We start from the raw sequence: 1,025,362 nt of genomic DNA, 5'->3' as shown, positions 1-1,025,362 counted from the left end.
TGTCTGCTTTTACTAAGTAAATTTAGGAATAAATGTTTAATCTTTTCAAGTTTGAAGTTAACAATTGAATCATTTTATTTCTGTTAATTTTATTCCTTTAGTATGGAACTTATTCCACTTTAAAGTTTTAATAATCAAAGACGTCATGTCACCACTACAATGAAATTTACTTTGAGCACTCGGTTGTGTGCGCGCTGTAAGAAGCTTCTGAATTTCCAAAATTTAACTGCCGAAGAATTCACACCCCACGTTCTGCTGATAAAGCAAAAAAGTTTAATTACTCGTTTTCTACAAAATATGCAAAGACCATAATGCATGCAACTGACAGTTAAACTGGCCTTATAGCCTTCGGTGTTGGTCATTGTGTGGGTACGGCGAATTTGTGTTTCAATAGGATTAAATATGGTACTTGGTTAAATTCAAAGTTTCTTCATCTTCGAGTTTATATGCAAATCCCATCACGAAAGATTAATAGCAGTCAGTACTGCGGGAGGTAATTTCGGATTATTTAACCGATAACCTATCACCTAGACGCTTCAGGGTATCTGATAATAATGCTTTGTGTGGAAATTGTTTTCTGAAGAACTGACAGTGCCTCACATAATGCGTTATAAAAATTAAATGCTTGCATGAGAACGTAGGCGTTAAAAATATATACTGTTCCAATTTCAAGACATTTGAAATTCTATGAGGGAGATTACTTCCTGAAAACAACCTGTATATTCTTGACATTTTAATTAAAATTTTAATGTCTGGCTATAAACAGTACTTGAATATGCTTTATAGCAGTGATTTAGATTGTGTGTGTGTGTGCTTCGCTATTAAACACTCATTTTTGAAATGTCAACAAAAGCATACTATGTCAACTATCAAGTGTATGGTACTATTTCCTACGTCTTATGTTATTACTGCTAGCCCTGGAAATACCTGCTTCTTTGAGCTTCCAGCGACCTACTTTCTCTGCAGACGACTACAGAAGTCTGAGTGTACCGTCCAAGGAAGATACAAACGATTCTTACAGTACCGTACCTTATAGACTTCAGCTGGACCCTCTCCAACTTGGTCGAGGTCAATCCATAGAAAGTCGAAACAGGGAAATTCAGACACTTTGTGCATGCACCTTATTTTAAACTTTTGTCTTTCCTGTTTTGAAACAGGATGTTTAATATTTCCGTACTGAATATACACATCAACGAAAACTGATTTCGCTTTTCCTTTAAGTTGCTATCAAAAGTTACAGCGTTAGATTACGGAAGTTACCTGTTATTGATACGGTACTTTTTATTTCAGATATTCTTAACGCCATTTTCCAGTTGAAGTTGAGAAGCTTGTTGTCTTAACGTTCAACAATTCGTTGGGTACTTTTTTTTTTTTCTGTGGCATGCTGACCAATAGACCATAGTGTGCGCTCAGTGTCTGTGGCTAATAAAACAAATATTACTAGTCGCTCCATTTCTTTCTGGCTTGTTAACATATCTATGAAAGTTTGCATTTGCCAGTGAATGGAGAACTTTCATGGATTTATCATATGATGGCTTTTTCAGCTGCCAAGAATTATTATTCACTATTGCTCAAAACCAATAGTTAGGTACATATTTGATGTAGATTTTTGGCTTACTCCAATTGAAATAAATTCATATGCTGTTATGAAATTTAAGGATAAATATTCATTATTTTATAGGATAGCAAAACCGTTTGCATTTGAGAACATTTCGAAAGTGACTGAGCCGCTTAAATTTGTACTTGTTTGCTCGCAGCCTGTATATTTTTCTTAGGGCTTTTGATTAAAATTTCACTAGTCTCACAGCTGCTTAATCTCGTTAATCTAGGCGGAAACATTCAATACCATGAAACATACATTTCTCGAAAGAATTCGAATAATCTTATACGTAGGCGATTTATGGCATACGATTGTGTTCGCTTAAACCAGTGGTCTCCAAAATTTTCGCCGTGAGGGCCACATCGGGTACTTCAGCACTGTTCAGCGGGCCGTATAAAAAACTCTAGAACTAGATATGAGTTTTATTGAATTATTACATTCAAATTATATTAATATATAATTCTATTATTTAATTATATATAATTAAATATATAATTAAACCACTAGTGGTGCAATATAATAATTCAATAAAACTCATATCTAGCTCTAGTTTTTTTTATTACTACGGCCCGCTGAACAGTGCTGAAGTACCCGATGTGGCCCTCACGGCGAAAAGTTTGGAGACCACTGGTTTAAGCGAACACAATCGTATGCCATAAATCGGCTACGTATAAGATTATTCGAATTCTTTCGAGAAATGTATATGCTTAATTTGGTTATTTCGGTTAATAACTTACCCGAAATATCCAAAAACGAAGAACACTGGCAACCTATTCCACTCATTCACTACTCTCCAAGCAAAAAACCTACTTCTAACACCCTTACTCAGTTTCCATGGATGCCCCTAGTTCTCTCAGACCTGTTCTGAAGAATTTCTTCTGAATTAATCTTGTAAAAAACCCCTCAGTAATTTGTCTGTTTCAATCATATCACCCATTTTCCGCCTATCAACTGCAAGTAACCCACAAATCTTCAACCTGTTCTTTAAGGTTCATTCCATAGACGTGCCACCATTTTGATCACTCGCTTCTGGATCCTCTCCACCTCATCACCAGGAAACCCTAGCGCCCAGTAATCAAGGCTCGATAACGGGGAACAATAACCTGCTTGTTTCTGCTCGTCAAAGTATTCTTCAGTAACCAAGTAATCCGCTTTATATACCATGTCATTTTTAAACGCCGAGTTATGTATCGTAATTTTAGTATCGGATTTAATTAGAATATGCGCTGTTAGAAGTAATGCTATATTAAACGCTCCTTCAAATAGAGTTAAATGGAATTAATCATTTAACACTGATCGCCTCAGCATAATTAAAGTTATTCATGTCTTCTGGTTCCCATCTGCCATACGGCCGCGGGAGGGTAGCTAAATGCTACCATTCTAGGGAGAGATGATTATGAGCAAGGTGGTTTCCCGTTGCCTTCCTTGCCGTAAGTATTTATGACTGTAACCTGTGTGTTCCCGGGGCCGGTTTGCCTGCTTGCGGGATGAAAAACCCCATATAAACTGGCGGAAAAAACCCTGCTGCCCACGCCCAAGACCGGCTAACTTGGCTATGGCTGAGGAAGATCCTTAAGCTCCTCACGTCGTGGATGGGAATCGAACCTAGGACACTCCTTCCCCAGGCATATGGTTGCGAAGCGCACAGCCACTAGTTACTAGTTATTTATCCACTAGTTATTCATGTAGAAATCTATTTAATGTAACGAATTTTCAGGACATAACTAATGGGGGGGGTAGCGTATCCGTTCTCCAACCAACCGGCTGCGGTTAGAATCCCACCGTGGGCATAGATGCGCGTCTTCATGTGCGAGATGAATTTCATCGTCAAGTGCGAAACAACCGTCCCCGTTTAATCGAGGTTTGAAAACTTCAGTGTCTGATCTCTAGAGCCGGGTTATGTAAAAAATAAGTGATAAAATCCTTAGTCTGCCCATGGCAGTAGCGCATTCAGGATTTAATCTTGGAGGGGGCCGAGCACTCAAGATATTTAATCTTGGGGGGGGGGGGGGTTTGAGACGATTTGAGAATGCACACTACATTGCATACAACCTATGACTGAGCATCTGTAGTGATCGCCAATACATGAAACCCGTGATCTCCTCTGGCCCGGCTCGGGCAAACGAAGAGTAGTGCTCGGTCCTCAAGAGCACTACTTCGTTCGCCTTGCGTTCACAGAGGCCGAGGGCTATACGGTATTCCCACTTTATGTGGCCGCTAATTCATAAGTAGTATAGAAATAGAAGACACGACAAAAAAAAAAAAAAAAAAAATTTTAATTAGGAAAATTTTCTAGTGTTTTTTCCTTTTCTTTTTTTTTGGGGGGGGGGGGGGGCTGTCCCCCTCCCTGGGTGCACCACTGGCCCATGGAACTAACGTTTAAATTAGGTTTAAAGTTTGTGGCGACAACTCGTGTTAATACTAACTTGTGCAATTCGCTAAGTTCAGTTTAGTTATTGGCATGTACATAGGCTAGAAGATAATGAAAACCTATAAATTCTACTCTAATTGTTATGTTCCTGATTACTAAATGATTTTAAACCAAAAAGGTATAACTTAATTCTGTAAGACCACCCACCCACGAACGCCAACCCTTTTAAGACCACGTACACCTCCGTCGACAGAGGTGTACGTCAAGCATGAAAGCAATATTAATATACGACAATCTGAGCTCATGAAATTGTCCTAATTTATGCCAAGTAGTTCTAGTCAAATCTTTACAAAGCTAAGCAAAAAAAAACAAAATTGTTATGGAAACACCTGTACGAGACTAGGCAGAAAGTGGGTTCCTGGTTGGTCTTAGAGGAATGAAAAAACAGCATAAAAAACTGATGAGTAAACGATCACGCAACTCAAGCCTCACTTGTACTACTTAACCCGCCGACGTCATTTGTTATAAAGAGACGCGAAGCTCCAGGCTAGGTAAAAGCCGAATGCCCCGTTCTCTCTAGTGTGAAATAATCAGGATAGGAGAGGCCCTCAACGAATAGGCTACTCGAGAAAAAAAAAAAAAAATAATAATAATAATAATAAATACATATGAAATATGTAGTTCGATTGCTGTATCTTGACAATTAAAAACATCGTCAGTTGGAAAATTAATAGGCACCAGTAATATGAACATTTCACTACCAGTTAAAAAAATTCAATATCTGTAAGAATTGATATACAATTTACAATACTAGAAAATATTGTTTCGCGGGTCGTAAAGCAAGTGTGTTTTATTTAGGCATCCATTCCCTGAATGCCTTTCATAGGTGGGATCAACAGGGGGGGGCAAAATTACAGATCTTGGTGATAGAGACCTAGGTTCAAATCCCCTTAGGACACATTAAGTGATGGCGAGTTAGTTGATACTGATGATAAGGGTTTGCACCAAAATGAAATCTGGTTACTTCATAATCGCCATAAAAATCACACAAGCCAATACATAATATGAAATGTAGACTCAGGTTAAGTTGCGTATCCTCAACAGTTTTATGAAATAGTGGGCATGTGTTAGCAGCTTACTTCTCTATACAATTAAGCGTACAGATTATTAACAACTAAAACCTTCAGATGTACCCAGAAAGCTATCACGCAAGGCAAGTTAGGAACAATCCTTACGGTTGGAGCACTGGGCTCCCTTAATATACACGTTTATTAGTACGTAATGAACATTAGTTCATCAGATAAAATCCCTGGGATGGAAAAATTGTGAGATCGATTCTTTAATTGAAAAGGATCGATCTGACAATCCGTTAAGGACAGTTAAATATTATCCCACAAAATGCTATGACAAGCAACAAACTATTAACTTATGAATCAGCTAAGTATTACGGCAGCATTAGCAAGTACTGGATCATATTCGAACCAGAGTACACTGCAATACGCGCAGAACTTCTAATTAACATAAATTAACCTTGGACCTGAAAAACTCACTACTTTCTACAATAACTTACAACGGGATATATATATATATATATATATATATATATATATATAATTTTTTTTTTAAACGTATCATAACACCAGATGAAAACCCGGTATAGTACATCGAGTTCAACTGTTATAGCACTTAATCTCGTTAAAAAGGTCCTCCAATTGAAGAAGTTCAGCAATAAATTCATGAATTAAAAACAGCACAACCGGAGGGAGATATGTTTCTACAAATGGAGAGCAATTAAGTTTGATACAATACGGAGTTATCAAAACATCGATACAATATGGAATAACCGAGCTTTCCGTATACATCGATGTAGAGTAGACCCATAGAGAAAGCCAACATTATCAGCTGCTAAACTAAGCAATAGAAAGATGGTAGATTTTCTGATGCAGGCATAAGCGCTTATAACTTTAGGTTAATACAAGTAAGGGCAGTTTCCTTAAATTAGTTAAATAAGTTTTATTGTACCTCAGTTATCTCCGTGTAAGTAAAATATTACTGATCCACTTACATAACACCATAACAGATGTCTTACAAATATTAAATCAAACGTTGGCAAGAATTATTAGAGCATGTTTAATTTGTGTTTTGATAGTTCACTAACCCGACAACAAATTTGAGACATGGTTTAGAAAACAAGTATGGCGATTGTCGCCAATCGTATCACTAGTGTCAATAACTAGAGGCTTTGATCTTTCAGTTGAAATAATACATCGCATGCCAACGTAAGCGCAAAAAGTGATAAGGCTAACTACGTACACTTACCTTGTACAGACGTTAAACGTAGCACGATGTCTATATCACAACCAAGAAGTTATTTAATAGCCAAGAACTACACACGGACAGCGCTTTGTTACAGCTGCTACTCTCGACTTTATAGCAGACTCGCAGCGGCGGCAATGACGACAACAATTTTCGAGTCACGTGGCGAGCAAAGGGAAAAGGGAGGAGATGACATAGTAGCGTGGATCACGTGGCAACGGCAAAGAAACTGCATCCTTTCCCTGACGTTGTCAGTCATGGATTTTCCATGCGAACTTGCGCTGTTATGCAACGTTAGATGAAGCTACGAAGAGGAGATACTACAAACTGAATAATAACTAGACATCACAGTCAAGCTATGAAATATGCGAAATTTAAATAGAATGAAGTGTATTTTGGAGCAGAATAAAGCAATGTATTCAGGGTCAATATTTATCTTTTAAAGTATTCGTTGAACGAAACTATAATTCAGCGACTGTTAAATTAAATTACTGTAAGTTTACTCACTTTTTTTTTCTAAATTAGCATATTTTTAAAATTATTGTTCTCGAAATAGACACCTTTAAGCAAATTTTTATAAATAGTCGTTTCTCTCTCTCTCTCTCTCTCTCTCCAAATTAATTATCATTTTTAATCTCTCGCCGGGGGGGGGGGGAAATGCTGTCCATGTCTATCATTTGCGTTTGTTCTCCTTAGACAATAAATATTCTACAGTGATTGGTTAGTTGGTTCGGATTACGACCGAAACAACTAAGGCTAGGAGTTTAGTTATATTGTGCTGTGACTGTGTTCGCCACTCGGCAAGCCTAATTTGCGGAATGAAAAACACTTGTTTCCGGAAGGTAAAAAAAAAAAAATCTTTCACCTTCATATGAGACCAGCTAACTTCTAAGGCCCTTCGCGTTCTAGACAGTATTCTAATCCAAGTCTTTCCACATTAATGGCAAATATCACGGCTACATACTGAGAAAGAGTAGCTTACGATGAAGTCAGTACGTGAAGAAATTAGAAATTTGGAGACGTCCCCGATTAACTGTTACTAATAACCTAAACTCGCGTTTTATTCATTTAAGTAAGAAAACAAAATGTCTCGTTTTATTAACATATTCTATAAAAAACGTAAAATGTAAATAAATAAACAAATGAAACGGTTAGCATATCAAAACTAGTGTCACGTGAAGAAACTGTCTGTGGAAAGGCTAGAATAATTACATAATTTACAGATTTAATACGAAGGTGTTTTAATCTGCGCTGTCTTTTGTTGCAATGGACCTAAATGACGGCAAAATAATGGTTTTAAATAGAAGCATTTTATTTTTCAATATTGTGCTATCCGAATTGGAAATTATTCAGTTCAATGTAGCCGTAACCAAAAACCTGAATAAACAGAAAGTATGACTGAGGACAATGCATAGTGCTATAGTGATTATTCTTCTGGTTTGAACTTTTCAGAAGAGCGACAACTAGACAATGAATGTTTTTGTTTTTTTCTGTTCAACATATACAAACAAATCCCAAATATCAACGACCTCCGAAGAAGGAATTCGCAAAGCATTTAACGATATGTTAAAATAATAATAATAAATCTTCAATTCGAAAAACTTTCCAACAGGAAATTTGTAATGCTCAATTATCATTTACTCCGGTGGTTATCCTTTGATATTTTTTATGTAGTTCTGTAAAGATTCTGTATATTGTTACATGATGTCAAGAAATATCAAGTAATCTGAATGAAAAAAAGAAAAAAGATCAGTATCGTTCAAGATGTATAGAGACTACAAATCGAATATCAAGCATGAATTAACTGAATAAAAATGAGAATGCATACTGAAGTATTTATATCTGGTGAAGGAATTTTCAGAATATTTCAGATAATAATAATAATAATAATAATAATAATAATAAACCATCCATTACTTAACAAATAATCGTTCAGAAAATAATTTTTTTTTTTTTAAATTGTGGAATATAGATACGTAAGTAGAACATTATATAAGTATATAAAATACAGAATTTTGGTCTCATGTCAAACCCATTTTCAGTGCGTACAGTTTAAAGTGAAAAAAATAAAATACTATAATGCTTGAAAATTATAGCGCGTGTTATAATAAATAACTTCAAATGCAAGGAGGAGAGTTTGATATTTAATTATCAGAATTCGAGCAGACATTGAAATTATTACCAAGTAGTACATTTGGCTCCATGACAGGTCTTTGATTATTCTGCCTTTTGGAAAAGTGAAAGAAGTGGAAAATTCTGCTGGCATTAAATTCCAACGTAAGCGAATTCTGTATGTTATTTATTTATAGGTCTGTGCACTGATTTTTCAAAAGTATTAGCTCAAGTTACATACAAATGCCTAGATTTTATTATTCAAAAACAATTATTAATTAACTTCATCGGCTGCTTTAGAATAATTAAATTAAGTAAAAAAAAAAAAAAAAAAATCAGGAGATTCTATGCAAGGCTGTGTGTAAAATTCCTGGAAGGGTCGTTCATTGCATGGTATTTTCTAGATTTAAACCTCTTCCCCTTTATTCCTGGATAAACTGCAGAGTTCCGTTTTTGCTATTGAAAAACGTTACAACTATGCCCAAAAATTTGGTATATCTAAAGAGCTTAAGAGTGTTTTATGATTACTTTTTTGCCCAAGGGCCGCTGACTTAAGAATAAAATAAATATTGAGAGATGTCATGAAAACCTGTGTCAACTATAAGCTGGTAATGAAAAATTGCAACTGTAGCATGAATCAAAGGACGAAGGGATTGCTAATCTCTATGGATCTCGCATTTTCAACGTTTCCGAGAAAATCTTGCCTCCTGAATAGCATGATCAGATGCACAAAAACACCGTTTCGCCAAACATATGTGGCTACCTGCTGATTAGAAGTTTCATTGAATCATGCGCTCCTGTATAACAGGAGCGCATGATTCAATCTTTCTATATTAGGACTTGACTGATCAACGACGTTTGCCGGCAAAGATGGCCTTCAGCAGAAAATATTATCTTAAACTGATTATAATTGATGAATGTCACTTCGCCGGGGTTAGTCAACCGATTAAGAATGTAGAACAGGTTTAAAAAAAAAAAAAAAAAAAAAGAATAATCTCGCAATCAAATATTCATTACAATATCGACTTGAAATAATACTTTCGGACTCGAGATTATGAATTCTAACCCCGAAATAAAAATAGAAATAAAAGTTTCTAAACTATATAAAAAAAAAAACAGTAATTCGCTATTAAATAGTGAATCATTGTCTTTACAGAATTAACAGTTTTTTTTTTTTTTAAAGCAGCCATACAGGTGGGTCGAAATTATGACAGAGATTTCTTTCGTCCTTTCATTCCTTTAGTTTAATTTCATTTATTTTTCATGAAAGTTCACTGCATTGGCCCTTTCATCCTATTTTACGAGCAACAATACTGTAATGGAAAGTCCGTGAATAATTATAAATATCATTCAATACCAGATTAAGATTATCCTGGACTTTTGTGTACATATCGTTACCGGACCTTCTAATCTGTGAATAATTCTAAATATCAGCATTCAATACCAGATTAAGATTATCCTTTATATATCCATATTAAGATTAATGACAGTTTAAAGAAACGGGGTACATTTCTAAAGAAAAAAAAAGGAAAAAAGGTGAAATCTATTATTTACATTTTGATTCGAGTTCTGGAACAACTACGACATGGTAAATTCAGTATTATATTACCGAAAATTAACAATTCCTATCCCCCCCTCTCCCCAAAAAACGAAGATGTACATTATAATAATTAAGAGCTCTATTAACGAAGTTCACCCATATTTGAAAACTTAACCAGGTTTCAGGAACTTAATTAGTTTTACTGTAATAGTAAATAATGACAGAGGAAGTAGCGTGTTCTTGGTACAGTAGAATGTAATTTGACATGATCCTCTAGAAATTGACGAAGAAGAGAATTGCATAAGATCAGCCTTATCTTTTGATGTGTCAGATCCTCTTTCTTACTGTCAACCACTGATGACGAATTGTTTCAGATAAAAGGGAGAAAAAAAAAGTGTTTGATTATTCAAACATGAGAATCTCTACTGCCGTTATTGAGATTCCTATCTTCTTGATGATTCAAAAAGAGAAAAAAACTAAACAATTAAAATAAATAAGCGAAATAAAAAAATAAGGAAATAATCTACGGGCCGTTGTATTTTATTTTATGACTGGTTGAAAGAAGATCCCACATTTTGCAATCAGACTGCTTAAAGTGGAGAATTAAAAGTACTCACAGTACAAAACATATAATAACATAAAGCGATTCGAAAGATAATAACTATTCAATTAATAAAATAAATAAATCGCAGAGTTAAGCACATCGTCAATCCCTCAACCCTCCGTCTCAATGCCATGTGTGTGGAGTAGCAAGTCTCGTGATCAGCGTGAAGCTCGTATATTTATTTTTCTAATGAGACAGATATGCTTTTTCATTATCATTTTAAATTAAACGGAAATAACTATAGCCTTTGTAAGGCAACTTCAGTTACCTTTATGTAAAGAAGATAGTTTAACTCGTAAAGCAGACAAACAGAAAAATGTCAGAGGATAAGTACACCCAGTGTATCTTAAACATAACAGAAGATGGCGAAATGCTGTTTATACTTAGTGGTAAGCAACTTCCGGTCAAATTTGCTACGTAAATGGTCACTGATATTTGAGTTGAAGTGAATATTCAGATGCAACTCTAAGTTGGGGTGACATTGAAATGCTTATAGTTGTGCATGCTATAATTCTGCACATACGTAATTGTGAGCTTTCCTTCATTAAATTAAATTAATAGTATATAATTAAATACTATATAGTATAATAATACTATACTTTAATCAAATGTAAATGTAATTTTTTTTTATAAAATATCCACAAATGGTTTCATAAGTTTCAAATGCATCAGAATACTCAGTTACACTAAGTAAAATATTTTACTGTGTTCTAACCGTAATGTTTGGGACACAAATTGTTATAACCTCTATTTTAGCCGTTGGGCAGAGCCTTGACATTGGAACATTCCGTAGGTTACAGGCAGTAGGAAGTGCTGTACAGTATCTTAAAATTACACTTATGGTCTGAAATATTTTCTTCAGTGATGAGTGAACTTTGCAAATCCAAAACAACTACAAAAATTAGACGAGCGTTATGATTTCATTATTGAAAACAGAAGAAACAACTGAGATTGTTAGCTTCATACTTGTTCATTACAAAAAAAAAAAAAAAACGCGACTGGAACAAAAAAAAAAAAAAAAGTGATCCAGGTATGAACTTAATGTACTAGTTTCCAGCTGTACATATCACAATTTTGATGATTATCAATAGACAAGTATCATACGATATTCTGCTTTCTTTCTCTCGCAAAGACGTCAGGACATTCTTTATGAATGTTGTACAGTATATATTTCTTCAATTTAAATGGCCAGATTTATGGAGGGGGGGGGGCTGAATTGGAATTCTGCGACAAAATTGTACTCGTAGTATGCATTTCGAAGAAAACAATAACATGCACAGCCAGTTGGTGATCACTAATTTTATTATTTACGTTCACGGTGTGTACTCTTCAGAACAATGCCATATTATTTGTACACAAGTATGGTTCATTTCAATTTCCCTTTTCCCGATGTCATGCAATATTAGATCTAGTGCATTGTTCAAATTCAACACATTCATGGTATCCTATTTTATGATTGACTTACCGGGTAGTATTCCTCAAACAGGAACTATAATAAAAATTAAAATATATTCCAAAATTTGATTTTGGAAGAAAGAATGATGTGTGCTAATCGGCTTAAACTGAAGTTGTATAGGTGTACTAAGCATAAACATCTTGAATACAAGTAATCCGCTTGAAACTTTTAGCCTTCCTGGAAATGCAGAAGATTAACAAAATCCGCTAAGAAAACTTCTTCGTACGCAAGTGGTGCTACTACTACTATTTCGCTAAGCCACAAATCTTATCTTTATAATCTGAGCATCTCCAAACTGTATTTCGTCGCTTATTCTTCTCTGGCCATCATAAAAATAAATTTTTTATTTTATTTTATAAAATAAAAGTAGCTTTTGCTGTCTATTTATAACATAAAAAATTATGACGCAATAGTATACAGAAACCCGTGGGAAGGATAGATGATGTGATATATATAACGAAATAGCTAATGATAAACCAACGAAAATGACTATTTTACTACGAAAAACTAACTATCAACATGAGTGTATCATTAAGCGATATATTGTGTAATAATAACTTTCCTAATAATTATAATACAAACCAACTCTAACCTACTGGGGATGATTTTTAATTAACTATGACGCTGTAAATATAAATAAATGTATCATTATTATTAAATACCTCCGTGGAGTTTTAGGACTCATCTGTGATTCATTATTACATAATGCATATTTTCAAATAGTAATAAATAAATAAAACATTAATTTGCCCAAGGAACGCATTAATAGATCATGTTTTTTTTCTTCTTGCCCATTCACATGGTGATAATGTTCTAGAGAATCAATTTAAAAAAAATAATAATAATAACAGTACCATCCAGAGTTACTAGAAGTGTGCGAAAGGAGAAGGAAAAGATTAATTTCATTACGGATTGGTTGAATCGTGAAGTGCAAAATCAGAATAGTTCAATTGGAGAAAAGAACACAAACGAAAAATTAACAGTTTTGGAATGTTTTCAGATGTCATTTCTGGGCTAGAAATTTGGGTACTATGAGGACGAGATACGAGCCGGGAAGAATTGCCGTAATAATCTACACCTTGGGTTCATGTGCTGGAAAGTAATTGCATTCTGAGTGTTCTAAAGGAAAAATCTACAGGTAATTTTGGAACGGAGAAGTTGGGCACAGGTGTGGAAAGATGTTAAGAGTTTTAGTGCGTAGAGAAAGGAGGGTATCTTTGGTTTGGGACAAGCACAAAATAGGCTTTTTTTTTTAATTAAGGCAGAAGCAGCTAAGGCTATAAGGTTAGTATATATTTTCTATAAACTGCGCATGTTCTTCCATCGGTTTGCCTGTTTAGCGGAATAATCAATCCGATTTTCAAAAAAAAAAAAAAAAAAAAAACCTGCACCCTATAGAAGATTGACCAATTCACCGTGGATTGAAGAAATACCTTAGGAACACTCGCATGCAGTTACTTTCCAGCACATGAACCCAAGGTGTAGATTATTACGGTAATCCTTTCCCGGATTGCCGGAAAATTAAAAAAAAAAAAGAAAAGAAAAGTGTGCAAAATCAATGAATGAAGGTACTCATCATGCTCTGCTGATTTTGTAACAATTAGTGATGTCGCTTAAAATTTTCGCAGCAGAAGCATATTATTTCTTCAAAAGATAAACTTGTTAAAACTATATTATTATTATTATTAGCAACATCCTAGAATTTTTAATTAGAAAATAGACTTTACACGCATGCATGCACACACTTCCCTAAGATCTTTGTCGAGAGGAGGTATACAATCCACAGCTCTTCAAGTCAAATATAAACAAGTTCCTCCTTGCTTATCCACGGTATAAGCGTACTATAGGTTGACCAACCACTCGTAGATGGGTTCTCTATAATAATAATAAATAACGATAAAAGATCTCTGATAAGCAGGTGATAAACTCACACCAAGCGATTACACTCACAAACCTCCAGGCTTACAGTAGGATTCAAACCAACAACAGTATGGTTGGACAGCTGAGATGGCATCCACTCAGCAAAGCAGGCCGACAGGCGAAGTTGTAAGAATTAATTTTCCATAGCGGAAACAATTACAAAAATTATCCTAAATGAAAAGGGGAAAAAAAATCCTTGTTTAACGAAATTCAAGGTTCTTATTTGCAACTACACCAATTATCGCAAATCCTTTAGCCTGTTTGACCAAGCGATAGAGAAAACTGGGGTAATTAATTGCATCGGAAGCACGTACAGAGAGAGAGATAAGCCATCTGACGCCATTGGCATACGCAGTAAATTCCAAATATTTTGAAGTCGTTAAACATCGTAGTAAAAGTACTTGTAACATTTGCTCCTTTGTAAAAAAGAAAAAAGAAGAAAAAAACTATACAGTATTCGCTTAACTTTATGTGTACACAAAACGATCATCACGAAACTGGCACGGACGTTTCACATGTGTCGGTCTTATATAACTAGTTCTGCTTTATCTCTTGTCAGTTCTGCTGACGAATATTTTCATTTATGTTTCGTTACGTTAGGTAGAAGAAATCACCCGAGCAATCTAATTCCATACAAAAACAATATCCACCTCAAGAGAAAGAGAAAAGGGGACAATGAACTAGAAACACAAAGAAAGAATAAAAGAGTGTACCTAGGACCGGTTTCATATAGCATGCTGCGCCAACGTTGCATTCATCATACTATTGTAAAGCATTCGCAAGCATAGAGGAGAGTGACCGGATTTCTCTTTCGTTGTCAGATGTGAAATAATGAACAGCAATATCAATGTCCATAACGCCACAGGGACGTAACCAGTATTAATTCTAGGAAACATTGAAACAAGTCAGGGATTTTTTTTTTTTTTTAATAGCAGGGAGGAGGTGCTGAATATCGTTTTTTTTTTTTCTATATTCGTTTGCTTGTCTGAATTTTCTGCTATGAAAAAAAAATTATATATATATATATATATAATTTTTTTTCCCACTATCCTATGCTACACCACATTAACATAAGGATACAAATTCATATCTGAAGGTTAGGGTATTAATCGATCTCCGCATCATTCTACCCTAATTTCCAAATCTCCTCTTGCATGTTATGCTCAATGGTCTTTCATGGCCTCTTTGAAACCTCATTAATACTCTCCCAAATCAGTTAACCCTATCTGCCTAGTGTGTTATCGGAGGCTAGTACGATGAAACCTGAAGTTTCCTGGAGGGGGAAAAACCCTAAGTTTTCAAAGGTTCTTCACATTCTATAAGGGATTCGAATCCAGGGCTTTCAGGGTAAAGGGCATCGTCGAAACCGACTGAAACTATGAAGGCTCTCGTATGTCTTCCTAATCGAACAGAAATATTCAGAAAGCACTGCTTCTCACTCACATCAGTTAGCAAAGTTCAAGTTCCATAACATTTAAAATGTTTTATGGTATGTTTCGGTATGGATTCATATTAATGCACGGATTGAAAATGCGAATTTGAATGACTTAAGCAAAATACTGTAAACAGTTTACGGATCGGTTAAATTCGTGCACGTGGAGTGACGTCACTGAAAATTTTCTCTTACGAGTTATATTTTTTTTTTATTTTATTTATTTATTTATTTTTTTAGTGGTTACATATTTTACAGTTACTTACTTTAGGAATGCTCGCTTTTTCGTCTGGAACGCAGTAATCCTCACAAGCAAACGTAATTCAATATTACGGATGCGTGTGAAGTTCGGTAAACACGAAATGGATATTGGACGATAAACGGAGCAACATAAAGAAGTAAAAATTACAGTGATGCAGTAGCTTACTCAACAGTGATTACGCAAAAGATTTTTCTTTTCCTCTTTCTCCTTTTGAGAAATAGCGAACTCTGTGCGTATGTAACCTATTGTTTAACTTAATATATAAGTTTGCTACTAATAGCAGACAGAATAAAAAAAAAATGATGCTATTGAAAATAACGGTAACGGTATTACAATAAAAATATGATTTTATTGTAATAAAAAATGCGTTTATTAAGGTTTGAACTACGATTCATCACTATTTAACAGTGCGTTATTATTATAGTGATTTACCAAATGGTAAGTTAAATGGTAATTTACAAGAGTTGCGTTTTGTGATGTGGCTGAAAATCAGAAGGCATTGAAGGTTAGAATAATTGAACAGTGTATCTAAACATATCCATTGATTGAGAGGTGAGGAGTAAGAAAGGCTGTCAATAGCACAATTTTTCTCCCTTTGGTAACTATACGAGGTATAGTTACCAAAGTACTCGTAGGTAAACTGATGAGCACAACAGCAAATGTAAAGGCGCACAAGCAATCTCCACTTGTCAACAAGGTCTGATTTCAGGTTAAAAACTTTCTTCAGTTGCATGAAACTAGAACCCTTTTAATCCCCACTAACTTTCAAATCACTTCTAATTTTGAATTGTCAGCTCTATGTTACTAGACTGTTTAATACTATTTCTAAAATGTCTCTGAAACAGCTCAACTTAAAAAAAATCGAATGCTATACCAAATTGCAAATTTAATAATAATAATTTGCCGGCAAAGGTTGGTCGATTGGTAGAGCCTCTGCTACTAATGGCTCAGTTAAGTAAGTTTGAGCGCGGTTAGTAGTTGGAAAGGGTCCAATCGTTCGATGCTGTTGGCACACTCTCCCTCGATGAGTCTTTGGACTCCCTGGAGGTGTCAGATAATAATAATATAAATCCCAAGCTGTCTTCTTACCAAAAACAAAATGTTCGTTTTACAAAAGGCTATGTGAAGGAGTGACACTTGAGCAGGTTCCGATTATGGATTTCCTTTATAGCATCCACAGAGAATTAGGTAATATGTCATATAATATCTCTAGCAAAATATGTTTTGAAGTGCCTCATATTTTATATAAAGCGAAACCGCCGCCTCTCGACTTAGTTCCATCCGACCTTAAAGCATTTCCCCCCCCCCCTCCCTCCAACACACACACACACACACACACACACACCACCTCTTTCAAAAAGCAACAATAATCTGGTAATAAGGTAATAACTGATCAGATAAAGGGGAAAGAGTATTTATACAGGATAAAAAAAAATTATATTATAGGAACATTTCAATAGTATCTTTGCCTACCTCTGTATCTCAAGAGACGCAGTCACAGATCAAAAAATGAAATCAGCGATTAGACAGTGTGACATAATAGAAGAAAGAACAGAGGATAGGATCAGGATATACTTTTTTAAGAACTCTAGGATGTATGGATTATCTAAAATCCATAAAGCTAATATTCCGCTGAAACTAGTAATGTCCAACATCGAATGCCCAACACCTGAAGTTGTGAAAGCACTGTCTTCAGCACATTCTGGCTTCACTTGTCATATAAAAAAGCTAAAGATTTCAAAAGCAAGGTAGCAAATCTTCACTTCACTCCTTCCGATATTGTTATCAGTTTTGACACTGTTAAATGGCCACACTTGAATTATTAAAAAAAAAAAAAAAGCATACTTCTAGGACATTTTAAACGATTTGTGTTTGCTATCAACGCTGGATACCTCAGTTTAAGATAAATTATAAAAAGAAATTGAGGGACCACTTTGGTTCTCTTTATGTGGGATAAAGAGAACCAAAGTGGTCCCTCAATTTCTTTTGAAATTATAGGTGGGCTATAATTGCCAACATGCCAATTTTGTGTATAGATGCAGACCTTTTTGAGCAATATATCCTTACTTCCATCATCCAAGACCTACTTTATTGTCGGTATCCAGATAATATTTTTCCCTTGTATAAAGTTGTTCCAAATCGGAACTTCAAGCATTTCTACATAAAACCAACTGCATTCACCACAGGCGTTTATTTGAATGAATCTTCCCTTTCTTGATTTTTCTCATATATTGGCAACTGGATGGTAGTTTTCAGGAAACCGACAAAAGCGGAAGCATCAAGTCGCCTCGTAATCATCGTATCCAAAGTTTTAATCCACAATGCTTACATCTTTCGTCCATAGATAAGCTTTATCAGGAATTGAAGTTAATCGAATCGACATTTCGTTCTATGAAATGTGGATTTGATTAGGATTTCCATCTCATTCCTATGAGATGGATGCGGTATAGTCACGGCGTCCATCTCAAAGGGAAAATAATGAGAAATTATAACCACTGTTCTCTGTCTCAATATGCTAGCAGTGGTATTCCTCATATCCAACATGCTTCAGAGAAGAGTCCTCTGAGCTCTGAATACTTACAGGTCTCCTTTTACGCAAGTTATCCGCCTTCCTGTGTTCTCCTAAATACAAGTTGGATACACTGTTCTTTGAGGAAGTTTATCAGGTATCTTGCTCATGTAGCACCTTAGTTTCGTCGACTTCGCTTAGAAAAATACTAAGCATTAGATACCATTCGTCTGACAAGTCAATGGCTCAAAATTTTCGCTTTTTGGGAGGTGGTATTCTACTAAACATTCAAAAACCTTTAATTTTTTTAATATACATATATTTCTATTTAATTATCTGTTTATCATCTATGGAACTATAATGGTATGTCAGACCCAGCTCATTACCGGAATCCCTCGCTCTACACGGTTAATGTATCCCACGAAAACGCCGTATACTAAGCGATAACGTGTTAATCAAATATAAAGCAATGAAAAAAAAATGTAACTCATTCATGGGCTTTCAAAATCTTTACTAAATTTTTAAAATACATTTGTTTTTATCGTTTTTTCTGCCAATATAACTATAAAGGATAACAAAATGTTTGAAACATTTGAAGGTTTATTAAACGCTGCATAGGTATTCATAATTATAAATGCAAGTATATTTAAAAGAAAATTATGAGAAATATTTGAACAAAGTTTGTTGGACAATTAGTTCGCGAACGGGCGATGCCTTCGAGTGTTTCGCTCGACGGTATATTATACCTTTCCAAGTAGGAGGAGGAGCGGGCGCATTTTACATTTTCAATATAGCAATGTTCAGCGTGATAGTGTGAATGTTTCCGGTTAAATTTTATTTGTAAAATTAGGATTTTTGAATTATCTTAATAATAAAGAAAATCCCAAATACAATTCTTATTTCAAGTATATAATATTTTTGCTTTTGAAAATTTGATTTGCATAAATAATTTGGTTTGACTGCTTTGTTATAAACAGGGTTACTACGTATTTTTTGCAACTGCAAATTTGAAACAGAACGTTAGGCTTGCATGTATGCAATATAATGTCTGTGGGAGGGGAAAATGTTTTTTTGTTTAAGGCTGTTTTCATACTAGTTGTCTCCAATTACATTAAATGTGGCTAAATATGGTACCTAGATTCCAATTATCTAATGTATTTAATGGTATGATATCGCTACACCTTACTTCAAAGTCAGGGACAGTCCAGTAAGTTTCACACGGACCATCCTGAACGGAACGTGTTACGTTAATTTTTAACCCATGTTAAATAGTGATATCAAATTATTAATGGTGTTAATTCGAAAAGTGTGATATTCAAAACCGTATAAAGTGACGGATTTCTGTACCTGTAATATCATGGAGATCACATCGCGTTTTATTGTTATACTTAAATTAAAATATTCTAATTATTTATAGCCTATTTTAAAAAGACCAGAATGGCTAAGACTTAATTATTTCATTTTTAAGTTTTTTTAAAGTTCATTCGCATGTGCATTTCATCGGTTATACTTCAGACGAATTCTCTGAACGTTACAGTGGCGTGCTGACAAATAAATAGATTTTTCTGTTGGAGAAGCCGAAAAATATTTCGGGAAAACATCTGCACATACCTGAAATGGAGGCAGTAGAAAGTCAAGGTAATTCGTGCTTGTTCCTATTTTTAAAATGTGACACTCACCTGCTTTCTTCAGGTGTTGTTAAGAAAAATGCTATACGTCACTGATGACCGAATTGTGGGTGTAGTTTGGCAACAATTTAAAAACATGCATTGACCTTAACAAAAATGGAAAAAAAAAGGGGAGTGGGGAGAGGGTTGGATACGCCGTCATAAAGGCTACATTTTATCTTGAGTTGTGAGTCCATGGCTTTTTACCTTGCTCTGTTTGGAGAAAAGGAGAGAATCAAAAATATCTCAAAGACCACCATATATTTAGAACTTGTTAAACAAATTAGCAACTTGGAACTGTTATTTTGCTGATGCTGCTGAATTTTCAAAGTGGACAAATAATCAACGTTGCGCAGTTCCATCTCCGCTTTGCTTCTTTTGGCTAGCAGTGACTATTTAATTCAATTTCCGGAATCTCCTCAATTGAGATCCGTGTGGTGAGTGAAGTTCCGGCAAGACAGACTTTCCCGAAGTCAGTCTTCTGTGAAAAAAAAAAAAAATTTTTTTTTTTTTGAAAAGCTTTCTCGCATTAAATGATGTTGCAGGAGAATCACGTGTTATTTAAAACGACAAACAGTCTTTCATGATGAATTGTAATTTTAATAATAATTCCAAAAAATAATGCTGTCTGACTCCACATTCTTGTTAAGTTGCCAAGTTTTGTAAAGTTAGCAAGTTTTGTAGTTGATGTAGTAAGTTTATTTATTACTATTTTTCAGTGGGTGGTTCAGAACGAGTTCTCACTTTCTACAGAAAAGAAAATAACCTAACCAGAACCTCCTGCAATTCGAAGAGGGAAAACCCACTATGCTAACTAATAATACATGAGGCGTTTTGTTTTCTATTTCACTCAGGTGTGTCAAGAATAGACAAAACTTCGGTTCAACAATCCATACACAATGCATCACATTAGGCGCAAGTTACACGTGCACTTTGATGTTTCTCGGACACCTTTCTTAAGAATGAATTAAAGAGTGCTGTTTTTCACTATGCTTTTATCCACTAACGTACTAATGGTTATTTTTAAAACCTTAGCGGAAGTAGCATGAATTAGAATATCCGACCAATGGATGCACATTTTCAAATGTGCGTGATAAAATCTTTAGCAGATACTTATTTCCATTCATCATCTCGTCAGCTGATTACATGGAACTACAACTGTGTGTGTGTGTGTGTGAGACATACCTGAGTAAAACAAAATCAGAAAACATGTCATGGATATATCAGTGTGGAAATGATATTTATTCCAAATTTATTCAATCAACAATATAATGTTACAACAACGGAAAAAGAATTACAATATTATTAATAAAATACAAGTAAAATTTAAAAAAAAAATTATGGAGTTTATATTGTAGGATGAGTGAGTTGGTTGGGGAAAAAAAACAAGGCAACTGAAGCTATATGATTATGTTCGTTAACTTGGTGCATTCTTAAACCAACATGGCGTACTTTGAGGGAGCTACAGGAAACATGAGATATTCGTCCCGCAAAACAGGCTTAATGATATTCGTTTGAAGAGCCTTTGTAAATGTTACTCATGTCCTATATACAATTCGAATCTAGATATCATCATTACCATCTCAGCTACGATATATTTTGTAAATATATCGTTAATGTGCGATATGTATTCAAAGTATAAAAATCATATATTTTCTTAGATACAGCGATATGTCACCAATTTTAGTGGAAAACGATTTTGGCTGGATTTGTTTATTTATCGAACCGCTGTCAAGTATTTATGAAAGAATATCAAATACAGTGTATTACACCTATTTCTTAATGCTACGCCATTTTCCAGTTGTGGAGAAATTTTACCAGTCAGCTGGGATCTTCATTTCCAATTCGCTTGATTAACGAGATCCCAAACTTTATGGTTGATTTTAAACATACACTACTTCGAAAAAAGTCAATGAACGCCCCATGGGAAAGGTGTATAGTGCCATGTAACGAGTCACGTGTTTGTAGCCAGTATAAATTGGAGGAATATGATGCTCCCAAATCAGTGTAACTGTGTGCGGGTGAAATGAGAAGGAAACTGACGAAGCTTGAAAGAGGCGTTATGATAGGTGCCATGTTGCAGGCTTACCTGTTCGGCAAATTGTTGACAAATTGGGCCATCCGAGACCAACAATCAGTGATACCATACTGAGATGGAAGCGAGGGAAATCAACTGCAAATGCTTCAAGCAGTGAACGACCTACAACACTCACCGAACGTTACCATAAGGTGACGTTATAACGTCCAGTGAAATACGAAGGATATATGAAACCGCGATTCGTCGGCTGACACGTTGAAAGCGGAGTTCCGCGTATCAACTGGAACATGCGTGATTTGTGGACATGAACGTCATCCCACTTGACTGGTCTCCACGGAACCCTGATCTCTCTATTGAACATCTGCGGGATGAACAGGAGCGTCGGGTGAGGTCAAGCGACGTCCAAGTCACTACAGTCCAGGACTTCATTCCATGCCTGCAGGACTAATGGTCCAAAATTATTGTTGTTGTTGTACGGACACCTCCATGAAGCCCAACGACTAATCACAGGGACCCAAACTATCCACACAATTTATTATACCTCTCATTGACCCCGTTAACTGAAAAAATACTCACAACCGACTCTGGCAACCCATTCAACTCATTCACAACTCTCCAAGCAAAAATATCTAATTCTCACGCCCCTGCTAACCACATCTTTATTCAATTTCCAGGAATGACCTCTTCTAGCCGAGGAGCCAGAGCAAGATGCTGAAAACATTTCCTCTGCATCAATTCTATAAAACCTTCAAGCAACTGAAATGTTTCTATCATATCTCCTCTTTTCTTCCTATCAACCAACTTCTGCATCCTCATAGGGAACATTCCACAGACCACTCACCATCTTGGTCGCTCGCCTCTGAATCTTCTCCACCGCTTTCTCATCCCCAAGAACCTAGTAGACCAGACTTGAGCACAGTAATCCAGAAAATGTTTGTATCATATCCCCTCTTTTCCTCCTATCAACAAATTTCTGCGATCCACACACCCTCAATCTATCCTCGTAGAGAACATTCCGCAGACAATGCAATGCTTCCTACTTTGTGCGTTTCTACGAAACTGACCACTGTCTCTTTCACTGCGTGGTTTGTGATTCCATTGATCTATCGTACGCTTGTGGAAAGTATGCCCCGTGGGATCTTATTGAGGTGGGCGCCATGTCCGTTGGCTTCTTTCCAAGCAGCGTATAATATGAGTACTAGAATTATATTGCCGTTCATAATGATCCTGTAATTACATTACTGTAATTCATTGTACATATACTATCACTGAATTACAAAACTTGATGCAGAAGTATGTAAACGTCACTTACACAGTGTATATATAAAATACTTGATGAAGTGCGCCACATGGTATTTCAGACAACTATTTAAGTTGTTTAGAACTTATATAATGAAGGAGTATAGAATCATCAATGAGCAACTATTTAAATTTCACATTGATGATTACTGACTGCTAGTCAGTAATTATCAAGAGTGATGACAAAGGATCTTTCGGATCTGTCTGAAGCCACGATTTTGAAAACAGCAGAGCTGAATGTCTTCTGAAAAAAAAAAAAAAAAAAAAGAAGTGAAATATTCCGGTTTTTAATCGATGGGAAAAAACCCACATTGCTGAGAAGTGATGTACGGACAAACATAACTTCCTGTGTGCAGCAGTTGACCGAAGCATTTAATGAAGGCTGTTCCGGATCCATATCTCACCGAACTATGCGTTTGGAATTGAAGAGGATCGGTATTAGCAGTCGTTAAACGAGGCCCAACATGGTATTAAATAAAAGTTTCTAATTCAGTGGCTGGTATGTGTAGTAAATATACCAAATATTTATACTTGAATTGTATAATAATAAACGCTTAATCTAATGCTATTTCTAATTTAAGGTTCGTTAATATTTATACTTGAATTGTATAATAATAAACGCTTAATCTAATGCTATTTCTAATTTAAGGTTCGTTAATATTTTTAACTTGGAACTCAAGAAGGGATGCATTGGATTGGATTTTAGAATTTAAATATGTGAAATTAAAGAAAATTTAAATCTATTTAAATTTAAAACATAATAGCACAGCTTTAATGAACAAAGAAGATTATACCCTACCTGGTTTTTATTTTATTTTTTATTTTATTTTATTTTTAAATTTGTGTCCTGAATTTATTTTGCTTCGTGGAATGCACAGATAAAAAACAGGCACATACAGTAATAAAAAGAATTTAATATAACATTTATGCATTTTTGGGAGATATCTTTAAAAAAAAAATTGCCTCCCCCCTCTCTTTCTCATGGCACCTTATGATTGCGCGCTCTACTGCTACCATTATTTCTTAGTCTATTCAATATTGAAATTCATTCGGGTGGGGATAATTTATTTTAAGATGCAGCTGTTGCAAGGACAATGTGGAATTTTCCCTTCAGTTGGGAAAGATCTAGGTTTGAATCATGATTAGGACGCCGGGAATTTTTATAAGGGCTTTATAACTGAATATGAATTAGCCAGTACGAAGGCAGCTGAGAATTTTCTCCCTTAAACTAGGGGGTGTGGGGGGGTCAGTCCAAAAAATAGATAGCTCGGTGGGGAACACACGCAGTTAACAGATATAATAACTTGGGCTTATAAGCGTTTGTTTTACAACGACCAGAGGCTCTAAATTTATTATTTTTAATGTTTCTTAACTTTGTAACAATACATCGCTGATTAATTATGTGTCATTTAAAGTGACTGGGGAAGGGGGGATGAGTCACCAAATTCTGAATTGTTATAATCTAATTTACTGTAATTTCATCATTCTAATTTTAATTTCGATATTTTAGATCGTTCGGTTTGCAAAATGACTCAGAAGTTCGTCTTCGCTGAGCTCAATTGGCGCTATCTCAGGAGTAGAGCGTGTAATCCATGAAGGCCACACTTCTCTTTGATAGTAAACTGATATTCAATATTTAATTAATTAAAATGTGATTATTATTTAAACATATTATTCACAATTCAAATGATATATATATATATATATAATTTTTAAAAAAATTAAATTATGCTATATAAATTTATCGCAATATGAACCTACTCTTTGGGTAGCAAGCGAATACGATTTCAAATTTGGGTTCCGAATACAAAAGGTTCGACGCACACACTGGTTCAGCAGAACTCAAGTAGAACACAAGACATGAGGGTTGGGAAAATACTCCACCTACATCAAATAACTCAATTTTCTTTCTCGAGTACCTATATTTTCATATCTACAGATTTCGTACGTCATTCCGTTCCCCACCCTTACACTCTTTTAAGAGAATGAGGAAAGGAAAGGAAGGACATTTGATGTGAGCGTTCCCTTCCTTCCAAAATTCAGTTGCTGAAATGCAATGTGATACGATTACTGAGTATTTCATCGAACTTGGTCCATCATTTAAATTTCTTATCTCGTAAAACAGGCAAACCTGCCAGAAGATCCAACGCAGTTTATAGACACTGGCTTCGTTAGCATTAACTGCTTCGCCAGTAGTTTAAAAACATTTTAATTTAATTTATACTTACAAGACTTTTTTTTGTCAATTTCTCTCTCTCTCTAATTTTCAATTTCAAATTCCAACTATGTATGTAGTACTATGGCAGCACGAGTGGTCAAGTCGGAGAAGCAATGCTCAGCAATTCAGCGTTTGCAAAAAATGCAGTAACAGCACAAACGTATTATTATTTTATATATTAATATTTATTCATGTATCATATTTTGAATAAATAAATTAAGAACTAAGAAGCATTCTTCGTTTGGAGAGTGAGCACAATTGGAAATAATTGGAAAGGGAAAAATAACCGGCATTTCCCCCCTATGCTCGAAAATACAAGTTGCAGCGCTGTATAAATATATATTACTTCTAGTACTGTTATTAAGTTAATAATTCTGTAACCGTTTTCATTAAATTAGACATGGTGTTATCCTATTATATAAGAGTAGATCCTTCCTTCATCCCCAAAGGGGAAGAGGGATCAACTATTGATATTGGAATTTTTCTTCAGGAGAAGAAATACGGATCGTATACTGGAAATTAATTTCCTGTATAATAAACAGAAAGGCTACCTTACCATCGTACTTTTTTTCTTTTTTTTTTTAACCAAAAGGACAATTTTTCATATGCATCTCACCTAGGATAGATAGGTAATAAACCTGTCGTACAGTAGTACCGTTTGTAGGCTAAAAGTTAATAATGTGAAAACTAAAAACCAAGCATGGAATCGTTTCAGATCTCTGATAAGAAGAATGATGGTCTCACACCGTGTGAAGAAAATTCATTTACTGCCTAAAGACATTCATAAATATACATGCTGCAGCAGGATTCCTATCCCCAGCCGGTTGGCTGGAGAGCAAAGACATACTCCGGTCGGTTAACGAGGCTGGTCTATATTCGTCTCATCCATGGATACATTAATTACTTAACACTCAAATTAACTAAAATGCTTAAAGTTTGCTTGTAGCTATACTTTTACAGACAAAGTTTCTTTTTCTGGGGGGGGTGTCAGTTTTGTCAACCGCACTCTTGGCTGAACATGTACAAATTCACTCGATCATTTTCAATGTTTTGGTGGTTCAACTCGCCCTCCCGCCCCTCAGAGTATTGTTTACAAACATTAGCAGAGATCAGTAACATGGATACTGGCCTTTGTCCATTAACTTTCTAAGAACTGGCAAACCTTCGCTAGTGGCATGTTGTGAAAGAAAGCGCAATCTGTTTGTCAGAATATTTGGCAAAAGAAAAGAAACTGATCTAAATAATAAGTTAATTCTTGATTCCAATGACGAAATCAAAAATAAGTTCGCAGTTCATACTGCGACGAACTTGACAGCTACGACATTGGAGAGATGATTTCGAAATGAACTGCGAATGAAGTGCTAGTGCTAAAAATATCTTGGATCAGCTGGTAACTGGTATAACCAACCAACGAAGATCGAAAATAATAATAATAATAATAATAATAAAAGATTAAAGTGGAAGAATGTTATCTGTGGATACAACAAATAAATTTTTCATTTCAGAATTTCCCCTATCGATAAGAAATTATTACATTTTTTTTTTAAATGAGATTTCTTAAATTTATTTTTAAATGACTATTCTTTATGCGATGCTAATTTATTTTTAAAGAATCTTAATTCAATTGCCACTGAAATATCATAACAGTTATAATATATCGCGGGATGTAATGCAATCCATAAAGTCAGTCTCGCAATACATCTGAGTATAAAACATTTGTCTCGCCTTCTCGGCTATTGCACAAATGCATTACACACAGTATTACGACTAAGTCGTGTTTTATTTTCCAAGTGAACTTTCGTGTTGTTGCCCGGTTTGTTTACTTTCACAGAAAATACGTAGTATACCGCGTGCTCTTGTTTTGAAATGCAAGGGTCGTAAACCTTGACAGTGTGCCAAAAAGCATCTCTGCCGGGTATCGGGCCGCTGACTTTCGAGAAACAGATTCTGTAAATGAATGACGAAATTATCGACCGAAATGATATAGTTTATGAAGAGTGATAGATAGAAACAGATTAAATTATTATAAATTTTTATTCATCATCATCGCTCTTTTATCCATCTGACGACAGGTTGAGTCTCCTTTAAACAAACATTCTCCATTTTTCTGTCTTGTAAGAAATTTTATCATTCGTCTGCAATCTGGAAAATTCCGGTGTTTTCTTCAGGGATTGCATCCAACTTAATTTCGGTCAACTTCGTTTTCATGGAATACTCAAAGGAAAAATCCTTTTCCATTGAGGATTCCATTAAAATTACTGAAGCCTGTCTTTGATAAGACACGTTTGAACATGTCCAAAAACTCTTAGCTGTTGCTTGCGGGTTCTCTTTATAATATCTTATTTCAATTTAAATTGCTTTTGCTTAGCAACTGGTTTGGGTTCGGGCTAATGTATTTTTTATTCTTCTTCGACATTTCATTTTGAAAATTAATTGTTCGAAATTTTTTGATCGGGTTTACATGTTTCAGCATTGTTGACTGCTGCTGACATAATAATTGTTTTATATAAATTTATCTTAAGATCAGTGGAGACATATTATGTTTCCATATTTTTCACGTCTTTCCAACCTATAATAAGCGCGTAGTTGATTTTTTCTGTATTCAAGAAAGGGTTTGCATGATAATACTTGAATGGCTTATTTCTCTACTTTTTCAAGTGGCTGTCCATGTACTGACAACTGTTCTATCTCTTACCTATTTTTAGTACTTTGGTCTTACTACTGTTGATTTTCATTCCCAAGTTTCACAAGTTTCGTTTAATATGGGTATTGTCTTTTCCAACTTCAATATCTTGACGGAAACGAAATTACACTTGTCCGATCCTCTCTCTCTTGTACTGCTTGAAATAGATGATTTGGTAACTTTACTAAACCTTGTCAGGACATTTCGATATAATAGATATACCCAAGTGGATAGATTAAAATAGATAGCTCAATCTGCCTGCTATTAAAATGCCTATTTATTAAAATAGATACCTTAATCCTTGATATATTTTGATGAAATTTAGCACACATAAGCTCTTGGTTTAAATTTAATCCCATGTAATGTTGGTCTATATCGGCCTGATATATTAGAGTGGGGGAGGAAGTAATAAGAATGGGCAGAAACAGCCAACAACACATGTTTTTCAACTGCGTAAGAGTACTGTTACTCTGAAAGAACGTATGTTTCGATGGAAAACTTTGGTTTCGAACCTTGTCAAGGAAGAGGAGAGTCATTATAAGAGAAGTTTTCGAAATGAAGATAAGTTAATTTTCATACATATTTAGAGTTGTTCCCTTCTTGGAAAATAGCCATAGCTCATAATCATCTCCCGTACTAGGGAGATGATTATGAGCAAGATGGTTTTCCATTGCCTTCCTTGACGTAACATATTTTAAGACTGTAGCAGTGTGTGTGTTCACGGGACCGGTTTGCCTGTTTTTGAGGGATGAAAAACCCGAGACCAGATAAGGGTTCCTCACATCACTAACGAAAATCGAACTCAGTTTTTTCCGACCAAAGGGCGTCTTCCATACTGACTGAGCTACGGAGGCGCCATGTAATAATACACAAAATCAGTACATGGCGCACCGTACTTGCTCCCGTTTGTTAACTACGTCCTGTCCTATGGCTTAGGTATTAGGCTCGATCGATCCCTAAACCATTGGACATAGTTATCAAAACATACTAAGTGCAGAGGAGTATCACATACTTTTCTAACTACGTTTTCTGCTACTCATTTTGCTCTAAGAACAGACAGAAACAGCTACAGAAATGTTAAACAAATATTATATAAATTAAATGGATATTAAATCCAACGTAATTTCAAAGCCGAATACAGAAACTATAAAGCTTCGTGCGAAAATTGACCAGAGAGCTTTCGGGAATACACTCGCCGCCATACTACGAGTTGCCTTAGCCGAACCTTATAGGAGACACGCACTCAAAGCGGCCCGTATATTCGCCTCCTATTGGTCCATTTTGATAAGGTTTCACTGGTCTGACAGCTGTTTTTCGTCAGAGACCAGGCAGAAACCCTAAGAGAGCAAAAACTCTCTGTACTAAGGAACTCGAAGCGTACTGAGCGTTTGCTCTCTTAGGTTTCTACCTGGTCTTTGACGAAAAACAGCTGTCAGACTTGTGAAACCTTATCAAAATGGACCAATAGGAGGCAAATATGCGGGCGCTTTGAGTGCGTGTCTCCTATAAGGTTCGGCTAAGGCAACTTGTAGTATGGCGGCGAGTGTATTCCCGAAAGCTCTCTGGTCAATTTTCGCACGAAACTTTTATAGTTTCTGTATTCGGCTTTGAAATGATGTTGGATTTAATATCCACTTAATTTATATAATTTTGCATCGCCGAAGTGAAACTGTTTGGCTCTTTATTTTAGTTAAACAAACAATTAAATTTTCATTTTGAGAGTAAAGCAGTACTGCTTTATTCTTACTAGTTATGGTGTGCACAGAATTCTTGCACGTAATAGCAGGATGATCAGTGAATTACAAGTCGATATCGCTTGGCCACCGTAGCCGCAATTTTAGTACTTAGAAAAATACGTAGAACGAGCTGGATTGTGACAATTCTGTCACTAGTGGTACACAGTGTAAGCTCAATACGATCTCTTCGTTTACGGAGATGATCACTGCTATGAAGCAAAAATACTAGCTGCCAATTATCATAAATTGATGGAGGATGTTCCAAAAGAATAACGGTTCACATTAAGATGGTCAACGTATTAATTCCATCCATATTAAATCAATCCGTAACAATCTCCATGGTTTTGATTAAATTAAATGATTCAAGGAGATACTTAAATGTGAATTCAAATCTAAAATAAAAGTAATACGAAGCCTGGTAATAGCTAAGAGATAATACTGAAACTGTCGGAAAGATTCATTAAAAAAAAAAAAAAAAAGAGGTGAATATCTATGATCCTATTTCTGGTCTCATTTAATGGTTAATTTATACCATTGCTTCAGAGTAAGCAATAATAACACACAATAATTTTTTTTTACGAAGTGCATCTAAAAAAATAACAATGCAGTTTATATTTTATACACACAGTCTTAAAAATACACAATATTTAATTATTTGCCGTTTCGAGAAACTAACTGCATACATCGCAAATAGTATTTCTTTGTTATCGTGCTGTGCAACTGTAGAAATCTATAGTATAAAAATATGGTTATGACGTTAAATTTTATATAAAATTTACCAACAAGCTCATCTAGTGATTGGACGACCTTAAAAGATAGCACTGTTTGAAGTTAGGCAAGGATGATAATAAATGTCGCTGGAAACCATCTTACAAAAGATAAGATTTGTTGCCACTTCACTTTTTGTCAGATCATGAGCTCATGAATGTTAAGTGGCTGACGGCCAATGATTTCCTCCTCTTCCCCAATTCAGACGTTGCCTATGGGAAAGGTAATTTCAACGGTTACTCAACGGCTGACAACAGTGATTCTATCCCCCCCCTCCCCTTTAACACACGACTTGCCTATTGGAGAGGTAACTTAAACGGTATTACTGGAAGGCTGCTACTGAGAAAAAAAAAAAAAAAAAAAACTGTGGATAGTAAGAACTATTAAGATAAAATCGTTGCTGATAGCAAATAGCTCAGCATCTACTCCAGCAGAATCGGTAGTAGAGACAGAGAGAGAGTCAGTCAACTGGAGCTGTACACGCTGAGGAAAATGGTTTTGCTATCAGGAGATTTGATTATGATGATTTAAGAAGAAAAAATAAGCGATTTTGTGTTGGGAAACCAATGGACAACATCAAGTGAATCAAGGAAATTTTGACCCAGAGAAAATATAAAAAAAAAAGGGGGGGGGATATATCTTAGGTAATTTCTGGCATGTAGTATCAGAACAAGATATACATGCCAGTCTAAATATCACTAAATTGGGACTGAGACTATTTGACGGTAAAAATAGAAAAATGCACATGCTACGCCTCCCAATCTACGTACGGGGGGGGGGGCTTATTAGGAAGATATTTAAATACTAGAAAGTTTCTAATATTCCAAGCGTTTTGTTAATATTAAGAAATGTCTGTGTTATTACTCCATATAATTAAAGCAATCAGCTCAGCTCAGATTCACATAAGCATGATAATGCTATATCGTAACGTAAAGGAGATGATTGTAGTTATCTTCCGTCAGTTTGAGAGCAGGGTTAAAATTTCAATCATAGCTGCTTTGTTTGTCCGTTTCATGGGATATAAAATCTGAATCTTTGAGAAGAAAATACTCTTTCACTTCCTTATGATGCTATTGCCGTGGAGGCAATAAGGGCACGTATGTTCCCATCTTATTAAACTAATATATTGTTATTGATTGTAATGCAGTTTTCTCTGTAAATTGTGTATTTTATTTATTTATTTATTTATTATTTTTTTTTTTGCCGGTTTATCTGTTCTGCGGGATGAAATACCTGAATTTCTAGCAGCAAAACCCTTCCACCCTGTATGAGACCGGCTAACTGGCCTTTACTGAAAAGTCCTTATGAAGATTCTTCGCTTTCTAAATAGGATTATCTGGATAATTCTATATAGGATTCTATATAGAATTATCCAGATCTTTCTAAACAAAAAGCATTCGATGCCTACGGTGGCTCCAAAAAGAGATAAGGAAAGTAATTTTTTTTTTGGGGGGGGGGATTTTAATATGGAAGATATTGATTGGGAGAATGAAAGAGTCGATAATACAACAGGCCCTAGTTTTTTGAGCGATTTCGTGATACGTAATCACTATATTAATTACTTAGAATACCTCTGTGATAGGGATCTTGGAAGAGGAATAAAATCTAAGGAGGGGAAATGATAATTAGAAAGTATCTGGGATGGAATTTCTAAAAAGCTAACTGTATGGCATTATAAAAAAATAAAACAAGTATGAATGTGAAGCATTATTTAAAGAAAAAGACACATTAATACAAAATAGATAACACTCAGTAACATGTAATTTAATTTTTTTTTTATCTTTAGGAGTAATTTCATAATAAACCCGGAGTCTGCTGGACCATAACCAAGTCCTTAAAAAAATAGGATGTAAAAGAAAGCTGTAGGAAGAGTATCGATTTGATACTCTTGAAAGAAATGCTGATATCTTAAATCACTTGGCAATCGATAAGGTTGGAGGTAGGGATGATACATCATCTTGAATGATAAACATTCAAGTCAACGTTAATCAATCCGCTGTTGATTATGGCGCAGCATTTCGCTAAGAAGAGATCTGCTTACTTTTTATGATGAAGCAAGATGGAGAATATTCCAAGGTAATGGCTATAATGTGGTTTACTTTCAAAACCTCTCACAGCGTTCTTTATAAAAACCTACTGAATAAAATATGCAAAAAACTGATGGATAGACGACAGGATGTAACGTTTAGAGTGGAGTTTTTAGAGAACTAGGTTGTTAGGAGCAGAGTACTACAAGATTTGTTGTTCGAATTCTTGTTGCTTAATATATTCATAAATGATTTAAATTCGTATATATTAAGGCTAAAATTTCTAAATTTTCTCTATTTGTTGATGTAGGGTTGGGAAGAGCTGTTGGGTGACATAGGTTCTTTAGAGGCTGATCTTAAAAAGATTGAAAGAATGGACAGGAACGTGGAATTTAAAATTGAATGCGAATAAATGTAAGTAGTATATCCGATTAGATGGAGTTGAATGCGCAAACTTTAGAAAAAAGTTAATCGATACAATGATCTGGATATTCAGGGAATTAAAGTTTAGGAAGAAACTATAAGATAACTAGAAAAGCTCAGTAGATTGTAGGATTAATTAAATGAAACTTCACATGTAGGAGAAAAAAAGTAATAATACCATTATAGAAGTCTTTAGTTAGGCTAATACTGGATCATGGCTCCCAGTTTTACTCACCATTATTTATAGTGGATGTCAAGAAAAACGAGGATATTCAGAAAGATTAGGTATAGAGAGCTTGGATCGTGATAATTACGAAAATCTGTTGGTTAGTTGCAATCCAATGAATTTTTCCAATAGAAGACAGAGGCGATTTAACAGAAGTTTATAAGTTAATTCTTGCATGTATTAAATAAGTAGCAGGCACTGTAGCTGAGGGATTGGTTTTTCCTCCGAATGCTCCGATTTTCTTCTCGCAAACATAAAACTGACGTTGACCACAGTTCGTAGTAGTTACTACGAACATTAGGCGTTAATTCGTGGAGCTTATTCCGTTGACACTCTATATGGATTTATATAAATGATGTTTTTGGCTAACTTTGCGACGGCAAATGGTCCGAGAGGAATATAGAAGCTTCAAAAATAGAAGCTTCGAATCTGAAATTCCAAATTTTCAATATCAAATTCCATCAAGCCAGTGTGGATTATATAACCTTCGTCAAATTATTTTACGAACTTTTTCCAATAACAATGCCAAAACAAATTTTCACCACACGGACATCTTGATTCTAGACTATTCTTACAATTAATTAAATTCCATCCAGCCAAACGGAGTTATTGGAAAATATAATTTCGATACGTTTTGTCCATTTGTATCCTCCCTGTAAATGGCCTGATTGAAACAAAAGTTGTGGTAGATCAAAAAATATTTGTGTGGATTTCAGATACAAATCTGAATAAAATCCATCCAGCCAAAGATCTGCAATAATGCGTGTACATATGAACAAAAAATAAAATAAATGAATAACATAAAAAAAATCTAATTCGAGAAACGCACATAAAAACTGATGGGTTTCGGAGATCTCAGTTTGCGCTTCCAGCACATATCGAATAGATGTAAAGATAAAATATATAAACAGGTAGACTTGCAAACAGTAAAATATTAAGGGTTATTTTAGTCATATTCTTTTGATTTAGGTGATGGTTCATAGGGTGATACCTGATAGGAGATTATGATATTTTTTTTTCTTCTTCTTTTGCCCGTGATGAGACTTCTGACTCCATGGAGACATCGTTATAATAATGATGACGATGTCAACAAATACAGTGTTATGTAGAATTGTGGTTACTCAAATTCTGGGTGCATGTACCTATTGCTGGAGTGCTTCTGATTGCTTAGTAGATGGATCATAGCTTGGAAACATTTAGTAGACATATTATTGTTGGGGGGGGGGGCATATTCCAAGGTACTCTAATCTGATCTCAGTGGACTTTCAGATTGTTCTCTGCATTTTCATAACAGTAAAGTAAGAGTTCCAAAGAACTTAATGTATTTTGTTAAGGCATCATGCTAATTAACAGAAGGTAATTTATGCCAAACAATTATATTTGAAAAATGAAAAATGCTTAATCCTGAACCAGTATTATTATTAAATTAATTTTTATAGATATTTAAACTCGGGAAGAGATGCTGCCTCAGTTAGTTGTTTCGAGCTGGGAACATTTAAATATAAAGAAAAATATAAATATAACAAAATTTTAAATTTAATGAAACATAACATCTCTTTAATGTAGAGAATACAAAAGTTTACACAATTACACTTCCTGTTTTTCTTTTATTTGCAATTTAAATGTGTTTTCGTTCATGGAATGAGATGTGAAATATATGATAATGAAAACATGTTTATTATAGCGACATATGTACAACGCTTTCTGTTACATACTCTTCAAATTTTGGACCCCTGCTCTTCCTCTCTCTCTCTCTCTGTCTCTCTCTCTGTCTGTCTGTCTGTCTGTGGGTCCTCCCCTTTTCCCTTATGCTGTCTTGGTAAAGCTAAATTTTAAAGTTAACAATTGGATATATTTTCAAAAATTAACAACCGGGGCCTCTATTTCTTATTTATTTTTATTTTTTTGAAATTAACAACTCATTTTTACATTTTGAGTGATGGCTCATAGGGTGATACCTGATAGGAGATTACGATATTCAGGAGTTATATATATCTTTTCTTTTCCCCGTGATGAGACTTCTGAACTCCATGGAGACACCGTTATAATAATGATGACGATGTCAACAAATATAGTGTTATGTATAATCGTAATTACTCAAACAGCGCTAAACAACCCCCCCCCCCCAAAAAAAAAAGAAGAAAAGAAAAGTCGTTAAAAGTTTAGTAAGATAAGCAGTTAAAACAAAAAAAAATTTACAAGGATCAGTAGTTTTTATGTTTGTATTTTAAGGATTTTTTTTCAACTAAATACTCAACTCAAATGGCCGTTTTTTTTTGTTTTTTTTTCTTATGAATCTGCAACGAAAAGTGAAAACACATTTTCCACGACATTGTGTAATTCATAAAGTGTAATATAAATTTATTTACTGTTATGTTTCCTTACTGTAATGTTTTAAAGATAAGTTCAAAACAAGGAACGCCGTACATAATGAACAGTATATTAAGAAAAAATGTAAAGCTGTTAACACAACAAATCTTTGATTTTGAAAGATGCGGGGCTAAACAAAAAAGAAATAATATTAACGGTGCAGTCTTAATTTTAAAAGTGGCTTGCTTATAGATTCAGAAATAACAGTCCTTATTTTTTCTTTTCTACATATCAATTTTTTCATACTATTTTACTCCTCAAATCCAAGAAAGTGTATACAGAGAATTTTCAATATCAAAATACGATAGTGACGTTAATGTAGCTATAAAAAGCTAGCAATTCTTCATACTCCTTAAGATAAATCAGAGATACTCAGAATGAATCGTATTAACTTAAAATAAAATATCATATACCATGCCTATTATATATATATATATATATATATATAGGAGGAGAGGGAAAACGTGTCTGGACCTCTTCCTGCCTGGTCTATATCGACTACCCTACTGGCCGGAAGTAACCTTACTTTCATTTGAAGTTCGTTTTTCAGTTCATTTCCGTTAAACATTATGAGAGTGCGAAGCATGGCATATTAGAGGACATTGACCTGGTCAGCAGCCTATAATTAGACTGCCCACCTTCAAGTGAGCTGGGATTAGGAAGTTCACAGGAAGAAGGATTGGTTTCCTTGTCTACCAAACTGACAATTCCTTTTCCTTTATTCTGAAGAGAGGGCTGCTTTGGCATCAGGCGTACATTAGGTGATGTCTAAAATTTGAAGTATAAAGCAGGAGGTGTAAGCGTTCAAGTTATGTTTATGTCTACTAGTTTGAATTTCTGTAATTTCATTGCTAATCCTTCCTTGTTATTGTGACATATTATTGCTTGCACTATTATGAAATATATAAAAATTAGAGGCATTTGTTTGTTTCCCCTGTTCTTGTAGACCAATCATTTCATTTACAGACTAGAGTTTAGTTTTGTTTCTATGAATGATATGTAATTATCTATATAAGCACAGGATAGTATCTACTTTGTCCACAGTGTGGAGACTATCTTGAATTGTAGTTACAGTTGAACATCAGCAATTTTTTCATTGTTCATTGATATTTAAATACGATTGTGCTTCACTCCACATCTTTCCCTAGTAAATTGAACAGAATATATCTGAATTTCTCTAGAATAGGTGGTGAATCCTTTTCCAAAGTCTGTCAAGATAAACACGTGTTTCCTGAATTAAAAACTATAACAACAAAAATCCTTTCATCTAAGAATGGACCGATTTATTCCTGTCTCGAAAATGGTCAAATCTAATAATGCTCTTCCCCCCACATATGGGATCTGAAGCTACAACATTAAACTAAACTTCTTAAAGGTGACCAGAATACAGTTGTCTGTACTCAATCGAAGAATTTGATATATCAGTTATAATAAAAATGATAGAATTCATTTTTATATATAAAAAAAAACATTGACAGATCTTCTGTGTAAATGTTCATACTCAAGTAAAGAGAACATGCTACTGGCGTTTGGGTCATCAAGGGATCTAGATTCTGAGGCAATGATCCTTATTACTCAACTCCCCCTCGTTTTTTCTTCATTTGACAAGGTTTGCCAAAAGAACAAGAGGAATGGAGTAATCTCCTTGGGATTCTTCATTGGAGGAGAGGACAACTTTACAAACCGTAATGCTACCAAAATAGTCCTGTCTTATTTCTCTCAAGAAAGATTTCACTTTACTTATTAACTGTGGTAATATCCAGGACTTCAAATAAGATCAAATCCTCTTCTTCGGCTGAATTACATTCCCACCTTTCCTGCCACAGCCGCATCACATTCATAGCCAATTCAGGCACAAAAAAGTATTCCTTTTCCCCCTAAAAAATATAAAACTGTTAGCATTATATAAATCCCCAAATAAGTTCAGGGAAAAAGGAGCGAAATCAATTCAGGAGTGTTAGGATATCATATATTAGTGATGTATATCATATATATGGATCGTATATAACCCAAACAGCTAATACTACTTTCTCTCTGAAAATCACAGTATCTCTTCATAATAATCAGTTTAATATTTTCATATACCTATTGAATTTCTCTCGTAAATATATCATGTTAATTGTCTGGTGCTTCTTATCAATTCTCTCCACGTTACTTCTGCTTCGAAGATTTGCAATAATAATAAGTTTTTTTACCATGGTAGGTTAAGGGAAAGAGTAAGTTTCTGGTAAAGATATAATTCAAATGTTATTCTTCACGTTTATTTATAGTAGTTTAAGTAAATGGATGTACTTCTTCCTGATGTGACTGAGTTCCGATGTTCTATATCTCTTCATTTTAACAGTGAGGTTTATTTAAGTGCGACCTGATCTTGTGACCACAATTAAAGCGCCAATTATAGCACACCACCAGCTACTTCGTACTAAAATAAAACTTCTCATTGCCTTCCCTCAGAGGGCTCTTATATGCTCTTCCGTATTTTTCTCTAATGGATTCTTTAAAAAAAGAAATGGTTTTGTGGATTAAAAAAAAAAAAAAACTGTACAAAGCACTTATGAAAAGTGGCCTAAATTTCATGAACCTAATATTCAAAGATTACCTGAATACCATAAATAATTTATCCCACAAATAAATATACAAACAACCAGAGCAATTAATATATTAAATGGATCCATACGACACCATATATTTCTCTGGTCGCCAACCGCTGACAAAATTGAGAAAATAATAATACTGCTCATCAAAAGAATATTTCCAAAATATGATATTACCTTTTATCAAGGACAGCATAAATAAGAAGTTACTAAATGCGGGTTTTCACTAGTACATCTGCGACCTTGTGAAGCCAACTTCTGGACTGGCGCAGGTGGATCGGACATCCGCTTAGTGTCAGGGTCAATGTTCTTCAATTTTTGAAAGGTCATTAGTTACTCCCGTAACTGTAGAGGCCAGAGTACTTTTCGCGCCAAATGCCATGCAACCCGCATAACATTATCTATGCAGGTGAAGCGTGGAAGAAAAGGAACCTTTTTTAGGGTGAGAAGGGGAAGGCACGTAACTTCCTGTCCTAACACCACAGAGCATAGGAGCAATCACGTTCAGACAGTAGTAGAGGTATGCCAAATATTTTTAAGGGAATATTAGACAGTATAATGGCTATAACACCTCTATAATATAGCTGTTTCGGGAATGATTGCTTGAACTTAATAATGAACTCAAGTATGAATAGCTGGCCTGGTTTGTTGGGTAGTTAGCGTATCCAATTTCAATCCAATTGGCTACGAATTTGAATTCCACCATGAACATGGATATTTGTGACTGTCTTTAGGTGGAGGATGAATTTCATAGCCCAGTGTGGGACCACCGCCTGCTTAGAGAGCCGAAATGGCTTGATAAAGTTCTATGTTTGGCCTCCTTTAGAGCAGAGTTCCCGGATTATGTAAAATTTAAAAATATATAAAACATTTCTTATGCCACTCGTGGTAGCGATGTACTGGAAATGTAAAAAATTCTATGCGTGAAAGAAAAATACATAAATAAAAGAAATTTTCTGAATTACTTCAGCAACAGAAGGTGTTTGAATGATTTGCTCTTCCAATTCGGAGAAATTCAGGAAAATACTCAAGAAGCCGTTGTTGAGGGTTTGGATCCCAGAAAAACCAAATGGAAACATAGTTTGCAGCATCAAAACATAATGCTATCAGGAAGATATTTTCGTTGGATTCAGAGTAGCAATTATAAATAGGGACTGGGGGGGGGGACATATAAAATTTATATCGTTATAAAATTTAAATCGAAAGATTTACTGCTGAATAGTACACCAAAAGCTTATGTATGATTCAAGAACATAAAAGGGGAAGTGTTTTCCAGAGTAAAAATATTTTTAATGTGATCCTTCTCACGAAAGGTTGTAAGCTTATAGCAGTGCTTGTAGGTCATGGATTAGAGGGGAAACCATGTTAGAGACTGAAAATGGGACTTTATCGTGTGATTAGGAAACCATCTAGTCTTTCAGATGTGTATATAAAAGGAGGGAGGTGTGTGTGTGGGGGGGAATGATAGTTTCGGGAATTAAAAAAACAGGAGTCTCTCTAAAGAAAAAAAAACTTTACTACTACCATCTAAGAACAGCTAATTGGTCTCACTTGAAAAGGCTTCCAAAGATTCCTGATGTCCTTGACAGGATTCGAAACTAGTTCATTGCCAATGAAATGATCGTATCACATTATCGATACAAACGTACATACACGTGGCATGGAATACCACGACAGCTTTGTGCTGTACCTCAGAACAGTGGAATATTTAAGAGCTTTGGCACACTGCTAACATTGGCTAAATGGATAGCATTTCACTTTACTGGAAGCCTGAAAAGGTTCGAAAAAAGTTTCATTTCGGCTCCAGAGGAAGGCTTTCGGCAGGATCACCTATCCCTTAGCTGACTTACGGTTTTAGTATTAATGTACTATAAGTTTACAACGTTTTTGTTCACATAAAAAAAAGCAAAAAAAAAAAAAAAAACGAAGACACTACCGACTTCAAATAATATATTTGTATGTAATCTTTTTTTTTTTTCTAATGTAGAATGTTTTGTTAACATTGTACACAATTATTCGTCGTACACAAAATAAGAACATAATATTATATTACTTGCATCAGCAATATTGTAATTACAATTATTATTTCAACACATGTCACATATAATAATTCACATCTCTCTAAGAACTTCACCTGCAATGTGTATGAAGTGACAGGGAACTTTCAAAATGAAACTAGATGAGTTAACCGTTCTCAGAAGAAGGTAGTAGAGTTTTTCTTTAGGAACTCTTATTCTTCGTTCCTGAGAATAACCAGTGTTGAGAATAAATTCAACTGAAGAGCATAAATACAAGGTCTTAGTTGATTTAACCTATAAGCGCATCCATCCATCCATCATAATAAAATGAACACCGCTGATTGCTAATGTGCTACAGCTCTACAGCATTTCATATACGGGATTACATAAAAAAAGTGATTTTTACAATGCATGTAGTTGTACATGCATTCGCAGATTCAGTTAAGTTCATTATTATTCACGTCCACAAAACTCTTTCCTTTACTGGTGGTAAGGCAGGAATTCCCCTTTGGTAGTCTGCAATGTTCAAAGAACTAGCAAGATGTGATGGCCTTGCGTAAGCAACCGGAATTTCCACATGAGTTTGTGTAATTAGATCTGTTTATTATGTTTATGAAAACATGTATAGGTATATCCAGATGCTTAACAAATAATAATAATAAGGAAAAATAACAACAGGCACCAAGCAGACTACGATATTCTTAAATCCTTGAACACTATATTCATAAGTAGTTTCTATTCATTTTCATTAGCAAATTTTAAGTAAAATCTTCACAGTCGGCTTTGTTAGGCAAGATAGCATATCTCTTCTTCAACCAACAGGCTGTGGGTTCGGATCACACACACACACACACACACACACACACACACACACACACACACACACACACACACACACACACACACACACACACACACACAAGCATAAATGCTTGTGGGTGGGTGATGATTTTCATCTTCCAGTGTGAGACCCACTCGTCCTTATTCAAGTTCTGAAGTGATTTGAAAAAGTATCATGTTTGGTTTCAACGGTAAGGTTGCCGAATTATTCAACTTTTAGCCTGCCAACTATACATAAAAAATGTGCTATACACTTGCAATCTATCATGAGTGGGATTATCACTATTATTATAAAAGAATATATATTTGCTCCATGTAAATTGCACCAAACAGTTATGAATATTCATCAGGATTATATTACAAGTATTGCTAACAGGTCTAATAATTTACAATTTCTTTTATGAAGATAACATTTTTCTTCATCGAGAGCCACACATTTGCATATCCCTCGTCACAATGGAAAATAAGCTGAAAATTTAATATGCTGCAAGCCAGTTACGATACCTGCTATCCTTAACTAGGGCACTCTATCCCTTTCCGAAAATCAAGCTAAAGATAAAGAAGGAAATTATGGTGCATTGTATTATAAGGTATTTCATTTTCCAGAAAAGGAATTTGTAAGTGATCCGATGTGTGTTTACACTCAGATCGGATCATTTAAAAATTCCTTTGGATTAAAAAAAAAAGTGAAAAATTATAGTCAAAAGAAAGAAAGTATGCAGAAATTATCATCATCCCATTTAGCATTAACAGACTACTAAATAACGCAATTCCCAAAAAATATTATTGAAAATTCGTAGGAAAAGAAACCAACAGCGTATTGTGATCTAAATTATCTTAAAAAAAAGTCGTATCAACGAATTAATCAGTATCAACTAATTTCATATTAATTACTAATGATGAAAAGATTGAAAGTGTTGGAATAGGGAATTCCAACACTTTCAATCTTTAAAGCATTATTTGGCAGTGGTGAACAAAATATTATATTCTTAGTAATAGCATATGCTTCGACATTTCTATCTGCTGTTAATACAACTAGAAAAGGCAAGCTAGCAAACACTCTGTTAGGAATTAATTCCACTGTGTGGCATACTTATCATTGTGGAATAAATTCCACAATGATAAGTATGCCTTGAGTATATGTAAGCTAATATCTTTTGTTGTTCAAAAGTCAATATGGTCGTTTAGAAGTCTCATCTAATGGGGGGGGGGGGTTACCCTAAATCGTACTATTACACGCCGGGTTTCTTATAGGAACTTCATTAATAATGTACACAAACACGTCTGCTTTATTATGATAATGTTGCCACGCTTTTTAAATTAGCGAATAATGAATTAAATTTATGTATTTATTTTCATCAAAGATAACTTCACGAGGTTAACAGTAACCTGGTGTGCTACTTAGCTGTGATGATACGAATTTCAAGGGGCCGTAGTTAAAGTGAAATATTTATCGCCTACATACAACAGACAAACACGTCTTCACCAATTACTTCTCTTTTCATTCGTAAACTGCAAGCTGCAATATATGAATTTCAAGCTTTCGGAGAAGTGGGGTAGAAGGTAGGTGCGGCGTCCCCAAAACCCAAAAACTGAAAATTTGTGACTTACAAAAATATCGTTAGCGGCCTGTTAGAATCGTGAAGGGAAATCCTTCGGAATCAGTAATCGCAAACGAGGACAAACACATGCAGTAGCCGTCCTTGTAATTAGTTTATAGAATGGCAATGGACAAACATTTCGTTGTTAACTTCTTGTTTATTCACTCTTGTTGCATAGGGCCTTGAAAATTGATAGACTACCTGAATACTATCTTGATATCTTATTAGTAGAAATAGGCATACAGCCAACAAGGTTTTTTTTTTTACTTCTTTAATTAAAATTCGTGCAGATGTTTTCCTATTAATGAAATTGTTATTATCAACAGGATGAATACAACGATAAAACTGAGGAGGAACACAACGAATTCAAACCCATCTATGATCTGTATCTTCCTCTTAACTCAAATGGAACCAATTATAATACCTGGCTGAACCATATCTTCCTCTTAACTCAAATGGAACTAATTATAATACCTGGCTGAACCATTTCCAGATAAATCTATTAAAGAGATACTATTTCAGCCAACTGAAACTACAAAAGCAGAAAAGGTTGATATCTACCTCATAAAATTACGACTTATGCTTTTTTTCTGACTAACTTTTTACACTAAAAACATACAGTATTTAGTCATCAGAAGGATGACTAAATACTGTAAATATTGTATGACTAAATAGGAGGAGCTAAATTCAGAAAGTAATAATTAAATGAAATATCTTATCTCTAAAACGCTCCCAGATTAATGATAAAAAAGAGTTTGCAATTTTCTTTATATGGACTTTTTCAATTGAAGGTGAGTTAGTCGATCTCATACTTAAGTAGCAGGAGGTTTTTCTCTAGGAAACTCAAGTTTTTCATCTCGCAAACAGGCAAATCGGCCCTAGTACACACACACACACACACACACCTTACAGACAAAAATATTGTTAGTGGCGGTAGATGTCACTGTGAATGGATTATGGCGTAGTGTTTAGATCGGGGATTCTTAACCTAAGGTTCACGGACCCCAGGGGATTCATGGATAGATTTGAAGAAGTTTATGAACTTAGATGGGGAAATTACATCCTCATTTTTACTAACTTCTAAAATTTAGCATCTCCTTCAATTATGAACGTAGGCTACAAATCACAGTAGTACCTGTGACTGTGTTCACCAATAGAAATCACAAGTCCTTGGCTTGCAGATCGAGCTATTGAAGCTTTCATTCCATTCACAATAAATTATCTTTGAGAATTAGGATTTTCGAAGCTTGTAACCATCAAAACAAAAAATCGAAATTGACTGGATATTCAATAAGATGTGCGTGTTGCTTTATCAAGGAACACTACAGTTTAATGTTCTTATTCAAGCTACACAACAACAGCACTCACACTGACAGATCTTTAAAACAAAATTTTACTTTAACTTGCCTATATTTTAAATGAATTATCTTGTTATTTAATGAATTCATAAAGAAGCGCATTTTAACAATTTTTTAAAAAAATATTTTGAGAAATGCATTTCAATATAATGGGTTTCCTTTGTAATTCTATATATTTTATATTTTTTTTTTATGATGACCCCACATATGAATGAAAGGTCACAAAACCTATAACACTATAGGCTTACATCCTCATGCCATGTGTGGACAAGTGATTAAGGATGAAAAAAGTAGCTGTAAAGAGTTGGAAGTTGTATTCTGTGGTAAAAACAATATGGGGGAGATTGTTCCAAAGAATAGAGGTGGGTGGAATGGAAGAAACTAATGAGAAGATAGTTCGGTGTGTTCGGAGCTGGACAGTGTATGGGTGTTGGCGAGTTGCTGTTCTAGTTTCGCTATGGTTAGAAGAAAGTAGAAGAATGGTGGCAGCCAATTCAGAGGAGCAATGCCATGAAAGTACCTATAGAAAATACACAGTGATGAAACAGAGCGCCTATGATAAAGTGACTGAAGGGAGTCTGTGAAAGAAGGGTCGTCTATTAAGCGAGTTGCCCTTTTCTGAATATCATCAAGAATTCTTATATCGGTCTTGGGTGCTCCAACTAAATGTGGGAACACTACTCCGAAGTTGGATGGATCTGAGATTCAAAGTATTAGGAGTTGAGAGGAGGAGAAGTAATGTTCAGAACGGAATAGAACACCAAGCTTTTTAGAGGCTATGTAAGTAATGTTTTTGCCAGGATAAACTGGACGTGACAGTCAAAAATCTATCCCCAAGAACAGAAAGCTGATCTTAAAAGGAAACGGGAACATTATCAAAAGTAAGAGGGGATGAGGTGGGATTTTTCTTGCGGATAATAAGGCAGGTTGGAGTTTATTTTATTTTTTTAGTTTTGCATTGAATTTTGCTAAATTGTTCTTCATCCCATTTGAGGATGTTGAGTAGATCAGTAAAAAGATCTTAAAATATTTAAAAACATTATTCTGAGAAGGGGTCCAACAAACTGCCAAAACGGTCCACGCCACAAAAAAGGTCAAGAGTCCGTGGTATAACAACAATAATAAAATCTTTCTTTAGGTGTCAGACTGTCTAACTCACTATTAACAAGAAATTTATTTAATGTTCCTTTTACGATTTCGAATATCGCTTTTTCGTTCAATTTCTTTGCCATAATCAACATAACAAAACGGATAGCTTTCAATTTTTTTTATTGTTGAATTACAGACATAAAAGTAGAACTTATGAAATATTTTGTCGCTTAACGGCCATGATAGCTTTCGTAATTCTAAATTCACATTATCATCAATTTCTACACACAGATCATCTTTAATATTCTTGTTTTTCATTTTAAGAAATTCTAATGGTTAACAGCTGTTTACATGATCGGATCAGCTAAGAAAGTCCTGAATGATCCTTGCTACACATTACCTTGGAACTTGACCCGAACAGTTGAGAATGCAGTAAATTTAGAATCCCGTTGATATTAGAATACTTATAGTTTCTCCTATGTCAAGGTCATGCTATACATAGAAACGACCACTGAACTCTTTCCTTCCCGTTCTCCTTGCTTACCTCCTGCCTTACCTGCTTGTTGCTCTTATCTAAGGATTTCCTTCCTTGGACGTTTTCTATTTTGAGCACCTGAATGGCCTACAGCGCGATTAATTAGTAGCATGTATTTCGGTACAGTAAGTCTGGTGTAGAAACAACTGGAAAGAGTATTTGTTCATCACACTGGCATTTATCGAATACCGTTTGTGTTTTTCGGTGCTAGTAGTAGAAATAAATGTACATGCTATTTCACATTAATTTTGGAAAGGCTATTTTGTATGTGGGGGGGGGGGAGTGTACATGTAAGAGAGAGAGAGAGAGAGAGAGAGAGAGAGAGAAACTTACAGTTTTCTATGTATAATTTAAATAACATTAATGAAGGATAGATAAAAAACACTTATCAATTATTAAGCCGAAAAGTATAAAAAAATCAGCATTATACTTATTTAAAAATCTTGATAATTCTTTAATTAAAATCATAGCATACTTAGTATAACGTGCTATCTTTCTACGTACAAAAGAACTGAACTACACAAAATAAATATATCAAGTTTTAATTAAAGAACTGGTGGCACTAATAATGTTATTTCGAAACCTGTTAGGAGAAATGAGTTGTCGAAATAAAGTCAATTTTGATTATCGAGATTGACCCATCTTGATCATCATCACCAACCTCACATCCTTCTCTTCAGAGAAAGCATTAAAAAAAAAACAAAAAAAAACCGAAAGCTTGTTAAGAACTGAAAAGTAGTAAATATGACACTTCTCTCTCTCTCTCTCTCTCTATTATCATCATCATCATCATCATCATCAAATTCCTGCCATGTACCCTCAAGGGGTGTACAGGATATGACAGTACTACATGAAAAAATTATATCATTACTAACTTCCTATCTACAATTTTCCTCCAAATCAGTCTGTTACTTGTCAAGACTCCAACATTATCAGATCTTATATTTCTATCGTCTAAGGCACTTTGTACAGTATCAATCCACCTATATCTTGGTCTTCCTCTGGGTCGTTTTCCTGCCAACCTGGCAGAGAACACTTGTTTTGCTAATCTTTCCTCTCCCATTCTATTTAAGTGACCATACCATCTGAGATTAGCTCTGCTAACGCATTCCTGGATGCTGACAATGTCAAGTTCTTTCCTAATATCCTCATTTTTAATATGATATTGCCATTGATGCCATCTGTTCACGCCTCTAATCTTTCTCAGGACTCTCATATCTGCGGTCTCTAGTCTTTGGTCAAGTGTTTTACTTCTGACCCAGCTCTCAGATCCATAAGTTAAAATTGGTTTGAACACTGTCTTGTATACAGCTAATTTAGTGTTCCGACTAATTTCTTTCTTATTCCATATGAATTTATTCAATTGACTTCCCACGATACCAGCTTTGCTGATTCTGTTGTCTATTTCTATATTTAGTTTACCATCTTCAGTAAAAATTGTGCCTAAGTAGCTGAAATGTTTTACTTGTTCCACAGGTTCTCCATTCACAACACAGTTGACATTTTCAATGATTCTGCCTATTTTCATTGTCTTTGTCTTTTTATTGCTGACCTTCATACCATATCTTCTATTACAACAGTTATTCAATTTAGTCAGAGAATCTTGCAGACTTGTAGCGGATTTTTTTAGAAGTATAACATCATCTGCATAAAGCAAAGAGCTGACATTAACATCTCCAATTTTGATATCAGGTTTAATACCACATTCCTTCATAATGTGATCCATATAGATAATGAATAACAGAGGGGATAATGTACATCCTTGTCTCACACCAGATTTAACATTAAACCATCTTCCTGTACTTCCTTCAATTCTAACTGCTGACTCACAACTCAAATAAAGACTAAGTATTGCTTGATATAATGCCCCATTGACACCATATAACTGCAGCGTATTGAATAGCTTCTCTCTTTGCACCTTGTCATATGCCTTTTCCAAATCGACAAAACTTAAATACAGATCTCTGTTATATTCCCATGCTTTCTCGACTATTTGTCGTAAAGTGAAGATCTGATCCTGACAGCCTCTATTTGGCCTGAATCCAGCTTGTTCTTCTTCACCAAGCTTTTCTTCCACAATTCTTCTCAACCGTTTCTCAAGTATACTTGCATAGATCTTGCCAGGAACACTCAGTAGGGAAATACCTCTGTAATTCTCACATTCAGTTTTATTTCCCTTTTTATATATGGGTACTATGAGAGCTCTACTCCAATCATCGGGAATTCGTCCCTCTGCCCAGGCTTTCTGAACTATGCAGTGCAGCCACTGTAAGACTCTTATACCACCATACTTCAGCATTTCTGGTCGAATATCATCTACTCCTGCTGCCTTTCCACATTTCAAGCTTTTGATGGCTTTTTCTACTTCAAGTATGGATATGTATTCCTGACTGCATGCCTGGTCAGTGTTTTTTATCACTGTGCTGTCATCACTGCTTGTTTCATTTAGCAGTTTTTCAAAGTAATTACTCCATACTTCAAGGATATCTTTTTCTCCTGTTTTCATTTCACCTTTATCATCTCTAATTCCTTTTACAGCACTCTTTCCTCCATTCCTAAGCTTCTTCAACAACCTCCAGAATATTTTGCCACCTTCTTGATATTTATTTTCTATATTCTTGCCAAAGTCCTCCCATGACTTTTGTTTAGCTAGTTTTACACACTGTTTAGCTTTCTTACATTTGTCTCTGTATTCTGTAAGAGTAAAAGCTGACTTATTTGCCAGGAACTTTTGATATGCTTTCTTCTTTTCCTTCACTGCCTCTTTAACTTCCTGTGTCCACCAGGGAGTTCTGATTTATTTATCCTTGCACACAACCTCACCACATGCCTCTCTGGCAGAATCAATCAATGTTTCTTTCAGAGTTTGCCACTGAATCTCCAAGGTTTGATTCCTGTTCTCAAACTCTTTCATTTTCTTTTCAATAATATTTCTGTATTTTAGTCTACAGTTCACATCTGAGAGCTGCTCAACTTTTATTCGCTTTAAAACTTTCTTACATGTTATTCTTTTCAATATGAAATTCAATTTTATCCTGCTCAAGACTAAATAGTGATCACTTCCAATTTCAAATCCTCTGTACACTCTGGTGTCCTGCACCAGGGAGAAAACATCACTATCAACAATAACATAGTCAATGAGACTTTTCTTATTTCTAGCCTCTTCTCTCCATGTGAATTTGTGCACATTTTTATGTTGGAACATGGTGTTAGTAATAACCAGTCCATGTCCTGAGCAGAAATCCAACAGATATTTGCCATTATTATTAGCTTTGCTCTTTTCTCCAAATTTTCCCAAAATATTTTTGTATGTCTCACAATCATTTCCTACTCTGCTATTTAGATCCCCAACAAGGACCAACTTTTCCTTTTTCATTGTGTCAGTTGCTTTTTCTAAAGCCTCAAAAAATTCCTCCACTTCTACCTTAGTAGAACCTTCTGTGGGACCATAGGCACAAATAAGTCTCATTGTCCAGTTCCCCATTCTCATATTTGCCCACATTACTCTACTTGAGACTGACTGCCATTCAAGAAGATTAGCCTCGTATTTTGTGTTGAATACTATGGCTACTCCTTCTTTTCCTTGATTGTCATTGCCTGAATATAACATTTTGTATTTATTGCTCAGAAAGATCTCACCAGTTTTGGTCTTTTTTGTTTCAGTCACCCCTATTATATCGATCTGGTACTTATCTAATTCCTCAGCTAGCTCCATTTCTTTGCCATTCAGGCTTCTTACGTTGATAGTACCGATCTTTAACTCTGGTGATGTTGAGTTGGGGTTTGTTTTCAGATTTGTTCCAGTAGCTGACTTTTCGCTGTTCGCCCTGGTTCCCTGGCGAAAACAACGGGGGCCTTGTTTAACCGGGCGACGCCCCAGCCGGCATGAAATTTTGTCATGTTGTACCATCATTTTTTATTTTGGTTTAACCAATAAGAATACAATTTGGTCGGCTAAATCCCAAATTGCCAGCCCATCCTCGTTCGTTCAGTATCAAAGTAGATACCCAACAGGGTGCACCACGAGAAGGTGAGGATTGGACATTAGGTCAGAAGCCCTGGTCGGTTCTCCGCATTCCTTTAAAGGCTATGTGGAGGTCTCCTCTCAGTTATACAGCTTTGACCCTTAAGCACCCCCTCTCTCTATTATATAATATATATATATATATATATATATATTCAAGAAATATTTATGCATATCTTAGGTATAAATAAATATTTATACCTAAGATATGCAGATGATATCGTAATTTTTGCAAACACTCCAGAAGACCTTAATATAATGATAGAAGACCTACAGTATATCATGAAAGCAGAAAAGTCGGTCTAAAGATAAACAGAGAAAAAACTAAAATCATGTTTAATCATTTTGTAATACCAAAAAACATAATAATAGAAAACAATTTCTTGGAAGGAGTCTCTTCATATACATACTTTGGTCATCTCATTGATCTAAACTGTGGACTCCAAAATGAAATAAATAGGAGAGTTCAACTTGCCTGGAGTGCATTCAGAAAATTGAAAAGCATTTTTCAAAACAATGATGTCCCACTCTGTTTAAAAAGGAAGACATTTAACAAGTGCATACTTCCAGTCATCTCATATTGTTGTGAAACTTGGTCGCTAACAAAAACACAGGCAAATAAACAAATAAACTTGGTCGCTAACAAAAACACTGGCTTCTTATCTTTTAATGTGATGCTAGGCATCACATTAAAAGATAAGAAGCGAAACACCTGGATAAGAAGCCAGACTCGCATCACTGATATCATTCTTCACCACAAGCGACTAAAATGGAAATGGGTCGGACACCTATCCAGAAGAGAAGATGAACGATGGACCAAGATACTAACGAACTGGATTCCTAAAGAAGAGAAACGAGGCCGAGGACGTCCTAAAAGAAAGTGAAATGATAAACTGTCAAATTTTGTTGGGGAAAATTGGTCAACCATTGCCGAGAACAGAGAAAGGTGGAAAGAACTGGAGGAGGCCTTCGTCCAGCAGTGGACAGAAAATGGCTGAGGACGTCCTAAAAGAAAGTGAAATGATAAACTGTCAAATTTTGTTGGGGAAAATTGGTCAACCATTGCCGAGAACAGAGAAAGGTGGAAAGAACTGGAGGAGGCCTTCGTCCAGCAGTGGACAGAAAATGGCTGAAAAGAAGAAGATATATATATATACATTTTAGTACTGACTTTTCAGAGGAAAGGATAAGCCTCCTGTAAAAAAATGGTAAATAAAAAAAATATACATATACATATATACTGTATTACTACTGTATATATATATATATTTACCATTTTTTATAGGAGGCTTAAACTCTCCTCTGAAAAGTCAGCACTAAAATGGCAATAAACTAACTTACCTTTGATAAACCTTACTCCACACAACTCACCTCAACCTACAGAACTGCAACCACCACTGCCCTCAATTCAGACCTCCAAGCCATCCTCCAATGGGGTTCAGATAACCTAGTTAATTTCAATGTAATTAAAACCCAGTACTGTCTCATTTCTCATAAATAAAGAACCATTTTCTCCTAGTATTACTTTTGACAACACCCAAATTTCCAGACAATCTGTGATTTCTCTTCTTGCAATTACCCTGACATCAAGCCTCTCCTGGCATAAACACATAACAACCATTGCATCCTCAGCTTCTAAAAAACTAGGATTTCTCTTTCTCTCAAGACGTTACTTCACTCCTGAAGCTGTTAACCTTATACAAATCACAAATCCGCCCAGCCATCGAATACTGCTCCAACATATAGAGCGGGGGGCCCCAAAAGCTCCCTCAAAATGCTCGACTCAATACAGAGAGAGCAATCAGACTTGTTAATGACCCATCTTTTACCAAAACTCCCCCCACTTTCGCACAGATGATCGGTCTCTGCACTATGTGTTTTCTACAAATATTTCCATGGAAAATATATATTAGCGTTACCAAGTAATTTTATAAACTTGGTTATTTTACTCCTAATCCCAAGTAAGCAAACGGTTAAGTTTGCGCCTGAACGTCTCAAGTCTAAAGGTGGTGCAACACCAGGGCAACTCATTGTAAAGGTGGGTATTCTTAGTATTTTCCATAATGTAAAGAACATCTCACTAAGAGATGTATACTGCAATACATTATGGGTGGGGTCACTACCTAGACCGGTTTCAACCTTTTTTGAGGTCTCCTCAGTGAGTAGCTAGACCCTAAATACCAAAGTTGATAAGGCTCTGTATTACTAAAACCTTGGTATTTAGGGTCTAGCTACTCACTGAGGAGACCTCAAAAAAAAAAAAAAAGGTTGAAATCGGTCTGGGTAGTGACCCCACCCATAATGTATTGCAGTATACATCTCTTAGTGAGATGTGCGTTACATTATGGAAAATACTAAGAATAGTGATCAGATCTTTACCCACCTTTACAATAAGCTGCCCTGGTGTGCACCACCTTTAGACTTGAACTACGTTCAGGCACAAACTTAACTGTTTGCTTACTTGGGATTAGGAGTAAAATAACCAAGTTTATAAAATTACTTGGTAACCCTAATATACTACATTATTCCCAAGGTAAAAAAACTTATATATATATATATATATATATATATATATATGATAATCGGCTTTTACTCGGTTGTTGTGATACATTTTAAAAACATAGATTTAATGACTAAAAACCGAGATAACTTATAAAGATTTTAATAAGAAAAATACGACTAGTTTCGGCTTATAACAGCCTTCCTCATGTATTCTTAAAGGAAAAGAATAGTAATAAACATTGAAGTATCTAAACAAATTGGAAATTACAGGTAAAAATTGCCACACATAATTGATACATAAAAAACGTTGTATTTTCCAGTTTGTTTAGATACTTCAATGTTTATTACTATTCTTTTCCTTTAAGAATACCTGAGGAAGGCTGTTATAAGCCGAAACTAGTCGTATTTTTCTTATTAAAATCTTCATAAGTTATCTCGGTTTTTAGTCATTAAATCTTAGTCATTAAATTTTAGTCATTAAATTTTGTGTGTGTGTGTGTATGCTGTATTTTCTCTTTGATTCTGAGAATCTCTTTTTACCTTCCAGATGTTTAATTTTATGACGAGTATTCACGCAATTCACACTCAAATATATAGATTTAAGCATAAGACTGCATTTTCCTAAAATTACAGTTATAAAAACCAATCTGGGCAAGTAGTCATGGGTCTTAAGGACCTATAAGTATCATGGATTATTTTAATTTTATTACGCTTTTTTTACCTCTCAGCTAAGCTGAAGGTAGCCTGTCCTGTAACAGAAAATGCTGCAATCAGAACAGCTTTTAAACAAATGTTGTTTACAACAGAATCATAAAACTCTGCTGAACATAACAGGAAACAGGAAATACAAAAGGTGCAAGTTTAGTGCATAAGCAACCATGCTGACTCTTTCATATACAAATTCTCTACTCTGAACAATTTGAATTAGAGACTATGATTTCTCACAAAAATGCACTTCCATTATGATATATTTTGTTGAAATGCATTTATTAAGCTTTAACATCCGCTGTTTGTAATTGAAACGATCTTGGAGCCAATTTTTAATTGTGAACAAATGCCCTTAAAATATTGCAATTATGATATTTAAATATAAAGAGCCAACAGGCTTCATTTCGGCGATATAAACATTAATTAAATTAAGGGGATATTAGATCCCACATCGTTTTAAAACCGAATAAGAAACTCAAAGATTGGAATCAGAGAGTTTCATGCCGAATATAGTATAAAAAACTATAAAAGTATCGGCGAATACTAGCGTGAGCTAAATGCAAGTAGTCCTAGAACATAGTACAAACGCGGGCAACTCGTTGCAAAGGTGGGAAAAGTTCTGATCGCTATTCTTGGTATTTTCCATAATGTAAAAACACACTTCCTAGGAAATGTATGCTGTTATTACATTATGGTGGGAGGCTTTTACACAGCCTTTATTGAGGCTTCATCGGTGAGTAGCTAGACCAATTAATACCAAAGGGTATAGCGAAAAGAACTTGTATACTCTGCTATACGAGTTGTCCAAAAAGGTGCAATTATGAAATAAAACTCAGATTTAAATGTGACTTGCAAATATGAAATTTGCAGCCTCAATGTTGGAATTGATGTTATTGCGTCATTACTGCAACATGACTTTCGATTAGTTTACTAATCCAAACTAATGTTGCACAAACGTCCAATTAGTTTACTAAACTAATGCGCACTTCATGTGTACATCTCTTCCTCCCGTAAACTTTTCACTAGGATCTCTAGCAGTTGGGATTGCATCGTGTGGAATTGCTGCTGAAGCAACCAAGGTTGAAAGGCCACGTATAGTATGTTAAGTGGATTTGCTTTTTTTGGCAGCTTTGCCTGTTTTGAGGAATGAAAATCCCAATTTTCCAGAAGGAAAAAATCTTGCCCTCCATACGAGAACTGTTAACTCACCTTCAGTTGAAAAGTACTTATAAAAGGATTTCTCATCCTAGACGGGATTTAAACTCAGTTCTTTCCAAGCAAAGAGCATTGTACTGACTGAGCTATAAAAGATTCACCCCACCCCTACTAGCGGTAGCAATTACTATTAATTCAAAATATGGATTACAATTTATGAACTTTTAGTCACTTATAATATATAATAGTATTTACAGAATAATATGCAAGCACATGAACCCACATTCGTCTATGTAACAACTCACAATTTATTATTTAATTTAGAAACCTATTTAATTTTTGTAATTTAAGCAGAAGAAGCAGTTTTAATTTTTTTTAACTTACAAATTATTGTTATTTAAGCATTTGAAAGAAGAAAAAAAAACGCGTTTCATCTGCTTAAGTATGCGCATTTGGTGATCAGAATAAGTGGCAATACAGTAATTTTAGTCATCCAACTAGTCCTAGGTTCAAAACTAGCTGATGAAAGTTTTATTTTCATTATCATTGCTTAAAAAAATTATTTGCAGTCATTGCAGTCACAATAATACTGTTCTTTTTTTCTTGAAAACGACTTAAATATAGATACCAAAAAGTCCCCTGGCCCTGACGGCATTCTTCCAACTGTCCTGAAGAGTTGTGCTCCAGAGTTGAATCCTATTCTAGGCTCTCTTACTCCACCGGCATCTACCCTCTGCCCTGAAAATTATCCCATATCCAGCCTATTCCCAAGAAGGGTGACAGATTCTTATAATCAAACTATCGCCCAATCTCTCTCACCTCAGTCCTCTCTAAGGTAATGGAGAGAACCATCAACAGCCAATTCCTATGCTATCTTGAAGATACTCAACTTAATAAACGATCTCTAGTATGAATTCCGCAGCTTCCGTTCAACAGGGGATGTACTCACCTACGTCACACACCTCTGGAAAAGCACCATGGAAAAGTTTGGTGAATCTTAACTGATTGCACCACACTAAGGCTTCTGTCATAAGCTTCCATCATTTGATCTATCGGGTGACTTCTAAAATTGGGTGCACATTATATGTGATGGTGGATAGTTCCCTATCTTCTAACTATGCAACTAATGCTGGGGTCCCACAAGGTTCTGTCCTCTCACTCATCCTGTTTCTTCTATACATCAATGACCGGCTTCATCTGACCACCAATCTAATACACAGTTTTGTCGATGACAGTACACAACATTCCTCCTTCTCACTTGACAAACCTTCCACCAAACAAACTACCACAACCTGTTTCTCTGCTTCGTAAATTCTGACCTCCAAATCATTCTTCGATGGGACTGGATGACCTTGTTAATTTCAACGCCTGCAACACACAATTCTGCCTTATTTCCCACAAACCTTAGACAACACCCAAATCTCTAAGCAAGATGAGATCTCTCTCTTTCTCTCTCTCTCTCTCTCTCCTTGGGATTAATTTGACATTAACACTCTTTTGGCATAAACACATACCAACCATTGCCTCCTTGGCATCCAAACAATTTAGGATTCCTCTTTCGTTCAAGGCATTACTTTACTCCCGAACAGTTATTAACCGTGCACAAATCATAAATCCGCCCATCCAATCGAGTACTGCTCGCACATCTTAGGATGTGTCCCCTAAGAGCTCCCTAAAAATACAACCATTCCAACCATTCTTGCACAGGCGTCTAGTATCTATTGCATGCATCTTCTATAGATATTTCCATGGTAAATATTCATTAGAGCTATCATTAATAATTCTTCCTCTCTACCAAATCCATTGAAACACATGAAGTTACCACCGAATTCACAGTCAAACTCCATACTCGTAGAATAAGTTTCTCTTCTTCTCCCTCCATTCTTACTGCTGCTGAATTTTTGAACAACCTTCCCTCCTATGTGTTTCCCAAGGAATACAATGCACAATCCTTCAAATCCAATGTGAAAAGTTCCTTGTTTCCCAATTCTCTTCCCATACACGGTACTAATATATTATAGGATGACCAACCAATCTCTCGTGTATGGGCCCAACGTAAAAAATGTCAAATCGTCTCATCTAGATCATTTTAATGGTAAAATTGAGTAAAACAGGTTCGAATCCCATCTTGGCCATGGATGTTTGTAATTGTCTTTAGATGGAAGATAGACTTCATCGTCCCGTGTGAGACCTGGGCCCAGCTTATTGGAGGCCTTACGTGGCTTGAAAAATTTCCATGTGTGGTCTCTAGAGTAGGGTTTCTGTACTATGTAAAAATAAATAAAATAGAAAAACATATATACATATTAAATTAAAGCAAATAAAAATAGAAAAAATCCTTAGCCCACCACGGTACGAATGTTCTATTGGTTTACAAAATCTTTCGTGAGTGAGCGCCACATAAAGAAAAAAAAAAAAACTCTACAGTATATGTTATAGATACCAAGCAATTTTATAAGCTAGGTTTTAATCCTTTTTTCCAAGTAAGCAAACAGACAAGTCTGTCAAGTTTGCGCCTGAACATAGTTCAAGTCTGAGGCAACTTGTGGTAAAGGTGGAGTAAGATCCGATCACTTTCCTTAGTATTTTCCCCTAATGCAAAGCACATCCCCTTGCGGAGATGTATGATTCTATGCATTAAAGGCAAGGGCCACTACCCAGACCGGTTTCGACCTTTATTGAGGCCTCGTCAGTGGGAGCCAGACCCAAAAAAATGCCAAGGTTGAAGTGATGCAGAGCTTATAAATTTTACCTAAACAAGTTGCCACAAGGTGCTTTGACCTTATTAAATAAAAATCTCAAGATGAGAGTAAGATGTAGAAAGTTTTTTACCTTGGGTATATACTATATACTGTACTATGTTATAGATACCAAGCAACTTTATAAGCTAGGTTTTAATTCTTTTTCCCAAGTAAGCAAACAGACAAGTAAGTCAAGTTTGCGCCTGAACATAGTTCAAGTCTGAAGCAACTCGGGGTAAAGGTGGAGTAAGATCCATGCATAGGGGATAATATTAAGGAAAGTGATCGGAACTTACTCCGCCTTATATAGAATATATATATATATATATATATATATATATATACCTTCGACCGAGTGATTTTTTAATATTATAATCTGCAAATAACTTTATTAAGGAACTATTTCCATTTAGAAATACAGCAGTTCCTTTCTAAAACCGATTTTTTTCCTTTTGGTGTATAACAGAGTTTCAGTGTTGTTTATTGAAGAATTCAATATTTTAATTGCTACTTTATTACGAAATTCTATTTTCTTATGGAAGGAGTGTTCTACTTCACGTGTCATTTCACGGATCTTGATAAGTTAATCTCAATTCAATACTAGCAGATTATGAGAATTTCGAAACTACAGCTAAGCGTGTTACCGCATTTTGATTTACCTTTTGTAGATACAGCTTAGCATTGTAGAATAAGCTTCCATACCCTCACAAAAGTTTCACTCAGTCTCTTCTTGAATGAATTTAATGGAAAATTATGTCACCAAAACAGTATAGGATGAATCTTTATGAAAAAAGTTATTTATAAATGTTAGAGAATTCTTTCATGGCTCGAAAGCATATGGAAAGTTGACAACAGAGAATTGCAACAGCGATTACGCACGAAATGTGAGGGGGGGGGGGAGTAACTAAACTAAGCTCGATGTCAGGTGGTAGTAATGGATATTGAAATCTTCAGTTCATGTACACAGCTGCGTCAGAACAGTTTCATTGATAACTACAATTCGCTTGTTCCGCCAGGTGCAATACGGCAAAACTAACAAGTCCAACTGTTTACGTGATTTCACCCATACAGTTTCCTAACTCCACGTACTCATAAATCGGATATTTATTTTTATCATGTGGTTGTAAACATGCCATTAATTCATCTCACAAGAAGAAAATAATTTCGTAATTGTTCCCTCACAAAGAGTAATTGAAGTACTCGATAGAAAAGAAATATTTATCTTACGTAATTAAATATCCTATTTCATATAGTAAAACGATACCCTATCTCATGAATACCTTTTTATGAATGACAATATTCGTCATCAAGATTTGTTTATTATTATTTTTGTTGTTGAAAATGAATCCGAAAAATTGAACTATTGTAGTAAATGCTTGTCATAAAATTAATGCGATTTATGCAATTGAGAGAGAGAGAGAGTTAAATATCTTATTGACGAATAAGAAATAGATTTATTCTAATTTAATAATAATAATCATATGGAATAAATACAAACGATCAATGCAGTTTCAAAAATTAATTAGAAGAAAGAATTAAAGTTGATATACTAGTGGAGTGCAAAGAATTTATTTTTTTACTTTATTTTACTTACTTTTTCTTAGAGAATGACTGAAATTTCCTATTGGTCCTCACTGGCAGTTGAGAGAGAGAGAGAGGGGGGTAAACTGTTCATTTCTTGTTTGATAGTTTTCTTTCACAGTCTGCTATTCTTACTATCTTCTCGTCACGAGGACTGATTTTGAACAGATCAGTATCATCTGCTCCAGATAGATTCATCATTTTACAGCAATAGTTATAACTTAGAACCCTGTTATTTAAAGTAATGTAATGATCAGTAACAGTTTATGGAGACAAGACCAGGACAAATGGTAGCAGCGAAGTTAAACGCATACTGATCCCTTTTATACCCTAGGACAGTGAAAAACCATTTCACATTAGGAACGGTTTTTAAACTGCTAACCGAATGTCTCGAAATTATTTTTCATTTATTCATCATTTATTTTTATTTTTTTCAAAACAATCTCTTTCTCGAATTTGTCCATGTTACTATCGAATTAAATTCGCACATGAAGTGCACCTATCTGTCAGAGAAGATGTATCGACACTTAGTTTTTGATGGGGAAGATTGAGATTTTAAGAGGAAAATTGACAAATATTTTTTTTCTCAGTTTATTAATATGAATTCATTTATCAATTTTCTAAGAACATTTCATATTTTTAATTTGTATTATAATTCAAATATATATATATATATATATATATATATATATATATTATTTTATTTATTTATTTTTTTATTATTTTTTTTTCACAGCACGTTGCTATCATTGCTCCAATTGATATTTGCACTCGCCGACATGCGAAAGGACTGTATATACAGCATAGGTCAAAGACAGAATAATAAAAAAAAAAGTAGTGTAAAGATATGAAAATAATGAAAATCTCTCTTTTAGATGCTTAAAACTCGAAAAAAAAATTAATGCCAAGTAGAGCTTTCTACTTTGGGAAAAGTTTTGTTCCAATAAATCCTTAGGATGATTAGACACTGGTAGTGCACAAAACGCGAGCTATTGAGATCATGGAATCACGAATCACGAATTTAGCTGCTATTTGATAAATGTATTTAAGAAAAGCTACACGTGGTTAATCTTGCGTTGAACTAACCGTTTCTGTTCTTTAGAACCAAGAAGTCACTTTTAATAAGGCTAATTTGGACCATAAAAACAATAAGAAGATGTCTGACAGTGGTTGACGCATTGTCACGAGTTGATAAGAAAGATGATCAGATCCTGGTATGGCCATCTTGTGAAAGGAAAACTTAAAAGGAAAACTGCTTGTTTTCCTTTTAAGTCCAGTCGATTCGCCGTTTTCGTGGCTTTTTTTTATTATCAGAAAGTAGTATATATAAACACACACACACATATATATATGGTGTGGAGGGGCAGGGAGTGGAGTCTGCAAATTTAAGACGGTTAGTGGTGTTCTCCGGAGATAAGTTCTTGGATCATTGCTGTTCAATCTGTAGTTTAATGATATTGGACAAGGATCTGACAGGAGATGTTCAGTCGTTTGTAGACGATACAAAAAGGTACGGAAAACAGGGATTTTACAAATATTCAGCACTTACAGAATAACTTGAATAAGCTGGGAGCATTGGCAAATAATAATGGCTGTCAGTTGTTCAGTGTTAGTATCGTGTAAATTTATGCATGAGATTTTCAACAGCATATTATATTAGTAGGATTATGCTGGAAGAAACTGATGAGCCTAGAGATGTCGGAGTTATGATGGATAGGAAGATGAAGTTCAAAGGTAACATAGCAAAACTGCAAATACAGCTCAGAGGATAATTGTCATGCTGAAACAGACATTGATGTGTAAGAATAGGGAGATTATTTTGCCTCTTTACAAGGCCTACATACAACACCACTACTGAAGAAGTTGTGGACAGGGTGCAAAAGAAGAGTAATAAAGATGATAGACACCTATAAATTTCTGAAGGTGTGTCATGGGATACCAGTTGATGAAATCTTCGTTATATTGAAGGTGGGGAGAGGATAGGGGAAGGCTTTCGTGGAAATTGAGTTTGTATATGGTTAAGAAAGTAATGAAAACTAGATTTTTCTCTCACCAAACAGTGAGTGAGTGGAACAGTTTGCTTGTTGAAGAAGGAATTACATCTAGCGTGAATAAGTTTAAGAGAAAGTGTGACAGCTTTTCATTATAGCAAGCCTTTCTTCTTAAGTAATAACTTTGCTTTTCGTTCAAAATTTATTAGAACTCATATTGCAGATTTCAGTGAATTAAAATGTCAACTACAAATAGGTAAATTAAAATGTACTATGAAATAAAAACACATAACCAAACTGCCAAGCGCAAGCAGATATTTGGCTAAGGCGTTAATAATGGGATTCTTCTAATGCCTACACTACTTGTAACAAAGGAAAAAGAACGACTGTTTCCATTTATATTTGCAATTCTATCTAAATTCATTATAAATCCAACATATTTGAAAATCACCTATGAATAATTAATGTCACCACAGGTTAAAAATGAAAATTCTTAAAAAGACGTTAAAAATTGCGTAATTCGAACACGCGTAAAGAGTTATTACTGTATATTAAAATAATTTAATAAAAAATATAAAAAAATAAAATATTCTGTTCTACTTATATCTCCAGAAAATTAATTGTCTGCCTTCTTTTTTCCTAATGTTTACCCGATTACCCGAAGCAGCTTCGCTCGGCAGTTTTTTTTTCCCGCCGTGGGAGAACAACATTTTGCCGGAGCTGTATGAGTACCACAGGTCGCTGTTTACAGCCTGCTATTTTTCCGATGAGATACTACTGAAGCCAAATTTCCTGAAGGAAGCTCGAGATCTGAGATGAAAGAATTGTCACAGAACTTTAAGTGAAACACTTTTGACTGAATGTGCGATACAGAGCCTTTGTAAGTTACACACCTTTGTATATTTATTCTTATAGTTGTTATAAAAGGATGTTTAAGATTTTTGTTTAATAGTGATAAGAAGTGTCCTTAAAAGAGTCAATTGGCATGTTGGAAATTGATATCAAATTTGTAAAAATAACTCTACCCTCTTTGCAAGTAAACTAGGAGTTTAATAAGTTAAATTTGTAAGCAAAGAGTTAATAGGTTTTTGAGTTAAAGAGATTACTTAATGTTGAAGTAAAATGGTTCTAATTTGTGCTAAAGAATTTTTATAGATGGATAGAGCAAGCAATCTCCCTATTGTCTAATTCATGTATATTTCATAGTAATGTAAATAAAATGTGTTTTGAATTTTTTGTTAAAGGAGTGCTGCCTGGTTGTTTATTTTTACAACTGTACTGTTCCTGTGAGAATAGACCACGACTGTTTGTGTAAAGTTTTATTGAAGGAATTTGTATTGGAGAGAGAGAAATCTGCCGGTTGTATTATTGAGTTTTATGCTAATTAAATTATATTTGTGGCTCAGTCTAAATTAAATAAATTTTCTAGTATCTTAGGCATAAGACTCGTAGTGCGAAGGGTAAATAAACATAGTACGCAGTAGAGAAAAAATGAGAAAGGTTACGAGAGAGAGAAAGCGCGTACAGCTAAGTAGAATAGCTATATAAGGAATAGACAAAAAAATAAAGACACATACAAATATAAAGAGAAATTAACAGCATATGATTATACCACCGTACATTTGTTGGCTCCCGGCTTTCCCACCCTCTCGGATGTCGCAGACAGATGACATAACAATGGTTTTTTTTTTTTTTAGTTTATTGAGAATTTTTCTAATAGTATTTCAAAAACGATATGTCGAAACATTGATTTTCATGCACATTTCTAATTTTTATAACGTTTACATTCATGTTCAACTTTTTAAAGCTGTTTCATGCTTAAAGCTTCAAAGTTTTAATTTACCAAAATCACATCACTCATATATCAAAGGCTTAATGTTTGTATAAACAATCATAAACAACAACAAAAAAACTTATTCATGATGATCCCTTATCTTCTGGAAATCCCTTTTTTTTTTTTAATCCCTTCCTCTCGCTTCGAATTTAATGCATATTTATTCCAACTGGGAATATCCATTCACAATAACAATTCTAGAAAGAATTGTTATTGTGGAAATAAATAGTCCAAATGACATTCAAGGAAGTTAGCTTATTGTGAAGAAATGGGAATTTCTTCGTGTGATTAAAATCTCTTTGACCAAACGGAATTTGATATGGTGTACAATCTGCAATCAACCTACGAAAGTTATCATAGGAAAATCAAAACACTTATTGTGGACTTTGGGAAAACAAAACAGAAGTTGTTTACGTGGAATTAGTCATTACGAATCAAGATATCTTAATAGCTAGAAGGTCATCTCCTATTCATTTACCTAGGCTATTTTTTCCTGGTCTTTAAACAAAGAATTCTGGCAGCGGAATACTGCAGAATTTAGTGGATCCAATGTTATGAAGAGGGAATCATCTAACGCATGGAAAATTATTTCATCACAGATTGAATTTAAACTCGGGGTTCCTTTTCAAGTAAATGATATTTGAAACTCTCATGAAGTGGGATCATAAACAAGGGGGGGGGGGAGAGCGGCTTGCCATAAAACGGCAACAAAACTTGGAAATGTTATTTAGAATATTAACCACAGCTTTGCCTTCAGAATTAATAAGAAAATGTTAAAGCATTATATTTAATCATTGGTTAAAACACTGTACTATAAGATTAATATGAACATTTGAGTTTTGATTTTCTACGCCCAGCTTATTAAATGAAAGCTAAACTTAAAAAGAATCAGAACCGAATAGCTTATCAATATATTTTCTTTACACTTTCCATGAAGTTTTTTTAATGTGTAAAATATCTAAAATTTAAATACATATGTAAACAATCTTAATGAACTGCCATCTGTTCCACAATATGTCTATCCTTCATATATCATACTCTGAAACGCTTAAAAGTATTTTATAATTATTTTAATGAATAATTAAATAAATATTTAAAAATATTTGGAAGTTCCATATAAATTATTTTATTTTTATAAAAGCTTCTAGTTTCGCAAACTCATTTACGTCATTATCTACATCATTCAAAAAGCAGCGCTCGTTACAAATAGCTTCCGGTATAACAGCATTCAGACGTCATATTGTTGATCTAGTTGAAGTATTGCATTTCATATGTAAATCTGCTAAGTCAAGCTGATTTAGCAGAGACAACAATATGTGAACGAATATAAAACCTTCGTTTTTATTGCACTGAGTGGGTGAACGAATTATTTTAGATATCTCTTTGAACTTCTGTACGTAGCTATTATATGAGATGTGAGGTCAGTTTGGTTTACTTCCAAATAATGTCGCTTCTTTCCCATTGTGCGGAAAGCTAAACGGATTTATTCATTTAAAAAATAAAAAAATCAATATATTCATTCATACTGATTTCTCCGGGTTAACACATTTTATAGGTGAGCGCCAGAATAGTCACATTAGATGACTGTTTGAGTTCTTGTTGCAATATGTTAACTAGTTTTGCACTATATCCATTTTTAATTGAAGACATCCTTTTGTGTTCAAATTTCGTGTACGTAACGTCCTTTGTTTTTATGGATGACAGAAGGGAATTAATATTAACATTTTTAGAAATAGAAAGGTTCTGTTGTTGTTGTTGTTGTGTAGGGTTCCCCCCAATTTTCCTCATCCGTCCCTTAAGACCGGTTGAGGTTGTTCCCTCCAATGAGGGACTTCTATGTACGTACGTTTTGACTATAGATCCGTGTGTGTTCACTGGTAGGTTTGCCTGTTCTAGGGGACGAAAAACCCGAGTTTCCGGATAAAAAAAACTTCTGCCTCCGTATGAGACCGGCTAACTCACCTTTAGTCGAAAGAGACCAGATAAAGGCTCCTCACGTCTTTGATTCCCGTCTATGACGTGTGGAACCTTTGGTCGGAAAGACCTCGGTCTTTCCGACCAAAGGGCTTCGTCTATACCGACTGAGCTACGGAGGCTCTGTTGTTTTCTGTTCAAAGTGGGAAAGGAAATGAATTTTAGGATGCATCTTACGAATAAAATAAGGGCTGAAAATAAGAATATATACTATGGATCCTATGATGTGCGCAATTTAATAAAAGTAAATTCAACAAGTTCTTCACTAGATCTTGTATGGGCAACATTCCACAATGTATCTGACTCTTTGTGTGTGTGTGGGGGGGGGGGGGTTTAAACTGTCTTTTATTTGCTTTCAATAAAATCTCTAAACATTTTGATGTAAGAGATCGGCTTGACAATGCGTGAAGTTAATGGATGGATGGATAAATAAATATATTGATAAGTTATATGTCAAGAGAACGCCAAACAAATATGTGATGACTGGAAATAACCTCACTTTCATTTGTTAACTTTACATTAACGATTTATATATCCTTGAAATGATCGCATGTTTTGAAGTTAATGATCCTGAATAGCTTCGAGTCAATTGCAGAAATTTCTTGATAAAACTGCTGGTTTTGCTATGTCAGCTCAACGTTCAAAATCTTGTAGATATTGGTATTCTGTTGTAGAACTTCATTTTGGTCATACACGCATTCGTTTCCGAAATACTGGGACGTTGTCTTTATAGGATTTTAGCTCTATATCCTTGTTGTTACACTGCTGCCTCTACTTTATCAATGTTATTAAAAAGTTTTTGAATGAAGCAGAATAACTATAGTCTGCATGCATTTGTATGGAACGTATTGTATCTCTGAGTAATCTAACTACATCTTCCTCCGCAGTGATTATCATGCCCACTTCGAAGATATTTCTAATGTGAAGTAAAGTCTGTGGACAGAATACTCTGATCATCATGCAACCAGGGGCGAATTCTCCATGCTTGCTATGCTTGCTGCGCAAGCTCATTACTTGAGAAAGAAGTAATATTCATTTGTTAATAAATGCATGCATTTATAAGCATTCCATTTAGGCTTTTATTTTTGCAGACAGAAGACGTCTTAAGCTTGCGCGGCAATAATTGAGCTTTGCGTTGTATATCGAAGGCCGATGCTTGCTCAACGTCAAAGCTACCTTGGCTTGCTCGGTTGTCGGAGCTACCAGGTCCTCGCTGCATCGCTGTGATTTCATGCGCGCGCATAGCCATTACCGCTCCCTTCAAGTCGTCTCACTCTTGCTTAAACACAGGCCATACGCAGTCAACGCAGCTCTAGCCAGTGAGCTTCAGCCAGCCTTTACAAGTGTGCGTGTTTCTTGGGAAAATTAAGTTACAACCAACTTTTTATGACGATGTTATTGACCAATTCATAAAGAAGAACCGTAAGGTAGAATTTGTATTCAAGTAGGTAAATTGAAAAAGATAGAATATCATTTGTAAAATAAATGTTGTATTTGTATGATTAAATGTACATAAGTTTCTAAATATATAGTTTTAAATGGTCAGTAATTCATTAATCCGCTAATTAGACTTCAATCATACCTCTCACTCCCTGAATGATAACAAGAGCAAGCGTGAATTTCAAAACCTGCATTCGCCCCTGCATGCAACACCCCTTCGGCATTCAAAGTCGCATTAATTTTATTTCTAGTGTCATTTATTTTCTACATAATGAAAATATTTCACTGATATCATTTATATAACTGTTTTGTCTATAACTATTATTGCCCAGCCTGGATGATGTACCCGCACTCCAAACAACAGGCTGTGGATTTGAATCCTGCTGGAGGCATGGGTGTTTGTAACTATCTTTAGCTGTGAGACCATCGCCCCGCTTACTGCAGGTTTGAAGTGACTTGCAAAAAAGTTCCATATCTGATCTGCAAAGCAGGTTTTCGGACCATATGAAAATTCAATAAAATAATTAGAAAACTTCTTAGCCTACTCATACTAATGAACTATGAAACAATCTTTCGTGAATGGAGTTACATTAAAAAAATTCTTCTTGCAGATCTATCTGCAGATTTGTATTTGCGCACTTAATGCCTTGTTGCGACTGCTCTATTTAGAGTGGGGTGAGAGAGAGAGAGTTGAATGACTCCTGACTGATTCTTGTTTTTAAACTATATCTAAATAAAATGAAATCTAGCGGCACTCTACATTTAAAGGAGGTGCATAATTAATCTTTACTTCAGTACGCAAGAATTTGGAGGGACGCATAACTCTCATTTTGGGACGGGTGCAAAAATACTTTTATAGGACACCGCTCGTTATCAAAACCGCTAAAGCAACACTGACTTTTGATTACTCATTTACCTGAAACTATTGTTCTTAAAATCTCTTCTTTCTTTCATTGTCAACTGATTATTGCTTCTGACTGTATATTCTAATATATATGATTATGTGCTTTAGATTAAATATGTACAATTGTCGCAACTATCGTAATAATTAACGATAGTTATAACAGAATTTTTGGCGATTTACGAGGTGGAGGAAGAAAAGTAGGGAAAAATGGATCCAAGCATGACCTACAGTATTCCTCTAGTCAAATAGGGAGACTGAAATAGCAATTAAAAAAAAAATTTCACGCGGCTGAGTTGCACCATCCTTTCGCGTACTTGAGAACTTAATCAAACGTAAGGCGAAGACATAAGATATCACATACGTATTTATCTGTATATTACAAAATTTTAGCTTCAGTATCAAGGTCATCATTGGTACAGTGTTAGGTTACAAGTAATCAAAATACAGAGGCGGAATAAAATATTTCAATCTAAGTAATAAAAAAGCGTGATTTTTACGATCTTAAGGTAGTGAGATACGTACTCAACAGATAATTAAAGTCATGTGTATAAAAAAATACACAAAAAAAAAACACGATGATGCTTAACATCATGTTTATCAGAATCAGCTTCAAAAATAATGAAAGCCAACAGGTATCCATTCTATTTAAATCTGATTTGTGGAGAGGAGCTTCACAGCTCTCTTTGCCTAGTTTTTCCATTAAGAATTGGTATTTAGGATACTGTAAGACGGGTTGTGTTTGGAATTACGGCCAACAACTAAGGCTATGAGGTTAACATGCTATCTGTTAATTGTGTATAGTATTTTGACTGGTTTGCTGTTTTGCGGGATTTAAAAGTAGTTTTTATGAGGAGAAAACTCCGGCCTCTTTTTAACTAAAGGTGAGTCAGACAGGTGAGACTGTCTGATTCAGTTAGTTAAAAAGCTCTTATAAAGGTTATCTGTGTCAAAATAAATTCTTTCCAAGTATAGAGAGAGAGAGAGAGAGAGAGAGAGAGAGAGAGAGAGAGATGGAACTAATCTATAAACTTAGTTTGGAAAAATAGTGTAACTTACAAACATACAGCACCTTGGACATAAGGAAGAGAAGTGATTAAGTGATTAGTTTCTCATTGTTTTTCGTATGGAATGATGTTATAACCATTAGAAAGAAATGTGAAATTGATGAACTTTAGCTCTGTTTGGAAAAATGCATCTACAGAATAAGGGTGTGAGAAATGGATTAAAGTTTTAAGGATATCCAGCTTTTCGCTAGAATGATTATGAGATATTCAGCATCAATTACCTTCCTGTGTTGAGTTTCTTTCTGTAAACAGCAAAGCAAACTGAAGATTACCATCCAGTTGTCTAAGTATGAGAAGGAAAAAGTTATCAATTCAGTTTCCAAAGTAAATGGATCTCGCAGTGGATGAAGTTGATCCTTCACAGTAATGCTTGATTTTTTCATTGGGAGAAATTCCAGATGGAAAAAATATCAACATACATACAACATCCGAAAAGAGGACTGGAGGGTCTCTGAATTAAAAGTAGAATTGAATTAATGAAGTGACTGCATTAAAGAAGTGATTAAAGAATACTAGTGGAAGAGAGATAGAGGGTATGCAAGAGAAAGGAAACCCATAACCGTTTCCTCAACTTCTTTTGGTAATTTATCTGAATATTTGAACTATCCTGCGTTAATTGTAAATGCGGAAGGAGACGTGAATTATTTGCTATTTTGTTTTTAAATACTGAAGCTTTATTTATTTATTATTATTAACGATTTGTTTCTCCAACTTATATATATGGGTGTTAATCAGCAATACCCCCCCACACACACACACACACAAAGTCCTTAGGGCGTGACGCAATAACATATCGTTTTCTTTCTTTTTTTTTTTGTCAATTTTTTTTTCTATTTTAAAATAATATTCATGGCATAAGCTAGACTAACACAAGACGTTTCGAGATAGTAGCATGGATCCTACTATTTATTTGCTAATATGGAACCTGTGGTTGTTATTCATCTTTCCTTTCACATGTTAACGTCAATGGCCTGGAATGGCAATGTAACTAGCTTCACATAAACCTAATATATGTCATCATAGGACAAAAAATAAGTCCTGCTACAAACAAGGCTCTGACCCTAACAAAGCCCTTTCACCACGGTATGCGATCAGCTAACTACCTTCGATTGCAATGTCCCTATAAAGGTTTCTAGGTAAGTTACCACCGGCTATGGCAATCCCGAGATCTACAGTAAGAACCAAAAATATGTCACAAACATTGAAATCAACTAGAATCTATTCACACTTTGAACGGATTCCGGCTCATTTTATTGCAAAGTTCGACCGTTCTGCTTTGTAATTTATTATTACTTCTAATTTTCTGAACAAAGACCTACCTGATCGTCCTTACTGATAATATTACATTTTATGTTACGTAATTTGCATCCAAGCAAATACCGCAATGTTGGGACACATTTTTTTCTCATTTTGGAAAGACTGTCTCAACTTCCTGACATATCCTGCATATGTACCATCATTAATAACTTGTCACGAAGGCAACGCAATGGAAATTTACAGGAGGCCTTGGTCCTGCTTGAAGCGATAGGTCTATCAGCATTTGTTCAGATAAACAGATCGTCCTTGACCATACATGTATGTAGATTTGATCACCGTAACAAGCACAAGCGGTCAAAAAGGTTTTGCTTTTATCTTTTTTTTTTCTTCTTCTTCTGCTCATTTACCGTCATGCTAACAAATCTCCTTAACCTATGTTTAAATGTTTAGAAGTCATTTTATATAAGTTCCACACATCAGTATATCTGGAACCAATAATAACAAGTACCCTGTGCAGGAGTTGTTCAATACACCTATGAAAATAATTTTCTTTCTTAAGAAAAATTTTATGGGATCCTTATACGTCAGATTATTTCAACTTGAATCTTCAGAAAAGCATTCCTTCAATGTCACTCAAAATTAAGATTCATGTCATTACATCTAATGAATGAATTTAAAATAGATACAAAAGGTTCGACTGGTTTTAGAACTTTATTTCAAAGAAAGATGAATATCCATTATTATTTTATATCAGATAGGCAACCGTATTATTTTCAAATATTCTGAGATTTTCTCAGAAAGAAAGAAAGAACGTTATTCTAGCAAAAACTGGATGCTGCATGTCATTTAAAAGGGTTCATTTTGGATTTTACTTTTTTGCATCTATATAGAATTATTATAATTATTATTATTACAAAAAAACAATTATTATTAGTCAATAATTAATAAAATGTATAGGACTATTATTATTATTATTATTATTATTATTATTATTATTATTAATGATATATTAATTATACTAATATGAATTACATATAAATATACCAGTTATAATGATATTAATTATAATCTGTGCTAAACAATTTGTAATAAAATATAGTACTTTGGTGATTCATTTGAGAGATAGTAAACTGGCAAACAAAGTAAAAAAACAAAACAAAACAGACGGACTTCAATGACTTCATGATTAGTAAATCAGTGGGATCGGTATTATCAACAATGTATCAATACTCGTACATTGTCGACAATACCACATCCAACGTTAAAATATTTTGCGATGATTTTTTTTTTTTTTAATATTACATTTTAAGGATACCGGATATTATAATACATTGAATAAGAACAGCATTTTGCATCTGAGTGCCGCGTACCATTTTTTAAATCAGGAGGGATTAAAAGAAAATCAAAACAGTTTTACTCAGTTTATGCAAGATATATATGGAGAATGTACTAGCGTAGGCCATAAGTCATATCCCAGTTCCAGGTACATTTACCAGGCGAGCACATTTCTCTTAATGAATGTGATAATTCATGGCCGCTAAATCCAGGTTCTCAACATTTTATCACTTAGATTAGGTTCCTTATATATTCTCGGCCTCCAAATTCCGGTGGCCAATCCCTTAGAATTTTCTGCTCTCGGGTGTCTTACATGTCAATTAAACACTCCGATTAATGGTATATTAATTATACTAATTAATATACCATACGATGTTCTTGAGCGAATTTCGTTGTATGTGTGCTTAGGCTGTTTTGGATGTTTGCGTGATGTAAAACTGGTTATTCGAGAGTCACTGTGAGGATTTTTTCAGAAAAATATTCAAGCTAGCGAAGAGAATTGAACCCAGGTTGTTTCTAACTAACAGACACAACTCGTGTTATCCTTTCACCTCTGTTAGGGAGGCAAGTTTATTACTGTGTTATCAGATCGAATTCACTTGTGGGTTTAATTAGAAAAGTATGTAAAAAGGTTGCACTAGGCCATAAAATGTAGCGAGTTCCCTACGATATTTCATTAGTTCTTTTTCCAGGTTATTGTTTAATCGTGTGAAATATAACGCTGACAGAAAAATATTCCACAGAAATTCCTTTTTATTGTTTATCAGTAGGTCCTTGGATAATACGCGTATTAAATCAAGTTGGGTTAGTTAGTTAAGCATTATAACATGATTAGCGTTCAACAAAGCGGGACTCTTTCGACAAATGAAAGTTAGTCAATATGAGTAATGTTCGAGCCTCGACCTCCTAAACTCAAAATCCTAAACACATTGTGAAACTAAAAATTACGATGTGTTATGGAAGCGGGGGGTACTGTGAGATAACACGCGAGTGAGCATTTAGGTTACATGCCAATTGAATATCATTTTCCCTGAAGTAAGTAATTTTTCTTGTCTTTATTTACGAAGAGGAAACATACATTTCCAAAGTGTTTTCTGAAGAAATGAAATAGAGCTATTTTCAGAAAGCGAATTGTCATCACTTGATTTTGGCAAAACATCAAGACAAGATTGATTAAACTACTTTTTTTAACAACTAGAACACCTCGTGCGAAAGGAAGCAATGTGCATGAAGGAGATGTTTATTAAATAAACACAAGAAAACGTCATTTAAAATTATGTGCAGGTATGCTTGTTCTACATATTTACATATGAAGTATACTTTATAGACACAGGGCTAAAACCATCAATTACATTTACGAAATCCAAGAATATTTGGAAGGTCGTGGACGCTTCAAGTGCATGTTAGAACCACTGATGTTGATAATAATGCTTGTTCTATATGAACATTGAATAAAAGAATTTTCAAATATCCTTTAAATGAGAGAATGGCTTCAAAACATTAATTTTCTTCAATTCAGCAACAGCATCAAAAACTTTTCTTAATTTTCTCAATGAAAGTCTAAAAAACAAACGCTATTAATTCAGGTTTCCACAGACCCTTCTACCTTCCACCGGATGGTTTACGAATGGTCTACAATTAATAGTGGGACGCTTAACACTAAATATGAGCTTTTCCTCTGTTAATTATCGACCTTTGTGACCAAGTGGATAGCATTAACATTTTGTAACCAATAGGCTATTAGTTGGAAACTCACTATAACATAGATGTGAGCTTTAGATGATATGCGATTTTCGTAGCGAGTGCGAGACCACAACACAGCTTACTGGAAGTCTGAGATGGCTTGGAAAAAAGTACCATGTTTATGCAATCGAACAGAATTACCGGCTTATCAAATCCTTAACTCACAGACAAATATGTACAATTTCCAATCTTTCGTGGACGGGATTATCAAAATCTTTCTTTTTTAAAAAAAAATTAATCCACTCTATCACATTATAACTGTCCTTATAGTTGTACTCTTCATATTATCAAACAGTATCATTTAACCCAATATAAATTTAACTCAAAACTGAGCAATTTAGAGAAAAACCAGAACTTGAGATGCTCGCACATCTTACATGTAGGTACGTTTCGGAGTATCGCTAGTCATAAATGTGTGAATACGTCCGTGTTTCGACTGTTTGGCTAGTACACTACTCATTCTTCACCTTAATACGTAGGATATGATGAAGAATGACTGGTTAATCCAACTGGACAAAAAAGTCAGAAAAACCAGCACTTTTAGAACGGAAAGTATTAGGATTGAGCTAAGCATTAGGATTGAGGATAACCCAAGTTTATTCTAATATTGTAGTTACAATAAATGAAATAGTTTTCAATTTTATAATATTAGTTCCGGATGAGGTATAATATAATAGCATATTCCTCGAAGCCTGCTTCCATTTGATTGACTCGAAGCCTGGTTCTGTTGATTTGTTGGCAGTAGTTTTAGTTTCAGATATACTGACACACACACACACACACTGTAATGACTGATGTGCTACTAAAGTGGAAAGCTTGAGAATGTATAATGAATTTCATTAGGACTGTAGAGTATGTAAAACACGTATTTTACTTTCACAGTATTTCATTAAAGCCCTTTTTAGGATAATGTAATTTCAGAAGGTTTTCAAATTCTGTTTTCAAATGATTGTTTAACAACTCTGAATGTAGAAGCTCCGAGTGGTTTTTCCATAGTGATATTGTGTTAATATATAATAATAATAATAATTTTTTTAACATATTGAGTGACTTTATTTACAATAAAGATTATACAGAATTTTTGAATATAGAATATACATATAATTTATTTATTTATTTATCATTATTATTTTTATTATATTTTTATTTTTATTTTTTTTTATGACTCAGATAAATTGCATACATAGATGCTGTAATAATTATATATATATAATATTTATAACATGTTACAATTGTGATTAACAGATACTTGCAAGTTAATAATTTTCTTCCTCGAAGCTTAGCAGATCTTATCTGAGGAAGATAATAGATGATAGATGGTGGTGGTTTCGTGGTTATGTTCCTGTAATGGTCACAAGCCAGGTATTTATTTTACTGTCTGATGGTACGTGCTTGGAAGACTTCAACTGCTATTACAGTTTAACTTTTTTTTTCTTCTTTTTTGTGCAAATAGGGTTGGATTTAGACATGGTGTGTTTGTTTCTTTGTGTTCTTGTAGTGATGGTTTTTGAGAGGGGGTTTGCCATAGGTTTGTGTGTGTGTGTGTGTGTGTGTGTGTGTGTGTGTGTGTGTGTGTGTGTGTGTGTGTGTGTGTGTGTGTGTGTGTGTGTGTGTGTGTGTGTGTGTGTGTGTGTGTGTGCGCGTGCGCGCGTGCGTGTGGGGGGGGGAGAGAGAAACAGGAATTGCTCTAATTTTTATTCTCGCTATAATATTTATACAGCGCCTGTTTCAGCTCTCTGTATGTTCCTAGGTTTCTGTTGTCGAATGGCAGTTTGTTTATCATGTCAGGTACGTAGAAGTTTCGGGTGGCTTTGCCGTGGTGATTGTTGTACTTATATGTTATGTAGTTTGTTGACTGTGGTCTTGTTATTTGATATGTTGTTCTGGTTACTCTATATGTTGGGCTATAGTAGTGTTTTAACATGACTGTGTAGTGGCATAAGTGTTTCACCTTAAATATTTTGTATTTTGTCCGTGCTTCCTGCATAAGAGTGGGTTGTTCCCAGAATATCAGTTTTACCATTTTATCCTGCAACCATTGTAGCCTGTTAAGTCTATAGTCTGCGCAGAATGCGTATGATGTGACTGCATATCTTAAAATGTTTCCACATAATGCTTTATGGATTAGTATTTTTATGTGGGTTGGGGCAATGTCTTTTAATCTGGATAGTTTGCTTGCTATTATCCTAAGCTTGGTATGTAGGTAGTTTGTATGGCTATTCCAACTTTGATCAGCATCGAAGTGAAGTCCAAGATAGCGTGTTGTTTTCACCTGTGTGATGGTTGTGATTTTAGGTTCTACGCTTTGTGTATAGGAGGATGAATGTTGGACAGTGAGATATTTAGTTTCTATGGGCAGGGTTTGGGGTTTTTTGAATGCCATTAGCTTTGTTTTCCCTGGGTTTATATATATGCAGTTTTCAGTTAACCAGTTAGTGATTTGATTGATGTCATGTTGCATATTTGTGTAAGCGATATTTGCATTATTGTGAATGGATACTATGGCAGTGTCGTCTGCGTACTGGAAGATTTTACTTTTTAGGGGGAGTTGGCTTATGTTGTATGTGTATATGTTAAATAGAATGGGAGATAGGACAGCTCCTTGTGGTACTCCACAGGTTACATGTATCTCTTTGCTGTATGCTGATCCTATACGTGTGCTTTCTGTTTTTCATGTATGCTTTAAACCACTGGAGTAGACGACCTCCAATTCCTATATGGGTTAGTTTCGTTAACAAGGTTTTGTGTGTTAGTGTGTCAAATGCTTTTGCTAGGTCAATGAATACCACTAATGTTATTCTGTTTTTATCCAATGCAGCGTTTATTAGATCTGTGAAATCTTCCAGGAGTGTTGCCGTTCCTTTATTTTTTTGAAAGCCATATTGTGTTTTGGGATTTGAAATTTTTCAACGTATGTGGAGAGTTTCTGATGCACGATGCGCTCCATGATTTGGTTGATTACAGACAGCGTGGTGATGGGTCTGTAATTACTTATGTTTCTTTTTCCCTGTTTGTGTATGGGTGTGATTAATGCAGTCTTCAGTGTTTCAGGTATGTGTCCTGTTTCGAAAATTTTATTTAACAGTTTTTGAATAACTGGAAGTAGGTTGGTTGAGTGTTTCTTGATGTCTTTTGATCTGATTCCGTCTATCCCCGGTCCTTTGTTAGGGTTAATTTGTTGAATTGACAGTGATAATTCTTCTTTTGTTACTGTGGGGAACCACATCGACTGGGTTGCTCGTAGCTTTTGGACAGAGTTCACGAAGTGCTGATTAAATTTGTTTGCCAATTGTTTGAGGGATTTGGGGTCGCAGGCAAAGCTGTGTTTTATTGTTTCTGAGGCAGTGGTTCTGTGTATATTGTCCAGCATTTCATTAATCAGGTGCCAGGTTTCCTTTATGTCATTCTGAGCTGTTGTTAATTTGTTGCTGTAATAGTTTCTTTTTGCCATTCTTATCTGTGTTGTTAGGAGATTCCGTTTTCGTTTGTATTCAGCTTTTAAAGCGATATTGTTCGGCGACTTCTTAAGTTGTTTCCATAGGGCATCTTTTCTTTGTATGTCTGTTAGTATGTTGTCTGTTATCAATGGATTTTGTTTCGTTTGGGGACGTATTCTTATTTTTGTTAATGCTTTGTTATATATTTTGTTAAATGCAAGTTTAAGATTATTATATATAGCTTCAGCAGAGTCTAAAGATGCTATCTGCATCCAGTCTGTTTTTCTGATTTCATCGTTTACTGTTGTTTCGTTTAGAATGCTATAATACTGTTTTGTAGTCTCAGTGATTTTTATGGGTTCTGGTTCAGTGTATAACTGTAATGCTGTGAAATAATGGTCTGCCAGTTTGCATGTTATGACGGCTGCTGTGTGGCTGTTTGGAGGGGGCCCTTATATTTATATGATCGATGCAGGATGAGGTTGTTGTGTTTCCGACTATCTCTTGTCGTGTATACGACTGTATGGATGGGTTATGTTATATGCCGATAATAGGTCTAGGTATTGTTCTGTGTTGTTATTTATGTTCCTAATGTTTATATTAATGTCTCCTATTATCATCAAGTATTCTGAGGTGCCTATTTCCGTGGTTGAAAGCCATTTGTTTAGTTCTTCTAGGAATTTTGTGGTGCTTAAGTTGGGTGGTCTGTATATTGCGTTTAATATCAGGGAGTTTTCTTGTTTGGTGTTTTTAATTTCGATCCATATGTTTTCTGCGTATTCTAATTTACAGTTTGTTTCTGTTACTTCTAGTTTATGTTTGGTAAATATTATTATACCACTACCTCGTTTTGTTTGTCTGCAGTGTTTGTGTTGTTGGAAGTGTGGCATTTGGTAGGTGGATGCCTCTTCGTTTGTCGTGGATACTTCAGTCAGTATTAAAATGTCTATGTCGTCTATATCTTCCTTCAGATAAGCTTGCAGAGTCAGCCAGTATTTTTGAATGCTTCTGATGTTAATGTGGAGAATAGATAGTCCTTTTTTGGGGATTGTCAGTTGTTTCCATTCTGTTATTGATTTCAGAATGTGGCAGTTATCATATTCCGGGGTGATTACGTCTGCTTGATGGTCTGCATTCATGTTGGTTGGTGTGCTGTTCCTTCTTTACGAGTTGTCCATATTCCTTTCAATGTGGCAGCCTGTTGAGGTCGTCTACGGATTTTATTTCGATTGGTTTTGCGTCTTGCGTCTTTCTTAGGAATATTTTGCTGTCTCTTATCCATATAAACTGGTAATTGTTTTCTGTTTTTACCTTCTTTGCTTGGTAGAATATTTTCTGGTAATATGGCGTTAGGTATTCGGACAAGTATATTGGGGTGTTGTCGTGGTCTCCTTTCAGATCCTTGACTACTGGTTTCTTAATCCTGCTAGCTTTTATGAGTGTAGTTTTTGTTGGGCTGTTGGTGAGTCGCACTACGACGGGAGAAGTACGGGTATTATTTTCTCTTTTCCTTTTTTGTAATAACCGATACACTGTCTGGATGTCTCTTAATTCAATGGAAGAGCCAATTTTTTGACTTAGTTGTATTACGGTGTCTCTTAGATGTTCCGTAGTTGTTTCTGGGAGACCATTTATGAGGAGATCGTTTTTGTGCTGCTGTTGGTTTGAGAGTTCGTACTGTTGCTTTAAAGAGTTTAGTTCTTGCCGTAGTTCCGTTGTCTCTTTAATTAAATTATGCTGTCTTTCCGTTAGCTCTTTAACGCAGTTTTTAATTTCTCTTACGGTCTGTAATACACCTTCTACCGAGTTATTATTAAATTTAATATATTCCTCGTATTGGTTGAATTTTTCTGTAATTTGTGCGGTATGTTTTTTAAACAGTTCTCCAACAAAATCGATTAAACAGTCTTTTAGGTTTTGTAATCTATTTTCAAGTAATGCATTTAAAGATGGCTCACCTGGGTTTCCGTTGTTGTTTTCTTTGTTTTTAATTCCCTCTGTTGTTGATAGCTGTTTACTGCCTGCAGTTGTTTTCTGCATGTGCTGTTTTCCGCCTGCGGTCGAAGATGACATTCCTTTGTTGTCTCTGCAATGGGGACACTTCCACTCGTCACGATTCTTGTTTGATTTTCTCTTCCAAGTAGACTCAGACAATCCTGAACATAGAAAATGCATGTTTCCCTGGCAGTTCCTACATGTGATGTGGTTTTCTTCTCCCGTTAGGTCTTCTTGGCATTTGTAGCACTTCATATTTCTTGTTTGACGATCTTGCTGTAATTTCTAATATGGCGACTTCCTTTGTTCTCTCCTCGCGTAGTTGACCAGCATATACTTCGAACTTTGAATACTTATATTTTACTTATTACTTAACAGATACTTACATTTTTTACATCAATATGTTCGTCTTGACGTTCGACAATACGTTCGACATTTTTTACATCAATATGTTCGGAATTCACTGGTGTACTTTAAATTTCAATTCACAAGAAAATATCTACTTTGCAACTTAAAATATCACAACAACAACTTTGCAATAATAATAATAATAATAATAATAATAATAATAATACCAGTGTGCTACTAAGGGTTGCAAAATAGTGGGATCAACAATTTCTCGTGTGAGAAAAATACTGCAACAATGAGTATAAAGCAGTATGTCATCATGACCTATAGTTATGATTGTCTGTAGTTGAAATCGTGATCCCTCTTTTTTGATCTCAGCAAGAACAAAGACTCGAATAAATACTTATAATATAAATACTGATACAAGATGTATCAGGTAAAGAAGTGTAAAAGTTTGTGGTAATGGTATGTACAAATTGGGAAAAAGTATTGACATTTGCGAGACATGGTTGACAGATGAGGTCTTGCAGAAACAAATGTGACGTATACAGTATATTTAGAAAAGAATATGAGAAGCAACGAATAAGGCAGATCGTCTGGTCTGTGCAAAGAGCGTGTGAACTGGCCAACTGACCAGTGGAAAACGGTACTCTGGAGCGATGAATCAAGGTTCACCTGTTTCCAGTCTGATGGCAGGGTGTGGAGGCAGCCTAGTGAATGCTTAGAACGTGGAGGAGTAATGGTGTGGGGTGCATTCTGCTGGTTTGGAGTGGGACCACTGGTCGTTGCCCGTGGTTCCAGTATCTTGATATTCTGGATAATCAGGTGCTGCCTACACTGTGGAGTTTTGATGGAACGGACGTGTTACTATCAAGAAAACAATGCTCCATGCCACAAAGTTGCAGCCGTTATGAAATGATATGAAGAGATGGGTATTATACGACTGCCCTGGCCTGCACTAAGTCCTGACTTCAACGCCATAGAATACCCGTGGAACGAATTGGTGTTCTATGGGGTTGCAGCCAGAGCAGTACGTCCTTGACCTGTCGCTGAACTCAGTGCTGCTTTGATGGAGGAATGGAGACAAATTCCACCTGATGTCTGCTGCACATTGGTGGAAAGCCTCCCTCAAAGGTTGCAGAAGTTGATCAAGCCAAAGGTGGACATACCCGATATTTGGGTTCGTCTGCTGGTGTCAATCGTAAATTGCTAAAGTGTTCGGGCAATTATTGGTAGCTAGTGTAGAACAAATACCTAACTCCTACGACTTCTGCATAAAACTTTTAAGAAGAACTTCTGCAAATCTACACCACTTTAGCATTCATTTAAAGCAAACACGTATAGGTTGTGTAGAGATCAGAGAATAGATGTACGAAGTTTCAAAATCACATATGAAATATATGGATAATTAACTTCCGAAGTCCACCGCTCATTCGCAATACACTAACAGCTGATGCATGAGTAAATGAGCAGCTAAATTATATACCATTCATCCTAATATTTCTCGTCTGTCCGAGACGGGTTGAATTCCTAATTAGATGTTTCAACACAATTAACAAACCCGGCTTGCTGAATCCCCTAAGGGCATTTTATGTCTGCAAATATGTATTCACTGGGACGGTTTACCTGTTTAGAGGGACACAAAACCCGAATTTCCGGCAGAACCTCCCCACCTCATAATGAGACCGTTTAACTTACCTTTAATCGAAAAACCCTGATAAAGGTTGTTCGCATCATAGCAGATTCGGACCTATGTCTTTCCAACCAAAGACCAAAGAAGTCCATCGTAGCCAACTAAGACATGCAAAGTCAATAGTGCAATATAGTTATGGTATTCATTAGAATACAGTTTTAAGGGGGGAAATAATAATAAATTCAAGGGTGTCCCAGATAGCAAATTTATCAGTTCGCGATTTACTCAGTCACCAGAACAGTACATCAGGGTTCCGTTATTCACAGTGTGGATTTGCTCCTGTTCATAACATGTGGCTAGAAATACTGTAGTAACATTTACAGTTATGTTATATCCTTAAAGTTATCCCATCTCCCTCCCCGCAAAAAAAGAAATATATGTGATAAATGGTTTTCTTATAAAGGAATTCGCAAAAATCCATTTCTTAAAAATATTTGGGCTGAGGTTTTCTGCATGGAAAAACAACCTTCCCTCCTTTCCCCTCTCCTGGGCTAAAAATCACACATTGTAGTAATAAACAACTCCATAAGAAATCTGCCTCATTCATTCTAAAAAAATCTGATAGACTATATTCACTACTGAAAAATTATCACAAAAACTGTACGTCATTGATAAAGAGTTTCAAAATATCATATAATATCAAAAACAAATATCGTTTTCACCAAACACTATTTGTTTAAACAAGATTGCACGCGCGCACGCACACACACGACTAATATCACTATCATATCAACAGGCTTCCTAAGATAAGCTGACAGCACATTACAGTTTTAGTTATCATACTATACAAAATCTTAACATGTCGAGCAAGTCTTAGATTCATTCTTATCTTATAGATTACTCGGGATTCATTTTTAAAATTCAATATATGCATAATACATGGAATAAAATTATTACGCCAATTAAACATTTCTCTCATAATTATCAACTATATTATACGTTATCTTCAATATCATATTCTTCACTTCTTAAATTAAGGCGCTGCAGAAGAAAATAAAAAACTGTCTTCACAATTACTTTAGTTATTCTTTGAACAATAGTTTTCAACCAGTAACTTAAAATGCTGAGACAGTGTGAGAATTATTAAGATGACGTTTTATTATGATTACTATAGTTTCCACCAGAAGACTAAGTCCATTTAAGTTGGTAAAAGTATAAACTTTACGAATTATCCAGATTCCGTCTTAAAGCCAAACTTAAGGTACGTTTGAATATAAAACCAGCCGCTTAAGAGCAGAATTTGCTCTTAACTAATGAAGGTCTATTTAATCTTCTCAATTAGATTAAGTCAATTTATCTTGCACACTCCTTATTTTTTTAATTACGAAATAAACTCGAAGTAAGCATATCATGAATGAACAATATCATTTCTTAATTATTCATTATCCTGATGAAATTCCAAACTGTTGCTGTCGCTTAAGTTAATCACTAAATCGTTCTCAATTAAAAAAAAAAATCGCTCATTATAGAAAGTGTAACAAGAAAAAATGAAATAATAAAAATGAAACCTGAAAAAAAAAAGTAAAAAGAAATATGCAACCAAAATTATCACCTTTCGAATTACTAATTATATGCCCCATTCCTATATATCTGTCGGATATTATAAGGTTTTAAGAAATGTAATGAAATAAAGTGAAACGATTATTAATACAAACTTAACTATTTAACTATGTGCTTGCAGTAGTTGCAGCTTCTCTTCTTATGCCCATGTACAGTTTTAAGTTCATCTCCTCATTTCTTTTTTCTCTTTTTAGCAATAAGAAGAAATGCAGTGAATGGTCAAGATCAGTAAATCATCCCCCCCCTCTTCGGCTGCATGAAAGAAAAGGCATTTTTAATAGTGAAAATTCGCAGAACTACTGAGAAACGGATTAAATAATAATTAATGGGAACTCAGATAATCAAGCAATGAAATCGATTCTCTTAAGCGATTTATTATAAGAATCCTGAGTTTGTCGAATTCATTCCACCTGCTGATACCAGAAATGGGAGAAAAGAAATTTATCTCCCTCACTGCTTACACGAGACAACATAATTGTCGTAAAATCTGAAACTTCCACAACAGTGAAATTTGAAACTGCATTTTTAAGTAGGTAATTTGTGAAAATTCCTAGATCTTATTCCTGCAGCGCTTCTAGTGGAACATCTTAAAACTTCTAATTCTGGTTGTTTCTACACGCTGATTTCGAGTTCGTCTAAATATAAATTTTATTGAATTGTAGTTATTCGTAACTGGACATCTTTCTTTGTCCAAAACTGGATTTTTATGAGCATTAAAATTTCGTCATCATATGATACTAATATTTCAGCCTTGAATCTCAGATTCCTATAAACCACTTACATGTTCTTGCGAAATTACTGAAAGAAGAAATCTACCTAGAATTGTCTACGTCCAGGAAATTTTTGGAACTGGCTTCCTCCAGTACCTGTAATGGATCATAAAAAGAGAATATAAGGCATTAGTTTTTACCATTTGATGTTTTCCATCCCAAAGACAAAATCACTGCCATTGACTAAAAATATACATGGTACTTAATTTAAAATAAATAAAATAAAATACATCTAGAACGCCATTCAAAAATTCAGTAAGTCAAAAATACCAATCAGTTTATACAGCGATTTACGAAGAAATTTAGTATTTACAGTTATGCACTGCGACTATTCATTTTAAGAGTTCAGTATAGGTCACAATATTCAACGCGAGTTTCCGCTGTGTGGGAAGAGAGAGTGATTGATAAGAGGTATTGCCAAACATTAAGAATAATGTGAAGAGTGTAACTTCCTCGTTCAATTTCTTAAAGTGATTGCGCGTTCGAATACACACACACACACACACACACACACACACGGCCGAGACGTAACCGCAAGATGATGTCACTTAATAAACATGGCTCTTATCCTCCTCAAGCGATGTACAGAATTTGGCAAGCAACGGCACAACACTCCTTAACGCGTAGCATATGAAGAAATACTGTATATCTACAGTGTATTTGAGAGGAGGAAGAATATTGTCACTACTTAATGAGTTTATAACAAGACGGGTATAACAAGATCCAGATCCCAGGACGGGTGTGCTTCGTTCTAACATGACTGTGAGTGCTGTGTGAAAGAGAGAGTAAAAAATAAGAAACAGTGTTGTATAAAATTTAGATTATGTTTATTAATATGTGATTTTTATTGCTAATATCAAGGTATATGAACATATCAAATCGCATGAACGCTCAGACTTACCCTTTTTCATAATGTGCTTTATAATTTCCCCACTCTGTAACTTTGATGGCTAAAACTAATGGGTTCATGAGTATCTTTCACCATATCATGTCAGACATATCTTGAATAGACTAATATAGATTCATGAGTAACATGCAGTGAGTAGTCTGGAAACACATCTGGCTTTCAGCTGGTGAGCATATTATTGGAAGGACTGTTCACTCGTCTGATTATTTCCTCTGATCAGGTTGGCGGGGGGGGTGAGAAAAATACGACATTTGTCACAGTCGCGATTAAAAATTAAATGAAAAAAAATCTCAATCTAAAAGTAAAATTAATCAGAGACTCCGGTTAACAATAAATTTAATTAAATGGCTTTCATTTACAACACACATCCACACACACACGTAATAAATGTGTCAATTCATTAATAAAAACAAATTACTTTAAAAGGGGCAGAATTATTTTGTGATCTTGGAATATTAGCACCAGTTCTGCTTCTAGTTTGCAAAATAAAAATAAAAATAAAGGAAAAGTCTAAGCTAATTAGCCAAAGAACAACATGTAAAGAAAGAAAAAGAAAAAAAATAGTGGATTGGGAAAACTGGAAAGAAACAGAATTAGTTTCAAAAGACAGGGTAATTGGCAGTAGTTAGTTGACGAGTTTTATGCTACTCTGAAGATTATCGTAACAGGTATTGACACCAAACTTGCAGTTTGGTGTCAATACCTGTTACGAAATTAAAGAGAAAAAATAGCAAACACTAATTACAAATATAGGACAAGCCCACTTAAACTTTGTTTGAGACGTTCAAGTCTTGGGAATTTTTAATTAATGTGAAACGATATCATGATTGTGCAGCTTTAATGTGCTAGTGACGATACTAATTGAAAGGTGGCCAAAACCATAACCATCAGCATTGCTAAATCTTCAGAGTAGCATAAAACTCGTCAATTAACTACTGCCAATTACCCTGTCTTTTGCAACTAATTCTGCTTCTTTCCAGTTTTCCCAATCACCTATTTTGTTTTCTTTTTCTTTCTTTATATGTTGTTCTTTGGCTAATTAGCTTAGACTTTTCCTTTTACCTTCCGGGATCTATGTGAAAGCTACCCTTGGAATTTTTCCCCTGTCTATTCTCAGTACATGTCTAATCCACTTCCATATGCGTCCTTTTTATTTTGCTAATAATTTTTTAATGCTATTATAACTCAGCATTCGTTGTGACCAAATCATTTTCAATATTTTACACAAACACTTTGTTTGGAAACTATTTAATTTAGCTTCCTGTTTCTTTGTCAATTTCTTATGTCTCTAATTCATATGATATTAAAACTATGCTATCTGCGTAATCTAGATCTTTCAGCTGTGATGTGAGATTCCATTTTATTCCTCTCCTCATACTTGTAACCTGTTATATAATGTAATAAATGTTAAAAAGTATTCCAGACATTACACAATTTCGTCTCACACCAGTCCTTATCTTAAATCATTCGGATGCTCTCTGCTGCAATAACACAACTTGGACTTTTATTATTCTCACATATTTATCAGGAATGCAGTCCTTCTAATAATTATCCATAACGCTTTTCTATCAATACTGTCAAAAGCTTTGGCAAAATCTAAAAAATTTAAGTACACTTAAATTTCCTAGATTTTGACTGGATTATGATATAAATTCTCAGTTATATCCCTCCCTTAAAGTAAAAGTGATGTACAATACTTCCATCTCTGTTCTAAAATATCATGACTTAATATGTTTTCTATTTCGTTGTAATCCTATTTATTAACGTTTTATTATCTATTTTATTTTAACTATAATTAGAATTTTTGAAATGACAATAAACAGGGTAGTTTAGTCAAAATCCAGCGGCTGCAATGTCAAGGAAAACAACAATCCGAATCGAGCTGAACCAGCGTGCATAACAAAAGACCCCCCCCCCCCCATTATTCACTTGTTATAACAACCTGTTAGCATTTAAAGAATCTCTTTTTTTTTTTTTTTTTTTTTTTTGCAGAATTTGAGATTTGTGTATGTATAAGCTTGTGTAGTAACTTTCTATAATTTTAGATATTAAAACAAAAGCTATAGCTCAATTCTAGGAATTTTTTCCCCGCTGGGTGTAAACTCAGTTTTTCGCCATATAACTCTAAAAAACCGACCGTTGAACTATTCCAAACACGAGATGACAACAGTTTTTCTACTGTACTGTCGTTTCGAAGTCTACAGAATCATTAATTAAAAATAAAAGCATTCTGTAATTACTGTGCACTGTTGATAAATATGTCATCGCACCCATTAGCATCACTATCAAATTACGGCTACTGAGTCCTAAGACTTTTGTGCCCCATCCCACACTATGTTTTTTTTTTATCAGTACGTCACTAAAACATAGTGATACCAATGCATCGCACAGCACTAAGTAAAAGAGAGTTTGTATTTTATTATTATTTTTTATATCAGCCTCCCCCCCCCCCACACACACACAACACACAAACGGTTTCATAATCTATAACAAATTAGTACTTCAGTGTGTATGGATGGTCAGTTTTACGTAATATTTTGCTTTTTTTTAAAAAAAAAAGTTTGACTTAATAGAAGTTTCACTTGTAATTTTTTTAATCAATTTTATATATGAGAAGCCATACCATACCATACAAGTGGATTTTAAATGTGCGATTTTTAAATCCAATCATTAAGGGAAGGATAATCCACTTATTCTCAAATTGATAATCAGTTCATATCTGAAATATCTAATTTCCACTAACATGTTACGCTCAGTTAACCCCTCTCACGGTTAAGTACCTTGGCCGCTCGGTTTTGTGTGTCTTAGGGAACGAACAATCCGAGTTTCCCGAAGGAAAATCTTGCACCTTGTACGACTCCCATCTATCTCATCTTTAGCTGAAAAGACCTAATAATAATAATAATAATAATAATAATAATAATAATAATAATATTCGTATGGGGTTCTCCCCTTTGGGGGAGGGGTTGAGTCCTCCTAACGAGGGATTAAACACACACACACACACACACACACACACACACACACACACACACACACACACACACACACACACACACACACAATGTATGTATGTATATATATGTGTGTGTGTGTGTGTGTGTGTGTGTGTGTGTGTGTGTGTGTGTGTGTGACTGTAGATCCGTGTGTTTGTGTGTGTTCACTAGGCCGGTTTGCCTGTTCCGAGGAACGAAAAACCTTTAGTCGAAAAATTTTTAGTCACCTTTAGTCGAAAGAGACCAAATAAAGGTTCCGCACGTCATAGAGGAATCGAACCCAGGTCTTTCCGACCAAAGCGCTTGCGTCCTAGCGGAATTTGGAACCTCTTTGCAATCAAAGGCATCATCGTTATTGACAATCCCATCAATCCTTTCGTATGCCAATCCCACCCACGAAAGATAAGAAACTTATAACACATATTACCATCATGAGTTGGCGAAGAGTTAAAAAATCGGGGAATTCTGCTCAGGTTCTCAAGTACCACACATGGTACATTTTAAGCCACATCGGGCTTCCAGGAAGCAGGGTCTCATCCGGACGATGAAAATTATCTATCATCTTTCATGAACATCGATACCATATCGGAAAAAATTACCATAATCGGCTAAGGAATCATAAAAGGCAGAAAGACACACACACACACACACACACACAGAGAGAGAGAGAGAGAGAGAGAGAGAGAGAGTTGCTAGTATCAGCTTTTGCATACGCTTTTCAGAAGCGCCTCAACTCGATGGATACGGAATACAACCTGCAAAGAATAAAACTTTTACTCTTTCTTTTTTTTTTTTTTTTTTCTCCCGTTTAGAATAGCCAAAACCGGCTACGCATGGTACGCCAGTTTTAAACCCTGAAACACTAAGGGTTTAAAAACATGTAACATTATACTAGCTATAATACGAATGAATGTTTACCTGACATCTAATCATTATTTATACTGTAGCGAACAAATTAATCTGAACAAGCCGAATTTTCGTCAAGTTTTTAGTTTTAGTTTGGTTTTTGTTTCAGTTCACAATAATTTTGGTTTTCATTTCGGTTTACTATTTTCGGTTTTCATTTTAGTTCACTATTTTGGTTGAATGCTGCGTGTTTTAACTGTCTCTACGATGTTTATTAATAGTGTTGTGCATTTTTAACAGTGTAAATAAGTTAATATTCGTAGTGGTTTATTTATTTTGTGTCGCTATAAAATGGATACATCTCCAAGAAAGCGTTCAAAAATACGTAATCTTTCTCAGTACACATCCATGACTCAAAGACAAATTGCCAACGAGTGTGGTTTTGGTTTGGGTACAGTTAATGCGATTTTAAAGAGGTTAAGGGAGGCAAGTATCTTTCCTCCTGACAGAAAAGGAAAATGGGGGTGAAAAAGGAAAACTACACTTACTCAAGATCGTTTACTAGTTAAGAAAAGCAAAACGAATCCAAGATTGTCTGCTATAGACTTAAATAGAGACTTGGCATCTAGTGGGATTAATGTTTCTGACATCACAGTCCGTCTAAGATTATTGGAAGCAGGAAGGACTGCTCAGAGACCAAAAAAGAAACAACTGTTGAAGAAGGCTATGCAGAAAAAGAGGCTCTAGTGGGCAAAAGTGTACAAAGATTGCACTGTTGAGAAGTGGAAGAAGGTCATATTCTCAGATGAGAGGATGTTTTTATCCAAGGAGAGCGAGTACCCTCTGTTCGCAAATCAGCAACTGATAAGACTTATCCCGCCTACTTCAACAAGCTCCTAAACACCCAGTTAAAAAGATGTTCTGGGGTTGTTTTACACATGGCAGTCCAGGATTATTTGTGCTTGTTGACGGTATGAGGAAAAGTGATTAATACATAAAAATATTGGGGAAAAGAGTGGCCCCACAGATCCAAAAAGACAAAGAACTCTTCTTCCAACAAGATCTCGCTCCTGCCACACTTCAAAAAAAAAAAAAAATAAATAAGTGAGAGTTCTTAAAAAAATCAGATTATCTAATTGCTTCAGTGGCCAGGCAACTCTCCTAACATTAACAAAATTAAAAAAATGAGGCTATAGGAGAATTGAAAAGAAGAGAACTGGAAAATTAAATTGTGATCCAGAGGATAACTTAATATACAATTCATTATAAAAGTATGGTTTCGAGATGCAGAAAGAAGAAAATTGTGTTCTACGTTGGTAGAGTCCATGCCTAAGCTTATTAGGAACAAATGAGCACATAAATTATTAGGTAAAGTTAGAGTTTAATTGTTTTTACTTATTTTCTTGCAAAATTAATTTTTTTTTTTTTTTAAATGTGAATGTTCGGATTAATTTGTTCGCTACTGTATATGAAGGAAACATGGAATATTTGATAATCTTCAAGTTCAAAGGAAGAAATAATTTCGTGCTTAGGCGCTTGGGATATAATTACAGATATAAATATTAGGGATAACATATATTATCGCTAATTCATTTCTCCTGTAAATGCCATGCTCTCATGGATATTTGGGTGAGTGGAACTTTTCATGGTACGCATGTTTTCTGTGTAAAGCTTACACAATTATCCTTATTACTAACCCACCAAATGTTTTCTAGCTAATCAGACACTTTTAATTTATGTGTTTTGAACAGCGCTGCTATACTTTAATCTTTGTAGACTTTGGCATTTACGAAATGGAACGTACACAGTAACTAAATATAGACAGGACAACGATCAAATGATCATATGTCCTCAATACGCTCTTGTAAGAGGAAGAACCTTGTTAAATTATGGGTCAGTTGTTAATATTATATGCGAAACGTACTCGAAAAACATTTCTGAAGATAAATAAAATTCCAACAAACAGATCCTTCTCCCTTACACAACTGAAAACACCGACGTCGAAATATTTAGATGACGGACCTTATCTCTGTCTCTACCTAGACTGTGTGACCATACCCGAAATGATCAAACCTTTTCCATAAGTGCTCCTTACAAAAACTGCCTTTCAGCCCCTTATTTAAATTAATTAAAATTAAAATTAGAATAACTAAAATTGAAAAAATTTGAAAAATAACTACAGTGATTCAAATTAGTAACTGGAGACATTAAGACAGAATTTTTGTAACTTAGGTTAGTGAGGTTTTTAATGAAGCAGTACACAACGAAAATTATATTGTTATTGCAAGAGATAAACTAAAAAATAATAATAAAATAAAATAAAAATAATACTGAAGGGCATGAACTATGAAACTGACGACTCATTATATTCATATATAGTTGGCAACTAAAATACTAAAACTGTGTTGAAATTTGAATATTTTAATTGATATAAAATTTTATTTAATTAAAACATCTTTATATTAGACAGTCCTGTACTCAGATAAGAAACATAATTAATGAAAGAGATTCTAAGGAAGAGAATATTCATGCGGCATTACAGTTGGTGATGAAGAGTTGCGAATATAAAAAAACAGAACTGACAGCAAGAATGGTACTTGAGAAAGTAGACGATCTGAGTTGTTTGATAAGGTTGAGCTTTATCAAACAACTAAAAAAAAAATATACCAAATAAATCAAATGATTTAAATTTTGAATTTCTTAGCATTCATATACACTGCTTGGCGAGAAATTAACGGACACCCTCCACAGGCAAGGTTCATCGTGCCATGTAGCAAGTCACGTGTTTTTAACCAGTATAAATTGGAGGAATATGATGCTCCCCCAATCATTGAAACTGTGTCCGGGTGAAATGGCTACGAGAAGGGAACTGAGTCTGAAAATGGCGTTGTGATAGGATGCCATGTCATGTTGTTGCTTATCTGTTCGACAAATTGTTGACAAATTGGGCCATTTCAGGTCAACAGCCAATGATACCATACTATGATAGAAGAGCAGGGAGTGAACTGCAAATGTTTCTCGCAGGACGACCCACACACTCACCGAATGTGACCGTAAGATACTACGAAGGATGACGGTAAAAACCGTCATTCGAATGCTTTTATGCAGACACGAATCTGCACAAAAGCATTCAGAACGAGGCTCACAACATGGGCTTCCATGGTAGGATCACGATATGCAAATCCCTATTTTACCCAAACCAAGATGCAGCGTCGTCTTCAGTGGTGCAAAGGGCGTGTATAGTAGGAGACGTGGAAGCTTGGAAAGCGGTGTTATGGAGCGACAAATCACGCTACACCCGCTATCGAGGAGATGGACGGGTGTGTTTGTATGGATGCCCGGCGACTGTCTCTTACCTGAGTGCATAACGTCAACTATGAAATTCGGAGATGGCAGCGATGTGACAATATGATCCTGTTTTTTTCTGGTTTGGCCTGGGACCTCTGTTTGTGGTGCCACGAACATTGAACTCCGAGAGATATCTACAATGCAATTCATCCTAATTTGTGGCTTTTGCATGGAAGTGACCATTGTCTCTTTCAGCAAGACAATGCACCATGCTATAAGGCTGCTGGTGTAACTGTGTGGTTTGTGCACATGAACGTCACCATACTTGACTAGCCTCCACGGAGCTCTGATCTCAACCCTATTGAACACCTATGGGATGAACAGGAACGTCGGGTTAGGCCAAGGGACGTCCGCCCCACAACAGGCCATGACCTCGTTACTTGCCTACAGGAAGAATGGTCCAAAATTCCCATTGATGGGTATCGTATGCTTGTAGAAAGTATATGCTTTCTGAAAGTATATGTTTTCTACAAGCATACGACGAAGAACAAACAGCCATGGCTGTTTGTTCCTCACAGTATGGTCCGTTGACTTCTTTCCAAGCGGCGTATATCAAGCCTTCAATGCCTGTGAGTGGGCAAAATGATTTTTGTTCCATATGTAAAAATGAAAAATCATAGCAATCTTGCCGGTATGTTCCCCTTCCTCCTCAAGCTAAAACTGCCTGGAGAATTTAAATTTGCTATGATACGCCACGAGCCCTGAGAGATTTCCTACTGTCATTTTTGTAATTTTTCATAAGATAAAAATAATAAAAGTAGACATTTTTATTACTTTTATTATTTCATTTTATTATTTTCAACTAGACATTGAAAGTAAGAAAATCATTCTGTCTGTCATTGTGTAGCTTAGTTGGCAACTGACGATGTTCTGTTGTAATGGGAATTCCGTCTAGAAGGACCCCAGGAACATTCATAATTTCTCTCTCTCTCTCTCTCTCTCTTTCACTCACTCACTGTCTGTCTGTCTGTCTTTTCTTCCAACTGTAGGTGAGTTAGACGATCTCATATGATGGTAGCAAGGTTTTTCGTCCCTGAACGTGGGTTTTTCATCCCAAAGGTAGGCAAATTGGACACAAAATACACTCTGCAATGTAGCTGATTAACACTTTCATTGCCAAGCTGAAAATTGGAATTTCGTGAGGTGGCCAATTTTTTTTTTAATTTTTTATTTATTTATTTAGCGACGTCCACGTGATAACGCGTGATCGGCCGTTTGGTGAGAACTCGCATCGCGTGATATCGTTCATTGCCAAGATGAAAATTGGAATTTCGTGTGGTGGCCAAATTTTTTTATTTTTTATTTATTTAGTTAGCGACGTCCATGCGATAACGCGTGATCGGCCGTTTGGTGAGAACTCGCATCGCGCGATATCGCGTGATTGGCAATGAACGTGTTAATAGATAGGATTAACCGCACTCTCTTATGACAATAATTAGTTTTATACTAAACGGAGTTACTTGACTTGTCACAAGTCACTGAGCCTAAACACATTAAGGTTATTTATTTATTTATTTCACTATAGCAGTAAGGTACGCAGTATACATTTTACTGTATGAAATAACTATTTTCAGGAAGGACAGCTTGATTCAGTCACTTCTATAATGCGAAAAATTAAGCATTTCGGCTCCCTTCGTGTCAGATTTATCAGTCCAATTGTAATCATAAAGATAATATCGTTTTTATTTAGAACTTAGGGAAAACTTCTTTGATCATTTAAAAATAAATATATTCAAATTAGTTTGCCTATTATATAATTAATATTCAAACTTACATGTTCAAACGTTTCCTTAAGCTTTTGTATAATAATGGATAAATATAATAATGCAATTTCGTAAAGCGTATAATAATACAGGTAAATGAATACTGTCTTAAAAATTAAAATCTGAGAAAGCCATTTTTTTTTCAGTTTCGCTGCAGGCTAAAGTTGCCAATATTGCTAATTTGATTATATAGAGAAACCTGTGGAGAATTCATGACTAAATTTAACACTACAGTAGTAGTGTGGTGTAGTGTAGTGTAGTGTAGTACTACTACAGTAGTAGGTTTTTTATTACGTAAATATTTCGTCCTAGGTATCTTCGGACATCATCACTACTGTATGGCAATACTAGGAATGACAGAAGAAAGGACGCGTACGTACAAGGAATCCAAATTGCGTGCAGTGGCGCGTTGGGGCCTGAACTTAAATTAAATTGAATTAAATTAAAATTTAATTACAGTTAAGTTATTATTTTACACAATTTTGTATGGCAATTTCCCATACTTTAGGGATGGCAAGTGCATCATTGTGGTTTAGATTTGGTCTGTGGAGTAGGGCTTCAGCACTTTCTTTATATAAACGTTCATATTTATATGAAGATTTCGTATATGAAAGTATATGAGAAATATATGATACTGTGGTTCACGTGTGTTAAATTTAGTCAATATTGCTAATGTTCAGTTCAATGACTTTTTTAGAAATAAACCCATGTCACACGCTATATATTTGCCTCCGTTTATTTGTCTGTTATAAATTACGAGTATATCTCTGTATTTATAAAAATGACTGTTAGTAATGATAGCTTTTATCGCAAGGTGCGCAATGACGTAGATAAACAGCATGCTAAACGCTGATGACTGCGTTCTACATAATCCAATAGCGTTATTGTCAATATTTGGACCGTGAACAAAAAAGAAAGAGAAGAAAAAAAAAATTGATTTTTTAAATAGTACCTTGGTTTTATTTATTATTCTTCTATTCATATTGCATTTTTTATTGCTGGAAATATATTATTCCTCTATTTACACTGTATGTGATCACTGGGCTCGTTACTCGACTAATTATTGATCTTGCCATTAAAGGAGTTTAAATTTCTATCTGCGATCGATCTTCGGAAGGAAGCGTCACATCAACCAAAAACTAAGTGTAGAGCGAAAAAAAAGCATGAGGAAGACTTGCCTTCTCCAGTTTATATATATATATATATATATAAACTGGAGAAGGCCGAAACCGAAACCGAAGGGGGGTGCTTTGCATTATGGGATACATACTAATGTAGCTCAGTATATACATAAGAAGTATATATACTTCACGCGCAAAATATTGTTTTTGCTTACTTGGATAAAGGATTGAATCCAAGAATATAATTTCTTGGCATCTTTAATTTATAGTAGAATCAATTTAAAAAACATTCACCATCTATCTCTCATCCAAAATATTGTATTAATAAGGTCTGGCACCTGTTGACTACTTGTATATGAGAAATATATGATTTCTGCATTACTTCAACCTTGGTAACTCTTCCGGGTCTGGCTCCCACTGAGATGGAGAGCTATTTCTCTATCTAATACCGACCACAAGATATTTTCCTGCATTATCAATAACAGGCTCAAAGTAGAAATGGGATACATAATTAAAAGCACACAGGTGTATGGAGATCCAAGCCGAGCAGTAGAATTTAATCTGTTTCTGCTACGTGATCTACTCTGCTTAGTTAATAAGAAAAAGCAGTACTATCAATAGACCTTACTTTCAAGCATTTGATAATGTCCGTTTTCTTTTCTTTCTGTTCTACATCCTCTAGTAAATTGGTGTGGGTAAAAAGCTGTCATCCATCATTAAAGGAGCCTATGTCAATTCAACTACCCGCATCCTACTTAATGTGTTCCTATCACACCCGATCAAAATTCAAAAAGGAGTCAAACAATGTTGCCCTCTTAGTCCATTGCTCTTTGCATTGGTTCTTGAACCTTTCTTACAGGAAGTCGACAATACACGTGCTGTGCGAAGAATAACAGTTCCTTCAATTATGAAGGAAAATAAGGCATTAGCATTTGCCGATGATGTCGGGGGCACTTTGAAGGATAATGATTCCATATATATCTTTCTTAGTATTTTGGAAAAATTCAGCAACATCAATGGATTAACCTAATGCAGACAAGACAAAATTAAACTTTTTTTTTTTTGAAAGTGGGATCTTGGAGGCATTCCTTTTGGATTAACCCCTAAGAGAGAGAGAGAGAGAGAGAGAACCCCTCATTATACTTGAAATTCCTTTCTCCACTTACCTAATATTACTAGTTCGTGATGTTATATACAAGACCATTGAAACCTCAGAAGAAAGACTGGAAAATTCAGCAACTTTCCTTTTCTTCTAAAGCTATAGTACTCAAAAACCATAATCTTCCATGGTCAATTGTATAATAAATATTAAAGACATCACAGAAGCTGATGAAAAGCAATTATATAGTAGGCCAATTATACATAGAATTATATACAATTATATATAGAAGTTAAAAAGGAATTTCTTCAACTATCAAAGAAGCATGGAGGATTTGGGTTTCCCGTCTTAAAATTTTGCTATTTTTAGCAATACAGCTTCAAAAATTCATAAAATATTGCAAACCAATCACACATGTGCATACCTTCTCCGGTACTACCTGGGTTTTCATCCTCCCCTGTTTGGAGTAAATGATTATAAAGGTCCAAAAGCTGAGATTGTTCCTGAATACTACAACAACATTCTGTGCTTAACTCTAAGACTGCTAAACACTCTGGCATTGACATTCTTTCCATTAATAAAAGTAAAATTTGGTATAAAGAAATCTTTAATCTCTTTCGCCGCGAACTTCTGGTTGGGTACTGACAACAACAACACTTTGCTTCATTACTTATTGAAGTTCTAAAGATATCCCTTACAGGAGGAATCTTGCTTGGGAATTGCATATGGTCACCTCTCAGACAATACCATCAAATGGAGGTACTTTAACATCAGAGATCTAATCTGTCTTACCGATTGGAAACAGTAGAACATACATTCTACAGCTGCTCTCTTGCCCTGAGTATTTGGAACAGATTATGTAATGTGTTGGGCATTCCATTACTTACAACAGAACAGGTTCCTTTTTTTTTTTTTTTTGGAGTACCCACCACCTGTCATTAATGGGAAGAGCATTTTGATTTTTATAATCAATGAATTGAAATACCATTTATGGAAGGTTAGAAAGAAACATGGATTTGAAAACCAGAAATATGATCCAAATGCTTTATAATATTGTATTGTGGAAATTTTATTGTTCAGTCAGACCATTTTTCTATTTAGAGAGAAGCATTTTAGGAGATATCAAATTTTTGGCTAGTGGTGTAGACCACCCACATTATGTAATATTCATCAGGGGGAGATAACATTCTGTCTATTTTTACTATGAGAGGCTTTTTAAATGGCTCCATCCTCTTAGTTCAATGTAGTCTTATGATCAATTGCAGGAATGGCTGGAGAAGAGAACAATCCCAGGCAGAGGAAGGTGAACTCAAGGCGGTTAACTCAGATAAGACTAACCACCTGGATTTAGTTTCAATTAGTCTTTTGGTTGTTCATCTGCATGGGATTGATGAAAAAGGAAAACTGATAACCTTTGGCTTTTTGATGATATAAAAGAGCTGAGGCCTTATCTCTGTTTCTCATACTATTTATTTATAATATTTCATATTACTATCAGGCTCTCTTGCACCTATATACTAACTACTCTAGGCCCTACTCTACCCCTTTACTTTTTCACCTCAATAAAGGTCGAATCTGACTCCCACTGATGGCACTTGATAATGTTCGTCTTTGGATTTGCTTGCTTCCTGGAGAGTAGAGAAGCTCTACTCGGTGACAGGTTTTTGCCTGTCGTTGAGTTGAGCTACAGCTGAGTTTCCTGTCCTGGAGTCATTCAGATCAGGAGTGATGAGTTAGAATTGATCTTTAGGATCGCACAGTGAGATTTAGAGTGATCTCGTAGATCATTCAGAGTTTTGGGAGAGGTATCCCCGCACTTTAACATACCTCAATAAAGGTCGAAACTGGTCTAGCTAGTGGCCCTTCCCATTATGCACAGTATTATACACATTCGAAAGGGTGAATGCTTTGCATTATGGGATACATACTAAGACAACTGATGTGAAATCATTAGCCTCTATATATAAGTAGCTCAGTCGTGAACATACTTGGATAAAGGATTAAAACTAAGAATATAATTTCTTGGCATCTATCAGGCTCTCTTGCACCTATATACTAACACCTATATAATTGCACCTAAATTGCAATATATATATATATATTGCAACTCAGCGTTGTAAAGCGAACGAATTCATTAAGTGTTAAGACTGCAATTCCAATAACAGCTCGCCACTAAGGTGCTGTTAACTTTTTTTTTCGTACTTTTTCTAATGCGATTCAGTTAACAGTTTGAAAAGAATGCATATAATCGTAGCTACTTTGTCCTACTTATAGCAACAGTGTTTACTAGTAATAATTCGTGAAAATGGTACGCATGGTCCTATAATTTCGCGAACATTTAATGTATGCGTTCCAGTTACTAACACAAAAGAATTTTTGACTGTATGTTAAACAAAACAAAACACGCCTCTACATTACTGTCATCCACGTCTTGGTACAATATGAATTTCAGCGAGTGGGTCATGGGGTAACATGAATTTTTATGGGTGTAGAAGGGAGAGAGAGAGAGAGACCTGAAATTCTATAGGAATAAATTTATTTTTACTAAAATGAATAACTAGAAAATTTCTGGGTTTGTATATTTTTGTTACTAGGTTAAGCTGTTACATATATATAAAACAAGTCCCCCCCCCCACACACACACACGACTTCTCCATACGAACTTACAGAAGTTTATTGTTCCTTTAAAAACGGATTTTACATTTTTCTTCGCAACTATTCAGTACTTATGCACTCAACCAGCCACATGATGTGGACAACTGGTGTTAATTTATCGGTAAAACTTATTATTTCGCAGTGTCATGCAGGAACAAATTTTATATACTCGAGAAGCATATGAAAGGAATATTTAACTAACATTCACATTACTCTACAAGTCTGCATGCATCTCTTCAGATATTTTGAAGGGAACATAACTGCACGACACAACTTATTAGTCATCAAAATATTTCTGATGCGCACTTCCGCATTGTTTCAAACAGTTTGTTCTCTTTAAAACGACAGTGTGATCCCATTAGCAAAACCAAAATAGCACCCACACTGTTCATGTTAAAAATACATTCCTCAAATATTAATGTCACCACAGCGAGTTCTAATTTTTCCAATGTTTTTAGCTTTTGTAAATGAAATGATCTCTGTAGCTCTTAAATTTTCACGTTTTTAGGGGGATAGAGAGAAGAGAAGAGGTACCCCCCCCAAAACACATTATACCATATGGAAGACGCACAGAATGTTTAGATCAGTGCTTACATTTTTTTCTCACTAGATACTCCTTAAACTCTTAAAATTTCACCCCAACATTAACTTTTATAACGGTTTAAACATAATAAATGTCGACACATGTGAGATATATTGGTAAGGAAGAAGTGGTAGAACTATCGGATAGATACTGCAGAGATTTTTTGAGAATAGCGGAAGGGAAGAATGTTCCATGCGATACTTGGAAGCTGTACAATACGTCTGGTATAGAGAAGTAAGGAGTATTGAACTTTCAGTATATGGAAAATAATGGAGAAGAATGCGTTAGTAGTGAGGATCAGATGCACAAATGTTGGACGAGTGTAAGGCTAGGATATCGGCTAGGGGACCGGTAAAGGCTAGGACCTATTGCGATAACCTATGTGACTTTAATCAAGGCAATAATATACAAAGAGCGGGTATTTTTATAACGTATAAATTTTTTAATATACGTTATATTAATTTTAATATACGTGAATTTATACATTTCTGTTAGCAAGATACGATCAAAATGTTACATATGCATCTCACCCTTAGTGTGTTTTAATTTAGTAGCTATCGGAAAGTTTTCGCGTTATTTAATTGTGTAGAGTTAATTGGCTTTGAAATTTATGAAATATTATTCAAACATTAGAGAAGATCGCTGTCCACAAAATCAGTGATAAAGGCAAAAGGTTCGTTTTTTTTTTTTCCTATGGTACTTTATGAAACCGTCTTTTTATCTAGTTAGGATGTGCATGAAAGTTCAGCAGTTTGATAACTGATATCAGTAAACCACTTAACAAAAAAAAAATGTTTTTCTTATATAGAGTACAATGTTATTAGTTATAAATAAGAAATCTGCACTACTGATGGGATTAAACTGGGTCACATAATTTTTTCTAATTGAAACTATTAAAAGTTTGCTCCAAGAATTCCTTCCAACGAAATAGTTCAGATATTACAAGACGATAATTATGAAACCATTCGAATAATAAATTGTATATTTACATTATTAAATATATACTACTAAATATCATTAATTTAATAGTAGATATTAAATATATACTATTAAATGACATTAATTTATATTTTTATAAATTTATGCTATTAAATTTATACCATTCAAGTATCCATCTTTACAACAATCCATTTATCGGTTTAGAAATACATTATGACACTAATGATAAATGCCCTGATTTTGTAAAAAAAAAAAAAAAAAAACGCACGTAGCTCTAATCTTTTAGTAGCTATCCCAAAGGTAACCCAAATTCCAAATATCTTTCTACTCCAGTCCTAATTCTCTATTATTAGGATCAGGAATGGCCACCATTAATCGAGATTAGGAATTGCTATCATTATGATGACCTTTTTAATTGTCTAGTTTTGTCTAGAACAAATTATTTTATTTCGTGAACAAGTTGGAGAAAAGTCTATAACTCTAGGATTTCGAAGCACTATCAATGTCTCGTCTTTCCCCCCCCCCTTTTCCTGCAAAGCAAGAACTAGCTAATTTTGATATATTATTTAGCACTCTGCTCCTGTGTTTACATTCAGGCCATTCCCCTTTATTGCATCACCTTCCAGTTGCTATTTAATTGCATGGATAAACGTTTCCAAAAGATGTTGAAGAAGCAGAAAATAGAAATAAACTTTAGCATGTTATAAACATTATCCTGTAACTGGAGAAAAAGTGAAAAAGAAAGAAAGATGAAGACGAAATAATGAGGTGGAGTATGAGGATGCTCCACCAGACAGAGGATTACTTAGTTCTACAGAATGTCTTCAGACATTTCCGGAAACTATCGGTGAGTAGGAGCGCGCACACAACTGTCACTGTTGTGAAAGAGGAGACACTCCAAGGTCAAAGACCTGAGAGAGAGAGAGAATAGTTGAACCGCCGATCTTGGGCTTCTAACGATAGTAGCTACATCTGGCGATATATAGCTGCTATCATGAAAAGCCTGCTTTTAACCTCCTCCTCTTTCCATCTTGGTACTCCTATCTATTTATGGAAACCCCTCATGGCTCCTGGAAAAATCTATTGTTTATCTTTCTGCGCTCTGATGTACTGTGTTTTGGGTATATAATTTGCACTGTGAAAGAAATAAACATTCTATACCCTAATTTTTCTTTATCCTAACTTTAATAAAATAATTTGAATGCATTCAGTCAATAACAGGTGATATAGGAATTCAATATTTACAAACTGAATATTAGTGTGTACTAATGATTCAGAAATTATATTAGGCGACTTGATATAAAAGACAAATAGTCCTTTTCATGATTTACCAAAAGTTATTTTCAGGAATATGGAGATTCCTGATTTTCCCTCTATGATCGTGGTTAAGACTTCTTTTAATTATCTTAATTAATTTTTATTCTTAAGTCGTAATTAGGTGAACTGCTGACTTCATTAAGATCTTGAGAACCCCCCCCCTTTTTTAAGAGGAAAAAAACAGTCTTTCCAAATGAAAAATCCGATCGTTTTCCTGTGAGACTAATTCATTCATTTTTAACCATGCTTAAAAATAACTACCGCATTACTTCTCTTTAAGTAAAAAAATAAACAAATAATTAAGCAGAAATGTCATATGTTTTGAGGAGACACAATGAGAGATAATAACTAATTTCATGTTGCTGAAGATTTTTTTTGAAAACTATGGTGCATATTATGGCTTGAAATAATCATCTGGAAAAAAAAAATCAATTTTGAGAAAAAAAATGTTTAAACATACATTAACATTTAATTAATGTTAATTAATAATTCATTATTATTACTTAATATTACTCAACCCAGCAGGAAAAAAATGTTTAAGTTAAACGTCTTTCATAGGCAGACAACTTGCTCATTGCATCAATGTCTTCTGCTTTTTTTTCTATTTTGCTTTTTCGATTTCTTTACTAATATTCGAATTTACGTGAAGTTGCTTTCCGTGACCTAGCATAATACGTTGGATTTAGTCTGGAATTACGGCAGAAGCACCTAAGGCTATGAGGCCAGTTTCATCTGTTGCGTGTGTTCTTCTGGTCGGTTTGTCTATTTGGTGGGATGAAAAACCCGAGTTTACGACAGGAAGAAACCTGTTATCTTTATACTGAGATGAGTCAGTAAACGTTGTGCGTAGTATATGTGAAAATTTAAACTCTTCTTTTTCTTCGTGTTAAGCTGACCACAGTCTTAAAATTATCCATTGCACAAAAAGAGGCAGAATTGTTTATAAAATTGTATAACAATCTGTTGTTTTCTGTGCATACCTTCGGTTAATATATTTATTGTGTTCCTCCCACGAAATACCAAAAAGGTATAGTACAACAATACGTCGTTGGGAAATGGTGGGGCGAGAGAAGAAATTTTCCCACATTCAACTTAACTAATTGAAGGTTACAAATGTTGGGATATAATGCCCAAGGAAGAGTGTTCTATAGGATAAGAGTATCTTGATGAATGAAAAAGAACAGTAGTCACGAGTGATACAGACAAAAAAATCAAAATATTGCATCTTTATTAAGGTGAAGGCCCACTTTTAGACCAAATAATATTAAACGGTCTACATGATATACGTTCCACTTATTGCTCCATGGGAAATTGATTGACCTCCATTCTTCATGTAGGACTGTCTTGATTTCTGCAGTAACATTGGTCTCCAGGGGCCCTTTTTCTCACAAGACGATGAAGTGCGATGAAGTGAGAATGTAATCGGAATCGAAGGTAACCAGTCCATTAGAGGTATGTGTTCCCCTCAACGGATAACAGCATTCTAGATCTGTCTACCAGTATGTTTTACAGTTGAGAGAAAGGCAGTCTTGTTAATAGTGTTTGAGTGGCTGCAATTAAATCCAGATTTTCCCATCCAATGAAGACCGACTATTTTGCACTCATAATTTCAAAGTACCTATTTTCAGCAGAACAGCATCTCGTTTCTGCAATTTAAATACCACAGTAAGCGTCACCGAACATCTTTCCGTGTCATGTTAATTCAAAGTGAACATAGTAATTATTGATATCTTCTTTATATACATAAATATTTCATGGAACTTCATGTGCGCTTCTGCTAGTTTGTTTCAAGATGTTAGTGTAATTATGTCATTTTGGCTGCTGCAGAATGCAGTTTTTCATGATTTGCATTAAGCTATAGTTTGGTCAAGATTCCATGATTAATATATTTTTTAAATTTATTTTAATTTTTTTTTAAATAGCATTATCAAGTTTGAACATAAAAGACCCATCTATGTGAAATCGGCATGATGAACATATGGTGTTGTGTTGTCTATCAATATATATAACACACTGAGAGTTTTCAACAGTGATTAGCGGACAAGTCCAATGACTTAGAGCCAGTATTAATAAACATATATTTGAATTCTCATGCAAAAAAAAAAAAAAAAAAACATTTCTCCAATAATCGAAACTTAGACCTTTACAGATACAGAATGCTGCATTCCTAATGAACCAAAATAACCTAATATCCTTCAACAGTATCATCTCGTTAATCTATTCTGACTTATTGCCAGGATAAATACCAAATTTAATTAAATTCAATTCAGCCAAATTGAATTTTAGCATTTCGAAATGTTTTGCTACAAAAAATGGTCCGATTAAACGAAATATAAGATAGTGCGATATATTTTGGTCATGATTAAACGATAAATGTAAAAACTGAGGAATAGCATGCGTAATGAATTCAGCTTTCCAATTTTTTTTGTTTATCTTTTTGGATTGAATTTAATAGCTCCGAAAACATTAATTTTAGTATCTCTGTGAGCATGCATTAAACCGAAATTAGCTAAGTGTTCGTCATTCATAATAAAACGAGAAGAGAATTTGATTTCAGATGCATTATTTTAGAGAAACTTGATTCAACAGATATGTTCCAACTAGCAGTGTATAAAGTATCATCAAAATATTAAATGCCTTATACTGATCAAAAGGGAAAATGATGTGAACGAAAATAACACCATGCAATAAATTAAAGGTGTAATTTTGCCTTGAGGCGAAAGCAGGTGAATCTGATTCATTTCAAACCTGAATATGTATTCGAAAATTGCCCTAAGAACTTCTAGTTTTTCAGGAATCAAAATGACATGCATGCGTACAGTACACGAAAATTTACCTAGGGTTTTAAAACATTTTCTGCTCATGTAAGCGCTAGCATCAGTGATTTCTTTGATTCAATAGCAAAACTCGCCTGTGAATTTTAATTCCATACAAGAACATTCAGATGGAATTGTTCGCTATGTTCATCCAAGTTTGCACGATCAAATCCTCTAATTCCTCCAAGTTTAGAGGAAATAAATGAATGCAGAAAGCGAATCTTTTATGACATGCCTCATTGCTTTGTAAGCCTTATAGCAAGCCTTCTATAAAATCTCTCTAGCTATCACTTTTAATAAATCCCAATAAACTCTCATTAAGCTCTGAAAGCCTTGCATGCTACTATTTTCAGTGTCATCTAAGATATCATGAAAAAAAAAAAAAAACTGTCCACTACGAATTTATACAAAATTAAAAATCCCTTCATTAAGTTTTGCATCATTTATTCTTTGGACCTTATTCGCTCCAAAGACAAGTTCCAGTACATGAATTCATCACATCCTCATTTAAATCCTGAACGAAATTTTTCATTAAGCCAAGTTTATATGGAGCAATGGAAGCAGAACCTTCTTTTTCGGTTTTCAGAAGAGAAGGATGTGAAATGCTTTTCTCTCCGCCCCCCAACACCAAACTCTCATCGCGTGGCTATTTTTTAATGTCATAACGACGATATTCAGCCTATTTGCAAAATAAAAAACACTTTTGTGAAGCCTAGCTTAATGTCCATTTCAAACTAAGAATTGATGCACCTATAAACAAACAATTCTTTGGGATCATGTTTTCTCCACGGCGTTTCTTATTAATCGTTAACATCGTTTGAAATTACAGGGTCACCACTAATAAAAAAAATACACATAATTCTAAATTTTGATAACACTTTCAAAACAAGGTGATCTTCGTGCGCTTTTCAAGAAGATTCCAACTTTCAAAAAGTCAGTTAGGATGAAGAAGTTCTACTCCCGTTAGATTTCTTTAGTTTCGTACATTTTCCTAATTGTTGGTCAAATTTAAATCTTACGACTGCGATAATTGTACCAATTATTAAAATAAATCCCTCAAATAATAATAAATGACCTGAAAGGTTACTACTGTTTAAAATTATGCTGAGGAGAAAAGGCTGTGAATCGACTGCTGTGCGTAGCCAGTATGTCCTTCTCCCATCCATCCCCTTCATTTTTTTTTTTTTTTTTTTTTTGTGACTGGCTTTCTTTGAAATTATGAAATGTTCCTTGCAACCTCTACGGAATTTAAAAACTCTGGGTTTTTAAACGAACACGTGTGTTATTCTTCAAACGCCATTACGGAGACAAACCTAAAAGATTGTGACACCTCTCTACGCACGCACGCACACGCACACACACACGCACGCACGCACACACACAATGAAAACAATACAGCATTTGAAAATCAAAAGGAAGGTAATCGTGTGGTGCACTTGTACAGATGGACATGTAAGAATTATATCTCTGGATTAAGTTTATAACCATAGAATAATACATATTATTTGAACAAAATAATCGAACGCCGAAGGTGATGGCGTAAGGTGTTAGCACTAATTTAATAAGGTCATTGGCATGACCTGCTAGTTAGTGGGTTAAGCCAGAGGAAAGTACACGCAGGAAGCATAGACTAAAAACGAACATGCCGAGACATGAGATTCTTTTGTTTGCTCTGCAGAACATTAGGAATTACATCTATTTTGGTCAGAGAGAAAGAAAGAAGTGGGATTTTGTTACTGTGCTTTTATTGTCGAAAATTCCAGCAGAAGACAGTGGGGAGAAGTTTCAATGTCATTTAAATTTAGCCTAAGCATAGGATGTTCAAGTGTAGGTCACAAGCGCTAAAGTCTACTTCCTACAACAATAGTACACATGTAAACAGAGAACTATCGTCACATTACCAGGATTACCTCTCTCTCTCTCTCTCTCTCTCTCTCTCTCTCTCTCTCTCTCTCTCTCTCTCTCTCTCTCTCTCTTTGTGTGTGTGTGTGTGTGTGTGTGTGTGTGAGAGAGAGAGAGAGAGAGAGAGAGAGAGAGAGTGAAATATTTATGTCTAAAGCGTTCTTATGCTAAGATTGTATATCCCAGTTCAATATTCGGACATTTGGGAAATTGGGTGTGTCTGAGAATCATTTAACTCACATTTAACTGGCTAATAAAACTATTATAGGTGAATAAAGCTTTTAATATTTCTCTCTTATTTCCAAGGCAAAAGCATTATTCGATATCAAATGTTTGTTTTCCAGAGAGAGAAAGCCAAAATACTACCTTAAATAGACGTATGAACCGGTTAGAGGATCTTCGATTCTCTCTAAATCATTGGTGCTTCCAAAATCGTAAACCCAGATTTTGCCTGCACCATCCATCGAGTTAAATTAACATTACTAGACATGCCACCGATAATGCAAAATCCACGTTTTATCTTGATTCCCTATTACACACACACACACAATGAAATTACGTTGTACTCTTCGCGTCAGTATATTACTGCTGACATTTATAAATGAACCATCAGCGAAGGTGAGAATTCTTACAAACTGGGTTTATGTTGAAGAATTACTTTCTGTAAGACAGACAAAGACATACGTATCCAAATATGTTTAATTCATGCCTTCATTCGTTTTCAAACTATTGCTACAGACTTTCAGAATTAAAACAGTTATGAAAAGAGAAGTGATGAATTTAAATTTTAGTTTAAATTACTGGCATTCTTAATAAAATATTCCAAAAACTGGAAAGTGGATTTATCTGTTAAAAAAACGAAATGTTTGGATTTCGGATCGCCTAAATTAATTTCAAATCCAAAAACGTTTTAATTTATTCACCAATTAATTTTTTTGTGTATTTATCTCGAAACGGTTGCATCTATTAATATAAACACTAAATATAATTGTAAAGCAGTAATTATTTCAACTTTCAAGTTTTAAGGAACTTAACAATTGTATTTAAATATCTTCAAATATCTGGAAGTATACTTTCTAGTGATGGAAGTTCAGATCAGGAGATAATGAGGAGGACTTCGCTAAACTAAACCTTTTTTTTTTTTTTTAGCAGTGTAATTAGTCTACTTTGGAAAACTAAAGTTCCACTGAAGTGCAAGCTTTTGGTTAACAAATATTATTTTTTTTTATCCATTTTGTCTTATGCAGCAGAGACATGAGACTAATAAAAAGAGACATAAATAGAATATAAGCAATGGAAATAAACAGTTTAAAGATAATGTTGGAAAAAATAAGGAAAAATAGAATAAGAAATGTGAACGTTATGACTGGTTTTAGAGATTAAAATTTGAAGAATTTCTTGTGAACTCTGCCGAAGCGGTGTGGATATCTAATGAGAATCACTTTAGAAATAATGCCAGGTACGAGTAGAATGTATGAAATGAAATTTGAAGGGGAGGGACCAACAAGAAACCACGGAAAAGGTGAAGAGACTAGATAAGAGAAAAATCTAGAAAAAAGAAACCTGAACTGCGACAGTGTTCACGAAAAAGAACTTGGGAGGATAGAAACTGAGAGTTTAGATCCGCCTGAAATGATAGTTTCTGTCATGTAAAGAAGAAAGGGAAAAAATTTATTTAAATCGCAACCATATCCCATGCGGGTAGGTAACGCCATCGTATTAAACTAATGCATTTATCTATTTTTGTGTTTAAACTGCGTATGCTTTATGACCAATTTGCATATATTGCAGAACGAAAAATCCGCGATTTCAGGAAGAAAAGTCTTCCATTTGTATGAGGCTAGTTAATTCACCAGTAGTTGAAACTGAAACGCCTTTATGAAGTAACTACTTCATATTGAGATCTTTTTAACACTTCGGTTCGATAGCAACTGAACTAAGGTTCGCTTAAATAGTAATACCTAGTAATACTTATGTATAATAAAATTAAAAATATGCCTATAGTCTCTCTCTCTCTCTCTCTCTCTCTCTCTGTGTGTGTGTGTGTGTGTGTGTGTGTGTGTGTGTGTGTGTGTGTGTTATGATAATTGTATATTTGAATTTTTTTCTGCATCCAAATAATAGCCATTGAAAATTTTAAAACTTGGAGATAGACAATGCTCTTCAATTCTTCACGTCGGTTAAAAGAATGTCAGTTAACTGAGTCATCTTCTTAAATAATCCCAGCCAGATTATTTAAGAGGAGTGCCTAAAGTGGAGTGCCATTAACTTTTTTTTCTTATTTTAATTAAGTTATATTTGCAGGAATTAACGTGCAAAATATGATTTTGTTTTCTGGTTTCTCTTTTGGCTATTGCTCGTCTTTTTCATATTCAATTTTATCTTGTTTTTTGCTACTTAACCATCTTTTAAAAGCCAGCTTTTTGTTTTCAATTATTGTTTTTATTTCACTGTCCCATATATGTAATTTTTTATTTTTATGATATTTTTTGTGTGTTCCTAGACTTTCATATGCTGCTGATGCAATAATTTATTTTATATTATTCCATTCTTTCTCAATGTCTTCATTTTCTTGTATTTTTTCTAAGTAGTCCTCTTTTGGTATAAATTTCTTATACTTGAATCATTTAGTAGTCTTACTTTATAATTAGATTTCGTTTCTCTAGTTTGTTTATTTTAATTTTTGTATTTTTTTTGTAGCCAGTTTGGTGGAAATCTTAGTTTTGCCTGTACGAAATAGTGATCAGTGTCAATTCTAGCCCTCTTTTAACGTCTAGGAAGAGGTTTGCTGCTTTTTCATTTGCTATAAAGTAGTCTATTATTGATTTTTGTCCTCTTGCACACCACATATATTTGTGTATATTTTTATATACACAAATGTTTGTAAAATGTATTCATTATTTTTAAATTATTATATATTGTATAATCAATGAGTCGCTTTCCATTTTTTTTTGTACTGTTGGTTCTCCAAATTTTTGTATATTATTGTTAATTTTTTTTATTCCAATTCTGGCATTAAGATTCCCGTCTATAATTATATGGTCTGTTTTATTTAATTTTTCATATATTCTTTGCAACTCTTTGTAAAAGTAATTATTTTCTTCTTCTTTTCCTTCTTCAGGGGCATACACTCCAAAAACTGTTACATTTTCTTTATTTAATTTTAATCGCACTTCTAATATTCTTTCATTCCAGTATGTATAATGAATTATTTTTGCTTTAATTGATTTATGGATCCAAATCATTACACTAGTTTTTGCATGTATTTGTTTGTCCACTCCACTATATGTAATATTGTAATTAGCTGTTTCTTTTGTTCCTTTAAATTTCTTTTTTGTTTCTGTAAGAATTGCAATTTCTATATTTTCGTCATTAGGTAAATTTAAAATTTTATCTAATTCTTCTTCTTTATGTACTATACTGCTAATGTTCCATGTAGCATATTTCACCACGTTTTTCTTTTTCCAAAGTTTCTTAACCTTTTCCAGTTTGCGATCGTTTCCCATGTTTTCTGTCCAGTTTGGATTTCGTTGAGACTTGAAAGTAATGTTTCCCTATGTCAAGTGACTAGGATGACGACTAGGACCCCCACCACTAGGTATCCTAGTGGTGGGGGCTGCCACCTTAAAACAACTAGGCTTGCCCTTTTTTTTTTTTTAGTAGATAGTGGAAACTACAGTTTGAGAGGAAAGAGTCACCCTCTCGCTCTCGAATTGCTCTAATAGTACTGGGGGGAAGGAGCACGAAGTAAGAGAGAGAGAGTAGAGGAAAGAAGAGTAGAAGACCAGTCTCCAGATATGATATACCAAGTGCATATTGTACGAAGTAAGATCAGATCTAGCTTGGGTATCTCGGGTTTGCCATGAATATTATCATAACATATGAATATGTGTTATGATAATAGCATACAGTATCTGATTTTTATCTACGTCCAGATAAAACCTTGTTAAAACGTATTTTGAAAACTGTTAGAAAGGATGTCTTTGACATATTCCTTGTTATTTCTTCTAGTTAAAGCTGTTGTGCTATACTGGTCACTGTTGAATAGTTTCTATAATTTTCTAAAACTTCTGGAAATGTGGGCGTTTTAAATGTCTGTTTCTAAATATATCTCATTACAAGGAAAAGATAGCGGACAACAGCAGCGCATCTTCAGCACTATTCAATTCTTTATAGGATCCTTACGCCATTAAGAAAAATCTCACTTAATCCGTCATATCAGGATGTTTACCTCACTTGGATGTTTAAAAATAACTTTTCCCGGTGTGTGAAACGAGAATGCCTGCTGTGTTATGAAGGCTTAAACGCAACAGCTGGAAATCACGGTATGCATTATTCATCGTTATTTCTAATAAAAGTTTATGGATATATAAACGTGTACAGAGGTTGGTATTATTATTATTATTATTGGTCACCTCCAGGGAGTTCAAATACTCATCGAGGGAGTGCATCTACTCTACAGCTCTATCTCCACCACTCACAATCCACCAACTGACCGCAAGTACATCAACGCCATCTATCGCCGACCATCACCACTAGTATTCCCACTGACGATCACAAACATCCATGCCCACGGCGGGATTCGAACCCGCAGTTGGCGTTGTAATAATTAATTATTACAACGTTTTGTGTGTGGGGGGTGTCATATTAATAGGTTGGGGAATGGATATGCTAACTACTCAGCCAGCTTGGCTGAGTGGTTAGCAATTAGAAATGCGTTTTACAGGTATACAAAAAAAAGGGCTAAAATTCATGAATACTATCCAGAGAGAGCAAATATTTTAGGTATAATCATTTCGTTACTAATGAACAACAGACAAGGGATTTAATGTAACCTTATACATTTAATTTCAATCTTGCGTATTTTAAATCTCATAAATCATTTTTCAGCTGTAATAGGAAATCGAGAGATCGCATGAAACCGAAGAAAACTTATGCAGTCTTGCGTTCGGAAACTACATAGCTTTAAGATTACGCATACCGGCCACTGAATTAGAAACCTTTATGCAGATATACGTAAACGTTACTTACGTAGTATATATACAAAATACTTGATCACGGGCGTCACCATGTGTTTTTGCAACTATTTAAGAATACTAATGATCAGTAATCGTCAATAGTGTTGATCACAATGAGAAAAACAAAGAATCTTTCGAACTTCGATAAAAGGCTCATTGTGGGTGCCCATCTGGCTGAAGCCACGATTTTGAAAGCAGCAGAACTAACTGGTTTCTCAAAAAGTGTTTGTTTAATCAATCTCTCTCTCTCTCTCTCCCCCTCTCTCCGAGAATCCACAGTATAGTAAGGCACTGTCCATCTGTCAGGTTTAATATCTAGGAAATTCTTGGTCCTTAGATATGAAACCTTGTTTAATATCTTTATTGACAGGAAAATATCTGCGCAAACGGCCATGACTTTTGCTGATAGCTTGGATTAATTTGTATATTTAACATTTATATCTTGTTCTACTAGAGCAATATGGACCATGGAATCAAGTATTTTATTATAGTTGATAAAAAGTGATGTTTGTTATATCCATAATATTTTTCGATAATTTGTATGCAAGTTATCTGTTGTAAAAAGTTTTTTTCTAAATCTTCTTTGTTCATATGGCCGGTTTGCTTCTCTAGTTGGACAGAAATTCTGTTTTGAATAACTATGATGAACAATTTGTATTTACGGGAAATAAGACTAACTAATCTATAGTTTTTCATATTCTTGTGTGTAAAATAGAATTAATTCATGCATTAAAAATTTCAGGCTCTAAATTTTAATGTAACATTTATCTATTCGCTTGGAGTTTTTCATAGCTCTTATGGCATTCTCAATTCTGTATGCTTATAGGTATGGCATTCTCAATTCTGTATCCTAATTGCATCTTCCTTGTGCGTGTAGCACAAGGAAGATGCAATTAGGATACTTTTACTTTACTTAACCTCCTCTTCTACCTTGACGGTGTCGAGGTTATTCTTAGACTTTGCAAATGTAACCGTACTAGAGGATAAGGTGGTTAGCCTATGCCTCCCGGTGTGTCCTATGGCTGTAAATGCGTGTGTTCACGGGGCCGGTTCGCCTATTCTGGGGGGCGAAAAACCCAAATTTCCAGGTGAAAAACCTCTACCTCCATATGAGGTTTATCTAGTCGAAAGAGACTAGATAAAGTTTCCTGACGTCACGGAAGGGAAAAGAACCCAGATCTTTCCGAACAAAGGGCTTCGTCTATAACTACTGAGCTACGGAAGTTCAATTAGGAAACACTATCTTATAGAAATGACTTGCTGTTTTTAAGATTTCTTCTCAGTTTTTTGTGGGTTCTCTTTTTTTCGTCTTTTAACTGATTTATCCATCTATTACTAGTAGACATCTCATCTTTTACTGATTTCAAGCTAGTATTATTTTCCTAGGCGTCCCTTACTAATGCAGTATTAGCATTCTGCATTGTCTTTTCGATGACGAGCTCTTTTGACGACCTTGTTGAATTTAACATATTAGATTTTATTTCTTAGCGAGTCATTTCCATTCTTGAACAACATTTCTCGTTTTTTTAAATAGTTCTTCGGTGTTTTTTTTTAAATGAGAACCTTGTCTTTTTACATTATGTACGTGTTGGTTTGCTCAGATATCCTCTGTATTTCCTTTGTTAATATATTAATATTATCTTGAATTACTTTCGTATCACATTTTTTCCTCTGAACTATTTAGCTTCCTTTTTGTTAAGCCAGGTTTTTGAATGGTATTTCTAAATAATCTGTGATTTGTATTAAAGTCAAATTTACTCATTATCTCTGTCTTCATTCATGGTCTATTCATTCAAGTCTGGTCAAGATTTTTAAATTATAAGCTGTTATCGTACTGTTCAAGTATTTTTGTCTACAGAAGCAATTTCATTTCTATTTTGTTGATTCCTTTCACTTATATTAGTAACAAAAGAAAATAAAAAATGACAGAACTTTTATGTAGAGAACCATAGCGCTCGTCGCGAAATGATTCAATGCTTGTTGTAAAATGGGCTTCAAGTTGACGGTTAGCCTAGTGGCTATGCGCTTCGCAACCATATGCCTGAGGAAGGGGTGTCCTGGGTTCGATTCCCGTCGCCGACGTGAGGAGCTTAAGGATCAGCCTCAGCCATAGCCAAGTTAGCCGGTCTTGGGAGTGGACAGCAGGGCTTTTTCCCCCAGTTTATCTGGGGTTTTTCATCCCGCAAGCAGGGAAACCGGCCCCGTGAACACACAGATCTACAGCCATAAATACTTAATCCCCATGAGGGGGCTCAACTCACCCCAATAGGAACGGGGAGAAAAGGAAGGAAACTCCATATGAATAAATAAATAAGTTGAGTAGACGAGCTGAGTTTTTCACAGGATATAAAGATCTTTAGTCTTGTCTGCGAGGTAAGGTATGTCTTTAAAAGATTTTCAAAATAATCTAGTCTGGCACTCATTTATATCAAACGCGTAAGAGTAGAGGAAATAAAAGAGTGACTAGGAAGAATGAAACCTTTTCATTCATTTATTGCATGTGTATTCGATACTGATCTGGATATTAGATAAAACAGACGAGCTATTCGAAATGCGAAAGCAATGCATGTGTGTGTGTGTGTGTGTGTGTGTGATGGGGGGGGGGAGCGGAGCAATGACAAAGTCGTGTTGTCTACGCACGCACTTATTGCTGTCTGGTGGCGGCCATGCCGAGAATGAATCGACTCAAGGCCAATGACCCTGCCAATTGCTTCCTGTGAACCGAGGTCTACGATGTACGCCATGCTGTCTCGACTATACTGAGAAAGACACACTCAAAATGGGAGAACAGAGAAAGAGGGATATAACTGATGAAGAGAGTAGGAGGAAGCTGAGGCTATTCGTCTGTAATTCTAAGAAACATAAATTTCTGCAAGCAGGCAGTTTAATGTGCAGCAGTTTAGACAACAAACATAATGGCGTAGACATCACCAAAACAAAGTTCTGCAAGCTGGATCACGAGACTGACTAGACTAAGCGAAGTTATGACATTGCGTTATTAAAAAACAACACCTGGGTCAATTGAGGATAAAATGCTCATAGGACGTGTATCCAAAAATACCTTTTCAAAATAACAAGCAGACACAACACATAATAACAGCACGTGTCAATACGCATAAATATGTGGAATGTTATTTATTCTGCTGAACCGTGTCCTGCGTAGAATGTCAAGGTTACTGTCATCTCTGTTTTACTACACTTTACTTTTTTTTCCGGTAATTATCTCGCACTTTCAGTGCATTTACACATTCCTACAGTGTAGACTTCATGAGATAATCTTTAAAAAGAGTGCACTGTTTTTGCAAAATATCTATTCAAGAAAACGGCATATCTATATAATGCTAAAAAGCAATGGTACCCAAAAGTTTTGGAGGGCCAGGATGAATTTTATTGATGTGCAGTAGACAGCATGACTTCTTACTGGCTGTAAGAAGTTTGTTTTTGTCATTACGGTTTTTATTTAAGTTTACTGTGAATGGAAATATAATTAATACTTTTTAGGGGTGGGGGATAAACTAAGAAACAGTTTTAATTTTTGGCTGACCCGTGGGCATATATGGGCATAAAAAAATATGAATGGAAATGAGAGAATAAATAATATATATGCTGCGTTTTTTTTTTTTTTTTTTTTTTACTATAAGTGTTGAAAACAAGTGAAACGACCATCGTTAATGATTATAGTTATTTTGTTAGCTGATTAAAATTGGTGCATAATAGTTATCTAATTTAGAACAGCTGAGTTTTACGGGATTATAATATTATGTGCTTGTCCATAATTATACACTTAAAAATACAACAAAATAGAAGAAAATGTTGTTTAATAATGGAAGTGAGATACCCGCCCCTCTCTCCAATTCTGAGTTAGTAGTCCTTGTTGTGGAGAGTGAGTTTTCCTCCGAGCATTCAAGTTTTCCCCACAAAACATAAAATAGATCTCGAAAACTATCAATTACTTCCAAACTGCATTTGGTAGTAATTTGGAAGGCCGTAATATTTTTATAATACCACCACCACCACCAATAATAATAATAATGTGTAGTACTCATACCCACGGTACTCAATAACCTACTACACAATTTAGAACAGAAACAATGACAGAACATTAAAAACAAGAATTGTGGAAGCCATATCAACGCAGTAAAGCAGATAACTCCTGCATACAATTGCCAAATTACAGAACCATAACAGCAAACACTACGCCATCAAAAAGTAGAAAAATACTAAACAACATAAATAGCATATGCTAATCCCACTTTCTTCATCAAAGCTAATCCGAGCTTCTAATTTGGTAGGATTAGACTGCCTTAACACGTCTAATAAATAAATAGTAATAATAATAAAAGAATTCATTCAGCATTTCTGTAATGAACAAAAATATAATATTTATATCTTAATTGTATAAATCAATACTATGCATGATGATGATGATGATAGTTTTATCCAGGGTGTTTCAGAATACCTATTACAAATTTTTGCGGGTATGTAGGAGGTGGGGTTAGTGTAGATCATGTTTTGACTAGCAACCCATGCCCCCAAACGCACCGTTGCAACAGTACAGGTTGAAAACTTTTCGTGTATACATCACAAACAACGTAAACATCAGACGCAGGGTAAATTACATTTCGATTTCATAAACATTTACAAAAGGTGCTCGAAGCCGTGACTACCAATCTCACAGCATGCATTACACCTGCGTAGCAAGTTCTGGTGAACTCTTTCAAAAATGCCTGGTATGATTTGAATCTCACCTGCTGCAGTCAGTATCCTTGCCAACAAGGATACTGTATGAAACCCCTCTCGTGTATGAAACCCCTGTGGAGTCTACCGACTCCACAGGGGTTTCATACACGAGACTCTTCATATGGCCCAAGACAAAAAAGTCCAATCGAGTAATGAAATGTGAAGGTGCAGGAAATGCCACTGAGCCAACTCTGTCAATTCATTGCCTAACATTTGGTCGAGTCAGTGTCGGATGTTAAGTGAAAAGCGTAGTGGTGCACCGTCGTTTTGAAATCACATGTGTTGCCTAATGTGCAATGGCACATCTTCTAACAACTGTGACAGTGTCTCTTGCAGGAATGTCAAGTACATGGGGGCCGTTCAGGTTGGGTGGATCAGCTTATTACCAACGATGTCTGCCCACATGTTGACGGGGAAGTTGTTTTGGGATCCATGGACGTGAGTAACGTGAGAGTTGCCCCTGGAAACCAAATTTTGCTGTTTTGTTCTAAAACAGGTTGGGTCTAGTGCGTGGACTTTGATACTGGAAAGGGTGGAGCCGATAGGCATGCAGAACCGGCCAGGTAGTGGAGTGAGGGAAGCTGATTCATGTTGGTAAACAGAGTGTACAACCGAAGGGCAGCTCTCCAATTACATTGAGCTTCACCGTACATTAACATCATGTTGGCATAGTCAGCATTCGTGTAATTTGCTATTGTGCATTAATATGATGTGCTAGTGATCTGCGTCAATGTGACACTGCATTATCATCGCTAGGGAGAGGAGTTTTATGGTTTCAGCATGAACTCAACCTGAAGAGTGATTCCAACTGTTGATTGTGAAGGACTCAATCTGTTTATCATGGTTGAGTTCATGATAAAATTAAGTAAACATCCTTTCCCTAGTTACCACAAATCACCTCCTGATGTTAATGACCTGATCCATACCAGTAGATGAACTCATATCAGCATAGACCCGGACGCGTTTTTGACCTGTGCCATTGCAACGGCGCGTTCGGGGACATGAGTTGCTAATCAAAACTGATCTACGGTGACTCCCCCCTACATACCCTAGAAGTTTGTAATGTATACTATTATGCATATAACATATGTATTTCTATGCACTTATATCTACACGTATATATTGTTACAATATATGAAAGAATGATCATTAACTCGGGTAACATGCATATTTCTATAAAGAACTGAATGACTAGAACCGAGATTTAAGTAAAAAGGTTTTAATATAAAAACGCGACTAGTTTCGGCTTGAAACAGCCTTCATCAGGTGACATTATAAAAGAAAGAGAAAAGAAAAAACACTGAAGCTTAAATAAATTATGAACATCATAGAGAGTCTCTATACATAATTGACACTAAATCGTTGTGGTTTTGTATTTGTATTTAAAGCTGTTCTTTCGTTAGTTGTATTGTTGGGAAAGTGCATGCTAGTAGCATCTTGTGAACGCTTGTACATGATTACAGCCGAATGACAATCTGGGAGGTTGTAGCTCAAGTTATTTAGATGAACAGGACTGAAGATGATTTCCCTAGATTCCACGATTTTTCTCTCTAGTTCATCATTGCAAGAAGATGTTAGTAGATTTTTCCCAGCAGACTTTGTGACTTTGGTTTTCATCATTAGGATTAGCCGAGAAAAGGATATGACTTGATAATACACTGGCTCGCTGTCTCTTGTAAGTAATGTCCCTCATGTGTTCTTCCATACGCAATTCGACAGATTTGTCTGTCTACCCAAAATAAGGAATATCACAATCACACAATATTTTATATACACCAGGGTATTTGAGTTGATGATGACAAGGTTTTGGGTGGCTTATTAAGAAACGGATCTTTGGAAGTGGAGTGAACAAGGTTCTGATATTGTATTTTCTTAGAACTTTTGCTAATTTATGTGAGACTGTATTTATGTAAGGAATAGATATATTGCTCTGAATCTATTTGTTTCTTCTGAGTGATGTCTAGGAGGATTAAGAAGGAATTTTTCGATGATTCTCTTGGAATATCCATTAACTTCGAAAGAAGTTTTCAGATGGTTTATTTCTGTAAGAAGTTCATTTGGGTCATCCAGAAGAGAACGGGCTCTATGTCCCAAGGTGGAAATTATTCCAAGCTTATGAGGAGGGAAGTGATGGGACTGACTATGCAGATATCTGTTGGTATGTGTGGGCTTTCTATATATCGATATTTTGAGTTTACCAGAAGAGCGAGTCAGTTTGACATCAAGAAAAGGCAAGGAATTATCCGGTTCAAGCTCGGCAGTAAACTTAATACTTTGATGTCGGCTATTGAGATGTTCGAGGAAAAGCATAAGGGAATCATGTCCATGACTCCAAATAATGAAGACATCATCTACATAGCGTTTCCAAACTTTAGGTGTTAAAATAAAGGAAGAGATAGCCTTGGTTTCAAAATCCTCTAAGTAAATATTTGATAGTACAGGGGATAAAGGATTACCCATAGCCAGTCCATGATTTTGTTTGTATATATTATCTTGAAATTTGAAGTACCCGGACCTGATGCAATGTGTAAGCACGGCTAACATTTTTTTGGATAACTTGTCCTTGAGTAATGTTAGGACTTCATCTGTTGGGACATTAGTGAACAAAGAAGTTATGTCCAAGCTAGCCATGATGACATCTTCATTAACTGTAATATCCTTGATGTATGTAACAAATTCTATAGTGTTCTTGATAAAGGATGGTGACTTGCCTGAAAAACGTTTTAGGTTTTTGGGAAGATATTTTGAAAGGTTGTACGTCGGAGAATTGATACCTTCTACAATTGGGCGTAATGGGGTGTTCTCTTTATGGATTTTAGGAACATCATATATGTGAGGAATTAACAGATGGAGAGAGCGTAGAGATCCAACTCATGAACGTTAAAATCGTATAAAAAACAACAACTGAAGTAAGAGCCTGTTCTCTTTTGGATGACCCAAATGAACTTCTTACAGAAATAAACCATCTGAAAACTTCTTTCGAAGTTAATGGATATTCCAAGAGAATCATTGAAAAATTCCTTCTTAATCCTCCTAGACATCACTCAGAAGAAACAAATAGATTCAAAGGCAATATATCTATTCCTTACATAAGTACAGTTTCACATAAATTAGCAAAAGTTCTAAAAAAATACAATATCAGAACCATGTTCACTCCACTTCCAAAGATCCGTTTCTTAATAAGCCACCCAAAACCTTGTCATCGTCAACTCAAATACCCTGGTGTATATAAAATATTGTGTGACTGTGATATTCCTTATTTTGGGCAGACAGACAAATCTGTCGAATTGCATATGGAAGAACACACGAAGGACATTACTTACAAGAGACAGCTAGCCAGTGCATTATCAAGTCATATCCTTTTCTCGGCTAATCCTAATGATGAAAACCAAAGTCACAAAGTCTGCTGGGAAAAATCTACTAACATCTTCCGTTACAATGATGAACTAGAGAGAAAAATCGTGGAATCTAGGGAAATCATCTTCAATCCTGTTCTTCTAAATAATAACTTGAGCTACAACCTCCCATTGTCATTCAGCTGTAAGCATGTACAGGCGTTCAGGAGATGCTACTAGCATGCACTTTCCCAACAATACAACTAACGAAAGAACAGCTTTAAATACAAATACAAAACCACAACGATTTAGTGTCAATTATGTATAGAGACTCTCTATGATGTTCATAATTTATTTAAGCTTCAGTGTTTTTTCTTTTCTCTTTCTTTTATAATGTCACCTGATGAAAGCTGTTACAAGCTGAAACTAGTCGTGTTTTTATATTAAAACCTTTTTACTTAAATCTTGGTTCTAGTCATTCAATTCTTTATAAAAATATTTTACAATATATATATATATATATATATATATGATTTACATGTAATTGTAAACATTTACAATTACATGTTGCAGATTACGTAATTATTATTATCTAAATTGCAACATGCAATACTATTATTTATCTTTTTAATTGCGAACGATGAACTATAAATTGTTACAATGATTATTGCTACTACTAATAATGATACATGAATTATATTCTTTTATTAAGGAAAAAATCTGCAAATTATAATGATATTAATTGTATGGCATATTCCGGTAATTGGACCACATTTTTTTAATAAGCTATATAAAACACAATGAATTAATAAAAGACCCGATAAGTTTCGTAAGTCGTTTGACTTATATCTTCATGGGTAAAAGGTAACTTAACGTTTAAAACACAAAGAAAAGAGAAATTATTAGTATTAGTTCATACTATAAGTTGTAGCCATCAGACTATTCATAAAATTAAAAATCAGAATGCAGATTCAAAGCAGTGTTGAGTTTAAATAATGCTGGATGATGCCAGGTTCTGTTGTTCACGTTCATAATGTCCGAGGTCTGATTGAGGTATATTTTTTATTAAAGCTGGCCAAACTTGGTGGAGAATTAATCCTTGATTTTTATTGCATTGCGTTGGTATTTTAAGCATGTTTTTTTAGCTTCTTTAAATGTCCTTATGTAACAGTTTTTTTTCTATGTACGACATGTTTGTTTTCAGCCAGAGTACATTGTGGCCGGTGGAAGTGGTATGGAAAGCTAGACCTGATTTGTGTTCTCTTCTGTTTTGCACATCCTTCTGGTGTTCGTTCATGCGAATTTCCCCAGATCTTCCTGTCTGTCCTACGTAGCAGATGCCGCAAGAACAATGAATTTTGTAAACGCCTGGTTTTTTTAAAGGATGATGAGGAGGTTTCGGGGGATGTAGAAATCTCGAAATTTTTTCCAGCGGCAGAAAGGCTACTTTTATGTTATATTTATTAAGTAATTTAGCCATCTTGTCTGTAACATTTTTGATATATGGAAGCGTGAGAGATGCTTGTAGGAGGTGTGGGGAGGATTTTTTTGGATAGTCTTAGTTTCATAACCATTCTTTTGAAAGATCTGTGTTAGATATCCTAATTCTTCATTTCTCTGTTTTTCTGTGCTGGAAATGTTATACGCTCTGTCCCTTAGGGTTTCTATTAAACCTATTTTTTGCGAAGGGTGGTGGTGTAAGGCCGCATTAAGAAATCTTCCTGTGTTGGTGGATTTTCTATATATTGAGAAAGAAAGTTTATTATCCTTTTCATTGACTTCTAATAGAATGTCTAGAAAAAGGCAGTTTCCTAAGTTCTTCTTGTTCTAAAGTAAATTTTATATTATTATGCAAATTATTTAGGTAATCTTTGAAAGCAATGAGTTCATCTGTTTATCCTGGCCATATGATGAATATATCGCCTAACATAGCGGAGTCATATTTTTGGTTTTTTATGATAATTGTTTAAAGCATTATTTTCAAAGTTTTCCATAAATAGGTTAGCTAAAGCCGGACAGAGGGAAGAGCCTATAGCAAATTTTGGGAACAAATTTTTTGTTTCCAAAATTTTTCTTGATACATGAAAAACTATTATTTATACAATGTTTATAAAGATCTACGATGTTCGGAGGAAAAAGGTCTTCCAGGAGATTCAAAGTTTCGGTTTCTTGGAACATTAGTAAATAGGCTGATAACATCCAAACTTGCTAAGATGTCTGAAGGTCCAATATAAATATCTTTTACTTTTTCAATAAAATGTGTACTGTTCTTGATGAAAGAAGATGTTTTTCCTGTATGAGGTAAAATCATGTTGGTGAGATGTTTTGCTAAATTAGAGGTCGGAGAGACTCTACCATCTACTATTGGTCTTAAGGAAATACCTAGCTTATGAATTTTTGGTACACCATAAATTCTTGGAAGTAATGGGTGTTTTGAATGTAGAGTTCTTTTGAGTTCGTCAGTCCAATTAGGTATTTTTTTGATTAGATCATTGGTTTTATTGCGAGCGCGCCAAGTGGGATCTCTGTCTAAAGGTTTATAGGTATTAGAATCTTCAAGAAGAGTTTTCATTTTATTATTATAATCTTCAGAGTTCAAAACTACTGTTGCATTCCCTTTATCTGGTGTGATTATAACGATATTTTTGTCTGATTTTAATTCTTTGAGGGAAGTGTGTTCCGTGTAAGGAAGATTCGTTTGAGGTAATTTACTTTGCAATAGTAATGCTGTGGTTTGTATGCGGATGAGATCTGATGTATTACCAGGTAATTTCTTATTTCTTTTTCTATTTGAGCCATTATGTCAATTTTTGGGATGAAACGTGGCGTTAAGGCAAAGTTAAATGAATCTGCTTTGAATCTGCATTCTTATTTTTAATTTTATGAATAGTCAGACGGCTACAACTGTATAGTATGAACTAATACTAATAATTTCTCTTTTCTTTGTGTTTTAAATTTTAAGTTACCTTTTACCCCTGAAGATGTAAGTCAAACGACTTACATCTTCAGGTCTTTTATTAATTCATTGTGTTTTATATAGCTTACTAAAAAAATGTGGTCCAATTACCGGAATATGCCATGTGAACTTTTAAACCACAGAAACCTCCACTTACAACTATGATATTAATTGTAATCCGTCCTGAACCATTTGTAAGAAAATATTGTATTGTTGCCAAAATTTTTAGAAGATGCAAAATAAACAAAATAAAAAAAAAATATTTCAGAGATAATAAAAGTGCAAAAATTATTATCATCGTTATTATTTTAAATAGTTTTGACAATGAAATAGTCTAATTATAGCGAAATAAAAAATAAACGCACACATATATTATTTTCAAATCGGTTTGCCAATAAAAACGAAATTATAACGAGAAAAATGGAAAACGCATTAAGTAGGCTTAAAGTAGGACTTGCTTGTTGAACAAAAAGAAAAAAAAAACAATCATTTACCGCCAGCCTATCTATTGAGTTAAATATAGACTGCACGATATGTCTTTTAAAATAATTTACATACAGCAGATAATTTTGAAACTATTCAGGATAGGGTTGAATTTTTTATAGCCGATATATATATATATATATATATATAGATATATATATATATATATATATATATATATATATATGCCTGTGACTATTGAAAGAGATTTGGGTGGGTAGGGGTATTCTACTTTTGTAAACAATTGACGTATCTTCAAAATATAGCACATTTGGTCGGTCAGTTTGTGGCTTATGCTATCTAGATATAGATATATAATTTTATTTTGACTAATTTTCCCACGACAAACAGTCCGAAAAAACAAACAATGAAACACTGGAATTAGATTTTAATGGCGATCTTAAATACCAAATTTTATTAAATTCCATCCAGCGCAGAATTAATATCTGTTCGAATCGATTTTGCTATTTTTTTCGAAAAGAATCCAATATTGAAATGTATAGACATCTTCTTGTGTGCATCCTGTATCCCAATTTTAAGTTCCATCCGTTTAGGGCTGAGTTATTATAATATAATATATAAAATCGACATAATGCATTTTCCCTACAAATGGTCTGCTTGAAACAGAAATTAGAATGGTTTGATATATTTTTCCAATCGGTAATTTTGAATAAAATCCATCTAGCCAGAGTCCTGAAATAACTTTTTTTTACTGCATAATTTCCAGAGTGTGGACAAAACAAATTTAATAAGTATTGATATTTACGAAACGATTTAAAAATGAAAGATGCGCAGATACTTCTTCCAGATTTTCTAGGTACACAACGTAATATTCTAAACAATGTCTCGTTATAACTCAGTTGCCAAGTCAAGGGGTGGGCGGCAGCGACGTAGCTGAAAAATCGGGGTTTGCCAGCAAACAGTATCTTCGGAGGGGGGGGGGGGTTCTATTCGCAAGTATTATAGCATGTCGAGTCCATTCAGACTAGAATATTATTATTACGTGACATCTCTTCCGTGGGAGAGCACTAACATATTTGAGGATGATACATATAAATTTTATTTATTAACTAATCCAAATGGAGAACTTTTTTTATTTATATTTGAAAATTCCAATACTTTATAAAGCAATTTCCACATTATATTCAATTCATATTCACTGTAGCTGTATAATTAAGTACTTTAGATTAAGCAGAACATTTAAAATCATAAATGAATTTTATTTCAGTATGGGTTCTTTTACTAATACTCTTTTTCTTTCTTTTTTTTATATATATTTTTTAATTTAGGAAGAGACATTGCGTTTTTATTAATTTTTCGAGTTTGCAAATGTCGAAATTAAAGAAAAATAAACTTCAAGGAAGATAATAGCTTTTCGATGAACTAATTACAACGAGGCGTGGACGCGCGTGCACACACACATACTCTTGTTATGCTTTTATTTGGAGCTACAACCTGATTTCTTTTGTGCAGTGTCAGTCAAATATACGAATATAGTAATGGAAACAAGTTTATTACTGTAATATCTGAGCAACACTTGTCTTGTTACCTACACTTTAAAGTTCGGGTTCCCGAACTGTGGGTATTCTACTACAATACTGATAGGCGATATCTATTCTTTATTATATTGGCGATGGTAAGGAATTCAACTTAAAATGTTCTAGGATTATTCAACAAAGGCGGACTTTTACATATCAGTAGCTATGTAATTGCTATTAGTATTGCGAACGATAACCAAAGAAGACAGTAGCAATTTCAATGACTGGGCTATGAAAATTCGTAATGAACATAAAAATATTGTCTGACAAGAATCGCCTTGTCGACAACTACCCCACCCTTTTCTGAAACAAGACACACACTTATGAGGATGTTGATATTCTTATATTTTAACCATATTTTCTTAATCGTTCGTAAAATTAAAATTTCATAAAGAAAGTACGAAGTGCTTCTTTACGTATTTCAGGGTTCGAAAATTAGTGAAAAATATTTTCAACTAATTTGCAGGGCAGTGAGTTGACTAACTTCGTGAACCACTAGAATAAGTATTTCTATGATCCTTTGTGATTCACGCGACTGACTCGACAGATGAATGTTGGGGGGGGGGGGGGGGCACTGCACTCTAGTTGGGTTGAATTAGTAGGAATTATAGCTAAAATAACTGGGGCCAGTGTGATGTCTGAGAATTTCGTATGGTCTTTATCCGATATGCCGGTTTTGCGGGATGACAAACACGAATTTCCAGAAGGAAAACCCTACAATTCAGAAATTATGGCTAACTCACTTTAATTGGAAATCCGTTTAGTTTCTTGTGATCCAAATGGAATACGAACCCCCGTCTTTCCAACAGAAAGATGTCGCAAAGTCTTATACCCTGGTTTAATACAATTCACTCAAGATTTGACTAAATAGATTTGATTAGATTAAACTCACAGAGCGAACAGATTAGACTATATTAAACTCGCGGAGAGAACAGATTAAACAATTTGGATTGTTCATAAATCGTATTCATTATTTTCAATGTTTCTGTTAGTTGATTATTTCTGTTGGTGCCTACCAACACCAAAAACTTAAATCCGATCCACCCTGATCATATGTCAAGCCAAATTAACCCTCTGAACATTACGTAGTACTGCACTACTTAGCTCTTAAATATAAATTATCTTCTCATGAGTCTCTCTCTTTCGTTCATCTAAGTGATGTTTAAATTTTCTATATTCTGTTGGCACACCAACACTTGTTGGCTCACAACATGTGTGAAGTTGTGAGATACATTACAAACTTATAGGAACGAATAAAGTTCCTTAGGTATTATCAACCATTTCACAAGTTAAAAAACGAAGTACATCAACCTTTACTGTTAGGGAAAAAACGTATTCTAACTTCAAAAGAAGTGCAGCTTAAAAAAAAAAAATCGGATAAAATATCCACGTCATTCCGTGCGTATGTGTGTGTGTGTGCAAACTGTTAGTGCTCCAACAATTTGCTAGACACTACAAAATGACAGGAAACAGGAAAGTTCTTTATGCACTGTTAACCGTTTCATGAGTTTTAAAAAAGTACATCAGCCCTTACTGTTAGGAAAAAACAAATATTCTACAAGCACTTCTACCTCTTGCCATGCGAAGGTCAGCGAATTGTAGAAGATGTAGTCCCGCGTTTAGACCCAACGATGCACGACCAGTTACTTCCTTTGACTGAGGAGACGAGCACACATACACACGCTGACTTTGAAATCAGAATCCGCTTTTTTCTTTTACTGCATTTCTTTTTAATAATATATTTATCGTTCATTTACGAAGGGCTCACCAAATAGTAGCCCGCTAACACTTTGGTCTGCGGGAACTTTGAAAATGGTCCGTAAAGTACTTTCTTACTCTTCGAGCATAACATTAGCCCACACATGATTGATTTTTTTTTTTTATAAATGTATTTTTTTTAAAGAATATGGAAACTAGAATTTCTACGAACTAAATGTATTTTTCTAAATCTGAATTCCTAGTTATCATAGAATCTACCAGATTCTATGACATATAGGAAAGATAATCTACAATAATATCTTCGTATGGATATCGCCTTTCCTTTACAATATCCATTGGCTATTCTAAATTAATCAAATCACCTCACACTTCTATATATTTCATTTAATAATCATAATTTCAATAATAATAATAATAATAATAATAATAATAATAATAATAATAATAATAATAATAATAATAATAATAATAATTATTATTATTATTATTATTATTATTATTATTATTATTATTATTATTATTATTATAACGGTGTCTCCATGAAGTCAAAAGACTCATCGCGGGAGACCCTACATTGACACACTAACCATTATTTACACAATACTTATCATACTTCTCCTTAAATTCATTCACAGATGAAGCATTCACAACCACCTCTGGCAAAGCATTCCACTCCTTCACAACCCTCCAAGTAAAAAATCTAGTCCCTAACACTCTTGTTAACCACACTTGTTAACTACCTTTCACCATGTAATTTGATGTGATGTTTTGGCAATCTTTGCAATATGCCCTTTAAACTTAAGTCTCTGTCCACAATAACTCCAAAGTCCCTTGCCTCGTCAACTTCTTGCAGTTCAGTTCCGTTAATACAGTAAAAAGCATGTGATCTCATCCTCCCGAAGTGCATCACCTTACACTTAGCCACATTAAACTGACAGCCATTTACCTTAGTTCATACCGTCAGCCTATTTAAGTCATCCTGCAAGATGTTTACATCATCAGCAAACAAGTGGATATTTCCTTCCAAAGTATTCCCAATATCATTGATGTACAAATTAAACAATAGAGGACCAAGCACTGAGCCCTGAGGTACACCACTAGTCACTTGCCTTCTCCTGGACTCAGCTCCTCCGTAAACCACTCTTTGGTATCTATCCACCAGCCATCCTCTAATTCAAATCACCAGCTTCAGATCCATACCCATTTGCTCTAATTTATGCAACAGAGTTCCGTGTGGAATCTTGTCAAATGCCTTTGCAAAGTCCAGCAATATCAATGAGTAAGGATTTCCTTTATCCAACTCTACTGTTACTTTATTATAGAAAGTAAGCAAGTTACTGAGGCAAGACCTACCTTTCACAAAACCATGTTGTCCCTTATAAAGTATCATATTGCTGTCCACCCAGTCCTGAATTCTAATTTTTGCCAATTTTTCTAAAACCTTAACCACCACTCCAAATATATTGATTGGTCTATGATTTGCAATCTCAGTCGTGAAGCCTCCCTAGTGCAGTGGAATTATTTTCCCCTCTTTCCCTTCTATTGGTACTTTACCAGAACTGAGGCTTAAATTAAACCGCCTGGTTAGAGGAGGTGCTAATTCTCTTGCACATTCTCGTAACACAGGCCGATATGCCATCTAACCCGATGGCAGTGTTAGCATTAAGGTTCTGTAATATATTTTGCACCTCTGTTTCGTCTATCTCGAGACTCTCATCAGTCAATGACACATCTGACACTGCACTATCACAACCAAGATGGTACACTTTTGTAAAATGATCACTAAGCAACTCAACTATTTGATTTGCTTCTGTTATTTCTCTACCATCAACACTTTTTAAAGTAATCTTTCCATGGCTATTCTTCCTCTTACTTGCCACATAGCAAAATAACTCCTTAGGGTTTCTTTTAGATTCATCAGCTAGCTTCCTCTCATAATTAGCTTTGGCTTTCCTTAGCATACAGGTTGCTCACTTTGCTTGTACCCTGTACTGCCCATGGGAATGCTTATCACCTCTTTCTTTATACTTCCTCCACAACCTTTTCTTTATCTGCAACACTTGTATAATAATATTATTCATCCATCTTATTCCTACTTGATTTCTCCTTCTGACTCTGGGAATACACTCTGATACAACTTTTTTTAAATACTCCTTGACAATCTCCCACGCACCATCAACATCTCTCCCCTTCAAATTCTCATGCCATAGCACTGCTGAAAGCTGACTTTTCAGCTTGTCATAATCACCAGCCTTGTAATTCCACATATACTCCTTCTTAACAGAATATTCAGCACATCTTACAATCTCCCAAGTCAAGACCACGTGATCGCTTTCCCCAAGTGGAGACAGTGGAACTAAATTACTTATTAATATGTTTTCCGATGTTATGACCAGATCTAATACTCTAGAATCTCTTGTCCCTTCCATTACATGCTGTCTCAGGTAGTTATCTCTTAACAACTGTATAAACTCCATTTCCTTTGTTAATTGTGACCATTCCTTCTCCCAATCTATGTCCCCATAATAATTACTCGACCTTCAATCATCGTGCTAATTTGCCAATACATACTATCTACATTCTCCCTTATACCCCTTGGGTTATAGCAACAACCGATTACATAATCTGCCTTGTTGATCTCTATCTCACACCAAACAGCCTCGAATGAACTGCCCTCCACATACCTGCCACTTTGAAGCACTTCTACCTTTTTTGGCTTTGACGCTTCATCTATCATTAGTAAAACACCTCACCACATTCTGTCATCTCTGTCCTGCTTGAAAATACTGTACCTCTTACATTCAATCCCTATAACTATATCATTCTTAGTTAACCAAGTCTCATTAATTCCTATAATTTTTTGCCAAGTTGTACTAAGTAATGACAAAAATTCTTCTCACTTATTACGAATACTTCGAGCATTAGTATACATACTGCAATACTCCCTTCCTCCCATAATCTTCCTGTGTGTAAATGAGCCCACTCTCTATACTGTTAATTTTCTGCGAACAATTAATCCCAAATTCACAGCGATTAATGACCTTAGTACTATTTACAGCTGACTCTATCACCTGCCTCCCTAGCAAATCCCGTTTCCCTGTTTTTGACCATTTACTCTATCCTTTATCAATAAATGATCTAAATGCCAAGCGCCCAATCCATTTAAGTGCAAACCATCTCTCTTAAAATACTCCTTCCTTTTATCAAACTCATCCCAGACATTCATAAAATGAATACTCATTTTCATTTCTTTGCAGAAGCTTTTGCATAATCTTGACATCATTCCATTTACTATAATTCCTCTTCTGTTTATTTCATCACTATCAAATTTTGATAGCACACTCATGATCTTTCCACTCTTGCTCTTTGCATTCATTGCTATCATTAAATCCTTCAAAGCCTGTCTCACATAAAATCCTTCTCTACCTAGATTATTCGTCCCTATAACTGCAATAATCTCACTCGCTCTATCTTTCTGCAATTTCACATCCTTAGTTATATTCTAATTTGACCCTAGCTTTAATTACTCTACCATCCTTCACACCCTTAATTATAGAATCCCCATACAGCACAATATCTTTTCTACTCCTTTTTAACTTGACATCCTTTACCCCCACTGATGCTTGTTTTTGTCCCAGATCTTCTCCCACATTCTTTTTGTATATCGCTCAGCAATATCTGTGTATGTATTTCTGCACTATTTATTCCATCCACACACTCACTTAATCCGTTAGTAAATAATCTGTCATTTCATTCCTTGTCATTCTTAATCCTCCCATACTTTCTATTCCATAAAAAAACATTAGAACATATTGGAATGCTGAAAGATAGACTATACAATTTGGTGAGATCAAAATTATAAAATATATTACAGTCGTTTAAAAATGTAAGTTCCTTTGTCTCAGGAGACCTCGCACAACACAGTTTACTCCACATGCTTCTATCATTTACATTGGGATATGATTATAAAAAAGGAATGTTTCCTATGAGACTGATGGCACCTCACTGTGAAGTCTTGATGATCACTTAAACTTGAGACATTAGACAAACCAGATGTATCATTATCATTAGGGGGAAAAACACTCGAAATCATTTTCATAGTATTCCGCTAATTATCACACCTTTATGCCAATAAAACCAATCACTAATAATAATAATTTTAATAATATAAAATTATTATATTTTATATTATTAAAATTATTATAAATACTCCAGCCGGTGGTTGGAGTATTTAACCCAAGAGATTTGCAATTAAACATAATTTATTATAAGTGCATATTCTATAAGCAGCATAAATGCTATTTTTAAACAGACAGAGCACAATGGCTGCATAATTGTCATTGTCGTCTGCTTTTCACTAAAAAAGTAACAAAAATACAAATGCTGTTATTTAATCATTCAAAGAAAAGCCTCCCCAATTTACGAAAATATTTTGTATTGAATTTTCCCTAGCAAGCTTAATCGAGTTGCAAAATTTTAAATACGCTTTTACGTAGGAAAAATTTTACTCTATTTTTATTTTAGTCATACAACATTTGTCTCTAAGAATACAATAATATAGCGATGTAGACTTACCTTACTTATCACCTGACAGAGCATCTACAGCAGCAAGAACTTAGGGAAGGTTTATTAATCAGAAAATTTTAGGTTTGAAGAATTTAAGAACTGTTTATTTTATAACTCGCTTATATTTACTTGGAAATCATAAATAATAAATTAATCGTCATTGAACGAGCTGTTATCATCAACTACTACATACAGTATTTTCGTAAAGAGTGCGCAGTTAAAATGCCATTATTTTCAATTGCGTATTTTCGGACTTTATCTCTACTTTCAAACTATAATTCAAATTCATTTTCGTATAAAATAAATTATGTTATTGCATTTCTTTCATAGAGTGAACATGGTTTAATGAAATATTTCGATAACAATAATAAAAAGGAAGAATAAATGAATAAATAATGAATTATATGAAATAAATAATAAGAAGAAATAATAATAAAAGTAAAAAAGTAACAAAGACTAGAGGCGCCATTCTTTGAAGTTGCGGGAGAGTGGCGAATGAAAGATTTTTTATTTTTTCCCCCAGCATGCTGTGCTAATTGCTACCGGAACCTCACAATGCGTATACCCTGAATGAGAACTGCGCAATGCCAGTTCTCATTCAGCTATGCTGTGAATGTGAAACTCTGAATGAACTCATTGTGATATTTATTTGCATTATTACAAGCGAATTAAACCTTGGTATATAATAAAGTGCTACGTATTTATAAATATTTTTTTCAAAAAAAGTTAAAAGATCCTCCTATATCCTTAGCATATTTTTTAACATAAGAACGTATTTTATTAACTTATATCTTATCAAAATAGAAATATACAGTATGGCAATTTTTGAATGTCACTCTTCATTAATAAAAAGCTTTGAATTGCAAATTAAAAGTTATCCATTTAATTAATTACTGGAGTCGTCAGACAACTGAATGGGATTACGAGTACTTAGTTAAAGGTAAATGTCCTTTTTATAGCTTTTTTATCAGCTTTTCCCACATTTTAATGCGGGAAAATCTGATCAATTTTCCTGAAATTTCATAGTTCTGCTACAAGAAATGAAACTTCCTGACGTTTTCTGACTATAGCAAACGTTCCACGGATCCTAAATTGTATGGAATATTGTCGCAAAGGTTTGTCAGTGCCAAGGTTCAAAATATACTCCCCTTGCTGGTAAAGTCATATTCAGTGGTTTTTTTTTAATTATTTATTTATTTTATATACTGAGAATACCGTAAGGCATTCAAAATTCATACCTATTGGGATCACTCTTCACTATAAATCGCTACGGCGAAATTCCCTGTCATCAAGATATATCCGCCATCAACGTTACGTTGACTTTCGTGCGGTCAACGTAATGAGCGCACTCAGGGATTAATCTTGGGGGGGGGGGGGATTTAATGTAGACGATTTAAGAATGCACACTACACATCGCATACGACCTAAGCATCTGCAATGATCGCTAATTCATAAAAGTAGTATAGAAATAGAAGACACGACACAACATAAATAAAAAAAATGAATTTTATTTTATTAGATTTTTCGAAAATTTACTAGTGTTTTTTCCTTTTTTCTTTTTCTTCTTTTTTTGGGGGGGAGAGAAATACCCCCCTCTGGGTGCGCCACTGTGCATGAATATACACAAAATATCTTTCAGAAACTTTCTCTATATGCTGTTGTTAAGTGGTATAACAGATACTCTGTTATATCGCTTCATTCTTGTGTTAAGTCATTGTCATAACTTAGCGTTCGTTGATGCCGACATTTTTTTGGATGAGAGGTTGGATGTTTTCATATAAAGATTATCATATTTTCAGGTCTTGCTCAAAATCTCGTATCCATGTTCCATCTGCAACAATTCTGTTCAAATTCTGCAGAAATGCTGTAATCCTCTTGCGAGCTGCTTGCTAGTTTTCTGTCAGCTGGTGGGAGAACTCGCTTGACAATAACTTTTCTTTAAAATATCAGTCTCAATTCTGTAAACAGATGTGGTCGGGATATTTTCTACATATGCAATTTCATTATATGTTGTGTCTCGACCTTCCAGCAGCTGTTGGAAATAGCTCCCAACATAACTGATAACCACCGTTAAGATGTCGATGGTCTGCACCTCTTGGATTGTCTTTATGCTTCTGCGACCTTCAAGAAAAACAGAAGTCCCCACTGGTCCAGGATGCTGTGATCCGCTTTTCCATCTCCACAAACTTCACGTAAAGCTTATGAATCTCAGTTTGTTTTTTTTTCACATAAGATTACAATTTGAGACACTATGAATGAAACATCAGGTTTCTCAGAAAATTAATATTTCAGTATGGATGTGTAAGTGCTGGTCATCGCGCTATATCCAACCTGTTTCAGATTCTTTATCCATTTTGAAGTATTATTTGGCAGAATCCAAACACCATAAACAACAACAACAACAACAAAAAATTAATACACGATTTTTACTTATACTTAGATCGTCTTATAACTGACGGCAAAGTAAAAACTATTATATCACTTCACTAGCCACGCATGTGTGATGGTGCAGAATTCTTTGAAATGATCCTCGTCGAGGAGTTTCTATTGTGGAGTTGGCATCAGCTTAGAAGATTTTTTTTTTTTTTTTTTTTTGCAGAAATTATATGCATCATCTATTTAAGGTGGCAATCATGTGAAGGTCAACGTATTTAGCTTGTTGCCTAGTGCGGTTTCCTGCAATGACAATTTTGTTGTTAATGCAATTTGTGATTGTGTAGCATCAAGTAGAACACGATTCGTTTATTCCTAAATTAGCGTTTGCATTTTTTTAATACTTGAATTATGATAGAAATAATGTTGATTTCCGTGTGGACCGTCACTAATGCGATATTATTTGCGTAGTGATTTGGGTTGGTGTGGTCATTTCGTGAATGCCATTTATGTATATGCTGAACAGAATATATGATAATATTGCGCCTTAAAAGACTCCGTCTTATATCTGTATATCTTAGCTATGTGTTGTGCCTATTTTTGTTACGTGGGTTCTGTCTGACAGATAATTTCATAAACACGCACGTAGTGTTTTCTTCTTATTCAAACAGAATATGATTTGGTCAACAATATTGTATGCTGAAGTCAATAGGTATAAAGACAGCGAATTTGTTTTTGTCAAGTTTATTGCGTCGATAAGCTTTTGATAGCATGGTCATGCTTTTTGTTTTCTAGAAACAGTATGGATAGATAGTGTTGTATTTCAGTAAGTAGTTTTCCATTATCTTTTTTGAGTTGTGTGATATTGTTTATTGCAGGCATAGCTTTTTCTGATGGAAGATTTTGCCGTTGAAGCCTTACTAAGTTTTCGAGTTAGCAAGTTCAATGTGTGTAGATGTTTGCTTCATAATGTAACTCTTAGTATGTTCATATAATAATAATAATAATAATAATAATAATAATAATAATAAATTGCTAATTTGGTTATCTTCAGTCCAACAAGATAAAAAACACACTGTTAAAGCAATAAAGAAGGAGAACGAGGCTAAAAGGTGAATCACCTTTAAAAAAACTCCATGATAAATAACGCAGGTGGTTCTAGGTTTTCTCAGTCAGAAGAAACTGTTTGAGATCGTTGTAAATAATGAAACGTTTGAAAGTATTGCTTCAATAAATTGAAAAGGAATCGTGATATCAACTTCTGAAAAAAAATTATGTGGTAATAATTATGTATATTTTTCTAAGCTGAGATTTAAATTAACTTTCGGTGTATATTAAGGACCTTCTGGCAAAGTTATTACCCTGTAACCCCGTGAACTTTCAATGATAGCAGATGTTTGCGGAGAGGATGTTTTAAAATATACATTTCTTTGTTCGTCTATTTTTTTTTTTTTTCTTTCGGAGAATTTTGTACCTTCCATTTCAGACAGGTGGGTCGCGTTTCACTTCGGCCAATCTCTGCAGAGATTTAAGAAAAACATTTGGTTACTGTCAAGGTCGTTCTCAAACGATTCCAAGAAATACTGCGCATATGTTCGATGACCTTTAAGACAAAGAAATTCCCCGAAAATAAAAGAAAATAAGCAGGGGAAAAAACGGAATTAGACGAAAGGGCTAAGTTACAGAATAAGAAAGGTGGGGTGGGATCATTTCTCTAGGCCACGAAGGAAATGATGCATGTTTGTGATATGGAAGCATGTGGGTTCACGGCAGGATGAGGTCGGGAGGGGGGAAGGAATTCGTCGAATGGCTGGAAAGAGTTGATAGAAGACACTGGTTCAGTGCCCTTGACCCTCCTGTAGGCTCAGTTCATTGGAACAAGCAGCCATTGTTGGTGTGGATGCCGCCTGCCTTCACGTCTGCAAATTTTATTGTGTTGTCAGTATGCCGGCATGATAATTGCAAGTGAGATTGTAAAGAATGTTCCCTTAACGACTAATAATTAATGTCTTTAACCACGGAGCTGAATCTAATGTGCTTTTGATAGAAGAGGGTGCCAATGACCTACAGTCATAGCCAGCTGAGAGGGCAAATAACCATTCTGACATCAGACTACGATCGCCCTTCAGGCTATGTCTGTAGAGGGAACTGGACTGTTTATATGCTATTAGTACTCAGAACTAAATGAACAAAAATGAATACAATATCCCAGTAAAGAAAGCAGTTAAAGTTGAGCTAACCTAGTCAGTATTGGCATAGTATTATGCATTAAGATCTCGCATATTTTATTCCCAGTACCTCACATCAAAAATGATCGCTTTCCTTAGAAGTCATATCACTGACAGATTCTCATTATGCATAAGCTAGCAAACTACAGCTTAGGGCCTCACATTACAAGAGACCTCAATATAGATAACCTAAAATTTACCTAGTAGAGGAGCCTAATAAATATTATAGTTTTGTAGCTTAGGGTCTGAACAACCACAAATCCGGCCTTTCTCATTACCATATCCTGGAAGCAAGGAGTTAGCGATAATGATAGCACATATTAGGATTTAGATTCACTTCTGTTAATTCAGCTATATCAGAAATTTTCATAACGACTCTGTTAGGCTGTTTAGATTCGCACAAGGTCACGGTCTTGTGGCTGTATTTATTCGAGAAGTTTATTTGTTGTTTGCGAGAAGCAAAACGGAAAATCTCCAGTTTTAAAACTTTTTTTTTAACAAAAAAAGAGAACATAATATACCATATCTAAATATTATGGTATATTATACCTGTTTTTGAGCAATTAATTAACGCAGCACCCACATCAAAATTTTGTCTTTAGAAGTTCGCATTGATATAATGGAACTTCAGTTTGCAACTTTATAGACCAGTATTTCCCAACGTTTTTTGGATCATGCTCCACCTCAACGCCTCAAAGATTTTGATGTCTCCCCTCGTCGACAATGGTGAGTGTTTTGAGTATATCCGTGTTGAGGTGACGAATGCAACATCATTTTCTAATTGTCCCCCTGTGGGGCGTACGCTCCACGTTGAGAAACATTGCTATAGATGAAATTGTTACCGTCTAAATGAGGGACTCTCTCTCTCACACACACACGCGGTGTGTGTGTGTGTGTGTGTAATTTAAATATCTGTAACATCACATGTCTCACTTCATATCTGCTTCGGCTCTCTCTCTCTCTCTCTCTCTCTCTCTCTGCTCTAAATTAGCTAGGTTTGCTAACTTTAATTTACTTCATGAACGAAGGCAGAGCCATGAGAGAACTGAATGCCATACACCCCTAATGTTTTATGTAGCTCTCTGTTTACAGAGCACTTTTGCATTGAATGTAAAATACTAAACAGTTACTATTTAGCTGATATTTTAGAGAATGACAAATATACAAACAGATCGTAATGTCTAAACATTATCATATTTATAAATATTTAGAGACCTGAAGCGGCTTGATAAAGTTCTATGTTTGGTCTTTCTCCAGTATCTACTTCTAACTCATGCTGTACGATGCTGCACAATCTTTCTTGGAGAATTCACATTAAAAAAATAAAATAAAAAATACAGATTCATAGAGAAGAATAATGAAAAAATTCGAACATTTACAAATAATATAAATTCACGATTTCTTATTTCATTATTGAAAAAAAGTTAATATATACAGATCTAAATAAGCTATTCTGAAGCTTTTTTTTCTTAATTTTTTGAAATGAAGTTGAAAAAGAGGGAAAGAGAGAGAGAGAGAGAGAGACTATTTTTTTCTTCGTGTTTATTAGTTAATAAGTAAGTACAGTACTTCAGAAACTTCTGAACATCTGTTATAATTCTTTTTACATTTCCGAACTTATCAACAGCGAAACCCTGAGTCAAAGGTTTTCTTCCATGCAGCTTCTTTATTAAGACGGCACTGAGTAGTGATGTTTTCATAATAATTCAAGTTGAGGGAATTTTAAGTCGACCTCTGCTTTTATTTGAATTAAATAATGTCCCACAAAACAAGACCTTCGTTGGGCAATTAGAAGAATGACAAGACATTGCCCTTACACGAGGAAAGACCTGAGCTGAATAATCGTCTCGTGAAGAGAAGAATCTTTATATTGGCTTTTTTAACTGAAGGTGAGTTAGCCAATCTCATTTGGAGATGGCAAGTTTTTTTTGCCTTTTTCTTCTTCTTCTCTCATGAAAAGTCAGGTTTGTCATCACGCATACAATCAAATCGGCCAATACACACACACACACACACACACATAGATGCACACGCGTGCGCACGCACACGCAATTACAGATAAAAATACTATTAGTTGGGGAGAGGGAATGCGTCTGGTGATGAATAGGGGCGTTATGTGTGGGTGGAGGATTAGGTAGTGCAGACAGTGGGCTGTGTCCTCACACGATAAGTTTTTGGACTCGAGGTATAATAATTATGATGCAATATGCAGTTATTTCATTATCATCATCATCAAATTCCTGATATGTACTCTCAAGCGGTAATTATGATAGTACTACTAACTTCCGATCAACAATTTTCCTCCAAATTAATCCGTTATCTGTCAAGACTCTAACATTATCTGATTTTATATTTCTGTCTTCTAAGGCACTTTTTATTATATTAATCCACCTATATTTTGGTCTTCGGTTTGGTCTTTTTTTTCCTGCCAGCCTGGCAAAAAAATAAAAAAATAAAAAATAAAAAAAATAATAAATAAATAAAAAACAACAGCATTTGTTTTGGTAATCTTTCCTCTCCCATTCTGTTTAAGTGACCATACCACCTGAAATTAGCTCTACTAACACCTTCCTGAATGTTAACAATGGCAAGTTCTTTCCTAATATCCTCATTTTTAATGTGATATTGCCGTTGATTCCATCTGTTCACTCCAACCATCTTACTCAGAACTCTCCTATCTGTGGTCTCCGGTCTTTGATCATGTGTTTTATTTCTAACCTAATTCTAAGATCAATAAGTTAAAATATGTTTGTACAGTGTTTTGTATACGGCTAAAGTAAATGGAAAAAGAAGAACTGAAGACTAAGAAAACGATGGCATGAGAATGAATATGCCATGATAGAAAGAAGAAGATAAAAATAATGGACAGTAGAACTTGTACTCTTTTACATAGTATAGTAATATCAGTTAGAGTAAGGAACACATGATGGTAGTTGTCTGCTGTACTCTCGTCACTGGTAAGTCTATAAATCATCTATAAAAAAAATGAACACAAGTACAGATGATGACGATGGTTGATCAATTGTCTACCCACATGTCAAAAGTTAGAATAAAAAGAGTTCTGCCTAAAATGATATTAAAAGACTCTTTATACTTTCAACACATATTTTTTTTAAACACTGAACAGTTTTCCTTTTTCTTTTCTTCTTTCTGTTTTTCAGAATACAACTTAAATTGATGCCTGGAAACGGTTTTAAATCCTATTCTGATTTGAAATGCTGTTCATGTTATTAAGGAGATAATTGTTTTGATGGAGTTTAGAATAACTGTAATATTGTTAATTATTTGAATATTACATATATACTATTCTGTTTATAATTTTATTATAATTAATAACAATACATATTCGGCCGAAGGTACTGATCAACGAATCTTTAAGAAATAATAGACATTGCCAATAACTTTGGCTCACTAATCAATTACTTGCACTTCGTTTTTTTATTTTATGTTTATTTTATTTAATTTTTTTTTATATAAAGTGAATTCATCCACTAACGGTTTTTCACCTGTTGCGCGTTAGTATCACAGATGATCTAACTGACAGATAATCCGAACACTTCGCTTTAGACCCTAAACATGGACGTTTTTCAAGCCATTTTGAACTTCCAATAAGCAGAGTGGTAGTCTCACATCGAATGATGAAATTCTTCCACTCTCTAAGGGATTCGAAAACACACACACACACACACACACACACACACACACACACACACACACACACACACACACACACACACACACACACACACACACACACACACACACACACACGCGTGAAGAACAATCCTCAGCAACGATGCATTTCTGAACTTTTGCTATTGTCCTCTAATCATCGAAAGTTGTACTTTCAAAAGCAGCCAATTAAATATTAGCTGACGACTCATCATAATCTATATTCACAAAAAGAAAAGTATATAATCCTGCCGCACGCCCTTTTCCACTCGAACACTGTCTATTTCTCCAGACTTTTTACCGAAGTGGATAAATTTAAAATCACAGTTTAAAATCATTAGCTAATTAATTAACTTAATTCCATTTCTCACATAGAGTAAAGAAATGGCTAACTGTCTAAAATAGTTGGCCCAATATACTTGTCACAAAAATTTTGTATAAGATTGTTAAAAATGTAATGGCCATTTGAAATCTCGATTATAAATGCAATTAGAAACGACCTTTCATTCAAAATATAACCGACAGTTATAGTGAACTACAAAGTACGTTTTATTGTATTTTTTCTTTACTGAATCGAATTTCTGAATTCTACGCACGAATCCAAAAGTTCACCAATAGCTGCAAGGTGGCGCTTCACAGGTCAGTATGATGTAAAAGCACTCTTAACACGTTTGTTTCACTAGCCAAATATCTATTAAACTGATACATTACATTTTTTATTGAATTTATCTTCAACACCTGGGATAATCAAAGTAGGCGATACTGCCGTTTCTCGTAGTTTGTTGGAAAGTATTTTCAACCATTCTCCGCCTCCCCGTCCACCAATATATTCATGTGAGCACTGTGTGACGTAGGATAGTTCGTCAACTGTTTAGATTACGCCGGGTGTATGTCTGTAAACAGAGTGTATTTTCTGGTGACGCAAGTAAGAAGCATATTTTTATGTGACGCCTTTCCTATTGAAGGATTGTCTTATAAATGAACTAAACTTAGAACAGTTCTTTTTTTAGTGAACAACTACCATTGAAATGAAATAATCCCAAAAGCGAAACTTTCTTTCTATTATCCATCATCCATCTGCCGCTTACATTCTAATATTTCCAAGGACAACATCTCAATCTTTTCGTTACCACATATCACTTGCCAAATCGCGCAGTGCTTCGCTTCTCACTGGTCGCCTACTTTTGCTGAAACAAATTAGTTCCGCTACCTCTTGAACAACTACTGCATATTATTCTTCAGTAAGCATAACAATATGTTGCTCAATTATGACATGGGCTATATTCAGCAGCAGAGTTAAGAAATACTAACCAAGAATGATATTGATTTATAATATCGTTGATTGGAATGCTGTAAAAGGACAGGTCTAAAAATTTTGGCAAGATTTTAAGACCAATTTAACAGGTTGGGGCAGTTTGAAATCATGTCCAAAACAACTAAGTCTACTGTGTTTGTTAATTGCTTGTATACTCTGGCCAGGTTACCTGTTTTCTGGGAGAAGAAACCTATTCATCGAACGAGACCAGTTAACTCAATCCCTTCAGTTGAAAAGTTCAGCTGAAAAGAATGCCGCGACATTCTTAAAATATTTAAATCATATAGATATATTGCTATGGTAGTCTAGTGCAAAGACTGTAAAGAAAACAAAACCAAACAACAACAACACAACAAAAACCTTGTTTACTTTTATAATGAAGAGCTGATTGATTGATTGATTGATTTGTGGTATTATAGCGCAAGGACAGCAAAGGTCATGCTGACCCGGACACATGAAGAGCTGTGTTCTTTAAGACATGTATAAGAACGAAGGTGATTATTTCAAATGAAAAACAGCACGGGAAATTATTTAAGAGGAAGAAAGATTTGTTTATGAGTTTAATTGTGAAAGGATATTGAACAACTTTTGCATGTGCTTCAACAGATTTAGAAGAAACTAGACAAAAATGATAGACACCATCTGTAATCATTAAAATATTTCTAGAAAATGCAAGCGGCTGAAACCGAATTGGTATGAATAAAATGCAATGATCTCGTCAATGATGGATCATCCATCATCTCAATTACTCTGACATGCTAAATATAATAACTAGGAAAAAAAAATAGGCGAATTTACTGGTCACTGTTCGAATTTTTTGTTTTATGTGATTCCCACCCACAAAATGTTTTAAACCTAATTAATGCCGTGGGGACTACTTTCATTTCAACCTTTCAACAAGTTGGGGTATTGGTCTCGCATCTGGTAATGAAATTCATCTACCACCTAAACATATTCACAAACATTCACGTCACACCGGGATTCGAACCTACTATCTTTGTTGGATGGCAGAGATGCTATCCACTCATCCAGTCAGGCAGCATGGGTGTATAACAGAAATTACAGTCAATACAATTAAGGATAGAATGCTAGTACAGTCTGCCTATTTTTCTGCGTATGGTCTGTGTTCTGTTTTGTTTGTCTGTCTTGGGGAAGAAAAAACCAAAGGACGTAAAAAAGAAGCTCACTTGAAGATCCTTTTAGAGTTTCTCACGTCCTCAACCGGAATATAACCGAGGTCCTTCGAAAAGGAAACATCGCGTAGTTCAGACTGCATGTTGGTATACTGACACAATTATCAAACTCTCACTATAAAGTAAACAGTTCCCAAATATATTATAGAAATATTCAGAATTAGTTTAGAAAGGGGTGAGTCCTACACTTAATGGATACTGACCACCTATATACTTTGTCCATTCTTTCTTTCTCTCTCTCTCTCTCTCTCTCCTTTTTTTTTATTTTCAATATCTATCTTTCGGCGTATATATACATATATACAAAGTATATATGTATATATAAAGAAGCATAATCACTCTGATTCACAAACTACAAATAAAGCCATACAGAAAATTCTTGTTATTTCTTTATTTGGAAACTAGATTTGTTTTCTTTCTCGAAATATAAATGAAGACACGAAACAATCTGAAACCTAGAAATCTACTAATGGAAACAAATTTATTAGAATAACATCTGTGCAATGTATTTTGTTATATATACCCTTCAAATTTTGGCGACTAACGAATTGAAATACAGCCTTTACGACATGTTGCAGATCATAATTAGAATAATTTTTCAAATCATACAAATAATATTAGAAGAAAATATTTACAAAGAAAACAGCCATTAAATTATGTTCACTTTTAAACCCCCCAATAAAACATTATTTCAATTTTGAATATTTTTGGACGATTTTTTTTTTTTAAAAAAAATCGCCTAATTCACCAAAGTAAACTAGGTGATTTTTAAAAATGAATGTGTAGCCATTAGGTGATTTTCTGAGGCACCTGCAAGATTCTCTATTTCTTGACTGTTTTACAGACTAACGGCAATAGAGTAGGGGTACTCGCATTTAGCCACTTCTATACTAGTGACAGTTTCTCTTGCAATCGCAAGAAATTAGCTTCACCAATGGGTGAGTAAACAACTTGAAGGACTGTCCATCCTTTAGCAAGTAATGTTGTTTGTTCTCATTGAGAAAGTTGATATTTTTATCTTTTAGAGGTTTCCCAACTTCCTTATGACGAAACATGAATGAAAATTTTCCGTTATTTTTTCCCTTTCCCCAAACTTCAAACAACTCCGAATTTCTAAAAAAATAAAATGTGTATGTTCAATAAAAAAACAAAGAGAAATGCGTTTTTGTTATTTTATTTATTTAAATCTTACACGTGAGAGATTGCGGAAACGTAACTTATTAATACGTGTGTGACCAAAAAATACTTGCAGCGAAAAATCAATACTTGCATTTCAGTAAAGATAAGGAACACGTTAAACTAATAAGTAACAATGCAGTGACAGAACTGGAGGATGGAGAGCAATATAGGCGATCTCTCTTTCTCCCTCAAGCTAACAGAACGAAAATAATAGTGTGAATTTTCAGTTAAATAACATAAAAAGTAATCTATGAATATGATTTTTTGGAATTAGAATAAAAATTAAAATTTTGGAAATTATGTGAATTATATCATTAAAGTGTTTAAAATACTTAGAAAATGAAATAAATTCTCTACGCTCCATTTTATTCTTAAAAGGGTGTAGATGACATTCTTCTAACTTTTTAGAAATCGGTTGTAGACAGACTTAATTGAGCAACCAGTCCTCTCCGGATTCAACATTAGATATATAATTGAATTATTTAATTCTTAAATATTTAAAAGTGGCATTTATAAACGCAAATCACACAAATTTCGTTCCTCTATATTCTTAAACAAATACAGTTGTTTAGAAATCACTATTAATTTTTAACTGTCTTGAGCCAAAAGTACTTTTAACACGATTTTCAAGTAAGTTTTGCGCTTGCACATCTTGCTGGCAATTGTCAGTAGTGCGTGACCAGGTCGTTGAAGAATTGCACAAAACGTTTCGCAGGAAGCACTTCAACTACGGTACTTTCATCAGGCTGGAAAAGGTTGACAGTCAGTGAACCGTCGTTATTCACAGAACGAAAATACCCAACATTAGCGTTTAGCTTGATGAAATCTCTCTTGTGGCCTTGACCGCTACCACTGCAACAATAAAAATGAATTTCGCAAGGGAATGTCTAGCCATTAGCTGTTACCTTTCAAAAGTAACAGCTATTTCTAAAAGCAACCACATTTTCAGTTGCCTCCCAAAGACAAACTGACAGTTCAATGCAGTGGCGGCCGGTGAAAACTTTAAGGGGGTGCTGCATATACAAAAAAAAATTATTTCATCCTCCCCACGAACAAACACCAATAATAAAAGTTTCGTATCAATAGCAATGACAAGTGCAAACGAATATCGGCGTTAGATGGCAGTGCATTTATTTCGTGTAACGATAATTGAAAAAATATAATTCTTTTCATATTTTCAACAGTGACACTCGTCATCATTCAGCCCTGTATCTATAATAAATAAATAATTATATTTTATTTTAACAAAATAAAATAAGATTTACAAAAAAATAGTTCATCACGAACACGCGCCAGTAATAAACGTTTCATATCTCACAGAAATAACGAGCACAGGCATAAGATACGCTTCCCAAGCGGCAGTGTATCTAATGACGTAACGTGCAACAACAGCAAACGAATATTGGCGTTAGATCGCAATGCATTTGTTTCGTAATCTAAAGTGTTAATCGAACAATTCCAATTATTAATTGTTCAGTCAATGTCAAAACATAAGCTGTAACCTTTAACATGTTGCACTACATTTATATAATGTTGTAAGCATTGTTATTATTTATAAACACGAACAAAATTTAATTTTTTCATTTTTTTCCTTCGGGGTGCTGCAGTGTCGCAGTGCTTATGTATGGGCTGCCACTGGTTCAATTCTCCTTTTAGGAATTTTAATCCTAAAATCCAGACCACTTTTTCTTTGTTTATTTATTTATTGCTGCCAATCGCAGGCATCTCGCCTAACAAACGTTTTAATTTTCAGCCTTAGATGATTAATGAGGTTTGATGTTTTTATTTGCTTTATATGTGATGAACACAATTGTATAAATATTGCCATTATATAATAATAAATCGAAGGCTGCTTTCACTTGTGGTTTCGACAAAATGGCTACTACATCACAGATGCTTCCTTAGCAAACATATTTTTAAATACTTAAATTTATATAAACTACAATAATTTCAAACACTGTGGATGTGATAAAGCCTTTTCCATAATTTCCCAGCAGAATAGCAAATACTGTCTACTGAAAACAGCAGAAAACCTCGACAATCACAGACAGTTCATATCTCAGACGATAAAAACTTTGCTGATTTTTGACGTTAATATAACGTGTGTTGAGACAGTACAAGTGATCAAAAACAATTTAATCTAACATAATTTCACGATACCGGAAGGATAGTTCATAAACTAGTCACTAATCAGCTACAGCAAAAGAAAAATCACATGCATCTCACAATACTACCATAGTTCCTCCAAAACAAACACTTGATCTTTCTTTTTATCTAAAAATGTATGTACTTTTGGCATTTTTTAAAAAAGGAAATACGAAAAAACAAAAACGCTCTCCTTTAAAGTTCAATATGTAAGTATACGTTACCTTGTCACCTCATAAGTGCCGGTCTGGTTGGCCGAGTGGTTAGCTTATTCGGTGTCCAGTCAAAAGGCTGCGAGTTCGAATCCCGGTGTGGATGTTTGTGATTATCTGTAAAAATAGTGGTGGTCGGCTGTAGATGGCGCTGGTGTACATGATGAAAGTAGTTGCGGTTAGTGGAGTCTTAGAGACGGAAAGCTGTAGAGCAGGTACCCTCCCGCGATGAGCCTTTAGACTCCCTGCAAGTTGTTATGTAATAATAATTCTTAATCAACTCCAGCTTACAGGTTTTCTGACACTAGCTTACGTTCAGATGCTGGAGAGCAGCGTACAATATTAGATCTTCTTCTTCAAACTTTTGGTTCTGTCTACTGCAACTCTCAAGTAGAATGCAGATGGTATAGTTTTTGTGGTGCTGGTTCGCAATGGTCACCATTGAAGAAGAAAGTTCACGTGGAGTTTAAGGATAATGTCAATAAGATAACTGTCTTTCTTAGTGGTAGTTTTATATGATATCACTTCATGCTAGTTTAGTGGCTACTTAATCGGGACTTTGATTTATGCGTTGTGTTAATATTATTTATTTATTTTATTTATTTATTTATTTTTGTTGTTGTATATCCAACTTTTAGAGAGTGATGAAGAAACGATACGACACATGTAAACAACAACGACAAAGCATATTAAATTCATTGTGTACATGAACCATACATGAACAATTTGTCAGTGTGAGAATGTCAACACAGGTTCTCATGACAACATACTGTTATATATATATATATATATATATATGTTAAAGATGCCAAGTTATTTTAAACCTGGACTTACTCAATTTCCCAAGTACCAAACAGATAAACAAGTCAAGTTTGCGCTTGCAAGTGTTGCAAGCCTAACTGACCCCGCACGTAGTGCAAGACCAAGGCAACTCATGGTAAAAGTAGAATAAGCTCTGATCACTAATCTTAATATTTACTCTTAATGCCAAACACATCTCCTGGAGGAGATGTATGATGCTTTGCATTAAAGGCAAGGGGCCACTACCCAGACCGGTTTCGACCTTTATTGAGTCTCATCAGTGGAAGCCAGGCTAGAAATACCAAGATTTTAGTAATACAGAGCTTATAAGTATTTTACCAGAACAAGTTACCATAAGGTGTTTTAACCTTATTAAATAAAAATCTCAGGAGGATATATAAATGTAAAAATTATTTTACCTTGGGTATAATAAATGTTAAAGATACCAAGCTATTTTTTTTATTTAATAAGGTTAAAACACCTTATGGTAACTTGTTCTGGTAAAATACTTATAAGCTCTGTATTACTAAAATCTTGGTATTTCTAGCCTGGCTCCCACTGATGAGACCTCAATAAAGGTCGAAACCGGTCTGGGTAGTGGCCCCTTTCCTTTAATACAAAGCATCATACATCTCCTCCAGGAGATGTGTTTTGCATTAAGGGTAAATATTAAGATTAGTGATTTGAGCTTATTCTACTTTTACCATGAGTTGCCTTGGTCTTGCACTACGTGCGGGGTCACCTAGACTTCCAATACGTGCAGGCGCAAACTTGACTTGTTTGTCTGTTTGCTACTTGGGAAATGGAGTAAAACCAGGTTTAAAATAACTTGGTATCGTCAACATTTATTATACCCAAGGTAAAATACCTTCTACACACACACACACACACACACACACACACACACACACACACACACACACACACACACACACACACACACACACACACACACACACACACACACACACACACACACACACACACACACACACACACACACACATATTATATATCCACCAATCATTAATACAAGGGATTCACTTGAAAGGGAGGGGATCCATTATACTCGTACTTTATATCTTTAGTGGTACAGATTTAACTAAAGGAATCATTATGGCATAATAATGTAGGTCAGGTTTGTTCTTCAAGTAGGCAATCTTAATATAAAGTTACTTCTATCTCATCCTATATTCTGGCTCTTGAAGTTCCGCATAATTCAAAGTCTTCATTTATAGACTTTCTAATCTCAATACCCATCCAACTATCTTTCTCTGCCTGTCCTGTTCTCTCTCTCTCTCTCTCTCTCTCTCCCTTCCTCCCTTCTCCATTGTTTTTTAGTCTGTCCATTTCTGTCTTATACTACTACTACTGCACGGCCTCTCTTGATTCTCGTCATGTAGCTACTGCCCACTTCTTCATCCTTGGATTATCAGATTGTATATTTTGCTTAACAGATTACGCATTTCGCTCGTTTGTAGAAACAAACATTTGTTTCTCTCGATGCTTTATGTAAAGGCTTTTTTTTTTTAATTTGTCCACTCCCCTCCTTTTCCTTATTCACTCATAACAATGCACCAACCACTGCTAAATATGTGCAGTTGTTTTTATGGTCCAAAGTAGCCTTAATACAAGTGACTTTCGTTCAAAAGAAAATAAACAGTTGACGTAAAGAAAAGGCTTAACCAAGTATTGATTTTCTAAAATGATTTATCAAATAGTAGCATTAGTCGAGAGCTTTTATAGTTCAGTCAATTTCAAAGATGTCCTTTGGTTGCAAAGCCCCTTGGGTTATAATCCTGTCTAGGACACGAAGAGTCTTTATCAGGGCAAAGCCCTGATAAAGACTCTCCGTGATGTGAGTTAGCCAGTAAGTTAGTGAGTAAGTGAGTGAGTGAGTGAGTGAGTTAGCCAATCTCATACGGAGGTTCACTATTCACCGATCAGAGGAATAAATGCGATATACGGACACAGGAGACTACGTGAATAAAGATTAAACCACCCAATTTCGTCGGATCAGTTTCAAATCCTACATGGTTCAATACAGTAGCGCATTCAGAATTTAATCTTTGGAGAGAGGACCTAGTTGAATAGACGATTTGAGAATACACACTGTGCATCGCACACGACCTATGACTGAGCATCTGCAATGATCGCTAATTCATAAGTAGTATAGAAATAGAAGACACTACACAACATAAATTAAAAAAAAATAAATTTTATTAATCAGGAATAGATTTTTGGAAATTTTTCTAGTGTTTTTTTCCTTTTTTGGGGGGGAGGGGGGAAGGGACCCTTGTCCCCCCCGCTGTGTGCGCCACCGCATTCATCATATTAACCTTCCGCACTAAACCTCCGTAGCTAAGTGGTACTGACCATGTCTCTTGGATGGAAAGATTTGGGTAGAGAGGAATTAGGTTCAATCCTTTCTATACCGTGAAGAATCTTTAAGGTGAATATGTCGGTTTCTTATAAAAGGAGACAGCAGGATATTTTTATCTCTCCAGGATGTTGAGATTTTCACTATGCAAGACGGACGAACCGATCAGAAGAGCACACCCAAATAATAGACACAACATTGGCCTCATCTCACAGCACTAGCTACTTCTGTCTAATTCAAATTAACCCATCACTGAAGATGAGAAACCCGATCTCCAGCCAAGGTCAGATTTCTATCCTTAGGTTGACTTTTATATTTAGCTTATTCTGGCATAAACATATCACATTCAGCCTCCTCAGTCTCCAAAAAACTTAGTATTCTTTTTCGTTCAAAACATTACTCCTTTCCTGCGACTCCTAATACTTTATAAATTTTAAATATGACCAACATTAGAATATTGTACCCACACGTTTGGGGTAGTGCACTGCTGCATCCTCTAGTGGAGGAGGCGCTGGCTCCTTACGTGAATAATTACAGTGTGAAGAGTGCCCAGCAAACCACTACCTACACAGCACGTAGAAGAAAGGGAGGGATAGAGGTCCTACTCTGCAGACAAAACATGGAAATAGACACTTCACGCTTTTTTTTTTTTTAAACTGATATAGTCTCTTCCAATCAAATAGGCCATCCTACAGAAAGGTGGGACTGAATTGGCTAAGAGAGGCTATATATCCCACATCACCAGTACATTAATAGCCCAAAGCCAAAGTTTGGCAATATAATACATAGTATAATACATGACATAAAAAATGACGCCATCAGCAGGAGCAGTATAACGTTCATTGATGTTATACTGCAGTATAACGTTTATGGTGGCCTGCAGTGCCACCATGAACTATTAGTTTTAGTTTTACCAGATACAAATTTCCGTGCCAATTGAATCAATGAATAATTAGGATGTTCTGTTGGTACAATTTGTTGAATTAAATGATTGGGGAATTGAATTGATGAATCACATGACTTATGATCTGGGCTTACGAAATGTTTAACGATCTAGTAATCCCAGATTTGACTCTCTACTGTTAAGAATTGCCTTATCAGTAAATGGTCAGATCGGGATGCAGTTATTAATTTGTAGGGCAGTATACTATCGCAGGAATCTTGTATCTTTACTGATTTCTTGCTCCTAACGTTGTAAGTTTTACGACGATTTCATCCACACTACCTATTATTCTAGTATACAGTGTATATTAACTTCTTATTGCAATAAGGATTAGACAAGCGTGCAACCTTGGTCTAGAAATCAAACAACATTTTTAATCATAATTTATTATTATTATAATAGGAGGTTTGAACTAATTGGAAAAAAGTTAGACGTGTCAGAAGAAAGCTGTGAACCTCTTTTCTTGATCTTTAAATAATGTACACCAACTCAATTGCAAGAAAAGTTCAAAAATCTACCTTTTAAACGTTAAGAATATTCTCAGATTTGCCTGAACTAGGAGAAAAGTTTTAATAATTCGACAATACTTTTATGTCATCGATGCAAAGCGTCTTTCTTTCTTTCATCGTTTTTTTTCCATCATTATCATCAAATTCCTGATAAGTACCCTTAAGGGTACTTATCAGGAATTTGATATGATATGATAGTACTGCATGAAAAACTTACACCATTACTAACTTCCTATCTACAATTTTCCTCCAAATCAATCTGTTACCCGTCAAAACTTCAACATTATCAGATCTTATATTTCTGTCTTCTAAGTCACTTTTTACTGTATCAATCCACCTACAGATTGGTCTTCTTTGTCTTTTCTCTGCCAACCTGGCAGAGAACACTTGTTTTGCTAATCTTTCCTCTCCCATTCTGTTTAAGTGATCATACCATCTGAGATTAGCTCTACAAACGCATTCCTGGAAAGAACTTGACAATGTCAAGTTCTTTCCTAATATCCTAGTTTTTTAATATGATACGATATTGCCATTGATGCCTTCTGTTCACGCCCCTAATCTTTCTCAGGACTCTCATATCTGCGGTCTCTAGTCTTTGGTGAAGTGTTTTACTTCTGACCCAGTTTTTAGATCTATAAATTAAAATTGGTTTGAAACACACGGTCTTGTATAAGCTAATTTAATGTTCTGACTAATTTCTCTCTTATTCCATATAAATTTATTCAGTTGACTTCCTACCACAGCAGCTTTGTTGATTCTCTTGTCTATTTCCATATTTAATTTGCTGTGTTCACTAAAAAAATCGTGCCTAAGTAGTTGAAATGTTTTACTTGTTCTATAGGTTCTCCATTCACAATGCAGTTGATATTTTCAGTGCTTCTGCCTATTTTCATTGTCTTTGTCTTGTTATTGCTGACCTTCATACTAATTTTTTTTTCTCTTTCTGAAATTTTTAGGATGACACTTGTGCCATCCTAAAAATTTTTGACTAAAAATTTTTGACATTATGACTGACTACTTGTGCCATCTATCGGATACGTTTAACAACCTAACCTGGAGAGATTTTTCTTTCCACCAGTGTTCTTTAAAAAACAAATATATTCCTGAATGCCATTTTATTTCCAAAGGGAGAATGTCGAACTTTTTTAGGCCTGAATATAAATATTCCCTGTGCTGATGAAACTATTAAATATACGCTATTTGGAAAGAAATCAATAGGTACCATAGTGTGAGGAACAAACAGCCATGGTGCCCACCTTAATAAGATGAAGGACCTCCTTTTGTTGAGATGACTGCAGCAATCCTTCGGGGCATATTTTCTACAAGAATATGATAACAATGAATGGGAATTTTGGACCATTCTTCCTGTAGTCATGTAACAAAGGTCCTGGACTGTTGTGGGGCAGATGTCCCTTGAGCTCACACGACTCTCCAGTTCATCCCACAGATGAACTGGAGAGTCGTGTATTCTATAAATGTATTCTATAAATGAGATCAGGGCTCTGTAAAGACTAGTTAAGTGTGGTGATGTAATTGATGACTGCACTCACAGACTTCCTCTAGTTTTCCCATAGGTATTTTTCTCTTTTTTAATTTCATGGGTTTTGCTTCACTGAACTTCACTATGACTGTTCCTCCAGTTCCCCTAATCATGTAAGAAAACAAGCAGCCACTAGTCAACATCCATTCACAGTTAGAATCCAAATTTATTAAATGCAATCTTATCTTCACCCATTCCGTACTTCCGTTCCCATTTCCATATCCAATGAATACAATATTCCCAATGAATACAATTCCTAGATTTCCAAGAAACATGTTAATTGACTCCTGCTCTTTAACCAGTTCCACACACGACACTGTTGCGTTATAGGTTTTGTGATCACTGGTGTATGATATAATATATATAAACTGTTAACAGGAGCTTAATCGATAAATATCCTGAATAGGAAGGAAGGAAAATGGATAGGGACGAGATCATTCAGTTGTACACGAGAAAGTGAGAACTTTTTAGTTATTATTGTTGCAGTGATTGGTGAGTGGAATGCATTGCTGAATGAGGTGCTGAGGTATTATGTGATAGGTTATTTCTATCAGCCTGCTCCCTACTTTTACCTCCTTCAATGAATCTTACTCCAGAGGTGTTTGAAAAATAAAAATTTGTTAAACTATCTGGTAATAACTATTGGGAAACAGAGAAAGAATCTGACTATGATTTTAAGCTTCATTCACTGTTCTGGAGAATTAAATTAATATGATATAAATATAAAATATAAACCATAATGCCATTTATTCCCCGAAGGGATTAGGCGAGGCCGTTTATCCCTGACTAACGGTTTGAAGATTAGTGGGCAGCCAAACTCCACCCTTAATCACAAAATATAGCTGACCCAAGATTAACAGTGATATTCATAAGTATCCGGAGAGATGAGAGTGCACTAGACAACTGTTACCATTTCGTGGTCCCTAACACTATACTGTATGCAGTCTACTTTTTGTTGAGTTCTGCAGTCGACTTTTTGATTTGTGGGATTAAAAACTTGAGTTTCTAGGAGAAAACCCAACTTGTCTGTATCAAGATTCTAGTAGTAAGACTTATACGTTGGTTAGACATAACTGGTAATTAGTTTACGGAATTAACAACGCATATAAAGTATATTAATTAAAGGTAACTTTAATGAATAACTTCTATATTTTGGCAATGTCACATTGCCATCTTCGGGAACATAAAGATATGGTTTATGATTTTATGATTTTATGATATTGGTTCGGGAACATAAAGATATGGATTAGGAACAATAAAAGGGCTAATTTGGTAGTCTTGGCAGTTGGGCTGAAGTTCTCATAATGAAAGTCTCCCAAATGCGGGAGACCATGCCTTAGATACCCACCATAAAATTCGTTGGAAGAAAACAAAAATAATCCATCGCAGCAAGTTTAAATACGAAAGATTATTCAAAGAATCTTCAGCAGCTCTAAAAAACGTTCCTAACCTCAACAAATTTGGGTGCATGAAACTGCCCCAAATTTGGTAGACTTTCATTATGAGAACTTCAGCCCAACTGCCAAGACTACCAAATTAGCCCGCAAGAGGGCACCATTAGGACTTTAGGAATAATATTAGTTTCTTGCTTTCTTCCTCATTTGCTTTGTGTTAGTTCCTGAGTGCACATACCATATCTTTATGTTCCCGAAGATGGCAATGTGACATTGCCGAAATATAGAAGTTATTCATTAAAGTTATCTTTAATTAATATACTTTATATGCGTTGTTAATTCCGTAAACTAATTACCAGTTTTGTCTGTATCAAGATCGACTAATTCAGGAACCAGCTGAAGACAATTCTAAAAAAGAAAAAAAAAGAAGACTTCTACACATACCTGCTACTGAATAAGAAACCTTTATGTTAGATGTACGTAAACGTCACTTACACAGCGTATATGCAAAATACTTGGTCTCTGCATCACCACGTGTTCTAGGTAATTATTTAAGAATGCTGCTCGTCAATAATCCTCAATAGTGTTGATCACAAGGGAAAAACAAAGGATCTTTCGGAGTTCGATAAAGGCCTTATTGTGGGTGTCAGTCTGCCTGAAGCCACAATTTTGAGAAACCAGCAGAACTGACTGGTTTCTCAAAAGGTTAGATATCACGGGTGTTTCTTCAGTGGTAAAATAACCCGCATTGCTTGTCTAAGAGGCGTAATTGTGGTCCTAAGACAGTCTGTCAGGAACGAGATTGGCGTCGTCTGAGTAGGCTTGTACGAACAAACAAAACTTTGTGTGCAGAAATTGACCGAAGCATTTAATGAAGGCTGTTTCCGATCCATATCTCACTGAACTGTGCACAGGGAATTGAAAAGGATCGGTATTGGCGGTGGCATGCCTATACGAAAACCACAGTATTCAATAAAAATTTCTAATTCAGTGGTCGGTATGTATAGTAAGCAACCTGAACTGATAACGGTCTTTCTTCTGCGCCAGGGAACCAAACGCTATTTCCATAAGGCTATTCTGAAGCCCTTATTATCACATATCACATTTTGAATTATATACTGACATATTTTTAACAGCAACCATAACTTGTATCAAAAATTTAGTTGTTAATTTGTTCAAATTCATCATCATCATCATAACTCTAAATATGGATATTCACCATGTTGATCTGTTTGGGTATCATTTTCAATCTAATATCTTTTGAGTTCTACCTGGCCATATGGTTTATACAGTATTAATAGTTTAAGCTATTGGGTACTGGACATTTGGTTTATATGTTCTATCCAAGTTTGTTTGTATTTGTTTAGTTTTTCTTCTATTGATTTTTAATTATTTTCGCCCCCCTTTATGTCTAATACATGCATTTCTTTTCATTAATCTCATTTCCCTTATTTTTTTTATTTTTTGTTTTATCTTGTTTATTTATTGCCCAAATTTTGATGCCGTCATAATGTACTGTGCGACCACAGATGCGAAACCCCTCGACCCTTCTGCACATGGCAGAAGGCGAATTCATTTTGATAATAGGGTAATCAATGCGTTTCGTGGAATGAGTGTTTATTATGAACACTTTTATGAAAATTCCAGTTTTTATAAAGTGGTAACTATTTTGCTTGTACAACAGTTGGAAAATTTTACGTATGTAAAGCATGTGATTTCGCGTGTCGGTGATGAATTCGTACATAGCCTTTTCCTTTCGCCCCTTCAACATGAATTGACTCTTCTTGGCACATTGCCAGCCGAGGGTCTCGCATCTGTGGTCGGAGAGTAAGTACTGCTCCGACCATATAAAGAAAGATATTTTAAGCATCTTTCTTTTGTGTACAATATTCAGGCCTATAATCTAAACATTTTGAAGTTTTTAATTTAATGTCTTTTTCTCCTTTATATGATATTTTACATCCAAGATAATTAAAAGTATTTATCTGTAAATTTATTTTGTTATTAATAACTATTTTACTTCTAACTGCAGTTTATCCACAACATGCCAGTATTTTAATTTTATCTATGGATATTTTCATTCCAAACTATTCTGTTATAATGTTTAAATCATATACTGCTTTTGTGAATTGTATTTCTTATCTGATATCATTACCTGATCATCTGCAAATAATAGCGTCTTTATTTTATCATTCCTGGAAATTTCTATACCTGGGTTATTTAAAGTATTCTACTGTATTAATATTTCATTAATAAAAATATTAAAAGTGTTGGAGACAGAGGATATACCTGTCTTACTCCTTGGTTTATAGATTGCTTTTCAGATATTTTTGTCATTTATTTTTATTTTATTTCGTTATCTTTGTATATATTTAATATCGTCTTTAATAATATTAATAATTTTAGATATATTAACATTTAATATATCTAAAATATTAGATATATTAAATATACCTAATAGAATAAATTTTATTCTTTGTGATACATCAAATATGTCTTTTTACTTTATCAAATACTTATTTCATAATCTATAAACAAAAGGTGTGTTTTTAAATTAAATTCTCCCCTTTTCTCTATAAGTAGTTTTAAGCAAAAAACTGCAACCATCCATTGTAGAGTTTTGTAAATCCATTTTGATATTCTAATAATGTTTTCATTATATATTATCAATTTTTCATTAAGTATTTTATATATTTTGTATCATGTATTATCATGTATCAATACCTCTGTAATTAGCAGGTTTTCTTTTATCCTATTTTTCAAAAAGAGATATTACTATACTTGTTTCCATTTGTATATATATATATTTTATTTACAAATTTTAATAATCTCTGGTGAAATTTTTTTCCAGCATATTTATACAGATCAGAGTATATCCAATCTTCTCTTGCTGATTTACTATTTTTTTTTTTAAATTTTACTTAGGTTGCCCTTTAATTCTTTCACTGTTATTATATTATTTAAAGCATTTTGTATGTTTTTGGTAATAATTTTTTATATCACCAAAATTAGTATTATCTGTTCAAAGATATGTAATGTAATCTAAGAATTCTTTTATATTTTCTTTTATATCTGCATTCATGTGCTTTAGTATTTTATGCGCATTGGGTCTTATTTTGTATATATCATTTTCTAGGAATGATACAAATTTTTCTCAGCTTTCACTGTCTCTTTCTGGTTTCATTTTTTTGGCTATAGCTCGTCTTTATATATATATATATATATATATATATATTCAATTCATCTTCTTGTTTTTTTTTACTACTTAATCATCTTTTGAAGGCCAGTTTTTTTTTAATTTATTTCCAGTTATTGTTTATATTTCAATGTCCCATATATGTAGACTGACCATGCGTAACGTTTTGAACGGGACAATACCATTTTTTTCACATTTCCCGGCCGTTCCGTCGTTTCAATTTTGTCCCGTTTTTAATAAAAACTAAATATACTTTAGTATTGGTCAGTCATAAATTATTATTCATAACCTATAATCGTATATCAATATCATAGATATCAGTCATTTATATAACCATGGAGTCGCATTGTTCGATACTAAATATCGAATCTGCAGTGATTTATTCAGAGAAAATAAATACAGGCTGGCAACACTTGCGCATCTCAGATGAGGAATCTGTTCTGCTGCTGTCGACTGTTTCGCAGTGAAAGTATACAAATACTTCAATACATACATACACAAATCAGAGTTGAAGAACTGAAAAAATTTTGTGACTTTGCAGGAAACAATTACGCTAAATTGTTAGAGCATTCAAATACAATTTTTGTCCTTAGGTCCATAAATTGACAAAATTTTAAGCATATTTAATGGGCTGCGTACTTATTTTCTTTCTCAAGAAAAATGCCCTGTTATGTTGCGAAAATTGTTTAAAGATCCGCTCGAAATTGTGGTTGTCATTTGCCAGAGATCAAGTCTCTCTCTCGATCTCATCTAAGTAACACACGGACCCTGCATAGGAAGCGTGAATAATGCGTAGTGAAAGAAAGAATTTGCCAGAGATCAAGTGTCTACGTTCCAAACATACATTAGCTTAATTGAAAAAGATAATATTTCAGCTACAGAAGTAGCCATGAACATTGAAAATATTGTAAACAATTTTGAGTCCCGAAAAAGTGAAGTGATTATAACTACTAACTAAAACTGTTAGTAGATTCAAGAGAAATTAATGTGGCTAAGTTTTTTGAGGTAGTTGAGAATTTCTATGAAACCAGCTTTGAATATGTCAACAAGTGGAAGTGCAGTTTAGGAAACACTGAGAAGTTCAAGTGGGTGCTATTAAGGAAGACACATGAATGGAAAGAAATGCAGGACAGCCTGAACGAGGAATTCATTAGACGCACAAAAACAGAAGAAATTCGTGTATCGATCAGTGGACCCACCTAAAATCTATAATTGTGAGGCAGTTGGATACATGAATAAAGAAAGCATTCCTGTGTCTGATAGATGGGTACAGATTTTTTCTGAAATGATCAAAAAACGCCTAGACTTTCAAGACTTTTGTAATATTGTAGAGTTTATTGTCTTCCAGGAAGTACAGCACCTGTTGAGAGAATATTTTCTGTTATGAACAGGATGTGGTCAAAGGAGAAATCTAGATTAAGTGTTGAGACAATGAGGGCTATGTTAGTTGTAAGACAAAACTGTGTCATAGAGTGCGAGAAGTTTTATGATAAGGTGTTGAAAGACCGAAATTTGCTGGGTAAGATCACTTCGGAGAAATATTCATGGTACGATCGTGGTGAAATAGTCCCTCTCTACGTCTACCTAAATTTTTGTATTGGTTCTGTCATTCAAGAATAATGGTAAGCTCAATATGTTTATGTAATAACTTTTTTTTATCTTAAATATTTTTTATATTTTTGGTATAAATTCTTATAGTTAAATTGTTTGGTGATCTTACTTTGTAATTAGATTTCGTTTCTCTAGTTTGCTTATTCATTTATTTTGTAACCAGTTGGGTGTAAACCTTAATTTTGCCTGCACTAAATAATTATTATCTGTATCTATAGTATTTCTAGCACCGTCTCCTGACTTTAATGTTTAGGAAGCGGTTTACTGTTGATTTTTATCCTCTAGCATACCGTATATATTTATGCATAGTTTTATGTTTATAGAATATATTCATTATTTTTAAATTATATAACCAATGACTTGTTTTCCATTTTTGTTTACTGTTAGTTCTCCAAATTTTTCTATATTATTGTTACTTTTTTTTTCATTCCTATTCTTACGTTAAGATCTCTACCTATAATAATATTATCTGTTTTATTTAATTTTTCATTTATTCCTTTGTAACTGTTTGTAAAAGTCATAATTTTCTTCTTCTTTTCTTTCTTCGGGGCCATACACACAGCGACTGTTAAATTTGCTTTATTTAATTTTAATCGCACTTCTAATAGTCTTTCATTTCAGTATGTACACAATGTGGCCGTTAGGCAATAATTATTATATCAAAACAAAGAACTATATTGGGAATTGTCAATTACACAGGTTCAAAATAATCTCTCTCCAACTTCATACAACGTTTACGCCTTCCGTACAAGTGTTCGAAGGCACGGTGGAAGTCCAGCGCTCCTTTTTCAAGGCACACTTCATCTTGGGAAAGAGCAGAAGTCTGCGGAAGCCAAATCTCGTGAATAGGGGGATGTTCGATGACAAAGATCGACTTCGAAGCCAGAAAGTGCTTCACGGGTAGCAACACTGCGTGGGCGCGTTCTCGTCCAACAGAAATTAATTGGTGGTTGTTGTGGAAAAGTTCTCTCCTGACACATCGCATGCAGGTGTACAGACGTTGCATTACTTTTAAATAATACTGACTTCAAAGTTGTGCTCTGGGGAACAAATTTGCCGTGGATAATTCTAGTAGCGTCGTCTAACGACCATTGGCTTGACATGTGATTTTTGCAACCCGACTTTCTTCTGCCGAAGAGAAGACGTTCGCCATTCCATGCTATGGCATTTCGGTTCCGGATCAAACCGAAAACACCAACTTTCATCACAATCTTGATCAACTGCACGTATGAAATTTTGACAACGTACTATCTGATGCTCTCTCTCTGTTCGTGTGTCAACATATGATACAGGTCTAGTTGTTTCCTTACCGACACTAACCTGTACAGCGAGCAGCCTAATGTTCTTCGCCTGTCAGGGGCAAAAAAAGTTTACAGCGATGTCTGAGCCGTGCACAGGTTTTCACTAGCTTTCAACACATTTTCATTTGTCGGTGCAGAAACTGGCCATCCATCCATCCAATGGTTCATCCTCCAAGGCCTCTCTCACCTCTTTAAACGTTGACAATCAGCGGAAAACCTGTGCACGGCTCAGACATCGCTGTATGCTTTTTTTTTTTTTTTTTAGGTCTCAGAACACATCCGTAGCAGTTTATCGTAATTTACAGTAAAATTTTATATCACAGCTCTTTGTTTCATGACCAGGGGTGGCTCGTGCATAGGCACTGCAGAACTACAGCACCTCAATTTTTCTCGATATATAAATATATTAATTAATTTATTTATATTTGCTTGTAATATTTAATTTATCATCAACAATCCTCTTATTTTGTATAAAATATAATAAAAATCCATCTTGTAGCACTTAGGAGGGCAAAGGACGCTAGCAGCACTGTGTTTACCACAGTGTCATATTGCTACGCGCGCAAGCATATGCACGTCATAGTGAGATACGAGCTATTAGCATAATGCGGCACTATCCCTTCGCGCAGTTAAACTGTTGTTTATATGCAGTTTGCGCCAGTAGTAGAGTGTTGGTAGTGCTTATCGTGTTTACTGTCTCTTTAAATATTTGGACATTACAATTAAAGACATAACATTTGTTATAGTAATTTTTAAGTAATTTTGAATTATACTAAACTGTATAATTTTATCAACAATAAACAATATTTTTTCATGTTTACTTTTTAAAAAATTTTTTTACCATAATTTGGATATCTTATCCAAACACGTATATACTGTACTTACAGTATGTATATTTCGAAAGTTGCAGCACTCCCCACGATTTCAAGCCACGAGCCGTTACTGTTCATGACGCAACTTCTGACACGCTCCACTCACACTCTTATTTCAACGGTTGCCACACGAAAACTGCTGCGTCACCCGACTCAAAAGTTGCACCTGCGATTACAACACATTCTAGTGGTCAAAACTATAAACACGTTTGTTAATTTTATTCAAAAGGCTGTCCTGTAAAAAAATCAATCTTATTACTTAACGGTCACAGTGTATAATTATTTTTGCTTTAATTTACTTGAATCTTATTCCACTATATATGATATAATAGTTAATTGTTTCTAAGAACAGCAACTTCTTTATTTCTTTCATTTAAAATTTTATTATAAATTTATCTAATTCTTCGTGCTATGTTTTTAAATGTTCCATATTACATACTCGAATTTCACGTTTTTCTTTTTTCAAAGTTTGTTAACCTTTTCCAATTTGCGATCTTTTCCCGTTTTCCGTCCGGTTTACATTTCTTTCAGACTTGAAAGGAATATGTGTTTCCATATTTCACGTTACTAGCATAGCATGACGATAGGTATCCTAATGGTGGATCTGTCACCTTAAGGCAACTGGCTGGCCTCTTTTATTTGGGAGTGAATTTTAATTACATTTAATAAGTGTATAAATAACAAGTATATAAATGAAATATTTTTCCCCGTTGTTCTGAATGTGCATTTAATTATTTAAATAGGATAATTTATGTAGTAGGATTTGGGGTAAAACTATATTCATGGAATTCGCAAAATCTCAACAGTCAAGAAGAAAAATGATAAATCTGTCACTGTTCATGATTAGGCAATACCGCATGCATTTCACACTGAAAAATAGTGTGGTTATTACTTACAGAACAATTAAGACGTGATAAAAACTTAATATCGTGTCTTGCAATAATAATAATAAAAATTAAAAAAAAAAACTTCCGACCTTGAACATTCGTCGTTAAAAGGTTGTCTCAAGCGTTAGCGACAAGAGAAAACGTCGCGTAACGACGCACTTTTATGACTGAACAGCATCAGTCATAATTATGCAATATTAAATGGATGAGGGTGCTACTCTAACATTGTTGATATTAGCATAAAACGCTGCCACGCGAGTAATTCACATAGCATGTGGCAGTTCAAATAGTTGACGTTCGACCTTAACGTCACGTGCTGACGTCAAATAGTCGTTCACAGCATTATGACATCAAAAGTAATAGTATCTAGGTAGGGACGACCAACGTGCGAAAAAATTCTAGCGCTGGAGCTTGAGAAATGTAAAGCATTTGAATGATGACAACTATTCTTAGGCATTGAAACTTTGTATACTGGTTATCTCACATTATACAATTAAAAATGACCCTAATACACAAATTTTGTCGTTTGAAAGTATCGATAAATTATGCAAGAAGCTGGAAGCGTACAAATTGTATTTTAAAGAGTGAAAACAAATTGCAGAAATATTTTGAAAAGCTTATAGAAAATCTGAACAAGACAAATCTATTTTGTTTGAACCACCTTTTAGTAAATGGTAATGATTTGAATGATTCAAATTACTTTTATTTTTTTAACAAACGGAAATTATCCTTGTTTCAATACGACCTTCATAGGGGTATAATATCATTTCGACATGTATCGCAATCAAAGTTACCATTAGTACTTCTTAATTCTTTTAATCAAGGAAACTACCACCTGTGACTTTCACCAAAACTGTTAAAAAAGTTTATTTAAACACACACACACACACGCGCGCGCCTGCAACAATCAAGAAGCAGAAACAAAACAAGAAATATTAAAATAAGAAACAAAATACTAATATGCTGTATGTACAGTAAATAATTTACATTTTCCCATCTTAAAAAAAAAAAAAAGAAGAAAACCTGAGTAAGTAGAAATAACATATGCACCACTGAAGTGAATATAAAATTTTAATCCTAACATTACAATTCTTGTCATGTAGCAATGTTCCTGGCTGCATAATGTTTTATCCAGGTTCCCGTGTTCGTTGACTTCTGGTGAAAGCAAGTGAGATTTTTTTTCTCTCTCCTAGAAACTAGAAATTTTAACCCCATAACTCAGGGAAAAAAAAAAAAACTGATTATACAAATCACGCTATTTCAGACAATAATAAGAGGTAGGGTTTAGGTCCATGATATGGCGACACTTGTCAGTCGTACCCTCATTCGAATGTCTTGAAAATCATCAGGAGCCATAAATTCAACTATTGTTCATGGCTAAAGATGAAGCCCACCACAGTTTTTCAGTGTTAGGATTAAAAAAGATAAAGCTGTATATATATAACACTATACATTGACAGCAGGAGGTTAAATTTAAATACTACTATTCAGTGCTTTTTTGGGGAGACAATACGCAATGGTATGGCGTACCGGCACCGTTATATTAACAGCGACATACAGATGTGGTACATTTAGAACTTTCTAATATTCGTAATTTTTTCATGTTTATCTAGCATGCAAATATGCTTAATCATTTAATGAATTTTACATTTTTCACTGTCTATTATTAACATATTTGCTATATTTTATTAAAATTATCACATACAATATATTTTAATATTTTTATATACTTGTACAATAAATTTATGCATAATAAACTGTGTTATTACTCAGCAGAACAATTTAATATTTAGCATGATGATATGTGCGGCAATTTTATTTTGTGGAAAAACCAACGTTAGTTCTAAAGTTGCCACTAGGGAATGGTGCTGCAATACATGTAAAATATGTATGATACTCCTGGTATTCAGTGAAAAGCTGAGACCATACCATTGATGCAAATGTCCCCTATGACATACTCGGAAAGCTTCTTAAGCAGGTAGCTGATGAATGCATCAGTTCATTACCTGCTAGCAGACATGTTAACCACGCTACCGGCCAAGACGTCTATAGACGTTCAAGTTATCATGGATGCGAAGTGCATATTAAAATTGTAATACCATTGATATTACATTGAAATATATGATAGATACGAAGCGTATGCGTATTTGATCCATAATGGCCGGTAAGGTAGTTAAAGCACAATATCACCATTTCTGAAGAATCGCGCACTTCTCATAAATGTTTTACCAAAGCCAGCAAAGGTTGGTTGATTGGTAGAGCCTCTGCTACTAATGGCTCGCAAAAAAGTTAACGTTTGAGCGCGGTTGGTAGTTAGAAGGGTCCCAATCGTTCGATGGTGTTGGCACATTCTCCCTTGATGAGTCTTTGGACTCCCTGGAGGTGTCACATAATAATAATAATAACAGCTGCCTTGACAGCATTACGAAAGTTTACAACATTAAAAGGATTAACGATCCCATCGACTGCAAATTTTACGCAAAATGATCCAGAAATTTGAATAGACAGGTTCCTTAGAAGCCAAACCTGGTAGAGGACGGACGGAAGCCCATCGAACGGCAGACAGTGGAGAAAGTAGCCACAGCGTTTAGAGGAAGAAAGGAGGACAAATCTTGTAAGCAGCACAGCGTATCGCACGGTCTTTAGACAAACCCATAAGCACAGTTCACAAAGTCGTAAGGCAAATTCTGCGCAGTTATCCTTACAAGATTTCCCACGTTCAGCAATTGCTGAATGCTGACCAGGGTGCACGAGAAACACGTGTCCTGAAGTTTCTTGCTTGGACTGAACTGGATGACTGGGAATGGAACATTTCCTGGACTGAAAGCTCACTTCCATCTGGATGGTGTATAAATACGCACACCGCAACCAAACATCGTGCGACATATTCCACTTCATACAGCGAATTCATTATGGAATCTTTCTTTTTTGAGTTCGTCCTGCCGGTCTCGTTACCTGTACTGTTAATAGTCAGTGATGTGTCTCTCTCTTAGCCAATCAGGTGATTCTGACACTTCATTGGCGTCAGTGCCTAGATTCAACAATTTTTATGCAGGATGATGCTCCTCCTCCTATTACCATCCTGTCAAACGGTTGCTTCAGACCCATTTTACCGAGGACAAAATCATCAGCCGCCATTTTCGTACAACGTGGCCAGCGTGCTCGCCGGATCTGAACCCCTGTGACTTTTGGCTGTGGAAGACATCTCAAAGACATCTATTGTGGGCACAAAGCCCCACAGTGGGCCTCAAAAACCAGCATTACATGCTATATCCACATTTCGAGTGAAACTTTAGATTCCGTGGTTGAGCATTGCGATTTTAGCACGTTGCCGACAACGGAGGACAGCATATCGAACATGTTGTGTAACCACACAACGCGCTGTGTGTACCGTGCGTTTTGAATTACTCACTACAAGGGGCATTTTACGATATTACTACCTTATTTTGCTAAATTTATTAACTCTTCAGAAATAGTAAAATCTGTAGTTGATTTCTTATACAATATTAAATTTTCACTACTGAAAATATTTTTTCAGTTGCTTTTTTCCAGAGATTTAGAATCAAATTTAAAAAGTTTTTCTCACCACTTGTCCATGTTTAAAAGGAAAATCTAAATATTTTTAATGAAAAACTGAACAAGTTTTTGTTAATAAAAACACTGAGACACCTACTTCAAATCCAACTGCGACTGCGAGCAATGAATTGAAATTCGTACATCGATTATATCTTATTGTTTAAGTTCGAATTTTTTAAACATCTAACTGTTTAAATATCCCGAAAATTCCACTGTTGTGTGCCAAGTTTTAAATGTGGAGCAAAATTTTGGCATAACGGGTTCCAAATTACGCTGTCCATCAATAAAAAGTGGTTACTCATATTAAAATATTTAATTTTTGCATTTGCTAATGCCAGTCGGACTGCGTGAGTATGTGATGGAGGAGGAGGAGAAGGTTAGCGAACAGTGAGAAGAGAAAAATATTCCAACTCATGCCTAACTCTCATGTTGTTGTTATTATTATTATTATTATTCGGAAAGAAGAAAGTACTAGAACACTAAAAAATTATAAAAAGTACTACATCTAGTACGAAAGTACTAGTGGTGATCACACTACCCACTATGGTATTGCAGCGCCAAGTATCGCCCTAGTCGGAACTTTTAGTACTAACGTTGGTTTTTACGCAAAATAAAATTCAATTGCCAAACACATCATGCTACGTTAAATATTAGATTGTTCCACTGAGTAGTTATCCAATTACAGCCTTTCAAAATGTGAACTTTAATTATAATCACCCTGTACTTATTTTTGTACTTCTTACAAAAACATAATCACAAAAAATATCAGTAAATTATTTTTTGCTTTCTTGTCATTTATTTTAAATTTCCATTTTCCCTTCTAGCAGCAAAGAAGAGAAAATTAATTTTTGTTCTAGGTTTATCAGAATTTCCCAGACTCCCCCCCCCCATTGTATTTATCCATGGCCACATAAAAGATTGCATTAAGGAAAAAAGAGAGGAATTTTCAGTCATTAGATTAACAAAGAAAAACAGGAAAAGTTGGTTCTCTTGGAGGTTTAAACAGCAGAGTAGGAAATACATACCAGACAGAAATCTTTTTGGAAAATAGTGTGGAGAAAAGGGCAAAATTAACAATCACAGAAAATATCTGCTGGTTTTCTATTCAGAACAAAAACTAGTCATCTAACTCCAGGTTCTAACAAAAAGATGTGTACAAATTCACATGGAAAGGAGTCTTATTGATAACTTAATCTTTGTTCATGATAAAAGTGTATACAGGTGATATGAAAGAAGAAATCATCACCATTTTGTTAATAGTAGAATAAAAATGAATATCACACAAAAGTAAAAATATGTACAGAAGTTATAAAAAGTATCAAAGCTGAATACCTTTCAGAGGTGAAATGCAGACTCAAAGAAATGAAGATCGCAAACTGAATGAGTTTGAAAACAAGAAACAAACCTTACAGAACCAATTACAAAATTTGAAAAACATAATTTAATTCAGCTGAAGAAGCACGTGGTGAAGTTGTCTGTAAGGATAGAAAAAACACTAATACTTCATGGCAAATCAAGAAGTCAGGGAAGATTGTGGAAAAGAATACAGTCTTCTTCTTCTGCAGCTTTTCCAACTTAAGTAGGGTCGCTGTTTGTAGTGAGTCTCCTCCACAACCTCCTGTCTTGGGCTGTAGCCACATCCAAGTTCTTCATCCTCAAGTCCTCCTCCACCATCTCTTCTATGGCTGCCCATGCTTCCTTCTCCCCTGCACATCCATCTGAATGACCTTTCTTCCCACATACTCTTCCTCCCTCCTCATCACATGACCTAACCATCTCAACCTTGCCTCCTGTTCGTAACTTTCACCGTTCCCCTTACATAGTCATTTCTCAGACGATCCTTTCTGGTCACAACGCACATCCACCAAAGCATTCTCATCTCCACTACCTCCATCCTGCTGATGTTATTTTTCCTCAGGGTCACAGTTTCCAAAGCATACATCATAGCTGGTCTCACTACCATCCTGTAGATTTTGCCTTTTAGATTGATTGGCAGCACCCTCTTATTGCATAGCACTCCAGCCATCTCTCTCCAGTTCCTCCATCCTGCATCCCACTTCCTTCTCAGACTCATCATCCTTTTTCATTGTTGAACTTAGTATCTAAAGTCACTGACTTTCCTGATGACATTTTCTTCCAGCTCCAGATCTGTCTCCTGGCTGCCATCCATTTTGCAACACATATATTCTGTCTTATTTCTACTCAGTCTCATACCTCTCTCTTCCATTGAAATGATGTGTTTGGCAATTGAATTTTATTTTGCGCAAGAGCCAACGTTAGTACTAAAAGTTGCGACTAGGGCGATACTTGGTGCTGCAATACCGTAGTGGAAAAGAATACAGTATTATATCAAAAGTTGAATCAGCTGGTAAAAGAGTAGATTAACAAAAGTCAAAAACTTTAGCAAGCATATAGAACATTACTATAAATAAATATCACAAAGGTGACAAACTGCTCCAGCAGGTACTTAGTAAACTTAGAAATGGTGGAAAGAGTACCGCAAAAGGAACGAGAGAGATGATCAAGATGATAAAATCTTTAGATAAAATGATATTCTGGATGCATGAAGTATTAACAGCATTATTTAACTGCACCTTCATTTAACCATACCCTCAATCAACCAGACAGGAAATCAATTTCCTAATGTGCCCTAAAGGAGATTTTAATGTTAGAAATATCTACAGAATGTTTCCAATATAAATGTTCCTGTTGATTAACAAATGTGCATAAAAAACCAGAGCCCAGTTCAGATTTTCGGATAATTACTAAACTGTGCATTTGTGATGAGTTTATAAATTAATTTCCAATATCTGTGAACATTTTCTACTATAACAGTTTATTTTTGCCCCATACAATTTCTATTTGCATAAACTTTATTCTGTGCATGATGAAATATGTAAATTCATAAGTAATTTATTTAAAACGTCATTTTTATTTGGGTGCTAAAGTCAAAATCTTTTATTATTCAGATCTAGCAATTAAATGATAAATTAAAAAGATGATTATACTAATCTTGGATAAAAGTAATAATTGAGAAAAATAAAACAAGTTTTCTAGAGAATGTTCTGTTAAATGAGGAGGATGAAGTCAACTGAAAACAAGTAAAGACTTGCAGAAAAATTAAATTTTTTTCAAATTAAAGGATGACAATGTGTGAATTACAATGATAAATATGTTTAATAAGGGAAGCTGGATCCCAGAAATGTTGCTCATTTATTTCTAAAAGAGTGTTAGATTCATTAAATACATCACTATGGAACCAGAAATATGAATTCCATGGATTCTGGTTGCAGCTTTCTCCCTTATACAAAATACTACTCAGTTTTTCTACGTAAAATTCTTTATGTTAGCACATAAATTTTATTTCATTTTTCTATCTGTAAGATGAACTCAAAATAAATACTATTAACAGAATCCTGACCTTAAGTGCAGTACTCAGGATTTTTAATGTTTTTTTTTTTTTATTTTCACTTTTCCTGATATGACATAAAATAACAATGCATGCCTTAATTCTTTGTGTTTAATATAAAAACATTACATATTTGAAAACTACAAAAATATCTAGACTAAATAATAGCATATATAAATTTGTTGCTTTTTTAATTTCATTCAATCTGATGCCCAGAAATGACAAAATCAACAGTTTGAAACATATTTAGACATGAATTTGAAATATTGCAAACCTGTACTCAACAAGTTAACCAGATGTTGGTGTTTCTGCATGAAGATAAAGCACGAAAATTTGTAGAGGAAAAAGAAAAAAATTATAAAACATGTAAGTTATGTCATAAAAATATACACCAGTAGGTTGCAATTACAAAAATGCTGTATACCTGAGCAATAAATGATAATTCAAATAATAATTAAATAATATCAATTCAAATAATAACATTCAAGATTTGCAAATTCCTACATTATAGTTATTTCACTATTTCTGAGCACTGCAAGTTAATACAATGATACCAGTTATTACTGAATTTAAATTGCCTTATCTTTAATAACAAAAAAAATTAAAAGGGCTAATATATATATAAAACTGTCCACAACTATTATCTTGGTAATGGATATCACTAAAAGTATGTTTTATACTTAACAGCTCATCCAGAACTATTTTATATTCCTCAAATATATATCTAACATGGAATTATGTACATCTGATTTTTTTTTTTCAACATGATCTGACTAAAATATTCCTGATTATGTGCTACTTTCTGTTTCTCTTATAAACTTTTAAAAATAATCAATTCTGTAATTATAAGACAGCAAATATCATGGGAATATATGAACAACAAACATCACTGGTATGCAGTGATTAAAGAGAAAAAGCAATACTTATATTACATAAGTAAATATATTTATTACACAGCTCTGAATGCTTATAATCAACTTATAGTCAAACATATAATCAGCTCAATGAATGCAACACTGGAATTAAAATCTGATATAGTACAAAGACAACTCATGATTTTTTTTTCTGTAATAATTATTCACTCTTCATAGCTGAAATACAACAAAGATCATTTGACTTTCTGACATGAAACTAAAGTGTATTATTACTAGAAGACAGTAATAAAAAAAAAAAAAAAAAAGAGAGCAAAATACAAAAGAAAATCCAAATCTTTTACTATTAAAATTTTATTTATACTGTTGAAACATACATTAGCCAAAAATAATTTGGGGAGAGAGAAATGTAGAAATGACAAATGATTTCTACATGATTATAATTAATCATTTGTCATTTCTACATAACAACAACCGGAAAAAAATTAATATGGTCTAATAGAGATAAATTCAGATACATGTGAGCATTTTTTTTTTTTTTTAATCAGCATTACTTTCAACAGCAAGAATCTGTACATTATATCAGCAAATATAGCACTGTGTGATGTTTGTAAATTACTAAATCTGATAAAAGGCACACCAAGCTACTGCTTCCTACTATCCAAAGGTTTAATTCCAATGATGACTACTCAAATTTTGTTTTTATTTTAGTATTTATGAATGTTACAGCATTCAAAAATAACTTAAGTGTTACCATTAAAAAAAATACCATTTACCAGAAAGCTTAATGTTTCATTTACATTTTATACTACGTAAATGTACAGGATGAATCCAGAAGAAATTCTATCCATGTAACTCGAGAGTATAAGATTTTAAGAAACTTCTCTCTTAATAGGAGGAATAACACATACTTCTGATACTTCAGTCCTAAAGTAGTTCTCCCCACCCTTCTGTTCTTTATCTACATCTTCTGCTACTCTTTTTTCCCCATTTCTTTTCCCTTTGAAGATTGTTCTTCCATTTCCTAAGTAATCCCCCCCTCATATTTTTTACCTACCTCTTCTACTACTCTTTTTTCCCTTTTCTTTTCCTTTTGAAGATGGTTCTTCCCTTTCCTTTGAATGTTTAGGTGCATTTTTCTGTACCTTTGAAAGTAAAAAAGAATTTAGCAGATAGAAAAATGCATACACAAAATGAAATTTAAATTATCTATTTTCTTTCAGAATCCTTAACTGTTTTGTATTATAATTTATAAAGAAACCATAATATAAAATGAAGTATTATTAAGTATTTTCTATTAACAGAAATAATTTTTTTCGACATTTACTTTTTTCTTTTCTTTCTTTTTTTTAAATGAAAGTTAGAATTTATAAATAGTAAGATTTACTACAGAAGGTTTCCTGTATGCTTGTGAAAGCTCCTTGTGAAATTCTAATGAGCTAACCATTTTATAGAAATGATAAATAAACATTATTATTTATCAGACTTCTAACAGAGTTATGTCTATCTAGGGTAGCAAAGCACGAACTCCACAAAACATCCAAATTTATATTTATATTAGGATATACATGGAATCAAAACATGTTCAATTTTATGTTTGGTAAAGAAAAACTGGAGTCTGTAGCCAGTCAAGTGTGGTAACATTCATGTCCACAATTCTATAACTCAATCTAAATAAATGAACAGTAGGCCAACCATATACTGACAAATCATCACTGTAGCAAAACCAATACACATGCCACTAATTTCACCACCAGCATTTAGGATGGCTTGTAAAATTTCACTTATTTCATCTTCATCTCATTCATTCTTTGATCTTCTATTTATTTATTTATTCATACACATTTCTACACTGTGTGGAAAGAAGCCAATGGACATCATAGTGTGAAGAACAAACAGATATGGCGCCCACCTTAAAGAGACTTAGTAACTCCTTTCGCTGCAATCACTGCAGCAATACTATGGGGCATACTTTCCACAAGCATATGATAGCAATCAATGGAAAATTTGAACCATCCTTCCTGTAGGCATGTAATGAGGTCCTGGAATGTTGTGGGGCAGATGTTCCTTAACCTCATCTGATGCCTCAGTTTCATCCCACAAATGTTTGATATGGTTGAGATCAGGATTCTGTGGAGGCCAGTCAAGTGTGGTAACGTTCATGTCCACAAAACATGCAGTTACAGCAGAAGCCTTATGACACGATACATTGTCTTGCCTAGAATGTGCAGATATCTGAGATCAATGTTTGTAGCACCATAAGCAGAAGTCCAAGGCTAAAATAGGACCATACTATCACACTACCAACTCCAAATTTCATAGCTGGGGGTTATGCATTCTGGTAAGAGATGTTCACTGGGCATCCACCATACTATCCATCTGCTCAGCAGAGAGTGTTGCATGATTTGTGGCTCCATTAAACAGCTTTCCAAGCTTCCATGTCTTTTACATACTTTTTGCACAACTGAAGATGACGCTGCATGCTTTTGTTCGGGTAATGTGTGGCTTGCATATTGCAGTCCTACCATGGAAACCCATGTACTCTCGGTTCTGAACATTTTTGAGCAGATTCATGTTTCAGTCAATGCCTGGAACTCTGCATTCAACATGTTTTTACATATTATCCTTCATAGCACTCTATGGTCATGTTCTGTGGTAGCACTTGCAGTCGGCTTGTGCTTCCCCACCTATCTACTAAATGATCTTTAGTACTTAGATAGTGATGTTTTCTCCCTGTTGCAGGACACCAGAGTGTACAGAGGATTTGAAATTGGAAGTGATCACTATTTAGTCTTGAGCAGGATAAAATTGAATTTCATATTGAAAAGAATGACATGTAAGAAAGTTTTAAAGCGAATAAAAGTTGAGCAGCTCTCAGATGTGAACTGTAGACTAAAATACATAAAGATTATTGAAGGAAAAATGAAAGAGTTTGAGAACAGGAACCAAACCTTGGAGATTCAGTGGCAAGCCTTGAAGAAAACCCTGATTGATTCAGCTAGAGAGGCATGTGGTGAAGTTGTCTGCAAGGATAGAAAAATTAGAACTCCATGGTGGACACAGATAGTTAAAGAGGCAGTGAAGGAAAAGAAGAAAGCATATCAAAAGTTCCTGGCAAATAAGTCAGCTTTTACTCTTACAGAATACAGAGACAAATGTAAGAAAGCTAAACAGTGTGTAAAACTAGCTAAACAAAAGTCATGGGAGGACTTTGGCAAGAATATAGAAAATAAATATCAAGAAGGTGGCAAAATATTCTGGAGGTTGTTGAAGAAGCTTAGGAATGGAGGAAAGAGTGCTGCGAAAGGAGTTAGAGATGATAAAGGTGAAATGAAAATGGGAGAAAAAGATATCCTCGAATAATGGAGTAATTACTTTGAAAGGCTGTTAAATGAAACAAGCAGTGACGACAGCACAGTGGTAAAAAACACTGACCAGGCATGCAGTCAGGAATACATATCCATAAGTAGAAAAAGCCATCAAAGGCTTGAAATGTGGAAAGGCAGCAGGAGTAGATGATATTCGACCAGAAATGCTAAAGTATGGTGGTATAAAAGTCTTACAGTGGCTGCACTGCATAGTTCAGAATGCATGGACAGAGGGACGGATTCCAGATGATTGGAGTAGAGCTCTCATAGTACCCATATATAAAAAGGGAAATAAAACTGAATGTGAGAATTACAGAGGTATATCCCTATTGAGTGTTCCTGGTAAGATATATGCAAGTATACTTGAGAAATGGTTGAGAAGAATTGTGGAAGAAAGGCTTGGTGAAGAACAAGCTGGATTCAGGTCAAATAGAGGCTGTCAGGATCAGATCTTCACTTTACGACAAATAGTGGAGAAATCATGGGAATATAACAAAGATCTGTATTTAAGTTTTGTCGGCATATGACATATAAAAGGCATATGACAAGGTGCCAAGAGAGAAGCTATTCAATACGCTACAGTTATATGGTGTCAATTGAGCATTATATCAAGCAATACTTAGTCTTTATTTGAGCTGTAAGTCAGCAGTTAGAATTGAAGGAAGTACAGGAAGATGGTTTAATGTTAAATCTGGTGTGAGACAAGGATGTACATTATCCCCCCTCTGTTATTCATTATCTATATGGATCACATGATGAAGGAAAGTGGTATTAAACAGGATATCAAAATTGGAGACGTTAATGTCAGCTCTTTGTTTTATGCGGACGATGTTATATTTCTAAATAAATCCGCTACAAGTCTGCAATAAAAAGACGTTTAAATACTGTTTAAATTCCAGTTATTGACCATATATTGAACTCAACTTCAGGAACGTTTCACTCAACACTGCAACATTTTGAAAAAAAAAATGCCAGATTCAAGTTGTGGTATAAGAAATTTGAAAAACTGTTTGCAATAGCTACATGCAAAAATGCCGTTGATGCAGTTTCAAAGTGTGACAAAATGATATATCCTAACATCTATAACTTATTGAAAATATTTGCAATGCTTCCGGTAACGACAAGCATCAGCGAAAGGTCATTTTCTAACTTACGCCTTTTAAAAACCTATTTAAGATCTACCATGACACAATCACGATTGAACGGACTGGCTTTCCTGTATATACACAGAGAGATTAATGTAACCACGAATGAAATAATTCAAGAGCTTTATAAAAAGAAAAGAAAACTAGATTTCATTATTTAAATAAATTTTTATAATCACCAAATGAATTTTATTGAATGAATGAAATTTAATGAATTTTAATTGAATGGATTAAACTGATAAAATATTTTTATCAGTTCAACTCCCCCCTCCCCACAAGATTAAATCCTGGGTGTGCCACTGATTAGTAGGCTTTGCTAAAATCCAAATAAATCACATCATAGCCATTACTCTGGGTGATCTCTTCATAAAGAGTAAGCAAGATCTGTCATGAATGATCTTCCCATAATGAAACTGTACGCAGTACCATGTTCAAGATATGATTCCTGTGAAGAATATCCGGGAATCTATTATCCACATAAGAGGACAGAGCCATGTATCAAATTAAAAAAAAAAGATACTATACTGGATGTCCAAAATAATGAAACAAAATTATGAATATCAGAAAATGTGGCAATTTAAACTAACATTAGCACCATAAATAACCATAATCCTATGTCATTTAAATCATATTTATTATTATTATTTTGGGCTACTCCAGGGAGTCCTTAGACTCATCAAGGGAGGCCCTAAACTCCATGTCCACACAACTATTTGACATTCTCGCAGTATCTATCATACCTTGCCTTGAACTCGCTCACTGTCATAGCACCCACAACAGACTCTGGCAGCTTATTCCACTCATTTACCACTCTAATAGTAAAGAACCCAGCTCTAACACCCCTGCTAACCACACTCTTGCCCAGCTTCCATAGATGTCCCCTAGTTCTCCCACCACCAGTCCTGATCTCAAAAATATCCTCTGAATTAATCTTATAGAATCCTTTTAGCAATTTGAATGTCTCAATCATATCTCCCCTTTTCAGCCTATCAACTAGTTTCTGCAACCCACAAATCTTCAACCTGTTCTTGTATGGTTCATTCCATAGACCTGTTATCATCTTAGTCACTCGCCTCTGGATCCTTTCCACCTCCTCCCCATCAAGAAGGAACCGAGGTGACCAAATCTGGGCACAGTAGTCGAGATGAGGTCTTATCAGGGCTCGGTACAGAGGTACAATAACTTGCTTGTTTCTGCTCGTCAAGGTATTTTTCAACAACCAAGTGAGTTGATGAGCTGTTTCAGCTACTTTTGCAATGTGCTCCCTAAACTTCATCTCCCTATCCACCAACACTCCCAAGTCCCTGGCCTCATCAATCTCTTGGAGTACAGTTCCACCAATGTGGTATACTGCTGCTAATCTTTTCACCCCAAAATGCATAACCTTACATTTTGTCATATTAAATTGACATCCTCTGCAACCTAGTCTTCTATCTAAGTCATCCTGCAAGACTTTGACATCTTCTGCATTCACTATCGCCCTACCCAACTTTGCATCATCAGCGAACAAATGAACTGTTCCACTTAGATCCTTCCCTATATCACTAATGAACAGATTAAACAGCAGTGGTCCAAGAATAGAACCCTGCAGCACACCACTGGTCACAGGCCGTCTTTTGGACTCCACTCCTCAATAAACTACGCTTTGATATCTCTCCATCAACCACCCACCTATCCATCTCACCAACCCTATATCCATTCCCATATGTTGTAGCTTACGGATTAGAATTCCATGTGGTATCCTTTCAAACGCTTTTGCCAGGTCCAGCAGTATCACCGTAAACCCATTTCCCTTATCCAGTTCTGCTGTCACCTTGTTATAAAACTTGAGCAAGTTACTGAGGCATGATCTTCCCTTCACAAAGCCATGCTGTCCTCTGTACAGTATCTCATTTTCATCAATCCATTCCTGTATTTTTCACTTGACTACTTTCTCCAAGACCTTGACAATGACTCCTGATATGCTGATCGGTCGGTAATTTGCCACCATAGTCTTGGATCCTCCTTTATGCAGTGAAACTATTTTCCCCTCTTTCCACGCCTTCAGGACTAAACCAGACCCGAGACTCAGATTAAACAACATGGTCAAGGGCACTGATAATTCCTTAGCTGATTCACGCAAGACCCGTGCCGGTATACCATCCAATCCCAGAGATGTATTCACAAGGTTCTGTAATAGACTATTCACCTCCACTTCATTTATCACAATTCCCATATAAACTAATGGGTCCTTCATTTTTTTTAATGTCACCACCTGGATGATATACTTTTGCAAAGTGTGCACTCAGTAAATATTAAAATTAATCCGAAGCTCACACCTTCAGAATGCATCCTGTTCTTTGATGTCATCTGCAGTGAGTTGAGTTAGCTTTGCATTAGAACCCCCCCCACCACCCATAACGAATTTCTATGTGATATCAACATTATGTGTGGCTACTATAAATGGGCACACCTATCCTCTGTACATAAATCAGTAAATGTTTGCCAGTAATGGGGAAATGTGGTGATGTAAGCCAATTTGACCACAGGTATATAGTTGGGGCCTGGATGACAGGTGCCAGTATTTTGGAAACAGCCAAACTTGTTGTTAGCTCCCATATTACTGTACAGCTATCCAGCAGAAGGCCTCACATTGGTCAGCCATTTGTGGTTGATCCTAGAGGTGAGCATCAGGTGTCATGACTGGTATCTCAGCAACTATGTGCAACAGTTCAACCAATTTCCACATACACCATGTGCTGTACCTTGCTTTGCCTGGGATTTTACAACCAGAGACCAACAAGGGTACCCATGATGACGGCCTGGCATTGCAAACAAGACCTCAAATGGGCCAAGGAACAATGGCAATAACTCTTGACAGATGGAAGGTCATCTGGACTGATGAGTCTTGTTTCCTGCTGCACCATGCTGATGACTGGGAAACAGCATGAAGCTCTATCCCGTGGTTGCACAGTTGGGGTTCAAAAGGTTGGTGGAGATGGTGTTATGGTTTGAGGAGCTTTTTCCTGGCATGTTCTAGGTCTATTGGTTATCATCCCACAAACACTGAATGGTGATTGCTACAGGAACCTGTTAGCTGAGCATCTCCATCCATATCTGCAGGTCTACCCTGACCACAGTGCCATCTTTCAGTAGGACAATGCACATTATCACACTGGGCTTGTACAACCACTGAATGGTTGGAGGAAATGACAACAAATTTGCCATTGCCTTGGCCCCAAACTTCCCTGACTGTAATCTAATTGAACATGTGTGGGAGATGATAGAACAGGGTGTGAGAACTGCTGATCCTCCTCCCCCATGAAATGAGCATGAACTGATGGAGTTGCTGCAGCAGACATGGGTTGAGTTTCTAGACATCTGCAAGCTATGATTGCACAGAGAGGCAAACCAACACATTATTAGGTGGGCGTGTTCCTAATGCAAAGCTAACTCAAGTGTATATAAGGCACACTGAAACATCTAGTTTCATATTTACTAAAATAAAGAGCCAAAAGGCTTCAGTTCAGCGATGTAAAATTATATAAGTAAAGTGGATATTAGATCCAGCATTATTTCAAAGCCGAATGTAGAAGGTATGAAAGTTTTGTAAAAATAAGTTGACCAGAGAACTTACAGGAATATATTCACTAGCATTCACGAGTTGCCTTATCATGGACTAATAGTTTCACTGGCCTGACAGCTGTTTCGAACTAGATGGTTTTCCTCAGAGATCAGGCAGAAACCTTAAGAGAGCAGAAACTCACTCAGTACTAAGGAACTTGAAATGTCGGAGAGGTGTACTTTTCGTAAGCGAACTCTCGGTCGGTGCATAAAAGTATTTACTAAAATAAAGAACCAAAAGGCTTTAGTTCGGCGATGCAAAATTATATAAGTAAAGTGGATATTAGATCCTGCATTATTTCAAAGCTGAATGTAGAAACTATGAAGGTTTCGTAAAAATAAGTTGACCAGAGAGCTTACAGAAATATATTCACCAGCATTCACGAGTTGCCTTAGCATGGACTACTTAGAAAATATAAACACTGTCAAAGCGTCCATACACTGTATTTACTCAAATATAACTTGTCCTCACGTATAACTCACACCCCTGATTTTACTTTATGAAAAAAGAAATTAAAAAGTTTCACATATACCTGGCATGTGAAAAAAAGTTTAAACATGTTCACACGAGGGCAATATTAACTTGCTCCCCACAGTAAACAACATGCCTTCCCCAACAGCCACCATAATGCAGATGCAAGAAAAGCAAGTAGTTTTGTTCAGAGACATTTGCAGTCTGTGTAGTATATTTCTCAACAAACAGTGCAATTAGAGACAATTGGGATAAAAATGAGACTAAGTAATGAATCACATGTCCCCTCCCCCACAGAAACTATGCTGTATAGACTCGAGTAAATCCATATGTTGCACTAGCAAACACAGTATCTAACTAAAAACTAAAATCCAATTTTTGAAATTTTCGATGCCATTAAAACATCACAAAAGCAGAAGTGACATGCAAACAACCAGCAATAAAATTCAACAAGGGGTTAAAACTTTGTGCGAGTTAGCCTGGTAATGAGAAGTTCCGTCAGAACAATAAACAGGCAAAACACCACCCTGTCGTAAACGTGTTAAAACTAAGAAATATATAGTGAATCTTGTTATGGCAGTTTCAGATATTATGGAATTCAGTTGAAGAGAATTAGCATTTTAACTCAGCAGTTGTTGGCTTGCATGATCTTTTGTTAATACTGCACCAATTCTATGCATGTCTTCATAGCTGCTCTATCTCTACTGGCCTACCATTGCTGTCTGTTTTGTGCTATACTTTCACTTCTCATTAGTCGTTTGTAAAGGATTGCTCATTATGTATCTCAAGTGTTTTAAATTACTGGTAATTTTTGCTTGAAATAATGGGAAAGAAGATGACGCTATATAGGTAGATGACTTTGACGATACACACAAGGAAACCGCTCTCAAGGCTGGAAGTAGCAATAATGAATAGGAGATTCTTGGTAAGTCATACCCATTTTCAGTTTTTTCCTGAAAACTTTAGTTTCCAAAAATCCTCAATGTTTTAGCTTTAATTTTTGGGAAAAAAATGCGAGTTATATTCGAGTAAATACAGTATTCACTTTCTATTAGTCCATTTTGATAGGGTTTCATGGCCTGACAGCTGTCAGGTCAGTGACAGATTACAAAAAATACACCAACAGAATACACCCTTGAGACTCATAATGGCCAAATTTAGCACAAGAGTTCTTTTTCTATTACAGGCCACATTTCTTCTCATTAAGAATTCTGTACACTTCAAACCTTATCAGAGATAATGACACTATGGTCAGTTTGACATAGCCTCCCTTTTTACTAATGCATCCTTAAAAAAAAAACTTCAGAACTCTTAGACTCTCTTTCTCCCTGATCTCCTTATTCAGTTTTATAATGAACTCTGGCCCAATATGTTTTTAGCTCATCTCAACTACTAACACCTGAAAATTCATTTCACTATTGAAAAGAAAAACAACAAGTGTCTACCCTTCCATAATATTCTTGTTACCTGACTATCTGATGAACTTTTATCTTTTCTATCTACAGAAAACCTACCCTGGAAGGTACATCTATCATTTATCACATCAACCCTCTCACAGCAATATGATGTCATCAAATAGATAATTCTAGCAAATCATGCTAGAACCATTTGCTCTGACCACACTAGTCTTTCCACAGAAATCAATCACATCCACAAATGCATACAATTCACAAGTAAAATTGAAAACCGAACTCACTTCCATTTCTGAATACAATTTCACGTCTTCTTTCCAGCAGTCTTTCCTTCACTGTTTACCACAAGCCTATACACACATTGGTCAAAAGATACACAAAAACTCTTACATTACCGAAAACAAAATTCAGGTGTCGTTAATACATTAAAAAACAGGGCTTTAAAGATTTGCTACAGTGGGCAAGCTTTTAAGCATGAGTTTAAAATTTCAGCAATACTTTCTTAAAAAATGGCTACAGCAAAAATACAATCAACAAAATTCTTCACAAGAATGCACCAAATAACAAACACCATAATCATTCCATATATTAAAGGATATCGAATAAAACAAACAGAATACTACACAAATACAACCTCAATGCCACCTTTAAACCTCTTGCAAAATTAAAGAACTTATTCAATACCTCTAAAAACTCCTTCCTCTGGACCACCCTGGAGTATATCATATTCAATGCACTTGTAACTTATAGAAGAAACCAGACAAACAATTCCTATCTGGAAAAAGGAACATAAACGACACATTAAATTTAATAACTATGGCAAATTTGGACTTTCTGGTAATGTACTGGATAGTCTATGTACCTAATCGTTACATCACACTAAAACTGGTTTCAGAGCAAATTTAAGGAAGAGTATGAAATTTTAATCAACAACCCTAATCTCAACAATAACGACGTTCTAAAAATCTGAAGAATATGGATGGCACTTATTCTATCCATACCTTTTGTTCTACAAGTTCATTATAAATTATAATTGGGACTGTAGTACTCCATGATCTTAGCCTTAATATAACTCATGAACTGTACAAGGATCAGGCAGGAAAAGTAATCAGCATTGTAAGGAAAGCAAAATCAAATTATGATAAGAAATTAACTGAATAGGCAAAAGGAAATCACAGAGTTTTTTTTGTTATGTGGCAAGTAGGATTATGGAAGGATAACTTTAATGAGTAGAGATGCAACAGAAGTAGATGAAATTGTTGAGCTATTCAGTGTCCACTATGCAAGGGTATATCATCCAAGTGAAGATACTCTTATTATGACAGAAGTGACAGGGACTGATGTGAGAACAGAAGTTGAAGAATTGGAGGTACTTAGCATACTGAAGAATCTAAATGCAAATACAGCTGTGGGATTGAATGGGATATCTGCTTGAGTTTTGTGAGAATGTGCAGGGGAACTAGCAATACCTTTGACTAGACTATTTAATTTAAAGTCTCAGTTCTGGCAAAGTTCCAAGAGAGTGGAAGGATGGCAAAATAATTCTTTTGTATAAAGGAGGATCTAAGTCTGTGGTAGCAAATTACAGACCAATTAGTATCTCAGGAGTGGTGGTAAAAGTATTGGAGAGGTTGGTCAAAACGGGAACTCAGGAATGGGTGAATAAGAATATGAAACTCTACGAGGTTTTATGAAGGGTCAGTCATGCCTTAATAATCTACTCACCTTTGATAACAGAGTGACAGCTGACTTAGATAAAGGAAATGGATATATGATGATACTGCTGGATTTTGCAAAGGAGTTTGAGAGGATACTACATGAAACTCTGTTATACAAACTGCATCAAATGGGAATGGATATGGAACTGGTAATATAGATAAAAGGGTGGCTGATGAACAGATACTGAAAAGCAGCATATGGAGGAGGAATCCAGGGAAGGTACTTAGGTGGTGTGGCAGATCTTTGTGCTTGGACCACAGCTGTTTAATTTGTATATAAATGGAAATAATTCAAAGGAAGATATTCAGTTCTTTGAAGTTGGGCAGGATAATTGTTAATCAAGGTGATGTAGAGAGTTTGTAGGATGATTTAAATAGGCTGACAGTATGGGAAAAACATAATGGATGCCAATTTAATATGGAAAAGTGTAAAGACATGCTTTTTGGGATACAAAGATTACAAGCCATGTACCACAAGGAAAATGTACTCCAGGAAAATGACAAAACTGGGAATTTTGGGGGTAGTAGAAGATAGAGAGTTGAAGTTTAGAGGGCATATTGCTAAGTAGCTAGGGAAGCTCACAGGATTACTTGGTTATTGACACACTAACAAGCAGAGATAAAGGAGTTATTATTCTTATAATAAAGTCTTGATATGACCACATCTGGATTACTCTCCTTTTTTTCTTGGGGGAAGAGGAAGTGGTGGAGAGGATACAAGGTGAGTGACCAAGATGGCTAGAGGTTTGTGGAATGTTACCTATGAGAATAGACTGAGGGTTTTGTGGGAAAAAAAGTTGGCTGATATGCAAAAGAAGGGAAGATACGATAGAAACATTTAAGTTGCAGTAATAATAATAACAATAAATGCTTATGTTAAATTATTGATTAGGCTACTACTTTTGCTGTATTAAAAGTATAAAAGATAATTTAAATTTGTTTTCTCTCCATGTAAAAATAAGATATGGTTGTGATGCAATTTTTTTTTCCCCTCTAGAGGTAATGCCAGTTAAATAATGGTTGATCCAACTAGTGTCACTTTGACTTACTATTTGAATTGTAATGTAACTTGTCTCTCCCTGTGTGTGTGTGTGTGTGTGTGTGTGTGTGTGTGTGTGTGTGTGTGTGTGTGTACTCCAGATGACAACCTTAATATGAAGGTTAAAATGGGAGATTAAAGCAGTTATTCTTAACATGGTAATAGTATCCATAACTTCATCAAAATGAAAAATAAATCACAAAATGAAAGATTTTGCTTTCTTGGTCATAAGTTGCAGTGAGTAAATGAAAGAATTGTTGTACTTCACATGAAAATAACAGTGACTACTGACAAATTGTTTTCCTTGTGAAACTATTTATTTATTTTATGATATATTTCTATTCTTTATTAATAATTTCAATATGGGTATAAGATAAATTTTTTGTAAGAAAAGAACAGAAAATGAAATTTCATAACTGTTACATATTATTTTTAAAAGCACCCCCCCCCTTTTTTTTTAAACCAATGTTGAGTTCCATAAATGACAATAATGTGAAAAATTTTGATTTAATGTTTATAAATGATAAATTTAAAAATATCTCAAATGATCATAAATACATCAAGCTGAGAGTGATCATTTTTCCTTTTTTAAATACGAAAGCTAACAGAACAGTTTGAAAAAATTTAAAAATAAAATTACTAATTGTTTTAAGTCTATTTCTTTCATAACATCTCCTTTTCAAGAAATGGATATGGAAAATTTTGAATCATTATACAATAAGCTATTGACCAGAGATTTTTGTAAAATATATACAAGAATTGTCTACAAGTTTCCCCAGTTGTTCTGTATGGCTTCTTCAGGACGTGTAACGATACAAGGAACTAACGTTTGCAAGTAAAAAGGAAGAATGGAGTAACACAGTCAAATAAATTAAACCGGCATGTAACATCATAAGCATTGAAATGGTTTATCAGTCATTGTTTATTGAGTGCGTTATATAGTTTTTAGCGAAATGAAATTCTGATAAGCTGAGTGAACTTATTAGGCTTTTTCAGATGTCTTTCAGAATCATTCCTTGATTTTTGTTTAGATTTTCTCCAGAGTGGAGTACAACCGCGGCTTCTTTGAAGTTTCTACATCGAAAATCCTCTTCTATATAGGGCATGGAGCTTTTATCCCAATCAATATTGTGGTTAGAGATCGAGACGTGATGGGCTAATCCTGAAGTATCTGTTCTGTTGTTCACATCCCCTACATGTTTTTTTTTTTTTTTTTTTCGAATTTCCAGGATTCTTGATGTTTGCCCTATGTAATTTAATCCACAGGAACATGGAATGTTGTATACACCGCCGTATTTGAAAAAGGCATTAATGTCCTTTGGTGATCTCAAAATATTGCGTATTGTCTTGCCGGGTTTGAGAGCAACTCTGACGTTGAAAGACTTAAGGAGTTTGGCAATTTTTGTTGACACTGAGCCCACATAAGGGATGACGATGGATGATGTATATTGCGTGACAGGAGGTTGCTGCTGTGGAGGGTTTCTATGAAGAATCTTTTTGATTATATTTCTTGAGTAACTGTTGTTTACCAGGGTCTGAGATATGAGAGCGAGTTCATTAAGGAGATCTTTTTCTTTTGAGATAATGTTGGTTGCTCTATTCTTAAGCACATGTATCACGCTTAGTTTCTGTGCAATAAGGTGAGTTGATTTGAAGTGCAGGTAACGTGCAGTGTGTGTGTGTTGGTTTTCGATAGAATGTGAGCTGGATTTGTCCATTCTCTTGTTTCTTGATTAGTGTGCCTAGAAAAGGCAATTGGCTATTCTTTTCAAACTCTAACGTGAACTGTATTTTTTGGTGGAAGGAATTTATTTTTGTAAGGAATTCAAATAAGGTTGTTTCTGTGCTTCTCCAAATTATGAAAACATCATCTACATATCTCCACCAAACCAACGGCTTTGGATTTAATTTGGAAAGGATGTCAGCTTCTAGTTTTTCCATGAACAGATCAGCACAGGGAGGTGATAAGGGACTGCCCAGGGCTAAGCCATCCAGTTGTTATTAAAATGTGTCATTCACTTTGAAATAATTCGATTTGAGGCAATGAAATTTTGAAATAGGGAAACATGAGAAAAAAAGCCTAGAAAATCCTGAAATCTTGAGATCATTAGCTCTTTCAAAAATAATGAAGTATGAACCTATAATAAAGATATACACAGATGACTCCAAAAATCCAAATGGCAATTCTGGGGGTGGCACACTCATCTATGGTTCTCAAAATATAGAACTAAAAACAACCAACAGTATATGTTGTAATAGATTTCACGGTACGATATGAACATAGATGGATAAGAAAATAACTATTTATTAACTTAAAAGCTAATATTTTGCTGGTATTATATCCAGCATCTTCAGAGCACACAACACAAAGTTTGTTACAAATGCAAGACAACCACAATCCGGTGTAACAGTGGGGCTAGTATAAGTAATTGCAGCGTGCAACACAAGACTAAAGTCCTAATATGGCGCCATCTAGGTTAAAAAAAAAAAAATTCAAAGTTTTGAAATAGTAGTCCAAATGATAGTCTTAGAAAGTTTTAAATAAATATAAAATAAAATAAAAAAAAATAAAAGTAATAAGTAATATTAATTTGGTCTTAGGATGACTGTCTCCCAAATCTTTGGTAGATTTATACAGCCATACTTGTTAAGGTTTGGAATATGTTTTAAGGCTTCTGTTGATTACAATGATCTCAATCTAATGATGATCTCAACCTAATGAAGCTGATGATCTCAAGATTTCAGGGTTTTCTAGGCTTTTTTCCTCATGTTTCCCTATTTCAAAATTTCATTGCCTCAAATCGAATTATTTCAAAGTGAATGACACATTTACTTTGAAATAATTCGATATTAACAACTTGATGGCTTAGCCCTGTCCATGCGTAACCAACAGTATAGGATGCAACTCATACCATACAAAATTAATAGCTATTAACACAGCACTGCAACATTTGGATAAACAAAACCCAAAGGAATTATATTTTTCACTGATTCCTTAGCATCCCCTTCAAGCTATTAAGAACTGCTATACTACCATCAAGAAATACTTAGAGGCATAGTAAAAAACAAACATACTATATAAGGATTCCGAAATAATTTTCCAATGGATTCCATCCCATACGGGATTAAAGGGAAATGAAATTGCAGATGAAGTAACAAAAATGGCTGCAACATCAAGTGATACCACAGATTTTGATCTTTTTAAAACTACTCAAAAAAGAAAATGTAAAAAGAATGATTCTCCAGGACATGACTCACCACTGGTATTCAGCAGAAAAACCAGGAGCTACCATCAACTCCAAGTTTAATCCCTGTGCCACTACCATGATCTCTTGCCTCAAGACTAATCAAGTTTAGCAATGGCATAAAAGTCTATCCCATCTGTAACATCGAGGAAGCATCACTCCTGCATTTACTAACTTGTATGAATATTTCTAAATGTGAACTTTATAACAACCCAGAAAAGGTGCTATATAAAATACATGAACTTGACCTCTATGATCTGGTGTAATAATACCATGGGATAATAAAAAAAAACAGCATAGTAAGATAGAACCAAAACTAAATTTCCTTTTGAAAAATTGTTAAACTAAATATAGCCTATTGTGTTAAACTAAAAACAGGTTTGCTTTTTGTAGATTCCATGTTTTGGAATATGTTGAAATCAACCACCCTAATCTCAACAATAATGGTAGCAAAATAATTCTAAGAATTTGGATGGCACATATTCAGCCTACTTAGTATCTAGCATACTTTAGGACTTTAAGCAATTTTCAGCTTTTATTGGAAACTATTCCATACCAATTAATTGAAATTTATATGTATAATCACAGTTTTTTTTTAAAATTTATTATATATATATATATATTTTAAAGAATAAATATTTAATGACTTAAACCGAGATAAAATATGAAGTTTTAATGAAAATGATACAACTAGTTTCAGCCTTTTACAGCCTTCTTCAGGTATCCACTAAAGGTAGAACACAGTAATAAAAATTGAAGTTACAAAAAACTGAGAATTACAAGCAAAAAATGCAATACATAATCGACACAAAAACGTTGTATTATTCAAGTTGTTCTATCTAACGTGCTATTGTTTGTTGCATGCAAGCTTCCAAGTTCTTGTAAACGGCAGTATTGAACAACTGTAGCATGGCTATCAGGGATGTTATAACTCAAATTGTTGTTCAAATGTTCAGGATTAAGGAGGATTTCCCTGGATTCCACGATTTTCCTTTCAAACTCATCACTGCAGCGAAAAATGTTTTCGGATTTATCCCAACAAACTGAGTGACTCTGTAGATCATTATGAGGATTGTTTGAGAAAAGAACATGACTGGATAGGGCAGATGCATGTGATCTTTTATTATTATTATTATTACGGGTATCTCCATGGAGTCAGTAGACTCATCGCAGGAGACCCAAACTAGCAAAACAATATCTGTCATATCTCTTCTTGAATTCATTTACAGACGAAGAGCTTACAACTAAATCAGGCAATGAATTCCACTCATTCACCACCCTCCAGGCAAAAAACCTTGTTCTGACACCTTTGTTAACCACACTCTTCTTTAATTTCCAGAGATGACCTCTTGTTCTTCCATCACTATCACACAGCTGAAACATTTCCCCTGCATCAATCCTATAAAAACCTTTTAGTAATTTGAATGTTTCTATCATATCCCCTCTTCTTCGCCTATCAACCAATCTCTGCAATCCACAAGCTCTCAATCTATCAATGTAGGGAGCATTTTTTATATCACTCACCAACTTGGTCACTCTTCTCTGAACCCTCTCCACAGCCTCCTCATCTCCAAGGAATCCAGGTGACCAGACCTGAGCACAGTAATCCAAATGTGGAAGTATCAATGCTTTATAAAGGGGAATAATAACCTCTTTATCTCTGGATGTCAGTGTGTTCCTCAACAACCAAGTAATCCTATGTGCAATCTTGGACACGTTAGCAATGTGTCCTCTGAACTTCATCTCCCTATCTACCAATACCCCTAAGTCCCTAGCCTCATCAATCTCTTGGAATACCTTTCCATCGATGTAGTACACAGCTGGTAATCTTTTAATCCCAAAATGCATTACTTTACACTTTTCCACATTGAACTGACATCCATTTTCTTTTGCCCATTTTACCAGCTTATTTAAATCCTCCTGCAAACTTTCAACATCAGCTTGATTTTTTATTGCACTACACAACTTTGCATCATCAGCAAACAACTGAATATCTCCCTTCAAGCCGTTTCCTATATCATTTATATACAAATTAAACAACATTGGCCCAAGCACAGAGCCCTGAGGCACACCACTGGTCACCTGCCTCATTCTGGACTCGGCTCCTCCATACACCACCTTATGGTATCTCTCCCTGAGCCATTCTCCTATCCATATCACCAATTTAATATCCATTCCCATCTGCTCCAATTTGCGTAACAGTGTTCTATGGGGTATCCTGTCAAAAGCCTTAGCAAAATCCAGAAGTACCACTGTGTAGCCAGTTCCTTTGTCCAACTCAGATGTTATTCTATTATGAATAGTTAATAGATTGCTAAGGCAGGATCTACCTTTAACAAAACCATGTTGGCCTCTATAGAGTATCATATCCTGATCCACCCATTCTTGAATTTTGTCTTTAACCAACTTTTCCAATACTTTTACCACTACTCCTGAGATGGTGATTGGTCTGTAATTCAATACCGCAGTTTTAGAGCCACCTTTATGCAAAGGAACCACTTTGCCTAACTTCCACTCCCTAGGGACCATACCAGAGTTCAAACTTAAATTAAATATCCAGGTAAGAGGGGTTGACAATTCATTTGCACATTCACGCAACACCCGAGCTGATATTCCATCTAAGCCTACCGCAGTGTTTGCATTTAAGTTTTGCAATATATTTAATACCTCTGATTCTTTAGCTTCAATTCTCACATTAGGTATTGCTATAGGTATAGAGATATCCTCACTTGGGTGATAGACTTTTGAAAAGTGATCACTCAGTAACTTGACTATTACATCTGATTTTGTCACCTCAATACCATCAGCACCCACTAAGGTTATCCTTCCGAAGTCATTCTTCCTCTTACTTGCCACATAGCGGAAGAACTCTTTGGGATTACCCTTGATCTCTTTGGCTAAGGTCTTCTCATAATCTGATTTAGCTTTTCTTACTATGCTGGTAACCTTCCTAGCTTGAGCCTTGTACTGCTCATGGGTGTCCTGATCGCCTTTCTCCTTGTAAATTCTCCATAACATTTTCTTTTTTTGCAGTTCAAGCTTGATACTACTGCTCATCCATCTAATGCCTGCCTTGTTTGACCTCCCGACCATGGGGACACAATCTGATATTGCTTTCCTCAGATACCCGCTGATTTTATCCCAAGCACTGCTAACATCTTTCCCTTGCAAGCTTCCAAGTTCTTGTAAACGGCAGTATTGAACAACAGTAGCATGGCTATCAGGGATGTTATAACTCAAATTGTTGTTCAAATGTTCAGGATTAAGGAGGATTTACCTGGATTCCACGATTTTCCTTTCAAACTCATCACTGCAGCGAAAAATGTTTTCGGATTTATCCCAACAAACTGAGTGACTGTAGATCATTATAGGAGATGTCTCTCTTATGCTCCTCTATACGAAGTTCAACAGATTTGTTAGTCTGTCCAAAATAAGGAATATTATAATCGCACCACAACTTGTAAACACCTGGATATTTCAGGTTGTGATGAATAGGCTTCGGATGGCTTATAAGAAAAAGGACTTATGGAATGTAGTGAAAAACGCCTGATGTTGTATTTTTTAAGGACTTTAGCCAATTTATTGGAGACTGAACTAATGTAAGGTATTGAGATGCTACCTATGTATTGCATTTTTTGCCTGTAATTCTCAGTTTTTTGTAACTTCAATTTTTATTACTGTGTTCTACCTTTAGTGGATACCTGAAGAAGGCTGTAAAAGGCTGAAACTAGTTGTATCATTTTCATTAAAACTTCATATTTTATCTCGGTTTAAGTCATTAAATATTTATTCTTTAAAATGTACCATTACAACCGAGTAGAAGCTCAGGAATACACACACACACACACACACATACATATAAACATGTTGCTCTCCAGCCCCATTTAATTTTGTAACCTAATAGATAATAATAGGACTCTAGCTTTGATGTAGTAAAGGTTTTTTTTGTTTTTTTTTCACCAGAGGTCAGGCCAATAATTGTTGTAATGGTTGGTTCAGTAACTTTAGCAAACCATGTAGATTGTAGAGCAGTTGGTTTCTCTGTATATATGTGTATATACTCCAGATGATGGTCTTGATATGAAGGTTGAAACATCGAGTGTTCATTTTGTTTTATATTAAACTAAAGTTTTGCTCTAACACGGTAGTTGTCTCCATAATTTTCCATAATGAACAACAATAATAATTGTCTACATTTTCAATGGCATTATCAATCTTGATGTTGCAATGTTTTGTTCAGCAAGGCAAAGGTTCTTGTCACCTATATCAGCATTAGCTTTTGTTTTTATACCACTCTACTGTTCTGACAGGTTTTTGGGATTATCTTCTTTACATGCTACCTTAAATTACCTATACACCTACAAATGTATTAGTAAATACACCAAAAACCACAATAATATATTACTACAGATGCACTAAATAATCAAAGAAAACATTGAAGAAAAATAAAAATACCCTATCTTCAGAAAATGCTGTGGAGGATATATAAAGAGAAAGATGATCAGCAAACTCATGAACAGAACAAGACTCAGGCAAGAAAGGTGACCAGCATAGCAAGGAAAGCAAAATCAGATTATGAGAAGAATCTAGCCAAGCAGGCAAAAGGAAATCCCAAAGAATTCTTTTATTATGTGGAAAGTAAGAGGAAGAATGACTATGGAAGATTAACCTTAATGAGTGATGGTCATGAGGAGACAGAAGTAGATAAAATAGTTGAGGTTACTGCTTTAACCTATGTGACAGATACTAATGTGGGAACAGAGGTGGATGAATTGGAGGTTCTTAGGATATTGCAGAGTCTCAATGTAAATAGAGCTGTGGGATTAGATGGGATATTAGGTAGGGTTTTATGAGAATGTGCAAGGGGAACTGCAATGCCTTTGACTAGGCTTTTTAATTTAAGTCTCAGCTCTGGTAGAGTTCCAAGGGAGTGGAAAGAGGACAAAATAATTCCTTTGCATAAGGGAGGTCCTAAGACTGCAGTAGCAAATTACAGATTAATCAGTATCTCAGGTGTGCTGGTAAAAGTACTAGAAATATTGGTAAAAAACAGAATTCAAGAATGCCCAGATAAAAACACGATACTGTATGAGGATCAACATGGCTTTGTGAACAGTCAGTCATGTCTTAGTAATTTACTAACTTTCTATAATAAAGTAACAGCTGAGTTAAATAGAGGAAATGGCTACATGATGAATTTGCAAAGGCATTTGACAGAATACCACATGGAACTCTGTTATGAAAATTAGAACAACTGGAGATGTATATGACACTCTTTAAGTGAACATAAGGGTAGCTGCTGGACAGATATTAAAAAGTGGAATATGGAGGTGGAATCAAGGCGAAAACAGGTGGTGTGCCGCAAGGTTCAGTGCTGGGACCATTGATGTTTAATTTGTACATAAATGATATAGGAAATAACCTTAAAAGAAATATTTAGTTGTTTGCTGATGATGCAAAATTAGGTAGAGTAATAGCTAATCAATGCAATGCAGAGAGCTTGTAGTATGATTTATATAGGCTGTCAGTATGGGTAAAAGTTAATGGGTGTCAGTTTAATGTGGAGAAATGTAAAGAATCAGAGAGCTTGCAGTACGATTTATATAGGCTGTCAGTATGGGTAAAAGTTAATGGGTGTCATTTTAATGTGGAGAAATGTAAATATTGAATGCACTGTACTCCATGAAATATGTGAAGCTAGAGATTTAGGGGTGGTGGTAGACAGAGAGTTAAAGTTTAGAGGACATATTGCTAATAAGCTGCCTATAAGATTACCTGGCTATTAAAGAACACATTAACAATAAACAACAAATTACATAATAACCACAGTAATTAACTTTAATGAAATGAAAGATATTTCATACTGAAAATAACAGTACATCATCAGTGAGAAGGAACAAGCAAATCAAAGAAATTGGAATACAAGGTACATACAACATTTGGTGGTTTACTAATTAAAAACTATTTTTCATGGTTACATAAAATAAGAATCTCCCTAACTTTGGGAGGGAGGGAGAGAGAGAGAAAGACAATCGTTCCGATTCAGATTTGGCTGATGTAAAAAGGCTTCGCAACTTTCTTTGAATAGGCGTTCATATTTAAGCCTGCTTCTCTGGAGAAGACGAGCTTCATCCCACCGGACACTGTGTTTAGTGTCAATACTATGTTGTGCCAGACCAGACTTTTGAAGTTTCATGTATTCAATATAATATTGACGTCCTTTAATACTTTTTTTCCACAGAACGGCTAGTCTTCCCAAAGTATGTCAGATTACATTCACAAGGTATCTGGTAAATGCCAGCTAATGACAGCGGTGACAGTTTGTCTTTTGTAGATGGCAAAAGATGAGAAATTTCGTTGATAGGAAAATATGTGAGAATAAGGTGATACTTCTTCAAAATTCTACCAATTGGTTGAGATACCAGAAGTATAAGGGATTGGAGCCCTGTGGTCTGTTGAAGAATTCTGAGATGTTGGAACGTAGGAGTCACTTATCTGCTGGATTTGATTAGGGTTGCAGCCATTAAATTCCATTCAAGTTTTGATAGTGAGAAGTTCTTGTTGTAAGCTTGAGGGAGAGGAGCACACATTATGTGCTCTATTAGTTAAAGACTTGATGATACCAATTTTTTGAGAGGTGTGATGAGAAGACTTTTGATGAATGTATCTGCCAGTAAAGGTAGGTTTTCGATAAACACTGGTTGATAAATTACTGGAGGCTGTGTGCGTAAGAAGGATGTCCAAGAATGGTAAACACTACCAACCTTTTCTTTTTCCATGATGAATTGAATCCGTGGATGAAGGATATTGATCCATTGTAGGAAAGTGATAAGTTCATTTTCAGAATGAGGCCAAACAGCTAAGACATCAACATAATGAAACCAATGAGGGTTGGGGACGAATGGATGAGAATAAGGTATCTTCCAGATGGTTCAAAAAATGCACCAGGAGAAGGAGAGGATTGGACATTAGGTCAGAAGTCCTGGTCAGTTCTCTGCATTTCATTAAAGGCTATATGGAGGACTCCTCTCAGTTCTACAGCTTTGACCCTTAAGCACCCCTAATAATAATAATCTTATGTTTAATCAATATCTTATCAATAAAGACTCAAACTCAAAACCTTTAAAAAAAAAGCTTGAGTTAAAGTAACTGGAAAAGCATCTGGCAAGTACTACAGCAGGGAAGAGGATTAGTAGAGTAGAGAATTAGAAAATGATACAAGGAATTCGAATTGGTAGTAACTGAGCACCCAATGTTAACCGCCAAACAGCTAGCATCTGGTTCTCAGCCACTCAAAAGCTCTGTGCATGCAATTCTTCAGGTGATCTGTGTTCTGTGACAGTTACACAGTTCTTTATGGAACCCTAGTGGAAACAGTAAGGGGAATTAGATCTAGTGATTGTGCAGCATAGGACTGGCTGGGGTTCATTCATCTCACCCATCAGCCAAACAATTGCATGTATATAATTTTCACATCTCAATAAATTCTCACTCCATAAAGTGTTACATCACTGCTATATTCATCATGAAATATGAGTTTGTTAGTTTCAAAATTAGACAAAGTGCCTTGCATCTCCTTTTAACAACAAATAAGTCGTGAATTCAAATATTACAGTAGAATCTGAAAGAGCACCACATCCAATCTCTAAAAGCAGAATTTCTGGATTAGCTATCCCATAGATCAGCGCTTCCCAAACGGTGGGCCGTGGAGGCCGTTAGTTTTGTTGAGGGGGCCATGAAATAATGAAAACAAATTTAAAATATTTTAAGACTAAGTAGATAATTTTTTTATCTTAAAAGAAACATATTTAATTTTTATTATTTATTTTTTTGTTATTTTTTATATTTTAATGGAAAAAATCACACATTGGTGTTGATTCACAAATTTTGTTTCTTGTGTATTTTGGCGCTTAATGAATATTAGTAAATATATGCTTATTCATATAAGTTTAATTTCAAAGGTATTAATAAGAAGCGCAAAAAAGCTCACAAAATCTTGTGCTCATTTAATACGGCCAAGTTTTTTGCTCTTCAAATTAATGTTTTATTGCTAGTGTACACAGGTGCTATGATGCACGGGAAAGAAATATGCTTGGTGTGTATGTTTCATATCGAATATAAATACAATAAATATTATAATAATATATGTCTGTATTTGGATTTTTTTTTTTCCAATGGGGGCTGTGAAATATTTTAATTTTTCCAAAGGGGGCCTTGACATCCATAAGTTTGGGAAACACTGCCATAGATTACCTACAGTACTAATCTAACATAGGCTGAATACCTTTTGTGGGTAGAATTATAATTAAAAAAATAAAATATTACCAGTACCACTGGTGTTATCAATGCTAAACAGCAAGCAATCAAATGCATAATGTTTCTAGAGTAATCATAAAATGTTTCATTCTCACATTATTGAGCAGCATAATACATTCAATGAAAACCAACAAAAATCTGAGAGAAACAACACTTAAGCAAGACATTTCTCAAACATGTGGTATGTGGATATCTTAAATTTGTCTTATCAACAAGTAGTCATATAAAATCCATTCGACCGAAAATTAGTTAGCTCACGTGGAAGTGGCAGGGTTTTTCCTCTTAGAGTCTTTTCATCCAGAAAACCAGGCAAACCATCCAAAAGTGTGTGCATGCCTAATTAGCAGGCACAATACACTGATCTAATAGTAGCTTAGTTGCCTCAATTGTATTTTCAAATGAAAAGAAAAAAGAAAGAATTCCATTGCATTTTTTTTAATGAAAGTAATTTAATTAATTCATCATCATCATGCTTGTCAAAGTTTTAGGAGATCTAGAGTGGCCTGTTCCGGCCGTAGAAGTCATTGTTGAATCTCTTACGAGGACGTCCTGGTTTTCTTTTTCCTAATGGTTTGTAATTTAAGGCTTGTTTTGGTAATCTTTCTGTTTTCATTCTTTCAACGTGTTCCATCCATTTATGTTTATATTTTTTCTATTATTGATTCTTGGTTTAATTCTTTCACAATTTCTTCATTTCTTTTGTGATCGAATAAAGTATACTTTGTAGTTTTTCTCATAAACTTCATTTCAGCTGTTATTAATCTCTGTTTGTCTTTTTGTTTTTATTGTCCTGATTTCACTTCCATACAATAGGACTGGTAGAGCTAATGTACTGTATACCTTTAGTCTAGTTTGTTTTTGAACTAGGTTAGGTTTAAATATAGAGTTAATTACACCTGTTATTTTTAAATATTTTGCAATTTTTTGGTTTATATCTTTTTTTCATTTTCATATGTAATCATACAACCTAGGTAGTTAAATGAATTCACCTGTTCTAAAATCTTGTTATTTATTACTATTTTAGTTCACTGGATCTTGTCCTTTAAAGGCCAGCATTTTTGATTTTTCTGTTGATATTATCATTCCATAATTTTTGGCTATATAAATCATGTTCTAAATTAGAAATTTGTTCCATGATTCTCTATGTCTGTTTCTGACTTCTCTTTTAGCTATTGCTCTTATTCTTTTATATTCTATTTAATTTAATTTAATTAATTATGATTACCAAACTGTGTGTGCATATTTTACAACAAAAAGTATCAATATTTATTATTGTTGTACTCAAGCATTTTTATCTAATATGAATGTATCAGAAAAAAAAAGTTTTATTCAGAATAATTTCTTTCAAATTTTTCAATAACTACTTATATAATCTGATTTATATTTTTATGCAATATTTTTAAAAAGGAATTATTATATTTTTTAATATGACAGTATTTGTGGTTCAGCAGAAAAAAAGATTGGTTTAGGAGATCTTAGCAGGAATAGATATTCTGTGGGTAGTTTGTACTCTTTAATATCTGAAAATGAAATATTTTAAAAACAAATGGCTAAAATCAAATTAAGTTAAATAATATTTGATTATAGCAATAAAGCTTTTTAAGAGAAAATGTACTTTGGTTGCTGGAAGGTGAAACTTGCCTACTCTAATTTGATGTACAATTTAAGTTTTCTTTTTCAAATAAAACTGAATATAAGAATAACCTTTCCAAAATATAAATTAAAAATAGATAAATATGAGTCATCTTTAAAAGAAAATATATGTACAATTCAGTTTTCAAACAGCTACCAAAAAATACAGTAAAAATTATCATGATATTTCAGCTATGAGTGCTCTGCATTGGATGACTGTTTAGAGCAGTGGTTCTCAAACCTTGTGAGACCGCGGCCTGGTAAATTCTTTTTTTAAAAGATGAGTGGCTCGGTCCCAACAAATTTACTCGTAAATACCTTTCCATTTTTTTTTTTTAAAGTTCATACATTAAGCTAACATAAGTATTAATAATTAATTATGCCATAATCATAAAGAGTATTAGTACACTTATGTATATAGTGTGGCATGTTGACAAATATAAAATTACATTTAAATTAGTTATCAATCACTGGACTAATAAAATCTTGTAGCATACTGTAGTCTCTTCAGGACATCATCATTAAATTAATTTGTGCTAATTTTCATTGACATATCCCATTCTGATCACCAAAAATTTACAATATTATTCAGTGGAAAATTGATTATTGTAATATTATTAAATTGATTTTAATGATGCTGGTTTGAAAAAAAAAATGGTAGTGAGAAAAATGTTTATGCATTGTAACTCACCATAGAAGTCAGCTGCACAGGGGAAGCAATAGAAGGATGTCAACTAGTCGGCAAAACACTTATTATCACATACACACACCAAATATTTATATGTGCAAAGTATGTAATTTAATAAATAGAAATGTATGAATCTCTCAGTTCTAAACACTAGTTCCAACACTACTATTTTGAATTTAAAAATGTAGCACTTTAACACAGCAATTATAAGTTATTGAAAATTTAAATTTGTTTCTTTTATTACAACTGAGTTTTTGAAGGTTTCAGTTAGGCTAGTGAGACTTTTGTTTTCTGTCCATTAGCTTATTAATTCTGGGAGGAATTGAAGTGATAGCCGAAAGGAGACAGTCAGAAAGTTGCAGACAGTTCCTCTGTTTCGTTTTAAGTACAGTCATGGCAGAAAATGCAGTAGAATTAAAAGCACTTTCCAGTCCTTTGTCCAATGATAATTCAATAAGTTGAAGGGCTTCTTCATGGGAAAGGGCTATCTCTTTGTGTTCAACAAAGGGGTTCACAATCCACATATTTTGCCCTCGAGGATCCTTATGTTTGGGATAATACTTTTCAAATGACAACAACAGCTTCAATTGGGCTGCAATCAGGGGCGAATTCTCCATGCTTGCTGTGCAAGCTCATTACTTGAGAAAGAGGTAATATTTATTTGTTAATAAATGCATGCATTTATAAGCATTCCATTTAGGCTTTTATTTTTGTAGACAGAAGACATCTTAAGCTTGCACGGCAATAATTGAACTTTGCGTTGTGTATCGAAGGTCGATGCTTGCTCGTCTAGTCAAAGCTACTTTGGCTTGCTCGGTTGTAGGAGCTTCCAGGTCCTCGCAGCAGCATTGTGATTTCATGCGCGCACATAGCCATTTCATGTCGTCTCACTCTGTTGCTTAAACACAGGCCATACGCAGTCAACGTAGCTCTAGCCAGTGAGCTTCAGCCAGCCTTTACAAGTGTGCGTGTTGCTTGGGAAAATTAAGTTACAACCAACTTTTTATGACTATTGTTATTGACCAGTTCATAATGAAGAACTGTAGGGTAGAATTTGTATTCAAGTAGCTAAATTGAAAAAGATACAAATACAACATTTATTTTACAAATGATATTCTATGATTAAATGTACATAAATTTCTAAATATATAGTTTTAAATGGTCAGTAATTCATTATTCTGCTAATCAGACTTCAATCACACCTCTCACTCCCTGAATGATAACAAGAGCAAGCGTGAATCTCAAGACCAGCATTCGCCCCTGGCTGCAATAATATCTGAAACTGAATTCTGTGAATAGAAATCATCTGCTTCCATAATATAATCTGAGTACGATTGAAACATTTCATTATTTCTTTCTGCAATCATATTAAGCCAGAGTTTCAGTTTATTTCTGAATGATTTGATCTTGTTCCAAGCATTAAATATTGTTGTATCTGGACCTTGAAATTTTAAATTCAATTCATTTATGTCAGAAAATATGTCACTGAGATATGCCAGCCTGGCTACTCATTTCGTATCCTGAAAATAATGGGACAGGTCACTTTTCTTATCAATTAGAAACAGCTCAACTTCCTTTCGGAGTTCATATAACCTCTTGAGAAATTTACCACAGGACAGTTAACGAACTACTGAATGGAAAAGATTTTGATGATCAGAGCCCATTTCAATGCTTTTAACAGTCTTGTATTTAAAGCACTGTTTTTTATATAATTAATAATTTTAAGAGATTGAGATAGGACTTGATTAAGCTCAGATGTCATTTTTTGGATGCCAGGTTTTGCCTATGAATATAGCAATGTGTAACAATAAGTTATTGTCCACCATATCCTTAATTTTAGTGACTAAACCTGAATTTCTACCTGTAAGACAGGCAGTACTGTCAGTACAAACTCTGCAATTTTTCCATTCAAGACCCCTTTCTTCAATGAAACCATTTAAAACTGAAAATTTCACTGCTGGTAGTGTGCGTAGGTAATTGAGTAATACTTAATGTCTTCCTTCACGTCACTTTCATCATGGTCAATATATCGTACATACACAAGTAAAATGCTGTTGTTCTGAATATCTGTAGATTCGCCCAGTTGTAATGCAAACAATTTCGATTTTTAATTTTTTCAATGAGTTGCATTTTTGTATCTTCTGACATATCAGATATCCACCTTGCAACTGTATCATTCGACAATAGGATGTCTTTCATTTTACTTGCTGCAGACTGGCCTAATACTTCATTACAAGCAGTAATCAAAGAAGCCCTTATGAGTTCTTTGCCAATGGAATATGGTTTTTTACATTTAGCTATCTGTAATGATATTAAATAAAATGCCATCATCATTTCCCAGAACAGTAGCAAAAATGACACACTGAGGTCGTGGCAATTGGCCAGTGTGAGGGCATTGTATGAAACCAAATTTTAAATGGCTGTCCATGTACTTATGAGTGAATGCAGACTTTTTCTTCTGTGTGCTGATAGTTTCCCCATCCTTTTGTACATCCTGGAGATCACTCTGTAGGCTTGAGGTGGATGAATCACTATTTGGTGCATCACAAACACCTTCAATAAGAGATTTCTTAACACCAAAATTAAACAAAGTTCCTTGTCTCTTATTCATATTAAAATTTAAATCTGTAAGCCTATTACTTTTAAAAAATCACAGCACTTACACAAAGCAATGCGAACTTGTGAAGAAACAGTATTCAGTACTACCAGATTTGAGAACCGAATACAGACTGCCTTGATCTTCAATTTCAGTGGAAAAAAATTTTCTTTATACTTCTTTGCTGATTGGTTACTGACATTTGCAACACAGATGCTATTTCATTCAGTTTTGAGAACAGAGGATATGCAATTCATTATTGTAATCGACTTGCAGGCGATTTTTATGACCGGTCATAAGCAGTGATATTCACTTTCCCAAATGTTGACACATTTTGATGTGTGAAAATTCCTGATCATTCATGAATACTTCCATGTTTAAAAATACGCAGCTCGACATTTGCAACACAGATGTTATTTAGGCATTCTCGGTCTGAGCTTTTCGACACATTCATGAATATTATTCTCCTCAGAATATTTCCACTATAAAATATTTACTAATGAAAAATGCTTAGAAAACTAAAATGACAAATTCCAGGAGAACCTCTCGTGGCTCAGCGGTTGAGAAACACTGATTTGGAGTACGTTAGAATTGGATAAGTACCAGATCGACATGATAGGAGTGACTAAAACAAAAAAGCCAAAAACTGGTGAGATCTTTCTGAGCAATAAATACAAGGTTAATCTTCTTGAATGACAGGCAATTTCAAGTAGAGTGATGTGGACAAATATCAGAATGAGGAACTGGACAATGAGACTCATTTGTGCCTATGGTCCAAACAGAGGTTCTACTAAGGTAGAAGTGGAGGAATTTATTGAGGCTTTAGAGAAAGCAACTGACACAATGAAAGATTAGTCCTTGTTGGAGATCTAAATAACAGAGTAGGAAATAATTTTCAGACATACAAAAATATTTTGAGAAAATTTGGAGAAAAGAGTAAAGCTGATAATAATGGCAAATACCTATTGGATTTCTGCTCAGGACATGGACTGATTATTATTAACACAATATTCCAACATAAAATTGTGGACAAATTTACATGGAGAGAGGAGGCAAGGAATAAGAAAAGTCTCACTGACTATGTTATTGTTGATAGTGATGTTTTCTCATTGGTGCAAGACACTAGAGTGTACAGAGGATTTGAAATTAAAAGTGATCACAATTTTTTCTTGAGCAGGATAAAACTGAATATCATATTAAAAGAAGAACACGAAAGAAAGTTTTAAAGTGAATAAAAGTTGAGCAGCTCTCAGATGTGAACTGTAAACTAAAATACACAAACGTTATTCAAAAATGAAAGAGTATGAGAACAGAAACCAAACCATGGAGCTTCAGTGTCAAACCCTGAAGAAAACATTGATTGATTCAGCCAGAGAGTCATGTGGTGAGGTTGTCTGCAAGAATAATAAAACCAGAACTCCATGGTAGACACAGGAAGTTAAAGAGGCAGTGAAGGAAAAGAAGAAAGCATATCAAAAGTTCCTGCCTATTAAGTCAGCTTGTGCTCTTAGAGTATACAGACACAAATGTAAGAAAGCTAAATACTGTGTAAAACTAGCTAAACAAAAGTCATGGGAGGATTTTGGTAAGAACACAGAAAATAAATAGAGGGAGGCAAGAGATTCTGGAGGTTGTTGAAGAAGCTCAGAAATGGAGGAAAGAGTGTTGTAAAAGGAATTAGTGAGTATAAATGTGACATGAAAACTGGAAAAAAAGATATCCTTGATGTATGGAGTAATTACTTCGAAAAATTGCTAAATGAAACAAGAAGAGACAGCATAGTGGTAAAAAAACACTGACCAGGCATGCAATTAGGAATATATATCAATACTTGAAGTGGAAAAAGCCATCAAAAGCCTGAAATGTGGAAAGGCAGCTAGAGTAGATGATATTCAACCAGAAATGCTAAATTATGCAGGTATAAAAGTCTTATAGGGCTGCACTGCATAGTTCAGAAGGCCTGGACAGAGGGACAAATGATGAACCTATAGAACAAGTAAATTCCAGATGATTTTAGTAGAACTCTCATAGTACCCATATATAAAAAGGGAAATAAAACTGAATGTGAGAATTACAGACGTATTTCTCTACTGAGTGTTTCGGTAAGATATATGCAAGTATACTTGAGAAACAGTTGAGAAGGATTATGGAAGAGAGGCTTGTTGAAGAACAAGCTGGATTCAGGCCAAATAGAGGCTGTCAGGATCAGATTTTCACTTTACGACAAATAGTTGAGTAATCATGGGAATATAAAAAAGACCTGTATTTAAGTGTAGATCTAGAAAAGGCATATGACAAGGTGCCAAGAGAAAAGCTATTCAAAACGCTACAGTTGTATAGTGTCAATGGAGCATTATATCAAGCAATACTTAGTTTTATTTGAGTTGTAAGTCAGCAGTTAGAAATGAAGGAAGTACAGGAAGATGTTTTATGTTAGATCTAATGTCAGACAAGGATGTAGATCTGTGTGCGAAGGTTTCTTCCAGAAACCTTTGCACACAAATACTTCAAAATATTTCAAATTGGTTCAGTAGTTTGAGAGATAGATTATGATATTGAGACCACATGTTTATTAAATACGAACCGGATACGTGAAAACCCGACAAGTTTCGTAAGTCTTATGACTTACATCATCAGGGGCATTGGTGGTTAAACACAACTAACAAAAATTAAATTCACAGTCCATTTGATGTTTCTAACTGTAACATTGAAATTGAAAAACATTGAAAAAATTGAAATTTCAATTTCAATTTTATCAATGTTACAGTTAGAAACATCTAACTATGACTTTGTTAGTTCTGTTTAACCTTTTTTTATACACCAATGCCCCCAATGATGTAAGTCATATGACTTATGACACTTGTCAGGTTTTCACGTATCCTGTTTTTATTTAATAAACATGTAGTCTCAATACCAGAATCTATATCTCGAAGGATGTATATTATTCCCTCTGTTATTTATTATCTATATGGATCATATTATGAAGGAAAGTGGTATTAAACCTGATATCAAAATTGATGATGTTAATCTCAGCTCTTTACCTTATGCGGATGATGTTATACTTCTAAACAAATCTGCAAGATTCCCCGACTAAATTGAATAACTGTTGTGATAGATATGGTATGAAGGTCAGCAATAACAAGACAAAGACAATGAAAATATTCAGAAGCATTGAAAACATCAACTGTATTGTTAATGTTGAACCTATAGAACAAGTAAAACATTACTGCTACTTAAGCATGATTTTTAGTGAAGATGGTAAATTAAATATGGAAATAGACAACAGAATCAAAAAAGCTGGTATGGGAGGAAGTCAACTGAATAAATTTATACAGAATTAGAGAGAAATTAGTCAAAACACTAAATTAGCTATATATAAGACAGTGCACAAACCAATTTTAAGTTATGCTATCTGAGAGCTGGGTTAGAAGTAAAACACTTGACAAAAGACTAGAGACCGCAGATATGAGAGTCCTGAGAAAGATTAGAGGTGTGAACAGATGGCATCAGTGGCAATATCATATTAAAAACAACGATATTAGGAAAGAACTTGACACAACACGGATGTGTCCGCAGAGCTAATCTCAGGTGGTATGGTCACTTAAACAGAATGGGAGAGGAAGGATTAGCAAAACAAATGTTATCTGCCAGGTTGGCAGGAAAACGAACCAGAGGAAGACCAAGATATAGGTGGATTGATACCGTACAAAGTGTCTTAGAAGATAGAAACAAATCTGCAAGAAGCATTTGAATTATCATATCTGATAATGTTGGAGTCTTGATAGGTAACGGATTGATTTGGAGGAAAAATTGTATATAGGAAGTTAGTAATGATGTAAATTTTTCATGTATTACTATCATATCCTGTACACCCCTTGAGGGTACATGTTGGGAATTTGATGATGATGATGAAGAATTTAAGAGTTGAAAATAAAGAACAAAAGGAACAAAAAAAAACCCTGTTATATACATGGCAGGCCAGCAACAAGACAGTGTTCTGGCCATTTCATTTAAAATATAGTCCGACGTAAAACAGAGATAACTAACTCTGAGCTTGTTTTGTAGTTTAATGAGACAATGTAGTTCGCGAGGTTAGCCGAGTGGCTATATTTGAATGGTTTTTATGGGAGTGATGTGAGAAGCCATTTGTAGAAAGGAGAGTAATGATTGTGGTGAATAGTAGATCTGAGGAAGTAAGCAATATGTGGAAGAGCATGTGAGAGTAGAGTAAGAAAAATTGAAGGAGTGAATGGTGAGTCAAGTGGTGTGAATGAGCAGAATAAGAGAACTGGAATGCAAGACGGAAATGAGGGAGAGTGGATAGTTTCACTGGAAGTAGTAGTGAACATAACATAGCAGACAGTAAAGTCATGGGATTGCTCTGAATGTAAGGGGAGCATTTGAATCTAGAAAGGAATGGCAAAATATCACATCTGGGATGTATCATCATTAGGACTGTTATAGACCAAGGAATAAACTACTGTGTTTGTTTACAAACTGTTGCCGGAAGTATCAGAAATAAAGGAAATGAAATTGTTCCATTGTTCAAGCTTGTTTGCCTCAGAATAGTTTGAATAAGTGAAACATGGCTGGATGAGGACAACATCGTGACAGATAATAGAGATGGAGGAGAGTTTTTTGTGAAGATAGAAAGAGCAGGAAGGGTGGGGGAGGTGCTGTTGAGAGCAAAGGAGTTATTCCCAGGATAAATATTTAGTTGACTGTTGCCATAGACCTGGCAATGTGGAGAGTAGTGACAAGAAAATGAATATACAAATTAGCATACCTGATAAGAAAAGAGTAATCATTGAGTGATTTTAATTATGGTCATATAGGTTGGAATGAAGATATGGCATCTGCAGGCAAACAGAATAAATTTCTCAAGTTTTTGATGGAAAGTAATGAGTGGTGAATAGTAGATCTAAGAAAGTAAGTGATATGTGGAAGAGCATGAGAGTAGAGTAATAAAGATTGAAGGAGTGGTTGTGAATGTCAAGTGGTGTGAATTAGACAGTATATAATCCCAGACCCTTGTGAGGATCAAGGGTTTGGATTTAATCATCATATCCAAAGATTTTATTATAAATGAGATGTCCAATCTCCCTCTAGTTGGTGAGAGTGACTATGAAGTGATTACCTCAGTGGTGGCCAGTCATATGAGAATTTTTGTGAGAAAAGTTTATATGTTGAACTACAAGGCTGTAGATTGTGAAAAGCTCAGGAGACTGTATAAGGAATGAGGAATTGGGTCAAATAGAAATATCAGTGCTGCTTGGGTGCTACTCAAGAACTATCTAGCAAAAGCAATGTCTGGATGTATTTCAAGGATTAGGAGGTTATATAAGGTAAGTGTGAAATGAATGAATATGTTAAGCATACAATCTGGAAGAAGGTAACATAAGATGGGGGGTAGTAATCATTTGCATGAGGAGTACAAAGGGTAGATGAAAAAGCAGACTCTCTTGGTAATGAATGCAAAAGGTCAGTGTTGCAAAGTGTAAGATTTGAAAATGCAGAAAGCAAAGATGGAATGTAGAGTGTACAATTGGTAGGGATGTCTTAAAGGAGGTGATGCTGGATAAGAACCTAAAATTTAGTGGATACCTTGCTAAAACTGTGAAGGCAACCCAACAGATTATGAAAGTGATGCAGTGGAACTAATGTGCAGAAGGGAGAGAGAGAGTATAGTTTCATTGAACCTTGATTAGGCCACATGTATATTATTGTGCACAGATTTAGTTGTCTGGTTTTCAAAAGGATATATAGATATTGGAAAGGGTCCAGAGATTATTGACTAAGGTGTTTACTGGTCTCTTGAATGTTGAATACGAAGAAATTGAGACAATGCAATTTGCAAAACCTAGTAGATAGAAGGGGAGGGGGCGGCATATGATTGAGACATAAGCTGGTAAGGGTTTTTTTCCAGATTAATTGTGATGACTATAAATTAAAGATACCAAGAAATTATATTCTTGGTTTAATCCTTTATCCAAGTGTGAGCAGGCGGGTTTGCGCCTGAACTGTTTTCAGGACTGGGGCAACTCGTATAAAAAAGCTAATGGGTTCAAGGAGTGGTATGATAAACTTTGAATTTCCTAAAAATGACCTCCCACGATGAGTCTTTTGACTCCATGGAGGCCTGGATAATAATAATAATAATAATAATATATGCTTCGCAACCATATGCCTGGGAAAGAAGTGCTCTGGGTTCGATTCCCCATTGCTGATGTGAGCAGCTTAGGATCTTTCTCAGACATAGTCAGGTTAGCCGGTCTTGGGCATGAACTGCAGGGTCTTTCTCCCCAGTTTATCTGGGGTGTTTCATCCTGCATGCAGGAAAACCGGCTTTGAGAATTTAACACCTCTACAAACATAGAATACACCAGGAGGCATAGGGCTAGCCACTTTATTCTTGTGTACGGCCACGGTTAAATGAATAGAAAAACCCTCGACCTCAAGATAAAAGAGGGAAAAAGGAAGAAGAAGAATAAAATGATGATGATTTGGGATGTTTCATGAGTAGATAGGACCTTTTTGTATTTATGGTATATTGGGTGGTTCTTATTGCTAGAGATTTAGAGCAACATAATTTGGTTTCGTTTTCTTGGAAATCAATAAGATTTCCAAGAAATCTTATTGTTTTATGGCTTTATAAAAGTTTTGGTTATATGGGAATTTTAACATGACATGGGATTCTGACATGCTTCTTTGTGAACAAAGTACATAAGGCTGGGTGAATAGAAAAATCTATTTGTTGATGGGGATACTGTCAAGAACAAAAGATGAGTATTTGTAGGCATTAATGAATCGTTAATATAACATTTTTTTGATATGGGGTAGGTTCCAAAGGTTTCTGGACTGACATACAAAATTCTTGCCAATTTTAAAATGCTATGCATGACAGATAGCACCATCCATGAGGAGCTTAGTGTACCAGTTTCAACTCTCTACCTGCGTCATTCAATTGGAGGCACTTGTTTGACCAACACGTGGCATGCTAAGTGGCTGTAATGTTAAAAATTGAGTACTGTGCTGTGATAAAGTATTTCATTAAAGAAGAGCTTTCTCCAACTGCTATAAAACAGCAATTGGATGGTGTTTATGGGGAAGCTTCTTCATATTCCACCATGAAGAAATGTGCTAAGCAGTTTTGCCTAGAAAGAGAGAGCATTGAAGATGATCCTCATAATGTTGAAAGTTAATTTTTCACTTGGTTAGACTATAATAAATTTAGTTCAATCCTTTATCCAAGTGTGAGCAAACAAAGTTTGCACCTGAAAATATCTTCAGGACTGAATATGGTGTTGTACTACCTTACCCGGGTAAGGTAGTACAACACCGGGAAACTCGCAGCAAAGGTGGACCAAGCTACCATCACTCCTATTCCAGTATCCCCATAATGCAAAATGTTATGCATTAAGGGATTGGCCACTACCCAGACTAGTTTCGACTTTTATTGAGGTCTCTTCAGTGGAAGCCAGGCCCAGTGGTGGAGATACCAGACAGAAGCAATAGCGAGGTCATCTTTACCTATAGGAGTTGCCAAAAGGTGTGCCACCTTTTTTTGCTCACACTTGGATAAGGATTAAACTAAATTTATTATTAAGATCCTCATAATGGTTGGCCTGTGGAAGTGATTACTGAGGAAAATGTCTATCTTGTTGAGGAGGAACTTCTCAATGACAGATAACTGAATCTCAAAGCAATCTTAGCAAGACTGGGGCTTTCTATAAACAACCATCTTTTACATCATTTGCAAGAAGTTTCACATGACGAAGGTCAGTGTCCCGACTTCTGTCTTCAATTCAGAAGAAGCATCGTGTGACCTGTTCCTGCAAATTTTTAGAGCTTTGCCAAGGGGAATTAGAGAGAAATGCTGGAATCCATTGTCATCCGTGGATGAAACCATGGCCCTTTATTATGATCCTCTTTCCAAAAGGTGAATTCATGGAGTGGTGCAAACTAAGTGAAGTGCTGCCGAAAAAACCCAAGGACACTCAGTCCACCTAGAACAGTGGCTCCAAACCTTTTTCCACTTGTGGACCCCTGTTAAACCCATTTCTATAAATTGTACCCCTTGTTTTTAAATACTGATATTTATTGTTCCATAACTAATGTTTTGCATTTTGTTTACTTTACTTGTTTTTCCACCATTACTGATTATTTTCGTGTACTCCTGAACGGCACAGCACAGACCCCGGGGGTACGTGTACCACATGTTGGGAACTGATGACCTAGAAGATCATGGTAATAATCTTTTGGGGTTGCTAGGGAATTCTCTTGATTGACTTCAAGGAAAGAAATACCACCATGAATGCAGAATATTATGCTTCACTTCTGCACAAACTGCATGACACCATTATGGAGAAGAGACAAGGAATACTGAGTCGTGGTGTTTGTCTGCTTCAAGACAATGCTCCAGTCGATACAGCTACTGTTGTGAAGGCTGCAGTGAAGGACTGTGGATTCCAGGAGATTGAACAGCCCAGATCTAGCACCCAGTGACTGCTACATCTTCTAGAAACTGAAGAAACACCTTTGAGGAAGAAAATTTGCAGGTGACAATGAGGTGAAAGATGAAGTTTTAGGCCATTTTGCAGACAAAAGTACAGACTATTTTTTCAAGGGCATAGAACTGTTAATTTAAAGATGTAAAAGGTTTGTTGAAGTAAAGGGAGATTATGTTGAAAAGTGACAGAGTTTTTTTCTTTCTATCACCTCTTAGAGTTAGTCAGGCTGGAAACTTATGGAACTACCCTTGTATAAGGGTGACAAGGTGAAATTCAAATAATTTTCATTGTTAGTGGGTTTGTGGTATATTTTGGTACTGATGACTGGATCTCATGAGAGTCAGGTTTAAGTTCATGGATTTATTTTCTTTGTATTCAATGGAGAATGGCATTCACATTATTAATACATAATAATGTGAATGCCATTAGAGATACTAGCAGGTAGAGAAGGAGATAGGATGTTTTCATGTGTAAGGAAAAGTTCAACGAGTAGACTGCTAACACTCTGGCCCATGGGAAGACCAAAAATTTGTTTGTAAAGATGGTCATTGTATTTAAAGGAATTTGCAAAGATTATTTTTGTTAGTGAGAAGATACCTGAAGGAGATAATTTTGTAAGTTCCAATAAGTTCTAGTCATTTACAAGAAGTGTATGAATGATATATAAGGTTTAGGCACATTAATATTAGCATATATAGAAAGAATATATCTAAAAATGAGAGAATATTACTAGGAAATATAGAGATTTATTTAATATGTTAAAATTTTAATATGATAAAAATAGAATCACTGTTGAGGTCACATTGTTGATTTCCAAGAAAATGAAATCAAATTATCTATCTACCTTATCTACTCCTGCCCTTGTGGCAATTAGATAGACATGCTAACATGCCATAACGTTGTTTATAAATCATCAGTCAACAGTGCAATGCCTATTACATTGGATACATTCGTTCCATAAAGTCACAACCAGAATACTTACTTTTCATCACTAAGAAAAAAATAACAAAAACACATCATCAACAACAAAGATTCCACTATTGAGAAATCCTTACACACAATATACTTCATCCAAACAAACACTCCTGAAATTGAGGTCACCACTGTTAATTTCCAAGAAAACGAAATCAGCTTATCTATCTACCCTACCTATTTTTGCTCTTGTGGCAATTAAATAAAATAAATTACTTCCCACAACTCTCAAACCAATCAGACTCCCTGACACTCTCAAACCAGTCAATGTCATGTCCCCAATACTCTTGAACTGTCTAATTCATCTCAATACATTGTCTCATTAAACCATGCAGTAGGCACATAGTTATTTTTGTTTTATGTCCAATGATGTTTTAAATGAAATAACTAGCACATTGTCATATTGTTGGCTTGCCATGCATAACAATTTTTTTTTGTTCCTTTTGTGCTTTATTTTCAACTCTTTTAAATTCATAATTTAATTAATTTTTCAGCAGCTCCTTTATTCATGGTTTTTTTGGCTACTTAACTGACCAATTACGGGTTCTTCGTCATCAACACCTCTTAACTGCATACCATCTCAGCTCTGATCAAGTCCAGTTCCAAGTATTATGTCATTCTTACTTTCAAAAAATGCAAGCAGGGAGGTATGTAAAATTAATAATCTTTCTTTAATATAATCCCATTTAATTATTATAAAAAAGGAGTTGCTTCATTACCAAAATAGCTTTGTATTTTTCATCAGTTTAACCTGGCGTTAGTAAGGTGGGAAAATGTAACAAATGTGATAACGTGGGGTCCCACACTAAACTTGCTTGTGTGCAACAGCCTGTCGTCTATGGCGTCAAGTAGCGGGTTACAGGAGGGGAAGCTATACTGAGGCATGACTCACTGCCATGCGTTGTTAAAAAGTTATAGTCAATTTAAAATCTTTAGGGTCTGTGACACCCCACCTTACTAACACCAGGTTAATATCAAATTTTAGGAGCTTCATGATAGTATCAAATTATTTTAAGTATTGAATCGAGGTTTTTCTAATGAAAGAGGTGCTGTTAGTGAGTTCCCTATAAACACAGTGCAACAGTACTAAGCTCAAGAAGCAGTCCTATCTTGCAACCACTGAACCACTAAGCTGTGGTTGGGTGGGTGGAAGATTGAACTAGTAGGAAGTCAGATGTCATGTACTTCACTTTATTTCAGTAGTTTTATGCATTCCTAATATTGCAAATCTCACCTTTATCATAGCATCACTATTTATATCATCTCTTTCTTCTTCTTCTTCTTCATCTATTTTCACATCTTCTTCATTTATAAGACCTGATTCATCCATACCAACAGCTTCCTTTTTAAGCTTTTTAACATTTATTATTGCATATGGATTAAGGATGCCTTTTTTATTGTATGCACGAGTAAATGCTGCTTTAACCTACACAATAATGGAATATTTTGTAATCAAATAATAAATTCTTTGATGTTTAGAAAATTACATTAACATTTTGATCATACTGACTACTACTACCAATAAAATAAGTGTTTTTTTATTAATACTTTAAAATGCATGGACAGGGTAGTGCATGAAAATATTGGTATTTCTAGATTGTTGATTAACCATGCTACTGGCCAAGACGTCTATAGGCGTCAAGATTATCATAGATGCAAAGTGCATATTAAAATTGCAATAACGTTGATATTACATTGAAATATATGATGGATACAAAGCGCATGAGGATGCGTATTTGACCCATAATGGCCGGTAAGGTGGTTAAAACTAAACAACCTTTAATGATGATTAAAGGTTGTAAATCTTTAATCATCAATGCCATGGCATGGCAGAGCAATAATTAAACTGGTTTTTAAATGAAGCTTAATTTCATTTTAATGGAGAGTGAAACAGTTCTGAGCAACATAACTTGCTTATTTTTATGGACAGAAAAGTAGTCATAGAGGGGAAAATGATCATGTGGACAGTCATGTCAAGTAATGACTTAATTGGGCTTACCTTCTTCAAGACTGCATATATACATATGTAAAATCAGCATGTACAGGTATTTTTTTTATATATGTACTGGTCTCTTGCCCACACAAGTTTGAAAACCTATAGCACTTTAGTTCCATATGTAAACAAATGATCAAGGAGAAAGCAGGAATTTGTTGATGCGCTTCTTGAATAGGCAGATGCAGTCCTTGGCAAAAATAGGATAAGATGTGTACAGAGGGATAGATGAAATGAAAGAGGAGAAGAGATGGATTGAGGCCAGAGAGTAAATGGATGTTGACTTGTAACTGCTTGTAGTGTTGGACTCATGGAAGGTTGTTCAACATAACATTAAAAATGTCAAGAAGTTATATTCTTGGTTTCATCCTTTATCCAAGTGTATACTATATACAAGTAGTCCAGTCGGGAAGGGACTTCACGCGCAAACTTTGTTTGCTTACACTTGGATAAAGGATGAAACCAAGAATATAACTTCTTGGCATCTTTAATTTATTGTATAACCAAGTGGAAAAAAACTTTCAACATTATATATCACATTTCACTGAATATCATTTAACACCAGCTGCTTTTCTACACTGTAGATTTTTGATGGTTTTCTTTGTTTCAAGTTAATAATATGTATTCCTGATTTCATTCTTTTTAGATATTTATTATTAATAATATTTTGTCACTGTTACATGATATTTATTTTTCTATGTGCTTTTCAAAATCTTCCCATACCTTTTGTTTAGCTACTTTTATACAAAATCTCACATTTTTCTCTATATTCTGTAAAAGCCCATGTTGACACGATTTCTTCTTTTCATGAACTGTTTTTAACTTCCACTATGGAGTTCTTATTTTTCTACCTTTACATGCAATTCACCACATGCTTCCCTGACAGAGTCAATTAATTCCTTTAGATTTTACCACTTAGTTATTCCTTTAGATTTTACCTAAGTATTTATTCTTTTTTTTTTTTTTTTTTTTTAAATTTCTTTGTTCCCTGATAATATTTGTATATTTAAATCTAGAGTTTACCAAACGACATTTAAGTGTTGTTTGGTACACAATTTCCTTTTCTATGGGATACTCATTTTTATTCTGCTCAACATCAGGTGGTGCTCAATTTCTATTTCAAATCTCTTGTACAAGCATACAGGGATTAGAAATCCTTTATATCTTGCTCTAATCTGAAGGTGTCTAGCATCATTAGCACTGTTTATTTTCAAAAACATTTCTGTTCACTGCAATTTATGTCCTCCTCTGCTGTTTAAGTATCCAAATCAGTGTTCATTTTTCTTTATATTAGATGCCTCTCTAATGTTGTACCATCATTTTTTTATTTTGGTTTAACCAATAAGAATACAATTTGGTCGGCTAAATCCCAAATTGCCAGCCCTTCCTCGTTCGTTCAGTATCCAAATAGATACCCAACAGGGTGCACCACGAGAAGGTGAGGATTGGACATTAGGTCAGAAGCCCTGGTCGGTTCTCCGCATTCCTTTAAAGGCTATGTGGAGGTCTCCTCTCAGTTATACAGCTTTGGTATGAAGGTCAGCAATAAAAAGACAAAGACAATGAAAATAGGCAGAATCATTGAAAATGTCAACTGTGTTGTGAATGGAGAACCTGTGGAACAAGTAAAACATTTCAGCTACTTAGGCATGATTTTTACTGAAGATGGTAAATTAAATATAGAAATAGACAACAGAATTAGTAAAGCTGGTATGGTAGGAAGTCAATTGAATAAATTCATATGGAATAAGAGAGAAATTAGTCGGAATACTAAATTAGCTGTATACAGGACAGTGTTCAAACCAGTTTTAACTTATGGATCTGAGAGCTGGGTCAGAAGTAAAACACTTGACCAAAGACTAGAGACCGCAGATATGAGAGTCCTGAAAATGATTATAGGCGTGATCAGATGGCATCAATAGCAATATCATATTAAAAACGAGGATATTAGGAAAGAACTTGACATTGTCAGCATCCAGGAATGCGTTAGCAGAGCTAATCTCAGGTGGTATGGTCACCTAAACAGAATGGGCGAGGAAAGATTAGCAAAACAAGTGTTCTCTGCCAGGTTGGCAGCAAAATGACCCAGAGGAAGACCAAGATATAGGTGGATTGATACGGTACAAAGTGCCTTAGACAATAGAAATATAAGATCTGATAATGTTGGAGTCTTGACAAGTAACAGACTGATTTGGAGGAAAATTGTAGATAGGAAGTTAGTAATGATATAATTTTTTCATGTAGTACTATCATATCCCGTACACCCCTTGTGGGTACATGGCAGGAATTTGATGATGATGATGCCTCTCTAATGACTCAAGGTTCTTCTACTTCTTCATTCTAGCATCGTCTGTGGGACAAGAGGCAGAATCAAGTCTCACCGTCCAATTTCCCAATTTGAAATTTGCTCACATTACTTTACTGGAACTTGCATTCAAGAAGTAAATCACCTCATACTTATTTAAAACAATCTCATCCGTTTTGATCTTATTTTCAGTGATGCTAATTATGCAATATAGACTATCAGTATATGAATACAGATGTCCTACAGTATTTTGCTTTAATTAATGTAAACTTAAATATTCAGTTTCAAATTACAGTTTCTGTTGTTAGTGTGAGAAAAGCACAAAATTAATTATAATTTTGTTTATATAATTGGGCATTGTTTAATATATTGTGTTTAAATACAGTGGTCAGTTTTAACGAACTGGATGTAGTAGAACAGGGATTCCCAACCTTTCTGGTCCCCTTATCCCCTTGGCTTTTAGTAAATTATCTGATACCTCCTATTCATTATAATAAGAAATAAATTCTTAAGTTTACCATACAGATTCAAAGAATATAAGAAATAAACAATAATTAAGTTTTCATAAAAGCTTTATTCGGTAAATAAATCAATTAAATTATCATAAAATTGTAAAATCTTTATTAAACTGCAGTAAAATCAACTAGTGAGACACTTGATTCTGTTTCTTATCCACCAACAGTTTTATTCTTGGTACAGTTTTTGAAATAGATACCTGCATATCATGTTCAGGCTCCAGTTTGTTTCTTGTTTTGGACTTGATTGAAAACAGAACTGAGAATCCTGATTCACATAGATAAGTTGTTATAAATGGAATTATAGCCATGTAAGCATGTTTGATGATAACGGGATATGTTTATCCAAGTGTACACCAAAAATTTTGTAACTTCATTGATTGGAATTCAATTCGGAGTTTCTTGCTATTACAGAGATCAATTAGCTTGTCTTTCACTGGGTTGTTGTCAGTGATTTTTTCTAAATCAATATGAAAAGGGTTACGTATCCAGACTTCATTCAATTGGTCAGGAGGAATTATTCTTGCAAGTGTCTCTTTTAAAGTTTTTAAATGCAATATAATGCTATCACGAACTTCCTGTTTTAGTTCATATGCCAGATTTGAAGTGATTTCATCAAGAGATTTGAAATTGGCAAAGTTACCTAACTCCACCCTTCTTCCCCAGAGAGTCAATTTTTCTTGAAACGATTGTATCTTTTCTTCAGCCTCCGCAAGAATGACATCTGTACCTTGCAGTGAATTGTTCACAGAATTAAGAATTCCAAATACATGAAAGATAAGTCAGAGAAATCTCAAAGTTTGGATCTTTGAAATATGAAGCAAAAGCAGATTCTTTTTTTGACTAAAAAAATTTCAATTAAATTTCTAAGTTCAAAAACCCTTTCTAAAACATTTCTTCTGGATAACCATCATACTTCTGTATGAAGCAGCAGTATGATATGATCTGCTCCAACCTCTTCACACAAAGATTTAAACACACGGTGATTCAATGCTTTTGCTTTGATAAAATTCACAACTTGAACAACAACATCCAAAACGGCTTTCAAATTATGTGGAAGTGTTTTAGATGCTGAGCATACTGGTGAAGGATGCAATGGCTTGTAAAAATATTTCGGTTGATTTCTTCAACTAATGCGGTGAAACCAAACCTAATTTTCTCCCCAACATAGCGAGAACCGTCAGTACAAATAGATTCCACTAATTCCGATGAAAGGCCATTTGAATAAAAAAATTATTCACCAAATTCATAATGTTCACTGCCTTTGTTGTTTCTTTTAAGGATTTACAAAAAAGAAATTCCTCTTTTATTTCATTCTGATGTATATATCTAGTAAAAACAAGAAGCTGTGTGCAGTTAGACACATCAGTTGATTCATCCAACTGTAAACTAATTCTTGCCGGACTTTTCTTGATTTCCTCCACTACCTGTAGACGTATGTCTTCTGACATTTCTAGAATCTGATCACAAATTGTATTATTTGATAATGGTATTTGTACAATTTTCTCTTTTGCTTCTTTACCACACATCAATTCAACCATGTCCATAGCACACGGCTTCACTAATGTCTCAGCAATTGTATGTGGTTTCTTTTCTTTGGCGACCCTCAATGTGACGTGATAACTGGCCTCCAGTGCTGGCTTCTTCGGGGTAATAAATCCATGGTCATGAAGTGTGATATTCTTACCAAATCGTGCTCGTTTTATTCTAAATGAGGACTCTGACTCGTTAGAATGTTCGGGATGAACATTCTGAAGATGCTCTCTCAATTTTGATGGCTTCATACTGCCACTGCTGAATATCCTGGAGCAAATGAAGCACCGTGGCTTTTGCACACTTTCTTTGTCAAGCACAAAAGTAAAACCATATTGCACATATGAATCTTGGTAACAATGTTTCTTTGGAATGGTCATTCCTTGGTTCTGCAAAAATAATATTTTTTTGTATATAAATCCTGATCTAACCTTTCATTTTAAAAATAAGCTAAAAAATAAATAATATTTTAATGTATTTAAATCTTGATCTATCCTTTCATTTTTAGAATAGGCTAACAATAAACTATAAGCTACTTACAATTAGATTAAAATTTAGTCGGCAAAAGTAATTTAGCTCACCTATGTTTATCACTAAAACGTGTATACTGTGAGCATGTCGAAATGAAGCAGTTGGAGTGTGTACCATACAGTAAGTCACGCACATGTGCAGATGCCATGGAGGCGAGCCTCGAGGGAGTGCCAATCTAGCAATTTCACTAGCTATCTTGAATCTTAACCAGGCATTTTGAGTTAACGGACCCTGCAGTGAGAAAAAAGTCTATGCAACCTCACTGTGTCCAAAAAAAGACCTGAAATGTTGCTAGTGTGGCTGACAGACAGTACCAACATGGAAGAGCCCAAAAATGATGATAACATAACTATTTTTGGAATATATTAATAGCTAATATACTTATTTACCTGCTATTCACCATACCCCCTGGGGGTACGGGTACCCTAGGTTGGGAACTCCTGTAGTAGAAGATTTGCTGGTAAGTTAGTGTATCCAACATAAGGATTATAATTTAACCACGCTACCGGCCAAGACGTCTATAGACGTTCACGTTATCATGGATGCGAAGTGCTTATTAAAATTGTAATACCATTGTTGTAACAATGAAATATATGATGGATACGAAGCGTATGCGGATGCGTATTTGATCCATAACGGCCGGTAAGGTGGTTAATGTTTGTGCGTAAAATACATAAATTAAAATGACTTACTTATTTTACTGAAAGTGTTGAGTTTTTACCACTTTAAAATACAGCCTGTGAAGTTAACACATAATGTCAGTGGTTTCTCTTGCTTAATGAATGGAACAGAACTGGAATTATAATGTGTGTGTGGGAGCATGTCTGAGTGAAAAGAACATGGTAACTAGTAAATGGATGGAAGAGAGAGAGATGCAACAGAGATATACATATGTAGAGATATTGAAGAATTTTTTGGAATAAGTTAGTAAAAGTTCTATTAGTAGTAGTCTTTCATAAAGAAAAAGACGCTTTGAAGATTTAACTATTATGCTACAAAGTAACTGGGAAAACGGTTGTGAAAGAAATTAAAGGAAATTTGGAAGGTGATAAATGAACTTCTCATATGGGAGGAGAAATGTTTATTGGATATTAAAAGTTCCATTATAACAGTAATGATTTAATGGCTGTTTCAGAATAAATACAGCAAGTTGAAGTGTTCAATCCTTTTTTCCTTGGAAATTCTTCATACAGGAAGAGGAAAAGATTATGAATCTTGAAGTCAAAAGTAGAAAGAAGGATCATTTTTGTGCAACTTTTTTAGAAAGAAAGTATAAGAAGAATGCTAGACAGTGTCTAAAATTGATAATTTTACTGTCCAAGTCTGAACTTTTTGTATCTCTTATAAACAGGGAAATCTAGAGTTATTTTCCAAGCCTTTCATAAGAGAAAAAAATTTTCAGGATAAGGAACTGTTTCTGCTGAAGAGTTAAAGAACCTTTCTTTCAAGAAAAGTCCAGATAAGAGAAACAGATGTTATTTCAAGCTAAAATAATTTTGGGCTCATAAAGATGTGATTTAGTTAATTAGTTTTTTAGATTTTAAGATCAGATACTGTGTGGGGAAAGTTCAGAATAATGAATATTTCTTTTAATGTACAATAAAATCTCTCTTAATCAGCAACAATGGGACTTCACCGATTCTGGATATGAGATTTTGCTGGATAATTGAATATATATTTCGAGAACTTATCTGTTCATGTTTTGTGATGCCATCTGTAGAAATTGTAGCATGCAAAGTTCGTTGATCGTGTTTTTCGATCTGCTGTCCATAATTAAATAAATAACATAAAAAAACATGCACATTTTTTAAAATTTAAAACACATATACATAATTTTATATTTCACAAAATCAAATTTAAATAGCATTTAAAAATTACAGTATGTAATATCACATGACATGTGACAGTGTTGCCAGAATGCAAGCCCATTGCATATTTTTCTTATCTCACAGGATTAAATTTCGGGTTTAAATTTAGACCTTCGAAAGTGCCATTATTTTGGTATTGTTGGTTACAAGAGATTTTACTGTATTTTAGTTTAATGTATTAAACTGTTTTCATTTTTGTATTTGGAAGTGTGAAGACTCAATCAGCTTAATTATTGAGGAAGTAAAGATTGATTATTAAGAATTAAAAGAATTATCATGGTAAAATATATGTCGCAGGGAAATGATGAAAATAGGGATTTGATCAAATCCCTAAGGGATATGATCAATTCATGGAAGATGTTAAAATAACAACTCTGTGGGGTGATTTCCCTGAAGAAAGTAAGTGATTTGATCAAATCCCTTAACTGTTTTAGTGAAAAGATGAAATAATATTGTTTAGATATTAAAAGTATTTATTTAGTAAACCATGCATTATTAAATGTAGAATAGTTAATACAATAGTCATTGAAACACAAATTATTTATTCGAAACTAATTAACAAAAGAAAGAGGTACTTAAGCTGATATTTTTAAAAACAAAAAGGATATTTTTAGTGAAATTTTAAACATTTTTCGTGAATGTAATTAATAAATAATAATGTTTATTCATTTTTATTAAAACACGTTGTTGATTTGTGGCATCTCAAGTTACAAAGTACGTTACTTTTTTTACAGGCACATCTTTTTGTTTTACATTGTAATTTGGATTGCTCACAGGAACACTTCTTAAATCCTTGACCTCCAAATACGGATAATTTTCCTGCAATCTCACGCAGACTTAGGTTAATCTGTGGAACTGTTTCGGTAAATGTTGTAGTAGCTATTTGAAGAGCGTTTCTAGGTAGCCAATCTTTTATAATTCCAACTGAGGTACCAATTTGGTATAAATTATTTTTTACATTTCATGCGATCCCCACGATGTTATTTCCATCTAATGGGCCTCTATCTACCTTAGGTACATACACCAAAACCATGGAATTCACTAACACATCTTTAAATTTCTTCAAAGAAACTTCTTTCATTTTTTCAGCTGATCTTTTCAGGTGTTTTGCAGCATTTTCCCTTTGATCTTTAATGCTGTCTTCTTTTTGGCATAAATAGCATAGAATTTTCGATCCATATCCTTCTTCTCCTACTGTATTTCCACATATTGAGTGCACCGGATTTTTACAAATGTCACATGAATGGGCTCCAGTAGATTCCATTCTACAAACAACACAACATGCTTTACTGTTGCTGACAGCTGCTTCCCCTTCTGATGCAAGTAACACTACAGATGTTTTAACTGTTGAAGCAGGAGTTGAAGTAGAGTTGTTAACTGGTTCGAGTTGTCTTATTGTCGATAAAGAAATTGATTCAATTTCTGGTAGATCCTCTAAATTTATAGCCTTTTTGGTGAGTAAATCAGCTGCCGGTAGATCGTGTGACATTGAAGTGTTATTGTTGGTTGATTTAACTATTAATAGATCATTTGAAGTTGAAGCATTGTAATCAATTAATTCAGATGCTGGTGGATCTTTTGAAGTTGAAGTGTTGTTGTTGTTCTCTAAGGAAGCTGCTGGTAAGTCTTCTGGTGTTAAAATAATGTCATGGTCCTGCTGATTAAGAAGTAGATCCAAGTCCTCTTCAGTAACAAGTTTTTCAAGCAACTCTTTTGAAATATGACTAGATTGGAGTCCTGTTTTAGGTTCTGTTCCAAATAAAGCTTTGTAAGGTGATGGCAATGAAAGTGTTAATGGTTCGATGAAAAGAGGAATTCTTTTGGAATTGAACAAAGTAACAACCTATAGCCCAATTTTTTGTGTCATTGTCAATTAGCCAAATACGTAACATAGCTTCAACATCTTGATTTGATCGCTCAACAGATCCTTGACTAGCTGGATGTCTAAGTCTACCATTTACAATTTTGCACTTTGGCCACAGGCTTGTTAATTCTTGTATGACAGCAGCCGTAAACTCACGGCCGTTGTCGCTTTGAAGTAAATGAGGACAACCTACTTCCAAAAATATTTTTAATAGCTCCATTGCTACTTCAGCAGCTCTTTTTGTAGTCAACGAAGAAAGCTGAATTTTGTCGTGTGGTCCTGGTAGTTTAATAGCCATTTGTAATTTCTATCTGGTGTCGACTGTAAGTCAACTAAATTGACTTGGCCATGATGATTGAAGTTGCTAGATACAATTGGGCAAACAACGATTCCTTTGTTTGGAAATTTTTTTTTAGACTGACAGCCGTGCACAGCTTTAAAACTCCAGTACAACTGAAGTAGGTATTAGGTATTTCGATTTCAAACTATACAGCATTCCTCCGTGGCCAGTTGACTGATGGGTTTCCCGAAGTATGTGGTAAAAATTTTCCGTTGGTACTATTTTCACAATTGGATTGAATTCAGACTTTCTCTTCAAAATCAAAGATTTTTTAGTACCTACTTCCATAACATCGTATTTTTTTCTATAATAGTACTGTTTATGTGTCCGTTGCAGTTTAAGTAGTGGTGCTAATTTAAATTGTTCAATGATTGTGACAGCTTCTTCTATCCTTTCGCGAGTCCACAAAGGTTTTTCTTTTTCATGCCGCTTGTTCAAAAACGTCCTGACAGTTTCATTGAATTGTTCTTCAGATACAAATTCGGTCAGAGTTTGATTTTTTTCTATATCTGAACTCATTTTTCTATGGTAGGTACTTGATAAAACTCGAAATATAGAAAACAATAATAAAAATGCGTGCAACCTTCCTCGCGTAATGTTTGGCTGGCACGGACGCCAGAGGAGAGCTTGTATCCATGAAAAATGTTTAAAATTTCACTAAAAATATCCTTTTTGTTTTTAAAAATATCAGCTTAAATGACTACTGTTGTATTAACTATTCGACATTTAATAATGCATGGTTTATTAAATAAATACTTTTAATATCTAAACAATATCATTTCATCTTTCCACTGAAACAGTTAAGGGATTTGATCAAATCACTTACTTTCTTCAGGGAAATCACCCCACAGAGTTGTTATTTTAACATCTTCCGTGAATTGATCATATCCCTATTTTCATCATTTCCCTGCAACATATACACATCTAGAATCATACTCGTGTGCTTAGATTTCAGTATAGAAAGATGACATTATTTGCAGCTTCTTCTTCTTATTGTGCTATCTTCTATCGAAGGTCAGCGACCATCTTGGTGAACAAACTGCGCTCTTGTGCTAATCTGAGCAGTTGTGCACTGCTCTTTCCTGTCCATGTCTTGATGTTGTCAAACCATGATATTCTTTTTCTTCCTCTAGTTCCTTTGCCATCAATTCTTCCTACCAAAATAGTTTGTAGAAGTTGGTATTTGCTGTTTCTCATGATGTGGCCAAGATATGATGTTTTTCGTTTCTTGATTATTTGTACAAGATGTTTAGCTTTGCCAATGGATTTTAAGACATCTTCATTGGTAATTTTTTCTGTCCATGATATCTTTAGCATTCTTCTGTATAGCCACATCTTAAAGGCTTCGATTTTCTTGATGGTTGTCACCTTCAATGTCCATGTTTCAACTCCATAGAGCAGAATAGACCACATGTAGCATTTCAGCATTTGGCATCTGACTTCCATGTTTAGGTCTTTATTGCAGAATAGTGTTCTCATTTTCATGAAGGACTGCTGTGCAACTTCAATCCTTGTCTTTATATCTATTTCTGGATCCCACCATTCATTAAGCCAGCAACCAAGATATTTATATCTTGACACTTGATCGATATTTTTCCCATTGAGTGTCAGTTTCATTGATGAGGCTGGATGATCATGTATTTTGTCTTGTTGATGTTTATATTTATTCCCATTCGTTGGCTTTCTATGTATACTCTGTCAATGAGTTTTTGGAGATCCATAATGTTATCTGCAATTAGCATGGTGTCATCTGCATATCGTAGGTTGTTAACAATCTTTCCATTTATCGTGATTCCCTCTGGACGTTCTTCCAATGCTTTTTTAAAGATTACCTCTGCGTATATGTTGAACAGGAGTGGTGAGAGCACACATCCTTGTCTCACTCCTCTTTTGATGTTAATATCATTTGCAGCTAATTTTTACAAATGGCAAAATTGATAACAGGATTTAATAAATAATATTTAAAAACCAAACTTTCTACATCAACATGTTACTTCTCTGATAGCCTGTGTATAACATGTTATTTTTTTAGCCAGTAGATGTAATCTGCAAATCTTGATATAACATAGGTATATGTAAAAATTAAAACACACCTTGAAATGAAGTAGTACGAATTTGAGGAAAAGATGGAGTTCTTGAGTTCAACTCTATTGGCCTATTACAGAGAGATTTATTTACCATCACCTTTGTCAGTATGGTCAGCATGAACACCAACTATGTTGTTCTGCAGTTAATATGCAAATCTGCCTCATGGGAAAAGTCAGCATTCTCCATGAAAAAACCATGCAAAACAGCTTATGGTTGTCTCCGCAAGCAATTCAATGTGAAGTCTATGTATAAATATCAACTTTGGTGGCCAGTGGATTAGGTATCGACATTTCACTGAGAGGCAATGGGCTCAGTGACTGCGAAATGGGTGTTTGTAAAAGATCTTAGATACTAAATGCTTTTTAATGCATAATGTAACATTGCCTACTTGTCTGTTGGAGGGCAGAACAGTATTTCATCTTTTATAGTCAGAACTAATTTTTGGTGATCCCATCTAGAAAATAAAGACCATTTCCTGAAATGTTATGTCCAGTGATAATGACATGATATAATATAATATATTATTATACAATAGAAATGTAATACTCTAATGAATAAAAACATCTTATGGGTCACTCTAGTCCAGTGGTCGCCAAAGTGGTCGATATCGACCCCCAGGGGTTGATATAACATTGTTAGGGTGTCCATTCAGGCTCAGGGGTCAATAGAAAAATATAAGACATCATTGTATGGGTAATATTTAATTCAGTTAACTTGGATTACCTCCATCCTGAATGACATGCGATTAAGAGTGAATCGCAGGAACAGTGACATGAATAGGACCTGTAAGATGGAACAAGGTCATGAAAATAGTTACGGAGGCCAATCATGTAGGCCAAAATGACATATTTACCAATAAACGGATGTCCATGGTTCCTGCCCGTGGTACATCCTATACAGGGTGTTCGGGATAAATTTGACATATTTATAATTAATTATATTTTTCCGTAAGTTACATGTATTAACACACACTTCTCTTCATTTAAAAGTTTGGACCCTTCTTCATTCATATACAAGATGTCAGAAAGGATGGATAGCTGGAACCCACCTGAATCATGGAAGAGAATAACTTGTATCATGATGATTCGTGCCCGCCATCAAAATAAGGATATTACGACTGCTGCCCAATGCTCCCTGAATACAGTAAAAACAATCAGGCATGAACTAGAGACGTGCAATGGTGACTACGAGGATGTAGCAAGAAGAAAGATCCCTAGCAGACGATCTGATTGCGTTCGTACAGCAGAATTCCTCGCAAATCTGCAGGAACAGGTGTTGAAGAACCCTGGCATTGGAATTCGGGCTTTGTTCGTGGAGTTGCTAACTGTAGTCAAGCCCTGGATAACAAGGGTAGCCAATGGTAGGCCGTATGTATGGCAGCAGGATTCGGCCCCTTGCCACACCTCTGGGAAAAGTCAAAAATGGTTGTCTGAAAATTTCTACGACTTCACCAGTCCAAATGTTTGTCCTCCAAACTCCCCAGACCTTAACCCCATGGATTATTTTGTATGGGGCGCAGTTGAAAAAGACACCAATCGCACTTCCAGTAATACAAAAGCCCAGTTAATGGATAAAATTAAAACAGTTTTTGCGGCCCTTCCCAGGGAGACTGTAGCATCAGCTTGTTCGAGGTTCCGAAGCAGAATTGAAGCTGTGATCGATGCTAATGGTGGTTATTTTGAGTAAATCTTGTTGATAGTATTGTAATTAACTCTGCCTGTAATGTTTTTTTGTCAATTCATTAAATTTAATAGATACAAAGAAGATTTTCTTTTTCCTTACGAAACTGTCAAATTTATCCCGAACACCCTGTATATACCTATAGGAAGATTGTATTATTATTATTTTGTTATCTAAATTAAATTTTATATTTTATATATTATTTATCCCTCCTATCAAATATGTAATGTTAAGAAGGACGTCAAAAACAAAAACGTATTCCTTTGACGTTAAGCCAATATAATAATATATACAATATTATACATACAAGAAACACTATAACTATAAAATAAAAATCTAAAAAGTCACCTAAGCATCTTTTTTGCTTGTCCTGTCATAATTACGTAATAGTAAAATAGAGGGGGTCGATAAAAAGTTAAGAAACTGTTGAAGGGGTCGACGGTCAAAGAAGTTTGGGGACTCCTGCTCTAGTCTGTTATTGCAAGTAAAAGCTTTCATTTTTTTCTCTATCTTTGATAGTAGTCTAGCCAAAAGCTTCTGATTATCTTTAGTTATTCAGTGTCAATGCTGATACAATATTTTAAGAAGTGAATATTTTGGCTATCAATCCAGAGTGATGAGGTTCTATGCATTAAACTTGTCTTATTCACTAAAATTTAATATGAATTTAATAACCAGAAGGGAGAAAAAAAAAAAGATGGGGTGTAGGTGCTGGCTGTTATAATTTCCTTCATTTTTATTTATATTTTTTAGAGTATTAATTCATAACACCCCATCAGGACAAAATGAACTATGAATTAATTAAGTTTTTTTGCTTTTGCTAGATTCAAACTAGAACCTTCAGATCACGCAATAAGCAGTACGACCAAGTATTCCCCCCACCCCCGCAAGTTTCTTTTCACCACTAAAGTGGTTGGTTGTGTGTGCATGTGCATAAACAGGGGGTGATGGTTGTCCCCAGTGCAGACCTTTAGTCAAATTGGAGATAACCATTGTTCCTCAGGCAACTTTCTATTTCAGGTTCCTATATTACAATTCCTTTAATCCAGGATCTTTCCCTACTACTAAAGACCAGGTCACATTTCTTAGCATTTAATTACAGGTTAAAGCCAGATAATCCTTGTGAAGATCAAAAAAATCTCCCAATCTTAGAATACCAACACCATGAATCAGGGCCGGTCTGAGAGTATCTGATGCCCCTAGGCAAAGAAAATTTAGGCACCCCTATACATTGTCTCTCTCTATATTTTGCCATACTTGCACATGTACACCGAAGTCTTAGCACCCCTAGGTTCACCCCAATGTTTTCCTGTCTCACTTGCATGTTCTCAAGTTTGTATGTGGGATGAAAAATCTAAGTTATTCAGAAGGAAAACCATATCACTTCTCCATGAGACTGTCTAACTCATTATCTGAATTAGTAATGATTAATTTAGATCAACTGCAATGAACCCACTAACTGTGAAATTAGAAGTGAGAATGTCCCTCCATCTTGGCAAACAGGACACCGACTACTTGAAAATTTTCCAAAAAATGTCAGAGAAAAAGCATGACCCATATACAGACATTGTAAAAACACCTTGTTACTTAAGATAAGAAATACTTCAAATAAATTAAGTAGATTAAATCATAAGCAACTTAATTTCTCATAATGAACAAATCTGAACAGGAATATATGCAATCGAAATTTCAGAACCATAATCAGTTTTTCCATAATAATCATATCATGTAATGAAGAATATTTATGATATATCTATGAATATTTTCATCAGTGAAGCTTGTATTGAAATGAAACTGAATGAAATTTCATTTCAATACAAGCTACTGTGATGATCTTTTATAATATTATCACCATATTCACATATAGTGCAGTGTTCAACTGGAAAAAAAAAAAAAAAATGGATATAAGTTCAATTCCAGGGATTGTTATTTAAAAATAAACCTTGAAATTGAATTAGATCATGGTGGCATGATCTAATTCAATTAGATCATGCCACCATGATCTAATTGAATTAGAATACAACAGTTTGAATTAGATCATGGTGGCATGATCTAATTCAAACTGTTGTATGCTATATGAAATAACAAATTTCATCTTGTTACTTACTTTAGAATTAATTTTAGAGAATGGATCTTTTTGTTCTGACCATAATGACAATTCCATGATATTATCTACATCTTCCCTTAATAGGTAATAATGCTCCATGATAGAAAGGACTTCTCCTACTCCTTCATTTTCTTTTTCTATAAGTGGTTTGGTAATAAGGTCCCTCAGTAAAGGCATATACTCCATACTCAATTCTGTTTTGTTACCTGATATTCTGTAAACAAAGAAACTAATTTTTTAAAAAAAATTTCCAATAAACTTTTAAATGTGAGTGATGAAAATAATCAGTCACATTTAAATAAATAATCATCTCAATGTTCTAAATTTAAATAAACTAAAGTTAAAAAAATCAGTCACATTTCTGTATGTTGTTGATTGGTGCTCAAAGACTATGGAATTCTTCACTATGATTATGGATTATGATATTGTGGAACCAAGCAAATTTATCCCATGTCCATCAATTGTTCCTATAGTAAGATTGGAAATTCATATTTATAAAAGTAAAGTTTTTTATTTATTTATTTTATTTTATTTTTTGGAAAATTTCTATTTGTGAACTGTTACATCTTTAATGGAGCATGTACAATTTCCCATATTTTTCATAACTGGAAATGCTAAAAAGTATTATTTTTATTTATTTATTTTTTATGGTTCTTCCTCAAAATTATTCCTAACAGGTCTGAACAACACTCAGGACACAATGCTGCACATTTATAACTCATGCAGCACTTATATGTAAAGCAAGGGAGGAAATATGGCAGTAAAATGTAAATAAAAGTATGAAATTATTTAAGATTTGTGAATGGACTTTGCTTGCTGGTTAGAGTCCTTTTTTGTTAAGATTCTAGAATAGCAACTGTCTTGCAATTTTTCACCCCCCCCCAACACAGAGGATCAATAAGTTTGTCATTTTCTAGTTTAACTTTGGTCCTCATTGTTCATCAGGCTGTACTAATGATTGCATTCATTGTCATAAAAATTTTTGCTCTGTCTATCCTGCAAATAGGAAGACAAGGAAGTGTTATTCTGATTACAAGAACAACAAAAAAATGCAAGCTATATATATATACACTAACAGCAACAACAAATATAAGCCTGAAATGGATATGGTATGAGTGCATATGATGCAAGAGAAAGGAATAGTCAGCAATAGAGAAAACCCATTCATAACAAGTCATTACTGCATATGCATTCAATCAAATGGGCAATCTAAAAAAGCATTTACTTAAAAATTTATTTAAAATATTGCTATTGCTATATACTGCTTATGGACAACATATTTTACAACACTTTTTTCTTCATGATTAACTTATTTCTTGGTCAAGAAACATTAAGCATGCTAAATGTTATATGTGCTAAGCCAAACTTAGTACACTATTTTCCTTTAATTAATTTGCTTATTTTGCAATAATAAATTACTAGTATATTAAAAGTCATGTTTAGTTATGCAATGGCAAAGCATTAACTTGAAATTTTCATAATTGGAAAGGAAAACTCCACTAATTGGGAATAACTGTTGTTCATTAAGGTAATTCAGCTTTCTCTCTCATCAAAATATATTACATAGCTTTATTTTAGTTAGCTACTTAAGAGGAGAAAGATCTGATACCACAAAATATTCAAAACAAATTTAGGCAAATTTTGAAAGCAACTACAAAAGATATCTGATTATACATTCTTAACAGAATCAGCATCACTTACTTAAACCACTTTTCTCCTTGAATATCAAGGAGAAAAATCAATAATTTAATCAATAATTATGTCATTTTATTTTAATTGTTTAAAAGAGAAAGATTTGATGCCACAAAATATTTAAAATAAAGTTGTGTAGATTTTGAAGACAATTACAAAAAATACTAAATGTTTTGAATAATACTGGTAATTGGTTTAATTGAATAGCCAATTGTCAGTATTATTTCTCTTTCCAAGCTATTGGAAACTATGTAAGGAAAATTGACAATTAGACTGTCAATAAAAGTAGTAGAATTATTATTTCATTACTTTATGGCCACTTCTCATACATCCAGTTAAGAATTAAACATGATGATGTCCACATTCCTTAGAGTAGTAAGCAAGCCCTTTGCAATTTCAAATATATCAAATCCATATGGGCAAGAAACAGTTCAGATTTGACAATTATAATTATTTTTGATGATATCAATTGTTTCTATGGTTCAGCAAATCTTCATTCAACTTCTGGTATGGGGACCACATTTCTTAACAAGAATTAGATTTTATTAAGCTAAAAGAATACAATCCAGCAAGATTTGTACATCATTGGACTTATATCAGGGGAAAAGACCTACATAAATAAACTAGAAAAAAATTACACTTAACAGTTTTTCACTAATTTCAACACTCTATTATATACAAATGGAGTGACAATAAAACTGCTGATGTGCAAGCATCTGAACAAAGCTGGCTGCCATGTTCTGTGGCATGAAGTGTGTCATATCCCAGTTTGTGGGATATAGACATGCTTCTGATAGTTCCTTCTAATAAAATATTTCAAAAATGCAATTACATTATCTTACATCACAAATGTAAGGAACAAAATTGCTGTGTTACTTCTTTCCTAATGTATAAGATTTCTAGGTTCTTAGATCAACCAAACACTCCACATCCTTCCATAGAGGAACCGTTAGAATATAAAATTCATTGCTCTTGTGTAATTTGCTATGTGACAGAATGGTCTGGAGAGATCTGTGTATCTGAACACGAAGAGAATATCGAGAAGAAAAGAAAGAAGTACAGATCAGGATTAGCCTTTCACACAACAAATACAGGCCACCAAGTATTTTGGCAAAAAACAGAAATAGAAAATACTCCTACACAGTGTAACAAACTTTATGTAGGTTTTGATCCTACATCAAGTTTGGTCTACATTTATCAAAAATCTAACAACTGTGAAACTGGGATATGACACTGAAGTTTTTTTGTTATTATTATTTTTTAATACAAGTCTTGTTCCTTCTGAAGATGAATGCCTGATGACTTACAAAACTTGTCAGTTTGTAGTTTAATATAATAAAATTAAATTTTTGTTATGAAACATGTGGTCTCCATGCTAGAAGTTAAACGAAAATATTCCTTTCATCTGGAAGGCCCTAAAGTTATAAATCAGGAATTTAATAATTTTTATATAATAATTAATATGGTGAATGTTGTCCATTCGTAATGCTATGAAAGGATGAGTAATTTTTTTTATATTTTTGCTAATAATACCGAATGAATTTATTGTTATATAAGTGTGCAAGATAGAGTGAGTTATTTGGATGTAAGTAACATTTCCTTGATATTAGATATATCGTTGGTATGGCACCTATGCCTAGCAGAACAATGGTGAGCAAGACATATTTCTTTGGTGAACTAAATAGATTTAGTTTAATCCTTTATCCCAGTGAGAGCAAACAAAGTTTGCGCCTGAAAATATCTTCAGGACTAAATATAGTGTTGTACTATCTTATCCAGTAAGTAGTGCAACACCAAGGCAACTCGTGGCAAAGGTGGAGCAAGCTACCAGGCACTTCTAACCCAGTATCTCCCATAATGCAAAACACATTTCCTATGTGGATATGTATACTTACTGTTATGCATTAAAGGGATTGGCCATTTAATGCATAACAGTAAGTATACATATCCACATAGGAAATGTGTTTTGCATTATGGGAGATACTGGGTTAGAAGTGCCTGGTAGCTTGCTCCACCTTTGCCACGAGTTGCCTTGGTGTTGCACTACTTACTGGATAAGATAGTACAACACTATATTTAGTCCTGAAGATATTTTCAGGCGCAAACTTTGTTTGCTCTCACTGGGATAAAGGATTAAACTAAATCTATTATAGTCTAACCTAGTGATAAATAAATTTTCAACACTTGTCACAAAAGTTGAAAGATTTGTGGAAAGAGAGCGAAACTGGTGAGCGTGTGTGAGTTTGTGTAATAAATGCTTTTGTGATATGGAGAGAACAGTTCATGTGATAGTAAAGTAGAGCATTGACACGGCAGATGATGGAAAAGTTTCGAGAGAAACAACGGGAGCTACACCTGGCATTTATTGATCTGGAGAAAGCATACGATAGAGTGCCAAGGCAAGAAGTCTGGAGATGTCTGAGGGAGAAGAAGGTTCTGGAGAAATATGTCAGGTTGGTGCGGGAGATGTACAGAAATGTGAAGACAAGTGTTTGGATATGTCTGGGACAGACAGAAAGTTTTCAAGTAACAGTTGGCTTGCATCAAGGGTCAGTATTAAGTCCATTTCTGTTTAACATTGTGATGGAGGTGGCGACAGAGGAGGTGAGAGAAGATGCACCTTGGACAATGTTGTATGCAGATGATATCTTGCTGTGTGCAGATTCAAGAAAAGAAGCAGGAACTAAACTGGAAAGATGGAGAAAAGTACTGGAAGAGAGAGGTATGAGACTGAGCAGAAGTAAGACAGAGTATATGTGTTGCACAGTGGGTGGCGGCCAGGAGACAGATCTGGAGCTGGAAGGAAATGTCATCAGGAAGGTGAGGGACTTTAGATATTTAGGTTCAGCAGTGGAAGAAGATGGAGGAGCTGAGAAGGAAGTGGGATGCAGGATACAAGCAGGTTGGAGGAACTGGAGGAAGATGGTTGGAGTGTTATGCGATAAGAGGGTGCCGATCAATCTGAAAGGCAAAATCTATAGGACAGTAGTGAGGCCAGCTATGATGCATGCTATAGAAACTGTGGCCCTGAGGAAAAATAACATCAGTAGGATGGAAGTAGCAGAGATGAGAATTCTTAGGTGGATGTGCGGTGTGACCAGAAAGGATCGTCTGAGAAATGACTATGTAAGGGGAAGAGTGAAAGTTACGAACTTAGGAGCGAAGATACAGGAGGCAAGGTTGAGATGGTTTGGTCATGTGATGAGGAGGGAGGATGAATATGTGGGAAGAAGGGTTATGCAGATGGATGTGCAAGGAAGGAGGAAGCGTGGGTGGCCAAAGAAGAGATGGAGGGAGCTGGTAGAAGAGGACTTGAGGATGAAGAACTTGGATGTGGTGACAGCCCAAGACAGGAGGATGTGGAGGAGACTCATCATCAACAGTGACCCCACTTAAGTGGGAGAAGCTGCAAAAGAAGAAGAAGAAGAAGAAGAGAACAATTCATGTGACAGTAAAGTAGAGCATTGACACAAGGCCAGAATACGTAAATATCAGTGATAATACTGAAAGTGGGGTGGCAGAAGTTCAGGAGAGTTGTAGAAGACCCGAATAAAGAAATTATGTGTTTGCATGTAGTCCTTCACAGGACAAAGTGCGAGACTGAAATGCTGCAGAAATGACAAGAGATCGGTGGAACTGAAAACAAAAAAACCAGAGGTCCAAAGCCAAATTGAAAATTTTAAGAATAATCAAGAGAATGAGCATAAGCAAATAATTACTGTATATTCCGGCGTATAAGTCGACTATTCAGCATTGAAAAACAGTACTAAATTTTTTAGGTCGACTTATATGCCGGGTCAAAAATTGATTGCTTTCCAAGAAAAAACTAGTACGTATCATACTCTTCTAAATTTATTAGCAACATACAAAAAGGGTAAATAAGTAAAAATATTTCAACTTATATCAAATTTATTTAGAGAAAAAATTATTTACATGTTATATAATTATTTATTTACAAAAGAAAATAGGTAGGTAACTACATAATTAAAATTTAATTTTCACTGTCTGAATGTATGAAAAGTTCATTGTACTCTGGTTCTGTAATTTCTTCTGGTATATCGTCATATAAATTATATTCGTTTTCTCCATCAGATTTAGCATCAATTTTGTCATCATTGTAAACAAAATCATCTTCCGAGCCATCTAATTGGTTAGACATAGCACATTTTTTAAAAGATTTTATTACTGTATCTGGTTTTATTTCATCCCATGCTTTCGCTACCCATTCACACATAGTCACCAAAGACGCATGTCGCATTTGTCCTCCTTTTCTCTCTTTTCTCTCCTTGCATCCATGCATTCCACTGTTTTTATAAACTGTCTTTAAATGGCTTGTTTATACAAACATCCAACGGTTGCACTAGTGAAGTTAACCCACTTGGAATCACTGCCATATTGGTATTATTCTCTCTTAATAAAGATTTTGTGTTCTCCGTTAAATGGGATTTGAACATGTCCCACACTAAAAGACTGTTTGGATTTTTTAATGCACCTTGTCGTGTGTTCCAAATATTTTTTATCCACAGCTTAACTCCTGCTTCGTGCATCCAACCATTCTCATGAACACGGACAAAAACGTTTCTTGGAATTTAATTTTGATCTTTGGCATTGTTTTTCTTTTAAAAATTATCATAGTTTTTAATTTAGTACAATCAGCCATACAAGCAAGTACAACTGTGAAATGGCTTTTTTCATGTCCAGTTGTTTTTAAAGAAATAGTTTTATTTCGTTTCAATTCTACTGTTCTATTCCTGATCATGTCAAACATAACTGGAGTTTTAATCTATATTTCCGATTTGAGACAATAAATAATTTTTTTGCTTTCTTTCAGCAATTATAAATCTTTGAAAACTTAATAACTTATCATCCAAATCCTTTGGCAGCTTCTGTGCGATTTTCGTTTTTAGTCAAAGCACTAAATTTTTCCTTTCCATAAACCGGCTACACCAACTCACTATAGCTTTGAAGTTTTCACTGTCCTTTTTATTTGCTTTGCCCCACTTCAAAGCAAATAAAGGAATATTATTTCTCGTTATAATGAGTCCATTTTGGCGATTTTCTCGAACCCAATCCACAACATTATTTTCCAGAATAGGCCACTTATAAATTCCTTTCCGTAATGCGCACTTATTTTTTGGCATTTTCATTATTAAAGTTTCATTTTTTTCTCTAATCGCGAACTAGTTTTTCATTTACTCCGAACTGACATGCAGCAACACAGTTAGTATTTTCTTTTGCAAATTTAATCACTTTGCACTTAAAACTCGCTTCATATTTCATTCTTTTAAAAGGAGCCATTGCACTTTAGTTCACTATTGGTCAACTGGTCAATACGAAAAAGAAATTTTTCGAGTCAACTTATACAATGAGTATACTATATAAACTCAAATAAACTCAAACAATTCCAATATTCGACTTATATGCCGGAATATATGGTATTTACTGTGATTCTATGATAAGGGGAGTTTTTCATGAAAGCACTACAAAATATTCCCTGGTGTGAGAATTCATTACATTAGTAATGCTGCGAGAATGCAGAAAGGTAAGGTGAAAGAATTAATTGTTTGGTTGGAACCAATGACCTGAGCAGAAATTTCACGTGTTGGTGACAAATGTATACAGCTTTATTCCTTTCTCCGCTTCAACACGAACTGACTCGTCTTGGCACCCTGCCAGCTATGGTTATCTCAACTGTGGGCAGACTACACTAATGCTAGAAATATCAGGAATAAGAGGGAAGAGTTTTTGACATTGGTTAGTGCAACCTCACCAAAAGTTATTAGCATTAGTGAAACTTGACTAATAGCAGATAGCATAGTTACAGGGATAGAATGTACTGCTGATGACAGCAGATGAACTGCAGCCAACAAGATCAGGAGTCAGCTGGACAGATGACAGTTCTTTTGAGTCAATCTGGTGTGAGATTGAGGCCAACAGGACAAAATATAAAATTGGTTGCTGCTATAGGCCAGGAATTGATGTGGAAGATATGCACCAGCAGATTAGTACAATGAGTGCAAGCTGAGTAATTATTATGGGGCCTTCAACTTTGGAGGCATAGATTAGAAGGAGGAAAGATCATGTGGCAGGAAGGAAATTGAATTTATACACTTACTGACAGACAATTACTTGAAACAGAATGGGATGAAGGGCACGCTGGGTATGAGAGTGTTGGATCTTGTTATTCATATATAACAAGTTCAGAAGAGACCTGTCCTTAACTAAGGTGGCTACACTGCCTCCAGTTGGGGAAAGTAATCATGTGGAAATGCCAGTTAAGAAGGGTTATATATGAAACTATAAGGCAGGTGATTATAATATACTTAGGAGGCAGTTGAGGCAGGACCATGGCATAAAGATTTGCAAGAGAAGGATGTTCAAAGTGCATGGGGATAGTTAAGGGATATCTGGAAGAAGCAATATCACACTGTATATGCAAGGTCAGGAAAGTAAATCGGATATAATTTAGATGGATGAGTAGTATCATTAAGCACAAGCTCCAAAAAAGAATGTTGTGGAGGGTGTATAAAGAGAAAGATCACCAACTAACTCATGAACAGTACAAGGATCGGGCAACAAAGGTGATCAGTGTGGTAAGGAAGGTAAAATTAGATTATGAGAAGAAATTATCCAAAGAGATGAAAGGAAATCAAATCCCAGTGTTTTTTTTTGTCATGTGGCAAGTAGGAGGAAGAATAACTTTAATGAGTGCAGATGGTAGAGAGGTAACAAAGGTAGATAAAATCGAGCTACTGAGTGTCCATTTTGCAAGGAATATCATCCAAGTGAAGATATTGTTATTATGACAGAGGTGACAAGGATTGATGCAAAAACAGAGGTTTAAGAATTGGAGGTACTTTGTATACTGAAGAATCTGAAGGCAAATACAGCTGTGGGATTGGATGGGATATTGAGTTTTATGAGAATGTGCAGGTGATCTAGCAATGCCTTTGATTAGGCTGTTTAATTTAAAGTCTCAGCTCTGGCAAAGTCCCAAGAGAGTGGAAGGATGGTAAAATAATTCTCTAGCATAAAGGAGGATCTAGGTCTGTGGTAGCAAATTATAGACCAATTAGTATCTCAGGAGTGGTGGTAAAAGTAACGGAAAAGTTGATCAAAAAGAAAATTCAGGAATAGGTGAATAAGAATAACGATACTCTATGCAGGACAGCATGGTTTTGTGAAGGGTTGGTCATGCCTTAATAATCTACTAACTTTTTATAATAGAGTGACAACTGAGTTGGATAAAGAGAATGGCCACATGATGATACTGCTGGATTTTGCAAAGATGTTTGGCAGGATACTACATGGAACTCTGTTACACAAACTGCAACAAATGGGGATGGATACGAAACTGGTGATATGGATAAAAGAGTGGCTGATGGACAGATACCAAAAAGTAGTATATGGAGGAGCAGAATCCGGGAAAAGACAGGTTACTAGTGGTGCAATACAGGGACCACTGCTATTTAATCTGCACACAAATGATATAGGAAATAATTTGAAGGGAGATATTCAGTTGTTTGCTGATGATGCAAAGTTGGGTAGGATAATGGTTAATCAAGGTGATGTAGAGGGCTTGCAGGATGATTTGTATAGGTTGACATGGGCAAAACATAATGGATGTCAATTTCATGTTGAAAAGTGTAAAGACATGCATTTTGGGATACAAAGATTACAAGCTGTGTACCACAGTGAGGGAACTGTCCTCCAGGAAATTGATGAAACCAGGAATTTTGTGGGTATAGAGAGTTCACATTTAGAGGAAACATATTAAAGTATCCAGGGTGGCTCACAGGATTACTTGGTTATTGAAGAACACGCTAACAAGCAGAGATAAGGTAGTTATTATTCTTGTTATAAGTTTTGATATGACCACATCTGGATTATTGTCTGCAGGTCTTATTACCTGTTTCTTGGGAATGATAAAGTATTGGAGAAGATCAAGGGTGAGTGACCAAGATGATGAGTGGTCTGTGGGATGCTCCCTAAGAGGATAGACTGAGGGTTTGTTGATTACAAAAGTTGGTTGATAGGTGAAAAAGGATGGATATGATAGAAGTATTTAAGTTACTTAAAGAATATTATAGTACTGATGCAGGGGAAATGTTTCAACACTTGGATAGAGTGAGCAGAACAAGAGGTCTTTCCTGGAAGTTGGGTAAGAGTGTGATTAACAAGGGCATGAGGATTAGATTTTTCACTTGGAGAGTGGTGAATGAATGGAATGGGTTGGCTGAGTCAGTTGTAAGTGTCTTGTCTGTTAGTAGTTTCAAGGAGAGGTATGATAGATACTATTGCTAGTTTGGGTCTCCCATGATGAGTCTTAGGAATCTATGAAGATGCCCATGTAATAATAATAATTTAATTTTTATTTAATAATCTTCTATGTAATAAGTAATTAACTTTAACTTTATAAAACAAGTTTCATGGATGTCAGAAGAGAGAGAGAGATAGATGCTACTTTTTTATTTTTATTTATTTTTTTTATAAGCATAGCCATGAAATTGCATGTTAAATAAATTGAGCAAAATATGGCACTGAAGTATGATTTCGACATTTTAAATTGCTGTAATTACTATGATAGAGCAGTTACTCGGATCCATTTTTTTTTTTTTTGCTATGGGCGTCAACTGTGTTTTTCAAAAAAGTGTTTTCTTCAAGAGATAAGAAACTGTGCCCACACCAGCTTCCACTAAAAACACCCTTATGAAGTTTCATCACATACTAGATGGGCAGTAAATCGAGGCATTTCTAGTGAAGGAGAATGTCACTAATGATTACACCACATAGGTCAAAAAAGATTTTCAGAAAAAATTGACAAATGATTATAAAAGTAGATTAGAGACTTTTCTGTCTGCACCTTGTTTTGTTTCAGCCAAATGCTCTATAGTTCATCAATATTGATAATCTTGGAAGATGTATTTAATAGAAAGAAGAGTGATAATCCGTTATTTGATCATGAATTATGGTGAACTTTAAAATTAACTTTCAACCTTTATAGATACGTTGTTTCTTAAGTTTGCATTCAGTGCCAAATGCAAAGGAAGAATTCAAGACTAAGGAAGGTGAAGTGAAATATTTTTACAAATGTTTCAAAACTCTGAGAAATCAGTGCAGACATAAACAAATAAAAAAAAAAAAACTACTTTGAAGGTGCATAAATATTTAGCACTAACTTTCCCATTCAGATATTAAGAAATAATAAACACATTCCTCTTAACATTAGAAAATCACAATACCATGCAAAAGATAGTTTCACAAATATTAACTCTGTATAGGCATTAAAGCATGCAAAATTCCCATGAAGCTCTAAGAAATCAATAAGGATGTTGAATGACCTTAGATGTCAAATTTTTGAGTTACTGTTCTTAGGAATTATGATTTCTGTGTTGTGGCAGGTGTTAAAAATGTCTTTACCATAAGTTCCTCTTGCTATGTACACATGCAACATTCTTGAATTTGATGCTCCAGTAACATAATATTAACTCTATATAAGCATTAATAGCATGCAAAATTCCCATGAAGCTCTAATCAATCGATCAATCAATCAATAATAAATACATTTTTCTAATGCTTTTTCATTATAAAAATGTCAAGATAATGTTGATAAAGACATTTTTAATGTCAATACAAAGGTGGACAGGTAAGAGGATGGATGCCTCATGGTCTTAAAAGTTTTAAGGAGAAACAGATAACACTTCATGAAGAGGAGAAAGAAGCCACTGTTCTGCTATTTCTTTTTTCTCATATTATTTATACTTGATTATATTACTGCCTTGCATTAATAACTACATACTGAAATTTAATTTTGATGTGCATCTTGTGAATGAAACTAGCAGAAATAACCTTTAAAACATAAACAATAGCGAGTGATTAACAGGTGAGGGTTTTTAAATCAGACTTGCATAAAATTTGAGTTAAGTTCGAAGAACGTAACTCAAATTTTTTGCAAGTTTCTATTCTCCCTCTCCTCAAATGTTATTTCATTTCTATCAATTACAAATAATTTTATACATATGCTTAAAAATTTTATTCAAATATATGCCTATAATAATTTGTGAAGAAATCTGTGCATAATAGGCAAAAGTAATTACCGTATTTTTCAATAGATAATGTACACGTTATCTATACAAAAAAAGTCTAAATTCGTTAAAAATGAACATGCACGGAATACATTCAAAAGGTATGAGAGGTAAATCAAATGTGATAACAAAGCTAAGGTAGAAGTATTACTTAATATTTATTAAACATTACACTATTCAAATCCAAAAAATTCTTCATCAGACTCAATATTGAAAGAATCAATTGCGTTAAAAATTTCGCTTGGTATTTCTTCAGCTTCATAATCATTGTCACCGGACACTACTGCTGTACGTTTTCACCTACAGCAGCCCAACTTTCTACAATCCACGTAACTATATCTTTATATGACGTTCTTTTCATCTGCCCTGTTTTATTATATTCATGGATGCCATTCATCATCCAGTCTTTCCACTTAACCTGCAAAATGTCTTTGAATGGTTTATTTACTGCAAGATTGAAAGCTACTAGCAACGCATGTGCTTTTAAAGAATTCCTCTGTCTGTACTCCCTAACTCTACCGCTAGTTGGCACATGTGCGTTATCTATACAGCAAAAGGAGTGATGAAAATGTTGGGGTATGCATTATACATTAGGTGCACGTTATCTATCGAAAAAATACAGTAGTTTTTATGTAAATACACCTGAATCACTAATCAACAGTAATGAACTACGTAGGCTATGTTATCAAAAAAAAACAGTACACATTCACAATATAGTGCATTTCAGAATATCATAACTGACTGAGAAACATCTCCAGTTTGTATCAAGTAATTGCTGATCAATTACTTTTATGGAAGCAAGTTATATCCATTTTCTCCCCAACACACTAAATTAAATCTTTTGAATATTCTGAACTTCATGTGCAATCAAGCAATAGCACAATTCACAAGCAAATCTTAGGAGCATTTCCGTACTTTGCATTGTTCTTTCCTTCTCAACAGCTATCTTTTACAATTTTAATGGCTATTTTGAGTTCATTTCAAACTCTTGCTACTCTTAATGAAGAATTTTTTTAATATCTTTATTCTGTTCTGTTCATTAAATTTTACATTGTTTTGGTTATAAGAATATCACACAATTCATTTTCTTAGTTTCTCCCACCTTCCCCAATTACATTAATTCAAATGCCATCTAAATGTTTTACAAAGAACTTATAAAATAAAACTGTTCAAACCAGTGAAGACACTTACAAATATATATAAGTTAACAGTCTATTTCTTTCATCAATATTATGTCATCTTTCTGTCCAAGTAATATCATTAAAATAAAGATTTCATTCAAGCAGCTATGCTCATTTGGTGATAAAGTATGCTGTTTAAATATATCAATGCTCTGATTATTACTATATGAACAAACAACCTTATATACATTTTATTCAATTTTTCACCTAAATAGAAACTTAATAACTAATTTCAATAAATGGCTGAAATCTAAACAGATGATGAATATTTTAAACGTAATACTGTACCACAGAGTCGGATTGCAGAAGATCCATTATTCACACAGTACCTATCATACTTCTCTTTAAACTGATTCACTGACAACCACTTCTGGCAACCCATTCATCACCTTCCAAGCAAAAATCTATTCCTAACACCCTTGCTAACCACCTCTTGCACAATTTCCATGGGTGACCCCTCATTCTCTCCTATCATGCACTGATAAAAGTCTTCAGTGTCAATCCTATAAAACTTTTTCAATAACTTATATGCCTCTATCATGTCTCCTCTTCTTCACTTATCAGCAAGTTTTTTAAAGCCCACGGACCCTCAACCTATTCTCATGAGAAGCAATCCACAGACCTGCCACAATCTTTGTCATTCACCTTTGAATCCTCTCCACCAATTCTTCATCTCCCCAAAGAACCCAGGTGACCAGATCTGCACCCAACAGTCCAGATGTGACTTTATTAAAGCCTTACGAAGAAGAACAATAAGTTCTCTATCCCTGCTTGTTAGTGTGTTCTTCAACAATTGCATAATCTGATCTACTGTTTTGTATAGCAATATGCTCTCTAAACTTCAATTCTTATTCATAATTGCCCCCAACTCCTTGGCCTCATCAGTTTCCTGCAGATCAGTTCTATCAATACAGTATAGAGTTTGTGATCTCATCTTCATCCCCCAAAGTGCATCACTTATTTAAAATTTATTTAAACTTACCATATTTACTCGAATATAACTTACACTTTTTTCCTCTAAAATGAAAGATAAAAAATCACGCGAGATATATGTGGGGATTTTCAGAAACTAAAGTTTTCAGGAAAAAATTGAAAATGGGTATGACCTACCAAGAATCTCCTATTCACTATTGCTACTTCCAGCCTTGAGAACGGTTTCCTTGTGTTCATCGTCAAAGTCATCTATCCAAATAGCGTCATCTTATTTCCCGTTATTTCAAGCAAAATTACCACCAATTTATAACACTTGAGATACATAGTGAACAATTCTTTATGAATGACTAATGAGAAGTGAAAGCAGAGTGCAAAACAGACAGCAATGGTAGGCCAGTAGAGATAGAGCAACTATGAAGACTGGTCCTGAATTCTGTCTTTCACCAATTTCTCTAATACCTTAACCACAACTCTTGAGATGCCAATTGGGCTATAATTTTCTACTTTTGACTTAGAACCTGCTTTATGCAGTGGGACTATTTTGTCCTCTTTCCACTCCATTTTTACCTTCCCAGTACCGAGGCTTAAATTGGTGCAGTATTAACAAAAGATCACGCAAGTCACAACTGCTGAGTTAAAATGCTAATTCTCTTCAACTGAATTCCATATATCTGAAACTACCATAACAATATTCACTATATATTTCTTAGTTTTAACAACAGGGTGGTGTTTTGCCCATTTATTGTTCCGACAGAACTTCTCATCACCGTTTGTACTGCTTCCACGTCACAGGGGTGGGCTAACTCACACAAAGTTTCAACCCTTCGGTTGAATTTTATTGCTGCTTGTTTGCATGCTGCTTCTGCGCTGAGCTGGAGGGCAGACTTGCACACATTATTTGGCATGTTCCCAGTAGAATTTTATTTGAAGTTAACCTTGGGGATCTGTCTTAATGACACTGAGAATTTAAAATGCAATCAAACAAATACTTATTTCATATAACTGAAAAATTGGACAATATTTTTTTTTTTTTTTTTTTTTTTTAAAGTTACATTCTGTTTGGAAGTGCAACATATGGTTCTGCTTGAGTTTCTGTTGGATGGGACATCTGATTCATTAGTTAGTGCCGTTTTTATCCCAGTTGTCTCCAATTGCACTATTTGTTGAGATATATATTACATAGAATGCAAATATCTATGTACCTTATTCAGTGATACAATAAAACTACTTGTTTTTCTTGTGTATGCAGTATAGTAGCTGTTGGGGAGGGCATGTTGTTTATTGTGGAGATTGAGCTAGTATCGCCCCAACATGAACGTGTTTAAACTTTTTTTTCTTGTATGCTAAAAAACTTTTTTCGTATATAAGGTATATGTGAAACTTTTTAATTTCTTTTGTCGTAAAGTAAAATCAGCGGTGATAGTTATATTCGAGTAAATACGGTATTTAAAATTTATGCATCACCTATTTAAGCCATCCTGCAAGATCTCTACATCACTTTCATTTACTATCCTTCTCAGTTTTGTTGCATCATCATCACACAACTGAATACTTCCTGTCCAATCATTTCCTATATCACTGATGTACAAATAAACAACACAGGGCCAAATACATCGGCCACCTTCTAATCCAAATTACCAGATTCACATCCATCCTTATTTGCTTCAATTTATGCAAAGAGTTCTGTGTAGAATTCTATCAAACACCTTTGCAAAACCCAGCAGTACCATTTTCCTTATCCAATTCCACTGTCACTTTATTATAAAAAGTAAGCAAATTACTAAGACAAGACTTAACCCCTTCATAAAAACCATGTTGCCCCTTATTTATCATATTCCTATTTACCCAGTCCTGAATTCTGTCTTTCACCAATTTCTCTAATACCTTAACCACAACTCATGAGATGCCAATCGGGCTATAATTTTCTACTTTTGACTTAGAACCTGCTTTATGCAGTGGGACTATTTTGTCCTCTTTCCACTCCATTTTTACTTTCCCAGTACCGAGGCTTAAATTAAACAGCTTGGTTAGAGGAACTGATAATTCCCTTGCACAATCTTGTAATATTTTTTTAATACATGGGCAGATATGCCACCTAAACCCCATTGCTGTGTTTGCATTAAGGTTCTGCTATATTCAACCACTATTCACCCACCAGTCAATATCACATTGAGCATTGCAACAGTACACCCTTGCAAAATGATTACTCAGTAATTCAACCGTTTGGTTTATTTCTGTTACCTCACCACCATCAGCAGTTTTTAAAATCATCCTTCCATAGTCATTCCTCCTTTTACTTGCCACATAGTAAAAGAACTCTAGGATTTTTTGGCCTCATCAGCTAGCTTTCTCTTATAATATGCTTTGATTTTACTTACCATAAAGGTCACCCTTCTTGCCTGTACCTTCTACTGCTCATGGGCATGCTGATTACCTTTTACTTTATATTCAATCCACAACTTTTTCTTTGTAACTCCTGCTTAATTACTATTCATCCACCTAACTCCTACCTGATTTATCATTCTGACTCTGTACCACACACACACACACACACACACACACACACACACACACACATGACTTATTTATCATATTATATATTATACATATAATATTTGTATATTATATAAATCCTTCCTTTCATCAAACTCACTCCACGCTATTCCTCATGCACAATCTGGGCATTGACTCATTTGTAATCATAGTTCTCCATCTCAGCTCACCTCTATCATACCATGGCAAAACACTCGCAACTTTTACACTGTGTTCTCTTTGCATGCACTAGCAACTCTTTCATATCTTCTTGCATACCACACTTTTCACTTGCTAAATCATTTATACCTGCCAAAATAAACATCTCCTTCAGCTTCACTCTCTGCATCTTCACAGCATCACTAACATCCTTAATTTTGGCAACAGGAAAACATGATTTTGTTTACACAAACATATTAAAACAAATAACTTAAAACAGTTTTATAAACACAGTTTCATATAAAATAAAAAGTTTTATATACTGAGTAGAAGAGTAAGTTTATCAAATTAGGCAATTGAGCAGACTACTCTAATATAAAGAAACCAACCTTAATCTCATATGCATATGAAGTTCTTGAAGAAGTCGAGCCATGCGATTTCGATTAGAATTTTTTCCTAACCAAGATGGGAAGTTAATCATCTGTGTTAAGTATCCTTTCATTAGTTCACCAGGAATCACACTAGCAAATATAGCCTAGGAAGAAAATTGCAAATAAATAAAAAAGGCTGCAGTTAAAAAACTTTATTCATGTAATAATGATCTGTGTGTGATTCTAAATGCTTCATATAGGAGCAAGTTGAAACACTTGATAACAGATGATGAATAAAGGAGGAAAGTGCAGAGTTCCACACAAAAATAAAAGACATTCAACTGTTGGAAACTGACATGCTAATTAGCTTGGACATTGTCTCCCTCTTCACTAATATTCGGAACATAACACTAACATAAGGAAATAGTAGACTTGTTAACTCAAAAATTTCCATCTGATATTGTTGATTTATTTAAATTTGTTATTATCCAGTTACTTCACTTGGAAAGAAAAAATTTACAAGCAAGAGGAAGGAACAGCAATGGGGTCTCCCTTATCGCCAAACTTAGCAAACCTGTTTCTAGAATACCTTGAAGAAAAAATTTTCATGTTTAAACCAAACCAAAAATTTGGCTACGATAGGTCTTTGCTGACTGGGGTCATTCTGAACAAGAATTACACCTGTTTCTAGATAAAATAAACCTTCTTCACCCTCGCATCAAATTTATGCTAGAAAAATAATCTCCACAGGGTATTCCTTTTTGGATTTACACATCCAAAGAAAAGAAGATGGTTCCATCTCCACTTCTGTCTATCGCAAGCCAACATTTTCAGGTTGCTACATTCACAATTCTTCTGCTCATCATCATCTCAAAAATTTGACATTAGTAACCAGAGCACACAGATTCTGCTCCTCTGAAGAATCTCTAAACTAAGAATTGGAAATAATCAAAAATACAGCCAATACTAAATGGACATAATCTTAAAACAACTCAAAAAATCATCAGTCACTTCCCCACACATCAACCTAGACAAGAACAAGCCCATAGGATTCCCATACCTTATGTCAAAGGCATCTCCGAATGTCTTTCAAAAATTATGAAGAAATACAAACTTGATACTACCTACAAACCCATCAACCAGATCTATAACTTGTTACCTTCCCCTAAAGACAAACTCTCACCTCTGATGCTACCTGGCGTGTATGAGGTTCCATGCTCCTGTAAATCGTCTTACTATGGACAGACAGGTAGATCTGTTCATAAACGCATTTTGGAACATCAAGACCATATTCGTCTTATGAAACCGCAGAAATCTGGCCTCACTCAACACAGAGTTGAAAACCCAAACCATAGGACCCATTGGGAAAAGACCAAACTTTTATATAGATCGTTATATAAACATGAACGTTTGTATAAAGAAAGTGCTGAAGCCCTACTTCACAGACCAAATCTAAACTGTAATGATGTTTTTGCTATTCCTAAAGTATGGCAAACTGTCATACAAAATTGTGTAAAATAATTTTTTTATATATGTTTTCTTATTTTAATTTAAACAATATGGGATGTAATATCTCTTAACTTAAATAAATTATTTTAATGTAATCCCCCCCCCCCCCCAAGTTATATTTTAATTTAATTCTATAACACACTACTGCACGCATATTGGGATTCCATTGTAACCATGCACTCTACCTATATGTTATTCCTAGTATTGTTTGAATTAACCGTACTGACGATGTCCTAAGATACTTAGGATGAAATATTTACTTATTAAAACTTATTACTATGGTTATCATGTGTGTTTGTTTAGTCATGAATTCTCCACAGGTTTCATTGTATAATAAAGTTAAATGGAAAAATTCTATTATGAATTAAAAAACTTAGGTGTGTGTGTGTGTGTATGCATACAGAAAAGAATGCTTTGAATCTAAGGCATTAAGAATTAGTAGCATTCTAGCATTAGAAAGGTCTATTATAAACAAAGGAAGAAGGTAGCACCTCAGAAATTAAATATTTCATCAAATATCAAGAATAAAAGAATTCAAAAATGTCTTGCAATTTTAAATGGAACTACTAATTTAATTGGCTGAATAGATGTCATTCCCAACTAACAGTCTATAGGTTCAAATACACTTTGGCACAGATATCTGTAAATGCTTTTAATTGATAAATAAATTTCATCACCCAGAATAAGTTGAGGCTAGAAGTCTCCTTTTTGGTCTCAAAGAAGTTTATAATTGGTTCTTTTCTATGGTACTAATGTATGACTTGCTCATAATCTTTTTTGGATTAGATTATCATTAAAATAATTAAATTTATTTATATGAATAAAATGACTAATTTTGTTATTATTTTATTGAAATTTATAATAATCCCTTGTATAAAATGTTGGAAACACATGGCTTACCACATTAGTCGCATAAACTTTCTCATGTCATTTAAGGCTTCCAAAATAAACAAAGTCTCATATGATAAATGGAACAGACTATGCTCAATTATAAAGGAAGGCCTATCTGAATAGTTATAAAAACAGTCCGTTAACATCTGCTTTGTCTTTTCTCTGTCTTATCTGCACGTTTTAGTTATATTTAACTTTTACTTTATGCTCTGGCTTTCTTACTCTCACTCACACTCTGTAATTTAACAAATTTATTTGTTTTATGACTGTACTAGTTAAACTACTCATTGAGTGCGAATTTCTAAGAATCATAAACAAAGTCAAAGCAGATATTATTCCGCTAATTCTGACCATTACCTTATATCAACCAAATCCCATCTACTCTTCTTAACAGAAACTCAAATTTCACCTTCCCCCAGCACTAATCATCCACACACTATTTAACTCCTTTCAACCGAGGGTGGTGTGTGCATATATCCACTCTGACATACCCTGCCAGAGAACAGCTAACCTAGAATTGCCCAACTTTGACCTTCTTTGGTTAAAAATATCCCTCCCTCACTCACTCAAATTCATCTGCTGTCTCTATCGCTTTCCTAATACTACCAACCAGTCTGAGCTCTTTAATTTCCTCTCCTCAAAAGTTGATTTTCTCCAGTCCCACTCTCCTAATAGTAAAATCATCCTCCTAGGTGATTTTAATGTCCATAACACCAACTGGCTTTCCTCTTCCAGTTGTACAGATCCTGCAGGCAGAGACGCTGAAATATTTGCCATCACCAATGACCTTACACAAATTGTTCACAAGCCGACCAGAATACCAGATAACCCAAATCACTCCCCAAATACCCTAGATCTCTTCCTTACCAATGACCCTTCTAAATATACAGTGAATGTAGTGAGCCCCCCTGAGTAATTCTGACACAACATAGTGCTCACCTCTTGCAGCATGCAACAATGCTTACACAGTCACACCTGTACAAGAGTAGTTTGGCATTACAACAGTGCCAAATGGGACGGCCTCCGAGACTACTATGCTTCATTCCCATGGTTGGACTATTGTTTGCAGCTTCCAATCCAAAGATATGCACCAAACATATCACCAAAGTAATCCTCACTGGCATAAAAACATACATTCCACACTTCTCTGAACTGTCGTCCCCTATCCAAACCCTGGTTCTCCAAAAGATGTGCCAAGGTCGTACAAATGAAAAATCAGGCATATCACAACTGATTTTTCATTGATTTTGACCACAACTGATTTTGACACAACATAGTTGTGTCAAAAAAATTATCAATGATTCCAAAACAGAATTTGAATGGGCAAAAAGCAGGAAACTTGCAGCCTGTCCTAGTGGCAGCCATGCCTTTTGGTCTCTTGCCAAAGCAATTGGTTACAACTTTTGCCCTATACTACTCCCACCCCTATCATACCCAGATGGCTCAACTGCAACATCACCCACAGAAAAAGCTAATCTCCTGGCTTCACACTTTGCCTCCAATGCATGCATAACAGACAACGGCAAATGCCCCCCCCCCCCCCCCCGTCATTCCAACTGCCCAACATACAATGCTCCCTGTATCCTTTTGCCAGAAACAGATCATAAACCTGTTGTCAAAATTAAACACAAAAAAAGCTCCTGGCCCTGATGGCATTCCTCCAATTGTCCTGAAGGTCTGTGCAGCAGAACTGACTCCTATCCTATGCCATCTGTACACACTCTCTTACTCCACTGGTATATATATCCCAAAGACTGGAAACTGGCCCACATTCAACCCATTCCAAAAAAGGTGACAAATAACTGCCATCTAACTACTACCCTATCTCGCTCACTTCAGTCCTATTTAATGTGATGGAGAAAACCATCAACTCCTACTTTACCTTGAAGGTACCCAGCTATTAAGCAACCACCAGTACGGATTCCGTTGATGCCGATCAAGAGGTGATCTGCTCTCATATATCACCCATCTCTGGACACATGACATGGAAAAATTTGGCAAATCCCAAGTAGTTGCATTTGATATCTCTAAAGCCTTTTATCGGGTCTGGCACAAAGGCTTACAAAGCAAACTTCCATCATTTGGACTGTCTCAGGACTTCTGCAGATGGATTGCCAGCTTTCTGTTCAGACACACACTATGTGTGATGGTAGATGGCTCCTTATCCTCCCACCATCCAACTAATGCTGGGGTCCCACAAGGTTCCGTTCTCTCACCGACTCTCTTCCTTCTGTACATCAATGACCTACTCCAGTTGACTGCCAACCCGACACATAGTTTTGCAGATGACAGCAAATTGCACTCCTCACTTTCATTTGATAAACCTTACCCTACACAACTCACTTCAATCCACAGAACATTAGCCACAACTTCCCTTAGCTCGGACCTCCAAGATATCATCATCCGATGGGGCTCAGGCAACCTCGTCAACTTCAACGCTAGTAAAACCCAGTTCTGTCTTATTTCCCACAAAAAGAACCATTTTCCCCCAGGTTTATTATTTTTGATAACACTCAAATCGCAGACAACATGAAATTTCTCTTCTCGGAATTACCGTGACATCAGGCCTCTCCTGGCATAAACACATCACAACCATTGCATCCTCAGCTTCCAAAAAAACTAGGCTTTCTCTTTCGCTCAAGACGTTACTTCACTTCAAAACAGCTGTTAACCTTACACAAATCACAAATCTGCCCAGCTATCAAATACTGTTCTCACATTTGAAGTGGAACTCCTAAAAGTTCCCTCAAAATGCTTGACTCAATACAGAGGAGAGCAATTAGACTGATAAATGCTCCATCTCTCACCAACTCACTCCCCCCCCCCTCCCACTTTCACATAGACGTTTAGTCTCTGCAATTTGTATATTCTATAAATATTTTCATGGAAAATGCTCATCTGAAACAGCATCAATAATTCCCCCACTCTGAACTAAACCAATTGGAACACATACAGCCACTGCCCAACATCCCTTCACAATACACCTTGAAATCCACAGAACAAGTTTCTTTTCCTACTCCTTCATCCCTGCTACTGCTGTACTGTGGAACAGTCTTCTTGCCCTTGTTGTCAGATATATGCAGGTTTGTAGTTTTCGGATTAGTGAAATAACAGACCAATCTCAATGTGTTGTTTAAAAACTAATTTAATCAAATCAACCAAACTATTTACACATTGCAATTCACAAAACAACAAAATTTCAGGTCTTAGATAATTACTAGCGACTATTATAGGCTTAGTTTAAATTATATATTTAGTTTAATCCTTTATCCAAGTGTAAGCAAATGAAGTTTGTGACTAAAGTATCTTCAGGACTGGGGGCAACTCATCGCAAAGGTGGACAAACTTCACATTGCTTGCCTTAGTATCCCATAAGCAAAACACATCTCCTTGCAGACATGTATAATGCTATGCATTATGGGAAGGATCACTACCCAGATTTTGACCTTTATTGAGGTCTCTTCAGTGGGCGCCAGACCCAGAGGTGATACCAAGGTTGAAGCAATGCAGAAGTCATATTTACCTATATGAGTTGTCAAAAGGTGTCACACCTTATTAATAAATTACTCTGGATTAGAGAATGATGTTGGAAGTTATTTTCACTTGGTTAGACAGTGACAAAAACTTCCAACATAGGCTTAGTTCTCCTACACTAACTTCTTGTACTCTTATTGGTCATTCTTACCTATTAAACATTGAACTTGCTAAGCATATGCTTGATTAACAGTAACTTACATTTACTACTTACAGCAGTACGTTTGCTCCCAAATTAGATACTTAACTTGCATCAAAATTATTTACACTACCACAATTGACTGTGGAACAAAGACACATAACATGAATTGTCCAGAACTTACATATCTCTATATGTACTTACAATTGGTTAAACTTTATATACTTCTTTCATTCGCACAGTCCTTAATTGACTCCTTTGTCCACATGATCTTTCTTTTCTGCCTTTTGTCTTCTATTGTCAATTTCCTTTAAGTTTCGAATTCTATCACTCAGCAACAACATGGCAGCCTTGGCTGTTTGACAAATGCTTTCTGCAATGAACTCTTTAACAACAGACAGTTTTACATGGCAGTGGACCCAGGGAAAAGAAGGCTGAAAACCATAAGATGCCTTTCTTTCTGATGATTGACAGTAGATTTTCACATGGCAGTGGACCGAGAGAGAAGAGAAGGCTGAAGAGCCTAAGACACTCTCCTTTGAGATGCAAGAGCTTATATAGGCCCAGGACTATGCACAGCATGCATGCACGATGCTTAAGATTTCCATATATGGAAATGCGCTAACATCAGGACATGATGATGCCACATCTCATGCGATACGCATTATGTTTAACATAGTTTCGTAATAAATGTATTACATACAAAGGAACTTTAGAAGTTTTAGTAATTTTAAAAAACTGACAATTCCTTATACATATTTTTCTTTTAGACAAAATTTTGTAAAACGAACATGATACATCATTATTCACATGAGATTTTACAAGTCCTCTTACTCTCTTTACATACATATACAGGGTGATCAAATTAAGATATCCCTGTTTAAGGCCTTGTGGCATACCACCAGAGATCCAAATGCTACAGAATTTTGCAGGAATACATTGTGTGTTATGCAGAAGTGTATCTGAGAAAAAAAAAAGTTTCAAATTCACCACCAGGAGAGCTACATGATGTATCGAATGTAGATGTAGTAATTTTTCTCTATGTATAAAGAGAAAGTGGCAAGTATAAATAACACATTTTTATTCACTGCCATTATGCATTCACAGGCTGTACTGTTCAATGTGCTGGCCTTCCTGGTATACCACAAACTGCATCCTTTGCATAGTGTGTTCAACGGCAGAATGTAGCTGGTCGGGACTGATGTTGAGCACATACTGTGCTATGCTGTCTTTCAGTGCTGGCAAGTTATCAGGATGATCCTGATAAACCATCTTTGAGAAATCCTCAGAACCAGAAGTCACAGGGGTTCAAGATCAGGTGAACAAGGCAGCCATGCTGTGGGAAATGCATGGCTGATCACTCTGGCTTCTGTGAAATATTCTCAAAGAATCTCCTGAACTAATCAACCAATGCGTGGAGAGGTCCCATCATGCATGAAAATGACTGAATTCATGTACAGGCACAGTTATACCTTTTCTATTTATTTATCATGTTGCAATACCTCTTGGCAAGTAACTGAGCACGTCACAGGACCCGACTGGTGAATGTCCTCAAAGAAGAATGGTCCAGTGATAAATGAAGCTTTAAACCTGTACCAGACAGTAACTCTGGGTGAATGCAAAGGAATTTGTTGGACTGCATAAGGGTTTTGCATAGACTATACCTGGCAATTGGGGGTATTCACAGCTCCGTTCAGGGTGAAAGTGAGTCTCATCTCCCCACAAAAATCATCCACGGCCACTTAGTGTCCAACTCTGCTCAAGCAAAGAATGTTAAAGTCAACTTTCAAAGTCCTGCAGGCACAACTCCAGGGTAATCTTGAATAGGTAGAAATGTAGAATTTTCCACATTTGTATAAAGCACATCCATGTGTCTTGATACAACACATGCACTGCAGGAGCCAATGGCATTACTGGCCTGCTCCACAAATGGCAGTAGCAACTTCATTCACTTGTTGTGAACTGATTGGTTTGCAAACTCTGCCAGGTCTAACTTAGCACATGGAGTAAGTGGACCTCGTCAACATTTATTCCAGCAAAAAAATTCTCGGTGTACAGCAACAGCACCGCAATTGTTTAGGTAGTACAGCTTCACAAGCAAAGCATGTTGGGGGCAAGGTTGGCTCTATCACTGTGTATGCTATTAATAAACAAAATGAAGGGAAAAATCCCATGTCCATCATTTAAATTCTCCTGGTATCGGCAGATACCAGGAGAATTTAAATAGTGAGTTGTGATATGCAAATTCCATGCATTTGGTGTTTACAACACCCCTTGTGGCAAATTTTGGAACTATGATTTTTTTCCCTCTCAGATATCACTTCTGCATGATACACAATGTATTCTGCAAAGCTTCACAGCATCTGGATCAGTGGATGGTGCTCCACAAGGCCTTAAATAGAGATATTTAATTTTCATCACTCTGTACATACATACATACACACACACACACACACACACATATATATATATATATATATATATATATATATATATATATATATATATATATATATATATATATATATAAATATTCTGCATTACCATCCTTGTATAAAAAAAAAATAAGGAAACAATCCTTCCATTCATAAATTCATTAATAAGAACAGATTTTCCACTTATTTCAATCATGTTTTTGACATACTTGAGATTTCATATCTCATCCAACTTTGATCAATTATGTTTGTTGCACTAAAATGCAAATGTAATACTAGAGGAATTTGATTCATTTAAATTCTTGTAATAAGTCAAAGTGATCTGAAATATATGCTATTATTAGCTATGTAATAGGCAGTGGTATAAAGTTTAGTAGTTGATTCTATTTCTGATTCATTTAAAGAATCCACAACTTTTTCTGAATGAATTTGACTGAATGCTGGCATTTCAAAGAATTTTTTTTCCTGCATTAATGTACAAATAGGTTTTCATCTGTTCAATAATTTTTTCTTTAAAATTGCAGATCTAGTTCTCTCAACTGATAAAACCCAGATAGGATTCTATTCTTCAAAAATACTACCACTGATTTTAATAGTGAAATCTTTTGCAGTTGAACACGATATTTCTGTTTGATGACAGAAAAATCCTCAATTGACAAGTCCAATGCCTGTTGGTGTCTTTTGCAAACTTAAAAAATTCTTTTCACACCATTCCTTAACATGACTGCATACTTACATCATAGCCACCTTCTTCAGTCCATTTTATTGAAAATCTAGGATTGATTGTTCTGCTGTCATCTATCCTGTTTGATGGTGCTACTTATTCGTTTAGCTCCCAGATGGTTTACCTCTTGACCTGCTTATTCCACAGCATTGTTCTGTCATTATTTCCCACTTTTTTTTTTTTTTTTTTTTTTTGCTCTCTCATATTTCCCATCTGCTTCCCTTGCACCTCCCTTCTTTTTTTCCTGCTGTATCACTTGCCAAAATATGTCTCCATTTGATTCAACTCATGTTTTTATGCTTTTTTCTCATTATTGCCACCTTGCAATTCTCCTCACTTTTATCAATCTTAATGTTAGAATTTTTTTATATTTAGTTTCATCATTCCTGCATTCACCTTTTTATTCTGCATGGCACTCACAATTTTGCACCTTCTGTCACAAACCTTTATGGCACTAACCTTCATTTCAACACATTCACAAACCTCTTCATATTAAATACACTGAACAATGACATCTTACTTCCCATTGATCTATTATGTTTCGGCACAATTAGCTACACTATGCACACCAACTCAAATAACACTGTACACTGATTTAAAACTACCTTATATAATCTAACATAAATTATAAAACCAAATATATCTTATCTTTTTCAGATCTATGTTACAACAATCTTGTTAAAACTCTTTTCCATACACTCCCAGACGACTCCAAAAATAAAAGAAAAATTGTGTTTAGGGGTCACCTCTTTTAAGTAATGCTATAATAAGCTAGTAGTCAGGACACATACAAAACAAATTCTATACACTATCATAATCCTACGACTTCCAGAAACTTAAATAACCTACTCGCTTTCTTGGGGTAGGTTGATGTATAAATGTATTTATATACACACACCTCACTAAGTATGCAAGTAGTTCAGTAACTGAAGAAAGGAAAACTAATGGTTTCAGTAACCTGAGCCATTTTTGCCAGAAGTTGCTTCAGTATGCACTAATGGTTTGTTATAACAGGAGGTTTACTATACTAACCTTATTTTAATAAAGAATTGCTACCATGGAGAGTTTTAGCTGAGACTTCCTGTATATTTTTTATAGTAAACTGTTCTGTTATAAATGGTAAGGAGACAAGCTTAAGATATTAGCAATTATTCCTCTTAAGTATGATGGTATTAAACAATACAAAGAATGAAATACATAAGATATTTATTATGTATATGATATTTTGATAGATTTCAAACTATTATTTAGTGCAGACACAACTTTCACGATACACAAAAAAATAACAGCATCTGAAACACTTCAAATCGTAACAACCAGACAAAACAACTGAAATCCTAACTGGCAGACTGTGCTTTGCATCCCTTCATAACATTAGATGAAGAAAACGACAGTACTCTAAAAAAATTAATTACAAATTGGAGCAACTATTTTTGGAGTCAGCAGCAGCAATGAAATACTCCCTTGACCTCAAGTATGGCTTCATTATGCTTAAACATTAGAAGACAGTCAATTCAAGACTTATATTCAACAACAGAAACTTCATTTTATCCAACAATGGAGGGCACTAAGTTAGGATGTCATGAAAGAATTTAAACAAGTACATGAAACATTTTATTATTATTATTTTACTGCATCTTCATGGAGTTCAGAGACTCAAATCAACTATCATACACACAAATCCTATCAATCCAATTACTGTCAGGGAAAGCACAACCAATTCTGGAAACCCATTCCACTCACTCACCGCTCTCCATGCAAAAAATTTGGTCCACACAGCCCTACTAACTCACTCTTAAACAACTTTCATGGATGGCCGCTAGTTCTCTGACTATTTGTCATATATTGAAAAATTTCACTTGCATCAATTTTATAAAATCCCTTTAATATCTTAAACGTTTCTATCATGTCCTCTCTTTTCCAGCTATCAACTAAACTTTGTAACCCACAAACCTGTTACCATCTTGATCACTTGTCTCTGAATCCATTCTAGTTTTTTGTCTAGTTATAACCTATAAAAATGCAAGCCCTAAATTAATTCACTTAAATCCAAGTAGCTACAAAAATCCATCACCGTTTGCACAAGTTCAAGTGATTGTACCATCTAGACTGTAAAAACTCTATATGCAAATATGCCTCGCAACTTTCTGACATCAGAATAAGTCTGCCCACAAGGCACATGCTCAAAGTAACTAATTACAATGTATTAACTTAGAATGGAAAGTTAGAGTAATATTGGAGTGGAGACATTGGAGAAATTACTAAATAAATTAAGTGATAACCTAATTTGTTTTTATCATCATCAAATTCCTGACATGTACCCTCAAGAGGTGTAGAGGATATGATAGTACTACATGAAAAAATTAACATCATAACTAACTTCCTATCAACAATTTTCCTTCAAATCAGTCTATTACCTGTTAAGACTCTAAGATTATCAGATCTTATATTTCTATCTTCTAAGGCACTTTTTACCATATCAATCCACCTACATCTAGGTCTTCCTCTGGATCTTTTTCCTGCCAACCCGGCAGAGAATACTTGTTTTGCTAATCTTTCCTCTTCCATTTTATTTAGGTTTGAACACTGTCTTATATACAGCTAATTTAGTGTTCTGACTAATTTCTCTCTTATTCCATATAAATTTATTCAACTGACTTCCTACCATACCAGCTTTGTTGATTCTGTTGTCTATATCCATATTTAATTTGCCATCTTCACTAAAAATCTTGCCTAAGTAGTTGAAATGTTGTTACTTGTTCTATAGGTTCTCCATTCGCAATGCAGTTGATATTTTCAATGCTTCTGCCTATTTTCATTGTCTTTGTCTTGTTATTGCTGACCTTCACACCATATCTATTACAACAGTTATTCAATTTAGTCAGGGAATCTTGCAGGCTTGTAGCGGATTTATTTAGAAGTATCATATAATCCGCATAAAGCAAAGAGCTGAGGTTAATATCTCCAATTTTGATATCAGGTTTAATACAACTTTCCTTCATAATGTGATCCATAGTGGATAATGTACATCCTTGTCTGACACTAAATTTAAAATTAAACCATCTTCCTGTACTTCCTTGATATAATGCCCCATTGACACCATATAACTGTAGTGTTTTGAATAGCTTCTCTCTTAGTACGCTGTCATATGCCTTTTCCAGATCTACAAAACTTAAATACAGATCTCTGTTATATTCCCATGATTTCACAAATATTTGTCATAAAGTGAAAATCTGATCCTGACAGCCTCTATTTGGCCTGAATCCTGTTCTTCAGCAAGTTTCTCTTCCACAATCCCTCAACCGTTTCTCAAGTATACATGCATAAATCTTACCAGGAACACCCAGTACAGAAATATCTCTAATTCTCACAGTACCTTGACTTAGGTACCATGAGAGTTCTACTCCAATAATCCGGAATTCATCCCTCTGTCCAGGCCTTCTGAAGTATGCAGTGCAGTGCAGCTACTGCAGTGATGCACTCAGAATTTAATCTTGGGGGGTGGGGAGTTGAGTAGATGATTTGAGAATACACTTTACGCATCACATATGACCCATGACTGAACATCTACAATGATCGCTAATTCATAAATAGTATAAAAATAGAAGATACAACACAACATAAATTTAAAAAAATGAATTTTAATTAGGAAAAGATTTTTGGAAAATTTTCTAGTGTTTTCTTCCTTTTTTTGGGGGGGGGGGGGGTGGGGCACCACTGTTAAGACTTTTATACCTCCATACTTGAGCATTTCTGGTTGAATGTCATCTACTCCAGCTGCCTTTCCACATTTCAGGCTTTTGATAGCTTTTTCTACTTCAAGTATGAATATGTATTCCCGACTGCATGCCTGTTGAGTGTTTTTTACCACTGTGCTATCACTGCTTGTTTCATTTAGCAATTTTTCAAAGTAATTATTCCATACTTCAAAGATATCTTTTTTTCTAGTTTTCATGTCACATTTATCATCTCTAATTCCTTTATAGCACTCTTTCCTCCATTTTTGAACTTTTTCAACAACCACCAGAATACCATGCCATCTTGATATTTATTTTCTATGCTCTTACTCAAGTCTTCCCTTGACTTTTGTTTAGCTAGTTTTACATAGTGTTTAGCTTTCTTACATTTGTCTCTGTATTCTCTAAAGCACAAGTTGATTTACTTGCCAGGAACTTTTGATATGCTTTCTTCTTTTCCTTCACAACCCTGTTTAACTTCCCTGTTTAACCACCATGGAGTTCTGATTTTTCTATCCTTGCACACAACCTCACCACATGCCTCTCTGACTGAATCAATCAATGTTTTCTTCTGGGATTGCCACTGAAGCTCCAAGGTTTGGACCCTGTTCTCAAACGCTTTCATTTTTTTTCGTGAATAATGTTTGTGTATTTTAGTCTACATCCACATGGTTAGCCTAATGACTGTGCACTTTGCAACCATGTGCCCACAGATGGAATGTCCTAGGTTCGATTCCTGTCGGAGACGTGAGGAACTCAAGGATCTTCCTCAGCCATAGCCAAGTTAGCTGGTCTTGGGCGGGGGCAGTAGGGTTTTTCCCCAGTTTAGCTGGGGCTTTTTCATTGCGCAAGCAGGCAATCTGGCCCTGTGAACACACACACGGACTACAGTCATGAATACCTCCATTAGGGAAGCAGCAGAGGAGCGGTGTGCTGGCTGCATTATTTCACCATGATTCCTCATTAGGAGGAGACCCAACCCCGTCTGTAACAGACGGAAGGGAGAGATAGATGGATTTTAGTCTACAGTTCACATCAGAGAGCTGCTCAACTTTTATTCACTTTAAAACTTTCTTATATGTTCTTCTTTTCAATATGAAATTCAATTTTATCCTGCTCAAGACTAAATGGGGATCACTTCCAATTTCAAATTCTCTGTACACTCTGGTATCCTCCACCAGGGAGATAACATCAACAATAACATAGTCAATGAGACTTTTCTTATTACTTGCCTCTTCTCTCCATATGAATTTGTGCACATTTTCATGTTGGAACATTGTGTTAGTAATAACCAGTCCATGTCCTGAGCAGAAATCCAACAGGTATTTTCTATTATTATTAGCTTTGCTCTTTTCTCCAAATTTTTCCAATATATTTTTGTATGTCTGCCAATCATTTTCTATTCTGCTATTTAGATCCCCAACAGGGTCCAAGCCTCAAAAAATTCCTGCACTTCCCTTAGAACCTTCTGTGGGACCATAGGCAGAAATAAGTCTCATTGTCCAGTTCCCTATTCTGATATTTGCCCGAAACAATTTCCTTGATATTGCTTGCCATTCAAGAAGTTTAACCTATTATGTTGTTCAATTCTATTATGTTGTACCATCGTTTTATAATTGTGGTTTAAGCCAACAGATGGATTCAATTCTGCAAGATTCCCTGACTAAATTGAATAACTGTTGTAAGAATTTGGTATGAAAATCAGCAATAAAAATACAAAGACAATGAAAGGCAGACCCATTGAAAACCTCAAACTGTATTCTGAATTGGTAACCTATAGAAGGAAGTAAAATATTTCAGCTACTAAGGCACAATTTTTTGTGAAGATGGCAAATTAAATATGGAAATAGACCACAGAATTAGTAAAGCTGGTATGGTAGAAAGTCAGCTGCATAAATTTATATGGAATAAGAAAGAAATTAGCTGTATAGAAGATAGTGTTCAAACCAATTTTAACTTATGTATCTGAGAGTTGAGTTAGAAATAAAACACTTAATCAAATACCAGAGAATGCTGAGAAAGATTAGTGGAGTGAAGAGATGGCACCAATGGCAGTATCACATTAAAATGAAGAAACCGAGAAAGATTTTCCATTGTTAGCATTCAGGAATATGTTAGTAGAGCTAATCTGAAGTGGGATGGCCACTTAAATAGAATGTGAGACGAAAGATTAGCAAAACAAGTGTTCTTTGCCAGGTTTGCAGGAAAAAGATCAAGAGGAAGATCAAGATGTATATGGATTAAAAAGATTATTACCAAAACAAATGTTTTTTTTTTATTTTATTTTATTTATTTATTAATTATTATTATTTTTAGCCAGGTTGGCAGGAAAAAGACCAAACAGAAGACCAAGATATAGGTGGATTAATATAATAAAAAGTGCCTTAGAAGACCGAAATATAAGATCTGATAATGTTGGAGTCTTGACAGATAACACATTAATTTGGAAGATAATTGTTGATCGGAAGTTAGTAATGGCATAACTTTTTCATGTGGTACTATCATAATTATCCTGTACACCCCTGAGTTTACACATCAGGAATTTGATGATGATGATAATAATAATAACAAGTTCAAAAAACTGAATGGGGAACTGGACAATGAGACTTATTTGTGCCTATGGTCCCACAGAAGGTTCTACTAAGGTAGAAGTGGAGGAACATTTTTTATGCATTAGAAAAAGCAACTGACACAATGAAAAAGGAAAAGTTGGTCCTTGTTGGGGATCTAAATAGCAGAGTAGGAAATGATTGTGAGACATACAAAAATATTTTGGGAAAATTTGGAGAAAAGAGCAAAGCTAATAATAATGGCAAATATCTGTTGGATTTCTGCTCAGGACATGGACTGGTTATTACTAACACCATGTTCCAACATAAAAATGTGCACAAATTCACATGGAGAGAGGAGGCTAGGAATAAGAAAAGTCTCATTGACTATATTATTGTTGATAGTGATGTTTTCTCCCTGGTGCAGGACACCAGAGTGTACAGAGGATTTGAAATTGGAAGTGATCACTATTTAGTCTTGAGCAGGATAAAATTGAATTACATATTGAAAAGAATAACATGTAAGAAAGTTTTAAAGCGAATAAAAGTTGAGCAGCTCTCAGATGTGAACTGTAGACTAAAATACGGAAAGATTATTGAAAAGAAAATGAAAGAGTTTGAGAACAGGAATCAAACCTTGGAGATTCAGTGGCAAACTCTGAAGCAAACATTGATTGATTCTGCCAGAGAGGCATTTGGTGAGGTTGTGTGCAAGGATAAAAAAATCAGAACTCCCTGGTGGACACAGGAAGTAAAACAGGCAGTGAAGGAAAAGAAGAAAGCATATCAAAAGTTCCTGGAAAATAAGTCAGCTTTTAGTCTTACAGAATACAGAAACAAATGTAAGAAAGCTAAACAGTGTGTAAAACTAGCTAAACAAAAGTCATGGGAGGACTTTGGCAAGAATATAGAAAATAAATATCAAGAAGGTGGCAAAATATTCTGGAGGTTGTTGAAGAAGCTTAGGAATGGAGGAAAGAGTGCTGTAAAAGGAGTTAGAGATGATAAAGGTGACATGAAAACAGGAGAAAAAGATATCCTTGAAGTATGGAGTAATTACTTTGAAAAACTGCTAAATGAAACAAGCAGTGATGACAGCACAGTGATAAAAAAAACACTGACCAGGCATGCAGTCAGGAATACATATCCATACTTGAAGTAGAAAAAGCCATCAAAGACTTGAAATGTGAAAAGGCAGCAGGAGTAGATGATATTCAACCAGAAATGCTAAATTATGGAGGTATAAAAGTCTTACAGTGGCTGCACTGCATAGTTCAGAAAGCCTGGACAGAGGGACGAATTCCCGATGATTAGAGTAGAGCTCTCATAGTACCCATATATAAAAAGGGAAATAAAACTGAATGTGAGAATTACAGAGGTATTTCCCTACTGAGTGTTCCTGGCAAGATCTATGCAAGTATACTTGAGAAATGGTTGAGAAGAATTGAGGAAGAAAAGCTTGGTGAAGAACAAGCTGGATTCAGGCCAAATAGAGGCTGTCAGGATCAGATCTTCACTTTACAACAAATAATCGAGAAAGCATGGGAATACAACAAAGATCAGTATTTAAGTTTTGTCGATTTAGAAAAGGCATATGACAAGATGCCAAGAGAGAAGCTATTCAATACGCTGCAGTTATATGGTGTCAATGGGGCATTATATCAAGCAATACTTAGTCTTTATTATTATTATTATTTAGTTATTATTATTTGACACCTCCAGGGAGTCCAAAGACTCATCGAGGGAGAGTGTGCCAACAGCATCGAACGATTGACCCCCTTCCAACTACTAACCGCGCTCAAACTTTCTTAACTGAGCCATTAGTAGCAGAGGCTCTACCAATCGACCAACCTTTGCCGGCTTTGCCTTTATTTGAGCTGTAAGTCTGCAGTTAGAATTGAAGGAAGTACAGGAAGATGGTTTAATGTTAAATCTGGTGTGAGACAAGGATGTACATTATCCCCTCTGTTATTCATTATCTATATGGATCATATTATGAAGGAATGTGGTATTAAACCTGATATCAAAATTGGAGATGTTAATGTCAGCTCTTTGCTTTATGCGGATGATGTTATACTTCTAAATAAATCCGCTACAAGTCTGCAAGATTCTCTGACTAAATTGAATAGCTGTTGTAATAGATATGGTATGAAGGTCTGCAATAAAAAGACAAAGACAATGAAAATAGGCAGAATCATTGAAAATGTCAACTGTGTTGTGAATGGAGAACCTGTGGAACAAGTAAAACATTTCAGCTACTTAGGCACGATTTTTACTGAAGATGGTAAATTAAATATGGAAATAACCAACAGAATCAACAAAGTTGGTATGGTAGGAAGTCAACTGAATAAATTCATATGGAATAAGAGAGAAATTAGTCGGAACACTAAATTAGCTGTATACAAGACAGTGTTCAAATCAGTTTTAACTTATGAATCTGAGAGCTGGGTCAGAAGTAAAACACTTCACCAAAGACTAGAGACCGCAGATACGAGAGTCCTGAGAAAGATTAGAGGTGTGAACAGATGGCATCAATGGCAATATCATATTAAAAACGAGGATATTAGGAAAGAACTTGACATTGTCAGCATCCAGGAATGCGTTAGCAGAGCTAATCTCAGGTGGTATGGTCACTGAAACAGAATGGGAGAGGAAAGATTAGCAAAACAAGTGTTCTCTGCCAGGTTGGCAGGAAAACGACCCAGAGGAAGACCAAGATATAGGTGGATTGATACGGTACAAAGTGCCTTAGACAATAGAAATATAAGATCTGATAATGTTGGAATCTTGACAAGTAACAGACTGATTTGGAGGAGAATTGTAGATAGGAAGTTAGTAATGATGTAATTTTTTCATGTAGTACTGTCATATCCTGTACACCCCTTGAGGGTACATGGCAGGAATTTGATGATGATGATGATAAGTTCAAAAATTAATGATGGTAAATTAGAAATTGTGAAATCAAAAATTTTGGATATGCAGTTGTCGTGACGTTCTATTTTCATGTTGTGTTCTAATTTACCATCTAGTTTCAAGTCACTCTTATAAATAAAATAACTAATTGCGAATTGATCACCGATCCAAAAGTAGGGAAATTTATAATTATACTGCGCCACCCTATTTTTAGATTAGTCTATATAAAACAGTAGGATTAATTCTTAATTAAGTTAGCAGTCTTCTCATTTAGGCCGAATTATTTACTATTCTACTTGGGGCACCCGCAAGATTCGAATTTTTTTATGAACGGTGCAATAAAAGAGAATTCAGGCAAACACATTATTTAGATTAATAAAATAAAACATTTAATATATGATATATAACAAATACAAGAATTCTACTTTTAAATGAAATAATACAAATAACTTAATACATCTTGCTAAGTCACTCATTCTAGTTCAATGTTCTAAACTTTAACATACAATTCACAGCTTCAAAATTACAAGCTTTCTTAACTCAAGTTAATAAAACTAAAACTTCTTATTTGATCAGTCTGCACATATCTATTAGTTGTACTTAATGTTTAAATTCACAGCAGGCACCAATCAAGGTAGACAATATTCCAAGCAATCTTATTTCGGACCTTGAACTTCGAAGATACGTTATAGTTAATGTTAGAATAAACAAACATGTATGACTACTCTTACCAGATACAATCTTCAATACATCAATTTATTGTGAGCACACTTATGAATTAACTTATTTAAGCTAGCGGAACACATTAAATAAAATTCTCCAACGCTTTAACTGAACTACTGTTAATCGCGCTTCACTACTCTAAACAACAGCAATAAGGTACTGATATCTTTCCTTGTTTACTTTTCTCCAACTAGTTGAATTCATTATAATTCTTCTCAGGGCAACATAGAATTAAGACGTAATCCTAGACTAACTGGAACTAATCAGAATTTCCCATTGAATGTCCAGTTCTTTATTTATCCGATTACGACATCAATTTTCCTCTACAACAACAGCTGATTTCACTTGCAGCTGAGTATACGATTCACTACGCTTTTTGCTCACTTTTAAACACTATTCTCATGAATTTCTGCCCTAAAGAATTTATAATTTTCCTTCACTTCTATGCTTGTATCCTACCTTCCTTCAGGCTCCGCAAAACTCTTTCTCTCTTCTCTCTAATTAAAAATCTTCTTATTGCCTCCCCTTTCTCCTTTCTGGTTCCAAGGTCACGCACTCTTCGACTCGTGCTTGTTTATTTCATGCGTCTCCATGACAACGCATGAACGTAAACATTTCGCTAATGTAATACAACGCTCTACTCTTACATAACTGATTACATAACATTAAAATTTCACAAATAAGAATAAACAGAATATTTGAGCTACATAATCAGCTCTTTCATTACGTATACAATTATTTATAATAATACTTTTCGTTACATCATATATATATTTCAGTTATTATAAATTCTACACATATTATTGCCTAATAAATTAATAGTAGGTTAAGTTTAGAATAAATAATTAAATAGTAATCCTTAATTAAGGAATAATAAGTAATTTTTATACAAATCATGATTAATATATAATAAGCAATGTTAAATGTGAATGAAAAAAAATAAATTACACAACATAGTTTCATTCAGAATTTAACACAGTTACTAGGGGTGTGGGCTCCTTTTTTCACATGTGTGCATGCACTCAGCTTAGAGGGAACACTGATTATAATAATATAAAATAGCAGAACTAACTTATAAGTATTAGTAGCTGGACTTCAAAGAATTAATTTCTGAACTGAGATGATGTAATTAATTTTTTAAAATTGCTATTTAGTTCCCCCCCCCACATGTTAATTGCTAGTCACACTAAGCAGGTTAACTGTTAATAGATATAATAGTTGTGTAAATATGTATATACCATTGAAGATTATCTTGATATTAAGATTGAAATGTAGAATTTAGTTATAATTTTATTAATTTAAAATCCATATTGAGCTTACTTTGAACAAATGAAGTTGTTAGAATGAAATTTGTAATATTTGATAAAAAAAAACCTGTTTGATTTTAGTATCTGGTGAATTTTATTTCTAACAAAATAATAAAAATCAATAATTCTAAACATAGTATAAACTTTTTTTTTTTTCAATTTTAGATGCATTTAAATCTTTTATGACAATTTTTATATTTAATTTTAAATGGAAGATAAAAATACTTCAACAGGAAGAAGGCTCCAATTATTTTGTGATCGAATCTGTTTTTCCACTAAATCGCTATCACATAAGCTGTTTGCAGTCTCACTTAACAGATGAAGGTGCTTTGCCATATCACCACTAAACAAAAATTAGAAATAACAAAATATATAGAACTATGTTCAGTAAGACAAACATGGTAATGAATCTTAGTTAAAAAATTTAAACTAAATTCTACAAAGGATGAATATCTCTTTTGCACAATTAAACTGATATCAATGAAAATGAATCTACCTCTATATATTAAAACATTAAACAGTTGAAGCATTTTAAATGATGAATATTTAATCTGCATATTTATCCAGTGTCCACGCAGTTAGTCTAGTAGCTTTGCGCTTCGCAACCATATGCCTGGGGAAGGAGTGTCCTAGGTTTGATTCCCATCGACAACATAAGAAGCTTAAGGATCTTCCTCAGCCATAGCCAAGTTAGCCGGTCTTGGTCATGGACAGCAGGGTTTTTTCCACCAGTTTATCTGGGGTTTTTCATCCTGCAAACAGGCAAACCGGCTCAGTGAACACACACGGATACAGTCAAGAATATCGCACTTAGGGAAGCAGCAGAGGAGCAGTGAACCAGCTGCATTAATATGCCAGTAACCCCACATTAGGAGAGGACTCAACCCGTCCCAGGATGGATGAGAAGGATAGGAGATTTATTCAGTAAACTCGTAATAACAAGAATTAACAGTATTTCCTTTTTTAATCATGGCGGTGAATGAAAAACATAAAACAAATACATAAAAATAAATCTTCTGCAATGCCATTTATTTCACAAAGAGAGTAGAATGACTCATCATCCTAGCTAATTATTGGAAATCAGTAGGCAGTTGGTCCCCCCACCCCAAGTCTTTGCAATACTTGAATTTGTAGCATTGTTTAAAAAATGTGTGCAATGTAGGTATGTATGTGATTCATATTATTTTCTTTTGGTTTATTTCTGCACCTAAAAAAAATAAGTTAGGCTTCTACCACAAGTATTATTTTAGTATTTCTAACAGAGTTGTGGACTCTGTTAGAAGCAATTCTTGGTTTACTGGAGTCAGAGTCTGTAAAAATGCACCGACTTGGCCTCCTATTGTAATATAAATAATATGTTAAAATTCTTATTTCACAGAAAACAATTTGATTAACCTATTTTTTCATGTTATATTTTTAGGATATATTTTAATTTCAAGTTCTTTGCAAATTTCAAAATAAAACATATTTTATGATAATTTATATATCATAACAGTGAAAGCTGCCACTTTCACTAATATAATAGTAAAAAGTATTTTTTTTTTTGGTTCTGATAAAAATGCACCTAAAAGAGCATCAAATTTAAAATGACTCAGCATTTTCATTCTAAAGTCTTAGAAGCTGTGAATGAGAAAGACAGCAATAAAAACATTTCCTCTACTTTAGGGCTAAAGAAAGATCAGAAATCTACTGGAGGCCAAATACAACTACCAAGATTCTTTACATCTGACAAAGTTACCATAACAATGATGCCAGAAAAGTTTAAAGACCACATCATTGAAATGGCAGTGAAGAATAGTGTACCTCTATCCTTTTTTTTCAAAACCAGCCCTTTTAGGCTTAAATGGAGAAATGGCTAGAAAACTTGGAGTTTATCTTGAAAGAGAAAGTATAAGGAGACTGATAATTGAAGAGGCCAAATGTAAGAAAGAGGAACTTTGAAAAAGTCTGAAGGGACGTTTTGTCTTTATTAAAATGGATGCAGCACACATCACAGAGTCAATTATTCATTGTTGTGATGTGCCTGGGTGTCCTTGACTCCTAATGTTAGATTTGTTGATGAAAACTATAAAATCATAGCTTGGACATTAGGAGTCAGATACCCAGGCACATCACAACAGCAAATCCCTTCAAAAGTTAGTGAAAGATGTTTCAGAAGATTTTGAAATTAAAAAAGGAGAAGGTTCTATGTATTGTAACAGATAATGCTTCAAATATGTTAAGCACAATTGAGAAATGAATAAATTGACGAAGAAAGCACACAGATATTAGAAGATAAAAATGTTTATTTAGATAGTATATTTATTATTAATATGCTATATTGATATATAAATAAAGAACTTTGAATAGGAGATACCATAAATAGAGGAGTCGGAATCGGAGTCAAAGGTTTTATGTACTATCCACAGCTCTGATTTCTAATTCCTTTCTAATATACAGTATTTTTATTTTTAGAGGTACCTGTGGCATAGTATAATTATTAAAGAACACATAAGTCCACAGTAATAACTTTTAATTAATAAATAAGGCACAGATATTTCATACTAAAACTAATAGTACATCTTCAGTGTTACAAACAGATAGGAATGGAATACAAGTAATGAATATTCAGTGAATTGCCTATTAAAATACATTGTTGTCACGAGCTAGGAAATGAAAGAAACATATGCATTTAGAGAGACTGTGTTTTCATCCATTCACCTTCAGCCATCTCTTTGATATTGTTATGTTGATGATGTTTTTGCCATTTGGTCACATACTGAAGATGAGCTTTCCACCTTTCTACAACAGATAAATAGCCTTCACCCTCGTAACCAATTCACCATGTAAAAGGAAAATTGTGGTACTTTACCATTTTTGGACATCCTGCTTACTCGAACTTCTTCTGGTACCTTATCTACAAGTGTCTTTCAAAAACCCACATTTACTGGCAGATATATTCATAAAAAGTCTGCTCACCACACATCTCAAAAATTTGGCATTCTTAAATCTCTAATTAATAGAGCACATAAAGTTTGCTCTTCTCCAGAAATCTTACAACAAGAACTTTCCATCATTAAAAAGTTAATGGAATCTAATATTACAATCCTAATCAAATCCAACAGATAATTGAATCTTATGTTCCAATAACTAAGGTTTATTCAACAGTTCGCAGAGTTCCAATCTCCTACATTCCAGGAATCTCAGAACCTATAGGTAGAATTTTAACAAAGTACCAATTGATTCCCACTTATATTCCTATCAACAAAATTTCTTCCTTATTGCGTTCTACAAAAGATAAACTGTCATCTCTGTCTTTTGCTGGCGTTTACCAAATTCCTTGTGAATGCGATGTTTCTTATTTTGGACAAACTGTCTGTTCTGTGGAAAAAAGAATTAAAGAACATCAATAATATCCATTGGGATAAAGCTATTCTCCTTCATAGATGCAGGTTCAAATATGAATGCCTCTTTAAAGAAAGTTGTGAAGATTTTTTACACCGACTGAATTTAAATCGAAATGATTGCCTCTCTCTCTCTCTCTCTCGCTCTAAGATCTGGGAGACTTTTATTTTATGTAATCATTAAAAAAACTGATTATCTTAAATATTAATTATTTATTAATTTCTTTCATTTCCTAGCTCGTGACAACATCGTATTTTAATAGGTGATCCACCGAATGTTCATTACTTGTATTCTATTCCTATCTGTTTGTAATACTGAAGATGTACTATTAGTTTTATTAGAATAAAATATTAAATAAGGTAGATATGAAATATCTACCTTATTTATAATTAAAGTTATTACTGTGGACTTACGTGTTGTTTTTAATAATTATACTATGCCACAGGTTCCTCTAAAAATAAGAATTGTAATACAAAAGAAACATTGTTTATTAAAATAACCAGATAAATATAATTAATTACAGAAAATTCATTTTAAAAGAAGTTCATAAGAGATATGCTATCTCTTGCACTCACATTTAATTTCAGGAATATATATATATATAGATATATATACGAGGGTGGTCTGAAAAGTTCTCGGCCTAACAAGGAAAAAACTAATTTATAATTTCAAAATTATTTTTATTTTTAAACACAATCTCCCTTAAGACTAATACATTTATTCCAGCGATGCACTAGTGCTATTATCCCATCCCTGTAGTGGTTCTCAGTAAGATCTACAGCTATAATCACCTTTTGATTCAAAGAAAAATGCTGACCAGCGAGGAAAAGCTTTAGTTTCGGGAAGAGATAGAAGTCAGAGGGAGCCAAATCTGGGGAATAGGGTGGATGTTCCAACAATTCATAGTGCAGATCTCTTAGTTTTCCCATTGCCAAAACACCTTTGTGGGCAGATGCATTGTCCTGATGAAAGATGATTTTTTTCTTCTACAAACTGGGTCTTTTCTCATGAATTTTTTCGTCTAGTCTGGTTAAAAGATCGGAATAATGTTCCTCGGTTATTGTTTTACCCTTTTCAAGATAATTAATAAACAAAATGCCTTTAGCATCCCAAAACACTGATGCCATGATCTTTCCTACTGATGGAACCGACTTTGTCTTCTTTGGCGTTGAACAACCGGCTTCTGTCCACTGTTTTGACTGCTGTTTAATGGTGAATCCAATTCTCATCCATAGTAATAAATCAATGCACAAAACCAGTTTTATTCTTGTTAAAACACTCCAAGCACTGTTCAGGAATTTTCATGCAAGTGTATTTTTGATCTACTGTGAGCAAGTATGGCACCCATCTTGTGAAAAGCTTTTTCATTTGCAATTCTTCATGCAAAATATATCCTACATGTTCTTTTGAAATGCCTATAGTCTCAGCAATTTCATTCACTTTGACTTGCTGGTCATCGAATACCATATCGTGCACTCGATCAATGATTTCTGGTATTGTTACACTTTTTGGACGTCCTTCACGTGGACAATCTTCAAGGCTGGTCCACGTTTAAACTTGGCAGCCCATTTCTTAATTGTTGAAAAATTCGACAATTAAGTAAAAGTTTACATTTCTTAATTGTAAACTTTTATGAACTTCGAATTAATTTCTTTTGGCATTAAATCTTCTTTTACAAAGAATTTTATAACTGCATGATACTAATTTTATCCATTTCAAGGAATACAGACAACACTTTTGCATCAGACAGTTGTATAAAACAAACTACTTGATAGAATGACTTGCAATTTCACATGGATGCTTATGACAGATGTACCAACTTAGGGGAAAAAACCCTTGTTGATAGTGTTGCCATCTATGGTCGAGGCCGAGAACTTTTCAGACCACCCTCATACTTTAATTATTTAACTCTTTAAATTTTCAACTTGTATTACACTGATATTGATCCACGATGTGTGAATTGAAATATTTGTAATTTATCTTAATCAAATAATTTTTTAACTGTGTTTATATGTAATTTATTCAGAATGAAGAATGATGCACAGTTATCTCTGAGTAAATACAATTAAGTCTCATAATTTAGGGCTAGCAAATTAAAAGTTTGTTAATTAATATTTTAGTATATGTTGTCTTTCCCTAAAATCTGACAGTTATGGATTACCAACTTATAAGTTTATCTACAAGAAATAGGGAATATTATAAATGATCCTTATTTCATAGCAAAATGTATAGAATCTTACACATTTTCTACAATAGATCATGTAGTTTATGAGAATGCATCCTCATCACTGGAGTCATCTTGACTTGCACTACATAAAAGATGCAAACTCTACCCAGAAACCTATGTACTTGTATTTTGTTAGTGTATTTAAGTTTCACTGGCTTAACATCTGTTTAGAATTGTTGGTTCTCATCAGAGACCAAGCAAAACCTTAAGAGCAAAAATCCTCTTCAATATCACAGCAATCCTATGTCAGAGAGTTGTATTTTTCATAAGTGAACTCTTGGTTGGTACATAATTGTAATTATTGAAGGAGAGCCTAAAAAGCTTTATTTTGGCAATGTGAATTAACACAAATATGATAATATTATCAATTCATACTTATTTCATAGCTGATATAGAAACTTATAAAATTTTAAAATTAGACCGTAGCCAAGGCTACTCTGAAGCTAATATTATTCTCATAAGCTCACTGGTTCTTCCCCATAGCATTTTGCTAAATATCTTTCTATCGTAACTTTACTGGCACTAGCACTTATATTAAAAACAGCACTGATAACAAAGATAAATCTGAAGTTCTATGTTTGTTTGCTAATCAATAATGATTTCTTTTCATGTAGTTTCTCTATTCACCAACATGCACTTTAAAAAATAATTTAATTCTTAAAAGTTGATTTCAATGAGGATACAGTAAATTAATTCAAGTTCACCATCTATGCAACCCATTTTACCTGGCCGAATAAGTTATGCAAACAAATTGAGGATGCTATGGGTGGTTCTTTTTCACTAACCTTGGTGGCCTATTTCATGGAACATTTGTTTTAATATTAGAATACCATGAGGTGGCATAATAATAACAAACTATAAAAACAGAAGAAAACCGATGTCAAACTTTATTTAATTGTAGAATTTTCATCTAAGTTTTATAGGCATCTTCAGTACAGAATTATGGAATGGCAATCACATAATAAACAGACAATTCAAAAAGTGCCACCATAGTAGCTAATGTAAGATATCTAAAACGTTCCATAATTTCTAAATACTCACACACACACACACACACACACACACACACACACACACACACACACACACACACACACACACACTGCTTGGAAAGAAGTCAACATGCATACCTATGGCAAGATGCATCATACCATGTAATGACTTACATGTTTGTAGCTGGTATAAATTAGAGGAATATCATGTTCCCAAGTCAGTGCAACTATGTCTGGGTGAAATGGCTGCGAGAAGGGAATTGACAGAGTTTTTATTTATTATTATTTTTTTTTATGTTGAGCCCATACACAAGAGTTTGGTTGATTAACCTATAGTACATTAGTACCGTATATGGGTAGCGGGTTGGGAAAGGAGGAACATGTTTACATTTGATTTGAAAGTATGTATATTGCATTCCTTGGGAAACACAACACGGGGAAGACTGTTCCACAATATAGCAGTTGAAGGGAAAAAGGAAGAGGAAAAGAAACTTGTTCTGTTTGTTTCAAAGTGCACTGTGAAGGGATGCTGAGTGGCAGCTGCATGTGTTCCAAAGAGCTTAATACCAAGTGGGGGAATTATTAATATTATTTCAGATGAACATTTCCTATGGAAATATTTGTAGAATATACATACTGCAGAAACCAAATGCCTGGGCAAAAGTGTGTGTGTGGGGGGGGGGGGGGGGAAGAGAGTTGGTAAGAGATAGGGTCATTAGTAAGTCTAATTGCTCTCCTCTGTATTGAGTCAAGCATTTTGAGGGAGCTTTTAGGGGGCCCCCCCTTCCCATACATGTGAGAGCAGTATTCTATAGCTGGGCAGATTTGTGATTTGTATAATGTTAACAGCAAAAATGAAATCCTATTTTTTTTTGAAGCTGAGGATGAAATGGTTGATGTGTTTATGCCAGGAGAGGTTTGCTGCTAGAGTAATTCAAAGAAGAGAAATCTCAAATTGTCTGGAAATTTGAGTGTTATCAAAAATAATACAGGGGGAAAATGTTTTTTTTTTTTTTTTTTTTTTTTTGTGAGAAATAAGACAGAACTGGGTTTTACTGGCATGAAAACTGGCGAAGTTATCTGAGCCCCATTGGAGATCAGAATTGAGAGCAGCGGTAGTTGATGTTCTGTAGGTTGAGGTGAGTTGTATAAAGTATGGTTTATCAAATGAAAGGGAGGAGTGCAATGCGCCATTATCTGCAAAACTGTGCATTGGGTTGGAGGTCAACTGAAGTAGGTCACTGATATACAGAAGGAGGGTTGGTGAGTGGATAGGAACCTTGTGGATCCCCAGAATTAGTTAGAACGGTGAGAGGATAAGGAACCATCCACCATCTCTCTCTCTCTCTCTCTCACACACACACACACAGTGTGCATCCAGACAGACAGCTGGCAATCCAACTACAGAAGTCCTGAGATAGACCAAATGATAGCAGTTTGCTTAGTAAGCCTTTGTGCCAGACTCGGTCAAAAGCTTCGGAGATATCAAGTGCAACCACTTGAGATTCACCAAACTTCTCCATGGCATTTGTCCAGAGATGGGGGACATATGCGAGCAGATCTCCTGGTGATACGCAGCAACGGAATCCATAAGGGCGGGTTATTTATTTGGTGGGTGCCTGCCATATATATATATATACATATATACATACACACACACTACATGTGTACACATATGAGGGAGATACCCAAAAATAACTGGAATTATTTTTTTAGAAAAATTTTATTCACGTTTATAATAACACATTCTGGTCTCCTTCAAAAGTACTCTCCATATGAGTCAATGTACTTGTCCCATGTTTTTTTCACTGCTGGAAACAGTTCTGGAACTGCTCAACTGGAATACTGTTTATGGTTTCCAGTGACTTTTTTTTTGCTTCATCTGTATCAGCAAATCACTGCCCTTTCATAGTTTTCTTTATCTGTGGGAATAAAAAAAAAAAAAAGTCACATGGAGAGAGAGAGAGAGATCAGATTTTTTTTTTTTTAAAAAAAAATCTTCTGTGAGCAAATGAGGCACAAAGTTAGTGGACACACGTTTCAATTGCAAATCTTCTGTTAAAATTTTCTGGCATGAACTCCATGACAAATTCATCATTCAGAAGCTTGCTCAATGGTCTTTCAATGAAGATCATTGATTACCTGACAAAGCTTTTTAATGTTTATATCATTTCTGCTTGTTGAAGGTCGGCCAGATAGTGGTATGGTCTTCAACTGACATGTCCCCATTTTTGAAACGGGAAAACTATTGTAGAGCTGCGTTTTACCTAAAGCGTTGTCCTTAAAGGCTGGCATAACAATAGATTCAGCTGCAGTTTAACCCAGAAGAAAATTTCATTACAAATTTTTTTTTGGTCTCATGTTGGTTGAGCAGTCTGGAGATGATGTGATCATTATAGCCATTTTGAAGGAAAGTGTTTCTTAAATGTTTAAGTTCATTGGATAGTTCATCCCTGTCAGTGATGAGATGGCAGGCTCTTGCACCTAGTGTAGAAATAATACCCAATTTTTGAGTATAATGATGGGACAAGGTATCTAGATATCTCTCAGTATGTGTATGCTTTTGAAATATAGAGACTTAATTTACCTGATTCCTTGATTAGCAGAAGGTCAAGAAATGGGAGTGAACCATTAGATTCTAATTCATAGGTGAATTTTTTTATGTTGGGTGTTGATGATTCAGGTACTCATGAAAAAAGCAGAAGTGAAAGTAGTCCATTGTTCCAGACTACGAATATATCAACATACCTTTTACATAATTTTGGTTTATGATAGTCTGGGACTTTGTTTTCGAATGTTTCCATAGAAAGATTTGCTAAAACTGGCAAAAAAGGATTGTCCATGGCTAGACTAGAGTTCTGTTTGTATATTGTGTTTTTATATTTGAAGTGTCAAGATGCAATACAGTGTTTGAGGAGTGGCACAATCTTCTTAGAGAATTTATCTTGTAGCAGTGTTAAACTCTGACTGCAAAAATTTATATAAAATTTAAACCTCATTCAGAGTTTACCAAGTAAACCATTCCCTAAAGTCAGAGTTGTTAATCAGAAGTGATGTTAAAAGATTATTTACTAATGTATATGTAAACTGTAAATATTCATTTAAACTTGTATTTGAAAATTGTAAGTTATTTGATAAGAATTTTGTAGCTTAAGTATTTGCCATTGGAACTAGACACTATTCTTGGAGCATAATCCGATTAGCGGTAATTCTGCCTAAGGCGAGGCATGTGCGATGAATATAGCAAGTCATGTTCGTGATGAGTGAAGTGTCCACCAGTCGCATCGGTAGTACTGAACATCGAGCGAAGCTACTATTCCGACCGCCAGAGTACTTTTTGGTGCTGGTGACCTACTGTACGAGAGCTGATTTGAAGAATGAGTAGGTCCAATGAGAGAAATTAGCAGGAGTTATAAAAGATAATGACTTGTTCTGGAGAAACACTCAGATTTTTCACCCCCGATGTCTTGCGATAGATGACCAGCAGATGTTCGTAGTCCAGGGCTCTCGGCTCTCGCCACTTAGTTAGAAGTTCATAGGACCTGACCATCATGAGCTGTGTTCGAATGAAGACTAAGTCCGAGCAAAGAGGTGTCCGTGGGACGTTCCATGAAGTCCTGAGATATGCAGTCAGGTACCTTTGAATTCCTCGAAGGTATGCATCTCTGTCATTATCTAAATAGGCACTATGCAACGGAACCTGATTATGCTGTGTAGACCAGAATGCTGTAGCAGACGAGGAACCCAGAAAGCAGTTCAAGGTCACTTGATCTACTTCCGAGGAAACACCCTGCATAATCGATGTTTTCTAATCTCAAGAAGTATAAGACTTCGTGTCTGGTAAGAGAGTTTTACTTCCATTTTGTATCAGTCTTAGTTGAGGAATGATTTGTATAGATTAGGTAGATATTCGTGAAGGTATGTCAGGTTATTACTTTGTTCCTAGGGAAAGTGTCTAGAGACAAGAAGTATTCATTAGATAAAGTGATTGTCTACTGGTAAAAGAATTTCCCAAAGCGGAACATGTGTTTTTTTTCTTTAATCTAATGTACAGTCGATGTGAACATACCTTAAAAGGGGAATGAAAGGACTTGTTCTTTATGAAGGTGCTATTCACTGTAGAATAATTGTTCTAAGTTATGTCCGTTCGATTTTGATTTTGCAACTTGTGAAAGCGCATTGAAGCAATAAGGACTCCTTAAGAGTACCTAAATATTGAGCATTGTTGTTGCAAGGGGGATGTGTACTTGTAAGGTTGAATGACTGATGAATGGATTGTAATATGCAAAGTAATGGACTTATCTACAATTGATGACTCTTTAAATTAAGTTCTTTATAGAGGATAAAGGACATTCTTGTCCGATCATATGCATTGAAATATTGTATTTGTGTATTGTATTGCCTTTAATTATGTTAACTCACAATTGAAAAGGATAAGATGAAATACCTTGAATTGTTCTAGACAAGTTGATAGAATCCTGAGGTTTAAATGAGCAAAATTCCTTTTTGTAAATTGTTTATAACTTGTAGTGTGCTTAGTTAATGTAATAAATGTTATTTGTTTTATGTACAATCAAGTGCTTGCCTGAATTCTCTTTACTGCACCGCTCATAAAGCAAACGAATCTCAGTGGGAAATCCTCAAATAGAGATAAGAACTAAGAATTTACGTCCACCACTGTTTGAGAAAGGAATTAGAAGTTATTCAGGGACTCTACAGTGTAAGAATTAGAGTGTTGTTGTGCTTACTGACTAAATATTCTTTGATGTTATGTTAGATATGGTCTAGGCACGGAGTGGTGCAGGAGACAAACAAATTTTCTCTGTGCTGACAAGGGAATAATTAGTTGGTGAGAATCAGAAGTATGTTTCTTATTAGATTTATTCCTTGCTAAGGTCTGTTAAGTATAACAACACTAGTAAATACACTGACTGCCCAAGAACCGCATCAACCATAAATTAAGAGTGAGTAGCGAATGAATCTAAGGAACGCCGAAAAGGGTTATATCAAATAAATTTAATAGAAAAACGTTGTTTAAACATTTAAGAGATAGAAGGGAGTCACAACAGCAGTGTAGGTAGATCATCAGTAGGAATATTGGCAAACAAATTAACTACATCAAAGCCTGCTAAAATGGTGTGTCCATTCAAGGATAATAATTCTGATGCTGGAAACAAAATGCTCGGAGTTTTAACAAAAGATGGTGATTGTCCTGTCAGGCCCTTTAGTAGTTTATCAAGACCTTTGACAAGAAGGTATGCCAGAGAATCTATCACTTCTACTATTGGACGTAGAGGTGTGTCTACTTTATGGATTTGATGAGTCCAATATAGATGTGGAAGAAGAGGATGAAGATAATGGAGAGCTAGTCTCATTCCTTTGTACATTCATAGGTTGTTTTCAAATGGTTATTGGTGTGATTTTGAAACTTTTTAGTAGGGTCATGATCCATAATGGAGAGAGAGAGAGAGACAATGGTCAGTTCGTAGAAACACCACTAAATAGGAAGCATTGCATTGTCCAGAATGTTCAGATACTTCTCATAGTTTAATGTCCATGACACCACAAATGTAGGTTCAGACCCAACCACACAGGAAAAACAGGACCACATCATCACACTGTCACCTCTGAATTTCATAGGTGAGGTTACCACTCTGGTAGACGTTCACTTGGCATCCACCATATCCATCTATCTGCTTGGTAAAGAGTTTAGTGTGATTAGTCACTCCAAGCAGAGTACATATATATACATATACACTTGTGGCATTGTGTGCCCATTTAGGTTGGGTGTGTTGTCATGGCTTATGCAACCCGTGCTACAAAATTCAAGTCAGTTTGACCATATGATTGCATTTTTATCAATGTATGAAAATTTTATGAGTGCATAGCAGATCAGGGCTCATCTTAATTGGTCCAATGTAATTAATTGTAGGATAACTTTATTAATTTATCAATTAATTGTAACCAAATCTGTGCAGAGTGTTTGTTTTAAGATACTGTAAATTAGAAAACAATAATGAAGGAGATTGCTATAATTGGTTGGTATATTTGAATTACTCAAAGGTGTAAAATTTGGAAGAGGAGGACGGACTTACCTCCTTAGACTACAATACTGTTTCCCATTGTAAATATGGGCAAAAAAAGTTATAAAATTATTGTTAATTATATTAAAAACTTGACTATATTATATATAAAAACTTGCCTACCACTTGAGTTCACACTTCACACATGCAAAACAGATGAAACTCAGAAAAGAAAGGCAACAACTCATGACAAATGAAAACATTCAATTGGATTGGTTGACACAATAAACATTCACAGCTTGTAGGTGCTTTTGTTTCTGAGATCACCCTGCCTCGTCTTCTGAGTGGTTTAAAACTAGTAGAATGGTGCTATTGTTTCTGAGCTCACCTTGCCTCGTCTTCTGAGCGGTTTAAAACTAGTAGAATGCTAAGAATTTGACCCACTGCACCATCTGTACATCTTTTAAAAGGGCACAAAGCTGTATGTATTTTGAACGCACACCAGTGCTATTAACGCGAATGTGATGTAATGTTTACACTTCAAAAAATGTCCTCTTCATGAATCAATAATATATTGTGTTTACTTTTAGGAAACGCAAAGTCTGGAAACAATTAGTGGAGTCTTTAACGGGAATAAATGCAAAAATATAATATCAGTGATATTGATATTCTGTGGATGAGCACAGCACACAACGGAATATTTGCTCCTGATATACACACTGCTTGAAAAGAAGTCAACAGACATCATAGTGTGAGGAACAAACAGCCATGGTGCCTACCTTAATAAGTTATAGGACCTCTTTTTGCTGCGATGACTGCACCAATCCTACAGGGCATACTTTCTGGGAATTTTGGACCATTCTTCCTGTAGGCGTGTAATGAGGTCTTGAACTGTTGTGAGGGAGATGTCCCTTAACCTCGCTTGACACTCTTACTCATCCTATGGATGTTCAATAAGGTTGAGATCAGGGCCCTATGAAGACCAGTCAGGTGTGGTGACATTCACGTTCACAAACCATGCAGTAGCAGCAGCCTTACGACACAGTGCATTGTCTTGATGAAAGAGAAAGGTCTGTTCTGTAGAAACACCACTAAGTAGCAAGCACTGCACTGTAAAGATACCTCTTGGAGTTCAATGTTCATGGCATCACAAACAGAGGTCTGAGATCAAACCAGGAAAAACAGGACCGTACCATCACACCACCACCTCCAAATTTCATAGTTTGGGATTAACCACTTTGGTAAGAGACTTTCACTGGGCATTCACCACACCCATCCATCTGCTTGGTAGAGGGTTAAATGTGATTAGTCACTCCATAACACAGATTTTCTAGCTTCCACATCCCACTGTACACACTTTATGCACCACAGTAATGTAATCAGTAATGTGGGGCTTGTATATTGCACCTCAGTTCAAAATGTTTTTGTATTCAATGTATTGGATGTTATTATCCTTTATAGCACCCCTCTGGTCATGTTTGGTGAGTGTGGTGGGTCATTCATTGTGGGCAGTTGACTTCCTGCACTTACATCTCATTATGGTATCACTGATTGTAGTCCTGGGATGGCCCAATTTGTCAACAATTTGCAAAACAGACAGGCCTGCAACATGGTGGCATCCTATCAGGGCTCTTTCAAACTCTGTCAGTTTCCCTCTTGCAGCCATTTAAAAATATTTGATGGAAATTCTTCTTGAAGTCATTCAATGGTGTCTGATAAAGGAACATCTGGAAAGTCAACTCTTCCGTATCATTCTTCCTCAACTTTGCACCTGGCTTCACTTTGTTGATGGCATCTTTGTGATTTGGTTACATTTGGAGACCAAATTATCACAATTTCTGGATGAAAATTAAACTCTATACATTCAGTTTTTTGTTTATCAAAAGCACCTCTTCATTGGCAAATATATCTATCACTCCTCACGCCATTAGCCATCACATAATACAGGTACTGCATCAAATTCTTGAAATCTGATATCTGGTCCCAATTGCTTGTTATGCCATCGACACTTAGTTGCAGAGGTCAATGGAATCAAATCAAGACCGCACTAGTGCTATATTTACTTATAGGCTGACTAGTCTGCAGTCTAAGGCCTCAAAATCTTTAAATCTTATAATTTTTGCACTTAATTTATATTTATATAATAAATTTTAATCATCAGTTAAAACTGAGAGGCCCAAAATATAATTTTACACAATAATATCAATGTTACAATCATTTCTCTGCAATGCATGTTTTTTCTTTATTTTTATTACAAATTTGTATATATTTTTTTCTTTCTGCCATGTCACTAGAAAACACGAAGCTTGCTGTCAAGAACTAGTTAATGCACCCAATTCATTATGCTGACACCTGCTGGTGCTTAGTGGTAGCCATATAAATGAAGATTTATGCATTCCCAGTCACTCTCACATACTGCCACATCACTGTTCTACCCTCTTTTGTGGTTTCATTTATGTTTCTACTTCTAGCAACAACAACTCTTGTAATGGCGAGAACCTTTGCAAAATAAGTTTTTTGTGTGCACTTTTATAAAGTAAACTGCACAATTCTTTAATAGCATATACAATAGATTTGTTTCTTTTGAAAATAATGGTCTCATATTTATTTCTAGGCCTACCTGGCAAATCAATCTAACACTGCTCTGCACTCAAAAACTGATTTGATCATCTGTAACATGAAGCTTTATGACAATGTCAGAATCTCAATGATACCGTTATATGCCTATTTCAAAGTTTTCAGATGCAATCAATTAATTGTTAATATATATTTTTTCTTTTTTCTATTGATTTTGTAATCCAATACTGAATTGCAAAAACTAAGTAGTTTCCTCTTTGAACTCTTTGTGTTCTCCTGTTTACTGAGCTGTAACTGAGATGTGTATGAAACACATCACATAACTTATCAGTTTTTAATGTTATGTTTTATTCTTCTTCTTCCTGATGATGCCCTCAAGATTTATTCATATATACTTGACAAGAGGCTAAGAAAATTTGTGGAAGAGAAGCATGGGGAAAACAACAACATGGATTCGAGCTAAATAGACAAATAATGAAAAATATCACTACACAATTTTGTATATCTAGAAAAGGCATATGACAATGTGCCAAAAATAAGATGTTCACAACACTACAATTATATGGGGGCTAGTGGAACACAATGTTCCACAGAGCAGAACATTATCTACAGTTAAATTAGCCAGCTGTTAGAATTGAATGAAGTATACAGAATGATGGTTTAATTTAAAATCAGGTGTAAGATAGGGTACACCACACTATCTCTCTACTTTTATTCATCTTCTTTTGGATCACAATTATGAAAGAAAGTGACATCAAACCCGATATCAAAAATTAGACATATTCTACTCAGTCACACATGATACACCTAAATAAATCCAATACAAGTCTTAATGATTCTTTAACTCATTTGAATAACTGCTATAACAAATTCTGTATGAAAATCAGCAATTAAAGGCAAACTATGAAAATGGGAGAACATGGAAAATATCAACTGTATTATTCTTGAAGTAGAATCTACAAAACAAGTAAAATATTTTAGTTATCTGCATACAAACAACAGAATGGCAATTATGGAAACAGGCAACAGAATTAGCAAAGACAGTATGATGGGAAGGCAAATGAATCCATCAATATGCAATGAGAGAGAGAGAGAGAGAGAACAGAGCCAAAACATTGAATTAACATTAAACAAAAAATTGTTCCAGCCAATTTCAATGTATAGATATGCTAAGTTAGGTTTAAAAACAAAACGGTCGTTCCAAGACTATAGACCACAGATACAAGTTTTGAAACAAAAAGTAGGAGAGTGAACAGGTACATCAATGGCAGAATAATGTTAAAAAAGAAGACATTAGAAAGGAACCTAAAATTATTAGCATTCAAGAATGTGCAAACAGAGTCAAACTAAAGTGGTATGGTCGCTAAACAGAATAAGTGTTTGATGCTAGGATGGTAGGAAAAAGATTCAGAGGAGGAACTAAACTAGGGGAATCGATAAAGTTAGAAGTGCCTAAAATGTAAGATCTGACTATATTGGAATCCTGATAATTAACAGGGAATTAGAATTAGCAAAACAACTAAAAACATTAATATGGCTGTGATAACAGAAACAAGAAAGAAATTAAGGGGAACAAAAGATACAGATGGTTATACTAAGCTATATATAGTGGAATGGCCATTTTAATTGATAATAAATGGAAAAATAGAATACGAAAGCATAATTTAGTAAATGATCAAATTATCAACAGTTAAATTAAAAACAAATAGAGGCTATTCATATCATAGGAGTATATGCCCCTGAAGAATGCAGGAGAGGATTCTGAACAATTTTATGAGGAACTACAAAAACAGTTAAATAAATGTAATAAAAAATTATTATATATTAATAGCAGGAGATCTTAATGCCAGAGTTGGAAATAATCCAATCCCAAATGTCTTAGGAAAATATGGGGAAAGTTGCATGAATAATAATGCCCAAGAATTATGAGACTTCTAAACTTTCAATAATTTTATAATAATCAATACTTTTTTTCAAAAAAAGAATATAAATAAATATACTTGGAATGGCAGAGGAACAAGATCTATAATTGATTATATCATTATTAATCAGAAACTAGCTCCACGTGTGAGAAATGTGCATGTTTACAGAGGAAGTAAAATTTTTTCAGATCATTATTTAGTAGTCTCGAAAACAGAAAAACTAGTCAATGGAGAAAATGAAATAAATATGAAAAAAAAAAAACAAGAAATAGAACAAGTAAACAAAGTATATCTATTAAAAGAAGAAAGCATTAGAATGCTGTATCAATCACGATTAACAGATTACCTAAAAGAAGCCGAAATCAGTGAAGATATAGAAGAAGAATAGAAAGCTTTAATAAACATAACCATAAAGCAGCATCTGAAGTACTTGGAAAGAAAAATAAAATAATAAAAAGAAGAACATTAAAAATCTGGAACACAGATATAGAAAATGCAATAAAAGAAAAACAAATGGCATACAAATCACTCCTTCAAAAATATAGAAAGGAAAAGAAGAAATATAGCTAAAACCATAGTATAGAAAGATCACCAAGATGACTGGGACATATTTATTAATAAAATGGAAAATGACATACATGGAAGGCAAGTATAGCCTACAAAATAATAAGGAAATTAAACAACAAAGAAAGAGATACAGCACCAATCAACATAACACAAGAGAAACAATGGATTGAACATTATAAGAATTTATGATATGAAGCAAATTTAAAAACAGAAAATAATAATGAAGAAATCAGTACTGATATAGAACTAATAAAATTGGAAAAACTCAAAGAAGAAATAAAGGGATAAAAAAATAGAAAATCGACTGGATTATATGGCATAAATACAGAGCTTTGAAAATATGGTGGAAAATATTTCCATCGTAGATTCTTAAAATTAATAAATAACTGTTGGAAGAAATGCGAGGTTCCATCAGATTGGTTAAAAGCTAAGGTTATATCTATATTTAAGAAAGGAGACAGTGATGATTGTGAAAATTACAAAGGAATAAGTTTATTAAATACAGGTTACAAAATTAACAGTAAAATCCTGAATAAAAGACTTAGAAATATTGCAAACAGTCTACTCTCCAAAGAACAAAATGATGTCAGACATGGAAGATCATGTATAGACAATATTTGTGTTAAAACAAATTATTGAAAAAAAACACTAGAATTTAATTTAGAGACTCATATTGCCTTTATAGATTATAAGAAAGATTTTGATAAAATATGCAGAGAAAAACTGGAATATAATCAAAAAACAAGGATGTCCATTACATTTGGTACAAGTTATACAAAGCTTATATAAAGATGCCAAAATACAGTTACAGTTAGGTAATAAATTAACAGAAGAGAGTGAAACAAATCAGGGAGTCGGACAGGGATGTAGCTTATCTCCAACTCCATTCAGTATATATATATATATATATATATTGATCAGATTATTAAAATATGGAAAACAACAATAAAACAAGGTATCTATCGAGTTAACCAGAACTGTTATCAATACAATGCTATATGCAGATGATCAGATTATATTACAAGACAATGAAGATGATCTTCAAAAATCAATTTATGAACTAAACAAAATAAACCAACAATACAATTTAAAAAGGTGCACCCATTTAGTTACTTAAATATAAAGAGCCAATAGGCTTCATTTCGGCGCTATAAACATTATTTAAATTAAATCCCACATTGTTTTAAAACCGAATAAGAAACTCAAAGATTGGAATCAGAGCGTTTCATGCCAAATATAGTATAATAAACTATAAAAGTATTGGTGATTACCAGCGTGAGCTAATGCAAGTAGTCCTAGTACGTAGTACAAACTCGGGCAATTCGCAGCAAAGGTGGTAAAGTTCTGATCGCTATTCTTGGTATTTTCCATAATGTAAAAACACATTTCCTAGGAAATGTATGCTGTTATTACATTATGGTGGGAGGTCACTACCCAGACTGGTTTCAGCCTTTATTGAGGCTTCATCAATGAGTAGCTAGACCAAATTAATACTAAAGGGTATAGCGAAAAGAACTTATATACTCTGCTATACGAGTTGTCAAAAAGGTGTACCCATTAAGTTACTTAAATATAAAGAGCCAGTAGGCTTCATTTCGGTGGTCTAGCTACTCACTGAGGAAGCCTCAATAAAGGCTGATACCGGTCTGGGTAGTGACCTCCCATCATAATGTAATAACAGCATACATTTCCTAGGAAATGTGTTTTTACATTATGGAAAATACCAAGAATAGCGATCAAAACTTCACCACCTTTGCTGCGAGTTGCCCGAGTTTGTACTACGACTATTTGCATTAGCTCACGCTAGTAATCGCCGATACTTTATAGTTTATTATACTATATTTGGCATGAAACTCTCTGATTCCAATCTTTGAGTTTCTTATTCGGTTTTAAAACAATGTGGGATTTAAAATCTCCTTAATTTAAACAATTTAAAAAGTTCACGAAAGAAAACAAGTCATGGCATTTAAAGGTCGAGATCAAGTTAGATCAAAAATAGTTATAGAAAATAAAATAATAGAACAGATAACAGAGTTTAATTATTTAAATTGCATAATAACATATCTAAAAGATAAAGATATGATGAAAAATAAAGAAATTTCAGAAAATCTGTGGAACAATTAAAAGGACACTGAATAAAAAAAACAAGATGAGAAACTCAACTATAATTTTATAAAGTAATGGGCACCCTGACCCTACTACATGGTTCAGAAACATGGACTGTTAAAAAGAAAGATGAAAGTAGCTGCAGAGATGAGATTTTTAAGAGCAATTAAAGGATACACAAAATTGGACCATATAAGAAATAAAGACATCAGAAAAAAAATACCGTATATTATCGCATATAATGCGATCCACGTATAATGCGAACTAGAAATTTTGTTTGAAAACTAGCCCTAAAATGACATGTCCAATATAATGCGATCTGTTAATCTTTCCATAACATTATAAATAATACAATACGAATTACCGAAAGAAATATTTATTTTAAAACAAAATGTCAAAATCCTTTAAATTCTTCATCTTTTGAGTTGTCAAACATTTCATTTATAAATTCATCTGTAGGGATTGCGTCATCAGTGTAGCAGTTGTCATCGTCTTCATGCTTTCCAATTTGTTGTGCATCATCCTCGCTTTCGTATATGATGTGATCTTCGGATCCATCCATTGAATTACTTATTCCACATTTAAGAAATGAGCGTTGAATCATTTCAGATAGTATCGAATCCCATGCCTCTTTAACCCAGCTGGTGAATAGGATGATCTCAGGCTTCTGAAAATTCCCACTCTTTGTCATCTTCACCAAACCAGATGACATCCATTCTCTCCATTTTTCACGTAAGTGATCTTTAAATGGCTTATTCAAGCTGACATCAAGCGGCTGCAAAACGGACGTTAGACCACCCGGTACGACTGCTAGGTCTGTACGTAGCTCATGTGCTTTCTCTTAGCTTGCCTCTGTTAAATGCGCCCGGAACATATCCCAGACTAGCATGCTTTGTTGATGTAACAAGCTACCTGGATGTTTGTTCCACACCTGATCCAGCCACAATTGTACACCTTCTTCATCCATCCAACCTTTCTGATTGGCGCGAACAATTACACCTGGTGGAAATTTCATATGCTTCGGAATTTTCTTCCTTTTAAATATCACCGTTGGCTTTAATTTGGTTCCATCTGCCATGCATGCAAGAACAACGATAAAATGCGTTTTTTCATGTCCCGTTGTTTTTATGAAGACACCCTTTTCACCAACTGAGTTTACTGTTCGATTCCCAGGCATAATCAAAGTACACGGGCGTCTCATCCATATTGCCAATTTGGGAAAGTTCATATCCGTGACACTTCTGTAATTTTATGATAAATTTATGGAAGGACTGCACTTTTTCTTCAAGCTGCTTTGGTAACTTCTGCGCAATTATTGTTCGGTGTCGTAATGTTAATGCTTTGCATTCCATAAATCTGTTGCACCACCCAGACGAAGCAAGAAAAGATGAAATACGTGGCGTGTCCTTGAATTTACCATTCTTGAGTTGTAGTGCTCGAAAACAAATTTCATTTCTTGTTACTATAATGCCATCTTGTCATTGCGTCAAAATCCATTCATTTAGCTCTTCTTCGAGTTCTGGAAAGGATGCTACATCTCCACGATGGGCACGTTTCATTTTGGGGATTTTTTCAAGGCTGTCTTTTTGCTTACGCCAAAGTCTAATATTACTCTCTGCTACACCAAATTCTCTCATAGTAACACTGTTATTATGTTCTTCTGCAAACTGCACGACACGCAATTTAAATCCTGCTTCAAAAGATGAACGTTTCCGTTTCTGTTAGCTCATTTTCAGGCTAGGTTTGTTTAATGAATAATATTTAAAATGAACTGTGGTTAAACCGATATACCTAACTGTGCTCTATCTATCTCACTGTGCTCTATCATTCGGCGATGGACGCTCGGTCGCCGAATGCGAGTGGGTCAAGTAGATTTGGTTGCATAGGCATTAGGTAGTATATATTGTGTGTGCAAATCTAATAAGATGTTATATTTTTTAGGATCTGCATATAATGCGAACCCCTAACTTTAAGTAGTATTTTTTACCATAAATTTTTCACATTATACGCGATAATATACGGTAGATATTTATATCATAAATGAAAAGATCAAGGGATATATAGAGAGAAATGGAAAGAGCATCTATTTAGGATGAAAAGATATCGGTCACCAAAAGAGGTGGATAGATATTGACGAAAGAGGAGAGAGAGAGAAGGAAGAACAGCTGCAAGAAGGAAAGAGCAGTGAAGATGGAACAGGCAAATGCCTAATCCCTGAAGAGAAGAAGAAAATTAACAGACTAATATGGAGTAAAAAGCCAGCAATCAAGTAATCCTAATCATTTAGAATTACCATAGTATCCTGTAAACCCCATTGAGGATACATATCAGGAATTTGATGGTGACATATTATACAGTACAGCTAATGTAAAACTTTTATTCTTTCAAATTTGAGCATTTTTAGAAAATATTATTTACTTCAGCTGTTTCAAAAATTTTATATCATTAATGGCTTTTTCTGTCTGGCTTGCTTACCTCTTGGATATTTGATATTAATGTTCTGTTACTGCTTATTTCATTTAATAATAATAATAATAATTATTATTATTACATAAGACCTCCAGGGAGTCCAAAGACTCATCGAGGGAGAATACCTGCTCTACAACTGTCTGTCTCCACCAGCCGCAACTACCTTCATCATCTACACCAATGCCACCTACCGCCGACCACCACTAGTATTTTCACAAACAAACATCAATTCCCACAGCGGGATTCGAACCCGCAACCTTTTGGCTGGAGAGAGGATACGCTAACCACTTGGCCAACCAGGCTGGCTTTCAAAATTTAATCTTTCAAAAATATCCTTACCATTAGTTTTTATGCCACCTTTTCATCTTTTATTCCTTTTACAGTACTTTTCTACAATTCATAACTTTTTCTATAGCATCAAGAATATTTCAAAATCTTCATGAAATTTATTTTCTATATTCTTCATACTCTTCCTGTGACACTTGTTTAGTACTTTTTAACTTATATTGATATTTTTGGATAACAGAGAGTTTGTTTAGCAGTAGCTGTTTTTTGCATACCAGATTTAAAATTCCACTTGATATGTCAGATGAACAGCCATACTATTAGAATTTTATTTTTTTAATGTGAATCCCAACTATTATATTATTACATAACACCTTCAGGGAGTCCGAAGACTCATCGAGGAAGGGCATCTACTCTACAACTGTCTCCACCACTCAGTCTACCAACTGCAAACCACACCTACACTAATGCCATCTATCACCCACCACCACTAGTATTTTTCACAGACCATCACAAAAATTCAAGCCCAAAAGGCTGCAGGATTCGAACCTGCAGCCTTTTGGCTGGAGAGTCAAACTACACTGCATATGGACTGATAATCTGGGGACCCCTACTCTAGAGACCAAACATGATACTTTTCAAGCTACTGAAGGCATCCAAATAAGTAGGGTGCGGTCTTGAACAAAGCTTCCTAATTGGATTTCAGATATTAGTCACTCGGCCAACCAGGCTAGCTAAATGTATGCAATTTTCACCTAACTTCACTAAGCTGGAGTGTAATTAACATTATTCTAGATCTCCAATTCAATTCTTTCCAAACTCCTTTTATAGTTGATTTTTTTTTGCAAGATACTTTGGATGGCTTTCACAAGTCTAACTGAGGTAAATTAAATATGCTATAAATAATGAAATGATCCGGTGACTCACAGGCACTAGTAATGAGATGTTAGGGGATAAGAAAACAATACTGATTTCAGAACTGAGTGTAACATGAGAAAGCAAACTTATTACTTAAATACTGATGATAACCCAGGCTTGGGAATAATTGACCAATTGCACAATCTTTTTTTAAACTAATGGGCTATCATCAGTGTATTAGCATAATTGTAAAATGAAGTGAGAACCAAAGCCTTTGTTCAGATCAATTTTAACATTCATCATATCAGCAAGAACAATCATTATTTAGAATGTTGAATTTTAAATCAAAGGCATCATCCATCCTAGAGCAATTTTTGCTAGTATACTGCAAAAATTAATTCTCTGTTTTCATCTGTCAACAAAGAACTACTAGTGCTAAAGCAGTTTAAAAATTACTATTCCATCATAATGGAATTCCCCAAAAAACCTGACTGGTTGCTAGAATACTAGAATAATGTCTAACTAGAATAGTGGTACCAGTGATAAAAACAATGGATGTGAGTAATGTGATATATATATATATATATATATATATATATATATATATAGGTGATAATTAGTACAAGACACAGAAAAGCAAGGACTGACTACATATTGTTATATGATTATATAATTTAAACTATTATTTAATACCTGAAGTGTTCAATATAAATCTTATGGGTTATATATTAATTCAATGCAAATAACTGTTATAAAATCATCAAATTTTTAACTTTAAATGTATAATGAATCATAATTACATTAAATATATCCAATGGATATAAGATTTTAAAATTTTGTCTTACTTGGCCTCACGAGGATTCACATGTATATAATTCTCCTGTACAAACAGAGGTGCAATGGAATAATCATGGAAGAAGAGATCTGATTTATCATGTATAGTCATTTTTCTTGCTTCTTCACCAACAGAAAATACTTTGCTTAACACTTCAAATGGACCCTATTTATAAACACAAATTATTGCAAATCTTAAAATTCAAGAATACCATTTACAGAAGAGTACTGGGCAATAAAGCATGTTAATAAAAATATTATAATATAACCATACTATCTGTGTGCAAAATAATTAACCCCTGACAAACTATTTCACAACTGAACATAACTCACCAGAAACAAATGCAAATTTCAATTTCATTTTAAATATTTTTGTGCTGTATCTCATCATTATTGCTGTACTTGCATAATTAAAATCTCATAACATAGTGAACTGTTAACTTACCCATAAATATTAGTTATTAAATTAATTTTCATGTCACAAACTTAAGCTGGCATTATCTTGATCTTGTAGAAAGTTTTACCATGGTGTTACAAAGCATATTATACTTGACAAGAAATTAATACATAGCTTTAATACACAAACAGGTTGTGTTTGAAGTATCTTCAAAAGTTGTATATAGAGGTGGCTAACTTCACATCAACTGCCTCAATATCTCATAATGAAAAACATTATGTGAAGGGTCACTAGGCAAAGGTCGAGAAAGATATCAAAGTGAAATCAATGCAGAAACCATATAATCTTTATATACAAGCAGTAAAATGATGATAATACCACCATATTCTGGATAAAAGACAGTTGTAGAGAGTCTTACTCTGAGTTTCAAAATATATTATATTAACAATTCTCGTTTTAATCCTTTACTTAAGCATAAGTAAACAAAGTTTACATGTTAAGTATCTTCACGACTAGTCTACTTGTACAGAGGGGCTATTGAATTCACATCAACAGCCTGAATATCCTGCAATGCAAAAACATTATAGGAAGGGCTACTGGCTGACTGGTTTTGACTTTTGAGTTGAAAAAGTGAAGGGATCATCATAGGTCAAGAGTAGTACAAGGATGTAAGAGAGCCTAACAATATTAGGAGAAAGAAAAGACAAATCGATAGCAGAGAGAGATATAAAAAGGCCCCAGATCCTTTATATCATCATGTAGCCATTTTCACTAGTCACATGCAACCGGCCGACCAAATGGAACTAAAATCCAGAGATGACTAGCACCTTCTAGTTAGCCTTTTCTAAATTAACCACCTTTAGGTGGCCTTTACTGCTTGAGATTGCTTGCCATTCATCCCTGCAGTTGACCAAAAGACCATAGTGCATTAAGAGGATGAAAGAGTGTGAAAAACCTGTCATAATAAGAAAAGATAGAATTTTATCTCCCTTGATGAATACTGCATAACATGGGTGGTCTGCACTATCTCCCCATAGATTTCATATATCTTCTAAAATGCTTCTTTCTAAACATAAAAATTGTTGGGCTGAACAATACAATTTCTATGTTATAAGGTTGCAAAACACTTGTATGTTATATTGCTTGTATTTCAAAGCCCCCATTTCCCCCCCCCCTCACTTTCTATAAATGATATTTTACCTCATTTACCATAAATATCAAAATTCTTTTCCTATTACTGACAAGTGGAAGTGGGGTATTGTAAAAGAATTTGTAATGCTGTACGTGATAGAATACTAAACACACTGCATTCTGTTACAAATAAGCAATGCAAGAAGGCAGTTGTAGAATTCATGTTCTGCTGTTTCCAATCTGCAACAGATATATCATAGAGTGAATCACCAATGTTAAAAAAAAAAAAGGTACTTCCACTTGATAGCATTTGTGCTACATTTGAATAATACTATAACACTAATGCTTTATCCCTGATTTCCAAGTCTGACTGCAACTAAATATTTCCCCTTGTCATACAGCATGAATGAGTAAATCTTAATAGCTGCTACTATCTCTTAAAATCTTAGCCATTTGTGTTTTCTCTTCACATCTTGAAATTGCAGTTCCTAAAGTTCTGACCCTTGGAAGAATTGGTACCATTATCTCAACAAAAACCCTCTGCATTTTGTTATAAGAAAAATCTTTTAGTAATAACATTCAAATTCAGTAATAACATTTAAAAAAAAAAATTGATATAAAAACAAATACACATCACACAGCAAATGCTATAGCAGAGCTACTGTAAAATTAGCCTGTGATGCAGCCAAAAGTAATCCTGTAATGTAGATATCATCTGCCCTGCCAGCAAACCCATAAATATCAAAATGAATGCTTGTTTGAATTACCACTAGCACCAGAAAAATAAAATTAAAATATCAACATTAAAAATAAAAGGGAAAGTATTTATCATGCTGAAATTTTGAGGTGAAAAAGTAAAGGGGTATTCATCATCATGGGCCTAGCGTAGTTAGCATAGGGGTGCAGGAGAGCCTGATAGCATTAGGAGAAAAAAAAAGAAGAAAAAAAAGACAGATGTATAGTATGAGAGAGAGAAAAAAAGGTCTCAGCTTTTTGATATCATCGTGTAGCCAAAGCTATCATTTTTTTCTTTTTCACAGTCTCATGCAGCTGAACAACAAAAGATCAATTGAAACTAAAGTGCAAAGATGACCCAGGTGGTTAGACTTATCTGAGTTAACTCAGATAAGTCTAACCACCAAGTCTAACTCGAGTTGCCGTTCTCTGCCTGGGATTGCTCTCCAGTCATCCCTGCAAATGACCAAGACCAAAGTGAACAACAAGGATGGAACCATTTAAAAACCTCTCATAGTAAAAATAGACAGAATTTTATCTCCTCCTGGTGAATATTGCCTAATGTGGATGGTCTACACCATCTAGTCAGCATGGTATATTATGTGCTCAAATTGGGCACCTTGTCTTTCAAGACAGGTTTCATAGTGCATTCAAAGGTCATCTTGCAGAACAAGGGTTAGGACATCTGCTGGACACACCATGTAATTTTACCCCTTAATTCATCAAGGTTTGATGGCAGGTCATATGGTGGAATACCTATTCCTTCAACATATCTCAAATGAAGGCATCAACTGATGTGAGATCAGGAGAACATGAATGGCATGGGAATTCTGTGAACCTAGATATGAGCCTCCCAGGGAAGTATTCTGATAAATAGGCTCTAGAACTACGTGATGTCCGACAGGTTGCTCCATCCTGTTGGAATACCTGTGCACAAAATGGAATGTTTTTTGCATAACACATCCTGCAAATTCTGGGTGAATGGAACCAACACATTCTTGATGTAGCATTTGCTATTCAAGGTGGTCACAGTTACACCACCCTCTTCAATACAGTAGGGCCCGATTATGCCATGGCCGGAAACTGCAACCATGTGGTGACTTTCCCGTTGTGAAGAAGTTTCTCTTCGACAAATTCAGGTCTTGAGTAATCAAGAGACCTGTAGGTTCATCTGTTTACATGACTGCTTAGATGGAAATGTGCTTTGTCAAAGAACCAGCATGGATCTTCATATATATTGGTCAGCACATGTGCACAGTATTCCGGCTGTGCAGTGCAATCTGCTGCTGTTAAACACTGATCTACCTGAATGATGTATGAAAAGGCACCCAGCTCCTTAAGGATTCTCTGTAAGTGACTGCCTCAGTATCTCAAGTTTTACTGCTGTTTGGTGTGGACTGCATTTTGGAGACTAACACTTGCTCTTGATTAAGGCAATGATGACATTATTGCTTGAGAGCATGCTTATAGAAATGATGAACAAACTGCTCACAAACAAGTTGTAGGCTTGGACCATTTGTTCTACCAACTCCGTATGAACAAAAATAATTCTCAACAATAAATCTTTTCTTCCAACGTCAATACCATTGATACAGCTAAATGTAATGGCGCAGACTCTACTCTTCTATTAATGTGCATGCAGTCAAACGACATATCTCATAGCACATGTATTGGAGTAGGTGTCAAAGTTCTGTACTGTTTTTTTTTTTTTTGCACCATACTATACAAGCACACTAGTCATAAAGATACTTCATGCAAAAGCTTTATGCTGTTTGTGCTTGGAAAAGGGTTGAAACAGTAATATAATTTCTTGTCAAGTATAATATAGGCATTACCTTGTCAAAGAAATGTTGCACTAATAAAGTTATATAATACAGGATTCACAGAACAGAAAATGTACCTGTGCATTATGCGCTGTTGTCACTCACAGTAATGATCCCTTATGGAGAATTTTTTTTTTTGAGCTGGTAATTTGTACAGAGCCGTACACTAAATCATATTTAAAACTAAAGCTTTCAAGCAAAGTGTCCTTGTTTTAAAATTTCAATATGAGAAGCAATTGTTTTTGCCACTGTATCAAATGGTTCTTTTATTATAAAACATATTGTGAGAGTTCAGATTCAGGTGGACAATTCCTGACAAACCTTTTGTGTTCTTGTTTATCGGATAACAGTTATTTTGTCTTTTTGTTTAAAATACTGAATTGTGCTAGAAGGGGATGCTGTACATTTGAGAATGAAGCAAGTCAAAATTCTCTTACACTTTTCTGATAATGGAAAAGTTTATGAGTTACAACAATTTGTTTTTAGTACCTTTGACTTAACTGAAGAATATACTTATAATTAATAAAGAGGAGACCATGAAATGATTCAATTCAGCTATTGGACATGATAATTATTAAAGAAAAGAATAATAAATACTCATCATTATGTCTACTTGGTGGACACTGTTTATCTTTAAATATATAGTTTTCAGAGACAGAATTTATGGAAATATTCCCTACTAACTATAAACCTTCAGAATAAGCTAGCTGTTTTTGAACCTTGAATTGACTACTATAGTTTCTACACCAAATGCATTAGATATAATGACTAAGCCAGTGATACCTGGAATGGAGGAAAAGGGAAAATGTATTTTCTTGCCTAATGCTGAAATAGCAACTTAAAGAAATCATCTGTTCTCATGAGATGAGTGAAGAACAGTCTCATAAAAAAAATTCAGTTTACAATATGCCATTGCACACTGACACAATACTCCTGAAACTGCTCTGTTACATGAACTCTACAGAAGCTGGATGAAGGGATCAGAACCAAATGACTGAGCCTCAACAGCTAGCATATAACTGCTAACACTAGAACCACACTCCTATTTTCTGATAAAGATTTTAGATACTCACTAAGCAGGAACTGCACTGCTGACTTGAAACTCATGGGCCACAAAACCCAAGCTTAAGTGCACTCTTTACCAAAATAAGTGCCACTGAAGTCAAGACCTAAAACTGTGACTGCTGCTATTCATTTATCTTACTTCCGTGCTACAGTGTTGCACTTAGACATAACCAACTTCTCCAAAATGTCAGATATATCCTCATCCCATTCTCTCTACTCTGCATCTAACTCTTTCATTTTACGGTTTATACATGCATCATATCTTCTGTTTGCTAACACTGAATCTAATTAGGTGATTGTGATAAGTATTCTATTCTTAAGCTATTGATTTCACATTACAGAAGATGATTCCTCTATTTTCATACCACTTATTTTCCATGACTCATGGGAGGAAGAGGGGAAACAATACAGAGTTGTTTGAAGAAACAGCATGCAGCATTGGTAGGTGCTCACAGCATTATATTAGGGTTTTTCAATTGTGCATATTTGATTCCTTGATGCCAGCCTGGTTGGCTGAGTGGATAGCACACTCAGCCAAACAGTCCTCCAACCAACAGGTTATGGGTTCAAGTCCCACCGTGAGCATGGGTGTTTGTGAAAGTCTGTTCTGATGAGCTTCTATAGTTCCTTGAGCTTATAAAGATTTATTTAAAAAAAAAAAAAATTCAAGGTGACATGATAAGATGACTACTTAACTTTTTGCAGATTCTCTCAAAATAAAAATCTGCATTCTGAAATGTATGTAGACATTTTCCCATTCCACAAGCTTGCCCTCTGTAAATGCATATGTTGTGAGATCTATTCTGCAATGCAGCAATGGGTGACACTGCTTACCTGTTTTTTGGTAGAGATTCTAATTTCTACAGCAAAAACTTGCATGGGATGAACAGCATGGGTTAACTATGGCAATGTCATGTTTGAGCAATTGCTCACATTTTATGATAATGTCTGTTCAGTTAGACATGGAGAATGGATACACAATGGTACTTTTGGACTTAGCAAAGGCTTTTGACAGGAAGATTGTTGCATAAGTTGTAGGATACAACATGGGATTATAAACTATTAGCTTGGATAAGAGGATGGATGACTAACTGACATATCAAAAAGTGGGGTATAGGGGATAAGAGTCTACAAGATTTATAGTGACTAGTGGTGTAGTTGAGAGATTAGTCCGTGGTTAATTATTATTCAATTTTTACATTAATGACTTTGGGAAGAATTTGCCAGGCCACATACAGCTATCAGCTTATCCCCAAAGTAATGTATTTTTAGCATTAAGTTTTGAAAGGATATAAAAGATAATTCATATGGAGAATAAATATATTCGCCATATGAATCAATAATGCTTTTCCAATGTTATGAAAGCTTCATAATTCCATTTCTATATAATTCAGAAGGTTTGGAGGCAAGAAGTCACATAGGCTCAATTTCAATGCCTCAAATGTATTATATTGCTTTTCATTAATGAAATGTTGCCAACTTCAAAATAAGTGGTAATCTGAAGGTGCAAGATTTGGAGAATATGGAAGATGTGGAAGCTTATCCTAATCTTGGTACAGGTGATTTTGTGGCAAGAATATAATATTTAATAATTCAAAGTGTATAATAACCACCATATCACACCAAATGCTTGAAAAAAAAAAACCTTCTGAGGGTGAAGGTCTTGTTTTGGATGAGGTTTAGCCTGTTCCCATGAATGAAATCACCACCTTCGCCACTTAACATTATTGTAAAGTATCCATTTTTCATCACTGGTGACTACACGACTCAAAAATGGAGATTGAACCTCTCGAGAATGATGAGCAGTAGAGATTTTGATGTGCTCTTTGATTGTTGTTTCGTTGGTTTGTGAGGAATCCACTTGCTGAGCTTGCTGAATTTTAGACACCATTCCAAGTTATTGCAAATGGCGATGGATGGTCGATGAGAATGAATTAAGATCTTTTGCTAAATCTTCAACAGCTGCATTGGCATTTCTTCCAATAGCGGCTCTCAGCATATCATTATTGAGAGAGAGAGAGAGAGAGACAGGACGAGGGGAGTCTTTCAAGCTAGTCACCTTGTCGAAATTTCTGGAACCATTGCTGGCACTTATGCCCATTTTTTTTTACAGTGTTAGCAGCATTGTTGCCTTTTTTTAAACTCATAAAGCATGATGTGCCTAATATGCTCTTCAGTGACCTCCATAGTAATAAACGGTTATTTAAGCAATAACTTATGATGCTCTTGCAAGATGGCATTCCTTAGAATTAGGCTGCCTCAGCTTAGCAGTACTTATAAGGCTTTAAAAATTCATGTTCAGACAAGCTAAGCTTTGAACAAGTACAGTATAAAAAATGACATTACTTTTGTGAAAACCTGATATTTGCTGCTGATGTTAAGATATGCAGGTTAATCAGAAATGCAACTGACATGCAGTACTTGCAAAATAATCTGAATAAGCTGGAATTCTAGGCATGTGAAAATGGCTGTCAGTTCAACGTTAGTGAAGTTATGCATTTCGGTGTGATGAAATATCCAAAAGGTATATTATATTGGCAGGATCTTGGAATTTGTGGAACAAGAAGTTGGAATTCAGAGACCATATTAGCAAACAATGATATGTGAGAACAAAGAAGTTATTTTGCCTCTTTACAAGGCCTTGAATATGACTAACTTGGACTATTGTGCATAAATGTGGTCTCCTGGTTTCCAAAATGATGCCGGTGCAGTGGAGAAGGTATGAAGGATAGTGATGATCTCAGGACTGTGGAATGATCATTCTGAGAAAAGACTAGAATTTTTTGACTGCAGACACCAGCAAATAGGAGAAAGAGTGATATGACAGATCTACAAACTTCTGAAAGAATCATACAGGATTTAGATGAGAATTTATTTCATGGAGGGAGGAGAGAGAGTGAGAGGAAAAAGTGAATCCATGGAAGCTGAGAATGAATACAGTCAAAAAAAGGGATAAGCTAAATTTTTCTGTCATAGAGCAGTGAGTGAAGGTGGCGTGAATGAATTAAAGGGAAGGTGTAAGTGATATGGGGTTTCCTTCAATGAGATCTCTGACTCCCTGGAGTTCTTTGGTGGCAGTAGTATTAGTAGTAATAATAATAATAATATTTTTTTAAATTTACACATTTTATTTTGATGAAAAAAATATGGTGGCAGTGGTTTTTTCCTTTCAGTCATTTCTAGACTCTAGATGACTTTGTAGGCATTGTCTACAAGGTGTTCCTGGTGAGATTTTTTACAGGGTAGTTCACCATTGCTCACCCCCCACCCCAAAAAAAAAATTTATCCGGGCTCGGGACCGGCATGTGGCTGGGACGTATTCATGTCTGTAATCTATGTGTGTTCATAGGGCCGGTTTGATTGCCTGCTCTGGGGGCCGAAAAACCTGAGTTTTAGCAAAAAAAAAAAAACCTAACCTCTGTATGAGACCTGCTAACTCTTTTGTCGAAAGAGACCAAAAAAAAAAGTATTATTCAATAAATTAAAAGTAAATCTCTCTTTCTATATATATATTCATAATTCTGCATACTTGAAATATATATATATATAAAAAAAAAAAAAAAAATCAGCTAACGCCTTTTTATTCCTGTATACGGGAAGTAGGCAAGGCCATTTAGCCCTATCTAACTTTTGGAGACTGAGTGGGCAGTTCAATCTCCACTGGTACCAATCAGAGATAGATGGCCCAAGGCTATCACTAATTAAGCAGAACACAGTGAAGAGAGAGACGGCTCAAATGTGCCGCCATCTCGTGGTCCCTAACACAATATATTTAATGTCTGAAAATAATGTGGGTTCTACGGTCGATTTTCTTGAGTTTACGGGACAAAAAACTCGCTTGCCCGTGCCAGAGATCGACTAACTCGGGAACCGGTCGAAAAAAGGCTTAGAAAAATTTCCTCTAATCGCCAACTAGACTCAAAACCAAGTCTTCCTTCGTGCGGCCAAGCGCTGTGGTGTGCAAACGCCACATCCACTGAGCTACACAAGCTCTACTTGAAATATATATATATATATATACACACACACACACACACACACACACACACACACATATATATATGTAAATAAGTTTTTTCTAATACTAATATATATTTATATATATATATATTATTCTGTCTGAAAAATGTGCAGGTACAGATTTAATAACTGTTGTGGATGGATATATTTTCATGAAATTTGTTTATTTTACAGCAAATCTTAATTCAATTTCAAAATTTTATTTAAATTTAGTTGTTTTTGAGTTACAAAATGATTTCTGACAATCAATAAACTATCTCACAAAAAAAACAGATTTAACTCCTGTGGTCATAAATGGATCACTTAACAAGCATATGCTGCCACTAGAATTATAGCTGAAGCAATGAAGACTATGAGGACAGTGCATTATGCCTGTTAATTGCACATATTCTTCTGGTCAGTTTGCCTGTTTGGTGAGATGAAAAACTCAAGCATCTAGAATGGAACTCCCTTCCACCTCTGCATGAGACAGTTCACTGACCTTCAGATGAAAAGCCATAATAAAGGTTCTTTGCATCCTAAATGAGATTTGAACCAAGGAGGCCTTTTCAACTAAACATCATTGTCAATATTCACTGAGCTATAGAGGCCATAAGAATGCTATTGCAAAACATACCTTGTTTTAAGGATTACTTTCATACTTGTTCAATTGGTATGAATGAGCATTACAATTACAGTATAAAAATAATTTCAGTATAATTTCATCCCAAGGTTAATCTTCATCATCATCATCAAATTCCTGACATGTACCTCAAGGGATGTACAGGATATGAGGTACTACATGAAAAACTTACATCACCAACAACTTCCTATCTACAATTTTCCTCCAAATCAATATGTTACCTCTCAAGGCTCCAACATTATCAGATCTTAAAGTTAATCTTTGGGATGAAAAACTGCCACCTCCATATGAGATCAGCTAACTCGCCTTTGGATGAAAAGCCCTGATAAAGGTTCTCTGTGGCCTAGATGGGATTGGAATAGGCCTTTCCAACCAAAAGGAAATGTTGAAACTGACTGAGATAAATTTTTACAAAGATAATTTTTTTTAAGTTTTTAAAAAAAAAAACTTAAAAAACTTAAAAGAGTAAAGAAAAAAAAAAGTAGCCTTTTACAAGTACTGACAAATAGTATGCTACTGCCTGCTGACTACAATCACCACACTGGTCTGGCATGTGATTAAGTAACGAGTATTGAAAAATGAATAAATCTAATTTAATTTACCATAAAGTTCTGACCAAAACTGCTACAAAGCAGTGCTAATTTAGCTAATGGAAAACAGTGTAAGAAAAATTCCTCTGACAAACCATTAATCCTCATGAAGTTTCTATAACACGAATCAATATCATAACAATTGCATTGAGCCTGTGATTATATCAGTACAAGTACACTAAATATTCTTATTGTATAACATAATCCAGTATCAGTATATTAGAAATACACAATAAAAAGTGAACAGGAGTAACCTACCAACTTTATGTGTTTAATACCCTTGCCAATGTCAGCCTTTGCTTGTTCTTCTGTCAATCCTTTCTGATTAGCACACCATAAAGAAAGATTATGCAGTACCTGAGAAAAGGCACCAGAATAAGCAAAGGTAAAAGTGGATAGGGGAGAGAAAACAACTATTTGCACATACATTGTAACAGTCAATGTAAAATACCGGTTCGTTTTAATAAGCAAATTTTTCTTTAGAAGTTATAGAAATATCATAATTTCACTAAAAATAACTTTCTTGTATCACGTTTTTTTCTTGCAGTTAATAGTCCATATAACTGAGAATGGTAAGAATAAGCTACCTACTTTATTGTAAAAGTTGTAAGTGTTTTTGCATCATCTTCATTATCAGGTACTCAAGAGCACAGCATAATCTGTTTAAAACTAATATTATTTTAAAATATTGGTTTTACACATGTAAAAGAAGCAAGAATTTATTAAATATTCCTATATATTTGTTGTTTATTATTTTAACGGTATAATAGAACACAGAAACTAAGTAAATAATTAATTTATTAACTTGATGCTGATATTTCGCTGGTATTATAACCAGCATCTTCAGAGCACAAAAACCACTGTTTGTCACAATACGCTAGACTAAAACAACATGGTGTACTTAAAATTGTAGCAGCAACACAAAGACTAGAGTCCTGATTTTGGCGCCCTCTATTTAAAAAAAAAAAAAAAAAAAAACGCTATCATATATTACTAGAGTCCTAGAAAAGTGCTAGTTTTTTCTTAATATGACTGTCTCCCAGATCTTCGGCAAGTTAATACAGCCATATTTGTTGAGATTTGGAGTGTGTTTTAGGGCTTCTGTCGCCTCTAAGAACAATCTCTCTGATTTATATGGGTTTCTGTGTAGTACTTTTGTGTTTTTCCAGTTGATCCTGTGTGCAGGGGTATCCAGAGCATGGTCTGCTAGGCCCAACTTCCCATAATGATATTTCCGGACGTATCGTTTATGTTCGCTGATGCGGATATTCACAGTTCTTCCTGTAAAATACCGGTTCGTTTTAATAAGCAAATTTTTCTTTAGAAGTTATAGAAATATCATACAGTGGCAATATGCAATAATAAGCAAATTTTTCTTTAGAAGTTATAGAAATATCATACAGTGTGACAAACAGTGGTTTTTGTGCTCTGAAGATGCTGGTTATAATACCAGCGAAATATCAGCATCAAGTTAATAAATTAATTATTTACTTAGTTTCTGTGTTCTATTATACCGTTAAAATAATAAACAACATGTTCGACGAGCACATAAGTCTGTCCACACGTTTAAGGATTATTCCTATATATTTTGCTCAATGTAACATAAGCATCATTCAGGGAGAAAGTAGAACTGACTACAACATCTAAACTATGAAAAAAGAATGAGTGATATAGTATGCGTGTGTGCTTCCACATATCTTGGTTGCAGCCGAGTGAGGAGGAGGAAACACTATTAAAGTTCTAAGGAAACATACAGTGTTATGTAATTAAAAAAATAACTTAAAATATAAAGAGCCAATAGGCTTCACTTCAGCGATGTAACATTATTTAAATGAACATTCATTTAAATAATATTACATTGCCGAAGTGAAGCCTATTGGCTCTTTATATTTTAAGTAATTTATGGGTGCACCTTTTTGACAACTTGTATAGCAAAGGATATAAAAGTTCTCTTCGCTATAATCTCAGTATTACCTAGGTCTACCTACTCACTGATGAGACCTCAATAAAGGTTGAAACCGGTCTGGGTAGTGACCTTCCACCATAATGTATAACATCATACATTTCCTAGGGGATGTGTTTTACATTATGGGGAAATACTAAGAATAGTGATCAGAACTTTCCCCACCTTTGCAACGAGTTGCCCTAGTGTTGAACTATGTGCTTTTGCTTACGCTACAATCTGCCAAAACTTTTACAGTTCGCTATATTCAGCATGAAACTCTTTAATTCCTATCTTTGAGTTTCTTATTTGGCTTTGAAATAATGTAGGATTTAATATCCCTTTCATTTAAATAAAAAAAATAAATTAAAATAAAATATAAACAATTAATGGCAATTACTTTCCAAAATTCAGAGCATACAGGCAGACTGATTAAGATTAGGGTGGCGGAGGTGTAAGGTTTCACACAATTCAACAAACGGATGATCAAATTTAAACCCACTGTAGTGCAACATTTTTGTTGGATTCCAGTGAACTCTATGTCTAGTGTTGATGGCATGAGAGGCCAACAACCTGAACCTTCTGATTACAGAAATCTTATACAAGGACAGAGATAAAAATTTATCCTTAATAAGTGGTAAGAAAGAAAATAACTTCTGGGCTGGTTTAAAGGTAGTATACAGATTATATCTGCGGAGAATCCTTGTTATTTGTTCAGAGGTCTCTTTAAGGTAGAGTATGGTATGTGGATCCTTTAAACATTAGATTGCAGCCTAGCTGAAGGATGATAATTATTATTTTCAATATTACGGTTTCATTACATTTATTAAGTAATAGAGTGAGTCAGAAGAACAAATTATGCATGCTCTGCACACAAGGCTTTTGGTAATACCTGTCTTTTGTGAAGGATGCCATCCTGTAAATGAAAAATTCAACATCATTAGTAGAGTTCTTATTTTTAGAGGGAACTGTGGCATAGTATAATTATTAAAAACAACACGTAAGTCCACAGTAATAACTTTAATTAATAAATAAGGTAGATATTTCGTACTAAAACTAATAGTACATCGTCAGTGTTACAAACAGATAGGAATAGAAATCTATTCTATTATATTATATCGTACTAAAACTAATAGTACATCTTCAGTGTTACAAACAGATAGGAATAGAAATCTATTCTATTCCTATCTGTTTGTAATACCGAAGATGTACTATTAGTTTTAGTACGGAATATCTACCTTATTTATTAATTAAAGTTATTACTGTGGACTTACGTGTTGTTTTTAATAATCATCAGTAGAGTTACTTTATTTCGCCATGTAAAGTATCTAGCATTATTAAATTATTTAAGTATTAAATAATTATTTAATTATTAAATTATTAAACATTAAATTACTATCAATGCTGGATACTTCAAGTGATTTAACATTAAGCCATCTTCTTGTACCTTCTTCAATTCTAACTGCTGACTTACAACTCAAATATAGACTTAATATTGCTTGGCATAATGTTCCACTTACATCATATAACTGTAGCATTTTGAACAGATTTTCTCTGAATCTACAAAACATAAATACAGATTCTCATTATACTCCTATCTATGATTTCTCCACTATTTGTTTTAAAGTGAAAATCTGATCTCGACAACCTCTATTTGGCCTGAATCCAGCTTGTTCTTCTCAAAATTAGTTAAGGCCAAATACAATTTTCACAATTTTTCTTTAGGATATGTATCGAAAATAAAAGTGGCAAGTGAAAAAAGATAAAGATAGATCATAGGTGGCCAACAGCAGGCCCGCAGGCCACATATGGCCCGCAACGTGATTTTGTGCGGCCCACGGCAGGATAAAAACTATATTAAATTATATGTTTCATCAATTTAGCTGTTAGCTTCGACCGCAGATTTTCTGACTGATATACTAGTTATATTCATTATTTCCGATGATGGAAACAATTTATATTCTCAACACGGAGAATCAAAATTGCTTTAAAAAGATTAAGCAATTTATAAAATCTACTGCTTCTCTGTGAGAGCCATGACATTGACTTCAAATTTTCTGTGCCAATTGCTCCAACTTTTGGAGCAATTCAGTAAGCGATTTTCTGACTTCAGTGACATGCAGCCACAACTGGCATTATTTAACAACCAAATGAAATGCGACATTTCAGAGCAGCACGACACTATTCAATTGGAGTTGTGTGACCTTCAAATGACCCCTTTTTCCAGTCAGGGGTGGAGATAGGCACTTACTTTTGGAAACTGGTACCAAGAGAAATATATCCTGCATTGAGTGATTTCAGCTTGAGATTTGCATCTATGTTTGGAAGCACATACATATGTGAATGCACTTTCTCAACTATGAGGGTGGTTAAATCGTCACAAAGAAGCCGACTGACTGATGACCACCTTCAGGATTTGTTACGAATATCATCATCATTGTTGAAAATCGACTTTGATGAACTTATTGTCGCACATGAATGCCCACAGTGTTCTCATTAAGTTGTGTTACATGTAAAAAAAACAGAAATATGTCATTAAATTTAATTTAACAACTTATATTTAAATCAATCAAGTATTTTATATTGTTCTCCCAGTAGTAAAATGATTTAACAAATATAGTAATTCAATACATATAACTATTGCCTTGAAAAAATGCAGTTTATTTTTATTTAAGTTCTGTCTAAAAGTGTGCTGCCTGTGATGCTACCCACTCATCATATATTGGTCCTCATATAGAATGAATTTGGCCATGCCTGAGAAAGACGAAGCTGTTGAATGATAAAACTTAATGTTAAAACAGGCTGAGATAAAACAATGTAAATCATGGATCAAATGAAGGCCCATGTGTTAATTAGAGATAATGCATGGGATATTGTATCGAGCAGAAAGTGACATTAAACCTATGAAAATTGGAGATGTTAATCTCAGCTCTTTACTTTATGTAGATGATGATATTCTTTTAAATAAATCCAGTACAAGTCTGCAATATTCCATAACTAAACTGAATAACTGCTGTCATAAATCCACTATGAAAAGGAGCAATAAAAGACAAAAACAATGAAAATATCAACTACATTCTCAATGGAGAACCTACGTTGTTGTTGTTATATGCCATCCAGTCATTTCTGACTCTTGCTGAGCTTGTGAACAAATGCGCTCCATCCCACTTAGCTTTGTCCTTTCTTTCAGCAATTATAAGTTCAAGTTGGTAAGTTCTTTATGTCGTCCATCCAACTCTTTTGCAGTCTACCTCTAACTCTCATTCCCTTAATCTTTCCCAACATAACTGCGTTTTCCAATGATTCATCTGCTCACATAATATGCCCAAAGTATACCACCTTCTGTTTAGTGATCATCGCTTCCAAGGAGCATTCTGTCTTTATACTTTCTAAAACATTCTTATTGGTCATTCTTGAAGTCCATGAGATTCTTAACACTCCTCTATGCCCATATATTTTCTGGATGCAAAATTGGGAAGGGCGATAATCAATTCAAATGATGTAAATATTTTACAGGATGACTTAAATATGCTGACGGTATGGACTGAGGTAAATGGCTGTCAGTTCAACATGGCTAAGTGTAACGTGATGCACTTCGGGAGGATGACATCACCTGCTGTTTACTATATTAACGGAACTGAACTGAGGGAAGTTGATGAGACAAGAGACTTGGGAGTTATTGTGGACAGAGAACTTAAGTTTAAAGGGCATATTGCAAAGATTGCCAAAACATCACATCAAATTACATGGTTGCTGAGGAACATGCTAACAAGCAGGGATAGGGAAGTTATTGTTCCACTCTATAAGGCATTAATAAGCCGCATTTGGACTATTGTGCACAGATCTGGTCGCCAGGATTTCTTGGTGATGCAGAAGTTGTGGAGAGGATTCAGAGGCGGGTTACAAAGATTGTTGCAGGTCTGTGGGATGTTCCTTATGAGGATAGATTGATGATCTGTGGGCTCCAAAAACTAGCTGATAGATGTAGGAGAGGAGATATGATAGAGGTATTTAAATTGTTAAAGGGATTTTACAGGATTGATACTGATGATATTTTTAAGACCAGTGCAGGATGTGAGAGAACGAGGGGCCATCCCTGGAGATTGTGTAAGAATGTGGTTAACAAGGGTGTTAGGACTAGATTTTTTACTTGGAGGGTTGTGAAAGGGTGGAATGCTTTGCCAAAGGTGGTTGTGAATGCTTCAACTGTAAATGAATTTAAGGAGAGGTATGACATGTATTGTGTAAATAATGGTTAGTGTGTCAATGTCGGATCTCCCTCGATGAGTCTTTTGACTCCATGGGGACACCGTTAAAATAATAATAATAATAATAATAATCCATCTTTCACATCCATATATCTCTACTGGCAATGCCACTGCTTTGACAATTCTAACTTTCATAGCCTAATGCACACCTCTATCTTTCATAATATTTTCATAATCACAGTAAACCTGTTATGGCCGAGTTGGATAAAGGGAATAGATACACTATAATAATGTTGGATTTTGCTAAGGCATATGATAGGATACTACACAAAAGGCTGTTGCGTAAACTGGAGAATACGGGAATGGAATATGAACGCTTGACTTGGATAAGTGGATGGTTGACATCAAAAAGTGGTATATGGTGGGTGTGAATCTGCCAGATTTAAGGTGACCCATGGTTCACAGGAAGATGTAGATGGCATGCATCAACAGATTAGCATAATGAGCGCAGGCCGAGCAATTATTATTATAGGGGAATTCAACTATGGAGATAAATTGGAGGGAAAAAAGGGGGAACATGGCAAGATGGAAGTGGAATTTATACAGTTGCTAAGGGATAATTACCTGAAAACATGTTACGGAGAGAACCAGGGGTTTGAGAGTGCTGGTTTTTTTTGTTACAGCATAACCAACATATATACTCTGCTTCCAACTTGGTAGGAGTGACCATGCTGACTTGTTCTGGGAAGCTGCTAAACAATTAATTTTATACTAATGCTAGACAACTGGTATAAAATTAACCTGCAATACCTTATTTATTCTGCAACCTTCTTTACACTCGGTGTTGAATTATCCCATATTTAGAACCACATGATAACTCTCTCACTTACTGACTTCTTAGAAGTATTTGAAATAAGGGAGAGGAGGTTTTGGAATTGGTTAGCTCAACTTTACCAAAACTTATAGGCATAGTGAGATTTAGTTGACTGTGGATGATACAATCAGAGGGATAGAATGCAAGAGGTATAGTATTTTCAAAGAGGAGGACAGGTGGAATAGAACAGGAGGAGGATTTTGCTAATGATAGTAAAAGATTGTTTAAGGTTTTATGGCACAAGAACATCTATGGTCATGCTGCACCAGTAAAGTTCATAGCAGTATACAAGATAAAAATAACTTGTTAAGCAAACAAAAGCATAAATTGATAAAGATATGAATAAGTTTTTTACACTGTAGGTGTAAATAAGTGCAAAAAGATGTATAAAAGGCAGAAGTACAAAAAGGTCAGTGAAAAACAAGTGTCAAGTTTGTACAGATAAAAACAATTAGGTATAAACATCTATATACAAAAACAATACAGTAGCAATAAAAATAGCATAAACTGTTGATTTTCTATAAAAATTTAAAAACAAAAGAGACCACCTGGTGAGTCGGATAAAATCTGCCTCAGTGTATAGGGCTCAAGAGAGAGAGAGAGAGAGAGAGAGAGAGAGAGCGAGAGAGAGATTATAAATATGGCTAAATAGTGACTGCACTCATTGACAAAATGAGGGCAGTCAATTATAACACGACTGATGGTTAGTTCGATGCAAAAGAACTTGCACACAGGCATGTCATTTATCCCTTAGAAGGAGTGTGTTAGACACTATGTCGAGCTAAGTAAGAACAACTTCCTCTTTAAGGATCCTACAAAGAGTAGACTGTTACATACAAAGTTGATTCGATATAGCTTATTGTTGGTTTTGCTATTACATGATAACTGCATGTAACTGGTGTAGGGTACAAGCAGATGCTAGAAGTTTGAGAAGAAACAAAGTGACTTTGCTGCAGTATTTGCAGCCTTGTTTCCCTTAATCCCAACATGATTTGAGATACAACAGAAGTGCACATCAAAATGTAACTTCCATAACAGAGAAAATATGTTGGATATGAGAGAGCCCTAGATGTTTCTGTAACTCTAAATTTATTGTCTGTAGGGAACTTTGTGAATCTTCATAAATATATTATGCGCCTTTGGTAGCAATGTTATCTTTTGTAATTTGATGCAAGCTCTATTGTGTACAGCTCATCAGTAAAGTTGTTACTTTCTAGTGGGATCTGGGCAGATATTGTGCTATCTGAGAAGACCCAGACAGGAAATCTTGCTAGATTTGAACCATCTGTGTAGACACACATAAAATCAGAGTATTGGATTTTATGAACTTGAAAGAGCTATTGGCACACAAGGAGTGGTGAAATATTTCATGGCATATGTGCTATGTTGTCTACCCCAATATCTAGAGCTTGTAAGAGAACTTTTGTTCACAAACTAAAGATCATATGGCAGTCTGATGTACAGTGATGAACTGTACAAATTTTCCCACCATAGACAAAAAAATAGTTAAGATTTACAGAAACATCCGGGACGCTATCATATCTTATAATCAAGTTTGATCTAATCATCTTATCAATGCCCTGTATAATCGAAGCAAAATACATCTGTCAACACTCCAATAGGTAGAAGATAGGGTGAAAGCACTTATCTCACAAACTGGCATATGTGTGTGGGAAAACAGTTTATTGTCAAATATGAGTCCTAAGAACTTGGCTTTTGTGCAACTGGGATTAAAGCTTGTTCTAGGTTGAGTTCTGGGTCTGGATGACGACCAAGCTTGCAACCAAAACGCACACAAAATGTTTTCTGCTGTGAAAATATGAATCCATTTACAAGTGCCTATTCTAAAAGATGGTCAAAGGCTTGCTGCAGCTGTCTCACAGTTGGACAAAGTTGTTTGGTTATCAAATTAACCTCGATTGCAAGGTTAATTTGATAACCAAATTAACCTTGCAATTTTTTGGCCACTGTTCATTTTTAAGTGTCACACTTAAAAATGAACAGTGAAATTTCCTCCTCTTAGGTATGCAGCTGGGAGGGAGTGGTTACCATCTGGACTTGTTAAGGATACCACAAGATGTACTTTTTTTGTTACATATCCATCTCAATTCTGAGCACTTTCCAATGAAGAACTTTGGAAAATTGAGGTCATTATTTTGAGACAAATTTTGATGTTTTTAATTCTGCATCAGTGTTAAAGTGATGTCCATTATATATGTCACTTAGCAGCAAGTCTAGACTATACAATGGAAGTGGAACAATAGTTCAATCAAACTTGTCTCAAAAAGAAAAAAACTTTCACTCAAAATTTTGACATCACCCAGACAAAACACACAGAACATACTGTTCTTTTTCTTTCATTTTTTTCTACTGCTGTCCTTTGGATTGGTATAATTTCTTCTACATTTCTTAGAGTAAAAATCTGCAAATCTTTAAATCCATTGTTGACCAGTTTCTTCTTAACTTTCTGCTCATTATGGCTAAAGCACTATAGAAATGAATAACCTTTCTTATCCTTCTTGTGTAGGATTATTATAAAAACGTATTGATTCCATGAACATTGTTGTAATTTCTCTTAGTTCTTTTTGTTTGCAGGATATATTGTTTTATTATTATAAGAGACTTCCATGGAATCAGAAACTCATCCAGGGAGTCCAACATATCTCTCTCTCTCTCTCTCTCTCTCACACACACACACACACACACACACACACACACACACACACACACACACACACACACACACACACATTTAGCAGATGTAAAATTTTGACTTAGTATCTATGGCATCTTCAGTTCATTAACAATTGAAACCCAATTAAAATACAAATAAACAGAAGTATTTTAAAAAGTGCCATATAGTGCAAGTAAGAGAGCAAACAGTTAAATTCATAATTAAAAAAAAGTAAAATAAAATAAAATATAAAAATTATATATGCACATATAAATTAAGAACTTACAGAAGACTGATACAATAACATTTTGAAACAATTATCTCAGCTTTGTGGAAAGCCTATATCTAAGCGATGTAGTATGTACAGCAAGCTTTTAGTCAAAAAAAGCTGAATGCATTAAGAGGATATTTTTGAAAAAATGTAGGACAGCACAAGTGAATCATACCTGTTGCAGAATAAAGTTTTTGGCCACCAAAAGTGCACTGTATTTATGTTAGGGCCAGTAAATCTCTACTGATATTACAACTTAATGACACAAAAAATCCTTGGCCATGTTAAATATATAAATTAATTCCCTTAAGGACTCCATATCAAATGTGTTATCCACTGAGTTTTTAAATATAGTTTTACATATTTCTTCAGATGTGAGTTTTGAGTTCTCAAAACTCACATCTGAAGAAATGAGTGAGTTTTCAATTCTACTTATGATGCTCTTAAACAAAAATTCAATTTATTAGCCAACTGCTTATGACTCCATCTAGTAATGCTCCAAACAACTGGGATAAATTGGCAGCAAATTTATCAGGAAGTCCTCTTTCTCAGGATGAGATCTCAGTATTAGCGAGAGGTCACAAATATGCAGTTTCTCCAAGGAAGTTACTTTTATGGATCTCCCCCTCCTCCCATCTTACAGACAGATGTCTATGTTCAGTTCCTTCTGAGAAGGCCAACAAAGTCTGTCTTAAACTTCTATTATTTCCTTCAAAGTGAAGCTACGACCTTTGACGTGTAAACACCTTCACACCTAACACCTTCAGAATTTAAAGCTCTTAAATCTTTAAAGAAAAACAACCATCTTATTATTACCAGAGCTGACAAGGGCAAAGCAGTAGTCATACAAGATAGGAGAGAAAATTTTTTGAAAGATTCAGTTAATACACCGAGATTTCTCTACTTATAATCCCCTCTTATCTGATCCTACAGCCAAATTAATAAGGTTAATAAATTGATTGAGAGCATCTATAGTTGTGAGGAAGAATTCAAGAAAAAAACTGAAAATCTTCAATGCTCATCCACCCAAATTATACTGGAAAATCTGCTACACATATTAAGAATTGTTTGGATTTTAAAACTTTGATTGTGTTTAGGTACTTCAGATAGTATTAGTCTTGATACAAAATCATTTCATAAACATTCCTTCGACAGATACTCTAAATTTACTTAAACAAAATTTTCCTTGACAATATCAAACTTTCGATCGTTATTCACTCCAGTTATTTTAGTGTCCAGGAAAATTATATTAGGATTGAAGGTACAGACATGGGTAGGCCTCAAAATTTCAATTTACTAGTCAAATGCGCTATGATTCCATCTAATAACACTTTACAAACAATTGGGATAAATTGTTTGTGATCTTATTAGATTGAGGAAACAAGTATTTTGAATATCATCTCGTTAATGATATTTCTCCTAAACCTACAGTATGGTAGAGATATGCTGATGATATATTTACAGTATGTAATGGATGGTTCTCCATCAGATTTTAAACTCCATCTCGAAAATATGATTCATCCTAGAATTCAGTTTAACTTAAGAAGAAGAAAAACATCTGCTTACCTTTCTAGATTTATTGATTCATCGTCAACCTGATGACAGTTTCATAAGCAAATAAAGTTTGCATGTGTAGTATCTTCATGATTGAGTTACTTGCATGTGACTACTTGATGTGAAGTCATTACCCTATACATACAAGAAGCCCAGTCGTGAAGGTACTTCATGTGCAAAGTTTGTTTGTTTACACTTGATTAAAGGATTAAACTAGATTATAATTTTTGGCATCGTTAATTTATAGAACCAAGTGAAAAAACTTTCAACATCTATATTGATTCAGAGTGACTTAATAATATGCTACACCTTTCACTACTCATATATGGGAAATATATGACTTCTGAATTACTTCAAACTTGGTATCTCTTTTTGGTCTGGATCCTACAGACAGGAGCTTGTTTCCTGTGTAGTAGAGAACTTCTGCTCGGTGGCTGGTTTTTGCCTGTCACTGGGTGGAGCCACTGCTACGTTTCCTGTCCTCAAGTGATGAGTTTAGCAGTGATCCTTTAGGGGTCATTCAGTGAGATTTAGGGTGATCTTGTAGATAAACTCGGTGTTTTTGCAGGGATCCCCCACACTTTAACATACCTCAATAAGGGTTGAAACCAGTCTAGGTAGTGGTGCTTTCCATAATGCATGGCTCATACATGTCTGACATGGGGAATGGGGGTACTTTGCATTATGGAATACTAAGGCAATTGACGTGAATTCATTAGCCTCTATATAAAAGTAGCCCAATCATGAAGATACTTCACATGCAAACTTGGTTTACTTACACTAGATAAAGGATTAAAACAAGAATATAATTTCTTGGCATGTTTAATTTATAAGATTGTTTCATCCAGATCAGGGTGAAATCATGTTAAACTTAAGTGTAGAGGACACAGGAGAGGATGCCTTAATTTTGAGTGATCAGGAGGTATACAAAGTGATAAATAAGCTTGATGAGAATAAGGCAACAGGATTTGATGACATATCATTAGGTGTGCAATGTTCCAGGGAATTGGCATGTCTGTTTAATAAGTCTTACAGCAGCACAGGTTCCAAGAGAGTGGAAAGAAGGTAAAATTGTTCCACTGCATAAAGGTGGTGATAAGACTGTGGCTACATATTATAGGCCAATCTGTATATAGGGAGTTGTGGTGAAGGTACTGGAGAGATTGGTGAAAAGTAGGATACAGAAATGGGTTGATAACAGCAGTATTCTCTGTGGTTGTCAGCATGGGTTTGTTAAAGGGAGATCACGTTTTATATAACTTATGTACTATCACAAGGTGACAAATGTCTTGGACAAGGGAGATGCATATACGGGATAAACTCAAGTTTTGCAAAGGCTTTGAGAGACTGCCACAGGACAAGCTGTTAAATAAACTGAAATAGCTGGAATTGGATAACCTACTAGTGATTTGGATCTGTTACCAGCTGTCAGACAGGTATTAGAAAGTTGTATATTGGAGTGCAGTATCCTGAAATAGGAAGGTCACTAGTGGTGTGTTGCACGGGTCTATACTGGGGCCATTTTATTTTTCAATTTGTATATTAATGATATTGAGATTGGTTTAACTGGTGATATGCAACTGTTTGTAGATGATGCAAAATTGAAGAGAGCAATGCAGAGTGAAGTAGATGTTGTGGCCTTACAGGAAGACATGAATAGATTGTAATGAGTGGGGAATAGTATGGAACTGTCAGGTCAATGTTGCAAAGTGTGAGGTTCTGAAATTTGGTAAGCAACAATGGAATGCAAAGTATACACTTTGAGGAGAAACTTTAAAGGAAGTAGAAGAGATGAGAGATCTGGGAATGGTGGTGGACAAGGATTTGAAAATCAAGGGCTACACTGCACAAGTTGTGAAGTCATCACATCGGATAATGGCAATGATGTGAAGGACCTTGAAGTGCAGAAAGAAAGAAGTTAATTCCATTGCATAAGGTCTTGATCAGGCCTCATATGGATTATTATGCACGGATTTGGTCACCTAGTTGTCACGGTGATGAGGATATGTTAGAAAGGGTTTGGAGAAGATTCACAAAGGCAGTCAGTGGTCCTTGGAAGGTGGAATATGAAGACAGCGTGAAAGAATGTAAATTGCAAAGCCTTGTGAATAGGAGGAGGAGGGATGATATTTGATTGAGACAAATAAGTTAGTCAGGGGTTGTTATCAGGTTAACATTGAAGAAATTTTTCATAGAATGGGAGAGGGGAAGCCATTACTGGAAACTGTATAAGGAAGGTGTTGGCAGATGAGCGAGGCAAGGGTTCTGCATGGAGAGTGGTTGGGAGTAGAATGAATTGCCTGAGTGTGTTATGAATGTAGACACACTGAATCATTTTAAAGCACAGTTGGATGAGATTTGTGTGTAATAGTGTAAAGAAAGAAATCATAAATGGAGTCTCTGATAAAATCATATGAGCACTGTTTCAATCCTTGTGGTATTCAAAACTGAGTTGTTGGTACTCAGTTGTAACTGAGTAGTTACACATCATCAGAATTTAAGAAGACTGGCATATTATAACATCATAAATACAGTAGTCCCCCCCCCACTTATCTGTGGGGGATACATTCCAAGACACTCTGTGGATGCCTGAAACTGTAGATAATACTGAACTGTATATATGCTATGTTTTTTCCTATACATACATACATATGATAAAGTTTAATTTATAAATTAGGCAAAGTAAGAAGGCTTTTGACTGGGTAAAACATAATAAAATTTCAATATATTAGATAAATTAGACATAGAAGATCATGTACTTAAGATTATAAAAATGATTTACACCAAACAGAAAATGCAGCTGTTTAACAATGAGACTTCTGTAGTGAAAATAAAAAGGAGTTAGACAAGGTTGTATCCTTTCACCAAATCTAGTTAATATCTATAGTGAGACAGTGATGAAAAAGATTAAAAAACAAAAAAATAGGAATTAGTATCAATGGTATAAAATATAACAATCTTAGATATGCTGATGATTCTGCCATTCTAATAGCAGAAGACAGAAACAAATTAATCAAATTACTGCAGCTACTAATTGAAGAAGGTAAAGAATTTGGATTAGACATAAATGCAAAAAAGATCAAATTTATGAAAATCTCAAAAGAAAACAGATCTGAGCCAGAAATATTCATAAACAATATGAAAATTGAACATACAACAAAATACAAATATTTTTGGGCACTTACTTTACTGCAGATGGAAAGCAAGACAAAGAAATAAAAATAAGAACAGCCATAGCTAAAGATGCATTCTGGAAAAATAAAGATCTACTCAGAAGTTCTGTGAGTATCGAGACAAAGAAAAGAATGATAAGAACATTAGTGTGGCCAATTTTCACATATGGAAGTGAGACCTGGATATTCAAGAAGAGAGTGAAGCAACAGATAATAGCCTTTGAAATGTGGTGCTATAGGAGAGCTCTGAAAATCCCATGGACAGAACATGTGACAAATGCAGATGGCATACAGAGATCTTTATTACAGGAAATGATCCAGAGAAAGATGAGATTGGCAGGACTGAGAGATTCAGCAGGACAGAGGATACTAACAGTTTTAGAAGGAAAAATTATGAGAAAAGGATCAAGAGGAAAAAAAACGAAGGACATGGCTTGAAGATATAAGATCATGGACAGGATCACATGGCTATGCAGAAACAAAAAGGAAAGTCACAAACAGAGAGAACTGGAAGGACATGGTGCTGTACCCTCTCACTGAGGAAGCTACATGAAGAAGAAGAAGAAGAAGAAGAAAGAGCTTTAACAACAATAACTAATAATAAAATAGAACAATTAAACATACTGTAATAAAAGTTATCTGAATGTGAATGGAATCTTAGCAACCTCAGCATACGTTTTTATTATTATTATTATTTTTTATTTTATGAAGTCGAGAACTTTCGCCTTTTACACTTAAAAGGAAGCACTTTACTTCTTCTCTTTGGCATATTCGAATTGCCAGCACCCCCTACTCTTGCACTTAAGGGGCCATATTAAGTAAATTAAGGGTTACTCGAATACAAGCACTATGATACTGCAACAGTTGATCTGATAACCGAGAACTAATCATAATGGCGCACAATTTAAACTTATGAATTGGCTATTACTAAAAGAAAGTCATACGGCTTCATTTTGGCAATGTAAAATTGCATGGGCAATGTGGATATTAGATCCAACATTATTTCAAAGCCAAATGTCTGTAGAATCTATGAAAGTTTTGTAAGTTGACCTGAGAGCTTACGAGAATACAATCCTCGACATCCCCGAGTTGCCTTAGCTACTTAAGTCAAGTAGTGCAAGCTAAGGCAACTCGGGAATGCCGAGGATTATAATCTTGTAAGTTCTCTGGTCAACTTATGAAACTTTCATAGTTTCTACAAATATTCAGCTTTGAAATAATGTTGGATCTAATATCCACTTTGCCAATGTAATTATAAATCATTTATTTATGGAATTTTCCATTTAATATTTTCGTACTAGGGTTGATCGTGGATAACTGGAACCACGGATGGCGAACCCGTGGGTATGGGGGGACTACAGTATTTAACATGTTCAGGATTACATAAAAAACAAGTGGCCTTGCCTGAAATTACCAAATATGCTTTAATATTGCAATTCCTGCTTAGCACCTCTGTCAAAGGAACCTCATCAGTAATGAAACAGATCAAAACCAACTCAAGAAGCTCAAAAATGTAAGAGATATTAAGTAAATTATCATTAATTTCTATAGAAGATTGTCTTGAAAAAGCATCAAGTAGAGTCCAGTGTTCCATGATGCAGTTATAGACGTTTTTCCACCAAAAAACACAGTACGGAACTAATCAGATGTTGCAAACAGAGGCGTATGTGTGTGTGTGGAGATGATTACGTTATGTAAGTTTTAAAAATACATGTTTGTATTTTTAATTAGCTACAAATACATTTAAGTAGCATTGTGTGCAGGCTCCAGCAAAACAGAACTGAAGCTGATGCTTCGGTAAAGGCTGTGTTCTGTCACTGTAAGTGACCATTCAAATACTAGTGGACAGAGTATACAATTATAGTGAGAATTAGCACTAGACAAAAGTACTTTTGAAAATCAGTACTGTCAATTTTAGATTACTTTGTACAACTGTTAATAAGAATTCACTACTGTTACATGTTATATATATATATATATATATAATACCTGTCGTATATCTTGATTTGATGCTACTATAACATCCTGTATGGCAGCAGGTGATATTTTAATGCCTTCCTTAAAAGCTATGGACATAATGGAAGCCTAATTAAAAAAGCAAGAAGACAAGCATGTAGTTATATATATATATTTTTATGAAGAATTCAATGACTAGAACCGAGATTTAAGTAAAAAGGTTTTAATATAAAAACACAACTAGTTTCGGCCTGTAACAGCCTTCTTCAGGTGAATCTTGTTGTGAACCTTCTTCTTCGGATGTCATTCAATTCTTCATAAAACTATGTATGTCAACTGAGTTAATGATCATTCTGTCATATACATATATATATATAAAATATAAATATATACAGGGTGTTTCAAATTAAAGTACTCCTGTTCAGAGCAATCTGTAGAGAGAATCAGTAAATGAAATACCCTCAAACCTAATGGGTGCCCTAAACAGAAAATGAGGAAGAGATTTTGACAATACAAAAAAAAGTTCAAAAAGTGACCGATACGGGAAAATTTGGCATTAATGAGCAAGAAAAGAGTAAATTTGGCATACCACATGAGAAGTAAAGTGGTATAAAAGCAGCAGCAAGACTGACTCTATGGTCATTCAATTTGCATGATGGATCTCACTTTGCCTGAATGTGCCTTGCTTGTAAGGTGTTTCTATAGGAATGGGAGAAATGCTGCAACAGCACTTCCTGAGTACAGACACATAAAGATGTTGCAAAAAAGGCTCCAAGATACCAAATGCAGTGTGATGTATGATTCATTGATTTGAAGAGACAACCAGTTTGACAGTCCAACCAGGAAGAGAGCATAAAAAGTTCTACAGTTCTTGAGCAGTCAAATGAGAATGCTGTAGGCTCATGCAGTACACATGCCATAGCAAGACAATTCAATTTGCCATACACAACAGTATAGAGAATTTTGTATAAAATGTTGCAATGCTACCTGTATAAACACAGGCACAGCCAAGAGTTGCAAATGGAAGTGCCAACACCCAAGAAATGCTTGTATCGACATATCTAGCACGCATGAAGGTGGATGAGGAATGGCCTTGGAACATCCTATGGAGCACATTTTCATGTTTATGGTACAGTAAACTCTGAATACTTCCGCATCTGGCATAGACAAAATCCTCATGCATTTCAACAAGTTCCCTTACATTCGCTAAAAGCCACAGTATAGATAGAATTTATGACCAACTTCATTATTGGGCTGTTTTTCTTCAAAGAAATCCATTGAACTGGACTAAAGTGCTCAACATATCCTGATAAAGCATACGCATGACCATTTCGTGACCTGCATGGTCATGCATATGCTTTATCAGGATATGTTGAGCACTTTTGTCATCCTGCAACTGCAACAAAGAGGATGCCTAAACAAACTGCTCATTGATGATTCTATGTTATTTTCGATCATCTAAATGTAAGAAAATTGACATAAACTGGGTTTTATATTGGCCGAAGGATTTCAATTGATACTAAGTAAGAAACACCAACAAATTTTGCCAACTTAGCTGTTTGGCTTTTCAGGGTGAATAAAAGAGATCCAAAAAAACTTAAACACTTAAACTGTTCATGAAGGAATGAACCAAATACAATTGTATATTTTACAAATACAGAAGAACACGTACATCAAAAACGCATGGGGTGTGTATGATGTCAACTGTTGTTATGCAGGAACGTTCTGTAATTAGCTGTGAAATTTAACTCTGGCGTGCTTAATGATCTTATGAGGGTCTTCCAAATATCAGCTAGAATTAATCTTTGGTTTCTATTGAGGTTGTGTTTAGAACAGATGACTGTTATGGCATCTTTTATGTATCGGGAGCGGAAATTTTTCTCTAAATAGGGCATGGAGCTTTTGTCCCAATCGATGGTATGGTTTGTCCTCAAGAAATGAAGGGCTAACCCAGAATTGTCTTCTCTGTTATTGTTTACATCTCCTACATGTTCTTTTTTTCTAATTTCCAAACTTCTTGAGGTCTGACCAATGTAATTTAATCCACATGAACAGGGGATGTTATAGACACCGGCATGACTGTCTTTCGGAAATCTTAAAAAATGGCGGATAGTCTTTAAAGGTTTACAAGTCACTTGTATTTCATGTAGTTTGAGGAGTGTAGCAATCTTTTTAGAAATTGCTAATATTAATATTTCTAAAATTTAGAAATTTTAGAATCCCCCCATAAGGAATGGCGATGGTGGATTTGTAACGTATTTCCTCTGACTACTGTTGTGGAGGGTTGTAGAAAAGTATCTTATGGATCAAATTTTTTGGATAACCATTGTCTATCGAGGTTTTTGATATGTGGGATAGTTCATCTTTGAGATCTTTATCATCTGTAGTGATGCGAGAGGTCCTATTTTTTAGCATGTGTATGATGCTTAGTTTTTGAGAAGTGTGGTGCGAAGACGTGAAGTGCAAGTATCGACCTGTGTCGGTTGGTTTGCAATAGACCGCAAGGCTGATATGTCCAACCCATTTGTTTCTTAATTAAAGTATCCAGGAATGGTAATTGTTTGTCCTTCTCAAGTTCCAAGGTGAAATTTATCCGAATTACGGATGTGTGACTTAAGGAGACTTGCGAGGTGTTTCGATAATAAGTATGTAGAAGAATTAATTCCATCCACTATAGGGTGCAGCGGTATTCCATTTTTATGCACTTTGGGAGAGCCATATAGTTGCGGCGTTAGTGGATGTAATGACTTTAATCTTCATTTTAAGTCTGTTGGCCAACTGTCCATATTATGTAATAAGTGGTTTGTTTTATTGTGATTTTTTCTTGTGGAGTCTGAATCTAAAACACGATAGGTAGATGTGTCAGAGCATAAGTCTGTGATCTTTTTCTTAAATCTCTGGTGTTTAAGACAACTGTGGAGTTTATCAACTTTATCTGCTTTTAAGATGATAATTTCTCTATTTTTCTTCAAACTAAACATAGTTCTTTTTTTCTAAAGGTGTGATGTTGAAAAAGCCTAAAATATGGAGGAAAGAGTGCTGTAAAAGGAATTAGAGATGCTAAAGGTGACATGAAAACTGGAAAAAAGATATCCTTGATGGAATAATTTCTTTGAAAAATTGCTAAATAAAAGCAGTGACAGCACAGTGGTAAAAAACACTGACCAGGCATGTAATCAGTAATACATATCCATACTTGAAGTAGAAAAAGCCATCAAAAGTCTGAAATGTGGAAAGGCAGCTGCAGTAGATAATATTCAACCAGAAAGAGGTATAAAAGTCTTGCAGTTGCTGCACTGCATGGTTCAGAAAGCCTGGACAGAGGATGAATTCCAGATGACTGGAGAAGAACTCTCATAGTACCTATATATAAAAAAGAGAAATGAAACTTAATGTGACAATTACAGAGCTGTTTCCCTACTGAGTGTTCCTTTTAAGATTTATTCAAGTGTACATGAGAAAAGGTAGAGGAGGCTTGTGGAAGGGAAGCTTGGTGAAGAACAAGCTGGCTTCAGGTCAAATAAAGGCCAAGATGAGATTTTCACTTTATGACAAATAGTTGAGAAATTGTGGGAATATAAGGTGAGTTTCAGACCATTGTATAAGCAGTTTAAAGGTGAGTTTAAAGATCTGTATTTAAGTTCTGTAATCCTGCAAAAGGCACATGACAAGGTGCCAAGAGAAAAACTATTAGAAATGCTACAGTTGTATAGTGTCAATGGTTCATTAGATCAAACAATAATTAGGCTTTATTTGAGTTGTAAATCAGCAGTTAGAATTGAAGGAAGTACTGGAAGATGATTTGATGTTAAATCTGGTGTCAGACAAGGATGTACATTATCCCCTCTCTTATTCATTATCTATATAATCACATTTTAAAGGCAAGCTATCGTATTAAACCTGATATCAAAATTGGAGATGTTAATCTCAGCTCTTTACTTTATGCAGATGATGTTATACTTTTAAATAAACCCTGTACAAGTCTGCAAGATTTGTTGATGAAATTTAATAACCTGTTGTAATAAATTTGGTATGAAAACCAGCAGTAGCAAGACAATGAAAATAGGCTGAAATATTGAAAATATCAACTGCATAATGAATGGAGAACCTATAGAACAAGTAAAACATTTTAGCTACTTAGGCATGATTTTTAGTGAAGATGGAAAATTAAATATGGAAATAGACAACAGAATCAACAAAGTCAGTATGGTAAGAAATCAAGTGAATAAATTTATATGGAATAAGAGAGAAATTAGTCAAAACACTGAATTAACTGTATACAAGACAGTGTTCAAACAATTTTAACTTATGGATCTGAGAGCTGGGTTAGAAATAAAACACTTGACCAAAGACTAGAGACGACAGATATGACGGTCCAGAGAAAGATTACGAGCTTGAACAGATGGCATCAATGGCAATATCATATTAGAAACAAGGATAGTAAGAAAGAACTTGACATTGTTAGCATCCAGGAATGTGTTAGCAGAGCTAATTTCAGGTGGTAAACAGAATGAAAGAGGAAAAATTAGCAAAACAAATGTTCTCTGCCAGGTTGGCATGAAAAAGACCTAGATATAGGTGGATTGATACAGTAGAAAGTGCCTTAGAAGATTGAAATATCAGATCTGATAATGTTGAAGTCTTGAAAGATAAAAGATTAGTTTGAAGGAAAATTGTTGATAGGAAATTAGTAATGATGTAAATTCTTCATGTAGTACAATCATAATATCCTGTACCCCTTGAAGGTACATGTCAGGAATTTGAGGATGATAGTGATGAAAAATACTTTGCATTGTTAAAAACCTGGAAAGAATTCATTCATGATTATTTCTTCTGTTGGTGACATAATAAAAGAACTTGGGATTTTTTCTTGGACTTCAATGGTAATATCTTCTATTAAATTTCTGTCTTCTTTGCTATACAATCCAATTCACTTTCCTGTTGCTTAAATCTTATATTCTTCATGGATATATATTATATTTCTGAGGAATATGAGGAATATATTCCACCTCACTCTTTATACTTTTTTTCATAATCTCTTTCATATCCACTTTATCCCTCAAATCATGTTATATTTTTCACATGAGGAATGCAGTTTGCCATTGCTATTGATAAATATTGCTTCAACCACACCATGCACTGTTGATAACTTTCCCTTGCAATTCTTCCATCCATGGAACTGCCCCAAGCTGATTATTATAGTTACTACATTAGAATTCCACATAAATTCTTTTCTTCTGGATACTTCTGCATGTCTATTCAGCCTCTGATCAAGACTGCATGGTTATTCTCACCAGTGAGTTAAAGGGGGAAAAATTGATATCTCTGTTACAGTCAAAACCTCTGACGTAAGGACCAGATCCAAAACTCTTAATCCTCATGCTTCCTCTACTTGATACTCTGAAGGGTTCATTTCTAGTGAGCATGGAAGTGGAAACCAAATCTTCGCATAATATACATCTCTTATATTATCTATAGACTGGTCCAATTACTCTTCTTTCTCTCCCCTTTTCTTTTCTTGCTGCTCTCCCCAGTGCTATTAGAGTGTTTGAGGACTAGGCTGTATCTTTCTTGTCTTACTGAAGTTTCTTTTTTGCTGCAATGGGAGTCTGCCTTCTCTCCCAGGTATTTGCCTTTACCTAAATAGGCTACCTTTCCATGAAGCCTGGTCAGCAAGGAAGGATTGCACTAAAAACTTCCTCAAATGATGGATTAAGTAAAAAGGAGGCTGTTGAGCCCATTGCCATAATGGGCATGTAAAAAGCAAGTATGTGACTCTTTCTCAACCATATGACTGACGTAGAAAAAGTCATCAAAAGCCTGAAATGTGGAAAGGCAGCTGCAGTAGATGATATTCAACCAGACTTAAACCCTTTGGTTTAAGGTCTGCTCTTGATGAGAAACGCTATAAGCAACTAAGAACAAAATCTAAATAGTACTAATAACAGAAAATTATATGTACGTGTACCTATAACTATAAGTCATGATTAGGACAAACAAGATTAGAAGAAAATGATATAATAGGACATCATTGGATTGAGTGAAGCTCAGAGACTTGGCAAAAATAGTATCAATCTAAAGAATGGATACATACTGTATGGGTATGCAGACTCTTAGCCAAGATCCCAGGGAGAAATTGGCTTCCTAATTAACTGCCCCATAAATGATCAAATACAATAGACAAAGTACATCAACAAACAGAATTGCAGAACTCTACAAGTTTATGCACCAACCTCAGACCACACAGAGGAAGAAATGGATACATTTCATGAAACATTAGACCAACTACTAAATAGCAGTTATACATTCTTCACAGTTTTGATGGGAGACTTCAATACCAAAGTAGGTGAAAGTGATGCACATCTAGCAGCAATTGGAAAATATGGACTGGGCAAGCGGAATGAAAATGGAGAAAGATTGGTGGACTTTGCTAAAAGCAAAGATCTCTATGTATTGAATGCTTTCTTAAAAGAAGAAGAATCAGTAATGGACATGGTGAAGTGTAAATAGAGGGAGGGGATTTAATGAAATTATATTTTAATCAACAGAAAATGTATTGTCTAAGATACAGGTATAATAAAATAGTTTCAATATAGGTAATAACCACAGCTTATTAATCAAAAATTGTTAACAACAAAAGATGAGAAAAGGCAGAAACTGGTTAAAAATAAAAAATTCTCTATTAATTTATCAGTTCTGGGGTGGGGGGGGGGGGAAGTTCTTCCAAAAAGAGATAGAAGAAAATTTTATAATATTGATATGGAAGACTTGGATGAAAACTTACAAATAATAGCTGAGAGCCTACTAAATAATGCCAGAGAGACTGGTGGCATTCATAAAAAGAGGCATGAAAGAAAATTGTCCAAAAAAAACCCCTAAACCTTCTCAAGAAAGAGAAGAGAAATGAAAAGAAATCTAGACAAGATAAGTGGAATAGAATGCTTGGAGCTATGTAAAACAATAAGGAAAAGGATAACACAAGAAATTAGAAATTTCAGAACAAGGAAAATCAGTATTACAACAGAAAACAATATGACTATAAAAGGTCTGAGAAGAGAGTTGTCCATGGGACAAAAAGAGAGAGAGAAGATATTAAAAATAGATATAAAATATATAGCTAGATAGATATTAAATATTAAATCAGTCTCCTGTCAATAGTATACAAAATTATTAGCAACAGAATATAAAACAAGCTAGACTTTTGCTAACTTCTAGAGCAAGCAGGATTCAGAAAAAACTACAGCACTATTGATCATATATATATATATATATATATATATATATATATATATGATCAATAGATCAATGAAACAAAAATAATGTATATTAAATGCATAAACAAAAACATCCAAATTTCTCTGGCTGAAACAATGAATATTTTTTTCAGGGCTTGCCACCGAATCTCCAGGGTTGGGTTCCTGTTCTCACACACTTTCATTTTTTTTGTGAATAATGTTTATGTATTTTAGTCTACAGTTCACATCTGAGAGTTGCTCAACTTTAATTCACTTTAATACTTTCCTACATGTTCTTCTTTTCAATATGAAATTCAATTTTATCCTGCTTGAGACTAAATGGTGATCACTTCTAATTTCAAATCCTCTGTACACTCTGGTGTCCTGCACCAGGGAGGAAAGATAACTATCAACAATAACATAGTCAATGAGACTTTTCTTATTCCTTGACTCTTCTTTCCATTTGAATTTTTGCAAAAATATTTCTGTATGTCTCATAATCATTTCCTACTCTGCTATTTAGATCTCCATAAAGAATCTTCCTTTTTCATTGTGTCAGTCGCTTTCTCTAAAGCCTCAAAAAATTTCTCCACTTATACCTTCTGTGGGACCATAGGCACAAATAAGTCTTATTGTCCAGTTCCCCATTCTGATATTTGCCCATATCAAAATTAGCCTCATTTAGTGTTGAATACTGTAGCTACCCCTTCATTTTGCAATTCTTTTTGCTACTCCTTCTAAATGTTTCATACAAAGTTTATATAACAAAAAACACAACACAAATGTTTACATGCATTTCCCATTAAAAAAAAAAAAGAGGCATATGATAAACACTGTCATTCTCAAATAAATGTATTTAGGCATGTAATAATTGCTAAAACATCAGCATGATAAAATGAACACTATACATGTTGAAATTTAGATCACCGAATTAGATTAACAAAAATCAACTGCTTATAATCACAATGGTCTGAAACTCACCTTAATTTGTTCTACTCTTGGTCTTTGGAAACGGAGATCAAAACAATAGTTAACTAATGACCTTATTTTTGGATGATTACGATCATTGCAAATGCAAATGACTGGAATCTTTGAAGATTTGATAAGCAATATTAATTCCTAAAAAAAAGAACACAAAATATCTAATAGGAAAGAATTAAATTTTAATTTTATAATAATATAATCACAGTCATTTTTAATATCTGCAAAATTTAGAAAGAATTTAATTTACAGCTAATTATTTTATATTGAGTATTCAATATTAATACAAAAATTAAAAAATCAATTACTAAAATAAAGAGCCAAAAGTACATCAATTATACGATAGGGAGGTTACTTTTGATGAACAGCATAAATATTCATTCACTTCTCTGCTCGCTGAATAAAAATTCTAGTCTATTCATAAAGAAATTAATTTGCTATACCAAGTTATTACACAAGTGCATTCCAATTTTTTTTTTTTTTATGTTGGATCCATATACGAGAGGTTGGCTGGTCAACCTATAGTACATTAGTACCGTATATGGGTAGTGGGTTGGGAAAGGAGAAACTTGTTTACATTTGATTGATTTAAAAGCATGTATGTTGTATTCCTTGGGAAATACGTCAGGGGAAGACTATTCCACAGTGCTGCAGTAGCAGGGATGAAGGATGAGGAAAAGAAACTTGTTCTGTGGGTTTCAAGGTGTACTGCGAAATGATGTTGGGTGGCAGCTGTATGTTTTTCAATGGGCTTAGTGCAGAGTGGGGGAATTATTGATGCTGTTTTGGATGAACATTTTCAATGGAAATATTTATAGAATATACAAATCGCAGAGACCAAGCATCTATGTGAAAGTGAGGGGAGTGAGTTGGTGAGAGACGGGTCATTTCTCAATCTAATTGCTTGACTCTGCATTGAGTCAAGCATTTTGAGGATGCTTTTAGGAGCCCCACTCCAAATGTGAGAGCAGTATTCGAAAGCTGGGCAGATTTGTGATTTGTATAACGTTAACAGCTGTTTAGAGGTGAAGTAACGTCTTGAGCGAAAGAGAAAACCTAGTTTTTCTCAATCAGGTCAAGCACGTATGCGCGATTGGGGAAAAATGTCCTTTAGCTTTTTGTTTATTGCCTTTATAAATTTGGATGTATTTGTTGGTGTGTCGCAGGTCACTTTCATGAGATGTGGAAAGTTCGTTCCTTCCTTTCGTTTGTTTATGGGTCAGAAACGATGGCATTTAACAATATTTTTGGGATCAAAATTGCATTCTCCTGCTGGTTTGCCGATGTCTTCTTTTAAGGATTCATTTTTCGTTTTCTATCGGAAAGTTCAGGATAACGCCGCTGAGAGTCATTTTTTGGCCTTGAGCGACTCGTGTACCATAGATGCGATTAGTTGACAAAGTTCGTTAGTTGGTACAGGTGCATTTGCGATTGGGTGCTGGTCATCGAGTATCTCGAGCTTAGTTTCCAACTTTCTGATTTTGGAGGAGAAAGTATCTATCATAGTATTAAGCTGTTGTTCGAGGTTTCCAAATCTGTTGCCTAGGTTTAGTAGCTGTTTTACTGAAGGGAGACACATCATACAGAAGTAGAGCTGGTTGAGATCAGTGAAAAGCTTTTTCACTGATTCATCTATTTTCGCACAGGATAGTATGCAGCCAGTTGCAACAGAAATTGCACAATACAGGGGGTCCTCGACCTACGTCGTCCTCGACATGCATCGTTTCGACTTTACGGCGGTAATCCCATAAATAATTTAAAAAATAAATTTCGACTTGAAGCAGAGTGCAGTAAAATTCAAACGTCGTGGACAAACTTGTTTGTGAGAGTGGCGGAAGCCGTTATACGGCATTTGTTTGGGAGAGGTGGTGTCACTTGGGTCCCAGCATACACTCTTTGGGTACCACGTACTTTGTTTACCTCTGCTCTCTCACTTTTGTGTTTTTTTGTGACTTTTTACCCTTCAATATGGCTCCCGAATGTAAGGCATGGCAGTGTGTCAAAGAAAAGGAAAGCCATTACATTAGAAGTGAAATTAGACATTATTAAAAGGGAGAAACGCCAACGAACATCGGCCGCGTGTTGAACTTAAGTCGTACCACAGTCGGGACTATTATCAAGGATAAAGTTCGCACTCTTGAACACGTGAAAGGATTAGCACCCATGAAATCGACTGTGATTACAAAAAAACGTAGTAGGCTCATCACTGAGATGGAAAGGCTTCTTGTTCTTTGGCTGGAAGACCAGCATCAAAGCCATATGCCAATTAGCCTCATGTTAATTCAAGAAAAGGTGAAAAGATTGTTTGAGGCATTGAAAAGTGAAAGGGGGAAATGAGTGCAGGTGAAGAGTTTAATGTGAAGGTTTATGAGGTTTAAGGCTTGGGGCAATTTACATAACCTTAAGGTGCAAGATGAAGCTGGTGAGTTTCCTGAGGGGTTGGCTGAGATAATAAGGGAGGAAGGGGGAGGGGGGGGCTACAGTGCTCAACAAGTGTTTAATGTGGACGAGACAGGCCTATTTTGGAAACGTATACCTAATCGTACCTATATCACCAACAAGGAGAAGGCAGCACCAGGCCATAAAGCTGGTAAAGAGAGATTGACTTTGCTTCTTGGGGCTAATGCTGCTGGCGACTTAAAACTGAAGCCCTTGTCTATCAGGTTGAAAATCCAAGGGCTAAAAGGCATTTGGAAGGATCAACTGCCTGTCATCTGGAAATCCAATAAGAAGGCATGGGTGGCACTTCAAATCTTCGAGGACTGGTTTATCAACCATTTTGTGCCATAAGTTCAGAGGTACTGTACAGCCAAGGGTCTGCCCTTTAAGGCATTGTTAGTGCTAGACAATACCCCTGGTCACCCTGCCCACTTGGATGACTTTCACCCTAATGCTAAGGTGGTTTACATTCCACCAAACACCACAGCCCTTTTGCAGCCTATGGACCAGGGTGTTATTGCTTCCTTTAAGGCCTACTACCTCCGCAGGACATTTGCTATGGCTTTCAGGGCAACTGAAAAAGACAGGAACTTAACATTCAAAGACTTTTGGAAATCGTATAGCATTTATAATGGCATACAAAACATTGAGCATGCTTGGGATGAAGTGAAGCAGACAAATTTGAATGATGTATGGAAAAAACTGTGTCCCCATTTTGTAAATGATTTCCATGGCTATGAGGAGACAGTTGAGGCTGTCACAGAGAAGGTTGTTGCCCTGAGGAAGCAGATGAATTTGGAAGTGGAGGCCAAATATGTCACAGAGTTTCTGGCATCTCATGGGGAGGAGTTATCAGCAGAAGACCTCATTCAGTTAGAGAAGCGGCTGATTGAGGAGGAGGAAACGGTTCCAACCCCCTGAACCCAGGAGATTCACCACCAAGGGCTTGGCAGAAGGTTTTGCCCTCATTGAGGATGGGCTGGCCAAGTTTGAGGTTGAGGATCCCAACACTGCTAGGTACACAAAGGTCTTCCAAGGGGTTATGGATTGCCTGCAGTGTTATAGGGAGATATACGAGAAGAAGAGGATGGTATCATTACAGACTAGCCTGGAACGTTTTTTCATGAAGGTAGAAAGGCCTGCAGCAGGTGCTGGTACCTCAACTGTTCTTCAACTACAGGATAAAAGGTAAAGAATTGTTTTCATTTTGTTTTTTTTTTTAATCACCTATACAGAATGTACAGTTTCATTTGTAATTTTGGGGATAGTTCTCATTTTTATGTTTGTTTGTTTTTTTATTACAGTTTCATTTTTGTCATTTTTCTGTACTATACAGTAATTATGTTCTCCCTTTCATTTTCCTATGGCCTAGTTCTGTTTCTTGATATATATATGTATGACATTAGGGTGTTTTAGGTTAGGTAAGTAACTTAGGCTATGGTAATTCCAACTTGCATAGAAAATTGCTTTACGTGGGTCCATAGGAACAGATCTCCGACGTAACTCAAGGACCCCTGTATACTTTTTTCTTTCTTTAACTTCGGTTTCACAGCTGCAATACTTTGTGATGTCTTTTGGTTTGTTGATGATTGGCGACGCTATGCTGATGGGACTAGAGGTAATCTTCCATTGTCGGCCTCTGTTGCTGCCATATTTACCATATTTTGTATAGGTGATCGCACAGTAGGCATAGCACTTTCACGTGGCTGTTTTTTCATTGAAAAAATACCGATTTAATGGACTAAGGGTACTTACGACTTGTATTGAAATAATCGGCTCCTTAGTATCTTCTGTTAGATTTCCGTTTGCTGCTTATTTTGCACAAAAGACACTTGTAATTACGATGAAATGCAGGAGCACAAGTTTAACATAATTTATCCAAAGGTGCCACCTATCACATTAAATTGACATCCATTCTCCTTAGCCCAGAACTCCAATCTATCCAAGTTGTGCAGTAAGATTTTGACATCTTCTGCACTCACTATTGCCCTACCCAACTTTGCATCATCATCAGCGAACAAATGAACTGTTCCTCTTAGATCCTTCCCTATATCGTTAATGAACAAATTAAACAGCAGTGGTCCAAGAAGAGAATCCTGCGGCACACCACTAGTTAAAGGCCGTCTTTTGGACTCTACTCCTGAATAAACTACTTTTTGATATCTCTCCATCAACCACCCACCTATCCATCTCACGAACCCTATATCCATTCCCATATATTGCAGTTTACGGATTAGAAGTCCATGTGGTATCCTGTCAAATGCCTTAGCCAGGTCCAGCAGTATCACTGTAAACCCATTACCCTTATCCAGTTCAGCCGTCACTGCGTTATAAAACTTGAGCAAGTTACTGAGGCATGATCTACCCTTCACAAAACCATGTTGTCCCCTATACATTATCTCATTTTCATCAATCCATTCCTGTATTCTTCCCTTGACTACTTTCTCCAAAATCTTGACAACAACTCTTGATATGCTGATCGGTCGGTAATTTGCAACAGTAGTCTTAGATCCTCCTTTATGCAGTGGAACTATTTTCCCCTCTTTCACACCTTTGGGACTAAACCAGACCCGAGACTGAGATTAAACAACATGGTCAAGGGCACTGATAATTCTTTAGCTGCTTCACGTAAGACCCGTGCTGGTATACCATCCAATCCCACAGATGTATTCACCTCCACTTCATTCATCACAATTCCCATATAAACTAATGGTTCCTTCATTTTTTCAATGTCATCACCTGGATGATATACTCTTGCAAAGTGTTCGCTCAGTAATTCCACTATATCGACTGATTCAGTGACCTCCTTAGCATTGTCATTCCTTAAAATCATTTTGCTGTATACAGTTTTTTTTTCGCTTGCAGCATATTGAAAGAACTGTTTGGGATTCTCTTTAGCTTGCATAGCTGCTTTCCTTTCATAATTCGCTTTTGCTTTTTTTACTACACTCATTACCCTTCTGGCCTGCACTTTATACCGTTCGTGTGCCTGCAGGTCACCTCTTTCTTTAAATTCCCTCCACAGTTGTTTCTTTTTTTGCAGCTCAAGCTTAACGGTGTTATTCATCCATTTAACCCCTACTTGCTTTACTATTCAGACCCTAAATATACAATCAGCCATAACCTCCTGTAAATGCTCCTTGACCACTTCCCATGCTCTATCGACATCCAGCCGTACATGCCATGGCACTGATCCTTGAATTACTTGAATACCTATTAGAGCCTGATGGCTATCATGTTCACTAATGACTGGAGAATAAGGCATAGTGAGTACAAGTAGACAAACGTTATCAGCATTAGAGAGACATGACTGATAGAAGAGGATATCTATGCAGGAAGAATATGTGAATATGGGTACAGAAAGAGTGATATGACAGATCTACAAACTTCTGAAAGAATCATACAGGATTTAGATGAGAATTTGTTATTTCATGGAGGGAAGAGAGAGAGAGAGAGAGAGAGAGGAAAAAGTGAATCCATGGAAGCTGAGAATGAATACAGTCAAAAAAAGGGATAAGCTAGATTTTTCTTTCATAGAGCAGTGAGTGAAGGTTGTGTGAATGAATTAAAGGGAAGGTGCAAGTGATATGGGGTTTCCTTCAACGAGATCTCTGACTCCCTGGAGTTCTCTGGTGGCAGTAGTATTAGTAGTAATAATAATAATAATATTTTTTTAAATTTACACGTTTTATTTTGATGAAAAAAATACGGTGGCAGTGGTTTTTTCCTTTCAGTCATTTCTAGACCCTAGATGACTTTGTAGGCATTGTCTACAAAGTGTTCCTGGCGAGATTTTTTACAGGGTAGTTCACCATTGCTCACCCCCCCCCCCCCCCAAATTTACCTGGACTCGGGACTGGCATGTGGCTGGGACGTATTTATGTCTGTAATCTATGTGTGTTCATGGGGCCGGTTTGCCTGCTCTGGGGGACAAAAAAACCTGAGTTTTAGCAAAAAAAAAAAAAAAAACCCCTATCTTTATATATATATATATATATGACTACTAATATTAACTCGGCGTTTGGATATGTTCATTTTTTTATAAACTGACTAAAAAACCGAGAATTATAACAAATTGAGATTTATTTGGAATGCAACATGTTTCGTCAGGATCGACTTCATCAGGCGTTAAGAACATAGAAAGTTATTAAAAGACACTGAAAACATTGAAACGCTCTAAAACTATATAATTATAAAACTATAATATTCGACTGTAAATTACAGTTATTATGAACTTGAGCTATAGTCCGTGTTAAAGTTCTATTGTTGTCTACTTGTGCGTGTGTGGAACTACGCGATCTCCAGTATCTGATAGTAGAGCTGAAAGAGTCAGGCAAATTATAGCTGTGATTATTGTTCATATGAAGTGGGTCCAAGGTGATTTCTTTTGACTCGACAATACGGCGTTCTACCTCATCATGGCAAATGTGTAGGTTTGAAGTTGTCCAATTTACTTCATGTTGGTGGCTTTCGTTGTTCGTGTTTATTGAAAACAGGACATGGCCTGATAGGGCAGTAGCTCTGGTTCTCTTGTAAGCAATGTCTCTCTGGTGTTCCTCGAGACGTAGGAGGATAGATTTCTCCGTTTGGCCATAGTAAGGTTTTCTGCACTCACGTGACTTTTTAAACACCTGGGAACTGCAGAAGGTTGTGAGATTGTTTGTAGTTGCTGAAACGTGATCTTATTTTTGGAAGAGTTGAGAAGCACATTTGTATGTTAAATTTTTTTAAGATTCTACTCAGATTTTTGGATAGTGTGCTGATATATGGCAAGGAGATATGACCTTTGGAGTTGTCCTGTGTTTCTACGTTGCTACGTTGACGGTGGGATAGTTGTTTGTTAATACTTTTTAAAGAGTAGCCATTGTTTTTAAAGGTCCATTTAAGATGTTGTAGTTCTATTTTTAGTTCTTCATCTAGTTCCTATTAGTTCTTCTCCTTTCCCATTTATCCTGTTTAGGGCTGTTTTATCTTGTGGTGCACGCATGTTACGGAATTTTTTCCTAGCTCTGTTTTTGTCTCTGATCAAGTTCATGATGTCTTCAGGCAAACGATCTAGCTTGCGGGCAGATTTGTAGGAGATAGCTACCTTTATAGCAGAATCAATTTGTTGTGTGAGATTTGTAGTTTCTACTTCTTTTGTGCATATGCGAGGAACAGGTCCAATATAATCCTTGAGTGCTGCTGACAGTCTTTCCCATGCAATGTAGGAATGAGAAGAAGGACACAGGTAATCTTGATTTCCCAGCTGTAGAAGAATTGGAATGTGATCGGATGATAGTTTATCCATAGATATGATGCTGTATTGAAGTTTGATATCCTGCAGGATAGCTATATCTAGGATGTCACCAGTGCCAAATGTACTGAGATGAGTTGGTTCGGTGGGGCCTGCCACAACAGCATTGCTTGATCCTAAGTAATTGGAAAGGATGCAACCATTCTTGTTGGTGGTTGTGCAATTCCACGCAGGGTGCTTGGAATTCAGATCCCCGGCTATAATGGTGGGCTCTCTGACGCATAAGATGGCATTTAGGTCAGTGTGAAGTAGAGATTTTTGGGGAGGGTTGTAAGCTGAGTAGATTTTCAGTTTGCCAGTGCAGCTGGTGACTACTTCCACGCCTGTGATCTCAAGGTTAGTGGTTGAAGGAATGCTCACAGAGTAGTGCTTAATGTAGTTTTTAATGAAGATGGCAGTGCCACTGCCTCTGTAGAGTAGTCTGTCATTTCTGTATAGGTGATAGCCCCCTTATTGTAGGATTGTCTGAGGGTCTTAAATGAGTTTCACTGATTAATATAACATCTGGTTGATATCTATATGTGAAATTTCGGAGTTCCAGAATTTTGTTTTTGAGGCCATTTGCATTCCAAGCAACTATCTGAAGTGATGCTGGAATGAGTTTGTTCCTATTCATTTATGAGAGCTGTGAGGATGACTTGGTTCAGGTTGCAGTAGGGTTTGACAGGCTGAAATCTTGTAGCATGTTTGCTAGTGAGGCCGTAACAACAACTGTTAGGTTTTTAGGTGCTATTGGTTGATTTTGTTCTGGTATTGGTCTATTTGTATGGGTCACATTGGCATAACTTCTGGTTTGCTTTTGGGTGTCTCTATTTTTGGAGGTTTCTGACTGTGGCCGCTGAGTCTCTGGTTTTGATGTAGGGGGAGGGCTGATTGACTGCCTCCATCTGTCTGTTCTTCGGGTGCTGAGTACATCCTTTGTAGTTTGCAGGATGAGGGTCACTGCAGTTGGCACATTTGGCCGAGGTGGTCATCGGCTTTGTGCAGGTATTGGTTCGGTGGCTGTCCCCACATTTCAAACATCTATATTCTGCTCTACATAGATTCTGGGCATGGCCAAACTTCTGGCACCTGTGGCACTGCCCAGAAGATGATCTTTTCTGGAGTGGCTCTGGTGTGACGATGAGTCCACAGACTGAAAAGCCAAAAGCTCTCAAAAAAAGGTTGAAACCGGTCTGGGTAGTGACCTCCTCATAATGTAAAACAGTACTACATCTCTTAAGAGCTGTGTTTTACATTATGAGAAAATATCAAGAACAGTGAGGAAGCTTGCTTCACCTTTGCAACGAGTTGCCGTGGTGTGGCACTACCAAGTGGTCACTTACGCTTGGATACGCTGACAGTTCGTATCCAAGCGTAAGTGACCACTTGGTCACTTATATATACGCTGACAGTTCGTACCAAGGGTGCTGAGTACATCCTTTGTAGTTTGCAGGATGAGGGTCACTGCAGTTGGCACATTTGGCCGAGGTGGTCAAATGTGCAATTTGGCCGAGGACAGTTCGTATCCAAGCGTAAGTGACCACTTGGTCACTTATATATACGCTGACAGTTCGTACCAAGGGTGCTGAGTACATCCTTTGTAGTTTGCAGGATGAGGGTCACTGCAGTTGGCACATTTGGCCGAGGTGGTCATCGCCTTGGTAGTGCCACACCTTTGCAACGAGTTGCCGTGGTGTGGCACTACCAAGTGGTCACTTACGCTTGGATACGCTGACAGTTCGTATCCAAGCGTAAGTGACCACTTGGTCACTTATATATACGCTGACAGTTCGTACCAAGGGTGCTGAGTACATCCTTTGTAGTTTGCAGGATGAGGGTCACTGCAGTTGGATACGCTGACAGTTCGTCGGCATGAAACGTTACAGATCGTAGTGTTCGATCTTAGTTTCGCTTACTGGCTGAAAAACAAGAAGGGATTTTTATCCCCTTAACTTATATAACTTGAGTCCACAGACTGTTTTTAGTTTGTAGATATTCTTGTAAATTTTATGAATCTCTACTAGGACTAATGGCATGGAAGTCTTGTCTGCTTTATACATTCTGCTGACCATGACTGGAGGCAGATCCTGAGAATTAAGGTCAGCAGCTATTTCTACTGTGTCAATGACTTCAGAGATACTGCGAAGGACCACTTTTAAGTTTTTTTCCGAGCTGAGCGCAAAGGTACAATACTGGATGCCTCTATCTTCCAGTTCTTTGGTCAACCATCTATAGTCTGTCACTGTTGCTGGCTGTTTCTTTATGCCTTCATCCATGTTTTTTGCCTTAATGAAGCCGATGTGCAGATTGGAGATTGTGGATCTTAAAGCTGCCCATTTCTGCTTTTCTCTAAGGATGATCGCAGGCATCTTTTCTTTAGGAGAAATGGGGGTGTCCGAACTCTGAGAATCCTGTTCCATTTCGTTGTCATTGTATGGTTCTTCTGTTGTTCTTCGCTTTTTGCGTGCACGTACTTCTACAAAGTCTGAAGGAGTAGAAGGCATGATTCTGACTGAACTTCTGTGACGTCTGTGACACTTTCCGGTGGAACTGTGTCGTAAAGTTTCACTTTTCCTGGACAATTGTTGTTAAGTAGTTCACCTAGTCTTATAAATTCTCTATATACCTCCTTAAATATTGATTCATTTAGCTGTTTTTCCATTAATATCAATGTGAAGTATCTAAAGTCATTATCATCATCATCAAATTCCTGACATGTACCCTCAAGGGGGTGTACAGGATATGATAGTACTACATGAAAAATTTACATCATTACTAACTTCCTATCTACAATTTTCCTCCAGATCAGTCTGTTACTTGTCAAGACTCCAACATTATCAGATCCTATATTTCTATTGTTTAAGGCGCCGTATCAATCCACCTATATTTTGGTCTTCCTCTGGGTCATTTTATTGCCAACCTGGCAGAGAACACTTGTTTTGCTAATCTTTCCTTGCCCATTCTGTTTAAGTGACCATACCACCTGAGATTAGCTCTGCTAACGCATTCCTGGATGCTGACAAGTTCTTATCTAATATCCTCGTTTTTAATATGATATTGCCATTGATGCCATCTGTTCACGCCTATAATCTTTCACAGGACTCTCATATCTGCAGTCTCTCGTCTTTGGTCAAGTGTTTTACTTCTAACCCAGCTCTCATATACAAGACAGCGTTCAAACCAGTTTTAACTAATTTAGTGTTCTGAGTAATTTCTCTCTTACTCCATATGAATTTATTCAATTGACTGCCTACTATACCAGCTTTGTTGATTCTGTTGGCTATTTCTATATTTAATTTACCATCTTCACTAAAAATCGTGCCTAAGTAGCTGAAATGTTTTACTTGTTCCACAGGTTACCCGTTCACAACACAGTTGACATTTTCAACAATTCTACCTATTTTCATTTAATGCTCTTTTAATGCTGACCTTCATACCATATCTATTACAACAGTTATTCAATTAAGTCAGGAAATCTTGCAAATGTGTAGCGGATTTATTTAGAAGTATAACATCTTCCACATAAAGCAAAGAGCTGACATTAACATCTGTAATTCTGATATCATGTTTAATACCACTTTTCTTCATAATGTGATCCATATAGATAATGAATAACAGAGGGGATAATGTACATCCTTGTCCCACACCAAATTTAATATTAAACCATCTTCCTGAACTTCCTTCAATTCTAACTGCTGACTAGCAACTCAAATAAAGGCTAAGTATTGCTTGATATAATGCTCCATTGAAACCATATAACTGTAGCGATTGAATAGCTTCTCTCTTGGCACCTTGTCATATGCCTTTTCCAGATCGACAAAGCTTAAAGACAGATCTTTGTTATATTCCATTGCTTTCTCAACTAATTGTCGTAAAGTGAAGATCTGATCCTGACAGCCTCTATTTGGCCTGAATTCAGCTTGTTCTTCACCAAGCTTTTCTTCCACAATTCTTAACCGTTTCTCAAGTATACTTGCATATATCTTACCAGGAATACTCAGTTGGGAAATACCTCTGTAATTCTCATATTCAGTTTTATTTCCCTTTTTATATATATGGGTACTATGAGAGCTCTACTCCAATCATCTGGAATTCATCCCTCTGTCCAGGCTTTCTGAACTATGCAGTGCAGCCACTGTAAAACTTTTATACCACCATACTTCACCATTTCTGGTCGAATATCATCTATTACTGCTGCTTTCCACATTTCAAGCCTTTGATGGCTTTTTCTACTTCAAGTATGGATGTGTATTCCTGACTGCATGCCTGGTCAGAGTTTTTTACCACTGTGCTGTCATCACTGCTTGTTTCATTCAGCAGTTTTTCAAAGTAATTACTCCATACTTCAAGGATATCTTTTTCTCCTGTTTTCATGTCATCTTTATCATCTCTAACTCCTTTTACAGTGCTCTTTCTTCCATTTCCAACCTGTAGAATATCTTACCACTTTCTTGATATTTATTTTCTATGTTCTTGACAAAATCCTCCCATGACTTTTGTTTAGCTAGTTTTACACAGTGTTTCGCTTTCTTACATTTGTCTCTGTATTCTCTGAGAGAAAAAGCTCACTTATTTGCCAGGAACTTTTCATATGCTTTCTTCTTTTCCTTCACTGCCTCTTTAACTTCCTGTGTCCACCAGAGAGTTCTGAATTTTCTATCCTTGCAGACAACCTCACCACATGCCTCTCTGGCTGAATCAATCAGGGTTTTTTCAAGCTTACCACTGAATCTCCCAGGTTTGGTTCTTGTTCTCAAACTCTTTCATTTTTTCTTCAATAATCTTTGTGTATTTTAGTCTACAGTTCACATCTGAGAGATGCTCAACTTTTATTCGCTTTAAAACTTTCTTACATGTTATTCTTTTCAATATGAAATTCAATTTTATCCTGCTCAAGACTAAATAGTGATCACTTCCAATTTCAAATCATCTGTACACTCTGGTGTCCTGCACCAGGGAGAAAAAATCACTATCAACAATAACATAGTCAATGAGACTTTTCTTATTCATTGCATCTTCTCTCCATGTGAATTTGTGCACAATTTTATGTTGGAACCTGGTGTTAGTAATAACCAGTCCATGTCCTGAGCAGAAATCCAACAGGTAATTGCCACTATTATTAGCTTTGATCTTTTCTCCAAATTTTCCCAAAATATTTTTGTATGTGTGACAAACCTTTCCTACTCTGCTATTTAGATCCCCAACAAGGACCAACTTTTTCTTTTTCATTATGTCAGTTGCTTTTTCTAAAGCATCAAAAAATTCTTCCACTTCTACCTTAGTAAAACCTTCTGTGGGACCATAGGCACAAATAAGTCTCATTGTCCAATTCCCCATTCTGATATTTGCCCACATAACTCTACTTGAGACTGCTTGCCATTCAAGAAGATTAGCCTCGCATTTTGTGTTGAATACTATGGCTACTCCTTCTTTTCCTTGATTGTCATTTCCTGAATATAACATTGTGTATTTATTGCTTAGAAGGATCTCACCAGTTTTTGTCTTTTTTGTTTCAGTCATCCCTATTATGTCGATCTGGTACTTATCTAATTCTTCAGCTAGCTCCATTTCTTTGCCATTCAGACTTCTTATGTTGACAGTACCGATCTTTAACTCTGGTGATGTTAAGTTGGGGTGTGCTTTCAGATTTGTTCCAGTAGCCGACTTTTCACTGTTCACCCTGGTTTCCTGGCGAAAACAACCGGGGCCTTGTTTAACTGGGCGACGCCCCAACCGGCATGAAATTTTGTCATGTTGTACCATCATTTTGTATATTGGTTTAAGCCAATACAATTTGGTCGGCTAAATCCCAAATTACCAGCCCATCCTCGTTCGTTTAGTATCCAGGTAGATACCCAACAGGGTTCACCATGAGGTGGTGAGGATTGGAAATTAGGTCAGAAGCCCTGTTCAGTTCTCCGCGTTCCTTTAAAGGCTATGTGGAGGTCTCCTCTCAGTTATACAGCTTTGACCTTTAAGCATCCCAGTATCTAAAGTTGATATTAAAAAACAAAACATAAAAAAAAAAAAAATGCTTACTGTGCAGTTGTAGTCTTACCGATACTGCTGCAAGACTCTGAACTGATTTAGTAAGAGCACTGATTCAAAAATTGCATGATCTTCATGACACATAGTGTAATAAATGCACCACAATTCCAAAAATGACAAGTCTGTCCTCCATCATAAAATCTGTCAAGTCACTCATGATCCCCAATCCATGAAAAAATCACTACCTACTTTTTTTCATGATACTAAGGTTAACGTAATGCAGAAGTCATATTTTCATATACAAGTTGCCAAAAGGTGTCACACCTTCTTATTAAATTACACTGGATTAGAGAAAGCTATTGGAAGTTTTTCACTTGGTTTAATCCTCTATCCAAGTTGCACCTGACTTTGTTTCAAGATTGGGGCATATAAAATATGATATATTTTTCTGGGTAGTGATCTTCCCATAATGCACAGCATTATACATGTGCGCAAGGAGATGTGCTTTGCATTATGGGATACTAAGGCAAGTGATGCGAAGTCTTAGATTCTTTATACAAGTTGCCCCAGTTCTTAAAATGCTTGGTGCAAACTTTGTTTGTTTACACTTGGATAAAGGATTAAACCAAGTATATAATTTTTGGTATCTTTAATTTACGCTATTTAGAGTGTGGCTAGATAGGGTGATCGCATGAACATTGCCTGCATGTGGTTGGTCGCTCTTCATCTCACTTTTTTGTTGTTCACTGTTAGAGTTATTTGCCATGGGGGAGTTATCCTGATTGGCATAATATCTGGATACATATAATTAGAGAGTAAATTTAAAACTTGATTTTGGGTCATTGCTAGGTTTCTGCAGGCTGTTTGAATTTGTTCCCAAGTGTAAACTGGCCAAAGTAAATTTATTTTTCAGCTTGATGCAGTTAGGAATAAGATTGCTGTCTCTGCACCTCTTCAAAAAAGCCAGCTGATTGATCAAAAGTGAAACATGTATCTTTAGCTTACTGTAATAATTGCAATGCTTGTGAGTAACATCTACATGGATTATGAGAATCCTTTCCTTCATGGTTACACAGTGATCAGAATTCATCATATGGTATGGAAATAACTACCATGTTAGAGTAAAACTTCAGTTTAATATAAACCAAAATAATCACTCAATGTTTTGACCTTCACATTAAGGTCATCTATCTTGAGTATACAGATATATACAAAGAAACAAGCTGCACTACAATCTACATGATCTAAAGTTACCTTGATTTGGTCAACTGTTAAAAATCATTGGCCTGACCTCTGGTGAAAAAAAAAACACCACTTACTACATCAATGCTAGTCCTGTTGTTATTATTATTTATAAAAATTACAAATTATTAACAATACATTTATAAATTATGGCTATAGCAAAACTAATATCCATTTAACCGCGTGGATAGGCTTATGTGTTCGTCACACATGTTGAAATGGATTTAAATGATATTGATGCGAACACAGATTGATAAGAAAATAACTATTTATTAACTTAAATAGATGCTGTAATAATTTAAACTAAATATAACTTAAATAAATACATGCTGGATATAATACCAGCGAAATATTAGCGTTTAAGTTAATAAATAGTTATTTTCTTATCAATCTGTGTTTGCATCAATACCATTTAAATCCAATTCAACATGTGTGACGAACACATAAGCCTATCCAAGCGGTTAAATATTCTTCACAGAGATAATATCGTACGTAAGGCATGACAATACTGTAAGTGGAAAGTAAAATTGGTGCGGAAACTGAATAGGTTAGCTTTCTTAAAAAGGTGCCGAGATACCAATTTGATACCAAACTGTATAAAAATTAACAACAAGATTCAAAGCCCAACATATTTACAAACGAGCGAGTTTAGCACTATCACAGGAACAGGTATACGCTACTCGACGAGAGCTTTCAAATATAAATTCTTCCATCACTGCACTACATGATATACTATCTGACATTTTGAACCTGGAGCTATGGGATATCCTGGATAGAATCTCCAACTCGACAGCCAACAAACAATTCGCTAAAGTTAAAAACCGGCACCAGAAGAATTTTGAAATTCTCCAGCAACACAGTGCTATGCAGCGGCTGCGATTACAGGTGTTGTTGTGAACTTATTATTGGTAACCTTAACCAAAGATTAAGCGAGTGCATTAAGTCGTAAACACAATTTTGCCGTTACTTCTAAAGAAGTTACAAAAAACCAAAATAATGGCTTCCGTTGAACGTGGAATATACGGCCTGCCTCCAGCAATAGCCAATAATATTAGGTTAGAACGTGGCCAATATCCTAATCCATTCTAAGCCTCCCAAAAATAATATCCCTCATAAAGAAATATGAGGGATAATATTTTGGCTCTAAAAGAGCTATGCAATAATAACCACATTACAATAACCAAACCAGACAAAGGAAATGCAACTGTAGTAATGGATACAACAGAATATGAAAGCAAAATGAACGCACTTCTCCAAGACTCCATATATTACAATATATGGAGCTCCAAAAATTCACAAACAAGATATACCTTTACACCCTATTGTAGATAGTATAAACAGTCCTATACATAAACTAGCTAAACATTTAGCAAAACTACTAGCCACTTGCACAAACAATTCTTCCTCTTTTGTTGAAAATTCTACCCACCTAAAAAGTACTTTAGAAAACCACACCTTAAACAGTTCAGACCTAATGGTGAGTTTTGATATCACCTCATTATTCACTAATGCACCATTGACTGAAACACTTAACTTACTAAATTCACAATTTCCCCCTGATATATTTCAGCTATTTAAATTCACAGTACAGGCAAGTTATTTTACATGGAAAGGGAAAATATACAAACAATTAGATGGGACAGCTATGGGTTCCACCCTCTCTCCCCCCCTTAGCCAACTTCTACATAGAACATCTGGAAAAGCTAGCTATCAACACAGCCACTCTCAAACCTAGTCTCTGGCGATGCTATGTTGATGATGTGTTTGCTATTTGGCCACATAGCCCATTCACATTGAATACATTTTTAGTGCATCTAAATAGCCAGCACCCTAAAATCCACTTTACAATGGAACTAGAAGCCAATAACTGCTTTCCCTTCCTGGACACACTGATCACAAGTCTTCCAGAAGGCTCCTTATCATTTTCGGTTTATAGAAAACCCACACATACAGGGAAATATTTACACAAACAATCACACCACCACCCCTTCTCAACAATATGGAACTGTATCTTAAAAAAATTAACCCATAGAGCTAGAGTAATCTGTTCCAATGACATTGCTCTCACTGCTGAACTTTCTTACCTGCGTCACACCTTCCTAACCAATGGCTATAATCCTCATAAGATAGATAAAATACTAAATGCTACCCAGAAATCTCCCCCACTATCTACCACAGAAGACTACAACAAAACTATCACTATCCCATACATTAAGGTATACATCTGAAAAGATATCTATGGTGCTTAACAAACACCAACTGTGCACCGTATTTAAACCTTATGTGAAATTGTCAACTCTCATCCATTCACCTATGGACAGTTTCACTCCTTTATCACATCCAGGAGTCTATGAAGTGCCCTGTTCCTGTCATCGAGCCTACTAAGGACAGACAGGAAGAACTGTGGACATCTGCATCAGCGAACACAAAAAATATATCCGGCATTTTCGCTATGGTAAGTCGGGTCTGGCAGACTATGCTTTGGATACCCCGACACACAGGATCAAGTGGAAAAAAATAAAAGTACTGCACAGAAGCTTATACAAGTTAGAGAGGTTGTTCCTGGAATCAACAGAAGCCTTAAAACATACTAAACCTTAACAAGTATGGCTGTATAAATCTACCAAAGATTTGGGAGACAGTCATCCCAAGACTAAATTAATATTTATTTATTTTTATTTTTTTCAAAACTTTGGACTACTATTTGTCAAAACTTTCAAAGACTACTATTTGGACTACTATTTTTTCAAAACTTTAGATCACTGTTTTTTTTATTTTTTATTTAAACTTAGATGGCGCCTTATTAGGACTTTAGTCCTGTTGCACGCTGCAATTACTTATACTGGCCCCACTGTTACACCGGATTGTGGTTGCCTCGCATTTGTAACAAACTTTGTTTGTGTGCTCTGAAGATGCTGGATATAATACCAGCGAAATATTAGCTTTTAAGTTAATAAATAGTTATTTTCTTATCAATCTGTGTTCGCATCAATACCGTTTAAATCCAATTCAACAAATATCCATTTAGTCAGGTGAATGACCTGCCAACTCCTTGAGTGTAGCCACTTGTTTATTGGCTAAGTGATAATTGGGGCTGTCAATTCCTTCAACTTTTAGTCATAATTGTGTGTTTGTTTTGTGTATTTTGAGACAGGCCATAAATTCTGGAAGCGAATGCATAATGTAGTAATAGCTTTTTAATTGTTTCCTCTGGCCAGGTGATCATGACTTGATTAATTCTGGTTTTGTTTTGATGCAGTTTTATTGGATTGTAGTTAACCAACTGGTGTGGCTGGATATCAGTTGGTTCATTTTTTCAAGGTATGCTGTCTGATCAAGAACGACAATAGCATTGCCTTTATTTCCTTTGATAATAATGAAGTCTTGGTTATTTCTTACAGATTTAAGGGCTCATTTTTCTGCTTTGGTTAAAATGCAACTTAACTGTTTATTAAAATTTAGTATGTCACATGTTTCCATCCATATTTTATCAGCTACATTGGATGGAAGAGGTCTTAGACTTCATATATGAAGTCTAGTTTATTGACCTCAGTACAATAGTGTAGTTCAAGCCTTTTTGCAGTAGTCAGGGTTCTCCATCATTAAGGTTGCAGCTGGAATGTGTTGATAATATGGCCATGGTCTGTTGGTAGTTGGTTGGTTCCTCTTTACTTCACTTGTTTGTGATTGGCTGCTTCTCTGGGCATGGTGTCCAGACTGTCTGTGGCTTTCTTGTTCTTGTGTAGAGGCTTAAGTGCTGTGAAGACATTATGTTGGAGGTTTAATGGATTTTTTACAACACTCTAAAAGAATTAAAATAGAATTTAATACTTCCTATATTTCGTCCTAGTCACTAGAACATCTACGGGGATTACAAAGACAATTAATGTAACATGCACACAAAAACTTACAATACTAAGCCCAACCACGTGGGTGACACTAAAGTCCTATCTAGGTGGAGCGCCCTCTAAGGGCAGTAGTAGGCAGCCTGGAATGTAAGGTGGAACCTCTGGTGATGACTGTTTCCCAAATCTTCGGAAGCTTAATGCAACCGTATTTGTTAAGATTTGGTTGGTTTCTGAGAGCTGCTGCTGCTTCTAAGAAAAGTCTCTCTTTCTTGAATTTGCTGTGGTGGAGCATGGTGGTTTTCTTCCATGATACTCTGTGGGTGGTGTCCAAAACATGGTCAGCCAAGATTGATTACCCATAGTTGTGTTTAACAATGTACGACTTGTGTTTCTCCAGGCAGATGGATGCTGATCTGCCTGTCTGTCCAAAGTACGCAAGCTTACAGGAACAGGGTACTTTGTAAACTCCAGGCAGAGAGAGAGGAGGGAGCTGATCTTTCGTAGAACGGATAAGGGTAGCCAGTTTGCGGTAGGGCTTATATGCTGTGTGTAGGTTATACTTTTTTAGTATCTTGGCTATATTTTCCGAAGTGCCACGGATGTAGGGTATGGTGATGGCATTTTTAAAATCTTGCTGATGAGAGGGACGGGGAATGGGGGAGGAATTGATTATTTTTTTGATGCTGTGTTCGCTGCAGCCATTGGAGAGGAAAGTTCTGTGTATGTGGTTAAGCTCGGTAGTGAGGACGGTTCCACTGGAACAAAGATTGTGGGCTCTCTTGGTAAGGGTTTTAATGATGCCATATTGTTGTGAGGGGTGGTGGTGGGAGAGTTTGTGAATGTATCTGCCTGTGTGTGTGGGTTTTCTGTATACAGTGAAGGCAAGTGTATCATTAGGCAGGCACGTGACTAAGGTGTCTAGGAAGGGTAAACAATTGTTCTTTTCCTTTTCCATAGTAAACTGGATTCTTGGATGTAGGCTATTGAGATGACCGAGGAAGGAGTCTAACGTGTCTGGGCCATGAGGCCAAATAGAGAACACATCATCTACATATCTTAGCCAGATAGAAGGTTTGAGTGGGGCTGAGTCTATGGCTCGTTTTTCGAAATCTTCCATATAGAAATTGGCAATGGGGGGTGAGAGGGGGGGAACCCATGGCGGTTCCCTCTATCTGCTTGTAGATTTTGTTATTCCAAGAGAAATACCCAAAGTTGATGGCGAAGGAAAAGAGATCTAAGATGTCAGGGGGAAAAACGTTTTCTAAGAGAGATAAAGTGTCAGTTAAGGGAATATTGGTAAACAAGGAGGAGATATCAAAGCTTACTAATATGTCTGTATTATTCAAGGTTAAATTTTCTGTGAGGGCTTTAAAGTGGGTCGAGTTTTTTATATAGGAAGCTGAATTTCCGGTGAGGGGGGGGGGGGACAGAGAGTTGGCCAGCTGTTTAGACAGTCTGTAACAAGGTGCATTGGTGGCATCTACTATAGGCCTGAGTGGGGAATTAGGTTTGTGGATTTTTGGTAAACCGTATATTCGGGGGGGACGGGAGCGGAAAGGTTTAAGTTTTTTCGTGACATCAGGGGGCCAGGAGGTTACTTTTATAAGTAAGATTTTTAATTTCTTAACTTGCGTTTTTGAGGGGTCGTGTTCTAGCAGAATGTAAGTAGCGCGATCGCGGAGGATAATGTTCATTTTACGATTGTATTCGCTGGTATTAAGGACAAATGTGGCATTACCTTTATCCGCTCTGGTGATGACGATACTTTTTTCTTTGCGTAGTTTCTGAAGAGCCATGCGTTGGGAATAAGATAAGTTACTTTTTGGAGGCGAGGAGTGAACGAGGATGTTGGCTACGTCGAGTCTGATGTTGTTGGCTACCTCCGACGGTAAGCGACCGATCCCCCATTCGACGTTAACCATTACATTGAGCAGCGGCACTTCTTTCGGGGCGACGGCAAAATTATGGCCGAGGCAAAGGGCGCTAACGGCATCATCGTTGAGCCTTTTGGACGAGAGGTTTATTACTGTCTGGAGCGGTTGAATTTGTGGTTGTGGTTTGTCTTTAATCAGGTTGTTGTATTTCTTGACATGTTTGTTTTTTATTTTCTGAAATTCTCTCTGTGCGTGGTTGGGCTTAGTATTGTAAGTTTTTGTGTGCATGTTACATTAATTGTCTTTGTAATCCCCTTAGATGTCCTAGTGACTAGGACGAAATATAGGAAGTATTAAATTCTATTTTAATTCTTTTTGAGTGTTGTAAAAAATCCATTAAACCTCCAACATAATGTCTTCACAGCACTTAAGCCTCTACACAAGAATTCTAATCATCCATGGAGAAGAGTTAGCACGCAAATCCAAGCAATATGGTAAGTCAAAACTACGACTATCTAGACAACTAAATAGGCTGGCCTTTTTAAAAAGATGTCGGGATACAAGAGTGATACCGAAATGTGTTAAAATGAAGTTCAATTTCCGTTCCAAAAATGCACTCCGGATATACAAACGTGCCAGCCTAGCATTACTACGTGAGCAAATCGCCTCTACTCGTGCCGCCCTCGCAGTGACGAACGCCGCCATTGGCTCCTTACATGCGGAGCTCTCCACCGTTCTTAACCCTGAACTTTGGTCGATTCTCTCTGACATTTCGGAAACTTCCGCACAGAGAGAATTTCAGAAAATAAAAAACAAACACGTCAAGAAATACAACAACCTGGTTAAAGACAAACCACAACCACAAATTCAACCGCTCCAGACAGTAATAAACCTCTCGTCCAAAAGGCTCAACGATGATGCCATCAGCACCTTTTGCCTCGGCCGTAATTTTGCCGTCGCCCCGAAAGAAGTGCTGGTGCTCGATGTAATGGTTAACGTTGAACGGGGGATCGGTCGCTTACCGTCGGAGGTAGCCAACAACATCAGACTCGACGTAGCCAACATCCTCGTTCACTCCTCGCCTCCAAAAAGTAACTTATCTTATTCCCAACGCATGGCTCTCCAGAAACTACGCAAAGAAAAAAGTATCGTCATCACCAGAGCGGATAAAGGTAATGCCACAGTTGTCCTTAATACCAGCGAATACAATCGTAAAATGAACATTATCCTCCGCGATCGCGCTACCTACATCCCGCTAGAACACGACCCCTCAAAAACGCAAGTTAAGAAATTAAAAATCTTACTTAAAAAAGTAACCTCCTGGCCCCCTGACATCACGAAAAAACTTAAACCTTTCCGCTCCCGTCCCCCCCGAATATACGGTTTACCAAAAATCCACAATCCTAATTCCCCACTCAGGCCTATAGTAGATGCCACCAATGCACCTTGTTACAGACTGTCTAAACAGCTGGCCAACTCTCTGTCCCCCCCCCCCCCCCCCCCCCCCACCGGAAATTCAGCTTCCTATATAAAAAACTCGACCCACTTTAAAGCCCTCACAGAAAATTTAACCTTGAATAATACAGACATATTAGTAAGCTTTGATATCTCCTCCTTGTTTACCAATATTCCCTTAACTGACACTTTATCTCTCTTAGAAAACGTTTTTCCCTCTGACATCTTAGATCTCTTTTCCTTCGCCATCAACTCTGGGTATTTCTCTTGGAATAACAAAATCTACAAGCAGATAGAGGGAACCGCCATGGGTTCCCCACCTCTCACCCCCCTGCCAATTTCTATATGGAAGATTTCGAAAAACGAGCCATAGACTCAGCCCCACTCAAACCTTCTATCTGGCTAAGATATGTAGATGATGTGTTCTCTATTTGGCCTCATGGCCCAGACACGTTAGACTCCTTCCTCGGGCATCTCAATAGCCTACATCCAAGAATCCAGTTTACTATGGAAAAGGAAAAGAACAATTGTTTACCCTTCCTAGACACCTTAGTCACGCGCCTGCCTAATGATACACTTGCCTTCACTGTATACAGAAAACCCACACACACAGGCAGATACATTCACAAACTCTCCCACCACCACCCCTCACAACAATATGGCATCATTAAAACCCTTACCAAGAGAGCCCACAATCTTTGTTCCAGTGGAACCGCCCTCACTACCAAGCTTAACCACATACACAGAACTTTCCTCTCCAATGGCTACAGCGAACACAGCATCAAAAAAAATAATCAATTCCTCCCCCATTCCCCGTCCCTCTCGTCAACAAGATTTTAAAAATGCCATCACCATACCCTACATCCGTGGCACTTCGGAAAAAATAGCCAAGATACTAAAAAATATAACCTACACACAGCATATAAGCCCTACCGCAAACTGGTTACCCTTATCCGTTCTACGAAAGATCAGCTCCCTCCTCTCTCTCTGCCTGGAGTTTACAAAGTACCCTGTTCCTGTAAGCTTGCGTACTTTGGATAGACAGGCAGATCAGCATCCATCCGCCTGGAGGAACACAAGTCGTACATTGTTAAACACAACTATGGGCAATCAATCTTGGCTGACCATGTTTTGGACACCACCCACAGAGTATCAATGGAAGAAAACCACCATGCTCCACCACAGCAAATTCAAGAAAGAGAGACTTTTTTTAATAGCAGCAGCAGCTCTCAGAAACCAACCAAATCTTAACAAATACGGTTGCATTAAGCTTCCGAAGATTTGGGAAACAGTTATCACCAGAGGTCCCACCTTACATTCCAGGCCGCCTACTACTGCCCTTAGAGGGCGCTCCACCTAGATAGGACTTTATTGTCACCCACGTGGTTGGGCTTAGTATTGTAAGTTTTTGTGTGCATGTTACATTAATTGTCTTTGTAATCCCCATAGATGTCCTAGTGACTAGGACAAAATATAGGAAGTATTAAATTCTATTTTAATTCTTTTTGAGTGTTGTAAAAAATCCATTAAACCTCCAACATAAAGTGGCTTTCTTGCTGTTTCAGTCTTTGGAACTTCACTATTAGTTTTTCTTTGTTTTTACATAACACATATTTGCAGAGTCATCTGTGATCCTCTCTAGAATATCCATAATACTGAGATTTATGTAGCTCAATAGCTTTAATTTAAATTATAGAACACTACTTTGTGTAATGCTAGATTTTTGCAGGCCTCATGGATTTTTTCTTTCAACATAGCTTTTATCATACGGGCATAAATACAGAACACTTTGGCTGAAGTAAACTTCCTTTTAAGCTTAATGCAGTTAGGTATCAAGTTGAAGTTTCTACATCAACTTAGAAAGGCTAGCTGATTAATTAACATGGAGACACATTTTTTTATCTTACAGTAGTGGCTGCATGGTCTGTGGATCAACTCACATGGATTATGACAGCTCTTTCTTAGGTTACATGGCAAGCCTAAATCCCAAAGTCTGGTTTAGATATGTTAATGATATTTTCATCTTCTGGTCCCACAGCTGCAAAACATTAAATATATTCCTAAGCTACCTGAACAAACAACACACACACATATCTAATTTACCATCGAGAGTGAAAATTATAACTCTCGTCCTATTCTTGACACACCTGTCACATGTCTTCCCTTAGGCTGCCTTTCATTCACAGTCTACAGTAAACCCACCCACAGACCAATACATGCATAATTTATACCACCATTCAAACAAAAAAAACTAGGGGGGTCATCAGTAACCTCAAACATAAAGTACTAACAATTTGTTCCAATGAGCAGGTGCTGAACAAAAAATATGAAATTATTATTATTATCTGAGACCTCCATGGAGTCAAGGACTCATTGAGGGAGGGTATGAATCACCCAAAACCAGCTGTCATACCTTTCCTTAAATTCATTCACACTAGATGCATTCACTACCCCTAAAGGCAAATTATTCCACTCACTCAATGCTCTCCAGGAGAAAAAACTAGCTCTTACCCCTTTCTTGACTGTAAATAAATTTAACTTCCATGGATGTCCTTGTGTTCTCCCCACACTTCCATATAACACAAAATTTCATCTGATTATATTCTACTGGGGGGGGGGGGGATAGCGCTGGCACCCAATCCCCCGTGTTCCAGACTGGCTAGCCGGTTCTCCTTGAATTCTGATGACTCAACACTCAGGGTAGCTCCTGAGTGTCAAGTCTTCAAAAGGAGGGGGCCTCCATCCCCTGGCATCTACGGATCCCCCCCGTATTCCGGACTGGTATGCCGGTTCACCTTGAATTGTGATGACTCAAATTTTGAACACTCGACATTCAGGGTAGCTCCTGAGTTTCAAAACGTTTCAAAAAACGTGACATAAAAAGGCTTATCATTTTGTATATATAGGGTAGATAACACCCATTCAAAAGATTATACACCCCCTCTGTTTAAAAAGAAACCGAATTTTTCGAAAATAGGAGAAACTATTGGCAGCACCTGTTATATCTTTTTGTTGTAGAAAGCGGCAACCTTCATTAGTGTTGTGTCAACTGTTTATGACATCTGTTTCATTAGAAGCTGAGTTATAGTGCTAAGAGTGACAGTGTGTTTTGACGAACGGTCAGAAAATTAGTTTCAAACAGAGAGCTGTGATTGACTTTTGTGTTAAACTTGGTAAAAGTTTTACCAAAAAGCATACAGTGATGAATGCTTATCCCGTACTCAAGTTTACGAGTGGTTTAAGCGATTTTCAAAGTGGTCGTGAGACGATTAAGGACAACAGAAAGCCGGGCCATCCAAAAAATGGACTGAGCGAAGTTAACATCCAAAAAGTGCATGATTTCATCAAAGAAAACCCGAAATCGTCTGTGAGATTGATTGAAGATGAATTGGAGATTCCCAAATCAACTGTGTACAACATTTTGACCGAGAGTTTGGGCCTTCGTAAATTGAATTCGCAATTTGTTCCCCACAAGTTGACAGACAACCAAAAAAAAATGTATTAAACTGAACACTGTAAGGGCCTCATTAAAACTGCTTTTAAGGACTCAAACTTCCTTGAAATGATTGTTACTGGTGACGAAACATGGTGTTTTGAGTATGAGCCCATAACAAAGCACCAGAGTGCTGAGTGGAGACCACCAGAAGAGGGGCATCCGAAAAAAAGTCGCTTGGAGAAGTCAAAAGTAAAGCCGATGCTGATTTGTTTCTACGATTCCAAGGGCATTATCCACAAATAATTTGTTCTGCCTGGCCAAACGGTCAATGGTGAGTTTTATCTCGAAGTTTTGAAGTGATTGATAGCGAGAATTCGTCACGTACGGCATGAATATCTTGATGCAGGCAGCCGGTCACTTTTGCAAGATAATGCACCATCTCATCGTTAGAACATTGTGTGACAGTTTTTGATCAAAAAACGAAGTTTGTGTGTTGGATCACTTGCCGTATTCACCTGATTTAGCACCCTGCAACTTCTTTCTTTTCCCCCTAACTTCATTTGCCAATGAAAGGAAAGTGATATGACACCATTGAAAATGTTCAAGCAGCAGTAACCATGACTCCCAACAGTATCGCAAAAACCAATATAAAAAACTCATTTAATGAATTAATTGACTGTGCCAAATGCTGTATCGAAGCTGAGGGAGAGTATATTGATTGAAATAAATGATTTGAATAATAATCATTGACCTGCGTTTTATTTTCCATCAAAAGTTCGGTTTCTTTTTGGACAGAGATCATATCACCCCTTTTTCTCCTGTTAACCAGAGTCTGCAATCCACATACTCGCAATGTCCTCATAATCTAAATCCCATAATCAGGATATAATCTTTGTAACTCTTCTTTACACTTTTCCACAGCTTCTTTATACCCTTGGAACCTGGGAGACCAAATCTGCGCACAATAATCCAGGTGTGATCTTATCAAAGCCTTATAAAGAGGCAAAATAACATCCTTATCCTTATATGTCAAGGTTTGTTTCAACATCACAAGTATCCTCTGACTTGTATTTGAAACTTTTGCTATGTGACCTTTGAACTTCAAATTCCTATCCACCAATACGCCAAGATCCCTAGCCTACTCAGTTTCTTGTAGCATAACCCCGCAAAATAATATGCTGCTGGAATTTTAATCATGCCAAAGTGCATAACTTTACACTTACTAACATTAAACTGACAGCAATTTTCATTTGCCCAAATTTTCAGCCTCTTCAAATCTTTTTGTAAGTGCGCAGTACAATCCCTGATTGCCTTGCCTATCTTTGCATCATCGGCAAACAATTGCACATCGGATGGTAGATCCTTTTTCTCGTGGGAAGGCTTAGACATTGGTTATGCATTTTTTACTAACTAATTTAAGGAAATTAACAACGTCGACTAGGATATACATTAAAATAAATTTTAATATACTTCAATATTTCGGCAACTTCACATTGCCATTTTCAAGAAACTTAAGAACAAGGCACGTGCACGCAGGCACAACAAACAGTAAATGAATAAGAAGCAGGAAGCTATTATTTCTCCTAAAGTCTTGATGGTGCCCCCTAGGGGGGGCACCTTCAGCCCAATTGCCCAAGAATACCAACATTGCCTCCCCCCCTGGGGGGAAATGTTGGTATTCTTGGGCGATTGGGCTGAAGGTCTTCTGATGTAGGTTTCCTAAATTTGAGGCAGTCTCATGCAGCCAAATTTGTTGAGGTTTGGATTGTTTCTTAGGGTTGAAGCTGATTCCACGAAAAGCCTTTCATATTTGTATTTGCTATGGTGTATTATCGTGGCTTTCTTCCACTGTATTCTATGGCAGGTATCCAGCGCATGATCAGCAAGACCAGAGTGGCTGTATTGGTGAAACCGAATGTAGTCCTTGTGTTCTGAAATTCTGATATTTGCTGTCCTGCCTGTTTGGCCAAAGTAGGACAGCTTACAGCTGCAAGGGACCTGGTATACACCAGGTAGGTCTAGGGCAGGAGGTTGGTCTTTTGTTCGCTATTTGGCCACATGACTCCGATGCACTCCTCTCCTTCCTAACACACTTAAACTACCAACACCCCAGAATCAAATTCACCCTGGAAGAGGAAAAAAACAACTGCCTTACTTTCTTAGACACACTAGTCACCCACCAGCCTGATGGAACCTTGGTTTTCTCAGTCTATAGAAAACCCACCCATAAAGGCAGATACATTCACCAACAATCCCACCACCCCTCCTCGCAACAATATGGAGTCATTAAGACACTATACAACAGGGCTAAATGTATCTGTTCAAATGACAATGTCCTAACCACAGAACTAAACCACATTCTCAACACTTTCTTTGCCAATGGCTTCCCCCCCCAAAAAATATTGAAACCAGTAAACCACAACCCCCCTCACAACAAGGATTACTCTAAATCCATCGCCATACCCTATATCCGAGACACCTCGAAAAAAATTACAAAAATCCTAAAAAAACATGACTTAACTTCTTGTTACAGACCATATAAAAAATTGGCATCCCTTATCCGTGCTACTAAAGACCAACCTCCTCCCCGCTAGACCAACCTGGTGTATACCAGGTCCCTTGCAGCTGTAAGCTGTCCTACTTTAGCCAAACAGGCAGGACAGCAAATATCAGAATTTCAGAACACAAGGACTACATCCGGGTTCACCAATACAGCCACTCTGGTCTTGCTGACCATGTGCTGGATACCTGCCATAGAATACGGTGGAAGAAAGCCACGATAATACACCATAGTAAATACAAATATGAAAGGCTTTTCGTGGAATCAGCTTTAGCTCTAAGAAACAATCCAAACCTCAACAAATTTGGCTGCATGAGACTGCCTCAAATTAGGGAAACCTACATCAGAAGACCTTCAGCCCAATTGCCCAAGAATACCAACATTGCCCGCTAGGGGGCACCATCAGGACTTTAGGAGAAATAATAGCTTCCTGCGTGCACGTGTCTTGTTCTTAAGTTTCTTGAAAATGGCAACGTGACATTGCCGAAATATTGAAGTATATTAAAATTTATTTTAATGTGTATCCTAGTTGATGTTGTTAATTTTCTTAAATTACTTAGAAAAAGATGTTAGATCCTGCCTGATGTCATTAATGTATAGATTGAACTATAATGGCCCAAAGACTGAATCCTGAAGTACACCACTGGTCATCTTAAATCTGGTGGATTCACACCCACTGTACATCACTTTTTGATATCTGTCTGTCAATCATCCCCTGATTCAAGTCAAGAGTTTATATTTCAATCCCATATTCTCCAGTTTATGCAACAGCCTTTCATGTGGTATCCTATTAAATGCCTTAGAAAAATCCAACATTATCATAGTATCCATTCCCTTTATCCAACTTGGCTGTAACATTGTCATAAAATATAAGCAAACTGCTAAAACATGACTTAATTTAGTAAACCCATTCTGCTCCTTACAGGGTATAGCTCATTTGTCTATCTACCCATTTCTGTATGCGAGTTCTTACCAACTTCTCTAAAACCTTTACTACTAAACCAGAGATACTGATGGGTCAGCAGTTAGACACATCAGTTTTTGCACCACCCTTGTGCAATGGAACTCACATACATTCCTTCCATTCCTGAGCTGAGACTCAAGTTATACAGTGAAGAGACTAGCCAATTAAGCTGAACATTCCTTTAGCAAATGGACTGATATTCCATCTATCCCTATAGACAAATTCTTATCCAGGTTATGCAACAGCTCTTCAACCTTATTTCATCAACCTCTAACTCCATCTAAAGTAGCAGTAGCACCTGTGCACCATGTTACATACACCTGGTTGATATATCTTAGCAAATTGAGCACTCATTAACTGAACAATCTCATAAGCTTCTGACACTTGAGTACTATCTGCATTCAATAAGGTTATTCTTTCACATGTTCATTCTTTTTTTGCTTGTGGCATAACGATAAAATTCTTTTGGATTGCCTTTAGCTTGCATGGCCAATTTCTTTTTATACTTCGATTTAGCTTTCTGCACAATACTTGTTACTTTCTGGCCTGAACCTTTATATATTTCATAACTGCTCTCACTCTTATTCTCAAATATTCTTTTCACATCATCTTTTTGTGGATCTCTTGCTTAATAAGGCTGCACATAAATGAGGTGGTATTCAGATACCACTTCATTTAAGCACTTTTTCAAAGATCCCTATGCGTTGCTGACATTTTTCCCATTCAGTAACTGATCATGGAATCAAAGATAGTATTCTCCTAAGTTGATTATAATTTCCAGCTTTGTAGTTCAGCATGTAACCTGTTTTAATCGGTCAAACAGGATGTCCATTTGAGATGAGAAAGAAGGAATGTCAGATTATTATTTCTGCAAATCAAATGTATGTACATTTATTACTATGAGTGAGCTGAGGATTAGTTTGTATCACCAAATGAAAATCAGCTAAAGTAGAAACACAATGTGATAAGGAGACAAAGTAACCAATTAGTTACACAATTCAATAAATGCAATAGTTTGGAATACAGCGATATTATATTCTTTCTTTTAAATTATATTTAAGATCATCTATTTATGAACATTGTTCCTGTAAATACATTAGTGTTCCAAACTAAAGTGATTTAGGACACTGGATACTAAAGTAAAATTATAGATTTGCTTCATGCAGTATGTATACATTCACATTAGGACAGTGTGTGTGTATGTGTATGAATTCACACTACAGTATATCACTAGGCTGCAGTAGCCTACTAGCAAAACTACAAACAGTAGAAACATAATGGTATATATATTAGCAATTAGTTATTAACCACTTTGACATCTGCGCTAGTCAATATTTTGCAAAATTTGTTTTGTATCTTCTAATATAATACATCAGATGCAGTAAATGAAATGTAGAAATATCTAAGCTCACAAACTGTGTTTCATATTTCTGGCTTCAGTATACGTAGGTTGATTATTATCTGTAACATGTTTTTGCATCATTCTGAATTGTTCTGCCTAATTTTGGAAGTTTGTTAATAATAATAATTTAAAATCATAACTCAACACAACAAAATCTTTAAGAAGGCATTACTGATCATCCTATCCCCTGCTAAAAATGAGAGAATACATTAGTTTAATGGCATAACAGTCTAACCTGTTTTTTTTTTTTAAAAAAAAAAATGTTTTAATTGTTCTTAGCTGATGAAACAAGCAGTATAAGAACAGAATAACAGAATGCAAACTATGTTTCTTGAACAAATAAGCTACAAGTTTAAATTCTACTGCAGGCACAGATGTATATGAATATCTTAAGTGGAAGATAACAGACACCTGAAGTTATTTGAAAGGTTTCGTGTTCAGTCTCTCACACTTGATTTAAAAACACCTTTATACCACATTATAAAATATGAAACCAGAAGGGCAATAAGAAGATATACTCTATATATATTCTAATTATGTGCAGTTGCTTTCAATGAACTGTAATCACAGTTGATTTGCTAATATGCATATTCCATGTATCCAATTAGCAAATTTCCTATTGTACAAAAAAAAAGAAAAAAAAAAAAAAAGAAAAGAAAAGTGAACTTTTTCAAGCATATATATCCTAGATGAATAAAACTTAATGTAAAGAAATATATATATATATATATATATATATATATATATATATATATATGTGTGTGTGTTAAAGATACCAAGCTATTTTAAACCTGGTTTTACTCCATTTCCCAAGTAAGTCAAGTTTGCGCCTGCAAGAATTGCAAGTCTAGCTGACCCCACACGTAGTGCAAGTCAAGGCAACTCGTGGTAAAGGTGGATAAGCTCTGATCACTATTCTTAAAATTTACCCTTAATGCAAAACACATCTCCTGGAGCAGATGTATGATGCTATGTATTAAAGGCAAGGGTCTACTACCCAGACTGGTTTCGACCTTTATTGAGGTCTCATCAGTGGGAGCCAGGCTAGAAATACCAAGATTTTAGTAATACAGAGCTTATAAGTATTTTACCAGAACAAGTTACCATAAGGTGTTTTAACCTTATTAAATAAAAATCTCAGGATGAGAGATAGACCTAGACTTGAAATACTTGAAGGCGCAAACTTGACTTACTTGGGAAATGGAGTAAAACCAGATTTAAAATAGCTTGGTATCTTTAGCATTTATTATACCCAAGGTAAAATACTTTCTACATATATATATATATATATATATATATATATATATATATATAAATAATTAAATGTGCATAGAGATTTAACATTATATAATAAAAATACCTGAATACCACCCCTGTCTTCATTTCCTGCCATACCATCGACTTCATCCATGATGATAGCACGTCGTCGTGATATTCCATTCTTAAAATCACCTATACAGATAAATTGGGTGCCATATATATATGTGTGAAATATGAAAATGTATAAACAATGGAATCTCAAGTGATAACAGAGGGTAGCAATAAATATGAAATAAGAAATCAAATACTAATATTACTGCCCCCTAATACTATTAATGGGTGGTAGATGGCATATTTTGTAAATGGTGGAGACAGTGTTTTTCTTGAACTGTGTTCCGCAGAACCCCAGCATTCTCTAAAACTTGTAGAGACTCTCCAGAGCCTGCAGGCATTTATAATTTGAATTAGATGCAATTTCTGGAAATTGACCTACAGTGAATTGAGAAAATACTATCTGGCAAAACTGTGTGTGGGGGCAGTTTATAGTTCATTAGGAGCATGACTTATCAGTTATTACAGTACAATGAAGGTATAAATTTAATTACAAATATGAGTAAATAGTGTAAGTTAGATTTCTAACTAGAAATTAGTGGAACTACTACTGGCACTGCCAGAGTGTTCAACTGCAGTACTTGCATTGGTACTTAGATTACTCACTGATAATGCATACACCACCTAGGATTGATTTACACATGGAAGTATCCACTTCTCAAAAGGTATGTTAATGTCACATCTTCGCTAACAGTAGGAAAGAAATGCAAATTTAATCCATTCTACATAGTGGGATTTATGTATAAAGATTGTCCACCATGTATTATTTGTTAGGGGTTTTGTTTAATAGTGCTACGGTTCTATCAAAACATAAAGGGCATTTGGAAACAAAGTAACAACAACATCAGAATATATCAACTGATTTTTTTAAAAGAAAAGAGCACAACTTAAAATCTCAGAAAATAATGAAAATGAGTTAGCTCTTAAAGCATCATTTTCAATATCACTTTGCACTGCAAAATCAGAAAAGCTTTCATTGTAGGAAGTTACTTGATTATGTCATGCATATTGGATACATGCTGTACCATGTTAGGAGATAAATTTGCTAGGAAAATAAAAATACATCTTTCTAGTGATGCTGCATCAAATCATATAAATATTATGAGCAAATATATTCATCAACAACTAAAAAATGTAATATGTCAAAGATTTATGTTCTTCAGTTAAGTGAGCTGACATTGACAGACATTGGATAAGGTCTTACTTATCTATTCAAAAGAAAGATTCCGGTATTGTGACCACATGTTTATTAAGATAAATAAAAATAAACAAACCCGACAAGTTTCGTCTGTCATTTGACTTACATCTTCAGCAGTTAAAGGTAACTAAAAGTTTAAAACACAAGAAATGAGAAATTACTCAAAATACAGCAATCGCTCGATTAGTGTGCCTAATGCGTTCTTTAAAACAGGCGCATTAATCGAAAATGCACTAATCGAATATAATAACCTATGGGAAAATGTATCATTCGTTCCTCAGATTTCTTTTTTGACCCTTTATTTTTTTTTTTATGAAAGAATTAGGGTATGTCTCAGGGAGAGCCTAGTTAAAGGAAAACCATGAAGCAACATGGACCAGTTTTATGTTGCTTTATGCTCTTATTATAATGATACAGTATACGGATGGTATTCTAATAAAGAATATGTAAAAATGCTTTTGAGACTTTTCCTTTTTAAAGAAAATACACGCTAAATTTAAATATAAAATCTCTCTCTCTCTCCCTCCCTCCATCTTTATTTTTTAAGAAACTTCCTACTCAATAAACAAAATATAATTAACAAGTAAACACAATTATCCATTACATCTTAGACTATTTTAATTCATTCCAAAAGAAAAATCACAGTAATATAGATGTCATGATAAGCAGTATCACATTAAGCAGACAACCACTATGCCAACTTTCCTCCAGAAAGGAGTTTCATTGCAAATGTTACTTGTTCTAGAGATTCTGGTTTGGCTTCCAAGGAGATTAGTAAAAATTGAACTGGAATCTTTGAAGATCAGTGTGCTATCCAGAATATAAATAGGAGTGCAACAAAATTTAGCAAGAAAAAAAACACTAGTTCATTTTGGAAATGGAATCTACAAAATAATACAGAGTGCACATGGTGATTTCAAGCTAAGAGGTGTTTTAGACAAGCACGATGAAATTGTGCTATCTGTGTATAAATAGCAAATACTGCTGATATTGTTATGATGCAAATATGAAATAGTTTTGGCAGGTATGTTATTTGAAGAATAACAAGCATGGAATGGGAAAAGATAAGAAAAAGTTAATAGAAGATCTGAAAAGAAAGAGTGAGAGAGAAGAGAATGTAACTTTCTTGCAGTGGTATGAGAAGATGGGCTATGAATTGCAAATACCAATTATATATTTGGTTTAATCCTTTATCCAAGTGTAAGCAAATGAAGTTTGCACCTGAAGTATTTTCAGGACTGGGGCAACTCGTGGTAGAGGTCGTGGTATAAGTTCTGATCACTTGCCTTAGTACTGCATAATGCAAAGCACATCTCCTTGCGGACATGTGTAATGCTATGCATTAAGGGAAGTGTCACTACCCAGACCGGTTTCGACCTTTATTGAGGTCTTGTCAGTGAGAGCCAGACTCAGAGGTGATGATACTAAGGTGGAAGTAATACAGAAGTCATATCACCATATACCAGTTGCCAAAAGATGTCAACACCTTATTATTAAAATTCTCTGGATTAGAGATAGTTAATGGAATTTTTTTTCACTTAGCTATGCTACCAATTATATATTTGGTTTAATCCTTTATCCAAGTGTAAGCAAATGAAGTTTGTGCCTGAAGTATTTTCAGGACTGGGGCAACTCGTGGTAAAGTCTTCTTGAAAGTTACAACATCTGATTTACTCCTCATAGTTCATCCCAACGATATGCTGTTCATAGACAAATGAAGTGAATTTGATGAATGAAAGGACTTGTATATAATGGATAGATTGGACTTTAGCTTCAGGAGTTAAGTGTCTTGAGAAAATTTCTGTGGGCTGGAAGTGAAAATCAAATTTTTTAATCTGAATGCGATGGTCAATATAAAATGAAAGAGTAGTAAGGCATCCAAGGGAATAATGTAATGCATGTATTTAAATGCCAGAAACATCCAGAATAAGAACAAGGTGTTTTTTTGGCATTCATTAGTTTGACTTGGCCAAAAATTCTTAGTATCAGAAAGACATAGTCAATGGAATATGATAAAGGGATAGAACATAACATGTATTGTATTGTCAGGGAGGATAGCGAGAGAGAGAGAGAAGGAGGGTATAGCTGATAACAGCAGAAAATCTTCAACTAACAATGAAAGTTCAACATGAATACACACAATTGAGGAAGTGCATTTCAGGCTATTTGGAGTAAGATCGAGATCAATAGAACAAAATATATATTGAATTGCTGATAGAGGCCAGAATGTGCAAAGGAAGATGTTTATTATGAGGATCTTCAACTATGGGACAAAGATTGGAAGGAAATGGGATTTATACAGCTACAAAGAGATAATTAATTAAAACAGCATGTGAAGGGAAGAACTTGGGGGGGGGAGTGTATGAGAGTGATGGATCTAGTGCAAGCATCAGAACATATGTCAATAATGAAGGTAGCCGCTATGCCTTAAACTACAGTGAGTGATAACGTAATCTTGACCTGGGGTACCACTCTGACGAATGTAGTATTTTCAGTTAAGTGGTGTGCGTGCACGTACACATATTAATGGAGAGAATATAAAGAGAAAGATAATCAAGAGATTCATACATAGAACAAATCACAGGCAAGAAGAATGAATAGTATGGTAAAGAAAGCAAAATCAGATTATGAGAGGTAATTAGTTGAGCAGGTGAAAAGAAATCCCGACAAGTTCTTTTGCTATATGGGAAACTAAAAGGAAGAATGATAAAGTTATAGAGAATAACTAATGAATGCTGATGGCAGAAAGGTGACAGAAGCAGAATAAATAACCTGATATACTGATGTGACAGAACCAATGCCAGGATAGAGGCAGATGAACTAGATGTGTTTAGGATATTAAGAAATCTTAACATAAACAGCCATTGGGGAGCATGACGTTGTGAAGGGATATCTTGGTTAGGCAATTTATTCACTTTTCAAAATAAAGCGACAATTCAGGTGGATAAAGAAAATGGCTTCACTTTGCAAAAAAGCAAAGAGAATACATCATCATCATCGTCTAATTTCTGACATGTACCCTCCAGGGGGTGTACAGGACATCACAGTACGACATGAAAAATTTACATCATTACAAACTTCCTATCTACAATTTTCCCTCAAATCAGTCTGTTATGTGTCAAGACTCCAACATTATCAGATCTTATATTTCTATTGTCTAAGGCACTTTGTACCGTATCAATCCACCTATATCTTGGTTTTCCTCTGGGTCATTTTCCGGCCAACCTGGCAGAGAACACCTGTTCTGCTAATCTTATTTCGCCCATTCTATTCAAGTGACCATACCACCTGAGATTAGCTCTGCTAACACATTCCTGTATGCTGACAATGTCAAGATCTTTCCTAATATCCTCGTTTTTAATACGATATTGCCATTGATGCCATCTGTTCATGCATCTAATCTTTCTCAGGACTCTCATATCCGTGGTCTCTAGTCTTTGATCAAGTGTTTTACTTCTGACACAGTTCTCAGATCCATAAGTTAAAACTGGTTTGAACACTGTCTTGTATACAGCTAATTTAGTGTTCTGACTAATTTCTCTTATTCCATATGAATTTATTCAATTGACTTCCTACCCTACCAGCTTTGTTGATTCTGTTGTCTATTTCCATATTTAATTTACAATCTTCACTAAAAATCATGCCTAAGTAGCTGAAATGTTTTACTTGTTCCACAGGTTCCCCATTCAAAACACAGTTGACATTTTCAACGATTCTATCTATTTTCATTGTCTTTGTCTTTTTAATGCTGACCTTCATACCATATCTATTACAACAGTTATTCAATTTAGTCAGAGAATCTTGCAGACTTGTAGCAGATTTATTTAGAAGTATAACATCATCCGCATAAAGCAAAGAGCTGACATTAACATCTCCAATTCTGATATCATGTTTAATACAACTTTCCTTCCTAATGTGATCCATATAGATAATGAATAACAGAGGGGATAATGTACATTCTTGTCTCACACCAGATTTAACATTAAACCATCTTCCTGTACTTCCTTCAATTCTAACTGTTGACTTGCAACTCAAATAAAGACAAAGTATTGTTTGATATAATGTCCCATTGACACCATATAATTGTAGCTTATTGAATAGCTTCTCTCTTGGCACCTTGTCACATGCCTTTTCCAGATCGACAAAGCTTAAATACAGATCTTTGTTATATTCCCATGCTTTCTCAACTAATTGTCGTAAAGTGAAGATCTGATCCTGACAGCCTCTATTTGGCCTGAATCCAGCTTGTTCTTCACCAAGCTTTTCTTCCACAGTTCTTCTCAACCGTTTCTCAAGTATACTGGCATCTTGCCTGGAACACTCAGTAGGGATATACCTCTGTAATTCTCACATTCGGTTTTATTTCCCTTTTTATATATGAGTACTATTAGAGCTCTACACCAATCATCAGAAATTCGTCCCTCTGTCCAGGCCTTCTGAACTATGCAGTGCAGCCACTGTAAGACTTTTATACCACCATACTTCAGCATTTCTGATCGAATATCATCTACTCCTGCGCCTTTCCACATTTCATGTCTTTGATGGCTTTTTCTACTTCAAGTATGGATATGTATTCCTGACTGCAAGCCTGGTCAGTGTTTTTTACCACTGAGCTGTCATCACTGCTTGTTTCATTTAGCAGTTTTTCAAAGTAATTATTCCATACTTCAAGGATATCCTTTTCTCCCGTTTTCGTCACCTTTATCATCTCTAACTCCTTTTACAGCACTCTTTCCTCCATTCCTAAGCTTCTTCAACAACCTCCAGAATATCTTACCACCTTCTTGATATTTATTTTCTATGTTCTTGCCAAAGTCCTCCCATGACTTTTCATGGGAGGACTTTGGCAAGTGTGTAAAACTAGTTTAGCTAGTTTTACACACTGTTTAGCTTTCTTACATTTGTCTCTGTATTCTCTAAGAGCACAAGCTGACTTATTTGCCAGGAACATTTGATATGCTTTCTTCTTTTCCTTCATTGCCTCTTTAACTATCTGTGTCCACCATGGAGTTCTAATTTTTCTATCCTTGCAGACAACTTCACCACACGCCTCTCTGGCTGAATCAATCAGGGTTTTCTTCAAGGTTTGCCACTGAATCTCCACGGTTTGGTTCTTGTTCTCAAACTCTTTCATTTTTTTCTCAATAATCTTTGTGTATGTTAGTCAACAGTTCACATCTGAGAGCTGCTGAACTTTTATTCGCTTTAAAACTTTCTTACATATCATTCTTTTCAATATGAAATTCAATTTTATCCTGCTCAAGACTAGATAGTAATCGCTTCCAATTTCAAATCCTCTGTACACTCTGGTGTCCTGCACCAGGGAGAAAACATCACTATCAACAATAACATAGTCAATGAGACTTTTATGGTATTATTCCTTGCCTCTTCTCTCCATGTGAATTTGTGCACAATTTTATGTTGGAACATGGCGTTAGTAATAACCAGTCCATGTCCTGAGCAGAAATCCAACAGGTATTTGCCATTATGATTAGCTTTGCTCTTTTCTCCAAATTTTCCCAAAACTTTTTTGCATGTGTGACAAACATTTCCTAGTCTGCTATTTAGATCCCCAACAAGGACCAACTTTTCCTTTTTCATTGTGTCAGTAGCTTTCTCCAGAGCCTCAAAAAATTCCTCTACTTCTACCTTAGTAGAGTCTTCTGTGGGACCATAGGCACAAATAAGTCTCATTGTCCAGTTCCCCATTCTCATATTTGCCAACATCACTCTACTTGAGACTGCCTGCCATTCAAGAAGATTAGCCTCGTATTTAGTGTTGAATACTATGGCTACTCCTTCTTTTCCTTGATTGTCATTGCCTGAATATAACATTTTGTATTTATTGCTCAGAAAGATCTCACCAGTTTTTGTCTTTTTTGTTTCAGTCACCCCCTATTATGGCGATCTGGTACTTATCTAATTCCTCAGCTAACTCCATTTCTTTGCCATTCAGGCTTCTTATGTTGATAGTACCGATCTTCAACTCTGATGATATTGAGTTGGGATGTGGTTTAGGGTTTGTTCCAGTAGCTGACTTTTCGCTGTTTGCCCTGGTTCCCTGGCAAAAACAACAGGGGCCTTGTTTAACCAGGCGACGCTCCAGCCGGCATGAAATTTTGTCATGTTGTACCATCATTTTGTATTTTGGTTTAAGCCAATAAGTATACAATTTGGTCGGCTAAATCCCAAATTGCCAGCCCATCCTCGTTCGTTCAGTATCCAGGTAGATACCCAACAGGGTGCACCACAAGAAGGTGAGGTGTGAGATTGAGATTGAGAATAAATGGAAATCTATTACATAAATTGAGCAAAATGGGAATGGATGATACATAGCTGGGGACATGCATAAGAGGATAGCTGACAGATATGTGAGAGTAGTATTAGATAGGGAGGAATCTAGAAGAATGCAAGTGGCAGAGATCTGTACTGGAACCAGTACCATTTAAATTGTATATTAATGAGTCAGAATGATTTGAGTGAGAATATCCAGTTGTCTGTTGATGTTGCTTGAAATGGGGAAGGCAACAGTTAACAAAGATGACAGAGATACTATAAGATGACTTAAATAGAATGACAATGTGGACAAATGACAATGTTTATCATTTTAATGTGAAGTATCAAGTTATGGGTTGAAAAGGGATTACAAGAAGTGTATTATACATTGATGGTACTGGACTGCAAGAAATTGCTGATGCTACAGAATTTTGGTGTTGAAGTTCAGGTGGCTTACTGCACAAAAAAGTAGTGTGCAAAATAGCTCAAAGGATGACTTGGAAAGATGCCAATAAGTAGGCATAAGGAAGGTATTATTATCCCTCTTCAAAAGGTTTTGATACAACCATCTGAAATACTGTGCACAGGGAGATGGTTTGCTGGATTTCTTGGGAATGAAGGAATGGTTAAAAGGATTCAGAGATAGAGTGATCAAAATAGTGACAGATTAGTGGGGGAGTGCTCCCTGAGGAAGGCTTCTGGGATACACATACAGTTTAGTTGATAAGCAGAAAGGGGAGAGGTATATGATAGAAGCATATAAATTACTAAAAGGAGTTTTATAGGTTTGATGCAGAAATTTTTCAATATGCAGCAAGAAAGGAAAGAATATAAGTGGGGGGGGGGGGGGAGATGGTCATGAGGAGTAGGTTTCTTTTTTTTTTGCTTGGAGAGTGGTAAAATGAGTGGAATGAGTTCTCAGAAGCAATCATGAGATGTGATGAGGCTTTGGACATGGAGATATCAGTTTAAATAATAATAATCGAACTAATGGCCTTTCAATGAGATTTCTGACTGTGTTGTAAGATAACACTTATGTTGCTCTCATTTCTTCCAACATTTTGTTTCAAATAAAGTTGCCTTTGAGGATTTTTTCCCCCACACTAGCCCTGCTGCCAATGTTTTCCATGTAGGTTCCTGTTAAACACATTTTAAAAACAACAATTTCACTAAAATTTGTGTGCTAATATTGGAGAAAACACTAGGTGCAGTACGTATGTGATGTAAAAAATATGTTAACAGGACAGAAATTTAGAAATCAGCTCATATTCCTCACTGTATGTGAAAAATACTGTCTTTTGAAATCTGACCAGTTTATCATCTAATAAAACATTTTTGTTACAACCTAATTCTGTGAACACTTACTATTTATGGATGACAAACAAAACCAATTACATGGCTGCCCGAATATTGTGTTATTTGTATATTTTGTTCAATGAAGATTTTACATAGTTATAGCGACAATACTATGGATAAAATGTTGACAAAATGGGAGCCTGATGATAGTATATCAAGAGATGTAATGAAAGTTTTATATATATTTTTTGATGATGATGAAGAGCAAGTTACGAAATTTCTCATTCCCTTTTCCACTGAGCATTAGAATCAATGCACCAATAAAGTAATTAATCCTATCAGCATAGTGTGTATCAACTACATGTGTGTTCTTCTGGCTGTTAGCCTTTTTGCAGGATGAAAAAGCTGGGTTTCTGAGAGGGGAAACCCTGCCACTTTGTATGAGACTTGCTAACCCCACCTTCAGTTGAAAATTCCTAATAAAGGATCTTTGTGTCATTGATAAGATTTGAACCCAGGTCTTTCCAACCAAAGGGCATAATTACAACCCTACTGAGCTATGGAGACGGTCAGGGTATATGCATATTTTAATAGACAAAATTGTTAAAAATACAAAAATTACCATTTATAAATTATATTAAATACAGTTCACAAACCTGCAGAGAAGTTAGCTAAAGTCTGGCTGGTAAGCACCTGAGTTACCATATCATGTAAACTTCTTTTGGACCTTGTATCTGAGGCATTCAGTTCAAAATAATCAAATCCATTTTCCTATAAATGGGGGGAAAGGAATGCATCATGAATAAGCAACAAAAGACTTCTTTATTTTTCTAGATTATAATTTAAAAAAAAAAGATATAAAAATAAAACTGTGCATATAAAATGTTCTTGGATCATATTGTTTTTCAAATATCACACACTCATGATTATAAAGCACTTTCAAACTTCTGATACTAAATTACAATAAATTTTTAAATAAATGTAACAGAGGCTTAAATGTTGACTGATATTTTGTTGGTTTAATGGAGAAACACACATGCATTCTCTCTCTCTCTCTCTCTCTCTCTTAATACTCAAGAGCACAAGAGGAGACCACAAAGAGATAGAACAAAAACAAAAATTACAGAGCTTAACCACCTTTTAGAATATGCTCTGAGTGCTGTCCTTGACGATTAGATTGGAATTATGCTGCTCTTCTGCAGGATAAGGACATCTTACATCTTTGGAAGTTTGATGTTAGGGAAATTAGCTATTGCTGCTGATGTATTCAAGAAAAAAAGTGTTCATAGTAACACTTTTTTTCCTGCAGTGGATGCTAGCAATTTTTTTTTTTAGCACTATTTTATGAGTGGTGTCTAAAGTGAGTTCTACAAAGGCTGACTGGCTATGCTGGAAGTATGATTAATGAAGTTAAGCAGGTTAGTAAACACAAGATCAAGAAGAAGGAAACCATGACTATGTATCAAAACCTGAGGTTGAAAAGCTATCAAAAACCTTAAATGTGGAAAGTTGGAGCAAGTGATATCAATCAAGAAATGCTCAAATATGTAGTCACTGTGTAATCAGATGGCATGATCTTTAGGTTAAATTCTAGATGGTTGGAGTAGATCTCCCATACTAACCATCTCTATAAAAGGAAATAAATTGAATGCGAGAATTACAGAAGAATTTCCCTATTAGTGCTGTAGTTAAGATTTATGCAAGCATATTTGAGAAGTGGCTAAGAAAAAACTGTGACCAAATAGTTCCTATTCAGCCTGAACTGTATGTGGTTCAGGCTACATAGCGGTGTCAGGATCAGATTTTTTCTTTAAGACAAATTTCTTTAAAAAAAATATACATATGAATATAACAATGATGTATTTAAATTTTGTATGGTGCAATAAGACATAACATAGAGTAATATGAAAAAAGTAATTGGAAAAGGAAGTGGGATGCAGGATACAAGCTGGATGGAGGAACTGGAGAGAGAGAGAGATGGCTGAGTGCTATGTGATAAGAGGGTGCCAATCAATCTAAATGGCAAAATCTACAGGACAGTAGTGAGATCAGCCACGACGTATGCTATGGAAACTGTGGCCCTGAGGAAAAATAACATCAGCAGGATGGAGGTAGCAGAGATGAGAATGCTTAGGTGGATGTGCAATGTGACCAGAAAGGATCGTCTGAGAAATGACTATGTAAGTGGAACGGTGAAAGTTATGAACTTAGGAGTGAAGATACAGGAGGCAAGGTTGAGATGGTTTGGTCATGTGATGAGGAGGGAGGACGAATATGTGGGAAGAAGGGTCATGCAGATGGATGTGCAAGGAAGGAGGAAGCATGGGTGGCCAAAGAAGAGATGGAGGGAGCTGGTAGAAGAGGACTTGAGGATGAAGAACTTGGATGTGGTGACAGCCCAAGACAGGAGGATGTGGAGGAGACTCATCATCAACAGTGACCCCACTTAAGTGGGAGAAGCTGCAGAAGAAGAAGAGAACAATTCATGTGACAGTAGAGCATTGACACAAGGCCAGAATACGTAAATATCAGTGATAATACTGAAAGTGGGGTGGCAGAAGTTCAGGAGAGTTGTAGAAGATGAGGAGGGAGGATGAGCATGTGGGAAAAAAGGTCATGCAGATGGATGTGCAGGGGAGGAGGCCAAAGAAGAGATCGAGGGAGCTGGTAAAGGAGGACCTGAGGATGAAGAACTTAGAGGTGGTTACAGCCCAAGACAGGAGGATGTGGAGGAGACTCATTAAAAACAACGACCCTACCTAAGTGGGATAAGCTGCAGAAGAAGGAGAATATGAAAAAAAGTAGCTGAATAAAGATCATAGGAAGATATTTGGAAAGAATATAGAAGATGAACAACATGTGATAATGTTTTGGAGTCTACTAAGAAAGCTTAAATATTATTTTTATTATCATCATCACAATTCTTAGGCTTCCCGCCCAGCAGCACCCCTCATAGGACTATAGGCTTAAAATAGTCTAATTTCTTCTATTTATTGTGTGTTATTACAATTTTAATATTGTATTCCTGAAAATGTTTGTCTGATATGAGAGAGAGAGAGAGAAACAAAATATTGGAATGATTAATCCTGTTGTTTAATTATTTCTTTATGCTGTATTTATTCCATTAAATTTAATTATAACTGGTGTACCACCTTATTATTGAATTACTCTGGATTTAAGGGATTTAATTATAACTATTTAAACTTTTGTTGATCTTGAAGAAGTGTATGATAAATTACTAAGGGGAAAAGATGGGAAAAAAACTAATCTGAATGGTGTGATTGCAACTCACAGAAATACATATTTACACACACACGTTGAATGTCAGGTTAGAATTGTCAGACATACAAGATGCTTTAATGTTAAATGTGGTATATGGCAGGGTTTTACATTATTTCCATTGTTTATATTCTATGTGGATCACATTACTACTTGATATTCAAATAGGATATTAGGTTTGATTCTTTATCCTCTTAAATAACTCTGCCATGAGTTTTAGCCAAAATTGCTATGAACATCAGTAGTCAAAAAGGAAAATATGAAAATTGACAGGAAAACAGAAAGCATCAGCTGCATTCTCAGTTATTAGTGAAATATAACAAGTGTACAAATCTTCTACGTTTGCTTGTCTGCTGCGTCTGTAAACTGCGTGTTCTTCTGGTGAAAAAGCCATGCCACCTCTGTATGAGACCAGGTAACTTAGCTTCTGTTGAGAACCTAGCGCTTTTCAACCGAAGAGCATTGTTGGTACCACTTGAACTATAGAGTTCTACAGTTTGGATCAAAGAGCTGAGTTAAGGGAAAATGGCATTTCCCCCCTAACTTACTTTTAGTAGCGACTATTTTTACAGACCTGATCTCTGTTTTTTTGGATAATTTCAACCTCTATCGTGTCTTGGCATAAACATATTAAGAGTGTCACCTATTCAGCATCCATGAAATTCAGTTTTCTCTTTCATAACATTATTTTATTTCATAACATAACATTATTTTATCTCTGAACACTTCTTAATCCTATACAAATCAAAATCATTGTGAAAAACATACTTTCCTCACATTTTGAGTAATGTCCCTAAGAGCACCCCCAAATTTCTTGACACATTGCAACTAAGTGGATATTTTTGTGTCATCAGTAATTTTTCCATCCTGCTTTAAATTGTTAATCATCATTCATTTTCTCTATTGTTGTGACTTTACAATCTAAAAATTGGCTTTACTGTGTCGTTAACATATGGCCTAGCTTGGCAGAACACCTACTGGGCTTTGCCAGTCATCTTAACAACATTGATTCATGTAAATGTAATCAGAAAATGAGTCTAAGTGATATCTCACATATGAAGATATTCCATGCAACATCCCAACTACCATTCTTCACAGAAAATATTTACTATAAAAATACTGTGAAACAGGACATAAATCTTCAGCAGTGCAAAAAAGAGAAACCAAGAAACCAAGCACCTCAGTGTTATCTTCTTTCCACAAAACAGTAAAAAAAAGTACAGAATATCTTAAAACAACCTTTAAAAAAAAAAAAAAAAAAAAAAAAAAAAAAAAACAATAATCCTGATAAACAAGAACATTGAGGAATTTGAGTTCGAGGATATTTGGTGAATAACAATGTCGATTTGTAATACTGCAGAAAGATGAGTATTTTTTTCAAATTTTTGCTAATAATTCTGAGTTAATTTATTGTTTTATAAGTGTGCAAGATAAACTGAGTTATTTAGATGTCAGTACAATGTGTATATTTCCTTAAACTACACACAGTATATTGTTGTTATTATACTCATGCATAGCAGAACAATGGTAGCCAAGACATCTTTGTTGGGCAAACTAATTTGCATAATTTTGTCCAATTTAAAATTTGCGAGCTGTATTTGTTGTGAAAGCAGAAAGATTTGTGGAAGGAGAGCAAAATATGTAATAATAGAATAGAGAGTATTGATAGAAGACAGGAAAATATAAATATCGGCGATAATACTGAAATTGCAGTGGCAGAAGTTCAGGAGAACATAGAAGACCTGAATAAAGAAAGAGTGCACTTGTAGTTTGTGGATTGCAAAAGTGGTTGATAGGCAAAAAAAGGGAGGATATGATAGAAACATTTAAGTAACTTAATGGATTTTTAAGTTATTGAATCAGGGGAAATGTTTCAGCACTTGGCTAGAGGGATCAGAACAAGAGGTCATCTCAGGAAATTGGTTAAGAGTGTGGTTAACAAGGACATGAGGACGTTTTTTGCTTGGAGAGTGGTGAAAGAATGGAATCGGTTGCCTGAGTCAGTTGTGAGTGTTTTAATGAGAGTCTGTTAATGGTTTCAAGAAGAGGCACGATAGATATTATGTTGATAGTTTGGGTCTTCCATAATTAGTCTTAGGACTCCGTGGAGGTGCCAATGCAATAATAATAATAATAAAGAAACAGTATTACTACAGTAAGTAATAAATGTGGGAGGCTTTCCTTAAATCAAATGTCAAGTCTCCTTCATTGTCCAATTCACATCTCAAAATTCCATCAGTAACTAGAATCATTTCTTCATGTGAAATGTTCAGGAGTGATATATGTAAAAACATATATTGCTCAGAACATAAAGAAGGATTAGCCCCACATACATCAGAGATAAATCAAGTACTGTGACAGTTTACAAAAATGTTAAGAAACATCTAACACAACAAAGAATTATACTTCATCAGGTCACTGTTTTTGTTTCTTCAGAAACCTAGCACATGTGGATCATGTGCTAAACCTATACACACAATGACATCAGTATGCATCATAATACATCATGAACCATGTATGTGCAACACTGTTAGTTTATTTCAAATGTGCCTTACTACTGATAACATTAGATTGTACATCCAGTTACTGTAATATCAAGTAATTTTCATGACTTAGGTGATGGTGATTTTATATATATTTGTTTTCTAAGGCATTTCTAACTTGAACTGCATGTCCAATAGATCTCCCTCTGGGTTTTTTCCTGGCATCAAACATCAGGTGTTTGATGCCTGAATTTTTTAATATGATTCTGCCATTGATGGCATCTATGTACTGTCCTAATTTCTCTCAGAATAAATAGAATCCTTGACATATTTCCATGATTTCTTAACTATTAAAGTGAAAAATCAGATCATAACAAACCTCTATTTGACCCAAATCCAACTTGTTGTTCTCAGTTTTTCTTCTAATGATTTTACTCAACCTCTTCTTGAGTTTCGTTGTGTGAATCTTATCTGGAACACTCAGTAAGTTCTCTATAATTCTCATATTCAGTTTCATTTCCCTTTATATAAATTAGTGCTATGAGAGCTCTACTGAAGTTACCTTGTGTATTATGCATTGCAACCACTAAACCTTTTATACCTCCATATTTCAGTATTTCTAGTCAAACATCTTCTATTCCAGCTACATTTCCATATTTCAGGTTTTGATAACTTTTTCTTACCTCAATTATTATATACTCCTGACTGCACTCCTCTTGAATGCTTTCTACTATTGTGCTATCATTGTTTATTCCATTTAGCAATATATCGAAGTACTCCAGACATTTAAAATATCTTCAATTTTCATGTCGCCTTAATCATCTGTGATTCCTTTTAGAGTCCTGTTTCCTCCATTTAAGCTTTTTTTGAATAACCTTCCAAACATTTTGCCACTTTCTGTATTTTTTTAATTTTTATTATTTTTTTTAATATAATTCCCATACACACAAGAGGCTGTTGTGAAGTAGTTCCTCAGGAATTACCTCTTGACTACAGATCTCCTTCAAAAGATCCCATATTAATTCAATGCCTTCATCTCTTAATGCTTTCCAGACTTCCACTGGTATTTCATCTGGTCCAACAGCCTTTCCACCCCTCCTTTTGGCCATTGCTCTCACCACTTTCCCTAGTCATTCTTCATTTAGTAGTTCCTCTTTCTCAGACAGCCTTCCTTTTCCTCATTCATCAACTTCTCACAATATTCCTTCCACCAGAAATGAATACATTCTGATTTTCTTATTATAATTCCATCTGCTCCTTTAATCTGCTTTGCTTTGGAGATGTCTTTCATTGCTTTACTCTGATATTTAACCAACCTGTAAACGTTCTTCTGTTCTTCAGTCGTTTCATCATACAAATTTTTATGTGCCTTTGCTTCTTTGCACCACTACTTTTCTTGCTTCTTTTCTCAATAGAGTTCATGATCTTCATCCCTCTGGGAGGCATCACAAATTTTCTTTGCTGCTTTTGAATCTCTGTTTGTACATTTTCTTCCCACCACCAGCTTTCCGTGTTTTCTCTTATCTTACCTGACGTTTCTCCCAGTATCGCCTTGCCACATTTCCTGATTGTGTCTACACTGTGTTGCCACCATTGATGGACATCACTGAAATCTCTTTTTATTTCCTTAAGTACCATCTTTTTAAATCTGTTCTTCACTGTTTCTTCCTTTATTTTAAATCACTTTATCCTGTGCACTCCTTGTGCTCTTGTTGATTTCACTCTTTTGAGATGCAAGTCCATGCAAAGTAGTCGATATTGCAAAGTGACGTGGCCTCCAGGAATTACCCCACAGTTCCTCATTTCCTTGAGACATGTACTTCTGTACATCAAATAGTCAATTTGAGATGTTATGCCTTCACTCATGTACATGATCAGATGCTCTGCCTGATATAACACCCATTTAGTTTATTTTTGTTTAACTAATACTGATGATGATGATCATGATGTAAAAATACTGAAAGCAACCATAGGAAGCACCCAGTTGTTATTTATTAAAAATATCCATATCCACTGTATCCATGTTAATAAGTATAAGAAATCACTAACTGGTGCTTTTACATGCCATTTTAGAGCTTACATCTAGAGGAAAATTTATGCTCACCTTGCATACTAACTGTGCTGTAGTAGTCTTACCAATACCGGGAGGACCTGAGAGTAAAGCAGCTTTATGGGTTGAGCCATCATCTCGAAAACCAAATCTAGCTGCAAATTTATAAACAGAAAAATTACTGTAAGAAAGATTAAGTCACTAATATTTTTGAAATATATTTTTTTCTTCAAAAATTTGCTAACCAAAATACAAATGTAAACTTACAAGGAGGCGGTTTCTTTCCGGTAGAATGTCTTTCATGCCATTTTAGTAACCAGTGCATTAATTTTTTTGCATTACTTTTATCTCCTTGTTGTCCTATTAACTGCTTCATAGTTGTCGGTTTGTATTTATCAACCCACATTTGGAAGCCCAGTGTGTCACAAATTTTAGATGCCTTTACAGATTCACTTTTAACTATCTAAACAGATCAAGTTTAATTATGATAAGTTAAAAAAAAATAAAAGAATAAGTAAGAAATTAAAAAAAAAATTTAATAAATTCAAAATACAGGATGTTCATTTAAGTCCTTTTGTATATTCAAACATGAAAAATTTAGGTTGTATTTAGGATAAAAAGATTTCAGAATGCATTTCAAAGATTATTATTTTATTCTGTATAAATAAAAGTAATTTATATGTTTATTTGTTCTCAGTTTATTTATTTTTTTTAGTTCATTCATGTTACACTAAACTGCTTCAATGGAGGAAGTATTCTTCATGTGTTTTTAAACATAACCCCGGGAATGTTTAGGAAAAAAGCATTCTGTAAAATGATGCATCTGAATAACTCTTTATTCTAGTTATGGCATATGAAACATTGTGTTTGTTAAGATGCAACATAGCCTTTATCTTGGATATGAAGTCAATTTAGGCATTTGATGAAGATATTCAAGTTTTCTTGAGTCACTTAAAAGTCAAAGCTAGATAACTGATAAAGAACTTCACAAAATCTCTAAGAAATGTAGAAAACCAACGTCTTCAAACATAAAAAATACATAAATAGACATGGATAGCAAAAGAGAGGAAGACAAAGAACAAAATACACCATATACTTATAACAAGGAATTGGAGGAAATCACTCTTGGATGTCAGAGTTAAAAGAGGAGCTGAGGCATATTCAGATCACTTTCTCCTAACAGTTAGCATAAAAGTAAAAATATTTAAAAATAAACAAACAATGAAAAATAGGAAAAGATTTAGCACTGAAAAACTCAAAAACAAAGAGATTAGAAATAAATTTACAACAACTCTACTGCATAAACTCAAAAAAAGGGGGGAAGGAAATAACGCAGAGGAAAAATGGATATAGAGGTCCTTAAGGGTAAGCTGTATAACTGACAGGAGACCTCCAAATAGCCTTTAAAGGAATGCAGACAACCAACCAGGGCTTCTGACCAAATGTCCCCTCACCTTCTTGTGGTGAACCCTGTTAGGAATCTACCTAGATACTAAATGAATGAGGATGGGCTGGCAATTTGGGATTTAGTGGACCAAAATATCAAATGATGGTACAATATGACAGAATCTAATGCCGGCTGGGACGGTGCTCAGTTAGACAAGGCCCCTGTTATTTTTGCCAGGGGAACCAGAGCAAAGAACGAAATGTCAGCTCATCATCATCATCATCAACAACCACGGGTCCAATGTCATCTTGATATGATTCTTCCATTGCATTCTATTTTGTGCAAGATGACTCAGTTTGTGTATAGAGTTTCCACACCATTTGACAATGTCATCACCACATTCTCTGTTTGGTCTTCCTTTTTTGTTCTTTCTTTCAATCATCCCAAACAGAAGCATTTTTATTTTCCTCTCATTGTTCATTCTACATATATGGCCAAAGAGAAGTCGCTTCCTTTTGATTATTTTCTGGATCAGGTTTTCTTTTCGTTGTATTCATCTGTAGATTTCCTCATTGTTCACTTGCTGGATCCAGCTTATTCTCAAGATCTTTCTATAGCACTTCCTCTCAAATGCTAATATCCTCCTTTCAGATTCTCTTAGGAGTACCCAGGCCTCACATCCATAGAGCATGCTGTTGAAGATACAGGTTTCTACAATGCGTAGTTTAGTTTGCTTCTTTATAGCTCGGCTCTTCCATATTTTGTTCATGGCTTTTAAAATAGTTGTTGCTCTGGTTATTCTAATTTTTATCTCTTTTTTTTTTGGGGGGGGGGGTCCAAGTCATGCATCATGTGGCATCCAAGATATGTGAAGTGTTCCACATTTTCCAGTTGAAATCTGTCTATCGTAACTCTGTTCAGTAACTCCTGTTGTCCAAATATCATTGTATAGTGTTTGTAATGTCTGTTCCAGCCTTGCTACATCTTTTTCAATCAGGACGATGTCATCTTCAAAGCAGAGGTAGTTTATTCTATGCCATTTATTGAAATGCCTCCACCTTCTTTAATGTTATCTAGTGTTTTTCCCAGGTGTGAGGAAGATGATTGGTGATATTAGGTCCCCTTGTCTTGTGCCTTGACTAGTGGCAAACCAATCTCCAGTTGCACCTGCTATCCTGATTTTTGCTTTTGCATGGCTGCAGATATCTTTCAGTAGGTGGATCAATTTATTGTCCACACCATAGGATTCCAAGACAGCCCATGTTATATTTTAGTCAATATTATCAAATGCTTTTTGGAAGCCCACGAAACAGCAGTATATCTTTTTGTTCTTTCTTCGAGCTTTCTTTGCTATTAGTCTTAGTGCGAGTATTTATTGCACTGTACTTTGATCTTTTTGAAATCAGGCTTGTTCATCAGTAAGATGTGCCTCCATATGAACCTTCAGGCATTCTTTTAGTATTTTCTTCAGCATTTTGCCAAGATAACTCATTAATGCAATAGTTCTGTAGTTCGTACATTCTAAAGCACTGCCTTTCTTATGAAGAACAGAACAACACAACCAAGGCTGATTTTTTCCACTCTTCAGAGGCATACCTGATCTCCATATTTCATTACACAGCTTATGAATTTCTTTTACAACTGATTCTCCACCATATTTCAGCATCTAGCCTATTTATGTTGTCATCTCCAGGACTCTTGTTGTTCGTAAGATGTTCATCATCATCAAATTCCTGCCATGCACCCTCAAGGGGTGTAGAGGATATGATAGTACTACATGAAAAATTTACATCATTATTAACTTCCTATCTACAATTTTCCTCCAAATCATTCTGTTATTTGTCAAGACTTCAACATTATCAGATCTTATATTTCTATCATCTAAGGCACTTTGAACCGTATCAATCCACCTATATCTTTGTCTTCGTCTGGGTGGTTTTCTTGCCAACCTGGCAGAGAACACTTGTTTTGTTAATCTTTCCTCACCATTCTGTTCAAGTCACCATACCACCTGAGATTAGCTCTGCTAATGCATTTCTGGATGCTGACAATGTCAAGTTCTTTTCAAATATCCTCATTTTTAATATGATGTTGTCATTGATGCTATCTGTTCACGCCTCTAATCCTTCTCAGGACTCTCATATCTGCGGTCACTAGTCTTTGGTCAAGTGTTTTACTTCTGACCCACCTCTCATATCTATAAGTTAAAACTGGTTTGAACACTGTCTTGTATACAGCTAATTTAGTGTTCCGAGTAATTTCTCTCTTATTCCATATGAATTTATTCAATTGACTTCCTACCATACCAGTTTTGTTGATTCTGTTGTCTATTTCCATATTTAATTTACCATCTTCGCTGAAAGGTTTTACTTGTTCCACAGGTTCTCCATTCACAACACAGCTGATATTTTCAATGATTCCACCTATTTTCATTATCTTTTTATTGCTGACCTTCATACCATATATATTACAACAGTTATTCAATTTAGTCAGGGAATCTTGCAAACTTGTAGCAGATTTATTTAGAAGTATACCATCGTCTGCATAAATCAAAGACATTAACATCTCCAATTTTGATATCATGTTTAATACCACTTACCTTCATAATGTGATCCATATAGATAATGAATAACAGATGGGATAATATACATCCTTGTCTCAAACCAGATTTAACATTAACCCATCTTCCTGTACTTCCTTCAATTCTAACTGCTGACTTACAACTCAAATAAAGACTAAGTATTACTTGATATAATGCCCCATTGACACCACATAATTGTAGCGTATCGAATAGCTTCTCTCTTGGCACCTTGTCATATGCCTTTTTCAAATCGACAAAGATTAAATACAGATCTTTGTTATATTCCCATGACTTCGTAACTATTTGTTGTAAAGTGAAGATCTGATCCTGACAGCCTCTATTTGGCATTAATCCAGCTTGTTCTTCACCAAGCTTTTCTTCCACAATTCTTCTCAACCGTTTCTCAAGTTTACTTGCATATATCTTACAAGGAATACTCAGTAGGAATATACCTCTGTAATTCTCACATTCAGTTTTATTTCCCTTTTTATATATGGGTACTATGAGAGCTCTACTCCTATCATCGGGAATTCGTCCCTCTGTCCAGGCATTCTGAACTATGCAGTGCAGCCACTGTAAGACTTTTATACCACCATTCTTCAGCATTTCTGGTCGAATATCATCTACTCCTGCTGCCTTTCCACATTTCAAGCCTTTGATTGCTTTTTCTACTTCAAGTATGGATATGTATTCCTGACTGCATGCCTCATTTAGCTGTTTTTCAAAGTAATTACTCCATACTTCAAGGATATCCTTGTCTCCCGTTTTCATGTCACCTTTATCATCTCTAACTCCTTTCACAGCACTCTTTCCTCCATTCCTAAGCTTCTTCAACAACCTCCAGAATATTTTGCCACCTTTTTGATATCAATTTTCTATGTTCTTGCCAAAGTTCTCCCATGACTTTTGTTTAGCTGGTTTTACACAGTGTTTAGATTTCTTACATTTGTCTCTGTATTCTCTAAGAGCACAAGCTGACTTATTTGCCAGGAACTTTTGATATGCTTTCTTCTTTTCCTTCACTGCCTCTTTAACTATCTGTGTCCACCATGGAGTTCTCCTTGCAGACAACTTCACCACATGCCTCTCTAGCTGAATCAATCAGGATTTTCTTCAAGGCTTGCCACTGAATCTCCAAGGTTTGGTTCCTATTCTCAAACTCTTTCATTTTTTCTTCAATAATTTTTGTGTATTTTAGTCTACAGTTCACATCTGAGAGATGCTCAACTTTTATTCGCTTTAATACTTTCTTACATGTTATTCATTTCGATATGAAATTCAATTTTATCCTGCTCAAGACTAAACAGTGATCACTTCCAATTTCAAATCCTCTGTACACTCTGGTGTCCTGCAGTAGGGAGAAAATATCACTATCAACAATAACATAGTCAATGAGACTTTTCTTATTCTTTGCCTCTTCTCTCCATGTGAATCTGTGCACATTTTTATGTTGGAACATGGTGTTAGTAATAACCAGTCCATGTCCTGAGCAGAAATCCAACAGGTATTTGCCATTATTATCAGCTTTGCTCTTTTCTCCAAATTTTCTCAAAATATTTTTGTATGCCTGACAATCATTTCCTACTCTGCTATTTAAATCCCCAACAAGGACCAACTTTTCCTTTTTCGTTGTGTTAGTTGCTTTTTCTAAAGCCTCAAAAAATTCCTCTACTTCTACCTTAGTAGAACCTTCTGTCGGACCATAGACACAAATAAGTCTCGTTGTCCAGTTCCCCATTCTCATATTTGCCCACATTACTCTACTTGAGACTGCTTGCCATTCAAGAATATTAGCCCTGTATTTTGTGTTGAATACTATGGCTACACCTTCTTTTCCTTGATTGTCATTGCCTGAATATAACATTTTGTATTTATTGCTCAGAAAGATCTCACCAGTTTTTGTCTTTTTTGTTTCAGTTACCCCTATTATGTCGATCTGGTACTTATCAATTCCTCAGCTAGCTCATTTTTTTGCCATTCAGGCTTCATATGTTGATAGTACCGATATTTAACTCTGGTGATGTTGAGTTGGGGGTGTGTTTTCAGATCTGTTCCAGTAGCTGACTTTTCGCTGTTCGCCCTGGTTCCCTGGTGAAAACAATGGGGGCCTTGTATAACCGGGCAATGTCCGAGCCAGCATGAAATTTTGTGATGTTGTACCATCATTTTTTATTTTGGTTTAACCAATAACAATACCATTTGGTCGGCTAAATCCCAAATTGCCAGCCCATCTTCATTCATTCAGTATCCAGGAGATACCCAGAGGGTGCACCACGAGAAGGTGAGGATTGGACATTAGGTCAGAAGCCGTAGTGGGTTCTCCACATTCCTTTAAAGGCTATGTAGTGGTCTTCTCTAAGTTATGCAGCTTTGACCCTTAAGCAACCCTCTTGAGATGTTTTATAGTTATATTCACCTCCTCTTCCAAGATGACATTTTGAAAGATGTCTGCTGGTGGAGAGATTGCTTTTAGTGCTTTGATTATTTCTGTTATAGTATTATTTAGTTGATTTTTATATAGTTCGCTGCAGTATCTTGTCCATCTGTGTATGATTTTTGTCTTGTCAATCAACAGTTTACCATCTTCATCTTTGATTGCTACTGATCATGTTTGCCACTTCCTATTGACATTTTTTATAAGTTTGTAGACCTCTCTAGTTTTGTGTTCTCCATAGTACTGTTCAATGTCTTTGCACTGGTCTTCCAACCATTTGGCATTATCAGATCTTGCTGCTTTCCATATTTCACTGCATTTTTGACGTCAGCTACTGGAACAAATCTTAAAACACATGCCAACTCAACATCACCAGAGTTCAAGATCGGCACTAGCAACATAAGAAGTCTGAATGGCAAAGAAATTGAGCTAGCTAAGGAATTAGATAAGTACAAGTTTGACATAATAGGGGTGACTGAAACAAAAACGACAAAATCTGGTGATATCTTTCTGAGCAATAAATGCAAAATGTAATATTCAGGCAACGATAATCTAGGAAAATGAAGTGGTAGCCATAGTATTCAACACTAAATACGAACCTAATCTTCCTGAATGGCAGGCAGTCTCAAGTAAAGTGATGTGGGCAAATAGCAGAATGGGGAATTAGACAATGAGACTTATTTGTGCCTATGGTCCCACAGAAGGTTCTACTTGGTAGACGTGGAGGAATTTTTTGAGGCTTTAGAGAAAGCAACTGACATAATGAAAAAGGAAAAGTTAGTCCTTGTTGGGAATCTAAATAGTAGAGTAGAAAATGATTGTTGGGCATACAAAAATATTTTGGGAAAATTTGGAGAAAAGAGCAAAGCTAATAACAATAGCAAATACCTGTGGTATTTCTGCGGAGGAAATGGGCTGGTTATTACTAACACAATTTTTAAGCATAAAAATGTGCAGAATACACATGGAGAGAAGAGGCAAGGAATAAAAAAAAAGTCTCATTGACTATGTTATTGTTGATAGTGATGTTTTCTCCCTAGTGCAGGACACCAGAGTGTACAGAGGATTTGAAATTGGCAGTGATCACTATTAAGTCTTGAGCAGGATAAAATTGAATTTCATATTGAAAAGAAGAACATAAAAGAAAGTTTTAAGTGAATAGAGGTTGAGCAGCACTCAGATATGAATTGTAGATTAAAATACACAAACATTATTCAAGAAAAAATGAAAGCGTTTCAGAACATTAGATTCAGTTGAAGATGAATTTGAAGTTGAACTGAATTTGGAGATTCAGTTACAAGCACTGAAGAAAATACTGTCTGATTCAACCAGAGAGGCATGTGGTAAGGTTGCCTGCAAGGATAGAAATCAGAACTCTATGGTAGACACAGGAAGTTAAAGAGGCAGTGAAAGAAAAGCAGAAGGCATATCAAACGATCCCAGCAAATAAATCAGCTTGTGCTCTTAGAGAATACAGAGATAAATGAAAGAGAGCTAAACACTGTATAAAACTAGATAAACAAAAGTCATGGGAAGACTTTGCTAACAATATAGAAAATAAATATCAAGAAGGTAGCAAGATATTCTGGAGGTTGTTGAAGAAGCTCAGAAATGCACGAAGGAGTGCTGAAAAGGAATTAGAGATGATAAATGTGACATGAAAACTGGAGAAAAAGATATCCTTGAAGTATAGAGAAATTACTTTGAAAAATTGTTAAATGAAACAAGCACTGGTAAAAAACACTCAACATGCATGCAGTGTCAGAAACAAATATCCATATTTGAAGTAGAAAAAGCCATCAAAGGCTTGAAATGTGGAAAGGCAGCAGGAGTGCTCAAGTATGGAGGTATAAAAGAATTACAGTTGGTGCACTGCATAGTTCAGAAGGCCTGGACAGAGGGATGAATTCCCAATAATTGGAGTAGAGCTCTCATAGTACCCATATATAAAAAGGAAAATAAAACTGAATGTGAGAATTACAGAGGTATTTCCCACTGAGTGTTCCTGGTAAGATTTATGCAAGTATACTTGAGAAACGGTTGAGAAGAATTGTGGAAGAAAAGCTTGGTGAAGAACAAGCTGGATTAACGCCAAATAGGGGCTGTCAGGATCAGATCTTCACTTTACGACAAATAGTCGAGAAAGCATGGGAATACAACGAAGATCTGTATTTAAGTTTTGTCGATTTGGAAAAGGCATATAACAAGGTGCCAAGAGAGAAGCTATTCAATACGCTGCAGTTATATGGTGTCAATGGGGCATTATATCAAGTAATACTTAGTCTTTATTTGAGTTGTAAGTCAGCAGTTAGAATTGAAGGAAATACAGGAAGATGGTTTAATGTTAATTTTGGTATCAGAAAAGGATCTACATTATCCCCTCTGTTATTCATTATCTATATGGATCATATTAAGAAGGTAAATGGTATTAAACCTGATATCAAAATTGGAGATGTTAATGTCAGCTCTTTGCTTTATGCAGATGTCATTCTAAATAAATCCGCTACAAGTCTGCAAGATTCCCTGACTAAAGTGAATAACTGTTGTAATAGATATGGTATGAAGGTCAGCAATAACAAGACAAAGTCATTGAAAAATAGGCTGAAACATTGAAATATCAACTGCATTGTGAATGGAGAACCTTTAGAACAAGTAAAACATTTCAGCTACTTAGGCACGATTTTTAGTGAAGATGGTAAATTAAATATGGAAATAACCAACAGAATCAATAAAGTTGGTATGGTAGGAAGTCAACTGAATAAATTTATATGGAATAATAGAGAAATAAGCCAAAACACTAAATTAAATGTATACAAGACAGTATTTAATCCAATTTTAACTTATGGATCTGAGAGCTGGGTCAGAATTAAAACACTTGACCAAAGACTAGAGACTGCAGATATGAGGGCCCTGAGAAAGATCAGGGGGCATGAACAGATGACATCAATGGCAATATCATATTAAAAACGAGGATATTGGGAAAGAACGTGACATTGTCAGCATCCAGGATTGCGTTAGCAGATATAATCTCTGACAGGAATTTGATAATAATGATGACGATTATGATGATGGTATGTTATCTGCTCGCGATGCTTTACCTGTTATGATTTGAGTTATTGCTTTAGTAATTTTTATTTTTGTTATTTCTTTCAAATTCTTATCCAATGATGCATTTTGTCCATATAACTGTATGCTCAGGTTGCCAACTGTCGTTTCTTGAAATTTCTCTGAGAAGAATTCCACTCATCTATTTATCTGTTGTTTTTCATTTAATAATAGTTCATCATAATAATCATCATCATCAAATTCCCGTCATGTACTCTCAAGTGGTGTACAGAATATGATAGTACTGCATGAATAATTTACATCATTACTAACTTCCTATCTACAATTTACCTCCAAATCAGTCTGTTACTTGTCAAGACTCCAACATTAATAGATCTTATTTTTCTATCTTCTAAGGTACTTTTTATTTTTTATCAATCCACCTATATCTTGGTCTTCCTCTGGGTCGTTTTCCTACCAACCTGGCAGAGAACACTTGTTTTGCTAATCTGTTCTCGCCCATTCTTTTTAGGTGACCATATCACCTGAGATTAGCTCTGCTAACGCATTCCTGTATGCTGACAATGTCAAGTTCTTTCCTAATATCCTCGTTTTTAATATGATGTTGCCATTGATGCCATCTGTTAATGCCTCTAATCTTTCTCAGGACTCTCGTATCCGTGGTAGCAGAGCTAATCTCATATCTGAGATTAGCTCTGCTAACGCATTCCTGTATGCTGACAATGTCAAGTTCTTTCCTAATATCCTCATTTTTAATATGATGTTGCCATTGATGCTATCTGTTAATGCCTCTAATCTTTTTCAGGACTCTCATATCCGTGGTCTCTAGTCTTTGGTCAAGTGTTTTACTTCTGAACGAGCTCCCAGATCCATACGTTAAAACTGGTTTGAACACTGTCTTGTATACAGCTAATTAATGTTCCAACTAATTTCTCTCTTATTCCATATGAATTTATTCAATTGACTTCTTAACATACCAGCTTTGTTGATTCTGTTGTCTATTTCCATATTTAATTTACCATCTTCACTAAAAATCGTGCCTAAGTTGCTTTACTTATTCCATAGGTTCTCCGTTCACAACACAGTTGACATTTTCAACGATTCTGCCTATTTTCATTGTCTTTGTCTTTTTATTGCTGACCTTTATACCATATCTATTACAACAGTTATTCAATTTAATCAAGGAATCTTGCAGACTTGTAATCGATTTATTTAGAAATATAACATCATCCACATAAAGCAAAGAGCTGAGATTAATATCTCCAATTCTGATATCATGTTTAATACCACTTTCCTTCATAATGTGATCCATATAGATAATGAATAACAGAGGGGATAATGTACATTCTTGTCTCACACCAGATTTATCATTAAACCATCTTCCTGTACTTCCTTCAATTCTAACTGCTGACTTACAACTCAAATAAAGACTAAGTATTGCTTGATATAATGCTCCATTGACACCATATAACTGTAGTGTATTGAATAGTTTCTCTCTTGGCACCTTGTCGTATGCCTTTTCCAGATCGACAAAACTTAAATATAGATTTTTGTTATATTCCCATGATTTCTCAATTATTTTTCATAAAGTGAAGATCTGATCCTGACAGCCTCTATTTGGCATGAATCCAGCTTGTTCTTCACCAAGCGTTTCTTCCACAAATCTTCTCAAACGTTTTTTAACTATACTTGCATAAATCTTACCAGGAACACTCAGTAGGTATATACCTCTGTAATTCTCACATTGTTTTATTTCCCCTTTACATATGGGTACTATTGAGAGCTTGACTCCAATCATCCGGAATTCGTTCCTCTGTCCAGGCCTTCTAAACTATGCAGTGCAGCTACTGGAAAACTCTTATACCTCATTTTGATTATTCTATACTTCAGCATTTCTGGTCGAATATCATCTACTCCTGCTGCCTTTCCACATTTCAGGCTTTTGATGGCTTTTTCTAATTCAAGTATGGATATGATTTTTGACTGCATACCTAGCCAGTGTTTTTTACTTCTGTGCTATCATTACTGCTTGTTCCATTTAGCAATTTTTCAAAATAATTACTCCATACTTCAAGGATATCTTTTTCTCCTGTCTTATTGTCACCTTTATCATCTCTAATTCCTTTTACAGCACTCTTTCCTCCATTTCTGAGCTTCTTCAACAACCTCCAAAATATTTTGAAACCTTCTTGATATTTATTTTCTATGTGATAACATACCAGGCAATATTATATTCCTTACAAAATGAGATATTGCAGAAAGAAGAGTGGCCTAAGGAATGAAATACTGAATTACTGGTGAAATTCCCCAAAAAAGGGAACCTATCTTAATGCAAAAATTAGAGAGGCATAACATTGCTGAGTGTTATAAGCAAAATACCAGCAAGGATAATATTAGAAAGAATCAAAAGAGAAATAGAAAAACAACTAAGACCAGAACAGGCAGGATTTAGAGCCAACAGATCATGCACTGGCAAATTTTTTTTTTACGAATTATCATAGAACAATCATTGGAATGGCAGGCAAGCTTATATTTAAATTTTATCAATTTTGAACAAGCTTTCGACAGTATAAACAGATCTTCTCTATGGAAACTATTTAGACATTATGGACTCTCAGAAATAATCATAAGAATAATTAAGAAAATGTATGAAGAATTTGAAATTAAAGTAATGCATGGAAATACCCTCTCAGAACCATTGAAAACAAAGACAGGAGGAAGGCAAGGTTATATACTCTCTCCTACTATGTTTGTAATTATCATAGAATGGAGGGGGGGGGTTGAGGAAAGTATCACATGGAAATACAGGATTACAATGGTTACTTCAAAACCAACTGCATGATCTAGATATTGCAGATGACATCTGCTTACTTTCCCAGAAACACCAACATATAGGTGTTTCTGAGACCAAAAAACAACAAGACTTGTAGAAACAGCCAAAAAAGTGGTCTTAGGATAAATAAAACAATGTTGATGAAAATAAATGCAAAGCAAAATAAACAAATAATAATAGAAGAAACACTGCTTAAAGAAGTAGAACAGTTTATATACCTTGGTTCAACAGTATTAATAAAAGGAGGAACTACTGAAGATATAAATAGAAGGAAACAGCTGGCTTATTCAACTTTCAACCAACTTAGAAATATTTGGAAAAACAAGAATTTGTCTATAAAAAACTAAAATGAGAATATTTTACTCAAATGTAAAAGCAATACTATGTATGGACAGAAATGTGGATTTTAAACAAAAAGGCAGTTGACAATGTCCAGGTCTTCCTGAACAAGTGTTTAAGAATGATATCAGGAATATATTTGGCAAAACAAATATCAAATGAAGAACTATGGCAGAGAACAAACCAGAAAACCCATGATTCAACAGATACATGAAAGAAAATGGATGTCGTTGGGGCATGTGCTGAGGAAAGAATATAAAACAATAGTAAAACAGGCTCTAGATTGGAACCCACAGATTAAAAGGAGACAGGGAAAGCCAAGAGAAACATGGAAAAGAACAATACTGAAAGAAATAGCAAATATTAATAAAAACTGGAACCAAATAAAAACAGTGTCTAGTGTAAAATGGTGGTGGAAGAACTATGCTTCCAGGTGGAGTGAAGAAGATTAAGTAAAGTAAGTAAAATCTTAGTGCTAAGATGAGGGACCATGAGATGGCAGTACTTGTCAACCGCCTCTCTTTACCAGATGCCATGTATAATTAGTGATGGTCTTGAGCCAGCTATCTCTGATTGGCTCTACTGGTGCAGACTGAACTGTCCCCCTCAGTCACCAAAAGTTAGATAGGACTAAAAACGGCCTTGCCTATTCCCTATAGAGGAATAAAAGGCATTAGCTGATAGTTGAGGTAAGTTTAATTTAATTTGTAACCACGTGAAAAAAACTTTCTACATGGTATGTCGGTTATGGAGTTGCAGATAAAGGAAGGATAATCAACAGGTGAATAAATATTTTTACCTAACATCAAGGAATTTTTCTTTGTGAGATCTTTGTTAAAAGTTTGGGTTTATTCAACACCACAGCATCCAGTAATGCAAAAACAATGGAAACAGTGTGCTGGAAGTTTAAACCTCATTCAAATATCAGAAAGATTGCACACAGAGTTCATATTAATTAACTTTTTTTTTGTTTGTTTGGAATGTTTTTAAAATCAAAGAGCATTAATGATAATATGAATTATGAGTGAACTAACCTCAGAATCAATTGCTGCTTTTATTCTGTTTTTTGATTCCAATTCATCAGTTTTCTTAACACTGCTGTTTTGCTTTCTTTCAGTACTGAGAATCTTCTTATCAATCGTTCTTAATGAATTTCCAGCAGCATTTCTTCTTGCATTACTTGTACTAATGGTGCTACTTTTTCTTCGGATTAAATCTAAAAACCCATCTTCATCAATTTGCTTGATGGCTAATTTATTAGCCTAGGGAGGGAGGGAGATAGAAAGAAATAATTTGTTAAATTATTATATTTTCCCTCTGAAATTTAAGATGCATGAGTGTAAACAAAATTTTGACATCTAAGTTACTTTGGAACATATTTCCTTTGTATAGGACACCACCTCAAAAAAAGTTTTAATTTTTTTTTAAGTAGAATTAAAAGTAAGCAACAGAAGAAAAAACAACTTTAACATATGTCAGACAACCATTTGTAACAAATAATGGTGTGTTATAAATTCAGTAAAAACTGACAAAAGTTATATTTACTTATGTCTGCAATCTAATTATATCCTTACCTGATGTTTCAATCTTCATATCGAGGTCACACACACAAAGACAAGCTATATGTAGTATGCTAAAATAACACTAATTTGGCCAACTGTTAACACTGCTGACCTCACCTTTGGTGGGAGGAACCCTACTAGAAAAGCTGTTATCTACGTGGCAAGAGATTATTAACAGATAATTAAAACAGAAAAACAGTATTAGTGGCCAATATATACAATAAGAGCTGAAATTATTGCCCACCGTCCTGAAGTAAGGGATTTTTAGGCCACCATTATTGTTTAGATTAGGAGAGTTGATCAAGGGCTGCCTTAAATTTGCATTACACCACATTTTGGTATGATGTAAAGACATTCAAGTGCAGTGTTAAGAGTGCAGTCAAAGCGATCCTGAATTACCAAAATTGTTAATTCAGATGTGTCATTTGATTTCTTTTTTTTTTTTCCAGATTGGAATCAAGCATCTTGTTTTACCAATATAAGATAACTTATAAGTGCACTGGATTCAGTACACCCCACATATTCATATTGAAAAACATATTCAACTTGAGTTGAATGTTTTTCAATTTTGTAGAATGTTTAAAGGGGCACTGTTGTTATTGTGTAGCATTCTATTTACTTTTCCTGATATCCCTTTGCATGAAATTTCTAAGCTAACATTTCAGAAAAGGCAACTAGCAATAGTTTAAGTAGTAATATTCGAAATTTTTTTTAAGAAAAAAAAAAAAAAAAAAAAACTACTGAACTTTTTTTTGCATAAATATAAATAATTTTATATGGTGAAAATACAACATGAAATGTATTTGTAGAACTTCAAATAATTTCAGCAAACAGATAAACAACTGAGTGCAGATTGCAAAGAATTGGTCTGGCATTTCAAACCAATATTGTTGCTTTATTTCTTTTGTCAAAATGGTAAAATGAAGTAATGAGATTTTGAATACTGTCTCTAAAAACTTTAAGGGGTGCTTAAGGGTCAAAGCTGTATAACTGAGAGGAGACTTCCACATAGCCTTTAAAGGAATGCAGGGAACCGACTAGGGCTTCTGACCTAATGTCCAATCCTCACCTTCTCTTGGTGCACCCTGTTGGGTATCTACTTGGATACTGAACGAATGAGAATGGGCTGGCAATTTGGGATTTAGCTACTAAATTGTATTCTTATTGGTTAAACCAAAATAAAAAAAAATGATGGTATAACATGACAAAATTTCATGCCGGCTGGGACTTCACCTGGATTAACACTTTCATTGCCAAGCTGAAAATTGGAATTTCGCGTGGTGGCCAAATTTTTTTTTATTTAGTCAGCGACGTCCACGAGATAACGAATGATCAGCTGTTTGGTGAGAACTCGAGATCGCGTGATATCGTTCATTGCCAAGCTGAAAATTGGAATTTCGTGTGGTGGCCAACTTTTTTTTATTATTTTATTTAGTTATCGATGTCCACGAGATAACGCGTGATAGGTCGGACGGTGAGAACTCGCATCACGCGATATCGCGTGTTTGGCAATGAACATGTTAAACAAGGCCCGCGTTGTTTTTGCCAGCCAGGGAACCAGGGCGAACAGTGAAAAGTCAGCTACTGGAACAAATCTGAAAACACACCCCAACTCAACATCACCAGAGTTAAAGATCGATACTACCAATATAACAAGCCTGAATGGCAAAGAAATAGAGCTAGCTGAGGAATTAGATAAGTACCAGATCGACATAATAGGGGTGACTGAAACAAAAAAGACAAAAACTGGTGAGATCTTTCTGAGCAATAAATACAAAATGTTATATTCAGGCAATGATAATCAAGGAAAAGAAGGAGTAGCCATAGTATTCAACACAAAATACATGGCTAATCTTCTTGAATGGCAGTCAGTCTCAAGTAGAGTACTGTGGGCAAATATGAGAATGGGGAACTGGACAACGAGACTTATTTGTGTCTATGGTCCCACAGAAGGTTCTACTAAGGTAGAAGTGGAGGAATTTTTTAAGGCTTTAGAAAAAGCAAGTGACACAATGAAAAAGGAAAAGTTAGTCCTTGTTGGTGATTTAAATAGCAGAGTAGGAAATGATTGTCAGGCATACAGAAATATTTTGGGAAAATTTGGAGAAAAGAGCAAAGCTAATAATAATGGCAAATATCTGTTGGATTTCTGCTCAGGATATGGATGTGCACAAATTCACATGGAGAGAAGAAGCAAGGAATAAGAAAAGTCTCATTGACTATGTTATTGTTGATAGTGATGTTTTCTCCCTGGTGCAGGACAGCAGAGTGTACAGAGGATTTGAAATTGGAAGTGATCACTATTTAGTCTTGAGCTGGATAAAATTAAATTTTACATTGAAAAGAATAACATGTAAGAAAGTTTTAAAGCGAATAAAAGTTCAGCAGCTCTCAGATGTGAACTGTAGACTAAAATGCACAAAGATTATCGAAGAAAAATGAAAGCATTTGAGAACAGAAATCAAACCTTGGAGATTCAGTGGCAAGCCTTCAAGAAAGCAAGCACTGATTGATTCAGCTTGAGAGACATGTTGTGAAGTTGTCTGCAAGGATAGAAAAATTAGAACTCCATGGTGGACTCATGAAGTTAAAGAGGCAGTGAAGGAAAAGAAGAAAGCATATCAAAAGTTCCTGGCAAATAAGTCAGCTTGTGCTCTTAGAGAATACAGAGACAATTGTAAGAAAGCTAAACACTGTGTAAAACTAGCTAAACAAAAGTCATGGGAGGATTTAGCAAGAATATAGAAAATAAATATCAAGAAGGTGGCAAAATATTCTGGAGGTTGTTGAAGAAGCTTAAGAATGGAGGAAAGAGTGCTGTAAAAGGAGTTAGAGATGATAAAGGAGACATGAAAACAGGAGAAAAAGATATCCTTGAAGTATGGAGTAATTATTACTTTGAAAAACTGCTAAATGAAACAAGCAGTGATGACAGCACAGTGGTAAAAAACAATGACCAGGCTTGCAGTCAGGCATATCCATACTTGAAGTAGAAAAAGCCATCAAAGGCTTGAAATGTGGAAAAGCAGCAGGAGTAGATGATATTCGAACAGAAATGCTGAAGTATGGTGGTATAAGAGTCTTACAGTGGCTGCACTGCATAGTTCAGAAAGCCTGGTCAGAGGGACAAATTCCCGATGATTGGAGTAGGCATAGTACCCATATATAAAAAGGAAAATAAAACTGAATGTGAGAATTACAGAGGTATTTCCCTACTGAGTGTTCCTGGCAAGATCTAAGCAAGTATACTTGAGAAACGGTTGAGAAGAATTGTGGAAGAAAAGCTTGGTGAAGAACAACCTAGATTCAGGCGAAATAGAGGCTGTCAGGATCAGCTCTTCACTTTACGACAAATAGTTGAGAAAGCATGGGAATATAACAAAGATCTGTATTTAAGCTTTGTCGATCTGGAAAAGGCATGTGACAAGGTGCCAAGAGAGAAGCTATTCAATACACTACAGCTATATGGTGTCATTGGGGCATTATATCAAGCAATACTTAGTCTTTATTTGAGCTGTAAGTCAGCAGTTAGAACTGAAGGAAGTACAGGAAGGTGGTTTAATGTTAAATCTGGTGTGAGACAATGATGTACATTATCCCCTCTGTTATTCATTATCTATATGGATCACATTATGAAGGAAAGTGGTATTAAACATAATATCAAAATTGGAGATGTTAATGATAGCTCTTTGCTTTATGCGGATGATATTATACTTCTAAATAAATCTGCTACAAGTCTGCAAGATTCTCTGAATAAATTGAATAACTGTTGTAATAGATATGGTATGAAGGTCAGCAATAAAAAGACAAAGACAATGAAAATAATCAGAATCGTTGAAAATGTCAACTGTGTTGTGGAGAACTTGTGGAATAAGTAAAACATTTCAGCTACTTAGGCACGATTTTTAGTGAAGATGGTAAATTAAATATAGAAATAGACAATAGAATCAGCAAAACCGGTATGGTGGGAAGTCAATTGAATAAATTCATATGGAATAAGAAGAAATTAGTCAGAACACTAAATTAGCTGTATGCAAGACAGTGTTCAAACCAGTTTTAAGTTATGGATCTGAGAGTTGGGTCAGAAGTAAAACATAACCAAAGACTAGAGACTGCAGATATGAGAGTCCTGAGAAAGATTATAGGCGTGAGCAGATGGCATCAATGGTAATATCATATTAAAAATGAGGTTATTAGGAAAGAACTTGACATTGTCAGCATCCAGGAATGCGTTAGCAGAGCTAATCTCAGGTGGTATGGTCACTTAAACAGAATGGGCAAGGAAAGATTAGCAAAACAAGTGTTCTCTGCCAGGTCGGCAGCAAAACGACTGAGAGGAAGATCAAGATATAGGTGGATTGATACAGTACAAAGTGCCCTAGACGATAGAAATATAAGATCTGATAATGTTGGAATCTTGACAAGTAACAGACTGATTTGGAGGAAAATTGTAGATAGGAAGTTAGTAATGATGTAATTTTTTTCATGTAGTACTATCATATCCTGTACACCTTGAGGGTACATGGCAGGAATTTGATAATGATGATGATGATGAAAACTTTAAAACTAGCAGAAAATTAGACAGAATATTTAGTTAGTTATAATTCAGTTCCAGGAGTGGAGAGAGAGAGAGAGAGATGTAATTGGAAATCTTCAAAATGAGCATAAATTTTGAATCAATCTGTATAGCATATTTCATATATTTTCCCTATATCATATCTACAGTGGTTATGCACTGGATATTATTGGAATGTGCATTCTACAAAAAAAGTAAAAATAAAATCAGCTGTTGTAATTTTAAGCAAAACTAAAACTTCTCTACAGTGCTGTACTTTCACCTACTCTCTCTCTCTCTCTCCCTCCTGTACATAAATGACTTTCTCTCACTGACCTTCAAATGCTATCTATAGCTTTCCTAAATGCAGTACATGCCGTCCTGCTCTCCATTTGACAAACTTTGCAGTACACAATTATTTGTATCTTCAAGATTATCCATAACAAAGCCACAAATTCTGATCTTGCTATTTTTTGGTGGGATGAGGATAACCTCGTGAACTTCAATGCTACTGAAGAGCAGTCCTGTATTATTTGCTGAAAGAAAGATCTCAATTCACTTTCTCTTATGTTTGATAATATCCAGATCTTCAAACATGATCAGATTTCTCTTCTTGAGCTGAGTTATGTGCCTCTAGCTATTCCTTGGTGCAAACACATCTCAGGCATAACCTCTTCAGTCTCAAGAAGAATTAGCAAAAATTATGAGAAGTAATGTCTTGAGTGTCTTTTTCCACTTGAGACACTATCTCATACCTATACAACGGCTTCCAAATCCAACCAACTAAGGAATACTGATCAAATGTTGAAAGTGGTGCACAAAGTATGTTAAGTACAAAGAAAGCCTGACCCTACCAAAAGAGGAAAATCTAATTTATATCTCCTCTCTGACACACAGATTAGCTTTAATCACTTTCTCTTAAAGATTCTTCTGTTTTTATCTATTCAACAGGTATTTTCGTGGACAATGTTCTGCTAAAATGGCCACCATCCTTCCACTACTTTCTTACTAAGAACATGAGCAGCTGCTGGTCAATGTCCATTTTCTGTACAGCTTTGAACTTCTCAAAGCCACTTCTTTTCTATTACTGCCTGATTGGCTACTGGTGGAGACTGAACTGTCCCCCTCAGTCTCCAAAAGTTAGATAGGACTAAAAACGGCCTTGCCTATTCCCTATAGAGGAAGAAAGTTTATTGGAGCAGACCAATACATTCCTTCTTCCCACTCTTCAACTGTTGTGCCTTCCCATCTTGATTTTTTTTTTTTTTCCGTTGCTGATTTTCATGTCAAATTACTGTGGAGGCTGTTATTCAATTTAGTTAAAGACTTCTGGAGACGTTCAATGGATTTGTTAAGAAGTAGAAAATCTGCATAAAACAAAGTGCTAAAATTCGTTATCTCCAATTCTATATCAGGTTTAATGCCACCTTTTTTTAATGATGATGAATAAAAGTGGAGATAGTGTACCCTTTTATTACACCTAGTCTCATACAAACCACATTCTATACTTTGTATAATTTTAACTATTGACTTACAATTTAAATGTATATTATCTATTCCTCAGAATAATGTTCCATTTAGTCCATATAATTGTAGCATTCTGAACAGATTTTCTCTTGGCACTCTGTAATTTGCTTTTTCCAGATCTGAAAACTGAAATACAGATCCTTGTTACATTCCTATGATTTTTCAACTAGTTGTCATAAAGTGAAGATAAGATCTTGAAATCTTCTATTTGGCCTGAACCAACCTTGTTCTCCTACATGTTTCACTTCCATAAATTTTTCTTAATCTCCTTTCAAATATATTGCTTGGAAGAAGTCAATGGACACCAGTGTGAGGAACAAACATTTATGGTGTCCCTCTTAATAAGATGTAGGACCTTCTCGCTGCAATGACTGCAGCAATCCTATAGGGCATACTTTCCACAAGCATACAATAGCGATCAATGGTAATTAGGAAACATTCTGCCTGTAGGCATGTAATGGGGTCTTGGACTGTTGTGGGGTGGGCATCCCTTGACCTCAGTTCAACCCACAGATGTTCAATAGGATTGAGATCAGGTCTCTGTGGAGGTCAGTCAAGTGTGGTGATGTTCATGTCCCCAAACCTTGCAGTTACAGCAGCAGCCTTATGACACAGTTCATTGTCTTTCTGAAAGAGAATGATCAGTTCTGTAGAAACACCACAAAGTAGGAAGCATTGCACTGTCAAGAATGTTCGGATACCTCTTGGAGTTCAATGTTTGTGGCACCACAAACAGAGGGCTGCAGGAAAAACAGCACCATACCATCACATTGCTATCTACAAATTTCATAGTTGGGTTATGCAATCTGGTAACAGATGTTTACTGGACATCTGCCACACCCGTCCACCTGAGTAGAGGGTGTAGCGTGATTCAACGCTCCATAACACACACAGCTTTCCAAGCTTCACATCTCACTGTAAATGCTCTTTGCACTACTGAAGATGATGCAGCATGTTAGTTCAGGTAATATGAAGCTTGCATGTTGCGATCCTACTATGGAAACCCATGTTGTGAGCCTCAGATCTGAATGTTGTGCAGATCCATGTTCCAGTCACTACTTTTAACTCTGTATTCAACATGTCAGCCAACTAATGGCGATTTTTACATATTATCCTTTGTAGCATCCTATGGTCACATTCCATGAGCGTGGTGGGTTGTCCAGTGAGGGTAGCATTTGCAGTTGACTTCCTGCACTCCATCTCAGTATATCACTAATTGTTGATTGGATGGCCCAATTTGTCAAGAATTTGCCAAACAGACAGGCCTGCAACATAGCATCCTATGACAATATCTCTTTCACACTCTGTCAGTTCCCTTTTTTTGCAGGCATTTCACCTAGACACAGTTGCATTGATTTGGGAGCATCATATTCCTACAATTTATATCAGCTAGAAGCATGACTTGTTACACGGTATAATGCACCTTGCCCATGTTGTCTTCTGTTGATGGTGTGTCATGGTGTGTCTGTTGACTTCTTTCCAAGTAATGTATGCCTGCATAAATTTTACCTGAAACTCAGCTGGGAAATTTCTCTGTAATTTTAAGATATAGCTTTATTTCCCTTTTTTTTCCAGATGGATACTATGAGAGCTATATTCTAGTTCTCTGGAATTTGATTCTATGACCAGGCCTGAATTATGCAGTGTACTCACTGTAAAACTTATTACTCCATATTTGAACATTTCTGGTTGCATATTTACTCCAGCTAACTTCTTACATTTCAGGTTTTTAATGCTTTTTTCCTATCTCAAGTATTATGCACTTCTGACTGCATTCCTCTTTAATGTTTTCTACCACTGTGCTTCACTGCTTGCTTCATTTAGCAATCTTTCAAAGAACTTACTACAGACATATAGAATATCTTTATCTTCAGTTCTCATGTCACCATATATTGCTTTCATAGCACTCTTTCTTCTATTTCTAAGCTTTTCAATAATCTCTAGAACATTCTGCCACTTTTATGATATTTATTTTATATATTCTTACTGAAATATTTCCAAGACTTTTTTTCAGCTACTTTTACACACTGGTTTGCTTGCTTACATTTTTTTTCTGTATTCTCTCAGAGCATATGCCGATTTCCTTGCTAGGAACTTTCGATATACTTTCTTCATTTCCAGCACTGCCTCTCCACTTCTTGAGTCAGTTTCTATGGCTGAATGAATACTTTCTTCAGAATCTGTTACTGAGCATTCAAGGTTCAAGTGTTGTTTTCAAATCTCTTAATTTTTCTTCCAATAATATTTATTATTAAGAGAGCTTCAGGGAGTCAGATACTCATCGAGGGAGGCCACATACTACACACACCAGCTATCATACTTATTCTTGAATTCATTCACACTGTTTGCACTCACAACATCCAAAGGCAATCCATTCCAATCACACCACCCTATGAGAGAAAAATCTGGCCCTCACCCCCTTCTTAGCAGCATTCATTCTTAGCTTCCAAGGATGCCCACTTATCCTTTCCCCATCCTCCATAAATTTAATTTATGGAGGATGGGGAAATACAGGATTTTAATTATTTTTAATTTTTATATTGATTTTAATTTTAATCTTTATATTGAAGGACTATGTAAGTGATGACTAGTCTGTATCCTGGTTTAGAAATCCATCAAATGCTAATTACTATTATTAACTTTGTCCAAATTTTCCAAAAACATTTATGTATGCCTGGGTTTCATTTCCTACTCTACAATTAGACCTCCAACAAGGACTAGCTTACCCATTTTCTCTAAATCAGGTGCTTTCTCTAATTACTAGAAAATCCCTCCCATCCATTGTAAGACCATGTACAGTTTCATTTGTATTATTCATTTTCCAATTTTCCTGCTAATGAAGTTTATCTTCGTATTTGGTGATAAATGATATCACTACATCTTCCTTTTCTTGAATGTATGATCTTATATTATTTAGCAGGATCTCCAGACACTTAGTCATCATCTCAGTAACTCCAATTGCATTCATGTGGTACTTCTCTAGTTCTTTTGTCTGACTTTTACATTGATACTTCTAATAGTGATTGTGTCTATCTTCAATTCTGCTGAAGTTGAGTTTGTGAAATAAAGGAAATGATATTTAAATTATTCCATCTGTGCTATCATCTCTTTTCTAAACATACCAATCTGAGTGACAGACATATTAGTTTTAACACAAGACTTATCAGAATAAGGTATGCTTTGTGTAGTTATACGATTATTACATCATAAAAAATAAACGTTTTTTTATAAAATGAATTAATTCTAAAGCACACCAACCATCTAAGATATCAAAATCCACCATAAAAAAGAAACTGTACAATTACAGCTTTAAAGTAAAGACGACACAATGAAAAAGGAAAAGTAAGTTGGTCCTTGTTGGGGATCTAAATAGCAGAGTAGGAAATGATTGTGAGACATACAAAAATATTTTGGGAAAATTTGGAGAAAAGAGCAAAGCTAATAATAATGGCAAATATCTGTTGGATTTTTGCTCAGAACATGGACTGGTTATTACTAACACCATGTTCCAACATAAAAATGTGCACAAATTCACATGGAGAGAAGAGGCAAGAAATAAGAAAAATCTCATTGACTATGTTATTGTTGATAGTGATGTTTTCTTCCTGGTGCAGGCCACCAGAGTGTACAGAGGATTTGAAATTGGAAGCGATCACTATTTAGTCATGAGCTGGATAAAATTGAATTCATATTGAAAAGAATAACATGTAAGAAAGTTTTAAAGCGAATAAAAGTTGAGCAGCTCTCAGATGTGAACTGTAGACTAAAATACGCAAAGATTATTGAAGAAAAAATGAAAGAGTTTGAGAACAGGAATCAAACCTTGGAGATTCAGTGGCAAACTCTGAAGAAAACATTGATTTATTCTGCCAGAGAGATATGTGGTGAGGTTGTCTGCAAGGATAAAAAAATCAGAACTCCCTGGTGGACACAGGAAGTTAAAGAGGCAGTGAAGGAAAAGAAGAAAGCATATCAAAAGTTCATGGCAAATAAGTCAGCTTGTGCATTTAGAGAATACAGAGACAAATGCAAGAATGCTAAACACTGTGCTAACATGGGAGGACTTTGGCAAGAACATAGAAAAATAAATATCAAGAAGGTGGTAAGATATTCTGGAGGTTGTTGAAGAAGCTTAGGAATGGAGGAAAGAGTGCTGTAAAAGGAGTTAGAGATGATAAAAGTGAAATGAAAATGGGAGAAAAAATATCCTCGAAGTATGGAGTAATTACTTTGAAAGGCTGGTAAATGAAACAAGCAGTGACGACAGCACAGTGGTAAAAAACACTGACCAGGCATGCAGTCAGGAATACATATCCATACTTGAAGTAGAAAAAGCCATCAAAGGCTTGAAATGTGGAAAGGCAGCAGGAGTAGATGATATTTGACCAGAAATGCTGAAGTATGGTGGTATGAGTCTTACAGTGGCTGCACTGATAGTTCAGAAAGCCTGGACAGAGGGACGAATTCCCGATGATTGGAGTGGAACTCTCATAGTACCCATATATACAAAAAGGGAAATAAAACTGAATGTGAGAATTACAGAGGTATTTCCCTAATGAGTGTTCCAGGCAAGATGCCAGTATACTTGAGAAACGGTTGAGAAGAATTGTGGAAGAAAAGCTTGGTGAAGAACAAGCTGGATTCAGGCCAAATAGAGGCTGTCAGGATCAGATCTTCCCTTTACGACAAATAGTCGAGAACGCACAGGAATATAACAGAGATCTGTATTTAAGTTTTGTCAATTTGGAAAAGGCATATGACAAGGTGCGCAGAGAGAAGCTATTCAATACGCTACAATTATATGGTGTCAATGGGACATTATATCAAACAATACTTTGTCTTTATTTGAGTTGCAAGTCAACAGTTAGAATTGAAGGAAGTACAGGAAGATGGTTTAATGTTAAATCTGGTGTGAGACAAGAATGTACATTATCCCCTCTGTTATTCATTATCTATATGGATCACATTATGAAGGAAAGTGGTATTAAACATGATATCAAAATTGGAGATGTTAATGTCAGCTCAATGCTTTATGCAGATGATGTTATTGTTCTAAATAAATCCGCTACAAGTCTGCAAGATTCTCTGACTAAATTGAATAACTGTTGTAATAGATATGGTATGAAGGTCAGCATTAAAAAGACAAAGACAATGAAAATAGGAAGAATCATTGAAAATGTCAACTGTGTTGTGAATGGAGAACCTGTGGAACAAGTAAAACATTTCAGCTACTTAGGCGCGATTTTCACTGAAGATGGTAAATTAAATATGGTGGGAAGTCAATTGAATAAATTCATATGGAATAAGAGAGAAATTACTCGGAACACTAAATTAGCTGTATACAAGACAGTGTTCAGATCAGTTTTAGCTTATGGATCTGAGAGCTGGGTCAGAAGTAAAACACTTGACCAAAGACTAGATACCACAGATATGAGAGTCCTGAGAAAGATTATAGGCATGAACAGATGGCATCAATGGCAATATCATATTAAAAAACGAGGATATTAGGAAAGAACTTGACATTGTCACCATCCAGGAATGCATTAGTAGAGCTAATCTCAGGTGGTATGGTCACTTAAACAGAATGGGCGAAGAAAGATTAGCAAAACAAGTGTTTGTTAATATTTAATGAATTTATCCTATATATATTGTGCCATTGTTATTTATAATGTGTATTATAAATAATATTTCATTTACTAACAATTATTTTTATTTTTGACTCCGAGTGTCCCTATATGTTATTATATTTGCACAAAGAGTTCACTCCAATTGGTGCAATGACTTTAACTCACTCTTTCAGAATCCAACTAATCATTGACTCAACACCAAGTACAAAATAAACACATTTAATAAAACTTAAAACAACATATATACACTTCTAGTAAAAATACATAACTATAAATACAGATTAAATGGATCCAAGGCCTTATTTAAAAAATACAAACTTACTCTTAAGACAAAACACTTTTTCTTTCACAAATCACAAAAAAATGTTTATAGTCTTTTTCTCTTCCTGTTAAGGCTCTTTTCCAGAAGTTACAAGATTCTGTACTTCATTTTCTTAGGATCCCTTTAAAATTCCTTTTTACTGCCTCACACAAAACAAAATCAAGTTCCTTCCTACTTGAATATATCTTGGCCAGTTTATAAAAACTTAGTTTCAAGATTTCCCTTTTCTTTACTTATTCCTTCTTGAAACATATTATTTCCACCATTCCTTTTTCGGAATACAATATGAAATTTCCTTTTAATTGCCGCACACAAAAAATCAAGTTCCTCCCAACTTGAATATTCCTCGGCCAGTTTATAAAAGCTTAGTTTCAAGATTTCCTTTTTCTTCTGTACTTATTCTTTCTTGAAACATATTATTTCCACTATTCCTTTTTCGGAATACAATATGAAATTTCCTTTTAACTGCCGCACACAAAAAATCAAGTTCCTCCCAACTTGAATATTCCTCGGCCAGTGTTCTAAAAAACTTTCCGAATGCTCTCTTGTTTACCACTGTAACTTGGATATGCAACGCTTTCTTGTCAGCTGTCAATCAAACATCAAGTTCACTCCGGGAGCATGCGCACTCCACAACGTCAGAAACTACGCATTGTAAAAATATGGCTGACTCGCTGTATCCACCAGCGCTGAAGAAAGTCTTTCATAAACACAAAATTCAACACTCAAAAACACAACAAACTTTCTTATAATTAATACAAATAATCAATTAAGTAAGTACTTCAATATTTTTACTTCTTTACATATTACTTCTAACATAATATTTTCATAACGAGCACATCACAAGTGCAGACACTGCGTGTATGAAAACAAAAACTAACAAGCAAAATTAATACGTAAAAATATTCAGAATTTTTAATATGATTATTTTTACATCAGTTTCATTTTTCTGTAAAAAAAAAATTTTTTTTTTTTTTTTAAATTTTTTTTATATTTAACCTACGTCTAAACAAAATTTTAATATTTATTTCAAGATCGTTATATTTTAAGTTCTAATCTAATTATCTAATCATTATGTATATCTTCTGAATCACTAGTTTCAGAATCATCTGACACTAGAGATAATTCTGAACTTTCTTCTTCCAAATTAGTATACTTAAAAATTTCATTTTTATACCTTTCAAACACTTCATTTAAACTACTTGAATGATGTCCTAAATCTATAGAATCATCACTATCAGAATCAGTTTCTACAGGTTTTTTGTGATTCTATAAGTTTCTGGGATTCCTTATCCTTACTAACTAAATTTGAGGTATCTTTAACTTCCCTTTTCTTATTTAATCCTATATTTATCAACCTATGAAATTCCGCTATACTTTCATCAATATTAGAATCAATTTGATTATCATTATTCCCACATTGTACATCATCTGAAATGTGTGTCTTGGGAATTCTAAAATTTCTTGTATTTTGGTTCACTTTACCAAAGTTTAATTTTTTCTTTCGCTGCATATTTGAAGTATGAATATTAGATCTATTCCCTTTCCTATCATTTAACTTTGAATAAGATTCACAATTAGTATTAGGAAAACTACATTCATCCTTCAATATTTTATTCATATTATCACCTAAAGTAACTAAATTTTTATTTCCCAAAAAGTACCTTTTTAATCTATCAGAATGTACATTTAAAATTTTACTAGGATTATTGACATCTTGAATTCTAAAATTCACAGGAGAAAAATTGTCTAAAATTCTAAATGGACCTAAGGCTTTCTTTCCTAATTTCCCAACTCTTTTAATACTAGATTTATCATCTAACAATACTAAATCACCTGGTACAAAAGATTTATATTTTCTAAAGCGATTTATATACTGTCTAGTTTTCTGAGCACTTAATTTACTTATCTCACCTACTAGTCTATGAGTAGTGGAAAACTTATCTATTACTAATTCTAAATATTCATTTATATCACTGTATCCTGTATTTGGAATAACTGAAACAAGTTCATTAGGAAAAACTGGATCAAAACCATATAATGCAAAAGATGGTTTTTCCTTGATAGCAGAATGAAAAGCAGACCTACATGCAAATAATGTTTGAGAGATATGTGTATCCCAATCATTCATTTTGGTGTTTGCCAACTTTGAAAGTATTTGCTTTATGTTTCTATTTAGTCTTTCACACATACCATTACATTGCGGATGATAAGGTGTTGTAAAAATCTTCTTAACATTAAGCAATTTACATAACTGTAATAATAGTTCAGATGTGAAATTTGCTCCTTGATCTGAAAGTAAGGTCTGAGGAGTTCCATATCTACAAACTATCATATTTAAAAACTTTCTTGCAATAGTTTTTGCAGATTGGTCTTTCATTGATACTGCTTCAGGAAATCTAGTTAGCATATCTATGACTACTAGAATATACCTATTTCCTTTTTTAGTAATTGGTAGAGGACCTACTACATCAATAGCAACAGCTTGAAATGGTCTAGTTGGAATTGGAAATGGTTGTAAAGGAGCTTTTCCTCTAAAAGGGGATCTTATTTGGCATTTATGGCATGACTTGACATACGTGAGTATATCACTCTTCATACCTTTCCAGATGTAACGATCCTTTATTCTTTCCAAAGTTCTAGAAAACCCTTGGTGTCCTGCTAAGTCAGAATCATGGAAAGTATACATAATCCAAGGAATCATTTCAGTTGGTGCCAATATTTTCACCTTCAACTTTCCATCTTCCATTTGTCTAGATAAGAGTAACCCATCTTTATCTAAATACAAGTTATCCAGATTGAAAAATGTATCTAGTTGAGTTTCCTCTTTCAATACTGCTTCATAAATAGTTTTTAGTATGGGATCATCCTTCTGAGCTTGGATAATCTTATCCTTTTCCCAAATTTGTGTATTAGGATCCTTATTCTTTAGAGTTTCAATATTAAATACTTGATCAATATCATTAGTATCTAGAAAAACTTCAGGAGACTGCTCTAATTTTCCACTGTCACCTGATTTCCTATCCAAACAGCATTCTACTCCACACAATGATACTGTATTATCAACAAAATTACACACAAACCCATGACGTTTCAGAAAATCAATTCCAAATATTATTTGTACATTTGGATTTGAAGATTCTGGAAGAACAATTAATGAATGAGAAACTTTCAATGGAAAGCAAGGAATTGAAATAAAGCCATTGATTTGCTTATAAGCTGAAATTTCAGATTCAAATATTCCTTTTAACTTAATTGGATTGCTTAAAACTGAAATATCATTTGGTATTAGAGATTTAATTTTGTTAAATAAGGCTATAAGAAATGAGTGAAATGTGTGCACCTGTGTCAAGTAAGATATCACAAGGTACATCTTCAATAAATCCTTGTAATACTGTTAAAGGATTACTTTCATTAGCATAAGGAGCTAATGCTACATCAAACTTTCCTTTATGGTTATAGCTGTCTTTGGCTTTACCCATGTTTAGTGAATAGTTTGACATTTCTGTCCTTGCCAGTATAATATTGGAATAATAACTAATTCCAGATTTACTTTTATTCTCTGATTTCTTATTTTGAAAACAAGATCTATCTCTAACATAACAATCTTTAGCAAAATGACCCTGTTTATTGCATCTAAAACATTTTGGAATGTATCTCCTATGAGATGCTTTATTCCTGTTAATGCTATCAGATTTACAAGAAAAAGATTGATTATCTGTAAGATTTTTGGATATTGATAAATCCGACATCATCTTAAATAGAAGTTCCTGTCCTTGTACTATGGGTCTCTGTTGTCTTTCTATTTCTTCACTCAGAAATGTTTTCAGTTCCTCATATTTTTCCAAATCATGTAATTTTACCCTGGAATCAGATTCTGGAATATCTTTAGTAAAATTCACAGAAGTTTCCTTAGACTTTTTCTTTTTATTTTCAGCTTTACCCTTTTGAAGCTTTTCTTCTCTCATTTTATTAGTACCCACAATGCTAGAAGAATGAGTTTGATTATGCTGAAAAGAATTTATTTGCTTATTGCTTGAGGAATAAAAAATATCTCTTAATCTTTCTTCCTTTTCTTTCACAAGCTCAAAACATTGTTCAAGATTTCTAACTTTTTTCTTATACGCTGTTTCTTTTAAATTATCCTTGAGGCCAAGCCTAAATTGATTAAAGAGCAACCATTCTAAAGAGGATTTCTCTTCAGATGAAATATTTAATCCATGAGCAATGGTCCACAATCTATGATAATATTCAGAAACAGATTCCTTATTACCTTGGATACACTGTTGAATCTTCCAAATGTTAGGCCCTAATTCTCTTACATTTGAAAATTCTGATATTAGCAAACTTTTAAAGGTTGCATAATTGTCAGTATCTCGTAGTAAAGGAGATGTATTTAAAAATGTTTTGGCTTTTCCCAACAATTTATTACGAAGTATAATTAACAAGTGAAAATCTGACCAATTTCCTAAATCTTTAATTTTTTCTGCATACTTAAAAAATGTTTCTATGCTTTCACTACTATCACCTGAGAAAGAAGGTATTACTAAGGTTGGATTTATTAACCTAAAAAATTCTTCATCATTAACTGAAGGAACTTTACTACTAATATTACTATTTTCTGTAGCCATTTTTTTTTTTGATTTGAGTCAAGATTTGCCTTTTGGATTCTAAAATAGTTTAGTCATAACCAATTATCCTGTCGTCGACTGCGCCATTATTAATATTTAATGAATTTATCCTATATATATTGTGCCATTGTTATTTATAATGTGTATTATAAATAATATTTCATTTACTAACAATTATTTTTATTTTTGACTCCGAGTGTCCCTATATGTTATTATATTTGCACAAAGAGTTCACTCCAATTGGTGCAATGACTTTAACTCACTCTTTCAGAATCCAACTAATCATTGACTCAACACCAAGTACAAAATAAACACATTTAATAAAACTTAAAACAACATATATACACTTCTAGTAAAAATACATAACTATAAATACAGATTAAATGGATCCAAGGCCTTATTTAAAAAATACAAACTTACTCTTAAGACAAAACACTTTTTCTTTCACAAATCACAAAAAAATGTTTATAGTCTTTTTCTCTTCCTGTTAAGGCTCTTTTCCAGAAGTTACAAGATTCTGTACTTCATTTTCTTAGGATCCCTTTAAAATTCCTTTTTACTGCCTCACACAAAACAAAATCAAGTTCCTTCCTACTTGAATATATCTTGGCCAGTTTATAAAAACTTAGTTTCAAGATTTCCCTTTTCTTTACTTATTCCTTCTTGAAACATATTATTTCCACCATTCCTTTTTCGGAATACAATATGAAATTTCCTTTTAATTGCCGCACACAAAAAATCAAGTTCCTCCCAACTTGAATATTCCTCGGCCAGTTTATAAAAGCTTAGTTTCAAGATTTCCTTTTTCTTCTGTACTTATTCTTTCTTGAAACATATTATTTCCACTATTCCTTTTTCGGAATACAATATGAAATTTCCTTTTAACTGCCGCACACAAAAAATCAAGTTCCTCCCAACTTGAATATTCCTCGGCCAGTGTTCTAAAAAACTTTCCGAATGCTCTCTTGTTTACCACTGTAACTTGGATATGCAACGCTTTCTTGTCAGCTGTCAATCAAACATCAAGTTCACTCCGGGAGCATGCGCACTCCACAACGTCAGAAACTACGCATTGTAAAAATATGGCTGACTCGCTGTATCCACCAGCGCTGAAGAAAGTCTTTCATAAACACAAAATTCAACACTCAAAAACACAACAAACTTTCTTATAATTAATACAAATAATCAATTAAGTAAGTACTTCAATATTTTTACTTCTTTACATATTACTTCTAACATAATATTTTCATAACGAGCACATCACAAGTGCAGACACTGCGTGTATGAAAACAAAAACTAACAAGCAAAATTAATACGTAAAAATATTCAGAATTTTTAATATGATTATTTTTACATGTTCTCTGTCAGGTTGGAAGCAAAACGACCCAGAGGAAGACCAAGATATAGGTGGATTGATACGGTACAAAGTGCCTTAGACGATAGAAACATAAGATCTGATAATGTTGGAGTCTTGACAAGTAACAGACTGATTTGGAAGAAAATTGTAGATAGGAAGTTAGTAATTATGTTATTTTTTTCATGTAGTACTATCATATCCTGTACACCCCTTGAGGGTACATGGCAGGAATTTGATGATGATAAAGTAAAGATATAAAAAAGGGCACCAACAAAAGTAGTTTTAGAAATTGACATCCTGTGTTATTGGTCTTTCAGGTTTTATTTCACATAATTTTGAAGAATAGCCAATTAGTATTAAGTATAATAATAAAAGGTACTATTAATGTCATGCATGCTCAGAGTCCTAACCAGAACTAAATTCTAATAAGAAAAACCACTCAGAGAATCTTGTAGCTTTTATGAACATACCTGCTCTTAATGACCATGTATGCTTAACTCCAAATTTTACAAGTCTGCCCTCCAAAACAAGTTATATTAAATTAAATTTAATATAACTTTTTAATTAAATAAAAACAAATCTGCATGAAAGATGCCAATTTGCATAGATATATGCACTGAAACTGTATTTATATTTTATTGCTGCAGTGACAATTTTTAAAAAAGAATATCTTTCTTATTATATATGTCACAGTAGCAATGGATGTATAATGTGAATGTTTCCCTCCTTGAAAAGATGAGGATTCCATTTGCATCAGTGATACAAAGAATATTTTTAAAAAAAAAATAATAATAAAGCCTTTTCAACTGAAGGGGTGCAGCATCAGATAACTTTGGTTTTCCCCATCCTGCAAACAAAAAAAACCTGTCTAAGAACATACAATAAATTTAGATGAGAAATTCAGGTCACATAATGATCCTGCAAGAGTTGGGCTAAATGTAATGTTGGTTAGAAATAATCTGAGAAAGAGGGAAGAAAGACGAAGATTTGCTGTAGTATAGAAATGCCATTAGAGAACTAGAATAACAGAAACTGGACCTAAGATTTTTGTTATTTATTATAAGACATCTATAATAGGAGGAACACTAAATAAGAACTTGCCTGGTTAGACAAATGGTTAGCATATCTGTTCTCCAATAAAAAGGCTGCAGGTTTGAATTACACCTTGAGCATGGATGTTTGTGATTATCTGTAAGTGGGATATAATTTCTATGACTAGTGTGAGACCACTGACCTGCTTACCTCTAAAGTAAAGGTATGCAAAATTTTTCTGAAGTTAAGTTTTTCTCATGTTAGCTAAACTTATAAATAGTAACTTTCATGTTAAATATAAATATGTTAAAATATGTTAATAAATGTGTATTTAACATATGTTTTATGTTAAATACACATTTATTATGGACAAAGGAGTTTTTTTTTTATAGGTATTATTTTTGGGAAAATTCCCAAACATGGGAATTATTATTTATTAAGAATTATTATTTATTATTATTTAATAAGAATTATTTCTGGGAAAATTCCCATGTTTGGGAATTTTCCCAGAAATAATACCTATAAAAAAAACTCCTTTGTCCATAATAAATGTATATTTAACATATGAAAGTTACTATTTATAAGTTTAACTAACATGAGAAAAACTTAACTTGAGAAAAATTTTGCATACCTTTACTTTAGAGATAAGCAGGTCAGTGGTCTCACACCAGTCATAGAAATTGTATCCCACTTACAGATAATCACAAACATCCATGCTCAAGGTGTAATTCAAACCTGCAGCCTTTTTATTGGAGAACAGATATGCTAACCACTTGTCTAACCAGGCAAGTTCTTATTTAGTGTTCCTCCTATTCTAGATGTCTTAAGTTTTTCTCATGTTAGCTAAACTTATAAATAGTAACTTTCATATGTTAAATACACATTTATTATGGACAAAGGAGTTTTTTTTTATAGGTATTATTTCTGGGAAAATTCCCATGTTACTCCTCTTAAAAGCTATTATTTTTATGGCTATTTTTCCTGCTTTCGTTTAGGAGTGCCCCATTTTAATATCATTATATAAAAAAACCTGGTTTTTTCAAATTAATTCTCCCAAATTGCCTCAAACCCCCCCCCCCCCCCACTTTTTCCAAAACTCCTTCCCTTTTAACACCCTAACAGCAGAAGTATGCACATTGCAGAAAGAAGACAGCCAACAACATCCCCAAAAAAAAAAGGTATGCGAGAGTTTTCTTCCTCTATTACACTGCATATATCTCTAAAATACATCTATAATGCCCTAAGAATTCTTGAATAAAAAGCCAATGACATTAAAAAAGGGACACTCCTAAATGAAAGCAGGAAAAATAGTCATACAAATAATAATTTCTTTTTTTTTTTTTACATGCTTATTTCCTACCTTTTCAATTTTGCTGGGCCCTGCATCTCTTCCTACTATCATATAATCAGTGCGTTTACCCACAGATCCAACAACTTTACCACCATATTTTTCAATCAATGCTTTAGCCTGATCTCTTTCTAGTGTTTCTAAAACTCCTGTAATAATGAAACTAAGGTGTTCTAAACATCCTTCTTCACCCTGGAAAAGAAAAAAAAATTATACCCACATTCAGAACTATAAGTTAAGGCCAAGAAAAATAAGCAAGTACATAAAACAGATCGGCAGCAATTAATGCATTTCAAATTTTTTTTTTAAAATTCTGTACATATTCATAATAGTCCATTTGCTGATTAGTCAATCATAATTTATGTATACACAAATAGCTAAAATGCATCCTGCATACAGGATACCATAGGAGAACTTCAAATATTTTAAATAATTTTAAACAAAATTGTTTATATAAAAATGAATCCAATTTCAGTCTAGTTGGGGATATATGCTCATTTGCTGGTTAAGCACCTACAGTACAGACAGACTGTGTGTCTATTTAGTTTACATTAGTCTCTAATTCTTGGAGTTTGTAACCAGTGCTTTTCATGTTTAATGGATTTCACTAAAAGCATATAGATAAATTGTGTTTTGCTGTAAGTTTTAGTAAAAGATGTCAGCTAAGTTTTCAAATGATAAATATATTGACATCTACTTCATTTGTAATAATGACACACGCATTATCATTATGAACGAGCACTGCATTTTTTCCAAAAACTTTACTCTTGTCTGAAAAGTTTATCACAATCACTGGGTTAGTCAGTTAGATTTCCCAACCTTGACTCACTAGACTATTGCATCTAGGGGACACTTGAAAGTGTTATCCTGCATGTAAAAGGTTAACAGCTAAGGATGCAAGTGCAATGGAAAATTCTGGATGCTGCAGACTGTTACCAAGTGACAAAGAAAAAGCAAGCATTATTACAATGTATAGAAATGTGTACCTATGTATTTTCCCACAATGTAAAAGTTATGCATTTAGAATAACTAAAAAATTAGTTATTGAAAAATAACTAATTTTTCAATAACTAATGAAAAATTAGTTATTTTAAGTTTTCATGTCATCTTTATCATTGCAATTCTTTTACAGTACCCTTTTCTTGATTTCTAAACACTTTTTCAACATCCTTCTTAAGACATTCTAGATGTCCGGATTTACCTTGAGAGATTGCAGCATGAAACGAAACAAGCAATGACAAAACAGTGAGAGAAATTATTCAAGAAAAGAGCAATCACAAACCCAAAATGTGGAAAGGAGCTGGAGAAGACAACATTCACTCAGAATCACCCAGTGACTGCAGTGGAGTTCTCATAGTACACATCTGTAAAGAAGGAAATAAAACTAAATATGAGAATCATAGAGGAATTTCTTTACGGTATTTTTGTATTAAATAAAATTTAAGAAGTTAATGCCATCATCATAGAGAGAACAAAGATTAATATCTCCTATATGAATATCACTTTAAGAGTGTGGTCAATATAGATTATAAATAGTAGTATGAATAGCAGACAACTCTGTCTTACATATATCTGATAAAAATCAGATGCATCAAATCATTATTATTATTTTATTATTATTGTTCCGGGAAACTCCAAGGAGTCGACAGACTCATCGAGGGAGGCCCTAACATCATGTCTGGAACAACTATTCAACATTCACACAGTATCTATCATATCTTGCCTTGAACTCATTCACGGTCATAGCACCGTGAATGAGTTCAAGACACAACAGACTCTGGAAGCTTATTCCACTCATTCACCACTCTCCAAGTAAAAAACCTAGCTCTAACACCCTTGTCAACCACGCTCTTGCCCAGCTTCCATGCATGGCCCCTAGTCCTCCCACCACCAGTCATATTTTCAAAAATATCTTCTGGATTAATCTTATAAAAACCCTTCAGTAATTTGAATGTCTCAATCATATCACCCCTCCTTCGCCTATTGTCCAATTTCTGCAACCCACAAATCCTCAACCTATTCTAATAAGGTTCATTCCACAGACCTGCTATCATCTTGGTCACTCGTCTCTGGACCCTCTCCACTTCCTCCCCATCACGAAGAAACCCTGGTGCCCATAACTGGGCACAGAAGTCCAGATGGGGTCTTATCAAGGCTCGATACAGAGGAACAACAACTTGTTTGTCTCTGCATGTTAAAGTATTTTTCATAAGCCAAGTGATTTGGTGAGCTGTTTTAGTCACTTTTGCAATGTGCCCCCTAAACTTCAACTCCCTATCCACCAGCACTCCCAAATCCCTGGCCTCATCAATCTCCTGGAGCACGGCTCCACCAATGCGATATACTGCTGCTGTTCTTTTCACCCCAAAGTGCATAACCTTACACTTTGCCACATTAAACTGACATCCATTTTTCCTAGCCCAGTCCTCCAAACTATCCAAATCATCCTGTAAAATTTTGACATCCTGTGCACTCACAATTGCTCTACCCAACTTTGCATCATCAGCAAACAAGTGAACACTTCCTCTCAAATCCTTTCCAATATCATTGATGAACAAATTGAAAAGCAGTGGTCCAAGAACAGAGCCCTGTGGCACTCCACTAGTCACAAGACGTCTTTTTGACTCCACTCCTGAATAAACCACTCTCTGGTATCTCTCCTTCAACCACCCTCCTATCCATCTTACCAACCCTACATCTATCCCCATCTGCTCCAGTTTACTGATTAGGGTTCCATGTGGTATCCTGTCAAATGCCTTGGCAAGGTCCAGTAGTATCACTGTAAACCCATTACCCCTATCCAGTTCAGCCGTCACTGTGTTATAAAACGTGAGCAAGTTACTGAGGCATGATCTACCTTTCACAAAACCATGTTGTCCTCCATACAATATTCCATTTTCATCTATCCAATCCTGTATTCTTTTCTTGACTAATTTCTCTAAGACCTTGACAATGATTCCTGATATGCTAATCGGTCGGTAATTTACAACAGCAGTCTTGGAACCACCTTTATGCAGAATCATCTTTCTGGTTTTCCTTCAATTCTGCCTAATTTGTGCCATTCAGATTTATTGATCTAAATATTAGATCCTTATAGCATTTCCATGATTTCCTGATTATTTAGTAATATAAAAATCAGTTCTTGACAATCCCTATTTGATCTAAATTCAGTGTTTTTCCATTTAAATTTTTTCTTGATTATATTTTAATAAATCTTTCCAGAAACACTAAGTAGAGAATTTTCTCTATAATGCTCATATGCAATTTTATTCCCCTTAAATTGGCATATGAGAGTCCTACTGCAATCATCTAGCAGTGGATCTCCTGACAAAGTATTCTGGATTGCACTGTGTAGTTGCAAAAAAAAAAACTTTGCATGCTACCAAAATTTCAGCTGCCTTTCCATGTTTCAAGTTTCTAATGGTCAAGATGAGCATACTACTGATATTCTTCCTCTATATTTTCTACCATCTTTCTACTGTTTCTTATCTCATTTAATAATTTGTTAAAGTTCAAGATATTCAGAACATCCTCATCTTCTGTTTCTATATCACCTTTGTTATCTCTGAGTTTCTCTATGGCATCCTTCCTTTTAGTGTTGCATGGTGATCAGCATTCATTTTAGAAATTATGGACTTTACAACCGTGTTATAAATAACTCTTTTAATTTCCTGGTGTTTCGATCTTCATATTAAGATCATCATCTGGAGCATATACAAGGACAAGCTGAGTTACATTACACACAGTAAACTAAAGAAACAATGATTTGATCACCGGTTATTTTACTGGCATAACCTTTAGTGAAAAAAATGCAAATTAATTAATTATTTAGAAATACATCAAAGCTAAATTCTATTTAAGATAACACGAGAAAAACATTCTTTCTTATAGATAGTCTTCTTTCAGTAACAATGATGTCCTATTTTTAATTACAATCGTCATTTTAGATTTAGGATTCTGGATTACCTACAGTCCTGTTTATAGTTAACTCTTAGAGAGAAAGGTTCCGTGGGTAGAATATGTGCCTTCCATATGCTTAGGATTTTTAGGCCATCATTATTGTTCAGATTGGGGTGGTCGATAAGAATTTTACAGGCTTCCTTAAATTTGCGTTCATACCATGTTTTGGTGTGATGTAAACAACTGGTGCTTTTCCAGTCAATTCTATGTAAAGTGTTCGGGGCATGATCAGAAAGGCCAGCTTTACCATAGTTATTACATTTAATGTGTTGTTTATGTTCCCTTTGTCGGATAGGAATTGTGCATCCTGTTTCCCCTATATATGGTATATTACAGGTGCAATAAATACGGTATACTCCAGGGTGGGCCAGTGGAGGGAGTGGGCCTTTGGATGAGTTGAGTAAGCTTTTTAATTTTGCAGGTTTAAAGTGGCTTTGAGGTTATATTTTTGTAGTATTCTGTTTATTTTATCTGATGTCCCTTTAATGTAAGGAATAGTTATAGTTTTGTTGTAGTCTAGTTTACCTTTGTTTTTTATTGAGTCTTGTAGATAATTTTGTTAATAGTGTTTTGGCTGTAACCATTTTTTAGAAAAGTATTGCTGATAACTTTAAATTCGTCTTTCAGCGCATGTTCAATTGAACAGATCTTCAAAGCCCTGTTTTCTAGAGTATTAATGACACCTAGTTTTTGTGTTGGGTGGTGGTAGGAGTTTATGTGTATATATTGGCCAGTATGTGTCGATTTCCAGTAAAGTAAGTAGGAAAAAACTACTTACTTACAGAAGGAAGACGTGTGACAAGTGTATCTAGAAATGGAAGTGTGTTCTGTTTTTCAATCTCAAATGTGAACTGTATGCATTTGTGTTGTTTGTTTAGGTGGCTAAGGAAAGTGTTTAGTGTCTGGCAGCCATGGGACCAGATCGCAAAAACATCATTAACATATCTAAGCCAGACTTTGGGTTTTAAAGGAGAGGAATGACGAGTTGGGGCTTTTAAAATTTGTTCCAGTAGCTGACTTTTCACTGTTCACCCTGGTTCCCTGGCAAAAACAATGGGGGGCCTTGTTTAACTAGGCGGTCCCAGCCGGCAAGAAACTCTATCATGTTGTACCATAATTTTTATATTTTGGTTTAAGCCAATAAGATTACAATTTCATCTAAATCCCAAATTGCCAGCCCATCCTCGTTCGTTCAGTATCCAGGTGGATACCTAACAGGATGCACGAGAAGGTGAGGATTGGACATTAGGTCAAAAGCCCTGGTCAATTCTCTGCATTCCTTTAAAGGCCATGTGGAGGTCTCTTCTCAGTTATACAGCTTTGACCCTTAAGCATCCCCATTAGATACCTAAACTGTAAAAAAGGCAACTAAAGTAGATTATATTCAACCAGAAATGCTCAAATATAGAGGTTACAAAAGTTTTATAGTGTCTGCACTGCACAGTTCAGAGGGCATGGTCTGAAGGTAGAATTCCAGATGACTGGAAGGGAATTCTGGGGGAGACCACACTCCTACCAGGCGCGTCCCCCGGGTGGCAGATGGGGGAAACCCAAATGGGTTGCTCTGAATAAAGAATAAAGAGCCGTGGACCAAAAGATGTAGCAGAGGCATGGCAAGCTGGCTACATTATTATGCCAGTAACTTTCATGAGCAGGAGAAAGTCTACAAACCGAGATAGTGCTACTGCATACGGGACAACCGACGCGCCTACTCAAAGACCACATAGAGTAGGTGAGAAATCAGCAATGTGGTCAGCCAAGGATGTGAAACATGTAGCCACCCTCAACATAAGATCACTATACCGACCTGGAAAATTACAATTAGTCCAGGAAAATTTAAAAAGACTGAAATGGAGTATTTTAGGTTTATCAGAGACACATTGGTGCCGAGATGGATTCATGGATTTACCAGAAGGAAGACTGTACTTCTCAGGAAGAAAAGATAACATACACAGAGAAGGAGTTGCATTACTAATTGAAAAGAAACTTACACACTCAGTAATTGAAATAAACCCAGTGTCTCCTAGAATAATAACAGCCAAACTTCAAGCAAAAGAAAAAGGTCAAACAATTAAAATAATCCAAATATATGCACCAGACAGTAACCATTCAAAGGAAGAAATAGAAAATTTCTATGAAGAACTACAACAGGAAATAGATAATCCCAAAAATAGAGAACTCATGATAGTGATGGGAGATTTTAATGCTAAAATAGGACAGTTCACAGCAGACAAAAAAGATGTGATGGGGAAATTTGGATACGGAGAGCTTAACGACAGAGGAGAACAATTACTCCACTTCTGTAAAGCAAACGATCAAATGATTACAAACACATTGTTCTATCAACGCCCTAATAATAAATATACGTGGACATCCCCAGATGGTAATATAAAGAACTGCATAGACTATATCATCATAAACAAACAATGGAAAAGATCAGTAAATAATGTACAAACATTAAGAAGTTTTGATTTTGACACTGACCACGAAATATTAACTGCCAAAGTGAAGATAAAATTCAACAGGAAAAATAATATCAGAAAAGAAGAAAACATCAACCTATCAAAACTAAAAGATAGCTCAAGCAGAAGTCGATTTTTAGAACAGATGTGCTTGAAATTAAAACCCTCCATCTTACAGAACAGCGGAAAATTCTGGGAAGAAGGAAAAGAAACAGTGTTATCAATTGCAAAAGACACTCTAGGTTCCAAACCCAAAATAAACAAACAGTGGATAACCCAAGAAATCATAGCTACCATAGGAATCATAGGAAGAGAAAAGAGAGGTCAAGATACTTGTAAACCAACAAAACAATGAAGAGAATAGAGAAAAATACAGAGCACTAAAAAATAAAGTTGATAACCTATGCAAAAAAGCCAAAGAAAAATGGTTAGAAGAAAAAGCTAAGAAATGCCAAGAAGCATACCAACAAAACAACCTAAAAGTCATCCATGATACTGTAAGAGAAATTACAAAGGAATTCTCAGCAAAAGCAGTAACAATGATGAACAACAAGATGACTGAAACCGGGAATATTGAATATATAAGAAAAATCTGGTCAAACCATTTTAAGACTATCTTCCACCAAGGAAACAAAACTACAATGCCAACAATAGAAGAAAATAATGATCACCCAAAAATTTTACAAGAAGAAGTTAGATACGCAATAAAACAGATGAAAAACAATAAAGCACCAGGCATTGATACTATCCCTACTGAACTGTGGTCATATGGAGGCAACATATCAATAGAATATTTAACAACCCTATTCAATAAAATACTACAAACAGGAGAGATCCCAGATGACTGGAGAACTGGAAAGATCATCCCAATATACAAGAAAGGAGACAAAAGAGACTGCAGAAATTACAGACCAATCAATTTACTCCCTCACACCTATAAAATATTCATAAGAATTATACAAAATAGATTAAAAAACACCTACGAAGAAATGACAGGCATAGAACAAGCTGGTTTCCGAGGAAACTATTCAACAATAGACCAAATTTTCACATTGCACCAACTAGCAGAACTCAGCTGGGAAGACCATAAAGAACTATATTGTTGTTTTGTGGACTTTAAACAAGCTTTCGATAACATCAACAGAGAAATCCTTCTCAAAATTCTACTAGAAAAAGCAATAGACAAATATATAATACAGTTTCTGATAAAATATTACTCTAAGACAAATGCAATAATTAAAAAGGACACACTCACAACAGAACCCATAGAGATCCAAAAAGGAGTAATGCAAGGATGCCCATTATCCCCATGCCTATTCAACATATATCTAGAAGAAGTTGTAAAGAAAGCAATAGATAATGAGCCTGGAATCAATGTCAACGGTTTAAACATAAATAATATCAAATATGCAGATGATCTCGTCCTTCTTGCAAGAACCCCAAATGAACTACAAAAGTTGATCAACAAGCTAAATGAAACCTGTAAAACATATGACATGACAATAAATATACAAAAGACAAAAGGGATGAAAATAGGGAGGAACAGAACTACCATCTCAGCCACCCTAAACGGAGAACAATTAGAACAAGCAGACAACTTCATATACCTTGGATCAAAACTAACAGAAACAATAGATGAACTCAAAACAATCAAACACAGAATAGCGATAGGATGGACCACCATGGGAAAATTACAGAAAATCTGGAAAACAAACAAGATATCTAAACAAGCCAAAATCAAATTATATGAAGCAATAATTATACCAACAGTCATCTATGGAACAGAAGCGTGGACAGTTAAAAAAAGAGAGGAGAAAAAACTGCTGGCATTTGAAATGAAATGCTTAAGAAAAATAAATAGAACAAGTTGGATAGAAAAGAAAACAAACATCACAGTCAGACAAGAACTATTGTATAAAAAGACAATAATAGAAAAAATTAGAAAACGACAACTGAGATGGTTTGGACACACTATACGCATGGATGGAGACAGACTTCCTAATGTCCTAATCAATACTTTTCCAACTGAAAAAAGAAGACCTGGAAGACCAAGAATTACCTGGCTGAAATTAATAAAGAACATCTCGGGATGCAGAACATATAAGGAACTTTATCGAACAGCAAGGAATAGAGAAGACTGGAAGATCCTGCTCAAGAGAAGACTCAACCCGTCTTAGACGGAAGAGAAGAAGAAGAAGGAGGAAGGGAATTCTCATAGCACCCAACTATAAAAAGTGAAATCAAACTGAATTTGAGAATTAAAAAGGAACTTTCCTAATGACTTTTCCAAATAAAATTTATTCAATTATACTTGAGAAGCTAAGAAAATTTTATAAAGGAAATCCTTGGAGAAGAACAGTCTGAGTTCAGGACAAATAGGGGTGGTTATAATCAGAACAGGGTCACAACACTACTATGCAGAGTCAATGGGACATTATATTCAGCCATACATCATCTGTACTTAAGTTTTAAGTTAGTTGTTAACCTAAAGGAGATATACAGGAAGACAGTTTGGTATAAAATCAGGGTGAGATCAGGATGCACATACATATACTATCTGCACTCTAATTTATCATTTATATGATATCATCTATATGAAAATATCAACTGTATCCTGAATGGAGAACCAATAGAACAAATAAAAAATTTCTGTTTCACTCATTTTGTAGGTGTGGTGGGGACCAGTTGAATAAATTTATATGAAATACGAGAAAAATTAACCAGAGCATTAAAATTGGAAATATTTAACATAGTTCTTTACTTTAGGGAAATTTATTTATACTCTTAAATAAATTCAGCACAAGTCTGGAAGATTCTTTGAAATGAATGACTGATATAACAAATTCAGTATACAAATCACTAATAAAACACCATGAAAACAGGAAGGAAAATGAAAATATCAACTGCATCCTAAATAGAGGAGAACCTGTAGAACAAGTAAAAAAAGTTCTGTTTTACTTGTTCTATAGGAATGGTAGGTAGAAGCAAATTGAATAAATTTATAAGGAATAAGAGAGAAATTAGCCAGAACAAATTTCAGTTTTAACTTATGCATTTGAGAGTTGGGTTAGAAATAAACCAGAGGATCAAAGAATATAGATCAAAGATATGAAAATTTTGAGAAAAATTAGGACAGTTAACAGATGACATGAATGGCAAAATTATATCAAGAAATGAAGATATTAGGAAGGGACTTGATATATAGCATCCAGGAATATTTGAGCAGAACACAATGGGAGAGGAGAGGCATTGGTACAGTTTTGGATTTCATGATGAGTTTCAGAATTTCATGCTGGTCCAGTAATAATATTATTAGCTTTCATATTTATAAAAGATTAATTAGTCAATATTTACATTACAAATAATACACTAGCATTTTATTAGTGAAGATAAAATGGTCATGTCAATATTTTTCCTGGTGAAACAATAAGACATTTAAGACAAATACACTATCCAATCAAAGTCATGGAATTTGCGCAGATATATAGAAAAAAAAATTCTTTAGTGACAGAAATTAATACTGCCGACTTTCATTACAGCAATTACCACTATGAACTCACACATACGGGTGGTTAAGGGTCAAAGCTGTATAACTGACAGGAGCACTCCAGCCTTTAAAGGAATGCAGAGAACCGACCAGGGCTTCTGACCTAATGTCCAATCCTCACCTTCTCGTGGCGCACCGTGTTGGGTATCTACCTGGATACTGAATGAACGAGGATGGGCTGGCAATTTGGGATTTAGTCGAACAAATTGTATTTTTATTGGCTTAAACCAAAATAGAAAATGATGGTACAGGATGACAAAATTTCATACCGGCTGGGGCGTCGCCCAGTTAAACAAGGCTCCCGTTGTTTTCGCCAGGGTGAACAGCGAAAAGTCAGCTACTGGAATAAATCTAAAAGCACACCCCAACTCAACATCACCAGAATTAAAGATCAGTACTATCAACATAAGAAGCCTGAATGGCAAAGAACTGGAGCTAGCTGAGGAATTAGATAAGTACCAGATCGACATAATAGGGGTGACTGAAACAAAAAAGACAAAAACTGGTGAGATCTTTCTAAGCAATAAATACAAAATGTTATATTCAGGAAATGACAATCAAGGAAAAGAAGGAGTAGCCATAGTAATCAACACAAAATATGAGGCTAATCTTCTTGAATGGCAGGCAGTCTCAAGTAGAGTGATGTGGGCAAATATGAGAATGAGGAATTGGATAATGAGACTTATTTGTGCCTATGGTCCCACAGAAGGTTCTACTAAGGTAGAAGTGGAGGAATTTTCTGATGCTTTAGAAAAAGCAACCGACACAATGAAAAAGGAAAAGTTGGTCCTTGTTGGGGATCTAAATAGCAGAGTAGGAAATGATTGTCAGACATACAAAAATATTTTGGGAAAATTTGAAGAAAAGAGCAAAGCTAATAATAATGGTAAATACCTGTTGGATTTCTGCTCAGGACATGGACTGGTTCTTACTAACATCATGTTCCAACATACAAATGTGCACAAATTCACATGGAGAGAAGAGGCAAGATATAAGAAAAGTCTTATTGACTATGTTATTGTTGAAAGTGATGTTTTCTCCCTGGTGCAGGACACCAGTGTACAGAGGACTTGAAATTGGAAGCGATCACTATTTAGTCTTGAGCAGGATAAAATTGAATTCCATATTGAAAAGAAAAACATGTAAGAAAGTTTTAAAGCGAATAAACGTTGAGCAGCTCTCAGATGTGAACTATAGACTAAAATACACAAAGATTATTGAAGAAAAAATGAAAGAGTTTGAGAACAGAAACCAAACCTTGGAGATTCAGTGGCAAGCCTTGAAGAAAACCCTGATTGATTCAGCTAGAGAGGCATATGGTGAGTTGTCTCCAAGGATAGAAAAATCAGAACTCCATGGTGGACACAGGAAGTTAAAGAGGCAGTGAAGGAAAACAAGAAAGCATATCAAAAATTCCTGGCAAATAAGTCAGCTTGTGCTCTTCGAGAATACAGAGACAAATGCAAGAATGCTAAACACTGTGTAAAACTAGCTAAACAAAAGTCATAGGAGGACTTTGGCAAGAATATAGAAAATCAATATCAAGAAGGTGGTAAGATATTCTGGAGGTTGTTGAAGAAGCTTAGAAATGGAGAAAAGAGTGCTGTAACAGGAGTTAGAGATGATAAAGGTGACATGAAAAGTGGAAAAAGATATGCTTGAAGTATGGAGAAAATACTTCAAAAAAAAAAATGCTAAATGAAACAAGCAGTGATAGCACAGTGGTAAAAAAACACTCAACATGAATAGTCAGGAATATATATCCATACTTGAAGTAGAAAAAGCCATCAAAAGCATGAAATGTGGAAAGGCAATAGGAGTAGATGATATTCGACCAGAAATGCTGAAGAATGGTGGTATAAAAGTCTTACAGTGGCTGCACTGCATAGTTTAGAAACCTTGGACAGAAGGACGAATTCCCGATGATTGGAGTAGAGCTCTAATAGTGCTCACATATAAAAAGGGAAATAAAACTTAATGTGAGAATTACAGAGGCATTTCATTACTGAGTGTTCCTGGTAAGATATATGCAAGTATACTTGAGAAACGGTTGAGAAGAATTGTGGAAGAAAAGCTTGGTGAAGAACAAGCTGAATTCAGGCTAATAGACGCTGTCAGGATCAGATCTTCACTTTACGACAAATAGTCGAGAAAGCATGGGAATATAACAAAGATCTGTATTTAAGTTTTGTCGATTTGGAAAAGGCATATGACAAGGTGCCAAGAGAGAAGCTATTCAATACGCTGCAGTTACATGGTGTCAATGGGGCATTATATCAAGCAATACTTAGTCTCTATTTGAGTTGTAAGTCAGCAGTTAGAAATGAAGGAAGTACAGGAAGATGGTTTAATGTTAAATCTGGTGTGAGACAGGGATGTATAGTATCCCCTCTGTTATTCATTATCTATATGGATCATATTATGAAGGAAAGTGGTATTAAACATGATATCAGAATTGGAGATGTTAATGTCAGCTCTTTGCTTTATGTGGACGATGTTATACTTCTAAATAAATCCACTACAAGTTTGCAAGATTCCCTGACTAAATTGAATAACTATTGTAATAGATATGGTATGAAGGTCAGCAATAAAAAGACAAAGACAATGAAAATAGGTAGAATTGATGAAAATGTCAACTGTGTTGTGAACGGGTAACCTGTGGAACAAGTAAAACATTTCAAACTTAGGCACGATTTTTAGTGAAGATGATAAATTAAATATGGGAAATAGACAACAGAATCAACAAAGCTGGTATGGTAGGAAGTCAATTGAATAAATTCATATGGAATAAGAAAGAGATTGATCGGAACACTGAATTAGCTGTATGCAAGATAGTGTTCAAACCAGTTTTAACTTATGGATCTGAGAGAGCTGGGTCAGAAGTAAAACACCTGACCAAAGACTAGAGACCGCAAATATGAGAGTCCTGAGAAAGATTAGAGGCATTAACAGATGGCATCAATGGCAATATCATATTAAAAACGAGGATATTAGGAAAGAACTTGACGTTGTCAGCATACAGGAATGTGTTAGCTGAGCTAATCTCAGGTGGTATGGTCACTTAAACAGAATGGGCGAGGAAAGATTAGCAAAACAAGTGTTCTCTGCCAGGCTGGCAGGAAAACTACCCAGAGGAAGATCAAGATATAGGTGGAGCGATAACGTACAAAGTGCCTTAGACGATAGAAATATAAGATCTGATAATGTTGGAGTCTTGACAAGTAACAGATTGATTTGGAGGGATAGGAAGTTAGTAATGATATAAATTTTTCATGTTAGTACTATCATATCCTGTACACCCCTTGAGGGTACATGTCAGGAATTTGATGATGATGAGCTCACTCATACTTACTATAATGGACTACAGGAACGTTCTGACCAAATCCCCATACATGTGATTCTATACTAAATTCACTAAAGCAAACTACTCATTACAAATCATTCCTGCAGTCTCTGTAAGTATTCTATAATGAGAGTTGACTAAAACATGTTTCACCTTTAATCATGTTAACTGATTTGATGTATCAGGGAAAACTATCTACCAATTTCTGATATCTAATAATCTGTTCTATCATCATCATCATCATCAAATTCCTGCTATGTACCCTCAAGGGGTGTACAGGATATGACAGTACTACATGAAAAAATTACATCATTATTAGTTTAAGCTAAGGGATATGACATCCCTTATAGTTTCTTAGCCGAATAAGAAACTCAAAGAGTTTCATGCCGAATATAGTAAAAACTATATATAAAATTCGGCGATTCCAAGAGTAAGCAAATACTTGGATACTGTAGCACTGATCCCAAAGGGTAGTGCAAGCTGGGGCAACTCGTGGTAGAGGTGGAGCGAGCTCCGATCACTATTCTTGATATTTGCCCATAGCGTGAACTTCGCTCCTAGGAACTGTATTTTTGTTCACATTATGAGAGAGGTCACTACCCAGACCGGTTTCGACCTTTATTGAGGTCTCATCAGTGAGTAGCCAGACCTAGTTAATATCAAGTTTGTAGCGAACAGAACTTGTACCCGTACTACGAGTATTGCCGTGAGGTGCTCTAATAAATTATTAGATATGTGAAGAGCCAAAGGCTTCAATTCGGCGACATATAACTTGTTTAAGCTAAGGGATCCAGGTATTTGCTTACGCTTGGAATCGCCGAACTTTATATACAGTTTTTACTATATTCGGCATGAAACTCTTTGAGTTTCTTATTCGGCTAAGAAACTATATGGGATGTAATATCCCTTAGCTTAAACAAGTTATATGTCGCCGAATTGAAGCCTTTGGCTCTTCACATATCTAACATCATTATTAATTTCTGATCTGATCCTGACAGCCTCTATTTGGCCTGAATCCAGCTTGTTCTTCACCAAGCTTTTCTTCCACAATTCTTCTCAACCGTTTCTCAAGTATACATGCATAGATCTTGCCTGGAACACTCAGTAGGGAAATACCTCTGTAATTCTCACATGCAGTTTGATTTCCCTTTTTATATATGGGTACTATGAGAGCTCTACTCCAATCATCGGGAATTCGTCCCTCTGTCCAGGCCTTCTGAACTATGCAGTGCAGCCACTGTAAGACTCTTATCCCACCATACTTCAGCATTTCTGGTCGAATATCATCTACTCCAGCTGCCTTTCCACATTTCAAGCCTTTGATGGCTTTTTCTACTTCAAGTATGGATATGTATTCCTGCCTGCATGCCTGGTCAGTGTTTTTTACCACTATGCTGTCATCACTGCTTGTTTCATTTAGAAGTTTTTCAAAGTAATTACTCCATACTTCGAGGATATCATTTTCTCCCATTTTCATTTCACTTTTATCATCTCTAACTCCATTTACAGCACTCATTCCTCCATTCCTAAGCTTCTTCAACAACCTCCAGAATATCTTACAGCCTTCTTGATATTTATTTTCTATGTTCTTGCCAAAGTCCTCCCATTACTTTTGTTTAGCTAGTTTTACACAGTGTTTAGCATTTTTGCATTTGTCGATATATTCTCCAAGAGCACAAGCTGACTTATTTGACAGGAACTTTTGATATGCTTTTTTCTTTTCCTTCACTGCCTCTTTAACTTCCTGTGTCCACCAGGGAGTTCTGATTTTTTTATCCTTACAGACAACTTCACCACATGCCTCTCTGGCAGAATCAATCCATGTTTTCTTCAGAGTTTGCCACTGAATCGCCAAGGTTTGATTCCTGTTCTCAAACTCTTTCATTTTTTCTTCAATAATCTTTGTGTATTTTAGTCTACAGTTCACATCTGAGAGCTGCTCAACTTTTATTCGCTTTAAAACTTTCTTACATGTTATTCTTTTCAATATGAAATTCAATTTTATCTTGCTCGAGACTAGATAGTGATCACTTCCAATTTCAAATCCTCTGTACACTCTGCTGTCCTGCACCAGGGAGAAAACATCACTATCAACAATAACATAGTCAATGAGACTTTTCTTATTCCTTGCTTCTTCTCTCCATGTGAATTTGTGCACATCCATGTCCTGAGCAGAAATCCAACAGATATTTGCCATTATTATTAGCTTTGCTCTTTTCTCCAAATTTTCCCAAAATATTTTTGTATGTCTCACAATCATTTCCTACTCTGCTATTTAGATCCACAACAAGGACCAACTCTTCATTTTTCATTGTGTCAGTTGCTTTTTCTAAAGCTTCAAAAAATTCCTCCACTTCTACCTTAGGAGAACCTTCTGTCGGACCATAGGCACAAATAAGTCTCATTGTCCAGTTCCCAATTCTCATGTTGTTTATTATTTTAATGGTATAATAGAACACAGAAACTAAGTAAATAATTAATTTATTAACTTGATGCTGATATTTCGTTGGTATTATAACCAGCATCTTCAGAGCACAAAAACACTGTTTGTCACAATACGCGAGACTAAAACAACAATATTGTTTTAGTCTCGCGTATTGTGACAAACATATATATATAATAAATAATTATAATAATTATAATATATAATAAACAACATGTTCGACGAACACATAAGTCTGTCCACACGTTTAAGGATTCCCAATTCTCATATTTGCCCACCTTACTCTATTCGAGACTGACTGCCATTCAAGAAGATTAGCCTCATATTTTGTGTTGAATACTATGGCTACTCCTTTTCCTAGTTTGTCATTGCCTGAATATAACATTTTGTATTTATTGCTCAGAAAGATCTCACTAGTTTTGGTCTCTTTTGTTTCAGACATGCCTATTATGTCAATCTGGTACTTATCTAATTCCTCAGCTAGCTCTATTTCTTTGCCATTCAGGCTTGTTATATTGGTAGTATCGATCTTTAACTCTGGTGATGTTGAGTTGGGGTTTCTTTTCAGATTTGTTCCAGTAGCTGACTTTTCGCTGTTCGCCCTGGTTCCCTGGCGAAAACAACGGGGGCCTTGTTTAACCGGGCGACGCCCCAGCCGGCATGAAATTTTATATTGTTGTATCATCATTTTTTTATTTTGGTTTAACCAATAAGAATACAATTTGGTCGGCTAAATATCCCAAATTGCCAGCCCATCCTCGTTCGTTCAGTATCCAAGTAGATACCCAACAGGGTGTATCACGTGAGGATTGGACATTAGGTCAGAAGCCCTGGTTGGTTCTCCGCATTCCTTTAAAGGCTATGTGGAGGTCTCCTCTCAGTTATACAGCTTTGACCCTTAAGCACCCCTAATCTGTTCTATCCCAACTTTAAATATTAATAAGTTTTACTAACAAGGAAGATTTTGTTTGGCCTGCCCTAATTCTGCTTTCTAGTTCATCCAATAGATCAGGGGTTCCCAACCCTATGCTCGTGGGCACCATGGCACCTGTCGACCAATTTGTGTGTGCCAGCCACTGTTCAACCGTGCGCTATATAGTTTGAAATAATCACGCAACAATTCATGGCACGCTATATGACGCATGCGTTAATGACACATGACAAGTATTAAACGCATACAATGTAAAGTAGACGCGCATTTGAAGTTGTTCATTGCAGTTTAAAACTGGAATATCATTATATTCTTCTAATTATGAAGTACTAGCCAATGAAATGCAATGCCAAAGATCACACTAACTTACATATATATATTTAAAATTTTATATAATGTAAACTTTTAAGTAATAAAACATTTGATTATAATGTAAACTTTGTATGTATTCATTTAACAAACGAATTCAAAAAATTTGCTTGAAAAAGTAGAAGGTGCCCGTCGCCCTACTGGTATTTTAGAATGTGCTCAAGGAAACAAAAGATGTTCTGTTGGTTTGAGGTTAGCTAACTGGTGTTATTCTCTTCCAACCATTTTGACACTACTAATCATCACCGGGATAGCACAATTAGGTTAAAAGCATTCTCCTGATATCCTAAATGCCTAACTGTCCATCAAACCAGAAGAGTAAACAGTAAAATACTTCATTCCACAGGATCAATTCTCACTGTTACACAGTCTAAATTTTATGTGCTAAATATTGACTGGCACACAAAACCTAGACATTGGCATTTGACCTATATCAATCAATGATACTTATTTGTTACCATTAACAACAGCTTGTGAGTTGCATATATTCAATGTAAATTCATAAGGGGAAGACCTCTAAACTTCCCCTTATTATCATAAGGGGAAGTTTAGAGGTCTTTATTATAATGGACATCCATGTAAAATGGTGTCTACCATATCCCCTTATGTTCTGTACACATTTCCATTACTTTAACACATTGTGTGATCTATAAGACATCTCACGACTTGTTCATGCCACCAAAGTGGTGTTCGGTTATTTCACCAGCACATGTGCTCTAACACGTGTTCGTTATCCACTTTATCCAGCATGGTAACTGCTCCTGCCCACCTCAGCATCTTTATCTCAATAACATGTAGCTTCTGTTGTTGTTTTTTTTAAGAGGCTAACATTCTACACCGTATATAACGGCAGGTTGTACTGCTGTTTTACATCTTTCCCTTTACTCGCACTGACATCCTTCTGTTACATAATACTCCAGACGGCACTCCCCATTCATCCAGCCAGTAATCATGTGGTGTTCCATGTCTGCATCGATGGTGCCACTCTTTGTGAGAACTGAGCCCAAGTACTTAAAGCCATCAACCTTCTTGAGTGGGGTATCTTGAAGGTTGTTGTTGTCATGTGGGATAGAGATTTTGCTGCTGGTCAAGTTTATGGCATTGGATTTTAAAGATCTTTTCTCTACGAGCCATCGCCAGGTTCGGCATTAGATGCATGCTCTGCTACCAGCAGCCTGTGTTGCATGGTCAGTGGTTCTTCTTGAAGTCTTTGGAGTCTTGAGGGACAGGTGGTCTGCCATAATATAATCAATTTGAGTGCTTATATTGTTATATGTAATAAGGTATTCTGTAGGTTTTGTGAAGAAAGTATTAATAATTTCTAAATCATACACTGATGCAAAGCACAGTATATCTTCACCCTGTGGGTTTATAGACTTATAACATTGGTTGCCATGAACTCTTTTGTAGGTTTCACTTGTCCTTCCTACATGGCCAATGAAATCACCACCCTATATATTTTATCTCATTTGCTGGTGTGGACTGCAAGCAGTCATCAAGATCATTCCAGAACAGTTGCTTTTCTAGGTCACTGCAAACAGAGATAACATTTCTTGTCAAGTACTAATTTAACAGTGATTATGCGATCACTTATTCAATTAACTTCTATAATATGCTCTTGAAGTTGACTGTTGATCACCACACCAACTCTATTATGATTTGCTACCTTGCTGTGGTAAATGAGTTTGTATCAATTTCCAATATTTCTTGATTTAGACCCCTTCCATTTTATCTCTTGAATATAATAGATGATGATGCATCTTCAATTTAAAACTTCATCTAATTCAGCACTGTATCTGGTCATTGTGGCCGCATTCCAAGTTGCCTTGGTGTCAAGTGGCAATTGGCTATAGAACTAAGCAATTAACTAAAACTCTTAGTTAAGAAAAGTATAATGACCCCCCCCCCCCCCCAAGTGATGGAGATGCAAGAAATACTAGGGCATACCCCCAAAGTGATGGAGTGATCAATTGGGTCTGCCAAAAGATAATAACCCAACTCATTGGGGCTTAGGAATGCTGCCAGTGACTTGGGGGTTCTTCTGAAATCATCCTCTATTGCATCATCCTGCCTAATGCCATTGTCTTCTGCTGACCCTACATATGAATATGTCCTAGCAGCTTGGGAGAGGATGAAATGAAAATAAGTGAAATAGAAAAGGTTCACCTCTAGCCCTTGAATACTCTAACAGCATTGGGAGGAAGGAGCAAGAAGAACAGAAGAGAAAACAAGAGAGAAAGAAGAGTAGGGACCAGTTTATAGGTAATGTAACAGGTGTATATTACCCAAAGTAAGGCATGGTCCAGCATCAGGTACTTTGGATTTGCGACTCCTGTACTTGCTATACCACTATAAATATATTCCAAATAATTACACCCCCCCCTTCTCTGAATGCTGTTTTCTGTATACTCATTTTTTTGCCTATAAGAGAATGAAGTGACTTTATTAGTGGATGCAAGTAATTAGTCAATGCATACTTGCATCCACCATATTCTTGATCAGAGGTGTTCCATGACCTCTTGGTAGGATAGTATATGTAATACTTTGTATATTTAATGAAGTATACTTGAAGAGTCAGTACTCACAATATGCTGAAAATGTGTAAATGAAGAAAATTACTTTTTTTACCTCAGGAATCTCTTTAGAACCTAGAGCCCTTGGTCCATCACGATCCAAAAATCGCTTATAAGCTAAAAAATTTTGCTTTTTTTTCTCAGCAGGTGACAATTCATGGCTTTCCTAAAAATATTGAAGGAAAATTATGACACAGCACTTTTAACTTGTATCTACAGAAAAAGTAATCACTTATTATTAATTAACAGTTACTGAATCATTTTTTTCATAGCATTTTTTAATACTTTTATTTATGATCCATTAAAACAAACTAAAATTTTAAAAATTCATACGATATTACTATGAGATCAATTCTAGTGAGATAATTAAAAAAATTAAATTTTCTGGTTTGAATAATGGCAAGACAAGTGAATGGCATGAGGCTAGCGTATCCATCTGTTTACTGTATGTGTTATCCTGCTGATTTTTTCTAACTTTTGAAAGAAAGATGGGGGATGTTGATATTGGCAATTTCTCTGAGATAGCCAATTTTACAAAAACAGTAGTTGGTAAATTTTAAGATATAAGATATGAAGTAGATATTTTAAATATCTCATACTTCAACAACTAATAATTTCATCAAAATCAAAAATTATGCAGCTTTAGCCCCCCCCCCCCAGATGATTTCACTTGGAATATCTCTGATGTAATATTCATGATGATTACATACACACACAAAACAAGCAATAGTGTTTGAATATCCATCAAAATTACTTTTAAAAACTGAAGTTGTACATTCACTATTGCAATTCATGACTTTTCACTTTATCCTGCATAATTTTTTTCTGTTTTGAATAAATACGGTTTACACATGACAGTTCTTTGAAGGAATATTTAAACCACTTTTGAAAAAATCAAAAATTATCCAATGAACTACTTCGATATGATATCTAATGTGCAATGCATATTTAATTTTTTTTCAAATTTTCCAATTTAATGGAAAAAAAAAAAAAATGACATATACCTCCACAGAATTCTCAGACTTTATCCTGCTGGAGATTCTGAGGACACTGATTGCCATTCTATGCTACGTGATCCACCACCAGCACTACATCATCTACCATCAACTATGAAGTATCCAACAAACAGGTGAATTGGCCTATCTTGCTGGATGACAAACCAGTCTCCAGGAGGGAAAAAATCCTGCTACTACTTCCATCTCAAGTTAACTAGCTCATCATCAAAAAAAAAAAAACCTAAGATTCCCAGAGATCATTTGATGAGAATCAAATCCAGGTCTTTTCGATTAAAAGAGTGCATGACTTTTGTTTCTGAAACTGCACAATAGATAATTTTTTAAATGAAATTTTGAAATAAAAAATATACTGCTATAAAGAGTTTATTCATCAGCTTTATTTTTTGTAAACTGGGAAAAAAAATGAAAGAAAGAAATTATGTCTAAGGATAACTGATTGTGAGTGGTTGGTGTGATTTAGCATTCTTGTAAAATTGATGATTTTATCTGTTTTATTGTGTTTTTTTTTTCCCTTAAAAAATTAGTGTTTTATAGTACATTAGAGTAGATTTTCATGTTTTTAGAGTATTTAATGTCTTTATAAGATATTTTTATTGTCATATTGTAATATTAAATAGCCAGAAACACAGAAGAAATGGGCTGCTAACAAGAGCAGTGAAGTAGTGAACAAGGTTTTCTTAACTAAAGGTGATACTGAAGAAGCTATTGAAAATAATGTAACATCTAAAATTGCTAGGTTACAGCAGATTATTAGATGACAAGGGAATTACAGAAACTTGAGCAGCATTTAGAGGAACACAGGAAGAATAAAAAAATTCAGCACCAAATGCTAAACAACAAAGCATGGAATCAGGCAAGTTAGTGCATAATAACAAATATCAGTAAGTATAGTTGGTTGATTGTAAAAAGAAGGATGTTATTTGGCATGGTGACTCTATCATCAATGAGCCAGTTATAGCATCAAGTTTTCTGTATCACACAAAAATATCACACAAACGATTGAAATATAGAAAAGAAAAGCAAAAGCGGTTGTAACTCTGGCAGGTACCAAAACCTTAACTAGCAATATATTCAGTATAAGAGAAGATATGAAAATGTTGTTGGAAGAAGGAAGAGTGAGGAATGAGAAAGTAAAAATTGTTAGTATATTACCTAGATATGATGCAAATGAATTATGAAGGACTATGATTGCAAATGATTAGATGCATAGGCTGTGTAAAAGGAATGGATGTATGGAGTGAGTTTGAGGGAAGATTGGATTTGTATAAGAGGGATGGCCTATGCTTCAATGCGTTCGGAAATGATTATGAAGAGAGAATATGATTCTGTGTTCATCCCATTTGGATCCATCAAGCATGTGTAAAGATGTCTGCATAAGTAAGCAACTAGATAAGAAAAGAGATCTGCAAGTTGTCGAACTATGTAACGCAAACCACAAAAAAAAAGACTATACAAAAGAGCATGAAGGTAATTTATTATATCTGTATACAAATGCTAGGAGTATAAGAAACAAAGGGGTAGAGTTTGTTGTCTTGGTATAATGGAACCTCATGTTGTAGGCATTAGTGAGACCTAGCTGTCAGAAGCAAACATACTAACTGGTATTGAGTGCATAGGATATTGTATTTTTAGAAAGGCTAGGAGAGAAGGGGGGGGTGCATCTGATATGAGATGAATATGAATCCAGTTAGAGTTGAGACCTATAACTGTAATAATAATACGAAATTTTCATGTGGCAGTGAGTTTGAAGCCATCTGGTGTGAGGTGATCTAACAGGATCAAATACATAGTGGGGTGTTGTTATAGACCCGGTGGGTTGGTTGCTAGTGATGAAGAAATGCATCACTAAATAAAGATGATGGGAGCAGAAAGAGTAATCATAATGGGGATTTAATTATCCAAGCATTTATTAGGCAGCATTAAAATCTCATGAGAAGAATGAAATTGAATTTACTGAGTTGTTGTGAGACAGCCTCCTCGAGCAACATGTGACAGAAGGAAATCAGTTAAAGATACAACCATCTGCTTCTGGTTGGTGACAGTGACCATGCAGTACTCAGTTGGGAAGAAGCTAAGTTTATGAATGCTCCAATTAGAAAAATTTACATTCTGAACTACAAAGCATGAAATAATAACAACTATGGTGCAGAAACTGCTGGATTCTGTACCATGGTATCAGTTGTCGGATAGGAAGGATATCGACAATGCATGGGAAGTGCTAAAAAAGTAATTACCGTATTTGCCGGCATATAAGATGCACCCCCTTTTTTGTATACATTTTTAGGAAAAAAAACTTTATCACTGAATATTATAATGAATTTACAGTATTTCAAATATAAAGTAATAAGTAGATCTACTTTCAACAAATTCCTAATCTAACTAGGAAAGAGTACCCACCTTTTAATCTTCTACGTCAAAACCCAGAAATTCATCTCCAGAGCTAAATGAAGAGACACTTGAAGCATCTTTTAAATCAGAATCTGAGTCCTCATACAACAAATTGTCCTCTGTACCATCCAGTGCATTACTAATGCCACACTTCTTAAATTATTTAACTACTGTCTCAGTTTTTACAGCATCCCACGAAGCTTTGACCCACTCACAAACTTGCGAAATGCTAGGCCTCTTCCTTCTTCCTGATGGCGTAACCTCAAAATCTGAAGACTGCATCAGCTGTTCTACTTCTTCATAAATCTCTTCAATGGTTTATTAATGCAGACATCTAAAGGCTGAAGCTGACTAGTTAGATCTCATGGAATTACAGATAAGACTTTTCAATTCCTTGAGTTTAATTTTAACATCTTTTTTCTGTTCTGTGAGAACAAAACTGATCCCATACTAGCAGGGCAGGCTTTTTCAACAGTCCACCAGGGCGACTAGACCAAATTTTATTTATACATAACTTTATTCCTCCTCCATCCAGACTGGAACTGGAATGCTCTCACACATTGCAAGGGAAAAAAAAAAAAAAAAAAAAAAAAAAAAAAAAAAAAAAAAAACGCTTAACTCGGAACAGAGAAAATTTCCAGAAATGAAAGTAATAAAAAACGGAGTATCGGCATATAAGATGCACCCTGTTTTTCAGACCTATTTTCAAAGAATAAAAGTGCATCTTATATGCCGGCAAATGATGGGATATCAAAATGTGTCCTTAGAGTTAAAAGAAGTTATTTAACTAGAGTAGGAGTGAAATGGATGATGTCAGTTATGAAAATTATAAGGAAGAGGCCAGAAGAGTCACAACTGTTGTATGGAAAGCTAAGTCTGAATATGAAAAGAAACTGCCTCTGCAAGTTAAAGACAATCCAAAAGAATTCTATCGTTATGCTGCAAGTAAAAGAAAGAATAAATTTGAAAGAATAACTCTACTGAATGCAGATGCGGGTGACTGTTCAAATAATGAATAGCTGTTTTGCTAAAAGCTATCAACCTGGTATATATGTAAAACTGAATTCATCACTCTTCGTTGTATGAAGAGGAAATACTGGTGGGATTATGCTAGAACAAACTGCTCAGAGCAGTTGCATAAACTGAATAAGAATTCTGCAACTGATGTGGGGGGGGGGGGGTGGGGGGGGGGGGGGGTGGGGGGGGGGGGGGGTGGGGGGGGGGGGGGGTGGGGGGGGGGGGGGGTGGGGGGGGGGGGGGGTGGGGGGGGGGGGGGGTGGGGGGGGGGGGGGGTGGGGGGGGGGGGGGGTGGGGGGGGGGGGGGGTGGGGGGGGGGGGGGGTGGGGGGGGGGGGGGGTGGGGGGGGGGGGGGGTGGGGGGGGGGGGGGGTGGGGGGGGGGGGGGGTGGGGGGGGGGGGGGGTGGGGGGGGGGGGGGGTGGGGGGGGGGGGGGGTGGGGGGGGGGGGGGGTGGGGGGGGGGGGGGGTGGGGGGGGGGGGGGGTGGGGGGGGGGGGGGGTGGGGGGGGGGGGGGGTGGGGGGGGGGGGGGGTGGGGGGGGGGGGGGGTGGGGGGGGGGGGGGGTGGGGGGGGGGGGGGGTGGGGGGGGGGGGGGGTGGGGGGGGGGGGGGGTGGGGGGGGGGGGGGGTGGGGGGGGGGGGGGGTGGGGGAACTTCTGTCAGGAGTAAAGGTACCTGTCTCCCTAAACCTCTTTAAAATCACATTAACAGTACCCAAATCAACACTTGGAGAGACTGCATTAAGATATTGTCTAAGATACAAAGAATATATTTAACAGCTTTTCAAGGTGAAAACAAATCAGACTGTCACATATGATTACTTTTTTGCTCCCAGAAATAAATACTTAAGGAATAAATCAGTTCTGAACAGACTGTATAAGGAAATTAAATACTTAAAAAATAAATTTTTACCTCCAAGTTTGCATGGCAAGTATTTCTGGCAGCAGATGAATTACAATGCTCTTCCATTTTTGAACTGGCTGCAAAAAAAAAAAAAAAAAAAAAAAAAAAAAAGTTTTATTTAAATAAAAGTAATGACCAATGCTTAGATTTAATTGTAAAATCAATATTTATGAAGACATGTAAATTAATCACAGAATTTGTTCATCAAAAGCAACTAAAAAAGAGAAAAATGATTCACACCGTCACTATGGACTGCATTCCAAAGGTGCTGTAATGAATGATACAGAGAAAAAGAAACTGCCCTTTCTATGACATATTTCTCTGGAAGACAGACAGCAAAAGTTCAGTAAGGAGGCATCTATGACAGATGAGATCAAATGATCTGGAAATGTTCAGGGTAACCATATGAGATTTGTTCAAATATTTCCATGTCTAGTGTCCAAAGGTGGGACAAGTTGGCTAATAGGAAATTTTCTGCAGAGTAAGAGTAGTGGATATTGGTAAGAATGAGATGAAAAGAAGGATGGCTAACTTTTATTTCCTTTTGATATGGTCTGAATATAGCTTGTTTCCATGTTGTTGAGTGGATGCAAGATAAATATGTGAGCTTGAACAGGCAATACAAGTTGAATGTCAATTCAGACACATAAAATTTGGATATGGTTGGAGGGAGAAATCTAATCATGTGTGTGTGTGTGTGTGCAAGAGAGGAGGGGGGGGGGGAAGAAGCATGGAAAAGTCACACCCAATAGTCATAGTAAGGCATTAGAAGCCTCAGCTACTATTGGAACAGAAAGTTTTCTGCATTTGGTCTTTCAAGTTTGATCTGGATCTCTTCACCAAATATCGTGGGCTACAGTATAGGCCGAATGCAAAGCTGGTTTCTGATTTGAACTATTTGAGATATGACTTTTTATCTTGACCTGCTTTTGCACACTTGTAGAGCCATATATTAATATAAATTCTATTAATATATGTCCTATACACTGGGTCCTTCCTAAGGAGTCACGTGGTACCTCTAAAACACAAAGGAACTGCCTCAGGGTCGAGCCAAAACCAGCGTGGCAAAGTCTTTGAAATCCCACTTCACTTAAAGCATTAGGAATATTTATATTTTTTTTTGCTGTGCCACCTAAGCTATTAGATTGAGTTAAACATGTCTTAATCAAGAAGTGATCTCAAAGGTGTACTGTAATGACTACTGATTTGCAATCGTGACCTATAACATAATCTATTTTCTCCCGCTTAGATTCGTATCCTTTTGCAAGTGGTGCATCGGATTCTAATACTCAGACACTCGGATTAAAAATAGCAAATGTTTATTTGACACACTGATACAATTTACAATACAAAGAAACTCAATCCAAAACTTCAATGTTAATCAGAGATAAATTATAGGTATCCTTATTAAGTAAGGACATCAAGAAGCAACATCAATATGTTATTTCAAAAACTGACAAAACTTGACTGCAATATTCACATTAATCTTCATATCATATCACATTACTCAGACTAAACCTTAATACTTCCAAAAACATACACATTAGTTTAACCATATAGGAGTTACTCAATATGCGTTCTAATATTAAGGTGCTACAGTCCTATCTTAATTATATGAAAGTCCTCAATCTCCCTTAATCTCATTTATAACATCTTAATTTTCTTATACACTTTATATAGACAAAGAATTTTCAACGTTACCATACACACACACTGGTTCTTCATACTTATTCCTTCAATTTCTGACTGCCGTTCTCTGATCAATCTCCCTTCCGATTCATTTAGTCGGTGCTATGGCATGGATTTATCCGGTCAAAGGTAAGTCCACACGATCCCAGCATAACTAGTCCACTCCAGATATAACGATGGGGCAAGGCGATTCTGCTTCTGTGAGGCCTGTTGCGTAGATGCTGAGCCCTTTCCATGGATTGCCTGTCAGTCGAACGGAGATGTGTTCTTTCATCATACAATTAGGAGCATGTGATCCTTCCAGCTCGTAAGCGGCATATCCTGTTACCACCCTCGGGATTCCTAACAGAACTCTTTACTGATCCTTTGTCCGAGCACTCCTGGACAGAGACGCTCCTCCATGCAACCGTCTACCCACCAGAATACACGAGACTACCAGCCAAGAGAGAAAAAAAAAAAAAAAAAGGCCAGTGTGTGTGTGTGTGTGTGGGGTCCTAACCCTTGTATATCATCTCCCCTATTGGCAATCACTGTAACTCGTGTAGCTCATCCAACGTGTATAATTTCTCCCACGTGGGTCTCATTTCGTATCGTTTGTTTTTTCTGACCACTCGCTTCTGCACGTGCCATAGCACACAACTGCTTGGGGCAACCTTTCTTTACGTCAGCATGCATGCGCACTTTGAACTTTTGTTCACAGCAGCTTAATGCAAGTCATACTACAAAACAATGTATTATCTATTCTAACAAAATATTATTAATTTATAAGGTATCACTGGCATTATACAATCAAGTAAGTATTCCTTCCTTGAAATATTCACAATCTTTTTTCTTTATAATAATGTAATCTATATTTTACCAGTTGCATACAGCACATACCTAGAAGCAAGCATATTCCCTACAAGGTTTTTCCTGTTAAACGATGATAAAATTAGAATTCTCAGGAATCTCAATTTATCAAAAGTTTAACACAAGTACATAAATAATGGTCAGAAGTTTCATATGGCGTGGAAAGGGACGTAAGCTCTTGTGATAGCATGGATTACTTATTCAGTTGAAACATGTTTTTTAGAAAATGGAAAGAAAAGTCAAATAGAGAGAGTGACTCATCTTATTCAGTACCAGTGTAGGGCCGAAAAATGCCAGAGAAATTAGTTGGGCACATATGGGTTGTTCTGTAGAAAAGAATATTTAGACATGTTTGTGGTTTGAGTTATCAAGTGGCTGATGCAGTAAGGGGTATTATTTGGTATTCTGGTAGATATGTGGACTAAAAGATATTACCCTGAAGTTAAAGATGGAGATATGGTATTTATCTTCTATACTCATTCCAGAATCCCCCCCCCCATGCCTTTCTTCATTTAGTTTGATATATAACATTAGCATTATGACTGCTATATAAGATAACAATGAGGCTTGTGTTAACGTTGATAAAGTGAATGGTTTAAAATAACAACTGGAATAAAACAAGGATATATCCTCTCCTCTGATATTTTCTATTTAATCTTGTAGATTCTATGATGAGTAGATCTCTGCAAGGGAAGGACTGGAAACTAAAATGGTCTAGGAATCTTGGCTAGTCACTACTGGTGTGAATTATGCTGATAATATGGCCTCATTCACAAATAATGTGAGAGAAATGAACTCTTATTGCCGCAATTGATTCTGAGAGTCAACTAGGTTTTATTATCAACACTGAGAAAATAAAGATAATGAAAACAGGTAACAAACCTGAGACTTCCGTCTTTCCCAAAGGAAGCACTATAGAGTACGTCTGTTACTTCAGTTACCTTGGTGGCTGTACCTGATGTTCGTGATGTGAAGAATGAAGTTGGTAGGAGATTAGGAATGACTTCCAGAACATTTAAAACTCATGAAAGTTTGAAAAAACATCAAAATAGTAGTGACAACAAAACTTTACAATAGTCCAGTGTTCTTTGTTGGAAAGTTATGGACTTGAGACTTGGACATTGTGTAAGAGCGACAATCAAGACTTGATGCTTTTGATCAATGGTGATTAAGGAATATATTGGGAATGAGAATATTTGTCTTCATGAGTAATTATGAGATACAGCACAGTAGTGGCCAGCCACCTCACAGACACTATTCTGTGTAAGGAAGGTTACAATAATTTGGCTGTGTCAGAATGCAGGACATTAACTTGGTAATCTCAAATGAGATGGAATGACACTATTAAACAAGATCTTAATAGAAATGGCTTCAAGCGGCATGAAGCAGCAGAAGCTACTCAGGACAGACATATCTGGCATAGGAAGCTGTTCAATCTTGTCACACTTTTGTAATTGTTGGCTGCTTGAGGAACTTGAATGTGTGTATATATATATATGCATATATCATTTCTGTTTCAGAATGGAGATAAATAAATCCAGATACTACATCTTTCATTCCAGTGGGAATATGCAACTACTGCAACCAGTGTTCTGTTCTGGATAGAGCTGGTTCTTAATTTGCTGTTGGTTATAGTTTTTCTTCTTCTTATTTTTTTTTTTTTTGTGTCATATTATTCTCAACTAATGAACCAATGTTCATCCATTGTGTTCAGGTGTCACATAAGAATGTTTTGAGCTGAAGAGCAGATGTTTCCTACCTATATTCAAGTTGATTTTTATTGGGGATTTTAATAGCAAATTTGTCAGCAATTAAAAGTTTTTCACTTGGTTATACTATAAATTAAAGATGTCAAGAAATTATATTCTCGGTTTAATCCTTTATTCAAGCATAAGCAAACAAAGTTTGTGTGTGAAATATCTTCACGCCTGGGCTACTTGTATATAGAGAGACCAATGACCTCCATCAATTCCCTTAATATAGAAGCAATCATCCTTTTGGGTGCGTATAATGCTATGCATTATTGTAAGTACCAATATCCAGACCTTAGGGATACAAAGTTAATTGATGTGACATCATCAGCTTCTATATACAAGTCGCCTAGTCGTGAAGATACTTCATGACATTAAACTTTGTTTGCTTACACTTGGATTAAGGATTAAAATCAAGATTATAATTTCTTGGCATCTTTAATTTATTGTATAACCAAGTGAAAAAAATCCTATCTCTGATCCAGAGCAATTTAATAATAAGGTGATACACCTTTTCACTACTTGTATATGGGAAATACATGATTTCTGGATTACTTTAACCTTGGAATCCTATCTTGGTGTGGCTCTCATTGATAAGGCTTCAATAAAGGTCAAAACTAGTCTGAGTAGCAGCTCTTCATATAATGCATAGCACTATACATGTCTGAAAGGATTATGTGCATTGCATTATGGGATACTAAGACAATTGATGTGAAGTAATTAGCCTCTATATAGAAGTAGCCTAGACATGAAGATACTTCAAGCACAAACTCTAAAGGATTAAACCAAGAGTATAATTTCTTGACAACTTTAATTTGTAGGCAATCAATTTATTTAAATTTGTCAAAGACACTTGACGATTTTCAGCAGATTTATTTAAGAGGTAATGTCACAATACAATAAAGAACTCAGTTTGTTAAATCATGATTAATATACATTATAAATAAGAGTAGACATAATATACAACTCTGCCTTACATCTGATTATTTAGCTTCAAAACCATCGTTCTGAACATCCTTCAATTCAAACTGCTAATTTACATCTAAATATATCATCATCGTCATAACACTAATTATGGGTATAGACCATATTGGTCTGTTCCGGTCTCATATTGGATATCCATCCAATATCCTTTTTTGAGGTCTACTCTGCCTTCTCTTTCCAATTGGCTTATATTTTAGTATTTGTTTAGGATGTCGGGTGTTGGCCATTCAGTTTACATGTTCAATCCATTTTTGTTTATAATTGTTCAGTTTTTCTTCTACTGATTTTGTTTTCAGTTCTTTTAAAATGTCTTCATTCCTTTTCTGATCTAATAATGTGAATTTTGCAGTTCTTCTCATAAATCTCATTTCACTTATTTTTATTCTTTGTTTATCTTGTTTGTTTATGGCCCAAATTTCACTGCCATATAATAATGTGGGCACTGCTAAAGTATTGTATATTTTCAAACGTGTTTCTTTTTGTACTATAATTGAGTATTCTATTTATCAGTCCTATAATCTGTAAAAATTTTGAAGTTCTTAATTTTATGTCTTTATCTCCTTCATATAATATTTCACATCCAAGATACTAAAAGTATTCATCTGTTCTATTATTTTATTATTAATAACTATTTTGCTTCTAACTGGAGTTTGTCCAAAAAATGCCATTGTTTTAGTTTTATCTATGGAAATTTTCATTCCAAACTGTTCTACTATAATGTTTAAATTATATATTGCTCTTTCTAAATTGTCTTCCTTATCTGATACTATTACCTGATCATCTGCAAATAATAGCGTATTTATTTTGTTATTCTGGGAAATTTCTATACCTTGATTGTTTAAGGGCTGCTTAAGGGTCTATGCTGTATAACTGAGAGGAGACCACCACATAGCCTTTAAAGGAATGCAGAGAACCGACAAGGGCTTCTGAATCTAATTTCCAATCATCACCTTCTCGTGATGCACCCTGAGGATGGGCTGGCAATTTGGGATTTAGCCGACCAAATTGTATTCTTATTGGTTAAACCAAAATAAAAATGATGGTACAACATGACAAAATTTCATGCCAGCTGGGACATCGCCCAGTTAAACAAAGACCCCGTTGATTTTGCCAGGGAACCAGGGTGAACAGCAAAAAGTCAGCTACTGGAACAAACCCTAAAACACACCCCAACTCAATATCATCAGAGTTGAAAATCGGTACTATCAACATAAGAAGCCTGAATGGCAAAGAAATGGAGCTAGCTGAGGAATTAGATAAGTACCAGATCGACATAATAGGGGTGAATGAAACAAAAAAGGCCAAAAACTGGTGAGATCTTTCTAAGCAATAAATACAAAATGTTATATTCAGGCAATGACGATCAAGGAAAAGAAGGAGTAGCCATAGTATTCAACACAAAATACGAGGCTAATCTTCTTGAATGGAAGGCAATCTCAAGTAGAGTAATGTGGGCAAATATGAGAATTGGGAACTGGACAATGAGACTTATTTGTCCTATGGCCCACAGAAGGTTCTACTAAGGTAGAGGTGGAGGAATTTTTTGAGGCTTTAGAAAAGCAACTAACACAATGAAAAGGAAAAGTTGGTCCTTGTTGGGGATCTAAATAGCAGAGTAGGAAATGATTGTGAGACATACAAAAATATTTTGGGAAAATTTGGAGAAAAGAGCAAAGCTAATAATATTGGCAATTATCTGTTGGATTTTTGTTCAGGACATGGACTGATTATTACTAACACCATGTTGCAACATAAAAATGTGCACAAATTCACATGGAGAGAAGAGGCTAGGAATAAGAGAAGTCTCATTGACTATGTTATTGTTGATAGTGATGTTTTCTCCCTGGTGCAGGACACCAGAGTGTACACAGGATTTGAAATTGGAAGTGATCACTATTTAGTCTTGAGCAGGATAAAATTGAATTTCATATTGAAAAGAATAACTTGTAAGAAAGTTTTAAAGCGAATAAAAGTTGAGCAGCTCTCAGATATGAACTATAGACTAAAATACACAAAGATTATTGAAGAAAAATCAAAGAGTTTGAGAACAGAAGCCAAACCTTGGAGATTCAGTGGCAAGCCTTAAAGAAAATCCTGATTGATTCAGCTAGAGAGGCAAATGGTGAAGCTGTCTGCAAGGATAGAAATATTAGAACTCCATGGTGGGCACAGGAAGTTAAAGAGGCAATGAAGGAAAAGAAGAAAGCATATCAAAAGTTCCTGGCAAATAAGTCAGCTTGTGCTCTTAGAGAATAGAGAGACAAATGTAAGAAAGCTAAACAGTGTGTAAAACTAGCTAAACAAAATTCATGGGAGGACTTTGGCAGGAACATAGAAAATAAATATCAAGAAGGTGGCAAAATATTCTGGAGGTTGTTGAAGAAGCTTAGCAATGGAGGAAAGAGTGCTGTAAAAGCAGTTAGAGATGATAAAGGTGACATGAAAACGGGAGAAAAAGATATCCTTGAAGTATGGAGTAATTACTTTGAAAAACTGCTAAATGAAACAAGCAGTGATGACAGCACAGTGGTAAAAAACACTGACCAGGCATGCAGTCAGGAATACACATCCATACTTGAAGTAGAAAAAGCCATCAAAGGCTTGAAATGTGGAAAGGCAGCTGGAGTAGATGATATTCGACAGGAAATGCTGAAGTATGGTGGGATAAGAGTCTTACAGTGGCTGCACTGCATAGTTCAGAAGGCCTGGACAGAGGGACGAATTCCCGATGATTGGAGTAGAGCTCTCATAGTACCCATATATAAAAAGGGAAATCAAACTGCATGTGAGAATTACAGAGGTATTTCCCTACTGAATGTTCCTGGTAAGATCTATGCAAGTATACTTGAGAAACGGTTGAGAAGAATTGTGGAAGAAAAGCTTGGGGAAGAACAAACTGGATTCAGGTCAAATAGAGGCTGCCAGGATCAGATCGACAAATAGTGGAGAAATCATGGGAACATAATAAAAATCTGTATTTAAGTTTTGTCAATTTGGAAAAGGCATATAACAAGGTGCCAAGAGAGAAGCTATTCAATATGCTACAGTTATATGGTGTCAATGGGGCATTATATCAAAAAATACTTAGTCTTTATTTGAGTTGTAAGTCAGCAGTTAGATTTGAAGGAAGTACAGGAAGATGGTTTAATGTTAAATCTGGTGTGAGACAAGGATGTACATTATCACCTCTTTTATTCATTATCTATATGAATCACATTATGAAGGAAAGTGGTATTAAACATGATATCAAAATTGGAGATGTTAATGTCAGCTCTTTGCTTTATGCGAACGATGTCATACTTCTAAATAAATTCACTACAAGTCTGCAAGATTCACTGACTAAATTGAATAACTGTTGTAATAGATATGGTATGAAGGTCAGCAATAAAAAGACAATGAAAATAGGCAGAATCATTGAAAATATCAACTGTGTTGTGAATGGAGAACCTGTGGAACAAGTAAAACATTTCAGCTATTTAGGCACGATTTTTACTGAAGATGGTAAATTAATTATAGAAATAGACAACAGAATCAACAAAGCTGGTATGGTAGGAAGTCAATTGAATAAATTCATATGGAATAAGAGAGACATTAGTCGGAACATCAAATTAGCTGTATACAAGACAGTGTTCAAACCAGTTTTAACTTATGGATCTGAGAGCTGGGTCAGAAGTAAAACACTTGACCAAAGTCTAGAGATAGCAGATATGAGAGTCCTGAGAAAGATTAGAGGCATGAACAGATGGCATCAATGGCAATATCATATTAAAAATGAGGATATTAGGAAAGAACTTGACATTGTCAGTATCCAGGAATGCGTTAGCAGAGCTAATCTCAGGTGGTATGGTCACTTAAACAGAATGGGCAAGGAAAGATTAACAAAACAAGTGTTCTCTGCTCGGTTGGCAGGAAAACGACCCAGGAAGGAAGACAGACAATCAGGAAGACCAAGATATAGGTGGATTGATACTGTATAAGATCTGATAATGTTGGAGTCTTGACAAGTAACAGACTGATTTGGAGGAGAATTGTAGATAGGAAGTTAGTAATGATGTAAATTTTTCGTGTAGTACTATCATATCCTGTACACCCCTTGAGGGTACATGGCAGGAATTTGATGATGATGATGATGATTGTTTAAGATATTCCACTGTATTAATATTTCATTAATGTAAATATTGAAAAGTGTTGGAGACAGAGGGCATCCCTGTGTTACTCCTTGGTTTATAGTTTTTCAGACAACTTTTCTTTACTTTTATTTCATTATCTTTATATATATTCAATATTGCATGTAGTAAAACATGAGGTATATTTATTCTTTGTAATATATCAAACAGTATATATCTTTTTACTTCGTCAAATGCTTTTTCGTAATCTATAAAGAAAAGATGATTTTCCGAATCAAATTCTCTTCTTTTTTCAATAAGTAGTTTTAAACAGAAAGCTGCATCCATTGTAGAGCGTCTTTTTCTAAATCCATTTTAACATTCTAATTTATTTTATTTATTTGTATGGAGTTTCCTCCATCTTTCTCCCCCATCCCTATTGAGTTGAGTTGCGCCCCCCCTCATGGGGGTTGGGTATTTATGTATTTATGGCTGTAGGTCCATGTATGTTCATGGGGCCGGTTTTGCCTGCTTGCGGGATACAAAACGCCAGGTGGAATAAACCCTACTGCTGCGCCCAAGACCGGCTAACTTGGCTATGGCTGAGGAAGATCCTCAAATTCCTCATGTCTTCGATGGGAATCAGACCTGGGACACTCCTTCCCCAGTCATATGGTAGCGAAGCGCACAATATTCTAATAATATTTTTTCACTGTATATTTTTAGTTTTTCATTAAGTATTCTGCTATATATTTTGTAGCATGTATTCAATAAACTAATACCTCTGTAGTTAGCAGGTTTTGTTTTATCCCCCTTTTTAAATATAGGTATTACTACGCTTGTATTTCATTCTATTGGTATTTGTCCATTTGTATATATTTTATTTAAAAATTTTAGTAATCTTTGATGAAATTTTTTCAAAACAAATTTATACAGTTCGGAGCTTATCCCATCTTCTCCTGCTGATTTGCCATTTTTTATTTTATTTAAGTTGTCCTTTATTTCTCTCATTGTTATCATATCATTTAAGGTATTTTGTAAGTTTCTGGTGTGATTATATTTTTGTTGACAGTATTATCCATCCAAAGATCTGTAAAGTAATCCAAGAATTCTTTTACATCTATTTCACAATTTATATTTGCAGTTTCTTTTATATCTGCATTCACATGTTATAATATTTTGTATGCACTAGGTCATATTTTGTATATGTCATTTTCTAGATATGACACAAATTTTTCCCAGCTTTCTCTGAGTCTCTTTCTGGTTTCTCTTTTGGCTATTGCTCATCTTTTTTAAATTCAATTTCATCTTATTGTTTTTTGCTACTTAACCATCTTTTAAAAGCCAGCTTTTTATTTTCGATTATTGTTTTTATTTCATTGTTCCATATATGTAATTTTTTATTTTTATGATATGTTTTGTGTGTTCCTAGACTTTCATATGCTGCTGATGCGATAATTTCTTTTATATTATTCCATTCTTTCTCAATGTCTTAATTTTCTTGTATTTTTTCTAAGTAGTTAGAAAAAATATAAAATACTAAAAGATTAAAAAATACTAAATGATTCAAGTATAAGAAATTTATACCAACAGAGGAGTAATAAGTAGTTATTAATCCTCTGTTGGTATAAATTTCTTATACTTGAATCATTTAGTAGTCTTACTTTGTAATTAGATTTTGTTTCTCTAGTTTGTTTATTTTTTTTGTATTTTTTTGTAGCCAGTTTGGTGGAAATCTTAGCTTTGCCTGTACAAATAGTGATCTGTGTCAATTTCTAGCCCACTTCTAACTTTAACGTCTAGGAAGAGGTTTGCTGCTTTTACATTTGCTATAAAATAGTCTATTATTGATTTTTGTCCTCTTGCACACCAAATATATTTTTATGTTTGTAAAATGTATTCATTATTTTTAAATTATTATATATTATAATCAATGAGTCGCTTTCCATTTTTGTTTACTGTTGGTTCTCCAAATTTTTGTATATTTAATTTTTTTCATTCCTATTCTGGCATTAAGATCTCCGGCTATAATTATATGGTCTGTTTTATTTAATTTTTCATATATTCCTTGTAATTCTTTGTAAAAGTAATTATTTTCTTCTTCTTTTCCTTCTTCAGGGGCATACACTCCAGCAACTGTTAAATTTTCTTTATTTAATTTTAATCACACTTCTAATATTCTTTCATTCCAGTATATATAATGAGTTATTTTTGCTTTAATTGATTTATGGATCTAAATCATTACCAACTTTTGCATGTATTTGTTTGTCCACTCCACTATATATGACATTGTAGTTAGCTGAAAACACACCCCAACTCAACATCACCAGAGTTAAAGATCGGTACTACCAACATAACAAGCCTGAATGGCAAAGAAATGGAGCTAGCTGAGGAATTAGATAAGTACCAGATCGATATAATAGGGGTGACTAAAACAAAAAAGACAAAAACTGGTGAGATCTTTCTGAGCAATAAATACAAAATGTCATATTCAGGCAATGACGATCAAGGAAAAGAAGGAGTAGCCATAGTATTCAACACTAAATACGAGGCTAATTTTCTTGAATGGCAGGCAATCTCACGTAGAGTGATGTGGGCAAATATGAGAATTGGGAACTGGACAATGAGACTTATTTGTGCCTATTGTTCCACAGAAGCAGAAGGGATCTACTAAAGTAGAAGTGGAGGAATTTTTTGAGGCTTTAGAGAAAGCAACTGACATAATGAAAAAGATAATGTTGGTCCTTGTTGGGGATCTAAAGCAGGGTAGGAAATGATTGTCAGGCATACAAAAATATTTTGGGAAAATTTGGAGAAAACAGCAAAGCTAATAATAATGGCATTATTAATATTAAATGATGGGTTTTTGCTCAGGACATGGACTGGTTATTACTAACACCATGTTCCAACATAAAAATATGCAAAAATTCACATGGAGAGAAGAGGCAAGGGAATAAGAAAGTCTCATTGAGTATGTTACTGTTGATAGTGATGTTTTCTCCCTGGTGCAGGACACCAGAGTGTACAGACGATTTGTACTATTTGTATATTTAGGGATCTTGGTGGTTAAAGGGCTGAACTGAGGATACAAAAGTTGTAAATGTTACCCAGAAAATTGCTGCTGTGATCTGAAGGACCCTGACAAGTAAGGATAAGGATGTGAAAAATTCCATTGTATAAGAAAGACACTAATCAGTACACATTTGCATGCATCTGGTCATCTGGATAGTAAGAAATGTTAGAATGTGTGTATTAGAGGTGCATGATTTAGAGACCGATTCAAGACTCAGCAATGCTGAGTACGAGGACAGATGAAGGGAAAGTAGTTTGCAGAGCCTAGATAGCTAGGAGGAAAACAGGTAATATGAAAGAGAAATCTAAGCTGATATATATATGTTTGTTGGGCTTTCTGTCTTCAACAAGGTAAGCTATGAGCAAGGATTTTCTTTCTAAATAAATGCTCTGTCTCTGAAATAATTCTTATGTTAACTATACTCAAAGAAACTATCAAATTCTCTGTGTTTATCATGTCAACTCTGGTCATTCCCTAGTATAATCAAATGAGTTGACAACATAATTGCTTGTGACATTCCTTGTATTTTTGAACTACAACATTATTACTTTTAATCTCTATGCTGATCTACTGAATATACTTCTATACATCTTAAGACAGTTTCTTCTTAACTCTTTTAATAAACACAGATATATATATATATATATACCTGAATGCATGTTTGATTACCTCCAGTCAAAGCAAAAAATAACAATCAACAACCCTGACAAAAAAAATATGTAGTCAAGATCTCAGAAAAATTTTTTACTCCCAGAGAAACAGCAGTATTCACAAAGAATATGATTTTGTAGTATTCCAAAGTACAATAGAATCTCCCGTAACTGGCAACAACGGGACTTCGCCAATTCCAGACATGAGATTTTGCCTAATAATTGAATATATATTTTGACAACATACCTGTTCATGTTTTGTGATGCTGCATGTAGAAACGGCAGCATGCGAAGTTCGTTGGTCGTGTTTTTCGATCTGCTGGCCATAATTAAATAACATCAAAAATCGTGCCGATTTTTTTTAATTTAAAACACGTACATAATTTTATATTTCACAAAATCAAATTTGAACAGTATTTAAAAATTACAGTATGTATTATCACATGAACGTTGTTGTCAATTTCTTAGTGTGATGACATGACATAACATAACTTCGAATGTCTGCCTGCTTACAAGATTGTTGCCGGAGCTTTAAAAATTCACTGTGTATACAATGCAGTTTCATAACATCATGTCCTGACATAGATGAAAATTGCTTGGCAGAATGCAAGCCCATTGCATATTTTTCTTATCTCATATGTATTGCTGGTTACAAGAGATTTTACTGTACATTCCTTTTCTCAATTTATTTTATTATGTTAAATATAACTTGTCTTCTCTCAAGTGATGCCAATGAACACTGACTTGAAATTGCTTCTGTACTTTTCAAAGCTAAACATTCTCCTCTCATCTTTGCCCTTTGAGTTTAAAGCCTAAAAATCTCTGAGCCAGAAACAGCCATCCAGCTATTACAGAAGCTGACAAAGGAAGAGCTACAGTAGTTATAGATTATAACTACTGTAGCTCTTCCGATTATAACTCTTCTCTTACATGACAAAACTACTTAAGAGACTCAGCACAATCCAATAAACAGTCAAGTCAAGAAACTTTTTTTTATCTGACAAATTTGTAAATTTGTTAGCTGGGATGTGGATACTATCAAGAAATTAAAACCGCATATTGATAGATTCTTTGTTTCTATGCATCTATGGCCTACCAAAAACTCATAAAAAATGGGTTCCTGTTAGACCAACTGTACACTATATTAATTCTCCTATATATCACTAAGTGAAGTTTATGTTACAGTTCTTAGGTCTTCTTACTGATCATTCCTGTTCATTCATTCATTCAAAAGAGAGAGAGATTTCTTGAAATCTCTTCTTGGCTGAGAATTTGATAGTCTGGGTTGCCTTTGCTGATGTCTAGCTACTGTTCAATGTCATTCTCAGTGACATTATTACCAGCCCACATGAATGTTGTACGGAAATCAGAGGTTTCAATACTTCTGAAATCGTATTCTGGTTCACTCCCGTTCAGTAACTTGGTCCAGCCATTAGCCAATGTTGTAATCTTTATCTCCTTCCAAGCGGCAGCAAAATTAAAGATGGCAGATTTGATGTTGTATGCGCACAAATTTTGAAGTGTCTTGGCTCCTCTTGTATCTTCTTTGGGATTGTTTTTGTTCTCCAAGAAAACCATAACCTCTTCAAGAAACTTCTTCTTATACAACCTCTTGCAGACAACAATGACTTCTTGGTCTATAGGCTGTATTATAGAAGTGGTGTTTGGAATGAAGGAAGATACATTTTATTCTTCCATTCCTACCAACCAACTTCTCAGCATTAGGATGGGCTGATGCATTATCAAGAAGTAAAACTGCTTGTACATCTTCAGGAGAGATTTTCAGGACCACTTCTTGGTAGTTTTGCATTTCAGATATGAAGTGATTGAAAAAATGTCACTTTTAAAGCAGGCATTCCATGAGCTGGAATAGATAACAGGCAACTGGTTCATAACATTCTTCAAAGTGCGAGGCTTTCATGCTCTTCCGACAACCATCGGCTTGAGACAATGTGTGCCATTGACATTAGCACAAAGTAGGGCTGAAATGCACTCTTTGTTTAATTTGAGGCCAGGTGTGCTAATCTCATGCTTGTTCGTGAAGGTATTTTTGGGAACAGCACGATAGACCAAGCCGGTCTCATTTACACTGTAAACTCGAGACAAAATAAGACCCTCAGATTCAATGACTTCATTGATGTATTTTCTGAAGGGCTCAACTTGTTCAATATCTGTACCCAGTGCTTCACCACGTTTGCCTGTTAGTAATGCCATGGCATTTACGAAAGCACCAAAGCCACTCATCACGCATGAAATATCATGAATATACTCGAATGTATCTGAAGATGCAATTTATAAACACTGCCGATTGCTTCTGATTAACCATGTTATTAATTTTTTTTATTAATTATTTCATTATCTATACTTATTTGTCAAATTATGTTCGTTAAATCGAGAGTTTACTGTACTTACAAACTACAGACATCATAGTCTTGACATTCAGTCTTTATTTACTTATATTCCACCAGCTGAACACTTTACAATCATTTCTAATTAAGATCAACACCATATAATCAAATTCACCATGGAAAAAGGCAGAAAAAAATTCAGTATTCACGAAAATCACTCTCTCCAGCTCTTATCTGGCATAATGATATTTTTGGTATACTGTAAACCTACCTTCACTAGCCAATATATATATGAAACAAGATGCTGCATATCATCTGTCTCAAAAATAGGAGTGTGGGAGAAAGAGACATAATCACAATGCTTCTTAATAGAACAACCATCATCTACTTCAAGCACGAAGACCTGAAACTAGAACTTGATGCAATCCAAAGAATTATGCAGCAGAATGGCTTCATCCCTGTTCTAAGAACTTTGCACATCCCACACATACACTGCTGGAATCTATGAACCAATTTTAGATATCTAAAACATTCTTTCTTTTGGTCAATAAATTCTCCTCCTTGTAGGTAACACCAAGGATAAATGATCTTCTCTATCCCTTCTTGATTCCTTGTGAATGACTTCTCTCATACTTTGGACAAACAGCACTTCAGCTGAGAAGAAGCTACAAGAACATCAATCCACTATCCAATATTAAATAACTTTAGAGGTCAGCATGGATCACACCCTCTTCTGGCTAAGGATCTGTCTTTTACATGGATTTCCATTTTAAATATGAGAGATTATTCTAACAATGATGACGTACTACTAGCCCTAACTCAAACTGGAAAGACCATGTTTCAGTAACAAAATGGTAAAAACTGTTCTTAACTGTCAACAGTAACTACCCCTCCCTTTTAAATCTTTATGCATCAAACTTATATCTACTGTACTATACCACTCCAGCACATGACTAGTATCTCTTAAAAGCTACTGTCGATATTCAACCTTTTAGAATTGTCAGTCATGCTGAAGATTATCTGTTTTCAGAGCAAAATATTTGATTATATACTTTAGTAATAAACTTTCTTGTGTCTATGTATGCATACTGTTTTTTCAACGTCGTAAGATTAAAATCTCATTAATACTACCAATATTATTTTTATCTGTTTAAGATAGCAATAAAAATTAGCATTTTTATTACGTTATCTACTCTAATGCTTCAAAAATTTCCTCTGCAATTTTATGCTTTTAGTTGTAGTTATGTTTTTAGAAGTTCAAAAAAGAACCATTGATATTAAGTGTGGAAGACTGTTAATATATCTGGTGTGGCCAGCTCTTGATTGGTGATGAAAATTTTCATTATTGTCCTGATATCTTGGGATTTTGTCATTTGACCATGGTAATAAGTAGAGAAAGAGTATCTACAAATCTAAAATGCAATCTGATTTTGAAGGCATGCTCTTCTATTCTTCTTGACCATTCTGCTTTAACTCCTATTTCTCAAATGAGTAGGAAAAAAAGTACCTACAGAGTGTCACACTTACTTCCACTTCCTTTGGCACTGATGAACCAATGAAATTCTCTTTTGAGCTGATGATTTTGATGCATAAGCACTGAATAAAGCATTCCTCAATTTTGATTTTAAATGTACATCAGTTTTGTCAGTCCCAGACTTGGAGGCCAAAGTCATACATAAGGTGTTGAGGTGATCACTGAATAGCTCAGGAAAATTTCCTGGCATTTTCTAGGATGAAGAATTAATTACTACCTCATCTTTGAAACTGTAAGCTAAACAAGTTTGTGTCAGTGATAGCAGCTGCCTGAGTTAAATGTGATGCGATGAATATAATTTCCATTTTGCAGGTTAGTGGATCAATGAAATTCTCTTTTGAGAATTTCACTGATCCATTGAAAACTCTCCTGGATCAAATATACATATTTGATCCAGGAGAGTTTGTATGGCCACGGAGTTCTGATTTTTCTATCTTGGCAGACAACCTCACCTTAGCCAGGTGATAAGGTTACACAAGGATAGAAAAATCACTCCATGATGGACTTAGGAAGTTAAAGAGGCAGTCAAGGAAAAGAAGAAGGCATATCAAAAGTTCCTGGCAAGTAAGTCAGCTTGTGATATTAGAGAATACAGGGAAAAATGTAAGAAAGTAAAGAAATATGTAAAACTAGCTAAAGAAAAGTCATTGTAAGAACATAAAAAATAAATATCAGGAAGGTGGCAAATTATTCTACAGGCTATTGAATAAGCTTAGAAAATGAGGAAAGAGTACTGTAAAAGGAATCACAGATGACTTTTGCTGTCCTTGTGCCAATAAACCAACCAATTCAATATCCCAAATACACACTTCCTTTCATTTTGTCTGCACATACTTCAGTATTTATTTTGTATGGGATTTTCTCCTTTCTAATCCTCCCCCATCCCTTAGAATGGGTTGAGTGCTCCTAATGAGGGATTATCTATGTATTTTATTAATGTAGATTCGTGTGTGTTCACAGGGCTGGTTTGCCTGTTCTGAGGGATGAAAAATTCGAGTTTCTGGGTGTAAAACCCTCTAGCTCCATATGAGATTGACTAACTCACTTTTAGTCAAAAAAGACCAGACAAAGGTCCCTCACATTGTGGATAGGAATTGAATTCAGGTCTTTCTGACCAAAGGGCTTCGTTCATACTGACTGAGCTACAGAGGCTCTTCATTCTTCAGGGAAGGATAAAAACAGAAATATAATTTCTTGTCAAGTATAACTCACTTTCTAACCATAGGAAAAAATCTTGCTGAAATTGCCTCTAATCAACTGATGTATCTCTCAATATCTTTACTGGTATAATAAATTTAGTTTAATCCTTTATCCAAGTGTGAACAAACAAAGTTTGCACCTGAAAATAACTTCAGGACTGAGGTAAGGTAGTACAACCCGGGCAACTGCTTGGATAAAGCAGTTGCCCGGTGTTGTACTCTCAACTCCTTGTCTCAGTATCTCCCATAATGCACAGCACATCTCCTTGCGGACATGTATCAGCTATGCAATAAGGGGGGGTGGCACTACCCATACCGGTTTTGACCTTTATTGAGGTCTCGTCAGTGGGAGCCAGGCCATCCTTACCTATAGGAGTTGCCAAAAGGCGTGCCACCTTATTATTAAATTACTCTGGATTTAGAGAAAGATGTTGAAAGTTTATTTTTCACTTGGTTAGACTATAATAAATTTAGTTTAATCCTTTATAGTGTGAACAAACAAAGTTTGCGCCTGAAAATATCTTCAGGACTGAGGTAAGGTAGTACAACACCAATAAGGTGGCACACCTTCTGGCAACTATTATAGGTAAGGATGACCTCTCCTATTGCTTCTGCCTTATTATCTCCACTCTGGGCCTGGCTCCCACTGACAAGACCTCAATAAAGTTTGAAATCGGTATGGTAGTGCCCCCCCCCCTTAATGCATAGCAGTATACATGTCTGCAAGGAGATGTGCTGTGCATTATGGGAGATACTGAGACAAGGAGTTGAGTGCTTGATCCACCTTTGCTGCGAGTTTCCCGGTGTTGTACTACCTTACCTCAGTCTTGAAGATATTTTCAGGCACAAACTTTGTTTGCTCACACTTGGATAAAGGATTAAACTAAATTTATTATAGTCTAACCAAGTGAAAAATAAACTTTCAACATCATGAAGATATTTTCTTGATCATAAATTAGTATAATAATAATATTTGGTTGCAGATCAAGTGTTGATCAATTTTATTATTAAACTGAACCAACTAGTTTCGCCACACTTTAACTGTTGGCATCTTCAGGGTACTTATAAGTTTAAACAATCTCACAATTATGCATAACTTCAAAACTGACAAAATTAACTGTAAAAAACTGACTAGAATAATTACAAATAGAATAGTATCGAACGTGAGTGAAACACATATCACAAGTACAAAGTTAGCTAGCTGTTGCTAAGGAACTTTCTGTAGTTTGGATTAAAGTTCATTTCTTCCGTTTTTAACAGTTCTGATTAGGGTTTTCCATATGTCTGGGAGTATTAGGCCTCGATTTCTGTTGAGGTTGACAGTAGAACGGGCGACTGTGGCTGCTTCTTTGAAAATTCTTGAATGGTAATCTTCCTCTATGTAAGGAGAACAGCTTTTGTCCCACTCGATGACATGGTTAGTTGTAGAGAAATGAAACAATAGGCCGGAAATTTCCTGTCTGTTGTTTTTGACATAGCCAATGTGTTCCTTTTGCCTGATTTTGAGGCTTCTCAAAGTCTGTCTGATGTAACTAGAGCCACAAGCGCATGGAATATTATAAATTCCAGCATATTTATAGAAAGGATGGTTGTCTTTTGGAGATCTTAGTAGTTTACGAATAAATTTTATTGATTTAAATGTTACTCTTATTTTGTGTTGTTTGAGGAGGCTGGCGAGCTTGTTGGAGATGCCACTTACAAACGGAATTGTAATCTTTTTATATATTGAATATCTTCTTGTTCTCTTTGTGGTGGGTCAGAGAAAAAGACTTTATTGACTAGTCTTCTTGGATAGCCATTCAAATATAGATTGTTGGAAATAAATTTTAACTCATCTTGAAGGGTCTCATTGTTCATTGTGATGTGAATTGCTCTTTTCTTTAACATGTGTACCCTAAGTCAAGCCTTAGAATATGGCATTCAAGGCTAGAAAACACGTGAAAAGAATGGAAGAAATTCTCTTAGATAATTCTGATGGTATAAGGGGATTATTGTCAATCTGTTGATTTTAACCAACCTACATCTGCCATTCACAAAAAAGTAGAACAGAGAAAAAAACAAAAACACTAACTTCCCATACAACTATTTTTTTTTATATTACTGATAACTGCCATCAAGAATGTGAAAATTTAGAGCTGATATAAAAATATTTCTCTCTCTCTCTCTCTATATATATATATATGAAAAAATTAGTTTGAATGACTATAATACTGAGAATAAAAAGAATATAGTTTAATGCTGAGATACTACTAGTTTCATTGAACAAAATTCAACTTCTTGAGGTATCAAAGAAAAAGAATTTTGTAAAATAACAGAGACATAATAAAATTATATCAACAGAACTGATATAAAAGACCGAAGTTCTGTCGATGTAATTTTATTATGTCTCTGTTATTTTACATAATTCTTTGTCTTTGATACCTGAAGAAGTTGAATTTTGTTCAACGAAACTAGTAGTATCTCAGCATTAAACTATATTCTTTTTATTCTCAGTATTATAGTCATTCAAACTAATTTTTTCATAACAATATCTACCGAGTAAATATGTACACCAATATATATATATATATATATATATATGTTAAAAATACCAAGCAATTTTAAACCTGGTTTTACTCCATTTCCCAAGTAAGCAAACAGACAAACAAGTCAAGTTTGCGCCTGCAAGTGTTGCAAGTCTAGCTGATCCTGCACGTAGTGCAAGACCAAGGCAACTCATGGTAAAAGTAGAATAAGCTCTGATCACTAATCTTAATATTTACCCTTAATGCAAAGCACATCTCCTGGAGGAGATGTATGATGATTTGTATTAAAGGCAAGGGTCACTACCCAGACCGGTTTTGACCTTTATTGAGGTCTCATCAGTGGGAGCCAGGTTAGAAATACCAAGATTTTAGTAATACAGAGCTTATAAGTATTTTACCAGAACAAGTTACCATAAGGTGTTTTAACCTTATTAAATAAAAATCTCAGGAGGGGATATAAATGTAGAAAGTATTTTACCTTGGGTATCAGCTTCTATATATATTGGAAAGTATCAGCTAGACTTGCAACACTTGCAGGCGCAAACTTGACTTGTTTGTCTGTTTGCTTACTTGGGAAATGGAGTAAAACCAGGTTTAAAATAGCTTGGTATTTTTAACATTTATTATACCCAAGGTAAAATACTTTCTACATATATATATATATATATATATATATATGAGAGAGAGAGAAATTATAGAACTATAATCCTTCTACCAGTCCTTCACAGGCTGTTTATAAAAATTAGAGATGGCAGAATAAGCAATATATTAAATTTTCATCAACCAAAAGAATAGGCAATTTGCAGAACATCCTTCTCAACTTTAGATCATTTACAAGTCTTAAATCAAGTAATGGAAAAAACGAAAGAATATAATATACCAATTTCTTTGGTTTTCATAGATTATGAAAATGGTTTGAATGAACAGACCTGTGTAAAATGCTTGAAGCTTTAAAACATATAGGAATAGATGACATTTATATTAACATATTAACTCACATATATGAGAGAGGTTTATCAGTAATAAATTTAAATGGAAAAGAAAGAGAAATAGATATAAAAAGAGGAGTCGGACAGGGAGACTATCTCACCATAATTATTTGCTACAGTCCTTGAATATGCTATTAGAAAACTGAACTGGGAGAAATGAGGACTGAATAAAGATGGAGAATACTTAAACGTTGTATGATTTGTTGATGATATCATTCTAATAGCAATATCACCAAAAGAACTAGAACAAATAATTATTGAATTAAATGAAGTCTGGATATAGGCCTACAAATAAATATGGAAAAATCAAAAATAATGTATACTGGAAATACTTGGAACAAAAAAAAAAAAAAAAAAATTGAAATAAATCAAAGACAGATTGAAATAGTGAATTCATACACTTATCTAGGACAAATCATTACAAAAACCATAAACTTGATCATGAAATTTCAGCTAGAATAACAGCAAGATGAAAAGTTTTAACTGTTACAGAGAGATATTTAAAAGCAATTTATCAAACTGCCTAAAAAGAAAGATCTACAACCAGTGCTACTCCCAACAATGACCTATAGTAGCGATGCTTGGAGTTTGACTAAAAAACACCTAGAGAAGCAACAGAAAGAGATAGCCATTCTGGGAATAACCAGTTAGATAAAAAGAATAATACTTGGAAGCAAAAGTAATAATACAAGGAAGCAAACAAAGGTAATGGACATTGCCTTAGTAATGCAAGAAGGCAACAAATGGCACTGGCAGAACATGTGATGAGAATGTCTGACAACAGATGGACACAATGGACACCAACAACTGGCTATCAAAAATCAGTTAGACCAGTGATATAATGGGATGATGAGATAACATGACGTTATGGACAGTTATGGTGGAGAAATACACAAGACAGGCTTAAATCGAAGAAGCATGGAGGGGCATTCGTCCAACAGTGGACTGAAGAAAGCTGTTGATGATTATGACAAAAATCCATTTCACAACTGGTTTTGGCTTCTTTGAAAATGTATACAAAAATGTTAGATTTCTGATCCCATGTTTTTATTGTATTACAAGCTTTTTATTCATCTATAAAAATGTTATATTGGCTAGGTAAGAAATAACTATTTTATAAAGAGATATATATATATATATATATATACACACACATATAAACAACATACATTTACTTTGATCACTTGGAGGTACTCCTGTCAGTGAAATTTCCCTTGATAATTCATTATTCGTTTTTGAGATACGTATTTCCTTGATGTTTACTGAAGAATTATGTTCCACTTTACTCTGAAACATCCAGATATGAATTTTTATGTGCAAACTAAGAATTTCTTTACTTAATTATAAATATATATATACATATATATATAAACTTGAAATATTTAATGTTATATTATTACCACACCTCCAGAGTGAATGATTCATCATACAGCAGAACTTATTCATGTTAGATGCACTCACTACTTCAACAGTTAAACTGTTAACTGTGCATGTTAACATTCATTTCAGCATTACAATTATCTTCTGATTTGTAATTTTTTTTTTTTTTGGTATATGAGCCTTAAATTTTATCTACCATAATTCCAAGATCTCTAGCCTCATCAGATTCTCCATGTGTAATATCCTGCCAATGTAATAAGCTATTTGATATCTCATCATGCCAACATGCATAACTTTGCACTTACTAACACTAAATTGACAGCCATTATCATGTGCCGACAAATCCTCTATAGAGGTATCCTCCATATCTCGGAAAGAAGGTACCTCTATAGGAAGTCCTCATCTATAAGATAGAGTGGGACTCTATCTTATAGATGAGGACTTTCACTAGCATTAGCAAATTTTTATCTAGATCACTTACAAGAGATTCTTTTCACCTCCATCCATTCTCAAACCTTTTGGATATGCTATCAATGATATTATTGCAATCTGATTCCACAGTGAAGACACCTTACCAGCCTCTCTGGTAAAAATAAATAACCTGCACCTAAGATAAATTTGACCATCGAAATAGAAGTAGACAATAACCTGGCTTTCCTAGATGTCTCACTCTTCTTCAGGTGAAACTAACTTGTTGACCATTAGTTTAATTTTTCAGGAAATAACGTATACTAGAATATTAAATAAAAACTTTAATCAATGATCAGTTCAGATAACAATGCCCTAATTACTGAAAACGTAACCATATCCTTAACACCTTCTTAGCCAATGGCTACAACCCCCAAACAATCTGAAAAACATTAAAACCAGTTAACCACAACCCCCCCCTCCCTCTCTCCCCGCTTCATAAGAGATTACTCTAAATCTATCACCATTCCTTATATCTGGGGTGCATCCAAAAAACCAACAAAAGTCCTAAGAAAATATGACCTCACAACTAGTTACAAACCACATAAGAAATTGGCATCTCTTATCTGATCCATCAAAGACCAGCCACTTTCCCTAGATCTACCTGGAGTATACTAGGTCCCTTGCAGTTGCACACTGTCCTACTATGGCCAAACAAGCAGGACAACCAATATCAAGATATCTGAACACAAGGACTACATCTGGTTTCACCAATACAGCCACTCAGGATTTGCTGACCATGCATTGGACATCCACCACAGAATATGCTGGAAGAAGGTCACTTTATTAAACCACAGAAACTACAAGTATGAAAGATTACTCCTTGAATCAGCCTCAGATCTGAAAACTTCCCAAGCCTCAACAAATTTGGATGCATGAGACTGTCCCAAATTTGGGAAGCTTTCATTCTAAGAACATCAGCCCAACGGCCAAGACAGCCTAATTTAGCTCACGAGGAGGCACCTTTATGACTCTAGGACCAAATTCAGTTGCCTTTCTTCAGCCTTATTTGCTTATGAGGCTGAAAAAAAGGCAACTATTACTCATGATTGTAACTGACTTCCCTTTTCCGACACCACTGACCAAGCTGGTAGAGAAGCAGCAGTCTCTGTTATAAGTAATGACCTAATACAAATTGTACATCTACTTACTTAAATTCCTGATAACGCTATTCACTTCCCAAATACTCTGGATCCCTTTTTGATCAGTTCCCCTTCTAGATATGCCATAGAGGTCACTTCTCTTGGCAACTTGGGTTCCAAGGGGGATAAAGAAGAAGCTGTGGAAAGGGTGCAAAGAAGAGTTACAAAGATTATATCCGGATTATGGGATTTAGATAATAAGGACAGATTACGAGTATGTGGATTTCAGACTCTGGTTAATAGGAGAAAGAGGGGTGATATGATAGAGGTCTATAATCTTTTGAATGGGTGTTATAGGATATAATCAGATGAAATTTTTTGTTATATGGAAGTGTGGAGAGAACACGGGGACATCCATGGAAGTTAAATTTATTTACAGTGAAGAAATGGGTAAGAGTTAGGTTTTTCTCCCAGAGAGCAGTCAGTGAGTGAGTGGAATAATTTGCTTTTAGGGATAGTGAGTGCATCTAATGAATTTAAGGGAAGGTATGATAGCTGGGTTAGGTAATTTACAGCCTCCCTCGATGAGTCCTTGACTCCCTGGAGGTCTCAGATGATCATAATAATAGAATAAACTCAGAGCACAATCTTGTACAAGTCTCCTCCTTTCAAAGAACATCCTTCCTCTAACCATCCTTGACTTCACATCCTCTGGTCCTACAAAGGTGCCAATTGGGATAACCCCAAATTTCCACTCCTTTCCTTGGTCTGATTATTGCTTCTGCTCATCTTGAACGAGTCACAGAAATGATTCTCACTGACATGAAGGCCTTTATCTCCCATTTATTCCAAAATCCTTATTAGCTTTCTAAGCCCTGGTTCGACAGAAAATGCACCAAAGCAGTCAAAGTAAAAATTTCAGCTTACTACAGGTGGCATGTATCAAGAACTTCAGTTTCATGCCCTGACTATACCAAAGCATGAAACATATGCAAATCAGTCATCAGGAGATCCAAATAAGAATTCATTATAAAGGTCAACAGCAAAAATCTTGCCTCCTGTCCAAATGGAAGCTGTACTTTCTGGCCCCTTCCTAAGGCCATTGGACATAACTTTTGCTCACCTCTCTTATCCTGATGGTACAACTGTTACTTCATTCAAAGAAGCTGACTTCCTGGTATCATTCTTTTTTCTTGGACTCTTGCATAGATGACCATGAGAAACCACCTTCTACTATACCACAATTTCAAGCACCATATGCCTCTTGTAATTTTTTGACAAAAAAGACATCAAAATATGTCTAAATCATTTGTGCACTAAAAGGTCTGGTCCTAATGGCATTTGTTTTCAAACACTGTGCTCCAGAGCTAACACCTGTCTTGCATTGTCTCTGCATTCTATTACACATAGCTGGTACTTATCCCAATGTGCAGAAGAAATCTCATATCTATCCCTTTCCAAAGATGGGGGATAGAAGAGTACTGTCGAACTACTGACCAACTGCCATCACCTCTGCCCTCTCCAAAATAAGTCATCAATAGCCAACTCCTCCACTATTTATAGGCCCACCAATTAATTAGCGATTACCGGTATGGATTCGGCCATTCAAAATCCACAAATGACCTCGTAGGTTACATCACTCACCACTAGACAAGTACCATGGAAACGATCAGAGAAGCTTGTGCTGTCACTCTTGACATTTCCGAAGTTTTTGATGAAGTCTGGCATCAAGACCTACTAAATAAATTGCAATCCTTTTGTCTCCCTGCCACCCTCTGAAACTGGGTAGTCAGCTTTCATTCTGGTCATTCTCTGTGAGTCATGGTAGATGGTTCCCTCTCTTTGAGCTTCACCATCAATGCTAGAGTGCCTCAAGGGTCTGTCCTACCATCTACTTTCTTTCTCCTGTACATAAATGACCTACTCACTAGCACAAATCCAATCCACAGCTTACTCTCCATTAACCCTATTTATCTGACAAACCATGCAGTACTCTAACATCCCATACTACAAGATCATCTACAACTAGTGACTTAAACATTGATTTACATACTATCCTTCAATGGGATCAAGAAAATCTCGTCATGTTTAATGCTACCAAAACATAGTCTTGCCTTTTCTCTCACAAAAGTGATCTCAGTTCAGCTACTCTTATCTTTAGTAATACACAAATCACAAGACAGGATCAGTTGTCTCTGTTTGGACTAACATTTACTTCCGGTCTCTCCTGGCATAAAACACATCGTATCAATAGCCTTCTCAGCATCCCAAAAATTAGGCATTCTCTTTCATTCAAGATGTTATTTTATATCCAACCAACTTTTAACTCAAATCTAAAAATCACTCATACTTAGAATACTGCCCACATGTTTGGGGTGGTACACCTAAAACTTTCCTAAAAATCCTTGTCCAGGGATGAGCAATTAAGCTCACAGATGACCCCTCTCTTACAGATTCACATCAACCTCTATTTACAGACACAGTGCTGAAACATTGTGTCTATTCTACAGGTGCTTCAATGATCACTGCTCTGCTGAACAGCAAACCATCATTCCTCCATTTTTTTGTTGTCCCTGTTAATACAAGAGCAGCAGCTGCCAACCATCCTTTAACTGTACAACTGCAAACACACTGAACCTGCTTCTCCTCTTCCTATTATATCCAGCCAACTCTATCCTCTGGAACAGTCTTCTTCATGAAGTATTCCGAAACAACCACAACCTCCTGCAATTCTTCAAAAAAACATCAATAAACTTCTATCTTAGTCCTTATCTGCACCCCACACATACTACTGATGTGCTTATAGGTCCCTCCACCTCTCATGTATGAGATCAATATTTAAAAAAAAATATATATTATTAAAATATTCTGAATAAGAGACAGTTATAACAAGTTATTTTCACTTGGTTAGGAAGTAAATTATAACGGACAAGAAATTATATGTTTGTTTTTATCCTTCATACAAGCATGAGCAAACAAAAGTTTGCATATTGAGTAACATCACAATTACACTATAGGAAAAGAAGTGATCCTTCTCATAATGAAAGTTATTAATAGCCAAAAATAATTAGAATTTAAAGGATGTGTGTTGTACATCATGGAATACTAGGGTAAGATGTGAAGACACTGCCTGTATACACTGGAATGCCTAAACATTTGAACTTCACAAAGAATCCAAGAATAATGAGAAGTACTCCAGGAAAAAAAGAATTCATATCTAAAGCTATAGATTTTTGAATCCCATATTAGTTAACATAGCTAGCTGAGTGAGGAATTTCATCACTCACCAGATAATTAACCCTTTAACAGCTGACTTTATATTCTACTGTCATTGTCCCATGTGCTGAATTAATTTTGCAAAAAAATTATAAATAAAATCAATTAAAATTCTTACTGAAGTAAGAAGTCAGGTCAGCATCATACATTCTTGATATACACTTGTTCACTCACAAAAATAACAATAAGCGTTTTATAAAATTTGCATAATCAAGGGGTGTCCACTTGATTATGCAAATTAGACACATTAATTTATGTAGAATCACCAGGATCTTCTTCATCTGAAGTACACAATTCACTCAACTCAGACAATTCTTCTCCCAACTCATTTGGTGTTAACAATTCATCCATTTGATCATCAGTAAGATAATGTGGATATTTACTGGTTTATGCCATATTGTGACATCCCAGAAATCCCCAGTCACGTGGTCTATACATTGTGCTGCATATTATTATTATTCGTGACACCTCCAAGGAGTCTTTAAAAAAAAAAAAAAAAAAAGATGAAAATATAAAATTTGTATTTCATGAAATAAAAACTTTCCCTACTAATGTAGTCATTTTTATTTTGACATAATCCCGATTACAATATTGAAAATTTCAAAAGATCCTGGTAACTCCAAGCATGCACTTGCTTTCATGGTACCTAGAGGCAGCCCTTAGTTCTGAGAATGGAAGTGAAGAGATGGCATCAAGAGATAAAGCATATTAAATACAATGATATCTAAAAAGAAACAGACATTATTCATATTCAAGGATGTATGTTGGCATTGCTAATCTCAGATGACATGGTGACTTAACAGAAGGAGAGATAAGAGATTAACAGAACAAATGTTCTATTAATTATTTGAATATATAAATATTCAAACAAAAATATCAGGAAAAAACTCGCATGAAAATCAGGATTCATGAGCTGATCAAATTAGAAATATTATGACAACAACACACTAAACGTCAAATAATGTTGATGGGGAAACTTTTTGAATTATAAACTTTGCTATAAACCACAAAAGGCTGGTACACCTCTTGAGGAATATAATGATAAATTTGAAGGTGGCCTCTGAAATCTGAGCATCAAAATTAAGAAAATGGTCATCTTAGATTTAGATAAATATAGTTGCATTCAACTCTCAATACTGCAAACTTGTTGAGAGCCCAAGGAATTGATTTTTGTAGCAGAACATTTGCTACAGTAATGTCTTCAATACAGAATTAGCATTATGACAATTTTTTTTTTTTTACATATGTATCCCTCACCCCCAAGAAAGACTGCAAGCCTGCAATACATCACTACCACAAGTGAGCTAAGGAATAATCAGGGAAATGAACTCCAGAAACCAAACTTTTTTCAGGATGCTGTATATCTCAAATAAGTAACTGTAGTCTTACAAAAGGTAAGATTACAATCTTACTTACACACCTATTAGTCATAGCACAGTAATGTTATATACTTGGCTAATCAGGTTGGCAAGGTGGTTGGGAAATTTTAGTACAGTAGATATGAACCACAACAAAGACCACCGCCACAAAATGAAGCATGAGAATGAATTACTGAAAAAACACTGTCTAAGTTACCTCCAAACCAATGCTATTTTAAGCTCACTACTGAAAACAGTAAAGTAAGAAAGAGTGCATAAAATTATTTGCATTTGGTATTAAAACTTGAAAATAAAAGGGTAGAACTAGATTTATTAATTTATTTATTTTGCCTTCTACAGAAAATTTATATCATCATCATCATCAAATTCTTGCCATGTACCCTTAATTGATAGGAAGTTAGTAATGATGTAAAAAATTACATCATTGCCAACTTCCTATCAACACTTTTCCTCCAAATCAGTCTGTTACTTGTCAAGACTCCAACATTATCAGATCTTATATTTCTATCGTCTAAGGCACTTTGTACTGTATCAATCCACCTATATCTTGGTCTTCCTCTGGGTCATTTTGCTGCCAACCTGGCAGAGAACACTTCCTTTGCTAATCTTTCTTCGCCCATTCTGTTTAAGTGACCATACCACCTGAGATTAGCTCTGCTAATGCATTCCTGGATGGTGACAATGTCAAGTTCTTTCCTAATATCCTGATTTTTAATATGATATTGCCATTGATGCCATCTGTTCATGCCTCTAATCTTTCTCAGGACTCTCATATCTGCGGTCTCTAGTCTTTGGTCAAGTGTTTTACTTCTGACCCAGCTCTCAGATCCATAAGCTAAAACTGGTTTGAACACTGTCTTGTATACAGCTAATTTAGTGTTCTGACTAATTTCTCTCTTATTCCATATGAATTTATTCAATTGACTTCCCACCATACCAGCTTAGCTGATTCTGTTGTCTATTTCTATATTTAATTTATCATCTTCAGTGAAAATCACTATAATTGGCTGAAATGTTTTACTCGTTCCACAGATTCTCCATTCACAACACAGTTGACATTTTCAATGATTCTGCATATTTTCATTGTCTTTTTCTTTTTATTGCTGACATTCATACCATATCTATTAGAACAGCTATTCAATTTAGTCAGAGAATCTTGCAGACTTGTAGCGGATTTATTTAGAAGTATAATATCATCTGCATAAAGCAAAGAGCTATCATTAACATCTCCAATTTTGATATCATGTTTAATACCGCTTTCCTTCATAATATGATCCATATAGATAATGAATAACAGAGGGGATAATGTACATGCTTGTCTCACACCAGATTTAACATTAAACCATCTTCCTGTACTTCCTTCAATTCTAACTTCTGACTTACAACTCAAATAAAGACTAAGTATTGCTTGATATAATGCCTCATTGACACCATATAACTATAGCATATTGAATAGCCTCTCTCTTGGCACCTTGTCATATGACTTTTCCAAATCGACAAAACCTAAATACAGATCTTTGTTATATTCCCATGCTTTCTCGACTATTCGTAAAGTGAAGATCTGATCCTGACAGCCTCTATTTGGCCTGAATCCAGCTTGTTCTTCACCAAGCTTTTCTTCCACAATTCTTCTCAACCGTTTCTCAAGTATACAGTTTTATTTCTCTTTTTATATATGGGTACTATGAGAGTTCTACTCCAATCATTGGGAATTCGTCCCTCTGTCCAGGCTTTCTGAACTATGCAGTGCAGCCACTGTAAGACTCTTATACCACCATACTTCAGCATTTCTGTTCGAATATCATCTACTCCTGCTGCCTTTCCACGTTTCAAGCCTTTGATGGCTTTTTCTACTTCAAGTATGGATATGTATTCCTGACTGAATGCCTGGTCAGTGTTTTTTCCCACTGTGCTGTCATCATTGCTTGTTTCATTTAGCAGTTTTTCAAAGTAATTACTCTGTACTTCAAGGATATCTTTTTCTCCCGTTTTCATGTCACCATTATCATCTCTAACTCCTTTTACAGTACTCTTTCCTCCATTCCTAAGGTTCTTCAACAACATCCAGAATATTTTGCCACCTTCTTGATATTTATTTTCTATATTCTTGCCAAAGTCCTCCCATGAATTTTGTTTAGCTAGTTTTACACAGTGTTTAGCATTCTTGCATTTGTCTCTATATTCTCTAAGAGCACAAGCTGACTTATTTGACAGGAACTTTTGATATGCTTTCTTCTTTTCCTTCACTGCCTCTTTAACTTCCTGTGTCCACCAGGGAGTTCGATTTTTTTATCCTTGCAGACAGCTTCACCATATGCCTCTCTAGCTGAATCAATCAGGATTTTCTTTAAGGCTTGCCACTGAATCTCCAAGGTTTGGTTTCTGTTCTCAAATTCTTTCATTTTTTCTTCAATAATCTTTGTGTATTTTAGTCTATAGTTCACATCTGAGAGCTGCTCAACTTTTATTCACTTTAAAACTTTCTTACATGTTATTCTTTTCAATATGAAATTCAATTTTATCCTGCTCAAGACTAAATAGTGATCACTTCCAATTTCAAATCCTCTGTACACTCTGGTGTCCTGCACCAGGGAGAAAACATCACTATCAACAACAACATAGTCGATGAGATTTTTCTAATTCCTAGCCTCTTCTCTCCATGTGAATTTGTGCACATTTTTATGTCGGAACATGGTGTTAGTAATAACCAGTCCATATATTCTGAGCAGAAATCCTACAGATATTTGCCATTATTATTAGCTTTGCTCTTTTCTCCAAATTTTCCCAAAACATTTTTGTATGTCTGACAATCACTTCCTACTCTGCTATTTAGATCCCCAACAAGGACCAACTTTTCCTTTTTCATTGTGTCAGTAGCTTTCTCTAGAGCCTCAAAAAATTGCTTCACTTCTACCTTAGTAGAACCTTCTGTGGGACCATAGGCACAAATAAGTCTCATTGTCCAGTTCCCCATTCTCATATTTGCCCACATTACTCTACTTGAGACTGACTGCCATTCAAGATTAACCTCGTATTTAGTAAGTTTATATTAAGTAAATTTATATTCCATATTATATTATTTCAATTAAAAAATATTAAAATTTATCTTCGTTTTTAACATTTGCATTGACAGATGCTAAATGAAACAAATAACATGAATCACCTGTAAAGAGAACAGACAAAAGCAGCAAAATTTTGTCAGTTATAGCAAAATGAGAGGAAAAGGTAAAGAAATAAACAGTATAGAGTCATGGTGAACTAACATACAATAGAATACAGAATTTTGACTACCACACTTAATGCACAGTGCTACCTGAAAAGAAAAAAAAAAAAAAAAAAAAGAGGGGGGGGGGTGGAAGGCTAATAAATACCCAACACAACAAGATCTATGGAAGAGTGATAAATTTGTGAAGAAAATTATGGCTGGGGTCAGTAAAAAGAACAAAGAAAATGACAAAAAATTCAATGTTGGAAGCCATACATAAAGTACAAATAAAAATGTGAAAAAGTGGCAAAGCAGAGAGTAATGGGAAACATATAATAAAGTCAAGAAATAGAAGAGTATGAATTATAAAAATGAAAATATATAATTAATGTTTACATTTTCAAATATTACATTAACTTAAATTACTATCAGTTACCTAAAATCTTCATAATGAAGTAACATATGCAGTTTGCACCTATTTGAATTAATGATTGGACATCAAGTCTCTGCCCAATTAAGAAGTTGACAAGTTCACAAACAGCTGTGACAATTCTCGCCCTTAGGCTTACTAATACATACTAGTGGTTCATCAACTTTTGCCTTCCTCTTTGTAATTATAGGTCACCAATTACAAAGCTAATGAAGTTTTCATGTAAAATTTCGTCTTTGATACAAAGACCACATATATTTAGTTTATTATGAACATTTCAGGTAAGTGACACTATTGCTTGGATTTGTAATTTATCGATTTTTTGAATTGTACTTTTTCCGATTTTTGCTATTTCCTTTGATATGTTTCCAGTCGTTTCATTTATTCAGTTTCCAACCGTTTTCTTCCTTATATTTTGTGCCTTTGTTTACTAACCTTAACTAAAGTTTTCTCCTGAAAACTATCACTGTGAAAGTTTAAAATACTTCAGTACTGCCAGATATCAATATCTGAAACTCTTCGATACCTGGGAGTGACATTAAGGGCAGTTAATGTATTCCGTGGGTGGCGATGGGTCCAACACTCCCCTGCTAAACCTTGGTGTAAGATAAGTCCTAAAAAGTCATAGTCACCAAATTGAATGTTAATACCTTCTTGGGTATTTATTTCCTAGGAATGAAGGGAGGTAGCCAATCCTTTTTTCCTACTCTCATTATAGCAAACTATTTCTCTGGTCCCTCATTTATTTGAGTGAGTATTCAAACCATAGCAGTCTTTAAAGTAGTGAGGGATGGCTATATAAGGGATTTTGTTTTTAAAATGTTGTCAATTTATGTAATCATGGATATGGAAACTAGGAATACGTAAGATGAAATAATGTTACCTTTTTATTATTTGGTTCATCTAACTGAGAAGGGGTTTCTACAAATTTATCATCATGCTTCTTTTTTATCAGGTCTTCTTTAAATTTCTGGAAGAAAGAAAAATTCACTTCACAGTGAAATCTTTAATGCAGATATTTTTTATAATCAAACGTACATCATTGAGAAAAAAAAAGGTTATTCGCATTTACTATAAAGATAATCCAGAAATTTTCAGAATATGATTTTATTATTTTATAGAGTACCTTGGAAAAATATTAAAAAATTATAAGCAATTATGCTCAATCTTTCCAAAAGTATCTCATCCCTCAATGATATCAGTCCAGTACATGAGGGGTATCCTCCAGATGCAACCCTTTTCAAAACTGGCAGTGCCATCCATGTTGGCAGTTGGAGATGATCTTCGAGTTAAGACATATCTCAAGGATCACCTCCTGTCTTGTCTCTTTAAGTAATCTAGTGTGGTTATATGATAATAAGCCTGTCTAAACAAGAACCAAGATGTCATTATGCATGCCACTTGGTAGTTACTCAACTGTTTGTGCAGTTCACCATATCCATTTTATGCTAAAAATCACCTAAAAGTCATATGAAAATAACTAACTGCAGAGACCAAGTATGTTAGACACATTACCCACAAGTTTTTTTATGTGACTCCCACCTTAGAAAGGTTGTAAAGATTAGTATTATTTGCAATCTTTCATTGATAGGTAGGCTAAGGATTATCACAGCAATGAAATTCATCTCCTACCTAAAGACAATCACAAAAAGCCATGAAAATTGCAGGATTCAAACCCTCAGAATCTGCCAGTTATGTAGTGGATATGCCAACCACTTAGCTAACCAGTCCAGAAGTCTTCAACTCCAGCCTTTTTTTTTTCACCTGATTTTTTAGTTTTTTTTTTATCTTGATGATGCTGTGATAATAGATGGCTAAACATACAGATGTTTCTCGTTCAATCCTATAAAAATAATTTCAATGAGTGTGCAATGTTTAACCCAGTGGTAAAACTTTCTATAACTATCTTTGATCTGGAGTATTTCATAATATGGGATATGCCATTTAAGTACTTGATTTCTGAAATCAAGTACTTAAATGGGAAATGAGAAAATATGATTTCTGCATTGATTTAACTATGGCGTTTTCCTGGGCTTGACTTCCACTGATGAGACCTCAATAAAGGTCAAAACTGCTCTGGGAAGTGGCCTGCACTATAAGTTTTGCATTATGGAATAACTGATGCGAAGTCACCAGCATCTATATACAAGAATACTAATCATGAAGAAACTTCATGCACAAGCCTTGTTTGCTTATGCTTTGGAAAAGGATTTAAACAATATAATTTGTCATGTATACTATAAAAATTTCAATGAGTATTTCCAGTATCTTACTCTAAATTTCATCCATGTGACATTTCTGTTAAGAATAAAGTCACGGTAGAGATTAAATGGATACATAGCAGTAAACCCTAGTTATCTTGCATTTAAAAGAAAATATCTAAGTAGTTATGTAAATGCATTAGCTACTGATATGTGAAATCAAACTGATAAATCAAATTTGCCTGGTTGGCAAAGTGGTTAGTATATTCCCATTCCAATCAATCAGCTTGAATCCAGCCATGGATAAGAATATTTGTGATCGTCTTTAGGTGGGAGATGAATTTCACCTCCAAGTGGTTTTACTGCCCCACTTATCAGAGACCTGAAGTGGCTTGAAAAAGTTTCATGCTTGGTCTCTAAGACCAGGTTTTCAGACTACGTCAAAATATAATAATATAATAATAAAATTAATAAAAATGGAAAAAAAATCCTTAGTTCATCCAGGGTAGGAATGTATTGTAGGTTTACTAAAAACCTTTTGATGGTCAGAGCTACACAAAAAAAATCCTATAGAAAAAATGCTGTAAAGAACTTAACTAAATAATTTATGCAGTGATATAAATATATATATATAAAGCAATCTCTACAAAAAGTAAGAAATTATTAACCCTCCTGGCCATGATTTAAATATTGCAGAATTCAAATTTTCAGAAAAAAGTATTGGTTTCACAGTACCATCCTTAACACTGTGAAAGGTCAATATTATTGCAAGTTAGTAAGAGAATCGCAAAGTGTTTATATCTAGATGATGCAACTGACATTAGACTAGAAAGAGTGGCCATCTTTTTAAATGTCACTCCTCAAAAAAGGAATGTAACTGATGTGAAATGAGAGGCCTTAGGAAATGAACATATAATAAAAACTTTATTATCTTAAAACCAGGTGAAGAGAGTTCAAAGTTGAACGAGTAGGAGCCATTGTGAACATCAGAATAGATTGTAGATGGAATTGGTGGTAAAGAACATTAACCTCTGGCGATTAACTTGCAATAATATTGACCTTTCACAGTGTTAAGGGTGGTACTGTGAAACCAATGCTTTTTTCTGAAAATTTGAATTCTGCATGATTCAAATCATGGCGAGAAGGGTTAATAATTTCTTACTTTTTGTAGAGATTGCTTTATTATATATATATATATATATCACTGCATAAATTATTTAGTTAAGTTCTTTACAGCATTTTTTCTATAGGATTTTATTTTATGCGTCTCTGACCATCAAAAGGTTTTCAGTAAACCTATAATACATTCATACCCTGGATGAACTATGGATTTTTTTCCATTTTTGCAAAATTCAGTTGAAACACTGATAGCCTAACTGGTTTGAATGTTGCCTTTATGTACAAACATTCCATTAGAAGAACCTACTACTTATATAAAACTGTTTCCACCAGATGAAACATAACTTTGAAAGCAGTCTTTGTTCTTTTTACTTTTAATTAGAAAGGCAAAATCTACAACCACGTTGTTTATAGACAAGGGTTTTCCCTTGTTATTGCCAGTTGCCAACTTATACATGGAGAAATTTGAAGACAGTCTTATCATGAGATATTCTGAAACCAGTCACATGTATTTTTTTTTTTTTAATGTTAATCCACACATTAACTTCACATCATTTGCCTTAGTTATTAACTTCTATATACAAGTTTCCCCAGTCCTGAATATACTTCAGGTGAAAACTTTGTTTGCTTACACTTGGATAAAGGATTAAACCAAGCATATAATTTCTTAGTATCTTTAATTTATAGTATAACCAAGTGAAAAAACTTACATCTTTCTCTAATCCAGAGTAATTTAATAATAAGGTGTGACATCTTTTGGCAACTCATATATGAAAATATGACTTCTTCATTATCTTAGCATCACCTCTGGGTCTGGCTCTCTCTGAAGAGACCTCAATAAAGGTTGAAACCAGTCTGGGTAGTGACCCTTCCCATAATACATAGCGATTATACATACCTGTAAGGATATGTGCTTTGCATTATGGAAGGCAAGTGATGTGAAGTTATTAACTTCTATATATACCTGTAAGGACATGTGCTTTGCATTATGGAATACTAAGGCAAGTGATGTGAAGTTATTAACTTCTATATATACCTCTAAGTATATATACCGCAAGGTAAAAGAGGGTATAAAGAAGATGAGATATATACCTGTAAGGATATGTGCTTTGCATTATGGAATACTAAGGCAAATGATGTGAAGTTATTAACTTCTATATACAAGTTGCCCCAGTCCTGAAAATACTTCAAGCACAAACTTTGTTTGCTTACACTTGGATAAAGGATTAAACCAAGTATATAATATAATTTCTTGGTATCTTCAATTCACAATCTGTTAGTTGGAGAGTGGATATGCTTACCACTCTGTCCACCAGGCAGCCACATGATATTTTTTTTTACATGGGAACACAGCCTGAAGGATTTAAATCACTTTAATCACCACCACCATATTTAAAATTGCAGTATCTATACTCCAGACAGAATGATCATAAAAAAAATAAAGCAGTTAACTTTCTCTAAAACTAATTCATACAAAATAATTACTACACATACTATAAGACAGTGGCAAAAGAATTTCCTTTAAACCAGTGTAGCACTTCAAAGTCTTTTATTGTAGTGTTCATTTCATAAATGTCTTGATGTCTATGACTTCTCCTGTTCCTGTGACTTATAGAGGTCAGCAAACAACACCTCATCAGATGGGGGCTATCTCATTGGAACAGATAATTGTGAGTGTGGGACAACCCAGTCCATGGAACATCCACGGAGCATACTGCACACCATATTTATTGTATATAACTTATGTATAGTTTCTTTTTCCTTCATATTTTACCTATTATTCCCTGTATGATTTACCTATTAAATTTAAGATATTCTCATTTGTCATGTATCCTAATTTGCTGTAAATAATGTTTTACCAATTACTTTCTATTGTACCACTTGTGTTTGGATACGAAATAAATTGAGATCAGTCTGGAGAACATTGTAGCACCACTGCTCAGAAATGCAAGAATAAGTCAGATCACACCATTTGTGTCATCATAAAATGCTATGAAATGATGAAATGAACTGGACATTGGCTTCAATGCCTTATTTTAAAGATCACTTCCTGTGTCACATTTTCTAGAAAGTGAGTATAAACACTCATGATTAAATAAATAAGACCTCATTCTACACAAACTTTAATCACTCATCTGATCTCTTCTACAGCAAACTATATGCTATAAGTCATATAGCATAATGAATTTTTTTTTAAATAACTGTTTCTATGAATCTGCCGAGTATTTTTTATATTTGTTTCTAGTGTTTAATCCCTGGCTTTATGTGTTAGTAGAAGAAAGATGCCAGGAATGTGTTTAGTGAAATATTCTTTAATGGGATTTAAATAAAACATCTGTGTGTTTAATTGTCAGTTATCTGACAGTATCATTATCAGGATAAAATATATACCAAGGATATCTGTTTCAATGATAATACAGTTCTTGTTACAGAATATGACTATCTTTGCCACATAGTTTTTAGCCAATGGTAACACTATATGACTTTCATTTCTCTCTCATCTAATACACAAGACCAAAATAAAGCTATTTCCCTATATCTAAGAATGTATCCTAGATATAGGGAAATATAGACAATATAAACATCCAAAAAACAGCTAATTTGCTAAATAAATTGACACCCTGTGCTCAAACCATACATCTAATATTAAAACTCCATAGTCTATCATATTAAGTTTCCTGTACCTATAGCCTGTCGTACCATGAGTTGACAGTAAGATCTGTTACCATTTTCCTCAGAGAAATAAGAAATCATTTGCCATCACAAGTGAGGTCAGGACTGGCAGACAATGCTTTATATACTCTATGACACAGAATTAAATAGAAAAAAGCTACAGTGCCACAAGAGTTAAAAGAAACTGAAAGAGGCCGTTTTAGGAGTCAGCAGCAGTGAAGCACTCTCTCCAAACCTAAGCACAAATGCAAGGATGAGCATGCTACATTAATTTACCAAAAATTTTGTACAGTCATATTAAGACCACTTCCAACCCACCAGCTGTAAATTTAGTTTCATCTAACATTAGAAAATGCAAAATAAGACATTAAAATGCTTTCTTATGTCCATTAGAATTTCAAATTGTTTCCACTATCACTTGATTGTTAGTACCAAGCTGCACTCTGTCAACTTATTTTCTGAAAATGGTGGTTTAAAATCCGGCAACATATTAGCAATTAAATAATGTACTGTTTATTTTGTTCTTGTGGTGTTGTGTTTAATGCTACTAAACATTAAACAAATATCAGAGATTTCATCGAACACCTTCATAAGACATTCCTAAATATTCATGCTACAGTCAGATCTGCTAGTTTGATTGCAGAGATGCTATCCATTTGGCTAATAAGACAGGTAATTGTTTCCATTATTCTGGTCCAATATTTGTATTGAGCATTTTTCACAAAAAATGCTCAATACAAATATTGAAGATATTTGTATTGAGCATTTGATTTTTTGTGAAATACAGTTTTTTTTCCGCCAGTTTATCTGGGGTTTTTCATCCTGCAAGCAGGCAAACTGGCCCATAAACACACAAGGATACAGCCAGGAATACTTAGAGGCATAGGGCTGACCTTCTTATCCTCGTATTTCGGTTATGAAATCCAAGCATGCTTGGAAGGTTGTGGGCCTTAAAGGACTGTTAAAGCCATCAGGATAAGAAGATTTCACAAAAATAATTGTTATTTGTATGGAAACCATTATTTTCCATTCCACTTTAAATCCTTTTGATCTTTATCATGTGTCATGTCAAGAATAACTGGCTCTTACTGAAGTTTCCATTTATTTTTTTTGAATTTTTACCTTTAATGTTATAGGCTAAGGATTAAATAAACCAGAAATCCAGCTCTAAAGATCAAATGCAGAAATTTTACAAGTCACCTTAAATGATTTAATTAGACTTAAAAACAGGTTAACAGGACTAGAACTTCCAGAATTGATAATGATCATTATTTTTTTTTTTTTATCTCCTTCTGGGGAAAAAAAAAAAAAAACCCACAGAAGAAGATGACAGCATCATCATCATCATCATCATCAAATTCCTGCCATGTATCCTCAAGGGGTGTACGAGTTCAAGGAAATACAAGTGTACAGGATATGATAGTACTACATGAAAAATTTACATCATTACTAACTTGTATGTTGGTTTAAGCCAATAAGAATACAATTTGGTTGGCTAAATCCCAAATTGCCATCCCATCCTTGTCCGTTCAGTATCCAGGTAGATACCCAACAGGGTGCACCATGAGAAGGTGAGGATTAGACATTAGGTCAGAAGTCCAGGTTCTCCACATTCCCTTAAAGGTCTCCTCTTAGTTATACAGCTTTGACCCTTAAGCATCCCGAAAATGACAGCATGCTATGTATTGCACAAGAACTTGGTCCATCAAGCAACTTCCAAGTGAAATGGGAGTCAACATTTTGTGAGAGGAAGCTGGAAATTTCATCATACAATGTTTCATAAAAACCTGACTAATCAGAAATGCTTAATATGTCTAATGCTGATTAGAAGCAGCAACAAAATTAAACATCACATGGCAGAGGAAAGCAGTAAATATCCTGCTAATGCAGCTATTCTCCTTGAAATTCCAAAATAATGCTCCATTACTAAATTAATCCTTTTTTTTTTAATGTTCAGTAAATTGTAGAGGAAAAGTTAAGACAGTATTTAACATTAAGAAAAGTGCTTATTTCTTTATAAGCTCAGTACATAAGATTCCTTTGGTCTGAAAAACATTGTTAGATGCTTTGTTTAGCATGTACTATGCATATTTTGTGTCCTGATAATGCTGCCTCAGTTGAGCATAGATTGTACTACTTAGTAATTACATAATTTGCTCCCAACTTCTGAAAATTCCACTTCTACAACTGAAATGAATGACATGCACTTTATCAGTGAACATGGAATTATAACCAAGAATCAGGCAGAAGTCTGAATAACTGTCATATTTCCAGATGAATACATATGAAAGCCTTTGTAAATTCCATCATATGGAATGAACAGTTGGAAAGACATTCCATCACCACATCCTCTACGAATGTAGTGATGGAATGTAGATGAAGTTAGGCCTGTAGGAGCCGTCTTTTATAATTGGTCTGTGTTTGATTTCACAGACCAATTTTGTTAGTGTGAATATAGAGGAATTTTTTGAGGCTTTAAAGAAAGCAACTGATAAAGGAAAAGTGAACAGTGAAAAAGGAAAAGTTGGCCCTTGTTGGGGATCTAAATAGCAGAGCAGAAAATGATTGTCAGACATACAAAAATATTTTGGGAAAATTTGGAGTAAAGAGCAAAGCTAATAATAATGGCAAATACCTGTTGGATTTCTGCAAAGGTCATGGATTGGTTATTACTAATACAATGTTCCAAGATAAAAATGTGCACAAATTCACATGGAGAAAAGAGGCAAGGAATAAGAAACGTCTCAATGACTATGTTATTGTCAATAGTGATATAATGTTAGTGTCAATAGTCAAATCCTTTGTATACTCTGGTGTCCTGCACCAGGGACACCAGAGTATACAAAGGATTTGAAATTGGAAGGGATCATCATTTAGTCTTCAGAGGGATAAGATTAAATTTCACACTGAAAAGAAGAACATGTAAGAAAGTTTTAAACTGAATAAAAGTTGAGCAGCTCTCGGATATGAACTGTAGACTAAAATAGACAAATATTATTCAAGAAAAAATGAAAGTTTCAGAACAGGAATCAAACCTTGGAGATTCAGTGGGAAGCCCTAAACAAAACACTGATTGATTCATCCAGAGAGGCATGTGACGAGGTTGTCTGCAAGGATGGAAAAATCATGGTTCCATGGTGGACACAGGAAGTTAAAGAGGCAGTGAAGGAAAAGAAGAAAGCAGATCAAAAGTTCTGGCAAACAAGTCAGCTTGTGCTCTTAGACAATAAAGAGACAAATGTAAGAAAGCTAAAGACTGGGTAAAACTAGCTAAACAAGTCACGTGAAGACTTTGGTAAGAACATAGAAAATAAATATCAAGAAGGTGGCAAGATATTCTGGAGGTTGTTGAAGAAGCTCAGAAATGCAGGAAAGATGCTGTACAAGGAATTAGAGATGATAAAGGTGACATGAAAACTGGGGAAAATGATATCCTTGACGTATGGAGTAATTACTTTGAAAAATTGCTAAATGAAACAACCAGTTAAAAAACGTATAATTTTCTTGACCAAAAAAGCTCTGGAAAAACTTTTATTGGGATTATATTGATCAAGTGCATATAATAAACAACTAAGTTATACCAACTAGTTTCACCAACTAAATCTGTTGGCATCTTCAGGGTACATAACTGATGTAAGGCACTAAAAAGTAAAAAACTGTTACAAACTATAATCAATTGATTCCAATTATATTAAACAAAGAACAGAACACGTACAATACATTCATAGAGTGTGGATGATATCAATTGTTGTTATTTAGGAACATTCTATAGTTGGCACTATAATTCAGTTTTGGCGAGTTGAATGATCTGATAAGGGTCTTCCAGATCACGGGCAAGATTAGTCCTTGGGTCCTGTTAAGGCTTTGTATACAGCGAGCAACTGTTGTGGCCTCCTTAAAAATTCAGGAGCGGAAGTCCTCCTCCACGTAAGGAATTGTGCTTCTATCCCACTCTATGGTATAGTTCGTTCTTGAGAAATGAAAAGCTAACCCCGATTTTTCTTCTCTGTTATTATGGACGTCACCTATGTGTTCTTTTTGCCTAAATTCAAGGCTCCTTGAAGTTTGGCTGATGTAATTCAAGCCGCACGAGCATGGTATGTTATAAACTCCAGCATATTTGGAGAAAGGATGGCTATCTTTTGGAGATCTTAAGAGTTGTCTAATCGTTTCTGTGGGTTTAAAGGCCACCCTTATTTTATGTGGTCTAAGGAGTCTAGCAATCTTATTGGAAACTGTCCCTAAGTATGGAATGATGATGGTAGAAATATAACGTACATCATCTTGTTGTCTTTGTCGAGGTTTAGAGAAAAGTATCTTGTGGACGAGTCTTTGAGGAAATCCATTCATGGTAAGGTTGGTGGATATCAGGGATAGTTCTTCCTGGAGGTCTTGTTGATCTGTTGTAAGGAGAGAGGCATGGTTCTTCAACATGTGTACAATACTAAGTTTCTGAGAAATGTGGTGTGAGGAAGTGAAATGTAAATAACATCCTGTATTGGTAGGGTTGCGGTAAACTGAGAGGTTGATACCACCATTCAGAAGCTTCTTAATTAAAGTGTCCAGAAATGATAATTGGTTATCTTCTTCAAGTTCTAGAGTGAATTTGATTGTGTGGTGTAGAGAGTTGATTTTGTTAAGAAAGTCGAACAGGTCCTTTTTTGTGTGGTTCCAAACGATAAAGATATCGTCCACATATCTCCATCATACTATGGGTTTAGGGTCTGTTTGAGTTAAGATTTTACTTTCAAATCCTCCATAAAGAGATCAGCACAAGATGGAGAGAGGAGGGGGGGGCTACCCCTTGCAAGGCCAGTCAATTGCTGATATATGGTTTTATTCCATAAGAAAAAGTTTGATGTTAAACAATGACGGAACAGAGAAGTAATGTCTTGTGGGAGGAAACTTCCTAAAATGTCGATGACTTCCTCCATAGTAGTGAAGAGAGATGTAAGATCCAGGCCGGTGAGTAAATCCGTATTGGAGATAGAAATGTTGTTCAGTTTCTCAACGAAATGTTGCGAATTTCGTATATAAGTGTCCGAATTATGGATGTGAGGTTTGAGGAGGCCTGCCAGGTGTTTAGATAACAGATAAGTTGGCGAATTGATTCCATCCACAATCGGGCGTAGTGGTATTCCATTTTTGTGTACCTTAGGGGTGCCATATAGTCTTGGTGTTAGTGGATGCATGGATTTCAATCTTCGTTTTAAGTCTATAGACCAGTTCTCCATATGATGTATTAAATCGTTGGTATCATTGTGGTTCTTTAGTGTTGGGTCTGTGACTAGGACACAGTTGAAGGCAGATAAGGGAAATTCAACAGTGATTACGAAGATAAGATTAACAGCTTACTGTCGAATACATCAACCAATTTTAACTTATGGATCTGAGAGCTAGGTCAGAAATAAAAGACTTGACCAAAGACATGAACCGCAGATATGAGAAGATTAGGGGCATGAACAGATGGCATCAATGGCAATATCATATTAAAAACGAGGATATTAGAAAAGAACTTGACGTTGTCAGCATCCAGGGATGCATTAGCAGAGCTAATCTCAGCTATATGGTCACTCAAACAGAATGAGCGAGGAGAGATTAGCAAAATAAGCATTCTCTGTGGTTAGCTGGAAAAAGACCCAGAGGAAGACCAAGATATAGGTGGATTGATACGGTAAAATATGCCTTAGAAGATAGAAATATAAGATCTATTAATGTTGGAGTCTTGACAGCTAACAGACTGGTTTGGAGGAAAATTGTAGATAGGAAGTTAGTAATGATATAAATTTTTCATGTAGTACTATAATATCCTGTACACCACTTGCGGGTACATGGCAGGAATTTGATGATGATGATGTTGTGAATGTGTACACGTGCTTAGTATATTACTTTGTGTTAATGAAGATGCCTTAGTGACTTGGGCAAAATACTGGCTTAGTAATGTAATTAGCAAAATAAATTTAGTTAATTTATTTAGACGTGTGTTCTCCATTAAACACCAACATGAATGAACGAATGAATGACATGCATAATTTATAGATGGTCAGCAGGATGTATAGAATGGTAATTTAACTGACAGAGAATATTACTGAATAAGATATGTTTTTTCAAAAGTTTTTTTTTTTTTGTATGGTAATATTATTTATTCAATTATATGCATGGACATACAAATGAAGCTTTACTAGTGATCTCCAAGCTTACCCTTTTATTATTTGGCTCTTCATCCAACTGGACAAGTGTTTTAACAAAGTCTTCATCATCATGCTTCTCTTTTGTCATTTCTTTTTTAGGTTTCTGAGGAAAGAGAAAAGTGAGGCACATAAAAACTATTATGTACATCAATCATTTTGGACAAGATTTCCAATCAGTTGCTCAAGATATGTATTAACAAGCCCACTAGAGAATATGTTATTTTCTTAAAAGCTATTTTGGTTATTGCTATGTAGGATATCAGATATCTGTATTAAAAATCAGATATCCCACATATTAAAAAATATATATAAAAATGAATTAAAATTATTAATAATGTGGTATTGGTAAAGTGAAGTTGTTAAACATTTGTTTATTTTTTATGTAGCAAGCAAGATAATTTGAAATGTTATTTCTAATTTTAGCTACCGAAGTCTTGCTTATAAGTCTTGAAATAAATTTATTAAAATTAGTTATTAGTGCTTAATTGTAATTTTGCATTAGCTACCAAGTGTTGAAATGTTAGGGTTGTTTGTACAGACAAATGCTGTTTACCAAAATATGTTGATGAAAAGAAAGTTACCACTATATTATCAGAAGTGATTAAATGAGCTTGTCTTAGGTGAGAAGACTGTGAAATGAAGAACTGTTATAATTTTTGCTACTTTCATTTTGAAGTTAGAATTAAATAAATTTTCCTGCACTATGGAATGAACTCTTATTGTTATTTCTAGCTCGGTGCTGAAAGCAATAATGGCAGCACACAATAGTAGAACAGAGCAGAAGTTGCTCTAATGTATTTCCATGCATGAAGTGAAAAGAAAATTAAACTATGCTGCTAGAGTAAGAAACACAGTAGGAGAAAAACTGTGGAGTTTGTGCCTTCGATATATGACGACTGAACAGAAATTAGAAGAAAAGTATAAAGAGATACACGTGAAGTTACCCCCCCCTCCTTATAGAAGTTAAAACTTAAAACCTTATCAACAGTTTTAACTGTTGATAAGGTTTTAAGAAGAATGTTGAGATTTTCACATAGAAATTTAATTCATTCTACAATGATGATATGGTTGATATAGTTATTAGCAGTTTATTTGATGGAACTTGCAGCAACTTTCACATAGAAAGTTTTTTTGTGTAGAGGCTTAAGTGCTGAGAGGACATTATGTTGGAGGTTTAATGGACTTTTTACAGCACTCACAAAGAATTAAAATAGAATTTAATACTTCCTATATTTCGTCCTAGTCACTAGGACATCTACGGGGATTACAAAGACAATTAATGTAACATGCACACAAAAACTTACAATACTAAGCCCAACCACGTGGGTGACAATAAAGTCCTATCTAGGTGGAGCGCCCTCTAAGGGCAGTTGTAGGTGGCCTGGAATGTAAGGTGGGACCTCTGGCGATGACTGTTTCCCAAATCTTCGGAAGCTTAATGCAACCGTATTTGTTAAGATTTGGTTGGTTTTTTTTGAGAGCTGCTGCTGCTTCTAAGAAAAGTCTCTCTTTCTTGAATTTGCTGTGGTGGAGCATGGTGGTTTTTTTCCATGATACTCTGTGGGTGGTGTCCAAAACATGGTCAGCCAAGCCTGAATGGCCATAGTTGTGTTTAACGATGTACTACTTGTGTTCCTCTAGGCGGATGGATGCTGATCTGCCTGTCTGTCCAAAGTACGCAAGCTTACAGGAACAGGGTACTTTGTAAACTCCAGGCAGAGAGAGAGGAGGGAGCTGATCTTTCGTAGAACGGATAAGGGTAGCCAGTTTGCGGTAGGGCTTATATGCTGTGTGTAGGTTATACTTTTTTAGTATCTTAGCTATTTTTTCCGAAGTGCCACGGATGTAGGGTATGGTGATGGCATTTTTAAATTCTTGTTGATGAGAGGGACGGGGAATGGGGGAGGAATTGATTATTTTTTTGATACTGTGTTCGCTGTAGCCATTGGAGAGGAAAGTTCTGTGTATGTGGTTAAGCTCAGTAGTGAGGGCAGTTCCACTGGAACAAAGATTGTGGGCTCTCTTGGTAAGGGTTTTAATGATGCCATATTGTTGTGAGGGGTGGTGGTGGGAGAGTTTGTGAATGTATCTGCCTGTGTGTGTGGGTTTTCTGTATACAGTGAAGGCAAGTGTATCATTAGGCAGGCGCGTGACTAAGGTGTCTAGGAAGGGTAAACAATTGTTCTTTTCCTTTTCCATAGTAAACTGGATTCTTGGATGTAGGCTATTGAGATGACCAAGGAAGGAATCTAACGTGTCTGGGCCATGAGGCCAAATAGAGAACACATCATCTACATATCTTAGCCAGATAGAAGGTTTGAGTGGGGCTGAGTCTATGGCTCGTTTTTCGAAATCTTCAATATAGAAATTGGCAAGGGGGGGTGAGAGGGGGGAGCCCATGGCGGTTCCCTCTATCTGCTTGTAGATTTTGTTATTCCAAGCGAAATACCCAGAGTTGATGGCAAAGGAAAAGAGATCTAAGATGTCAGGGGGAAAAACGTTTTCTAAGAGAGATAAAGTGTCAGTTAAGGGAATATTAGTAAACAAGGAGGAGATATCAAAGCTTACTAATATGTCTGTATTATTCAAGGTTAAATTTTCTGTGAGGGCTTTAAAGTGGGTAGAGTTTTTTATATAGGAAGCTGAATTTCCGGTGAGGGGGGACAGAGAGTTGGCCAGCTGTTTAGACAGTCTGTAACAAGGTGCATTGGTGGCATCTACTATAGGCCTGAGTGGGGAATTAGGTTTGTGGATTTTTGGTAGACCGTATATTCGGGGGCGACGGGAGCGGAAAGGTTTAAGTTTTTTCGTGACGTCGGGGGGCCAGGAGGTTACTTTTTTAAGTAAGATTTTTAATTTCTTAACTTGCGTTTTTGTGGGGTCGTGTTCTAGCTGGATGTAGGTAGCGCGATCGCGGAGGATAATGTTCATTTTACGATTGTATTCGCTGGTATTAAGGACAACTGTGGCATTACCTTTATCCGCTCTGGTGATGACGATACTTTTTTCTTTGCGTAGTTTCTGGAGAGCCATGCGTTGGGAATAAGATAGGTTACTTTTTGGAGGCGACGAGTGAACGAGGATGTTGGCTACGTCGAGTCTGATGTTGTTGGCTACTTCCGACGGTAAGCGACCGATCCCCCTTTCGACGTTAACCATAACATCGAGCACCGGCACTTCTCTCGGGGCGACAGCAAAATTACGGCCGAGGCAAAGGGCGCTGACGGCATCATCGTTGAGCCTTTTGGACGAGAGGTTTATTACTGTCTGGAGTGGTTGAATTTGTGGTTGTGGTTTGTCTTTAACCAGGCTGTTGTATTTCTTGACGTGTTTGTTTTTTATTTTCTGAAATTCTCTCTGTGCGGAAGTTTCCGAAATGTCAGAGAGAATCGACCAGAGTTCAGGGTTAAGAACGGTGGAGAGCTCCGCTTGTAAGGAGCCAATGGCGGCGTTCGTCACTGCGAGGGCGGCACGAGAAGAGGCGATTTGCTCGCGTAGTAATGCTAAGCTGGCACGTTTGTATATCCGGAGTGCTTTTTTGGAATGGAAATTTATCTTCATTTTAACACATTTCGGTATCACTCTTGTGTCCCGACATCTTTTTAAAAAGGCCAGCCTATTTAGTTGTCTAGATAGTCGTAGTTTTGACTTACCGTATTGCTTGGATTTGCATGCTAACTCTTCTCCATGGATGATTAGAATTCTTGTGTAGAGGCTTAAGTGCTGATTTAAGTGCTGCCTATTATTCCCAACGCATGGCTCTCCAGAAACTACGCAAAGAAAAAAGTATCGTCATCACCAGAGCGGATAAAGGTAATGCCACAGTTGTCCTTAATACCAGCGAATACAATCGTAAAATGAACATTATCCTCCGCGATCGCGCTACCTACATCCAGCTAGAACACGACCCCACAAAAACGCAAGTTAAGAAATTAAAAATCTTACTTAAAAAAGTAACCTCCTGGCCCCCCGACGTCACGAAAAAACTTAAACCTTTCCGCTCCCGTCGCCCCCGAATATACGGTCTACCAAAAATCCACAAACCTAATTCCCCACTCAGGCCTATAGTAGATGCCACCAATGCACCTTGTTACAGACTGTCTAAACAGCTGGCCAACTCTCTGTCCCCCCTCACCGGAAATTCAGCTTCCTATATAAAAAACTCTACCCACTTTAAAGCCCTCACAGAAAATTTAACCTTGAATAATACAGACATATTAGTAAGCTTTGATATCTCCTCCTTGTTTACTAATATTCCCTTAACTGACACTTTATCTCTCTTAGAAAACGTTTTTCCCCCTGACATCTTAGATCTCTTTTCCTTTGCCATCAACTCTGGGTATTTCGCTTGGAATAACAAAATCTACAAGCAGATAGAGGGAACAAACATGGGCTCCCCCCTCTCACCCCCCCTTGCCAATTTCTATATGGAAGATTTCGAAAAACGAGCCATAGACTCAGCCCCACTCAAACCTTCTATCTGGCTAAGATATGTAGATGATGTGTTCTCTATTTGGCCTCATGGCCCAGACACGTTAGATTCCTTCCTTGGTCATCTCAATAGCCTACATCCAAGAATCCAGTTTACTATGGAAAAGGAAAAGAACAATTGTTTACCCTTCCTAGACACCTTAGTCACGCGCCTGCCTAATGATACACTTGCCTTCACTGTATACAGAAAACCCACACACACAGGCAGATACATTCACAAACTCTCCCACCACCACCCCTCATAACAATATGGCATCATTAAAACCCTTACCAAGAGAGCCCACAATCTTTGTTCCAGTGGAACCGCCCTCACTACTGAGCTTAACCACATACACAGAACTTTCCTCTCCAATGGCTACAGCGAACACAGTATCAAAAAAATAATCAATTCCTCCCCCATTCCCCGTCCCTCTCATCAACAAGAATTTAAAAATGCCATCACCATACCCTACATCCGTGGCACTTCGGAAAAAATAGCTAAGATACTAAAAAAGTATAACCTACACACAGCATATAAGCCCTACCGCAAACTGGCTACCCTTATCCGTTCTACGAAAGATCAGCTCCCTCCTCTCTCTCTGCCTGGAGTTTACAAAGTACCCTGTTCCTGTAAGCTTGCGTACTTTGGACAGACAGGCAGATCAGCATCCATCCGCCTAGAGGAACACAAGTAGTACATCGTTAAACACAACTATGGCCATTCAGGCTTGGCTGACCATGTTTTGGACACCACCCACAGAGTATCATGGAAAAAAACCACCATGCTCCACCACAGCAAATTCAAGAAAGAGTGACTTTTCTTAGAAGCAGCAGCAGCTCTCAAAAAAAACCAACCAAATCTTAACAAATACGGTTGCATTAAGCTTCCGAAGATTTGGGAAACAGTCATCGCCAGAGGTCCCACCTTACATTCCAGGCCACCTACAACTGCCCTTAGAGGGCGCTCCACCTAGATAGGACTTTATTGTCACCCACGTGGTTGGGCTTAGTATTGTAAGTTTTTGTGTGCATGTTACATTAATTGTCTTTGTAATCCCCGTAGATGTCCTAGTGACTAGGACGAAATATAGGAAGTATTAAATTCTATTTTAATTCTTTGTGAGTGCTGTAAAAAGTCCATTAAACCTCCAACATAAAATCACATAGAAAGTGAAGTTACAGAAGTGTATTTGGATGAAGAAATGTTTTTTTTTTTTTTTTTTCAGTGTTCTGTGATTTTAAGATACAAGAAGAGTTTTCACTCATGTTGCTGTCATATAGAATGCACTTTGATTTTGTGTTAGTCTTTCTCCAATGTGAACTCAAAAAATAATAAAAGTTCTATAAGAAGAAAAAGACTAAGGTTCCAGGAGTTTTGCCTACATAGGATAATAACTTTTGGTTTATGCGAATGTAAGGAAGTTGTGCAACATTTAAGTGTTTTATTTTGTTGTAAGTTGAAGAATTAATTAATTACATCAAATTAAAGTAATTAATTTGATGTATGAGGTGGTATCAAAAAGTTTCAAGACTAGCTCTGTTTATGAGAATTATTTTGTTTATCTACGTTTACACACTATCACCTTCAAAATAGTCTCAATACAGAGTTCCCAGCATTCTTGCCACTTCTGAAATGTGTCCTGGAAGTCTTCTTTTCGAAGCATGTCAAGCACTTTCTGCGATTCGTGCTGGATCTCTTCATCTTTGGGAAGAGGGCGAAGTCTGCAGGAGCCAAATCTGGCGAGTAGGGTGGGTGCGGAAGTGAGATCATGTTGTTTCTGGCTAGAAACTCACGTGTGAGGAGAGCTTGGTGACAGGGTGCATTGTCGTCGTGGAGCATCAAGTTTTTTGCCCGCCACAGATCTGGTCACTTTCGCCGAATGTCCTCCCTCAGATGCCTTAAAACCTGGAAGTAGAACTTGCTATTGATGGTCTGGCCCCTGAGGACAAATTTTCGATGCACAATGTCACGAATGTCGAAAAAGACGATGAGCATGCACTTAGTCGAGCTGCAGACCTGCCTCGCCCTTTTTGGTCATGGAGATGATGGGCTCTTCCACTGTGAAGACTGTTGCTTCGTCTCAGGGTCGTACCCGTACACCCAAGTTTCGTCACCGGTAATGATCCTCGAATTTCATGTTTTTTCAAACGTGAATTTCACGTTTGCTCTTTGTTCTAACTTGCTGTCCATGATGAAATCGCAGATGTGGTAACGCAGGTGGTCAGAATAGCATCAGTTGCACAGCTCCCAATGTACACAGTACGATGTCTTTTGGCACACTGACTTATGAAGGTAGGTGCTCCCTGTGACTGCGTGCAGCCTTGTGCTGCTATCTGTTGGCATGTTACAAACCTACTTGAGAAACTTTTTGATACCATCTCGTATACATTTGTGTTATTCATATATTAAACTTTTTATTTTGGTTGTAAGGTTTTGAAGACTCAATCTCTTAATTGGTTAATTAGAAGATATGATGTTTACACCAGCCTGGTTGGTCGAGTGGTTAGTGTGCCCGCTCTCCAGCCAAAAGGCTGCGGGTTCGAATCCTACCGTGGGCATGGATGTTGGCGATTGTCTGTGAAAATACTAGCAATGGTGGTGGGTTGTAGATAGCGTTGGTGTAGATGAAGGTAGCTGCAGTTCGTTGTAGTTGGTGGAGATGGTTAGTAGGTACCATCCCTCGATGAGTCATGTAATAATAATATCACTTTCCTGCTGCAGTAAGGTACTCACAAGTTCTCCCTACTAGAGATGCATACTGCTGGTAATATGACCTACTACTAGGTCTTTATTGTTGCATTATGAGTTAAGCAATTGAATGCTGTTATTACGGCTTGCGTGTTTTCAGGCAAACAAAACACATTTTTCCTTATTTAACTGCTTGGTTGTTTACAAAGAATGGTAAAATTTAGATTCTTAAATGAGTGATATAAGAATTTGTTTGCATCAGATTTTTTAAACTCAGTGAAACTGCTTTAAAGACCTTAGAAATATTTTAAATAACACTTGAAAATTAAGCAAGGAAAGAACATAGGCTTTTTAGTGATTTTATAGATTCAAGAGTGGGTAAATATCAGTGAAGTGAAGAAAAGATGTATCAGGAATTCATTCTTTCAGGCCAAACTGTCAACAAAAATATTACTCAGGTTTGTTCTCATGTGTTCACCTAAAGTAACTAACAAAGTGGTATACGTAAAACATAACTGGCTGCTTCAATATGCCAATACCATTGTGCACATCATATTGTCTGTGGAACAGTTTTTGGCTGAGAATGCTATTACAGTAGTCCTGTATCCTCTGAACACCTGCTGTACACACCTGGCTTCTTGTGATTAACTACTGTTTCCAAAAATGAAATTGCAGCTCAAAAGGAGATTTGAAGACATTCCAAGATTCAGACCGAAAGATTGATTAGCAGTCTGGCAGAGAAATTTGGATGGGTGTTCTGTATGCCACTACTGCAAGACTTGCCCACTGAGTCTATCAGCATTAATTTGTAAGTTTCCTCTACAATTTAAAACTATGCTCTCTGTGTCATACTGTTGCATATGTCCAGTTTCTTCTATAGCTCTTCTTCTTCTTCTCAATGCTAGCATGATCTGCAAATACAGTAATTTCCATTTTCTGGTTATTATTATTTATATCTAGGATACTATTCATCACTATAATGAACATCAATGGAGATAAGACACATGTTGCAGTCTATTATTAAGTGTAAACCATTTTGAATTACCAAATTGCATTAGTCCACACAGCACTTACATTTAACATACATCTTGATCATAACCATTTCTCCTTTCCTGTGCCTATATTTTTTAGAAGGTTCCTAGACCCCCCCCCCCCAATTGAATTCAATCAAAGGTTTTTTTTCTCTCAAATTCCCAGTATTTCTCTCTCTATCATTTCCCTCATAGAAAACAACAATTTTCTAAAACCAGACTGCTCTTCCTTTACATCTTCCTCTACTTTGTCTCTTATTATTGTTGCCATTATCCTTTTATAAATCTTTGTTACAAAAACACACAAATCATCTATCTGAGAAGGATTTCCAATCTTAAGCTTCGTTAATATTTCTTCAACCTCTGCCAGACCTATTTCCACACCATCTCTCTTGTCTGTATATTCCTTCCAGTTTATTTCAATATGTCTTTGATCTTGTTAAACATATCTCTAAAATAATGCTGCTGCATCATCTTATCTCTCTTTTGGCAGTTTCAGGATTTCTGTCTCCATTTATAAAACAATATGGTTCCACATTGTTTCTTCTTTCATTTTACTTTAATCCATATAGTATTTTCTTGTTCCTTAACTTATGGGCAAATTCAACAGAGCACATATCCTTTCCTCTTTAATTAATATTGTTTACTTGCTCCTCTCTCATTATGAAAATTCTATCATAATTCTAGTCTTCATGAATCCAAACAGCTTTATTTTTTACTTCATTGTTTCTTAAACTCTCTCATTTCACCAGCATGTTTTCTTTTTCACTTGTTCCATAAATCCCTTCTGCTGTTCTTACCATTACATCACAAAATTTCTCCATCTCTTCTTCAGTACTCATGGGCCTTAGACTGATTCAAGACTCAAATTCTTGCTTTAACTCAACATGTCTGTTTCAACACACACAGACTCAACTTTGTATCTCTTTTTTATTTGCATATTTATTTTCCATAGACTACTTAAAAGTGGCTATGAGAAGCCTGTGATCTCCATTAAGGTGACAGATAACAAACCTTTGATGTCCACAATTCTCTACTCTCTTCTTCGTCAAGGATGAAATAATCTATCATCAATTTTTGCTGACCATATCAACTATTCCTTGTAATTCTGTGCATTGTTGCCAAAGGAAAATTACTAAAAACGGCTAAATCTAAAAATAAAAATAAATAAATAAAATAAAAATAAAAATAAAGAGCTAAAAAGGAGTTGATAATAAAAATTTGAAGCTAAAATTTTTGCAGTAGCAGATATTTTTTAGTTACTTTACTCAAGATGAAGTGGTACTTGCATTTAAGATGACTAAAGACATCTTCCAAGTGGTCTTCTGGGCTTAATTCACCAACGTTTTCACTTAGATTTTCAGATTTATTATATGTGGCCATCGTTCCATATTATTACTCAGTATAGATGCTGGTAAATGATAGTCTCTACAGCACTTGTTATTATGCCTGAGGCCATACTTCAATGACAAAATAGCTGTCTGCACTGACAATTCCATCTTGTTTCTTAATTTAGTTTTAGCTACATTCATGGAACTAAAAATTCATTCAATTTCCACATTAGAAGTTCGCAGTATTAATAAATTTATTACACACTGAGCAATTTCTTTAAATGGATTCATTCCAGATGCATCTTTGTATTCTCATACTTCTCACAGCTCAGGTTTTCTATATTTGTCTATTTATTTAAGTGGATAATATTATACTGGTATTCAGCAGCAGCATCTTTTTCTGTTTTCAGCATTTAAGATGGGAGTAACAGGTTCATTTATATGTTTTAGATCATTGTCAACAGAAAAAGAAGAGATCATTGTAAAAATATTCTAGTTTTCAAGCAACCATTGCTTAAGCTGTTTGAAGAGACCAAGCAGAAACTGTCTTGCTCTATTTCTAGGATTGTACTGATCATTTTGTGTTATTTTCTTTTTTTTATCTGTAACTAATATTTTGTTTGGGATTCAAATAGTCATCAATCTCTGACTCTAAAGGGTCGACTCTGGATGATGGTAGCAATGGTAGCACTAACATATTAGCAATAGAGCGAATCAAACAAGAAAGGTCTTCAAATAATCTCGTCTTATCCGCACTGTTAGATTTGATAATTTGGTGAACTTGTACTAGAACAGGATGCAAAAATACAACAGATTCCTTTCATCTTTGTACATCTCCCACAAAATTTGAGCTTTGTAACATTTCTCAGTCACACTCATGACTTCGAAGTGAGTTTTTAATTCCAACCACTGGCTGAGAATTCTACTACAGGTTCAATGGAGAGCCACCTTGTTGCACAGTTGCTTACAATTTTCAGAAGAGCATCATTTTTGTTGATAGTTTGATAGAGCTCTTTGTATGCTGCTTATCTTGAAGAGGAATGTGAAACCAATTATATGTTTTGGTAACTAAACATTCTAATTTTCTTGGGAGAGATTCTGAACAAGGGTGAGACATTGCCAGTTGCAATGAATGGCATATACATCTAATTAAGATTAAGGAGGGAATATATGCCTTCAGTTGTTCATGAATGCTGTTATTGACACCAACCATAACACTGGCATTGTCTGTACCAATTGCAAAGATTTTTAATGTCCAGATTCTTAGTCAAGAGCTCTTTTCCAGTGCAGCCATAATATCACTAGCATCACACTTTTCTAGAACCACCATGCTCCCAAATGTATGCATAATTTTGTTGAATTTCTTGCTATAATAAATCATGGCAATTCCTAAAATCTACTTCACTGTGATATCATCTGATTCATCTATTAGCAAGCTGAAATTTCTTTCTGCAATTAGATCTTTTGCAAAATGCTCACTTGGAATATTCTTTACAATTGCAGAGCACTTAGTTCGGTGCATTTTTATCTTTGGCATAATTTGACTGTCTGGGATGATATTTTTGCAAAGATCTACTAGATGATCACAACTGTTCAATGATGAATGGCAACAAAGAAATAATGCTAAGCTGTCTTCAAAGTTCACTGTTTCAACAGACTTCTTCACAAGCATATTTGTAATAGGAACAGCCATATATGGAACTGCAGCAAGATGTTTCTTAGTTTCGCTATGCTTTACAAGCTGACAATATTTAGCAGCTATATCACACCTGCAAAACTTACAGTGGCCTTTTGTAGTGTCCCCAGGAACTACACACAGCCATTTACTAAACATTCCCATTTGCAACCACACCCTCCTAAATTTTCGCTTGTAAGCTTTATTTGTCTCTTTGCTCAATTTTGAAGAAGGGTATGCAACGCCTTACTGCAACAACAAATTACAATCAGTCTCTGAAAACTCGCTATTGTAACTACCAACTAGAACACTGTGCAACAGACTAACTTGTAGCGGCGTTCTCAACTTCAAGGTGGCAAAACGGCAGACTGTTCAGCCACGTAGCTGGCTGATGTCATCGCATGTTTGAAAATTGTATGATACTCGCACCAAACATATAACACAATTCTTTATCAAATGCAAACATCTGGAAACCGCAACATTGATTCTGTGGTCTTCACTTTTCAGACTATCTGTTACCAATTTTGAGATATTTCTGATGCAAAAGTCTAATAAACTTTGTCCCATTTTCTTTGACCCAAATAAATGGTACTAAAGTTTTTGTTATCCCTATTTTATCTTCTCTAACCTGTGCTTTAAAATATCCTGAGACTATTTCACTCTTATTTTGAATAATACCAAATGATTCTCAAATACTGTTTTTTTCTTTCACTTTTATATCTTATAGTGTGTATACCAGGATAAGTGAGATTTCTTTCCCATCACATTCAAACACAAGCTTAATTATCTTATCACTAATACTATCACATTTTGTGCCATTTGCTTCTCTGTTGATGATACAACCATTTTTGGATGTTCAACTCTTCTCCGAAAGAAAACTCTCCTTTAAGTTCCTATTTCAATGTTTTTTCCATTTTTTCTCACTTAAACTGAAAACATCTAGCTTCCTTATTTGAAATTCCACCCTAACACAGACTTCAGTAATGACATAATTTGCGAGCATTTACTAAAATAAAAAGTATAAATTAATACAGACTATATCTCATACCAAAGAGTGTCATATATTTAGATAGCTTGTTGAATTGGATTTAAACGGTACTTATGCAAACACAGATTGATAAGAAAATAACCATTTATTAATTTAAAAGCTAATATTTCGCTGGTATTATATCCAGCATCTTCAGAGCACACAAACAAAGTTTGTTACAAATGCGAGACAACCACAATTCGATGTAACAGTGGGGCTAGTAAAAGTAATTGCAGTGTGCAATGCAAGACTAAAGTCCTAATACGCCGCCATCTAAGTTAAAAAATAAATAAATAAAAAAAACTGTAGTCCAAAGTTTTGATAAAAATTTAGTAGTCCAAATAGTAGTCCTTGAAAGTTTTGAAAAATAGTAGTCCAAAGTTTTGAAAAAAATTAAAATAAAAATAAATTCAAATAAAATAAATAAATATTAATTTGGTCTTAGGATGACTGTCTCCCAAATCTTTGGGAGATTTATACGGCCATACTTGTTAAGGTTTGGAGATTGTTTTAAGCTTCTGTTGATTTCAGGAACAACCTCTCTGAATTGTAGAAGCTTCTGTGCAGTACTTTTGTTTTTTTCCCCAATTGATCCTGTGTGCTGTGGTATCCAAAGCATGGTCTGCCAGACCCGACTTGCCATAGCAAAAGTGCAGGATATATATTTTGTGTTCACTGCGGCAGATGTCCACAGTTCTTCCTGTCTGTCCGTAGTAGGCTCGATGACAAGAACAGAGCACTTCATAGACTCCTGGATGTGATAAAGGAGTGAATCTGTTCATAGGTGAATGGATAAGAGTTGACAAGTTGACAATTTCATATAAGATTTAAATACAGTGCGCAGTTGGTGTTTGTTAATCCCGTACATTAAAGATGTGCCTTTAAAGTACGGGATGGTGATAGTTTTGTTGTAGTTTTCTGTGCTAGGTAGTGGGGGAGATTTCTGGGTAGCATTTAGTATTTTATCTATCTTATGGGGATTATAGCCATTGGTTAGGAAGGTGTGGCACAGGTGAGAATATTCTAGCTCTATGGGTTAGTTTTTTAAGATCCCATATTGTTGAGAAGGGTGATGGTGTGATTGTTTGTGTAAATATCTCCTTGTATGTGTGGGTTTTCTATAAACTGAAAATGATAAGGAACCTTCTGGAAGATGTGTGATCACTGTGTCCAGGAAGGGCAGGCAGTCGTCATTGACTTCAAGTTCCACTGTAAAATGGACTTTAGGGTGCTGGCTATTCAGATGTACTAAAAATGTATTCAATGTGTCTGGGCTATGTGGCCAAATAGCAAACACATCATCAACATAGTGTTGCCAGAGACTAGGTTTGAGAGTAGCTGTGTTGATAGCTAGCTTTTCCAAATGTTCTATGTAGAAGTTGGCTAAGGGGGGGAGCTGTACCATCTAATTGTTTGTATATTTTCCCTTTTCATGTAAAATAACCTGCCTGTAATGTAAATTTAAATAGCTGAATACATCAGGGCGGAATTGTGAATTTAGCAAGTTAAGTGTTTCAGTCAATGGTACATTAGTGAATAATGAGGTGATATCAAAACTTACCATTAGTTCTGAACTATTTAAGGTGTGGTTTTCTAAAATACTTTTTAGATGGGTAAAATTTTTAACAAAAGAGGGAAATTATTTGTGCAAGTGGCTAGTAGTTTGGCTAAATATTTAGCTAGTTTATATGTTGGACTGTTCATACTATCTACAATAGGGCATAAAGGTGTACCTTGTTTGTGGATTTTTGGAGCACCATATTATTATTAATATGGGTAACTCCAGGGAGTCGACAGACTCTTCGAGGGAGGCCCTAACATCACATCTCAAGAAAAACTATTCAACATTCACACAGTATCTATCATACCTCGCCTTGAACTCATTCACAGTCATGGCACCCACAACAGACTCTGTCAGCTTATTCCACTCATTCACCACTCTCCAAGTAAAAAACCTAGCTCTAACACCCTTGCTAACCACATTCTTGCCCAGCTTCGATGTATGGCTCCTAGTCCTCCCCCCACCAGTCCTATTCTCAAAAATATCTTCTGAATTAATCTTATAGAAACCCTTCAGTAATTTGAATGTCTCAATCATATCACCCCTTTTCCGCCTATCAACCAATTTCTGCAACCCACAAATCTTCAACCTGTTCTCATAAGGTTCATTCCACAGACCTGCTATCATCTTGGTCACTTGTCTCTGGATCCTCTCCACCTCCTCCCCATCAAGAAGAAACCCTGGCACCCATATCTGGGCACAGTAGTCTAGATGGGGTCTTATCAAGGCTCGATACAGAGGAACAATAACTTGTTTGTCTCTGCTTGTTAAAGTATTTTTCAGCAACCAAGTGATTTGATGAGCTGATTTAGCCACTTTTGCAATGTACCCCCTAAACTTCAACTCCCTATCCAATAACACTCCCAAATCCCTGGCCTCATCGATCTCCTGGAGAACGGTTCCACCAATGTGATACACTACTGCTAATCTTTTCACCCCAAAATGCATAACCTTACACTTTGCCATATTAAATTGACATCCATTTTCCTTAGCCCAGTCCTCCAAACTATCCAAATCATCTTGCAAAATTTTGACATCCTCCCAACTTTGCATCATCAGCAAACAAGTGAACGCTTCCTCTCAGATCCTTTCCTATATCGTTAATGAACAATTTGAAAAGTAGTGGTCCAAGAACAGAACCCTGCGGCACACCACTAGTCACAGCCGTCTTTTGGACTCTACTCCTGAATAAACCACTCTCTGATATCTCTCCATCAACCACCCGCCTATCCATCTCACCAACCTATATCCATCCCCATATGCTGCAGTTTACTGATTAGAATTCCATGTGGTATCCTGTCAAAGGCCTTAGCAATGTCCAGTAGAATCATTGTAAACCCATTACCCTTATCCAGTTCAGCCGTCACTGTGTTATAAAACTTGAGCAAGTTACTGAGGCATGATCTACCCTTCACAAAACCATGTTGTCCCCCGTACAGTATCCCATTTTCATCTATCCAATCCTGTATTTATCTCTTGACTAATTTCTCCAAAACCTTGACAATGATTCCTGATATGCTAATTGGTCAGTAATTTACAACAGCAGTCTTGGAACCTCCTTCATGCAGTGGAACTATTTTCCCATCTTTCCACCCCCTCGGGACAAACCCAGACCCGAGACTTAAATTAAACAAAATAGTCAAGGGCACTGACAATTCTTTAGCCGCTTCACGTACTACACGAGCTGGTACACACCATCCAATCCCACAGAAGTACTGACATTGAGGTTTTGTAATAGACTATTTAGCTCCACTTCATTCACCACAATTCCCGTATAATCTATTGGTTCTTTCATTCCTGCAATGTCACCACCTGGATGATATACACTTGCAAAGTGCTCGCTCAGTAATTCAACTATATGAACTGATTCGGTTACCTCCCTACCATCGGCATTCTTTAAAATCAATCTGTCATATACATTTTTTCTTTTACTTGCAACATATCAAAAAAACTGTTTGGGATTCTCTTTAGCCTGCATGGCTAATGTTCTTTCATAATCCGTTTTTGCTTTTCTTACCACACTCGTTACCATTCTGGTCTGCGCTTTATACCGTTCGTGTGTCTGCTGGTCACCTTTCTCCTTAAATTCCCTCCATAGTTGTTTCTTTTTTTGCAGCTCAAGCTTAATAGTGTTATTCATCCATTTAACCCCAACTTGATTTATTATTTGCACTGTAGGTATACAGTCAGCCATTACCTCATGCAAACACTTCTTAACTGCCTCCCATGCACTATCAACATCTAGCCCTTGCAGTTTTACATGCCATGGCACTGAACAATTTCAAATCAAATTCAAATATACATGTTCTTTTATTCCTCAAAAGAAATAGGTATACTTTGAGCAAATCAGTGGAGATGCAGCTTCCTCACAAACAACAATACAGCAATAACAAACAGATTGAAAATATTGCTCATTTCTGATGATAGTAAACAAATACTTCTTCTTTTTTGAACGCAATATTTAGCTTGCTACAGAAAAGCAGTGACTGCTTATTGCTTTACTACTTTTGAAGATGTTTGTAATTCAAAACAAAATGTGCTGAATGTTTTAAATGTTACTTGAATTTATTTTATAGTCACAAAGAAATTAATCAATATGCAGAATCACAAAAAAAACCATTCTGGTAATCATTCTGTGTTGACTAAGAAAGAATACTTTCCTATAGGAAAGGAACATAGTAAACTGTATACTTTATCAGTCTGGTAATGATTACTTCCAACAAGATAAGGCAAAGTACATTTGGGAATGGTTCTAGAAGAAAGAGGGTGGACAATGGCGAATAAACCATTGAATTGCTTACAGTAATTCAATGGTTTGTTCAACCACTAGAGATTTCAACTCCAAACAAGTATTTGCAGGATGAGATGGAACATATTTATGAAAATCAACTGCAATCCGATCTGAGGCTAGAGCAGGATACAATAAAGTCTGCATGAAAGCATCCATATGAAATGCTTGTGGGACCTTATGTAATCCTTATCCAAAGAGTTAATCAGTGTATAGAAACTAAGGATAGAAAGACTGAAAGAAAATATCCATGTAGCATGCTAAGCAAAATTATGGAAATTTTACAGTAGTCACATTGCATAATTAGTAGGTCAGTTTAGAAGTCAAATTCCAGATTACTGAAGCAGACCTCACTGTACCAATCTATAAAAATGGAAATACAGTAAATATACATTATAATAAGTACTGTTATAACAAAATGAGTGTGTTATAGTGAACTACTGACAGTTTTGTCTATTTTTGCATAGACAAAACTGATGTCTATGCAAAAATACTGTTTTTGGCTAGATATTGCAAACAAAGAACTGCATTTAATAGCAAGCAACATTTATGCCATACCATCAGTCTTCTAGGGCTAACATCTTTATTGAAAATGCTTTCTGACAAGTTGTCTTACTACACAGGTTGCCCAATAAAATGGGCGACCTGTGTAGTAAGTTATTTTTTAAAATACAGAATCAATGATTACCTTGTCTGTGATGTAACCATAGAAAGTAATCATTGATTTAGCCCTTGAAGTTGGTTGGATGGTGTCAGATATATATTAAAGATATATGTATTAAGATGCATATCACTATATACCAAGTATAATTTTTTTTATATCTAATATCATGGAAACTTTCTTTCAAGTAGTAATTTTCATATTTCAATCTCCTTGAAAAGTATCATCATAAGGCATCTGTATGGATTCTGAAGAATCATAATGGCAGACCAACACTGACCAATATTCACACAATGCCTATTATACCGATCCTTAAACTCATTCACTAACAAAGTACTCAAGTGCCTCTAGAAACCCATTCCATTCATGCACCATTCTTCAAGCAAAAAATCTACTTTTCATGTTCTTAATAACTCAGCTCTTACACATCTTTTAAGGCTGATCCTTGTTCTCTCCTTTCTTCTGCATCCACTCTATAAAACTCCTTTAGCAACCTGCATATTTCAATCATATTTTCTTCTGCCAATTAACTAAACTGTGTAATAACACACAAATCTTCATTCTATCCTCCCATAGAGCACTCCATAGACCTGTTATTACTTTGGTGACTCCATTTCTGGAGCCTCATCACCACCACTTCCTCATCCTCAATAAAAAACCCAAACAACCAAATTTGTGAACAGCAGAAATGATTATATCAAAGCCTTTTAAAGGGATATAAAACTTCCTCATCCTTACTTGTCAATGTGTTTCTTAGCATCCAAAAGATCCTCTGAGCTACAGTTAATTCTCATTATGGTACACAGTTAAGGGTCAAAGCTGTATAACTGAGAGGAGACCTCCACATGGCCGTTAAGGAATGCAGAGAATCGATCATGGCTTTTGACCTAATGTCCAATCTTCACCTTCTCGTGGTGCATCCTGTTAGGTATCTACCTGGATATTGAACGAACAAGGATGGGCTGGCAATTTGGAATTTAGACAACCAACTTGTATTCTTAATGACTTAAACAATAAGAATTGTTTAACAATAATGTTGTACCATCGATACAAAATGACGGTACAAAATGAAAGAATTTCATGCCGGCTGGGGGTATCACTTGGTTAAACAAGGCCGCTGATGTTTTTGCCAGGGAACCAGGGTGAACAGCAAAAATTCAGCTACAGGAACAAATCCTAAAACACATTCCAACTCAACATCACCAGAGTTCGGGAAGGGTAGCATCAACATAAGAAGCCTGAATGGCAAAGAAATGGAGCTAGCTGAGGAATTGGATAAGTACCAGATCGACATAATAGGGATGACTGAAACAAAGACAAAACCGGTAAGATCCTTCTGAGTAATAAATACAAAATGTTATATTCAGACAATGACAATCAAGTAAAAGAAGGAGTAATCACATTATTCAACACTAAATACAAGGCTAATCTTGTTGAATAGCATGCTATACATAAAGTAGAGTGATGTGTGCAAATATGAGAGTGCACAATGAGACTTATTTGTACTTATGGTCCCGCAGAAGGTTCTACTAAGGTAAAAGTGGAGGAATTTTTTGAGGTTTTAGAGAGGCAACTGACACAATGAAAAAGGAAAAGTTGGTCCTTATTGGGGATCTAAATAGCAGAGCAGGAAATGATTGTCAGCTATACAAAAATATTTTGGGAAAATTTGGAGAAAAGAGAAAAGATAATAATATTGGCAAATACCTGTCGAATTCTGCTCAGGACATGAACTGGTTATTACCAAAACAATGTTCCAACATAAAAATGTGCACAAATGCACATGAAGAATAGAGCCAAGGAATAAGAAAAGTCTCATTGACTATGTTATTGTTGATAGTGATGTTTCTCACTGGTGCTGGACACCAGAGTGTACAGAGGATTTGAAACTGGAAGTGATCACCATTTAGTCTTAAGCAGGATAAAATTGAATTTCATATTGAAAAAAAGAACATATAAGAAAGTTTTAAAGCGAATAAAAGTTGAGCAGCTCTCAGATGTGAATTGTAGACTAAAATACACAAACATTATTCGAGAAAATATGAAAGAGTTTGAGAACAGGAACCAAATCTTGGAGGTTCAGTGGCAAGCCCTGAAGAAAACATTGACTGATTGGGCCAGAAAGGCATGTGGTGACGATTTGTCTGCATGGATAAAAAATCAGAATTCCATGGTGGACACAGGAAGCTAAAGAGACAGTGAAGGAAAAGAAGAAAGCATATCAAAAGTTCCTGGCAAATAAGCCAGCTTTTGTTCTTAGAGAATACAGAGACAAATGTAAAAAAGCTAAACACTGTGTAAAACTAGCTAAAGAAAAGTCATGGGAAGATTTTGGTAAGAATATAGAAAATAAATGTCAAGAAGGTGGCAAGATATTCTGGAGGTTGTTGAAAATGCTTAAAAATGAAGAAAATGTGTTGTAAAAGGAATTACAGATGATAGAGATGACATGAAAACTGGAGAAAAAGATATCCTTGATTTATGGAGTAATTACTTTGAAAAATTGCTAAATGAAACAAGCAGTGATAGCACAGTGGTAAAAAACACTGAGCAGACATGCAATCAGGAATAAATATCCATTCTTAAAGTAAAAAAAGCCATCATATGCCTGAAATGTAAAAAGGCAGCTGGAGTACATGATATTTAACTAGAAATGGTCAACTACGAATATGAAGGTATAAAAGTTTTACAGTGGCTGCACTGCATGGTTCAGAATGCCTGGACAGAGGGATGAGTTCAAGTTGATTGGAGTAGAGCTCACATAGTACCCATACATTAAAAAGGGAAATAAAACTTAATGTGAGAATTACAAAGGTATTTCTTTACTGAGTGTTCCTGTTGAGATTTATGCACATATTGTTGAGAAACAGTTGAGAAGGATTGTGGAAGGGAAGTTTAGTGAAGGACAAGCTGGATTCAGGCTAAAGAGGCTGTCAGGATCAGATTTTCACTTTACTAAAAATACTTGAGAAATTTTGGGAATATAACAAAGATCTTTATTTAAGTTTTGTAGATATGGAAAAGGCATATGATAAGGTGCCAAGAGAAAAGCTATTAAAAATGCTACAGTTGTATGGTGTCAATGGGGCATTATATCAAGCAATACTTAGTCTTTATTTGAGTTGTAAGTCAGCAGTTAGAATTGAAGGAAGTACAGAAAGATGGTTTAATGTTAAATCTGGTGTCAGACAAGAATGTACATTATTCCTTCTGTTATTCATTATCTATATGGATCACATTATGAAGGAAAGTAATATTAAACCTGATATCAAAATTGGAAATGCTAATATCAGTTCTTTACTTTATGAAGATGATGTTATACCTCTAAATAAATCTGGTACAAGTCTGCAAGATTCCATAACTAAGTTATATAACTGATGTAATAGATATGGTATGAATGTCAGCAAGAACAAGGCAAATGCATTGAAAATATCAACTGCATTGTGAATGGAGAACCTATAAAACAAGTTAAACATTTCAGCTACTTAAGCACGATTTTTAATGAAGATGGAAAATTAAATATGGAAATAGACAACAGAATCAACAAAGCTGGTATGGTAGGAAGTCAACTGAATAACTTTATAAAGAATAAGAGAAATTAGTGAAAACACTAAATTAGCTGAATACAAGACTGCGTTCGAGCCAATTTTAACTTATGGATCTGAGAGTTGTGTTAGAAATAAAACACTTGACGAAAGACCAGAGACCACAGATATGAGAGTCCTGAGAAGGATTAGTGGCATGAACAAATGGCATCAATGGCAAAATCATATTAAAAATGGGGATATTAGGAAAGAACTCGACATTGTTAGCATCCAGGAATGTGTTAGAAGAGCTAATCTCAGGTGCTATGGTCACTGAAACAGAATGAGAGAAGAAAGTTTAGCAAAACAATTGTTTCTCTGCCAGGTAGGCAGGAAAAAGACCCAGAGGAAGACCAAGATATAGGCACATTGATACGGTAAAATGTGCCTTAGAAGATAGAAATATAAGATCCGATAATTTGGAGTCTTGACAGGTAACAAATTGATTTGGAGGAAAATTGTAGATAGAAAGTTAGTAATGATATAAGTTTTTCATGTAGTACTATCATATCCTGTACACCCCTTGAGGATACATGTTGGGAATTTGGTGATGAGTTATAGTAAGTTCACTCACCTAGGTCAGGACACTATCCAAGTGTCCTGACCTAGGCACAATACATTTCTAAAGAAATTTATTGTTGCAAACTATTCCAGGTCCTGTGAGTTTGCTATAGTAAGAAATGATTTTGTGGGAAGTCAATTGAATAAATTCATATGGAATAAGAAAGAAATTAGTCGGAACACTAAATTAGCTATATACAAGACTGTGTTCAAACCAATTTTAACTTATGGATCTGAGAGCTGGGTCAGAAGTAAAACACTTGATCAAAGACTAGAGACCGCAGATATGAGAGTCCTGAGAAAGATTAGCGGCGTGAACAGATGGCATCAATGGCAATATCATATTAAAAATGAGGATATTAGGAAACAACTTGACATTGTCAGCATCCAGGAATGCGTTAGCAGAGCTAATCTCAGATGGTATGGTCACTTAAATAGAATGGGAGAGGAAAGATTAGCAAAACAAGTGTTCTCTGCCAGGTTGGCAGGAAAACGACCCAGAGGAAGACCAAGATATAGGTGGATTGATACGGTACAAAGTGCCTTAGACGATAGAAATATAAGATCTGATAATGTTGGAGTCTTGACAAGTAACAGACTGATTTGGAGGAAAATTGTAGATAGGAAGTTAGTAATGATGTAATTTTTTCATGTAGTACTGTCATATCCTGTACACCCCTTGAGGGTACATGGCAGGAATTTGATGATGATGATGATGATGATGATGATGAGAAATGATTTTTTTTTATTCACTTCAGCACTATGTCCTCTGAACTGCAAATCTCTATACATCACTACTCTAGACTCATCAACTTCTTGTAGTCCAGTTCCATCTAGATAATATGAAGTTTGTAATCATTTCTTCTCAAAGTACACAACCTTACACTTTCCCACACTGAAATGGCAATGAGGCAAACTGAATAATTACAGTTCTTTACCAGGGAATCTGTACATTAATGATTATTAAAATTACCAATGTACAACATACAGATAGGCTTAGGTGTTTGTGGTTATTCATAATAATGTTTTATGGTATGAACACCAGAAGAGCAAAATAATCCAAGTTACCAATATTCTGCTGGATTTCAAAATAATATCTTCAGTGCACAAATTACAAGTAAGAAACACAGCACTCTGTGTTACAGAAACAAATCAAATTGTAACTGAAAAACAACTAATGTCCTATCAAAAGACCCTTCACTAGATATAAATGAACTCAGTTCACAGAGAAGTCTGGCCAAACGCAGTCCCAGAAATGCAGTGGAGTGACTCATGTAAATTTTTACATAAGCAGTCACACTACCATTCATCCCAACAGCATAGCATCCTCAAACACCCACCACCTGCAGAGCCAGGATGACATGTTCTAATAACATAGCTCTTGCCAGAGAACTCAGTTACCTACACTTTTTCAGTCATGCTTACTAAATAACTTAAGGAAATTACAACGTACAATAGAATATACATTAAATTAAACTTGAATATATTTCCAATATTTCGGCAACGTCACGTTGCCATCTTCAAAGGAACTTACAATAAAGACACGTGCACGCAGGCACTAAACACAGTAAATGAGAATGAAGCAAGGAAGCTATGGTTTTCCTAAACGTCCCGACGGTGCCCCCTAGCAAGCTATGTAGGTATTCTTGGCCGTTGGGCTGAAGTTCTCCTGATGTAAGCCTTCAAATTTGGAGCAGTCTCATGCAACCAAATTTGTTGAGGTTTGGCATGTTTCTAGGGATGACGCTGATTCCATGAATAGTCTTTCATATTTGAACTTGCTATGGTGTATTATTGTGGTTTTCTTCCACCGTATTCTGGTTGCATGAGACTGCTCCAAATTTGGGAGGCTTACATCAGGAGACCTTCAGCTCAATGGCCAAGAATACCTACATAGCCTGCTAGGGGTCACCATCAGGACTTTTAGGGAAAAGATAGCTTCCTTGCTTAGTTCTCATTTACTGTGTTTAGTGTCTGTGTGCACGTGTCTTTATTGTAAGTTCCTTTGAAGATGGCAACGTGACGTTACCGAAATATTGGAAATATATTAAAGTTTAATTTAATGTATATTCTACAGTATGTTGTAATTGTCTATGAGAATTACTATCATCCATGGGGATTCCATAGCACACAAGGCCTGCCAATACGGTAAAATGAAGCTGAAGCTATCAAGACAACTGAATCATCTGACTTTTCTAAAATGCTGCTGGGATAATCAGGTAATCCCAAATTGTGTAAAATTCAAGCACCGTTTCTTTTCACAAAAGGCTCCCCGGATTTATAATCACGTGAGCCAAGCTGTGCTACGAGAACAAATTGCAATCACGGGCATTCTCCTAGCTGACGCTAACACAGCTATTCAGGCGCTTGAAGGAGAGCTTTCCAGCACGTTAAATCATGAGCTTTCGTCGCGGTGGATAAAGAATTCGAGAAAACACGGGGTCGATATATCAAGAAATTTGAGTAGTTAAAAAAGAACTCGACCTCCGAACCAAAACTTCCAACTAACACGGTAGTCAACCTTTCTTCAGTTACTCTGAAGCCTGAAGCACTCAACGCGCTTTCACGTGGCCACAACTTCACCACTGCTCCCAGAAAAATACTGGCCGAGAATATTATGAATCAAATTGAATGCGGGATCTGCGACTTTCCAAACCACATTGTCAACAATATTAGACTGGATGTTGCTTGTGTCTTCTCCAAAGCAAGACCACGAAAAACCAACTTATCTAATAAGGAATATAAAGCGCTGCAGGAAATGAAGAAAAACAAAGAAATAATAATCACCAAAGCAGATAAAGGAAATGCCATCGTAGTGCTCAACCAAACAAACCACACAGGTAAGCTTAATGCTCTATTATTAGATCGGGCTACTTACCTCCCCATTGAATACAATCCCACCAACTCACAAATTAGAAAACGCCACAGGCTCCTTAAGAAAGTCACTTCTTGGCCTGTAGACGTTACTAACAAATTAAAACCATATAACTATATAATCCCCCCCCCCCGTATATATGGACTCCCAAAAATACACAAAGAAAATGTACGATTACGTCCCATAGAGGATGGTTTTGATTCTCCCACATACATATTAGTTAAACAATTGGCCAAAGCGCTCACACACACTATACTGGCATCACACCAGCACACAAAAAACTCAGCCCACTTCAAAGCCAGCATAGAAAACCTTACTCCAACATACTGACATAATGGTCAGTTTTGACGTCTCCTCCTTATTCACAAATGTCCCACTCAAGGAAACCTTAGAGCTAATCCAAGCTAAATTTCCTCCCGATATCTCAGCCCTATTTTAGTTCACAATGAACTTAGGCTATTTTATTTGATAATGGTAATTCCACAAGCATATAGAGAGGACAGCCATGGGTTCACCACTTTCCCCACCCTTGGCCAATTTTTTTATGGAGACCTTCGAAGAGAAAGCCATAAACTCTGCCCCACAAAAACCTACCATATGGCTTCACTACGTTGATGATGTGTTCGCTATTTGGCCACATGGCTCTGATACACTCCTCTCCTTCTTAACACACTTGAACAACCAACACTACAGAATCAAGTTCACCCTGGAAAAAGAGGAAAACAACAGACTCCCTTTCCTAGACAGATTAGTCACCAGCCAGCCTGATGGAACCTTGGTTTTCTCAGTTTATAGAAAACCCAAACATACAGGCAGATACACCAACAATCCCCCCCCCCCCAAACACAACAATATGGAGTTATTAAGACACTATACAAGAGGGCTAAACTAATCTGTTCAAATGACAATGCCCTAACCAATGAACTAAATCACATCCTCAACACTTTCTCAGCCAATGGCTACCCCTCCACCCCCCAAAAAAAATTGAAACCAGTAAACCACAACCCCCCCCTCCCCCTCACAACAAGGATTACTCTAAATCCATCACCATTCCCTACATCCGAGGCACCTCGGACAAATTACCAAAATCTTAAAAAAACATGATGACCTCTTGTTACAGACCATATAGAAAATTGGCATCCCTTATCCGCTCCACTAAAGACCAACCACTCCACCTAGACCTACCTGGTACATACCAGGTCCCTTGCAGCTGTAAGTTGTCCTACTTTGGCCAAACAGGCAGGACAGCAAATATCAGGATTTCAGAACACAAGGACTATATCCAGTTTCACCAGTACAGCCACTCTGGTCTTGCAGACCATGCTTTGGATACACGCCACAGAATACGGTGGAAGAAAGCCACAATAATACATCGTAGCAAGTTCAAATTTGAAGACCATTCATGGAATCAGCCTCAGCCCTAAGAAACATTCCAAACGTCAACAAATTTGGTTGCATGAGACTGCCCCAAATTTGGGAGGCTTACATCAGGAGACCTTCAGCCAAACAGCCAAGAATACCTACATAGCCCACTAGGGGGCACCATCAGGACTTTTAAGAAAACCACAGCTTCCTTGCTTCATTCTCATTTACTGTGTTTAGTCCCTGCATGCACGTGTCTTTATTGTAAGTAAGTTCCTTTGAAGATGGCAACGTGACGTTGCCGAAATATTGGAAATATATTCAAGTTTAATTTAATGTATATTCTATTGTATGTTGTAATTTCCTTAAGTTATGTAGTAAGCAAATACAACCAACGTTTAAGCCTGTCTACGAGAATTACTTTTTCAGTCAATAGTTAAAAAGAGACAAAATACTGCATGCTTTCCCCCATAACTCACCCACACCACATATAAGAACAAATCAGAACTATTCCAGGTTAAGCTACAGTTGAAGTTCTTCATAAATATATTCTTCATGCCACTCTGAAACCACACATCTACCTAGCGAACCTTCATCAATTCTCCAAAGAATCAATTATCCTCTTGCACAATCTGGAGTGTATACAATTCCTTATGCCTGTGAATTAGGACAGTTTGGTAGATCAGTTAACATCTGTCTTGAAGAATAAAAAAACTGCATTCGTGATCATCTGTATGGCAAGATAGACTGGTAGACTATGCTCTGGATACTTCACACAGGATTAAATGGAACAGGACAGCTGACCTGCCCAGGATCTGGGGCTTGACTTGGCATTCTGACATTGGCTTGACTTCTGACTTAAATTATTTTTTTATCTGACTCCTAGAAAGTACCTTGATTTAATTTGAATGCTATAGAAACAATATGAAATGTTTCTGCAGAAATCTGAGTGCTATGACTTAGGACAGATGTAATTTGTGCTCTGAATAAGCTGCTTTGAAATCCAGTGAAATATTACTAACTCAATAAATTAATTTATTTTGTTCTTGTGTTTATGCCATAAATCAGTATTATTAATGTATACAATTAAATGGCAGCAGCCGAAGTACTATGGCACACCACTGATCACCTGTTAACTCCTTGATTTGACTGCGTTTTACACTAATAACAGGATTCTGCAGTATCCTGTGGAATGCTTTTGCAAACTGCAACAATATCATGGTGTATTCATTTCTGTTAGCCAATTCAACTGTCAAATACTGAATTATGCTTTATTACATTATCAATAATGTCTGTATGTTTTAAACTTTCACAAACTAATCTATGACATTAAAATATTATATAAATATGCATTATAATAGAAGTGTAAAGATAAGGTAAAAAAAAAAAAGCCCTACATTGTTCTGTTTATTATTCAAGTTTTTAGCTTGTCTTGCAATTGTGGATTCCCCAAAAAAGTCATCTGCAGTAACTGGTTTTAAACTAGATGTCACTGTAGGCTTCCTTTTATTTGGACTTGTATGGATATGATCAGCTGGAGCTTCTTGTAATAACTTTTTATTTTCAAATGCTTCAAATAAACCAAGATAAAGCAGTTGAGATAACCATAAATCCATGATAGAGTATCTTTACACAAAATCTGTATTACAACACTGCATGCAAAAATATCTGTAACACTTTGAAATATCCATCTGATGGATACTTAATGAAATAAAAATTTGATTAAGTATCTATTAGATGTATCTAATTTGACTGATATTCAAATACATTAAATGAATTAAAGTTTACCATAGCTAAGCTGATTTTCATACTTAGCACAGTAATTTAGTTGGTATTACTAGTGTGATACCTTTTGGAGGGAATGGAAGAAATATGAATTAAGGGTATTTGAATTGGACAGACTTCTATCAGAGAAACTATATATGAATATGTGTGTGGCAATGATAATTTGATAAGTTTTTCAAGCACTGCTAATTTTTCTCCTCAATGTGCATTCTGTTAGGTATCTACTTGAATACTGAACAAACAGGGGGGGGGAGAAGTCCGACCACACCTCCTCCCCCCCGGACCCTTGAAGCTCTTGACCAAATTTCTTATGGTCCGATTTCAAGGTGACTAACGTGGCAACGGCACCCATTTTCTAATGAAGAGTCATAACAACAACAACTGAACAAACAAAGATGGGCTGACAATCAGGAATTTAGCTGACCAAATTGTATTCGTATTGGCTTAAACCGTAATGCAAAATGATGGTACAAGACAGAATTTCTTGCTGCCTGGGGTAGCATGGATAAACAAAACTTCTGTTCTTTTCATCAGAAGACCAGGGAGAATGGGGAAATGTCAGCTACTGGAACATATCTCAACTCAACATTTTCAGAGTTCAAAATTGGAGCCACCAACATAAGAGACATCAATGGAAAAGAAATTGAACTGGCAGAGGAATTGGATAAGCATAAGCGATGTTATCAAAACAAAGAAGACAAAAACAGGCAAGATCTTTGTTTTGCTGCCGACATAGCTCTCTTGGCAGAAGATGCAAACCTAGAAATAAAATTAAAAGAATTAGCTCAAGTGTCCAGTCAAACTGAGTTGAAGATATAAACTTAATGAATTTAAAACCAAACAGAATTATACTGGAAGACAGGGAAGTGGAAAGGTTAGATTCATATGTTTACCTGGGACAAATTATGAAAATTAAAGATGGACAAATAGATTAAACAAAAAAGAATACAACTAGATTGGATGCATGTCTTCAAAGGTGATATTCCCATTAGTTTGAACAGGAAAGTTTTCTATCAATGTGTCTTACCTGTAATTACATATGGCAGTGACACCTGGAACTTACTCAAAATATGCTTAAAGACAGGATATCCTCCCATTTGATCTTATTAATTAACATCATTAACATCATTAGTTACATTATGCATTCAAAATGGAGATAATGGATTGGATACACTGCAAGATATAATAATGTAAGGTGGCCTAAATCAGTGACAGAATGGAGATCTATGGAAAAGATAACAAGATGACATTTTTAGAACTGCAGGAATGCAATGGATCAAAAAATGGCTAGACTCACTCCAGCCATTTCTCACAGACATTCTATTTCACCCCTGCACTACTTTTAAAGGTATTTTCATGGGCACCATTCTACTGAACTGGCTGTGACTATTCCTCCACTTTCTCTCATATGTAACACAGGAGCAACTGCTAGTCAATATCCGTTCATGGCACAGCTCCAAAACATATAGAATGAACTTTTGAACCAACTCAAAACTAGATGGTATTAACTTCCAATTTTAAACCTCTTATATACTCTTGTACTAGTTCAAAGATACCAGTTTTGATCCTTTTATTTGTTATTAAGTGTAATTTTTTCTTCAAATTTTCCCACACCTTTCAATATGTTTCTTATTTATTTTCTAATCTGAGTGTTACATACCTTCAACAACAGGCACTTACGCTTTATGTCTGTTACTCTTTCTAATGACTGAAAAAAATTTTCCTCTAGTTCTCTATTGGAACCTACATTGAGACCAGAGGTACAAATGAGACTCATCCAATTTTCAATTTTGAAATTTGTTCAACTCAGTCTAGTGGAAGTGCTTACAATAAGTTTAAGAAAAGTTTACCTTCGCGTGTTCATTGCTGAATATTGTAGATAATATTCTCAAAGCACTACTGCCCAAACATAACATTGCATGGTTATTATTTAAAATTATTTTACATAACCTCTTTTTGTGTTAAGTGAATTAGGCAGACGTGGTCTTCTGTAATTTCTCTGCTTGCTCAACCATTTACCATTGATGATTCTAGCAATGACTTTAATTATCTTCAATTCTTTTAAATTTGATGATGTCTCATAGTTCCAGTAACTGACTTCACTGTTTGTTCTAGTTCCCAGTGAACCCTGCTTCAAATACACAATAGCTCAGAAGGCAATGTCATTTAATCATGTGCACAATGAAAAATATATGCACATGTGCACGTGGTTTAAGTCAATAAAGAATATAGTTCGGTCAGCAAAGTACCAAACTATCAGTCCACTCTTGTTTATTCAACATCCAATGAAATTCACAAGTGAGAATTAAGGATTGAATACTGGTTGAAAAGGTCCAGTTGGTTTCACCATACTCCTTAATACCATTCAGAGGTCTCCTCCCACTTATCTAGTTATAAGCAATCCAACAGTAACGTTCCGAATTTACATATTTCGTTGAATAGGGCTCACCATGTTGATATAGTAGGATTAAATGTGGATCTAATGGATGCAAGTTAGTTCTCTGCAATCTCAATGACGAACTAATGAACACACAGAAGCCTGGCTGTTAACGGCAACTCTTATTGAAGAAAACCAAAATGTTATATTTTCTATAATCCTTTGTGATGATTGACTAAACACCATAACATGGGATCAAAAATATGAAGTAGAAAAAAAAAAAAAAACCAAGAAACAGTGATGCTGATATTGCTCAAGTGACATAAACCCTGATACCCAGAGCTGGATCACTAGGAGATGACTTCCAGAGCTTACAGGAAGTAAGAGCCAAATCAAGACTTCTGACCCAATGTTCATTTTTCACTTTCTCATGGTGCTGCCAATTACCTGTCCACTTTGATGTGAACAAATAACAAAGTTACAATTTGGGACTTAGCTGATCAAACTGCTGAAATCACACACACACACAATACGATGGTACAAGACATCAGATATTGTGCTGGATGGGCTGTCACCAGCTTATAGAAGCCATTGCTGTTTTCATTGATAAACACATGAAAAGGTAGCTAATGGAACAACTTAATGGAATCGAAAACAGGAACCCATCACTATAAGAAACATCAATTGTGTCTAAGTGGAAACAAAAAAAAAAAATACTGATTATACCAAGGTTGATATAATCAGTATTAACCATGCGACCAGCCAAAATTGTAATAACATTGACATTACATTGAAATATATGATGGATAAGAAGCATATGAGGATGAGTATTTTATCCATAATGGCCAGTTAGGTGGTTAACCCTCCTACAAGAGGCCAAGGTGGATGAAATAGCAAGACTACCCAGACTTTTTCATGCATCAAAACTTCATCGGCATTCTATCTTTTATCAAGTATTTACCCTCTCTGCTGTTAATCCCTTAACGGCGATTTGATAGCCATTAGCAGATTAACTTTCGAGCAACTTTTGTGTCACTTGTCTTTACGTGTACTCTGTTACTTCGAATTTTCTTCAACTGTACTAGGATATTTGATCGTTTTTTTTTTTGTTGTTTTTTTTTGCTGAACAATTTATTTCTTGTGTCTCTTTCCAAAAATAGAAGTTTCACATCTGCCAAAATAAATAATCAATCCTGAAATGACCATAGATCAGCCTTTGCAATGAATATACTTTAGTAATAGTTAATTTCCTCCACTTATTGACAATATAGATTTTTTTTATGAATTTTCAAATGTTTGTTTACTTTTAAAATATTTTATCAAATATTTATATTTTTAAATAACATTTAGTGAAATAAATATGACATTTTGCTTTCTTTCTTTGCAAAATACCTTTATATGGATTGTCACATTTCAATTTCAGGAACAATTTTTTTTTTTTTTATGAACAACAAATTATTATAAATTGCATTACTCAGTTTCCGATAAAAAAAAAAAAAAATCAGCTGACGCCTTTTTATTCCCGTATACGGGAGTAGGCGAGGCCATTTAGCCCTATCTAACTTTTGGAGAGTGAGTGGGCAGTTCAATCTCCACTGGTACCAATCAGAGATAGATGGCCCAAGTCTATTTAAGCGGTACACAGTGAAGAGAGACGGCTCAAATGTGCCGCCTTCTCGTGGTCCCTAACCCTAGCACAATATATTTAATGTCTGAAATAATGTGGGTTCTACGGTCGATTTTCTTGAGTTTACGAAAACACCGAGTTTCCGAGAGGAAAAACCAGCTTGCCCGTGCCAGAGATCGACTAACTCGGGAACCGGTCGAAAAAAGGCTTAGAAAAATTTCCTCTAGTCACCGACTAGACTCGAAACCAACCCTTCCTTCGTTCGGCCAAGCGCCGTGGTGTGCAAACGCCACATCCACTGAGCTACACAGGCTTAGTTTCCGATATTGTATCTTTTTTAGTATCAAAAATTTATACCTAATGGTATTTTATCAGAGACTCTTCGCCTTCTTCTTTTGCTGAAAATTGCAACAGAAGTTTTTTTTTTTTTTTTTTTTTTTTTTGTAGGATGCACATTACTATAATATCCAGTGCTTAACCACTGTAGATATGTTGAAAATATAATAGGAAGGATATCCTGTATGGAATGATTAAAAATGTATGCTCATTTTTAGGATTTTTTACTCCATTCCCCCCCCCCCCTGTCCTGGAACTGAGTTGCATAACTACGTTAAATTTCTATAGCTTTGAAAGCTTTCAGACGGTATTAAAAATCTCTTATTTCAGTTTACCGTTTTGACAAAAGAAATAAAGCAATAATATTGTTGTATATCGAAGCTTCTAATTCTGTACTCTTTCTTTGAATCTGAAATCAGCGGTCTGCTGAAATTATTCTAAGATTTAGAAATACTATGCTGCATTTTCAACATGTAAAACTGTATACCACACAAAGAAATTTCAATTGTGTTATTTCTGTTTCTTTTCTTTTTTTTTTAAATCTAAATATTACTACTTCTATTTCTGCTGATTGCTATTTCTGAAATAAGTCTTAGAAATGCTGGACAATAATCCTGTTACCTAGAGGAACAGCTAAAAGTCATAGATTACTCTTTTGAGAAACACAAGTCAGAAAATTGCCTCAAGCAAGAATGTCTTGTTTCATTTTCTGTTGTTCAGATATCCTAACACAGACATATCAGACATTTCTTTTACAGGCCGATGAGGTATTTATGCCAAAAATGATTTCTTTATTTATAGTGATCAGTTTCACTTTTATTATTGAAGAATTCTAAATTATTTGATAATTATCTTGAAAAAAATTACTGCTATCGCTGCTCTTGCTTGCCATCTCACAAATGAATTGTATATTGGATATACTTTCTAATATTCCTTTCTGCCCAGTAACAAGTTGTAGACTAATGGAGATTACTAACTCCCCCCAATGGGAATCAGATCAAAAGAACATGCCCAGAAGGCAGCACACTAAAGTACCTCATGCAATAACTGAATATTTTACAGGCAGAAATTCCTTGTTCTGTTTTTCCATCCTTCTGATTGATTAGCAGACATTCGAAGCATATTCTGATATTGCATTTGTAGGATGACAGTGTTTTTAAATATTAATTTCCCCTATTAGCGAACGTCACATAACTTCCTGATTTATAATAATAGGGAAATAATATGTATATTTTCTTATTTATATTTTGCAAATTTATAATAATCAAAACTTAGTTTCTTTGTTGAAAAAATTAAACGTTATGTGGAACAATTATTATGGAAAAATCACGAATGAAATAAAAACTGTATCTATGTTTCATAACAGCTTTCGGGTGTCTGGTAATCTTGCAAAGGGAGGGGGGGGGGGGTGATGCTATCAAAGTCGAAATAAAGTTCATTTGTATTGTGAAAGGAAATTTCACATTTGATGCATTTGATATACATATTTTGAATGATAAAAATAAGCAAATGTATCGCTTACTTTAAAAATTGGAGAATAAAATATCTGAATTATGCAGTAAATATCTATTAATTTCTAAATATCTATTAACTGTTAATTTCATTTTGTAATGACCAATTATACAGGGAAACCAAGAAAGTGAAAGTACAAAGAACAGTAGATTACTATATAATATAAAGAAAAAATTTAGTGATATGATTAAAGAATTTCATGTTATTCTCTATAAAGCAAAGTTGCTCCAGCGTGTCCTAAAGGAAATCTGTCAAGTATTATTCGATTTCGATGGTTTTGTACAAAAATAAAAATAATATAATCTGGAACGTCGGCAGCCGGTTTTCTTTTCTTTTTTTAAAAGAATATTTCAAATAATTATCGTGAATTAATTTCTTAGAGAACAAAGAATAATGTTTTGTCTAGAAAGCGATTAGAAAAAAATTAGTGCAAAAAAATTAAAAATGAAATTGGTTCTCCAAGGTAAGGCAATATTTAAGTGAAGAAATTATGCAAGACCTTCATTTTGTCCAGAAACAAAAATATAAATAATTTCTCTATTTTTAGTCTATCCTATATAACTAAAATCCAGTTAACCAGCATAGAACAAGGATGTACGTTTCTTGTTATAGGCAACTGAGAGGTAGCTACAAACGTGAGATAATCCAATTAACCGTTCTCTTCAGCTTGAGGGTTTATCACACCTTCTAATGGACAGGATGGTCAAATTGCACTTCTTATCCTGGTTCTTTAAACAGGTGGGCTGAATCATATCCATATTTAGTTGGACGTCTATAGACGTCCTGGCTGTTTGGGAGGTTAATGGGTCAAAGAAAGAAGATTAAATCAGGCATGACCCTTTTAAATATATGAGATAATTCACACAGGCAGAGGTGATCAGAGTAACACAGGAGTTCCCATAATATTCAACACAGAATATGAAGAAAACTTCTTGACTCAATTAATTTCATATAAAATGATTTGAGTAAATTTCAAATTTACTCACTTGTGACCAAATGAAAATAATTATAAGTGTTTTCCAGAATCTAATTTTGACCAGTCATTATTAACATCATATTCCAATTTCAAATGGGAAACATGCATGCATTCATGTCAAGAGGGATAGGCACATTTTTCTAAAAGGACCTGTTCTAAACAAACATGAAATCTTCATGATACTAATAGAACATGACATATAGCAATTTCTTCCTTATGACATACATACATACAGGAAGATGGTTTTTGATATTAAACCACCATCGTGCACGCACGTGTGTGTGTGTGTACAGTATAAACTATCTCTGCTGTTATTTATACCTACATGGATCACATTATGTCACACTTGATATTCACACAAGAGATATTAAACTTAGTTCTTTACGTGGATAAGATCCTCTTAAATAAATCTCTACAAATCTTTATCCAAGTTAAATAAACGTTGAGAAAAATTTGGTATGAAAATCTGCATGAAAAGATGTTTGAAAATAATATGAAAACAGAAAGCATCAAGTGCATTTTTAATAGTGAACTTATTGAACAGCTAATACATTTTAGCTATTTAGGTACCATAATTTAGTAAAGATAGCATATTATACATGGAGGTAAATACCTACTTTCTAATTCTAGTAAAAGGTTGGTCAAAAGCCTTCTGAACATTATATAGAAAAAGAAAGAGTCAGTCAAAATGCCAAACTAATTGTATGCAAGACAATATTCAAAGGCAGTTAACTTATGTAGTTAGTGTTGGATCAATTTAGAAATAAAACAGCCAAACGAATATTAGAAATTGCATATATAACAATTCTAAGCAACATTAAAGGGATGAATAGATGGACATCAATAGTGCAATCATACTTAAAATGAAAATATTAGAAAAACATAGGGCATTATTAGCATTTCATATAAGTAGAGCCCATCTAAGGCAGAGTTAGTTAAAAAACACATTATAAAGAATGGAAAAGAAATGGTTAATAAAATCTTTCTCTCTCTCAATCATTCTAAAATTAAAAATCATTCTTTGGGTTCTAAAATGTTAGAACCCAAAGAAGGACCAAGGTGTAGGTTAACAAAAAAAGTCTACTTGAGTGGAGTCTAGAATTATGAAATATTAATTGTTAAACACCAACAACATACCTTACACTAATCTGAAAACTACTTACACAGAAATAATCATTGTAAAACATAAGGAATTTTCTAAATGAAATTTAACATGGAACAGAGTTTATTATGATTAACTTACAATCACATTAAATTCAATTTCTGAACAATATACACTTCAGGTTATAAATTCCTATTCTATGCTCATGCATAACCCTGTAGTGTTATAGGTTTTACAATCACTTATGTGTGTGAAAATGCAATAAATAATATTTTATATATATATATATGAACATTGTCTTGTATACAGCTAAATTAGTCGGAACACTAAATTAGCTGTATACAAGACAGTGTTCAAACCAGTTTTAACTTATGGATCTGAGAGCTGGGTCAGAAGTAAAACACGTGACCAAAGACTAGAGACCGCAGATATGAGAGTCCTAAGAAAGATTACAGGCGTGAACAGATGGCATCAATGGCAATATCATATTAAAAATGAGGATATTAGGAAAGAACTTGACATTGTCAGCATCCAGGAATGTGTTAGCAGAGCTAATCTCAGGTGGTATGGTCACTTAAATAGAATGGGAGAGGAAAGATTAGCAAAACAAGTGTTCTCTGCCAGGTTGGCAGGAAAACGACCGAGGGGAAGACCAAGATATAGGTGGATTGATACGGCACAAAGTGCCTTAGACGATAGAAATATAACATCTGATAATATTGGAGTCTTGACAAGTAACAGACTGATTTGGAAGAAAATTGTAGATAGGAAGTTAGTAATGATGTAATTTTTTCATGTAGTACTTTCATATCCTGTACACCCCTTGAGGGTACATGGCAGGAATTTGATAATGATGATGATGATGAACATCCAGATCCCAGTCAGTTTCAATGACACCTTTGGCTGAAAAGACCTGGAGTGGAATCCTATTTAGGATGCAAATAACCTTTATAAGAGCTTTTCAGAAGGTCAATTATTTTGCCAATCATGTGGATGTGAGAAGGTTTTTCCCCTTCTCGAAACCTGAGTTTTTCATTCTGCAAAGCAGGAAAAACTGGCTAGAAGAATATACACAACTGACAGTCGTGAAACACTATGATTATGATACTACAGATATGATTAACCACCCTACCAGAACACTAATTAGATTTCCAAGAAGTCAAATTACTTGGCCTTGACAAGCCAGTGAGCCTAACACAAAAGGGAAAATGGGAATGATACATACATACATACATACATACATATATATATATATATATATATATGACTACTACTATTAACTCGGGGTTGGGATATGTTCATTTTTAATATTAACTGACTTAAAACCCGAGAATTATAACAAAATGAGATTTATTTGAAAACGCAACATGTTTCGTCGACATTGACTTCATCAGGCGTTAAGAACATAGAAAGATATTAAAAGACAGTGAAAATAACATTGAGACACTCTAAAGCTATACAATTATAAAACTATAATATTCGACTGTAAATTACAGTTTTTATGAACTTGAGCTATAGTCCGTGTTAAAGTTCTATTGTTGTCCACTTGTGCGTGTGTGGAACCACGCGATCTCCAGTATCTGATAGTAGAGCTGAAAGAGTCAGGCAAATTATAGCCGAGATTATTGTTCATATGAATCGGGTCCGAGGTGATTTCTTTTAACTCCACAATGCGGCGTTCCACTTCATCATGGCAAATGTGTAGGTAAGTTATTGTCCAATTTACTTCATGTTGGCGGCTTTTGTTGTTCGTGTTTATTGAAAACAGGACATGGCCGGAAAGAGCAGTTGCTCTGGTTCTCTTATAAGCAATGTCTCTCAGGTGCTCCTCGAGATGTAGTAGGAGCGGATTTCTCCGTTTGCCCATAGTAAGGCTTTCCGCACTCACATGTGACCTTGTATACACCTGGGAATTGTAGAAGGTTGTGAGATTGTTTATAGTTGTTGAAACGTGATCTTATTTTTGGCAGAGTCGAGAAGCACGTTTGTATGTTAAACTTCTTTAGGATTCTACTCAGCTTTTTGGATAGTGTGCTGATATATGGCAAGACGATATGACCTTTGGAGTCGTCCTGTGTCTCTACGTTGATGGTGGGATAATTGGTTGTTAATACTTTTTAAAGAGTAGCCATTGTTTTTAAAGGTCCATTTAAGATGTTGTAGTTCTTTTTGTAGTTCTTCATCTGACAGTACAGATCTTGCACGATTCACAAGAGTTGATATAATACTCAACTTTTGCGCTGGATGGTGATGTGAGGACGCATGCAAATATCTGTCCGTGTGTATTGGCTTTCTAAATATAGAGACTTTTAGTGATTCAGGCGTCTTGGTGAGTTTAACATCTAGGAAACAGATGGAACTATTTTCTTCAATCTCCATGGTCAATTTTATATCCTGATGGAATTATCCATTGTAAAAGTCAAAACAAGAAAGATCTACTCTAAATAATTGTCATTGGAGACTTAAAAATTTGGTGATTAACAAATCATCATACGTGCTAAGTCCCGATGAAGAGAAAATTCTCGAAAAAGGTCTAAATTTTGTGTTGGCACCAAAATACATTCCTAAAGAACTACTTTTAACTAAGATGGAGAAAGCAGCTTCGCTACTTTCTACCGCAGACGCAAGTTTACTTCGCATAGAAGCAATTCTTGTAATCAACAACAATGCAAAACCTCCTTCTGATAATATATCCCCTGGTGAGAGACTTGCAATTAAAAATCTATGGATTAACAAGGACGTCGTCATCTTAAAAGCTGAGAAGGGGGAATGCAACTGTAGTTCTAGATAAAATAGACTACCGAGAAAAAATCTTAACATTGTTAGAGTCAGATAGTTATTCGGAAATTGAGAGAGATCCAACAAGAGAAATACACAATAGAACCAATAATCTCCTACAAAAGACCACAGAAATCCCACGAAATACACGGCTTTCCATCCGTTCTTTACACCCACTCATTCCAAGGTTATATGGTAGACAGTATTGATTCACCCACATACAGGTTATCCAAATATCTGGCGTCATCGTTAAAAGCTTATGCGGGAAAATTTTCTTCTTATATTAAAAACTCAACAGATTTTGTCTCTAAAATAAAAGACTTAAAACTAAAATCTTCTGACATTATGGTGAGCTTTGACGTGGTAGCACTCTTTACCAATATTCTGACACAGGACGTTCTCCATATTTTAAAGAACAAGATTTCAAATAAAATGTTCTCTCTGCTATCTCACTGTGTAAACGCTGGCTATTTTGAATTCGAAGGTAAACTATATAACCAGGTCAAAGGATTAGCTATGGGAAGCACCCTCTCTCCTGTATTAGCCAAAATTTTTTCGAGGATTTTGAACAAAAAGGCAATCTCCTCTTTTAGTTTAAAACCAAGAATTTGGCCTAGATATGTGGACGATATATTCCTCATATGGGAGCATGGTATTGAGAATCTTCAGAGGTTTCTCAACCACTTAAACAACCTCCATCAGGATATAAAATTGACCATGGAGATTGAAGAAAATAGTTCCATCTGTTTCCTAGATGTTAAACTCACCAAGACGCCTGAATCAATAAAAGTCTCTATATTTAGAAAGCCAACACACACGGACAGATATTTGCATGCGTCCTCACATCACCATCCAGCGCAAAAGTTGGGTATTATATCAACTCTTGCGAATCGTGCAAGATCTGTACTGTCAGATGAAGAAGAACTAAAAAAAGAACTACAACATCTTAAATGGACCTTTAAAAACAATGGCTACTCTTTAAAAAGTATTAACAACCAATTATCCCACCGTCAACGTAGCAACGTAGAGACACAGGATGACTCCAAAGGTCATATCGTCTTGCCATATATCAGCACACTATCCAAAAAGCTAAGTAGAATCCTAAAGAAGTTTAACATACAAATGTGCTTCTCGACTCTGCCAAAAATAAGATCATGTTTCAACAACTATAAACAATCTCACAACCTTCTACAATTCCCAGGTGTATACAAGGTCACATGTGAGTGCGGAAAGCCTTACTATGGGCAAACGGAGAAATCCGCTCCTACTACGTCTCGAGGAGCACCAGAGAGACATTGCTTATAAGAGAACCAGAGCAACTGCTCTGTCCGGCCATGTCCTGTTTTCAATAGACACTTACAACGAAAGCCGCCAACATGAAGTAAATTGGACAATAACTTCAAACCTACACATTTGCCATGATGAGGTGGAACGCCGCATTGTGGAGTCAAAAGAAATCACCTTGGACCCGCTTCATATGAACAATAATCTCAGCTATAATTTGCCTGACTCTTTCAGCTCTACTATCAGATACTGAAGATCGCGTGGTTCCACACACGCACAAGTGTACAACAATAGAACTTTAACACGGACTATAGCTCAAGTTCATAATAACTGTAATTCACAGTCGAATATTATAACTTTATAACTGTATAGCTTTAGAGTGTCTCAATGTTATTTTCAGTGTCTTTTAATATCTTTCTATGTTCTTAACGCCTGATGAAGTCAATCTCGACGAAACATGTTGCGTTTTCAAATAAATCTCATTTTGTTATAATTCTCGGGTTTTAAGTCAGTTAATATTAAAAATGAATATATATATATACACATACACACACAGACAAACAATCAGTGATACCTCAAGTTACATGTATTTCATGTGCATTATTTCATGTTAGCATGATTTTTCAGAAATTTTCAATTTGGTTGGTGTATGCAGGTTCTATGTATACAAAATTTTATGTGAAACCCTTACAGGTTAGGATTTTCAAATTTTAGATTTTTAATTTTCTTGTTTTGTGGTTGTCTCTCCCATTCCCTTCTACCTGCCTCAGATCTAGAACTCACGTTATAGGATTCATTGTACTACAATATCAATATGAGTTCTATAATAAAAATTTTTTTAAAAAAGCTATTATAAAAAAACAGATGGCTGTAACAAGAAGACACAAGAGCGAAGAAAACACAAAGGATAATAAAGTGAATAGTGTGGTTCAAAAGATCATATCATTAGAGACAATGCTAAAAAAGAGTGGTCTAGTAAAAAGTGCCACAAGTATGAAAGCAAATCAAGTTTTCACAATTTATTATTCTACCAGCAATTATCGAAAAATGCATAGTATTCGGGGTTCACAGATTGAACATCAAAATAAAGAGAAAGCATTCCTATTTCTACCAAAATGATTGTAGAAAAATGCAAAACATTTAGAAATCTTTAAAAAGTGATGATCTTGAGGCTAGAAAGAAATGGTTTCAGAAATTCAGAGAATATTACAATTTCCACAATTTAAAATTGATTGGAGAAGCAGTGAAAATGAAAAATCAATGTGTGTCTGATGTCAATTTAATTTACTTCTTTCTTTCTTATTTACTTTTAGATTACTTCTTTCTACTATTAAATTTTCATAACTTCATATAATGCTAAATTATTAAGATAATGAAACCAATTTTATGTTTTTGGTCCATTAATCCTGGAGAAGGAGTAGCCATAGTATACAACACAAAATACTAGGCTAATCTTCTTGAATGGCAGTCAGTCTCAAGTAGAGTAATGTGGGCAAATATGAGAATGGGGAACTGGACAATGAGACTTATTTGTGCCTATGGTCCCACAGAAGGTTCTACTAAGGTAGAAGTGGAGGAATTTTCTGATGCTTTAGAAAAAGCAACCGACACAATGAAAAAGGAAAAGTTGGTCCTTGTTGAGGATCTAAATAGCAGAGTAGGAAATGATTGTCAGACATACAAAAATATTTTGGGAAAATTTGAAGAAAAGAGCAAAGCTAATAATAATGGCAAATACCTGTTGAATTTCTGCTCAGGACATGGACTGGTTATTACTAACACAATGTTCCAACATACAAATGTGCACAAATTCACATGGAGAGAAGAGGCAAGAAATAAGAAAAATCTCATCGACTGTGTGATTGTTGATGGTGATGTTTTCTCCCTGGTGCAGGACACCAGAGTGTACAGAGGATTTGAAATTGGAAGTGATCACTATTTAGTCTTGATCAGGATAAAACTGAATTTCATATTGAAAAGAATAACATGTAAGAAAGTTTTAAAGCAAATAAAAGTTGAGCTGCTCTCAGATGTGAACTGTAGACTAAAATACACAAAGATTATTGAAGAAAAAATTAAAGAGTTTGAGAACAGGAATCAAAAACCTTGGAGATTCAGTGGCAAGCATTGAAGAAAGCCCTGATTGATTCAGGTAGAGAGGCATGTGATGAGGTTGTCTGCAAGGATAGAAAAATTAGAACTCCATGGTGAACACAGGAAGTTAAAGAGGCAGTGAAGGAAAAGAAGAAAGCATATCAAAAGTTCCTGGCAAATAAGTCAGCTTGTGCTCTTAGAGAATACAGAGACGAATGCAAGAATGAAAAAAAAAACACTGTAAAACTAGCTAAACAAAAGTCATGGGAGGACTTTGGCAAGAATATAGAAATAAATATCAAGAAGGTGGCAAAATATTCTGGAGGTTGTTGAAGAAGCTTAGGAATGGAGGAAAGAGTGCTGTAAAAGGAGTTAGAGATGATAAAGGTGACATCAAAAAGATAAAAAGATATCCTTGAAGTATGGAGTAATTACTTTGAAAAACTGCTAATTGAAACAAGCAGTGATGACAGCACAGTGGTAAAAAACACTGACCAAGCATGCAGTCAGGAATACATATCCATACTTGAAGTAGAAAAAGCCATCAAAGGCTTGAAATGTGGAAAGGCAGCAGGAGTAGATGATATTCGACCAGAAATGCTGAAGTATGGTGGTATAAAAGTTTTACAGTGGCTGCACTGCATAGTTCAGAAAGCCTGGACAGAGGGACGAATTCCCGATGATTGGAGTAGAACTCTCATAGTACCCATATATAAAAAGAGAAATAAAACTGAATGTGAGAATTACAGAGGTATTTTCCTACTGAGTGTTCCTGGCAAGATCTATGCAAGTATACTTGAGAAACAGTTGAGAGAGGAATTGTGGAAGGAAAGCTTGGTGAAGAACAAGCTGGATTCAGGCCAAATAGAGGCTGACAGGATCAGATCTTCACTTTACGACAAATAGTCGAGAAAGCATGGGAATATAACAAAGATCTGTATTTAAGTTTTGTCGATTTGGAAAAGGCATATTACAATGTGCCAAGAGAGAAGCTATTCAATACGCTATAGTTATATGGTGTCAATGGGGCATTATATCAAGCAATACTTCGTCTTTATTTGAGTTGTAAGTCAGCAGATAGAATTGAAGGAAGTACAGGAAGATGGTTTAATGTTAAATCTGGTGTGAGACAAGGATGTACATTATCCCCTCTGTTATTCATTATCTATATTTATCACATTATGAAGGAAAGTGGTATTAAACATGATATCAGAATTGGAGATGTTAATGTCAGTTCTTTGCTTTATGCAGACGATGTTATACTTCTAAATAAATACGCTACAAGTATGCAAGATTCTCTGACTAAATTGAATAGCTGTTGTAATAGATATGGTATGAAGGTCAGCAATAAAAGACAAAGACAATGAAAATAGGCAGAATCATTGAAAATGTCAACTATGTTGTGAATGGAGAACCTGTGGAACAAGTAAAACATTTCACCTACCTAGGCACGATTTTTAGTGAAGATGGTAAATTAAATATAGAAATAGACAACAGAATCAACAAAGCTGGTATGGTAGGAAGTCAATTGAATAAATTCATATGGAATAAGAGAGAAATTAGTCGGAACACTAAATTAGCTGTATACAAACGGTGTTCAAACCAGTTTTAATTTATGGATCTGAGAGCTGGGTCAGAAGTAAAACACTTGACCAAAGACTAGAGACCACAGATATGAGAGTCATGAGTAAGATCAATGGCAATATCATATTAAAAACGAGGATATTAGGAAAGAACTTGACATTGTCACCATCCAGGAATGCGTTAACAGAGCTAATCTCGGGTGGTATGGTCACTTAAAAAGAATGGGCAAAGAAAGATTAGCCAAACAAGTGTTCTCTGCCAGGTTGGCAGCAAAACGACCCAGAGGAAGACCAAGATATACGGTACAAAGTGCCTCATACGATAGAAATATAAGATCTGATAATGTTGGAGTCTTGACAAGTAACAGACTGATTTGGAGAAAAAGTGTAGATAGGAATTTAGTAATGATGTAGGTTTTTCATGTAGCACTATCATATCCTGTACACCCTTTGAGGGTACATGGCAGGAATTTGATGATGAAGATGATGATATAATCTCTTCAGGTTAGGTGACTATTCCAGACTTGGATAACCTGAGGTATTATTGTACATGTCTAAATTTCTAACTTTATATCATTATTTTTAATAATGTATACAGCAGCTACAAAATTCACATCAATTTTATTGTATGATTGCATTTTTATCGATGTATGAAGTTTTAAACTGAAGTGCATCAGCACTTGATGAATTAAGATGTAGTGCATCAGCACTCATCTTAATTCATCCAATGCAATTAATTATAGGATAATGTTGAATAAATACTTTATCAACTAATATAATTTTAAATATGGAAAGCATAAAGCTCAAATGAACTATAGCTTTGCTTCATGCACAGCATTTATGTGAGAAGTACAATGGGGTTATGCTTTGTGGTAGGATTATATTGGCAAATACTAGACAAAACACACATCGTCAACACTATTTCCCATGGGCAAAAAAAAAAGTTATAAATTATTTATACAAAATTATAAATATATATTAAAAACTTGTCTATATCGGTGTCACAAAGACATCAGTTCACACGTTCATCAGTTCAAGCAAAACAGATCAAACTCAGAAAACAAAATCAGCAACTCATGGCAAATGACAATGTTCAATTGGATTGCTTCACATAATTACCAATCATAGCCACTAATGATGCCTTGGTGCTATTGCCTCACTGTACACACCGTAGGTTTTAAACTGCTTTCTGGGCCATTTTAAACCACTGGAATGCTAAGACTTTGACATACTGTACCGTATGTTTAAATGGCTCAAAGTATTTGTGACCGCACACTTATGCTATTAACACAAATGTGATACAATGTTTATGCATCAAAACTTGCCCTCTTCATGAGTATTAGTATATTGTGTTTAATTTTAGGAATCATGCAAATATTTATCAATTAATATAATTTTAAATACGAAAAGCATATAATTTCACTGATATTATATTTTTACATTTATTAAGGAATAAATGCAAAAATATAATATCGGTGAAATTTCTATTCCATGGGCATGCATCACACACTTAGCGCACCCTGAATATTCACCCCTAGTATACAGAACATGTAACCAGATTTCCAATATATATATATATATATATATATATATGTATATATAAAAAGATAAGATAAAGTACCTACATGAATTCTTACTTGAATTCTTGAGATTATGAGTGGTGTTTGTTTTCTTTGATGATTTCTGAGGAAGTGGATCTTCATCAGAACCTGAAAAAAAATATACAAAAGGCAAAATAATGTTACTTTCCTATTTTATGTAATGTATATTATTATTATGTGAAACCTCCAGGGAGTCCAAAGACTCATCGAGGGAGAGTGTGCCAACAGCATCGAACGATTGAACCCCTTCCAACTACTAACCGCGCTCAAACTTGCTTAACGTTTAATGAGCCATTAGTAGCAGAGTCTCTACCAATAATGTATATTATCAATTGCAATTTATCATGTTTGTATATTTCTCTCTAAAACAATAAATTTTGCCTGCTATATTCTTAAAAGTTGCTAGTTGTAACTATATCTAACTATAGATACTAGGAAAGAAGTCAACAGACACCGCAGTGTGAGGAACAAACAGCCATGGTGCCCAGTTTAATAAGATGTAGGATTTCCTTACATTGCGATGACTGCAGCAATCCTGTGAAACATATTTTCCACAAGCGTGTGATAGCGATCAATGGGAATTTGGACAATTCTTCCTGTGGACATGTAATGAGGTCCTGGACAGTTGTAAGGCTGACATCTTTGACCTGACTTGATGCTCCAGTTCATCCCACAGATGTTAAATAGGATTGAGAACTGGACTCCGTGAAGGCCAGTCATGTGTGGCAACATTCATGTCCACAAACCATGCAGCCTTATGACATGGTGCATTGTCTTGCTGAAAGAGACAATGGTCAATTCCATAGAAATGCCACAAAGTAGGAAACATTGTATTGTCCAGAATGTCCAGATACCTCTCGAACTATGTTTATGGCACCACAAACAGAGATCCGAGGCGAAATCAGGAAAAACAGGACCACACTTTCGAATTTGTTCCCCCAGGAAAATTGGAATTTCCTGGGGGGACAAATCCAGTAATTTCCTGATGTGACAATATATATCCCATGCAAATCCTAACTAAAATACTATAAAGTAAGAGTATTATTAGTATTAAGGGTGATAATCCAGGATACCCTACAGCTTTTTGAATACGACAGACAGTCAGAGTAAGATTCACATTCGCAGCTAATTTTAATCTATCTCAGGCTAAAGTTCTATCAGTTTGTCTAAATTTTCCATGTCTACAAAAAAACATTTCCTTTCAAATCCCAAGTGACAATATAAAATAAATAATAGCAGCCCCAAACCAAACCAGAGATCTGTGAAATACTTGTTAGATCCCATTTTTGAGAACTGTTCCACTTTATTGTTCACCAACCACATACATGTTGGTGCATAGTTTATTTAGAAATTGTAATAATTCATTCTTTGAGCATGGCCAAATTGCAGAGATGTTATATTGTGTATATCAAGTACCTTGTTCTTGTCATCTATATTATTTTGGCATCATGACTGCCTTTGGCAAACCTATTCTACTCATTCACTACTCCTGAAACAAAAAATATTTATTACATCCTCATTAACTGCAGTATTGAAGCAAAAATTTTCGACACTCTTTACACAACTTCTGGTGTACTTTTTTCACCTGTCTAGCTATAAACACTGTAAAATTCCCAAAGCAGTCCAAAGTGAGAATAGTTCTCATATTTCGAGTGGTGCACATAAAACCTCCCTAAAAATTCTTGATGTTATCTATTCAACTATTCAATGATATTTCTCTCATGGACTCAAACTACTTCAGAGATGGTCTGTTTGTAATTTATTCATCTTTTTTACTGACATCCATTATTCTCACCCCAATTCTTCTAAGCCTACAATAACATTATTAGCAAATGCCTGACATCCATTCACAGTTCAACTGCCCACCGAACCAATTTTCCTTCCTCTTTAGTTTTCTCTATTGACTGGAAGTCTTTTCCTGCAGCATTTCCCAGAGAGCAGGAGCTCGATTTGTTTCAAAAGAACATTAACCAATTCTTTCAATCTTAACCTCGTTCATAAATGGCACCAATTTGCTCAAGGAGGTTTTTATATTAGTTCCACATGCATCTCTTGTGTGCGACACACACACACACACACACACACGCACACACATATGTGAAAGAATGATCATTAACTCGGTTAGCATACATATTTTTTAAAAAGAATTGAATGACTAGAACCGAGATTTAAGTAAAAAGGTTTTAATATAAAAACACAACTAGTTTCGGCTTGTAACAGCCTTCATCAGGTGACATTATAAAAGAAAAAAAAAAGGAAAAAAACACTAAGACACTGAAGCTTAAATAAACTACGAGCATCATAGAAAGTCTCTATACATAATGGACATTAAATCGTTGTGGTTGTATTTAAAGCTGTTCTTTCGTTTGTTATATTGTTGGGAAAGTACATGCTAGTAGCATCTCGTGAATGCCAGTACATGATTACAGCTGAATGACAATCTGGGAGGTTGTAGCTCAAGTTATTATTTAGATGAACGGGAGTGAAGATGATTTCCCTAGATTCCACGATTTTTCTCTCTAGTTCATCATTGCAATGGAAGATGTTAGCAGATTTTTCCCAGCAGACTTTATGACTTTGGTTTTCATCATTAGGATTAGCCGAGAAAAGGATACGACTTGATAATGCACTGGCTCGCTGTCTCTTGTATGTAATGTCCCTCATGTGTTCTTCCATACGCAATTCAACAGATTTGTCTGTCTGCCCAAAATAAGGAATATCACAATCACACAATATTTTATATACACCAGGGTATTTGAGATGATGATGACAAGGTTTCAGGTGGCTTATTAAGAAACGGATCTTTGAAAGTGGAGTGAACAAGGTTCTGATATTGTATTTTCTTAGAACTTTTGCTAATTTATGTGAAACTGTACTTATGTAAGGAATAGATATATTGCTTTTGAATCTATGTGTTTCTTCTGAACGATGTCTAGGGGGATTAAGAAGGAATCTTTCAATGATTCTCTTGGAATATCCATTAACTTTGAAAGAAGTTTTGAGATGGTTTATTTCTGTAAGAAGTTCATTTGGGTCATCCAGAAGAGAATGGGCTCTATGTCCCAAGGTGGAAATTATTCCAAGCTTATGAGGAGAGAAGTGATGGGACTGACTATGCAGATATCTGTTGATATGTGTGAGCTTTCTATATATCGGTATTTTGAGTTTACCAGAAGAGCAGGTCAGTTTGACATCAAGAAAAGGCAGGGAATTATCCGTTTCAAGCTCGGCAGTAAACTTAATACTATGATGTCAGCTATTGAGATGTTCGAGGAAACCGATAAGGGAATCATGTCCATGGCTCCAAATAATGAAGACATCATCTACATAGCATTTCCAAACTTTAGGTGTTAAAATAAAGGAACAGATAGCCTTGGTTTCAAAATCCTCTAAGTAAATATTTGCGAGTACAGTGGATAAAGGATTACCCATAGCCTGTCCATGATTTTGCTTGTATATAGTATCTTGAAATCTGAAGAACCGGACTTGATGCAATGTGTAAGCAAAGCTAACATTTTTTTGGATAACTTGTCCTTGAGTAATGTTAGGACTTCATCTGTTGGGACATTAGTGAACAGAGAAGTTATGTCCAAGCTAGCCATGATTTCATCTTCATTAACTGTTATATCCTTGATGTATGTAACAAAAACTGTAGTGTACTTGATAAAGGATGGTGACTTGCCTGAAAAACGTTTGAGATATTTGGCAAGATATTTTGAAAGGTCGTACGTCGGGAAGTTCGTTTTGAGAAGTTCCTATTATTTTGTATTCTTTTTAATGTTTTCATTATTTAGATAATGAAAGTTGGCATACATTTAATATAAACTGTGAATCTCAAGCAGCCACAATACAATATAATAACAAAGTAAATCTCATAAGAAAATTTGAAACATTAAAAAGAATACAAAATAATAGGAACTTCTCAAAACCACACATCAATATTGACAAAGTAAATCTTCTTATATACTTTCAGATGAAGAAAAAATCATCCTTAGTAAAGGTCTAAACTTTCTTCCTTCCCCAAAATTTATACCAAAGGAGACACTACTTACAAAAACAGAAAAAGCTACTTCTTTTCTCCCTCCACAAGATGCAAAACTTCTATGTATTGAATCAATCTTTATTATCAATAACGCAAAACCACCTGCAGATAACATTACTTTAACAGAAAGCAAAGCTATTAAATGTTTAAAAAACAACAGAGATATAATTATCCTTCCTGTGGATAAAGGCAATGCAACAGTCATCCTCAACTCTGAAGATTACCAGAATAAAATGCTCGAATTACTACAAGACGATACCTACTCAATACTCGAGAGAGAGAGAGAGATCCAACTCGTGAACTTCAAAATCATACAAATAACTTATTAAAAACAACCACTGAATTATCCCGAATCGTTCGCTTATCTCTACGCTCTCTCCATCCATTAATTCCTCACATATACGGTGTTCCTAAAATCCATAAAGTGAACACCCCACTACACCCCATTTTAGATGGTATCGATTCTCCGACATACAACCTTTCAAAATATCTTGCCAAATATCTTGAACGTTTTTCAGGCAAGTCACCATCCTTTATCAAGAACACTACAGTTTTTGTTACGTACATCAAGGATATAACAGTTAATGAAGATGAAATCATGGCTAGCTTGGACATAACTTCTCTGTTCACTAATGTCCCAACAGATGAAGTCCTAACATTACTCAAGGACAAGTTATCCAAAAAAATGTTATCCTTACACATTCATCAAGTCTGGTTACTTCAGATTTCAAGATACTATATACAAGCAAACTCAAGGACTGGTTATGGGTAATCCTTTATCCCCAGTACTCGCAAATATTTACTTAGAGGATTTTGAAACCAAGGCTATCTGTTCCTTTATTTTAACACCTAAAGTTTGGAAACGATATGCAGATGATGTCTTCATTATTTGGAGCCATGGACATGATTCCCTTATGGTTTTCCTCGAAGATCTCAATAGCCGACATCATCGTATTAAGTTTACTGCCGAGCTTGAAATGGATAATTCCATGCCTTTTCTTGATGTCAAACTGACTCGCTCTTCTGGTAAACTCAAAATATCGATATATAGAAAGCCCACACATACCAACAGATATCTGCATAGTCAGTCCCATCATTTCCCTCCTCATAAGCTTGGAATAATTTCCACCTTGGGACATAGAGCCCGTTCTCTTCTGGATGACTTAAATGAACTTCTTACAGAAATAAACCATCTGAAAACTTCTTTCGAAGTTAATGGATATTCCAAGAGAATCATTGAAAAATTTCTTCTTAATTCTCCTAGACATCACTCAGAAGAAACAAATAGATTCAAAGGCAATATATTTATTCCTTACTTAAGTACAGTTTCACATAAATTAGCAAAAGTTCTAAGAAAATACAATATCAGAACCTTGTTCACTCCACTTTCAAAGATCCGTTTCTTAATAAGCCACCCGAAACCTTGTCATCATCATCATCTCAAATACCCTGGTGTATATAAAATATTGTGTGATTGTGATATTCCTTATTTTGGGCAGATACACAAATCTGTTGAATTGCATATAGAAGAACACACGAGGGACATTACGTACATGAGACAGCGAGCCAGTGCATTATCAAGTCGTATCCTTTTCTCGGCTAATCCTAATGATGAAAACCAAAGTCATAAAGTCTGCTGGGAAAAATCTACTAACCTAACATCTTCCGTTGCAATGATGAACTAGAGAGAAAAATCGTGGAATCTAGGGAAATCATCTTCAATCCTGTTCATCTAAATAGTAACTTGAGCTACTACCTACCAGATTGTCATTCAGCTGTAATCATGTATTGGCATTCACGAGATGCTACTAGCATGTACTTTCCCAACAATACAACAAACGAAAGAACAGCTTTAAATACAACCACAACGATTTAATGTCAATTACGTATAGAGACTCTCTATGATGTTCATAGTTTATTTAAGTTTCAGTGTCTTAGTGTTTTTTTCTTTTTTCTTTCTTTTATAATGCCACCTGATGAAGGCTGTTACAAGCCGAAACTAGTTGTGTTTTTATATTAAAACCTTTTTACTTAAAACTCGGTTCTAGTCATCCTATTCTTTAAAAAAAATAAATAAAAAAATAATAAAAAATACATATATCCTATATATATAAAATGATAAGCCTTTTTATGTCATGTTTTGAAACTCAGAGGCTAACCTGAGTGTAGAGTCTTCAAAATTCGAGTCATCAGAATTCAAGGAGAACCGACCTACCAGTCGGAACTTGGATGCCATTGGCGTGGAACCTCCACTTTCAAGTCATCAGAATTCAAGGAGAACCGGCCTACCAGTCCGGAATTTGGGGGGGGGGGGGGGTAGGCGCCAGGGGAAGACTCTTTTGAAGACTCGAATTTTGAAGTTGAGTCTTCCAATCCCTGTGTTCTGGACTGGTAGGCCAGAACAAGGGGACTAGGAGCCGTAGGCACCAAGGGGAATAGCCCCCCCCAGTATACATATATATATATATATATAAGCTACAATATGTCCATATGTCTCCAGTGAGCAGAGAGTAAAAAAAAAAAAAAAAATGTATTCTGATCTACTTCACAGATAATTAACTGAATGGCAGTGCATATGACTATTCACACAGATGTTTTTGATAAGGATGAGCACAAGATGACTGTTTTTTTTTGACTGTATAAAACACTATGACTTACTGCAAATTGGTAGACAATGACAATTTGATAGAATATACAAGTTGTGTTTTATAATTTAAATTATGCAGAAATATCTTAGGAGGAAGATTGTATGGCTTGTGTTTAGAATATACTTTGCAAATTGCTGTACGTGGTGTTGAGAAATCAAAATTTTATAATATTGAGAGATTATGTCAAACTTTATAATAAGCATACTCTAGTGAAAATATTTTGATTTCATCTGGCTGGTGATCTAAAACTAATATATATATATATATGAGGCATTTCTCAATCTGTTTAATGACATGTCTCACTTAAAAAAAACCTTCCAGAAAATTTTCAGCAATCAATAAATTATACACTAAGTGATTTACTAAGTCAATTTTTGTCCCTGCTCTAAAAACAAACTACCAAAAAAAAAGTGAGAATCAATTTTTACAATCATTACTATTCACTTTTTATTCCTAAATCCAATGATCCACCTCAAATTCTCACCAGTGGGTCATGAATGACTGCTAAAACCGAAACTTGTATATGCACCTACCTGAATCTGATAAAACTAATGGTCGCTTCTTCTTTTTGCTTTCTTCTTCCTTTTTAGAATGCTGCCAAAATATCAGAAATAAGTACATATATGTATAAATCACATCAGAAATATTATGATTAAAATAATATTATTATGTAAATAATAAAATAATATTTTTGTAATAGTATTATTATTACAAACCAGGATTCTGAAGAAGAGAGGTATGTGCCTTTTGATGTACTACAGAAAATTAATGCTTCCTCACAGAGAGAGAGAGAGAGAGAGAGAGAGAGAGAGACTGACTGACCGACCAACTGAGATTATAGATATGATGGCAAGTTGGTTGATTAGTTTACTGGTGCAATGAGAGCAAAAGTCATGTTACACTAAACCAAAGGTTACAACAGTACTAAAGGTGTTAATAGGCAATAATAAAGAGATAATTATCAAGGTATGTACATAAAGCAAACTTTAAAAAATTTGGTAAAGCAAAACAGTATCTATATATGAAAGTGGTTCCATAAGTTTCCAACCTGACTAACTTTTAGAGGAGATAGAAGGAAAACAACTGTGTCACTTTTTTTAATATAATCTCCCTTTACTTCAACATAATTTTCATATCTTGAATTAACATTTCTAAGACCTTGAAAAAATAGTCTGCAAAATGGCCTAAAACTGCATCTTTCATCTCATTGTGATCTGCAAGTTTTCTTCAACAAGAGACATTTTCCCTAGTCATCACTTCCACATGTCGACCATCATGATGTTCATCTTCGATGCTCTCTCTCTCTCTTTCTAGGCAAAACTATTTTAGCCCATTCCTTCACAGTGGAACACGAAGAAGCTTCCCCATAAACACCATTCAATCGTTGTTTGATATCACTTGGAGAAAGCTCTTCTTTAGTGAAAAACTTAATCATAGCATGGTACTCAATTTTTTAACATTGCAGCCACTTAGCATGCACGTGTTAGTCAACTGAACTGAACGATGACGCAAGTAGAGAGTTGAAATTGGTACACTAACTTCTCCTATAGATGGTGCTATTTTGTCATGTATAGAGTTTTAAAATTGGCATGAATTTTGTATGTCAGGCAGGAAACTTTTAGAACTTACCTCGTATCTGCCTGAGTTATATAGCTCAAACCATGAAGTAAAAAAATTCATTCCTTTCTCAACTAAAGTGCTGGTACTCTAACAGAATGTGACAAATGCTGAGAAGTGTGATGTACTTTTAACATAGGCAGGTCATCAGTCCTTAGTAAATAAAAATGTGTAAGGTGACTGTGGCCAAGAAAGCATAACCTTCTCTCTTGTTTCTATGATATGATATGACTGATAATGCTTAATTTCAGGCTTAATCTCATGCAATTTGTTTGTCAGTGCTTTGTGCCACGAAGACTGCCACTGAATAATTAGCTTTTAAACTTATAAGCTGTCTGAGTATTATATGAGACTGTCAAATAGTACACGGAAAAAGTATGAGCTGATCTAGTAGCTGCATCTGCAATCTCGTTTCCTTTAATTCCAATGTAGCTGGAAATCCAGCAGAATCTAACATCAGAATTATGAGTCAACATTTTGTACATCCATAAAACCTCATAAAGCACTGGATGTGGATTATATACAGGAAATGAGATGCCTGTAAAGAAATCAATGAGTCTGTATAAATTACACTTTTCATAGCAGTTTTCTTTTGTATGTACAAGCACAAGCCGAATGGCATGCAAACTCTGTTGTATAATTACTGCAATGAAGAGAGACAGATCATAAACTCAGGAAATAGAGCAGCACAATCAAGAGAGGCCTCAAGATCTTGAACCATCAGTATACATGGAAAGGAAAAAAAAAGAATTAAAACGAGATCATAAATAATAAAGATGAAACAATGAAGATCGATTTGCACCCCAATCAGTAGAAGATAGACTGCAAAGGAGATTCAATGCTCTCCTGCACTTTTCCCTAACTTGACAAATGTGTGCAGACAATGCAAGCTTTCTGTGAAATACAATTTCCAACAACTTGGTTTCTATTGTTCACCATTACTAAGAGCTGATGAAGAGACACAATCAGCTGGCTGCTGAAGTTGTCTTAACGTTGCCCTCATGTTACAAGGGTAACAGTAAATTGTGAAGTCATCTACATATAGAACATTGCCTACAGTGGAAGAATTATTTATTTTGTATCCAAACACAAGTGGTGCAGTAGTGGACATTGGTATGGCATTATTTATGACAAATTAGGATACATTACAAACGAGAACAGCTTGAATTTGGTAGATGAATTATGCAGGGAATAATAAGTAAAATATAAAGGAAAAAGAAACTATACATAAGTTATTTACAATAAATATGGTCAGATGTTCTTCCAGTATCTTGAGCAATCAACTGCTCTTTCTGTGCATAATATAAGGTCCTCTTTTGTGCAAGGTGATTGAAGAAGAGGGACAAGAAAGGTGTTCCATGGACTGGGTTGTCCCACACTCACAATTATCTGGTCAAGTGAGGTAGCCTCATTTGATGAGGTTTTGTTTGCAGCGTCCTGTCATTCGAAGTCTGTTCCAGTCCAAGTGGGCACCACATGGAAGATGTTCGGCTGTTGGAATACCAGTATTAGTCTCAGGGTATGGTGCAAGCCATTGCTGAAGTCTTTTGTCTCTGCAGGGTTTTTAAGTGGTTCAACAGTTGCTAGGAAGCTATGTCGGGATCTTAGTCTTTGGGGCACTGTGGTCTGGCTGAATAGAAGGTAGCATTCATCATTCATTTGTCTGCTTCTTTTGTCAGCTGAGAATGCAGATCTTCGAATTTGAAGGGGGTGCAATACCAGCCAAAGTGGAAGAATGCTCTTCAGTGATCAAATTAACTTTGACAGCAAAGAGTGTTACTCTTAAGAAAGAACTTTGGGAACTTCTGAAATGGTCAAGAGAGGACACTTAACACTCGAACTTGGAAGAGTAGGTTAGACAGAAAGTTTATAATAAATACATTATAATCTGAGATTATAATTATATTATAATCTGAGACCTAGATTATAAAAGTATTTTAATATGCCATAAATCCAGGCTGTGTCATTATCTTTTCCATGTCAAAGAAGATTGACACCAGATGTTCTCCTTTCAGGAAAGTGTCTCTTATACATGTTTCTAAATGAACTAAATGGTCTAATGTTGATCGGTATCTACAAATGACACGTGTTGTAAAGGAGTTTGTTGCTTTCTAAATATCAGAGAAGCCTTACATTTGTCATCGTTCCCAATATCTTATGAAGACAACTGGTCACAGCAATAAGTCGATAATTGTTTGTTTGTGCTGTAACCTTCTCTGGTTTTGGAATAGCAATGGCAATTGACTCATGTCAGGAATCTGGAAAGAGTTTCCAGATTCCTGACATGAGTCCCTAGCAGAGCCAGCTTAACATGGTAAGCAGGTGAATGCATCATATCGATGCACTGAACTGAACTTTGATATTAGCGTTTATTAAATGTGGATATGCACTAAATATATTGTAATAAATACAGTGACTTTTAATAACATTTAGCAAAAACTACAACTTTTTTTCTCTGCAAGAATTCTGTTGAACAGTAAGAGGAGATCCACAGAAGATGTTTTATCATCTCATAATAGATATCATCAGGACCTACTGCACTAGCAAGATAGAGTAAATAACTTGTTTAAGTTCCTCCTTAACAAAAGTTTGATTGTACAGTTCTAGTGCATTGGTAGAAAAGTTTAGCTGCTGTTGCTCTTTCAATATTAAAAATTCAGGAGGATAAGAAGCTGTTACTGAGATTCTAGCAAAGTTACCTCCCAAACTATCTGCAATAGCTTTGGGATCAGCACAATACATCCCTTATGTTCCAAGGCAGACAAACAGTGTGTTCTATATTTATCTTCATTTTTCTGAATTTTATTACATATACAATTTTTGTACTGGTTGTTTGATTAATCAATGAAGTAAATTGGATCCAACATTGTTTTTGACTCTAACATCTCACATAACATGCTTCGGTCAGAGCGTAATTAAAAGTTACTAGATTTGATGTAGTAGAATATCCAAGAAATATATCCCCTCCTCTGACTTGATCTATTTTGGCAGCTTGGCACCCTAAGTTCAGTTTCCACTCTATCCAAAGCCTTGGTGACACTCACATGTCACCAAGGCTTTGGATAGAGTGGAAACTGAAATGATGTTTTTGAAATTATAGCTGTTGCTGTCTGGACAATATGTTCTGTTACATACTTCATTGATAGTTGTTAATAAATATGGGAAAGTGCCCTCTGAAAAGATGTTTTTTGATCTCATAATGGATGCCAAAGAATCCTACTGCACTAGAATGAGAGAGTAAAAGAACTCATATTTTCTCCTTAATGAATAACTGATTGACTAACTACTTCAGCATTAAATTTTGCAAGTTGAGGGAAAGTATTCCAGTTAGTCAGGTCCATTTTTCACATGGGCATCTGAGTAGGAGACCATGGTTCCTGTGAAGACACACTACAAATAACAGGAAAATGACAAAACTCACAACAATTGCAATATAAAAATTGTTCCATAGTTCCACTGAAAAACTATTTTAGCTTTACACACTTATTCAACTTCCAAGATATTGAGGGATTACCTTTATCAAGCTTATATTTATCTGATTGTGAGAGGGAAATATAGACAGCTAATGTCTATCTCTACCTCTAGAAAAATGTTTAATACATTGTCTGATGTGTTAGGATCATTTGGTGAGTTTAGTTTACTAAGACAGATTCAGAAATATCCACTTTTTCTGTGAGGGTGTCTGGTGGTTTATCTTTCATTGATATCTTCATTATAACTTTCTTGGCAAGTGGGATCTCATCAAATGGGACTATTTTTGGTGTTTGAGCAGTGAGTCCCTAGCAGAGCCAGCTTAACATGGTAAGCAGGTGAAAGCATCACATCGGGGCACCTTCTTTAAGGGGTGCTGAACTGAGAAGAAAAAAATAAAATAACACGTTTTGATATTAGTGTTTATTAAATGTGGATATGCACTAAATATACTGTAATAAATACAGTGACTTTTAATAACATTTAGCAAAAATTGCAACTTGTTTTTCGCTATGTGTAGCATAGAGCTGGTAGAAGCACTAAACGAGCCAGGTGGTCGGATGGGGGTGTCATGTTACAGGTGGCGTCTTTCACGACCGACTTTCATTTTTTTAACATGGAGTGTGCACCTGCCAGTTAGGACATGAGGTACGCATGTCCTAACTAGAAGTGCGTGCCTCATTTAAACTCTATTACGAAGTGACATTTGGGCATTGTTTGTAAATCACTCAAAGAAAAATGTATGCATTTCTTTAAGTATTTATTTTTATTTTTTATTTACATTTATTTTTTGTCTCTTACCAAATTTTTTGTTCAATAGATTTTTTATTTCAGAATGGAACGCCTGGAACTGAATTATAAATAAACTACTCTATCTAATTTTCTGCTGGTTTGAAAGTTTTCACAGACAGTATTCCATATCTATTATTTCATTTTACTGTTTGATAAAAGAAGTAAGCCAATAATATTGTTGTATCTGTAAAGCAGATGCTTCTAATTCCAGACTACTTTGCAATCTAAAACCATTTGTTCAGCTGTCTGTTGACATCATTCTAAGTTTTAGAAATTCTATTCTATATTTTCATCATATAAAAACCGTTTACATGTATGCAATAAAAAACAAAGTTCAGTATTATTAGTTGTTTTTTTTTTTCTTAAAAACTTTCCATAAAAACTTCCAACTTTTAACTGCTGCTGGAAATAAATTTTGTCTTAGAAATACTAGACAATAATCTTCTCAGCTGGAGGTAAAGGCTAAAAGCTTAGATTACTCTCAATGCTATTGAGAAAGAAAGACCACTTCATCTTCACACTAAAGAGCCTCAAACAATAGAGCATAATGCATCAACAAAGTCTTGTTTTGTCTTCAATTATATCCTGTACAAAAATACCGAGATTTCTTTTGCAGTGTGATATATTTATGTCAAAATACTTTCTTAATTTATAATGATCACAATTTCACTTTTATTATTGAAATTATATGGGCATCTCCATGGAGTCAGAAGACTCACCGTGGGAGACTCAAATTATCCACACAATACCTATTATACCGTTCTTTAAACTCATTGACAGATGAAGCACTCACAACTAAGTCAGGCAATGCATTCCATTCATTCACTACTCTCCATGCAAAAAATGTAGTTCTCACACCCTTGTTAACCACACTGTTTACTTAATTTCCAGGGATGACCTCTTGTTCTTCCACCACTGTCGAAATAGTTCCCTTGCCTCAATCGTATAAAAACCTTTTAGTAACTTAAATGTTTCTATCATATCCCCGCTTCTCTGCCTAATAACCAAGCAACAGATTATTTGTGGATTACAGAGGTTGCCTATCAAGCAACCTCTGTAATCCACAAACTCTCACTCTATCATCTATGTAGGGAGCCAAATTGGCTCTCTACATAGATGATAGAGTGAGAGTTAGATAGACCAAATTGCACTTCTTATTCATGTTCTTTCAACAGGGGGTTTTGATTGTATCCAGGTTTTGCTGCACATATACATACATCCTGGCTGGTAGGGAGGATAATATATGTATTTTTCAAGTACATACAATTTTACATAAAAATGTGTTTTGATTTTTTTAACCTTTAAATTTTAAGTACATTAAAAAAAAAGTAAGGGGAGCTCAGCTTAAAATTGCATCAAGGCACTAGGACTCCTAGAGGTGGCACTTGTCCCTAGGTTCTGACTGATGCACTCCACAGAGAAGCACTCATGATAATAAAGTTCAGGTATGGAGAAATTATTAGATATGGGTTTGACTTGCTATTGGTATTTTCTTAATTGTCATCTTTTCAGGATAGGGGTGGTGGTGGCTAGCTTCAGTAACCTTTCAGGAGAGTAGGGACATCCTTCCATAATGCAGAGCATCACACATGTCTGCAAGGAGATGTGCTTTACATTATGAAAAATACTAAGGAAAGTGATCAGACTTTACTCCACCTTTACCACAAGTTGCCCATGTCCTGAAAGGTTGCTTATGCTTGGATCTGCCAAAACTTTTATAGTTTCTATATTCGGCACAAAACTCTTGTAGTTTCTATATTATGAAATAATGTTGGATTCAATATCCACTTAATTTGTATAATTTTGCATCGCCAAAGTGAAACCTTCAGCTCTATATTTCAGTAATTCTTGGTACCTTTTAAGATGCGACACCTTTTGGCAACTCGTATGGGAAAGAATGACTTCTGCATCACTTCAACCTGGGTATTTACATCTGGGTCCGGCTCCCACTGATGAGACCTCAACAAAGGTCGAAACCGGTCTGGTAGTGAGCCCCTTCCATAATGCATAGCATCATACATGTCCGCAAGGAGACGTGCTTTACATTATGGAAAATACTAAGGAAAGTAATCAAAACTTACTCCACCTTTACCACGAGTTGCCCCTGTCCTGAAAGGTTGCTTACACTTGGATCTACCGAAACTTTTATAGTTTCTATATTCGGCAGCACAAAACACTTGTAGTTTCTATATTCAGCTGTGAAATAATGTTGGATTCAATATCCACTTAATTTGTATAATAGTTATAATATTGTTATAACTCTGTTATATGAGAGTTAAAACAATGGGCAAAGTAGAAATTATGTTTTTAATTTGTCCATTGTTTTAACTATCATATCATTATCTGTTTGCCAAATGTTTTAAAATTTAAATAATGTAGAAAATAGTTATGATTTGAATTATATTTATGTTTTTGGAATGCTATTACAAACCTCCATTATAGCTTCTTTAGATGTCCTTCTCAACCGGGAGTTACCTTGAATGCTAGAGGACTGGCTTTTATCTTTAGAGAAAAATCTTCTAATATCCTAAAAATTATTAATAAAGTAGAAATTAGCTTAACATTTCATGACACAATACATTACAGTAATACCCTGCCTCACGATGATTCACTCTCACTCAGACGATGCTTTTCAATTACTACCAATGCCCATTTATACAACACAGTATTCATTCATATGGCAGCTTTAGTGACATGATGGTGCCATGAATCACCCAATGCACAGTATTTATAAAACTCAGTTTCTTTATGACTGCTGGTTACTTCTCTCTGTGGTTTGCTATGAATTATAAACTGTTTATAATTATTATTCTTGTTAATAATGGCAGATAAAATTCAAAGTAAGGGCGCTGTTGTCTCCAGTGCAAAGAGGATGTCTAAACCTAATGTTATATGTTAAGATTAAAATTATTAAAATTAGTAATAGTGAATCAAACACTGATATAGGACACAGGATAAACTTATCTCACACTGCTGTTGTTAAAAAACAAAATTAAATGAAAAGTGCTACACTAGTTAATACTACAGTTATCCATAAACATGATAATACTGTTGCAGAAATAGAAAAACTTTTAATGGTGCAGACTGATGACCAAGCTGATTAGCACATTCCCTTAAGCCAAACTATTCGAGAAAAAAAAAAAAAAATGCAAAAATTAAATGAAATTTTTCATTTATGTATCTGATGTGATTAAATGATTTATATATGCACATATATAACTACTTAAATACATTATTAAACCATTACATAAATCTACATGAGAAAAAATATTGATTCACTATACAAAGTTGGTCTGGAACATAATGTGCCATATGAATGGGGTATGCTTATACGACATTTTTATATTTTCATCATCAAATTCCTGACTTACCCTCAAGGGATGTACAGGATGTTATGATAGAATTACATGAAGAATTCACGTCATTATTAACTTCCTATCAACAATTTTCCTCCGAATCAATCTGTTATCTGTCAAGACTCCAACATTATCAGATCTAATATTTCTATCTTCTAAGGCACTTTTTACTGTATCAATCCACCTATATCTTGGTCTTCCTCTGGGTCTTTTTCCTGCCTAAATGGCAGAGAAACAATTGTTTTGCTAATCTTTCTTCTCCCATTCTGTTTAAGTGATTACCACCTGAGATTAGCTGTGCTAACACATTGCTGGATGCTAACAATGTCAAGTCCTTTCTTAATATCCTTGCTTTTAATATGATATTGACATTGATGCCATCTGTTCATGCCACTAATCTTTTTCAGGACTCTCATATCTGTGGTCTCTAGTCTTTGGTCAAGTGTTTTATTTTTAATGCAGCTCTCAGATTCATAAGCTAAAATTGGCTTGAAAGCTGACTTGTATACAGCTAATTTAGTGTTTTGACTAATTTCTCTCTTTACCTTGATTACCTTGATGGACCTGTGATTTCAGTCAGGATTTCTCCATGACTGCAGGTCGTAAAGAGTCCAGCTATTCCTGTCTTGGGCCTTTCTTCTCCATTTTCTTCTGACTTTCTTAATCATTGGGTCTTCCCACCTTAAGGCTGGTCTTCCAGATTTTCTTTTCATATCTCTCGGATACCAGTTTGTAACTCTGACTGTCCATCTGTTGTCTCTCATTCTGGTGAGATGTCCTGCCCATCTTCTTTTGCTGCTGTAGATTGCTTTTATTATGTCCGTGAGTCCAGACTTCTTCCTGATTTCTGTGTGTCTTACGTGGTCTATTTTGTTTATATTGCACATTCTTCTTTCTATTGCACGTTGAGTTGTTATTAAGCTTTGTTCTTCTTTTAAAGTTGTGTTCCATGTTTCACTGCCATAAGTTAATGCTGGAAAGATGAAACCAATTTCTCTCTTATTCCACATAAATTTATTCAGTTGACTTCCTACCATATTAGCTTTGTTAATTCTGTTGTCTATTTCCATATTTAATTCACCATCTTCATTAAAAATCGTGCCTAAGTAGCTGAAATGTTTTGCTTTTTCTACAGGTTCTCCATTCACAATGCAATTGATATTTTCAATGTTTCTGCCTATTTTTATTGTCTTGCCATTACTGATTTTCATACTAAATTAATTACAACAGTTCTTCAATTTAGTCAGGGAATCTTGTAGTCTTGTACTAGATTTATTTAAAAGTTTAACATCACCTGCATGATGTAAAGAGCTGAGATTAACATCTCCAATTTTGAGGTTTAATACATTACACTTTCCTTCATAATGTGATCCATATAGATAATGAATAACAAAGGAGATAATGTACATACTTGTCTGACACCAGATTTAATATCAAACCATCTTCCTGTACTCCCTTCAATTCTAACTCAATATTGCTTGATATTATACCCCATTGACACCATATAACCAGTACCTTCGACATGGTATAGCATAGAGGAGGCCTGCCTCATGGCGCAGCTTAATAAGGGAGCTCGTTCAGTCATATTGCACTAGACAGTGTATTACGGCAACAAGATATTTTACAAATATATACAGTGTTTAGTTTAGCAAATAAAAAGGCGCCATTTCCCATTGACAGTTAAATATGTACTTATTATATTTTAATAATAAAAAAAAAATTATAGTCATACATATAAAAATAAACATTTTAGAACCCACTCATTAGATACTAAAGGAAACAACCCATAAAGTATTGTATGATGTGAATTTTATAAAATTTTATAGTCTGAAACATTTAATTAATATTATTATATAATTCTTTTGCATTAATATTTCTCTTGTAATAAAAACAAAATAGCAATTGGAAATTTTCTTATATCTTTATCTGATAATCCATCAGGAGCGATATTTAATTGTTTGCCTCAGAGTGCCATCTAATCTGGCAACAGCCCTGCATATAACTGTAGCGCTTTGAATAGCTTTTCTTATGGCACCTTGTCATATGCCTTTTGCATGTCTACAAAACTTAAATACAAATCTTTGTTATATTCCCACAATTTCTCAACTATTTGTTGTAAAGTGAAAATCTGATCCTGACAGCCTCTATATGGCCTAAATCCAGCTTGTTCTTCACCAAGCTTCCCTTTCACAATCATTCTCACCCATTTCTCAAGTGTACTTGCATAAATCTTACAAGGAACACTCAGTAGGGAAATACCTCTGTAATTCTCACATTCAGTTTTATTTCCTTTTTGTATATGGGTACTATTGAGAGCTCTACTCCAATCATCTGGAATTCGTCCATCTGTTCAGGTCTTCTGAACTATGCAGTTCACTTTAAGACTTTTATACCTCCATACTTGAGATTTCTGGTCAAATATTGTCTACTTCTACTACCTTTCCACATTTCAGGCCTTTGATGGCTTTTTCTACTTCAAGTATGGATATGTATTCCTGACTGCATGCCTTTTGAGTGTTTTTTTTACCACTGTGCTGTTACTGCTTGTTTCATTTAGAAATTTTTCAAAGTAATTACTCCACACTTCAAGGATATCTTTTTTCTGCAGTTTTCATGTCACCTTTATCATCTCTAATTCCTTTTACAACACTCTTTCCTCCATTTCTGAGCTTTTTTTTCAACAGCCTCCAGAATATTTTGCTACCATCCTGATATTTATTTGCTATGTTTTTGCAAAAGTTTTCCCATTTGCTTTGTTTAGCTTTCTTACATTTGTCTCTGTATTCTGTAAGAACACAAGCTGACACATTCACTAGGAACTTTCGACATGCTTTGTTATTTCACTTCACTGCTTCTTTAACTTCCCATGTCCACCAAGGACTTTTGATTTTCTATCCTTGCAGACTACCTCAGGCTGAATCAATCAATGTTTGGTTCAGGGTTTGTCACTAAATCTTCAATGTTTGGTTTTAGTTTTCCAATTCTTTCATTTCTTCTTAAATATTGTTTGTGTATTTTAGTCTACAGTTCACATCTAAGAGCTGTTGAGCTTTTATTCGCTTTAAAACTTTCTTACATGTTCTTCTCTTCAATACGAAATTCAATTTTATCTTGCTCAAGACTAAATGGTAATCACTTCCAATTTCAAATCCTCTGTATACTCTAGTGTCCTGCACCAGTTAGAAAACATCACTATCAACAATAACACAGTCAATGAGACTTTTCTTATTCCTTGCCTCTTCTCTCCATGTGAATTTGTGCACATTTTTATGTTTGAACATTGTGTTAGTAATAACCAGTCCATGTCCTGTGCAGAAATCCAACAGGTATTTGCCATTATTATTAGCTTTGCTCTTTTCTCCATGCAAAAATATTTTCCCCAAAATATTTTTGCATGTCTGACAATCATTTCCTACTCTACTATTTAGATCCCCAATTAGAACCAACTTCTTTTCCTTTTTCATTGTGTCAGTCGCTCTCTCTCTCTAAAGCCTGAAAAAATTCCTCCACTTCTACCTTAGTAGAACCTTCTGTGGGACCATAGGCACAAATAAGTCTCATTGTCCAGTTTCCCATTCTGATATTTGTCCACATCACTCTACTTGATATTGCCTGCCATTCAAGAAAATTAGACTCGTATTTTGTGTTGAATACTATAGCTATTACTTCTTTTCCCTGCACAAATTAAATTTCATCACTGTTTTTCAGTATCGCTTAAATTTAACATTACTTATTAACAGTGAAACTGAAACATAAGCAATATTACAACTGTAGTAAAACCAGCATAAATAATTACTGTGATGCTGAGAAAGACACAGAGGCAGTACTGTGTTTTTGAAAAAGAGGAGGAAAAGTTTGGAAAAGGAAAGATAATAATTAATATAAGAAACCTAATAAATGCATTAATAGGTTTTCTTATGTATTGTTATTAATATTAACACTATGCACACAATACCTATCTCTACTTAAATATATTTTAAACAAAGCACTCACAACAGACTCTGGCAGCCCATTTGCTCATGTACCACTATCCAACTGAAAAACCTAGTCCTAATGATATTACTTATTACCATCTTACTCAATATCCACAGATGATTCTTTGTCTTGTTCCATCTGGCCAAATGCTGCAAAATTTCCTCTGCATGAATACTCTTTTTATCATCTTAAACGTTTCTATCATATCTCCTCTTTCCCATCTATCAGACAACTTCTGCAACTACAATTCCTCAAAATGTCCACATTCCACAGACACTCACCATCTCTGTCATCACTCAACTCAAAATCCTCCTCACAATTTCTTCATACCCAGGTGACCAGACCTGTCACATCTAGATATGACAATTTCAAAGCTTTACAAAGAAGATTTGTAACCTATTACGATTTGCCCATACTATATGCATATTCAAATCATTCTGCAAGCTGCCTACATCATCCTGATTTTTTAACTATTATGTTACGAAATTTTGCATCTCATCAACAAACAACTAAATCAGTTGATAAGATGAATTCAATGCAGAATGTGAGACCAATGTTACCTAGAGACCAGAAGTGGTTTGCAAAATCTTAAGAGCAGGATTTCAAGATGTAAAATTTTTTTCTCTCACACACACACACACACACACACACACACACACACACACACACACACACACACACACACACACACACACACACACACACACACACACACACAGGGGTGATGAAAAGTTCTGATAAACACCTAGAACTAGAACAAAAATTGATATTAAAGCAACTGATATAACCACAGGAAAGAACATATCTGAAAACCCTTTAACCTCCATGTTTTATCAAATTGTAATAATTTGTTCTTTTTCTTTTAGGATATATAAAAAGACAAGTCAGAGGTTTTGAAGAAATTTGAGAATTAGAACTTTTCAGCACACCTTCATAATATATACAGGGTGTTCGGGATAAATTTGACAGTTTCGTAAGGAAAAAGAAAATCTTCTTTGTATCTATTAAATTTAATGAATTGACAAAAAAACATTACAGGAAGAGTTAATTACAATACTATCAACAAGATTTACTCAAAATAACCACCATTAGCATCGATCACAGCTTCAATTCTGCTTCGGAACCTCGAACAAGCTGATGCTACAGTCTCCCTGGGAAGGGCCGCAAAAACTGTTTTAATTTTATCCATTAACTGGGCTTTTGTATTACTGGAAGTGCGATTGGTGTCTTTTTCAACTGCGCCCCATACAAAATAATCCATGGGGTTAAGGTCTGGGGAGTTTGGAGGCCAAACATTTGGACTGGTGAAGTCGTAGAAATTTTCAGACAACCATTTTTGACTTTTCCCAGAGGTGTGGCAAGGGGCCGAATCCTGCTGCCATACATACGGCCTACCATTGGCTACCCTTGTTATCCAGGGCTTGACTACAGTTAGCAACTCCACGAACAAAGCCCGAATTCCAATGCCAGGGTTCTTCAACACCTGTTCCTGCAGATTTGCGAGGAATTCTGCTGTACGAACGCAATCAGATCGTCTGCTAGGGATCTTTCTTCTTGCTACATCCTCGTAGTCACCATTGCAAGTCTCTAGTTCATGCCTGATTGTTTTTACTGTATTCAGGGAGCATTGGGCAGCAGTCGTAATATCCTTATTTTGATGGCGGGCACGAATCATCATGATACAAGTTATTCTCTTCCATGATTCAGGTGGGTTCCAGCTATCCATCCTTTCTGACATCTTGTATATGAATGAAGAAGGGTCCAAACTTTTAAATGAAGAGAAGTGTGTGTTAATACATGTAACTTACGGAAAAATATAATTAATTATAAATATGTCAAATTTATCCCGAACACCCTGTATATATGAAAAAAATCCTTAACCCATTAATGCTTCTAATGTACCATTGGTGGGTACACAAAAAATGAACATTTCTGAGTCATAAAAACACTGAACATTTCCCTTCAAATAATTTCCCGTATCATTTATGTACAAGTTAGATAGCAGTAGCCTAAAACAAAGAGGCTTTGATGACCAGTGCAGAGAGCACTGGTCATCCAACCTCTCCTGAATGACTCCTCCACATACCTATCTGTCCATCAGCCACTCGCAATCATATTATTACCAACTAAAGCAATTAAATGTGAAGTCATCAGCTTCTATATACAAACCTAGTTGTGAAGATATTTCACAGGCAAACTTTATTTGCTTAAACTTGAATAAAGGATTAAATAAGAATATACAGTAATTTCTTGGCAAGTTTAATTCAATATGTAACCAAGTGAAAAACTTTCTGCATCTAATCTCTGATCCAGTCCATTTTAATAATAAGGTGATACACCTTTTTACTGCTCGTATACTTTACATAGAAAATGTAGGACCCTAGCATTAATCTCTTTTGGGTCTGGCTCCTACTGATGAAACCTCAATGAAAGTTGCAACTGGTCTAGGCAGTGACCTTTTCCATAATGCATAGTATTGTATATATCCAAAAGGATGTTTGGCATTATGGGATATTAAAGCAATTGATGTGAAGTCATCACTTTCTATATACAGGTGGCCTAGTTGTGAAGATACTTTGTGCAAACTTGTTTGATAACACTTGGATAAAGGATTAAACAAGATCATTTCTGGGCAAGAAATGATCTTGTTTAATCACGATATTGGTGATTTAATTAAATCACCAATATCATGTACCCTTTCTTATCACTATTATGAAAAGCAAATAAATTACTAAGGCATGACCTACCCTTCACAAAGTCATGTTGCCCCATGTATTCTTATCCATACATAATGGAATTCTTTGACCAATTTTTCAATACCTTTACCACCACTTTGAAGATACTGATTGATCTACAACTTGCTACCTCTATCTTGGAGCCTCTTATATGTGACAGAACTATTTTGTCCTTCCACTGCCTTGGGACTTTAACAGAGCTTCGAAGATACATCCGTGATCCCATAATGGAATAAATAACATTTTCGACTATACTTTCGAACAAACCGCAAGCGAGCATAAAGTAAAAAGGTTTTTATATAGCAACAATGCATCATGCAACAGTGGCAACAGTGCATTCAGCGGCGACTTCCCTCGGCAGTTGGCACGTGGCTTCAACAGTTCCTCTGTTGATTTTGTGTTTGAAAAATAGGTTATTTGTGTATTTATCATTAAATAATTTGTGCAACATGGCCCAATTAAAAAACCTAGTGAAGAATCACAGAAAAAGAGGTGAGCAATTGATCTGGAAATGGAGTTGCAAGTTCAACGATAGTGACGAAGCAATGATAAGATCCTATCGGTGATTGGAAAAGCTACCTCCATCATGCACAGAGGGCCTGAATCAAAACTGCATACTTCTTAGCCATAACCGCTAAGGCACTAAGTCTTTAACATGTTGAGAAAGAAGGACCCGATTATGACTACAAATTCAAACACTTCTTCCAGTAGGTTCATGAGATTTAAACAGGGTTTTGCACTGCATAATGTGAAAATGTATGGTGAATCTGCAAGTTCCAATGAGAAGACTGCCAAAGACTTTGTGGAGAAATTGAATAAAATTATTACGGAGGAAAATTATTTGCCACAGCAGATATTTAACATAGATGAGATCTCCTTGTTTTGGAAAAAAATGCCGAGTGGACAATTCATCCATAAAAAGTTAAAATCTATGCCTGGTTTCAAAGCTCTTAAAGACCATGTTACAATTCTGTTAGGGGATAATGTGGCTGTATATAAAATGAAACCATTTGTGATATGGCACAGTGAGAATCCACGAGCCTTCAAAAATATTAGGAAGCATACTCTTCCAGTTCATTAGCAGAGATATAAGAAGTCGTGGATGACTCCAAAACTGTACTTGGATGCCTTAAGCAACTGCTATGTGAGTGAAATGGAAAGCTATTGTGTGAAAGAAAAAGTCAAATTTAAAATTTTATTAATTCTAGATAATGCCCTAGGTCATCAGTCTCATACCGGTGATCTTCACAAAGTTCAAGGTCATGTTTCTCCCTCCAAACACTACTTCATTGATCCAACCGATGGATCAGGGAGTTCTTGTAGTGTTTAAGGGATATTATCTATGGAGAATTTTTTCACAAGCCATTTCTGCTACTGAAGGAAATGACCGGACTCTCATGCAATTCTGGAAAGCATTCAGTATTTATCATGCTATTAAAAATATTGCTGTAGTTTGGGACGAAGTGATCTCTCAATGTATGAGTGGCATATGGAAAAAGACATTAAAAAGTTTGTGCACGATTTTGGAAGTTTTGAAAAAAATGAAGACCTTTGCAAATTGAGTGAAAAAATAGTGGGCCTAGCAAACAATCTGAATCTCGAAGTGATGATGACGACATAGTTCAACTCATAAAAAGTGCCCCTGAAGTGTTGACCAACGAAGAATTGGCCGAACTGGAGGAACAACGTGTTACAGAAGAGGAAGAATGAGAAAAGGAAGAGGAAAAGAGAAACAAGAAGAGGTAGTTAAACAATTCACAGTGAAGGGACTTGCAGAAATGTTCTTTGTAGTCAGCGCTGTTCTCAAAATGGTTGAAGACATGGACCCCAATGTTGAATGATATTTATTAGTAAAAAGTAGATGATGCATTTGCTTGCTATAAATAAATTTATGCTGAAAAGAAGAGGAATAAGCAAAGCACATTGGACATTTTCATAAAAAAAAAAAACAAAGGCCACACCGGAAGAGCCACATTCTGGTCCTTCCAAAAAGGTAATGAAGATGTGGTTGTGGAGGAAGATTTGGATGATTATTCTCCTGTTTTATAGTGGAAGTAATGCACAGTACAGTTTTATAATAAGGTTTAAAAATTAAAATGACAGTATACTTATTACTGTTAAGTCCCTAACCACTATAACTCTGTTGATTTAATGTACTGACTTGCGTCCGAACCAACTTATGTCCTGCCAGATGGAACAGAACCCCGATGTAAGTCGAGGGATGACTGTACTCACACTAAGATTCTTTAATTATCCCAAGTACTTTCAACTCATCATCTCAAATCTCTTGCTACAATACGTGGCAAAATGTGGTAGTGATATTTAGTTCTTCGGAGGGGTGTAGTATCAGTGATGATACACAGGAATGGATATGATTGAGAGTATAGGATCCATGTCCAAGAAGTGGGGTTAGGGGTTTGTGGGACTTGTTATAGAAAGAGAAACAAGCTAGTTTGTATGTTTAGAAATGCTAGAAATATTCAAAAAAAAAGGGGGGGGGGATGAAATTGTAATGGTGATAGAGTTCATTCGTCCAAAAATTATTGGTATAAGTGAAACATGGTGGAAACGAGAATGATATTCTGACAGGAATAGAGAAGGAGGGATATGTAGTCTTTGGCAAAGACAGACAAGACAAAAAAGGAGTGTTACTGATGATGGCAGAGGAGTTGTGCCCATCCAGGATAGAGATGCCAGGAGCAAATAGGGGTTATAAAGTATTATGGTATGACGTATGAAGCAGTATGGAGAAGGACAGGATGAAATGTTTGGTAGGGTGTTGCTATAGACTTGTTAATGTGGAAGGTAGTGAGAAGGAAATATTTAGACAAATTAGTCTGGATAATAAGAAAAGGGTGATCATTATGGGCGATTTCAATTAGGGTAATATAGACTGGAATGAAGAGACAGCATCAGAAATCAAAGAGAATGAATTTCTCGAGTTCTTAAGGGATAACTACCTTAAGCAGTATGTAACAGAGGAAACACAAATCTCTGATTTCATTGTCTCATCAGAAGATATTGTTGTAAATGAAGCATCACATCATCCTCCAGTTGGTGAAAGTGACCATGAAGTCTTGGTCAACTGGCTAGTGGCCATACATATCAGGACTTTTGTGAGAAAGGGTTATATGTGGAATTATAAGACAACTTGCATTGATAGCATGGAATGAGAAATTGCATGGGAAGGAAATCAATGCTGCTTGGTCTCTACCGAGGAACTATCTGGCAGAGGCAATGACTGAGTGTATTCCAATGGTCAGGAGACTAAATAAGGTAGGTGTAAAATGGATGACTCAAGAGGTGAAGCGTGCAACCTGGAAGTTATAGGCATTGTGAGTGACAGAACAAGATGAGTAGAGATAATCAGTTACATGAGGAGTACAAAAAGCTAGCAAGGAAGATGACTCATTTAGTTAGGATAACAAAAGTGCAGTATGAGCAACAGTTAGCAAATGATGCTAAAAGAAGTTCTAGGAAGTTTTTCAATATGTTGTCAGTAGAAGGAAGAATGATAAATGCTGAAGAGTAATGGTAGAGGTGCTGAATGAGCAGTTCATTCAAGTTTTCCATACTTGTGATTATAATGTAATGCAGAACTTTAGAGCAGTGGGAATGGGAGAGGAACCACTGATAGTGAGTGAGCAGATATCTGGAACTGAGTAAACTTGATGTGAACAAGGCCATGTTGGTATATCACTACATATCTTGAGGGAATGTCCCAGGGAGTTAACAACACCATTAACATAAATTTTCAGCATGAGTCTTAGATTGGTCCATGTCCCAAAAGAATGGACAGATGGCAAAATTGTTTGTCTCATGAAGGAGATGATAAGACTAAGGCTTTGACAGTGGCATAGCAGGGGGGGGGGGGGCAAGACCACCCCAGGAGGCACTTTGAACCTTACCCTATACGTCGGTTTGACTTTTTGTAGTATTTTTGGTGTGTATTGAGAGGGGAGGTACACTCAGGATCACCCGGGGTTGCAAAAGCTCTAGCAATGCCACTGGGCTTTGAATTATAGACCATCTACTTTTCTGCAGTTGTGGTCAAAGTGTTGGAGAAGTTAGTGAGGCCAAGGATTCAGAACTGGGTGGACAGCAGTAGAATTCTCTTTAATAGACAGCATGGGTTTGCAAAAGGAAAAATTGTGTTTTAGCAATCTTATTACTTATAACAAAGTAACAAATACACTGGATGAGAGGGTATGCACATACAGTAGTACATTTAGATTTTGCAAAGGCTTTTGATAGATTATCACATGACAAACTAGTTAAATAGTAACAGATGGGGTTGGATAATAGATTAGTGCATTGGAGTGGAGATTGTTTGTCTGCTAAGTATTAACAGGTTGTGTGTGTGTGTGGGGGGGGAGTAATATCCCAGAAAAAAAAAAAGTCATTAGTGGAACTGACCGAGGGGTTTGTTTTGGTGCCACTGTTGTTTAATTTGTATGTAAATAACATTGGAAAGGGCTTAAATGATGATTTACAATTGTTTGCAGATAATACAATTTGGGGTGAGTTCTGAGAAGTAGCATAGATGTCGTAGCTTTGCAAGAGGATAAATACTCTCTGAATGGGAGAGTGTGAGGATGTCAGTTTAATGTTAAAAAGTGTAAGGTTTTAAAATTTGGGAAGCAAAGGTGGGATCCAGAGTATAGGACTGGTGAGAATATTTTGGAGGAGGTGATGAAGGATTTGGGAGGTTGTGGTGGAGAGAAACTTGAAATATCATTGACATTTTGTTAAAATTGTGAGGACTACACAGCAGATTACTGGAATGATGCAGAGAACACCGACACATAGAAGTAAGAATGTTTTGATTCCATTGTATAAGAATTTGATCAGGTCACATATGGATTACGTGCACAGATTTGGTCGTCAGGTTTTCAAAGGGATGATGAGATGCTGAGCGCATCCAGAGACAATTCACTAAGTTGGTTTCTGGTCTCTAGAATGTGGAATATGAGGATAGATTTAGAAAATGCAAATTACATTGCCTAGTGATAGAAGGAAAAAGGGAGACATGATTGAGATGTATAAGTTGGTAAGGGACAATTACCAGATTAGCCTGAATGAGATTTTTCATAGAATATCTACAGATGGGGGAGAACGAGAGGCCATTCCTGGAAACCATATAAGGTGTGTTTGAGCAAGGGGATGAGGAATAGATTTTTTGCATGAGAGTGTGGGTGATTGGAATGCATTGCCTGAGACTGTGGTGTGTGCATGGACAGTGAATGCAGAGCCGGTGCTAGGGTCTTTGCCGCCCGCATGCAATGGCTATCTATGCGCCCCTGTAACGATCCAGGCGTGTGTGGTTCTTTTACGATAATAAAAATTTAAATTATTTGAAATTTCTTAAATAAATTTTGACAGAACAGCCACACGTTAGTTCGCTAAATGTAACGAACCGGGGGTGTTGACTAGGCAGGATAATCATTAAAAACCCGAATATTCAAAAAATTCTCAAAAGTTAAAGCGAATTTTGATAAAGCCACTTCACTTTAATCGTTGAATATAATGATACAGGGATTATAGCCTTCTCACCGACCTGAATCGCTAACAAAATTAAAATGAATTTTAATTAAAGTTAAAATTTATTTGAACTAAAGTTTAAAAAATTCTTGCATTTTACTAAATTCTTAGTAAGTTGCAAAAATTTTTTAATAATTTTTACAAGTGGAACTATCTTTTAGGAAAATAAAAGAAACTCAAGATAGATGAGAAAATAAGAAAAGAATTCAGAAATAATAATTAGAACATTTTATTAATATTCATATGAGTATTCAAAAAATAAAATCTTTACAGAATAATAGAAAATAAATTAAATTACATAAATATACTTGAAATTTTTTAATTAAAATTTTAGGGTTCTTGATTTCATATTCACCAAATTAGAAATAATGGTCTTAACGTCTAATTCTGCGCATGCATCATTTTCAATAGCTATTAACGCCAAACTAACAAGCCTTTTTTGTGAGATACTTGTTCTTAAATAGGTTTTAATTAATTTCAACTTGGAAAAGGAATGTCCACTGCTCGCTACACTAACAGTTAAGGTTAATAGTATTCTTAAAGCAATTGAAAAGTTAGGGAAAGATAAATTATTGCACACAATAAAATTAAGAATATCGAAAGGGTTTTGAATATTTAAATTATAATTTTGAAAAATATCCCGGAAAGCACATAACTCGTCATATAGTTCTATTGCATTTACGTCTTTATTGTCACCATCCATCAAAAGAATCTCTAAATCGTCACAATTTTTTCGTAAATCTTCGTTATTAATTTGTAGTAATCTATACAATAAATTGAAATTATCATAATATGTTTTTAGTTGTTCAAAATGTTCTATTAACGAACACATTGCAACGTCCAGAAGCATATAAAACACATTCACTCTAAATTTATCTTCTGGCGATTGTGGCGTTTTGTCATGATGCTCGTAGTCAAATTGTCGTGTCTTCTTTCGTCGTCGAACTTCCGTACCAGTTTTAAATTCTTGTTCTCCATCCACCTCTTCACACAGTTCTTTTGCCGTTTTTAAAACTTCTTTAAAATTTGTATCTGATCGATACTCTTGTAAGAATATTTTTAAGTTTTCGATAGATTCTAAAGCAAGTGTAATGTTCATATTTTTGTCTTGAAGCATTTTACTCACAGGCTTTATTCTGTTAAGTAAATCATGCCAAATTATAAGAGAACAAATAAATTTGTAGTCCTTTATTTTAGCACATAATGTTTGTGCTTCATGCTGAGTTTCTTTATTAAAATTTTCATTATTAAAAATTTCAAAAAGTGCATCGTAAATTTCTCCTAACTGATATCGTAGAGGGCGGATTGCATTAATTTTACTTTCCTATCGCGTTTCTGATGGCTGTTTCAATGTTAATTTTTTTATGAACTTTAAACGGATTGCCCAATGTTTGTAAGAGAATGAAAAGAAATTTTATATTTCTTGAATAATTGCAAAGAAACTAATTGTATCTGCATCGTTAATGATTAAATTTAGAGTATGAGCAGCACATAAAAAGCTCGATGATTTTTGTTCAAAAGCAAATTTTGGAGCCCATATTTTTTCCCTTTCATATTTGTCCCATTGTCATACCCTTGACCTTGCATGTCTTCAATGGGAATATTCCATTTTTCCAGTTGTTCCCATTTATCTAGATCTTCTAAATTTACAGAGACTAACAATGTGTTAGTTTCGTGGTCAACTACAACTAAATCTTCTCCTAACTGTTTTTCACTTAAATTATGAGTCTTGTTAACTTGTTCAACAGTTGCAATAGTACTTTCATTCAAATTGGATGATGTGCACGGTTCGTCAACTCTGATTTCTGATGTATCAAGTTGGTTACAATCTGCATCAAAATATTTTAATATTTTAACAAATTTATTAAGAGCCCCAGTTTGTTTCTTAATATCTGCTTCTTTCCCAGTATGACGCTTACGATTTTGTGCACCAGATAACTTTTTTTTTTAATTTTTGATTCCACTTCTATTTTATACCCACAAGAAATTATTACACAACACAACACAGAGACGAAACAGTAGTCCACACTGTGCTACTGTCAGTAGCCTATTGAGATGCATACTGTTATAAATCTACTGTTGCTATCCTGTCATTACTGCGACATTGTAAAATTTTATTATTATTTTAACTCTGTATACTTGTAATTTCTATTAATTATTTGTGATGTCTTTTTTTTTTACTTTATACTTTATTCTCTGTTATTCTAATGTAGCTGTGCACGCTTTCTCTCTCTCAGAATCTCTCTTGTTTATATTATTATGTGCTATGTTTATAAGAAAGTCAAATAACATTTATTTACATTACTATGAAATGTACATGAATTTAAACATTAGGGAGATTGCTTTCTCTATCCTTCTATAAAAACTCTTTAGCAAAATTTAGAACCTTTTTCCTTCAACTTTAAAATACTTTCTTTAACACAAAACATTATCTACTCTCAGTTTACAAATTTTACTTATTAAACTCCAAGCTTACTCGCAAAGAGGTTACCTAAATCTCTCTGTTAAGTTATCTTTACAAATTTGATATCAACTTCTAACATGCCAATTGATTCTCTTAAGGACACTTCTTAACCTTATTAAACATATATCTTAAAAATCTTTCTAATACAACTATAAGAGGAATTATATAAAAGTTTTGAACTTACAAAGGCTCTGTATCTCACAATTAGTCAAAAGTCTTTCACTAAAAGTTCTATGGCAATTCTTTCATCTCAGATCTTCATCTGGAATTTTGGCTTCGGCTGTATCAATTTGGAATGTGGTTGGACTCGTACAGTTCTGGAAAAATGTTATTCTCCCACGGCGAAAAGAAAAACTTATGAGCGAAGGTACTTTGGGAAATTTGCCTCGCCTTTTTCCTCTACTTGGGCTCGCCGAAAATGCCTGGACGACTGCTTTTTCAAGTAGCTTGAATTGCCGCCTCTAAGAAACTGAAAATGCCACCTCCAAGAAAAATGAAACTGTTGTCAACTGTCAATCAGGATCCCTCTGGACTGGAAACTTTTCTCTTCTACGGCGTTTGGGACTTCTCCTTTCGGCAATTTGAAAGCCCTGTCTGTGGTCTAGAAGTCGTTTCTCTCTAGCGACGTCTCGAACTGAGAAGCTCCTTTCTTGAAGCGGAAAACTCTTCTCTCAACCAACGTCTGGATCTGGGATGCTCTCTGATGATGTCTGGAACCAAGCAGCTCTGTCTCTCTTCGGCAACGTCTGGGACTGGCAGCTTTAGCAATGTCTGGAACCTAGCTGCCTCCTCTTTGACAGCGTCTGGAACTGGGCAGCCTCTCCTGTCTCCCTGTGGACATCGCTGGAACCGGGCCCCCTCTACTTCTGCAGCAATCTCTGGATCCGTGCAGCCCCTTCTGTTTGCTTCAGTTGCTGTTTATTATACTTCCTCTGAGAACTTGCATGAAGTTTGGCAACCCCCAAAGAATTAGTATGATTCTTTGGGGGTTGCCAATTTTAATCTTAAGTTCATCTTAAGTTTCAAGTTGGGCAAGCCTTTTGTTCTCCTCTGCTTTCTTTTAATTGTAAGTTGCCGGCCATCGGAAAGTTGTTTGAACCTTTCTGACTGACTTAACAGATGTTTACACTTAGAGCCTGTAAGCCTTTCTCATACAAACAAATTTTAATAACAATCTTTCTAATGCCACCATGTAGATCTATTACATGCAGCTTCAGTGATATAAACATTGCTTTTGTTTTTAACACTCTAACATATTCTTATTAAAGGAGTATATACAGTTAACTTCCAGAGTGCTATTTACAATAACATCTAAAGCAAACTATACAGAGACAAACAAAGTTTATTTTTACAATATTCACATGGGACTTAACCTAAGTAAACAATCGAATGTAATGTGCTTTGGAATATTTAAGCTACAATCGAGTTTTTACAGTACCATATGACTGGTTACATAGCAACAAATGTTTTGTACGAAAATTCATTTCTGTGCATAAAAACCGTTCACCGTTTCACTTTAGATTCTGGAGGCAAGCATTTAGCCTGCTCTCGCTGCGAAATTGTAAACAGCTGGCAATATACAATTTTTTAAAAATTTTATTCGGTGTATCTGGCCTCATTTATTTTAAAATTGATCATTCTAAGAATTCTTTGTTTTTATGATAAAAATTTTGATTCTTAAAAATGAACTTATGACCCATGCCCCTGCGCCCCCTTCGTAGCAGCGCCCGCATCCGCCGGCCCTGAGTGAATGCACTGAGTCCAGGTACGATGAGCTGTGCATGTAAGAGTGGGACTTCCCACAATGAGTCTCCTGCTTTAATGGCTCATTATCCTTCTCTATTTCTAGAAAACCCACTCATACTGGTAGGTATTTACATAATCACATCACCACTTTCCCAAAAGATGGCATCTTGAAAACTCTTGCTCACCAAGACAGGGGCTCTTTGTTCAAATGAATCGGCCTTTGAAACTGAGCAGGGACCTTCACAGCACCTTTTTAGCAAATAGCTGCAGCCCATATAAAATATCCCCCATCCCTCCTATATCCTATACATCATAGCAAAACCATTCCATATGTTAAGGGTATATCAGCAAAAATAACCAAAGTTCTTTGCAAATTTGAACTCCATACCACTTTCAAACCTTTCCTTCAACTTACTACTCTTATACATTCTCCTATAGATCAACTACATCCTCTTGAACATTGTATACAGTTCTTTGTGCTGCAAGTTATCTTATTTTGGACACACTGGTAGATCAGTTAAATCTGCCTTGAAGAATATAAAAATTACTTCTAAGATCATCTGTGTGGCAAGTTGGACAGACCATGCTTTGCATACTCCTTCAAATAGGATCAGATGGAGAAAAACATCTATATTACATACACGTTACAGGTCTGAGAGGCTATTCTTAGAATCAGAATCGGCTATGAAGCCCCTCTCCCAACCTCAATAAGTATGGTTGCATTAATTTACCAAAGATATGAAAGACTATCATTTCAAGACCTAATAGCCAGACTGCTCTAAATGAACTGTGTAGTTATCCAACCTAATGAGGTCACTATGTAAGGGCATTTGGACTGGAAACAGTGGGAAAATGAGAGGCCATTGCTAGAAGCTGTATAAGGTGGGTGTGAGCAAGGGGGTGAGGAGCAGTTTTTTGCATGGAGAGGGGTAGGCAATTGTAATTATCTGAAATTCAAATTGCATTATTTGAAAGTGTGGTGAGTGCAGAGACAGTGATTGCATTTAAGTCGAGGTATGATGAGCTGGTGCATGTGAGAATAGGCACTCCTACAATGAGTCTTTTGACTCCATGGAGGTCTGTTAATAATAACAATGATGACTTTTAAGGAATGCAGAGAACTGACAAGGGCTTCTGCACAATCTTCATCTTCATATGGTGAACCCATTAGTAGGTATCCACTGGATATTGAACTAATGAGGATGACTTGGCAATTTAGTCAGAAGACCAAGTATTCTGTAATGGTTTGAACAAGAAACAATAGAATATGATGAAATTTCAAGCCAGGTAGGTAATTGTCTGGTCACTAGGAAATTGTCAGTGAAGAAAGACAAACAGTGAACAATTAGCTACTGGAACAAACTCAAAATCAACAAAAATGATTAAAAATAAGCACCATCAAATCAACGGGTAAGAAGTCTAACTAGCAGAAGTAGAGAAGTGCCATATGGACCTAACTGCATCACTCAGACAAAGAAGCCCAAAATAGGTGAGACGATGTCAAATAATAAATATAGGAAGTGATAAACAGGCAATAGTAATTAAGAAGTGGGAATATTAGCAGTACTATTCAACACCAAAACATGAAGATAATCTTCCTGATTGGAAGGCAATTTAAAGTAGGGACAAACATCAAAATGCAAACTTATTTGTGCCTATGTTTCCACAGAAGGTTCTCCTAATGAAGGTGGGGGAAGGGAATTTTTCAAGTCAGAGGAGGCAGCTGACAAAAAAAATGTAAAATCTGGTTTTTGTTGGAGATCTCAACAGTGTAGTAGGAAATTAATCTCACCAGGCATAGTTTATTTATTCATATGGGGGTTTCCCCGCCTGTTCCTCAACTGTCCCTTAGGACTTGTTGGGCCCTCCTAGTGAGGGATTAAATATGTATTTATGACTGTAAACCTGTGTGTTCACGGGCCGGTTAGCCTGAGGGACGAAAAACCTGAGTTTCTGGGTGAAAAAATCCTCTACCCCCCCTATATGAGACCGGCTAACTCACCTTTAGTCGAAGGAGATCAGATAAAGGTTCCTCACATCATGGATGGGAATCAAACCCAGGCCTTTCCGACCAAAGGGCTTTGTCTATACCAACTGAGCTACAGAGGCTCTACCAGGCATAGTGAAAAGTTTGGAGAAAAGGACAAGGATAATAATAATGGCAAATATCTGCTGGATTTCAGTTCAGGATATGGACTAATTATTGATAACATCATTTTAAAACATAAAGGTCTGCAAAACTTCACACAGAAAGAAGAAATAAGAAAAGCCTCAATGACTATGTTGTTGACAGCAATATCTTCATCTTAGTTCAGATACAAAATTCTACAGAGGATTTGAAACTGTGTAAATGATATCGTCACTTAGTTTTAAGTAGGATAAAAATGAATGCTACATTAAAAAGATGCAATATGTAAGAGCTTTACAAAGTATTAGAGTTGAGCAGCTTTCACACGTGAACTGTAGACTCAACCATACAACTGTCATTTAACAAAGAGTCTGAAAACAAGGACCAAAGTTTGGAGTCTCGATGACAAACTGTGATCTCCAGCTGTGATTCAGCTGGAGAGGAATATGGTGAAGTTGTCTGCAAGAAGAAAAAATAAAAAACATGGTACACAGAAGTAGCCCTGGAAAAAGAAAAAAAAATACTGAAATTTCCTAGCAAATAAGTTGGGAGATGCACTAAAAGAATACTGAGAAAAATATAAGAGAGAGCTAAGTTATGTGCAAAAGTCATCATCATCAATTTCCTGACATGTACCCCCCCAAGGGGTGTTCAGGTTACAATGACAGCACTACATGATTAAGTTTACATTATTATTAATCTCCTAACAACTCCAAATCAATCTATTACTTGTCATTTTGTCATATTTAACATTCTGTGATTCTAAGGCACTTCTGACTGAATCAATTCACCTAGACCAGTAATGGTGAACCTATGACATGCATGTAAACTGAGACACACCAGTGTTCACCAACAACTATTCTCCCTGTTTGAGTTCAGTTCAGTTCAGCTTTTGCATTCATGCAACATTGAATTATTTTGTGCCAGTTCAACAGCTGCAAAGGTAAGAAAGCAGTTATGATTAATAAGCAATTGGGTAATACAATAAATAATAATCAAATATTATTATTATTATTAGGGGTATCTCCATGGAGTCAGTAGACTCATCGCAGGAGACCCAAACTATCATATCTGTTCTTGAATTTATTTACAGATGAAGAACTCACAACTGAGTCAGGCAATGCATTCCACTCATTCACCACCCTCCAGGCGAAAAACCTCGTTCACACACCCGTGTTAACCACACTTTTCCTTAATTTCCAGGGATGAACTCTTGTTCTTCCATCACTATCACACAGCTGAAACATTTCCTCTGCATCAATCTTATAAAAACCTTTTAATAATTTAAACGTTTCTATCATATCCCCTCTTCTCTGCCTATCAACCAACTTCTGCAATCCACAAGCTCTCAATATATCAATGTAGGGAGCATTTTTTACATCACTCACCAACTTGGTCACTCTCCTCTGAACCCTTTCCACAACCTCCTCGTCTCCAAGGAATCCAGGTGACCAGACCTGAGCACAGTAATACAAATGTGGAAGCAACAACGCTTTATAAAGGGGAATAATAACCTCTTTATCTCTGGATGTTAGTGTGTTCCTCAATAACCAAGTAATCCTATGTGCAATCCTGGACACCTTAGCAATGTGTCCCATGAACTTCATCTCCCTATCCACCAACACTCCTAAGTCCCTAGCCTCATCAATCTCTTGGAGTACTGTTCCATCAATGTAGTACACAGCTGGTAATCTTTTAATCCCAAAATGCATAACTTTACACTTTTCCACATTGAACTGACATCCATTTCCTTTTGCCCAACCAGCTTATTTAAATTATCCTGCAAACTCTCAACATCAGCTTGATTTTTTATTGCGCTATCCAACTTTGCATCATCAGCAAACTGAATATCTCCCTTTAAGCCATTTCCTATATCATTTGTGTACAAATTAAACAACAATGGCCCAAGCACAGAGCCATGAGGCAAACCACTGGTCACCTGCCTCATCCTGGACTCTGCTCCTCCATGCACCACCTTCTGATATCTCTCCCTGAGCCATTCTCCTATCCATATCCCCAGTTTAGTATTCATCCCCACTGCTCCAATTTGCGCAACAGTATTACATGGGGTATCTTGTCAAAAGCCTTAGCAAAATCCAGAAGTACCACTGTGTAGCCATTTCCTTTGTCCAACTTCATCACTCACCAACTTAGTCACTCTCTTCTGAACCCTTTCAACAACGTCCTCATCTCCAAAGAATCCAGGTGACCAGATATGAGCACAATAATCCAAATGTGGAAGTATCAATGCTTTATAAAGGGGAATAATAACCTCTTTATTGATGCTAGTATGTTCCTCCTATATAATAATAATAATAATAATGTAGTACTGATGCAATATCCTGTACATCCCATGAGGGTACATATCAGGAATCTGACAATGATGAAGTTAAGATACTTCTGACATATGAAGCGCAACTTTCATGTTCATATATCACAAAATCTACACTCAAGAATAGCACACGAAGCACAACATAATAAATAGTTGACTACCACGTTTCTTCCTAACCATGGAATTCTGGAAAAGACAAATGGAAAAGCATTTTTTAAAATATTTTTTTCTTTCTTTTTTCTTATTCATTCATATTCATTCAATGTTATTATGTAATTATTATTTAAAATAAATATTTCTCATTTCTTGTAAAATTCATAATTTGTAATACAAAGTTTTTATTTCTTTAATATTCCAGCCGTGTAATGGAGGAACCTCAAATTAAAATTCCCAATTGAATGATAAAAGTAGTTGAAACTTTAACCTCCCAAACGGCCAGGATGTCTATAGACATCCAGCTAAATCTGGATATGATTCAGCCCACCTGTTTAAAGAACCAGGATAAGAAGTACAAGTTGACCGTCCTGTCCATTAGAAGGTGTGATAAACCCTCACGCTGAAGAGAACGGTTAATCAGATTATCTCATGTTTGTAGCTACCTCTCAGTTGCCTATAACAAGAAACGCACATCCTTGTTCTATGCTGGGTAACTGGATTTTAGTTATATAGGATAGACTAAAAATAGAGAAATTATTTATATTTTTGTTTTCTCTTTTTATTGTACAATACAATTTTAATTTCTGGACAAAATAAAGGTCTTGCATAATTTCTTCACTTAAATATTGCCTTACCTTGGAGAACCAATTTCATTTTTAATTTTTTGCGCTAATTTTTTTCTAATCACTTTCTAGACAAAACATTTTGCTTTGTTCTCGAAGAAATTAATTCACGATAATTATTTGAAATATTCTTTTAAAAAAAGAGAAGAAAAGAAAACTGGCTGTCGATGTTCCAGATTATATTATTTTTATTTTTGTACAAAACCATCTAAATCGAATAATACTTGACAGATTTCCTTTAGGACATGCTGGAGCAACTTTGCTTTATAGAGAATAACATGAAATTCTTTAATCATATCACTAAATTTTTTCTTTATATTATATAGTAATATACTGTTCTTTGTACTTTCACTTTCTTGGTTTCCCTGTATAATCGGTCTTTATAAAATGAAATAAACATTTATTATTTAAATTGATATGTGTGTATATTTTCTGCTAGTTTATATATTTTTCGCCAATTATAATATAAGTGATACTTTTGCATATATTCTCTAATACAAAATATATGTGCATGCATCAAATGTAAAATTTCATATTTTCACAATAGAAATGAACTTTATTTCGACTTTGATAGCATCACCCAACCCCCCCACTCCCGTTGCAACATTACCAGACACCCGAAAGTTGTTATGAAACATAGGTACAGTTTTAATTTCATTCGTGATTTTTCCATAATAATTGTTCCACGTAACATTTATTTTTTTCAACACAGAAACTAAGTTTTGATTATTATAAATTTGCAAACTATAAATAAGAAAATATACATATTATTTCCCTATTATTATAAATCAGGAAGTTATGTGACGTTCGCTAATAGGGGAAATTAATATTTAAAAACACTGTCATCCTATAAATGCAATATCAGAATATGCTTCGAATGTCTGCTAATCAATCAGAAAGATGGAAAAACAGAACAAGGAATTTCTGCCTGTAAAATATTCAGTTATTGCATGAGGTACTTTAGTGTGCTGCCTTCTGGGCATGTTCTTTTGATCTGGTTCTCAGTGGGGGGAGTTAGTAATCTCCATTAGTCTACAACTTGTTACTGGGCAGAAAGGAATATTAGAAAGTATATCCAATATACAATTCATTTGTGAGATGGCAAGCAAGAGCAGTAATTTTTTTCAAGATAATTATCAAAAAATTTAGAATTCTTCAATAATAAAAGTGAAACTGATCACTATAAATAAAGAAATCATTTTTGGCATAAATACTTCATCGGCCTGTAAAAGAAATGTCTGATATGTCTGTGTTAGGATATCTGAACAACAGAAAACGAAACAAGACATTCTTGCTTGAGGCAATTTTCTGTCTTGTGTTTCTCAAAAGAGTAATCTATGACTTTTAGCTGTTCCTCTAGGTAAGAGGATTATTGTCCAGCATTTCTAAGACGTATTTCAGAAATAGCAATCAGCAGAAATAGAAGTAGTAATATTTAGATTTAAAAAAAAAAAGAAAAGAAACAGAAATAACACATTTGAAATTTCTTTGTGTGGTATACAGTTTTACATGTTGAAAATGCAGCATAGTATTTCTAAATCTTAGAATAATTTCAGCAGACCGCTGATTTCAGATTCAAAGAAAGAGTACAGAATTAGAAGCTTCGATATACAACAATATTATTGCTTTATTTCTTTTGTCAAAACGGTAAACTGAAATAAGAGATTTTTAATACCGTCTGAAAGCTTTCAAAGCTATAGAAATTTAACGTAGTTATGCAACTCAGTTCCAGGACAGGGGGGGGGGGGGATGGAGTAAAAAATCCTAAAAATGAGCATACATTTTTAATCATTCCATACAGGATATCCTTACTATTATATTTTCAACATATCTACAGTGGTTAAGCACTGGATATTATAGTAATGTGCATCCTACAAAAAACTCTGTTGCAATTTTCAGCAAAAGAAGAAGGCGAAGAGTCTCTGATAAAATACCATTAGGTATAAATTTTTGATACTAAAAAAGATACAATATTGGAAACTGAGTAATGCAATTTATAATAATTTGTTGTTCATAAAAAAAAAAAAAAATGTTCCTGAAATTGAAATGTGACAATCCATATAAAGGTATTTTGCAAAGAAAGAAAGCAAAATGTCATATTTATTTCACTAAATGTTATTTAAAAATATAAATATTTGATAAAATATTTTAAACGTAAACAAACATTTGAAAATTCACAAAAAAGAATCTATATTGTCAATAAGTGGAGGAAATTAACTATTACTAAAGTATATTCATTGCAAAGGCTGATCTATGGTCATTTCAGGATTGATTATTTATTTTGCAGATGTGAAACTTCTATTTTTGGAAAGAGACACAAGAAATAAATTGTTCAGAAAAAAAAAAAACAATCAAATATCCTAGTACAGTGAAGAAAATTCGAAGTAACAGAGTACATGTAAAGACAAGTGACTCAAAAGTCGCTCGACCACAGTTAATCTGCTAATGGCTCTCAAATCGCCGTTAAGGGATTAACAGCAGAGAGGGTAAATACTTGATAAAAGATAGAATGACGATGAAGTCTTGATCCATGAAAAAGTCTGGGGTAGTCTTGCAATTTCATCCACCTTGGCCGGTAGGAGGGTTATAGATGCGTGGACTGAGAAGTAAGCCGTTATTGACAGAAATGGCAATTCATTGTGCCTACTGTGCCATGAAACAGGTAAGCAGAACATGAAATGTAAAAAGACATTTTGAAACAAATCATCAATGGCTTTTGGAAAAAAGGAAGGAATACGTTTCTCAGCAGCTATACTGCAAAGAGTGTCAATCAAATAACTTGCTTAAATTATTAAGATGCCCTATGAATTTTACATCAAGTTTCAGCATTGCTCACTCCATAGCTCAGCACAGAAAGGCCCTCAATGAAGGAAAATTTATTAATCTGAAATGTGCACCTGTTTTGTTTCAAGATATGCAAATTAAAGATGCTATTATAAAGCATATTTCTGATTTACCAGTCAGCAGAAATACCATTAAAGATAGAGTGATAACAATGATCTCCGATGTATAACATAAACTAAAAAAAGACTTAAATAATTGTAAATATGTTTTTGATTTGTCTTGATGAAACTACTGATATAACCTCATCAGCTCGGTTGGCAATCACTGCTAGATCTTCCAATGATCAGAGAATGAGAGAGGAGCTGGTAAAGCTAGAAATAGTGCCAATAAGTACATCAGGGAACAAAATATGCAACATTGTTCTAAAAATGATCCATGACCTAAGCATTGATATGTCTAAAGTTGCATCTGTGATGAAAGATGGGGCATCCAATGGGAAAAAAGGTCGGATTTGTGAAATTGTTTATGGAAGCAATTGGACATCCAGTTGTGCATTTCATTGCATTATTCACCAGGAGGTGTTGTGTACCAAGGCAGGATTTACAGAACTACATGATGCAATGACAGGTGTAACAAAAATAGTGAATTTAATAGCTGTTCGATCCCTTCACAAGTGAGAATTTTTTCTGCACTATTACAAGAAGCTGAATCAACTTAAAGTGGACTGTGGTTGCACAACAATGTAAAGTGGTTGAGTCGAGGAAAAGTCTTCAAAAGATTTGTGGAGTGCTATGAAGAAATTAAGTTATATGTTGAGAATAAAAATTTGGAACAGTTTCCTCAGCTCAGTGATTGTACATGGGTCAGCACACTGATTTTTTTTTAGAGACCTCTCGATTCATATGAATGAATTGAACTTGAAGTTACAAGTTACTGAAACTTAAAGTAACTTAAAGTTACTTTTGGCAAAAGTACTGACATTATGTTTGGATACATAAAAGAAACTAAACTTCAAATTTTCAAACAAGATGTGGGGACTAAAACTTATAAGTATTTTCCTTGACTAAAAAAACATTTTGAAGAGGTCAGCTCGGATGAGCAAAATAAAATGGAACTTTTGCATATAAAGTACCAGCACATTTAAACTCAATAAATGATCAGTTTGGTGGAAGATTTAATCAATTCTCTGACTCCATGGAGGTCAAATGTTAATAATAATAATAACAATTTTTTAAGTTCTATTCAAAATTACTATTAAAAGTAGGGTAATATTTAGTGCACTATTTTAAGCCCAATTATCAGTGTGCATACTGCAGAGGTACTAGACAGGGAGACCCAATATCACCAAGCATTTTCATCGCACATTTAGAAAGAGCAATGGACAAATTGAAGGAAGATGCAAAGGAATATCTGTACACGGAATGAGAATTAATAACCTGAGATTTGCAGATGACATTGTTATTATTGAAGAAGACGAAAGAGAACTACAAAAAACACTGAAACTGTTAAATGAGGAAGGGAAGAGATTTGGACTTGTTATGAACTTGGAAAAAACAAAGACAATGGTATTTGGTGAGAAGAACATGAAACAAAAGATACAAGTGGATGGAACTGATATAGAAAATGTAGAACAATTCACATATTTGGGAAGTAAACTGACACTATGATTTGGACTGTAAAAAAGAAATAAAGATCAGGATTGCAAAGGGAAGAACAAATCTGAAGGCCATGGATAACATCTGGAAAAGTAAAGTGATCAGTCTGCAAACAAAACTAAGAGTACTGGAAACATGCATCTTCAACGGTGTACTGTATGGATCTGCAACGTGGATAATAAATAAAGAATCAAGAAAAAGAATTTTGGCATTTGAAAGAACTTGTTACAGGAAGATTCTAAGAATAGGATGGGTACAGAAAATCACCAATGAAGAGCTTTATCAGAAGATACAACCAAAACAGAATCTAATGCAGAAGATTATAAAACGGAATCTGCAATTATTTGGACACATCTGTAGAATGAGTGAGGACCAGAAGATAAAGACATTTATGTTTGGTATTTTGGATGGTTTAAACAGAAGAGGTAGACGATATAAAAGACTGGTGGGAATGGGTGTACAAAAACTGCGACACTGTGCACTGGACAAAGAAAGGTGGAAGAAGATAGTGAAACAGGCATCAGACATCAACAGGCAGTGAGCCCATGGTTCGTGATGATGATGATGATATTATTTTCTCTATTGTAACTGAGTGATTTTTCATTATTATTATTATTTTACATGTGTCTGAGTTTGTTTTACTTGTATTTCATTTCTGTAATTATTAGATGTTTCAATATATAATGCATAACACCACACATGATTGGACTTTATATTTTTAAATAAATGAATATGTAAAGAATTGTTTCTCATTTGTTCGGAGGGGGGGGGGGGAAAGTAAACTTGAATTAGGCATTTTCCGAATATTTGACAAGCTGAGCCTAAAATGTTTGCCATCACTGACCTAGACTTTGGTCTTCCTCTGGGTCTCTTTCCTGCCATCTTGGTATCAAACACCTGTTTTGCTAAGCTTTCTTCACCTGTTCTACTTAAGTGGCAATGTCACCTTAGATTAGCTTTGCTGACACAATCTTGAATGCTAATAATGCCAAGTTAATTTCTAATATGATTCTGCCATTGATGCCATCGGTTCACTATGCTAATTTTTCCCAGAATTCTTATATCTGTATTCTCTAGTCTTTGATCAAGTGCTTTATTTCAAACCCAACTCTATATCATAACTTAAAACTGGCTTGAAAACTGTCTTATACAGCAATCCCTCGATTAATGCAAACCTGATTAGTGCGTCATTTTTTTCGATACCCAAAATCGATTAGTGCACCTATCTTAAAAATAATTGTTACAGATTTTAAAAATTTTCGATCTATAGATTTTTTATGGCTAACTATTTTAAAAAATCACTCACCAGGATGAAATAATTTAGTTACTTATTTGAAATATTTTACAAAGTTATTTTTAAAGGCATACCACACTATTTCCATGTACACTATGTTCCAAATTTGCCGCCAAAATTTATGTCGTCTGCTTTACATAGCATTTTGTTGATCATATCTCGTACAATTGTTTTCTTTACTTTTTTATTTTAAATTATTTTCCTGAGTAAAAGAATTAGTAAGCAAAAAATAGAAGTGTAAAAATGATTTGAAAACTAATCTGAGTGGAAGAAAAACTTGAAATAATAAAAGAAAAATGAACAAGGCGAGTCCAGAGCGAAGATAGGACAAGAACACAAAAATGGATGAATCAAATGCTGAATACAAAGAGAAAGATTAGGCTGCTTCAAGTTCATCCTGCATGCACTCGAAATCAAAGTATTATAATGATTGAATTAGAGAGACTTCTTTTTACATGGATCGAAGATTGCAACCAAAAACGGATCCCGCTAAACACTGGCCTTATTAAATCAAAAGTCTTTGTAACCTGGAAAGAAAGGGGCTATCAATGATGGAAAGGAAGAAGAATTCCATGTTAGTGCTGGGTGGTTTGAGCGTTTCAAAAAGAGAAATTGCCTACATAATGTTCTAATTGGTGAAGCTTCAAGTGCAGATAAGGAGATATCCGGAAATTTTGAAGAAAATTGTGTAAGAAGGGGACTATTGTGATCAACAAATATTTAATGTCGATGGAACAGGCCTTTTTTTGGAAGAGAATGCTTACCAAGACATTTCTAGCCAAATCAGAGAAATCTCAGCCTGGTTATAAAGTTGCGAAGGCAAATGAAATTACTGCTAGCAATATGTGAGCCGTTTGGAAGAACATTCTTCCAAGTTATGCAAATGATTTTAGAGGCTTTTCAAATGAATCTAAGTTAATTAAATCTCATTCTGAGAAGTTGAGTGAATCCAATCTACTAAATTAAATGCACAGCGGGAAGATCCTGAAGAAAAATTAATCACTGACAAGCCCAAAGAGGTTTCACAGAAACAATTTGAAAATAATTTTCGTACAATCGAAGTTTTTAAGCAGCAATGCTTAGAGACTGACCCTGGTGAAGAGAGAACCAGTAAAATTTGCAGAAGAGGCAATAGAGCTATACTGTAATAGCTGTATGAAAAAAAGAAACAGAATGCCCACCAAACTACATTAACTCAATTCTTTGTTAAGAAGCAGAATAATAAATTTATATTCTGAATATGTTTTATTGTCTTTCAGCTTCATTGTTTACCTTTAACTAGGCCCTGAGATATACCTTAATTCTTTTATTAAAAAAAATTAAGGGTCAAGAAAGAAATCTGAGGAACGAATTATACTTTTACCCATAGGTTATTATATTCAATTAGTGCATTTTCAATTAATGCACCTGTTTTAAAGAATTAGGCATTATTTAAAGAATACACATTAATCGAGGGATTGCTGTATACTGATAGTTTGGTGTTTTGGCTAATTTCTCTCTTATTCCATATAAATTTATTCAGCTGGCTACCCACCATACCAGCTTTGCTTATTATTATATGAAACCTCCAGGGAGTCCAAGGACTCATCAAGGGAGGACACTTATTCCAAGACTGTCTTCACTACTCAATATACCACGCCATCTACCACCCACAATCACCACTAGTATTTCCACAGACAATCAGAAACATCCATGCCCACAGCGGGATTCAAACCCGCAGCCTTTTGGCTGGAGAGCAGATACACTAACCACTCGGCCAATCAGGCCGGCTAATTCTTTTGTCTATTTCCAGACTTAACTTACCATTTTCACTAAAAACTGGGCTTAACTATCTGAAATACAGCAGAATCTGCTTAATGTGATCACGGATAATATTATCAATTGGCTATTGTTATCAAAATCAGTCGGTCCCGAAACACACCATTTAAAATAATCCATCTATTATAATCAAAGTTCCGGTTATTGTTATCAGAATCGTCGAATGTTTAGCCTTTTGTGTCTGAGAATTCTAAGAAATAAGGGTTATTAAAAGAACACGTAAGATCACAGTAATAACTTTTAATTAATGAAGGCACAGATATTTCATACTAAAACTAATAGTACATCTTCAGTGTTACACAAATAGTTATAGGAATGGAATACAAGTAACGAACATTCGGTGAATCACCTATTAAAATACAATTGTTGCCGGAGCTAGGAAATGATAGAAAATAATAATTAATCTTTAAGATAATTTTTTTTAAATTATTGATTACATAAAATAAAAGTCTACCAGATCTTCGAGAGAAAGAGAGACAATCATTTCGATTTAAATTTGGTTGGTGTAAAATAGCTTCACAACTTTCTTTAAAAAGGCGTTCATATTTGAACCTGCATCTATGGAGGAGAAATAAGAAAAATAAGAAATAAGGGTTAATTAGGACAAAATTTGACAAAGAACATTTGTTGAAACCTAACTTTTTTTTGTCAATCTTCCTTTAATCTTATATCTTCCAGGCAAATGCAGGTGGATAATCTTAATCTTCCGTAAAACTTAAATCTTCCAGGCAAATGCAGGGGAGTATAAATAGTCTAATTGTGATTTTCCAAGTTTATTTTCGTGCTAAGTAAGTGAATTTGACTAAGTGTTCGTTATAACAGCCCTTAGCATTATGGAACAAGCAAGTAAGAAAAGCAAAGAATTTTGGAGTGCTATGATAAGTTGCCCAAAATGATTCAGCATAGTGCAGCTGTATATTTAAAAATTTCACACCCACTCTTGTGTAAGATCTTAAAAAAAACAGATCAAACATTGAAACTTCAGCTGTTATTAATGAGAAAATGAATCGAAAGAGAGCCTATCTGGTAAGGATACTCAAGTTGAATCAGCATTAAAAATTTAGTTTAGTAATGTTCGTGAAAAGAATGCTTAGGTTAATGGGCTTTGATGTCAAAAAGCAGAACTTGCAAAAACAATGGGCAAAGAAAATTTCACCGCAACTGATGGATGGTTTAACAGGTGGAAAAAACAAGAGAATATTGTGTATTGAGGTGTCGCGAATAATAATAAACACTCAGGACACCTCCAAGGAGTCCGAAGACTCATAGCAGGAGGACACCTACTATACAACTGTCTCCACCACTAAAATGAACCTCTACCACTAATCATCTCCAACAATGCCATCCACCACTCACCACCACAACTAGTATTTTTTGTCTGTGTTGTTTATCAGCTGATGTGTGGATTTAAGACTGAGTGGTCAAAAATTATTGCTGAATATTCTCCGAGGATATTTACAATGTAGATGAAACAGGACTCTATTTTCGTGCAATGCCTGAGCATACTTATTTGTTTAAAAATGAAAGTACTAAAGGATTTAAATCTTCAAAAGAGCAAGTAACAGTTCTTTGTTGTGACAATATGAAAGGTGAGAACTCCTAGTGAATGGAAAAAGTAAAAATCCTCAGTGTTTTAAAGGTGTCAAAAGTTTGCCTGTCGACTACTGTTCTAGTGCAAATGCTTGGATGACTAATGACATTTTCAACAATTGGTTAGTTAAGTGGGATCTTAAATTAAAAGGAAAAATTGTCTTGTTAAATTGTTTGTGTGTGCAGTGCAGTTGTCTACTAACTAGACAACTGCACTGCACACAATTTATCGTTAAAAAAATATCAAAGAAATCTTCTTCCTTTTGAACACTAAATCGTTAATTCAATGATGTGACCAAGGCACCATACTAGCTTTTAAAGTTTATTATTGCAGGGAAATTCGTGCAAGAATTATAACTGAGCTCGATTATATAAAAGATCAGGCTGATTCAAGTGCAATTGCAAAAAGGATTTCCCTTCTTGATGCATTGCATTTGATAGCAATGTCATGGAAGCAAGTCTCAGAGAAGACTATTGTAAACTGCTTCCAAAAAGGGTGGATTTTTTAATCCACTCTGAAACTCCTTCTTCCAAAGAATTTGAATATTTTACAAATGAAATTTTTGATAAAACCCCAGACGGTATGTCAAAAGAAGAATTTGAAAATTGGTTGGATATTGATAATGAAGTCAAAGTGGTGGCATCAATGACAGTGTCATAAATATGTCAAGCTCCTTCCGATGAGAACTTTAAACTAATAGAAGAAAGTGAACCTAATACAAGTAAAGAAGAATTAATTTTAGAAGCTCCTCCAACCAATGTCCAGATGCAAAAAGCTCTATGGATACTTTGTTACAGTGTGCAACATAGAGCAACAAACTTCGAAAGGCATTATGTGTATGAGCAATTTATTCATGAACTGCTATATTCAAAGACAACAGACAACACTAGATAAGTTTTTAAAGTAAATTTTATGTTGTTGCTCATTAAAAAGTTGTTTATAACAATAAATTAAATTAAATAATGTTCATAACAATAAATTGAAATAAATGATGCAATATTTTATATCCTTTGCTTAATGTTAGCAGCCGGTTATTGTTATTGAAAAGCGAATGTCCCAAAGTGATCACAATAAGTGGCATCTACTATATTTTACTTGTTCTGGGATCTCCATTCAGAATGCAGCTGAAGTTTTCTATGCTCCTGATTATTTTCATAGTCTTTTTATTGCTGATTTTCATGACAAATTTGTTACAGATGTTATTCAATTTATTATTGGTATTATTATTATTCCAAGACATCCCATGGAGTCAAAGACTCATCTAAGAGGTTCTTTTGTCACATACACTGCTCATCATACTGAGCTTTAAACACACTCAAATTCTCTGCGACATCACACTCTCAGGCAAGACATTCTCATTCCCCTGCTTATACAGCTTCCAGGGATGACCTCTGGTTCTCGCCTAATCTCCCACTGTTTTCTGTAAAACCTCCCGAATGTTGATCCTATAACAACCCCTTACTAACTTAGAGGTCTCTATCACATCACCCCTCTTCCTCCTATCCACTAGACTGTAAATTGCATCTTCCCAACCTTTCCTCATATTCAACATTCCAGATATCAGAAACTACCTTAGTCAATCACCTCTGGACCGTTTCCAACATATCTTCATCCTTTTGAAAACCAGGTGACCGAATCTGTGCACAGCAGTTCATAGCTCTCTAGATAAATCTCCTTACTTTTACAAGTCAGTGTCCTCCACATCATTCCCAGAATTCTCTGTGTTGTCTGCAAAATTTTGGCATCGTGTCCCCTAAATTTCAGATCCTTACCCACTATCACCCCAAGATCTTATTACCTCCACCTCCAACAATATATCTCTACCAAGCATAAATTCTACATACCATCTTTGTTTCCCAAATTTTAAAACTTTACATTTGCAACATTGGACTCGCATCCCCCATTCCCATTCACTCAATTTATTCAAGACTTCCTGTAAGGCCACAACATCTCTACTCTTCATAGTTCATCCCAACTTTGCATCATCTGCAAGCAACTGAATATCCCAATCCAAATCTTTAGTTAATGAATCCTGGAGACTTGCATTAGATGTGTTTAGGAGTACAACATTATCTACATAAAGCAAAGAGCGAAGTTTGACATCTCCAATTCTAACATCAGGCTTGATGCCACTTTCTTCCATAATGTGACCCATATTGATGATGAATAGGAACACATTATTTCTCCTGAGATAATGTGTATTCTTGTCTTACCCCTAATTTTACATCAAACGATATTCTTTCAATTCTAACTGCTGACTGACAACTTAAATATAGACCACGTATCTACGAAATAATGCTGCATTTAATATCCACTTTACTTTATTGCTCTGTATAATGTTCCATTCACTCCATATTAGTGTTTTGAAAATCTTTTCTCTGGGCACCTTGTTATATACCTTTACCAGATCTACAAAACTTAAATATAGATCTTTGTCATATTCCCACGATTTCTCACCTATTTGTCTTAAAGTGAAATTTTGATCTTGACAACTTTTATTTGGCCTGAACCCAGCTTGTTCTTCACCAAGTTTTTTTTTCACAATCTTTCTCAACCTCTTTTCAAGTATGCTTGAATAAATCTTACCTGGAACATTTAGTAGAGAATTTCTTCTGTAAATCTCACATTCACTACTATTCTCTTTCTTACAGACAGGTACTATGAGAGCTCTACTCCAATCATTGGGAATTTGACCTTCTATTCAGGCCCTCTGAATTATGTAGTGTAGCCACTGCATAATCTTTCTACCGCCAATACTTGAGCATTTATGGCTCTCTAGATAAATCTCCTTACTTCTACAAGTCAGTGTCCTCCACATCAAATATCATGTAGTCCAGCTGTCTTTCCACATTTCAAGTTTTTAAGGCTTTTTCTACCTCAATATGGTTCTTTCATTACTTGGTTCATTTAATAGTCTTTCAAAGTAATTACTCCAGACCTAGGATATCCTTACATTCAGTTTTCATGTCACCTTTATCATCTTTGATTCCTTTTACAGTATTCTTTCCTCCATTTCTAAGCTTCTTCAATAGCATCCAGAACATTTTGCCACCTTCCTGATATTTATTTTCTATATTCTTACTAGTCTTCCCATAAGTTTTGTTTAACTACTTTTACACATAGCTTAATTCTCTTACATTTTTCTCTGTGTTCTTTTAGGGCATCTGCCAACTTATTTGCTAGGAACTTTTAGTATGCTTTCTTGTTTTCCAGGATTGCTTCTTTAACTTCTTGTGTCCATCATGATGATCTTATTTTTCTATCCTTGAAGACAACTTCACCACATAGCTGAATCAATCAATTTTTTCTTCCAAGTTTGCCACTGAGACTGCAAGGTATGGTTCTTGTTTTCAATTTGTTTCATTAAAACAAATGTGCAAAAAAATAAAAAAAATAAACATAATTTATGTTTAACTAAACAAACAAAAAAAAAAACATTATCCAAATTCTTATAACTTTGATAAGAATATAGATAATAAATATCAATTATCTATCTAGGTGGAAAAATGTTCTGGAGTCTATTGAAAAAACTTAAAAATAGTGGAAACAGTACTATTAAAAGAATCACAGATGATAAAGGTGACAAGAAAACTGAACTTAAGTATATTCTAGATGTCTGAAGTAATCACTTTAAATGAAACAAGAAGAGACAAGACAGTAGTAGAAAATAATCAAGAGGAATGTAAACAGGAGCACATAACAATAAGTGAGGTACAGAAAGCTACTAAAAGCCTGAATATGGAAAGTTATTTTAAGTAAATGATATCTGACCAGAAATCCTGAAATATAAAGGCATAAAAAATTCTGCAGTGCTTACACTGCATAATTAAGAACCCCTGGTTACAGTTGAATTCCAGATGATTGAAGTAGAGCTCTCATAATTCTCATCTATAAAAAGAGGTATAAAACTGAATGTGAAAACAATAGGGGTATTTCTATATAAAGTTTCCCTACTAAGCACCTCCATTGCACAAAGATCTAAGTTTTTGATTCTCATCGTAACAAGAGGAAACTTTATATTGGGTTTAGTTGATCTACGGCAGTTGCTGGAGTTTTTTCTCCTAGAAAATAGAATTTTTTTTATCCAAAATACAGGCAAATCAGCCTTAACACAATTTACAGACAAAACATACCACATATATATACATACCAAAACATTCTGTGTAGATGGAGGTTTAAATAGTGTAAATAGTGAGTGTCCTTCCACAAAGAGTCCTTGGAGGTGTCATAGAAATATAGGTATTCTAGGTAAGAATTAAGCCACCATACAGGAGAAGAGTAACAAAAATTCTGGAAGAGGAAAAAAAAAAGTTACATTCAGGTGAAACAGAGGTTGTTAAGGCTAGGTTTTCACTAATATTAGAATCACAGAAATCAAATTTAGCCCTTTACTTAACACAGATAGTGGTGTACTGCTAAACAAACCCAGTGCAAGTCCAGATTCTCTAACTAAACTGGATAACGACTAAAAATTTGGCATGAAAATCCGAAATAAAAAACTGAAACTATGAAAAAGGGAGGAACAAAGAAACCTTCTGCTGCATTCTGAATGGAGATCCTATACAACAGAGCTTCCCAAACTGTGGGTAGTGGCCCCCTTGGGGGGGCCATAGGTTTTGTTGAGGGGGGGGGCTTGAAATAATGAAAACAAATTTAAAATGTTTTAAGACTAAGTAAGTCTTTTTTTAATCTTAAAAGAAATGTATTTAATTTCTATTATTTATTATTTCTTTTTTGTTATTGTTTATATTTTAATGGAAAAAAATCACACATTGGTGCGGGCTCACAAATTTTGCTTCCTGCATATTTCATCGCTTAATGAATATTAGTAAATATATGCTTATTCATATACGTTTCATTTCAAAGCAGAAATCTAAGAATTGCAGTTTCAAATATTTCACCTGATATTGACTTTTTGTGCAGCAGTACTGAAACACATCCATCACATTAAATTGTTATTAAACTTCTTTTATGTTTTTAATTCTTTCTTTATTACTAATCATTTTACGTTTCATGTGCTTGTATTGCATATGTACAATAACAATATATCTATCTATATAAAAATATAAGATAATGTACCATGTCAAATGTGTAAGATGCTAAAAATGTAATATTTGCATTTCATTTTTGAAATATTCGCTATGTATGTTTTGTATTGAATATAAATACAATAAATATTATAATAATATATGTCTATATTACGATTATTTTTGAGGGGACCGTGAAATATTTCAATTTTTCCAAAGGGGGCCCTGACATCAAGAAGTTTGGGAAGCACTGCTATACAACAAGTAAAATATTTCAGTTATTAAGCACAGTTTTTTAGTGAAGATGGCAAGTTTAATCTGAAAAGAGACACCAAAAGCAAGAGAGAAATGAATCAAAACACGAAACTAGTAGAATACAAGACAGTGTTCAAACCAACTTTATGGGTAGAAATAAAGCACTTGATTCAAGTCTAGAGACCTGTTATCAGAGTTGTGAGAAAAATTAGGGGAGTGAACAGATGGTATCAATGACAGAATCACATTCAAAAGATATCAGGAAGAAATCTGACATTATCAGCATTCAACAATGTGTAAGCAGAGCTAATCTAAGGTGGTATGACCACTTTAAACAGAATGGGAGAGGAAAGGTTAGCAAAACAGGCATGTGATGCCAGGAAAAAATACACAGAGGAAGAGAAAGATCTTGGTGGTCTGATTCTGTTAACAGTACCTTAAAAGAAGACAGAAATATTAGATATGACAATACTGACAAGTAACAGGGCAATTTGGGAAAAAACTGTTGATAAGAGATTGATAATAATGCAAAACTAGTCATTAGCACTGTCATCTGTACAGCTCTTTGGGCACATATATATATATATATATATATATATATCAGGAAATTGAAATGCAACAATTAAATCTTAATATCTTCCTTGGTTCCAGCTCCCACTGATGAGACCTCAATAAAGATTGAAAAACTGGTCTAGGTGGTGTTTTCCTTGCCAATGTGAAGAGCAGTATGAGTACAAAAGGCAGTGTGCCTTACATTAATGGGATAGTAAGATAACTGATGTGAATTCAATGGCCTCCATACACAAGCAGGCTGATCAAGATACTTTATGATTAAACTCTGTTCCTGTCTACTTATACTGGTTAATGGATTAAAACAAGAAAATACAGTAAAGTATAATATGCTTTGTAACCAAGCAAAAAAACAAAAGAAAAAAAATTCTTAATTTATTACTAGAGAAGTACCATGCGAGCTCAAGATTCATTTCAAACTACATAACTTATATCTCCCTATTGAATTTCTTCTATGAAGTCTTTTGTATTTATTACCCCTCTCTCTCTTCATGATTGAAAATTTCCTACTACTGTATATGTAAAATTGTGTTTCTTTACTTATGGACATGCCATTATTTTATAACCATGGGATAAGGCAAAATCGTTTTCCCCTCCTACCAAATATCAGGTACATATATAATCTTCATTGCAAGAAAACAGGAAAAACACACTTTATTGTGGTATATTCAGAGAATTTTAAGAGATCGGACAGCAATTATAAAATTATACACACACACACACACACAATATATATATATATATATATATATATATATATATATATATATATATATATATATATATATATATATATATACAGGGTGTTCGGGATAAATTTGACAGTTTCGTAAGGAAAAAGAAAATCTTCTTTGTATCTATTAAATTTAATGAATTGACAAAAAAACATTACAGGCAGAGTTAATTACAATACTATCAACAAGATTTACTCAAAATAACCACCATTAGCATTGATCACAGCTTCAATTCTGCTTCGGAACCTCGAACAAGCTGATGCTACAGTCTCCCTGGGAAGGGCCGCAAAAACTGTTTTAATTTTATCCATTAACTGGGCTTTTGTATTACTGGAAGTGCGATTGGTGTCTTTTTCAACTGCGCCCCATACAAAATAATCCATGGGGTTAAGGTCTGGGGAGTTTGGAGGCCAAACATTTGGACTGGTGAAGTCGTAGAAATTTTCAGACAACCATTTTTGACTTTTCCCAGAGGTGTGGCAAGGGGCCGAATCCTGCTGCCATACATACGGCCTACCATTGGCTACCCTTGTTATCCAGGGCTTGACTACAGTTAGCAACTCCACGAACAAAGCCCGAATTCCAATGCCAGGGTTCTTCAACACCTGTTCCTGCAGATTTGCGAGGAATTCTGCTGTACGAACGCAATCAGATCGTCTGCTAGGGATCTTTCTTCTTGCTACATCCTCGTAGTCACCATTGCAAGTCTCTAGTTCATGCCTGATTGTTTTTACTGTATTCAGGGAGCATTGGGCAGCAGTCGTAATATCCTTATTTTGATGGCGGGCACGAATCATCATGATACAAGTTATTCTCTTCCATGATTCAGGTGGGTTCCAGCTATCCATCCTTTCTGACATCTTGTATATGAATGAAGAAGGGTCCAAACTTTTAAATGAAGAGAAGTGTGTGTTAATACATGTAACTTACGAAAAAATATAATTAATTATAAATATGTCAAATTTATCCCGAACACCCTGTATATTAAAAATATTAAAAATTTTTAATATATATATATATATATATTAAAAATATTCTCTTCCAAGGCATGGAAAGTTGCAAACCTATAATGCATCAGTATCATGTGCAAGCTAAGGATTATTTTGTAATTTTTTTAGTTGCATCTTTTAAATTTCATTATTTTTAATCCAGAAACCCTATTCTAAAGACCAAACATGTTTTTTTTTTTTTTTTTTCTCAAGCCACTAGAGGCCTCCAATAAGTGGGACAGCAGTCTCACACCGTGTGGTGAAATTAATCACCCATATAATTATCTTTGCAAGTATGTCATTTTTCATATTCCTCTCTAGCTTAATCTACTACACTCTACAACCAACATGATCTCTCCTCACGGTTAGCATTCATTTTCCAGATATCATAGTTTTCCTACTGCACCATCTTCATCACATTATCTTAACTTTCCAAAAATCAAGTGATCCCGTTGTCTGATTAAAAGTTTTAATTGACAAAATTTATTTATTGTTACTTTCATTGTGTCAGTTCAAAATCGAAAATTTCCTACTACTGTGTATGTGAAATTGTGTTTCTTTACTTATGGACATGGCATTATTTTATAACCATCGTTTTCTCCTCCCACCAAATATCATGTACAGACATAATCTTCATTGCAAGAAAACAGGAAAAAAACACTTTATTGCGGTATATTCACAGAATTTTAAGATCGGACAGCAATTATAAAATTAACAAAAAGAAAGCAAATGTTGAGAATGTGCTATTTCATAGTGCACTCCTGTCAACACGTGTTATTCTAACCACGTTTTCTTACGGCATAGAACTGATAATAGCAAGGCAATATAAATCAACCACACGCAGTATGTTTTTCTGAGACCCATTTCCTTGATTATTATCATTAGTTTAAGAAACGTTGCTATAAACAAAAATATGAAAATAACTTTACCATTGTTGCTTAAATTATTTTCTTCTTAAACTCTATTTCCGCAGTGTGATTTGCTGAAGGATTCTATATCTCACTTAAGTATCTCACTTAAGTACCGCAACCCAACATAAACTGACTTGCAAGTAATACGTTAAGTGCTACAAAAAATATAATACTAATGACACTACCATTAACACTATACATATGAATAATATGCTATTCCAAGGAAAGTATAAAGCTTAACAGACAAGATGGAAACGGTTTAAGTTGTCAAAAAACGAGAGTATTATTTCCATGGCGGTCGAATTGAAAGAGTGATCTTAGTCCTTCAGTGTTGATCGAAAAGCTGTATGAACGATAATGCAACGCTGTTTTACTTTTTTGAACGTATAGAACATAACTGATTCCATATAAAAATCTCCGTGCATAGCACACTATTAAAGGGAGTACTTCTGATGCATGACATGCAAAAGTAGTTTTCGGTTACAGAGGGAGTTAATAATGGTGCATTTCATCGAGAGTATGAATTTCTATAGGTTTTCCTAACAATGGCGGTCTAATTGAAACGGTAATAGTGGTTCTTAATGATATTTAGTGTTCTCTTTGTGACTGTTTCGTTTAAATGTTTTGCTATCATCTGAAGATAAAAACGTAATGGAGGAAAGCAGGTAATAGGCTGTCTTTGATTTAGTTATTGTCACTATAGCATTAAGTATACTGTATCTATTGTATCCTTAGTTACGATGTTTACAAACGCCGATGCATTTCAGTGATGATGATGCTTTCCCCCCCGCATCAATTAAAAAAAAAATATATATATTATCAAGACTAATATATGAAATATAAACAGCATATATATTTCATCTTCATTGGTTATTTACGTTGCATATTTCGTGCTGTTATTTTGCGAAAATGAAACTCAAATGATAATTACGTTCCACAAGGATTTTAAGTTCTATAGTACCTAGTTAGATTGACAGTATAAAGCTAAATATCTATGGGATTCTAAAATTACTTGGTTGCTTGCTCTTCATTTAGAGAATTCGCTTTGAATTGAAATATATGTACGTTTGAATAAACTGACAGGAAAAATGCCGATGCAAGAATATGGTAGGAAAGTGTCAGATGCACTAGAAATAGCTGAGTTTTTAAGTGTGCACCTCCAAGGATTCATTGTGGGAGGGCACACTACTTCACTCCACAACTCACTGTTTCCTCTACTTAATCCTCCAACATTCTTGCAATAATGCCTGCTGGGAGGGAACAGAGTAAAAACAGACGTAGTGAATTAGAGATATTAAGCCATTAGAAGAGCTTGATTTGAATACAGAATTTGGACTAGATGGAATGTTAATATTATGTAGAGTTATGGACATTTCTTGTGGGAGTGTGTGTTTGTGTGTTCTCTGTTCAATTTACCTGTTTTCAGGATGAAAAACAGTTTCTGGGAGGGGAGGAGGAATTATTGTCCATGTATAAATCAAAAGGTACATTTTCTTTTCATCCTGACACCAAAATGCAGTCTTGCATTTGTTTATTCTTACTACCAAAACACCGTCTCTTGCAAAGAGATTTCAGCTCACCTACCCTTACCCAGCTAATACACATATCATGAGATAGAATCAAGTCTCTGTTTAAACTAACATTTACCTTCAGCATCTCCTGACATAGACACATCATTTGGCTGTAATGCCTGCTGGAGAGAACAGAGTAAAAAAATAGACATAGATGAGTTAGAGACATTAAGCCATTAGAAGAGCTTGATTTGAATACAGAATTTGGACTAGATTGAATGTTAATATTATGTGGAGTTGTGGACATGCCTTGTGGGAGTGTGTGTTCTCTGGCAATTTACCTGTTTGTAGGATGAAAAAACAGTTTCTGGGAGGAGGGGAAATTATTCTCCATGTATAAATCAAAAGGTACATTTTCTTTTCATCCTGACACCAAAATTCAGTCCTGCCTTTTGTTTATTCTATGTTTATTCACAAGCAAACTTTTTTAAGTTTGCTTGTGAAGTATTTTCACAACTAGGCTACTTGTATATAAAACCAATTCACATCAACTGCTCAGTATCCCATGATACAAAGCACGCTTGCTTTCCGATGTGTATATTGCTATGCATCAAGGGAATGATTACTAGCCAATCGACCTTTATTGAAGTTTGATCAATGGGAACCAGACAGGAAGATACCAAGGCTAAATTAATGCAGAAATCATTTTCCCATATACAAGTAATAAAAAGTATATCACTTTATTAATAAAATACTCTGATCACAGATAGTTGTAGAGAAGTTTTTTTTTTTGTCTTTATAGAGATTGGTTGAATAAAGAAAAGGCCTCTAAACTACAGGGACTGCATCATATGGTTGCAGGAATGAATGTGTTCTGGTTAAATATAGAGAAAAAGACAAAATAAATGATAACTGCTGGCTGGAGAGAAAATATGAGAAATTCTTACGAAAAGCCTTATTGAAAATGTTATTATTGGCAACAATATCATCACACTGATTCAAGAGTATACAAGAGATTTCAAACAGTATATGATCAGCATTTAGTTCTTAACGAGATAAAAATGCACATCAAAAGAAGAAAACCATGTAATTTCAAAAAAAGAAGTAAAGTCAAACAGCTTTCAGTGTACTAAACTATGGTATAAGGTGTTGGAAGTTTTTTTCACTTGGTTAGACTATAATAAATTTAGTTTAATCCTTTATCCAAGTGTAAGCAAACAAAGTTTGCGCCTGAAGTATCTTCAGGATACTTCAGGCTACTCGTGGTAAAGGTGGACCAAGCTCTCATCACTCCTTGTCTTAGTATCTCCCATAATGCAAAGCACATCTCCTTGTGGACATGTATGATGCTCTCATACCCCAAGGAAAGGGACCACTTCTGCACAAAAGCACATCAGTGGAAGCAATAGAGAAGTCTTATTTACCTATACGAGTTGCCAAAAGGTGTCACACCTTATTAATAAATTACTAAGGCAAGTGATATGAAGTTTGTCCACCTTTGCCATGAGTTTCCCCAGTCCTGAAGATACTTCAGGTACAAACTTCGTTTGCTTACACTTGGATAAAGGGTTAAACTAAATATATAATTTAAAGGACTTGAATAGATTGTATGAGTATGTGGAACTGTCAGTTCAAATTTGCAAAGTTGTGTAAGGTTTTGAAATTTGATAAACAACTATGGGATTCAAAGTATACCCTTGGAAGAGAAACTTTAAAGGAGTAGAGGAGATGGCAATGATACAGATGACTCTGGCATGCTGAAATAAAGAGGTTATGATTCTACTGTATAAGGCCTTGATAATGCATATTTGGCTGGAGAATATTCGCTCTCTAGCCAAAAGGCTGCAGATTCGAATCTTGCCATGGGCATGGATGTTTGTGATTGTCTGTGAAAATACTAGTGGTGGTGATGTGGACAGTAGATGGCATTGGTGTAGATGATACGGTTCACTGTAGTTGGTGGAGATGGTGAGTTGTAGTGGATGCCCTCCCTCAATGAGTCTTTGGACTCCTTGGAGGGATCACGTAATAATAAATAGTAAAATAGTAATAAATAATGCCTCCTATGGATTATTGTGCACAGATTTGGTCACTATCTTTTCATGGTGATGAGGATATGTTAGAAAGGGTTCAGAGAAGATTCACAAAGGTGGTCAGTGGTCGTTGGAATATGAGGTCAGATTGAGAGAATGTAAACTGCAAAGCCTCGTGAATAGGAGGAATATGATTGAAATATATAAGTTAGTCAGGAGGTATTATCAGGTTGACATGGAACAGGTTTTTCATAGGATGGGAGGCGAATAGAACAAGAGGCCATCCTGGAAACTGTATAAGGAGGGTGTGCACAGAAGAGTAAGAAGCAGGTTCTTTGCATGTAGAGTGGCTGGTGAGTGAAATGTGTTGTGAATGTAGACACAAACTCTGAATTCATTGAGGTGCGATGTTAATAATAATAATATTCTTTTGTGACTGTTTGATTTTTTAAATAAAAAAAAATTAATTAATGTTCAAATGCATTTTATTTTTGAAAACGAAATCACTTGAAAATTAAAGCTGTATTCTACATAAGAAAAGTTACATACATACATACATATCAAAACAACAAAAATTGTGATTTTTAAAAGGAATGAATTGCATTTTAATGGGATTGGTTGATCTGTATCAGTCAATCACAGATTAATTTAACATTAGGTATAATGCTGGAAAGTATTATACCTAAAAAAATTATTTTTTAATTATTAATTAGAGTTTTTCATGGAACATTTGTTCCCACATCACTGAACACAGTTGGAAAGCAGACTTTGTTCGCTCATTATCAGCATGCCCGTTGATTTGCTCAGGTGAATTCTATCCTGTGAGCCAGATGTTGTGTGGCTGTTGGGCAGCTGAACAATGTGTGATAAGTGTTTTTTTTTTTTTTTCTCCCAGTGACTCCATCTGTGAAAATACACTGGAAGTTGCTGTGGTGAACAATGTTAGATATGATACATGGTTCAAACTCATGAATAAGTTTGAATTAGGTTCAATCACTTTATTATTATTATTATTATTATTATTAAACAAGACCTCATGGAGTAAAAGACTCATCTAGGAGGTCCTTTTATCTCACACACATCTCATCATACCGGGTCTTAAACACATTCAAACTCCTTGCAGACACCACACTCTCAGGCAAGGCATTCCAATCATTCACAACTCTTCACGAAAAAAACCTGCCTCTCACTCCCCTACTCACACCCTCTTTATACAGTTTCCAGGGATGACCTCTGGTTCTCCCCTGATCTCCCACTATTCTCTGTAGAACTTCTCCACCATTGATCCTATAACAACCCCTTACCAACTTGTAGGTCTCTATCATATCTCCCTTCTTCCTTCTCTTCACTAGACTCTGCAAATTACATCTTTTCAATCTTTCCTCATACTCGACATTCCAGAGGTCAGAAACTACCTTAGTCAGTCGCCTTTGGACCCTTTCCAACATCTCTTCATCCTTCTGAAAACCAGGTGACCAAATCTGGGCACAATAGTCCATGTGTGGCCTAATCAAAGCCTTATACAATGGAACAAGAATCTCCCTACTTCTACACGTCAGTGTCCTCCTCATCATTCCCAGAAGTCTTTGTGTTGTCTTCACAATTTTGGCAATGTGTCCCCTAAATTTTAGATCCTTATCCACTATCACTCCCAGATCTCTTATTTCCTCTACTTCCAACAATATATTCTCACCAAGCATAAATTCTGCATCCCATCTTTGTTTTCCAAATTTTAAAACCTTACATTTTGCAACATTGAACTCGCATCCCCATTTGCTTGCCCAATCACTCAATTTATTCAAGTCTTCTTGCAAGGCCACAACATCTTCACTACTCTTTATGGTTCGTCCCAACTTTGCATCATCTGCAAACAACTGAATATCTCCATCCAAATATTTGCCAATATCATTAATATACAAGTTAAATAGTAATGGCCCTAAAACAGATCCCTGAGGCACTCCACTAGTGACTTTCCTTTTCCTGGATATTGCACCCCCATACACAACTTGTTGATACCTATCAGATAGCCAGTCTCCAATCCAATGCACTAATCTGATATCCAACCCCATCTACTCTAGTTTGACTGTCAACTTATTATGAGGTACTCTATCAAAAGCTTTTGCGAAATCCAAGTATATTACTGTGTATCCTTCTCCTCTGTCCAAGGAAGCAGTCACTTTATTGTAATAAGTAAGTAGATTACTAAAACACGACCTCCCTTTAGCAAATCCATGCTGTCCATCAAAGATTATACCATTGTTGTCAACCCAACTCTGGATCCTAGTTCTCACAAGCTTCTCCAACGACTTAACCACAACACCTGACACACAGATAGGCCTATAGTTTGATACTTGAGTTCGATCACCTCCTTTATGAAGTGGCACAATCTTGCCCTCCTTCCACTCTTTAGGGACTTGACCAAGTGCAAGACTCGTATTAAAAAAATATGTCAAGGCAGGTGTCAACTCTCTGGCACATTCCTTCAGAATACGCGGTGATATATTATCAAGTCCCACAGCCTTATTTACATCTAGTTTACTCAACTCCCCAAACACCTCTTGCTCACTTACAGTCAGTCTCTCCTCCCCATCATCAACTGCTCTTAATCTCTCCATGAAGTCACATTCACAAGATTGAAAGATCTTTATGAACTGCTCATTAAGTATCCCCACCACACATTCTGCAACAGCTGTCTTTATACCATTTCCTCCAATCAATGTCATCCTTCCATAATCATTCTTTCTTTTGCTGGCTACATATCGAAAGAACTCCCTAGGATTCTTTTTAGCTTCATTAGCTAACTGCTGTTCATACTCTCTTTAGCTGCTCTCACCAACCAAGTCACCCTCCTTGCCTGGTCTTTGTAGACCTCATGAAATTGGTTACTTCCACTTCTCTTATGCTGCCTCCACATTGTTGTTATAAAGTGGTGTGTTGAATAGTTTTGTATATGAACAGATGCATTTGCATTTCTGTGTGCACTTTTTCTCATCACTTGATATGGGGTATCTGCAGATCTCTGGAGAAATCTACTATTGTGCAAAAATTTAAAGGTTGCAGTAATAGAAGTAGGGTATATTATAAATCCATCCTTATTTCACACTGAATATATTGAAATGGAGAATGTTTCATTACATTTGGCTATGAAATAAGGATAGATTTATCATCTCCTCAATTTCGATTAATTTGCTTTGCAGAAATAAACCTTTTTGACTCCCTTTTTCAGTATTTGCACTTTTTTTTTTTTTCCCAGATTACAAGGGAAGTTTTAAGTGAAAAATAATTTTTGGCAATATTAAGAGCAGATCAAGTTAGTATTTGTTAGCATCATATAAAATTACAAAAATGAACGAATGAATTTTGCTAATAAATGAAAAAAAAATCATTTCACAGTGACAGATTAACAAATATGAGCAACATTATCAAAGAACAACTGTCCATTCACTCAATGGTTTCTCATCATAGTAAGATTATTTCATTTGGCTATGTTGTTTTAGGTAATATATCTACTGTATTTTAATTTTAAACTGATTTGACCGAATTATGACCTGATCACTTCAAATCAATCAGTTATCTAATTATAGTTAAAATTTCTGTTTTCCTTTGCATTTTAAATTAGTGCCTTTTACTTAAAAATAAGTAATTTTAAGTTACTTCTGTTGTGTTAAAATTGTGACACTTTATTGTGTATTAATAAAATATTTTTTTTTTTATATGTAAACAATGTACTTTTTTTTTTTTTTTAAGGAAAATAGATGTACCAGCCCAGATACCACATGTGAGTTCTTCTCCTCATTTGTTAAGTCCATCAGTCAGAAAAAGTTGTTCATCTAAATGTTGTGCATGGCCACTGAATTGTAAAAATCCTGTTTCTGGTTCACCTAAACATATACCTCATGTGAGTAAACTTTTCTGTTTATTCTGCCAGTGTTTAGATATTAAGTATAGATGTGAAATTGCCTGAAATACTTGGTTCTGATCAATAGAAGAAAAAAAATAAAAACATCCTGCTTGTTTAAACACTTTCTATTATTACACACACAGTATGCGTGTGTGTGTGGAAAGTTTTTTACCTTTGGTATACTATACGTTAAAGATACCAAGCAATTTTATAAACTTGGTTTTAATCTTTTTTTCCATAGTAAGCCATGTTTGCGCCTGAAGTATTTTCAGCTAGGCAACTCGTAGTAAAGGTGGACTAAGCTCTGATCACTTGCCTCGTAATGCAAAGCACATCTCCTTGTGGACATGTATGATGCTATGCATTAAGGGAAGGGCCACTACCCAGACCGGTTTCGCCCTTTGAGGTCGCATCAGTGAGAGCCAGACCTTGAGGTGATGATGCCAAGGTTGAAGTAATGCAGAACTTATTTTTACCCATACGAGTTGCCACAAGGTGCTTTGACCTTATTAAATAAAAATCTCAGGATGAGAGATAGATGTAGAAAGTTTTTTTAACTTGGGTAAAAAGGTAAGTGAACTTGGCTTACTTGGGAAAAAAGGATTAAAACTTTATAAAATTTCTTGTTATCTTTAACATATAGTATACCCACGGTAAAAAACTTTCTACATCTATCTCTCATACTGAGATTTTTATTTAATAATATCAAAGCACCTTGTGGCAACTCATATAGGTAAAAATTATAAGTTCTGCATTACTTCAACCTTGGCATCACCACCCCAGAGTCTGGCTCCCATTGATGAGACCTCAATAAAGGGCGAAACTGGTCTGGGTAGTGGCCCTTCCCTTAATACATAGCATCATACATGTCCACAAGGAGATGTGCTTTGCATTACAGGAGATACTAAGGCAAGTGATCAGAGCTTAGTCCACCTTTACCACGAGTTGCCTCAGAGCTGAAAATAGTTCAGGCACAAACTTGGCTTACTTGGGAAAAAAAGGATTAAAACCAAGTTTATAAAATTGCTTGGTATCTTTAACATTATCTACTCTATAATATAAAATGACGTCTTCTTTTGTAACGTTTTTTGTCAAGTTATTTGAAACGTTTTGAAACTCAGGGGCTACCCTCAGTGTCGAGTCTTCAAATTCAAGTCATCAGAATTCAAGGAGAACTGTCCTAGCAGTCTGGAACTCGGGGGGGGGGGCATTGCAAAATCAGAAGCTCAAATGTAGAGAATCGGTACACAATAAATAACGGAAAAAACTCACGTAGAAAGATTATTTATTAATATAATTTTCGCCTGTGTGTCACAGGCATCTTCAGTACATTAAGCTCAAAATTAAACACTAACTGACAATTCCAAAAAGCGCCACCTAAGTAGCTGGTGTAAGATAACTAAAAAGGTCAATAACTTTCCTAAAAAAAAAAAAAAAAAAATAAAATAAAATACAATAAAAAGTTAGGAAAGATTAGCTGATTTGTAAAGTACTGTCTCCCATAAAGGGGATAGACGTAAGCCGTCGGATCTATTTAAGTTAGGAGAATGAAGTAGAGTTTCACATGTTTCTTTATAAAGGCGTTCCATGAGAAACTGACTTTTGTGAAGAACTCTTGTCTTTCTCCAATGAACTCTGTGTCTAGTGAAGATGGCATGTTCAGAAAGTCCAGACTTTTCAGGTTTAAAGTATTCAATATAAGATTGGTGTTCTTCTAGCCGAATAGAGGCAGATCTTCCCGTTTGTCCGTAATAAGATAATCCACAAGAGCACGGAATCTGGTAGACACCTGGATGATTAAGATGTGGGGGTGGGAAATCTCCACCTTTCTCACTTGTCCTTAGGAGAAGTGAGAAAGGTGGAGATTTTTCTAAACGGTCGAAAGGTAACAAAAATATTCAGTGGTTTTAAAACTTTTGCTATACGTTTACTGATGCCTTGTACATAAGGGATAGTAATGCACGTTATTTCTTCTGTGTTTGAAGAGGAAGATATATTAAAACTACTCAAAGTTCTTTTAATGAAGCAATTCTTATAACTATTAGATAGAAAGGAAGAAGTTATGTATTGTAGTTCTTTCTGTAAAAGATCGTCTGTAGAACAAAAGGAGTGGGCCCGATGAACCAGTGTTTTAATAGTTCCTGCCTTTTGACTGGGATGGTGATGAGATTCCGCATGGATATAATGGCCTGTATGAGTCTTCTTTCTATAAACCGAGAAATGTAGGTTACCATCTGGTTGGTGAAGAATTAGAAGATCTAAAAAGGCTAACTGCTTATTTGATTCTACTTCTAGGGTAAACTTGATCCTAGGATGAAATGCGTTTAACTTAGTGAGAAATTGTTGAAGTTCATCAGAAGAGCCATTCCATACAGCAAAAATATCATCGACATATCTGAACCAATGCGTAGGTCTGGGAGAAATATTGTCAAAGATACGTTGTTCAAAATGTTCCATAAAGAAATTGGAGATAGCAGGAGAAAGAGGTTTACCCATTGCTGTTCCTTCAATTTGTTGATACAACAACTTATTTTTAAAGGAAAAATAACCAGAATTTATTACAAAATCAAATACGTTTACAATGTCCTAAGGAAATTCCTGTTGTAGTAATTCAATACTTTCCGAAAGAGGCACATTTGTAAATAAAGAAACAACATCTAAACTGATCATGATATATAATGTATCTACATGGAATGAAGATCAAAAGAAAAAACTTAAAACCTTCTTCGGTCGTCCACCTAGATTGTATGGTCTTCCGAAAGTTCATAAACCAGGCATTCCGTTGACACCAGTCGTAGATTGTATAGGTTGGCCTACTTACAGAATCTCAAAATTTTTATCAAATTTACTCTCCTCTTCAACTAGAAGAACTGATACTTATATAAAAAAATACTTTGGATTTCAGATCTTCATTTGGATGTTTCTGATAAAAGTGGGTTGATAACAGTGGTATGCTTTGTACTTATCAGCATGTGTTTGTTAAAGGGAGATCATGTTTTACCACCTTATGTACTATAACAAGGTGACAAATGTATTATGCAAGGAAGATGCATACACAGAGATATACTAAGATTTTGCAAAGGCTTTTGATAATGATAGATTAGTGAGTTGGATAGACAACTGGCTCTCCAATAGGCATTAGCAAGTGGTTTATGGGGATGGCAGGGGTAGCCATATCCTGGAAGAGGAAAGTCACTAGTTGTGTAACACAGGGATTGCACACGATTGTTATTGATGTGCCACCAATAACAATTGGTGTGGCACCAAATTGTCCCATGTGGGAACATTGTTATTTAATCTGTATATTAATGATATTGGGATGGGTTTAAGTGGTGATTATACAACTGTTTGCAGATGATGCAAAACTGGGAGAGTGAGCAGATATTGTGACCTTACAGGGAGACTTGAATAGATTGTATGAGTGGGCAATAATATTGGACTATCAGTTCATTGTTGAAAAGTGTAAGTTTCTGAAATATGGTAGGCAAAAATTGGGATGCAGAGTATATACTTGGTGGAGAAATTTTGGAGGAAGTTGAGGAGTCAGGAGACATTGGAGTGGTGATGGAGACAACGATCTGAAGTTCAGAAGTCACATTGCACAAGTTGTCACATCAGATGCAGAGGACCTTAACCTACAAAAATAAAGATATTCTGTTGTATAAAGCTTTGATCAGGCCTTTATGGATTTTTGTGCACAGATTTGGTCCCCTGGATTTCATAGTGATGAGGATATATTGGAAAAGATCCAGAGAAGACGCATTCATTCATTTCGTATGGTGATTCAACGGCTGTGAGCCCCCTTTTACGGGGGGGTGCAGCGCCACCTTAATCCCCCCGCCATTTTTATCTGGGCTCAGGACCAGCATAGCTGACAATTCAGACCTATGGCTGAAGCGATTGTCTTAAGTATTCCTGACTGTCTCCATGTGTGTTCATGGGGCTGCTTTGCCTGCTTGCGGGATGAAAACCCCCAGATAAACTGGTGGGGGGGGGCATCTGCCCATGTCCAAGACTGGCAAACTTGGCTATGGCTGAGGAAGATCCTTCAGCTCCTCACATCTTCGATGGGATTGAACCTAGGACACTCCTTCTCCAGGCATATGGTTGTGAAGCACTTAGCCACTAGGCTAACCGCGTGGCCATAGAGAAGACTGAAAAGTGGTAATTGATCTTTGGGATGTGAGATTGAGAGAATGCAGTTTCTGTAGCCTTGTGAATAGGAGGAAGAGAGGATATGTATTTGAGACATTTAAGTTGGTATAGGGTTATTACTGGTTTAATGTGGAAGAGGTTTTTCATAGAATAGAGTTAGGGGATAGAACAAGGAAGCATCCCTGGAAGCTGTATAAGGAGTGTGTGAGCAGGCAGACATAAAGAGCAGGTTTTTTTGTATGGAGAATGGTTTGTGAGTTGAATGGATTGCCTGCCATTGTGGTGAATGTAGATACACTGAATGAGTTTAAAGCATGGTTTGATGGGCTTTATGTGCAACAGTCTGTGCACATAAAAGACTGACTCAGATGAATTGAGGTCTCATTGGAGGTGGGGAGATATTCAGAACTAAATCAATCCAGAAGTCCCATTTTTTCCATATACAGGTAAGCAAATGGTGGTTTGCCATTTGGCTACCTGTGTTTTCTCTTGATTAGAAAGTAAATTATGCTTTACAAAAAATCATCTTCATTTAATTCCTATCATGTATCTGTAGGTGGTGTACACGATATTATGATAGTATTACATGAAAAAGTTACATCATTATTAACTTCCTATTGACAGTTTTCCTCCAAATTTATTTGTAATCTCTCAAGACTCCAGTATTATCAATCTTATATCTCTTCTAGGCCAAATAGAGGCTGTCAGGATCAAATTTTCACGTTATGACAAATAGTCGAGAAATCGTGGGAATATAACAAAGATCTGTATTTAAGTTTTGTAGATCTGCAAAAGGCGTATGACGGTGCAAGAGAGAAGCTATTCAAACTGCTATAGTTGTATGGTGTCAGTGGAGCATTATATCAAACTTATGTTGCTGACTTACAACTCAAATAAAGCAATATTTAGTCTTTATTTGAGTTGTAAGTTGTAAGCAGTTAGAATTGAAGGAAGTACAGGAAGATGGTTTTTATGTTAAATCTGGTGTCAGCAAGGATGTACGTTATCCCCTCTGTTATTCATTATCTATATGGATCACATTATGAAGGAAAGTGGTATTAAACCTGATATCAAAATTGGAGATATTAATCTCAGCTCTTTACTCTGCAGATGATATCATCATCATCATCAAATTCCTGCCATGTACCCTCAAGGGGTGTACAGGATATAATAGTACTACATGATAAATTTACATCGTTACCAACTTCCTATCTACAATTTTCCTCCAGATCAGTCTGCTACTTGTCAAGACTCCAATATTATCAGATCTTATATATCTGTCGTCTAAGGCACGTTGTACTGTATCAATCCACCTATATCTTGTTCTTCCTCTGGGTCGTTTTCCTGCCAACCTGGCAGAGAACACTTGTTTTGTCAATCTTTCCTCGCCCATTCTGTTTAAATGACCATACCACCTGAGATTAGCTCTGCTAATGCATTCCTGGATGGTGAAAATGTCAAGTTCTTTCCCAATGTCCTCGTTTTTAATATGATATTATCATTGATGCCATCTGTTCATGCCTCTAATCTTTCTCAGGATTCTCATATCTGTGGTTTCTAGTCTTTGGTCAAGTGTTTTCCTTCTGACCCAGCTCTCAGATCCATAAGTTAAAACTAGTTTGAACACTGTCTTGTATACAGCTAATTTAGTGTTACGACTAATTTCTCTCTTATTCCATATGAATTTATTCAGTTGACTTCCTACAATACCAGCTTTATTGATTCTGTTGTCTATTTCCATAGTTAATTTACCTTCTTCACTAAAAATCGTGCCTAAGTAGGTGAAATGTTTTACTTGTTCCACAAGTTCTCCGTTCACAATGCAGTTGATATTTTTAATGATTCTGCATATTTTCATTGTCTTTGTCTTTTATTGCTGACCTTCATACCATATCTATTACAACAGTTATTCAATTTAGTCAAGGAATCTTGCAGACTCGTAGTGGATTTATTGATAAGTATAACATCATCCGCATAAAGCATACAGCTGACATTAACATCTCCAATTTTGATATCATGTTTAATACCACTTTCCTTCATAATGTGATCCATATAGATAATGAATAACAGGGGAGATAATGTGCATCCTTGTCTCACAACAGATTTAACATTAAACCATCTTCCTGTATTTCTATCAATTCTAACTGCTGACTTACAACTCAAATAAAGACTAAGTATTGCTTGATATAATGCCCCATTGACACCATATAACTGTAGCGTATTGCATAGCTTCTCTCTTGGCACCTTGTCATATGCCTTTTCCATATCTACAAAACTCAAATAGAGATCTTTGTTATATTCCCATGCTTTCTCCACTATTTGTCATAAAGTGAAGATCTGATCCTGACAGCCTCTATTTGGCCTGAATCCAGCTTGTTCTTCACCAAGCTTTTCTTCCACAATTCTTCTCAACCGTTTCTCAAGTATACTTGTATATATCTTACCAGGAACACTCAGTAGGGAAATAACTCTGTAATTCTCACATTCAGTTTTATTTCCCTTTTTATATATGGGAACTATGAGAGCTCTACTCCAATCGTCGGGAATTAGTCCCTCTGTTCAGGCCTTCTGAACTATGCAGTGCAGCCACTGCAAGACTTTTATACCACCATACTTCAGCATTTCTGGTCGAATATCATTTACTCCTGCTGCCGTTCCACATTTTTAGCCTTTGATGGCTTTTTCTACTTCAAGTATGGATATGTATTCCTGATTGTATGCCTGTTGTGTATTTTTTACCACTGTGCTATCACTGCTTGTTTCATTTAGCAATTTCTCAAAGTAATTACTCCATATGCATTTTTGAAAATTATGGAGACGACTACCGTGTTTGAATAAAACACAGTAGTTGTCTCCATAATTTTCAAAAATGCATTCAGATCATCGTGTAAGCTTAAAAGAAATAATTACTCCATACTTCAAGGATATCTTTTTCTCCCGTTTTCATGTCACCTTTATCATCTCTAACTCCTTTTACAGTACTCTTTCCTCCATTTCTAAGCTTCTTCAACAATCTCCAAAATATTTTGCCACTTTCTTGATATTTATTTTGTATGTTTTTGCCAAAGTCCTCCCATAACTTTTGTTTAGCTAGTTTTACACACTTTAGCTTTCTTACATTTGTTTCTGTATTGTCTAAGAGCACAAGCTGACTTATTTGCCAGGAACTTTCGATATGCTTTCTTCTTTTCCTTCACTGCCTCTTTAACTTCTTGTGTCCACCATGGAGTTCTGATTTTTCTATCCTTGCAGACAACCTCACCACATGCCTCTCTGGCTGAATCAGTTAAGGTTTTCTTCAAGGCTTACCACTGAATCTCTAAAGATTGGTTCCTGTTCTCAAACTCTTTCATTTTTTCTTCAATAATCTTTGTGTATTTTAGTGTACATTTCACATCTGAGAGCTGCTCAACTTTTATTTGCTTTAAAACTTTCTTACATGTTATTCTTTTCAATATGAAATTCAATTTTATCCTGCTCAAGATTAAATAGTGATCACTTCCAATTTCAAATCCTCTGTACGCTCTGGTGTCCTGCACCAGGGAGAAAACATCACTATCAACAATAACATAGTCAATGAGACTTTTCTTATTTCTTGCCTCTTCTCTCCATGTGAATTTGTGCACATTTTTATGTTGGAACATGGTGTTAGTAACCAGTCCATGTCCTGAGCAGAAATCCAACAAATATTTGCCATTATTATTAGCTTTGCTCTTTGCTCCAAATTTTCCAAATATATTTTTGTATGTCTGACAATCATTTCCTACCCTGCTATTTAGATCCCCAACAAGAACCAACTTTTTCTTTTAAATTGTGTCAGATGCTTTCTCTAAATCCTCAAAAAATTACTCCACTTCTACCTTAGTAGAACCTTCTGTGGGACAATTGCAACAAATAAGTCTCATTGTGCAGTTCCCCATTCTCATATTTGCCCACATTACTCTACTTGAGACTGCCTGCCATTCAAGAAGATTAGCCTCGTATTTTGTGTTGAATACCATGGCTACTCCTTCTTTTCCTTGATTGTCATTGCCTGAATATAACATTTTGTATTTATTGCTCAGAAAGATCTCACCAGTTTTTGTCTTTTTTGTTTCAGTCACCCCTATTATGTCGATCTGGTACTTATCTAATTCCTCAGCTAGCTCCATTTCTTTGCCATTCAGGCTTCTTACGTTGATAGTACCGATCTTTAACTCTGGTGATGTTGAGTTGGGGTTTGTTTTCAGATCTGTTCCAGTAGCTGACTTTTCGCTGTTCGCCCTGATTCCCTGGTGAAAACAACGGGGGCCTTGTTTAACTGGGCGACGCCCCAGCCGGCATGAAATTTTGTCATGTTGTACCGTCATTTTGTAATTTGGTTTAAGCCAATAAGAATTACATTTTGGTCGGCTAAATCCCAAATTTCCAGCCCATCCTCATTCGTTCAGTATCTAGGTAGATACCCAACAGGGTGCACCACGAGAAGATGAGAATTGAATAACATTAGGTCAGAAGCCCTGGTCGGTTCTCTGCATTCCATTAAAGGCTATGTGGAGGTCTCCTCTCAGTTATACAGCTTTGACCCTTATGCACCCCTTAAGCAGATGATGTTATACTTCTAAATAAATCTGTTACAAGTCTGCAGGATTCCCTGACTAAATTGAATAACTCTTGTAATAGATTTGGTATGAAGGTCAGCATTAGCAAGACAGACAATGAAAATAGGCAGAAGTATTGAAAATATCAACTGCATTGTGAATGGAGAACCTATAGAACAAGTAAGACATTTCAGCTACTTAAGCACAATTTTTAGTGAAGATGATAAATTAATTATGGAAATAGACAACAGAATCAACAAAGCTGGTATGGTAGGAAGTCAACTGAATAAATTTATATGGAATAAGAGAGAAATTAGTCAAAACTCTAAATTAGCTGTATACAAGACAGTGTTCAAACAATTTTAACTTATGGATCTGAGAGCTGGGTCAGAAGTAAAACACTTGACCAAAGACTAGAGACCACAGATATGAGAATCCTGAGAAAGATTAGAGGCATGAACAGATGGCATCAATGATAATATCATATTAAAAACGAGGATATTAGGAAAGAACTCGACATTGTTAGCATTGAGGAATGTGTTAGAAGAGCTAATCTCAGGTGGTATGGTCACTGAAACAGAATGGGAGAGGAAAGATTAGCAAAACAAGTGTTCTCTGCCAGGTTGGCAGGAAAAAGACCCAGGGGAAGACCAAGATAATAGGCGGATTGATACAGTAAAAAGTGCCTTAGAAGACAGAAATATAAGGTCTGATAATGTTGGAGTCTTGAAAGGTAACAGATTACTTTGGAGGAAAATTGTAGATAGGAAGTTAGTAATGATGCAATTTTTCATGTAGTACTATCATATCCTGTACATCCCTTTGAGGATACATATCAGGAATTTGATGATGATATCTCTTCTAAGGCACTTTCTACTGTATCAACCCACCTATATCTTTGTCTTCTCAGGATCTTTTTTCAGCCATCCTGGCAAAAAATACTTTTTTAACTATGCTTTCCTCTCCCATTTTTATTATTATGTGATCATACTAACAATGTTAGGTTCTTCCGTACTATTGTTATTTTTAATATGATACTGCCATTGATGCCATCTGTTCACTTCCATAATCTTTCACAGAACTTTCATATCTTTGGTCTCTAGTGTTTGATTAAGCTCAGATCCATGAGTTAAAATTGGTTTGAACACTGTCTTGTATACAGATAGTTCAGTGTTTTGCTAGTTTTTCTCTTATTCCATATAATTTTAGTTAGGGAATCCTGCAGACTTGTACTGGATTTATTTTGAAGTGTAACATCATATGCATAAAGTAAGGAGCTGAGATTAATATATCCAAATTTAATATCAGATCTAATGCCACTTTGCTTCAGAATTGTGATCTATCTAGATGATGAGCAACAGTGGTATTAATGGTGCAACCTTGTCTCAAACCTGATTTAGCATCCAGCCATCTCTTTGTATTTCTTTCATTTGTAACTAGCCATCTTACAACTCAAATATAGTCTTAAGTATTGCTTGGTGTAATGTCCATCCATATAACTGTAATGTTTTGAACAGCTTTTCTCTTGGCACACACTGTCATATGTCTTTTCCAGATCTAAAAATCTTAAATGCATATCCTTATATTCCCATGACTTCTCCACTATTTGTTAAAATGAAGTTTTGATCTAGTTTGTCCAAGGTGGATTCAATCAAAAGGTCTGAATCTGAAATGAGGAAAGGCAGCTTGAGTACTTTATCAAGGTTTATCATTATCAAGGCCACACTGCATTAATCAGAAGGCTTAGTCAGAGAATGATATTCCTGATGACTGGAGTAGAGCTCTTATAGTGCTCATCTATAAAAATAGAATAAAACTGAATGTGAGAATTACATATGAATTTTCCTACTGAGTGTTCCTAGTAAGATATATGCAAGTGTACTTGAGAAACAACTAAGAAAAATTGTGTAAGGGAAGCTTGGAGAAGATTCCCTTATGCAATTTTTCTTAGTTGTTAAACAAAATAAACCAACTAACAACTACAATAAAAAATAAGCCTTAAAAATTTTACACAAGAAAACAGTAGTCATGGCATTTAAAGGTCGGGATCATATTAGATCAAAAATAGTTATAGAAAATAAAATAATAGAACAGATAACAGTTTAATTATTATTTAGGCTGCATAATAACATATCTACAAGATAAAGATATAGATGAAAAAATAAAGAAATTTCAGAACATCTGTGGAACAATTAAAAGGACACTGAATAAAAAAACAAGACGAGCAACTGAACTAAAATTTTACAAAGTAATGGCCACTCCCACTCTGTTATATGGTTCAGAGACATGGACTGTTAAAAAGAAAGATGAAAGTAAAATACAAGCTGCAGAGATGAAATTTTTAAAAGCAATTAAAGGATGCACAAAATTGGACCATATAAGAAATCAGAAAAGAACTAGATATTTATGATGGAAATGAAAAGATCAAGGAATATAGAGAGAAATGGAAAGAACATCTATTTATCTATTTAAGATATAAAGATATCAGCCACCAAAGAAGTGGATATATATAGAAAGGGAAAGCAAGAGAGAGAGAGAGTGAGGAAGGCAAGTGAAGTTAGAATAGGCAAATACCTAATCCTTGAAGAGAAGAGGATTAAAGCCAAAACAATTAATAATAAAGATTCTGTAATTATTTCTTCATATAATTTGTTTATATATGAAAAGAAAATTTAGAAACATAAATGCCACATGGTGTTTGATCACCATTTCACTTTTTTTTATTTGTTTTTATACTTTCAGTTTAATGTTAAAGTATTACAGTAGTTGTACTTTTACATGATATTGTTCTACAAAGTTAAAAAAAAAATATGTTTCTCAGCTGACTATATGATAGAATCTTAAATTATATAATTTATTATTATTCATTACTGTTTTTACAAAAATTCAGGAATTTCATTGATATTCCTAGGTTATTATGCATATAATTTCCATATAGCTGTCATTGTTATCAGCAACTTAACATGAAATGCAGCCACCAATACATCTTGTGGCCCTTTTTGCAGCCACCAGAAAAAAAAATCTCTTGAGACCCCTTGCTCTAGAAGCATAACATACATGCTATACAAACATTTCAGTGGAGGAAATATTTCCCAAAGATTTGTGTGAAGGTTCATGCATGAAAATCCAATACCATTACCAGCATGTTCAGGCACTTGTATCACATGATTGTCAATTGGTATTTTGCTAGTGGTTTATACGACAGTATGTAGGTTCAATGATATCTCTCTTATGTGCTTTTCAAACATAGTAGTGTTCATTTGAGATGATATTTTCAGTTATCACAATAATCACATGTGAGCCAATAAAAATCCACTCGAAGGTATTCAGTCAAGGCATTAATAGCATTTCTTTATCATAGTACTGGGGAGGTATCTTTTAAGGTGGATTAATAGGGCTATATGCTGTGTCAAACAGCCTTATAGGCCTTTTGTACTGGGACTTCTTGCAAAACATCTTTATGATATTTTACAAGAAGTCATTGAAAACATTTCATTAGTTTGAGGTGTAGAATATGCCTTTATAAATTATGACAGGAATGTGGAATTGTTCTCTATGTTTTCTTGTCGTTTTTTTTTTTTAATGTAAATCTCAGCATTCTGACCTAATGTCCAATCCTCACCTTCTCGTGGTACATCCCATTAGTAGGCATCTTCCTGGATATTGAATAAACAAGGAAAGGCTGACAGTTGGGGATTTAGCTACCCAAATTATATTGTTATTGGCTTAAACCAAAACAAAAGTGATGAGACAACATGATGGAATTTCATGTTGCTTGGTTAAACAAGATCGCTGCTGTTTTTGTCAGGGAACCAGGACAAACAGTGAAAAGTCAGTTACTGGAACAAACCTCAGCTTATTCATGATTGGCACCATCAACATAAGAAGCATTAACAGAAAAGAAATGGAAGTTGCAAAAGAATCGGATGAGTACCAGATTTGTCATAATAGATGTAACTGAAATAAATAAGACAAAAACAAGTGATATTCTTCTAAGCAACAAATACAAGATGTTACAATACAATATGTTCAAGCAATAATGATCAGGGAAAGGAAGGTGTAGCTATAGTATTCAACATTAAATATGAGGATAATCTTGAATGGCAGGCTGTATCAAGTAGAGTGATTCGGGAAATGTCAGAATGGAAGGAGACTTATTTATGCCTGTGTTCCCACAGAATAAAGAAAATGTTAAGCAATTTTTTGAGGTATTAGAAAAGGCAGGAGACACAAAGAAAATTGGAAAACTCGATTCTTGTTGAAGATCTAAACAATAAAATAGAAAACAATTACCAGATTTAGAAACGTTATGAGAAATTTGGAGAAAGGAGCAAAACTAATAATAATGGTAAGTATTTGCTTGATTTCTGTTCATGACCTGGACTGATCATTACTAACACCATTTTCCAACATACAGATGAAAAGTTTCATTGACTGTTATTGGATAGCAATATCTTCATGCTTGTCAAGACACAAAATTAGACAGTGATCACCATTCAATTTTGAGCAAATAAAATTGAATATTATATTCGAAGGAAAAGTGTGTAAAAGTTTTAAAAAGATTCAGAATTGAGAAGTTTCACATATGGACTTAGACTTAAATACACAAATGTTCAAGAAAAAATGAAAGAGTTTGAAAATAAGAACCAAGTCAAAGGATGATTCTCAGTGAATCACAGTGTGGTAGCTGCTCTTCTAAGCACAACATCCAGACCAGTAGCTAGGTTATCTGCAGACAATTTGGTCTTAACATATTGTCTTAATGCTTCCATTGTAGTGGCTCTCACCAGAACAGTTATACTTTTTCTACTGTAACTTGCATACTAACTTAAACTACCTAACCTTGCTTCTGCATCTGCTGAGCATGCTCAGGACTTTACTCTTATGCTTACTGGAATTATTTTTGCCTCTCACCTGTAGAATCATTGAGATCATTCCATTGAGCTGATCAGTGGAGAGTCAGACAAGAAAGTTTCCCAATGATTAGTGCATTATGGCATGGTTTGATTTATATGGAATCTGCCCTCCCCCCTTTCTCATGGCTCTAACAATATCATCACTAGAGAGTTGTTTTCCTTTTAATATAGCATGTAGATGAATATATCAGAGGTACTGTATAGGTCACTTCTTGATTAAGATGGTATGGACATGTAATGAGGCGAAATGAAAAATATGATGGATGAAGTATCATGATGATGGAAATACAAGGAGGAAGACCAAAGAAGAGACGGAAAGATAATGCAGAGGAAGTTCTGAAGGAGAAAAATCTGGACAAAGATGCAGTCTACAATAGAAACCAGTGGAGAAGACTCATCAGAAACCATGATCCCATATAGAAATGAGAGCAGCTGAAGAAGAAAATAGCATGTAGATGTACTGTGTGAAAAACATTCACTTTGAATTTGTATATCCTATCAGAGCATCGCCTGACTTGCTATAGGTGCAGCCAGGCTCCCTCTCAGGGCAGAGAATGATTCTCCTCTAAAAAAAAAAGGAAAGGTAGAGATGTATCATGAATTAATTGTCATGCAAATCCTGATCTGGTATCAACAGAATAACTTTGTTTCTCTTCATTGTTAATTAATTTACAGAGCCTATTAGATGGAATAGTCAGTCATACTGCAAGAATTGGCTGTTTTATCTTTGGGGTGGAGCATAAGTCATTGCAATGCTTATGCTCCATATTGCAATGTGGAGTTTAAATATTTAACAACTTCTTTCTTTATTATTTTTTTTTATTATAATGAAGTACAGAACCCAGAGATTTTTTAATAATCAAAAAAGTTATTCACATTTTAAATTCCTTCATGACTTATAAACCACAACAGTTATCCTTCCATAAAAAGGTCCTGATACTGGCCTGAGGCTCAACCATTGCATCCTAGGCAGTTTCAACCATTCCTGGTGCCGTACCTACTTTGGATCCCACTCCTCAGACCCAGTTCTTATCCTGAGATTACAGATCCATCTTTCATTGCCTAGGTTATTCTGTCGACTAGAGGCTATACATGTTGGTGACTTGCTATGGAGATTCATTGGGAGACCTTGAAAAAATATTGATTCAGCTAAAGAACACGTGGTGAGGATGTCTGCAAGGATAAAAAAAAATCAGAAATCCATGGTGAACTCAGGAAGTTAAAGAGGCAGTCAAGGAAAAGGGGGAAAAAAATGTATTGCAAATTCCTCGTAAGTTAGTCAGTTTGTGTTCTCAGAGAATCTTTTGAGTGCCATCTCCTGTCAGAGGTTGGCAAATTTTGAGCGATTCTCAGCCATGCTGAGCAGTCTCTCAGAGTTCATGCTAGTCCACTATCTGATGTCCAGCCTGGTTGGCCGAGTGGTCAGCGTATCTGCTCTCCAGCCAAAAGGCTGCGGGTTCGAATCCTGCCGCGGGAACAGATGTTTGTGATTGTCTGTGAAAATACTAGTGATGATGATGAGCGGTGGATGGTGCTGGTGTAGATGATGATGGTAGTTGGTGGATTGAGCAGTGGAGACAGAGTTGTAGAGTGCCCTCCCTCGATGAGTAATTGGACTCCCTGGAAGTGTTACGTAATAATAATGTCTGCCAGCCAAGATTTTCTTCGTCTTCCTTGTCTTGTCCTCTTCTTCCATTTGTCTTCCCTTTTATAATCAATTGAAGTATCTTATATTTTTCATTACGAAGTAGGTGACCAAGATATGCAGTTTTCCTTCTTTTTATGGTGTCTAAAAGTTCATGTGATTTCCCCATTTGTTCCAGTACTTCCTGATTGGACGTTTTTGTTGTTTATGGGATTTTTAACATTCATCTGTATAACCACATCTCAAAGGCTTCAAGTCTTTTTATTGATGTTGTCTTCAAGGTCCAAGTTTCTGCACTATACAGACCATACATAGCATTTAACCATGTGTACTCTAAGCTCTAAATTTAAACTGCGGTTACACAGTGTGGATTTCATCAAGAGAAAAATTTTTCTTGCCATTTCAATTCTAACTTTTATTTCCATTTCTGGATTGCAGTCTTCATTTAACCAGCATCCGAGATATTTAAACTTTGCCACTCTTTTTATTTGTTTTACATTTAAAGAAAGTGCTGAATTAAGAATTGCTTTCTTGCTTATAACCATGAATTTAGTTTTGGTGATATTTATTTTTAATCCCATTTTTTCACTCTTCATTCACTAGTTCCAGAAGATTTTGAAGAGCCTGAATATTCTCAGCCAGGAGAGCTGTCATCAGCATATCGGATGTGACTGATTATTTCACCATTTACATTAATCCCTTCCTTTCAAGATTTTTTGAAGTATGGCTTCTGATTATATGTTAAAAAGAATTGGGTATCAGTGATGGTGTCTTCACATTTTCTGTATATTATTTTTTGAATTATTTTCAGAAACATTTTGAGAACATGACTTATTAGGCTGATCATTGTATAGTCATTACAAGTTTTCGCATTTGGTTTTTTTAGGTAGCACGATGAAGGTCGACTGTAACCAGTCTTGAGGGATTATGCCTGTAATGTAGATCTTATTAAATAGCTTTACTAATATATTAAAGTTGTCACCTTCTAATAACTTTACTATTTCTGCTGGTATTCTATCTGGGCCTAAGGCTTTACCTTTACTTCATGCTTTTTCTGTAGAATTTCTATTTCTTTGCATTTTTCATTCATCCAGATTTCTTTTCCTTCTTTAATTTTGCATTTAATAATTTTCTGAACCTCTTTATGTTTTGTTGGACTATGATTTTTATATGATCTGTGTTGATCCATGAGAGAGAGAATTTCATCAGTTATCCAATCTTTTTTTTTTTTTACTGCTCTATTACGACACAAGGTATTGGTACATTTCTCTATGAAGACAGATTTTAATATGTCCCATGATTCATCAACTCTCATGATGTCATCATTCTTGATAAGTGCTAGCTCTTAATTCAGATCTTGACTCAATTTGTTTCTTATCTGTGTGTTTTTTAATTTTTCTAAATCAAATCTTTTTTGTTGATGTTTCTTAAGTATAGCTTTCAGTCTAAGTTTTAACTCTGCCAGCAGTAGGTTATGATCAGAAGCAATATCTTCACTAGGTTAGGTTTTTGTACTCTTTATAGCACTTCGAAATCGTTGATTAATTAGGAAGTAATCAATTTGGTTTCTGACTATATTCCCATTATTATCCTGTGGTGATCGCCAAGTATACAGCCTTCGGGATGGTAGCTTAAATCACGTGTTTGTGATTATTAGCTCCTCTTCCTGGCAGAATTGAATTTCTCATTTCTCTCTCATTTCTTGTTCTCAGTCCATGTTCGTCAACTACATCTCCACTTCTACCTTTCCCAAATTTAGCAATGAAATCACCCATGACGATGTTAATATCATGCTTTTTTGTTTTTCATTAGTTCTTTTAATTGATCATAAAATTCTTTGATCTCGGTATCACTGTTGTCAGCAGTAGGGGCATAGTCCTGTATAAGATTAACATCTAGTGGTTGACCTTTCATCAATTTGAAATTTAATAACTTTTAATAACATCATCCTATCTGAGTATGGCATGAAGTTCCACAGTGACTTATTGACATCTTTGTTTAATATTATTCCAACTCCGTTTTGATGGTTGTTTTCACGACTTCCAGAGTGATACATTGTCATGTCATTAACTTGAGTTTTGCCTGATCCTGCCACCTAACTTCACTCATTCCTAAAATCCCAATTTCAAGTCTTTTCATTTCTTGGATAGCATTTCTTAGTTTACCTGCTTCATACAGGGTTCTGACATTCCAGGTTCCTAGAATGTCAGAATCCAGGCAAACTATGAACACACCATTTTGAGCCCGGAGATTCTTCTCACCCCTGTCCCATTTAAGGGACGGCGGGAACTCGGTGCATTTGTGTAGATTTGCTTGCCATAGTGGTTAGTCTGGAGAGAAAGAGAATAGAGCAGTAGTTTCTCCATTTGCTTTCTGCTCCGCAATAAACTGTATTGCCATCTGCAATTTTCTAATCACAAGCTTTACTGTCATCATGAGACTTCAACCTTGTGTCAGTACTGACAAAGCTGTTCCTTCATCTTGTTCATGTTCACACTCATATGCTTATTTTTCCTATCATACTTTTTATTATTGGCTGGTTCATTCAGTCGACTTTTGCTCATACGCTCTAGCTGCTGTTTTGCCCTTTGTATCGCACCACTCAACAATGCGATCTCACTCATTGCATCTATCTCATCTTTTTTATTCTCTGTAAAACCATTAATATGCTCTGAATTAATACTATCATTCACACCCTCATAGTTCTCTGGTACAACCTCGCTATTTCTTGTCATATTACTATTTTCTTCATTCTGAAGTTTGACAAAAATATCACACTCACGACCTGAAATACAATTTAATTCCTCATTCTCCCTACGTTTTCTACACACATTTACTCCTTTATTATCATCTAACCACACTCTGACTGCACTCCGCAAAGTGTACATCTCGCAAATAGTACACTGAATCATCTCCTTTATATTACCGTTCTTAAATAAAGATGGTGAACCATCATTACTGGCCGCCATTTTCCTTCGTACGGGAGCCATACTTACTTCTAACGTATTTTATCAAATTATAAAATGAAACACCAAAAACATACAAACAGACGCACTAAGATACGCAAGGCAAACAAAACTACGTAATATTCAAGTAATTTTATCAACGATAATTTTCTTTCTCTCATTACGATCACTGGATGATGAAACACACTGACATTATCTTCTCTCTTTTTAACTAAACGGCGTCCCTCATTTCTTATAATAGGAACACGGAATCGAAATCCCGCACACTTTGTTTCCTTATTGTGTCAGCAGGAGAAACTCCTAACCCGTCATTCAGGAAAACCGCGTGAGACCTGTACAAAGACTCGTGAAGAAAAACTCTGAGAAAAAAAGCCTTGTGTAGGGGGGTCCTAACCCTTTTATACGATGACCCCTACCGGCACCTTCAATTTCTTTTCTTCCTCCCCTTACTGGAGTCGATTTCACTGACCAATTAGAGTGGCGTTTTTCTGCCAAAACATGATGCAGTTCGTGTGCATGTGTCTGACACGTGACGAAGTCTCAATTCGGGAATTATGACCTTGAGCTTTGGTTTTTGTTTAAGCTAACCTCTATGTCATCTATACTAAATTAATCCCCTTTCCAAAATTTCCTAAGAATTAACTCGAATCTTTAATCTCTTATTTCAAGTGTAAAAACTAGCCTCTCACATACAAAATCCTATGACTAATCTTCTTTGCTTTACTTAACCTTATTTTATCATATCACAACTGTAATAAAATTCCCTTCCTTTTTTTATTTAGTTCAACAAACAATTTCAGCTATATTTTTCACTTGGATGCAAGCATGTTTTTCTTTCTTTTTATTTTTTTGTATTCGTTACTTTCAAAGGCACTTAATGGTATCTGCTTAGGAACAAGCTTGCTTACTTAGTTATCTATATAACTAATATATATATAATATAAATATATAATATAACTGAAATTTTCACATTCTTAAGTTATCAGGGTGTAACATTACCACTTATAGACATTCACAAACCTTCATGCACATGCTGGGATTGAATTCATTCATACTGCTTGCATTCACAACATCCAAAGGCAATCCATTCCAATCATGCACCACCCTCTGAGAGAAAAATCTAGCTCTTACACCCTTCATGGTGACCTTCATTCTCAGCTTCCAAGGATGCCCTCTTGTCCTTTTCCCACCCTCCATAAATTGAAAAATTCTATCAATTGAAATCCTGTATGACTCGTTCAGAAGTTTGTAAGTCTCAATGATATCACCCTTCTTTCTCCTGTTTGCTAGTGTCAGCAGTCTACAAATTCTCAATCTGTCTTCATAATCAGTATTCCACAATCCTGATATCATTTTTAAGACTCTCCTTTGTACCCTCTCCAATATATATCAGAATCACAACGGAGACCAGACCTGCGTACAATAGTCCAAGTGAGGTCTTATCGAGTCCTTGTAAAGAGGCAAAATGGCATCCTGAACTTCAATTTCCTATCTATTAACACTCCAAGATCCCTAGCCTCATCAGTTTCTTCTAGCCTAATTCCACCAGTATAATATGACATTGGATATCCAATCATGCCGAAGTGAATGACTTTACGTTTACTCACATTGAACTGACACCTATTTTCCGATGTCCACAATTCCAGCCTATTCAAATCATCCTGCAAGTACTGCATATCAGCAGCATTCCTGATTACCCCTACCTATCTTTGCATCATCAGCAAATAGCTGTATGTCGCTTGTCAAATCCTTTCCAATATCATTAATATGCAGATTGAATAACAGTGGACCAAACATTGATCCTTGTGGTACACCACTGTTATTTTTTATTTGTTTATTTATTTATTTTATTAATCTTTGTACTGGTTATGGGCAGTACTACCCTTACATCTCATCCAAACTTGATATAGGCTTAAGCCTTTACTAGTGTTTTATCCTATGCCTGTTCTAGTTATCATTGTAGTCATTCTCTGGTGGCAACACCATGCCACCAATGTGCTCTGAAGGAAAGAACTTTTATATCCTTCTGCATAAGCCCAAGGTGTTTCAAGTCCTTATAGCTATCTGCGCTCCATATGCCATGTAAAGAGATGGTGGTGCTGGTAAACCTCGGAGTTGCTCCATGCTCCTCCGGTATCTTACTAACTAGATACCAGAGGAGCATGGGGCAACTTTTGGTTATTCTTATAATAGTTTACCTTATTATTATGGCTATAGGCTATTGGGTGCCCTGTTCGCACCACCTGGGCATCAACTACCCAAACGTCACCATCTCTTTTAATCACTAAGTCTAGCTTATGCAAACCTGCGGAGGTCCATGTGGTTCCACCACGGTCTCCCATCGTTTGTTTTAAAGCGGTTGTTTAGAATGGAGACCATGGCATCATGCCTCTGCACGCAGACCCCCATCGGTGCGGAAGCAACACTGGGCTACATGAGATAATGTCTCACTGTATTGGCAGCCAGCCCTACAGTTTGAGTCATCACAAATATTTTTGCTGTTCTCCTAAGGCTGTTTAAGTGGTTTGGGGCATCTGTAATGTTGGCGTTAATAAGGACTATATCATCTGCAAAGCTTGGGTCTTTGATGAGGATTCCAGATTTAATTTGAATCAATTTAAAAATATAGTCGATCACTGTGATGAATATATGTGGGGCTAGAGTATCTCCCTGTAGGACTCCTGTGGTGATGAGAAAACTGTTTGTTTTGTCTCCATTAACTAGTACTGTGGCTTGATATCATTGGTAGGGTGCCTTGATTGCCCTGATAATTTTAGGTGGAATGCCATAAAGTTTGAGTGTTTTCCATAGTTGTACCCTGTCAACAGAATCAAATGCTTTAATAAAGTCAATAAAGTTCAAAAGCAGTGGTAAGTTCTTGTCCTTTGAACCATCTATTGGTCTTCTGATGCAGCGAATGTGTTCTAGAGTACCACGTTTTTTGAGGAATCCTGGTTTGTGCGAAGTAATGGAGTTATATATATGGTTCAATTCTATTTAATATCATTCTATTATAGATTTTTAGTGGAGTATAAAGGAGTGTAATTCCTCTGTAGTTTTCAGGTTTGTTTGGGTTACCCTTTTTTGGAATTGGTATTATTAGACCCTCTTTCCACTGTTGGTAAAGTTATATAATTATAAAGCTTGAAGGAGGAAAGAATACATGGGAGGATGGAAATGGAATTTATACAGTTACTACGGAATAATTGCCTGAGGCAGCATGTGATGGAATGTACTAGGGTTTCGAGAGTGCTAGATCTAGTAATTGCATCAGAGTTGTTCTATGACCATGTTTGCCACCAATTGGTGAGTGAACAATATGGTCTTAACGTGGAAGATGGCTAAATGTGTGGAATTTTAATTTTCAATTAAGTGGGGGGTATATGTAGAATTACAGGGCTGGTAAGTATGACAAACTTAGGAGATTGCTTGGATCAGTGGCATGGCATGTGAAACTGAAGGACTGGATGTTGATAGTGCATAGAAAGTGGTAAAGGAATGTTTGAATTCAGAAGTAATAGCAGACTGCATACCTAGAGTCAGGGGAATAAATCAAGTGGGAGTTAAATGGATGAATACTATCAGTAAGCAGAAGATACCAAAAAAAAAAAAAAAAATTTGTGGAATTTGTGGAATTTTTCTTTTTTCAATGGAATTCAAGGAGAAAGGTGACCAACAGGCACATGAGCAGTACAAAGCACAGGCCAGAAGGGTAAGAAAGGCAAAAGCAAAGTATTAAAGGAAATTAGCAGTACAGGCCAACATAATCCCAAACAGTTCTTTCAGTATGTTGCAAATAAAAGGAAGAACGTTTATACTAGAATGATTTTAATGAATGCTGATGGTAGAGAGGTAACTGAATCAGACGAAACAGTGAAATTACCAAGTGCATGGAAAGAGGGGAAAATAGTTCCATTGTATATAGGTGAGGCTCCAAGACTAATGTAGCAAATTTCTGACCAGTTAGCATATCAGTAGTCATAGTCAAGGTATTGGAGAGGTTAGGCAAGAGTAAAATACAGGAATTGATAGACAGAAATGGGGTACTATATGGGGGTGGTGGCAACATTGTTTTGTGGTAGGTAGGTCATACCTGTGTAACTTGCACTTGCTTTATAATATATTGACAGATACAGGTAATGAGTTTACAGTGATACTGCTGGACTTTGCAAAGGCTTTTGACAGAATACTGCATGAATGCTAATTAATAAATTGCAGCACATAGGGATGGATATAAAGTTGTTGAAGTGGATTAGAGGGTGGTGAATGGAGAGATACCAGACTAGTTTATTCAAGAGCAGAGTCCAGTAGAAGGCTTGTGACTAGTGGTGTACCACAAGGATCTGTTCCTGGGCTGCTCCTATTTTAATTTTCCTATATCAATAATACATTAATGGTATAGGAAAGGAGGAACTATTCAGTTGTTTGCTGATGATGCAGAATTATTGGGTAGAGCAATAGTTAATAAAGATTATGTTAAGATGATGCAAGATGTGATTTGGATAGACTGGCAGTCTGGACAAAGGAGAATGAATTTCAGTTTAACGTGGCAAAGTGTAAGGTTATGCATTTTGGGCTGAAACGATTATCAGCTGTGTGCTACATTGGTGGAATTATACTCCAAGAAATTGATGAAGTTAAGGAATTGTGGGTGTTAGTGGATAGGGAGTTATAGGGGGCATATTGCAAAAAGTGGCTTAAAGCACCTCATCAGATTACTTGGTTTCCGAAGAATACCCTGATGAAAGAGCAAGCAGGTTATTATTCCTCTTTATAGAGACTTGGTAAGTCTGCCTTGAACACTGTGCACAGATCTTGGTCACGCAGATTTTTTGAGGATGAGGAGTAGGTGGAGAGGATCGAGAATCAAGTGATCAATATGGTAGCAGGTTATGGAATGAACCTTATGAGGGCAGTTTGAAGATTTGTGGGTTACAGAAATTGGTTGGCATGTAGAAAACGGGCGATACAATTGAGACACACACAAATTACTGAAGGGTTTTTACGAGAAAAATACAGAGGAAATTTTTCAGAATAGGTCTGGTGGTGAGAGAACTAGGGGACTACTATCCTTGGAATCTGAGTAAGAGTGTAATTAGCAGGAGTGTCAAGACTAGATTTTTGCTTGGAGAATGGTGAATGAATGGAATAGTGTGTCAGAGTCTGTTGTTACATATTGCTTAAATGTTGGATAGTTCTTGGCATGATGTTTAGGGCCTTTCTCATTTAGTCTAAGGACTCCATGGAGTTGCCTATATAATAATAATATTTGAGCATTTCTGTTCGAATATCGCCTATTCCATTTGCCTTTCCATATTTCAGGCTTTTGATTGCTTTTTCTTCCTAAAGTATTGATATGCTCCTATTTGCATTCTTCTTGAATATTTTCTACTATTCTGTCACTACTTATTTCATTTAATAGTCTCTCAAAGGAATTACTCCAGACATCAGAATATCCTTATCTTCAGTTTTTATGTAATCTTTATCATCATTGATAAATGATGATAAAGATTACATAAAAACTTTCCACTATTTCTAAACTTTGTCAATATCCTCTAGAACATCGTTTCTCAAACTGTGGTGCATGTACCACTAATGGTACGTTACGTTATTTTTGGTGGTACAATTTTTACACAAAATATTGTGGGATGTATTGATTTTTAATCGGGAAATGCTTTTGTGGTACATATATTTTTTGATTCTTATTCTTCTTCTTATTATTATTACCACCCCAAGACCTCATGGAGTCAAAGACGCGTCTGGGAGGTCCTTTTATCTCTCTCTCTCTCTCACGCACGCACGCACACAGCTCATCATACCGTGTTTTAAACACATTCAAACTCTTTGTAGACACCACATTCTCAGGCAAGGCATTCCAATCATTCACAATGATGCACGAAAAAACCTGCCTCTCACTCCCCTACTCACACCCTCTTTATACAGTTTCCAGGGATGACCTCTGGTTCTCCCCTGATCTCCCACTATTCTCTGTAAAACTTCTCCAGCATTGATCCTATAACAACCCCTTATCGACTTGTAGGTTTCTATCATATCTCCCCTCTTCCTCCTCTCCACCAGACTCTGCAAATTACATCTTCTCAATCTTTCCTCATACTCGACATTCCAGAGGTCAGAAACTACCTTAGTCAGTCTCCTTTGGACCCTTTCCAACATCTCTTCATCCTTCTGAAAACCAGGTGACCAAATCTGGGCACAATAGTCCATGTGTAGCCTAATCAAAGCCTTATACAATGGAACAAGAACCTCCCTACTTCTACATGTCATTGTCCTCCGCATCATTCCCAGAAGCCTTTGTGATGTCTTCACAATTTTGGCAATGTGTCCTCTAAATTTTAGATCCTTATCCACTATCATCCCCAGATCTCTTATTTCCTCTACCTCCAACAATATATTCTCACCAAGCATAAATTCTGCATCCCATCTTTGTTTTCCAAATTTTAAAACCTTACATTTTGCAACATTGAACTCGCATCCCCATTTTCGTGCCCAATCACTCAATCTATTCAAGTCTTCCTGTAAGGCCACAACATCTTCACTACACTTCATGGTTCGTCCCAACTTTGCATCATCTGCAAACAACTGAATATCTCCATCCAAATCTTCGCCAATATCATTAATATACAAGTTAAATAGTAATGGCCCTAAAACAGACCCCTGAGGCACTCCACTAGTGACTTTCCTTTTCCTGGATATTGCACCCCCATACACAACTCGTTGATACCTATCAGATAGCCAGTCTCAAATCCAATGCACTAATCTAATATCCAACCCCATCTGCTCTAGTTTGACTGTCAACTTATCATGAGGTACTCAATCAAAAGCCTTTGCGAAATCCAAGTATATTACTGTGTATCCTTTTCCTCTGTCCAAGGAAGCAGTCACTTTATTGTAATAAGTAAGTAGATTACTAAAACATGACCTCCCATTAGCAAATCCATGCTGTCCATCAAAGATAATACCATTGTTATCAACCCAACTCTGGATCCTAGTTCTCACAAGCTTCTCCAACAACTTAACCACAACACCTGACATACAGATAGGCCTATAGTGTGATGCTTGAGTTTGATCACCTCCTTTATGAAGTGGCACAATCTTGCCCTCCTTCCACTCCTTAGGAACTTGACTGAGTGCAAGACTCATATTAAAAAAAAATATGTCAAGGCAGATGTCATCTCCCTGGCACATTCTTTCAGAATACGTGGTGATATATTATCAAGTCCCACAGCCTTATTAACATTTAATTTATTCAACTCCCCATACACCTCTTGCTCACCTATAGTCAGTCTCTCCTTCCCATCATCAACTGCTCTCAATTCCTCCATGAAGTCACATTCACAAGATTGAAAGATCTTTATGAACTGCTCATTAAGTATCTCCACCACACATTCTGCATCAGCTGTCTTTATACCATTTTCTCCAATCAATATCATCCTTCCATAATTCTTCCTTTTGCTGGCTACATGTCGAAAGAACTCCTTAGGATTCTTTTTTGGCTTCATTAGCCAACTGCTGTTCATACCTCTCTTTAGCTACCCTCACCTAATCAATTATTTATGTGGTACAAAATTTAGAAAGTTTGAGAGCCCCTGCTCTAGAACATTTTGCCACCTTCCTGATATTTATCTTCTATATTCTTACCAAAGTCTTCTTATGGCTTTTATTGAGCTAATTTTATACATAATCTAGCTCTCTTACATTTTTCTCTGTATTTTTGTAATTAAAATTCTTGTCTTCCATAGTATTTTTATCTTTCTATCATTCCAGGCAACTTTACAGAATGTCTCCTTAGCTTAATCAATAACTGTTTTCTTCAGAGTTTGCCACTGAAAATCCAAGGTTTGGTTCATATTTTCAAGTCATTTCATTTTTTTCTTGTGTGTATAATGTTTGTATAGTTGAATCTACAATGTACTTTTAAAATCAACTCAAGTTATATTCTTTTTAAAACTTCCTTACCTGCTGTTTTTTTTTTCAAAGTGATATTCATTTTTATCGTACTTAAAGCGAAGTGATGGTCTCTTCCAATTTCAAATCCTCTGTATACTCTTGTATGCATGAAGATATTGCTATTAAGAATAACATGGTCAGTGAGTCTCTTCTTATTTCTTCTCTCCATGTGAACTTTTGCACATATTTTTGTTGGAACAGGTTTTAATGACTCGTCCATATTCTGAACAGAAATACATCAGGTACTTGCCCTTATTATTAGCCATGCCCTTTTTCTCCAAAGTTTTCTATATGTCTAATGTGATTCATTTCCATCTACCTCTGTGCTCTTAAATGTCCTTCCTCCTAATGTGTTTCCCAAAAACTTCAACCTCCATCTCTTTAAAAAAAAAAAGCACATATTTCTTCTTTTTTAATCCTTACCCACATCTCACACATGGCAGTGATATGCTATAGGTTTTTGTACCTCTCATGTGAGATAAATATTAAAAATGTAATTTACTCCCCCCCCCCTCAGCCTTCTCTTTAATGAGGCATAAGGATGGCAAAGCATAGCAGTTGTCTTGCAGCTGCAAAATTGAAGCAGTCCCTCAGCTTCCTCCCCCCCCCCATCTCAAGTTACATTATATAGTATGTCAGATATGGAAAACCAGCATATAATCTAATAAACACATTCTTAATATTGGATGGATAGTTATATAGCTTATATTTGCTTTTGTTAGTTCAGCCAACAGTTTTTCCTTTTTCGGGTTGAACATTTATATCAAATAGCGTTTCCTGCCTTGTTGGCCAAGAGTAGATACACTGACCAACAAGCTGTAGATTCGAAGATTTGGATGTGTACCCGCTTTTTACTCGAAATATTCAGTTATACAAATTGCCACAAGCTAATTCTTCTGAATTTTCGGTTGTAATCTTCAGAAATAGTGTTTGTCCTTAAGTTTTGGACACCAGTGTAAATGTAACTCCACTATCTTCTCTACTTTATCTCCAACTAACCGACACCACCTGCAAGCAATATTTTTGTCAGTAAATTGTGTATTCTCTTGTCTTATTTGCATGTGTGTGAAAAAAACTGAATTTCCCAGAGGGGGTGGGAGCTTATCTCCGTTTCAAATTTTCTAAATCACATCTAACCGGTTAAAATAAAATAAGACCATATGAAAATTCCGCTCGTCACGACGAAAATCGAACTTGGTCATTTTCAATCGAAGGGTAGTTATTCTTCCAAGTGCATTTATTTTAATTTTATTATTTTATTTATTTTTTACTGATATATCCGGTTTTTTTTTTAATCGCTGAAGGCGTGTAAGTTGTAAACCCCTTTATTACCCATTTGTTAACTTTTTTAAAACCCAAATCTAATAGTTAAAAGCGCGCTTAACGATTGCGCATTAAGAACGGTTGAAGCGCTCTCATTTCCTGTTTTCTTGATATTTTCGCCCTTTATTGTAGATCGTAGTACGATACAGAAATGCGTCATTAATTGAAAAATTTAAATCGATTTGTCAGTGTGTTTCGTGACTGCTGTCAGAGTTGGCTATGCCTAATGTAAAATAGCACCCACTGCTGCGGAAGACGCAACGCTGAGTAGAATTCTGACCTAGCTCTCGCGCTTGCTCGTCTAGTAGGGTTTCCAGTGCCGTGTTTTCGGAGAGAACTTACGTCTTTTCTATGGGTGTATACGTTTTTGGCTTCTCCGCAGGACGAACGTGCTTTCCAGTTTGCCATCCTCTAAAGGATTAATTCTGTGAAATGTGCTCATCCCACTTTGTCTCCTAGTCATATTTGTTTTTGGCGGCTCCTAATGTGCGCTCAATTTGGCAGTATTTTTTGGTTTTGATATTTGAATGTTACATAATGTGCGCCGCGCACCGGAAGTTTTTTATTAAATATCTCGCCTCGTGTATAGGACGACTTTCGTGTTTATTACTGCGAAATTATATTTTGATAAAATAAAATGAAACCAAAGTTAACCCATTACTTTGTGTGTAAGTATCACTTTTTTTTTTTTTTTAAATAAGATTTTGGAATTGTACATCGGCTTTCCCCACATTTCTTGTTATCACTATAATAAGTTGCATTTTTTTTTACATAACCTAGGGGATGATAACTGTATAGTTATAATAAGATTTAAAAAAAATTTAATAAATATAAACCAGGTATATTCATATTATTCAGAATATAAGGCAAAATAATTGAGCGTTTTAGTGATGTATATTATAATAATAATTGAGCGTTTTAGTGATGTATATATCTCATAAAATGTAAGTTAACAGGTAGCAATATTTTTTATGGCATTTCTGATATTGTGAAAAGCCTTAATTATTATCTTAACAATTTATAGAATGAATTAATAAATTTGATTCTTAACTAAATTTTGATTTAACAAAACATGCTTTGTTTTAAAATGGTGGCTTTGGGGAGAGATGTGGTGGGAGTTTTGTGAGTGGAGGCTTCCAACTCTGAAGCTGCTGTTTAATATAATAACATACTAATAATTAATGTGTTGGGTTTAAATTTCAAGATGGCTATTGTACCATTGATTTGTTCTTCAAAAAATTAACTTAATCTGGAGGTTGTACAAGAATTAGCATATTCACTTTTCATTATACTTGAGTTAGTTGATTATTTTATTACTTATTTTATTGTGATATAGATTTCACTTTCAAATGCGAGTTATTTGCAAATTTGGCATCTCTTCAGTGTTAGTTACAAGTAGCTACAAAAAACTTCCACTCTGAGAAATTTTTTATGTAGCATATGTACATATATAGTAGTATATGTACATGTTTTATGCAGCATACTTTACATGTTCTTTAACCAACTGCCATTCATTATTCTTATTTCCTCTAAACTATAAAAACACATATACAGTTAACACTTATCGACAATCCAACTTCAGACTCACAAATCTCTCTCTTGTGTTATGTATAATTCATTCTCTTATCTGGAACATGTTGAACATGTTTGCTGTTGAAGAGATATGTTAATAGGTTTCATCTCATGGTATAGTGTTTCAAAGAATCAAGTGAGGTTATCAGTTCACTCATCAAGGCTTAATTCTGCATAATATAGAAATCCAGAATCATATTCTTTATTATCCCAGATTTCATTTATTGCCACCATCACCAACAAGTGATGTGAGAACTAGTGGTATCTGATAGATGATACAATACAATACAATACAACCATTGCAACATGAGAACTGAAGTCATTCATTGTTCCATTATGAGTTGCTGAAATGTTGCATTTCTGTGTATTAATTTTTCTTTGCAAAATGTTTATAATAGTAAATAAGATGACAGAAAAATTGGATTTTAATTGGTCGGAAATTTGATACAACAATTAACCTACTAGTTTCGCCACATCAATAGTTGTATCAAATTTTCGACTTATTAAAACCCAATAGTCTTATTTAGTATATAGTGGTCGAAAATAGCATTCATCATGTTTATAATAGATTAGCCAGTTTTTTTTTGTGGGGGGGGGGGTACAATATGTGACTGTATGGCATACCAATACTTTTATTAACAGTGACACATGACTTATGGATGTGGTATCATTTTAATTTTCAACTTTTCCTATTAGCAAAAAATTTATGTTGGCTTGTTGGCTTATTGCTTGACTGAAAAAGTGCCGGTATTAGCAATATGGTTAAAACTTCAACACTACAGCATTGCTTCATTTTTTATAGCTCTTTTTCTGCCTTTTATGCAGGTATTTTCATGGGTGCTATTTTTTGAACTATCTACTCCACTTTAAGCCTATAAAAACACATGCTTTGCTGTGAATAACAAACTTCTAGCTATTTAAGAAACACATTTCCCTTAACTCCTTCCTACACCCATCACTGATGCACTGTAGGTTTTCAACTGATATTACAGAAAAATCAGCCTAATTACATTGTACTGAACAGTGTCACTGTTACTTTTTACTGTCTAGAATAGTTTCAACATTTTCATATACAGTATATCATTTCCACATCTGAAGCATCAGTGCCTTGTATGAGTAAGGGATTAAGAAGAAAGTATAAGCCTGTTTCTTGAACAACTGAAAGTCGTGATTCCTCCAATTGTTCAGAAAATAATGTGAGGAACACTGCTATGAAAAATAGAAGATGAGAAGTTGGTTTAGTGGTTTTTGAAACTGGGAAGTGAACAGATGCTACCAATACTTGCTCTTCTGTTTACACTTTACAAAGTGGGGCGATGATTTTAGCCAATTCAGGAGAATAGTAGCCATGATAATGCCAACAGGAGGCATGAAGAAGATATAGGCCATCCTTGAAGAATAACTGAGTGAATCTGTAAGTGAGAAGTCTTCATTTAACTCTTTAGGATTGATCTTCCAGACAGCACCATGTTTTTTCAGGAAAGTTTTTGGTGCACCATCCCAAATGTTAGACCAGTATTATAAGAGAGGATGAGTTTGGCAGTTTGTCCAGGTTAGAAGTAGCATTCTTCATGAGCAGAAAAGGGACAACAAGTTTTTTGGAGCCAAAGGAGGTCTTTCCTTACATAATGTGCTTATATTAGAAAAGATTAGTTAGATCTGATCTTTCTGGGGATCTGTACACATTGTGAAAAATAAGGGAAGGTGTTCTGGTCTTTATTTTATTTTATTTATTGCAAAATAAAACAAGGCTGTATTTTGATAGAATTGAAGTTGATCTCCAATTGTGTTGATAGCGTTAAAGTTGTCCTTGCTTGCCTCACTGAAAATTGGGATTCTTGCACTCTACAAAGTTTTTCAAAATGAAAAAATGGAACACAGTAGTACTAGATTGAGTAAATCTGGAATTTGTAGATAATAAGCCTTTTATTAAGGGAAGAACTGTTATCTTCACTGAAAGAGAAAGTCAAAATTATATTTGATTGCTGAGGGTATCTCTGGATTCTGCATGTTTATACTAGTGAAATTAGTAGCTGCTGTAACTCCAAGATGGGAGATCTGTCTTGATTGAGAACCAGAATAAAATCAAGTGAGGATGATTATTTTTTGCTTTAAAAATAGCATAGGGCTGTTTTAGACATATTAAAAGTTGCCATTCTATTTCTCCTATTTCCCCCTTTATACACATGCACACCTCTATGTAGAATGCCAGGTAGGGAATTTTTTCACAATGTTCTTGTAGTCCTATTAATTTTTACATTGAAAGCTTCAGGAACAATAAGGAAGAGAGCTGGTGAAACATGAGAATAATGGTTACTTTAATATCAGTGGAGAAGTTATTATTGTGTAACACCTCCAAAGGCTCATTGCGGGAAGACACTCTACTCCACTCCACTACAAATATCTCGCCGTCTCCCCTACCACCCAATTCTTTCACTATACGCTACCACCACCAACGGCATCTATTGCCCGTAAGTTGGAGGATAAAATCCATCTTTTTTCAGATACAATAAATGACTAAATGGGAACCTAAACGACCAGTTACAATATGCATAGGAAAGACTATAGCAAGTAAGTTTGGATATATAAGTCTAACCTAACCACTAAAACAAACTAAATTTTAATCTCAATAATGATATCCGATGATTTGAATATGGTTAGGATAGAAACTTATGAAAGCAATAATAGTAATAATGTCCCACGTATTGGTGAGTTAGTGGCTATTTGGTGTGAAGTAGGGGCCAACAGGAAGAAATATATGGTAGGGTGTTGCTCTACAGGCGTGGCAGTTCAGCTACTGCAATGAAATGCATCACAAATTAACCTGATGAATGACTAAAATTATCCAAACATTGAATGGGTGGCAAAAAAATCACATAAGAATGGAGGACTGTTATGAGATAGCTTTTTCAAGTAGTATGTGAAAATATGAACTTTGAGGTCATATGGTGTCATATTTGATCATAGCCTCTGAAGAGGATCATAGTGAACAGTATGAATGTCCTGCCACCAGTTGGTGACAGTGATCATGCCATATTGTTCCTGGCATAGCTAAGCATGTGGAATTACAAAACTGGAAATTATGACAAACTCAGGAAAATACTACGTTTAGTATTGTGGTATCAATTACAGAACGGGGGAAGATATCAGCAATGGATGGAAATCTTTGAAAGGTGCTTAAATGAAGCAGTATCTGAATATAACCTGTAGTTTGAAGAACAAACAAGATGGGAATTGTAACCATATTAACTAAGAGTTCCATAAGAAAAAGACTAAGTGGAAAGAATATTGTGTCAATAAGAGTGAATGGAGTTATGAAATATATAAAGTGCAAGCTAGAAAAGTGATGAGTATTGTACAAGAAGTTAAATTTCGAGTAATGAAAGAAGTTAGGTGTGCAGTCTAAAGACAATTCAAAAGAATTTTTTCATTAAGCTACAAGTAAAAAAACAAAACAAAAAGAATGAAATTGGAAGAATAACTTTACTTAATGCAGATGGTACTGTGTCAGAAGCAGATGAGATTTGCTCAAATAAGGAGTGCTCACTTTGCTAAGATTCATCAACCAGGTTTATGTAATGTGATACATAATGCTATCACTATACTAGATGAAGAGATAGAGATGTATAAAAAAGAGGTTAAAGAGCTATTGTCTAACCTTGAACCTTTGATAAGAATCCATAATAAAGGGACAGATGGGATTACAGAATTTATACTTAAAGAAATATTCAGACAAATTGGCTAGGCCTTTCATATGTTTGTATAACATGATAGCACAGAAAAGATACTACCACATGAATACAAAGAATGTATAATAGTTCCATTGTACCTGAGTGGAAAACCTGATGAGTCTTACTGGTGACATATCAGTAGCTCTGGAGTGGTGGTGAAGATTTTAGAAAAGTTGGTATGAACTCGTATACAGAAATGGACAAACTATTCCTTGCAAGGAATGTCAGAGGTTTAGTAAAGGGAGGTCATGTTTATCAATTTGCTCATATTTTGTAATAATGATACAACTGAATTGGATAAAGGGAATGGATATACTAGGATACTATTACCACTGAATGTTGCTAAGGCATTTCATCGAATTATTATTGTATGGGCACCTCCATGGAGTTCCAAGACTCATTGCAGGAGACCCAAACTATCCACACAATCATTCATACCTCTCCTTGAACCCATTAACAAAGCACTCACAGCCCATTCCGCTCATTCACAACTCTCCAAGCAAAAAATCTAGTCCTCACACTCCTACCAACCACATCTTTATTCAACTTCCAGGAATGACCCCTTGTTTTGGTCCCCTCTAGCCAAGTTCCGAAACATTTCCCTTGTATCAATCCTATAAAACCCTTTCAGCAACCTAAATGTTTCTATCATATCCCTCATTATTATTATTATTATTTCTACTTGGCACCTCCAGGGAGTCCAAAGACTCATCTAGGGAGGGCACCTACTCTACAACTCCATCTCTACCACCAACTACAACTACACCAATGCCATATGCTGCCCACCACCACTACTAGTATTTTCACAGACAATCACAAACATTCATGCACATGGCGGAATTCAAGCCTGCAGCCTCTTGGCTGGAAAGCAGATACGGTAACCACTCGGCCAAACAGGCTGGCTAATATTTTCCTATCAACCAATTTCTGCAATTCACACACATCCTCAAAGGGAACATTCCACAGACCACTCACCATCTTGGTTGCTTTCTTCTGAAACTTCTCCATCACTTCCTCAAGAAAATCAGGTAACCAGACCTGTAATCCAGATATGGATGTATCAAGGCCTTATAAAGAGGAATAACAACTTTCTTATCTTTACTTGATAATGTGTTCTTCAATAGCCAAGTAATCTTATGAGCAACCTTAGCAATATGTCCTCTAAACTTTAACTCTGTCTACCACTACACCTAAATCTCTAGCTTCAACTATTTCCTGGAACTATTTCAACTATTCCATCAATGTGGAATGCAGCTTGTTGCCTGTTTATCCCAAAATTCATAACTTTATATTTCTCTACATTAAACTGACACCCATTATCTTTTGTCCATACTGACAGCCTACTAAAATCATTCTGCAAGCTCTTTACATCCTTTTGATTAACTGAATATTTCCTTTCATCCTATATCATTTATGTACAAATTAAACAGTAGTGGTCTCAACACTGAACCTTGCAGCTCGCCACTAGTCACCTGTTTTTGCCTTGATACTGCCTCTCTATATAGCACTTTGATATCTACCCAGCAGCCACCCTCTTATCAGCATAACCAGCATAATATTATTATTATTACATGACACCTCCAAGGAGTCCAATGACTCATCGAGGGAGGGCAACTGTTCTACAGCTCTCTCTCCACCAACTACAGTGAACCACAACTACACTAATGCCATCTACCGTCCTCCACCACCACCACCACTAGTATTTTCACAGAAAATCACAAAGATCCACACCCACGGCGGGATTCAAACCTGCAGTCTTTTGGCTAGAGAGCGGATACACTAATCACTCGGCCAACTAGGCCATATCCTTCTCCATTTGTTCTAACTTCTGTAACAGAGTTGAGTGTGGTATTCTTTCAAATGGGTTTGCAAAATCCTGCAGGATAATCGTGTAGCCATTTCCTTTATCCAACTTAGGTGTTATTCTAAATATACTCTATTATAAACAGTTAGTAAATTACTAACTGTTTATAATAGAATATATTATAAATAGGCAGGACTGACCCTTCATAAAGCTATGTTGCTGCTCATACAGTATCATATTTTTATCCACCCATTCTTGAATTCTCTTTTTGACCAATTTTTCTAGTACTTTTACCACCATGCCTGAGATACTGATTGGTCTGTAATTTGCTACTGCAGTCTTAGAAGCTCCTTTATGCAAAGGATTTATTTTGTGCTCTTTCCATTCCCTCAGAACTCTACCTGAGATGAGACTTAAATTAAAGATCCTGGTCAGAGGCATTGGCAGTTCCCTTGCACAGTCCCACAAAACACGAGCTGATATCCCATCTAATCCCACAGCTATTACATTCAGATTCTGCAATATCCTAAGAATCTCCAATTGATCCACCTCTGTCACCACATTAGTGGCTGTCACATTAAAGTAGTAACCTTGCTTGGATGATATACCCTTGCAAAGTGGTCACTCAGTAAATGAACTATTTTATATACTTCTGTCACCTTATGACCATCATCACTTATTAAGGTTAATCTTCCAAAGTCATTCTTCCTCTTACTTGCCATGTAACGAAAGAACTCTTTGGGATTTCCTTCGGCCTGCTTGGCTAGATTCTTCTCATAATCTGAATTTGCCTTCCTTGACATGCTGGTCACGTTTCTTGTTTGAGCCTTGTACTGTTCAAGAGTTTGCTGGTCAATTTTCTCCTTATATATCCTCCACAGTGTTTTCTTCTTCTGCAGATCATGCTTATGATATTACTCATTCATCTAACTCCTACCTGATTAACTCTCCTTATCTGAGGTATACAATGAAATATTGCTTCCTCTAGATGACCCTTAACTATTTCCCATGTACTACTAACATCCTTATCCTGGAGTGTTTTATGCCATGGCACAGATTTAAGCATCTTCCTAAGCTTGTCATAATCACCTGTCTTGTAGTTTTACCCCTTCTTGACAGAATAATCCTCAAGTTTTACTTTCTCCCAAGTCAAGACCGCATGTTCACTTCTGCCAATCAGAGGCAGTGGATAGCTCTTCTGATCCTGTGACCAGGTCCAATGCTTTTAAATTTCTCACATGGCAGGAAGGAAATTCTATGTCCTTCCATGTGATCTTTCTTCCTTCCAGTCTATAGCTCCATAGTTGAAGTCCCCCATAATAATCACCCCCACCTGTACTCATTGTACTAATTTGTCGATAGATGTCTTCCAGATCATCTGTGGAACGCCCTGGCCTGTAGTAGCAACCAACTGTATGATTAGCAACCAAATGAAAGATTATTGCACATATTGGAGAATGTTGAATTGGAATATAAACTACAAGCAGTCTTCATATAACACCTTACTTCTACAAACAGTTTCACTCAACAGAATTTTCCTTCAGGTTAGAGAATTGTGAAATAACCTCCCATAATATTTTTAATGTTAATTTTGAGCTTTTGTGTGGGAGAAACCCTGCTGTTATGTTGAGTATAAGTTTTCAACATTTCCATTCTTTTGTGAAACTGAAATCTGTTGTTGACATGCTAACCATCATCATCATCATCAAATTCCTGCCATGTACCCTCAAGGGGTGTACAGGATATGACAGTACTACATGAAAAAATTACATCATTACTAACTTCCTATCTACAATTTTCCTCCAAATCAGTCTGTTACTTGTCAAGACTCCAACATTATCAGATCTTATATTTCTATCATCTAAGGCACTTTGTACCGTATCAATCCACCTATATCTTGGTCTTCCTCTGGGTCGTTTTCCTGCCAACCTGGCAGAGAACACTTGTTTTGCTAATCTTTCCTCTCCCATTCTATTTAAGTGACCATACCATCTGAGATTAGCTCTGCTAACGCATTCTTGGATGCGTTAGCAGAATACAGAATACGTTAGCAGAATACATGCTAACCATTATTCAAAAAATAATAAATTAATATAATAATAATATTACTGGGAAATTCATATGTTCTTTGCTGTTGAACTTGATATTGTTTAAAATATTAAAAATTCTGACTTTGAAGCATGTAGTTTGTGACCTTATAAGGTTTTATTCGATTGTTTAGAAATTTTTCCAGCTTTGTGTTACTAACTTTTGTTTTTAAGAACTGTATTGGAATAGTTTCTTTTTTATTGAATTAAATTCCAACCCTCAATTATGCTTAATGAAAGTAAAAAAGCACTACTCCAAAGAAGCTCTTCATTTCTCTAGAATCAAAGATACAAATTTTGGATCATCTTAAAAAAGGAGAAAAGGTCTCATATGTTATAAAGTAAAAGTTTAAATGAAGCAGCAGTCCAGACTAAACAGAGAATTATAACTGCTGCTGGTGTTGTATCTTCCATTTCCTCAAATATGACAGCTCATACCTGCACACAAGTAATTGGAGAAAATGGAAAATCATTCAGTATTTGAATTGATGATAGGGGTGTAATCAAATAATGTAAACTGAAAAAAAATTAAGTTTGTTATAATTATAAAAATTTTTATTTTTATAATTATCACATAATTATAAAAATAAAAATATTTTATAATTATTAAAATGGTGTATCTTTGTTAGCTTTTGGAATGTAACTTTCCTCTATACTTACATGTGCAGTAACTGGCTATCATACATTGTTTTCCTACTGAGGTAACCTTCCTTTCCTCTGCTTTCATTTTTCCCACTGTAATTCTCAAATAAAATTCCCCCGTTTTTTTCTTTATTTCTACATTTATTTAAATCCAGTATTGATAAATTACTACTTTCTGCCCAATTTTCATGCTGTTAGCTCTGTATCTTGCAACCTGCCATGTTAGGGATTGCTGTGAACAAATTGAAATTTAGTTTTTTTGTCAAGTTGTAAACTTTTTTTTAATTAATTTTTTTTGAAAAAGTTATTTTAAAAATACTGAAGTCAGAAATGGCTGTGTGTTCCTTGATTGTCACTTATCCCTTTAAAAAAAACACTCGGTAATGAATTCTTACCTAATTATGATTTAAAGGTGTTAGTTGTACTAATTAAATGATACATTGCCCAATTTATTATTATTACGTAACACCTCTAGGAAGTCCAAAGACTCATTGAGGGAGGGCACATACTCTACAACTCTCTGTATCCACCAACCACAACTACCTTCATCATCTACACCATCGCCATCGACCGCCACCACTAGTATTTTCACAGACAATCATAAACATCCATGTCCAAATTCAACTTTGTTGTGAACAGCAAACTTTAATTAATTGAACTATGAGAATTACTACTGAGCAGAGTGTACAACCTCAGATAGATAACATTCAGAATGTCATTCTACAAGTGACATTGCAGTGAAGATAAAAATGATCTTGGTGAGACTAAGCATAATAAAATGTGATGAGTGTAGTAAGATTTATGATAGATATTTTTAAGACACTTTTAATCAAATTAAAGAAAATCTATAGGACAGAATAGCATTTAGCAACATAAATGGTAGCTTCTTGTAATACAGTTGCCTCCAGCACTTATGAGAATAGATTGAAGGCCCGTGGGCTTCAAAAACTAGCTGATAGGAAAATTGAGGAGACATGATAGAAGCATAGAGTATTTCAGTATGTTGCAGGAAGGGAGAGAACGAGGGTTCACCCTTGTAAATTGTATAAAGGTGTAGTTAGCCAAGGGTGTTAGGACTAAATTTTTGGAGGATAGTGAATGGGTTGCCAGAGATGGTTGTTATGTGTGTATACTTCATCAGTGAGTGCATTTAAGGAGATGTGTGATAGGTTTTGCATGAATAATGGATCTCCAGCAATGAGTCTTCTGACCCCATGGAGATCCATATAATAATAATTACTTGGTTCAGAAAATTCAAGTATATTGTGTGAGATTATCTGCCCACACATATTCTACTGTGCTGTGCTCTTTAAGTATGCAACCTTTTTGTGTTGGTCTGAATTTATATATATATATATATATATAACACTAAGAGAAGAAACTTGAAATCTGAAGATCAGCTTTATTACTTTGTTCAGCTTTATTTAACAAGGATATTTAAATTTTTTCTGTAAAACTCTTCATCTTATTGATATAAAAGAAATAGAAGAGAAAATGAAAGGAAGTGAACCAGGAAGACCAGATAACAAGAGGAAGGAAGGAGATGATGCACCTTATTTGTTTATCACTGGAACACAAACTGTCAAATGACGTTTCCTGAATGTTAACTTTGGCTGTTAGTAAGGCTATTAAAACTTCTCTCTATTTCAGTATAGCTGAAATATTGTGAAGGACAGTAGCAGGATATCATCCTTCATATGCAGTAATCACGATATGGACATAATTGGTCAATAGAGAACAGTTAATAGATGGCTAAATTTAGATTGATTTTTTTTTACATTTTGTCTTGCATAATAAAATGACTAATTATAGGATAATGAATGATTTGTGAATTAATTTCTTTTTTTTTTTGTTGTTTTACTTCATCTCATATTATTGAATATTATCCATGTTTAACTCTAAGCCTTTAATTATAAAAAAACTCATTTATTGATCCATAATGCATGAATGAACAATGCAGTTAGTAGTGAGGGGTAAATAGCTAAGCACTGCACAAGAATTATGCAGTTAGAGGTAGGCACACGTGCAGGCTTACTGAGTTCAAACATTTTAGTTATTTCGCATTTAAACCAACATATGAAAATGATCTGATGATCATGAAAAAAGGTATTTTTCATTTCAGTATATATATATACAGTAAAACCCCGTTTTTACGTTCCCACAATTTACGTCATTTTCCATTGGTCCTGTCTTAAGGCCTATTTTTACGATATATTGTTTTCCCGCCATTAACAACTTGATGTGGACGTTATTTCCCGTGATTTGCGTTTTTTTCTCGGGTAGTAGTACTGATTTTGGAATCGATTTCTGTAGAAATCTGTGCATTTCTGTTCCCAGATGGCATTGCTTTCGGTTGTAGTTTCGCTTCCGCCATCACTGTGACTTGCACGCTTGCAGCAGTAAGGTAGTTATGTGTGATGCCGTGATTTTTCAACCACAGTACGAATTGATATTGCAGAATTTCTGCTACGTAATTTTGCGGTGGTAGATTATCCATGTTAGTAATGGAGAAAAAAGACAAAATGTATTTTGGTAGAAGAAAAGATGGCAATTCTGCGAAGTGTAGATTGGCATGCCGGAAAACGTGTGCATTTAGCAAAAGATCTTGGACTCTCTGTTTCAGCTTTAAACACGATAGTAAAAAACAGGTCAAGCATTGAACTCAAAGCAATTTGGCACTATGTCAAAAAAAAAAAAAAAAAAAACTAAAAGCAAAAACAATCAACAATTAAAGATTTTTTAAAATAGATAAATGTAGGTAATTGTAAATTCATTTATTTTCAGTTATTAAATTTTGTAATCGAGTATATAGACTCACATGCTAGCAGTAAGTCATCTTTTAGCCTTTTTTTTATGTTTTTTTTTACATTTTCTGCTATTTACACTTTTTTCCATCAGTCTCCTGAAAAGTGTAAAAAAAAAAGGGGTTTTACTATCTATCTATCTATATATATATATATATATATATATCCTCCATATGAATTAATCCAGTACTAATGGATTAAAATAGTGCCTAATGGGTTATAAAGAAAAAACTATTTTAATCCATTAAATAGTTTCTTAAGGGGTTATAAAGAAACTTTTAATGGATTAAAATAATTTCTTTATAACCCATTAGGCATGAAATCAACCATGATTTCATGGTTGATTTCATGCCTAATCCAGATGCCACAATATGATTGTGGCATCTGGGTAATACATGACATTTTTTTTGGAATGATTTTTTACCTAGAAGACTTGACACATTTTAGTAATGATTCCAAAATCAAATTTTATCAAGAGCCATCTACTCAGAATTAACTTAAAATATGCTTACAATGTTGTTGCAGTCATTCATTTGGATAGTAGAATTCCTGATTGAAAAAAAACTGTTTGTCATGGTTTTATATTTGTGAAGGTATGTGAGAAGACATGAAAGAGTTGCTATTGCATGTGGAAAAGAAGAGGGAAAAAGTAAAAATTTCTTTTTCCTTTATAGGAAAAGGGTTTTATAGGATAGATGCAGGGGAAATGTTTCAGCACTTGGCTACAGGGAACAAAACAAGGGATCATCAGTCGAAGTTAAATAAAGGCATGGTTAGCAGGGTTATGAGGACTAGATTTTTTGCTTGGAGAGTTGTGAATGAATGGAATGGGTTGCCAGAGTCAGTTTTGAGTGCTTTGTATGTTGATGGGTCCTCAACCCAATTAGGAGAGGTATGATAGATTGGGTCTCCCACAATGAGTCTTCAGACTCCATAGAGGTACCTGTATAATAATAATAATAATAATAATGATTTGGGATTGCTGAGACCACGAGACCAGCTTATTATAGCTGTTGATTATATGTGGTCTTCTAGCTGAATCTATGTGGTTTGGCGTAGATTCCACAAGGTGTTGGATTACATCTATGTCTGCAACATACCAGGCATTCACCAGATAGTTCTTTAACTGGCTCATGTTTGACATAAGAGGATTTTACTACTGGATCTGTTTTGTGGTGGTCATGGAAGATGTTGGAAGTCACTAACATTGCTCTCTTAACCACTGCCGAACAATTCTTGTGTTATTATTATTATTATTATTATTATTATTCATGACACCTCCAAGGAGTCCGAAGGATCATCGTGGGAGGACACCTACTGTACAACTATCCGTCTCCACTACTACACAGAACCTCTACTATCAATCACCTACATCAACGCCATCTACTGCCCACAACCACCACTACCGTAGCTAGTATTTTTTTGTCTGTAAATTGTTTATGTTCTGAAGGACCGATTTTTCTGTATGTGGGATGAAAAACCCGAGTTTCTGTGAGAAAAAATCCTGCTACCTCCGTATGAGATCGGCTAACTCACCTTCAATTGAAAAAAAGTCCATATAAAGATTCCTCCCATCATGATGAGAATTGAACTTAGGCCTTTTCTAATTGAAGGGCGCAACATATTGTCGTTCTTCCAATTGCGCTATGGAGGCGCTTATTTCATGGACAACAGTAGCATTGTTGTCCATGAAATAACTGTCAACATTGCAGGATGTGCTTGATCAGCAACAATGACAGATATTCCTTGGAGCACATCCGACCTTCCAACAATATCAGGGAACCTGTTCTGTACCAGCAGAACGTGCCCCACACCATGACATCACTTCCATAAACTTGAATTGTGTTTAGAAGGCAAGCTGGATTAATTCCTTCATGGGGCTTCTGCCTACTGTTGGTACAGAACAAGGTGTACCATGACTCGTTGGACCACATGACTTTTTTCCAGTATCCAGTCAAGGTGTGTCTGACACCACTGTAGATGTCATTTCCAGTTCTTTGCAGAAATCAATGATTTCCATACATGGATGTTACTGCCAGTACCAATCTTTTTCAATTCTCTGTGCATAGTTCAGTGAGATATGGGTTGGGAACAGCCTTTGTTAGATGCATTTAGTCAATTGTTGCACATAGAAAGTTCTGTTTGTCTGTACAACCTTTTCAGAAGTCAGCTATCTCTTTCCAGACATACCATCTTAAGCGCAAAGTTATGCTTTTTAGACAAGAAATGTGATTTATTTTTTGATTGATTAAACACCTGGAATATATCACCTTTTGAGAAACCAGTCAGTACTGCTGTTTTTAAAATCATGGCTCCAGCCAGACAGGCACCAACAATAAACCCTTTATCGACTCCAAAAGAGCCTTTGTTTTTCCCATTATGATCAATACCATTCACGATTACTGACTAGCAGCATTCTTAAATAATTGCCTACAGCATGTGATGACACGTGGCTAAGTATTTTGTATATACACTGCTTAAGTGACTTTTACATATATCTGCATAAAGTTTTTTTAGTTCAGTTGCCAGTATGTATAGATGTCTTTCATTGCTTGGAGGCTTGAAGTGTCTATTGCCATATTTTATCTCCTGAGTAAGGTCTCCACTTTCTTTACCTTCCTTATTTAGTATCGTTTAACATGTTCATGTTGGGAAATGTTTTTCACCTTTATCATACTGAGGACTTCTCATTACCATTTGCATGCCTCATCTGTGTTGTGTGTGCAGACTGAAGTGATGCAAACTTTATACTGCATGTTAGTTGCAACTCTTTTGGTAGAATTTTATTTGAAGTTGCATTTGGGATCTGTCTTAATGACATAAAAAATTTCAAATGCAATTGAACAAACACATATTTCATGTAATCAAAAGGACAAATATTAGGACAATTGTTTTTAGTTAGATGCTGTGTTTAGCAGTACAACAAACGATTTTGCTTGACTCTATTCAGCATAGTTTCTGTGGGAGGGGAACTGTGTTTCATTAGGTTTTTCTCTCTTTTATTCCAGTTGTCTCTAATTGCACTATTTGTTGACAAATATATTACACAGACTGCAAATATCTCTGTACCTTATTCAGTGATACAATAAAACTACTTGTTTATCTTGTGTCTACAGTATATAGTGGCTGTTGGGGAGGGCATGTATGTATGTGTATATATATATATATATATATATATATATATATATATATATATATATATATATATATAGGGATAACTGCTTCCAATCTTCAGACATTGTAGATGTAGGGAGTAAATATTCATATATTTCTAACAGAAAATGAATCCTTCTGCATTCTATAAGAAGAATGCATATCAAGAAAGGGATCAAACTAGATAACATATGAATGTAGGAAATCTACATTCTAGTGATGAGTTTCCTGAGCTGCTTTTGAAAAGAAAAAAAAAACTGCATCTGATGAAGTTTGAATTTTAGAAGATATAGTAAATAATTCAGATGATGGTTTCAATTGTATCTTCAGAGCAGGTCCTCATCTGATGAAGAAGATATTTTATAAAGTAATGGTTCTGAGTTTTCCCTTTCTAACGAATGGAATCTGGTAAGTACTATGGTAGTACTGGTTCAGGAGTAAACTAAAGAAGATGAGCTACTTTTATCACTTGATGAGGAAAATCCATCTGCAGTGTACTCTGTGTTTCTAACTGATGGACTAATTGAATATATGGCTAGAGAAACTAATACGTAATCAGATCAGTGCTTATCTGCACTTCTGGCAGAAGTTATGTTGAAGAAACAGAAACATGAAGAAATAATAGCCATGGAAAACAAAAATGGCATTAAAATACTGAAATAGACTCACAAAAAAAAAAAAAAAAAAAAAAAAAAAAAAAATCAGTAACTATGGTGACAACTTAGAGATCATCATTTGGATTGGCAAACTCCAGCTAAACAAGGGAATTCCAAGAAATGGATACCTGCATCCAAAGAAGAATTTTTTTTTTAATCTTATGGGGATAATACATGTTTTTGAAATATGTTCGTACTGATCAAAGAATTCCATTTATACAAACTGGAGAATACACAATGCAATGTGCAGGGACAGATTTCTGTAATTGCTTAAGTATTGGCATTTTTGTAACAATGATGTGGAGATTAGTGATCGTCTGTAAAATATGCAAGAACAAGTTGTTTCAAGCTTTCAAAAAGCAGTTTTGCCTAGACAAACGTAATTGATGAGAGCATGATTCCCTGGTTTGAGAGGCTTTTCTTTAGACAGTATATTCCAAGCAAGATTCATAAATGATAATATTGGAGTTCTTGACAAATAACAGGCTGATTTGGAAGGAGATTGTTAATTAATTGGTAATGATATAAGTTTTTCATGTAGTACTAGCATAATATCCTATACACCTGTTGAGGATACATATCAGGAATTTGATGATGATTCTTAAATATGGCATCAAAGTGTACATTCTGTTTACCAGCTGACTACACATACATCTGTGTGTTCAAGTAAAGGTGACACATTGGGTGGTCGGGGCCATGCTCATTTTCCATCACTTTGAAATTTCTTGATGGCCTCTTGAATATAGGAAGGATTTTATTTTCAGATAATTTTTATACAAGTTTTGCACTTGCTAAGGACTTCTCTCTAAGGCAGGGGGTCTTCAACCTTTCAGACAGTGTTAAAAATTTCAATGAAGCCTGTAGGTCACTAAGCTATACTGTGATATTTAGAATTGTAAGATGCTTTCCAGATTCGCTGTGCATTTGATACTTTACATAAAATCCTATAAAAATAAACAAACTCAGCTTTAAGAGCATAGGTAGGAGTTAGGTTTCACGATAAGTAGATACAATTAATACTTGAAAAAAGATAATTTAATGAAGAAAACATTCAATTTTTACAATGTCAATGGGCAACTCGGCAATGTATTTCCTTGACCAGCTTGTCGATGTTGGCATCAATGTTGGAAATCATTATGCACAGAGTATTCTTGAGATGTTGGTCCATAATCTGAGTTCTTGTCTTGGACTTCACATTCTTCATTCTGGAGAAGAACTGCTCACATAAGTATGTGCTTCCTAATAAAGTGCACATCTTCAAAGAATGCCGGCAAAGATTAGGGAATGCATCCTCAGAAATATAGTCTTCATAAAATCTAAGCAAGGGCACATTGAATTATTTTTCTCTCAAAGAAGACTTGTTTTGGAATTCAAGCAGCTCCATTTGTACTGAGCCTGGCATTTCGGCAGCATTGACACTGAATGGCATTGAAAATAAATCTAAAGACCGTTGGTTATGAAAATCACTAAATCTCTCTTCGAACTCACTTTGCGACATGGCTAATTTGTAACGTATTCATTAAGAGACGAACAGTTGGACTCAGTGAGAAGCTGAAAATGAGTTGCTTTTTTTGCAAGTTGTGCCTCCCAAAGTTTGAGCTTGGCCACAAAAGCTTTGATGTGATCAAACAAAGTGTGCACCAGTTGATCTTTGGATTGTAACTGCATATTTAGGTCGTTCATATGCAACGAGATGTTGGTCACAAAGTCTGTCATCCACTTTGGATCATTAAATTCTGCAATTGGCCTCACCTTGGTTTGCATGAACTGCTGTATTTCGCTCCTTGAGTCAAAGACTCTTTTAATAACCTTCCCTCCCCTCAACCAACGCAAATCACTATAATAAATCACATCGCCGCAATCCGTTTCGCACTCTTGAGTCAAAAACTCTTGGAATTGATGATGATGATTCAATTCCCTAATGATGTTGATGACAGTCACAATGACTTTCATGACATTCTCAAATCCAATAGTTTTTGGGCACAAATTCTCCTGGTGGATTAAACAGTGGTAATGGACGAAATCTTTTCCTTCCCTCAGTTACCACACCCTCGAGGTTGGTTAAGCTGAGGTCTAAACGCTGGAGTGTTTTCTTGGCAGTTTCAAGAATATCAGTGCCTTTGGTCGTTCTCTTCATAGGTACGAGTGCTAGCAGTTCTTCTCTCACATTGAATTGTTGATCAATGCCACGGACAAAGATAGCCTGTTGTGCTGTATCCTTCACATCTGTGCTCTCATCTAAAGCAAGTGAATGTGACGTAAATTCGGACGATCGTTTTTTTTTTAAAGTTCTTTCAATGTCATTGGCAAGTTTTTTGACATGGTGTGCTACAGTTATTCCAGACAAACTCAGTTTTTTAAACACTTCCTTATTATTTGGGCACAGAATATCCCCAGCAGCAATGACACTCTTTCACAAACTTGCCATCCAAGAAGGCTTAGCTATTACATACCTTACTTTGACACATGCTTTGCTCTCTTCCCTTTGCTTTTTAAACGTACTCTACTGGCATTTTAAATCAATTTGGAGACGGTTCACTTTGTCCACATGATGCCGCCCTTGAAGGTAATAGAAATTGGATGCATGGTGTCATTTCATATTGTATTCTTTTGATACTGACACTGACTCACGACAAATTAAACACACTAGCTTATCGTCGATCAGCACAGAAAAGTACAAGTTGGTCCACTTTTCATTAAAAACCCGACAAGAATCACTTGATTTACGCTTTTTACTTGTAGACGCCATAGTGATGGAAGGTGAACCCAAAAAATTATCCAAAATGGCTGTGTAACGGTTATTATTCACTGAATATGTCTCATACTAATGAAAAAAGTCTGACAATATAAAACCACAATAGGCTATGGTTGACACGACGAACCTGCATGCGCTTATACACGAATATCACACTGTTAATGACTAACTGACTGCGGGATATGATCCTCTTGTATTTATATTAAAATAATGAAGTATCGACAACCTTTGAGATGTAACTGGAAGGCAGTAGACAGCACACTCGAACAAACTACTGCTTCAGCCATCTACCTGTGACATTAGTACTAGTACTTAAGTAACGCTTGGCGCTGGTAGATGGCTGAAGAAGCATGTCTATTTAATATTTATTTTTATAGGATTTTATGTAAAGTATCAAATGGCACAGAATTCCTTGTGAATCTGGAAAGCATCTTGCAATTCTAAATACCGCAGTATAACTTAGTGGCCCGCAGACTTCATTGAAATTATTTTTTATTTAATCGCATTTTAATGTTAAGTAGTTATTTTTTCAAAATGTCTGGTGGGCCATGGCAAAGAACTCTACGGGCCACAGATGGCCCATTGGCCATGCATTGAAGACCCCTGCTCTAAGGGAACATTACTCTGTGGAACAATGAGGAATAATAGAGTTGGACTTCTGGCAGAAGTTTTGCTAGAAGTGCAATTTTTGGCAGAAGTTATGTTGAAGAAACAGAAAAATTAAGATATAATCATCATCATCAAATTCCTGCCATGTACCCTCAAGGGATGTACAGGATATGATAGTACTACATGAAAAAAATTACATCATTACTAACTTCCAATCTACAATTTTCCTCCAAATCAGTCTGTTACTTGTCAAGACTCCAACATTATCAGATCTTATATTTCTATTGTCTAAGGCACTTTGTACCATATCAATCCACCTATATCTTGGTCTTCCTCTGGGTCGTTTTGCTGCCAACCTGGCAGAGAACACTTGTTTTGCTAATCTTTCCTTGCCCATTCTGTTTAAGTGATCATACCACCTGAGATTAGCTCTGCTAACGCATTCCTGGATGCTGACAATGTCAAGTTCTTTCCTAATATCCTCATTTTTAATATGATATAGCCATTGATGCCATTTGTTCACGCCTCTAATCTTTCTCAGAACTCTCATATCTGTGGTCTCTAGTCTTTGGTCAAGTGTTTTACTTCTGACCCAGCTCTCAGATTCATAAGTTAAAACTGGTTTGAACACTGTCTTGTATACAGCTAATTTAGTGTTCCAACTAATTTCTCTCTTATTCCATATGAATTTATTCAATTGACTTCCTACCATACCAGCTTTGCTGATTCGTTTGTCTATTTCTATATTTAATTTACCATCTTCAGTAAACATCGTGCCTGAGTAGCTGAAATGTTTTACTTGTTCCACAGGTTCTCCATTCACAATAGAGTTGACATTTTCATTGATTCTGCCTATTTCCATTGTCTTTGTCTTTTAATTGCTGACCTTCATACCATATCTATTACAACAGCTATTCAATTTAGTCGTCCGCACGGTTAGCCTAGTTGCTTTGCGCTTCGCAACCATATGCCTGGGGAAGGAGTGTCCTAGGTTAGATTCCCATCAGAGACGTGAGGAGCTTAAGGATCTTCCTCAGCCAAAGCCAAGTTAGCCGGTCTTGGGCGCAGGCAGTAGGGTTTTTTCCGCCAGTTTATCTGGGGTGTTTCATCCCGCAAGCAGGCAAACTGGCTCTGTGAACACACAGGAATACAGCCAAGAATACCTTGAGGCATAGGAGTGATCATTCTATCCTTGTATTTCGGTTACGAAATCCAAGCATGCTTGGAAGGTTGTGGGCCTTAAAAGCCTGTTAAAGCCATTGGGATAAGATAGATTCAATTTAATCAGAGAATCTTGCAGACTTGTAGCGGATTTATTTAGAAGTATAACATCGTCTGCATAAAGCAAAGAGCTGACATTAACATCTCCAATTCTGATATCATTTTTAATACCACTTTCCTTCATAATGTGATCCATATAGATAATGAATAACAGAGGGGATAATGTACATCCTTGTCTCACACCAGATTTAACATTAAATTAAACCATCTTCCTGTACTTCCTTCAATTCTAACTGCTGACTTACAACTCAAATAAAGACTAAGTATTGCTTGATGTAATGCCCCATTGACACCATATTGAATGGCTTCTCTCTTGGCACCTTGTCATATGCCTTTTCAAAATCAACAAAACTTAAATACAGAGATCTTTGTTATATTCCCATACTTTCTCGACTATTTGTTGTAAAGTGAAGATCTGATCCTGACAGCGTCTATTTGGCCTGAATTCAGCTTGTTCTTCACCAAGCTTTTCTACCACAATTCTTCTCAACCGTTTCTCAAGTTTACTTGCATATATCTTACCAGGAATACTCAGTAGGAATATACCTCTGTAATTCTCACATTCAGTTTTATTTCCCTTTTTATATATGGGTACTATGAGAGCTCTACTCCAATCATCGGGAATTCGTCCCTCTGTCCAGGCTTTCTGAACTATGCATTGCAGCCACTGTAAGACTTTTATACCACCATACTTCAGCATTTCTGGTTGAATATCATCTACTCCTGCTGCCTTTCCACATTCCAAGCCTTTGATGGCTTTTTCTACTTCAAGTATGGATGTGTATTCCTGACTGCATGCCTGGTCAGTGTTTTTTACAACTTTGATGTCATCACTGCTTGTTTCATTTAGCAGTTTTTCAAAGTAATTATTCCATACTTCAAGGATATCTTTTTCTCCTGTTTTCATGTCACCTTTATCATCTCTAACTCATTTTACAGCACTCTTTCCTCCATTCCTAAGCTTCTTCAACAACCTCCAGAATATTTTGCCACCTTCTTGATATTTATTTTCTATATTCTTGCCAAAGTCCTCCCATGACTTTTGTTTAGCTAGTTTTACACAGTGTTTAGCATTCTTGTATTTGTCTCTATATTCTCTAAGAGCACAAGCTGACTTATTTGACAGGAACTTTTGATATGCCTTCTTCTTTTCCTTCACTGCCTCTTTAACTTCCTGTGCCCACCAGGGAGTTCTGATTTTTTTATCCTTGCAAACAACCTCACCACATGCCTCTCTTGCAGAATCAATCAATGTTTTCTTCAGAGTTTGCCACTGAATCTCCAAGGTTTGATTCTCAAACTCTTTAATTTTTTCTTCAATAATCTTTGTGTATATTAATCTACAGGTCACATCTGAGAGCTGCTCAGCTTTTATTCACTTTAAAACTTTCTTACATGTTATTCTGTTCAATATGAAATTCAATTTTATCCTGCTCAAGACTAAATAGTGATCACTTCCAATTTCAAATCGTCTATACACTCTGGTGTCCTGTACCAGGGTGAAAACATCACTATCAACAATAACATAGTCAATGAGATTTTTCTTATTACTAGCCTCTTCTCTCCATGTGAATTTCTGTACATTTTTATGTTGGAACATGGTGTTAGTAATAACCAGTCCATGTCCTGAGCAGAAATCCAACAGATGTATGCCATGATTATTAGCTTTGCTCTTTTCTCCAAATTTTCCCAAAATATTTTTGTATGTCTCACAATCATTTCCTATTCTGCTATTTCGATCTCCAACAAGGACCAACTTTTCCTTTTTCATTGTGTCAGTTGCTTTTTCTAAATCCTCAAAAAATTCCTCCTCTTCTACCTTAGTAGAACCTTCTGTGGGACCATAAGCACAAATAAGTCTCATTGTCCAGTTCCCCATTCTGATATTTGCCCACATCTCTACTTGAGAGAGTTTATTTTTCACTTGGTTAGAATATAATAAATTTAGTTTAATCCTTTATCCAAGTGTGAGCAAACAAAGTTTGCGCCTGAAAGTATCTTCAGGACTGTGGTAAGGTGGTACACCACCACCCAAAACCTTACCCCATTCCTGAAGATTCTTTCAGGTGCAAACTTTGTTTGCTCACACTTGGATAAAGGATTAAACCAAACCACCCAAAACCTTACCCCAATCCTGAAGATACTTTCAGGTGCAAACTTTGTTTGCTCACACTTGAATAATGGATTAAACTAAATTTATTATAGTTTAACCAAGTGAAAAATAAACTTTCAACATCTTTCTCTAAATCCAGAGTAATTTATTAAAAAAGGGTAGGACACCATTTGGCAACTCCTATAGGTAGAGATGACCTGCTAATGCTTCTGCCTGGTATCTCCACTCGGGTCTGGCTCCCACTGAAGAGACCTCAATAAAGGTCGAAACTAGTCTTGTGGCCCTTCCTTTAATGCATAACATTAGACATATCTGCAAGGAGATGTGTTTTGCATTATGGGAGATACTGAGACAGGAGTGTTGGTAGCTTGCTCCACCTTTGCAAGGAGTTTTCTGGTGTTGTACCACCTTGCCCCAGTCCTGAAGATACTTTCAGGCACAAACTTTGTTTGCTCACACTTGGATAAAGGATTAAACTAAATTTATTAATCTCTACTTGAGACTGACTGCCATTCAAGAAGATTAGCCTCGTATTTTGTGTTGAATGCTATGGCTACACCTTCTTTTCCTTGATTGTCATTGCCTGAATATAACATTTTGTATTTAATGCTCAGAAAGATCTCACCAGTTTAGGTCTTTTTTGTTTCAGTCACACCTATTATGCCGATCTGGTACTTATCTAATTCCTCAGCTAGCTCCATTTCTTTGACATTCAGGCTTCTTATGTTGATAGTACCGATCTTTAACTCTGGTGATGTTGAGTTGGAGTTTGTTTTCAGATTTGTTCCAGTAGCTGACTTTTCGCTGTTCACCCTGGTTCCCTGGCGAAAACAATGGGAGCCTTGTTTAACCGGGCAACGCCCCAGCTGGCATGAAATTTTGTCATGTTATACCATCATTTTGTATATTGGTTTAAGCCAATAAGAATACAATTTGGTTGGCTAAATCCCAAATTGCTAGCCCATCCTCGTTCGTTCAGTATCCAAGTAGATACCCAACAGGGTGCACCACGAGAAGGTGAGGATTGGACATTAGGTCAGAAGCCCTGGTCGGTTCTCCACATTCCTTTAAAGGCTATGTGGAGGTCTCCTCTCAGTTATACAGCTTTGACCCTTAAGCACCCCACAAACGAAGATATAATAGCCATGGAAAACAAAAAAGGCATTGAAATACTGAAATCGACTCACCAAAAAAAAAAAAAAAAACCCCATCAGTAATTATGTTGACAACTTACAGATATCGTCGTTTTGAGTTAGTAAAGAGTGCTCGTAAGAATAGGGCAGGGTAGTAAGTACAGAAATCCAGGTGCCGTGTGCTCATTTATAATGTTGCTAAGAAAGGTGTTGATCTGTCAGACCAGATGGCATGTTTTTATTCCACTCTCAGAAAGACTGTCAAATGGTATAAAAAAAAATCACCACGGAAGTACTCTGAAACAGCTCTTGTGAATGCATGGATTAATAACCGAAAATTCACTTCTAAAGGAAATATCTCCATTCTCCACTTCCGAGAGATAATCATAAAATTTATTTATTTATTCATATGGAGTTTCCTCCCTTTTCTCCCCCCTCCCTATTTGGGTGAGTTGAGCCCTCCCCCCTCATAGGTTGTTAAGTATTTATGGCTGTAGATCCGTGTGTTCACAGGGCCGTTTGCCTGCTTATTGGATGAAAAACCCCAGATAAACTGAGGGAAAAAACCTTGTTCTCCATGCCCAAGACTGGCTAACATGGCTTTGGCTGAGGAAGATCCTTAAGCTCCTCATGTCAGTGACGGGAATCGAACCCAGGATACTCCTTCCCCAGGCATATGGTTGCGAAGCACATAGCCACTAGGCTAACCACGCAGACAATCATAAAATAATTTTTATATACAGGAGAGACTATATCTAAAAAAAGATTACAATGAAAAGGCAAAACATTCATCATTTGATCGGTAAATACTGCAGGAAATCTAAGAAGGTGACAACATACTTTATAAACTCTGATGGGCAACCTTCCATGTGTTTTAATGCGATTCATACATATGAATAATTTACTACTTTTAAAATAATGTAGTCATGTTATGGTATCCATAAATAAAATTTTTCCTGTGCATAAGCAAAATAGTTATGGTGAGCTTTTAAAATAAAATGTCTATATAAGGAACAAAATTATTTATGTATGTATATTACTTTCATGTAAAACAACATTGATCATTAGTCAATAAAAAAGTTATCACAGAATAAAGTGAGAGTAAAACCTGCTTATATGAATGACTCCAATTACTACAAATCATTGATGAATGTTATTCATTTTATGAATGCACCAACACTCACATGAACCAGCATTATCTCTGCAGTTGTTGATCGTCAGTGCGTTTGGTTCTATTCAAGTTCTCTGAATCCGCCCTTCAGTGTGTATCATAATTTTGATAAGTTTACTATCTAATTCGAAGTGTTTTTATTTAGTTGTGTTGTGGTGTTTGTCTAATAATTATTTAATATGGCTTCTAAAAAGTGCAGTGATGAAAATAAACAGAAAAAGAGAGCACCAGCTATTGAACTCAAGAAATGAGATGCAATTAAAAAGGCTGGTGTGATGAAAGGGGTGAAAACTTTGTATCCTAAAGATCTCAGGCTGTTGAGGAAATGGAGAAACTTTGGTTAGTGTGGGTTAATGATAAACAAATGGCAGGTGACAGTATTTTGAAGGCAATAATTTGCGAAAAAGCTAAGCAACTACATAGTGATCTTAACCCCGGGATCTAGTCCTGACAGTGACAATTTTAAAGCTAATAGGAGATGGTTTGAGCATTTTAAAAAGTGAGCTGGGATCCATAGTGTAGTAAGGCATGGAGAGGCTGCCAGTGCTAACAGAGGCTGCTAATGAATTTGTGGATGAATGTAAAACTTATATAGGAACATAGGAATTTATTCCTCAACAAGTGTTTACTTGTGACGAGACAGGGCTTTTCTGGAAAAAGATGCTTAAGCAAACTTATATCACACAAGAGAAAGCACTGCCAGGACACAAACCGATGAAGGAACGGTTAACACTCTTGTTGTGTGGTAATGCTAGTGGTGACTATAAAATTAAACCTTTGTTATTGTTTCACTTAGAATCCCAGAGTGTTTAAATCAAACAGTGTAATAAAAAAGTAAACTAGATATGATGCGAAGATATAACAGTAAGTCTTGGGTAACAAGGCGATTTTTTATAGAGTGGATTGATAAAATGTTCGCTTCCCCCCAAAAGTGTAAAAAAAACTACCTTGAAAAGAACAATCTACCCCTTTGAAAGTACTTCTTGTGCTGGACAATGCTCCTGCTCACAATCCACCCCCCCACCCCACAGGCTTGGAGGATGATTTGGGTGAGCACAATTTATAAAAATCAAATTTCTACCTCCTAATATTACTCCTCTTATCCAACCCATCGATCAGCAGAGCCTTTCCAGTTTCAAAAAAACTTTATACAAAAGGCTTTGTTTCAAAGATGTTTTGGAGTCAACACAACTGACCCTCAGGGACTTTTGGAAAAAGCACTTGAACATCTTGCATTGTTTGAGGCTTATAAATAAAGCATGGGGAGAAGTTTCTTTGAAACTATGAACTGAGCCTGGAAAAAATGGTGGCCTGAGTGTGTGACATTTATTTTGAAGGTTTTCCTGCAGAGCCAGCAGAATCTGTGGTTGATGAAATTGTGCGGCTGCACAGATCCATGGGATTTGAAGCGAATAGATCTGATGTAGAGGACTTGGTGGAAGATCCTCAAAGAGAGCTTACCACTGAGTAGCTGAAAGAACTGCAAGAGCAGCAGCATGAGTAAGTTAAGGAACGTTTTTCGGAGGAGGAGGAGGAGTAGCTCAGTAAGCGAACCATTTCCACTGCTGAAATTAAAGAACTGTGTTTCCATTGGGAAAAAATCCAAACCACTGTAGAAAAGTGGCACCCTTATGTATCTATGGTTAATAACAGTGTTAACATGCTTAATGATAATGATAATATCATTGCATTTTAGAAAAAAAAATTTAAGAACAAGACAAACCCAGAGACAACTCTAGATAAGTTTATAATCAAAGTTAAAGAATCGCCATCTAGTCCACCCACAAAAAGATGGAAAAGAGTAATGACACCTGAGGGGTAGTTACCTGACATTTTTATGGAGAGTGATTCACCTTCAAAATAATTTCCTCCCTCCTTCTCCTCCCCATATATCTTCAGTAAAGCTAAGGTTCATGTTATACTCTTATTTTAATTTTTTATTTTAATTATGATAATGTGTAAAAATTTTTCATGTGGAACAAATTAATTTATTTTACATTAATTCATCATCAGTTTTCCTAACAGGCACTTAAGCGCCCACGACTTTGCTACCGTAACTCGGGCATAAGGCTAATCACCTTATCCTTGAGTTACGGTTGCAAAGTCCAAGAACAGTTGAAAAGTTGTGGGCGCTTAAGTGCCTGTTAGGACAACTGATGATGAATTAATGTAAAATAAATTAATTTGTTCCATATGAGACCTGCTAACTTACCTTTTGTCGAAAGAGACCAGATAAAGGTTCCTCACGGCATGAATGTTTGTGATTGTCCTACAAACTTTGTGTGGAAAGGGAATCTATGACCCTACCACTTCTTCTAGCAGAAGACATTGCCAAAACCGTGTGAGGTACGGCAGTGACCATACGACATCTACAGACATCAAATGTGAATTTTTTTTTTTTTCTTACGTCACTGACGTGAGGAAATGTCATGACTTTTGTTTTCTTTTGTGAAATTTTTACAACATATCATTGACTTATTTTGTTTAATTCCTAAACTGATTTTTGAAAGTCATCTTCATTGTCTTGTAATGTAATCTGATCAGTATACATATTGAATAGAGTTGGAGATAAGCTACATCCCTGTCTGACACCCTGACTTATTTCAATCTCTTCTGTTAATTTATTACCTAACTGTAACTGTATCTTTGTATAGCTTGTACCAAATGCAATAGATATCTTTTTTTTTTTATATTATATTCCATAGTTTTTCCTGTGTAGTTTATCAAAATCTTTCTAGTAATCTATAAAGGCCATATGAATCTCTAACTTAAATTTTCGTCTTTTTTTTTCCAATAATTTGTTTTAGCTGTTATTCAAATTAAGGGGATATTAAATCCCACATTGTTTTAAAACCGAATATGAAACTCAAAGATTGGAATCAGAGAGTTTCATGCCGAATATAGTAAACTGTAAAAGTATCGGCGGTTACTAGCGTGAGCTAATGCAAGTAGTCCTAGTACATAGTGCAATCTCAGGCAACTCGTTGCAAAGGTGGGGAAAGTTCTGATCGCTAATCTTGGTATTTTCCATAATGTAAAAACACATTTCCTAGGAAATGTATGCTGTTATTACATTATGGTGGGAGGTCACTACCCAGACCGGTTTCAGCCTTTTTTGAGACTTCATCAGTGAGTAGCTAGACCAAATAGATACCAATGGGTATAGCGAAAAGAACTTCTATACTCTGCTATACGAGTTGTCTTAATGTAACTTAATGGTTGCACCTGTTTGACAACTCGTATAGCAGAGTATATAAGTTCTTTTCGCTATACCCTTTGGTATCTATCTGGTCTAGCTACTCACTGATGAAGCCTCAAAAAAGGCTGAAACCGGTCTGGGTAGTGACCTCCCACCATAATGTAATAACAGCATACATTTCCTAGGAAATGTGTTTTTACATTATGGAAAATACCAATATTAGCGATCAGAACTTCCCCCACCTTTGCAACGAGTTGCCTGAGATTGTACCACGTACTAGGACTACTTGCATTAGCTCATGCTAGTAACCGCTGATAGTTTTATAGTTTACTATATTCAACATGAAACTTTCTGATTCCAATCTTTGAGTTTCTTATTCGGTTTTAAAACAATGTGGGATTTAATATCCCCTTAATTTGAATAATGTTTATATCGCCGAAATGAAGCATATTGGCTCTTTATATTTAAGTGTTTTAGCTGTATTATGGTGATTTGTGCTGTATCTCTTTGTTTGTTATTTAATTTCCTTAATATTTTGAAAACTGTCTTGTCTTCCATGTATGTCTTCCTCTATTTTATTAATAAATCTGTCCCAAGAATCATTCTGAGCTTTCCATTTTAGCTATATTTCTTTTGTTTTTGTATATTTCTTCTGTTTACTTTTGTATGTTTTTGAGGGAGTAATTTGTATGTCATTTGTTTTTCTTTAATTGCATTTTCTATATCTGTGTTCCAGATTTTTAATGTTTCTCTTTTTAGTATTTTATTTTTCTTTCCAAGTACTTCAGATGTTACTTTATGAATTAATTTTTTCCAAGTTTTCCATTCTTCTTCCTCTGTAAACATGTACACCTCTCACACATGGAGCTAGTTTCTGATTAGTATTGATATAATCAATTATAGATCTAGTCCCAACAGTGACTAGATCTATATCATGATCTTAAGCATCACCACTAGAAGCTCTGATATGTCGGTCCACTCTACTATCTAGCATAATAAAACCATGTATATCTTTTGTTTCCTTTTATTTTTTATTTTTTTTTTGTTGTTGTCATGACTAAAGTATAATAACTATTAATCAAATACATTGTTTTTTAATATATTCTGAAAAGAAATTTTGTTTCACCCATCCCACTCGCCACAACGCTAGATTTGTTAAAATCAAAGAAACCGTTACAAATAGCGGAGCACGCAACAATACACAGGAACAAAATTGGCAGTAATTTTGCTCACTTTGCCACATGGTTAGGTATGTGACAAGCAAGCTACTATCTTGCCGATTGGACGTGTGAAGTTGGTGTTCATGGAACCTTTTTTGATTTAAGTTGTTTTTTATTTTAACTGTGATGCTGTATATTTTGGAGTTTACTGTCTTGTTGATGTCTAAGAGGTAAAATAAAAAATCAGGGAAATGTGCAGTGTGAGAAGATATATTTATAGACATGTAGCACATACATAGAGCATCCTATCTCCATCCCATAATGTGCCTTGACAATGTTCCTTGAATACCGTTATACTGCCTTCCTCCAGGCACGAGCTGGCCATGTAGGAGGCAGCAGGATCAGGTTTGGTCTTATCTTTCCAACTTTACTGCTGTACCTTTAAAGATGTGGGAGGCTTTGGAACTCTACAGTATGTTTAGAATGCCTCTAAAGGATATTACTCACACTGCATATTAAAAGATTGTGAAGGAAAGGAAACAGACCAGATTTCTTAGTCACGAACATAGCATCAGCTACTTCAAGGATCTCTGATAAGCAAGAAGGTGATGTTTTACTGGATGATGATGGTTATCTCTTCTACATGATAATTCTATATGACATTTTCTTCAACTGGGAAGGCATCTTTAACTGCAAGATTGCTGTCTGATGATACCAGAATCACTTTGATGAAAACAGACCACAACTTGAGAAGGCAGGCTTGACTTGAATTGACCAAGGACAGGCTGTATATTACACATCACCAGCTCATTAGTGGCCTATCTCCACTTACATTCTGAACTTCATTTATTGTTCCCAGAGGACAATTTTTGATATTTAAGCACGTTTTTTTTTTTTTTTTTTTTTTTTTTTTTTTTTTTTTTTTTGTGAAGATTACAAATTAAATATGTACCAAGACAAAAATGGATGATAGGAAGTGAGCAACAAGAAGTGCGTTTCTTTAATTTCCTTGTGAATGAGTGAATACATGTAATAAGAGGTGATGTTGATTCATTGGTTCCATTCAATTCTATAATATTTTTTAGACTTCTATATGGTTTTGATATAAGATAGTTTGTTCACAAGTTGACAGCTAGTTATAAAGCATAAGATACTTTAAAACTAGCTGTCAACTGATAACGGTATTTATTTAGTCAGATGAAACTAGAAATTACACAAACAGTTTCAGAATTGATGTGATTTATACCACTATTTTCTCTCTCATTGTAGTTCTTGTTACCATGGAAACATTTAAAGTCGAGTTTTCCACCCATGAAAGACCAGTTTGGTTCTCCTTCATATCCTTCACCTTTAGATCGAATCCGCAGCAATCGCCGTGAAAGAGCATTACAGTTGGGTCTCTCTCCATGCTTTGGTGAACTTTTTGATTCCAATCAGTCATTTCCTAGTGCAGCTCAGACTCACTCACAATACAGGGATGAAATTCTGGATATGGGTGACATCAGGAAGAGCACTCTGGATAAATTTAGAGGTATGGATAGATGCTTTTTATTTGATTCGCATTTTATTATTGAAAATTTTGTAGTATTGTGAACATGAAAAAACTAGCATACGTTGCAGGCTGATTAATGAATATTAATTCAAGTAAAACATTCTATAATGAGGTCTTAATACAAGAGTAAAATAGCACCTTAGTTATTTACATCATGTTTGAAATCCTGTTCCTTTTCTCTCAGAAGAGATCTTCAAATAAGATTTTTTCAGATTAAATTGTGTTATTTTAAGTTTTTCATAAATAAAGCCTGCTTATACCAAAGCACTTACCAAAGCCAGTGCTCCACTTGAAGACTGAAAAAAATTTGTGATGTAACTAACATTCAGAGTTCTTTATTGGTAGCTGGAATATGCAGGAACAAATAATTAAAATTTGCAAAAACTGCTGATCAATACATTTATAGTAATTCCCATTCTACTTTTTTTTCCCCTAAAACTGATTGTTATTTACTAGCACTCACAACTGGACTCCACAATTGAAAAGAAAATACTTTTATTTCTAACTGCTATAACAAAGAAACCGATTATATTCTTGATAAAATTATTAATAAAGAAATTTAAAGTTTATAATTACAGCAGTATCATAAAATTTGCTTATAACAAAGTTCTGTTAGAAAAATAGATAAAAGTTGTATATTTAGCAACAATAAAACTACTTTATGAACCTCTTTCTCTGCTTAAAAGTATTTAGTTCCTCTTGAAAACCCTTTCTCGTGGTTTTCAAGCAGAAAATCAAGATACATTGCATGGTATGCATTTGCAGCGTACCATACTTTGGTGAAACAGGTAATATTCTTTCAGGAAAAAAGAAACAACTTACTAGATTAGGTATCTCTATGATTATTTGAAAAGACATGCAATTCATATATCAAAATTGTGGTATAGAAATTGTATGCATAATCAAAAGTGCATCTCATACAAGAAATTCGATCATACAAAGATTTTAAGTAAAAAGCCTAAGTATCTTTTTAATTGATTGAACTGGTTGTCTTAACATAAAAACAAAGTACAAATGCTCATATGTGTTTTAGTATATGAATTTGTTGTGAATAAATACGTTATTCTTCATGCAGTTTCATTGTTTTTTGGATCCTTCTTAGTTTCATTTGTATCCATTCAGCTCATTGAAACCTTAAGATGTTAATGTGGGTCTCAAAAGCTTGGTTAAATGTTCATTAGTCAGCACAAAATGGTATGTTGATTTAATTAACTTCATAGTTGAATGCAGAGCCTGCATAGCACTGATGTGGATATCACACTGTTAGCATGCCGATATTCTAATATTTGTTTTCAGAAATATGCTTCCACAATTGTACAGATTATTTACAACTATTCTTGTTTTAAGTCTTCATCCCAAGATCCAGTAGCTATATTTCATGAGCAGTGATATCCAGGACTTGACATATTATGGAAAATCCTACTTGTCCATTACTCATTTTTTTTTAATGATATGTCTGCATAAGTTAATAGCTAATAATAAGGGTGAGTTGGTGATCATATTTGTCGAGCCATGGTTATAACCACTGTAATAAGCTACGGGGATTTGACATGAGATAATTGTGTATACTTATGTCGATTAGAAAATGACATGCGACAAGATGACTTAAGAGCTCTTAATTCACCAAATTTATTCTCAAGATCATTTGCAATTCTGTCTAATTGGCTGATGAAATCTTTGGAAATATGGCTTCATCTTCATGCAAAGTCTGTCCCAGTTTGTTGAAGCAAGGAAAATGACTTTTTTTTTGAGATTTCTTTGGAAGAACTTCACTTTGTTTTGTAAATTGAATATGAGTCATCCTTTATTTTAGAGAGAGAAATATGATGAGGCTAAATATACATCTGTAAAAAAAAAGTCTCTCTCTCTCACTTAACCACTGTAAGGTGTATAATTGGTTCAAAAAAAGAAAAAAAAAATGCTCACTTACAAACTAACTGACCTACCAAAACCGTAGCACATTATTGGGTAATTCTTCATCAGTTTCTTGGGGAAAGTTTTTGAACTGCTGATGTGTTTCTGCTTTTGTTGAAACAAAATTGACAGTAATTGATTTCTGAAACTTATAGCTCCTGATATTTAGATGCTTTGTGAATAGCAGATCTTAGTAGGAATGGATCTGCTCCAGTTATCATCCTGCAAGGCTAATAAATCTATTATTTTAAATTTACAATTACAAATTAATTGGAAGGTATTGATGAGAAATTATTATTATTATTACGTGACACCTCCAGGGAGTCCAAAGACTCATCGAGGGAGGGCACCTACCCTAGAACTCTGTCTCCACCACTCATTTCACTAACTATGATGAACCGTAACTACACTAGTATTTTCACAAATAATCACAAACATCCATGCCCACAGCAGAATTCGAACCCGCAACCTTTTGGTTGGAGACCTGATACGCTAACCACTCGGCCAACCAGACCAGCTGTTTTGATGGGTGACAAGACTGCATATTTGTGTTATTTTGACTAAAATATACCTGGATATTTTTGAGAGGAAAGATGATAGTCATTTGTAGAATATTGAAATTTAATTCTAAGAAAGGATTTTTATTAAGAATTAATGATGATACAACCAAAACCGCATGCTGTTAAAAATAATGTGAAAAGTGAAGAACAATGAATATTAAGGAAGAAATTTAGATTAATTATAGATATAGAATAGGAATATTATTATTATTTAAAAGATGCCTTCGGGGACTCATCGAGGGAGGCCACATACTACATACACCAGCTGTCATACTTGTTCTTGAATTCATTCACACTGCACACAAACACAAACAAACATCCCATGCCATTCCAATCATACACTACTCTGAGAGAAAAATCTAGATCTCATTTCTTCTTAGTGGCATTCATTCTCAGGTTCCAATGATGCCTTCTTATCCTTTCCCCATACAACGAAAAATTCCATCTACTTAAATTCTAGATGATCCTTTCAGAAATTGGTAAGTCTCAATTATATCACTCCTCTTTCCACCAAACTTTGCTTTGCAGTCTACAAATTGATTATCTTTATATTCAGCATTCCACAATCCTGATATAATTTTTAACACTCTCCTTTGCCTCTCTTCACTGTATCAGAATCACCAAATAAACAAGGAGACCAGACCCGTACACAATAGTCCAAGTGAGGTCTTATCAAGGCTTTGTAAAGTGGCAAAATAATATCCTTATCTTTACATGTCAAAGTTCATTTCAGCATTGCAATTATCCTCTGAGTTGTATTTGCAATCTTTGCTATATGACCCATAAACTTAAACTTACTATGTTCTAAACCTCGAAGATCCCTATCCTGATCAGTTTCTTCTGACCAATATACTGAAATATTGGATATCTAATCTGACCAAAATGCATGATTTTACATTTACTAACATTGAACTGATAGCCATATTGCCCACAATTATAGGCTATTCAAATCATTCTGCAAGCATTGCATATCAGCCACATTCCCAAATACCCTGCCTATCTTTGCATCATCAGCAAATAGTTGTATGTTGCCTGTCAAATCCTTCTCAGTGTCATTAACAATACAGACTGAATAACAGTGGTCCAAGGACTGATCTTGCATTACACCACTGTTTATTTTAAATCTTGCAGACTCGCATTCCCCTTATACCTCTTATCCATGCCAACATTTCATAATCCAATCCCTTTCTTCTTATTGTGCTATCTTCTATCGAAGGTCAGCGACCATCTTGGCGAACAAACTGCACTCTTGTGCTAATCTGAGCAGTTGTGCACTGCTCTTTCCTGTCCACGTCTTGATGTTGTCAAACCATGATATTCTTTTTCTTCCTCTAGTTCCTTTGCCACCAATTCTTCCTATCAAAATAGTTTGTAGAAGTTGGTATTTGCTTTTTCTCATGATGTGGCCAAGATATGTTTTTCGTTTCTTGATTATTTGTACAAGATGTTTAGCCTTGCCAATGGATTTTAAGACATCTTCATTGGTAATTTTTTCTGTCCATGATATCTTTAGCATTCTTCTGTATAGCCACATCTCAAAGGCTTCGATTTTCTTGATGGTTGTCGCCTTCAATGTCCATGTTTCAACTCCATAGAGCAGAATAGACCACACATAGCATTTCAGCATTCGGCATCTGACTTCCATGTTTAGGTCTTTATTGCAGGATAGTGTTCTCATTTTCATGAAGGACTGCCGTGCAACTTCAATCCTTGTCTTTATATCTATTTCTGGATCCCACCGTTCATTAAGCCAGCAACCAAAATATTTATATCTTGAGATCAATATTTTTCCCATTGAGTGTCAGTTTAATTGATGAGGCTGGATGTTTGCTGATGATCATGTATTTTGTCTTGTTGATGTTTATATTTATTCCCATTCTTTGGCTTTCTATATATACTCTGTCAATGAGTTTTTGGAGATCCATAATATTATCTGCAATTAGCACGGTGTCATCTGCATATCGAAGGTTGTTAACAATCTTTCCATTTATTGTGATTCCCTCTGAACATTCTTCCAATGCTTTTTTAAAGATTACCTCTGCATATATGTTGAACAGGAGTGGTGATGAGAGCACACATCCTTGTCTCACTCCTCTTTTGATGTTAATATCACTGGTGGTAATGTTGTCTAATTGAATGGTAGCTGACTGATTCCAATACAGATTTGTTATTAGTCTTATGTCTTGTTCGTCTAGCCTTATTTGTTGAAGGACTTCTATTAAGTTAGTGTGTCTGATTTTGTCGAATGCTTTTTCAAAATCTATGAAACACATAAAGACAGATTTCTGTTTTTCTATGCATTTTATCAATATTTGGGTACAGAAAAGGGCCTCTCTAGTACCAAAACCATTCCGAAAGCCGAATTGTGTTTGAGTTTCTTCACTTTTTCTATAAATACGATTCTGAATTACTTTCAAAAATATTTTTAATGTTTGGCTCATTAGACTAATAAGTCGCAAGTCACCACAGGAATTTGCTTTGGGTTTCTTTGGGACAGTGATAAATGTAGATTTGAGCCAATCTGATGGAAATTCATCACTTTCATATATTTTATTAAATAATTTTTCAAGAAGTTTGATGTTATCTGGTTCTATTAATTTTAAAAATTCTGTTTGCACACCATCTGGTACAATGGCTTTTCCTGTTTTACTTGTTCGTATAGCATTCTCTATTTCGCATTTCATGATTGCTTGTCCTTGAATGTTATCTTTTATATTTATAGGCTTCTGTCTCGTATCATTGAAAAGTTCTGTTACATGTTTTATCCAAGTCTGTGCTTTATTCTCTTCTTCTAGAACTATTTTTCCATTTTCGTCTCTAGAGACACTATTTGCTTTTTCCTCAGTTTTCCAGAAATTTCGTTGATTTTCTTATACAGATTGAAATTATCATGTTTCTTCTGAAGCAGTTCAATTTCAGTACATAAAGTTTTCATCCAATTTTCTTTGGCTGCTTTTATTTTTTTCTTGATGATGTTATGTGTTTCTGTATACCTGGCAAGGTCTTTGTTTTTGTACATTCTTCTTGTATCAATAAGAGAAAGAATCTCATCTGTCATCCATTCCTGTTGTTTTATATTATTCACATAACCTACTTCTTCAATACTTGTTACGATGGCATTCTTTAAGCTATTCCAAAGAGATTCCACATTTTTATTTTCTTCTATGTTAATCTGTTGTAATCGCAGGTTAAGCTGTGTCTTGGCACTTTTATTTATGTTCGGGTCTTTCAGTTTTTCTACATCAATTTTCTTTTTCTTCTTTTGTGATTTTTTAGCTGATTTTAATCTAAGACATACTTCTGCAACTATGGGATTGTGGTCTGATGAGATATCTGCTCCAGGATAAGTCTTTGCACTCTTTATACCACTGTGGAATCTTTTATTTATCAGTATATAATCAATTTGATTTCTGACAATGTTATGTTGGTTATCTTGAGGCGATTTCCAAGTGTACAGTCTTCTGGGTGGAAGTTTAAACCAGGTATTTGCTATTGTTAGATCTTCTTCCTGACAGAACTGGACTAGGTGATCTCCTCTGTCGTTTCTGGTGCCTAAGCCATGTTCGCCAACAATTTCTCCATCACCCCCTCTTCCCACTTTTGCATTGAAGTCACCCATCACTATGTTTATATCATGTTTCTTTGTTAGGTTTTTAATCTCTTTTAGGTGTTCATAAAACTCTTCAACATCTTCTTCACTTTTGTCAGCTGTGGGTGCATAAGCTTGGATGATATTTATGTTAATGGGGTTTCCCTTAAGTTGTAACAGCATTATCCTTTAAGAAAATGGAATCCAATTTATTACTGATTTATTGATTTCTTCATCTACTATTACAGCTACACCATGTCGATGTTTGTTTGTTCTCATCATTCCCAGAGTAATACATTGTCGTATTATCTTGTTGACACTTTCCAGATCCTGGCCATCTTGTATCGCAAATTCCCAAAATCCGGATGCCCGGCCTCTTCATTTCTCTTGTGGCATTTCTTAATTTGCCAGCTTCATACAGAGTTCTGACATTCCAAGTTGCAATTTTAAAAGTGGACACCATTTTGAGCCCGGAGATTCTTCGCACCCCTGTCCCATTTAAGGGACGCCGGGAACTTGGGGCCAATTGTAAGGGTTTGCTCGCCATGGTGGTTGTTCTGGAGATAAGGTAGAGCAGTAGTTTCTCCGTTTGCTTTCTGCTCTGCAGTATTACAGACGTACACAATATAATCATATTGCCATCTGCAAATCTCTGATCACAAGCTTTTCCGTCATCATTTGGCTTCAACCTTGTGTCAGTACTGACAATGCTGCTTCCCAATGTCAGGGGAAGTGACCCCAGCAGGTGCTTATTTAATGGCGGCACTACTCACCATGTCACCGAGTTGTCATTGGGCTTTGTGAGGTTTTAAGTGAAACAGAGTTGCCACTTCTGCTCCCCCACGCCCTGATAGCTCAGTCGCTGTTGGTCCACGGCTACTTATTCGCCAGATTACTCTGCTTATATCGCAGCTAGCCTCCATATCTGAAGGCTGTTCCCCGATCCGCCACCTGGGGACGCACCCGGTAGTAGTCAGCTCTGCCCCGGGAATCCAATCCCATATTCTCCAATTTATGTAACAGTCTTCCATGCTATATTCTGTCAAAGTCCTTAGCAAAATCCAAAAGTATCATGGTGTGTCCATTCCCTTTGTTTAACTCAGTGGTAACATTACTATAGAATATGAACAAGTTTATAAATCATGACCTTCCTTGACTAAGCCCATCTCTACTTTGCAGTGCTGTTCATTGCAACGTAGAGATTCTCTGTCAACACTAACCAATTTTTCCAAAATCTTCACCAGTACTTCAGAGATACTAATAGGTCAATAGTTGGACATATCAGTCTTTGCCCCACCCTTGTATAATGGGATTACTGTACATTCTTTCCACTCCTGCGGAATTTTCCCTGTTCTGAGACTCAAATCATATAGTCTGGCCAAAGGAATAGCCAGTTCAGTTAAACAGTCTTTAACATCTATGCGGATATCCCATCAAATCCTTATTGCTGAATTCAGTTTGTGAAACAGTTCTAATACTTCCTCCTCATACACCTGAGTTTCTTCATCCAGTGAAGAGGTAGCAGTGAGTGCAGTCTTGTAAGCACCAGGTAGATAGCTTTTAGCAAAATGGGCACTCATTTTGCTAAAATGAGTGCCCATTTTAGCAAAATGAGTTGCATTTGTCTCTCTCACACCATCTGCATTCAGTAGAGTTATTTTTCTTTCTTTTACTTGCAGCATAACAATGGAATTCTTTGGGGTTGTCTTTAGCTTGCAGAGTCAGTTTCTTTTCATACTCAGACTTAGCCAACATTTCATAATCCAATCCCATATTGGATTATGTACAACACTTGTGACTCTTCTGGCCTGCTTCTTATAATTATCATCGCTGATATCAACCTTATGCACATGATCGTTTTTCTTATGAATCTCTTGCTTAATTAGATTACATATCCATTTTACTCCTACTCTATTTATTCTTCAAACTCGAGGGACGCATTCTGACATTGCATCATTGAAGTATTTTTTTTAAACATTTCTCATGCACTGTCGATACTTCCCATTCAGCATACTTCTAAGTTGGTCATAATTTCCTGCTTGGTAGATCAGCAAGTTACCTTTTCTGAATGGAATATTCACTAACTTAGCCACTTCCCAAGTGCTTAATGGTCACGTCTTTAACTCAAATCCCCTTTGACATTATAATCAAACCTAACACTCTTTGACCTCTAGTTCCTTATGTCACAAGTTGATTGACTGAGTTGTCTCACAGCAGCTCATTAAATTCAATTTCATTCTTCTCATGAGATTTTAATGCTACCCAATTAATGTTTGAATAATTAAAGTTCCCCATTATGTTATTCTTTGTACATTCATTGTCTTTATTATTAATACATCATCAGTAGCAACCAATCCACCACCACCATGGCTGTGATAACACTCCGCTGTGCATTTGATCTTCTTAACTTCTACTTCACACCAGATGGCTTCAACACTAAATGGATTCAGGTCATCCAATATCATTAGTAGCACACCCTCTCCTCTTCTATTCTATCTATCCTTCCTAAATATACTGTATCCTTTACACTCAGTGCTATTTAGTATATCTGCTTCTGATAGCCAGGTCTCACTGATGTACAGTCTGTGCTACCAATGTATTGACCAAGGTAACAAACTCTATCCCTTTGTTTCTGAATACTCCTAGCATTTGTGTACATACATAATAAGCTACCTGAATATTTTTGTATACTCTTGTCTGTAGTCTGTGTAACACAGTTGGACAACTTGCAGATCTCTGTTCTCATCTGGTGTCTTATTTATGCAGACATGGTTGCACATGCTTGATTGGTCTGAACTGGATGATCACAAAATTGAAAATGTTCTCTCCTCATAATCAATTCCCATTATTATTAACACGTTCTCATTATTCACATTCCTTACTATTAACACAGTTACATGACATTGTTGTTCTTACACACAGATTCTCACCATTCCTTCCATCATAATTTAGTTTCCCTGATTCTATAATCCAATCAAGTAAGTCCTCAATTATCCACTCACACTACAGGGGGCAGTTCGAAAGTTAATTATTGGTGCTGTACCAGAAGTTAACACGTTCATTCTAGGATCAGTTGATTATAGTGCCATTAATTAGAAAGTCTAATTGAGGTGATCACTGTATTAAATTATGAAATAACTGTCAATACAAGAGTGTATAAAAGGACTAAACACAAGAAAGATGTGGTAGATATGACAAGCCAGCAGTATTAATGATGGGGATTAATATCTTTATGAAAATTTCACACATGAAAATATGTAAACTTGTATAGCATATCAGCATACTATAAGTAGGTAAAGGTTAGATAATCCAGTACCAAATATCTTACTTGAAAATAAAAACGTTTTATTTTCAAGCTAATTCAAGTTCCCAATAAGCAATTCTCGATAGTATCAAGCATTTTTAGAGTTTTTCAATGAACCACTTCATCTGTGACAACAATATTCTAAAGTAGGACAGATTCAGAATTTATACACTACCATCAGATTCAAGTAATAGATCAAGTAACGGTTTCAGGTAATTGGTCATTAGATTATAGCAGAAAGGAAACTAGTTACAGGATTGCTGTAAAGCTTATTAGATAATTGGATATTAGCTTATATGATTAGTCATTTAGAATGGTTAGATCAATCACATCAGTATCATGGAATAAATAAGCCTAGTCTGACTGACAACAACCAAAACATGGTATCATCATGAACATTGCATTGTTCCTAAATTACTCATTTGTTGTCTGAGTATATAATTCTACTATCCCCCCCCCCTCCCCAGCTCTTGTAAATGACTCTTGACAGCACATCTAGCTTAGTATAAAGAGAAGTTATGATGCAAATTGTTAAGCAATGTCTGTGATTTGGACTGCTCAGTTTCTTAAAGAAAAACAGACTGTTTTCAGGTATATGACTTTTTTCCCCACTGCCTGCTGTTCAACCACCACTTTGCTTATTGGGAACTTGAATTAGCTTGAAAATAAAACATACCATATCTGGTACTGGATTATCTAACCTTTACCTACTTATAGTATGCTGATATGCTATACAAGTTTACATATTTTCATGTGTGAAATTTTCATAAAGATATTATCTCCATAAGCATCACAGTAATTACAGCAGCATTGTTTGCAAGCTTTCACAAATTTGATATCCTGCTAAATAAGGTTAACCTTATTTATTCACATCACGAATCTGATGGTAGTGTATAAATTCTGAATCTGCCCTACTTTAGAATATTGTTGTCACAGATGAAGTGGTTCATTGAAAAACTCTAAAAATGCTTGATACTATCGAGAATTGCTTATTGGGAACTTGAATTAGCTTGAAAATAAAACGTTTTTATTTTCAAGTAAGATATTTAGTACTGGATTATCTAACCTTTACCTACTTATAGTATGCTGATATGCTATACAAGTTTACATATTTCATGTGTGAAATTTTCATAAAGATATTATGAAAGCCGGCCTGGTTGGCCGAGTGGTTAGCGTATCCACTCTCCAGCCAGAAGGCCGCGGGTTCGAATCCCGCCGTGGGCATGGATGTTTGTGATTGTCTGTGAAAGCACTAGTGGTGGTAGTTGGCAGTAGTTGGTGTTAGATGATGAAGGTTGGTGGGGTTGTGAGACGAGGAGTTGTAGAGTAGATGCCCTCCATCGATGAGTCTTTGGACTCCCTGGAGGTGTGATGTAATAATAATAATAATATTATTATTATTATCTCCACAAGCATCACAGTAATTACAGCCTTGTTTGCAAGCTTTCACAAATTTGATATCCTGCTAAATAAGGTTATGGACACAAAGACACATAACTAATTTTTATTTTATTTTATTTTTTTAATTTTTAAAATTCCAAGAGTAATAAGATTAAACAAAAATTGATAAAATTACTTTTTTCTATTTAATATGAATCTTACAAGAGGCAGGTAGCAGAAGGTATGGTACACCAGTGCCATGAATAGCTGTCATTAAAAAATAATTGCAAACTAAAATAATTAGTTTGTTCTATGAGAGAATTTTGCTTGTTACTGCAAACACAACTTTTTTAAGTCTGAGTCTTGATGAGAAAGATTGTTCACAGAGATAGATTGTAGAAACTGGTAGAAGCATCTTAATTGAGTTTTTCTCAAATAGACAGAAACTCTTCTTTTGCAGTCAACCAGAATTCAGATAACTGAAATTTGAGAGTTCGATCATTCCTCAAATCTAGGAACACTTCCTTTACTTTCCTGTACCAGTTTTTGAAAGATCAAAGGCCGAAATATTTTCTACTAGTGATGCAAGTGGATTTCAAATCCATTTGAACTTTAGTGTGTCAATTTGGTCAAAATAAAAATCGCACTTTTCCACAAGCATGCCAAGATGTTGCCCCAAAAGTACTAATAAAAAGAACCGACTGAACATTGAAAGTGAACCATTATTAACTTCATTTTTCGAAAGTTGGATTTTAGATTTGAATCCATTACCTTTTTCATATAACATAATATATTTTCATTTGGCCCTTGCATTTTGCAATTAAGTTCCTTCAGATGCTCAAATATATCTGTTAGGTATGCCATTTTTTGAAGCCAGTAGTTGTTGTTTAAAAAATGTGAATATTGGGAGTCATTTCTAAAAAAAAGTTTCAATTCTTCTTCATTAAGCTAACAAACTTTTGTCAAAACTACATCCAATGGGAAACCAATGCTGTAGCGATTTAGATTTGAGGAAGTTTACCATTTTGAGATTTTATTTATTTATTTTTATTTTATTTTTTTTTATATGGTAACTACTTATGAAAGATTATTACTAAACCTATAGTATATTTGTATTGCGGGTGAGCAAGGATTTTTTTTTTTTTCAATTTCATATATATTTTTTGTAATTTTTCATTTATTTTTACAGTCTGGAAACTGCTCTAGAGACCAAACGTGGTACTTTTTCATACAGTTAAGCAGGGAGATGGTCTCACACCAGGCGATGTCTTCCAACTAAAGACAATCACAAAAATCTATGCCCACAGCAGGACTTCAACCCGTAACCTGATGGTCAGAGAGCAGGTACCCTGACCACTCGGCCAACCAGGCTGGGAATTTAATGTGTACATTAAGTCTTTTGGCAAAGTCTTTGCCATTAGAGTTTCTCTATTAACAAAATAATGTGTCAATTGAATATTAGAGTTTTTAGACTGAACTTTTGAAGCCAAGCTGCTAATGCCTATCATTGCAGTTGAACCATTCATACATAGATTCATGTAACTTTATCCATGAGATATTTTTTTATTTCAAAGTATTTGTTGATTACTGTAAATGATTCTCACGGCACACTTCCCACTCAGTCATAGCACACTGGCTGGAAAGCACTGTCTTAGAAGACCAAAATATAAGTCCTGAGAAATAATATTAATAGGCAATTTACTGTTAGGAAGTTAGTGATGATGTAAACTTTTCATGTAGGACTATCATAATATCTTGTACACTCCCTGAGAGTGCACGTCACGAATCTGATGGTAGTGTATAAATTCCGAATCTGTCCTACTTTAGAATATTGTTGTCACAGATGAAGTGGTTCATTGAAAAACTCCAAAAATGCTTGATACTATCGAGAACAGAGTGATTCAGTTAATTGGTGACCTTCTGCTCTTCCATTTCTCAGACTCATTTTGGTCACTTTCTTATGGATGTTTGTCACTGCCTTATGGGCACTGTTCCACTGAACTGGCTCTCAACTTTCCTCCACTTTTCCTTTAGTCTGTAAACACACTGAATCAACTTCCTATCCATTCTTATCTTTCACTTTGTCTGTCCTTCGCTTTTTTTGAACAATCAGGTGTCCAAAAAAAAAAATAAAAAATACCAGCAGTAGGTTTCTCTACCATTTTCTCACACAGAACTGATATGGTATAGGTTTTGAATTCTCTTATATGTGTGTGGTATATAAAGAGGTAGGCAAGGAATTTTGCTGTAGATTTACAGATGACAAAGTGATGCCCACTGAGTATAATTGACTGGGATTATCAATTTGTGAAAAACGTGACTACTAATGACCTGCTCCGTTATTTTACAGGCAAGAGTGGTAATAGATTGATGGCACACTTCTATCCTCCTGTTTTGGAATGGGCCAAATAATTCTTGCTTCCATTTTGTTGAGTAGATGCTGGCTGAGTATGAGAAGGTATAGCTTCTATGACATGGGTGTTAAGTCCATCTAAAGCTGTTCAAATTTCATGTGTGAAATTTTCATAAAGATATTATGAAAATAATCATGTCCCTAGAAGTGCACTATCTAGGGACATGATTATTATCATCCATGGAGTCAGTTCATCATGAAAACACACATTTTGTATCAAGTGAAGTCGTGCCTTCAATTCCTTTACTTCCTGCACTCACCAAACATTGAGGAATGTGGTAGTGAATATTTTTGCAAAGTGAATGCACTTAGGATTTGTAATTTTTTTTTTTTTTTTTTTTTTTTTTATAATTTTAGAGATACTTGTGCCACCACAAGGTTTATTCAGTTTACATGATAACACAAGGAAAGGAGTGAATAATATTTATTCAGAAGCCATATATTTCGACCTGTAAATTACAGGCCTGCACTATCCTCACTAGCAAACAGTAATTGAATACAAAGTAGAATGTAAATGATTGATTTAAATGGATTGATTTAAAACAGTGAGGGCGAGGTGATGTTATACATCAAACAACACAAAGGGATAACTGAGGAAACATTGTATTATTATTATTATTAGTTATTAACTGTATTATTAATTAGAACTTGAATAATGTGATTAGAATAAGACCCCCAATATCTTTGATAGCGAGAGGCACTTGTTCAAATTCAGACAATAAAGTAAGGTTTTGGCTTTGTAATTGTTCTTTTAGATATACTTCTGTGCTATAAGATTTCTTCAACTCATGCTAATACAAAGAAAGGATTGAATAATATTTATTCATCATCTAAACTTGAATCAGAATGACCGCCTCTCACTATCAGAAATATGGCAGAGTCTTAATCTAACCACATCTCATTAAAGTTTTAATTGATAATAATTAATAACTAATATTAGCCCTGCGACTCTGCAAAAATGAACCATATAACCCACTCTAAAGTAAACCCTCAATTATACAATAATGCTGGAAAATTGATTTGCAGGTTGGTTAACTAGCAGTGTAGTTAACTTGAATGTAGTTGCATAGTTCTGTTCCAGGGATCACATGACATACTTACTCATTCAGGAACTGGTTTAATAAAAGTTCATTTATTTAAAGGTTGGCAAATTGAATGAACATTGTATTTCACACATCTAACATCTGTACCAGTTAGGGTTAGATATATGAGCTGGTTTCAATTGTCTGCCATACTCTCATCACTCATTAGTTTTTTTTTGTCTATAAGTCAGACTTTTATCTACCATTTTTTTGGAACTGGTTGGATGTATGCTTGCTTCCATGCATTAGAATACATGCCAGGTGAGTATGAAAAAACTGTAGATAAAATAAGACAGTTGTTAGTTCTGGAGTACAGTTGAAGATGTACCATCAGGGCTATGAGTCTTAGTACCTTTCATTTGGTGGTGAGACATATATATAAAACCTATCCTTACATTTAATATCCCTAAATCCCCAACATCAGTGAAAGTAGGGCATCTTAATTGTCCTTATAAGCTCTATATCTTTAACTCTTTTGTTGCTCTAAACATCAGAAATATGGTCTATTCAGACCACTTGTTATGGTCTATGTGAATAATGAGCTTGAGAATACTGTAAGTGAAGACATCCAAATGTACTAATTACAAGGGGGGAACAGTGAGCCTGCTACTGAGCTTGCTAAAGATGGAAGGATGAAAAAGGATATTTAGAAGATTATGACTGAGCAGTATATACCATATCAACATCTAAGGAAAATCCTCTTATAATAAGAAGATTTTAAGAAGATATAATAAGCTCTTATAAGAAGAGCTTATAAGCTTATACCTGTGATATCAATAGACCAGATCAGAGAGGAGGAAAAATGTATCTAGTTTCACTCCTGAAAACAAATTTGTTAGTTAGAAAATAATGGATTATGCACCCCAAAGAATGAAGGGCATGCTACTAATCCTAATAGATGGGATGGATAACCTTGGCTCCCTTGTAGAGGAACATAAAACATAAATAAGACTTAATGTCTGAGACAGAGTAAAATTTTATCATTTCTTGGATATTTTTTCTGAGGAGGAAGTGATGAATATTACTTTTGAGATGAATATTGTCCATTCACAATTCTCTAAAAAATAAAAATCAAAGACTGATTAAAAACAAATCCTAACAAAACTGTTAGCTAGGTAGATCCCCAAACATAACTAACAACTTCCCAAAATGGAATCATTACAGATTCTGTCAAATCATTAACATTGTCATGGTCCTCTTGCAAAAACATAAACTGGTATCCTTCTCTTAAGAGAAGTACTTGAACGGATCCTGCTGGTCAGGAGCCTACATTATGATATGTCTTTATCATCTGCAAGGACAGGATGAAAGATGGAACTGCCCATGGAGGAGTTCCTATCTTCCATGGGAAAATATGGCCAAACATCCTTCTTTCCAGCAAGTTCCACTTAACTGACATAGAAATATATATACCAGCCACTGAATTAGAAACTTTTATTTAATACTGTGTTGGACCTCCTTTAGCCCAAATTACAGCACATATGCAGTTTGGCATAGATTTCACAAGCTGTTGGATTGCATCTATGTCTGCAGCATATGATGTGTTCACGAGACAATCCTTTAACCTGCTCAGATATGATGGTAGAGAACTTTGCTCCCTGATCTGTTTTTCTAACATGTCTCATACAATTTCAATGGAGTTCAGATCTGGGCTTTGTGATGTCCGTGGAAGATGGTGGAAGTCACTGTCAATGCTTGCTAAACAATTCTTGCATGAAGGACAGTAGCATTGTCATCCACAAAATAACTCACCTGCTGGATAAAAAGTCACATTGCAGGATGGACTTGATCGGTAACAATGTTCATATATTCCTTGGAATGTACATCTGACCTTTGAGTAATATCAGGGGACCTGTTCTGTACCAGCAGAACATGACACCTCCATAACCTTCAGTTGTGTTTAGAAGGCAAGCTGGGTTAATTGTTCATGGGGGGCGCTCCTGCCAAACTCTCTGCCTACCATTGGTACAGAACAAGTTGTGCCATGGCTTGTTGGACACATGATTTTTTTCCAGTCTTCCAATGTCCAGTCACAGTGTTTTTGACCACTGTAGATGAACTTTCCCATTCTTTGTAGAAATCAGTGGTTTCTATATAGCATGCTACTGCAAATACTGATCCTCTTCAATTCCCCGTGCATAGTTCAGTGAGATGTAGGCCAGGAACACCTTTATTAAATGCTTTGCTGCAAGTAGGAAGTTCATTTGTTCATATAAGCCTTCTCAGATGATAATCTCTTTCCTTACATACTGTCTTAGGTTCACAGTTAAGCCTCTTAGACAAGAAAAGTGGGTTAGTTTTCCACTGATTAAACACCTGGGATACATCTCCTTGTGATAAACCAGTCAGCTCTACTGTTTTCAAAATCGTGGCTCTATCCAGATGGCACCCACAATAAGCCCATTATCGAACTCTGAAAGATCCTTCCTTTTTCCCATTGTGATCAACACTATTGATGATTACTGACCAGCAGCATTCTTAAATAGTTGCCTGGAATGTGTGGTGATGAATGTGTGACCAAGTGTTTTGCATACATGCTATGAGATATTTATGTACCCTCATCTCCCTCTCTCTCGAATCTCCTCATGTCTGAAGAGTCGTGACCTTCATGACCTTACGTACCTGCATAAAGATGTCTAATTCAGTTGCCGGTAAGTGTAGTTGCATTTGCCTCTTAGTAGGATTTCATAGTGCAGTGTGCTTCATCTATCTACCACCCGAGTCTGACTTCATGCATTGCTTTCCTAAAACATACTGTACTTATCCACTAATTAATATATTTAATTGATGAGGTCTCTCCTACTAAATGAAAGTCCTTTATGTACATGTACTAAACCATTACCTGAAGCCATTACAATTACAATTTGTCAAAATTTGTTTATAATGTATTAAGGTTCTTTTGTTTATCTCTCTCTCTCTCCAGGAGATGCTCTGAATTCTTTCAGTTTTTCTCTGGGTTGCTCAAAAGGATCATTTGCTCGTGCTCCTGAGACAGCCCACCATAGCCGTTCTCTTAGTGGTAGTTGGGTTTTTTATAACTTTGTTGGTGGTGGTCAGACTGGTACTGCTTTTCCCACTTCAGTTCAGAATCCAAATAAGGCTATTGTAACAATTAATGCCAGGACAACAGAGGTAATTTTGATTTTTTTATATATAATAATTTTTTTTATTAATAATGATGCTTAATTTACATAATTTTTTCCATAATGGAGACTAAGTAATTAAGAAGTCTGCATTATGGAAATGCATTTTCTTTTCTATAAATTATTATGATTATGACCTAAAATTGAGGAATGATAATCAATATGATTATCATCCCTAAATTAACTTCTAAATATTTTTACAGGCATCATTGTTTGAAACTTAATGGTCTAACTTATGTTAGATTTATGAAATGTATTGTAAAATTGTGTTTATAGTGGTTACATTAGCCAAGAAATATTAAATCTGAAAATGATATGTTTTAAGACAATCTAACAGTCATTTGGGAACTTATATTTTTACTTTATTTTGTCGTTGAGAAAACATTAAATGAAAGTATAACAAATATCCGCTGTTATTTTATATTTCACTCTGAACATCATTAAGGGAGAGAGCAAAATAATTGGTTACAACATTGGGAATATGAACACAAGAATACTTCCATGTGTCTCAATCGCAAATGAGCAAACAGGTTAAAATACTATTAAAGTTTTGGGAACCAGGTGTAGTTGTGTAATTCCAAAATAATTTAAAATTTTGAACAATTTATAGCGATTACTTCCCATAACTTGGAAATAGACATGCAGCCTGTTCTATTATGATTAGGACAGTGACATGGGAATTCACACATTTCGAGGAATAGACAATCAAATTTAAATCTTCTGTAATGTCAGAATCTTTGATGACAGCATGAGAACCAAGGCAAAGATATCATCCACAGAATGATGTTAAAAATTTGGCTTTCCAAATGCTCAGTGAAGTAATTAGCCAAAGTAAGTGAGATAGGAATGCCCATAGCTGTGTCTTATATTTGCTTATATAATTTATTCTGCCATGTGAAGTGTGTTCTGCATTGGTGATAAATTTAAACAGTTTTACAACGGTATCAGGAAAATCCTCTTGTAAAAACTGCGGAGTTTTTAGGAGTAGTATTTTGTAAATAGAGAAACCACAATTTAGCTGTCTAGAGAGCTTTGTTCACCGAGCATGCAAAAGTGCAAATTCAAGAAAACTTAAGTAATTAGGATGAATGCTTATGAAGGCATTCATGAGACAAGCGAGTGTGAGAATGACCAAGTGCAGAATCTAGTCTCTCAAGCAAAAACATTAAATAGAGTAGGCAATCAGGAAGTAAGAGTGTTAATCCTTATGTTAAATTATTGATTAGGCGACCATTATTGCTGTATTAAAAGTATTAATATGAATTTGTTCTCTGACCATGTTATAAATAGGATATAGCTTTCATGTAGGTTTCTTTCTTTTTTTTTTTTTTTTCACTAGAGGTCAGGTCACTAGAATAATGGTTGATCAAATTATTGTCACTTTGGCATACTGTTTGAAATATAATGTAGCTTGTCTTTGTGTGTCTATATGAGTATACTACACACACACACATATATATATACAAATTGCGACCTTAATATGAAGGTTTAAATATTTGGAAATTATTCTTAACATGATTGTAGTCTCAGTAATTTATCAATACAAATTCATGAATAAAATTGCTAATGTATTAAAGCAGTGAAACTTAAAAGTTGCCTTCACACCAATGACAAAAGTCTCCACAATAGTGAGGTCACCAAAACAACCTACTTTTGAGAGTATTAGGTGTAAATAAAATTTTCTGTCCACCTAGGTATTTGCTATGTTGGACAAATGGATGCTCAAGATAGATTTGTACAAAGAAACATATTGCACACGTGGAAAAAAAAGGCAAGAGTGCACAAATCTGGCCTAGCTTTTCCTACTACCATTGCATCAGGTGTTTCAGTATCTCACAAGAATGCCATATGTTGCATTCAACAGAAAGTTGCAAATTCAAAGAAGCTGCTGAAATGATATGTTGTCCAATACATTGCAACAGAAATAGTCCGTAATTTTAAAGCCACTGAGGTCAGGTACATAAAACCTAAGAAACTGCGAACTAGGTTATGGTAGAGCAATTTAATATAAGTTTTCAAAATTAAAATATTTTATTACTGATAACGTAGTGCATAGGAAACTTGATGAAATAAACAATTTTTACTTAGTACTTGCAGTTCATACTGGTAGTAATATTATAAACAATACCAAATAAAGAAGCTTAATATCAATATCAAGAATTTATAGAGAGATTTTTTTGTATAACACTAAATATAAGTCCAGTATTCTAAGGTTCACCATGATATAGAGGCTAATAGCAGGATGGAGAGATTCAGAATGTACAGAGCTAGTAGTTCTAAAAATTTGGCAGAAAAGAATGCCAAGTTTTTGTTGAGTCTGAGGAAGCTACTAATCTGATGTATATATGCCAGGAAATGATGCAGGTATATCAGTCAGAAAAGATACATAATTTCTGAGAAGACAGATCTAATCTGTGTATTCATTTCTGCATTATCAAGGATAAGCAGAGGCAAATTCTTCTTATTATCATTATATGGGTACCTCCATGGAGTCCAAAGACTCATCACAGAGGACCCAATCTATCATACCTCTCCTTGAACCCATTAACAGAAAAAGCACTCACAACGGACTCTGGCAACCCATTACATGAATTCACAACTCTCCAAACAAAAAAAATCTAGTCTTTACACCCCTACCAACCACAACTTTATTCAACTTCCAAGAATGACTCCTTGTTCTGGTCCCTCTAGCCAAGTGCTGAAACAGTTCCCCTGCATCTATCCTATAAAACCCTTTAAGCAACTTAATTGTTTCTATCATATCCCCTCTTTTTCTCCTGTCAACCAACTTCAGCAATCCACACATACACCCTCAATCTATCCTCATAGTGAACATTCCACAGGCCACTCACAATCTTGGTCAATCACCTCTGAATCCCCTGCATTGCTTTCCTCATCCCCAAGAAACCCAGGGGGGGGGGCAGACTTGAGCACAGTAATCCAGATGTGGGTGTATCAAGTCCTTATAAAGAGCAATGACAACTTCCTTATCTCTACTTGTTAATTTCTTCTTCAATACCCAAGTAATCTTATCGACTATCTTAGCAATATGTCCTCTAAACTTTAACTCTCTGTCTACCACCACCCCTAAATCTCTAGCTTCATCTATTTCCTGGAGTACATTGCCATCAATGTGATACATGGCTTGTAATCTATTTTCCCAAAATGTATAACTTTCCATTTCTACACATAAATTGATACCCCATTATCTTTTGCCCAATACTGACAGCCTATTTAAATTGTTCTGCAGGCTCTCTACATCACCTAGATTAACTATTACTCTACCTAATTTTGCACCATCAACAAACAACTGAATATTTCCTTTCAGGTTATTTCCTATGTCATTTATGGACAAATTAAACAGCAATGGTCCAAGCACTGAACCTTGCAGAACACCACTAGTCACCAGTTTTCGCCTCGATTCTGTCACTCCATATACAACGTTTTGATTGTCCAGAAGTGGCATGTCCATTCCCATTTGTTCTAATTTGTGTGACAGAGTTCCATGTGGTATTCTGTTAAATGTCTTTACAAAATCATCATGTAGCCATTTCCTTTATCCATCTTCATCAATCCTTCATCATAAATTTCCTTTATCAATCTAGTATAAAAAGTTAAATTACTAAGGCATGACCTACCCTTCACAATAGCCAAGTAGTCTTATGAGCAACCTTAGCAATATGTCTTCTAAACTTTAAATCTGTCTTCCACCACCCCTAAATCTATAGCTTCATCTATTTCCTGAAGTACAGTTCCATTAGTGTGGTATGTAGCTTGTAGCCTGTTTATCCCAAAATGCATAACTTTACATTTCTCCACATTAAACTGACACCCATTATCTTTTGTCCATAATCATCCTGCAAGTTATTTACATTCCTTTGATTAACTGAATATTTCCTTTTAGGTTATATCCTATATCATTTAGTGGTCTCAACACTGAACCTTGCGGCACACCACTAGTCACCTGTTTTTGCTTTGAATCTGCCTCCATATAGCACTTTGATGTCTACCCAGCAACCACCCTCTTATCAGTATAACCAGCATAATATCCTTCTCCATTTGTTTTAATTTCTGTGACGGAGTTCAATGTGGTGTAGCCATTTCCTTTATCCAACTTAGCAATTCTGTCTCCTTACTCTATTATAAACAGTTATTAAATTACTAAGGCATGACTGACCCTTCACAAAACTATGTTGCCCCTCATATAGTATTATATTTTTATCCACCCATTCTTGAATTCTCTTTTTTTTTGACCAATTTTTCCAGTACTTTTACCACCACGTCTGAGATACTGATTTGTCTCTAATATGTTACTGCAGTCTTAGAATACTTCCCTATGCAAGAAAATTATTTAGCCCTCCTTCCACTCTCTTGGAACTCTACCAGAGGCGAAACTTAAATTAAAAGGCCTAGTCAAAGGCATTGCCAGTTCCCTTGCGCATTCTCACAAAATCTTAGCTGATATCTCATCTAATCTCACACCAGTATTTACATTGAGATTCTGCAGTATCCTAAGAACTTACAATTCATCCACCTCTATTCCCATAATAGTGTCTGCCTTATATGTTAAAGCAGTAACCTCATTTGGATGATATACCCTTGCGAAGTGGTCACTTAGTTAATGAAGTATTTTATCTGCTTCTGTCTCCTTCTGCCCACTCATTAAGACTAATCTTCCATGGTCATTCTTCCTCTTACTTGCCACATAACGAAAGAACTCTGGGATTTCCTTTGGCCTGCTTGGCTAGATTCTTCTGATAATCTGATTTTGCCTTTCTTGCCTGAGCCTTGTATTACTTGAGTTTTCTAGTCACCTTTCTCTTTATATACCCTCCATGGCATTTTCTTCTTCTGCAGCTTATGCTTAATGATATTACTCATCAATCTAATTCCTATTTCATTAACCCTCCTTACCTTAGGTATACAAGGAAATATTGCTTCCTCTAGATGACCCTTTACTATCTCTCATGCACTACTAATCTCCTTACCCTGCTGTGCTTTATTCCATGTCACAAATTTAAGATTCTTCCTAAGCTTGTCTCAATCACCTATCTTGTAGTTCCACTTATACTGCCTTTTAACTGTCAGATTTTAGGGAAAGACAATGTATGCTAGAATATTAATTAATCTGTAATTAATGCTTTCTATGTAAAATGTACTAAGGATAGTGATCAGAACTTACTCCACCTTTACCATGAGTTGCCTCAGACCTGAAAATACTTCAGGTGCAAACTTGACTTACCTGTCTGTTTGCTTACTTGGGAAAAAGGATTAAAACCAAGTTTATAAAATTGCTTGGTATCTTTAACGTAATGCTTCCTGTATTTCGGTAATGTTGCATTACCATCTTCAGGGATCTAAAAATAATGATATGTGCATGCAGGCACTAACACTAAGCAAATATGGCTGAAGAAAATAACTGAAGTCATACAAATTAGTCACATTACATACAAATACATAGTCAAACATTTAGCCAAAGTGCTCACACATGGCAACACACCTTCACACACAAAAAATTCAGCTCGCTTTAATATAGAAAACCTCTCACTCCAACACACTGGCATACTGTAATGGTCAGTTTTGGTGGCTCCTCCTTATTCACCAATGGCCCACTCAAGGAAAATTCTACAAACAGATAGAGGGGGACAGCCATGGATTCTCCACTCTCTCTAACCCTGGTCAACTTCTTTATGGAAACCTTTCAAGAAAAAGCCTTAAACTCTGCCCCACAAAAACCTACTGTTTGGCTATGCTACATAGATTATGTGTTCGCTGTTTGGCCGCATACTCTGATTACATGCAAGCCTGATGGATCCCTGGCTTTGTCTGTTTACAGAAAACCTACACATATAGGTAGATACATTCACCAGTAATCACACCACCCCTCCTCCCAACAATATGGGATTTTAAAAACCCTATATAACAGGGCAAAATTAATCAGTTCAGATAACAATGCCCTAACTGCTGAACTTAACCATATTCTTAATACCTTCATAACCAATGGCTACCCCCCCAAAAAAAAAAAAAAATCCATAAAAATATTAAAACCAATTAAACACAATCCCTCCCTCTCCCATTTCATAACAGAGATTACTCTAAATCTATCACCATTACTTATATCCAGGGTATTTCTGAAAAGCTAACAGAAATCCTAAAAAAAAATATGACCTGACAACTTGTTACAAACCATATAAAAATTTGACATCTCTTATCTGCTCCACCAAAGACCAGCCACTTCCTCTAGACCTACCTGGAATATACTACCAGGTCCTCCCTTGTATTTGCAAACTGACCTACTATGGCCAAACAGGCAGGACAGCTAATATCAGGATATCTGAACATAAGGATCTGGTTCCACCAATACAGCAATCCAGGACTTGCTGATCATGCTTTTGGACACCCACCACAAAATGCGCTGAAAGAAAGTCACTTTACTACACCACAACAAGTTAAATATGAGAGATTATTCCTGGAATCAGCCTCATCTCTAAAAAAAAAAACTCCCCAAACCGCAACAAATTTGGATTCATGAGACTGCCCTAAATATGGAAAGCTTGCATTCTAAGAACATCAACCCAACAGCCAAGACAACCCATTTTACTCCACTAGGGGACATCTGTAGGACTCTAGGACTGACTTCAGGTGTTTTCTTCAGCCATATTTGTTTAGTGTTAGTGCCTGCATGCACATATCATTATTTTGTAATCCTTGAAGATGGTAATGTAACATTACTGAAATATAGGAAGTATTAATTAAAGATTTTAATTAATATTCTAGTATACGGTTTCTTTCCCTAAAATCTGATAGTTATGTATTACCAATGTATAAGTTTATTTACAAGAATACCCCCCCTTCTTGACAAAATATTCCTCAAGTTTTACAATCTCCCAAGTCAAGACTGCATGTCACTTTCACGAATCTGAAGCAATGTGGTCAACTTGGTTATGGATAGTTCTTCAAATCCTATGACCAGGTCCAATACTGTCCTACCCCTAGTCTCCTTCATCACCTGCTGCCTTAAGTAATTATCTCTTAGCAGGTGTGTAAGTTCTATGTGTCCTTCCTGCCATGAATCTTTCTTCCTTCCAGTCTATATCTCCATAGCTGAAGTCCCCCTTAATAATCACTCGACCTGCACTCGTATTAATTTGGCACTGCATGTCTTTCAAATCATCTGTGGAACTTATTGACTGTAGCAACAGCCAACTGTATATTTTGTCTTACTGGCCTTATTTTCATACCAGGCTGCTTGAATTGAACATTCACCCTCCTGCCTATGTCCTGTTCTTTTTTGATCAGTTCATCTGCTGTCATCAGAAGTACCCCTTCCTCCATCCTATCTTCTCTTCTTCCCTGAAAATACTAAACCTTTCACATTCTATCCCTGTAACTACATCATCTGCTGTTAGCCAAGTCTCACTAATGCCTATAACTTTTGAGGTTATAGACATTAGTGAGACTTGCCAAAAATTCCTCCCTTTTGTTCCTGATACTTCCAGCATTAGTATATAGAAACTGCATCATCCTTTTAGGCCCCCACCCACCTTTACTGTCTGAATTGACTACCCTATTCAATATTTTGACTTGAAAGACTAGATTCCTAACTTGACCATTCTCATACTCACTTGCTTCATGGGTGCCTTCAGATATAGACCCATACGTATAGACCCATTGGCTATCAACGCTCTTCTCCTCAGTTCGCCTGCATTATAGCGTACTAGGAGATTTACAATCTTCAAATTGAGATCTTTTTGGATGAATAATGGGGATTCCTGTTTTGAGAGCATTAAAGGTAGCTAGATTATATTGTCTCCAAAGAATGGCATGGACTTGGTTTAAAGCATAGCTTATTATTGATTCTGAGGTTTGGGTTATTTTAACTACTCAAAAGTGAGAGAGAGAAAATAGGTCCCTGAGGATATATTTTATCTTCATGGAAGCAGTGGCCTGACCATGGAAAGGAAGAGTCTTTTGGGTCATTACACTTGGTGCTGTGGCCTGCTTTACAGAAGTTTGAAACACTCATAAAATTATGGTCTGTAACACTAAGAGGACAGTTCACTGTAAGGTGAATCAGTTAAGATTGGGGCATTGTGAGTGTGAAGAAGTTTATCTAATATTTCTAATAAGCAATTATTAGGTGGATGATTTGCATTAGATCATTGCTTACAAACAGATTCCTCCACATTCTCTTCCAGGTTGATTTATGGTTATGAAAAAAAGGAAACCACTTGAAGTTCTTGACAAATTCAAGAGAGATCCTAAGATGATCACTGTTTGGGTAGCTAGAGTTGATAGTCAAACTTCAGAGATGAAAAGTCAGAGTGGTCAGAATGATTTGCAGATGTTGATAAAGACATTAGATAAATGCAACTGAATGGGACAAGGAAACTCTTACCCAGAGAAGGGAAGAGAAGAAGAAAAACAGGATTCTACACCTGGCATTCTCTAGCATGAGACATTAGATTAGATTAGATTAGATTGCACAAAGGCACGTGCTACTCTGTTGGTAGGAAGAATCATACAATATGTCATTTGGACATTCACAATGTACAGAGTTTGATATTTGAGATTCATTTGGAAATAATCACCTTAAGATATCTTTGTGGTTATGTATGTCATTTGCATTTGTGATTCCTTGATTATGAAAGTTAGATTTTTTTATGTCATTTTTCTGATAGAGTGGCTTTTTTTTTCAAACTGTGACAGTGATTGTTTCTTATTCTTTTCATGGCTCATTTTAATGAATAGCTAAAGGGACATGCAGTGAGAGGATGTAATCTTCTCACTGCATCAAGTCCAAGATTAGACTTGATGTCCTAATCTAATCAAGATTAGGACATCAAGTCTAATCTTGACTTCGTGTTCAAACTTCTTGCCATATAATGGCTTTGGTAGTTCAACCCCCTATATTCAGGCTTTTTCTGCCAAGAAATGTATGATCTGATCAAGCCACATTGCAGCTGAATTGGATGATTCAACTGCCAAAGATTCCTACTCCCCAGGCTCTTTGCTTTCACTCATATTTCTATGCATTAACGATGTGCAATCACTAAACTCAAATCTTATCCATAGTTATTTCTTTCCTCATTTGACAAACCTTGCACACAGTCAAAGGAAACAAACTTGAAGATCTTCCATAACTGATGTCTGAAACACTGATATCCTTATCATATTCTTAAGGATGGGGTGAAGCTAATCTCACAGATGTCAACACTACCAAAACATAGTCCTGTCTTATTCCTTATAAGAAGGATCTTACTTCCCTGTATAATGTTTAGATCTATAGTTAAAAGCAGATTTCTTTATCAGGATGACTTTTGACTCTTAACATTTTTTTTAGTTTTTTCTTTTTAAAAATGAATCCCAAGCAGAAAAGGTTGAAAACCAATAGCATATCAATACTGTGGTTGAACCGAAAGCTTACATAACCTGGAAATCATGCTTAGAGACCAAACATGAACCCTTCTTATATAAGCTTTACTGTATGATCCTAGTAGGTATTGATCCTTTACTGTACAATCTTTACTGTAAAGAAAACTTGTGACTCCACTTACAAAGGATAGCTGCAGACCATAAGATGGTTGCTTGGTAGGGAGGCTTCTGTGACAGATCTCATTGGAGATCACCATTGAATTGATGGGACTAACTTCAGATTGGGAAGAAGTTAGCTGTTGATGACCTTCTCCATTATTTTTGAGAGGATTGATATGATGTCAATAAGATGATAATTTGATAGTGATTGTCTCCTTTTTTAGGGATTAGCTCTGTCTCACTCTCTCTCTCTCTTTATATGTGTGTGTACACACACAGTCCCTGGGTTACGGACAAAATACATTCCTGAGAACGTCTTTAGGTCGGATTTGTATGCAACTCAGAAGAATCCTGATGAACAGCGCATGCACGGTAATAATAATATAATGTGGCAATAATAATACAGTGTAATACTGTAATAATAATAATACCACTGTACTATAATAATAAGTTACAGAAACTGTTGTGTTCTTTCTTTTAATTCAAACAAACTCATACAAAAAGTTTAGATATGAGAAATTTCAAAAAAAATATTAAAGGTTAACACTTACCTAATGTTGCATCAATGTCTTGCTTACTGGAAGAGGTATTTTTGAGGCAAGAAGGAAGGCTAGCATTAATTGGAAGATGATGATGATGGAGTGGGTGCTGGAGAATCAGGATCAGATTCTGGTGCTAGAAAGGATGGACCAGGTGCTGGAGAATCATGATTTGATTCTATTGCTGGAGGAGGGGAGCTTACAACTGGAGTCAGTTTCTTGAAAAAAATGTGTCTAGGTTTGTTTCCACAGCCTTTTTCTTTTCTTTTTTTCATCATAAATGGCCTTGTAGCAGCTGATGTTCTCGTTAATTTCTAGGTAAACCTTTGTAAACCGTTCAATGTTAGGATCTTGCTCCTCAAGCTTAGCAAATCCTGCTTCAATGAGATGAAAGCCTTCAGCTAAATCTTTTGTTGTAAACTTTCTTGGCTCCTCTGATTCTTTGTGTTCTTGTGTTTTAATCAGCTGCTTCTCTATCTCCATAAGATCTTCTTTGGTTAATTCTTGTGAATGGGACTAATAAGTCAGTGACATAATTTTCATTGATGTCCAGTTGTAGTGCATTGCTACCATCTCACAGCTTTTCTGGCTTTGGCAATGTCTTCTTCTGTGAAGCCACAAAAACACAGTTTGTTCCACACCCCCTTTCATTGTTGATTGCTTCACTTCCTCCCAAAAATCAGCAGATTATAATATCTATGATGGCATCATAGATGTTATAATTCTTCTAGAACTCTCAAGGTCATCACATCGTCTTCCTTAGCCCTGACTCTTGTGGAATGTATACAATGTAAGTATAAGCCCTAAATGCAGAAATGACCCTGGTCCATTGGCTGTAGTAACTGTGTAGTGTTGAGTGAGTTTGTTTACATGCATGGAAGAAACTTGTTCCAGAATTATTAATTTAATTATTAATTATGAGGAGACTTGGGAACCTGTTTGTAAGTATGGAATGCCATAAGTCAGGTTGTCTGTAACCTGGGGACTGCCTGTATATATGTGTATATATATGTATGTATGTGTATTGGGCCTGTTTCCATTACTGTTGAGTACATGTCAGAAGAATATTACAGCTTGAGTGTTGTATGGACATTAATTCTAGATCACCAATTTAATTTTGAGCACGGTGATTGGGGGGGTGATTAATATAATTTGGATGAGAAGACATAGGCATACTGATTAATGAAAAATTTTCTGTCTTTCAGTTAAAAGATCAGAGGAGATATGGCATGAGCTGCTTGTGGGTATCATGGGAGGTGATTTTCTTAGATGTCTGTACAAGAGACTGATGTAAAGAGGTCAGCCTTATTGTTAGTTGATGTTAGCAGTGGGAAGAGGTGGAAAAACAAAAGTTGCATCTAGTAGCCTTAGTAGGAAACTAGAAGGCTTAATTCCCATTTGAACAGGAAGCACATTTTTTGCATTTCATCCTTTCAGAGTCGGGATTGAATTTGTTGATCTTTTTAACCAATGTTGAGGACTGTAGTGCAGGCTGAGTACATGCCAGAAGTTAAAATGGGTTTTGATTTGAGTCACTAAAATAGCTTTTTTGGATTACTTTGGCACACTTGTTGGAGATCAAGAATTGTATATTAGTCTTAGGTTTGTGTGGAGGTGGGGATTAAGGTACTTATTCTAGGAAGGATTATTTCAGTTATTTGGTTGAAGATAATGTTTGAATCATTTGATGCAAAAAGAGTAATTAGACTATGGAAAAGGGCTTACCTTTTATTATAGCTGTAGTGGTACAGAACACGAGCTGAGATTATGTGGATGAAGTTGATCTGTAGAAAAGGAAATTTGGATAAGGTTGCAGATTTACCAAGAACAGAGGTGACATCTGTAGTATATTTGGAGAGTGAGTTGGTTTAGAAAAGGTCCCATATATTGGATGAATGATGAGAATTTAATACAGTCCTGACACTAATAATGTATTACACCATAGGTTTATAAATTTTGTGGAATCTTGTTAAGAAAAATAAATAAAAAAATCCACTGTTCTTATTTTAGAAAGACAATTCATTAGTTCGTTACTACAGCAAGTACTTCAGCAGCTCTCTTTTTGCTTGATCCGTGAAGTTATAAAACAAGTTATTTTGAATATTACAAGCTTCACTTCAGTGATGTTATTATTTTGGTTATTACATTGTTCTTCACATAAATGATCAAAGATATTTTGATATTATATTGGAATTGGTTTAGCAGTAATGGTACTAAATAAGTTTCTCTACATGGAATATCAAATCTGAGAAATGTGCATGCGATTCATGCACGGTGAATGGTGGATAGTTGCAGTGGGCAGGAGTTCTTGAAGATGTCAATCAGAAATCTGTAAGATATAAGGGATCATTTTTGAAAATTATGGAGACAACTACCGTGTTTGAATAAAAACTTTAGTTTAATATAACTAAAATCTACATTTGACATTTCGACCTTTATGTCAAGGTCATCTTCTGGAGCATACACACTATATACAGAGGACAAGCTACACTACAATCTAACTGGTTTGTTAAAGTTACTGACCAACCGCTATAACAATTGTTGGCCTGACTCTGGTGGGAAAAAAAAAATATATCAACACTAGAGACCTATTATTAGTATTATCTGTTGGTTGTAGAATTACATTGGGCGCAACAGCAAGTCTATGTATGTGTGTGTGTGTATATATATATATATATATATATTTACAATATGATTATACATGTGTATTCCACCAGTTGGTATTGAATTGTTTCTAATACTAGTTGGAGGTTGGCTAGAGTCCTGACTTAAGCTGGATCTTATATATTAGGTAAGCTGAATGTGTGCCATCCAGATCCTTGGAATTTTCATGCCATCTTTGTTGTTGATATTTGGGTGGTTTATCAGAATTTTGCAGGTTTCCTTAAATTTCCTTTCATACCAAGTTTTTGTATGGGGCAAAGAGCAGTTGCTTTTCCAGTTGATTTGGTGTAAGGTGTTGAGCGAGATCTGAGAGGCCTGCTTCACCATAATGGTTATATTTAATGTGTCTTATGTGTTCTTTCTTACATATAGGGATTGCACGCCCTGTTTCACCAATGTACGGTAAGTTACAGGTGCAGTGGGTGCAATAGACTCCAGGATGTGCCAATGGGAGGAGAGCATCCTTAGAGGAGTTGAATATGGTTTTAAGTTTAGTAGGTGGCTTAAAGGTGGCATTGAGGTTATAATGTTGTAGGAGTCTGTTGATTTTTTCTGATAATCTTTTAATGTATGGGATGGCTATGGTTTTACTGTAATCTAGATTCTTTTTTGTTGATGTTTTATTAATAGTATTTTTGTTATAGCCATTATTTATGAATGTGTCGCTGATGATTTTTAGTTGTTGTTTCAGGGCTTGCTGGTTAGAGCAAATTGTTGTAGCTCTGTTTTTAAGGATGTTAATGACTCCATATTTTTGTGATGGGTGGTGGTGGTATGAATTAGCATGTATGTATTGGCCCATGTGTGTCGGTTTTCGGCAAACAGTGAAGGATAGACTGCCTGAAGGAAGACGTGTGACTAGCATGTCTAGGAACTGGAACGAGTTTTGACTTTCGATTTTGATGGTAAATTGTATGCGTTCGTGTTGTTTGTTCAGGTGTCTAAGGAATGTGTTTAGCGTTTGTCACCCATGCGGCGCCAGATAGCGGACACATCGTCAACGTATCTAAGCCAGACTGTCGGTCTTAGCGTGGCGGAATCAAGAGCCCTTTGCTCAAAAGTTTCCATGTAGAAGTTAGCGATTGGGGGGGTAGTGGTGAGCCCATGACTGTACCTTCGTTTTGTAGGTAAAATTTGTTTTGCCACACGAAGTAACTGGACTGTAGTACGTGGGCAAAGAGGGCCAGTAACTTCAACAAACCAGTTAGATTGTAGTGTTGCTTGTTCTCTGTATATAATGTGTATGCTCCAGAAGATGACCTTGACATAAAGGTCGAAACGTCAAATGTAGATTTTAGTTATATTAAACTAAAGTTTTTATTCAAACACGGTAATTGTCTCCATAATTTTCAAAAATGTATTCGGATCACCGTGTAAGCCTAAAAGAAAGGATTCAGGTTATCCATGGAAATGATACCCACAAGTGCTGCAATCGGTACAGTAAGTTAAAGATACGTATTTCCCTCTTGATCAATCAGCTGGTCTTTTTCCTTATTCCTATCTGCATCAAGCTGAAAAAGAATTTACGTTCGCTAAAGCACTCCGTATATATGACCGCACAGAAAAAGCAATGCTTAGAGAACAGATCCAAACAGCCTGCCAAAACCTAGCAATAATTCAAAATCTGGTTTCAAAATTGCAATCTGAACTATCGAGCTATATAAATCCAGACATTCTACAAGTACTTAGAATTACTGACAATTCGGCCAAATATATCCTGGAAAAGAATAAAGAAAAACTCAAGACCAAATTTCACAGTTTGAAACAACGATGAAATATGGTGGCCAATCAGGAAACCTCCTCCCCGGCAAACACCAACAATGAGCAACAAACAAGGGAGACAAGGAGCGACCAACCCCCAGCAAGCAAGAACCATGTGATCAAGCCACACCTTAAACAGCAGCGAACTTACGCTACTGGATAAAGGACTTAACTATGCAATAGTACCTAAAAAGGTAAACAAATTGGATTTTATCTACCACATAGAAAGAGACATCAGGTCCTTATCCAACAGTATAGCCGATAAAATATGATTAGAAACTACTAATGTTCTGAACAATAAGAAAACCATACAGAACAATCTCATAAAAACGGAACTAGCAGCAATTAAGTCATTAAAAGCTAACCAAGACATAATAATAACGAAATCGGATAAAGGCAATGCCACTGTCGTCCTTGACAGGTCAACATACATACTTCAGATGAACCAACTAGTAGCAGATAACAACATATATAAGCTGGTAAACTATAACCCAACAAACAGGATAAAGGATAAAACAGAGAAACTACTCAAGTCTGTCACTTCTTGGCTACCGGACACGGTTAAAAACACTCAAACCCCACTATTCCCCCCCCCCCCCCCCCCAGAATATATGGAGTCCTGAAAATACACAAATAAAATGTGCCGCTACGACCGATTGTGGAAGGAATATACAGCCCTAATTATCACTTAGCCAAGAAATTAGCGTCAACACTCAAGGAGTTGGTAGGTCATTCCCCCCCCTCCTACATAAAGAACACACAACACCTTATAAACAAAATTAAAAACATAACACTCGACAAAGACGACTTATTAGTCAGTTTTGACATTTCTGCCTTTTTCGCAATGTTCCCATCAATGACACAATTCTCTTACTACAGAACACATTTCTGCCCGACATTACAGCCCTCTTTGCCCACATACTACAGTCCAGTTACTTCGTGTGGCAAAACAAATTTTACCTACAAAAAAGAAGGTACAGCCATGGGCTCACTGCTATCCCCCCCCCCAATCGCTAACTTCTACATCATGGAAACTTTTGAGCAAAGGGCTCTTGATTCCGCCACGCTAAGACCAACAGTCTGGCTTAGATACGTTGACGATGTGTTCACTATCTGGCTGCACGGGCGACAAACGCTAAACACATTCCTTAGCCACCTGAACAAACAACACAAATGCATACAATTTACCATCAAAATCGAAAATCAAAACTCGCTCCAGTTCCCAGACACACTAGTCGCACGTCTTCCTTCAGGCAGTCTATCCTTCATGGTTTACCGAAAACAGACATACACGAGCCAATACATACATGCTAATTCATACCACCACCCATCACAAAAATGTGGAGTCATTAACACCCTTAGAAACAGAGCTACAACAATTTGCTCTAACCAGCAAGCCCTGAAACAACAACTAAAAATCATCAGCGACACATTCATAAATAATCGCTATAACAAAAATACTATTAATAAAACATCAACAAAAAAGAATCTAGATTACAGTAAAACCATAGCCATCCCATACATTAAAGGATTATCAGAAAAATTCAACAGAACCCAGAACATTATAACCTCAATGTCACCTACTATACTTAAAACCATATTCAACTCCTCTAAGGATCCTCTCCTCCCATTGGCACATCCTGGAGTCTATTTGCATCCACTTACACCTGTGCATCCACTTACACATGCACCTGTAACTTACCGTACATTGGTGAAACAGGACGTACAATCGCTATACGTAAGAAAGAACACATAAGTCACATTAAATATAACCATTATGGTGAAGCATGCCTCTCAGATCACACACTCAACACCTTACACCAAATCAACTAGAAAAGCACCTGCTCATTACACCATACAAAAACCTAGTATGAAAGGAAATTTAAGGAATAAGACTTTTTTAAATAACGAAACCTGTGGTGCGATCATAATTAAAACAAACACACGTATTAACCACAGTGAAAATTATTTAATTGTAAATATTTCATTCTAAGTATCTTAGGACATCATCAGTACAGTAGTTTAAAACAATAATAGGAATAACATACAGTTAGGGCATTATAATAGATTTAGTTTAATCCTTTATCCCAGTGAGAGCAAACAAAGTTTGCGCCTGAAAATATCTTCAGGACTAAATATAGTGTTGTACTATCTTATCCAGTAAGTAGTGCAACACCAAGGCAACTCGTGGCAAAGGTGGAGCAAGCTACCAGGCACTTCTAACCCAGTATCTCCCATAATGCAAAACACATTTCCTATGTGGATATGTATACTGTTATGCATTAAAGGGATTGGCCATCTACCCAGACTAGTTTCGACCTTTATTGAGGTCTCTTCAGTGGGAGCCAGGCCCAGAGCTGGAGATACCAGGCAGAAGCAGTAGCAAGTCATCTGTGCCTATGGGAGTTGCCAAAAGGTTTATCACCTTTTTTAAAAAAATTTTCAACATACAGTTAGGGCACTTGATTACAATGGAATCTCGTTAAACGTGCATAACGTGTTACAGAAGTAAAAAAATAATAATAATTAATTATTTAACACAATTTTGTATAACAATTTCCCATACTTTAGGAAAATAGTAAGAACGTCATTGTGGTTTAAGTTTGGTCTGTGTAGTAGGGCTTCAGAACTTTTTTTGTATAAATGTTCATGTTTATATAAAGATCTATGTAAAAGTTTAGACTTTTCCCAATGGATCCTATGGTTTGGATTTTCAATTCCGTGTTGAGAGAGGCCAGATTTCTGCGGTTTAAAAAGACGAATGTGGTCTTGATGTTCTGAGATGCGTTTCTGAACAGATCTACCTGTCTGTCCAAAGTAAGACAATTTGCATGAGCATGGAATCTCATAAACGTCAGTCAACATCAAAGGTGAGAGTTTGTCCTTAGCAGAAGGTAACAAGTTGTAAATTTGGTTGATAGGTTTGTAAGTAGTGGCAAAATTGTATTTCTTCATCATTTTAGAAAGACGTTCGGTGATGCCTTTGACGTTTATTAAAAATGTTAATATCTCTTTTGTGTTTCTTAAACTGTTTAATATGAATCACTGGTTAAAAATGGGTTATTTATTTGAAATGCACAATAGAAGATAGTGAAAAAAATGAAAATGATTGTGGTAAAAAGTGCATGAAGTATCAGGAGCAAATATTTTTAATGAAAGTAGCAAGTGCAAATCATCTGTAAATTTATTAAAATTAGAGTAAATTACAAAAAAAAAGTGAAAAAAAGTCCTTAAGTAAGATGAAGATTACTAAAAATTTGGATTTTCAAAGACTGATAATCAAGAAGAGCCTATTCCACTATGTGTCAATTGATACGAAACTCCCACAAATGAAAGTATATGAAAAACTGTCCAACCTAAACTGCCATTTCAAGACAAAACAAAGAATACTGGGAAATACCTGGGGAATTTTTTGAAAATAGACACAAATACTTTAAAAAAATTTCCCCAAAAATAATATATTGGTATGATAGGAGTTCAAAATATGAAAGTTTTGGAAGCTTCGTATTGTGTGGCATTCTTAATATCGAAATCTGGAGCAGCTGAAATGATTGGTGAAACATTAGTAAAACCTGTAGCCAAAATAATGGTGCAAGTGACGATCAAAGATAAGGCAAGCAAAATTGTAGATTGTATTACCCTTTCAAATAACACTGTTCATTATCAAATCACAGAAATGGCTGAAAATGTAAAGCAAATGTTATTGCCATGTATCCAACAGAACTACTATTATATTAGCACTGCAGGCTGATGAGTGCACTGGTATTATGAATTTTGTAAATTTTTTAGTGTTTGTCAGATATGAGATAAGTAAAGAAGTACATGGTGATCGTTTATTTTATTAATGTAAACCAAAAGGTCATATAACTATGGAAGCTAAAGTTGTGGACTGTTTTATTCAATCAATCAATAAATAAATTGGATTGGAGTTGATATATTGGAATAAGCACTGATGGAACCAAAGCTGTGATTGGGGGGGGGGGGGGTTCATTGCACATTATTCAAGCTGTTTTGCCAGAAGCTAAATCAACAGATTATTGTTTATGTAGAGAAGCACTCATTGCTCATAATAATCATGTGGAAAGTGGGGGGGGTGCTGGGTGGAGATGTTAAAAAATTCTAAATTTTGTGAGAGGCTTCCCTTTGAATGTGGACTTTTATATTTTCACCTGTGTGATGGATTTCTCGAGTCCAACGTCAGTTGATTTGGGCACTTAGATTAGTTAAAAGAAACTAAAGAGCCAATTCCTTAATTAATTCCCCAAGCAATTTATAGTGTCAGCGCAGTTAGCTGAGTGGCTATGTTCCTCACAACCATATGCCTGGGAAAGGAGTTCCCTGGGTTTGATTCCCCGTTGTTGATGTAAGGAGCTTAGGATCTTTCTCAGGTGTAGCTGAATTAGCCGGTCTTGGGCTTGGACTGAAGGGTTTTTCCCCCTACAAGCAGGCAAACCAACCTTGAGAACTCAACGCTTCTACAGACATAGGATATACCAGGAAGTATAGGGCTAACCACCTTATCTTTGAGTACAGCTGCAGTTAAATCAGTAGAAAAACTCTCGACACCGCAAGGTAAAAGAGAGAAGACCTGCTTGATGAAATGGTCAGTGACCACACTGAGCTTCTTTTTCACACAAAAGTGCATTGGCTTTCACATGAGAAAATCCCTAAAAATGATTGTTTGAACTTCAAACTGAAAGTTTGTGAAACACTCTTTTGTTAATGAACAGCCCTTGACAAATCTGTTCAACATGAACCTGCAACACGTCAAGTAGTCCCCAAGAGCGGAAAGTGGCCAAAATTGATTCACTTCGCTGTAGGGGGGATGGGGATAAGATGGATGCTACAAATTACAGGCCAGTTTTTGTGTCTGAAGTTAAGCTGTTGGAGAAGTTTGTTTGGCCTAGGATTGGGAACATAGTATTCCCAGTTGTGGTCAACAATGAGAGGTCATGTTTTATAGTTGTCGTAGATAAGCAATCTGCTTATGTACTATGACAAGGTAATGGATTTGCTGGATAAGAGAGATGCATATACCATGGTATACTTCGATTTTTAAAAGGCCTTTATTAGCTTGCCACATGACAAGCTGGTAACTAAATTGAAACGGATGGGATTGGATAACAGACTAGTGAGTTGGATAGCTAATTGGCTTTCATGTATCAACAGGTTGTGTATTGGTTGGTGGGGGTAATATTGCAGAAGAGGAAATTCACTAGCAGAGTACTGTAGGAATCTTTCTTGAGGTCATTATTGTTTAACCTATTATGTTAATGATATTAGGATATGCTGTCATTTGCCAATGGTGCAAAGTTGGGAAGAACTGTGGTAGCAGAATTGTGACTTTGTAGGAGGATCTCAGTAGACTGTGTGAGTGGACAAGTGAGTTTAGCTGTTATTTAATGTTATGAAGTGCAAGATCTTGAAATTTGGTACACAGGGAAATTATGAAGGAGGTGAAGAGATGATAGACATGGAAGTGATGGCAGACAGAGACTTGAAGCTTAGTTGTCATTGCTAAAATTGTGGGAACATCACAATGGATTATAGCAATGATAAGTAGGACCTTGACATTTAGGAGCAAAGAGGTAATAGTTTCCTTGTATAAGGCTTTGATCAACCCATATGAATCTGGTTTTTAAGCAGATGAGGATATATTAGAGATTCCAGAGAAGGTTCACTAAGCCGGTTTCAGGTCTGTGGAATGAGAGAAATGAGGACAGATTGAGGGAATGCAACTTGCAGGACCTTGTGAATTTATGAAGGGGCATGGGATATGATCAAGACATATAACTAGGTGAGTGGTTATTATCAGTTTAATGTGGAAGGGGTTTTTCATAGAGTAGAGGGAGATGGGGGGGGTGGAACAATAGGCCATCCTTGGAAAGATGGCCTATATAGTGTTCCATATAAGGAACGTGTGAGAAACTGTGAATGGGTGCACTTTGATTTTGTTGCATGAGATGGTAGAGAATGAAAAGACCCTGTGGTGAGTCTTAATCATGAAGAGACTCCACAAAGGTCAAAGTCTGATGTGAATAATAATAATAATACCTTTAGTGTATGGTATTTAGATATATATATAGGTACACTGCCAATTTTCTTGCAACAAATGGTCTGGTGCCTTCTTTAGTTAGAACAAAATTTACAAGAATACTTGAAACCCTCGCAATAACCTTACTAATTCACTGGGCTGCCATAGGTGGTACATTGCGTATGTGCACACTTGCTTAATTAATTATATCTGCATTTGATTTTGAGTGATTCTTAGCTTATTTTGCATATATTTAGCTCTAGCCAGAGATTCTAAGGAAGGAACAGTTTACAGTGGTAGTGATGTCAAGCATAGGCACAAGTCCTTAGCTACTTGCACTATATCACATATTAATGAATTCCATTTAATCTCTTAATTCACGTTTAATTTATATTTATTGTTTAAGTTTCTAGTAGTGTAAAGTGTTTTTGAGAGATGGGAGAGATATAATCAATGGGTCAGAGATGTACTGGTGAATTATTATTATGTGACCTCCATTGTGCTGGCAAAATGGCCAATCCAGCAAGACAATTGAACTGAGGGTGCTGGAACATCAGTGATGTACCTCTGTGGGTAAATAAAAAGCTGGTGGCCATAGTATATAATGTTATAGTGTATTGGAATTCTGTCTCATATTTTTGGTCAAGTATGATATATTGTTTCTTACATTCTTGTTTTTGACTGAGGTTGCCCTTTTTCTTCCAGAAGTATTCATATGTCCTTGCCATTATCCTGGATATTTTCTACCTGCCTAATGTTTGTTACTTAATTTATTAATTTTTCAAAGGACTCACTGCAGACCTACAGAATATCCTTTTTAGTTGGTTTTAAATTAACCTTATGATCTTCTTTTGTGGTGCAATTCTTCCAATGCCCTGTTGTTGTGTCCCATTTTACGATTTTTATTCTATCTAGTTATTTCCCCTTTATCTATGTTCAACTATTATCTATGCACGAGATATCACCAAAATTTTTACTAATACTTAAGTTAATTCTCCCTTTAGTATCCCTAATATTTGTATTATGCTGCGCCTTTTGGGACATTTAGTTTAAGATATTATATACAAAAACAAGGAGAAAGAACTAAAATATGTCTGAAAGTGAAACTATGTTGCAGTCGTGACACTTTATCTCGTTTCTTAACACATTAATTTCCCGCGTGATTAGGTTCGTAATTTTTCAAGTGGTGCATTGGACAGCAATTTCAGACAACTGTTTTATCATTGGACAAAAGGTTTATTAAATTCCTTAACATGGTACAATCCAAATATTAGTTATTTCTCAATTCAATGCTATACTAAATATTTACAAACTAACATTAGCTTATCACAAATAATTAAGCTATGATCCTATAATAGGTATTACGATCATGCCGCCATACACATTCAACACATAAATTCATTTGACACGGACATATAAGATTAATTCACACTATTTAACTATCCAAACTTAAGTAGATTAACTAAACCATTTACTGCACTGACACATAACTATGACATTTAAACTTTCTTATACAATATATTAGACATGCAAAATTCTCAGGACACTTAATTACTCATATAATATTAACATTGGTAAGCTTACTTTCATTATATTTTGTCATATACTAAAGTCCTAGTATTGTTTTCTTGGTCACTTCAACAGTTCAGTATTAGAATAATGATAACTAATACAGATGAATCTTAGTTAACTCGAGATATATTTTACAGTACCTTTCTTTCTTGAACTTTCCATATGGGCCTCTACCTTTTTCTGATCGAACTATCTTGGTATAACTTCTCCGATAATCTGTTTCTCCTACGTTCCTTTTGGAATTGAGCTATGCTTATGCAGTCTTAACCTCTCGTAACTTAGGACACATTTTGAATCATCTATATAACGGCTGTACAACTCGCGACATGGACATAGATTTCTTTACTTCTTTCCCTTTCTCGTAGTTGACACTGGAGTTGAAACACAAAGAATATGCTTTCTTTTCTTTGACTATAGGGGTTATATCTCACGACGGAGATATAACCCCTATCTCGCCACTCAGGAAAACACCGTGAAATCCATACGAAAGAGCTCGCGAAGAACTCTCCTGGAACAGAACCAAAACCAAAAGCCAAAAAGAGTCTCCAAAAAAGCCTCATGGGGGGGGGGGGGTCCTAACCCTTTTATACCCTCTCTCCTAACGGCACCTTCTCTAGCTTCTTTTCTCCCCCCCCCCTCCTTGACTTGTTTTCACCAACCAATTAGGGTGGCATTTTTCTGCCAAACGTCCTTTGATCGGCGAGCCCATAACGAAGTCTCAATCCGGGAATTGACCCTAAGCGATTTTCTGTTGTTTTTCTTGTGCTAGCCTCTAACTTAATCCCCTTTCCAAAATTTCTCTATGAATTCACTTAATATTTAATTCTCTAGCCTCTCACATACCATCTCTTATGACTAATCCTTTTCTGCCTTATTTAGTTAAATTTTCTCTTTTATATCATATTACAACATTAATATATTATTTCTTTTTGTTAGTTAGTTCAACCAAACACCTTTATATTTTATTGGATGCAAGGATATTTCTTTTTCTTTTAAATAATTCATCTTTTAGCTTTAATGCAGGGTTTTTAATTTATTTGCTCTTCATGTTACACCATGATAACGGAGAATTTTACATTCTTAAGATATCAGGGTGTAACACTATGCTTCTTAGACTTCAGACCATCATCACTGTCATGATATTTCCTTTCTGGATTCATTTAACAATTAGCCTGTAATTTTGTTTAGTGACTTACACACTGTAACCTACCTATGTTTTTTCTGATAAGAGACCGATTTACTAGCCACTGACTTATGTCATTCTCATTTCACGATTGTTTCTTTATTTTTGTGTGTTTACCATTGAATTTCTTATTTTTCTTGTTTTTTCACATATTTCTCTATCTGAGTCAGTTTTTTTTTCTTCTTATTTTGCCGGTAATCAATCACTGTTTGATTGATCAAATTTTTTCACTTTTCCATCCTTAATATTTCTATACCTGAGTCTGTGAACAGTGAAGCAAACAAGAAAAGTCATCAGTGATATCACATGGAGATATCAATTATCAATGATAATTGATATTTCCATGTGACTATATGCTCATTCATATTTTGGTTATTTGGTTATGACAACTCTATCTTTAGAAGAAATCTGTTAGATATTTGCCATTATTATTAGCCTATATATTGCAGCATTATAGATCTCTGAAATATAATGAAACTTAAATTACTACAATATTAAGAAAATACAAGGCATGATCTGAAAGTTCTCAGGCTGCATTTCTAAAACATTTAGAAATGTTTTGAAATAGGATGTTAAGTATATTATGCATGAGTCATTCTCACAGTGCTCACTTGTTATTGCTTTTGCATTTTATTGTTTTCTACTCTACAGAGGTGTAAAATGCACCCATTAATTGGGGTGCATTTTGACTAGTAGAAATTTATCTATATATATATATATATATATATATATATATATATATATATTTTTTTTTTTTTTTTTTTGTATTTTAAAAATTATTATTACTGAAATGCTGAAACCTCCCTAAACGTGGAAATTTTTTTAAGCCACTTTAGTCTTCCAATAAATCGGGCAGTGTTCTCACACTGGGGGAGGAAATTCATCTCCCACCTAAAGACAATTACAAACATCAATGCTCAGGGCAGGATTCCAACCCACAGCCTGTTGGTTAGAGAGTGGATATTCTAATCAGGAGACACTTCACCAAAATCAGATCTGTTCTGAAGACCCGAGATTTATTTTTTTATTTTTATTTTTTAAATCAAGAATGGCTTATCATTGATAAAATTATTTGCATAAGCAGTAAATTAAAAGGTGAAAATTTGTCAAGAAGAAAATGTTTGGAGAAATTATGATTGGTAAGTGTTCCTACTTACCATTCTTTTAAATTACTTCCTGAACTCTCTTCTTATTTTCATAGTTGAGGATTACTCTCAATACGATAACAGTGACTCAGAAATGCAACACAGAGTAGAATTCCAGTGTAATGCCAGCACCGATGTCTTTTGACATCGATACTAGCATTAAGAAATGGAAAGGTTGCTGGAACTATGTGAACAATTATGAGAATTACATTAAAAGTGATAGTAGTCATTAAGAGAGTTCTAGCCTGTTCTGCTATATTACTATGAGCTATGAATTTTTGGATCAACCCTTGTATGATTAATTGAATGTCAGTAATAGTATTGATGTTTGTTTTAAGTATCAGTAATAATTTAATAAATTTTGCCTAATGTTTAGATTCTTGTAGCCAATAAAATGGCATGTCAACTATTAGGACTACCTACAAATCAGCTGAATGGTAAACGACTATGTGAATTTTTCATATCCAAGAAAGGGCAATATACGCTTACGGAGACTCAGTTAGAAGCATCTGGGGAGCTTGTGGTTGTTTCAGGGAAAGTGGTAAGAACATACATTATATAACTTTACCTTATGCTTACTATAAGTAAATGTTTTAAAATTTGATAAACAGAACCTTGTAATGGTGGATGGAATATGGTGTTACAGGTGGATTAACTGATATCCATTATTATCTTGAAGTACAGTTGACTCTCACTATAGTGAACCTGTGGGGATCAGTGATGAAATAGTTTGTGAATTTTCTTTAATGAATCATTGATGCTATGAGGATTAGGCCAAGACATTTTGGTAGTTGGTTATTGTGATTGAATTCACTATAGTGTTGCTCGCTGAGAGTGCACTGTATTCCTTTGAAATAATAATTATGTGTAAATAGTTGTTCCTTTGCAGGATACAATTTAAAACTGCATAACTATCTATTTATCTTACAAGACATAACTTACAAAATATTAAGGAAATTAAACAACGAAGAAAGAGATATACAGCCCAAATCAACATAATATAAGAGAAACAATGGATGGAACATTATAAGAATTTATGGTATGACCCAAATTTAATAACAGAAAATAATAATGAAGAAATCAGTACTGATATAGAACCAATACAAACCACTGAACTATCCATTAAAATCTCCAGTTATTAATAGCAGGAGATCTTAATGCCTAGAGTTGGAAATAATCTAATCCTTATTCAGTGTCTTAGAAAAATATGGAGAAATTTGCATGACAAAAGTGGTCAAGAGCTATTAGACTTCTGTAATTTTAAAATCACCAATACTTTTTTCAAAAAAAAGAATATAAATAAATATACTTGGTATGGCAGAGGGAACAAGATCTATGATTGATTTAATCATTACTAATCAGAAACTAGCTCCACGAGTTAGAGATATGCATTTTTAGAGAGGAAGTGAAATTTTTTCAGATCATTACTTAGTAGTCTCTAAAATAGAAATACAGGTATCCCTTGCTTAATGCGAGATTTGATTAATGCGCCGAAATTAATTGCAGCAATCTCTTGATATATGCGGCAAGAGTTTTGATTAACGCGCCTTTAACCATGTAGAGCTAGCAGCTGATCTGACAGATACATGCAAAATGTTTAATATAAATGTTCTTACACAATTCAGTGTATAGCTTGGAGGTCATGAGTAGCTGTGCATTCATATGTTACAAGTGATATTCCGCACAGTTTTGTTTAACAAATGTTATATAAAGGTTCGTGATATTTGACAGTAAATTGTATCTGAGAGATACCGCAACCTCCGATGTCACTATAGTTTTGTTTAGTTTTTTTTATTTTATTTTTATTCTTTGTTCAATAATTTCTAGATTGTAACTGAAAATAAATAAACTATCATGTATTACTGAAATAGAGAGCCAAAGGCTTATTTATCATGCATTTCCTATAGGAGATGTGCTTTATTGCATAATTTACATTATGGAAAATACTAAGGAAAGTGATCTGGAGCTTACTCCACCTTTACTACGAGTTGCCCATAAGGTTGATTATGCTTGCATCTGCCAAAACTTTTAGTTTCTATATATTCGGCACAAAACTCTTGTAGTTTCTATATTCAACTATGAAATAACGTTGGATTCAATATCCACGTAATTTGTACCATCATGTATTATATTTGCAGTGTTTTTTCTTTGTCTTATTGCTTGTTTGCCGAGGTCTGGAGAGTCATTTTGCTTGTTATCGTAGAATTTATGACGATAAGAAAAAAACTAAAACTGTTCAAACGATTCTTGATAACTTCTTTTGGTAAAAAAAATTGCAGTAAATAATGTAGGTAGAAGTATTTATTAAACATTTACTTTGCATTCATTTTTATCTTTCCTAAAAGAATACCATATAAAACGAATTATTAATACAGTAATCAATCAATCATGGACGAATTGTAATTTTTACCATTGATTATTAGACTTAATTAACGTGATTTTGATATACACAGTAATATCGAGGGATTAATTAACCGTGTTAATCGAGGGATACCTGTATTAGCGAAATGGAGAAAGAAAGGAAGTAAATAAGAAAAAACAAGAAATACCATATTTACACGAATATAACTTGCATGTTTTTTCTCGAATAATTTAAAATTAAAAAATCACGGTGCGAGATATATGCAGGGATTTACGGAAACTAAAGTTTTCAGGAAAAAACGAAATTTATGTCTATATTTAAATGCTCAGTATTCATTATAATTTATAATTGTTTTCATTATTTATAAAATGAATGCATTTAAATGTTAATTATCAACATTATTTATGCAATCGGTCGCTTATTTTAATCACACAATATACGATTATTTGAATCTTTTAGCGACAATGCTTTTGTAATTAAATTAATTATTTCTGGCAAAATCATGTCTCAAGCTCTCAAAATCCAGTTGCACAACAGTTCTATGATGATCTCTTAATTCACCCGCATGCAATCCAAAATTGAGAGGTCAATGTCTTCACTCCCACATTTCCTGTACTTATTGCCTCCATCTCTATGCATATGATTGGTGCAGTATTAACGAAAAATCATGCTAATTTTGCCAGAAATTAATTATTTCTGGCAAAATCATGTCCCAAGCTCTCAAAATCCAGTTGCACAACAGTTCTATGATGATCTCTTAATTCACCCGCATGCAATCCAAAATTGAGAGGTCAATGTCTTCACTCCCACATTTCCTGTACTTATTGCCTCCATCTCTATGCATATGATTGGTGCAGTATTAACGAAAAATCATGCTACTCAACGACAAAGGCAAGCTGACGATCATTGAGTTGAAATGCTGATTCTCTTCAATCAAATTCCAAAATATCTGAAACTGCCATAACAACATTCACTACCTATTTCTTAAAGTTTTAAACTTTTTTCATGTGTGAACTATATGAGAAACTTTTTAATTTCTTTTTTCTTAAAGTAAAATGAGGAGTGAGAGGTATACACGAGGGTGAGTTATATTTGAGTAAGCATACAACAAAGTATATCTATAACAAGAAGAAAGCATTTGAATGCTGTGTCAATCATGATTAACAGATTACTTTATAGAAGAAGAATGGAAAACTTTAATAAAGATCATCCATAAAGCAGTCTCTGAAGTACTTGGAAAGAAAAATAAAATATTAAAAAGAGAAACATCAAAAATCTTCAACAGATATAAAAAAAAATGCAGTAAAAGAAAAACAAATGGCCTACAAATCATTCCTTCAAAAACATACAAAGGAAACAGAAAAAATATACAAAAAAAAAAGAAGAAATATACAGAGCTTTGGAAATATGGGGACAATATTTACATCAAAGATCCTTAAAATTAATAAATAACTGTTGGAGGAAATATGAGTATCCATCAAATTCATTAAAAGCTAAGGTTATATCTATATTTGAGTAAGGAGACAGAGATGATTGTGGAAATTAGAGGAATAGGTTTATTAAATCCAGGTTACAAAATTTACAATAAATTCCTGAATAAAAAACAGAAATATTGCAAATAACTTATTCTCAGAAGAACAAAATGGTTTTAGACATGGAAGATCATGTGCAGACAATATTTATGAGCTAAAACAAATTATTGAAAAAAAAGACAATTTAATTTAGAGACTCATATCGCCTTCATAGATTACGGGAAAGCTTTTGATAAATTACACAAGAAAAACTATGGAATATAATGATAAAAAAACAGCGATATCCATTCATCACATTTGATACAAATTATACAAAGGTTATATAAAGATACAAAAATACAGTTACGGTTAGGTAATAAATTAACAGAAGAGAAGAGATTGAAATAAAACAAGGTGTCAGACAGTGATGCAGCTTATCCCCAACTCTATTCAACATATATACTGATCAAATTATTAAAATATGGAAAGCAACAATAGAACAAAGTATCCAGTTAACCAGAAGAACTTTTATTAATACAATGTTGTATGCAAATGAACAGATTATATTATAAGACAATGAAGATGACCTTCTAAAATCAGTTTATGAATTAAACAAAATAAGCCAACAATTAAAAATTTCACAAAAGAAAAAAGTCATGGCATTTAAAGGCTGAGATCATGTTAGATCAGAAATAGTTATAAAAATAAAATAATAAAATGATAACAGAGTTTAATTATTTAGGCTGCATAATAAGATATATAAAAGATAAAGATAAAAAAAAAGAAATTTTAAAAAATCTCTGGGGCAATTCAAAGGACATTGAATAAAAAAACAAGACAAGAAAGTCAGCTATAATTTTATAAAGTAATGGCCATTTGGTTGTTCGGAAACATGGATGGTTAAAAAGAAAGATGAAAGTAAAATACAAACTACAGAGATGCGATTTTTAAGAACAATTAAAGGATGCACAAAATTCGACCCTATAAGAAATGAAGACATCAGAAAAGAACTAGATATTTATAACATAAACGAAAAGATCAAGTAATATAGAGAGAAATGCAGAGAATATCTGTTTAGGATGGAAGAATGTTGGCTACTAAAAGAAGTGAATAGATATAGATGAGGGGGGGGGGGGGGGGCAAGAAAGAAAGACCAGCAGCAGCAAGATGGAAATACAAGTTAAACTGGAACAGTCAAATGTCTAATCCTTGAAGAGAACTATCTACTTCTGTTGTTTGCTATGGATAAATTAGTTTATTTTTTCATATTGAAATTTCTATCATTGATAAAATAAATGAGGGATTATTTCCTCCTTATTGTAATTTAGTCTGTATAAGCCTTAATGATGGAACCAATTAAGAAATTCATCTGTTAATTGGTCCACTATTAATTCCAACATGATAATTGAATGTCATTTTGCAATCATCAAAGAAATTGTTATTAACCATTTTTTATGCCACAAATTAAGTGAGTTAGGGCTGCTGATGAATGTCATGCAATAAAATATATAGTCGGGTCTCTTTTTATGTGGTAGATACGTTCCACAGAAAACCGCATATAAAAAACACACAAAAAAGGCCTAAACTTATGTTGAAAAACCAAGGATACATTCCATAATTTTCTAAAACCACATAAAACCAAAGCAGTGAATTAAAATAAACCTAAAATTGCAGAAAAAAAAAGTTTATGAAAATTCACAAAAATAAGAATGCCTAAGTTTGTTTTAAAGCTTTACTCATTTAATTTTATTGAAAAGTAAAACTTTTTTTTTTTTAACATTTTGTCATCAGAATTATCATCGCTATTAGACAATATTCGGCAACGTTTGCGAACTGGTGCAAAATCACTTTCATCACCAGAAGAGATAGCCAGCACATCAGATCTGTATGGTAAAGGCAACGGTTCTTCACAGACAGAATTAGCTTCACCCTTGTTCTGTGCTGGTTTTTTCTTCTGACAATGTAATCAGTGATTAAACTTTGCAATGATGATTTTACTAATTTTTTATACAACTCGTGATATCCAGACATACAATTCTTTAGTTCACGTTGGAATTTAAAGGCTCGTTCAGAATTTGTGTCATTAACAAGAAAATGATTTTCCAATTTATTGCACAGTTCAAGACCTTCTCGAATTATATTTGCAGTGAGGGGAACAGGTGTTTCTTCCACTTCACTATCGTTTTATGGATCTTCAACGATATCTAAAATTAATCGATATCCAATAATATCATTGTCATTTAAGGCATTATCCACAAGCAATTCATCTACATCTTTCTGGCTAAATTTATCAAAACCTTCTCTACCAATTTCATGTGCCAATGTAATGATTTCATTTGATAATGTAGATGTTTGCATGGTTGCACTGTTTGCAACACATCCAGGCCAAGCTGCTTTCCAGCAAGCATTTAAAATTTGTGGTCTTATTTCAGCGATAGCAGATGCAACATGATTTAAGCAGTCCAAAATAGAAACTTTTTTCCAAATGTCAGTTACTCTTAATGATTCATTTTCTAGTTTATCCAACATAAATTGAAAAGTGTGCTTAATGTAATATTTTTTAAAATTAGCAATTATGCCCAATACAACTAGCATTATTCAGCCATTAGAATCGATCTAATGGCTGAATAATGCTTGTTGTATTGGGTGGAAAAAACACTACCTGCACATTTGGATGTTCTAAATGCAGATGACTTGGTGCATTGTCAACAATTAATAAAACTTTAAAATTGAGAGCTCTTTGCTTAATATATGTTTCCACTTCTGTTACAAAGCAATTATTGAACCATTCAGCAAATACAGCAGTTGTTACCCAGGCCTTTGTATTAGTCATCCAATGTACCAGTAGCTGTTTTAGATCTTTGCCTTTTAGAGCACGTGGTCTTAGAAATTGATTTACTAGGAGGGGTTTCAGCATTCGATCTCCTGATGCATTGCTACAAAGTAACAACATTACTTGATCTTTGCTTGCTTTAAACCCACTTGCTTTTCCTCAGACTTTGCGATGTAAGTTCGACTAGGCATTTTCTTCCAAAACAATCCTGTTTCGTCATCATTAAACACTTGATCGGGACAATATCCATAATTTTCAATAATTTTTGCTAACTTCTCTTGAAAATTTTTTGCTGCTGCTTCATCTCCTGCTACAACCTGGCCTGTAATCTTCACGTTACGAAGTGCATTCCTTTTTAAAAGTCCGGTTAACCGTCCTTTGCTAGCCCAAAATTCTTTATTAGCCTGGGAAGCGGAAGTAGACAGCTCCAGTTGCTTCATCTGTTCATAAAACCGAAGAACTTTAATTAAATAACCACTTATAGGAATTCTTCTTTGAGTTAATTCTTCAATCCAAATTATGAGAGCTCATTCTGCGTTTTCTAATAAAGCATCCCTTGAGTACGATGATAATTTGGCACTTTGTTTTGTTCCAGAAATGACAGATTTTCTTATTGCGATTTCATTCTTTTTAATTGCTCTTATAGTAGATTCGCCTAAATTAAAATGTTTACTAATCGCCATATTGCTAAACGATCTAAAATTGCAATTTTCATTTCCAAAGAAATTTCTTTTCTTTGGTGCTTTTTTCCTCCACTGGGCCAAATTTAATTAATTTGTAATAACTACTGATCAATTATTAATTAATAATAAAAAATCAGCTAAATTAACAATTAATTATTAATGAATACATTACAAAATAACCAAGGTGTTCCATGAAAATTTCAGGATTTGTGAAGTGTTTCCGTTGTAGGAAAAGTTTGGGAAACGCTGGATTACCCTATTATCAGAATGGATTCGCCTTCTTAACATGCGCAGAAGTGTCAGATGGTCTTGTATTTGTAGCCATGCACTGCATAACTTCAAATCCGCATAAAAAGAGACCCGAGTTTATTATTATTATATGGACACCTTCATGGTGTTTGAAGACTCATTTGCTGGAGACCCAACCTATCCACACAATCTATCATACCTCTCCTTGAACCCATTAACAGACAAGGCACTCCCAACTAACTCTGGCAACCCATTATACTTATATGTAACTTTCCAACCAAAAAATCTTGTACTCACATCCCTACTAGCTACATTTTATTCAACTTCCAGGAAAAACCCTTTATTCTGGCCTCTCTAGCCAAGTGCTGAATCACTGCATCAATCTTATAAAACCCTTTATGCATCTTAAATATTTCTATCATATTCCCTCTTTTTCTCCTATCGACCAATACTGCAATCCCCACTCAATCTATCCTCTTAGGGAACAATCCACAGACCACTCACCATCTTGGTTGCTTTCCTCTGAATCTTCCCTCTGCTTGCTCATCCTTAAGAAACCCAGATGACCAGACCTTATAAAGAGGAATAACAACTTTCTTATTTCTACTTGTTAGTGGGTTCTTAGTAATATGCCCTCTAAACTTCAACTCTGTCTACCACCACCCTTAAAATCCATAGCTTCATATATTTCTTGGAGCACAGTTCCATCAGTGTGGTACACAACTTGTAATCTGTTTATCCCAAAATGCATAACTTTTCATTTCTCCACATTAAACTGACATCCATTAACTTTTTCCCATACTGACAGTCTATTTAAATCATCCTGCAAGCTCGCTACATTGCCTTAATTAACTATTATTCTGCCTAATTTTACATCACCAGCGAACAACTGAATATTTCCTTTAAGTTTATTTCCTGTATTACTTCATGTACAAATTAAACAGTAGTGGTCCTAGCACTGAACTTTGTGGCACACCACTTGTCACCTAAATCAGTGATGGCAAACCCAATCAATGCATGTCAACGGTGACCTGTTGATTTTGTTTGCATGTCAATGGTGATATGCCAGCTTTCACCAACACCCAACAATAATAAATTTCAATAAATCAGTTGTTTGGCAGAAGATTTAATCAATTTAGAAGTTTTTTATCAATGTAGGACATGTTTGTTCTGTCCCAGAGTACATCATGACCAGTAGAAGCTGTGTGAAATGCCAAGCCGGACTTATGTTCTCTCTTTTTTTGTACGTCCTTTTGATGTTCGCTCATGCGGATTTCTCCCGATCTCCCCGTCTGGCCTATGTAGCAGATGCCACAGGAACAGTGAATATTATAAACTCCTGGTTTTTTCATTTTGATATTTTTTCAAGTGGTAGGAAAGTCACTTTTGTGTTATACTTGTAGAGAAGTTTGACGGTTTCATCTTGTTTATTTAAGTTTCTTGTAGGTGCTGTATTGAGAATTTTCTTAATTGTCTTAGTTTTGAAACCGTTCAGTTGTAGGATCTGTGTTAAGTATTGTATTTCTTCTTTCTGCTTTTCTTCTGTACTGGGAATGCTGTATGCTTTATCCCCTAAGGTTTTTATGAGGCCTATTTTTTGCTTGGGATGGTGGTGGTGGTGGTGTGAGGTAGCATGAAGGAATTTTCCTGTGTTTGTTGGCTTTCTATAGATGGAGAAGGATAATCTGTTTTATCTTTCATTTATTTCTATAAGGATGTCTAGGAAAGGAATTTTTTTATTTTCTTCTAGTTCCAGAAGTAAATTTTATGTTAGGATGTAAGTTATTAAGATAGTCTTTAAATGCAGTCAGTTCTAGTGCTGTTCCTGGCCAAATGATGATGATATCATCATCATCATTTGGATGATGATCATATGTGGATGATATCATCATCACCAAATGATGATGATGATATCATCCACATAGCGGAGCGAAATTTTCAATGTTCGTAGAACTGTACAATGTCCGGTTGGAAGAGATTTTCTAGGATGTTTACTATTTCATTTCTTGAAATCTTTGTGAAAAGGCTGATCACATCGAAACTTGCTAATATGTCTGAAAGATCTATGTGTATATCTTTTACTTTCTCTATGAAACCTGTGCTATTCTTAATGAACGATGGTGTTTTTCCTATATGTGGTAAAATCAAGTGTGTAAGGTACTTTGCCAGATTTGAGATTTGTAGCAGTCCCTTCTGTCTACTATTGGTCTTAGTGGTATATCTCATTTATGAATTTTGGGAACTACATATATTCCAGGAACTAGTGGGTGTTTTGATTGTAAATTTCTTTTTAATTCCTCAGATCAATTTGGTATGTTCTTGATAAGTTAATTGGTTTTGTTGTGAGTTCGGCAAGTGGGGTCTCTGTCTAATGCTGTGTAGGTGTTGGAATCTTCAAGAATGCTTTTCATTTTTTCGTTGTAATCTTCTGAGTTTCAAATCACTGTTACATTGCCTTTGTATGCTTTTATTATGACTATGTTTTTGTCTGATTTGAGTTTATTAAGGGCTGCGAAGTCTGTTTTTTAATGGTAATTTGCAATTTAATAGTAATATTGTGCTTTGAATGCAGATCAGATCTTCTATATCTCCTGGTACATTTCTTATTCCTTTTTCAATTTGGGTTATGATATCAATTTTTGGGACTTGTGGCATTACAGCAAAATTAAAGCCTTTCATAAGAAAATTTATTTCATCTCTCGTTTTTCTTTTAGAAGGGAATTGAATTTTTTAATTAGGCGGCGTTTTTTTTTTTTCAAACACCATTGTAGTTTTATTGTATGTGATAGTGTCTATGTTATTCCATAGTTCGGACGGCAGTGATGTGGCAAGTTCGTTATGTTTATTACATGTATTGTGGTTAGTATTGAACATTTTTGCTCTAGTAGCTGCAATTCTTTCTCTCAATATAGCTAATTTCGTTCTTTTGTTTATTCTGTTGGCCTTATTGGATTTGAATGCCCGTTTGATTTTTATGAACTTGGGAGCAATTTCATTGGTTTTGAGGAGAGCATACAAATAACATATATTTCAGTAGCTGTGGGACTGACTCTTGTGTGAGGAATTGTAATAAGATTGTAATTAAAAAAAAAAAAAAGTCATTAATTGAGGTTAATCAAATACAATATGTGTCATGTTTATTTTTCAGTTCATAATAAATTTAGTTTAATCCTTTATCCAAGTGTGAGCAAACAAATTTGCGCCTGAAAATATCTTCAGGACTGGGGTAAGGTAGTACAACACCTGGAAACTTGTAGCAAAGGTGGAGTAAGAAACCATCACTCCTATCCCAGTACCTCCCATAATGCAAAACACATCTCCTTGAGAATATGTATGATGTTATGCATTAAGGGAAGGGCCACTATCCAGACTAGGTTTGACCTTTATTGAGGTCTCTTCAATGGGAGCCAGTCCCGGAGGTGGATATACCAGTCAGAAGCAATAGCGAGGTCATTTTACCTATAGGAGTTGCCAAACAGTGTTCCACCTTTTTATTAAATTACTCTGGATTTAGAGACAGATGTTGAAGGTTTATTTTTCACTTGGTTAGAATATAATAAATTTAGTTTAATCCTTTATCCAGGTGTGAGCAAACAAAGTTTGCGCCTGAAAATATCTTCAGGACTGGGGTAAGGTAGTACAACATCGGTCAACTCGTAGCAACGGTGGAGCAAGCTACCATCACTCCTATCCCAGTACCTCCCATAATGCAAAACACATCTCCTTGCGGATATATATGATGTTATGCATTAAGGGAAGGGCCTATTTTAGGAACTACCCAGACTAGTGTCAACCTTTATTGAGGTCTCTTCAGTAGGAGTCAGGCCCAGAGGTGGAGATACCAGGCAGAAGCAATAGCAAGGTCATCTTTACCTATAGGAGTTGCCAAACGGTGTGCTACCTTTTTATTAAATTACTCTGAATTTAGAAAAAGATGTTGAAAGTTTATTTTTAAGTTTATATAATAAATTTAGTTTAATCCTTTATCCAAGTGTGAGCAAACAAAGTTTGTGCCTGAAAATATCTTCAGGACTGGGATAATGTAGTACAACACCGGGCAACTCATAGCAAAGGTGGAGCAAGCTACCAACACTCCTATCCCAGTACCTCTTATAATGCAGAACACATCTCCTTGCGGATATGTATGATGTTATGCATTAAGGGAAGGGCCACTACCCAGATACCCAGACTAGTTTTGACCTTTATTGAGGTCTCTTTAGTGGGAGCCAGGCCAAGAGGTGGAGATACCAGGCAGAAGCAATAGCAGGGTCATCTGTACCTATAGGAGATGTGTTTTGCATTATGGGAGGTATTGGGATAGGAGTGATGGTAGCTTGCTCCACCTTTGCTATGAGTTGTCCGGTGTTGTACTACCTTACCCCAGTCCTGAAGATATTTTCACGCACAAACTTTGTTTGCTCACACTTGGATAAAGGATTAAAATAAATTTATTATATTCTAACCAAGTGAAAAATAAACTTTCAACGTTTTTCAGTTCGATTGAAAGTTACTATTAAAAGTAGGATAATCTCTATTGTAACTCACTGATTTTTCATTATTATTATTTTATGTGCGAGTTTGTTTTACTCATATTTCATTTTTGTAATTATTAGACATTTCAATATATAATACATAACACTACACGATTGAACTATTTTTTTTTTAAATAAATGAATATCTAAAAATTGTTCTCTTTTGTGGCGGGGGGGGGGGGGGGGGGAGACACACGAAGTCTAAAAGGTTCGGCATCACTGACCTAATTTCAAGTGGATTCTGCTCCTCTATATACCACTTTTTGATATCTGTCCATCAGTCACTGTCTTATGCACATAACTAGTGTCATATCCATCCCATTTGTTCTAATTTGTGTAACAGAGTGACATGTGGTATTCTGTCAAATGCATTTGCAAAATCTAGCAGAATTATTGTGTCGCCATTTCCTTTATCCAACTCAGCTGCTATTCTATTATAAAAAGTTGTTGAATTATTAAGGTAAATAAATAAATAAATATATATATATATATATATATATCCTCTTCCAGCAAGTGAAGCCCCCATCTTTTTGTTGTATATCCTTGTTTCACACATGGAGCTCAGGTAAGGTGAGGATTGCTTTCGTATGATCGTAACTTCCTTAGTTGAAGTAAATGCCATCTATCTCTCCAAATACTATTGCCTTTATTATTGGAGGCATGAATTGCCTTTCACGGTGTTTGAATTCCAGAGAACGTGCTCTGTCATCCACCTCCATTCACACAGCCATGCTGTCTTAGCGAAGCCCTTCGTTTTTTAGTTATTCCCCATGTCTGACTTCCATACATAAGCACTGGAAAATTGCACATTTTAAATAGCTGTCCTTTAAAATATACAGGTGAATCTCTTAACAGATAATATTTGTACAGCGAAAATATTTGTTTCATTTTGTGAATCTTCTATTTATTTCCTTAGATTGTTTTTCCTTAAAGCTGACTGATGGTCTGAGGTTTATATCGGTATTCACAGTTTTAATAGGATTATCTACTAAGTTTAGTTCAGTTTGATCTGAATTTCCTATCTTTTTTTTTATTATTTAAAAAAAATAATTGTGCTCATATCATTGAACACATCCTGTAGGATCTTATAAAACTGTGAACCTTCTGATTTTATGTGTTCTACTAATATGCCATATTCTCCAGAACTTTTCCCATTCTTTGCTGTTTTAAGGATTTTTAGTATTCTTCTATTATAATTTGTGGTTCTTTATCTGTCTCATCTAAATTTAGTAGATGATGTGTGTGTGTTTCTCTAATGGTGAATTGGCACCTATAAAAAATAACTGCATATTTCCATTTCTCTTTCTTTCTCTCTCTCTCTATTTCATTGTACTATTCCTTGCTTATTTGGAATCTAATTTTTTTTCTTCCATGTAACCACTGTTTGACCATTTTCAGATTTTTGGTTTTTATGTTCTGAATAATTTTTAAATTATATTTTCTGATGTGATTTTTTATTTCTTTTCTACATTTCTACAAATTCTGTATTATCTGTGGCACTTCTGTGTTTTCCTTCTTCCTTAATTTTTTCCCAAGATATTCTGTTTGTTGGAAATGATTTATTTTAATTTTTGGCATCTTCTATATTGTTGAAGATATTTCTTCCATTCTGTCAGATAAGTCTGATTCATTCATATTTCTTTACTTCCACTGTTTCCTCAAATTTTGCTTTATGGTTTGTTATTTCTTCACGTTCTATTGTTAGCCTTTTCATTGCCAATTTCCATCTTTTCCTCTTGATTTTTTTATCATCATCATCAAATTCCTGACATGTACCCTCAAGGGGTGTACAGGATATGATAGTACTACATGAAAAATTTACATCATTACTAACTTCCTATCTACAATTTTCCTCCAAATCAGTCTGTTACTTGTCAAGACTCCAACATTATCAGATCTTATATTTCTATCGTCTAAGGCACTCTGTACCGTATCAATCCACCTATATCCTGGTCGTTTTCCTGTCAACCTGGCAGGGAACACTTGTTTTGCTAATCTTTCCTTGCCCATTCTGTTTAAATGACCATACCACCTGAGATTAGCTCTGCTAACGCATTCCTGGATGCTGACAACATCAAGTTCTTTCCTAATATCCTCGTTTTTAATATGATATTGCAATTGATGCCATGTTCAAGCCTCTAATCTTTCTCAGGACTGTCATATCTGCGGTCTCCAGTTTTTGGTCAAGTGTTTTACTTCTGACCCATCTCTCAGATCCATAAGTTAAAACTAGTTTGAACACTGTCTTGTATAGAGCTAATTTAGTGTTCCGACTAATTTATCTCTTATTCCATATGAATTTATTCAATTGACTTCCTACCAAACCAGCTTTGTTGATTCTGTTGTCTATTTCCATATTTAATTTACCATCTTCACTAAAAATCGTGCCTAAGTAGCTGAAATGTTTTACTTGTTCCACAGGTTCCCCGTTCACAACGCAGTTGACATTTTCAACAATTCTAATTATTTTCATTGTCTTTGTCTTTTTAATGCTGACCTTCATACCAAATCTATTACAACAGTTATTCAATTTAGTCAGGGAATCTTGCAAACTTGTAGCAGATTTGACTTATAACATTGTCCCCATAAAGCAGAGCTGACATTAACATCTCCAGTTCTGATATCATGTTTAATACCACTTTCCTTCATAATGTGATCCATATAGATAATGAATAACAGAAGGGATAATGTACATCCTTGTCTCACAACAGATTTAACATTAAACCATCTTCCTGTACTTCCATCAATTCTAACTGCTGACTTACAACTCAAATAAAGACTAAGTATTGCTTGATGTAATGCCCCATTGACACCATATAACTGCATCGTATTGAATGGCTTCTCTCTTGGCACCTTGTCATATGCCCTTTCCAAATCAACAAAACTTAAATACAGATCTTTGTTATATTCCCATGCTTTCTCGACTATTTGTTGTAAAGAAGATCTGATTCTGACAGCCTCTATTTGGCCTGAATCCAGCTTATTCTTCACCAAGCTTTTCTTCCACAATTCTTCGCAACCATTTCTCAAGTGTACTTGCATAGATCTTGCCAGAAACACTCAGTAGGAATATACCTCTGTAATTCTCACATTCAATTTTATTTCCCTTTTTATATATGGGTACTATTAGAGCTCTATTCCAATCATCGGGAATTCGTCCCTCTGTTCAGGCTTTCTGAACTATGCAGTGCAGCCATTGTTAGACTTTTATACCACGATATTTCAGCATTTCTAGTCGAATATCATCTACTCCTGCTGCCTTTCCATATTTCAAGCCTTTGATCGCTTTTTCTAAAGTATGGATATGTATTCCTGACTGTATGCCTGTTGAGTGTTTTTTACCACTGTGCTATCACTGCTTGTTTCATTTAGCAATTTTTTTGAAGTAATTACTCCATACTTCAAGGATATCTTTTTCTACTTAAATTAAAGGGATATTAAATCCCACATAGTTTTAAAACCAAATATTAAATATGATCTTTTTCTACTGTTTTCATGTCACCTTTATCATCTCTAACTCCTTTTACAGTACTCCTACCTCTATTTCTAAGCTTCTTCAACAACCTCCAGAATATCTTACCATCTTCTTGATATTTATTTTGTATGTTCTTGCCAATGTCCTCCCATGACTTTTGTTTAGCTAGTTTTACACAGCGTTTAGCTTTCTTACATTTGTCTCTGTATTCTCTAAGAGCACAATCTGACTTATTTGCCATGAACCTTTGAGATGCTTTCTTCTTTTCCTTCACTGATTCTTTAACTTCCTGTGTCCATCATGGAGTTCTGATTTTTCTATCCTTGCAGACAACTTCACCACATGCCTCTCTGGCTGAATCAATCAGGATTTTCTTCAAGGCTTCCTACCGAATCTCCAAGGTTTGGTTCCTGTTCTCAAACTCTTTCATTTTTTCTCCAATAATCTTTGTGCATTTTAGTCTACAGTTCACATCTGAGAGCTGCTCAACTTTTATTCGCTTTAAAACTTTCTTACATGTTATTCTGTTCAATATGAAATTAAATTTTATTCTGCTCAAGATTAAATAGTGATCGCTTCCAATTTGAAATTCTCTGTACACTTTGGTGTCCTGCACAAGGGAGAAAACATCACTATCAACAATAGCATAGTCAATGAGACTTTTCTTATTCCTTATCCCTTCTCTTCATATGAATTTGTGCACATTTTTATGTTGGAACAATTTGTTAGTAATAACCAGTCCATATCCTGAGCAGAAATCCAACCGATATTTGCCATTATTATTAGCTTTGCTCTTTTCTCCAAATTTTCCCAAAATATTTTTGTATGTCTGACATTTCCTACTCTGCTATTTAGATCTCCAACAAGGACCAGCTTTTCCTTTTTCATTGTGTCAGTTTCTTTTTCTAAAGCATCAAAAAATTCCTCCACTTCTACCTTAATAGAACCTTCTGTGGGACCCTTGGCACAAATAAGTCTCATTGTCCAATTCCCCATTCTGATATTTGCCGACATCACTATACTTGAGACTGCCTGCCATTTAAGAAGATTAGCCTCGTATTTTGTGTTGAATACTATGGCTACTCCTTCTTTTCCTTGATTGTCATTTCCTGAGTATAACATTTTGTATTTATTGCTCAGAAAGATCTCACCAGTTTTTGTCTTTTTTGTTTCAGTCACCCGTATTATCTCGATTTGGTACTTATGTAATTCTTCAACTAGCTCCATTTCTTTGCAATTCAGGCTTCTTATGTTGATAGTACCGATCTTTAATTCTGGTGATGTTGAGTTGGGGTGTGCTTTCAGATTTGTTCCAGTAGCTGACTTTTCGCTGTTCGCCCTGGTTCCCTGGCAAAAACAACAGGGGCCTTGTTTAACCAGGCGACGCCCCCACTGCCATGAAATTTTGTCATGTTGTACCATCATTTTCTATATTCGTTTAAGCCAATAAGAATACGATTTGGTCGGCTAAATCCCAAATTGCCAGCTCATCCTTGTTCTTTCAGTATCCAGGTAGATACCCAACAGGGTGCACCACGAGAAGGTGAGGATTTTACATTAGGTCAGAAGCCCTTGTCGGTTCTCCGCATTCCTTTAAAGGCTTTGTGGAGGTCTCCTCTCAGTTATACAGCTTTGACCCTTAAGCACCCCTGATTTATTTTTTTATTATTTTATTTTTATACTCTCACTAGTCTATGATCACTATCTTAGTTAAACTGGTTGGCAACAGATTTTCTAATGTTTCCATATTGTTTACCATAATATAATCAGATGTATTAACTTCTCCATTTGGTGATCTATGAGTCCACTTTTGTTTATTTCACTGTTGTTGATTTTTTAATTGCATATGCTGTTATGGCTGTTTACTTGTTTTGTGGATGAAAACAGTTTTCAGGAGGAAAAACTCTTCCACCTTAATGTGAGATTGGGTTATTCACTTTCACTTGAAAAGCTCTTATAAAGTTTCTTCGCTTCATAGACGAAATTTGAGTTCATCTTTCCTGCAAAAAGGGCATCAATACCAATTGAAGTGTGAAACCTATGATGTGCAATATGTCCTGTTTGTTCTTCTTCTCTAATTGTAAATGCCCATTATTCTGTCTAGCCAAGTATAAAATGTGACACTGGAAGATTATTACATTTTTGAATGCGTCTTTCATATTATAACATTTAGAGATATTGGAAATCTTTATTGAAGCCACCACCACAACAGATGGACAGATGGATGGGCGACTGCTTTCCAAGACCTGTAGTGTTAACAGTATTGTGAGTGGATTTTGGAGGTCTGTGTAATAGTTTTTTCAGTTGTGTTAATGATTGTCATCATTGCTTGGTGTTCTATTCCTCTTCCCCCCCATCTCCTTTAGTATTGATTGACATGCAGCAACTGTTTAATGTTTTGACTATTTTTCATTGCTAACTCCAGGAATGTTTTGATTTGATGTGTAATTAATGTAAATATCTCTATGTTCAGTATTTTCCAAAATAGCAAAGCAACTAAAAAACTTAACACTAACCATTCTTTCTACTTATAATGTTAAAGAAAGGAAGTGTGCCTTCTTATTGAAGCTTATTATTGATCTATATTTGGATTGTAATTGTGCAGAAAGTGTATTATGTCTTTAAGGGCTTGTCCACTGTGTTGCCATGCTGTCATTTACTATCCAAGTTTTGATTCTTCCCCAGGATCGGAAAACTTTATTCCCATTCTCTTACCCCCACCCAAACACACACATGCACATGGTAGGTCCCTTTCTGGGGGAAAAAAAAACAGCTGTTCACTATGCAGTGGGTGAACAGATTTATAATTTATTTAAGATACCCATCTTTTACAAGGCTTGAAGAAAGGCTTGAGGTAACAATCAGGATAGCAAAAAGAGTAATCAGAATCTATGAAATTTTGTATTCTAGAGATAGCATATAAATAAAATAAATAAATTTTCTAACATCTTTTTTATTCTCCAAAGGGTAGATTTATTTTAGCCATAACTAATTTATTTAAATCAATAGGGAGCTGGGCTCTACCTTTAGTCATCACTGATAGTTCATTTTTTAGCTACCGATGATTGAAAACTTTGGGGTGAAGGTATGGCATATAACGCTCACCATCTTCTGATCTTAATAGCTTCCTACATGTCCGCAAGGAGATATGTTTTGCTTTATGGGAGATACTAAGGAAAGTGATCAGAGCTTACTCCACCTTTATCACGAGTTGCCCCAGACCTGAAAATACTTCAGGTGCAAACTTGACTTACCTGTTTGTTTACTTACATGGAAGAAAGGATTAAAACCAAGTTTATAAAATTGCTAGATATCTTTAACGAATATTATTGTCTAATTAATGAGAGTTCTGTCGTCAAAGGTTTTGATTAAGGGGGTAAAAACTTGTTTCCAGTGGGAATCCATCTCGACTAACTTGGGCACTGGAAAAAGGCACTGAATAAGTTCCTGGCATGTTCCTGTTATTTCAGATACATCATTTACAAGGTAATTTGGACATGTGCATAAGCAAAGTAGCTCACCAGTTCACTTCAACTAGCAAACAGCATCCAGACTGCTATTGCTGTATTTGTTACATCATTCATTATTGAGAGGCATTTCACTATCTAACCGAGAATATGTTTTGTGTCTTTTGTAATGGTGCCACAGTTGCCGTCACTGGTGATGATTTCAGTGACATAGAATTACTAACTGATGTGTGTTCAGTATTCTTCAATTGGGGTTCAGTCATGCAAAGACAACAGACGCCCCTATGGGCAAGGTGAATCATGCCATGTAATAAGTCACGTGTTAGTAGCCATTATAAATTGGAGGAATATGATGCTCCAATCACCACAGCTATTTCTAGGTGAAATGGCTGAGAAAAGGGAATTTGAAATGGATTTGAAAAGAGGCATTGTGATAGGATGCCATGTTGCACGCCCATCTGTTCTGCAAATTGTTGACAAATTGGGCCATCCCAGGTCAACAATCAGTGATACTATATTGAAATGGAAGCACAGAGAATCAACTGCAAGTGCTACCCATAGTGTATGACCCACTACACTCACTAAACCTGACCATAGGGTGCTACAAAAGATATGTAAAAGCCGTCAATCATTAGCTGGCATGGTGAAAGTGGAATTCCAGGCATCGACTGGAGCATAAATCTGCACAAAAAATTCAGAACTGAGGCTCACAACATGGATTTCATGATAGGACCACAATATGCAAGCCCCACATTACATGAACCCACATGCAGCATCATCTTCAATGGTGCAAAGTGCATGTGTGCAGAGGGACATGGAAGCTTGGAAAGCTGTGTTATGGAGCAACAAATCACACTACACTCTCTACCAAGCAAATGTACGGGTGTGGGTGTAGCGGATGCCTAGTGAATGTCTTTTTCCAGAGTGGGTAACCTCAACTATGAAATTCAGAGGTGGTTGTGTTATGGTATGGTCCTGATTTGGCCTTGGGCCTCTGTTTGTGGTGCCATGAGCATTGAACTCTGAAAAGTATCTGAACATTCTGGACAATGCAATGCTTCCTACTTTGTGGCATTTGTATGGAAATGGCCATTATCTCTTTTAGTAAGACAATTCACTGTCTTAAGACAGCTGCTGGAACTGCATTGTTTGTGAACATGAATGTCATCATACTTGAATGACCACCACAGAGCCCTCGATCTCAACCCTATTGAACTTCTGTGGGATGACCTGGAGCATCGGGTGAAGTCGAGTGATGTCCACCCCACAAAAGTCCAGGACCTCATTACGTGCCTACAGAAAAAAACGGTCCAAACTTCCCATTGATCTCTATCATATGCTTTTGGAAAGTATGCCCCATTTGGATAGCTGCAGTCATCGCAGCGAATGGAGCTCCTACATCTTATTAAGGTGGGTACCATGGCTGTTTCTGCCTCACATTATGGTGGCGGTTGACTTCTTTCCAGCCAGGTATGTGTTCAGTCCTTTTGATTCCATCACTAATGGAGTTGAATAGTATGCCATTTTTATGTATCTTGGGATTTCCACATATTCTGATTATAATGATAGAATACTATGATTTTAATTTTGCCTGAAGCGGTGCTCATATAAGTGACCATACAATTTTCAATTTATTGACTTATGGTGAGGTTTTCCTATTAGATCTATACATATAGAAAGGATTAGATGTTGTTGATTATTCATGACATTGCTTCATAGTATAAACAATACTAAAAGAAAAAAAACTAATTCATTTATTTATTTAATTTGCTAATATTTTGCTAGTTTTTCTAACCAGTAAAACAATTGAAATTTTAACTTTAAAGATACATGGCTTCATCCAGGGACTAGATAACAGCACAGTTAATTTGGATAAGTTTATATTAATGTCTTAGAATGACTATCTCTTTTATTTTTGATAAATTTTACTTGTTAGGGTAATTTCAACAAACATGGCTGTGTTAATTGCTAAATTAATATAGCCATATTAAACCAATGAAATATTAACAAGTTCAGTAAATAAATAAAAAATTGTTAGCTTTATTAATAAAACTTTGAGTTGATTTCAGAAATGCCTTTCCTGTAAGGCAGCATTTCCATGGTAATGTACCATGATAAGTGAATAAGTGTTCCATGAAAAATTATCAAAATTACTATGAGCCTGGAATGGTTTTAAATGCTGTGACAAATTCAAATATTTTTGAAAATCAAGTACTCCTCACTTTGTGTGTTGATTGTGCTATTAAGGCCAGTGTGTGCTGGCCTTGACTCAGCCGCCTGCAGTTGTTGACACCTCTGAGCGCGAGTGAAATTTTAGGAAACGTGAGATCCGCTGCTGTCCAGCATCCCTGTAGTGTGCGCTGTCACATTTTTGCGATGCGATGCAGCCTGCTGTGGCGATAGTGTGTGCTTAGCTTTACATTGAATATGAGACCGATGATGCTCGACTCTAACCAAGGTGTTCTGTTAAAATTTCATGATTTGTGAAGTGTTCTGTCATAGCGAAAGTTTGAGAAACCCTGCTGTAAGGAATGGAAATTCTCTTGAGATTGGCTAATGAGCTATTAGTAGAAGAATAATCATCCAAGTTGTGTTGTAATTTAAATGGAAATTATCAGCCCATTGAGCATGATTTTCTCTTATACATTGTAATCCTGGCTGAGAGTATCAGAAGAGCTGATGATTTGCTCTCTGCTTTTTTGGAGGCCTGAAGTGTCTTGAAAAAGTTTGATATTTGGTCTCTAGAGCAGGGCTCCAGACTGTGTAAAAAAAAGAAGTTTAAAAATACATAAAAAAATAGAAACAAAAGATCCTTAACCTACCCACAATATGAAGTGTACTTTTGGCTTGCCAATAACCTTTTGTGGTGGGAGAGAATTGTCAAGTCTTGACAATTCAGAGATTTGTTTAAGGGTGGATGGTGCATAGAGTCCTAGAGAATGTATCTTCTGTAAATGTTGGCATCTTATAAACAGAAAAGCTGAGAAAACCATCAACCTCTCTCCTTACAAGTGAATCCAGGTAAGGAAAGACTCCATTATTTTATTTTCTAATGTAAATTTTTTTTCTTGGAAAGAGGTTAATTTCAACTAAAAATCTATCTAATTCATTTGACTATAGCTAAATAGCAAGCATATCAGCATAATGAACCCATGTTGGGGGACAAGAAGCAATCATAGTGAAGCCTTGTTCTTTCGAGTGCTCCATGAAATAATTGGATAATAGTGGCAATGAGAAGACATCACATCCATGCCACCTTGCCAGGAGTATCCAGATTGCACAGCAAAGTCATATAATTTAACAATGTTACTGGAAAATGCTTAGAAAGTGTTTGCTATTTGGTCATGCTCCAATGAAGAATTAGGTAATTTTTTTTTAACTAAAATCAACAATCTTTTCCCCAAAATGAAATTTAACTTAGAAAAAGAAAATAATGGAGTCCTGCCTTTCTTAGATTCACTGGTAAAGAGGGAAGCTGATCTTTCTTTCACCTTTTCTGTTTATGAGAAGTCTATATTCACTAGAAGATTTTCCAGTACTCAATGTATCATCTTTCACAAAAATTACGAAAACTCATTCCCACAGTGTCATCTACTCTTGTCAGGACACTCTCAAACTAGAATTGCAATGCATTGAAGACAAATTTACACTTAGTGGTTACTTTCCATTCGAATCGCAATATATCTTAAATTACTCCCCTACTAATAGTTCATCATCAGATATCAAGAGGATTTCCAAACAGCTTTCAAACCACTAAACATTGTTTTGTCTGTCCTGCCTACCACTTAAACTTCCTCTTTAGGCTCACTTCAGGAGTGGACCATATTAATTATTCCTGCAATCTATCCTATTTTGGTCCGAGAGATTGTGCTGTAGACATCTGATGATCAGAACATATCAATTACATTCATTTTCTGATCATCAGATGCCTACAGCCAAATCTGGTTTTGCAGAAGCATGACATTTTGACTAGCCAAGGATCCTATGAGTAACACAAAAATTCTTCACAAAGTCCTATCAAATTTGAGAAACTCTTCAAAGAATTCTGGAATGTTCTTCTCATTTATCCTAATTTAAATTACATCGAGGATCTTAAATTTTCAAAATTCTGGGAAATAATGATTTTGAGCTTTTGTAATCATATATCACATTTAATTGTGCTATGTATATGCAAGTTTTACATAAAATATTTTATTTATGTATGTAGAAATATGTTTTTTGTAGTTAAGGCTATATATATATATATGTATATGTAATTAATTTTTTAACTTGGGGATACTGTATTAGGGTTACCAAGTAATTTTATAAACTTGGTTATTTAACTCCTAATCCCAAGTATGCAAACAATTAAGTTTGCACCTGAAACATAGTTCAAGTCTAAAGATGGTACAACACCAGAGCAACTCATTGTAAAGGTGGGTAAAGCTCTGATCACTATTCTTAGTATTTTCCCATAATGTAAAGCACATCTTGCTAAAAGATGTATACTGCAATACATTATGGGTGGGGTCACTACCCAGACCGGTTTCAACCTTTTTTGAAGTCTCCTACTTTTTTGAGTAGCTAGACCCTAAATACCAAGGTTTTAGTAATACAGAGCCTTATCAACTTTACCTATAGAAGTTGCTGCAAGGGAAAATATTGGAAATATTGAAAATATGGGAAAATACTAAGAATAGTGATTGAAAACAATTGGGCAAAGAAGAGTGTTTTCCTTGTGGATATATATTTACCAAGTAATTTTATATAAGCATGGTTATTTAACTCCTAATCCCAAGTATGCAAACAATTAAGTTTGTGCCTGAAACATAGTTCAAGTCTAAACATGGTACAACACTAGGGCAACTCATTGTAAAGATGGGTAAAGCTCTGATCACTATTCTTAGTATTTTCCCATAATGTAAAGCACATCTTGCTAAAAGATGTATACTGCAATACATTATGGGTGGGGTCACTACCCAGACCGGTTTCAACCTTTTTTGAGGTCTCCTCAGTGAGTAGCTAGGACCCTAAATACCAAGGTTTTAGTAATACAGAGCCTTATCAACTTTACCTATAGAAGTTGCTGCAAGGGAAAATATTGGAAATATTGAAAATATGGGAAAATACTAAGAATAGTGATTGAAAACAATTGGGCAAAGAAGAGTGTTTTCCTTGTGGATATATATTTACCAAGTAATTTTATATAAGCATGGTTATTTAACTCCTAATCCCAAGTATGCAAACAATTAAGTTTGTGCCTGAAACATAGTTCAAGTCTAAACATGGTACAACACTAGGGCAACTCATTGTAAAGATGGGTAAAGCTCTGATCACTATTCTTAGTATTTTCCCATAATGTAAAGCACATCTTGCTAAAAGATGTATACTGCAATACATTATGGGTGGGGTCACTACCCAGACCGGTTTCAACCTTTTTTGAGGTCTCCTCAGTGAGTAGCTAGGACCCTAAATACCAAGGTTTTAGTAATACAGAGCCTTATCAACTTTACCTATAGAAGTTGCTGCAAGGTGTTTTTATTTTTATTAAGAATCTCTGGAGGAGATATAGATGTAATTAATTTTTTAACTTGGGGATACTGTATATTAGGGTTACCAAGTAATTTTATAAACTTGGTTATTTAACTCCTAATCCCAAGTATGCAAACAATTAAGTTTGCACCTGAAACATAATTCGTCTAAAGATGGTACAACACCAGGGCAACTCATTGTAAAGGTGGGTAAAGCTCTGATCGCTATTCTTAGTATTTTCCCATATTTTCAATATTTCCAATATTTTCCCTTGCAGCAACTTCTATAGGTAAAGTTGATAAGGCTCTGTATTACTAAAACCTTGGTATTTAGGGTCTAGCTACTCAAAAAAGTAGGAGACTTCAAAAAAGGTTGAAACCGGTCTGGGTAGTGACCCCACCCATAATGTATTGCAGTATACATCTTTTAGCAAGATGTGCTTTACATTATGGGAAAATACTAAGAATAGTGATCAGAGCTTTACCCACCTTTACAATGAGTTGCTCTGGTGTTGTACCATCTTTAGACTTGAACTATGTTTCAGGTGCAAATTTAATTGTTTGCATACTTGGGATTAGGAGTTAAATAACCAAGTTTATAAAATTACTTGGTAACCCTAATATACAGTATCCCCAAGTTAAAAAATTAATTACATCTATATCTCCTCCAGAGATTCTTAATAAAAATAAAAACACCTTGCAGCAACTTCTATAGGTAAAGTTGATAAGGCTCTGTATTACTAAAACCTTGGTATTTAGGGTCCTAGCTACTCACTGAGGAGACCTCAAAAAAGGTTGAAACTGGTCTGGGTAGTTACCCCACCCATAATGTATTGCAGTATACATCTTTTAGCAAGATGTGCTTTACATTATGGGAAAATACTAAGAATAGTGATCAGAGCTTTACCCATCTTTACAATGAGTTGCCCTGGTGTTGTACCATGTTTAGACTTGAACTATGTTTCAGGCGCAAACTTAATTGTTTGCATACTTGGGATTAGGAGTTAAATAACCATGCTTATATAAAATTACTTGGTAAATATATATCCACAAGGAAAACACTCTTCTTTGCCCAATTGTGGAAGGAATTGATGGTCCTGCTTATAAGCTTTCAAAACATCTTGCAGAGTACCTCAAGTGTTTCTCCAATAAATCTTCATCGTTCATCAAAAACACCACAGATTTTGTTTCTCATGTCAAAAATATTTCCATCAGCGAAAATGATATCATAGCAAGTTTTGACATTATCTCATTATTTACTAACGTCCCTACTGAGGAGGTGTTAACATTACTAAAGGACAAATTGTCTAAAAAGATATTTGCTTTATTAAAGCATTGTATTCAATCTGGCTGCTTCAGATATAGGGACTCCATTTACAAACAAGACCAAGGCCTAGCAATGGGCAAACATTTTCCTAGAAGATTTTGAAACGAAAGCCATATCGTCCTTCTCACTTAAGCCGAAACTTTGGAGGCGTTATGTTGACAACATTTTTATCATATGGAGTCACGGACACATCTCTCATGGATTTTCTTCATCATCTTAACAACCAGCATTCTAATATAAAATTCACTGCCGAACTAGAACGAAATAACTGCCTTCCATTCCTGGATGTAATTCCTACACAATGCTCTGATAGATTTAAAATCTCTATATACAGAAAAATCCACTCATACTAACAGATATCTGCACCGCCAATCTCATCACTTTCCACCACAAAAGCGCGGAACTATTTCTACCTTAGGACACAGAGCACGCTCTCTTTTAAATGAACCAGATGAGCTCCAAAAAGAAATTAATCACCTTTCTCTTATCTTTAAACAAAATGGATATTCTGAAAAAATGATTAAGAAATTTCTTCTGGATCCTCCTAGGCAGTGTACTATGAAAATTACTAATTTTAAAGGTGGTATCTCCATCCCTTACATTAGTTCAATCTCCAATAAATTGACTAAAGTCCTTAAAAAATACAACATCAGGACGTTTTTTTTCCCTACACTTCCTAAAGTCCATTCTCTTATAAGCCTATTCATCACAACCTGAAATATCCAGGTGTTTACAAGTTATGGTGCGATTGTAATATTCCTTATTTTGGATAGACTAACAAATCTATTGAACTTTATATAGAGGAGCATAAAAGAGACATCTCCTATAAAAGATCACATGCATCTGCGCTATCCAGTCATGTTCTTTTCTCAAACAATCCTCATGATGACCTACAGAGTCACTTAGTTTGCTGGGATAAATCTGAAAACATTTTTTGCTGCAGTGATGAGTTTGAAAGGGAAATCCTCCTTAATCCTGAACATTTGAACAGCAATTTGAGTTACAACATCCCTGAAAGCTATGCTGCAGTTGTTCAATACTGGCGTTCACGAGAAATTACAAGCACGCACGCAACAAACAATGACACGTTGGATAAAACAACTTGAAATATACAACGTTTTTGAGTCAATTATGTATTGCATTTTTGCCTGTAATTCTCAGTTTTTTGTAACTTCAATTTTTATTATTGTATTCTACCTTTAGTGAATACTTGATGAAGGCTGTAAAAGGCTGAAACTAGTTTTATAATTTTCATTAAAACTTAATATTTTATCTCGGTTTAAAGTCATTAAATATCTATTTTTAAGTGTAAATATATATATGCACACACACACACAGACACACACACACGCACGCACGCATGCACGCACGCACGCACGCACGCACCTACCTGTTCACATGTTGATTTATTTATTCGTTCGTTTTTGAATGCAGTTTTTCATATTCACTTCACATCTTCTTCATCTATGATCTCTTGTGCATTTAAACTCGAGATTTCGCCAAAGAGATTTCCATGCCATCCTGTCCAGGGCTTGTTGTTTTGCTTCTTTCCAGTTAATTCCCTTCTCTTTCAATTTTTCTTTAATTTCCTTTTGCCAACCTTTCTTGGGTCTGCCTATATTTCTTTTTCCTATTATCTGGCTTTCATATACAGTTTTTGCTATTCTTCCTTCTTCCATTCGATTAAGATGCCCAAACCACCTCATTTGGGCTTGTGTTATGAATTGGTTCAGAGGTGCAACTTGAAGGCTGTCTCATATAGTTTGATTTCTTATTCAGTCTAGTCTTAATTTTTGTGCCACTTTTCTAAGATATTTCATTTCAGTTGTTTGTAGTTTATTTGTATTTCCTCTTGTTAAACACCAAGACTTGCAACTGTATGTTAATGTTGGTAGAAACACTGAACGGTATACTGCCATTTTGGTATTCTGGGTGACTTCTCTCTTATCTAGAAGTAGGCCTTTCATTGCACAGAATAGCTTTGTTCCCCTGGTTATCCTGCTGTTAATTTCTCTGTTTAGTCTACCATCTTCTTGTATATATGATCCCAAGTATTTAAAGGAGTGGACTTGTTCCAGTTGATAGTTCTCTATTTTTATTATGTGTTTTGGTTGGTTTCTAGCTATGATCATCATTTTAGTTTTATTTATATTTATGGTCATATTCCTTTTCTTTGTTTCTTCATACCAAATGTTGATGTTGTACTGCAGATCTTCAGCTGGATTCTGGATTTGCTAGAATCACTACATCATCTGCAAAAGCCATGTGTGAAATCCTGGTTTCTTTCAGTTTCCTGTATCCTAGGTGGAATTTTTTTGTTTTTGTTTGGCATGCCTTTAAAATTTCATCCGTTACTATGATGAAGAGAAGAGGGCTCACTCCTACATTTGGTTCAAATTCTTTTCATCTATTATTACAGGTTCTTCACTAATTTGTTACTTTTGTAGAGGCTTTGTATGGCTGCTATTAAGTTATCTTGTATCTTGTTTTTCTTTAATGTTTGCCATATTAAGTGTCTGGGAACTCGGTCAAAGGCCTTTTTGAAATCTATAAAACATGCATGTAGTTCTTTTCCATATTTCAATGTTTTCTCTGATATTTGTCTAAGACTGAAGATAAGATCCTGCGTGCTTCTATTTTTTCGAAAGCCCTATTGCATTTCGTGCAGTGTATCCTCTATTTGGTTCCTGAGCCTCTCTTCTAAAATACGGGCATACAATTTTCCTGGAATGCTTAAAACCGAAATTCCTCTATGGTTTTCACATTTACGGTTGTCTCCTTTCTTAAATATAAGGATTATTATTTCTATTTCCCAGTCTTTGGGAATAATTTTGTTTTTCCATATGATATTGAATAGGCGTAAAATAAATTTAATTGCTTTCGTTCCTAAATGCTTTACCATTTCTGGTGTTATTTGGTCATGACCTGCTGATTTGCCCAGTTTTATTTTATTTATTGCTGCTAACAGTTCATTTGCATGAATTTTCTCACTTTGATCTTCTGGTTTGCTTGCATGTCTTGCTCTTAGGGTTCTGTTTTTTCCATGTCCTGCATCCTCCAATAATTCCTGGAAGTACTGTTTCCATCATTCCATAATGTCTTCGGAATTTGTGAGTAACTTTCCATCCTTATTTTTGATAAACTTTATGGGGAATTCTTTCTCTGACCTCATTCTTAAGGATACACCACAAATTTCTTTGCTTGTTTCTAGAAGAAGTGTTTTGAACCTGTACCATAGGCTTTCTACATCTTGGTCTTCATGTATTTCTTTTTCTGTTTCTTTCATCTTGTCTTCTATTTTACTTTTATACTCAATGGCTGTTTCTTCTTTCTTTAGTTTGTAGTTCTTTATATTAACATTTATTTCCTTGCTACTTTTTCTACATTTTTCAACTTTTATTTTATGGATTGTTTCCAGTACTAATAAGTAGTGGTCACTGCCTATTTCAGGACCTCTATAGACTCTTGTGTTTTTTGTATACTTCCAGTACGATCTGCTTATGATGGCATAGTCAATTATAGATTTTTTGTTTCTACTGGGCTCTTCCCTGGTAAACTTATGGATTTCTTTATGCTTGAACATATTATTCGCTATTACTAAATTATTTGTAAGGCAAAGATTTATTATTCTGGTTATTTCTCCTTGTGATCCCAACACTTGTTTCGTTTCCTCATCTACTCGATTCCCTACCCGGCCATTAAGGTCTCCTAGTAGTATAATATGCCCTTGAACTTTTTCAATTGTTTTTTGTAAGAGTTCGAAGAATTCATTTTTAATTTCTTTATTAGCATTATCATTTGGACCATATGCAACAATCACAGTGAATACTTGATTATCTGATTTAAAATCTATAGTGATTATCAACAACCTTTCATTTATTAGTTAAATTTAGTAATACATTCTTTGAGGTCTGGTTTAATTATGCAAGCTACCCCTTGTTTTCCCCATTCTCTTGGGTTTAACCCTGAATATAAAAGTATATGTCCATCTTTCATTTTCTGACAATCTTGACCTTTCTTTTTTGTTTCTGTGACTGCTAGTAGATCCAATCTTGATTTTTTAAATTCATCTATTAATTCGTTTTCTTTTCCATATAGACTCTTAATGTTCCATGTTCCGTATCTTATGTACCTTTTTCCTCGCTTTATCATTAACTATTTAAGAAGTTTGGCTATCTCTTTATTTCTTTTAATAAGAGAAATTTTAAGGTGTGTAGGGGATTAGCCTTCACCACCCAAGTCTGGTGGTGGGGCTGCTACCTTTAAGGCCCCCAGACCGGCCTATGAGAGAAGTGCTATCCTGTTTATCCTGGAGGGAAATAAAATACGGGAGGTATTTTATTTCCCTCCTACCCTTCATAGTAAACTATGATGAGCATTCCCCCGATCCGCGAATTAATTCCCCCGATTAATTAATTGTATATGCACTCTGTAGATAATTTTATGCAAATATAAATGAAATTAAAGTTGTCAAGAAATTATATTCTTGCTTAATCCTTTATTCAAGTGTGAGCAAAGTTTGTGCATGAAGAATCTTCATGACTAGGCTTTTAGTTTTTAGAGGCAAACGACTTCATATTAATATCTTAGTATTCCATAATGCAACGCCCTTTCAGACATACTGTGTATATTATGGGAAGGGCCAATACCCAGACCAGTTTTGGCATTTATTGAGGTTATTAAAGTGTGGAGGATACCTCTGTGAAAACTGAGTGATCTTGTAGATCATTGTCAATCTCGCTGAGTAAGCCAAAAGGACTACTAAACTCATCATTCCCGACCTGAATCACTCCAGGACAGCAACCTCAGGAGTAGCTTCACTCAATGACTAGTAAAATCCCACGACCAATCAGAATCACTCCACTTCCCAGGAAGCAAGCAAGTTCAAAGACAAAAATTATTAAATGTCATCAGTGGAAGCCAGATCCAGAAGAGATACCAAGGTTGAAGTCATGCAGAAGTTGTACATTTCCAATATACAAGTAGTGGGAAGGTGTATTATCTTATTATTAAAAAAACTCTGGATTAGAAATAGTTGTAGAAGTTTTTTTACTTGGTTATAAATAAATTAAACTTGCCAAAAAATTATATGTTCTTGTGAATTGTTCTTTATTAATATTGAAAAGTAACTGGCTGGAGAGCAGTATAAAGAAAATACTCTGTCTGTTGTGATTCCATTCTTGCTTCATGTAACTATCCTTTCTTTTTTTTTTATGCGCTCTGATGATGCGATGAGATAGTCATAACAAAATACAAAAAACTAAAGTATTTAATATGAATTAAATACTTTATTTTTCTTTACAGAGTTTATGTCTATAGAATCTGTACTGTGTACATCATCTGCATCATTACTACAGTATAGTCAAATACACTTACTAGTATAAAAACTGCATTTGGCATTCATTGATGGGCTGGAAAGAACACATATATTAAACCCAACTTATTGCATAGACAGTGTTACCATAATAAACAAATTATGGTAACATGGAATTAGATTTCCCTTAACTGTGTTTCATGTGTAACATCAATGATATTTTAAAGTTGGTCTAAGAAGGAGTATTCAAAAGCATTATGAATTTGGCAGTGGAGTTCATGACAGTAGTATCTGTCATAAGCAGAAATATATCAGATAGTTATTATTATTTGCATTTTTTAATCTAAATTTTCCTAAAGCATTTCTACTGGTATAAGATTCCTTTCCTACTCTGTTTAGTTCTCCAGCAAGAATAAATTTTCCTCTTTGTCAATTTCTCTTTCTAATGGTGTAAAATCTCTTTTCTCCTTCTCATGAAATGGACACAAGCTGAATTGTTCAAAGCCCCATTTTGGACTTTGCTCTCATCTCTCAGTATGAAAGTTATTTCCTGCTAAAGATTACATTCATGTTTTGTGTTAAATGCCATAATAAACTCTCCCCCCCCCCCAAGTAATGTTATATCAGTATGGTATTTTGGTAATTCCTTTGCTAAATCTAATTTTTTTTTCATTCTTGTTACATTTGTATTGAGCTTGTTCTGGTAAATCACTTCTCTTTGTCTCTTAATGTAAACAGCTGTGCTGTGTTTAACTTCATTTGCCAGCAAAGGTTGGTCGATTGGTAGAACTTCTGCTACTCTCTCAGTATGAAAGTTATTTCCTGCTAAAGATTACATTCATGTTTTGTGTTAAATGCCATAATAAACTCCCCCCTCCCCCCCCCAAGTAATGTTATATCAGTATGGTATTTTGGTAATTCCTTTGCTAAATCTAATTTTTTTTTCATTCTTGTTACATTTGTATTGAGCTTGTTCTGGTAAATCACTTCTCTTTGTCTCTTAATGTAAACAGCTGTGCTGTGTTTAACTTCATTTGCCAGCAAAGGTTGGTCGATTGGTAGAACTTCTGCTACTAATGGCTCAGCAAAAAAGTTAAGCAAGTTTGATCACATTTAGTAGTTGGAAGGGATAATTGTTCAATGCTGTTGGCACTATCCCTCGATGAGTCTTTGGACTCCCTGGAGGTGTCACATAATAATAATAATAATCATCATCATCAAATTATGCCATGTACCCTCAAGGGGTGTACAGGATATGATAGTACTACATGAAAAATTTACATCATTACTAATGTCCTATCTACAATTTTCCTCCAAATCAGTCTGTTAGTTGTCAAGACTCCATCATTATCAGATCTTATATTTCTATTGTCTAAGGCACTTTTTACTGTATCAATCCACCTATATCTTGGTCTTCCTGCTAACCTGGCAGAGAATACTTGTTTTGCTAATCTTTCCTCTCCCTTTCTGTTTAAGTGACCATGCCACCTGAGATTAGCTCTGCTAATGCATTCCTGGATGCTGACAATGTCAAGTTCTTTCCTAATATCTTCGTTTTTAATATGATATTGCAATTGATGCCATGTTCAAGCCTCTAATCTTTCTCAGGACTGTCATAACTGCGGTCTCCAGTTTTTGGTCACGTGTTTTACTTCTGACCCATCTCTCAGATCCATAAGTTAAAACTGGTTTGAACACTGTCTTGTATAGAGCTAATTTAGTGTTCCGACTAATTTCTCTCTTATTCCATATGAATTTATTCAATAATAATCATTATCTAAGCAAGCCTGCTATTTGGTGATATTGTAATCTCTTAATGCTTATATGATCAGTTCTATACTAAACTTGACAAGATATTAAAGTAAGAATATAATTTATATTCTTGCTTTAAGCCTTACCCAAGTTTAAGCAAACAGTTTGTGCATGAAAGTATCTTCAGTGACTAGTCTACTTGTATGTAGAGGCTGTTAATATCACATCAAAGTATTAGTGATCCTTCCCAAAATGCATAGTACTATACACATCAGAAAGGTAGGGTACTTTGCTAATATGGGATACTAACACAATTGATATGAAGGCAACAGCCTTTATATATAGACTAGTCATGAATATACTTCACATATGAACTTTATTTGCTTACACTTGTATAAGGAAAAGTTTGTCCTGTTTAATATACTTTATAAGCAAGTGAAAAAACTTCCTACAATGAACTCTCATTATAAGAAACTATAAAAAGTCCCAGTGAACTTCCCATAAGTATAATGCTCTGCTAAAGAAAATTTGTGATTGAAGAGTATTTGCTACAATGAACCCTTCCTGTAGTCCCTATGAGTGATGTTATAGTGAAGTCAAATTCAGTGCTTATATAGCCTTAGCTTTATAAGTACTGCAGTACAATTCTGGCAGCTAATTTTCCAATTGCTAGCTTATCTTCATTTGTTCAGTATTCATTGTAAACTTCACTTGTTTTTCTGCATTTCTCATAGGTCATATAGAGATCTTTATATTTCAGTTTCAGTCAACCCTAAATGACATAAACATATATGCAGGAAGGGAAAAATCATTTTTATGCTGATTTTAAGCTCTTCAACATCTCTTTAATTTCTTTTCACAGTATCTAAATTTGTTGAGTGAGCTATCAATGACAATTCTATTATGTCTGTAAACAACTGCACTGGTTTGCATGATTTGATAGAGGAAACTGGTTTGCATGCTTTACTAGAGGAAAAATCTGAGTTTCCACTTAAAAAAAAAAAAAAAAAAAAAATTGTAAGCTCAGTTTCTTCATAACACCTGACTTAGCCTTGCATTGAAACGGACATAGAAAATTTTCGAAAATGGACATAGAGGAATGGACAAGGGGGATTAGAAATGGTATAGAGTAATCAAAATGCAAAAATTCAGTAATTTAGTCCACTTTATTTTAAATGCCTTATAAATACATAGTTTTGTTGAAAACTACAGTTACCTTAGTATTAGATTCATTGTTTCTTTCCCATTGAGGTAGATGGACTTAGTGAGTTCTGACAGAGAAGTAACTCCAGTTTCTGTGTGGATGAGGAAGCTTCCAACGAATGCAGAACCACGTTGTTTGGTTGTGATGGAGCCGGTTGAAAGAACAACAGCTATTGTTACTTTTAATAGTAAGGTATGTCTAAATCAAACTTTATTTCTTTATTAAATTTATTTCTGTAAAAATGTTCCAGCCTGGTTGACTGAATGGTTAACTTTCTTGCTCTCCAACCAACAAGCTGCCAGTCCAAGTTTCCCCAGAGGCGTGAATGTTTGTAATTGTCTCTAAGTTGAAATGAATTTCATCATCTGGTGTGAGCCCACCAACCACCCTGCTTATTGGAGGCCTGGAGTGGCTTAAAAAAGTTCCATGTTTGCTCTCTAGAGCAGTGTTTCTGGACAGTATAAAAATAAATTGAAAGTACAATAAAGGAATAATTAAAAATGAAGGAAATGTCCTATAAGTTTACAACCTGCCATGGGTAGAAGAAAAACATAATATATAGCTTATTTTTAAAATTTATGTTTTAATTCAATTCTGTTAAAAAGGGTATTTCCATTATAATTATTATATCCTAGAACAGTGCATATGTACTTAAACTTGAATTTTGGGGAACCCCCTCTCGATGTTTTAAATATCATTGATTACTCTACATTACAGAATGTAGACAATTGTGGTGACAACAACAAAAAAAAAAAAAAAAAATTTAATTTTTGTAATTACAATTCCTGTAAGTTAAGCCAACAGATGATCCGTTATAACTGGTAACATGTTAAAATCCACACCTTTCATTGCCCACGGTCTTAGGGATCGATTAATGAGTAATGGTTTTAAACATTTCGAATTGTAAACAAGAAATGATTGTTTAACAAACAACTTAACTCCTTCCAAGCAGTTTCATATAGTCGGGCCTCCCGTAACAGACCAACTAAACTTTTAAGGAATCAGCATAGCACCCTTCTGCTTCCAGGAACCACATGTACATAATATAGAGTGACATGGTCAAATTATATTAAGGTTCTAATAAAATAACTTTAATAAGAGATCATTAATTTGAAAAAAAGAAAAATTAATTCTGGAACTTGGAAGAACTATTTCCTACGAAAGGGATATTTTAGTCCATTACGTCTATTTAAATTCAGACAATGAGCAAGGTTTCACAACTTTCTTTTTATAAGCATTTTAAGAGATAATCACTTTTATGGAGAACGTTAATTTTCTTCCAAAGGATTCTGTGTGGTGGAGATAGCATGTTCTGCAATTGTTCTGGCTCATCATGGAATTTAATGTAGTCTAAATGTTTATCACAATGCACATCTGCCAGTCTACCTGATTGGCCAAAATATGATCATCCACACTAGCAAGGAATTTGATACACCCCAAGTGAATCAAAGTCACTCAAATTTATCTTTTGCAGAGCTTAGAAAAATAGTAATCTTGTTGATTGGGCAGGAGGGCACTTGTAGTCCAACTGATTTAAGTAGTTTAGCTATACCTTCAGAGGCACATTTAACATAAGGAATGGTAACATGATGGACCACCTCTCTATCACCATCACGATGAGAGGCATAGGACAAGGAAACTAACTATTAACGATCTTATTGACATAAAATTTAATAAAACCATTAGCAAGGAAGGTGGACTTGATGTGATTTATTTCCTGAGAGAGGAGCATTTCAATAGAGCAGAGAGAGAGAGAGTCAGCTTGATGTACCAATGTTAATGGTGCCAGATTTTTGACAGTAATGCATAATGGTGTGAAAGAACTTGCATTTTAAGTCCAGTATGTGTTTTCTTTATAAAAACTGAGAAATGAAAACTACCATATGGTTGATGAAGTGAAAGGAGATCCAAAAAGGCAATCTATTTGTTCTCTTCTATCTCAAGAATGAACTGGAGACAATGGTGAAAAGTGTTAATCTTATTGGCTAACTCTTGTAGATCTGTTTGGAAACCATGCTTAATCATGAAAAAATCATTTGCATATCTGTACCATCAGGATGGTTTAGGAAAGATGCTATTAATTATCTATTTCCACGTAGTAGTTAACTAGTGTGGAAGAAAGGGGACTATCTATTGATGTACCCTTGGTTTGTGTAAGGTTTATTTTGGTGTATGTGAAGTCTCCAGAGTGAATCAGAGTCAAACAGCAAGACAGTATCTGCTGGAAAGTTTTGCTTGAGGAGGTCAAGTGTTTCATCTTAAGGAACACTTGTGAATAAAGACAATATCTAAGCTGAAAAGGAGATCACCAGGACAAAGACGGAGCTCTGGTATCTTTGTTTTGAAATGAGAATTATTCTTGATAAATGAAGAGGACTTTTCTTAGAAAGGTCTTGAGCAATTTTGTAGAAAGGAGAGCCAGTGCAGTCTATCACAGGGCATAATGGAATATTTGCTTTGGAAGTTGATACAAACAAGGAGGTAGCACAAAAGTTTTTTCTTGGTTTTCTCATCCCAGCAAGAGACATTTAACAATAAGTGTGTTTAATTTCCTAATCTGGGTAGTCGTGGGAGATCATTAGCAAGATGATGATATGTAGAATAGTCATGTAGTGTGAAGGTTAATTTTCTGTAATATTTATTTCCAACTTGAACTAGTAATGCTTTTCCTGTATCTGCAATACCAAAATTATTGTTTTTCCATAGAGAGAGAGAGAGAGAGAGAGAAAAAGAAAAGACCTTCATTTCTGGGTAAGTCAGAGGAGGAGGCTTGGAGTTGAAAAGGATTTGCTCTGTTTGGAAACAATGGCAGTTATAGTCACATCTGGAGAAATATGTACTTAGCACTTTGTCAACCACCAGAAAAATTTCCATTACTGAAATGACTTTTTATTGCTACCGTGAAATCTGGACTTTTAGAAAGTGCATTTAATTCATTCAGTAGAATGAGGAAATAGAAGAAAATATATTCAGTGAAACATATTTTATATATTTTGGTAGAAATATATTATTATTATATATTAGGCAGATGTTAACAGGTTTTCTTGTCCAGTGTAGACAGAATTTCTGGCACTTCAATCATTTTGTTCTAGGATGTGCATACATGAGGGTGAAGCTTTTCCTTTGTATGAGAAAGTATTCTTGGATTAGCATCAGTTATGATACATTCCCCTGACTTCAGTAAGTATGGCCGTGTTAATTTCCTGAAATAATTTAATAGTTAGTGGGGGGGAAATGCATATCAAGAAAATATAAATAAATCCTTAAACAGAATAGAAAGTAGAGATAGAAGAATAGAAAAATCTGACACTAATTATACAGAAAGAAGTCTAGGAAAATTTTTAAAAAATGAAAAAGATAACAGGCACTTTGAATGACAAAATCAAGAATATAATTGAGGATAAAAAAAAAATATATATATATATATATATATATATATATATATATATCGAGACACTCTAAAGCTATTAATTCCAATGCTGTTGAGTGTCTTCTGATATGCTTTCATACGTGCACAATTATCCTCGTCAGAAGGGAAATGATGACTACTACTACTATTAACTCGGAATTGGGATATGTTAATTTTAATATAAACTGACTAAAAATCCGAGAATTATAACAAATTGAGATTTATTTGAAAATGCAACACACACACACACTCTCTCTCTCTCTAAATGGCAAGAAAACTGTCAGACAAAAAGAGAATGTAAGAGGAAACAAGCACTAGTGAAAAGAACGGCAAGAAAACTTCAGAAAAGTTGTGATAATTATATTAGTAAATTAGAAAAAGAAATATAAATATAGGTGATATAAGTGGACAGATTATTATTATAAACTCTGGAAAGGAACTTTATCTGCAGTATTATTTGGAATATATATATAATCAAATAATGGAGGGTAACAAAGAATTACAAATAGAAAATAATTTTATTTTAGATATCTTACACTTTGAAGATAAATAAGTGAATTTTGGAGTAACTGAGAATACTCTCCTAAAAAACTGTGTTTAAATTGAATTTAATAATAGAACACCATGTCAGCATCTCAAGAAAAAAAAAAAAACTAAAACCATGACACTCAAAAGGAAATGTCCATTCAAACTAAAATAGTTACAGATAGCAAAATAATCGAACAGGTCAATAATTTTAATTCTTTTGCTGTGTAGTAAGTTACAATGATCTATCCATCCCTAACAAATAAACAGATTCTTAGTCTCTAAAGGAAATGAAATGGAGTAATAAAGCATGAATATCAGCATTAGTTGTAAAAAAAACAAAACTAAGCATGCATAATATTTTATCACACCAGCATGATTAGGTATAAGTGAAACATGGAAAGAATATCTGGGTTCTTTCATTTCATTAATCTAGGAAATGACATGAAAGAATACTCAGGAGGTTGAATTACAAACTAAAAGGACAAAGATAAAACACTTGGCTGAGACTGCATAGGCCACCTGGCTTAGATTCATGAAATAAGGAAGAAGAAAAATTTGAATTAACAGTGTTTTTAACCGTTTCATTGTTAGTATGCAGTTTCTGTATGTTCAAGTAGCATGGTTGAATTTAGCTGAGCTTTGCTTGTATACCTTATTTTTAAAATGTGGCAGTTTGAACTTGGCTTAAATCATTGTACACTGGACTATCTTACTGGAGATGGGATTCTTCCATTTTCAGTGAGCTGATCTTCATCAGGAGGAGCACAAAGCATAATCAAAATTACAAATAGTGCAAATTTTCCTTTGTGCTATTTGTAGTTCCTTAGATCCTTAGTTCCTTAATGTATTAATTTTAGATATTTGTGAAATTGAAGTAATGGAAAGAAAGAAGGAGCGAATGAATTATTTTTGAGATAGAAGGACAAGCATTAAAATTGTTTGAGATGGGTAGAACTGTGGATAAAGTTGGAAAACAACTAATTTTATGTCCTAGTGAAGCCGAAGATGTCTCTTGTAAACAATTTTACATTAATATAGTTGCAATAAACTTTTGCTGTTACCATGTGAAAGCAAATCAAATTTTAGAAATAACCAAAGAATTCACCTTCCAGAATTAAGTCAAATATTTACAACTTCATGTTAGATATGATGTGAAGCATCAATCAGAAAGGATTAAAAATATTACTTAATTCTTCCAATATTTTGCCTCAGTCACTGGAATATTTTCAGGGAGATACGAGACTTTGTAACACACACATACAAAAAAAAAAAAAAAAAAAGGCAACATAAAACTAAATGAAACACGTGGACAAAAGACTAGTCCTAACTAGGTGGGGCATACTCTGTGGATATTTGTTAGTGGCCTACGATGTGAACTAAGATCTCGAAATATTAGTGTTTCCCATATTTTGGGAAGTTTAATGCAACCATATTTATTGAAATCAGGCTGATTTCTGAGAGCATGGTGGTCTTTTTCCAATTGATTCAATGAATGAGATGTATAGTTTGTAAGGCCTGATTTGCCATAGTCATAACTGCAGATGTATTTTTTGTGTTCTTCCATGTGGATGATAGCTGATCTTCCTGTCTGTCCATAATAAGCCAACTTGCAGGATCGGGTCACGTTATGTACTCCAGGCATAGAGAGTTGATATTTAGGAGTGTATAAGGAAAGCAAACTTTCGATGGGGCTTGAAAGCTATGCAGAGATTGTGTTTATTTAAGACTGGTTATTTTTCTGAAGTGCCTCAGACATAGGGAACGAATGACGATAGCATTAACAAAATCTTTCTGAAGAGAAGGTCGAGGATTGGGGGAAGGATTGATTATTTTTTTAATGCTATGGGAGCTGTAGCCATCAGAAAAGGTGTGGTGTATATGGTTAGGTTCTGCTGTAAGAGAGGACTCATTGGAACAAAAGTTATAGACTTTATTGGTTAGTGTTTTAATGACTTCATTGAGTGTATTAGTGATACAGCATCTCCATACTTTGACAAGGGGATGAAGAAAGGATGAATATTTTGACTCTTTTAGGCTGGGTGCTAACTTGATATTGTTGGTTTTTAAAAATAGTTTTAAAAAAATGGTCTCTGTGTACTGCATATTCTCATAACTTTATGTTGAAAACACAAAATGCAGGTTTGTCTGTTATACCTACTTTTGTGTGTGTGTGTGTGTTTGTTTCAAGCACATATTGCCATGAAAACTGCTTTTAAAAACTTTTTAAAAAGATGATTCAAGAACTTTATTAGGCCATTTTTGCTATGCTAGACTGGTCTTTAGATCATTCTCTCTCTCTCTCCCTCCCTCCCTACTTTCCCAAGAACAGGCAAGGTGGCCTATAAAAACATGTATTAGATAGGCAATGATTAATACACAAATAAGCTATTGACGGGTGGCAATATGAATTAGGTTGTTGGATTGCACTTCATTCCTGTAGGAAAAAAAAAAAAAAAAGTATTTTCCCATGCCCATTAATTTTAATGCATTGTTTTTAATAATGATATTTGAAATTGTTCTATTTATATAATCATAATATAATATATTTTTGTATCCAGGGTCAACTTTTACACTATGACAACAATTTGGCAACTCTTCATGGATATTTATCACCCCAAGACCTTGAAAATGTCAATATCACAGACTTGATTCCTTCACTTGTCCTTCCTCAGAATACAGCAGCTGAAAAATTACCTCAGGTAAAAATTTGATATAAATACAAATTATTCAGTTAATTTGCATAATGTGATCATGTATTTTCAAATATTTTAATATTTATTAAATATAACCTTAAATATTAAAGATTTGTCAGAAAATTTATACTTTTTTTTTCTTTTAATGTTTGTATTACAGTCGGTTCTTGTCTCATTCCTCCTAGTCACTTTCTGAAGAATGATGGATTTTTGTCTTTTTTTTTTTTTTTTTCCTGAATATAATATAGTGTAGAAGTGATAAAGGTAGGTTTTCGTTCAGGAATACATCTAAGAACAGTTGGTGAAATACCACCAGGACCAGAAACCTTTTTGGTACCCTTATTGTTCAGGATTCCTCTGACTTTCTTGTGGAATACTACAAGTGATGCATTGTTCCAGGTAAAGTTGGATGTAATTTACCTTGCTCATCAGTGTAGGCATTGAATGAGAAGAATGACACTATGAAGCCAATTTTTATTTTTACGTAATATTGCCATTTGGATAAGACAAAAGCAGGTGCACAGAGGGTGAAAATCATGGAGCATATTAGTGTAGATTTTAGTATATTTAGTATTTTATAACATATTTTTATTAAGATATTTCAGCAATAAGTATAAATTTAAAACGGCACAAAAACACACACAAGAAAAGTAATGCTAAAAAGAGCACTGCAGGTGAGAACAAGAAGGCTAGTCCCACTAACAAAGTTATTGGAGTTGTGGAGGAGGTTAATGAAAATGAATTAACCTCCAAAATAGCAAAATTAAAGCAGATAATCAGAGAAATGACACAGGAATTACAAAAAAAGTTGAGAGGCATTAAATGAGCATAGAGAGAAAAAGAAAATTAAGCAGCAAAATAAGCACAGAAACAGGTAAGTCAGGAAGTAACGTAAATCAGATAAGTGACGTTGTTAGTAAAAAGAAAGAAGTTATTTGGTATGGTGACTCTATAATAAAACATGCTATTGATGAGCAAGTTATAACTTACTCATCAATAGCAAGGAGCAAAAATTAAGAATATAAAGGAAGCAATTCAAAAACAGAAAAGAAAAGTAAACGAAATCGTAATTGTAGTAGGTACTAATGACTTAACTAGCGATAATTTCAGTATGAGAGAGAATGTGAAAGGGTTGTTGGAAGACGACATAAGAGTGAGAAAGTGAAAATCGTCACTATTTTACCTCGATACGATAAAAATGAATTAAGAAGAAGGGCTATGATGGCAAACGATTTGATGCGTAGGCTGTGTAGAAGGAATGGATGCAAGTTTTTGAATGTGCGGAGTAAGTTTGAGAGAAGATTGGATTTGTATAAGAGGGATGGCCTACACCTGAATGCATTTGGTATCAGGAGTCTTGAAAAAATTTACTAACTGGCATGAGACCTAACACAGAGACTCAGGGAAACTAAATTATAAAGGGAAGAAATGGTGAGAATGTGAGTGTAAAAGCGACAATGTTAGCAGCATGCCCTGTCACTAGAGAAGAATAGAGATCTGCAAGTTGTCCAACTGTGTCATGCAGACTGCAGACAAGAATATACAAAAGAACATGCAGGTAGATTATTATGTCTGTACACAAATGCTAGGATTATCAGAAACAAAGAGGTAAAGTTTATTGCCTTAGTCAATATGTTGGGACCTCAGATTGTAGGCATTAGTGAGACCTGGCTATCAGAATCAGCCATACTAATTGTTGAAAGTTTATTTTTCATTTGGTTAGACTATAATAAATTTAGTTTAATTCTTTATCCAAGCATGAGCAAACAAAGTTTGCACCTGAAAGTATCTTCAGGACTGGGATAAGGTAGTACAACACCAGGCAACTCATTGCAAAGGTGGAGCAAGCTAACATCACTCCTATCTCAGTATCTCCCATAATGCAAAACACATCTCCTTGCGGATATGTATAATGTTATGCATTAAGGGAAGGGCCACTACCCAGACTAGTTTTGACCTTTATTGAGGTCTCTTCAGTGGGAGCCAGGTCGAGAGTTTGAGATACCAGGCAGAAGCATTAGCAAGGTCATCTCTACCTATAGGAGTTGCCAAAAGGTGTACCACCTTTTTATTAAATTATTCTGGATTTAGAGAAAGATGTTGAAAGTTTATTTTTCACTTGGTTAGACTATAATAAATTTAGTTTAATCCTTAATCCAAGTGTGAGCAAACAAAGTTTCCGCCTGAAAGTATCTTCAGGACTGGAGTAAGGTAGTACAACACCGGGCAACTCATTGCAAAGGTGGAGCAAGCTAACATCTCTTCTATCTCAGTATCTCCCATAATGCAAAACATATCTCCTTGCGGATATGTATAATGTTATGCATTAAGGGAAGGGCCACTACCCAGACTAGTTTCAATCTTTATTGAGGTCTCTTCAGTGGGAGCCAGGCCCAGAGTTGGAGATACCAGGCAGAAGCATTAGCAAGGTCATCTCTACCTATAGGAGTTGCCAAAAGGTGTGCCACCTTTTTATTAAATTATTCTGGATTTAGAGAAAGATGTTGAAAGTTTATATTTCACCTGAAGAGACCTCAATAAATTTCGAAACTAGTCAGAGTAGTGGCCCTTCCTTTAATGCATAGCATTATACATATCTGCAAGGAGATGTGCTTTGCATTATGGGAGATACCGAGATAGGAGTGATGTTAGCTTGCTCCACCTTTGCAACGAGTTTCCCGGTGTTGTACTACTTTACCCCAGTCCTGAAGATACTTTCAGGCGTAAACTTTGTTTGCTCATGCTTGGATAAAGGATTAAACTAAATTTATTATAGTCTAACCAAGTGAAAAATAAACTTTCAACATCTTTCTCTAAATCCAGAATAATTTAATAAAAAGGTGGCACACCTTTTGGCAACTCCTATAGGTAGAGATAACCTTGCTAATGCTTCTGCCTGGTATCTTCAACGCTGGGCCTGGCTCCCACTGAAGAGACCTCAATAAAGGTCGAAACTAGTCTGGGTAGGTAGTGGCCCTTCCCTTAATGCATAACATTATACATATCTGCAAGGAGATGTGTTTTGCATTATGGGAGATACTGAGATAGGAGTGATATTAGCTTGCAACGAGGTGCCCAGTGTTGTACTACCTTACCCCAGTCCTGAAGATACTTTCAGGTGCAAACTTTGTTTGCTCACGCTTGGATAAAGGATTAAACTAAATTTATTAAAGACATACTAACTTGTATCGAATCTAAAGGGTACACTATTTTTAGGAAGGAGAGGAGGTCGTGCTGCTAATGATATCAGATGACTTGAATCCAGTTAGAGTTGAGACCTATGATTGTAGTACTACTGCAATCAGTATTTATATGAAATAACAGTATTTCATGTGGCAGTGAGATTGAAGCCATCTAGTGTGCTGTGGAATCTAACAAGATCAATTACATAGAAGGGTGTTGTTACAGACCTGGATCAGTTGCTAGTGATGAAGAAATGCATCGTCAAATATACAAGATGAGCACGAAAAGAGTAATCAGTGAGGTGGAATCTAACAAGATCAGTTACATAGAAGGGTGTTGTCACAGACCTGGATCAGTTGCTAGTGATGGAGGGCAAAAAGAGTAATCATAATGGGATACTTTAATTATCGAAATATTGATTGGGTAGCAGTAGAACCTCATGAGAAGAATGGAAATGCATTTATTGAGCTGTTGCAGCACAATTTCCTCAAGCAGCATGTGACAGAAGGAACCCGAGGTCAAAGAGTGTTAATTTGATTATAGTGTCAGGGAGCGTTTCAGTTAAAGATGTAACTATTCTGCCTCTGGTTGGTGATAGTGTTCATGTGGTACTCACTTGGGAAGTGATTAAGTTTATGAATGTTCAATTCTTAAAAGGTTATATTGCTGGTTGGGTAGAATATTGGCAGTGCATGGGAAGCATTTAAACAGTACTTAAATGATGCGATGTCAGAGTTTGTGTTCCGAGGGTAGGAGTCCAGTGGATGTGTAATCTTATTAATCAAGAGGTTCGTAAGAAAAGGATGATGGGGAAGGAATACCGTGTGCATAAGGATGATGTGCATTATGAAAATTATAAGCAATTACAGGCTAAAATAGTCACATCTGTTGTATGGAAAGAAGTCTGAGTATGACAAGAAACTGGCTCTGCGTGCTAAAGACACCCCACAAGAATTCTATCAATATGCTGCAAGTAAAAGAAAGAATGAATATGAAAGAATAACTCTTCTAAATGCAGATGGCATAAGGGTTACAGATGCAGAACAGGTTGTTCAACTAATGAGGCCCATTTTTTTAAAAGCTATCAACCTGATGTATGCGACATTAAGCTCACTGCTTCCTCACTGGATGAAAAAACTCAAGTGTATGAGAAAGAGGTATTAGAACTGTTGCACAAATTGAATAAGAATTCAGCATAGGGACTGATGGGATATCAGCACGTGTGCTAAAAGAGTGTTCAATGAACTGGCTGTTCCTTTGACCAGGCTGTTTAATATGAGTCTCAGAACAGGGAAGATTCTGCATTAATGAAAGAATGTATGGTATGCATTGCATAAGGGTGGTGCAAAGACCAATGTATCCAACTATCGATCAATTAGTATCTCAAGTGTAGCAGTGAAAATTTTGGAAAAATTGGTTAGGGTTTGCATTCAGAAATGGGTTGACAATGCATCTCTACTTTGCAACATGGGTTCACTAAGGCCAGGTCATGTTTTAGCAACTTGCTCACATCCTATAACAATATTACTAGACAAGGGGAATGTCTACATCATGATACTTTTGGATTTTGGTAAGGCTTTTGACAGAATACAGCATGGTAGACTGTTGCATAAATTGGAGAATATGGGTTTTGGTTATAGAATAGATAAGAGGATGGCTGATAGATATCAAAAAGTGGTATTTGGGTGATGTGAGTCTGCAAAATTTAAGGTAACCAGTGGTGTACCAGAAGAATCAGTGCTTGGTCCACTGTTATTCAGTCTGTACATTATTGATATTGGGAAGGATTTGACAGGCGACATAAATCTATTTGCTGATGATGTAAAGATAGGTAGGGTAATCAGGAATGCTGCTGATATCCAGTACTTGCAGAATGATTTGAATAGGCTGGAACTGTGGGCATGGGAAAATGGATGTCAGTTCAATGTCAGTAAAAGTAAAGTCATTCACTTTGGCATGATTAGATATCCAATTTCATATTATATCTGTGGGATTGTGCTTAATGAAACTGATGAGGCTATGGATCTTGTAGTGTTAGTAGATAGGAAGTTGAAATTCAGGGCCATGTAGCAAAGGTTGCAAATATAACTCAAAAGATAATTCAGTGCTGTAACGAACATTCACATGTAAAGATAAGGATGTCATTTTGCCTCTTTACAAAGTCTTGATAAGACCTCACTTGGACTATTGTGTGCAAGTGTGGTCTCTTGGTTTCCGTTGTGATTCTGATATATTGGAGAGAGAGAGAGAGAGCATGCAAAGGAGAGTGTTAAAATTGATATCAGGATTATGGAATACTGATTATGAAGACAGATCAAGAATTTGCAGACTGTAGACACAGAGAAAGGATGCAGGAGAAAGAAGGGTGATATGATTGAGACTTACAAACTTCTGAAAGCATCATACAGGATTTCAACTGATGGAATTTTTCAATTTATGGAGTGTGGGGAAACGACAAGAGGATATTCTTGGAAGGCGAGAATGAATGACTCTAAGGGGTTCAGGGCTAGATTTTTCTCTCATAGGATAGTGCGTAGTGCGTTGGTCATTCACAATGCAAGCATTGTGAATGACCTAAGAATAAGTATGATAGCTGGTGTGTGTGTAGTATGTGGCCTCCCTCAATGAGTCCCTGACTCCCTGGAGGTCTTTCTTAATAATAATAAATGAATGATTAACACAAAAGAATATAGTTTTGAAGACAAATTGTCTGAATGGATAGTGTTTCTCTTCTTCTACAGATAGGTTATGAGTTGGAATCTCACTAAGATCTTGATGTTTGTGAATATTTAAGTGGGAGGCAAATGTTTCATCATCGTGGGACTACCACAGTGATTGTTGAAGACCTGAAGTGACTTGAAAATGTTTGTTTATCGAGCCCTAGTTAATATACATCAGTAACCAGTATTGTGAATGATAGTTCCGAATGTTGTTTATTTTAGTCAGCTAGTTTACTTGACTACTTTAGCACTCATTTAGGTTGCAACTCAGCCCTTACTATATACAGTATATGCTCTAGTATTTCTAGAGTATTAAGCTACAGCATCTCTGATTTTGGTGAAATCAGTTTCATTGTCAATATTTACTGTCACATTTTATGCCTTAATGTAACTTCATATATATGTGTGTGTGTGTGTACAGTTGACCCTTGAACAACGTGTGGGTTAGGAACGCCAACCTTCTGTATTTTTCAAATATCTGCATATAACTTTTGACTCCCCAAAAACTTAGCTACTGTTGACCGGAAGCCTTACTGATAACATAAAACACTCATTACTTAAATTAAGGGGATATTAAATCCCACATAGTTTTAAAACCGAATGAGAAACTCAAAGATTGGAATCAGAGAGTTTCTTGCCGAATATAGTAAACTATAAAGTATCGGCGACACTAGCGTTAGCAAATGCAAGTGATCCTAGTCCGTAGTACAATACCGGACGACTCGTTGCAAAGGTGGAGGAAGTTCAGATCGCTATGCTTAGGTATTTTTCATAATGTAAAAACACATTTCCTAGGAAATGTATGCTGTTATTACATTATGGAGGGAGGTCACTACCCAGACTGGTTTCAGCCTTTTTTGAGGCTTCATCAGTGAGTAGCTCCATAATGTATCCCTCTATAATGTAATAACAGCATACATTTCCTAGGAAATGTGTTTTTACATTATGGAAAATACCTAAGAATAGCGATCTGAACTTCCTCCACCTTTGCAATGAGTCGTCCGGTATTGTACTACGTACTAGGATCACTTGCATTTGCTAACGCTAGTGTCGCCGATACTTTATAGTTTACTATATTCGGCAAGAAACTCTCTGATTCCAATCTTTGAATTTCTCATTCGGTTTTAAAACTATGTGGGATTTAATATCCCCTTAATTTAAGTAATGTTTTCATTGCCGAAATGAAGCTTATTAGCTCTTTATACTTAAATAAAACACTCAATTAATACATATTTTGTATGGAAGCTAGAGAAGAGAAAATATTATCAAAGAAAACCATAAGGAAGTGAAAATACATTTACAGTACTGTATTGTATTTATCAATACCGTATGTTTGTCGTCTGTTTACAGGATGAATCATGTCTGTCAGTACCTACATCAATAGTGTCTTATACAATGCAAAATACTGTAGATGTAATATGTATTATAATAAATGTAGTTTAATCCTTTATCCAAGTGTGAGCAAACAAAATTTGCACCTGAAAGTATCTTCAGGACTGGGGTAAGGTAGTGCAACTCGTTGCAAAGGTGGAGCAAGCTAACATCACTCCTATCTCTGTATCTCCAATAATGCAAAACACATCTCCTTGCAGATATGTATAATGTTATTGCATTAAGGGAAGGGCCACTACCCAGACTAGTTTCAACCTTTTTGAGGTCTCTTCAGTGGGAGCCAGGCCAAAGTAGAGATACCAGGCAGAAGCATTAGCAAGGTTATCTCTACCTATAGGAGTTGCCAAAAGGTGTGCCACCTTTTTATTAAATTACTCTGGATTTAGAGAAAGATGTTGAAAGTTTATTTTTCACTTGGTTAGACTATAATAAATTTAGTTTAATCCTTTATCCAAGTGTGAGCAAACAAAGTTTGCGCTGGAAAGTATCTTCAGGACTAGGGTAAGGTAGTTCAACACCAGACAACTTGTTGCAAAGGTGGAGCAAGCTAACATCATATGTAATATGTATGTATTACTAATACATAATATGTATTACTAATACTAGACATCACTGATACTAATACATATTATGTATTACTAATACTAGACATCAAAAATGAATAGACAATGTGAAAAAGAAATTCATAAATGCTATATTTTTGAAGTCCAATGAAGTCTTCTAAGAAGGCGAAACTAGTTGTGTGTTCAAATAATAAACACTTTTTTCTATTTTGGTATCTTGACTTCTAGTCATTAAATTTCTTTTGTTATGTCATATAGTCGAGTAAATCATTTGTCTCAAATATATATATATATACATATTACTCTAAATTCACTCTTTGATAAATGTGATTTTGAATTCTTTAAGTGAAAAAGGGTATATGTTGTTTTGTTCTTTCTCTTCTCTAGGAAGTTCGAAAGCAGCAAGCAACTGGACGTACACGAGATGGTGCTACCTTTCCCCTGAGCATTCTTATTGAACCAGTATATCTTCTTGATGATGCATCACAAGTAGAAAACAACTCTCGATGCACTGGTATATATATATACGTGCTTTTGTTTGTATGTATGTGTATCCCTCTATATTACATTTTCATAGTAGTGATTATATGATGACCACATAATCTTCCCTCTCTATGCTATTACTGTTATGCTTGTATGGAAATAGTGACACAATAGCTGGAAATCAAATTATCCTGCAACGAAAGATTTCAACATAATCTTAAGTATGAAATTATGATTTTTGGTGTGGTTTTGAGTGTATTATGATGAAAAATAAAACTGAAGTATTCCTGCCAGAATCATTCATTGTGTTCACATTAAAATTACGTTCACTGTTAATGTTTATTGACATTATTCTTGCTGTTTTTTAATGCAGAGGGAATTCATTTGAGTGGAGGTGAATGAATGCTATGAAAAATCACAAGAATACTGATAACAGTATCTTGAAAAACACTTGAAAAATATCACAATGAAATTTAAACAACAAAACTGAACATATGATAGAAGAAAATAGTAAACAGTGTAAATGATGTAATGCTGCAAGTATGATTGAGGAGCAAAAATCTCTGAGAAAGATATAACTAATTAGATTACAAGAGAAGCTTTGGGTTCCTCTTTAAAAATGTTAAATCCTTCTGCCCGTTACTAATTGTAGACATAATAAATGCAAACAGTATAAGGCAAATGTTATTTTGAACAGTTGCTGTATACTGTTTGCATTCAATTGTTATCCCCATTTATTTACCCCCATTGAGAAATCAGCTGAAGTTTTCTATATTTCCTGCTGATATACATAGTTTTGGTATTTTGCTGATTTTCATGCCAAATTTGTTCTGTTATTCAGTTTAGTTGGAGAATTTTGGAAACTTGCACTAGATGTGTTTAGGACTAAAATATCATGTGTATTAAGCAGCAAACTAAGCTTGAAATCTAAAATTCTAATATCAAGTTACTGTCACTTTCTTTCATAATGCGATCCATAGAAATAATGAATAAGAGTGAACACAGCATAGTGTGCATCCTTGTCTTACACCTGATTTTACATCAATCTATCCTCTTCTGTTTCCTTCTATTCTAACTGGTGACTTTCCAATGTATTGCTCTGTATAGTGTTTATTTAACCCATACAATTGTGGCATTTTGAAAAGCATTTCTCTGGGCACCTAGTTGTATGAAATCAGATCTTGACAAACCTCTGTTTGGTCTGAACTGAGCTTGTTCTTCTCCAAGTTCCCCTACTACTATTTTTCTTATCCTCTTCTGGAGTTTACTTGCCTTGCATAAATCTTCTCCAGAACATTTAGTAGAGAAATTTCTCTGATTCTCACATTCAACTTTATTTCTCTTTTTTTATAGATGAGAACTATGAGAGCTCTACTCCAATCATCCTGGAATTCGACTCTGTGACCAGGCTTTGTGTATTTCGCACTGCAACTGCTATAAAACTTATATCTCCATATTTCAGCATTTCCCGTTGAATATCATCTATTTCAGCTGTTTTCCACATTTCAGGCTTTTGATAGCTTTTTTCTATGTCAGTTATTGATATGTACTCCTGTTTGCATTTCTCTTGAATAAATTCTCGTACTGTTCTGTCACTGCTTGTTTCACTTAAAAGTCTTGAAACATTAATTGCTCTGGAATTTTAGAATATCCTTATCTTTAGTTTTCATGTCACCTTTATCATTTTTGATTCCTTTTATGGAACTAGTTCCTCCATTTTTAAGCTTTTTCAATAGCCTCCAAAACATTTTGCCACCTTCCTGATATTTACCTTCTATATTCTTAACAGTCTTCCCATGACTTTTGTTTAGCTACTTTCAAACATAGCTTAGCTCTCTTACATAATTCTCGTATACCTTTAGGACATATGCTGACTTATTTACTAGAGCTTTCAATATGGTTTTTTCTTTTCCAGGACTGCTGTTTCAACTTCTTGTCTGTCATGTTATACTTATTTTTTATGTCTTTGTAGTCAACTTCACCACATATCTCCTTAGTCGAATCAAACATTGTTTTCTTCAGAGTTTGCTACTGCAACTCAAAAATTTGGTTCTTGTTTTTGAAATATCATTTTTTTTGTGAATAATATTTAAGTAGTTACATCTACAGTTTACCAATAAAAGTTCATCATCATCACGAACCATGGGCTCACTGCCCGTTGATGTCCAATGCCTGCTTCACTATCTTTGTCTAGTGCACAGTGTTGCAGTTTTTGTACACCCATTCCACACCAGTCTTTTATATCGTCTATCCATTCTCTGTATGGTCTACCTCTTCTGTTTAAACCATCCAAAATACCAAACATAAATGTCTTTATCTTCCGGTCCTCACTCATTCTACAGATGTGTCCAAATAATTGCAGCTTCCATTTTATAATCTTCTGCATTAGGTTTTGTTTTGTTTGTATTCTTCTGATAGAGCTCTTCATTGGTGATTTTCTGTACCCATCCTATTTTTAGAATCTTCCTGTAACAAGTTGTTTCAAATGCCAAAATTCTTTTTCTTGATTCCTTATTTATTACCCATGTTTCAGATCCATTCAGTACACCGCTGAAGATGCATGTTTCCAGTACTCTTAGTTTTGTTTGCAGGCTGATCACTTTACTTTTCCATATGTTATCCATGTCCTTCAGATTTGTTCTTCCCTTTGCAATCCTGATCTTTATTTCTTTTTTACAGTCCAAGTCATATGTCAGTTTACTTCCCAAATATGTGAATTGTTCTACATTTTCTATATCAGTTCCATCCACTTGTATCTTTTGTTACATGTTCTTCTCACCAAATACCATTGTCTTTGTTTTTTCCAAGTTCATAACAAGTTCAAATCTCTTCCCTTCCTCATTTAACAGTTTCAATGTTTTTTGTAGTTCTCTTTTGTCTTCTTCAATAATAACAATGTCATCTGCAAATCTCAGATTGTTAATTCTCATTCCTCGTGGTCCGTGTACAGATATTCCTTGGGCATCTTCCTTCAGTTTGTCCATTGCTCTTTCTAAATGTGCGATGAAAATTCTTGGTGATATTGGGTCTCCCTGTCTAGTACCTCTGCTTGTTTTAAACCATTTCCCCAAATCATCACCTATTCTAACTGCTGCAACTGCATTCTGATAAACATCTTTTAATATAGCTATTAGTTTTTTATCAATTCCATAGGATTCCAGAACTGCTAATGTCATTTTCTGGTCAATACTGTCAAATGCTTAATGAACATCAACAAAGCAAGTATATACGTTTTTGTTTTTTCTCCAGCTTTCTCTGCTATTAACCTCATTGTCAAAATCTGTTGAATTGTAGTTCTGTTCCTTCCTAAATCCTGCTTGCTTGTCTGCAAGGTATGCTTCCAATTGTGTTCTCAATCTTTCTGTCAATATGATCATCATCACTTTACCAAGGTGACTTATCAAGGCAATTATTCTATAATTTTTATATTCTAGCTTATTTCCTTTCTTGTATGATGTTAGTAATATTGATTTCACCCACTCCTCTGACATTTTCCCTTCTTTCCACACCATATTACATAGTTGGTGCATTTCTGTAACCACACTTTCACCACCATATTTAATCATTTCTCCAGTAATGTTATCGTTACCAGGACTCTTGTGTTTTAGTGGTCCTATTGCTTTTTATACCTCTCCTCTTAGAATGTCCATATCATGCTCATTACCTGATGGTGATATTTGCTTCAATTCTTCAGTCAGTTTCTCAATGCTATCTGAATCTAGTTTTTCTTCATATAACTCACTACAGTATCTTGTCCACTGCTGTACAATTTTTTCTTTATTCATCAATACTTTGCCTTTTTCATCTTTAATTGTGGTCTGTTTTGATTGCCACTTTCTATTAATGGTTCTGATTATTTTGTATACCTCCCTTGGTTTATGCTCTCCATAGTACTGTTCTATATTGTTGCATTGGGCTTCTAGCCATTTCATCTTATCCATTCTGACTGCTTTTTCACCTCATTACACTTTCTTCTATATTGCTCTTCTATTTGTTCTGATATATCCCTTCTTATCTTGAACATTCTTTTCTCCTGTACTAACTTCAGTGTTTCTTATGTAATCCATTTCTTCTTGATCTTCTCTTCTTCTGGACTGTTTCTTCAACTGCATCTTCTATCATTATACTTTCTTCTATATTGCTCTTCTATTTGTTCTGATGTATCCCTTCTTATCTTGAACATTCTTTTCTCCTGTACTAACTTCAGTGTTTCTTGTGTAATCCATTTCTTCTTGATCTTCTCTTCTTCTGGACTGTTTCTTCAACTGCATCTTCTATCGCCTTCATTACTCTTTTTCACTCTTAAATTTGAGTTTTTTTCTTTCTCCACACTTTTAAGTTTCTCTTCTAACACTGTTCTGTACCTTCTTCCTATTTCTGCTTCACTTATTCGTGCTACATCTCTTCTATTTTGATGTTGGGGTTTATATTTCTTTTTTAATTTCAACTTGATGTTATCCATCTTCTCTTAATCATAATCATATCAATCATGTTTTTGGTTTTCCCATCATTTGATCGCCACGTCCATTTTCTACACTCCTTTTGTTGGAATCTTGTGTTACAGATCATCATCTCGTGGCCCACAGCAAATTCTAACAATTTTTCACCCTTTCATTTCTTTCTCCGAAAACGATATTTTCCCATGACTCTTTCCCAACCATCATTATCTATTCCAACTTTGGCACTCCAATCTCCTTCAATAATTAGCACAGCTTGCTTTGGTATTGTTTCTATTGTCTCTGTCAGATGTGTGGGTACATACATCTGGACTATTGATATGTTGAATGGTTTTGCCTGAAATCTTGCTACTATGATTCATTCATTGACTGGTTTGTAGCCTAACAGTGCCTCTCGAGCTCTTTTGCTAAAAAGGAAGCCAACTCCTGCTTCGTGCATGGTGTCATGTCCTGACCATATTACTTCGCATCCATTGATCTCTCCTGATGATGTCCATCTCATCTCTGCCAATTCTAGTATATTCCACCGATATCTCTTCATTTCCTGATGAAGTAGTTCTAATTTTCCTGACATCCAGAGTGTCCGCTCATTCCACATTCCTATTAATAACAGTTCTGTTAGTTTCAGTTTCCTTTCGGTATCCCACTTTTCGATCCAACCCCAATTGCTCAATTGGTATCGCGGGCCTTGTTTATTCGGGCGATGCCCTAGCCGGCATGTTGTAGCTGTTCATTGTATAGGCAACAGATAACAATCATGTTTTTTTCTTTATGGTCAGAGCATCGACACCCATCTGACCGACCCTCCTCCTTTATCCAGGCTTGGACTGGCATGAGATCCCTAAGCATCCCATGGCAGAGTCTATAAAAGTTGCTCAACTTTAATTCTTTTTAAAACTTTCTTGCATGTTTTCTTTTAAATGCAATATTCATTTTTATCTGCTTAACACTTCCAATTTCTAAGCCTCTGTACATACTTGTATTGTGAACTAGCATGAAGATATTACTATTAACAATAACATAGTCAGTATGGATTTTCTATTTTTTTGTGTCTTCTTCTATGTGAACTTGTGCTCTTTTTTATGTTTTAACATGATGTTGTAATGACTAGTCCATATTCTGAGCAGAAATCCATCAGGTACATACCATGATTATTATAATAGGCTTTGCCTTTATTCCAGATTTTTCCAAAGTGTTTCCCTATGCTTGATGCCATTCATTTTCTGTTCTGATTGTTGAATTTAGATCTCCAAAGAAGGTTAATTTTTTCCTTCTTTATATTAACCATCTGCTTTAATGAATTCTCCACTGCTTCCTTAGGACGACCTTTGGTGGGACCATAGGCAGTAATAAGTTCATTGTCCATTTCTCTGTTTTGAAGTTTGCCCACATAACTCTACTTGAAATTGCCTTCCAATCTAGAAGTTCATGCTATTCAAATATAACATCCTGCTTTTTAGTGCAGTCTCACCTGTTATCTCAGTCTTGTCTCAGTTATGCCAATTATGTCCATGTGGTTCTTTTCCATGTTTGGGGGGGAAAAAAGCAAAAAAACTGCCAGTTTAATGGACTTCTTAATGACATTCCTTATGATCATACTAAGTTGCTCCATATAGAGGTTTGCCATTTGATATGCCATTTCAAATGTTTTTGAAATGTTCTGATAATGTTTTTGGCTTAAGAAGGTCCCAACATACTGATACATTTAATAACTGAAGTAAGAAACACAAGACATGATACTAGTATAAATGTACAAATTTTTTTGAACATCCATACAATAGGTGAAGAGCCTAGGAAATATGTTGCCCTTCTTTATTCAGTAGGGTTTATTTAGAAGGATTGGCAGGTTCTCAGAAAACAGTTAAGAAGCTATGTTCTGGTGATATCCTTGTAAAAACATCATGTCAACATCATTCTGAAAAACTAATGAGAGCAATATTAGTGGGGGAATACCAGTTACAGGTACACTTCATAAAAACTCTCAATTCTTTTCAAGGAGTGTTCTCAGAACACCAGCTTTTGATGTTCCTGATGAAGAGATATGTTCTGAGCTTAAAGAGCAGGGAGTGACAGGTATAAGGTACATCTTGATCTGTAGAGATGGTCATTTTGTTTCAACCTTGCTTTTGATACACCTCCACCATCTGTAAAAGAAGGGTATCTCAACTGTCTCCTGTTAGACTGTGTATCCCTAATCCACTAAGTTGCTTCATATTTCATAAATATGGACATGCCTCAACTGCCTATATGGCTCTACCATCTGTGCTTGATGAGACAGTAAATAGCATGATAACAAATCTTTTTCTACAGAGAAAGCTAAATTTGTCAACTTTCAGGGAGATCATCCAGCTTACTCCTATGCATGTAAGAAGTGGAAAGATGAAAAAAACTACAAAAGATTAAAACGGAATAAAATATATCATATCAGGATGAAAAAATGAAGTTAGATATCATCGCACCTGTTCTGAGATCCTCTTATGCAGAGAAGGTGGTAGTTAAGAAAATGTCAATAGCAACTCAAACTCGTATGTCTATTCACCATATCTGCACTTTATGACTGTGAGTGCTTCTCTTGAGAGGCACTTGAATTTTTTTTTCCAGAGGAAGAGATGGACACTGACTGTGAATACCTCCTGAAATAAATTCGCTAGTGCTCTGGAAGCAGTAGCGATTCGCTTATCTGAGGGATTTCTTATAACAGTATGTTCAATTTATTTACTACTGGGTTATGAGATAAAGGAGATGGAATTTTGATAATCTTATATTGCAACTACTTGAGCCTGTACTTCTTATGGATGACTTTAACGAGCACAGCATTATGTGGGGTAGTGCCAACACTAATGAATAAGGTCATATCATTGAATAAATCCTTCATAATAATGACCTTTCTCTTTTGGATGATGGACTCACTTTCTCACTTCCATATGCCCACTCACTTTCTGCAATAGATCTTATGATCAACTCCCCTGCCATGTTTCCACTACTCACATGGGATGTTGAAGAGAACACATACGAAGCAATCATTTTCCTGTTCTTTATAAAATAGCTTCACAGGAACCATGCTCTCCTACAAGGATCTCTCATAGGATGTGAAAAATGGAGCAGGCTGACTGGAATGCCTTTTAACATTTTGCCGAATTTAATGCTGATAATACAGGCAGTCAAATGCATGTAATTGAAGCAGTAAAATATGTAACAGATTGTATTGTCCAGACAGCAACAGCCTCAATTCCAAAAACATTATGTCGATTTCCACTCTATCCAAAGCCTTGGTCCAAAGTGCCAAAAAAGATCAAGACAGAGCATGGCATATATTTCATAGATACCCTAACAAATCAAACTTTATAGTTTTTAAACATACTCAGGCAAAAGCACAAAGTCAAAAACAATCTTGGATCCATTTTACCTTATCGGTTATTCAAACTACCAGTGTGGAAATTGTATGGGATAAAATCTGGAAAATGGAAGATTAGACCATAATGGGTGTGTGTTGTTGTTGATCCCAAAACTATTGCAGACACTGTGGGAAATATTTTGCCAGAAACGCTGCAACACTTTAATATCTTCTTGAGCTTTAAATATTGAAAGAGAAAGAGAGACTAAATGTTTCTACCAATGAGCATGAGCTGTACAATCAGCCATTTGTCATCATCATCTTCAAATTCCTGCCATGTACCCTCAAGGGGTGTACAGGATATGATAGTACTACATGAAAAAGTTACATCATTACTAACTTCCTATCTACGATTTTTCCTCCAAATCAATCTGTTACCTGTCAAGACTCCAACATTATCAGACCTTATATTTCTGTCTTCTGAGGCACTTTTCACTGTATCAATCCACCTATATATCTTGGTCTTCCTCTGGGTCTTTTTCCTGCCAGCCTGTCAGAGAACACTTGTTTTGCTAATCTTTCCTCTCTCATTCTGTTTAAGTGACCATACCACCTGAGATTATCTCTGCTAACACATTCCTGGATGCTAACAATGTCAAGTTCTTTCCTAATATCCTCGTTTTTAATATGATGTTGCCATTAATTCCATCTGTTCATGCCCCTAATCTTTCTCAGCACTCTCATATCTGCGGTTTCTAATCTTTGGTCAAGTGTTTTACTTCTGACTAGCTCTCAGATCCATAAGTTAAAACTAGTTTGAACACTGTCTGGTATACAGCTAATTTAGTGTTCTGACTAATTTCTCTCTTATTCCATATGAATTTATTCAATTGACTTCCTACCATGCCAGCTTTGTTGATTCTGTTGTCTATTTCCATATTTAATTTACCATCTTCACTAAAAATCGTGCCTAAGTAGCTGAAATGTTTTACTTGTTCCACTGGTTCCCCGTTCACAACACAGTTGACATTTTCAACAATTCTACCTATTTTCGTTGTCTTTGTCTTTTTAATGCTGATCTTCATACCATATTTATTACAACAGTTATTCAATTTAGTCAGGGAATCTTGCAGACTTGTAGCGGATTTATTTAGAAGTATAACATCGTCCTCATAAAGCAAAGAGCTACATTAACACCGCCAATTTTGATATCGTGTTTAATACCACTTTCCTTCATAATGTGATCCATATAAATAATGAATAACAGATGGATAATGAACATCCTTGTCTCACTCCAGATTTAACATTAAATCATCTTCCTGTACTTCCTTCAATTCCAACTGCTGACTTACAACCCAAATAAAGACTAAGTATTACAGTAGCGTATTGAATAACTTCTCTCTTGACACGTTGTCATATGCCTTTTCCAGATCGACAAAACTTAAATATAGATCTTTGTTATATTCCCACTTTCTCAACTATTTGTCTTAAAGTGAAGATCTGATCCTGACAGCCTCTATTTGGCTTGAATCCAGCTTGTTCTTCACCAAACGTTTCTTCCACAATTCTTCTCAACTGTTACTCAAGTATACTTGCATAAATCTTGCCAGGAACACTCAGTAGGAAAATACCTCTGTAATTCTCACATTCAGTTTTATTTTCCTTTTTATATATGGATACTGTGAGAGATCTACTCCAATCATCGGGAATTCTTCCCTCTGTCCAGGCTTTCTGAACTATGCAGTTCAGCCATTGTAAGACTTACATCATACTTAAGCATTTCTGGTCGAATATCATCTACTCCTGCTGCCTTTCCAAATTTCAAGCCTTTGATGACTTTTTCTCTACTTCAAGTATGATATGTATTCCTGACAGCATGCCTTGTCAGTGTTTTTTACCACTGTGCTGTCATCACTGTTTGTTTCATTTAGCAATTTTTCGAAGTAATTACTCCATACTTCAAGGATATCTTTTTCTCCCGTTTTCATGTCACCTTTATCATCTCTACTCCTTTTACAGCACTCTTTCCTCCATTTCTAAGCTTCTTCAACAATCTCCAGAATATCTTACCACCTTCTTGATATTTATTTTCTATGTTCTTACCAATGTCTTCCCCATGGCTTTTATTTAGCTAGTTTTGCACAGTGTTTAATTTCTTTCATTTGTCTCTGTATTCTCTAAGAGCACAAGCTGACTTATTTGCCAGGAACTTTTGATATGCTTTCTTCTTTTCTTTCACTGCCTGTTTAACTTCCTGTGTCCACCATGGATTTAATTTTTTTAAATTTAATTTTATTTACATTTAATTTTTTCTTGAATAATGTTTATGTACTTTAGTCTACATGTCACAGCTGAGAGCTGCTCAACACTTATTTGCTTTAAAACTTTCTTATATGTTATTCTTTTCAATGTGAAATTCAATTTTATCCTGCTCAAGACTAAATAGTGATCACTTCCAATTTCAAATCCTCTGTATGCTCTGGTGTCCTGCAGTAGGGAGAAAATATCACTATCAACAATAACATAGTCTATGAGACTTTTCTTATTCCTTGCCTCTTCTCTCCATGTGAATTTGTGCATATTTTTATGTTGGAACATGGTGTTAGTAATAACCAGTCCATGTCCTGATCAGAAATCCAATAGGTATTTGCCATTGTTATCAGCTTTGTGCTTTTCTCCAAATTTTCCCAAAATATTTTTGTGTGTCTGACAATCATTTCCTACTCTGCTATTTAGATCCCCAACAAGGACCAATTTTTCTTTTTAAATGTGTTAGTTGCTTTTTCTAAAGCATCAAAAAATTCCTCCACTTCTACCTTAGTAGAACCTTCTGTGGGACCATAGGCACAAATAAGTCTCATTGTCCAGTTCTCCATTCTCATATTTGCCCACATCACTCTACTTGAGACTGCCTGCCATTCAAGAAGATTAGCCTCATATTTTGTGTTGAATACTATGGCTACTCCTTCTTTTCCTTGATTGTCATTGCCTGAATATAACATTTTGTATTTATTGCTCAGAAAGATCTCGCCAGTTTTTGTGTTTTTTGTTTCAGTAACCCCTATTATGTTGATCTGGTACTTGTCTAATTCCTTAGCTAGCTCCATTTGTTTGCCATTCAGGCTTCTTATGTTGATACTACCAATCTTTAACTCTGGTGATGTTGAGTTGGGGTTTGTTTTCAGATTTGTTCCAGTAGCTGCCTTTTCGCTGTTTGTCCTGGTTCCCTGGCGAAAAGAATGGGAGCCTTGTTTAACCGGGCGACGCCCCAGCTGGCATGAAATTTTGTCATGTGTAATCATCATTTTGTATTTTGGTTTAAGCCAATAAGAATACAATTTGGTCGGCTAAATCCCAAATTGCAGCCCATCCTCGTTCATTCAGTATCCATGTAGATACCCACGAGAAGGTGAGGATTAGACATTAGGTCAGAAGCCCTGGTCGGTTCTCAGCATTCCTTTAAAGGCTATGTGGAGGTCTCCTCTCAGTTATATAGCTTTGACCCTTAAGCACATCCTATTTGTAAGCCATTTGTTAGAGACTAAAAAGAGCTCATTTTTTGTTTCATCCCAGCACATTAGGTCCTGATGACATCCATTGTGAAATGATAAAACATCTTCAATGGATCATCTTCTCTTAATATATATAACAGAATACTTACAGATGAAGATATTCTGAATATTTGGCATTAATCAGTTATCGCTATCCCAAAACCAAGAGAACATCCAATACAAGCACACAATTATCAACCTATTGCTCCTCTATAATAAATTTAGTTTAATCCTTTATCCAAGTGTAAGCAAACAAAGTTTGCGCCTGAAAATATCTTCAGGACTGAGGTAAGGTGGTACAACACTAGGGCAATTTGTTGCAAAGGTAGAGCAAGCTACCAACCACTCCTGTCTCAGTATCTCCTATAATGCAAAACGCATCTCCTTGCAGATATGTATAATGTTATGAATTAAGGGAAGGGTCACTACCCAGACTAGTTTTGACCTTTATTGAGGTCTCTTCAGTGGGAGCCAGGCCCAAGTTGAGATACCAGGCAGAAGCATTAGCAGGTCATCTCCACCTATAGGAATTGCCAAATGGTGTGCCAAAAAAAAAAAAAATTCAATATCTATTGCTCCTCTGAAGCTGCGATTATAAGATATTACGGAAAAATGATTATTGTCAGACTTCTCTGATATTTAGCAGTAACAATCTTTTCTCCAATACGCAATGTGGCTTTTGTGGACATCGTTCAACTTTCGACCATTTTGGAGTTTAGAAAGTTGTAAAAAAGATGCATTCCTGAAACGTGATCATCTGGTTTCAGTATTCTTTGACACTTATGACACAGTCTTGAGATCTGGCGTATTAAACGGCCTCTATAACCTTGTTCTCAGAGGATGCCTTCCTGTATTTATTAAAAATGTTGTGTATCTAACTGAGTTTTCCAAGTCAGAATGGGAAGTACATTATTTTGGCCATTTCACAAGAATAGGGTGTTCCCCAAGGCACTCTTTTAAGTATGACACTTTTTTGCTATCAAATTTAGCTCAGTCACTAAATAGCCTCTTATCATTATAGAAAATGCTCTGTATATTTGCTACTTCATTATTTACTACTGTCACTCTCACAAAATGAAAGTAATTGAAAGACAGCTTCAACAAGCAGTCGATCACGTCTCTTCATCAATTGTTAGTTAGTTCAGGTTTTTGACAGAAAAAAACTGTACACTTCTAGCAAAAATGCACTCTTCACCCAGATCCTGCATTAAGAATGGGACAAATGTTATTTCAGTAGCAACAGAAGCCAAGTTCTTGGGACTCATCGTTGACAGAAAGCTTACATTCCTTGCACACATTTGTCAACGAAAGGAAAAATGCAGGAGAGCACTGAATTTCCTTTGCACTCTGTCTACTGAATGGGGTGCTGATTGATCTTCATTGCTTCATTTTTATTGTGTGCTCATGCATTCAAAGCTTGTTATGGGTCTCGAGTCTATGGTTCGGTAAGGCAGAGTAATCTGTGATGATTAGATCCCATCAATCGTTGGGTATCTGGGAGTTACTGGTGCCTTTTGTGCATTGTCCACTCGAAGCCTTTATGTTAAAGCAAATGAACCAGCTCTGTCACTTAGATGGAAACAGTCATCTCTTTACTACGCCCTAAAAATAAAGTCTCTCCCATAGTATCCCACATGAACTAGTCTCTTTTCTCTGTTGGAAGGCCCAATATCCCACACATCAGACTGCCATACGTCTTTTTGGTGTGTGTGGGTAGGAGATTATGGAAGCTTTTGGCATGAATGTTGACTGTATTACCTACAACAATCATAACAGCATTTCTCCATGGCAGGTTCAAGATCAGATATCTCTGTCGGTCATGCTGCAATTTTTATTAAACTGTTGAAGTTTCAGCTGTTTAATAAACAGTTGAACCAGGTTCCACTCTATTGCAGTAATTATAATCAGAATTGCATGCCTTTCAGCTTTTGCTTGTACATATAAAAGAAAATCCCTACCAAAAGTGTGTAATTTATACAGACTCACTGAGTTCTTTACAGGCCATCTCATCTCCTGTGTATAATCCACATCTCGTTTTAAAGTTGTTACAACTATTGTACAAAATGAAGACACTTAATTTTGATGTTCAGTTGTATAGGATTCCTTGCCACTTTGGAATTAACAGAAATAAGACTGCAAATGCAGCTTCTAGATCAGCTCATACTTTCCACATATTGTTTGATTCCGTATACAGACTACAGACATTTTATAAGATCAAAGCTGTAAGCATTGGCAGCCTAGTCAATAGAAATAGAAGAGAGGAAGTTGTTCTTACTGGGCTCCACATAGGTCACACTCATCTTACCTTGAGGGACCTGTGTTTCACTCAGGATTTTTCCATAAGTGCAGGTCACAAAGATGCCTCCAACAATCTCGATCTTGAGCCTCTCTCTTCTATGTTATACCCATAGATTTAACTAGTGGATCTTCCCATCTTGTAGGTGCTCCTCCTGGTTTTCTCTTTATCCTTGGTTGCCAGTTAAGTATTCTATATGTTCATCTGTTATCCTTGAGTCTTGTGACCTGCCTATTTCATCTTGCTTTCATATACTGCAGTTACCACATCTTTTATGCCTGTGATCTCTTTCTTAGTTCTATGTTTCTAACATGTTCCATTTTGCTGACATTACAAATCTTACGTTTTATTGAACACTGAGTTATTCTGAGAGTTTCTTTTTCTTTTCTTGTCGTGTTCCATGTTTCTGATCCATATGTGAGTGATGAAAGAATGTCATTATTAAATAGTTTTGCCTTCGCAGAGATGTCAAGATTTGGATCAGTAAGTGTTTCTTTTAGTCTGTTTAACGATAGCCATGCAGCTTTCTTTCTTTTTACTAGTTCTTCAGATAAATCGTTATTCATTTTTATTGTTTGTTCTAAGTAATTGTAGGAGTCAACTTGTTCTATAGGAATATTATTAATAGTTATAATCTGTCGTAGTAGTTGTAATTGTTAGTAGTAATAGGTAATATTTACTTAATATGGTTTAACTCCATTACTTAACTATCTCTTGAATAATTTGTCCTATCTCAGCAGTGCCTATAATATGTCTGTCTTTGTCTTACTATTATATACTTCAGCCCCTCAGATTATCACGTGCGCGAGTCTGATTTACAAAGAGGTTGTCTCAAGGTTAAGCCAACTCCTTGGTAACCAAGGTTCTGGGAAAATTTATTTGTTCCGCTGTGCCACCCAAAACCCATAGATTGAAAAAACTTCTCAGTCAAGAAGTGAACCTTCAGATATGCACGTGGTTAATCTAAGATATTTCTATACTAAGTTAACAATTATCAATACCTTCTATAATCAACCATGTATGCAGTCATGGTCTTAATTAACAATTATCTCCCGCTTAGATCCGAATAATTTATGAGTGATACATCGGATTCTTAGACACAGGCAACCAAATAAATAAGAGCAAAAGGTTTATTTAACATAATGATCATCATACAGAATAAAGAACTTTCAATTATCACTGTACTTCTAGATTACAAAGTAAAATTAATCAATATACATCACACAGTAATTAATACTACAAAAACATTATGTTCAAAGATTCAAAGCTTGCATTCTTAGATTATAAAACCAATAATGACTTCATCATCATCATCAAATTCCTGCCATGTACCCTCAAGGGGTGTACAGGATATGACAGTACAACATGAAAAAATTACATCATTACTAACTTCCTATCTACAATTTTTCTCCAAAATCAGTCTGTTACTTGTCAAGACTCCAACATTATCAGATCTTATATTTCTATCGTCTAAGGCACTTTGTACCGTATCAATCCACCTATATCTTGGTCTTCCTCTGGGTCGTTTTCCTGCCAACCTGGCAGAGAACACTTGTTTTGCTAATCTTTCCTCTCCTATTCTATTTAAATGACCATACCACCTGAGATTAGCTCTGCTAACGCATTCCTGGATGCTGACAATGTCAAGTTCTTTCCTAATATCCTCATTTTTAATATGATATTGTCATTGATGCCATCTGTTCACGCCTCTAATCTTTCTCAGGAGTCTCTAGTCTTTGGTCAAGTGTTTTACTTCTGACCCAGCTCTCAGATCCATAAGTTAAAACTGGTTTGAACACTGTCTTGTATACTAATTTAGTGTTCCGACTAATTTCTCTCTTATTCCATATGAATTTATTCAATTGACTTCCCACCATACCAGCTTTGCTGATTCTGTTATCTATTTCTATATTTAATTTACCATCTTCATTAAAAATCGTGCCTAAGTAGCTGAAATGTTTTACTTGTTCCACAGGTTCTCCATTCACAACACAGTTGACATTTTCAATGATTCTGCCTATTTTCATTGTCTTTGTCTTTTTATTGCTGACCTTCATACCATATCTATTACAACAGCAATTGAATTTAGTTAGAGAATCTTGCAGACTTGTAGGGGATTTATTTAGAAGTATAACATCATCCGCATAAAGCAAAGAGCTGACATTAACATCTCCAATTTTGATATCAGGTTCAATACCACTTTCCTTCATAATGTGATCCATATAGATAATGAATAACAGAGGGGATAATGTACATCCTTGTCTCACACCAGATTTAACATTAAACCATCTTCCTGTACTTCCTTCAATTCTAAGTGCTGACTTACAACTCAAATAAAGACTAAGTATTGCTTGATATAATGCCCCATTGACACCATATAACTGCAGCGTATTGAATAGCTTCTCTCTTGGCAACTTGTCATATGCCTTTACCAAATCGACAAAACTTAAATACAGATCTTTGTTATATCCCCATGCTTTCTCGACTATTTGTCGTAAAGTGAAGATCTGATCCTGGCAGCCTCTATTTGGCCTGAATCCAGCTTGTTCTTCACCAAGCTTTTCTTCCACAATTCTTCTCAACCGGTTCTCAAGTATACTTGCATAGATCTTGCCAGGAACACTCAGTAGGGAAATACCTCTGTAATTCTCACATTCAGTTTTATTTCCCTTTTTATATATCGGTACTATGAGAGCTCTACTCCAATCATTGGGAATTCTGCCCTCTGTCCAGGCTTCCTGAACTATGCAGTGCAGCCACTGTAAGACTTTTATACCACCATACTTCAGCAATTCTGGTTCAATATCATCTACTCCTGCTGCCTTTCCACATTTCAAGCCTTTGATGGCTTTTTTTTTCTACTTCAAGTATGGTTATGTATTCCTGACTGCATGCCTGGTCAGTGTTTTTTATCACTGTGCTGTCATCACTGCTTGTTTCATTTAGCAGTTTTTCAAAGTAATTACTCCATACTTCAAGGATATCTTTTTCTTCCGTTTTCATGTCACCTTTATCATCTCTAACTCCTTTTACAGCACTCTTTCCTCCATTCCTAAGCTGCTTCAACAACCTCCAGAATATTTTGCCACCTTCTTGATATTTATTTTCTATATACTTGCCAAAGTCCTCCCATGACTTTTGTTTAGCTAGTTTTACACACTGTTTAGCTTTTTTACATTTGTCTTTGTATTCTGTAAGAGTAAAAGCTGACTTATTTGCCAGGAACTTTTGATATGCTTTCTTCTTTTCCTTCACTGCCTCTTTAACTTCCTGTGTCCACCAGGGAGTTCCGATTTTTTTATCCTTGCACACAGCCTCTCTAGCAGAATCAATCAATGTTTTCTTCAGAGTTTGCCACTGAATCTCCAAGGTTTGATTCCTGTTCTCAAACTCTTTCATTTTCTTTTCAATAATCTTTCTGTATTTTAGTCTACAGTTCACATCTGAGAGCTGCTCAACTTTTATTCGCTTTAAAACTTTCTTACATGTTATTCTTTTCAATATGAAATTCAATTTTATCCTGCTCAAGACTAAATAGTGATCACTTCCTATTTCAAAATCCTCTGTACACTCTGGTGTCCTGCACCAGGGAGAAAACATCACTATCAACAATAACATAGTCAATGAGACTTTTTTTATTCCTAGCCTCTTCTCTCCATGTGAATTTGTGCACATTTTTATGTTGGAACATGGTGTTAGTAATAACCAGTCCATGTCCTGAACAGAAATCCAACAGATATTTGCCATTATTATTAGCTTTGCTCTTTTCTCCAAATTTTCCCAAAATATTTTTGTATGTCTCACAATCATTTCCTACTCTGCTATTTAGATCCCCAACAAGGACCAATTTTTCCTTTTTAAATGTGTTAGTTGCTTTTTCTAAAGCATCAAAAAATTCCTCCACTTCTACCTTAGTAGAACCTTCTGTGGGACCATAGGCACAAATAAGTCTCATTGTCCAGTTCCCCATTCTCATATTTGCCCACATCACTCTACTTGAGACTGCCTGCCATTCAAGAAGATTAGCCTCATATTTTGTTGAATACTATGGCTACTCCTTCTTTTCCTTGATTGTCATTGCCTGAATATAACATTTTGTATTTATTGCTCAGAAAGATCTCACCAGTTTTGGTCTTTTTTTGTTTCAGTCACCCCTATTATGTCGATCTGGTACTTAACTAATTCTTCAGCTAGCTCCATTTCTCTGCCATTCAGGCTTCTTACGTTGATAGTACCAATCTTTAACTCTGGTGATGTTGAGTTGGGGTTTGTTTTCAGATTTGTTCCAGTAGCTGACTTTTCGCTGTTCGCCCTGGTTCCCTGGCGAAAACAACGGGGGCCTTGTTTAACCAGGCGATAATGACTGATAATGACCAATAATGACTTTTAGGTGTTAATCAAGCTGTCTGGATTAGATATCTCTACAGCTCTTAAACATAGCTAGCAATCAACACAAGTACAATTATAATACATAGCACATATTGCTCACCGACTATGATTAAAATATCACGGTACTGTCTTAATTTTTAGAGAGTCTCAAAACTTTATAAAGGTCTATGATTCTTAAGTTACAATTACCTTCCTCTCACACATTACTTGATTAAAGGTTTACTATACCGAACTTGGGGATTACTCATGCTTGTCCTTTCGATTCTTGGATTCCTTTCCTTTCAAACATTTTCTTCCCTCTATGTTAAGGCTAAATTTCCTGTCAGCTTAGGTTGGTCCTCATGGAGTCTGCACACAGATCATCTATGCTTAGAATGTTCTTAGCGCGAGGCGATTCTGCATACATAAGGCAGAATCCAGAAAACATAGTGCTACCTGGGCACTATCTTTTCTGGAAGTTGCCCATTGCTTCGAAATTCCGCTATTCGTTCATAGTAGGGCTGGGAATTCGCAATCCCTCTAATCATGACCCAACACCTCCGACTTCTGCCACCGAGAGAGAACAGAGACTCCAGACAAAAATCTTTGTGGTGGGGTTTTCCAGTCCTTTTATATCAACCTCTACCAGGACTCCTTGTAAACCTAAATTTTCACCTGACACGTTATTCCTTTGCTCTCGTGGGTCTTGCCTTTTCGTATCGTCTTCCCTGAAAACTTAGGTCGCTACGTGCTGTTGCTGACCGCTTGAGGCAACTTACTAATCCGGTGTCTTGCCCACGTACCTTATAATCTCAGTTGGTTATATGCAATTTACACTAATTCTTTTATATCAATTCTAACAGAAAATACGTATATAACAAATTCATTGTCTAACATACAATTTAGTAGGTATTTTACATGGGAATATTCACAGGTTTTACACTAATTACGGTATCCAATATATGTCAGGCTATATACAACTTATTCTAAAATACAAGCATATCCTTTTCAAGAGTTTTAACTTGTCAAATTATGAATGAAACATTCCTTAGTGAATTGTATTCATTCACAATTTAACAATAGGTGACTGCCACTTGTGTAGATGTTTTTGATCTATTTTGTTTTGCTAGATTAATTTCTAAGCCTATCTTACTACTGTTTGTGTATATTTTTTCACCCATTTCTTCTAGGTCTTTTGGGTTGAGGGTTATCAGTACTAGATCATTGGCAAACATAAGGATTTGTAGTTTTTCACCATCTATGCTTATTCTTCTGCATAGGTCTATTTTTTTCAGAATGTATTCTAAAGTGCTAGTAAATAGATTTGGGGAGATCACTTCGCCTTGGCAGATCCTTTCTCTTTATATCTATATTTATAGGTTAAATAGGGTTATTTGTGTGGTCTGATTTTTGTTAATTTCTTTTATCATGTGGATGTAAGTAGGGTCCACATTTATTTCCAGTAAGGCACTGATGACTGCATTGTGTTCTATTGTATCAAATGCTTTTTTAAAATCAATAAAGAGGAAACATAGAGAGATTCAGTATTCTGTGCATTTTTCTGTTAGTTGTGAAATGTCCTGGATATGATCTATTGTGGAGAAGCCTCTTCTGAATTCTGCCTGCTTTCTCTACTGGGTTCTCTTTGAGAATGTTTTGTATTCTGTTCATGACTTTATATATGTGAGAAAGTAGACAGATTGGACAATAGATTTTTTGTCTTCCTTGTTCCCTTTTTTGAATAGAAGTATGGTTTTTGAGGTCTTCCATTCCTCTGGAATGTTCCTTTCTTTGAAGTATACCACATGAATCTGGCAGCCAAGGCTTTGAAAATAATTGGTCCATCTTGTTGGATTTCTTCTTAACATGATCAAGTCCTGAGGCTTTACCTTTACTCAATTTCTTAAGGGCATGTTCTATTTCTTCTCTAAGTACATCTGGTATATTGCTTGGTTTTGGAATGATAGGTTCTGAGACTTGGCACGTAGTTGCATAAAGATCATTATATAAATTCTGCACAATTTCTTCTATCCTTTTTCTATTAGTATGTTTTTCTCCATTTTGATCCTGTAAAGCAGATGGAATTGACTGTTTAAAATTTAAGTCTTTGTCTATTTTTTTTTCAGGCTGGTTTTTGCCTGCACTGCTTCTCATAGTTTTTGTATCCTGAAAGCTTTGTAATCTTCTGGAATTCTTTTCCGTAGTAACTTACAGATAATTTTGCATTCTAGAAAATTTCCTTCAGATTTCTTCAGTTCTTTTCTCTTTTTCAGTAGTTCTATAGTTTGAGGTGAGAGTCATTCTCTTCTCTTTTCTTTTATTTCACAGGAATTTCTGATTTTTTCTTGCACCCATTGAATTTATTAATAAAGTCTATATTCATCATTTATGTAAGAGTTCTTAATAGTCCATTCGGTCTCTTTTATGTACTTCCTGAACTTGTGGTAGTCTATTTGTTGAATCTGCATATTTGCTTCTAGTTAGCATTTCTGATTAAGGGTTTCAGTGGAACCCTTAATCCAATGTTTCCAATTAGTCGGTGGAACTTTTATGTTTACTGGTAAATTAAAATCTCTGCAGCAGCTGATTTGGAAAGCCCATGAGTACACTCTTAATTTGTTGTTGAAAATGTAATCATTGAACAAAGCACCTTAACCCTTTCACTCCTGTGTTTTCCATCTCATTGTTTCCTTTTATTTTTCATATTTGAACTTAATTCTTTATGTGCATTTTGAGAAAGGGATATAAAGATATCATTTAATTTACAAAGGAGTAATATATATATATATATATATATATACACTGACTTAGAACTGAGAACTAGAAATAACAATTAAATTTATTCAAAACGTAACATGTTTCATCGGATTGTCCGACTTCTTCAGGCATGGGAACATAGAAAGCAAATAAAAAACATTATAAGAAACATCATATCACTATAAAAACGACTATTATAAAATTCAGTTAGCTTTGAACTGTAGCTACAGTCCATGTTGAAGTTCTATTGTTGGGCATCTGCGTGCGTCTGATTTCTCGAGTGCCAATATCAGATAGCTGAGCTGAAAGAGTTTGGTAGATTATAACTAAGGTTATTATTTATATGATGAGGGTCCATAACAGTTTCCTTAGACTTGACTATGTGGCGCTCCACCTCGTCATGGCATATATGAAGGTTTGAAGTTGTCCAGTTTATCTCATGTTGATGGCCTTCATCATTTGTGTTTACTGAAAACAGTACATGGATTGATAGGGCACTTGCTCTAGTTCTTTTGTAGGCAATGTCCCTCTGGTGATCTTTCAGACGCAGGAGGAGGAGGATGGATTTTTCAGTTTGTCCATAGTATTGTTTCCCGCAGTCACATGTGATTTTGTACACTCCTGGGAATTGTAGATGGTTGTGAGCTTGTTTGTATTTGCTTAAAATTGATCTTAGTTTAGAAAGAGTAGAGAAGCAGGTTTTTATGTTGAACTTTCATAAAATTCTTCTTAGTTTTGTGGAGAGCGAGCTGATGTATGGTAAGGAGATATAACCTTTGGGGTTGTCTTGTGTTTCTGAGTTGTTTTGATGGCGGCGGTATAGATGCTTATTAATAGTTTTCGACGAGTAGCCATTACTTGTGAAGGTTCTTTGTAGATGTTGTAGTTCATTTTTTAGCTCTTCATCATCTGGCACGATGTGCTAGAGTTGAGATGATACCCACTTTCTGTGCAATATATATATATATATATATATATATTGTACTAGAGGCATTCCAGAGTTAATTATTTAAAATGTGCATGAAAATAGAATTTTATTTAAAATATAAAATTAGATGCTTCACCTAATGTTACTTCATGTGAATTTTTACTTATCCTTTTTAGAAGAGTATATGCTCCACAATATTCTAGCAGTGGTGGTGTTATTTCTGACAATGGGATAAATGACAGGAAAAAGCCACTTACTAATTTGGAGCAAGTGTTTCAACTGGTAGTAATTATTCTTTTCATCATGGTGAGCTACCATGGGTTTTTAGGTTTCTACCTGATTTCTGAAACAAATGAAAAATATTAAGTGTATTTAAATTTTTGTGGTCCCCACTCACACTAGGTGAGTGGGGACCTATAGACCATTAGTACCTTAAGAGGATAAAGGATTTTTATGCTTTTTTTTGTATTTTTTTTAATTTGTTTATTTTTTACATAATCTGGAAATCCTGCTGTAGAGACAAAACAGGAAACTTTTTCAAGCCACTTCAAGCCTCCAATAAGGACTGCAGTCTCACACCAGGTAATGACATTCATCTCCCTACTAAAAACAATCACAAATATTCATGCACATGTGGGATTTGAACCCCCAGACCTGTTGGTTGGAGAGCCAATAAGCTAACCACTCAGCCAGCCAGGCTGGCAGTATAAATTACCATACTACCCAAGATTATCAGTGCCTATCCATTCCTGAATGCTAACAGTGTCAGGTTCCTTCCCAGCATCTGAATTTTTAATATGATTGTGATTGATACAATTGATCAACTGTTTCATTTCTGACCAAATTCTAAAGATCCATATATTAAAATTGGTTTGAACACTATCTTCTATATAGTTAATTTACCATTTTGACTATTGTCTCTGTAATACCATATAAATTTATCCATTTGACTTCCTACCATATATCATTGTTAATTCTCTTGTCCATTTCCATATTTAATTTGCCATTTACAGTAAAAATTGGGCCCAAACAGCTATAGGTTCTCTGTTCAGAATATTATTATTATCTGAGACCTCCAGGGAGTCAAGGACTCATTGAGGGAGGCTATAAATCACCCAAACCAGCTGCAATATCTTCCCTTAAATTCATTCACGCTAGATGAACTCACTACCTAATGCCAAACAATTCCACTCACTCACTGCTCTCTGGGAGAAAAACCTAGCTCTTACTCCTTCCTTGACCGTGAACAAACTTAACTTCCATGGATTTCCCTGTGTTCTCTCCCCACCTTCCATATAACGAAAATTTTCACCTCTTTCTCCTGTTAATCAGAGGTCTGCAATCCACATACTTACAATCTGTCCTCATAATCTAAATCCTATGATCCAGATATAATCCTTCTAACTCTTCTTTTTTGCACCCTTTCCACTTCTTTTTTTTATCCTCTTGGAACCCAGGAGTCCAAATCTGTGTGCAATAATCCAGGTGTGGTCTTATCAAAGCCTTATAAAGAAGCGCAATGACTTCCTTATCCTTAGATATTAAGGTTCGCTTCAACATTGCAATTATCCTCAGTTGTATTTGAAACTTTTGCCGTGTGACCTTTGAACATCAAATTCCTATCCACCAATATGCCAAGATCCATTGCTCCTCAGCTTCTTGTAGCATAACTCGCTAATATAATATGGTGCTGGAAATCTCATCATGCCAAACTGTATAACTTTGCACTTACTAATATTAAACTGACGGTGATTTTCGTTTTCCCAAATTTTCAGCCTACTCAAATCATTTTATGAGTTCTGAATATCAGTATCATCCCTGATTGCCCTGCCTATCTTTGCATCATCAGCACATCTGATGTTGGACCCTGGCTGATGTCATTAATGTATAGATTGAACAATAATGCTTCAAGGACTGAACTGTGAGGTGCACCACTGGTCACCTTAAATCTGGCAGATTCACACCCACTGTATACCACTTCTTGATATCTGTCTGTCAGCCATCCCCTAATCCAAGTCAAGAGTTTATATTTCAATCCCACATTCTCTAGTTTATGCAACAGCCTTTCATGTGGTATTCTATCAAATGCCTTAAAAAAATCCAACATTATCATAGTGTATCCGTTCCCTTTATCCAACTTGGCCATAACATTGTTATAAAACACATGACCTTCCTTTAGTAAACCCAAACAAACAAGCTACACTCTGCTCCTTGCAAAGTGTAGCTTATTTGTCTACCCATTTCTGTATGTGAGTTCTTACCAACTTCTCTAAAATCTTCACTATCACACCAGAGATGCTGATAGGTCGGTAGTTAGATGCATCAGTTTTTTTGCACCACCCTTTTACAATGAAACTATCATACATTCCTTTCATTCCTATGGTATCATTCCTGAGCTGAGACTCAAGTTATACAAACATGTGAAAGGCCTAGCCAGTTCAGCTGAACATTCTTTTAGCAATCGGGCTGATATTCCATTTGTCCCTATTCACAAATTCTTATTCAGGTTATGCGACAACTCTTCAACCTCATTTTCATGAACCGGTAACTTTTTATCCAATGTAGCAGTAGCACTGTGCACCATGCTACATGCACCTGGTTGATATATCTTAGCAAAGTGACTCATTAATTGAACACTCTTCTGACACTAGAGTACATCTGCATTCAAAAAGTTACTCCTTCACATTCATTCTTTCTTTTCAGGTGACTCACAAGATGATTTACAAATGAGACATCAAGTTTATATGGGATAAATCAGAACTATCACACCATTGCTATGACAATACAATGGAGAGAAAATTTTGGGAGTCTTTGGAAATGGCTAAACATCTAAATATTAACCCAAGTATCAGCTTGACTTAATATTTAGATGTTTTATCCTAGTCTTCGTTAGCCAAGCGTTCACATGAATGTATAATCATGCACAACATTCTAAAGAATTAGAAATATTTAAAAATAACATAAATCTCTTCTATAACTGTTGTATTCCTTTGTTGGTCCTCAGGTGTTATGCTTACACCTGAAGAAATCCTGTGCAATTAGGATGAAACATTGTGTTGCCAATTAAAATAAATGTTATCATCTTATTCTGATGTTCTGCCTTATAAACTCTTAGTCGTTATATATATATATATATAAATAACTCTTTTTGATCTGTTGTTACTGCAATTAAAGTATAAAAATATACTTCATTTTCTTACCTTAATATTTATGAAGCAATGAATTTAAAAAAAATTATCAGGAAATAACTACATTTAAATGCACATTTATGAATAATCATTATATTCAGTTGTTCATATTTGGACGTTTGTATCTTACTGTGGTCTTTTCACCAAATCCATCATAGTGGTGTGCCAGTTTTCTCCGCTTATAGCTATGCCCACGACAACCCGAGATCAAAAAAGCTGTCATGTGTTTAACACAGGTGTCGACAAAGTGGTCGATGTGGCTATCCAAGGGGTCAATAAATATCTGGGGGACAAAAGGGGACTCAATAAACATTTTGAACTCTTAAAACGATTTTGAGTAACACCTAGTAAACATGCAATACCAACTGGCTGATTGGTTAAGCCAATGATGGAGAAGTGCATGCTCTCCCCCGATGAAGACATCTCGAACAGAGACAATCAGGGCTAGTGCTCGTTTATCTCCAGAGCTATCAGAGTGGTGTTTAGTGATCTGATAACTCTGAATTTGCTGTGTAATTTTTTTAAAAGTTACAGTGTTCATAATGGTGGCCCCTGATAGTAAGAAGAAGTGCCGACATTAATCGCAAGAGTATTTAAAATGTGGATTTATACCATCATTTATCAATGAAACAATACCTATGTGCCTATTATGTGAAAAGACTTTCAGTAATGATGGCACGAAGCCTGCAAAGATCAAAGACCATCTCAAAAGGGTTCACTCTGATAAGAAAAACAAAGATCTTAATTTTTTTTAAGGCACTGAAAGAAAATATCATAAAATAATCAAATTTAAAAGCATATGCCAGCAGAGATTATGAAGGAGGACTGAAGACATCATACATTATCTCTCTTAATATAGCAAAGAAAGGAAAACCACATACCATTGGTGAAGAGATCATCATCCCAGCCATTAAAGATGTGATTGAAACTGTTATGAAGAAAGACTCTCAACCTGTTTTAAAATGTATAACTTTAAGTGCAAGGACAGTGAGCCGGCATATTGATGAGATGCCCAATAATGTGGAGAAAACTTTGGTGTCAGAGCTTCATCATTGCAAGTTTTCCATCCAACTCAATGAGTCAACATTTGGTAGTTCAAATATTCTCTTGGCCTATAATAGTCAAATCCTAAAGTTGTTGGAAGTTTTTCACTTGGCTATACTATTTGGCAACTCGTATATGAAAATATGACTTCTGCATTACTTCAACATTAGTATCATCTCTAGGTCTGGCTGCCACTGAAGAGACCTCGATAAAGGTCTAAAAGGGTCTGGGTAGTGATCTTTCCCATAATGCATAGCATTATACATACCCATAAGGATATGTGCCTTGCATTATGTAGGATACTAAGGCAAGTGCTGTGAAGTGATTAGCTTCTATATACGAGTTGCCCAGTCCTCAAAATACTACAGGCACAAACTTTGTTTGCATACACTTGGATAAAGGATTAAACCTAGTATATAATTGATTGGTATCTTTAATTTATAGTATAACCAAGTGAAAAAAAAAACTTCCAACAACTTTCTCTAATCCAGAGTAATTTAATAATAAGGTGTGACACCTTTTTGCAACTCGTATATTAAAATATGACTTCTGCATTACTTCAACTTTAGTATCACCTCTGAGTCTGGCTCCCACGGAAGCGACCTTGATAAAGTTTGAAACTGGTCTGGTTAGTGACCCTTCCCATAATGCATAGCATTATACATATCCATAAGGATATGTGCCTTGCATTACAGGATACTAAGGCAAGTGATGTGAAGTTATTAGCTTCTATATGCGAGTTGCCCCAGTCCTGAAAATATTTCAGGCTCAAACTTTGTTTGCATACACTTGGATAAAGGGTTAAATCCTAAAGTGCATTGTTGATGAGTTTTTGTTTGCCAACTACCTTAAAGCTGATGCAAAAGTTGAAACAATTTTGCAATGCTTAGAGGATTATTTGAAGAAACTTGATGCTCCCCTTGAAAATATTACTGCAGTGGCTGCTGACAGTGCACCAGCAGTGGCTGGCTGTTACAGAGAATTTGCATCGTTACTCAAGAAAAAGGTTCCCGATGTGCATACTGTTCACTTTGTATTAAACAGAAACCATCTTGTAGCCAAGAATCTAAGTGCTGCCTTAAAAGTGTATATCAGATCAGTGAATAAAATTAAAGCGCATCCTCTGAATTCGCGACTGTTTGCAATGCTGTGCGAAAAAAATGATGAAACCTTTAACCAACTTCTTTTGCACACGGAGGTAAGGTCGTTGTCAAGAGGTGATTCCTTACAAAGACTTGATTTGTATGACTCCACTGTCGAGTTTTTTAAGGATGTGGACCAATCACTATATGACAAGTTGAAAAAGTGTAAAAAATCAAGTTTTCTATTTGGCAGACCTATGAGGGTTGATTGAAAAGTTTGGTAAAAAAAATAAGTTAAACACATTTTTTTGGAAAAAATCACTTTTATTTCTTAACATGGTCTACAGGATCTACACATTTGGTCCAGTGAGTTTCCAATTTTTTCATCCCATCTAAAAAGTAGGATTTGTCAAATTGTGCAAAATAGCCTTGATGACATCGTTCAAAGAAAAGTTTTTCCCTCCGAGCCAAATTTTTAACTTTGGGAACAAGAAGAAGTCACGCAGGGCCCAGTCCAGAGAATACGGTGGATGTGGAACCAATTCGAATCTCAATTTCTGCAATTTTGCCATTGCGACGACCAGTATGTGGGACGGCGCATTGTCTTGATGAAAGAGCACACTTTTTTTGTTTTCCAATCTTGGCTGTTTTTGATTCAGTTCTTCTTTTAAACGGTCCAACAATGATACATAATAAACTCCTGTTATTGTCTTATCCTTTTCCAAATAATCTATCATGATAATTCCTTGGGAATCCCAAAAAAACAGTGGCCATCACCCTCCCAGCTGACAAAATGGTCTTCGCTTTTTTCGGTGCTCTTTCACCGGGCATTGTCCACTGGTTTTGACTGCTGCTTGGACTCAGGTGTGTAGTAATGGATCCAAGTTTCATCTGTAGTCACGAATTGATGCAAAAAATCCTGCGAATTTCAATTAAACATTACCAAACACTGCGTTGAAATGTCTTTTCGCGTGCGTTTTTGATCGACAGTCAACAATCGCACACGAAGCTTTTTCATGTGCAATATTTCGAGCAGGATATTATACACTCATTCAGTTGAGATGCCTACAATCTCACGCACTTTCACTCGGCCATCTTCCATAACGATAGCATGGTTTTTGTCAATCATTTCTTTTGTAGTAACCTCAGTCGGATTTACGACCACATTTAAACTCATTTATTCCAAAATAAATAGTCTTTAATGCTGGTGCAGAGTCCCCATGAACTGCATCTAACTTGGCTTTGATCTTCTCGGCCATCCACTTCTTCAAATAAAAGTGTTTTATCACTGCACGAAACTGGTTCTTCTCCATTTTTATGAAAAATGTGAATGCAGTCATTTTAAATGTTTGCCAAATGAGAACTACGCGTCGCATGCAGCTAAATTTTGCCAGGGTCATGAAAAAGATGATACATGCCGGCACTGGTATGGACGAATGAACTGTCGCCGTCTATTGGAAATTTACCAAACATTTCAGACAACCCTCATATGTTCAAAATTTAATGAAATACAGAAATGTCTGCGAGGTAAAGATGTTATGTTACAATTATTTAAGCCCAAACAATCCTAATAGGTTTACAAGCTAAAATATGCCTATATAAATTAAGTAGATATTAAATCCAACATTATTTCAAAGACGAATACAGAAACTATAAAAGTTTCATGTGAAATTTGACCAGAGAGCTAATGGGAATACAATATTGGTCCATTTTGATAAGGTTTCACTGGCCTGACAGTTTTTCAAACTCAGCGAGAGACCAGGCAGAAACCTCCTACGAAAACCAACGAGTTTGAAACAACTGTCAGGCCAGTGAAACCTTATCAAAATGGAGGAATAGGAGGTGAATGTGTGGACGCTCTGGCTAGTGTTCATGTCTTCTATTAGGTTCGGCTAGGGCAACTCATAGTATAGCAGCGAATGTATTCCTGTTAGTCTCTGATCAAATTTCGCAAGAAACTTTTATAGTTTCTTTATTCGACTTTGAAATAATGTTGGATTTTAATATCCACATAATTTATATAATATTGCATTTGCCAAAGTGAAGCTTTTTGGCTCTTTATTTTAGTAAAATATGCTTATTTAAATCTTCATTGGCATGTAAAGATTACAGCTATTTTTCAAACTTAGAGCAACTGGAAGATGGAGAAGAGGGAAAAATTAAAGGATGACTTTAAAGTATGTTTTGAGGACCTGGAGAAAATGCACTTACCTGACTGGATTGTTACACCATTTGATTTGGAAATAGAAAATGCAGACATTGAATTTGACTTACAAGACAAGCTTATTGATATGTGTGTGTGGATCTCGAAGCTAAATCCTTGTTTAAAAATAAAAGCCTCAGTGACTATTGAAGCAATGTAAATACTAATAACAAATACCCCAAGGTTAGTGCAGCAGTTGAACCCTTTTTACTTGCATTCCCAAGTTCGTTTCAGGTTTTAGCCATTCATATTCACTTTTAATGAAGGAGAGGAACAGAAAGAACCTGGAAGAGCGTAGTGACTTAAAGCTAAAGCTTACCAATATCCAACCAAATATTGATGCATATAATAAATTTAGTTTAATCCTTTATCCAAGTGTAAGCAAACAAAGTTTGCACCTGAAGACTGGGGTAAGGTGGTGCAACTTGCAGTAAAGGGACCAAGCTCTCATCACTCCTTGTCTCAGTATCTCCCATAATGCAAAGCATATCTCCTTGGGACATGTATATATTGCTATGCATTAAGGTGAACTACCCAGACCGGTTTCGACCTTTATTGAGGTCTTGTCAGTGGGAGGCAGACCCAAAAGTGGTGATGCAAAGGCAGAAGCAATAGGAGAGATCATATTTACCTATACGAGTTGCCAACAGGTGTACCACCTTATTATTCTATTACTCTGGATTAATTTAGAAAGATGTTGGAAGTTTATTTTGCACTTGGTTAGACTATAATAATTTTAGTTTAATCCTTTATCCAAGTGTAAGCACTTTGTTTGCTTACACTTGGATAAAGGATTAAACTAAATTTATTATAGTCTAACCAAGTGCAAAATAAACTTCCAACAAATATTGATGCAATGGCTACTATTCATCAAACATATCCTTCTCATTAACCATTCAAGTAAATCAATAAAATGTAAGTAAATTTTTTATGTCCTTTAGTATTTTCTTTAAATTTCTTTAAATATTTCTTATCGAGAAGCAGTAATGAAGTAAAAGGGTGATGGAATTATTATTTTTAAATTGAGAAATTTGTTATTGGTAACATTTATTTAACATGATGGGGATCGATTAGGTTTCAAGGATTCTGTGAAAGGGTCAATGGTATAAAAAGTTTACTAACTCCTGGTTTAACACCACCAACATGCATATTGTAGGCTGAAGTACTTAAAAAAGCAGCACCATTTGATCTCTAGAGCAGGGTTTCCAGATTTCGCATCCGTTAGTCTACCCATCATGCTAAATGTCCAATAGGTTTAGAATCTTTTAAGTGTGGAATTAACATAAAAAAACTGATTCATTAATCTAAGTTGCTTTTTTTTGGAGGAACACAAAGTGGCTTGATTTATAATTTCAGTTGTAATTCGATTTCTTGTTCTCTTCCAACAAGATGGGAACTGATAGTATTTATTTCATTCTTTCCCATGAAAGGTTGAAAACCTAAAGTATATTTCAGTACCATTGTGGTGCTAATTGTTAGATAAGCCAAGAGCCTTTCCTTTTTTAAAGTTTTACTAGTTAATTAAATAGATGTATTATTATTATTATTGTTGTTGTTCCGGGAAACTCCAAGGAGTCAACAGACTCATCGAGGGAGGCCCTAACATCATGTCTGGAACATCTATTCAACATTCACAGTATCTATCATATCTTGCCTTGAACTCATTCACGGTTGTAGCACTCACAACAGACTCTGAAAGCTTATTCCACTCATTCACCACTCTCCAAGTAAAAAACCTAGCTCTAACACCCTTGTCAACCACGCTCTTGCCTAGCTTCCATGCATGGCCCCTAGTCCTCCCACCACCAGTCATATTTTCAAAAATATCTTCTGGATCAATCTTATAAAAACCCTTCAGTAATTTGAATGTCTCAATCATATCACCCCTCCTTCGCCTATCGTCCAATTTCTGCAACCCACAAATCCTCAACCTATTCTCATAAGGTTCATTCCACAGACCTGCTATCATCTTGGTCACTCGTCTCTGGACCCTCTCCACTTCCTCCCCATCACGAAGAAACCCTGGTGCCCATAACTGGGCACAGAAGTCCAGATGGGGTCTTATCAAGGCTCGATACAGAGGAACAACAACTTGTTTGTCTCTGCATGTTAAAGTATTTTTCATAAGCCAAGTGATTTGGTGAGCTGTTTTAGTCACTTTTGCAATGTGCTCCCTAAATTTCAACTCCCTATCCACCAGCACTCCGAAATCCCTGGCCTCATCAATCTCCTGGAGTACGGTTCCACCAATGCGATATACTGCTGCTATTCTTTTCACCCCAAAGTGCATAACCTTACACTTTGCCACATTAAACTGACATCCATTTTTCCTAGCCTAGTCCTCCAAACTATCCAAATCATCCTGTAAAATTTTGACATCCTGCGCACTCACAATTGCTCTACCCAACTTTGCATCATCAGCAAACAAGTGAGCACTTCCTCTCAATTCCTTTCCAATATCATTGATGAACAAATTGAAAAGCAGTGGTCCAAGTCCAGAGCCCTGCGGCACTCCTCTAGTCACAAGACGTCTTTTTGACTCCACTCCTGAATAAACCACTCTCTGGTATCTCTCCTTCAACCACCCTCCTATCCATCTTACCAACCCTATATCTATTCCCATCTGCTCCAGTTTACTGATTAGGGTTCCATGTGGTATCCTGTCAAAGGCCTTGGCAATGTCCAGTAGTATCACTGTAAACCCATTACCGCTATCCAGTTCAGCCGTCACTGTGTTATAAAACGTGAACAAGTTACTGAGGCATGATCTACCCTTCACAAAACCATGTTGTCCCCCATACAATATCCCATTTTCATCTATCCAATCCTGTATTCTTTTCTTGACTAATTTCTCCAAGACCTTGACAATGATTCCTGATATGCTAATCGGTCAGTAATTTACAACAGCAGTCTTGGAACCACCTTTATGCAGTGGAACTATTTTCGCCTCCTTCCACCCGCTCGGGACTAACCCAGACCCGAGACTCAAATTAAACAAAATGGTCAAGGGTACTGACAATTCTTTAGCTGCTTCTCGTACAACACGAGCTGGTATACCATCCAATCCCACAGATGTATTGACATTGAGGTTATGCAATAGACTACTCACCTCCTCTTTATTCACCACAATTCCCGTATAATCTACTGGTTTATTCGTTTCTGCAATGTCAGAAACGAATGATATATTCTTGCAAAGTGCACACTCAGTAACTCAACTATCTCAACTGATTCAGTTACCTCCCTACCATCGGCATTCTTTAAAATCATTCTGCCATGTACATTTTTCCTTTTACTTGCTACATATCTAAAAAACTGTTTAGGATTCTCTTTAGCCTGCATGGCCAATGTTCTTTCGTAATCTATTGTATTGGCTAGAAACTTTGCTTAAAACATGCTAGAAATTTGCTCTTCTTTTTCTTTCTCCTAATTATTATATTTCTCTATACTGAGTGATATATTATCATTAATCTTCACTTTAAAAGTACTGATTACCAAAATTTTGTGTGAGATATTTTTTGATATTTTTATCACAAGTGCTTAAGTACTGAAAATAATTTTTAAGCTATTGCAAAATAATTTTTTTTTCTTGAATATCAGTATGCATCAATAATATGAAATAAAATGTATTTTATTTAGCATAATAAATGTTTTTTTTTTTTTAAAAAAAAAAATCTAGATATACACTCTGACCACCTCATTTATCGTGGAATAATTTGGGTTTTTGCAAACATTAGTGGAATGATTACAGTACTTCCAGATGGTAGTATTCATAGCTGTAATACAAATTTTTCACTGATGCTCTTTGGATATTCCCAAGATCAATTAATTGGAAAAGTAAGTTTATTTTTAGAGCTCAACTCTAAAAATACCAATTTGAATCTGTATTTATAATATATAAAATAGTGTTTCAGTACTTAATGCTGCACTCAGAAAGTTCTGTTTGTCTGTACAAGCCTTCTCGGGTGACGGTAATCTTGTTCCTGACAGACTATCTTAGACCACAGTTATGCTTCTTAGACAAGCAACATGGATTATTTTTCCACTGATGTAATGTAAATGTTATAGTTTGGTAATGGAAAAGAGCTGTTACTATCAGGAATGTGACATTTTTTTGGTATTTTTTTAATGTATATTTTATGTTTTTTATTGCAGTTTTCTTTATTATTATGCTTTGATATCAGCATTTACATTTTCTTTATAATCTTCAGGACTTCAGGTCAAATTACTATGGAGATCAGCTAGTGACGTTTTCTCTCTGACCTTACACTAAGATCAATAATAGCATAACAAATATTGTGGAAAGTTTTTTGCTTAGTTATAAAGTTATACACATGCTGGCTACTGAATTAGAAACTTTTATTTAATATACTGGGTTCCATATGGGCACACTACTGCCAATACTGATCCCCTTCAATTCCCTGCACATAGTTTGGTGAGATATGGGCCAGGAACAGCGTTCATTAAATGCTTCAGTCAAATACTGCACCCAGGAAATTCTGTTTGTTTGTACAAGTCTTCTCAGATGGCATCAATCTCATTAGGACTACAGTTATGCTTCTTAGACAAGCAACATGGATTATTTTTCTACTCATTAAACACCTGGGATATCTTGCATTTTGAGAAACCAGTCAGCTGTGCTGTTTTCAAAATCATGGCTCCAGCCAGACAGACACCCACAATAAGCCCTTTATTGAATGCTGAAAGATTCTTTGTTTTTCCCATTGTTGGGAAAAACAATTTCCAATTACTGACCAGCACCATTTTTGAATAGTTGCTTATAACCTGTGTTGATGCACATGACCAAGTATTTTGCAAATATGCTGCATAAGTGAATTTTACATACATCTGCATAAAGGTTTGCAATTCAGTGTCAAGTATGTGTACTAGACAATGCATTATATTCTTTTTTTAATCCTTTATCCAAGAGTGAACAAAGATATTTGTGCACAAAGTATCTTCAAAACTAGGCTATTTGTATACAGAGAAAGATAATTATTCTTGTTGAGAGGCTTATACGCTGGTTAAACATGATAACTAATATTTAAGGAATTGACAGCGTATACTAGAAATATAGATTAAATAAACTTTAATATATACTTTCCGATATTTCGGCGAACGTCACGTTGCCATCTTCTTGGGAACTTACTACAAAGATACGTGCACACAAGTACTAATAACAGCAAATGAGACTGAAGCTGGGAAGCTAGCGTTTTCCTAAAGTCCTGATGGTGCCCCCTGGCAGGCTATATTGGTAGTTCTTGGCCTTTGGGTTGAAGTTCTTCTGATAAAAGTTTCCCAAATTTGGGGCAATCTCATGCATCCAAATTTGTTGAGGTTTGGCATGTTCCTAAGGGCCGAGGCTGATTCTATGAATAGTCTTTCATACTTAAACTTGCTGCGGTGTATTACTGTGGCTTTATTCCATCTTATTCTGTGGTGAGTATCCAGAGCATGGTCTGCAAGCCCAGAGTGGCTGTACTGGTGAAATCGGATGTAATCCTTGTGTTCTGAGATTCTGATATTTGCTGTCCTGCCTGTTTGGCCAAAGTAGGACAGTTTACAGCTGCAAGGGACCTGGTATACACCAGGTAGGTCTAGGGGAAGTGGTTGGTCTTTGGTGGAGTGGATAAAGGATGCCAGTTTTCTATGTGGTCTGTAACAAGTGGTCAAGTCATGTTTTTTTAAGATTTTATTGATTTTTTCCGAGGTGCCTTGGATGTAGGGCATGGTGATGGATTTAGAGTAATCTTTTTTGTGAAGGGGAGGGGGTGGTGGGTTATGGATAACTGGGTTAAGTATTTTTTGGAGGGGGTAGCCGTTGGCTGAGAAAGTGTCATGGATGTGATTTAGTTCAGTGGTTAGGGCTTGATCATTAGAACAGATTATTTTTGCCCTTATTAAAACATTATTCAACAGGGCAAAAATAATCTGTTCTAATGATCAAGCCCTAACCACTGAACTAAATCACATCCATGACACTTTCTCAGCCAACGGCTACCCCCTCCAAAAAATCCAAAAAATACTTAACCCAGTTATCCACAACCCACTACCCCCTCCCCTTCACAAAAAAGATTACTCTAAATCCATCACCATTCCCTACATCCGAGGCACCTCGGAAAAAATCAATAAAATCTTAAAAAAACATGACTTGACCACTTGTTACAGACCACATAGAAAACTGGCATCCCTTATCTGCTCCACCAAAGACCAACCACTTCCCCTAGACCTACCTGGTATATACCAGGTCCCTTGCAGCTGTAAACTGTCCTACTTTGGCCAAACAGGCAGGACAGCAAATATCAGAATCTCAGAACACAAGGATTACATCCGATTTCACCAGTACAGCTACTCTGGGCTTGCAGACTACGCTCTGGATACTCGCCACAGAATAAATGGAAGAAAGCCACAGTAATACAACGCAGCAAGTTCAAGTATGAAAGACTATTCATGGAATCAGCCTCGGCCCTTAGGAACATGCCAAACCTCAACAAATTTGGATGCATGAGACTGCCTCAAATTTGGGAAACTTTTATCAGAAGAACTTCAGCCCAAAGGCCAAGAACTACCAATATAGCCCGCCAGGGGGCACCATCAGGACTTTAGGAAAACGCTAGCTTCCCAGCTTCAGTCTCATTTGCTGTTATTAGTACTTATGTGCACGTGTCTTTGTAGTAAGTTCCCAAGAAGATGGCAACGTGACGTTCGCCGAAATATCGGAAAGTATATATTAAAGTTTATTTAATCTATATTTCTAGTATATGCTGTCAATTCCTTAAATATTAGTTATCATATAATAAGAGAAAGATATGTTCACAACAAATTTGCTCCAGTATATTAATGTGCAACAAATTCCTGAGATGTGCATATTTCATGAATTATGTAAAAAATCAATAGCTAGATCAGTTTTGACCATCACTGAGGTCTTTTTATCAAAAGCAATTACTGGATGTCATATTATTGTTATTATTAAAAGATACCTCCAGGGTGTCTGAGACTCATACCACATGTCATTCCTTCTCTTGAATTCACTCACTCACCCTGCACTCACAATCTTCAAAGGCAGCAATTCCAGTCATGCACTGCTCTGTGAGAGAAAAATCTAGCTCTTGCCCTTCTCTTAACTTCATTCATTCTCAACTTCCATTGATGCCCTCTTGTCCTCTCGACACCATCCATAAAATGAAAAATTCCATCTACTGGCATTCTGCACAATCTTTTCAAGTCTCTATCATATCACCCTATTTCTGATGTCTGCTAGCATCTGCGATCCACAAATTCTCACTTGCTCTTCATGATCTAGATTTCATAGTCCAATTATAAATTTTAAGACTCTCCTTTACACCCTCTCTGCTGTATCTGCATCAACTTGTAAACCAGGAAACAGATCTGTGTACATTAGTCAAAATGAGATTGTATCAAAACCTTGTAAAGAGGCAAAATGACTTCCTTATCTTTACATATTAAGGTTCATTTCATCATTGCAATTATCCTCTGAGTTGTATTTGCAATTTTTGCAATATCACTCCTGAACTCCGGGATTCCTTCTTCTAGCATAATCCTTCCAATATTATATGCCATTGATATCTCATTAAACGAAAGTGCATAACTTTACATTTACTAACATTGAAATTGCAGTCGTTTTCACATGGCTGCAATTCCTGCTTATTGAAATCATTCTGCAAGTACTGCCTGATAGTTACATTTCTAATTACCATGTCTATCTTTGCATCATCTGCCAATAGCTATATGTCACCTGTTAAATCATCACCAATATCATTATTGTAAAGATGGAATAACAGTGGACCAAAGACTGATCCCTGGGACACCTTAAATTTTGTAGACTCACATCCACTATACCCAACTTTGATATTTCTCATTTAGCCATCCTCTTATCCAAACTAGTAATTTATAATCCAATCCCATATCCTCCAGCTTATACAGCATCCATCCATATGAATCCTGGTAAAAGATTTAACAAATTCCAAAAGTATCATGGTATAAGCATTTCCCTTGTCTAACTGAACTGTGACATTATTATAACATGTGAGCAAGATATTGAAATATGATCTTCTCTTAGTAAACCTATGTTGTTCTTTGCAAAGTATAGATTCTCAGTCAACCCATTTCTGAATGTGATTTCTTACCTACTTTTCCAAAATCTTCTTCATCATCATTGGCTCAACAGCCCAGTGTGGGCCATGGCCTTTTTCTGAAACTTCTGCCAGCCTTCCTTATCATACAATGCTTCCACTTCTGTGGAATCTTCTCAGTGCTGAGATTCAAATTATACAGCTGGATCAAAGGAACATTCAGTTCAAATGAAAACACTCTTAGTATTCCTTATATTCCATTGGTCTCTATTGCCGAATTCATATTCAGTTTGTACAACAGCTCCATTACTTCCTCCTTATATACCTGACTTTCTTCTAGCAGTGTTAGAGATAGCATGTGTTCAATGTTACATATATTAGGTTACTAGCTGTTAACAAAATGCCACTCATTAGTTGATTAATGTCTTTTGCATCCGCCATCCCCATATACCATCTGCATTGGTGAGAGTTATTCTTGCACATTCATTCTTTGTTTTACTTTCAACATAATGATAGAATTCTTTTGGGTTGTCTTCAGCTTGCATAGCCAGTTTCATTTTATAGTCATGCTTAGCTTTTCTTCTGTGCCACATAATTTTCATAACTGACATCGTCATACATACTGTATTCCTTCCACATCATCTTTTTCTTAATAAGAATGCACATCCATCTTATTCCTACTCAGTTTATTCTTTGAATTCTAAGAACTATTCTGACTCTAGGAACTTCCCACATCAGCACAGTGCGATCACTCATCAGCCATAGGCAGAACAGTTGCATCTTTTACAGAAACTCACTCTGACTTTAAAATAAGGTCTAATATTTATTGATTTAAGTTTCATTCTTTTCATGAAATTTTATGAAATTGATCTTGATTTTGAATTGAAATTGATGATGTTGATTTGCTGATGCATTTCATCATCGCTAGCAGCTGATCCACTGTAGCAACACCCCCACCATGTGTTTGATCTTATAGACTCCACCTCACACCAGATTGCTTCAAACTCACGTCTATATGGAAAACTGTTGCTGATATTGCAGTCATAGCTATCTTCCCAAATTGGACTCAAATCATCTGATATCATTAGAATAACATCCCTCTTCTCCAATTTTGCATATTGTTTCTAAAAATACTGCACCCCTTACACTCATTCCCAGTTAGTACAGCTGCCTCTGAGATCCGTATCTTACTAATGCAATGTCTCACTAAAACAACATAAAAATTTAAAGATGGCATGAATTGTGAAAGAACAAAATAGTGTGTTTAAAATTTTAGCAGAAAATAAATAAATGCTAGTAAACAGTTAGCTTGACAAAAACTTGGTCTTTTAATGGCATGAGGGGAAAGAAATTGTGCATTTCCAATAAAAAGAATCAAATTACTATACGTTATTGCTCTTGACATTGAGGTTAAGAAAAGCTGTACATTAGAGTACTACCAGTCTTTGCTGTCAAAACAAAGTTTAAAATAAACACTACAAGAGTAAATAAATTTTCGTTTACATTACTAGAAAGGCTGGAAATGCAACATAGTATATAATAAAATTAGTTGAAAACAGAAAAGGATAGCATTAAAGTGTTATTTTAATTTACATTGTTATTTAAAACTTGTTTGCTACTGAATATTTGGATTTAGTTAAGTGTCAAATTAAAGAAATATTGTATTGTACTATATTTTGGTATCAGGAGTTTGGAAAAATTATTAATTGGTATGAGACCTAACATAATGTCAGGGAAACTAGATTATGATGGGAAGAATGGTGAGAATCTGTGCAAAACAGTGACATTATCATGGAAACAGTTGTGTGTTTTTGTCCATTTGGGACATAATATACAATTGCAAGGATGTCAGCATAAGCAAGGCATTAAATAAGAATAAGTTCTGCAAGTTGTCCAACTGTGTCATATCATACTATAGAAGTGCGTATACATAAAAGCATGCAAATAACTTATTATTTCTGTACACGAATGTCAAGATTATCAAAGAGGCACAGGTTGTTGCCTTGGTGAACACCAGTGAGTATATCAGAGCCAGATATACTGGTGTCGGGTGTAAAAGGTACATGATTTTAAGAAGAAGAAGAGACAGGATAGGAGAGGAGGGATATGTGCTGCTAATGATATTGTATGATTTCAGTTTGATTAGGGTAGAAAGCTATGACTGCAATACTAGTAACAGTTTTCCTTGTTGCAATCAGTTTGAAGCATCTAGTGTGTTGGAGTCTAACAAAATCAAATATATAGTGGGGTGCTGTTACAGACCTAGTGAACTGATTGATAGTGACAACAAAATACACTATCAAATAAGTATGAGTAATCCTCCTGGGTGATTGTAATTATCTGAACACTGTAGTGTAATCTCATGAGAAGATTGAAACTGAATTTATTGAGCTGTTGTGAGACAACTTCCTCAAGCAGCATGTGACAGAAGGAACTTGTCTTCCAAGAGTTTTAGATTTGATTATAGTGTAAGAGGGAGTTTCATTTAAAGACATGACTCTTCTGCCTCCAGGTGGTGACATCGATCATGTTATACTGACTTGTGATGTGGCTAAGTTTATGGATGTTCCATTCATAAAATGTTAAAGTTACTCTTTGCTATGTGTGGAGCTACTAGGTGTGATACCTTAAAACAAATGACTTAACTAAAAAGTTGCTAATTTGGGCAGAAGAATTTTAAAAAAATCTCTAACATAGAAATATTCTTTAGTTCCAAGAATTAATAGAGCATCAAAAATCCACAAACAGGATATTCCATTATGTCCTATTATAGATGGGTGAGAATCCCCCAACCTTAAACGTGAAGTACCTGTGAAGTCTGGTAGCTATACACATGCTCCTCATTCTGGATTACCAGTGGTATTAACTTTTTTGTACATTCTTACTCTCACTTGCATCAGTGGTATCTGTAGACTAGGCGTGATACACACAAACACACACACACACAGAATCATATGTGAAGAATAGCTTACATTTAATTGAAAGGATGAAAGATTTAAATATGGAACCTTCAAAAGGCCTAGCCAGTTTAGATGTTGTCAGTCTGTTAACCAATGTCTCAAGAGATGACACAGTGGATCTTCAAAACATTTTCTTATTCAATTCTGGATTGGGATATCTACTCCCAATTTAAATATTGGGAGTAGATAGAAGAATTTGCCATGAGATTCACTTGTCATCAACTTTAGCAAACCTCTTTATAACACAACCAAGTTTTTAAACAACCAAAAACTTGGTTGTGTTATATTGGCGGCATATTCATTATTTGGCTGGGAACAACAGAAAACTTAATTTAAAGCTTATCTTGAACAGCTTACATCCAAGCATAAAATTCACTTTTGAATTAGAAGATTTCAGAAAATTACCATTCCTTAATATCCTTTCTTGAAATATCTGAGGAAGAAAAAAAAATATTGGTTTTCTGTATACTGAAAAGATAACCATGACTAGAAGATTCTTATGTGCTGCTTCACACTACCATCCATTACAAAAGATAGACATGATATATTATGGGATAGAGCTACAACATTTCCAGTAAGTCAGAAAAAAGGAATGAAGAACTGTGTTACCTCAGGCTACTGAAGCCTGAAGACTATTAACAGAATTCTTAATACATTCCCTTCAGATAAATAAGATTTCAAACATGCAGTTATATGTCAAGAATGTTACAAACAGAAATTGCAACCTTACTTCATAATTTCATTGTTAAAGTGGCTTATTTCCCAATATATGTTTTCAAGGTTCTTTCCACTCAAATCTGCACATTCTCCCACGAAGAATCCAGAAGTATGCAAAATTCATTGTTCTTGTGACATTTTCTGTGCAGGCCAAATGGGATAGTCTGAAGGGATACTTGTATCTGAACACGTAATGGATGTAGGGATTGGGGAGACATAGATCAGGATTAGCCTTCCTTCAGACCAATGGCAATTCATTGGTCTGAAGATAATCCTTGATGCTTGGGGCACAAACTTTAAACAGCCATTCTTTGAATAGGATGTAGGGATTGGGGAGACACAGATCAGGATTAGCCTTCCACACAGGTAGTTTGGTAAAAAAAAAAAAACAGTAATATCATATATCGATCATAACTGTTTTATAAGAAAATTTAAAGAGGCCTCCAAAATTATCTGTATCTCCACACAGTGTTACAAAATATAAGGTTTAATGCCACACAAGTTTGGTCTGCATTCATTAAAAATCTAAGGACTTTTGAACTGGGATATGACACGTGTTATTCCACAGAACACGATAGTAACAATTATCATTGTTCAAATGCTTGCACATTAGTTAATACAATCTGTGTTTTATTGTCACTCTTTATATGTATTGAAGTTTGTTTAACATTTGTTGTGCGTAATTAATTTTTACATTGTCTTGTATCCCTGGTGATATCAGTCCAGTGATTTAGGAAATTTGTTTGGTTATACAGAGGATGATCGGTTAACGAACATAATCCATTCAAAGACTGTTTGCTATTCGAATTGTTCATTAACCGATCATTGATTTACCATAGATTTTTATGGGAATTTGATTAATTTGTTCTGGAGACCCAAAATAAAAAATTATATAATTTCTTACTACATTTATTTATAATAACAATAATACATACATACATACATACACAGTCTTGCATTTTCATCAGTCGTCTTTGTTTTTTTTTCGTTTGTGGGGCGTTAAAGAATCTGTCCAATGTCAGTTGCTTTTCTCTCTTCTTCAGGATTTTTCGGAAGTGATTAATAGCATTGTCATTGTAGAGATCCCCAAGCCTATTGACCTCAATCCGGTTTGGGTGCCATTCTAAGCCCATTGTTCTGACATCCTCCCACTTCTTCAAAAGATCTTTAATAGCAGATGTTGGCATTGGTCCTCTTTTGTCTTCCTCTTTTTCAGAAGAAAACACATCTCGCTGAGTTTCTTGGTGTTCTTCATTCAAGAGTTCTTGGAGTTCTTCTGTCGTTAGATCATTTTCATGTTCCATTATGAGCTCTTCAATGTCATCTTCATTCACCTCCAATTCCAGATCTCTAGCAGTTGTCGCAATTTCATCCATAATTTCAGGGACATCGTCTCCGTCTCCCTGAATGCAGGATGGACACAGCTTTTGCCAAGCAGAATTGAACTGTTGTTGAGTGACTTCTAACCACGCCTTTTGAATGAGCCGGATAGCTTCAAGAATATCAAAATTTTCTTTCCAAAACGTTTTTGATGTCATCGTTGAGAAGAACTGGCATGTTTCAAAACATCGACGAAACAGCGTGTGAGTGTACAATTTCTTGAAACCCGCAATAACCTCCTGATCGATTGGTTGAATCAATGAAGTGGTATTTGGAGACAGAAACTGAACTGTCAGCCAGGGAAAGTCTTCCAGCAAATTATCTTCAAGGTCTTTTGGGTGTCCTGGTGCATTGTCCAATAGCAACAGTGCTTTCAATGGCAATTCATTGGTCTGAAGATAATCCTTGATGCTCGGGGCACAAACTTTAAACAGCCATTCTTTGAAAAGAACCTACGTGACCCATACCCTTCCATTCGATCTCCACATCACTGGCAGTCTTTCTTTAATTATGGAATTTTTGTTGAATGCTCTAGGGCTCTCAGAGTGATAGGCAAGAAGCATTTTAAGCTTCATATCACCACTAGCGTTAGCTCCCAAAAGTAACGTCAATCGGTCTTTCATGGTTTTATGCCCAGGAATATTTTTCTCATCTTTCGTGATGTAGGTACGGTTCAGCATTCACTTCCAAAATAAACCAGTTTCATCACAATTGAAAATTTGTTGTGGACACTATCCTTCTTTTTTAATTAATTCTTGAAATTTGAGACAGAACTTCTCAGCTTCTTCTTTATCTGCACTAGCAGACTCACCATGCATTACCACATGTTTAATGCCAGATCTCCTTCTAAACTTTGCAAACCGTCCAGTGGTAGCCTTGAATTCTATCTCCTCATGTGATGAATGTGGAGTTTGTTTCTTCAGTTCTTCAAAAATTTCTCTAGTTCTCTTATATTCTTTTCTTGAATGATAGTCATACTAGTTACATCTCTTCTCATTTCCCTTTCTTTTATCCAAACTAAAAGCAATCTCTCCATTTTTTCATGGATGGCACATCTTTGTTTCTCAAATGTGATTTTCGTTACTCCTTTAGCTGCTTGAGTCCTCTTGATTATATCTTTTTTTAGCTAAGATTGTGCCTGCTGTAGACCTCTTCAAGCCATTCTTGACACTTCACTGTTTTTAGGCCACATAATATTATGAGTTTTTTTTTTTTTTTTTGAATAAAAAGTTCAGAAAAGCACTTACAAAAATTCAGAGAACAGAAATCAACTAGCGCACAAAAAAGTTATGTATACAACTGTCAAAGTCTCGTTCCAGAAACCTCGTTCATAGATGGCAATAAAATACAGTTCTACAAATCTTACACACAGCGTTGCTTCTTCTTGTGTTTGTTCTGCGAGGTGTTTATTATCCGAACATAAAAATCTTTCCTGAAAGTGTTCGTTGTCCAATTTGTTCACAGTCCGAACTGTTCGTTAACCGATTACTAATAAGTCTGTTTGTTTGGAAACGTGTTGTCTGTACCAGAAATTAAAAGGTTATATTCTTCTTGTAGTCCTTTACCCAAGCACAAGTTGACAACTGATTTACTTGTAAATGGAGGATCATCAAATTGGTATAGTAATCCTACACGTACTTGCAGGTGTGTATATTACTGAGCATTATAGGAAGCATTTTACGCAATATTTTGCTTACACTTGAGTAAATGATTAAAACAAGCATAAAAGCAAAGTAGGTAAATGAATTTATCTTTTTTTTTATCTGTTATGTTATTTATGACAAGCCATTATGATTATTATTGCTAATGTATAATCAACACATAATTTGAATATGCAAATTACAAGGATATTATTATTATATGGGCATCTCTATGTAGTCCGAATTGCATATTCATTGCAGGAGACCCAATCTATCCGCACAATGTATCATACCTATCCTTAAACCCATTAACAGACAAAGCACAACTGACTCTGGCAACCCATTTCACTCATTCACAACTCGCCAAGCAAAAAATCTAGCCACACCTTTATTCTACTTCCACAGATGATCCCTTGTTCTGTTCCCTCTAACCAAGTGCTGAAACGTTTTCCTAGCATCTATCCTATAAAACCCTTTAAGCAATTTAAATGTTTTTATCGTATTCCCCCCCTCTTTTTCTTGTATCAACTAATTTCTGATCCACACACCTTCATTCTATTCTCATAGGGAACATTCCACAGGCCACTCACCATCTTGGTCACTCGCCTCTGAATCCTCTCCGCCACCTCCTCATCACCAAAAAACCCAGATGATCAGACTTGAGACATCCAGGTGTGGGCGTATCAAGTCCTTATAAAGAGGAATGACAACTTCCTTATCTCTACTTGTTAATTTGTTCTTCAATACCCAGGTAATCTTATGGGCTACCTTAGTAATATATCCTCTAAACTTCAACTCTCTGTCTTATTTTTAGAGGTACCTGTGGCATAGTATAATTATTAAAGGAACACGTAATTATTAATGGAATCGAAATGGTTGTCTCTCTCTCTCTCTCTCTCTCTCTCGAAGATCTGGAAGACTTTTGTTTTATGTAATCATTAAAAAAAACACTTATCTTAAATATTAATTAATTATTATTTTCTATCCTTTCCTAGCACTCGACAACTATGTATTTTAATAGGTGATGCACCGAATGATCATTACTTGTATTCCATTCCTATAACTGTTTGTAACACTGAAGATGTACTATTAGTTTTATTATGAAATATCTGTACCTTATTAATTAAAAGTTATTACTGTGGTCTTACGTGTTCCTTTAATAACTCTCTGTCTACTACCACCCCTAAATCTCTAGCTTCATCTATTTCCTGGAGTAGTATTGCCATAAATGTGATACATGGTGTGTAATCTGTTTATCCCAAAATGCATAACTTTACATTTCTCAATATTAAACTGACACCATTAACTTTTGTCCATCCTGACAGCCAATTTAAATCATCCTGCAAGCTTTCCACATTGACTTGATTAACTCTAAATTCTTGTCATCAGCAAACAACTGAATATTTCCTTTCAGGTTATTTCCGATATCACTTATGTACAAATTAAACAGCAATGGTCCCAGCACTGAACCTTACAGCACACCACTAGTCACTTGTTTATGCCTCGATTCTGCCCCTCCACATACCACTGATATCTGTCCACTAGCCACCCTCTTATCCATTAACCAGTGTCATCGCCCTTTGTTCTAATTTGCATAACAGAGTTGCATGTGGTATTCTGTGAAATGCCTTTGCAAAATCCAGTAAAATCATCATGTAGCCATTTTCCTTTATCCAACTCAGATGTTACTCTATTATAAAAATTTAGTAAATTACTAAGGCGTGACCAACCCTTCACAAAGCCATGTTGACCCTCATACAGTATCATATTTTTATCTACCCATTCTTGAATTCTCTTTTTTACCAATTTTTCTATTACTTTTACCACCACTTCTGAGATACTGATTGACTATAATTTGCTACTGCAGTCTTAGAATCTCCCTTATGTGAAGGAATTATTTTGTTCCCTTTCCACTCCCTAGGAACTCTACCAGAGCTAAGACTTAAAGAGCTTAGTCAAAGGCATTGCCAGTTCCCTTGCACATTTTTGCAAAACCCTAGCTGTATCCCATGTAATCCCACCAGGCTGGTTGGCCTAGTGGTTAGCGTATCTGCTCTCCAGCCAAAAGGCTGTGGGTTTGAATCCCACCATGAGCATGGATGTTTGTGATTTTCTGTGAAAATACTAGTGGTCATGGTAGGCAGTAGATGACGCTGGTGTAAATGATGACGAAGACGGAGAGATGTAGAGTAGTTGCCATCCCTTGATGAGTCTTAGGACTCCCTGGAGGTGTTGTGTAATAATAATAATAATCCCATAGCTGTATTTACATTGAGATTCTGCAATATCCTAAGAACCTCAAATTCATCCACCTCTGTTCTTACATAGTGTCTATCACATAGGTTAAAGCAGTAACCTCACTAGGATGTATACTCTTGGAAAGTGGTCACTCAGTAACTCAACTATTTTATCCACTTCTGTGTCCTCATGACTATCATCACTTATTAAGGTTAATCTTCCAAAGTCATTCTTCCTCTTACTTGCCATGTAACAAAAGAACTCTTTGGGATTTCCTTTGGCCTTCATCTGATTTTGCTATAGAGTGTTTGATGTAGTCTGATTTTGCCTTCCTTGCCATGCTGGTCATCTTTCTTGTCTGAGCCTTGTACTGTTCGTGAGTTTGATTGTCACCTTTCTCTTTATATAACCTGCACAGCAATATTTGGTTCATTGCTAAACAAAAAATGAATTATTTCTGTGATTTCAAACTAAATTTTGAAGATATTGAACAGCTGCCACAGAATATTAAAAAATGAACTTCAGTTATTTATATCTTATGTACTAATTACTGTTTTGAGTAATATAGTCCTGAAAAGAAGTATCATTTGTTTATTATGTAATAGTATTGATGAGTTGTAAATTTCTCATTGTCAAAATTGTTAATTTATAAATCTCAGAAAAATTATGAAACATCTCTGATATCTTCCTACAGCATATAAATATGTTAATTCCTACATTCTATGATGACTTGGAGTTCCTAGATACTGATTCAATGCCTTTGCCTCCACTTGATGATGAGGATGAGGAGGAATCTCATGCTCAGTGTTGTGCATCAGATGGACGAACAACAGCAGAATCAATTGTGCCTGACCCTCCAAGGTAGGTAATTGTGTTACAGAAGAGGTTGTGAAGTTTTATAATATATTTATATATACCATTGATAAAGTAGAAATTAAGAAGTGGAAAAATAACAAGTTTAAATATCTTAAACTACAATGTAGATTGTAATCCATAAGCATTACTGAATAAAATATGCTGTCCATTCCATTGAGGGGGGGGGCAAAATCAAAGGAGCACTAATTGATTCTTCTCTCGGTACTGTGAGCAGGACAGTGGTTAGATAAGCCTGGATTCCTATTTTGAAGAAAACATGATGCTAATGTTCAGATTGGGTGATAAAAACTATCTGTCTCCTAAATAAAACTTCGCTACGTATGTGCCAATGGTGATTAATTGCTGTTAAAATATGAGTGATGCTGAAATGTAACTGTTTGTATGTTAGAAGTGGAGAGAAGAAAGCTTGGTTAAGCTTCGAGATTAAAGGACATTTATACTAGAAAGACTGGAAGTTATTGTCAATTTTAGAAATAATATCTGTTTTGAGGATGTGATCAATGGATAAGGATAGTCAAAGAGGGATCTGTATTAATGAACATCAACAGGACTGCATTTTTGTTGTATTGAAAGTCACTAATTTGTTCTTCTCTTGTCTCTCTCTACCCCCCCCCCCCCCTCTCTCCTCATTAAAAGTGACAGGAAAATCAGTGGTGGCTCATAAGAATTTTTAGTGATGGGCTGCAATGCTACCAGCCCACACTGCACGTAAATCATGCGTTATCCCCACTATGTAGTGGTTTGGTGCAGTCTGCATTGAATGCAGCTCCAGCATTGACTGATACTAGCCCTAGCCTGCACAGCACATTGACTATTGCAAAATACAACTATTGCTACAAGATGAATTACATAAAATACTATCGAGTGGTATTGTATTACGAACAAGAAAATAGTGGTTTTTAGATAAATGTATAAAAATTTAAGAACAGTGATAATAAAACAGGAACTTTCATTTTATACTGGAGAGGTTGCTGCCCTTATGGACAAGTTGCCACTGATGGAAATTAATATTTTAAAGTAATGGCATGCTCTTGAAGTTTTGATTGTTCACTTATCTTATAAGTTGCATTAGGATGCACTTGACAAATAAAAAGAAGATACAAAATGGAACTAGACTTCAATAAGATGTCAAGTCCTCCCCCTCTTCATTGTTTACCTTTCTTTCTTTTCTCTATATCACTAGTATTCCTAAGAGAACAGGATAGGTAAAAGAACATCAGTCTTGACTTCCAGGCAGTAGAAAAAGATGAGGCTGGTCTTCCAACTGCAAAACAGCAGAAAAACAAAGTTGTTCTTTGCTCTGAAGGGCTTGTTTATTAGAATCACTCGGATCCCCTGGAGACATCCAAGAGCTGTAATTAGTTTGTCCAAACTTTTCTTTTGCATTTCTTTTGGTGACATAAGTAAGCAGCTTGTAAATTTCAATCAGCAGACTTTATGGAGATATACTATAGGTTACAAACTATGAAGAAGTCGCCTGTTGATGATTTTTTTTATATATTCTCTTTTAACGTGTTGAAATGAAAACAGTGTTGCAGTGGTAAAGATTTGCCTCTGTTTGAAAATTCTATATATATATATATATATATATATATATATATATATACTATCATGCAGGAAGTTGTCACTCTTTCATGGACCAATGTGTGAGAGAGAGAGGTAATACAAAATGAGAGGTAGAGTTGACTTATCAGTGTAGTGAAGTTTTAGGGACAAAAGAAATATATATATATCTATTTTTTTATAACAAAAGGTTTTTGGTGAATTTCCTTTCATATTGATGATATATAGCTTTGGCCAGCACTTACTATTAGCTGACGTGTTCACTGTATAAGGGGTATTTTCTAGTGTAAGTTTACTGTTATTTTATAGCACTGGTTTTAAACAGGATTTAGAGGAACACAATCAGGACTGAACTTAAAACATTTATCTTAAAAGATGAATCATTTGTCTTGAGATGAAATAAATCTTAAAAGATTTATTTCATCTCTAGTTACAAATAGCATGGAGTGTGTTGGCATTTTGGTATAGTAAAAGGTGATTTGTCTAGCTTATTCCATGCTAGACTAATACTATACAAAGAAGTCAACTTTAGTCATGAACAAGATGGAAACAAGGTCAGATACAATACATGCAGGAAGGTTAGCAAAATGAATACTACCATTGAAATAGTTTATCTACTACACTGTCAATCATATGTGAATAATTTTATACATGTATAAAATTAAAGCCTAAAAGATTCAGGGGTGCTTAAGGGTCACAGCTGTATAACTGGGAGGAGACCTTCACATAGACTTTTAAAAAATGCAGAGAATCAACCAGGGCTTCTGACCTAATCTCCGGTCCTAACCTTCTTGTGGTGCACCCTGTTAGATATCTATCCAGATACTGAACGAACAAGAATGGGATGGCAATTTGGGATTTAGCCAACCAAATTGTGGTCTTATTGGCTTAAACCTCAATATAAAATGATGGTACAACATGACAGAATTTCATGCTGGCTGGGGTGTCACTGTTAACCCCTCCCAGTTGTTTTCATCAGAGGAACCAGGGCAAACAGTGTACAGTCAGCTACTGGAACACATGCCAACTTAACCATCAGCAGAGCTTAACATTGGTACTATCAATGGAAAAGAAATGGAACTAACAGAATTGGATAAGTACCAGATCAACATAATAGACTTGACTGAAACATAGAAGACAAAAATAGGTGAGATCTTTCTAAGTGACAAATATAAAATGTTATATTCAGGCTATAACAATCAGGAAAAATAGGAAGTAGCAGGCAATATCAAGAAGAATGATGTGAGCAGATATCAGAATGGAGAACTGGATAATGATCCCACAGAAGGTTCTATGAAGGAAGAAATGGAAAAAAATTTTAAGCATTAGTGAAGGCAGGTGGCACAATGAAAAAAGGAAAAGTTGATCTTTATTGGAGACCTAAACAGCAGAGTAGAAAATGATTACCAGAAATATAGAGAGGTTTTTGGAAAATTTGGAAAAAAAAAACTCAAAGCTAATAATAATAGTAAATGCCTAATGGATTTCTGTTCAGGACATGGAATAGATGTTACCAACAGCATGTTCCAGCATAAAAATGTGTACAAATTTACATAGAGAGAAGATGCAAGAAATAAGTAAAGTCTTATTGACTATGTTATAGTTGATAGCAATTTTTTTCTTCCTAGTTCAGGACACGAGAGTATATATAGGATTTGAAATAGAAAGTAAGCACTATCTAGTTTTGAGTATAAAATTGAATTTCATTTTGAAAAGAAAAGTGTATAAGAAAGTTTTGAAATGAATCAAAGTTGAGCAGCTTTCATAGGTGAACTGTAGACTCAAATACACAAATATCATTCAAGAAGAAATGAAAGAGTTAGAAAACAAGAATCAAGCCTTGGAGATTTGTTGGCAAACCCTGAAAGAAACATTGATTGATTCAGCCAGAGAGGCATGTTGTTAGGTTGTCTGTAAGGATAGAAAAATCAGAACTCTGTGGTAGGCTCTGGAAGTTAAAGAGGCATTAAAGAAAAGAAGAAATTGTATGGAAAGTTTCTGGCTAGTAAGCCAGCTTGTGCTCTTAGAGAATACAGAGAAAAATGTAAGAAAGCAAAGCACTGTGTAAAACTTGCTAAACAAAAGTCATGAGAAGACTTTAGTAAGAACATGGAAAATAAATATCAGGATGATGGCAAAATATTCTGGAGGCTATTGAAAAAGCTTAGAAATGGAGGAAAAAGTACTGTAAAAGGAATCAGAGATGATAAAGATGACACGAAAAGTGAAGATAAAAATATTCTAGAGGTTTGGAGTAATTACTTTGAAAGACTGCTAAATGAAACAAGCAGTCTCAACACAGTGGTAGAAAACTTCCAACAGGAATGCAGTCAGGAATATATATCCATATTTGAAGTAGATATCGCTACCGTTCAATATTCAATACGCTACAGTTATATTATGTCAATGGGGCATTATATCAAGCAATTCTTAGTCTTTATTTGAGTTGTAAGCCAGCAGTTAGAATTGAAGGAAGTACCGGAAGATGATTTAATGTTAAATCTGGTGTGAGACAAGGATGTACATTATCCCCTCTGTTATTCATTATCTATATGGATCACATTATGAAGGAAAGTGGTATTAAACATGATATCAGAATTGGAGATGTTAATGTCAGCTCTTTGCTTTATGCGGATGATGTTATACTTCTAAATAAATCCGCTACAAGTTTGCAAGATTCCCTGACTAAATTGAATAACTGTTGTAATAGATATGGTATGAAGGTCAGCATTAAAAAGACAAAGACAATGAAAATAGGCAGAATCATTGAAAATGTCAACTGTGTTGTGAATGGAGAACCTGTGGAACAAGTAAAACATTTTAGCTACTTAGGCTCAATTTTTACTGAAGATGGTAAATTAAATATAGAAATAGACAACAGAATCAGCAAGCTGGTATGGTGGGAAGTCAAATGAATAAATTCATATGGAATAAGAGAGAAATTAGTCGGAACACTAAATTAGCTGTATACAAGACAGTGTTCAAATCAGTTTTAACTTATGAATCTGAGAGCTGGGTCAGAAGTAAAACACTTCACCAAAGACTAGAGACCGCAGATACGAGAGTCCTGAGAAAGATTAGAGGTGTGAACAGATGGCATCAATGACAATATCATATTAAAAACGAGGATATTAGGAAAGAACTTGACATTGTCAGCATCCAGGAATGCGTTAGCAGAGCTAATCTCAGGTGGTATGGTCACTTAAACAGAATGGGCGAGGAAAGATTAGCAAAGCAAGTGTTCTCTGCCAGGTTGGCAGGAAAACGACCCAGAGGAAGACCAAGATATAGGTGGATTGATACGGTACAGAGTGCCTTAGACGACAGAAATATAAGATCTGATAATGTTGGAGTCTTGACAAGTAACAGACTGATTTGGAAGAAAATTGTAGATAGGAAGTTAGTAATGATGTAAATTTTTCATGTAGTACTATCATATCCTGTACACTCCTTGAGGGTACATGTCAGGAATTTGATGATGATTATGATATTTGAAGTAGAAAAAGGCATCGCAAACCTGAAATGTAGAAAGTCGGCCGGAATAGATGAAATTCGACCAGAAATGCTCAAATATGAAGGTATAAAAGTTTTATAGTGGCTGCATTTCATAATTCAGGAAGCTTGGTCAGAGGGTCGAATTCTAGATGATTGGTGCAGATGTCTCGTAGTATCCATCTATAAAAAGATGGATACTATAAAAACGGAAATATAACTGAATGTGGGAATTACAGACGTATTTCCCTACTGTATGTTCCTGGTAAGATGCAAATATACTTGAAAAACAGCTAAGAACAATTGTGGAAGGGAAGCTTGGTGTGAAAAAAAAGCTGAATTCAGGCCAAATAGAGGTGTCAGGATCAGATTTTCACTGTAAGACAAATAGTTAAAATCTTGCAAATATAACAAGGATTTGTATTTAAGTTTTGTTGACCTGGTAAAGGCATATGACAAGGTGCCAAGTGGAAAGCCCTTCAAAATGCTACAGTTATGTGGTGTAAATGGGACATTATATTAAGCGGTATATAGTCTCTATTCAAGCTATAAGTCAGTTAAAATTGGTGTGCGATAAGGGTACATATTATCTTCACTGTTATCCATTACCCGTATGGATTACATTATGAAGCAAAGTGGTATTAAATCTGATAATTAAAATTGGTATGTTAATTTCAGCTCTTTACTTTATGCAGATGATGTTATATTTTTGAATAAATCCATCACAAGTCTGCATTGAATTTGGTATGAAACTCGGCAATAAATTGACAAAGAAAATGAAAATATACAGAAACACCGAAAACCTCAGAAACTGTATCCTGAATGATGAACCTATAGAACAAGTAAAACCTTTCAGCCATGTAGACACAATTTTTAGTAAAGATGGTAAATTAAATATGAACATAGACAACAGAATTAGTAAAGTTAGTATGGTAATAAGTCATGTGAATAAATTTATATGAAATAAGAAAGAAATTAGTCAAAACACTAAATTAGCTGTATACAAGTCAGTGTTCAAACCAATTTTAACTTATGGATCTGAGAGCTGGGTTAGGAATAAAACACTTGATCATAGACTTGAGAACTCTGATGTCAGAATTCTGAGAAAGATTATTAGAGTCAACAGATGGCATCATAAAAAATGAGGATATTAGGAAAGACCTTGCCATTGCTAGCATTCAGGAATGTGTTAGTAGAACTAATCTAAGCGACTATGGTCACAAATTGAATGGAAGAGGAAAGATTAGCTAAACAACTGTTTTTTGTCAGGTTGCAGGAAAAAAGACCAGAGGAAGACCAAGATGTAGATAGATTGATACAGTGGAAAGCGCCTTTAACACGTTCATTGTCGGTCACGTGATATCGCGTGATGAGAGTTCTCACTGTGCGGCCGATCATGCGTTATTGCGTGGCCGTCACTATCAAGTAAAAAAAATTTGGCCACCACACGAAATTCCAATTTTCAGCTTGGCAATGAGCAATGAACGTGTTAAAGACAGAAATATAATATCTGATAATGTTGGAGTCTTGACAGATAATAGATTAATTTGTAGGAAAATTATTGATCTAAAGTTAGTAATGGTGTAACTTTTTCATGCAGTACTGTCATAATTATCCTGTTTACCTCCTCAGGGTACATATCAGGAATTTGATGAAGAAGATTCAGTCATCATGGTCAACTTTTAATCTTACTTTGTTATTGATTAATGTACTGCCCAAAAGATATCCTTGATCTTATTAAGCCATAGTCAGATTTTTTTTCATAGAAAGGAAAAAAATAAGAACATTTAGATGGGACTGGAATGGATTCCCTCCTTTCCCAATTTCTGTTTGGAATTTTTAGAAAAACCAATTACTCAACATAGCTACATGCTGAGACAAACCTATAATGGTTATTCTATGTAAATAATACCTCTGTAGATGCATTAGATACATTTTTATTGTATTTAATTAAGCAACAGCCCAAAATTTACTTTGCTCTACATGAAAAAATAAACAATAGTTTTCCTCTCCTAGACACTAGTCACTACGAAATAGTTCCTTCTCCTTTTCTGTTTATAGGAAACACATACACGCACCAGAGGACTCTTTCATAGGTGGTCACACCATCATTAATCCTAATAGTATGGCATCATCAGCATATGCAACATATATGCACACACTCAGTCAGGGCTCCTTGTTCAAATAACACAGCTCTTGTCTCGAACTCAGGTATCTTTGCAAAACTTTTTCAGCCAAAAAAATGCTGCAAGTGTATCTGTGAGCAGTACATTAATCAGTAACAAAGCAGTATCAAAACTATCAATACCTTTTCAAAACCCCAATAAAATAATAGACAAAATGTTACATCCTCTGCCATCCCTACCAACTCAAGATCACAGCCCATCCTCCTGTGTCTGGGATACATCTAAAAAGATACCTAAAGTTCCTCATAAATATAATCTTCATGCCACTTTTATGCTACATGCACAACTAACAACTTCCTCAATGCTCCTGAGGATAAGTTTCATCCACTTCTTCCTAAAGTTTATAAAGTTTCCTATGCTTGCATCTCAGCCTGCTTTGAACAGACCAGACCAGACCAGACCATATAAACTATATTTGCTTTCATCATTATGGCAAGTCAGGACCAGAAAACCATGCTTTGGATTCCCTAATACATAATTAAATGGAAGCTGAATACTGTGCTGCATAGACATTGCTACAATTCTGAGAAACTATTTTATGAATCCAAGGAGCATCGTGACATGTTCCCCTAACCTCAGTAAGTATGCCTGCATTAAAACATTCAGTTTTAAGATTATATCTAATCTAACGTCTGGGTTAGCTGAGTGCTTTGTAACAAGTTATTTATGCCGTGAAGAAACTGGTTTGAATTCCAGTGAAATATCCATCCATAATTTCTTTAGACATTAGCAGATATTGTTATGTCTGCTACACTTCTTTATTTTATGTACTTTATTGTGTTCTCTTACTTATATCACATATCTTATATTATCACTGTGTAGTGTTATCACTTTAATTATATACTTCTATGGTCTATATACATGCAAATATCAGAACATTGTACTCTCTCAGCTACAGTAAAATCTATCCACACAATTGGCCATTTTCTTAGAATGATTAAGTATATTAAATAATTAACAAAGGGTAAACTTCTGAATAGAGTCCGATCCTCAACAATAACGGTCTGAAGTCACCTCCTAATCAGGTTCTGGCAATATTTATTTGATCAAGCTTGCCCCAGCCAGATCCCTAGGTTAGAAATTCCTCTTAACCAAGGAGTAACCTTCAGAAAATATACTAAGCTAATCAATCTATTAATTATGATTTATCTCAATTCTATCTATCTCTCTTAAAATACTTTAGTTTGCAGTCGTGGTCTCTGTCATATAATTCCTTCCCGCTCAGATTCGAATATTAGCAAGCAGTGCATTGGATTCGATTCAAGGCACAAAACAGGTTAAGATATTCAAGATACATTTATTACATTTCTAAGATTACACATTTACAAGAATATACTCAATTGGAATAGAGGTATCCTAAGTTATAAAGTTAAACATAGCAACTGTAATTCACACAACATATCAAATCATGGGTTAATTTCACAGCACTAAATTTTGTTAACATCTTCTAAATATCCTAACTAGTCTACACATACTCTCAAAACAATCACATTGGTAACTTTATAGAATTGCAGTTTGAATTGTTGTGAATACAACAATTCAATCTGCAATTCATTCATAAAAATACTTGAGAAATAGCCTTTAGATTTAAGACACTGCTATCTAATATTCACTATAGTCCTTCTTCCTACAAGTATAGAGTTCTAAAACATAACATCTCTTTTCTTCTATATCACAATATTCCTTTCTTTCTTAACAAAAGGATTATAAAAGGTTTTACATTACCATATTTCTAGAAACTCATTCAGTCTATCAATTTTTCTTACTTCATCCCACGGAATGTTTAATTTTCTCCTAGACGATTGACTCACAGGCTAGACTTGGACTTCATTGTTCTGCCTTTCCTTCCCATTGTGGACTAGAAAACTAGAAACAGCATGTCTCGAATCGGCCCACGTGGAAGTATATAGCACTCAGCTCCTTCAAGCTTACTCGGAAGGCTACTGATTCTCTCCTTGTCAATTCCTTCCATACGGCATCGCAAACTGATGGCAGTGAATAGCTACACGCTATCGATAAGATCTCGAACTCACTCCGACTCCACAAGAAAATCCCTAGCAGACTAAAGACCTCAAGAAGAAAAACCCTCTCGCAAGGGGGGGCAAACCCCTTTTATACCCTCTTTTGCGCATGTGTCATATATTCTATTCACTTTTTCCTGGAGAACTTGCCATAGGCTATACAATTCACCCAAAGTTTTCGTTGGTGGACTTTGAACTTCTGTTACTATGCCCTAACATATATCTTATAAAGAATACTTCTTCCATTATAATTTCTTACAAACAAATGACATTGTTTACATTTAAGTAATATTACATAAAATAGTACTAGCATATGATTCATTAAACAATTTGTAACTTTACCTATGTACAAGCATTTTCGTTGTTGTTTAGCGAAAACTTGTTGAATCCTGAATAAATTATTTCTTTAAGGAAATCTTTTCATTCAAGATCCAACAATACCATATGGTCATTTTAGCTCAGTGATTCACCACACAAAGTTTCAACTTTGAAGACCAGTCATTCCAGACACAATCCATCCATCTCATTGAGGGTCTACCACTTCCCACACCAATGTAAAAATCTCACATAATCATTTTACTTATTATGTTTTTTTTTTTTTTTCAGTATTATGTATACTGAGTGTAGATTTCATTAATGTGGAATTAATGAGCAATACATTTTTGTTATATGATAAAGTAATCTAAAAATATATGTGTTCACGTTTATTAAATGCATTGTATGTGCTTTGTATTACTGGGACCGTCATGTGGTAATGCGACAGTATAATAAAGGAGACTTAAAACATAGTTATAAGTAGTAAACTTGCTTACCGTGAAGACCATATAAACTATGGGAGGTGAATATGAACCATATGGGAGATGAATGAAATTCATCTCCCATATGATCCTTTAATGACTAATGACCAAGAGATCAAAAGATGACATGATATATTTGAAAAGATACTACTAGTACACTAGTTTCGTTGAATTGAGCAACATCTTCAGGTATCACAGAAGTATATAAAGAATTACAAAGACTTAAAATTGTAATAACAGAACAAGTACAAAAAGACAGTAGTGTGTTTGAAAACAAAATGCGAGCTTGAGTTCCAAACAAACGTATACTACACGCTGTCGCGAGTGCGCCAGTACTGAACAGAGGCGACGTGTGCATCAGAGAGATTGAAACTCAGGCTGTTGTTGATATGAGAGGAATCTAGAGAAATTACCCTAGATTCAACAATCTTTCTCTCGAGTTCATCATAGCACACATGGATGTTAGAAGTTTGAGTCCAGTTCACAATGTGTTGGCGGACTTCGTCTGAGTTAGCTGAAAAGAGAACGTGGCTAGAGAGAGCGCTAGCTCTAGTCCTGTTATAGGAGATATCTCTATGGTGTTCTTCCAAATGTAGAAGGATGGATTTAGCAATGTGGCCATAGTATGGCTTTCCACAGTCACATAAAATCTTGTACACTCTGGAAACTGAGTTGGAAGATATTTCTGTTTAGGTTTGCTGAGTATTGAACGACGTATTCCTCTCATATCAACAACAGCCTGAGTTTCAATCTCTCTGACGCACACGTTGCCTCTGTTCAGTACTGGCGCACTTGCGACAGTGCGTAATATACGTTTGTTTGGAACTCAAGCTCGCATTTTGTTTTCAAACACGCTACTGACTTTTTGTACTTGTTCTGTTATTATAATTTTAAGTCTCTGTAATTCTTTATATGCTTCTTTGATTGTGATACCTGAAGATGTTGATTAATTCAACGAAACTAGTGTACTAGTAGCATCTTTTCAAATATATCATGTCATCTTTTTATCTCTCGGTATCAGTCATTAAAGCTTTTTCATAATATTCCAACCGAGTAAAAATGAATTCTGAAAAAAAAAAATATTTATATATATAATTGATAAAAATAGAACAAAAAATATATTCTTAGCCAACCCACACACTACAAAATGTACAATAAGTTTGCAGATAACCTTTTGTGAGTGAGAGCAACATAAAAAAAAATTACTATTAAGATTGAAGAAGTGGTACAAGTGATAATATAATGCAATAGTGTTGCAACACAAGTATTATAGCAATACAGTGAATATAGTAAAAGTAATATTGTTGGAAGTTATTTCACTTGGCTATACTATAAATTAAAGATACCAAGAAATTATATACTTGGTTTAATCCTTGGTCCAACGAAGTTTGCACCTAAAGTATGACTTCACATCACTTGCCTTAGTATCCCATAATGCAAAGCATATCTCTTTGCAGATATGTATAATGCTATGCATTATGGGAAGGGTCACTGCCCAGACAGGTTTCGACCTTTATTGAAGTCTCTTCAGTGAGAGCCAGACCCAGAGGTGATACTAAGGTTGAAGTAATGCAGAAGTCATATTTTCATATACGAGTTGTCAAATAGTATAGCCAGGTGAAAAAACTTCCAGCAACTTTCTCTAATCCAGAGTGATTTAATAATAAGGTGTGACACCTTTTGGCAACTCATATATGAAAATATGACTTCTGCATTACTTCAACCTTAGTCTAAGGCAAGTGATATGGAGTCATACCACCCTTACCAAAAGAGCACTCCTGGAAGACCTTGTAAAGAGAAAGTGTAAGATGTCAGGACCCATATTAAGAGGAGCATCAGGGAAAATGTCTCTAGAAATACTGGAAGGAAAATTAGCAGGGAGAAGATCTCCTGGTAGATCAAGAACTTCTTGTGTTTTTGACTTTGTGTTCATCCGGTTTGAACCCATCAAATGTGTGTAAAGATGTTTACATGTATAACACACCAGAGAAGAATAGAGATCTGCAAATTGTCCAGTTGTGTCATGTAGACTGCAGACAAGAGTATACAAAAGAGCATGTAGGTAGATTATTATGTCTGTACACGAATCCTAGGAGCATCATAAACAAAGGGGTAGAGTTTGTTACCTTAGTCAATATGTTGGGCCTCAGATTGTAGGTAGTAGTGAGACCTGGCTATCAGAATCAGCCATACTAATTGGTATCGAGTGTCAAGGGTACATTGTTTTTAGTAATGATAGAGAGGAGGGGGTGTGCTGCTAATGATATCAAATGTATTGAATCCAGTTAAAGTTGAGACCTATGATTGTAGTACTACTACTAACAGTATTTCATGTGGCAGTGAGTTTGAAGCCATCTGATGTGAGGTGGAATCTGACAAGATTAATTACATAGTGGGTTGTTGCTAGTGATGAAGAAATGCATCACCAAATAGAAAAGATGAGTGCAAAAAGAGTAATCATAATGGGAGACTAATTATCCAAATATTGATTGGGTAGCAGTAGAATCTCATGAGAAGAATGAAAATGTATTTATTAGTTGCAGAAGAAATCTGAATGATTTGAATAGTGAGTTTGAAGCTGGAATTGTGGGCATGGGAAAATGGATGCGAGTTCAATGTCAGTAAATGTAAAGTCATTCACTTCAGCATGATTAGATATCCAATGTCATATTATATTGGTGGATTATACTGGAAGAAACTGATGAGGCTAGGGATCTTGGAGTATTAGCAGAGAGGAGGTCGAAGTTCGGGGGCAGAGGGGACATGTAGCAAAGATTGCAAATACAACTCAAAAGATAATTGCAATGCTGAAACGAATGTTCACATGTAAAGATAAGAATGTTGTTTTGCCTCTTTACAAGGCCTTGATATGACCTCACTTGAACTATTGTGTGCAAGTGTGGACTCCTTGTTTCTTTCCGTTGTGATTCTGATATATTAGAGAGAGAGAGTGCAAAGGAGAGTATTAAAATTGATATCAGGGAATGGAATACTGATTATGAAGGCAGATTGAGAATTTGAAGACTGTAGACACTAGCAAACAGGAGAAAGAAGGGTGATGTGATTGAGAGTTAAAAACTTCCGAAAGGGTCATACAGGATTTCAATTGATAGAATTTTTCAATTTATGGAGGGTGGGAAAAGAGCAATAGGACATCCTTGGAAGCTAAGAACGGGGTGAGGGCTAGATTTTTCTCTCATTGGGTGGTGCACGATTGGAATGGATAGCTATTGGACGCTTCGGGTGCAAGCAGTATGAATGAATTCAAGAATAAGTATGATAGCTGGTGTGTGTGTGTGTGTGTCTAGTATGTAGCCTCCCTCAATGATTGTCTGACTCCCTGGAGGTCTCTCTCATCATCATCATCAAATTCCTGACATGTACCCTCAAGGGGTGTTCTCTTAATAATATAAAGAAATGTGTGGTAACAAAAATCACTGAACCTTGTTGAACTGTATTTTTATTGTGTTATTCAAGTAGACATAGCTGATATATAATTTTCTGTTATTTAAATATGATTCAAATCAGTCATCAGTATCTAAGAGTATCTATGATTGTACACAGTTGAATGCTTTAGATATATCAAGAAAAACTCCTGCCATATATATGTTCCTCTCTTTTTTCCACTATACACTGTTTTATGAAATTTCAGTCTTGTTTTTCTGTATTAAATTTGGAGATTGGAAAAAAGGATGTTGAATTTAGGTAGCACTGAAAATTTCATTCAGTCATTGTTTTTTTTTATTATGATTTCAATTACCTTTGAGACTATCGATAATATTAATAATGATGTGTAATTTCTGGCAGCATACTAACTGTATCGAGTATAAAATTCACATTATTTTTAAGGATAGGAGAAGTGTGTTCTGCTAATGATATTGGATGATATGAGTCCAATCAAGGTAGAAAGCAATGACTTCAATACTAGTAATAATTTTTCATCTGGTTTGAGTTGGCATCTAACAAGATCAAATACATTGTGGGGTCCTGCTACAGACCTAGTGGATGGTTTTGCTAGTGATGATGAAATGCATTACCAAATAAACATGATGGGTTCAAAATGAGTAATCTTCATGGGTGACTGAATGTAATTAAACAACTTAATTAATTTAACTTAATTTATTTTAGCTGTTGCAAGACTTGAACCCCCCCCCCCCCCCGAAGTTCCTTCTGTCACATGCAATCCCCTCAAGTACCATGTGACAGAAGGAACTCGGGGGTCAAGAGCCTTAGATCTGATTGGAGTGGGTTTCAGTTAAAAATGTGTTTAAAAGAGTGTGAGGAAGTTGTGTGCATTTTAATAATAAATAGGCTCATACCATGAGTATTATTTTAGTATTTCTAGTTTCTTTCTGATATTTTTATTTATTTCAAAACAATTCTAATTTTCCCCATATTCTTCAAATGTCATATATTACTTTCACTTATCTTTATCCCGTAAATAAGACAAGCGAGTTGTAATACAAAAGAAACATTGTTTAATTACATTAACTATACAAATTAATTATTTTCATAAGAGATAAACTATCTCTCTCTCACACATTGAATTTCAGGAATTTAAAAAAAAGAAAAATTCTGTAACAACAAAGAAACTGATTTCCTTTGCTAACTCCTCTCCAAGAATATAAGTTTAGCTTTCCAAATATAATCACTTCCCAGATAAGAGTCATCTCGTTTGGGCTTAAAGTTAACACTCTCTGTAAATAAAGAACTTTATCATACTTCAGTAGAAGCCACTGTAAACAATTTTCAGAAATATCACCCTGTTTCACAAAGTTATCCATGAAGAGAAAATACTTAGAATAAACTGTTGATTTTATAGTTCTCTAAACAAATCTTCATTACATGAATTCAGTTCCTTTCTTTGTCTGAATAATACAGTGTTTTTCTTGTCTTCAGTATTCTGTAATACGCACGCACGGACATGCGTGCACACACACACTATAAAGAACACTATTTAGAAGAAAATGCAATTTCTTCTTAAAATGATCTACCTTCAATTTCATCTGTTGACAGGAACAAACAGAGTTAAACTCTAGACGAAAACTATAACTGTAGATCGCTCTTTCCAAACTTCAGCTGCTGTCTATCCTTTTAAAAAAAGAACATTAGAGGCCTTCTAGATTTTTATCTTTGGGTGGTATACGCCATTTGAAAGAAATAAATACTTTCAGATAAATCTATAGATCTCCGAATATATTCTTATAATTCTTTCTCATTTCTAAATGGAATCCACATTCTCATTCCAATTTCTGTAGCCATGAGTAAATGGTAGCTGTTCCTTAGCTGTGCTGATGCCTCAATGCCTGCGCATGTGCATGCCAGCTTCAAACTGCCTGTATACTTCACTAGTACTCTCCTCGAACTGTAGGACGATAAAACATGTAAATAAACTTTAAGGTAAGAAAAGCAGTTACTGTATGTTTTCACTCTATTAAAGTAAAATAATGATAGTTTCTTTATCTACTACTGAAATGTGGTGTAGGGTTCTTGAACTTGAAAAATGCAACTTCATATATTGTCTGTTGCCATTACAGAACTTTGCCTAAGTTTAGTGTCACTTTGTAACAAACTAGAGTTGCAAACTCTTTTGATAACAACAATATTTTGTAATAAAGAATTAATTTTAATGGATATTGGATCCAGCATTATTTTAAAGTTGAATGTAAAAACTATGAAAGTTTCGTAAAAATAAGTTATAAAGCTATAAAGAATTCAGTTGTCTCGTCTGTGAGGAGAACCAAACTTTATCAAAGTGAAACTTTTGTAAAGTTTCACTTTGGCCAGTGAAACTTTATCAGAATGGACTAATAGAAAATGAATATATAAATGCTTGGGCAGTGTTTATGTTTTCTAAGTAGCCTGCACTAAGGCAACTCGTGAATGCTAGTGAATGTATTCCCGTAAGCTCTCAGCTGAACTTATTATTATGAAACTTTCATAGTTTCTACATTTGGCTTTGAAATAATGCTGGATCTAATATCCACTTATATAATTTTGCATTGCTGAACTGAAGCCTTTTGGCTCTTTATTTTAGTAAATAATTAATTTCAATGATCTATTAACATTAATCCTTTATTCTCTTCAAAGAGAAACCATTACGTTATGGTAAACAGGGGGAGAAGAAACATTTGATTATCCTGAATTTTTTCCCTTAGATTACTTATTACATGTCATCTAATTTTTTAAAAAAATAAAATGTGGCTTATCTGAATGAAAGTCATGAGATACTCTGCACGTGACTGTTCTGCTTCCATTTGGTGACAGTGATCATGTTGTACCGACTTGAGAAGTAGGTAAATTTATAGATGTTCCATTCAGAAAAGGTCATGTGCTGAACTACACAGAGAAGAGATATCAGTAGTGCATTGAAGACATCTAAAAAAATACTTAAATGGTGCAATATCAGAATGTGTCCCTAGAGTTCAAAGAATAAATAGGAGTGAAATCCTTCTACATTATAATTTTCTTAGGAGTCTTATTAAGCAAGAGATTCCTAAGAAAAAGATAATATAGAAGGATTATTGTATGCATAAGGATGATGTCAGTTACGATAATTATAAGGTGCATGCTAGAAGAGTTGAAACTATTGTACAGAAAGCCAAGTGAATATGGAAAGAAATATTTTGGGGTTGTTAGCTCTACATATGAATGGAATCTGGTTGATAATGTTGGCAGTAACAGTTTAGGAATACAGTAGAGAAGATTGAGCTTTACCACTTGTTTCAGAAAAGCTGTGTACAGTGTGCTCTGATTTCCTTACTAATAACCTTATGGATTTCATGGTACAAGAAACCATCAAATATGTGGTGCTTGTCTACTACTGAGGGATGTGAAACTCCAGATGGACAAATGAAATCCAAGAAATGGATATCAATCCAAGAAAGAAATGACAAACATTTTTGTAATCCGTTTACTTCTTGGAATCATTCATGCATATGTTTAAACTGGTTGAAAAATTCCATGTATAGAAACTGGTGAATAAAGAACGCTGTGCCTGGGGATAGATTTTGGAAATTACTGAAGTACTGGCATTTCTGTGGGAATGCTGTGGAGATTGGTGATCGGCTGTATAAAATATGAGACCTGCTACAGCAAGTTGTTTCAAACTTTCAAAAAGCAGTTTTGCTGAGGAAGAGAGTTGTAATTATTGAGAGCATGATAGCTTGCAGTTGCAGGCTGTCCTTTTGGCAGGATTCCCAGCAAAACTCATAAATATTGCATCAGAGTTTACAAACTATTTATCAGCTGGCTACACATGCATCGTCTGTGTGTATTCAATCAAAGGTGACACAGTGAAATGATGGTCTTATGCATGAATTCTGTTTTTAGATCATTTGTATGAGTTTGACACTTGCTGAGGAACTTCTAAGAGAATGTTTCTCTGTGGAAGAATCATGAATAATAGAGTTGGCCTTCTAGCAGAAGTTGAGATGAAGAAACAGAAATTGGGAGAAATTACAGCCATGAAAAACCAAAAGACATTAAAATACTGAAATTGACTGGCAAAAGATCAGTAACTATGTTAAGGACTTACAGGGATCATCATTATGTTACTGAAAAATGCTCCTAAAAATAGGGCAGGGTTTACAAACTATTGTAAACTATTTGATACAAACTATTCGATTGTATTCTATGCAGCAAACGTTGCATAGAATGCAATCAAAAATTGTCAGAGATTAGTTAAAGCAAATTAACAGACTGGAAATCTCATATGACACCATATTGTGCAAACTGTAATGGGTACCCTCTCATGTGTTTTAATGTCACTCATATATCTAATTTACACCATATATAAAGTTGTAAATTAGAAAATAATTAATGTAATGGTATTTCTGTGTTTAAAGCAAATATTGTAGATATTATGAGTTTTTTAATAAAATAAAAAATGTGCGCATATAAATTATGAAATCATGTATCCATGGGCAGTTCCCGACTTTGTGAGTTAATTTTTTTCCTAGTGCAAGCTCATGAAAGCAAACTTCTAAAGTGAGGATTTGTTTCCCATAAATTTAATTTACGTTTTCCTGTGATTTACACTGTATTCTAACAGGAACTGTTTCCTGTTACATGGATGCCCATGTGGAAAATTTGCCAGGCTAACTGAAGTACTACTTTCCCATCTTGCAAAATTTAATGATGATGCAGTCAGCCAAACACCTATACCAATGAAGCAGTGATATATATTGCAGATTGTATTGTCAAGGCAGCAACACATCACAATTCCAAAAAAAAAACAAAAAAAAAAACACTTAAGTTTTCACAATATATAAAGCCATTGTGGAACCTGAAGTGCTAAGCAACCAAAGGATATCAAGACAGTGCAGTGTGTGTTCAGTATATTTCAGAAATACATTACCACATTACATCTCATAGTATTATTATTAGTATTATCCCAACACTGTTTTGCCAGCTTTTAAACATTATCAGGAGAGCATGTTCTTCTAGATATTAGAGTGAAAAACACCCATGGATTCAGTTTACATCATCTTTCAGTTATGCAACCAATGCAAATGTTAATAAAGGATAAAATCCAGAAAAAGGAATGGATATAGAGAAAAAAAAAACCCGTTCATCTACCTCTGGAGGGTATTGGATGTGTAGTTGATTAACCTAGTGCAATTTCAAATGCTTTTGAGGAAAGCATTTGCTAAAATCTCAGCACTGTCTCCCGTAACCTCTTGAATTTGGTATGGGAAGAACAAGAGAAATAGAGGCCTAACTTTTCTACAAAAATGAGTTAAAAGCCATTCATTAAGGAGGAACTAAAAAAAGCTCTTTTACCTCTCATTCTAATGCAGTTGGGCCTGATGATGACATTCATTATGAGATAAAACATTTTCCACTTTCAGTGGATCTTCTTTCATTATAACAGCATAATGCATACTGAGGAGGAGTTTCTAGATCTCTGGATAAGTCAATTGTCATTGCCATCCCAAAACTAGAAAAGGATCCATTACAAGCAACTAATTATCAATCTATCACTCTTACTAGCTGTCTTTGTAAGATCTTGGAGAAAATGGGACAGACTTCTCTGGTATTTACAAACCAATGATCTTTCCAACACATATACAGTTTGGTTTTCATACTTTCAAGACTATTTGACATTGGATCATTTGGTCCATTTAGGATAATGTATAAGAGATACATTCCTGAAATGAGAACATCTAATTTGTTTTCTTTCACATGGAGAAAGCTTATTATACTTATTAGAGATATGACATGTTAAAAAAAAAAAAAAATTGTAATCTAGGTCTCAAAGGGTATCTTCCTGTTTTTATTGAAACCTTTCTCCTTAGCTGACTCTTTCAAGTCTGAGTGGATAACATACAGTCTGAACAGCTTCTTCCCACAGTATTCAGTGCTATATACAATGAAGACATCACAATTTACTGCCATTCTTGTAAGATGAGGGTCATTGAAAGATGATTTCAACAGGTAATCAATCATATCTATTTGTAGACTCTCTTAGTGGTGGGTTCAGGATTTCAGCAGAAACAAAAGAATCATTTCTAAAAATGCACTCTTCACCCAAACCTGAAATTAAGGATGAAACATACTATTATAGTAGTAACAGAAGCAAAGTTTTTAGGACACATTTTTGACAGAATTTACATAGCCTGTATATATATATATATATATATATATATATATACACAAACACATTCGTCAACTAAATGTGCTAAAGAGCATTGATTACCTTTTGCACTCTCTTTCTCTCTCCTTGACAGAATGGGGGTGTAGATCAGTTTTCCTTGTTTTGCCTTTTTCATGTACTTATTCGATCAGAGAGAGATTATGGATCCCTAGTTTACATTTACTGTTTTGCAAGAGAGAGCTCACTCCACTGTTGATCCTAGCCATCATCACTGTGTACAGCTACGGGTGCTTTTTTGCTCCCGTAGCTGTCTACCACCCATTCAAAGTCTTTATGGCAAAGCAAATGAATCTGCTCTATTATATTGGTGAAAACAGTTTCCTCTTAACTATGCCATAAAAGCAAAGCCTCTTTTTAAATATCCTACATAGATATTTTTCCCTATGTTGGTAAGTTCAAATATTGTGTGGAAGAGATTAATGCAAGTTATTGGCATGAATGTTGACATCACCTGCACTGAACATAATGGCATTTCTACATGGCAGGTATGCCCTCCATCATTCTTAAATTACTGCATTTAAGTAGGATTTGAATGAATATAATGTAGGCAGGAAACACAAACAGAAGTCTCAGATTTTGAAATCTCATCAAGATGTCCAGAAATCAGAGTATTCTGCCCTCTGCAGTTATTTAATCTGCACAGAGCAGAATATTCTGATTTCTGCAACATCTTGACTGATATTTCAAAATCCAGGACTTCTGCTTGCATTTCCAGCCTACATTATATTCATTGAGATGTTACTTAAATGCAGTAATCATACAGCTTACCTGCATGCTATTCAACTTGTGCTTGTATACGTAAAAGAAAACTTTTCCAAAAAATATATGATTTATATAGACTTATTGAATTCTTTATAGCCAACATTTGGCTTTAACAATAGTTGCCGAACAATAGTTCTGCAACTATTGCAAACTAACCCTTTATTTTGATGACCTTTTTCACTGTATTGTTTGTCACTCATATATAGAAAACTACAGACAGTTTATCAATAACAGTCATCATGTCACTCTTGTCAATGTAGAAACCAAAGATAGGAAGTCTTTCTTGCTATGCTCCACATAGGTCATATTCAACTTATACATTCTTATCTGTTGAGAGCTCATGATCCACCTATGTGTGAACTGTGCAAAATTCATCTTACCTTCTGACATATTCTTGTGAAGTGCCAGCACTTCACTCAAGAATGGAATGAAATGTTTAATAATCGGACCGAGCCATAATACAGTCATGTAGATCATGTCAGACGTCCACAAATTGTATCGAGTTCTTAATTTTTTACACAGAATTTTATTAAATATTTAAAAAATGTACCAGTGATGCAATATAAGAATACACTGACCTGGAGTGAATTTATTTATTTTACATTATTAACATTATTTTAAAATATGAACGAATTGCTCAGACTTGACCTCTCTTTTGCAACCCCGTGAGGTTGCTTGCAAAGTATAGCGCATTTATCCATCCATTTCTATATGCCTGTTCTTACTAACTTCTCTAAAATCTTCACAATCACTCCAGAGATAGGTTAATAGACACATTAGTTTTTGCATCATCCTTGTGCAATCGATTATCATATATCATTCCATTCCTGCGGGATCTTTCCTGAGCTAAGACTCAAATTATACAAATATGTCAAGGTCCTTACCAGTTCAGCTGAACGTTCTTTTAGCATATGTGCTGATATCCCATCTGTTCCAAATTGCAGAAGTCTTATCCAGGTTATGCAATAATTCTTCAAATTCATTATCAAACATCTCTATCTCTTCATCCAATGTAGTGGTAGCACTGTGCAGGACCGAACTAACTTACTAATCATTTAAGGTAATGCCCAAGTATGGCAAGTTTGGAAGGTGACAAAAACTGGAAAAATTGTACCTGAACCATGAAAAATCACTGTTTTTCATGTCTTTTTTTTTACGTGTTTGCAAACTATTATCATTTAGGGATGACAAAATAGTGCTTTCAAATGGCCCTGGCACTGTGTTACATGCACCAGGTTGATAAATCTTGGCAAAGTGAGCACTCATTATGCATATTACATACGGTACTTGTAGAATGATTTTAAGAAGCTGGAATTGTGGAGGTGTTATGTAATAATAATAATTGTGGGCATGTTAGTGAATGTAGAATTGTACACTTCGGTGTAATGAGATATCCAGTGGTTTATGATATTGGAAGTTTATGCTAGAAGTAACTGACCATGATAGTGTCGTGACGTGTTCTCTTTCTCTTTTGACGTTCGAATCCGCCATCTTGCTATAAGTCACTTTTATCAAATAAAGGGAAACTAATTGCAAATTAATCACTGATCTAAGGGTAGAGAAATTTCTATTATACTGCGCCACTCTATCCTTAGATAAGTCTATATGAATTAGTAAGTTTAATTCAAAATTAGTTAGCAGTCTTTTCATTCAATCAGGCCGATGGTATTTATTTTCTTTCCTTCTGGGATTCCCGCTAGATTCGAGTTTTTGTGAACGGTGCAGTAAAAAGAAATTCAGGCAAACACAATATTTAAATTAACAAACAAAATATTTAATATATGGTTATTTGACAAATACATAAATTCCACTTCTAAATATGACAAACCAGTCAAGTTAGCACATCAAGTCAAGTCATTCATATTAATCCAATCTTTCAAACTTTCTCAAACAAATTCACAGTTTCAGAATCACAAGTTTCTTTACTCAAATTATTACAATAGAATTTCTTATTTATTCAGTTTCCATGTGTCTCTCAGCTACACTCTACGATTAACTCATAACAGGCACTAACCACGGTAGATATCACTTCAATGTAACTATATGTTCAACTCTCAGCCTCGATGATATACTACAGTTAATGTTAGAAACAGCGCAACGGAACTAATATTTAAATCTTCATACAGCGAGATAAACTAATATGACTGTCCTTACCAGAAATAATCTTCAGTACTTCCAATATTTTGTGAGCACACTTTCAAAATTATATTTATTACACTTGCGAAACACATTTATAAGAATTCTCCAAGGTTATAACTAAAACATTATTAATCGCGCCTCTATAACTCCAGACAACAACTACAGGGTACATTAATTATTCTTGTTTATCACTTATCAACTAGATAAACTCCGTACACTTCCTCTTATGGTAGCATAGAAATAAGTCGTAATTCTAGACTGACTGGATTTATTCAGAATTCTTCTTTGAATGTCCAGTTCTCTAAATTATCCGACTACGGCATTAATTTCCTTTTATTACCACAGCTGATTTTGCTTTCAGCCAACTATAAGATTCACTTATAAAAAAAATATCTACTCAACTCCTACCCTTAAGAACCTTTTATTTACTTTTACTTCTCTAGTTTTCTTCCTTGCTACCTTTTAGTTCCAAAGTTCCATTCCGACTTCCCTACTACGTAATTATTTTCTCTTCTTATTCTCTCCTCGCTCCCTTCACACACGCTCGTTTATTTCACGCGTCTCTATGACAACCGATAAACGTAAACATTCTCGCGAATGTTACATTAGGCTATACAACTACATTCAGTTATTACATAACGTTAAACCTTCACAAAAAGAATAAATAGAATATTTGCATCTCAATAAATGCGTAGTTAAATTACAAACATAAGATTTTATAATATTGATATAACAATAAATAAAATAGCTTAATAATAATTAATACAGAATCTATTTACCATTAACACATTTCTTTGATTAAGCAATTAAATATTTGACATAATTAAGGTAGTTATATGATATCAATTATAATTTATGTTATTTACATTAAATAATATTTACAAATATAGTTCTTGTGACGGAAAATTATGTTGGATTCTGAATCAAATAACATTTATTCTATTTTCTACATAATTAGAATCCAACAATAGGTATCTTAGAGTTTTTAATAGATAAAATGTGGGTGGTAATCTTAGAATAGTAGCAAGTCGATGGAGGTAGGGCTTTTTGAGAAGATAGATGCTAGCTAGGTAATGACCCACCAAATAATAGGCCAGTTCGGGAGAAAGGTTTTGATCAGAGACAACAAAATGTTAATCATGGTTGTTCTTTATACCTCATGGGATTATACACCAGGAAATGATACAGGCAGAAATAAAATCTATATAATGTAATGCCCACAATTTTAGGTTATAATTGACTGTTTAGACTTGCATGCTAGATTAAACTCATTGTAAGGTTTAATGGAATGAATGCAGCAGATATAAATAATTAAACAGTAGTTAATTGATCCTGTATTTTGTTTCGGTCACCGAGACTGAAGTTGGGGTGATGAACCTCAAGGTTGATGCAATTGTATACTATAAGAGACGAAGAGAGTGTGAGTGATGAAACTCAAGGTTGATGCAATTGTATACTGTAAGAGAGTCTAACTCGATGATAAAGATTACAGGTTAGTTTTACCTACTGATGACTAGTCGTTGCGATAGTAATCCTGCTCATCAGGGAAACTATTAAAATTGCAAAAACATACAAAATTGCACAAAACAATCAAAAATTAGCCTTGAAATCCTATGAGGGACACCTTCTATGGGTACAATTGGGTGGGTGGGGTTAAGAATTAGTTTTCCAAATCCTATGAAGTTTATTACAACCATATTTATTAAGATTAGATAGGTTTTTTTAAATCTGCTGCTGATTCTAAAAGAAGTCTTCCAAATTTTTTTTTTGTTGTGAAGTATAGTAATTTTCTTCTATTTGATTCTGTGCAAAGTATCCAAGGCATGGTCAACTCTGATCTACCATACTTAAGGCTGCAGATGTTAGCAGATCTCCCAATTTGATCATAATATAAATTGCAAGAACTATAACTTTGTAAAAACCTGGAACAGCAGAGGATCCTTGGGAGAGCAGATATGGGTAGCCAGCTGCAGAAGAAGTTTGAATACAGTGCAGAAATTGTACTTTTTTAGAGGTCTGGCTATGTTTATATTATATATACACTATATGACATAAAAATAGTGGAATACCTGGGTGGTATGAAAAGTTCTCGCGACCTCAACCATAAATGGCAACACTATTGGCAAGATTTTTTTTTTCTACATTGGTACATCTGTCATAAGCTTCCATGTGAAATTGCAAGTCATTCTATCAAGTAATTTTATACAGCTGTCTGAAGCAAAAGTGTTGTCTGAATCCCTTGAAATGGATAAAATTGAGTATCGTGCGGTTATGAAATTCTTTGTAAAAGAAGGTTTAACGGCAACAGAAATTCATTCGAGTTCATAAAAGTTAATGGACATTCTTCTCCTTCGTTTTCGACAATTAAGAAACGCACTGCCAAGTTTAAATGTGGCCGTATGCCAGCTTTGAAGAAGATCCATGTCAAGGACATCCAAAAAGTGTAACAACACCAGAAATCATTGATCGAGTGCATGATATGGTATTGGATGACTGGCGAGTCAAAGTGCATGAAATTGCTAAGACTATAGGCATTTCAAAAGAACGTGTAGAATATATTTTGCACAAAGAATTGAATGTGAAAAAGCTTTGTGCAAGATAGGTGCCATGCTTGCTCACAGCAAATCAAAAATGCACTTGCATGAAAATTTCTGAACAGTGCTTTGAGCATTTTAACAAGAATAAAACTGATTTTGTTTATTAAATAGCAAAACTTGTGGTGAGATCATAATTAAAAGAAACACGCGTATTAACCACAGTGAAAATTATTTAATTGTAAATATTTCATCCTAAGTATCTTAGGACAACATCAGTACAATAGTTTAAACATTAATAGAAATAACATACAGTTAGGGCGCATGATTACAATAGAATCTCATTAAATGTGCATAACGTGTTACAGAAGTAAAAAAAAAAAACTAATAATTATTTTACACAATTTTGTATGACAATTTCCCATACTTTAGGAATAGTAAGAACGTCGTTGCAGTTTAAATTTGGTCTGTGTAGTAGGGCCTCAGAACTTTCTTTATATAAACGTTCATGTTTATATAAAGATCTATGTAAGAGTTTAGACTTTTCCCAATGGATCCTATGGCTTGGATTTCAATTCCTTGTTGAGAGAGGCCAGATTTTTGCGATTTAAAAAGACTAATGTGGTCTTGATGTTCCGAGATGTGTTCCTGAACAGTCCTACCTGTCTGTCCAAAGTAAGACAATTTGCATGAGCATGGAATCTCATAAACGCCAGGTAACATCAAAGGTGAGAGTTTGTCCTTAGGAGAAGGTAACAAGTTGTAAATTTGGTTGATAGGTTTGTAAGTAGTGGCAAAATTGTATTTCTTCATAATTTTAGGAAGATGTTCGGAGATGCCTTTGATGTAAGGTATGGGAATCCTATGGACTTTTCTTGTCTGATTTGATGTGTGGGAAAGTGACTGATGATTTTTTGAGTTGTTTTAGGATTATATCCATTTATGATGGCTGTATTCTTGATTACTTCTAATTCTTTGTTTAGAGATTCTTCAGAGGAGCAGAATTTGTGTGCTCTGGAAACTAGTGACTTAATAATTCATGAGCGGAAGAATTGTGAATGTAGTGACCTGAGAAGGTAGGCTTGCGAAAGACAGACGTGGCGATGGAACCGTCTTCTTTTCTTTGAATGTGTAAATCCAAAAAGGAGATACCCTGTGGAGATTCTTTTTCTAAGGTAAAGTTGATGTGATGATGAAGAAGATTAATTTTATCTAGAAACAGTTGTAATTCATGTTCGGGATGATCCCAGACTGCAAATACGTCGTCGACATATCTTAACCAAATTTTTGGTTTGGGTTCAAAAGTGAATATTTTTTCCTCAAGGTATTCTTGAAACAAGTTTGTTAGGTTTGGTGATAAAGGAGATCCCATTACTGTTCCTTTTTCTTGCTTGTAAATATGACTTTTCCAGGTGAAGTAACCTGATGCAATAACAAACTTGAACAATTCAACTATATCAGGCGGAAATTTTTGAGTTAGTAATTCTGTTGTTTCTTTATGGGGAATGTTCGTGAAGAGGGAGACAATGTCGAAGCTGATTAACAAGTCAGTTTTTGACAGTTGAATGTCTTTCATTTTTTGTGTGGAACTCTGTAGAATTTTTGATTGAAGAGTCTGAGTGGCCTGTGTGAGGGCGGAGAAGGTTAGACAAGAATCTTGATAACTTGTAAGTTGGACTGCTAATACAGTCTGCGATGGGTCTGCCTGGAACATTAATTTTGTGTAGCTTAGGTAAGCCATAAATTCTAGGAGGTCTGGCATGGGTATGTCTTAAGTTTTTTGATTGGTTCATCTAAGGAGGAAGTTTCATTAAGTAGCTTATTTAATTTTTTGAGTTGATGTTTTGTAGGATCATAATCTGATTTGGCGTAAGTATTATGATCTCGAAGAAGTAAATTCATTTTCTGGTCATATGAATTGGTATCAAGAACCACAGTGGTATTTCCTTTATCAGCTCTGGTAATGATTATGTTTTTATTACGTTTTAAGGATATAATAGCTTTCATTTCTGATGGCGGGATATTTAATTCTGAAGGTTTAGCATTGTAGATCACTTTAGCTACCTCAAAACGAAGTCTGTTGGCTTCAGTACTGGAGAGATGGTTGATGTTTCTTTCTATATTATGTATGAAGTCTAAATATGGGAAACGTTCTGGTGAAATCGCAAATTTATGGCCTCTTGCTAGAACATTTAATTCGTCTGTTGTTAATGGACGGTTAGATAAATTGACTACCCATTTATCCGTTGGTAATTTGTTAGTGATCTGATCGATTTAGTAGATTAAGGTATTTATTATGTAGAGCACTATTGCTTTTATCAAAAGCTTTTTTCCCTGAATTCTTTGAGACAATTATAATTAATTGTAGCAATTCTTGATTTAACATATTTGACAAGTCTGTTTCTAGTTCCGTAATTTTTAAATTGTTTGTTGCTAATTCATGCTTAGAAACTTGTAACTGATTGAGTAGTAAGGAATGGCTTGCTTTTTGATAAATTTTATGGGCACCTGGAGATTTGATGACTTCCTTCAATTTTGCGAAGGTTGGAATGAGATTACCGCATCTGCACCTTTTTAAACCAAGAATTAGAATTAGGCTTTTTTTATTTATTTATTTCATTTTATTTTATTTTTATTTTATTTATTTTTTTTGTAACACGTTATGCACATTTAATGAGATTCTATTGTAATCATTCGCCCTAACTGTATGTTATTCCTATTATTGTTTAAACTACTGTACTGCTGATGTCCTAAGATACTTAGGATGAAATATTTACAATTAAATAATTTTCACTGTGGTTAATAGGTGTTTATTAATTATCTTGAAAAGGGTAAAACAATAATCGGGGAATATTATTCTGATCTTTTAACCAGACTAGACGAAAAGATTCGTGAGAAAAGACCCTGTTTGCAGAAGGAAAAAAATCATCTTTCATCAGGACAATGCACCTACCCACAAAGATGTTTTGGTAATGGAAAAATTAAGGGATCTGCACTATGAATTGTTGGAACATCCACTCTATTTCCCAGATTTGGCTCTCTCTGACTTCTATCTCTTCCCAAAACTTAAACTTTTCCTCTCTGGTCAGCGTTTTTCTTCGAATCAAGAGGTGATTGCAGTAGAGGGGTATTTTGCAGATCTTACTGAGAACCACTGCAGAGAGAGTATAATGGCGCTGGAGCATTGCTAGAATAAATGTATTAGTCTTAAGGGAGATTATGTTGAAAAATGAAAATAATTTTGAAATTATGAATTTGTTTTTTCATTGTTAGGCCAAGAACTTTTCAGATCACCCTCTTGTATATATATATATATATAATGTTTTCCAGTATTTTTATGTCATATGTTTTGTTATATAATAATATTAATTTTTATTGTTGTTATTAAGAACTTCTCAAGTAACTGATCAAATTTATTACTTGGGTGTGCTGAAAATGAATACCTTTTTTTTCTCTTCTTTTTTTAAGAAACAAAAACAGTTAATCTCCAAACTGCAGTCTGAAATTCAGATATTGATATATATTTACTTAAAAATTAATTTTACCTCTATCATTTTGAATGTGTTGTGGTTATTCTTGAGGTAAAACCGCAGTCTGGACTGACTAATCTGAAGTTTGAATAAATTATGAATTCTCAAGACCACATTCAGAACAAATTGCTGCAAGCTTGTAGTATGTCCAGCTTAAAGTGCACTTTATGCTCTGTTCAAAAATTCACTCCTTAGTCTATAAACAATACTGTACTATTCTCTTCATGCCTAGCACATAAGGCCAAGATCCAATTTTTCTCTCAATTTACATCAGGAGTACATCCGTTACTAATAGAGCACAGAACCTAGCAGGAAAATAGCCAAGCTACATAAAAGCAGATTATTTATTGAAAGATAAATCTGTGAATCTTTATTCCGGAAATAAAATGTAAAATAAAGCAATTGCCATATTACAAGTTTGGGAGCTTGCTTTTTAACTTGCCATTCTACTTCTTTTTATGTATGTATATGTGTGCATGCACATTTGAAAGTAAAAATTCATTTTCACCTAGGGAACATTATTTTGCCTATATTTTTAACTGATATGCTGCAGGTTTTGCACCCTTTAGTATGTGGGAGACTGATTTTATATTTATCTTCTACAAAACAGGTAGAAGAACCTATTAAACATCAGTGTTGTGTGTAGTGTAGCTAGATAAGGTGAGAATTGGGAAAGAAAAAACAGAATAATATAAATAGAAAACACACACACACACACACAAAAAAAAAAGAAAAAGAAACACACACAGTCTTGAAATAAATACTGTTACAACTTTCACACACTCCTGCGCTGCCCACAGAATTGCTCAAATACAGTTCCATTATTGGTTCTGTGTGCAGCCAATATTTGCATGTTTATCAGTAGAGAGAGAGAGAGATAGTGTTGTCTAGCTGTACAAGTTAGCATGCAGTGAGGAGATTATGAGAACTGTGTAGCTGCAACAGCACTCTTCACAAAATTGCAGCCACCTGCAATTTTCAATGTGCTATTATTATACTATTATTATAAAAATACTCAGATCAGTAGGATGTTTGTATATTGGACTATTAACCATTACAGCAATACAGAAGATGTCTCTGATTACTAAAGAACAGGTGGACTACATTGCATTAGGAAGTAAACTGCTTGTGAAGGCATGCTTCTACCATAATCATGTGAGAATGTAGAAAGTGATGTTGCAAGAGATGAACATTTTGTAGAGAGCAATGTCACATATACTGATGACCTGGGATGTGAAAGCCTATTGCATTCTACTGGACACTTCCTAACACCACAACTTCTTGCAGAGGGTGATAAAATCAAAAAAGCACCACTGTGGCAGTATGCAAACAGCAGACAGAGAGATATTCTCTTCATAGACGAGAAGATTTTCGCTATTGAAGAGTCCTTCAACCACCAAAACAGTCAGGTATATTGCCTGACTGTTTTGGTGGTTGAAGGACTGGATGGTCACACAGCACATGCCATATCACCAAGGATTCAGAGAGGTCGTAGTGGTTTGGTGGAGGGCGACATATTTAGGGGATATCCAAGTTGCATTTCTGTGAGAAAGAGGTCAATACCTCACCCAAAGTGTATCAAGACACCATGCTGGAACCTGTGGTATTTCCCCAGAACAAACACGTTTCATGGTAGGTAGTGGATCTTCCAACAGGACTCATACCCTGCTGCACGCGCGTGCACACACACACACACAGTAAGGACCACACAACAGTGGTTGGCAGCGAATGTGCCTGCCCACATAGCACCATCTGATTGGCTGTCTGAAAGTCCTGATCTGAATCTGTTGGACTTCAAATTGTGGTCAGAATTTGAGAGAGTAGCATGCAAGAAATGACAGCCGAGCATTGCCAGCCTGAAGGTGGATTTGGAATGAGAAGTGGTATCGTTTCTGTTGGATGTTGTTCATGCTATCACCGATATGTGGCCTCAAAGACTTCAGATGTACATGAAAGTAAAAGGGGAACATTTTGAACGTTGAGTGCTGCTATATGCACATTATACACATGGTCTGTGTGTGTGTGTGTGTGTGCGTGTGCTGAATGCTGTAAATGGTTTACTGATAGATTAAAGGTTTATGCACTGTTCAAGTTGTAACAGTATTTATGGCTAGACTAGGTCTCTCCCCCCCCCCCTCCCTCCAGGCTAAGGGAATGTCATCGAGCATATCATGGAAGCTGTTTTCTACCAAAAATCACGGTGCAAGAAGCCTTTTAGCAAAGCATACAGCCCTATTAATTTGGCTCCTTCATATGGTTGTTGTGACATTTGAAAATACCATCTCAGTGAACTTTGCCCCATCTGTGAGAGGCATGCAAGAGAGAAATGATGGTCCCACATCTACTATTTTAAAAATTGGTGACAAAATACCAATTGATGATAATCTGGTAAAGTTGAATATGCCTCCCAAGCCACTGAATTAGAAATCTTTATGCAGATGTACATAAACGTCACTTATGCAGCATATATGCAAAATACTTTGTCACATACACCACCTCGTGTTCTAGGCAATTATTTAAGAATGTGTCAATAATGTTGATCACAATGGAAATAACAAAGGATTTTTGGAGTTTGATAAAGGGCTTATTGTGGGTGCCTGTCTAGCTGGAGCCATAATTTTGAAAACAACAGAACCGACTAGTTTCTCAAAAGAAGAGACATCCCGTGTGTTTAACTTACGTTACTTGTCTAAGATGCAACTGTTGTCCTAAGACAGTGTGTCAGGAACGAGATTACTGTCATGTGAGAAGGCTGGTATGGACTAACAGAGCTTCCTGTGTGCAACAATTGACCAAAGCATTTAATGAAAGCTGTTCCCTACCCATATCTCACTGAATTATGTACAGGGAATTGAAGAGGATTGGCAATGGCATTGGAATGCCTATATGGAAACAACTGATTTCTGTAAAGTTTCTAATTCAGTGGCCGTTATGAAGAAGAAGATGAAGTTGATTCTCATTCAGGATCCTGCATATGTAAGAATACCTCAAATAGTGTGGTTATCACATGCCAAAAATATTAGGTACTTACTTGAAACCACACTGAACAGAGCGTTAATATAATAGCTTTCAGTGTAATTCATTTCAAACATGATTAGATAGATCCTTAACTGACATTATTTGATGTAATCAAACAATTTAACATGATTAAATGGAGTTATATAACCTTCTGGTTTGATACCAAAAGGCTTTTCAGACTGTGATCACAATTAAAAAGGATTAGAAACGAAAACAAAAATTGAAACATTTTTATTTATTGTTCACAATTGAATTACATAAGCTTGTGCATGCATGCATTCACATAAACAAAAGATTTTATTTTAGAAGGAAAAAAAAAGTACTTTGCACAAATTTCTTCCTGTTTAGCATACGGTAAATATCTTCTTCTTTTTTTTTTAATATATATATATATATATGATATTCAGCCGATTTTCTACCCACTGCAGGGTGCAGGCCTCTCTCAATGTAGGAGGGTTGGGTCTACTACTACTCCCATTGGTAACCCAGTCCAGCTTGGGGGAGTGTTTATTCACTTGTACGAATGAATGTATGAAGGTGAAAGACAGTCACAAACATCCATGCCTGCAGTGGGATTCGAACCCACAGCCTCTTGGCTGGAAAGTGGATACACTAACCACTCGGCCAACCAGGCCAGCATATATAATCATCCCATGGTATTACACCAGATCATAGAGGTAAAATTCATGTATTTTATACAGCACCTTTTCTGGGTTATTATAAAGTTATATTCATACAAGTGAATAAATGCAGTGGTGATGCTTCTTCGATGTTAGATTTTGCAGATGGGGAAGACTTTTATGCCATTGCTAAACTTGATTCGTTTTGTGTGGCTGGTCTTGAGGTGAGAGATCATGGTAGTAGCACAGTGATTAAACTTGGAGTTGATGGCAGCTCCTAGTTTTTCTGTTGAATGGTATGAGTTGCATCCTATACTGTTGGTTGTTTTTAGTTCTATATTTTGAGAGCCATAGATGAGTACACTACTCCCAGAATTGCCATTTGTATTTTTGGGGCCATCTGTATAGATATTTATATGTCAGGTCCATATTTCATTATTTTTGAAAGAGCTAATGATCTCAAGCTTTCAGGATTTTCTAGGCTTTTTTTCCCCTCATGTTTCCCAATTTCAAAATTAATAACCATATTTTTCCTATCTTGATTTGGAGGAAATGCTGGGTAATTGGCTATTTTATTTGGATAATCCAAGGGAATTTATAAAATAAAGAACCAAAAGGCTTCATTTCGGTGATGCAAAATTGTATAAATCAAGTGGATATCAAATTTCGTACGAAACTTATATAGTTTCTGTATTCGGTTTTGAAATAATGCTGGATTTAATACCCACTTGATTTATATAAATCCAAGGGAATTTTATTTTCAAGGATTTCATGCATTGTCGATTTTTTCTTTATTCTGTTTGTTGGTTGCCACTTTTTAAAATGTTCACTTATTCCCTGATGTGCAAGGTTGACTCTTTTTTCCTACAAATTTAGTAAGATTTTCTTGCCACCTAATTTTTAAAGGATCATATTCCAACCTTGTTCCTTTAAAAATTAGGTGGCAAGAAAATCTTACTAAATTTGTAGAAAAAAAGAGACAACTTTGCACATCAGAGAATAAGTGAACTTTTTAAAAATTGAAAACCAACAAACAGAATAAAGAAAAAATCCACAGTGCATGAAATTATTTTTCCAGGAGTTGTATTCCTTTATCCACATATGATTCTAGCTGCATTTTTCTAAATTTTTATATGCCTGTCTAAACTGGTTAGTGATGTTTGCATCCAGATGGGCGAAGCATATTCCATTATGGGGCGGTTAATAGAGGTGTATATGACTTTTAAGGTTTTAGCATCAGCTCCCCACTCTCTACCAGAGATACTTTTAATAATATTTAGTCTTCTTTTTGCTCTGATTGCAATATTGTTGATAAGTTTATTGAAGCTTAGTGATTGATCCAGAGTAACTCCAAGGTATTTGGGGTTTTCATTAATTGTAATTGATTGTTTAGCTTAATCTTTGGTCTCCACTTTCTGAGGCGGTTATTAATGCTAAATACACAAATTTTGAATTTAGTAGGGTTAATTTTTTGGGGGGAAGGGGGTTTCAGGGTATGTAGATAAACTTTTAATGGCTTTGTTTAAGTGACCTTCTGCTGTTTCTAAGTTGTTGTGAGCTGAGAATAGGACCAAATCATCAGCAAACATGGTTTTCTTTGTTTCTTTATTGATATTTTTGTCTAAGTTGTTTAAGAGATGGAGAAAAAGGAATGGGCTCAAAATGCTGCCTTGAGGGAGTCCATGTCTTATTTTGACTTTCTTGGAAAAGGTATTATTTATTCTAACTTGAATTGTTCTATTTTTTAGAAAGTCATAAATCCAGTTTAGAACTTTCCATTCTATTCCAATATGACAAAGTTTGGAAAAAAGTTTCTGTCTGCACACCTTGTCAAAGGCATTGCAAAAATCTGTAAAAGCTGCAATGGTGGATTTGGTAGGTTTGATCTGGAAGTTATCTTAAATTGACTGGATTAAGTAGAAAAGTTGATCAGTTGTTGAGTGATTTCTTCTAAAGGCAGCCTGAAAATGTGGTAGTATGCTATTTTTGTTTATATAGTAATTCAAACATGGAGTATAATTTTTTTTCTATCAATTTGCCTGGAATTGAAGTCAGTGAAATCCTGCTTGGTGTTGAGGTTTGTTAGCCTTTAAAATTGGTATGATTGTGTCTGTCTTCCAGTCTTTTGGAGCTTTTCCTTGTTTTAGGCTATTGTTGTATAGGTGAAGTAGCCAATCTAGGGCTAGGAAAGGAAAATGCTTGATCATAATTCCTTGCATGTTATTGGGTCCACATGATTTTTTTATATCTAGTCTCCTCAAGGCATCTCTCAATTCAGAGATTGTAAATGGAGCCCAGAATAATTTTTTATATTTTGGGGAATTTGCAGCATTTTTCTGCTGTTGTGCCTGTTTTGATATTTGATGGTATGTATCTTTGTAGCATCAAATAGCATTTTCTAAAGTTTGATGATCTTTCTCTCTTTGTCTGTCTGTCTAATGCTTTGTTCAACATTGGGATTCATATTCATAATTATGTCAGAAGCATTCTCCACCATCTGGAAGAAAACCTTCTATAGTTCATCTGCTGGAAATATTTGCTCAGAAACTCAAAACATTCTGGAATTAAGAGATGCTCAGAAATGCATTCCAGTTTAATTTTGTAGGATATTTCTGCTCCAATAATTATGAATAATTATTAATCCAAACTGTAATCCATTTTACACTAATTTCTAGTAAAACCTGCACTTTTTAAAACTACATTATTCAAGGTATTGCTTTATCTGCTTGGGAGGTGCTTTCTACTGCAATCCTCCATATGTTGGTACATGGATTCTCTGCCACTAGGTGCAGTACATTTTCCTGCTTTTGGTACCCTTATGGTTCTTTGTTTGCCTTATTCATTTTAAAGTACAGAAACTACCACATTAACAAATGAAGATGAGTAAATGTTAGAGAATACAGTACTTTTGACCATGGGACACCCCATCTTGAGAAATCCGATGTGGTTCATGCATGTTTCTGTTGGCATGACCATAATAAAGGCAGAACGAAAGCAGCTTCCATTTTCTCAAAACAAATCTGTTAGATTATTGAGTACAAACCTTCATCTTGTTGTACCAATATGCTTTGCATATTGTTGGCATTCATGCTGCAACTGCAAGAGCGATACTGCAGAAATGACCAAGGAGTTTCGAGACCCATGTTTATTGTTTAAAACCTTTAGTTAGTTTTAAGATGCAGAACATATCTTTAAAGTTTATGATGCAGAATCCCTCTTTATACACGTGGTCATGAATTTTATTTCTATACTGTTAATGAAATTTGGTCAAAATATCACTGTAAAAATAAAAAGTCCATATGTAAGGCTATTCATCTTTGTTTATATGCACATTCTATTAATACTACAGATATTCACACAGTTATTTCTCAATATTATAATTTCTGCAATCCACACACTTCTTCTACCAGTGTTCATTTAATTTCATGAATCTGTCTTAACAGAATTGAGTGTTTTGCTAATTTCATCATTTGACATAGTTGTGGTGTCTAAACAGAGCTCCATATTTTGCTATGGAGCTTTGTTTAGACACCACGACTATGTCAAATGTTTTCCGAAATAGTGCTCTTAATTCATTTTAGAAATTATGGACTTTACAACTGTGTTATAATAAGTCTTTTAATTTACCGACGTTTAGACCTTCATATTAAGGAAGGTCTAAAATTAAAATTAAACTATCATCTGGAGTATATACAAATATATATACATCACTGTATGTAAAACAGAACAAGCTGAGTTACATTTCACAGAGTATTTTTTTCAGAGTATTTCATGGACTCATGTTTCTTGCTTGATTAATTAATATGCTCAGTTATTGTTTTCATCTTTGGCAATAATATTTATCATGAATTCACTATGTCTTCTACATGATAATCATATCCTTACTCTCTGCCATTTTCGCTGCCATAATTTGGATACCTCTGTGTCAGAACTAAGAATTTTTTTTTTTTTTAAATTACTTTGCAGCTTATCTTCTGATTATATAAGTTAGTTATCATTACACTTCATAAGTAATTGTTCCCAAACCTTTATATATATGTTGTAAGTATCTTGAAGTTTGATACAGTTATCATAACATTTCAAGCATAGTGTTATAATTTCTTCCATGCCTCTATGTTTCCAGAGGTACTTTGTATGGAAATCACTTTTATGTAACATATTTCACCATTCATTCTAATTTTATTATTTACTATTTTACAGGCCAGTCAACCCTTTAGGTAAACATATAGAATTGATGCTTGAAGATACCACATCAGGAGTCCAGAATTTAGCAATTAGTCCAGTATCTGCTGAAGTTCAAAATGCCTGTTCTTCGCTTTATCCCTCTGCTTCTTCTCCTCAGTGTAATAAGCTTCAGAATTCTGCCCCTTCATTTTCTAGTGAGAAAATTTCAGATGTTGCAACAACTTTTCAAACTGAATCAGTTTCTCATTCACTTTGCAGTATGAAGGATGTCTTACTCAAAACAAGTGAATCTCAAGAAACATTACATTCCTATATTGATAGCATTACTGAATCAGATATAAATGGCAACATTTTAGATACATCAGATAAAGAAGAACCTAAAAAGAAAATGCACAAAAAGATAGAAAATGATAAGGGAGAATTCAAGGAACCAGCTGAAAAGGGGGCAGGAGATGCATCATTTCTTCTAATCCAGCTTTCTGATATGCATGATGACCATGGATTTCGAGAAGATGATAAAACCCCAGTGACAGAAGATACATCCGAAGTTAAGAATGTGGAAGCTTCAGACAGTTTATTAAAAACTCAAACTCTTTTGTCTGGTGCCATTCCTCTCTCACCTAAATCTTCTAATTTTAACCACAAGACTGAAAATGACTTGTTATCAGATAAACTGTTTTCTTTACAACTTTCTGATGGTCATGAAATAGGAGCATCTTCTACTCCAAAAGCTACCAGCACACTTTCAGAAAAGTTAACAGCTTTACTGACATCTCATTTAAGCAATGAAAGTATTCATAGTATTCCAGAAGGAAGTTATTTTGGCTTAGGAAGGCACCGAGATGGTTCTGATCTAGGTAAGCATGTTTTTTTTTTTTTAAATCTTAAGTTGAATAAGTGTCAGGTTAACATATCTCCATCCAAAAATTGCACCACATGACATACATCACTGTATGTCATGTGGTGACATACAGTGATGTATGTCATCATATACATCACTATATGTCAGGTAAAGTGTCAGTATATCAGGTAAAATGATGAAATAAGGCATTAGCGTTATTTAGAATAGTGCTGCCAAGTTACATTGTCTGCAGTTATTAAATGCATTGTGTTTCTGTATTTAATATTTATTGATTTATTTTGTGATTAATAAGATTTTTGTTTATCCTAAAGGTGTTACATTTTGAAAGTCACATATAAAGTTATGTTGATTAGTGTTGTGTTTATTTTACTGGAAAAAAAAATGTAATATTCAAATACATGAAAAAGTTGCTTGTTGTGACAGTCATCACTAGATCAATGTTTCTTAAATTTTTTGAGACTGTAGAACCTCTTTGAAAATTTTCCACAAAAAATTATTGAAAAAGATTTATGACAAATGAACTATTATCTGAAAAATATTTTATTCAAGAAACCACAATACATAATATTACAAATAAGAAAGTAACATAACTGTTCTAGAAATAAGTTACTTTAATAAAAATTCATATTATCCTCAGACTATACATAAATTATAAGTTAAAAATATCTGCATTTTCTGGGGAACTCCCATGAGTTTTTGCTGAACTTAAAACGTGTTCTGCAGAACGCATTTTAAGAAAGACAGCATTATGTATACCATGAAATAAAATTTGCAGATGCAGCATCTCATTTGCATAATGTTCATATTTAAAAAAAAGGAGAGCATTTGTTAAAAGCATTTTTGATTGTTTAAAATATAATTTTATTTTTTATGAAGACTTGTGTGAAATGTAGGAATGCTGCTCATCTTTAGTGTATCCTCAGATATGGAGATGAGTATGAAATATAGATATAAGATTTTTTTGCTACTGTAATAACTTTGGCAAGCAATTAAACTTGGAAAGGAAGGCAAAATCAGATTATGAGAAGAATCTAGCCAAGCAAGTCAAAGGAAATCCCAAAGAGTTGTTTAATTATGTGGTGAGTAAGAATGATTATGGAAGATTAACCTTAATGAGTGACGATTGTCATGAGGAGATAGAAGTAAATAAAATAGTTGAGGTACTGAGTGACCACTTTGAAAGGGTATATCATCCAAGTGAGGTTACTGCTTTAACCTATGTAACAGACACTAATGTGAGAACAGAGATGGATGGATTATTAGTTCGTAGGATATTGCAGAATCTCAATGTAAATTCATCTGTGGGATTAGATGGGATATCAGCTGGGGTTTTGTGAGAATGTGCAAAGGAACTGGCAATGCCTTTGACTAGGCTCTTTAATTTAAGTCTCAACTCTGGTCAGAGTGGAAACAGGGCAAAATAATTCCCTTGCATAAGAGAAGTTTCTAAGACTGCAGTAGCAAATTATAGCCCAATCAGTGGTGGTAAAATTACTAGAAAAATTGGTATAAAAAAAAAGAGAATTCAAGAATGGGTAGATAAAAATATGATACTGTATGAGGGTCAACATGGCTTTTTGAAGGGTTGGTCATGCCTTAGTAATTTATTAACTTTTTATACAGTAACAGCTGAGTTGCATAAAGGAAATGGCTACACAATGATTTTGCTAGATTTTGCAAAGGCATTTGATAGAATACCGCATGAAACTCGGTTATGCATATTAGAAGAGAAGGGATAGATATGACACTGGTTAAGTGGATAAGAGGGTAGCTGCAGGACAGATATTAAAAAGTGGTATGTGGAGGGGCAGAATCCAGGTAAAAACAGGTGACTAGAATTATGCTGCAATGTTCAATGCTGGGACCATTGCTGTTTAATTTGTACATAAATGACATAGGAAAAACCTGATGCGAAATATTCAGTTGTTTGCTGATGATGCGAAATTAGGTAGAGTAATACTGGCTAGTGTCGAGGCTAGCTGGTGAAAGAACGTACTGTCGGAGAGCTCCTGAAAGATTTGTGATCTTTGTTGATTTATTAGTATTTTGTTAGATTTAATTGTGTAATTTTAGTATATTATTGTAGTTTTATTAGTGTAGTTAGTGTACTAAAGTGTTTTATAACATAATCTATGTCGGGAAGTCGCCGCTAGAGGGATTCGTAGTGTGTAGTGTTCGTGAAAGCTCCAGATAAGATAAGCGTTATTTTCAGTTATCATTGATAAATTTACTTTAATATTGCGTAGTTTTGTTTGCCTTGCGTATCTTAGTGTGTCTGTTTGTGTGTTTTTGGTGTTTATAATTTATAATTTGATAAAATACGTTACTAGTAATGGCTCCAGTACGAAGGAAAATTGCGGCCAGTAATGATGGTTCACCATCTTCTTTCAAGAACGGTAATGTAAAGGAGATGATTCAGTGTACTATCTGCGAAATGTACGCTTTGCGGAGTGCGGTCAGAGTGTGGTTAGATGATAATAAAGGAGTGAATGTGTGTAGAAAATGTAGGGAGAATGAGGAATTAAAGTGTATTTCGAATCGTGAGTGTGATATTTTTGTCAAACTTCAGAATGAAGAAAATAGGGATATGACAAGAAACGGCGAGGTTGTACTAGAGAATTGTGAGAGTGTGAATGTAGAAAGTGTGAATGATAGTATTAATGATTTTACAGAGAATAAAAAAGATGAGATAGATGCAATGAGTGAGATCGCGTTGTTGAATGGTGCGATACAAAGGGCAAAACAGCAGCTAGAGCGTATGAGCAAAAGTCGACTGAATGAACCAACCAATAATAAAAAGTATGACAAGAAAAATAGGCGTATGAGTGTGAACATGAACAAAATGAAGGATAGAGTGCTGTATGGAGACTCGTTAGTACAAGGTGTGTTAGTAGAGGATTTGACAAAATCGTACCAACCTGGTGCGACCATAAAGGATGTAACTGAGTCTCTTAGAGAGCAAAAGGAAAGGGTGAAAGAAATGATTGTTGTGGCAGGTACGAATGATTTGAAAGGAGATAAAATGGAAATGATAGAAGACCTGAATGAATTGTTTGAGGTAGCAAAAGAAAAGAGCGAGAGAGTTAGAATGATTAGTCTTTTGCCACGGTATGACAGTGAAATGTTTAAAAGGAGGGCTATAATTGCAAATGACTTTATGTGTGGGTTATGTATGACGAGTGGTGTGGAATTTGTGGATGTGTGGAGTGAGTTTGATGGGCGAAAGGATCTATATAAGATGGATGGCTTGCATTTGAATGGTTACGGTGTAAGGAGACTTGAGAAAGTGTTGCTGAATGTAATGGATGTGCAAATTCTGGGAAACTAGATTTATTAATGGGGGGGGGTATACAGTCCTTAGGGAGGCAATTGAATGTATGAATGAATATAATATGCCTGAGCGAATAAGGACAACAAATCAGAGTGGGATAGTTAATCTAAGGCATCAAGGTAGGGCTAATGGGGGTTTTAAATTCATGTACACTAATGCTAGGAGTATTAGGAACAAGAAGGAAGAGATTTTGGCCATGGTTGGCACTTCCAGACCACAGGTTATTGGTATTAGTGAATCATGGCTGACTGTAGATGATATAGCTAGTGGGATTGAATGTGATGGGTATAGTGTGTTCAGGAATGACAGGGAGAATAAAATGGGGGGAGGAGTATTGTTGATGATAGCTGATGAGCTCCAGCCAAGGAGAATAGAAGTTGAATTGCAGGATAGAGAAAAGAGCACATTTGAGGCCATTTGGTGTGAGATTGTGGCTAGCAGAACTAAATATACAATTCGGTGCTGCTATAGACCAGGTGATGGAAAAGATGGTGGTGACAGTATGCACAAGCAAATAGAAGAAATGAGTGGAAGGAGGGTAATTATTATGGGAGAGTTCAACTATGGTCTCATTGATTGGTGTGAGGAGAGGACACACGGGAGGAAGGAATTGCATTTTAACTAATAACTATCGGTTATTAAGGGATAACTATCTGCGACAGCATGTAATGGAAAATACTAGGGATCAGAGAGTGCTTGACCTAGTAATTACATCTGAGGATTTGACTGTAACCACCAATTGGTGAGAGTGATCATAGGGTCTTGACTTGGGAGGTGGTTAAAGGTGTGGAATTTTCAATTAAGACAGGGTGCATGTGGAATTATCGGGCTGGAAAGTATGACTAGCTTAGGAGTTTGATTGGTTCAGTGCCATGGCATGTACAACTGCAAGGACTAGAAGTTGATAGTGCATGGGAGGCAGTTAAGAAGTGTTTGCATGAAGCAATGGCTGACTGTATACCTAGATTCCAAATAATAAATCAAGTAGGAATTAAATGGATGAATAACACCATTAAGCTTGAGCTGCAAAAAAAGAAACAACTATGGAGGGAATTTAAGGAGAAAGGTGACTGGCAGGCACATGAACGGTATAAAGCGCAGGCCAGAAGGGTAACGAGTGGGGTAAGAAAAGCAAAAAAAGGATTACGAAAGAACATTGGCTATGCAGGCTAAAGAGAATCCTAAACAGTTTTTTAGATATGTAGCAAGTAAAAGAAAAAATGCACATGGCAGAATGATTTTAAAGAATACCAATGGTAGGGAGGTAACTGAATCAGTTGATATAGTTGAGTTACTGAGTGAGCACTTTGCAAGTATATATCATCCAAGTGGTGACATTGCAGAAACGAATAAACCAGTAGATTATACAGGAATTGCGGTGAATGAAGTGGAGGTCAGTAGTCTGTTGCATAACCTCAATGTCAATACATCCGTTGGATTGGATGGTATACCAGCTCGTGTCGTACGAGAAGAAGTTAAAGAATTGTCAGTACCCTTGACCATTTTGTTTAATTTGAGTCTCGGGTCTGGGTTAGTCCCGAGGGGGGTGGAAAGAGGGGAAAATAGTTCCACTGCATAAAGGTGGTTCCAAGACTGCTGTTGTAAATTACCAACCGATTAGCATATCAGGAATCATTGTCAAGGTCTTAGAGAAATTAGTCAAGAAAAGAATACAGGATTGGATAGATGAAAATGGGATATTGTATGGGGGACAACATGGTTTTGTGAAGGGTAGATCATGCCTCAGTAACTTTCTCACGTTTTATAACACAGTGACAGCTGAACTGGATAGGGGTAATGGGTTTACAGCGATACTACTGGATTTCCAAGGCCTTTGACAGGACACCACATGGAACCCTAATCAGTAAACTGGAGCAGATGGGGATAGATATAGGGTTGGTGAGATGGATAGGAGGGTGGTTGAAGGAGAGATACCAGAGAGTGGTTTATGCAGGTGTGGAGTCTAAAAGACAGCTTGTGACTAGTGGTGTTCCTCAGGGCTCTGTTCTTGGACCACTGCTTTTCAATTTGTTCATCAGTGATATAGGAAAGGATTCGAGAGGAAGTGTTCACTTGTTTGCTGATGATGCAAAGTTGGGTAGAGCAATTGCGAGTGCACAGGATGTCAAAATTTTACAGGATGATTTGGATAGTTTGGAGGACTGGGCTAGGAAAAATGGATGTCAATTTAATGTGGCAAAGTGTAAGGTTATGCACTTTGGGGTGAAAAAAATAGCAGCAGTATATCGCATTGGTGGAACCGTACTCCAGGAGATTGATGAGGCCAGGTATTTGGGAGTGTTGGTGGATAGGGAATTGAAGTTTAGGGGGCACATTGCAAAAGTGACTAAATCAGCTCATCAAATCACTTGGCTTCTGAAAAATACTTTAACACACTGAGACAAACAAGTTGTTGTTCTTCTGTATCGAGCCTTTATAATACCCCATCTGGACTACTGTGCCCAGTTATGGGCACCAGGGTTTCTTCGTGATGGGGAGGAAGTGGAGAGGATCCAGAGACGAGTGATCAAGATGATAGAAGGTCTGTGGAATGAACCTTATGAGAATAGGTTGAAGATTTGTGGGTTGCAGAGATTGGACGATAGGCGAAGGAGGGGTGATATGATTGAGACATTCAAATTACATAAGATTGATCCAGAAGATATTTTTGAAAATATGACTGGTGGTGGGAGGACTAGGGGGCCATGCATGGAAGCTGGGTAAGAACATGGTTGACAAGGGTGTTAGAGCTAGGTTTTTTACTTGAAGAGTGGTGAATGAGTGGAATAAGCTTCCAGAGTCTGTTGTGGGTATTACGACCGTGAATGAGTTCAAGGTAAGGTATGATAGATACTGTGTCAATGTCGAATAGTTGTTCTTGACATGATGTTAGGGCCTCCCTGGATGAGTCTGTCGACTCCTTGGCGTTGCCCGGAACAATAATAAAAAAAATAATAATAATTAATCAAAGCAATGTGGATAGCTTGCAGGACGATTTAAACACTGTCAGTATGGGCAAAAGATAATGGTTATCAGTTTAATGTAGAGAAATATAAAGTTATGTATTTTGAGATAAATAGATTACAAGCCATGTATTACATTGATGGCACTGTACTCTAGAAAATAGATGAAGCTAGAGATTTAGGGGTGATGGTAGAGTTAAAGTTTACAGGACATACTGCTAAGCTTGCTATGGTAGTCCATGAGATTACTTGGGTATTAAAGAACACATTAACAAGTAGAGATAAGGAAGTTGTTATTCCTCTTTATAAGGCCTTGATATACCCACATCTGGATTACTGTGCTCAAGTCTGGTTCATCTGGTTTCTTGGGGATGAGGAAGTGGTGGAGAGGATTCAGAGGCCAGTGACCAAGATGGTGAGTGGCCTGTGGAATGTTCCCCTATGAGGATAGATTGAGAGTGTGTGGATTGCAGAAGTTTGTTGATAATAGAAAAAGAGGGGGATATGATAAAAAGATTTAAGTTGCTTAAAGGTTTTATAGGATAGATGATGGGAAAAGTTTCAGCACTTGGTTAGCAAGACCAGAACAAGCAGTCACCCATGAAAGTTGAATAAAGGTGTGGTTAATATGAGTGTGAGGAATAGATTTTTTGCTTGGATAGTTGTAAATGAGTGGAATGGGTTGCCAGTGCTTTATCTGTTAATGGGTTCAAGGATAGGTATGATAGATTGTGTGGATTAACTGGGTCTTCTGCAATGAATCTTTGGATTCCATGGATGTGCCTGAATAATAATGATATATTCCTGTAATAATAATCTTTTATTTTCTTTGAACAATCAGTCAATGTTCTCAACAATCAGATTTGTAAATGGTGCTTGACTCCCATTCCAAGCACCCAGCATTTTATCCCTGCCTTACTTAAAATTTTCTCATCATCTGAATACTGTTGCTCTGGCTATTGCTTCTGTAACATTTCTTGACTTCTTTTTCTGAATTTCATAGGGAATGCTGTATCATTTTTTAATTAAAACTGATAATATTCCTGCTGTGATTGAAAGTTAAGTTTCATAAATAACATGATCAATTGGTATGTAAGTTAGTATAAGGAAATAACCAAGTGTTGAGATTTAATACTTGAATGAATTTAAAACTGTATGTAGCATAGAATTTTTGCCCTAGTGTCTAGAGTGACTTTTAAATTAAATAAGAATAATGGTTACTACTTCCAGCAAGCACGCTTTGATTGGAAAGACCTGAATTCTGTTCCTATCGTTAGTGCAAAAAGAATATTAGAGTTATTGAACTAAAGGTAAGTTAGCCAATCCCACAAAGAGGCAGCAGGATTTTCCCTGTTGCTGTAATACGAGATTTGCCATCTTACATAATGTAAATCAGTCAGGAATGTACTAATACACCCACCTCATAAGTTGCTATTTTGCAGTTTAGTCAATCCACTTTGCTATTTAATATGCAAAGATAGCAGTAGAAAATTTTTCCTTGGAGACGAAATTGAGTAGTTGTCCTAGATAAGAACGTGCAGAAGAGACGTTCAAATTAATTATTATACCATTTTATAAAAGTAGTGCCATCATCAGTAAATAATTATGTTTGATATTAGCTGCTGTTGTAAATCCTGTTCTGTCATTGTTTAAAAGGACAAAATATGAATTAATTCTTCCGCTGTTTTAGTGGTGATAATTTTCATTACAAATGATAATTGTTAAATCCATATCCTTCTTTCCTCCGCCCTAACTATAAAAATTAATACTGCATATTTATTCTCTTTTCTTGACTAGCTTCTTATTGTATCCCTTTATAGTATTAAGCTCTAACTTGTAAGCTCCATTTAAGTCTACTTTCTTTCTCTTGGTAGGTCAATTCAACCTCATATAATTTATCAGCTGAATCTTATAACTATCATGTTCTGCGTGTCCGGACAGTTCATCACAGAAAAATTCATCGCGCGAACTATTGATCACTGAAAGAATTCGCTGAAAATGTTATTCGCTAGAAAATTGAAATGATATTGCATTGATTCTGATATATGAAAAGTAAATGCATTGCAAGATAAATTTCACAAGAGATAATTTTATTATGTATCTATGTATTACTCCATGTGGTTAGCCGAGTGGCTGGTTGCTTCACAACCATATGCCTTGGAAAGGAGTGGCCTGGGTTTTATTTCCGTCACTGACATGAGGTGCTTTGGATCTTTCTCAGACATAGCCAAGTTAGCCGGTCTTGGACGAGGACTGCAGGGATTTTCTCCCCAGTTTATATGGGATTTTTCCTCCCGCAAGCAGGCAAACTGGCCTTGAGAACGTAATGCTTCTTCAGACATAGGATACACTGGGAGGCATAGGCCAACCACCTTATCCTCGTTATAAGGAATAGAAATCCCTCTACACTATGAAGGTAAAACAGGGATAGATCTATGCATTATTTATTTAGATTTTCATAATATTTTTTATTCTTATACAGTGAAAGTAATATTTTATTGATTGGTGAGTTTTCTCATTTCTATTTCGTCTTAAAATGGTATAAATATTCTTTCTTACTTTGATACTACAGAGTCTGTTGATGGAATATTAATATTTACAAAATTATAACGCAACCGTTATACGAGGATAAGGTGGTTGGCCCTATGCCTCCCAGTGTTCCTATGTCTGTAGAAGCGTTATTTTCTCAGGGCCGGTTTGTTGTTTGCTTGCTTGCGGGAGAAAAAAACCCCACATAAACTGGGAGAAAAACCCTGCAGTCCTTGCCCAAGACCATCTAACTTGCCTATGTCTGAGAAAGATCCTTAAGCACCTCACAGCAGCGGTGGTGGGAATCGAATCTAAGACACTCCTTTCCTAGGCATATAGTTGTGAAGCAACTAGCTGCACGGACTAATACATAGATACATAATAAAATTATATTTTGTGAAATTTATCTTGCACTGCATTTACTTTTTATATATCGATATCAGTGCAATTCATTTCAGTTTTCTAGCGAATAACATTTTCTGCGATCGATAGTTCGCGCGATGAATTGTCCTTGAATCCATGTTCTGCCCCCTTAACACACTTGGTGAATATGTTTTGAATATATCCAATTTTGATAGTACAAAAATCTTATTAGCAAAATTCATAGTATATAATCCAATATTACTTAACCAATATTATCATTATTAAGATTATCATGTCCACGCGGTTAGCGAAGTGGCTGGTTGCTTCATAACCATATGCCTGGGAAAGAAGTGTCCTGGGTTCGATTCCCATCGCCGACGTGAGGAGCTTAAGGATCTTTCTCAGACATAGCAAAGTTAGCTGGTCTTGGGCATGTACTGTAGGGTTTTCTCCCTGGTTTATCTGGGGTTTTTCCTCCTGTAAGCAGGCAAACCAGCATGAGCACATGCAGCTACAGACATTGGGCTAGCCACCTTATCCTCAGGATGGGTACGGCTTAGAAGGGCTAAAGATAGCTCTGTAACAGGCCACTAGGCCTAAATATCTGAAGGGAAGAAGAAGATTATCATAACTTGCTTGTTCCTCTTATAAGTGAAGCTTTTTTTAACACATTCATGCCAGACTGTTTTGTATGTGTTGTGCACATGGCGGGAGCTCACTTGATCATGTAACACATTCCTTCTGCATTTGGCAGGTACATTTTCACACTTTCATCAATATATATGGTGCCAATTTTAAGTTTTTTCCTGTAGGATTTCGTGTAACAACTGACATTTATGAACTGTGATCATGGTATAGAAAATATCTCAAAAGTAATATTTTATTATTTTTAGTTTATATAAATTATATAGACAGCTTCCAGTATTGAGATCACATGCTTTAAGATAAGCAACGAGTTTAATAAAATATAATGATACAAGTTTCGTAAGTTGTCAGACTTCCATCATCAGGGGTATTATCAAATGTTATACAGGAAAGTGACTAGAAATAATTAATTACACATTAGATGTTATCAGAACTTCACAATTGGTACATATAAATAAATAACCAGAATAAACGTTAAATTAATTACTGTATACATATTGGGCAGCAGAACATGAGAGCAGCAACAATGCTAGTTGCTGCTCTGATGTTCGGTAGCATCACACTTGTATCCTAGGTCTCTGGCAGTTAGATTTTTAATGAAAGCAGACTGGTGTAGGATTAAGCCTTGATTTTTGTTATATTGTTTGGGGATCCACACCATTTTCAACAGCTTCCTTGAACCTTCTTGTAAAACAATTATGATCAGCATAAGGCATTTTTGTTTGTCACCAAACTACAAAGTTCAATATATGGTAGTTATATTGAACTGGAAGATCACAAAGAATTTCCTTTCTGTGATATCCTTATCAAAATAAATGAAGAAGAAAAAATACTATCCTTTTCAGTATACAGAAAACTTACTGCAACTGGAAGATTTTTACATACCTCTTCACACCATCATCCATTACAAAAGATAGGCATGATAAAGCATTACTAAGTGCATCACACAAAATATTCAGTACGTCAGTTAACAAGAATGAAGAACTGCGCTATCAGAGGCATGACCTCACCCTGGTTATTAACCTAAGGTTGATCAATAAAATTCTTAATATTCCTCTGACAACTCCTGTACTTACACAAGATTTTAAGAATTCAATCACACTACCTTCCATCAAGAAAGTTACAAAGTGACAAAGTTGTTCCGTGAGTAAAACATTAAAGTGGCTTTTTTTTTTTTTTTAACCATTGCATAAAATTTCTAGATTCCTGCATCCACCAAAAGCTTCACATCATCCCATTAAAAAACCAGGCATATATGAGATTCATTGCTCTGTTGTGTCATTTGCTATGTAGGCCTAACAGGAAAGTTGAGGGAGATCTGCATATCTGAACATGTAACTAGTAGACATATGGAGGATTCACAATCCCAATCACCAGGTTTATACATACTTCGTATGAATTAAGATATTGGTATCCGTCTTGATCGAATTCGTATCTCTTCTTCCCTTATAAAATCCGACATGTTGATGTCAAGATAAAATATCTTGACATCAACATGTTGGATCATAATCCAGTTCCACTGCATGGAACAAATAGTGACTGGTTCTGAACCATGGAAACTTACATGGTCCAAATTTTCCGCTGATCTTTTCAACCAAATTCCAGACCCTCTGTTCAGATTGGAATAATTTCATCTGGAATTGGGATGTGTAGTTTTATTTCTTGTTTGAAAATTCAAACAAGCAATAAAACAGAATATGATGGAATGGGGAAAGGAACAGGCTTTCCTCAAAAGAAAAAAGTTGAAAGACCCTGTATAAAGAGAGAAGCAGGTTTGTAGCAAATCAATGCAATGGTATAGAATGTAGCAATATCATTAGAAATTATAATGTGGAAAATATCAAAAATTATAATAAAAGGCAGAAACAAGTTGAAGAAAGAAATTTTAAAATAAGAATACAGAAGCACTTAGCAGATTGCCTTTCAGCTGCATTCTTCAATAGACAATTCACTAAATTCTGCAAAAAAAGAGCTATCACTCAAATTTGCATTGGGTGAAGACATGTCCACCACTCAAGACATCCTTGACCTTTTCAAAAACACTACAAAAATCTGTTTGAAGACAATGATACTGTGGGAAATTATAACTCTTGGAACATTAATGGCGTTCCTGTTCATACCCAAGATGGGCTTGACAGACCTGTTACAGCATCTGAAGTTACCATGAAGAATGTCAGACAAGAAAATCCCTAGAACCCTGATGGTCTAGGGATAGAACTTTACCGCAAGGCCTGGGATTTTATTCTTACCATTCTATTTAATTCTTTTCTCTTGTCAGGACACATACCAAGTGAATTTCTAGCAAGCCATATTATCCTCATTCCCAAACCTAATAGAGATCACACCTTAATCAACAACTGGAGATGTATTTCCATATCTAATACTGACTGCAGGATATTTTTCCACATTATTAATAACAGGCTGAAAGTGGGAATGAGAGATATAATTAAAAGCACACAAGTGTATGGAGTTCAAGTCTCAGCAGTAGAATTTAATCTGTTTCTGCTATGTAATCTAATCCACTTAGTTAATACCTAAAAGCAGTCGATGGCAGTGCCATCAGTAGACCTTACTCAAGCATGTGATAATGTCCTGCATCCCATTCTGTTCCACATCCTACAGCAAATTGTTGTAAGTAAAAAGTAGCTCCATTATCAAAGGAGCCTATGCCAATTCAACTACCTGCCTCCTGGTTAATGTGTTCCAGTTAGATCTGGTGAAAATTCGAAAAGAAGTCAAGCAAGGTTGCCCTCTTAGTCCATTGCTCTTTGCATTGGTTCTTGAACCATTCTTACAGGAAGTTCAACAATACAAATGTGTGCAAGGAATAACAGTTCCATCAACTATGAAAGAAAATAAGGTATTAGTATGCCGATGATGTAGTGAGCACTTTGAAGGATAATGATTCCATATATATCTTTTTCGGTATTTTGGAAAAATTGAGCAAGATCAGTGGATTAACTACTAACGCAGACAAGTCAAAATTAAAAGTGGAGCATTCCTTTTGGACTTAGAGAGAACCCCTCATTATACTTGGAATTCCCTTCTCCACTTACCCAGTATTACTATTTCCAGAACTTTGAAACCTTGGAAGAAGGAAAATAGGGCCACTTTCCTTTTCTTCTAAACCCATACTACTCAAAACCATAATCTTTCCTGCTCAGTTGTACATAATAAATATTACAGGCATCACAGAAGCTGAAGAAAAGCTATTATATAGTAAGCCAGTGGTTGTGTTGGTAAATTTTTAACAACCGGCTCGCTTTATGAAAAGTTTGATTCTTCACTAAGTTCTATTGTATCTTCAGATGTCTTTGTTTCTGCTTCTTCAAATTTTGTCCTTTTAATGTTTAAGAAGTTTCGTTCTATTTCATTTTTTCAATTAATAGCTATTCACTTTATCGACCGCAAAACTCTAACCCTGATTAAAATTATTTTAATTATTAAAAAAAAAAGAAAAAAACCAAAATAAAAACATATATTAAAGAAAATTTTCCTATATTACCTACAATTTACCTATTATCAAATGAAATTCTGAACAAAAAAAAAAAGTAACACTAATATTACCACTCATAGTCGATTAAATGATCAGAGACTGTAGCCGTCACGACGAATTTTTGTATTTATCGATAGTGTAACAATGTTGCATTTCCAAGAACTTAATATTGCAAGTTCTTGGAAATTCGGTGAAAAATAAGGCATTATTGTTTATTCAAATACCCATTTCGGGAGTTTTGATAACGTGTTTGTGTTTTAATGAATACACACATTGTTTAGTAAATAAAATCGTTTCCAAATTACCTTTCATAAATTGAGTTTGTGTTTTGCGAATTCTCCTTTATGCATTTATTTTTTATAATAATAATAATAATATAAGTGTTTATTATACAATTTCAAAATATTTACAAGAAAAAGTATATACCACCATTCATCATCTATCCTTTCATAAAGAATTTTAATAACCTGCTCACCCGACATAAAAACATTAACAACCAGCTAGCGCGAGCTGGTCCCAACATACCACTGAGTAAGCCTGTGCAATATTTTTGTTCTGGCTGATACCAAGAAGTTAAAAAGGAATTTTTCAACTATCCAAGAAGCATGGAGGGTTTTTACTTCCAGTCTTAAAATTCTACTATTTAAGTAATACAGCTTCAAAAATGGGGTGCTTAAGGGTCAAAGCTGTATAACCGAGAGGAGACCTCCACATAGCCTTTAAAGGAATGTGGAGAACCGACCAGGGCTTCTGACCTAATGTCCAATCCTCACCTTCTCGTGGTGCACCCTGTTGGGTATCTACTTGGATACTGAACGAACGAGGATGGGCTGGCAATTTGTGATTTAGCCGACCAAATTGTATTCTTATTGGTTAAACCAAAATAAAAAATGATGGTACAACATGACAAAATTTCATGCCAGCAGGGGCGTCACCCAGTTAAACAAGGCCCCCATTGTTTTCGCCAGTAATCCAGGGCGAAGAGCGAAAAGTCAGCTACTGGAACAAATCTGAAAACACACTTCAACTCAACATCACCAGATTTAAAGATCAGTACTATCAATATAAGAAGCCTGAATGGCAAAGAAATGGAGCTAGCTGAGGAATTAGATAAGTACCAGATCGACATAATAGGGGTGACTGAAACAAAAAAGATAAAAACTGGTGAGATCTTTCTGAATAATAAATACAAAATATTATATTCAGGCAATGACAATCAAGGAAAAGAAGGTGCAGCCATAGTATTCAACACAAAATACAGGGCTAATCTTCTTGAATGTCAGGCAGTCTCAAGTAGAGTAATGTGGGCAAATATGAGAATGGGGAAATGGACAATGAGACTTATGTGTGCCTATGGTCCCATAGAAGGTTCTATTAAGGTAGAAGTGGAGGAATTTTTTGAGGCGTTAGAAAAAGCAACTGACACAATGAAGAAGGAAAATTGGTCCTTGTTGGGGATCTAAATAGCAGAGTAGGAAATGATTGTGAGACATACAAAAATATTTTGGGAAAATTTGGAGAAAAGAGCAAAGCTAATAATAATGGCAAATATCTGTTGGATTTCTGCTCAGGACATGGACTGGTTATTACTAACACCATGTTCCAACATAAAAATGTGCACAAATTCACATGGAGAGAAGAGGCTAGGAATAAGAAAAGTCTCATTGACTGTGTTATTGTTGATAGTGATGTTTTCTCCCTGGTGCAGGACACCAGAGTGTACAGACAATTTGAAATTGGAAGTGATCACTATTTAGTCTTGAGCAGGATAAAATTGAATTTCATATTGAAAAGAATAACATGTAAGAAAGTTTTAAAGCGAATAAAAGTTGAGCAGCTCTCAGATGTGAACTATAGACTAAAATACACAAAGATTATTGAAGAAAAAATGAAAGAGTTTGAGGACAGGAATCAAATCTTGGAGATTTAATAGCAAGCCTTGAAAAAAGCCCTGCTTGATTCAGCTAGAGATGCATGTGGTGAAGTTGTCTGCAAGGATAGAAAAATTAGAACTCCATGGTGGATACAGGAAGTTAAAGAGGCAGTGAAGACAAAGAAGAAAGCATATCAAAAGTTCCTGGCAAATAAGTCAGCTTGTTCTCTTAGAGAATACAGAGACAAATGCAAGAATGCTAAACACTGTGTAAAACTAGCAAAACAAAAGTAATGGGACGACTTTGGAAAATAAATATCAAGAAGATGGCAAAATATTCTGGAGGTTGTTGAAGAAGCTTAGGAATGGAGGAAAGAGTGCTGTAAAAGGAGTTAGAGATGATAAAGGTGACATGAAAACGGGAGAAAAAGATATCCTTGAAGTATGGAGTAATTACTTTGAAAAACTGCTAAATGAAACAAGCAGTGATGACAGCACAGTGGTAAAAAACACTGACCAGGCATGCAGTCTGGAATGCATATCCATACTTGAAGTAGAAAACGCCATCAGAGGCTTGAAATGTGGAAAGGCAGCAGGAGCAGATGATATTCGACCAGAAATGCTGAAGTATGGTGGTATAAGAGTCTTACAGTGGCTGCACTGCATAGTTTAGAAAGACTGGACAGAGGGACGAATTCCCGATGATTGGAGTAGAACTCTCATAGTACCCATATATAAAAGGGGAAATAAAACTGAATGTGAGAATTACAGAGGTATTTCCCTACTGAATGTTCTTGGCAAAATCTATGCAAGTATACTTCAGAAACAGTTGAAAAGAATTGTGTAAGAACAAGCTGGATTCTTGCCAAATAGAGGCTGTCAGGATCAGATCTTCACTTTATGACAAATAGTCGAGAAAGCATGGGAATATAACAAAGATCTGTGTTTAAGTTTTGTCGATTTGGAAAAGGCATATGACAAGGTGCCAAGAGAGAAGCTATTCAAAACGCTACAGTTGTATGTTGTCAGTGGATCATTATATCAAGCAATACTTAGTCTTTATTTGAGTTGTAAGTCAGCAGTTAGAATTGAAGGAAGGACAGGGAGATGGTTTAATGTTAAATCTGGTGTCAGACAAGAATGTACATTATCTCCTCTTTTATTCATTATTTATATGGATCACATTATTGAATGAAAGTGGTATTAAACCTGATATCAAAATTGGAGATGTTAATGTCAGCGCTTTACTTTATGCAGATGATGTTATACTTCTCAATAAATCCGCTACAAGTCTGCAAGATTCTCTGACTAAATTGAATAGCTGTTGTAATAGATATGGTATGAAGGTCAGCAATAAAAAGACAAAGACAATGAAAATAGGCAGAATCATTGAAAATGTCAACTGTATTGTGAATGGAGAACCTGTGGAACAAGTAAAACATTTCAGCTATTTAGGCACGATTTTTAGTGGAGATGGTAAATTAAATATAGAAATAGACTACAGAATCAGCTAAGCTGGTATGGTGGGAAGTCAATTGAATAAATTCATATGGAATAAGAGAGAAATTAGTCAGTACACTAAATTAGCTGTATACAAGACAGTGTTCAAACCAGTTTTAACTTATGGATCTGAGAGCTGGGTCAGAAGTAAAACACTTGACCAAAGACTAGAGACTGCAGATATGAGAGTCCTGAGAAAGATTAGAGGTGTGAACAGATGTCATCAATGGCAATATCATATTAAAAACGAGGATATTAGGAAAGAACTGGCATTGTCAGCATCCAGGAATGCGTTAGCAGAGCTAATCTCAGGTGGTATGGTCACTTAAACAGAATGGGTGAAGAAAGATTAGAAAAACAAGTGTTTTCTGCCAGGTTGGCAGCAAAATGACCCAGAGGAAGACCAAGATATATGTGGATTGATCCGGTACAAAGTGCCTTAGATGATAGAAATATGAGATCTGATAATGTTGGAGTCTTGACAAGTAACAGACTGATTTGGGGGAAAATTGTAGATAGGAAGTTAGTAATGATGTAATTTTTTTCACGTAGTACTATCATATCCTGTACACCCCTTGAGGGTACATGGCAGGAATTTGATGATGATGAGCTTCAAAAATCCATAAAATATTGCAGACCATTTCCTGTACTACCTGGGTTTTCATCTTCCCCTGTTTGGAGTAAATGATCAAAAGCTGAGATTGTTCCTGAATACTTACAACACTCTGTGTTTAACTCTAAGACTGCTTCACTCTGGCATTGACATTCTTTCCATTAAAAAAAGTAAAATTGGATATTAAGAAATCTTTAATCTTTTTCTCCCCAAACTTCAACAGTTTGGTACTGACAACAACACTTTATTTCATAACTTATTGAAGTTCCAAGGCTAACAGGAGAGATTTTGCTTGGAGAATTGATATGGCCGCTCTCTAGTTAATACTATCAAATGGAAGTACTTGAATATCGGAGATCCGATCTGTGACATCTGTTACTGATTGGAAACAATAGATGAACAATGATTGTGTAATGTCTTGGGCATTCCATTTATGGAAGGTTAGAAAGAAACATGAATTTGAAAACCAAATCAGCAATATGACATCCAAATGATTTATAATATTGTATTGTAGAAATATTATTGTTCAATCATATGATTTTTGTATTTGGAACGAAGCATTCTAAGAAATATCGAATTTTTGACGAGATGGTGTAGACCAGGGCTGTCCAAAGCACTGCCCAGAGGCCGCATCCAGCCCCTGGTGAGATTTTGAGCAGCTTGCCTGTGGGTTTTGATTTTCACTACCGGAAGAATATAATAACAATTTGAATTGAATGCATATTAGATATTTTAATTCTATCACTAATCTATAATCTTGATGTTGATAATTTTATTTGGTGTTTTTACATCAGAAGATACTCATGTGTTTTTCAAATATTAGATGTGTCAAAGAAGCATTCTTATACAGGTTTGTTCCAACGCACTTGCTCTGAGTACTCATGAGGAACGTGAGCATGGGATTAGTGCGCAATTAATGTTGTTCATTTGTTCAGCTATCGAGGTTGTGTCACTGCTGCTCACCAAATCACTAGATATGCATTGTGATGCAGCCCTCGGATAAATTTTTTTTTTTTTTTTAATGCAGCCCTCAGATTACCTGAGGTTGGACAGCCCTGTTGTAGACATCCATGTTATGCAATATTCACTAGGAGTGTGGGGAGATAAAATTCTGTCTATTTTTTGCTATGAGAGGTTTTGAAATAGTTCCATCCTCTTAATTCAGTATGGTCTTACAGTTAATTGCAGGCAGAGACGGCCAACTCAACGAGGTTAACTCAGATTAGTCTAACCACCTGGGTATCAGTCATCTTTGTGCTTTATTTCAATTAGGCTTTTGGTCGTTCATCTATATGAGATTGGTAAAAAAGGAAAACTGATAACCTTTGGCTATATGATGATATAAATGATCTGAGGTCTTTTCTCTCTCTCATGCTATCTATCTGTCTGTCTTTTCTTTTCTTTCTCCTAATACCATCAGGCTCTCCTGCACCCATATACTTACTACTCTAGACTTATGAAGAGCATCCCTTTACTTTTTTCACCTCAATAAAGGTCAAAACGTTCTGGGAAATGGGCTTTCCCATAATGCATAGCTTTATACATGTCCATAAGGATATGGGCCCTGCATTATGGGATACTAAGGCAATTGATGTGAAGGTATTTGCCCCTATGATTGTACAAGTAGCATAGTCGTGAAGTTGCTTCATGCACTAAATTTGTTTGCTTACACTTGGATAAAGGATGAAACCAATAATATAATTTCTTGGCATCTTTGATTTATTGACAAATTTAACATATTGTAAACCTATAATATAACACAACACTTAAAGTCAGAAATTTACATCAGCTTTTAAACTTTGGAATGGAAGTTCTATCATATCTTAGCAACCTTCCCAATTTTTTATTTATCCCTATGCCTTAGATCAGTGTTTCTCAAAGTGTGGTACATGGACCCCCGGAGGTCCACGAAAGGTCTTCAGGGGTGCCGTGGCAATTTTCGGCTATGCATCATTAACTCATGGAATAAAATTTAAGTTTGAGATCGTAAAACGTTCCTATTGTGTCACTGAATAAGGTACAGAGACATCTGCAGGCTGTATAATATGTTTCTCAACAAACAGTGCAATTAGAGACAACTGGGATAAAAAGCACTAACTAATGAATCGCGTGACCCCCCCTCCCACATAAAATGCTGTATAGTAGACAACCAAAACCATATGGTGCACCGGCAACATATGGTTTTGTTTGAATGAACGTGTTTAAACTAAGAAATATATAGTGAATGTGTTTCAGATATTATATAAGGAATTCAGTTGAAGAGAATTAGCATTTCAACTGAGCTGTCGGCTTGCCTTTGTCAATTAGTAGCACGATCTTTTGTTAATACCGCACCAATCATATGAATGTCTTCCTAGCTGCTTTATCTCTACTGGCCTACCATTGCTGTCTGTTTCGAGTTCTGCTTTCATTAGCCATTTGTTGAAGGACTGTTCGTTAAAGACAGTAATTTTTTTTTAGCTTTCAAATTCTTAAGTATGAATCACTGGTTAAAGACTGGATTTTTAAAATACGCAAAAGAGAGGAGACATAGTAGCTGTCAGCAACAAGAAAATGTTGAGATTGTATCTGGATCAAGTGAAAATGATAAGTGTGTGTCTGTTGTTTCAAGGATACTTGCGACTTAAGACTGAATGATGTAATCACAAGAAAGATATTTATTTAACCAAATATTTCGGTCTGGAAATAGCAGACCATCGTCAGTGGTATTACAAGAACAGTTTAAAAAATACAAGCTAGAATACTAGCAATAGATCGTTAAAATTAGAACACGCCGCGTGATGTTATATCACTAAGTATGAAACGGAATATTTTGAAGTAGAAACATGATTGAATTTGCTATTTAAAAAAAAAAAAAAAAAATTAATTAATGAGTAATCTTGATTAGACTTTCCCAGATTTTTGATATAGATATACAGAACCCGTTATAGGTTCGAACGTTTGTTCAAGGAAAGCGTGGCGGCCTTGTGCCATCGCCCCAACCTGAATCGTAATGAATGTATATCTATATCAAAAATCTGGGAAAGTCTAATCAAGATTACTCATTAATTAATATATATATATATATATATATATTTTTTTTTTTTTTTTTTTTTTTATAGCAAATTCAATCATGTTTCTACTTCAAAATATTCCGTTTCATACTTAGTGATATAACATCACGCGGTGTGTTCTAATTTTAACGATCTATTGTTAGTATTCTAACTTGTATTTTTTAAACTGTTCTTGTAATACCACTGACGATGGTCTGCTATTTCCAGACCGAAATATTTGATTAAATAAATATCTTTCTTGTGATTACGTGATTATATCATTCATAAGTGTGTGTCGTCTGACATCTCTAAAGAACCAACTAGTAAGAAGATGAGAAAACTTCGTAAGTACGATATAAATTACTTGAAATGTGGATTTTCATGGACGGGAAATGAAGAGGAACCTATTCCGTTATGTGTAATTTGCGGTGAAACTTTAAAAAAATGAAAGCATGAAACCATGTAATATAATCGCCATTTTGAATTGCAACATAATGAATGCAAGGACAAACCTGTCGAATTTTTTCAAAATAAAGTAAAAAATTTAAAAGAATCTCAAAAAGTGATGTCGATTGTGTCAGGAGGTGAAAACATGAAGGCTTTAGATTTAGAAGCTTCATATCGTGTGTCGCTATTAATAGCAAAAAGTGGTGCAGCAGAAACAGTTGGTGAAATTTTGGTCAAGCCTGCAGCAAAAATAATAGCAGAAATTATGATCGGAGATAATGCAAAAAGATATTTTGATCTGATTTGCCTTTCGAATAGTACCGTTCATTGAAGAATCACTGAAATGGCTGAAAATATAAAACAAACATTGTTATCCAATATACGTAAGAGTCATTATTATGCGTTGCAGGTAGATGAATCCACCGACATTACAAATTTTGCAAATCTTCTAGTGTTCGTTAGGTACGAAAAAAATCAAAAAATTCATAACGACCTTTTATATTGCCAACCCTTGCCAGAACATACAACAGGAGAAGAAATATTCAACAGTATAAATACCTTTATGCATCAAAACAAGCTTGATTGGAAAAGTTGTGTTGGAATAAGCACGAACGGAGCGAAATCCATGGTCGGATCTAAAAAAGGGCTTGTTTCAAGGATTCAAGCTGTTGCACCAAATGCAAAGTCGACACACTGCTGCATACACAGGGAGGCTTTGGCTACACATATGATGTCTACAGACCTAAGAAAAGTTCTTGATGAAGCTCTAAAAATCATAAATGATATTAAAGGCCGTCCTCTAAATGCCGGACTTTTCTCTCAACTTTGCAAAAAAATGGGAAACAACTATACACAACTTCTTTTCTATACTGATGTTCGTTGGCTTTCTCGTGGAAAAGTCCTTACTCGTTTATTTGAACTTCGGAATGAACTACAAGTTTTTCTTGATGAAAAGTTTGAATTGAAAAAGTATTTACATAATTGGAGATGGCTCAGTCAATTAGCATACCTGGCAGATATATTTACTGTATTAAATAGTCTTAATTTATCTTTACAAGGCAAGGAAATTTCTATATTTCATGTCCAAGATAAAGTGAACGCCACTTTGGAAAAAATGAAGTTATGGCAAAAGCAGATTGGTAATGGAGAATTTGACGCGTTTCCATAACTTCATGAATTGCTCGCAAGTTCAAATGAACAAATTGATGATGTGAAAATTACTATCATGCAGCATTTAAAAAGCTTACAAATGAATCTGGAAAAATATTTCCCTGAATTGGACATTAATATTGAGTTGATAAGATACCCTTTCAATAAAAACAAATTTATGCCAAAGGGTCTATCGTCAATAGAAGAAGAACAACTTTTAGAACTAGCTTCTGATGGTTTCCTAAAAAAATAAATACAGCTAGAATACGTTATCATCATTTTGGCTACAAATACAGAATGAAATTCCTGAATTAACAGATAAAGCTCTAAGGTTCATTTTTCTATTTCCAAGTTCATATCCGTGCGAAGTTGGATTTTCGGCCCCTGTAGATATTAAGACGAAGAAGAGGAATTGCATTATAGATGTCGAACCGCATCTGAGATTGAAATTAACAACCATAGAGCCAAATTTTGCTGAAATTTTAACTCACCATAAGCAATTTCAGTCCTCTCATTGATGATAAATTATTTCAAGTAAGTAAAACTTTATAGTATCTTTATAAAGTTTGTTCTATTAAAAATAAATCATATTTTTTGTTTAAATGAACATATAAATTCAAATAAAATAGATATTTAATTATTTAAATTAAGGAGATATTAGATCCCACATTGTTTTAAAACCGAATAAGAAACTCAAAGATTGGAATCAGAGAGTTTCATGCCGAATATAGTATTAAAAACTATAAAGTATCTGCGAATACTAGCGTGAGCTAATGCAAGTAGTCCTAGAGCGTAGTACAAACACGGGCAACTCGTTGCAAAGGTGGGTAAAGTTCTAAGCGCTATTCTTGGTATTTTCCATAATGTAAAAACACATTTCCTAGGAAATGTATGCTGTTATTACATTATGGTGGGAGGTCACTACCCAGACCGGTTTCAGCCTTTTTTGAGGCTTCATCAGTGAGTAGCTAGACCAAATTAATACCAAAGGGTATAGCGAAAAGAACTTATATACTCTGCTATACGAGTTGTCCAAAAGGTGCACCCATTAAGTTACTTAAATATAAAGAGCCAACAGGCTTCATTTCGGGTGATATAAACATTATTTAAATTAAGGGGATATTAGATCCTCCCACATTGTTTTAAAACCGAATAAGAAACTCAAAGATTGGTATCAGAGAGTTTTATTTTTAAGTATAGATATTTAATTTTAATATAATTTATTAATTTTAATTAATTAATTAATTTTTTAATTAATTAGGGGGTATTTGGTAATAATAAATTTAAGAAGGGGTCTGCGGATATCTAATGTTTGAGAAACACTGCCTTAGATTATTCACAGTAAACAATAGATTCCAGATGGCTGGCTAGTGTCAATGTACAATTGTCGCTGCTGACTGGACTCAAGTCAGATAGTGGATATGAATTCAGTTTAATAATACTGAAAATGTTTACAACAATGATGATGATAACATAGGCGATAACATTCTAGTGTCGGTAATTCAGATGATAGCACTTCACTGTTCTCCAACAATAAAATTTCTCAAATTAAAAAAAAAAAAAAGAAAAGAAAATCAACACTCGATGGACTTTGGCAGTGAGAGTATTTTTTGTGGAGCAGTGATTCAGTGTTAATGAAAGTAATATAGTGTCATTGGTAACTGTAGTGCCGATGAAGAGAGAGCTAAGAGTGATAATTTCATGTCAAGGTTTTTTTTTTTTTTTTTTTTTTTTTTAATACAAAGAACTTACAGAGACTAATGATAATGAATCATTATTTAATTTGAAAAATGTCAAAGTGACATCCAAAATAGAGAAATAGGTGAACATCACATTTCAGGAATTGTATTTAACTGCAGGGTCATTTAATCACAATCTTTTTTTAACAGAAGTTAAAAAAAAAAAATTCACAATTTTTTTAACTATTTTATTGTAAGGTATTTTTAACTTACTACTCAAAGGGTTAATAGAGTATTCGTTATCTGCTCCTATCCCTTCCATGTAAGACACCACCTTTTTGTGGTGGAGGGGACCCACCAATGACAGTGCTAGCCCTTTTTGTTATTTTTTTTTTCTATGCTTTTCATTCCATGTTCTTCACTCCAGAGTCTTTTTGTACTATGCTGTTTTCCAGATCATCATCATCACTGGGATCCAAAGCCTCACTGCTATGTTTGCTGTGTGGTGCAACCTGTAGACATCTGGAAAGTGGAATCCTGGTAGTCTCCTGCTACTTTGGATTCTGCTTTGGCATGACAGGTAATCATCAGTCACCTGGCCAGAATTTCAGCCGGTAGGGTCATCAGTGTTGCAGTAAGTCTCCTTTCCCCATGGTTCTGGTAACAGGACTCAAGACTTGCTGCAGTGCCAGTCTAGCATTCCACTCCCAAGCACAATTATTGCTTGCAGCAGAGTGGACATCCATCTGCAGCTCTGTAGTGGGCAGGGAGCTCGCTGAACTAAACTCTTTCTGAGAATGAAATCTTTTTTATCCATGCTTATGAGGGCCCTCATCAGCTCCAACGATGTCAAGAAGCCATTGCAATATCAAATTAAAAAGATATACATATATGAGAGAGCAACAACAATACCAGTGTTTTTAATATTACACTCAACTGGTGAATGGGCACTTGGGAAGGTGTCACCCTTTTTCAAGCAGTAGGATTTGGAAGGGTTGTCAGGATCCCCAAAATCAGCAAAGAAAGCTGTTCAAAGAATATACAATTTCTGAAATGTGGTGTTCACCTGGCAGAATCATTGTTGACTCAGTCAGTTATCCTTCAAGCAACATCTATTGGGGAAATACCAGTCTGTCAATCCATACAAAACATTGAACTGCTCTCATGGTGTGATATTGGAGTGGATTCAACTCAACATATCAGACAAAGAGAGTGACAGCCATGAGGAAAATGCTTACATATAAGGGATGATTAGCTGAATCCCATAAGTAACATTATCCTTATTTTCAATACTTCTGAGTCATCAACATCTATGAAAGTAGGATATATGAACAGTCTAGTTAAGCTTATATCCATTTGCACTGCTTCAAATGTCAAAAGTGTGGTCATTCTCAAACTGCCTCTCATGCTCTGCCACCTGATGTGGCAGTAAAGGTCACGAGAGTGAAGACTAAAAGCAAATATCAAAATGTCTTAATTATATGACTAATCGTCCAGAATATTTCCACGCATACCAAAGGTGGAGGGATGAAAAAGGGATCTAGAAAATTAAAACCAAATAGTGACATCACTTGTCTGGAGCCAAAGAAGCAGTATACCTCTAATTCAGCAACATGTTAGTGATAAACTTTTGTATGCCAAGAAGGCAACTGGAAAGAAGGTGTCTGTTGGAACTTTGACACATATGTCAATCCTGCTTCTTGTAATTACAACATCCCCGAGCAGTGTGATTTGCTAGAAAATAATAGATATGGACTTGCTCTACAGGATGTGCCAAAAATAGTCCCACTACATGAAAATGTATTATTTAAAAAGATAATAGAACATTCACCACTTAGAGTTCAAAGAGATGGCATGGATACCTCCATTCCTTCAAAAAAAAGAAGATGGAACAATATATCTAGGGCCCTGGAGAGAGTCTAATTTGACAATGTCTTGGATATTTTGCCTAATGAAGAAAAAATGATGGACACTGGTTGCCCAAAATTTTCTGAAAAGCAAAAATACAAGGCTAATGAACATTAAACCTTACAAAATTGGAAGCCAGATAACACCAAAAAGAAATAGTGAAAACATTCCTTCGTTTGAATTTGTCAAAAAATCAAGATGTAAGCGGGAGAAAGAATTCATTATAAAATATTAATACCAGAATCACTTACATTCAATATTTTTATTTGTAAAATTTTTGGCTGTCTCATAGTCATTTGAAATACAGTTATAGAAAACTCTAAAAAGAACAATTTAATTGAAAGTACATATTATGTGCACTGTAGGCTGCAGGAGAATAGCTCTGCATTAATAGATATTCAAAATAAATCACAAATTAATTTAGTTAATTATTTTTAAATATAAGTAAAATTTAATCACGATTAAGGAACACATGAATGGTGATTAGTAGTTAATATAACTTCCCAAAATTGAGAAAGTTTTAGGCAATCGCTTTTGGTCATGTTTAGGTTGTGAATGTGTGCCTCAGCTTTCTTTGTAGAGTTTTTCCAGAAGAAAGTAACTTTTGTGTAACATTTTGGTTTTGTTCCACTGAATCCTGTGTTTTGTAGATAAAACCTGGCTTGCTAAACTGAATTTGTTGGGTTCTTTAAGAGAAATGTATTCTTGATGTTCTTCAAGATGAATTTGTGCAGATCAACCAGTTTGTCCATAATAACATAAGTCATAAGAGCAGGGATTCTATAAACTTGAGGATAAGCTAGAGGAGGATATTTGTCCTTTGGTGAGATAAGGAATGTATCAAGTTTGTGAACTGGATGGAAATCGACTTGTACATTAATCCATTGAAATAATCTTCCTATTTTTTCTGAAAGTCCCTTAACTTATGGAATTCAAATTCTGGTAATTTCTTCTTGAAGTTGGGGTGACAGCCATAATTATTGTTTTTTCATTATAATCATTAGCAATAATGGTGTTCTGATGATAAAAGTTCTTTGTTTAGAAGAAAATCTGTGAACAAATTTTATGAGCTCTGTCAACTAAGGATTTGATTACACCATATTTCTGACAAGGGTAATGATGAGAGTTAGAATCAATGTATTTACCAGTGTGAGTTGGTTTTCTATATACCGAGAACTATAAACTACCATTTGGTTGACGTAGAATGAGAACATCCAGAAAAGGAAGACAGTTGTCTTCCACTTCCAGGGTAAATTCGATTCTTGGATTTATTGAATTAATATTTTCAAAAAATTCATGAAGATCCATCAAGAAGGTCCATACAGCAAACATGTCATCAACATATCTGTACCAAAATGTCCAAAATATGTTGTTAGAAATGTTCCATAAAGTAATTGGCTAGAGTTCGGAAAAGGGAGAGACCCCCATAGCTGTTCCCTCTATCTGTTTATAGTTTTTTCTGGCATCTAAAGTATCCTCCATTAATGACAAAATCAAATAATTTTACAATGTCAGGAGGAAAGTCGTTATGAAGCAATTCAATCACATCTGTCAGAGGGATATTTGTAGAGTGAGATTACATCAAAATTTACTAGATCTGTTGGTTGTAAGGATAATCCTGAAATTTTATTCTTAAAATCTATTGAATTTTTTATGAAGGAAGCAGAATTTCCAGTAAATATAGAAAGAAGATTAGATAAGTATTTTGAGACTTTATATGTAGGACTTTCTATACAGTTTACAATATGTCTTAAAGACACACTTTCTTTATGCATTTAGGAAAGCAATACAGTCTTGGAGCAAAAACATAATGAACTTTTAGCCTTTTTTACTGTTTCTTCATTCCAAGAATGAACTTCATCCAAGAGGTTATTAAGTTTATTGATTTGTGAGACTAGGGCTTCTATCACTGCTTCTGCACATAGAATGATCTTGAAGTAGAAGACTGGGTTTTCTAAAATAATTATTCTTATCATGAATTACAACTGCTCCACCTTTGTTGGCGTTAGTTTTTATTACGTTTTAGAGCAGATAAGGCTTAAAAATTCTTTTCTAGATAGATTACATTCAGGTAGTATTGATTTTAATAACCTTTGTTGGCTTTAGTTTTTATTACGTTTTAGAGCAGATAAGGCTTAAAAATTCTTTTCTAGATAGATTACATTCAGGTAGTATTGATTTTAATAAAATATAAGCTGATTAAAATCTAATTTTATTCTCTAAATTATATGAACAGTTATGAAGGCCTATATCTATATTATACATGAAATCCATGATCGGAATGGTGTTTGACACTACTGCATAGTCTAATCCTTTGGATAATACTGCTATTTTGTCACTAGATAAAGGATGGCCTGAAATATTAATGACAGTTTTTGAGGAGTCAAACTGATTATTAATACACATAATTTTCTTTTCACTAGACCTAATATAGATAATATATTAGATAATTCAATCTCAACAAAATCAATATCGCACTTGATAAAAAATGACAGTTTCTTTGCTTCTCGAATCTGATTAATTAGTAACAAAAAACTTACATGTCTGTAAATGCGATGTGCCTGAGGAGAATGAAAAACTCCTTTAATTTTTCAACAATTTGGAATTAACTGAGCACTTTTGCACCATTTTAGAAAAATAAATGTATTAATACATTTTGCTCTTTTTACTAGTTTCTTTCCTAATGTTTCTTTGTAATTTATTTTGAATATCTGCTAATGCAGATGGAGCTATTCTCCTGCAGCCTGTAGTGAACATCGTGCTTTCAGTTAAATTGTTGTTCTTTTTAGAGTTTTACTATAACTATATTGACAATGGCTATGAAACTAAGCTGAAAATTTTACAAATAAAAATATTATATGTAAGGGATTCTGGTATTAATATTTTATGATGAATTCCTACATTGGAATTTCTGTGGATTCCATCAAAACATCAATGGCATCAAGGCTTCTCTTGCAGAAGTATAATTCTGTATAATTCTGCTTGTAGAACACATGCCTGAAGCTGAGTGATTTGACATTTTGAAATGTTACCATCATTTGTAAGAACAGGACAGAGGATGGAGCTTGTCACAGAGTAGTTGCCATCCTTGTGGGTAACCATATCCCCTTTCCAATAAGTCCCAATTAATATGACGTAGAAGCAGTTGCTATCTAACTCTCAGTTGGAACTTTAATAATAGTATTCTGCATCTACATTCCTCCTGATATCTCTCAATTTGACACCTTGATGATCTCATATTGCATTTATCACCCAATATATTTTAATGGGTTATTTAAACAGGCACTCTCGAGTAGTGCTCAAACAAACATCAGAGGAAGAGTTGTTGAGCATATTCTTAACAACAATATTCTATCTCCCTTGAAACACAGGAAGCCACATCTTCTACTGTATGCCTGCCCCAACATTACCTGCTATTGACTTTAACTATCTACTCACCCTCCCTTTTCCCACTCTTCAATTGGGAAACCGATGAGAGTTTATTTGGGAGTGATCACTTTTCCATGAAATCCACTTTTTCTGCATGGGCAACTATGCACTCCATCATGAATATCACTATTCAATATTGAGCAAGCTGACTGGCTCACTTTCTCATCATTATCATAATTTGATTCTGCAATGGTCAGCTGCTCTTCCATCAGCGATGCAGTGCATCATTCCCAAAACATCTAGTCAATTTCCTCATTTCCCTAAACCATGGTGGAATGACAATTGCACAGCAGCTAAAGAAACTTAGAAGAAAGATTTAGTTTTTTTTCCAAAGATATCCCCACAACAAACCTTGTTACTTTCAAATGTGCTTGAAACCAATCAAGACATATCCAGTGTCAGAGTCAAAAGGAATCCTGGATCCACATCTTCCATATCCAGTGCAACTAACAGTAAACAAATCTAGGAAAAATCCAGTAAATGAAGGACAGATATACATCCCCACAACTTCTATCCTTCAATACAATAGTTTGCATTATTCAAGGGTTCAACACTCTGAGGCAGACTTTTGCTGAATATCCTCATTTCCTCCTCCCATCTCGAGTCCCTTGCCCCAAAAACCAAAAGAAAAACAACAAATTCTCCTTTCTTTGAATGGCACCGAAGAATACAACAGGTCATTCACTAAAGAAGAAATGAAAACTGCTTTGCTTAAGTGCCATCTAACTGCTGCTGGACCATCTTCTAATGGATAGTAAAACATAAACATAGGTCAATATTATCCATTGATCAGCACTTTTACAACAGAATTTTCTCTATCTGCAGTTTCTCTAAAGGCAATTATTATTGCCTTTCCTAAGCCATTGCCTTTCCAAAATCTCCATAACTACTCTCCAATTGCTTTGACCAGCTGCTTGTACAAAATTCTGGAAAAAATTATTAACTCATCTTTTGTGGTTTCTGGAGAGAGCAACAAACTTTTTTTTTTCCAGGACACATTTCTACTCCTGATCATCTGGAACAGCTGGAGGCATTCATTAGAGATGTCTTCCTAAAATGCAAGCATTGAGTATTGGTTTTCTTTGATATAGAAAGAGCATACAACACTGCTTGGAGATTTGGAATTCTGAAAGACATGACACAGTATTGATCTCATGTGGAATCTCCCTCTTGTTATCTAACTGAATCTTCCAAGTCTGACTGGGAACCACTCTCTCTCTTGATCATATACCCAAGAGAAGTCCCACAAGGTGCAGTTTTAAGTGTCATGCTTTTTGCAATCAAAGTCAACTTGATAAGATAACTTCCTCCAACAGTAAGTAATGCCCTCTATGTGGAGGATTTTACCATCTTTTGTTATTCATATAATATGAGAGTCATTGAAAGACAGCTGCAGCAAGCCATTGACCATCTCTGAAAATGGGCATTTGCAAATAGATTCAGATTTTCACAGCAGAAGACAGTTTGTGTACATTTTTGTTGCAAACATTATCTTCCTCCAGATCTGAAACTCCAACTGAGATAAATATTAATCCTAGTTGCACCAGAATCCAATTTCTTGTGACTCATATCTTCCTCCCTAGAAATGCTTGTTCAGAGAGATAGAGTGCACGTGTACTAAAGTTATGCTACATTGCTACAGAGGCATAACTTCACAGTGGTTATGATAGCTCATCATCATCATCAAATTCCTGCCATATACCCTCAAGGGGTGTACAGGATATGATAGTACTACATGAAAAAAATTATTACATCATTACTAACTTCCTATCTACAATTTTCTATTACTTGTCAAGACTCCAACATTATCAGATCTTATATTTCTATCATCAAAGGCACGTTGTACCATATCAATCCACCTATATCTTGGTCTTCCTCTAGGTCGTTTTGCTGCCAACCTGGCAGAGAACACTTGTTTTGCTAATCTTTCTTCGCCCATTCTGTTTAAGTGACCATACCACCTGAGATTAGCTCTGCTAACGCATTCCTGGATGTTGACAATGTCAAGTTCTTTCCTAATATCCTCATTTTTAATATGATACTGCCATTGATGCCATCTTTTCACGCCTATAATCTTTCTCAGGACTCTCATATCTCCGGTCTCTAGTCTTTGGTCAAGTGTTTTACTTCTGACCCAGCTCTCAGATCCATAAGTTAAAACTGGTTTGAAAACTGTCTTGTATACAGCTAATTTAGTGTTCTGACTAATTTCTCTCTTATTCCATATGAATTTATTCAATTGACTTCCTACCATACCAGCTTTGCTGATTCTGTTGTCTATTTCTATATTTAATTTACCATCTTCACTAAAAATCATGCCTAAATAGCTGAAATGTTTTACTTGTTCCACAGGTTCTCCATTCACAATACAGTTGACATTTTCAATGATTCTGCCTATTTTCATTGTCTTTGTCTTTTTATTGCTGACCTTCATACCATATCTATTACAACAGCTATTCAATTTAGTCAGAGAATCTTGCAGACTTGTAGCGGATTTATTGAGAAGTATAACATCATCCGCATAAAGCAAAGAGCTGACATTAACATCTCCAATTTTGATATCAGGTTTAATACCACTTTCCTTCATAATGTGATCCATATAGATAATGAATAATAGAGGGGATAATGTACATCCTTGTCTCACACCAGACTTAACATTAAACCATCTTCCTGTACTTCCTTCAATTCTAACTGCTGACTTACAACTCAAATAAAGACTAAGTATTACTTGATATAATGCCCCATTGACACCATATAACTATAGTGTATTGAATAGCTTCTCTCTTGGCACCTTGTCATATGCCTTTTCCAAATCGACAAAACTTAAATACGGATCTCTGTTATATTCCCATGCTTTCTCGACTATTTGTCGTAAAGTGAAGATCTGATCCTGGCAGCCTCTATTTGGCCTGAATCCAGCTTGTTCTTCACAAAGCTTTTCTTCCACAATTCTTCTCAATTGTTTCTCAAGTATACGTGCATAGATCTTGCCAGGAACACTCAGTAGAGAAATACCTCTGTAATTCTCACATTCAGTTTTATTTCCCTTTTTATATATGGGTACTATGAGAGCTCTACTCCAATCATCGGGAATTCGTCCCTCTGTCCAGGCTTTCTGAACTATGCAGTGCAGCCACTGTAAGACTCTTATACCACCATATTTCAGCATTTCTGGTCGAATATCATCTACTCCTGCTGCCTTTCCACATTTCAAGCCATTGATGGCTTTTTCTACTTCAAGTATGGATATGGATTCCTGACTGTTTTTTTACCACTGTGCTGTCATCACTGCTTGTTTCATTTAGCAGTTTTTCAAAGTAATTACTCCATACTTCAAGGATATCTTTTTCTTCCATTTTCATGTCACCTTTATCATTTCTAACTCCTTTTACAGCACTCTTTCCTCCATTCCTAAGCTTCTTCAACAACCTCCAGAATATTTTGCCACCTTCTTGATATTTATTTTCTATATTCTTGCCAAAGTCCTCCCATGACTTTTGTTTAGCTAGTTTTACACACTGTTTAGCATTCTTGCATTTGTCTCTGTATTCTCTAAGAGCACAAGCTGACTTATTTGACAGGAACGTTTGATATACTTTCTTCTTTTCCTTCACTGCCTCTTTAACTTCCTGTGTCCACCAGGGAGTTCTGATTTTTTTTATCCTTGCAGACAACCTCACCACATGCCTCTCTGGCAGAATCAGTCAATGTTTTCTTCAGAGTTTGCCACTGAATCTCCAAGGTTTGATTCCTGTTCTCAAACTCTTTCATTTTTCTTCAATAATCTTTGTGTATTTTAGTCTACAGTTCACATCTGAGAGCTGCTCAACCTTTATTCGTTTTAAAACTTTCTTACATGTCATTCTTTTCAATATGAAGTTCAATTTTATCCTGCTCAAGACTAAATAGTGATCACTTCCAATTTCAAATCCTCTGTACACTCTGGTGTTCTGCACTAGGGAGAAAACATCACTATCAACAATAACATAGTCAATGAGACTTTTCTTATTCCTTGCCTCTTCTTTCCATGTGAATTTGTGCACATTTTTATGTTGGAACATGGTGTTAGTAATAACCAGTCCATGTCCTGAGCAGAAATCCAACAGATATTTGCCATTATTATTAGCTTTGCTCTTTTCTCCAAATTTTCCCAAAATATTTTTGTATGTCTCACAATCATTTCCTACTCTGCTATTTAGATCCCCAACAAGGACCAACTTTTCCTTTTCATTGTGTCACTTGCTTTTTCTAAAGCCTCAAAAAATTCCTCAACTTCTACCTTAGTAGAACCTTCTGTGGGACCATAGGCACAAATAAGTCTCATTGTCCATTTCCCCATTCTCATATTTGCCCACATTACTCTACTTGAGACTGACTGCTATTCAAGAAGATTAGACTCGTATTTTGTGTTGAATACTATGACTACTCCTTCTTTTCCTTGATTGTCATTGCCTGAATATAACATTTTGTATTTATTGCTCAGAAAGATCTCACCAGTTTTTGTCTTTTTTGTTTCAGTCACCCCTATTATGTCGATCTGGTACTTATCTAATTCCTCAGCTAGCTCCATTTCTTTGCCATTCAGGCTTCTTATATTGATAGTACCGATCTTTAACTCTGGTGATGTTGAGTTGGGGTTTTTTTTCAAATTTGTTCCAGTAGCTGACTTTTCACTGTTCGCCCTAGTTCCCTGGCAAAAACAATGGGGGCCTTGTTTAACCAGGCGACGCCCCAGCTGGAATGAAATTTTGTCATGTCGTGCCATCATTTTTCATTTTGGTTTAACCAATAAGAATACAATTTGGTCGGCTAAATCCCAAATTTCCAGCCCATCCTCGTTCATTCAGTATCCAAGTAGATACCCAACAGGGTGCACCACGAGAAGTTGAGGATTGGACATTAGGTCAGAAGCCCTGGTCGGTTCTCCGCATTCCTTTAAAGGCTATGCGGAGGTCTCCTCTCAGTTATACAGCTTTGACCCTTAAGGACCCCATGATAGCTCCTTTACTTAAATAACATTTTAAGAATGCAATCATGCTACCTTACATCAAGAATGTTACAGACAAAGTGGCAAAGTTGCTCCATGAGTACAACATTAAAGTGGCTTTTTTTTTTTTTTATCATTGCATAAAATTTCCAGATTCTTACATCCATCAAAACCTCCACATCATCCCATGAAAAAGCCAGGTATTTATGGGATTCATTGCTCTCTTGTAGCATTTGCTATGTAGGCCAGATGAGAAGGAAGGCCAGGGAAGATCTGCATGTATGTCTGAACACGTAAGAGATGTCGAAAATATAAGATAGCATAAATCTGGCATCATGTCTAAATGCTTTCTGGTCTCTTGCCCAAGCTTTTGCTTAACATTGGTCCACATGAAATGTTTTTTCATGATGTCATGAAAAACATTTCATGACAAATTTTTTTCGACTAATGTTTGCATAGATAACCATGGTAAATGCCTTCCTATCATTTCTAACATATAACATCAAGTAGCTTTAAAAAAAAAAAAGTCCTCCTAATCCTGATGGTGATGGTGTGTTTCTTGCAATTCTGAAAGTTTGTATATTAGAGTTGTCTTCTGTTTTATGGTGCCTTCTGCTCAAATTCAATTTTACTTATATCATTGCTTTGAATCATCTCAGGTAGTAAAGAATCATAAATTAAAGATGCCAAGAAATTATATTTTCGGTTTAATCTTTTACCCAAGTGTAAGGCAAACAAAGGTTGTGCATGAAGTAATTTCATGACTGGGCAAATGCAACCTTTATTTGCTTACACTTGAATAAAGGATTAAACCAAGAATATGATTTCTTGTAGTATAACCAAGTGGAAAAACTTCCAATATCTATCTCTAATCCAGAGTGTTTTAATAATAAGGTGTGAAACTTTTTGACTACTTGTATATGGAAAGACAACTTCTGCTTTACTTCAACCTTTGTATCACTTGATCAGGCTTCCACTGATCGAACCTCAATAAGGGTTGAAACCGGTCTGGATAGTGACCCTATGTATTATGGGATAATAAGGCAAGTGATGTGAAGTCATTAACCTCTATACACAAGTTGCCCAGTCCTGAAATTACTTCAGGGGCAAACTTTGTTTGCTTACACTTGGATAAAGGATTAAACCAAGAATATAATTTCTTGGCATCTTTAATTTATAATACAACCAAGTGGAAAAACTTCCAACATAATAAAGAATCACCAGTATGAATTTTGCCACTGTTGATCAATAGATCTTGCTTATTTTACCAACCTTTGGACACATGCTATGGTATTTGCTCTTGATATCTCTGAAGCATTTGATCATGTTGAATAGAAAAGTTCTATATTAAGTAACATTTATCATATTGTCTGACTTCTACAAGGTTTGCCAATTTTCTGGATGCACATTGTGTGACCTTGCGACTAAATGCTGGTGTTTCGCAAGACTCTGGTCTTTCACTTTATATATATATATATATATATATATATATATATATATGTTCATATTTTTTACTGACTGAATTCCGAGAATTAGACAAACAATTAATTTTATTTAACACGCAACATGTTTCGTCGGAAAGCCGACTTCTTCAGGCGTGAGAACATTGAAAGCAAACATAAAAAACACCACAAAGAAACATTGTACCACTACAAAATCGACTATAAATTACAGTTAAGTTTGAACTGAAGCTACAGTCCGGGCTAAAGTTTCTATTGTTAGGCATCTGCGAGCGTGTGAAGTCACATGCTCGCAGATCGGTAAATTATAACTAAGGTTACTGTTTATGTGATGAGAGTCCAGGACAATTTCTTTAGACTCAACTATGTGGCGTTCTACCTTGTCATGCCATATATGAAGGTTTGATGTTGTGGTCCAGTTTATCTCATGTTGGTGCCTTTCACTATTCTGTTCTCAGTGAACACAAATTCCGAGAATTGTCTAATTCTAGGAATTCAGTCAGTAAAAAATATGAACATATCTTCATATTGAGTAAATACAATGGATAATCATATATATATATATATATACACACACACACACAACACACACACACACACAGTCGGGTCTCCTTTTATGCGGTAGATACATTCCACAGAAAACCACATATAAAAAATCGCACAAAAAAGCCTAACTTGCGTTGAAAAATGAGGGATGCGTTCCATAATTTTCTAAAACCGCATAAAACCAAAGCAATGAATTAAAATAAACCTAAACTTGCATAAAAAAAGTTTATGAAAATTCAGGAAAATAAGAATGCCTAAGTTTGTTTTGAAGCTTTATTCATTTAATTTTATTGAAAAGTAACAATTTTTTTTTTTTTTTTTTACATTTTGTCATCAGAATTATCATCACTATTAGACAATATTTGGCAACGTTTGCGAACTGGTGCGAAATCACTTTCATCACCAGAATTGAAAGCCAGTGCATCAGATCTGTGTGGTAAAGGCAGTTGTTCTTCACAAACAGAATTAGCTTCACCCTTGTTCTGTGCTGATTTTTTCTTCTGACAATGTAATCAGTGATTAAACAGCGATGATGATTTCACTAATTTTTTCTACATTTTGCGATATCCAGACATACAGTTCTTCAGCTCACGTTGCAATTTAAAGGCTCGTTCAGAATTTGTGTCTAACAAGAAAATGATTTTCCAATTTATTGCACAATTCAAGACCTTCTTGAATTATATTTGCAGTGAGGGGAACAGGTTTTTCTTTCGCTTCACTATGGTTTTCTGGATCTTCGACGATATATAAAGTTAATCAATATCCAATAATATCATCGTCACTTAAGGCATTAGACACAAGCTATTCGTCTACATCGTTCTGGCTAAATGTATCAAAACCTTCTCCACCTATTTCATGTGCCAAAGTAATGATTTCAACTGATAATGTAGATGTTTTCATGGTTGCACTGTTTGCAACACATCCGGGCCAAGCTGCTTCCCAGCAGGCATTTAAAGTTTGTGGTCTTATTTCAGCGATAGCAGATGCAACATGATTTAAGCAGTCCAAAATAGAAAATTTTTTCCAAACAGCAGTTACTCTTAATGATTCATTTTGTAGGTTATCCAATAAAAATTGAAAAGTGTGCTTAATGTAATATTTTTTAAAAGTAGCAATTATGCCTTGATCTAATGGCTGAATAATGCTTGTTGTATTGGGTAAAAAAAACACTGCCTGCACATTTGGATGTTCTAAATGCGGACGACTTGGTGCATTGTCAACAATTAATAAAACTTTAAAATAGATAGCTTTTTGCTTCATATGTTTCCACTTCTGGTACAAAGCAATTATTGAACCATTCAGTAAATACAGCAGTTGTTTCCTAGGCCTTTGTGTTAGCCATCCAATATACTGGCAGCTGTTTTAGATCTTTGCCTTTTAGAGCACGTGGTCTTAGAGATTGGTTTACTAGGAGGGGTTTCAACATTCAATCTCCTGATGCATTGTGCAAAGTAACGTTAATCGATCTTTGCTTGCTTTAAACTCACTTGCTTTTTTCTCAGACTTTGCGATGTAAGTTCGACTACACATTTTCTTCCAAAACAATCCTGCTTCGTCAGCATTAAACACTTGATCAGGACAATATCCACCATCTTTAATAATTTTGGCTAACTTCTCTTGAAAATTTTTGGCTGCTTCTTCATCTGCTGCTGCAACCTCACTTGTAATCTTCACTTTATGAACTGCATTGCTTTTTAAAAATCCGGTTTACCATCCTTGGCTAGCTGAAAATTCTTTATCAGCCTGGGAAGCGGAAGTAAATGACTCCAGTTGCTTCATCTGTTCATAAAACCGAAGAGCTTTTTGTTTAATTAAGTAACCACTTATAAGAATTCTTCTTTGAGTTAATTCTTCAATCCAAATTATAAGCGCTCGTTCCGTGTTTTCTAATAAAGCATCTCTTGAGTATGATGATAATTTAGCTTAGTTTTGTGCCAGAAATAGATTTTCTTTTTCCAACTTCATTCTTTTTAATTGCTCTTATAGTAGATTTGCCTAAAATAAAATGTTTACCAATCGCCGTAGATCCCTCTCCTTTTGCTAAGCGATCTGAAATTGCAATTTTCATTTCCACAGAAATTGCTTTTCTTTGGTGCTTTTTTTCTCCATTGGGCCAAATTAAATCTTTAAAATAACAATTAGCACAATTTAGACTTTCGATAATAAAAAGACAAACACTTACTCATATTCAAAATGAAACTTCACAAACACTCGCATCTTCCACGTTGTGACGTTACGCCAGTGTGTTGTGCTGCAACACGCTGTTCATTATGTACAACGGCGATGAACGAATTGGTCAACAACACCTGAAATCATGTGCTTTATACATAAAATTTTCCGACTGTTATACAAGCAAAATAGCTACCACTTTAAAAACTACCATGATCATAAAAGAGAAGTTAATTTTCTGCCGTGTAATAATAAACAACTCATCCCACAATAGGGATTGATTACTCCAGGGTTTCCCAAACTGTGTTCCGCATGAAGTTCTCCTGGAATTTGTGATTTTAGTTTTCTAAGCATTTTTCATGAATAAATATTTTATAGTGGAAATATTCTGAGGAGAATAATATTCATGAATATATCGAAAAGCTCAGACCCAGAATGTCTAAATAACATCTGTGTAGCAAATGCTAGTGACCAAGCCGTGTATTTTTAAACGTGGAAGTATTCATGAATTATCGTTAATTTTCACACATCAAAACTTTTCAACATTCAGGAAAGGGAATATCGCTGTTTATGACCAGCCATAAAAATTGCCTGCAAGCGTATTATAACAATGGGCGACGCATCCTCTGTTCTCAAAACTGAACGAAATAACATCTGTGTTGCAAATGTTAGTGACCAATCAGCAAGAAAGTATAATGAAAATTTTTCCACTGAAATTGAAGATCAAGGTAATCTGTATCCCGTTCTCAGATCTAGTAATACTGAATAATTTCTTCACAAGTTCGTATTGTTGGGTGAAAGTGCTTGTTTCGAAACTGGAGTGCCGTGATTTTTTAAAAGTAATAGGCCTGCAGATTTAAATTTTAATATGTATAAGAGACACGGGACTTTATTTAATTTTGGTGTTAAGAAGTCTCTTATTGAAGGTGTTTGTGATGCACAGATAGTGAGTCATCCACTTCCAGCCTACAAAGCGATCTCCAGGATGTACAAAACGAAGGGAAAACTATCAGCACATAAGAGAAAAAGTCTGCATTCACTCATAAGTACTTATAATAATATTATAAATTTTTGGTGATCAGAATGGGATATGTCAGTGAAAATCAGCAGAAATTAATTTAATGATGTTTATGTTTAATCAGTGTTTAATTAATTATTAATTAATAATCAATTGTTAATTAATAATAAAAATCAGCTAAAATAACAATTAATTAATACATTACAAAATAACCAAGGTGTTCCATGAAAATTTCAGGATTTGTGAAGTGTTCAGGAATTAAACTTTCACCTACAGTTAACTTAAACACTCTCCTCTTTGCAGAAGACCAAATAATAATTACAAATTCTGAAGATAACTTACAGAAAGCTATTTTAAATCTAAATGAGATATCCAAAGATTATGGTATGATAATATCAATGGAAAAATCAAAAACTATGGCCTTTAAAGGACAAGATCCAGCAAGAACTAAAATAGTAATAGATAACAAGATCTTAGAACAAGTGAATTCATTTAACTACCTAGGATGTATGATCACATATGAAAATGAAAAAGATATAAACGTAAAAATTGCAAAATATTTAAAAATAACAGGTGTAATTAACTCTATATTTAAACCAAACCTAGTTCAAAAACAAACCAGGCTAAAAGTATACAATACATTAGCCTTACCGGTCTTAATGTATGGAAGCGAAATCTGGACAATAAAACAAAAAGACAAACAAAGATTAACAACAGCAGAAATGAAGTTTATGAGAAAAACTGCAAAGTATACCCTATTTGATCACAAAAGAAACGAAGATATTATGAAAGAATTAAACCAAGAACCAGTAATAGAAAAAATTAAAAAATATAAACATAAATTGATGGAACACGTTCAAAGAATGAAAACAGAAAGATTACCAAAACAAGCCTTAAAGTACAAGCCATTAGGAAAAAGAAAACCAGGACGTCCTCTTAAACGATTCAACGATGACTTCTAAGGCCGGAACAGGCCATGCTAGGCCTAAATCCTTGATACGTATGATGATGATGATGAATAACCAAGGTGTTCCATGAAAATTTCAGGATTTGTGAAGTGTTCAGTCGTAGAAAAAATTTGGAAAATGCTGGATTACCCTATTATCAGAATGGATTGTCCTTCTGTTGATATGAGCAGAAGTGTCGAAAGGTCTCATATCTTGAAGTTATGCACCATTTAACTTCAAATCTGCATAAAAAGAGACCCGAGTGTGTGTGGTGTGTGTATATATATATATATATATATGTATATATATACAGCCTTTTCTAGTTGACTACAAATCCAATACACAGTTTTTCTGATTACAATATGCTGCACTGCTCTTTCTCATGTGACAGACATTGCAATACACAAATCACCAAAACTTATATAATATCTATTTCTGCAATCCTAAATTCCTATTATGTATATTTGGTTTAATCCTTTATTCAAGTGTCAGCAAACAAAGTTTGTGCTGAAGTATTTTCAGGACCAGGGCAACTGGTGGTAAAAGGGGAGTAATTTCTGATCACTTGCCTTGGTATCTCCCATAATGCAAAGCACATCTCCTTGCGGACATGTATAATGCTATGCATTAAGGGAAGGGCCACTACCCAGACTGGTTTCTACCTTTATTGAGGTCTCATCAGTGGGGTCCAGACCCAGAGGTGATGATACTAAGGTGGAAGTAATGCAGAAGTCATATCACCATATACCAGTTGCCAAAAGGTGTCAACACCTTATTCTTAAAATTTTCTGGATTAGAGATAGTTGATGGAAGTTTTTTCACTTGGCTATGCTACCAATAGATGGAATTATGGCAGAATATCTGAAGGCTTTAGATGATAAGGCTATAAGATTATTGACTCACATATGTAACAAAATATACAAAACTGGACACCTGCTAAAAGATTTTAAGCACTCAACGTTCTTACCAATACCTAAAAAAATTGAAGGCAATCAAATGTGAAGAGTACAGAACAATCAGTCTGATCAGTTAGATAGCAATAGTTATGTTATATATCATCCTAGAAAGAAATAAACATAAAATCAAAATGGAAATTAATGAAATACAATCTGGTTTTCAGGAAAATAAAGCAAGTAGAGAAGGACTCTTCAACATTAGAACTATAGAAATTATAGAAAGATATCTGGAGAAGCAGAAAGAAGTCTACTTATGTTTTATTGACTACACTAAGGCGTTTGACAATATGCAACATGAACAACTAATCAAATGCATCAAAAATTTAGGAGTAGATGGTATAGATACTAGGTTACTGATAAATCTATATTGGGAGCAAACTGCCTCAATAAAAATATCAGGTGAAATCTCAGAGGAATTCCCAGTAAAGAAGGGTGTCAGACAAGGCTCTGTTCTTTGTCCTATATTGTCCTCTCTATACTGAAAATATCTTCCAGCAATTATAAGAATTTAAAGGAGTTAGCATAGGAGGCAGGAATATAAACAACATAAGATATGCAGATGATACAGTACTTCTAGCTGAAAATAAAAAAGATCTTCAAAACCTACTAGAAGAGATGCTGAAGCTAAGTGAAAAATATGGACTTAATTTCAAACTTCAACAAAAACAAAAACCATGCTGGTAACAAGAGAAAAAGAGTAAATACCCGATATAAATATTAAGATCAGAGGAAATACTTTAGATCAAGTAGAAAAGTGTGATAAGGAAATATTAAGAAGAATAGAAATTGCTAGATCGACCTTCATTAGCATGAAAAACATTCTGACCTCAAGAGAAATTCACACAAAAACAAGAATTAGGCTGTCCAAATGCTACGTATGGTCAACACTGCTAAATGGAGCAGAAACCTGGACAATATCAAAATATTGTGAAAATAAACTAAAAGCCTTTGAGATGTGGATCCTCAGAAAAATTCTTAGAGTCCCATGGATTGCCAAAAAACCTAATTTAGAAATATTAGAGATGATTGGAGAAGATAGGAATCTGTTGAAAACCATTAAGAAAAGGAAAACCTACCTTGGTCAGATACTAAGGCATGAATCCCTACAAAAAAACAGGAATGATACAAGAAAAAAGAAGAAGAGGAAGACAAAGAACAAATTGGATGGGAAATATTAAGGACTGGACTTTTTGTCCTATGAAGAATGCAAAAGAGAAGCACAAAACCGTACATGGTGGAAGCTCATGGTAGTCAACCTCCTGGAAGGAAGTGACATCTGACAAGACAATATGCTACCAATTATATATTTGGTTTAATCCTTTATCTAAATGTAAGCAAACAAAGTTTGCGGTGGAAGTAATTTCAGGACTGGTGCAACTCGTCGTAAAGGTGAAGTTAGTTCTTTACTTCCACCTTAATATAACCACCTCTGGATCTGGCTCCCACTACCCAGACTTGTTCGAAACCAGTCTAGGTAGTTGCCCTTCCCTTAATGCATAGCATTATACATGTCCACAAGGAGATATGCTTTGCATTATGAGAAATACTAAGGCAAGTGATCAGAACCAACTCCACCTTTACTATGAGTTGCCTTGGTCCTGAAAATACTTCAGGCACAAATTTTGTTTGCTTACACTTGGATAAAGGATTAAACCAATATAATTGGTAGCATAGCCAAGTAAAAAAACTTCCATCTAAATTCCTATCTTTGAACCATTCTTCAGTGATTATGATATGTATTGTAATTTAGGATTCTATTGTTATGTAGTACAGTATCATCCTAAATTTCAATGTTAATATCCTTCTTAATTTTGCGATTAGTTAAACTCAATCGTGTTTATTAAACCAAAAAATTTTTTCCTCTTTTGTGATGCATTACTTCACCTTTGAACAGCTGCTAACTCAATACCAATTACAAATCCCTCCAGTCTTGAATACTGATCTGATATTTTTTATTATTATTATTAGAACGGGCAACTCCAAGGACTCCTTAGACTCACCGAGGGAGGCCCTAACATCATGTCAAGAACAACTATTCAACATTCACACAGTATCTATCATACTTCATCTTGAACTCATTTACAGTCATGGCACCCACAACAGACTCGGGCAGCTTATTCCACTCATTCATCACTCTCCAAGTAAAAAGCCTAGCTCTAACACCCTTGCTAACCACACTCTTGCCCAGCTTCCATGGATGGCCCTTAGTCCTCCCACCATCAGTCCTATTCTCAAAAATATCTTCTGAATTAATCTTATAGAAACCTTACAGTAAGGTTTTTATAAAAATGTCTCAGTCATATTGCCCCTTTTTCACCTATCAGCCAATTTCTGCAAACCCACAAATCTTCAACCTGTGCTCATGAGGTTCATTCCACAGACCTGCTATCATCTTGGTCACTCGTCTCTGGATCCTCTCCACCTCCTTCCCATCAAGAAGAAACCCTGGTGCCAAAATCTGGGCACAGTAGTCTAGATGGGATCTTATCAAGGCTCGATACAGAGGAACAATAACCAGTTTGTCTCTGCTTGTTAAAGTATTTTTCAGCAACCAAGTGATTTGATGAGCTGATTTAGCCACTTTTGCGATGTGCCCCTAAACTTCAACTCCCTATCCACCAACACTTCCAAATCCCTGGCCTCGTCAATCTCCTGGAGTACAATTCCACCAATGTGGTATACTGCTGCTAATCTTTTCACCCCAAATTGCATAACCTTACATTTTGCCACATTAAATTGACATCCATTCTCCTTAGCCCATAACTCCAAACTATCCAAATCATCCTGCAAAATTTTGACATCCTGTGCCTTCACTATTGCTCTACCCAACTTTGCATCATCAGCAAACAAATGAACAGTTCCTCTCAGATCCTTTCTTATATCGTTAATGAACAAATTAAACAGTAATGGTCCAAGAACAGAACCTTGCGGCACACCACTAATCACAGGTTGTCTTTTGGACTCTACTCCTGAATAAACCACTCTCTGATATCTCTCCATCAACCACCCTCCTATCCATCTTGCCAACCCCATATCCATCCCCATATACTGCAGTTTACTAATTAGAATTGTCTCTAAGAGCTCCCATCTCTCAACAACTCTCTTTCACAGAGCCATTAATTTTCCTGCCTGCATTTTCTACAAACAGTTCCATGGACACCGTTCTTCAGAATTGGCACCAATAATTCCCTGATTCTTTTCTGAATCTCTTAAATCATGTACAGTTGCTTTTGATACCCTTTCATAATTCACCTCCAGGCTCACAGAACAGTCTTTCTTTCATTTCATGAATTTATTCTACTGCTCGCTTTTGAAAATAATGGGCTTTCCTCTTATGTATTTCCTAAAGAGTATATTTTATGGATCTTCAGTGATGTTATCAATAAAAAAATTATTATTTTTTTTTTTCTTCTCATCCTTTGTCCATCCACAATAATAATGTATTATACCCTAAGTATAAGCAGATGACTTACAGATCAAAAGTCTGCAAACCCAAAATTTTTCAGTTAATTGGACTCAAATGCTTAAGGAAGTCATGCTTTGCTTATAGTAGGTATAAGACAAAAATCACTGCTAGAACAGAAGAAAGCTTGCTAATATGTGAAAAAGCACATGATAGATGTTTCAGGCAGTGATAACTGATAAGTAAGAAAAATTAGAGGAGACAAGTAGTTTTAATTTTTGAAGTTTGTTAACGGGGACAGCTGAAGACTTCATTAAGTGCTAAAGTATTTTGGCAAAGCACCTTATACAATGCATTATTTTTTTTATTACTGTGAGTATTGAAGCAAATAAGTACATAACATTAAAGGTTAACTAATTGTCATAAGCAAAATAACAGATGTTTATAAGTAATTTATCAAGTACATTTATATATTGTTATAAAATTTTCTCTGTTAAGAAAGGTTTTGCTGGATGTACAGAAAATAGTAATATATGCTCAGTGCTCAATTATATGAAAAATTACACGTAACAACCAAATGTTATAGGGGAGAAAAGCCCAAAATAGCATATGGTATCTACATGTGTGCCATAATATTTCTTAATATTAATTTATTGTTTATGCTTTTTTGTAATCCCTACCTGCATAAAAGTTAAACCATCAGTTTAAATCATGTCAGTTTAATCCATCTTTTACTGTAGCTTTATTTCTGCAATAACACGCAAACTAGCTAGATAACATGTGCAGTTTATAATTGTAACTGTCTTCTAATAACATCCTTAGTTATTGTGCTAACCACCTGGCCTGGTTGCCAAGTGGTTAGTGTATTTGCTCTCCAGCCAAAAGGCTGCAGGTTCGAATCCCACTGTGGCATGGATGTTTGTGATTTTATGTGAATGTACTAGTGGTGGTGGTGGGCAGTAGATGGCATTGGTGTATATGATGGAGACGGAGAGTTGTAGAGTAGGTGCCCTCTCTCGATGAATCTTTGGACTCCCTAAAGGTGTCAAGTAATAATAATTAGTTACCTTGGTGTATATTAAATTTGGATTTATTTGACAGCCTATGCTTACTGTCATTCAACACTTGAAAGATAGAGACTGGCTACCTTTCTTCAGAAAGTTAGAGCTAAAGGAACTTCACCTACTCCCTTCCAGATTAAAAGCTATTAGAGGATTTTTTTTATGTATATTAATCAAGTAGCCTGTTGCTACAGTTTTATCCAATAGCTGATAATTAATACTGACATATAATTTTATATATATATATTTATTTATTTTTTTTTTTATTGTTCATGCTTTTTTGTAATCCCTACCTGCAAAAAAGTTAATTACCTCAGTTTAAATCACAGTGGATGTGGCCAGGAGTCACTTAAGGCTCAAAGCTAGTTAACTGAGCACAACTCTGCATAGACTTTAAAAGGAATGTGGAAAACTTACTGGAGATTCTGACTAACGTTCAGTTCTTGTCTTGTAGTGCTCCTTGTTAGTAGGTAATGAGGAAGGACTGACAATTTAGTATTTAGCCAAAAAATTGTATTCTTGTTGGCTTAGGGTAAAATACAATATAAAGCAGTGATTCGATACGATATAATTTCATGCTGGCTGGATCATTACCAGTTAAACAAGTTTTCATTGGAGACTATATTGAACAATGAAAAGTTAGTACTGAAACAAACTCCATAAACTACAAATCACCATAAGCAGAAGTCTAGATTGGCATCGTGGAAAATAAGTAGAACTAGCAGAAGAATTAGACAAGTACTGGGCATTATGGAAACAAAGAAGACAAAAACAGTTGAGATTCTTCTGAATAACAATTACAAGTTGCAATTTGGACAATAAACAAAGAATAAAAGCAAGTGAAATGAGATTTATGAGAAGAACTGCAAAATATACATTATTAGATCAAAAAAGGAAAGAAGATATTTTAAAAGAACCAAAAACAAAATCAATAGAAGAAAAACTAAACAATTATAAACAAAAATGGATTGAACATGTAAACCGAATGGCCAACACCTGACATCCTAAACAAATACTAAAATATAAGCCAATTGGAAAGAGAAGACAGGGTAGACCTCAAAAAAGGATATTGGATGGATAATGAGACCGGAACAGACCAATATGGTCTATACCCCGTATTTAGTGTTACGATGATGAACAATTACAAGTTGTTATATTCAGGTAATGATTAATTAAAGGAAGAAAGGCAGATTTCTCACTGGTCAAATATTCTGCAATGGTTTCCTAATATATCATAATGACATGTTTAATCCCAGACCTGCCTAATTTATAAAATTTTGTTAATGTTCTGGCTAATTTTTTACCCTGTATAACTACCAGTGTTGAGGCAAATATGTTAACTACTTATATGTTTTCCCAAACTGACAAACATAAATGTTTATGTATTTGCCAATGCATGCATTTTATAAGTGATACAGTACTATTTATTCTTATTATTATTAATGATACTATTTTTTGCTATGATTTCACTTCTAACGCTGTCTACCATCATAAACAAAAACATTCAAAATGCTGGGTATCATAAAATCTCTTAAATAAAATCCATTGGTCTTCACATATAACTACATTAGTGTGTTTCTGAATTCTGATTAGCTCAGAAACATTCTTGGATGTATAGGAGCCAGTGATGTAATGTGAAATGACATGCCTACAACTCAGTAAACAATAAAAAATCATTTAAGTTAAAATCAATGTAAAGAAATATTTTGAAAAAATAAATACTTCTTTTTCAACCTTTTCAAGTTTTAATATCCTCTATTAATAGTCAAATTATGACTATTCTATCACTTAGTAAGAAATAAGCTAATTACCACTTTCTGTTATATATCTGTATTAGATGACTATCTTGTGATTAATTGGTTGCCTTACTGTATTGCAAGGCAACCAATGTAAAAGCTGTGTTAAACTTTTGAGACTACAGAATGAAAATTTTTATTAAAAAAAAACTAAAAAAAGGAATTATGACAGTCATCCATTATCTGCAAAATATTTTATTTGATAAAACATATGATTTATAATATTGCAAATAATAAAATAGCCTGATTGTTTCAGAAATAAATCAAATTTTTAAAAAGTAATTCTCCATTCATTAAAATTGGATGCAGTTTTTTACAGAAACTACATCCAATACAAGCATAGAAATGTCTATATGCTCTGGAGAACCCTACAAGTAATTTTGCAGACAGAGTTCTGAGGAACATTCTAAGAAACAATGCTCCAAAAATAAAATGATGTGTACTTATCACCTGTCCTCTAATTGGTCATATTCCATTATGACCAAATTGGTAATAATTGCCAAAACAAGCATTTGTAATGTCCATCTTTCCCCAATTTTATGTCATATTTGACATAAAATATGAAACAGAATTGGCATTACGTAAATATGATGATTTAAACCGAAACTTCTCATTTTTTCATTCATCAACTAAAAATGATCACTTGTCATGGATAAGCAAATGAGTTCACTTTTCAAGCCCATTTTGAAATAGTAAGTGATCAACATTTAGTTTTCATTAGGATAAAGTTGAATATCATTGGAAGTGTGAGGTGACTTGAAAAACATTGCTATGGTGTGTCTCTGTAGCAAGGTTTCTGGATTTGATATCTGATTTCTAACCTACCCATGGTACTGAAATACAAAGCATGTTATGGGTTAATATTTCTGTGAACCTTCTTCCCATATTGGTTACTATCTTAAACCTGTACATCCCCCCCCCCCCCGTTTTATATAACTTCATTTGAGAATGTTTTAGAGTTTTTCTTTCAGATTTATATCTGTAGAAATGTTACAAGTTTGACAGAAATAATAGAGTTCTAATTCAGTTTCACAATTCTGAGTTGCTTATCTTTAAAATTTTTCAGCTATTATATATCAGATAAGAAGGATAGAATTGGATGATGGTAAAACACTTTATTGTCTCTGGGTATCAAGAGATCCAGAAGAAGCAGGAGAAGGAGGACGCCCTTGCCGTAGCCTTACATTAGCTTCTAGTCTTAATAGCACCACAGGTCTTGGATTAGATGTGTCAACAAATTCATTGGGCCAGGTAAATTAATTATTAAAAAGTTAAAGAAGGTTTATTCATTGATGTCTTTTTATATATATATATTAACAGTGCTTGCCAGGCCTTGGTTGACTGAGTGGTTAGCATATCTGCTCTCCAACGAACAGGTTGTGGATTCAAATCCTACCAGAGGCATGGGTGTTTGTGATTGTCTTTAGGCGGGAGATTAATTTCATCACCTGGTATGAGATCGCTACCTTGCTTATCAGGCCTCAAGTGGCTTGAAAAAGTTCATGTTTGTTCTATAGAACTGGGTTTGTTTCCAGATTATATAAAAATACATACAAAAATAAGGATTTTTTTATATTTTTATTAACTCACTTGTAGTCCTGATCTACTATAGGCTAACAGCCTTTTATGATGGGAATCACTTAAAATATATATATCCACACACACATATATGAGGAGGTTTTTCTATTTGGATATAAATTAAATTATACTAGACAAGAAATATTATAGTCCTGTTTTACTCCTTTATCCCAGCATAAGCAAAGAAAGTTTGCAAGTTAAGCAACTTCACATTTAAGGTATTTGCATATAGAAGCTGATATTAAATCACTGCATGTCATATTTTCCATATACAAATAGTAAAGTGATGTATCGCCATATTATCAAAATGCTCTGGATCACAGAGAGCTTTAACCAAGCTGATAAACTTTCTACAACTATCTGTGATCCAAATATTTTGATAATATAGCGATACACCATTTTAGTACTTGTGTTTGGGAAATTTATGACCTATGCATTGATTTAACCTCAATAACTTAATGGGTGTAGGTAGTGACCTTTCTCATAATGCATAGCAATATAGATATCTGAAAGGACATCTGCTTAGCATTATATAGGTATCTGATGTAAAGTCAACAGCCTCTCTATACATGTAACCTAGTTATCAGGATACTTCACATGCAAACTTTGCTTTAATCATTTGGGTAAAGGACTAAAACAAGAATATAATTTCCTGTCTAGTATAATTATAACAATATTTCAGTAGAAATATTGTTATAATTATACTAGACAGGAAAACAGGTAAAATTGTACTCCACACAAAATGGTTATTACACTTAAATCATGTCTGCATCATTTGAATTAAATAGTAATCAGTTAGGGGATATTTGCAGATTTAAGTTCTGATAATAATTGTGTTGCTCTTCACATCTTTATATTTAATGATAGCAAAGCTTATATCTTTCTGAAGATGCATGTCCAGCAGATATTTATTTTTACTTTATTTCTTTATTGTATGTTTTTCATGAAGTAAAAATAAATATTTAAAAGAGGAGAAATATTTGTTATTGGGTTGTTTAAGAATAGAAGCTGATAACTAGAAAATTTCTACATATGCTATAAGAAATTAAAAAAATTGAGCAGGACTATTGACTAAGTGTTCCAGTTTTCACCTTAATGTCTCATCAGTAGATTTTTGCTACGATGCTGAACAAATGAGGATGGGCTGGCTAATTTAGGACTTAATCTGGCCATACTGTATTCGCTCTCTCTCTTTCAATGATTCCTTGACTCCTGCAAAGTAATTTCAGATGTGAAATGTTAACATAACCTAACCAATCAGACTTTCAAGGATCAAGAAATCACTGAGGGAGGCAATACATTACCCACATCATTTGTCATATTTTGACTCGTTAGTGAGGTCAGCTGATGTAAACAAAAATGAAAATCTGATTCTTGCTGTAGACCTAAATAGATGAGTCGGAAATTAATCTCAGATATATAGAAATATTTTGGGAGGATATACTTAACTTACACTAAAACAACCAAAAAGTGTTGACTGAAGTTCTACAAACATAATGCTGTCATAAAGAAAATTTGTTATAACATACTATTCCTAAGGATTCCATGAGTTTCCTATAATAGTGAGTGTTGGCTGTAACAATATTAACTAGTATAGTTAATAATACCGGCATGTGATGATTTTCAAAAGTGGAGAGAAGGTTATCAACAACAAGTTTCTTTATTACCTGGAGATTCAACAATTAATTAATGATCACCAGTATGGATTCAGCCATTCTCGTTCAACAGCTGATCTCCTAGCTTATCTCACCCACCTTTGGACACAGGCCATGGAAAGATTTGGAGAAACTTGTGTTGTCGCTCTCAATATTTCAAAGGCATTTAATCATGTCTGGCACCGAGGCCTCCTGAACAAGCTGCCATCTTATAGTCTTCCTTCTACACTCTGTGATTGGATTGCCAGCTTCCTCACTGGTCGTTCATTGTGTGTATCGTGGTGGATGGCTTCCTCTCATCAGATTTCCCCATCATTGCTGGAGTGCTCCAGGGTTTTGTGCTCTCACCCACTCTTCCTCCTTTACATCAATGACCCCCTTTCTCTGACTTCAAATCTTATTCAAAGCTTCGCTGATGACAGTATTCTTCATTTCTCTTCCTCATTTGATAAACCCTGCAGTACCTTAATGTTAGATGCCTCAAGATCTATAACCAGTGATTTGAACACTTACCTCCACATCTTCAAATGAGGTGAAGACAACTTAATAATTTCAATGCTCAAAGCACTCAAGCCTGATTTTATTACCTGCAAGAAAATACCACCTCATCACCTCTCATTTTTGATAATGTTCCAGTTTCCTTTCAAGATTAACTTTCTTTTCTTGGGTTGACTGTCACTTCCAGTTTATCCTGGCACAAACATATTACTTACATAGCCTCCTTAGCCTATAAAAAGTTTGGTGTTATTTTCCCATTCTAAATTCAACTCCTAATACTTTATAACTTTCAGATCTGACCAATTTGGAGTACTGTTCCAAGAACTGGAGTGGAGCACCCAAGACCTCCTTAAGAATTCTTGATGATGATGATGATAGAAGTGGGCAGTCTGCTTAATAGAGACCCTACCTTCATAGACTCCCTTCAATCACTTTATCATAGGTGCTCTGTTTTAGCACTTAGGCCTTTTCTATAGATAATACTGTCATGGGTATTGTCCTTTGATATTTGGCTACTGGCCAACACCCATACACTGTCCAGCTCTGAACACACCGAACTAACTTCATTCCATCCACCTCTATTCTTGGGAACAAGAATTTCTGCTCAGAACATGGACTTGTGAAGACTGCCACCAAATTCTAACTTATAGTAATCATCAATGTCATCAAATTCTCAATACATACAGGATGCTATGCTTGTGATATATGATTGAGTTTACATTATCATTTACTTCCTATCAGCAATTTTTTTTAAAATTAATTTATTATTCATCAGGATTTTAATATTGTCAGATATTATATTTCAGTCTTCTTACACACGACTTAACTTTATCAGCTAACGCCTTTTTATTTCCATATATAACTTTATCAGTTAACCTAAATCTTCCTCTGAATCTTTTACCTGATATTCTAGCATCAAATAACTGTTTTATTAACCGTTCTTCTCTCTTAGATTAGCTCTACTCATATGTTCTTGAATGTACTAACAATGTCAAGTTCCTTCCTGATACTTCATTAGATTTTTTTATATATATTAACTGCCATCTGTTTACTTACCTGGAACACTCAGTAGAGAAATTTCACTGTAGTTTATATTCCTCTTTATAGATGAGTACTATAGATGAGATAGTTCTACACCATCATCCGGAATTTTTTAGTCTGCCTTCTTAATTATGCACTGAAGCTATCATAAAAATTTTATATCTTCATATCTGAACATTTCTGGTTGAATATCATCTACTCCAGCATTTTTTTTTTTTTTTTTTTTTTTTTTTTTCAAATTTTCAGGTGTCTACTGGTTCCATCATCATCATCATCAAATTCCTGCTATGTACCCTCAAGGGGTGTACAGGATATGACAGTACTACATGAAAAAATTACATCATTACTAACTTCCTATCTACAATTTTCCTCCAAATCAGTCTGTTACTTGTCAAGACTTCAACATTATCAGATCTTATATTTCTATCATCTAAGGCACCTTGTACCGTATCAATCCACCTATATCTTGGTCTTCCTCTGGGTCGTTTTCCTGCCAACCTGGCAGAGAACACTTGTTTTGCTAATCTTTCCTCTCCCATTCTATTTAAGTGACCATACCACCTGAGATTAGCTCTGCTAACGCATTCCTGGATGCTGACAATGTCAAGTTCTTTCCTAATATCCTCATTTTTAATATGATATTGCCATTGATGCCATCTGTTCACGCCTCTAATCTTTCTCAGGAGTCTCATATCTGCGGTCTCTAGTCTTTGGTCAAGTGTTTTACTTCTGACCCAGCTCTCAGATCCATAAGTTAAAACTGGTTTGAACACTGTCTTGTATACAGCTAATTTAGTGTTCTGACTAATTTCTCTCTTATTCCATATGAATTTATTCAATTGACTTCCTACCATACCAGCTTTGCTGATTCTGTTGTCTATTTCTATATTTAATTTACCATCTTCACTAAAAATCGTGCCTAAATAGCTGAAATGTTTTACTTGTTCCACAGGTTCTCCATTCACAATACAGTTGACATTTTCAATAATTCTGCCTATTTTCATTGTCTTTGTCTTTTTATTGCTGACCTTCATACCATATCTATTACAACAGCTATTCAATTTAGTCAGAGAATCTTGCAGACTTGTAGCGGATTTATTGAGAAGTATAACATCATCCGCATAAAGCAAAGAGCTGACATTAACATCTCCAATTTTGATATCAGGTTTAATACCACTTTCCTTCATAATGTGATCCATATAGATAATGAATAATAGAGGGGATAATGTACATCCTTGTCTCACACCAGACTTAACATTAAACCATCTTCCTGTACTTCCTTCAATTCTAACTGCTGACTTACAACTCAAATAAAGACTAAGTATTGCTTGATATAATGCCACATTGACACCATATAACTGCAGCGTATTGAATAGCTTTTCTCTTGGCACCTTGTCATATGCCTTTTCCAAATCAACAAAACTTAAATACAGATCTTTGTTATATTCCCATGCTTTCTCGACTATTTGTCGTAAAGTGAAGATCTGATCCTGACAGCCTCTATTTGGCCTGAATCCAGCTTGTTCTTCACCAAGCTTTTCTTCCACAATTCTTCTCAACCGTTTCTCAAGTATATTGGCATAGATCTTGCCAGGAACACTCAGTAGGGAAATACCTCTGTAATTCTTACATTCAGTTTTATTTCCCTTTTTATATATGATTACTATGAGAGCTCTACTCCAATCATCGGGAATTCGTCCCTCTGTCCAGGCTTTCTGAACTATGCAGTGCAGCCACTATAAGACTTTTATACCACCATACTTCAGCATTTCTGGTCGAATATCATCTACTCCTGCTGCCTTTCCACATTTCAAGCTTTTGATGGCTTTTTCTACTTCAAGTATGGATATGTATTCCTGACTGCATGCCTGGTCAGTGTTTTTTATCACTGTGCTGTCATCACTGCTTGTTTCATTTAGCAGTTTTTCAAAGTAATTACTCCATACTTCAAGGATATCTTTTTCTCCTGTTTTCATGTCACCTTTATCATCTCTAACTCCTTTTACAGCACACTCTTTCCTCCATTCCTAAGCTTCTTCAACAACCTCCAGAATATTTTGCTACCTTCTTGATATTTATTTTCTATATTCTTGCCAAAGTCCTCCCATGACTTTTGTTTAGCTAGTTTTACACACTGTTTAGCTTTCTTACATTTGTCTCTGTATTCTGTAAGAGTAAAAGCTGACTTATTTGCCAGGAACTTTTGATATGCTATCTTCTTTTCCTTCACTGCCTCTTTAACTTCCTGTGTCCACCAGGGAGTTCTGATTTTTTTATCCTTGCACACAACCTCACCACATGCCTCTCTGGCAGAATCAATCAATGTTTTCTTCAGAGTTTGCCACTGAATCTCCAAGGTTTGATTCCTGTTCTCAAACTCTTTCATTTTTTCTTCAATAATCTTTGTGTATTTTAGTCTACAGTTCACATCTGAGAGCTGCTCAACTTTTATTCGCTTTAAAACTTTCTTACATGTTATTCTTTTCGATATGAAATTCAATTTTATCCTGCTCAAGACTAAATAGTGATCACTTCCAATTTCAAATCCTCTGTACACTCTGGTGTCCTGCACCAGGGAGAAAACATCACTATCAACAATAACAGTCAATGAGACTTTTCTTATTCCTAGCCTCTTCTCTCCATGTGAATTTGTGCACATTTTTATGTTGGAACATGGTGTTAGTAATAACCAGTCGATGTCCTGAGCAGAAATCCAACAGATATTTGCCATTATTATTAGCTTTGCTCTTTTCTCCAAATTTTCCCAAAATATTTTTGTATGTCTCACAATCATTTCCTACTCTGCTATTTAGATCCCCAACAAGGACCAACTTTTCCTTTTTCATTATGTCAGTTGCTTTTTCTAAAGCCTCAAAAAATTCCTCCACTTCTACCTTAGTAGAACCTTCTGTGCGACCATAGGCAAAATAAGTCTCATTGTCCAGTTCCCCATTCTCATATTTGCCCACATTACTCTACTTGAGACTGACTGCCATTCAAGAAGATTAGCCTCGTATTTTGTGTTGAATACTATGGCTACTCCTTCTTTTCCTTGATTGTCATTGCCTGAATATAACATTTTGTATTTATTGCTCAGAAAGATCTCACCAGTTTTTGTCATTAAAAAGACAAAGACAATGAAAATAGGCAGAAACATTGAAGAGATCAACTGCATTGTGAATGGAGAACATATAGAACAAGTAAAACATTTCAGCTACTTCGGTACGATTTTTGGCGAAGGTGGTAAATTAAATGTGGAAACAGACAACAGAATCAACAAAGTATGTTCTTTCTGTATGTTAGGCAGTCAACTGAATAAATTTATATGAATAAGAGAGAAATTAGTCAAATCACTAAATTAACTGTATACAGGACAGTATTCAAGCCCATTTTAACTTATGGATCCGAGAGCTGGGTGAGAAGTAAAACATTTGACCAAAGACTAAGAGACCACATATATGAGAGTCCTAAGAAAGATTAGGGGTATGAACAGAGCAATATCATATTAAAAACGAGGATATTAGTAAAGAAATTGCCACTGTCAGCATCCAGGAATGTGTTAGCAGAGCTAACACATTCCTGGTATTGTCACTTATACAGAATGGGAGAGGAAAGATTAGCAAAACAAATGTTCTGTGCATGTTGGCAGGAAAAAAGACCTAGAGGAAGACCAAGATATAGGTGGATTGATGCAGCAAAAAGTGCCTTAGAAGATAGAAATATAAGATCTGATAATGTTGGAGCGTTTACTGCTAACAGACTGATTTGGAGGATAATTGTAGATAGGAAATTAGTAATAATGTAAATTTTTCATATATCATATCCTATACACCCCTTGAGGGTATATATCAGGATTTTGATGATGAGGTTATCTTCAGAATTTGTAATTATTATATGGTCATCGGCAAAATGGAGATTGTTTAAGTTCATAGTCGGAGAAAGTTTAATACCTTGATGGAAATTTTTATTTCATTTAGATAAATATTAAAGAGTTGGTGAAATGGGAAATCCCTTTTGGACTCCTTAGTTTATTTCTCTTGTGTATTATAACTCATGATTTAATCTTATTTGTATTTGATTATTTTCATTAACACTTATGATAGCTTTTAGAATATTATTTGGTATTTGTCTTACTTTTAATATTTTAAACAAAATGCTTCTTTGTGAAATCCTTTTTCAAAATCAATAAATATAACATGTGTTTCTAAATTGTATTCTCTTCTTTTTTCTAGTATTAATTTTAGACAAAAGATACATGATCGTCCTTTTCTCAATCCATTCTGTACTTCCAAAATAAAGTTTTCAGAATATTTTATTAGTTTGTTATTTAAAATTCTGCTATATATTTTGTAACAGGAATTTAGTGTACTTATACCTCTAGGGTCATCTTTTAGGGTCATCTCTACTATTTTTTTTTGAAGATAGGGATCACAATTGCTTTTTTCCTTTCTATTGGGGGTTTACTAGTTGAATAGGTTTTATTTAAAAATAATAAGAGTCTTTCTTTGAACCTTATTCCTGCATATTTATATAATTCTGAACCTAACTTATCTTCTCCAGGTTATTTTCCGTTTCTTGTTTCTTTCATGCTGATTTCTAATTCTTCTTTAGTTATTTCCTTTTCATTTTCATTAAATGTTTGCTGGTTATATTTTTTAAAATATTTCTTCTTCTTCTTGAGTATTCTGCAAATGAGCAGGTTCATCTCTTAGTAGCAAAAACTTTTCTTCCACTCTCTTCTGTTCTGAACTTCTCTTTCAAGGTTGTGTATCTGTCTCCATTCAGCATGTCATTTAGCATTGTTTTCCATACTCTTCCTCTGGGTCTTTTTCTATGTATTTTTCCTTCGATGGCATCTCTGATGATTCCATTCCCTCTCAGAATGTGTCCAATCTAGTATCCCTTTCTTCTTTTTATTCTCCTTCTCTGACAATCTTTCATTTTCAGTTTGTTTATAGCTTGTTTTAAGTCATTAAAGATCATTAAAAAGACTTTCTATGGTATCTATTGCAGAACTTCTATGTTTAACGATGTCATAAGATGCTGTGTCTATTCCATGTTTTTTAATTTGATTTTTCTTCTTAATTGGTATTTGTATTTAATGACTTGTCATCAATACAAATTCTTTTTTACAAATTAATTCCTTTGTCATGTGTTAAAATAGCACATGATGATTCTTCTTCTTGACACTTTACAATTTCAGATTTTGCTCTAGTGTTAACTATTTATGTTTGTTAGGTTCACGCGCTTTGTTGCATTTCTTTTTCCCACTTATAATTACATATAAAAAGGTACTCATGTCTAATAAAAAAAATTGTAGAGCGACCACGACTTCGTTGTACCAAAACTGAAATAATACTAATTGTTTGATATGTATGATAAATCACTACAGTTCTGTTTTAGTAGAGTTGTAATGTTGGTAATGCAGTACAGGACATCCCTGCTGTTAAAAAAAATTTGTTTTGGATTGTTAAATAACATAAAATGTGCTATAGTGAAACCCATGCTATCCAAAACCTTGCTATGCAAAGTATTGCTGTACTCAAATACTTTCATAGAAGCATTTGAATATTTTTCCCTACAGAATCTAGATTATGTTTAAGTTATTAATTCAGTAAGAGATGCCATTGCCATAAGTAATTAGTTGTAATAAGTCATTATTTGCAACAATCAGCTATTTTTTCAGTGTCACTTCAGTTTCTTTTTTGGTTGTTATTTTAAAAAAAAAATTGTGTAATCAGAAGCAAATTTAAAGTTTACCACAGAATTAATAGAAACAAAATATCATTGTGAATTTTGTTAATTTTAAGCTTTGTAAATAAGTTTCAAAGTTGCAAGCATCGTTTATCATATGAAATTACATTCAGTATACATTATATATTGAAGTCTACAAAACCTAACTAATTCTACTTATGTCAGTATAAAAATTAAATAGGATCTCTTCAACTCCATAAGAACCTTACCAAGTTATTACATAATTGTAATATCTGTAATAATTGTAATTGTAATAAAAATTAAATAGGATCTCTTCAACTCCATAAGAACCTTACCAAGTTATTACATAATTGTAATATCTGTAATAATTGTAATTGTAATAAAAATTAAATAGGATCTCTTCAACTCCATAAGAACCTTACCAAGTTATTACATAATTGTAATATCCGAGGAGAACAGTAAATAAAAAAATTATTTAATAATCATTGATAATTATTATATTGAAAAATACTAAAAAATAAATAAATAAATAAAAATAAAAACTCTGATTATTTTCACCATGCAGGAGAAAAGTATAGGAATAAATTATACCAGCACAGAACCAATAGATATGGAATATATTTCTGGACCATTTGCAGAGAAATATACTACTCTACAGCAGATTGGAAAGGGTGCCTTTGGTTGTGTGAAAATGGCATACTGTAATTCTGATGGGTTACTTGTAAGTATTTATTCTTTAATGGATAATTTTATGTGATTAATTTCATATTTCAGTGGATATCGGAGTTTTAATGACTTAACGTTAAGATAATAAACAATTTAATTCAAAACAGGGGAGGTAGAGACCAAATTCATAATCGTCTGGTGTAAATCTCTTTTTTTTTTTAAATAATACAACAATGCCTTCTTGATTATTTATTCTAAAGAATTATTTGGATAAAATGAGGAATTTCATGTGAAATAAACAAAGAAATTTGTCACATGTGCCAGAGCAATCCAAGACAAAAATTCTGCCTATTTCTGATGGCTGAAGTCAAAAACCCAGCTTCACATTCACCATGCATTACAGACTCCTTTCTAAGTGCCAATCTTAATGCTTTGTCCTTTGGGTTACCTGTTTCCTCTGTGCCCATTTCCAGCATGTCACTGTGCATCAGTGCAGAGATATTCCATGGTTACGGGTTTCATCTCATTCTCCTCCTCATATACACTTATGAACTTCCTCATTAACCTTAAATTCTGTTCAAGTCTCTAGAGCAGGATTTCTCAAACTGTGTTCCGCGAGAAGTTCTGGAATTTGTCATTTTAGTTTTCTAAGCATTTTTCATGAATAAATATTTTATAGTAAAAATATTCTGAGGAGAATAATATTCGTGAATATGTCGAAAAGCTCAGATCCAGAACACCTAATAACATCTGTGTATCGTTAATTTTCACACATTGAAATCTTTCATCAATCGGGAAAGAGAATACTGCCGTTTATGACCGATCATAAAAATTGCCTGCAAGCCGATTACAACAATGGGCGGCATGTTCTCAAAACTGAACGAAATAACATCTGCATTGCAAATGTCAATGACCAATCAGCAAGGAGGTATAAAGAAAATTTTTCCACTGAAATTGAAGATCAAGGTAGTCTGTATCCAGTTCTCAAATCTATTACTACTGAATACTTTTTTTGCAAGTTCGTATTGCAGTGTGTAAGTGCTTGTTCTAAAACTGAGTGCCGTGATTTTTTTAAAAGTAATAGGAATATAGAGTTAAAATCTAATATGAATAAGAGACGAGGCACTTTGTTTAATTTTGGTATTAAGAAATCTCTCATTTAACGTGTTTGTGAATTGAACAGTAGTTGAGTCATCCATCTCAAGCCTACAAAGATCTCCAGGATGTACAAAAGGAGGGGAAAACTACCAGCACACAGGAGAAAAAATCTGCATTCACTCCTAAGTACTTATAATAATATTATAAATATATTTGTGATCAGAATGGGATATGTCAATGAAAATCAGTGCAAAATATTATAAAATATTAGGATAAAATTTTATTGAATTATTAAGAAAAATTCTTCATGGTTGACGAGTCTTGCATATCTGGCAGGTATTTTTACAAAGTGCAATGAAATTAACTTATCATTACAAGGAAAGAATATTACAATTTTTAATACAAGAGATAAAATTGCATCTTTTGATAAGAAGTTGCAATTCTGGATTTCTACAGTTGAACAGAATAATTTTGATTGTTTTCCCACCTTGCATGAATTTTTGACTGAAATAAATTCTAAAGTAAATGAAGAAGTATCTAACGTAATTTTGGAACACTTGCATGACTTGCAATCAACCCTTTTGCAATATTTTCCAAAATCCAGTGAGGACAATTCCTGGGTTCTGAATTCATTTAGAGTGACATCTAAGCCAGCAGGCTTCACCCAAATGACTATGAAAATCTAATTGACTTAATTAGTGACTCTGATTTAAAACATATATACAAGGAACTGCCAATAAATGATTCCTGGACAAATTTAACAGAAGAGTACCCCAGCGTGTCAAAACTAACTATTCTTGTTTTACTTCCTTTTACAACAACATATTTATGCGAGGCAGGATTTTCATATTATGCTGCAACCAAATCAAAGTCCAGAAACAGACTCGGTGCTACACCAAACATGAGAATTCAGCTTTCTAATATTGTGCCTGATATCAAAAGAATTTGTAATTCAAAGACCCAAAAACATCAGCATCATTAAGAACTTAATTTGCAATATACGTGTTTTACTATTTTTGTGTTTTGTTTTTACTAATTAACATTTCACAATAAATGATTGTTTTTTCTTAACTCTTAGATTTACTCATTTATTTTATTTATATTTACCTACCCTACAAAACCAACAAACAGGAGAAAAAGTCTGCATTCACTCGTAAGTACTTATAATAATATAAATTTTTGGTGATCAGAATGGGATATGTCAATGAAAATCAGCACAAATTAATTTAATGATTGCTTAATTAATAATTAATTATCAATCATTAATTAACAATAAAATAAGCGAAATTATCAATTAATTATTAATTAACACATTACAAAATAACCAGGGTGTTCCGTGAACATTTCAGGATTTGTGAAGTGTTCCGTCATAGAAAAAGTTTGAGAAACCCTGCTCTAGAGGATTGTAACCAAATTATTTACAAAAAAAAAAAAATAAATAAATAAGAATACATATTGAAGATCTCTAATCAATCACTGGAATGGGCAAGCAGGTTTTTTCCTCCAGAAACTCGGGGGGGGGGGGGGTTGTCCTGTAAATTGAACAAAATCGGCTGTAGAACCCACACTATCTCAGACAATAAATATATAGTGTTAGATTAGGGACCACAAGATGGTGGCACTTGCCAGTCGCCTCTCTTCACTGGATGCCAGATACTGTTAGTGATGGTCTTGCACCAGCTGCCTCCAGTGGAGATTGAAACCCCCCCCCCCCCCCCCCAGTCTCCAAAGGCTAGATAGGGCTAAAATGGCTTACCTACTCCTGAGGGAATCAAAGTTTTATATATTGAAGAACTTCATTACATAAATCAAATTCCTGATATGTATACTCAGGAGTGGGGGGGGGATGCAGGTATTATGATAGTATTACATGAAAAAGTGACACCATTACGGACTTCTAATCAACAATTTTCCTCCAAATTAATCTGTTATCTGTCAACATTCCAATATTATCAGATCTTATATTTTGATCTTACCTACTCCTGAGGGAATAAAAGTTTTATATATTGAAGAACTTCAATATATAAATCAAATTCCTGATATGTATACTAAGGAGTGGGGCGGGGGGGTGCAGGTATTATGATAATATTACATGAAAAAGTGACACCATTACGGACTTCTAATCAACAATTTTCCTCCAAATTAATCTGTTATCTGTCAACATTCCAATATTATCAGATCTTATATTTTGATCTTCCTCTGGGTCTTTTTCCTGCCAACCTGGCAAAGAACACTTATTTTGCCAATCTTTCCTCTCCCATTCTGTTAAGCGACCATACCAGCTGAGATTATCTCTGCTAACACGTTCCTCAATGCTAACAATGGTAAATTCTTTCTGATATCCTCTCTTTTAATGTGATTCTGCCATTGATGCCATCTTTTCACTCCACTAATTTTTCTCAGAACTCTCATATCAGAGGTCTCTAGTCTTTGGTAAAGTGTTTTATTTCTAACCCAGCTCTCAGATACAAGTTAAAATTGGTTTGAATACTCTTGTATACAGTTCATTACTGTTTTGACTAATTTCTTTCTTATTCCATATAAATTTATTCAGATGACTTCCTACCATACCAAATTTACTAATTTTGTTGTCTATTTCTATATTTAATTTACCATCTTCACTAAAAATTGTGTCTAAATAGCTGAAATATATTACTTGTTCTATAGGTTCTCCATTCAGAATAGAGTCTCTGATGTTTTCAGTGATTCTATCCATTTTCATTTTCTTTGTCTTTTTAATATTGATTTTTATACCAATTTTTTAACAACAGTTATTCACTTTAGTCGTCAAGGAAACTTGCAGAATTGTACTGGATTTATTTAGAAGTATAACATCATCTGCATAAAGTAAACAGTTAAGTTTAATATTACTAATTTTAATATCAGATTTAATACCATCATCATCATCAAATTCCTGACATTTACCTTCTGGGGGGGGGGGTACAGGATACGATAGTACTACATGAAAATTTACATCATTACTAACTTCGTACCTACAATTTTCTGCCAAATCAATCTGTTACCTGTCAAAGCTACAACATTGTCAGATCTTATATTTATATATCTATCTTCTAAGGCACTTTATACCGTATTAATCCACCTATATCTTGGTCTTCCTCTGGGTCTTTTTCCAGCCAACCTGGCAGAGAACACTTGTTTTGCTAATCTTTCCTCTCCCATTCTGTATAAGTGACCATACCACATGAGATTAGCTCTACTAACACGTTCCTGGATGCTGTCAATGTCAAGTTCTTTCCTAATATCCTCGTTTTTAATATGATATTGCCATTGATGCCATCTGTTCACGCCCCTAATCTTTCTCAGGACTCTCATATCTGCGGTCTCTAGTCCTTGGTCAAGTGTTTTACTTCTGATCCAGCTCTCAGAACCATAAGTTAAATTTGGTTTGAACACTGTCTTGTTTACAGCTAATTTAGTGTTTTGACTAATTTCTCTCTTATTCCATATAAATTTATTCAGTTGACTTCCTACCATATCAGCTTTTGGTTCTGTATATTTTCAATGTTTCTGCCTATTTTCATTATCTTTGTCTTATTATTGCTGACCTTCATACTATATCTATCACAGCAGTTATTCAATTTAGTCAGGGAATCTTGCAGACTTGGAGCGGATTTTTTTAGAAGTATAACATCATCCGCATAAAGCAAGGAGCTGACATTAACCTCCAATTTTGATATCAGATTTAATATCACTTTCCTTCATAATGTATTTCCATATAGATAATGAATAACAGAGGTGATAATGTACATTCTTGTCTGACACCAGATTTAACATTAAACCATCTCCCTGTACTCCCTTCAATTCTAACTGCTGACTTACAACTCAAATAAAGACTAAGTATTGCTTGATATAATGATCCACTGACACCATACCACTGTAGCGTTTTGAATAGCTTCTCTCTTGGCACCTTGTCATATGCTTTTTCCAGATCTACAAAACTTAAATACAGATCTTTGTTATATTCCCATAACTTTTCAATTATTTGTCATAAAGCGAATATCTGATCCTGACAGCTTCTATTTGGCTTGAATCCGGCTTGTTCCTTACCAAGCTTCTCTTCTACAATCCTTCTCAACCGTTTCTGAAGTATACTGGCATAAATCTTACCAAGAACACTCGGTAAAGAAATACCTATGAAATTCTCACAATCAGTTTTATTTCCCTTTTTATATATGGGTACTGTGAGCTCTACTCCAATCATCGGGAATTCGTCCTTCTGTCGAGGATCTCTGAACTATGCAGTGTAGCCACTTTAAAACTTTTATACCTCCATACTTGAGCATTTCTGGTCTAATATCATCTACTCCAGCCTTTCCACATTTCAGACTTTGATGATTGGATAAGCTTATGTGTTCATCAGACATGTTGTAATAGGTTTCACAGTATAATAAGAACACAGAAGGTTAAGAAAATAACTATTTATTAACTTAAAGCTAATATTTTGCTGGTATTATATCCAGCATCTTCAGAGCACACAACACAAAGTTTGTTACAAATGTAAGACAACCACAATCCAGTGTAACAGTGGGGGCTAGTATAGGTGATTGCAGCGTGCAACACAAGACTAAAGTCATAATATGGCACCATCTAGGTAAAAAAATAAAATAAAAAAATATATAAAAAAATTTTGAAATAGTAGTCAAAAAAATTCAAATTGAAAAAATATAAATTAAAAAATATTAATTTGGTCTTAGGATGACTATCTCCCAAATCTTTGGTAGATTTATACAGCCATACTTGTTAAGGTTTGGAGTATGTTTTAAGGCTTCTGTTGATTCCAGGAACAACCTCTCTGACTTGTAGAAGCTTCTGTGCATTACTTTTGTTTCTTTCCAATTGATCCTGTGTGCAGGGGTATCCATAGCATGGTCTGCCAGACCCGACTTACCATAGCGAAAGTGTCGGATATATTTTTTGTGTTCACTCAGGCGGATGTCCACATTTCTTCCTGTCTGTCTGTAATAGGCTTGATGGCAAGAACAGGGCACTTCATAGGCACCTGGATGTGATAAAGGAGTGCATTTGTCCTTAGGTGAATGGATGAGAGTTGCTAATTTTATATAAGGTTTAAATACTGTGCGTAGTTGGTGTTTGTTAAGCACCCTAGATATCTTTTCAAACGTGCCTTTAATGTATGGGATGGTGATGGTTTTGTTGTAGTCTTCTGTGGTAGATAGAGCAGATTTATGGGTAGCATTTAGTATGTTATCTATTTTGTGGGGATTATAACCATTGATTAAGAAGGTTTCATGTAGGTGAGAAAGTTCAGCAGTGAGAGCAATGTCATTGGAACAGTGTGCTCTGAAGATGCTGGATATAATACCAGCGAAATATTAGCTTTAAGTTAATAAATAGTTATTTTCTTAACCTTCTGTGTTCTTATTATACCGTGAAACCTATTACAACAGACTTTGATGTCTTTTTCTATTTCAAGCATGGATATGTATTCCTGATTGCATGCCTGTTCAGTGTTTTTTATCGCTGTGCTGTCATCACTGCTAGTTTTATTTAGCAATTTTTCGAAGTAATTACCCCATACTTCAAGGATATCTTTTATCTCCAGTTTTCGTATCACTTTTATCATCTCTAATTCCTTTTACAACACTCTTTCCTCCATTTCTGAGCTTCTTCAACAATCTCTAGAATATCTAGCCACCTTCTTGATATTTATTTTCTATGATCTTACCAAAGTCTTCACATGACTTTTATTTAGTTAGTTTTACACAGTGTTTAGCTTTCTTACATTTGTCTCTGTATTCTCTAAGAGCACAAGCTGACTTAATTACCAGGAACTTTTGATATGCTTTCTTCTTTTCCTTCACTGCCTCTTTAACTTCCTGTGTCCACCAGGGAGTTCTGATTTTTCTATCCTTGCAGGCAAACTCACCACATGCCTCTCTGACTGAATCAATCAAGGTTTTCTTCAGGATTTGCCACTCAATGGTCAAAGTTTGGTTCTTCTTCTCAAACTCTTTAATTTTTTCTTGAATAATGTCTATGTACTTTAGTCTACAGGTCACATCTGAGAGCTACTCAACATTTATTTGCTTTAAAACTTTCTTAAATGCTCTTCTTTTCAATATGAAATTCAATTTTATCCTGCTCAAGACTTAATTGTGATCACTTCCAATATCAAATCCTCTGTACACTAGTGTCCTGCACCAGGGAGAAAACATCACTATCAACAATAATATAGTCAATGAGAATTTTCTTATTCCTTGCCTCTTCTCTCCATGTGAATTTGTGCACATTTTTATGTTGGAACATGGTATTAGTAATAACCAGTCCATATCCTGAGCAGAAATTCAACAAGTATTTGCCATTATTATTAGCTTTGCTCTTTTCTCCAATTTCCCAAAATGTTTTTTTATTTCTGACAATCATTTCCTACTCTATTTAGATCCCCAACAAGGACCAACTTTTCCGTTTTCATTTTGTCAGTTACTTTCTCTATAGGATCAAAAAATTCCTCCACTTCTACCCTTAGTAGAACCTTCTGTGGGAACATAGGCACAAATAAGTCTCATTGTCCAGTTCCCCATTCTCATATTTTTCCACATCACTCTATTTGAGACTGCCTGCCATTCAAGAAGATTAGCCTCGTATTTAGTGTTGAATACTATGGCTACACCTTCTTTTCCTTGATTGTCATTGCCTAAATATAACATTTTGTATTTATTGCTCAAAAAGATCTCACAAGTTTTTGTCTTTTTTTGTTTCAGTCACCCATATTATGTCGATCTGGTACTTATCTAATTCCTCAGCTAGCTCCATTTCTTTGCCATTCAGGCTTCTTATGTTGATAGTACCGATCTTTAACTCTGGTGATGTTGAGTTGGGGTGTGTTTTCAGATTTGTTCCAGTAGTTGACTTTTCACTGTTTGCCCTGGTTCCCTGGTGAAAACAACAGGGGCCTTGTTTAACTGGGCAACGCCCCAGCTGGCATGAAATTTTGTCATGTTGTACCATCATTTTTTATTTTGGTTTACAATTTGGTCGGCTAAATCCCATCCTCGTTCATTCAGTACCCAGGTAGATACCTGACAGGGTGCACCACGAGAAGGTGAGTATTGGACATTAGGTCGGAAGCCCTGGTCAGTTCTCCACATTCCTTTAAAGCTATGTGGAGGTCTCCTCTCAGTTATACAGCTTTAACCTCAAGCACCCCAATTTAATACCACTTTCCTTCATAATGTGATCCATATAGATAATAACAGTGGAGATAATGTTCACCCTTGTTGCACACACATGATTTTACATTAAACCATCTTCCTGTGTCTCCTTTAATTCCAACTTCTGACTTACAGCTTAAATTGAGACTACATATTGCTTGAAATGTCTCATTTACATCAATATAACCATAACTGTAGCACTTTGAAGTGCTTTCCTCTTGGCACCTTGTGATATGACTTTTCCAGGTCAATAAAACTTAAATACAAATGTTATATTTCCAAGATTTCTCAACTATTTGTCTTTAAGTGAAAATCTGAGCCTGACACCTCTATTTGTCCCTGAATCTAGCATATTTTTCACCAAGTTTCCTTCCACAATTATTCTTAACCTTTTCTCAAGTATATTTGCATGAATCTTACCAGGAACACCAGTAGGAAAATATCTCTGCAATTCTCACATTCAGTTTTATTTCCCTTTTTGTAGATGGGTATTATGAGAGCTCTACTTCAATCATGTTGAATTCGACCCTTTGACCAGCCCTTCTGAATTATGCAGTACAGCCACTGGTAAACTTTTATACCTCCTTATTTGAGCATTTTTCTGGTCAAATTTCATCTACTCCTCCACCTGCCTTTCCACATTTCAGGTTTTTGCTTTTTCTACTTTAAGTATGGTCTGGACTGCATTTCTGTTGAAAGTTTTCTACTGCTATGCTGACACTGCTTTTTCATTTAGCAATCATTCAAAGTAATTACTCCAGACATTCATAATATCTTTATCTTCAATTTTCATGTCACCTTTATTATTTCTGATTCCTCTTAAAGTACTCTTTCTTCCATTTCTAAGATTTATCAACAACTTCCAGAATATTTTGCCACTTTTCTGATATTTATTTTCAGGTCTTCCCTTGATTTTTGTTTAGCTAGTTTTACACAGTGCTTTGTTTTCTTACATTGTTCTATGTTGTTCTCTACTGAGAGCACAAGCTGACTTACTTGCTAGTAACTTTTGATATGCTATCCTCTTTTTCTTGATTGCTTGGTTCTTGTTTTCAAGCTCTTTCATTTTTTCTTGAATGATGTTTGTGTATTTGAGTCTGCTGTTGACCTTTGAAAGCTATTCAACTTTAATTTGTTTTAAAACTTTCTTAAACACTCTTCTTTTTAGTATGAAATTCAATTTTATCCTGTTCAAAACTAAATAATGATCACTTCCTATTTCAAATCCTCTGCATACTTTTCTATTGAACAAACTTAAATGACTAAAAGCCAAGCAACGACAAAATGTGGGGGGAATGATTTAATATTTTGAATGCACCACTAGTATTGTTTTGCTAGAAGACTTGAAGTGAATTACATGAAACTAATAAAAAGAAAATACAAAATATACATTACTCAAGAACAGTGATATAGTATTAAGTTACAAATGAATTACTGACATTTCAAGTTGTGAAATATATTTTGTGTTTCTCTCTCACTTTTCACTTCCTTTTTTTTTTTTTTTCCCCAGTGTATGATGATATAACGGCTATGAGGCTTTTTACAGGGAAGTACAGCACCATCTCAATCCCCCCAAATTTTATCCAGGCTCAGGACCGGCATAGCTGATGAATCGAGCCTATGGCTGGGGATTAAGTATTCCTGACTGTAATCCATGTGTGTTCGTGGGGCCAATTTGCCTGCTCGTGGGAGGAAAAACCGCCGGTTAAACTGGGGAGAAAAACGCTCTGTCCATTCCCAAGACAGGCTGAAGATCCTTACGCTCCTCACGTCAGCAATGAGAATTGACCCAGGACACTCCTTTCCCAGGCATATGGTTGTGAAGCTCATAGCCACTCGGCTAACCTCGCAGACTTCACTTCCATATTATGTACCCAATGAAATCTAGAAAGATGAAACTACTTTTGTGTTCGAAATAATAGTTATTTCTAATTTGTTATCCCTCAGCTTTTCATCTGTATAGTTCAGTTATAGTTTCAAGAGGATCTCTTTTATTAGAAAATTTTAGTAAAGAAATTTCAAAATGATATTAATAATTCTGCTCTGGCTTAATGAAATTTAATGAAATTTTATAGTTAAAATGTATATTAAAAGTTGTCAGTTTTGATTTCAATCTGATCATTATTGTTGTGAAAAAATTAGGTAGAACAAACTTTTTTGTCTAGAGCCAAATGGCTATCTACACAATGAAGTAGCAGGTATGCTTACAGAATAATGTTGTTAAAAACAACAAAATAATTATTGTGTCTGAATGACCACCTGTATATGTTGTCTACCTCTTGGGTGATGTTAGGTATTCATACCAAATACTTTAAAGCAATAGTTTTCAAGAAAATTCATCTTTTGGTGAATTGTTTTTTTGATCATTTGCATTTGCGATGAATTGTTTATTCAATAAATTGCTTTTTTGATGAATTGCCATTTGATAAACTGTCTTTCAATGAATTTTCATGGAACCACAGAAAAATGTATGCAGCAAAGAAAATACAAGTGTGGTATTTTCACTTTCTTATACACTGTCTTATACAATGAAACTGTATAAGACACTGTCTTATACAATGGAATGATAACTCTTTTATCTCTGCAGGTCAGCATCCTTCTCAGTATTGCAGCAATCCTCTGGGTTACCTTCACCACCTTTGCAATATGCCCCCTGAATTTCAGTTTTGTATCAATCATCACCCCCAGATCTCTCATCTCTTGTACTTCCTCCAGTACAGCTCATCTGTCTAGTTTATTGAAATCCTCTTGCAGGACTGCCGGATCTGCACCATTACTAATAACCCTTCCTAGTTTCACATCATCTGCAAACAACTGAATATCCCCCTGCAATCCATTGACAATGTCATTGATATAAAGGTTAAACAATACAGGTCTGAGTACTGAGCTCTGTGGGACCCCTACTTGTAACTTTCTGCCTCTTTAATATTGCCCCACCATACACAACTCTCTGATACCTGTCAGACAGCCAATCCTGAATCTGTTGACTAACCCGACATCTAAACCCATGTTCTTCAATTTAAATATCAGCATATCATGTGGCATCCTGTCAAATGCCTTTGCAAAATCCCAAAAAATGACAGTATATGCCTTTTCCTCATCAACTGCTCTTGTCACTTTATTATATAAGGCTATCATATTACTAAAGCAAGAGCACCCCTTAACAAATCAATGTTGACTCTCACAGATAACATTACCCTCATCTGCCCAACGCTGTATGTTGTCCCTCACTAATTTCTCCAAGATCTTAACAATTACTGATGAAACACAAACTGGCCTATAGTTAGACACTTCCAGTCTGCTACTGCCCTTATGCAATGGCACTATCTTACCTTCCTTCCATTCCTTGGGTACCTTTCCCATAGCCAGACTTTCGTTGAAATCCAGGTCAATGGAGCTGTCAGTTCTTTAGCACATTCTCCCAAAACCTGTGGTGAAATACCATTCATGTCCCACAGCTTTACTGGCATCTAGGGTGCTCAGTATTTGGAATACGCTCTCCTCCTGCACCTTGAACTTGCCCTATCCCTCTAATATTAAAACTTACTTCTCCATGATGAAATACTCCAATAAAGTGTTTATTGAACAACTCCACAATGTCATTCTTCCACAATCATTTCTCCTCTTACTGGCCACATAGCTAAAAAATTCCCTAGGATTTTAGGGATTGCCAAAACAGAACACACAGCAGAAATTGCTACAAACAAAAATTTATTCCCTGAAACTCATGTGTAAGTAAAATTGTTATTTTTTTTATAAATATTCTTGTAATTTTTAATGAATATTGTTAAGTAGTTATGTATCTAATTATCGGCCTCTCTCGTATTCAAAGCACCAGTATGTGCCGTTGCAGGTTCTTACGCATTTATTCGTTTACTAACAAGCGAGAGCAGTGAGCACTCCGATTCTGATCTGCGCACCGCTTTGAATAATAGGCTATATCTTCGGAAATTTTTCGAATTTCCTGATAAAAAGTTAGGAACAGATTTTTAAAAGTACATACTTTCAGAAAATAATATTAAAAAATCGATTTTTTTGATCCTCTAAATAGTACTGCCTCCTTAAAACTATCAAAAACTTACAAATTAGCAAAAAGAAAATGCCATAGAGGGAAAAACCTGACGTGATAGAGAAAAATGGGTTTTGAAATCAGCGCACCCAAATTAGTAAAAAACAAGTGTCAGATCATAATCAGCAGGAAAAAAAATTTTTTTTTTGTTGGCCAGTGTTATCAATAAGTTTTAATGGTAATTTTGTTTTATCCTTTACATATCAGGTTGCTTTTAATTTTATTTGGTTCATCTTAACTCTTGATAATACCCATTTTTTGTGATGAATGCTGGTCAGAGGATGAGGGAATACAAATTATTAGGTATACCAAAAGGGTAGTTGATTATTGGATTCACGTTCAATAGTGAACTTGATATTTCACTGTAAATACTTCATTTCAGACATAACCTTTCCTTCTTATATGATGGTTCTTGATATTTGTTTGCTGTGATCTCATAATTTTCTAGTTATGTTTGGAAATTAATTTACCCACTGAATATATGGTTACAAAGTGCTATTTCAAGAGTTGCTTGACATGTTAATCTATTTAGTGATTGATAAATTAAGGTTAAAGTTGCACTTTGAATTTAATTGCCTGTCACTTCTGAACATAAGTTTGCCCTAGCAGGAATTGTTCAAACTTCAGGAGTTGTGCCCTTTAAATAATGAGATTGATTTTTTTTACAGGACAGTCCTTTGAATGAAAGTAACAAATGCATTTATAGTTTTGACCTCTAGAGTATAACTTTTTGACTGCTGGTGCAACTTTTGAGTCAGGTGTTGCAGCATTTTTTGTGGCAGCTGTTGAAGTGTGAGAGTGTGTGTGTGTGTGTGTGTGTGTGTGTGTGTGTGTGTGTGTGTGTGTGTGTGTGTGTGTGTGTGTGTGTCAGACATTGCATCATGGAGCAAAGAGCTGAAAGAGATAAAATTTTACTGTAAATTAGGAAAAACTGCTACAGAAGTGTACCAAGACCTAAAAAAAAGTTTATGGCAATGACTGTCTGAGCTGTGCACAAGTAATCTGTTGGTTTTCAGTGTTTAAAGAGGGGAGGGAGTCCCTGGAGGATGAACCACACTGTCGACAGCTAGTTTTGAAAATTTGGTGAAAGCTAGGGAAATTGTTGCCCATGACAGGCAAATAACCAAGAGGCTAATTGCTGTACAGCTTGGTTTTGGTAAGGAAGTGACCGGATTAATCTTAGAAAGAGACTGTTATAAGCATTGTTTCGTTTTTCTGTATGTCTATATATATATACAGGGTGTTCGGGATAAATTTGACATATTTATAATTAATTATATTTTTCCGTAAGTTACATGTATTAACACACACTTCTCTTCATTTAAAAGTTTGGACCCTTCTTCATTCATATACAAGATGTCAGAAAGGATGGATAGCTGGAACCCACCTGAATCATGGAAGAGAATAACTTGTATCATGATGATTCGTGCCCGCCATCAAAATAAGGATATTACGACTGCTGCCCAATGCTCCCTGAATACAGTAAAAACAATCAGGCATGAACTAGAGACTTGCAATGGTGACTACGAGGATGTAGCAAGAAGAAAGATCCCTAGCAGGTGATCTGATTGCGTTCGTACAGCAGAATTCCTTGCAAATCTGCAGGAACAGGTGTTGAAGAACCCTGGCATTGGAATTCGGGCTTTGTTCGTGGAGTTGCTAACTGTAGTCAAGCCCTGGATAACAAGGGTAGCCAATGGTAGGCCGTATGTATGGCAGCAGGATTCGGCCCCTTGCCACACCTCTGGGAAAAGTCAAAAATGGTTGTCTGAAAATTTCTACGACTTCACCAGTCCAAATGTTTGTCCTCCAAACTCCCCAGACCTTAACCCCATGGATTATTTTGTATGGGGCGCAGTTGAAAAAGACACCAATCGCACTTCCAGTAATACAAAAGCCCAGTTAATGGATAAAATTAAAACAGTTTTTGCGGCCCTTCCCAGGGAGACTGTAGCATCAGCTTGTTCGAGGTTCCGAAGCAGGATTGAAGCTGTGATCAATGCTAATGGTGGTTATTTTGAGTAAATCTTGTTGATAGTATTGTAATTAACTCTGCCTGTAATGTTTTTTGTCAATTCATTAAATTTAATAGATACAAAGAAGATTTTCTTTTTCCTTACGAAACTGTCAAATTTATCCCGAACACCCTGTATATACAGGAAAACTGCCATTATTATTTTTCAACACAAGAGGAAGATTTGCTTGAAGTTGTGCCACGCATGTTGATAGAGAGAATACTGCATTGCATGTTATCAAAATTTCATCCATGCAGTTGATCAAGATCGTGATGTGTTGCAAAGAATTGTCACCAGTGAGGAAAGTTGTTTTTAGTTTGATACGGAAACGAAATGCCAGAACATGGAATGTCATTTCGTCGGGTTGCAAAAATCACTTGTCAAGACAATGGTCTTTTTTTTTCCTTCAATATTGATGGAATTATCCACCGCGAATTTGTTCCTGAGGGCACCACAGTGAACAGTCATTACTATATAAGAGTAATGCAACATCTGTGTCTGCATGTGACACGAGGGGAAAAACTGTTCTACAACAACAATTGATTTCTGTTGCATGACAACATGCCCACATACTGTGCGCTGCATATGAAGCAGTTTCTGGCTTCAAAGTCGATCTGTGTGATCACTTTCCCCCCCACACCTGTTGGCCAGATTTGGCTCCCACAGACTTTTCCCTCTTACCAAAGATGAAGTGTGCCTTGAAAGTGGGAGTGCTTCAGCAACATTGAGGACATCCAACACAATATGGCCTAGACACCAAAAGAGATTCGTATTCAGGAATTCCACCGTGCCTTTGAACACTTGTATGACAGATGTTAATGTTGTGTGGATTTGGAGGGAGATTATTTTGAATCTGTGTAATTGACAATTCCAAATATAGTTCTTTGATATAATAATTGTTTCTCATTACTTATTTGCTTATATACTGTGTGTGTAAGCAAACCTCTACTTACAAACTTTCAAGATGCAAACAATTTGTACTTACTCACACCAAATTCCAAATATATTATTATTATTATTATTATTATCTGAGACCTCCAGGGAGTCAAGGACCCATCGAGGAAGGCTGTAAATTACCCAACCCAGCTATCATACCTTCCCTTAAATTCATTTACGCTAGATGCACTCACTACCTGTAAGCGCAAATTATTCCACTCACTCACTGCTCTGGGAGAAAAACCTAGCTCTTGACTGAGAACAACCTTAACTTCCACGGATGCCCCCGTGTTCTCTCCCTGCCTTCCATATAACGAAAAATTTTCATTTGAAATGCTATAACACCCATTCAAAAGTTTATAGACCTCTATCATATCACCCCTCTTTCTCCTATTAACCAGAGTGTGTAATCCACATACTCGCAATCTGTCCTCATAATCTAAATCCCATAATCCGGATATAATCTTTGTAACTCTTCTTTGTACCCTTTCCACTGCTTCTTTATCCCCTTGGAACCTGGGAGACCAAATCTGCGCACAGTAATCCAAGTGTGGGCTTATCAAAGCCTTATAAAGAGGCAAAATTACTTCCTTATCCTTACATGTCAAGGTTCGCTTCAACATAGCAATTATCCTCTGAGTTGTATTTGCAACTTTTGCTATGTGACCTTTGAACTTGAAATTCTTATCCACCAATACACCAAGATCCCTTGCCTCTTCAGTTTCTTGTATCATAACCCCACTAATATAATATGCTGCTGGAACTCTAATCATGCCAAAGTGCATAACTTTACACTTACTAACATTAAACTGACAGCCATTTATTTCTCATTACTTAATGGGCACAGTGTGTATATAAGCAAACATCTACTTACAAACTTTCAAGATGCAAACAATTTGTACTTATGCACACCACTCAGACTAATAAATTACAACCCCAAATTGTTTCGTTTTTCTGTATGTCTATAGACATACAGGAAAACTGCCTTTATTATTTTTAAACTACAATCTTCTTTAGCATCATGTTGTTTAAGGAAATTAACAATGTAGACTAGATAATAACTACGTCCATGACTAGATTAGGAAAATGTCATCTATATATCTCTTCCATAACCTAGGTCTCAATGGGAATGAAGAGATATATTGATGACATTTTCCTAATCTGGAGTTATGGACCTGATTCCTTAAAGAATTTCTTAGACCATCTCAACAGTCAACACCTGAAAATCCAATTTACTGTAGAATTGGAGATTGGTGTGTCTCTCTCACTCCTAGATGTCAAACTCACTCGTGTATTTGAAAAATTGAAGATCTCTATGTTAGACAAACATGCTTGCTCTCTCCTCTGTGAAGAAAAGGATATTAACAAAGAACTTCAGTTTCTTCTTGCAACCTTTCAACAAAATGATTATTCAAAACAAACAGAAAGCTACTATTCAATCCACCTCACCTCTTCACCATATTGAAATAGAAATAATGAAAAAGGCTAACTATCCCTACCATGTATCCATTCCATTTCACCTAGGTTAGCTAAAGTTCTCAAAAAAAATTTAACATCAGACTTGTTTAACTACTCTACCCAAGCTCCATTTCTTACTCAGTATGCCCAAAGAAAACCATAATATATTCTCAGTATGCCCAAAGAAAACCTTAAAATATTCTGGCATTCACCGTGTTTGGTGCACCTGCAGCATGCCTTATTTTGGCTAGACCGAAAAATCCATTGAGTTATGTCTAGAAGAACATCTCATATAGCAGAACTAGAGCCAGTGCTCTGTCTGACCACATTCTCAATTCTGCTGATGCTAACAATGAAAACTCTATCACTCACCCAGTCATGTGGAAGAAATCAGAAAACATCTTTCAATGCTATGATGAACTGGAAAGAAAAATTGTAGAATCTAAAGAAATCGTCCTCAATCCACCACATCTCAACATTAACCTGAGTTATAATCTCTCAGACTCTTATTGCACTGCCATCAAATTTAGGTGTTCACGAGATCTTGAACACGTGCACATGCCCAACAATGAAGAGATACACAAGCCTTCAAATGTTAATACATTAGCATTTTAACATATAGATTTTCTTACCTGTTTGTTGGTGTTTCTCTCATGTTATTCACCCAATGAAGTCTTCTAAGAAGATGAAACTAGTTGTGCACTTTATTTAAAAATAGTGTTTCTATGTTTATCTCTCGGCTTCTTGTCACATAATGTTTCATATATTATTATTATTATTATTATTATTATTGTTTATTGTGTGTAAAGGGGAGGTAAGAATAAATTTTGAGATTTAAGAGTTTAAAAAAAAGGATTTTGAGACCAAGTCCATCAAGCAAAGGAAAGAAGCTTTGAGGCATTATCACTTATTTTATGAAATAAACACTTATAGTTGGTTTTTAAAATGGATAAGTTTTTTTTTGTAATTATCTTGGCAATTAAGTTTTCTCTGGATTCATGAACTTATGGTAATGAGTTTGATATATAAATTTTATGCAGCTTTTTTTTTTAAACAGGAAATCATTACATAACTGCTTTACATAAACTGCTTTTCTCTTCAGGTGATTACCAAGTTTATTCGTAAAGCAAAGGTATATGAAGAATGTTGGGTTTTTGATAGCCTTATAGGTCATAGAGTGCCTCTGGAAGTTAGTCTTTTGACTACACTCAAGCATCCTAATATAGTACAGGTAAATGGCTAACATTTGTTTCATAGTATAAATCAAAATATTTAGTTTTGTTTAGCTGTCATTTCTGTAGTTTTTAGAATTATAAAATAAAGATGTTTTTTTCTGATCATATAAAAATTTAAGAAATGCTATTTTGAACAGTTAGTTGGGAGGGGGGTAAAGAAATAAATATTCTGTTGTAAACCAAATAGAGGAATGTTTACATTTGAAAAATAACAGAGATATACTGATAGTATATCTTAGATAGTATACGTGGAGCTTGGGAGAAAGAAATGAAAGAGGAGACAGACTGGTGGAGTTTTGCAGAAAACACGAATTGATAGTGACTAACACCTGGTTTCAATAAAATGAGCGAAGACTGTATACTTGGAGAGCACCTGGACAGAGAGGTGAAGAAATCAGATTGATTATATATTAATTAACTCAAGATATAGAAATGTAATAAAAAATGTAAAAACTTATCCTGGAGCAGACTGCAATAGTGACCATAACTGCTCACAATTAAAGAAAAATCAGATTAAAATGAATAAATGAAGGAAATGCAACTAGAAAAATAAGAATTGATGGATTAAAAAGAAAAGATATCAGAGAGAAATATCAAGCTGAACTAGAAAGATCATCAGTATTGATACTGATAGATCCTTATAAGTAATCTGGACTGATCTAAGAGAGAAAATCAAGGAATGTGCTAAAGGTCTTCTGGGTGAGGCAAAGAGGAGGGGAAGGAAGTCCTGGATTACTGAGGAGGTGATAGAAAAATGGTCGAAAGAAGAAAATGGAAGAATAACAGCAGCTAAGAAGCCCAAGCCAGGTATAAAGAGATCAATAAACAAGTAAAACTTCTGGCTCAATCAGGTCTGCAAGGAAATAGAGGAAAATGTTACAGCAAAGGATATGAAAAAGGTCTTGAACTTGATTTCAGGGAAGAAGAGAAAGATAAAAAGCAGTGCTTTGAAGGATGAAAGAGGAAAGATTTTGTTGGAAAAAAATGATAAGATGGAAGAAGTATGTTACAGAACTTTATGGAGATGAAGATAATCTGGAATGTGATCAGATAGAAAATGACGATGCCCCAGAAATTAAGGAATGGGAAATCGAAGCAGCCATTAAAAGAATAAAGGATAGGAAAGTTCCAGGAGTGGATGATATTCAAGAAGAGTTACTGAAGGCATTGGGAAAGGAAGGTATAAAATCCATAATCTTTAATAGAAGTCTGGAGGAGGATAGAATACCTAAAGACTTTGTAAGATTATTTTTATTTGTATTCCCACGACTACAGGAACGATGGATTGTAGCAAGCACAGAACTATTAGCTTGATTAACCACGTTGCAAAAGTCCTAATCAACATATATAGAAGAATGGAACAGATGATAGAGAGGGAATTAAATGAAGCACAGTTTGGTTTCAGGAGAAACGGGGAAACCAGGGAAGCTATCACAACACTACGGATATTGGAGGAAAGAATGATCGAGTGCAATCTATGCTTTGTGGACCATGAAAAAGCTTTCACTAACGTTAATCACTCTGTTTTATTTGATATTTTGCATAAAATAGGAATAGATAAAAATATTATCAGAATTTTGTTCAGAATATACAAAACTCAAGAAGCCAGGGTCAGATTTGAAGGAGAGGATGGATCTCCATAAGAAAGAGTGTGGGATGTCCCCACTCCTTTTTAATGTCTATAGTGAATGGATGATGAGGGAGGCCTTGGAAGATCTGAAGGATGGAATAAAGATAAACAGACATGTGATAAATAATATAAGATATGCAGATGACATTGTACTTATGAATGAAACAGAGGAAGAATTTTGAACAGACTGAACAGGGTTGGAAATGAGAGATATAAAATGAAAATAAACATTCAGAAGACAAAAGTGATGAAGATTTCGAGGAAAGGAAATGATGGAATGGAAATCACTTTGAACGGACAAAGAATAGAAAATGTAAAAATTTTTGAATGTCTTGGGAGTTGGATAACAGAAGACAATAGATCTAATTATGAAATTAAGACCAAAATTAAAAAAGCAAAAGCAGCATTTTTCCAAATATACCACATATTAGGAAATAGAAATCTGAACATACAGTTGAAAGTAAGAATCCTCAAGACAATGATCTGGAGCATGGAGACATATGGATGTGAGTCCTGGACAATCAATAAGGAGATGATTGACTGACTGAATGCATTTGAAATGTGGTGCTTGAAAAAAATGGATCCTATCAGCTGGACTGAAAGAGTGAGCTATGAAGAGGTTCTTAATGGATTCAAAATGAAAAAAGACTATATGGCTAGTATCCAAAGAAGAAAAATAGCGTTTGCAGGACATTTGATGGGGGGTTCTTCTGAAGAACTTCCCAGAATAGTATTGCAGGGGATGGTGGAGGGAAGGAGAGGAAGACCCCCAACTGCAATGGAAAGACAACATCAAAGATTGGATGGGCAAGAGATAGAGAGGCATGGAAGCAGACTGTTCATCAGCTGCAACCCTCTTAAAGAGGAGGCCACAGGATTAGATTAGAAACCATCAGGGAACAATTAAGTTTTCTTATGAAACAAATACCTTTCATGGAAAGTTATTGTCATTCATTTTTGCTGTTTAATGATATTAACTCATGGCCCCATATAAAAATAGAATATAAACTAAGTAATTTGTTAAGTTGCTACTATTTTTCTGGATTCAACCTTTGTTTTTAAAACAAGTGTTTTTCATAAGATAGAAGAAACTTCAGATCCAATAATTGGAAATTATTATGGTGTGTGTACACACATTCACCCACTAGTTGCCATGGCAGGTAATCTTTCGCTGGCGATAGCCGCAGGTGGAGTTGACGAGAAAGGAATTATGTCATCGAAGACTCTTTACAATGCTTTGATTACTTGCACACCTGGACTGTTGTGCATAGATTTCATCTTGTGGATTCTAAGTGGATAAAGAAGCCACTAAAGCAAATCAAGAACGGGCAAAATTAATATTTATTGTTCCCTAATCTCGACAAGTATGGTTGAGATTAGGGGAACATTTCATATTAATATTGACACTAAAAATTATATTTGTAATGGCTGCTTTCTGCTACTGCTGTTTTCATATGAAGCAAAAAATTGTTTATTTAAATTTCCTTAAATCCTTATTCTAGCTCCTTTTATAATCATATTCTTGTTTTACTGTTTTGAAATTCAGTGACAAGCATTTTAACAGAATAAGACCCGATTAAAAAAAACAGGCTTATAAAAAATTGTTTATAAAAACTGCTTATCAAAAATCAAAACAAAAAAAAACACGCACCACAGTGTAATGATTGAGTTAAAAAATGTAAGTTTGGTTCTACAGATGAATCAAAGAGTAGTAATGAAATTATGTATTCTTTTTGAATATTGAACTTGACATTCCATGTCAGAGAATGAAAAACTTGAATTCCTCTTTTAAATTTGTCCTAGATAATAGTTCCTTACTACATTTCATGATTTGCTGCCTTTATCATTCTACAAGCATGTTCACAAAAACTCTCCAGCCCTTTGATTTTCTATGTCTGGAGAGTTTTTGTGAACTTGTTTGCAGAACCCTGGTTGGGAAACCATCACCTAAATTATCTTCTTTTAAGACTTTTTCCTGCCATTCTGGCATAACACACTTGTTTTGCCAACCTTTCCTCCCCCTTTCTTTTTAATTTCTTCTCAAAATGTTTTCCTGCATTATAAATGCCCAAACAATAAGATCATAATCTTTAGGAATTTGAATGACCATAAGTTGAACTGGAAGAAATGTCAAAACCAGTGCTGCCATCATCCAACACAAATTGTCAATAACCTGTCAGATACATTTTACCGTTGTTCTGATGCCAGTTGGGCTTTTCTTGACCAGTTATTCTTTTGAATATACTCTATGTATCAACTCTCCTCTTGATAACTCAGACCATAACATTGTCCGTGTCTCCTTTTTCTCCAAAAGGAAATGTCTTATGATATAAAAAAAAGGAGAAGGGAGGAGTGAGATAAAAAATAAGCTATTGTGATTGCATACAGAAAGAATTAGATTGCATTTATTTACAAATTAATCTGTTACTTCTCAGAACTCCATTATTGCTGAACCTTATATTTCAGTCTTCTAAGACACCACTTCTTACTGTATCAATCCACCTAGATCAATCTTTCTCAATCTTTTTACCCTGGAGGAACCCTTGAAATAATTTTCAGGTCACAGGGAACCCTTGCATAAAAATTATTATACCTTTTTGTTTATTTATTTATTTGTTATACAATATATATGATGATTTGTTGTATTAACTCGGAATTGGGATGTGTTCAAACTTTTATACACTGACGGAGATCTGAGAATTAGAACAAACAATTAAATTTATTAAATACGCAACATGTTTCATCGGAGTGGCCGACTTCTTCAGGTGTGAGAGAACATAGAAAGCCAATAAAAAACACTATAAAGAACATTGAGTCACTATAAAACTATAAATTCGACTATAAACCACAGTTAACTTTGAACTGAACCTACTATCTGTGTTAAAAGTTCTATTGTTAGACACCTGTGCTCGTGTGACTTCACGAGTGCACCAATATCTGACAGCAGAGCTGAATGTGTCCAATAAATAGCTGAGGTTACTGTTTATATGGAGAGGGTCCATGACACTTTCTGTAGACTCGACTATGCGCTGTTTTATCTTGTTGTGGCATATGCGAAGGTTTGAAGTTGTTGTCCAGTTTATCTCATGTTGGCGGCCTTCGTTATTTGTGTTTACTGAAAACAGGACATGGCTTGAGAGGGCACTAGCTCTGGTTCTTTTGTAAGCAATGTCTCTTCGGTGTTCTTCAAGATGTAGGAGGATGGATTTTTCTTTTGGCCATAGTATGGTTTTCCGCAGTCACGTGTGATTTTGTACACACCTAGGAATTGTAGATGGTTGTGAGCTTGTTTGTATTTGCTTCAACTTGATCTAAGTTTGGGAAGAGTAGAGAAACACGTTTTTATGTTAAACTTTCCCAAAATTCTTCTTAGTTTCTTGGAGAGCATGCTGATGTATGGCAAGGAGATATAACCTTTGGGGTCGTCCTGTGTTTCTATGTTGTTTCGTTGACGGCGGTATAGTTGTTTATTGATTGTTTTTGAAGGTCCTTTTAAGATGTTGTAGTTCATTTTTTAGTTCTTCTTCATCTGACAGCACAGATCTGGCACGATGCGCTAGAGTTGAGATGATACCCATCTTCTGTGCCGGATAGTGATGTGAGGACATGCAGGTATCTGTCTGTGTGCGTAGGTTTTCTAAAGATGGAGATTTTTATGGAGTCTTAGTAAGTTTTACATCCAGAAAAGGTAGAGATCCATTTTCTTCAATCTCCATGGTTAATTTGATGTCTTGGTGGAAGTGGTTTAAGTGATTTAAAAAAGTGTGAAGATTGTCAATACCATGTTCCCAGATAAGGAATATGTCATCAACATATCTAAGCCAAATTTTTGGCTTAAATGTAGAAGAGAAGATTGCCTTTTGTTCGAAGTCCTCGAAAAAGATGTTGGCTGGTATTTGAGAGAGAGCGCTGCTCATTGCTAATCCTTTATTCTGTTCGTAAATTTTTCCTTCAAATTCAAAGTAGCCAGAGTTAACACAATGAGATAGCAGAGAAAACATCTTCTTTGAAATCTTGTTGCTTAAAATATGGAGAGCTTCTTGCGTCGGAATGTTTGTGAAAAGAGCTACTACGTCAAAACTCACCATGATGTCAGAAAACTTGAGTTTTATATTCTTAATTTTTGTATCTCCCTCGTTGGGTCCCTCTCAATTTCTGAGTATGTATCCGACTCTAACAATGTTAAGATTTTTTCCCTGCAGTCTGTTTATTTAGAACTATAGTTGCATTTCCCTTGTCAGCTTGTAGGATAACGATGTCTTTATTTTTCTTTAGATTTTTGATTGCAAGCCTTTCACCAGGGGAGATATTATCAGATGGAGGTTTTGCATTATAAGGTTATTACTTATAATTTATAAACAATTTTTTATAAGCCTGTTTTTTTACTCGGATCTTATTCTGTTAAAATGCTTGTCAGTGAATTTCAAAACAGTAAAACAAGTTATTTGTAGAAGGTTATTAGTTTTGTTATGTATCTCCCTCGTTGGGACCCCTCTCAATTTCTGAGTATGTATCTGACTCTAACAACGTTAAGATTTTACTGCATTACTACAGAAAGAGCACACCGAATCTATAAAAAAGCCAAACTAGATCTTTTTTAACGGAGAGGATTTGCGATACCAAACACAAGTTAGCTTTTCTCTTGACAGAAAAATCATATTTAAAAAGCCAATTAACGGCTTCCTTAGACCACGTGTCATGGAATTACGTTAAAGAAATAAGTACATGCCGCGCATTAAGATCTCAAAACTTAAATAAAGATAAACTCATCAGAAAGTTCAATTCGCTCAAGTCAACACAAGAACAGCCAACTCTTAATAATCTTCATGAAAGACTTAAAAAATTAGTGATAAGCAAATCGTCGTATATTCTAAATCATGACCAAGAACAAATTCTCGGAAAAGGTCTCAGTTTTGTCCTTGCACCTAAAAGCATTCCCAAAGAACTATTTCTAACTAAGATGGAGAAAGCTGATTCGTTAATTCCTACCACAGACGCGAGTTTACTTCGCATGGAAGCAATATTTGCGATCAATAATGCAAAACCTCCATCTGATAATATCTCCCCTGGTGAAAGGCTTGCAATCAAAAATCTAAAGAAAAATAAAGACATCGTTATCCTACAAGCTGACAAGGGAAATGCAACTATAGTTCTAAATAAACAGACTGCCGGGAAAAAATCTTAACGTTCTTAGAGTCGGATACATACTCGGAAATTGAGAGGGACCCAACGAGGGAGATCTACAAAAGGCCACAGAACTTCCACGAAACATACGCCTTTCCATTCTTTCTTTACATCCACTCATTCCAAGGTTATATGGTCTCCTGAAGGTACACCAAGAAACTGCCCACTGAAACCTATAGTAGATAGTATTGACTCACCCACCAGTTATCAAAATATCTGGCATCACCCTTAAAAGGTTTTGCAGGAAAATCTCCTTCTTATATAAAAAAAACTCAACAGACTTTGTCTCTAAAATTAAGAATATAAAACTCAACTTTTCTGACATCATGGTAAGCTTTGACGTAGTAGCTCTCTTCACAAACATTCCGACACAAGAAGTTCTCCATATTTTAAGCAACAAGATTTCAAAGATGTTTTCTCTGCTATCTCATTGTGTTAACTCTGGCTACTTTGAATTTGAAGGAAAAATTTACGAACAGAATAAAGGATTAGCAATGGGCAGTGCTCTCTCAAATACCAGCCAACATCTTTTTCGAGGACTTCGAACAAAAGGCAATTTTCTCTTCTACATTTAAGCCAAAAATTTGGCTTAGATATGTTGATGACAAGTTTAACATAAAAATGTGCTTCTCTACTCTTCCCAAACTAAGATCAAGTTGAAGCAAATACAAACAAGCTCACAACCATCTACAATTCCCAGGTGTGTACAAAATCACACGTGACTGCGGAAAACCATACTATGGCCAAACGGAAAAATCCATCCTCCTACATCTTGAAGAACACCGAAGAGACATTGCTTACAAAAGAACCAGAGCTAGTGCCCTCTCAAGCCATGTCCTGTTTTCAGTAAACACAAATAACGAAGGCCGCTAACATGAGATAAACTGGACAACAACTTCAAACCTTCACATATGCCACAACGAGGTGAAACGCCGCATAGTCGAGTTTAAAGAAATTGTCATGGACCCTCTCCATATACAATTAACCGTGCTCATTCAGCTCTGCTGTCTGATATTGGCGCACTCATGAAGTCTTAAGCGCACAGGTATCTAACAATAGAACTTTAACATGGACTGTAACTCCGGTTCAAAGTTAACTGAGGTTTATTGTCGAATTTATAGTTTTATAGTGACTCAATGTTTCTTTATAGCGTTTTTTATTTGCTTTCTGTGCTCTCTCATGCTTGACTTCTTCAGGCGTGAGAGAACCACTCCAATGAAACATTTTGCATATTTAATGAATTTAATTCTTTGTTCTAATTCTCGGATCTCAGTCAGTATATAAAAGTATGAATATATATATATATATATCGTTTGTTTTTCATTTAGTCTATTGTGAGAACCCTAGTGTTCTTCAGTACCCTGGTTGAGAAACCGTCACCTAAATTATCTTGTTTTAAGACTTTTTCCTACCATCCTGGCATGACACACTTGTTTTGCCAACCTTTCCTCCTCCATTCTTTTAAATTTCTTCTCACGATGTCAAGTTCCTTCTTCTCGTGGAAAGGCTTAGACGTTGGTTATACATTCTTACTAAATAGCTTAAAGAAATTACAATGTACAATAGAATATAAATTAAAATAAATTTGAATACACTTCCAATATTTCGGCAACGTCATGTTGCCATTATCACAGGAACTTAAATACAAGACATGTGCACGCAAGCACAACACACAGTGAATGAGGAACGAAGCAGGAATCTATTCTTTCTCCTAAAAGTCCTGATGCCCTTAGCGTGCAATGTTGATATTCTTGCCGATTGGGCTGAAGGTCTTCTGATATAGGTTTCCCAAATTTGTTTAGGTTTGGATTGTTTCTTAGTGCTGAGGCTGATTCCATGAATAGCCTTTCATATTTGAATTTACTACGGTGTATTATCGTGGCTTTCTTCCACCGTATTCTAAGGCGGGAATCCAGCTAATGGTCTGCAAGACCAGAGTGGCTGTATTGGTGAAACTGGATGTAGTCCTTGTATTCTGAAATTCTGATATTAGCTGTCCTGCCTGTATGGCCAAAGTAGGACAACTTACAGCTGCAAGGGACTAGGTATACACCAGGTAGGTCTTTAGTGGAGTGGATAAGGGATGCCAATTTATCTGTGATAATGGCAACGTGACGTTGCCAAAATATTGAAGTGTATTAAAATTTATTTTAATGTATATTCTATTGTACATTGTAATTTCCTTAAGCTATTTAGTAAGAATGTATAACCAACGTCTAAGCCTTTCCACGAGAATTACGTTAATCCACGTAGATTCCCTCACACGTAAGTCCTGCAGTTATGGTAAAATGAAGTTGAAGCTATCAAGACAACTGAATCGCTTTGCTTTCCTAAAACGCTGCCGGGATAACCAGGTAATCCCAAACTGTGTCAAATTCAAGCACTGTTTTGTTTCCCAAAAGGCTCTCCGTATTTATAACCGCTCCAGCCAAGCTTTTCTCAGGGAACAAATCGCCACTACTCGCCGTTCCCTGTTTGATGCTAACTTAGATATCCAGGCACTCGAAGATGAGCTTTCCAGCACTTTTGGTCTATTTTATACTTCATCTTGTACACTGCTGCAGACAAAGAATTTAAAAAAGTACAGAAATGACACATCAAAAAATTTGAGAATTTAAAAAAGAACTCGAACTCCAAACCACAACTCTTACTGACACAGTAGTCAACCTTTCGTCAATTAGTTTGAAACCTGAAGCACTCAAGGCTCTTTCATGTGGCCACAACTTTGCTATTGCACCCAGAAGAATACCTGCTGAAGACATTATGATACAAATTGAATGCAGGATACGACACCTTCCAAAATGTCGCCCATGATATTAGACTGGATGTGGCTTGTGTTTTGACCAAAACATAACTGCCAAAAACTAACATGCCCAATAAGGAAATTAAATCTCTGCAAGAATTAAAGAAAAACAAGGAAATAATAATCACCAAAGTGGATAAAGGTAACACCACAGTATTGCTTAACCAAAAGGATTACACAGGTAAGCTGAATGCTCTATTGTTAGATCGGGCTACTTACCTCCCAATCGAGTACAATCTCACCAACTCACAAATTAAAAAACTCCACAGGCTCCTTAAGAAAGTCACTTCTTGGCCTGTAGAAGTCATTAACAAATTCAAACAGTTTAACCCCCCCCCCCCCCCCGGGTGTATATGGACTCCCAAAAATACATAAAGAAAATGTGCCATTACGTCCCATAGTGGATGGCATTGATTCTCCCGCATACAAACTAGCTAAACATTTGGCCAAAACCCTGACATGCTATACTGGCAACACACCATTACACATAAAAAACTCAGCCCACTTCAAAGCCAGCATAGAAAACCTTACACTCAAACACGCTGACTTAATGTCTCCTCCCTATTCACAAATGTCCCACTCAGAGAATCCTTATAGCTAATCCAACCTAAATTTCCTCCTGACATCACAGCCCTATTTCAGTTTACAATGAACTCAGGCTATTTTGTTTGGCAAAGAAAATTCTACAAACAAATAGAGGGGACAGGCATGGATTCTCCACTCTCCCCACCCTTGGCCAACCTTTATATGGAGACTTTTGAAGAGAAAGGCTTAAATTCTGACCCACGAAAACCAACGATATGGCTTCGCTATGTTGATGATATGTTCGCTATTTGGCCACATGGCTCCGATGCACTGCTCTCCTTCCTGACACACTTAAACAACCAACACCCCAGAATCAAGTTCACTCTGGAAGAAGAAAAAAACAACTGCCTTCCTTTCTTAGACACACTAGTCACCCCCAGCCTGATGGAACCTTGGTTTTCTCAGTTTATAGAAAACCCACCCATACAGGCAGATACATTCAGCAACAATCCCCCCCACACACACACAACAATATGGAGTCATTAAGACACTACACAACAGGGCTAAACTTATCTGTTCAAATGACAATGCCCTAACCACAGAACTAAACCACATTCTCAACGCTTTCTCAGCCAATGGCTACCCCACCAAAAAAATCCAAAAAATATTGAAACCAATAAACCACAACCACCTCCCCCTTCGCAACAAAGATTACTCTAAATCCATCACCATTCCCTATATCCAAGGCACCTTGGAAAAAATTACAAAAATCCTAAAAAAAACATGACAACTTCTTGTTACAGACTTTATAAAAAATTGGCATCCCTTATCTGCTCCACTAGAGACCAACCTCCTCCCCTAGACCTACCTGGTGTATACCAAGTCCCTTGCAGCTGTAAGCTGTCCTACTTTGGCCAAACAAGCAGGACAGCTAATATCAGAATTTCAGAACACAAGGAGTACATCCGGTTTCACCAATACAGCCACTCTGGTCTTGCAGACCATGCGCTGGATTCCCGCCATAGAATACAGTGGAAGAAAGCCACGATAATACACCGTAGTAAATTCAAATACGAAAGGCTGATTGGAATCATCCTCAGCCCTAAGAAACAATCCTAACCTAAACAAATTTGGTTGCATGAGACTGCCCCAAATTTGGGAAACCTACATCAGAAGACCTTCAGCCCAATCGGCCAAGAATACCAACATTGCCCGCTAGGCAGCACCATCAGGACTTTTAGGAGAAAGAATAGCTTCTTGCTTGGTTCCTCATTTACTGTGTGTTGTGCTCGCCTGCATGTGTCTTGTATTTAAGTTCCTGTGATAATGGCAACGTGACGTTGCCGAAATATTGGAAGTGTATTAAAAATTTATTTTAATGTATATTCTATTGTACGTTGTAATTTCCTTAAGCTATTTAGTAAGAGGGTCAAGTTCCTTTCTAATAACCTCCTTCATTATGAATAATTATGGAGACAAACTCCATGTTAAGGAGCTTACTTTAATTATATTAAAATATATATGATGGTTTGATTTGACCTTTTATATCAAGGTCATCCTCAGGAATACACACACACACACAAACACACACACACACACACACACACACACTGAATCACAAATACATCAGTATACTTTTACAGAGGGTTATGTATAACTCCTTTGGTCAACCACTGGCACTGGCCTGGCCTCTGGTGGGGGGAGTCATAAATAGTTGATAAAACTACATCAGTGGTTGCTGGTTAGTTAAAGGTTTTGTTTTTCATAGTCCTGTTACTTGAAGTTCTGTTTGTCTGAGAGCTACTGGATCATTATCAAATTAAATTTCTATTCTTTTTTGGGTTATTCCTGCTTGAAATTGTCGAAGTTTTTTTCTGGATGATGAGTGAGATATTTTGAGATATTGGAAATGAGCCATCCAAATCCTTGGAACTTTTAAGCTATCATTTTTGCTGAAATTAGGTTGCTTGATAAAAATTTATAGGTTTCCTTGAATTTACATTCTTAGGTTTTGGTCCAATATAATGACTAGGGGATGCCTTTCCAGTCAATCTTGTGTCACATTTGAAGTGCATGAGCAGAAAGGCCTGTTTTTCCATAATGAAGGAATTTGATGTATCATTTATATTTTTTTTTTTTTTTTGTTTTGGGATTGTACGTTCTGTTTCACCCATGTAGTATATGTTACATGTCGAGCATCTGGTATACACTTGGGTTGGCGAGAGAATGAAGAGGATTGTAGAAGAGCTGAGTAAACTTTTTATTTTCGTTGATGGTTTAAAAGGGGCCTTAATGGGATATTTTTGCCATGTTTTATCTCTTCTTTCAGATAGTCCTGGAATGATCCTCATATATAAAGAATGGCTGGAGCCTTATCATAATATTTATAATTTTTGATTGTACTTCTGTGAAAGATGCTTTGGATTGTTTTCTTTTTGTAGCCATTTTTATAAACATTTTGCTTATTACTTCCAATTCGCTTTTCAGAGACTTCTAATTGGAGTCAATTGTTAGTGTTTTGTTTTTAAAGGTGCTAATGACACCTTTTTTATTGTTGTCATTTAGAATTGTGGTACAAGCCTTTGTGTTTGTATTAGCCCATGTGTTTCGGAGGAAATTATTTAAAGTTTGGCAAATGGTGAATATGTCATCAGTGTGTCTTAGCCAAACTTTAAGTTATCAAACTTAGGCAACAAACTCATCCCTTTGTTCCTGATTCTCCTGGCATTTGTATATGGACATAAATTGCCTCCTGGCTTTTTCATATACATAATCCAGTTGGACAACTTTCTCTTTCCCTTTAAATTGAAGATGCCAAGAAATTCATATTCTTGGTTTAATCCTTTATCCAAGTGTAAGCAAACAAAGTTTGCGCATGAAGTAACTTCACGACTCTTCCTTACACTTGGATAAAGGATTAAACCAAAAATATAATTTCTTGCCATCTTTACATATTGCAATACCAAGTGGAATAGCTCTCAACATCTTTCTCTAATCCAGAGTATTTTAGTAATACGTTGTGACACCTTTTGACTACTTGGATATGGAAATGTAACTTCTGGATCTGGCTCTCGATGATCCTCAAAAGGAAAAAATTGAAAGACCTGTATAAAGAGAGAAGCTGGTCTGTAACAAACCAATGCAATGGTATAGAATGTAGCAACATCATTAGAAACATTAACATAGAGATAGAACTGGAAAGGCAGAAACAAGTAGAAGAAAGAAATTTTAAGATAAGAATACAGCAACACTTAGCAGATAGTCCTTCAGCTGCATTCTTCAATAGACAATTCACAAAATTTTGCAAAGAAAGGACTATCATTGAAATCTGTGTTGATGGAGAAGACATGTCCATCACTTAAGACATCCTTGACTCCTTTCAAAAACAGTACAAAAATCTGTTTGAAGACAATAGTACTGTTGGAAATTATAACTCTTGGAACATTAATGGCTTTCCTGTTCATATCCAAGATGGGCTTGACAGATCCATCACAGCATCTGAAGTTACCACAGCCTATAAAGAATGCCAGACAAGAAAATCCCCATGATCCGATGGTTTAGGGATAGAACTTTATTGCGAAGCATAGGATTTTATACTTCCCATTCTACTTACACTATTAATTCCTTTCTCTCATCAGGACACGCACCAAGTGAATTTTAGCAAGCCATACTATCCTCATTTCTAAACCTAATAGAGATCACACCTTAATCAGCAGCTGGAGACCTATTTCTCTATCTAATACTGATTACAAGATATTTTTCTGCATTATCAATAACAAGCTCAAAGTGGGAATGAGATGCATAATTAAAAGCACACAGGTGTATGGAGTACCAGGTCGAGCAGTGGAATTTGATCTAATCTGCTTAGTTAACATGAAAAAGCAGCTCCATTATCAAAGGAGCCTATGCCAATTCAACTACCCGCCTCCTAGTTAATGTGTTAAGGCAGTTAACCCAGAATGGGGTTAACCACCTGGGTATCAGTCATCTTTGTGCTTTAGTTTCAATTGGTCTTTTGGTTGTTCATCTATATGATATTTTTGAAAAAGGAAAACTGATGACCTTTTGCTATATGATGATATAAAAGAGCCGAGGCCTTTTCTCTATCTCTCATGCTATCTATGTCTTTCTTTCTCCTAATACCAACAGGCTCTTTTGCACCCCTTTACTAACTACTCTAGGCCTATGATGAGCAACCTTTACCTTTTCACCTCAATTAAGGTTGAAACTGATCTGGGGAGTGACCCTTCCCATAATGCTATGCATTATGAGAAGCTAATAGCTGGCTTGGTTGGCTGAGTGATTAGCATATCTACTCTCCAGCCAAAAGGCTGCAGGTTTGAATCCCGCCATGGACATTTGTAATTGTCTGTGAAAATACTAGTGGTGGTGGGCAGTAGATAGCGTTGAGGTAGATGATGATGATGGTGGTAGCTGTGGTTCATTCTAGTTGGTGGATTAAGTGGTGGAGAGGGAGAGTTGTAGAGTAGGTGCCCTCCCTCGATGAGCCTTTGGACACCCTGCAGGTGTCACGTAATAATAATATATCCGTAAGGATGTGTGCTTTGCTCTATGAGATACTAAAGCAAGTGATGTGAAATTACTTCATGTACAAACTCTGTTCACTTACACTTGGAAAAAGGATTAAACCAAGAATATAATTTCTTGACATCTTTAATTTATAGTATAACTAAGTGGAAAAGCTTTCGGCATTCTCTTTCCCATCCCCCCTCTCTCCTCACATACATGCGTGCACAAAAAGTCTAAACCTAAAGTGTACAACTTCATCCCTCCACTCTCTTCATAACCATGCTCATTGACATCCATGTCAGTATCATTTTTACAGATTCTCACCATTCTTCCCATGGTCATCTCTTGTATCTGTCTGTCGGCATTTTCTCTCATCTCGAACGGTTTCTCAAATCTCCCAGTGCCAAATCAGCAATAAAATTTACTCCACACCTATTTCTACTGCACAGACTGTGCATTGAATCATATACTATCTTAGCCCTCCTTCATAACTCAGTACTGCCACATTGATTTTCACTCTTTATTCTTTCATGTTTCTTCCAGCAATCCTTTTATATCCTTTTCTGCTTTCATATTCTGTTAAAAATGAAATACCTTATTTTTTTACACACTTTTCTAAAGGAAATCTGTTATTTTCAGGTTTTAGATGTCTTTGAAAATGAAAATTATTTCCAAATGGTCATGGAAAAACACGGCGCTGGCATGGATTTATTTGAATTTATTGACCGCTGCCCTAACCTTGATGAACCTTTGGCAAGTTACATTTTTAGACAGGTAAGTTAATTTGAGATATCTTAAAAAAATTAGAGAGTAATTGTCATTTAGAAAATAAAAGATATTTAGTTGACCTCACTATAACAGACTACATAAGTCCCATGAGATAAAATGCTGTGCTAAGTGTAATTCGTTATAGCAACTTTTCCCAGAGTTTGGTCTATAACATGGTAATGGCCCTGTAATAGCTGCTTTGCTGGAATTGTAAAAATTCAAATGTGTTAATATGAGCTGTTACAAAGTAAAGCTATGAACAATAAAATTAATGATTGAAAATATATAACTATTTTTTATTCCAAATTAATAACAAATACTATACTCTAACAGATAAGTTTAGGCGTTGATGGTTATTCATGACTTATTTTTCACGGTATTAACAACACCACAAACACTTTTATCAACAAGGATGTTTTATTAACGCTAATATTTCGCTGATTTTCAACTCAGCTGTATGGGTTTCCCCCCCCCCCCCCCCCCCGTTAGCCGTCGCGCCCAAACAAATTCCTAAACTCGAAATTATGATGAAAGTAGAACGGGGTATCCACGATCTTCCGCCAGCAATGGCCAATAATGTGCGACTAGACATAGCAAGTATTATAAACAAAGCTAAGCCTCCAAAAAGTAATATACCACATAAGCAAATAACTGCCCTAAAAAAGTTATACAATAATAAAAATATTATTATTACAAAAGCCAATAAAGGAAATGCAACAGTTATCATGAATAAAGAAGAGTATAACAAAAAAATGCAAGATCTCATATGTGACAGTTCCACGTATCAAATTATACATCGAGACCCTACAATGTCGCAAAAGAAAAAAGTCCGAAAATTACTAAAAAAAAGTGACATCATGGCCCAAAGAAATCATCAGGAAAATAAAACCAATTCATGTTAAAACACCCCGTATTTATGGATTACCAAAAATCCACAAAACTAATGTTCCCCTACGCCCAATAGTTGATAGCATAGATAGTCCCACATATAAACTGGCTCGGTATTTAGCTAAGTCGCTTGCCCCTCTTACTGGCAACTCCTCTACTTTTGTAAAAAAATTCAATCCATTTCAAAACACTGGTTAAAAATCTAATCCTAAAAAATTCAGACATAATGGTTAGTTTCGATGTCACCTCCCTATTTACCAATGTACCACTTATAGACGCTCTTGATTTAATCAAGTCTAAATTTCCCCCAGATATTTTTGAATTATTTCAATTTGCCATGAATGTAGGTTACTTTACATGGGGGGGGGGGAATTCTACAAACAGATTAATAGTACTGCTATGGGTTCCCCCCTCTCCCCCCCCGTTAGCAAATTTTTACATGGAACACTTTGAAAACAAAGTACTTACCACAGCTACATACAAGCCACTAGTGTGGTTGCGCTATGTAGATGATGTGTTTGCCATCTGGCCAATGGACAAGACACTTTGGATGCTTTTGTCACCTACCTAAACAGCCAACACCCCAAAATTCACTTCACAGTAGAAAAAGAATCAAATAACTGTTTACCATTTCTTGACACATTAGTCACCCGCCTTTCAGATGGATCACTATCTTTTTCTATTTACAGGAAGCCTACACACACAGGAAGATACCTACATAAACAATCACATCATCATCCAGTCCAACAGTACGGCAATTTAAAAACACTTACACACAGAGCCAGAGCCATTTGTTCTAACGATACAGCTCTGATCGCTGAACTCCAGTACCTGCGCCATACGTTCTTAGCCAACGGCTACAATCCCTACAAAATAGAAAAAAATACTACATAGGCCCATTACTCTGCCCCCCCCCCCCCCCCCCTAAAACACAAGAATACAACATGACCATTTCTATTCCCTATATCAGAGGTACATCGGAAAAGATAGCCAAAGTATTGTTGAAACATGGCCTTCGCACCACCTTCAAGCCTCATATCAAGCTGGCAATTCTGATCCGCTCACCAAAGGATAAACTTCACCCTTTAGCACACCCAGGAGTGTATGAAGTTCCATGTGACTGTGACTTGGCCTATTATGGGCAAACAGGAAGATCAGTGAACATCTGCCTGGAAGAACATGAAAGATACATTCGCTACTATTACTATGGCAAGTCGGGACTGGCAGACCACGCTTTGGACACTCCTTCACACAGGATTAGATGGAGGAAAACGAATGTGGCTATTTAGGAGTCGTTATAGATCTGAAAGATTATTTTTTGAGTCAGCAATGGCTTTGAAGAATTCTCCCAACCTTAACAAATATGGTTGCATTAATTTGCCAAAAATTTGGGAGACGGTTATCCTAAGAAAAACTCCTGGATAACTGCTGCGTGTTTTTTTTTTTTTTCGTTAGAGGGCGCCAAAAATAAGACTTTAGATCTTTTGTCTTTTGCAATTATATTGTTTCACTCACTCACTGTCGTGTTTACATGTGTGTTGTGCTCTGATGATGCTGAGTTGAAAATCAGCGAAATATTAGCGTTAATAAAACATCCTTGTTGATAAAAGTGTTTGTGGTGTTGTTAATACCGTGAAAAATAAGTCATGAAATACTATACTCACTTACACAGAAAATGCACACTTAATCTGTTGCCTAACAAATATCATGTATTAGCAAAATGTCAGATATTTTTTTATTGGTATTACAAATCTCACTTAATTCAGCAAACTACATACATTATGTGGCAGGCTGCAAAAAATTCTACTGAAAAAATCACTCTTCAGGTATGTGAAGTTTGGGAAATGCTGCATTATAGATAAATTATCCAATGCAACAAACTGTCTTTGTGGTCTTCAACAAGTTTTCTATAGAGAGAGAACAACTGGATATTTCTTTGCCAGACAGAATCTCTATACCATCATTAAATATTGCTCTACATAATTTTACATCATCAACAAACAATTGAATATTTCTTGTTAAATCACTTCTTATGTCAATGTACAAATTATGTTGCAGCAGCAGCATGTGCAGGCCCCTGTGGTACACACTAGTTGCTTGCCTTCTCATTCATTTATTTCCCCATATAGTATTCTCCAATGTCAGTCTATCTGCCACCCTCTTATCTATATCACCAGCTTCATATCCATCTGTATTTGCTTTAATTCATATAACAGTTTCATATAGTATTCTGTCAAATGTTATTGTGTACCCATTTCCATTATGTAACTTAATTGTCACTTTATTAGTAAATAAATTATTGAGGCAGGATTTACCATCATAAAATTATGCTGACCCATAAAGTACCATATTCTTGTTTGGCCATTCCTGAATTCTGCATGTTACCAACTTCTTACCTCTAGCTTCCAAATGTAACCATCATTCTTGAGATGCTGATTGGTCTGTAATTTGCTACGTTTGTCTTGGAGCAGTAAATTTTATTTTTTTTTTAATCTCGATTCCTTTCTACTACTTACCAGAGCCTAAGACAAGCAGCTTGATCAGAGGTGCTGCCACTTCCTATGTGCATGCTTATAATGTAATTCAGTGGCCGTTGTACCATTTAACCCCATAGCTGTGTGGGTTAGATGGGATGAATGCATTAAGGTTTTGCAATATCCAGAACTCCTTCTATTCATCTATTCCTTTAGTGTTACAGGCCGAGGAACCAACTTTGAGCACTATGAAATGAGAATCCGGAGGGGGAGAGAGATGTTAGTGGTGCATGGAAGATGATTAAAGAGTGCTTGAAGAAAGCAATATCAAACCGTACCCAGGATCAGGATGACATGTCACATAGCAGTAAGATGGATGAGTTGCATTATTAAGCTGGCCTGGTTGACTGCATGATCACTCCCTGCATGTAGAGGCATTATGGCTATGGTGGTTATTAGCAAGTTTTCTGATCCTGCGTTCTTGAACCCTGACTCCTTTCCATTACATGCTGTCTCTGGTAATTATCTCTTAGTAGCTATATAAATTTCATTTCATTTTTATTACTATGTCCCCATAATAATTACTCACCTCATTTTGGTAATTTTGCTGATGCATGCTGTTCACATTATACCTTGTAGCCCCTGACCTATAACAGCAGCAGCCAAATACACTCGTCTGCTCTATCTTATGCCAGATGGTCTTAAATGCACTGGCCTTTTAAACTGACTTTAAAAATTAGTTTCCCTGCTAAATTCCCACTTTTTTAGGCTTCAGCTCTTCTGCTGTCATTAACGAAAAACACCTTCCTCTATCCTGTTTCCTCTGTGACTTCTGAAAATACCATATTCCTTGTGACCAGTGCTTGAAAAATGCACCCATCTGCTCATCTATGATGAATGAAAATTTTTAGGTGATGAGTAAAAAAAAAAATTAGAGCAGTATTTGTTTAATCATCAGTTTTACTTACATAATGCCAATTCTGTTTTGTCATATTTACATATATACGTTGATCCCATGAGAGATCAATGGATATAATCAGTGCCATATCTGGGGTGCAGGTGAGGAGTCAGAAGTTTATTGAAATTTTTTTTAAGAATAGCAGCTTGTATCTGTTTGGAAATACAATAGGCTGTTTCAGAAGACTGAGGTAGATGGAATGAAAGAGGAAGAAGAAAAGCAGTTTCAGTATGTTTGCAGTTGCACAGTAAAGGGGTGCTCGGCAGTTGCTGCTCTTGTATTAACAGGTGCAACAGAAAGTAGAGGAATGACCATTGAAGAATAATTGTAGAGATTGAAGGAAATTTGTAAGAGAGGGATCATCTATGAGTCGAATTGCTCTCCTATAGACATCATCAAGAATTTTTGGCAAATTTGGGATCTGTATATTGTTAAGAGTTGGTTAGGTGTAAAATAGCATCTTGAATGAAAGAGAATTCCTAATTTTTTGGAATGTTGATGCTATTGTTGAGATGTGTTTATACCAAGAGAGGCTGGAGGTGAATGTTAGTCCAAGCAGAGAGAGTGATCTGGTCTTGTCTGGTGATTTGTGTATTGCTAAGGGTAATGGAATGCGAGTTGAGATTTCTTTTGCGAGAGAAGAGGCAAGACTGTGTTTTGATAGCATTGAGCATGTTGTCCTCACCCTATTGAAGGATAGTGTAGATCTGTGTTTAAGGCACTAGTTGTAGATGATCTTGATGCTTAGGATATTTGTGCACTGCATGGTTTATCAAATGAGTAGGATGAATGGAGAGTACTATTGTGTGCAAGCAAAACCATGGATAGGATTAGTGGTGATTGAAAGTAGGTCGTTTATGTGAATGAGAAAAAGGATAGGTGATAGAACAGAGCCCTGAGGTGCTCCTGCATTGGTGGAAAACCTTGAAGAGAGGAAGCTAGCAACTCAATTACAGAGGGTGGTGGGTAGACCATAGGATGACAGTTTATTTAGCAGGCCTGGGTGCCAGACACGATCAAAAACTCCGGAAATGTCAAGAGCGAAAGCACAAGTTTTGCTGAACCTTTTCATTGCACAGGTTCAGCGGTGGGTGATGCGAGCTAAGAGGTCAGCAGTGGATTTTGAATGGTGGAATCCATACTGGTGGTCACAGATTAATTGATGAGCTTCTAGGTAGTGGAGAAGTTGGCTATTGATGACTTTCTCCATTATTTTGGAGAGGGCTGAGGTGATGGCAATTGGTCTGTAGTTTGATGGCAGAGTTCTTTCTTTCTCCCTTTTTTCGAATAGGCTGGATATGAGATTTCTTCATTGGGATAAATACCTGCTGTGTGTATAATAGATTGTAGAGATGACACAGGATGGACGTTAGCTCTGGAGTACATAATTTAAGAATAAATGGAGTAGACTTTTTAGTGTGCGAGTTATTCAGTAATTTTCTAATGTCTCTTTTGTTGAAAAACTACAGAAGGCATATGGTGCTTGGATTCTTGTATGGTAAATTGTGATTTCCTTTGGTCATCAACGTAGGAGTTTGAAGTAAAGAGTGGTGCTAGAGGATCAGCTTTATCTTTGGGTGAACTAACAGTGGTACTATCGGAGTGAGAAAGAGGTGGAAGTGCATGTGAGCAGAGGGTTCCATCCAATGGCCTTAGCAAGGGACCAGAAGGCATGGCTTCCATTTGGACACAAGGCACATTTTCTGCTGTTGGCCTTTATAGAATCTCTGATTTGAATCTCCTGCTTTGCATTTGTTGTGCTTTAGTATAAAGCTGGAATTCTATGGTAAGCTGAATTTTTCTCTTCAACCACTGATACACTTTCTGTCAGAGTGGAACCAGGGCTTGGAAAACAGATGAGGATTCTAAGTGGAATGGGAGAGATAAATAATGGCCTTCATGCCAGTGAGGATAATGTCTGTGACTTGTTCAGAGTTGGTGTTTAGGTCATGTGAGCTGAAGCAATAGTCTGACTATGGAAGGGATGAGTAGAATTTCTGCTCATTTGGTGCTAGGGATGCAAGATCAGGGATGAAGTGCTAGGGATGCAAGATCAGGAGTAGCTTGAGAAAGGGGGTTCTGTGAGAGAGGAGACTTGCACAAGGTTGTGGTATGATCTGCCAAGAGGAGAGGTGGCCTCTACAGAGTATTTGGAGAGAGAACTGGTTAAAAAGAGATCCAAAGTATTTTGTGAATGAAGAAAGTTTTTTTTTTTTAGGAATTCATGTAAGTAAGAGTGATTTGTGATAATCATTATCTACTTACACAAACTCCTAACAACTTTCTTATGATGGCAAAGATTTCTGCTTCTCATCCATCTTAGTTGGTGGTCTTGAAAAAGGGGAGTCAGTTGGGATTATGAATGTTATAAATGGTTGAATTTCATGGAGAGGAATGTAAAGGGGTCTGAGTTGTTATTCAAGTTTGGAGAATGGTAAATGTAGCAGATAAGTATTACTAGATGGGACAGGAAACCTTGAGCCAGAGGAGGTTAAAATCAGGGGATTCTGAATTAGCCTCTCTCTCTCTCTGACATGCATTGTCTTTGAATTGTATAGTGGATAATTTGGACATTTGGAGGTGGACAGTAGTAGACGTGGATGCTATTGGATTTCTGTCAAGAGTAGGAGGTCTGGCTAGTCTTTGGATAACTGTAAGCAATGGTGAATGTCATTTCCACATATGTTAGTGAAGTGGATGTGAAAGTGAGTTTTAATGTAAAGGTTCTGGCATGATTTGTATAAAGTGTTTGGTTTCGTTGTGTATTTTTTGGGGGTGGGATTCCTTTATGAGGGGAAGTCCTTTTCATTGCATTGTCACTGTCATTGTTTGTGAGGTTCATCATTAGTTTGTTCATGGTTAGGTGGATGTGCTGTGAAAGAAGATCTTGGACATGACATCCATACAAAAAGTGACAAATGACGGGTCTCTCACTAGTCATATTCCATTATGACTAGTGAGAGAATAGGATATGTGCACATCATTTTATCTTTAGAAAGCATTCAGTCATATTGCAAGGTAATCAGTTATTTGCCTCATGGCAACCTATAATAGATATAGAGGGAACTGCAGTAATTAGCCTTTTACTTACCAAGCGATGAAATATGCAAAATTTGACCATTAATAGTAGCTACTCAAACTTGGGAATGTTGAGAAAGAAGCAGTTACTTTTCCAAAATATTTCTTTATACTGGCTGCTGTATTACATGACATCACTGGCCCTCCATCAGACACTGTTAAGGTGCCGCTCAGAATTCGGAAATGCATCTTTCAGTGCAATCTTTGTTTGCTTACACTTGGATAAAGGATTAAACTAAATTTATTATAGTCTAACCAAGTGGGAAAAAACTTCAACATCTTTCTCTTATCCAGAGTAATTTAATAATAAGGTGAAACACCTTTTGGCAACTTGTATAGGTAAATATGACTTCTCCATTACTTCTACCTTAGTATCACCACCTCTGGGTCTGGCTCCCACTGACGAGACCTCAATAAAGGTCGAAACCTGTCTGGGTAGTGGTCCTTCCCTTAATGTATAGCATTATATATGTCCACAAGGAGATGTGCTTTGCATTATGGGAGGTACTAAGACAAGTGATGAGAGCTTGGTCCACCTTTACCACGAGTTGCCTCAGTCCTGAAGATACTTCTGGCGCAAACTTTGTTTGCTTACACTTGGATAAAGGATTCAACTAAATTTATTACGGAAATGCATCATTGTAGTTATGTGAATAGAACTAAGTTTTAATTTACTGAGAGTTATGGTACCAGATGTTTTTAAGGTTTGTTTATAATGACAGAGAAGAAATTATTTACATTTTTACCATAAGTTATTCAAAACAATATTAGATGTGAAAATGTAGCAAAAAATAGTATCGTTAATTTAAAATAATAATAATTAATGGTCATGTATCACTTTGAAAAGTAATGAATTCTTTCTTCCCAAAGTGATAAACATACTCATGCTAAGTAGTTAATATATTTGTTTCAACATTAGTAGTTCCTTCCTTATTTACACTTACACGTAGATCCACACTTTACCATGCAGGCAGCCAAAAACAAATGTTTTTGGCTGCCTGCATGGTAAAACAAACAAACAAATCTGACAAAATGGGGCGATTCATCCCATAGTGTCTTATGTCTGTATATATATTGTGTGTGTTCTGACTAGTTTGTTTGCTTTGAGGGGAAAAAAAAAAAACCCTCCACCTCCATTTGACCAGCTAACTCACCATTTGATTGAAAACACGTGATAAAATTTCTCACATCATAGACAGGATGTGAATCTGGGTCTTTCTAATCAAAGGGCTTGTCTAAACCAACTGAGCTATGGAGGCTTATTGATAGTTACACAGGATAAAAATTAGCCATAACATTAACAAAAACTTGTAAATTGACCAGGTCTGGAATTAAACACGTGAACTTAAAAAATCATTACATTTTTGTTCATCAGAAGTTCATCGTGCCAAGTGAGATATTTGACTGTCTAGTAAGCAACCACAAAATTTTTTGACCCCTGCCTATGACCCTATTAACCTCTTAACCAAGTCTCATCAGTAACTTTGAACCATGCTGAACTAACCAGTGCCAAAAAACTCCTTTCTTTTATTCTGAATGCTTCTGGCATTAATATACATAAACTGCAATTATCCCTTTTAACTCGCAACCCTCCTTATGTCATTTGCTGACTATTCCACTCAATTTCAGAACTGGAGAGGCTACATTTAACATAATTGCTCATTCTTCAAATACTTCCTTAAGTGTCCTCTTGCCCTCTTTAAAAAAAAAAAAAAACTAATTTTCCTGACTGTATTTTGAATGTCGTACTGAACTACACTTTCTTTGGATACCTAATCCCAAATCCACTCATATAAACCATCAGCCTTATCTAAGTCCTTGCATCCATCAAACTTGCCCCATACACCCACAAACTGTACACCCTACTTCTTGCACAACTTGCTCATTGACTATTTGTTCATATTGTCTTTACTCTCTTGCTCTTCTTATTTGTTTGTATCAGCAGCTTTTTCATATCTTCTTTTTTTTGCATGGCACTTTTTACTTGCCAGATCATTCATATCTGCCAAAATAATAATATTTTTCATTACCCTCTTGCATCCTAATAGACTTACTTAAACCCACAATCTTTGCTCTGGAGAAACATGATTTCATCATGCTCTCTCCTCACTCGTTACCCTTATCAAATTCCTATGCAAAATTCTCTCTCTCCTCCCACTGAGCTTTCTCTTTCCTTGCACTTCTGCCTTCTTTTGCTTATCATTCTGTTCACTGTTCATTTCTGCAACTAGTCTCTTGTGCATTTCACCTGAAAAAATGGCATGCTTACATTCTATCTTGTGATGGACTCCACATAAGCATGCTATCTTTCTTATTTCTACCTCATTGTTTTCCTCATCTTCCATTGTTTCTCATGCTATTAATTGTATGCTGGGGAAACAGCATACATTTCTTCCTCTGTCTTTTCGTCTGCAGTCTCATGGATATTCTCACGTTCATTTTCCTGCATTTTGTTAATTAGCACTCTGCTGATTGACAAATCTGCTCATATTTCTTATTCTCCACACACACACTTTGGCTCTCACAGTTCCTACAGACCTTTCACAAATCTTTCAACTTCACAATGAATATCTCTCTCTCTCTCTCACACACACACACACACACACTGCAGTGAACAAAATACCACATGTTAAATTTGCCAGCCATTGTTCTGATATGCACTTCCATCATAATGTATAAGTATAAATAATGAATAACGTACGAAGTAATGTATATGTCCGTGCGGTTAGCTTAGTGGCTTTGCGCTTCGCAAACATTATGCATGGGATAGGAGTGTCCCAGGTTCGATTCCCATCGAAGACGTGAGGAACTTGAGGATCTTCCTCAGGCATAGTGAAGTTAGCTGGTCTTGGGCGCGGGCAGTAGGGTTTTTCCCGCCATTTTATCTGGCGTTTTTCATCCCGCAAACCGGCCCCATGAACATATGCCTCTACAGTCCAGAATATATCCTCCCAGCGGCAGACTAGATGACAGGTCGCTTGGGAGTGGTACTAACAAGTAGTCGCATTTAAGTAACATGCGGACCCTGCATAGGAAGCGGGAATAATGCATAGTGAAAGAAGTATGAAGTAATGTATATATAATGTATACAGTATAAATAACCACTTTTCCTGTAACTACTTAAGCAGACTCTTAAAAGAGTAAACTGATAAAAATGTTCTAATATCACCAGTTATTTTTAAAATATCAAAGTGCATTGACTGAACAGTAGTAGAAAATATTCAAGAAGAATGCAGTTAACAGTACATAACAATACTTATGTACTCTTATCCATCACATACCAGGAATGTGGAAAACCTTTTGAAGTAGATGATACTAGACTAGAATTGCTCAAATATGGAGATATACAAGTTGGACAGTAGCCATACTACATAATTATGAAAGTCTGGTGATTGGGACAAATTCAGATAAGTAGAGATCTTGTAATATCCATCTTAAAAAGAAATAGTGCAGTGTGAAAATTAGAGGAATTACCTCAACAACTGTTCCAGGAAATTTATGTAGGGGTCATGATTAGATTTATACTTAAGGCAAATAGTGACACTTCATATTTTGAAGAGACGTGATAAGGTGCCAACAGAAAAACTGTTCTAAAGCCTACACTTTTATGGTGTAACGTCATTACACAAAAGAGCACAAAGCTTTTATTTAAGTTGTAAGTTGACTGCTAGAATGAAAAAGGTATAGAAAGGTGTGTTGATGTAAACTCAGTTGTAAGCGTGTCAGGATAAAATTACGCAGGAAAAAATTACACGGGATAAAATTGCACTGCAAAAATTATACGAGGAAGAAATTACGCAAAGAAAAAATTACACATAGATAAAAATACACTAAGAAAAAAAATAAAAAGAAAAATATGCAAGTAAGAAATTAAGAAATTAAACAAAAAATTACACATAGATAAAAATACACTAAGAAAAAAATTAAAAGGAAAAATACAAAAATATTTACACAAGTAATTACGAAATTAAGAAATTACACAGGGAAGAAAAAAAAACAAAGAAAAAATTACACATAGATAAAAAATACACTAAGAAAAAAATTAAAAGGATAAAATATACAAGTAAGAAATTAAACAAAATAAAATTTACCCAAAATTGTACAAAATTTATAACCAGCAAGGGGTAAATCACTAGTGCAGATTTGGGCAAGGGGATTAGGGGAGATTATTATTATTATTATTATTGTTCCGGGCAACTCCAAGGAGTCGACAGACTCATAGAGGGAGGCCCTAACATCATGTCAAGAACATCTATTCGACATTCACACAGTATCTATCATACCTTGCCTTGAACTCATTCACGGTCGTAGCACCCACAACAGACTCTGGAAGCTTATTCCACTCATTCACTACTCTCCAAATAAAAAACCTAGCTCTAACACCCTTGTCAACCACGCTCTTGCCCAGCTTCCATTCATGGCCCCTAGTCCTCCCACCACCAGTCATATTTTCAAAAATATCTTCTGGATCAATCTTATAGAAACCCTTCAGTAATTTGAATGTCTCAATCATATCACCCCTCCTTCGCCTATTGTCCAATTTCTGCAATCCACAAATCTTCAACCTATTCTCATAAGGTTCATTCCACAGACCTGCTGTCATCTTGGTCACTCGTCTCTGGATCCTCTCCACTTCCTCCCCATCAAGAAGAAACCCTTGTGCCCATAACTGGGCACAGTAGTCGAGATGGGCTCTTATCAAGGCTCGATACAGAGGAACAACAACTTGTTTGTCTCTGCATGTTAAAGTATTTTTCAGAAGCCAAGTGATTTAGTGAGCTGTTTTAGTCACTTTTGCAATGTGCCCCCTAAACTTCAACTCCCTATCCACCAACACTCCCAAATCCCTGGCCTCATCAATCTCCTGGAGTACGGTTCCACCAATGCGATATACTGCTGCTATTCTTTTCACCCCAAAGTGCATAACCTTACACTTTGCCACATTAAATTGACATCCATTTTTCCTAGCCCAGTCCTCCAAACTATCCAAATCATCCTGTAAAAATTTGACTTCCTGTGCACTCATAATTGTTCTACCCAACTTTGCATCATCAGCAAACAAGTGAACACTTCCTCTCAATTCCTTTCCAATATCATTGATAAACAAATTGAAAAGCAGTGGTCCAAGAACAGAGCCCTGTGGCACTCCAGTAGTCACGAGCCGTCTTTTAGACTCTACTCTTGAATAAACCACTCTCTGGTACCTCTCCTTCAACCACCCTCCTATCCATCTCACCAACCCTATATCTATTCCCATCTGCTCCAGTTTACTGATTAGAGTTCCATGTGGTATCCTGTCAAAGGCCTTGGAAATCCAGTAGTATCACTGTAAACCCATTACCCCTATCCAGTTCAGCCGTCACTGTGTTATAAAACGTGAGCAAGTTACTGAGGCATGATCTACCCTTCACAAAACCATGTTGTCCCCCATACAATATCCCATTTTCATCTATCCAATCCTGTATTCTTTTCTTGACTAATTTCTCTAAGACCTTGACAATGATTCCTGATATGCTAATCAGTCGGTAATTTACAACAGCAGTCTTGAAACTATTTTAATTAGTTCCAAGACTGCTGGAACTAATTAAAATAGGAATTTAATTGGAATTGGAATTATGCAGTGGAACTATTTTAATTTAATTATTTTAATTGGAATTATGCAGTGGAACTATTTTCCCCTCTTTCCACCCCCTCGGGACTAACCCAGACCTGAGACTCAAATTAAACAAAATGGTCAAGGGTACTGACAATTCTTTAGCTGCTTCTCATACAACACGAGCTGGTATACCATCCAATCCCACAGATGTATTGACATTGAGGTTATGCAATAGACTCCTCACCTCCACTTCATTCACCACAATTCCCGTATAATCTACTGGTACATTCGTTTCTGCAATGTCACCACCTGGATGATATATTCTTGTAAAGTGCTCACTCAGTAAATCAACTATATCAACTGATTCAGTTACCTCCTTACCATCGGCATTCTTTAAAATCATTCTGCCATGTACATTTTTCCTTTTACTTGCTACATATCTAAAAAACTGTTTAAGATTCTCTTTAGCCTGCATGGCCAATGTTCTTTCGTAATCCTTTTTTGCTTTTCTTACCCCACTCGTTACCCTTCTGGCCTGCGCTTTATTCGTGTGCCTGCCGGTCACCTTTCTCCTTAAATTCCCTCCATAGTTGTTTCTTTTTTTGCAGCTCAAGCTTAATGGTGTTATTCATCCATTTAACTCCTACTTGATTTATTATTTGGACTCTAGGTATACAGTCAGCCATTGCTTCATGCAAACACTTCTTAACTACCTCCCATGTACTATCGACTTCTAGTCCTTGCAGTTGTACATGCCATGGCACTGAACCAATCAAACTCCTAAGCTTGTCATACTTTCCAGCCCGATAATTCCACATATACCGTGTCTTAATTGAAAATTCTACACCTTTAGCCACCTCCCAAGTCAAGACCCTATGATCACTCTCACCAATTGGTGGCAATGTGGTCATATTTGTTACAGCCCAATCCTCAGATGTAATTACTAGGTCAAGCACTCTCTGACCCCTAGTATTTTCCATTACTTGCTGTCGCAGATAGTTATCCCTTAATAACCTCATAAAATCCAATTCCTTCCTCCCGTGTGTCCTCTCCTCACTCCAATCAATGCGACCATAGTTGAAATCTCCCATAATAATCACCCTCCTTCCACTCATTTCTTCTATTTGCTTGTGCATACTGTCACCACCATCTTTTCCATCACCTGGTCTATAGTAGCACCCAATTGTATATTTAGTTCTGCTAGCCACAATCTCACACCAAATGGCCTCAAATGTGCTTTTTTCTCTATCCTGCAATTCAACTTCTATTCTCCTTGGCTGCAGCTCATCAGCTATCATCAACAATACTCCTCCCCCCCATTTTATTCTCCCTGTCATTCCTGAACACACTATACCCATCACATTCAATCCCACTAGCTATATCATCTACAGTCAGCCATGTTTCACTAATACCAATAACCTGTGGTCTGGAAGTGCCAACCATGGCCAAAATCTCTTCCTTCTTGTTCCTAATACTCCTAGCATTAGTGTACATGAATTTAAGACCCTCATTAGCCCCAACCCTACCTTGATGCCTTATATTAACTATTCCACTCTGATTTGTTGTCCTTATTTGCTCAGGCATATTATATTCATTCTTACATTCGACTGCCTCCCTAAGGACTGTATATCTACTCCCCCCCCCCTTAATAAATCTAGTTTATTAAGATGGTTAAGTTGGAAACTCAAAATGATGTAGTGATTAGCTACCCTAATTATTACTTACCTCAGATTTACAAGGAATAATTTCCTAAGGTAAAACCAATCGATTTTTTAAAAAAATTAATTTTTTAAATTAATTTTTAATTTATCCATGGCTGATGTTGAATATGGCATTAGTAATAAAGGTGTTCAAATTATAATTTACAAAGGATTCGAGTTTGTTCGTCATCGTGAAACTGCTATCAGAACTATTTATTGGCGTTGTGCAAAGTTTAGAACTTTACATTGTCGATTGCTGCTCCATACCAGAGACAACAAGATTATCCGTGAGTCTTCAGAACACTGTCATGTTAATAGGACTTTTGAATCTGAAGCTCATCAACTTGCAAATCAAATGAAAAGAAAAATGTCGAATCCAGGCGCAGTGGCTCGTGCAGTTATAGCTAACAATTTAGTGACTGTATCAGACAGATTAAAAATGTGCCTACCAAAGAAGAGCTCCATGACGAGGTGATTAAATAGATCCAAAGCTAAAACAATCAGAAACGTTCCGTCAAATCCAGATAACAAAAACTTTGAAATACCAGAAAAATACTCTAAATGGATTATTCATGATTCCAGGGCAGAAGATCCAGAATGTATAATACTAATTGGTCACAAGACTCTTCTAGATCAACTTGTAGTTAACGATTTTTGGCTAGCAGATGGTACATTTAAAGTTCCCAGAAATATATTATCAGTTATACAGTATCCATGTCCAATATGATTCAGGTGTCTCTTTTCCTTGTCTACTGGCTCTTCTACCAGGGAAAAAGGATGAAATATACATGAAGATGCTGAACGTGTTACTGGAGAAACTTCCTCAAGCTCTACCACGAAAAATTTTGACTGATTTTGAAACAGCAGCAATGAATGCTTTCCATACCGTGTTTGAAAACATCGAAATTGGTGGCTGCTTTCTCCACTTATCACAATGTATTATACGTAAAGTAAATGAATGTGGACTAAAATCTCTATATGAATCCAATCAGTCATTTGCAGTACACATTAAAATGTTACAATCACTTGCACGTTTGCCAGAAGAAGAAGTGTTAGAAACAATTTTAGAAGTTGCTGATCTGTTCTCTAATTTAGACGAATATAATGAACAAATCGAGCAAGTTCTCCTTTACTTCAAACGTACATATATTCGAGGTCGACAGCTCAGGAACGGCACTTATAGACAACCTCTATTCAATATTTCTACTTGGAACCATAGACACTCTGCTACCAACCGTATAGCTAGAACTACAAATTGTATCGAAGGATGGCACTATGGACTTCAGTCTCTCTTTCATTGTTTCCATCCAACTGTTTGGAAATTTTTGGATAACATTGTTAAAGAATTATCTTTATAACATACAAACTATTTGCAGCATTTAACTGGTCAACGAAACCCAGGAAGTTTTAATGAGGTTCTTGCAGTGCTCAACTCGATACATTTTTTGGTCGTAGGTCAACATGTGTGGGCACAGATCGTGAATTCAATTTACAAAGGCCCAAACTCTCGGTCAAAATGTTGTGCACAGTTGATTTTGGAATCCCAATTCATCTTCAATCAATCTCACAGACGATTTCGGGTTTTCTTTGATGAAATCATGCACTTTTTGTGTTAACTTCGCTCTGTCCAGTTTTTCGATGGCCTTGCTTTTAATCGTCTCACGACCACTTTGAAATCGCTTAAACTACTCGTAAACTTGAGTATGGGATAAGCATTCATCACCGTATGTTTTTTTGAAGAATTCGATGCGTTTTGGTGAAACTTTTACCAAGTTTAACACAAAAGTCAATCGCAGCTCTCTGTTTGAAACTCATTTTCCGACCGTTCGTCAAAACACACTGTCACTTTTGGCATTATAACTCGGCTTCTAATGAAACAAATGTCATAAACAGTTGACACAACACTAATGAAGGTTGCCACTTTCGACAACAAAAATATACAACAGGTGGCACCACTAGTTTCTTCTATTTTCAAAAAGTTCTGTTTCTTTTTGGACAGAGGGTGTACATCACCTTGATTAACTATTACCCTATTTAACTTTCCAGTAAACAGTGTTCCAAGCACAGAGCCATTATGGCACACCAATCACCTGTCTTTTTCTGGATTCTCCTCCTCCATATACTTTTGGTATATATCCATCAGCCCCCCCCCCCCCAATCCATATCACCAGGTTCATATCCATCTCCATTTGTTGCAGTTTGCATAAGAGAATTCATGTATTATCCTGTCATATTCTTTTGCAAAATTCAGCAGTAACAGCATGTAGTCATTTCCTTTATCCAACTCAACTGTCACTCTTTTATAGACTTTTATAGTGATTTTTTAATTTACTATAAAAAGTTAGCAAATTACAAAGATATGATCAACCCTTCACAAAGTCATGCTTCTCCTCATAGAGTATCAGATTCTTATCTGCCCATTCCTGGATTTTCTCTTTTGACAACTTTTCCAGTAATTTTACCATCACTCTTGAAATAACTAATTGGTCTGTAATTTGCTACATAGACTTAGGTCCTCCTTTATCCAAAGGAATTAATTTGCACTCCTTCCACTCTCTTGGAACTTTGCCAAAACTGAGACTCAAATAGTATAGTCAAAGGCAATGCCAGTTACCCTGAACATTCTCTTAAAACACATGCTGATATCCCATTTAATTCCACAGCTCTATTTGTATTCAGATTCTGCAGTATCCTAAGTACCTCCAATAATTCATCATCCTTTGTTCTTACATCAGTCTCTGCCATAACAATATCTTCCCTTGGATAATGTACCCTTGCAGAGTGGTCATTCAGTAGCTCAACAATTTCTTCTGCCTCTTTTGCCTGATATTAAACTAATTAAAGGAGATATTACAATTAACTAATTGAATGAGAATAATGTGATATTAAACTAATCCTTACTTTCTTTATGCAGATAATGTTATAATCTTAAATAAATCCAGTAAGAAGTCTTCATGACTCTAACTAAATAAATGACTGCCATAAGCAGTTTGGTATGAAAATCAGCAATAAAAAGACAAAAACTATGAAAATAAGAAGGAACATGGAAAGCAACTGCATTCTCAATGGCAATCTTAAACCTGTAGAACAAGTACATGCCAGCCAACTTAGGCACAGTGAGGATGGAACATTAAATTTGGAAATAGATAATAAAATAAACAAAACTGGTATATCAGGTCATCCCAAAAGTAATGTCTTTTTTTTTTTCATACTGTACCTGTTCAAACATGTCTCAGCTTATCTAAACTTGAATTTTTAAAGCTTTATAAGTACTGCTAAACTGAGATGGCCTCATTCTGAAAAATTCCACCTTGCAAGAACATCATACATAAGTTATTGTTTAAATAACCCTTTATTACTGTGGAGGTCACTGAAGAGCACATTAAGCACATCATGCTTTATGAGTTCAAAAAAGGCAACAGTGCTGATAACACTGAAAAAATGTGCAAGAAGTGTATGGTAATAATGTTTTGAATGTGCAAAAGTGCCAATGATGGTTCTAAAAATTTCGACAAAGGGATTTTAGCTTGGAAGACTCCCCTTGCTCTGGGTGCCCTGTCTCTTTTGATAATGATATGCTTGAAGCTGCTATTGCAAGAAATGGCAATGCAACTGTTGAATATTTAACAAAAGATCTTAATTCATTGTCATCAACAATCCATCGCCATTTGCAAGAACTTGGAATAGTGTCTATGCTTGACAAGTGAGTTCCTCATGAACTGATGAACAACAATCGAAGAGTGCACCTTAACATCTGCACTGCTCTTCATTCTCGAGAGATTCAATCTCCATTTTTGAGTCATGTAGTCACTAATGATGAAAAGTGGTTACTTTACAAGAACGTTAAGCACCAAAGACAGTGGGTTCATTCAGGGGAACAGGGTAAACCTCAGCCAAAACAAGACCTTCACCCTCAGAAGGTTGTGTTAAGCATCTGATCGAAAATGGCTGGTATTATACACTTCAAACTCTTGCCACAAATCCAAACAATCACAGTTGAAGTATACTCTGAACAACTCAGTCGATTGAATGAAAAACTGAAAGAAAAGAGGCATTCTCTGGTGTCAGTTGAAAGGATGTTGTCACCATGGTTACTCACATATTCATAGTGCAAGAATTACCTGTACCAAGATTGAGGAAACAACTGGGTAAAGCTTCCACATTCTCTATATTCTCCTGATCTTGCACCTTCAGATTACTGCTTATTTCAATGTTTGCAACATTTCATTAATGAAAAACAATATAATACATTAGAGGCACTGAAATAGCCTATGCAACTTCTTTGTCTCCAAACCTCCTGAATTCTATAGAAATAGCATTATGAAACTTTCACAATGATGGAAGAACATTATTGATTCAAATGGAGAATATATACTTGATTAAATTAGCAAGCAATTTATCTTTTATATCCTTTTAAAACCTAATCCTAAAAAAACAAAATTACTTTCGGGATGACCTGATAGTGGGAAGCCAGTTGAATAAATTTATATGTTAAAAAAAAAAAAAAATTACCAACACTCTAAACTAGCAGTATACAAGACAGTATTCAAACCAGTAATTACTTATGGATCTCCATAACCTTGCCAATGCAGAGACTTTAAACAACTGGGTCAGAGCACTGCTGGTTCATTTGAGCATTCTTGTCACATCCAAGCCAACATGCTATGTAATCTCACTGCTATATTCACATTGATATTTTTCAATATTTTGAGTACCTCCATTTCTTCTACCTCATTTCTGACACCACCAAAGTATTTCCAAATGGATGATGCATCCTTGCAAAATGATCACATGGTGTCTCAACTAGTTCTTCTGCTTCTCTAACTTTCCTACCATCAATACTGATTAAAGTTTTCCTTTCATAATCACTGTTCCTTCTTGCTACATTGAAAAAAAAAATCTTAGTCTGCTTAAGCTGTCTGTTTAGTTCATTTCCTCTCATAATCTGATAGAGCACTCATTACTGTGCTGATCACCATTTTCTTTATATCCCCTCCCTGATATTGCACCTTCTTTATTTACTGCATTCCATTTCTATAACTGTATCATCTTTTGTCAACTAAGTCTCACCGATGCTGATAATTTTTGGCCAAGCTGACCAGTAACAAAAGCTCTCTCTTATTTCTGCTGCTTTTCATATTCGTATATATTCATTTTAACATTCCATTGTACTCACATTTACCCTTGCATGATATAATACTAACTCATTAAGATTCAAAACCTGAGAAACTGCATTCAGTATTGCATGATAATTTCTGTATTTGCACTCATTGACCCATAGGTGGCCAATACACATTCTTGGCTGCACAATCCTTGCCCCCCCCCCTCCCCATCCCAATATCTTTCTTGAGTAAGTGTTGTTAAGTGAGTGGATTAAGTGCAAAATCAGATGGTCTCAACTATATATATATATAAATACAGTTCATCAGGCATGTGCAAGGCTTTTGTCCATCAAATTTGCTCCAAACATGTATAAATGTTGTTGCTAGATGGTGGAAAGTGCTATGCATGGTGATTTTTGGTGACAAAAGATAAGGTCTTTTTGGAAGTATTTAGCAGTATGCATAATTAGGTCATTCTCTCTCAGGGGCAGCTCATGCATAGACACTGCAGAACTGCAGCACCCCCAATTTTTCTCGATATATAAATATATTTATTAATTTATTTATATTTGCTTGTAATATTTAATTTTATCATCAACAATCCTATACAATTCTCTTATTTTGTATAAAAAATAATAAATATCCATCTTGTAGCACTTAGGAGCGCAAAGGATGCCAGCAGCCCTGTGTTTAGCACAGTGTCATATTTTGCAAACATATGCACATCATAGTGAGATGCGAGCTATTAGCGTAATGCGGCACTGTCCGTTGCGCAGTTCCACTGTTGTTTATATGCAGTTTGCACCAGTTGTAGAGTGTCAATAGTGTTTATCATGTTTACTCCATATCTTTAAATATTTGGACATTACAATTAAAGACATAACATTTGTTATAGTTTTTATTTTCGTACATTATTGGGGTTTGAGGTTATTGACAATTATAACCTCAGAAATGCAACTTCAAGAAATAAGTTCTGTGATTGTAAGTGAACTACAAATTCATAAACAGTCACAAAAACATCAAGGAAAAAGTTATTGGAGTTGCCAAAAGGTGTGCCACCTTTTTTTTTATTAAATTACTCTGGATTTAGAGAAAGATGTTGAAAGTTTATTTTTCACTTGGTTAGACTATAATAAATTTAGTTTAATCCTTTATCCAAGTGTGAGCAAACAAAGTTTGCACCCGAAAATATCTTCAGGACTTGGGTAAGGTAGTACAACACCGGGCAACTCGTAGGTGTGCCCCCTTTTTTATTAAATTACTCTAAATTAGATTTAGAGAAAGATGTTGAAAGTTTATTTTTAACTTGGTTAGACTATAATAAATTTAGTAAATTTGCGCCTGAAAATATCTTCAGGATATTTTCAGGTGCAAATTTACTAAATTTATTATAGTCTAACCAAGTGAAAAATAAACTTTCAACATCTTTCTCTAAATCCAGAGTAATTTAATAAAAAAAGGTGGCACGCCTTATGGCAACTCCTATAGGTAAAGATGACTTCGCCATTGCTTCTGCCTGGTATCTCCACTTTTGGGCCTGGCTCCCACTGAAGAGACCTCAATAAAGGTCGAAACCAGTCTAGGTAGTAGCCCTTCCCTTAATGCATAACATTATACATATCCGCAAGGAGATGTGTTTTGCATTATTGGAGATACTGAGATAGGAGTGATGTTAGCTTGGTCCACCTTTGCTATGAGTTGCCCGGTGTTGTTACTACCTTACCCCAGTCCTGAAGATATTTTCAGGCGCAAACTTTGGTTGCTCACACTTGGATAAAGGATTAAACTAAATTTATTATAGTCTAACGAAGTGAAAAATAAACTTTCAAATGTGTATGTATATTTCAAAAGTTGCAGCACCCCCACGATTTCAAGCCACCGAGCCACCACTGTTCTCTCTGCATTATTATATTTATGAGTGTGTGTTTAATTATAAGGGTTGTGTGCATGATATTGTAGTTTTCAAAGTTTTATATTTGGTGTATTGTATGCTCTACTGCACATCATAGCACCAATGCATAAATCAGTGTCAGGAGATTTCATTGTGCATGATTTTGTTCGCTGTGCAAAAAGTATGCACTTCGTAGAATGAGAGATTAATGGAAAGAGAATGAAACTGGCGAACAATTTTGTCATATGTGTTTCCAGAGTGAATATCAGAAGTGTGAGGAGAGTAAGAATGCAATGCATTGCAAGACAAAATATGTGAAAATGCAATTGTGAGGTTGATGTTGCATATGATATGAGTAACTGCAAGAATTTTATTTATTTATTCATATGGAGTTTCCTCCTTTTTCTCCCCTGTCCTTATTGGAGCAAGTTGAGTCCCCTCATGGGGGGGTAAGTATTTATGACTGTACATCCGTGTGTGTTCACGGGGACGGTTTGCCTGCTTGTGGGATTAAAAACGCCAGATACTGATGGACAAAAAAGCCCTACTGCCTGCGCCCAAGACCGGCTAACTTGGCTATGGCTGAGGAAGATCCTCAAATTCCTCACGTCTTCGACGGGAATCAAACCTGGAACACTCCTTCTCCCAGTCATATGGTTGCGAAGGGCACAGCCACTAGACTAACCGCGTGGACACTTCAAGAATGAAATTGTGGAAATAGAAGAGAATGACCTGTTTGTAATGGAAAAGATAATACACTTATGTGCAGTTCTCCACCGAACAAAACGTTAGATTGAGTGATTGGAGAAACACCTGACAGATGGTATAACACAGAAGGGAGAGATGCATGAGAATAAGGATCAAAAATTATGCATGAGAATAAGGGATCAAATTTTATGTGTCAATTCATTGATAAGAAGAGAGTGTTTGAGGAAACTGTGATAAAATAATTAGTTTAATCCTTTATCCAAATGTAGGCAAACAAAGTTTTTGCCTGAAAATATCTTCAGGACTGAGGCAAGGTGGTACATCTGTAGACAACTTGTAGCAAAAGTGGAAAAACTATCATCACACCTTGTCTTAGTATTTCCTAATACAAAGCACATCTCCTTGCAGACATGTATACTGCTATGCATTAAGGGAAGAGCCACTACCTAGACCAGTTTTAGACCTTTATTGAGGTCTCATCAGTGGGAGGCAGACCCAGAAGTGGTGATACCAAGGCAGAAGCATTGGAGAGGTCATATTTACCTATACAAGTTGCCAAAGGGTGTACCACCTTATTATTAAATTACTCTGGATTTAGAGAAAGATGTTAGAAGTTTATTTTGCACTTGGTTAGACTATAATGAGTTTAGTTTAATCCTTTATCCAAGTGTAAGCAAACAAAGTTTGCGCCTGAAAATATCTTCAGGACTGAGGCAAGGTGATACATCTGTTAGCAACTCGTAGCAAAGATGGACCAAGCTATCATCACTCCTTGTCTTAGTATCTCCCATAATACAAAGCACACCTCCTTGGCAACATGTATATGCTATGCATTAAGGGAAGGGCCACAACCTAGACCGGTTTCGACCTTTATTGAGGTCTCGTCAGTGGGAGGCAGACTCAGAAGTGGTGATACCAAGGCAGAAGCATTGGAGAGATCATATTTACTTATACATCTGCATTGCTTCTGCCTTGGTATCACCACTTCTGGGTATGCCTCCCGCTGACGAGACCTCAATGAAGGTCCAAATCTCCCATAATACAAAGCACATGTCCGCAAGGAGATGTGCTTTATATTATGGGAGATACTAAGACAAGGAGTGATGATAGCTTGGTCCACCTTTGCCACGAGTTGCGTTCAAATGTACCACCTTGCCTCAGTCCTGAAGATATTTTCAGGTGCAAACTTTGTTTGCCTGCACTTGGATAAAGGATTAAACTAAACTCATTATAGTTTAACCAAGTGCAAAATAAACTTCTAAAATGTATTCCTGTTGCCAAGATTAAGGATGTTAGTGATGCTGTAAGGATGCAGTGAGTGCAGGCGAGAGAAATGTTTATTATTGCTTGTACAAATGATTTAGCGGGTGAGAAAGTAAAAGTTGCAAGTCTGTTGCCACAATATGATATGATATGATAGAAGTTAACTGAGATGATGTGCTATGATTGCAAATGAATCGATGTGCAGTATGTATAGGAAGAATGGTGTGGAGTGGGTTTGATGGAAGGAAGGGTAAGGAGGATAGCTGGCATTTGAGGTCAGGAGTCTTGAGAAGTATTGTTTACTGAGATGTAGTGCAGAGTCTGAGAAATTAGAATGTCTTTGGGGAAAGGGGGGGGATGCAGATGAGCATGGATCCAGGCAACCTCGATGCTGAATGTAGCTCAGCAGGTTCTTAACTTTAATGGACTTAGCAATATCAAGTGTAAAGGCGATTGTGGGATGAAAGGAATATTCCAATGCCAGAAGTATTTGGAAAATGGGCAATGAGTTTTTCACAATGGTTCAGCTTGTCCAAAAGTTATGGGAATTGTGAGACTTGTTGATTGACAATGATATAGGAATAGGATGCAAAGGATATCTTCAAACAGAATATGATGAGGGAGGGGATTTTGCTAATCATAGAACATGAACTGAAGCAAAAAGAAAGTAGAAGTACATTAGGAGGACAGGGATGGAGAGGGCATTTCATTTTCAGCTATCTGTTGTAAGATAGAAAACAAAAGGACAAAATATATAATTGGTTGCTCCTGCAATCCAAGGGATATAAGGGAGAATGCAGGTGACATGCATTGACAAATTAGCATGATGCATGTAGCTTAAATGGAGGATTTCAACTATGAGACATAGAATGAAAGGAGGAATGGTCACACTGCATAACAATGATAATTATTATTATATGGGTGCCTCCATCTAGTCCAAAGACTCATCATGGGAGACCTAATCTATCCATACAATCTATCATACCTCTCCTTGAACCCATTAACAGAATAAGTCCTCACAACTGACTCTGGCAATCGATTCCACTCATTCACAACTCCCCAAGCAAAAAATCTTGTACTCACATCCCTACTAACCACATTTTATTCACCTTCCAGGGATGACCCCTTGTTCTGGTCCCTCTGGCCAAGTGCTGAAACAGTTCCCCTGCATCTATCTTATAAAACTTTTGAAGCAGCTTAAATGTTTCTATCATATCCCCTCTTTTTCTCATATCAACCAACTTCTAACAATTCACACACCTTCAATCTATCCTCATAGGGAACACTCCACAGGCCACTCACCATCTTGGTCATTACCTCTGAATCTTCTCCACCACTTCCTCATCCCCAAGAAGCCGAGATGATCAGACTTCAGCACAGTAATCCAGATGTGGGCATATCAAGCCCTTATAAAGAGGAATGACAATTTTTTTATCTCTACTTGTTAATATGTTCTTCAATAGCCAAGTAATCTTATGGGCAACCTTAGCAATATGTCCTCTAAACTTTAACTCTCTGTCTACCCCCCCCCCCCTAAATCTCTAGCTTCATCTATTTGCTGGAGTACAGTGTCATCAGTGTGATACACGGCTTGTAATATGTTTATCCCAAAATGCATAACTTTACATTTCTCAACATTAACTGACACCCATTAACTTTTGCCCATTCTGAGGGACTATTTGAATTGTCCTACAAGCTTTCCATATTGCCTTGATTAACTATTACTTTACTTAATTTTGTGCCATCTGCAAACAACTGAATATTTTGTTTCAGATTATTTCCTGTATCATTTGTGTACAAATTAAACAGCAACGATCCCAGCACTGAACCTTGCAGCACACCACTAGTCACCTGTTTTGGCCTCGATTCTGCCTCTCACACATACCACTTTTTTGATATCTGTCCAGCAGCCACTCTCTCTCTTATCTACTTAACCAGTGTCATATCCATCTCCCTTTGTTTTAATTTGCATAACAGAGTTGCATGTGGTATTCTATGAAATGCCTTTGCAAAATCCAGCAAAATCATCGTGTTACCATTTCATTTTTTCCAACTCAGCTGTTACTCTATTACTAAAAGTCAGTAAATTACTAAGACATGATCGACCCTTCACAAAGCCATGCTGACCCTCATACATTATCATATTTTTATTTACCCATTCTTGAATTCTCTTTTTTTTTACTAATTTTTTTAGAACTTTTACAACCACACCTGATAAACTGATAGTCAAAGGCATTAGGGAGTACTTAAGGGTCAAAGCTGTATAACTGAGAGGAGACCTCCACATAGCCTTTAAAGGAATGCGGAGAACCGACCAGGGCTTCTGACCTAATGTCCAATCCTCACCTTCTCGTGGTGCACCTTGTTGGGTATCTACTTGGATACTGAACGAACGAGGATGGGCTGGCAATTTGTGATTTAGCCGACCAAATTGTATTCTTATAGGTTAAATCAAAATAAAAAATGATGGTACAACATGACAAAATTTCATGCCGGCTCGGGCGTCACCCGGTTAACAAGGCCCCCGTTGTTTTCACCAGTGAACCAGGGCGAACAGTGAAAAGTCAGCTACTGGAACAAATCTGAAAACACACCCCAACTCAACATCACCAGAGTTAAAGATCGGTACTATCAACATAAGAAGCCTGAATGGCAAAGAAATGGAGCTAGCTGAGGAATTAGATAATTACCAGATCGACATTATAGGGGTGACTGAAACAAAAAAGATAAAAACTGGTGAGATCTTTCTTTCCTTGATTGTCAGGCAATGACAATCAAGGAAAAGAAGGTGCAGCCATAGTATTCAACACAAAATACGAGGCTAATCTTCTTGAATGGCAGGCAGTCAAAAGTAGAGTAATGTGGTCAAATATGAGAATGGGGAACTGGACAATGAGACTTATTTGTGCCTATGATCCCACAGAAGGTTCTACTAAGGTAGAAGTGGAGGAATTTTTTGAGGCTTTAGAAAAAGCAACTGACACAATGAAGAAGGAAAATTGATCCTTGTTAGGGATCTAAATAGCAGAGTAGGAAATGATTGTGAGGCATACAAAAATATTTTGGGAAAATTTGGAGAAAAGAGCAAAGCTAATAATAATGGCAAATATCGGTTGGATTTCTGCTCAGAACATGAACTGGTTATTACTAACACCATGTTCCAACATAAAAATGTGCACAAATTCACATGGAGAGAAGAGGCAAGGAATAAGAAAAGTCTCATCGACTATGTTATTGTTGATAGTGATGTTTTCTCCCTGGTGCAGGACACCAGAGTGTACAGAGGATTTGAAATTAGAAGTGATCACTATTTAGTCTTGAGCAGGATAAAATTGAATATCATATTGAAAAGAATAACATGTAAGAAAGTTTTAAAGCGAATAAAAGTTGAGCAGCTCTCAGATGTGAACTATAGACTAAAATACACAAAGATTATTGAAGAAAAAATGAAAGAGTTTGAGGACAGGAATCAAATCTTGGAGATTTAATAGCAAGCCTTGAAAAAAGCCCTGCTTGATTCAGCTAGAGAGGCATGTGGTGAAGTTGTCTGCAAGGATAGAAAAATTAGAACTCCATGGTGGATACAGGAAGTTAAAGAGGCAGTGAAGACAAAGAAGAAAGCATATTAAAAGTTCCTGGCAAATAAGTCAGCTTGTGCTCCTAGAGAATACAGAGACAAATGCAAGAATGCTAAACACTGTGTAAAACTAGCTAAATAAAAGTCATGGGAGGACTTTGGCAAGAATATAGAAAATAAATATCAAGAAGGTGGCAATATATTCTGGAGGTTGTTGAAGAAGCTTAGGAATGGAGGAAAGAGTGCTGTAAAAGGAGTTAGAGATGATAAAGGTGACATGAAAACAGGAGAAAAAGATATCCTTGAAGTATGGAGTAATTACTTTGAAAGGCTGTTAAATGAAACAAGCAGTGATGACAGCACAGTGGTAAAAAACGCTGACCAGGCATGCAGTCAGGAATACATATCCATACTTGAAGCCATCAAAGGCTTGAAATGTGGAAAGGCAGCAGGAGTAGATGATATTTGACCAGAAATGCTGAAGTGTGGTGGTATAAGAGTCTTACAGTGACTGCACTGCATAGTTCAGAAAGCCTGGACAGAGGGACAAATTCCTGATGATTGGAGTAGAGCTCTCATAGTACCCATATATAAAAAGGGAAATAAAACTGAATGTGAGGATTACAGAGGTATTTCCCTACTGATTATTCCTGGCAAGATCTATGCAAGTATACTTGAGAAACGGTTGAGAAGAATTGTGGAAGAAAAGCTTGGAGAAGTACAAGCTGGATTCAGGCCAAATAGAAGCTGTCAGGATCAGATCTTCACTTTATGACAAATAGTCGAGAAAGCATGGGAATATAACAAAGATCTGTATTTAAGCTTTGTCGATCTGGAAAAGGCATATGACAAGGTGCCAAGAGAGAGAAGCTCTCTAATACACTACAGTCATATGGTGTCAATGGGGCATTATATCAAGCAATACTTAGTCTTTATTTGAGTTGTAAGTCAGCAGGTAGAATTGAAGGAAGTACAGGGTTTAATGTTAAATCTGGTGTGAGACAAGGATGTACATTATCCCCTCTGTTATTCATTATCTATATGGATCACATTATGAAAGAAAGTGGTATTAAACATGATATCAAAATTAGAGATGTTAATGTCAGCTCCTTGCTGTATGCAGATGATGTTATACTTCTAAATAAATCTGCTACAAGTCTGCAAGATTCTCTGACTAAATTGAATAGCTGTTGTAATAGATATGGTATGAAGGTCAGCAATAAAAAGACAACGACAATGAAAATAGGCAGAATCATTGAAAATGTCAACTGTCTTGTGAATGGAGAACATGTGGAACTTGTAAAACATTTCAGCTACTTAGGCACAATTTTTAGTGAAGATGGTAAATTAAATATAGAAATAGATAACAGAATCAGCAAAGCTGGTATGGTGGGAAGTCAATTGAATAAATTCATATGGAATAAGAGAGAAATTAGTTGGAACACTAAATTAGCTGTATACAAGACAATGTTCAAACCAGTTTTAACTTATGGATCTGAGAGCTGGGTCAGAAGTAAAACACTTGACTAAAGACTAGAGACCGCAGATATGAGAGTCCTGAAAAAGATTATAGGCATGATCAGATGGCATCAATAGCAATATCATATTAAAAACGAGGATATTAGGAAAGAACTTGACATTGTCAGCATCTAGGAATGCGTTAGCAGAGCTAATCTCAGGTGGTATGGTCACTTAAACAGAATGGGCGAAGAAAGATTAGCAAAACAAGTGTTCTCTGCCAGGCTGGCGGGAAAACGACCCAGAGGAAGACCAAGATATAGGTGGATTGATACGGTACAAAGTGCCTTAGACGATAGAAATATAAGATCTGATAATGTTGGAGTCTTGACAAGTAACAGACTGATTTGGAGGAAAATTGTAGATAGGAAGTTATTAATGGTGTAAATTTTTTTTCATGTGGTACTATCATATCCTGTACACCCCTTGAGGGTACATGGCAGGAATTTGATGAAGATGTCAAAGGCATTGCCAGTTCCCTTGCACATTCTTCCAAAACCTTAGCTGATATCCCATCTAATCCCACAGCTGAATTTACATTGAGATTCTGCAATATCCTACAAACTTCGAATCCATCCACCTCTGTTCCCACATTAGTGTCTGTCACATAGGTTAAAGCAGTAACCTCACTTGGATGATATACCCTTTCAAAGTGGTCACTCAGTACCTTAACTATTTTATTTGCTTCTGTCTCCTCGTGACCATCATCACTCATTAAGATTAATCTTCCATAATCATTTTTCCTCTTACTTGCCACATAATGAAAGAACTCTTTGGGATTTCCTTTGGCCTGCTTGGCAATTCTCATAATCTGATTTTGCCTTCCTTGCCATGCTGGTCGCCTTTCTTGCCTAAGCCTTGTACTGTTCATGAGTTTGCTGGTCACCTTTCTCTTTATATATATTCCCTCCACAGCATTTTCTTCTTCTTCAGGTCACGCCTAATGATATTATCATCTAATCAGCTTCTACTCGATTAGCCCTCCTTCCCCTAGGTATACGATTTAATACTGCTTCCTCTAGAAGACCCTTAATTATATCCCATTCACTATTAACGTCCTTAGCTTGCAATGTTTTATGCCATGGTACAGATTTAAGCTTCTTCCTAAGCATTCCATAATCACCTGCCTTGTAGTTCCACAAATACCCCCTTCTTGATAGAATATTCCTCATGTTTTACAATCTACCAAGTCAAGACTGCACGGTCACTTTCACCAATTGGAAACAATGTTGTCACCTTGGTTATGGCTAGTGTTGTGTCCCAATTTACGATTATTAGGCTTTCAACTACTATCCTTACATGTGAAACTGTACTTGACTTTGTCCAAATCTTATTTATATACGAGATATCACCCAAATACAAATATTCAAGCTTCTTCTCCCCTTAGTATCCCTAAATATTTATTTTATACTGTGCCTTTCAGGACATTTAGTTTAAGATATAAATTTCAAAAACAAGGAGCAATTACCAAAATATGTCTGAGTGTGAAATTAATATGCAGTCGTGACCTTTATCTCATAACTTAACAAATCCCCCCCCGCCACGTGATTAGGTTCGTACGTTGTTACAAGTGGTGCATTGAGCGGCAATCTCAGACAACTGTATTTTCAATGAACAAAAGTTTATTGAACTCCTAAACATGGTATAATTCATTCTTTATCAAATAAAACTCAATTGAATACTAAGAATATATAATACAAATTTTCACTAGCTAAACACAATTATTAGGTTAAGATCCTACATGAGAATTGTGATCATATTGTCATAACAGATTCTACACATATAAACATGTATAATTCTAGAACTAGTTGATCCTTTGTCTAACCCCTTACTGGTTTGATCACGCTATAATTCTGTATTTTCTAGGACATATATAATCAGTTACTCTAATTTTCTCACTAAGACAATATGGATTAAATTTTATCCTTTCACTGAGCTAATACACACCTTTGACCTTTAGAACTCTCTTAATTAAAATACAACGTACATGCATAAAATCTCTAGGCACATGAATTACGTATTAATTAATAATAACAAGCTCATTTTTATTTTAGTTTGACATGTACTAATGTCCTAGTATAATTCTCATTAATCCTTTCAACTGTTCAGTAATTGAACAATGACTACAGTTACATACGATTTGAATTGACACATGATTTTACAGTACCTTTTGACTTGGGTCTTCTACACTGGTCTCTACCTTTTTCCGATATTTTACCTTCCTAGGACGAACTCTTCTATGACTTATCACTCCTAAGTTCTTTTGACACTAAGATGGGCTTTCACAATCTTTACCTTACATTCTTCAATCAAGGACATACATAGGATCATCTATTCTATGGCTGTGAAATTCACCACATGGACACTGACTCCTTTATAGAATTTTCTTTCTCTTGTTACGATAACTGGATGATGAAACACACTGACATTATCTTCTCTCTTTTTAACTAAACAGCGTCCCTCATTTCTTACAATAGGAACATGGAATTGAAATCCCACACACTTTCTTTCCTTATTGTGTCGGATGGAGAAAACTCCTAACCCGTCACTCAGGAAAACCGCGTGAGACCTATATGAAGATTCGCAAAGAAAAACTCTGAGGAAAAAAGCCTCATGGGGGGGGGGGGTTCCCTAACCCTTTTATATGATGATCCCTACCGGCACCTTCTTCAATTTCTTTTCTTCCCCTCCCCCTTACTGGAGTCAATTTCACTGACCAATTAGAGTGGCGTTTTTCTGCTAAAACATCATGCGGTCCGTCTGCACGTGACAAAGTCTCAATTCGGGAATTATGACCTTGAGCTTTGGTTTTTGTTTAAGCTAACCTCTATGTCATCTATACTAAATTAATCCCCTTTCCAAAATTTTCTAAGAATTAACTCGAATCTTTAATCTCTTATTTCAAGTGTAAAAACTAGCCTCTCTCATACAAAATCCTATGACTAATCTTCTTTGCTTTACTTAACCGTATTTTATCATATCACAACCGTAATAAAATTCCCTTTCTTTTTTTTTTTATTTAGTTCAACAAACAATTTCAGCTATATTTTTCACTTGGATGCAAGCAAGCATGTTTTCCTTTTTCTTTCTTTTTTTTTTTTTGTATTACTTTCAAAGGCTCTTAACGATATCTGCATAGGAACAAGCTTGCTTACTTAGTTATCTATACAGGGTTTTTATTTCTTCTCTTGTTACATCATGATAACTGAAATTTTCACATTTTTAAGTTATCAGGGTGTAACAATAGCTCTTCTGATCCTGTGACCAGGTTCAGTATTCTCCCATCCCTAGTCCCTTTGTAAACGTATGGTCCTTGGCTCCTTTGTAATATTATGCTATTATTTATTTTACTTTATGCTCTATTTACTTTACTTTCTCTTTATATTTTATATTTATGCTTTACATTTTTTCTTAAATTTGCTACAAATTTCTGATACCTTGGGAACCTTGGAAAATTTATTTAATGTTACCACTGCGCCACCAAGATTCCCCTTTATGGGTATTAAATATAATTAAGATTACCTGCAGTATCATTGTAGATCTATCTCAAGTGTTATTGACAGTCGTGACTACTCTTATTTATCTTCGCTCACAGGTTTGTATTTTTTTTTTTTTTAGAAACAGTTCCTTGGAACAAGGATCAGTGATATACATTCTTTAACGTAACAAACATATTTATTAAACTAGGATGCAATAATACAGTTTCATGAATGAATTGGCTCCTCAGAAATCTAAAGCTAAGAATTATATCTCGTACATTATACACACATAAAAACATGCAACCATACTATCATACACCAGTCTATAATCTCATCCCAATACTAATTTGTTCATGCAATATATATATATATACTTCAAACAACAATTTTTCTTTAGCTCCTTAGTCCGGCTCTTCTGCAATGTTAAACATACACATAAAGGTTTTACTCACAGTTCTTCTCTTGGTACATATATCTGAACTGGCTCTTTCATCTCTTATCTGGTTCCACTGACTTCTTTTCCGTCCTGGGCCTCACTCGTGTGGTCTTCTTTTTCTTTAGCTCATTCACATATTGGGGCCTGGAGCATATTACAACGATACTGACTGCTTCTCTGTCCTGGGCCTCAACATTCGTGCGGGCTTCCTTTTCTTTAGTGGTGTCACATTGTGGAAGATTTTAGGGGCTTGGAACATGCCTCACCAATACTAACTTCTTTTCCATCCTGGGCCTCAACATTCTTGCAGGCTTCTTTCCTTTAGCGGCATCGCATCATTAAGAATTCCCGGGCTTGATGCATATTATGATTCGACTTCTCTCCAGACGTCCAACGGACCCGCGTTCACAATGCTGGATTTTGAGACACTATGAGAAGAGACTATGTTTCCTTCTGCATTTCTGCATACCTGCTTCCTTTCTCGTTTCTGCCTCTGGATATCCCTTGAGTTTTTCTTGATCCTTTCTTATACTTCGTCTTGCAGTCCCTGGATTAAGGGTTGAGAACCCCTAACATTCCCGTGCAAAAGGGGATGTGACCTTCAGAGTTATTGATTACTTCTGTTTCCCACAGAACACACAAAAAAATCTTATTTACGAACTGCAGGCCATCCTTAGATGTTCACCGCCTCTTGTTGGACTGTCCTTGTGACATGCATTAGGTTAAGCTTGAACAATCGAAGGCACTTTACCTTTTATAAACAAAGTTTCTAAACTATTTCTTTGAAATTGGAACCACTTCAAATGACGGGCCGCTTTCTAAGGCATTGCCCTTGAAATATACAGTTTAACATTCCTACCGTTTCAATATCTACTTGCATGGTTTTTCAAATCACAAAATTATTATAACTACAGTTAATATAAACCTTATATACAAAATTCGTAATAACAAAAATCCACAATCAGTGTTAAATTACGATATCCTTCGATGTACAATGTTTGTGACCTCTGTAAAAGTCGATGCAAAGTTAAGAAGAAAAAAAATTCCTACTGCATCGAATTTTGCACCTTCCATCACATGCTGCCTCAAGTAATTATCTCTCAGCAGGTGTATAAATTTTGTTTTCTTCCTGCTATGTGATCTTTCTTCCTTATAGTATATATCTCCATAGTTGAAATCCCCAATAGTAATCACTTGACCTGCACTCATTGTACTAATTTGGCAATGCATGTCTTCCAGATCATCTGTGGAACTCCCTGGCTTATAGCAACAACCAGCTGTATATTTTGTGTTACTGACCTTAATCTCACACAAGATTGCTTCAAATGAATGCCACCCTCCCATCTGTTCCCTATTCTTTTTGGTTGCAATTCATCAACAGTACTCCTCTCCCCATCAAATCTTCCCTGAAAATACTAAACCCTTCACATTCTATCCCTGTAACTACATCATCTGCTGTTAATCAAGTCTCACTGATGCTATAACTTTTGGTGAGGTTGCACTAACCAATGCCAAAACCTCCTCCTTCTTGTTCCTGATGCTTCTGGCATTAGTACATAGAAACTGCTGCATCCCTTTAGTTCCCCACCCCTTTACTTTCTGAATTGACTACCCTGTTCGGTATTTTTGCTTGAGAGACTAGATTCCTCACTTGGTCATTCTCACACTCACCCGCTTCATGGGTGCCTTCACACAAACTCACTTGCTTCCACCCTAATTGCTTAAGTTTCCCTGAATTTGCACTTCAGCATGCTCACTGAACAACTCTCTCCAGACACCTAACACTAAAACATTTAGATGCAGTCCATCAGCATTGTATACATCATTCCTTTTCACAATCTACGTATAGAGGCTATGAATGTCCTCCTGCTCAGTTCACCTGTATTATAGTGTGGTAGGAGACTCAGTCTTCACCTTCTTACTCTTCAGTTTTGCCTCTTTTAACAACCCCTTTACCTCCCTCATAGAATACTTCTCACCTCTGAAATCATTTGTACCAACCAAGACAATCATTTGTTTGGACTTAGCTTTTTTTGCATCTGGATGGCATGGCTAATATCATGAATTTTTGCACCCAGGAAACATGATTTTGTCATAGTACTCCTCTGATCATTGAGTCTTCATAATTTTCTCCTTGACTTGTTTTTCTTGTTGGTTCAGTTGGTCTTTATTATTCCTTCAGATCACCTGCTGCTCTTTCCGCTTCATGTAATTTGTCACTTTGTCCTATGAAGGATAACATTTAAGCATACTAGTTTGTTATTAACATCCATTTTTTTCCTCTGTTTCAATGGCTGCATGTTTGACATTAATAACATCATTTCCAATCTTACTGTCGGTATTTGCTGCATTCTCGTCACCTAACAGAACTCATGTTTAAAACACTTAATACATACTCTCTCTCCATTTCAATATCCTTCCACATATTCTTTAATTTTCTCAATGAATACATTTTACATGCACTGCACTGAATAATATCCTGCTAATTCAAATCATGGGACAACAGCATTGATGGCATTGTTCTTTGTATTGGTACTATGCCGACAATATCATGATAAAAATGCATAAAGATACTAAATACTCTAAAAACACGAAAATCTACAGTAATACTATAATCACTAGCCTGGTTGGCTGAGTGGTTAGCATATCTGCTCTCCAGCCAAAAGGCTGCAGGTTTGATTCCCACCATGGGCATGGATGTTTGTGATTGTCTGTGAAAATACTAGTGGGTGGTTAGATGGTGTTGGTGTAGTTGAGGTTCATTGTAGTTGGTGGATTTGAGTGGTGGAGACAGAGTTGTAGAGTAGGTTCTCTCCCTCGCTGAGTCTTTGGACTCCCTGGAGTTGTAGTGCAACATAACAATACTCTTTCTGAGGAAAAGACACAATTAAAAAGATAAAAATCACTAATTTTACACGAGTGCTAAAGTACACGACCACTCACAAAATAATCTCAAACCAACTAAGATACAGCTTCTAAGAGATAATTACCTGAGACAGCATGTAAAGGAGGTCACACGAGGTTCGAGAATGCTGGATCTGGTCATAGCATCAGAGAACTTAACAGTAACCAGTCTAGCTGTGCTGCCTCTGCTTGGGGAACGTGATCTTGACCTGGGTGATTGTCAGCTATGCAGAATTTTCTGAGGATATATGTGGGAATACAAAGCAGGTGATTATAACAAGTTGAGGAGTCAGCTTTCACCATTATCATGGCATAAAAATTTGGTGGGGGAGAACATAAGAAATCATAAAGAGTGCTTTTACTTTGTGACAAGTAAAAGGAGGACCTTTAAAGAGTGTTTTAAAATCTGAGAGATCATTTTGCAAGGGTGTGCTATCTAGGTGGTGATGTTGCAATGATGGATGTGACATTGACAGATGGGAGAATAGAGTTTGAAGAAATGAATGTATTTAGAATATTGCAGAACTACAGTGCAAAGGTGGCCACAGGATTAGATGGTATATTGGCCATGTGTATTACAAGAATGTGCAAGTATTAGCTCCTTTAACCAAGCTGCTAAATTTTAAGCCTCAGTATTAGAAAGTAGTTCATGCAGTGGTAGAGGAGAAAATAGTCCCACTACATAAACATGCCTCCAAGACAGTATCGAATTATATAATCAGTATCTAAGGAGAGATGGATAAGGTATTGGAGAAATTGGTAAAAGACAAAATTCAGGACTTGGTGGATAGGAATAAGGGGCAACATGGTTTTGTGAAAGATAGGTCTTGTTGTAGTAATTTGCTTACTTTTTATAATAAAGTACAGAGTTGGAGAAGGGAAATGGCTACTTAGTGATACTGCTGGACTTTGAAATGGCATTTGACCGAATTCCACATTGAACTCTGCATAAATTGGAGCAAATGGGGTTGAATATGAATTAGATTAGTGAGTGGCTGATAGACAGATACCATAGAGTGGTTTTTGGAGGAGTTGAATCCAGGAGAAGGCAGGTGACTTGTGGTGTACCACAGTGCTCAGTAGTTCGTCCTGTGTTGTTCAATTTGTGCATCAGTGATATATATATATATATATATACATATAGGATGGGGAAATATTCAGTCATTGCTGTTGATACAAAAATGAGAGGAGTGATAGTAAATGAAGATGGTGTAGACTTCCTTCCAGAATAACTTAAGTAAACTAGCACTATTGGCAAAGGTAAATGGCTGCCTGTGTGATGTGGCCAAGTGTACAGTTTGGGAAGAAGAGATCAGAAGCTGTATACTAAACTGATGGATCTGAGCTGCAAGAAACTGATGAGGCCAAGGACTTCAGATTAATCATGTTTTTGGCCAGTGGCTACACCTCCCACCAAGAATTTTAACACCACATACCTACACTTCCTGCCCCCCTTCCAAACATAGATTACCTAGCAAATCCATCATCATTCCCCTGTATTCTTGGTATCTCAGAAAAGGTGGCCAATAACTTAGAGAGCATATTGCAAACATAACAAAATAGCACATTAAATAATGTGTGGTTGTCGAAGAACACACTAACTAGCAGGTATAGAGAATTTGTTCCCTTTTATAAGGCTGCATCTGAACTACTGTGTGCAGATTTGACCTGGATTCCATGAGGATGAAGAAATGGAATTCCTCCAATTGTCATTCAGGACAATTCAATATTGTGAGCACTATTCCATTTCGGAGGAGACAAGCATTAGATTGTTTTCTGAATTACCTAGGGAACAACCCACTACATTTGCAATGTGCTTGGAAGGTTCACTAGTGATGAAGAGATCTAGGGTGTTTGGGAAGTGGTTAGGGTTATCTGCTATTCTGGTAGGCATGTGAACAATTTGTGTAAGATTGTTAGTAATGTTAAATCCTGGTGTAAATCCTTATTCACAGATGTCCTGCTAAAGGACACCTTGGCACTTATCCGAGCAGAATTTCCTCCCAATATCTCAGCCCTCTTTCAGTTCACTATGAACTTGGGCTGTTTTGTTTAATAAGGAAAATTCTACAAACAAATTGAGGGTACAGCCATGGGCTTCAATCTTTCTCCACCTTGGCTAACTTTTTCATGGAGACATTTGAAAAGAATGCCCTAAATTTCCTCCTCCCCCTTAAACTCACTGTTTGGCTATGCTATGTGGACTCTGTGTTTTGCAATTTGGTCACACGGCCAGAACACCTTACATGTTTTCCTATCCCATTTGAACAGGCAATTCTAATGATCTAATTCCCAACAGAAATAGAAAGTGACAACATTCTGCCCTTCCTAGACACCCTGGTTACAAGACAACTAAATGGATCTCTGACCTTCACGCTCTACATAACCCACCCAAAGCCAATAAGTAGCATAATTATAGGACTTTAGGTCTTCCTGTATTTCTCATGTTCCATCTTTGTTACTGAAGTGTGCCTGCATTCATGTGTTTAATACTAATGTTGAGAATACTAATGTATTAATCCCTGAAGATAATAATTGAACTTTGGTGAAATATAGAAGTAATAATAGTTTTAGTTATTATCTAGTCTGTGTTGTTAATTTCCTTAAACAGTATCTGATGATTGTAAATGTCTCAGTATCTATGCCTGCTTGGTTGCTTGGTCTGTGCAACTGGAGGAGGAAAGCTTATTGCAATTGTGAACATTAAAATCTCCTAGGAAAATTAAGTGTAGTTTCTGGGAAAATTCCCATGTTACTCCTCTTAAACACTATTAATATAATTACGGCTATTATAGCCTGTTTTTGTTTAGGAGTGTCCCTTATTTTAATACATTGACTAACATTACTCAAAAAAGGGGTATATATATATATATATTTTAGGGCATTATGGGTGAGTATAGAAGGCAATATGCAGAAAAAATTTTGTACATACCTTGTTTTTGATTCTATGATGCCTTCCAATTTCAAGATCTTGCTGAAGGTTGTTTATAAATGTGGCAGGGGAAGAGAGAGAGAGAGGAAGGGGGGGAACATGGGGGTGTGTTTTGACATGGGAAATAAGATTGGAAACCCGGGTTACTATTAATAATACATATATAAATATATATATATATATATTATTTTGTTTAGGGCCGCATTTTTTATGGGGTGTGGGGAAACGAAGGGGAAGAATATCCTTATGTGGAAACTGGGACAGAACACCTTTCCTAGGAAAATGATTTTTCTGTTAGGGAAGCAGGACTTGAGAATATCAATGTTTAAAGGAAAGAAGTTAAAGAACTCAGAGTGGTTGGTGGCAGTGGGGGAGCAATAGAGAACAAATGAATTTAACTGAATTTAACATACACATAAAGGTTTTACTCACAGTTCTTCTCTTGGTACATATATCTGAACTGGCTCTTTCATCTCTTATCTGGTTCCACTGACTTCAGATTTTCAGACTAAAGGAGGTCAAAATCAGGTGATTCTAGATTGTGTGGTCTCTGCTAGCATGGTGTATGTTAGAGCAGATATATGCCACCCTTGAATCAAAAACAATCAGAGTGTGTAATTGGAAAGCTGAGATGAGTTGTGCTTTCTTGTAGGGATGTTGAAATTTGGGTTTCTTCCAAATTTCTGCAAATGTTAGTGAAAACTATGGAGGCTGGAGTTGAGGGGCTTTGTATGTGAGTGAAGTGAATTTGGAAATCTCTTAGTACATATATTTGATCATGTGGGTTGTGCAAGTTTCCTGTGGAGTGTCAGCATGCTGATTTCCATGGTGGCTAACAGTGTCACTTGAATTTCTGCAAGAACTTACTTCTTTGTAGTCAGTGATCCAACCAGTGTCATCGTTTTGGCAATTTTTGTTCTACTTGTTTTCATAGTTGACATCCTTGTTCTCTCTTAGTGAAGATTACGTCAGGCTGAGTTCATATCTGTAGTTGGGCGCAAGTGCCTTTGAACTAGTTGTTAATAAGTTGTTAGTTTGATGTGCTCATCAGAATGTCACAAGTCATTTTCATGAGGCATGGGAAATTCATTCCATCCTTTCTTTTATTTGTTGGTCAAAAATGATAGCACCTAATGATATCATCCTTTAGCAATTCATCAATTTCCATTTGAAAGTTTAGAATTGCTACATTGATTTTTTTTTTTTCTTGCTTGGATTGGGTTGTGTGCAATTGATGTGATGATGTTAAAGAGTATGTTAACGATGTTGTGGGAGGTTTGTGCTGAATCACGATTCGGGATTGGCTTCCACTGTTTTGATTTTTCAAGAGAAATTTTCATCCATAGTGTCGAGGCACTGTTCAGGGCTTTTGCTGCATTTTTGCAATGCTTAATTGTAGAAATAATCAAAATTAAATGATATTTACAGTTCAAAGGCCAAAAATGTCTCTAGGTTAAATTTCTCATAATAATGAATAATGTTACTGCAAATAAAAAAGTATTACAAAAAGCATGATTTTTGTGATTGTCTACAGTCATAAAGAAAAAAAAAATGATATGCATATTTAAAAACCAAAATTTGGTTAGTGGGCAGGTATTGTGAATGATATGAAGTATAATATCCTTCATTCCAATAAAATATAAAAAAATCTCTAATTTAATGAAAGGTAATGAGTGATATTGGGAGTTCATAACACTGCTTCCTGGAATAAACAACAGAAAAAAAAAACAAAACTAATTAATTCATTAAGCTTGCTAATATTTCATATTTGTAACCAGTATCTTCATATTCAGATACAGCTGTGGTTGGAAAGCCAGTGAAACATTAGCAACTTCAATAAAGAAATTGCTTATTTTCTGCTTGCGTTGTTTATATTTTCAACTATTGTTATGTATAACTGCCAACACCCAAGCCTTTTTGTGTAAGCGATTAGAGTGGAAGCCATGTTCTAGCTATACAAAGGAAAAGTACAAGTTTGGACATTATTCCAAAGAATAATGTTCAAACTTATACTTTTTTTTTTTAATGTGAATTTCACATTGCCTGGCTGTTCAGAGGAGGCTATGTATTATGTTTTTTGCTATCCCTCTTTCGTGCACTCCTCTTGCAGGTCTCATATACCCTGATATTTTTGACTGATTTATATGTTCTTAGGCCAAGTTGTCTGTTTGCAGCATGATAAACATGAGTTGTCCAAGAGAAGACATCTTGCTACTTCTATATGACTCTGTGAGACTTGTCTTCAGTTGAAAAAGCCCTTTTATTTAGGAGAAATGTCAAGTCAGTGATAAGAATCAAACATGGTCTTTTACAGCTATAGGGACACATGCCATCTTTTCAACTTAGCTATTAAGGTGATGTCTCCATACAGGTACATATTCCTTGCATTTCATATCCTCTTTGGTGCTGCATGCTACAAGAAAGCAGGGTTGACATTTTTTAATGCAAATCCCACATTGGTTGGATTGAAAGAGCAGGGAAGAGGTTATATATTGTGTTTTGCCATCAATTAAACTTAGCTTTCTACTCCCTTGTTAAATCTATTAATCTTGCCTGTCATTTCACTTGACTTCTGTCTAAATGCATTCTATCTGTTATAAAGAGCTAATTTCAGATTAATTCCATTGTTGCAGCTGTCGCGTACTATGTTTTATGCTGGTTTCATTAGTGTTAGATTAATTGAAAGAGCAGGGTCAGTTTTCCTACCTATTATACCTACACTAGTGGCCAAAATTGTGGAAACCTTTTGGAAAAAGTGTATTTCTGACGTTTTACTCATAACACCACCATTTTTTTGGAGTAATACCATAAAATTATATATTAATTGAAAGATAATTTAATCAAGAATGTAATGCAATAACTTTTATGAAGGATTTTTTTTATTAGAACAGCAGTTATAAAGAAGAAAATTGAAACACACAGAAAAAATGAGATATACAAAAATTCTCTCAATGTGAGTTAATACTTAGTTGGGTACCCTTTAGCATTAATTAGGGCCTTACAACCCCATGGAGTGAACCAAGTTTTTTTAGTTCTGCAGCTGTTATAATGTAAAACCAAAATTGAATTATTGCTTCCATTAATTGGGTTTTATTGGTGGGTTGCTTCTGACTAACAAGTTTCTTTAGTCGGCTCCATAGATTTTTGATTCGATTAAGGTCTGGGCTATTCCCAGACTATTCCAGCAGTGGAATATGATTATCTTGAAACCAATTTTTGCACACAGCAGCAACATGATATGGAGCTGAATCCTGTTGAAATATAAGTGCTTCATTATCTTGGAAATGATCACGTGGGAAGGCTTCAGTTTGGGCTAAAGTATTTCATTTATGTATTTTTGGGCATTTATATTCCCATTAATCACGCAAATTCTGCCCACACCTTTTGATGTCATACAACCCCAGATCATAACACTAAGTAGATGTAATGCAATCAGGATGCAAATCTTCTCCTTACGTATTTTATGCCATCTATACCAAACAGGGAGATTTAGGTCTCATCACTCCAAATAACACTGTTCCGTTGTCCAGTTAACATGGGTTTTAGCCAAGTTTAACCTTTTCAACCTTTGTTTGAGAGATAAAAATGGCTTTTTTCACGGAATTCTAGCATTTAAACCAAATTCCTGCAGTCTGCGCTGAACAGTCCTTGCACTCAACTTCACATTGTATCGTGCCATTTCATCTTGTATTCACCCAGATGATTTTCTTCTGTCACGTAGGCACAGTCTCTCAATTCTTCTATTATCACTTGCTGTTGTGCACCTTTACCAGTCTGGTTTTTTAGTGACTGAGTCTCCTTATACCTCTTCAAAAATTTAGAAATTCTGCCTTTGGTTAAGTTTCCATCAATTTTTCTTCTAATTTCTTCATAACTGTAGCCTTGTTCACTTTATAGTACTATTTTACATCGCTTTCTGGGTGACCAGTCAACTCTTTGCGCCATTTCTTTAATTTTATTACATTTTACAAGCTCACTAAATGAAAGAACACAAAAAAACTCAACCAACTTGATAGCAATCACATAACACACTGACAAATGTCCTCCTTTTACAACTCCAATACATGACATCAAAGCTGAATCCTACTGTGACCTTATTGGCTCATTGCCACAACAAGATGACACTTGATTGGCTCTCTAAACACTCATGCTGATTGACTACATTCAAATGAAGGAAAGCTACTTCATATCAACCTATGCAAGTTGTGCTTCTTTTTTCTGGTTATTTGGCTATAACTTTTCATAGAATACAGATAATTGAACAAACTTTGTTGCATTACATTCTTGATTAAAGTATCTTTCCATTGATATATAATTTTATGGTATTGCACCAAACAAAAGTGGTGTTATGAGCCATCAAACCTCAAAAATACACTTTTTCCAAAAGGTTTCCACAATTTTGTCCACTAGTGTAGGCAAAATGTTGAATAGTTAGGCATCCATACTGATCTTTCAAGTCTTCTTAATCAGTTTAATCATTATTACTCACTTGTTTTTATCCTGGATTCTCTTTTCATGCCTTGCAAGGAATCCAATCTGCTATATCTATTATTATTATTATTATTATTATTATTATTATCGTTCCGGGCAACTCCAAGGAGTCGATAGACTCATCGAGGGAGGCCCTAACATCATGTCAAGAACAACTATTCGACATTCACACAGTATCTATCATACCTTGCCTTGAACTCATTCACGGTCGTAGCACCCACAACAGACTCTGGAAGCTTATTCCACTCATTCACTACTCTCCAAGTAAAAAAACCTAGCTCTAACACCCTTGTCAACCACGCTCTTGCCCAGCTTCCATTCATGGCCCCTAGTCCTCCCACCACCAGTCATATTTTCAAAAATATCTTCTGGATCAATCTTATAGAAACCTTCAGTAATTTGAATGTCTCAATCATATCACCCCTCCTTAGCCTATCGATCAATTTCTGCAACCCACAAATCTTCAACCTATTCTCATAAGGTTCATTCCACAGACCTGTCATCTTGGTCACTCGTCTCTGGATCCTCTCCACTTCCTCCCCATCACGAAGAAACCCTTGTGCCCATAACTGGGCACAGTAGTCAAGATGGGGTCTTATCAAGGCTCGATACAGAGGAACAACAACTTGTTTGTCTCTGCATGTTAAAGTATTTTTCATAAGCCAAGTGATTTGGTGAGCTGTTTTAGTCACTTTTGCAATGTGCTCCCTAAATTTCAATTCCCTATTCACCAACACTCCCAAATCCCTGGCCTCATCAATCTCCTGGATTGATGAGATCTATCACATCTTTAACCTTTGTATGTACTGGTAGTAATGTCCTGGTCATACTACCTCACTTGTCTTCTTCTTCTTTTTTTTTTTTTTTCAATGAATTTTCACTTTTTATTAGTATCAAATCACTAAAAACAGCCACAATTTATACTCTTTTCCTACTTGTTCGTCCATATACTTATATGAACAGCTTCCTTAGCAGCAGCATACAATTAAATGTTGTACACAAATATTTAATAATTACAAGTATAACTCAAAAGCTTAATTGCTACATGAAATGAAAGTTGATAATCCCACCTTTTTTACCATGTTTATCAATAATGCAAGGAGAATAAGTTGTAGAAATCATGTCCAGTGTCTTATACTATGAATCCGAAAAGGTACTTCGTTAATATTAATTTTAAAGAAATTAAAAGTCATTTCAGGAATATGGAGCTGCTTGAAATCTGTTGTATAATAAATTCGAAATGGAATGACATAAACCATGATGATTTTAGATTTATTTTTCATTTTTGATATTTTTATTAGGTGGTTTCAGCACTTTCTTATCTCCACAGCCTAAATATTCTTCATCGTGATATTAAGGATGAAAACATCATTCTTGATCAACATTTTCATGTTAAACTAATAGATTTTGGATCTGCAACTTTTATGGCACCAGAACGTTACTTCTCAACATTTTGTGGAACAATGGAATATTGCAGTCCAGAAGTTATACAAGGAAACAAGTGAGCATGAATTCTTCAATTTGTTTTATTTCATTACTTCATTCAAAAATTACACAGGTCTACAAATCTAAACTTGTCAAAGTTTATGGTATAAACTTTGTGCTAAAATTTTTCTGACATTTAGAAAAATTATAAAATTTTTCTAAATGTCAGAAACTATACATATGTGTGTGTGTGTGTGTGTATATATATATATATATATGTATATATACATATATATTTAAATCATATAAGGATATATAAGAACTTAGAAAAACATAAGTTTATTGTCTTAAATTTGCTTATTTCTAATCTAATGACGAAATGCACATTACATTTTATGAAATTATGGAAGAAAAAATGGAAAACAGAAACAAATGAAAAAATGTTTATTTACAGTCTTATTTTTTAATTTTTTTTTTCTTATGTTAAACACCAATAATTTCCCTTCTTAAATATTAACTATAATTCCCTTCATTTTGACATTCCAGTTCTCCTTGTACTCTCCTTTTATCTCATATATCCTGTGAAACTCTTTCACTCCTTAATCCATTCTGTTAACATTCTCAAGAATTTGAATGTCATGAATGAATTTTCAAGCCTGATATATGCTGAGTTAGCTTTGCATTAGGAACACCCCCCCCCCCCCCCCCGATTTACATATTTGGCACAATAATGAAGAACCAAGTGATATCAACATCTCGTGTGGCTACTATAAATGGGTGCGCCTATCCTCTGTACATAACCAAATGTTCGCCAGTAATAGGGAAACATAGTAATGTAAGCCAATTTGACTGCAGGCAAATAGTTGGGGCCTGGAGGGCAGGTGCCAGTATTTTGGAAAAAACAGCCACACTTGTTGGTTGCTCCTGTACTACTGAACAAAGGTGTACCAGGACTGGATTAACCATGAATAGACATCCAACAGAAGGGCTCACATTGGTCAGCCACATTTGGCTGATTCTAGAGGTGCGCATCGGATGTTACAACTGGCATTTTTTGTGTAACAGAATTACTGCTTCAGAAACTTACAGAGAACTTTGGAATCTCTGAGTCACATTCTTTATGTTTCTCTTTATCAGGAGGTACAAGATTTTTTGTAAATCTCATAGCAGTCCTCTCCTTGGCTCTTTGGTTCATGGCATACCATCAGCATAATAGAAGTCCAAGACTTTTGTCACCTTGAGTCTCTTTCCTTAATTTAAGGATTTACAGTTTTTTGTTTCTCCATGCCTCCTGCTGCAGATGATTACAATTAGTATTAACAGAAATTTTCTGAAAGAAATAATTGAGAAAAATTTTAAATGTACCACATGACAACATTAAAAATTACTTGTAAGCATTATGATTAGTTTCAGAGGAGTTGCCTAAACACCACCCTTAGTGAACTGAGTGGGCAACATCTCCAGTTGACATTCTCCAGCATTTCTCTGAATGTAAATTTCCCTTTGGCATGGTGTTTGTGAAAGTTTATTTTATTCTACATTATAAACAGTTTTCATTGCCAGTTTGAGACTGATCTTGCTAAGACATTAAATCGCTTGAAGAAAGTGCCTTTTTTTTTTTTTTTTCCCCTGAAGAAGTAAGTTTCTTTAAAAATATGTACATTATCTTCAACTTAGTTTCCTTTTTTTTTTTTTTTTTTTCCTTCCCTGCATAAATTTCTTCTAACAAGCAATTGTAGCTTGCACCATTCTATTTGCTAAATATTGACATGTTAAGATCCATTTCTTCAAACAACTGAATTGCCTTATTAACTGGGGCAAATGCCTCTGCCAATTTTTTTTTACTTCAGAATTTTTTTTTGATTTTCTGCTTTTTGTCTCTTTCTCTCTCTCTCTCTTTTTTCCCTCTCCTCATCAGTTTTCTGTCCTTCTAACTCTGTAATGTGTCTTCATTGGATAGCTTTTTTTTTTCCCCTCAACATCCACCATCTACTCTACATCTTTATTTTTAACCTCCAGCTCTAGCTGCAGCACCATCTTATTAATCCCTTATAAGCGTGGTGATTATTTTTTACTCAGACCAAATTGAGAGAGGAGGGGAAATCATGGAAATACATGCACGCACGCGCGCGTGCACACACACACACACACACACACACACAGTAAAACCCCTTTTTTACACTTTCCAGGGGACTGATGGAAAAAAGTGTAAATAGCAGGAAATGTAAAAAAAAGGCTAAAAGATGATTTACTGCTAGTATGTGAGTCTACATATTAGATTACAAAATCTAATAATAGAAAATAAATGAATTTACAATTACTTACATTTATCTATTTAAACAAATCTTTAATTGTTCATTGTTTTTGCTTTTTCTGCACTCCTATAAGTTCCACCTGCCCCACACAGTATATGAGGCATTAAATGCCCCATTGTTAAATCTTGAATAGAAGGAATTTTAGTAATATACTACTTATTGTTCAGATTTAACACGTATCAAATCCTGCTACAATACTTGTCTGTTAATAAGAGAAATTGAATATTGTATTATCGAGTGTTTTGTATGAGAAAAATAGAAATTGTATATGTGGTGAATTGTGCATAAGTATACCAAGGTCAAGCTAAAGTTCCAGACAAAATAAGAGGATTAATTCGTGAACTGAGGCTAACACAAATGCAAAGGTCAACAGCAATGACAAGCAATGGTATCGGGTGCAGAGTATCGAAGTGCCAAGTGGACAATGACGTAAGAGCATGAAGGTTATCGGAGCCGGATATATAGAAGTTCCAGTATGATTGGGAGTACAGTTATGTGATCAAATAGAATTCCGACGTGAGATTTAGGACTCCGGACGGCAATGAAGTCAACATAACCTGAGGAGATTATGTGGAAATACGAGGTCAGACAACGGCAGCTGAGCTTCGCAAGGATCGTAGGCAATGAATCGTGACCGTATTCCCAGACCTACATACAAGAAGCAAAGGCCAGAGGAACGTAGCAACAAAAGAAATTTGTCTAGGAAGAAACTGATGTGAAATTATGAGCCACAGGAATTCAAAAGATGTTTGCGAGTAAAAGCCAGAGAGATCCTGACTTCACTACCAAGTAAGAATTTTCCATTTTGTCTAGTAGGAAGGAAATTAGTAAATTTTGTGACGGTGAATGAAAGTTAACTGGAATTGTACTTTATGTAGTAATGCAGGACTTTAGGAACTATACCATTAGATGAGATCAATTACTCGTCTCACTTAGCTATGTGCTAGAGAACATAGCTAAGTTAGAGAGTGTAAATCTAGAATCTGATGTTAACAGATAATTCCTGAACCTGAGGTTTTATGTGATGATAATCTAACATAAGCTAAGTTTTTAAGGGGTAAGTTTCTAGGCACGTGGTCCCTTAAAAGTTCAAGATTAGTTAAGGAACAGGAGTGTATGTATTATATCGAGTTGCTTAATAGACCCTATATGCTAGACAAAATTGAATTTATTGAATGATAATTGTGTATATCTTTTTTTTTTCTTAGTAATGAATAAATTCTTTTCTTGTCAAACAAATAACTTGCCAGATCACTAAATTCAATGCACTGCTCATAAACAGAACCTACGCGTATGTATTTTGATATAGTCATGACTGCAGAGTAAGAAACATATATGATTATAGTATAGGAATAAGATAGAGAATTAAATATTGTGTGTCATACTGAGTGTTTTTAATCTTGGATAAAGAAAGTTCTCTTATCCTGTAAATTTTGGTGGTGCAGCTTAAACAAATAAATTTCCAAAATTTTTAATCAGATTGAGCACTAGTAATCTAACAAAGAATTTGGCTATAGCCCAAGGCACTGTCTTTGTTATCAGAGTTTCATGCACTCGAGCAATATATTAGTAGCGGCCGTAAGTTTGAAGTACTACCAAGGATTAAGATTAGACAAGGGGCAAAACATAACATATAAGTAAATAACAAAATTAGCAGATTTTTCAAAGACGAAGCCAAACAAGAACTAATTATAAGATTTAATTGATAACATAATTTAAAATAACCAACGATTTTTACACCATCGTCTCCTGATGCACTTGCAGTATACTGCCTCAAAACAGAGATAGCTTCCATTGTTTCTTTACTAGTAGGGACGGTAGGTTCTTGATCACAGTCTTCTTCAACCACTTCTTCCTCTTCTGCTTCACCAAGGTGGTTGGAAAGGATGTCTTCTACACTTGGTACCATTGATGTGATCACACCAGCATCAGCATAGTCTTGAAATGAGGAAGACTCATCCATCACATTCCAGTTGTTGGGCTCTGACATATCTTCTTCTTCCTCCTCCTCTTCCACAAACGTAACTCCTGCCTTCCGGAAACAGCTGGATATGGTTTCAGGAGTAACATGCAACCATGCTTTGACCACATAATGCATGGCATCAAGAATTGATATGATCATTTGTTTTGGGTCCATATCATTATGTATAAACACAGCTTTTTCAACAAGCATTTTTCTATATTTCCATTTAAATGCATGGATGATGCCCAGATCTAATGGCTGAAGCTCACTTGTACAATTAGGGGATGAGAACACTAATCTAATGTTTCTGAGCTGCAGATCTTTAGGGTATGCAGGACATTTGTCTACCAGTAGTAGTATTTTGCAGTGATTTTCCCCCATTTTAGCATCCAGAGCATTCATGGTGATGTGAAGATGCTGCTGGTCATCCATGCTGCGCTGCTGGCATCATACTTAGTAGGCAGATTTTTCACTTTCTTAAAACACCTTGGCATTTTTAATTTACCAATTACCAGTGGAGGTAATTTTTCTGATCCATCAGCATTGACCATGAGCAAAACAATTACCCTCTGCTTGCTGAGTTTTCCACTTCTCTCCTTTAAAACACAATGTTTTACTTAGCAGAATGTTATAAAAGAGCCCAATTTCACCAACATTGAAAATATTTTTCAGTTCATAGTCCTGAATAATAGTCTTTAGTTCATGTTTCCACTGGTTTACAGTTTCCCCTGCAATACTATTACTTTCTCCACACACTTGATTATATACAATATTGTGACCAGTCTTGAAACGATCAATCCATCCATTTGATGCAGTAAAACCATTAATCCCCAGGCTTGCAGCAAATTCAAGGGTTTTCGCTCAGAGTATAGTACCATCGACTGGAATATCCGACACTCTCGTAGAAACAAACCACTCCGCCACAAATTTATCCAATTCATCGTATGTCAATGTCCAGATATTTTTTTTTTTTTTTACATTGAGTTCAGTGCTTGACCTGTTTTTTACTATCGTGTTTAAAGTGGACACGGAGAGTCCAAGATCTTTTGCTGAATGCACACGTGTTCCGACATGTCAATCTACACGTCACAGAATTGCCATCTTTTCTTCTGCCGAAATACATTTTCTGTCTTTTTTCCCCATGTTACTAACATGGATCATCCACCACCGCAACTTGAAAACAACTATCACACGCTAAATTATGTAGCAGAAATTCTGCAATATCAATTCGTACTGTGATTGAAAAATCACGGTATCGCTCATCACTACATCACTGCTGCAAGCGTGCAAGTCGCCGTGATTGCGGAAATGAAACTACAGGCGAAAGCAAAGCCATCTGGAAGCAGAAATGCGCAGATTTCTGCAAAAATCGATTTGAATGAGAGGAAATCTATTCGAAAATCAGTATTGCCACCCGAGAAAAAAACGAAAATCACTGGAAATAACATCCACATCAAGTTGTTAATGGTGGGAAAAGTAAATTGCGGGAATGTAAAAAAGTATATCATAAGAATAGGCCTTAAAACGGGACCAACGGAAAATGATGTAAATGTCAGGAAAACGTAAATTGCGGGAATGTAAAAATGGGGTTTTACTGTATATATATATATGTGTGTGTGTATATATATAAGCCTATTTCTAAGTTTTGGGAAGGTGATTGCTGTTAATTGTTTATTTTTTATTTATTATTTTTAAATTAATTAATTATACATCTATTCCCATGTTCCTGAACTCTAATAGCAGTTCTTCCTACTGAGCAGCTGCACCTAAGATATGTGATATTATATGCATGTTGTATGACTCATCCATATATTCAGAATTTAAATCTTGTTACCTGTTTTTCTGTCTTCTCCCTGAAAGAAGCTCATGACATTAAATGAAATATATGGCAGCAATAAATTATATTTAGTTTTCTCTTACATGTGTGAAGCCATGATTAAAAAATAATTATATGTGTAACACACATCTCTATTAAACAACTAGCAATTAATTGTGGTTAGACTGTCATATGTGATACACTCCTTGAGAGTATTTACCAGAAAGTTATGATTTATTTAGGAAAAATATAACTAATAAACATGGAAAAAAGACAATATTACCAAGTTATGAGACTTCACATATCATCCAAAAAACAGAAAAAGAAATCTTTCCAAAAATAATCTACCATAGTAGTAATTCCAAAAAATAAGTAAAGGTGGGAAGTACTTTGTTAAATTATTATACTACTCCTGTAGTTATTTTTTTTTTCAGGAATTAAAAAAATTATGCAATAAACACCAGCAATAAAAAATACTTCATAAAAAAATAACACCAAGTTAAACAAAAAAAAAAAATATTGTTGATGTGAATGCTACAAAATGGCTAGGGCTTTGATATTTTTCCTCTGTGCAGAGTTCAGTTATATTACTTTTCATCTCAATAACTTTTTTTTAAAGTGCCTTAGTTCATTTTCTAAAATTATCTTCCAAATCATAGAACTCAGCTTTCTGCTCTGATGGAAATACAAGCCCTAACTAAAGATTCTTGTTTAAATTCATGCTAGTGATTTTTTTATATTTTTAACTTGTTCTTTTTTGCATGAATTCTTTTTTATTTTCTAAGTAACTTTGATCGGTGATCTCGTTACTTAGATTTCTCTGACCTTTCTTTATTCATTACTACTGCAATATATTATTGCAGTAGTAATGAATTTTTATACTGGAATAAAAGATTAGAATGAATTAATACAAATTCAGAAATTACCATATATTTTAAATAGCCTGTATGTTTTATCAAAACTTGTCATGTGGCTTAAGAACTACATAAGAAACTATATTTAATATGCAACTTTATCTTATTCTATAATGTAACATGAGTGTTTGTTTTGAGACTTTTGATCTTGGAGGGAAAAAGAAAGATGAATAATTCTGATTTTTATCTAAACATTAGAGCTAGGGTCACCAATTTTTCTTGACTACCATAAAGGAGCTCCTATGCTCTGACCCAAAGCAATACAGGGTTAATTTTGTAGTATATTATAAAAGGAAATTATTATTTTGTTATCAGAATGCCTAAGTTTATATTCTGTATATTCATTTTTCTAATATATGAATATAGTAAAAAATTTTAGTCGAACTAATCAATATAATCACTCGATATTTTGATCTTCACATTAAGTTCATCATCTGGAATATACACATATATACAAAGAAACAATCTACATTACATTCTACATGGTATGCGAAAGTTACATTGATTTGGTCAACTGTTAAAACTATTAGCCTGATCTCTGGTGGGGGAAAAAAATAAAAAAAAAATAAAAATTACTACATCAATTCTAGAGTCCTGTTGTTATTATTATCTATTTGATTACAAAAATAATTTAAGCTAGAGAGCAACATGTTCACACAAAGTTACTCATATAAGTATACATATAAATTTACAAAACAGTATGCATGGTAGCCAGTAAAAGCTGAAATAATTGGAGTCCTAAAGTCAAGGTTTGGGAAAACTTGAAGAACTAAGTGGGCTGAATGTGTGCCATCCAAATTCTTGGTATTTTTATGTCACCATTATTGTTAAGAAATAAAATTTTATTATTTGTGACATTAAAACTTCATGCACTGACCTGCACATGCATGTACAGAGTTAAGTGCATGAAGGTTAGTTTTTTACCAAGTGTTCAAGTGTGGATTTATGTTGTCTTGTTTATATTCTGCAACTTGTACATTAGAACAAAGAAGAAAAAAAGTAGTTGTCATTAAGAAGGGGAAGACGCTAGAAATTAATGATTAACGTATTGCGGAATTAACACTATTAATAAATATAACTGCTTCCATGCATTGAAAGCAAAATTTCTCCAAAAAACTCAAAATGAACAAAACTGTTTTCCACCAAAATGTGTACATACATTCTCAAAGACTTCATTCCATGTATACTATTTATGAATCATCTTACATACACCTTAAGGAACTATTTCTTGAATGAATACTGGATGAACTTTATTTCTATGATGCATATTGCTTTTTATTTAGTTACAACATCTAGTCCATTTTTAATGGAACTTCCAAAGGGTCAAAACTGATTAACTGGGAGGAAACCTCCACATAGCCTTTAAAGGAATACGGAGAACCGACCAGGGCTTCTGACCTAATGTCTAATTCTCAGCTTCTAGTGGTGTGCCCTTTTCGGTATCTTCCCGGATACTGAACAAATGAGGATAGATTGGCAATTTAGAGTTATCTGACCAAATTGTATTCTTATTGGCTTAAACCACAATACCAAATGATGGTACAATATGACAGAATTTCATGCTGTCTGCAGCATTGCCCAGTTAAACAAGGCTCCCTGGAACAAATCCTAAAACACACCAGAACTCAACATCACCAGAGTTCAAGATCAGTACTATCAACATAAGAAGCCTGAATGGCAAAGAAATGGAGCTAGCTGAGGAATTGAATAAGTACCAGATGGATACATAATAGGGGTGACTGAAACAAAAAAGACAAACTGGTGAGATCTTTCTGAGCAATAAATACAAAGTGTTATATTCAGGCAATGACAGCCAAGGAAAAGAAGGACTAGCTATAGTATTCAATACAAAATACCAGGCTAATAATCTTCTTGAATGGCAGGCAATATCAAGTAGAGTGATGTGGGCAAATATCAGAATGGGAAACTGGACAATGAGACTTATTTGTGCCTATGGTCCCACAGATGGTTTTCTACTAAGGTCAAAGTAGAGGAATGATTTCAGCCTTTAGAGAAAGTAACTGACACAATGAAAAAGGAAAAGTTGATTTTTGTTGAGGATCTAAATAGCAGAGTAGGAAATGATTATCAGACATGCAAAAATATATTGGGAAAATTTGGAAAAAAAAAGGAAAGCTAATAATAATGGCAAGTACCTGTTGAATTTCTGCTCAAGACATGGACTGGTTATTACTAACACAATGTTCCAACATAAAAATGTGCACAAATTCACATGGAGAGATGAGGCAATGAATAAGAAAAGTATCTGGAAATACTTTTATTGGGATTATATTGATCAAGTGCATATAATAACAACTAAGTTATACCAACTAGTTTCACCAGCTAAGTCTGTTGGCATCTTCAGGGTACATAACTGATGTACGGCACTAAAAAGTAAAAAACTTACAAACTATAATCAACCGATTCCAATTATATTAAACAAAGAACAGAGCGCGTACAATACATTCATAGATTGTGGATGATATCACTTGTTGTTATTTAGGAACTTTCTATACTTGGCACTATAATTCAGTTCCGGCGAGTTGAAGGATCTGATAAGGGTCTTCCGGATCACGGGCAAGATTAGTCCTTGGTTCCTGTTAAGGTTTTGTATACAGCGGGCAACTGTTGTGGCCTCCTTAAAAATTCGGGAGCGGAAGTCCTCCTCCATGTAAGGAATTGTGCTTCTTTCCCACTCTATGGTATGGTTCGTTCTTGAGAAATGAAAAGCTAACCCCGATTTTTCTTCTCTGTTATTATTGACGTCACCTATGTGTTCTTTTTGCCTAATTTCTGAAGAACGAACCATACCATAGAGTGGGAAAGAAGCACAATTCCTTACGTGGAGAAGGACTTCTGCTCCTGAATTTTTAAGGAGGCCACAACAGTTGCCCGCTGTATACAAAACCTTAACAGGAACCAAGGACTAACCTTGCCCGTGATCCGGAAGACCCTTATCAGGTCCTTCAACTCGTCGGAACTGAATTATAGTGCCAACTATAGAACGTTCCTAAATAACAACAAGTGATATCATCCACGATCTATGAATGTATTGTACGCGCTCTGTTCTTTGTTTAATATAATTGGAATCGGTTGATTATAGTTTGTAACAGTTTTTTACTTTTTAGTGCCGTACATCAGTTATGTACCCTGAAGATGCCAACAGACTTAGTTGGTGAAACTAGTTGGTATAACTTAGTTGTTATTATATGCACTTGATCAATATAATCCCAATAAAAGTATTTCCAGAGCTTTTTGGTCAAGAAAATTAAACGTTTTTTAACATAAGAAAAGTATCATTGACTGTATTATTGTTGATAGTGATGTTTTCTCCTTGGTTCAGGACACTAGATTGTACAGAGGATTTGAAATTGGAAGTGTTCACAATTTAATCTTGAGCAGGATAAAATTGAATTTCATATTGAAAAGAAGAACATGTAAGAAAGTTTTAAAACAAATAAGTGTTGAGCAGTTCTCAGATGTGACATGTAGACTAAAGTACATAAACATTATTCAAGAAAAAATTAAATGTAAATAAAATTAAATTAAAAAAAAATTAAATCCATGGTGGACACAGGAAGTTAAACAGGCAGTGAAAGAAAAGAAGAAAGCATATCAAAAGTTCCTCACATATAATTCAGCTTGTGCTCTTAGAGAATACAGAGACAAATGTAAGAAACTAAACACTGTGCAAAATTAGCTAAATAAAAGTCATGGGGAAGACATTGGTAAGAACATAGAAAATAAATATCAAGAAGGTGGCAAGGTATTCTGGAGGTTGTTGAAGAAGCTCGGAAATGGAGAAATGAGTGCTGTAAAAGTAATTAGAGATGATAAAGGTGACATGAAAACTGGAGAAAAAGATATTCTTGATGTATGGACTAATTACTTCGAAAAATTGCTAAATGAAGCAATCGGTAACAGCACAGTGGTAAAAAACCCTCAACAGGCATGCAGTCAGGAATACATATCCATATTTGAAGAAGAAAAAGCCATCAAAAGCCTGAAATGTGGAAATGCATCTGGAATAGATGATATTTGACTAGAAATGCTCAAGTATGGAGATATAAAAGTCTTACAGTGGACGAATTAAATGAAATCCTGAAGTATCAGAGGTATGCATTTGGTATAAAATTTCACAGTAGCACACATAACAAACTCACTTACTTCAACAAACTACCAGAAATTCCTGACCAGATCTTCATAGGCACATTGCTGTTCTAAAGGAAATTCACTATGGCAAACTGTCTACTATAATAAACTATTCCTGTGGTCCCTGTGAGTTCACTGACTTGGAGACTGAGTTAACTGTATAAAGTCATGCATCAGGAAAGGTGAAGAGACGTTACTTTCCATTTATAAATAAATCCTGAATAAACAGTTAATGAAACTGCATTTTATATTTTATTGTATAAAACAAATATTTCAGAATAAACTGAGAAGCATATTAAAACTGATTAGTTCACTGAGAATAGAATCTACTTCAGAGTTTAATTTCCTATGACAAAAGTTTTATGTATAAGAATAAATGAGATAGCAGAGTTTAGTTGCTGGCATAAGATTCTTATTTGTTATTAAAACACTTAAGGAATAGAACAACGTAGTTAAGGATATAAATTAAATTAAACTTTAATAAATATTTTCCGATATTTCGGCAACGTCACATTGCCATTTTCTAAAGGAGCTTACAAAAAGGTTACGTGCACGTAGGCACTACAACACAGAAACTGGGAATGACGTTGCCGAAATATCGGAAAATATTTATTAAAGTTTAATTTAATTTATATCCTTAACTACGTTGTTCTATTCCTTAAGTGTTTTAATAATGCATAACCAACGTATAAGCCTCTCTACGAGAATTCTTATTTGTTGCAACCTGATAATGCCAAGTAACTCTATTCTGACTCCTGAGAACAGAAAATATTACAATTCACTTTTGTGAAATCACTCTTTAGTTAATTATTTATAGTATAAAAGCATGAGTTACCCACTAATGTATTCATCATTCTAGATATCGTGGACCTGAACTGGAAATGTGGGCATTAGGAGTTACACTTTACACTTTAATATTTGGAGAAAATCCATTCTTCGATGAAGATGAAACCATTGCTGCAGTATTAAAACCACCATTCAGAGTTTCACAAGGTAAGTAATCAGCTTTATCTGGCTTTATTTGATTATCCAGTTGGAAATAATTCTAAGTAGTTACCTGAAGATGAAGATTGTGCAGCCTATCTTTATAAGGTGATAACTGAAATAATATGAGAAGAAAACTTTGTGACATAACATTCTAATTCAAAAAATGTTTTGTATTAGCATAAGAAGTGAAACATGCCCTCCAGTTTATTTCTGACTTCATAGCCTTGGTTGCTGTGCCTGAATGTAGTATAATTACAACCAAACCAAAACTGTTTTCAAATGACATATAGTACAGTTGGTTAACTGTGCATGTCATTTGAATCAGTAACATATTTAGTAACTCCCTGATATCATATAATAATAGTAATCAACATAGTAACAGTGTTATTATCTAGCCACAATACATGTTAGATATATATAGTTCCTAGAAGCACTGGTTCGTTTTCATCACCCTTTATGGTTGCTTAAAAAGTTAATTTTATAATTACATAATTACATTTTATAATCACTTTTTAAATGTTTTGAGGACACATTCTTAATTCTTCACATAGGTTCCAGGTTTTTTTTTATTATTTTTTTAACTAACCTTTTCATTGTTGTTTATACAGAATTGTATAATTTAATACCTTATCACACATCAATGGTTAGTTTAATTTAAACTTATTAAACTTGCAGTTTTTACTGTCATGAGTGTTATTAACTCCGAAATTGAGAGGTTGCAAAACCTTTAGCAGGTAGCTAAACCAAAAGAAGGAACCTGTTGAATTTTTAAATATCTAAGGTTTTAGTTAGTAATAGAGGAAGGAGATAGACAAGAAGTTGGTCCTGTAAATTTGAAGATGGATTGCGAATGGAACGTAATGAAACTACATTTGATAGAAGGCAAGAAACAGAATATCTACGTGATTGGAGTTAGCCCATGAAATGTTATTAGTTAATTAGATTACCCTTTTCTTTTTGTGTCTTAATCCTGCTTATCAAATGTTGGTAATCTTTAGCACATTTATTGGTATGGGTATATTCTGAGGATTAAATAATTTGGGAATCCTCTTCTGGCATCATGAAACTTTTTCATGCAACTTCACGTCTTCACTAAACGTGGATACACAAAATTGTCTGCCACCTAAAGACATTCACAAACATAGATACCACAGTGGGATTTGTGCTCACAGCCTATTGGTTGAAAATTGGAGACACTGTCCATTCAGTTAATGATACCTGCTAGAAGAAATACTCCATCTCAAATGTAAGAACACTGTTCTAAGGTTGGTTGAATTTAAGGTTAGTACCTATTCAGATGAGTGGCTTCATGAACAAAAAAAGATACCAAGGTTTTTGGAAACTTAGGAAGTTTTTGAATGTGGTGCATGTTTTACCAGTAAAGGTAAAAGTTGTATGACAGCACAGGAAGAGAAATCTGATCTTGTCTTCAATATCTTAGTATTGTAAAAAATAAGGGGAAATTTAGTGCAATCTTACTTCTGAAAAAGTTGATAAGGTTGCTCTAACATGACTGAAGAATAGTATTGAAATCGGTGTTTTAGGCATAGAATATGTATGATTTTGAAGCCTGAAGTGTATGCTTTGTCATAAGCAAAATTATGGATATGATTTGAAATCGGAGAGGTAATGCTATTTATGTATGAAAAGAATAATATGGACAAAAGTGCAGAATTCATTGTCAAATCAACTTGATGGATGCTAATTAATGAATAAACATCATGGGTGACTTTAATTATCCAAACATTAATTTGGTAGTGGTGAAGTCTCGCTGGGAGAAAATGAAGCCAAATGTATTGAGCTGTTGTGAGACAACTTACTTAAGCAGCATGTGACAGAAGGAACTTGAGATGAACAATTGTTAGACCTGATTTTAGTGTTGTTGTGAGTTTCTGTTAAATATGTTACTGTTCTACCTCCATTTGGTTTCAGTGATCATGCTGTATACTCACCTGGGAAATGACAAAGTATATAGATGTTTCAGTCAAAAACAAAAGGTTACATGCTAAACTCCAAAGCAGGAAATTATGATTATGCAAAGCAGAAAATTATGAAGGTACCTAGTATTCTCCTATATGAGGAGAATACTAGGTACCTTCCCATGATATTGGGAAGGATATTGGCAGTGCATGGAAACATTAAAAATTACATCAATAATGCAATATCAGAATTTGCCCTTGAGTTAAAAAAATAAATAATGAAGGAGTACAGTTGATATGCAACCTTGTTAAGCAAGAGATTCTTAAGAATAAAGATGATGTTAGAAGAATGTGCTTATAGGATGGCATGAATGACATTATATTAGATACATTGGTGAGATTGCAAAGGAGAGTTGAAGAAGATATTGGGACAGTAGAACATTCGTTATTAGTACAGATTGAAAATTTGTATTTTGCAGACACTAGCAAACAGGAGAAAAATAGGTGATCATAGAGATTATCATATTGAATGTTTAAAATTTATGGAGGATGGGAAGAGGACAAGAATGCATCCATGACAGTTGAGAATGAATACCATCAAACAATGAGGGACCAATGCTAGATTTTTCTCTCATAGAGTGGTCAGTGATTTCAATGGTTTTTCTTTAGAGATTGTGAATAAAGGTACTGTAAACGAATTCAAGCAAAGATGTGATAGCTAGTGTGGATGGTATGTGGCCTTCCCTCAATAAGTTCTTTTGGAAGTTTCTAGTAATTACAATAAATTAATCAGGAAAACTTGAACTACACAAGTTTTGTTTATCATACATTTTATTCAACTGGTTCTATTTAATTTTTTTATAATGGTTGTAATAAATAGTATCTAGTTCTAATATTATAATATCTTTTTATAGATTTGATGCATCTCATTGCATGGCTGCTGCAGCCTGAACCAGAGCAGCGTTGCACTCTTGCAGATGTAGAAGATCACTCATGGACCAACCAACCTGTTCATCCAGAAAGTTACAAATTTGATGATGTTGTTAATGCTAGTAAGGTTCCTTTATTAGTAATTTCTCTGGTGCATTTTTAATATTTATATATATATAAGCCTCATTTCCATACATCAAATATACTTATGAGAATCTTAACATGAAGAATTGCATCTAAGGCGGAAGAATTTCTTAGAGAAGATCAGTTTGGTTTCAGGAAGGGTAGGGGAACAAGAGATGCGATTGGACTGTTAAGAATAGTAAGTGAAAGAGGAAAGAAATAGACGAGGAATAAGACAAGGCTGTTCTCTGTCACCAGTTTTGTTTAACATGTATTCTGAAGCAATGTTAAAAGAAGCTCCGGAGAATTCGGAAGAAGGAATAAAGATTGAAGGTAGACAGATATTTGCAATAAGATACATAGATGACAAGACATTATTATCAAATACTGAAACAGGACTACAACATCTGTTGAACAGATTATTGGAATGCTGTATCAATTATGGAATGAAAATTAACATCAGAAAAACAAAGGTAATGAAAATAGCAAGGAAAGAGGCAAATATGGATATCAGAATAAATGGGGAAAAATTGAATCAAGTAAAGACATTTAAATATCTAGGAAGTGTTATTAGCAGTGATGGAAGATGTGAAAGTGACATGAAAGCAAGAATAGTGATGGGAAGAGATGCCTTTAAATATATATTGCAGCTGGAATTTATTCAGAAGTAAAATGGATAGAAACCTAAAGAAAATACTAATAAAATATTATGTGTGGAGTGTTGCCCTCTATGCAGCTGAAACATGAACATTGAAGAAAGAAATTAAGATTTTGGAAAGCTTTGAGATGTGGATTTGGAGAAGGATGGAAAAAATCAAATGGACAGATAAAATAACTAATGAAGAAGTCTTAAAAAGAGTAGAAGAAGAAAGAAGTCTGTTAAGGAGGATAAAAAGAAGAAAGGGAAACTGGATCGGACATATTCTGAGACGGAATGGAATCATCAGAGATGCCATCGAAGGAAAACTAGACGGAAAAAGACCCAGAGGAAGAGTAAGGAAAACAATGCTAGATGACATGCTGAATGGAGACAGGTACACAACCTGGAAAGAGAAGGCTCAGAACAGAAGAGAGTGGAAGAAAAGTTTTTGCTACTAAGAGAAGAACCTGCTCAATTGCAGAATACTCAAGAAGAAGAAGAAACATATATATTATTATTTTAATATATATATAATAACGTTCCTACATGTTAAAAGATTGTAGAATAAAGTAAAACGGTAGATGGAATCAAATGTTAGGACATTTTTCGATGCTATTTACCACTGTTGATAGCATGGCTTCAAATGGGAATAATCTAGATGAATGCGGTTAGTTCAAAATTAAACTGTTGACTTATCCCAGGGTAGTAATAGACAGGTCTTGTGGTGTTTTAACAAACAGCCAAGGATGCCCAATTTAAACCACTGGGGACACTGTTTAGGACTACTCTCAGTTGATATGCTTCAGCTTCATTACCTAGTGTAGTGACTGTGTGCACATATCTTATTATATTTTGTTCCCTGATGATAGTAATTTGACTTTGCTGAAATACTGGAAGGTATTAATTAAATTTATTTTAGATAATATATTACTTTAATTTTCTTAAAAAATAGTTAGTAATAAACAGGATACAATGCATCTGAACCAACTAAATTTTTGGTGGTTGACAAAAATTCGAAACATATGTGGAGTATGTTGTCGTAGTATCCAGTATAGGATACTATGAGAGGACTACATAATTCAATTTACATGATTACTAGCATCTTTGGAAGAATGTTCTTCCAAATCGATCGTGCTTGTCAGTCTCCAGCATTGTAAAATATTATATATATCTTTCTTTCTTTTATGGCAGTACTAACTGCATCAGTCAACCTAGATCTTACTCTTCATCTGAGTTGTTTGCTTGCCATCCTCGCAGAATGACATGAAACACCAGATTTTCTAACCTTTCTTTTACTATTCTGTTTAAGTGACTGTACTATCCTAAATTAGCTCTGCTCATACATCATATATTTCATTTTGTGAGCAGAAATAATTAAATGCTAATCAAATTAAATTAATAAATTTATTAGACTGTACTCAAATTACTGTGTAATATGTGTATATATGTATACAGTTGACCCTTGAACAATGGGGGCGCTGGCCCCACCCTGCATTGTTCGAAAATTCTTGTATAAACTTAACTACTAATAGCCTACTGTTACCGGAAGCCTTACCGATAATATAAACAGTCGATTAACACATATTTTGTATGGCATATGTTCTTACAATAAAGCAAGCCAGAGAAAAGCAAATGTTATTAGAGAAAATACATTTACAGTACTGTGCTGTATTTATCGATACCGTAAGTTTACTTCGGCTGTCAGTACCTGCATCAATATTGTCTTATATGATACAAAACACTGTAGATGTTATACGTATTACTAACACTGGACATCAAAAGTGAAAAGATAATGTGAACAAAAAAAATTGATTCATGCATTGATAACGAAGAAGCAACAATATAATTTCTTCATAGTAGCCTAGTGCACTCAATACAATTGCTTTGTGGTAGCCTAGCACTATCATTATAAAATGTTTATTTTATGCTAATTAATTATTTTAACTAATTAGTAACAGTTAATTTTTTGCAGTTATGATTTATTACCGCATCTTTACATTTGTTTACATTTCTCTTGACTGCAAATGGATGTACAATCTATAAGTGTGTGTGCTTAAGTTCTGATAAATTTTATCAGAACTTAAGCACACACACTATTATATATTATAAAAAAATAAAAAAAAAAATCAGCTAACGCCTTTTTATTCCCGTATACGTGGAGTAGGCGAGGCCATTTAGCCCTATCTAACTTTTTGAAGACTGAGTGGGCAGTTCATTCTCCACTGGTACCAATCAGAGATAGATGGCCCAAGGCTATCACTAATGAAGCGGTACTCGGTGAAGAGAGACTGCTCAAATGTGCCGCCATCTCGTGGTCCCTAACCCTAACACAATATATTTAATGTCTGAAATAATGTGGGTTCTACGGTCGATTTTCTTGAGTTTACAGGACGAAAAACCCGAGTTTCCGGGAGGAAAAACCTGCTTGCCCGTGCCAGAGATCGACTAACTCGGGAACCAGTCGAAAAAAGGCTTAGAAAAATTTCCTCTAGTCGCCGACTAGACTCGAAACCAAGTCTTCCTTCGTGCAGCCAAGCGCCGTGGTTGGCAAACGCCACATCCACTGAGCTACACAGGCTCCTATTATATACAGGGTGTTCGGGATAAATTTGACATATTTATAATTAATTATATTTTTCCGTAAGTTACATGTATTAACACACACTTCTCTTCATTTAAAAGTTTGGACCCTTCTTCATTCATATACAAGATGTCAGAAAGGATGGATAGCTGGAACCCACCTGAATCATGGAAGAGAATAACTTGTATCATGATGATTCGTGCCCGCCATCAAAATAAGGATATTACGACTGCTGCCCAATGCTCCCTGAATACAGTAAAAACAATCAGGCATGAACTAGAGACTTGCAATGGTGACTACGAGGATGTAGCAAGAAGAAAGATCCCTAGCAGACGATCTGATTGCGTTCGTACAGCAGAATTCCTCGCAAATCTGCAGGAACAGGTGTTGAAGAACCCTGGCATTGGAATTCGGGCTTTGTTCGTGGAGTTGCTAACTGTAGTCAAGCCCTGGATAACAAGGGTAGCCAATGGTAGGCCGTATGTATGGCAGCAGGATTCGGCCCCTTGCCACACCTCTGGGAAAAGTCAAAAATGGTTGTCTGAAAATTTCTACGACTTCACCAGTCCAAATGTTTGTCCTCCAAACTCCCCAGACCTTAACCCCATGGATTATTTTGTATGGGGCGCAGTTGAAAAAGACACCAATCGCACTTCCAGTAATACAAAAGCCCAGTTAATGGATAAAATTAAAACAGTTTTTGCGGCCCTTCCCAGGGAGACTGTAGCATCAGCTTGTTCGAGGTTCCGAAGCAGAATTGAAGCTGTGATCGATGCTAATGGTGGTTATTTTGAGTAAATCTTGTTGATAGTATTGTAATTAACTCTGCCTGTAATGTTTTTTTGTCAATTCATTAAATTTAATAGATACAAAGAAGATTTTCTTTTTCCTTACGAAACTGTCAAATTTATCCCGAACACCCTGTATATATCAGTGACTCTCTCTCTCTGTAACTTCAAATCCATACTATTGCTGATGACAGTGTTGCAGTAAATCTCCTTCCCATGGTCTGGAAGTGGGCACAATGCTTGTTGTGGTGCCAGTAAAGCTTCTTGTGTATCCCTGGCATTCCACTTCTGTGTTCAGTCCTTATATGCTGGAGAGTGGATGTCCATCTATTTGCTTTATTGTGGGTGGGAGAATGAAAAAGTTTTCATCTTCTTGTTTATCAGGTGCCTTAAAAAGCCCCAACTATATTCAGAAGCCATTGAAACATCAACAGAAATCATCAGAAGCAACAGCAAATACATCCCTTTTCTTAATACTTTATTCAACAGTATTAATATTTGGGAAAATATCACTCTCTTCATCCAGAAAGATTGGTAAGATTTCCAAAATCTGTGAAGAAACTCCATTCAGGAAATATTCTTATTGAAGCAGCATTCAACATTTATTGAGGGAATACCAATTATTGTTACCCTCCCACAAAACTTTAAACTTTTCTAGAGATGAGATATCTCCCATTGAGGAGATCTGCATCGACCTGAAGGACCAAGATTTGACAGCCTTAAGGAGAATTTTCATACATAGGATGGGCATCTGGCTCCCACCAGGAACATCATCCTTACATTCAACACACCAAAACCACCAACATCTGTCAAATTAGGTTATCTCCACTATCTATTAAGGCTCTACATCAAACCCTTTTTCACTGCTTTAAATGTCAGAAGTATGATCATCTGTGCCAAATGTTGGCAATCAAGATCATGAGAACAAAGATTGTAAGAGCAAAACTCCAAAATGCCCTAATTGTGAGGGAACCACCTAGCATACTCTTCTCACATAAACAACCCTGAAAGGCATGAGTATGACTTGCTCACTGTCTTCTACTTAAAGCGAATCAAAGTGAAAAATCAATATGAACTCACTCATGAAGACATGCCAGAAATGGTGCCACTACATGAAAATCCACATATTTAAAAAAAAAAAAAAATGTAGCACTACAGAGGATCAAAGACATGCTTCCAGATCTGTTAATAGATGGCATAGACACACCCATTTCACTGCAAGAAGATAAAACGATTAATATATCTACTCACTAGAAAGAAAGAGAGGCAGTGAGTCCAATTTGAAGTCCAACTTGAATATTTTTTCTGATGAAGAAGAAATGATGCATGTTGGCCATCTGCAATTCCCCAAAAAGGAGTAATCCAAGACTAATGAAAACATAGGAAGCCAGATAATATCATCAAAAAAGAAATAATAAAAAATTTTATGAAGAAATTGTTGTGGATTTTGTCAAAACATCGACAACATCAAGGCTCTCTTGCAGAAATATAAACCAAAATGTGTCTGCCAGCAGGAAACATATCTTAAACTGGTGACAATCTGGCATTATGAATTTTAACCATCATTCATAAGGAGGGAAGGGCCTACTTTCAGAGGAGTCAACATCCTGGTGAACAGCCACACCCACTTATTACAAAAGATGTCTACTTAATACAAACATTGAGACAGTTGTCATCTGGCTCTTAATCCCAGCTCTTATAACTGTATGCTTATCCACCTTTCTCCTTCTGCAGATATCTCTTGGGATGACCTTCATGATGTCATATTGTAGTTACCCTGCCTTACTTTTAATGGAGGATTTAAATGGACACAACACTCTGAGGTAGTGACCAAACAAACATTAGAGGAAGATTTGTTGAGTTTATGCTTAATGACAACAATCTCTCCTTGAACACACAGGAATGAAACCTTCTTCCACATGCCCATCCGAATATCCACTGCTATTTGGCTTAACTGTCTGCTCACCCTCCCTCTTCCTACTGTTCAAGTGGGAAACTGAACAGTAGGAAGTCCCACTTTCTCCACTTAGGCAGAATTTGATTCTATGACGGTTTGCTCATCAGTGATGCAGTGAGCCATCTGAGAGAGTGCTGTATTACACAAGCTCCAACACTGCAGTTCCTAAAATATCTAGTTAGGTTCCATGTTTCCTATTCCATGGTGGAATGATAATTGCACAGCAGCTAGGGTAGCTCAGAAGAAATCGGCAGTATCATACACAGGAACCCCCCCCCCCCCCCCAATAACAGTCATTGCTTGCAAACATGCTTAAGCTGGAGCAAGACACATCCATTATCAGAACTAGAAGGAATCCTTGATCCAGTATACATCTTCTATAACAAGAACAACCAAGAGCAAAGAAGTATGGTATAAATGAAAGGCAGATTACCCCTCCATGCACCATCCTTGAGCATAATGAATACACACTTGCTGACACTCTTATCTCCATGATGTTGACTATGATGTTCTTATTTCCAGGAGTTCTTTGTCTAAAAAAAGTAAAGCAGAAAAACAACAAATTATGTTTTTTTCAGGTGGCACAGAAGATTATAATGGCTGTTTACAAAACAAGAAACGAAAGCTACTTGCCTAAATGACATTAACTGCTCTAGACCACGTGACATCTATTTTCAGATGATCAAGCATCTGTCGCCATCTGCCATGGATCAAATGCTGCATCTCCTGAACAACATTTTGAGAACAAGTTTCTGAATACATGGACAAAATGCTATTCTTATTATTGCCTTCTCTAAGTCAGGGAAGGATTCAAAATCTCCTTCCTAAGTATCATTCAGTTGCACCGATGAACTGCTTGTGCAAGATGTGAAATAAATAGTTAAATCTCATCTGTTACAGTTTCTGGAGAGAAACAACTTTTTTTGTTCCAGAACACAATCTTGCTTCTGCAAATATTGTTTTACGACTGATTATCTAGTCTGGCTGGATGGATCCATTAGAGATTCTGTCTTATAATACAATCACTTAGTATTTCTCTGATATGGAAAAAACATACAGCACTGTTTAGAGATTTGGAATATTGAAAGACCTTCCTACACAGCTTTGATTTCAGAGGGAACTCCATCTTTTTTATCAGACTAAATTTTCCAAGTCCAAATGGAAACTGCACTCTTCCATCTGTGTATGCAAGAAGAGGGATTCCTACGAGGATCAGTGTAATCCTTTTTGAAATCAAGGTCAACTCAGAAACCAAACAACTTTCTTCAGCTATAAGTAATACCCTCTGTGTGATAGACTTGACCACATAGAAAGCATTACTTGCCATTTCTGTTACATCAGGGTCATAGGAAGACTATGTGTATTTTTGCTTCAGATATGGTCTTAACCCTCACCCAGAACTCAGACTAAGACAAACCTTAATCCTAGTTGCTCAGTAAAGGTCAAAATCTGTTTCAGTCATGGTCCCTTTCATAATGCATAGCAACATACACATGTGAGAGGAAGTGTACTTTGCATTATCAAATACTTAGACAAATGATGTGAAGTTAACTGCCTCTATGTACAAGTGGCTAAGTCATGAAGTTCTTCACATGCAAGCTTTGTGTGCTTACACTTAGGTATAAGGACACAAAGCATAAGATGCTTTGGCATCTTATACTTTATGAAAGATTTGGCAAACATTAAAATATTCTTGTATTGGCATGCTTATAATTCTTAATTTAATGTCACAAGTGTCTCTCAAGAATAGAAAGCATAAGATGGGCGATATAATATATCCACCATGACTAGTTAATAATACTCAGATTTCTATTGTTAACACTTTATATTCCCAAAAGTATATTTAATTATACTATTCGGTTAACATATGCCCTTTATTATATCTAAAAATTTAAATATATTTCAACTTTTTATTTATTCTGTTAGGTTTAGAAGAGCTGAATCCTCCTAAATATTTTCAGTTAGATCATCACCATCCTGTTATTACTGTGTCTTCATTTGAAGAAATGTTGAATTCTAAAACAGAAACTGAAGACTCTGCACAAAACCATTCTAGTACTGAACTCTCTGGTCACTCTCAAGGTAGTTCATTTTGTACGTATTCTGAAGAAAGTCAGCAAGACAGCTATTCATAATAATTATATATATATATATATATATATATATATATAAACAAACTGGGCTTGCAGCTCTTTATAATTTGAGCTCATTAGGTTATCAGTAAGTATAATGCTTACAGTGTTTTTGTGTGCAGAGATTATTTTGTACACTATGGAAAGAAAAGCACAATGCTGGCTTGCAGGAAAAAATTAAATTAAGTCTTTTAAAAATGTACAGATTTCTGTAGTTAACCCTTTAAATTAATTCACAGAAATATATTTAATGATACTATTCTGTTAAAATATGCTCTTTGTTATTATAGTTTTTGAAACTCTAAGTAAGCAGGATATTTGTGCTTCCACAAGTCTTTTTAGGCAGTTGGTACACTTATGCATAAAAAAATAAATAATAATAAAAAAAAAAAATTTAGACATTGGGAATTCTCAGGCATTCCTCAACACATGTATATTATTTATTAAATCTGCAGCGTGCAGTCAAATTTGTAGTGTATTTCAATAAAACATTAAACTTGCATGTGTTTTTATTTTATTTTTAGCAGTTGAGAATAACGAATGTAGTAACATTTTGAATTGTTTGTGTTTACTTCGTTTCACTTCTACTATTTTTCTCCTTCTCTTTCAGTATGGAGTATGAAAATATTGAATAATTTCATTGTATACAAACTATGAAGTATAATGTACTAAGTGAGTTTATGGAGTGTTTTTCTTAAACTTGAAAAGCCAAAACATTTTATTAGTTTTTTTTAGTAGTATAGTGATTACTCATTTATTTAGGCATCAGATAACCAGATGATCAGTTTTCCATACCATCAGTTAACTAAGAAATCAATTTCCCAAAGCCTGTGAATAACTCAGTGATCACGGTATACCATTACAGTAAGATCTTTCTGTTCCATGAATTGTTTATTCATGGTAAAGAGTATGAGATCCTGTCTCGCAGATTTCAGTGACTGCTATGAATATTCCTGAGTAGAAAAGAAAGTAGTCTCAGCTGAAGGTTAGTGGTGATTGGGAATATGGTGGCTATCATATTTTTTCTTCTTTACCACAGGTTTACTCTGAAGCAGTCTGTGCCAGTTTTGGAATTTGGCAATTATGTGCTGGTAAATATTCCAGTTTTTATATCACAGCCTAGCGATAAATTATACAGCACAAAAAATAATTACATTTCAGATGGTTCTTAGTCTGTAAACTGAAATGTGGAAACATTTACAAACAATAATTATAATCATCATCAAATTCTTGATATGTACCTTCAAGGGGGGGGGGGTACAGGATATGATAGTACTACATGAAAAAAAATTTACATCATTAATAACTTCCTATCTACAATTTTTCCTCCAAATCAATCTGTTACTTGTCACGACTCCAACATTATCAGACCTTAGATTTCTGTCTTCTGAGGCACTTTTCACTATATCAATCCACCTATATATCTTGGTCTTCCTCTGGGTCTTTTTCCTGCCAACCTGTCAGAGAACACTTGTTTTGCTAATCTTTCCTCTCTCATTCTGTTTAAGTGACCATACCACCTGAGATTAGCTCTGCTAACACATTCCTGGATGCTAACAGTGTCAAGTTCTCTCCTAATATCCTCGTTTTTAATATGATGCTGCCATTAATGCCATCTGTTCATGTCCCTAATCTTTCTCAGCACTCTCATACGTGCAGTTTCTAATCTTTGGTCAAGTGTTTTATTTCTAACCCAGCTCTCAGAACCATAAGTTAACATTGGTTTAAACACTATCTTGTATACAGCTAATTTAATGTTTTGGCTAATTTAGCTCTTATTCCATATAAATTTGTTCAGTTGACTTCCTACCATACCAGCTTTGTTGATTCTGTTGTTTATTTCCATATTTAACTTACCATCTTCACTAAAAATCGTGCCTAAGTGGCTGAAATGTTTTACTTGTTCTATAAGTTCTCCATTCACAATGCAGTTGATATTTTCAATGTTTCTGCCTATTTTCATTGTCTTTGTCTTTTTAATGCTGGCCTTCATACTATATCTATTACAACAGTTATTCAATTTCGTCAGGGAATCTTGCAGATTTATTTTGAAGTATAATATCATCCACATAAAGCAAAGATCTGAGATTAACATATCCAATTCTGATATCATGTTTAATACCACTTTCCTTCAGAATGTGATCCATATAGATAATGAATAACAGAGGGGATAATGTACATCCTTGTCTCACACCAGATTTAACATTAAATCATCTTCCTGTACTTCCTTCAATTCTAACTGCTGACTTACAACTCAAATAAAGACTAAGTATGGCTTGATATAATGCCCCATTGACACCATACAACTGTAGCATTTTGAATAGCTTCTCTCTTGGCACCTTGTCATATGCCTTTTCCATATCTACAAAACTTAAATACAGATCTTTATTATATTCACAAAATTTCTCAACTATTTGGGGTAAAGTTGAAAATCTGATCCTGACAGCCTCTATTTGGCCTGAATCCAGCTTGTTCTTCACCAAGCTTTTATTTCACAGTCCTTCTCAACTGTTTCTCAAGTATATTTGCATATGTCTTACCAGAAAAGGTAAGACATATGCAATACAGACACTCAGTAGAGAAATACCTCTTTAATTCTGACATTCAGTTTTATTTCCATTTTTATACATGGGGACTAAGATCTCTACACCAATCATCTGAAATTTGTCCACTGTAAGACTTTTATACCTCCATACTTGAGCATTTCTGGTCATATATCATCTATTCCAGCTGCCTTTCCACATTTTGTTTTTGATGGCTTTTTCTTCAAATATTGATATTTATTCCTGATTATGCCTGTTAAGGGTTTTTTTTTACCACTGTGCTGTTACTGATTGTTTCATTTAACAATTTTTCGAAGTAATTAGTCCATACATCAAATTGGAGAAAAAGATATCTTTTTCTCCAATTTACATGTCACCTTTATCATCTCTGCTTCCTTTTACAACACACTTTCTTCCATTTCTCACCTTTTTCAACAACCTCTAGAATATCTTACCACCTTCTTGATATTTATTTTCCATGTTCTTACCAAAATCTTCCCATGACTTTTATTTAGCTGGTTTTGCACAGTGTTTATAGTCTTACATTTGTCTCTGTATTCTCTAAGAGCACAAGCTGAATTATATGCGAAGAACTTTTGATATGCTTTCTTCTTTTCTTTCACTCCCTGTTTAACTTCCTGTGTCCACCATGGGGATCTGATTTTGCTATCCTTGCAGACAACCTCACCACATACCACCTCAGCTCAATCAAATCACCCGACTGATATATGTGATTAAAGAAATATTGTTATAAATGTTCTGATTTTCTATTACCTATTTCTCACAAAGAACACTTTGTCTTTGTCATTGTTTACTTAAATCAACTACCTTAACTGTCAGCTGCCACAATTTATTTATTTCTACTGTACCCTATGTTCTCATGTTCTATAGTCTAACAAACTTATTTGTTTTATGACTGTACCTGTTAGACTATGTATTGAGTGCAAGATTATAAGATTTTAAACCAAAGACGAAGCAGATATTGTTAGCATTCTCCACTGATGTTAATCCTTACCTTTAATTAGTTGGGGCTTATTTATTGATCACTTAAACTTTATATTATGCAAGTTTGAAATTTTCAGGATAGTGCATTGACAGAATCAGTCCAGTGTGTTGTCCACAAACTGTTTAATTAAATCAAAAAGGAATATTTACAGTCTGATCCACATCACATATATAAATATACAATTCCATTCCAAATCTTTGTCAACTTCAATTCTTCCTGATTCAGATTTAGTTCTATGTTTCTTCCCTTAAAATTAAATCACAATCTAGAATGTCCTGTTAGTCAAATATACACAAACTGACAATAAAGCATTCCTTGAGTAAGCTTAATTCAATATCAACATACATTATCTTATTGTACCCATAAACAGTCACACTTGATGTGCATTCCGTACCAAGCTTCCCTTCCGCAATAAGGATTGCGGAAGGGAAGCTTGATAAAAACATTATGGATTTAGGCCAAAAAAAAAAAAAAAAAAGCATATGACAGGTGCCAAGAGGAAATCAAGCAATACTTGGTCTTTATTTTAGCTGTAAGTCAGCAGGTAGAATTAAAGGAGGCACAGGAAGATGGTTTGACTTTAAATCAGGTGTGCAAAAAGGGTACATGTTATCTCCACTGTTATTCATTATATACATTTATGTTCATAGAAACTGCATCACATGCATGCAATAAATTATATTGCACAAAAAATGTGTTATAAATTTTATACAAATTAAATTATAATAAGTTTTTGTCAAAAGTTACAAATTTCCTAAGGACATAGTTAAGGAATTAATGTTCAGTGCATACAGAAAACTATGTGTGGAGAGACATTTCAGCATGGAATATGTTCACCCTAAGAGGCAGTGAAGGAAAAGAAGAAAGCATATTGAAAGTTCAAGGGAAATAAGTCAGCTCGTGCTCTTAGAGGATACAGAGAAAAATGTAAGAAAGCACTTTTATATAGCCAGAGCTATATAAAAGTGGTTTATAATGCTCTGGTTTCACTAGAACCCAGGAACCCATACGGCACAATTTGTGGTATGTGCCTGCTTGACACACATAAAGAGAAAGTATACAAGTATACAAAGTAAAGACACAATATATGCTTATGCTCCACAAAGCAGCCAGCACTACAACTGAACTACACATTCATCACACGAAGGGATTAATATCATTCATTCAACATTGCCTATTTAAATGACTCATAATGAACTACTGAATCACTTGGTGTTTAGCATGGCACAATGTTGTGAGAGCTGCATCACCAAGTGATTCAGTAGTTCATTATGAGTCATTTGAAATAGGCAATGTTGAATGAATGATATTAATCCCTTCGTGTCATGAATGTGTAGTTCAGTTGTTGTGCTGGCTGCTGGGTGGAGCATAAGCATATATTTTGTCTTTACTTTGTATAATTGAGCTGTATGGGTTCCTGGGTTCTAGTGAAACCAGAGCTACTTCTATCTACAATTTTCCTCCAAATCAGTCTGTTACTTGTCAAGACTCCAACATTATCACATCTTATATTTCTATCGTCTAAGGCACTTTGTACCGTATCAATCCACCTATACCTTGGTCTTCCTCTGGGTCGTTTTCCTGCCAACTTGGCAGAGAACACTTGTTTTGCTAATCTTTGCTTGCCCATTCTATTTAAGTGACCATACCACCTGAGATTAGCTCTGCTAACGCATTCCTGGATGCTGACAATGTCAAGTTCTTTCCTAATATCTTCATTTTTAATATGATATTGCCATTGATGCCATCTGTTGACGCCTCTAATCTTTCTCAGGACTCTCATATCTGCGGTTTCTAGTCTTTGGTCAAGTGTTTTACTTCTGACCCAGCTCTCAGATCCATAAGTTAAAACTGGTTTGAACACTGTCTTGTATACAGCTAATTTAGTGTTCCGACTAATTTCTCTCTTATTCCATATGAATTTATTCAATTGACTGCCTACCATACCAGCTTTGTTGATTCTGCTGTCTATTTCCATATTTAATTTACCATCTTCACTAAAAATCGTGCCTAAGTAGCAGAAATGTTTTACATGTTCCACAGGTTCCCCATTCACTACACAGTTGACATTTTCAACAATTCTACCTATTTTCATTATCTTCGTCTTTTTAATGCTGACCTTCATACCATATCTATTACAACAGTTATTCAATTTAGTCAGGGAATCTTGCAAACGTAGCAGATTTATTTAGAAGTATAACATCGTCTGCATAAAACAAAGAGCTGACATTAACATCTCCAATTCTGATATCATGTTTAATACCACTTTCTTTAATAATGTGATCCATATAGATAATGAATAACAGAGGGGATAATGTACATCCTTGTCTCACACCAGATTTAACATTAAATCATCTTCCTGTACTTCCTTCAATTCTAACTGCTGACTTACAACTCAAATAAAAACTAAGTATTGCTTGATATAATGCCCCATTGACACCATATAATTGTAGCGTATTGAATAGCTTCTCTCTTCGCACTTTGTCATATGCCTTTTCCAGATCAACAAAACTTAAACACAGATCTTTGTTATATTCCCATGCTTTCTCAACTGTTTGTTGTAAAGTGAAGATCTGATCCTGACAGCCTCTATTTGGCCTGAATTCAGCTTGTTCTTCACCAAGCTGGATTCATATTCCACAATTCTTCTCAACCGATTCTCAAGTATACCATAGATCTTGCCAGGAACACTCAGTAGGGAAATACCTCTGTAATTCTCATATTCAGTTTTATTTCCCTTTTTATATATGTGTACTATTAGAGCTCTACTTCAATCATTGGGAATTCGTCCCTCTGTCCAGGCTTTCTGAATTATGCAGTGCAGTCATTGTAAGACTTTTATACCACCATACTTCAGCATTTCTGGTCGAATATCATCTACTCCTGCTGCCTTTCCACATTTCAAGCCTTTGATGGCTTTTTCTACTTCAAGTATGGATATGTATTCCTGACTGTATGCCTGTTGAGTGTTTTTTACCACTGTGCGCTCACTAGTTTGATTTAGCAATTTTTCGAAGTAATTACTCCATACTTCAAGGATATCTTTTTCTTCTGTTTTTGTGTCACCTTTATCATCTCTAATTCTGTTTACAGCACTATTTCCTCCATTTCTAAGCTTCTTCAACAACCTCCAGAATATCTTACCACTTTCTTGATATTTATTTTCTATATTCTTGCCAAAGTCCTCCCATGACTTTTGTTTAGCTAGTTTTACACAGCGTTTAGCTTTCTTACATTTGTCTCTGTATTCTCTAAGAGCACAAGCTGACTTATTTGCCAAGAACCTTTGAGATGCTTTCTTCTTTTCCTTCACTGATTCTTTAACTTCCTGTGTCCATCATGGAGTTCTGATTTTTCTATCCTTGCAGACAACTTCACCACATGCCTCTCTGGCTGAATCAATCAGGATTTTCTTCAAGGCTTCCTACCGAATCTCCAAGGTTTGGCTTCTGTTCTCAAACTCTTTCATTTTTTCTTCAATAATCTTTGTGTATTTTAGTCTACAGTTCATATCTGAGAGCTGCTCATCTTTTATTCTCTTTAAAACTTTCTTTCATGTTATTCTTTTCAATATGAAATTCAATTTTATCCTACTCGAGACTAAATAGTGATCACTTCCATTTTCAAATCCTCTGTACACTCTGTTGGCCTGCACCAGGGAGAAAACATCCTATCAACAATAACATAGTCAATGAGACTTTTCTTATTCCTTGCCTCTTCTTTCCATGTGAATTTGTGCACATTTTTATGTTGGAACATGGTGTTAGTAATAACCAGTCCATGTCCTCAGCAGCAATCCAACAAGTATTTACCATTATTATTAGCTTTGCTCTTTTCTCCAAATATTCCCAATATATTTTTGTATGTCTGACAATCATTTCCTACTCTGCTATTTAGATCCCCAACAAGGACCAACTTTTCCTTTTACATTGTGTCAGTTGCTTTTTCTAAAGCCTCAAAAAATTCCTCTACTTCTACCTTAGCAGAACCTTCTGTGGGACCATAGGCACAAATAATTCTCATAGTCCAATTCCCCATTCTGATTGCCCACATAATTCTACTTGAGACTGCCTGCTATTCAAGAAGATTAGCCTCATATTTTGTGTTGAATACCATGACTACTGCTTCTTTTCCTTGGTTGTCATTTCCTGAATATAACATTTTGTATTTATTACTCAGAAAGATCTCACCAGTTTTTGTCTTTTTTGTTTCAGTCATCCCTATTATGTCGATCTGGTACTTACCTAATTCTTCAGCTCGCTCCATTTCTTTGCCATTCAGGCATCTTATGTTGATAGTACTGATCTTTAACGCTGATGATGTTGAGTTGGGGTGTGCTTTCAGATTTGTTCCAGTAGCTAACTTTTCGCTGTTCGGCCTGGTTCCCTGGTGAAAACAACGGGGGCCTTTTTTAACCGGGCGATGCCTTAGCTGGCATGAAATTTTGTCATGTTGTACCATCATTTTCTATATTGGTTTAAGCCAATAAGAATACAAATTGGTTGGCTAAATCCCAAATTGCCAGCCCATCCTCGTTTGTTCAGTATCCAGGTAGATATCCAACAGGGTGCATCACAAGAAGGTGAGGATTGGACGTTAGGTCAGAAGCCCTGTTCGATTCTCCGCATTCCTTTAAAGGCTATGTGGAGGTCTCCTCTCAGTTATACAGCTTTGACCCTTAAGCACCCCTGTTTCAAAATATACCAGTAACAAATAATTCAAAGCTTCTATATTTGTGTGGTTCATGAACTAAAAAATGAAATAGGTTACATGTGAATCAGTAATCTAGTTACAAGAATTGTATGCATGAGTAACTTTTGGCTCCCCAAAAACTTAACTACTACGTACTGTTGACCGGAAGCCTTACCGATAATATAGACAGTTGATTAATGCATATTTTGTATGGCATGTATGTATTATATACTATATTCTTAAAAGAAAGCAAGCTGGAGAAAAGAAAATGTCATTAAAGAAAATTATAAGGATGTGAAAATACATTCACAGTACTGTACTGTATTTATTGTCCTCTCGGTTGCCTAGTGGCTTTCTGCTTCGTAACCATATGCCTGAGAGAGTGGAGTGTCCTGGGTTCGATTCCTGCCGCCGACGTGAGGAGCTTAAGGCTCTTCCTCAGCCATTGCCAAGTTAGCCGGTCTTGGGCATGGACAGCAGGGTCCCCCCCCCCCCTCCAGTTTATCTGGGGGTTTTCATCCTGCAAGCAGTCAACCCGGCCCTGTGAACACAAACACGGATCTACAGCCATAAATATCTAATCCCCCCCCCCCAGGAGGGGGCTCAACTTGCTCCAATAGGGACTGGGGAGAAAAGGGAGGAAACTCCATATGAATAAATAAATAAATAAATAAAACTGTATTTTATTTATTGATACCATAAGTTTACATCATCTGTTTACAAGATGAATTGTGTATCTATCAATATCTGCATCAGTATTGTCTTGTATGATACAAAACACTGTAGATGTTATATATATTACTAATGTTAGACATCAAAAATGAAAAGATAATGTGGGACAAGAAATTATTTCATATTTATTTACAGTATTACGATTCATGCATTGATAATGAAGCAGCAGCAATATAATTTCTTTATAGTAGTCTAGTGCAATTGATACAATTACTTTGCGGTAGCCTAGCCTATACAGTAATGATTGAATCATTATAAAATTTTTATTTTATTCTAATTAGTTAATTTAACTAATTTTAAATTAATTTTTAATTGACTTAAGGAATGCACAATATACAATAGAATATAAATTAAATTAAACTTTAATATATATTTCCAATATTTTGGCAACGTGACGTTGCCGAAATATTGGAAATTCCATTTTCAAAGGAACTTACATTAAAGACAAGTGCATGCTGGCACTACATACAGTAAATGAGGATGAAGCAGGAAGCTATCATTTCTCCTAAAAGTCCTGATGGTGCCCCCTAGCGGGCTATGTAGGTATTCTTGACCATTGGGCTGAAGGTCTCATGATGTATGTCTCCCAAATTTGGGGCAGTCTCATGTAACCAAATTTGTTGAGGTTTGCCATGTTTCTTAGGTCTGAGGCTGATTCCATGAAAAGTCTTTCAAACTTTAACTTGCTACAGTGTATTATTGTGGCTTTCTTCTACCATATGCTGTGGCGTGTATCCAGAGCATGGTCTGCAAGACCAGAGTGGCTATACTGGTGAAACCGGATGTTGTCCTTGTGTTCTGAAATTCTAATTTTAAGTTAATTTTATGCAGTTATGATTTAATACTGTATCTTTAAATTTGTTTACATTTCTCTTGACTGTGAATGGCCATCTATGATCTATAATTGCTTGTGTCGAGTTTTGTGTTAGTTTTGATAAATTCTAACTTTTTATAATAGACTTACATATACTTTATGGTAGTAAATGATAAAATAGACTAGTATCTACATATATTTTATGCATTCGTGACATACCTAACTATTTCTTAATTATTTCAATATTTCTAAGCAACTTGGTTCACTTGCAAGTTTTTTCAAATTGTCGCAAATCTCCAAAATATTTTCCAATATAATATATTTATTAAAAAAAAAAACACGAATATAAATGGACCCATCCACTTCAAACCTGTATTCTTCAAGGGTCAACTGTGTGTATGGTGTGTATGTACGTATGATTTTGTTCATTTTGGATTAATTTGTATCAAGTGCATGGTTTTGGTTTCAGTTTACTATTTTAGGTTTTGGTTTTAGTTTACTATTTTGGTTGAGTACTGCATGTTTTTACAGTTTCTGCGATGTTTCTTAATAGTGTTTTGCATTTTTAATAATGTAAACAAGTTGACATTAATAGTCATTCCGAAAATGTTCCGACGATGGTCAGTCGACTGAAACGGTCCACACCCCGTTAACTCTCTCCCCCTGCCCCAGTTCCCCCATAAGTAAACCCTTCCCCTTCTCTCCTCCCCCCCCATATATGCACCCCTAAACACAATAGTATATATATATATATATATATATATATATTATTAACACAAAACCTGGGTTTCCAAATTTATTTTTCCTGCATCAACCCCCCCCCCCCTTGTTATAAACAACCTTCAGCAGGATCATGAAATTGGAAGACATCCTAGTATTCAAACAAGGTGTGTACAAAATTTTTCCACCTCATTTATTCTGCTATAATTGCCTTCTATACCCACCCATAATGCCCTAAAATATATATACCCCTTTTTTGAGTAATAATAGCCAATGTATTTAAAATAAGGGACACTCCTAAACAAAAACAAGCTATAAATAGCCGTAATTATAATAATAGTGTTTTATTCATTTTGTAAAGCTATAAAATGAATACATCTCCAAGAAGGCATTCAAAAATATACAGTTTCTCAGCACATATTCATCACCCAAAAACAAATTGCCAATAAGATGAGACAGTAGGCGTCGCACTGATATGATCGTCGGCTTGTCGAGAGCTCCTGAAAATATTAGTAGTATTTTATGTTATCATTGGCAATTTTACTAGAATTTTACGTAGTATTGTTTGCTTTTTTTGTTCTTGGTGTGTCTGTGCGATTTTTGTGTGTTTTCTGTGTTATTTTAATTATTAATTTTAAGATAAGATAGCATACATATGGCACCGATTAAAAAAAAAAAAAAAAAAAAAAAAAAAAAAAAAAAAAAGGGCGGCCAGGTCGCCATGTTTGTTTAAGAGTTTTGATATAAAAGAGTTAATATATAAAATATATAAAAGTTTGATATAAAGGAATCTATTCGAGTGCAAAAACAGAGGGTGAAAGAGGGAACAAATGATTTGAAAGAAGACAAAATGGAAATGATAGAGTATGTGAGGGAATTACTTGAGGTAGCAAAAGAGAAGAGTGAGAGAGTTAGGATGGTGAGTATTTTGCCGTGGTATGACAGTGAAGTGTTTAGAAGGAGGGCCATAATTGCCAATGACTTTAAGCGTGGGTTATGCATGGAGAGTGGTGTGGAGTGAGTTCGATGGGCGAAAAGATTTATATAAGATGGATGGGTTACATTTGAGTGGATTTGGTGTACGGAGGCTTGAAAACGTGTTGATGAATGTAGTGGAAGTGGATGTACAGGCTCAGGGAAACTAGATTTATTAAGGGGGGGGAGTATATATGCAGACTTTAGGGAGGCAGTTGAGTGTGTGAATGAGTATAATATGCCTGAGCGAGTACGAAGGACAACAGATCAGAATGGGATAGTTAGTATAAGGCATCAAAGTAGGAATGGGACTAATGGGCTTCAGCAATTCATGTACACTAATGCCAGGAGTGGTAGGAACAAGAAGGAAGAGTTTTTGGCCTTGTTTGGCACTTCCAGGCCACAGGTTGTTGGTATCAGTGAAACATGGCTGACAGAAGATGATAAAGCTAGTGGGATTGAATGCAATGGGTATAGCGTGTTCAGGAGTGACAGGGAGAATAAAAAGTGGGGAGGAGTGTTATTGATGATAGCTGATGAGTTGCAGCCAAGGAGTATAGAAGTTGAACTGCAGGATAGAGAAAAGAGCGCATTTGAGGCTATTTGGTGTGGGATAGAGTCTAGCAGAACAAAATATACAATTGGGTGCTGCTATAGACCAGGTGATGGAATAGATGGTGGAGATAGTATCCATAGGCAAATAGAAGAAATGAGTGGAAGGAGGGTAATTATTATGGGTGATTTCAATTATGGTAACATTGACTGGAAAGAGGAGAGGGCACATGGGAGGAAGGAATTGGATTTTATGCAGTTATTATGGGACAACTATCTGTGACAGTTGTAGTGGAAAATACTCGGGGGCTGAGAGTGCTTGACCTAGTAATTGCATCTGAGTATGTAGTTGTAACGAACATGACCATGTTGCCACCAATTGGTGAGAGTGATCATAAGGTCATGACTTGGGAGGTGGCTAAAGGAGTCGAATTTACAATTAAGACAGGGTACATGTGGAATTACCGGGCTGGTAAGTATGACAAGCTTAGGAGTGTGCTTGGCTCAGTGCCATGGCATGTAAAACTGCAAGGGCTGGATGTTGATATGGGAGGTGGTTAAGAAGTGTTTGCAGGAAGCAATGGTTGACTGTATACCAAAAGTCCGAATAATAAATCAAGTAGGGGTTAAATGGATGAATAACACTATTAAGCTTGAGCTGCAAAAAAAGAAACAATTGTGGAGGGAATTTAAGGAGAAAGGTGACCTGCAGGTGCAGGAACAGTATAAAGCTCAGGCCAGGATGGTAACAAGGGTGGTAAGAAAAGCAAAATCGGACTTCGAAAGAAAGGCCATGCAGGCTAAAGAAAATCCGAAACAGTTTTTTCAATATGTTGCAAGTAAAAGGAAAAATGTTCATGGCAGAATGATTTTAAAAAATGCTGAAGGTAGGGAGGGAACCGAATCAGTCGATATAGTGGAATTACTGAGCGAGCACTTTGCAAGAGTATATCATCCAAGTGGTGACATTGCAGGAATGGAAGAACCAACAGCTTATACTGGAATTGAGATGAATGAAGTAGAGGTAAATAGTCTATTACAGAACCTCAATGTCAATACATCTGTGGGATTGGATGGTATACCAGCTCGTGTCATATGTGAAGTGGCTAAAGAATTGTCAGTGCCCTTGACCATTTTGTTTAATCTGAGCCTTGTGTCTGGGTCAGTCCCAAGGGGGGTGGAAAGAGGGGAAAATAGTTCTGCTGCATTAAGGTGGTTCCAAGGCTGCTGTTGAAAATTACCGGCCAATCAGCATAACAGGAATCGTTATCAAGGTCTTGGAGAAAATAGTCAAGAGGAAAATACAAGATTGGATAGATGAAAATGGGATACTGTATCGGGGACAGCATGGTTTTGTGAAGGGTAGGTCATGCCTCAGTAACTTGCTCACGTTTTATAACACAGTGACGGCTGAACTGGATAAGGGTAGGTTTACAGTGATTTTACTGGACCTGGACATTCCATGTGGTATCCTGTCAAAGGCCTTAGCCTTTGACAGGATACCACATGGAATTCTAATCATTAAATTACAGCATATGGGGATGGATATAGGGTTGGTGAGATGGATAGAAGGGTGGTTGACGGAGAGATATCAGAGAGTGGATTATTCAGGAGTAGAGTCCACAAGATGGCCTGTGACTAGTGGTGTGCCACAAGGATCTGTTCTTGGACCACTGCTGTTTAATTTGTTCATTAATGATATAGGAAAGGATCTGAGAGGAACAGTTCATTTGTTTTTGGATGATGCAAAGTTGGGTAGGACAATAGTGAATGCAGATGATGTCAAAATTTTGCAGGATGATTTGGATAGATTGGAGGTCTGGGCTAAGGAGAATGATGTCAATTTAATGTGGCAAATTGTAAGGTTATACATTTTGGGGTGAAAAGATTAGCAGCATTTACTACATTGGTGGAACTGTACTCCAGGAAATTGATGAGGCACGAGATTTAGGAGTTGAAGTTTAGGGGGCGCATTGCAAAAGTGGCCAAATCAGCTCATCAAATCACTTAGTTGCTTAAGAATACGTTGACAAGCAGGTTATTGTACCTCTGTATTGAGCCTTGATAAGACCCCATCTCGACTACTGTGCCCAGATTTGGTCACATAGGTTTCTTCTTGATGGGGAGGAGGTTGAGAAGATCCAGAGGCGAGTGACCAAGATGATAGCAGGTCTGTGGAATGAACCTTATGAGAACAGGTTGAGGATTTATGGGTTGCAAAAATTGGTTGATAGGAGGAGGGGAGGTATGATTGAGACATTCAAATTACTGAAGGGTTTCTATAAAATTAATTGAGAAGATATTTTTGAGAACAGGGCTGGTTCTGGGAGGACTAGGGGACATCCATGGAAACTGGGCAAAAGTGTGGTTAGTAAGGGTGTTAGAGCTGGGTTCTTTACTTTTAGAGTGGTGAATGAGTGGAATGGGCTACCAGAGTCTGTGGTGGATGCTGTAACAGTGAATGAGTTTAAGGCGAGGTATGATAGATACTACTGTATGAATGTTGAATAGTTGTGATAAACATGATTTGGGACCTCCCTCGATGAGTCTAAGGACTCAGGACTCCCTGGATTTGCCCGTAGTAATAAGTGTGATGTTGTTTAGGGTACTGTCAGTGCCGGCCCGAGCAAATTTTTGAGTGGGCAAGATTTTTTCCCCACCCTACGGTCAAAATTGTATATGTATATATAAAAATTATATATATATAGTGAATAAATAAATAATAATAATAAATAAATAAATATAATATTTTTGTGTTTATTTTATAATAAGTACATAATTTTAACACAGTTTATAAATATTACATAAATCACATTAAATATGACAAAACAAATATGAATAAATCTGAATGAAGAAGTTTAATTATTTAAAAAAAACTTTCTAGCTTTAATTTCGGCAAAAGACTTTACTACTACTTCTACATCTAAAGTTTCGGCTATGTCACTTTCAATAGATAGTGGCTGAGCCATCTAATCTCTCTTGGGACATTGTAGACCTCAAATAATTTTTAATAAGTCTTAATTTAAAAAACTGTGCTCTGCACTTGCAACTGTAGTTGGGATTGTTAAAAGAATTTGTAGTGATGTGTACACATTAGGAAAAAGACATGCAGTTATTTGCACAAATATAATTTAATACTTTGTGAGAATGATTATTTGATATCCTCTGAGACAATATTTTTAATTCATCTAATAAATCTATTGCTGAGATATCTTTTTGTTCACCATCAGACAGAACAATTTCTAAGTCGAAACAAGCTTTTTTTACGTATCATTATCAAATTTTAAGTTACTCTTTGATGTTAAAGAGAAACCCAAAAATTGATTCATATTTATTTAGATGTTCAAATCTCTCAGTAATTCATGTTATTGCTGAATCAAGAATTACATTAAAAAATTAATTTGAAACTGTTACTCAAAATTAGTAATTGATTCGTCAGGACATTCATAATCGAATTGAGTTTTTACATGTCGAGTTCGTGTGCTATTGTTAGTTGGGAAATCAGCATTTAACCCAATATTTAGAGCAGTTATGGGCTTGGTGCTTATCTTTCAAAAAATTTACTTCACTTAGAATGTCATATCAAACAAATGTGCAAATATAAACTTGAAAGAATTATTTTTTTCTTTTTTTGCTAACAAACTAGCTTCCAATTTCGTTTTAATGCCTTGTTGCCCAATTAAGCTGTCATCTTCTGTGATGAAAATTAAAACTTCATGTATTTCTTTTACTTGATTTCGTATTGCTTTTATAGCTTCAACGTGACTTTCCCATCTCGTTGTGCATATAGGTTTTAAAGTAAAATTTTGGATGTGGTTTAGAACTTCCCATCAATGACTTGATGAAGAAAAGAAATTATAGATTGACTGAATAATGTCAAAATATAAAACAGTATCTACATTGTGGCTTGCTGCATTGCTCAGTACCAAGTTCAAGAATGCGTACAACACGGAACAAAAAATGCTCTAGGATTTTTGTTCCTTAAAAGTGCTTATACCCCTGCATTCTTCCCCTTCATATTTGACCCGTTTTCATATCCCTGACCATGGATATTTTGAATATTTAAGTTTTTTTCTTCTAATAATTTTAAAATTACTTCAGCCATACTACTTCCTGTTGTATTATTAATTTTAATAAAATCTAGAAATCTTTCCTCTATTTGTATAATATCTTGGGTTTCTTGATTTTTTCCTTTTATAGAAACATATCTTACAATTAAGGACATTTGCTCCTGCTGTGAAATATCAGTGGTACAATCAACAATTATTGAAAAATACTTAGCATCATTATTTTAGATATAATTTTTTTTTAAATTTCATTACTCAATATATTAATGATTTCGTTTTGTATACATTTCTTTAAATAATGAATGTGAATTTCATTGTTTTTTATGCATTCTACATGTTTTTGTAATACGCTGTCAAATTCGTTGAATAATTCATTCAGTTTCAAAAATTTTCCATTATTATTTGTATATGGAGTATCTGAACTTCCTCTGAATGCTGTTTTCTTTTGCAAGAAATTTAATAACCGATATTATGCGTTTTAAAACATGCATCCTGTGTTCTTGTTCTTTTTTGAGTAATTTTAGCTGATGATCAGTTGTAGTTTCATTTTTTAAATTATTCTTTTTCTATTAATTATTAATTTTGAGTTAATTTATTTATTATTTTTAAGAGTTTTCAAACAATTAAATCTTATTTTTAAAAAAATATTTAAAACAGTTGCCTTCTATGGATTTTTACTTTAAATAATTAATTTATACAATAATTTGATAATTAAAGGTAAACTATAATTATTATTATTATTATTATTATTATTGTTCCGGGAAATTCCAAGGAGTCGACAGACTCATCGAGGGAGGCCCTAACATCATGTCAAGAACAACTATTCAACATTCACACAGTATCTATCATACCTTGCCTTGAACTCATTCACGGTCGTAGCACCCACAACAGACTCTGGAAGCTTATTCCACTCATTTACCACTCTCCAAGTAAAGAACCTAGCTCTAACACCCTTGTCAACCACGCTCTTGCCCAGCTTCCATGCATGGCCCCTAGTCCTCCCACCACCAGTCATATTTTCAAAAATATCTTCTGGATCAATCTTATAAAAACCCTTCAGTAATTTGAATGTCTCAATCATATCACCCCTCCTTCACCTATCGTCCAATTTCTGCAACCCACAAATCTTCAACCTATTCTCATGAGGTTCATTCCACAGACCTGCTATCATCTTGGTCACTCGTCTCTGGACCCTCTCCACTTCCTCCCCATCACGAAGAAACCCTGGTGCCCATAACTGGGCACAGAAGTCCAGATGGGGTCTTATCAAGGCTCGATGCAGAGGAACAACAACTTGTTCGTCTCTGCATGTTAAAGTATTTTTCATAAGCCAAGTGATTTGGTGAGCTGTTTTAGTCACTTTTGTAATGTGCCCCCTAAACTTCAACTCCCTATCCACCAGCACTCCAAAATCCCTGGCCTCATCAATCTCCTGGAGTACGGTTCCACCTATGCGATATACTGCTGCTATTCTTTTCACCCTAAAAGTGCATAACCTTACACTTTGCCACATTAAACTGACATCCATTTTTCCTAGCCCAGTCCTCCAAACTATCCAAATCATCCTGTAAAATTTTGACATCCTGTGCACTCACAATTGCTCTACCCAACTTTGCATCATCAGCAAACAAGTGAACACTTCCTCTCAGATCCTTTCCAATATTATTGATGAACAAATTGAAAAGCAGTGGTCCAAGAACAGAGCCCTGTGGCACTCCACTAGTCACAAGACGTCTTTTAGACTCCACTCCTGATTAAACCACTCTTTGATATCTCTCCTTCAGCCACCCTCCTATCCATCTCACCAACCCTATATCTATACCCATCTACTCCAGTTTACTGATTAGGGTTCCATGTGGTATCCTATCAAAGGCCTTGGCAAGGTCCAGTAGTATCACTGTAAACCCATTACCCCTATCCAGTTCAGCCGTCACTGTGTTATAAAACGTGAGCAAGTTACTGAGGCATGATCTACCCTTCACAAAACCATGTTGTCCCCCATACAATATCCCATTTTCATCTATCCAATCCTGTATTCTTTTTCTTGACTAATTTCTCTAAGACCTTGACAATGATTCCTGATATGCTAATCGGTCAGTAATTTACAACAGCAGTCTTGGAACCACCTTTATGCAGTGGAACTATTTTCCCCTCTTTCCACCCGCTCGGAACTAACCCGGACCCGAGACTCAAATTAAACAAAATGGCCAAGGGTACTGACAATTGTTTAGCTGCTTCTCGTACAACACGAGCTGGTATACCATCCAATCCCACATATGTATTGACATTGAGGTTATGCAATATACTTCTCACCTCCACTTCATTAACCACAATTCCCGTATAATCTACTGGTTTATTCGTTTCTGCAGTGTCACCACCTGGATGATATACTCTTGCAAAGTGCTCACTCAGTAACTCAACTATCTCAACTGATTCAGTTACCTCCCTACCATCGGCATTCTTTAAAATCAATCTGCCATGCACATTTTTCCTTTTACTTGCTACATATCTAAAAAACTGTTTAGTATTCTCTTTAGCCTGCATGGCCAATGTTCTTTCGTAATCCTTTTTTGCTTTTCTTACCACACTCGTCACCCTTCTGGCCTGCACTTTATACCGTTCATGTGCCTGCCGGTCACCCTTCTCCTTAAATTCCCTCCATAGTTGTTTCTTTTTTTGCAGCTCAAGTTTAATGGTGTTATTCATCCATTTAACCCCTACTTGATTTATTCTTCGGACTCTAGGTATACAGTCAGCCATTGCTTCATGCAAGCACTTCTCAACTACCTCCCATGCACTATCAACTTCTAGTCCTTGCAGTTGTACATGCCATGGCACTGAACCAATCAAACTCCTAAGCTTGTCATACTTTCCAGCCCGATAATTCCACATGTACCCTGTCTTAATTGAAAATTCTACACCTTTAGCCACCTCCCAAGTTAAGACCCTATGATCACTCTCACCGATTGGTGGCAATGTGGTCATATTTGTTACAGCCAAATCCTCAGATGTAATTACTAGGTCAAGCACTCTCTGACCCCTAGTATTTTCCATTACATGCTGTCGCAGATAGTTATCCCTTAATAACCGCATAAAATCCAGTTCCTTCCTTCCGTGTGTCCTCTCCTCACTCCAATCAATGCGACCATAGTTGAAATCTCCCATAATAATCACCCTCCTTCCACCCATTTCTTCTATTTGCTTGTGCATAGCAGCACTCAATTGTATATTTAGTTCTGCTAGCCACAATCTCACACCAAATGGCCTCAAATGTGCTCTTTTCTCTATCCTGCAATTCAACTTCTATTCTCCTTGGCTGTAGCTCATCAGCTATCATCAAAAATACTCCTCCCCCCCATTTTATTCTCCCTGTCATTCCTGAACACACTATACCCATATACCCATCACATTCAATCCCACTAGCTATATCATCTACAGTCAGCCATGTTTCACTAATACCAATAACCTGTGGTGTGGAAGTACCAACCATGGCCAAAAACTCTTCCTTCTTGTTCCTAATACTCCTAGTATTAGTGTACATGAATTTAAGACCCCCATTAGCCCCAACCCTACCTTGATGCCTTATATTAACTATCCCACTCAGATTTGTTGTCCTTATTTGCTCTGGCATATTATATTCATTCTTACATTCAACTGCCTCCATAAGGACTGTATATCTACTCCCCCCCTTTAACAAATCTAGTTTCCCTGAATTTGCACATCCACTACATTCAGCAACACTTTCTCAAGTCTTCTTACGCCATAACCATTCAAATGCAAGCCATCCATCTTATATAGATCCTTTCGCCCATCAAACTCACTCCACACATCCACAAATTCCACACCACTCGTCATACATAACCCACGCATAAAGTCATTCGCAATTATGGCCCTCCTTTTAAACATTTCACTGTCATACCGTGGCAAAAGACTAATCATTCTAACTCTCTCACTCTTTTCTTTTGCTACCTCAAACAATTCATTCAGGTCTTCTATCATTTCCATTTTATCTCCTTTCAAATCATTCGTACCTGCCATAACAATCATTTCTTTCACCCTTTCCTTTGCTCTCTAATAGACTCAGTTACGTCCTTTATGGTCGCACCAGGTTGGTACGATTTTGTCAAATCCTCCACTAACACACCTCGTACTAACGAGTCTCCACACAGCACTCTATCCTTCATTTTGTTCATGTTCACATTCATACGTCTATTTTTCCTGTCATACCTTTTATTATTGGTTGGTTCATTCAGTCTACTTTTGTTCATGCACTCTAGCTGCTGTTTTGCTCTTTCTATCGCATTATTCAACAACGCGATCTCACTAAATGCATCTATCACATCTTTTTTATTCTCTGAGAAACCATTTATACTATCATTCACACTTTCTACATTCACACTGTCACAATTTTCATGTACAACCTTACCGTTTCTTGTCATATCCCTATTTCCTTCATTCTGAAGGTTGACAAAAATATCACACTCACGATCCGAAATACACTTCAATTCCTCATTCTCCCTACATTTTCTACACACATTCAATCCTTTATTATCATCTAACCACACTCTGACTGCACTCCGCAAAGCGTACATTTCACAGCTAGTACACTGACTCATTTCTTTTATACTACTGTTCTTTGATAAGGATGGCGAACCTTCATTACTGGCCGCCATTTTCCTTCGCACAGATGCCATACTTATTTGCAACGTGTTTTGCCAAATTATACGTTATAATACACCAAAAACAGATGCACTAAAATACGCAAGGCAAACAAAACAAAACTACACAATATTAAGTAATTTGTATCGATAACTGAAAATGATACTTATCTTATCTGGAGCTTGCACGAACACTACACATTACGAATTCATCTAGCGGCGACTTCCCGACATAGATTATGTTATAAAACACTTTAGTACACTAACCACGCTAATAAAGCTCCAATAATATACCAAATTTACTCACTTAAGTCCATTACATTGAATCAAAAAATTATTGAGCGCAATGTAAGACGTAAAGTATGCTGCTCAACGAGCAATTTGGCATTTGAGCAAAATGCGCCCTGATTAATATGTTTATAATTTATAAACTATTATCTTTAAAATTTTATTTGTCTATCAAAAATCCAAAAATAACTACACAATTAAAAACGAAGTCAAAAATTGTCCAAAGTCACTTAAACACAATACACACAATTTGTTTCACATTCAAAATTGAAATGATGCTGAAAATGTAAGAAGTGCATATCATGCTGTTTCGTCTATCCAAATTCAAACCGAAATTTAAGAAAACGAATAGCGTAATATACATTTATGTTTCAGACTAAATATTTGAATAGATCAGTGTTTCTGAAACTTCAAATATCCATGTACCCCTTCTTTAATTTTCATTATTACCAAGTACTTTATCAAAATAATAATAATAAAAATTATTTCATTGTAAATGTCTTGTTTTATTGAATTTAGATGTACATTTAAACAAAAAAAATTATTTTTTTTTTGTTTAAATGTAACATTTTACTTAATATAAATAATTTATCATCAATGAGAGGATTGAAATTGCTTATTTCTATGTCATCTATATTGCTCTCTTTCATGCATTTTATAAATCTAGTCTTTAACCAATGATCCATACTTTAGAATTTGAAAGCTAAAAAAAATTATCATATTTACTCGATTATAACTCCCACTTTTTTCCCGAAATTTAAGCTAAAAATCATGGCGCGATATATGCGCGGATTTTCGGAAACTAAAGTTTTCAGGAAAAAAAAACTGAAAATGGGTACGACTTACCAAGAAGCTTCTATTCTCCATCACTTCTTCTGTCCTCGAGAGTGGTTTCCTTGTGTGCAACATCAAAGTTATCTACCCAAATAGTCATCTTCTTTCCCATTATATCAAGCAAAAATTACCAGTAACTTAAGACTTGAGATACGTAATGAACTATTCATGACAAATTACTAATGAGAAGTGAAAGATGTGTGCGATTGTAGGCCAGTAGAGAAAGAGCAGCTATTAAGAAGTGCATATGATTGGTGCGATATTAACAAAAGATTGTGCGGCCCAAACAAAAAGCAAGCTGACAATTGAATGGAAATGCTAATTCTCTTAAACTGATTTCCATAATATCTGAAATACATTCACTATATATTTCTTAGTTTTAACACATTCATGGTGGGATAGTGTCAAGCAAAACCATATGTTGCACTGGCAACATGTGGTTTTGCTTGAGTCTATACAGCAGTTTCTGTTGGAGGTAAGGTGTGATTCATTAGTTAGTGTTTATATTCCCAGTTGTCTCTAATTGCACTATTTGTTGAAAATATATTACACAGTCTGTGTACCTTATTCAGTGATATGATAAAACTAATTGTTTTTCATGTTTCTGCAGTATAGTTGCTGTTGTGGAGGGCGTATTGTTTACTGCAGGGAGCGAGTTATCACTCCAATGTGAAAGTTGGGGCGATAGTGACTCACAATTTGAGTAGGAGAATTCATGCATAATATAATTTAATATATATATATATCGACTATAAAAGTTAATGAAATTCACATCGTATGATACTTTTTTGGGTTGTTTCCTTAAGTATCTAATAAGTGGATTCTAAAATGTTTAGTTTTAGTATGTATGACTATAATTTTTTTATTAATAAAATATAATAAGCACATATTTAACTGTCAATGGGAAATGGTGCCTTTTTATTTGGTAAACTAAATGCTGTATTTTTGTAAAATATCTTGTTGCCATAATACGGCTGAACGAATGCCCTTATTAAGCAGCACCATGAGGCAGGTTGCCTCTATGCTACACCCTGTCGAAGGTACTAGTCCCAGGGATTATCAAAATAAAAATAATTATTTGGAGCTTATATTAATTAGAATAAAATATAATTATCTTTATAAATATCTATATATAAATTTAATATTTTTAAATATATGATATATCCAATTAAATTTTTTCTGCCTCCATTATAATTGTAACATAAACTCTGTAAGTTTTCCACCCTTTAATTTTCTGCCTGCAGCATTCTCCCATTCCACTTCTGCCTCGCACCGGGCCTGGGTACTGTTAATGCAATTTTAAAGAGATTTAGGGAGACAGGTACCTTTTCTCTTGACAAAAGAAAAATGTGGGTGAAAAAGGAAAACTGCACTTACTCAAGATCATTTACTAGTTAGGAAAAGCAAAATGAATCCAAGATTGTGTGTTCTAGGACTTAAGTAGAGACTTAACAAATAGTAGGATTAATGTTTCTGACAAGACAGTCCATCGAAGATTGTTAGAAGCAGAGAGAATGCCCACAGACCAAAAAAGAAACTTCTGTTGATGTAGGCTATCCAGAAAAACAGGCTTCAGTGGGCAAAAGTGTACACAGATTGGACTGTCGAGAAGTGGAATAAAGTCATATTTGCTTTTTTTCTTCAATTTTTCTGAAACATTTCTGTATATCTGTTATTCATTTCCTATTCCAACAATGACCAAATTTTTTCTTTTCTGAGTCAACTGTCTTCTCTAATGACTCATAAAATTTCTCCAGTTCTTCATTAGAACATTCTGGAAGACCCTAGGCGAAAAATAAATCTCATTGTTCATATCACTCTGCTTGATATTACAAGACATTTGAGATTATCTTTGTGTATAGTGTTAAATACTATAGCTCTCTATAACTCCTTCCTTTAGGTAATCATTATGTCTGCACATTACAACTTATGATTGTTATTTAGAAGAGAGTCTCTCTAGTTTTTGTCTTCTTTCTGTAATATGAATTATGATGATGTGGTACTTCTCTATTCTTCTGCTAGTTCCACTTTTTTTTTTCCCCATTGATGCTTCTTATGGTGATGGTACATGCTTGTCATAATTCATAAAGAAGTTGATTTGGAATTTTTTTCCAGTAGTTAACTTTTCACTGTTCCAAAAAAACAGCAGAGCCTTGTTTAACTAGGCCTAAAGTATGACAATAACGTCCTTTTTCTTGTACATTTATTGTGGTTATTATCCTCTGGAACAGTTCAGTTATCCTGTTTGGTGACTTAACCTCCTTGGCATTGTGGCCCCAAAACTTTAATTCACTGCCCACTATAACCCCCAAGCCTATAGCTTCACTGACATCATCAAATTCCTGATATGTACCCTCAAGATGTGTATTGGATGCAATATCCAGTACTACATGAAAAAACTTACATCACTACTAACTTCCTATCTACAATTTTCCTCCAAATCAGTCTGTTACTTGTCAAGACTCCAACATTATCAGATCATATATTTCTGTCTTCTAAGGTAACGTTTTACTATATCCTCTTCCTCTATGTCTTTCTCCTGCCAACCTGGCAGAGAAGACTTGTTTTGCCGATCTTTCCTCTCCCATTCTGTTTAAATGACCATATCACCTGAGATTAGCTCTGCTAACACATTTCTGAATGCTAACAATGTAGAGTTCTTTCCTAATATCCTCATTTTTAATATGATATTGCCATTGATGCCACCTGTTCATGCCCCTTATCTTTCTCAGGACTCTCATATCTGCGGTCTCTAGTCTTTAGTCTAGTGTTTTACTTCTGACCCAGCTCTGAGATACATAAGTTAAAACTGTTTGAACACTGTCTTGTATACAGCTAATTTAGTGTACCGACTAATTTCTCTCTTATTCCATATGAATTTATTCAATTGACTTCCTATCATACCAGCTTTGTTGATTCTGCTGTCTATTTCCATATTTAATTTACCATCTTTAGTAAAAATTGTACCTAAGTAGCTGAAATGTTTCACTTTTTCTATAGGTTCTCCATTCACAATGCAGTTGATATTTTCAATGCTTCTGCCTATTTTCATTGTCTTTGACTTGTTATTGCTGACCTTCATAACATATCACAACAGGTATTCAATTTAGTCAGGGAATTCTTGCAGACTTTTACTTTATTTATCATCATCAAATTCCTGATATATATACCCTCAAGGGGGGGGGGGTGCATGATATGAGAATACTACATGAAAAATTTACATCATTACTAACTTCCTATCTACAATTTTTCTCCAAATCAGTCTGTTAAATGTCAAGACTCCAATATTATCAAGTCCTATATTTCTGTCTTCTAAGGCACTTTTACCTGTATCTTGGTCTTCCTCTGGGTCTTTTTCCTGCCAACCTGGCAGAGAACACTTGCTTTGCTAATCTTTCCTCGCCCATTCTGTTTAAGTGACCATGCCACCTGAGATTAGCTCTGCTAAGGCATTCCTGGATGCTGACAATATCAAGTTCTTTCCTAATATCCTCGTTTTTAATATGATATTGCCATATGCCATCTGTTCATGCCTCTAATCTTTCTCAGGACTCTCATATCTGCGGTCTCTAGTCTTTGGTCAAGTGTTTTACTTCTAACCCAGATCTCAGATTCATAAGTTAACATTGGTTTAAACACGATCTTGTATACAGCTAATTAATCGTTTTGGCTAATTTCGCTCTTATTCCATATAAATTTATTCAGTTGACTTCCTACCATACCAGCTTTGTTGATTCTGTTGTTTATATCCATATTTAACTTACCATCTTCACTGAAAATCATGCCTAAGTGGCTAAAATGTTTTGCTTGTTCTATAAGTTCTCCATTCACAATGCAGTTGATATTTTCAATGTTTCTGCCTATTTTCATTGTCTTTGTCTTTTTAATGCTGACCTTCATACTATATCTATTACAACAGTTATTCAATTTCGTCAGGGAATCTTGCAGATTTATTTTGAAGTATAATATCATCCACATAAAGCAAAGATCTGAGATTAACACCTCCAATTTTGATATCATGTTTAATACCACTTTCCTTTATAATGTGATGCATATAGATAATGAATGACAGAGGGGATAATGTACATCTTTGTATCACATCAGATTTCACATTAAACTATCTTCCTGTACTTCCTTCAATTGTAACTGCTGACTTACAATTCAAATAATGACTAAGTATTGCTTGATATAATGCACCATTAACACTATATAACTGTATAATAATACTGTAGCATTTGGAATAGCTTCTCTCTTGGCACCTTGTCATATGCCTTTTCCAGATCTACAAAACTTAAATACAGATCTTTGTTATATTCCCATGATTTCAACGTAAAGTGAAAATCTGATCCTGACAGACTCTATTTGGTCTGAATCCAGCTTGTTCTCCACCAAGCCTCTCTTCTACAATCTTTCTCAACCGATTCTCAAGTATACTTGCATACATCTTACCAGGAACACTGTGTAATTCTCACTTTCAGTTTTATTTCCATTTTTATATATGGGTACTATGAGAGCACTACTCCAATCGTCTGGAATTCTTCCCCAAAGGCCTTCTGAACTATAAAGTGTAGACACTATACAACTTTTATACCTCCATACAATCATTTCTGGTCGAATATCATCTACTCCTGATGCCTTTCCACATTTCAGGTTTTTGATAGCTTTTCCTTCAAGTATGGATAATGTATTCCTGACTGCATGCGTGGTCAGTGTTTTTTTACCATCGTGCTCTCATCACCGTTTCATTTAGCAGTTTTTCAAAGTAGTTACTCCGTACTTCAAGGATATCTTTTTCTCCTGCTTTCATGTCACATTTATCATCTCTAATTCCTTTTGCAGCACCCTTTCCTCCATTTCTGAACTTCTTCAACAACCTCCAGAATATCTTTCCACCCTCTTGATATTTATTTTCTATGTTCTTGCCAAAGTCCTCCCATGACTTTTGTTTAGCCAGTTTTGCACAGTGTTTAGCTTTCTTACATTTGTCTCTGTATTCTCTAAGAGCAAAAGCTGACTTATTTGCCAGGAACTTTTGATATGCTTTCTTCTTTTCCTTCACTGCCTCTTTTACTTCCTGTGTCCACCATGGAGTTATGATTTTGCTATACTTGCACACAACCTAACCACATGCTTCTCTGGCTGAATCGATCGGTGTTTTCTTCAGGGCTTGCCACTGAATCTCCAAGGTTTGGTTCCTGCTCTCAAACTCTTTCAATTTTTCATGAATAATATTTGTGTATTTTAGTTCTACAGTTCACATCTGAGAGCTGCTCAACTTTTATTCTCTTTAAAACTTTCTTACATGTTCTTCTTTTCAAGATGAAATTCAGTTTAATCCTGCTCATGACTAAATGGTGATCACTTCCAATTTCAAATCCTCTGTACATTCTGGTGTCCTGCACCAGTGGGAAAACATCACTATCAACAATAACAAAGTCAATGAGACTTTTCTTCTTCCTTGCCTTTCGTGTTGTGCACATTTTTATTGAAAAATTGTGTTAGTAATAACCAAACCATGTCCTGGGCAGAAATCCAACAGGTATTTGCCATTATTATTTGCTTTGCTCTTTTCTCCAAATTTTCCCAAAATATTTTATAATAGATCCCCAACAAAGAACAACTTTTCCTTTTTCATTGTGCCAGTTGCTTTCTCTAAAGCCTCAAAAAATTCCGTCACTTCTACCGTAGTAGAACCTTCTGTGGGACTATAGGCACAAATAATACTCATTGTCGAGTTCGCCATTCAAGAAGATTAGCCTTGTATTTAGTGTTGAATACTATGGCTACTCCTTCTTTTCCTTGATTGTCATTTCCTGAATATAACATTTTGTATTTATTGCTGAGAAAGGTCTCACCATACTTTATTTATTTAGAAGTATAACATCATCTTCATAAATTAAAGAGCTGAGATTTGCCGAAGCAGTCAGCTTTATTGACTGCTTCAGCAAATTCTCAGTGATGCAATACTCTGTGAGCAGTGTTTTTCATCCATGATTAGGATGATCAACCATCCTGGATGAATTTTCTGGATTCTGATACAGTCCCACATTAGTAAATAATCTGTAAACATTGTGGATTTTAAAAATAGTCTTGTTTTTAAGATGCCAGTTTGTTTTTTTTAATCTTGTACAAAAATCGCAACACTCTTCATAAACTTGCCAGTTCACCATTATGCACAAAAGCAGTGTTTTTGATTACACTGTTTTCATACAAATCGAAAACATCCTATGAATTAGGTTATTGGCACCTATTGACAGCAATACTATTTCAAAACATAGTGTTACCGACAGTGCTACTTAATGTTTTGTTATATTGCTGTTGTTAATAGATCAGCTAATCAACTAACTAATGAACAATTTGATGTTTAAACATAAAAGAATTTCTTGTGAATTCGTTCCTCCAACCTTAAATTCTTCACTAAATAGAACTATAAACAATATTGGCATACAAAACGAATGCTTTGAATTGAACAATTTGCAAACTTTTCCATATTTGGAACTTCCGATAAATCTGTACAATATGCTGAATTACTTCTAATAGGTTACATTAAATACTGTTTGCTGGGAATGAATGCAGCAACAAAGCATGTTTTTTTTTTTTGTTTGTTTTTTAAATCATTGGTGATAATTTCCTTAGGTTAAAATTGTTTTCAAAAATTTAAATTTAAATTTCTGTCATCGCTGTTTATTCCTTTGTCCATTCATGTGAAGTTTGTTGACATTCCTTCACCTGACAACAATATCATCTTGTCTATGCCAGAAGTTCAAGGATCATTATCCATCAGCTGTGTAATATCTTGCAGTGTTGGTGGCGAAGTGAATTGGACAGTTTAAAATTATGGCGAAGCAACTTTTATGAGTGTAGGTGTTATCCAGCTAGTTTGCCTGTTTTTCAGAATAACCACACCAGACTTTCTGTGAGGAAAAACTAACCTCCCTAACTTCAATAAGGTATATACATTATGTGGACAATTTAACTCTCTTTCTCTCTATGGATATTGAAAGGAAAGTGGAATTTTAAACTCAAGTTGAAAGGAGGTATTAAAGCTATTATAGGAGATTGATTTGAATACAGCAGTTGAATTGAGTGGAATATCAGCACTGGCTTCACACTTGCCTTCAATGCACTCATAACTGACCATGGTAAATGTCCCCCCCCCCAACTATTCCAGATGCCTTATATGCATTGCCCCTCATATATCCTTTAACCAGAAAGAGATCAGAAAAATATTGCCCAAATTAGATGCAAAAAAAAAAAGGCTCTTATCCCTGATAGGGATAAGAAGATAGATAGGGTAAACGGCCCCCTTCCTACTCCCTATATGGGAACAACATGGCGTTAGCTGATTTTTTTTTCCTTATCCCTGATGGCATTCCTCCAGTTCTCCTGAAGGTTTATGCACTAGAAGACTCCTATCCTATGTCTCCTGCATATACTCTCTTACTCCACTGGCTGTCCCACAGTCTGAAAATTGGCCTGTGTTCAATCCATTCCCAAGAAGAGTGACAGATCATTGCCATCAAACTACCAGCCTATTTCACTCACCTAAGTCTTGTCTAAAATAATGGTGACAACCATTAATTCCCAACTCCTACACTACCTCGAAGGAAACTAGCTAATAAAAGACCACCAGTATGGATTCCGTCACTGCCAATCAAATGGAGATTGACTCACATATATCACCCATCTCTGTACAATTGCCATGGAGAAGTGTGGTGAATCTCAAGTGGTTGCACTTAATATCTCCAAAGCTTTTGACAGGGTTGGGCACAAAGGATTACTAAAAGTCCCATCATCATCCCAGCCTCAAATGAACCATCTCCCTGAGACCTGAAATCCAGTAACTTCTAATTTTGTTTAACCTCTATTCTTCCTGAAAATACAGTATCCTTTATATTCTATTCCTGTGACTATAATTTTTCTCTCAACCAGATCTTAGTTATGCCTATAATTTTTGGCTAAGTCAAGCTGAACAGAGCCACAAACTCCTCACCCATTTTTCCTAATACTCCTGTGATTTGTTAGATGCATCTTAACATCCCTTGGATCTACAGTTACCCATGTGTGTAATGGCATTACCAACCGATTTACGACAAACCCGTGAAATCGCATTCACCACTTTATTATTACTATATTTGCATTCAGTGTCCCAGGTGTGACGAGACACATGCTTTATTGCATCCCCCCAAATATCTGCTTTCTTGTTTTGCACTTCCAAGCTCTCACTAAACAACACAATCCAAACATCTGACTCCAAAACCATCCAAATATTGAACATCAGTTATATATATATACATACGTAAATATATGTAAATGAGTTTTTTTACCTTGGGAATAATGTATATTAGGGCTACCAAGTAATTTTATAAACTTGGTTATTTTACTCCTAATCCCAAGTAAGCAAACAGTTAAGTTTGTGCCTGAAACGTAGTTCAAGTCTAAAGGTAGTGCAACTCATTGTAAAGGTGGGTAAAGCTCTGATCACTATTCTTAGTATTTTCCATAATGTAAAGCACATCTCACTAAGAGATGTATACTGCAATACATTATGGGTGGGGTCACTACCCAGACCGGTTTCAACCTTTTTTGAGGTCTCAGTGAGTAGCTAGACCCTAAATACCAAAGTTACATAACATAACATAACATCATTGGCCAGAAGGGTGAAGCAAGATGCTTTTATTCCCCGTTGTCTGATAAGGAGGATGAATTGAAGGAAAGATTTATGAGCTGAGAGCTCACCCTGGGGGGCACGGAGATTAGTCATTGTTGCAAGTATTTAGGATGGCTTTTGGCCTCTTGTATTTGAAGAGGTCAGTCTCTTCATAGTTTGCTGCTTGTTAACTAGATCGTTGGGGTGTGTAGAGATCTTTGAGAAAAACTTTTCTGCTGTAGATAATAGGAAGGAGTAGATGTAAGGGATGTTTGTATCTCTATGCAGTTGCACGTTCCTTACAAACCACGGTGCGTCCAATATCATGCATAAACACCTATTTTGCACTCTCTGCAGTCTGAGGATGTTGGAGTTGGATGTGTGGCTCCAGGCTGGAGAGGCATATGTCAACATTGGGCGGATCGTCAACAGGTAGAGGAGCACTTTGATTCTGGTATTCAGTCTACTTTTTCTATTTATTAGAGGGTAAAGTTGTGCAATAGTTTTAGATGCTTTCGTACATAAGGCTTTGGTGTGTGGGTTGAACGTTAATCTTTTGTCCAGAATTACTCCAGGATATTTTGTTTCTGTTTGCCAGGGGATTTTGGTGTTGAAAAGATAAAGGTCCCCTATGGGAGTTGCCATTCTTCTGGGGATTCACTTGTAATCTCCATTTGGAGAACCAATGTTCTAGTTGTAGTAGGTTTTCTTGCAACTTTTTAGTGACAAGATGAGGTCGTAGAGATCTGGCAAGAACTGCTGTGTCGTCCGCAAAAAGTGCTAAGATGGATGACATTGGGTTGTGCGGGATGTCTGCCAAATATATTGAGAATAAGATCGGAGCTAATAGGGAACCTTGAGGAACTCCCGCAGAGATCCGTCGCTGACTTGAAACTGTACCATTTATTTTGACTTGTATGTGTCTGTCCTGGAGGTAAGATTTAATTAGGTGGACGATACTTGATGGTATACCTGCTGAAACGAGTTTGTGTAGTAATCCCAAGTGCCATATTTTGTCAAAAGCTTTCGCTATGTCAAGGAAGACTGCTCCGGTGTGCTGGTGCCAATTGTATCCGGTGGTGATATACTCAATTATCCTATAAATTTGTTGAGTAGTACTGTGATGTTGTCTGAATCCAAATTGTTCCTTAGGAATGATATTTAACTCATTTACTGAGGCGTGGAGTTTAGAGAGAATGATTTTTTCAGCAATTTTGCCTAAGTTTGAGATTAGGCTGATGGGTCGATAGCTTTCAGGCAGGTGTGGATCTTTACCTGGTTTATGCACTGGGACTACATCTGCGACTTTCCAATAGCTGGGGAAATAGTTAAATCGGAACATGGCGTTGATTATGGTGGTGAGATGTACAACAGCTCTTCGGGGCAGCAGTTTTATTACTCTATTTGTTATGCCATCTGGGCCAGGGGCTTTTTTATTCTTTAGCTTCTTTAGAATTTCATAAATTTCCGCTGGTGAGGTGTTTGGAGGTATGTTGTTGCAGGTATCGGTGACTTTCAGTGCATGTCTGACATGGAGGTGAATTTTATAGACATGTTTGAAGTCCAAGTTGTCATATGTAGGGCTACATTGTTTTTCTAGGTGCTTTGCTATCTCTTCAGCTTTTTCTGCATCCGTGTGTACTAGTCCCGTGTCTGACTTGAGTGGGGGAAGAGATTTGCTTTTTTTTCTGAGACCTCTTAATATGTTCCAGATGGAGTGATCGCCGGGTGATATAGAGGCTAGTTTGGCTTCCCAAGTTTTGTTCCTATAAGCTTTAAGTGCTTCTCTAACTTCATTGTTCAGTTTGTTGAGAATCCCCTTATCCTGAGGTGCAGGTGTTATGATACCTTTTCCTTGCTTTGTTTTTGTTCCTAATTAGATCCATGATGTCTTCTGGAAGTCGGTTTGGCTTAAAAGTGGTTTTGGTAGAGGTGACAACCTTTATGGCTGAGGTGATTTGCTGAGTCAGACTTTTGACAGCATTTCCAATTTCTTTTATGGAGCTGATGTGAGGGACAGGTCCAATGTGTTCTGATAGTACTTCTGGAAGTTTTTTCCATAAGATAAAGGAGTGGGGAGGAGGCAGCAGTTGTTCTTGCTTACCCAGCTGGAGCAGGATTGGATTATGATCAGATGTCAGCTCGTTTAAAGAGACTAGGCTATACTGTAGCTCAATATTTTGTAATATAGCAATATCAAGTATGTCAGCTGTGCCATACGTACTGTGATGGGTTGGTTCTGTAGGGCCTGCCACCACTGCATAATTTGAACTGGAGTAGCTAAAGAGAGTGTAGCCATTTCTGTTTGTAGTTTTACTGTTCCATGACGGGTGTTTCGCGTTTAGATCACCGGCAATGATGACTTGATCATTATTGCCTAGGACGGCATCTAGATCTGAATATAATAGATTCTTTGATGGAGGGTTGTAAGCTGCATAAAGTGTTAGTTTCCCAGTTGAGGTAGTGGGTACTACTATTCCTGTGAGCTCTAGATTTTTGGTTAAGGGGCTAGTTACAGAGTGGTGATCGATGTGGTTTTTTATGAAAATGGCGGTGCCTCCTCCTCTGTAGTTTATTCTGTCATTTCTGTGGAGAAGGTATCCTCTAACTTTGGGGTTGTCTGCTGGTCTTAAGTGGGATTCGTTTATTAAGATGATGTCTGGGTTGTATCTTTGTGCAAACTCTTGGAGTTCCAGAATCTTGTTTTTAAGTCCATTAGCATTCCAAGCAATGATCTGTAGGGAAACTGGATTGCTTTTATTTTTATGCATTTATGAGAGCTAATAGGATGGATTGGGTTTCTTGCAAAAATCTTTTTCTGGAGTCCGATGTAGGGTTAGATTTGCTGAAATCTTGCAGCATATTTGCAAGGGAGTTTGTGATGACTGCTGCTAAATTTGGGTTGTATTGCTCCTGAGTGGACTACTTCTGCATAGGACTTTGTCTGCCGATTGAGGTTTGCTTCGATCCGGGCTTCTGGTTGCGGCATTTGGTTTTGCATCGTGTTTTGTCGACCTCTGGAGGGTTGAGGAGTTGGAGCAATACCAAGGTGTTAGTAATACAGAGCCTTATCAACTTTACATATGCAAGTTTCTAAAAGGTGTTTTTATTTTGAATAATCTCTGGAGGAGATATAGATGTAAAAAAAGCCTGTGTAGCTCAGTGGATGTGGCGTTTGCACTCCACGGCGCTTGGCCGCACGAAGGAAGACTTGCTTTCGAGTCTAGTCGGTGACTAGAAATTTTTCTAAGCCTTTTTTCGACCGGTTCTCGAGTTAGTCGATCTCTGGCACGGGCAAGCGGGTTTTTCCTTTCGGAAACTCGGGTTTTTTCGTCCTGTAAACTCAAGAAAATCGACCGTAGAACCCACATTGTTTCAGACATTAAAAATATATTGTGTTAGGGACCACGAGATGGCGGCACATTTGAGCCGTCTCTCTTCACTGTGTACCGCTTAATTAGCGATAGCCTTGGGCCATTTATCTCTGATTGGTACAAGTGGAGATTGAACTGCCCACTCAGTCTCCAAAAGTTAGATAGGGCTAAATGGCCCCGTATACAGGAATAAAAAGGCGTTAGCTGATTTTTTTTTTTTAATTTTCCTAGCCTATAACAGCATCCTATTAGATATCTAGCCTGTTAATTTAAACTTGACACCACACATTCAAAATCACTTCTGCCAATTTCCCAGATGCAGTTCCTGTACAATCATTAACAACACTTCCCCAACCTCATTTTGTCTTCCCATCTTTCCGAAAACGTGTATATCCTTCCATTTCATTTCCTGGTATCACATCATCCTCAGACAACCAAGTTTCACTTATGACCATTATCTTTGGGCATACTGACTCAATCAATTCATCAAACTCAGCTCTCTTATCTCAAACTCCTTACATTTATATACAAATATAACAATTCCTGTCTTTGAGGCTATTCTACTTAAACTCGGTTTTTCTGTCTTGTAAACTCAAGACAGTCGACTTGTAAACTCAAAACAATCGACCATAGAACCCACACTGTTGCAGATATTAAAAAAATATGAATTATACTCGTATATATATATATATATATGTATATTACTTTAGGATTAGAGACCATGAGATGGCGGCACTTGTTGAGTGTCTCTTCACTGCAAGCTGCTTAAATTAGTGATAGCCTTGGGCCAGCTCTCATTGGCTACCTTGCTCATTAGCTCTCTTTCATTGGAGACTGAACTGCCCACTCAATATCCAAAATTTAGATAGGGCTAAAACGACCTCGTCCACTCCCTATACGGGAATGAAAGGCGTTAGCTGATATATATCTTTAACCTCGTATCAACCTTCTTGTCGCAAAATCGATTTAGCTATGCTCTTCTGCTTTACTATCCTTTGATCATTAGCTACATTAACTTCTTGATTCTGTGGATTCTCTATAAACTCTCTGCCTTTCTAAATGCCCAACACTAAGCGATTCAAATGTAGTCTACTAACTTTAAAGCATTCCAACTTTCCTTCAAATTCACAAACTGATCTCACTTTGCCTTCCACAACCCATCTTGATATTCACGATCTCTGCTCTCCTCAACTCGCTATTGTCATATGTGGGCAAGACGCCCACTTTGCGAACAACGCTTGTATCCTTTACCTCGTGCAGCAACAACTTCATGTCACTATAGACATTCCTCTTTTTTTTTTATCATTTGTGCCCACACCATTAATTCTGATACCCGTTCTTTCCTTCTCTGCAAAGTATCAGTTATGTTTCATTGCTCCACCACGTAAGCATGCTTTGTGTACTTTGTTATCACACTTTTAATGATTGAGTCTCCGAGCAGTGATATACGATTATGCTTAGTATTTCATAATACTAACTTCCTCCTCTTCAGTCACATCACCCACTCTTCTTTAGGTGTTTAATCTCATCTTTTATTCTTCATTTCACTTTTCATTTTCACCAACTCTTGCTTAACTCTTTCACTACGGTCCTTACCCTAGCTCCCATTTATAAAAGCTCTCAACTATCAATATGCTTTTCACATACATTAATGCTGTCCTTTTTTCTTCAATATTTCACATTTCTCAGAGTATACATGAAGCAATTTCAGCAATGCATCCAGTGGAAAAAAATCCACGGCAGAACTCGAACTGCCTGCCGAAGCTTTTCGACCACCGACGTGCACTTCTTTACCGAAGCTACCCATGTTCTGCAACTTATACCTGGGTTGCAGCCTGGTCGGGCAGCGCATCGTCATGCTGAAACAGACCATCAGCTGCAGGATGTATGAAGGCCATGAAAATGTGTAGGTGAGCTCCCGTAGCCCATGGTATGCACGTTGCGCTGTACCGTTCGCTTGCTGATGATGATTGAATCTCCGACATTGAAACGATATGATTTGTGCTGCCATTGCCCTATAGCTGGTCTGGACAGTCTACGTGATCCTGTTCATCAACGGCGTGTGGTCGGCCACCACATGCTCCCTTGTCACTGGTAGGTCTGTTGATGGTATACTCGCAATAGGACCTTGATACGGTTCCCATCGAGAACTCTAGGGCCCTTACCACTTTGATGATAGAATGACCCATTTGTTCTGCTCCGATAATACGTCCATGATCAAAGTCGATAAGTTCACATTTATCCATGTTTGTCGATTGCTATACATTGTTGGAAAGCCTCTGTGTGACTATTTACCATCCACGTTTGGTTTGGGTATGCTTCACTCTGCCTTGGGGGATGCCAATATTAACTTCCCATCATCCATATCTCTGATGTTTTGTACATTCAGTGTATATAGGGCTCCAGAAATCCACTCGACACTGCCAAGTTATCAGATAAAAGCGGCCAGTGAATTTTCAGCCTCGTTCCACATGAACTGAATGAAAATATATTTCTTATTTTCTTTGTATAATTTACCTTTTTTTAAATTTTTTTTAATCTCATTTACTATCAAGTTATTTGATCATTGCTCGTCTCCAGTGAATGTAATAAAGAAGTTTCGTTTTCAACTAGAACACAGTATCCTAAGTAATTAATTCTGATAAGTTAATTCCATCTTGCCAAAAGTTTGAACGAATACTCCAAGATACCTTGCTGCTGTTTCCAAAATGCGAATTAATTCCTATCTACGAGAGAAGGCAGCACAATTTATCACTCACCCTGCATCCGCAGATTAATTTTGAAATAAATACACGTATTCTCATGCTTTAAAACATTATTTTGGATAGATTGCAAGTCATCACCAATGTTTTAAAAATCAGAGATACCATTTAAAAATATATATATTTGGTAGAACGATTTTCATTTGTTTCACTGCCATCCATAATTCTTCGGTCACCCTCTTTAACTCTTACACTTCTTGGAAAGAACTCAACGAACTCCTCCATGGGCAAAGTGCATAGTGATATGTAATGAATCGCATGTATATTGCCGGTATAAATTGGAGGAATATAATGCTCCCGAGTCAGTGCAACTTTGCCTGTTTGAAATGGGTGCAAGAAGAGAACTGACGAAGTTTGAAAGAGGCGTTGTGATAGGATGCTATCTTCCATGCCTGTCAACAATTTATTCGACAGACATGCAAGATGACAAATTGACAAAATGTGGCAAACAATTCAACAATCTAATACCATACTGAGATGGAAGGGCATAAAGTTAACTGCAAGTGCTACCCGCAGGGAACGATCTACCAGACTCGCAGAACGTGACCGTAAGATGCTAAGAAGGGATAAGATGTAAAAACCACCATTCATCTGCCGAAACGTAGAATGCGGAGTTTCGAGCATCCACTAGAACACAAATTTTCACAAAATATTCAGAGCCATGGAAACCTATGTTGTGAGCTCCTGGTTCTGAACGTTTTGTGAAGGTTTGAGAACACAACATTGCCCAAACCAGGATGCAGCATTGTCTTTAATGTGCAAAGAGCGTGTACAGTGCATAGAAGCGCTGTTATGGAGCGAAATCACACTAAAACTCTACCGAGCATATGGCTGTGTGTGTGTGTGTGTGGCTGATGCCCATTGAATATCTCTTACCTTATTGCATAACCTCAAGTATGATGTTCAAAGGAGGCGGTGTGATGGTATGATCCTGATTTTCCTAGGTTGGCCTCACTCCTCTGTTAGTGGTGCATTGAACTTGAAGAGGTACCTGAACTTTCTGGACATGCAATGCTTCCTATCCTATTTATGACGTTTCTACTTTACTTCCCGTTATTTCTTTCAGCAAGACAATGCACAATGTCATAAGGCTGCTTCTGTAACTGCATGGTTTGTGGACATGAACGTCACCACATGAACGTCACTTGACTGGCCTCTGCAGAGCCCTGATCTCAACCCCTACTGAATTGCAATGCAGATAAAGTCGAGGGGAGACAATCCCACAACAGTCCAGGACCTGATTAGATGCCTACAGGATGAATGGTCCAATATTCCCATTGATCGCTAACGTATGCTTGTGGAATAGGACTGCTGCCGTCAACGCAGCAAAAGGATGCCCCACATCTTTTTCAGATGGGCACAATGGCTGTTTGTTTCTTACACTATACTGTCTGTTGACTGATTTCCAAGCAGTGTATGTTTGCCATTGTAACGTTGTATCAACATAATCTTATTTTCACGGTGTACAATATGAATTAATTTAGTGTAGCCTTCAACACAGATGAAAAGGCTTTTAATAACGTTATTTAAAAAAAAAAGAAAACAATTATCTTGCAAAGCTGAGTCGGAGACAGGATAACGTTGTTGATATTAGATGATGAATAATGAATTTGGCTAGGATGAAAGTTTGACCATTTTTTTCCCAAACTCAAAGAGCCTGTGCAGCTCGGTGATGATGGTATTTACTCTCCTTAGGGTTAGACCGCCCTAAGAAAGGGCCTCGTGAATTTGGTTCTAGTCGCCTACTACAGGAACATTTTTAAGCCTTTTTTCCGACCTGTTCCCGAGTTAGTTGATCTGTGGCACGGGTAAGAGAGTTTTGTCTCCCGAAAACTCGGATTTTTTCGTCCCGTAACCTCAAGAAAATCTACGTTAGAACTTACACTATATTTCAGATATTACAAATAGTGTGTTAGGCTTAGGGGACCACGAGATGACGGCACTTATTAGACGACTCTTCACTTCTTGTCTCTTAAATTAGGGATAGCATTGGACCACCTATTTGTGATTGGTTGCCAGTGGAGTTTGAACTCCACATTCATTCTCCGGAAACAGGTAAGGCTAAAGCGGCTTTGCCTACTCCCTATAAGGGAACAAGGTGTTAGCTAAGTTTTAATGATTTCGTGATTAATTATTTAATGGATACTTTATATATATATTACCCTTCATTATGGGTAATAAATGAAAGGAAATACAAACTACATCAGTTTTGTGAAGTTCAAAACTAAAAGCAAAGGTAAGAGATAAGAATATATACTACAAAAAATAACATTGTTCTGTTTTGTCATCAAGGAAAGACCTTTCAGAAATGCTTTCTAGAAAAATAGCTCAAGGAATTGGAGTGGTTGCGCTACAAAGACGAAATTGTATTTTACAATGTATGAACAATATCCAGCGATTGTGACGAACTGAATATTAGTGATAAAATTTTCGAGACCTTTCTGTTTGACTTCATGACACTTTAATATCATAAGACACTTGGTAAAATATCGCCCATGAAATATATCCCAAGTTTCTTTCCCAAGAAAGATGGATTCGTTCTTTGGACAGCGGATGAGTAGATCGCAGTTTGGTGGCTGCTTTTTAAGCACGACAAGTACCTAGGTCATCTGCGGACGATTTCGTGCCCGCATGTCACTCCTCAATCGTGCATCGTAGGAAGCAGCGGCCGCATAGTCTCCACGGCTTCCTTGATGCTTCCGTTCTAGTGGCCTCATCGCTAGAGCACCGTAACAGTACTAGCGCTGCCTTTCAACGCGCGAGGCACGAACGGCATCGTTGCAGTTGCCAGAACGGGAATCTGACTTAGAGACGTTTACTCATGATCCCACATCAAGAACCTAAAGGTGTTCGGTTCTTGATGTACATGGAGCATGACATGGCTATGCAGTTGCCGACCTTGGCTTCCCTTAACATTAGCAGCCATAGGGCAGCGGTGGAGTCTGGCACCTCGGTAACGCCAGGTCACAGTGTCCGCCACGGATTCGCTCAGTCGAACTTGCACCTCTCCTGCATCTTATTAATTTGCTAAGCACATGATTTTCATTCTCATCTTAACCTAAGTGTGAAGGTGGGGTGACTAGTTCCCACCAGTGTTGCCAATTTAGCTCTTTTGGAGCTAGATCTTGTACTTTTATTTTTTCCCTAGTTCTAAAATGTTTAATCTAGTTCCTTCTGAAACTAGTTTCAGCTATTTTTTAGTTGTTTTTATAGCTTACTGTTAAATAAACTGTTTTGAAAGTTTTCCAGATGTTTTATGCGATAAGGAATTGTATTGTAAGTTTGATGCGAGTATCGTACATGTTTCAAATGCATGATGACGTCATTCAGTCACCTGACCCAACAGCAGTTTTGTCGCCAAACTTTAAGGCGACAAAACTGCCATTTTGTCGCCTTAAAGTTGATAGCACCGCTACAAGTTAGTCATTGCACAGTGTTGTTAGTTAGTTACGATAGCGAGTGGGAAATTTTCAAGGGCTGATCGTAATTCGTTGCAGTAAAGAGTTGTATATCTTTCTTCAAAAATGAGCAAAGAGAAAAATAAAGCTTACAAGCAAAAATTTAGGAGGGAGTGGTTGCAAATGGGAATGTTTAGTAAAGGGTTGTGGAAATTCCTGGTTACGCTACAAAAGGCCACTGTAAGTTTTGCAGATGTGATATAGGTGCTAAATATTGTCAGCTTGTAAAGCATAGTGAAACTAAGAAACATCTTGCTGCAGTTCCAAGGCTGTTCCTATTACAAATATGCTTGTGAAGAAGTCTGCTGAGACCACGAACTTTGAAGGGAGGCTAGCATTGTTTCTTTGTTGTCACTCATCATTCAGCAGTTGCGATCATCTAGTAGATCTTTGCGAAAATATCATCCCAGACAGTCAAATTATGCCAAAGATAAAAATGCACTGAACTAAGTGCTCTGCAATTGTACAGAATATTCTAAGTGAGCATTTTGAAGATCTAATTGCGGATATTGGAGATGAAAATTTCAGCTTGCTAATAGACGAATCGAATGATATCGTGAATAAGATTTTAGGAATGGCCATTATTTATTATAGCAAGAAATTCGTCAAAATGATGCATACATTTCTGAGCATGGTGGTTCTAGAAAAGTGTGACACTAGTGGTATTGTGACTGCACTGAAAAAATAGCTCTTGACCAAGAAACTGGACATTAAAAATTTCATTTCAATTGGTACAGACAACGCCAGTGTTATGATTGGTGTCAATAATGATTTATGAACAACTGAAGGCATATATTCCCTCCTTAATTTTAATTACATGTGTATGCCATTCATTACAACTGGCAATGGGTCACGCTTGTGCAGAATCTGTCCCAAGAAAATTAGAATTTTTAGTTGCTGAAACATGTACGTGGTTTCACATTCTTCTTCAAGATACAAAGAGCTGTATCAAATTATCAATGGAAATGATTCTCCTCTGAAAATTGTAAGCAATTGTGCAACAAGGTGGCTCTCCGTTGAACCTTCAGTAGACAGAATTCTCAGCTAGTGGTTGGAATTAAAAACTCACTTGGAAGTTGTGAGTGTGACTGAGAAATGTTACAAAGCTCACATTTTATGGGAGATGTACAAAGATGAAAGGAATTCTGTCTACTGAAGGTTTAAGTGGATGTTGCTGCTGCTGAATACCAGCAATACTATCCACTTAAATAAATGGACAAATATAGAAATGAGCTATTCTGGACTGAATTACGAGCACATGAAGATGCATCTGGAATGAATCCAATTAAAGAAATTGCTCTGTGGGCAATAAATTTATTAATGCTGCCAAATTCTAATGCGGAAATTGAACCAATTTTTAGTTCCGTGAATATAGTTAAAACTAAATTCAGAAACAAGATAGAATTGCCAATGCTGACAGTTATTTTGTCAGTTAAGTATGGCTTCAGGCGTAATAGTAAGTGCTGTACACACTATCATTTACCAACATCTACACTGAGTAATATTGGAACGATGGCCACATATAATAAAGCTGAAAATCTAAGTGAAAACGTGGGTGAATTTAGCGAGACCACATGGAAGATGTATTTAGGCACTTATATGCGAATATCACTTCAACTTGAATAAAGTAAGTAGCTTAAAAGTATCAGCTACTACTTTTAAAATAACTTCAAATTTTTATTTTTAACTCCTTTTTAGCTCTTTTTTTTAAGTTTTAGCTGTTTTTAGTAATTTTCATTTGGCAACATTGGTTCCCACGTTTTTAAGAGTAGCACTCAGCATTGTCTCTCTATGGGATCCTTAAAGAGATGTGTTGTACCTAGTCTTACGCTAGGGTTTCCAATCACAGGCTTAAAGAACTGACGGAAACAGGTCTCTCAACGACACGTCCAGGTTGCATCCAACTCAATGAGAGTTATGTTTACTCCTGCTGTTAACCCCCGACCTTGATTGATATCCTTTCACTTAAACAAACACTGGCCAGAAAGCACATTGGCCGCTACACCTTTCAAAACCTATCAGATTTCTTTCTTTTAATTAGACAGTTCGATTTCTCTGGTCATTGCTAGTTCTGAGTCAGCTGTAAGTTAAACGGCCATGCCAGACGGACCGTCCGGCACTCCTCGCAGTTGAGGTATTCCACTAGAATCCCCCAACGCTGGTCCGGGCTCAACCGTTCCATCACTGGGCAGTTTTGCCCAGCTCCGATGCAGTACCATGCCCACTTTGGACCCCAGCCCGACCGACAGTGTCCTCAGAGCCAATCATTGTCCCAGGTTACAGATCTGTCTTTTTGACTTTCCTTTTTTTTTCATTTTTTTACATAATTCCTCTCCAAAAACTCAGCTGCAGTGAACTTTGACAAATGAGAGGTGCAATGCACTAATTCTTGTTGTCATGGAATGGCTAGGAGGCAGTGGAAAAGAAGTAGCATGTAATGAACTGGGAAAAAAAAAATAATGGACTGGTGGGAAAATTAAAAAGAGACATGCCAAATCTTACAAATTATTATACATAATTTAAATATGGCTCTTTTAAACGTATTATTAAATATATTCTCTTTGTTGGCAAAAGTGAAACAGTGGTGATATATTTTTTTATTATTTTTTATTTATTATTTTTTTAAAAGACCTCGAGGGAATCAGGAACTCATCGAGGAAAGCCACATACTACACGCACCAGCTGGAATTCATTCACACTGGTTGCACACGCAATGACAATCCATTCGAATCACGCACCACTCTATGAGAGAAAAATCTAGCACTCACCCCTTCTAAGCGGCATTCGTTAATAGCTTCCAAGGATAATCTCTTGTCCTTTCTCTACCTTACATAAAATGAAAAATTCCATATACTGATATTCTGTATAACCCTTTCAGAAGTTTCAATCATATCACCCCTCTTTCTCCTGTTTACTAGTATCTGCAGCCTACAAAATCTTAATCTGTCTTCATAATCAGTATTCCACAATCTTGATATCATTTTTGACACTCTCCTTTGCACTTTCCACTGTATCAGAATCACCATTGAAACCAGAAGACAAGACCTGCATGCAATAGTCCAAGTGGGATTTTATCAAGGCCTTGTAAAGGGACAAAATGACCTTTACATGTCAAGTTCATTTCAGAATTTCAATTATTTTGAGTTGTATTTGCCGTCTTTGCTATATGACCCTTCACCTTCCTCTCTACTATAACTCAAAGATCCCTAACCTGATCAGTTTCTTCTAGCATAACCCCACGAATATAATAAATCATTGGCAAACTAATCACACCAAAGTGCATGACTTTACATTTATTAATACTGAACTGAAAGGCATTTTCACATGCCCACAATTCCAGCATATTCAAATTATTCTGCAAGTACTGGATAGCAGCAGCACTCCTGATTACTGTACCTATCTTTGCATCATCAAATAGCAGTATGTCACATGTCAAATCCTTCCCAATGTAATTACTGAATACAGAGACTGAATAACAGACCAAGTACTGATTGAGGCACACCAATGGTTACTTTGAAACTTTCAGATCCTCTCCCCATATACAACTTTTTGATATCTGTCAGTCAGCCTTCTTCTTATTCATGCCATGTATCATGGTGAATCCATTCCCCTTGTCTAACTTAGTGGTAACATTTTTATAGAATGTGAGCAAGGTGCTAAAGCACGACTTTCCCTTAGTAAACCATGCTGTTCGTTGCAATGTATAGATTCTCTCTCAACCCATTTTTGAATGCTATCCCTAACCAACTTTACCAAAATCTTCATCACCACTCCTGAGATACTGATTGGTCAATAGTTTGATACATCGATTTTTGCAGCACCCTTGTGCAATTGGATTACCATACATTCTTTCCACTCCTGTAGAATATTCTGAGACTCCAATTATATAACCGTTGAAGGAATAACGGGTTCAGCAGAACACTCTATTAGCATCTGTGCTGATATCTCATCAGTTCCTGTCGCAGAATTATTGATCAGACTGCGCAACAGCAATAGTACCTCACGCACGAGTTTCCTCATACAGGGAAGAGGTAGCGGGGAGTTCAATGTTGCATATACCAGGTTGATAACTTTTAGCAAAAGGACTACTCATTAGTTGAACAATCATTGTTCATAAGTCCCCCACATAGCATATGCATTCAGTAGAGTTATTGCCTCAAATTCATTCTTTCTTTTTCTGTTACTTTCTTTTAATTTTACTTATAAAGATAAAATTATTTTGTGTTGTCTTTAACCTTTATAGCTAATTTCTTTCCATATTCATACTTTGCTTTCTGTACAAGATGTGTGACCCTTATGGCCTGCTGCTTATAATTATCCTAACTGGCATCATTCTTATGTCAAGGTATTTCTTTAACATCATCTTTTTCTTAAGAATCGCTTGCTTAATTAGATTACACATCAAATTCAATCCTAGTATATTTATTTTTCATTTCAAATGGAAAAAAAAAAAAAAACAAGGTACAAAAATGCATAATTTTGAATAATTTTAATATTCAATGTTGCGTTGTTGGAGGGATTGAATATTAATAATATTCAATCCCTCCAACATCAATCAAGGAGATACACACGTCCTACCCACCACCTTTCAAAAAGGTAAAGCGTGCACATGCTGTGGTTGTGTGGGAACCAGTCTACTCGTTTTTACATGTTAACAAGAAAAAAATTCACTGATATATATATATATATTAGAACAGACATACCAGCCCCTTGAATTCACATGGATCTACACTCGTGATTATTTGCCCTTAGGAGATGCAGAAAAAGAGTGACGAGCCGGCTGCATTAATATTCGTCGTAAGCCTCTCATGATGGGCATCAAACCGTCCTAAAGGATGGATAGGACAGGACTTGCACATGGTAATCAAAATTCAAGTATCCTTGTTTAAGGCCTTGTAGAGCGCCACTAAGTGAACTAAATGCTGCTAAACTTTGTATCAATATATTATGCGTCGTGCGTAAGCGATATATGAGTTAAAAGTAGTTCCAAATTTCACTACTAGAGGTGCTGTATAATGTACCAATTGTAGATATATAGTAAATTTTCTAGGTGTCTACACAGCAGAAAAGCGATACAAGCGTAAAAAGCACATATTCATACTTCCATTGTGCATTCACGGGCTGTACTGCCCTTCCCAGTATACCACAAACTGCATCCTTTGCACAGCGTGTTCAATGGCAGAATGTATCTGACAGGGAGTGATGTTGCTCACATGCTGCGTTACGCTGTCTTTCAAAGCAATAAAAATGTAACAATAGTGCCTTTTCTTATATCTACTCTCTCTATATAAAAAAGATAAGCCGAAATTTGAAACGTTTTTGTCTTACCAACTTAAAAAGATAAACCGAAATTTGAAAATTTTTTGTCACGTTTTTGTCTTACCGGCTTACGAGCCCGGAACTCGGGGGGGGGGGGATACCCTCCCTAGCATATATATATATATATATATATTGCAGGCGCAAACTTGACTTTTAGTCTGTTTGCTTACTTGGGAAATGGAGTAAAACCAGGTTGAAAATTGCTTGGTATCTTTAACACATTTATACCCAAGGTAAAAATACTTTCTACATATATATATATATATATACAGTATATATATATATATGTGTGTGTGTGTGTGTGTGTGTGTGTGTGTGTGTGTGTGTGTGTGTGTGTGTGTGTGTGTGTGTGTGTGTGTGTGTGTGTGTGTGTTAATACTCTATATATATAATAATAAGCTATTATATTGAAAAATATGTATCCTTATATTTAAAAAAAATTAATGTACCTAACATTTTGTACTGAACAGAAAATATAATACTTTGTTTTAATTGCATATATGTAAATGTCCGCGCGGTTAGCCGAGTGGCTATGCGCATCGCAACCATATGCCTAGGAAAAGAGTGTCCTGGACTCGATTCCCGTCGCTAGCGTGAGGAGCTTAAGGATCTTTCTCAGACATAGCCAAGTTAGTTGGTCTTGGGCGTGGACAGCAGGGTTTTGCTCCCCAGTTTATCTGGGGTTTTTATCCCGCAAGCAGGCAAACCGCATCTACAGACATGGGACACACTGGGAGGCTAACCTCAACCGTAACTCGAGGATAAGGTGGAGATGCGAAGTCAAAGAACACTTGGAAAGGTTGGACGCTTAAGTGCCTGTTAAAACCACTGATAGGATAGGATATGTAAATATTCTGTATGATGATCATAAAAAAATTATAGTCAATGTCCCGTTAAATACCTAAAGAAGTCTTGCAATGGGTGGCATGAGCTATTGAGCACTGAAGGATATAATGTATATTGTAATGGTTTTAAATGCTTTTTTTTTCGGGTTAGCGCGTAAATGTGAGTACAGCGGTTCCTGGATAACCACAGTATGTGCACGCTTTAACCTTTTTGCTGTGGAATATAAAAGTGTACGTGGAAGGCTAAAGTTTGTAGCAAATTATTATTATTATTATTGTTCCGGGAAACTCCAAGGAGTCAACAGACTCATCGAGGGAGGCCCTAACATCATGTCTGGAACAACTATTCAACATTCACACAGTATCTATCATATCTTGCCTTGAACTCATTCACGGTCGTAGCACCCACAACAGACTCTGGAAGCTCATTCCACTCATTCACCACTCTCCAAGTAAAAAACCTAGCTCTAACACCCTTGTCAACCACGCTCTTGCCCAGCTTCCATGCATGGCCCCTAGTCCTCCCACCACCAGTCATATTTTCAAAAATATCTTCTGGATGAATCTTATAAAAACCCTTCTGTAATTTGAATGTTTCAATCATATCACCCCTCCTTCGCCTGTCGTCCAATTTCTGCAACCCACAAATCCTCAACCTATTCTCATAAGGTTCATTCCACAGACCTGCTATCATCTTGGTCACTCGTCTCTGGACCCTCTCCACTTCTTCCCCATCACGAAGAAACCCTGGTGCCCATAACTGGGCACAGAAATTAATGGAATGATTGTCACAGTGCAGGGAATATCCAGCAAGGAAAAGGGGTTCCATCAAATGTAGTGAGAATCAACAGTATATATCACTTTCTTAGTTATTTTATGCCAGTAACTTAAACGTGAATAAAGGCACGATACAAGAATTACCGAGCATATATAGAATAAATAATCAAAAATTCCAACAATAGGAAGAGACTGTGATCTGTTTTCAGTATCAAATTCAAACTGACCAAAGTAATAGAAATGCATGAAAATTTAAATCTATTGAACATGGAATAATGAAATAAAGTAAAACCTCCAAAAGCATAAATGGACACATCTGCTAACGTCTTTTATTCCAAGACGGAAATAAGAGAAGTCGTTTTATCCCTATCTGACTCCTGGAGGCTGATCATTAGTAGTTTGGGCCAGTTATCTCTTAGCCAATCAGAGATAATTGGCCCAAACTATCAATAATTTTAAATGATATCAGCAAGATGACGGCTGAGAAGTGCCGTAATTTCGCTGTATCAAATTCTAACTCGATACGTTATTATTTTTGAAACAGTGTGGGTTCTACTGCTAATTTGCTTGAGTTGCAGGGTTACAGCTCTTCGAGTTTCCTGGAGAAATACCTTACTTGTCCTGTCAGAGATTCATAAACTAACTATACATAGAAAACTTTATTAAGGTACAATTTTCGCCTAAGTATCATAGGCATCATCAGAACAAGATCACAAAATGACAATTAAGGAATGACAGTTTTCTAAAAAGCGCCACACGAGTAGCTAATGTAAGATAAATGCAAAAAATCAATAATTTCCTAACTTATTAAAAATTATATAACTACAGTCATACCCCGAAGTTACGCGGTAGGTGGGACCAACAAAAAGCGCGTAAGTCGAATTCGCGTAACTCGGGTACAATTTTGCATGTAATTTATATATATAAACATACAAAATATTACTTAATTGGGATCAAAGGTTTACAAAAACACCTATTTTTTTAAATAAATATAATCATAATTGTAGTTTTTCGTACATAAAAAAAGAAAGTTATTTCGATGTCAATGGTTTCATAAAATCTAATAGATTCATCTGATAGCATAATGTTTTCTTCTTCAAACGCAAAATTTCTTCATAGCAAGCTAATGATTTTTTTATTCCTTGCCTTGTGGCTACAATTCGTTCCTCGTTAGTATCTACAGTATGTCCTCCAAAATCTGTAAACCTTTCTTTTATGATTGTTCTTACTGTGGATTCCTGTAGATCGAACTTCTTTGCTAGCTTACAAATTTTCATTCCGCCTTCAAAATCCTTAATAATGTTGAGTTTTGTTTCCAAAGTTAATGTTTTTCTTGTAGAAAAATTGAACTTGCTTCTTTTGGAGGACATTATTATTTTTTATGTGATAAAATTTTTATCAAGAACATAACATTAAACAATCGCAAGGTTTGTAGACTATAAAAATCGTGTATGAATGGAGACCGCGCGAAACACGTCTTTGCTTGTTCACAACATGTGCGACACTGGCGAATGCGGTAGGCGCAGGAAAGATACGACTAGTGGTGAGGCGTAAAGTGGGACGGGAATTAGTACATATAAGAAACCGCATAACTCCGGATTCGCGTAAGTCGGGGTAGCGCAAGTCGGGGTATGACTGTATATCATTCAGGCTCCAAAAGCTGTATAAAGGCCTCCAACTCCCTATAAGGGAATAAAAGGCGTTAGCTGATTTTTTTTTTTTCGATTTTATAAATATATACACCGACTAAATACGTTAGGTTAGGTTATCCGATTTAAAACATACTATCCTCCACAAAGGGAAAAAGCAGAGACCATCAGATCTATTAAAGCTAGTACAACGAAATCTTTCAAACTTTTATTTATAAAGACTTTCTATCAGGAAACAACTTTTATGAAGGACTCTCGTCTTGTTCAAATGAGCTCTATGTGTAGTGGCAATAACATGTTCTGTAAATCTAGACTGTTTTCTCTCATGGTATTTAATATAATACTTTTTTTCTCCCAGGAAGATCTGCTTTTATACGTCCAAAATAAGATAATCCACAAGAGCAAGTATTTAGGTAGATGCCTGGATAACTGAGAAGTGGAAACTTGTCGTTAGAAGCATCGAGAGAAGTGGAGATTTTTTGATGGATGAAAGTTAACAAAAATATTCAGTGGTTTTAAAATTTTATGTATACGTTCATTAATGCCATTCAAATAAGGGATAGGAATGTAAATTATTTCTTGTGAATTTGAAGAAGTACCGTAACTGATAAAATCTTTCTTGCTGAAACATTCTGTAAAATCGTTAGATAAAATTTTGGAATTAGTATGTAATTCTTTCTGAAACAGTTGGTCTGAAGAACTTAAAGATTAGGCACGATGTACTAGTCTTTAATGTTCCAGCCTTTAGCTAGGATAGTGATGAGATTCATCATCGATATAACACCAGTTTGATTCTTCAATAGAAAAACAGGAAAATGTAGGCTACCATGTGGTTGATGAAGAATTAAAAGTTCTAAAAAGGCTAATTGTTTATTTACTACTACTTCTTCTTCTTCTAAAGTGAATTTGATCCTGCGAGGAACAGAAACTACTGCAACTCACAGGAAGAGCCATTACAAATTGCACAAATATCATCTGCATATCTGTACCAGTGTGCGGGTCTAGGTGAAATGGCATAAAAAGGCGTTGTTCAAAGTGTTCCATGAAGATGTTGGCAATAGTAGGAATTCTACGCTTATAAGATTTCCGATTTCTTATCTAATTTACTTGCTACTTCAACTAGAACTGCCACTTATATAAACACACTCATTTGCCTTTCCCCCATCTTTTACTTTGCAGTGTCGAGGTTTTTATTAATCATCGGACCTAAACCGTTCACAGAATAAGTTGGTCAGCCCTATGCCTCGGTGTATCCTATGTCCGCAGTGGTGTTGAGTCCTCAAGGCCGGTTTGCCTGCTCTGTGGGATGAAAAACCCTTCGGTCCATGCCCAAGACCGGCTAACTTGGCTATGGCTGAGGAAAATCCTTGAGCTCCTCACGTCACCGACGGAAATCGAACCTAGGACACTCCTTCCCCAGATACATGGCTGTGCGAAGCGCACAGCCACTAGGCTAACTGAGCGAACTTATTTTAAAAATAAAATTTCTGGTCTTCATTTGTATGCTATATCCGTTGCCCGTGACAAAGATAAGCTAACTCTGCAACAGGTTGAATAAAGGCGTAGAAATAATTCCTCTAGCTCGACGACTAGAATCGCAATTAGGTCCTGCTTCAGGTGGACTAGCGTCTTGGGTGTGAATGCCACTTCCAATGAACTATACAAGTCTCTAGCTATACAACTCCGAACTATTCAGTTTCTTTAATACGAATGATCATTCATCGCAAAGTACACATAGAGATTGTGAACCTCGTCAACATTTGTCAAGGCTGCTAAATTCTGGAAGTACAGCAAGAACATTGCAATTATTTAGGTAGTAGCTTCGCGAGTAAAGTACGTTCGGGCAAGATTAGTGCTTTCGTTGTGGATGGTATTAACTATCAGAATAAAGGGAAAAATCTATCTTTCCATTTTTGTAAACCCTCCTGGCACCTCTCGAGTTGTGTGGTACGCAAATTATATGCATCTGATGTTTACATCGATCCGTGCTTTTGAATTTTAAACTATTTTTGTCAGATATCGGTTTTGAATCACGCAAACTACATTCCTACAAAACTATATAAATCAAGTGGATAATAAATCCAACATTATTTCAAAGCCGAACGAATGCAGAAACTATGAAAGTTTCGTACGAAATTTGACTAGAGAGCTTACTGGAAGACATTTTCCGGCATTTACGAGTTGCTTTAGCGTGGATCTTATAGAAAACATGACGCTTGCCCAGGCTTCCATATATTCGCCTTCTATTTCAATACTAAGGAACGTTTCAAGTTCCTTAGTATTTAAAGAGAGTTTTTGCTCTCTTAGGTTTCAAACCAACCAGTTCTAAACAGCTGTCAGGCCGGTGAAACCTTTAAAAAAAATTAGAAAGCGAATATATGGACGCCTGGGCAGCGTGCATGTTTTCTAAAGTGGGCCGCGCTAGGGCAAGTTGTAAATGCCGCCGGGCGTATTCCTGTAAGCTCTCTGGTCAACTTATTTTTACGAAACTTTCATACTTTATACATTCGGCTTTGAAATAATGCTGGATCTAATATCCACTTGATTTTTATAATTTTTGCATCGCCGAACTGAAGCTTTTATTTTAGTAAATACATTTTGATAAGGTTTCAATGGCCTGACAGCTGTTTTGAACTGGTTGGTGCTCCTGAGAGACCAGGCAGAAACCTTAAGAGAGCAAAAATTCTCGTTCAGTACTAAGGAATTCGAAGTATCGTAGAGTTGTATTTTTCATGGGCAACCTCTCGGTCGGTGCGTAAAATATTTACTAAAATAGAGTGCAAAAAGGCTTCATTTCGGCGACGCAAAACTATGTAAATCAAGTGGAATAATGTTGGATATTAAATCCAACATTATTCCACTTGAAATGTTGGATTTAATATCAACTTGATTTATATAGTTTTGCATAGCCGAAATGAAGCCTTTTTGGCTCTTTATTTTAGTAAATATTCCTGCAAAGTTTCGCACAATTTGGATCACCGGATGGCGCACCACGAGGGATATTCAATTTGATCACACTTTACAGTTTAGAATTTCCAGTGGTGATTTCGAGCGCTGAGATCTGAGAAGTCACTTTGCAACTGCTAATTTTACTTTTTTGTACTGTGATTTGCTTTAGGATTATTGATGATTGATTTTCAAATGTTTCCATCCTTAAATTCTTAGTAAAATATCTCTGATTATTCCGATTCTTGATTACGTAAAGAAGAAGACAATGCGTCCATTTGTGAATCCCATGCTGTATATATTTATGAAGAGATGCCCTGTGAGTACAGCGGAAAGATATGATCCTTTTAGCGTATATAATGCAGTTTTTGGCCGTTGCTGCCGCTAGGTACCATCTCGATAAGAGCTCTACAGTTGGGAAGTTACTGGTTGATCATTCCAAGGATTCCATATAGCAAGAGAGTCCTGTTTGCTTTTTGTTGAATATCTTGGTTCCAATTGATTCAAAGTCCAGGTAACCTTTGTCGAATGGTTTGCCTTGTGCTAAGTAGGAGTTGTACTTTGTTTCTTCCCCCACTTGAAGACTTTCTTCACTATATTTACTGTAGATTTAGTTATGGTAGAGACTTCGCCATGTGGTATCAAATTTTTGAGAGAATAGTAGAAAATGCTGTCAGCATTCTGGTTTATGATTATCTCTTGTTCTCTGAGTGAAGAGGTTATCACAAATTATTCCATTTCCTCAGCACTTTGTTGAACTATTGAAAAACAGTTCTTTTTTATTTCAGCATGTTGTAGATATGGTGTTTCTTCAGTAACACCTCAAATCTTTTTGTTTCTCACTTGAGCACTTTCATTTAATTAAAGTGTTGCTTC

General features: G+C 35.4%; 2 protein-coding genes across 6 annotated transcripts; one reads left to right on the top strand and one right to left on the bottom strand.

Moving 5' to 3' along the window:
• Positions 1–164,792: 164,792 nt before the first annotated feature.
• Gnf1 (germ line transcription factor 1) lies at positions 164,793–571,492 on the bottom strand. 2 transcript variants are annotated; one of them, XM_090411514.1, is made up of 26 exons: positions 571,407–571,492; positions 567,053–567,192; positions 531,136–531,231; positions 523,358–523,418; positions 516,159–516,242; positions 498,477–498,649; positions 471,475–471,567; positions 460,164–460,250; positions 449,230–449,347; positions 426,373–426,440; positions 421,096–421,206; positions 401,425–401,604; positions 380,486–380,713; positions 367,079–367,274; positions 366,866–366,966; positions 359,656–359,770; positions 350,219–350,310; positions 318,373–318,510; positions 310,190–310,285; positions 293,763–293,861; positions 283,133–283,287; positions 259,103–259,220; positions 238,435–238,580; positions 221,464–221,677; positions 205,874–206,065; positions 164,793–167,068 (listed from the first exon to the last, which is right to left on the bottom strand). In XM_090411514.1, the coding sequence occupies exons 3-26, from the start codon at positions 531,139–531,141 to the stop codon at positions 166,973–166,975; spliced, it is 2,967 nt and encodes a 988-aa protein (XP_090267640.1). In that variant the 5' UTR covers positions 531,142–531,231; positions 567,053–567,192; positions 571,407–571,492; the 3' UTR covers positions 164,793–166,972. The 2 variants fall into 2 exon arrangements, with proteins under 2 accessions (XP_090267640.1, XP_090267639.1); XM_090411513.1 differs by lacking the exon at positions 567,053–567,192.
• A 449-nt stretch (positions 571,493–571,941) lies between these two features.
• On the top strand, positions 571,942–973,327 carry Pask (PAS domain containing serine/threonine kinase). Of its 4 annotated transcripts, XM_090411081.1 has the most exons (19): positions 571,942–572,053; positions 578,680–578,830; positions 637,526–637,787; positions 654,974–655,182; positions 680,002–680,166; positions 713,896–714,036; positions 720,340–720,480; positions 728,720–728,846; positions 761,700–761,857; positions 775,743–775,909; positions 812,445–813,286; positions 861,658–861,842; positions 871,644–871,799; positions 889,616–889,744; positions 905,060–905,194; positions 949,485–949,684; positions 961,628–961,761; positions 964,589–964,726; positions 972,620–973,327. In XM_090411081.1, exons 1-19 carry the CDS (start codon positions 572,040–572,042, stop codon positions 972,826–972,828), a joined length of 3,663 nt encoding a protein of 1,220 aa, XP_090267207.1. In that variant the 5' UTR covers positions 571,942–572,039; the 3' UTR covers positions 972,829–973,327. The 4 variants fall into 4 exon arrangements, with proteins under 4 accessions (XP_090267207.1, XP_090267208.1, XP_090267209.1 ...); XM_090411082.1 differs by lacking the exons at positions 571,942–572,053; positions 578,680–578,830 and adding an exon at positions 606,624–607,054; XM_090411083.1 differs by lacking the exons at positions 571,942–572,053; positions 578,680–578,830; positions 654,974–655,182 and having other exon boundaries at positions 637,585–637,787.
• The last annotated feature ends 52,035 nt before the right edge of the window (positions 973,328–1,025,362 follow it).

Source organism: Typopeltis vanoorti, chromosome 21, assembly GCF_054136105.1.
Source record: "Typopeltis vanoorti isolate ZY-2024b chromosome 21, IOZ_Tvanoo_1.0, whole genome shotgun sequence".
Classification (NCBI taxonomy): Eukaryota; Metazoa; Arthropoda; class Arachnida; order Uropygi; family Thelyphonidae; genus Typopeltis; species Typopeltis vanoorti.
This window is presented reverse-complemented; position numbering and strand designations above follow the sequence as displayed.

Coding starts and splice junctions, on each gene's coding strand:
- Pask (XM_090411081.1), top strand. Junction 637,788..654,973: donor CACTCTGGATAAATTTAGAG/GTATGGATAGAT, acceptor CTCTCTCTCCAG/GAGATGCTCTGAATTCTTTC. Junction 964,727..972,619: donor TGATGATGTTGTTAATGCTA/GTAAGGTTCCTT, acceptor TTATTCTGTTAG/GTTTAGAAGAGCTGAATCCT.
- Gnf1 (XM_090411513.1), bottom strand. Junction 359,771..366,865: donor CAGCACAGTTAGTATGCAAG/GTGAGCATAAAT, acceptor CCCCATTTATAG/GAAAATGGATTTGATTATTT. Junction 293,862..310,189: donor CAAATCAAGATATACGACAG/GTATTATATATA, acceptor GCCTTTTCTCAG/GTACTGCATAATCTTTCTTT.